This window comes from Tenrec ecaudatus, chromosome 13 (assembly GCF_050624435.1).
Source record: "Tenrec ecaudatus isolate mTenEca1 chromosome 13, mTenEca1.hap1, whole genome shotgun sequence".
Classification (NCBI taxonomy): Eukaryota; Metazoa; Chordata; class Mammalia; order Afrosoricida; family Tenrecidae; genus Tenrec; species Tenrec ecaudatus.
The window spans coordinates 138452498-139579529 of record NC_134542.1 but is presented as its reverse complement, the minus strand read 5'-3'; the positions used below and the strand labels follow the sequence as shown (position 1 = coordinate 139579529).

General features: G+C 45.2%; 6 protein-coding genes, 1 non-coding gene and 4 pseudogenes across 18 annotated transcripts; 5 read left to right on the top strand and 6 right to left on the bottom strand.

Moving 5' to 3' along the window:
* The first annotated feature begins 73612 nt into the window (after positions 1-73612).
* MAP3K19 (mitogen-activated protein kinase kinase kinase 19) lies at positions 73613-138705 on the top strand. 5 transcript variants are annotated; one of them, XM_075529634.1, is made up of 10 exons: positions 73613-73634; positions 78979-79094; positions 94097-94190; positions 101291-101369; positions 102871-103130; positions 123448-123491; positions 124683-127151; positions 131465-131614; positions 132814-133511; positions 138639-138705. In XM_075529634.1, the coding sequence occupies exons 1-10, from the start codon at positions 73613-73615 to the stop codon at positions 138703-138705; spliced, it is 3999 nt and encodes a 1332-aa protein (XP_075385749.1). The 5 variants fall into 5 exon arrangements, with proteins under 5 accessions (XP_075385749.1, XP_075385752.1, XP_075385751.1 ...); XM_075529637.1 differs by lacking the exon at positions 124683-127151 and having other exon boundaries at positions 131465-131579; positions 132923-133511; XM_075529636.1 differs by lacking the exon at positions 124683-127151.
* Positions 138706-146127: 7422 nt separating this feature from the next.
* Positions 146128-187306, bottom strand: CCNT2 (cyclin T2). Of its 6 annotated transcripts, XM_075530291.1 has the most exons (10): positions 187128-187306; positions 186315-186396; positions 165708-165836; positions 163758-163818; positions 159378-159440; positions 156323-156368; positions 154533-154696; positions 149331-149401; positions 147566-148715; positions 146128-147464 (listed from the first exon to the last, which is right to left on the bottom strand). In XM_075530291.1, exons 1-10 carry the CDS (start codon positions 187283-187285, stop codon positions 147397-147399), a joined length of 1992 nt encoding a protein of 663 aa, XP_075386406.1. In that variant the 5' UTR covers positions 187286-187306; the 3' UTR covers positions 146128-147396. The 6 variants fall into 6 exon arrangements, 5 of the variants coding, with proteins under 5 accessions (XP_075386406.1, XP_075386405.1, XP_075386407.1 ...); XM_075530290.1 differs by having other exon boundaries at positions 146128-148715; XM_075530292.1 differs by lacking the exons at positions 186315-186396; positions 187128-187306 and adding an exon at positions 167901-168252 and having other exon boundaries at positions 146128-148715.
* Positions 187307-191953: 4647 nt separating this feature from the next.
* LOC142424912 (eukaryotic translation initiation factor 1 pseudogene) lies at positions 191954-193199 on the bottom strand (annotated as a pseudogene).
* A 14852-nt stretch (positions 193200-208051) lies between these two features.
* On the bottom strand, positions 208052-273670 carry ACMSD (aminocarboxymuconate semialdehyde decarboxylase). Of its 2 annotated transcripts, XM_075530068.1 has the most exons (10): positions 273614-273670; positions 266973-267017; positions 246534-246630; positions 239913-239962; positions 237761-237997; positions 234128-234221; positions 230445-230540; positions 229190-229362; positions 212575-212673; positions 208052-208114 (listed from the first exon to the last, which is right to left on the bottom strand). In XM_075530068.1, exons 1-10 carry the CDS (start codon positions 273668-273670, stop codon positions 208052-208054), a joined length of 1011 nt encoding a protein of 336 aa, XP_075386183.1. The 2 variants fall into 2 exon arrangements, with proteins under 2 accessions (XP_075386183.1, XP_075386184.1); XM_075530069.1 differs by lacking the exons at positions 239913-239962; positions 266973-267017; positions 273614-273670 and having other exon boundaries at positions 246534-246608.
* Positions 273671-349966: 76296 nt separating this feature from the next.
* On the top strand, positions 349967-598974 carry TMEM163 (transmembrane protein 163). The gene is made up of 8 exons (XM_075528884.1): positions 349967-350171; positions 358388-358507; positions 505268-505311; positions 506435-506526; positions 554573-554669; positions 587456-587567; positions 597916-598057; positions 598842-598974. Exons 1-8 carry the CDS (start codon positions 349967-349969, stop codon positions 598900-598902), a joined length of 873 nt encoding a protein of 290 aa, XP_075384999.1. The 3' UTR covers positions 598903-598974.
* LOC142424621 (dnaJ homolog subfamily A member 1-like) lies at positions 431129-432252 on the bottom strand (annotated as a pseudogene).
* Positions 598975-604338: 5364 nt separating the features above from the next.
* MGAT5 (alpha-1,6-mannosylglycoprotein 6-beta-N-acetylglucosaminyltransferase) lies at positions 604339-1046133 on the bottom strand. Of its 2 annotated transcripts, none has more exons than XM_075530286.1 (18): positions 1045719-1046133; positions 974533-974582; positions 865271-865652; positions 841004-841168; positions 777774-777850; positions 776577-776666; positions 756288-756359; positions 748806-748967; positions 741317-741486; positions 737685-737819; positions 732223-732356; positions 706229-706362; positions 651955-652104; positions 635268-635414; positions 630404-630520; positions 620924-620998; positions 612595-612752; positions 604339-606278 (listed from the first exon to the last, which is right to left on the bottom strand). In XM_075530286.1, exons 3-18 carry the CDS (start codon positions 865509-865511, stop codon positions 606080-606082), a joined length of 2226 nt encoding a protein of 741 aa, XP_075386401.1. In that variant the 5' UTR covers positions 865512-865652; positions 974533-974582; positions 1045719-1046133; the 3' UTR covers positions 604339-606079. The 2 variants fall into 2 exon arrangements, with proteins under 2 accessions (XP_075386401.1, XP_075386402.1); XM_075530287.1 differs by having other exon boundaries at positions 865271-865649.
* LOC142425078 (U6 spliceosomal RNA) lies at positions 608781-608887 on the bottom strand. The gene has a single exon (XR_012779454.1). It is a non-coding gene; the product is annotated as a U6 spliceosomal RNA (small nuclear RNA).
* LOC142424398 (PHD finger-like domain-containing protein 5A) lies at positions 720852-721723 on the top strand. The gene has a single exon (XM_075529556.1). The coding sequence runs from the start codon at positions 720888-720890 to the stop codon at positions 721218-721220; it is 333 nt and encodes a 110-aa protein (XP_075385671.1). The 5' UTR covers positions 720852-720887; the 3' UTR covers positions 721221-721723.
* Positions 790046-791136, top strand: LOC142424397 (ADP-ribosylation factor-like protein 6-interacting protein 1 pseudogene; annotated as a pseudogene).
* LOC142424792 (carboxy-terminal domain RNA polymerase II polypeptide A small phosphatase 2 pseudogene) lies at positions 945727-946086 on the top strand (annotated as a pseudogene).
* Positions 1046134-1127032: the final 80899 nt, after the last annotated feature.

Sequence of the window (1127032 nt, the reverse complement as noted above, 5' to 3'; positions counted from 1 at the left end):
CTCTGTCCATACTTGTCCTCACACCATTAGGGGCTATACAACTCTTATCACAATCCATCCATCCATCCATTGTGTCAAGCACATTTGGACATTCGTTGCCCTCATTCTCAAAACGTGTGCTCTCCACCTAACTCCCTGGCATCAGCTCCTCATTTTCCCCTCCCTCCCTCTCCCCCTTCCCTCATGAACCCTTAATGATTTATAAATTATTATTTTGTCATATCTTGCACTGTCCGACATCTCCCTTCACCCACTTTTCTGTTGTCCGAAACCATTTGATCTTAAATAACTCTACTACTGAGCTGTTTACTGAGAAGAGCAAGTCCACGTCAATGAACCTTATGCTTTTTTAAGTCTTGAGGAACAGAGGGGTGTCAGTAACAGTAAATATTTATATTTCATACATACTGAAATAGGTGAAATGATTCCATGCCCAGGGTTTGCTTCAAAATAATGGAAAGATGATAAGTAGGACTAGGAATGAAACAAAATTATCCTTAATTGCCAATGAGTAAATTCTGACTTATAGTGACCCTATGGGACAGAGTGGAAAATGCCCCTGTGGGTTTCTGAAACAGATGGTTACAATTCTTTATGGGAGTGGAAAGCCTCATCTTTCTCCCACGGTCTTCTGGTGGTTTTGTATGGCTGACTTTGCATTTAGCAGCCCCCAAACAAAACTAAATCCAAGCCCGCTATAGAGGAGTCTATTTGGACTCATATAGACCCTGTAAAACATAGTAGAATTTCCCCATAGGGTTACTAAAGTTGTCATCCTTTATGAAAGCAGACGGACTGCCTCTTTTGCCTCCTGCAGAGGATTGGCGTGTTCAAACGAAACTCAAATGCTTTAATCTGCACTACCAAAACAGGTAGATGGCAGTTTATTATATCATTCTGCTTTTATTTAGATTGAGATATGTATTCACTATCATGATCAAACTATAACATTTATCAATCTACAACATAGGTGCAAAAGAACTTAATCCTTTGTTGGAATGCTTTACACTTTCCATAGCATAGAAATGAATTATAACCTGTTATACGTTAGTCGCACATACAGTCCTCATGTTCTTTTGCCCAGACATATGAGTACTGTCTAAAACATGTCTTCTTTGTAGCTTCTAGGCCTTTGCCACCACTGTGCTTGGCTGAGTTCACAAATCTATTGTAATCTGTAGCTTCCTTCTCACTTCTCTGACTCGCCTTTCCTGCTAAGCTTTGTTTCCTGGTAGTTATTAAAATCTTCTGCCATGGCTACTGCTACTACCACCTTGGTTTTGATGTTTGGCAAGTATTGACCAGTCATGATCTCAGTTTTCCCGTATTGCTCAAAATTATCTCATCAGTGGTGCTCTTCAGTGTTTTCTTTGATGCCCTAAATGAATCTTTTTCACAGTTAAGTAGGCACCTGGCCTTTGGTTCCAAAACTCTTCCCTCTACCTTATGTGGCCTTGCATTCCACCTCCTCCACGGTAGACTAAATGACAACCCAAAGCCTCTGCCGTGCTTGGTGTCCAGCTCTCTCATGAACACACTGTCCTGAGCATCCCCTATTGCTCAAAATGGCTCTGAAGACTCTCCGCTGATGTTTCAAAGCTGAACCCTCCAATGAAGAGTTTCTGCAGCAGGTGGGGATTTTTAGGAGACTCTGTTTAGATGTGACTTTGAGATGGGGGTTGGGATGCAGGGAGGACAGGTAACCTAACGATGCTTCCTCTTCATTTCCCATGGCATGACATTTTTTCTAATTACATCTCATGTAATTAGTGGTACAACCACCAAGAGGGAATTTGGAGGACTAGGAAATGCAGCTTCAGCAATAAGTTTACTGATTTTAAAATAAGGTGAGAGATACAAGAATTTTGTGAAGTAGAGAGACCAGATAAGACAATGAAAGTTATTTTTTAATTGTATTGTGAATTAGGTGGCAGATTACAGAGTAGATCATAGTTTTTTATACTCAACAAGTCATATACTTTCTGATTCAATTCATTGATTGCAATCCCCTGAGCGCACCATCATTTAGCCCCCTTCCTCACTACATCGCCTATTTCCACTCCTCCTTCTTGCCTAAGGCTTTGAGCCTTGTCCTTGGGAAAATAAATGCTGCCCCTTTGATCTCAAATGGTTGATTTTAAGAATTTTGACCACCGGCCAATAGTCATTGTCCCTTAATACTCTTTCCACTTAGGGTACACTAAGTAGGGAGGTACTGAGGGTTATTACTGAAGTAACCTTTCTTAAACAAGCTCAACTTGTACCTTCATTCATTCATAAGCATTTATTAAGCATCTACTGTAAATCAATGAAAGAGCCCTGGTGTCATTGGGGGCTAAGCCTTGGGCTGCCAACCACAAGGCTGGTTGTTCAAACCCACCAGTTGCTCTGAAAGAGAAAGATGAGGCTGGCTGTAAAGATTTACAGTGTTGGAAACCCAGAGGAGCAGTCCTACCCTGTCCTATCAGGGTCACTATGAGTCTGAATCCACTTGATGGCAATGTGTTGTACCTGGGTGATATCAGTTAACCCACACCCAACTTTAATAAAAGTTAATAAGCCTTGATTAGCTAGTGGTCAAGGGTGGCTAGAGCCTAATTCTCCCAAGACCCTGCATGCTGAAAGTGGGAAGTTTTTATACTAGGGAGAAAACAAGACATAGGGGGGCAGGGTGGTGTTACATTTGTGGAGAAAAGGGGAACTTGGACACAAAGGCATAGGAGGCAGGTAGTCACTCAATAGATGGGGTGAAAGGGGGGAATTTGGAGCAGGTGTTTTAACACTTGTCTTCAATTTCAAAAATAAATGGCATGATTCAGCAGTTACAGAGAATAGCAGGTACAAGAGGAATTACAGGATTTGCAAATTGGCCACACTTGGGTCAGTAGAAAATGGCTATACTCAGGCTAATTTACAAAGTATGGCTACACTGGGGTTAATTGTGGTGGGTTACTACAAATGGCTTTGGTTTTAGGTTTTTAGTAGGTCAATTGGAGTCACTGGGTGGTGCAAGCAATTAGCATGCTCAGAAGAAAGGTCTCGCAATCTACTTCCCTAGGGAAAACCCTGCGGAGCACAGTTTTGGAAAACCCTGCGGAGCACAGTTCTACTCCGACGTGCATAAGATTTCCATGAATTGGAATATATTTGATAGCAATTGGTAGACCAGTCACTACGGTAGGCTCAGGAGACAGGAATGATATTGTAGAAACTGTCCCCAGTATTAAAGAACTTAGAGTCTAGGAAAGAATGTGAAGAGTTTTCTACATTGACAGGAAGGCGAGGGCCTTCATATGAAAAACTTCTAACTGGATTTTAAGAAACAAATACACAAGGATTATAATGCTGGCCCTTGATCTGAGAAAAATCCATTTATTCACATCCCACAAACATTTGTGGAGTCCTTCGAGGTGCCAGGCACTGCACAAGGCCAGAGGTGTACAGAAAAAGCCTACTGTAAGCCAATAGACAAGAAAGCAAACAAGCAGGTGATTACAGGATGGGTCATAATGAAGTAGAAGAACAGGGCAATGATTGCAATTGAGAATACAAAAGAAGGGGAGGCCAAGGAGCAGTGAAGTAGTAAAGCAAGTGGTTAGGGGAAAATTCTCTAAGGAAGTGACATTTAGGCTAAGATTTAAACACTCAGTTGACATACATTGGGTTTATGAAGTTCCTAAGGAGCTTTGGTGGTACGTTGGGTGTTAGATAGCTAAAACAATGTTGACGGTTCAAATCTGCCAGCTATGCCGAGGGAGAAAGATGAAGCTATTGGCTCCCGTAAAGATTTATAGCCTCAGAAACCCTAGATATGAATCAGAATTGATTTGATTAGGTGTCGTTGGTTGGTTCCCATCCGTAGCGACCATTGTCCTGTCCTGCATTGTCTTCAGTCACTGCTGTGCTCAGCCCGTTATTACAGCCAATGTATCAGTCTATCTCACTGAGAACTGTCCTCTTTTTCACTGGTCTGTACTTTACCAGGGCCGGGTCTCTAATTTATCACCAACTTGATGGCAGTGAGTTTGTTTGTTTGGGTCCCTTCTGATAACATGTCCACAGTATGTGAGACATAGTCTCACCATCCATGCTTCTAAGGAGCATTTTGGCTGTACTTTTCCCAAGACAGATTTGTTTGTTCGTCTGGCAGTTCGTGGTACTTTAAATATTCTTCACTAACACCATAATGCAAATGCACCAACTTTTCTGCAGTCTTCCTTATTCATTGACCAACTTTCACACCCCTATGAGGGGATTGAAAATATCTTGGTGTGGGTCAGGTAGACATTACTTCTCAATGTGACATCCTTGTTCTTCAACAGTTTAAAGAAGTCCTGTGCAATGAACCCTTTGCTTTCTTGACAACTGCATTCATAGCAGTGTGGATCAAGTAAAATGAAATCCTTGACAACGTTCATCTTTTTTCTACCATGATGTGGTCTATTCATCCAGTAATAGAGATTTTGAGTTTTCTGTACAATGAGTTGCAATCCATACTGAAGGCTACGGTCCTTGATCTTCATCAGCAAGTGATTCAAGTCCTCCTCACTTTTAGTAAAGAAGGCTATGTCATCTGCATATGGCAGGTTGATAATAAGCCTTCCTCCAATCCTGATGCCACCTTCTTCTTATAATCTAGCTTCTTGGATTCTTTGCTCAGCATAGAGACTGAATTAATATGGTGAAAGGACACAAACCAATGCACACATTTCCTGTTTTTAAACCACTCAGTGTTCCTTTGTTTTGTGACTACCTCTTGGACAATGTACAAGTTCTGCATGAGAACAATTACGTGTTCTAGAATTCTCATTTCCCTCACTGTTACCCATAGTTTGTTATAATCCATATAACCAAATGCCTTTGCAGAGTCAATAAAACACAAATAAATATTATGATAGGTTTATTGTACCAACGAGGTCTCCATTGGAACATACAGGCAGAGTTTAATCAGGTCGCAGCTTGATTGGAGGGAGACGAGATAAATGGCTTTCCAAGGCTGGCCCCTTTTCTCTTTCTCCCTGTTGATTGGACCAGCACTCTGCTGCCTGAGCTAGTCCTTTGCCTCAACCGTGTGCTGGGCTACTGTGGGCTGAGCCAACCGGAAGATCGTGTAGCCTTGTGTGCATCACTGTGATTCCATCATAACCTGCTTCTCCGCACTGTTGGTGCGTACATCTCGAGACCCCATTGGGGCCTGCTTCGATAAGCTCTCACACTACCGACTGTTGCTGCCCACCCTGCTGTCTGCTGTCTGTGGGCTGACTTTACCTGTCTTGCCTGAGGACAGACTCTGCTGTCTACTTCCTTTACCTTGGACCTGCTTGAGTTGAAGACCTTCAGTGTATTAACTGATCTACCAAAGTGAGTTGAACTGAATCTTCTGTACTTCTGTGTGAACTAATTATCCGTTATATTCCTGCTTACTGTATCAGCCTCTCTCTATTTCTCTACACACATATATATAAAATCATAAATATACTTAAGATACTTTCTGCTTTCAGCCAAGATCCATCTGACATCAGCAATGATACGCCTTTTGCGATATACTTTTCTGAATCTGGCTTGAATTTCTGGATGGTCTCTGTCAATGTATGGATGTAGCCATTTAAAAATTATCTTCAGGAAATGTTTACTTGCATGTGATATTAATTATACTTTTGGATAATTTTCACACTCTATTGGATCACCTTTCTTAGTAATGGACACTGTTAGGCCAGGTTGACTAAAGAAACAAATCCAGGGACACTCCTCTATGTACAGGAAAGAACTTCATATCAAAGAGTAATTGTATATTTAGAAAACAGTTCAGATCGAGTCCATAAGTCTGATATTAGCCCATAAATTCCTTTTCAGACTCACATAGTCACTCATAATGATGCTGAATGCAGGAAGATCACAAGCCGATGGGTGAAAAGTCTTGTGGATCCAATACTGGTGGAAGCATTTCCACGTGGCATCTCTAGCTCCTGCATGTGTCTCCTCAACAGCAGAAAAGTGAAGCAGAGAGAGACTGTGGCCTGCCTCCCAGGAGAAAGAGAGGAAGTTCCCAGAATCCTCAAGAGAAGGCCACGCTCACAGGAAGCATCATCAGGTTGTGATCTGATTGATAGGCTAGAATCCACTCCTTCACTCTTAATATCCTCAAGTTGACACGAGATTACGTAACTACCACAGGCACAAATAGAGATCTCTTCCATTCAGTTGGCCAGCGAGATGTCTTCCAAGTTTTTAGCATAGTGAGTACCCAAGTGCTTACTCGGTTGTTGTTTTTTAAGCGTTTCAATTTGTTTTCTGCTATTTTCTGGAGCTTTGTTTTTCACCAGTGGATTTCTTCCTTCAGTACTGCTGGTTCCTGATCATAGGCAACTTCTGGACGTGGTTGAACAGTGACCCATTTTTTGGATACAATGACTCTTTGTGTTCCTTCCATCTTCTTTTGAGGCTAGCTTCAATACAGTAACCAGAGGCTTGAATGTTTTTTCTTTAATTTCTTAGCCTTCAGATATGTTGAGCATGTTCTCTTTTAACATTCTAACTGCAGATCTTTGCTCGTTTTATTTTAATACTCTCCCATGTCTCCTTGAGCTGCTCTTTAGAATTTTCTGTTCAGTTCTTTTCAATCATTTTTTCCCACTTGCTTTATTTAGCTAGCCTCCATTCAAGGACTACAGAATTTTTTCTAATATTCAATTGGGTCTTTTCTTTCTTTTCTGGTCTTTTTCATGACCTGTTGCTTTCTACATGTATGATGTTCTTGATGTCCTCCCACAAATCATCAGATCTTCTGTCATTAGTGTTCACTGCATTACATATGTTTTTAGGTGTTCTATAAATTCAAGTGGGATCTATTTGAATTTGTATTCTGGCTCTTGTGATCTCGTTTTAATTCTCTTCAGGTTCAACGTGAACTTACATCTGAGCAGTCCGTCGCTGGCCTGGTTTGGCTGCTGAGACTAAGGTTCTTGCTCAGCTCCTTCCACAGAGGCAATCCTTCTGATCCCTCTGTATTCTATCTGGGAACGTCCTCGTGTACAGTCGCCACTTTATATTGTTGAAGAAGGTATTCGAAATGAGGAATTTGCTGTTCTGACAAAAATCACGCCATCTTTAGTTTTGTTTCTATCACTAAGGCCATTTTTTCCAACTACTGTTGTGTCCTCTTTTTTGCATATCAATAATTATCAGTGCATCTTGATTGCATGTTTGATCAATATCAGACTGAAGACACTGGTAGAATTCTTCAATTTCTTCATCACTAGCTTTAGTGCTTGGTGCCTAAATTTGAATAACAGTTGCACCAATGGAGCTTCCTTGTTAGCACCTTCTTATTACCCTGTCAAAGACAGCATCGTACTTCTAGACATCTTGAAAAATATGTTTTAATGATGGATGAGATACCATTCCTCTTAGGTTTTTCATACCTCACATGGAAAACCATATTCTTGTCTGACTCAAAACAGACAATACAAGACCATTTTAGCTCACCAATGCCTAGATTATTGATCTTTATGCACTCATTTCCATTTTTAAGATTTCAAATTTTTCTAGTTCATGCTTCATATAGCCTACATCCTATTTATTATTAACAAATGTTTGCAGCTGTTCCTTCTCATTTTGACTCAAGCCTCATAAACAAATAAAGGTCCTGAAAGCTTTACTCCATTCACTTCATTATGACTGACTACTTTGAGGAGATAACTCTTCCCCAGAACCTGAGGGGCTCATCTGTTGGTAATATCAGAGTAGGTTCTGTTGCTAGTCATCAGGTTGTCGGTGGCTAAGCCCTCAGAAATGAATAGCCGACTCCTTCTTTGTAGTCTGTTCTTAGTGTGGAAGCTGAGCTGAAATTTGTTTACCACATGTGACCTTGCTGATATACATATTGGCGGGGGGGGGGGGGTGTTACATAAATAGATTTTATTAAGAATCCCTGGGAGAGGGAAATGCGGCCTCACCAAGACATGATGGCTGGCATTTTTATCAGGATTTACTTTTAAAACTAGGTAGCTAGGTTTGGGGGAAACAAAAATTGAGTAATTATTTTAAGAACATAATGATAAGTAGAACTGCTTATGTGAAGGCATTAACAACAGACACTAATACATGTAATACACTTAGATGTGACTGCATGATATCTTTCTTTGGAGAGTAATTCCACAGGTAGTTTTGGTTGAAGTCTAAATATATACATATATACTTAAAGCAAAAAAATTTTTTCATAGGGCACCCAGTTCTCCCTTATCTTATAGTTAGGTCCTAAATGCTACCTCATTATTAATACTAAATTAATTTTATTACATGAAAATGGAGGATAGCCACATCATTATATAACTGCCAAACTACTGAGAACCACGGCCCAGTCAAGCTGACATATAATCAGTGTTATTAGCTATTATTAGCACTTCAAATCTGGGCATTCATCACTGCCAAATATACATGATCAATGCACAAAATATTAAGACAGATAAATTTACTACTGTCATAAATGAAAATGGTAGGTGAGAGCTAGCTGGTGAGAGAAGAACAGGTGTGTAAACTTAAGCTTACATATATCGTATGGAAAATATGCGCAATGACAAAACAAAAATAGAAATGGACAAGACCACTTAAACTAAAGAAAGCACAAGAGTACGAAATATTTGAATTTATGTATTTACTTGAGACGTTTAAATATTAGTAAATTAACATACACATAGGCACACCTCTAACCAATAGTTAAGTAATCTATAATACTAAGTAGATAAGTAAAAAATCATTTCACCTCATGTTAGCATCTAAATTAATACACAGTTTTCAAGAATGTGTTTAGAATTACCTTTGAGGCAACCAGGATATGTTTTTTTAAATTACTTCACATTTACTCTCACGAGCATTTATCCTGGACTCCTCCGCTACCCGATGGACAAAGAGTAAGCAATTCAAATGAATCGATAAGTTGCCATTAGTCTCCACTCGTAGGTGAGGCTTCTGTAGCTTCATGGCGCTTGAGAAAGACCCATGAGTCTTTCGCTTGATCTTTTCCGTCCGGGGACTGTGGTGGAGAACGTGGAGAACGCCGTTTTTCCTCTAAGGTATCAACTGCCTCTGGCAGCGTACGTAGGCAGAACCGGGGTTCCAAGACCCAGAACCTTGGAATCGACCTTGCTGGTATTTGAAGCGTTGGTGACGTAGCTTCCAGCATCACAGCAACACACAAGCCACCACAGCGTGAAAAACGGAAAGCTGAGTGGTGGGGCTTGACGGAAGTGAGTTGTTTTTTTAAACCAAATTCCTACAATGCTCCAGACACTCGTCTTCAACACACACACATACACAACCTTTGCTGTCCCGTCAATTCCAAGCCATAGGAAATAAGAGTAGCCCTGCAGGATGGACCCCTACCGAGCAGAGCAGAGCTGCTTCACAGGGTTCCCCAGGTTGCAGTTCTTTACTACGGAAGCAGATGACCGTATCTTATCCGACTGCTGTTTTCAGACTGATGACTTGTCAGTTAGCACCCAAAAGTCAGGTGACCAGATTTTAACAGTAGTAAAGCGGGACACCATTGACATGGGGGGTGGGGGGGAGGAAGAGGAGTTTTTTATTAAAAATTTGGTCTATGTGGAGCAACAAAAATTTTCACAGAACACAAAAAATAGTACTGTAATATCTTTTTAAATTTTCAACATAAGTACAATTTACAAATATAACACATTAAAAATTATGTATAGCATTATTTTATTCTTTGGCATATCTCTCATTTGAGTGATTTTTTTAGTAGATTGCTGTCGTTTAAAAGGTCATGAACTTTTTCACAAGAATTTGTTAAATTATATTTCACACATAAATGGCTTTCAAAGTCTCAACACTTAATTGTGATGTTTCTGATGTCCACACTTTATTTACGGTAGAAAAAACGTGTTCAGTCGCAGCATTAGTTCCTGGTAAGGACAGCACGCATTCCACATCATTGTATGGAACATGGTTTGTTTCAAAATAATGAAATATTTCTAACCATTTGTTCTCTATTGTGATTTTTGCTGATGCCCAAGATTTAACCCTTTCCTTATCAATATATTTTTAAAATAATGATACCTCATTAAAAAGATCATTTTCGGAAATATTACGATATGGGAAATTTGGAATAATATGATCGAATGATTTTTGCACGGCGGGAAGAATGATATTTCAAAGCACTTGCAGACACAGAAACATAAAATATATTTAAATATTGCTGCATCTTCCTCCAAAATACAGGATTTTTTTTTCGGAAAACAACTTATAGAGACGAAGAAAAGAAATTAGCATGAGCAGAATAGCTGATTTGCTGACATCACTTGTTTAACTAGCACTAGCACGCAGTACGATGTGTATCGTCTGAGAGACAGTTACAAAATGTTTTTGTCGTTGCCCATGCCAAAAAATACCATTGTTCATTAAGTCCAAACAATGGTGGTCGAATTCTAGCAACTCATCAACAATGCGAACTTTGGTAAGCAGTTCTCAATAATCAGTTCTCAACAATTATTTGTTATTATTAAAGTTTAACATTATAAAATTAACAAAAATTATATAAAACTCATATCCTGGCAAAATAGCCACATGGCAGCCGAAAAATGTATATTCCCTTCCCATTCTCCCGCCATTCCCCAGCTTGTCGTGCATTCTTTCTAACAATTGGGACTTTTTAAAAACGCCGCAGGACATGGGACAAATTGTTCAAAATCAGGACTGTCCTGCCAAAAGTAGGACGTCTGGTCACCTTACCCAAAAGGAATCCTTAGACCAGGAATACAACAGTGAAAATACTAAGGCACTACCCTCATAAGCTTCCAGTCTAGTGAGCTAGTGGCAAATACTGAATAAATAGCCAACAACAAAGTCCGAGCTGTCTTGTATGCAGAACAACAAGAAAGAGTAACTGGAGTAGTGGTCAGTGAGTTGAAACCAGAGCCAAATCTTGAGAGGGTTTGAAGCTTAGGCTCTCATTTTCACTTTGGTTTATACTGAAAGCTGGGAAGCTGTTGAAATAAAGCACTCATGGCTATTGAGTTGATCTAACTCGTGGCAATCCCTTGTGATGGGGTGGAACTGTTCCTGAGCGCTTCCCCCTGTAATCTTGATGGAAGCCTTTCCTGAGTGGGTTCATTACGTAATTTTAGGCCACCAACCTTTAAGTTAATAGTCAAGTGCAAGGCATTTGTGTCATCTGGGCACCGTTAAAGGGCTTTTATATTGAGGGGTAAGTCCTACTGGACTTAATTTTTAAAGGATTGTACGCCACGGTACACAGTTGAGAACACACAGTAGGGGCAAGACCAGAAACAGCCAAGAATCTTTTACAACACACAAATCTGCAGAAGACAGTGGCTCATACCAGAGTGAGCACAAGGTGGGTAATTAAAGGTGATCAGATGTGGATATATTGTTCCCTTTTCGTTTCTTTTGAAATCTTAATAAATTTAGAAAAAATGTTCAAGTGCAGTATGACGAACACTTCTTTCCTGGAAGCATGTTACTATGACTTAACTAGTGAAAATATAAAAGGATGTCATCTTATTAAACCACTACTCATATTTACCTGTATGGAACAATGCAACACAACTTATTGCCATCAAATTGATGCTGACTCTTAGTGATCCTGTAGGGCACAGTAGCACTGCCCAATGGGGTTTTTTGTTTTGCCCAATGGGTTTTTAAGATGGCAAATTTTATCAAAGGAGAAAGCCTCATTTTTGTCCTGATTTATCTATGTATTTACTCACAAATTATTGATGTTATTGACATATACCTATGCTAATGCATTTACCTAAGTTGTCCTTTAGTTTTGCATACCTCTCAGTGTCTTTCTTTACCTTGGTTACAAGGTGTTGACTTCCCTCACAGGGTGTATTGCCTTTTCCTACATTAGAATATACCCTGGTGTACTATCTAATTAGTGTTTCTTTTCCCTTCCTTTCCACTCCCTGGTATCCATCAGTGTATTTCTTTCTGTGTATATACCTGTTATTGACTGTTTATAATAATGGTGCCATATAATATTTGTCCTTTTGTACTTGACTTATTCCACTTAGAAAAATGTCCTCCACAAAGGGCATTTATAGAGGGCTAAATACAGGCATGTACATATGCAAATATATTTATATGTGATGATGGGGAAATAGATCTATGTACATATATTTATAGGCTTAGGATTAAGGTAGCAGAAGGACATTGGGCCTCTACTCAAGTACTCCCTCAACACAACAACACTTTGTTCTATTAAAACTGGCATTCCATGATGTTCACCTTCCCTATACGATTGCTCAAGACAAAGCGGGTGCATAAGCAAATGTGGTGAAGAAAGCTGATGGTGCCCGGCTATCAAAAGATACAGTGTCTCAGGTCTTAAAGATTTGAAGATAAACAAATTGCCATCTGACTGAGAAGCAACAAAGCCCACATGGAGGAAGCTCACCAGCATATATGATCACGAGGTGTCGATGGGATCAGCTATTAGGAATCAAAGAATAAAAAATCATATCATTGTGAATGAGGGGGAGCACAGAGTGAAGACCAAAAGCCCATCTGAGGCAACTGGTCATCGGTTGTGGGGAGGAGACTAGCCAGTCAATGTACAGTGCAGCAACAATGAAACATACAACTTTCCTCTAGTTCTTTAGTGCTTCCTCCCCACAACTATCATGATCCCAATTCTACCTCACAAATCCAGCTAGACCAGGGGATGTACACTGGTACACATAGGAACTGGAAACACAGGGAATCCAGGAGAGATGAACCCCTCAGGACCAGTGGTGAGAGTGGCGATACAGGGAGGGTGGAGGGCAGGTGAGGGAGAAAGAAGAGAACAGATTACAAGGATCTACAAGTGACCTCCTCCCTGGGGGATGGACAACAGAAAAGTGGGCGAAGGGAGATGTCAGACAGTGTAAGACATGACAAAATAATAATAATTTATAAATTATCAAGAGTTCATGAGAGAGGTGGGGGTGGGGAGGGAGGGGGAAAATAAGGAGCTGACACCAAGGGCTCAAGTAGAAAGCAAATGTTATCAGAATGATGATGGCAACAAACACAAAAATATGCTTGACACATGGATGGATGGATGGATTTTGATAAGAGTTGTACAAGCCCCAAATAAATTTATTTAAAAAAATAAAAGAAAGGAAAATGTCCTCCAGATTAATCTATGTTGCGAGATGTTTAATGGTTTCATCATTATTTATCGTTGTATAGTGTTCCATAATCTGTACATGCTACAGTTTGTTTATCTGTTCTTCTACTACTGGACATTTAAGTTGTTTCCATCTTTTTTGCTGTTGTCAATAAAGTTGTAATGAATATTACTTTGTGAATGTTCTTTTGTGTCAGCAATCTTATTTCTGTAGGACATAAGGGGATGCACCCCCTAAAAAAAACAGAATTTTTTTAAAAACTTGTGTTAAATTTTTTTTTTTCACAAGAGAAAAGCTTGTAGTTAGTTCAGGGATCGTTTGCTGGCCCTTAGGAGCGTTTTCCAGTCCAGTCTGTTGATTTTTTTTTTTTTTTTTTACAAAACAACCTTATCACCTTCAAATTGCTCTCCATTACACTAATACACTTGTCGAATCTGTGATTCCATTCTATCTGTTTGGATGGCTGGCAGTACCGCCCTCATTTTTCTTCACTTCTATATCGTCAAACCGCTGTACTTTCATGTCCCTCTTCGTTCATGGAAACAAAAAGAAGTCACACTGAGTAAGATGGTGTTGCTCGCCCAAAACTAGCACACCGAGATGGCTGCATGAGCAGGTGTATTGTTGTGGTGGCAAAACCAGTCCCCCATCTGCCACAAATCAGAATTTTTGTCACACACTGTTATGCAATCTTTTCGGAACCTCTAAATAGAATGCTTGATTAACAATCTGACCTGGTGGAACAAACTCCAAATTCACTACAAGTCGATATTTTCATCCATTTGGGAAGTTGATGGACGTCCAGAATGAGGCTTATCATCAATCAACATTTCACCTTTTTTGAAACAAGAAAATCACTTGTACACTTGAGTTTTCCCATAGTGCTGGCCTTCCAAGCTGTGTTCAACATCCCAATAGTTTCTGTGGCATTTTTCCTGAGCCGGAAACAAAATTTCATAAGTGCGTGCTGTTCTCTTAAACTGGTCATCTTTCAGTCAAAAGTGCTTTTACAAAAAAATCATTGGGATGAGAGAACTTTCCCAGGCGATGCCACTGGGTGCACTAACTCAGATAGAGTTGCTAGATGCTCACCTAGTGGGGGGAAATGTGTACTACAAAATCTCCACCCAGCAGACCTTTTTCCTGTTTTTTTTTTTTTCCTTTTGGGGGTGGTGCTGGGGAGCTCATATACTTAGGAGTAGGATTGCTGGATTATATGGTATGTGAGTCTGAGTTCTCTGGAGAAGGAAAATCAGTGACACTTCTTAGTTATCAAGAAAATGGTTCACACATTTTTAGAAGCATGTTTCAAGTCTGTGAGTCAGATGCTGGGACGGAGAGTCCTCCTGCCTGATGTTGCTTCAGGGGTTGACGAACCCAGGATCAGCAGGTGCACCACTGATGCAGAGGCAGATAAATCCAAGGCCAGCAGGACAGGCTTGTGTTTGGAGAGGTGAATGAATCCAAGGTCATCAGGTCAGGCTTGTAACCAGAGAGGCAAGTGAATCCAAGGTCATCGGGTCAGATGGCAGCCACTGATAGCTCCTGGGATCATCAGGCAACATGTCATGCTGTGGGCTCAAGTCCAAAGAACCAGAGTTCAATAATCCCAGTGCAGGATCCAGATCCAGTAGGGAAGCAAAGAAACTTCACTACAGCATCCACTTAAGTGGGAATTAGGATACATGTCTAAAGAAATTTCCTTTCAATTACATCAGGGCTGTGACCTGAGTGCGGAAGTTTCACTCCACTCTAATCCTAACAACATACTGGCTGCTCACAGCAGACCACATTATGAAGTTGATTACATTATGTTATGTGACATCATGGAGGATTACTTAACCTTAACCGCCAAACTGATTTCACAATTAATTCTCATGGAGCATCAGTCAAGAGATCAAAGGACGCATTGCATTGGGTAAACCGGTTGCACATGACCTCTTCTTTAAAGTGTTGAAAAGCAAGGATATTACTTTGAGGACTAAGGTGCACCTGACGCAAGCCATGGTATTTTCATTGGCCCTTATGTATGTGAAAGTTGGATATTGAAGAAGAATGACCAAGGAGAATCAATGCATTTGTATTATGGTGCTGGAGAAGAATACTGGAAGTACCATGGGCTGCTAAAAGAACAAACAAATCTGTTTTGGAAGCAGTTCAGCCAGAAATGTTCAGACTTCATCTCACATACTTTGGACATGTTGTCAGAAGAGACCAGTCTCTGAAGGACATCATACTTAAAGTAGAGGGCAGCAAAAAAGCGGAAGGTCCTCAACAAGATGAATTGACACAGTGGCTGCATTGATGGACTCAAACTTAAGAACAATTGTGAGGATGGCACAGGGCCAAGGAGTGTTTCGATCTGTTCTGGGGTCCCTGTGAGTTGGAGCTGACTTGATGACATCTAACAACTGCCAAACCATGAGAATCCTGGCCCAGCCAAGTTGACAAAAATCAACTGCATGTGGTATATGTTCATATGTTTTTAAAGAAAGTGACATACGTGTGGCTGTACCATTTCACAGACACATGAGTATCTCTCGAATGGCTATAGGTTTTGATTTACATACAGAAATACAAATAAAAAATTTTTATGCAAACCAGAAGACTTAACGGCACTGTAGTTTAACTACTGGGTTGCCAACAGTAAAGTCAGCAGTTCAAGTCCATCTACAGCAAGAGATGCAGAAAGGTGAAGGAGAAAGCTGGGAGATCACAGGCTGGTGGGTGAAGAGTTTCAGGGACCCAACTTCTGTAGGAAAACGGAAGGGCACAGCTCCCAAGATTGGCGGGTCATATGGGCCCCAAACATGAGACACAGAACCCAGTCAAGAGGGCTCATTTCTTCTCCATGTCTCTCTCATCAAAAGGCCTCACCCACAGGAGACATCACCAGACTGCAAACTGGTAAGCTGGACTCCACTCAGATCTTCTTACAGGTGCCTGGTTGGTCCCAATACTCGCAGCACAGGTACCAGTTTCGTTACCATTTCTTCCTGGGAAAGGTGTTCTAGTCCTGTATTTTGATCACTTACTTGAGGCATCTTACCCTGTTTTCTTTGTGCAAATTGAGGTTGTCAATTTCTCTAAGATATTACAGGATTGTTCTATTTATTTCTTGATTGTATGTTTGCTTGCTTCACCTTGATCTTTAAGCTTCAATTTGTCTCGACATATGCAGCTGGATGGGGAGGGCATGCTACTCAGGCCACTAATTTGGTAGCATCTAGGCCAACTTCTGGGAGGGTGACTATGAGTTCTTGTGCACAGTCCTAGAGACACCTGAGGTTGAGCTGTGATCCGTGCAGTGCATGCCTCTGTGCCCTCAGGGAAGAGAATGCTGGGGGAGCTGAGGTGAGGGAGACAGGCTGGGGGTGCGTGCTACCTGCCCAGTGTTTGACAGCACAGGGACTAGCACTGTGGAACACTGGGCAGGACATGGGTGGGAGAAGGAGTGCCAGTGGTTGCCAGGTGGGTAGGGTGGGGCAGCCACACCTCTCGTCATTGGGATGACGGGGGTGGAGGATAAGAGGGGACGTATACTCCTCAGATTGCTCATCTCCAGGGTGGGTGCTGGGTACACTCCTAGATGCATGAAGCTGGTTATTAGGTCTCTGCTTTGACACAGTGCAAATGGGGTTGGGGTGGAAATACTGCCTACCCTGTAATATCTCCAGCTGCTACTCCATGAATTCTCTTCTTTGTGAGGATTTTCAACTCAAATGACCAGGGAACATTGCTGATGTGTCATTCTATGTCAGTTTTCTAGTTCCTCTTGATTTTGTGGTTGTCTGAGTCCCTGGTCACCTACCTCATCTATCCCTTCCTGGGTTTAGATCAGGTAGGTGACCCCTTAAACTGGGCTTCTGTTCTGTTCACCTTGCTTCACTCAGGATTTGTCTACATTGTGTGTGTCTCCATCCAACTGGGGATTCCATGAAATTGCCTCCCTGTGGTCATGCCCCAGGATAGCCCATTGCTTTGTTTCAAGGTGATCAAGCTGTGCCGGCCTGCCTGGTAGAAACTCCACTCTGTGTTGTTCCCCCTTGTGGGTTATTCCTCTCCATTTCTTCTTCCAGGCGGTGCTTGGTATAATTCTTTATCCTTTCATTTGAGCCTTTAGGATTGTTTTCTGTCTGTTGCACTTGACATTGAGAGATGGTCTTTGCTATTGAGAGATGACATGGAATGTTATTTTAGCCAGATCAGGGGCTTTTGTTTTTTGAAAGCATGTTTGGTAGGAATATTACAGAAATGCTGTTGTACTCTCATTGGATTCTATCTGGAAATGATCTCAATTTGTCCCATTACTTTTGTCCCATTTTATCACTTGACTTATAAATTTATTTACTCCTTTGTATTCTCCTGGGGGTGGTTATGTAAATATTTCTTCCTTCCTAAAACTTTCAATTTATTATTTCTATATTTACTTATTTATTAATCATTTTATTGGGGGCTATTGCACACTTGTACATATACTGCCATCAACATTTCCAAAACATTTTCTTTCTACCTGAGCCCTTGGTATCGGCTCCTCTTTTTTCCCCTCCCACTTTTGTGAGTCCCGGATCAATTATATATCATTGTTGTTCTTTCATATCTTACTCTGTCCGTTATCTCCCTTCACCTACCTACTATAATTTGTTCCCCTGGGGGAGACGATTATATATCTAACCTTGTGATCAGTTCTCCCTTTCCCCCTCTGCTTCCCCTCATGGTATCACTACTCCCACTACTGTTTCTGAGGGGTTGATCTGTCCTGAATTCCCTGCATTGAGTTCATTTACCTGTACAATGTACATACTTTGATCTAGTAGTATTTGTAAGGCAGAGCTGAGGTCATGATAGTTGGGGGGGGGGAATCACTCAAGAATTAGAGAAATGCTATGTTTTGTCAGTGCTATACTGTACCCTGGCTAACTTATTCCTTCCTTGTGACCCTCCTGTGAGGTGTCCAATTGTCCACACATGCGCGTTGGGTCTCCTCTCTGACCCCCCTCATTCACATCCATCTAACTGCTTGTTAGGGATCTTTTGATACCTAATACCTGATCCCATTGACACCTCATGATCACACAGGCTGACGTGTCTCTTCCATGTGGACTTAGTTGCTTCTCCACTAGATGGCAGCGTGTTTAACTTCAAGCCTTTCAGACCTGAGATCTATCTCTTTAGATAGCCAGACACCATTTACTTTCTTCATCACATTTGCTTATGCACCCATTTTGTCTTCAGCAATCATGTCAGGAAGGTGAACATCGCAGAGTACCAGGCTACTAAAACAAATGTTCTTGCATTTAAGGAAGTCTTGAGGAGAGGCCCCAAGTTCGCCTGCAATCTCAATACTTAACATATAAATATATGTATATAGCCCTACATCCCTATCATTATAAATGAATATATTTACATATGTACATGCCTTTATTTATACCCCTATAAACAGCTTTTGTCTCCTAGTTATTTCCTCTATTTCCCTTTACTTTCCTCCTGTCCCACTATCAGGGGTGCCTTTCATTTCACTCTCAGTAATTCCTCTCAGATATATTGCACTTGCTCCAACCCCACTAGGCATTCTACCCCCTCCTCCCCATCGATTTTAGATCATGTGTTGTTCCCTTGTTCTTGAGTTTGTTGGCTCCCCACTCCCTTTGCCCACCTCCTCCTCTCCCACGATCACAAGAACTGTCAGTCCAATTGTTTCCTCCTCTAGATATTCATATATTTATTAAACGGTTTCCTATTTCAGTACATGGATTATAATCCTTTATTACCATTATTTGCTTTAATGTTAAAATGATTCCTGATTTTGCCAAAGGGAGGCCCTTCACGGTGTTTTCTCTGTCCTTTGACTAGTCCCCAAGATTCTGAAGGTACATAGTTTGAAGGTTGAGTCAGCAGAATTCATTTATTCTGTGGATTCAAGTCGACTCCACAGCACTTAGGCAGCATAAAAAGAAGGCACATATTTCTATCTGCTGGGATGGTGACAATGAAGGTGGAGTAAGTAACTTATGGAAGGTGGCAGAGGTTGGGGAATATCTGCAATTAATTTTTAGGCTTGTATGTTTCAATTGCCCATTAGATACTCAAGTGGGTATCTCATCCTTGGTGTTTTGATTTGGGGAGTTATAAGAGAGGTATGGCCAGAGGGATACATTTGAAAAGGTCCAGCCTTGAAACCAGGTTAAGATTATTTGGGGAGTAGATGTAAGGAAACAACAGAGGAAGCTAAAAGGTCCGGTGTGAGGGAGGAGGAAACACATAAAAAGTATTGTTCTGAGAGCATAGTTCAGAAAAGATTTCAAGCAGGAGGGAGTGCTCAGCTATATTAAATATTGTTGAGATAGAAGATTGACTATTGGATTTAGCAACGTGCAGGTCACTGGTAGTCTTGACAATAAGAACCTTGGAGGAGAGCTGGGGGGTGTGCTGGGCACAGTGGGAAGGGGACTAGGAAAGACTTCTAAGCCCAGGGAAAAGCATCTGCAAAGACTCTTAAGGTATGAAAGTCTGATCTGTTAATGAACTGAAAGATGGTGTTACCCTGAGAGTATAGGGTCTGTAAGGAAGTTGGAGCTGTTGGAATGGGCCATCTAGGCCCCCTGTAAGTCAGGGTTGAATTATATTCGAAAGGTAATGGAATTCACTAAATTGTTTTAAGCTAGAGGCAGATGTGAGTCATTTTTTTCTTTTCTTTTCTTCAATAAGACAGACTGGAAGCTCTATGAAGAGTAGATTGGAGAGGGAAAACGCAGTCGGGGCAGGTAAGAGATTGTGAAAGCATCCACAGACAAAGGGCGTGGAGGCTTTGATGAGGGTAGCAGCATTAGAATGAACTGGTTTTGAAAAATGTAATCGGGGGGTAGGGTAGAGGACACTGATGGATTGGACTAGACTCTATAGACACATGTAAAACTTACACTGCAATGTCCTGCCATGAAGCGGAAGAAAACTGTAGAAAGTTACCCAGATGTGAGGCATTGCTCTTCTCCCTTCCTGGCTTCGCCCACAAAGGAGTTTCAATAAATAAATCAGAAATGAAGCAATCACCAAGATTTTGCTTCATGAGGTGAAGTTGTATGAAGCGGCCTTATCATGTTGCTAGGTAAAGTTTCCTTCCAAGATATTTTTGTCCCCACATCTTCTCCCTGGAGAAATATATTTAAAAAGTTCTTTGTTAAAGCAAAGTGTGAAGCCCGGATGCTCATCATGAAAAGTACCCAGGGGAGCCACACTTGTGAGATTTTCCCTGGCTCATGAAGCAGAAAGGATTGTGTTTCTTCGGGAGGAAGCAGTATTTTGCTACATAGCCTAGGGCTTTCCCCATGCCAGGCGCTTCCTCTCTGGCATAATTTTCAGTTATTTCAAGGTGTTATCAATAATTTCCATGGGGAGAATTTTGACACGCAGGCAATTTGAGAGATTATGAGTCTGGAAAAATCACCCTGTCTTAGCCCTCAGAGGAGTGTGGTGGCATAACAGTTTAATTAGGTTTTAGCGACAGAGCAAATGTTGTTTGTGAAAGGAGTGGCCACAGTAGGCCGACACCATCCTCATCTACTTTGCTGACTCTGTACTGGGAGAAGCCATTGTCTGAGATGCTGCAGGAGAGCCCACATGGTAGAAGGTACTGCTGGGACAGAGAGATGTGCAGGAGAACAAGAAATAGCTCAGAGAGAAATCCTCTATGTATAAAATATCCATTCATCCAGTAGTGTTTCATAAGCCCCTATCATCATGGCAGTGGGCCCTGGTTGGCACAAAGATTAAGTGCTTGGCTGCTATTTGAAAGGTTAGTCGTTTGAATCCACCTCAGGGAGCCTCAGAGGACAGCCCTGACTGCACTAGCCCACCAGACCACCAGCAGGAGTCAAATTTCAGAAAATTAAAAAAAAAAAGAGGTAGAAAAAACCAGGTTGATCAGATCAAATTTTTATTAGGGAACTTATAGATAGAGGTGAGGACCAAAATTCCAACGGTGGTGAGCTGGTCATGCTGAGTCACCTGCACAATACTGGGAGGTGGCTGCTTATGCACCCAATGTGTGTAAGCTTATGTGATATGTACGTGCAGTGAGCCAGGAAAAAAACAACAGTGTTTTCAAACAGTGGTCAATTTTATGGAAGGATTCACAAAAGCATAGACCTTGAACTCTGCTCTCAAGGTCCTCAAAGTCTGAAATGACAAAATTGGTTATTGTTGCTGTTGCTGGCTGCCGTCTAGTCAGACCCCAGCTCACGGTGACCCCATGTTCAATGGGTGTCAGACTGCTTTTCAGAAGTAGGTTGCCAGACCTTTCTTCCTTGTCTTTTATAGCAACACGCACTTCTTCACTGACAGTGCGGGCTATACATGTGGCACATTGGCTGGGAACCAAACCTGGATCTCCCTGATGGAAGACAAGAATTCTACCTGAACTACCACTGCGTCATATAAGACAAGACATAAATAACTCCAATACGATTTAGGAAGCGTCGTGTAAAATTTTCTGTTTGTAAAAATCAGTGATGGGGAGATATTAACATGACTTTTCCAAACACACGCAGACACACACACACACACACACAGATGATTTTATATTCTATGCATGCAGCCTACTATTCCGTGAACCAGAAAGACTTCGTCAGCCAGGTGAGGAATCCCCAGAAGAGTTTACGAGACGCAATGCTGAGACACAGCCTTCATTCACTCACCACTCAATCAGTCTTTTCTGAATCGAACAAACTTTTGCTAAAAGTGACTCTGGATGCTTGGCACTGTTCTCAAAACTGGCACACAAAAAAGGGAAAATAAGTCACCTACCCTCGAAAAGTTTTACGTACAAGGGAATTGAAGTCTTGGAACATAATAATTAGCTAATTGCAGTTCTTAAGTTTGAAACTCATCTGACAGATTCAGATACACCAGCAGATTGATTTAGTTTGCCTAAATCTCTGTGTTCTTACTTCTAAAATACACATTTTTACAGTGTTATTGTGAATGGGGTGATGGTTTACAGTGCAGGCTAACTCTTCATTCAACAATTCATACACACTGTGTTTCATCTTTGCTTCCAAGCCCATCAATTAAGCATCATTTATCCCACATCCTCCCTGTGTTTCCTGTTTTCGTTTCTCCCTCCCTAACCCTTCTGAACTTGGTCCTGGAGAAAATGCCGCCTTTGTGATCTCAAATGGTTGATTCATTGAAGGTGTGTGGACCTCCCTTGTGTCCTGGTTCCCCTTGTAGACCCACTTTTCCTCTGGACAGGGAGAGACCAAGAGTGGCATTACATGGCCGCTCATGAGTTTTAAAGATCCCAGCAGCTACTCTCCAAAAGATGATGTAGAACATCGTCTTTGTGGAGAGTGTTTGCCAAATGACCTTGGTGTGACCTGAAAATATGGTTCTCAGCCCTCAGGCCCAGCAACCCAAGTACCCTCAAGGTGTGTGGTTATGTCTAAGAAGTTTTCCTATATGTGCCCCCTGTGTGTCCCATCACATTCGTGGGCATATTTGCAGCAAAGGCATATCCCAAACTCAAAACCAAACCGCTATCATTGCTATCAAGTCAGTGCTGACTCATAGTGACCCTCTGGGATTGGGTAGAACTGCTGTTGTGAGTTTCTGAGACTGTAACTGTTTGCAGAGATAGAAAGCCCAATGTAGCCCAATGTGTAACCACTAAATCACTGGGGCTCCTGCAAAAGTAAATTTGTATGGATGTATAAATATCCTCTTAAACCTACATATGTATTTGTGGCTATCACTTACCAAACTTACTGTTATTACCAAGTCAATTCCAACTCATAACAACTCTATAGGACAAAGTAAAACCACCCTTGTGGGTTTCTGAGGTTGTCCGTTTTTAAAACAGAAAACCTCGTCTTTCTTCTGCAGAGTGGTTGGTGGTTTTGAACTTCTGACCTTGCAGTGAGTAGCCCAATGTGTAACCCACTATGCCATCACGGATTTTTGTTTGTAGCTTTACTACTTTATTTATTAATTTTAAAATTATTTTATTGGGTGCTGTTACAGCTCTTTTACATTCCATACATACTTCCTTTTTGTCAAGCACATCTGTACATATGTTGGCATCATCATTTTCAAAACATTTTATTTCTATCTGAGTCCTTGGTATCAGCTCCTCATTTTCCCCCTCCCTCCCTCATCCTCCCTCCCTCATTAGCCCTTGATAATTTATAAATTATTTTTTCATGTCTTATATCAACCGCTGTCTCCCTTCACCCACTTTTCTGTTGTTCATCTCCCTGGGAGGGGGTTATATGTAGATCATTGTGATTGGTTCTCCTTTTCTCCCCCCACCTTTCCCTTACCCTCCTGGTACCACTACTCTCATTATTGGTCATGAGGGGCTATACTACTTTAAATATTTTAAATATAATTTTATTAGGGACTCATACAACTCATCACAATCCATACATACATCAATTGTGTAAAGCACATTTGCACATGCATTGCCCTCATCATTCTCAAAAAATTTGCTCTCCACCTAAACCCCTGGCATCAACTCCTCATTTTCCCCCTCCCTCCCCACTCCCCCCTCCGTCACGAATCCTTGATAAATTATAAATTATTATTTTGTCATATCTTGCCCTGTCTGATGTCTCCTTTCACTCACTTTTCTGTTGTCCGTCCCCCAGGGAAAAGGTTATATGTAGAGCTTTATAATCGGTCCCCTCTTTCCAACCCACCCTCCCTCCACCCTCTCAGTATTGCCACTCACACCACTGGTCCTGAAGGGATCATCCTCAGGGATTCCCTGTGTTTTCAGTTCCTATCTGTACCAGTGTACATCCTCTGGTCTAACCAGATTTGTAAGGAAGAATTGGGATCATGATAGTGTGTGTGTGTGTGTGTGTGTGTGTGTGTGTGTGTGTGTGTGTGTGTGAGAAGCATTTAGGAATTAGAGGAAAGTTGTATGTTTAATCATTGCTACATCGCACCCTGACTGGCTTGTCTCCTCCCCGAGACCCTTCCATAAGGGGATGTCCAGTTGCCTACAGATGGGCTTTGGGTCTCCACTCCATATTCCCCCCCCCTCATTCAAAATGATATGATTTTTTTTGTTCTGATGATGCCTGATACCTGACCCCTTCGACACCTTGTGTGCACACAGGCTGTTGAGCTTCTTCCATGTTGGCTTTGTTGCTTCGGAGCTACATGGCCGCTTGTTTACCTTCAAGCCTTTAAGACCCCAGACGCTATATCTTTTGATAGCCGGCCACCATCAGCTTTCTTCACCACATTTGCTTATGCACCCACTTTGTCTTCAGCAGTTGTGTCAGGAAGATGAGCATCATATAATGCCAATTTAATAGAAGAAAGTATTCTTACATTGAGGGAGTACTTGAGTGGAGGCCCAATGTTCTTCTGCTACCTTAATACTAAACCTATAAATATATGCACATAGATCTATTTCCCCATCCTCATCTATAAATATATTTACATGTGTACATGCCTACATTGCGGCACAGTTCACAATTACAAGGAGTTGGAAACAACCCACATTACCATCAACTGACGTGTGGATTAAAAAACTGTGGTACTTTAAAGATATTTTAATGAGGACTTGAACTCAGCATGTAGGTCAAAAAAGTGACTGAAAAGCATCATAAATATTGTGTGCACATTTGCAGAATATACTCCTCTGGTGCTGTGTGTGTATATACATTAATTACTACCTGTAACTCAGGCATCCTTTGAATTAGGATGTTGTTGAAAAATAATGATTATGCCAGACAAACAAACAACTCTGTTTCAGAAAAAGTACAGCCAGAAGGATCCTTAGAAGCAAGGCTAGTGAGACTCTATCTCACATTCTTGGGAAATATTATCAGGAGAGATGAATTCCTGGAAGAGGAAGGATATTGCGCTCAGTAAAGGGCCAGCTAAGAAGCGGAAGATCCTTAAGGAGATGGCGTGACACCATCACAGCAACAGTGACTCCACCATGGCCACAACTGGGAGGATGGCCTAGGACTGGGCAGGGTTTCATGTTGCTCTGTATTGTTCTAAATCAGAACCTAACACCATTATTTAGACAGTTTTAACTTCCAGTCTTTCCTTGTTAGGAATCTGCCCCTCAGTTGCCTTTTAATAGCCAAGTCAATCTAATTGCAATGTTTTAGAATTTCCATCTTAATTGCTGGTCCTGTTTTATGATAGTTAGTCTTCTATCTTCTAATTACTTCTCTGGTTTTCATATGCCTATTAGTGTACTGCAGCACATTGCTGAGCAAACCCAAACTGCCAGGGAAACCCTCTGCAGTGTTGTTTCTTGCGTACTGTGTCCTACAGGACACTTTGAACCCAGCAGCTATTTCGCAGAAGGAATGCATAGCTGACAGCTTCCATGAACTGTACAGCCATGGAAACCTTATTGGGCAGACGGCTACATCTGTCTCTTAGGGAGCAACACAGTGAGCTCAAATTATTGAGCATGGGTTAGCAGCTGAGTGCTTTAAATCCTATGCCACCGGGATTCCTTTTCAAGCCTCTGCCCTGCAAGATAATCATCACTGGAACTATTTAAGTATGAATCCTTTGAGACCCCTTTCCTCGGCCTTTACAAACAGAATTGTACGTATAGAAACACCTTTTTAATCTACTTTCTTGCATACATAATAATGTCTATATTTATTAAAATAGGCACCAGTTATTTTTAATTGCTTTGGTTTTATTACTTCTTCTCATTCTTAAAGTAATCATATGTAGGAATAATTAATATTATAATCCCTCTTTTACAGAAGAAGGAACTAAGACTGAATGAGCCTAAATACCTTGTCCAAGCCAAACGCCTAGTAAGTGTTTGTCTGCTAGTACAAAGCAAGGGGTGTGGGTTTTGAAGGTCAGCTCAGAACCTCTTCACCATACCAGTATCACACACTACATGCATTCTTCAGCAACTTGCTATCTCCAGCTGTTCTTTGTGGGGAAAATGGTTACACACTCGACTCCAGCAGAGAGGTTGATGGTTGAAACCCACCCAGAGGTGCACTGGAAGGTGGGTCTGGTGATCTGCTTCTGAGGACTCACGGCCTGGGGACCCTCTAGAGCAGCTCTAGTCCACACACATCAGGTCACCATTTGACTTGGCAGCAACCACCACCACATGTTTTAGAAAACACTGATGACATTACAAAAAGTTCTTTACGTTTTGTTATTTTTATAAACTATTGTCCAGCATTGCCCAAATCAAAATATAGATGGACCATATTTTATATAACAGTTCCCCATGGTTCAGCATTTACATTTCTTTGCTTGCCATTTATAATTTTTTTTTACTATCAGTAATGTTATATAGGAATGAGGCGTGAGGGTTTATTATACTATTTGACTTCCTTTTTATTAAAAATATTATTAATTAGGAGTTAATACATATAGGATATATTATTCTCGGGTCAAGCAGAATTGTACAATTCCGACCACAATTTCCCAACATTCTTTTTGCTGTCCTGGACTCCTTGACATTTTCTAATCCCTACGGTTCACGCCCCACCCCCAACCTTTATTCTACTTGCTGCCCCTATAGGTTCATCAATCTTGAGTTTCATATATCGAAACACAGAAAAACATATAACGCAACTTCTAGAGGATGACCTCCAGTGACATAACACCTCTGAGATACACCTAATCTGAACAAACAGAAACTGTTGAAACCAGATCAGGTCCAGCATGCATCAGAGGGGGGTCAACTGACAACGGTTTAACTGTTCGAGTCAGATTATGCCTTTGATCTTCTAAACTCCTCTCTCCAATGCACTCTGTGTAGTAACCACATTCTTCCCCGCCCTCAATTGTGGATAGAGGGAATTCACTAGAGGCGTGTTTCCTGTGTAGTTCTCACAAATGAATCGTGGGCTCCTACTGTCATCCACAGCCTTCTGCAAACCAGATCCTCTCAATGTAGGCTCTGATACTAATCCCTCCTTCGATTTTGGATTAGTCTTTCGGTGACTGATGATGGTGTGCTTCTTCCATGTAGACTCAGTTGACATCTAACTTAGATGGCTGCTTGTTTGGAGACAAGCCTTTAAGACCCCAGGTGCTATGTTATCTGATAGCCGGGCACCATCTACATTCTTTGCCACACTTTGCTATAGCACCCAGAGCTTCTGTGTTTCTTTCCTGAGGGCGAGTATTGAGCAGGGCCATGATGTAAGAACTAATTGTTCTGAAGTTGGAGCTAGGATTTAGTGTAAGCCCCAAACCCATTCCTGGATCTGGTTATTATTATTATTATTATTGAGAGTTAATTCCTACATCATCATATAATTCCATAGTTAAATCACATCAAGCAGAATTTTATAATTGCTTCCACAATCAGTTTCCAAACATATTTTTTCTTCCTGGACTCCTTGATATCAACTGCCTTTTACGCCAGCCCTACCCTGTATTACACCTACTCCCCCATTCAACTTGCAAAACCCTTATTTTTCTTGCTATCCCTATGGGTTTATCAATCCTGGGTTACATTTACCAAAAAGAAGAAAAACATATAATACAACTTCAAGAGGGTGACCCCAATAACATTACATCTCTGAAACACACCCAAACAAAAACAAACAGAATGACCCTGACAGTGTGCTGGAATAATACATCTCTAAATACAGCACGTAAGGCATTGATACAGCAAGACCGTGTTTGCCGTCTATCAACAACAGTTCAACAATGTTGCTAAGCTGTCTTCCGCTTCCTCAGACACCATGTATTCTCCAAATTAAGTCCTCGGCTACAAGTGTGTCTGAGGCAGAGTCCAGGTCAACCATTGGCGTTTCCACATCGGCTTTCACTGATGCAGCTTCTGGAGCATCATTGCGCCTTGAAGATCCGGGATTCAGTGCCACAGTGTTCCACAGCATCTGGCCTGAGTCCACAGTATGCACCAAGAAGTCCAGGTCAGTGTGGCCCATTCTGTGCATACCATCAGGGACACTCCCCACCCTAAGGTCCCCAAAAACATTTTCAGCCATTCTTCCCCCTAACTGGTCAGTCCTCCCTCTTTTCCTGCCAACAGACATGCATTTCTGTTTCCCCAGAGGTATCTGCTCCTTTTCCCTGTACTGACTTGCCCTTCCCACCAGTATCCCTCATCCCTCTGATAGGGCTGTCTACCTGTCGGGAGACCGCATCATAGATTTCCATGGCAGCCACTCAGTAGACAACAACCCTTTCCCCTCCCTGGACCATTTGATCAAGGTGAGACACCCTCTGGCCAAGTGATCTTAGGTTTTATATAATTTTAAATTTCCATAATAAATCATTTAAAACACTAAGGCAAACATTTCTCTTTTTAAAAATCATTTTATTAGGGGCTCATACAACTCTTATCACAATCCATACATACATCATTTGTGAAAAGCACCATTTGTATATTCATTGCTCTCATTATTCTCAAAACATTTTCTCTCCACTTAAACCCCTGGCATCAGCTCCTCATTTTATCCCTCTTCCTCCCTACTACCCACCCTTGATAATTTATAAATTATTATTTTGTCAAAAGAAAAGAGGCGAAAAAATGATTAGGGCAAAGACTGTACAGATGTGCTTTAAACAATTGATGTATGTATATGTATGAACTGTGATAAGAATTGTATGAGCCCCAATAAATTGTTAAAAAAATTATTATTTTGTCATATTTTACACTGTCTGCCTTCTCCTTTTACCCACTTTCTGTTGTCCATTCACCCAGGGAGGAGGTCCAATTGCCTACAGAAGGGCTTTGGGTCTCTACTCTGCACTCCCCCTTATTCACAATGATATGATTTTTTGTTCTGATGATGCTTGATACCTGATCCCTTCGGCATCTCGTGATCACACAGGTTGGTGTGCTTCTTCCATGTGGGCTTTGCTGAGCCAGATGGCCGCTTGTTTACCTTCGAGCCTTTAAGACTCCAGAGTAAGGTGACCAGACGTCCTGCTTTTGGTGGGACAGTCCCGATTTTTAACAATTTGTCCTGAGTCCCACGGTGTTTTAAAAAAGTCCCGATTTCTGGAAAGAATGCACAACAAGCTGGGGAACGCGGGAGAACGGGAAGGGAATATACGGTTTTCGGCTGCCATGTGGCTATTTTGCCAGGATATGAGTTTTATATCATTTTTGTTAATCTTATAATGTTAAACTTTAATAACAACAAATAATTGTTGAGAACTGATTATCAAGAACTGCTTACCAAAGTTCGCATGGTCAATCAGTTGTTAGAATTAGAACATCATTGTTTGGACTTAAGGAACAATGGCATTTTGGGGCATTGGCAATGACAAAAACATTTTGTAACCGTCTCTCAGATGATACATACCGTCCTGCGTGCTAGTGCTAGCTAAACAAGTGATGCCAACAAATCAGCTTTTCAGATGATTTAGGTAAGTAATTTATTTAATTATTTCATAAATACATAAATTTTCTTTAATTTAACAGACAGTACTCATATTATTTCTATTTTGTTGTGGCGGCAAAAAGTCTAGCACCGGCCTTCAAAGTGACACTTACGACTTACGTTACAGCAAATTCAGAGAAAAAATAATACAAGTTAGTATTGTTATTATTTAGAAAGAAAATATAGGAATAAAATTAAAATAAAATTTAAAATATAGTTACTTTATAATAATCAAATTAATTTAATTGATAAATTAACAATAAAATATGTTCATATAATTATGTACCTACTTGCTGTGTTTTTAAGCAATATGTATATAATAATTTATAATATAATTTTAAATTATTATTTTTAGATTTTTAACATGAGTAAGAAAAGAGGATGCAAGTTCAATGATGATCTAAGAAGTAAATTTCCTTTTATTAAAAAAACCAAAAGCGATTACATAGTAAAATGTGAGAAATGTAATGGTGAATTTTCTATTTTGCACGGTGGGAAGAATGATATTTCAAAACACTTGGAGACACAGAAACATAAAAGATATTTAAATACTGCTACGTCTTCCTCCAAAATACAGGAATTTTTTTCGGAAAACAACTTATGGAGACGAAGAAAAGAAATTAGCATTAGCAGAAGGACGTATGTCTTTTCATGCTATTAATCACAATCATTCCTTCGGATCTATGGACTGTACATCACAAGTTGTACAAAAGCTAATCAACAAAACATTTGCCTGTGCAAGAACAAAAGCTGAGGCGATTGTGTGTAATGTGCTTTCCCCATATGCATTTTGAGAATTAAACAAAAATCTAGAAAAAATTAATTTTATATCAATATAGTCTGATGCATTAATAATAAGGACATAAAGTTATTTCCAACCATTATTAGATTTTTTGATTCGGAAACTGGAATAAAAATTAGAATTTTAGACTTCGTTTCTGTGCTCGGCGAAACTTCTGAAATAATTTTCAGTTCCATTATTAATATTTTGGAAAAAAACTATTTAAAGCATAAAATAAATGCATTTTGTGCAGACAACATGAACACAAATTTTGGAGGAAAAGCGAGAAGAGGTACAATAATATTTTTAATAAATTAAACAAAACCTTAATCAAAACATTATTGGTGTTGGTTGTGCAGAGCACATAATACATAATGTCATTCAAACAGCTGCTGATTTGTTGCCCGTAGATGTGGAAAATATTGTTATTAAAATATATTCAATGGTGTTAACAAACCCAGGGACAAGGGGAAAAACATGGGACCCCAAATGGTAGAGAAGGGGGAGTGGCAGGCCTGGTGGGAAAAGATCAAGGGTAAGGTTGCTTAGAGAAGAGGTATACTCTAGCCCAGGTGGCGACGAAGCATGGTAGTAGGGCAGGAGGAAAGTCAAGGGAGATGGAGGAAAGAGCTAGGAGTCAACGGGCATTCATGGAGGTCTAGACAAAGACATGTACATGCAAATATATATAGGAGGATGGGGAAATAGATCTATGTGTCTATATTTATAGGTCAAGTATTAAGGTGGCGGAAGGACCTTGGGCCTCTACTCAAACACTCCCTCAATGCATGAATACCTTCTTTTATTAAATTGGAACTCTATGATGCTCACTCTCCCGACACAACGGCTGGAGCCAAAGTGGGTGAACAAGTAAATGTGGTGAAGAAAGCTGATGGTGCCCGGCTATCAAAAGAGATAGTGACTGGCGTCTTAAAGGCTTAAAGATAAACAAGCGGCCATCTAGCTCAGAAGCAACAAAGTCCACATGGAAGAACACACCAGCCTGTGCGATCGAGTGGTCCCGAAGGGATCAGTTACCAGGCATCAAAGAACAAAAAATCATATCATTGACTGCACACCTCCATGATAGGATCGCTGAAGGCAAATGGGTACATAAGCAAATGTGGTGAAGAAAGTTGATGGTGCCCGGCTATCAAAAGAGATAGTGTCTGGGGTCTTAAAGGCTTGAAGGTGAACAAGCGGCCATCTAGCTCAGAAGCAAAAAAGCCCACAATGAAGAAGCACACCGGCCAGTGCGATCACGAGGTGCCAAGGGACCAGGTATAAGGCATCATGCAAAAAAAAGAGAAAAAAGATATAAGTGTGTGTATGTATGTGTATATGTGTGTATATGTATACATGTATATGTATATATATATACCATATTAAATGAAGGGGGAAGTGCAGAGTGGAGACCCAAGGCCCAAGTGTCGACCAATGGAGATCCCCTCATAGAGGGGTTTAGGAGAGGAGATGGGTCAGTCAGGGTGCGAGGTAGTACCGATGAAGAACACAGCTTTCCCCCAGATCCTGGATGCTTCCTCCCCCCAACTACCATGATCCGAATTCTACCTTGCAGGGCTGGATAGGACAGAGGCGGTACACTGGTACATATGAGGGCTGGAGGTACAGGGAATCCAGGGTGGATGATACCTTCAGGACCAAGGGTGTGAGGGGCGATGCTGGGAGAGTGGAGGGTGAGTGGGTTGGAAAGGGGGAACTGATTACAAGGATCCACATGTGACCTCTTCCCTGGGAGAGGGACAGCAGAGAAGGGGGGAAGGGAGACTCCGGATAGGGCAAGATATGACAAAATAACGATGTATAAATTACCAAGGGCACAGGAGGGAGGGGGGAAAGGGGAGGGAGGGGAAAGAAAAAGAGGACCTGATGTAAGGAGCTTAAGTGGAGAGCAAATGCCTTGAGAATGATTGGGGCAGGGAATGTATGGATGTGCTTTATACAATTGATGTATGTATATGTATGGATTGTGATAAGAGTTGTATGAGCCCCTAATAAAATGTAAAAAAAGAAAAGAGGAGAAAAAAATGATTAGGGCAAAGACTGCACAGATGTGCTTTATACAATTGATGTATGTATATGTATGAACTGTGATAAGAATTGTATGAGGCCCAATAACTTGTTAAAAAAATATATATTCTTATTTCTAGATATACACTGTGTGCATTGAAATGCTTAAAGAATTTTGTGAAATTGTGGAAGTTGAATATCAGAAAATACTTGGATACAGTAAAATGCACTGGCTAGTTCTTTTGCCAGCTGTTGAAAGAATTTTGAAAGTATATGATCCTTTGAAATCTTACTTTCTATCACAGGATAAATATCCTAGAATTTTAGAGGAGTTTTTTGAAAAAGAATCTTCAAAAATTTGACTAGAGTTTGAACACAATCAAGCAGATCTTTCTCAAAATGCTATAAAACTTATTGAAGGTGACAAAATTTCGGTAATCAAAGTAGCAAATGAAGTTAATAATTTAAAATTTCAGTATCAAGAACGGTTAGAAAATAATTTTCTTCCATTAATTATTCATAATAATATAAACCAGCTAGAACAAGGTGCAATAAATCATGCAGATATCATGAATCATGTTAAAAAGTTCTATAGTAACTGCATAGATTATTTAGAAGAGTGGACAGTACATTACAATGATACTGAACATTTTCACTGGGTTACATTAAAACAAGAACTTAATTGGAATGATGTGCAAAAATCATTCGATCATATTACTCAAAATTTCCCATATTGTAATATTTCCAAAAAATGATCTTTTTAATGAGGTATCATTATTAAAAAATATATTGATAAGGAAAAGGTTAAATCTTGGGCATCAGCAAAAATCACAATAGAGAACAAATGGTTAGAAATATTTCATCATTTTGAAACAAACCATGTTCCATACACTAATGCACTAAAAATTGTGGAATATGTGCTATCCTTTTTCTACAGTAAATAAAGTGTGGACATCAGAAAAATCACAATTAAGTGTTGAGACTTTGAAAGCCATTTTATGTTTGATATATAATTTAACAAATTCTTGTGAAAATTTCATGACCTTTTAAAGAACGACAGCAATCTACTAAAAAAAATTCACTCAAATGAGAAATATGCCAAAGAATAAAATAATGCTACACATAATTTTTAATGTATTGTATTTGTAAATTGTACTTATGTTGAAATTAAAAATATATATATTACAATACTATTTTTGCATTCTATGAACATTTTTGTTGCTCCCTATAGACCAAATTTTTAATCAAGAACCCCCCACCCACACCCCCTTGGTCAATGGTGTCCAGCTTAACCAATGTTAAAATCTGGTCACCTTACCCCAGACGCTATTACTTTTGATATCCTGGCACCATCAGCTTTCTTCACCACATTTGCTTATACACCCACTTTGTCTTCAGCGATTGTGTTGGGAAGGTGAACATCATGAAATGCCAGTTTAATAGAACAAAGTGTTCTTGCATTGAGAGAGTACTTGAGTGGAGGCCCAATGTCCATCTGCTACCTTAATACTAAATCTATACATATATGCACATGATCTATTTCCACATCCTCATATCTAAATATATTTGCATATGTACATGCCTTTATTTTTACCTCAATAAATGCCCTTTGCCTCCTAACTCTTTCCTTATTTCCTTTTACTTTCCTCTTGTCCCACTATCATGTTCAGCCTTCAATTGGGTTTCAGTAATTCCTCTTGGTTACATTACCTTTGGTCATGCCCTACAAGGCCTCCTACACCCTACTCCCATGGATTTGGATCACTTGTTATTCCCTTGTCCCTGGGTTTGTTAATACCACTTGTTATTCCCTTGTCCCTGGGTTTGTTAACACCACTTCCTTTCCTCCCACCTCTCCCTTTCTCATGCCCCCCCTGGAACTGTGGGTCCTGTTGTTTTCTCCTCGAGATTGTTCATCAAGCCTATCTTATTTAGACAGGCCTGAGACAAACATTTCTTATACTACATCTTTGTGTGATCACATGTGAGAATTACTTAGCACAAATACTAAGAAATCAAATTGTGGGTTTCTTTTTTTTTTTAATTGTGGGATTACAGAGAACATACATTTTGAAATGTAATACTATCAAATCATAATAACCAAAATGAGTTTACTGATTTATGTACCCACTGCTAGTAGTATATGAGCATCCATTTCCCCACAATACTGAATATTATCAATCTTTTACATTTTTGTTAAAGGGCTGACCAATGAAAGGTGTTGACATGCATTGCCCTGGTCCTTGGTGAGGTTAAACACTTTTACATGTGTTTGTTGGCCATTTGTGCTCCTCTCCTGTGAAGAGTGATTTTAATCTTTGACTAGGTTTTTTTTTAATAAGAATCACAAGAATCCGTTTGTATAAAATCCCCATAGGAGGCATATATTCAGCTACATGTGGGAGCCAGGCCTTTACGGACTGTCGTATTGGTTCCTTGTGATAGAAGTGGTGACCTCCCTGCTCATGTCATGTTCTGAGCAGCTTTGTTACTAACAAAGTAGCCCCATTTGTTACCATGAAAAATCCTGGTCTCTCTCTTTTACATTTATCTCAGCTGTTCTGACTAGTAGGATCTTGTCATGGTGAAGGTTGTATGTCAGCTTGCCTGGGCTGTGCTTCTTAGTGGTTTAGAAAATTTGATATGGTAATCTCCCGTCTGATACCTGATATCATGTCATCATCTCCATGCCGAGATCTTCCATGAGCAGCTAATCCGTTGAATGGGAGTTTACTTGGGGGTGTGGCCTAGCTCCAGTACATATGGCCCTTCTGGCAAAGGCCCCTTGCTCTTCGTCGAATCTGGATCGTGCACTTGGCGCATCGTCATTGTCTGACCCCAAGTTCTTGGACTTGAGCCAGTGGCCTGTCATGTGCCTGCTGAGCCTTGGAGTGGTGAGCTTCTGTGGTCTGCGAGTCAGCAGTGAACTCTCAACTTCCATAGCCAGCAGTCTGACTGCTGCTTTGGGGTTTTTGTGCCCCTGCCGCTGTGTGAGTCAGGAGAAGCCTCCGGCCAAATAGGACGCCTGGATTTGAAACTTGCCATTCTCTACAACTGTGCAAGTCATTTCCTTGCGATGTATCTTTCTTACACATATATGAACTTCACTGGATGTGCTTCTTTGGAGAACCCAGCCCAAACAGGTATCACAGCTCTCCTTGATCGCTTTATCTCCTTTATCTGAACAAGGCAGTGCAGGGATGCCTTGTTCCACTTCCCTCTTTCCTTCAATCTCTTAGTTGCTCCACCAGCTCATATGCTTCAAGTGGGGGAAAAAAGAGAATTGAGTTTAAGTGTGCCTAACAATATATGTTCCTTAGAAGCAGCAGGCTCCTTTATGGTCTTTCTGAAAATGCTTTCACCTCTTCCCACGAAGCGGCTGCATGGAATGAGCTGCTTATGCTCCACATGCAGAAAATGCAGTACACATCCAAGCTGCTGCTGCTCCAGCAGGAAAGCTCCGTTTAGAAACTTAGGTTCATTTATTCATCCTATTCAACAAATTGAGCCTGCCCAGATATCCCCAAAATAATCCCATTCTTCCCTTCCAGCTAGCAGTGGATTCACACTGTAATGGTGACGTACGATATTTCAAGTGTCTTCTTTCAAGCATCTTATCTGGCTCTATCGTTCTCTGAAATCATTTCTCTTCCTCTCTGCAGAGCTCTAATGGAAAGCCTGAGCTTTCCCTATAGTTAGCAAAATGCCCTGCATGAAATATTTGCCTGTTGTAAAGTCTGGGATTCCAAATCAGTAAACGACCTCCTGTACGTAAAACACATGAGCACAATTGGAAAAATGATTTATTAAGACGTATAACTTTCCACCAGTTACTATAATCTAATGAAATGATCAACTAACTCTGAAACAAGCCTGTCTCTGCAAAGTATCATCAAAGCAGCATAAAATGGTCAAGAATATAGTGAATGAAAGGGAATATATTAAAGAGTGGCAATGGTGTCAGAATTCTTGCCTGCTATGAATTGCCTTGCTAAGAAGTTGGAATTCTTGCCTCCCATTCAGGACAAGCAGATTCGATCCCCAATCAGTGCACCCCGTGTACAGCCATCACCCCAGTGGAGGCATGCGTGTTGCTATGATGCTAAGCCGATTTCAACAGAGCTTCCTGACTAAGACAGACTAGGAAGAAAGCCAATCGACTCCTGAAAATCAGCCAATTAGAATCTAGCTGCATCACAATGCAGCCACTCATGAAGATGCCTCAGGACTTTTGCATGGTGTCAGCACGGGTCAGGCAACCTCATAGCAACAGACAACAATAACCTTGGCTAAGAGGCTAAAGGACATTGAGAAGTACTGAAGTCCCCGGGAATCCACCTGGAGGAGAGCAAGCACTTGAGCATTTCACCACTAGAGGGAGGACTTGGCCACTCTTTTATATCTGTCAGTTTTTCTGGATTAAAGAAAGCATTTTTGAAGGGATGAGTCAATCAGGGTGCAATAGAGCACGGATGGATCATACAATGTACCTCTGGTCCCTTGAGGCTTCCTCACCCCCCACTATCATGACCCCAGTGCTGCTTTCCACTCTGGACTGAACCGGAACATGTACACCGGTACAGAAAAAGCTTTATATATAAAGCTCACAACACATGGAATCCAGGAACAGGAATGGGAGTAGCGATACCAAAAGGGTAGGGGTAACGGGGGAGTGGAGGGGAGGAAGGGGAAACGATCGCAATGAATGGCCCATAACCACACACACACCCTCCAGGGGGAAGAACAACAGAAACCAAAGGGGAAGGGAGACAGCTGTTGGTGTGAGATATAAAAATAATAATTTATAATCTTTCAAGGGGCCACCAGGGTGGTTGCTGGGGGAGGGGTGGAAGAGGAGCTTCATCCCACGGATTCAGTAGAAAGTAAATGTCTAGAAAAGAACAATGACAATATATATACAAATATGTCTGAGACAATTGATATAGTGATGGTACCAAGAGTTGTAAGAGCTCCCAATAAAAAGATCTTTTAAATTAAAAAAAGAAAGGAAGCATTTTTTAAAAATGTTTTATTTTGGATCACAGGTTTTTACAAGCAGGAGATATTTCTGAAATCATATTATACAACCTTTTCATTTTATAAATGGAAAAACCACAATCATGTGCCATAGCACGATAAGACAGATGTTCAAAGCTCATTGATCCTAACTCCTGTTCTAGAAATCCTTCATTAAAAAACAAAACAACAAAAATATGTCTTTTTTTGCTCTTATTATTTGAAATTCTGTTGCCATAGCAGTGTCTGATATCACTGATTTGAGGGGACTCGGAAGCATATTTCAAAGATAATTGCATTCATGAGGCAAATTCATGTGTGTAAGGATGTGCATGTGTGAATACAAAAGATCACATTGTGAAATCAGATGCACACAGATTAAAGATCTTCCCTGGTATCAAGTTTTAGTAATCGTTTCAAGTCATATCAGAGGCATGGGCAGAGGTCCCCGACATTGACATCAGCTCCCAGATCCTTTCTTCCCATAGATGGTCTCTGTAAGGACCATTTTGTGGCCATATAATATGCTAGGTCCTTTGCTTTTGTTCCACAGGTTGTTCATGCTGTTAATTTTGTGTGTGTGTAATTTTTCTCTTTCTCTTCAGATAGAAGCATTTATATCCTCAAGTTTTGTGATGTTCTTTGCTGCCGTCTCCAGTCTTCTGTTAAACCCATCCATAGAATTTATTTTTTTTTACATTTTAAATTTTGTGTAGTATATCTTACAGCTTTACAATTTCTATTTGCTTGCTTTGTGTTAGTCTGGGTTGACTAGAGAAACAAATTAAGAGACATTCATTTGTGTATAAGAAAGAGCTTTATGGGCTGGAGCTGCAGCCGGTGGCAGCAGCGGTGGCGCTGGGAAAAAAAAAAGAGCTTTATATAAAAGAGTAATTGTATATTAAGAAAACATCTCAGCTCAGTCCAGATCAAGTCAAAAGTCCAATATTAGCCCATATGTCTGATACCAATCTATAAATTCCTCTCCAGATTCACACAACACGTGCAGTGACGCCAAATCCAGGAAGATCACAGGCCAGTGGGTAGAAAGTCTTGTGGATCTGGTGGTGGTGGAAGCATCTCAGCACTGGTGTGGGTCTGCATGCGGGTCCTGCAGCCCCAGGGCTCTGGCTCCATCAGCATGGCTCCTTCTAGTTTGTTAACAGGAATGTTTCACAGCAAGTGTGTGTCCCACCTTCAGGGAGGAAAACAGAAGTTCCCAGAATCCTCAGGAGAAGGCCATGCCCACACAGGGACCTCACAGGCTATGGCTTGATTGACAGGCTAGACTCCACCCCTTTACAAGTTGACAGATTGTGTAACTGCCACATACCATCCCTTGTCAACTTGACACTTTTACACAACTCTTTAGCCAATATATAGTTTTAAAACAAAACAATAATAAAATCATACCTGTAGCTAACAGGATAAAACTAAAATGCATACAACTCAGTATGTGCCAAAACCTCATTTAAACATAATATTTTATAAGTGAACAACACAGCAGTATTCTATGCCTAACAATTGCAGTTAAGTAACATCTGCACCTTAATCCTATGAATATATTCTCTCACCTATGAAAGTTTGTAAGCCAGCCACTTCATGTCTGTATCTGTTCCATTTTGGGTATCCAATTTCTATATTGTCCACTTACATCAATCAACCCAGTGCTCTGAGGAGAAAATCATATTTTTTTGATGTGAAGAATCTTCACTCCTGTTGGAACCTTGTGAAGTCTGCATCCATAAGCAAAGTCAAAACAGGACAGGCCATTCATAAAGTCTGCAGCAATATGCACCAGGTCACAGGCTCAAAAATCTCATCTGGTCAGGTTCTGGTCAACACAATGTGGGCTGACTCACTTAGCCTCACCTGGGTGCCCACTGGCTGCCTTGCCTTTAGACCATGGACCCCATTACAAATTTTCAACAACCCTAATTTCCTTGGACTTGGTCATGAACTTCAGACAGTCAACCAGCTCTTGGTTATTCCTCTAGTCCCTGTGATCCAGGTCCACAGGTGTCAGTGACCAGACGCAACCTGTTTTTTTAATTTATTGCTTCATTTCTCTCCACTCAACAAATGGATCCAGGTGGTCACCTAGCAAGAATTTCAGGCTGCCACAGGCTCCTTTTAACGTTCAGTCCTAGAGTGGAAAGGTCCTTCCAGGTTCCAAATTTTTCCAGCTCTGGCACAAACCACTAGTTCAAAATTCAAAAAGCCCATGGGAGCAGATGAAGGGGGAGGAGGCGAGAGTGGAGCACATCATGGCCCACCAGACCAGGAGGTCGATGTTCCCAATTAGAGCAGCCAGTCGACAGAGAGGACCACATGGCCGGCCCCACTATGAGACATGACATCCTTCACTGACCCATAGCCCTACAGGAGACAATACAAGAGACACAGTGTGGGAATTGCACCTGATCGGATCCCACCACACCAAGGCAAAACATTAAGGGGTGCAACAGAACAGCAAGGGAATGGAGCAACGAGGTCCCCAGGGAATGCTGAAGATGGACTTTGGGGCCAGGGCGTGGTGCCCCAACAGACTGGACTGGAAAACACTCCTAAAGGCCAACAAACAATCCTTGAACTAACTACAAGCTTTTCTTTCTTGTTGTGTTTTGTTTTGCTTTTGTCATTGTTTTGTTGTATATTATTGCTTGGTTGTGCTCTGTCTTGTTTTTGTTATCTCCACAGGTCTGTCTAACTAAGATAGGCTGGATGAACAACTGGAGGAGAAAACAACAAGATCAATAGTTCCATGGGGACATGGGAGACAGGGAGGTGGGGGGAAAGGTAGTGGTGTTAATAAACCCAGGGACAAGGGAACAACAACCTATCCAAATCGGTGGTGAGGAGGGTGTGGGAGGCCTGGTTGGGCATGATCAAGGGCAATGTAACTAAGAGGAATTGCTGAAGCCCTGGTGGGGACTGAGCATGATAGTGGGACAGGAGCGAAGTCAAAGGAAATAGAGGAAAGAGCTGGGAGGCAGAGGGCATTTATAGAGGTCTAGATAAAGGCATGTATACATATGCAAATATACTTATACATGAGGATGGGGAAATAGATCTATGTGTATATATTTATAGGGTTAGTATTAAGGTAGCAGACGGACATTGGACCTCTACTCAAGTACTCCCTCAATGCAAGACTACTTTCTTCTATTAAATTGGCATTCTATGATGCGCACCTTCCCGACACAACCGCTGAAGACAAATGTGGTGAAGAAAGCTGATGGTGCCCAACTAAATGTGTTGAAGAAAGCTTATGGTGCCCAGCTATGAAAAGATATAGCATCTGGGGTCTTAAAGGCTTGAAGGTAAACAAGCGGCCCTCTGGTTCTGAAGCAATAAAGCGCACATGGAAGAAGCATACCAGCCTGTGTGACCATGAGGTGCTGAAGGGATCAGTTATCAGACATCAAAGAACAAAAAAAAAATCTTATCATTGTGTGCTCACCTCCCTGATATGACTGCTGAAGACAAATGAGTGCATAAGCAAATTTGGCGAAGAAAGCTGATGGTGCCGGCTATCAAAAGATATAGTGTCTGAGGTCTTAAAGGCTTGAAGGTAAACAAGTGGCCATCTAGCTGAGAAGCAACAAAGCCCACATGGAAGAAGCACACCAGCCTGTGTGATCACAATGTATCAAGGGATCAGGTATCGGGCATCATCAGAACAAAAAAATCTTACCATAGTGAATGAGCGGGGGAGTGTGGAGTGGAGACCCAAAGCCCATTTGTAGGCCACTGGACATCCCCTTACAGAAGGGTCTTGGGGAGGAGACAAGACAGTCAGGGTGCAATGTAGCAACGATGAAAAATATAACTTTCCTTTAATTCCTAAATGCTTCCTCCGCCCCCCTCCCACGGTCATGATCTGAATCCTACCTTGCAATTCTGACTAGACCAGAGGATGCACACTGGTACAGATGGAACTGGAAACACAGGGAGCCAGGGCAGATGATCCCCTCAGGACCAGTGGTGTGAGTGGTGATACTGGGAGGGGATAGGGAGGGTGCGTTGGAAAGGGGGAACCTATTTCAGGGATATACATGTGACCTCCTCCCTGGGTGACATACAACAGAAAAGTGGGGGAAGGGATACGTGGGACAGAGCAAGATATGACAAAATAATAATTTATAAATAATCAAGGGTTCATGAGGGAGAGGGGAAGGAGGAGAAAAATGAGGATCTGATGCCAGGGGCTTGGGTGGAGAGCAAATGTTTTAAGAACGATGAGGACAACGAATGTACAAATGTGCTTTACACAATTGATGTATGTATGGATTGTAATAGGAGTTGTTTGAGGCCCTAATAAAATGGTTAAAAAACAAACAAAAAAAACCAAAATTCAAAAAGCCAGAGTACCTTTTTTCTTCAATCTGCCAACAGCCTCTTAGGCAAGTCTCTTCACCTTCAAATGTCCTGATCACTCAAGACACTGGGTGGGGTTTATCCTGTCAGAGACTTCTATGCAGGCATTTCCTAACCTGTTTAAATTCCCATTTGATTGCTGAAGGCAAGTAGTTTTTTTTTTTTTTGGCAAGTAGTTTTACAAACACTCTATTTTTACTTCCCAATATTCATTTCTATCAATCATTATATCAATTATAATAGGCAGAAGAAACAAGTATAAACTCTTTTGAGCCATATCCTAAACTCAATCTTAAAACAATTAAGTTCAATCCTTATATATATGTATGTATGCATATGAGGGGGGTTTTGAAAAATTCATAGAAAAATCCCATTATCTTTTAATTCCATTTTCCCACAATCTTTCTGAAGTCCCATGTGTGTGTGATATAAATGGAATTATCTTATTTTCCTTTATTATTAACATATTCTGGTTCTGTTATTTAATAGTTAATATGGCAACTTAAAAATGCTTATCTCCTAATTCCAACACCTATGTCTTTTTTGGGGGGGGGTCTCTATTTGTTAACTTCCTTCTTTATTTCTATTGTGATCTGGGTGAAATGCTAGATGTTTTTAGCTGTGTTTGGTGGCAGCTGCACACCTTGTTCAGTATTTTAGCTGGGTTGCTTGAAATGGAGGGCTGGTTGGTTGGTAGCTAACCACTGAGTCAGTGGTTTAAATCTACCAGTTGTTCTATGGAAGAAAGATGTGGCAGGGTGCTTCTCTAAAGATTTACAACCTTGGAGCTTATGGGTTAGATGACTAGATTTAGATAAAGTTTTCATGTAGAACTTTCTGTGTCCCATTCTGGGGTTCTCTCTAAGGTCCCCTCCCCCCTCCCCCAACTGTCCTGTTGCTGTGTTTTCTTGTACTCTCTTCTCTTGTGTTGCAACCACAATGATGGCAGGTTTCAATCTTAATTTTAGTAATTTCATGCAACACAACCTGGGCCTTTCCTTGATTAAATGATATAAAAAATGGTAAAATTATCCAGGTTGGTCTTGTACAAAGTGGCGGCTTCTCTGAAATTTCTGCCTCATTTTTGCTACTCTTCATACGTTCAATAGTTTTAGATTTTAGTTAATAATTTTAGATTTTTTCCCCCAGAAGACTTTGTCTAAGAGGAGTTACTTCACTGTTGTTGGAAATGGAGCCATTTCCAATTCATTCTTCATATGGCAGCCAGAATGCTCTTTTAAGGAAAATAAATAAAACCCTGCCAGTTTCCTGGTCAAAACACACCCGTGACTTAACACTGCCTGCAGAATAAACTGCAAACTCCTCCCTGTGGCGGCCTGAATGATCTCACTGTTTCCCTCCTCTGCACGAACCCAAAGTCCATCACTCTCTTCCTTCATGAAGATACTCAAGTCATATTCTTTTTTATTTTGCCAAGACCCTTTGCCCTGGTGGCACTCTCTTCAGAACACTCTTCCAGGCTCCTTGCACGGCCTACTCCTTCTCACTTGCCAGACCTCAGCTCTCACGTCTCTTCTGTAATAGTAAGAAATGTCATGAGAGTGGATATATTTTTCCTGTTTCACAAAACAAACACCCAAGTGCCTCCTGGGTGGAACAAAAAGCAAAATTCCTGCCCGTACATGCCTCTGCCTTTTATTTTTGCCTCCCTTACCACGGAGATAATCACCATCTCGACTGTGTGGTGCTCATTTCCTTGTTATTATTTATCATTTTTTCCATGTACAATAGAATTCTATCTACAAGCAATATAGCTCAGGGTTTACTGCCTTAAGATGGTATCATAATGTAATTTCACACGTGTTTTGCTTCTTGTAATGCCACATTGTGTTTGTGAGATTCATCCATGCTGCTAGGAGCAAAATCCATGATTCAATTTATTGTTCGGTAGTATTCCATCATCTGAGTCGATCGCCGTTCACTTATCCATTTAACTACTGATGGGCATTTGGGTTGGGTTCAGGTTTCGATTACTTTTGAGGAAGGCTGCTGTGACTATTCCTCTACTTTGTACTTGTATACATTTGTTAAGAGATGCACACAATAAGAGATCTAAAATCCATGGCTAGGAGGGGGTAGAATGCCTGGTGGGGTTCAATCAAGGGCAATGCAGCCGTAGCCAAGAAGAATTATTTAGAGCTGAAGGAAGGCCAAACATGATAATGGGACAGGAGGAAAGTAAAAGGAAATAGAGGAAGAAACTAGGAGGCAAAAGGCATTTATAAAGGTATAAATACCAGCACATACATATATAAATATATTTATATATAATTATAGGGATATAGGTATGTGTACATATGCTTATATGTCAAGTATTAAGGTAGCAGACTGACTTTGGGCCTCTACTTAAGTCCTTTTTCAATGCAAGAACACTGTTCTAACAACCTGGCATTAGATGCTCACCTTCCTGATACGACAGATGAAGACAAAATGGGTACATAGGCAAATATGGTGAAGAAAGCTGACGGTGCCCGGCTATTATAAGATATAGCATCTGGGATCTTAAAGGTTTGAAGGTAAACAAGTGGCCAACTACTAGGGAAGAAACAAAGCCAAAATAAACTCTAAACTCTGTGATTATGAGGTGTTGATGGGATCATTATCAGGCATTAGAAGACCCAAAATAAACAATCATATCAAGGCAAGTAAGTGGGGTCAGATGGAGACCCAAAGCCCATCTGTAGACAATTGGATATCCCCTTACAGAAGGGTCAAAAGGAAGGGACAAGCCAGACAGGATGCAGTATTATCCCATTAAACATACAACATTCCTCTCTCTAGTTTTGAATGCTTCCCCAACCCCCCCCCCCTATCATGACCCCAGTTCTACCTTACAAATCTGGCTAGACCAGAGCATGTACACTGGTACAGATGAGAGCTCTCGACACAAAAAATCCAGGAAAAATAAGCCACTCAGGAAAATAAATGGGAGTAATGATACCATGAGGATGGTGAGAGAAGGGGGAGAAAAGGAGAACTGATCATAATGATCAATGTATAACCACCACCCCTCCCACCCAGGGAGACGAACAACAGAAACGTGGGTGAAGGCAGACAGCAGATGGTATAAGAGCCCCCAATAAAATGATTTATAAGAAAATAAAAGGAACACAACTTAAAAAAAAAAAAAGAGAGATCGCTCTGGCATTGACTATGAGTTTAGTAGGTATTATGGGATAGTACTAGTTTTCAAAACTGGAGTACCAGACTATCCTGTTATCTGCGGTTTATGAGAGTTTCTATGATCACTGAAATGGTCAGATGCTGAAAACATTTTTCATTTCAATCAGTGTATCTTACAGTGATTTAATTTGCATTTCCCTGCTTGCTAATGAGGTAAAGCACTTTTTAAAAATATACTTATTGGTCATTTAAATACCTCCCTTTGAGATGTCAGACAGTGTAAGACATGACAAAATAATAATTTTAAAATTATCAAGGATTCGAGAGGGAGGGGGGGAGCGGGGATGGAGGGGAAATATGAGGAGCTGATACCATGGGTTCAAGTAGAAAGCAAATGTTTTGAGAATCATGATGGCAACAAATGTACAAATGTGCTTGACACAAAGGATGTATGTATGGATTGTGATAAGAGATGTATGAGCCCCCCAATAAAATGATTTTAAAAATACCCCCTTTTTATAAATCATTTTATTAGGGGCTGCTCTTACTGCTCTTATCACAACCCATACATCAGTTTTATCAATTACAGTTGTGCCTATGTTGCCATCATCATTTTCTTTTTTTAAATGTTTAGTTTTAATTTCATAATCATAAACTTAAATCTGCTTTCCTGCTGCACTTAGGGCGGGGGGGAGGAAAGTCGAAAACCCGAAGAACTGGAGCAATTAAATGATACTGCAAGCACACTGGGACTAGAAGGGTGATTTCCCAAGCTGCACAAGGAATGGTCTGGTGCTTCAGATAAAACATGAAAATCCAGATCAAATTTATTAGAGGTGTCCACAGTCAGCAATGGTGATCTTCTTGCTGGTCTTGCCATTCCTGGAACCAAAACGCTCATGGCTTCCACAATGCTCATGCTTTCTTCCACTTGACCAAAGACCACATGCTGGTCATCAACTATCTGTCTGAACGGGCAGACAGAACACTGGGGACCGTTCGCAGTGGGCCCGGCATGTGCCACGGACAGGATGCCAGGGCCCGTGTGCTCCAGGATGAAGTTCTCATCCTGACATTTTCTCCATGGATGGACTTACCACCAGTGCCCTCATGGCGTGTGAAGTCACCACCCTGGCAGTAAACCCAGGAATGACTCTGAGAGCAGGAACCTTTTATCACCAAATCCTTTCTCCCCGATGCTCAGAGTGTGCAAGTTTTCTGCTGTCTCTGGAACTTTGTCTGCAAACAGCTCGAAAGAGACATGGCCGAGGGCCTCACCGTTGATGGCTATGTCACAAAACACAGTAGGGTTGACCATGGCTAGACCCAACAGAACCAGACAAGACTACACATTCAGACGTCATCACTTTCAAAACATTTTCTTTCTACTTGAGCTCTTGGTATCAGCTCCCCTTTTACCCCTCCCTATCCTCTCTTCCCACCCTGTAATCCTTTGATAAATGATAAATGATTATTATTTTCATATCTTACAGTCTGCTGTTTCCTTTCACCCACGTTTCTGTTGTTCGTGTCCCTGGGGGGCAGGTGTTATATGTTGATCATTGCAATCATAAATGCCCCCCTTTAAAAAGAAGTGGGTAAGCTTTAAAGCTTATTAATTATTTTATCTATTATTTTAATGTCATTTATAAATTATTTTTGTATAGGGCCGTCTATTGTATTGTTATGTAAGTTACTTATATAGTCTACATACGAGTCCTTCATCGTTTATAAACAATGTGCAAAATATCCTCTCTATTCTATGACTTTCCTTTTGCTCTCTGTGGCTACTGCTGCTCTGAAATAAGGTTTCAAGTGGTTGCAAACAGTTCAAAACCCAACCCTGAGTTGGAGTTGAAGTCTAAAACCGTTCATTAGGAGAACACCTGTGAGGGAAGCGGGAGGTGGCAGAGCAGGGCAGGGATTGCCAACAAATCCCCATTCCAACCTGAGGAAGTCATTTTGTGTTCACTGGGGAGCTCCAGGGCAAACAGTATTCATTAAAGGGGCCAAAGAACCGACACATCTGCCTGAGAAGAAGTAGAGCCAGAATGCTCCTTAAAGGCAAGTGGGTGGGGGGGAGACTTTGTCTCACCTACTTGGGCATGTTGTCTGGAGAGACCAGTCCTTGGAGGAAGACATCAAGATTGGAAAAGTTGCAGGCCTTCCACAAGATGAATTGACACAATGGTTCCAGGAATGGGCTCCGGCGTAGGAACAATGCGAGGCTGAAACAGGACTGGGCGGTGTTTTGTTCTGTTGTACATAGGGTCGCTATGAGTTGGCACTAACTGGATGGCACCTAACAAGTAGTTAGTAGGCAAGTGTCTAGTAGGCACTACTAGTAGGCAAGTGCCCTGGACCATTGCCTTGCACAGTTGGTCACAGGCTAGGGTCTCCCTGGGAGAGGCTCTGGCTCTCACTACTTGCTAGACTACTAATCACAATGTCAGTGATTCAAATTTATCAGTTGCTCCTCAGGAGGAAGAGGAGGCTGTCTGCTCCCATGAAGAAAGCCTTGGAAACTCTGTATAGGGTTGCTATGAGTTAGAATAGACTCAATGGCATTGGGTTTTTTGGTTTGTTTGTTTGGCTGGTTATTTTTGGTAAAGCTCTTTGGTGATATATGCTAAAATATCTCCATTTTACAGCTAAGGAAACTGAGGCATCATGAAGGTATCCTTTCTTTCTTTCTTTATTGGTTTTCGGTCCCAATTACACACCTGGAAAAGTATTAGAGCATGAATCCTAATCTAGAAATGTCTAAGAACAAAGTCTGCGTTCTGTATATTGTATACATGAACCTGAACTTGATTCCGTAGATCACTACACAATGGTTGCTGCTCTCTGAGTGTCTCTGGGTCCTATCTACTTGAGTTCATTGTTGTAGGCCTTGTGTTTATGCACCTTATTGAAGGTTTACCAGATTTTTGCTGTTTTACCAAACACAATGTCCTTTTCTTCAAAACAGTCAAATGGTTTCATTGACATATAACTCACATATCATATAATTAAATATTTTAAGTATATAACTATTATAGGGTTGTACATTCATCAACCTAATCTAGTTTAGAACATTTTTTCATTCTTGTAGCCATTATTAGTAGCTCCCCACTTCCTCCTAACCTCCCTGCCATAACCCTAAGAAACTATTAATCTAGTTTCTGTTTCCATAGCTTCACCTATCCTGTTTTATATAAAGAATATCATTAAAATAAAAAATAAACAGAACCCAGCAAAGACAACAGAATAAAACATAGACCCTCAATCCAAAAGATAGCAGAATTTAATAAAAATTAGAATAAGTTGAAAATTCGTTAAAAGGAAAGAAAAAAGGTAAGATGCTAAATCTTACCTTAACTATATCTGCAATAATCCACATTCTAATGCACTCTTTCTGGAGGCAAGAGCATTCATATCCTTGATCAATGAACCTAGATAATTTAATGGAGTCCATTTGGGTACTTTAACGGTTCTGTAAACGGAACTTGGATTTTCACTGCCATAATAATTTTCATTGCCTCACATGAATGCAAAAGTTGAATAATGAATAAGGAAGACCTAAGATGAATTGATGAATTTACATTATGGTGTTGGTCCAAACAAACAAAAAAGATAGTGAGAATGAGAGGGGTTGGAGCAGAGACCCCAAACCCATCTGTAGCCAATGGGATATCCCTTCACAGAAGAGTCAAAAGGAAGGGATGAGCCAACCAGAGAGAAGTACAGCACCGATGAAACACACACTATTCCTCTGGTTCCTTGAGGCTTTCTCAACCCACCCCACCCCACCCCCCACGATCATGACCCCAGTCCTGACTTTCACTGCGAACTAGACTAGAGCATGTGCACTGGTACAGATAAGAGATAAAAGCTTGTGACATATGGAATCCTGGGCAGATAGACCCCTCAGGAACAGAAATGGGAGTAGCAATATCAGGAGGGTAGGGGTAAGGTGGGGAGAGGAAGGGAGGAAGGGAGAACAGATTTCAATGATAGACACATAACCACCACCATGCCTACCCCCCATCCAAAAGGAACTGTGGGGGGAGAGAGACAGTGGTTTGTGTAAGATATCAAAATAAGAACAATTGATAATTTATCAAGAGTTCACGAGGATGGAAGCGGGGCAGGGAGGAAAAATAGAGCTCTGATACCAAGGGTTCAAATAGAAAGTAAATGTTTAGAAAATAATGATGGCAACATATATACAAACATCCTTGATACTATTGTTATATGATGGATTGTTGTAAGAGCTCCTAAACTAAGATTCTCTTTTAAAATAAATAAATAAGTAAAAAATTATGGTGTTGGGGAAGAATAGTAAATATAACATGGATGAACAAATCCTGTCTTGAAGGAAGCAGCACAGCCAGACATCTCCTTAGAAATGAAGATGACATGACTTCATCTGTCAATGGGACATGTTATCAAGAAAAAAACATCATCCTTAGTGAAGTAGAGAGTGAGCCGAAAAAGAAGACCCTCAGCCAGAGGAATGACACAATGGCGGCAACAATGGGCTCTAACGCAACAGTTGTGGATCTGGTGCAACAGTTGTGGGTCTGGTTCAGGACCGAGAAGTGTTTTTGTGATTTGGCGCTGAGCACCTATGGTAATTAAAACAGTTGTCAAGCTGCTTCAAGCTGCATTGGGTGATGCATAAACCTGGAAATATCTGGTTTTTACACCGAAGCCCTAATTCTCTATAGTTAAGTATGTGTTCATATATGTGTGTGAAAGTAGCATGGCAATTAAAAGCCGAACAAAACCAGTTGCCTCTAAGTTGATTCTGACTTGTGGTAACCACATGCATGTTGGAGCAGAACTGAATTTTCACAAGTGAAATTGAAGAGCCTCAGGGTAGCTTCCAAAGTCCAGCTTTTTAGTTAGCAGCATTAATGGTTTGTGCTATCCAAGAATTCCAGCATGGTAATAGTGATGAGCATTTTAACACAGTCATCTGGCTGCTTAGGTTCAATCCTGGCTCCACCATTGGTTAACTTAAAATTTCTAAGCCTTACTATCTTCATCTGTAATATGGGAATCATTATGTCACTGACCGCCTGTAGTTGAATTGAAACCATTCATGTAAACAGCTATCCTACGTGTGAAGGGTCAGATTGCTTAACGGGTGCCATTTGGTCTAGCGAAGGTCAGGTCTGAGATGACCAGATCTGGACTGGATGAAGGGAAGATACGTTGGTCTTGGGAGCCGGTGAAAATTGCTGCATTCGGATGGCTTTCCCCAGACTTTATTTTGTTTATGGCTGCAGATACCCAGAATTCCAACTAGAATGAAACTGTTCAGATCAAAGAACGTTTATGTCTCCCTGGAGTACTGCTTGATAGAAATGGGCAGTTTAGAAATCGGATATCCAAGATGAGATGAGATAAAGGCATGAAGTTTCTTTGTTTGAAAATAAGTAAAACAAGGGAAGATGCCCACTGAATAGTTCTCTATTTTCCTGATGGGCCCACAGAAGAGAGGGTGGGGGAAGACGTTATTATTTAGGTATACCTGGCAACAGAGTGAATGGTGGTTGTAAAAGTGTAATTGTAGAAGGTGTAAATGAAAGGAGGAAGTCGATTCCTCAGTATGAATGGGTTAATGGCTAGAAGAGTCAGGGGTAGCCTGAGAAGTAGTCCACTGATATGGCCCTTGTAGCCATAATTCCGTATGTGAGACTTTATCATTCCATACTCTATGCCTGTGGCTATAATCCCATTTGGAGGGAGTTCTGCCATAGGATTAAGCTGGGATGTATCTTCAAACTCTATGAATCCTTGTTTCCTTGGGGGTGTGGTCTACCAACAGAAAACTACCACACCTCCATTGAAACCATTCCTCTGTGTATAAGAACCATCTTGGACACCGGTCGAAAGCCCAGAACCATTGGAACGGCACGTTCCAGACCTCTCTTTGAAGTGGCGGAGGATGAGACCAGAGGCTCCAGAGATGGTGTCACAGAAACTATGGAACAGAGCAAGAGGAGCAGTGCCAAGACTGTGGAAATGTGAGATGGAGAGATCAGGAGGCTTCCTAGCTCACTGAGGCAGAGGCCAAAGGACCACATTGCTGAGAGATTGAGAACCAGAGAGATCTGTGGTTGCTGGCCGAGGAGAGGTGTTGCTGTGGATCAGACTGTATCCTCACTGTTTAGTGATCCTGACTTGTGGTAACCTATTACCTATCTTAATAAATCCCCATAATTGTGAAAAACAAAACAGAACAATCCTAGTAAGCACTCAATAAATGTTAGCTGATGTTCTTATGAAATATCTGTATTCTCTAAAATGTTAAGCACATTTTTAGAAGAGACATTTCTGTATGCTTCAGTAAGTGGTAGGGGAAAAAATCTAGCAACATAAGAATACTTTAGCTTTGTTGGGTTTGGTCTGTTTCTTTATGAGCATGTTTGCATAGTCCACAATTGGAAATCTCTTTCAGCAGGGCTTATTACTACTTATGATGCAGATAAAAAAGCAGCTCACTCATGGAAACGTTTGCTTGGAGATATCACAAGACATATGTTCTGATGTAAGGGCTTGCATTCTCTAATTTTTTTCTCCCTAAGAATACAACTAGTGACCAGCCCCACTATGAGACATGACGTCCCTCACTGACCCATAGCTCTACAGGGGACAACACCGGAGACACAGTGTGGGAATTGCACCCGATCTGATCCCGCCACACAGAGGCAAGACACTAAGGGAGTGCAGCAGAACAGCAAGGGAATGGAGCGGCGAGGTCCCCAGGGAATGCTGAAGATGAACTTTGGGGCCAGGGTGTGGTGCCCCAACAGACTTGACTGGAAAACACTCCTAAAGATTAACAAACGATCCTTGAACTAACTACAAGCATTTCATTCTTGTTGTGTGTTTGTTTTTTTGTCGTCATTGGTTTGTTGTATATTGATGCTTGGTTTTGCTGTGTCTTGTTTTTGTTCACGTTATTATCTCCATAGGTCTGTCTAAATAAGATAGCCTAGATGAACAATTGGAGGAGAAAATGCAACTGATAGTTCCGTGGGGACATGGGAGACTGGAAGGTGGGGGGAGAGTAGTGGTGTTAATAAACCCAGGGACAAGGGAATAACAAGCAATCCAAATTGGTGATGAGGAGGGTGTGGGAGGCCTGGTTGGACATGATCAAGGACAATATAACTAAGAAGAATTGCTGAAACCCTGGTGAGGACTGAGCATAATAGTGGGACAGGAGGGAAGTCAAAGGAAATAGAAGAGCTGGGAGGCAGAGGGCATTTAAAGAGGTCTAGATAAAGGCATGTATACATATGCAAATATATTTATATGTGAGGATGAGGAAGTAGATCTATGTGCATATATTTATAGGTTTAGTATTAAGGTAGCAGAAGGACATCGGGCTTCCACTCAAGTACTCCCTCAATGCAAGAATACTTTCTTCTATTAAATTGGCATTCTATGATGCTCTCCTTCCCAACACAACCACTGAAGACAAAGCGGGTGAACAAGCAAATGTGAAGAAAGCTGATGGTGCCTGGCTATCAAAAGATATAGCATCTGGGGTCTTAAAGGCTTGATGGTAGACAAGCAGCCATCTAGCTCAGAAGCAACAAAGCCCACATGGAAGAAGCATACCAGCCTGTGTGATCACAAGGTGTTGAAGGGATCAAGTATCAGGCATCACCAAAACAAAGAATCTTACCATAGTGAATGAGAGGGGGAGTGCGGAGTGGAGACGCAAAGCCCATTTGTAGGCCACTGGAGATCCCCTTGCAGAGGGGTCTCGGGGAGGAGATGAGCCAAACAGGGTGTGATGTAGCAACGATGAAACATAAAACTTTCCTCTAGTTCCTAAATGCTTCCTTCCCCCAACCCCCACTATCATGATCCCAATTCTACCTTGAAAGTCTGGCTAGACCAGAGGATGGACACTGGTACACATAGGAACCAGAAACACAGGGAATCCAGGGCGGATGATCCCTTCAGGATCAGTGGTGTAAGTGGCGATACTGGGAGCGTAGAAGGAGGGTGGGTTGGACAGGGGGAATTGATTACAAGGATCTACACGTGACCTCCTCCCTGGGGGAATGGACAACAGAAAAGTGGGTGAAGAGAGACGTCAGACAGGGCAAGATATGACAAAATAATAATTTATAAATTATCAAGGGTTCATGAGGGAGTGGGGAGTGGGGAGGGAGTGGGGAAAATGAGGAGCTGATGCCAGGGGCTTAAGAGGAGAGCAAATGTTTTGAGAATGATGAGGGCAATAAATGTACAAATGTACTTTACACAATTGATGTATGGATGGATTGTGATAAGAGTTGTATGAGCCCCTAATAAAGCGATTAAAAAAAATAAAAGAAACCAAACCAAAAAAAAAAAAGAGAGAGAGAATATTACTAGGGTGAGTGTACTCCAGTGGATTTTCAATGTTTGTGACTAGATTCAGATTCAGCAAGGGGCCCTTCTGAGTGTGAAGCTATGGCTTTCATGGGGAGAAACCTTGGGGGTAAGCCTATGGTAATCATGCCAACTACCGAAGTGCAGGAGGGCCCACCTCCCTTACGCAGGAAAAGCGCTCCTGGGAAGAGTGTGCACCACTTGTTTCCCTTCCTGCTGGAGCTGATTCTGCTTTCAATTCTCCGAGCTAGATGCACCTTGGCTGGTTGCTGGGGTGACAGCCGTAAACTCAGCAGTCTCTTGGTTGCCAACTAAGGGTTGTGCACACAGAACCAGATTTCCTTACAAAAAGTCCTTTGGCCTGTGCAACCTTGAAAAAATAACCAAAACGGGGGGTGGGGGGCTCCAAATTGATGATGCTTCCAAATGGAGCTCTTGCTGAAGTATGGATTGATAACTCCAGAAATCAGTGCCTCAGTATGTTAGGCTGAAACTGACTGCTGTTTGGCTCGGTGTTTCTTCAACTGGGTACTCCCGCCCTCAGCAGCACACACCCTAGGTAAGCCAAACCCCCACTTTTCATCCAGTTTTAGAGAATACTGCGTGTTGCAACCTGTTTTTGTTCCTCCCCCAAAGGAGCTCCCAGAGGAAAAGCCTCCGGCAATGGGATAGAGGAAGCTTGTGCTAATCTCTAGCCTTCTGTTCTTAGAATTGCTATCGGAAGCCAGTTTTGACTCTTCACATATTTGGACAATTCTTTCTAATAATTTAGGTGAAAGAAAGTAATAATAGACAAACTTGCTTCTGTTGAATGATACCAAGGGACATTCCTTAGCTATTATTTACCTAAATATGTCTTGATTCTACATGTCCCAAACCTTTTTGTAACCACTTTAATACAGTGCACATGCGTCCTTGGTACGCTTTCTCAACATAACATAGGATTCCAGTTGCTTCAAGTTTTAATTACATAATATTCCAAATCAAGTATACTAACTCACTGCCATTGAGTTGATTCTGATTTACAGTGATTGTCTAGGACCGAGGAGAACTGCTCTATTGGGTTTCTCAGGCTGAAAAACATTATAGAAGCATAAGGCTCTAACTATTTCCCAATGAATAGCTGGTGGTTTTGAATGCTGACCCTGTGCTTAGCAGCCCAATGTGTAACGTGCAATGCCACCAGGGCTCCTGAATCAAGTAGGAAGCATAATAAAAATATCTTTTGTTTTATAAGTACATAAACCATGCCTTCTCTCTCTCTCTCTCTCCCTCTCTCTCTTTCTGCCATCGAGCCAATGCTGCCTCTATCGACCCCCTGTGGGTTTCTGAGACTATAAATGTTTACGGGAGTAGAAAGTCCAGACTTTCTCCTACCAAGCTGTTGGTGGTTTCGAACTGCTGTCCTTGAAGATTGCAGCCCAATGTGTAACCACTACCCCACCAGGATGTCTATCAGCCGTGCATACAATGAAACAAACAAACTGGTCCTCCGTAGGTGCCAAAATAGATGGTGTGCGGAGTTAAACATCACTGCTTAAAAAATTCTTGAGTAAAATAATGTTAAGTGGAAAATTGAGACGCATTTTCTGATGATACCACTTAAAATGGAAATGTACAGCTTGGGGGTAACTAATAACAGTCACAAGCGTCTGTCCACATTCATTAGAGAAGGAACTGTATACAGGGATACTGCGGGGTCAACTCAGTGGTACTTGTCCTGCTCTAGTCGCTGCTCAGTGTGTGAGACAAACATAAGCAAATTATGACCACACTGCCTGGATTTGATATTGAGCAGTTTGGCTTAATTCTTCATTTTTGTTTTGTATTGTAGATACCATTTTAAAAGTTATGTGGAGTCTGTTTCAACTCACCCCATGTGTGTGAGAAACCTGTGTTCCAGGGTTTCCAGTGACTGGCTTTTCAGAAGTAGATGACCAGCCTTAGTTTCCAAGGTGCCCCTGGTAAGTTCTATTCACCAGCTTTCCCATTAGTTGCTGAGTATGTTAGCTGTATGCATGACCAGAACTCCAAAGATACCATATTTCTTATGAGATGTTCTCATTTACAGGTTACAGTAAAAAGTTAAAGGAAAAAAAACCCATATGATACATAAGTCATCCATTGCTAGATAATAATTTTCCTAGAAAAAAAAACTAGGATGTTTTATTTCCACTTTATGAAGAAGCTGGTGATATACATATCCTTCTTTCTGGCCTGGTTGTTACAGGAGTATCTGATTTGCCAGTTTTCACGATCCTTCGTTTCAGAAGGATTTCTTTTACTTGAAATGGTATTGAAAATGCAATTGCATTAAAAACAAAAACAAGTCCTCGTATATAAATCCAAATCACAAAACAGTTCATTGGGACAGGTACATGGATGGGGGTTTCGGTGTTCTGTGACCTGATTTTGAGTGTTTCATCAGCTCCTTCAGCCTTTAGTGAAGGTCCACATAGGCTACGTATTAAGTATTAATGATTGGGATAATGATGATTAAGTGAAAGCAATCAACCAAATGTCTGCCTCTCGCAGAAGACTTTAAAAAAAACAGTCATGCATTGCAGATGGGAGTGGAAATCATATGCAAATTGTTGAGAGCGATTGTCAGTGTTGAGTGAAATTAAATCCACTTGACGACATTTGCCCTGAAAATCTCTGTGAAAGATCATAGCAAGGACAGAGCAAAGCTATTTCAGGAGTGCTGTTCTGGAGTAGCAGGCAGCCAAGGGAGCGACACGGTGCTGTCGTATCCATGACAACTGCTGCTGACTCCGTGTGTGAGCAGAACTGTGATCCATCAGGTTTTCAATGACAGCTTTTTGGAAAGAAGATCACCAGGCCTTTCTTCTGAGGTACCCCTGGGTATACTCTTACCTACTGCCTTTCAGTTAGCAGCAGAGCAAGTGTTGTCTATACCTCCCAGTGAGTGATTGCAACCACTGGGAGGAATAACAAAATATAATGGGTGCATGATATTCAGTGGTTAGAAGAAAACAAAGGAGAGATGCATAAGTCACAAGATCTAAATTACAATGCCATTTGTGTACATTCAAAACAGGAACAAACATAAATACCACCATATGTCTTGTAAAGATATGTATGTATTGGAGGAAACCTCTCAGACACATTAAGTTGGGTTCCTGGGAGGCAGACGGTAATGGGGGAGGGAAGGGAAATGCCAAACAAACACACAAAATATGAGAAATCTTGATATGGCCCAGTGCTGCCAGTGTGTTTTGAACTGAAGGGGGTTTCACCTTAGATGCAAAGAGGGAACATGAAAGCTGGCCTGTCTTTGGAAAAGCGCCAGCACTCACCCCTCTCCAGTGAGATCCGATTTTGCCAACGGGAAATGGACTTCCAGCTGTATAATAATGAACAAATTATTTAACCCTCATTTTCCTCATGCGGAAATGGAGATAATACCACTACAGTTCTGATAATGTTGTGAGGAATTGAGTAGATGTAACACGTGTAAGGCATTTATAACAGTACACAACACATTATAGGCCTTCAATAAATGTTGGCTATCGCTATTTTATTTTTATTATCTACATACTTTAGCGTATTAAACAAAGCTAGGGAAAAACTTGAGGAATTTATGATCTCCTTTGAATGATCAGTATTAGACATTTGAGGAGAATAAATTTAAAAGGCTTATATCTAAGTTTCCCCAAAAAAGCAAGAACAACACAGACAAAGCAATAGAAGGTCCAGGAAGACAATACAAAAACACAATTTCTGAATAAATAGACAAGTAGAGACCAAACCAAACAAACAAAAACAGTAACTAGAAGCCCGAAAGCATGATAATCATATTTCAGAAACAGCGAACTCAGTAGGACATAGGAGCCAAATTGAATCAGCAAAATAGAAGACAAACCCTTTGACACTATAGGTCAAAGAGAAAAAATTAGGGAAAAAAGAATAAAGAAAAATGCATGCCTAAGAATTACAAGGGATACTAGCCAGAGGAATAATTTATGCCTGGAGGAAGCAAAACAAAACCAAACCACAGAGAAAACAATCAGAGATTTGCTGACAGAAAGCTTCCATTAAAGAAGCCCAGAGAAGTGCTATACAGAATACATCCCCAAAGAAAGTCACAAGCACACAAGAGCAGTTCAAGAAAAATGGAAAGTTGTCTGCAAGGGGAAGTCATAGACTAAACAATTCTCACTGCTCCGTGGAAACCATGGAGATGGGTTCACATCTATAAAACCCTATCCAGCAAAATTGTCTCTGGCATGAGGGCAAAAGTAGGGCATTTCCACAAAGCAGGCCACCAGGCTAGGGTACATTCAAGATCCAGGCTGTACAGAGGGCTGTAAATACCCACAAGAGAAGGTCCCTGGAAAACTGTGGCCACATGCCACATGGAAATGCTTTCTATAAGAAAGAGTCTCAGTCTTTGAGGGTACAGTCCCCCAAACCCCTTGGTCTCATTATTTTTTTAAGTGGTGAAAAAATAGGTATTAAGGAGTTCAAAAAGTTGTGGAAGAATGGAATTAAAAGATAACGGAATTTTCCATGAACTTCAAGAACTTTGAAGATCTCTCCTATTGATACATTAAGTTAAATTTACTTCAAAGTCTATATAAATCACCTTGGTGAGTCCCCACTTTAACTGTCAGTTGATTAAATGCATGGCTTTACGATAGGATCATTTTGAAGAAGGAGCAAACCCATGAAAATTCCTCAAACAAAAAAACAAGAAGAAAATCCCCAAAACAACAACCCCCCAAATGCTTTGAGAAGTTATTCTTTTTAGAAAGATCTAACTGCAGAGTATCAGGGGACAGACGCAAGTGGGCAAGGTAGACAGGAAGTGACAGAGCAGCGAGTGAGTCTCTGTGAGGGAGGAAGTAAGCACTAGCGGAGGAGGTTGGGGATGGTCGGACAACTGGAAGCACACCACCAGTGTCGCTGAATTTTACATGTAGAAACTGCAGAAGCGGGGTCCATTCCGCTGTGTACATTTGCAACAAAAACAACAAAGATGAAAGAGTTTCAAAAATTGATTGAAGAAGGATATAGGGCATTTCCAGATAAATAGAAATTTAGGGAACTTCTAAAAACCAGACCAAGCTTACAAGAAATATTTGAGGGAGACCTGTAGGCAGATCTCTGAAAACAGGGAACGATGATGTCAATCTGAATATGATGACAACATTAAAACAAAAAGGGGAAATATTATATAACTTTCCTACAGAGAGGAAGTCAAGGTGATATCAAGAAATAAAAGACTGCTCTAAAGTTGGAAGATGAGTGCAAATTTCAACGTAACCATAGATTAAGTTAACCTATTGATTAAAACAAAACAAAACATGAAGACGCAGTAAACAGAAAGTCAACAACAATGAAACAAAGAAAAAGAACCCACATACGAAAATAACTTCACACAGAAAATTAAGTGGAACAAAGAAACAATCAACACACAGCCCTCTACACACAATGACAATGGTAAGCTCATAATTTATCAATAATCACCCTGAATATGAATGGTATAAATGTACCAATAGAGAGTGGCAGAATGAATTTTTTAAAAACCCCCAAAACATGACCTAAGGTGAGGGGGAGAACAGGGCGAGCGGGGTAGGAGCCTGTTAATATGTTGTTTACAAGACATACGGCTTAGGCACAAAAGCATAAACCAAAACTCAAATGATAGAAAAATTATATTATGCAAGTTATAACAAAAGAAGAATGTTGTCCTCTGATAAAATAGATTTTAAAGTAAAATCCACTGTAGAAGAAAGGCCATTATATAATGAGTAAAGGATAATTAACCAAGAGGGTATAAGCATACTAAATATATATGTACCCACTAACAGAACCCCAAAACACATGACATTAACTCTAAAAGAATTGAAAAGAGACCCAGAGCTCCACAATAATAAGAGGAGGCTCAGGCACATAATGTTTAGTGAAGGACAGAAAACTATATAGAAACTCAACAAAGAGAGACTATCTAAATGCTACAACCAACCGACTCAAAGTCATAACATACACACAGAACACTCCACCCCACAGAAGCAATGTGTACATGATTTTCCACTTGGTCATTCTCCAGAATAGACCACATTTTAGACCAAACATGGAAACCAGGCAAAGTATTTTTTCTGATCAATGCTATAAAAATAAAAATCAATAACAAGAAGAGCACTAGGAAAGATTCAATGCATGGAAACTAAATAAGACATTGCTTGAAAACCACGGGAAACAATAGAAGAAATCAAAGATGATTTTTAAAAAATCATTTTATTGGGGGTTCATACAGCGTTTATCACAATCCATACATTCATTCATTGTCTCAAGCACATGTATACATTTGTTGCCATCATTGTTTTCAAAGCATTTTCTTTCTACTTGAGCCCTTGGTATCAGCTCATTTTTCCCCTTTCTCCCCCTCCCTCCCTTCCTTCCTCCCTCATGAACCCTTGATAATTCATAAATTATTATTATTTCATGTTTTGCACTGTCCAATGTCTCCTTGTACCCCCTTGTCTGTTGTCCACCCCCCCTGGGAGAGGGTCATTATGCTCAGTTCCCCCTTTCTCCACCCACCTTCCCCTTCCCCTCCTGGTATGGTGATTCTCAATATTGATCCTGAGCAGTTTATCTGTCCTGTATTCCATGTGTTTCCAGCTCTTATCTGTACCTATGTACATGCTCTGGTCTAGCCAGATTTCTAAGGTAGAATTAGGATCATCATAGTGGGGGTGAGGATGCATTAAAGAACCAGAGGAAAGCTGTATATTTCATTGGTGCTATACTGCACTCTGACTGGCCCATCTTCTCCCCATGACTCTTCTGTAAGGGGATGTCCAATTACTTACAGATTGGTTTTGGGCCTCCACTCTGCACTCCCCCTCATTCACATTGACATGATTTTTTGCTTTGGGTCTTTGATGCCTGATACATGATCCCATTAACACCTCATGGTCACACATGTGGACTTTGTTGTTTCTCAGCTACATGGCCGCTTATTTATCTTCAAGCCTTTAAGACCCAGACACTATATCTTTTGATAACCAGGCACCATCAGCTTTCTTGACCACATTTGCTTATGCACCAGCTTTGCCTTCAGTGATCATGTCAGAAAGGTGAGCATCTCAGGGCGCTGGATCATTAGAACAAAGTGTTATTGTGTTGAGGGAGTAATTGAGTAGAGGCTTAATGTGCATCTGCTTCCTTAATACTAAACCTATAAATATATGTACATAGATCTCATTCCCCATCATCATATATAAACATTTTTACATGTGTACATGCCTGTATTTAGACCTCTATAAATGCCCTTTGTCTCCTAGATCTTTCCTGTGTTTCCTTTAACTGTCCTCTTGTCCCACTATCATGTTCAGCCTTCATTTGGATTTCAGTAATTCCTCTCAGTTACATTGCCCTTGATCAAGCCCCACTAGATCTCCTACACCCTCCCTACCATCGGTTTTCAGTCACTTATTGTTCACTTGTCCCTGGGTTTGATTTTTTTTTTTAACTCCTAAAGTCATTCATGAATGAGAACACAACAGACCACATTGTTGTTTTTAGGTGCTGTCCAGGCTGTTCTGACTCATGAGACCCACTGGACAATAGAAGGAGACCCTGTTCAGTCCTGTGCCACACACATCCTTTTTGACATGTTTGAGCTCATTGTGTCACGCCACCACACTGAAAGTCTTCCTCTGTTCTGCCGATGTTAACTAAAATCAAAATGAGATAAAATCTCACTTCAGTATAAATAACAAAGTTCAAAAACCAGGAAAATGGAAAACAGTGAATGCTGTTGAGATTGTGAAGAGACTGGAACTGTTGTGGAAACCATGGTGCAACCATGTGGAAAACAGTATGACACTTTATTTAAAATTTGGAAGTTGAAATTTTTTTATGATCCAGAGATGGGTGTATGTCCTAGAGAAAGAAGAGTTGTGACATGATAGATACATACACATTCATGTTCATCACACTGTCATTTGCAATAACAAGAAGTAGGGAGAAATCTAAGTCCTCGCCAAGGGATGAATGGAAAAACAATGAGACATAAATACTAGCAACATTACAGAATAATGCTGAATATGCAAAATGTTATTCTGAGTAAAATTAGTCAATTACAAAAAGGACAAATATTGTTTGTGATCAGATTTTGAAGATTACGCAGAGTGGGAGGGAAAGGGAGGAACAACCACTGACTAGAAGGGAGATGTACTCACTAGGGTGAAGGGGAGGCAATCTGCCGTAAAGGATGGTCAGCACAGAATGATCAGGGCGAAAGCAGACATTGAAATGGCACAAAAGCCTCATATCTGTGCATTGCTGAATGGAAAACGAATTGATTCTGTAAACTTTCACCTAACCCACAACAAAAAGATGGTTAAAGAGAGCAAGACTGAGAGTGAGATTGGAGTGATTTGGGGGAAATATGCAAGGGTATTTTAAAATGAGGGAGTTGATCATCTGCGGTTGCTGTACTACTCACATACACAGGCTGGGCTTGAATTATGGAAGATACAAAAGTAGAAGACATGGAATGTCCCTGCTGTTGAGGATCTGACAAGATAGGACTTGTATAAATGAAACAATTATAAGTAAGCAACATCAAAGAAAAGGCAACCCTACAGGAATTTTCCACTTTTGAGTATGCCCATAGGTTATAGATAGCATTCAGACCCTCACCCACCTTTGGAAGAGGTCATAATTATTTTCATTAAGAAAAAATTCCCATTTTTGAAATAAGGAGAGGGAGCCTAGTAAAGTTGAGCACCAGGCCCAAGGGTGTAGGGTTGGTGAGGCGCAGAGAAGGGGTAGGTTGTCAGACTCCGGAGCCTGTGCTCTTCCATCCTTTCTTTTCCTCTACCAGAGAAACTCTTCCAAAACGATAATAAAATTAATGTTTTTCCTAATTGTAACATGTATGCAAAGAACAGAGGCTAATGGAATGCGGAGTCCCCTCTTCTTTCTCACAATTGTCTTTAAAACTGACACGATGTTTCTGCATATCAAAGAAAACAGGGAACAGTAAGGGCAGAATATGTTACATTTGTACCACTTCCTGCTCTTTGGCTCTCCTTCACTTCAATTGTTGATTTTTGCTTTCCTCTTGAAGGCAACTCTATGAAACTAGCAAGATGAATAAAAACAAACTGATTCATGATTTCCTGGAGGTCGTTTCAAGAGGTGATGTGGAACTCATCTGTGACCATATTACAAAAGTCCATTCCATTCTGGGCAACCTTGACTTTCAGCATCCAAAGACCGGAAATACACCTCTCATTGCTGCCGCAGAAGAAAATCTGACAGAGGTAAACGGGTTATCCTGGGATCTCAGGATAGAGAGTGTTCTAGGCTAAGGTTTCTGAGAATGAGGGGCTTTCTGTAATCATTCATTTCCATACAAGAATGTTAAAGGGCACCAAGAAGGGCAGAGCTCAGAACTGGGCCTCTCTCATAATGTAGATGAGGTCCATTTTGATTAATTCCCTCCCTCAAGTCATAGACACTCTCTCTGTCCCTATGGCGGTGTAGTAGATTTCATGGAGGATACAGAAGTGAATCACATACAGATGCTTCCCTTGAGGAACAAAAGACCTAATGAAGCTCTTCCTTCCCTGCTTGCTCCTCCTACATCAGGACCTGGAAGTGTAGCCTCTGTTGTAACAGATGCATACAACCTTGGAAGCAGGGAAGTTGATACAAATAAATGGATCATATGAGCTAAAAGGGTACCTGTATCCCCAGCTACAACCAGAGGGTCTGGCATTTCTAGGTGCTTAGTAAATATTTATTAAGAGGTTAAGCAAATGAATAAATAACCACTTGGATTTTGGGGGGTCCTTTATACCATAGTATGAAGCTTTAAAAAACTTTTCAAATTTATTTATTTTTATTATGGTGGATATGGGCATGTGTGTGTGTATATATGTATATACACACATACATATAGAGACACATAAAAGAAATTTTCCTATGCAACATTTTTCACATTTGCAATTCAGTGAAATTATTCCATCATGATGGGCAATCATCATCATGATCTATTTCCATTTTTTCCAGCATCCTTCGCAGAAATTCAGTGCCCCTTAAATAAAAAACTTACTCCTTTCCCCCTCCCTCCCAAACAACTTTTGATTTCTGTATATTTGTCTATTATAGTTATTTTATATAAGTTATTTCATACAACATTTGTCATTTGTGACCAACTTACTTCACTCCGCATAATGGCTTTAAGTTTCACACAAATAATAGCATATGTTGGAGTTTTATTTCTCTTTATGCAAAATAGTACTTCATTGTATGCATGAGAGAGCTTTAAAAGTTTGTGGGGGAAATCCCATTCTCCTTTAATTCAGTTTTTCCATGAACTTTTTAAATCCCTCTAATACTATGCTACATTTTATTTATCTATTTATGTAAGATCCTTTTAATAATGCAGGTGAAGGGGTAAAACATTATGAATACTGAGAATCAGGAGAGGACATCAAAAAAGGAAAACCAGGGTAAAAAAGGCAAGCCACACAAGTTGGTGCCTCCACAAGTTCTTGGGACCTTAAAAGCAAGGTGATCCTCAGACCTACCTGCACCTTTCCTTCCTCAATTAGCCTCTATCCTCACTGTATCCCTAGCTCTTTTTCATTCTTTCTTTTAAAAACAGTTTTATTGACACTTAATCCACTTATAACACAATTCACTAGTTCAATCATATCAAGGGTTGTACAACCATCATCACAATCAATTGCTTTTTCTCTTTTATACCTCGCCACTAATATTTTTATATGATGTAGTATATATGCTGAAATACACATATACAACTTAAAGAAAACTATGACTTGACCCCCTGGTTACCTACTATGCTGGCCAAAATATAGGAAATGACTCAGAAGCCATTTTTATGGCAAAATATGATGTGGGAAAAGGAGCCAGGGGCCAGATCATGCATGAAAGACATTTGGAAATGGAGAGACGCAATAGCAAGAAGACTGGCCCAAGATCAGGGTGGCTTTACTACAGTAGCAGCAGGAAAGACAGACAACGTGGACTGCTGTCAGAAAACTGGGAGTTGTCCTGGATTTCTGGCTCACCATCAGCCCTGATATCTGGTCAATGATGAACACAACAAAAAACAAAGGGGTTTCCAGGCTGAAATCTTAAAAAAAAAATTCATTCATTTTTTTTTTTAAACTTAAAAAAATCATTTTATTAGGGGCTCATATAACCTTATCACAATCCATACATACATCAATTATAAAGCACATTTATACATTCATTGCCCCGATCATTCTCAAAACATTTGCTCTCCACTTAAGCCCCTGGCGTCAGCTCCTCATTTTCCCCTTCCCTCCCCGTTCCCCCCTCCTTCATGAGCCCTCAATAATTTATTAATTATTATTTTGTCATATGTTGCCCGGTCCGTCGTCTCCCTTCACCCGCTTTTCTGTTGTCCGCTGGTTGAGTGAAAGGTTAGAGAACAGACTTGTTTCCCCTTCAACAACTTGCACGCATTTTGTTTGCTGACATTGTTTGCAAATGCCGGAAAGTAACAGACTCTTAGCACTTTCTCACTGTGTTCACTGCTTCTATTAATTTCAGTTTTGCTGCCCCTTTCTGCCTTCTGCGCTCTTTTGGGAAGAAGTGCTGTGCTTTGGGTCTTACATGATCGGTTGATCTGAGGGGTCTGTTCCTCTCTGCGTGTCTGTAGATTAACTGAAAATTGATTCGTGGGGTGAGTTCAGGTCTTGCTTTGAAGGATGTATAAGAGCCACAGTTTCTGGGCTTGCATCAGTCCTTGTCAAGCTAGTGAGCCTGGTCTTTTATATGATTCTGAATTTTTTTCTATCTTTTTCTCCCGTTCTATCTGAACCTTTCCCAGACATGTAGTGGTCCTGAGGAGAGCAGTCGGTAGTGATAGCTGGCCACCTTCCAGCTCTTCTTGTTTGGGGGCATTTTTTTCTTTTAAGAAATCATTTTATTGGGGGGTTCTTACAAGCTTTAACAACAATCCACACATCCATTGTATCAAGCACATTTGTACATATGTCACCATCATCATTTCCAAAATATTTTCTTTCTATTTGAGTCCTTGGTATCAGCTCTTCTTTTTTGTCCTCTCCCTCCACCACTCTCCCACCCTCATGAACACTTGATAATTTATAAATTATTTTTATTTTCATATTTTACACCATCCGCTGTCTCCCTTCACCCACGTTTCTGATGTTTGTCCCCCTAGGAGGACGGTGTACGTCAATCATTGTGATTGGTTCCCCCTTTACCCTCATGGTATTGCTACTCTCATTATTGGTCTGGGGGGGTTATCTGCCCTGGATTCTGTGTGTCAAGAGCCATTATTTGTACCAGTGTTCATGCTCTGGTCCAGGTGGATTTGTAAGGTAGAACTGGACCAGGCTGAAATCTTTATGGAAACCGACTGCCACATCTTTCTCCTGTGAAGCAGCTAGTGAGTTTGCACGGTCAGCTTTTGGGTTAGCAATCAACTGCTTGACCACTGCATCACCAGGGCTCCCTTAGACATTCATTGACCAGTCCCTGTCATCTCATGGCCACACTCTCAGTTGCCTATCTTCACAGCCACTTGCCTTGTTAAGTCATCCCCATTTCCCCATGGTGCTCCTCCAGGCAGACCCCACCCGGCTCCCGACTTTTACTCTTGCTCAATACCACAGCTATTTCAGCAGCCAGAGCGAGTTTCTAAAAGATTAATCTTTGCTCCCATGTTTAAAAGCTCTCTATGTCTTTCCCACCCCCAACTTGCTTCCCCTAAATATAACGAGAACCTCTCCAAGCCCAGCTCCTCCTTCTTCCTCAAGTCCAGAGCTTTGCTCACAGCTAACTAACTCCTTCAAGAACTTTGAATGTTACACGCCCTCTTGTTCCAGCACTTTATTCAAACCACATCCTTTGCTTAGAACCATCTCCCCCGCCCCCACCATGCCCCTAGTTTTTGCCTAGTTAACTGGATCTGATCCCTCAGGATCAGCTTTGTCATCGCTCTCCACGAAGCCTTCCCTGAGGCTGCAAGATGGATCCACAGGCTTCTCTGAAGTGTCTCCTGGTCTCCTACAGTCACTTCTGGCCCTACACCCATCATATTGAGCCACCGGTGCCTTTATCGAATACCTCTCTACGCCTCACTATACTCTAAACACCTTGAAGGCCAGTCCTGTCTTCCTTTGGTTAAAACTCCATCACCAAAGACATTTTTTTTTTTTTGCTACACACTTAGCACCCGACCCGTATTTGCTGAGTAAGTCATGCTCTTCCCATGGTTGTGTTAGTCAGTCATGCTCCGATGACCCTCTGGAGCACCTGTGTGATACCAATGGTTAAAACCACAGTTCTGACTCATATCGCATTATCATGAGTCAGAACTGAGGCTACAGAACCTGGTGAGCATGATCGTCATTTGAAGAGAATGTGTTCTATCCCCAGAACACTTGTGGCGTTAGAGGAGCTACATGCTTGGAACCTTTGGGTGTTTGTTTTATGTGCTTTATTATTTTTAATGATCCTAATAGGACTTCAATGTATTATGTGGATTTAACATACCGCATATACTCATGTATATAACCGAGTTTTTCAGCACATTTTTATGCAGTTTTTGTGGTAAAATTAGGTGCCTCAGCTAATTTTCAGGTCCGCTCATACTCGAGAGTATACGGTAATCCTAAAAATAAAAAGCATCTAAAAATGTGTAAGGTTTATTTCTCAAATTTAAAAAAGGCAAATAGCAGTTGCCAGAAACCAAACTGAACCTTCATTTTCATTCACACCTCATCCTCCTTCCCTATACTACGGATCAGAGCCATAGCTAGGTCGGTTTTATATCCAGCTCTGAAAACACCATTGGCATTCAGCTATGCTAACACCTGTCGGGGCATTGCAGGTCATTGGATTTCTTCTGGAGAAGGGAGCAGATATCACCCTTTGCAATTACAGCAACCAAACAGCAGTTCACGTAGCTAACTACAATATGCAAAGACAGCTTCTCTTGGCCATCGATGGAATTCAGCCTCCCCAAAGGCAACTCCTACAAAGTTCATGGCAAGGTGACCTCAGACAACTTCAACACTTGCTGGTTAGTTAAATTGATGTTTGCTTCTGTTTGGGGGTGGGTGATAAGTTTACAAATTACATGCCAAACCTTTACAAAGGTAACTCCTTTGTAAGTGCAGCTTCAGTATGCTTTAGGCAAAAATTAATAAGAGCAAGGAACAAGATCAAATAAGACACTGGGGTGGAAAACAAGATAATAAAAGAACACAACAGCAGCCTATTTCCACGTTGCTCCAAGTGGCTGCTAGAAGAAGTCACACAGCACCCCTGGGAAATGATGTGCTCCTGGGAGCCCCCAGAGGACCACTGTCAGCTTGCTCATAGAGGTTCCCTTGACATTGCTGCCATTTGTACAGTTGCTGTTTAGATCCCCTTGGACCAGCTGCAGTTATGAGCTAATCCTGAAAATGGAAGCAGAGAGCCTGTGCCCTGCACACTATTTAGCTGTGATTGAGGGGTGTGAAGAGGTATTATCTTTAAAATGTTGTCTTCCTCGGGTATCGGCCTTCATGTTTAGATTATCTACCTTGCGGTACTTTTTCCTAAAGAACTTGCAAGATCATATGCTTACCCATGGACACGCACCACTTTTAACTGGTAAACACAGACCCCTGGCATTTAACTGCAAACATACTGTGACCTTACAACCAGAAAAAAAAAAACACAGCAGTTGCAGTTAAGAAACAGTTTCTCCCATCCCTTATGGACATAGACACAAACAGATAGAGAAAAGGGAAAGATATTCTAATCTCATTCAACTCTAATTTTTAAGAATAAGAAAAACTCAAGCAAAACACCAAAACCAGTCACCCTCATGTCAGTTCCCAACTCATTGCAATTGCAGGTGCCTCGGGGTGTGTTCAAACTACTAACCTTTCAGTTAGTAGGCAAGTGCTTGAACTGTTTACACTATCCAAGGTCCCATGGATAGACGCAATAAAACCTAAGGGAGCATTAAAAATTATTTTGTTGTTCTAAATGGTAATCTCACATACCACTATTCACTATCTGAGGCTTAAAATTTTTTTCTTAAACATTGCATCTCTAAGGGTATTTGTAGCAGATATTACTGTCTTATGATGTCTGTTTTCATACCTTTTTTTTAAACATCTAAGGATAAACAACTGGATCTTAATAAACCTGCGCCCTAGCTGGCCCCAGAGCTTAACCAAGAGAGGCTGCGTGCAAATTCTATGGCAAACTATTCTCAGCTTCAGCATTCATGTTTGTTCTAACTAATAATAAACATTGATAGAAGAGGTGATTTCTTTTCAGAGGTTGAAAAAAATATTAACTAATTAATTCCCACAGCACCTCTCTGAGGGAATACCATTCTCTCTCTTTTGTCCCTGGAGAAGTTGAGGTAGAGACTCTTTGACGAAACTGAATGGCCCAAAAGTAAACTAGAGATGGAAATTAGTCATTGACTTTGGGTTTTAAGAGGAACAATCGGAATGATCTAGTCTTAAATTGGCTTTCCCCCATGTCCCTCAGTTTTGAATTAGCCAGATTAAATTTCACTTTCAAGTGAAATTTAATTTTAAATTTAAATAACAAGGCTTTTTTTTGGTATTCACCTCAGTTTGCCTGTATTGATAGAGTTAAATGAGCTCCTTTGCTATTGTGCATCTTTTCATTTAGTCAACAAATACTTCTTGAGCACTTGCTATGTGTCAGACACTGAACTCAATGCCCTTCCCAGTCTACCTCTAACCGTTAAAAACAGGAGTACCTGGGTGGTGTAAATGGCTAACCCCTAGACTACTAAACCCAGGTTTGTGTTTCAAGCCCACTCAGAAGCACCTTTGAAACAGGGCTGGGTCTCTGCTCCTGAAAGGCTTTCAGGAGCCCATGTTTGACTCTGCACACTCGGGTCACCATGCATCAGAATCAACTAGATGGTTATTAGTCATAACCACGCCCAATGAAACAACCCTGGAAAAAAGATACTGTCCTTCCTCTGCACAGTGAAGGACTCTGAGGGTCAGCAGGTGCGGTTGGCCAACTTGAAAAGAAAAAAGGAGAGAGAGACAGAGATAGGGAGAGAGGGAGAAAGAACCAAGAAAGATGACCATTTAAACTTGAACTTTAGATAAGCAATCAGTTTTGGTATTAGCAGGTCCCAGTGACAATGATTCATTGCTTCATCAAGCGTCCTTATTTTGCCTAGCAACTCTAGTCAGGAAGGTGAAATAATCAGGCCAAAGAGGCAAGACCCAGGTCTGCCTGTCTCTCAAGCCTGTATTCCATTATACCATCAGCTTCCTTTCAGGATAAAATTGCAGAGAAGATATGTTGAAGTTAGATAGAGAACTTGGTCAAGCAAAAATGCAAGGTTTTGGATAAATCACTAAATAACAACAACGTAACAGAAATAAAGCTTCATTTTCTTTTAAAGGCATCTGAGAAGTTCCTGGATATAAATCTCCCAAACCAACATGGCTTGACCGCTCTGATGCTGGCTGTGAGAGATGTGGACCTGTTTGAGAGTCTTGACATGCTACCAGCCTACAGACCCGTGGAAGTTCTGGCCGAGCTCCTCAGCCATCGCGCGTGAGTACACGTGCTCTGTCCACGCCAGCGGAAGGGCTCCGTGGCACTCCTAAAGGGACTTCATCATTGCAGAGTGATGGGCAGATGCTAGGGGTTACTATGTCACCATCATTCTCAGGACATGCTTTCCTTGCTGACTAATTAGGACTGTAGGGCTTCTGGGAATGCCAAAGAAATGTTGTGCAGCTCCCCCACCTCCACCCTGTTACTACTTACTTCAGATAGTACTGTCACTGTATCAAAGCCACTTCCTAATGCTAAGGTTGCTCTTAGTGTCCTTATCTCTGTACAACAGAACAAAGCACTGCTTGTGATCTCCATTCACCTAAAAACTACTCTCTGCTACCATGCGATTTCAGGAGAAGAAAGGTAAACAATTAACTTAAAAAAAAATCAGAGGATGAACAGTGTTGTGTTTTCCAAACGCTGGTACGTGGGTGTCTGGTCATTAAGAAAGGGCACATGTTCTTTCTAAGTATTTTTTATGGCTTTTTCTTTGGGGGAAAAAAGAGGCAGGAGCTTCAAGAACAAGTGTAAGCAAGACTAAGAGAGCTTGTAAAACACAAAACCGAACCCACAGCTATCGATTCCATTCAGACTCTCAGTGAACCCATGCGATTTCAGAATAGAACTGTGCTCCATAGGGTGTGCAATAGCTACTTTGTGGAAACTGATCCTCCGGCTTTCTTTCCAGGCATCTCTGGGTAAATTTAAATGGTCAATCAATCGCTTGGTTAGTAGCGGAGTGCTTCATTCTTTATTCAAACCAGGGATTCCTGATCTTGTAAACCAGACCAGTCTCACAGTCAGCAAGTCGATTCTGGCTCATTGTCACCCTATAGGACAGGGTAGAACTTCCCCTGCAGGTTTCCGAGTGTAACTCTTTACGGGCGTAGAAAACCTCATCTTTCTCCTTAGAATGACTGGGGTTTTGAACTGCTGACCTTGTGGTTAGCAACCTATGGTGTAACTTTAGTGTTAAAAACACCTGGAAAGAATGTTGAATATGGAGATCCCTAGATACCACCCCAGAGATGGTGTCCAACAGATCTGGTGTGGGGGTCCAGAATACAGGAGACTAATTTAGGCAAATGAGCAAATGGAAGTCCCAGAGAGTTCAATGATTTCTTACATCGACACAGTAGGGTAGTGCCAGTCTCCAGTTCCTGTGTGTGCTGTTTCCTTTGAAGAGACATTTGATAACGAAAAGGCCATAAGATAATATCATTGTGGATTACTGCTTGGTTTAGGTTGAAGACGATGGTCCTTTCCCCTGGGTCCTAACATGTGACAAATGAAGCAAGTATCACTGCTGTTTTCCACATAATCCAATAATAAGATTTTCATCATTTGCTTTAAATCCAATTATAGGATTTGGTGCACTACAGAGAGGATAGTAGGATAGTTATGCTGTTTCAAGAAGCCCTAAAACCAACCAACTGGGATAAAGAACTACAGGACAAGGTGAAGGAAATTGGCAAGATCAAGTTCAGAGGAAAACTTTGGCTTTTTATGACAATATTTCATAGCTAGGAGTCTGTACAATAAGCATATTGGCTTACGTTTCAAGAGAGAGTCACTGTTACCCTAAGAAAAAGGAGCAATCAAGAAAGTCCGCAGTTTAGTGAAGTAAAATCATTTGAAAGAAAATAAAATAATCAAAGACTTTATTTTGAATAAAGGGATAATAATTCACCTAGGGTTTTTATTTAATTCATTTTATTGGGAGCTCATACAACTCTTATCACAATCCATACATACATCCATTGTGTCAAGCACATTTGTACATTGTTGCCATAGCCATTCCCAAAACGTTTTCTTTCTACTTGAGCCCTTGGTATCAGCTCCTCATTTTCTCCCTCCCTCCTTCACCCTCCCTCCCCAACCCTTGATAATTCACAAATTATTATTATCTTGTCATGTCTTACACTGTACAGTGTCTCCCCTCAGTACATGTAGATCATTGTGATCAGTTACCCCTTTCTACTCCACCTTCCCCTTACCCTCTTGATATCGCCACTCTCATTATTGGTCCTGAGGAGTTTATCTGTCCTGGATTCCCTGTGTTTCCAGTTCCTATCTGTACCAGTGTACATCCTCTGGTCTAGCCAGATTGGTAAGGTAGAATTGGGATCACGATGGTGGTGGTGGGGGGAGTGTTAAAGAACTAGAGGAAAGTTGTATGCTTCATTGATGCCACACTGCACCCTGACTGGCTCGTCTTCTCCCCAGGACCCTCTGTAAGGGGATGTCCAGTTGCCTACAGATGGGCTTTGGGTGTGTAGTCTGCACTCCCCCCTCAATCACAGTGATATGATGTTTTGTTCTTTGATGCCTGATACCTGATTCTAATTGACATGTTTTGATCACACAGGCTGGTGTGCATCTTCCATGTGGGCTTTGTTGTTTCATCTTGATTTATCCATCCTTAAAAAGTTATGAAAAGTTTTGCCTAATTCCATGATGCTTGATTGGGACTTTCCCGACACAATCGCTGAAGACAAAATGGGTGCATAAGCAAATGTTGTGAAGAGAGGTGATGGTGCCCGGCTATTAAAAGATACAGCATCTGTGATCTTAAAGGCTTGAAGGTAAACAAGCAGCCATCTAGCTGAGAAGCATCAAAGCTCACATGGATGAAGCACACCAGCCTGTGTGATAATGAGGTGTTGATAGGCCCAAGTATCAGGTATCAAAGACCCGGAACAAAAAAATCCTATCATTGTGAATGAGGGGGAGTGTGGAATAGAGACCCAAAGCCCATCTGTAGGCAACTGGACTGTCCCTTACGGAAGGGTCTCAAGGAGGAGATGAGCCAATCAGGGTGCAGTATAGCACTGATGAAACATACAACTTTCCTCTAGTTCTTTAACGCTTCCTCACCCCCACGATCATGATCACAATTCAACCTTACAAATCTGGCTAGACCAGAGCATGTACACTGGTACAGAGAAGAGCTGAAAACACGGGAAATCCAGGACAGATAAACCCCTTAGGACCAATATTGAGAGTAACCATACCAAGAGGGGAAGGGGAAGGAGGGGGGAGTTAGAGGGAACCGATCACAATTATCTATCTATAACCCCCTCCCAGGGGAATGGACAACAGAAAAGCAGGTGAAGGGAGACATTGGTCAGTGTAAGACATGAAATAATAATAACTTATAAATTATTAAGGGTTCATGAAGGAGGAGGGAGCAGGGAAGGGGGGGATGAGGAGTTGATATCAAATGCTCAAGTAGAATGAAAATGTTTTGAGAATGATGATGGCAACAATGTACAAATGTGCTTGACACAATGGATGTATGTATGGATTCTGATAAGAGTTGTACAAGCCCCCAATGAAATTATTTTTAAAAAGAAAAAAAAGAACAGTTTTGCCTAAAACTGGGAAATCTCTTAAAATATTGGAATTTTTTAGACTTTGTGGGACTAAAACATGGAATACAATACTTTCATTTAAATCTTGAAAAATGCATCCGCTATCATCTATGAAGTCACCATCATAAACAAACTTCATAAAATTGCTTTCATTTCCATGCTGTCAGTATTTTCTTTCTCTCATACTGAGTTTATATTTTCAGTGGACTTCACTAAGTAGTCTTTGTTTGCCTCCTTTTTTACAGAGACCCTAAACTTTGTGATTGTAGTGGGAAGTCAGCAATACATTATGTGTCACAAATAAGGAGTTTGAAGAAACAACAGTTACTGGACATTCTAATGAATTCTATGCCAAAACCAGGTAAATATTTCCATTCAATATGTGGAATTAGCTATCCATAAAAACCTCTCATTAGAAAGCGTGTTTCTCTCCCTAGAAGGGTCCTAATCAGAAGGTGGAGATGCAGGAAGATGGATGGGTTCCTGGAATATGTCTGGGTTCCTGAAAGATGGATGAACCCCTGCAACTATTTCCCTGAGATCATCTTGAAATATTAAACCAAAATTATCCCCTACTGTCTTTTTAAAACCAAACAGTAGTTTAGCTTAACTAGTAAAGAATGTCTACCTTGAGGATTTTACTCTTTTGAGCTCTGTTAGTATGGGATCAAATACATAATGGCAACTCAAAATATTAGATAGGAAGCTTAGGAGGCAGTTAAGTTTATAATAATCGGGAAAGAATGGTGAGAGTGGCTGTACTGTTTGAATGTAAGTGTGTTAGGCCAGGTTGTCTAGAAAACAAATCCAGTAACACTCATATATGTACAAGAAAGAGCTTTATGTGGAGATGTAGGTATATATCAAGAAAGCATCCCAAACAAGTCCAACTCCAGTCACGAGTCTAATGCTAGTCCGTAAGGATACAGTATGATGAACCAGGAAGCAGGAAGATTACAAGCCGGTGGGTGCAGAGTCTTATGGACCTATAAGGTTGATGGAAACATGGCAGGGTGGCTGTACCTCTCAAAGTCAGTGGCAGGGTCCCAGCAGGTAGGAAGACAAAGTGGCAGAGATAGAGGGAGGTTCCCCATGCCCTTTCCCCCTACTTGTAAAGGCCATACCCCCAAGGAGATATTATTAGACTGTTACCTGATTGACAGGTTGGACTCCACCCCTACACTTTCATAAATCCTCAACTTGACATAAAAGCATCTAACTACCACAGAAATCAATGTCATTGAATTGTATGTGTAGACATCATTGAACTGGTAGATGTGTGATAAATAGTCTCAAATACAACAGCAAGAATAAATTTTAAAACTATATTTAAAAAAAAGGGTTTTCTCTCTCTAAATCTATTTGGTTCATCCATTTCCAAAAAAATCAACCCAACTATGATGGAGAAGCAACTCTATCCAAGGGCCATGACTAAGTGATCTAGAGATGCAAAGAGATGTAAGGAACAGTTCAAAATTTCCAAAATGTACAGTGTGGTGGGGGAAATCAAGATCATAAAGGTGTCAGAAAATTGAAGAATATAGAATAAGGTACAGCTCAGGTGGAATTGTGGGTTATGAGTGGGGCAGCTAACCACAAATTAGGAGGTTCAAACCCACTCACCATTCTGCTGTCGGCTTTTAGACAAAACTGTCTGTTCTCACAAAGATTTACAGTCTCAGAAGTCAGAATTGATGTGACAGGTTAGTGTAGGTTAGTGGACTGCACTTCAAATGAATTTAAGTTGATAAGTAGAAAACATAAGAAACTGATTTTTGCAACTCCCTTGGAGCCCCTTGAGCTCAGGTGGCTATCACTCTTCCATTCTCCTTTCTTACAGATCCCTGTCCTCTATTTACTTAGCTTCTACACAACCCCCAAAGAACAGTCCTGAGACCACAGCATGAGCTAAGGAATTCAGTTTCCCAAACCTAAATTCCAAGGAGTCATCTCTTTGGTGGGGCTTTTATGATTGAACGGAAGCATGTCCCTGGAAAAGCTGTAGATTTGCTGGTTTGGGGACAAGTTGACTCTGACGTCAATCACCTGTGACCAGAATGTGTCATGTGGTGTGCTGCCCACTCTCAGAGTCCCTTTTCATTGTGACAGACAATGATCAGCCAGTGACCATTTGCCATTCAGTCAATTCCAACTCACGGCATGTCAAAGTAGAGCTGTGCTCCTCAGGATTTTCAATGCCCGACTTTCCCGCTCTGCCGGCAGATCAGGAAGTTTTCTTTAAGGTGGGTGGACTCAAGTTTCCAGTTAGGAGCTAAACGCATGAACTGTTTGCACCAACCATGGGCTGATGAGTCTTTCTATATGATAAGGGTTTATGGAAGAAAAGAGACTCAATCTTACCCTCGGCAAAAAGTATGGAATTTGATTTTGTGGAGCAGAGGCACCAGGCTATGAGTAATATGGCTTGTCTAAGGAAACAGATTGGAACAGAAAACTCGCGTTAGAGGAAAGGAAAGCCTGTGATGAGGCACTCAAGTAATTTGGTCCATTGAAGGAAAAGCCTTAAGTGTCAGGCTAATGGGTATATATCTCCCCCCCCCCATCCAATAAAATAAGCACATTTAAAAAAATTAAGCCAGGGACTCGGGGAAGTTCTGTTTCCCTTAATGCAGATGAATTTGAGGGAAGAGACTTTTGGCAAGGGGCTCTATGAAGAAATCATGTTGTTGTGTTTAGGTACTCTCAAGTTGGTTTTGACTTACAAAGACTATGACAACACTGTCTGGTCCTTACATCACTCTAACAATTGTTGTCATGCTCAAAGCCATTGTTGCAGCCACAGTGTCAATCCTCGTAGTTGCTCCCCCTCTGCTATCCTATGCCTGAAGTCCTGCACAGGGACTGCCGTCCTGAGAACATGTCTGAAGTCCATGAAATGAAGCCTCATTGTCGTGCTTCTAAGGTGCATTCTGGCTGCACTTCTTCAAACACAGAGTTATTGTTCTTTTGGCAGTCCATGTAAAATATTAGTTAGTTTTTAGTCTTCCTTATTAATTGTCCAACTTTCTTCTGTCTCTTTGCACACAGGCAGAAGTTGAGAGTTGAATCACAGATTATTCAAAGTGCCAGGCCTACAAAATGGGGATATAGAAATAACTAATGAAATGGGGAATTCTCTAGTTGGAAGAGGAAATTGGACAAGAGGGTAATGAGTGTAACAAATATTGAACTTGATGGAACTTTTAAGTAACAATTTTCTGTAAAACTGGACTCGGATAGATGTATGTTGGTTTGGGAGCTGGTTACAGAGGGAAGATTGTGTGGACCTGAGAGTGGATGGGATTGTTGAAGGATTGATGATGGTGAGAAAACTAAGGACTGAGGTAAGGACTAAGCGTGATAACAGTCATAACAGAGTAAGGAAAGAGTAGTAAAGAGGAAAGAGCTGAAAAATACCAAATTGGAAAATAGAGTTGAAAGAAGATGTGTTAAGATGTTTCACTAGCAGGGAGTAGAAGATGATGGATTATAGAGGTTAAAGAGAAAGATACTGAGGAGATGACGGTTCTGAGTTAGATCATGTATGCAATCTTGCTTCAGTTACAAGATAAATAGAAGCGTCTTTGGAAGAGGAGGGACTTTTCTTTGAGGAACCCGTGCTTTACCACGGGTGAAGGAGAACGAGCTGTTGCTTAGGGGGCATTGAGTTTATGTTAATGGTGGTGGAAAAATTTGAAAAAGGATATCAATAATATTTGCACAACATGAAAAGTATAATCAATGGCATGGAATTATACGTGTACATGTAGAGGTTGTGGAACTGGAGACTATTTTGTTGTGTATAATTTTGCCACAATTAAAAAGAAATTATAATTATACGAATAACACTGAGTACAAGGAAGAAAAAATGTTCTGGAACTGAAGGTGGTGATAACTGCACAACTCTTGATATGATTGAAACATTGAATTGTATGGTATGTGGATGAGTGCTAATAAAACCGTGACAGAGGAGAAGAAGAAGAGGAGGAGGAGGAGGAGGAGGAGGAGGAGGAGGAGGAGGATTACTTTGAAGTAATCAGGGTAACGAGAGGGTGATAATTAGAGCAGTGTCCCTTCAGAGTTAGCTCATTGTTTCTGGTTCAGAACTCTATTCATTTCATGTGACTACAAGTACTAAACAGGAAAAGCCAGTATGCTTAGCCAAGAACCTAGCATTTTCATCCTTGGAAACTATAAAACAAATTCAATTTCCAGCTCATTATTGGGCTTTCACTTAGCAACTTTGCATTCCAAAAAACAATTAATCCTATACTTTTGAAGCGATAACAGTTGATCATTACTGGTTCTATTCAAAAATATATCTATTCTTTCATTCACTAAGAAAAGAGATTGTATAATATTATATATATATATATATATATATATATATATATACTTTTTTAATTACTGGATGGTCTGAAGGGCTCTGATTTCAGTTGTTAGCCACACTGTATTGAGATTACTGCTACTCCCATGAGATGAATGTAGTAGTTCCAGGGTGGCATGGAGGTTCAGCAAAGGAAAACCCAACAGCAATTGAACCAGAATTAGTCTTCTCTACCCTGGATGTCACAGCAGCATTCTAAGACTAGGTTGGAAGAGGTCTCAAAATGTTCTCCAGCCCTCCACCAGTGGAAGTCGTGGTGAGGGGTCATCTTCTGGAAGATTGGAGGACAGCTGTCCTTTCTCTGTGTGTGGTGAACAGGACTTCCTTTATCTACATTAGCTCTCAAGAGCTTTAATGACCAAAATGGTTTTGGTCATATCCCGGTTTGACTAGAAGGGTGTTGACCTTAAGTGTGAAGTGAATGCCTTGACTCTCAGTCATTTATTTTCCTCATAGAGACCTTTCTGTAGTCAGATGTTGATTTATTTGACCATCGTTCTATTAAGAACATGCCTTTTGCTCAAAATTTCAAGGTATCGGATTGCCTTTTTTCCTTTAATAATACCAGTTACCACCTGTTGTAGTTACATAATCTCGTGTCAACTTGAGGATATTAAGAGTGAAGGGGTGGAGTTTAGCCTGTCAATCAGGTTGCAGCTTGATGACCACATTTGGAGGTGCTAAGGAGATAAATAGCTCACTGGAGGCCAGACCGATTCTCTCCCTGCTTCATCTTCCTGCTGACAAGACACATGGAGCTACACTGATTGAACCAGAGCCCTGGGCTGGAGGAGCCACGTGGAGATCCACGCCAGTACTGAGACTCTTCCACTGCCACTGGATCCACAAGACTTTCCTCCCACTGGCCTGTAATCTTCCTGCATTTGGCATCATTGCATGTGTTGCGTGAGTCTGAAGAGGAATTTATAGACTGGTATTGGACATATGGACTAATATCGGACTTGTGGACTTGATCTGGACTGGGATGGATGTTTTCTTAATATAAAATTACTCTTTATATAAAGCTTTTTCTTATACATATAGAATGTCTATGAGTTTGTTCCTCTAGTTCACCGGCCTAACATACACCACCAAAGTCTGTTTTTGTTTTATATTGCTCCTCTCAACCATCCATTCTGTGTTTCTTTATGAAAATCTAAAGCTGCATCACTATCCAGTCCACTATTTCAGGGAAATGTTTGAGGAAATGGAGCTAATTGTGAAACTTAGAGACAATTCTCTCAATCTTCCTTCGAAATTGCTGGAGATAAATATTTTACCCAAAGCATGTTTTTATGGTGTTTTGTTTTTTTTGCAGAAAGACATGCTGAATCACTGCTTGACATTTGTCATGATACAAACTCTTCTCCAACTGATATGATGACAGTTACCAATAATCAAAATATAGTCTTGCAAAGCCTCAGCAGTAGTGAGGTAAGATTTTTGTCTGTTTTAAGAAAAAACAAAAACTACTTAATGAAAATCAATAATCTACTTTGTATACTTCATTTGAGTTGCTCAAATATTTTAAAACAACCAAATACTACTATTTTATTATTTTAATGTAATAAAAATATACAACACAGCTGGTAAAACAATATTCCAAAGTCTGAATCTCAGAACAACAATTAGCTATTCATCTGAGTCTCATGTATTGTGTGTCTGTGTGTCTGTGTGTGTACATGTGTAATTCCATGGGAGATGGATGAAGCTGAATACAAGCTAAAGAATAAAACATAGCTTGTTTTGCATATGTTTGTTAATAATGAAAAGGGACAGATCTTTCATTTAATCATGTCAAACCCAGTACAAGGTACCACAGAGGAGGTGACTCCTTATGAGCAGCTATAATGCTTAAGCTGAGTGAGTCCATGAGAAGTCTCCTGCTGCACTGTAGCAGTACTGGTAACAAGAGCTGTGACCCACAGAAAACTGGAATGATGCACAAGATGCACAACAAATTGGGAACAGTGGTTGCCTACAAAGAAGGAACTAGTGATTTTGCTCTATGTACTTATTTGTACCTTTTGGATTTTTTATAAAAATAAACATAGCCCAGTGAGTTAAACACCTTTCTACTCTATATTGTTAACAAAAACATAAGCATAAAAATTGTTTATTGTGTTTATAAGATATGGACCATAAAAATTGTTTATTGTTAATAAGATATGGACTTAATTATCTAAGGGGCGGGGAGAGAAAGTTGTTAAGACATGGAAACAAAGGCCCTTTTGATCATTTTTTCCTTCCAAACTCAGTCCCAAACAAGAAAGAAAATAAACAATTATTCTTTTTAGCTTTTCATTTGTAATAATTATAGACTCGTGAGAACTTTCAAAAACAGTACAGAGAAGTCTCATTTAGCCTTCACTCAGTTTCTCACAACGGGGATTATTTTTATAGTTGTCATACATTATCCAAAATGGAAAACTGACATTTTTCTTTCTTCATGAGTGTATATGGTTTTATGACATCATTGACGTCCCTGAATCACCACAAGCAAGATACAAAACTGTCTTGTCATCACAAAGGAACTTCCTCACATTCTCCCTTCATAGTCACATCTTCTTCCTGTCCCTGTGCCCTGGCAAATATGCGACGAACTGTTCTCCAAGCCTATAGTGGTGTCATTTTCATAATGTCATAAACGTGCAAGCTTTTGAGACACGTTTTTCCCTCTCAACATATGGTCCTGAAATATATCCCATTGTTGCATGTATTCATATTTTGTTCCCTTACACTTGTGTTGGAAGTTTATTGAATATTAAGTATACTGAATGATGCAGCCAACATAAAAGAAGATGGAAGGAATACTTAGAATCACTATTAGAAAAATAATTAGTTGACACCCAACCGTGTCAAGAGGTAGCATATGATCAAGGAAGGACGGTGCTTCCTAAGGAAGAAGTCCAAGTTGCACTGAAGGCATTAGCAGAAACACAAGACTCCAGGAATTGATGGGATACCAATGGAAAAGCTTCCACAAGCTGATAAAGAAATGACTAGAGGAACTTACACTTCTATGCCAAGAAATTAAAAACACTGTCACCTGGCCAACCTATGGGCAGAAGTCCACATTTATACCCACTCCAAAGAAGGATGGCCAAACTGAATGTGGAAATTATCAAGCAATATTATTAATATCACATGCAAGTAAAATTTTGCTGAAGATCATTCAACAATGGTTGCAGCAGTACAACAGGGGATTCTAGAAATCCAAGGCAGATGTAGAAAAGGACATGATGTGAGTTATATTTGCTGATGGCAAATGGACCTTGGATGAAAGCAAAGAATACGAGAAAGATGTTTACTTGTGTTTTCTTGATTACGCAAAGGCACTCAACTGTGTAGATCATAACAAACCATGGACAACATGAGAAGAATGTGAATTCCAGGACATTTCATTGTGCTCATGTAGAACATATACATGGCCCAAGACCAAGGAAATTCTGCATAGTCTAAAATCAGGAAGGTGTGCTGTAAAAGGTAAAAGGGCTGTATCCTTTTGCCATCCTTATTCAATCTGGATGCTGAGTAAATAATGAGAAGCTGGATTACATGAGGAAAAATGTTGAAGCAGTACTGAGGAAAGCTTATTAACAATCTGCGATATGCAGCCGACACAACCTTGCTTGCTGAAAGTGACAAGGACTTGAAGCACCTGTGGATGGAGATCAAGGACTGCAGCCTCCAGTATGGATGACAACGCAGTGTAAAAAAACCCTATATCCTCACAACTGGGCCAATAGGCAGTTCATGAAAAACAGAGAAAAGATTGGATTGAAGTTGTCAAAGATTTCATTTTACTTGGATCCACAATCAATATCCATGGAAGCAATAACCAAGAAATCAAGGGAAGTTTAGTGTTGTGCGAGCCTGCTGCACAGGACCTCTTTAAAGTGCTGCAGAGCTTGGATGTCACTTTGAGGACTAAGGTGTGCCTTCCTCAAGCCATGGAATTTTCAGTCCTTCCATATGCATCTGAAATTGCTTCATTAATAAGGAAGACAAGAGAAAAAAGCATGCATTTCAATTATGGTATTGGCAAGGAATATTGAAAGTACCACAGACTGCCAAAAGAACAAACAAGTCTGTTTTGGAAAATGTACAGCCTGAGTGAATGCTCCTTGGAAGCTAGGATGGTGATCGTGATATTTCGTCTCACACGCTTTGGCCATGTGATCGGGAGAGAGCAGGTCCTGGAGAAGGACATCGTGCTCGGTAAAGTGTAAGGTCATCGGGAAGGAGGAAGACCCTCAAGGCACTACACTGACACAGTGACTGCAGGAGAGGACTCAAACGTAACACCTGCTGGGAGGCTGGCCCAGGACTGGGCAGTGCTTCCTTTGTTGCAGATGTAGAGTTGCTGTGAGTGAGAATCGGCTGGGTGGCACTGGACCAATAATCCCCTTGTATGGTTGTTTCATCACCTTTTGAGCCTTGCACTTCTTGAAGAACAACTTGTGTTGTTTCCAGTTTGAGGCTATTACTAATTAGACTCCCATGCACATTCATGCACAGATTTTGGTGCAAACATGCTTTCATTTCTCTAGGATGCACCTCCAGGAGTCCAATTGTTGAGGCCTATGGTAAGTGCCTGTTTAACTAGGTCCCAGAATGGCTGTACTGTTTTACGTCCCTACTAGCAATGAATGAGAAATCGAGTTCCTTCATGCCAGTATTTTCACCATTTGAATGCTCTGGGAAAAGCAATAAAGCACAAGTAAATATCTTTCTCTTATTCTTTGCTTACAGCCAAGATCCATTTGACATTAGCAAGTACGTCAGGTGGTTTTAATTTTGGTAAAGCCCCACTTATTGGTCTTGGATGAAGACCAAATCATTTTTCTTATATTGGTCATACTTTTGGTGTCTTATAGAACTCTTTACCCAATCTTAACATAATTTATCATGTTATCTTTCTTTTAAAAATGAATCTTTTATTGTTGAATATTCAATGACAAATTGGACTTGCCTTGAAAACATTTTTAACATAAAAATTTCCCAGGCAAATGATTTCAATTTTTACAACATGCCAGCATTCTTATTATTTCTCTTCAGTTTGTGTTAATTCCTTTGATCTAGGTGTCCTCCTCATCCTTGCCTTCGTGATGACTGCTTTTGGATCACTGTTGACAGTGTGGTCTCCCATAGCTAACTTTAATGGTCTCTTCTAAGATATTTACAGTCTTATGATTTACATTTAGATCTGCGATCCAACTGGAGTTAATTTTTATAAAATGTGAGGTTTGGGTTCATTTTTTTTTTTGTTTTGCCGTTTGATGTTCAATTGTTCCATCATCATTTCTTGAAAAGACCATTTCTCATCCATTGATTGTTTTCACACACTTTCATAATTTTTTAAAAAAATCTACTTGTTTACCTTTTTCCATTTTACTACCATCAGTTCTAAGATGCATATTTTATGTTTTAACATCTTTGAAATCTGTCATTTTAAAAAATCTTAGTTGAATTATCAGGGTTTTGATTTTTTAGAGGTACATAAAATTATTATGTATCATACAAGCAGAGGAACACATGGTGGGTTATATCTCTAAACACAAGCCACAATATGTAAAGTGGACAAAGTCAAACTCACGGCCATCAAGTCAACTCTGATGCAAAATAACCCTGGAAGACAAGGTAGAACTGTGGATTCTGACACTCTAAAGGAGTAGACAGCCTAATCTTTCTTTGAGTCAAAGTGTTTGATGTTTTTGGTTTACCAATGAGCTAACAAATAGTACAATACTCACATGCTAGGTTATTAGACAATCAATTTATGAAAAATGGTGGATAACCAAATCACCTTAGAAAACGGAGGATGAATTTATCATTACAGTCCTGCCAAATTGCATCATTACAGAATTGCCAGGCAAACCACTGCAAATCATGGTCTACCCAAGTCAACACCTAGCATTACTATCAGAGCTAGTGTTACGCTCACCTTGTATGCAGAATTCATTATTAACAGACATACGTCATTAATGTGCAATACAGTTGAGCAGCAGATGGTTCAGTTTTGTAAATGTGAAACATCAGAGAGCGAGACAGTCAATGTGAGAAGCAAGTGTATTGCATTCGGTTTTTGCTTTGTTTTTTCTTTAGCGAAAGCACCACTGTTTACATCGAAGACCCAAGACCATTATCCACTTCTTTTATTTGAATGAATGCTCACTTTTCTTTTTATTTTTGCTCACTTTCCTTTATTGATTATTTTTAATTTACAAATAGAAGCAGGTGCTTATAGGACTGGTCCTATGTGTCCTTTATAGATTTCCCCAATCATTTGTCAACCAAGGAGCATCTTTCCTATTTAGTTCTGTATGGTTTCTGTGCCATTGTCTCTTCTGTGTGTTGGGCCCCCAGCTGTGTGCAGGTAGACTCTAATGTATTTCTTGTCTACTTGTCACCTTTTGCATGACTGTAAGTGGTTCATGAAATTCATCTGTGTTTAGGATACGTCTTCTCTTCTCCATTCACTCCGATGTTGTTGCTAGTTGCTTTCGGGCTGGCTCTGACTCTTAGCAACGTCTTGTACAACAAAAAGAAATGTTACGTAGTCCTGTGCCACCTTCATAACCATGGGCGTGCTTGAGTTCATTGTTGTGGTCTTCATACATTTTAAGTGCCTTGCAACTTAGAGTGTTAACCTTCCAGCGCCCCACACTCTTCACTGGCTGATTTTCAAAAGTAGGTCACCAGAATTTCTTCCTAATCTGTTTTAGTTAGAAGCGTCACTAAAATGGTCCACCAATGGACCCTTCTGCTACTTGGTTTAGTTTGCAGCACTGTGGCATCACACAAATCACCATAGAGTGACAAGCAGACAGACAGAGACCATTATTTCAAGTCTCCTCTTTGTGGTACCCAATAAAGTTCTTCATGTTGGGTGTTCTAATGGGAACATCTGAGCTGTTTCTGTGAGAAGGCCTTCATTTCCATGGTCACCTGGAAAGTAGATGCTATTTACAAAATTCTTTTTGTTTGTTATGTAAGAGTGTCCTGGTCTATTCCATGACAGAAAAACAGAATCTGAATTTTAAATTCATTCATTTATTTTGAGCAATTTCATGGACATACAAATCACATATCGTATATTTCAGTAGTTCAATCACATTCGTAAGAGTTGTACTACCATCATCATAATCAATTAATTGATTCATAATTATTAATTCATAAATAACAGTACTTTTATTCATAAATAATTAAGACATTTCTTCTTCCTTGTATTCATTGTTGATAGTTCCTACCAGCCTCCCCTGTCATGGCATGTGTCTTTGAATCTACCGACTTGGTTGTTGTTCCTACAGATTTACCTAATCTGGGTTTCATATATATAGAAAGAATACAAACAAAACGTTCCATAACAATAACACAATGAAACAAAGAAAAATCGTAATCAATAATAAAGCAGAAACTATTAAAAACTAGAGCAATTATACATTGGGTAAAGAGGGAGATCAATGATAAGGTAGCACATTTTGACCTAACTGCAATTGTACTAATCCACTCTGCACAGTAACTAGGCCTTTCCCATCTCTGGTCCACAGTCACGGTGGATTCATTAGAGGTGTAATCTACGTGGGGGAACCTGCAAATGAGTTTTGGGCCTTCATTACCATCCACAGCCTCCTGAAGACAGACCAGGTGTTTGGAATTTAAATTTTAATACCATTCCAATCCCTCCTCCGGATTTGAGTTTTATTATTTACAATTCTTGGATCTTACATCCTGGTGTGATTCTTCTATGTGAACTTAGCCTACTCCTCATTTAGACGACTGATTGTCTTAAGACAAGCCTTTAAGACCTCACAGGAGAAAGACTGGACTTTCTACTCCCATAAACAGTTACTGTCTCAGAAACCCACAGGGGGTTGCTATGTCAGCATTGACTCAGTAGCAGTGAATTTGTTTTTGTTTTGTTTTGGTTTGGTTTTAAGACCACAGATGCTATACATTCTGATAGCCAGGCACCATCTGCTTTCTTCACCACACATTGCTACAGTACCTATATCTTCAGTGATCACTTCATGGGAATAGATCATTGTTCCTAGATTGGGGATCTGATTAAGTGGGAGCTTAAAATTCATTCATATATCTATGGTCTATATAGGTCCCTGGTTCACTTTAAAGACATCGTTATTATTCTGTGAATGGGGATATAAGTATCACCGTGAGGCATAGAGTAGTTCTATGGTTATTACTACTAATTTTTTTTCAGTGGCATAGAATTTAAAACATTGTGGATAAAAAAGTATGCATCTATAGGACAATTTTTTAGATGAAAATGCATGGAAAGTTTATTAGCACACATCCCCCAGTTAAGTGCATGCACACATGCACTGACAATGAGGGCTGGAGGAAGGGCAAGCTTTTCATTCATGCTCTTTCCCAAAGGCAACGAGGGTATGAAAAGTGAGTTGCCCAAACAGGCTTTGAACTATTTACAGGCTTTTCTTTTTCTGTCATTGTTTTTTGTTGTTGTTGTTGTTTTGTTTTCTGTTGTTGCTTTGTTTTGCTCTATCTTGATTTCGTGCATATTATTATCTCTGCAGGTCTATCTAGATAAGATAGGCGGGATAAACAATCTGGAGGAGAAAACAACTGGATCAACAGTTCCCCAGCAGACATGAGAGAGGGGAAGGCTGGGGAAAGGAAGTGGGTGTTAAACCCAGGGACAAGGGAACAACAAGTGATCCAAAATCAGTGGCGAGGAGGGTGTAGGAGGCCGATAGGGCTTGATCAAGGGCAATGTAACTGAGAGGAATTACTGAAACCCAGATGAGCATGATAGTGGGACAAGAAGAAAGTCAAAGGAAATAGAGGAAAGAGCTAGGAGGCAAAGACATTTATAGAGGTCTAAATACAGGCATGTACATATGTAAATATATTCATATATGAGGATGGGGAAATAGATCAATGTGCATCTATTTATAGTTTTAGTATTAAGGTAGCAGATGGACATTGGGCTTCCACTGAAGTACTCCCTCAATGCAAGCACACTTTGTTCTATTAAACTGGAATTTCATGATTCTCACCTTCCTGCAACGATCACTGAAGACCAAATGGGTAAGTAAGCAAATGTAGTGAAGAAAGCTAATGGTGCCTGGCTATCAAAAGATATAGCATCTGAGGTCTTGAAGACTTGAAGATAACCAAGTGGACATCTAGCTCAGAAGCAAAAAAGGCCACATGGAAGAAGCACACCAGCCTGTGTGACCACAAGGTGTCGATAGGATCAGATATCAGGCATCAAAGGAAAAAAATCATATCATTATGAATGAGGGGAAGTGAGGACTGGGGACGCAAAGCCCATCTGTAGGCAACTGGACATCTCCTTATACAAGGGTCTCAGGGAGGAGACGAGCCAGTCAGGGTGCAGTGTAGCAATGATGAAACATACAACTTTCCTCTAGTTCTTTAGTGTTTCCTCCCCTCCACTAGCATGATCCCAATTCTACCTTACAAATCTGGCTAGACCAGAGGATGCACACAGGTACAGATAAGAAGTGGAAACACAGGGAATCCAGGACAGATGAACCCCTCAGGACCAGTAGTGAGAGTGGTGATGCTGGGAGGGTGGAGGAAAAGTGGGGAAAAAGAGGGAATTGATCACAAGGATCATATAACCCCTTCCCTGGGGCATGGACAATAGAAAAGTGGGTGAAGGGAGACATCAGACAGTGTAAGACATGACAAAATATTAATAATTTATAAATTATCAAGGGTTTGTGAGGTTGGGGAGGGAGGGGAAATGAGGAGCTAATACCAAGGGCTCAAGAAGAAAGCAAATGTTTTGAGAATGACGATGGCAACAAACATACAAATGTGCTTGACACAGTGGATGGATGGATGGATGTGATAAGAGTGGTACGAGTCCCCAATAAAATAATTTTTTAAGTGAGTTGCCAGTTATTGAGAACCCTCAAGGTGAGAATTTTGAGCCTAAGCCCAAGAATGTGCACATGGAAACCCTCAGGATAGTAGTCATCTCCTTCTCACAGTGGGGCACTTTAGCCTTAGACATATGGGAGATTCTTTTATCTGCTGGTGGTGTGTTTAAGATAAAACCCAGTTCGCTTAGTGTGAGTTTCAAGTTGAATCCTCCTGGCATGATCTATAAGAGATGTGTGTACCTCAAAAGTGCAGTCTAAAGATCTGGCTGTCTATAGTACACAGACAGAGTTGAATAGGAAGTAGGTCAAAAGTGTTCAATTGAATACATGCTACTGAGCTATTTCTCCCCTTAGTGGAATATATATTTAATGTTGAACTTTTTCCCCATTGGCATGCTGCTCTGCCAGGTTTACCCACAGACCAAAGCATAGTTGCCTTCTCCAGGTCAGACATGCCCTCCACCAGTCTGCCTCTTGACGTGGGTTTACAGTAAGGCTCGCTTGTCATGCTCATAGGAGTCTTCATTAATTTGCAGTGACCATAAATTTGAGGTGACTATTAATTTTAGTGGACTGCTGGGTCTTTTACCTCCCACTGCATCATGGGAAACCAACCCAGTTGAAGTGAAGCCTCTCCTGTCAGTGTTTTTTAAGATGTACAAGTAAGGGGGTAGGAGATGGGCCAGAAGCTCTCGGTAGGCATACTACCTTGTTGCCTGGGAAACTGGAATAGGAGATTAGCTGACCTGAGAGCAGAAGCCTGCCTTTGTTTTGGTGTTTATTTTTAAAGTAGTGGTCTCATACAATTTTTGTCCTTTTGTGATTGACTAACTTCACTCAGCATAATGGTTTCCAGGTCCCTCTAGCATGAGAGCTCCAGCTTTGTTTCCGTCACCACGGCCACAGGAGGTGTTTCATGGCTGTTTTGTAAGACATGCATAGTATTGCATTATGTGTATGTACCAGAGTTTCTTTACCCAGTTTCTTTACTGGTGGGTGTGACATCAATTTCAGTCAGGTACTTGAAGATATCACATACACTTTTATCTCTGGAAACATTTATAAAGCAGGTATGAGACTGTCTCTTTGATTCCTGCACTGTTACTTTTCTTCTGGTTCTTCCTGAAATTCCCTGTTCCAAATTTTTCATGGTGGCAATCTAGCAGAGAGTTCTTCTTTAAAAAAATTATTTTATTCTATTAGGGGCTCGTATAGCTCTTATCACTGATCCATACATACATCCATTGTATCAGGCACACTTGTACATTTTGTGCCATCATTTTTTCTTTTCCTTTTTAATCATTTTATTAGGGGCTCATGCAACTCTTATCACAATCCATACATACATCAATTGTGTGAAGCACATTTGTACATTCATTGCCCTCATCATTCTCAAAACATCTGCTCTCCACGTAAGCCCCTGGCATCAGCTCCTCAAAGCAGAGAGTTCTGAAACCAAACCTTAGAATCCTGCTGTGCAGCTTGCCTCTGAACTGACTAGCTCTGTAGCCCTGGGTAAGTTACCTAAAATATCCATGTCTCTGGTTTAAAAAAGAAAAGATAATAGTTCCCATCTTTAGCGTTGTTGTGAGGATTACATGAATTAACAGATGAAAGGTACGTAGAACAGTGTTGACAAGACGAGCTGACACAGTGGCTGCAACAATGGGCCCAAACATAAGAACAACTGTGAGGCTGGCACAGGACCAGGCAGTGCGTTGTATATAGGGTTGCTATGAGTCGGGACCAACCCCACAGCACATAACGACAACAGCAACAATGACAACACTTACTTCTGGATTAGGGGCTTTAGTACAAAAGTTTGCAATTGCCAGGGTGCTGCTGAATAATTTCTTTTTTTTAACAAAGAGGGTGGTAGGCCAAATAAATTTGGGAACCATGGTCTAGGAGCATAGTAAACTATTCCATTTTTCACTACTTTACAGGATGGCCTGCAGGAGCCCAGGTGGCGTAGTGGTTATGCATTGGGCTACCAACTGCAAAGCCAGCAGTTTGAAAGCACCAGCCTCTGCTTGGGAGAAAGGTGGGGCCTTCTATTCTCATAACAAGTTTCAGTCTTGAAAACTCATGGGGCATTTCTACCCTGTGCTACAGGGTCCTGATGAGTCAGCATCAACTCAATGGCAGTGGGTTTGGTTTGGGTTTTGTACCAGGGGGGCCTAAGATAGGCACCTAATCCTTGCCAGGAGGTAGAATATGTTTTAAAAGTACAAAGAACTGCACAAAAGCAACTATATTTTTATGATGAAGTATCTAAAATAATTTTTAAGTATCTAAAGTATTTTTATGGCAGTATTTATTGTGTTCTATGACAACTTGAATGATTTCCAAGCTCTTGGGAAAATAATGAACAAAACATCGAAGCCTTCATGAATAAAATTGGCCGTGTCTGAGCTATCAGATGATAAACACTGCATTTAGTGAAAATTTTAATACCTTTAAAACATACAAACAAACCAAAAACCCACTGCTGTCTCATCCATGCCAACATATAGGGACCATATGGTACAGTGGAACTACCCCGTAGGGTTTCCAAGCCCATAAATCTTTATGGAAACAGATTGCTTTCTCCCCTTTTGACCTTTTGGTTAGCTACTGAACACTTGAACGAAGGGTTCCATTTATGTAGAAGTCCCCTCAGATAGATGTTTGCCCAGATCATAAAAACCACACTATCCAGATTGTGACAGCAAAGCTGGTGCAAATGAAAAAGAGACCCCAACTTCCAATATATTTTATTGCAAAAACTTACTGCCACAGAGTCAGTTCCAACTAATAGTGACTCTATAGGACAGAGTGTACAACTGCCTCTTAGGGTTTCTGAGATTGTAAATATTTACTGAAATAAGAAAGCCTCATATTTCTCCCAAGAAGCATCTGGTAGTTTTGAATTCCACCATGCCACCTGGACTCTTCAAATCTGTTCTTGGAATATGCTCAAACTTCAGGTGGTGTATACTCAAGGTCATACAAGCAGCTGAAGGTCTCTTCCACAGTAAGCCCCTGGCCTCATTTTAGCTGCTGATATTGCGCTTCTTCATTGTCTGTTCCCACATATCTCTGTGTATTCACTCCTGAGAAATCCATGTGGGGTGTGTGTGTGTGTATGTGTGTGTGTATTTGTTACTGAAAAAATATACTTGCAATGAAGAAGTTGTTAGTGTTGCAAGATCCTATCATGAGACCTCCAGCCTTGTTTTGACCACCAAGACCACATTTCCAAGTACTATTTCTTCTGCTTTGTTTCCAATCACTAATAATTCTCAATGTTTCTTGAGTGCAAGCTTGATCAATTTCACACTGAAGACATTGGTAGAACGCTTCAATTTCTGCATCAATAGCTTTAATATAGGTACATACATTGAATAACAGTTGGATTTCCTTTTATTCAGATATATATTATCCTATCACAGACAGCATTGTAATTAATGATAGATTGGAAATGTCCTTTTTGATGTTGATGATTAGTATGACCCCATTACTTTTGAATCTGAAATTCTTGGTGTAATAGGCCATATAATTTTCAGATTCAAAATGAACAAGCTTCAGCAGAGCTTCTAAACTGAGAACAAACTGGACAGTACATTTTGGAGGAATTGTTGTTGTTAGATGTCATTGAGTTAGTTCCAACTCATGGTGACCTTTATGCACAACAAAACTAAACACTACCTGGTTCTGTGCCATCCTCAAAACTGTTCTTATGCCTGAGCCCATTGTAGCAGCCACTGTGTCAATGAATCTCACTGAAGATCTCCCTCTTTTTCACTGCCCCTCCACTTTACCAAGCACGATGTCCTTCTCCTGGGACTGGGCATTCCTGACAAAATGTTCAAAGTATGTGAGATGATGTCCTGCCACATTGGCCTCTAAGGAGTACTTCTCCCGAGAGGAATTAGCCACTGAAAACTTTATGGATAGGTGTGAAGCCTTAACAGATGCGGAAAGCCTAGGGAATAGGACCAGAACATTGTCAGAGAGAGTGCCAGAAGATGAGCCCCTCATGGCAGAAGACACTCAAAGTATGACTGAGAAAGAGCTGCCTTCTCAAAAGAGCCAACGATGACACGGATGGAGCAAAGCCTTCGAGAGTGAAGCCTTGCGGATCTGCATTTGCTGATGGGGCACAACTCCAGATGAGAAGAAATAGCTGCAAACATCTACTCATAATTGAGACTTGGGTACACGAAGCATGGCCCTAGGAAAACTAGGAACCATCAAAAATGAAGTGGAATGCTTAAAGATTGATATCCTTGACATTAGTGAGGTGAAATGGACTGATATTGGCCATTTTGAATAAGAAAATCCTATGTCCTATTATGCCGGCAGATCCTAGGAATGGCATTGCATTGCTTTTGTGACCCTAGTACCCCAACTTCCCTCAAGGGCATGCCCAGGCAAGTGCCTGAGTGTGACATTACCCTTCCCAGGGCTGGCTCTCAAAGACTCACTGTCATCCAGTCAATTCTGACTCATATCAGCCCTATGGGACCGAGGAGAACTGACCATGAGGGTTTCTAAGACTGTAACTTTATGGGAGTAGAAAGCCCATCTTTCTCCTGATGAGTAGCTGGTGGTTTGAACTGCTGACTCCGTGGTTAGCAGCCCAAAGCACAACCTACTACTATGCCACAGAGCTCCCCCTGGGCTGGCTAGGAGAGTGGTCGTAATCCACTTTAAAGGACACTGTTTAGTTTTTGTTTTAATCATTTTATTGGGGGGCGCATACAGCTCTTATCACAATATATCCATCCATCCATCCATTGTGTCAAGCACATTTGTACATTTGTTGCCATCATCGTTTTCAAAACATTTTCTTTCTACTTGAGCCCTTGGTATCAGCTCTTTTTGTTCCCCTCCCTCCCCCATCCTCCTTCTCTCACGAACCCTTAATAATTTATAAATTGCTTTTATTTTGTCATGTCTTACACTGATCGATGTCTCCCTTCACTCACTTTTCTGTTGTCCGTCCCCCATGGAGGGGGTTACATGTAGATCATTGTGATCGGTTCTCCCTTTCCACCTCACCTTCACCTTACCCTCCTGGTATCACTACTCTCATTGTTGGTCCTGAGGGGGTTATCTGTCCCAGCTTCTCTGTGTTTCCAGCTCTTATCTGTAGCAGTGTACATACTCTGGTCTAGCCAGATTTGTAAGGTAGAATTGGGATCATGACAGTGGGGAGAGGAAGCATTTAGGAACTAGAAGAAAGTTGTATGTTTCATCGTTGCTACATTGCACCCTGACTGGCTCATTTCTTCCTTGTGACCCTTCTGTAAGGGGATGTCCAATTGTCTACAGATGGGCTTTGGGTCTCCACTCTGCAGTTCTCATTCACATTGATATGAATATGATTTTTTTGCTCTGGGTCTTCAATGCCTGATATCTTATCCCATCGACACCTCATGGTCACACAAGCTGGTGCAAGCACACTGTTTTTGTCTGAGGTCAAATGTGTTTTCATTACAGTTCAATGATCCCAAAGAGCTCATTGGAAGTTGAATTTCTGTTGAGACCCAAAGCGGGTTGAGAGCTTCCACTGTCAACGAGCCTTCTGCAAACCCCATGCTCAGATGTTAACCTCTATCACATAGGTTAGCTACTGCATGAGTCTGGTACAGTCAGAGCTACTTTATTCAATGCAAAATCACTAGTAACAGCCCTTAAAGAAAGAAACAAATCCTCCAAGAGCTCAGCTTGGTATTTTAGCACAATGAGCATTTTCCAAAGCATGAAGAAGAAATTTGTGAAGCCAAGCACCACAATTAAGTCAGAAAGCCACCATAGTGAAAACTGACATCAGATTTGCTGCCTCCTTTCAGGCTAGGGTTATATCTGTAGCTTCCACAGGGGGCAGGGATTTCCACCCTCACTGCTTGTAAATGATACCTCTGGGAAGCAACATGGAAAAAGATCATGTTCCTCTGGGGCTGTGCACTGTGACTGGGGCAAAAAGGGTTCTTTGCAGTGACCCACGCTGGTGGAATTTGTGGTCGCTCAGTAGCTTGGATGCTGGTGTAATAAAGTACGAAATACTGAATTTCCCCATAGTTTGTATTGTTAGCCCTGATCCTCATTTGCGATGATGCAATGAGTCACATCCATGCCTGCCTGAGCCTGGTTCTCTAAGGGCAGATACCAACCAAACCAAACAAAAAAAACAGCACATCAAAACATTAAATCTGTTGTGTCGTTACATCTGTTTCAACTCATAGCAACTGACTCATAGCAACCCTCCAGAGGAGAGATGAACTGTCCCATAGGGTTTCCAACATTGAAACCAGCCTGCCACATTTTTCTCCCTGGGAGTTTCCACCTCCCACAGGTAGGATAGCAGCTGAGCATTTTAATCAATGCACCACTACAGGGCAGCTCCTTCCCCATTATTTTAGTCCTCAATGCTTCATCCAGCTTAAAAGCAATCCACTTTGGGGAACTTTAGCCCAGAAAAAGCAACATTTACTCTGCCCACAAAGTAATCCACTGAATAACCGAGTTTCTGTTTTATGGTTATTTTAGGAGTTTGACCAAGATGATGACGGCAATCATTCCATATCAGTTAGTGAAGGAGATTCAAGTGGTGATGCTCGAGACTGGCAACCTAGGACAGAAGGTACTGGGTTTCTATCCTTGATTTGTTGACAAAGATAACATTGATTTTATTTTTACCAACGCCCCCACGCCCCCACCCCCAGCCCACTGAATTCAGACGTTGTGTGTATAGAACCCTGAAAGCACAGAAAAGCATAAAGAAAAAAAAAAAACCACTCACAATCCTATCCCTTGGCCCATTTCTGAGTGTGTGAGTCTGGATGACGTTGCTTGTCTTTGTTCCTGCCAGAGTTCTGTAATCCACCTCTCTCTAGCTCAGTCAGCCTTTTGACCAACAACACATTGTCCATCTGTCTTTCCTCTAAGAATCTTCCATTGTTAGATTCGGGGAAGGAAGGCGAGCTTACCTTGGGCGCAAGGAATAATCGCGACCAGTTGAGATGCAAAAGCGGCAAAAGGAGATTTTTAGCTAGCTGAGCTAGGGTCTCCTCCCTCTGCTGCCCGGTGTAGTGCAGCGTCCAAAGGGAATTGGCCCAAACTCTTTGTTCCCAGGCTTTTATAGGCCCAGGGACAAGGGGCAGTCCAGGGTTGCTGTTCTTTAAACTTATTAGAGAAAACCTCTGGCGCCAGCATTGTTGAGCGCTGATTAGTGAGTAGGTTCACGCTTGCTTTCCTGATTGGTCGGTCACTGGTGGGCTGTCACTCGAACTCTATTGGCTAAGGCGTCATCAGGCGATGTGTCCCATTGGTTAGGTCGGATCAGGCGATGTCAGGCGATGTGTCCCATTGGTTAGGTCGGATCAGGTGATGTGTTGCATCAGTGACCAAGAACCTGAAACTGAAACCGAAACCTAGGCCCACCTCAAACCCCGGCTTCCATAAGCCTGTTTTAACTTTTACTCTGCTGACTCTAGCAGTTGCACACCCGTGCCCCTCACCATCAACTCCAGATATCCTTTCTGCCACCAAGGATTTCTCTATCAGCTGTTTTCTCTCAGCTCCACTCTTGGCGGAGACCTGAAGTTGAAGGGTAGCGACTTAGAGTCTCGAGTCTATTACTTTAATGGCCGTAACTCTGGAATTTTCCAGAATAGCACCCATTTTAAACTTATCTGGTCATACCCACACATGCCTCTTATTTAACAGACCACAAGGCCTTTGTAGATTCTCCATAACACATTCACCACAGCTAGCACAATTGTCTTTCATCTGCTTACCTACAAACTTTTGAAATTCAATGTCCATTTAAAATAGTCCAATTTCTCTCTGGTAACTTTCTGACTTCCATTTCTACCATTTCAGGAAGCTGCCTGCCCTCTCAGTTTTCTCTGCGATGCTGCCCTCTCCTGGGAAGCCTCTGCCTTTCTCAAACCCGGCCTTTCCTTCACTCGGGCTGAGGGCAGAGAACAGTGTCGCTACGTTAAAAATGACTATTCACTGTTAACACTCTCCGCCCTGAAGGCAGCTGATTAAAAGAGACAACTCCTGGCCCTTTCCAACAGTCTGTGTGGTCGGTGTTTGCTTTTCAGAATCTTCAAATAGGACTTCCTAGACGTCTCCTTGAGGCCAGAACGCTTCCTGAGAGGATGTTTTGTTTACTGGCCCCACTTGGAGGTGGCTTGTGTTTGAATGACTATTATTTAAGAGATGATTTGTAACAGTGTCACATAGGAGCCATCACAGTTATACAGCCTCTCTACTACTCTCTTGGCATTTTTAGGCTTTAATAATTTGGGTTACAATTATTTTTCTGATGAATTTTCTTCTCACAGTTTATAGACTGTGGTTAAGTTGCTATTCTCAGCCGTGAGGTCTGAGATGAAAAGGTCTTGAGCATTGTTGTGTATTGGGTTCATCTTAAATATCAGTAACTCTTTAAATACCATTTTCATCTTGTTTCTAACATATCAGTGTTTAAAGAATTTACAGAGGAAACCTAGTGGCAAACTGGGCTATACATTGGGCTGCTAACCTCAAGGTCAGCAGTTTGAAACCACCCACTGCTCTTCAAGAGAAGGGTGAAACTTTCTCCTCCCGTCAAGAGTTTCAGTCTCAGAAACCCACAGGGCCCATTCTACTCTGTTTCATAGGGTTCCTATGAGTCAGAATCGACTCAATGGCAGTGAGTTTTTGAGTAAAGTACTTAAACCTTGTGGCTATAGCATGTTGTTAATTTGTATCTGTTTGCCCATTATATTATTTTATCAAAAGAAGTATCATTGATAATAAATATAAACTCCACAATATTTGTATCAAAATGGATAAAATGCCACTTGTCCCCTCCCCCCAAAAAAATCCCTCATTCTTTTAGAGGAGGTGAGACTTGTCTCATGCATATTGGATATGTTATCAGAAGGGATTTATCCTATAGAAGGATATAAAGCCTGCTCATTGGGAAGATGAGAAACACAAATTAGAGAACTATAAAAAGCTAGAGAGAGTATCAACCTATTTTAAACCCGGGTGCCCATAATCTACAGAAATAGACCCATCAGTTGGAAGAGAACAAAGAAAAAAATCAAGGAAGCAAGGCTTTTCTGGAGAAAACAGTTTTTCTTCATTGAGTTGGAAGATAAACAGCATTTAAATTCTTCATTTGAATAATGACTTTAGCATTAGTCTCATATTACTGGCCATATTCCAACTTTTGAGAAAGTCATTTTCACCTCTTCTGTGGAAGAAATGACATTTCGGGCTAGGTTTCCATGTCGTTTTTATTTCCTCTCTCCTATAATGCTCTCTGGCAGGGTTAATTCACCGCATCTTCTGTAGAAAAATGCATTCAGACAGGAGCAAGTGTATAACACTGACATTTGGCCTCTGGCCCCTTCAGAAGCCCCACCCATTGCTCCACTACCACTTACTATGTTTGGGTCAGAACAGTGTGAACATGTGCTTGCTTCTAACGGATGTCAGAGTCAGTGCACTCTGTTGTCTGCTTTTCCCACTTAGAACCAATTGTTAGACTGGCAGACATTAGCTTTCAACAAGTTCTAAAGAGGCAGGATTTATTTTTATTTGAAAAATATATGTTCATTGTATCTTGTTCTTTGGTTTTAAAAAGAAAAAATTTAACACACTTTTAAAAACATAAAATTTGCTTGAAAACCTCTTGGGTTTATTGATTCTCAACAACTGTAAAAATGTGACCCTTCTGGAGACTATGTCCATGTGAACACACTTACCCCTGGGGGAAGTAGAACGAGAGATGGAGAGAGAGAGAGAGAGAGAGAGAGAGAGAGAGAGAGAGAGAGAGAGAGAGAGAGAAACAGAGAGAAACAGAGATTTACTTCAAGAAATGGGCTCCAGTGATTGTTGATCTCTGTCTAGTCCCTAAAGAAACCCTGGTGGTGCTTCAGGTTAAGCACAGGACTGCTCACCACAGGTTAGCAATTCAAACTCCTCAGCCACTCCATGGGAGAAAAATGAGGCTGTCTGCTCCTGTAAGGCTTTGCTGTCTCAGAAACCCCACACAAGGTCATAATGAGCTATAACCAACTCAGTGGACGTGGGGATTGTGTCATATCTCAAACCCATAGGTCAGATGACAGGGTAGAGACTCCCATAGGCTTGATTCCCCAGATCTGTAGGTCAGGTGATAAGAAAAATAAAGGTAGTTCTAGAAAAATGTCTTTTAAAAATTATTATTCAGAAGGCAGAATAACCCTAGACAAACTCCCATGGTTTTACTGTCCTTCGTTTTTCCTCCTAAGACCTTCTCTTGGTTGGCTGAGGCCCATCCGCATGGGAGAAGCCAGCTGCCTTTCTTAAGGCCACTACATCTAATTGTGTGTGTGTGTGTGTGTGTGTGTGTGTGTGAATGCGTTATAACAGACTTGGATTAGTGTGAGGAGTCCTGTCAGCATCGTGGCCTAAGCACCGGGTTGCTGACCACAAAGTTGATGGTTCAAGTCTACCAGCCTCTCCCTGGGAGAAAGATGAAACCTCTCTGGGAGCTGACAGCCTCAGAAACCACAAGGAGCACTTCTGCTCTGTCATGTAAGGTGGCAATGACTGGGAACTGACTCCGGGGCATGAGTTTGGTTCAGATGAAGGTTTTAGCTAGCCGCTTGGCACAATACACCTCTCCAGGTTGACTCATAAAATTAACCTTCACACTCAGTTTCTAATTACATGAACACACCTAGTCTTACACGAAGTTAGTTACTAGGGATGTATGTGATAATTCTTCCTTAACAAACATGTCAGCCTTGATGCTCAAGGATGATTATCAGGCCAAAGAATGACTTTGAGCTTGTCACAAAAGCTCACATGTATCCATTTCTTCAGCTTGGTTGACCTCTATAGTCCTTCTAGCTCCAGAAATTCAAACATCTCATTTTGTGCTACATAAATAGTGCGCATTGATTGACTCTTTGAGAAAAAAGAAAAAGATAATTTCCAGGGAACTTTGCTTTTAGACAAGCCTTCCTTGCTGTTTTGTAATATTGAAAAGTATGCAATCAAGTTGTCTCATTTTGAAAGCATCCATAAAACCAAAACAAGGGGCATTTTCATAACACCACAAGAACAGAATATTAGATGACTGAAACAAAATAGAAACACTACTATCATGGTAAACCTTATGGCACACAATCTATTTTCCTTTCGCAAATATTCATTTATTTAAGTGCACTGCTCTCATAAATTGCACAGGTTTCAAAAGTGAATAGTCAAAATCATCTCACTATGCTGGTTCCTGTATATTTGACAAGAAGTCCTAGTCTCTGCAAAATAATAAAGCCTAGCAATTGAGATGATGGTGAGAATTGCTATGAAGAAATGATTTCAAGGTCACCTGGCAGTGACTGTGGAGGGCTTTGGACTCAGAGCTACGTGGTTTGCCACCTTATCCTTATCCTCTCTCCACCTCTCTCATCTCACCTCATGTACAATAAGTGCAGCTTATCAACCTGCCGCTCCTGCAGGCGCATGCAGACTGAAGCAATGGCTCTGACCAATACGTGGACAGGAACAAAAGCCTGGGCAGGCATGATGTCCTCCTGGAAGGAAATGCTTCCGTGTCCAAGCAACATTTTCTGCACTCTTGATCCAATGCCTGTCTCACTCAACCATTGGCTTTCTTATTTATCTTCTCTACGGAGCAGCCCTGGCGGCACAGAGGAGTACCGAGCTGCTAACTACAATCAGTGGTTGGATACCACCAGCAGCTCCACAGGAGAAAGATGAGGCTTTCTACTCCTATAAAGAGTTACAATCTTGGAAACCCGCAGGACAATTCTATGCTTTCCTATAGGGTTTCCAATATGAGTCCTATATGGGTCAAAGTCAACTCAATGGCAGTGAGTTTGGATTGGTTGACTAGGACCACGGTAGACAGTGGTATATTAGTGGGAGAATTCTCACCTTCCATGGCAAAGACTGGGGTTTGTTTCTGGTCGATGCACTTAAAGTGAAAACACAATCCCTTTGTCAGTGAAGGGCTGCATCTTACTCTGATGCTTAGCACGGTTCAACAGAGTTTTCAGACTAAAACTACTGGACACTTACTTACAAAATCCAACCAATGAAAACTCTAAGAATCCAACCCATATCCCATTATGAGGGTGATGCAGGATTGGGGAGTGTTCAGTTCTGTGGCACAGGGGTCACCAGGGATCTTGGGCCTTGGCCACAACTGTAGGACCACAGTTGCATCTTGTTTATTTCTCCTTCATACAAAACATTGGGTGTGGCATTCACTTTAATGAAAATTTATTGAATGACAAAAAGAGAAAGAAATGATGGATGAACAAACCATAAAGGACAAGCAATTTTAGAGTAGTTCCTAGTGTTTTATAGGAATTTGTTTACTGTGTTATCTGAATGTTCTGCCTTAAGGGGGACTGAGTATGTTGGGAATCAATCCACAGAATCAGGTAGGAGATGACCACAATGAGAAGCAGGAGCAAGTTCCTGTGAACTACATATATGATCTCATTTAATCCTCAAACAGCTGTCACTACCTCCTTACAGAAAAAGATCTTGTTTCCCCATCAGATGACTCTGCTCATCTTAAGACTTTATCTTAAATCTGCACAGATTAATTATACAGACGATGGACTCAAACATTTATTTATCTATTACTTAGCCTATATGAGGCTAAGTCAAAGGTATTGGTAAAAATGTATAGAAACTTTTCTTAAACAAAAATATCAAAATGTGAAGCTGTCTCCACACAGCCTGTATCCAGGTCTCTATAGTGCAGAAGATGGTGGTTCCATCTCTCTAACCATTCGCTGATAGACTCTGACCACTTTGATTTACACCAGGTCAAAAGGACAGTTTTGGCATCTGTCCTCAAGGGACTCAAGATACGTTTTGGGTTTTGTTTTGTTTTTTAGTTCCTTGAGTTTAAAGGAACAAAATATATCTGAACCGGCAAGATCAGAGCAGTGGATGGGGTAAGGGTTTCCCACAAAATTCTCATAACACAGCTCTTGCAACCCTCACACAATGAGCAGGTGCAGTGTTGTGAGCGGGAAAATTCCTCAGCATAAGTTTCTTCACCAAGCAAACCCTGGCTGTAGCAGGTGGGGTTGTCTAGAGAAACACCTCCACTAACACTCATCTATGCATAAGAAAGTTTTCTATCAAGAAGTGATTAGATATCTAGAAAGCATCCCAGACCAGGCCAGCTCAAGCCCGTAAGTCCCATACTAGTCCATACAACCCTCTTCAGACTCACGTATGCTGGTGATGCAGAATGGCGAACCAGGAACCAAGAAGATCACAGGCCAGTGCGTACAAAGTTGAGTGAACCCAACATTGGTAGATACATGGTGGGGCGCCGACAACTATCAGGGTCAGCTATAGAATCCCAGCAGGCACGTAAGCCAAATTGGGGAGAGAGAGAGAGAGAGAGAGAGAGAGAGAGAGAGAGAGAGAGAGAGCGAGAGAGAGCGATTACCTGATAATATATAAAGGCCACAACCCCAAGGATGCATCATTAGGTTGTGGTGACCTGATTGGTTGGATTCCACCCCTGCACTTTGATAAATCTTCAAGTTGGCATAAAATCATATAACTACCTCACTGGTTAATGTCCGTTTTGTAACAATTAAGAACACATTAGTCAAATAATTTTTAAAAAGTAATTGTCCTTTCTATCATTGAATTCATTACTTTTTCTTTTTCTTGTATTTCTGTGTGTTTCTCTAGGTATTGAGATTATTGTTACTTTTCCAAAAGATGTCAGTCACCCCCAAGAAAAAAGCCAGGAAGATTCAGAAGAAAACAAGTAAGGAACATTCTTTGAAGTGTTGGAGTGGAGTTATGTAATGGGAATTGGGTGATTTAAATACCAATGATGATATTATGTGGAAGCCTACATTTTTAGCAATTCAGCCCAAAATAATGCTCATGAGCACAGGCTACAATAAATCTTATTGTGGCAGGAACCACAATTTCAGGCATTACGGACCAGATGATTTCTGTTGCGTTGATTCATTGTAGCACAAACACAGCCATGGGGCTTTATACTAACAAATGAGCAGAACTGCGTTCCAGTAAAATTTTACCTAATGTGGGCCAGTGGGGCCAGAGTGTCCTGTCCTTTTCTCGATCAGAGCTGTCCACACTGTGCTTCTGTGGCCTTTGTGGCACCAGTCCACAATAGAATCAGCCCAGGGCATGAAGGGAATCATGTAGAAATGTTAACCGTTTGACAAGTGCTTTTACGTTCATTGACCTCTTTATTAAAAATTCGAGCTGTTCTTTTGGGCATATTTTTGCTTCTTGTGCCCTAGGTGAGAGGGAAATGTAGCACTGCACTATTGGTAGAAGCAGCCATCCACATCAGACGGAGCACTTTAAAGCTAGCTTCCTATCAGAGATAGTTGGGAAGTGCTGGGCTCACTGGTGTTTTGGAGAAGTAAAAGGTGCCTCCCTTGGCCTTCTCTCTCCACCTCTGACTTTTTCTGCTTAAGAAAATAGACCTAAGTTGGGTCTAAGTTCCATCCATTCTGGCAACTGTATTGAGAGCCGTGGAGGACAGCCCAGGGCGGGCAGCGCCAGGAGGGTGAAGAGGTCTTATGCCTTTCCATTCTCAGTGTCATTTGGAAACGTCCTCCACACCCTCTAGGGCCATCAGGATGGACTGAGAACTGTAGTCCCAAGAGTGGGGGCAAGTTCTCATTTTTTTTAGAGTTGTCTTTTTTTTTTAAAATTAATCACTTTACTGGGGGACTCTACAAATCTTATAACAATCCATCATTCAATTGTACTAAGCACACTTTTACACATGTTGCCATCAAGATTCCCAAGACATTTTCTTTCTACTTGAGCCCTTGATATCAGTTCCTCTTTTTTCCCTTCCCTTCTCCACCCTCCCATCCTTTAGAATCCTTGATTAATTAGATATTATTGTTGTTATTTTGTGTCTTACACTGGCTGTTGTCTCCCTTCACCCACATTTCCATTATTGATCCCCCTGGGGAGTGGCTATATATTCAACCTGTGATGAGTTCCCCCATCCCTCCTCCCCCCACCATCACCCTCCCCTCATGACATCACTACTCCCACCACTGTTCCTGAGGGTTTTGTCTGTCCTAAAGGCCATGTGTCTAAAGCTCTTATCTGTACTGATGTGTGTTCTCTGGTCTAGCCAAATCTGTAAGGTAGAATTTGATCCTGGTGGGAGCAGGGGTGGCAGCAGGGATAAAGCATTCAGGAACTAGAGGAATGACGTGTGTTTTGTTGGTGGGGCAACTTTTTAATTAGACCCTTCTCCACCCTCTTAGTCAGATAACTTCAGCTCATCAAGAAGGGACCAGTGCACATTCTGTTTTGCGCCCAAATGAAATGAAGTTGGTGGACCTGAGGACAACCATGCTGGCCAAGCAGCCTTTCCTCATGATGAAGGAGGAACGTTCCCAGGAGCTCTGTGATGTGAACTTGGACTTTCTGGTGCCAAGACCTTGTTTAGAGCCAAGCATTTCCAAGTCTATAACCAAAGAAAATGCTTCTCACTTTATAAGGGGGCAGCAGAGAACATCTGACGGTAAGCAGAACAGTGATTCTTCCCATCAATAAATACTTATTGAATGCTTGTTATTTTCCCAGATGTTTTATCAAATTCTGAAGACACAGAAGTGGGTAAGCCAAAACGATTTAGAGTTTTTTTCCATGAAAGTTTAGTTCTACACACCAGCGTGTGTGATCACAAGATGTTGATAGGATTAGGTATCAAGCATCAAAAACAAAAAAATCATATCATTGTGAATGTGGGGGAGTGCAGAGTGGAGACCCAAAGCCCATCTCTAGGCAACTGGACAGCAGCCCCTTACAGAAGGGTCCTGGGGAGGAGAGGAGCCAGTCAGGATGCGGTATAGCACCGAAGAAACATACAACTTTCCTCTAGTTCTCTAATGCTTCTTCCCCCACTCCCACAACCCACCACTATCATGATCCCAAATCTACCTTACAAATTCAGTTAGACCAGAAGATGTACATCAGCACAGATAAGAGCTGGAAACACAGGGAATCCAGGACAGATAAACCCCTTAGGACTAATAATGAAAGTAGCGATACCAAGATGGTAAGGGGAAGGTGGGGGAGGAAGGGGCAACCAATCAGAATGAGCTACATATAACCCCTTCCCTGAGGGACAAACAATAGAAAAGTGGGTAAAAGGAGACATTGGACAGTATAAAACATGAAAAAATAATAATAATTTATAAATTATCAAGGGTTTGTGAGGAAGGGAGAGGAGAGGGAGGGGGATAATGTGCTAATACCAAGGACTCAAGTAGAAAGGAAATGTTTTGAGACTGATGATGACAACAAATGTACAAATGTGCTTGACACATGGATGGATTGTGATGAGAGTTGTATGAGCCCCTAATAAAATGATTTAAAATAGGGTTAGTTCTAGAATTTCATAAGTGGATTTGCATGGCACTTACTCTATCTTTATGCAAATAAAAATATACTTTTTGTTTATTTGTTTTTCTTCTTTTTGAAAAAAAATCATTTTATTAGGGGAACATACAACTCATCACAATCCATACATACATCAATTGTGTAAAGCACATTTGTACATTTGTTGCCCTCATCATTCTCAAAACATGTGCTCTCCACTTAAACCCCTGGCATCAGCTCCTCATTTTCCCCCTCCCTACCCTCTCCCCCCTCCCTCATGAACCCTTGATCATTTATAAATTATTATTTTGTCATATCTTACACTGTCCGACGTCTCCCTTCACCCACTTTTCTGTTGTCTGTCCCTCAGGGAGGAGGTTTTATGTAGATCCTTGTAATCAGTTAACCCTCTCGACCCCACCCTCCCTTCACCTTCCTAGTATCGCCACCCTCACCACTGGTCCTGAAGGGATCATCTGCCATGGATTCCCTGTGTTGCCAGTTCCTATCTGTACCAGTGTACATCCCTTGATCTAGCAAGATTTGTAAGGTAGAATTGGGATCTTGATAGTTGGGGTGAAGGAGAAAGCATTCAGGACCTAGAGGAAAGTTGTATGTTTCATCGTTGATACACTGCACTCTGACTGACTCATCTTCTCCCTGTGACCCTTTCATAAGGGGATGTCCAATTGCCTACATATGGGCTTTGGGTTTCCACTCTGCACTCCCCCTCATTCACAATGATATGATTTTTTGTTCTGATGATACATGATCCCTTCAACACCTCGTGATAACACAGGCTGATGTGCTTCCTCCATGTGGACTTTGTTGCTTCTCAGCTAGGTGGCCGCTTGTTTACCTTCAAGCTTTTAAGACCCCAGATGCTATATCTTTTGATAGCCGGGCACCATCAGCTTTGCTTATGCACCCATTTGTCCTCAGCGATCATATTGGGGAGGTTGTTTTTTCTTCTTTCAACCACACAACCCTCCCCATTGGGTTATTTTTTTAAGCAAACCATGCAAAAACATTTTTTTACAAACTCTTTACAGGAGTATGTGATAGGTAGGTTTATTGTGCCAACCTAGCCAATAGGAACATGTAAGTTTAATCAAGTTGCAGTTTGATTGGAGGATAAGGAGATAAATGGCCCAGAAAGGCCCTTCCCTCTCTCTCTTACTCTTTGGTGATCAGACCAGCTTGTAGCTCCTTTGGCTAGTTCTCTGCCTCAACTTGTGAGCTACACTGACTCTGGGACAGCCAACCCGTGGATTGTGTCACTAGAGCTTGAGGTTCCTTCGAGACTTGCTTCACCACACTACTGGTGTGTTGAGCATGAGGCTGCTGGGTCCTATCATCTGGCATTACTTGAAGTCCATATCCCATCCGGGCTTGTTTTGCTAATCTCCGGAGGTGCTTACTGTTGGTAACCTGCACTGCTGTTTGCTGCCTGTGGACAGACTAGGTAGTCTGCCCAAGGGAACACTCAGCTGTCTACTTCCTTGACCTTGAATCCAGCAGCCCTTGAGAACAGAAAGACTTCCAGTATATTAACTGTTCCAAGGAAGCGAGTTGAACTGAGCCCTCTGTACTGCTCTGTGGACTAGTTAGCTGTTATATTCCTTCATGTTGTATAAATCTACCCTCTATTATATGTGTTTATAATAATAAGTTTTCTGGTTTTGTTTCTCTAGGTAACCCTATCTAACACAGAGTGGAAAGCCTCATATTTCTTCCAAGGAGCCACTGGTAGTTTCGAATTGTTGACCCTCTGGTTCACAGCCCAACTTGTAACCACTGGGGCTCCAGGGCACTTTAAGGAGTCATAATTAAACTACGAAATAAGCAGACCTGGTGGCGTAGTGGGTTGCCCATCGAGCGGTTAACCACAAGGTCAGCTGTTTGAACCTGCTAGCTGCTCATGGGGAAAAGATGAGGCTTTCTATTCCTATAAAGATATGAGTGGGTACCCCCCCCTAAAAAAAAAAGCTCTGCTGGATGGAGCGTTTGTAGTAGGGATTTTTCCCTGCTAGACAAGTATTGAGCAACTTGATCTGAGTTAGTGCACCCAGTGGTGTTGCCTGGGAAGGTTCTCTCTGGTCACAGTGAATTTTTTCGTGAAAGCAGTTTTGCTCAAACTTCATTTTTTTGTGATGGCTGATTTAAGTTTGTGGCTGTGAAATTTTGTTTCCTGCTCAGGAAAAATGCCACAGAAACTGTTGTGATGTTGAACACAGCTTACAAGGACAGCACTATGGGAAAAACTCAAGTGTATGAGTGGTTTTCTTGTTTCAAAAAAGGTGAAATGTTGACTGATGACAAACCTCATGGAGGACATTTGTCAACCTCCCAAATGGACAAAAATGTCAACTCGTAGTGCATTTGGAGTTCGTTCCACCAGGTCAAACTGTTAATCAAGTGTTCTATTTAGAGGTTCTGAAAAGAAAGCATAACAGTGTGTGACAAAAAAGGCCTGGTTTGTGACAGACGGAAGACTGTTTTTGCCACCATAACAATGCACCTGCCCACGCATCTCAGTGCGCCAGTTTTTGGCAAAAAAAACAGCATGCCTCTCTTGTCCCATGCACCTTTCTCACCTGACCTACTCCGTGTGACTTTTTGTTTCTGTAAATGAAGAGGGACACGATAAAACAGCGAATTATGGAATAAAATAGGTGAAGAAAAAAGGAGGGAGGTGCTGTCAGCCATCCAAACTTTTGAGTTTGGTAAATGTTTCCAAGAATGGAATCACAGATTTGACAAATATATTAAGTGTAATAGAGTACTTTGAAGGTGACAGGTTATTTTGTAAAAAATTTAAATACATAACTTTGAAAAAATTCTGGTTATGTTGGGTACCCTCTTGTATAAACTCTCAAAAACCTAAAGGGGTAATTCTACTCTGCCCTATAGGGTTGCTTTGAGCCAGAATTGACTCTATGGGAGTGAGTTCGGTTTGGAACATAATCAAAGTATACGGTTGCTAACCAAAAGACCCGTGGGTCTGATCACGTCACTGCTCCTTAGGAGAACGATGGGACATCTGTGTACATGAAGATATACATTCCTGGACACACCGAACCACAGAAATGAGCTGGAATTTGGGTCTGGTTTTCAACACCACTAGTGGTTATGCTTACAGTGATGTGATAAGGTGTCCATGTTCAACTATTGAACTAATGTGCTATCATTATTAAGTTAAATTAATGGAAATCAATGTGCAGTTTTGATTGTTTATTTTTCAATTATTGTACTTGATAGGTACAAAATTGGATCCATGACTCTAGACATGGCTTATATATTTATTATAAAATTTTGATAGAAAGTAAAATTTTGGATTACTTTTATACCCACAGGCAGAGATCATAGAAAATGAACAGAATGATGAGATTTACATGTAATATTGGAGGTTTCAGAGCACCGGTAGCACAGTAGGTTATGAACTGGGTTTCTAACCATAAGGCCAGCAGTTCGAATCCACAATCTGCTCCTTGGGAGAAAGATGGGGCTTTCTACTCCCGTAAAGATTAACTGTCTTGGAAACACACAGGGGCAGTTCTATCCTGTCCTGTAGGGTTGCTATGAGAATTATTTGGCTGGCAGGGAGCTTGATATTTTGGTTTTATGGGAGATCTGGTTACAAATTAAAGTTCACTTCTGGAAATGTCCCAAGATGTGTGATACATTCATGAGCTATGCTAGACATGCTTTACTTGCATCATTTCTGCACATATGTGTGTGGATACCTATTTATGAAAATATGATACTCTTGTGCAAGGCTGTTTTCATTGAGTGTGATGTTTTATGGACACATTAATATAATTATGTGTATCAAAAGTTCACTCCTGTCTTGTAGCTGAACAGTCTTGCTGGATACAATATACTCATTCACTACCATCAAGTCAATACTGACGCCACCCTTTGTGGGTTTCTGAGACTGTAACCATTTACGGGCGTAATAAGCCTATTCCTTCTCCCACGGAGCTGCTGCTGGTTTCAAACTGCAGATCATGGGGACTGCAGCCCAACACTTACGCACTACCACTAGGGTTCCTCAGTAGCTTGTTTATCCAGTCTTTTATTGACCATCCACAAGGACTCCTCAAATTCCCCTGTGACGGGTCAATCTCTGAGCAGTTTCCACTTTTTGCCTATGAGAGCCGGCAGGACGCTGTTGTGAGCATTCTCCTGACGTGTGTAGGAGTTGCATTACTGGATCATAGGATAGGTGCATGCTTAGTTTCTTTCTTTCTTTCTTTCTTTTTTTAATCATTTTATTTGGGGCTCATACAACTCTTATCACAATCCATACATACATCAATTGTGTAAAGCACATTTGTACATTCGTGACCCTCATCATTCTCAAAACATTTGCTCTCCACATCAGCCCCTGTCATCAGCACCTCATTTCCCCCTCCCTCTCCATGCCCTCCCTCATGAATTCTTGATAATTTATAAATTATTATTTTGTCATATCTTCACTGTCCGACGTCTCCCTTCACCCACTTTTCTGTTGTCTGTCCCTCAGGGAGGAAGTTATATGTAGATCCTTGTAATCAGTTAACTCTCTCCCACCCTCCCTCCACCTTCCTAGTATCGCCACCCTCACCACTGGTCCTGAAGGGATCATCTGCCCTGGATTCCCTGTGTTGCCAGTTCCTATCTGTACCAGTGTACATCCCTTGATCTAGCAAGATTTGTAAGGTAGAATTGGGATCATGATAGTGTGTGTGTGGGGGGGGGAGGGAGCCTTTAGGCACTAGAGGAAAGTTGTATGTTTCATCGTTGCTACACTGCACCCTGACTGGCTCATCTCCTCCCCGTGACCCTTCCATAAGGGGACGTCCAGTTGCCTACAGATGGGCTTTGGGTCCCTACTCCGCACTCCCCTTCATTCACAATGGTATGATTTTTTTTTTTTTGCCCTTTGATGCCTGATACTTCATTCCTTCTACACCTCATTGTCACACAGGCTGGTGTGCTTCTTCCATGTGGGCTTTATTGCTTCTGAGCTAGATGGCCACTTGTTTGCCTTCAAGCCTTTAAGACCCCAGATGCTTTATCTTTTGATAGCTGGTCACCATCAGCTTTCTTCACCACATTTACGTCTTCACCCATTTTGTCTTCAGTGATCTTGTTGGGAAGGTGAGCATCATGGAATGCCAGTTTAATAGAACAAAGTATTCTGGCATTGAGGGAGTACTTGAGTAAAGGCCCAATATCCATCTGCTACCTTAATACTAAACTTATAAATATATGCACATAACTCTATTTCCCCATCCTCATATATAAATATATTCACATATGTACATGTCTTTTTTATACCTCTATAAATGCCATTTTCCTCCTAGCCCTTTCCTCTATTTCCTCTTACTTTCCTCTTGTTCCACCGTAATGCTTAGCCTTCATTTAGGTTTCAGTAATTCCTCTCGGATACATTACCCTTGGTCACGCCCTACTGGGCCTCCTACACCCTTCTCACAACCCATTTGGATCACTTGTTGTTCCCTTGTCCCTGGGTTTGTTAACACCATTTCCCTTCCCCACCTCCCACTCTCCCGTGTCCCCCAAAAAACTGTTGGTCCCATTATCTTCTCCTCCAGATTGTTCATCCTGCCTATCTTATTTAGACAAACCTGCGGAGGTAATAACAGAAACAAGACAGAGCAAACCAAGCAACAAAAACAAAACAACCACAAAAAGCCAATGACAAAACAAAAACACACAATACATCAACAACAAAAAAGAAAAGCTTGTAGTTACTTCAAGGACTGTTTGTTGGCCTTTAGGAGTGCTTACTGATTGAGTCTGATAGGGTGCCAAGCCCTGGCCCCAAAGTCTATTTTTGGTATTCCCTGGGGACATCATTGCTCTGTTCCCCTTGCTGTTCGGATACATTCCCTTAGTATTTTGCCTCGGTGTGGTGGGATCAGATCGGGCCTAATTCTCACAATGTGTCTCCAGTGTTGTCTCCTATAGGGCTATAGGTCAGTGAGGGATGTCGTGTCTCATAGTGGGGCCGGCCATATGGTCTTCTCTGTGGATTGGTTGCTCTGAGCAGGAATATCGTCCTCAAGGCTTGGTGGCCAGGATGTGCTTCACTCTCTCTTAACTCACTCGCTCTTCACTCACTCCCGTGTATGTCCTTCTCCCTGAGCCAACCCCTCACACCTCTCCACTGGTTCCCTACTCCATGCCTGCATGTTGCATTCATATCTTGGAGCACTGGGTTGAAGTATGGTCCCTCTTTCACTGTGAAGAGATCAACAATAACCTCCCCTTGGGTGGGTTAGTGCTCTGTTCCCCTGGTACCCACTTCTTTTTTTCCTTCCCTCCCCCCCTCCTTTTTAGTTGGCTACCATATTTATCCCTGAATTTTGTCTGGCCATGACCATATTACCTGGTCCTCACTCCAGGAATATTTGTATACAGTAGCTTTTTTCTTATGCCCTTTTTGCATTTTTTTTAAAGCTTACTTCAGCGGACTCATATTTTACTTGTCCTTTTGTGCTTGGCTTACTTTGTTTAGCTTGATTTCCTCCAGTTCTTCCCCTGCGGTGATGTGCTTCATACGTTCATCACTGCTTTTCGTCAGTTGATGGAAATTTGGGTTGTTTCCAACTCCTTGCAATTGTGAACTGTGCCATGATGAACATTGGAACACTGATGTCTGGCCGTGGTTTGTTTCTTGCCTCTTCTGGGTATATGTCCAGTAGGGGGATTGCTGAGTCCTATAGTAGTTCAATTTCCATCTGTTTTAGAAATCGCCAAATCGATTTCCATAGTGCCTATACATACCTATAGGTCCACCAGCAGTGGATGAGAGTTCCTATCTCACCACAGCCCCTCCAACACTTGTTGCTTTCTGATTTCTTGAATTGGGCTACCTTTGAGGGAGTTAGGTGGTATCTCGTCATTGTTTTCATTTGCATTACTCTATGGCTAAAGATCGGGAACATTTTCTCATATGTTTATTGGTCATTCGGATTTAAGACTCTGTGAAACTTCTGTTCAGGTCCTTTGCCCACCTCCTCAGTGGGCAGTTAGTTTTTCTCTTATTGCAAGCTTTCAGGGTATTGTAGATTTTACTAATAAGACCTTTGTCTTATGTGTCATTGCTAGAGATGTTTTCCCAGTCGGTGGGCTCTCATATTACTCTCTTGGTGAATTATTTCGATGTACACAGGTGACTTATCCTTAGTATATCCCACTTGTCAATTTGTGCCTCCTCTGTGTTTGTGTCCTTCCCTATTTCTGATAGCCTATGTATTCCCTGTGCCAAAGTTCTCAATTTGGTCCCAATTCCCTCATTGATGGCCCTAGTAGCTTGGGGTTTATCTTCAAGGTCTGTGACCCACCTTGAGTTTATTCTTGTGCATGGAGTGAGATAAGGGTCTTGCTTCATTTTTATGCAGGTAGATAGCCATTTTTTTTCCAGCACCACTTGTTGAAGAAGGCATCTGTTTCCCATTGGATATTTTTTGGGCCCTTATCAAAGATCAGTTGTCTGTATGCTGATGATTTTATTTGTGGATTTTCAGTTATTTTCCATTGGTCTGAGTATCTGTCATTGTACAAATACCATGTGGTTTTGAGAACTGTGGCTGTATAGCATGTGCTAAAGTCAGGTAAAGCAAGCCCTCCCACGGTGTCCTTCTTGAGGAGTTCTCTGCTATATCTGGGCTTCTTCCCTCTCCATATGAAGCTGGCAATCAGTTTTTCCATTTCTTTGAAGAAAGGTGAGGGTAATTGTATCGGGTTTGCATTAGACTTATATAGTGCGTTGGGCAGAACTGACATCTTTAAGAGTCTTCCACGAGCATGGGATATTCTTCCATTTGTTGAGGTCACTCTTGCTTTCTTTTAATAGTGTTCTGTAGTTTTCCTCATATAGATCTTTTGTTCTTTTAGTGAGGTATATCCTTAGATATTTCAATTTGTGCTTGGCTATTGTGAAAGGTACCACCTCTTTGATCTCTTCTTCTGTGGTCTTATCTGATGTGTATAACAGTCCAATGGACTTCTGTTTGTTGATCTTGTATCCTGCCACTCTGCCAAACTCCTCTATTGCTTCCAGTACTCCCCTTGTGGAGATTTTGGGATTTTCCATATATAAAATCATATCATCAGCAAATAGCAATAGTTTCACCTCTCCCTTCCCCAGACAAATACCTTTGATATCTTTTCTTTGCCTTGTACTATTAGCTAATTGTGTGTTCATCTTTTCTCCATTGACTACCATGTTGGCTGTTGGTTTTTCATATATAGCTTGTATTGTCTTGAGGAATTTTCCTTCCACTCCTATCTTCTTAAGTGTTTTAAACAAGAATTGGTGTTGGATGTTGTTGAATGCTTTTTATGCATCTATCAATATTATCATGTGGTTCTTATAGTTTTTCATTTCAATGTGACGAATGATTCTAATGGGTTTTCATATGCTGAACCATCTCTGCATCCCTGGTATGAATCCCACTTGGCTACCGTGAATTATTTGTTTTATATACTTTTGTATTCTATTGGCCAGTATTTCGATAAGGATTTTTGCCTCGATGTTCATTAGGGATATTGGTCTGTAGTTCTCAATTCTTGTGGGATCCTTGCCCGGTGTGGGTATCAGAGTTATACTAGCTTCATAGAAGGAGTTCGTGAGTTTGCCATCTTTTTATATGTTCTGGAAGAGTTTGTGTAGGATGGGTGTTAGTTCTTCCCTAAATGCTTGGTAGAATTCTCCAGTGAAGCCATCTGGTCCAGGGGATTTTTTTTTTTTTTTTGGTAATCCCTTGATAACCTTGTCTATTTCTTCTATTGCTATGGGTCTGTTGAGATTCTTGACATCTTTTGGGGATAGTCTAGGGAGGGATTGTTTTTCCAAGAATTTGTCTAAGTTGTTGAATTCATTGGAGTACAATCCTTCATAGTACTGTGTAATTAGCCTTTTTATTTCATTAGGGTCTGTTGTAATGTCCCCCTTTCACCCCCCATCCTTGCTATTGAAATGTGTTCCCTCCTTTCTTTAGTTAGGTTTGCCAGTGGTCTGTCGATTCTGTTTATCCTTTCAAAGAATCAACTTTTAGCAGCATTAATTTTTTTTCCATAGTTTTATTATTTTCCCTCTCCCAAATCCCAGCCCTGATTCTTTTTAAATCATTTTATTGGGGGCTCGTACATCTCTTATCACAATCCATCCATCCATCCATTGTGTCAAGCACATTTGTACATATGTTGCCATCATCATTCTCAAAACATTTGCTTTCTACTTGAGCCCTTGTTATCAGTACTCATTTTCGCTCCTCCCTCCCCGTTTCCCTTCCCCTATGAACACTTGATAATTTATTATTATTTTGCCATATCTTACATTCTCCAATGCTTCCCTTCACCCTCATCTCTGCCGTCTAACCCCCAGGGAGGAGGTTATATGTAGATTCTTGTAATCTGTCCCCCCTTTCTCCCTCATCTACCTTCCACCCTCCTAGTATCGCCACTCTCACCACTGGTCCTGAGGGGTTCATCTGTCCTGGATTCCCTGTGTTTCCAGTTCCTATCTGTACCCGTGTACATCCTCCAGTCCAGCCGGATTTGTAAGGTAGAATTGGGATTATGATAGTGGGGAGGAAGAAGCTTTCAAGAACTAGAGGAAAATTGTATGTTTCATCATTGCTACACTGTACCCTAAATGGCTTGTCTCCTCCCTGCAGTCCTTCTGCAAGGGAATGCCAAATTTCCCACAGATGGGCCCTGGGTCCCCACTCCGCACTCCCCCTCATTCACAATGCTATGATTTTTTGTTGTGTGCTTTTTTTTTTTGGTCTTTGTTGCCTGATACCTGATTCCTTCGACGCCTTGTGAGCTCATAAGCTGGTGTGCTTCTTCCATGTGGGCTTTGTTGTTTCTAAGTTAGATGGCCCCTTGTTTATCTTCCAGCCTATAGGACACCAGATTCTCTATCTTTTGACAGCTGGGCACCATCAGTTTTTTTCACCACATTTGCTTATGCACTTTGTCTTCAGGGATCGTGTTGGAGTAGGCTGGTGTGCTTCTTCCATGTGGGCTTTGTTTTTTCTCAGCTGGATGGCTGCCTGTTTATATTCAAGCCTTTAAGACCCCAAATGCTATATCTTTTGGTAGCCAAGCACCATCAGCTTTCTTCACCACATTTGCTTGTGTGGCCATTGTCTTCAGCGATCGTGCAAGGAAGGTGAGCATCTCAGACAGCTGAATTGTTAGAACAACGTGTTCTTGTGTTGAGGGAGTACTTGAGCAGGGGCCCACTGTCCATCTGTTTCCTTAATACTAAATCTATATGTACATAGATCTATTTCCCCCTCGTTGTATATAAATATACTTACATCTGTATATGCCTGTATTTAGATCTCTATGACTACCCTTTTCCTCCTAGTTCCTTCTTCTGTTTCTTTGTACTTTCCTCTTGTCCCACTATCATGTTCAGCCTTCGTTTGGGTTTTAGGAATTCCTTTCAGTTACATTGCCCTTCATCCATCCCTGCCAGACCTCTTATACCCTCCTTGCCACTGATTTTAGATCACTTGTCATTCCCTTGTCCCTGGTTTTGTTAACACCTACTTCCTTTCCCCCCGCCTCCCCTTCTCCCATGTCCCCCCTGAAACTGTTATCCCATTGTTCCCTCTTCTGGCTTGTTTATCCCACCTATCCCTTCCAGGTAGACATGCTATGTACCATCACAAGACTGAGTACAACAAAGCAACAATAGAAAGTAAAACAATAGCTGCAACAACAACAAAGCAGGGGAAAAAAACCTATAAATAGCTCAGGGTCTATTTGTTGTCCTTCACGAATGCTTTCCAGTCAAGTCTGATGGGGTGCCATGCCCTGACCCCTCATCTATCCCAGGGGACTTCATTGCTCTGCTCCCCCCACTGATCTGCTGCATGCCCCAGACTCAGTCCTGATTTTTATTATTTCTTTTCTTTTGCTATTAATAGGATTGTCCTGTTGACTTTGCTCTAGTTGTACATTTTGTGCCAGGATATCAATCATGAGTCTCTCTTCCTTTTTCAGGTATGCATGTATTACTATGAAACTTCCTCTGATAACTGCCTTTGCTGTGTCCCTTAAGTTTTGGTTCATCATGTTCTCATTCTTGTTGGTTTCTAGAGATTCCTAATTTCATCTCTGGTCTGTGCCAATATGCACTCCTTTTGCAATAGAGTTATTCATCCTTCAATTGTTTACTCTTGTTTTATTCATCTTCCTTTTATTGATTTCACAGTCATCAGAGAGAGAGGACTATATGATATCAATGTGCTTAAATTTATGTAGATTTTCCTTATGCCCCAGCATGTGTTCTATCTTTGAATATGTGCCATGCAGGGTTGAAAAGAATGTGATTTTATTTGTATTTGAACAAAAAGCACTGTAAATATCTATCAGGTAAAATTTCCTAATTGTAAAAAAATAAAAAAACTAAGCCAGCTGAGACTGGGGGCGGGGGGGATAGAGAGAAGAGTGGGAAACAAAAGTAACAATATAGATCAGCTCAGATTCCTATCCTTGGGGCTTCAAGGGTTTAATCCCTTCCCCAAGACAGCAGCAAGCTGTGGCTGTGTTGAGATAAATCCCCTGTGCCAGCTCCAAATGGTCCTGCTCTGGCTGAGACAGTGGTGGGGCTAAGATCAAACCCTAGCCGGCCTCCGCTGTGTTAAGCCAAAAGTCCTCAGCCCCTCAAAACCTGTGGTTCTGTTCCTACTTATCTTCATGATGCTTCTCCTGTGATCCAGCAGTGTTGAATTTCCCTCTTAATAACTCTCCTGGGCTGATTTCTGCAGAGTCCCTCTGGTATGTGTTACTCAGTTGCCATCTTCCCAGAAGTGCATGCTTAGTTTTTAGGAGAGAGCTAGAGATAGTTCCTAAGTGATTGCACCACCTGGCATGTCTACCAACCATGAATGAAGCTTGATGGCTTCACATCTTCGCAAACTTTTGTCACTGATCATCTTTTTTTTAAAAAACTTAGATACTAACTTAGATTCTAGCCATTAAGAGCTGGGAAAAGAAACAGCTCCTGAGATAGTAGTGGTATGTAGTTCATCCATTTGTTTTGTTATATTTTTTGTTTTATTTCTAACTGTTTCCTTTGTTTATGTTTCAAATATGGTTCATCATTAAGACTGCCCTCTTCTTAAAAATTTATTTAAGCATTGAATACATCGCTGTATTAGATTCTGCTATGAAAGTTCCCGGAGGATCCAGATGGTTAGCTTCTTGCTGCTGTTTCGTCAAACTTTTGGTGATTTTTCTCGAGTGCTTGCAGATATTACTGTGCGCTCATGTTTGATGGCTATTTCTCTGTGCGAATCTGGGGGCCCATGCTATTGACCGGTTTCCTCCTGAGAAGATTTGATTTGTTTCTGCTAGGTGCCAGGGCTGTTCCTGACAACAGTTAGCCTCATTTCTAGGTCCCCGATTAATGTGGGAGTCTGAGGATCCCTTTCCAACTATGTCTAACCCAAGACTTAATTACCAGAGCATAATACTGATGCCAGCATTTTCCCTTAGGGAAGCGCTGGCTTCAATATTTGCTTACCTCTGCCTCAAACCAATCATCCTCGAGCCACTTGGGACAAACCTGTTTCCCAACAAGCAGCTTTATTGGCTTATGCAGCGAGGGAAACCACACACCCGAAGAACTGTGGGATATCTCACCAAACAAAGGAACGCCATTGAGTTATTAGAGGATTTGGGGAAAGGTAGAGTTTAAGTGAAATCAGAATGAACAATGCTTTGCTACACTACTATGAAGAGGTTATCATCAGGTCTGGCCTGGAAACAGACTGGAGGTCTTGTTCCTTAGAACATACTGTTAGCTCCCAACTCTCAGCAGCTTCTCTTTCATGTCACACCTTACCACGTGCCTTTGGCTTTAGTTCTACTAAAAGCTTTCATTTCCTGAACTCTTCTATTTGAAGATGCTGTTTTTGGTTTTGTTTTTCCTGTCATAACTTGATGCATTTCATTCTTTTGTTCACATCTTCACACTGCCTTTGGGAAGTCTTGCTGAACCTCCCCAAGGCTAAAGGAGTTGCCATTCCTTTGTGTTCCCACAGGGCCCTGACCTCACCTGTAACATAACTCATTATGTGGCATAATCTCTGCTTTATGTACATGTTTTCACTAGATTATCCTGGCAGGAACCATCGCATCTCCAAGCACTCAGCACCAAATAAATGCATATTGAATTCATGACAATAACAACAATTACCATTTACTGAGTAATAGTAATAGTAAGCTATTGCAAGGCAAAAATTCTTCTAATATAGATAATGTCTAGTATGCCTGCTTTTAACTGAATCATAAGAAGCTATGAACAGCCTTGAGAAGAGTGGGAATTCCAGAGCACTTTATTGCTCGTGAGGAACCTGTACATCAGTGAGGCTGGATTATATGAATAGAAATGGGGCATCGGGATTGGAGGAAGGCTTATTAACAACCTGAGATATGCATATGACAAACGTGCACACTGAAAGTGAGGAGGACTTGAAGCACTTGCTGATGAAGATCAAGAATTGCAACCATCAGTATGGATCACAACTCAATGTAAAGAAGGCCCAAATCCTTACAACTGGACCAATCAATAATAGGAAAAAGATTGAAGTTGTCAAGATTTTGTCATGTTTGGATCCACAATCAGTTCTCATGGAAGCAGCAGTCAAGAGATCAAGAGGTGCATTGCTTTGGGAAAATTCTGCTGCGCAAGACCTCTTTAAAGTGTTGAAAAACAAGAATGCTACCTTGAGGAGTAAGGTGCGCCCAACCAAGCCATGGTATTTTCAACGGTTTCATATACATGTGAAAGCTAAACATTGAATAAGGAAGAAAGAAGAATTTCTGCTGTTGAAGTATGATGCTGGTGAAGAATATTGAAAGTACCATGAACTACCAAAAGAACATACCAATCTGTCTTGGAAGAAGTACAACCAGAATGGCCTTAGAGGCAAAGATGGTGAGACTTTGTTTTACATACTTTGGACATGTTTTCCGGAGAGACTAGTCCATGAAGAAGGACATCATGCTTGGTAAAGTAGAGGACCAGTGAAAAAGAGTGAAACCCTTGACAAGATGGATTGACACAGTGTCTGCAACAATGGCCTCAAATATAAGCACAATTATCAGGATGGAGCGGGACCACACAGTGTTTCTTTCTGTTGTACATGGGATCAATATGAATTGAAACTGTGCAACAGCACCTATCAACAACATCTTTAGAAATTATAAAAATAATATATAAAGAGTTTAAGTACATGCCCAGTCATAGAGCACACAGCAGTAGCTAGGTTTAAACCTGGACTATCTATTTCTAAAGCTGGTATGCTTAAACACCTTGTCATCTCTGTACATAGTTCTTATCTTCTCTGAGCCCCAGATCAGTTATGGGGAAAATAGGAATTAGCATATTTCATCTTGTAGTGAAGATAGGATTAGAGAAAAGGAGGAGCAGTTGGTGCAGGAGCAGACTGGAGGGGAGGATAGATGGAGAGACTGAATTTGCGGCTCCAGGAACATCATGTGCCCTCCTGTTTTAGTCTCTACTACTTTTCCATTAGGAGAGCTGGTGGCATATTGATCATGTGCAGGACTGCTGACTAGGAGGTCAGCAATTCGAAACCACTCATTGCTCTGCAGGAGAAAGAGGAGGCTTTCTACTCCTGTAAAGAGTTACCGTCTCAGAAACCCACAGGGGCAGTTCTACCCTGTCCGATAAGGTCGCCATAAGTCAGAATTGACTCAGTAACAGTAAGAGAGAGAGACTTGTTCTTTGGATCTGCTGTCCAACAGCCTAGCTGGGATTTCCCTTCACCATTATTCTACGCATCCCTTGCCTAAGTTTCCTAGTGTTGTCGTAACAAAATCCTGCAATGCAGGTGGTTTTAAAGAACACCATTTTATTGTCCACAGTTCTGGAGGCTGAGAGTCCCATTTTAGGGCACCATGCTGAGGAAGATCCTCTTGCTTCTGATAGCCACGTGTCTTGTGGTGTTCGTTGGCTAGTATCTTCAAATGATGTCTTTGTGCTCTCTCTGCATATCCGTCTTTCCCTTTTATAAGACATAGAAGAGACCAGGGCCCATCTTAGCCCAGTATGACCTCCCTAATTTAACTGATGACATCTTCAAAGACAGAACCGATTACCAGCAAGGTTACAAACACCAGGATAGGGGTTAGGACTTCACATCTTTTGGGAGGACACAATTCAATCCATAACATTTCAATTGCCTCTCTCCTCTGATGGACCCACTGCCTACTGGACACATTTCTCTGTCTACTGGGCACATCTTCCTCTTCGGTGTTGGTTAGCTGCCATCGCATTGTTCCTGCCTCCTGGTGGCCCAACATGTGCAGAGCAGAATTGCTCCTTAGGGTGTCAAGGCCGTGACTTTCAGAAACAGCTCACCAGGCCCGTCTTCCAAGGTTATCGCTGGTTGGCTTTGAACTACCAATTTTGTGCCTAAGAGTCAAGTGCTTCACCATTTGTTCAACCTAGAGACCCTTCCTTTATTATAGTGAGGAATATTTTCTAGTTGTTTCTTGAAAGAAAAAAAAAACAGTGCCTTTTGTTTCCTCTGACTTCTGTCCCTTTTTTCTTTCTTTCTGTTTGTTGTGTGCTTGGCTTTTTCATAAGATGTGCCGTGTGCTTGAGTGGGCCTCATAAGAATTGAATGGCTAGAGATCTGGACCACTGGTAGAATCCCTCAACTGTTGACCTTTCTCTTGGTTGGTCTTTTCTGGGGAAGCGTCAGCCAAGTACCTGCCCACAGGCTATAAGACTCGGAGTTAATACTCTTGCCAGTGAAGAGGCTTCACATTTCAGTACATTGACTTTCAATGACAGAGATCAACAACAGCAAAACAACACAGTTGCTATTGAGTCTATTCCAACTCTTGGGCAGCACCATGTCTGCCAGAGCAGAGCTGCTCGCCACAAGATTTTCAATGGCTGACTTTTCAGAAGTTGGGTCCTTTTCTAGGGTGTCTCAGAGTGGACTCAATCTCTAGCCTTTCCAACTTGAGCAACTTTTACTTATTCCTTTTATTTTCAGTTCAGCATGCATTTCTGATCTCAGCTATGTCTAGCTCCTCTCTTTCACGCTCTTCAGAGAGTAAACGTCCACTTATTTTCCCAGAATGGAGAAGAACAACTCTTGATTGATGAGGAGGGAGGGAATGTGGGTTACTCCTTGTTCAGACTTCAAAGCAGCTCTCCAATTTACAGTAAGCCTTGCTTGTACCTCTACCTTCAGAGGTACCTGGTACCTTCAACATCGCCGCCTTGCTGGAGTTCTGAGTTCTCAACTCGCTTCCTGTTGAGAACTCCCTCTGCTGGTGCTCAGCCAGAGAAAGGTGACAATGAAATCACTTTTACTAGGGGGTGGGGGGTGGGGGCTCTTACAGATTTTATAACAATCCATAAATCAATTACATCAAGTGAACTTGTACAGATGGTACCATCATCATTTTCAAAACCTTTTCTTCCTACTTGATCCCCTTGATACCAGATCCTCTTTATTCCTTCCTTCCCCCATGCTACCATCCTCGTGAACCCTTAAAATATTATATATTTTAAGTTATTATATATTTATAGTTATTATATATTTTAGTTATTTTTCCCATATCTTTCACTGTTCGATGTATCCCTTCACCCACGGTTCTGTTATTCGTTCCCCTTGAGGGGGATTATGCATTCATCATTGCTTTCAGTTGAAATCATTTCTTTTTATTTTTTTCACATTACTGTTGAAATCACTTCTTTCCCACCCAATTTTCACTGTCCAACATGTTGTTGATATTGCTGGTCTGCTATGGTTTTCTTTGTCCTTGTTTATACTTTATGATGTTTTATTGTTATTTTCGTGTGGTTATGGAGAATGCATGCATTCAATCTTCCAAGGTTAACTGGGATTCTGCATATGTTAAAAGGCTGTTGACTCATATTGCCAAAATGTCCATTAGCGAGATTTTCCCTCTCTGCATTCCCACCAGAAATGTTTAAGAGGGACTTTCTGTCCCTCATTCAGCCCAACTGACATGGGCTGTTTCCTGTCCAACTATGCAGGGAAACTACCCTCAAGTTGGTTTCTGTTGTTTTAGATCAGGCTGTCGTGCACGTGTATCCAACAATAAATTATAGTCTGTTGTATTCCTGGCACTATTAACTTTTGGTATCTCTTCCACAACAGGAAAATATCCCTCTCTAGCATGTGACCTCTTGTCTTTTCTGGTTCACAATATGTTGCAGTCTTCTGGGACAGTATCCATAGATACTGGTTGAATGAGTGCATAAAGAATTGCAGGGGTGGGTTGAGGAGAAGTCTGGGCCAGGTGGGCTGCTTTGTACAGCTCCTGTTTAGAACCTGGTAAGTGGCCATCCCTCACTTCTCTAGTTGTGTTCATCTTAGAGAATTCGACTTCTTTTTCAAATGAAGTTTCCAATGGTAGCCTGTGACTGGAATGGACCCTGAGATGCGGGTGTATTTTGTCTGGCTCTCACAGCGTGTTTTTTAAGAGGAGACTTTCTTTCATGTGAAACCACCAACTTTGTGGGTTCTCTGGACAATTGGAAGATCTGCCAGTGCTGGGTTGTCTGTCTGGAATGGATGCCACGGGCTACAGCAGGATAATGGGTGTCTTGTTAGGTGGGCTATGAGATCTCACTACTGTCCCACCTGCCTTGACCCTGAAAACACTGGAGGTTTGAGACTCGGATCTAAGCTGTGGTGGGTGGATGAGTGGGGTGTTAGGGACCACTCTGACTTTTTAGTAAGGAGAGAATTGTCACTGAGTGGTGCAAACAGCACACTTGGCTATTACCCCGAAAGTTGGCCATCTGAGTCCACTCAAAAGCACCTCGGAAGAGCAGCCATTGCAACCGTGCCGAGCACCAAACCCCAAACCAAACTCCCTGCCATCGAGGCAATGCTGCCCACGGCGAGTCCTGTGGGTTTCCGAGTCTGTAGCTGTTTACGGGAGTAGAAAAGCCCAGGCTTCCTCCTCCCAGTTCTACGCTGATCCACAGCAGGTCAACAGGAGCCGGAATGCGCAGCTAGATGAGAAAGAAGAGAACAACCTCTAGGTTTTACAAGAACCAACAAGTCTCATTTCTGCCCTTTCTCCCTCCCTCCGCCCCGCCTGGTGTGCTGTGTGGATTCCTGATCTGTGTGTCTCTCCGGGATGAGTCAGGAGCACCCGTCGGGAGAGAAGGATCCAGGACTCTGTCCACGTTTCAGCGCCGTCCAGGGCTTCCTAGCAAAACGTACCAGGAAGCCAAGTGGAAAGGTGATCGAAGGGCAAGTTAGAGAGAGTATATTGCAACAAAATAAAATAAAATAAGAGAGTATATTGCTTCTAAGATATTTGGGGGCTTATCACCTCAGGAGCTTACTTACATTCTAGGGTCATAAAACCGAAATGCACACTTCGCCTTTCTTCTGGAGACAGTTGCTTATAGTTCATAGGAAAGGTCTTTCTTGTGCCCGCCGTCGGCTGGGGGCACGCAGGGAGAATCCGCAGGGCGCCCTCTGCACGGCTTTCAACCCCCACCCCCCAGGCCTGTTTCGCCTGGCCCGGCTGGCTGATCCCGGTCTCCGCAGCCGGCTGTTCCTTTTTGACTCCGCGCGGGCCAAGGCTCTGGGCCTGGGCAGCACGGCCCAGCTCACCCCGGTTATCCGCGGCAGCTCGGCCCTGCCTTGCTCCCTGCTGGGAGGGCACGGACGCCACCGACCTCTAGGTCTGGCTTGCTCGGCACCACCCAGGCCGACCCTGTCCCCGCCAGGCGCTCACGCTTCCTCCCCCTCCCTCCTCCTCCCCCCCCCCCCCCCCCCCCCCCCCCCCCCCGAGCCCGTCCTCACTCCTCCAGACGCTGCAGAAGCCAGTCGACCGCAGGGGAGGGCGCGCCGCAGAAGGCCTGCGGGATGCTCGGGCACTGGATAGTCGAATGGGACCGGAGAAGTTTGTGTTGTACCCGCGCACGACTTGGAAAGCGTTCAGTAATGCAAAAGGTTGTCCTTTAAAATGTTTTTTCCTTTAAAAAAATCTACTGACAAAGTAACCCAAAGAAGTGAAGGAGAAAGCAGCTAGCTCAACGCCCGGATGTTGATTGGTTCAGATGTTTCAATGGCTCACCATACAATAAAACCACACACATTTTCCTAACCAACCCGATCGTTTGTGCTTCCTGTCGGAATAGAAATATTTAAGGAGGGGGGGGGGGGTGAGGTGTCAGAGAGAGAAAGAGAAACAACCTCCTCTCCTGGCAGTAGCCTGAAATTTTCTGTCCTCATTCAATTCCCATCTCAGTGTGGATTACAAAGGGGAAAATATTCTTAATTTCCATTTTTCCTTAGATCTTACCATCACTTTATCTCCAAACTCTGACTTAAGTTTGGCTACGTTTACTACTAAGAATCCTCTCTTCTTTTTTCTTGTAGAGTTTTCTACCTCTGATATAAAGCACAGTGGCCGAAGAATTGAGGTAAGATTATTCTGTATTCCTGTTTCTGACTGAAGAATTCAAAACAAAGCTCTTCTTGCTAGAAAGCAACTCCATTGAACAAATCTGAATCAAAATTCTCAGCAAAATGCTCAACTCACTCATTACCACTGAGTCAATGCTGACCCTATCACCACCCTGCTCCCCGCCCCGTGGGTTTCCAAGAATGTAACTATTCATGGGAGTAGAGAGCCCAATCTGTCTCCCTCAGAGCTGCTAGCTAGTGGTTTTGAACAGCCGCCCATGCAAATTGTAGCCCAACAAGGAACCACTGTGCCAGCAGAGCTGCTCCAGCACAACAGAGCTTGGAAACATAACAGCTCACAGATCATTTATAGAATGGCAAGTACTTGATGGGAAAATGACGCCTGGCTGTGGTCATTTATATTTTAGAGGTGATTTCCATTCTCTCCCCCTTTCTTAGCGATTATTTTAATTTATTTTCTTTTAATATATCGAGAAATTGCATCCTCTCCCCCTAATGGTAGCAAGATTTCCTAGTGTCTAACTACCTGTAAGACAAGCGCTGGTGGCCCTGAAGTGAAAGCGCTCCGCTACTAAGAGAAAGGTCAGTGGTTTGAACCTATCAGCTGCTCCCTGGGAGAAAGATGAGGCAGTCTGCTTCTGTGATGGTCTACTGTCTTGGAAACCCCATGGGACAATTCTCTTCTGCCCTGTAGAGTTGTTATCAGTTGCAATGAGCTCTATGGCAATGCTTTTAGTTCCTTTATGGGCTAGTCTGGGTACTTTCGAGAAACCAATCCACAGAAACTCATGTATAAGAGAGTTTTATATAAAGGGTAAGTGCACATCAAGACAACATTCCAACCCAGTGCTGCCCAAGCCCACAAGTCCAACATTAACCCATATGTCCGCCACCAATCCATAGTCTATCTCCATCTCACACCGCCAGACTCCTCTCTTTTTAAATCTTCAGCCATTAATCCTTATACCTATGACAATTTTGGCTCTTAAAAGTATTATTTTGTCTGGGTTCTACAAAGCCACTAGGATTGAGATTTTCATTTTAAAAAAATGTGATTTCCAGGCTAGCTTTTCCCTTTGGAGGTGTCCCCGGAGAGAATCTTAGACCCTCTCCTGCTGACCTTCCACCAGTTTGTGTGCTGTTTCCATGTGTCTGCGTTCATTATCTTTTTCTCTCTTCACTTCCAGTTCCCTCTGCCACCCTTGTCGCTCCTGCCCAGCACATCCGGTCTCCTTACTATCCCCCCAAATTACAAGATTCAAAAAGGGAGACAAAGACGTACTCCAAGCCTCCTCACCTTGATCCCTAACGTCTCCGAGGCCGTTATTCGATCTGATGAATTTAGACAACCCAACACCTGGCTGGAAGCTTCAAGTCAGGGGCTGGGGAGTCAGCCTCTCCGATCTTCTGATAGCTCCGTTTGGTCCAGGAACATGTGCTCTTTTCGGAAGTCCAGCCTTCCCAGAGAGCACTTGCGAGTGGAGGAGAATTGCAAGCCCAAAGACACAGAGGGGTGTGACAAGACGGAACACTCTCCCTTTGAAAAGGGACAGTCTTGGGTGTTCTTTGAGAATTATAGGGAAGATAATATTTCCACCGATCCTGAAGAGGATGTTGACTGGCATGGGAGTGAAATGAAAAAAGTAGGAGAAGAGCCCTCTCAACATCTTTTATCTAGAAATAGCGAGGGTTCCGTTCTCAGAAACGGCGAACAAGAATCAGAAAGTGTCTGTGCCACTCTAAGCAAGCTCCAAGAAGTCCAGCATTCAGAGGCAACTCAGGACCCAGAGAGAGAGACTAGAAATGATCAGGTTGACTCACAATGTGCCTCAGTGTCTACAGGAGAAGCGATTGAGCAAAATCATGAGGAATTGGAAGCATATCCGGTGCTTACAGGCTTGTCTAACACAGCCCCTGATGGTCCTATTGAGAAGCGCCCAGAAGGTCAGAGTGACAGAGAGATAAACATAAAAATACCAGTAGCAGGAAGTACCAAACCAGAAGTAAATAAAGCGGTGCCTCTTATCTGCATTACGTTTCCTGGCGATGGCGCTCCCAAGGGCCAGCAATGGCCAGCAATGGCCAAACCAGGCCTCCAAAAGAGGAAGGCTATCCTCCAGGCCAGTAGCCAGAGCTTCACTATACGGGCACACCAAGAAAATGACAGATATAAGAAGAAAACCTATAGAAATAAGTTGGATTCAAAGAGCAAGATCAGTAATAAGACACCTCAGAAATCCACGAGTTCCACCGCAGGGTCCACTAAGCCTACCACGCATAAAACCAGCATAAAAACTCAAGGGTTCCCCGTGTTAGGGCTTGTTGACACCAGGCCTCCACAGCCCCCCAAGTTTCAAAAAAGAATGCCACCGACAGAGAAGAAGCAGTCAACTCACAGGCCGCCGAAGCCACAGAGGCCCCCGTCGTTTCCTTGCATCTGTAAGGACCCCGTAATCAAGAAGTCTTCCGCTCACTTTTCTGTTCAACCAGCAGAACCAAACCTCATGCATCTAGATCTGAAGTACAGTGACATGTTCAAAGAAATCAATTCCACTGGCAACGGGCCTGGAATCTATGAAATGTTTGGGACCCCTGTTTATTGTCACGTGAGAGAGGCTGGGCGACATGAAAGCAAATATTGCCGGCAGCTTTGTACAGCGCCCCCTGGCAGAGTTATGGTCAGCAAATGCCAGTCCCCACACACCGAGAGAAGAAACAACACGAGGGCTAGGAACGCCCAGAAAAGACCACACGTCAACCCACCCAGTGCTTCGCTGGGCACTAAACAAAAGCACAAGGGTTTAATTTCCAAAGGAAAGAGTTGCAAGCCGATCGTTAGGAACCTAGAAGATGTCGAAAATGACGATGGTGTCACAGAACCAGACTGGCATGTAAAGTCTCCTGAAAACGACCTTCGGTGTTTCAAAGATGAAGACCCGTCCATGAAATTGGCTTTGTATCCTGAGCAATCCACTGAACACAACGCATTTCTTCCTGTTGCAGATTTGTCCGTTGTCGAGGAGATCTCTATGGGAGAGTCTGTCAAAGAAGGAGACCCTTCGAACCACCCACTGCTGGCCACGAACCTCAGAGATCCTCATGATCTTGAAGGGCTGCATCCCCACATCCCGCTTGTCCCCTCAAAAAGCAGCTGGGCACTGCCCAGTGAGAAGAATTCCATCACACATATATTGCAAGAAAAGCAGAACAAAGCATCTCTTGGTGACTTCAATGCCAACCCAAACTTACCTGACGACCTAGGATTTGAAAGTATTCCAAACGAATCTCAAACACGCATGAGCTTCTCTTTCCCTGAGAAACAAGAACTGGCAACTTCCCAAAGATATCAAAATTGGGCAAGTTCTTTGGACCATGATAGTTTAGCAAATAAGCCAATTGCATGTCAGATGTTCGGGATGTCTTTAAATGATGATGATTCAATCTCCCAAGGAAGTCTGGACTCTGTAAAGAATGAAGAATTGACAGATGAACTCTTGGGTTGTTTAGCTGCAGAACTCTTAGCTCTTGATGAAAAAGATAACTCTTGCCAAATAAAGGAAAATGAGATTTACCCTGGAAGTCTAAATCTTGACCGCAGTAGGAAAGGAAATAGCCTACAAGAATTGGGCAGAGAGGCAACAAACGTCAAAATCCAGGTTGGTAGCATTAAAATCAGTGATTTGTTGGTGTTGAAAGGGTCAATTCCATGTCAGGAGCCCTAAACTGTTACATTGTTTCTTCACGGTCATATTGTTGGTGCCAGAGACTCTTGATCCAAGGCTAAAATATTTTTCTCATTATGTCACCTCTCTCAAATATCAGCAGAGAGATAATTATTAGTAAAGTTTTCTTCCAGGTGGTCAGTGGGATGGGAAGAAGTGAACATGGCTCCCGAAGCAGCTCACCATCTCGTTCTGAAAATCATATGGATATGTGAAATGTACAACCCTGAAAGATTGCCTACAGTTGAGGATTTGTTATCAGATGGGTTGACTATAAAGGAATAAAAACATTATTGAGGCCTACTGTTTTCTGGCCCTGGGCTAAGAACTAGGGACATAGTGGTTCCCCCACCTCCATGGCTCTTGAAAATATATAACCCACAAGAACTTGAAATTCTGTTCTGCATTTCCACCTTCTTATTTATTTATTAAACATTTTATTAGGGGCTCATACAACTCTTATCACAATCCATACATATACATACATCAATTGTATAAAGCACATCTGTACATTCTTTGCCCTAATCACTCTCAAAGCATTTGCTCTCCACTTAAGTCCTCCACATCAGGTCCTCTTTTTTTTCCCCTCTCCCTCCCCGCTTCCCCCTCCCTCATGAGCCCTTGATAATCCACAGATGATTATTTTGTCATATCTTGCCCTATCCGGAGTCTCCTTTCCCCCGCTTCTCTGCTGTCCATTTCCCTGAGAGGAGGTCACATGTGGATCCGTGTAATCAGTTCCCCCCTTTCCAACCACTCACCCTCCACTCTCCCAGCATCGCCCCTCACATCCCTGGTCCTGAAGGTATCGTCAATCCTGGGTTCCCTGTGCCTCCAGCTCCCATATGCACCAGTGTACAACCTCTGCCCTATCCAGTCCTGCAAGGTAGAATTCGGATCATGGTAGTTGGGGGGAGGAAGCATCCAGGATCTGGGGGAAAGCTGTGTTCTTCATCGGTACTACATCGCACCCTGACTGACTCATCTCTTCTCCTAAACCCCTCTATGAGGGGATCTCCAGTGGTTGACATTTGGGCCTCGGGTCTCCACACTGCACTTCCCCCTTCATTCACTATGGTATACACACACACACACACACACATATATATATACACACACATATATATTCTTTTTTTTTTTTTTTTGCATGATGCCTTACACCTGGTCCCTTTGGCACCTCGTGATCGCACCGGCTGGTGTGCTTCTTCCATGTGGGCTTTATTGCTTCTGAGCTAGATGGCCGCTTGTTCACCTTCAAGCCTTTAAGACCCCAGACACTATCTCTTTCGATAGCCGGGCACCATCAGCTTTCTTTGCCACATTTGCTTATGCACCTGTTTGTCTTCGGCGATCCTATCATGGAGGTGTGCAGCCAATGATATGATTTTTTGTTCTTTGATGCCTGATAACTGATCCCCTCGGGACCATGCGATCACACAGGTTGGTGTGTTCTTCCATGTGGGCTTTGTTGCTTCTGAGCTAGATGGCCCCTTGTTTATCTTTAAGGCTTTAAGACCCCAGTCACTATCTCTTTTGATAGCCGGGCACTATCAGCTTTCTTCACCACATTTACTTGTTCACCCACTTTGGCTTCAGCAGTTGTGTCGGGAGAGTGAGCATCGTAGAGTGCCAATTTAATAAAAGAAAGGATTAACTCATTGAGGGGCATTTCCCCCTTCTAATCGGGGTTCTTCTATAGACTTTTTGTAGTTGGGCACCATCTAGTTCTTCTGGTTTCATGTCAAAGGAGGTCGTTCTTGTTTAAGGAAGTCATTAGACACACATTCTTTATCTTCCTCCTGTTCCTGACTCTCTCCTTCTTCCTTTGTTGCTCCAAGTGAACAGAGGCCAATTGTTGTGCTCTGCATAGCTGCTTGCAAGATTTCGAGGGTTTAGGAGTTATGCAGTGAAGTAGGAGGTAGACTAGAAACACTAAACACTTCATTAGATCAATTAACTGGGCTGCCCCATGAAATCATGACTCTAAATTCCAAATCAGGGAATCAAATTCCATGAGGTGCTTGGTCATACGTAAGCAGCCTCAGCACCTGCTCTTTTTGTCATTGTTGTAGATATATAACATCACACAACTTTGGCCAATTCAACAATTTACAGGTGTGTCACTTATTATTCGCAAGTATGATAATTGGCCATGCAAAGACAGTAGGGTTTTGTTCATGACATACAAGAACCTCCTACTGCATAGAAATCTTAAAGATAGAAAGAGTACATTTAGTTGAGATATTGTTTATTGAACACTAACTCCGTTACATTACTCTGATTCAGATGCAAGCATGTTTATTTTATTTAATTGACTAGAATATTGCAATATATGATCACAAGTAATCATATCATAAAAAGATGCTAAGAACCAATTGGAACTTGATGTCGAGTTTTACTCATGATGAACCCATCTAGGTAGGCTCATTGAGGATTTAAGGAGTCCAAGTGACACCTTGGTTAAGTGCTAACTGAAAGGGCAGGAGGTTCAAAGCCAACAGCCACTCCATGAGAGAAAGGTGTGGGAGTTGGCTTCAGTCACTATTCTAGACTAAGAAACCCTAAGGGGCTTTCTATTCTGCTCTATAGAGTTGCAGAGTTGGAATTGACTTGGCAGCTGCGGGTACTGAGCATTTATCATGAATCAGTGAGATGTATCTTTTCTTTTCTCAGTTGTGCTTCGTAATAACTATGTGATAGTCACACAGGTCCTAACATGCCCTTTTGCAGATGAGCAGATTGAAGTTTTGATATCGACAGCCAGCGAGAGGTGGAGCTAGGCACCCTGATTCACGCTTCACCTCTCATCACCACACGGGAGCGTGCTCCCTGTGCTAAGTGGCCGGCGTTGCCCTCACGGGATCTTGGTCTCTCCTGGGCTGTGGGCCGTGATGTAGAGATGCCCACAGGCCGGGGTGAGGAATGGGAGTGAGTTGCACAGCCTGCAACTCTGTCACTTCAGATTGAGGAAGAGTAAGTGCTCCCAGCAAGGCAATCCACAACCCCACCCTGCAGTCAGGGAGGAAAGAGGGGATCTTGGGTAGACGTTCCCTTTCAAGTAGTCCTTCACGTGCGTGGATGGCGAGGAAAAATCCAGATGGCCCTAGGAAGCACGGGGACATGCCGGAGGAAGGCGAGCCTGCTGGATCTGCCGGGGAACTTCCGGGTGCCACATTACCAGGTCTCTGTTGCACCATTGTTGGCATTTGTGTTTGAAGTTACCAGGCCAGGGGATAAAAATGAGCCAAGTTTGGTCCTGACCAACGAATTGGAAAATATGGTCTAAATTTTACCTAAATTTGTTTCCTTTTGTTGACGAGCAAATTGAGGTTTTGTTGTCACTGATTCCAGCTCTGTTTCCCATCACTACGTTGAGAATGCTCCCTGTCCTAACTGGAGGCGCCTCTCAAGGCTTATTGTGACAGAGATTCTCTTGGGGATCATGTTAAGATGCACATGCTAAGTTAGTATGGCAGGGGCCTGAGATTCTGCATATCTAAGGAGCTTCCAGGTGATGCTGATACAGCTAGTGTGCACACTATCTTGTGAGTAGCAAGAGGTGAGGGGAACATCATCTGCAGTTTATAAAGGCTGGTCTTGACCACTGAAATTGTTTTGCACAACTGTGATCATGTGTGTACATGTATGTCTATGCATGTATGTGTCCTAGTGTATATGTCAAGATATGTATATGTGGTGTATATTTATGCATATGCTATGAATTGGATGTAACTTGTATTTGTCTATGTGCATATTTGTGCAAATGCATCTGTGAACATGTGTGAGTATATATGTATGTAAGTGTGACTACATGTATGTTTCTCTGTCCCCACATGTCTGTTTTGGGGCAAGTTGACCAAAAGAGGAATTCTGAAGAGGATTTAGGGGTGCGTTGCTGAGAAGGGTACCTATGTGCACACACAATATTACATGTGTGTCCACACTGATTCCTGGAACCTTGAGAGAACTCATTCTCAAAGGAGCCTGCAGGTTCAAAGATGATCAGGACTGAGACCTCCCTATAGAAAACAGATGGACAAATGTGACTCAGAAATGTTCAATAAGGCTGAGGTGCAGAATGAAGACATCCTGGGTGGTCATTTTTGGGGGAATCTAGGTATCAGAGCAAAAAGAGTAGCCCAGGTCAGGTGTATCTGAAGGGACGCCTCTTGTGAGCCTCCACTCCTTCCTCCATGCCCATGTCTCAGAGTCTAATGATGACCTTTCCATTTGTCTTATTGTTCCAGAGGTATGGTCATGGGTTCCGAATTTATGACGGGGAGGATAAATTTCTCAACTCAAATGAAAAGAAGATATCTTCGGAAAGTAGCTTAAAGCATGGAGAGCCTATCCTGTGGACCAAGGGGGAGATCCTTGGGAAGGGCGCCTATGGCACAGTAAGTGATAAAACTCCACCTCTTATCCAGCTCCAAACACACTATTCCTCCGAAATCTTTCTGCCGGTAGTCACAGAAACCCCAACCCACAGTGCAGAACGATGCTGATTGCTTTTGGTAACAAAGTTCTGGAGCAGGTCTGGCTTTCGGCAGTCTTGGCTTCAGAGTCAAGCCACCTCACCAGGATCGGATCTCTGTATCTCTGTCTGGCTCTCAAGCCTCCAGTTCCATGTAGGAGCACAATAGCCAGCGCTTCTCACTCTCCCATGTCCACGCCCCTCTATAGCTCAGGGTTTATCATCAGAAATTGGGAGAATCGCTCCACGGTGGCAAAAATAGCAGAGGCTGCTTTCTTCTGCTTTGTGAATGGCATACAAGAACATCCAAAGACTCCATGCTTTACATGGTACTTACATACACGAGTAAAGACAAGGCTGGCTCCCAGAGAAGACCTGCCCTTTCCGGAATCAGTGAGATGATAGAAAAGCACCAAGCGCCCGCACAGACCTCTGGAGCGTTCTAGCCTCCTATCGGCTGACTTGCTTGGGTCACACATCATGTGGCCAAGCTGAATGCTAACCCAAATGACCAGCTTGGAAACAAATCCCCAGTCTATCTGTGTATATGGAGAGTTTTGTGAATATCATATATCATATGAAAATATATATCATAAAGGTGTACCTGCGTAAGCATGCTTGAAACTTAGTTTCTTTGCCCCCAAGGTCTTAAACCTGGCATTTGGACACTGAGATCCCCGCCCTGGTCACAATTAAGTATCAAGGAAAAATATTCCTGAAAAATGTAGTGCATGAGGCGCTTTCCCAAACACCAGCCAGCGCATGTCGTCATCCTAGAAATCAGTGGGGGCGAATATTGTCCTTTCAGTTTTATAGATGTAAAGAATTGAAAATCAAAAAGTCATGTACACTTCCCCCAAGGTGCGCAGTCGGAAAGTGGTGAAGTCAGCATTCCAACCAATCCAGGCTTGACTCCCAAATGATTCCCATTCACCCTGGGGCTCATGCCCATCGTGGCTCCACTGAAGTGTTGCATCTTCTTTGAGTACATTGCATTTAGGTGGAGGTCTATCAAAGGACATAGTTTTAGACAAAGAAGGTAAAGACAAGCACCATAGGAGGCATTTTATAAACAAGTTATTTGTATCTGTTTTATTCAGTGAAGTATCGGTTTGCTTCCAGGTATACTGCGGCCTCACTAGCCAGGGCCAGCTAATAGCTGTCAAGCAGGTGGCACTGGATACCTCTGATAAATTAGCTACTGAGAAAGAATACCGAAAACTGCATGAAGAAGTAGATTTGCTCAAAGTCCTGAAACACGTTAACATTGTGGCCTTTCTGGGGACGTGCTTGGAAGAGAACATTGTGAGCATTTTCATGGAGTTTGTTCCCGGTGGTTCCATCTCTAGTATTATCAATCGTTTTGGGCCATTGCCCGAGATGGTGTTCTGTAAATATACAAAACAAATTCTGCAGGGCGTTGCTTATCTTCATGAGAACTGCGTGGTGCATCGAGATATCAAGGGGAACAACGTCATGCTGATGCCAACTGGAATAATAAAGCTGATTGACTTTGGCTGTGCCAAGCGTTTGGCTTGGGCAGGCTTCAACGGCACTCACAGTGATATGCTGAAGTCCATGCACGGCACGCCGTACTGGATGGCCCCGGAAGTCATCAATGAGTCTGGCTACGGCAGGAAGTCGGACATCTGGAGCATTGGCTGCACTGTATTTGAGATGGCCACGGGCAAGCCGCCGCTGGCCTCCATGGACAGGATGGCGGCCATGTTTTACATCGGGGCGCACCGCGGGCTGATGCCGCCTTTGCCAGACCGCTTCTCCCAACACGCGGTGGACTTCGTACGCGTGTGCTTAACCAGGTAGGAAACTGAGAGGAGTGGGGAGGAGGATGGGGAGGGGCGGGTAGATCCCCAGTTCCCGGCATCTGCCTCTGTTAAGGAATTGAGTAGGGAATCATTTTGTGCTGGAAGGTCATGACTAGCCGTATTGGGTGATCCTGTTTATTGCCTTATCAGAATATGTAGGGTGACACTTCAAGTAGAATGTATTTCAATTAAGTGTTTTATCAAGCACTGATGATAATTTCCCAAACCACTGGGTTTGAAAACATTTCTCAATATCTACTTATTTACTAATGTGTTATTTTCCCAGGGAAGGGCTGTGGCCCCTTTCCCTCACAGGATACCAACCCCTCAACCAAACGCAATGCCATCGAGTTGATTCTGGCTCCTGGGGACCCGGTAGGGCAGGGTATAGCTGGCTGTCCCTGTGTGTCCCAGACTAGGCCTCATCCATCTCTAGCAGAGTGGTTGGTAGTTTTGAACTGCTGACCTTGAGGTTAGCAGCCCCAAGACAAAACCACTATGCCATCAGGGCTCCGCCACAGGGAATCAGTGTTCTAATTTTCATCCTATCAAAACCAGCTCCTGGGAAAGCATAAAAGAAACAAATTCACATTAGGGGATTGCTAACAGACCAGGTTCATTGTATTGGTTTCCCCAGAAAGAGTTGCATTTGATGTGAGGAGAAACATTCAGAACCAGAGGTACAAACTCCAGTGGCAGCATTTCAAGTTAAACATAAAGTGCAGAGTATTGGGGGAAGCAGAAAGCTGCCCATTACCCACCTTGTACTGAGCGAGCCCTTTTGCTATCCATAGAGCAGCCTTCTAGGTAAAATATCAAAGCTGTGATGGCTGGCAGTGTTTGAGTGGATTCCCAAGGTGCCCTGGTGGCATAGTGGGTTATGCGTTGGGCTAACTGCAAGGTCAGCAACTTGAAACCACCAGGCGGATCTGCTGGAGAGAGACGAGGTTTCTAGTAAAGATTTAGAGTCTCAGGAGTAATTCTACTCTCCCCTGTCGATGGAGCCCCACTGGTGTAGTACTCATTGAGCTGCCATCCGCCTGGTCGGCACTGCAAACCCACAGCAGCTCCTCAGAAGAAAGACTGGGCTTTCTCCTCCTGTAAACAGTTCCAGTTACTTTCAGCAAGTGCATGTGGTAACCCCAAACTCCTCCAGGCTTGCTTTGTCTTTCCTCATGCCGTCCAGACCCCCAGGTTTCCCTGTCTGCAGTCTGAACCTCTCACTCGTCTCCATGTATCCGCCTGTCCCGAGGAATGCCGGGGGAATCATCCGGGCAGGGGCCGATTCCACAGGAGCTGTTCTGGGCAGGCCTAGATGCAGACCCCGCAAATGTCCATGTGTGGACACGGTAGGCAGAGCCAGGACACTGCCCCTCCCACAAAGCAGCAAGCGCACACACCATGGGCATTGCTAGAAAGGTGTTGGCAATACCCTATCATATTCATCAGTACTGGTCTGAAGATGAGAACAAGCAATTTCTTTGGTCAGAATTCAGCAATGGTCTATTTTGGCTCTTAGCTCCAAAATACTTGCTATTCTCATTTGCTTTTGATGACTCATTAAAAGGGGGGGGACGAAGGGTCGAGTCTTCTATTTTGTGGAAGTCAGTGCAATTTCTATCCAACTCTTTCAATTCTTCTTCAAAGGAGCTAGGTGGAATGAGCTCTTTATAAAGAATGCCCTTATCACTTTAGGATCTGGTTTAATGAGGTTCCCCCCCCCCCTCACTATCCTGGCTTATGCAGTTTCTTTTTCTTTTTTAAGTCATTTTTATCAGGGGCTCATACCGCTCTTTTCACAATTCATACATCTATCCATTGTGTCAAGCACATTTGTACATGTTACCATTATCATTTTCAAAACATTTTTTTACTCGAGCCCTTGGTATCAACTCATTTCCCCCCTTATGAACCCTTGATAACTTATATTGTTTTTCCATATCTTACACTGACCGTTGCCTCCTTTCACTCACTTTCCTGTTGTCCATCCCCTAGGAGGGGGTTATATGTAGATCATGGTGATCGGTTCCCCTTTTCTCCCCCCACCTTTCCCATATCCTCCTAGTATTGCTACTCTCATCACTGATCCTGAGGAGTTTATCTGTCCTGGATTGTGTGTGTTGTGAGATCTTATCTGTACCAGCGTACATGTTCTGATCTAGCCGGATCTGTTAGGTAGAATTGGGGTCATGATAGTGGGAGGTGGGGGGAGGAAGCATTAACTAACTAGAGGAAATTTATGTTTCATTGGTGCTATACTGCACCCTGACTGGCTCATCTCTTCCGTGTGACCCTTCTGTAAGGGGATGTCTGATTGTCTACAGATGGGCTTTGAGTCTCCACTCTGCACTCCCCCTCATTCACATTGATATGTGTGTAGTTTCTTGGGGAAATTTTATCTAGTAATCCTGCTAACTATGAACGGATTTTGAAAACATGTATCTAAGTCAAATCAAGTCCAATGTCTGCTGGAACTAATTATGCCTCATTCGGAATAAAATCTCAAATTCCTCCCCTTTTAGGCTCTTCCTGAGCAGTTCTGCGTCCCCACGCTCGTTTATCGTCAGGCTTTCCCTGGATTGTTCTGCTTCCTTGGCCTCACAGAGCACAGCGACTCTTGCATTAGCTGTCCACATCGCCTAGACAGGGCAATCTCTCCTCAGACAACAACTTTATAACTGGTGCCCTTCTTCCATCCAGGCCTTGGAAAGGCTCCTCAGTCAACCAGTACCCTGCTCCACTTTCACTGCACTGATCACCACATGACTGTGATGTCTCTGTTGGCTGTCGGTTCCCACCACGAGAGCAGGTCCTTCCCATGTTTTGGCCACTGTTGAACCACCTAGAAGAGCAGTCTCTCAACACACGCATACTTACTGAATACATGAATGAATGAATGAATGAATACCAGGGGTCTAAACAGAAGAAATACAAAGTGGAATGAATAACTTCAGTATATACATATACTCCTTATTGACAGGCATCCTGTCAAAACCCTAAGAGTAACAAAAACTAAAAAATATGGGTCATGCAGCTTTTCAAAGGTCAACCCATTGTAAATCTTTTTCTTTGGAAGAACAGTTAGACTCCACTTTTGAGCCATGTCTTCTTAACGCCACAATTCACACCCTGAATAATGAATTAGTTTGTGTGGGAGGCTAAGTGAAATAGTGCGTGTACATTGCTTAGCAGAACACACTAATCAGGTCTCCACCATTAATAACCGTCAGGGAGAATACTAATAACCTTGGCCAATTAATGTCATATAAAGTAGCATATCTTCTGAAATTTGACGGCACAAACCCTAAGGACCACAGACTCTGGACTAATGTTGACAATATTCCTTGGAGGCAGGTGTGGACAGAAAGATCCAGAAGTAGCAGTGATCAGGCACAGGCTGAGAGATCAGAAGTGGATCTGGGACAGTGCAAAAATGTGTGTGTGTGTGCGCGCGTGTGTGCAGCGCTGAGCAGGCTGAGTTCGGAGAGGTCAGACTATGCAGTTTAGCTCTGTGTAGAGTGTGAGAGTTGGAGTTCTTAAGAATGATAGAGACTAGAGAGATCATAAATTAAACATCTCTGGGAAGGTAGGCCAGATGGTTGCCTGCTGAAGGGCCTGGCACAGAGGCTGCTTGAAACTAGGAACCCACAGCATGGACTTTGATGGTGGAAATAGGGTTGCTAGGTGGGTCATTCTAGAACATTCCAGAGGAAGATAACTGATTAAAGAACTGATAGAAATGATAGAATTTCATGGTTTTGAGTCCAGAACACGGAAGAAATTAAAATAGGCAGTTGGGAGAGGAAAGGGAGAAAGTTGGAGGGTCCCCCGTCATCGAAGGAGCCATTTCCAAGTATGGGCCTGGGTCTGAGGGAAGCGATTAAGGTGGGAGGTCCCTATTTGGAGACCATTACAAGGTTGATAGTTAATCATGAAAGCAGAAGTGAGGATTATGCTTCTGAAAATGTTGGGGGGGGGGCGGTGGGGAGTGGCGCCACATGGGTCCTAGCCAGTGCAGCACCTACGTGAAAGGCAGGCAGGGAGGGAAAGCAAACGGACAAGCTGCCTGACGGGACAGGACGGACCCAGGGGACCGTTTCCCATCCACGGAAGCAGGAACATTGGAAAAAGGAGCTGGCCATACTCCACATGCTGAAGAGATGCCGAGGAGGAGGGTCTCGCCACAGAGGGCAGTTCTCCAAAGAAGTGGGCCAAGTGATTAGGGTCCCAGAAGATGCTGCAGACCAAGGTAGAAGTCCCAGGCTGTGGGCAATCAAGACGGTTGGCAAGAACAGAAATAGGAGGGTGACAGGAAGTAGTCATGCCAAAGGAAGGCTTACTGGAGAACAGAGGTGGCAGGTGAGACTCCAGGAGAAAGGTTTTTATTTGGAAAAGATGTTCAGCCACTTTCCTCAAGAAACGTTTTACATTTATTCCCACCCTCAACCTGGCCAGTCGGGGCATCCTCTTGCCCTCGTTAGCTCGAGGCCAGTCTGATCACAAGGACGCTGCGCACCAGTGCACTGCAGCCAACCACTGCCTGCGCCCTCAGTTCACCGAGGGATCGAAATGCTATAGCTTGTTTGTTCCTCAAAGAGAACGAAATGGCAATGGTATTAACTTTTACTTTGTGCTTACCTGAGTCCGCAAATAGGGGTATTCCAATTAATCACTAAAGCCTATATAGCGGTATACCTTAAAGTCTTTTCAATTCTGGACTTTACTGCCTCTAAATTTTAAAAGTAGATTTAATACTAATAAAAAGTACAATAAACTATACATCTAAAATTGTGAATTTTACTGTATGTAGCTTGCACTTTAATTTTATCAAGCGTACAATGGTAGTCTTTTTATAACTACCATACACATTTAAATATTACATGTCACACAATGTTTAGCAGTTTGTAATCATTATTGCATTTAATTCTCCCAACAAGTCATTCTCATTTTACTGATGAGGTCAAAATTCGGATCAATTGCCCAAGATCACACAGCTGGAAATTGGGAGTCCAGACTCTAATCAAATCTGTCTGTCAGAGGCTGTACTTCCAACTCTGAAATCTGCATTTTAGGTCAAGATCTAAGTTGGGTGGTGCTGTTGTGTTTGTTTCTCCTTCTTAGGGACCAGCATGAGAGACCTTCCGCACTGCAGCTCCTGCGCCACACCTTCCTGAAGAGAAGTCACTGAATGGGACATCAGGACTTTCTTCCCAGGTCCACTCCACTACACACCTCCTGGAAATGACGGTGAAGGGGTCTTTGCTTTCCGACTGGAAACTCTGATCCTACTTCCACCGGATCCTCTAAGTGTCCCTAATGTACAGCTTTAAGTACTTCTTCTCAAGCCTCCCATGTATATGAGAAAATTTTAATTGAACAATAAAAACCTATTCCAGTGTTTACAATTTTAACCTTCCAGAAAACAGTTCTCTATGGCTTTATAATTTCCTTTTATTTTCGGCCTGTCAATTTTAATGCTATTAGTTTAAAATAAAGTGTCAAAACAATTTGTGCGTTCTTGCTGTCAGAAAAGATGTAATCCTGGCAAAGGAGCCTAGAGAAAGCTAGGGCATTATCCAAGGGGCGAGGAAACCGTTTACTTGGGTGGTTGTTAGGCGCTGTCGTGTCTGGTCCAACACAGCCACCCTACGCACAACCCAACCACACCCTGCCCGGTCCAGGCCGTCTCACACCTGTTCTGGTTTTGAGGTGAGCTTGGGTAGCCATCTTTGTTTCACAGCTTCTGGGAGCCTCAAGGTCTAACAGAGCAGCTAAGGGCCATGGCATTTTAGAACCGCACGATCCCTGACTGCCGGAAATGCCTGCGCTTTTGAGCTGGACTCAAGGTGACTCCACGAACCTCAGGCTGCTCGAACGCACTTGCAGTGATTCTGTGACTTCAAGTCTTTGGAGATGAATGAGGTCATCACCATTCAGGATTGCCTCTTTGGGAGCCTGGAATTGGATGGCTGGGGATGGCTTAGGAACAGGCAATGCTTTGTTCTGTGTGCACTGTGGGATTACCTAAAATGCAAGGTGAGCATGGGTGTACTTACTAATCTGAAGTGAGTAATTGCATGTTTTCATACCAGTCTGCTGTGAGATACAGCTAGCATCTCTCTCTAAAACTCCACAGCACCTTCCTACAGAAGCAAAGCTTCTAAAACGACAATTCCAAAGAGGCAGAATACACAGTAAGCAAGGTGAAACAAGCAAGCTGACTCTCTGAGACCGTAACTGTTTGTGGGAGTATAAAGCCAGTCTTTCTCTGGAGGAGCTAATAGGGGCTTCAAACTGCTGAACATGCAGACTGTAGTCCAATGCATAAGGACACCACCAAGGTAAGCACTTGTTTACTCATGCTTACTCACTGATCTGTAATGAACCATTCACTATCAGTAAGCAAACAAACTCGTGGTTACCTTGCTTATTGGGCCATCTGTGCCGCTGTCCTGCTGCCACGAGTGAGTCCGGCTAACCAAACAGAACCAGCTGCCTTGCTTATTGGGCCATCTGTGCCGCTGTCCTGCTGCCACGAGTGAGTCCGGCTAACCAAACAGAACCAGTTGCCTTGCTTATTGGGCCATCTGTGCCGCTGTCCTGCTGCCACGAGTGAGTCCGGCTAACCAAACAGAACCAGCTGCCTTGCTTATTGGGCCATCTGTGCCGCTGTCCTGCTGCCACGAGTCCGGCTAACCAAACAGAACCAGCTGCCTTGCTTATTGGGCCATCTGTGCCGCTGTCCTGCTGCCACGAGTGAGTCCGGCTAACCAAACAGAACCAGCTGCCTTGCTTATTGGGCCATCTGTGCCGCTGTCCTGCTGCCACGAGTCCGGCTAACCAAACAGAACCAGCTGCCTTGCTTATTGGGCCATCTGTGCCGCTGTCCTGCTGCCCCGAGTGAGTCTGGCTAACCAAACAGAACCAGCTGCCTTGCTTATTGGGCCATCTGTGCCGCTGTCCTGCTGCCATGAGTCCGGCTAACCAAACAGAACCAGCTGCCTTGCTTATTGGGCCATCTGTGCCGCTGTCCTGCTGCCATGAGTCCGGCTAACCAAACAGAACCAGCCGCAGGAGCAAAAGGGGAACTCAAAGGATGTAATTGTTCCCAGAGAACACCTGAGCTGAAGTCACTTTCAGTTAATTTCCAGAACACCATACGAGTGAAAATGGATGGTTAGAACTGGCACCATAGTGTACCAAACCAAACCAAACCAAATTCAGTCATGGAGTCAGTACTGACTCTGAGACCCCATAGGAGGGCAAATCCCCCCGAGTTTCTGAGATACCAACTGTTGATGGGAATAGGAAGCCCGGTCTCCAGAGAAGCCACTGGTGGTTTCAAACTGTTGACCGTGCCGAGCACAGCCAAGCACGTAACCACTAGGGCTCATCAGAATTAATACGAGCTCCTGAGTCAGACTAGGCTGCTCCAAGGTGACTACTGCTGAAGACACCCCCCGCCCCCAATGCATTGCATTTATCTTGTGTTTTACGCTCCAACAAAATGAACTGAGGGGTTCCTAACAGCAGCGTCAGGACTTGCCAAAGCCATCTAAAGGCATTTTTGAGAAATAAGTAGGAAAAGCAACCCAGTAGCTACAGTGGTCGTCTTGTGTGGGTGTTTTTCCTTCCCTCAAAATAACAGTTCTTTTCTCGAATTTGATAATGATGAATGCACAGGAAGGAAGCAGCCCATCTTCCCTATCAGTGGCTTAAACATGTTGTCTTGTAAAGGTAGGTTTAGTAGCAGTTGGGGTTAACAGATCTATTTTAGCTATTGAGATAAACTCAATATGAATTTGAAGTACTAAACAGAATCTATAAAATGTCATTGTACATAGGCAAATCTTGACCCTAAGGGCTTCTGGCTGTTTGGGTCATTGTTAGGTCCTGGCTTTCTGGAATTAGGCGCTCCATTCCATCTTCCTTTAAGAGGGTGAGGGGCCGGCCTAAGATAGGAAAGCTGAGCCGTAATTTACTTTCTGGTAGGAAGGAATTAGGGTGTCACTAAAACGTCTGGCTTTTAAAAGGCCTCTTCCCTGTTGCGTCTTACCAAACCAAACCAGCAATCCCACTGTGATTCAAACAACTCCACTGCAATGACGACAAATTTATTACTCGTTAATGCTTTCAGGCTTGTGACAAGCTCTTCACGTTCACTCATCAGTATTGCCTGCCCCTCCACCGGGGTACCTCTTTAACTCTATAGCATCTCCCATGCTTGACTTGTGTTGCATTGCTGAGTCTGCGTTTAGGGAGTTCTGTCCGTGTCTACCTTATCCTTTCTACTGCATGGCACCACTGCAGTACTGGGCCTTCTGGAGTGTATTGAGCAGGTCCAAGGTAACAGTGCAGTTAATGTGTTGAGTAGCAAGAAATTCACTAACCAGTACCTCTTCCTTATGCTAGGGGCAGCTCAAGTAGTCATTTCAACAGAAATCCAGGCCCATCGAGTGGATTCCGACTGGAGATCCGCGACTAGCCTCCAAGGTTTCCAGGAGAGGCAATCTTCTCACGTAATCAGCATCTCATTAGCCAGGAAAGGAGGAGAATGGTTTGTGGGTCACTCGTCCCAGGGCGATGCTGCCATAGTACAGTCATGCTGACTGCATCCCTAACGCGGTTGCTTCTATGGAGTGACTTCAAACACAGAGGAAAACTGAGCTTGAGTGGGTACCTGGACAGTATGTAGTCTTACGTAATCCACTCCCTGTCTACAATTCTATGGTAAGGATCCAAGTTCACAAGTGAGGCCTTACTCCTGAGTATTGAGAAGAGGGAGAAGGAAGCTCATGTAATATTAAAGCTACAACAACCCTTATTTCACCATTCAGAAAACTGGGAGGGACAAGATGGGTGGGAGCAGCAATGGCCCTGAATGCACTTAGTTAAGTGGAATGACTTTGTAACAAAGTCCTGAACTACGAGCCACCTGCCTTATGATAAGCTAGTAAAATAGACCCTTGCCGGTATTCACATAAAATGCCCATGGACTGAAGGCTAACTCTGGACACTGCAGCCATGAATGCTCACTGTTCAAGCTTTTGAAACCTGCTACCATTGAAGATTCTCTTTAATGAATCCCCTTCTCCATGGACTCCTTATTCCCGATTCAGACTTGCCAGAGCCTTAGATCTATGCTGTGACTAGGCAAATGCTATGAATAATCCTATGAATACTGAGCAGCTGAAACATGTACATAGATTGCTATTTTGAGTTTCCAATCCACAGCCTATGGGGGTTTTGAGTACTCAGAAAAGGAAATCCCTGTAACCCAGTGATGCTCAACCTTCCTTATGCTGCAACCCTCGAAGACAGTTCATGTGGCGACCCCGCCCCCAACCATCAAAATGATCTTCATTGCTACTTCAGAACTGTCATTTTGCTGTTATCAACTGGGCGACCCCTGTGAAAGGGTCGTTTGACCCCCGAAGGGTTTGCGATCCGCAGGTTGAGAACTGCTGCTGTAACTGGTGACAACAAATGAGTAAATGAACCAAATAAAGCTGCATAAACACAAATGTGCCACAAAAAAATATGCTCATCTAAAAAAGAAAACAAGCAAAATTTATCAACCAGCGTCAAAGTTTAGGTTTTAACTTGAGGAATCCTGCTACACCTTATAGACAAGTTTCATAATTTACTTTCGATGCTGAATCCCAACAAACAGGTTCTTGCCTAAGAATTACCTCTAGCCCCATGAACCTTCAAGTTATCCCACCAGTTTACCTAAAGAACCTAGCAGGCAGAACGGATACTGTTAATGGGATGTGTGTGTGTGTGTGTGTGTGGGGGGGGGAACTGATGCCCGGAGGCTGAAGCTAGAAGGGCGGTGCACAACAGAGGACAGCTCAGGCCTCTCTTCACAAAACAAGCAAACTTCCGATCATTTGAAATCACTTTCAGTTATTAGTGTCCCTTTGAATTCTTTAACCCATTCATATAATCTGGCACCCCAGGAGGAAGACAAAATGTACTGTTCCAATGCAAAAATTCCTGTTTAAGTAGGCACATGAGTTGGCATTTCCACGCTTGTGCGCTTCTCCTGAGTGGGGGGGGGGGGGGTTGCTGCTCCTTCTGGCAGGGGAACTGCAGAAAGAGTGAGTCCGGCTGCCTCTCCCAGGGAAGTTTGCTTCCCCTACTTCAAGGATTCTTCCTAACAAGAGCGCTCCAAACGTCCTCCAATGATCTTAAGCACAGTAGACTCACAAAAAGCTGCCCTGCTCACATAAAAATTCCCAAAGGTGACATTCCATGAGAACAGTACTGCCTTCTGTCACACAGCTTGCCTCTTTCCGTAGTAAAACACTAAAATGGCTAACCCCCCAGGGTGCTTGGAGTAGATCATGTCCACGTGTGTAAAAACAGCAGGTTGTTTCAAAGGTTAGGAAGAAACAAGAGTCAGCCATTTAAATTCTCAAATATTACGAGACACATTTATAATGCTTTTAAAGCAAGGCATCTGGTGAGTATGAAAAACACGTACAACTTGTCATTTCTTTGTTCCGAGAGGGTATAGAAAGGTAAAAAGCAAGCTGGTCTACTACTTAATGACGGTCTCTCGGGAGACGGTAATGTGAGCAGTCCTTCGGGACAGTGGACACGAAACCATACACCATGGGAGAAATCAGAAATGCAACCAGGATGCAGCTGCAGCTATAGAGAAAACCCAGATGAATAGGGAGCTGCTCTCAAAGAATAACCCAGGCAAAGTCAGGTGGCTTTTCAGGACTGAAATCACTTGCAGCACGAAACAGATCTCGGCTCAAACCAGAAACTAGAGGTTTGTAGGACATTAACTCAGAAGTAAGCCATCTAGCTTTATACAAACAGGCTCCTAGGAATGTCTCTGAGAACACACGCCCTTTTTGATTTGGTTTTAGAGAACTTTGTTTTTTAAAGCAGGTGAGGCAAATATCCCAGGTTACAGCTCAATGTTGGAGAACACAGTGAGAGTTAAAAGTAAATAAAGGCCTTTCTTTGTAACGTGCTTCCGCGTTAACGGTAATAAGTCTCGGGAACACACAACTTAAAAATGAATCACTCTCTTATAGGATGTTTAAAGATAATGCTTTTTAATATTGCAAATATTTTTGCTGAAAAATCTCATCAAAATGTATCACCTTAACAGTACTTTGCACATGTGGAATTTCACACCTAAGTTTGATGATACTATTTTGGTTTATTTATGGCTACTTACAAGAGACTCAGTAATGTCCATTCACCAGAGTCTTTTCTTTGGTTGAGTCTATAGGGACCAGGCTGCTGAACTATGTGATGCACATGAGATGGTTAAAGTAACTCCATGGCAATATGGTAACTGTTCATGTAATGCAAAGGAACCCTGAAAGGATACCCAGATTGCTACCCATTGTAGTTCTGAATGTGTTCTATGTACCCTGTGTGTAGAGAAGAATGAGTCTGACTAGCTCACACAATCCTGTAAAAATTACAACTGGCTGCCCTTTAATAAATAACGTCATTGTAAAGAATTACATTTACAGAGTGAAAAGTGAATACATAGCATTTCAGATTAAATTTTGGAAGTACTACTAATAAGTACTGACCCATAACAATATACACTAGCTACCTTTTTAGACTGTCCATCATTAGCACCAATAAAGATTCGACAAAATTACCTTTATTCTCACATCTCGAAACAATTCTGCAAGTTCTTAGTGAAGTTTAAGTATAGTCACAGACCTTAAATATTCACATTGTTTTCTATGACATACTGAAAATAAGTTCACTACTCTTCTGGATAGCTTTACAAACGCTTATTAAAATTCCTGGTATTATTATCCCCAATTATACAGTACAACACAACTGTCATTTCACATGATAGCTCCTTAGAGGTTTCACATCTAAGTTACCAAGAATAAAACCCTTCCCTCCCTCATCCTGAACTCAGTTTAATTCTACACTAGTCTGTGGCTTATGCACCACTGTAAAAGTATGACTGTATCAAAATGACCATCTTCATGGATACAATATTATGCCAAACAAAGCAACAAAGTTACATGTAAAGACAAAGATTACTAAATTATGCAAGACAAGAACAAATGCAAGGACATGCTAGCTAGGCAAAGTCCCTAGAAATAGGCTCCTACTCATCTAAGTGGAAATAACATTACTGAAAGAATGAACAAGAATCTTAAAAAAATTACATAGCTACCAGTAAATTAGATAACTACTAAGTAAAAGTAAAATACGGGATTAAACTCTAATATTTACAACTGCAACACACTTGTACAATTGTACACGTATCAGTGACTTTGTAACAAAAATAATTCATATACACAAAAAGAAAATTAAAGAATTTCAGTTCAATAGAATTTGAATTCAACTCAGCTCAAGGATCTACCACAGAAAAAAATTCAAGATTAACCAATAAGCCAGAGCTACATTACTGGCATTCAACAGTAACGCTAAACATAGGAGAATCTGCCATTGGTTCAGAAGTCAGAAGACCGTGCCAACAGTACCATCTCAACAGGGTTCCATTGAGAAATACAGGCAAATGTGAAAGCTCCGCTAGTGGTTCACTTGGAGGCTGAGTTTCTCTAACAAGCTGAAGTTATAAATACAGGTACAATGCACAGTCAGCGAGCTTTTCTTTCTTTAATGTCAGAATATAAAATACATTGCGAGAGCGAGAGGTTTAATTTTGTTTTTATAAGGAAGACTGCATTCACCTGAAAAAAAATATGGCATCACACACAAACACGCTTCAGGGCAGGAGTATGTTTAAGAATACGGTGTCATTCTGAATGCTTTGAAAGGAAAAGCAATCCCTGTTTACTATTAAAACATGTAGTGTTACAGCTTAAGGAAAAACGGACTAATTCTTCACTGTGTAAGTTTTCATGAATTTAGTTTCCAAATCCCAATGATCTATAAAACCATTATTAACAGCTGTGTTCACAGCACTGCAACAAGCCAACAAACGTTTAAATGCACTTCACATCTAGAGTATGTAAACTTTATTTTTTCCTCCTCAAGCCTTCGGAAAGCTAGGGGCTATTGCAGCAGCCAATCTGGTCGACTGCAGGCAACAGGCCAGTGCCTCGCAGCGTCCACGACCATCCTCGGCACTGCACCTCCACCCCAGAATGAAGTGCCCCTCCCCTTCAGCGGCTTCCAGTAAGGCCTAGAGTTTAAGGTTAACATGAAAAAGTGCCACCTTTGTTTTAGATTAGTGATGGACTCCAACACAAGATAAAATAAAATTATTCTGTATATTGTTATACTTACAAGCAGCTCCAATCCTGAGTATTTATGGTAATATCTAAACATACAAAAATGTATGTACATTTTTCTCCACTTCCTTGTAAACAGTTGTCAGCATACCATTGAAACATGCAAATCATACATACAAGTATAAATACACAAAAGAAAACAAGTTTCACTCATTCAAAAGCCAAGCAACAACAACAAAAATAGCTACAGTATTCAAATCATAAATAACAAATGCTTGAGGCCTCTTATATTCCTAGCAGCAGCCAGCCATTCAGCCTAATGTTCTTCGGTGCAACCCGAGAGACACCGAGTTCTGCGCCTTCCATGCGTTTACAGGGTTTAGAACACTCTCATACGTGGAGATAAAGACGGTTACTACAATCTCTTCTTTTCAGAACGAAGAATAAAGCAGCACTTACAAATTCCGAGGCAATGGCAGCAACGGCAGCTGTCACCACTGCTCGATCAGGAGGGAGTTCTCCATTCTAACCATTTTCAAATTCAACAGGTACAAGAAAAATTGACCTAAACAAATGATCACATGTTCATGCCTTGGGCACTTAGCAGCGAGTCCAGCATGTCGAATGTGTCTTTGTAGTCCATATGCTGGCTGTTTGTACTGTACTCGTGATGGGCATCAGGACCGTTGGTCTCCACTGGCTTCTTGTCCAGTTTCACGAGGGTGCTGAGATGTCCGTAGCCCACCTGGTATGTGACAGGGGGAGGAGGGGGTAAGGGATGGTTAAAAACAGAGTTGTGAGAGGATATATACTGCTTAACAGAGGAGGAAGAACTAGATGAACTACCTGCACTTTTGGAACTTTTGCTCATTTTGGAGTGGTGGTTGTGAGCAGCATCATTGACATGCAGCCTCTTCCGTGAAGAGCTGGAACTAGAGGGAATGCCATCACTGCCCAGGCCAACGGGACTCCTCAGAACAGTGGGTGGGATTCCGTCAGCACCGTGCTGACTGACACCACTGCTGCTGCCACTATGGGCGTGGGAGTGCTTGTGACTACCGGCATGGTGGCGGTTGGAAGGGTGCTCCTTGTGCTTGTCCTTATGGTCTCTGCTAACCAGTGGACTTGAATGCTTACTCTTTCCACTCCCTTCGTCCGAAGAACTGTGTCTCTCTGAAGATGCAACTTTGATCTTCATTTTCAGTTCTTCTTTACTGGCGTTTTTATCGGTGGATGATATTGGGATCCGTAATTTCAATGGTCCGCTCTTTTCCTTTTTATCTGCTGTGTGTTTTTCAGCATTAGCGATGGGGATTTTCATTCTAATGGGAGACGCCACAGAAGCGCTGCTTGCAGCCTGTGGCTGTGCATGTTTGTGCTGCTGCTCGACCTGGGCAGCTAAATAGTGGTCCCTTACCTCCAGATCAAGAGTTTCTAGTTTGCGCTTTTCTCTATATTTATCTAAAGACATTTTCTGAGGAATCACTCCAGGAGTAGATGAAACTGGCCCATGGTATTTACTGCTCCCTGCTTTATGAGCATAGTCTTGTTTAACTGAAGAATGATCAGACATTTTTTCAGATCTCTGATGCAATCCCGAATGCAATGACATAGCAGGTCCCTGCTGGAAGCTGATGCTGTACTGGCTACTTGATGAAGATGTTTCCTGTTTCTGGGAATACATCTGCTTTGTCCGCGTGGACTCTTGATCTTGGGGCCATCCTGGGTGCGATGACACGCCGTATGAGGTACTTGGCATTCCTGTTGCTAGCAGTGACAGATGATCCGATGTATGGCTGTCTTGAGCAGTATTATTTCCTGGATTTATAGGTCCCGGTGCAGGGAATGTCGATGTAGATGGTTTCTGGAAGCTTGGGTTTGTAGGCACGCCAGTGACACCATCTACTAAAATGGAATTCTGGACCAACGACGAGCCAAGACGCGGCGTCTCTGAGACCTGTCCATCTGCTTTAGGCTTCCTGGCTGCTTGATCAGCCTATCAGATAAGACACAAAGAAGTAATGACAGCAAAGGAATTTAATACGAAGTTCTTGTCTTATAAAACCTCCACCTTAACTATGTGGAAACACAAACACTAGGAGAGTCAAGGCTGTACGTAAGCGGCATATAGTTAATTGTCTTACTAGACACATAATGAAAGACTACAAAAAGTCCAAAGTCCCGGTTTGGGATTTCGAATCAGGTCAAATTCGACTTCGTTGGGATGCCTTAGTTTCCCATTTGTAAGATAAAAAGAATTCTTCCATCATAGTTGCCCGAGGATTATTAAAGAAGATGTATTCTGTTCTTAGTCAAGCCAACCTGACAAGAGTTAGTATAAGTTAAATAAACTTATTTTCATTCAATGTAAAGTAAGTTAAATAGAACTTAAATGTTTGGCACACTATGAGGGAAGGGAGCTTCATTAAGTTTGTAGTGAAATCGATAAAGGTGGTGGGCCTTTACTACAAATGATTTGAAGCCCTCTTGTATAATTATTTAGGAACATTGGGAGTGAGGCAATAGTTGGCTATAAAATTTCAAATTGATTAGTAATTTGTTAGATTAGCAACAAGAATGATACTCTCTTAAGCCCCACCAATTCTCTTACCCTCCAGTATCGAATCTTCTTCAACCTACTAGGCGTTTTCTCCAGTATCTGCAGAAACTCATGTGTTAGCTCTAAAAATAAAATTTAAATAAGACTTAGAAGGTGTCTTTAGGATCTGCATTTCTTAGATGTGGAAAATATCAGAAAAGGGACCTCATGATTTCATCCACTTCACTTCCTATTCAGAAGGGGACACAGCTCTAAATCGGTGTTTTCAAAATGATAGCCTTTAAAAATACATCTCCCTCCCTACCTCTCCCCTCTGATCCTGGTAAGCTAACTCTTCAAAAAGAAAATAAATATTCCTGCCAAATAGAACACTACCGTTAGGCAATAGAAACAACAATTACTATTGCAGGCAACATCAACCAATGGATTCTTACAGAAAAATGTACAGAGCAGCATGAGAAGACACAGTATTATAATTAAATGTGCAAAGATCTGTAGTTAGAAAACCAATATCGCTTGGCATTCTTCTCAAGCTAAGGGAAGTGAAAAATTCAAGTCAGGCGTTAACAACATTGAAGGGTCCTATAGGCAGAAATACCTGACCCGTGCAGGAGGCACCACAAGAAGATGGAAGGAATACACAAGCCGTCACTGCGGCAAAAGAACTGGCCGACGGTCAGCTCTTACAGGAGGACACCCACAACCAGCGGGACGGATGACAACAACTGACTGACTACCTACCGGAATGTTTCAACACACCTGTGCAGTGCTGGGGGTGGTCACTTGCCTGTGAGTAGAAACCTGGAAGACCAAATGACTACATGGTATTCTTATTTATGCCCATTCCAGGACAACGAGGAAATTGTCAAACAGCATAAACCATCAATATCACAAACAAGAACAATTCTGTAGAAGACGACGAAGAACAACTGCAGCAGTACATAGGGAACTGCCAAGATTCAAGGCAAATTCAGAAGAGGTCATGAAACAAGGGATATGGCTGCAGTATCAGATGGATGTTAGCTAAAACAAAAAATGGCAGAAAAGTGCTTATCTATGTCTTATTAACTATACCAAGAAATTCAATTGTGTGGCTAACAAACCATGAGCAACACTGTAAACAATGGGGGCTTCTTCCCTTGGTTCTTGATCAGATGCTACCTCCTGACCAAGAACTGAACAAGGGGACACCAAGCAGTTCAAAATTGGGAAAGAGTAGTTTAACTAGGTTAATGTCTTGGTTTTGATAGTTTTATCATTATAGAAAATTAGTAGAAACTCAAGGGTACACAGAACCCAACTATTTCACATTGTAAGTGAATTATGTTTAAAACTAGGAGGGAAAATCCCTATCAGTAAACACTACTGTATTCCACTCTGGCTGCACGCAGGGAAATACAAAGGCCTGCTCCTGGGACTTCAATGTATACACGTGGGAGTTTATTCCGAGTACCGGTGTCTAGACACCTGTGTGTGTTCAGTGGATGGCTGAGGACAAGTGCCTTCTGAGGGCATCTGTTGGGTCAATGAAATGCAAGGCAAAGAGGTTAGCTCAGAAGGTAGTGGCAATTATTTTTCAGACTTTAAAGTGGTAATCCTGATAGATTTTCTCAGAGGACACAGGATGACTGCAGGGACTTATTAGGTGAGAAAAAGTGCAGTCAAGTTGTGCTGCGTATTTTCCACCAGATAAAGTACCTGCTTATTCTTTGCAGTTAGCAAAGGCTGTTCTATGAATATTTTGTTGGGAAACTGCACCCCATTCCCCCTACAGTCCTGATCTTATCCTCGGGCTTCTCTCTGCTCTCAAAACGTGAAGAACACCAAAAAGGAGTATGATTGAATCCCTTGAGGATGCTTTGATCTGATGTAAATTAAAGACCACAGAATTCTTCTGGGGTGGAAGAGGAAGATAAAAACATCTAATTCAGAAGTGTGCAGAACTAGATGGAAGACATGTAGAGAATAATTGCTTCACATCTGAACTTTTTAAATAAATGAGGTGTAGTCACTACGTCCCCCCTAACTATAATCTTACGTATTATAAATTCTAGCCTCTATGCCTATGTTTCTAATCCCATTTTGGAGGGAGTTCTCGACTACCCCGATGGACAAAGACACGATAGGATACAGTGAGTCTCCATCTCACTAGAGGGGGGGTAGACCAAGTCACATCCCTATTTCTTAGAGAATATGGTCTACTGAAAGACAAAAAGCACACCGCCATCACATCCCTTCCTCTACCAGCCATCTTGGAAACAGAGCCAACTGTAGGGAGCATCAGAAGGTAAGCCGCCAGTGGAACGCAGCTGAGTTTTAGTCTGAAATGGCAGAGGCTAAGACAAAGGCTATGGCAAGGAAACCATGAGCTAGAACAGGGAAGAAGCGCTGAGACTGAGACTCCATGGAGGCAGAGAAGTGGGACTGGCTTCTTGGCTGTGGACCAAAGATTATATTCTTCACACATTCTGATCCCGACCTGTGCCAATCTGTCAACTTCCCTAATAAAAACCTCCTTTCACTCGGAGTAATGGAGCCCTCACGGTGCAGTGAGTTGCATGTTGGACTGCTAACCACGAAGTCAGTAGTTTGAAACAAGGAGGCTTTTTTTAGTCCCTAAAGAGTTAGTCTCAGGAAATTGCAGGCCCAGTCTCCTCTGTCTTACAGGTTCACCATGAGTCAGAATTGGCTCGATGGCAGTGAGTTTGAGAATCCTGTGTACTGTGAGTTGTGTGTGGCTACTGCAATGGATAATTGCAGAAGAGCACAGGATTCTTCAGGGATGACGCAGCATTGAGTAGCACTTAGCCTAAGAGGTGGAGATGGGAGGTGGAGGCACTTGCCTCATGAAACTAGGGAAGTCAAAGGCCTCTACTGCGCCCTCTGCTCAGAGCACCTCACTGATACAATGAACCGAAGGAAGATGGAGGGTCAAAGGCCATGGATTCAAGGCTTCACACTGCCAAATTCTTAGGCTCAATTATGTTAGATCAAAGGGTCAGCATTCACCCAAAGAGAAATGTTAACTGTAGTCAACTCACTTGACTATTACTTGGTATTAACTAGTTAGTGCCAATTCAACTCCAAAATGGGGGCAACCTCTCAGCTTACTCATTTATTATTTAGTGGAGAAACAGTAAGCTTATTAAAATTGGCCAAGAAATATAGTCAATGAAAACTATCCTAGGTAAATTTGAAGATGGCAATAAAAATTAAGGCAATATGGAACCTGTCTCAAATACTGAGAAAATCTCGAAGAAGTTCTATACCATTATAAATTCACCGCCTGTGAGAACACTCCAAAATAACCCGTGGAAAGGTGTACTAGCAAACCTAACCATTACATGTTCCCAGAAGCACCTTCTGTACCAATTCTGTATCCGTTCCCGACTGAAGTCTAAGAACTCGCAGTTCCTGTTTGGATGAAAGAAAAAAAGTAATGCTTGCACCTTCACTGGCCTACTTGAAAAAAGAGCATCGACTCCGAGATGGGCCCTTTGGGGTCCAACAGTAGCATGAAATAGCTTTAGCACATTTTCAGTTGAACCGTCAGAGAGTAACACATGTAAAGTGCTTGGTCCCAAACACAGTGCATACCAAGCGCACAATAAAACCACCGCTTTCCTCAGAGTAGCCTACTCTCCTCAAATTTATAGCAGAGACAAATGCTGTCACATAATCACTGTTAATACAAAAAGTACAAGCACAAAACCAAAGTGTGATGTTTAAGACAAAGGCAGCTCTCACCCAATACACAGAAAAATTCAGAACACAAAACTACACCTAAGAGTTTATTTACCATGAAAAACAGCAACAGCAGTAGAAACGAACCTTACAGCGATGTCATTTCCCAAGTTTTTAGAACACAGGTTAATGAGTTACTTCAGCAAATACCAACGCTTCAGACACATGCTCAGATTCACACCTTCATTTCTTAAATTTTAAGTAACCATTTAAACACACACAGCAGCAAAGGCGGCTATAGATCATGTTAAAATTCTTAATGGGTTCTACTACTGAGATTCTTATTCAGTTGCTCTCCAAATGAGTAACTGATTTGTCCACCTGTTTTTGCAAATTCCATGCCCACTCATTTACCAACCATCTAATGCAGTGGTCCTCAACCTTCCTAATGCCGTGACCCTTTAATAGAGTTCGTTGTGGTGACCCACTCCCAACCCAAAAATTATCGTGGCTACTTCCTAGCTTTGCTACTGTTAAGAATCGGGGGACCCCTGTGAAAGGGTCATTCAAACCCCCAAAAGGGGCCACGACCCACAGGTTGAAAACCAGTGATCTAAGGGCCGCTCTCTAGCTACACTGGCTGAGCTGCTTCTGCTGTTAGTTTCGCCTACTCTTAATTACCATGTGCCCCTTCACAGAAAAAAGAAATTGAAGAAAACATTTACGTTGTATCGGAAGACCGCATTCCCAAACCGCAGGAGTCTCTCTCTCCTTTTATGTCACACACATTTCCAGAAGCATATGCGACTCCGTTCCCCTACAAGTCCCCTAGCTTCTAAACAGGAGGAAGGAAGACCACCCAAACCTGACACGCCAGTTTAAATGATTGCCAGCTCACTCGTTGTCAGCCGGCCAATGCTGACTCACAGCAAGCCTAGAGGCAAGGTCGGATTGCCCCCGTGGGGGACAGTAGAATGCCTCATATTCTCCTTAGGTGAGCAGCTGGTGGGCTCAACTGCTGACCTGGGGTAAATCCATAGTACTTTATTTCCAAACCCAAAGACATTATCTTCTCACCAGGAGATTCCCAATTTTTTGTTGCTTAGTCATATTTAATAATGCAAGACAATATATACTTTATCTCTTTAGTTCAACGCTTTATATTTTTACAATAGGCTAACACCCAACTCTTCAACCTACATATGTTAAACTCACAAAATTAGGTATACTTGCACTAGTAACCTGTAGCATTATATATCGTATTTCTGAAAAAGTCCTGGGAGGGCCTTGCATATTCACTGATCGCTAACAGACCTTTGATGGTCTGTTTTTTAGGCTGCGGCATCTTTATATTTATCCTTTGAAATACACACTTTCATAGTATTAGATGGAATGCCATCTGGAATTAGGGGCAGGTCTAGGGGTAGTGTTGGGCAGGATAAAATGATGAGGGTATAGGGATTTACAAGTTTCCAAACCAGTGTACAAGTACAGAGAAATTTTCCATAATAAAAGTGTTAGAAATATTTTTAAAAATTTTGTTTCTCTACAAGCCTTCATTTTACTTACCATCCAGTAACTCTAAAGTAACTGTAGGGTCCACATACTCCCACCAATGCTTTCCATCGGTTGATACAGGAATCTCCCAATTGGACCATTTGCAAGCCAAATGAATGCACACACATGCGATCACTGTTGGTTTGTACTGAAGACAGAAGGTGGTAAGATGCAGACTGTTGCACAGCAGGTTTGGAAATGGAGAACCATAGAAATCCATACATGTAAAACAAAGAAAACATTTACCAGTAAGGTCAATGCAAAGTAAAACCTGAAAAGTTTTCTAACTCTAGAGCATGTTATTTTATTAACTCAAAAGCAAATGCTAGTAGGTATAAAAATCCTATAGTGAAAAACATCTATTTAGATTATAAAAGTTTCCCGGACCTTCACTCACTAGAGTATTACATATAGTGCATCTAACATTTTCACATGATTACTAAAACAGCAGTTTCTCTAACAAAAACAAACAAAAAAATCTTTTTGGATAAACATTTCTTTAAAAGCGTATTTAGAAAAAGGAAAAACATAGGCAATCACAATGTGGCAACATACATATAGAAATAACAGTTTGAATTTTTGGTGGTATTTGTTTCTTTTATAGTTTCATGGGAAAATGTAAAGAAAAGAGCCTAAGACTATCTGTAATATTGACACGACAATTTCAGTGTCCCATCACTAGGCATCATACTAAGTGACGTGGCTTAATCAGTATTCTTATGATCAACAAACTCTTCAAGTCAAATAAACTTAACACCTATGTAAATGTAAACTCTTTCTTTTTTTCAGAAAGTCACAAAGAAAACTTACCTTTTCATGAACAGCTTCCAAGCCCAATGATGTTAAATACTACAACAATATTATTTTCCCCCCTCTATTATATGACCAAAATGGTCTATTTTCAAACCAAAGTTTTAAATCTTAAGTCTTTTTTTGGTTCAGAATAACTGGAATAGAGGTTAAACCCCAATAACATGTATCTGACGAAAGAGACTGATGCTTTCTAATTTAGAGTTTTTATTAAGTTTCTTAATGGCACTAGAAATGAGCGGTCATACAAAGCTGGTTTGGTTGCCACTTTGCCAAAACCCACTTAAAAACAATCTTAAACAACTGATATAATCAATCCAGTACAGAATTATGTCTTCTCTAGTAAATTCTCTTTAAATAAAATTATTTTTCCAGTTGTTTCGAAATGTTTAATTAACAACCACAAACCCATTACATATTTTTGCTTTATATAAACTAGAAAGGAAGTCTGTTTTTTAAAGTTACATTTATGGAAACCATGACAGGCCTTGACTACTTCTAGTTTATTATTAGTGGATATTAAACTGGAAAAAAAAAACCTCCACGTTAAGTAAATTTTATAAAACAAAAAATAAATGTCAATGATTATTTTAAGTTAAGGATTGGATCAAGGTGAAATTTTTAAAAATGTCATTTAACTATAATTATAAACTAGAAATAGCTTTATACTTACCAAGTTGCTCGAATTTCTATGTTAAGTTTAGCTCTTTGTAATCTTTAGCTGCTATTCAGGCTACCAATTTTAGACTTATGCACTCACAAATCGAGAATATGCCATCAGAAAGCACCACTACACTTCACATTGTGCATTTAACCCCTCTGTGCCAAAAGTCCCTTGTACAATACACCGCAAAGCAAACAGGAAGGTCCCACCACAGTAGATGGTCCAGTCTCCTGTTGCAACAAGGGTGAGAGACACATTGAGGGGGCCCTGCATTAAAGGAAGCTAGTGTGTGCTACAACAGTGCGACAAAGAGGGTCAGGATAACAACCTGTTGGTAGCCATGAAATAGGATGTCTGTGCCAAATCCTTGCTTGCTGTAAGAAAAGAGAACAAAAGAAAGAAGAATATATCAACTTAATACGCTATCATCCAAAGTTCTCAACACAACAAAAACTTCAAAGATTTGTACACAAAAAAATAAATTTTATTTACTACTTACAAATATCACAAGAGCGCCATCATTTTCTATACTACTGAAAATCTTCAACAACATTCACTCAAATGTTTCTTGCTATCCCCCAAAGATCTGAGAAACAAGCCGATTTGCTTTTAGCTAGCCAGTTACAAGGGCTAAACTTGTTACTAAGTTAAGCACCTAGTCAGCTAATAGGTGCAATAAAGCATTCTCCTGGATTTAAAAAAAAAAAAAGAAAGAAAAGGAAAAAAAAAGAAGAAGAAAAGATTTTGAAGTCTAATACAAAATACAAAGAGTTGCCTGCCAGACTTAATCCTCAATCATATTTAAAGTTGGCTTAAGTATTTCCATCAAAGAAAACAAAATAAAACACCCCCCCCCAACAGCAGGACAAATGGCTTTTTCCACCATGCTACTAAACATCAACAGAGAATAAACCACCTAGAAACGTCATAAGGTGCAGACACAGGAAGTTTCCCTGTATTATTTTAAAACAACAATTATTTTCAGAATCTAATTAAAGACAATGTTTAGAAAAGATAATGCTACTTTGGGGATCTGTCCCCAACAGAAAAGCACTTTTTAACAACTAGTACGTTATGATGTTAAAAGTTTTGCCGCCTCCTCCCCAACCCTTGAATCATACTTCTTCTCACGATGTGTTTTAATTTGCCTTAAAAAAATTACATTCATAATCACTGACGTACCTTTCCCCTCTGCTCACCTAGGATCAGTTCACCTCAACTCCACCCCTCTCTCATAAGCCTCAAATTCCTTTTCCACTCTATTTTTATCTCTGCCACCATCTGTAAACCCCTGCTACCCAGTGGATCATCAACGTAAAGGTTTTACAAAAGAGATTTGGGCTTAGCAGAGTTGTACTAAGGAAGAGTGTCAAAGCATCAGATGTCTTGGAGGCAGTGCCTTAAGTACTGCATTCTTTCCTGGTGAGGAGGGAAGGAGAAATCACAGAAGTGAAAGGTCCCTGTAAAATGACATTAGCCAATTCTATAGCAAAGCAGCATAACAACTAAACCTTTCCATCTCTAAAGGGTGGAAGGAAGGACTTTATACAAACCAAAATTTCCCCCACCCCCAAATTTCAAATGATAGAGAAGGAAGTAAAATAATTTTAGATCGCTATCAATTACAACTAGAAATATACCTAAGTCCAATGACCACTACACAGAGGAATGATATAGGGAGAGATGTTCTTGTTTCTAAGCTAGAAGTTGTGACAGAGCAAAAGAGATAGTGGGGGGAAAAAAGACACCAGACACGCAAGAGTATTTTTTTAAATGAAGTGAGATGTGAAATGTTAGTCAAGACAAAATGAAGTTACATAGATATTTGATTTGTACTCCTTAACAATGAGTCTTACTTTAAGTGCTAACAACAAAAACAATTTAAATACTTTGTTCTGGCTGATGAAATGACTTCACGCCACTAGATTCTTTAGATACAAGAAAACATTTAGAATGTATGAAATTTTCATAAAGGATTTTAAAGATGTAGACTCAATTCCAGGGCACTATACTGAAAATACAATTTCATTTCTTACTAAGTTAAAAAAATATATAAAAATAGTATGTATTTTAAACTTATAACCACCATGCCTTCCTTCAAATGGCATGCAATTTAAAGTAAATTATATGGTTCTTTGATATTCTGACAAAGTTTAATAGTGTAAACTTTTCTCCTAACATTGAAATCAATTGTCTCTCTAATCCTACAATAAACTGTAACACTAGGGAGAAAATGTGTTATGAAATATATTTCAGACGACCCAAGAAATGTGAATCAAAATTACATGCACCATTTACAAGCATGTGGATAGGATAGGATGAAAAAAATTAAGTGGAATTTTAGAAGTTCAGTTCTTAACATTGTGTAGTAGAGAAGAGTTTTTTGGCTCTGTTTTTTTTTGGGGGGGGGGCACGTTGCTTGGAGGCAATGATTAATATAATAAAAACTTTCCTGGGCATAAAAGTAATTTGGTTTAGCGTGAATAAAATGTGAGAATATTTAGGCAAAGACTTGAGGTGAAAAAAACAACCAAACAAACACGCAAAAAAACAAGTCCTTCAAAAGTCTTACCCATTTTATTTAGAATACACCCAAGGTGTGGTGGTAAAAGAATGAAACAGAAAGTCGCATAATGAGGCACACTAAGGGTTCCAGGTGGTTATGAGGTGACGCTTCCAGTGGAGAACAGGAGAGCAGAAGGGGGAAGCAGAATGACAGCATGCAACTGTGTGAGGAAGATTTCCGAGGATGCAGTAGACAAAGGAGTCAAGAGGGAAACGTTCTACATGCTTCACAAGCAGCAAAGGACAACAATGCACAAACTTGTTCATGGGAGACTGAATCTCACACCACAAAGGTATATACCATGCTATTATTTATTTTTCCCACCAGACACAAAAGGTCAAATTCTAGTAATGCTTAAGAACTTAACATAATGCATTAAATAATTTGTGTGCTAAAAAATGCAATTTTATTGGAAACATCTGGAGTTGACCTCACATATTTTAAAATTGTTGTTGATCCTCAATAAGTCAATGAAAATTTGGCATAAACCAGAAATGAGTATGATTTCTTACACCTATATATTATTGTCCTACATCTTAAATAAATACTGAAATGAGACTGGCACAGGCCAATGGGGGAGTCCTAAGATTTGGAAGTTCTCAATTTTTAAATGACATCCTTGTTAAAGACTAGAGAAAGCTATAGTTCATCAGGCAGAGCTAGAGGAACAGGTAGAGAATATACTAAGGAAAAGGTTTGCAACGACGGACATTTCCCTCCATTTTAATAAAGTAATTACTTATAACACAAAATAGTAAACAACTACAGATGACAGAAAGCCTAAGTGCTCCTCTTAGAAATTTCACAGATCACGTACCTCTTACTAACTGCGTGCATTTCACCACATCTGTGTGTGGATGTTCAATGGTGATTTCAAAACCTGAAATGAGAAGCACTTTTTTTGCCTGATTACTTATTACTGTAATACTTGCCAAAGAAATAATAGCCATTACGCAACTCAAAAAGATATGTTCTTGGTTAGCAAAAACCCTCAAAGACAAAGCTTTCATTAATGCCATGCTCATTATGCTTCCAATGATTAGAAATTATTTGGTCTCAAAAATTCTGTCCCAATTAGAAAAATAGAAAGCAAGGGTAGTACTTATTCAAAATTCATGAGTTGCAATTCACTTAGGATTGTCCTAAAGTTAAAAACAAACTAAAATGATGGCAAACACTTTGATAATTAAGTTTGACTCAGTTTTTCTTATACACGGGGACTTCAAAATGTTTGTGAAAAAATTCCATTATCTTTAATTTAGAATTTCTACAGATTTTGAGGCCCCCTGAGATGTACCTTAATTCTTAATTATAGAAGATATGAAAGGAATATTTTTCATAAAAATAACCTTTGGATCACAGTGGTAGAAATGGCCTTCTAAAAGAGATAATGTCCACCACCATTAATCCCAGCAGTCAAGGAGTGCAGAGAGCTACCCTTTGGGTTTCTGAGCTTGTAACTGTATGGGAGCAGCAAGCATCCGCTTTCTTCCTCTGAGCAGCTGGTGTACAAGTCCAAAGTGCAACTACTATACTACTAGGTCCTTCTTACTATGGACATAACTATTATTTATGGCAATTGTGAAAGACTTCACAAGACCTGGTCATGTTTTGTTCTGTTGTTTACTAGGTTGCTATGAGCTGTAACTGAGTCAATAACAGCTATCTAACTACTTACTAAATCTTAGTTCAGAGTTTCCACCAGTTAGCTTAAGGATTTTATTAGTGTTTAAAATCACTAAGGCAAGTGAACCACTTACCGTATATACTCAAGTATAAGCCAACCCGAGTATCACCTAATTTTACCACAAAAACTACATTAAAAATGTGCCAAAAAACATGATTTATGAGTATATACATGTCTCAAGTTCATGAACGCACTGCTGCTAAAACCAAAGGAAAAATGTTGAAAATCTTTCAGAATTGTCTGACGAGAGCCCCCACCCCCCCAAGTTAGTTTTTTTTTTTTAATGGAGTCTACATCAAAAGCATATGTTCTCAAACAGTTTTGGCTTACAGCACCCTTTGGGGGGGGGGGGGGCAGAGAATCAGTGCCCTGCTGGCAATTAAAAACTTATAGTCCATGCCAGGCTAAAGTATGGGCTACAGGTATATAGACCGCTGGATTATTCAAGAGTGCCCTCCTACCCACAAGAGGGGGCTGTATCACCTACTTTGGGAAACACTGATCTTAGCCTTCATTACAGTAAATTAGTAAAATTGTAATGACTACACATGGAGGATTTATGAAGGTATTGTTTGGCTGTTTCTATTGTAATTAAACCAGCAAAATAATTAACAAGATATATCCTCTAAATTCTAATGACAACCTTAAGAATCTTTCACAACTGATATTATATATTTTATATAATAAAACAATTATATAGTAACATAGCTTGTGATTACTCATTTTATCATTCCAATATAACTTTCCCATTACGTATATAGGTGCCCAGGTAGAGTCGTGGTTAGGAGTTGCGCTGCTAACTGCGAGGTCAACAGTTTGAAACCACCAGCTGCTCTGTGGGAGAACAATGGGGCCTTACTGTTTTAGAAACTCACAGGGGCAGTTATACCCTGTCCTCCAGGGTCACTATCAGGCAGTATCAACTGGACACAGTGAGGGTTGTTTGTTTGTTTTGTGGAGGGGTTGTTCTTTGTTATGCCTACATTTATATAAACTTATATAAACAATAATGCAAAATCATTAGAGAAGGAAGTACTAGGTTCTACTTTCATAAACTATTTTTGTTATAAAAAGAACATGTGTTGAGAGGAAGTTTGGCTAGTGATCACATTTCTGTTCAACATCTGGGTATCAATACAAGAAATTACCACAATAAATGATTACTTCTGACAAACATATTAAGTGGCAAATTGCTTTTTATACACTTTCATTTTCAAATTCACCAGGCAAAGCAGGTACATTATTCCACCTCACATATACAGAACAGAGTCTGAAGTACTTTAAAAAGTTGGGTGGTTCATGTGACCTCTTCCCTGGGAGAGGGACAGCAGAGAAGGGGGGAAGGGAGACTCCGGATAGGGCAAGATATGACAAAATAACGAGGTATAAATTACCAAGGGCATATGAGGGAGAGGGGAATGGGGAGGGAGGGGGGAGGAGAAAGAGGACCTGATGCAAGGGGCTTAAGTGGAGAGCAAATGCTTTGAGAATGATTGGGGCAGGGAATGTATGGATGTGCTTTATACAATTGATGTATGTATATGTATGGATTGTGGTAAGAGTTGTTTGAGTCCCTAATAAAATGTAAAAGAAGAAAAGAGAAAAAAATGATTAGTGCAAAGACTGTACAGATGTGCTTCATACAATTGATGTATGTATATGTATGAACTGTGAAAAGAATTGTATCAGCCCCAATAAATTGTTAAAATAAAAAAAAGAAAAAAAAGAAAATCCAAAAAAAAAAAAAAAAGTTGGGTGGTGAGGAAGCTTCAAGGAACCAGAAGAATATTGTTTCATTGGTGCTTTACTGCACCCTGGTTGACTCATCCCCCCTTCCCTGTTACCCTTCTGTGGGGGGATGTCCCACTGTCTACAGATGGGCTTAGGCCTCTGTTCCCAACCCCCTCATCCTCAACAATGTTTTTGTTTGTTTGTTATGGGTCTTCTGATGCCTGTTACCGGGTCCTGACGACACCTCATGAACACACAGACTTGCTTCTCTGCTGGATGGCTGCTTGTTTAACTTCAAGTCTTTAAAACCCCAGATACGGTTATCCTTTAATGTAGCCTAGCATCATCTGCTTTCTTCACGACATTTGCTTAAGCACCCATTTTGTTTTTAGCGATTGTACCAGGAGGGTGGGCATCACAGAATGCCAGTTAGTTAGAACAAAGTGTTCTTGTATTGAGGGAGGGTATGAGCAGAGGCTGTCCACTACTTCAATATATTGCCATATAAATACATGGGCCAGTATCTCTATTTTAATGAATTAATGCATTTACACAAGTACACACCTATGCTTATACCTTTATTCATAGCTTTGCTTCCTCGATGGTTCCTGTCTCCTGTTACTTTCCTCCTGCCCCACCACCTACTTCTGCCTCTTAGTACTTCCACTGTTAGAATGCTATTGGTCCAACACCTCCAGGCTCTCTACCACCTCCCTGCTGTTGATTTTAATCCCCTAGTTGTTCCGCTGTCTATGGAATGGTTTGCTCATTGTTCTAATTACATTTTTGTATGATCTTAAAGGCATGTTTTACAGCAGGCAAAGATATTCACCCAAGTTTGCAAAAGTAAGTCAGAGACCTGCAGATTTAAATCCAGATTTCACCCAAATGCATATTCTTCCTACTGCAATTGCCTCAATTTCCCAGAAGTATATATGAGAGTTCTCAACTTTTTAAATATATCCCAAACATGGTAACTGCTACTACTTAACAACATGGTTTTAGACAAGTCATATCCTTCTTAGGCCTCGTCATTTAAATGGAATAAGGAGCCCTGGTGGCACAATGGTTACATGTTGGGCTGCTAACCACAAGGTGAGCAGTTCAAAACCACCAGCAGTTCCTCAGGAGGAAGATGATGCTTTTTATTCCCGTGAAGAGTCAAGTCTTGGAAACCCACAGAAGCAGTTCTACCCTGCCTTATAGAATCAACTATTAGAAGCCAGTATGGCAAGAAGTTGCACAAACCATGAATATGCAGATGTAACATTAAGAATGATAGCCACTATTTTTTAAAAAAACTGTGGACTAGACACACTATTGAGGATAAACTGTAGGTGAGCAAGCTCTGCTGCCTTTTTCATACATTATAATCATAAAAACAACTCTATAAAGATCTATTTTATAATCATGGCAACATATGCACAAATATGCTTGATATAATTGATGTATGGATTGTTAGTGCTTTAAGAGCCCCCAATAAAATGATCTTTTAATAAAGAAAGAACTTTTATACTCTTTAGAAGAAATCAGAGCCATGCATTGCTTGGACAGAGTAAAAAAAAAAGTAGCTATGACTGTGTCATCCAATTACTAAAAACCTAAGAAATCACATGGAAGACTATGCTTACCACTTAATTCCTAATCACTAGATAATACTACTCTAATTTTTAAAAATAACACTTTAATTCAATCTTCTTTAATAATGACATAATTCTAGAAATACTTTCATTAACTTAGAATACTGCGTCAACAAACACAAAAAAGTTGAATACATACCTAGAGTTTGTAGCATTATGGTTTCAAGTATAACCAATTCTTGGGTTTGTTGAAGGTAAGCCTGCCATGTAAGAATAATATTAAGATGTTTAAGGTAAACAAAGCACTATTAAGAGTCTATGGGATAGTTAAATGTCTTGAGAATTGTAACTTTAGCATAAACAAACTACAGTTTAGAAATATGGGGAAATCAATTAAAGGCAAGAGAAAATGTCTAGTTTTGTGACAAGTCCAAATGCAACTGCTTTATAATAAACAGGAAATTCAACCCCCAAATCCTACATAAGAAATGCTGTAGGTTAATTTTCAAGAAAAGAAAATCTACAGCGTGTAAAATAAACTGTCTAGCCATGTAACAGTTTAGGTGCTTTAAAAGACATATTAAGGGAGGACACCGAACCATGTAAGAATAGCAAACTGAAAGCGAACTTTCAGGAAATGGGTTATAAACTCACCCTAGGGCTTTCACATGCAGCCCTGGTGGAGTAGTGGTTAGGCGTTGGGCTGCAAGGTCAGCAGTTAGAAACCACCAGCTACTCTGCAGGACAAAGAGGAGGCTTTCTACTCCCCAAAAGGGTTATAAAAGAATTAATTTTCCTCTTCTGGGGAGAGGGGCAAGAAAGCCAACCTTAACTTGTTACATTAACATACATACACACACACGAAAGCTGAGAAATGGAAAGAAAATCCAATCCCATTACTGTCGAATCCCTTACAGCGCTATGGGGTTTCTGAGCCTAGCAAGCTTTACTGGAAGCAGACTGCCACACCTTTCATCTGCCAGGCAGCTGGTAGGTTCAAACTGCCGACCTTCCAGTTAGCAGCCAAACACTTTGTAACCAATTCACTTCCCTACCAAGAAGAACAAAATGATGAATCATACAACCAAAGGAACAAATATGAGAGGGTCTTTGCCGTCAACTTCAACCTTAAATTGTTCCATTACATTCACTTTTAGAAGCGTATAAAAAATTTCAGCTATCCATTTTTAGATCAAGACAATTAACTTAGGTGGCTAAGAAATACACATATACAAACAATAATATGCATTTATATAAGGAAATTGTGCTAGAGACAAAGTACGTTTGTTTTGATCTACTGATACTTCCTTTTGAAGAGGTAACTGAGCTGACACTTAAAACACATTTTCCATTTTTGAGCAATATCTGCAAGAAATAATTATGAATTTGTAAAGTTAACAGAACCTGCAGGAACCATTTTCTGGCAATCATAAATTCCATATTTATTTAATGTCTACTTTACTCCCTTGAGCCAACATCTAGGGTAAAACTTGCCATTCTTAAAGTACTTCCCTAAATTAAGCTGACTGACTATAAACTGGTAATAGTTAAGAGTCAGTCCTGAGTAACTCACTTTTAAATGGTTGTTTCAAATATGGTCTTTTAAAAATATTAATTATGCTGAAAACATGCATTGTTTAGATAGTGGCATTACCCTTTAGGAAAGTGAAAACAAAATGCTGTCATCAGTACGGGGTAAATGTATCGTTATCACAGGTAAGTCTGTACGCATTATAAAGGAACGACGCTTAAATTTCTATTTTCGATTTACTCACCTGTTGGCAATTTGATTTGACATATTTATCCTTTAGTTTCATGCATATCTCAGCAATACAGGTGATATGCCCTACCCTGTATATACCAGAGGTATGCTGTAAGGGTCAATAATAAAATGGAAAGCACTCAGAAGTACCTTTGATTAAAAGTAGCACCTTGAATCAAACAAAGCTTTATATGTGGCATAATGATATTCAAACTGATGAAGATTCCTAAAATATGTGCCTGTGAGATGGCTACCTGGTATAAATTTCTCAAATGGTAATAAAAGTAAACAACATTTGAAAGGTAACACTAATTGACATACATTTTAATTAGGCCAAAATTATGGAAAAAAATTCGAATTTCAGAGGGGGAGAAAAGTTTTACATACGTCACACTTAGTGTCCAGCAATGGCTCTAAGGGATGAAGACAAGCATGTGCTACTTTGATAACATGTTCAAGTTTTCGAGCCTGCTCTTCCACTTTCGCAGCCAAAAATAACGCAGTGGGTGATATGATCTGGAGGAAACATAAAACATAGTGATTTAAACAAATACATTTTGTAAAATCCCTCTACTCTCTATGAGGGTGGGCACAAGGGCAGAAATGTAGTATTAATTGTATGAACTGCCTACAGTTCTTCAGAACTAGTTAACTCAGGCTGTAATATTTATGTTCCACAAGCAAAATATCAAAGGGGATGAGTTTATACTTCAGTCAAAAGAAAAGAAAGTTTAAACTATAAAGTTGTACATTAACTAGGGAAATGAAAAAAGAAAGCCAACGAATGAAGCCGAAGCTTTAAAAAAAACAAAACCTCCCAAAACAGGGAAAGGAGATCCACTCTATTTCCATTTTTTGGAAAGCCACCAGTTTACAAGGTTCTTTTAGTTAAACCATGATTGATTTTTGTGGCCAAGAGCGTCACAATCATCTTCACAACAGAAAGATCCACAAAGGAAAAGAAAATGATTCTGAAAAAGCAAGTACTACTTAGTATTTCTATTACTTCCTTACAGCAACATTAAAAGCAGGCTAAGAAAAATGGGACTAGACACATGTAAGAGAAACCACTACGTGAAAGCTTTGGTAAATGGAAAGATCACGTCCTTAGGATAAGCGTTCAAGCACACAACACTTACAAAGATACTAAGCCAGAGAAACCTCTAAATTTAAGCACTTACCTCAAAAGTCATAAAACAAATAACTGATGACAGAAAATACACATACTTTAAATTCAAGTAATAGCCTATGATAATATAAAAGAAAATTTTCACGGAATAGTAACTTGTGTCAGAATTCATGCTCAATTTTCTTTTAAAATATCATTTTATTGGGGGCTCTTACAGCTCTTGTAACAATCCACACATCAATTGTATCAAGCATATTTGTACATGTTTCCAGGCACAACTTTTAAGAGGTTAACACCTGTATTTCACTCTTCCCTTGGAGTTCACCCATTATTACATAGAAACAATGGGAGTATGAGAGAGCAGGAGGAAGCAAGCACAAATTATGCCAAAACATGATTTGGGGCGGTAATAAAAAAATCTACAGGGAAGCCAAAGGGAATGTGGATTTTTCCCCCCTTTGGAGAGTTTTAAAGATCATCAACTTATCATGGTAGCTATATGATATTTAACGTTCCTTGTCTGATTTGCATTTAGATCTGTTGTTGAACCATGACTTCAAGAGGTTTCCATCTACCTGCTCTATAGATCTTGAAAACCACCCCTACAACAAACGAATTTGTTTCCCAACCAGAAACAACGTTACTCTAATAGAACTGAATCAGTTCTCATGGAGTTTTCAATTATTTCCATCCTTTACAATAAAAATTACAGTAGGCCCTCACAATCTTAGAGTCCACACCCACATTCAATGAAGTAGAGATTGAAGAATATTTTTGAGTGGCCTCCTAAAAAGCAACTGAATGGCTAAAGAAAACCCCCTACAGCAGGGGTTCTCCCCTTCCTCACGCCACGACCCTTTCATACAGTTCCTCATGTGGTGGGGACCCCCAGCCATAAAACTATATTCCTTATGACTTCATCACTGTCATTTTGCTACTGTTATGAATCGGGAGACCCCTGTGAAAGGGTTCTTTGATCCCCAAAGGGGTCGCGACCTACAGGTTGAGAACCGCTGCTCTAAGGCTAAGACTGTTATTTACACAGCATGTGGTATCACAAGTAATCCAGAGATGATTTAAAGTGCACAAGATGTATGATAATATATATAGGATACCTATATATAGATATTATACCATTTTATACAAAGGATTTGAATACCCATGGGTTATGTATGCACGGGTGTGAGGTGGGGGTATGTGTCATAAAAACCAAGCCCTGTGGATATCAACAAGGTTAAGATGAAAAAAATCTGAAATGTGCAATTAAAAACCAACTTAAGAGTCCACAGATTTAGAATAAAGCAGTTATTCTTTACAACAGACTTTCTTAGGATATATTAATATTACTTAATACAAGGGTAAATAAAAAAGTATTGCTAGAAAATTCTAAGAAATCTTTATAAAGCAAAAGTATCAAAGTGTGAAGCTACTGTTTCTCAGCATACTCTCACCTTCCATCTGGTCTACACTTCTGAAGCCAGTGTTTCCATCTATGCAACTCTTCCTAGAAGAATTCTGAGCTCTCTGATTTATAGCATACCAAAATGACATCCTGGAGAGACTCACACTGTGCGCATTTGATATGTGCTTACATCTGGGAAACAGAAAGCAGTCAAATGGGCAAGATCAGGTCTGTAGGGTGATGGGATAAAGTTTCCAAATGAAGTTTTCATAGAACAGTCCTCGCCACCCTTGAAGAAGGAACAAGTACATTTTGCCTAATGGGAAAAAAACAAAAACACCAACACAACTTTCCTGGCATTCTTTCCCCCTTTCTCCTCAGTGAAGCTTTAAATTTTCTTAAAAGCCATTCATTACAAGCCCCTATCATTGTTTCAGGTCTTTAAAAAAAATAAAAGATTACTCCCTAAAGCCCCCCACCCCCCACCCACACCCTGCCCGAAAGTGGCTATAACCAGAGCTGACCTCTCTGCCTTGAATTAAACTGGCCCAGCAGATCTCCTTGGAAGCCACTGTTTGAACTGGACTTGGCTTTCTGGATCTTACTGTCAATCCAAGACCTGTGCCTGGTTATAATTCCGTGCATAAAAGTGCCTTAACTAGCTTAGATCTTGCTTAAAAGACTGATGGAAAGATAGTTCTTTGAAGCATTTGATCTCCACACAACACTGGTGGCACTCACTGAGCAGGAAGCTTGCTGAGGCTGTTGGCTGAAAGTGGTGAATCAGTAGCTGTGGAACCAATGCTGGTTCTATGCCCTGGGACTTCAGCTTTCGGACTTGAACCCCAGCTTCGTCATTTGCCAAAGCGGGCAGTCTTCCCTTTCTTGGCTCATCTTCGAAGGTTCCCCGACCTATTCTATGCAAAAACTGTGAAGCAGCATTCCTGTAAACGTGTGGCAAGGCTTTACAGATTGCAAGTTGTCCACGTGAGATTTGTTCAGCTCTGACCTCAAAATTGTTCTCCTCCTCCTTGGCACAAACAGTACTGCGGACACCCTAAAGACTAAGACAAGTGTATTAGTTAGAGAACTGTCTGCAGTCATCCAACAATCGCAGAGATCTGTTTAATCGTACTGTTTGGAAATAATCCACAAATGCATGATTTTTGATTGCTAGCAGCAATACTTTTTGATTTATCCTCATATTCTTCAAAATATCAGTTCAATAGCAGCCCCCAGGGTGGTAGCAGACTGTGAAGGAAAAGGTTTAAATTAACTGACACTTATTTCCTATCTCAGTTAAACCTATGTTTATAACCCTCATACTGTTGATTTTTTAATTCTGTCATTCCAGACTGGAAGAGTTCGGTTAAAAAAGTTTATTCATTGTGCTCTCATTATATAGCACCATATAGCTCTTCATCATGTTTGATGAATGTGGATAATCTATACATAAATACAAAGGTACCAATATTAATTTTCAAGCTTTTCAAATGCCAGAATAAAAATCAAGAGAGCCAACATCATTGTAAGAAGTATGAAACACTCAACAAAATGAAGATCCTCTCCATTTCCTATTTCCTATTTCATTACAAGAGGGGAATGCTATCCCTCCTGCCTACAATTTACCAAAGAACAAAATAATAAATCCTCCAAAGTCAAATTACACCAGGTTTAATAGTTGAACATCCTTAACTACCAGGTAGTACAGAATTTCTATTACTTGCCTAAAAGGCACTTATAAAAGTCTCCAATGAGCTTTTTGGGGGATGGGAGTGGGAGTTGGGTGTTGTGGCGGAGTGTACAACCTCACAGGATTCACAATCACAGCATCATTACCCTGTGGACATTTAGTAGTAATGGTGGTGGTAAATGTTAAGCTTCAATATCAAGAAATACTTTCAAACTACATAACTTTTCTATTTCTCAATGGAAACAATCTACTGAATGGCTCCGAAACTCGACAAATAAGTTAATTAGGTAATCAGAGAGCCAAGCACTGGATCTTCAGGGTAGACTCCTGGTTTATTTACCACACTCCTCCCAGAAGTCTTTGTGGTCTCTAATACGCACAGGTCTCACCCACCACCAGTGCACCACTAATACCCACCCACACTCTGCCAAAGTTCCTGGTGAAATCCACTAACTCCATTCACACTGCCTTCTCTACAGCCTGCAACCATTTACTCTATGAGGGTGGTAAAAACAGAACAGAACACCTTTTTAGATTAAGTATTCTGTGAATTGCATGAGGCTTTAATTTTCAGGAAGATGAAGACACTAGGTACTGTACAGCTGTTTCAATGGAAAGCTGATTTTATTTTGTGGCTCATTGAAATAATTCCCTAAATTTTAGGACGACGGGAAGATTAGTAGTTGAATTGTGGCTTTTAGAGATGAGGATAATATTTTGAAGGCAACAAATACTCATTGGCATATGTAAGCATGGTTCAAAACCAACAAATTCAAACCAATGCTGGAGGAGTACACTCCAGTTTGCTTTGACTGCACAATCAAAAACTGAGATTCTGTTTATGAGGGCAATCACCATGCATTACCCATTTTTGTGTTCTGGGACCTCATTTAACAAACTTTGTAAGGCTAAATTAAACTAAAGGGAAGACAGTTAATTTTTAATTAAGAGTCCACATATCTGTTTATCTCTTACTCTGGCAGATATACAACCATTTCAATAGGACTTTTATATTCTTGAAACAAGACCAGTTTCTATAGAAATGGTACCATACAAACGATGTAAAATATAGTCAGACTGCATCAGCCAAATCATGGCTTTGATATGACTAGTCTAAGCAACAAACTATTCTTTTTGCCTCAGTATTTTTATCTGTAAAGCCGGAGTAACAGTAACAGCTTGCAAAGTTGTGGTGAAAATTAAATAAACCAGCCTATTAATAAACCAGTAAGGAATGGCTCAAATATTACTATTGGTATGTTGGAAAATTAAACATCAATTTTGTATTGCCTGGTGCTGGTCTTAAAAAGCAATTCAACAATCTTCATATTTTTAAATTCTCCCCTTTCTTGTTCACATTCCCATCAGGTTAAATGCAGCTCTTTCAAGGCTGTGCTGTAGAAGACGCAAACAGGATTTACAGGAGGCCAAGTCAAACAGTGCTGCTAGAGAATCGTAGAAACATGAAGCTGTTTCTAGATATACACTTCATCTAGGCTTGCACACTTCTAAAGGCAATGGCTCTCTTTCTCTAACCCATTCCAGAATGCTTTGTGACTTATACACCAAAACAAGTTTTAGCATACTTAAGGGACGCAAATTATAATACTTTGAAATCTTCTTTTGAGTTTGGAAATAAAGGGCAAAATCAGGTAAATGGGGTAAGGTTTCCCAACAAAATTTTCAAAGTGATAAGTCTTTGCTACCTTTGAAAATAAGCACCATTACTGTGATGGAAAAAAATCCATCTTTCCTGGGCTTTTCCTTACCAATGCAGATTTCATTTTTTTCTTAAACTTCTTCCTGTAAGCCCATGTCCTTCAAGATAATCTATCAAGATTACTCTCTGGGAGTTCCCCCAAAATAGCTGTCATAACTTTCTGAGTTGACCTTTCTGCTTGGAATGGAACTGGCCGGCCCAGCAGATGCTCTGGGAAGCCAGTTTTGACTGAATATTGTTATTCTCTCTGATGGGTAAATCCAACACTCATCCCTGATTATGATTCCTTTCATAAAATTGTATTAGCTGTGATCTTGCTCAAAAGCCTGATGTTATGATCAGCTCAAGATAGTGGGCACACATGGTTTAAAATAAACTTATAAATGTATGAACACTAATAACAATATTTTTTGACTCACTCGAGTATTTAACATTACTCCAGTTTTTCACACCTAAATTATGCTTATCCCTTCTTGTTTCAGCAGATTTAACCTTCTCTCCTTTTCCATTCTTTTGTATGGTTCCAGTCCTACCTCGTGGTCTGCGTCCCTTCCTCCTCCATCTTTTCTCTTCCCCATTCCTGGCTTCTGTCTCCCCTCTCTGCTCATAGTGCCCCACTCTTGACTTTCTTCGCTCTCCACTGCTGGCTTCCACCTGATAGTTGGAGGCAAGGTCAGTTTGAATGAACCAAAATCTGGGTACTTTCAAAGTCACTGAAGATGGCTGCCTGTTATCAATTTCAAATCAATCACCTGTAGTGCTTTTTGGTTGACTCTCTTATTTTAGTGACATTTATGTAAATATTTTGTAGGCATACATTTATAGTTAAGAACTAGCCATCATGATTTTATGACACTTCAAGTTTACTAATTCAGAAAAGTACCAACGAAAGCAATAGAAAAGGTTTCCAAGTGTCCTTTCTATTTGCTAATACACTATCAAGAAGTCTGTTTAAAAATAAAAATGCCTATTTCATATTTAGGTCCAATGTGCTGATGAAGCGATTTTTCCTCTACCCCTCTCACACACCACTGCCCAACTAGGACTAGGATAAATATTTCCTGAGCTTTGGAAAGATTTCATTAATATCCTTCATTTTTAAACTACAAAGTCATAATCAAGATTAGTACTAATAATCTCATACTATCCATAAAAATCCCAACTTTTCAATATTCACATAGAAATTTAAAGCAGAATAGCCAAGACATTTTTGAAGATGAATAACGGATTATACTTTTTGATTTAAAAACTTCACATGGAAAACAAAGGCTGATCGTGGATGAGAATGAGAAATATGAGGAGGTATTCCACCCCACCACCCCCCCCCAAAAAAGGGAAAAGGTGCCACAGTCCACATTTTTTCCAGCTAGGTGAACATGAAGCAACTCACTCTGAAGTAGTGCACACAGCGAGGTTGCCTGGGAAGGTTCTCTGGTCACAGTGAATTTTTTTGTAAAAGCAGTTTTGTTCAAACCTTGGATTTTTTTTTTGTGATAGGCGATTTAAGAGAACAATGTGCGGCTATAAAATTTTGTTTCCTGCTCAGGAAAAATGCTTCAGAAACTTGTGATGTTGAACATAGCTTAAAAGGAAGTGCTATGGGAAAAACTCAAGTAAATGAGTGTTTTTCTCATTTCAAAAATGTAAAAAATGTCGATTGATGACAAACCTCATTCTGGACATCCTTCAACTTCCATAACGGATGAAAATGGTGACAAAATTCTGCACTTGTGCTTGACTATGGACCATTGAACACATTGGGAAGTTACCTGGACTATCTTGGAGCTCAGTTCAGCGAATTATAATGGAAGATTTGGGAATGAGAAGGGCTGCTGGGAAAACAGTGCCCAGGGTTTGACTAACCAGGAAAAGAGCGTTAAGTGGAAGCATGACATGCTGCTCTGAGAGAAGATCTGAAGTGACCCAGACTTTTCCCCCCACGGTCATTACTCGTGAGGAGACATAGTGCTATTCTTACAACCCAAAGCAAATGCATAAAGATCAATATTCTAGGAATTACTGAGTGGAATTGGACTAGCACTGGCCATTTTGAATCCGAAAATCCTGTGTTTACTAAGCCAGCAGTAACAAAATCAAAAGGAAAGGCTTTGTTACAGATCAAAGGGTGCATTGCATTGGGCAAATCTGCTGCTGCATAAGACCCCTTTAAAGGGTTGAAAAGCGGAAGATTACTTTGAGGACTGAGGTGTGCCCCACCCAAGTCATGGTATTTTCAATGGCCCCATATACATGTGAGGCGAAGAATTGAGGCATTTGAATTGTGGTGCTGTAGAAGAATATTGAAAATACCACACACTGCCCAGAGAGGACCACATGGCGGGCCACACTATGAGACATGACACCCCTCACTGACCCATGGCCCTACAGGGGACCACACAGGAGACACAGTGTGGAAAGTACACTCGATCTGATCCTGTCACACCGAGGTAAAACATTAAGGGGGTGCAACAGAATAGCAAGGGAATGGAGCGGCGAGGTCCCCAGGGAATGCAGAAGGTGGACTTTGGGGCCAGGGCGTGGTGCCCCAACAGACTGGACTGGAAAACACTTTTAAAGATCAACAAACGATCCTTGAACTAAAGACAAGTGTTTCTTTATTGTTGTGTTTTGGGTGTTTTTTTGGTCATTGGTTTGTTGTTTTATTGTATATTGTTGCTTGGTTTGGCTCTGTCTTGTTTTTGTGCATGTTATTATCTCCACAGGTCTGTCTAAATAAGACAGGCTGAACAATCTGGAGGAGAAAAAAATGGAACTGACAGTTTCGGGGGGGGGGGCTTGGGAGAGGAGGAGGTAGGGGGAAAGGTAGTGATATTAACAAACCAGGGACAAGGGAACAAGTGATCCAAATCGGTGGTGAGGAGGGTGTAGGAGGCCTGGTAGGGCATGATGAAGGGTAATGTAACCAAGAGGAATTACTGAAACCCAGGTGGGGACTAAGCTTGATAGTGGGACAGGAGGAAAGTCAAAGGAAATAAGAGGAAAGAGCTGGGAGGCAAAGGGCATTTATAGAGGTCTAGATAAAGGCATGTATACATATGCAAATATATTTATATATGAAGATGGGGAAATAGATCTATGTGAATATATTTATAGGTTTAGTATTAAGGTAGCAGAAGGACATTGGGCCTCCACTCAAGTACTCCCTCAATGCAAGAATACTTTCTTCTATTAAAATGGCATTCTATGATGTTCACCTGCCCAACACAACTGCTGAAGACAAAACGAGTGAATAAGCAAATGTGGTGAAGAAAGCTGATGGTGCCCGGCTATCAAAAGATATAGCATCTGGGGTGTTAAAAGCTTGATGGTAGACAAGCGGCCATGTAGCTCAGAAGCAACAAAGCCCACATGGAAGAAGCACACTAGCCTGTGTGATCACAAGGTGCCAAAGGGATCAGTTATCAGGCATCAAAAAAAGAAAAATCTTATCATAGCAAATGAGGGGGGGGTGGAGTTGAGACCCAAAGCTCATTTGTAGGCCACTGGACATCCCCTTGTAGAAGGGTCTCAGGGAAGAGACAAGCCAGTCACAGTGCGATGTAGCAATGATGAAAAATACAACTTCCCTCTAGTTCCTAAATGTTCGCCCCCCATCCCCACCCTATCATGATCCCAATTCTACAAGTCTGGCTAGACCATAGGATGGGCACTGGTACAGATAGGAACCAGAGACACAGGGAATCCAGGGCGGATGATCCCTTCAGGACCAGTGGTATGAGTGGCAATACTGGGAGGGTAGAGGGAGGGTGGGTTGGACAGGGGGAATTGATTACAAGGATCTACATGTGACCTCCTCCCTGGGGGATGGACAACAGAAAATTGGGTGAAGGGAGACCTCAGACAGGGCAAGATATGACAAAATAATAATTTATAAATTATCAAGGGTTCATGAGGGAGGGGAGAGCAGGGAGGGAGGGGGAAAAATGAGGAGCTGATGCCAGGGCCTTAAGTGGAGAGCAAATGTTTTGAGAATGATGAGGGCAATTAATGTACAAATGTGCTTTACACAACTGCTGTTTGTATGGATTGTGATGAGAGTTGTTATGAGCCCCCAGTAAAATGATTAGAAAGAAAGAAAATACCACGGACTGACAGAAGAACATAAAAATATGTCTTGTAAGAAGTACAGTCAAAATGTTCCTTAGAGCCAAGAATAGTGAGGCTCTCCATCCTCCACACTTTGGACATACCGTCAGGAGAGAGCAGTCCCTGGAGGAAGATATGTTCGGTAAACAGGAGGAGCAGAGAAAAAGTGAAGCCCAGGTGAGATGGGTGGACACAGTGGCTGCAACACTGGGCTCAAACAGAAGGACAATTTCAGGATGTTGTAAGACTGGGTACTGGTTGTTTCCTTCTGTTGTACATGGAGTTGCTGTGAGCCGGAACCAACTCAACAGAACCTAACAACCAAAAGCTATCCAAATGAGTGTCTAGAAAAGCAGGCTAAAAACCCACTGCCGGTGAGTCGATTCTTACTCAGTGATTCTATAGGAAGGAGTAGACGTGCTTTACAGCAGACAGTCTTATTTTTCTCCAGTGAAGTGGGTGGTAGGCTTGAACCACTGACTATGCTTAGCCTGCTGCATGAGGGCTGTTTAGAATCACCACACAATCCAGAAATTCCATTCTCACATAGTAACAATGCTCGCCACACAGAAACAGACATTATAATATTACGCATGAAGATATACGGTTCAGGATCATAGCACAATGAACACTGCTAATAACACACATCTTAACTGCATAAGTCATTCCTTTAAAAGTAAGATAGTTTAATTTCAGAAGGTATAAATTCATGTGTCATATCCACTTTATGACTTTTAAGTGATGCAATTATTTCAGAAAATTGATTTAGGTGTTTTGTTACTAAAAACAATTTAAAGAGCTATCTAATTCTACAAAAAAATGAACTGTTAGCAAATAGTTACTCCTGTTAGGTATTCAAAACCCCAATCACTAAACTAGAATGACACAAAACATCTACCCAAGGATATAGTGTCGTCCCTGGGTGATGCAAACAGTGCAAGCATTAACTAAAAGGTTAGAGGCTTAAATCCACTCAGAAGTGCCTTTGAAGAAAAGGTAGGGATAAGAATCACTAACATCCCAGAGCTGATTCCTATGAGGTGGTCCTATGTACCTTTGTTCTCGAAATCAAAAAAAAAAAGAAGAAGAAAAAAGCAGCAGCAATTTTGACTTTAGCTGTCTTCTCATGAAATAGCCCTCGTGATATAGTGGGAGAAAAATAAGGCTTTCTGTTCCCATAGTGAGTTACCGTATATACTCGAGTATAAGCCAAGTTTTCCAGCACAATTTTAATGCAGTTTTTGTGATAAAATTAGGACCCTCCGTGGATATTCGAGCTGGCTTATATTCAAGTATATACGGTAAGTCTCAGAAATCCACAGGGGCAGTACTGCTGTGTCCTTACAGGGCCACTAAGAGTTGAAACCCCCAAGGTATTCTCGGCTTCTCTGCTGGATTCAATAATTTTGTTGTAATAGCCACTCAAACTCACAGATAATACTCATGATCACCTGGGTTAGAGAGGAAATAACAGGTTACACCCCAGGATCAGCATCAGAACCTGGAGGAAACAGGATATAGTATTATCAATCAAGAAAGCTTCTACCCAGGACAGCTCCTGCTTCCTTCTTGGCTTTGATCACAAGCAGCCTGTGCTTGGATGGCTGGCCTCCTCTTAAGCTCTGCCTTGCTAAGGCTAAGGCAAGAGCTACAAAACAGCTCTTACCTCCACTGTCAAGTACCCAAGAGGCACCCTACTCTTCCAGCAAGCCTCCTAGCTGAAATCACATATTCAGTTTTGTCTAGCTGATATGGCCTTCCTAAAGATAATCTGGAAAATGAATGGCCACTCTGGTGCTGTGTAGTAAATTAGAAAGTGAAGTCTAAATTAAATATCATTGGGATGTCTATTTTGACTGGTAGGTGAAAACTTACCATATATACTCGTGTATAAGCCGAGTTTTCCAGCACATTTGCAGTTTTTGTGGTAAAATTAGATGCCTTCACTGCTATTTAGGTCAGCTTATACTCTAAACAGTAAAAGTGCTTTCCTGAAGGATACTGTTTCTATAGTAAACTAAACAAAGAGCTACACGATTAATTCTGTTTCACTGTTTCACCGATGTTTCTCCAACTCACCAGATGTCCTGAAAAGGCCAACTGGAAAACCTCTCAGATAAAACCAATGGAACACTCATGTCCTAATTTCTTTCGATCATTTGCATTTGTATTTTAAGGTCCCTAACAATTTCCAAAACAGAGATGGCTATACTTAAAATAAAAGGCTGGATTTCTAGCACCAATTCAAGCAAAGTAATCTGGAGCTTGTGCTGCGATGTTGGAAGTTATGCTACCATTATTTCATATTCTAGCAGGGCCACCCGTGGTGAACAGGTAAGGACTAGGGGGAAATAATCCCATTTGTGAGGGATTAGCTACTGAAAATCTTATGATTAATAGCAGAACATAATTTGACACAGTGCTCCCTAGGTTGGAAGGCACTCAAAACACAACTGGAAAAGAGCTACCTCCTCAAAGGAGTTGACTTATGACAGGAATGAACAAAGCTTTGGGGACTTTCATTTGATGATGGGACATGACTCAAAATGTACATGGCATGTACAAAATATGAATCCAGGGTGCTGTCAAAAATAAAATGGAGCAAGTAACAATCCATCGCCTAGGCATGAGTGAGCTGAAGCAAACTGGTTAGTCACTTTGAATCTGGCAATAACATGGTTTACTGCAGTAGGAAGGACAAACTCAAGAGGACTGGCATCATTCATCAAAAAGACCATTTCTAAGATCTATCTTGAAATACAATGCTGTATGTGTCAGCCTACAAAGAGAGAATACAACGTATTCAAATTTATGCACCAACCACCAAAGCCAGTGATGAAGCAACCGAAGAATTGTTTCAGCTCCTTGGCCTGACCCAAGTATGGTGAAGCTGCACTGATCCTAACTGGTCACTGGAATGCAGAAGTTGAAAGCAAAGGAGAAGTACCAAAGCAAAACGAAACTCCCTGCCATCAAGTCAATACTGACTCCTAGGGGCCCGATAGGACAGAACAGAATTGCCCCGACAGTCTCGCACACTTAAAGACCCATCTTTCTCACAGAGCAGCTGGCCATTTCAAACTGCTGACTTTGCAGTTAGCACTCCAGCGCTAACTGGGCGCCTAAGGAAGGAACACTAGTTGGAAAATATGGCCTCCAAGATAGAAAAGGAGCGGATTTTTGCAAGCCCAACTTAATCATTTCAAATACTACCTTTTTCCAACAACATAAATGGTGAGTATATAAGTGGACCACGCCAGATAAGACTTCATAGCAATCAAATTAAACCGCTGTCTGAAATGATGATGGATAAGCTCAGTGTCATCAAATAAAAGGCCATGGACTGAATATGGAACAGACCATCAACTGCTCACATACAAATTCGGATTAAAGGTGTGGAAAATTAGGAAAAAACACAACAAAATGGATATCAGAAGTGACTCGAAAACTTGCTCTTCAATGCTAAGCAGATTCATAACCAACGCTCTTGGAAGCAGCAGTCAGCCAAGAAATTGGGCAAATCTGCTACACAAAGTCTACTTAATGTGTTAATGGGTAAAGATGCTGAGCTTGCGGTTAACAGCCCAATACATAATCCACCACACCACCAGACCTACTAACACCTTTAGAGATACCGCATACACTCATATATAAGCCGAGATTTTCAGCACATTTTTAATGCAGTTTTGTGGAAAAATTGGGTGCCTTGGCTGCTATTCGAGTCGGCTTATACTCGAGTACATATGGTATTATTGATCTAAAACTTGCCTCTTCAAAGGATCGTGTAAATTTTTAACAAGGGTTATTATGTAGATGTAATTTCAAACCTCATAAATAACATTCCTTCAAAAAATTACTCTGATCAATACAATGCTAAATATGCAATGACAGTAAGAGTGAGTTGATTTCTATCCACTAGATGTTTAGCAGCACTACTGGTCCAGGCTGTGACAACTACAATGTTTCTAGACATTGCTCACTGCCCCACCCTAACCCATCTGGCCAGTCTATATTATCCCTGCATGTGCCATCTTAATAATTACTTTTCCAGTGTAGCCACAGCCAATACAAACCGAGAAGAGCCCAACTCTGTATGTTCCCACATTGCTATGTGCTAGAACCCTCTTGGTATGCTTATATATGCATGCTACACATGCTTACATATGCAATAAAGATGGACAAAAACTGTTAGAGATGCTAAGTAGTACAAGCAGGGGAGTTAATAAATGAGAGGTTTTAAATAGTAAACACCTCATTCACAGAAGGCTATGGATGGCAGAGGGAGCCCAAAATCTATTTGCATGGATTAAGCCTGTGGTGAATCCCCTCTGACCACAGCTGAGGGATGTAAATAGACAGATACCATTGTATAGTCGATTATGGCAGATGTAGCTAGATAAAAATGCAATACCTTATCATTTCACCTCTCTTTTGACCCATTTTAAGTTGTTTTAGTTTTTAACATTTTGATTGAAGTTTTTCTGTATTTTGTCTAGTCATTGTTAGGTTTTCATTAGTTTGCTTCCTGTTTGGGACCCCTATGATTTCCTGTATTTGGAATTCACCATAGGTAGATTTAGACTAGAGAGACTGAAGCTGGATTGCTACATGCCTAGGGGCATGTCAGGGAAGAAGGATGGAGAAACGGGAAGCAACAGCAGCAACAACGATTAAGAGAAAGAAAATGCCCTGAACCTGATGTGATGATGGCACAAATCTTATTATGATAGAATGATTGTATGATATGTGAAGGACAAAACAAACTATGTTATTTCCTTTTTAAATGATCATTTATTGGGGCCGCTTACAGCTCTTACAACAATTCATACACCAAGTATATCAAACATATTTGTCCCTATGTTGTCATTATCATTTTCAAAGTCTTTTCTTTCTACTTGGGCCCTTGGTATCAGCCATTTTTTCCCTCCCTCCCAACTTTGGTAAATTATAAGTTATTGTTATTTTCATACTTACCCCGTCCTCCGTCCCCCTTTACCCACATTTCCATTGTTCATTCCCCAGAGAGAGGTTTATACACGATGATCATTGTGATTAGTCCCCTTTTCTACCCCCAACCTCATGGTATCCCTATTCCCATTACTGTTCCTGAGGGGTTTATCTTTCCTGGATTCTATGTCAAGGGCTCTATCAATACGAGTACATGCTCCGGTCTAGCTGGAATTGTAAGATAAAACTGGGTCATGATAGTGGGGGGCGGGGGGGGGTGAGAAAGAATTAAAGAACTAGAGGAATGTTGTGTTTCGTAGGTGCTATACTGTACTCTGGCTGACTTGTTCCCTCCTTGTGACCCTTCTGCGAGGGATGTCAAATTGTCTACAGATGGGGTTTTGGGTCTCCACTCCAACTTTCCTTGTTCCCACTGCTATGAGTGATTTGTCTCTTCTAATACTTAATACCTGATCCTCTCAACACCTCGTGATCGCACAGCCTGGGCTTTGTTGCTTCCCTTGCTAGATAGCTGCTTGTTTAACTTAAAGCCTGTAAGACTGCGGATGCTCTATCCTCTAGTAGCTGGGCACCATCAGCTTTCTTCACCACATTTGCTTATGTACCTAATTTGTCCTCAGCAATTGTGCCAGGCAGGTTAGCATCACAGAATGTCAGGTATTAGAACGGAGTTCTTGCGTTGAGAGAAGGCTAGAGTAGAGGTCCAATGTCTGTCTGCTACCTTAATACTTAACATATAAATATAGACCTATATCCGAATTTTATTTTCTTTAAAAAGGGAAAGTTTATTTTAGTCTCATACCTCCTATTTTCCTTTACCAGGTACCTGTCTTAGAAACTACGGTGGCGCAGTGGTAAAATCTGTTTGGTTGCTAACCAGAAGGTGAGCAGCTCAAACCTACCTGCCACTCTGAAGACTGACAGCCTGCTTCTCTAAATATGTGCAGCCTAGGACCCCTATGAAGCAGTTCTCCTCTGTCCTATAGGATCACCATGAGTTAAAGGTGATTTAAAGGCATGAGTTTTAAGGATGGCCTACAATGTTACCCATTATTAACATCTTTTTAAACACTTGTATGTTTACACAGGGAAGACATATATAGAGAAAAGTGGTAGATTCACCCATTAGATGGGATTAATTTGGCTTATTTAATATTTTCTCTATGTTAAACACTGGTGATACAATATTAAATAAAGGCACAGAAAGAAATTCTGACTCCATCATGCTTATAGTTTCTGTTTGGGGAAAAGAAATATTTTCCTCTATTTACATCCCTGTTCGATAGAAATGTAAAGCTTCCACAATAAAAGTAAAAACAAACAACGCCCTAAGATTATTGCATTGAGATAATCTTTACATCTTAAGCCCAAAGCACCCCATAAAGCAAGAACATTAAAAAAAAAAAAAAGAGTAAGGAGCAACACGGGCTCAGGTGGAAAATGTTTGGGAAAAGATGTACAAATATGCTTGATGCTATCGATGTATGGAATGTGATGAGTGTAAGAGCCTCTAATAAAATGATTAAAAAAGCAAGAACGTTTAGCTTAACTAGTAGAGTCTGCCTTGAGCACTGTGCTCTTTTGAGAACTATCTCTAAGATCAAACTGACATGGGGAACTGAGAGCAGCATATGTTCCTGAGGGAGGAACAATTCAGGAGGGTGGGAATGGCTATACAACGTGAAAAACATGATCAATATCACAGGTGTGTACATGAAAACAACATGCTAAGTTACACTAAAATTTTAAAAATGCAAACAAAATCTTCTAAGTTAACCAATTCTTCCAAAATGCTGGCTTTTTCTATCAAGACACCTCAAAAAACCAAACCCACTGCTGCCGACCCTACAGGACGGGTACTCACAGGATTACCAAGCCTGCTGACCTTTATGGCAGCTGACTGCACAGCTTTCTCCACGGAGCAGCGAGTGGTGAACCACAAAATGCTGCAGCAGCAACTGAATGCTTTAACCATGGCACCACCATAGCGGTGAGTAATCATAGAGTGAGTACAATGAATAAAAGCTTTCTTAATGATCACCTTTAAATCTATTTAAGTCCTTACAGGGGAAGAATAAGAGTATCTTGAAAAATTTAAAAGAAAGCTACTAGTTAAGAGGCAAGTCAATTAGAAATGATTGTAATGCTTGAAAGAAAGCCAAAAAGTGTTCATCAGATTTGAACATAAACCCAAACTTAGATGTGGCTAACCAATCTATCATATATACACAAAAAGAAACTCAGATTTGATACAGAAGAGTCCTTTTAGAAGTCATTATAAAAAGTAAAGTCTGACCAGCTGCCACTCACGGTAACCCAAAAGATCATTAATCCACCGTGTACTCCTAGGACAGAAGCAGAACCACAATACGCTTTACTCAGGCATATCCTTTGCAGTCTTGATTGTTATCGATCAATAAAGAGACAACAGCACCTAGTAGAGTAATTCAAATGACCAGTGGAATCCAAGATGCTGTAATGGACCAAGACCAGTAAAGTATTTCAAACAGTAGTGGCTTTTTACCACATGATCTTAGCTCATTAGCTTATAAGTGGTGTAAGAAACAAATGCAAAATAAGCTTTAACAAACTAATAAACAGATCTCCTAGGAGAAACTGGGTCAGTATCTAACTTAAGGCTAGCATTTGGGGAGGAGGGTGAGGAATGCAGTTCCAGTCTATGCCTCAAGGGCTTGCTAGTCCAGTTTGTGCTCTTTACAGACCTTTCCTGAGGCTGATCCAGCAGGAAAATTCTTTTAAAAAGGAACCCAACTACACAGACCTCACTCCCTTCAGTGAGCACAGAGTTGTCATCAGTTGCCTTGAGTCAGCTCTAACTCACGATTACTTTATGCATGCTATCTTTTGAGTCACAGGGAAGAACTGCCCCAAGGGGTTTTCTGGGCTGTAATCTTTATGGGAGCTGATTGCTAGGCCTTTCTTTCTCTGAGCACTGGCTGGGTTTGAACTGCCAATCTTTCCACCAGCAGCAGAGAGTGCCCTTTGCTGCCTTCTCAGGGTTCCTTTCACCAGGATCTCTCTCAGAACAAAAGATCGCCTGGCCCTAGGTCCTCTCCAAGATCTTGGATGCGGTTAAGCCCACTGTGGAGGCTACTGTGACCCAGCCTTTCAAGGGGAACTGGTAACAGAATGCTAGGGTAAGAGACAGTTGGTTTCTAGGTTAGCAACATATGGTGAGAATGAACTTGTTCTCGGTAACAACCACGGGAAAATAAAATGACACCACTGCAGGCCAAATAAACACGTGTAATATAATTAATGCATGATATTTATACTAAAATTAACTAAAATATGTCACTAGTATAGTAACATTATACTTGTTATTCCACCGGGTTTTAATTTATAAACGGTGTTCAATTTATCTGGTGTGAAGAATCATACCTTTTTATAAGTTTACTATAGCATTCTACTGTAATCCTATTAAAAATTTTTTTCCAAAGATGTGGGGGAATCTGAATTTAAAAGTGACTCACATTCAATTTGAGACCGCCCCTTCACCCTAAGGGAATAAAAGGAGTGGGGGGAAGATGAAAGAGTAAAGCTGTGCACTGATGCAAGTGCATCAACAAAGATGAAAATGTTTGCTATCTCACTAGCAGAGATGTTAAAAAGGTAACAGATATGAAGGGTGCAATGCTACTTTTCAAACTGGAAAGCAGCAGGCTTCAATAATCTGCTAAGTGAAATCATTTAAAATGCTGATGCTTGCCTCCATATATACATACATACATATATAAGCAGAGTAGTAATAGTGTGATTTTATTAATAGTAGCTTTTAAATAAATATAGTAAGATTGCTAGTGCCTCCAAGCAATTTAAAGCTAAAGCTGTGAATTTTGGCTTTAAGCCAGGGGTCCTCAAACTTTTTAAACAGGGGGCCAGTTCACTGTCCCTCAGATGCACTGGAGGGCTGGACTATAGTTTTTTAAAAATAACTATGAACAAATTCCAATGCACAGTGCACATATCTTATTTTGAAGCAAAAAAAAAAAAAAAAACCAAATGCGGCAAAAACACCTGGCGGGCCAGGTAAAAATGTCCTTGGCGGGCCACATGTGGCAAATGGGCCGCAGTTTAAGGAAGCTGCTTTAAGCAAGCTATGTTTTAAAGCAAAGCAACCAGGCTGCGGGACAAGGGAGGACTTAAATTAATGAAGTCTTAGGGTGAGATATTTACTGGAAGTTGAAAATTAAGTCTGATTTAACAAAAAGAGTATCTATAGGCACATAAAGAACTGCCAGAACTATTATGACGTTATTTCTTTCTGCATTTTCCCAGGGCCACTTAAAGAAAGGAGCTGTTACATTAATATGCATTAGGTGACCACTACCCTTGGTGACAATTTGAATAAAAAATGTAATTCAATCTAAATATTCTTTAGAAATGGCTTTCTCTCTCCTCCATACCAATCACTGGCTGAAGTGCTGTGCACATGAAAGAACTAGCGGAAACAACAGTGTAAGATGTTCACGGCATTGAGACAGGAAGAGCAGAGGCAGGGAGAACTGAAAGAAACCAAAACATAAAAGTAGGTAACGCTGAGGACAAATCGACATGTCATTCTGATAAAACAAGTCAGATTAAAGGTTATAAGAAATTAAAATAGGGATCTAAACCAGATGGAAAGCTTTTCTTTCCACTTCAAATACAGTCTGAGGATCTTGTCACAGACTATTTCCTTAGCAAATAAGGTCCTAAGGAACATCCAGAAAGGTCATAATACCTTCTACAGTCCCTTTTCCTACATATCTTTTAAAAAATCATGTTACTGGGGGCTCTTACAAATCTTCAACAATCCATCACTCAACTGTATTAAGCATTCCTGTACATAACTTGTCACCTATATTTCCAAAACATCTTCTTTCTACTTGAGCCCCTAGTATCAGATCTTTTCCCCCTTCCTCCCACACCCGTGAATCCTTGATCAATTATATATTATTGTTATTTCATATCTTACACTGTCTGTTGTCTCCCCCTTCACCCACATTTCTATTATTCATTGGGGGGGGGGAGAAGATATATACTCAACCTTGTAATGGGTTCCCCTTTCCATATTACCTTTCAAAACCAATATTCTAAACACAGCTGCAGTAAAGTGTAAATAATTTTAATAAGTGAGAATAAGGTAATGTTAAATACTTCTCAACAGGCTTTGTCACAATTTCTCACAATATGCATGTTACTAATAAAAGAACATTAAAAAAACTTAAATGTAAAATAAAAATTTTAACTAAAAATCATTCATTACTCCATTGGTTACTTAAGTTGTAAAGATAATGGTTGAAATTGGCATCCAGTAATTTAGTGTTTTACTTCAAAACTAATTTACATAAAAATTTGATGTTTGAATGGCCAAAAATTGATGAAGACAACAAATGCTAATTATTAAAAATGATTGCATTAGCAAATGAAATATTTCTGCTAAACATTTAACTCTTTCAGAGTCCTTTCAAACGAAAGTCACAAATTATGCCCAATTTGCAAATTTTAAATGAGCCTAACACAACCATTTCAAGATGTATCAGAGAAATGAACCGTGGGGCTGTTCAAATTACACGCCATATATTACTATTTGAAAGTATTAAAAGGCTAAGCAAAACATTTAAATGAAAAGTACTTATATAGTAATAATGTGATGAGAGAAATGTTTCTTATTTATCCTTTGACTCAAGAGACCTGTGTTAAGAATTGTATGAGGCCCCCAAAATTATTTTTTTTAAAAAGAGAGACCTGGCAGAATGTACCACTGTGTCATTTAATTCATCACTTATTTTAACAACACAAAACAGAAAACCACCCCCCCTCCACTTTTGAAGGCAAACGTGTATCACGTGATCTACCTTTACTGTTCATCTAGAACACTGTATAAAACAGGACCAAATAGTTTTCACACGAGTATCAATTTATTTTAAAACTGGATGGCAGTAAAAAAATAAGACAAAAACACTACTTACATTTCTATTGAACTTGGTGAAAGAATGGTGCATGTAAAACCTGTGCATATAAACAATCGCCGTGTTTATCGTTAGCTGAGAGCTGGAAGGTAACATTTAGGAAAGGTTTACAGAACAAATCTAATTTTCACAGCAATCACGGAAATTCCTTGCTGGACGTTCTTCCATTCCCTCAAAACTACAACTATTAATAAATAAAAACTCGCCGGGTGGGAGGGGGAGGGGAAGAACAGGCCGGATAATAAGTAAATGATAATGGTAACAATTACTGAGTACTTCCCTGTAAAATAGCAATTAAGAGTCCAGGAAGAACTTTTCAATGGCTAGGGCTGTCTACACTCAAAATCAAACGCATGAAAACCACAAAACCAAGCCACGCACCTAAAGACTGCCGATGCGTTTCCACGGTCCAAGGGAACCGCCATCGACCCGGCCGGGAGTCTGGGGCCAGGCCGCGGAGAACAATTAAGCTGCTCGGCCTCGCTGACCGTCCTACCTGCCAACCCCTCCTGGGCCGTGAAAAGGCAGCGCGGCCGCCCTCCCATCCCCCGCCGCCCCGCCGCGCGAGGCTCCAGCCCCATGACACAAGGCAGCCACCCGGCCCTCCGCGCCGGCCCCCTCTCCCCTCCCCTCCCCTCCCGCGGGCCCCTCGCGGTTTCCCGAGCCCCGGCCGTCCTTCCTCTCCAGGGCGCCCAGGCCTGGCGGAGGCCAAGGCGCCGGCGCCATGTTCCGGCGCACCAGGCCCGACGCCGCGGAGACCAGGTCGAGAGCACAGGGCGTGAGCGGCGGAGGGCCAGGAAGAGGAAAGGATACACGTTGAGTCGCTGTCCCATTTCCTGGATGAGGTTGGCCGCCTGCTGCCGGTACGAAAGCTCCTTATCGGCCTCCATTCCGCAGCGACGGCTCGGCGTGTTCTCCAGCTGTTCCCGAGTAAAGAACCAGCGAGATGAAGCTCCACGGGCCGACGCCATGACACTTCCTCCGCCGCCCGCTCCCTCGCCCACCCCCGCCCCTCCCGCCCCGCGGACTCCCCACGAAGGCCCGGCGGCCCCGCCCCACTTCGCTCGCCGTAGACCACGCCCCGCCCCTTTCCTCCCGGGCCACCGCCCTTGCGCGTGCGCAGTGGACGCTCTACCGGGTCGAATCTTTTGCATTCTTTTTTTTCTTTCCTCGCGCTTCACGCTCGAGCATGAGACCACAATGCACCGCGCTGCTTGTCATTCGGAGGCGCCGAAGGTGGGGTCCTCTTGTGAAAGGGAAGGTTGGCGCGGTGCATGTTGGGTCTAGGACTAGCCGGCCTCGGGCGGGTGGAGGAGCGGAGGGAATTCTGGGCCAGAGGTGAGGCAGCCGGGCGGCTGTGCTCAGCGTCCGCGGGGTGGCTGTGCTCAGCGTCCGCGGGGTTTGCCGAGGACGGAAGCTCATCTGCCCGCACGCTCCCGCTACAGCCTCTGGTTTTCCTTGGGCGTTGGTCCACGCACGTGTCTTCTTTTGACCCTCGGATCCACTGCAAACAGGTGTATAGGTACTTAACGTTTGTTTGATCAGGAGTGCCTGAGGTCTCAAAAGTTTTGAGGGCCATCCAAAATAAAACTATTGGTCTCTACATCTGCAGAGTAAAACAGAAGGAATCCAAGGACTCAAAGGTTCGTCCAGAGGACTGAAAGCCTGCACAAAGCACAGTGTATCCAGCTTGAGATTGATGGTGCTTGGCTACCACTACAGACCATTCTGATCAGAACACAACAGATGCACTCTGATAGAATGGGAGAATGTGAAGCAGAACATTTTAAAAATCCAAACTTATTGGACTAGTTGATACTGTAAAACTCTTTACAACTTCACCCAAAACAATCCAGAGGGGTTTTTTGGTTGTTGTTTTTTTTTAAGCGAAATAACAGATGGGCTTCTATAATAAATAACATCACCAGCTAAGACAGTGGTTCTCAACCTTCCTCACCCCGCGACCCTTTTAATACAGCTCCTCATGTTGCGGTGACTCCCCAACCATAAAATTATTTTCATTGCTACTTCATCACTGTAATTTTGCAACTATTATGAATCGGGTGATCCCTGTGAAAGGGTCCTTTGATCCCCAAAGGGGTTGTGACCCACAGGTTGAGAATCACTGGTTTAGATGATCTTTGATTTCTCTCATCAGTCTGATAGTTTTCCACATATACATCCCATATATATTTTAGTTTCACATTTATTATTAAACTTGTTGAATGCTACTTTAAGGGCATTGTTTACTGCAAGTAAAATGGACGTTTAGTTAGTAACTTTGTATTCCATAGTCTTGCTATCAGTCGTTTATCATTTCTAATATTCTAAGAATTTTGTTGATATTTTGAGATTTTTCTACCGAGATAATTATATCATCTGTAAACAAGTGTTTTCCTTTCCAATCTTTTATTTCCTTTTCTTATTCCTTTAGCTAGGTGTCTATTGCTAGCATAATAAAAAAGAAGGGCTAAAGAGGATACTCTTTCCTTGTTCTGAATCGTAGGAAGAAATAATTTATCATCATTAAATATTATATTAACAGTAGGGTTTTTCATAGATGTTCAGCGTAAGGAAGTTTTCCCTATACCTAATATGCTGAGGGTTTTTATTATGAGTAAATGTTGGACATTGATCCTTTTAAACCTGGTCTTAAAGCAATTGGCCCTCGAACTTCAAGAAATTAAGAAAGCCACTCATAACTTCCTAGTCCAACCAAACCTACAGATCTGTAATGCAACTGATGGAGGAGTGCCAGAATATAGCAGGATGCTGCAGCACTGGAACCCCAAATGTAAATTACAAAAGGCAGAAACTGACTTCAAAGTAATGTTATTTCCCTTTTATAACTGTCTTTGGTAAATAGTTAAAAAAAATTAACTGGAAATCTCAGTGTGGAGCTGTGTGATATTTTCTTAATAGGTTGTGTAGGGCGTTACAGTAGCAAACACTTAAGAACTATTTTTGCTCAGTTCCTCTTGCTATTTGCATCTCTCCAGCCTTTTCTTTTTTTTTTTCTCCAGCCTTTTCTAACGAAGGATACAAACTTAATGCCAACAGGTCCTTCTCACTCATAGCGACCCTAAAGGAAAAGAACTGTCCCTGGGAATATCTGAGATTTAACTCCTTTTATAGGCGTAAAAGAGCCTCGTCTTTGGCCTGCAAAGTGGCTGGGTAGTTTCAAACTGCTGACCTCGAGGTTAGGAGTCCGACATGAAACCCACTACGAGGTTTAAAAACAAACCCTCAACTTTGGAATCAAGTTAAAGGTTAGTCTCAGCGCTCCCACTTCCTAACTGGTAACTTTTGACGGTGGGATTTAAACAATATAGGAAAAAACATTCGGTGTCACAAACATGGGGTATTGTTTCTATACGGTTATTTCAGTATCAACTAGTGCAATAAATCTGGATTTTTTTAAAGAGTTGAATTCTGCTTCACATTCTCCCATTCTATCAGAGTGCATCTGTTGTGTTCTGATCAGAATGGTCTGTAGTGGTAGCCAAGCACCATCAATCTCAAGCTGGATACACTGTGCTTTGTGCAGGCTTTCAGTCCTCTGGACGAACCTTTGAGTCCTTGGATTCCTTCTGTTTTACTCTGCAGATGTAGAGACCAATAGTTTTATTTTGGATGGCCCTCAAAACTTTTGAGACCTCAGGCACTCCTGATCAAACAAACTAAGTCCCTATATCATGCATATCATATCTTTAGACACGCCGCCCGTAAACCGATCGTGTGAGGTGGTTTATGAAGTCTAAGGAGTATCCATGTTCATGTCACCTCTGTGGTTTATTGTATAAGTGAATAAATAGGTATGCATATATCCTTACCTATAAACACACCTGCATGTGTTGTTACTGAGAAACAAACTCACTGCTACTACGTCAATGTCTACTCATAGAACAGGGTGGAACTGATTCTGTGAGTTTCCAAGCCTGTCACGCTACAGGAGTAGAAAGTCTCATCTTTCTCCTTCCAAGCAGCTGGTGCTTCAGACTGCTAACTTTACACTGAACAGCCAAGGTGTAACCACTTTATAGTTAACAGCCCGACAGTAGCCAGGGCTCTTCGGGGGCATCAACTCCGACTCAGCAATCCTATGTACAACAAGGAAACATTTCCCCGTCCTGCACCATCCACACAATGGTTATGTTTGAGGCCATTGTTGCAGCCACTCTGTTATTCCATCGAGAGTCTTCCTCTTTCTTGTGAACCCTCCACCAAACGTATGAGTAATGTCCTTTTCCAGAGACTGATCTCTCCTGATAACATGTCCAAAGTATGTGACATGAAGCCTTGCCATGCTGACTTCTTTTTATTGTTTTTCAAGTTTTGATGGCATTTTATTATTTTTAAAAATAGTTTTATTGGCATATACTTCACATAATATACAATTTAATCTTTCAATCATGTTAAGATTCGTGCCATATTGCAGTCGATTTTAGAACATTATCTTCTCATACTCATTAGCTTCCCATTGCTCCCACCCTCCTCTGCCATCGTCTGATCCAGTTACTGTCTCTATAGATCTAACTGGATTTCATGCACAGAAAACCATACAGAGCAAAACACAGCCATACAAAATAACACATAGGAAGCAAACAAACCCAATAATGACTAGACAAAACAGAAAAACCTCAATCGGAAGCAGAAACTATTAAAAATTGATGCAACTTAAAAATGGGTCATATAGGGTTGTGGTAGTTACATAATCTGGTGCCAGTTTGGGACTTGAGAGGATTAAGAGTGAAGGGGTGGGTGAAGGGATGGAGTTTAGTCTGTCAATGGGTTAATAGTAAATGAAGTTTCTGTGTGGTCATGGCCTTTTCCTGAGAATTCTGTGAATCCCTGGATTTCCTCCTTGGATGCTGGAGACATTTCCCTCTCTGCTCACTCCCTGGGAGACATTGCAGTTGACAAGGCACATGGAACTACACTAGTGCCCGGAGTTGGAGAAGTCACATGGATCTACTCTGATGCAACCAGACCTCTGAAGCCAGAGAAGCCACGTGGAAACCCCTGCCAGTGCTGCGGTGCTTACAGAGCCACTGGACCCAAAGACTTTCTACCCACTGGCCTGTGATTGTCCTGCATTCAGCATCATTGCATGTGTTTGTTTTTTTTTACTGCAGAAAAATCAGGATACTTTTATTAATAAACAAAAATATCAAAATGGGAAGCTCTATTTTTGTAACCATCTATACCCAGGCTTATACACATTTGCAGTATTTCTATTTTTCCAAGCCTCCCCCCCAGGACTTCTGCCTGCAGTTGTGACATCATGGGACTCAACTTGGGTTCTGTTTCATGTTCCTTCAGATTGGGAAACAAGCAAAAAGAAATCCGAGGAAGCACAGGGCCGGTGGGCAGACGGGTAAGGAGCACACTTCTACTAGGACAGACCCTGCGACCCTCCCTCCAAAAACGAGCAGGTGCACCCATGATGCAGACCTCTCCTGGGCACGGCTTCCCCGGCCCTTTCTTCACCAACGCAGTTCCATCATTCCAGCAGATCCTCCTTGCAAGCTCCCCACCGTCACTGTGTGTCAAGAGCATCTACCAAGGCTACTCTGTGGAATCCCGAAAAGCAGTCACCTTTACCTTCTGAGCCAGCCTGCCTTCAATGTAACTGGCCCAGCGGATCCCTCGGAAGCCACTATTTTGTTGTGACTTTACTCTCAGGATCAATTTGGTAAATCCAAGCGTCATCCCCGGTGACAATTTGTCCCATAAACTTGTCTCCATTGGCTTCCAGCTTGTTGGGAAGACTGATGGAGAGATCAGCCCTCTGACCTAGCTGCCCCTTGCGGAATGTTTTCGGCACCCACCCGGCTGACAGCTTGCTGCGGCCCAGGTGGACGTTTAAAATGGAAAAGGCCGAGCCGTGTGATATCCCGACCTCAGTAGCGATGGCATCGATGGTGATTCTGTGATCCTCCTCCAGCAGCTTTTGGACTTCAGCCACCGTTTCCTCATTGGTTGAGGTCAACTGTCTTCCTTCTCTTGGCTCATCTTTGAGGTCTTCCCGGCCTTCTTTGAAACGCTTGATCCATCTGAAAATTGTTGTTTTATGTGGAGTGGCGTTCCCGTAAACTTGATGCAAAGCGTCAATGATTTGGGAAGAGGACCACTTGAGTTTTGTTAAAAATTTGATGTTAGCCCTAATCTCAAGATTGCTTTTTTCCATTGCGCAACAAGTGTGCTTTTTATTATTTTTTTTTGAGGGTGCCCTAAAGAGACTAAGGGTATTAGTGAGAGGACTTGTCTGCTGTCACCCACTGATTGTGCGGACAGAACTGGTGCTCAAGGATGAAAACTTGACTTACCCTCTGAGGTACAAGCTCAAGGGACAAAAGGGGAACTTTCTACTCATTGCAGGGAAACCCCACTTAAGCGTCCGTGAACCACAAGCACTCAAAACCCATGCACCTTCAGCTGGTCGTCCTTAGCCAGTCCGATCTCTACAAGGAACTGGCATATGTGCTTGCGCTGGTCACCCTGGAGCTGAATCACTTCTCCGTATTCTGGATGTTCAATCACAGTCCCATTGCAGGCAAACTTCTTCTTAAAGGCCTTCACCAGCTTCTTTTTGTCGTAGTCATCAGCGATCCCTTGGACAGTGGTCAGGGTCTTCCTGCCGTTGCGCTGTTGAATTCTTATATGGATATAATCCTCGGTCCCCACGGGAAGCAGGTCATCACCCTTACTGGCATCAGCAAAGGGGTCGAAAGACTGGAGGTTCTGGATAGCGGGCATACGATTCGATTCCTTTTCCTCGCGGACACGGCCTGAAGGAGAAGGCGGGCGCAGAGGGCTGAGCGTCCGGTAGCAAGGTGGTTCGAGGAGGCTCGAGGAGGTGGATGCAGAAGCGTCCAGGGCGGCTCAGTGACGGGGGCTCCATTGCATGTGTTTTGTGAGTCTGAAGAAGACTATAGATTGGTACCTGATATATGGGCTAATATTGGATTTATGGGCTTGGACTGTACTGGATTGGGTGTTTTAATTACCCTTTATGTAAAACTCATACATGTATGGGTTTCTGTGAATTTGTTTCTCTAAGCTACCCGGACTAATTAATACAGGGTATTATATCTTAACTTAATTACTTCTGCATCATCAACTTGATAATGCTCTCTGTCTGATAGCTAGGCTATTCACAACCCTAGACTGGGGTGGAGGGGATTCAACAGACACTTAATCCATGTGGGGACCCATGAAGTGGATTCTGGGCTTCCACCATCATCTGTAGATTTCTGCAAACCAGGTGTTCACAATTTAAAATTTGATACCATTCCCTCCTTTGGATTTGGGTTTTATTATTTATAATCCCTTGATCACACAGGCTGGTATGCTTCTTCCATGTCGATTTAGTTAATGCTTCACTTAGATGGTTGCTTCTTTAAATACAAGCCCTTAAGACTCTAGAAACAATTCTTTCTGATAGCCGGTAACCATTTGGTTTCTTCGGCATACTTTTCTATAGCACCCATATCTTCAGTGATCTCTTCAGAAGGTCAAACATTGAGCAGGGCCACGTCATAAAAGCTTAGATTATTGTTAGATTAGGGCTAGAATTAGGGCCCCAACCCATTTGCATGCCTATGGTTTATATATGTCTCTGGTTCACTTTAGAGACATCGTCGTCATTTTTTGATAGAGAACATTACAAATTATCCTCCTGAGTCATAAGGTAATTCTACTGATTGTGTCATCCATTTAGCTGATGGTATAGCATTTAAAATACCACTGAGAAAAGAAAATTAATCACGTATAGGCCGCCTTCAGACTGTAATACATGCATTGTTGACATATACAAAATGAACTCTGAAGTGACTGGACACTGTTTACACAAACAGTAAACAATAAGGGCACAGTTTTCGATAACATTCATTAACAAAGGCAAGACCATACCTACAAGATGGATACATGTTATAAGAGAGCAAGGAAGCTATTTAAATAATAAGTATAATATGATAGTCCTAGGCCATCATTCATTGGGCACCCTCAAAACAAGAGATCCAAACCAAAGTCCAACGACTGCCCATTCCAATTCCATAGCCTTGGGATTGCAGTCTTCTTCTCACATGAGGGACTTTTTCAACCTTAAGTTCAAAGGTTCCAACAATCTGCTACAGGCGAGTTTGAGGTCAAGCCGAGTTCACTAGTGCCATCTTTACCTCTGAGGAGAATTCTGGCTCAACTTGGTCTAAGACAGATGTTTGTTTTGTTTTCCTGGAAGACCATGGCACCTTCGCTGTTCTTTACAAAGGCTATAATTCAAATGCATCCATTCTTCTTTGGTCTTCTTTATTCCATGTCCAACTTTCACATATATCTGAGGACATTGAAAATACCCTGGCTTGGGTCAGGCACATCTTAGTCTTCAAAGTAACATCCTTGTTTTTCATTACTCTCAAGAGATCTTGTGTGGCAGATATACCTAATGCAACATGTCCTTGGGCTATTGTGGCCCTCTAATATAGAGCAGGTGCTTTGTGTTTGCACTTCAGTAAAGAAGGTGGTTGAAATTTGGATTGGGGTGGGATCTGTAGATCATTTTTGAGTAGCACCGACCTTTGCACAATATCGAGTCTTCCAATCCACAAACAGACTGGCCTCCCACTTATATAGCAGTTCTCTTTCTGTCTTTTATACTGGTGTCTTACAGTTTTCATTATACAAGTCTTCTACAGCCGTAGTTCGGTTTATTCCTAGTCATTTTATCACTTTCGGGCCTATTGTAAATCTCATTGTTTGCCTGATTTCCTTTTTGGAGTTTCTGGTTAAATGAATTTTTGGGTACTGCATGCAACATTGCTGTAATTTTCTGATCCAAAAATTTTCTTGGGTTTCTGTGGATGTAACACGTATAGGGTCAGATTATCTGTGATTGTGAGTAGTTTTACTTCTTCCTTTCAGATTTGGATATCCTTTGTTTCTTTCTCTGACATACTGCTCCGGCCAAGACTTCCAGTACAATATTATATAACATTCAGGATTTATGATAATGGGCATTCTTGTCTCATTCCCATCTTTAAGGGTAAGTGTATGGGAACCGATAGAGTCCTATGGAGCAATTATGCAATTGAAAGTAATAAAAAAAAAGACAGACAAAGAATATAGGGTGTTCACTTCCTATGTGAAGCCAGATATGAGAGAGCGATGTATTTATCAATGTGTTTATATAGTCTCAGGACTGGCAAACCTCATTAATCACATATATAATAAGCTGAGCAGTACTTAACCCTAGAGGTCATTGGGGGAGAAACCTGATACTGGCACTGGGGGCAGACAGAGAGGAGTAGACTGCCCCTGGAGCAGGGAGAACAAAAGAAATGTGTCTGATCCTAGAGCTAAGGGCCTGCCGGCAGGGCAGTGACCAGCCATGTGCTTGTAAGAGGTATCATTAAGGTAACTATTATGTGAGGATATGTGGGGATGATTCTTAATTAGGAGTATGTGACTGGGATTCATCTCCAATTCACAGATGTGAAGGCTCCCTCCAACAGAATCCTGGCCTCCCAGGCTTCTTAATCCTGAGCACAGAGAATTTGTCCACATACACTCTCTTCCTGGTCCTCAGTTTCCCACAACAGGGTCTGTGCCTTTCTTTACTGGCAGCTGTTTTGCCCTGTATGCTTGAGTTATGTTGAGAAATTTTTGTTCTATTTCTACTTCATTAAGAATTTTTTTGTTTTTATTTTTAGTGTCAAAATAAAATCTTGGCTTGACATTTTACAATAGTGCTCTCATACAATATTTTTAATTTTGTGATTGACTAATTAAATTCAGCAGTGTCCCCAAGTTCGTCTACATTATGAAGTGTTTTCCAGGTTCTTCGTTATTCTTTAATGTAGTTCAGGAGCCCTCATGGCCTGGTGGGTGGCCTACTGGACTTCTAGCTGCAACATCAGCAGTTTGAAACCACCAGAAACTCTTCAGACGTACGATGAGACTTTCGACTCCCATAAAGATTTATAGTCTCAAAAACCCACATGGGCAGTTCTACTGTCTTGTTACATACAAGTAGATTTGTAGACATCAATTATAAGTAGATTTATTTTTATATATGGATTGCTTTTACAGGGGTCCTTAAGATTTTTAAACAGGGGGCCAGTTCACTGTCCTTCAGACCAGTTGGAGGGCTGGACTATCGTTTCTACAAAAACTATGAACAAATTCCAATGCACACAGCACATGTCTTATTTTGAAGTAAAAAACCAAACAGGGCAAAAAACACCTGGTGGGCCAGATAAATGTCCTTGGGCCGCATGTGGCCCACGGGCCGTAGCTTGAGGACCCCTGATATATTACTAGAATTGATTTGAGGACAGTGAGTTTTTGTTGTTGCTGTTGTTTGCACTATACTTTGCTTATTCATTCTTCCACCAATGGGCTTTGAGGTAGTCACTGCCTTTTTGCTAGTGTGAGGAGTGCTACAGTGAACATGGGCTCATGGCATCCATTTATTTGTCTTGGGTCTTATTTCTCTAGGCTATATAGCAAGAAGAGGATTTTCTGGGTCATAGAGTATAACTATTTCTAACTATTTAACCAAATACCATGTAAATTTCCACAGTTGTTGTACCATTTTACAGTCCTACCAGCAGTGTATGAAGATTCCAATATCTCCACACTCTCATCAGCATTTATTGTTTCCTATTGAACTTTGCTATTGATGCTGGGGTGTGATGCCATTTTATTGTTGTTTCTATTTGTATCTCTCAAATGGCTAATGATTAAGAGCCTTTCTGCATATGTTTGTTGACTGCTTAAATATCTTTTTGGTTAAGTGTCTGTTCATGTCCACTTCCCATTTTAAAATTGGATTATCTGTTGAGCAGTTAAAAGTTTTCTAAAAGTTTTAGAGCTTACTCCTTTTTTCCATATGTCATTAGCAAAGTTTGCTCTGGGTTGTTCTTTTCTCTCTGGTGAAATTTTTAAAAAGTTTTTTATTGTGAACTGATTACATATCAGATAATCATTTTACATTCCATCACCTAGCTTGTAGTGCATTAGCTTTCCTTTCACTCAAGTTAACACCTGAATACCCTCTAACCTATTGCTTTCCTTTCACGTATTCCCCTCCACTGGTCACCTCAAAGTAATATAAAAATCCTTTTGTTAATTTTTTTTATATTAGTGATCTCATATAGTATTTGTCCTTTTTGTGATTAATTAACTCACTCAGTATAATGTCCTCCATATTCACCCATTGTTATTAGTTAATGATACATAGTCTATTGTGTGTATGTGCCAAAGTTGATTTACCATATATACTCGCGTATAAGTCAAGTTTTTCAGCATAAAATATGTGCTGAAAAACTGGGGTTCGGCTTATACATGGGTCAGTGGTACCCCAGCGAGGTGTAACATCTCGCTGGGTCCCACCAAGGTAACGGAAAGAGCGTCTGTTATCTCGTGGGTGATTGCCATTTCTCCACTGTTCATTCAAGGCCCCTCTGATACTGCAGGGCTTTGAATGTTTGTTTACTCACATCTAACCAATCAGAGCCGTCCTATGACATGGACAGCTCCAATTCGCAGAAGCACCTGTAGTGATTCACTTATGCCGGCAGATGAACTGGTGAGGATGTCTGTGGCTGCGCTCCACCTCTTCCCTCTGGTCTCTGTGTTAATTCACATCCTGCATCCCCCACCCACATGGACTCCCCTCCTCCTCCCAGCTAACACGGTTGTGGGCAGGGGGTGGGGCATTACTATGAAAGTTCTTTTTCAAAGTCTTGCTTTTTTATTGTATTAGAAATGAATACTCTTGAACCAAAACAAAAACGCCGGTCATATGAGGCTGGTTTCAAAATGAAGGTTGTGTCAAGAGCAGAAGAAAGCAATAACAGTATTGCAAAGTAGGGAATTCTGTGTTGATGAAAAGCAAGTGAGGGAGTAGCGGAAAATGAAGACTGACTTGGAAGAGAATCCAAAAGCTAAAAAAGCTTGTTGTGGTTTAACATCTTTTTTATGGGGCTCTAGAAAGTGAATTGTATAAATAGGTTATGAAGAGTCGTCAAAATGGTTACTGCGTAACATGCATGTGAATCTGCATATATGCTCTACAAATGGCTAAGGATGACAAATATAAAGCACCAGGCATTGACAAATTTGCTGCGTCAGCAGGATGGCATACCCGCTTCATGAATAGGTTTGGCCTACTATGTTTGAGACAAAGAGCAAAGATTTCCCAGAAATTGCCACAGACCTTGAAGAAAAAAATTATGTCATTCCAATTATTTATTATAAAGCAAAGAAGGATTTATAATTATGACCTGGCAGAATATGGAAGAAAGTGCCATGATTTTTGATCTTCCAAGCAACAGAACAGTGGCAAGTTTAGGAGAAAAAAACATTTTTCTCAAAATCACAGGAAATGAAAAAAACAAACACTTTACAGTTGTTCTATCATGTTTGGCTAATGGAACTAAGCTGTGTCCTGTCAATATTTTTAAAAGAAAGACCTTGCCTAAAAAGATCAATTTCCCACCAAGAATTACTGTGCGTGCACATGTTAAAGGCTGGATGGATGGAGATGTAACCAAAAAATGGCTGGAAGAAATTTGGAACCGACGACCAGGAGCAGCCTTAAAGAAAAAGCCATTATTACTTGTTTGGGATACGTTCAGAGCCCACCTATAACCGTTATTCCAGGTGGGCTTACATCTGTACTGCAGCCTCTGGATGTATCTTTGAATAAGCCTTTTAAAGACCGTGTGCGAAGGATGTGGCATGAATGGATGTCATCTGGTCAAGCCCGACTAACAAAAGGAGGAAATCTCATGATGCTTGACATAGAGTTAATAGCAAAGTGGGTTTGAGATGCATGGGAAGACATTCCAGAAGAATGTGACGTGCCTTCCAGAAACATAGTATTAGTAATGCTATGGATGGCAGTGAAGACTGTGCTTTGTATGAAAATGACAGCAGTGATGGTGATGATGGTGATCTCAGTGAGGACAGCGTCTATGATGACCTCACACCAGCTGAAGCTCTGCATTGGGATACGGATGGTGATGAGGAATCCAGTTTCGAAGAATTTTAACTGAACATTTAGCTTGATTGCTGATTGAGCTCAGGGCATAGTACTCTTAAGGTATCATTGTTGATACTTTATTGTTTTTGTTGAACCTGTTTTTCCACTTACTGTGCTGGTTTACTAATGTTAAATGACTTGTCCTTTTATTTATGTTTTTTTATTTTAAATAAATATTTAAATACATTACTCCACTGACGTCCAAATTTTAATAATTTTATTTTCATTTGTTTTGATTATTGAACTCACCAATAGCTTCTGCATGTTCCATCCTAGTCTTATCCTCGAGTCCATCAGTTTTTCTGGTTTCCCAGGTAATAATTAGGTACCTCGGCTTATACTCGGATTGGCTTATATTCGGATGTATACGGTAATTGTTCTTCCACCAATGGTCATTTAGGTGGTTTTCATCTTTTTGCTACCAAGTAGTGCTGTGAAAGACATGGGTGTGCATATATCTGTTTATGCTACATTCTTTATTTCTGTAGGGATTATCAAGTAGCAGGGTTGCTGGGTTATATGGTATTTCTATTCCCAATTGGTCATGGAAGTGCTGTACCTCTTTCCACATTGGTGGTAAATGTTTTACAGTCCCCTCAACAGTGTATGAGTATTCCAATGTTTCCTTACTTTCTCTAGAATTTGTTACTTTCTGGTTTTTTCTTTAGTTAACTTTGCACTCAATTCTGGGGTGAGGTGGCATTTCATCATTATTTTGATTTGAATCTTTCAGATGGCTAATGATCAGGAGCATTTCTCAAATATTTGTTGGGCACCAGAATGTCTTTGGTGAACTATCTATTCATGTCCTCTGATATTTTAAAAAATGAATTATGTATCTTTTTCTTCTTGAGGTGTTGAAATATTCTTTGCATTTTAGAGATTAGTCTCTTGTCCAATATATCATTGCCAGAAAAATACTCTTAGTTGATGGAGTCTCTTTTTATTCTTTTGGTGAAGTCCTTTGATGCAGGAAAATGTCTTCTTTTAAAAAAAATAATTTTATTAGGGGCTCATAAGTGTCTTCTTTTCAGGAGTTCCTTGTCACCTATTTTGCCTGCTGCTGTGTGTGTGTTTTCATTATATTTGATAGTGTGTTGCCATGCACGCAAAGAAGGCCCATAAGTTTGTCCTTATTTTTTTTATTGATAATCTTTGTAGCTCTGCAGTTTACATGTAGTTGTTTAACTCATCCTGAGTCATTTTCCTATATGGAGTCGAGGTATGGGTGTTCTATTCTTTTGCAAATGGAAATCTGATTTTGCCTGCACTGTTTGTTGAAGAGACTCTCTCTTTGCTATTTAACATATTTCGGCTCTTCGTCTAAACTCAGTTGTCTGTGGTGGATGGATTGATTTCTGAGCCCTCTGTTCAGTTCCCTCGGCTTTTGTATCCCTGGTTGGACCACTATCAGCCTGTTTTGACCACTGGGGCTGGGTTTTGAAGTAGGGAAATGAAAGCCTTTTTTGTTTTTCCACTTTCTTCTTTATTGTGTTTGGCTTCACCTGGGGCTTTTCCTTTTCCTATAAAGTTGGTGATTTGATTTTCCAGCTCTTTAAAGGATGATACTGGGATCTGATTGGAATTGTATTGCAATGATACTTTGATTGTCATAATGATACTTTGATTGTCATAAGGCTCCAAACTCTAATTTTCCACCACTCGAACAGCAAACTTGGGGAAAAAACCACCTTTTTTGCTTGGTTGTCAAAGCTGTGCTTGATAGTTGAACCTGAAAACAAGCCTTGAAATACTTGTACTGGCCAAGAGTGAGTCACACAAAGGGGTGGTGACGCTTCAGTCTAGGCACCGCTCTTGCTTAGACTGTACATAGTGCTTGTGTTAGTGCATTAAAATATTTGACACTGCGTTTTTATTTGTGCTTTATTTGCATAAAATATCATAACCATGGCTTCAAAGGAAGTTAATGATGCCAGAAGCAAAGCTAAGAGGAAAATTGTGAGACTCATGAGAGAGTTAAAGAAAGAAATCATTGCAAAATTTGAATGAGATTGCTGCTTATCTGATTTGGTGGTTGAATACAGGGCTAAGTTGACATAATCAACATTTAAAAACTCATTTTATTGGGGGCTCATACAATTCTTATCATAATACAGACATCCATCCATTGTGTCAAGCACATTTGTACATTTGTTGCCATCATCATTCTCAAAACATCAACATTTTAAAAAAATGTGGTTAAAGTGGCTGATGTAGCAAAAGATGTAAAAATTTTAATCATGAAACCAAGAACCCAGACAATCCAAGAGTTTGCAAAGTTCCTGTTAATTTGGAAAAATCAGAAGCAACTTGATGGCAATAGTATATAAAAGCCTCCTTAGTGAATATATCAGTGTAATTTTGGGGGCTCGGCACCAATTACTTGGTTTTCCATGATTTTTTATGGGAAAATATCTTCAGTTCTCAAACTTTTCAGTGTTTGAACATGAATTTGAAAAAAAAAAGAGTTCAAAAACCAAGAATGTTTATAGATTGTTTTAGGTAGTATTACCATTTTCATGATGTTAAATCTTCCTATTCATGAAGATGATATAGGTCTCATTTGCTTTCCTGTAGCAGTGATTTGTAGTTTCCTCGTACAAGTTTTTGTTTCTCTGGTTAGATTTTTTTCCTAAGTATTTGATATTTTGAGTAGTTACTATAAATTGAATTGTTTTCTTGATTTTCTTGTCAGAGCTCTCTTCATTTGTATACAGGAATCCAATTGATTTTTGTATCATTGCTGAATCTTTTAATTAGTTCCAGTGATTTTTTTTTTTAGTCCTTTGGTGGGGAGGGGTAAGGGGACTTTCTATGCATAGAATGATATCTGCAGAGATAGTTTTACTTCTTTGGCAAATTGGATCCCTTTGATTTCCATTTGTTGGCTAATAGCTCTAGTTACAACTTCCAGCACAATATTGAATAAGTAGAGGGATAAAGGCCATCTTTGTCTGGTTCCTGAACTCACAGGGAGTGTTTTCAGTTTCTCTGCAACGAGCAAGATGCTGCCTATTAGTCTTATGGATGTGTCCTTCATCACGCTGAGGAATTTCCCTTCTCTTCTCATATTGCTGCGTGCTTTTATCAGGAGTGGGTGCTGCATTTTGTCAGAAGCTTTTTCTGAATCAGGAGATATAAACATTTAACTCTTTCCCTTTTTTTGTTTGTTTGTTTTTATGGTGGATTACATAGATTTTTTTTCTAATATTGAGTCATCTTTGAGTACTTGTTATAAAATCCAACTTGGTCATTGTATATTGTTGTTTTTGGTACTTGTTGGATTCAATTGGCCAGGATTTTATTAAGAATTTTTGCATCTATGTTCTTATGGGATATTAGCCTCTACTTTTCCATTCTGGTAATATCTTTGCATGATTTTTTGCATCAAGGTTATGTTTACATGAGTTTGGGAGTTTGCTGCTCATTTCTAAATTCTGGAGTAGTTTGAGTAGGCTCGGGGTAAATTCTTCTCTGAATGCTTAGTAGAATTCCTTGGTGAAGCTGTCTAGACCTAGACTTTGGTTCGTGTTGTTGTGGGGAGTTTTTGACTAACCTAGCCAAGTTCTCCTTTTGTTATGTGTCTGTTGAGGATTCCTACATCCAAACCAAAAAAACTGAACTCATTGCCATCAAGTCAATGCTAACTCATAACGACCCCAAAGGATTAAATTGAATAGATCTGGCCCTATAAGTTTCTGAGACTGTAACTATTAATTGGAGTAGAAAGTCCCATCTTTCTCCCATGGAGTGACTGGTGGTTTCCAAACTGCTGACCTTGCAGACCCAGTCTAATTTGTAACCACTATGCCACCACAGCTCCTTGTTTACTACATTGGTCTGTGTTAATTTAGGTAGGTATTGTGTTTCTAGAAATTTATTTCTTCTCGGTTTTCCAATTTGTTGGACTACCATCCCTCATAGTATTATATTATTATCTTTTTAAAAATTTCAGTTGTTCTGTTGTGATGTCACCCACTTAGTTTCTTACTTGTGATATTTGAATTTTCTCTATCCTTTGTTAAGTTTGTTAGTCCTTTGTCAACTTTTATTAATCCTCTCAAAGAACTAACTTCTTCATTTGTTTATTTTCTGTTTATATATTTTTGTTTTCTGATTCATTTATTTCTGCTCTAATCTTTATAATTTCTTTTCTTTTAGTGGTTGAAGATTTATTTTGCTGCTTTTGTTCTAATTAATGAAGATTGAGTTAAGCTTTGATTTTGGTTCTTGCTTCTTGATTTGTGCATTTCTTGTTATAAATTACCCTCTGTGTACTTTTTTTTACTTTATCTTCAAAGTTTTGGTGCATTGTATTGTTATTGTCATTTGTTTCAAGGAATTTATAGTTTTGATTCTTTATTTATTCATTTGTCAGTTGTCTTTACGCAGGATTTATTCAATTTTCATGTATTTAATCTTCTCCATGACCTTCCCATTACTGATTTCTAATTTTATAGTGTTGTGATGTGCGAAAATGGTTTGTCTCAATATTTCAAGACTCATTAAGGCTTTCTTTTTGGCTTAAAATACGATGCATTCTGGAAAATGTATACTGGGAAATAATGTATATTGGGTTGTTGGTTGGAGTGTTCTGTATATGTCTCAGAGGTCATGCTGTGATTTTGTTTAATTATTTTTGTCCATATTGAATTTCATTCAAGTTATTTTTTCCTCCCTTCAGAGTAATGTGTTGCAGTTTCCTAATTTTATTGTAGAATTATGTATTTCTCTCTTCAACTCTCTCAGAGATTGTGGGAAGTATTTTGAGGGTCTTTCATTGGATGAATAGCTATTGTGTTAGGCTGGGTGGTCTATACAAACTAATCCTGTGACATTCATATAAGAAAGAGCTTTATATCAAAAAGTATTTATGTATCAAGAAGGCAGCCCAGTACAGCCCAACTCAAGTCCATAGATCCAGTGCTAGTCCATCAGTCCCTCTTCAGAATCATGTAACAGCAGGCCAGTGGTACAGAAAGGGGAACCAGGAAGCAAGCAGATCACAGGCCAGGGCAAGTAGAGTCTTATGTATCTCCCAGGTCGGTGGAAACAAAGCACGGAGCCCACAGCTCACTTCAGTTTTACTTTTCTTCCCTTTTCAGCCACTCAGACCAATATTGAGACCTTATAGTATGGAATCTGGGTTTTATTTTCCCCCATGAAGCAATTTTAATTTTTTTTCATGTCAAATCCTTCAGTTTTTGTAATCCCCTCCCCCTCCCTTCTCACTTCCCATCCTCATCAAAGTCTGGTCTATTGGTCTACAAGCTACATTTCTTCCTCTTTGTTTTTCCTTACAATCATGGTGATATCAAGTATTTATTTTTGGAAGACTGCTAATTGTAATGTTCTCTACTTTTGTCCATGTCTCGTGGTGTTTAATAGAGCTATCATTTTTTATTGATGTATAAATTCCATAGTATGAAAAAAAAATCCATAGTATGAATGTACCAGAGCTTGTTTTTCCATTCCACTATAATTAATGTTTTTGGTTGTTTCCATGTTTTTGCTATTGTGGAGACTGCTGCAATAAACATAAGTGTGCATATGTTTATTCATGTTCTATTCTTCATTTCCTTTTCTTTTTAAACCACGTTACTGCTGACAGAGGGATCATGGGTTATGCCTTGGACTGCTAACTGCAAGGTCAATGGTTCAACATTCACCTCCACCCCCTTATCACTGCTCTGTGGGAGAAAGATGAGATATGTAGAACCTCATTTCAAATTGCATACTGTTTAATTCATTTTTCTTTAAAAAATCATTTTATTGGGGCTCTTACACCTCTTATAACATTCCATACGTCAATTGTATCAAGTATATTTGTACATATATTGCCACCATTATTTTCTAAACATTTACTTTCTAGTTGAGCCCTTAGTATTAGCTCCTCTTTTTTCCCTCCCTCTTTATGACCCCGTGATAAATTATTATTGTTTCATATCTTACACCGACTCCTGTCTCCCTTTACTACGTTTCTGCTGTTCTTCATTGCAATCAGTTCCGCTTTTCTCCCTCCTCCCTCCCTCCCACCCTCTTCACACCCTTTTGATATTGCTACTCCCATTCCTGTTTCTGAGGGGTGTGTCTGACCTGGATTCCGTGTGTTCTGAACTCTCCTCTGTACCAGTGTGCATGCTCCTGCCTAGCTAGAGATGAAAGGCAGGACTGGGGTCATGATAGTGGGGTTGGGGGGAATATTGCATGTTTCATTGGTGCTATCCTGTGCCCTGGTTGACTCATGCCTTCTTTATGACTCTTCTGTGAGGGAATGCCCTATTGTCTACAGATGAATTTTGGGTCTCTGCTCCGACTTCCCTCATTCTCAACAATATGTTTTTGTTGTTGTTGTTTTGGATCTTCTGGTGCCTGTTACCTGATTCTGCCGGCATCTCATGATAGCACAGGCTGGTGTGCTTTTTCCATGTGGGCTCGTTGCTTTTCTGCTAGATGGCTGCTTATTTAACGTCAAGCCTTTAAGACCCCAGACACAATATCTTTTGATAGCTGGCACCATCAGCTTTCTTTACCACATTTGTTTATGCACCCATTCTATTTTCAGTGATCGTTCTGGGAGGGTGAGCATCACAGAATGTCAGGTTGTTAGAACAAAAGTGTTCTTGCATTGAGGGAGGGCTTGAATGGAGGCTCAAAGTTTGTCCACTTCATCAATATACTTCCATATAAATAGATGTATATAGGTCAATGCCTCTATTTTATGAATTTATATATTTATGTAAGTGCACACCTATGTGTATACCTCTATCCATAGCTTTGCTTCGTAGATTTCTTCTCTGTTTCCTTTTACCTTCCTCCTGCCCCACCATCATGCTTGCCCATCTTCTGCCTCTTAGTAGTTCCTCTCAGCTAGACTGCTGTTGCTCCAACACCACTGGGATCACTACATCCTCCTTGTTGTTGGTTTTAATTCCCTAGTGTTCCCCTGTCTATGGCACTGTTTGCTCACCGCTCCTTTCCCTTGCCTCCTTCTCTCCCCAATCTCCCCACCTCCCCTGCCCCCCAACCATTGGTCCCCTTGCTTTTTTCTTGGGCTTTTCTTTTCATGTGTATCATGTATACATAAGCAAAGCAACAAAAACAGAGACAAAACAAAAAGACCGAATAAAAAGAGAAGAAGCAAAAATAAGAAGAAAAAACACCTGGGGGGGGGGGGGGAACCAACATCGAAAAAGCATACATAATTATTCCAGGTCTGCCTGCTGGCATTTACGACTATTCCCCCCTGCCCCACCCCGCTGGTCCTATGGATTTGGGATTTGCCAGCGCCCACAATTGCATGAGAAGACGTTTATTCACAAATTGTGTGAGCGGTTTCCTTGAAGTAAATTTCTCCTTACAGCTATGCTTCCCTGGCTTTGCGCCGATAGAGAGACTAGAGAGTGGAGGGTCAGCGGAAAAGACAAGGAGCCTTGGTGAAATAGAGTGACACCGTGGCTGTAACAAGGGTCGTCGCAAGCAGAGCCATTGTGAGGGAGGTACGGGACTGGGCGGTGTTTTGTTTTGTGGAAGATAGAGCCCCCATGAATCGGAACCGACTTGAAAGCGCCTAAGAAGAGCAGAGGACCCAAAGTCAACCAGTGAAGAAAGTCCTAGAGAGCAACAGGAGGGGCAAGAAGAATATGGAACAATGAATTCAACTTAGTAGAAATAATAGGGTGGGCATAGTTTAGCAAAAATTAGGCGTCTTTCCTCTGGAGAAGGGCAAGCACAAATTATATGTCAATACTGAACCCACGAAAAGAAGTGTGAATGAATCCAAACTACAAGATTGATTTTGAAAAATTATATTTGATTTTGGGCTTCAACTAGAGGCATAGGAGCCGTTCGTGTTCATCACATTTTTACAGGACACGATGCTCATTTTCAGCAGCCCAGTGGGGCCATCAATGAAGTAGATAGAACCAGCTACTTTTACAAAGTCTGCTCAGTACTGGAAATTAAAAGGCTTCTGATAAACATACATTTAAAGACTTGAACATTTCTCTAGAACACATGTGCCATTCAATGTGCAATACATATTCCCACAGTTTTGCCTTCCGATCCATTTCCCATCCTCCACCCCTAAAATAACCTTATTCATCCTATGCTCTGCCCAACTTATACCATTTCTGAAACAGCCCCACAGTCTGAGCCCCAGTTGAATTCCTCTGGAACTTAAAAAAGATCATGCTGTATAATTATTTCATAATATGTGTCTTATTACCTTCTTAACTGCCTTAATGGGACTGTAAGCTCCTTGAAGTTATGGAATATATGTTCTCGCATATTTTGTGAAATCCAAGGATTTTCTGACCAGTTCTAGGCAAATGGAAAGTGTTAAGTGATTTTGGGTGCAATTCACATATAGTTGTTCAAATTAGACAACATAGCTGAGCCCTCTACTATAAGTCTGGTTTTAGTCTCCTCTCCCCATATAAATCATTAATGATACTTTATTATTTCTGCCAAACAATTTAAAAATGTTCTGAGAAAACCTTTTCATTCACATGTGAAATGATGTAATGCTTTTCAGAATAAAACACTGGTGAATCATTTTCATTACAAATATCTTTGGATAGTCTATTTCTGGGTGAACTATTTTAAACAAGGGTTTTAGTAATGAATATGCAGCACACACTTTAAAACAGAACTCAACTATCTTCTTGAGAGTTTGTAGTAAATTCCATCATTCAAATAGTTTCTGCTCAAGACCCAAAAATGCTAGGGCATTTTTAGCTTTGAGTTTATCCTGGAAAAAAAAAAGAAAAGAAAAAATTTTATTTAAAAACATTCTAGATGGTTTTAAGTTGTAAAATCTTTTTTAAAAATAACTCCTTAAGGTGAAAGAAAAATATTAGCAGGCTAAACAGTGGACCTTTTGCCAAATGCTGTTGTCTTGTGATTTCCCCACTTTGAAATCCAAATCTGAACATTTGCTGGTAGAAGGCGAGGGAAGAGACTTATACATGGAGAGCCCTCCTAGAGAATGCCATTCTCTGGAATCCTTTCAAGGACCCTCCAGAGAATGACTGAGAGGCAGTGCAGAGCAAAGGCAGTTTAGACCTGTTCAACAAGGGAGCCGGAAGCAGTGCCCAGAAGTCATTAGTTTTTAGGCATATATTTTTTAAATGGACCTGAATAAAAGCTCTTTGGGAGCAGGGAGATGATATAGATGAATGGCCTCAGAAAATTATACAAATCTGTACATCTCATAAAGGGATCGCTGCAAGCGAGTGACGTGTTGGGCTGCCGATCACAAGACCAGCAGTATGAAGCTGCCTGCCACCCTGAAGGAGAAAGATTTTTCTACCCCTGTCAAGAGTGGCAGTCTTGGAAAGCCACAGGGCCAGTTCTGCCCGACAGTCCTGAGTTGGAATTGACTGGATGGCACGGAATGGGTGAGATACACCTCATAATGGGCATGAGAAAACCTCCAAACCCAAACCCACCATCACTGAGCTGAGTCCAATTCAGGTAGAACAGGACTGCCCCCTAGGGTATCCGGGACTGTAAATCTTTATGGGAGAATAACGCCTTATGTTTTTATGCAGAGTGGCTGGGTGGATTTGGACGAACAGGTTCCTGGTTAGCAGCCCAATACCTAACCTACTGTGCCACCAGGGTCCCTTCCTGGGAAAATATGACTCCTAAAATTTTCTGGACCAAAAGGTAACCTCATGATAAACATAGAAAAGATGGAATTTGTCGAGGATTTCATCTTGCTTAAATCCATAATCAATACTCATGGAAGCAGCAGTCAAGAGATCAAACGACACATTGCTCTGGGTAAATCTGCTGCACAAGGCCTCTTTAAAGTGTTGAAAAGCAAGGATGTTACTTTGAAAACTAAGCTGTGCCTGACCCAAGCCATGGTATTTTCAATGGCCTCATATGCTTGTGAAAGTTGGACATTGAATAAGGAAGACCGAGGAAGAATCAATGCATATGAATTATGATGCTGGAGAAGAATAGTGAAAATATCACAGACTGCCAAAAGAATAAGCTGATCTGTCTTGGAAGATGTCTTGTCAGAATGCTTCTTAAAGGCAAGGATAATGATACTTTGTTTCATGTACTTTGGACACATAATCAGGAGAGACTAGCCCCTGGAGAAGGAGGACATCAGGCCAGTCAAGTAGAGGGGCAGTGAGAAAGAGGAAGGCCGCTTCTGAGTTGGATTTACATAGTGGCCTCCGACATGTGTGAGGATGGCGCAAGACCTTTGTCTCTTTTCCCCAGCTATGGACCACATCGGTTCCGCAGAAGCAGTGCTTGTGGTCTGAGGATAACTTTGTTCTTGCCCGAGGATCATTGCTGGCACTGTGTGTTAGGTATTGGGCTGCTGACCACAAGGTCCGCTCCTCCCAGGAAAAAGATAAGGCGATCAGCTCTTGGTCAAGATTTGCAAGTCTTGGAAATCCTATAGGAGCTCATCACTACTAGTCAGGGCTGACTCATGGCAGTGAGTTTGCTCTTGTGATGGCCTTATCCCGGTGAGTCAGAATTGATTTGATGGCAGTCAACAACAACAAGCACACATTTAGATTTAGATTTGTTGTTACGAGTTGCCAGCAAGTGGATTACAACTTAGGATAACCCAGGTGTGCAGAATAGAACTGCTCCATAGACTTTTCAAGACCATGACCTTCAGAAGCATATCCCCAAGCCTTCTTTCTGAGGTACTTCTTGGTGGGTTTGAATCACCATGACTTTGGTTAAATATTCTAGCATTTAATAATTTATACTACCTATATATTTTACTTTTAATAGTAAGTATACTGTACTTTTCAATAAGGAGATTATATTTTTCAATGTATTCATTTTCAACAAGTATATTATGGCATACCACATTATTGAAAAATAAGGTAAGGTAGTATATTCTATATGATATAAACAAAAAAAAATCAAACTCACTGCCACTGAGTCAATGCCTACTCATAGCGACGCCCCTCTGGGTTTCCTAGACCCTAACTGTTTATAGGAGTAGAAAGCATAGTCTTTTCCCTGGGAGCTGCTGGTGGTTTTGAACTGCCAACCATGCAGATCTCAGCCCAATGCCTGACCATTAAATGGAATTATACGAATACATTGCTTTACATTATGTTTTAAAAACTCACTGTCGCCTGAAAATCAATTTCTAATTGCTCAAGCATAAATTATTTACTTAGTTTGTTTTCAGTCTTTCACATTGCAAACAATGGTTACAGTGAGTAATCTTGTACAGAAGAATATCAGTTTGAGTTTGTGACTGCAGAAAAAATTTATGTAGGTTTTAATGAAAACTTACAAGTGATGAGAAAATATAAAGAAATAATAAAAGGCATACAAGAATAAAAATAATTATCATTCCATTAAAGTCCCGATTGGTTAGATGCGCATAAACTGATTTCAGTTCAATGTTGGTTAACTGTACAGGAAATCTTGGAATCCTGGTGGCACAGTGGACTGGGAGTCGGGCTGCTAACCACCTGCTCTGTGAGAAAGTCGAGGCTGTCTATTCCTGTGATGATTTACAGTCTTGTAACCCCACAGGGCTAGTTCTACTCTGCCCTGCATGGTCTCTATGAGTCAGAATTGACTCAATGGCAGTGAGTTACAGGACACTTGTTTTCAGAGAAAGTTTCTAAAGCCCCAAATCAAACTGCTATGCAGCTTCCTACTTTATTGCATAAGCATTTAATAATTCAAGATTTGTTTTTCCGTGGACACTTTCTGCCTAAAACAGTCTAAGGCTTCCCAGTTAATCACTTGAAACTTGCGTACATCAGAATGGACTCTACGTGGCATGTGTTGATGTGGTTCAAGCCTATTAAGAAGAAAGCTGCAATGAGCCGTGTCCTTCAGGATTAAAGCAGAGAGAATTATGAATAAGATTTTGGAGGATTTATTATGCATTTCCATATCACCAGTTTTGCTCTTTTGAGCATCCTTGACTCCTAGTAACGACTGATGGTGAAACCCTCGGGAAGAACCTGGATTTTCTGGTGGGGTTGGGAGTGTGGAGATGGCAAGGGAAGGGAATCTGAGGAGGCTTTGTCCACCCACGTGAGTGGATAATCCCAGCAGCGTGTTCGCCCCATGTTAGTATCAGCTCTGGTGTAGTGAGTTACACACTGAGCCGCTCCCCACAAGGTCGGCAGCTTAAACCCACCGGCTCATCCACAGGAGAAAGAGGAGTCTCTTCTTCCGTAAGAGCCTCAGAAATCTAAAGGGGCAGTTCTACTCTGTTGTCCTCTAGGAGTTTCACCGTGGAGCGGGATTGACTCCATAGTGATGAAGTTAGTTTTGGAGCCTGGGTGGTATAGTGGTTAAGAGAAGGGCTGCTAACCTCGAGGTCAGCAGTTCCAAACTACCAGCCACTCTGAGGGAGGAAGAGCTACAGTCTCAGAAACCCACAGAAGCAGTTTAACTCTGTCCGGTGGGGTTGCCATGAATCACAATTAGGTTTTTAGTATTATTTGTCTACTGTAAAACTCAATGCAAAAATAAATAGAAAAATTTCCAGGTGTCTGACAGTGTTGATTTCTTGGACCACTGTTAATCAAGGTTTCATTTTCACATCCGAATAGTTCAAATTATTATGGAATTTGTGATTGGTAGACTAGTAACAAAAATGCTAAAAGAAAAATGGAAACATGGAGACGCTTTTCTTAAGAGTCATCCAGAAAATACAGGTCTGCAGCACCTAACATCCATGTGGACCATGTGCAGCTTCATGTATGTCAGGGGTCCCATACGGGTTTTGCTGTTGTTGATTTTAAAGGGAAAGTAGCTCCCCTTTAGTTTATTATTTCCCCTCAATGATTTTATAGACCCAAATCCACATTCTTGTTGCACTGGATGGAGGGTGAGGTAGAGGACATGGCTTTGGGCACAGCCCTCAGACTGTAAACGGTGTTCCCACAACATTCTTGTCACCGAAAATCCTATTTCACAGAAGGTAACATGGACGCTAAGTGACACAGGCTCGGATTTATCTTAACTATGTTTCTTCATAGTTTTTTCCCTTGGTTTTAGAACTTAGTTGATGGTCGACTTAACATTTTTCCTTTGTCTTTAACATCTCAGCTATTTCTAAGAATAACAGTTCAAAAAATAGTATGTGTAATGGTTCCTCTATTCTTTGTGATCCCTATCAAAAATATTCTGAAACAAAGCCAGCTAATGCAGGAAACTCAGGGAAAAGGTCATGAAGGAAAAGGCATATACTTTTGTTTCTTCATCCAAGTCTTCCATGGACTCGATTAGTTTCCCAGGTTCCAGCTCACCAAGTGGGAAAGGGTAATCACTTCCCAAAATAACTTTGTCCTGAAAAGAGAAAATATATTTCCACCTGTCATTCTGCAGAACACCAAAGACTCCTAACTTGAGTTATATGCACGTCTCAAAAGCACTCTGATGGTAAAAATAACACCCCTCTCCCCCAGTAATGGAACCTTAAAACGCATCTGAAGTTGTAAAGACTTACTCTGACATTTTGTCCAGCAGGGGTCGCTGTTAGGTTTGTTAACCTTGAAAATGAATACATACCCTCTCCCCAGCCCCACTTTCTATTCTTTTTGTAACTGAAATATAAAAGGAAGAAATTTATTTACTAAAATTAATGATGTTGTAGGATAAAATGAACTACTCTTATCTTCTTTAGAGGAGTACATTACAATTGACCCCATCATTTCAGAAAGCATACTTATTGAAAATGAAAAATTAGATGAAAACAAGTGATCCAAATTGTTGGTTAGGAGGGTGTAGAAGGCCTGTTGGGCGTGATCAAGGGTAATGTAACCAAGAGGAATTATTGAAACCCAAATGAAGACTGAACATGATAGTGGGACTAGAGGAAAGAGCTAGGAGGCAAAGGGCATTTATAGAGGTCTAAATACAGGCATGTACATATATACATATATTTATATATGATGATGGGGAACTAGATCTATGTGCATATATTTATAGGTTTAGTATTAAGGTAGCAGATGGACATTGGGCCTCCACTCAAGTACTCCCTCAAAGCTAGAATATTTTGTTCTATTAAACTGGGATTCCATGATGTTCACCTTCCCAACACAATCGCTGAAGACAAAGCGGGTACATAAGCAAATATGGTGAAGAAAGTTGATGGTGCCCTGCTATCAAAAGATATAGCGTCTGGGGTCTTAAAGGCTTGAAGGTAAACAAACAGCCATGTAGCTTGGAAGCAACAAAGCCCACATGGTAGAAGCACACCAACCTATGCTATCATGAAGTGTGGAAGGAATGATGTATCAGGCATCAAAGGACAAAAAAAATCATATCATTATGAATGAGGGGGAGTAGGGAGTGGGGACCCAAAGCCCATCTGTAGGTAACTGGACATCCCCTTACGGAAGGGTTGTGGGGAAGAGATGAGCCAGTCAGGGTGCAGTGTAGCAATGATGAAACACACAACTTTCCTCTAGTTCCTAAATGCTTCCTCCCTCTTGTCCCCACTATCATGATCCCAATTCTACCTTACAAATCTGGCTAGGCCAGAGGATGTTCACTGGTACAGAGAGGAACTGGAGACACAGGGAATCCAGGACAGATGATCCCTTCAGGACCAGTGATATCAATACCGGGAGGGTGGAGGGAGGGTGGGGTGGAAAGGGGGAACCGATTATAAGGATTATAAGGATCTACATATAACCTCCTCCCTGGGGGACGGACAACAGAAAAGTGAGTGAAGGGAGACGTCGGACAGTGTAAGATATGATAAAATAATCATTATTTATAATTTATCAAGGGTTATGGGGGAAGGGGGAGCGGGGAGGGAGGGAATAAAATGAGGAGCTGATGCCAGGAGCTTATGTAAAGAGCAAATATTCTAAGAATGATGAGGGTAACGAATGTACAAATGTGCTTTTTGTAATTGATGTATGTACAGATCATGATAAGAGTTTTATGAGTCCCCAATAAAATGATAAAAAAGTTTATAGCTTCAGATTTCCATTTGAAACTTTATTCAAGAGAATACACAGTCTTGTAGTGTGTTAGTCAATGTGCTAAAATTTACGTATCCTGTGGTCTACAGCGGGAGAAATGTGGGCTTTCTACTCTCGTACAGAGTTAGAATTTCATAAACTCACAGGGCAGTTCTACCCTGTCCAATGGGGTTTCTGTGAGTTGGCACAGACTTGATGGCAGTAAGTTTGGTTTTGGAGGTCTACAAAATAGACATAATCCCTGTCCTCAGACAACTCACACTCCAGTGAGAATGAGAGATATTCAAGCAACAATAGAAATCTATTAAAATAAAATAAAATCAAGACAGTTTAAACCAGAAAATTTACTTTCAGAGGTGAATTCCATTCATACATATATACTGGAAACATACTCAAGGATATTTATCATAACATTGCTTTTAACAGTAAAAGACTGGCTAATTAAATTATGTTATATTCTAAAATAAATAAAATGAAAAATATCTACCTATGCTGAAATAGAATGATCACCAAATCATATTGTAGAGATGAAAATTTTTTTAGAATAAATGTATCTTTTTGCACATTTTCATTTTCACAGGGGACTCACAGACATAAAAATATACATTTGTGTATTATAGTATATCTCAGAAATGATATCCTAAAAGCAAATCATGATATGTGCTTCCTAGGAGAAGGACTTGGAGTTGTGGTAGAGAGAATATTCCTCTTTTTTCTCTTTGAGATAAAATACTTACACATTAAAACTCACTTTTAAAGGATATAATTCAGTAATTTTTAGTATATTTACAAAACTGTTTAGCTATCGTCACTATCTAATTCTAGAACATTCTAACCATCTCATCATTATGTAACTCCAGATCATTTTTGCTACTCTAAAACCAAACCCCATGTCCATTAGCAATTAATTCCCCTTCCCTTCTCTCCTCAGCCCCTGAAAGACATGAATCTACTTTGTTTCTATGAAATTGCCTATTCTGTACATTTTTACATGAATGAAATGATTCAATATGTAGTATTATCTCATTTATTATAATGCTTTCAAATTGAATCTGAAACATTTTTTTTGAATCTGAAATTTTTTTATGGCCGAATATCCACTCATTAGTTGATAGACATTTAAGATATTCCATTATGTTATAATACTTTTGTGAAAATTTGTGTACACATTTTTACATGAACATATGAGTAAGCAAAAAAAGCGTTACAAAATCACATACCTTTATTAAACCAAAATATCACAATAGGAGGCTATTGTTTCATGACATATCCTCCATCTAGGTCTATATATATCTGAACGTGGTGCTTCCATTTCGAACCCTTGCCCAAAGAATTCTGTACTCTTCAACTTGTACGATATCAAGACAGCAGTTTTGTCATTCTTAAGGGACTCAGATCGTGGGCCTCTTTAATGTTCTTTGAGTTCTGAGGACAGAAATTCGTTGCGAGGGGCAAGGCCCGGGGTGTAGGTAGATGGGGCATGGTTTCTGAGTGACATTTTCAAAGGGTAGCCCTTGCTGCCCTCCAAGAATGAGAAGCCAATAGAGGGTGTGATGGAAAAACTCCAGGGCACAACTTTTCTGGCCTTTTCCTCACCGATGCATTTTACAATTCTCTGAACAACTCATCACAATAGGCCCCGTGATTGTCTTTTGTCCATTGAGAAAATCTATCAAGATTACTCTTTGATCTCCCAAACAGTCTCGGTAACTATCTGAGCTGATTTTTCTGCCTTGAATTTGGTTCACTGTTCTCGTTGGACTTTTCAATGTGTGTGTGAAGGCACCCGAATGAGATGGAGACAAGTAAGCATCACGGAGTGAACTTGTCTGTAGCCATCCACTGATGGCAGAGACATGTTTAAGCGCATTTTGTTTGGAGTAAACCCATATATATATATATGAAGTGGAACCGTGGATGCAATACTTTTTGACTTAACAGTATCTATTTTCATTATCTGGGTCATATAGAGAGGAGTGAAATTTTTCTGGCTCTGATATTACCTTCAGAACACTTTACTGTGTTCATGGAGAACCTACACATGAACCAGGATATGCTGCACAAGACCTCTCTCTCTATTTATGTGATTAGTTGGGACTGGATACATATATCATTCCATAGTTCAATCACGGCAAGTAGAATTGTAAAATTGCTACCACAGTCAGTTTCCAGACATCCCCCCCCCCCATCTGGACTCCTTGACAGCTACAGGACCTCCCTACAGTGCTGAAGTGTAAGTATGTCAGTTTGAGGACTAAGGTGCGCCTGACCCAAGCCATGGTGTTTTCAAGTGCGAAAGCTGAAAATTAAATAAGGAAGACGGGAGAAGAATTAAGGCCCTGAAATGATGGTGTTGGAGAAGAATTTTGAAAGTACCACGGACTGCCAAAAGAATCAACAAATCTGCCTTGGAGGAAGTACGTCCAGAATGGCCCTGAGAAGTCAGGAGGCTACCGGGAGAGACCAGACCCTAGAAAAGGACATCATGCTTGGTGAAGTTGAGGACCAACCCAAAGAGGGCAGTGCTCCATGAGATGGACACAATGGTGGCAACTCTAGGCTCAAACAGAACAGCGGTGGGGATGGCAGCCGTGGAGATAGTGAGCAAGAGACACAAAGCGATAGCAAGAGCATCCCTGCACATTCATCAGGTTCTACGACACAAATACGTTATACCTGCAGTACATGGACTGAAACCCTGGTGCCATAGTGGTTATGCGTTGGGCTGTGATCTTCACGGTCAGCAGTTTGAAACCATCAGCCGCTCTGCGGGAGAAAGATGGACGTTCTCCTCCCGTTACAGCTACAGTCTCAGAGACTCACAGGGACGGTTAGTTCTATAGGGCTTATGGTGAGTTGGCTTCAGCTTGATGGCAGTGGGTTTGATTTGGTAATATATGGACGTTTCATTTGTTCCACTTGCTTGCCAACAGGTGGAGTCGTCCGTCTTTTTGTTTTTAGTCATTCTCTCAATGTTCAGGAGTTTTGCTTTGTGGTTTAATTTGCATTTTCCTGATGAATTAATGATGTTGAGCACCTTTCTTAGAAGCACTTCTCTTAGAAGATGGCTATTTAAGCCTTTTACTCATTTTGAAATCAGATTGTTTCTCTTTTTATTATCAAGTTATAGTAGTTATTTATATATACAGGATATAAGGCCTTCATCAAATATATGTTTATGATTATTTTCTACCATTCTATGACTTGTCTATTTATTTTATTAACGTTATCTTATGCTGGCATGTAGTATTTAATTTGATCAGATCTAGATTGTCAAAAAATTATGGTTATTGCTTTTGTGTCTTATCTAAGAAATGTATGCCAACTTTTGGGTTGAGATTAAAATCTTTTAATATTTTTCCCCATTACCCAAGAGAAAAACCACAATTCTTAGCCTAGTAAGAGTGGCCTCTGATTAATGTGAGAAAGAACCTTGTTCTAAACCATAGCTGAGCCAAATGTTTGTTTTCTATGTGACCAGTTGCTCATTCTGGGGGATAATTAGAATTCTTGATAAAAATACTTGAGCACTTTTTTAAGGGACGTTAATGAGCTTAAGAACTCCTCCTGAGAAACCTACCCAACTGACTGACCACCTTGGACCTAATCTAAGACCTTTAACCCATTGCTATAGTTTATTGTGCCAGCCTGGCCCATAAACACAAGTAGGATTAACTGAAGGGCAGAGGGATAAATGGCTTGGTGAGCCTCGCCTTGCTTGCTCTGTGCCTCAGTTTAAAGGGGTACACTACCTGTGGGATGCCTAGCCTGTGGACTGTGTCGCTGTAAGTTGAGGTCCCTTTAAGCCCACACAATTGGAATGTTCATCTCTGGAGCTGGGGACTGACAGTTGATGACAGTTGGGGACCTGCCTTGCTCTTTGCTGCCTGGATATATATAGCCCTGCTCTCTCTACAGAAGGGGACTGGCACCTGGCAGCTCTCAAGCCTTGAAGGACAGCTAGTGTCTCACTGCTTTATAATTTAACTGTTAATTTCTTGTATTATCTATCTGTATATAATTTAACGGTTTATTTCTTGAATTATATATCTATCTTTATAAATATATTTATATATAATTACTAGCAATCTGGTTTGTCTCTCTAGAGAACCCTGTCCAATACACCCATCTTGCAAAGAGGCTGACTAACTTTAACTAGGTTTTCTTCTGAAATCCAAACTACCAATAAGTATCTAACCACTTTGCCACCACACTATATTTTTAAGATTTAGTTTTTGAATTGTGCTTCTCACACAGCCTCTCTTCCTGAGGAAAGTTGGAAACAAAACTGTGGCACATACTTACAAGCAATTTGAGAGCTGCTTTTTCACATTATGTTAAACTAATGGGTCCTTGATTTTAACTAGGCATGAAATATTAAATTTATCCTAAATATTTAAATTTGAGCTCTTGCAATTTACTTTAATTTTTACATCCAAAGATATTTTCTTATGTTTTATGAGCATATTTACAGGAAAGAATAAGTGAAAATCTATAATAAAATTTAGAGGAAGTCCATGATAGACTAACATGACTATTTTTAGATGCCTAGATGCATTACTCAATGAAACTGAGCAAATACACCTGCTGATAGAGGCCCCAAAGACCCACAGTTATGTTGACTCACATCTGTGCCAACAGCTAATCTCCTTCTGAACTGCCTGTTTGGGATTCACTGGAGGTTCATTTGTCTTTAATTCTAACCTCCTCTTGCTAAAGCTATTTGCAATTCTAAAACACAACATGATTTTTTCCCTCCTATATTTTATTTTACTAATCATTTGACAACACGATTTTAAAAAGTCCCATATTTACCTTACATTTTTCAACTATCTTAACATGACATTGAGATCTAGAAATTCATGTTGCTTTATAGTCAGAATTCTTCCACTCCCAGTGTTATGGTGTAATTACATCTTAAAGTTGAGTGTTGACTCTGTTTGAATGGGGAGAAAGCATGTGATCTGAAGGTGAACATGAAGACCATGCATGCATTTCATTCTTCCCGCTTTCCATTCTAGTTTGATCTGGATGCTTAGCAGCTTTCCCAATTTTTAAAATGTTTTATTAGGGGCTCATACAACTCTTGTCACCATCCATACATACATCAATTGTATAAAGCACATCCGTACATTCTTTGCCTTCATCATTTTCAAAGCATTTGCTCTCCACCTAAGCCCTTGGCATCAGGCCCTCTTTTTTTTCCCTCCTTCCCTACCCACTCCCTCCTCCCTCATGAGCCCTTGATAATTATAAATGATTATTATGTCATATATTGCCCTGTCTGGCGTCTCCCTTCTCCCCCTTTTCTGTTGTCCGGCTTTCCCAATTTTGGATGCTCGTTGCGGAACCCTAACAACAACACGTGGTTGGGCCAATATTAATGATAACTTAGCAACTATTGTCCAGAACCCCTCGCTGTAGGTTACTAACCGTCTACTGGTAGCTATCTGGTTTTTAAATTGCTCATGCCTGTCTCTATCTTTATACCTTTTATTGATTTCTTCTGGTTCAGTTTTGACCATTTGCCTAATTTTTCTAAGGAGAGAGAAGTAGGCATAAAAGTATAGGAAGCAGAGTTTTTATTAATTGGATGTTACGCTCAGAGGGAGATGGGGGTGTAGGAGAAGAGTTACAAGTTCCTGTAGGATGAAGGTCATACATTTTGTTGCTTAATAGTAATCTTCTAAATGGTAGATGCTTAAAAATACTTCCCAAGTTGAAAATATTTTTTCCCATTATGTTAGAAAGAACACGGGTGGGGCCATGGTTAATCTGATAACCACAGGGCAGTGGCTCAAAGCCACCAGCCACTCAGTGGGGAAAAGACGGGTCTCCCATGAAATTTTACTGTTTCATGGCAGGTTTGCAAGAGTTAATGGCAACAGAGGCAAATACTGTTACAGTAATGTTATACTCTTGCAATAGTGTTGATATACAAGCAGATGCTTAGATAAATATTCAGGCTCAATAGGCAGGGAAGGCGAGTGGAAAAATAACCTCAAGGTTTTATAGAGAATGTTTGTATATGTATTTTTACCTTTGCTGCAAATATATCCATGAGTGAGGTAGAGAATACAAGGGGGTACATTGTTAAAACGTCTTAGACATAAGCAAACACTTTGAAGAAATGAGTTGCTGGGTCTGAGGGCTCAGGACCATAGTCTTGGGGATACCAAGGTCAGCTGGCATAACGTAGTTCACAAAGATAATATTCTACATCTCGCTTTGGACAGAAGCGGCTGGGGCCTGAAAATCTCATGAGCAGCCATCTAAGGTGCAGCTATTGATCTGTCCCCATCTGGAGGTAAGAAGACTGGTGATAATCGAAAGACACATGGTGACAATGAGTAATGGCCTACCGGACTATGTAAACATCAGTCTTTACAACTCTGAGACCAGAATTAGCTGGCACCTGGTTACCACTACCAACTGCTCTGAAAAGGAGCGCAGTAGAAGGTCCTAGGTAGAGGGGGAGAAACATGTGGTACAAATTCCAAAAACATATAAAGAGACCAGGCTTACAGGTTAGCTAGAGGCCAAACTTACTAGTTAGCCTAAGACCCTTGTTCACCCCTCTGGTCTGGAACTCATTGAACCCCCATGTGAGACTTATGAACCATTTAAGGTCAAAGGGGCAGCATTTGCCCAAGGACAGTAGAGAGAGTCGGGAAAGGGATGGACAATGGAGCATTGAGAAGATTGCAAAGGACGACTCGAAATGCATATGAGCTGTGGAAGCTGACTGATGGTCTTCTCTGGAAACCTTCACCTAATTCACTTCCTCTTGCCTTCTTGTCTGTGATCTAGAACCTTATTCTTGTGGGGTGCATCATGGTCATGGACATTTTTTAAAAGAATGTCTGTGCTGATGTACTATTCCAACATCTGACAACCTCTGGATCTTATACATTTTTCTGAAGACTAGAAAATCCCAAAGAATCCTTCTAAAGATGGTACTCATCATGGCTGCCCGTGCGATCCTGAAATGACACCTTCTAGACGGATGCCCGCTTTCCTTTTCAGTGAGTCAAGTAAATTGATTTGTGATCCGTTTCTCACTACTTGGCTCCAACATATATGAACAGTCTCCTTCCCAAGTCAGAAGCATACCTCTCCCTATGAAATCATAGACTTACTGAGATGATAATGGTGGTTAATACTCCTGCCAGGAAAAGGCGTAAGCTGCTCTCCTGCAGTTCGATGTTCAGAGCATGTTGCAAGCGCAGAACGATGGAGCTTGACTGAATGGACCCTAACCAGGCAAGAGTTCATTTCTCTGATGGAAAAGGAAAGACGAACTCTTCTCCTTAATGTATTTCATGTTTTAAGTAACTGTTGCAGCAGTTTACTATAAAAATCTTAGCATATTAGGAGTTTTGTTTGTTTCCTGAGACTTAACTTCCTAGTGAAACAGCCTCGTTTAATTCCATCAAACCAAAGTTTAAGATGCGCCTTACAATGTCAATATTATTCTGCATGCCATCTACACAGGCGTTCACTTTGCTCCTACTCTTGGTAAAGCACTGGAATTGGGGACATCAATCCCAGATATGTATAGTACTTTGGCATATCATTACACTAATTCTTCATACCAACTGTGGGTTAGCATTTCCCTTTTACCGCTGAGAAAATGGACTGAAAGGAAGTTTGTAGCTTCATAGTAAAGCTCATTCAGTCAAAGTGGTAGAGCTAGCTCTTGAACGCTCTCACCCTCATTTTGTGAAAATGTGGGGAAATTATGCTCTTGTTCTCAGGAATGTTTTCAGTCTATTAAAGACTGCAGTACACAAGAAAAGATCACTAAATCAGAATACAGGTAGACTAAAGTATTAAAATTCAGTTGCAGGTTAGATGGACATCAAACAGTGCATTCAGTTTGTTTTAGCTCCCATTGTAAATCTTTCTAATACATGTATCCGGTGCCTAGAATAGCCCTCAAAATAATAAAATCTTTCTTTGATGGTAAAGGACTTTTCCCCAATGCTTCCAGAGCATTCTAATAATTTGCAATCCTCTGAGCAGAGTGGAGCCCTGGTTGGATGGTGGGGAAGTAGTGGGCTGCTAACAACAAGGTACCACAGGGTTACCTCTACTACATAGGTTTACTATATAGGTTACTCCTGGACTACAGGGTTGCTGTGAGTTGGAATTGCCTCCAGTGGGGTCCGATTCTAAATGATGAAGTTAAAGAATGGCATTTTGTATACCCACCTCAATTCTCTTTTAGTTGGCATTTACATGGAATAGTTTTTTCTCTCTTTCCATTTGTAATATATTTTTGTCTTTGAACCAGAAGCGAATCTTACAGGTAACATATAAGTGGATCATGTGTTTTGAATCCATTATTCCATCTTTGGAAGGCTATTGTAATGATATTGTTTTCTGGATTTCCTTTTTTTCCCTATGACTTACTCTATTTTTTTAAAGATCATTTTATTGGGGGCTCGTTCAGCTCTTATCATAGTCCATCCATCCATTGTGTTGAGCACATTTGTACATATGTTACCGTCATCATTTTCAAAACATTTTCTTTCTACTTGAGCCCTTGGTATCGGCTCCTCATTTTTTCCCCCTCCCTCCCTCATGAACCCTTGATAATTTATAATAATTATTTTTTTCGTGTCTTATACTGACTGATGTCACCCTCCATCCACTTTCCTGTTACCGGGTGTCCTTTTCAGAGTTCTCTTTGTCAGTGCAGAGGGATGTGGCGGTATATTGTTTGTTGATCTGAAACCCTAACACTGCAGAAACCTTTTGCTGTTTGCACTTGTTTTCTTGTTTAATCTCTGGTGTTTTCTCTATTTAGGATCATATCATATTTAAATTGAGAGAGTTTTACTACTTCTTTGCTAATTTGAATGCCCTTAATTCCCTTCTTGTCATATAACTCTGGCTAAGATTCCTGGCATAATATTGGATAGGAGTGGTGACAAAGAATGCCCTTGTCTGTTTCCCATTTGCAATGGGAATGCTTTCCCTTTCTTTTGCTTGAGACTGATGATGGCCTTTGCTTTTGTGTATGTCTTTTGTGTATGTTGAGGGCATCTCCTTTTATTCTGATTTTCTTGAGTGTTTTTACAAGGAATGGGTGTTGTGTCTCGTCAAATACCTTTTCTACGAGTATATCTATCACTATCAGGTTACTCTTTTTCTTCGCGTTATTTATGTGGTGGAGTATGTTGTTTTTCTGATGTTGAATTGAGCCATTCTCGGGTGAGTCCTACTTGTTCATGATATTTTATCTTTTGGATATACTGTTGGTTTCTACTGATGAGGACTGTATTGAAAATGTTTGTATTTATCTACATAAGGGATTCTATTTAGTGCCACCGAATCAGTTCAACTCCTAGTGACCCTGTGTACCACAGAGGGTTGAGCAAAACCCTGTCTAGTGTTGTGCCATCCTCACAATCCTTGCTAAGCATGAAACCATGTTGAGGCCATGATGTCAATCCGTCTCACTGAGGATATGCCTCTTGTTCTATGTTCTACTTTACCAAGTATGATATCCTTTGTTCAGCGACGGGTCTCTCCTGACAACATATCTGAAGTACATGAGACAACCATTCTTGCTTCAACAGAACGTTCTGGCTGTCCTTCTTCCAAGATTGAAGACTACTGGTCTCTAACTTTCTTTTTCTTTTTTTTTTTTAGCGATTTTTTGGGCCTGGTTTGGGTATCAGGGTTATTCTTGTTTCATAAAGTGAATGCTAGAGTATTCTATCCTTCTCTATACTCTAGAATAGCTAAAGTAGAATTAGTTTCAGGTCTTCTGCATGTTTGGTAGAACTTGCTAGTGTAGATTATTGGTCATTCCTTTTGTTGTTGCTGTTGGAAGCGACTCATTCAACGTCTTCTTTTGTGATGGGTTCACATTTTCTCCCTTAGATTGTTAGTTTGGATAAGTAGTGAGTTTATATATATGATTTCTCGTAGGGTTTCAAATGTGTTAGAGTTCTTAAGAGTATTCTATTATTACCTTTTTACTTTCACTTGTTTCCTTTATGACCTCATCAATTACATTTCCTATTCATGTCATTTGCATCTTCTTCTTCTTTCCACATTGAAATTTCCACTGGACTGTCAGAACCAACTTCCTATCTTATTGGTTCTTTTTATTTATTTATTGCTTTTGTTTCTTTTTTTTCCTGCTCAACTCATTATTATTTCCTTTCTTCTGGTCACTATCTTCTTCTTTTGCTAATTGCTGGAGATATTGAGTTAAGGTGTTGATTTGGTTACTTTTTCTCCTTTGACGTGTGTGTTACAATACTATACCTGTCCTCCGAGAACTGCCTTTGCAGTGTCTCAAAGAGCTTGATAGGTTGTGTTTTTACTCTTGTTTCATTCAAGGAATTTTAAATGTCCATTTTTAGTTCCTTTGCTAAACAGTAGTTCTTAAGTAGAGTGCTATTCAACCTCCATGCATTTCACATCCACCTCCCTTGATCTTGCTGTTATCGATTTCTACTTTTATAGCATTGTGAGTAACTGGTTTGTGTGTACTTTTACATTTTGAATGTTCACTGGGGCTTGCTTTCTGGCTAACATATGGTCTGTTCTGGAGAAGGCTCTGGAAGAGAAAGTATATTGTGCTTTGCTGGGTGGAATGTTCTGTCTGTAAGATCAACTTGGCTGATGTGTAGACCTCTCTCTATTTCTTTCTAATTGTCCTGTCCTTCACGGAGAATGGAGCATTAAGTGTCGTACTGTTATTGTAGAGGTGTCTGTTTTCCTTTTCAATTCTGTTAAGGTTTGATGTATTATATTGGGGTTCTTTCCTTGCGTGATAGATATTCACTATGGTGATGTCTTCTTGTTGGGTTGATCTTTTAATCATTATACAATGTCCTTCCTAATCGCTTTTGTTGGTTTTTGCCTGAAAGCCTAGTTTATCAGAAATTAATATGGCTACACTTTCTCTGTAAGGAAAAATTTAAATACTTTTATTGGGGCTCCTACGGTGCTTATCAGAATCCATGCATTCCTCCAGTGTGTCAGGCACATTTGCACATGTGCCGCCATCATCATTGTCAAAGCATTCTCTGCCCACTTGAGCCCCTGATGCTCCCTATTTCTAACCCCTCTCTCCCCCACCTGCCTTCCCTCACAAGCCCGTGATAAATTATAGATTATTATTTTCATATCTGTAAAGAAAAATTCAAAGTGCATACCCCACAAGGACAAGAAACAGAACAATAAGAACATTTCAGAAACTGGAAAATCCCGCTCTCCCACTTTTACCCTGTATCTTTTGACAATTGCTTTCAGATTCTGAAGTCATAAACACATACTATTGTTTCTTGATTTTTTTCGTTTACAGATATTTATTGACTTTCCTGTGTGGTTGTTGATTTTGTTTTCCTTTTCTCCACTTCTCCATTCTCCCCAAAGAATTACACTTTTCAGTTAAACCTGTAGCTCGTGTTTACACTGTGTGACTATAAATATTGTTCACTGAAGGGTCAAGTAACAGGCATTGATTATCTTCCCTTATGTAGATTTTCTTGTAGTTCATTATTTCATTTTGATTTTTGCTCCTTAATTTTTCAATGTATGTAGTGCTTGTTTGTTGCTAATGTCTGCCCAGATCTGTCAAATGATAACGCCAACCTTTCTGCCTCACCACAGAATCCACCAGAATCCACTGTTTCTCATTCATAGACCTCCCTCCCAGAATTCTATCTTCTTGCTGTCATCTAGGTGGGTCACTCTCTAGCCCAGATCTATGCTGAGCTTCTTTAGCCATTCTGATTTCAGATCGCTTTTGAAAGTGAACTTGCTAATGCTAGCATTAATATTTTAAACAATCCTAAATTATTAAAACATACTGCTGTTGTGTCCTGGATTTGCCAGCTTGTGAGGTCACATCCAGAGAGGTCACATTTACTTTTGAAATCTAAATTATAATTACTAAAATTTTCACAATATGAATGTCAGAGCTCAGTGCTATTATCCTTGAGTTAATATAACTGAGTACTGCTCAGAGTTTTTCTGGAGGTCCCCCGAAGGGATGCACTCATATCCATGTGCCAATTATCATTAAACATCTGCAATGTTCTTCATCTTTCACTCTAGCCACTTGGTCAATTTGTATTGCACTGGACACTGTTTGAAGCTCACTGCTGATGGTGTGTCTTATAAGACACATGTTTGTCAAGGGTGCCGTCTTCTGAGATTGCAATTTCCAAGAATACCAGCAGAGTATTAGACTTGAGGACATAGGGGAGACTAATGGGAATAACCTGGTTCCAACTTCGTATCACCTCTGCCTTAGTCCTCTAAGCCCAGAGTCTCACGAAGTCTCTCCGCAAATGATACTTTCTGTTTTTACATTTTGCAGTTGCCTGCTTATTTCCTCATCACTCCACCTCTGTACCAATGACAGCCGACAGTCACACACCAATGGCGTAGTCCCCATCTCCGTAGGAGCTGGAAGACTCAAGCACACAGCTCAGCCACAGCATTCACGATCAAGCCAAGTGTTTAATATCTGTCTTAGTGAGTGTCGCAAACCAGAGAAACATCCTCGAAGTGATATGTTGTCTCCTTTCTGGAGATGGATCACTACTTAAATTTTTTTTTAGTCTATTGATAGTGTCATTAATTTATTCAATGTATAGAATTAAAAATATTGTTTAGAAAAGGCAACAATACAAGTATAGGCTAGCTTGAGACTTCAATACATGAACAGTTGACATAAGCAGATTAAGCTTTTATGTGACTGGACACTATTTACACAAACAATGGGGATTGGTGATAGAGAAATCTTTAAAAATTTTTAAATCATTTTATTGGGGCTCATACAACTCTTATTACAATCCATACATACATCAATTGAGTAAAGCACCCTTATAGATTCGTTGCCCTCAAAATTCGCCTTCCGCGTGGGTTCCTGGAATCGGCTCATTTTCCATTTTTCCTCCCCCTCCCTCCCCGCTCCCCCTCCTTCTTGAACTCTTAATAATTTATAAATTATTATTTTATCTTATCTTACACTGCCAGGCGTCTCCCTTCACTCACTTTCCTGTTGCCCATACTCCAGGGAGAAGGTTATATGTAGATCTCCCAGATCAGTTCCCCCTTTCTACCCCCCCCACCTACTTCCCTCCTGGTATCGCCACTCTTACCGTTGGTCCTGAGGGGTTCATCTGTCCTAGATACCCTGTATTTCCAGATCCCAACTATACCACTGTGCATCCTCTGGTCTAACCAAGTTTGCAAGGTAGAATTGGTATCATGATAGTTGGGAGGAGGAAGCGTTTAAGAACTAGAGGAAGGTTGTGAGTTTCATTATTGCTACACTGAACCCTGAGTGACTCATCTCCTCCCCACTACCCCTCTGCAAAGGATGTCCAGCTGTCTACAGATGGGCACTGGGTCCCCATCATGCACTCTCCTCATTCACAGTGATATGATTCCCCCCCCCGCCTTTGTTGTTTGAAACCTGGTCCCCTCGGCCCTTCATGATCACACATGTTGGTGTGCTGCTTCCATATGGACTTTGTTGCTTCTGGGTTAGATGGCTGTTTGTTTACTTTCAAGCCTTTAAGTCCTCAGATGCTATATCTCTCACCATCAGCCTTCTTCACCACACTTACTTAGGCACACATTCGTCTTCAGCGTTTATGTGGGAAAGGTGATCACACAATGATAGTTTTTGTTCTTTGGTGTCTGCTATCTGATCCCTTCAACACCTCGTGTTCACTTAGGCTTGTGTGCTTCTTCTCTGTGGGCTTTGTTGCTTCCGAGCTAGATGGCTGCTTGTTTGCCTTCAAGTCTTTAAGACACCAGACGCTATATTTTTTTGATAGCCGGGCACCATCAGCTTTCTTCACCATGTTTATTTATGCACATGTCTGCCTTCAGCGATCATGTCGGGAAGGTGGGTATCGCAAATCTCTTTTTCAGCTAAAGAGGATTTCAAAAACTTGGTATCTAGTTGTGAATCCTTAAATATAGGGGGCTTCAAAATTTTGTGGAAGGTTCTATTATCCTTTAATTCCATTTTCCATGAACTTTTAAAAGTCTCCTCATATGTCCATATTTTGAAAGAATTGTCTTTTTAATCATCTGGAAACTTTTTGTGATATCTGGAGATCATGAACTGGGATGAAAATACTAAATATTTCAGACCTTTTACTAATTTGACTTGTGTTTTGTCTAAAATTTATCTACCTTGTTGAGTTAAGATTTTCAAAGAATATTTGCAGAGAGATTTGCCACCAGTGAGGAGAGCTACTCACAGGTCACAATAGAGGAAACGGTTTTCCTATGGAGTGTCAAGTCCTACCGTACTGATTTTTTCTGAACAAGTACAGCCATATCATTGTAGGAAAGACATTTCAGAGTATGGTACCCAAGACCCGTCATCATCTTCCCCTGCCTATCTATTTGCTATCATTTTCAGGCACTGTCTGTCTCTCCTTTAATATTCCAATTGTTTCCTTTTAATGGACGAAGATGATTGGGTTCACAATTGGCTCAAGTAATAAGAGAATTTTAACCCAGGTCAATTGGACTTTAGAACTTTTGGCTCTTCCAGGCTTACCATGTTACCCTGGATCATTTTGGGTGGGCATAGAGATGCCTGAAGCTCCTTCTTTTGCACAGAAGGGACTGATCTGGGGAAATGCCCAGCCACGTGGATTATCTGGAAATTCTCCATCATGCATAATGGACCCTTGTGGTACACATTCTATGTTGAAGGAGGTTCAGGAGAGGATTCCCTTTATATGCAAAGCCTATACCCAATTTCACTGTTCCTCTCTTTTCGTCATCCCCTTTTTTGGAAAGAGGCAATATACTGTGGGCCGATGCAGCACATACTTCCATAAGCTATCCAAAAAGATGTCCCAGCTTACCTTTCCGATGATGTCTGTTAACAGTTTGAGGGCCAGAGGATCATGAACCAAGGAGTCCGTGTAAAAGGAGCCAAGATATTTCCTTGGGTTGGTTGAATTGTCTTGGGCACATAAATCTGGGCGCATACTGAATCCATGGGAGATTCTTCCCAGTGTGAAGGGGAAGGCGCCGCCTGCAAGGGAAACTCGTCACTGAGGGCGGGGGGATTGGAAAGAATCCCTTTCAGCCCTCATGTTGGATGGAAGGACAAGGTGCTGTAGCCCATTCGATTAATGATTTATACAAAGGACCCCACTCTCGCTGCTGTCGAGTCAATTCTGCTGTGGAGTGTCTGGTTTTGGGCTGCTGCTCTATAGCCTACTGTGGGGTTACAGATCCCAGGACTCCATTACAGAGGATGCTGAGAGACAACCCAGAAGAAATAACACTAACTTGTCTAGGCATCCAGCCATGAAGAACTTACCCTAAAGAGGTAAGTGTGAAAAGTTATCTGGTCAAGATTTCTAAGTCTAGTATTGCTGTAACAGTAAAATACAGACACTCCACTGTGGGCTTTGTACTCCCATAAAGTTACAGATTTATAAACTCATAGGGGCAGTTCTACCCAGTCCTATCGGGTTGAGATGAGTTGGCATCAACTGGATGGTATTGAGTTTGGTTTGATTTGTTGGTGAGTAAATAGCTAAGTAATGATGAAACACCCATGTCACATGTGAAACCATTAAAAAAGAAGGCCGTAAGCAAGTTTGTTGGTATGGAAATAGGGTAGGTATAGAAAACCTACCCACCCGTGGCCATTGAGTCAGTTCTAACTCGCATGTATGTTCGTCTGTATGTCCAAGAGTCACAACCTTATTTATCTACAGAGACCAGGCAGGCAAAGAACATGAATGAAATAGTTCTGTCTGGAAACCTTAACAGATAGTAGGGAATGTGGCCAACGGGAAAGCTCATGGTCATTGCTAACTCATAGTTCCCCTATGTAAAGTGTCCAAGGTTTTGAAAATCTTTCCAGGAACAGACAGCCTCATCTCTCTCTGAAGGAGAAGCTGGTGGGTTTGACCCATCGGCCTTACAGTTAGCAGTCCAGTGGTTCCCAAACAGTCCCCCTAGGTCTGCATAGGAGGATTTAAATAAAAACAACACCGAACGCTTGCTAATCAAACACGTTTCACCTGGGAAAATGGAATTTAACCTCGAACTGCCACACGCTGTAGGACTAGAGCGGCGATGCCTCGCAGGCCAGGAGCTTACCTCCATGCGCAAAACACACTTTCAGTTTAGGAAACTTTGCAAACACACCACCCATGATCATCGAGCAAATGGCCATGGTGGTCTCTGTTGGCATCCCTGAAAGAGGAAACAATAATGTTTAAAAGTGTGGGCTTGTCCCCTGGAGGGAGAAGCAGCTCAGGGACCCTGATCGCTGTGGAATGGGAGCTGCTCATGAGGGCCAGTGCCTAGCGAACTGGCCCTCAGCTCCCAGGGCGCTCTAGCGTGGTGTGTTTGTATACACACCACGACTTCAGCCTAAGAACCACATGGATATCTTATTTTCCAGTTGCAGGTAGAACCATCTAATGGCTAGAACAGTTTTAAGGACCTCGGAGCCTGTTTCCTTGTCTGTAAAACGGGAAGATATTGGTCACCTTGCAGGGCTTTTGTGGAGATTTGCAAAATGACAATGCCAGTAATGTTCCTGGTGACCCTTTTATATCAGAAATGCTTCACAAGTGCTTGCTCTCTCTTGGCGCCTCATTTTCCTGTCTGCAAAATAGCACCAAATACTGACTAATTCCTCCCAAGGGGTTTCAAAGCGTCAGTGGAAAGTAAGCCCACTGAATAAATGTTTGCTTAGTGAGTTTTTAATAAACAAATACTATTATTATTGTTTCTGACAAATTGCTGCTGCCTTTGGAGCTGAGGGTGAAGAGAAAACTGGCTTCTAATGAATTATTTGTAGTGCCTTTGAGTCCTAGAAGCAGCAGCTGGTTCCAGTCTTATGTCTTCACCCTACTGGAGCCAGTCCCATTTCTAGGCCTCTACATTTGTGCTTCTTAAATCGCCACGCGTGACCCTCCTCCTGCCTCCCTGCTGAGTCCTGTGCTTTCTGGGGAAGCCTGAGACCAGCGGCTGCTGAAGACGTTCTTCAGCAGATGCTCGCTCTGCTCCTGCCCATCACTGTCCCAGTCAGAGATACAGCCGGATCTTGCTTCCTGAGGAATGCTGGTATGTCTCTGCCCCCTGGGAATTCTGGATGCAAGATGGAGTCATATCCTTCTGAGAGTGACTGTGCAGGGAGCTTTCAGAAGGCAGGGACATGGACTGCATCACTTCCTTCTAGTTCTGTGATCATATGACTTACAGCTCAAAACACCACTGTGTAGCGGGCCATATAGCCTGGGCTACAGTGACATCTGGGTCGGTGACAGTGCAGGGAGTTGTCAAAAAATAGGAAGTTGAGAAATGTCCAACCCTAACAACATGCAATTGAACAGTGCATGCACCAGACAGAAGTTGGACCCCAGGTAAGTCCGGGACTACCTGTATCTCTCATATGGCTGTACTGGCAATTGCCTAAAGCACCTGTCTGCCGACGATTCTTCAGCCCTTGCCTTAATTTCCTTCCTGCTTAAAATGAGTCTGTTTCCTTGTTTATTGTGTGTCACTGATTTATCACATCTATTCTCTAACCAGAACATGATGCCTGAGAACAGAGGTGCTCATGTCTCTATCCTGAGTGCCGAGAACAGGGCCTGCCATGCCGAAGGGGTCCAATATATACTCATCGAATAAATGAAAGATGAAATGACTTGATATGTAAATGTAATATTGTTTTTCACACACAAAAAAACTCTTTAACCTAAATAAGATTCTGGGACTTCTCAAAGTTGTACAAACCAGGCTGAGATATTTTGAGAAGTTGGCCAGTGTTGGGGGGCTCTCAGATGATCTCTTTTTTCCTACTAGTTGCTACTCAATAACTTGTTGGGGGATGATGAGCGGCCTGCCTTATTAATAGTATCACTTTCCAACTGCAAGTCACATAAACAAAACATAAAATGCCTGAGCATAAAAAGGTCTTTGAAGGAATCCACACAGAGTGCCCATTGCGCAGAAGATGAGTAAGTGAGTCCAAGGCCGTAAACACAACTCGCCTCAGATCAGACCGTGAGCTAGAGACTGGACTCACCACTGGTCAGACCGTGAGCTACAGACTGGAATTACTCATCACTGGTCAGACAGTGAACTACAGACTGGACTCACTACTGGTCAGACCGTGAGCTAGAGACTGGATTCACCACTGGTCAGACTGAGCTAGAGACTGGACTCACCACTGGTCAGACTGTGAGCTACAGACTGGACTCACTCACCACTGGTCAGACTGTGAACTACAGACTGGACTCACCACTGGTCAGACTGTGAACTACAGACTGGACTCAACACTGGTCAGACCGTAAGCTAGAGACTGGACTCACCACTGGTCAGACTGTGAACTACAGACTGGACTCACTCACCACTGGTCAGACTGTGAGCTAGAGACTGGACTCACCACTGGTCAGACAGTGAGCAAGAGACTGGACTCACCACTGATCAGTCAGTGAGATAGAGACTGGACTCACCACTGGTCAGACTGTGAACTACAGACTGGACTCACTCACCACTCATCAGACAGTGAGCTAGAGACTGGACTCACCACTGGTCAGACCGTGAGCTACAGACTGGAATTACTCACCACTGGTCAGACTGTGAACTACAGACTAGACTCACCACTGGTCAGACAGTGAGCTAGAGACTGGACTCACCACTGGTCAGACAGTGAACTAGAGACTGGACTCACCACTGGTCAGACTGTGAACTAGAGACTGGACTCACCACTATTCGGACAGTGAACTAGAGACTGGACTCACCACTGGTCAGACTGTGAACTACAGACTGGACTCACCACTGGTCAGACAGTGAGCTAGAGACTGGACTCACCACTGGTCAGACTGTGAACTAGAGACTGGACTTGCCTCAGATTGTACATTGAAATAGAGACTAGCTAAAATTGATATTTACTCTTTTGGCTTTCAAGGTACTTTTTCTTTTAATTCTTTAGGGTTTTGTTATTTTGAGCTTCTTCATAATTACCTGTATCTGGAGAGAGTAGGATAATATCCACTTACAGAAAACTAAACGCTTTTCATTCAGGGACTTATTCAAAGATAACCTCTCCTTTCCCCATGTGTCTCCAGAATTATCTGTGGATTTTGAATCTCTTCTCCATCCCTCCACCCATTTTTTTTTTTGCATCAGGACCATAACATGAGGTTAGGGAGGTCACACAGAGGTCTTCCTTTGCCCTCTCGTGGAACCATGAATGAAGGATGTAGAAGGCCAAAGGCAGAAGGGAGAAATAAGCAAGGGGAAAAGTAAACAATAGGAAAGGTTGGAAACCTGGGTCGTCAACAATTTGGGCCTCAGATCCTTGGTCAGTGGAAGTTGACCTCGCCACTCCAGGGTTCTCATTTATAAGAACAGATATTATCAGTTTCTCCAAGAAATCGACTATATAGGATAGTTGGTTTTGACCCTCTTTGGGAGGTTGAATAGTGCGCTGCTCAGAAGACTGGACATTAGAGTTGGACAGAACTGTGTTGAAATTCCATTTTTAGTTATTAATTATGACTTGGGCAAATTACCTAACCACAGAGATGCAGTTTCTCCATTGGGGATCATGATAATGTCAACCTCCGGAGTTTTGTGTGGATTAAAAGTAAATGGGGTTATATAAACAGCACTTATCTGAATAAGAGCTCGATAAATAATAGCTGTTATCACTCACAATCCTGTTAATTATTCATACTTTCTCTCTTTGGCATAATAGTTTCCACCAATGATTGGGAAAATCCAAGAGCTGGTTCTCTGTTCCTGGAGCTCAAATGGACACAAACCTACTAGCCAAGGGAGCCAGTACTTGGCCATCCGTCCATCCATCTGCATGTCCCAGGGATGCACAAACAGGGAGCAGTTGAGTCTTTCAGCTGCCTTCAAGGAAACAATGAGAGAAGGGGTTATTTGAATGTTCTAGTCCCTACAAGATACCGTTTTTTTCCCCCTGGGTCTATATTGATCTGAATAAATAAGGTAAAAAACCCTGAAGTTGTTTTGTAAGCCATCTAAAAGAGTTGCTGATAAACTTCACTACTGCTTGGAAAAGAAAAAAAGAAATGATCCTTAGAATTAATAAAGTAAGTTGGTGGATTTACTGCTGAAGTTGATGGATTTCATATATTGACTGATAAAACAATGCACAGGAAACATCCAGAAGTCGTCTTTTGTTGAAGAGAAAAATGCACAGGGAATAATCTTGTACCTGAAATCGAGTGGAAACTTCCTCTACTGACTCTGATTTGGCCCATTTTCTGGGAGAAGACTACTGGGGTTGTATCTGAGTCAAGGTCTGCATGTTCCTGCCTTTCCCCCCACTTGGAAACCCGGGGTATCCAGAGTGAAGTGATGGGCCTGGAGGTAGCAGCTCAGGGCTGGGTTAGGGCAGGGTGGCCTGACCCAAGCCAGTTGGCCAATCAAAGAGTGGCAGGCAATTCCTAGGATCCAAAGTCAGATACTGAGCTGAATGTCATGGGCAGTCTGCTGTAGGGTCTGCAAGGAATGGAAATACCATCTGGATAGAATGACCTTTATTCAACAAAATGTTTAATTTTTAAAAGTGCCCTCAGCACACATTGGATATTAGTACTTGCCCAGCTTCAAAATAGATTTTCCTTTCAAAATATTTTGGGGTACCAGAATGACTCACCCTATCTCCACTTACCTGAGCAAGGAAAATCTTTGGGCTAATCAGGTTGCTGTAATGTGACTTGTATACTTAAGTGCTTTTAAAGTGGAGAAAAATGTGAGGCAATGAAATTGTGCGAGTGACAGGCAAACCAAGGATGTTAGTGGATTGGGGGAGGTCCTGCTGTTGTTGTGGTTCGATTGCATTGAGTTGGTCCTAACTCAGAACCACTCTCGTTCATACAACAAAAGCAAGCACAGCCTGGGCCCGTGCCAGCCTCATAACTGTTATGCTTGAGTCCATGGTTGCAGCCACTGTGTCAATCTTTTCTGGGGAGTAGAATTGAGGTGCTAATTGAAGTATGATATGAGGAGGATTCAAACACTTCATGGGGGAAAAAAAAGAAAAATAAGGGAATGGAATTTTCTTCCCCCATGAAGTTCATCGATTCAGATGGAAAAAATCTGACACAGTGGGGGATGGTTTGGGTCTGTCAAAGGCACCTAAGGGTAGTATTTCAGTGGAATTTGACTCCTTGTTAAGATAACACTTTAGCCTGTATGCTTATTTCTCTTCATTTCAAATTAACGAATATTTTTGAGTACCTGCTATGTGTGAGGCATTATAAAGACCAGAAGAAAAGGTATTTATCCTCTCCAACTCATGATAAACCCACTGCCGTAGAGTTGATTAAGACTCATAGCAACCCTATAGGACGGGGTAGAACTGCCCCCGTGGGCTTCTTGTCTTCTTCCCAAGGAATGGGAAGTTTTGTGGTTTCATGGTGGTTTCAGACTGCTGATCTTTGGAATTGCAGCCCAACTTGTAACCACTATACCACCAAGGCTCAGAATCATGAAAACTAACATTAACTGAGAATGGACCATGGACCAAAGCTGTTGTGCACTCTTATCACCTCCCTTCTACAGAGAAGGAAACAAAGGCACATGCATAAAGACTAAGAACCTCCCTCAGGTCTTGTGGCTGACAAATGGTAGAGGCAGGCCATCTGGCACAACTACTCTGCCTCATGGTGGCAGCAAGGTCAATTTTGTCCCTGACAACTGACCTGAGCATGTTTTGTTGGGTTCAGTCACGAAGAAGGCAGGTAAGGAGAAGAGCTAGACATGCTGGAGCTCCAGGTTCACCTCAAAACAAGGAGCCACCTGGGCGTAGGGTAATTCATCTCTTTGAGCATGGATTATAGATGCAAGCTAGAATGTTGTGAGCAGACCAGTCTGCTAACCAAATACATCTTCATCAACCAGGACATCACAAGTCAAATGAGGCCCAGAGGTTTTCCTCGCATGTCCTCAGGGACTGGTACCCTCCCAGACAACCAAGTCACACGTCTGTGAAAGCACGCGTTTGGACTCCAACCAGCCACCGGTGCTTCTCAGCCCTTTAGTGATTCATTGACCCTGTTCCAAGGAATGTGCAATAGCTTGCAGCTGAGTCTCGTTCACACTGTGCTGAAACAAGTCGAAGGCACCAATAAATACATCTTACTTTAAAGCACAACCAAGTCTCTAGATAACATTCACTGTAGCAGCTAAGCCATTACAGACAGTACGTTTCTGTTCAATATTTAGAAAACATTAAATCTTTAGGCCACCAGGAGACCATTTAGCAGGCAATCCCCTAACTTGTGGGCAGTCTCCATAGATACAAGTGTAGAAAAGCAGTTGAATGTCGTAAGAATCCAATGCATATTGGATGAATGAATGGATGGATGGATGAGATGCTCTGTACTGAGAGTGCCTGCTCAGTCCACCAGCATCTGTTTACTTCATTGAACATTGTACATCTGCATTGACTATAACAGAAAGCAAAGCTATTAAAACTCGTGGAGAAGAAAGGCACTTTAAAATTTGATGAAGTTGTGCATTTTGCATCATGGTTCTCTGGAAAGCAGGCCGTGTTATAGAAAGAACAGGAAAGGCAGACGACTGGTGTAGCTGATTACGGGACTAGGATCATTTCAAGCTGATGCTTCAGAAATTGTGGCGTGGACTTTTTGGGGAAACATGTTTTCTTTTGAAATTATGAGGGCAAGTCAAAAAAGCCTCATCACTTGAAGTCCAGCACAGACATGCACGGGTTTCTTCCAAGCAAAGCACGTTCTAGCACGTCTCTGTGCTCAGTGGATGCCTGCAGGCAAATTCGCTCAGTCGGATGCTCCTCTCGGCCTCCTTCGGGTGCTTGGCCAAAACAGCGTCCAAATGGTGGGTCTGACGGTGGGTTTCAGGTCAGAGAGGTCAGCTCAGAACTTAGAGTGATTGGTTTTGGGCGTCACAAAGGTGTCATCTGAATAAATTCCCTGGAAGGATCCCCGATCATCATGGGAGCTTATTATGAAGAGGTATTAAGTAGATTGAAAACTGCAGTCAGTAGCGATGAGAAAAAATCAGACAAACAAAAAGGCCAGGAAAGTTACCCCAAGGAAATGTCCATCACTACCACGTGACTCTTTGAAGGTCATCGCCAGGGCTCTCCGGGGAACACTGTGTTGGGAAATCTCTCACCCACTCTCCAGTCTTCATCTCATCCCTTTCCATGAAAGGAGAGTAAGGGATGGGGGCCCATTGAAGGGAGAGTCCACTGAGTTGCAGGAAAGCATTTGTCTCACCTTTCTTCCATGGCGAGTTTGACTTCTCCCACCCCACGCCCACCTCCCTCCACCCCCACCCCGATATCCTCCGAGGGCGTGGCCCTGCACCAGCGCAGTGCCTGGGCCAGTGTAGGCATCAGGCAGATGTGCCTGAGACAGCAAGCACCGGTTACTCACTGCGTAGACCGGAAAGAGCTCCTGCGCGTTCAGGTCCCACTGGTTGACGTGGGAGCCGATCTGAATCCCTGGAAAGCCCAGCTCCTTCACACAGCGCTCCATCTCCTTGACGGCCAGCTCCGGGGCCTGCATGGGCAAGGTCCCCAGACCCACAAACCTCCGGGGGTAGCGCGCAACAGTGGCCGCCAGGTCATCGTTTAAAAGCCGGCACAGGTCTAAAGTGTCCTGAGGTTTAGCCTGGTCAGAAGAGAAGAAATGCTCTTCTTTCGGCATTTGCTCTGAACGCCATACCCCCTGGATTGGCTCGTTTCTCGTCGTCAGTGGCCTGGCTGTCTCTCGACACGTTCGGCGGTTAACCGAAATGCTGCCAGCCCAGAGACAACTCAGAAGAAAAGTCTGGGGATCGACTTCTAAGAATTAGGGGTTTTTGGGGTGTGTGTCAATGGCTTGCTCCCCACCAGGAATCTGAGATGAGCATTGGGACAGCCATTGGCTACACAGGACGCAGAAACCAATCGTCACTGCTGCTATTAACTGGGGGCTAAAAATTGAAACCCTAACGTCTGGGCCAGACATCCAGGCATATGGAGGTCTTCGAGTTGTTTTATCTTAAATAGTAGAGCCAATCACAGGAAAATATGTGGACTGAACGCTGAAAAGCACAAATAAGGGCTGAACGTGGGTGTAGGGAAGTAGTATTTCATGGCTCTTTGAATCACAACAGGAAGTAAGCATTTTGTTTTTTGTTGAGCAGATACTTAGTGCTAAACTTAAAGGATGACAGGATTCCTTCCCTACCTCTGGCTGAGTCCCCAAACGGCCCTTCACGGGCTTTCAATCATGACGAAAACGTGAAGTCATACAGTATCACTTTCTGTCCCGTGGAAGATGCTGAGGGTCTGAGCCAGACTGTGCCCCGAAGGGATTTCGCTGGCTGATTTTTCAGAAGGAGATTACAAGGCCTCCTTTCCAAGCATCTCTGGATGGACCTGCACCTCCAGGCTTGTAGTTAGTAATCAAGCAGGTTAACTGTTTCTACCGCTGCCTGTCCAGCGCTCTAGATTTGTTCTCTTGGGAATAAGGCTTCCAACTCCAGGAGCCCCTTTTGGGATTGTTTCTATCCTTGGGAGGTGACACATTCGGCAGGTATCACTGTTGTGGTGGTTACATTATCTGGTGTCAATTTGGGACTTGAGAGGATTAAGAGTGAAGGAGTGGAGTCTAATCTGCCGATCAAGATCTAAACAAGGAGGCCTCTGTGTGGCCACGGCCTTCTCTTGAGAATTCTGGGAACTCCCGGACTTCCTCCTGGGAGGCGGGAGACACTTTTCTCTCTCTGCTCACTCCCTGGGAGACATTTCAGCTGACAAGACACATGGAACTACACTAGTGCCCTGAGCTCGAGAAGCCACATGGACCTACCCTGATGCAACCAGACCTCTGAAGCTGGAGAAGCCACGTGGAGACCCCTGCCAGTGTTGCGATGCTTACAGAGCCACTGGACCCAAAGACTTTCTACCCACTGGCCTGTGATCATTCTGCATTCAGCATCATTGCATGTGTTTTGTGAGTTTGAAGAGGACTTTATAGATTGGTATTGGACATATGAGCTAGTATTGGATTTATGGGCTTGGACTGGACGGGATTGGGATGCTTTCTTAATGTACAATTACCCTTTACAATTACCCTTTACTCTCTCTTATATACATATGAGTTTCTATGGATTTGTTTCTTTAGTCTATCCGGAATAACACAACTGTCAAATCAGAATTAATTGTTGTGTCTGATACCCAGCAGGGCGTCACAAGAACGAGCAACCAGACAGGTAAGTTCTGATGGCGGTGGCTGGTCTAGGACTTTCTCCGATGGAAATGTAATGTAATTTATAATGCATGGCTCTTCTCATTTTGGACTAACCACATTCAAGTGCTTGATAGCATTGTGTGGCTAGGACCATTCTACTGGTTGAAAAAACAGGTCTGGGAGGGGAGTCTGCAGTGTGAGGGGCTGAGGGACCCTGCAAATCTCTAAAGGGGAGGCTAGTGGGAGGCTCAGTGGATGCAGTGTCAAAGTTTGACATAGCTGTCTGCTTGCTAGGGAGCTGGACATGCACCTTAGCCCACCATGAGACAATTGGAGGCTTCATACTCACCCAGTAGCTAAACATAACGGGGACTGTGGAAAGGGCTTGCACGGTCACCCCTAGACATAGACACAAAGACAATGGTGGTAAGAAGAGTACTCCAGCACTCCTTTGTAACCCAAGGGCCACCACATTTTCCATGATTTAGGAGAATCTTAGGCCATGCAGGACAGATGGCCTCTCTCAGCCCTTTCTCACGCTTTAATTCCGCTACAGAGTGAGACTTGGTGGAATCTCTTGGCCTGGAGTGCCCATGACACAATCCAGCATCCAGTAAACCCGGCACTTCTCACCTTCAACTCCTGGAGCTGGGGTGCTGTGAGAGATGTGGGTAGATGGCGGGGGTGGGGTGGGCGGTGGGCTCCTCTGTTTTCTCCTCATCCTCCCACCCAGGCCACCAAGTCCTGTCGGCTGTACAAACAGCTCACAACTCCCCATCTCCCTGACCTCTGTGCTCTGTTGGGGGTCTGAGCAGCTCATAACATGTTGAAGGAATCCCATACATGAAAGAATAAGTCATTGCTTCATGAGGACTAGAGACTACGACCTTTGATTTGAGAGCACTCTAAAGAACTGTCACAGGTTTATTTATGTCAATTGGCTACTTTAAAAGACATGAGAATCTTTCCGTTGTAAATCTACATTTTCTAGAAATACTTTTACTTACTTCACTCTATTTCACTTATCCACCCTATAGATTAATTTAGGAACCCCAATGGCATAGTTGGTTTTGCGTTGGGCTGTACCAGAAGGTCAGCAGTTTGAACCCATCAGCCACTCCATGGGAGAAAGGTGAGACTTTCACTCCTATAAACATTTACATGCTCAGAAACCTATAGGGGCAGCCCTACTCTTTCCTGTAGGGTCTCTTGAATTGGAATCGACTTGTTGGCAGTATTTTAGTGGCTTACGTGGTTCAATGATTAAGTGCTGGCTGGTATCAAAAGGTTAGCAATTCAAATCTACCAATGGCTCTGCAGGGAAAAGACCTAGCAATCTGCTCCAAAGAAGATAGACCAGACTGATTGCCATTAAATCAATTCATACTCAGAGTGACAAAGTAGAACTGCATGACAGGGTTTCCAAGGCTGTCATTGTTTTGGACTCTGGGGTTCAAAACCAATGTATCAATAACTTCAAATATACACAGAGAGATGGCAGAGACATTTTATCCTGAGTTAAGTTCAAACCAAGCTAACCTCCCCCAAATGAGTGAGAGATCGCCAGCGTGTGAGAATGGAGTGTCAGATACAGTTGGTCAGGTACATTTCTCTATTATGTTTAGTAGTTAAAATATATTTAAAATGACACTCAAACTGGACTCTGCAGGAAACCGGAAGCACCCTCTTATACCAGTCTACAGAATATAATATACTAGGTAGTACTCCCCCAAGACTGACATTTTCCCCCAAAGCTATGTAGTTAATTATTATTATTGTTTTTTACAAAACAACTTTATCACATTCAAAGTACTCTCCATTACACTTAATACACTTGTCAAATCTGCAATTGCATTCTTGGAAACAATTCTCTCTCTCTTTTAAAATTTTCTTTGTTCTTGTTTATTTAGAAATCATTTTATTGGGGGCGTTTACAGCTCTTATAACAATCCATACATCAGTTGTATCAAGCACATTTGTACATATGCTGCCATCATCATTTTCAAAACATTTCTTTCTTCTTTTAAAAAAAATCATTTATTGGGGGCTCTTACAGCTCTTATCACAATCCATACATCCATCCATTGAGTCAAGCACATTTGTACATATGTTGCCTTCATCATTTTCAAAAGAGTTTCTTTCTACTTGAGCCCTTGGCATCAGGTCCTATCTTTTCCTTCCCTGTTCCTACCCCCTCGTGGCCCCTTGATAAATGATACATTATTATTGTTTTCATGTCTTACACTGTTTACTGTCTCCCTTCACTCACATTTATGCTGTTCATCACCCTGGGGGAAGGGTTATACATTGTTCATTGTGATCTATTCCCCCTTTCTCCTTGTTTTCCCGCCTTCCTCCTACCCTCATGGTATTGCTACTCCCATTATTGTTCCTGAGGGGTTTATCTGTTCTGGATTCTTTGTTTTGAGAGCTCTTATCTGTACCAGTGTATATGCTCCAGTCTAGCCGGATTTTTAAGGTAGAACTGGGGTCATGATAGTGGGGGTGGGGGGAGGGGGAGAAAGCATTAAAGAATTAAAGGAGTGCTGTGTGTTTTGTTGGTGCTATACTGCACTCTGGCTGGCTCATCCCTTCCTTGTGACCCTTCTGTGACGGGATGTCCAATTGTCTACAGATGGACTTTGGGTCTCCACTCTGACTCCCCTCAACCCCTGTTCGCATCAATATGATTGTTTGTTTTGGATCTTGTGATGTCTAATACCTGATCCTGTTGACACTTCACGATCACACAGGCTGATGTGCTTCTTCCATGTAGTCTTTGTTGCTTCCTAGCTAGATGGCACTTGTTTAACTTCAAGCCTTTAAAACCTCAGATGCTGTATCTTCTAATAGCTAGACATCAACAGCTTCCTTCACCATAATTGCTTATACACCCTTTTTGACTTCAGTGATTGTGTCAGGCAGAGGAGCATCACATAATGCCAGAATACTAGAATAAAGTGTTATTGCATTGAGGGAGGACTTGAATAGAGGCCCAATGTCAGTCAGCTACCTTGATATTTAATATATAAATATAGGTTCATAGACCTATATACCTACTGTTATATAGTAATATATTTTTATATACACATGCCTATATTTATACCTCTCTAAGTGTCTTTTGCCTCCTAGTTCTTCTGGAAACATTTCTCAAACTCATCTGTTTGGGTGGCTGACAGCACCTACCTCATTTTTTTTCTTCACCTCTTCTACACCATCAAATTGTTGTCCTTTCATGTCCCTCTTCATTGTGGAAACAAAAAGAAGTTACGTGGAGTGAGGCCAGGTGAGTAAGGTGCGTGGACCAAGGGGGGGTATGCTTTATTTATTTATTTATGTTGCCAAAAACTGGTGCACTGAGGTGGCGGCATGAGAAGGTGCATTGTCTAGTGGCAAAACCAGTCCCCCATCTGCCACAAATCAGGCCTTTTCTCTTGCACACTGTTATGCTATTTTTTCAGAACCTCTCAATAGAAAGCTTGATTAACAGTCTGACTGATAGAATGAACTTCAAATGCACTATCCCCCTCACATCATAAAAACAAATGAGCATCGTCTTTTGGGGAGGGTATCTCCTCACACCCATGTTTTAGAAGGCAGAAGGGCTTCAAGAAGTTCCTGGAAAAATTACATTATCTTTGAATTCCACTCTTCCATGAACCGTTTGAAACTTCCTCCTATACTGAGGTGAAAGGAAAGGTGAAGAAGGACAAACTACCTAGAACTACAGCAAAAATCAAAGGTTTCTCCTAAATATGGTGCCGGTAAGACTCGGGTTGCTGGTATCAGAAAGCAAGGGAGCTACAGCTCACATGAAGTGCACGGGCCATATTTGATTCTCTGGCTATATTTGAAAGAACCATCGTGATGAATGCTTGCTGAATGTTTACTGTCTGCCCAGCATTGTCTCGGTCATCTAAACACACTTCTCAGTTCATCCTACACCAACTCTAATAGGATCTATTGTTCTGCCCATTTTACAGACGAAGGAACTGAAGAACAGAGGTTACACAGTTTGCCCATGATCACACACCTTGTCAGTAGCAACCCTGGGACTTGAACTCAGGTAGTCTGGCCCCAGGGCCTTCACTACAACATCTTACTACTCCCGTGGAGATAAGGGAATAAAAGGATGGGGCCAAGAACAGAAGATCCTAGAAGGCTTCATGGGAGGGAAATGTAATTGGCAGCACTTGGTCATTTGCTACAATACAAAGCTGAGAAAGTTGAAAATAATAAGATACAGTGAGATAATATGTGTAAGTGCCTCATAAGACCTCAGCCAGTGCTTGCCTAGGGAGTGCTGGGATTGTAGAACCATCAGACCCTCTTGGGTCCTGGGGTGGGAGCTTAGTAACACCTCCTTCTAGACACCCCACACACACACACACACACACACACACACACTCTGGCTTTGAGAAGGATCTGGGGCCCCAGAGGAGGAAGAGGGATGGTGCTTTACACATCTAATCACTTTTTCTTTTGCACTTAACCTTGCTCTTTTGTATCTATTGCTGTATGAGCCCACAAAGAGGTTAAGTAATTTGCTCAGGACCACAGTAGTCAATGGCAGAGCTGGGCTTGTACCTAGAGTTTCCTCTCGTTCCACCACAAAACCTTCTTCCAAACCTTCCTCACATTAAGACTCTTGTGAGGAGCTGGTTAAAAAAAGAACTTCAGGCCCACTCACTGAAGCAGAATCTGCAAGGAGCACATGAGAATCTGTTTTGTGAAGTCTACCCCTCCCAAGTTTACCCAACAGGCAAGTCACTGCATGATACTTCTCTCTCTTCTCTCTCTCTCTCTCTCTCTCTCTCTCTCTCTCTCTCTCTCTCTCTCTCTCTCTCTCTCTCTCTCACTCTCTCACTCTCACACACACACACACACACACACACACACACACCTTCAACTCCCTTTTAAAGGTACGGTCTCTAATCGTCATGGCCACTGGCCTGACCCCTACACTTCTGAGAAGGTCGGTGCTCTCCTGGGGCGATTGCTGGCTGCCAGGCCACAACCTGAACAAAGAATGTGCCCTTACCGCCACAGGGTAGATAGTCTTTGGAATTATGCTTAATTCTGGGGTGAATTTATTTTCAGTCATGGGGGCTTGTTTGGTTTTTAAAATGATGGAACTTCAGACACTTCCTGGAGAATGGAATTGAAAGAGAATGGAATTTCCTCACAAACTTTTTTGGATCCTCTTCCTATGAAAAAAGAAATGCAAAGCAGTTGCTAGAAGTGGCTAGTAATTCAGCTCTGAAATGGACCTTTTGTAATTCTTCTCTTTTCTCTGATCTGGTTTCGTTGCAGAGATTCTGAAAGTACACATTAACTTTTATGTTTTTCTAATTACTACTGTTTCCATGGGAGCTCTGGTGATGTAATGGGTAATGCATAGGGCTGTGAACCTCAAGGTCAGCAGTTTGAAGCCACCGGCTTCTCTGCAGGAGAAAGACAAAGCTTTCTACTCCTGGAAAGAGTTACAGTCTTGGAAACTCACAGAGGCATTTCTACTCCGTTTATAGGCTCTCTGAGAGGAGTGGACTTGATGAGAGTGGGTTTGGTTTTTTTGTTTACCATTTCTACACGCCACATACCATTTCTATCAATTCCATAATCTTCCAACATATTTATTATGTATTAGTGGGGATTCTCTGTTTACTGTGTACCAGAACCAAGGCATTCTGGTGGCACTATTGGGTAAGTTTTGAACTTTCAACTGCAAAGCCAAGGGTTCAAATCCACCAGCTGCTCTTCAGGCAGAAGATGAAACTATCTGCTCCCATAAAGATTTACAGCCTTGGCCACCTTATATAGGATTGTTGTGTGTTATACTAAACCCAATGTCAGGGGCTCTGGTGTGGGGGAGCACCAAACAAGCTCTTGAAATAGATGGACTTCTAAGGCTACCTCTGCAGGCAAGTGGCTTTCATAATCAAAGAATGATCATGCTTACTGCTTTATTGATTGGCTCCATATTAAGGAACTAGCACACACTTGACCACCAGCCATCTTTAAGTTTGCAGTACTCTGGTGGCTTGTGTGTCACTATGATGCTGGAAGTCATGCCACTAACGTTTCAACTGCTAGAAGAGGGCATCGTGTTTGGTGAAACTGAGGATCAGCAAAGGAGGGGTGGGTGGTGGGCGGGGGTGGAACCAGAGCTGCAAAAATGGACTCAATCATGCTGGCGATTGTCATGAGGGGCTAGGACCAGGCAGTGGTTCGTTCTGTTTTACGTAAGGTTGCTGTGACTTATCATCTCTTGTCAACTTGATAAATAGAGTCAAGGGGTGGGGTCTAGCCTGTCAATCAGGTCACAGCCTGATGGTACCTCCTTGTGGGTGTGACCGCCACATGGGAAGGGTCCTGGGAACCTCCCTTCTTATCTCTGCTTCACCTTCCTGTTGATGAGCCATATGGAGCTATGCTGATGGTAGCCAGAGCCCTGGAGATGCGTCCACTGCCGTTAGAGCTACAAGACTTTGCACTCACTGGCCCGTGATCTTCCTGCATTTTGCATCATTGGGTGTGGCTGTGTGAGTCTGAAGAGGGACTATAGACTTGGTCTGGACCAGGCTGGAATGTTTGCTTGATATAGAATTCTTGATATAAAGGTCTCTCTTATACACATATGAATGTCTCTGGGTTTGTTTCTCTAGTCAACCAGTCTAATACAGAGACTAACAAGGCCACCACCTTTGAACTTAAAATTGTTTTTAAATAATAAAAGGACACTTTTTTATCTTTTTAATGTCATAAGAGTCTATTTTAAGCCAGGCACACTTGTTTTTTAAAAAAAACCCAAAATCTCCACTCTAAAATTATTGTGATGCAAAGGCCCATATCAGCCTAGCCTGGCAGAGAAAGAGGTCAGTGTTATCGTGTAAAGTCAAGTGGCATTTTAAGGGTAGGCATTGTGATTTCATCAGATGCAAATATGGACAGGATTTTTCATCTTAAGTACCTGTTTGGTCCATCTCTCTAATGCGAACATCTGGATCCCAGCAGTTCTCCTGGACCACTCTGAAGACCTTCCCATCTTTCAGCATCTTTGCTTCTCCCTGGGGCAGAAGATTTACATCAGCCAAAGGTATGCTCAACTCACTTTAATTGTGTCCCTGCAGGTGTGTTTCTCTCCTAGCATTTTCAGGGATTTTACTCAATTCCCTTTGGAGTTTATTTGATTCCATCTCTTCTTCCCTATACCCTTCTGTTGACCTAGAGTGGAAAGGGTATGCACTGTGTGAATCAGTAGAGTGAGACAAGTTAATGTTCAGAACTTTCTGGGCTGATTAGGATTACTGGTTAGCTTGCTGATCAGAGCCTCTGGGTACTGGCTGGGAAACTCTAGATCCAGAACATTAATTTCATAGCTGGGAAAGACCTTTGAGATTGACTATATAATTGTATAGTCCAACCCTCGTATTTTTTATCCAATCACTTTATTAAGGCCTCATACAACTATTATCACAATCCATACATACATCAATTGTGTAACGCACATTTGTACATTCATTGCCCTCATCATTCTCAAAACATTTGTTTTCCACCCAAGCCCCTAGCATCAGGTCCTCATTTTTCCCCCTCCTTATTTTTCTACTACCTCCCAGCACTCCCCTCCCTAATGAACCGTAGATAATTTATACATTTTAAAAAACATTTTATTAGGGGCTCATACAACTCTTATCACAATCCATACATATACATACATCAATTGCGTAAGGCACATCTGTACATTCTTTGCCCTAATCGTTTTCAAAGCATTTGCTCTCCACTTAAGCCCTTTGTATCAGGTCCTCTTTTTTTTCCCTCCCTCCCCTCTCCTCCCTCCCTCATGAGCCCTTGATAATTTATAGATTATTATTTTGTCATATCTTGCCCTATCCGGCATCTCCCTTCACCCCCCTTTCTGCTACATGTGACCTCCTCTCTGGAGGATGGCCAACCCTTGTATTTAATAGAGAAGAGACAACTCTGTTTAGATATTTGAACTTCTTAACAATTTGGGAGTAGATTTGCAGAAGGCTTTGGATGACAATGGAAGCCAAAAATCCATCTGCAGAGTCCTCATATGGATGAAACCTCTGGTGAACCCTCTCTGACCCTAGTCGAGGGGTGTCAATAGCCTTGCTAAAGTTGATTCTGGCAGATGTGGTTGGTTAGGTTAAAATGTAATGCCCTCTCATTTGATCTCCTTTTTGATCTACTTTAAAGTTATTTCATTTATTAATACTTTCTGCTTTCTTTTGATTGAGGTTTTTCCTCTGGGGTTTTATCTATCTATCTATCTATCTATCTATCTATCTATCTATCTATCTATCTATCTAGTATGTCACTGTGGATGGTTTTCCTTTGTTGTGTTTGCATCCTTTTTGTGTTTTTAAAATGATTTTCTGTATATGTCATCCAGGCTAGGTACAGCTCTACAGACAGTAACTTGATTAATAATTATCTAGTGGCATGGCATGGGGGAAATGGAGAAGTAACAGCAATGTGTCCGAGACAGCAGAAATTGTTCTGGGATTGACTGTGGTAGTGATTGCACTGTTCTTAGTATGATCGACATTTTGGAGAAAACTTCAAAGTGTAAGGAGTGCTGGTGGTTGCCTAAGCATTGGCTCTGGACTGCTAACGACAAAGGTGGCGGTGAAAACCCACCAGCCAGTTCTTGGGAGAAAGATCGTGCTATCTGTTCCCAGAAAGACTGACAGACTCGTGCTGAGTCAGGACCAACTGGATTGGTAAGGGTCAGTGTCCTATTGAACAGCACAGGGCCCTCTGCTGTACCTGTCTGCAGGAGAAGGTGAACAGTGAAGTGAGGCATCAGCATTGAGCTGGCTGCTTTTCCCCGAGGTCGTACCTGCTGCCTGTAGACACTGCTTTTTAGGGCTGTTGTGCAGAAGATGGCAGCATGCTCTCAGGGGGACCTCCAGTTTGTGATTCCTGAGTAATTCTTGAGCCAGGCCCCTGACACGAGACTGCCCATGTTCACATCTCCACTTCACCACCGTGGCTTTGAACAAGGTAAGCAACATTGCTGAGGCTCAGTTTGCTTATCTTCAAAGAGATGTTGATAGCATGAAATGGGCTATTCTGTATGGCCTGTGTAATATAGTAGCTGGCATGGGTTAAGCGTCAGTTATATCACTAGCTATTAATGATGTGTGGCTAAGTAGGGACTAGGCTGTCTCCTGTCCATTCCTCTGCGTTGAGGGCACTTTATCTCTGGTGATGCTTTTAGGCTTCAAGAATGCCCATGAACCCTACTGTATAACTGAGCAAGTTTGATGGTCCAAGGCTGTGAGCTCAGTTTGCTAGTGTTCTTTGCCTTCCTCTCGTCCTCTTGACCTGATCATGAATTACACCCAGCCTCACGATGGTTTCCTCTGTCCTAGGACAGTATCTTGCCCAGTTACTGTCCTGCAAGGAGAAGGTTGGCACTTTCCTTTTTTAAGTGCAGTGGCACATTCACATCTGCATGCATGAGGAAGACCTCAGGCTTGTGTTTTCCCTTCTCATGAACCAAGCAAAAGGAGACATCAACTCAGGTAACTGTGCCCCCAATTCTCTCACTTCTCTCCCTCTCCTCTACTCTAACCCTGGTCCAAGTCATCATGACCTTTCATCTGAATGGCCACTCCAGTCTCTGAACCAATCTTCCTCTGCTTTTCTCCAACCCAAGGCTCTACAAAGCAGCCAGAGTAAACTTGAGAAACCCTAAATAAGATCTCATTACTGTGCTACGCCCCCACTTGAGTGAGTGTCCAATGCACTGGAGGTAAAATCTAGACTCCTCAGCTTTCCTTAGAAGACCTGGTATAGTCTAACTCCTGCCTACATCTGTGATATCATCACATTCCTATACCTTCATAGATAGTCATTTTAATTATTTTCAAGTTATTCTAGTCTGAGTGTACCATCTGTTTTCTGTTAGGAGCACATGTAATTTAACTTTTAAAAATGCACATAAACAATACTAAATACTTTCTATGGGTATGCACACGTGTGTGTGTAATACATATATGTAAAATCTGAAAAGATATAAACAAATTTTGGATAGGGCTTACTTTTGAGGAGGGGGAGTGATAGCACAGGGGAACAGTAATTTTCTCTCCAATGCCTTCCGTTTTAAAAAGGAACATTTATTTAAATATTACTCACCCAGTGAAGAATTAATTAAAAAATACATTCATGAAATAGGAGCACTGGTCTATGTATTAAAAAGATTCAAGAAATTTTAGTTGTGCGCCTACATTAAGAAATATATTTCAGGGGGTGTGAGGGGTGGGGAGGAGCTGATCTGAAGGGTTCAATTGAAGGTAAATGTCTAGAAAAGAGTGATGGAACGTATGTACTAGTATGTCAGATACAATTGATGTATGGATTGTAACAAGAGTTGTAAGAGCCCCTCAAAATGATCAGAATATAAAGAAAAGAAAATTGTTGCCATTAAAAAAAAATTACAACATCCACGTCCATCACTGAATCATGCCCCTGTGGGGGACAGCACCAGAGACAGTGTGGGAATTGCGCCCCAGCTGATCCCACCACACCGAGGCAAAGCACTGGGGGAGTGCAGCAGAACAGCAAGGGAATGAAGTGGTAAGGTCCCCAGGGAACACTGAAGGTGGATTTTGGGGCCAGACTGTGGTGCCCCAACAGACTGGACTGGAAAACACTCCTAAAGGCCACCAAATGATCCTTGAAGTAACTACAAGCATTTCTTTCTTGTGTTTTGTTTTGTTCTTTGCCAGTGGTTTGTTGTTGTTGTTTTGTTGTATATTGTTGCTTGGTTTTGCTCTGTCTTGTTTTTGTGCATGTTATTATAACCGCAGGTCTGCCAAAATAAAATAGGCTGGAAGAACAATCTGAAGGAAAAACAAGGGGACCGACAGTTCCAGGCAGAAAAGGGATAGGGGAAGATGGGGGGTGGTGGTAAGGAAGTGGTGTTAACAAACCCAGGGGTAAGGGAACAACAAGTGATCCAAATTAGTGGTGAGGTGGGTATGAGAGGCTTGGTAAGGCATGATCAAGGGTAATGCAACAAAGAGGTATTGCTGAAACCCAGGTGGGGACACAGCATGATAGTGGGAAATGAGGGAAGTCAAAGGAAATAGAGGAAAGAGCTGGGAGGCAGAGGGCATTTATTGAGGTCTAGATAAAGACATATACATGTGCAAATATATTTCTATATTCAGTTGGGGAAATAGATTTTTGTGCATATATTTACAGGTTTAGTATTAAGGTAGCAGAAGGACATTGGGCCTCTACTCAAGTACTCCCTCAATGCAAGAATACTTACATCTATTAAATTGGCATTCTATGATGCTCACCTTCCCAACACAACCGCTGAAGACAAATTGGGTGTATAAGCAAATATGGTGAAGAAAGCTGATGGTGCCCTGCTATCAAAGATATGGCGTCTGGGGTCTTAAAGGCTTGAAGGTAAACACGCGGCCACCTGGCTCTGAAGCAATACAGCCCACATGGAAGAAGCACACCAGCCTGTGTGATCACGAGGTGCTGAAGGTATCAGTTATCAGGCATCAAAGAACAAAAAATCATATCATTGGGTGCACACCTCCATGATATGATCACTGAGGACAAATGGGTGCATAAGCAAATGTGGCGAAGGAAGCTGATGGTGCCTGTCCTATCAAAAGGTATAGCATCTAGGGTCTTAAAGGCTTGAAGGTAAACCAGCGGCCATCTAGCTCGGAAGGAACAAAGTCCGCATGGAAGAAGCACACCAGTCTGTGTGATCATGAGGTGTCGAAGGGATAAGGTATAAGGCATCATCAGAAAAAGAACAATTTTACCATCGTGAACAAAGGGGGAAGTGCAGAGTGGAGACCCAAAACCCATTTTTGGCCACTGTAGATCCCCTTGCAAAGGGGTATAGGGGAGGACATGAGTCAGTCAGGGTGCGATGTAGCACTGATGAAGAATACAGCTTTCCTCTAGTTCCCAAATGCTTCCTCCCCACCCCCCACTCCACTATCATGATCCGAATTCTACCTTGCAAGTCTGGCTAGACCAGAGGATGTACACTGGTGCAGATAGGAGCTGGAGGCACAGGGAATCCAGGGTGGATCATACCTTCAGGACCAGGGTTGTGAGTGGCGATACTGGGAAGGTAGAGGGAGAGTGGGTTGGTAAGAGGGAATCAATTACAAGGATCTACATGTGACCTCCTCCCTGGGGGACAGACAACAGAAAAAGGGGTGAAGGGAGATGTCGGACAGGGAAAGATATGACAAAATAATAATTTATAAATTATCAAGGGTTCATGAGGGAGGGGGAATGGGGAGGGAGGGGGGAAAAGAGGACCTGATGCCAGGGGCTTAAATGGAGAGCAGATGTTTTGAGAATGATGAGGGCAATGAATGTACAAATGTGCTTTACACAACTGATGCATATATGGATTGTGATAAGAGTTGTATGTACCCCTAATAAAACGTTTTTTAAAAATTACAATGTCCCGGAAGGTGGAGAATATGGTGACTGAGTAACATATACCAGAAGGATTCCATAGAAATCAGCCCAGGAGAGTTACTAAGAGGGGAATTCAACATTGCCGGATCAGAGGAGGGGCATCATAAAGATAAGTAAGCACAGATCCACAAGGTTTTGAGGGGTTAGGGGCTTGTGGCTTACCACAGTGGAGGCCAGCTAGGGTTTGACCCTAGCCATGTCACTTTCTCGGCTCCAGCCTGGATAATTTGGAGAAGGCAAAGGTGCTTAATCTCAACACAGTCACAGTTTACTGTGGCCTCAGGGCAGGAATTAAATCCTTGCAGCCAGGCCTTAGCTGCATTTTTACTTTTGTTTCCCTCTCTTCTCTCTATCCCCCCACCTCACCCCCCAGTCTCAGCGGGCTTATTTATTTGTTTATCTATTTATTTATTTTCACCTTTGTTTCTTATCTGTTTTCTCACTCTCAACTGCTGACCTCTAGACTACTTCCCTCAACGCAGGGTATTTACGCATGCCCCACACTCAGTTAGGTGAGCTCCACCCTGTGCAGCTTAGGCCTATGCTGTGGAAATCCAGGCAGACCTCCACCAGGGGATACTCTTCCCAACTTCTTACCAGGGAATTCCTGCCTGTGTGGCTGGGGGAGCACCTATATTTCCTCTGTTTTCCCATGTGACTGAGGGAACTTTCTCCCACCTACCTTAGTGCCTCACATGGCCCAAGACAGCTCAGTCAACATTTACCAAAGTTAGAAGTTGCTGCAGGAACCTCTGACCAACTTTCGCAGTGATCTACCTGGCCAGGGCAATTCCATCCACCATTTGTGGTGTTCTACACCAAATCAGGCAACTCAACAGTCTTCTGCAGCAGTCCCCTGAGAGGGAAGCCCCATGAGGATAAAGTGGTAGGCTAATTCCATAGTGAAATTAGCTGTAGGCATTTCCAAGAAGCATTCCTACATATCCCCCAGAGAGAGCCAGTGCTCTTCTACACCCTGGAAAATGGAACCTGGCTCCTCTAAAACAAAGCAATGCAAAGATCCATCAGCCCCAACAACCTCAACAACAACAAAATTTAAAAAAAAATAGGAAAGAAAAAGGCAATGGCAGATGATGTCCTGAACCAAAAAACATGCATAGAAGAAGCAGACACTGTTTTTGCCACAGAGAGAAATTTTCAGAACACTGCTTGGAGTCATACAGGATATGAAGGAAACAATACAGAAAAAGGATGAAATTATGATAGAGGAGATAAAGTCCACACACCAAAGGGAAATACAAGAGCTTAGGGAGGAGATAACAAAAACCAATAGCAGACTCACGGATATCAAGAATCGACTGGAGGAAGCAGAGAACCGCACCAGTGACTTGGAGGACAGCTAAACAGACTTTAATAAATGCGAACAAAAATCTAATAAGATCATCAGTAAAGCTGAAGAAAACCTAAGAGCTATGTCTGATGCTATGAAGCAGAACAACATTAGAATTATTGGATAACCTGAGGAAGACACGAGAAAGAATTCATCTGCAATTATAGTGAGAGAATACTTGGATGAACACTTCCTCAGCGTAATGAATGAAAATCAGGCAACCATTCAAGAGGCTGAAAGAACACTAGCTAAAGTGAATCCCAAAAAGAAGTTACCAAGTCATATAATAGTTAAACTATCCAACTTTGAGGAAAAGTAGAAAATCATGAGAGCAGCTAGGGAAAAACAAGCAATTACTTATAAAGGTTCCCAAATAAGAATATGCTCAGTCCTATCAGCAGAAACTATGAAGAAAAGGAGAGAGTGGAGCAACATATTGTGAAATTTGAAGGTAAACAATGCAAACTCAAGAATACTCTACCCAGTCAAATTATCGATCAAGATAGATGGAGAAGTAAGAGTCTTCCCAAAGAAGGAAAAACTCAAAGAATATGTTAGAAGAAACCTAGCCCTATAAAAGATCCTTGCCGACACAGTATGGGCAGAAAAACAACACCCACCAAGCATAAATTAAAGAGCGCCACATAGAACAACCTCACACAGAGGGCAACAAAGAGAAAACAGACCCCAAAATAGCATTGGCTTAAGGATGGAAAGAATTCAAGAATGATACACACACACATGCACAACACACTAATAAGAAAGGAAGGTATGAAAACACTGAACACAAAAGGTATAAGATGACATCAAAGTCCGCAGATGGAGATAATAACCCTGAATATCAATGGACTTAACTCAGGCATTAAAAGACTGAGGCTAGCAGACTTGCTTAGAAAACACAACCCATCAATCTGCTGTCTACAGGAGACACATCTCAAGGCTACAGACAAAAATAGGCTGAGAATCAAAGGCTGGAGAGGGACATATCAAGCAAACAACAATTAAAAAAAGGAGGAGTTGCAATCCTAATCTCGGATAAAATTGACCTGACAGTGGAAAACATAAAAAGAGATAAGGAGGAACACTGTATAATGCTCGAGGGAACGGTAGACAAAGAACCACTAAGCATTGTAAACAGATATTCCCAAATGAGGACACCGCTGAATACTTCAACCAAACACTCAAAAGATGAAAAAAGAAACCACAGCCTCAACAATTATAGTGGGTGACTTCAATACACTGCTCTCTGAGAAAGACAGACCACAGTGAAAGAAACTGAACAAGGAGTCTAGAGATCTAAACACTACAATTAGACAATTTGGCCTGATAGATATTTACAGAGCTTTTCATCTAAATACAAAAATTTTTCACATTCTTTTCTAGCTTGCATGGCACATATTCGAAGATAGAGCACATGCTGGGGTATAAAGTGAATCTATATAAATTTAATCACATTCATATCATACAGACCTCTCTCTCTGTCCACTAAGCCATAAGGCTGGAAATCAACAAGAGAAAGATGAAGAAAACAAAAGCAAACAATTGGAGAATGAATAACTCTATTGCAATAGGAGTACATACTGGCACAGACCAGAGATTGAATTAGGAAATTTTAGAAACCAACAAGAATAAGAACATGACGTACCAAAACTTATGAAACACAGCAAAGGCAGTTATCAGAGGAACTTTCATAACAATACATGCACACCTGAAAAAGGAAGGGAGACTCATGATTGATATACTGGCACAGAATTTATAACAATTAGAGTAGAGTCAGCAGAACAATCCACTAATAGCAAAAGAAAAGAAATAGTAAAAATCAGGACTGAAATTCAGGAGAAGGAAAATAAGAAAACTATGGGGAAAATTAATGATGCTAAAAGTTGGTTCTTTGAAAGAATAAAGAAAATCGGCAGATCACTGGCAAACCTGACCAAAGAAAGGAGTGAACAAATTTCAATAGCAAGAATGGTCAACCCCAAACTATTAGGACCATCAATGAGGAATTGGGACCAACTTGAGAACTTTGGCACAGGGAATGCATAAGCTATCAGAAATAGGGAAGGACATAAACACAGGGAAGGCACAAATTGACAAATAGAATATACTGAAGATAAGATAATACACCTGTGTACATCAAAAGAATTCACCAAGAGAGTAATAAGAGAGTTCATGGACTGGGAAAACATCTTTAGTAATGACACATCAGACAAAGACCTTATTACTAAAAATCCACAATACTCTGCTAGCTTCCAAAAGAGAAAAAAACTAATTGCCCTCTGAGGAGGTGGGCAAAGGACCTGAACAGAAGTTTCACAGGGGCAGAAATCCGAATGGCCAATAAACATATGAGGAAATGCTCCCAATCTTTAGCCATAAGAGTAATTAATGCAAGTTAAAACAACAATGAGGTACCACCTAACACCCTCAAAGATAGCCCAATTCAAAAAATCAGAAAGCAACAAGTGTTGGAGGGTCTGTGGGGAGACAGGAACGCTCATTCACTGCTGGTGGACCTGTAAGTATGTACAGCCACTGTAGAAATCAATCTGGTGATATCTAAAATAGATGGAAATTGAGCTACCATACAACCCAGCAATCCCCCTACTGGGCATATAACCACTAAAGGCAAGAAAAAACCACGGCCAGACATCTGTGCTCCAGTGTTCATTGCGACACAGTTCACAATTGCAAGGAGTTAGAAACAAGTCAAGTTTCCATCAACTGATGAGTGGATTTAAAAATTGTGGTACATACATACAATGGAGTACTAAGCATCGCTAAAAAGCAGTGATGAATATATGAAACACATCACCGCATGGGAAGAACTGGAGAAAATCATGCTATGCAAAGTAAGCCAAGGACAAAAGGACAAGTACAACATGAGTCCGCTGAGGCATGCTATAAAAAGAAAAAATGCAAAAGGAGCATAAGGAAAAAGCTACTGTATACAAACATTCCTGGGGTAAGGACCAGGTATTAGGGCAGGAAGCAGCCCAAATCCAGGGATATATATGGTAGCCAACTAAAATGGGGGGAGGGAGGAAAAAAAGAAAAGAAAAGAAATGGGTAGCGGGGGCACAGGGCACTAACCCACCCTAGGGGATGGTATTGTTTATATCTCCACAAGGAAAGAGGGACCAGATTTCAACCCAGTGCTCCAAGATGTGAATGCAACATGCCAGCATGGAATAGGAAACCAGTGGAGAGGTCCGAGGGGTTGGCTCCAATCCCAACTATGTGGACACCTGCTCCTCCCCACAGAAGAGTTTATTTCAGAGGATAGCACTGAATCTGCAGCTCAGGGAGATCAGAGCACACAGGAGCAAATGAAGGTGGAGGTAGAGAGAGTGGAGCACATCCTGGCCCCAAGCCTTGAGGACAATATTCCCACGCAGAGCAGCCAATCCAAAGAGAAGTCCATGTGGCTGGCTGCACTATGAGACATGACATCCCTCCCTGACCCATAGCCCTACAGTAGACAGTGTACGAATTGTGCCTGATCTGATCCCACGATACTGAAGCAAAACACTAAGGGCATGGAACAGAACAGCAAGGGGGACAGAACAGAGCAATGAAGTCCCTAGGGAATACCAAAAATAGACTTTGGGGCCAGGGCTTAGTGCCCCATCAGACTAAACCGGAAAAGACACGTAAAGGCCAACAAACAGTCCTTGAACTAACTACAAGATTTTCTTTCTTGTTGTTGTGTTTTGTTTTGTCATTGACTTATTGATGTTGTTATTGTTGCTTGGTTTTGCTCTGTCTTGTTTTTGTGCATGTTATTATCTTTGCAGGTCTGTCTGAATAAGATAGGCTGGATAAACAATCTGGAGGAGAAAACAACAGGACTGAAAGTTCTGGGGAAACATGGGAGAGGGGGAGGTGGGGAAAGGAAGTGGTGTTAACAAATCCAGGGACAAGGGAACAACAAGTGATCCAAATTGGTGATGAGGAGGGTGTAGAAAGCCTGGTAGTGTGTGACCAAGGGTTACGTAACCGGGAGGAATTACTGAAACCCAAATGAAGACTGAACATGATAGTAGGGCAAGAGGAAAGTAAATGGAAATAGAGGAAAGAGCTAAGAGGCAAAGGGCATATATAGATGTGTAAATAAAGGCATGTACATATGTAAATATGTTTATATATGAGGATTGGAAAATAGATCTATGTGCATATATGTATAGGTTTTGTATTAAGGTAGCAGATTGACATTGGGCCCCCACTCAAGCATTCCCTCAATGCTAGAATACTTTCTTCTGTTAAACTGGAATTCCATGATGCTCACCTTCCAGACACAATCACTGAAGACTAAGAGGATGCATAAGCAAATGTGGTGAAGAAAATTGATGGTGCCTGGCTATCAAAAGATTTAGCGTCTGGAATCTTAAAGGCTTAAAGGTAAACAAGTGGCCATCTAGCTCAGAGTGTAACAAACCCACATGGCAAAAGCACACCAGCCTGTGAGATCACTAGGTGTCGAAGGGATCAGGGATCAGGCATCATCAGAACGAAAAATCATATTGTGAATGACGGGGAGTGTGGAGTAGAGACCCAAAGCCCATCTGTAGGCAAGTGGACATTCCCTTACACAAGGTTCTTGGGGAGGAGATGAGCCAGTCAGGGTGCAGTAGCAATGATGAAACATATAACTTTCGCCTAGTTCCTAAATGCTTCCTCCCCACCCACTATCATGATCCCAATTCAACCTTACAAATCTGGCTAGACCAGAGGATGTACACTGGTACTGATAGGAACTGGAAACACAGAGAATCCAGGACTGATGATCCCTTAAGGACCAGTGGTGAGAGTGGAGATACCGGGAGGGTGAAGGGAGGGTGGGCTGGAAAGGGGGAACCAATTACAAGGATCTACATATAATCTTCTCCCTGGGGGATGGACAACAGAAAAGGGGGTGAAGGGAGACGTCAGACAGTGTAAGATATGACAAAATAATAATTTATAAATTATCAAGTGTTCACGAGGGAAAATGAGTAGCTGATGCCAGGGGCTGAAGTGGAGAACAAATGTTTTGACAATGATGAGGGCAATGTGCTTTTCACAATTGATGTGTGTATGGATTGTAAGAGTAGTAATTGCCCCCAATAAAATGATTGATTAAAAAATTATAACATGCAATAAATATTCTGATTGCCCTTTCTAAAAAAAGAAAAAAATGAAATATACTTCATTATGACTCAGAACATTCAAACATATCTATTTATTAGATGAAACACTGAAACAGAGTTTAATGAAATGGCATTGATTCTTACCACTAGAAGTGCAGTCACCTTTTTCCCTGTGCAATCTATTTTATTTTTCAAGCTGTCCTGACCCACTGAATTGACCTTGTGCCTCATTATTGGGTTGCAACGGTGTTTTCATGCGGAACAGAAAGATCACCAGCCCTAAAATTTCTATAGATTTTTAAATCTGCATGACCTCCCCCAACTTGGGCTGTTTGCCTCCTCTCAACTTTCTTACTATTTATTGTCTCCCATGTTTAGTCTGCATATAAGTCTTGCTTCCTGCCTGTTCTTCATTCATTGGGCTGGCTGGCTGCCTCCTCAGCTAGGGGGACATGATCTTGAGGGCCAGCACCAGGCGAGTGGTGGTGGCAGGGGATTCCTACAGACTTATGAGTATGGAAATGTTACATGTTACATGTGACATGAATGGCGTTTGTGGTGTGTGTGTGTGTGTGTGTGTGTGTGCGCGTGCTTGCTTGTGAGGGGCACCAGTGGATATTAGTAGATCTATTGACCCACAGGTTTGAAGTGGGTTCTACTTTGTTGGCCTTAGAATTGTTCCAAGGTGGCCTCACCAGAAGGGCCACTTCCACCCCCATGCCAGAGGGATTATCTATATTTAGATGTGCAAAGGACACACGATACTTTTCAATTTTGAGCAAGGCTTCCCTTTGGCAAGCAGGTACCATATAATCCTCTTATTATTCCCGGGGCATTGACGAACCAAAAGCTCAGAGGGGGTACAAGTAAGGCAACCCAGAGAAAGGTTTAGAAAAGGCCTTTCAGAAAGCAGGAATCCCTGACATCGATAAGTCACATAAATCAGAGGCGGCAGAAGGTTTGTTCATCGAGGAAATGCAGGAGAATTAAAACAAAAACGTTGGAATCCCCAACAGTGACCTTCCTTATTGTTCTCAGCCACGTTTGCATATGATTGTGCACATTTGCTTGTTGCTGCCCACTAGGAAAATGCCGATTGCTGTCTGTTTAGTTTCTGAGAACACGGTCTACTGGCTTATTCTGTGAGGTTACCATTGTGTCTGATCTTGTTGCCATTAAGTAGGTCAGTAGATATGGCCAGAAAGTATCTCCCCTCTTGTCTTCCCTGGGAGATCTGCTAAGCTAATGCAATCTTGACCATGAAGTGAAGTCACTCAAATTCAGTATTGAGAGATAAACTACAGCCTGGAACATGGAGGTTAAAAACAAAGCAATAACCCAAACCACAGGATGCCTGTCCCTGAAATGAGGGCTTCTACTGGCCTTGTAATTAGCTCCACTCATCTTGCACTTGCCCTTTGGGAAGTGTTAAATCCCTCTCACATCGCCAGGCAGCCTGGCAATAGCATGTTTATTGGGGAAAAGTACAGGGCAGTGTCCAAATCAGTGTTTAGTTGACCCTCTTGGATGAAAATGAGAATTAGTTGCCTAAGGGATTCTGATCTATAAACCCCTGTAATGATTTCCCCTGGTTTCAGAATCAAATTCAAAGGCCTCCATGACCCTGTCAGGTAAACCTTTGCTCTGTAAACACTTGCCTGACTCTATGTGTTCTCCATGGAGAAGCCAGACTGGTCTTTTTAAGTGATTAAAGTCGTCCAAAGGATTTTCTTTTTATGGAAAATGAAATCCAGACTCTGGAGACTGTGAGTTGGAATAATTGACTCAACAGTAACTGAGTTTGGGGGTGGGGGGTTGTTGTACATGTCTCTCTGTACCTGCCCCCTGCTTACCTTCCCAGTGCATTTCTATCACCTCCCTTTGGCATTGCGTTCCAGCCACTGTGCCCTCCTTCCTGCTCTTTGATCACCCACTTCAACTGTTTCCCACTATGTGGCATTTACAACTATTGTTTCTTTCGTCAGGAATGTCCTTCCAAGCTGCAATTGTGGGGCCTGGCAAGTCCAAAATCCACAGGCCAGGCAATAGGCTAGAAGCACTGGCAGGAAGTCTATGCTACAGTCTTGAGGCAGGATTTTCATTGTTTAGGAAACCTCAGTTATTTTTGTTCATATGGCCCTTGACATTGGATGAGGCCCACCTGCATCATGGAAGATAATCCAGTTTACTTACAGTCAACGAACTGTAAACGTTCATCAAGCCTAAATACTTTCATTATATTGACACAGTGCTTCTACAATGGCCCTGTATGTAATGATTAGGAACGTGGCACAGGACCGGGCAATGCTTCATTCTGTTGTACTTAAGATGGCTATGAATCCGAGCTAACTTGGCGACTGTGTTAGTCTGGGTAATTTACAGAAACAAATCCACAGAAACTCATGTATAAGACAGAGTTTTATGTAAAGGTTAAGTGCGCATCAAGAAAACATCCCATGGAAAGGGGGAACCGATTATAAGGATCTACGTGTGACCTCCTCCCTGGGGGATGGACAACAGAAAAGTGGGTGAAAGGAGATGTCGGACAGGGAATGATATCACAAAATAATAATTTATTAATTATCAAGGGTTCATGAGGGAGGGGAGAGCAGGGAGGGAGGGGGAAAACGAGGACCTGATGCCAGGGGCTTAAGTGGAGAGCAAATGTTTTGAGAATGATGAGGGCAATGAATGTACAAATGTGCTTTACACAATTGATGTATGTATGGATTGTGTTAAGAGTTGTATGAACCCCTAATAAAATGATTTAAAAAAAGAAAACATTCCAATCCAGTGCTGCCCAAGCCCACAAATCCAACATTAACCCATATGTCCAACACCAATCCACAAAGTCCTCCTCCATCTCAAAAAACAGACGCAATGATGTTGACTGCAGGAGGAAAGCCGAGTCAGTGAGTATGTAAGCATCTCAGTGCTGGCTGGGGTCTCCACATGGGTGCTCCAGCACCCAGGGCTGCATCGGGTAAGTCCATGTGGCTTCTCCTCAGGGATGTCTTGTAGGAAGTAAGCCTTGCCAGGGGACTGGCTAAGGCAGTTGCACTCTGGTCCGACCATCAGAAAGCAAGAGACCTGAGAACTAGAAAGGCGAGGCTCACCGGGTCATTTATCCCTCTGCCCTTCAATTAACCCCACATGTGTTTATCGGCCAGGTTGGCACAATAAATTAACTACCTCAATAAAATAAAATATGGAACACTCATGAATTTGATGTGTACTTAACCTTCATATACTGTTGTTGGACATATGGGTTAATATTGGACTTGTGGGTTTGGGCAGCACTGGGTTGGGATGTTTTCTTGATGCACACTTAACCTTTATATAAAACTCTCTTTTATACATGAGTTTTTGTGGAATTGTTTCTCTAAAGTACCCAGACCAATACATTATGGTACCAAGAGTGGGGTGCTGGAGAAACAAATCATGAAATGGAGAGTAGATGTTTGTTTAACCCCTCCCTCATGGAAGTTTTTCTTCTTTGCCTAGCCAGAGGTCAGAGAAAGCCACACTGTTAACTCGGTTGTTTCTGGGAAGTATGAAAATAGAAAGTTTGTAAGCCCACTTGCTTCCGCCATTAAAATTTGATCTTTTGATGGGTTTAGGCCATGCCTATAAAGAAAGTTTTGAAAAGATATGCCCAACCCAGTGCTTTGGAGTACTCAGGAACCAAGGGTCTTTGTCAGAAACTGGGAAAAATCTGGAACCATGAAGAAAACGCCCCTCTAGGACTGAATGTTAAAGGGAGCCGGAGAGCAGACTAAAATGCTTGCAAGTGACCACCTGGATCTACTTGTTGGGGGGAAGTGGGAGATATGCAGCAATAGAGAGACAGGCTGAGTTTGGCCACTGACACATGTGAACTTGGTTTTACAGGAAAAAAGAGAAGATAAGAGTGGGTTGACTGGTCTAAAGTTCATGACATAGCACAAGGGGACTAGGCTTGTTGAGTATTCGTGAGAGCCCATGGTCTAAAGCAGGGGTCCTCAAACTTTTTAAACAGGGGGCCAGTTCACTGTCTCTCAGACTGTTGGAGGGCCAAACTATAGTTTTTTAAAAAAAACTATGAACAAATTCTTATGCACACTGGATGAGTCAGCTGTTAAGCAGGACAGGCCGCGGCGGCAAAAACACCCAGCAGGCCGGATAAATGTCCTCAGTGGGCCGCATGTGGCCCGTGCACCGTAGTTTGAGGACCCCTGGTCTAAAGGCAAGGCGACCAATGGGCAACCTGTGGAGGCTGAGTGAGGCAGCCCATGTTGAGTTGACCAGAACACAAACGGCTAGAGATTTTTGAGCCTGGGAACTGGTGCATATTGTTGCTGACTTTATGGATGGCCTGTCCGGATTTGACTTTGCTTATGGATGCAGACTTCACAAGGTTCCAACTGGAATGAAGACTCTTCATGTTGAAAAATATGATTGTCTTCTCAGAGAACTGGGTTGATGTAAGTGGGTAGTACATAAATTGGATACTCAAAATTTGGGGGATAAAGGCATGAAGTGTTTGGCTTACAAACTTTCATAGGTGGGGTAACATTCACAGGATTATAGGATTAAGGTGTAGGTGTTACTTAATTTCAATCATGAAGCTAAAGAATTATGTACAGGTGCCAAGTTGGCACAGGGTGGATTGAGGTGGTTAGTTTATTGTGCCAACCTGGCCGATAAACACGTGGGGTTAATTGAAGGGCGGAGGGATAAATGACTCAGAGAGCCTCAGCTTTCTAGTTCTCGGGTCTCTTGCTTTCTGATGGTCGGACCAGAGTGCAACTGCCTTAGCCAGTCCCCTGCTCTAGCTGGCAAGGCTTACTTCCTGAAAGACATCCTTGAGGAGAAGCCACATGGCCCTACCCCGATGCAGCCCTGGGTGCTGGAGCACCCGTGTGGAGACCCCAGCCAGTGCTGAGATGCTTACATATTTACTGACTCGGCTTTCCTCCTGCAGTCGGCATCATTGCATCTGTTTTTTGAGATGGAGGAGGACTTTGAGGATTGGTGTTTGACATGTGGGTTAATGGGTTAATGTTGGACTGTGGGCTTGGGCAACACTGGATTGGGATGTTTTCTTGATGCTCACTTAACCCTTATATAAGACTCTCTCTTATACATGAGTTTCTGTAGATTTATTTCTCTAAAGTACCCAGACTAATACAGCAACATCTAATAACTGGAGGTAGATTACTCCATATGCAAGGTAAGCATGGAACTACCTACACTTACTTCCTAATCAGTAGCGAACAGTTAAACATTTTGTTTACCATGTCAGGCTTTCACGAAATCTGAGCTATTGTTAAAAAAGTGGAACTATTCACTACATATTAATAACTGAGCTCAAGTAAACCTGGGCTTACCTAGCTTACTGGTGCTCTGTCCCATTAGACTTCACATTTCAAAGGAAACTTTAATTCTGTGAGAAATGGCTGGAAGACTGGGAGGGAGGTAAATGCCAGTCCCACCTAGAAGCAGAAACCTTGATGTGACACATATATGTGACATTGTTTGCTTCAGGTTAGTAAGTAAACAAAAGTGTAATCCAATCCTGCTAACACCACCAACAGCAAATACTTTCCTAGCAACATCTTGCCCAATGTTTGACAAAACAATTGGGCTTCACAGCCTGGCCACATTGATACATCCAATTAACCATCACAGTGTGCCTTTGAATTGCCCATGGAGCCCCCTAACCCAGAGATTGGTGGACCTCACTCCCAGGGTTTCAGATTCAGTAGGTCTGGGGTGCAGGGGTCTGAGAATCCAATATTGCATTTCTTAAAATTCCCAAATGATTCTGATAATGCTGGTAGGAAATCACTGCTTTAAAAATATGTTTTATTGAGTTTTTGGTGAAGGCTTACACTCAAATCTCCTATATATATAATTTTGTACATAATTATACTATATACAGAGGTATACATAATTTCAAATTTCAATATATAATATGGATAACGTTATCCATCTGTATGTATATTCTATAATATCTATAGTTATTTATTACAATATATTATATAGAAACCATAAATTATGTATGATTTGAGTTCTTATCCACATTTTCCTCCCATTCCAGCCAGGAATATTTACTGTGACCCCAGTTAGAATGACCCTTGAAGGCAGCCAGCACCATCTGGTTCTGCTACTCTTAGGGAAGAGGAGGTGGTGGGGCCTGTTTTCTTCTGTGACACTTTGTTGGCCTTTTCACTGTTTTGATCCAGGAGAGGAAAGACAGACAGTGATGTCTTAGATGGCCATTCCAATGTTTATAAGGTCCCGTACACTCACTTCACTAGGATGCAGGTCACAATTCCTGTGAGTCATGTTATGTCAATTGACCAGTTATTTCATGAGACTATGGTCCTAAGTTTTCACACCAAGAAATCCAGTCTTGGAAGGTGCCTGGTTATGTCTGAAGACTACTCATATTTGCGTCTTCAATGGATACATGCATGCACCGACATATTTGTACTTGCCCATACCTATCGATTCTTCTAAGGAGCCCTGCGGGTGCAGAGGGCAAAGCACTGGCTGGTAACCCACAGATCAGCACTTCGAAATGACCAGGTGCTCAGCAGGAGCACCTGTGGCAGCCTGCTTCCCATAAAGCCTTGGAAATTGTACGGGGAGGTTCCACACTGTCTGTCCAAGGCCATGAGTCAGAATCAACATGATAACAATGGATTTGGTTTTAATGAATACTTCTATTTTTTTATCCATGTATACACCTGCACCCTCTTGCATCCCAATATCCTGTACCCATCTGTTTGTGTCCAGACACTTGCTCTTCCTTTGGTTGTACTGTGGTGCACATTGGAGGCCACTTTTCACATCACCCAAAGTACCACTTCTCTCCCATGTAAAGCACCTTCCCCAACTCCTCTCTCTGGTAACCGCCAATGGATATCGGTCTCTCTCTTCACCTAGATCTATTATTTTTATGAAAGAGAAATCAGTATTTGTCCTTACAGGCATGACTTAGCATTACGGGTTCCAGTTCCCTCTGTTATCACACGTTCTTCCTACTCTTCGTTGCTCTTTTGGATTGTGTGTATCTCATCGTAGGTAGGTATGTACTACAATTTGCTTACCATTCATTTGTTGATGGGCTTTTGGGTTGTTTCCCTCTCTGTGCTATTTTGAAAAAAGCAACAATGAACGTACGTATGGGTATATGTCTAATAGTGTCATTATTTCTAGGAGCCCTGGTGATGCAGTGGGTTAAGTGCTGGACTGCTAAACACAAGGTCAGTAGTTTAAACCTACCAACTGCTTAATGGAAAAAAAAAGATAAGGCTACCTGAGGGGACACTAGTGATCACGTGTTGGGCAGTTTAAAACTACTAGCTGCTCCTTGGGGAAAAGATGTGGTGTTCTACTCCTGTAAAGAATTACAGTCTTGGAAACTCACATTGACTTGATGGCAGTGGGTTAGTTAGGTTTATTGTGCCAACCTGACCGATGAACACATGTGGAATTAATTGAAAGGCAGGTTAATTGAAGGGTGGAGAGATAAATGGCTCCGCTCTTGTCTCTTGCTCTCTGATAGTTGGACCAGGGTGAGGTGGCCTTAGCTAGTCCTCTGCCTTAGCTGGCAAGGCTCACTTCCTATGAGACATCCCTGAGGAGAAGCTGGTACATGAACCTACCCTGATGCTGCCCTATGCACTGGAGAAGCCGCATGGAGACCCCTGCCAGTGCCGAGATGCGTACAATGCCACTGGATCCAAAGACTTTCCACCCACTGGCCTGTGACCATCCTGCATTTGGCATCATTGTGTGTGTTTTGTGACTTCTAGGAGGACTTTGTAGATTGGTGTCAGACATGGGCTAATGTCGGACTTTATGGGCTTGGACTGGACTGGGTTGGGATGCTTTCTGCATGTACACTTACCCTTTATATAAAGCTCTCTCTTATACACATAAGAGTTTCTGTGGATTTGTTTCTCTGGTCTACTCAGACTAACACAGGCAGTGAGCTTGTTTGTTTGTTTTTTATCTGCTCCTATACATATTTACAGTCTCAGAAACCCTAGACTGGGCTTCCTACTCTGTCTTGGAAACCCACAGGGGGCCACTATGTGGCCTTAGTGTATTTGTAAGTGTAGTATATTGTGGACAGGATCAGGTCACCTCCTGGAGGCAAAGCAATAAATACCCCAATTGGTTGGGTTGGGTAGGGTGGGTGGGGGAGTAGTCTTAGCCTTTCAAACGACCGCTTCATCTTCCTAAGCCCTGCTCTTTCATTTTACCTCCATTGTTTCTAATAATTTTGAGAAATCTTGGTTCCATTCCCTTGCCTAGTACAACATTAAGCAGAGGACAGACATGTTGAGCTTGTAGGAGGCCCAGCCTGTAGCGAGTAGCACAAGGTGTAGGGAGTCCTGTGGGTCCCAGTGCTGACCATTTAGGAGGTGCTCACCTCTTTGTGGTGTTGAAGCTGTACCCAGCCTCCATAGCCGTATCTCTGCGGGGGGGAGAGAAACACACAATTAGACTCAAGAGCAAACAGGTGGGATGTCCTCATGGCAGGGAGTTCCTGATCTCCACCTCTTCCAGTGTCACGATCTGATTCCTTCTCAGATCCAGCTTGATGGATAGACGTGGCGAGCCTGGAGACAGGCTGGAACTGCCCCTGGGTGTTTCTGAAACTGGCGCTCTTCATGGCCTTAGAAACGTCTGGTGGTTTCAAACTGCTGACCTTGGCTAGCAGGCCAATGTGGAACCACTGCACCACTGGGGATCCTCTTATTTAGATGCGGATTAACTCACCTTGTCCGCACTCAAGTCAATCTCTTTGAGCAGCAAATGAATGTGGTAGGACTGATAGTGTTATCTTTCTCCTAATATAGATGGCACTTTTCAATGCGGATGGATGTTAAAGCTGTTTGTCTATGCACCGTTTAACTTCTCACAGACCCCTGTGCGTGCACGGACCGGAAGGGTCAGTCTTTAGAACATCTCTCGGAAACTCGCAATTCTGAAAAGCTCACGAAATCAATTTCGTGGCTAGAGAGCCAGCTATTTGGAAAAGCATGACATATTGACAAAGGAGTGAGGAACGGCTGCTGCTGACGTCTCCTTTGTACATCCTCCACTTAGCCCTTCTTGGCCACTTCCTTCATCCACTGCCGCACCTGCCTGGCTCAGATGAGGTCTTCCCTTTTGCCACTAGTATCGGTTCGGATGACCTTCTAGCAAGTTAAAAGCGGGGAAATTAATGTCCCCCACCCAGCAGCCCTCAACCAATGACCAAAGGGAGTTGACATATAAACCTCCCTTGTCCCCTCCCCTCAGGCTGAAGAACACAGAGATGACTGGCTCCCAGCACACCTGTTAGGAAAGCAGGCAGTGGCTCAAGAGTAAACACATCACTGGCTGCCTTGCACCTCTGGCTCACCCCTCACTCTTCGACTGGTGTTTCCTGGACTCGCCTCCAAAATAAACTACCTGTGTTTAAGCCAGTGGTTCTCAACCTGTGGGCCGCGACCCCTTTGGGGGTCGAACAACCCTTTCACAGGTGTCACCCAATTCATAACAGTAGCAAAATGACAGTTATGAAGTAGCAACGGAAATGATTTTATGGCTGGGGTCACCATGTGGGGTCACCATGTGGTGGTCACCATGAGGAAATGTATTTAAGGTTGCGGCATGAGGAATGTGGAGAAGCACTGGTTTAAGTCCTTGTCTCGAGTTTGCTTCCTGAGAAACCCAAGCTAATGTAGAAAGGGATGGAATAGAAGGAAACATAATGAAGCTGTCTCCCATGAAGTAAGAAAATAGCGTTGCATGAAATTGGTTTCCATTATGTATGAGAGGGAGGGGGAGTCAAAAGGTATTGCTACTATGGTTCCACTCAATGCGTGCATGGGTTTACTCCAGACAAAGTGGGGAGGATATGTTGAGAAGCAATAGCCTCATGCTTTGCTATTTCTGTTTAGTACAGGTTTCTATGATTTTGTAGTAACACTTTTTTAATTTACCTTTGTATTTAAGGCTTTTGATTCCTCAGACATTGAGCTTCCATCAATATTACAGTAATTTTGTTCGGTATTGTGCTCATCAATTTAAATAATCCGTTTTTTTATGAGATTAGTGAATATTTAATTTTTTTCTTTTTTTACATTTTATTAGGGGCTTATACAAATCTTATCACAATCCATACATATACATACATCAATTGTATAAAGCACATCTGCACATTCCCTGCCCCAATCATTCTCAAAGCATTTGCTCTCCACTTAAGCCCTCTGCATCAGGTCCTCTTTTTTACCCCCTCCCTCCCTGCTCCCCCTTCCCTCATGTGCCCCTGGTAATCTATACATTGTTATTTTGTCATAAATAATCCGTTTTTACATAAAAATTCCAGTAGTGATTTTGACCAAAGAAGAATGGACACGCTTGAATTGTGGTGCTGGGGAAGAATACTGAAAGCACCCCGGACAGCCAAAGGACACCCAAATCTGCCTTGGAAGAAGTGTGGTCAGAGCATGCCTTTGAGGCAAGGATGGAGAGACTTGGTCTTACATACTTTGGACATGTTGTCAGGAGAGTCCAGCCCCTGAAGAAGGACCTCCTGCCTGTTAAAGGAGGGTGATTTGGACAAAAAGGCAGGCCCTCAATGAGATGCACTAACAGAGGCTGCAACAATGGGCTCAAGCAAGGAAACCATTGCGAGGAAGGTGCAGGACCAGACAGTGTTTTGTTCTTTTGTGCATCGCTTCTCTTGGGTTGGCACAGACTTGGTGGTACCTAACGACAAGAACAACAGTGACGATGAATCACATCATCACTCTTCAAGTGTCATACAAATGTTTGTACCGAGTCACAATATAAAGGGCACTCCTTCCTGTATAGCATGAATTCAAAAAAATTAGATAAAATTATGGAGAAAATACTTGATTTTGTCCACATCTTGAAGTCACTGATGTCTCCCTTTAGTTGTTGCTCCTGTGCTTTATTCATTTAAGTGGAAACTTACAGAGCACATCCATGTCTCCTCAAGCTGTCAGTATCAGTCTCTCAGAGTGGATTGGTCTGAGACGTGGGTACTTCATGGGTGTGTTTGTCCCTCTTGTAGGCCTCTATTTGGGCTGAAAGGTGACCCTCTATGCCACTAGCGCTCCTCCGTCCCCTAGGACAGATGTTCTTTTACAAAGATCCTAACTGAAACTCTGACCAAAATCGTGAGTAACAAGAGAAAATGAGAAGAGGCCTCTGCATCTCAAATCTCAGTGGCTTTCCATCATCAGTTAATCATCAGCCCAGGTGTGCTGACTCTGCTTTTCTATTTCTTCATTTCAGGGAGGAGGTCAAGGTCATGGGGGTGTGTCTGTTAATATTTTAAAGGGAAGGGAGGTCATCAGTCAGGGGAGGGAAGCAGATAGTATCTCAAAGGGACGTCATCTTCTAAAACAGTAGTACAGGTTTGCTCTTTATTTCCTATTTACATCTTGTATTATTAATTTTTTATTACTTTTTTGGGGGGGGCTCTTACATCTCCTATCACAATCCATACATTCATCCATTGTGTCAAGCACATTTGTACATATGTTGCCATCATCATTTTCAAGGCATTTTCTTTCTACTTGAGCCCTTGGTATCAGCTCCTCATTTTTTACCCCCACCCTCCCTCATGAACCCTTGATAAGTTATAGATGATTATTTTGATATCCTACATTGTCCTCTGTTATCCTCCACTCACTTTTCTGTTGTTCGTCCCCCTGGGAGGGGGTTATATGTTGATCAGTTTATTCTTTCAATTGTTTTATTAGGAGAAAATTTTAAAGGATTTATTTTAATATTTTAAAAAAGTTTTTTAAGGGATATATTTTTAAAAGACAGATGCTTTAAAATAATACTTTCCTAATTGAGGAGCAATTTCAAGACAAAAGACTATCTGTTATAGTTCATGTCTCTTCTATTCGCCGTTTTCTCTGACTGAAAATGAGAAAGGGAGGGAGAGGGGGGCCCAGCATCATGTAGATCTACTTTCAGTCACTTCATTCATTCTAGCTGGAAAACACACAACTGTTTCTGCTAGTTGTTTAATCACTGGCTTACTCGGACTGTGGGTTCACAGCAGGTTCCAATGGCTCTGTGATAACGTCCTTTGTGGACCTACTTGGTGGAAGGATTTGCGGGGAGCCGGTTGCTATAAATGGAGCTACCGGGAAGCAGAAGGAATTGTAGCCACCCCAAGTGGAGCATCTCATTGGGTCCTAAATTTAATAGCAAGATAACCATCCTTCCCAAAGAATCTGAAGAGTGTGTCCCTCAGAATCAAGGTATTTCTCTTGGACATTGGCTTAAGTCACTTTGGGGTTTTCTGAAATACTCTGGCATTCCTGAATTTTTTAACATCATTTTATTAGGGGGTTATACAACTCTGATCACAATCCATGCATATATCAATTGCGTAAAGCACATTTGTACATTCATTGCCCTCATCATTCTCAAAATATTTGCTCTCCACTTAAGCCCTTGGCATCAGGTCCTCATTTTTCCCCTCCCTCCCTGCTCCCCCCTCCTTCATGAACCCTTGATAATTTATAAATTATTATTTTGTCATGTCTTGCATTGTCTGATGTCTCCGTTCACCCACTTTACAAGGATCTACATATCACCTCCTCCCTGGGGGACGAGAATTCCTGAATTTAAGACTGAATCCCAAGCTAGCAATCTAACGAGAATGAAAAAAAAAACCATGTTCTTCTCTGAGTAATAGTCCTTGTATCTGCTGACGGGTGGGGCTGGAAAGTCTCTAATGGCAAGGAATCCCTTAGGTAAGACTAGCTTACTTCTTGCTGTGTGTGCCTCAGCTGGACAAGCAGGTGGATGCCATGCCGATTGGAGCCCCTCGTTACTGTGGCATCCTCTTGGAGGATGGGCCACTGTAGGCAGCTCTTTCTGGGCTAGGGGAGAGTAGAATGGGCAGTGCCCATTAGAGACCACCATGGTAGGTCCCTAAACCTTTCAAGAGGATTGTCTCTGAACCTCAACGAGGAAAGTTGTAAGATTGGAATGAATGCTATTGGTTGGAGAGTAATTTTGATCTGTGCCTTAGATTTTTCAAAAAGTCCAAGATCAGGGAGTATAGTCTTTTTCTTCCTTTGCCTGCATTATAAATAAGTTCACTCACTCGTTCCTTCTACCAGTCATCAGTGAGCTCTCAGAAACGATGAGCGGAAAACGACGAGCATCACAAGAAGGAAGCATCGGTGGGTGACTTCCAAATGTACACCCATGAAGTAACAGGCGCTAAACGTCCCTGGTGCGTTCCTTTCATGAAATGATTGACATCTGGTTTGCACTTTGAGAGAGTTGTTTACACTTTCATAAGATGTGACCAGCACGGCAGCATTTAGAACAGCAAGTTCCCCTCTGGGCATTTAATCTCCTTTAGGGGCATTAGTTTGATTGCTTCAGTTTTTACTAATAGTAAGGTCTTTAAAAATGGTTCCAGATCTTGTATTCTCAAACTAGAGCAGTGGTTCTCAACCTTCCTAATGCCGTGACCCTTTCATACAGTTCCTCATGTTGTGGTGACCCCTCAACCATAAAATTATTTTCGTTGCTACTACATCACTGTCATTTTGCTACTGTTATGAATGGGGCGACCCCTGTGAAGGGGTCCTTCAACCCCCAAAGGGGTTTCAACCCACAAGTTGAGAATCGCTGATCTAGAAGGTCTGGCCCCCACCTTCCTAAACAACAATGAAACACTTAAGATTAACATTCTCCCAGAAAGTATACCTCAGAAATAACCCTCACTGCTATTGGGTTGACTCATAGTAACCTTATAGGACAGAGTAGAACTTCCCCTGTGGGTTTCTAACACTGTGACGCTTTCCCAGAGGTCAATAACCTTGACCATGGAGCTGCTGTTTTGTTGAACTGCTGATCTTGCGGCTGGCAGTCCAACATGTACCCACTCTGCCACCAAAGCTCCCAGAAAGTACTTATGAGAAGGAAATGGTTTCATTTACCTGCACAATGAACCCTATCTTACTTAGAGTCTGGTTTAATTATTTTTCTTAGTTGAGATAGTAAAACATGAAACATTATCAATGGTGTGAAAGACTGGGTAAAACCTGATAAACTCGCTGTCCTCAAGTTGCTTCAGACTGGGAGTCACCCCACAAGACAGAGTGGAACTGCTCCTTAGGGTTTCTGAAACTGTAAATGTTTACGGGAGCAGGCTGCTTCATCTCTCTTCTCTGGCGTGGCTGGTGGGTTTGAACAGCCAACCTTTATGTTAGCAACCCAATACTTATCCCACAGTGCCACCAGTGCTCCTCAGAGCCTGATACGTAACTCCATACACTCATGCTCACCCTAAGTAAACCTCAAACCATTGGTCATTTCCTTTGATGTTCCTCACCTTCCTCTGCAAATTCAAGAAAAAGTTCTTAGTGACAGAAGGACATTTCCTTTCCATCTTGGGAAAAACACAGAATACACTTTGGGGGCATTTGGAGTGTGTGTGTTTTTTTTAATTCACCCACTCCCTAATTTTTCATAATAAGGATTTATATCTTAGATAATGTCCAAAAGGATGATTTCAGATAATGTCCTAAAATGGGGGGGGGGGGAAGTCCACAATGCTATTTTTTTTGGTGCTTCTCAAACTTGATTTAAACATAGATAAATGTCTGAGAAGCCCCAGAAACCCATCCCATCCCATTCCATTACAAGTCTCTTACTTGAAGCTGCAACATTACATCCTGTAGCTGGCACACAGCTACCCAACAGCTGAATATGTGGTTTAAATGGAAGTAAAACTTCCTGTCTTAAAGGATCCAGAAATTTTAAAGACCTTCCTTTGAGGAGAAAAATGGGATTTTGAGAACACATTTCTTTTATTCACAGTTCTTTCAAAATAAGTATAAACATCATTCTTAAAAATTGGGAAAATCAGAGCTACCAAGTAATTTTAAATTTCCCTCAAAATAGAGAAAGGTAACTTCTAATTTCCCAAAGAAGAGAATTGTCAATAATAGAGATACTTTTTTTAACCCAGAGAGGTTTTTGGAAATAATTCAGCAAATAAATTTCCATTACCTTTTTCAAATCTGGCCATTCTCTTGGTAGGATATGACTATGGATGTCAATTTTCATCTCCACAGGATCGGCAAAAAGGAGAATCTGAGGAAAAAAGTTACGATGGGAATCGATCCCCCACGAAAACCATGAGGTCAATGGATTGAGCCACTCTGTTCCTCTGGGCCTTCCCTTCAGGAAGCAGTCAGCAGACCCGCTTGGCTCAGCCTTGGTCCCTTGAAACTGCTTTGTTCAAGTTCAAAGTTCTGCTTCTTGGTTAGCCTGACTTGGGGTAAACAACTCATTGGTAATCTGGGTTCTGGGCACAAAACTAACTTGAAAAAGTGGACTGTCTGCAACTCAGTGAGCTGCAAAGTACTGCAGGGCACTTGGAGTCCCGCCAAGTCCAAAGCTGACAAAATTTTTAATTTTTACTTGTATATTTCATTTTAGTTCTGTTAATGCATGCATATGGTGAAAACAGAGCAGTACAGAAGGATTTTTAAAGAAAAATAAGTGATTCCTGATTTGCCTCTTCATACCCTTGGTTTTACTCCTCAGTGGCAAACAAATGGAATACTTCTAGGATCTTGTTAAGTTACCATATATACTTGAGAATAAGCCGACCTGAATATCAGCTGAGGCACCTAATTTTACCACAAAACTGCATTAAAATTGTGCTGAAAAATTTGGCTTATACACAAGTATGTGCGGTAGTTATGCCTGGACCATATTTAGAAACTGGCTTGCTCACAAAAATTTAGCATATTAAGAAAGTTGTGGGGGATGTTGCAGCTTCAGTTTAAAATCATAGAAAGGGGTCATTCTTCATACATTCTTCATGCATGCTGTTCTCCTTTGCCTTTCAGGATTCATCTATTTAACATTTACTGGGAATCGCCATGTGAGGAGGACTTGAGGCTGAGTGAGAGATAAAAGGATCCGTACACTATGGTAGTTGTATACAGCCTAGTTGTAGGGAAATGAAGACAGGAGCCATTGAAAGGTTTTAGAGGAGTCTAGCAAAGGCAGAAAGCTAGGGCAGAAAGCAGAAATCATGGGATTACGGCTCAGGGTTCAGGAGGCAGGAAGTGGGTGAATTTTGCCCTTGGACAGAGATGCTTCAGATGGGTCAGTATGATGCCTGAAGCTCAGAATGGAAAAAGACTTACAGGGTGACCCCAAAGGAGGATAGTATCACCGAAAGTAATCCAGTCATGAAGGAATCATGCAGGGAGGGATGAGGGATGAGGAAGCAGGGACCTGTGTGCACTGATGCTGGAAGGAAGTTGTCTCAGCAAATGCCAATATAGAGACTGACCCAAATCAGATACCACCTTCTGCTGGGAATGCATTGCATCTGAGGAGACCTCGGATAATGGTTTAGAGCAGGGCTGTCGAACTCAGTTAAAACGTGGGCCATTTGGTGCAACAGGTAAGATTCACGCGGGCCTCATCACATTTACAAATTTTAAAAAATTTATATTTTGAAGTGAGGATTCAGGAATATGGATAGGATAATTAAAACACTATATAATTGCTTTTATTTAAACATTTATTTTATTTAATGTATTTATAAAATTAAATTATTCTTTTTTACCCAAAACTTGCCAGTGCTTTCCTCCTACTAGTTTTCAGTTATCTTACGTCATGACAGGAAAATATAAAAAAGTAACTAATAAAAAATCACAAAATGAAAAAAAGCACAAAATGTTGGACAACTGACAAACGTGATGCACAATCTTAATGGCTTCCCTCTAAAAATGTTCACTAGCGCTGCCGTGAGGTATGATTCATAACAGCACAACCCAGAGTGCTCTTTTTAACCCTCTCGTTATTGGGATCTGTTTACATTAACGTGACACTGAGAGTGGCAGACATATCACTTCCAAACGTCACGGGAACTGAGTCAGCACATTTAGACAAGTCCACAGGCCCCCAGGAAAGGCACTGGGCCACATGTAGACTCGTCTTCAGTAGTTAAAGGGTTAACAAGGGAATTGTGTGTGCGGTATTGCCTCCATCTCCCCTAAGCGCTATTTTCTTTTTTCTTTTCTTTTTTTTTTTTACTTTAGAGGGAAGAAAGGAGAAGGGAGAAGGGAGAGAGGGGAGAAGGAAGAGGGGAGAGGGGAGAGGGGAGAGAAACCAGGGTCTGCCAGAAGCTGGCTGGGGAGATGTCAGCGCTATTTTCTTCATAACAATTTTCTCTATTTTAATTTTATTTCAGAGCTTCACGGGCTACAAGAATTTACCTTGGGGGCCGCATGCGGCTCGCGGCTGCCAGGTTGACACCCCTGATTTAGAGCTTGGAATTCAGCATCAGATTTAGGAACTTTGTTTTCTTGGGCAAATTACATAGTTTTCTGCATACCCCTTCCTTGTATGAGGGAACTTAAGAATTTGTGGGAAAACTCCATTATATTTTAATTCCATTTCCCACACATTTTTTGAAGTCCCTTCATATGTAAAAATGTGATAATAGTAGAACCTTGGGCTATTTTGAGAATTAACTGGAGGAAGGCATGGAAGACACATAGATCAATGCCTGCCAGAGAGTCAGTGACATATAAGTGTTAGTCATGAGTTTTTATATTCTGATTGCTACTTTCATGACCAGCTGCCATAGTCCATTCTGAGTCATGGTGACGCCATACATACAGAGTAGGATTGTCCTTCAGGGTTGTCAAGGCTGTGACCTTCAAAAGCAAAGGACTGGACCCTTCCTTAAAGGTACCTCAGGATGTGTTTGAATCAACAGGCTTCTGGCTAAAAGTCAAGTGCTAACCATTTTTGTATCCAGGAACTCTTTATTATCAACAATCCCCTACCTCCACCCCAATTTGCACAAAACCTCAAGTAAATGTGTAGGAAACCTTGAAAAAAATTGAGATTAAGTTTCTGCCACCCAAAGGCATGGACATTTGTTAACAATTGAGGTATATTACAGAAAAACAAATAGTATTATATTTTATACATCTTCGCACAATGACACACCTGAAATTAACGCAAGATTAACTAGGAATATTACATGTCAGCATCTAGGTGGTGGAGGAAGATTGGGGAAGAATCAGATTTATTCTTCCCCAATTTCTATTCTATTAGTATCCCATTTTTACATACGAAGGGACAAAAAATTGTGGAAAATGGAATTAAAATATAATGAATCTCCCACAAACATTTCTCGCCACATACAAATCATATTATAAATGGACGTGAGCTACGCGAGGTGACATGGAATGATGAAGATTATCGTGCCAGTGGAAGGTTAGCTTTGGGGGTAAGGAGTATTGGGGACCAGAGTACAGGTAGAAGGTTAGCCCAGGGGAGTTGGAGAAAAGAGTGTAGGTCGAGGGTTAGCTCGGGAAGATATGGAGCGATGGAGACTACAGCACAGGCGAAACATGGCGAGGATGATCTCAGGAAACATGGAGAGTTGGAAACTGGAAAACAGCTGGAACATTAGTTCAGGAGAGCATGGTGAGAGGGAGACTGGAGCACATGGATTGATAGGGACTTGAGAACAAGTGGAAGATTAGCTCAGGAGGACATGGAGAGACAGCTACACCGGAGTGGGGATATGGGGAAGATTAGTTGGGTGGTATGATGTTAGCTTTTTGTTTTGCTGTTGTTGTTATGGTATGATCTTCAGAATAGGTTTATCAAGTGCGTGGAGGTAATGCCTTCCCCATTGGACTCTGTCTGAGGGCAAGATTATTCACATTGGTCTGTGGGAGTCAACTGAGGCTTTATCCATATGGGGACTCTGCAGATGGATTTGGGGCTTTCACTGTCATCCATACCTGGGTGCTCAGAATTTAAGCTCTAATGTATTTTCCACCTCTGATCATTGATTTTATTAGTTACAATCTTTGACTCATACGTGCTGGTGTGCTTCTTCTTTGCAGACTTAGCTGACTCTGCTTGTTTTAAGACATGCTTTTAAGGCACCAGACACTATTCTTTCTGACTGCTGGGCACCATCTAATTCCTTTCCTGTACTATTCTATAGCACCTATATCTTCAGTGATCCCTTCATGAGGGTAAGCATCAATAATTAATTGTTCTTAAATCAGGGCTTGCAATGAAGTGGGAACTTAAAATCCATTCATATGTATAAGGTTTATATATGTCCCTGGTGTACTTTAATGACAGCATTATCAGCTTCTTTTGAGAGACAATATAAGTAACTTCCATGGGATCTTGAGGAATTCTAATAATAGTACAATTAATCTAGCCAATGCTGAGGAGTTTAAAATAATATTGCGATATGGAAAATATTCATATATAGGAATGCTCTTTAGACTAAAATACATGAGACACATACAAAAGTGTAAGGGACTGAATCCTGTTTAAGAAATCAATGAGGGTTAGACGCAAGGCACAAATTTCAATAAGGCTCATTAACTATAGCAGAATTATGTCTGCAGAACTAAGATGTGTCACAAAAAGCTAAAAAACTACAAAAGTGGCAAATATATGGAGGTCTTTAAAAAATATGGTGCTCTTAAGTTGCCTATTATTGGGAAACCTCAAGAACAAGAGGCTTGAACTGAAGTCCAATGACTTCCAAATCCATGACCTTGGGATAGCCGTCATCATCGTCTCACAGTAAGGGTGTTTCAGCTTTAAGTCCAAAGCTGTAGATCAATTCATTTAATCTGCAACAGGTGTGTTTAAGGTAAACCCACTCATTGGATTTTCTAAATCAGATCCTTCTGATGTGGCCTATGGAGAATATTGTACATGTTGAAAAGACAAAATCTAAAATTCATGTAGCCTATAATACAAAGCCATGGTCACAAAGGACAGAAAAGAAACTAGGTCAAAAAATGCATGATTAGCAATGCAGTACAGGGTGGATTCTCCCCTTAGAGGTCCATATAAACAATGTTAAGGGTTTTCTCAAAGGGCAAATCTCCCTCTTCCTCCCCACACCCACCCCTGCTTCTGCCCCTGTTCTATCCACCAACAGATGTAAAATCACCTTCTTAGAGAAAGACACATCCCTGCCTTCTCTGGGTCCTGAATATCCCCTGGAATTCGCCAAACACCAATGTAGAAATGTCCACCATAACGCTGGGCCATAAGACAATGCCACATGGCAGGGACTATTGGGTCCTCTCTCACTCTCCCCTCTCCCTTCTCCAATGAGAAACTGACCCCACCTAAAGCACGTCCTCACTTTATGATGTACAAATAAGAGAGTGATCAATGGATTAGAAAGCATTAGATCTGGTCTGCTACTTCAACCCCACCTGCTTCTGAACAGGCATGATCTTCAAAACTTCATCCTGAGGGACATTTCCAAGAATATTGTGATGATTTCAGGCTGCTTAATGGGAGGGAAAACAGATCTTTCTCCTCCAGGGACTTGGTTTTCATGTTCTTGACCAGATGGCCCAGTTTGGTGACAAGGAGCGTTTGGTGACAAGAAGTTGCTTGTCCTTGACTTTGCCTCCACTAGCTTCATGGCCTCATCAAGCCCTCCAGCAATGTGGGGAGCCTGCGAGTGGATTTGGGCCTTCTACTGTCATCCTTCTGCAAAGGATACGGTGTTCAAAATGTAAGATCTGATGCCTTTCCCTCTGTTTGGATTTGGATTGTATTATTTACAATCTGTGTTAGGCTGGGTTATTAGAGAAACAAATTAATTGAACACTCATATATGTGTAAGAAAGAGTTTTATATCAAAGAGTAATGATATATTAAGAAAACATCCCAACCCCGTCCGGATCAAGTCCATAAATCTGATATTAGCCCATATGCCCGATACTCGTCTATGAGTTCCCCTTCAGACTGGCGTTGCCACTTGCAACAATGCCAAACGCAGGAAGATCACAGACGGTTACTGAAAAGTCTCGTAGAGCCAGTGGCAGTGGAAGCATCACAGGGCTGTTTCAGCAGCTCTCCACCCAATGGCTCGCTCAGGTCTCAGTGCAGCTCCACATGGCTTGTCTACAGGAGGAGGAAGGGAGAGAGAGTGTGTGTGACCTGGCTTCAGGGAGAAAGAAAGGAAGTTCCCAGAATCCTCCTGAGAAGGCTACACCCACAAGGAAGCATCATCATGCTGTGACCTGATTGACAGGCTGGACTCCACCCCTTCACTCTATTTATCAAGTTGACATGAAATTCTGTAACCACCATATAATCCTTGGATCACATAGACTGGTGTGCTTCTTCCACGTGGATTTAATTGACTTCTCACTTAGATGGTGGCTTGATTGAATACAAGCCTTTAAAGCCCCAGACACTATTTTTTTTTTTGATAGCAAGCTTCCATCTGGTTTCTTCATCACACTTTGCTGCGGCATTCTGATCTTCAGTGATCTTCAGTGATCTCTTCATGAAGAGGTGTTGCAAGCAGGGCCATGTCATAAGAACTAAATGTTCTTGGCTTGGGGCTAGAATTAAGTGGGAACCCAGAATTCATTCACTTCTCTACAGGTTATGTACAACTGTGGTTCACCTAAAAAGCAACAACAAAAAAACTCACTGCTATCGAGTCAATGCTGACTCACAGTGACCCACCCCCCAGGGGGTTTCTAAGTCTGTATTGTTTACAGTAACCGTAGAAAGCCCAGTCTTTCTCCCAAGAAGCTTCTGCTGGTTTCAAACCGCCAACCAGGTGAATTATACCCCAACTTGTAATTACTACACTACCAGGGCTCCTCACTATCACTATGACAACGAATAAGGAAATTCTCAATGAGGAGTCATTACTTTATCCAATGGCATAGAATTTGGCACACTGCAACTAATCTTTAAGAAGTTACTACTTATTAGGTTTTGGTGTGGTACCAAAGAAAAATATAACAATTATCTGAAAGCATTGTAACGGTTCTCACTTTTTCTACTACATATTTGTGTGGCCCTTGATGACATTGACATTCTTAACCTGAAGCAATACATCCCAACAGGTGGAGTGCAGAGGCAGATGTGAGAGTCCACTCAACTTCTACTAAGGTGGACATTAAAGAGCTTGGCAAATTATAGAACCTAGTCCACGTTATTTTTTTGTTTGGGAATTATGGTCATCTTTTCATAGAAATCTTATTTACTACAATTGGGTTATTGTTTCTAAGTGAATATGTCAATATTTTTAAAGTATATAAGTTTTTACTTATAATCACAGATCTAATCCATATAATCACAGTCACGTTGTGTACAATGTTGAGTATCATGAGGTGCTAAGAAGCCCCTGTCTTGTGCTCGATTACGTACCTACAGGTTGCCAGCTTGAACCCACAGGGAAGTGCCATGAAAGAAAGGCTTGGTGAATTGTGTCCATAAAGATCAAAGCCAGACAGCCCAGTGGAATAGCTCTCCTCTGTAACACTCTCTTCTCCTCTGTAATGGCCAAGACTTGTATCTGAGTGTACTGCAGTGGATATTGGGCATCCTGTGACAGACATTTGAGAACCACTGATACAATGTAAAACAGATAACATTACCCTTAGTCAAATCATCAAAGTAGGGTTAGAGCAGGGAAGATGCCCATCATGCTTTATTTTGTCTTTTCGTATAGTTTCAATAAAGGTTTATTTCACTATTGACAAGCAGCATTTCTAAGTGAAAGACATTGAAATAATGTGTACTTGACTGCATTGGTAATTGAGTGGACAATCAATTTAATCAAAAGCCAGAAAGCAAGTAATTATGGAGATATTATTGTTTGATTTTATCACATTTCAGCACAAACTAAGTTGAAAATAGAGTAAGTTCCAATCTTCGGCTGTCTATGCCCAGAGGTTTCTGCAGTAGAATTAGGGCTTTCCTTCCAGCCTAGACAGCCCAAATTTCACATCAGCTCTCCGGGTCTAAGGGGAGTCTGTTCCAAATGGAAGTAGAGCTATTTTCTTTCACAGAAAAGGAAGTAGTGAGATGATGGCTATTTAACTATAGTAGCTATGTGAATTCAGTTGGTGCCTGAAGGATTAACTGGGAGTTACATGCTTTTAACAAACCCAACCCCCCAATCCTGCCAATCATGGAGCTCGGTATGCTTCTGCCCTCTGCATCTTTATTTGGATGCCATCAGTCAGTGGTCCTCTTAGTCCACTGGTCCCCTCCTCTCGCTACCCTCTCCTCCCTATTCTCTTCTTTTTCTCACGTTGACTTTCATTCTACTTTAAACAAAACAACCACAACAAAACGCTTTCTACCTGGAGCTCTGTGTCGTGGATCTGGTCAGAGTGGTTAGAAGTAGCAGCTGCACCATCTAGTTCTTGTAGTCTCGGCATAGAGGGGGTTATGGCTCCCGTCGATCATTAGTCCTGTGGCCGTCCTTGAGGTTTCATTTTACGTTGTACACCTTTGATTTAGACGTGAAGACACCAACAGTGGCTTCTTAGACAGCTGCCTGCCAAATTTTAAGACCCCGGACACTACTTATCAGAGTGGATGTAGAATGTCGTCTTTATTAACTATGTTTTGCTTTTTGACCTAGATGATGCTTGAGGCTGGAATACGTTGCCTTCAAGTCCAGGAGTTAATACCCAATGTCCAAGTAGTTTCTGCAATCCTATTTCCTAAGCTCTGTTATATGTATGAAGGTAAGTTTTAAAAGTCATACATGCATGGATTTTTTCTAAACAAAACATGTCTAAACATGTCTGTCTCTGCATTAGCTACAGACAAGTTCACTCATTAATACACTTGACTAGGTTTCATTAGGGTTTCTCCCCATAGCACCCCATTCTACACACAAAAGAAGGTCCAATCAAAATAGCGACTTCCAAGGGGGTTCTGCTGGATCCTCTTAGTTAAATTCAAGGCAACTAAAATGGGTTAGGTGACTGTTCTTGGAATTTAAAAAGGGTAATCTTCATAAATTTTCTCAAATAACATGTGATGAACTTGAAATCTTATTAGGGAGAACTTTGAAGAAAATTGAAAACTGCAGTGTTGTGGTATGCGCGATTCTCTAGAGAAATAAAACCAGGACACTTATGATTTTATATATATATTATATAATATCTATTATATCTATCTATATATATATACAGGAACAAGGAATATAACAGCTAATTAGTCCACACAGCAGTACAAGGGCTCAGTACAACTCACTTTCATGGAACAGTGTACATACTAGACTTAGATGACTTGACTCAAGTGGGCTGCCAGGTCCAAGGTGAGGGAAGCAGACATTGGAGTCTTCCTTCAGACAAGACAGGTAGTCTGCCCGCAGGCAGCAAACAGCAGGATTGGTCAGCATCAGTAAGTAGCTTGGGAATTTAGTGAGGTAGGCCCTGATGAGATCTAGAACTCAGGCATGGCGACAGGATCCACCAGCCTCAAGTTCGAGCCAAATACTTACCAGCAACATGGAGAAGCAGGTCTCAAAGGAGTCTCAAGCTCTAGCGACAGGATCCACAGGCTGGCTTGGTCCACAGGTAGTGCAGCACACAGGTTAAGGCAGAGAACTAGCTAAAGCAGTTCTGATCACACTTGTCTGATCACTAGGAACAAGAGAGATGTGGGATGCCGGCTGTTTCGTTTATTTCGGTCATCCTCCAATCAAGCTACGACCCGACCAAACTGTATCCACATGTTCCCATTGGCCTCGTTGGCACAATCAACCCAACTATCACAACTGTTTTTGCGGGAAAGGCCAGGAAAGGTTGACTGAGGACATTTTTCCCCATCCCGACAACGCGCTTTCTCATTCTCTCAGGGAAGCATGGGTTGACCTATGAGAATTTCACAGGGAAACTTATGCCATTCACCCTCTGCCCTGATCTTGTCTTCTAGGATTTCTTTCTGTTCCCAAAACTAAAGGAAAAGAATTTTAAAGAAACACACTTTGGGTCCCTCGAGGGTGCCCAGATGTTGTTGTTTTGGTGTTACTTCTTTGAAGAGCGCAGAGTTTGGGGGGAGGGTTAGAAAAGGAAACACCACCATGAGAACTGTGTGCCCCTAGCTGAAGGGTGGGTTCAAAAACAATCGCTTCACATTTGAGCATTTTTGTCTAAATGTTTCCATGATTTGGTAGTGAAATTCTAGTGCAAGGATTGGGAGCTGTGATGATGGAGTGGATCTGGCGACTTGGACTGCTAACCGCAGGGTCGGCAGTTGGAAACCACCAGCCCCTCTGCAGAGGAGAGCGGAGACTGTCTCCTCCTGCCGAGACTCCGGTATCAGAAACTCACACCAGCAACAGCTCTGCTCCTCTGTGCCTTTGAGGCAGAATTGGCTCAATGGCAGTGAGCGGGTAAGCCCATCGCTTGCAAGCACACATGTAGAACTCTCCTGACCTTATATGTTCAGGATGTGCTCCCATACCACCACTCGCACTATTTAGCAAACACATTTGCCTGCGTGTCTGCTCGCATGTTATTGTTAGGCGTCACTGCTGTTGGGAGAGTGCGTATGCTATTGCATTTGTCTAAGCGGGCTTCAATTCTCTTCGCCCTCTCAGGGACATCGCTGCCTTGGCACCTTGTGCCGACTCCCCATAGTGAGTGCTGACCTCCCCTGCCGCAGAATCGACTGGCCATGTGTGTAGTTAGCTAGTCTTGGGTTTACCTTCCTTTCCATTGTCAGATCTTGTGTGGGAGCTCACGTTCACGAGGGAAAAGCCTGAGGGGAGCTGGAACCACCGGAGCAGTCTCTCTTTGCAGAAGTAGGTCAGAAAGGTTCTTTCCTTCCTGCGACATTAAACAAGCAAGGGTGGCAGTCTCCTCTCAGAGACGTAGACCCCCGAAGAAAGATGGCTTAGGAAATAATGGTGTGCTGTGCGAGAAGATGGGGACTTGATGCTTATCCTATCTCCAGGCAACCATTTAACAAGGACTCATGCTAGACTTTGAATTACAAGTAAGGACGTTGCCACTTGGGGTTCAGGAATTGTTTGAAAGAATGTTAATCAAACTTACTGGGTGCCTCACGAGAGCCCCAGATTTATTAATAGAACATAAATATGATTTCAGATGGCCCCATTTCTTCAGCCTGACAAGTCTTGAAAGCAACAAAGTTTTTGCTCCTGAAAGAGACTCCTTCCATTTGAATGATCTGAAAGCAGCACCTCCCAGGTCTAGGGAAGGTTAGTCCTTGTTTGCAAAGGCCTCGCTCCCATGCCAGGACCAAACCAGGGCGGAAGGGGTGCTTAGAGCTGTCCAAACCCACCCCTTGGTCAATAAAAAAGGAGCCCTGACGGAGTAGGGGTTGGGGCTGCACTTCATCGCTGCTAGTTGCAAAGTCCTCGATTCAGAACACCAGCTGCTCAGTGGGAGAAAGAATGGGCTTTCTGCTCCTGTAGAGTTTACAGGCTCAGAAACCCAGAGACAGGTCCATCCTGCTCTGTGGGATCACTATGAATCGATGGCAGGGAGTTTAGCTTGTGTTTCATGCAGTTAAAGGAGTAATACCCTATTTAGAAAGAGGGGCTCTGTAGGATTTAGCACTGAAAAGTCCATGTCTTAGAAAACACTCCAGTCCTGGACAAAGTGAGATAGTTAGATCCACTGGTAGGGTGCTTGAATACTAGGATTTAAACTCTGCTCCTCCCCACCCACTTCTCCCGCCCCCCCTTTGATTCCAATATGCAGCCAAGGTTAAGAATCATTGCTTTGAAGGGTCTTTGAGAACTGAGATGAACTTGAACTAATTATTCTACAAATGCTTCTCTTTTCCAGATTAAATCTCAGTTAAATAAGAAAAGCAAAAATTGCCTTTTGTCATTAGAAAGGAGATTCTTGCTTTTCAAATTTATTTTTGGATTTCTAAATTGAGGTTTTTACCCACCAAAAAATGGAAGTTTTTACAAAAGTGAAAATCCCCAAATCCATTGTTAGGGTTCCTACCTGGATGAAGCTTGAAGTGAATCAATCCCCTGTGACCATCGTCCCAGGATGTGAACAGACTTGTTATCAGACAGAACATTGTAAAGTCCATGATGGCAGATGTAGTTAGGGTAACATGTAACACTTTCTCATTTGGTCTCCCTTTTGACTCATTTTAAAGTCGTTTCCAGTTTTAATAGTTTCTGCTTTTTTGTTGAGGTTTTTCTATTATTTTGTCATTGTTAGCTGTTTTTGATTATTTGTTTACTTCTTGGTTTTGTTTCATATGGTTTTCTGTACATGAAATCCAGGAGTGGTAAATCTATAGAGGCAGTAACTAAATGAATAATAACTACGGGCATGGCAGGAGAGATTAAGGGAAAATGGAGAGCTAACAACAATGAGTATGAAAACAGATAATTAAAAAATTATTTTATTAGGTGCTCATTCATCTCTTATCACAATCCATACATACATCAATTGTGTAAAGCACATCTGTACATTCATTGCCCTCATCATTCTCAAAACTTTTGCTCTCCACCTAAGTCCCCGGCATCGGGTGAAAAAGGATACTTTTCTAAAGTCGATTGTGGTGATGATTACACAATTCTTCTTAATATGATTGAACTCTTGAATTGTTTGATATGTGAATTATATTCCAATAAAACAACTAAAATTATTTTGTTTTTTAAAAAATTGCTAAAGTGTTGGTGTGAGGTCTCTCATTGTTTTAATTTTTATTTCTCTTATGACTAATGAATGTGAATATTACTTTTTATGCTTTTTGGATGCCTGGATGTCATCTTTAGTAAATTGTCTAAAGTAAATTGTCCTATGGCCATTTTTCATTGGGTTATTTGTATTTTTCTTATTAAGGTGTAATCATTTTTCTATAGATTTTTAAAACTAGCCCTTTATATGATTGCTCATTCAAAAATATTTTCCCCCAATCTGTGTGTAACTCTTTTAACTCTTTTGATAAAGTCTTTTGACGTACATAAATGTCATACCTTCAGAAGTTCCCAGTCCAGGGGGGGGGGGGGGAAGAAGAAGTTCCCAGTCCTTTATTTTGTCTTCTATAATGTGGGTATTTTTCATTGGGCTTGATAATGTGTTTATGGCTTGTATTAGGGGCCTTAAGTTTCTCCCTATTTCTTCATTGATGGTCTTTATGGCGTGTGCTAGTGTGGGTAGACTAGAAACTCATATGTGTATAAGAAAGGGGTTTATATACAAGAGCAATTGAATACTGAGAAAACATCCCAGCACACTCCAGTCCAAGCCCACAAGTCTGTATTAGCCCATATGTCTGATACCAAAATATAATGTCCTCTTCATGAGACAAATGCAATGATACCAAATGCAGGACGATCACAGGCCAGTGGGTAGAAAGTCTTTGGATCCAGTGGCGTTGTAAGCATCTCAGCACTGGCAGGGGTCTCTATGTGGCTTCTCCAGTCCCCAGGGGTTTGGTTGCATCAGGGTAGGTCCATGTGGCTTCTCCAGCCCCCAGGGCATAGTGTCATGTGTCCTGTCAGTACAGCATCATCTCAGGGAGTGAGCAGAGAGAGAAATGTCTCCAGCATCCAAGGAGGAAGTCCAGGAGTTCCCAGAATTCTCAGGAGAAGGCCATGACTGCACAGAGGCCTCATTGGCTATGACAGACTAGACTACACCCCTTCACTCTTAATCCTCTCAAGTCCCAAATTGACACCAGATTATGCAGCTACCACATTGTTCTAGGGTTTATAGTTAGGTTTATAATCCAGTGTAAGTTCATTTTTGTACATGGTGTGAGGTACAGGTCCTATTTTACTCTTTTGCATATGGAGATCCCATTTTTCCTGTATCATTTATTGAAAAGGCTATCTTCCCGCCCCCGCCCCCCCCCCCACCCTACACACAATGTGTTTTAGTCCTTTTTCAAAGATCAAGTGTCTGTAGGTTGTCTTTCTGGGTTTTTACATAGAATCTGTTGGTCTTCATGTCTATGATTGTAACAGTACAAAGATAATTTATTTTACTGTGGCTATATATGAGGTTTCAAAGTCTGGGAGTGAAAAGCCTCTCACTTTGTTTTCCAAAAGTGTTTTTTTTTATCCCGGTTTCTTTCCTTTCCATACAAAGTTGGCGATTAGTTTTTCCAATTCTTTGAAGAATTGTGCTGGGATTTAGGCAAGAACTGCATTGAATTTAAAAAGTGTTTTTTGTAATATTGCTGGCAGTTCTAAGTTTTACTCTTTCCTGTATATGGATGCATAAAAGCAGATTTAAAAAAATCATTTTATTGGGGGCTCATAAAACTCCTATCACAATCCATACATACAGCAGTTGTGTAAAGGACATTTGTACATTCATTGCCCTCATCATTCTCAAAACCTTTGCTCTCCACCTAAGCCCCTGGCATCAGCTCACTTTTCCCCTCTCTCCTCGCTCCCCACTTGATAATTTATAAATTATTATTTTGTTATATCTTGCCCTGTCTGAGGTCTCCCTTCACCCACCTTTTTGTTGTCCTTCCCTAGGTAGGTGGTTATATATAGATTCCCTGTAATCGGTTCCCCTCTCCACCCTACCCTCTGTTCATCCTCTCAGTATTGCCACTCTCACCACTGGTGCTGAAGGGATCATCCGCCCTGGATTCCCTGCCTTTCCAGTTCCTATCTGTACCAGTGTACATCCTCTGGTCTAGCCAGATTTGTAAGGTTGAATTGGGATCATGAGAGTGGGGGAGGAGGAAGCATTTAGGAACTAGAGGAAAGCTGTATGTTTCATTGTTGTTACATTGCACCCTGACTGGCTTGTCTCCTCCCCAAGACCCTTCTGTAAGGGGATGTCCAGTGGCCTACAGATGGACTTTGGGTCTCCACTCCACACTCCCCCTCATTTACAATGATATGATTTTTTGTTCTGATGATGCCTAATACCTGATCCATTTGACACCTCGTGATCGCACAGGCTGGTGTGCTTCTTCCATGTGGGCTTTGTTGCTTCTGAGCTACATGGCTGCTTGTTTACCTTCAAAGCCTTTAAGACCCCAGATGCTATATCTTTTGATAGCCGGGCACCATCAGCTTTCTTCATTACATTTGCTTATTCACCCGCTTTATCTTCAGCGATTATGTTGGGAAGGTGAGCATCATGGAATGCCAGTTTAATAGAACAAAGTATTTTTGCACTGAGGGAGTTCTTGAGTGGAGGCCTAATGTCCATCTGCTACCTTAATACTAAATCTATAAATATATTCATATAGATCTGTTTCCACATCCTCATATATAAATATATTTACATATGTACATGCCTTTATTTAGACCTCTATAAATGCCCTTTGTCTCCTAGCTTTTTCCTCTATTTCCTTTTAGTTTCTTCTTGTCCCACTATCATGCTCAGTCTTCATTTGGATTTCAGTAATTACTGTTGGTTAAATTACCCTTGATCACGCCCTATGAGGCCTCCTTACCACTGATTTGGATCACTTGTTGCTCCCTTGTCCCTGAGTTTGTTAACACCACTACCTTTCCCCCCACCTCCTCCTCTCCCATGTCCCTCCAGAACTGGCAGGCCCGTTGCTTTGTCCTCCAGATTGTTCATCCAGCCTATCTTATTTAGACAGACCTGCGGAGATAATAACATGCACACAAACAAGAGAGAACAAAATCAAGCAACAAAAAAAGAGAAAACAACAACAACAACAAACCAATGACAAAAAAAAAACACAACAACAAGAAAGAAAAGCTTGTAGTTAGTTCAGGGACTGTTTATTGGCTTTTAGAAGTATTTGCTAGTCAAGTCTGTTGGGGTGCCAAGCCCTGGCCCCAAAGTCCATTTTTGGTATTCCGTGGGGACTTCAATGCTCTGTTCCCCGTGCTGTTCTGTTCCACACCCTTAGTGTTTTGCCTTGGTGTGGTGAGATCAGATGGGGCACAATTCCCACACTTCAGTGTTGTCTTCAGTGTTGTCCCCTGTAGGGCTATGGGCTCAGTGAGGGATGTCGTGTCTCACAGGGGGGCCGGCCATGTGGTATTCTCTGTGGATTGGTTGCTCTGAGGAGGAATATCGTCCTCAAGGCTTAGTGGGCCAGGGTGTGCTCTACTCTCTCTTCCTCCCCCTTCATTTGTTCCCGTGTGCTCTGATCAGACATGTCCCTCTCACAGAGCTGCAGATTCAGTGCTGTTCTCTGAAATAAATTCTTCTGTGGGGAGGGGCAGGTGTCCACGTAGTTGGGATTGGGGTCAGTCCCTTAGACCTCTCCATTGGTTCTCTACTCCATGCTGGCATGTTGCATTCACATCTTGGAGCACTGGGTTGAAGTCTGGTCCCTCTTTCCATGTGGAGATATAAACAGTACCCTCCCTTTGGGTGGATCAGTGCCCTGTGCCCCTGCTACCCATTTATTTTTAATTTTTTTCCTTTCCCCACCTCCTTTTTAGTTGACTACTATATGTATCCCTGTATTAGGTCTGGCCCCTGCCACACTACCTGGTCTTCATCCCAGGAACGTTTGTATACAGTAGCTTTTTCTCTATGCTCCTTTTGCATTTTTTAAGCTTACCTCACCGGACTCATGTTGTACTTGTCCTTTTGTGCTTGGCTTACTTCACTTAGCATGATTTCCTCCAGTTTCTCCCATGCAGCAAAGTGCTTCGTACGTTCATTGTTGCAAAGGAGATTTTTAAAAACAGAAATGCTAGTATCGCTTTTATATTATTTGGCAATTTTCTTTCTCTCTATGTCTATTGAATTGCCCAACGATTTCCATATCTGTGTCTACTTCAGTCCTTTTCACTGCTGTCTGGTGTTTTGTGAGATGGATGCTTCATTTTTCACCTTGTCCTTATGCATGCACATGTAGGCTATTTCCAACCTTTTGCTATGGCAGACACTATTGACTTGAATATCAGGTTAACAGTACTCTGTGCCCTGCAGGAGTGCTTTTGTTTTTAAAATAGAAACCTATATATTGCTGTTTGGAGAGTATGTCCATTTAAAAAAATTATAGCAACTGCCAAAGTGCCTTCCAAAAGACTACAATTTGTAAAACAGATCAGGCTTACTGGTCAGATAGAGACTGCTGGAACCCCCAAGACTATGGTCCTTAGTCATCCCTCAGGTCTGGAACTGAACTCACCAGATGCTCTTTGGGAGGGAGACAAGGTTATCTACTCTGGTAAAGATTCACAGTCTCAAAACCCTCCCTGATAGTGTCACTGTGCTTAGGAACTGACTTGATGACAGAGGGTTTGTCAGGAGGGACCAATCCCTGGAAAAGAGCATCAAGCTCGGTAAAGTCAGCAAAAGAGAAGATGACCTTCAATTAGATGGATTGATAAAGTCCCTGCAACAATGGGGTCAAACATAACAATTGTGAGGATTGAAAAGTACAGGGCAGTGGTTCATTCTGTCATACACGGGGTTGCTATGAGTAGGACCTTATTTGAAAGTAGCCACAAACAGCAACTACTATTTTGGAGCTTCTAGAACATTTACTTTCCTGGAAGTCACACCTATCTGGCAGCTTATCATTCTGCAGTGACTTATCTGTTGCTATGATGGCATGCTTATTTCAAACACCAGCAGGGTCACCAGGGTAGTCTAGTTTCAGTGGACTTTCAGAACAAAACTAGGTAGAAAGACTTGGCAGTCTATTTCTGAGAATTGACCACAGACTACAGAGTACTATCCGATAAAGAGCAATGAGCTCCCTAAACTGGAAGGCACTCAAAGTGCATCTTGACTGCAATATTGGACGCAAGCATACCAGTAACTGTCAAGATGATGACATACCCAGCAACGTTTCATTTTGTTGCACATGTTGTTGTTGTTGTTAGGTGACATTGAGTCGGTTCCAACCCATAGTGAGCCAGGCACAACAGAAAGAACTGTTCCTGTACTTGAGCCCATTGTTGCAGTCACTGGGTCAATCCAACCATCTCATTGAGGGCCTTTCTCTCTTTTGCTGCCCCTCCACTTTCCCAAGCATGATGTCCTTCCCCACGGACTGGTCTCTTCTGACAATATGTCCAAAGAATGTAAGATGACGTCTTGCCATTCTTGCCAACAAGAATTATTCTGGTTTTACTTCTTCCAAGACGGATTGCTTTGTCCTTTGAGCAGTCCATGGTAACTTTCAATATTCTTCTCCAGCAGCACCATTCAAATGCCTCAATTCTTTTTCTGTCTTCCTTATTCCATGTTCGACTTTCACATGCATATGAGGCCATTGAAAATACCTGGCTTGTGTCCGACTCACCTTAGTCCTCCGTGTTAGTCCAGGTAGACTAGAGAAACAAATCCAAGGAGACTCATATGTGTATAAGACAGAGTTTTATATACAAGAACAATTGAATACTGAGAAAATGTCCCAGGCCAGTCCAGACCAAGTCCGCAAGTCTGATATTAGCCCATATCACTGATACTAATCTATAAAGTCCTCTTCAGACTCACAAAACACATGAAATGGCACTGAATGCAGGAAGATGACTCGCCAGTGGGTGGGAAGTATTGTGAATCCAGTGGCAGTGTAAGTATCTCCATGCTGGCAGGGTCTCCACATGGCTCCTCCAGCTCAGGGCACTAGCATAGCTCCATATGTCTCGTCAGCTGCAACGTCTCCCAGGGAATGTGCATGTGTCCCACCTCCAGTGAGTTATTTGTCTCTGTGGCACCTCCAAATGAGGTCAACAAGCTGCGACCTGATTGACAGGCTAGATTCCACCCCTTCACTCTTAAGTCTCAAATTGACAACAGATTACTTAACTACCCCATCCTCAAAGTAACACCCTTGATATTCAATACTCTGAAGCAGTGTACCAGATTTACCTAATGAAATGTGCCTTTTGATTTCTTGACTACTGCTTCCATGAGCATTGATTATGGATCCATTCAAAACAAAATCTTTGACCACTTCAACCTTGTCTCCATTTATCATGTTGTTATCTACTGGTCCAGTTGCGAGGATTTGGGTCTTCTTTCCATTGAGTTGTAATCCATACTGAAGGCTACAATCCTTGATGTAAGTAGGGCTGCCATAAATTGGAGCTAAGTGGACATCAATGAACAACAATGTTAAGTTTTAGAAACAGTTTCCGATGGTGCAGACATTGAGACGAATTTCATGCTATTAAGCATCTGGGGATGTTTGTAACCCCAATGATTTCTTACTTATTGAGCTGTCTTTCTACCCAATTCTCCCATCTCTGAGTGATCAACCTAGTTCTGGGATACAGTTACAAACTGCACGCAGTAACAACCTACCTTGGTACCAATTCAACATAAGAGGAGTGAGCACTGGAGGAGAGATGAGGCTGTGGTGACTGGGAACCTTTGAAGATTGTCAGTCCAGTTGAGAGAGGGCAGACCTGGAAAAAACAAATGAGGTTGTCCCTGGAAAGCAGGAGTAGGGCCAAATAGAAGGAGCATAGAACTTTCTCACAAAGCTGGAAGTCTGGAACAAACCAGATATTCTGGTCAAGAATAGGAACCAAAGAGCGATCCTGCAGAACTCTTGGGAACTCAAAGTCAACAAGCAGACCCACCAAAGTACCTACTCTGGAGTCTCCAAAAAATTCCCTATTTGTGTGGCTGAGTATCTCAGGTTTGCCAATTATCTGTTCCCAGTGCCTGGGGCTCCCAGTCACTATGGTGTACTTTAGTACTCATGTTATAATCCATTTGTTGAGTTGGCACCAAGATGGGTTTTATTGTGTGCACTTTTTAAGCTGTATGCCAGAACAATAATAAATCATTAACACTGATAAACCATAATCCAAACCAATTGTTATTAAGTCAATTCCAACTGATAGTGATACATTTCCGAGGCTGTAAATCTTTACAGGAAGAGATTGCCTCATCCATCTCCCACAGAACACCTGGTGGTCTTGAACTGCCAACCTTGGGTTTAGTAGTTTTAAGTACTGATCAGCTAAAAATATTAAAAATCCAACAAATGATAGACAAGAGGAAAATAGCTTGGAGCGTTCAGTGTAGGGGTGTTCAAGCTCAGAGGAGATCATTGTGATGCAAAAATCTGTTATGCAATGGCAACATAACTCACTGCCATTGAGTTGATGCCAACTCATGATGACCCTATAGGACAGGGTAGAATTGCCCCTGTCTTAGAATTTTCCAAGACTGTAACCCCTGTGTGGGAGTAGAAAGCCCTGTCTTTCTTCCAAGGTGTGGCTGATAGTTTTGAACTGCGGACTTTGCAGTTAGCAGGCCGACTCGTAACTACTATGTCAAATGGTGCAAATGATTTCAACGGAAAGGCTGGTGGTTCGAACCCACTCCATAGCATTACAGAAGAAAGGCCTCGCCATCCATTTCCGTAAACATTATGACCAAGACAACTATAATGAGTAGTTCTGTTCTGTCACCTGACTTTGCATGAGTCATTGTAGTCAATTAGAAAGTAATGCTTTGTTTTGTTTTATGATTTTACTTGGCAGTGAAGATAGATATATCTTCAATTTAAAATTGTGTGCTTATTGCATACATTTCTATTAGCTGGAAAGTATACTCTCATCTGCTTTGTATAGATGATGGGACCTTACCTGACTCATTATCCTCCTCCAAAGTCCTGATAGGCCAGCTTGAGAGCACCCATCTTACATGTCTGCAATATATCCTTTGGGCAGAGCAAGTGGATCAGCTGGTCCAGGCCCCACCTGCATGGCTTGCCATGATGGGCTGGACTCTGAGAAGGAGTAGCATCTCCCACAGGGCTGTGTGGGCTTGGGCTCCTGGAGAGACCCGAAGCAGCTGGGAGTTGGATCCACAGGTACCTAAAGACAACTTCTGTCTGGTCCTTCCTCAAGGAAGGCCATTCCTATGATTTCCTTCCCGAACCAAGTCGTCAAGGTCATTTAATGCACTTCTCTTGATAAATCTAACCCAGTGTGGGTTCTCTGATAGAAAAGCCACAGCAGGAGTCCCCCACTCAATTGTCTTCACTGGTGCGCTAAACACCAGCAGCGGTCCACTGGAGCTTTATGGATAGTGACTCCCTGCATGTCAGAATGAAACTGTGCTCCACGAGGTTCCTTTTTCTTTTTACCAATTACTTGATTATTTTTATTGTTGCTGTTGAGAAGATACACAGGAAAGACACACTCCAGTTCAAATTTCTACATGTGCGTTGGTGCTATGCAGCACTTCTCCACCTGTGGGTTGCGACCCCTTTGGAGGTCACACAACCCTTTCACAAGGGTCGCCCGATTCATAACAGTAACAAAACTACAGTTATGAGGTAGCAACAACAATAATTTTATTCTTTGAGGGGGGGTCACCACAACAGGAAGAACTATATTACAGGGTCATGGTACAGGAGAAACTATATTACAGGGTCACGGTGTTAGGAAGGTTGAGAACCACTGTGCTGTAGGGTTTTTCGTGGCTGATTTTTAAGGGTTTTTTTTAAGTAGATCATCAAACCTGTCTTGTGAGGTATTTCATGACTGGGTGCAACTTTACATATTTTACTGGCTACCCAACAACTCAGCAACTCAGTGAAAAGGACTTAAAAAAAAGTCGACTTTTAGTTGTACTGCATTCGGCTTTCAATAACCAAAAGTAACATAAAAACCCGTTTCTTTTCATTTATCTGTATTTTCTCATTTAAAAAAAAACATTTTTATTAGGGACTCATACAACTCTGATCACAATCCATACATACATCAATTGTGCAAAACACATCTGTTCATTCTTTGCCCTCATCAATTTCAAAGCATTTGCTCTCCACTTAAGCCCTTGGCATCAGGTCCTCTTTTTTCCCCTCCCTCCCCGCTCCCCCCTCCCTCATGAGCCCTTGATAATTTATAAATTATTATTTTGTCCTATCTTGCCCTGTCCCACGTCTTTCTTCACCCCCTTTTCTGTTGTCCATCCCCCAGGGAGGAGGTCACATGTAGATCCTTGTAATCGGTTCCCTCTTTCCAACCCCCTCTCCCTCTACCCTCCCAGTATCGCCACTCATACCCCTGGTCCTGAAGGTATCATCCACCCTAGATTCCCTGTGACCTCCAGCTCCTATCTGCACCAGTGTCCATCGTCTGCTCTATCCAGACTTGCAAGGTAGAATTCGGATCATGGTAGTTGGGGGGTGGGGGAGGGGTGGAGGAAGCATTTAGGAACTAGAGGAAAGCTGTATTCTTCATCAGTGCTACATCGCACCCTGACTGACTCATCTCCTCCCTTAGACCCCTCTGCGAGGGGATCTCTAGCATCCGAAAAATGGGCTTTGGGTCTCCACTCTGCACTGCCCCCTTCATTCACTATGGTAAGATTTTTCTTTTTCTGATGATGCCTCATACCTGATCCCTTCGACACCTCATGATCGCACAGGCTGATGTGCTTCTTCCACTGGTGGGCTTTGTTGCTTCTGAGCTAGATGGCCGCTGGTTTACCTTCAAGCCTTTAAGACCCCAGACACTATCTCTTTTGATAGCTGGGCACCATCCGCTTTCTTCGCCACATTTATTTATGCACCCGTTTGTCCTCAGAGATCGTATCATGGAGGTGTGCACCCCATGATATGATTTTTTGTTCTTTGATGTCTGATAACTGATCCCTTCGGAACCACGTGATCACACAGGCTGGTGTTTTCTTCCATGTGGGCTTTGTTGCTTCTGAGCTAGATGACCGCTTGTTTATCTTCAAGCCTTTAAGACCCCAGACATTATCTCTTTTGATAGCCGGGCACCATAATTTCTTCACCACATTTGCTTCTTCACCCGCTTTGGCTTCAGCGGTTGTGTCGGGTGGGTGAGCATCACAGAATGCTAATTTAATAGAAGAAAGTATTCATGCATTGAGGGAGTGCTTGAGTAGAGGCCCAAGGTCCTTCTGCCACCTTAATACTAAATCTATAAATATAGGCACATAGATCTACTTCCCCATCCTCATATATATATTTACATATGTACATGTCTTTGTCTAGACCTCTGTAAATGTCCTTCGCCTCCTAGCTCTTTCCTCTATTTCCCTTGACTTTCCTCCTGCCCTACTACCATGCTCCGTCCCCACCTGGGTTACAGCTATACCTCTTCTTTACGTAACCTTACCCTTGATCCTTCTCTATCAGGCCTGCCACTCACACCTCACTACCAATTTGGATCCCTTGTTGTTCCCTTGTCCCTGGGTTTGTTAACACCACTTCCTTACCCCCCACCTCCCCCTATCCCATGTCCCCCCGGAACTGTCGGTCCCGTTGTTTTTGCTCCAGATAGTTCATCCAGTCTATCTTATTTAGACAGACCTGTGGAGATAATAACATGCACAAAAACAAGACAGAGGAAAACAAAGCAACAGTATACAACCAGACAACCAAACAACAACAACAAACCACTGACAAAGAACAAAACACAACACACCAAGAAAGAAAAGCTTGTAGTTAGTTCAAGGATCGTTTGTTAACCTTTAGGAGTGTTTTCCAGTCCAGTCTGTTGGGGCACCACGCCCTGGCCCCAAAGTCCACCTTCAGCATTCCCTGGGGACCTTGCCACTCCATTCCCTTGCTGTTCCGCTGCACTCCCCCAGTGCTTTGCCTCGGTGTGGCGGGATCAGATGGGGCGCAATTCCCACACTGTGTCTCTGGTGCTGTCCCCTGCAGGGCCATAGGCCAGTGAGGGACATCATGTCTCATAGTGGTGCTGGCCATGTGGTCCTCTCTGTGGACTGGCTGCTGTAATTGGGGTCATCGTCCTCAGGGCCTGGTGGGCCAGCATGTGCTCCACTCTCTCCTCCTCCCCCTTCATCTGCTCCCGTGTGCTCTGATCAGATATGTCCCTCTCCCGGAGCTGCAGAATCAATATCGTCCTTTGAAACAAATTCTTCTGGGGGGAGGGGCAGGCATCCACTTAATTTTTGGTGCTGGGGCCAGCCTCCCAGACCTCTCCACCGGTTCCCTACTCCATGCCAGAATGTTGCATTCACACTTTGAGGCACTGGGTTGAAGTCTGGTCCCTCTTTCCCTGTGGAGATATAAACAATACCCTCCCCTTGGGTGGGTTAGTGGCCCATGCCCTGCTCCCCTTTTCTTCCTTATATTCATCCTTTTTTCCTTTCCCCACCTCCTCCCCAGTATTTTCTCATTTTTGCACAATGTTATTTACTTGTGTAATTTCTGAAATTCTCAAATAAAAACAAGAGAAAGTTGCAATTACCCGCTAGTGTTCTGACTCCATTGCTCCCCTTGTCTGGCTCATTCCCTTTTGAGCAGCATTAGCGGAAGAGAGGACAACAGGAAGGAACCTCACTTGCCACACACGGTCTTCTAGCAAACATTTACGTATGTTCGTCCATCTCGTCTACAACTTTTGTGATGCTGTAGCATTGCATACTAACTGTAAGGCTACAAACCACCTCTTCTTTGGTTAATTTGTGCCAAGGCCAGTCACTGCTGGGTGACAAAGAGGTCCTGTTGGTGCTGGACAGTATCCCCTAGGGAGGGTCACCAAGTGGACATGCACTGGACTGTCATGGGTTAATGGATACAATGATGGTACAAGTAGGAAAAACAACATCTGCACTGAACAGCTGGCCAATCTTTTCTAAGTCTGAATTTAGCTCTGCCTCAAAACCCAAATGTCATCCCCATTAGCTCTACATTTTGGATGTTTGTTAATTCAAGAAATTCTCACAGGTACACACCTTGTGATTTCTATGCATTTAATAATGGAAGTTGAAGTGGCAACAACAGATCCTGAATTTTTTTAATTCGTGAGCTTTTGATGTAAGTTGCACCTCTGGTATTTTCAACACTTTTGTGTATCTGTGAATCCTTCTAGCCAGACTTCCAAAACAGGATCTAGATTTCCCAGCCAACATCTGGGAAAGGGGAGCAAACTGGTGTATTTTAACAATAAGAAGAAGTCCTAAAAGAAAGAAACTTCCTCCACTTTCTGATGGACGTCTGCATAAGATTGATTTCCTGCATTCAAGTCTCAGAGAAATTGCTTCTCATGTGTTAAATCCTGGTATTTTGATATTTTGAGGAAAATCCACCAACAAACATATTAAACATAGCTTAAGGTATTATGGCTCTAAATTTTATGAGAGACTTAAATGACCAACTTTCATGAAACATTTTAATGGATTGTTATTTATGTATTTAGTGTTTTTTAATTTAAATAAATCATTTTATTGGGGGTTCATACAACTCTTATCACAATCCATACAGCCATCAATTGTGTCAAGCACATTTGTATATTTGTTGCTATCATCATTTTCAAAACATTTTCTTTCTACTTGAGCCCTTGGTATCAGCTCCTCATTTTTCTCTTCCCTCTCCCACCCTCCTTCCCTCATAAACCCTTGATAATGTTTAAATTATTATTATTATTCATGTTTTACACTGATGTCTCCCTTTACCCACTTTCCTGTTGTCTATCCCCCTGGGAGGGAATTATAGGTAGATCATTGTGATCAGTTCCCCCTGTCTCCCCCCCCACCTCCACCTTCCCCTTCCCCTCCTGGTATGGCTACTCTCAATATTGGTCCCGAGGAGCTTATCTGTCCTGGATTCCCTATGTTTCCAGCTCTTATCTGTACTCATGTACATGTTCTGGTCTAGCTTGATTTGTTAAGTAGAATTGGGGTCATAATAGTGGGGGAGGGACATTAAAGAACTAGAGGAAAGTTGAATGTTTCATCGTTGCTACACTGCACCCTGACTGGCTTGTCTCCTCCCTGCAACCTTGAAACATATTTTTACGGGTTTATTGGATGGTTATTCTTTTTAAAAAGAATGCCATAAGACAGAAAACATGACTAATTTAAGCCACAAAAAATATATATTACCTTGGGAACAGACGACAAGGATCTACATGTGACCTCCTTGGGGGACAGACAACAGAAAAGTGGGCGAAGGGAGATGTCGGACAGTGTAAGACATGACAGAATAATAATTTATAAATTATCAAGGGTTCATGGGGGCGTGGAGAGCGGGGAGGGAGGGGAAAATGAGGAGCTGATACCAAGGGCTCAAGTAGAAAGCAAATGTTTTGAGAATGATGGTGGCAACATATGTACAAATGTGCTTGACACAATGGGTGTATGTATAGATTGTGATAAGAATTGTACAAGCCCCCAATAAAATGATTTTCTAAAAAATATGTTGCCTCTTATTTTTGTATTTCTGAGAACAAAATTTTCATTTTATTTTTCAATGTAATGAATACTGAAGGTTTTGGAGCAGTGCTATAAAAGTAAGCTATGTCCAAGAGGCGTTTCGAACAGGAACTAGAGGAAGAAGTAGCCCGGCCTGGCTTGCATGCTTAGCGGTGTACACTGGGCATGCGCGAAGCCGCCCCAGGAAGGCTGCATCCCTGGGCATCTTCGAAAATTCGACATTTGGTAATTGGCACATGCTGCTTATCTTAGTGATCTATTTTAAAGCTTTCCAAAGTCAAAGAAAATACAATTTAGACTTTTTTTTAACAACAGAGTGGAAAATGTCTATCAGTAATAGCAAGTGGTTTGTTTTTTTTTTTGAGTTATCAGAGAAGATGCCTTCTTGAGGCAGGGTTGGGGGCAGTTGAGGGAGCGTGAGGAAGGAGGAGGTGACACTATCTATATATATGAAACCATTAATTGTAAATTGGGTGAGGTTTGCAGTTTTCCATTCAGCGTTTCATACACATTGTGTTTCCTCTCATCTATTGCAATCCTCCCAATAGAATGCCCCTCTGGTGGAGTCGTGGTTACAAGTTGGGCAGATGACCATGAGGTCGTAGTTCAAAGCCACCAGCCACTCCGAGGGAGAAAGGAAGGGCTTTCGGCTCCTGTAGCGCTCCAGGCTCAGAAGCGGCTGGCCGGGCAGTGCTACCCTGCTCTGCAGGGCTGCTGTGAGTTGGCGTTGGCGCCACAGCAGTGAGTTTGGGTTGATCCCACTTCCTCCCTGTGTTTCCATTTCCATTCCTCCTTCCTTCCTCACCTTCTTTGTCCTTGGCTAATGCTGCCCTTTTGAGCTCAGATGCTTCATTATTCCAAGGTGCGCTTACAAACACATTTCTGTTTCCAGGCCTTTGTACTTGCTGATTCCTCAGCCTTGAAGCATCTGGTTCCTCAAAGAGCAGTGTGACTGAGCCGCTCTCCAGCTCAGGTGCCCTCTGAACAGTCAAGTCTTCCCTGGCTGTGCCCTTTCAAATAACACTCCTGCTCAGTCCTGCACCTCCTTGACGCTGTATTCCCTGTCGACGCTGCCCCTTAGTTTTTAGCTTTATTAAATATTATTTACACTTGTTTTTCCTACCTCCAAATTGCAATGGAAGCACTATGAAAATAGACAGTTGCCTGGTTTACTCACAGCAATGGCTTTATCCAGGAGCCCTGGTAGCAGAGTGGTTATATGTTGGGCTGTGATCTGCAAGGTCAGTAGTTTGAAACCCCCAGTTGCTCCTTTGGAGAAACAGGGGCTTTTTACTCTTGTAAAAAACTATAGTCTTGTAAATCCACAGGGGAAGTCCTGGGGGCATCCCTAACCTGTCCAATGGGGTCTCTATGAGTTGACATTGACTCAATTGGTTCAATGGCAGTGAGATTAAAAAAGAAAAAGGTTTATTCATCTTATTGCCTAGTTCAAACCCTGGGTCAACAAAAATCTGTGCAAAGATAGAATTCGATCACAATGACTGGATTTTCAAAATAGGATACACAAAACTGCAGAACACTATGCACACCAACTCCCTGCTGTACATCTCAGGTAAATCCTCCTGTCAGTCTGCACACAAACCTTTCCAAGGTCAAGAGGAGTGACTGGCTGTATGTTGGACTGGCTGCAGGGTACTGGGCTTGGAGAGATCGATTCCACCCTCTTATAAAAAAGGAATCTGCAGGTCCTACTGAGGAACAGTGAATTTAGCCACAAGGGCTCTCTCTTCTTGACCAGATGTGAACCCTCTAGCTACTGAATTTAGCTTTTTGGTCTAAGGGTATTCTTTCTAATCTGGTGTGTGTTGGAAAGATTAAATCAATGTGTGTAAAATCTCATACACCTGTCTGCCAGGAGCCGTGGTGCTGCAGGGTGTAAAGTGCTCGGCTGTTGACTGGGAGGACAGCAATTCAAACCTGCCCGCTGATCTACAGCAAGAGAGATGAGCAGTCGGTTTACGCCGACTGCCTGGGAAACCCCATAGGTTGGTTCCACTCCATCCTACGGGGCTGCTAGGACTAAAAACCAGCTCGACATCCGTGGCATTGTTTTTTTATTTTAGTGTAACATTTTTTAACTGTGTCTGCTTGTTGTTTTTAAAATGTGTCTATATATTGTCCCGAGTCCCTGTGTGGTGCGAATGCTTATGTGGCTGTCTAGTTATGGAATGGTTGCAGGTTTGGGCCCACCCAGGGAGAACAGCTTGGGAGAAAGTCTGGTAATATGCTTGCAAAAACTTAGCCACCGAAAATCCTCTGGAGCTCCGTTCTCCTCCGACACACATGGGGTTACCATACCCACGGGTTGTCATGAATTGGAAGTGTCTCAGTATCCATTAATGTTGGTTTCATATATTAGCTATTGGAGCCCTGGTGCCGTAACGGCTATGTGTTGGGTTGTAGCCTCCGAGGTCTGCCATTCGAAACCACTAGATACTCGGCCGGAGAAGGGGCGTTCTACTCCCTTAAGTAGTTACAGTCTCGGAAACGTATGGGGCAGTTCTACCCTGTCCCATAGGTCGATAGGCATTGGCATCGACTCGATCGGCGTGAGTGTGGTTGGGTTTATATTGGCAGTGATGACAAATGGTTCAAGCGATTGAGAAGGTTCCTCAAGCACAGCATCTGATTATCCTGCCAGTCTCGTTCTGAGTCCATCTCTGCCTGCCCTGCCTTTGCTTCTTCCCTCGCCAGTGAACGCCTCTGGGACTCGGAGTAATGATTCCTTCTCTTAGATCATGTCTTCGCCCACCACTAGAACGGACTCTGAGAAAATAGTCCCGTTTCACAAGGGCGCACTGGAGTCCCAGTTTACCCCGAACCAGACAGCACTGGGGGAAGCAGGAGAGCTGGCAGGAAGGAGGGCTCCCAAACCAGGCTGGAGAAGTGAGCTACACAAGGTATGTATTTTCTGTGGCTCGGCAAGAAATCACCATAAACAGGATGGCTTTAAAGAGCACAAATGCATTCTTTCACAGTTCCGAAAACCAGAAATCAGAAACCATGGCATTGACCGAGCCATCCTGTCCTCTCTATTGAACCTCTAGACTCAAGGAAACTCCTCCGAGCCTCTTGCTGATCCTAGTCCATCCAGCTTCCGGCTGTGCCTTGGTTTGTGGTTACATGATTCCAACCTCTGTGTGCATCGTCACATGACAGTGTGTCTCTGCCTCTTACTTGTCTTTGCTTCTCCTTCAAGGATTTCAGAGACTGTCCCCGACATATTCCTCATTAATTTCCAGTCCTTCAGTGTGAGAAACAGATAACACCATTTTATAGTGTTATCTGTAGATAGATTTAGGGGAAAAGAGAGCTAGCTAAAGGGCCTACCCAGAATCAGAAGAAGTCCAGATAAGCTTTCCCTGGACGTTTATGCCATTCACACTTTGGGCTCTATGGTTTAAAAATAATTTTATTGTTAAAGAAATAGGAGAGCCAAATACTTGCCATTTCAACCATTTTCACATGGATAGTTCAGTGACATAAATTATGTTCACTATGCTGTACAATCTCTATCACGATCTAGTCCCATTTTTTTCCGTACCCATAATAGGAACACAGAACCCCATAAGCAATAACTACTCATTTCTCCCCTTTCACTCCTGGGAAGCATTACTAAACTTTGGTCTCTATGCATACGTCTCTTATAGATATTTCATATAAGTGAGATCAAACAATATTTATCCTTAGTCCCTGACTTACTCAACATAATGTTTTCAAGGTGTATCCGTTTCTAGTATGTGTCGGAAATTCTCTTTGTGAGTGAGTAATATTCCATTGCATGTATACATCACATTTCATTCATTCAGTCAACTGTTGGTGGACACTTGGGTTCCTATTGCCTTTTGGTTATTGTGAATAAATAGTGTTACAGTGAACTTTGGTGGTAAATATGTATGTTTATCTCTTTTATTCAATTCTTTCAGGTATATGCCTAGGGTGAAAGAGTAAAATTGTTAGGTCATGTAGTAATTTTTGATGAGCAAATCTTCAGAGAAGCTGGATTATATGAAGAAGAATGTGGCATCAGGATTGGAAGAAGGCTTATTAACAATTTACGATATGCACATGACGCAACCTTGCTTGCTGAAAGCGAAGAGAACTTGAAGCGCTTGCTGATGAAGAACACAGACTACAGCCTTCAGTGTGGATCACAACATGATGTAAAAAAACAAAACAAACGAAAATAAGCTCACTGTTATCAAGTCAGTGCTGACTCATAGCAACTGCTTGTGGGTTATCAAGACTGTAGCTGTATACAGGAGTGGAAAGCTGAGTCTTTCTCTTGCAAAGCTGCTGGTGGTTTCAAACTGCCAACCATTCAGATGGCAGCCCAACACCTAACCACTAAGCCACATAAAGGAAGACCAAGATCCTTGCTACTAGACCAGTAGGTAGCATCATAAATGGAGAAAAAGCTGAAGTGGTCAAGTGTTTTGTCTTGCTTCTGTCCACAATTAGTGCTCATGGAAGCAGCAGTCAAGAGATCAAAAGATGTATGGCATTAGGTAAATTGGTTTAACAAAACCTCTTTAGAATATTGAAGAGGACTAAGGTGGCCCAAGTCATGGTGTCTCCAATAGCCTCATATGCATGTGAAAGTTGGAAATTGAATGAGGAAGACCGAAGAAGAATCCATGGACTTAACTGTGGTGCGGGAGCAGAATGGTGACGATGCCAGGGACTGCTACAAGGACAAACTGATCTGTGTGGGAAGGTCAGAGAGCTCCTTAGAGGCAAGGATGGCAAGCCTTGTCGTACATACTTTTGACATGTTGTCAGGCGAGATCAGTATCTGGCGAAGGACATCATGTTTGGTAACATAGAAGGGCAGAAAAATAGAGGAAAGGCCTCCAGAAGCTTGATTGACTCAGTGGCTGCATCAATGGGCTCAGGCCCAGGAACAATTGTGAGGATGGTGCCGGTCAGTGCAGAATCTCCTTTGGTTGGGCAGGGGCCAGTTATGGGTTGGAGCGGACTCAGTGGCACCTAACAACACCAACATAGTAATTCTATGCTTAGCTTTTTGAGAAGTGGGGAATATTTTTAATGGCATAGTAATTTTTGTCAGAGGTGGACTTTAAAAGCCAATGTGTATGTGTACATACACACATACATAATAATATAGAAATACATGCAACTCAGGTGCAAAAAGAAAAATATTACTTTATATTTACTCACTGAGCTCATCTTGCTGGGGCATATCCCTCTTCCCGTCCATTCTCAGAAAAATATTGAGATTGTTTTATTCAATTGAGCTTCGTCTCTTCCAGTTTAAAGCAGCCAGTTGAAAGTAAAGAGTGGATTAACATTCACATTCCTTTCAGGCTGCATCTTCTGCACCGCACCGTACAGCATGACTCTCTACCCGCCATCGTTCTGGGCCATCTCTGCCCATGATGCTGAGCTGCAATGAGTCTTGGCTGGAAATCTGGATGTCATTGCTAACGGTGAGAATCTCAGCTATAGCTTCAGTGTAAAGTCCCATCGGGTGGGGCCTCCTCTTCTCAATACCAGGGCATCCTCTGGTCTATTAGTTCTCTTTGTACTTCCACACCCCTACTGGTACACCTGGTTCCTCCTGGATCACTGCACACTGCCTATAGACGGAGATCCATTAGGACGTCTGACTCTGAATAAAGGTGCCCCCCGCCCAGAATATCAATTGCAATGCCAGTGGTCAATCTAGAACTTTGAGAGACCTGTTGGCTTCACTGGTGTAGCAATTAAGTCTTCTGGAAGTTTCTGCCATTTCTGGAAGTTTCTATCCCCGAATCTGAGCCAAGACATTTGTCTCTGAACTTCCCTCCCTCCCTCCCACCCCCCTTTCAAATCTTTCCGAAGCATCCAAGTTCTTCCCTTTTCTATGAAGAATCTTTTCTTCCTTTTCTTTAAAGGAAACACTTTATAATGTCGAAAATACTTTTGGCACTCAGCAGAGTGCCGCATCCGAGCATATTATCCTCCCGATGGACTTCTAAGCTCAGCTAGAGTTTCTTTGATCCTAATGATGTCCACCTTCTCTTTGAAGCAAAGGATGCTCTAGTTTCAACAGGCCACTCCGCCCTATGACTTCCCAGGAATGAGAAAAGGCATACAGCTACCAGCATTAGCTAATAACGAGAATTCTACTTTAAAATCTTAATTATAATCTACTTACAGGAATAGCCTGGCTTCATGGGTAAATTTGAGGGGGCTTCAAAAGGTTTGTGGGAGATTGAATTAAAAGGTAATGAAATTCTTCCACGAATGCTTTGAATGGGGTTCTTTCTAAAATCCCATAATAAATCACTGTCAGTATGTGACCGTGCTTTGAGGTTATGCTTAAGGCTTTCAGTGGCTGCTTTCTCCAAAGCGAGGAGCTAAGTCCGTCTTCATTGTCTGTTCTTAGTCCACTGAAACCTGTTGACTTTGGGTGACCCTGCTGGCATTTGAAAAACCATTGTATAGCTTCCAGCATCACAACAACACACAAGCTACCACCGACAGACTGACAGACAAGTGGTGGCTATCACTGCTGATGTCAGATGGATCATGGCTCAATGCAGAAAAATGTTTCCTTGTGTTTCACTGACTGCGCAAAGGCATTTGACTGTGTGGACCATGATAAACTGTGAAAAACCTTGAGAAAAATAGGAATTCCAGAACATTTCATTGTGTTCATTTGGAACTTGTATGTGGATTTGCAGGTATGCAAGCAGAACAATGGAATGCATGGTTTATAATCAGGAAAGGTGTGGGTCAGGGTTGTATCCTCTCACCATACTTATTCAATCTACATGCTGAACAAATCATCAGCAAGACTAAATTATATGAAGAAGAGTGTGGCATCAGGATTGGAGGAAGGCATATTAACAACCCGCAGGATGCAGAAGACACAGCCTTGCTTGCTAAAAGTGAGGAGGAATTGAAGCACTTATTGGTAAAGATCAAGGATTGTAGCCTTCAGTGTGGATTACAACTCAATCAAAGGAAGACCAAAATTCTCACTACTGGACCAATGATACATGGAGAAGAGTGAAGTTGTCAGAGATTTTGTCTTGCTTGGATCAACACTTCTCATAGAGCACTGAACAGCAGTCAAGAGATCAAAAGATGAATTGCATTAGGTAAATCTGCTGCACAAAACCTCTTTAGAGCATCGAAAATCAAAGTTGTGCCTGACCCGAGTCATGGTATTCTCCAATGCATGTGAAAGCTTGGCATTGAATAAGGAAGACTGAAGAAGAATCGATACATTTGAATTGTGGGGATGGGGAAGAATATTGAAAGGACCAAGGACAGCTAACAAGAAAACTGATCTGTACTGGAAGAAGTAAGGTCAGAGCGCCCCCTTGAGGCAAGGGTAGCAAGACTTGGTCTTCCTTTGGACATTCCAGGAGAGACCAGCCCCTGGAGAAGGTAAAGAGGAAGGCCCTCACTGAGATGGATTGACACAGTGGCTGCATCACGGGCTCGGGCACAGGAGCAATTATTAGGATACTACCGGGCAGCATAGTGTTGCCTTCTGTTGTGCATAAGGTTGCTGTGGGTCAGTGCCGACTTGCTGGCACCTAAAAACAACAGGAAGCCACTGTCAGGGCCCTATCTCTGATCCCTCTTCTCTCCTGCAATCTCTCCTCAGTCTCCACCAACAACAATGTCTCTGCAGAAAGCCACTTCCCTGTTTCAAATGGTTTGATTTCCTATTCCCTTGAGCATCAAATTCAGTTTCCTCAGTGATGTGAACTCTGCCTGAAACTGCAGCTTTATCTGATGCCCCCTGCAACCCAGCCCCCACCCCATTCAGTCTCTGCACCAGCCTTCAAAGACCCGGATTCCCTCAGCAACCTGCTGTCATAATAACAATCCCTCGCAGCATTGCTAGCTGACTCCAAACACCTACCAGTCTGCATCCAGAGCCTGGCCTCTCTGCTTGTCCAGCAAGAGTCAGCCCAAGTGATATCACCTCCAGGGAGTGTGTCCCTGTAGCCCTCAATGTTTGCTGACTTTAATGGGCCTTTTCTGAGCTGCTAGGGGACCCGCTACCTCAGGGCTCAGCAAACTTCTCAGATGGAAGAGCCAGTCTTGTCCCTCACAACAATTTAAACACTATCAGGGAGCCATATATATATATATATATAATCATTTTATTGGGGGCTCTTACAGCTCTTATCACCATCCATCTATATATGCATCGTTTCAAGCACATTTGTACATATGTTGCCATCATCATTTTCAAAACATTTTCTTTCTACTTGAGCCCTTGATATCAGCTTATTTCCCCCCTCTCCCATCCTCCCTCATAAACCCTTGGTAATTTAAATATTTTTTCATGTCTTGTAGCAACCACTGTCTCCCTTCACCTACTCTTCTGTTGTCTGTTCCCCCTGGGAAGGTGTTAAATATAGATCATTGTGATGAGTTCCCCCTTTCTTCCTCCACCTTTCCCTTACCCTCCTGGTATCACTTCTCTTCATTATTGGTCCTGAGGGTTTATCTGTCCTGGATTCCCTGTGTTGTGAACTCTTTTCAGTAGCAGTATACCTGTTCTGGTTTTGTCAGATTTGTAAGGTAGAATTGAGGTCATGACAGTGGGGTGGGTGGTGGGTGGGGAGTAAGCATTAAAGAACTAGAGGAAATTTGTATGTTTCATTGGTGCTATACTGCTCCCTGACTGGATTGTCTCTTCCTTGTGACCCTTCAGTAAGGGGATGTCCAATTGTCTACAGATGGGTGTTGGGTCTCTATTCTGCTCTCCCCCTCATTCACATTGATATGACTTTTTTTTTGTTCTGGGTCTTTAATGCCTGATACTTGATCCCATCAACACCTCATGATCACATAGGCTGGTGTGCTTTTTCCATGTGGGCTTTGTTGCTCCTCAACTGGATGGCTACTTGTTTATCTTCAAGCCTTTAAGACCCCAGACACTATATCTTTTGACAGCCAGGCACCATCAGTTTTCTTCACCACATTTGCTTATGCACCCATTTTGTTTTCAGCGATCATATTGGGAAGGTGAGCATCACTGAATGCCAGGTTATTAGAACAAAGCGTTCTTGCAAAGGGAGTACTTGAGTAGAGGTCCAATGTCTGTTTGCTACCTTAATACTTAACATAAAAATATATGTACATAGATCTCTTTCCCTATAATTCTATATAAATGTATTTACATGTACATGCCTGTATTTAGACGTCTATAAATGCTCTTTGCCTCTTAGTTCTTTCCTTATTTCATTTTACTTTTCTCTTGTCCTGCTATCATCTTCAGCCTCCATTTGGGCTTCAGTAGTTCCTTTCGGCTACATTACATTTGATTAAACCCCACCAGGCAGTGTGAATTGTTATTAGAGCTGTAACAGCCCCAAACAAAGTGATTTATTTATTTTAAAAAAGAAAAGGAAATTAAATGGAAACCAAAGAGACTCCCAGTCCTGTCAGTAGTTGTCTCTGAGAGTGCGAGCCAGAAGGTTCCCTGACAAGCCTTTGGTTCCATCCCACGCTATGCCTTTATTCCCAAGAATGCAATGTCTTCACATTATGACAAACCACACTATTGTTATTAGGTCTTTAATCATTCCTTACACTTTGTCATTAGTAATACATTAGTACAAGCAGGCCTGGTAGTGTAGTTGGTTACGTGTTGGACTTCTACTCCAAAAGTCAGCACATTGAAACCACCAGCCACCCCACATGGAAACTATGAGACTTTCTACTCCTGTAAAAAGTTATTGTATTGGAAACCCAGTGGCAGCTCCACTCTGTCCTCCAGGGTTTCTGTCAGTCGGAATTGATTCAGTGGCAGTGAGACGAGGAATGTGCACTATGGAAAACAGTGTATCATGTAGCTTACTGATGTCATCATACGTGTAACTTTACATGCGCCCTTTCCAATCCTCAAAGACAAACAGAGATCCAATGTTTAAAGGTAGTGATCTAAAAAAACTCCCTGCCATTGAGTCGATTCTGACTCCTAGCAACCCTATAGGACAGGGCAGAACTGCCTCTGTGGGTTTCCAACCGATAACAAAAAGCAAGAGTAATTAAAACTGGAATAAAAAGGTTTTGACCACATGAGACTAACTCACTGGGAGGAAAGTTGTGGTAAGCTGGGGACCTACTAGTGTAACACGTAGAATTGCTGGAAGTGGTCAGTGAAGCGGCGTTAGTCTAGAAGAGATAAGAATGGATCAAGAGCTCTGATCCTGAGGGTCTCCGCTGCTTTTTGCTATTTTCCTAGGGAGCGTACACAAAACATTTTGCATTTAAAGTGATTTATTACATATTATTGTGCTTAACTTTATGGAATGTAATAGATATTTCAGTATTTTCCAGTATGTATAAAATGAACTTACATTTGCTTTCAATGCAAATCTCAGTCAAGATTCTCTAGAGAAACAGACTAGAGAAAGATAATATGCTTCAAAGGTTGGACTCACAGGATTGACTCCCGTGACTGTAGGGACTAGAAAGGGCAAAATCTGTAGTCAGTGGACAGGCTGTGGACTCTCCAAAGCTCAAGTCCCAAGATTGTAGGTCAGGCAACAGAATGAGTACAGAATGAAGAGAGAAAAAGGAAGTTCCCTTGCAAGTGATTGATTATATTATGGAAAATGAATTATACTAATTCCATTTGATTATATTATGAAGCAGCAACTAAAATAATGTTGGCCAAACCACTGGAAACCATGACCAAGTTGACACATGCAATTAACCATCACGGAGCTCACGCTACAATGCTTCAAGTTACAACCAGCTTTATTGTGAGGCCTCAGTAGTCGGTTACCAAGAACCTTCTATTTCTTTTATTTCTTCCTAGAGTTCACTAAAGGAGTATTTCACACATGATTTCAAATGGTTTTGCCCACTAGTTTCCATGCATCCCCACCACTTTGTTTCTCTTTCACCTATTTTTTTCTTCAATGTTCTTGCTTCTCAGGCCAAGACTTATCACTCCTGAAAGATCTCAAAGGATTATCACTGAGTGATGGCAGTGAGATGAACTTCAAGCCTCGCCTCTCTGTTTCTCAGGGAGAGAGCACCGTTGCCTTCAGTCTTCACCATATCTTCTCATAAGACTTCCAGGATCAGGAGATTCCTAGCTGAGAAACAAAATCAGAATCAGCTCGTTCCCCAATGGATTCAAATGCAAACTGGTGCTAAGATCAGGTACAACTCCAAGAGTAGACATTGGAGAAGAACCAAGCTGGGTCTGGAAGGAGTTGCCGATGTGATGGTATGCATGCAGCATTTACCTAGGTCCACTAGCGTCTGATCAATTGAACGTATATTGTCAAACATCTAGTTTCCTTCTTGGTTTTTATGCTTCCGTATTGAGAGGTTAACAATAAACACTGTGAGGCCATTACTTTGAAAAATAATTGACTTCAAGTCAATAAAACTATGTAACAGTGAAAATGCTTTTTTAAAATTTAATAAATCTTATTATTGGGGCTCATACAACTCTTATCACAATCCATACATACATCAATTGAGCAAAGCACCCTTATACATTCAGTGCACTCGTCATTCTCAAAATTCGCCTTCCACTTGGGTTCCTGGAATCAGCTCCGTTTCCTTTTTTTCCCCCCTCCCCCTCCTTCCTCGCTCCCCCCTTCCCCCTGCTCCCTTAATAGTTTATAAATAATTATTTTATTTTATCTTACACTGCCCAGCGTCTCTCCTCACCCACCTTCCCATTGCCCATCTCCCAGAGAGGAGGTTCCCCATAGATCCCCAAGATCGGTTCTCCCTTTGGAAATCTACCTGAAAGTAGCTAAACCTATTTAGGAAAATGTATTATCTCACCTTGCGAGATAGGACCACCACACGAGGTTCAAACAATGTGAAGAACCAAGTTCTTTCATCATTTCTCTTTGCCTTCCTCATCATGTCAACCCAGCCCCCACCCCGTCAGTGACCAAACGGACACCATGGACCCGGGATGCACATGCACATGACAACGCCCAACACGGCACCAGGAGCCTCTGTCTAATGCACTTTTGTTTGTTAAATAAGCAAGGAGCACATTTCCCAGAAGCCCTCCTCCCACAGCAGGTTTCCTTTCCATTCCTTTGGCAGTCTGTGTTCTGAGCCCACGACTAAATTTCTCACCTGCCAGGGCTATGATCCCGACCCCTGAATACATAACTGGCTTCCAACATTACCGTCACTCTCTGTGTAGCTGGGGCCAGGAGGGAGGAGGTGGCACAAGGGGAGAGATACATGCGTTCAAGACTGTGAGCAAAGTTCAAGGAAGCTGGTATGGAGCATGTCTTACCATGTTGAGGAATTGGCTTCATCCCACCTGTGACACCGACAGATTTGCACAAGTAAACTCAAAACCAAAAATCTCTACTTTGAATCAAAATTGTTCTTTCATTTCCCCACTGTTCTCCTTGTGTCTTCTAATGTTGCTTAAGTGGAAACAAATAAGATTGCTTTATCTCATGATTCCCCATTTCCTCTGGGGAGGATCTTCTCTGTGAGGCAACAGCCAGACACTCTGATGACAGAGTCCGGAGTAGCAGGGCTCAGGCCTTCTCCAGGAACCTGCTTTTTTCTGGAGGTCCCATCTGGTCCCATCTTGACCAGAGCAGCAGCAGTTCTATCTAACCCAGTAGGACCAGTCCCACCACAGCGTGGGAACTCCCTCTCCTATACTGGCTGTCCATTCAACATCGCTATCAGGCACCTTTAGGGAAAATCTACATTTTCCCTACAGAAATTTATGTACATTTTCCAAAATTAAATTTTGTGCCCTTACTTTGAACTCTACGTAGGTCCTGAGCTGTGAGTTTGAGTCTCTCAGCTTTATATAGCCTCCTATTTTAGGATCAGTGACGGGTGACTCCTTTGCTAGAACTGGAGGCGCTAAGTGAGAAGTGTGTTGCTACATGACCGTCTGAGGTCCCCAGAAGGGAATTCGTAACAGCATGGCTGGCCGAAGTGAAAACAACAACAGCAGCAAAACAATGCCACTGGGCAGATCCGCCTCATCGTGATCCTGCAGGGGGCTCCCTGCAGCACAGGCGGCGGCATCGTTTCCCCACAGAGCAGCAGGTGGGTTTAAAGCACGGACCTCGTGGCTGGCAGTGCAAATGTTCACGGCGATCCTTCCGCGGCCAGGGGCTTTGCAGCTACTTCATGTCATCTGCCTCGCAGTCTTGACCAGCAGGTGTTATTATTGCAGTTCAGTCACATGCTCGGGGTGGGATTTAAGAAAAGGTCTCCCCGGTGGTGCTGTGCTTAAGCACATGGGTGCTAGCCAAAAGGTTAGCAGTTTGAACCCACCATCTGCTCTGTGGCAGAAAGCTGTGGTCTTCTGCTTTTGTAAATAGAAGTCTTGGAAGCTCTATAAGGAAGGTCTCCTCTGTGCTAGATGGTCACTATGAGTCAGAGCCGACCTGGCAGCAGTGGGTTTGGGATTTTGATGCTGCTGTTAAAGTCTGGTCTAACCAGCGCATGATTGGGCTCTCACGGGGACGAGGAAGGTTAAGTGTCCCGAGGTCACCGCGATAACAGATAACTGACCTCCGTGGTCATGGAAACTCTGACCCGGAGCCCCTGTGCCAAGGCCACCACATCACCGTGTCCTGGGAGCAGGAGAGGTGCAGGGCAGCAGCCAGGGCCAGCAGCGTCTGTCTACATCCTCTTGCTAGTCAGTGGTTGGAGCAGCGGCTCCCTGGGGACACTGCTGTCCCCACTGGAAGGAAACACACCAAGTAGCACCAAGATGAGCGTCCGTGAACTCCTGTTGTGGTGCTTCAGGAGAGATGTATTGTTTCTGTCTTAAATGTCCTTGCAGTTAATTATCACAACCAAGAGATTTTTCATAATCCCGGCTTACACGTATCACTATACGCACAAGGCCAACATTCTATGCTAATTTACATCGTAAATCTTCTATTGTGCTCTGGTCAGATCTGTCCTTATTACCCAATAACAGCGGCACTTTAAATCATATAGTTTCATGCGCAGCTCATTGCTTGTTGGCGTTTCAGTCACCAAATTTTCTGGTGGTTTGCTACAGTGCTGCGATATTAGTATTTGTGAGCTGGCGTCTAACTTATATGAGAATGAAGTAGAAATCAAAGAAAAAGGAGGAAACATTTATTAAAAGACTTCCAATCAGTTGCTAGTCATGTTTTAACTGATAATATTATAACTTAATGTAGACTCTACAAAACAATATTTTTGTTAGTATTCATAGAATCTGAGCAAGATTACATTTAAGCAATTTGTAACTATATTTACCAGATCTCATTCTATGATTAAAATTAGTAATACACATTACTAAGCGAGCCCTGGTGGGATAGTAGCTATGTGTTGGCCTGCGATCTGGGTGGTTGGCAGTTCAAAACCACCAGCAGCCCACGGGAGAGAGACTGAGCTTGCTATAGTCTGAGAAACCCACAGGGTGTCGTTCTGAATCAGCAATGACTTGGTGGCAGTACGTTTGGGTTTGGGGGAGGATGTCTATTGTCTGGTACCGGGGGAGAATCAGTGAGGTGGGGAGCATGATGGTGATGTCACAAGTGATCTCACTGGGTAACGAAGCCTAGTGATGTCATTATTGTGGGCCTCACATTTTCAAAGAAATGCAGATTAAAGGAAGACAGGCCATTCGTTCTGAGCCACGAATTCCAGAGATCCTTCCCTGCCTTTTGTTAGAGACAATTTTTTCTTTCCACTGTGAAATTGCTGCCAAATAACCTTCCTGAACCTCATAGTTTGAGGAAAGGAAACAGATTTCCTGCTACCCCAGAAACAACCTCTCACCAACCTACGGAATAGAGGAGAAGCCACCCAAGGCATACTATACCCAACAGGTAGTCGCACCAGCCAAGTGTCCATTTATATGTGGACACCAGGTGCTGGGGCTGTATGACAGAAGAAGCAGCCTCCCAAGCCCGTTCCCCAGAGGGCAGAGCCACGTGGTCACGGGGATGCGGATTGACCATAGTTAGGTGAAACAAAGCATCCCTGGACAGAAGCTGCTTTGGGGACAATGATGGGGTAGTGATTCTTCTGTTTTAGCAATTTGCAAATGTTTAATGTGATTAGCTGTTAACCGGAAGGCTGGAGGTTCAGATCCACCTGGAGGAGCCTGGGAAGAAAGAGCGGGCCTTTTGCTCCAGACACTCAGCTTCTGAAAGCTTCGTGGAGCACAGTCCTGCTGTGACGAATGCTGGCTGCCCAGCATGGGAGCTGGCTCCCCAAAGGCAGCGGAGTTAGTGATTCTCCACGCCTTTCACCCAATGGACTTGAGGAGCGTCTCCGCCTCCTTCCTCACATTCACACAGAGGGCTACCTATACGAAGGCGCATCTAAAGCCATTGCTACAAAGTCATGAGCACCTTTAGCAAACAAAATATCAAGACATGAAATCATTGTTTCTCAACATCATCTAGGTCCATACACATTTTCCTTTTTGAAGGTCTTAACATTTTATTTAATTGCAAATACTTGGTCTGTGTCTGGCTGGGTGAAGGTTTGCTCCCCGTGTTGCTGTAGGAGCATGCTCATTGGTGGCCCTTCGCGGACCTGTCTTGAGTGCCTACTACGTACATGTCACTGCATGCAGCTGATCTGCCTTCCCGCGAGGAAAGACTTTTCAGGACCTGAGCAGGAATCAGTTGCCTTCTTGGGGTTAAACTCTGAGAGGATGGAGACCTCAGGACAACCCCACAGGCCCTCCATGAGGAAAACATAGTGAATGGTAGTGAAGAGACACAAATCTCTTTGCTCCTGCCCTTCTCCATTGGTGATTTAGGTGGAGAGCTGACATTTATTTCCTATTTGTTTATAAGGTAAATAATTTCTATTTTCCTTTTATTTTAGTAGGAAAGACGGGGCTTTTCTACTTCTATAAACTGTTACTGTCTTGATCATTCATGGGGACACTTCTCTACCCTGTCCTACAATCACTAGGAGTCAATATTGACCGATAGCAGTGAGTTTGGCTTGATTTTTGGTTTTCAATAAACAGCACTTCCTGTGGATGGAGCAGGATCCATGCCTCCCCCCTGCCCCGTACCCCTGCAGGCTGTATCTTTGGAGGTTCAGGGATGGCCTATAGCCTGATCATTAGGCTTAGGTTGTCCTCTCAGACCATTCTCAGGGCTGGGAGAGAACCCAGCTGCCCTGGGAAACTGAGTTGCTGTTTGAACTCTGTCAACTGATAGAGGAGCAGATGTTGTCCACCTGTCGCTGACAGCAGGGCAGAGAGGAGGGCGGGGCAATCCCCCAGGACTTTAGGAGGACCAACCTTGGCCATACACAGAGAAAGGGTGTCTCGGGGGGGGGGCACCTCGATGCTCACTTTGCCCTGCTGCTCCCCAACCATGAAATGTAGCATGACAAATTCAGGCCACTGGCTCTTCTGAATGTCCATGGCTGTGCTAGACTGCACCTTCAGGCCCCCACTCACTTCGACACTGCACCCCAAGTCCTGGGTCTGCAGGCCAGCCACCCACTTCAGCTTCCCCATGGGATGGTAGATGGGAGGAGGTAATGGGGGTGGGGGGTGGGGATGGTTCTGGCCTTCATATCCAGACTTGATGTCACCATTGCATTGTTGCAATGGGAAAAAAAACTCCTCCATGCAATTTTTGTCACCAATTTAGGCTTCGATTTTTAAAAAAAATTCTTCTTAATAAGCCACTGTGATCAACTGGTGTGCTTCAAGGAACTCTTTCAAGATTGAGCCTTGGGAATCCCAAAGAACAGTTTGCCTGGCCTTCTGAATGGGCTTCTCTGCCTTCAGTTTGAATGGCCCAGCGGATTCCCTCAGAAGCCACTGTTTCTCTTTTCGAAGGCTCCATAATGAGACAAAAAGATGTACCTTCACGAGAACGTGTCAGCATCTGTCCATGTTTTGTTTGACAAGAAACCACGTATGGTGACTTGGTGCCCTGTAGCTACACTTTTTGAATGGCTCTCATGCCACTCAACAATGCTCAGTGTACAGGTCAGTAATCTCAGTTATAGACACCATACTGTTCAGTCATCACCACATGCCTTTCCTAGTCTGCTTCAGTTTGGAAACTCCATTGAAACCTGGTCCAGCTGATAGTAACAGGCATGTCATGTCTCTCTCATAGTAAAGGTGTGTAAGGCCAGGTTGACTAGAGAAACAAATCCAGCGACACTCATATATGTGTAAGAGAGATCTTTATATCAAGAAGTAATTATATTTCAAGCAAACAGTCCAGATCATGTCCATATGTCTGTTACTAGTCCATAAATCCCTATCCAGACTCACACAGTCACATGCAATGATGCAGAACTTAGGAAGATCACAGGCCGGTGGGTACAGAGTTATGTGGATCCAATGGCGGTGTCCACATCGCCATTGCATAGGTCTCAGTGTGGCTCATCAACAGGAAGGTGAAAAGGGTGGGGGGTGCTGGGGTGGGCGGATGGCCTCCAGAGAGCCATTTATCTCAGTAGCACCACCATGTCCACAGGTGGTCATCAAGCTGCAACCCGATCGATAGGCTAATGATCACAGAAGGTAAGGATTCTACCACTGGTCCATTCCTGCATGGTACAGATGCTTAACCTGCTTGACTTCTAAGTGTAAGGTTGGAGGTTTAAGTTCACCCTCAGGTGCCTAGGAAGAGGGGCATGATGATCTTCTAAAAACCAGCCATGGAGGACAATTGTTTCTACTCATGAACACACCAGGCCATCAGGAGTTGGATTGGACTCTATGGTTATTGGATGACTAGTAGAATCTCAAATTAACATGTTCAAACTTGAACTCTTCATTATCTCCCCCCAACCCCCCCAAAATGACTTCTCCTTATGTTCTTTCCTAGCTCCCTTGATAGTAGGTCCACCTTTCTAACTGCTCAGGCCCCAATCTAGAGAGTTGCTCTTGGCTTCTCACATTCCCTCACAACCTACCTCCAATTGTCTACAGATCTGGCTGGTCTGAATGTCATATGTCATATCATAAAATCACTCCTCTTCACCTTCATTGTTGGCTGTAAGGCTCATAATTCTCCCTTGAATGCCTGAATGATTGTCACAGCCTCCTGGCATCTTCCTTGACAGTGTGATCAATATTTTAACAGAATTTTAGTGAAATAGATCGCATTGCATCACTGCTCAAATACTGCTGAATCTCATGCCAAGTGAAAGGCGGTGCTTACAGTGGTCTGCCATAGGCCTTTCCCTCTTCCCACTCAGCACCTACTCTCTTTTCTCACACTTTTCTTCAGCCATGCTTGTCAGATTCTGTTCCACGCACATATCTGACACACTCCCGCCTCAGGACCTTCACATTTGCTGTTTCCTCTGCCTGGCACAGTCCAACTGTCATGACATGTGTGTGGCTACTAACTGTCAACTTTGCTCCGAACGTTCCCATTTCAGTAAGGGTTTCCTGGTGGGACATCCCTTCACCCAACCCTCCACTCTCCTAAGTCCTGTGTCCTGCTCTGTTTCTCCACAGCACTGAGATCTTATCTAACATGTTTTTAATTTTACTGATGGATATTATGTATCGACTTTCCTCCCCACCCGTGAGATCCTCAGGAAGAGATTGTTGTTTGGCGCTGCTGTCTCATCAGGGTCTGGAGCAGAGCAGGCACCAGCATAGGATGCACTGTGGTCGGGAGAATAACCCCGTCTCAAAGCTGTCCACGTCCTACTCTCCAAGCCTGTGAATCTGCTACCTTACCTGGCAAAAGGACTTTGCAGGTGTGACGAAGCTAAGGACCTTGAGATGTGTAGATGATTCTGTGCGGCTCTAGTGCAGTCCTGCAAAGATGGGAGCAGGGGAATCAGAGAAAGGGTTCTGACTATGGGAGCAGAGCTCGGAGTGACACCATTGCTGAAAGGACCATGAGGCAAGGAATGCGGTGGCCTCTGGAAGCAGGAAAAGGCAAGGGAAAAGGTTGGCTCACTTTTGACCTCCCACAATGTAAGGGAATGAATTTGTGTTCTCCAAAGCCACTCAAATCGTGGGGGCTTGTTACAGCAGCAACAGGAAACTCATACAGCACTCAAGGGTGCTCTTGGAGGCAGAAATGAGCAGATGGGCCTCATTTTGTTTGTTTGCAAAATTAGGGACTTTGATTTAGTCAATGGTCTCTACACATTTTTTTAAAAAATTGAGGAAAGGGGGAACTGATTACAAGGATCCACATGTGACCTCTTCCCTGGGAGAGGGACAGCAGAGAAGGGGGGGAAGGGAGACTCCGGATAGGGCAAGATATGACAAAATAACGATGTATAAATTACCAAGGGTACATGAGGGAGGGGGGAAAGGGGAGGGAGGGGAAAAAAAAGAGGACCTGATGCAAGGGGCTTAAGTGGAGAGCAAATGCTTTGAGAATGATTGGGGCAGGGAATGTATGGATGTGCTTTATACAATTGATGTATGTATATGTATGGATTGTGATAAGAGTTGTATGAGTCCCTAATAAAATGTAAAAAAAGAAAAGAGGAGAGAAAAAAAATGATTAGGGCAAAGACTGTACAGATGTGCTTTATACAATTGATGTATGTATATGTATGAACTGTGATAAGAATTGTATGAGCCCCAATAAATTGTTAAAAAAAATTGAGGTGAAATTCAGAGAGCAAAATTAACTCTCTGAAAGTGAACAATTCAGTGACAGTGCATGTGACTCCATCACTCCCTCTTGCAGGCCCTGGAAGCTCCCCGTCTGCATTCTCTCTCCATGGGTCTACCTGGTCTGGATATTTCCTGTAAATGGAACCATCCAATATGTGACCTTTTATGTCTGACTCCTTTCACTCAGCTTAATGTTTTTGCTAGTCATTTGTCTTTTTGCTAGTCTTTTAAAATATATTTTCTGTTTGTTTAACTGAAAAAGTCATGCATGCCCGTAAGAATGGTGTGGAGGCAGTATCTGAGTGCTTCTGATGTTACATGGGGCTAGAAGATCCAAACTCCTAATCTACCCAAGGCTGATTCTTATGAGGCTGAGGTCAGATGTACCTACACTCTCCAACCTTTCATTACCAATTGAACTCCCACGGCATTCTCTGGTTCTCTGCTGGGGTGGAAAATTCACTGCAATGGCCACACAGAACTCACGGGGCATGCTCAGCCATTGTTGGGTTTATTAAGGAAGTTAACAGGTGGAAGATCAGAAACGCGCAGGATAAAGCTCTGCTCTTCGGGAGCACCTCTTTCCCGCAGTGCCTGAAGGCCTTCAGTCTCTCACCCATGTGGCTCCTTGGCTCCTGCCTGCTCTTTTAGCACCGCCAATCAATGTTCAAAGGACATGCCTCTTCACCATAAACTTCAGCTCAAAGGCACTTGGTTCTAGCTCTGTGTGTCAATAGTCCCGTCGCTCCCAGTTAATGAACAGAGGAACACGACCAGCTTCTTGCCCAAGTACACTCAGTTTGACTCGGTTCATGTGCTCCAAAGTCTGCCACTCTGTCTCATGCTCCGGCTTTGGCTTTTGGTTCTGATCCCTCTGCTGCTGCTGCCGCTCTTCTTGTGGAACAAACCGCTCTCTGCTGGATTAAGGAGGGTCAGTGCAAAGGAGTCTTGGGGGCTAGAGGAAATGCTCCACTCCCTGGCTCTTCTTTGGTAGTGAGAACTGTTGTTTATGCTTCTGAAATGCTTATTGTAGACCAGGGGAGATGGCAGTATTGACCAGCCCCCTCACCAGAGCCCCATACACCATGTTCCCGTGGTCTTACCTGGTCATTTGATGGGAGTTACAACGACTATGGTTCCAAGAGGCACAGCAAGCAATTCACTGTACCACAGTGCACCTGGTAACAATGAAACTGGTCCAATGAAGGTTAAAATGAAACTGTTGCTCTTCGACCCCAGATTCCCGTCATTAGTTTCCATCCCCAGATAAAACACTTTACCAGTTGCTTGGGAATATGTCTAGAGATTCTGTAAGAATAATAGGAAATATAGATGTAATCCCCCTTCTTCGCGAACTGAAGTAAATTACACACGCTGATTTATTCACTGACCTTTGTTGCCCCACTAAAAATAAAACGTGAAGAGTGTTCTGCATCAGCACACCTCAAATTACCTTGCATTTTCCATTGCTGAATAATTTTGGATTTCCTTACCTAGATGCACTTCAATCGATTTAACCCGCTTCCTAGTGATAAACAGATTGCTTCAAATCTTTTGGTAACACATACGGCTTGGAATGTTCATCCTTGCTGTGCCACACATCCTTGAATATAAATTTCTGCACATGTGTAGAAATATAATTGAAGGATAAATTCTTACAAGCAGAATGCTGGGTCAAGGGGTAGATGCCTATATTTATCCTGGTCATTTCCAAATTCGTTTCCAAAGATGATGGACCTACTCTTACCAACAGGGCCTGTGTTCTCAGTCTACCAATTAAAAGAAATTATTTTTGTCAAGCTAATAAGTGAAAAATGATACTAGATTGTATTGTGTGACTTTTACCACCTTTTTATGTGGCCATAATCCCTTTATACTTATGTCCCCACATATCTGCTAGTATTTTCATTACTACACTACATTCGCTATAAATCACGGTACACTGAGAGACTTATAATGTCTAATATCCCTTTTAAATGGGTGTAAAATGCTATTTTTATTACAGAAGTTACTACATGCTCATTCTGAAAGCATCCTGGCAGTTCTGGAATGTGTGAATTCGGGTGTGAAAGACTCATTTCTCTTCTCCCCATCTGTAAGTCGAGGCGCCCTGATGGTGTAGTGGGTTATGGGCAGCTAACTGCAAGTTCAGCAGTTCAAAACCACCAGCCAGTCCTCAGAAGAAAGATGAAGCTTTCTATTCTATAGAAATGTACAATCTCAGAAACCCACAGGGGCAGTTCTACATTGTCCTATAGGGTCAATGACTTGATGGCAGTGCATTTTTGAGTTTTATGAAACAGGGAGGTTATAAAAAAATGACATTTTAGAAGCGCACAGTTTCAAACAGAGATAAGCTTTAGCTCTTGATAAATGGAAGAAACATATAGGAGTTTCATATACAACAAGGAAGCTGGTATGCTAGTCCCTATTAGCAATTATTTTGCTAAAAGTACAATCTGGAAATGCTGTGTTTTCTAGAACTAAGGTAGTAATTTCTCACCTGTAGCAGGCCAATGAGGATACACCTGAAGGTCCTGAACCTTTGGAATCCCTCAGATGTATTTGTTCCATTGTTTATAGTCAGCCTATTGGGGTGCTGGATGATGTCAGCAGTGTAGGAATGAACATTCCAGTCCCCCTCTCTTGAGCTGTCTCCGTGTAGCCTTGGAAGATTCAGACAAGAAAAGGGAACAGACCTTGGAGACTGCCAAGGGGGGAAGAGCAAGGGAGAGATGACAAAGCAGTGGGCTGGATGGTCGATGGCGTTCACTTGGGTGCCACACGAGTCATAGTTAAAACTGTTGAATACGAAGTTGTTGATCTGATATGTCAACCCCCCCACCTAAGTTACAATAAAAATTTGGGTGGGGGAGAATGAATGAGCTGATGCTGTAAAAGGGATCACCATTGTAAACTCCTGGAGGAAATTAAAGGCAAAAAGCATATTAAAACTCAAAATTGGAAAAGAGATCTGGCAGAGACATTGACTAGAGATTTGTGGAACCCCCAAAACTATAGCCCTTTGGGAAAATGATGGCGAGGAGCCCTGGTGATGTAATGTTTTTGTGTTGGACTGCAATCCTCATGGCCAGCAGTTCAAAGCCACCAGTACCTCCTCGGGAGAAAGACTGGGCTTTCTATTCCCTGTAAACAGTTGCAGTCTCTGAAACTCACAGGGGGAACCTCAGAGCCAGCATTGACTCTGTGGCAGTGCGTCTTCTGGGGCGGGGGGCAGGGGGGAGGAGAATCCAACCTGCCCCTGGCCCAAGGCCTATTGCCACAAGGCAGAGGTCAGACATGGCTCCAACCTCCATCCCTGTGTGCCCCAATCTTACACGGACTGTTCCTCTCAAAGTCCTCTACTTCTCTGCTGGGTAAGAGGAGTCATTGCAATGCCACATAGAGCTCACAGACAATACTCAGGATCCCGGCGCCTTATTAGGGAAGTTGACCGGTGACCCCAGGCAGAATCAGAAAACAGTAAGGATACAGTCATGGGTCCACAGCAACACCGCTTCTCAGCTAGCATCCAAGTCTCTCTGCTCCTTACACAGTCAGACAGGGGGTCCCTTGACCTCTGCCTCTGAGAGCCAGGAAGCCTGCCTGCCGTTTCACCTCACTGGTCTCAGTCTCAGCGTGGCTCCTCCGCTCTGGGCCCTGGTCTCCCTGCTGGAGTCTCTCGGGCTCTGTGCTTAGCCTCCAGGATTTGGGGCAGAGAAATATTTCAAAGTGCTCTTTCAGTAGCTCTTCTTCCTTAATGTCCCAGGGATCCTCTTATTCATGTTGTGAGACTGCGTTCTTCTAGCTAGCGCAATGGCAGCCCCAATTGACCAATCCCCTCCATTCATGTCCCACACACCCTAATTGCATAGTCCCACCCAATCAGTTGACAAAGAACCAAAAAACAAAACAAAACAAAAAAAAACATAATCAGTGCCGTCGAGTCAATGTTGACTCACAGTGACCCTATAAGGACAGAGTAGAACTCTGTGAGTTTCCGAGACTCTTTACAGAGTCAGAAACTAACCCTTACAGGAGCAGAAAGCCCTTTCTCCTGAGGAACAGCTGGTGCTTTCGAACTGCTGACCTTGCCCTTAGCAGCCCAACGCATACTACTACGCCACCAGGGCTCCCAAGACATGGATAGAAGGGCCATATTCAAAGATTTTATTTCCCCAGACCTTTAGTCACCCTCCCTGTCTGGAAGTGGACTTACTCCTTGGCTCAATTTTCAGTCCACTAATAGACTCTAGGGGGAACCATTGCGTTAGTGAGGCACATATGTCCTACAGTGCTTACTCGTTTGTGAGTAAAAGAGTAGCATGTGCCCAAAGACAAAGCTCAGAAGGGTTAGGAAAAAGGAAGAATGGAAACAGAAAGCAGGGAGGAGGTGAGATATGTGATATCACATTGTGAGAATTATGGTCGAAGAGATAAAACAAAATGAGTATGAATTGTTCAATAGGAAACTGCTCTGTAAACCTTCACCCAATTCATAATAATTATATAATAATATGACATAATAAGAGTTAAATGAATGAACGATGAGCCAGCCTACAGAAATAAAGAACAAGTAAGGGGAGAGAAAAAGAACAAATGAGTTGATTTTGGTTTGTGGGAAGGGCCTTCCTGTTGAGGCCCAATTCCAGACCACAGTTTGAAAGACATTAATTGGTCTCAGACATAAGCAGCGCAGTGAGATGCAGTGTGCCGTGAAGGCAGATGAGTGGGGAGGCGGAGTGGCTTCCTAATGAGTCTGATTGTTGATGATGGACTGCTGCCCTGACAACCATTCACAGCAAGTCAACTCCTGCTGAGCTAAGCGCAGTCCACAATGGCACCCTTGGCCCACACAGAATCACATTCAGGAAGGGTCAGGCCTGGGAGGCTGAGCAGCACAGAAGGGTTCAGATCTGGGACCGGTGTCAGCTGTGACTGTGGAGCCTGTGAATGATATGTTTGTTCAACCCCAGCCTATTACAGAATTCTAGAATTGGAATTAACTTGGGATAGAGCACAGAAAAGCCTAGCCACTTTGGTTCTACAGACAGACAGACAGACAGCTGCAACTTTACAGGATGGTGCTGATATATTCAAGCTGGGTCTCTTCAGGCAATTACTTCACGGTCAGGATGCTTGGGTGCCCACCTTACAGGCTCTTCACCGGTTGCTGTTAGCTGCCCTGGAGTCGCCCTTCAACTCACGATGCTCCCACGTGTTACAGAATAAAATGCTGCCCTGTCCCGCGCTGTGTCCATGAGCTGTGTGGGAATGGACTGTTGTGATCCAGAGGATTTTCATTGGCAGGTTTTCAGTAGATCACTAGGTCTTTTTTCCTTGGTCTGTGTTTGTCTGGAAGCTCTATTGGAAGCTCAACCTGTTCAGCATCATAGCAACACACACGCCTACATGACAGATGAGAGGTGGCTGTGCATGCACATGCTTTGGCCAGGAGCTGAACCTGGGTCTCCCATGATGGAAGGAGAATATAATTATATAATATATTAATAATTACAATATATCCCTATTGTATAAATACATATTTTAAATTATATAATAGGGATCTATTAGAATGATATCGAGGCCATGCTTTGTTGATGGCCTGGGCATATACCATATATACTCGAATATAAACCGACCTGAGTATAAGCCGCATTACCTAATTATTACCTGGGAAACCAGAAAAACTGATTGACTCAAGTATAAGCCTAGGGTGGAAAATGCAGAAGCTACTGGTGAGTTTCAATAATCAAATCAAATGAAAATAAAATTACTAAAAATTGAGACATCAGTGGGGTAATGTATTTAAATATTTATTTTAAATTAAAAACATAAATAAAAGGACAACAAGTCATTTAACATTAGTAAACCAGCACAGTAAGTGGAAAATAGGTTCAACAAAAATAATAAGGTATCAACAATGATACCTTAAGAGTACTATTCCCTGAGCTCAATCAGCAACCAAGCTAAAATGTAAAGAGTTAAAATCCTTCAAAACTGAATTCCTCATCATCATCCATATCCCAATGCAGAGCTTCAGCTGGTGTGAGGTCATCATAGACGCTGTCCTCACTGAGATCGCCGTCATCACCATCACTGCTGTCATTTTCATACAAAGCGCAGTCTTCTCTGCCATCCATAGCATTACTAATACTACGTTTCTGGAAGGCACGTCACACCATGTCTTCTGGAATGTCTTCCCATGCATCTCGAACCCACTTTGCTATTAACTCTATGTCAGGCTTCATGAGATTTCCTCCTTTTGTTAGTCGGGCTTGACCAGATGACATCCACTCATGCCACATCCTTCGCACATGGTCTTTAAAGGGCTTATTCAAAGATACACGTCATAGGATGGCTCTGATTGGTTACATATGAGTAAACAAACATTCAAAGCCCTGCAGTGTCAGCGGGGCTTTCAATGAACAGTGGAGAAATGGCAATCACCCACGAGATAACGGTCGCTCGTCCCATTACCTCGGGGGGGTGGGGGGGCAGTGAGATGTTACACCTCGCTGGGGTACCACTGACCCGTGTATAAGCCGAACCCCAGTTGTGCTGAAAAACTCGGCTTATACACGAGTATATATGGTAAGTAAAAATGAGCAGTCATGGCTCACTCATGGTTTTTAGCTGGTCCCTTGTACCAACGTGCAACACAATACAAGGGGCTAGATTTATTGTATCGAAAATGGGAAGAAGGCAATTTGAAGTTTTCACATTTTCTCAGCGTCTTTGTTAGGTAGTCTAGCATAGGCGGTGGGGCGTCCATTATGCATGCCAAGAAGTTCAAGCTATGGGAACAAAGGAGTGGCACACTGCACATGCTCAGAGGTTCGGGTTTCCCGCCAGGTACACATGGGTGGGCGCTGCACCTGGATTGGCCCACCTAGGCCAGGTGAATTCAATTAAGCCAATGGGGTTGACCAGGGGTTGTAGAATAATTGAAAAGGCAGGAGCCTGGAGTCGACTGTGTGACTTTGCGAGCAGCTTCCAGGCAGGCTGCATGTTTGTGAGGAGCCCTGTGGGAGCCTGTGTAAGACTGAAACTTCTAACGCTCATAAAACTCACTTGGATCACAAACCAGGCTTCGGTGTGAATTCTTTCTCGCGCAGAGCCAAGGCCTGAGGTATAGCTCTCCCCTGAGAGATCTAACATCTTCATTATCTTTGCTGTAAAGGTTTGAGACTCTAGAATAATGGGAAATGTCTACATCAAAAGAAATAGGCAATGTCTAGGGATAGCCATACATTTTAGCTTCATACAAATGCCCCGGAATTCTATTACCCAATATTGACAGCTGATCAATCCCAAACATCAAACAGATGTGTGAAAGTACGATCTATTTTGTGAAGTCAATGTGCCCTCTCTTCAGATGTGGTGGCTGCCAAGACTGGGCTGGTCAGAGGAGACAAGGAAGATGGAGCATTTAAAGGATAATGAGCCTTCATTAGGGTGAACGGGAAAGTTTCAAGTGGACACAGATGAGGGGTTTTAAAAGATTAGAAAAAAAAGGGAATTAAAGGATAAGGAAATCTCCTCACCACCCTTTGAAGCCCTTGTATTAGCACACCTCATCTTACTGTACTTCACTGTATTGACCTTTGCAGACACTGTTTTTGCTTTTTGGTTTGTTAAATATTTAAGGTCTTGGGGCAACCCTGCATCAAGCAAGATCGCCAATGCCATTTCCCCCATAGCATGTGCTCTCTTTATGTCCCTGAATCACATTTTGCTAATTCTCCCAATATTTCAAATGTTCTCATAATACCATTGCATACTTAATGGATTGCAGGATAATGTAAACATTACTTACCGCATATGTGTCCTGGGAATAGGAAACATAAAGTGTGAAAACTGGGCATTCAGCTTCCTCTTGCTTATGAACTTTTGATCATGGTATTCCCAGAGTGAAAGGCTGTGGAGTGGGGCAAGGTACCTTGCCTTATGATCCTGAAGAAGGACACTGTACATGGTTATCAGGACCAACGAACAGAAGTCAGGTCTTGTACTAGGCTTACGAAAACCCGCTCCATTAGCTGCATTTTCAAACCTTGAAGCACTTCTGAATCATTAAAGAAGTTTGGGGAAATACAGATTCCAGGGACCAACTTTTGAAAAAGCAGTTAGAACAAAAGATCTAGACTGTCATTTTCTAGCACACCCCACCCCCTTTTAAGTCCCCTACATAACGCACACCCTTTGGAATGTCTTTTGTTTGTGACTTACTCTTCTTCCTGAACTTAAGCAACAGCCTCATGCGTTTTCTTGCCATTGTCTTCTTGTTACCTGAACACATAGTGGGCGATCACTCTGAGCTGACACCTAGTAGGCTATCAGTAAGTATTTATTGAGGAAACACACAACACCAATAGCTGCTAGATGGGAGCAGGCAGGCAGAGCTTTTTGTGGCACTGATGTCAGATCTAGGTCCTGGTTTAACTTCACTGTAGTCTGTTGCTGTTGGTAGCTGCTGTCGAGTCAGCTCTTGCCACCCCATGCACACCAGAACCAAACTCTCCCTGGTGCTGGGCCATAACACATCAGACCATGGGGAGCCAAAGGGCTTTCATGAGTTGATTTTCAGGAGTAGCTTGCCAGGCCTTTCCTCCTAGTCCGTAAGCTCCATTGAAATCTGTTTAGCAACACACAGACCTTCACTGGCTGACAGGTAAGTGTTGGCTGTGCATGAGGTATGCAAGCTGGACGGCATCTGGATTTCCCACATGGCAGGCAACAATGCTGCTACTGGACTTGTACCGCCCCCTAATTTTATGCTCGGAAAGATAACCGCAAATATTATTTCCCCCTACTCACTGAAGAAGCTTCAAGAAGCTAAATAGCTTATTCACAGTTATTTCAGGGCAGAGGTAGGGAAGAAGCTAGGTTTGTCCAGCTACGTTGTCTCAGGCTATGACCCACACCCCTTTCTATTTCCTGTTGGCTGCTGCCAGGAAGAAGGAAGAAACAACTCAGGCAATTTTCAGTGGTAAACTGATCAACCCAATTAGAGGTGGCATGACTGGAGGCGGGCCAATCTTCCTGAAGCAGCGGTGAGCCCCGGGCTCCTTGGGGGATGTGGGGAACTGCCATAGGTGGAGGCACAGCATACCCTCCTGCCTGGGAGACAGAGGGGACTCGGGCCGCACCACCTGGAGCCTTTGTATCCTCTTGTTGAAACTGGATTAATGCCTTCAAGCACATTTGTCTTTGTCATCTGCATAATGCAAAGCCTTATTCCTGTCTTTGGTGATACCTGTCGGTACACTCATGACTTCCACGTATCTGTCAGAGAAAGGGCCGCCCGGTTGAGACAGTCCGGCGACAGACGCTATTAATAACAAATAATCACGGAAGGGCGTCCTCAGCTCCCAGCGCTCACCAAGGGCACCTCAGGGGCGATCTCAGGTCATCCACACAACAAACAATCCAGCAGGTAGGGCAGGTTATTAGCCCGGTTTATAGACTGGGACCCTGGGGCTCAAAGGGGCTCAACTACTCACCTGAAATCACAGAGTTGGCACGTGGCAGGGCTAGGGCAAGGTTTGAGCCCAGATCTGTGTCGACTCCTGTATGGATGCATGCCTGCATTCCTGAGTCAGTGTCTGGCAGAGAATCATGCAGTATGATGCATAAGGTTACTTTTGTACAACCCCTCCCCCCAAAAACCCAAACTCTAAACTCACTGCCACTGAGCTGATGCTGACTCACAGCAACCATATAGGACAGGGTAGATTGCTCCTGTGAGTTTCCGGGGTTTAACAGGAGTAGAAAGCCCTGTCTATCACCCTTAGGGTGGCAGGTGGTTTCCAACTGCTAACCTTACACAGCCCATCTTAAGAAATGACATCAACAACAATATCCTGTTACATTCTCCATATATGTAGTTCACTTTGTCGCCAATCCTTCCTCCTTTTCTCAATAACCTATCCCCACCCACCTGTTCCTGCCCCATCCCTGGCCTCTTCACAGTCATCAAAGTTGTGGCTGTTGGTGTATAAACCACATTTCTTTTCCTTACAACAATGGTGCTATTAAGTATTTATCTTTGTAAGATTGAGTTTGCTAAGCATAATGTTCACTGTGTCCATGTTTCTTCGTGTTAAAAAGTGTTGTCATTGTCAATGGATGGATGTATGGATTGTGATAAGAGTTGTACAAGCCCCCAATAAAAAGATTTTTAAAAATTCTATGAGCTGTTACCAAGGGGTCAAGTTGAATGAAAATGCTTTGAAACGATGGTGGTGCAAATGTGCTTGACACAATGGATGAATGGATTGTGATAAGAGATGCAAGAGCCCCCAATAAAAGTGTTTAATAATAATAATAGGTAACATTTGGGACCGATTCCACCCCCCAAAAAAGAGTTGTCATTATTTTCTATTGATGCATAATATTCCATAGTATGAATGTACCAGAGTGTGTTTATCCATTCTTCTATAATTGGGGGGTTTGGGATTGTTTCCAAGTTTTTGCTTTTATGGAAATTGCTGCAATAAACATAGGTGTGGTGTACTCGTGTTGTATCCTTGACTTCTTTAGAAGGGATGTATCCAGTTGAGATTGCTGCATCATAAGGTCCTTAGATTAGCATTTGCTTAAGAATGCCATGCTGATTCCCTTAGTGATACAATTTCACAGCCCCACCCGCAATGTCAAAAGGTTCCTATCTCTCCCCGCCCTCTCCAGTGCTTATTGTTTTCTGTTTTATTGAATTTTGCCAAATGTTTCACTGCGAGGTGGCATCTTACTGTTGTTTTAATGTGCATTTCTCTTATTGCTAATGAATGCGAATACTTCTTTATATGGTTGCTAGCTGCCTGGTTGTCATCTTTGGTAAAATGGTCTGTTCATGTTGTGCCTGTTTTTGACTGGGTTTTCGTCTTTTTCTCACTGTGATGCTGTAGGTTATGTACATGATGTGCATAAATGTCATATTTGGTTTTCTTGGCCAATTGGTGGAAGTAGATTGACAAGCCTTTCTTCCTAGGTTTTCTGAGTCTGGCAAACTTCGCCCACGCCTCCCCCACAGCACAATTGTCAGCATCATAGCCACACATGAGCCACGTGATGACCATTCAACAAACTGATAGGTGGGTGGTGGAACAATGTGATAGGTGCTTGGCATACACATTTCACAACAGCCCTGTAGGAGGTGCTATTGGGGTCCCCCTCAGCTCTCCCTTATTCTACATACTCCTGTCAGCCAGTTGCCATGGGTGTTGGCTGTGTCTTTCTACTGAACTCTCACCCCAGAGGAACCTCCTTGCCTAGAAATGACTGCTTGCCCTGGGTTGCCTGGGCAACAACTAACAGATACAGGTGTGCAAAAAAACAAAAAACAAACGGGTTCCTCATCTCAAGGTTGGGCAGCTCTGTGATGCCATCTGTCCTACGGAGTTCCCGTGGGACTCGGCTGAGATTAGAGGACAGCTGCCTTCTGAACCGATGTCTTGCATGACCTCTTCCTCTCTTCTCTGCTGTGACCTCATTTCCTTCATCAGAGACAGTCAACACAGGACGCTTCTCAAGTCCTGTCCTAAGGGACCTCATGGACAAGCCTGATGACTTCAGAACAACTCTCTGGACATTGCCAAGCGGGCATGTGCAGCTTCCCCAAGCCCGTTTTCCATTCTAGTAAACCGCCAGCCTCCACTGCAGACAGGTGGTGGCTGCACCTGAGTTGCACTGGCCAGGAAGGCAATTCAAGGAATGTGCATGGCAGGTTCTACCCCAGAGCCACCCGTGCGCCCATATATGTCCGGACATTCCTAAGTAAAGGCTGCTGCCAGGGTGTTTACGCCCTACTTGGAAGTACAGCGCATGCGTACAGGTGAATTTTGATGTTGCTAACTCAAGTGGACTGAATTTGTCTGGGTAAAACACGAGATAAGATTTTGAGAGCAAGTCACTGACTTAGGAAGGGATCTCTGGAAATCATTCCAGTGCCATGGGAAAGTGAGCCAGAGAAAGGGCGGAAACAAATATGGAGGGTGTTTACAACCAGGTGACCTCTGTGGGCAACTGAGCCTCAGCTCCTTGCAGAGCTCCGAATGAATGAATGAATGAACAAATGAACATATGCAAGCATTAAAGTGCCTTGCTCCTGCAGTGGCTTCAGAGAACATCAAACTCAGGGGCTGAGTGATGTGCCGGGGTCAGGCCAAGACGAGGGAAGACAAGGAGTAAACAGAAAAGTTGCTGCCGGAGTTGAGATATGAGCAAAATCAGGAGTTCAGGGGTGGCAGGAACTGAGAGGATGTGGATAGAGAGGACCTGCAGGAGACAGACGTGGGAGTATAAAGGATTTCAGTTGTGTCCACCTTCTCTGAAGCCAACTGCAGAGGCAAGTCTTCTTTTATGGCTTGAACCACCAGACCCAAATCAGTGTGATCTCACAATTCAAGGACACTGTTCTCCAGACAGCCAAGTCTACCCAAGAATTCTGAGGCCAGTCCCAGGTTGTAGGGTCCTCCAATCCCTCTTAAGACCTGAGGGATAAAAACCCGGGGATCCTCACTGTCCCTTCGGGTTCAGTGACTGGCTAGAGTGACTCATGAGCCTCAAGAAATGACTTTCATTATGATGAGAGGGTTGTTTTTTTTAAATAGCAAAATAGATACAAATGAAAAGATACCTCATGTGTAACCTGGGAGTGTCAGAAATGAGGAACTTCCATACTGGGGAAAAAAGGAACAAGTCAGCTCCCAAGAACTCTTATCACTGGAAAGGTCAAGGTTTTGAAGATTACTTTTCCGGAACAAAAGACAAAGACCACATTATTGGGGTAAAGTTCCTGGTAAACCCCACAGGAAGCTAGCTGAATCATGCAGAGTCCATTAAAGGTCTCACAAAACCTTGGGTAGGAGCAGGTCCAAATGTATTTGATCTCAAAGGACAGAGAAGTCTCAGTTGACACCCTGGGTAGTGGACAAAGAGGAACAGTTCAGAGATCCTGGCCGTAGGCTTGGCTCTGTCCTTACAGGAAAGCCCCTCTTGTACCTCAGGTTAAGTATGGATACTAGTCTTTGGATGACTAGTGCAAGAGATGGCCACATCCCACAGAAACTGTGAACATTACCTTATATGGAAGAGCTTTCTGGACTGAATTGAGTGAAGAACCTTGAGTTAGGGAGTTTATCCTGGGTTATCCAGCAGGGTCCATTACAATCACAAAAGCCTTCATGAGAGGGAGTTGGGAGGCCAAAGTCAGAGAGAAGGTGACTGGATGACAGAAGCAGAGATGATCTTGATGTGTCTAGGGGCAGATCTGTGCTGGTGACCTCTAGAGGCGGGATGAGGCAAGGAACAGATTCTCCACTTGAGTTTCCAGAAGGAACCAACCAGAGCACCATCACCTTGATTCTTTTTTTTTTCTCTTAAAAAAAATGTTTTAAAACATTTTATTAGGGGCTCATACAACTCTTATCACAGTCCATACATATACATACATCAATTGTATAAAGTACATCTGTACATTCTTTGCCCTAATCATTTTTTTCTCTCCTCTTTTCTTTTTTTACATTTTATTAGGGACTCATACAACTCTTATCACAATCCATACATATACATACATCAATTGTATAAAGCACATCCATACATTCCCTGCCCCAATCATTCTCAAAGCATTTGCTCTCCACTTAAGCCCTTTGCATCAGGTCCTCTTTTTTTTTCCCCTCCCTCCCCGCTTCCCCCTCCCCCATGTGCCCTTGGTAATTTATACATCGTTATTTTGTCATATCTTGCCCTATCCGGAGTCTCCCTTCCCCCCCTTCTCTGCTGTCCCTCTCCCAGGGAGGAGGTCACATGTGGATCCATGTAATCAATTCCCCCTTTCCAACCCACTCACCCTACACTCTCCCAGCATCGCCCCTCACACCCTTGGTCCTGAAGGTATCATCCACCCTGGATTCCCTGGGCCTCCAGCCCTCATATGTACCAGTGTACAACCTCTGCCCTATCCAGCCCTGCAAGGTAGAATTCGGATCATGGTAGTTGTGGGGAGGAAGCATCCAGGACCTGGGGGAAAGCTGTGTTCTTCATCGGTACTACCTCGCACCCTGACTGACCCATCTCCTCTCCTAAACCCCTCTATGAGGGGATCTCCATTGGCCGACACTTGGGCCTTGGGTCTCCACTCTGCACTTCCCCCTTCATTCAATATGGTATATATATACATACACACACATATATCTTTTTTTTTTTTTCCTGATGCCTTATACCTAGTCCCTTTGGCACCTCGTGATTGCACTGGCTGGTGTGCTTCTTCCATGTGGGCTTTTATGCTTCTGAGATAGATGGCCGCTTGTTCACCTTCAAGCCTTTAAGACCCCAGACACTATCTCTTTTGATAGCCGGGCACCATCAGCTTTCTTCACCACATTTGCTTATGCACCCATTTGTCTTCAGCGATCCTATCATGGAGCCATCACCTTGATTCTTAGCCCTGTCAGACTCCTTTGGATTTCTGACTCCAAAATCTGTAATAGCACAAATCTGTATGGTTTTCAATCAGCAAAGGGGAGGCAGTTTGCAACAGTATCAATAGGAAATGAGTATAACTTGCCACCCTTCCAATTTTTCATCTGTGAAGTGAAGCCCAGTGTAACTTCGAGTCTGAATGTAACTCTCTTTTATTTTTGGCTTCTATGAACACTCTAGTGTCTTTCTTTGGGGGCCAGGTAAAGTAAGTATTTGTCAACTGGCTTACAAATAAATCAAGGTCCAAAGAGGTCCTTGTTATGGACACATCACTATGGCAGAGGGGAACTAGAACCCAGCCAGTCACCTCCTCATTCCCATTAGATTAAAAAGTGATGGGTGAGTTACAAAATATGCTCCAGTAAGGTTTGAAAATCTGGACTAGATTAAGAACGCCTATAACTCAACATCAAGATGACACAGTCCAATCCACAGAGAGACATTTCACCAAAGAGAATGCACAAAATGCCAACAAGCATGTGAAGATATGCTCGGTGTCATTGCCATTAACCCAGTGCCACTGAGTCAATCCTAACTCACAGCAACCCTATAGAACGGAGTGGAATGGCTCATCTGGATTCTAGAAACGAAATACTTAAAGCACTGTACACCTTCATCTTTCCTGTGAAGTGATATGTGAATGATAAGGGCAATGAATGTACAAATGTGCTTTACACAATTGATGTATGTATGGATTGTGATAAGAGTTGTATGAGCACCTAATAGAATGATTTTAAAAATAGATGAGTGAATAAAAAAAATGCGGTGTCTATACCACAACAGTCCATTATGATAGAGTATTCATCGGCCATAAAGAGGAAGAAAGTCCTGATGCAAGCTAGGACCTGGATGAAACTTGGAAACATTCAGCCAAATAAGTCAGTCACAAAAGGGCAAATGCTGTGTGACCCAATGTCATGAAATAGGAAAATACTTAGAGTCCAAGTGGCAAAGACCATTGAATACACCATCTATTGCTGAAGAATGGAAAAATCTGTCTGGGAAGAAGTACGGCCAGAATGCTCTTAGAAACGAAGAGAAAGTGGTGTTAACAAACACAGGGACAAGGGAACAACATGGGACCCAAATTGGTAGAGATGGGGGAGTGGCAGGCCTGGTGGGGAATGATCAAGGGTAAGGTTGCTTAGAGAAGAGGTATACTCTAGCCCAGGTGGTGACGAAGCATGGTAGTAGGGCAGGAGGAAAGTCAAGGGAGATGGAGGAAAGAGCTAGGAGTCAAAGGGCATTTATGGAGGTCTAGACAAAGACATGTACATGCAAATATATATAGGATGATGGGGAAATAGATCTATGTGTCTATATTTATAGGTTAAGTATTAAGGTGGTGGAAGGACCTTGGGTCTCTACTCAAACACTCCCTCAATGCATGAATACCTTCTTTTATTAAATTGGAACTCTATGATACTCACTCTCCCGACACAACTGCTGAAGCCAAAGTGGGTGAACAAGTAAGTGTGGTGAAGAAAGCTGATGGTGCCCAGCTATCAAAAGAGATAGTGACTGGGGTCTTAAAGGCTTGAAGATAAACAAGCGGCCATCTAGCTCAGAAGCAACAAAGTCCACATGGAAGAACACACCAGCCTGTGTGATCGAGTGGTCTAGAAGGGATCAGTTATCAGGCATCAAAGAACAAAAAATCATATCATTGACTGCACACCTCCATGATAGGATCGCTGAAGACAAATGGGTGCATAAGCAAATGTGGCGAAGAAAGCGGATGGTGCCCGGCTATCGAAAGAGATAGTGTCTGGGGTCTTAAAGGCTTGAAGGTGAACAAGCGGCCATCTAGCTCAGAAGCAAAAAAGCCCACATGGAAGAAGCACACCAGCCAGTTCGATCACGGGGTACCAAAGGGACCAGGTATAAGGCATCATGCAAAAAAAAGATATATGTGTGTATATGTATATGTGTGTGTATATATATATATATATATATATATATATATATATATATATATATATATATATATATATATATATACCATATTGAATGAAGGGGGAAGTGCAGAGTGGAGACCCAAGGCCCAAGTGTCGGCCAATGGAGATCCCCTCATAGAGGGGTTTAGGAGAGGAGATGGGTCAGTCAGGGTGCGAGGTAGTACCGATGAAGAACACAGCTTTCCCCCAGATCCTGGATGCTTCCTCCCCACAACTACCATGATCCGAATTCTACCTTGCAGGGCTGGATAGGGCAGAGGTTGTACACTGGTACATATGAGGGCTGGAGGCACAGGGAATCCAGGGTAGATGATACCTTCAGGATCAAGGGTGTGAGGGGCGATGCTGGGAGAGTGTAGGGTGAGTGGGTTGGAAAGGGGGAACTGATTACAAGGATCCACATGTGACCTCTTCCCTGGGAGAGGGACAGCAGAGAAGGGGGGGAAGGGAGACTCCGGATAGGGCAAGATATGACAAAATAACGATGTATAAATTACCAAGGGCACATGGGGGAGGGGGAAGCGGGGAGGGAGGGGAATAAAAAAGAGGACCTGATGCAAAGGGCTTAAGTGGAAAGCAAATGCTTTGAGAATGATTGGGGCAGGGCATGTATGGATGTGCTTTATACAATTGATGTATGTAAATGTATGGATTGTGATAAGAGTTGTATGAGTCCCTAATAAAATGTAAAAAAAGAAAAGAGGAGAAAAAATGATTAGGGCAAAGAATGTACAGATATGCTTTATACAGTTGATGTATGTATATGTATGGACTGTGATAAGAGTTGTATGAGCCCCTAATAAATTGTTTAAAAAAAAAAAGAAACAAAGAGAGTTGAGACTGCTCTGTTATCACAAGTCCCTGGAGAAGGATCTCATGCTTGGTCAAGCAGAGGGGTCATCAAAAGAAAAAGACCTTGCACTAGACAGAGTGACAGTGGCTGAACAAGGAGCTGAAACACAGCGATGACAGAGCAGGTGGCAAGACAGGGCAGTGTTCCATTCTGTTGTGCACTGGGTCGGGATGAGTCAGAGCCATCCCAATGTCACCTTACAAAATGGCAACATAGAGAACAAAGCTGATTAGTCCTTGGCAGGGGGTGAGAAAGAGGGAAGATACGGGGCATCACTGTCTAGGGGGCCATGTGGTTCTGTCAATGGTGGAGGAATCATTGGGTGAAGGGGGTGGTAAGGAATGTACAACATGGCTAGTGTAATTAATGTTACAGCGTGATACATGCGAAATTATCAAAGTGTTTTGTTATATATATAACATATATATATATACACACACACATATATGTTTACCACAGTAAACTTTAACAGAAGGAAAGAAGAAGAGAGGATTGACGTTTTGAGAAAGCAGCAGCTCAGGGTGTATGCCAAGAGGCATGGCTTGCTTATGTTTCCATTAGACGGGAACGATTTGGGCTTATTTCAGCAGCACTGGCGTCCTGGGATGAGAGCTCAATGTCAGGCTCAGGAGGTTTTCAAGGTCAGAGTCCAGGTGGTACACAACAGCTCCTCCTCTAATAGCCACTGATGAATTAGAACCAATTTTCAAGTTTATAAACAGCTCTGGAGCCTCACAGTCTCCCAAGGGGGTGTCACTCGGGATTACTATTTTAAAATTCAATGCCAGAGGACTAATTTTCACCTCTTCAGGGGCTTTGCATTTGAAGATCTTAAGGTGCATTGGTACCCAATCAGTACTTAAAATGTTCATGCTCTGTATAAAAAGGGGCTGGCACAGAGGTAGATAGAAAACACCACAATGAAGAGACAACAATATTCCCAACCATGTGTGACTATCAGTGGTCAGGACAACACCAGGTGCTTTAATAGGGTGATTGCTAGTCATTCATTTTTGCTTTTACATCAAAAAATGGGGATGAAACATCTTCCTTGTTCCAGGTGGATTAAATATCTATTGTTCTAGGTGCTTGGAATGCATCCGTGAGCAAAACAGGCACAATCTCAAGTCCATGGACCACTTATTCTAAAAACACTTGGTGGAGTGTGCTATTTCAGATGGGTCATCTGGGTACCAGAAGTGCAGTAGTGTAGATCAATGTTTCCCAAATCAGGCAATCCTGCCCCTGAGGGCACTGGAATGATGCAGAGGTGGGGGAGGGGAGGCTGGGCTGCAAAAGCAAATACCTACACTTTGTCTTGGATTATGAACTGTTGTACCGGGGGTGGGGTGGGGGTGCTAAGGAAGACTTTTTTTTTTTCCCCTGAAAAGGGGGCAGTAAGCCAAATACATTGAGAACCTATGATATAGCGGTTGAAGGCTGTTGAATTAGAAGACTGTAGACTCATTCATGGGCACTAGTCACTTTGTCAGTCCGAGTCTGCAGCCACCATCCTCGTGCTGTCCCCACCCACCCGCTTCTCCTTTCAGCTGGTAAGCATGTGGCCAAACAGGATGGGGGTCGCAGGTTAGGGAGCCTGCTCAGGGAGCCAGGTAGGCCAGGTTCCAGCTTGGCCACCCCTACCTATGCAATCTTGGGAAAGTGAGTTTCAACCTCTCTTTGCTTCAAGTTCTTCAGCTGTATGAAGGGGATGATTATAACTACTTTGTGTTGGTCAATATCCTCACCACTGAACCTGTAAGGCACATGAATGGAAAAGTTGTCAAGGATTTCCTTTTGCTTGGATCTACAGTCAACCCCCATGGAAGCAGCAGTCATGAAATCCAATGACATATCACATTGGACAAATCTGCCACAAAAGACCTCTTTGAAGAGGTTATGTAAATATATACACACTGTGGTAGTTGCATAATCTGGTTTCAATTTGAGGATTATGAGTGTAGGAGTGGAGTCTAGCCTGTCAATCAGGATATAACCAATGAGGCCTCTGTGTGGACTTGGCCTTCTCATGAGGATTCTGGTCACCCCTACCTGTGGAGACCCCTGCCAGTGATAATATGCTTACAATGACACTGGATCCACAAGACTTCCAACCTACTGGCCTGTGATCTTTCTGCATTCGGCATAATTGCATGTGTTCTGTGAGTCGGAAGAGGACTTTGTAGATTGGTATCAGACATATGGGTTAATATCAGACTATGGACTTGATCTGAACTGGGCTGAGATGTTTTCTCAATATCCAATTGCTCTTGTATATACAGCTCTTTCTTATACACATACTTGAGTGCCTCTGGATTTGTTTCTCTAGTCACCCGGACTAACACACATACATCTCTCACACACATTTATATGTAACAGTGGGTTCAAAATGACATCAACTGTGAGGATGACACATAACCGGGCAGTCTTTCATTCTGTTGTATGTTGAGTTGCTTTGAGGCAGAACTGACTGCAACAATGTATATTTGGAGTCTGGGTAGAACAGTGATTGATGCTCAACTGCTAGTCAGTGTTGGTGGTTCAAAGCTCTTCAGGTGCTCAGCAGGAGGAAGGTAGGATAGTCTGCTTTCGTCAAGATTTGCAGTCTTGGTAACCCCGTGGGGCAGTTCAACTCTGTTCTATAGGGTTTCTATGACTTGGAATTGCTTTTGGGATTTGGGGAAGGGTATGCAAGAGGTTCACATGCTGGACGATTAACTGAAAGGTTGGGGGTTTGAATCTGTCTATAGGGCAGCACCTCAGAAGACCTGCTGTCTCCTGAAAACTCAGCTACCCCAAACCCTATGGAGTCCAGTTCTCCTCTGACACGCAGGGAACTGACTCAAGAGCTGGCTGAAGGTGGATAAGCTCCTTCCCTGACATCTAAAACCCTCCAGGTTCGTCCTGGGGGCCCTCTGCACCACGATTGCTGTGTCTCTCTTATATTCATTTCCTGTTGTTTCAGTAACCAGTTACCACTAGTTTATTTGCTTAGAGCAACAAGATGTATTATCTTATAGTTCTGGAGGTCAGAAGTCCAAAATGGGTCTTTAAACAATTTCTTATTGTTCCTGCCTCATTCATGTATGAGGATAACACTTCTTTCTTATTTTGTGCTTTCCTCAGAATTAACAATGGCCTTTTTTATTTGCTTAATTTTCTATAGACTTAAGAATGACCAAGGGATCAGGTATAAGGCATCATCAGAACAAAAAAAAAATCTTACCATAGTGAATGAAGGGGGAAGTGCAGAGTGGAGACTCAAAGCCCATTTGTTGGCCACTGGAGATCCCCTCGCAGAGGAGTCTAGGGGAGGAGATGAGTCAGTCAGGGTGCGACGTAGCACTGATGAAGAATACAGCTTTCCTCCAGTTCCTGAATGCTTCCTCTCCCTCCAACTATCATGATCTGAATTCTACCTTGCAAGTCTGGATAGAGCAGAGGATGTACACTGGTGCAGATAGTTGCTGGAGGCACAGGGAATCCAGGGTGGATGATACCTTTAGGACCAGGGGTGTGAGGGACGATACTGGGAGAGTAGCGGGAGAGTGGGTTGGAAAGAGGGAACCAATTACAAGGATCTACATGTGACCTCCTCTCTGGGGGATGGACAACAGAAAAGTGGGTGAAGGGAGATGTCGGACAGGGCAAGATAGGGCAAAATAATAATTTATAAATTATCAAGGGCTCATGAGGGAGAGAGTGCGGGGAGGGAGGAGGAAAAAAAGAGGACCTGATGCAAAGGGCTTAAGCGGAGAGCAAATGCTTTGAAAATGTGAGGGCCAAGAATGTACAGATGTGATTTACACAGTTGATGTATGTATGGATTGTGATCAGAGTTGTATGAGCCCCTAATAAAATGTTTTAAAAAAAGAATGAACTATTTAGTCAAACTCATGTGTTTAATTCCAACCCACTGCAGGTAGAAGAAGAATTTATTATAGAATCAAAATGGGTCATAAAGGTTAAGACCAAAGTGTGCAGGGGGTGGTGCCCTCTGAAGGCTGCAGAGGAGAATGTACCTCTTTGCTTTCCCCAGCTTTTAGAGCCGGCCCACATGCCTTGGCTCATGGGCTATCCCATCAGTAAGTTTACTCCAATCTCTGTTTTGGTTGTCATGTCTCCTGCTCAACTCTTGAGCCTTTTGCTTCCCTCCTTTCAGGCCTTTTGTGACTATATTGACCCACTTGGACAATCCAGATAGTTCCCCATCTAAACATCTTAATGTCACCATATTTTCCAAGTTCCTTTTTCCATGTGGTGCCCTGGTGGCGTGGTGTTATGCCACCAGGCTGCTAACTGCGCCTTCATAGTTCCCGCTGCTCTGAAGGGAAAAAGATGACGCTTTCTACTCCTGCACAGAGTTACAGTCTTGGGACAGTTCTACCCTGTCCTACGAGGTTGCTATCAATTGGCATCCACTCAATGGCAGTGAGTTTCGAGTTTTTGCCATAGAATGTAAAATGGTCTCAGAGGATTCCAGGGACTATGACCTGGACTTTTTTGAGGGGACTCTTGTTCAGCCTACTGCAAGGGTTACACTTTGGACTGCTAACCACAAGGTCAGCAGTTTGAACTCACCAGCCACTAGCTCTTCCATGGGAGAAAGAGAAGACTTTCAGTGCCTATAAAGATGGACAGGCTTGGAAATACATAGGGACAGTTGTACTTGGTCCTACAGGTGCTCTGTGAGTTGGTATTGCCCCTATGACAATGAGTAAGTGTCACGTCCCACAACCGAAAACTTCAGTCAGACACAAGTCCTAGTGGTTTTCCCCTAATTGCTAAGCGTTCTCACTTCTGTCTTAACCTTCACTGGCTAATGCCGTCAGCTCAGTGATGACATAGTGGAGAACCTCTCCTGACCTCCTCCCATAGCCCATGCCCGGAATTATCTACACACACACACACACACACACACACACACGTACACACACACATAAAAAAACCCCAAACTCACTGCCATCAAGTCAATGTTGACTCATAGCCACCCACAGGGTAGAGTTTCTGAGACTGCAACTGTTTGCAGGAGAACAGAGCCCAGTCTTGCTCTCCTGGAGCTGCTGCTGGTGTCTGATTTTGAACTCTGAACCTGTGGTTAGCAGTCCAATGCATAACCAAGACGTGACCAGAGCTCCTGATGCATATAAGTATTTCCAGTTAGTATATTTAAGAATATTCTAAATGACATATAAAAGTCATATAAATTATATAAATAGAAATTCTATTGTACATATATGTATAAATAAATTTAGCGTATTCTTAACTAAAAATGACTCACTGAGCTCCTTATACACATGTAAGTATTTTAGTATATTTAAGAATATACTAAATTGTGTATACATATAATTTTCATACATTGTATTATTATATACATTTAGCTCAATATAAATTATGTAATACATATGTGTATATCTAATATGTATATGTGTATATATATCTAATATACTAAAAATGAGTCATAGGAAAGCCAGCAGCATGGCTTTAAAGTGAACAAATATCCGCTCCATTGTTATCATGCACTTCCTTCCTTTCCCGTGTTTATGAATATTGCCTTACTAATGGCTCTCTTTAAGTTTCGAAGTAGCTTACACACATTGTCTCTCCACGGCCTCTTTTCTGCACTGACATTGTGCGTTCAAGATAGCATGTCTACTTCCCCCATTTAAGGCTCCCCCACCTTTGGCTGTTACTACGGTTCTTATTATTTCTTTTTTTTTTTTGAATAAAAAGAGATTTATTATTTTTTTTTAATTTTAACAATTTATTAGGGGCTCATAGAATTCTTATCACAGTTCATACATATACATACATCAATTGTATAAAGCACATCTGTACAGTCTTTGCCCTAATCATTTTTTTCTCCTCTTTTCTTTTTTTACATTTTATTAGGGACTCATACAACTTTTATCGCCATCCATACATATACATACATCAATTGTATAAAGCACATCCATACATTCCCTGCCCCAATCATTCTCAAGGCATTTGCTCTCCACTTAAGCCCCTTGCATCAGGTCCTCTTTTTTTTTCCCCTCCCTCCCCTTTCCCCCCTCCCTCATGTGCCCTTGGTAATTTATACCTCGTTATTTTGTCATATCTTGCCCTATCCGGAGGGAGACTATTTCTTTCTTTTATATATATTTAATTTTATTAGGGGCTCGTACAGCTTTTATAACAATCCATACATCAATCGTATCAAGCACATTTGTACTTATGTTGCCATCATTATTTTCTACACATTTACTTTCTATTGAGCCCTTGGTATCAGCTCCTCTTTTTGCCCTCCCCCACCATGACCCCTTGATCAATTTTTCATATCTGACACCAACCCCTGTCTCCCTTCCCCCATGTTTTCTGTTGTTCATCCCCCTGGAGGGGGTGTGTGTGGTTATTTGTCGATCATTTTCACCGGTTCCCCCTTCCTTCCCTCCTCTCCTCACCTGTTTTTAACACTTTACTCTCCTGGAACGGTTTAAGAGTTTCAGAAAAAGGAGGCAAAAATAAGAAATTCCTATGTGTCATGTACCAAAAGTTTCTCTAGGATTAACATCTTACATTATTAGTACAGAGTCCTCCCTTAAACTCACCGCCATTGAGTCCAGGTTGATACACAGCTTCCCCACAGGAGTTTCCGAGGTGGAAGCTCTGCAGGAGTAGAAAGCTCTGCAGGAGTAGAAAGCTCTGCAGGAGTAGAAAGCTCTGTCTCTCTGCCTCTGTGAGCCTCGTGATCTCATTCTGCTCACCTTGTGGATCACGGCCCAAAGTGCCACCGCCACGCCATCAGAATACAGTCTGCTGACGGAAAGGTGGGCGGGTAGTTACCACCCATTAGCATCTTTTCCGGAGAAAAAGGCAGTTTTCTGGTTCCGTCAAGATCTACAGCCTTGGAAACCCTATAGCCCCCTAAACCACTGCCGAGGAGTCAATCCAGACTCCAATCCAGGAGCCCTGTCAGGTGGGGTGAACTGCTCCCTCAGGGGTTTGAGCTGTACCTCTTCCCGGAATCATGTCTGCCTCTCTTTCTCCTCTCAAGCGACTGAGAAGTTCAAACAGATCGCCCTGTGCTTAGCAGCCTGACACTCAACCTCTGTGTCGCAGGGCTTCCTTGAGATGGTTAATGAATATACTTTCTTCAAGTTTCCTAAAATTCGGCCTACTGTTCTTTCTTTGTTCCCACCCAGGGCATATTATATTATATTTAGTTGTCGTGACTCCTTAGGAACTCTCTGGCTATGACAAAACTTTTTAAAAAACAATTAATTGATTATCCTCCACTATGATAATAAAATGGAAGTCAGGCGTGCTTCCTACACACATATGTCAGCATGGTGAAGCTGTGGGATGGGCATCGGCGGTTCACGTCTGCCAGTCACTCCTCAGGAGAAAAAGGAGGCTACCTGCCTGAGTAGATGTGCAGTCTCAGAAACTGTTATAGGGCCCCTGTGAGTCAGCCAGATGACTCAGCAGAAAGGGGTTTGGTTTGGGACCTAAAATATCAACACAATTACTCCATTACAATATAGGAATAAAGTATATTTTGATTGTAATAGAGGGGCCTTCAAAAATATATGAACAAGTGGAATGAAACCATAACGGAATTTTTCCATAAACGTTTTGAAGCCTTCACACATATATACATAGGGGGTACCCACCACCACCACCACCAATCCAGATATTTTTAAAAGCTATGTATTTAAATTTCTTTACAAAACAACTTATAACCTTCAAGGTACTCTCCTCTACACTTAATACATATGTCAAATCTGTGATTTCATTATTGGAAATATTTTTCAAATTCCTCTGTTGGATGGCTGACAGCACCTCCCTCGTTGTTTTCTTCACCTCTTCTACATCAACAAATCTCTGTCCTTTCATGTCCCTTATCATTCAAGGAAACTAAAAGAAGTCACAGGGAGTGGAGTCAGGTGCGTTGGCCAAGAGAAGCATGCTGTTTTTTGCTAAGACCTGGTGCACTGAGATGGCTGCATGAGCAGGTGCATTGTCATGGTGGCAAAGCAAGTCACCTGTCTGCCACAGACGCCACAGGCCATTTTGGTCACACACCTATTATGCTATCTTTTCAGAACTTCTAAGTAGAAAGCTTGATTAACAATCTGACCTGATGGAACAAACTCCAAATGTGCTAAGAGCCAACGTTTTCATCCATTTGGGAAGTTGACAGACATCTAGAATGAGGTTTGTCATCAATCGATATTTCACCTTTTAAGAAATAAGAAAACCACTCATACACTTGAGTTTTTCCCATAGCACTGTCCTTGTAAGTTGTGTTCAACATCACAACAGTTTCTGTGGCATTTTTCCCAAGTAGGAAACAACATTCCACAGTCACATGCTGTTCTCTTAAATTGGCCATCACAAAAAGTTTGAGGTTTGAGTGTAACTGCTTTTATGAAAAAATTCCCTGTGACCAGAGAGAACCTTTCCAGGCAATGCCACTGGGTGCACTAACTCACAGCGAGTTGTTTGATGTTTGCCTAGCAAGTAAAAATCCATACTCTGAAAGCTCCACCGAGTAGAGCTTTTTTTTTTTAAAACATGCCCTATCATGTGTGTGTATTTATTTCAATAAAGTTTAAGCCACAACAGCATCAGAAATCATGAAGCTGTCAGATAGTCCATCTACTTATAAGTGAAGGCAGTCCCTGGGTGGCACTGGTTCGAGGGAGAAATATGACATTATCTGCTCCTGTAAGATTTACAGTCTCGGATACCCTAAGGAACAGCTCTACTCTGTCCTAATGGGTCTGTCTGAGTCAGATGGACTCAAGGACAGTGGGTTTTGGGTTAAGGTTTGAATTCACCCAGCACCACCTCGAAAGAAAGGCCTTGTAACCTACTTCTGAAAAATCAACCATTGAAAACCCTATGAATTGTTGGCACTGAATCGCACATATGACAAATGTGGAACTGGCAAACGTTGCTATATGTATTTTTACAACAAAACAAAACCAAGAAATGACAACAACAAAGCCCAATGGAGGCAATTCTACTTTGACACATGTAGGTTAGCCATGTGTTGGAGTGCACTCTATGGTAAGTTGTTTAACTTTTAGTTTTTAAGTTAAGAGTAGTATGGTAGTTATATAATCATTTTTCAATTTGAAGATTAAGAATGTAGGGGTGGAGTCTAGTCTGTCAATCAGACCATAGCCAATGAGGCCTCTATGTGGGCATGGCCTTCTCCTGAGAATTCTGGGAAATCTGGTATTTCCTCCTTGGAGGTGGGAGACTCTCTGCTCACACCCTGGAAGACATAGCAGCTGACAAGATACATGGACCCACTCTAATGCAGAGACCCCTGCCAGCGCTGAGATGTCTCCAAAGCCACTGGATCCAAGGACTATCTACCCACTGGCCTGTGATCTTCTGCATTCGGCATCATTGCATGTGTTTTGAGAATCTGAAGAGGACTTTAAAGATTGCCATCAGACATATGGGCTAATATTGGACTTACAGACTTTATCTGGACTGGGCTGGGATGTTTTCTCAATATTCAGCTGCTCTTGTATATAAATCTTTGTCTTATATACCCATATGTGTGTCCATGGATTTGTTTCTCTAGTCTACCCAGACTAACACAAGCAGTATGACAAAGTTGTGGAATATTACTAACACCTTTGCATCAATACTCTGAAGAAAGAGCTAAATACATGCATCTGTGCATACCTGCGCCACTGGCAGCTATCCTGCGATGGGTGCAGACGTGTTGGCTGCAGACTCAGAGGTTGCGAGTGGGATGACCCCCAGTGTTCTGATTTCCAACTCAGAGAGCAAATCTCTCTTAGAGATATCACAGTTTCATTTCTAGAAAACGATGCAACAATATTTTTGCGTTTATATGTAAAACCATTAAAATGCTAATGTATTCAAAGCACATTTTAATTGGAACCGAATGTCCAGTCTGACATGTGAAATTCACATAGGACACAAATCATTTTCATTGTGCAGGGCGATTCTGGCCATTGGGGGACCTCCTGGGTCTCTGACCCCACCCCTTCACTTAACTCCAGTGGTGACCTCCTCCCATCATCACCAAATAAAGTACCTCCCAATTCCCAAAACAGCCCCTAGGGGGCGGTAAGGCTATGGGCAGTGGAGCATGCAGTGTAAATACCATAAACCTAGTCTCCATGTATCTGCAGCGCCATGGTGAAGCACTTAGCTGCTACTGTAGAGACAGGTAGTTCTACCCCACCACCTTCTCTGTGGGAGCAAAGCCTGGGAATATGCTCCTAGACAGATGACAGCCTTGGAAACCCTATGGAGCAGTTCTACTCTGTCCTAGGAAACCCTATGGGGCAGTTCTACTCTGTCATATAGGGATAGCACACACCAACAGAACCTTATAGGAGACAGAGCCTGTAAACCACTTAGCGAGGTGCCTGGCATCCAATCGACCCTCTCAGGATGTAAGCGCCCACTCTCCCCAGTCAGTCAGCAGAGATGGTTTGGGGAAACGCTATTCTGTGTCCTTGGCAGGCAGGCGTGTGAGGATCACATCATAGTCAAGTGCCACAGCCCTGGCCATACATATGAAAGAAATCGTGATTTACTATTCAGTTAAAAAAAAACAAAGAGCACCCAGGGGTGAGCCCCAGGTAGAGAAATCCTTCTGGAGGGTATAATGTTGGCTTATTGAGTGGGAACAATTGGAATATGAAAGAAAACATGTTTATCTCTTGACTAGTAGCTCCTGGACCCACTCAAGTGCGGCCTTGAGAAAAGCCAAATCCAAATTGATTGGCACCAAGTCAATTATGACTCAGGGCAACCCTTAGGACAGGGTAGACCTGGCCCTGTGGGTTTCTGAGACGGCAACTCTTCAGGAGAGTAGAGGGCCTTGTAGCCTGGTCTTCTTTAGAACAGCAATGCCTGCCTTATTAGAAATGCAGACTCGCTGAATTCAAATCTGCATTTTAACTTTTAGCTTTGAAGTTAAGAGTAGTGTGGTAGTTAGTTATATAATCATTCATGTATAAGGATCAAGAGGTATTTCAACTGCCCTCAAGTTTGCAAAACATTAAATTAGACAATTAATTGAGGAAAGGAAAGGACAATGATGTTCACTCCTTTAATGAGGGCATGCCACAGAGCTGGTGTGTGTGTGTGTGTGTGTGTGTGCGCGCGCGCGCGTGTGTGTGCGAGAAGAGTCTGAGCTAGTCAGTCCATATTATAGGGAGTATCTGTGAGAATCTCAAAGAGTGGGCCAGGGACAGGTATTCAAATACATATTCCAGCCAGATTCTATGTCTAGAACCACCATGAGAGCCTGCTGGGAATCAGCATTCAGGAAGAGGAAGCAAGCAAGAAAACGATTGAAAAACTTCTAGATAACTCTTAGCACCAAACTTAAAAAAATTCTCAAGCCAAGGTCCCGACCTCGCCTACGCTCATCCTTCATTGGATGCCAGAGTGTCTAGCCAAGATGAGGCCTGGCTACGCTTGTTCTTAGTTCTTAGGTGATCCTAATCTATGGGAGTCCCTGGCAGAAGGGCCAAGTGAGTTAAAGTGGGGAAAATGAGTCAGGGAAGGATTCAAAGCAGGGCCCTGGTGGCGTAGAGGAATACAAGCTGGGCTGCTAACTGCAAGCGCAGCAGTTTGAAACTGCCAGCCTGAGGCTACGGGAGAAAGATGAGCTTTTCTATTCTGGCAGAGTTACAGCCTCAGAAACCCAGAGGTGCAGGTCTACCCTTGACGATAGGGACACGGATGAGTTTGATTTCTGGCTGAGATTCGTGGGAAAGAGTAAAGAGGTGTGCAAACATCTGGATGATTGCCTACCATAAACAACAGAATCAGAATCCACACTAGTGAGCAGTTTTCATATAAATATAATGGAATCCAGGTTAGATAAACCCCGCAGGAACAGAAATGGTGGTAGTGATACCAGGAGGGCAGGGGGAAGGTGGGGAGAGGAGGGGGGAAGAAACTGCCGGGGGAAGGGAGACTAGTTAGTGTAAGATATGAACATAATAATAATTTATAATTTATCAAGGGGTCAGGAGGGTGGGAGGAGGAGAGGGAAGGTAAAAGGAGGAACTGAGACCAAGGACTCAAATAGAATGCAAATGTTTAGAAAATAATGAGATGGCAACGTTTGTACACATATGCTTGATACAACTGATGTATGGATTGTGTTAAGAGCTATAAGAGCCCCCAATAAAATATTTTTTTAAAAAAAGCAATAATGGGGACTTTTCAATAGCCAAGTCTCACCCTTTCCGGTTGTTGTTGGAGGAATTAGTGGTCAAAAAGATGAGATCTCCTCCCTCCAGCCCCCAAACACAATGACATCCACCCCCATACAGTGATGTTTCCACCGCAGCATGAAAGCATTCGGACTCCACTCCAATCGCCAATTTCCATCGAGAAGAAGGAAAACGGCCCCCCTTAAAAAAATGAAGGGACACCGTGGGCAAGGGCTTGATAGGCAGCCTAGATTAAATTCGGAGCATGATATCAATCTGAAGATGAAATTTACAAGGTAGCACGTCAATTTTGATACCATTCAATCCGAGACGAATCTGTTGCAGGGCCCATCCAGCTCTGCGACTTTGGAGGGCTCATCAGAGAGTCAGGGCCGGGGACCCTGCCTGGGTCAGGTCGGGGCCTTCTGCCGCAGACGCATCCAACTGAGCAGAGGTTAAGTCAGAAGGCTGCCGGGACCCCGCCGACGGTAGCACCCAACCCAGAAATGCCCAGCCGATCCATCGCGGGGCAGCTGGGTAGCTTAGGAGGGAGAAGGGTTAGCCAGACTTGGATACGCTGCAAAGGCGAACTGGGTGGGGGCGAGTGGCTGGCACAAAGGCGCGGGGGTAGTCGCAGTGGGGGAGTCTTGGAGTCCAGGCATCTTGGGGAGCATCCAGGGTTCCAAAAGGCACCCTGTCCCCTACACAGAGTTGGTGCTCCAGGGAGAAACTGGACCAGGAAGTTAAAGCTCCCGGAAAAGAGCCACGAAAGCCACCGGGCAGGCGGACCCCGCTTTCTCGGGATAGGCGGTGACTATGGCGACCCAGGCGGCGACCTTACACGGCCTCTGAAAACTGCAGCTCAGGGCGAAGAAGATGCGCCGTTAGGGCCGCTGCCCGTCCTCGGGCGCCCGCGCGGCAGCCGCGTCCCGGGAGCGCAGGGCTCCGGTGGGCGCCGGCCGTGCTCTCGCTAGAGGCGGGGCCCCGTCACGCCTTCTCGGGCCTGGCCGGGGCCTCCGGCTGGTGCCCGCGCCCCACCGCGTCCCCGCAGCCTCCGCTCCGGGGCACGTCCCCCCTTCTCCGCCGGGCTCGGCGCCCCGGCTCCCGCGCCGGGGGCCCGGGGCGGGTCCCTGTCCCTCCCTCCCGCGCGCACCTGCCCCCGGGGGCGGAGCGCCGCGGCGCCGGCGCGGCCCCGGCTCCAGCCTCAGCCCCAGCCGCGCGGCCCGCCCGCACCCCCGCCCCGGCGCACCTCCAGCCCGTCCCTCCCTCTCCGCGCGGTCCGTCCACCCTCCGCCCGCCTCACACTTCTGCCTCGGGCCCCCGCCGCGCTCGCCGCCGCCACCGCCGGGAACCTTCTCCCAGCGCCATGGAGCCAGCCGCGGGCAGCGAGCGCCGCAGTCCCCCGGGCGCCTCGGTGCCGCCGCCGCCCCGGGGCCACGCGCCCTTGGCCGCCGCCACTCCCGCCATGGGCCCGCTGAGCTCCCCGACGCGCGAGCCTCCGCGGTCCGACGAGGAGCGGCAGCTGCGCATCAGCGAGAGCGGCCAGTTCAGCGACGGGCTGGAGGACCGAGGTGAGGCCGCCGCCCCTTCCTTCCGCCGAACCCGGCGCGCCCGGGGGCGCCGCTTCTTCTCCGGGGCCTGCCTTCCCTCCCCACCCCGCCCCCGGCGGCGGCTCCGGCCGGGTGCCACGCGGAACTCGGGGCGCGGGGCGCGCCAGGGCGCGGAGCCGGGACTTCCCGCGAAGGCGAGGAGGGGGCGGCTCCCCCACTTCCCGCGCCCGGAGCCGCGGGGGCGAGGGCTCCTGCCCGCAAAGCCGCCGTTCCGGGGTGCCGCGCGCCTTCCTCGGGGAGCCCCGGCCCCTCCGACGCCCACCGGAAAAGTTTCCCAAAGGGGGCGGCTGGGGTTTTTTGCTTTTTCACGCTCGGAGCCCAGCGCGCGCGCGGGACGGCGAGCCCCGCGCCCCTCGGAGAGGTCGGGGCTCCGTGCCGAGTCCCGCTGGCCCAGGCCCGCAGCGGGGCAGCCTGGCGCCGAGCCTCGGGGCTGCCAGCACGTCTGCCCTGGCCAAAGGAGAGGGCGGGGGGACGACCGGGACGGAGCCCCCCTCGGAAGGCCTTGGATCTTCCCTGCCCTGGCGCCCAAGCCAGCGGGCCGCTGCCCTGCGGGGGCGGACGACGGGGACACCTGAATTTGGGTTGTCAACCTGAACTGGGAGGATGCCGCGGTGACACGGGTGGTTCGTGGCCGGACGGTGCGTGCCTTCAGGATCGTTCTCCGGACCCTGCCCGCGACCCCGCGAGCATCCCTCCGGGAGACCGCCGCCGGACCGCCCCGGGCGGGCGCCCAGGCCCGGCGTGGGAGTTGCGACGTTGCGGTTCGTGCAGTGTCTCTCGCCGCCTCCTTCTCCCTTCCCGCCTGGGTTTCCCGGGAGCTGGTTTCCTTTCGGGTGGAGCCCCGTTCCAGGTCACGTCTACACCTTTTCCACTTCTGGCTGGATCCAGCTCCAAACGGACTCTGGAAACACCGAAGCCACTTTGTGACGGGAGCGGGATTCCTGCCACCGGGTTCCTCGGGGAGCCGAGAGCCTTGCCACCGGGCCCCAGGGGAAGCCGGCTCGCCGCCAGCCTCCCACCCGCCTTTCCTGGACGCGGTGGCAGGTGGATGCGTTGAGTCTTAGCAGGTTTCTACCCTATTATTGGCGTCTCCTGCCTATTTTTATTCCGGCTTTAATGATTAGATGCACGATCTCTTTTCCCCTTAGAAATTCTAAAGTGCAGCATGTTGAATGGAACGGCATGGAAACTGCAAATCCCCGAAAAGGGGCAGAGATGCCGCTGAGCTTTGGAGCCGCTCCAGTTGTGACGAGTTCTGCGCCTAGGTTGCAGTTAGCCCTCTGAGCTCACAAACACAATGGGGTTTTATTTTAGAGCTGCCCCGGGTGCCCAGCAGAACCTGTCGGCTTTATGATGGGGGCCTAGGGGACTTGAGTTAGCCTGCTCTTCGTGCACCTGGGACCGCAGGATTAAAAATAATGTTAACAATGAAATTTTGTCTTGAAGGAAGACAGAGCCCTGCCTTGAGCGTCTTTTTGTAGCATTGCGATTGCGGGGCACCTCCAGTCACCCCTAGGAAATGAGAGGAGAGGGGAAAAGTGCTTGGGTGAGTTAATACTGAGCATCATTTTGTGCCTGGTGCCCTAGTGTGCAAAGCCTTCCTGAATTCATTCTTACAGTTATTTTTCACTGGTCAACGGAATTGGGTTTTCCATTATACCATAGCATGAAGGCATTCACTGTTCGTAAGCTGTTGCTAAGTGAAAGCAATGCATAGCTCACAGCCCCTCTGTTAAGTGGAGTCTGTCCCCCAAAGAACCCAGTGTCCTGTGCCATTGAAAGCCACAGTCAGCATGCCATTCTTTTGTTTGGGCTGCTCCTGATGGCAAAGGGTTAATGATGAATGAGTCATTGTTATTCAGTCAGAAGGTTACCTGGGTAGGTTTATGTTAATATTATCTTGCAGTTGTGGGTCTTCTCTCCCTCCCCCTCCCCACCCCTTTCCAATATTGATTTCACACCCCTTGGGACTGGTTACTGGGTAGCCACCTCTTTTCTAATAATGGTGGGAGAATTTGGAGAGGAGGAAGCCTCTGCAGTTGTTGGCTGTTTCTCTCTCTCTCTCTCTCCTCCCCCCCCTCCTGTATTTGCCATTCTCTTTGTCCAGACTTCTTCCTCACAGTCAAGCCAGGGCTTTATTTAAGACAACCCCTCACTGCGATCAAAGGGTGGTATTTCCAGGCTTTGGGGGCATTTTCTCCACAGCAGTGGAGCGATCCTGGAAACCTAGCTAATTTTCCATGTTAGTAGCTGCAGTTGGACAAGCCTGCAGTTCAGGGAGCAAGAGATTTTAGTCCACCCTCAGTGGCAAAGCACACAGAACAATAGGCCAACTTTGTCTTGGCTGTTCACCCACCCACCCCCCAATCACACATGCACATTCAGTGCTTTCTCCTCATCACCTGTCTTAGGACCTGGCCTAGCCTTAGGGATTTATATGCTTCAGTATTTCCCAAGGGAACCCAGGTGGGTTATAGAATCACCTTGATGGCTTTGGGTTTGCCCCCATTTAATGAAAAGTCCCTTTCTTTCATACTTTCCAAATTTCCGATAGACCAACTATTAGGAGAAATCAATGAAAACTAATACGTACAAGGGTGGGAAAGCCTGGTGGTTTTATCCTCCAAATAGAGATTTATGTCTCCAAAACATAAAGGTCATGCTTTCATTCATTGCAGCAATCTTCTAGGACAGAGTAGACATTCACATAAGGTTTCCAAGGCTGTAGATCTTTCCAAGGCTGTAGCAGAAGTAGACTTCTAAGTTTGTCTCCCATTGATGGAATGGTAGGTGGGTTGAGACCATTAACCTTTTGGTTAGTAGCTGAGAGCTTAACCACTGTGCATCTGGGCTCCATTATTATTCTTTCAAAATAGTTTATTGGCATATAACTAATATAGCACACAACTTAATAGTTCAGTCATCAATCATCACACAGTCAACCACACCATGCCAGAGCACTACTTTCTCATACTCCTTTTCCCACACCACCTCCTCTACCATGCCCCTCGGCAATTACGATCCAGTTACTGTCTCCAGAGATTGCCCTAGCCTGCATTTCATAGGCAGAAAGTCATATATAAAATGAACAAGACACTAACAAGCAAGGACAACAATGACAAAACAAAAGAGAAATCTCAAGGGAAAAGAAAGCAGAAAATATTAAAACCTGAAACAACTTTAAAGTGGGGCAAAAGGGAAATCAAATGATAAAGTATTACATTTTATTTTAGTTAAATTTGCCAATTTAACTTTTATTAATTATTATTTTATTATTAATTGGGAGTTAATACATATATCATTATAATTCCATAGTTCAGTTACATCAGGCAGAATTGTACACTTGCTACCACAATCAATGTCCAAACATTCATTTTCTTCCTTGACAACTTGACATCATCTCCCTTTTATCCCCACTGTCACTGTCCACCCCACCCCCCTGAAACCCTGAATCTACTTGCTGTCCCTATAGGTTCATCAATCATATACCGAAAAACATAACACAACTTCAAGATGCTGACTTCCAATCACATAGCACTTCTGATATACAGGCTAATATGAATGAACAAAAACGAAACAAAATTACAAAAAATGTTGAAAAGTAGATCAAGCCCAGCATGCATCAAAGGAGGGCGGGAGGGAGGAGGGGGGCGGGGAGATCTCTCTGTTTGCTAGTAAGGCTGTCCATATCCCCAGACTATGGTCAGAGGGAATTCCACAGAGGCTTAATCCATGTTGGGAAGCTGCAAATAGATTGGGGGCTTCCACTGTCATCGGCAGCCTTCTGCAAACTGGGTATTCAGGATGTAAGCTCTCATACAATTACTTCCTTCAGATTTGGATTTTATTCTTTATAATTTTTGGATCACACAAGCTAGTGTGCTTCTTCCATAAAGACGGAATTTATGGCTGCTTTTTGAAGACAAAGCTTTAAGACCCCAAACGCTATTCTTTCTGATAGTTGGGCATAATTTGGTTTCTTCACCACACTTTGCTATAGCCATGTCTTCTGTGATCTCTTCACAAGGGCCAGCATTGCGTGGGGCCATGTCATAAGAATGAATTGTTCTTAGATTAGGGCTATGATTAAGTGGGAGTCCCAAATCCATTTATATAGCTATGGTTTATGAAGGTCTCTGCTTCATTTTAGAGACATCATTGTCATTTTATGATCGAGAACATTATAAATCATCCTCATGTGACATATGGTAATTCTATTGATTCATTAATTTAGCTGATGGTATAGAATTTAAAACACTCTTGAGAAAAGGAAATTATACATATGTAGGCTGGCTTTTCAGAGTGTCCTACGTGAATTGTTGACTAGTACCAATTAAGAGTGTAAGTGACTCCTGTATTCCTCTAGTAATACAATCATTATGTGTAGTCTCATATTTTAACAGCAAATATATGATATTAGATTTGAGTGCTAGAAATTTGAGTATAGATATCAACTATGGGTAGGGAGGACCCAACCACTTGTAGTCACCTGAACTTCTGAGGTCTTCTCTAGCTTTCTTAGACTGTTCAGCCTCTACCTTAGCTAGAAGCAGTTTCCTGAACACTTTAGGGATTCTCACCGCATCTCCATGGCTTCTGAGGGAGTATGCAGGCACCAACACGTGTACCAGGGGTGGTGGCCCCTGTGTATGAACTGTTCATTACAAACCAAGTCCTTGTAGGTGCCGGGAAGCCAGCCTTCTCCACTTCCCTTGAGGAGTGGAACGTTTCACTTGTTTGCTATCTGTTGTGTTTTTTGAATGGAAAACCAGGAAGAAATAGACAAAGGTTGGATAGAAATGAGAGAGTTCTCCCTTCTTGGAAAACCATCCTATTGGAATTGCTCCATTTTAAAAATTTTAAACATCTCACTGGGGAGGCACACACAGGATCAGACCTGAGGGAGAACTCCAAACCCTACTGCTGTGAGGACATAAAGGCAACTTAGCTGGACACCCAGCCCATGCCTCTGCCATCTAAAGCTCCTTTCTGTGAGTCCTGCCACAGGTGGGGGTGAGTCCTGCCCACAGGTGAGGTTGAGGTGTGAGTCCTGGCGTGTGTAGTCTCAGGGCCTAGTGTCTTATTGAAACTAATTGATGTTGCAAGAGAAAAAGAAAATTAGGTAGGAAGATAGAAAACCATGATCATCTCCATTCCTCTTAGAACATTAAATCCACTTCTCAAAGGAGCTTTGCTCTCTCCCCCACCCCCCCAAGTTGGGAAACCTCGAGAGTGTTCCCACAACATCCAGCAAATTCACTGTTAGTGTCAATACTGTAATAATACAGCCTCACACCCTCCTTAACATCAGTGACCAGGCTGAAGGGGAGATTGGTTTATCACTCGGGAAAGGGGACAGAGATCATTGAAGGAGGTGGAGGAACTGCTTATTTCAGGTTAGTGATTTTAACTGGATACAAGGTTGACTGTCATTGAAAATGAGCATGGGGTGCTTTCTGGCAAGTCTGAAGCAGACAGAGGGATTTGCTGTGCTTGGCCGAGTGAAGACGTGCATGTATTAAAGAAGCTTTGGGGAGCATTTTACAGTTAGGTAAGAGAGATGGTGTTTGTACCTACCTTTCACCTTCTCATCTACCTCCTGTGATGCGACGTCAGGTTTGAATTCATTTAAACATCTCAACTATGAACTGGTCTCACTAATCAGCCCCCTCTCTTTGTTCTGGAATTGTTCAGAACGTGTGATTGCTCAAGTCTTTGGGGCGGGGGGGGGGAGGGGGGGAGAAATGAAGAAGAAGAAGAAAGGAAGGAAGAAAGAAAAGGACCTGAAGAGGTTTAACTGGATCCTTGGTGTAATTTTTGAACAGGAGTTGGTCCTTGGCAACCAGAGGCTGACTGATCTTCATGCGTCTGAATGGGATGAAGTCTTTAGATGATAAGCGGATGTGGTATGTCCCACGCTAGGTGTTATTTTACACATGCGTTGTTCAGCTTCCATTACCAGCACCTTCGTGAGTTGGAGTTGCTGAGATGAGGATGAAAGTATTCTATGGGCGGTTTATCCAGAGATGGAATAAAACAACTCTCATGTGGAATTTTACATAATAGCATTTGTCTGAAAATTTCATTTTCTGAGCAAATAAGGGATCTCCTATATGACCAATTGTCAAAGGAGAAGCAAAAATGACAAATCACTCACAGTAAAGACGCTTTAGTCTTCCACCTGTGCTATTTGTGCTTTAGTCTTCCACCTGTGCTATTTGACGCTCAGACGGTCATTGCCTCAGTCATCCTGAATTTCTAACGTCAAGGCGCCTCAACGTTGAAGGGGCAGGAAACAAAAGCCAGACCTTTCTCACACCTAGACCACAGTTCAAGCAGGCTTGTCCCCCTCAAATGTCCACTATTGTGTTTGGCAGTTGCTTGATACAAAGGGCCGGGGGAGGATGGAAGAAATTGTAGCACATAATTTGAAGCAGGTGGGTGTTGAGTGTTGTTGGTTGTGGTTAAAGAGAAACAGTCTTCTTCTAAATGTCTGCAGGTGGGGAAGAGCAATAAGGCCATTTGTATTCTCGGGTGACTCATTGATATAAGCAAACGAGAAGCCTCCTCTTGCAGTTGGGAATGTTCTATTGGATCAGTTTGCATCAATGTCTTTACATTGACTGACTGGATATACTGTTTCCCTAAAGAAAGGTCTTGTGGTAAACAGCAGCACCTACAAGTGAGCTGAACGGAGCCCTAGTGGCAGAGTGGCCATACATTGATGAGGTAGTTAGTTTATTGTGCCAACCTGGCCGATAAACACACGTGGGGTTAATTGAAGGGCGGAGGGATAAATGGCTCAGTGAGCTTGCCTTTCTAGTTCTTGGGTCTCTTGCTTTGTGATGGTCGCACCAGAGTGCGGCTGCGTTAGCAGTTCCAAGGCTGACTTCCTGCAAGACATCCCCAAGGAGAAGCCACATGGACCTACTGCGATGCAGCCTGGGGTGCTGGAGCACCCATGTGGAGACCCTGCCAGCGCTGAGGTGCTTACACATTCCCTGATTCGGCTTTCATCCTGCAGCCGGCATCATTGCGTCTGTTTTGTGAGATGGAGGAGGACTTTGTGGACTGGTGTTGGACATATGGGCTAATGTTGGACTTGTGGGCTTGGGAAGCACTGGGTTGGGATATTTTCTTGATGCACACTTAACTTTTATATAAAACTCTCTCTTATACCTGAGTTTCTGTGGATTTATTTCTCTAGAGTCCCCAGACTAACACAATTGGGCTGCTATCTTTAAGGCTAGCAATTCGCAAGCACACTCATTTCCTGGGAGAAAGCTGAGGTTGTCTACTCCTGTAAAGAATGACAGTCTCAGAAACCCACTGAGGCAGTCCTTCCCTGTCTTGTAGGGTCACTAGGAGTCACAATCGATAGCGGTAAGACCTGAGCTGGGTTAAACAGGGGCAAGGCCATGGCCTAGAGTGACCGGGTTTGTTCTTGTAAAGAGGTCCATGCGCTAAGAACCACGTGGCTGTTAACTGCCACTGAGTTGACCCCTGACTCCTGACAACCCCTGCACACTGGAAGAGAACATTGGTGCTGCGCTATCCTCCTGCTTGGTTGTGACCTGCCAGGTTGTATATAGATATTTGGAATTAGAGCACCAGGACTTTCCCCCAGTCTATCTTACTCTGCCAGCTCCACTGGAACTTGTTCAATGTCATCTCAATGTCATAGACTCCACGCCTGTTCATAGCAATTTTATAGGGCAGGGTCGAACTGCCCTGTGAGCTTCAGTCTGTAACCCTTCACGGGAGTAGAAAGCCCTGTCCTTCTCCCATGGAATGCCTGGTGGTTTCAAACTGCTGACCTTGCAGATTGCACAGCCCAATGCACAATCCCTGTGCCACCAGGGCTCCATTCACACAATGCAGGGGGTGCACTGGAATGAACCCCGGGGCTCCCCCATGGCAGGGGCGAATTCTCCCATTGAACCATCTTTGTATATAGCCCCTTGTTGTCAGAGGCGACAGTGTTTCTGGAGCTCCCAGCAGGATGCTTCCCTTTCGGAAGAAATCCTCTCCGTAGTAAAACGCAGGATGGCCCAGATCAAGCCCATATTGGCCCCCGGGCTGCCAGTTTGCAGTCCATGGACAAGAAATGTGGTTCTGGCTGTGGATTTCTTAATAAGGGCATGTCTCACTTCCTTTTCTCCTTGTGTTTTTGCCAGGCTTACTAGAAAGCAGCACCCGTCTGAAACCTCACGAAGCCCAGAACTACAGAAAGAAGGCATTGTGGGTGTCCTGGTTCTCCATCATTGTCACACTGGCCCTGGCCGCGGCTGCCTTTAGTGAGTACCAGGAGTCATGCCGATCGATATATGTGCTGGTGTTGCCGGGTTTCTTCTCTGGCTCCTGGGGGAGGCTCTCTTGCTTTTAGTTGACTATTATTGATGCGTAAATTTTTGTCGATGGCTGGGTAGTTGGAGTACTTATAAATTAGTCAAATGGCCTCTCTCTTCTGCAGAGGGAAGGGGTGGTGAAGCAGAAATAGACAGCGGAATTGAGAGCCTTGGCTCTTAGCAGTATGAGTTTCTTAGGAAGTCGACTCTGGCTGCCAGCGGAATGGTGAAAATATTCTCTTGGTGGAATGCCTTCATCTGGGGCAGACGTGTGACAAATATACGTCCTTGGGATTCGTGTTTTTAGCCTCGTGCAGCCGGATAAAGGCAATATTGCGGGCCATTCTTTCTCCCTGTGCCTCTCTATGAGGTTTGGAAGAAAATCACGTTAAAAATTTAATGAAAGAAAAATGGTAGGGTCTTAAGTTTTCAGTGGCCCTGGAAACAAAACCATTTATAATAATAGTTATAACCCTAAGCAAAACAAAACGAATGAACAATGTGTGGCCATTTACCCATACACATTTAGTCTGGTGGGGGTGGGGGATTAGCACGCCACATAATGTCTGTCTTCTTGACTCAAATGTACATGCGATATTCATTGTCGTTAGTCTTGCGGTGATGACACGCCTAAGCTATGGCGTTCCGTTTAGCTCAAGCTCTGTAGAAAGCTTGATGCCTTTTATCCCTGGGCTGGGCAGGGGAAGAAAATGAATGTATATTGTGGATTCTGTGATTAATGTATTGCTTAAGCAATAACTTAGCAAAAAATTTCTAACTGACAAGCCTCCTAGCCAGTGTCTCATATGACACCACTCAGAGTAGGGGAGTTGGTCTTGTCTACCGAGAGATGTGACTCAGTACGTGTGTGTGTTCTTGAAAAGCCCAATCTGCCCTGTTAGCCCTGCCCCTGGAAGCTGGTGCTGGCTCCCAAGGGGGGATATTAGATTTTGACTAAATGCTCCCCATGAAACTTGGCATATATTACTTGAGCAATTTAAATCGGAAACACTGTGCCATATCGTGGATCTAAAACGGCCAAGCATACAGAAGCAAAGGCGAATGCATTTCAGGGCATAACCATTTGCCAGGGAGTCAGGAATCTAATCAGGGGAATTCTGATTTCTGAGAGTAATGATTCTTTCCCCTGCGCCAGCCCCCCTCCCCCACCCCCTGTCTTTTTTTAAATGCTGAAACAAGAATAACAAGCCCTTGCTGTCCCTGGAGGATCATTTGGTTGTGGTGGCTGGTAGTGGATCCTGGATCTGACAGTGTAATTTACATATGTGAAGAAAGAGACTGCTAATGAAGGGAGGTGATTGGCAAACAGAACAGTGCTATTTAGTGCTGTCCATGGACCCACTGAAGCAGGTATGGCTTTTTCCTGTGGGTGTCTGAGTGAGTCTCCTACAGGGGAAAATTAGGACATTTTATACCCTCACAGGTTGTGCCTGACCACGTGGACTGCCTTACAAGCTCGCGCCGTTTTCCTTTTGTGGGAAACACCCTTGCATAGTACACACAGATTGAAAATACTGCTTTGGGAAAAGTTTTTTATTAAATAATTTTATCCTTAAAAATGGTTTTATCTTTTATTGTGGCAAATGTTTAATTTAAATCATAACACTTCTTGCCTACAAAATGTTGACCTTAAGTATAACACGATGATCCGTTATATTTGACAGTATATTCAATTTGTTCCCCATTTGCGTTCAATTTGTCCTGGCTTAGTTAACTCCTCACCCCATACCCCCAAATATGGAAGACCAGTTCTATTTTCCTTACCTTAACCATAGGGTATTTTCACTATATATGTACGTGCGCATATGTGTTTCTCATTTTAAATCCTTGGGAGTATGTTGGGTTTACCCTTCAGCTTTCTAAAGGTATTTGTGATAATGAAATATCCTTCTTAAAGCCTCTTTTAAATGTGGACAGGCATTAGTGCAATTCTTTTCATAGCTTTGAATGGAAAGAAAATAGGGATTAAGGAATAGAAGCGGAACTCGGAAGCTCTTTTTAACTTGGTATCTACAGAAAAATGGTTTGTCTCAAAAATGACAATAAACATGCGTTTGTGACGTCTCAGAGGAACGATAGTCTCACTTTGCAGCCAGCGGTTGATGGAGAGATGAGATGGTGAAGCTTTGTCCTATGCTTTGGCATAGTTTGTGTGAACGAATTAGAGAATTGCTACATGCAATGCTTTGGCTTGGTAGAGAAGGAGAGAGAGAGAGAAAGCGCGTGCGTGCGTGCGTGCGTGCGTGCGTGCGTGCGTGCGTGCGTGCGTGCGTGCGTGCGTGCGTGCGTGCGTGCGTGCGTGCGTGCGTGCGTGCGTGCGTGCGTGCGTGCGTGCGTGCGTGCGTGCGTGCGTGCGTGCGTGCGTGCGTGCGTGTGTGTTGGTGGGAGGAAGATGGTAATCCTGATGAAGAGAAGACAATTGTATTCGCAGTCCTATTGTCTTCTCATCGGTGGGTGGTCAAGTCTCTGGAGCAGGAAGAACAGCTAATCCTTGGATGGAATCAGTACTCAACATTTTTATGTGAATGAACTGAGAGGTATTTTTATAAAGACTAAAAGAATTAGATATATATATATATATTTTAATTTAGGTGGAAAGAAAATAGTTGGTGGAAAACAATGAATTCTCTCTAAAGGTTGTCAGGCTTAGCCTGAGCTCCTTCGTGAAACAGGCAAGAAGCTGATAAGAAACTGAGTCATTATGGCTTTCATGAAAGACAGTGTCTCAGAGTCCCGTCGACCGGTGTCAGTTGACTTTCTTGTCTTCCTTTTCTCAGCTGCCATTTCCCACTTAATCATAGATCCCGGGTTTTTCAGCTCAGCATTTTTTGGGGGAACAAAAAATGCTGTCATTTCTTTTGTCTTTGGAAACGAAGGTGCTAGAGATGTCGAAGTTTGGGGGACCCCCCTCTTGTCAGCCAGCTGTGAAGAGTCCTATTTTGACCAGGTAGGTACATTCTAGAGGAGAAGCCCTGTCGGTGTGGTGGTTGTGCAGTAGGCTGCTGACTACATGGTCAGCAGTAGTTTGAGACAATGAGCCTCTCCAACGAAGGGTGACAGTCTCCAAACACAGGGGCAGCTCTACCCTGTCCTAGAGGGTCGTTGTGGGTCGGCATCCACTGGATGGCAGTGAGTTTTATGTACATTGCAGGGATCCCTAGTGGCCGGGAGGAGTAGAAATTGGGTCGCTAACTGCAAGGGCAGCAGTTTCAAACCACCAGCTGCTCCATGGGTGACAGGTGAGATGGGCTGCTTGTGTAAGTGAAAGACTTGCAGTCTGGGAAACCCTGCAGAGGGTCGCTGTGAGTCGGAATCCACTCGATGGCAATGTTGGTTTTGCTTTTCCTTAAATGAACATCATAGGTAGGAACTGCTACACTTGGTCTGCTGTAAGCTTCCATGTATCCAGATAGGAAGCATTTTCTTTGTTTAATAGTCTCTAAGAGACTTCTTGATATAACTAGCTTAGGTCCATTTTACTGAGCTATTTGCGATACATCAGTTATGTATGTACCTAGCATGCTTGATATTCACATGTCTGGTATAGGTAGAAAAATCGGGATTTATTTCAGCTTATGACTTGAGTTCATGTGAAAGGGATAGGAACTAATTTTGATAAGCTTTGGTAATGTAATGATTTCAGACCTGTTCAAATGCTGATCGAAAACCAGATGGCAAAACATCTTGAGCATTTCAAGGAGATGGATCTGTTTTAAATTGGATCTGTTTATAATCGGTAGGCAGCATGGAAAATGGCAATCGTGTTCTGACCAAACATAGAAAACAGTCTGCTTTAATAATGAAGTTGGAAGAGAGCAGAAGCTCATCTCGGCCCTCAGAGTTTTGACATTGACATCTCTGTTAAAATGATTTAGGAAAACGTGTTCTGATTCTGCTTTTGAGGTTTGAATGAGTGCGAGTTAATTTTTAGGCACTTAATCCATGCTTTCTGGGAAATGAAGAGAAATTTGAAGCGTCCTCAAGGGGAAACCCATCATCATTAAAACAGCAACAAAGAACTCCAAGCCCATATCCTCTCAGAAATCGCACTCTCAAAAATTCAGTGAATTGGGAAACTTGATTTAAGGATGAGAAAAATGGGACTTGCAAAGAATATCATGATGTGTGATATAAAAGAGAAAGTAAAGATTAAAAATCTCTGGAAGGAATGATTTTCTTTTTATAAGTTGTTGTCAGGTGCTGTTGAGTCAATTCTAACTCACAGTGACCCAGTGTACAACAGAGCAAACCACGACGTGGTGCTGTGCAAACCTCACAGCTGTTGTGTTTGAGCCCCTATTACAGCTTCTGTGTCAGTCTGTCTCCTTGAGGGTCTTCTCTCTTGCTAGTCCTTGGTTTACCAAGGATGATGTCCTTTTCGAGGGACTGTTCTCTCCTGACAACATGCCCAAAGTAATTGAGACTAAGTCTGGCCATCCTTGCCTCTAAGAAACATTTTGGCTATACTTCTTCCAGGACAGATTTATTTGTTCATCTGGCAGTCCATGATACTTTCAACATTCGGTGCCAGCACCATATTTCAAAAGTATTGATTCTTTTTTGATTTTCCTAAATTCATTTTCCAATTTTCGCATGCATATGAGGCCATTGAAAATGCCATGGCTTGAGTCACGCACACCTGAGTCCTCAAGGTGACCTCCTTGCTTTCCAACATGTTACAGAGGGTTTTGTGCAGCAGATTTACCCAAGGCAATATGTCGTTTGATTTTTGACTGCTCCTTCCAGGAGTATAAATGGATCCAAGCATGATGAAATCCTTGGCAGTTTCAATCATTTCCCTGTGTATCATGGTTGTTTCTGTTGTGGGGATTTTGATCTTCTTTACATTGAGTTGCAGTCCAACCCAAGGGAAGACTGCAGTCCTTCCTCTTCATCAGCAAGTGCTTCAAATTCTCCTTGATTTCGTCAAGCAAGGGCATGTCATCTGCATATTCCAGGTTGTTAGTAAGCCTTTCTCCAATCCTGCTGCTGAGTTCATCTTCATATAGTCTGCTGTCTCGGAGTATTTTCTCAGGATACAGATTGAAATAAGCATGATAATCAGGATACAACCCTGATGCACATCTCTCCTGATTTTAAACCCTGTATATTGCCCTGTTCTGTTGGTAGGACTGCCTCTTGGCCAATGCACAGATGATTTCTGAGCACAGTCAAAAGTGTTCCAGAATTCTCACTCTTCTCAGTGCTATCCATGTTTTGTTTGGTAGATAGGGACTTTAATAGGGAGGGACTGTTTTTTAATTAAAAATCATTTTATTGGGGGCTCAAAGAACTCTTAACATCCATCCATCCATCCTTCCTTCCATTCATCCATCCATCCATCCATCCATCCATCCATTGTGTCAAGCACATTTGTACACTTGTTGCCATCATCATTTTCAAAACCATTTTCTTTCAACTTGAGCCCTTGGTATCAGCTTCTCATTTTACCCCTCTTTCCCCCATCTTCCCTCCCTCATGAACTCTTGATAATTTATAAATATTATTTTTTCAATTCTTACACTGACCCATGTCTCCCTTCACCCAATTTTCTGTTGTCCCTTCCCCTGGGAGGGGGTTATAGTTTTATCAGTGTGATAGGTTCCCCCTTTCTTCCCCCACCTTTCCCTGACCCTCCTACTCTCAATCTTGGCCCTGAGGGTTTTATCTGTCCTGGATTCCTTGTGTTTCTAGTTCTTATCTGTGCCCATGTACATACTCTGGTCTAGCCTGATTTTTAAGGTAGAACTGGGGTCATGGTAATTGGGGGGAGGAAGCATTGAAGAACTAGAGGAAAGTTGTATGTTTCATCGGTGCTATACTGCACTCTCACTGGCTCATCTCCCCGCGACCCTTCTGTAAGGGGATGTCCAATTGCCTATAGATGGGCTTTGAGTCTCCACTCTGTACTGCCCCTCATTCACAATGATATGATTTTTTTTCTGGGTCTTTGCCTGATACCTGATCCAATCAACACCTTGTGATCACACAGGCTGCTGTGCTTCTTCCATGTGGGCTTTGTTGCTTCTAACCTAGATGGGCACTTGTTTATCTTCAAGCCTTTAAGACCCAAGACACTATATCTTTTGATAGCTGAGCACCATTGGCTTTCTTCACCACATTTGATTATGCACCTGCTTTGTCTTTAGCAATCATGTCGGGAAGGTGAGCATCACGGAATGCTAAGTTAATAGAACACAGTGTACTTGCATTGAGGGAGTATTTGAGTGAAGGCCCAATGTCAATCTGCTACCTTAATACTAAACCTATAAATACATGCACAGAGATTTCCACATATAAAATATAAATATATTTGCATATATTCATGCCTGTATTTAGACCTCTATAAATGCCCTTTGCCTTCTAGTTCTTTCCTCTATTTCCTTTTACTCTCCTCCTGTCCCACTATCATGCTCAGCCTTCATTTGGGTTTCAGTAATTCCTCTCGGTACATTGCCCTTGATCAAGCCCTACCAGGGCTCCTACACCCTTCTTGCCTTTGAATTTAAATCCCTTGTTGTTCCCTTGTCCCTGGGTTTGTTAACACCTACTTCCTTTCCCCTGCCTTATAGGGAGGGACTTTAAATGATTGATTCTAGTATAAATTCTTGACTTGTAGTGGTTGTAGAAAATGTGTGCTTATCCTTTTTATTTTTAAATCGACAGCCCAAGCTCGTCACATGACCTGCTCTTTCTTTGCAGGAATCCGCTGCAGTGAGCTACCCTCCGAAGAGCCCTCCGCGGTGAACCACCTGGCCTCAACTGCCAGGGCAGTTTATCTCATTGTGTTGCATTCTCTTCATCAGAGTTCTTCTCTTCATGTCCAGGCCAGTCACCCACCACCCCCACCACACACACGCCACACATGAGCTCTGTGAGGATAGGGCTAGGGCTAGGGTTGTACCTGGTCCCTCAGATCCTCTATCCCTGCGTGACTTCAGTGAAGCTAAGGAGACTCAGAAATACAGCTTCCGGTCACCTCTCAGCATGACCCGTGTGCAGCTGCTCTGGTCTTTATTTGTATTGAAAACAGCAGTATATTCTCATTACAAACATTCCTGGGCCCAAATGCACACAGTGAACATTTCTATCCCATCACGCGCACGCGCGCGCACACGCACACACACACACACACACACACACACACACACACACACACACACACCATCACCATCACCACCACCACCACCCCAGCCCCAGTTCCTGCTTCCTGCAGACAGGCTTTGTCTCTAATGCCCTGTGTCCTTCCAGCTCTCTGCCATGCCCGGAAAAGCCCCGGTGTGTAGTACATGCAGGCACTCCCATCATGACTTGTGTTAGAGGTAGTGTCGTCTTTTGCTGGTCTTTTTAACCATGCAGGGCTCTTTGCGAGCTGCTGTTTGCAGAGGAAGAAGGAGAATTTTCAGGGACTCCTTCCGGATGAGCATCTGCCTACTGCAGCAGGCCTGGGTACCCAGTGGGGCTTGTGGGCAGGAAGTTTGAGAGCCACATCCTGGCAGTGTCGGCGGATTACTTGCCGCCGGTGAACGTGCTCTGCCAGTGATAACTCTGGATTCTGCTTCCTAGAGCTGGAAACCAGGAGGAGGAGCGGAAATGTGGTTTGGGGTCTCACCCAGAGGACTCTCCCTGCTGCTAGGCTCCTCCTTCATGCCCTCCTGTCTTGGCATCAAAGATTCGGTGCTGTTCACCTGCCATCTGTGGCCTAACAGGCAGTGGTATTTAACCAGGAGCCTTTGCTTACCACAAGGAGCCCCTCACGTCTCACCCTGGCTTCCTGGATGGTTCCCCCTCCCGCGTCTTCCATAGTGACATCTGGTGGAATCCACAGGTGCTACTTGTGGCACCTCCCTTAAATGCTACCTCTCACTCTGCCTGGGAGTGCTCCCACAGCATCCCTTCCCTAGGTCTGGAATGCCCAGTGCTTCTGAGCCCACTTCCTCCCCGCCCCCCCCCCCCCCCCATCCCTGAGCTGACAGAATGCACACCAAAGCCCTTCCCGATCTCTGTCGGAACATCAGAACTGAACTCACTGGCACGGAGAAGACTCCAGCTCATAGCAGACCTGTAGGATGAGACAGAAGAACCCCTGGGGCCTTCGGAGACCGTCGCTGCTTACCCGTAGAAAGCCCCATCTTTCTCCCCCAGAGCAGTTGGTAGATTCGAACTGCTGGTCTCGTGGTTGGCAGCCCAACGCACAGCCCACGGGTCACCTCAGTTCCCCACTGCCTGAGGACAAACATCAGTCAGAATCTTTGGTGTAGTACTTGGGTCAATGCATTTTTTAACCCACCAGCAGCTCCACCAGAGCTACGATGTTGCAAACCCACAGGAGTCAGCATCGATTCAAGGCAGTGAGCTTAGCTTTTTTTTTTTTTTTTGGTGGTTCCTCCTCAACTGCAGGGCCCCATCTTCTCAGTCCTTCAACAGCTGCCACTCAGATATGAGCTGACCGAGTGGAGGCCGTTTTTACCTCCTTGTGGTGGTGTAGGGCTTATATGTTGGGCTGCTAACTGCCAGGTCAGCAGTTTGAAACCACCAGCCACGGCCAGGGGGCTTTCTCCTGTACTGATGTACAGCTCCAGACACCCATGGGGCATTTCTACTCATTCTACGGGGTAGCGATGTGTTGGCATGGACTTGATGGCAATGTAACATCCCCCCTCCCCTCCCCAATCACCGTGGTTACTGCAGGCTAAGGATGCGTCTTTGCAGAAAGATGCAGAACAAAGGAAGAGTAGCATTGTCAGGTGCAGGGAGCAAGGGGAAAGCTGCAGTGCAGGCATCTCCAGTTTTGTTCAAGGCCAGGTCACAGGAGCACCTTCTCCATGTCCCCTACCCCCTCTGCCCTCCCGGGCAGAAGCATCCAGGGTTCCATTAAGGGCTTGCTGGAGGCTGTTTGCCGAGCACGTCTGCTGGAATGTCCACACTCACAATGAGCTGCTGTTTCTAACCCAGCGTGCAGCTGCTCGGAGTTCTGCTTCTCTCGGTGCAATGCAGCCTTTCATTAAAAGTGTGAGCAGGGCACATTAGCACGTGAGTGCTCTTGTCACACAGCTGTGGTGGTGACACAAGGGAGTTGGGTGGGGAGCCCTCCTCAGACTCATCAGCCCCCCCAACCCCCTTACTTGGGATCCAGTCTCTCTGCAAGGAAATGGACAAGATCTCCGTGGGAAATTTGGGAAGCCCCTTCCCCAATGGCCCCCCAGTCTCTCTCCAGGTGGCTTTGTTATCCGTTGGATAAGAAAGGGTTTTCTGGTCTGCGTGGATTTCCACACCGTGTCGTGGTCCTCAGGGAATTGCCTTTTAAAGGTGAATTTCTGATGTAGCTGCTGCTTTACAAGAACTTCCAGAAATCCTGTACTGTGGGCTGAGAAGTAGGAGTATTGAGGTATGTTGGAAGTAATTGGTGAAGCCAAGAAGGAGAGTCAGAACTGCTCCTTTACAGAGGCAATTGTTTCTTACTTGCCACCGTCTTGGATGTGTGTGCTTCATCCATTCTTCCTGCTGAGTAATGAGTGAATGCCCTTTGGTTGGACCATTGTGGTCGACATCACACGCAACATGGAGATACGGGACAATTTGTCTTCTCCAAGACCTCAGGTCTAAGTGGTCAGGAGGACATACGTGACAGGATAAGGGAGCAGGTAGGTGGTTGTTGGATGCTAGTCTAGCCAGTTTCAACATACAGCGACCCTGTGCACTAAACACTGCCTGGTCCTGCATCAGCTTCACAACCATTGCTCTGTTTGAGACTGATGTGATAGCCACTCTGTCAACCCATTTCCTGGAAGCTCATCTCTTTGGATGATCCTGCATGACCAGCTACCAAATAGGATGTCCTTGTGCAGGTCCTGAGAGCATGTCCTCAGGAAGTGGGGCCCAGTCTTAGCTATCTTTACTTCTAAGGAACATTTGCTCTGTCTTCTCCTAAGATAGATTTAAGGGTTAACGTAAAAAAACAAACAAACACAAAATTCACTGTCTTTGAGTCGATACCAACTCATAGAGACCCTACAGGACAGAGTAGCACTTCCCTGTGAGTTTCTGAGACTAATTGTTAATGGGAGTAGAAAACCCTGCGGCTCACAGCCAAGCCATGCACCCTAATCCACCAGGGCTTGTCCAGTACGAGGACAGAGGCCCCCAAACTCCTCCCCTGAATACACAGGAATGCTGGGTAAAGGGTACCACTGACTTGTTAGAGGAAGAATGGACTTCAGCTCCCAGCAACCACTTTTATCTTGTCTAGCTTATTCTTGAGATGACAGGCTTCTAATGAAAATTATTGATTTTTTTAGTTTAAGGATTATTTATTGACATCGCGCATGGAAAAAGATAAGTTTGGTTTTCTACACTCCTCCTACACATCCCCTGATGGTGCTGTTGGGGAAGTGTTCAATTGCTAATCGCAGGGTCAACGCTTCAAACCCTTCAGCCCCTCCAAGGAGAAAGTTGAGGCTCTCTCGGCTCCAGAAAGATTGACAGCCTTGAGATCCTATCTAGGATCACTATGAGTGAGAATCAACTCGGGGCGGGGGGGAGGGGTTGTGTGTGTGTGTGGGGTGTGTGTGTGTGTGTGTGGTGTGTGTGTGGTGTGTGTGCGCGCGCGCTATACCCTCCTCCTGGCCCTATACAAACATCTTGAATTTCCATCCTTGCATAATGTTATACCTTGCATGACTATAGCTTGCCTAGTATGACTACCTAAATTTTGATCACTCTTCATTTCTTGAAATTTAAAACATGTCCTCTAGGTTTGATATGTCTTGTTTTTTCCTACATTTATTTCTTGCTAAATTCTAATTTACCATTCTGTTTCAACCTAATTTTCTGTGATACTCTCAGATACATAGATAACTTATCATTTCTTCTGCTCCTTTCCTAAGAAAGGACACATGGGGAGGGAAGGTTTCAAGCCATATACTGCTGAGATGTCTTCAGTATGTCACAACTTGATTTGATTGATAGCTGAATAGAGAATTCTTAGCAGGAAAGAATGTTCTCTAGTAGGAGCTTTGAAGGGTCTGCGCAATTTTATTCTTATTTCCATTGTTTCTAGTTAAGTCCCAGGCTATTCAGAATTCTAATCATTTGTAGGAGGCTTGGTGTAGTGTGGTGTCTTTTTATCCATGGATCCAGCACAACCCCCCTCCCCCACCCGCCTTTTTATATATCTTGTCCTTTTGTTCTATATACTTTCTGGGAAATTTAGCTTTTTAAAAAAAAATCATTTTATTAGGGGATCATACAAGTCCTATCACAATTCATTCATTCATCAATTGTGTAAAGTACATTTGTACATTCATTGCATAAAGCACATTTGTACATTCGTTGCCCTCATCATTCTCAAAGCGTTTTCTCTCCACTTAAGCCCCTGGCATCAGGTCCTCATTTTTCCCCTCCCTCCCCACTCTCCCCTCCCTCATGAACCCTTGATAATTTATAAATTATTATTTTTTCATATCTTGCTCTGCCCCACGTCTCCCTTCACCCCCTTTTCTGTTGTCCGTCCTCCAGGGAGGAGGTCACATGTAGATCCTTGAAATCGGTTCCCCGAAATTTAGCTTTTTATCTTTGCTTTTCTTTTGAGCCTTATATTTTTACTATCCAAGTTTTTGTTTGTTTTAGATCATCTTTCATGTTAGTGGAAGGATCCTAAATCCTGAGTGGTGGTCCTCAATTGTCACCTCATGTGAAGAGTGGGTCATCAAACGCCAGAAGAGCTAGGCACGTGTGTGGTGTTCACCCTTGGGTGACTGGGTCGGAGCAGTTTCTTGGGTACCCAAACTCATTCACTGGCCTCTAGTCAATACTGACTCATAGTGACCCGCTGTGGGTTTCCAAGACTGTAACTGTTTACGGGAGTAGAAAGCTCAGTCTTTCCCCTTGGTGGTTTCGACCTGCCGACCATGCGGATTACACCCCAACGTGTACCCACTCCACTACCAGTTGGGGAGCCCTAGTTCAGTACTTCTGTGCTTTTCCTCTTGGGTTTCCCAGGTTGTCTTCTGATCTTCTGGAGGATGAACGACTGATTGACTGCTCAAGTTTGGGGCCTTAGGTTGGGGTGAGAGGCAGGATCTTGAGTCTCTCTTTATCCATCTGGCTCCCCATTGTTGGAGAAGTTTGGTGTTCCTCAAACAAGACACTGTTTTACTCTTTCCATAGAATAAACCTCCAATCACCTGATAACATGGGGGAGGGGTTACCCTCCTTTTGTGTAGAATTGGAGAGAGAATGTGTTGCTATTCATGGAGCCCTGGTGGTGTAGTGGTTACATGCTGGGCTGAGATCTGCATGGTGGGCAGTTCAAAACCAACATCAGCTCCTCAGGAGAAAGACTGGGTTTTCTCTCCCCATAAATTGTTACAGTCTTGGCAACGCACAGGGTTCACAATGAGTCAGCACTGACTTGATGGCAGTGAGAATTGCGATTTAAATAGGCGTTGAATGAACTTCCCTCTTTTCCACTTTCTGTATTTTAAAACAGAAAGTGGGGTTAGCTTCTGTAGTCGTATCAAACCAACTACTGCTTGCCTAGGTTTTATACCTTCTAAAAATTGTTACTTTTGCTTCCTGTCTCATTTCCCCTTTTAGTGAGTTTACCTTTTAAAAAAATCTCCCTTTTTGAGTTTAGTGGATCTTTATAGGAAGCGAAAGTCAATGTGGGTAGTCGCTATCTGCAATATTTCTTTGGAAGTATGAAGCAGAACTTTTTGTAATGAAACACAGATAGTGAATCAGAAACCAGTGGGACTAGTTAGTGAACCAAAATTTAGATTACCCAGAATTCAGCACAGCGAGAACCTCTTTTTATACTCTTCATTTAAGACAAATGAACTATAATATAAATGACAATTTAGACTCCAAAAGAAGAGAATATGGGAAATGGAGACAAATCAATATTTCAGAGATGACGGAGACATTTTGCAATTGATGAAGAGACAGGTCACACTTTTGAACCAAACCTGTTGCCATTGAGTGGACTGCAAGTCATAGCAATGCCATAGGACTGAGTAGGACTTCTCTCCAAAGTTTCCAACTCTGTAAACCTTTATGGGACCAGACAGACGCATCCTTTTCTTGATGAAAAAGATGGTCCATCTGAAGTGCTGATCTTGGGTTTAGGAGTCCATGCACTACAACACCAGGGGTTCATAAAGGGGGAAAAAGAATGTGGAAATTTGCCCAATTCAGCAGAAAGCAGGAAAAGAAAGAAAAATGTCCTGGAAAACAAAACAAAACAACACAGGAAGTGCAAAGCAAAATGCAGAAACAAATTAAAATGTTCTAGTCATTACGCAAAATATAATTGGACTAAATTCCTCATGTAAAAGTCATAGATATGCTGATTTTAAAAATCTAACTACGTATTGTTAAAAATCTAACTGCACGTGACATAGAATTAAATTTGAAACATAAGTAAATGTAATGGTTTAAATCTAGGCATAGAAATCTGGCAAATACTAGCAAAAGAAAGCTGGGGTCTCTTTATCAATCAGGAAACGTAGACTGGAAGACAACATATTCTCAGGCAGGAAGTGCATTGCTCTACATAAAAATATGTTCACTTGACTCCGAAGATAAACGTTTGTCAGTTTGTGCACACCAAATAACTGCACCCCCAAACACTCAAAATTGATGAGATTCTTATAATTATAAATTGACAAGTCATGACTGAGTTTAAAACCCCTCCTACTAATTTGATAGATAAGAAGATAAAAAGCTAGTGAGGGGACAGAATACTTATATAGTTCAACAATTTTCAAACAGTTTTGACTTCTATCCATTTTAATAAATGCGCTATGAGATTTTGGTTATTTACACTATATGCCATATATTTAAGGCATTATTGACTAAACATGTAACCTGAATTTTGTAATATGAAGGACATTTAAAACGGGGCCACTGAACTATATCATGCTGTTTGCTTCACCTGACTTCAGACATACCTGCTTGGTAAAGAGGAAGGCCCCTGACAAGATGGACGGACACAGTGGCTGCAACAATGGCCTCTCACATAGGACAGTTGTGAGGATGGCACAGCACCAGGCAGCGTTTCATTCTGCTGTACACTGGGGTCGTTGGGAGTCGGAATTGACTCAATGCGCAATGGCAACTAACATGTAAAAATCTCATGTTGTGACAAAATATGTATTAATTATCAAGGTTTCATGAGGGAGGAAGGGTGGGGGAGTGGGAAAATGATACCAAGGGCTCAAGTAGAAAGAAAATGTTTTGAGAATGATGATGGCAACATATGAACAAATGTGCTCGCACAATGAATGGATGGATGGTGATAAGAACTGTAAGAGCCCCCAGTAAAATGATATCACAAAACATTCATGTTGGTAATGTGTGTATCTTTTTTCTTTTTAAAAAGTGCTGGTCCTAGTATCAAACACATTCTGACCGATGGCGCTCCTATAGGACAGCAGAACCGCTCCATAGCATTCTTAGGTGGTAAACCTCTATGGAAACATCTTCCTCCCGTGGAGCAGCTGCTTTGAGCTGCTAATTTTGTGGTTATCAGCCAAGCACCGAATCACTGCATCACTAGAGCTTTGTTACAATATATCAAATTCCTCTCAGCACCCACTAGTGATTTGTCCGCTTCTGTTGGGTCAATATAGAACGCCCCATCTAATAAATGTATTTCATGGAACCTTTATGAAAGGTGACCGCTTCCAGGATCACAGAGGAAGTCTCTGCAGATTACTAGCAATCTATACGCTACAGATAGTGTTTTCTGACCACACTGCAATGCAATTTTAAGACAAGAACAAAGTATAGTTAAAAAAAACCCTCATGTATATGGGGAAAGTCATCAGCATATTTCTGAGAAACTCAGATGGAGATTCAATGAGATTTTAATACAGTCATTGAATATATTCAAGTTAAAAATATGTAGTACATGAAGAAAAGGGGAAAAGAGAACCGATGAGCCAAGCTTTCTAAAACAAGAGGCTAAGAAACGGAAAGGGAGTGTAAATCCAAGCTGGAAGAAAGGAAGGCGTGCATGGAAGAGTAAACTCGAATAAGGACATGAGAGAAGCGACAAGATTGTTTCCTTTAAGGTAAATTAAAAAGTAGGCTTACCCCTCAGATGGATCAAAAGGAAACAGAATGAGTAGAAGACAGAACTGTTATGGGGGGGGGGTGCTACTCAGTGATACAGTAAAACTAGGATATGAGCCATGTGTATAATTTTATGCACATAAATATGAAAACACGAAATATATAGTTTCTTAGAATAATAATCTGCCATTGTTAGTGTTTACAAGGCACGGGAGTATTCTAAGGTCATTAAAGAAATTAATGTAAGCTGTTGATTCTCAACAGGAGTGAATTTTTACTTTCCTTCCCTGAGAAACTCCCCTAAGTTGGGAAGGTACTTCTGGTTGCTGAAACTTGGAAGCAGTATACTGGCAGCCTGTCGTTGGAAGCCAGGGTGTTATTACACAATGATGAACTATTATCGGGCCCTACATGGCGATAGTGCTGAGCTTAAGAAACCCCACTCCTGGCCGACGAGGTTCATCAGAGGCCTTTGTGAGTATTCCAGGTTCAGGAAATGCCAAACTCATGCTCTGTGCTCCATGGACAAAGAAGGACCCCTCCCACATAATGCCAACACTTGATAGCAAAATTAAGGCAATGGGACTCTTGTAGATCAACTTATGAATATAGATGCCAAAATTCTAAATTATATGTTAACAAATTAAATGTTTATTTAAGAGAACCAGGAAAGACCTACATCATCACCACTTTATGTTTATTCTAAGAATGCTAGGGTGGTCTACTTGGAATGATGATTATGTAATTTACCATATTTGTAAATGAAGGAAAAAAGAACATTTCTCAATAGATACACAAAAACAAAAACAGTTGATAGAATTCAAGGAAGAATTTTTTTAAAAAAAAGCTTTTGTGATTTAGGTGAAAATTTATAGATGAAATTTGTTTTCCACTCAAAGATTTTTCACATTGTATTTTATGGTACTGATTTCAATCTCCTTCCCATGTTTCCATCCATTGCTCTTTCATGTCCCTTCCTGCTTTCTGATCTGTGTCCCTTGGCAGATGGTCTTATGTGGTTGATTGTTCCAAAGAGTGTATTCCATCCTGATATTATTGTCCACCTGCTTCCTGTTTGCCTGAAGAATGGTCGGCGGGGCTGAGTTCTGTTCCAGGATTGAAGGGCATGTGGACACCATGCTCTCAAGGGTTCTACCAGTCTCTATCAGATATCAAGAAGACTGATCTTTATTTATGGTTTTGAGTTTTCTTCCACATGCGTCTGTCACTTTATCCCAGATCTCCTGTTGTGATGATAACAATGGTCACCAAGTTCCATCAAGTTCTTCAGGTCCCAGAGTCAAGGAGGCTGAGGCTCATGAGTTGATTAGTCCCTTGGAACAACTGCTTCCTTATAACTTTGATTTTCTTCATTTTTCTTTGCTTTGGGTGGGAGAGGCCAGAGTTGCATCTTACAAGGCTTCTTACAAGCTCTTAAGACTCCAGTTCCCATTCACCAAAGCAGGATGTTGAACATTATCTTTGTGGACCATATTATACCAGTGGAGCTTGATGTCCCCCAATAGAATGGTCCTAAGTCCCAATTCTAGTGACTTATATCCCCAAAGGGCTTGGTTATTTCTAAGAAGTTTTTATGACCTTGCTCTTAAATGCTCTACTGCTGCACATGCACACCCCAGCATATAAATACATCTGTAGAAATATCTTCTGTTTTACCAATATATATTCATGTGTGTGCTTCGATTCGCCTTCCTACACTTGTTCAGCTTGCATGTTTCTCTCTGTCCACTCATTAAAAAAATTATCGTACAACCCTTATCCATTGTGTCAAGCACATTGTATATTTGTTGCCATCATCATTCTCAAGACATTTGCTTTTTACTTGAGCCCTTGGCATCACCTCCTCATTTTCCCCTTCCTCCCCACCAACCTTCCCTCACAACCCTTCATAATTTATAAATTATTATTATTTTGTTACGTCTTACACTGTCCGATGTCTCCCTTCACCCAATTTTCTGTTGTCTGTCCTCCAGGGAGGGAATTATATGTAGATCCTTGTAATCAGTTCCCCCTTTCTACCCCACCCTCCCTCCACCCTCCAGGTATCACCACTTTCACCACTGGTCCTGAGGGGGGTTCATCTGTCCTGGATTCCCTGTGTCTCCAGTTCCTGTCTGTACCAGTGTACATCCTCTGGTCTAGCCATTTTTGTAAGGTAGAATTGGGATCATGATAGTGGTGGAGGAGGAAGCATTAAAGAACTAGAGGAAAGTTGTATGTTTCATCGTTGCTACAATGCACCCTGACTGGCTCGTCTCTTCCCCGAGAACCTTCTGTAAGGGGATGTCCAATTGCCTACAAATGGACTTTGGGTCCCCATTCCGCACTCCCCCTCATTCATAATGATGTGATTTTTTGTTCTTTGATGCCTGATACCTAGTCCTATCCACACTGCATTGTCACACAGGCTGGTGTGCTTCCATGTGGGCTTTGTTGTTTGTGAGATAGATGGCTGCTTGTTTATCTTCAAGCTTTTAAGATCCCAGATGCTATACCTTTTGATAGCTAGGCACCATCAGCTTTCTTCACCACATTCGCCATGCATGCACTTTGTCTTCAGTGATTGTTTTGGGAAGGTGAGCATCCTGGAATGCCAGTTTAATAGAACAAAGTATTCTTGCATTGAGGAAGTACTTGAGTGGAGGCCCAATGTCCATCTGCTACCTCAATACTTAATCTATAAATATATGCACATAGATCTATTTCCCTCTTGTTATATATAAATATATTTGCATATGTGCATGCCTGTATTTAGATGTCTATAAATGCCCTTTGACTCCTAGTTATTTCCTCTATTTCCTTTTACTTTCCTCTTGTCCCACTATCATGCCCAGGCTTCATTTTGATTTCAGTCATTCCTCTCAGTTTCATTACCCTTGATCCAAGTCCTACTTGGTCTCCTACACCCTCCTCACCACCGATTTTGGATCAATTGTTGTTCCCTTGTCCCTGGGTTTGTTAACACCAACTTCCTTTCCCCTGCCTCCCCCTCTCCCCTGTCTCCCCAGAACCTTTGGTCCTGTTGTTGTCTTCTCCAGATTGTTTATCCTGCTTATCTAGATAGACCTGCAGAGATGATAATATGCACCCAAAAAAGGACAGAGCAAAACAAAGAACAAAAGAAACCAAAACAATAACAAAGAAAAGAAAGTCTATAAATATTTCAAAGTCTGTTTCTTGACCTTTAGGAATGTTTTCTGCTCGAGTCTGATGGGGTGCCATGCCCTGGCCACAAAGTCTATTTTTGGTACTTCCTTGGGACTTCCTTGCTCTGCCCCCTTACGGTTCTGTTGCATCCCCTTAGTGTTTTGCTTCAGTATGGTGGGGTCAGATCAGGCGCCATACTGTGTCTCCATTGTTGTCCCCTATAGGGCCATGGGTCAGTGAGGGATGTCATATCTACTAGTGTGGCCGGCCATATGGTACTCTCTGTGCATTGGCTGTTCTGAGCTGGGATATCATCCTCAAGGCTTGGTGGGCCAGGATGTGCTCCACTCTCTTCCTCCCCCTCATTTGCTCCCATGTGCTCTGATCAGACGTGTCCCTCTCCCGGAGCTGCAGCTTCAGTGCTACCCTCTGAAGTACATTCTTCTGGGGGGAGGGGCGACAGGCCTTATTACTCATGTTGCAGATATTTTTGTAAGCAGAAATTTCAGTTCTAGACTCAAGTTGTGCATGTTTTCTACTTGCTCTTGTTGATTAGTCTATGATCAGAAAAGTAGGGCTTATTATTTATAGGATTACAGGTGAGTTGGGTTTTAAATTAAGGGTTTAATTGCACTCAAAATAGCATGCTCTTGAAGTCAGGACCATGAAGATCCCAGCTTAAGATGCTGCTAAGGCATTGGTGTCTTTCTATCGGCAGGTTCCATTTTTGTTGGTCAGGTCTGTGTATGAGACTCTCGTGTGCCTCCACCACCTGTGATAGTGTGTGCGCCTAAGGATGTGGGTCCCCTTTCTTGCTTATAAGGATGCTGCGGCACAAAATGGTCAGCTGACGGAGAATTGACTTTGACTTTTTGATACAAAGAAATATGAACCATTTCCTCGGGTAGATGGCTGGAGTCTCTCGATGGCACCCATGGTTACTGTTCTCAGCTGTAACGGAAATGTTGGAGCTCTGAGCATGCCCAGCACTGCCAGAGTTGAAAGACTTGGCAGTCTACTACCAAAAGGCCAACGACTAAAAAACACCGGCTGGCTTTGCACCAGTTACCAGGAGGGACCAATTTTTGGTAAAGTAGAAGGCCAGACAAAAAGAGGAAGACCCTCAATTAGATGGATTGGCACGGCGACTACAGCAATGGATTCAAGCCTCCCTCCTGTTGTGAGGATGGCACGAGGTCTACTGATGTGTTGCTCTGTAACATATGAGGTTGCTATGAGTCAGAAATGACTTGAAGGCATCTAACAGCAACACTGCTACACCAGCACCAACACCTTGCAACTGTAATAGTAGTCCAATGTACCACGCTTGGGAGAATTGAGAAGATTCATTCAAATCACTTTCTGGGTTCTGTGGTTCTCACACGGTCTCTGGTTAAGAAAGCTTGCAAGGTTAAGTAGCAAGCTTGGGTTTGTAAGGGTTAATTGAACACAGAATCTGTATCCTTGGCCCCCTCAGGCATTTCTTAAGTATTGGGCAAAGTACCACTGTTTACCTTATGCTAATATGTGTCTCCCTCCCCAAACCACTAGTTTATCCCCACACTTTGATATCTATTGTAATTTATCTACACACACGCGCGTGCACGGGGGGGGGGGGGGGGGGGGTGTGTTTGCGGGGAGAGAGAGAGGTAGATAGGCAGCGGTGGGGTTCAAATAAATTCAAAGGTTTGCTAACTTCATGACAGTTTTAAGTATACAAAAATGATAAGCTGAAAGGCATATGTTAATTCAACATGATAACAGAACACTGTTATCGTGCAGATGATGCCAAAAAACAGTAGTGCGTGTAAGTTTGTGATTTCCACATTAAGCAGCTGCCTAGCTGCCTACCTTAGCGAGAACTCTGATTACAAGTGCCATTTCAGTGAACTCAACCAAAATTTAGGTATCGGTTCTGCTGAACTGGGACGAACCAGCTGCGTCCCCCCACTGTGCTGAACTGGGGCGAACCAGCTGCGTCCCCCCACTGGGCAGAGGTTTGTATATATAATAAAGTTTTATGTAAATATGCAGAACTTGTCATCTGACTCTGCTCCTTCTGAGACTGCCCCATCGGGTCCTCTGGGCCTCCACAGAAGCAGATCACCACATCTGGCTCACGTGGATGGGCTCAACCTACCGATGTTTCCATGTGTCCGCACGAGTGCTGAAGCACTGTCCCCACGCATTCCCTTGATGAGGGTAAATTTAATGTGCTGCTTCTAGGTTTCTGGTTTATACACACGTGGGTTTATGCCAAACCAAATGTGTCTGCCCGTGTTTCCGCAATTGATGGATGGTCGCAGACAAGTTCAGTTCCATATCTGTTAGATGCCATCTTGTCAGTTCTGACTTACAAGAGAACGAAACACTGCCCTTCTTTGCCAGACACACCATTGTTACTATGTTTGAGCCCATTGTTTGTATCTTGTCAAGGGATTCCCTCCTTCTCTTTGGTCCTTTCCTTTCCCAAGCACGTGTCCTTCTCCAGGGCCCGATTTCTCCTGATAATGTGTCCAAAGTACGGGAGACAAAGCCTCGCCATCTTTGCTTCTAAGGAGCATTCTGGTGAGCACTTCTTCTAAGACAGACTTGTTTGTACTTTGGCAGTCTGTGGTACTTTCAATATTCTTTTCCCGTGCCATAATTCAGATTAATTGATTCTTCTTCAGATTTCTTTATTCAGTGTTCAGCTTTCACATGCATCTGAGGTGATCGAAAATACCATGGCTTGGGTTAGGTGCACCTTAGCCTCAAAGTAACATTGCCTGGTGGGGCTTGATCAAGTGCAATGTAGCTGAGAGGAATTACTGAGAGCCGAATGAAAGTCGCATATGATAGCAGGACAGGAGGAAAGCAAAAGGAAATAGAGGAAAGAACTAGGAGACAAAAGCATTTATAGAGGTATAAATATATGCATGTATATATGTAAATATATTAATATTTAATGATAGCGTATAGGCCTGTGTACATATACATTTATATGTTAAGGATTAAGGTGGCTGGCTGACATTGGGCCTCTACTCAAGTACTCCCTCAACACAATAATACTTTGTTCTAATAACCTGGAATTCTGTGATACTCACCTTCTCAACACGGTCACTGAAGACTATAAATGGATAAATAAGCAAATATGGTGAAGATAGCTGATGGTGCCCAGCTATCAAAAAAAAATACAGCATCTGGGATCTTAAAGGCTTGAAGCTAAACAAGCAGCCATCTAGCAGGGAAGCAACAAAACCCACATGGAAGAAGCACACCAGTTTGTGTGATCATGAGGTGTCGATGGGATCAGATATCAGGCATCAGAAGACCCAAAACAAATGATCATATCGACATGAACAAGGGGTGTCGGAGTGGCAACCCAAAATTTATCTGTAGACAATTGGACATCTACTCACAGAAGGGTTATAAGGAAGGGACGAGCCAGCCAGAGTTCAGTATAGCACTGAAAAAACACACAACATTCCTCTAGTTCTTTAACGCTTCCTTCCCACCACTATCATGACCCAGTTCTAGCTTACAAATCAGACTAGACTGGAGCATGTACACTGGTACAGATAAGAGCTGACAGATAACCCCCATCAGGAACTATGAAGGGAGTACTGATACCATGGGGGTAGGGGGAAGGTGGGAGTAAGGAGGAGAAAGGGGGAACCTATTGCAATGATTGACGTATAATTCCCACCCAAAGGGGATGAACAACAAAAACATGGGTGAAGGGAGACAGCGGATGGTATAAGATATGAAAATAACAATAATTTATAATTTATGAAGGGGACACGAGGATGGGAGGGTGGAAGAGCGAGGTGGAAGAGAGCTGATACCAAGAGCTCAAGTAGAAAGAAAATATTTTGAAAATGACAACAAATGTACAAATGTGCTTGATACAATTCATGTATGAATTGGTGTAAGAGCTGTAAGATCTCCCAATAAAATTATATATATTGTAACTCCTTGCTTTTAAATACTTCAAAGACATCTTGTGCAGCAGATTTACCCAATGCAGTTGGGTTACCAAATGCAATGTCATTTGATTAGTTTAATTAGGGTGCTCTAATATAAATAACCAATAAAATATATAAATAACCAATGGTAGTAGAATTGTTGAACCAGTTCAAAGGGTTGATCTTTCCATTTGTCTTTAAGCAAGACTAAAAATGAAGAAGACAATTTCATCGCATGGATACTAGCTGGACCAAGGCTTGGAGTTCCCAATAACAATTCAGAGAGCAAGGTCCAAATAAGACAGTGGCAAAAAAAAAAAAAAAAAAAAAAAAAGACCGTGGCTTCCGAGGGAATCTCCTAGGCCCAGGAAATTCCAGGTAGACAAGTAAGCTGACTGACTTTGGGGCATTCCAAAGGAGTTAACTTGTCCAACTTTCTCAAAGGACACAGGATAATCACAGGGGCTTATTAGGAAGAAATGTTAAGAAAATTGAAGACTAGATTAGTGAGAAAAGGTCAGGGAAATTGCACTGAGGAATTTCCTCCATAATGACAATGCACCTGTCTGTCCTTTGAAGGTTGACCTATGATGATTTCTTTGGGAAACATTGCCCCATCCATCCTACAGCCGTGAACTTACCCCTTCATACTTCCTTTTGCTCCTCAAACTTTAACACCGAAAAAGAGCATAATTGGGCGCACACACTCATACGTAAAGAAGTGCTCTTGATCATTAGCCATTAGACACTGAAATATCATTTCACCTCAGCATCATAGCAAAGTTCACCAAGACAGAAAACAGCACATACTGATCAGGGTGGGGAGAGATTGGAGCTCTTAGCCACTGCTGGCACAACTGTCAGATGGTGCAGCCACTGAGGAAGCCGACAGCCATGTATGGAAGCCACGCCTGCAGCAGGTTAGTGGGTTGGGACTGCTGGCCTTTTAGTCAGCATCCTTGCACTTGGGACACAGGCCCACCAGGGCTTCTGCAGTTCACATAACCTCTGATCGGTCTCTTACATTTGCCTAGTTTAGGTAGTTCTTACACATGGGGTCATACCATACACTTCTTTGTGGCCAACTGATTTCATTCATTGGAATGTTTCAGGCTTCACCCATGTTGTGGCATGCACGAAAATGCCCCATTATGGCTGCAAGATAGTTCGTTGGATGGCTATGCCACATTTTATCGATCCATTCATCTCTAGATGAACTTGGCGTGTTTCTACCTTTTGACTGTTAGGCCTAAGCCTTCCATGAACAGTCTTTCAGGTTTTAGTGTGTATATATCTCAGAGTAGAATTGTTGGGTAAGGAACACTGGTGGTATAGTGGGTTATGTGTTGGGTTGCTAACCACAAGGTCAACAGTTTGAAACTACCAGCAGCAACTCTGAAGAAAGGATGGTGGAGGGAGAGTGGGTTGGAAAGGGAGAACCGATTACAAGGATCTTCCTGTGACCTCCTCCCTGGGGGACGGACAACAGAAAAGTAGGTAAAGGGAGACATCGGACAAGGAAAGATGTGACAAAATAATTTATAAATTATCAGGGTTCATGAGGGAGAGGGAGCTTGGGGGAGGGGAAAATGAGGAGCTGATGCACAGTGGAGCCTGTGGGTGAGGGAGCCCTGATGGGCAGCCAGATCCCTGGTAGTACAATCAGGGTCCATTTGGTAACTGTTTTTGTTCTCGTTGTTGTTAGGTGTCAATGGCAGATATTTGGGTGAGACAGGAAACATTTCAGTGAAAGCACATCATACCTTGGATAGAGAGGAGAATGACTTAGAGAATGTGGTAATTGCCAATAACTCTTTGCTCTTAGATGACCGAAGGGTCTTAGGAGTTTATCAGATTGGTTAGCCCGATGGCAGAGACCATCCATTTGCTCCTCAGGATCCAGCCCAGTGTCTCAAATGGGCCCTGGTGGTTTTACGTCGTCTACAGTAGCTCCAGAATGAACACTTGAAGCTCCTCTTTGCTGGGTACTGAGACTCCTGTGCCAAGGCGTCTTGGAGTCACAGTGGGCTACATGTTGGGCTGCTAACCTCACGTCATGAGAGAAACATGAGGTTTTCTACTCCCGGGAACGTTTACTCTCTCGGAAACCCACAGGGGCAATTTTACCCTGTCACGGAGGGTCTCTGTGAATCAGAATTGACTGCACGACAGTAAGTTTGGTTTGGTTTTACGTGTGCTAGGAGATCTCCTAAACTCTTTATGTGTTTAGGGTGAGCCGCAGAGCAGTCTATGAGGGAACAGAAAGGTTAGAGATAGATGTCCAGTGTAGGCTCAAGGCCACACAGCCAAGGGCATTCAGCTATCCAGAGTACAGATGCGCAGTACTGATGAGCAACTGTGTCTATGTACAATTGCCTCTGCCTGTAAGGAGCCCTGGTGTTGTAGGGGTCATGCATTGGGCTGCCCACTGAGAGATCAGCAGTTTGAAACCACCAGTCGCTTTGCAGGAGAAAAGACAGGGCTTGCTACTCCATAAAGAGTCAGTACAGTAGAGGGCCAGTGAAGAAGAGGCAGGTCCTGAAGGTTGCAGCAATAGACTGAAGTACAGAAACAGTTGTAAGGACGCTGCAGGACCAGGCAGTATTTGTGCCTTAGGTCGCTATGGGTTGGAACCAACTCGATGGTACCCACCAATAACAATCACAAACAAGTTACAGTCTCGGAAACTCACAGGAGCAGGCCTACCCAGTCCCATAGGGTCACTATGAATCGGCCTTGACTGGGTGGCACGAGTTTGTTTTGTTTGGTTTGGTCTAAGTGGGGAGGAGGTGGTCTTGCCCACTCCTTTGTCCTGGACGCATCCTCTGACACTGCACAAGCTGCTGGTCAGAAGGGCTGCGAAGCCTCACCCCTCCGTGTGGTAGAGTGTGTGATGAGCTCTGGGACAGTAACCCAGGAGGAGCATCCTTGCTTATCTTGTTTGTGGTTATTAGTGAAAAAGTGAAAGGTTTGTGGGAGGTAGATGGGAAGCTCAATCTGGCTGGTGACTTTAAAGGCTAGTTTTCCCAACTCTCTCCTTTTAGGGGTAAATCCTTTTCTTTGATTTTAGTATTTAAACTGTAATCCTTTTATCTTTCTCTTGAGGATATACCCATTTAACCTGAAAATTCACAAAAACAAAATGGTAATTATTTAGGAAATGATTGAAAATTCTTTTAAGACCTTATTTAAATTTTTTCTCCCCTTGAGATGGTGTAGAAACTTGAAGAGACTTCTCAGCAGGGCATTTTTACCCAGCAACCTACCTGCCACCCAGCGCAGAGTGGCCAGTGGAGGTGGCCTGAACTTTCTAAGCTTACTGTATGGTTTAAAAAAATAAATATTTAGCTTGTAGGAATTTGTGTTTCAAGGTCCGTGTGTAGTGCTACTGGTTTGTGTTTAACTACTATCTCAAGGGTCTGGTTTGAAGCTTTCTAGCAACACCCTGAGAGAACGGGCTGGCATTCTGCTTCTGTAAAGATTACAACCAAGAACACCCCAGGCAGTTCAGTTCCACACACAGGGTCGCCGTGAGTTGGAATGGACTTAATGGCAATGAGATGTGTGTGTGTGTGTGTGTGTTTGTGTGTTTCTCCTAGTGTTTAAACAGCAATGTGTACAATCAATTTATGCTGGGCTGGTGGCATCTTTGGGGTTCTGGGGAAGCCAGTATATGTAGAGGCAGCAACTGGGTGAGGCGGGTAGAACACTGTGGATATGCTGTTGTGGATGGTGGGGGAGCTGGGTGCCAAGGTCTATGAGTTTGGAAGCTTGCTGTTTGTCATTGCCTGTTGTGTTACTAGACTAGAGAAACAAATCCAGGGAGACTCATGTGTATAAGAAAGAGCTTTGTGTGAAGAGTAATTATATATTAAAAAAAAATCCCAGCCTAGCCTACTTCAAGTCCATAAATCCGATATTAGCCCATATGTCCGGTACCAGTCTATCAATTTCTCTTCTGACTCCTGCAACCCATGAAATGACACTGAATGCAGGAAGATCCCAGGCCATTTGGTGAAAAGTCCTGTGGATTCAGAGGTGGTGGAAGCATCTCAGTGCCGGGAGGGGGTCTCCACATGGCTCCTCTAGCTCTATCAGCATAGCTCCATGTGTCCTCCAGTAAGCTATTTATCTCCATAGCTCCTCCAAATGAAGTCATCAAGCCGTGACCTGATTGACAGGATAAACTCCACCCCTTCACTCTTAATAGTCTCAAGTTGACACCAGATTATGTAATTACCACACCTGTCTCTCATCCTCTCTTACTATTTCTTGAATGAGGCAATGATTCCATCTTAGGTCCTTCCCAAGATAAGTGGAAGGATCCAATAAAATGCCTTAGAATGGATTTTGATTAAGTCCCCGAATCAACCCGCATTCCTCCCTTCCAGCCCAGAGCCCATCGCTCCTTATTCCCATCATCCGGGTGAACTTGTTCTTTCTAAATGTAGATACAGGGCCAAGGATGTCAGCTGGCTAATGGCACATACTTGTCACCTCCTTGAAATACCAGTCCTGCCCCTAGAGATGGAAACGTCTTTTAGGTTATGAGACATGGTCTGTACCGATCATGGTGGTTCATGCACACTTGGCTGCCAGCTGAAATGCTCAAACCGTCCTCTGAGAGATGTCTCGTTGCATCAGAGTGGATTCAACAGCAACTATACTGGTACAAGGAATAACTGTGTCATGACGCTCACTACCAGTGAACGGCTTCTGTCCCCAGCCCCTTCATTCCACACCTGTGCCTTCCCTTTGTTCCTTCAGAGATGCCCATCAGCTAGGGGTCCCAAGGGCTGACATCTGCTGTGGGCTCCAAGCAGCCGGACCCAGAGCAGATGCTGTTTCCTGTGGCTGCCTTGGGCCGGCGCACCATTAGTTATTAACTGTGTGGACTGCCACCTCTGTGTAAGCATCTGTTATTTTCATGCATAGATCTTGGAAGAGATTTTTCACTTGAAGACAGACATGACATTGACATTCCAGTACTTGAAGTAACAGTTGCTCTCAAATACAGCAGTCTCATTTAGAAGTAGCATATCTACTTGAAGTTAGAGTAGAACAAACAGCTCAATAAAAATTCATTTTACAGCAATTAAAAACCAGTAACATGAAAGATTAATTTATTCCACAAATGTTTATTGATCACCTGCTCTGTGCTTGGAAAAATAATAATGGTCTCCCGACCGCGACCCTTTTATTGCCTACATGGATGCTCCAGACTTGCATTGTTTTGGGCCGGTACTGGGAGCTCCAGGTGTTTCCAGCCCAACAGGCTCTCGATGGGACACAGCTTGTGAGGTGAAGAGGCTGGACCTGACCCAGCCTCTATTCCACAGGATCACAAAGAGAAAAAGGAGCCAGACAGAGACGTCACTGTCCTCCTTCCACCGGAGCCCGTTCTAGTGGGAAGAGCTGCATTTGTGTCAGCATGAATACAAATCCAGGTGCTTCCCAGTCTTTTTCGACTCCTGTCCACTGATCCCATGTGCACTGGGCTTCACAGGGTGGCCAATGGCTGGTTCCTCAGTCGAACACGAGAACTTTCTTCTGAGACACTTCAAGCGGATTTGAGCCTCCCATTTTTCTCACAGGTCGTAGTAGCTGAATGTGTTAACCATTGCACTCCCTGGAAACACTGTTATTTTCTTACAAAAAGACAACCCCCCCATCCATTTGTAATTGATAGAGTCTGTAAAATTGGGCCCAAAGAGTGATACATCCATGCAGTCATGTGCTTACCTTAGTGGACAGTAGAATACCCCAAAACAAACAAAACCCCAAATGAACTCACAGCCATCAAGTCTACTCTGACTCATAGAGATCCTATAGGACACGTAGGGCTGCCCTTGTGGGTTTCTGAGACTGTATCCCTTTACAGGAGGAGAAAGCTCACCTTTCCCCCAGGGAACCACGGGTGGATTCAAACTGCTGACCTTGTGTTTAGCAGCCCAATATGTAACCACTATGCCACAGCGCTTTAGGGGAAGGAGAATTGGGTAGGGGTGGAGACCCGGTGTTCACTTCTAGGTGGTCCTTGAGCTGGGATTGACTTCTGCCTAGGTTTTAGAGCAGGCCTGCGGTGGTGTGAGTCTTCAAGGGATCCCGCCAGCTCCAAGGTCTTTTTTGATAGCACTCTTCACGGGTGGGTGTTGTTAGTGAACCAGGGAATCTTGAGGCCATTGCGTTAAAAATGATTTAAAATAGCATAGTGCCCTTCTGAGAAATGCACATTCTGGAACTTGAACAGCTGAATCAATGTAGCCGGCATCGATTTGCTATCCTGAGGCCAGAAAGACTGGAGGACAAAGAGGGCAGTGTCGAATTACCTAACAAGCAAGGTAAGCATGGACTTAGTTGTGTTTACTTACTGATCTATAATGCCCAGTTTCCTATTTTTTTTCACCACATCAAAAATTCTGCTTTTACTTGGATGGCAATTGCCTCGCTCCCAAACTAGCACTTTCCTATGGATTCACGGTCTCTGCTGAGATGTATAATCCTTGATGGGTGGAGTACCCAGTAAGCAAAGTGCCCCAGGGAAAGTTAGGTCGGGGCATACCTGTCCGTTCTCTGCTTTTTGTATTTGGCTGCCCGTGAGTTCCCAGGAGGCTGGAGGGGTTAAATTGTACACAGAGAACTCATAGCCTGATTAGTTTCTCCCTATATATCCCGTGGTTTGGGAAGCATTCCATCCATTTCATAATTGAGGTGCGATAAATAGATGCATTTAGTTAAGAAGGTAAAGGTAACTTAGGCATTTGTTATAAAATATTATAAAAGCAACACATCGGTTGGAAGAAAAATTAGAAATTAATTTCTCATTTGCCTATATCTTAGGATAGCCACACACACACGTATGTATAAACACATACATACCTACATATATTCAAAAAAACCAAACTCACTGCCATTGAGTAGAAGCAGACTTATAGCAACCATAGAGGACAGGGTCGAACTGCCCCTGTGCGTGGCCAAGACTCTAATGTTTCCAGAAATAGCAATAGAAAGCCTTGTCGTTTCCCCAAAGAGCTGCTGGTGGTTTCAAATTGCTGAACTTGTGGTTAGCAACCTAACACGTAGCCACCAAGCCATCTCCATATTTACACACACACACACACACACACACACACACTCTTTCATATCTGGATGTGAACATCTGTAGCATTTTCGAGTACGTATATGTATATACACACATACCACATACATGCATAGCATTGACATGTCACACAGATAGGTACATATGCACACACACTTCCTCACCTCCTGCCTCCATGGACCGTGCTCTTTCAGAAGGGGATTACCAGTCTTTCCTTCTGAGATACTTCTGGGTGGAGCTCAACCACCAACCTTTCCGTTACACCAGTGTTGACCTGTGTCTCTAGGGACTTTGCATTTGGATATTGTTTTGTTCTTTTCTAAACCATTGCTACGCAAACCCACACTCTCTGCCACAGACACAGCAGCTCTGCGGAGAGCCGAACTGCCTCTTCATGTTGCTGGAGCTGCGCGTCTTGATGGGGGCAGGAGGTTTCCTGTTTCTCCTGGTGGTTTATTCGTCGCAAAGGTTTGGAAGAGTCAAATTAGAGGAGCGTTTTTGACTCTGCCAGGGTGGGAGTCTTGGAACCTAACCCCTGAGTTGTTCAGGGAATACTGTATATGATATGGCTTTTAAAAAGTCCAGCGATAACTGACAGCTGTCAGCTTCTTTATACTGCAAGCCCGCAGCACCTTTATTTTCCTGCAGGGTTTGCAGCGTGCTTTCAGTGTGCAGTGTCTCTCTCACAGGGAGAGGGCTTTGGTTGTGAGGGAGGGGGCACAGCAAGATCGGTGGCTAACACTTCCGAGAGGTGATCAGAAATAGCTCTACCGTGGTTCAGCTGGGCCTCACGATTCTGTAGAATCTGGAACATCTTCAAAGGCATCATTGTCTCTGCATAGTTGAAACCCCGAGTCTGCTGGGGGGCAGAGCGACCATTCAGCTTGCTCTGAGAAAGCAGGGTCACCGGAAGCTGACCTGCTTCCATTCTGGAGCCTCACGTGTTACATTAAGGGGATGTGGATGTTGTAATGATATTCTACCTCTCTTTCTCCATGACACGAGGAGTCTGGTTAACGTGCCTTCGTCAGAGGACGGTAGAACACAATGTGCTGACAGAAAGCCCAGCTGGATCAGGAGTTCCTCTATCTCTTTTCACCTTATTCATGTTCTTTTGTCAGTTAGTTCTGCCAAGGTAACAGCGCCGGTGGTTGATTGCCTCAATTTCTCACCACCTCATTCATATAGCACTGATTCATTAAGGGATGTTCATCACTGACGTTTTTTATATTTAAAAAAATGCATGATAGTGTATGATACCATTTATGTATAATAGGCAAATACATAGAGACAGTAAGTGCATTTGTGCGTGGGACTTGGAAGAAAATGAGGGATTCCTCATTTCCATGGGGCAATTCTAAACAGCAAGGAGTTCATAGGTGGAATGATATAACTTCCCAAAATTGAACATGGTGATGCTGTGCACTGTACATTTTAATGGGCCAGGTGTATGGTGTGATTATAGCTCAATAACATAGGTACACACACAACTAGGAAGGAAAGGGAGCCATCAACCCCACTACTAGAGACCTCTTGTGTCTTGTATCAACATATATTACCTCAAAAACAATTTTTTCCCCAATTTATGCTAAACTCTCCCATCACGGAGAACACTTGACTGCAACAAAACAGTTCAAAGCAGAAGTCAGTTCAGCTCGAGAGGATTAAGGCATGGGGCCAACTTGAGTGTCTTCCCTTTTGAAGCTGTGCTTTGTGTAAAGTCTACCCCTAACCAGTGGTTGGCTTGCCCCCTTTGCCTTTGATCAAGAAGAGCCAGTGATCCTCAAATAGTGGGCCTGGTTTGTTCGTGATTGCTGCTCTTCAAGAAATGTGCAACCAACTGTAACTTGTGCAGCTAAGGAACAGAATTCATTTCAGTTCTTAATCATCTTCTTTAATTAATTCAATCTGACTTAGCCTTAGATAGCTACGTCATTTTCCCCCAGATAGGAACTATCTGCATTATTCATATCCTCCCCGTTATGGAATGCTGTAAATTGGTCCCTTGAGAAATTACTGCTACATATCTTCCTGTTGCTCACGGAAGTGGGTTTATCAGCATCACACAGAGAGTCACACTGGAAAGAATGGATTTGGGAAAACCTCAGGTGAGATAAGTGTAGGCCACTTGCAGGGTACAAGGCCCAGGTACAGGGTGGAAGGCAGCCAGGAAAAAGGTGGAGGGGTAAGACAGAGCCAGACCAAAAGACCTTGTGTACGAGTATGAATTAGGACTTTGTCTCATGCACTCAAAACTATTGCCATCAAATCAATTCTGATTCATAGCAAGCCTGCGGGACAGGCTAGAATTGCCCTTATGGCTTCTCAGGCTAAGCCCCATCTTTCTCCCAGACTAGGACTTTTTCTCTCACAGTTAGTGGATGCACACCTGTGTTCCTTGTGTCCCCTGAAGCTGTATGCAAACTTCGAGGCATGCGTGCATTTGCTCATGGAGGAAGTGATGGTGTGCATCACATTTCCAGTGGGGTTTGTGAACCAAAAGTTCAGGGCCACCACTGTGATGGGCTCTGGGGTCCCTCGGCGAACTTTAAGAACTGACTCCTTTAAGCTGTACCTTGGGAAGACAGTGTCCATTTACTACAGGTGCAAAGAGAGAGGCAGGAACATGCTTGGGAGCATTCTGCCATGCAAGCCAGAGATGGCAGGGACACAGAATGGTAGGTACTGAATGCCTTTACGGATGAAGAGGGTGGAGGTGACTTGGTCAGTGTCCTAGAAGGCAGTATTAATGGTTTGGGGGAATATAGATTTTGAACTCATTGTGGAAGGAGCCCTGGTGTCTTTGTCTGGTAAGCCTTGAACTCTTACCTGAAAGATTGGTGGTTCAAACCCACCAGCTGATTCAAGGGAGAATGATGGTACGGTTTGCTCATTTAGAATAATATTTTCAGTCTCACACCCATATGCAGGGTAGCTGAGGTGGACTCGAGTCTGGAAGAGGTTTGATGTTTTTGTGGGTAGCTTGAGAGGAAGATGATTAATTCAGATTGGCACATACTCTTGCCATAGGGCCTGCATGGCATCCAAGTGAGCACCATGTAGTATACAGGCATAGACATACCTAGAATACAGCGGTGTATAGAAATCCATGAATTTCTATATTACATTTTGTTTCTTACCTGTCACTCTCTGTTCTTCTGGATTAGAGCTAAGTGTTGAAAAATAAATGGGGCTTTAGGCTAGGAATTTTGTGGGATTTTTTGAGACAGGAATAATACCAGCTAATAAATTTTTAGCACTTCATAATTTATGGGTCATTTTTCACAAGCCAAATCCCATTTTATCTTCATAGCAATCTTGCGAAGGGTGTGTGAACTAATTTACACATGAGGATAGTGATAATATCACTTCTAGACCTTTTGTGGCTAAGATCAAATGTGAGAGTAGTGAGAATAACCATAAATAATATAGATAGCATGGAACCCTCGTGGCATAGTGCTTACGAGTTGGGCTCTGATCCACAAGGTCGGCAGTTTGAAACCACCAGCCGCTGTCTACTCCTTTAAAGAGTTAGTCTCATAAATTCACAAGGGCTGTTCTCCCCTGTCCTATAGGGTCACTGAGTCAGCATTGACTGGATGGTAATGGAGCTATAGATAACATGTATTGGAAAGTTATTTGCCAGGCTATGTTCTGAGAACTTTACATGGATTAGTGTGCCTCGTCTGCACAATACTTCACAAAGGTAATTACTCTGTCTTTTTTTATTTTAATAAAAAATTGTATTAGGGGCTCTTACAGCTCTTAGAACAATCCAGACATCCGTTGTATCAAGTGCATTTGTACATATGTTGCCATCATCATTTCCAAAACATTTTCTTTCTACTTGAGCCCTTGGAATGAGCTCTTCTTTTTCCCCTCTCACCCTCGTGAACTCTTCATAACTTATAAATTATTTTTATTTTCATATTTTACAACATCCACTGTCTCCCTTCACCCACGCTTCTGTTGTTCCACCCCCTGGGGTGTGTTTTGTGTTTTGTACGTTGATTATTGCGATTGGTTCCCACTTCTCCCCTTTCTCCCCCCACTTTCCTCCTACCCTCATGCTATCACTACTCTCATTATTGGTCCTGGGGGGTTTATCTGTCCTGCATTCTGTATGCCGAGAACTCTTATCTGTACTAGTGTACATGCTCTGGTCTTGCCAGATTTGTAAGGTAGAACTGGGGTCAGGATAGTGGGGGTGGGGAGGAGCATAAAGAACTAGAGGATTGCTGTTTTGTCGGTGCTATACTGCACCCTGGCTGCTCATCGCTTCCTGTGACCCTTCTGTGAGGGGATGTCCAGTTGTCTAAAGATTGGGCTTTGGGTCTCCCTTTTGGCCCCTCTTGTTCGCATTGAAATGGTTTGTTTGGGGTCATCTGATCCCTGATACCTGATTGCGTTGATATGATCACATGGGTGAAGTGCTTCTTCCATGTGGGCTTTGTTGCTTCCCTGCTAGATGGCCGCTAGTTTAACTTCAAGCCTTTAAGACTCCAGACACTATATCTTGTAATAGCCTGACACAAGCAGCTTTCTTCACCACATTAGCTTATGCACCCACTTTGTCTTCAGCGATCGTGTCAGGAAGGTGAACATCACAGAATACCAGGTTATTAGAGCAAAGTATTCTTGCATCGAGGGAGGTCTCGAATAGTGTCCCAATGTCCATCTGCTACCTTAATACTTAACCTATAATATATGTACATAGACCTATATCCCTATCACTTTATATCTATATTTACATATGTACATGCCTGTATTTAGACCTCTATAAATGTCCTTTGCCTCCTAGTTCTTTTCTCTATTTCCGTTTACTTTCCTTCTGTCCCACTACCATGTTTGACCCTCATTCGGCTCTCTGTACTTCCTCTTGGCTACATCGCACTTGATTGAACCCCACCAGGCATTCTATGCCCTCCTTGCCATCGATTTAGATCTCTTGTTCCCTTGTCCCTGGGTTTGTTGGGTCCCCACTCCCTTTCCCCCTCCTCCTTCTCTCCCCTTCCCCCACCCCCCCAGAACCATCTGTGCCATTGTTTTCTCCTTGGGCTTGCTTATCCCACCTCTTACATAGATAGACATGAAAAAATGGGGGGGGGAGGTGAGGAAAGAAGAAGAAAGAAAAGCAAGCAAACAAAAATAGCCTATGAATAGCTCCAGGTTTGTCTACTCACCCTTATGGATGTTTTCCGACCAGGTCTGATGCAGGACCAAACCCTGCCCCTGAGACCGCAGTCTGTTTTCAGAATTCCCCAGGGACTTTGTTGCTTTTGTCCCCTTGCTGCTCTGTTGTGCTTCCTTTGTTTTACACGCTGGTGTAGGCGCGATTCCCATACTGTGTCTCTGGTGCTGCACCAGGGTGCTGTGGGTCAGTAAGGGGACGTCATGTCTTGTGCGGCCCACCCTATGGTTGTGCTGTTCTTTGTAGTGCCTTCTTCCGGGAAGGGGAGTCAACATAGCTAGGATAGGGGATGGCCCCACACACCTCCCTTTTTGCTCACTGCTTCATGCCGGTGTGCTGTCCTCAAGACTTGGTGCACCAGGTTGAGGCCTGGTCCCTCTCTCCCTTTCCTGTGGAGACATAAACAGTATCCTCCCTGTGGTGAATTAGTGCCCTGTGCCCCCCCTCCCCAATGTCTTCATCTCCACCTCCCATCATCCCCCTTTTCTTTTTCTTTATGTTGGTATGCTGTATGCATCATTGGACTTGGTCTGTCCCCTGCCTGTGTGCCTGTTCTTCAACCCATAAATGATGCATTAAATAGTTTTTCTTCTGTCCCAACTGTGTTGATTGGACCTACCTCGGTGGACTTATCTGGTACTTGTCCTTGGCTAACTTCACTTAGCATGATTTCCTCCAACTCTTCCCATGAGACAATGTGCTTCATGTGTTTATCACAGTTTTGTAGGGGTGCATAGTACTACATTGTGTGTATGTGCCAGAGTTTTCTAATCTACTAGTCTATCGACGGGAATTTAGGTCGTTGCCAGATCTTTGCGATTGTGAATTGCACCACAATAAACATTGGATGACTGGTTGTTACCTATTCCTTACTTCTTCTGGGTATGTGCCCAATAGGGGGATTGCTGGATCATTAAGTAGCTCAATTTCCATTTGTCTTAGATATTGCCAGATCACTTTCCACAGTGGCTGTATGTATCTACAAGATACCATGATTGTTGAATCTGAATTCTGTTTTCATTTTTTTTGAAGAATTTTTGTCACAAATTCCACAGGTGTCTTGTTAGATTCACATATATTTATTATGCTCACTGGCTTTTGACCTATTGTTCCTTTTAGCATTACACAGTGACCATCCTTATCTCTTATTATGATTTGCACCTTGAGATTGATGGTTTTCAGAATTGGGTTTGCTACCCCAGCTTTTTGGGGGTTCCCATTTGCTTGATATAGTTTTTGAAAGCCTTTTATTTTTAGCCTATTTTTGTCTGTGAGGTGAAGGAGTCTCTTGCAGGCAACAGATTGTTGGGTTATGTTTTCTTAGCCAGGCTGCAAGCCTGTGTCTTTTAATGGGTGAATTCAGACCACTGACATTCAGACGCATCACCAATTGTGGATTCATTTTTGTCATCCCGTACCTTTTGTGGTGGACATTTTCCTATCTCCCCACATACCATTGTGCTGAGTATATTTTGAGGTACAGGGGGGTACTTCATTCTTGCCTTCTTTTTGTCATTGAGACAATATTATCTTGGTGGTTGTTTTTGGCATGTTGACTTCCAGGTGGGGTAGCGTTATGTGGTGGTCTTCTATTTGTACTTGGTGAATGTCAGTCTTCTGGCTTCAGTGAGTCTGCAGGGTTGGGTGTTTTATAACGCATTCTTTGGGTGTTTCCGTGTAAAGGAAGACTCTTACCTTTCTCTATCATTAGACAGTTTGGTGGGATAGAGGATTCTTGGATCGGCATGATTATCTTTCAACTTTTAGATGATGTCATTCCATTCTCTTCTCCTCTTCATGCTATCTGCTCATAGGTATGAGCATATTCTTACCTGTGTACCATTGTATGTGACTTCTTTTTTTCTCTAGCTGCTGTTCTGAGTTTTTCCTTTCCCTCAGAGTTGGACAATTTAACTATTAGGTTCCTTGGTGATTTCTTCCTGGGGTTTAGTCTAATTGGTGTCTTCTCTGCTTCCTTTTGATTGATTTTCATTCATCGAGCTGGGGAAATTTTCTTCCAGGAATTCCCTCACTACTGTAGTTGTGGACCTCTTCCTTGTGTCTTGTTCCAGTATTCCTATTATTTGAATACTGCTCCTCTTCATAGCATCTGTCTTGATCACAGGTTTTCTTCTGCCTCTTTGATTGTCTTTTTTGACTGTCTTTCCCATTTGTGAAGTCTGCCTGGTTGTCCTTGAGATCATTGGTACGATTCTCTGCCTCTTGGTGAGGTCTGTTAGCTTGCTTTTTCCTTCTGTTACCTCTCCCCTTAACTCTTGTATTTCCCTCTGGTTTTGGACTTCATTCTATTAATCGTGGACTTCATCTCCTCAATTGCTGTGTCCTTATTCTGTATTGCTTCCCTCGTATCAGATATGATTCCAAGAAGCATTTTGAGGATTTCTTTTTTTGCTAGATCAATGTCTGCTTTTTTGTTAGGTTTAAGACTACATCCGATGTTGCATTTTGTTTCTCTTGTTTTCGTGTGAGGGTCTTGAATTAGGTTGTTATTTGCGTGTCATTTTGTTGGTGCTTGGCATCCTATTCCCAGAAGACACGGGGACACTGAGCTTTCTGTCTTTGGGGCTGGTTAGTGTGATTGTGGGGCTTCCTGTGGCCTACTGTGTTTGGGTGTTAAACGACTACGTAAGGGAAGTTCCACAGCAGTTTAGTGGCTGGCAGCAGTGGGGGTGCTTGAAAGATGCCCTATGGCCCTGTGGATATGATTCTGGACCAGGTCAGGGAGTGCCTATGATGTGTCTGTGGGACTGGTCTGGGCTGGCCGGAACACTGTTGGACTGGGCTGCTCTGTGGAGGAGCTGTGAATCTGGGCCAGGCGTCAAAGGGGCTGCTGGGCCAGGTCAGGTCAGCAAGGGTGACGTACAGCTGGAGCTAGCTTGTGTGGGGGCCACAGCATGGAGTGGGCCTCTGCAGGCAGCATTACAGTGTTGGGATTACCTGGTGGGTGAGCTGCAGATCCGGGGAGGGTGCCCGATGTGGGGGCCTAGGGGCTTGAGTGGCCCAGTGGAGAAGCTACGGGGCTGCCGTGGTGCCTCGAGTGAGTTCCAAGGCTTGGGGTGGGCCAGCTGAGAAAGCCGCGGGACCATGGAGGTACTGCAGGAAGTCCCTGGTGTCGGGTGCTGCCAGGTGGAGAAGGTACGTGATGGTGGTGGTATTTCAGGTCAGCCTTGGAGCCAGGGACAGGCTGGTGGAGAAGCTGCGGGTTCTCAGATACTGTGGGTAATTGCTGGGGTTGGCTACTCCCCGGCAGAGAGTCAGAAGAGCCATGGTGTGCCACAGAAAGGCCCCAGTGTTGGGGGTCGGCCAGCAGAGAAGCTGCAGGGCCACAGTTGCTGTGTGAGAAAATTTCAGGCTGGAGGTGACCCAGCAGAGAAGCTACTAGTCCAGGACAGACTCACTAGAGGGCTGCGGTGTCCAGATTGGCCCTGTGGGACAATCTGCAGAGGAGCCATGGTCATTTGCTGCAGAAGGGCCGTGGTTGGACTCCATGTAGTTATTGTGGTGTTCCATTGGCAGCTGTTGGAGCCCCACACAGATGGCGGGAGGGCTCCAGCTGCAGTGGCACAAGGTGCATTTGGTAGCTAAGTGAAATCCAGGTGCAGGTGTGTGTTACATGTGGGCAACAAGGGTGGGAGTGGGTTCCAACCATGGCGGGCATCGCATGTGCTGGTGGTGTGGGGGGGGGGGCTGTTTGTGTTTACTGTGAGACTTACCTTGGGGGGACTGCGGATGAGGTCTTGCTTTGGCTGCTGGAGCCTTGGGCTGGTGGCAGGAGGGTACCAGGTGTAGCACTGGGGGTCTCCGCCACGTGGGGAGAAGAGGGCTGCTTATGATGGTGAGTGTCATGGGCGAACTTCAGGCAGAGCCAAGGGGCTCCGGAGCGTGTCTAGCTTGGGTGGGGGTGGGGTGGTCACCTTCCTGCCTAGGGAGTACTCCGGATTGCAACAGGAGTTAATTCACTTACCTGAAATCCCCCACTCGGTCTCCTAATCGGTGAATTTGCTGATCACCACGGAGCTCTCGATGCAAGCTGCTTACCTGGGTGCCATCTTGCCGGAAGTCTCCGGTAATTACTCTTAGTATGTCATTTGAACAATGAGGCAGCCTAGGTGCAGAGAGGTTGACTAGCTTACCCTATGGTACACAGCTAGTGAGTAGTGGAGCTAAAATTTGAGTCCTGACAGTCTGGTGGGAGTGTCGAGTCTGTACTGCACTGTCACTTCAGAGAGGGGCTCCAGTTGAGTAGGCTGCATGGGGGACATTACCAATGACATTTCTGTTTTAGAGCCAGTGGTGGGAAGAAAGGAACCCAGGAGAGGATGGGTAGGGGAGTGTCAACAAGGAGCAGCAGCATCCCTGGTGTCTCCAAGGGCTTTGATCCTAGATGAGCCAATGTCACTGGATGGCCAGCCAGAAGCCAGCTGTAAACTTGCCAGCTCAGAGAGAGAGGTACCTCCTTGGATCTATGGCTTGACCCAGCACAGTTTGGGAAGCAGTGGGACTGACTGAGCCTGTAAGAGGAGCCAGGTGTCTGAGATCTATGGCTCCCGTCAAAGATCTGTCGGTCTGGCCCCTCAGAGGGGTGCCTGTGTTTGATAAGCCAGCTCAGTGCTGAACTAGTTTTGCAAATAGAGGATTCAGATACGCATGCAGGATTTGCAGCCCTTAGGAGCAGCCTGGGTGTCCTGGGTCTGGTGCCAGTCTTGCATGTATAGCTTTCTGCCTGTGTAGGGGCCAGGACACTGCCTGGCAAGAAGAGAGGGATGTGACCCCCAGCCACTGGAGTGCAGATATGACTGGATAAGAAAAATCCAGTTGCTATTATAAATCTGTTCTAACTCCTGGTGACCTCATGTGTCAGAGTAGAACTGTGTTCTATTGGGTTTTACCTGAGTTTTTGGAAGTAGATTGCCAGATCTTTCTTCCAAGACACTTCTGGGTAGATGTAGGTATGAGCCTCCAGTCTGGGTTCACAGCTGAGAGAAATAACTGTTTGTGCATTCATGTGTACACACACACACACACACACACATCCTTCCATGTGCCTTGTTGGGAGACCATTTTCAGAGGGAGCCTCTGGGCGAGGTGCACTTGGGACAGGGACTGAGCTTCTAATGTTCTCTGAAGCAGCAGCACCTGTTATGGAGAAAGGATCGATGCTGGACAGAAATGGAGGGGGCCAGAATGCCGTCAGTCCTTACATGGTGCTGGTTTCAAAGCCCTTGAAAACCCAGACTCTCATGTCAAGTAATTGGCCGTATGGTGAGGTTTCCAGTTTCAAGTGGGGAGCAGGTGATCTCAGATTCCAGCTGAACTTGGAGTCCTGTGCCAGGTAGTCAGTGAAAAGTTCCAAGCCTTTGATTTTCTGAAATTGAAGCTCTCCACACCTGTGCACGCCCCTTCCTTTCTTTCCAGCCCTTGTTTTCAATCATGACCACGCGGTTCTTCCCCTCATGTGCCATTTGCTGCTGTTTGCCTGTGGTCACTGGCGTTTAGCAACTCTGCAGTTACCTCTCTGCCCTCCCACTCCCACCCCTCCTCCGCCAGCCCTGGGCGGTTCTGCACTCCCTGTGTGCAGGAGCCAGGCTGGAAAAGTGTCGTGTAAGAACAAGAACTCTAGGGAGGGGTCCAGCTCGCCACTCTGGACCTGCCCTTTGGAAGCACGGAAGGACACAGACTTCCAGTGAAGAGGATTGCTCAACTTCAGGTCAAGATGCCACCCAGCCTCTTGGGTACCTTGAAAGATGTATTGTGAAATTCTTGAGATCTTAAGGGAAAAATGTAAACCCTTAAATCTGAATCATTTTTTTAAGCCAGAAAGTGTCGTTATGAGCTGCCGTTGAGTAGGCCCTGGCTCCTCATGCCCCTCATGCATTATTCCAAAATGACATGCTGAACGGTCCCTACGGATGGATTGCAGGTTGAACCACTGTGTCCCATAGCATTGGTCTTCAGGAGCATTTCGCCATACCTGTCTCCCCAGTCTGTTTTAGTCTGGTCATTCTGCTGAAATCTGTCATAGGTGACTCACAGGGGTCAAAACTGACATGTTATGGCTGACAAGGAGGCACTGGGCCGTAATCTTTATTTATTTAGTTAATTAGTTATTATTTTGTGAGTCGCCGAAGACAGAACTAGATCTCAGGGGTTTCAGGAAATTCAAGGCAGGAGGGAATCGCCTAGGGATAAGTAAGCAGGCAGCAAAAAGGGGTCAGAGCTGCCCTCTGGCGCTTGTAATGGCAGTATAAGGATAAGTCATAGAAGAATTGCTATAAGATCAAAGAAACCTGTACTAAGCAAAAACATAAGAATATTGATAAGCTATTGATTCTTGACATATCCTCCACCTGGGTCTGTGCACGTTTGAAGACAGCGTGTCCAACTCTCCAAGCCTTCCTTGAAGAATCTTGCGCTCTTCAGCTTCAGCAGTCTGGATGTCCTTGGGGTCTCAGACTGTGTTTAGGGAACCAGGAGACTGAAGGGCCAAGAACAGAGTTATTGGGAGGATTGGGCAAGGTTTCTCAATAGCAGTTTTGTAGAATGAGCAAATACATTGTCATTATGAGGGAAAATATTCCTCAGGGCAATTTTTTGGACCATCTTCTCACCAACTCACCTTTTCAGTTTTCTCAAAGCTTCTTCATTAATAAGCCCCTATGGTTGTCCTGTGTCCTTAATGAAAGTCTATCAAAATGATCCCTTCGGAATCTTAAAACACTGTCACCATGGCCTTCTGAGTTGCCTTGGCCTTCTCTGGCCCAGCAGATCCCCTCAGAAGTCACAGATTTGATTCGAATTCTTTGGGAACTTTTCTTTAAGGTACCCTAAGGAGAATACAACAAGTTATCACAGCCATGCACTGATTACAGAGACAGGTTTTGTTTGAAACAAACTCATGTATGTGTGAACCGAAATCTTTTCTGCAATGCTTTTTAATGTACCTTTCTAGACCCTGATCTTGATCAAAAGAGTTCTGTATTCATTCCTTCAGCCACCACGACCTCCACCACCCCTACCACCCCTGCTCCCAGCTTTTCAGAAATGAATGGTACTCAGAGCCTGGAGGCCCGGCTCTCACGGGATACTGTGGAGGGTAGGAAGTGTCCATGAGGTGCCAGCATTTCCTGTTTGATTGACGCCCTGTTGGTGATGTCTTTCCTGTAGCACAAGCTGGAAATTGTGAACCACTGAGTCGGTGTGGGTTTCCCCATTTCCTTTAGGAAATATGGTAGTTATTTAAGAACTCAAATGGTGGAATAACCACAGGTAAAATTGGCCTCCCAGTTATGAAACAGATGCGCATCCATCATTCTTCCAGGGGAAAGGGATGTGTATACTTAACTCCCTTTGTAGGCCCTTTGTGGTTCGGTTCATATGAAATCAGCCAGTTATTTAACATATTAACTGAGTGCCCATGTTATGCTGGGAAGGGGAGAGAGGGCACCAGTGGACCCATATTGTCTAGCTTATGTATTCTTCAGAGGCTTATGGATGGAGTACGTGGCTCGGGCACAACCATGCCCAGGATGTTGGTGCTTCTCCACCCAGATGTGCACTGGAAGAGAGGCCAGGTGATCTACTTCTGAAAACCCAAATGTTAACGAGCCAACCCCGGAAAATCCTGTGGAGCACAGGTCTGCTCTGAGACAGATGGGGCCACCACGAATTGGAATCAGTTCCACTTTTGTCTTTCTGCATGGGGTCTTTAAGCCGTGTGAGAAAGGTACCTGAAAGAGAAAAAGTAAAAAACAAAAGAAAACGAGGACTGGCTAACTGTGCCTTATCTAAAGCAAGCCAAGCCCACGGCCATTGAGTAGATTCCGAGTCCTTGTGACCTTATAAAGGGCTTACGAGGCTTTGCAAATCTTTAAGGGAGCAGACAACCACATCTTTCTTATCCTGAGTATCTGGGCCTAGGGGGCTTAACTTTGGGGTCTGAGTATGTGAAAGAATGTTGATGCTAGCCAGAGGAGATGGGACCACAGACCACACTCTGAACTCAGTTCTTGCCCTGGACACCAGCTCTGGGACCTCTGTGAGAGGGAGGGGAGGCCAGCCGTGAACACCAGTGGAAACTCTGGGCTCGTTGTGGGAAAGGGCTGGGTGCTGTAGTTGTGTGTGGATGGACTCTATGTTTCAACTCATGTGGGCTCAGAGTTTTCATTTTCTGTACTTGGTAGATGTTTGGATGGAGTTGTGCTGCCTCCCCTGACCCCCTAAATATGTCTTGGAATCCTAACCCTTATGCCTAGGGATATGATCCCTTTTGGCATCATGTTTTATTGTGCTAATGAGACCCTGTATGTGCAGAGCCTGTGTGAGTTATAAAGAGTAGAGTAGACATAAAGGATATAAATGGGAAAGGCTTGACCCCATAGGAAGGTCTACATGGCACCAAGGAATGCTAGAGCGGAAGGTTCTATGTTCCATCCACTTAGGACATTTCTGTTAAAGCAGCATTAGGAAACTTGGACGGTAACTTTTGTTTTCCCATGCATCTGTTAACTTTGGGCCATTTCTGCCTTCAGTGTATAGAGTTTTAGTCTCTGGTCCTTTCTGAGTTTTATGTCCTTGTTGGTTTATAGCTGTAGAACATGAGGCCCCTCAATCCTGCTCCCCTTAGTGTGGGGGGGTGTCCTTAGTCCACTTATCCCAGCAGCTGGTCCAGAGCTTTGCACATTAGAATGGTCCATCTGGTCCCAACTGTGACCTTCAAAATGCTGTTAGAACACATTGGAAATCTCAGGGAACATGTTTGGGTAGTGGTTGATTTAGATCTGACTGAGTCCTCTTTCCATCTTGGAAAATAACTGGAGAGCAGACACGATAATTTGGGTGAGGGAAAAGGCTGTACACTATCCAATATTTTGTTCTGCGTGTAAATCTTTCCCTGACCTTTGATAATAGCAGACCCATGCAATCTCTATACTCCTGTGATTGATTCAGGTTGATATTCTTCAGGGTGCTATTCTTTGGCATTGGGTATTGTTATCAGGTCCCTCCCAGTCAGTTCCAGCTCACAGCGACCGTGTGTAAGGCAGACGAGACACGTCCTAGTGCTGCTCCATCCTCACAGTTGTTCCAATGCCCCAGCCCTTGGTTTCAGCCACTGTGTCAATCATCTTGTTGCGCGCCGCCGCCTTTTTTGCTGCCCGTCCACTTTAGCAAGCATGCCGTCCTTCTCTAGGACTGGCCTCGCCTGATAACATGTATGAAGGACTCCAGGAGCATTCTGTCTGCGCTTCTTCCAAGACAGGTTGTTTGTTCTTTTGGCAGTCCACGGTACCTTCAGTATTCTTTGCCAACACCCTATGTCAGGTCTTCCTTATGCATTGTCCAAATTTCACATGCTTGTGAGGCGAATGAAAATACCATGGATCAGGCTCACCTTAGTCCTCAGAGCAACATCCTTGCTTGCCAGTACCTCTTGCCAAGAGGTCTCGTGTAGCAATGCAATGTGTCATTTACTCTCTTTACTACTTCCATGTGGATCTGAGCAAGATGCACTCCTTGACAACTTCAGTGTTTTCTCCACTTATCAAGATGTTACCTTTTGGCTCCACTGGGAAGATTTTATTTTTCTTTACAAAGAGTCGCAAACCATCCTGAAGGTTGCAATCCTGGATATTCATCAGCAAGTGCTTCAAGTCCTCCTCACTTTCAGCAAGCAGGGTTGTGTCATCTGCTTATCACAGGTTGTTAATCAGCCTTTCTCCAGTCCTAATGCATATTCCTCTTCATATAATTCAGCTTCTCTGCCACACATCTTTCCTGATTTTAAACCATGCAGTATTCCCATATTCTGTACCCACAACTGCCTCTTGATCCATGCGCAGCGTCTGCAGAAGTCTAATTACAGTAAATGTTCTGCAGCTCCTGTTCTTAAAGCTATACATAGTTCTGCCCCACACAGTTGAATACCTTGGCATATAAATCGAACACATTTAAACATGTGGCTGGTAATCTGTGCAATCAACCAAGACCCCTCTGACATCAACAATGACCCCCGTGTCCCCCTCCTCTTCTGGATCCAGCCTGAACCCCCGGCCGCGTCCTGTCAAGGGACTGCTGCAACAGTTGGTGTTGTATTTTTGTGGTGGACTACACTACGTACTTTCCCATTGTTGAGTCATCCTTGCATCCCTGGTATGAGGCCGCTTGGTTGTGGTTGCCGGGAATTTTGACCCCTATGTCCTGAGGGATATTGGTCTGTAGTTTTCTTTTTATAAGGAGCCCTGGAGGTGCTGTGGGTTAGGCCCTGGGCTGCCAGCAGCAATTCAAACTTTCCAGCTGCTCCACAGGAGAAAGGAAGACGGGGCTGCACTTTCCTGTGAAGGTTTAGCACCCTGGAAACTCCCTGGAGTATGCCTGCCCTGCCCTTGGAGTAGTCACATGGTTGCTGTGATTTGGAATCTACTAGACGGCAGTGGATTTCGTTCTTTCTTTGGCTTGGTTTTGACATTGAGGTTATTATGGTCGCTTCATGAAATGAATTTGGGTGTTTCATCCTTTCCTGTGTTTTGGGGAAATTGGTGTCCATTTTCCCCCCTGAATATTTGGCAGAATTGGCTAGGGAAGCTATGGGCCACACAATTGTTTTGGTCGCAGGGGAGGTTGGTTTTTTTATGTGCTTTTCACTTTCTTCTTTTGTTATAGGTCTGTTAAAATTTTCTACTTCAGTGTCTATTAGTTTAGATGAGTTGTTAGTGGAAATTTGTCCATTTAAGGTTTTTAATTTGTTGGGGTAAAGCAAGGGTCCTCAAACTTTTTAAACAGGGGGCCAGTTCACCATCCTTCAGACCGTTGGAGCGCTGGATTATGGTTTAAAAAAAAAACTATGAACTAATTCCTATGCGCACTGGACGAGTCAGCTGCTAAGCAGGACAGGCCGCGGAGGCAAAAACACCAGGCCGGCTGGATAAATGTCCTCGGGCTGTAGTTCGAGGACCCCTGGGCTAAAGTCTCTCATGGCAGTCTGTTATTATCTTTTATTTCAGTTTTCTCCTACTATGATGTTGTCTGTTTCATTTTTATTTGTATTATTTGCATCTTATTTTTCTCCCATGGCTGAATGTGCGGTGGTTTGTCACTTTTGTTTCCCTTTGCATTTAAGTTGTGGTACTGGAGAAGAATTTTGAAAATACCATGGCCTGCTGAAAGGACATACAAATCGGTCTTGGACAAAGTACAGCCAAAGGTGCTCCTTAGAGGGAGATGGCAAGACTTGGTCTCATGTACTTCGGACACGCTGTCAGGAGAGACTAGTTCCTGGAGAAGGACGAGGTGTTTGGCAACGTGGAGGATCAGCTAAAAATAGAAAGGTCCTTAACACGATGGAATGACACAGTGGCTGCAACAGTGGGCTCAGACAGGAACCATTGTGAAGATGGCACAGGACTGTGCCAAGTTTCCTTCTGTTGTGCCCGGGGCCAGCGTGGGGCAGAACTGACTCGATAGCCCCCAACAACTACCTGTCAGCTTTGTTCCTCTTTTTAAAGAACCAACATCTAACCTTGTCTATTCTTTCTACTGTTTATCTGCTTTCTATTTCTGCTCTAGTGTCTATTATTTCCTCCTGGCGATTGGAGGGTTTTGATTGTTTTTTACTGTTCTTTTTGTAATTTTGGAGTTGTTGTGTTAAGGTTTTCTCCTTTTTTATTTTAATCATTTTATTGTGGGCTCATACAACTCTTTTTTTTTAATTGTTTTATTAGAGACTCATACAACTCTTATCACAATCCATACATACATCAATTGTGTAAAGCACATTTGTACATTCATTGCCCTCATCATTCTCAAAACACTTGCTCTCCACCGAAGCCCCTGGCATCAGCTCATTTTTTCCATTCCCTCCCCAGTGTCACCTCCCTCATGAACCCTTGATAATTTATAAATTATTATTTTGTCGTATCTTGCACTGTCTGACATCTCCCTTCACCCACTTTTCAGTTGTCCGTCCCCCAGGGAGGAGGTCACATGTAGATCCTTGTAATAGGTTACCCCTCTTATCACAATCCTTACATACATCCATTGTGTCAAGTGCATATGGGCTTTCTCCTTTTCTAATGTGTGTTTTTTGTTCATTGGCTTATGAACATTCCTTTTGTTGTATCCCCAAAGTTTGAATGTTTTTACTCTCCATTTTATTTCTCTTATTGCCCAGGAGTTTTTGAGCAGGGATGCTAAACAGTTTACAAGTATTTGATTCTGCCTGCCTCCTCCCAGCCCCCTGAGCTTGTTGTATTTTGAGATCTTTTAAACTATTTCAGTGTTTTCAGATTTATTAGGACTATTTTCTGGCTTACCATATGGTTGTTTCTGGAGAGATATTCGTGTGCACTGGAAAAACTTGTGTATCGCTCCATCCCCTCCCCCCCTTTTGGAGAGTGGGATGTTCTGTATCTGTCAACGAGGTCAACAAGTTGGCTGACGGTGTGTTAGAGATCTTCTTGTTCTTTATCGAGTTACAAACGAAACTCCCAAGGTGCCATTTCTGACTCGAATCTAACATGGAGAGCAAAGTAGAGTGGCCCCTGTGGATTTCCAAGGCTGTCAATCCATGTGGGAGCAGAAAGCCTCACCTTTCTCTGCAGGAGCAGCGGGCTGTCTTGAGCTGCCGAACCTGAGACTAGCAGCCCAAATGATAATCCGGAGTTCCTTCTTTATGGAAAGAGGTATGTTAGAGTCTCCTACTCACCTATGGGATTCGCTTTCTCTTTTCAATGTGTTACTGCTTCCTTTTGTATTTCGGGCTTCTTTCATTGGGTGTAATGCCCTCCTTTGTCTCTGCTGTTGGTTTTTGTTTTAAAATCTTTTAAGTCATAAGTTACTTTTTAATTTTATTAAGGGCTCATACAGCTCTTATCACAATCCACACATACATCAATTGTGTCAAGTACATTGTACATTCATTGCCCTCATCATTCTCAAAACGTTTGCTCTCCACCTAAGCCCCTGGCATCAGGTCCTCATTTTACCCCTACCCTCCCCGCTCCCCCTCCCCCCTCCCTCATGAACCCTTGATAATTTATAAATTATTATTTTGTTGTATCTTGCCCTGTCCAACATCTCCCTTCACCCACTTTTCTGTTGCCTGTCCCCCAGGGAGGAGGTTGTATGTAGATCCTTATAATCAGTTCCTCCTTTCTACCCCACCTTCCCTCAGCCCTCCCAGTATCGCCACTCTCACCACTGGTCCTGAAGGGATCATGTGCCCTGGATTCCCTGTGTTTCCAGTTCCTATCTGTACCACTGTACATCCTCTGATCATAAATTAATATTGCTACACCCATGCTAGTTTTTATTGTCATTTGTCTGATAATATTTTTTCTGTACTTTCATTTTTAACCAAAAGAACCAACTTGTGTCTCAGGTGAGCTTGTTGTAGGCAAATTCATGGGACTTGGTTGCTTATCCATCTGCTACTCTCTTTCTCTTGACCGCCGTGCTAATCTGTTTATATATCATGTAATTCGTAATGGGTATGAATTTATTGCTGTCATTCTTTTAAAAAACTTCTTAATATAAATTGGGTGAGGGTTGACAGAGCAGTTGTTCTTTTGTGTTTTTAATGTGTAGGGGTCGTGATTATTTCTTCGTTTCTATATTCAGGTACTTTACAAGTAGTTTCCAGTCATAAAACGAGTACTAGCAGCAGGTGTTTATTTGGAGTGTGTTTTCGATGAGGCAGACGGAATGTACGTACAATGCCTGTGCTTCAGGTTCAAGGCAGTGGCATTATCCCCGAGTTACAGTTGCAGAAATAGGGGCACAGATAGGGTATGGGACTGGTCTGAGGCACAGATACCGTGTGCGGCAGAGTCATATTTTGAATTCAGTCCTGTAGCTTCTTTGCTGTTCTCTTTGCCACTGTATAAGATCAAGGGCATGCTCACCTTGTATTGCACACTTCAGGATCATGATCCTATCTTCCAGGGGACTGTTGCCACAGCCCTCATTTGAGACCTCATTCCTCAAAACCATGCTCAGGGTGGCCTGAGAAAGATGTAGTGCAATGCTTCTAGTGGACTTCCTTTCCCCCACCACCTGGTGTAATTGTTTCCCCTGCTGCTGTTACGCATTCGTGCAAATGCATTGGCTTTAAATAACAGAATCATAGTCTCCGATAGTTCTGGCTGCCAGAAGTGAAAACTGAGTTCCATAGAGTCAATGTCAAGGTGTTTGAAGGGTACATTCATTCTGGTGTCTCCAGGGGAAAATCCATTCTTTGGCTTCTCAAGCTTCTGGAAAACCTCCTTGATTGTGGCCGTGGCACGCCAATGTCTGCTCTTGTTGGCACATTGCCTTCTCTTCTCCTGTCACTTAATCTTTCTCTACCTCCCTCTTATAAAAATCCCCGTGGTTGTACTGGGCCCACTTGGAAAATCCAGAATACTTCAATATTCCTGATTCAATCACATCCGCAAAATTCCTGTTGACATATAAGGAAACATTTAAAGGTTTGATGGATTAGGATGTGGCTGAGGAGGACTAAAGATGAGTGTTGCCTTGCAGGTGGGTGGAGACTTGGGAGATGAAGAATAAAGGAGTAGAAGTAATTCCTGATTTGCAGATCAAGGGGTGGGATTAGGCAGGTGGGGTGAGCACTGGCTTGCAGATGGGTGGAGTCAGAGGGATGGAGATTAATCCTGCTGTCAGGGAGGTCAATAAGGGAATTTGTATGGAGCATGCAGCACCAGTGTCTGACATAGAGAAGACCAATGCAGTTATTGATGAGACTTTAAAACAAGACCATGCCAGGGACTGTGGTTCCCACATTTTAAGCATGGCTTCTGGGATCCTGTGTACCAGAGCAGTCCATGGGTGACCACACCCCAGAACCTGCTGCAATACAGAATCAAACAGCCAAAGTTAGAGCTTCCCACGGGGTTTATGATATTTGAATTTTTAATAACAAAAAGTTGATGAAGAGTTTTGCATTTGCTGAGCCTCTGCTGAATTCTTTCTGGCATGTTTGCCTCACTTATCGGACCAGGGACCTTAGGGAAGATCCCGCAGGCTTTGAAAGGGCAGGACTAACAGAATGTGTAAGGAACAGAAAACCTCCTGAGCTGTCTGAGGCAAAACCTGGGCTTCATCAGAAGGGCTCTTTTCTGCAGGGAGGGTCCCTGGAGCTCTGGCTAGAGCTTTTGCCAGGTTCTGGGGAGCTCCCAGGACCCTGTCACCACCTCTGACCTCAACCGCTTTCCTGGGGTCTCTTTAATCCATTTCTCCTTACAGTCAGGCTTCTTATACTCTGTGGGGCACAGGCGGAAGTATAGATGTCTGTGAGAATGGGCCAGTCAACCAGAGACAGTAACAACCCTGCAGACACGTTTCCAGGCTCTTAGTTCAGAGTCATAAAGGCTCTCTGCTGGTGTAATGGTTACGCATTGAACTATGACCCGCATGGTTGGCAACTCAAAGCTACTAGCAGCTCCTTGGGATTTTCTACTCCTGTAAACATTTACAGTCTCTAAACTGACAGGCGAGTTGCTATGAGTCGCCATTGAGTCAGGGCAGTGAGTTTGGTTTTGGGTTGAGTTCGGTCTGGCTGGCTGAGGACAGGCCCTTTTCAAAACTTGGCTGTCAGCTGTGGCTTCCAAGTATACCCCACCAGGAGGCACTGTCGGGGTCCCCTGAGGAAGGGTGCCTTGTCATGTTGTTAATACGAGAGCCCATGTCTGCCCAGCCCTGGCATATGTGTGTGCCTGCATATGTGTGCCCAACCCCCATCCCAGACACCTCAGTCCACTCCCCTAAATTCAATTCTGATTCATAGTGACCCAATATTGGGTTCTTGATGATGTAAATCTTTACCATGGGCACAGATAGCTTCATCTTTTTTATGCTTTAATTTTTAAAATTGTTTTATCGGGGGCTCATACAACTCTTATCACAATCCATAAATACATCAATTGTGGAAAGCACATCTGTACATTCACTGCCCTCATCATTCTCAAAACATTTGCTCTCCACTAAAGGCCCCGGCATCAGGTCCTCATTTTCACCCCCTCTCCCTGCTCCCCTCTCCCTCATGAACCCTTGATAATTTATAAATTATTTTGTCATATCTTGCCCTGTCCCACGTCTTCCTTCATCCCCGTTTCTGTTGTCCATTCCCCAGGGAGGAGGTCACATGTAGATCCTTGTAATCGGTTCCTTCTTTCCAACCCACTTTCCCTCTATCCTCCCAGTATCGCCAGTCACACCACTGGTCCTGAAGGGATCATGCACCCTGGGTTCCCTGTGTTTCCAGTTCCTATCTGTACCAGTGTACATCCTCTGGTCTAGCCAGACTTGCAAGGTAGATTTCAGATCATGATAGTGTGTGTGTGTGTGTGTGGGGGGAAGTGAAACATTTAGGAACTAGAGCAAAGTTGTATTTTTCATTGCACCATGACTGACTCATGTCCTCCCCTAGACCCCTCTGTGAGGGGATCTCCAGTGGCCGACAAATGGGCTTTGGGTCTCCACTATTCACTCCCCTCCTCATTCACTATGGTAAGATTTTTTTGTTCTGATGTTGCCTTATACCTGATCCCTTCGACACCTCGTGATCACACAGGATGGTGTGCTTCTTCCATGTGGGCTTTGTTGCTTCTGAGCTAGATGGCCACTTGCTTACCTTCAAGCTTTTAAGATCCCAGACACTATACCTTTTGATACCTGGGCACCATCAGCTTTCTTCGCCACATTTGCTTATGCACCCATTTGTCTTCAGAGATTGTATCATGGAGGCGTGCACCCGATGATATGATTTTTTATTCTTTCATGCCTGATAACTGATCCCTTCAGCACCTCGTGATCACACAGGCTGGTGTGTTCTTCCATGTGGGATTTGTTGCTTCTGAGCTAGTTGGTCGCTTGTTTACCCTCAAACTTTTAAGACCCCAGACACTATATCTTTTCATAGCCAGCCACCTTCAGCTTTCTTCACCACATTTGCTTATTTACCCACTTTGTCTTCAGTAGTTGTGTCAGAAAGGTGATCGTCATAGAATGCCAATTTAATAGAAGAAAGTATTCTTGCATTGAGGGAGTACTTGAGTGGAGGCCCAATGTCCTTCTGTTACCTTAATACTAAACCTATAAATATAGGCACATAGATCTATTTCCCCATCCTCATATATAAATATATTTGCATATATACATGTATTTATATAGACCTCTACAAATGTCCTTTGCCTCCCAGCTCTTTCCTCTTATTTCCCTTGACTTTCCTCCTGTCCCACTATCATGCTCAGTCCCCACCAGGGTTTCAGCAATACCTCTTAGTTGCATTGCCCTTGATCATGCCCTACCAGGCTTCCTATACCCACCTCACCACCAATTTGGATCACTTGTTTACCCTTGTCCCTGGGTTTGTTAACACCACTACCTTTCCCCCCACTTCCCCCTATCCCATGTCCCCCTGGAACTGTCAGTCCCGTTGTTTTTCCTCCAGGTTGTTTATCCAACCTATCTTATTTAGACAGACCTGTGGAGATAATAACATGCACAAAAACAAGACAGAGGAAAACAAAGCAACAGTATACAACAAAACAGCAACAACAATAAACAGCTGACAAAGAACAAAACAAAACACAACAAGAAAGAAAATCTTGTAGTTAGTTCAAGGATCATTTGTTGACCTTTAGGAGTGTTTTCCAGTCCAGTCTGTTGGGGCACCACACCCTGGCCCCAAAGTCCACCTTCAGCATTCCCTGGGGACCTTGCCACTCCATTCCCTTGCTGTTCCACTGCACTCCCCCAGTGCTTTGCCTTGGTGTGGCGGGATCAGATGGGGCGCAATTCCCACACTGTGTCTCCAGTACTGTCCCCTGCAGGGCCACAGATTAGTGAGGGGCGTCATGCCTCATGGTGGGGCTGGCCATGTGGTCCTCTCTGTGGACTGACTGCTCTAATTGGCATCATCATCCTGTAGGCCTGGTGGGCCAGGATGTGTTCCTCTCTTTCCTACTCCCCCTTCATGTGCTCCCGTGTGCTCTGATCAGATATGTCCCTCTTCCAGAGCTGCAGATTCAGTGCCATTCTTTGAAATAAATTCTTCTGGGGGGAGGGGCAGGCATCCACTGAGTATTTGGGACTGGGGCCAGCCCCCCAGACCTCTCCACTGGTTCCCTACTCCATGCCGGAATGTTGCATTCACACCTCCTTGGGGCACTGGGTTGAAGTCTGCTCCCTCTTTCCCTGTGGAGATATAAACAATGCTCTCTCCTTGGTGAGTTAGCGCCCCATGCCCCCGCTACCCATTTCTTCCTTATTTTCATCATATTTTCCCTTTCCCACCTCCTCCCCAGTTGTCTACCATGTGCATCCCTGCATTTGATCCGGTCCCTGTCATACTACATGATCCTCACCCCAAGAATGTTTGTATACAGTAGCTTTTTCACTATGCCCCTTTTGCATTTTTTTTAACGCTTACCTCAGCAGACTCATGTTGTACTTGTCATTTTGTGCCTGACTTAGTTCACTTACCATGATTTCCTCCAGTTCTTCCCATGCAGTGATGTGCATCATGTATTCATCACTGCTCTTTAGCGATGCATAGTACTCCGTTGCATGTATATACCACAGTTTTTTAATCCAATCGTCAGTTGATGGAAATTTGGGTTGCTTCTAACTCCTTGCAATTGTGAACTGTGCCACAATGAACATTGGAGCACAGATATCTGGCCTTGGTTTGTTTCTTGCCTCTTCTGGGTACATGCTCAGTAGGGAGATTGCTGGGTCGTATGATAATTTGATTTCCATTTGTTTTAGATATCACCAGATCGATTTCCATAGTGGTCGTACATACTTACAAGTCCACTACCAGTGGATGAGAGTTTCTGTCTCCCCACAGCCCCTCCAACACATGTTGCTTTCTGATTTTTTGAATTGGGCTTCCTTTGAGGGTGTTAGGTAGGACCTCATTGTTTTAATTTGCATTTCTCTTATGGCTAAATATCAGGAACATTTTCTCATATGTTTGTTGGCCATTCGGATTTCTCCCCCTGTGAAATTTCTGTTTAAGTCCTTTGCCCACCTCTCAAGTGGGCAATTACTTTATTTTATTTTTTGAAAACTAGCAGAGTATTGTAGATTTTAGTAATAAGGCCTTTGTCTGATGTATCATTTCTAAAGATGTTTTCCCAGTCTGTGGACTCTCTTATTACTCTCTTGGTGAATTCTTTCGATGAACACAGGTATTTTATCTTCAGTATATCCCATTTGCCAATTTGTGCCTCCTCTGTGTTTGTGTCCTTCCCTAGTTCTCATGTTGGTCCCACTTTCTTCACTGATGGCCCTAATAGTTTGGGGTTTAACTTCAAGGTCTGTGATCCACCTTGAGTTTATTCTTGTGCATGGAATGAGATAAGGGCCTTGCTTCATTTTTCTGCAGATAAATATCCATTTTTTCCAGTACCACTTGTTAAAGAGGGCATCTGCTTCCCATTGGATATTTTTTGGGCCTTTATCACAGATCAGTTGTCTGTATGCTGATGATTTTATTTGTCGGTTTTCAGTTCTTTTCCATTGGTCTGAGTATCTGTCATCTTAGCAATACCATGCGCTTTTGACAACTGTGGCTGTATAATATGTGCTAAAATCAGGTAAAGCAACCCCTCCCAGTATGTCCTTCTACTTGAGGAGTTCTTTGTTAATTCTGGGCTTCTTCCCTCTCCATATGAAGTTGGTAATTGGTTTTTCTAATTCTTTGAAGAAAGATGAGGATAATTGTATCGGGATTGCATTAAACTTATATAGTGCCTTTGACAGAATTGACATCTTGACTATATTGCATCTTCCCATCCATGAGCATGGGATATTCTTCCATTTGTTGAAGTTGCTCTTGGTTTCTTGTAATAGTGTTCTGTAGTTTTCCTCATATAGATCTTTTGTTCTTTTAGTCAGGTATATCCCTAGATATTTCAATTTGTATTTGGCTATTGTGAAGGGTACCACCTTTTTGATCTCTTCTGTGGTCTTATCTGATGTGTATAACAATCCCATGGTCTTCTGTTTGTTGATCTTATATTCTGCCACTCTGCCAAACTCCTCTGTTGCTTCCAGTACTCCCCTTGTGGAGCTTTTGGGATTTTCCATATATAAAATCATATCATCTGCAAATAACGATAGTTTCATCTCTTCCCCAGATGGCTGTTGGTTTTTCTTATATAGCTTGTATTGTCTTGAGCAACTTTCCTTCCATTCCTATCTTCTCAAGTGGCTTAAACAGGAATTGGTGTTGGATGTTGTCGAATGCTTTTTCTGCATCTATTGATATTATCATGTATTTCTTATAGTTTTTCATGTCAATGTGGTGAATGATACTAATGGTCTTTCGTATGTTGAACCTTCCCTGCATCCCTGGTATGAATCCCACTAGGTCATGGTGAATTATTTGTTGTATATACTTTTGTATTCTGTTGGATCGTATTTTGTTAAGGATTTTTGTATCAATGTTCATTAGGGATATTGATCTGTAGTTCTAGATTCTTGTGGGATCCTTTCCCGGTTTTGGTATCAGAGTTATACTAGCTTCATAGAAGGAGTTTGGGAGTTTGCCGTCTTTTTCTATGTTCTGGAAGGGTTTGTGTAGGATTGGAGTTAGTTCTTCCCTAAACACTTGGTAGAATTCTCCAGTGAAGCCATCTGGTCCAGGGGATATTTTTGTTGGTAATCCCTTGATAACCTTGTCTATTTCTTCTATTGCTATGGGTCTGTTGAGATTCTTGACGTCCTTTGGGGATAGTCTAGAGAGGGATTGTTTTCCCAAGGATTTTTCCATGTCTTCCAAATTGTTGAATTCCTTGGAGTACAATCCTTTGTAGTACTGTGTAAGTATCCTTTTGATTTCATTAGGGTCTGTTGTAATGTCCCCTCTTTCATCCCTTATTCTTGCTATTGAGATTTGTTCCCTCCTTTCTTTGGTTAGGTTTGCCAGTGGTCTATTGATTCTGTTTATCTTTCAAAGAGCCAACTTTTAGCAGTATTATTGTTTTCCTATAGTTTTCTTATTTTCCCTCTCCTGAATCTCATCCCTGATTTTTATTATTTCTTTTCTTTTGCTATTAGTAGGATTGTCCTGCTGACTCTGCTCTAGTTGTTGTAAATTTTGTGCCAGCATATCAATCATGAGTCTCTCTTCCTTTCTCAGGTGTGCATGTATTGCTATGAAACTTCCTCTGATAACTTACCTTTGCTGTGCCCCATAAGTTTTGGTACGGTGTGTGCTCATTCTCTTTGGTTTCTAGAAATTTTCTAATTTCATCTCTGATCTGCGCCAGTACGACTCCTTTTGCAGTAGAGAGTTACTCATTCTCCAATTGTTTTCTCTGTCTTTTGTTCATTTCCAGTCTTATGGCACAGTGGTCTGAGAGAGGTCTGAATGATTTCAATGTGCTAAATTTATGTAGATTCGCCTTATGCCCTAGCGTGTGGTCTATCATAGAATATGTGCCATGTGGGCTTGAAAATAATGTGATTTTTTTTTTTTTTTGCATTTGGATGAAAAGCTCTGTAAATATCTATCAGGTGAATTTGTCTAATTGTGGTTTTTAGATCTCTTGTCTCCTTGTTGAGTTTCTTTTCCTTTGATCTGTCTTTCTCAGAGAGTGTTGTGTTGAAGTCACCCACTCTAATTGTTGAGGCTGTGATTTCTTTAATCTTTGTAGCGTTTGGTTGATGTATTCAGCAAGTCTCATTCAGGGAATACATGCTTAAAATGCTTAGTGGTTTTTTGTCTTCCATTCACTTGAGCATTATATAGTGTCCCTCCTTATATCTTTTTATGGTTTTAACATTGAGGTCAATTTTATCCGAGATTAGGCTTGCAACCCCTGCTTCTTTTGAATTGCTGTTTGTTTGGTAAAACTTTCTCTAGCCTTTGATTCTCAGTCTATTTTTGTCTGTAGCCTTTAGATGTGTCTCCTGTGGGCAGCAGATTAATGGGTTGTGTTTTATAAGGCAGTCTGCTAGTCTCAGTCTTTTAATGCCTGAGTTATGTCCATTGGTATTTAGGGTTAGTATCTCCATCTGGGGACTCTGTGATGTCATCTTATACATTTTGTGTTGGGAGTTTTCCTACTTTCCTTTCTCATTAGTGTGTTGTGCATGTGTGTGTGTGTGTGTGTGTGTGTATTATTATTGACTTCTTTCTATCCTTAAGCCAATGCTATTCTTGGGGTCTGTTTTCTCTTTTTTGCCCTCTGGGTGAGGTTGTTCTATGTGGCGGTCTCTTATTTATGCTTTGTGAGTGTTGTTCTTCTGCCCACTCTGGGTCAGCAAGGATCTTTTGTAGGGCTGGGTTTCTTCTAATGCAATCTTTGAGCTTTTCATCATCTGAGAAGACTCTTACTTCTCCATCTATCTTGAGCGATAATTTGGTTGGGTAGAGTATCCTTGGGTTTGCGCTGTTTTCCATCAATTTTTGGAATATGTTACTCCGCTCTCTCCTTTTCTTCATAGTTTCTGCTGATAGGTCTGAGCATATTCTTGTTTGGGATCCTTTATATGTGATTGCTTATTTTTCCCTAGCTGCTCTCATGATTTTCTCCTTTTCCTTAAAGTTGGATAGTTTAACTATTATGTGCCTTGGTGACTTCTTCTTGGGATTCAGTCTAGTTGGTGTTCTTTCAGTCTCCTGCATGGTTGCCTGGTTTTCATTCTTTAAGCTGGGGAAGTTTTCCTCCAAGAATTCTCTCACTACTGTTACAGATGACTTCTTTGTTGTGTCTTCCTCTGGTAAGCCAACAATTCTCATGTTGTTCCACTCCACAGCATCAGACATAGCTCTTAGGTTTTCTTTAGCTTCTCTGATGATTTTAGTTCATGTTTGTTAAAGTCTGCTTGGCTGTCCTTCAAGTCACTGATGCGGTTCTCTGATTCCTGCAGTCGATTCTCTAGGTCTGTGTTTTTGCTACTGCTTTTTGTTATCTCCTCCTTAAGCTTCTTTATTTCCCTGTGGTGTATGGCCTTTATCTCCTCTATCATTTCATCATTTTTCTGTATATTTTCTGTCATATCCTGTATCACTCCAAGCAGCATTCTGAAAATTTTGTTCTGTAGCAGCTCAATATCTGCTTCTTCTATGTATGTTATGTTCGGGACATCTTCTGCCATTGCCTTTTGTTTCTTCTGTTTTTTTTTTTCATTGAGGTTGTTGGGGCTGATGGCTATTTGCGTTGCGTTGTTTTAGAGGAGCCAGGTGCCATTTTCCAGGGAGTCGAAGAGCACTGGCCTTCTCTGGGAGACTTGTAGTAATGCTTCTTCGAAATGCCTACAGCTAATTTTACTATGGGATTAACCTACCACTTTATCCTTCTGTGGCTCCCCTATCAGGGGAGTGCCCCAGAAGGCTCACCTTCTTTGGTGTTACGGAGGTTGGTGTTATCTGCTTTGGTGTTACAGAGGTTGGGCTGAGGTTCCTGCAACAACTCAGAATGTTGAATGATTGTTGGCTGAGCTTTCTTATTCCCCCAGGTACACAGGCAGGAATTCCCTGGTGAGAAGTTGGGCAGAGTAGCCCCTGGAGGGAAAGCAGGTCTTTCCCTAACCTTGGGATAGGTACGCAGAGTGGAGCTCACCTAGCTGAGTGTGGTGCAGGTGTAAATGCCCTAGACTAAGGGGAATGGTCTGGAGGTCAGCAGTGGAGTGTGAGAGAACAGGAAAGAGACACAGAGGAGAAGAAAATTAAAAAGTAAGACCTTTTAGACTGTTCTGGAATATAGGGAAGAGAGGGAAACGAAAGCAACTATGTAGCTGAGTCCCTCTCCCCAACCCGATCTGTAAGAGTTTAGTCCCTGTCTGGAGGCAGCTGTGGCAAGCAGCAGCTGAGCTGAGAAAAAGCCCCTGGTGCAGCCCTCAAAGACCGTGGGAGGACAGAGAGCAGAGATGTAAGCAGAAGCAACAATGTAGCTGAACCCCAATCCCTGCCCTGGAGCTGCAAAGGTCCTGTCCCTGTCCTGAGGCAGGGGGTGTGTCAAACTCTTGGTGTTTTGAGACCCAGCCTCCCTATGGGCTCCAAATGATCCTGGCTCTGGCAGAGACCATGTCAGGGCCAAGGTCAAGCCCCAGCTGGCTTCCACTGAGGTAAGCCAAAAGCCCCCAGTCCCTCAAAACCCCATGGGTCTGTGCCTACTTATCTTTATGATGCTCTTCCTGTGCTCCAGCTGTGTTAAAGTTCTCTCTAAGCAACTCTGCTGGACTGGATTCTTCAGAGTCCCTCTGGTATGTGTCACTCCACCGCCATCTTCCTGGAAGTCCCCAGCTTCATCTTTTTTATGAGGGGCAGCTGGTGGGTTGAATTGCCAGGCTTGTGCCCCAGGACTCCTAGGCAAGGACGCAGGTTGCTGTGACTTGGTTATCAGGCAGCATACTGGGCTATGAAAGGGCACTAGGGAGCTCCCTACTCTCCCCGCACTCTGGAAACCTGTGATCCCACAGGTCTCCCGAGTACTGGCCTGTTTCAGCTTGGCTCTGCCTAGATTAAAACAAATAAATTATTCCTTTTCTTCCTCCATATGAGAAATATAGAAAAGGGAGGGTAATAATCATTCCTCTTCCCTAAGCCCCCAAATAAGTCACTACTAACATTTTGAGCATATTTACAGTTAATCTTTTTTTCCCCCTGAATACATATATACTTGGTCCATTATATCCAAGAGTTCTGTATCCAAGGATTCAACCAATTAAGGATCAAAATACTTGGGAAAGGGAGTAGGAATTCCCTTTTAAAATCACAACTTAGGTAGAGGTTGGCATTCCTTGTTTCTGCAGCTGGTGACAAGGCCATAGAGGGTATTTAGAATTACCCTCTCCTACTACCGATTCCTTATTTCTGTTGTGTCCAGCAAGTACCTTGTCTTGTCGTGGTTCTAATCCTGGGGAAGTGAGTATTCCTGAAGAGTCTGGACTATAAACAGTCCTATCAGAATTGGGGTGCTGTAGTTCACCATTGACTTTAATCATAAAGCTTGGTACTACTAAGAGACAGCCTAAGAGTCTCCTGGGTTCAAGACATATTCTTTTTTTTTTTAAAAAAAGTCATTTTATTGGAGGCTCGTACAGCTCTTATCACAATCCATACACCCATCCATTGTGTCAAGCACATTTGTACATTGTTGCCACCATCATTCTCAAAACATTTGCTTTCTGCTTGAGCCCTTGGTATCAGTGCTTCATTTTGTACCCTGCCTCCCCACTAACCCCTTCCTCATGAACCCTAGATAATTTATAAAATATTATTTTGTCATGTTTGCACTGTCAATAGTCTCCCTTCACCTACTTTTCTGTTGTCCGTCCCACAGGGAGGGAGGAGGTCACATGTAGATCCTTGTAATCGGTTCCCCCTTTCCACCTCACCCTGCCTCTACCAGACATTATTCTTTACCTCCACTGCCCAACACAAATCCAGTTTCCCTTGGGTCATCAGGACCAATCATACCATTCAATACAGTAACACTCTTCTTTGCCCATTTATCCAGATGTCCAAGGAACCCCAAAAGGCCAGTTCATTAGAATCAGTGCTTTGTCTCTAGGTGGGAGTATACCTCCCTCTGGGACTAAGACATCCAGGCTTGAGAAGCATGCTGTTGTGGGGATAGGAAGGTGAAATGCAGTGCGTGGATCATTAGGAGTACTAGTGAGTGGTACCACTCCCATTGCACCCCTTGGTTTAGACCATATACAGCCTTTTGGAGAACACTGTACCGATCCTACAAGGCGTTCCCACATAGCTGGCACCATAATTGTGTCTTTAGAAATCTGTTCAAGTCAGCGTCTTCAGGATGATGTGAAACACGGTGAGACCAGTGGCATCCAGGAGCATGAGCCCATTGCAGCACTTCCTTTGCCTAGAAGTGAGACCCTTGATCTGAGACGATGCTGTGCGGGATCCCATGCCAGTGGATAAGACGTTCTGTAAATCTATGAATGGTAGTTTTGGCAGAAGCATTGTGAGCAGAGAAGGGAAATTTGAGTGTTTATTCCAGTAAGAACAGGACGCTGCCCTTTCCATGATGGAAGTGGTCCAGTGCAGTCAATCTGCCGCCAGGCTGCTCCTTGATCTTCAGGAAGCGTGGTCCCATCTCTTGGTCTCTGCTGCTGGCAGATTGGGCACTCCACAGTGGCGGTAGCACTGTCAGCCTAGGTGAGTGAGCATCCATGGTGCTGAGCCCATGCACAACCTCTGCCCCTGCCATCCTGGCCAAAACTTTGTTCATGTGCCCATTGAGCAAGGACAGAGTAGCTGGAGAAACAGGATGACTGGTTTCCACAGAATGTGTCATCCCAGCCACTGTTAAAATCGTTCTCTGCAGAAGCAACCTTTTGGTGAGCAATCATGAGTCACAAATGTCACCTTTATTTTTTGGCTCATTCAAAGATGTCTATCTACATACCTCTTCCCCACACCTCTTTGTTACCAACTTCCCCTCATGTTTCTTCCAAGTCCCTCATCATCCAGCCAAATCATTGCCACAGTTCACGAATCAGTATACCTTTCTCCTTCCAAGCAAATGGAATGACCAGGTGTGCTGCTCAGAGATGAGCCTGTTGAGAGGCTTGCCCTTCCTCACTGCCCTTCAGGGAGCTCCCAGAAAGGGGAGGTAGCGCTGTTGCTGTCCACTTTCGAGCGGTATCTGAATATCATGCAGTAAAGCAAGCACAAGTTTTCTCTCCCTCACTCGGCTTATCCTGGAACTCCCCATGAGGCCGTAGGTGTAGGCTGGTAGGTAGACAGTACTGTGACAGGAGTAGAGACCTTGGGCATTGGGCCCACAACACCTAAGGTTGTTGCTAGCTGCTGCTCTGTCTGCCTTTACTCATGGCAACCCCATGTGCAATTGAGATCCCGCCGTTGTGATGCCTGGTATTTTCATGGCTGAATTTAGAAGTGGACCGCCAAGCTTTCTTCCCTAGTTCGTCTTAGTCCGGAAGCTCCACAATACATACACATTCCCTGATTGACCAGGGTGACTGCACATGTGTTGCATTGGCTAGGAATCAAGCCCCGGTCTCCCACATAGCAGACAAGAACTCTACCACTGAACCACCATTGCCCTCAGAACACATAATGCTGTCATCTTCAGTGTCATCAAGTTGATTCTGACCCATAGCGACCCCACATAACCTCATCATGGCAAAGTCTCACTGTCAATGCCGACAGGCCAGACCTACCCCATAGGTTTCCAAGGCTGTAAATCTTTACAGAAGCAGGCTCTCACATCTTTCTCCCACGGTACATTTGAACTGCAGGTCTGGTTAGCAGTTGAGCACTCTGTGCTGCTGCACGGTCACTGTGTGATCCCATAGTGCTTAGTATTTCTTCGTCAACATTGTGGAGAGGGTAAAAGAATGTGCTGTCAGAAGATGGTGCTTTTCATCCCGGGAGCGAGTGAGCTTCCTGCCGATCCCTGGGTGTGTACAGAGAGACTTGGATGGTGAAGTGCTTTGGCATCCCTACAGGACGTAGTCTGAGAGATCAGTATGGAAGGGAGAAGAGGGCTTGCTCAACATCGAGAGGGCATGGGGCCTTGGACAGGTTCCTGGATGCTCAGAGTTCAAAGCTTGTTGTCTTTATTCCTTGAAGTCTTTTGTATTCCTTTTCAAAGTAAAGCTTCATAAGAGCATAAATGGTTTCTGGAATATTCACTCCATTTCTCCTCCTCTATCACAAAAGTCTCACTTAAGCAATGTGCTCAGATTGATACTCAGAATAGAATGAGGCCAGAATATTTATTTTCAAATCTCATTACAAGATATATATATATATATATATATATATATTTTTTTTTTTTTCAGAATTACACACCAACTATTGTTCAAGGTGGTGCTATTGAGAGAACGTGTCATCTAAACCAAGGTCTCAGGGGCTGCTTTTGTTCTCCACAACAAATAGATTCCTGGCAGGAAAACGAGTCTGTGTGATTTGGAGCTGTAAATTGAAGCTGAAGTCACAGAGGTGTTTCAGGGCTGCCTGCACATTCTTTATGCCTTTGTGAGAGTTGCTCAAGTCCTCAAAGGCTCTGTTTCCTAGAAGGGTCCTGGAATCTGCGAAAGGATATACTGATGAACATCTAACAAATGAATCAACATAACAAATGCTTCATTCTCATTCCTCCTGTGACAACTGCATGTTTCTAGAATAATTTATTTCCTTAGAAATAAACCTTTGATGTTTAATTTACATCAGTGTATAAATTTTCTGCATAGTGTTTTCAAGGACTGTTTTTGCATTAGTATATCATGGAGATTTTCTTCAGAGGTGCTCCTCCTGGCTGGATTTGAACTTCCAACCTTTAGGTTAGCAGCCAAGCATGTTAAGCTTTAGCAACTCCAAGGGGCTATATATGATAGAGAAGGGTATGAATTTAAAATTGAAGCTCATGCTTTAAATGCTAATGACTTGAAATATATCAATCCATATATTCCTTTTATTGTGTATACCATATATAATACATGATCCTAATACAGTACTGATTTTATACACAAAAATATGGCCATACAATGTACAGTGTCTTACACCATCCCATTTTCATTCACCAATACATTGTGGATATCTTTGCCTGCTGGAACATAAAAATCTACTCTGTTCTTTATCATGACTGCATAATGATCTGTGGAAATTCCATGATCTTATCTTACTCAACAAGCTCACAGCCAGTCAATGCTGACTCACAGCAACGCCCCCCGTGGGTTTCCAAGACTGTAACTGTTACAGGAGTGAAAGCCCACTCTTTCTTCTTAGTTGCTGCTGGTGGTTTCAAACTGCGGACCACGAGGATCGCAGCCCAACATGTACATAATCAGTACACCACCAGGACTCCATGTGTCTTATTTTAGTCATGCTAATACTGGTTGCATGTGCATTGTTTCTACTTTCTTTGTATTAAGATATAACAAGGAGCTATGATGGTGTATTGGTTATAGGTTGGGCTACTAACCACAAAGTCAGCAGTTCAAACTGACCAGCTGGTCCACAGGTGAAAGATTTACAGTCTCAGCAACTTCAGGGGCAGTTCTGCCCTCTCCCACAGGGTCGCTATAAGTCATAACCTATTTGATGGCAGTGATGATATTCATCCACATTTATTGTAGTTTCAGTGTACTTGCAAGTTTTTAATCATCATAAACCTTTCCTTGCATTTCTTTTTTTAAAATGTAGTTACTGTTTAAGATGAACTTATTCCAGTCAATAATGTACCTAAATATCATTCAATTGTTTTGCTTCTAAATTCCACCCCACCCCCACCCCCACTCCTGTAGAGAATGTTTGTACTGGCTACATTGTACTATTATTTGCAAGAGACATGGCAAACATTTCCAAGGCAACTCGCACTTCGAGGGTGTCTTGGTCATGCGATTAGTCCTGGGCCTTGGTCATGAGCCCTGAGGAAGGGGAGGGAGGCAGAGGGCATGGTGAATGCTGGTTGTGATCGAAGCACGAAGGGTTCTTTTTGTGAACCATTTTATTGGGGCTCTCACAGCTTTCATATAACATCCCATACATCAATTGTATCAAGCATATTTGCACTTAGGTTGCCATCATCATTTTCTAAACACTTTTTATTTGAGCTCCTCTTTTTTCCTCTCCCCCCTCTCCCTCCCACCTTTGTGACCCCTTGATAAATTTTAAATTACTATTTTCATGTCTTACACCGACTGCTGTCTCCCTTCATCCATATTTCTGTTGTCCATCCCTCTGGTAGGGGTGGTGGTGTTATGTGTTGATCATTGTGATCAGTTCCCCCTTCCTCTCCTCCTTCCTCCACCTTCCCTCTACTCTCCTGGTATCACTACTCCCATTTCTGCCCTGAGAGGTTTATCTGACATGAATTCCATGTGTCCTAAGCTCTTATCTGTACCAGTGCACATACTCCGGTCTTGCCAGAACTGAAAGGCTAGACTGGGGTCATGGTGGTGGTGGTGGTGGTGGTGGTGGTGTGTGTCTGTGTAAGCCTCAAAGAACTAGAGGAATATTGTGTTTCTTTGGTGCTATATTGCGCCCTGTTTAACTCATCCCTTCCTTGTGACCCTTCTGTGAGGGCATGTCCTCTTGTCAATAGATGGGTCTTGGGTCTCTGCTCTGACGCCCCTAGTTCTCAACAATATGGGTCTTCTGGTGCCTGATACCTCATTCTGTTGACATCTCATGGTCACACAGGCTGGTGTGCTCCTTCCATGTGGGCTGGTTAATGCATTGAGGGAGGGCTTGAGCAAAGGCCCCAACGCCATCTGCTTCCTCAATGTCTTGCCATATAAATGTGTGTACATAGGCCAATATCTCTATTCTTATGGATTAATATATTTACATATGTACACATCTTTGTTTATACCTCTACCCATAACTTTGGTTCCTAGATCGTTCCTCTGGTTCCTTTTACCTTCCTCCTGCCCCACCATCATGCTCGCCCTTCTTCTGCCTCTTAGTAATTCCTCTCAGCTAGACTGCTGTTGCTCCAACACCCCCAGGATCTCTATGTCCTCCTCATTGTAGGTTTTAATTCCCTAGTTGTTCCACTGTCTATGACGTTGTTTGCTCACTGCTCCTTTCCCCCGGCCCCTCCTCTCTCCAAGTCCCTCCAGAACCATCAGCCCCGTTGCTTCCTCCTTAGGCTTGCTTCCCATGCCTATCTTATATAGGTAGGCAAAACAACAATAACAGAGACAAAAAGAAAACAAAAGATTGACTAAAAATAGAAAAAACAAACAAAACAGAAGGAAAAGGCATACATAATTCCAGGTCTGTCTGCTGACCTTTATGACTATCTCCTCACCAGTCCTGGGGGGTGGGGGGTTGGGGGGGATCCGAGAACTGTCCCTCTGACATCCACCCCCCAGAAGTATGTGCTGCAGAGGCAACCCCAAACCTACAGATTGGGAAGAGGGGCCGCCTGCCGCATCCATACAGAAGCAAATGAAGAATGTGTACCCCCTACTGGCACACCAAGCCCTGAGGATGACATCCCTGCCACGGAGCTCCTAAGGTACAGAGAGGGTTGTAAGGCTGACAACTGCTGGAGACATGAGGTCCCCTCACTGGAGCATGCCGTGACAGGGTGCAATACTGGGGACACACGGCGGGGAGTTAGTCCGGTCTGAACCCACACAATGTGGCAGACGAACCAAGGAGGGAATATAACAGATCAGCAACAGGAGCAAAGTCAAGCCACAACCCCCTGAAGAGTTCCCAAATGAAGGATTCTTTAAGCTTTGTTAAGTCAGGTTGAACATTTCAAGTGAACATTTCTCTTTCTGCAAATGTCTATACTTTTTGGTTCACTCACTTCTTGAAGTCTTGGTTTTTTCTGAGTTTGGGAATTTTGTATTTTATAGCCGTTTCAACAAACAAACCCATTGCCCTTGAGTAGATTGAGTCCCTGGTGGCTCATGTGGTTTGCGGTTCAAGCCCACCAGTGGCACTGCAGAAGGAAGGCCTGGTGATTTGCTTCCTTGAAAATTAGTCTTATGGGGCAGTTCTACTCTGCCCCGCAGGAGTGTGACGAGTTGAGATCTTCTCAACAGCAGTGCATTTGGTTTGCATATTATTTGTTACCACACTTTTTCACTCAGATAGACTTAAACGTGTTAAGCTTTTCTTTTGCTAAGTCATCGTTCAGAGTTATCTCCAGATTTCTGCCATTTGGTTCATTTTCTATGATTTCATTGTTTTCTACTTATGAAAAATTAATATGTAACGATCCTTTGGCTGTATAAATGGTTTTTCAGCCCTGTGTTAGTCTGGGTACTATAGAGAAACAAATCCACAGGAACTGATATATAAGAGAGAGTTTTATATAAAGATTAAGTGCGCATCAAGAAAACATTCCAACCCAGTGCTGCCCAAGCCCACAACCCTAACATTAACCCATTAACCCATATGTCCAACACCAATCCACAAAATCCTCCTCCATCTCACAAAACACATGCAATGATGCCGACTGCAGGAGGAAAGCTGAGTCAGTGAATGTGTAAGCATCTCAGCATTGGTGGGGGTCTCCACATGGGTGCTCCAGCACCCAGGGCTGCATTGGGGTAGGTCCATGTGGCTTCTCCTCAGGGATGTCTTGCAGGAAGTGTGTCTTGCCAGCTGAAGCAGGAACTGGCTAAGGCAGCTGCACCCTCGTCCAACCATCAGAAAGCAAGAGACCCGAGAACTAGAAAGGCGAGGCTCACTGGGTCATTTATCCCTCTGCCCTTCAGTTAACCCCATGTGTTTATTAGCCAGGTTGGCACAATAAACTACCTCAAGCACCATAGCAATTTTAACCATGAGCTATCAGCTGTGCTGTAGCACAACTCCCAAGAAGTGTCCTCTTCCTGTTGAAGTGAATCATTTACTCTCATCTTAATAAGTTACAAATGGATTGAATAAATATTAGCGTTTAGTCTTATTGACAGGAAGCGAGTTCTCACCACAATGAATCATGCTGCTCGTGTTAGAAAACCTGTTACCATTAGAGGTGGCCACGCTTATGCAGGCTGCCTGGTGACAAGCTGGTGTGGGGGCGTCCTTTTTCCTTCTACATATATATGTGCACAATTCACACAAAAAAGGTGAACAATAATATTTTGTTGTTGCCCACCGGAGAGCTCCTTTCAAATTGCTTTAACACCTGTCTGCTCTACTTCTCAGCCTCGTTTTCCAAGCACTTAAAGGTGGTGCTGGGGGGAAGAGGGGCAATAGATTAGATGGTTTCTGATGACACACTTCGCCCAGTCTCTCTACCACAAAGAACCACAAAACCCAGCGAGATAATCCTGGAACCCAGATCAGCAAATGAAAGGGAAAAGAACTGGATTAGATATAGATTACAGAAAGAACTAGAAGGAAGAATGTGGTTAAGGAGAGCGATAAAGTGGGGCTGACATGGTAAGGCCATTTTGAGACATAGAATGTGAAATCCACTGGCAATGAGAAGTCCATTTGATAGAACATCTTGAAGCCAGACACAGGGTAAACTCCAGAGTGAAGGAAGGCACGTGGGGAGTTCTAGTGGCATACATGACCGCAGGGTGAGGGGGACATAGTGTATGGGGTAGAGTGAACCCAGGTCAGTTGGGTTGAGGGTCCCATCACCTATGGGGCGGTGGTTGGAGACACTGGACTCCAGGTGCCTCCCTCCATTGATTGATTAGGGGTCCACTGGTCCAATGCCAGTGAATGGCAACCAGAGGGGTGCATTCTGCTGTTTTCCCCACCATGCCTTCTGATGACCAGGGATGAGGCCCCCTGTGCCTAACAGACCGGTGGAAAATCCCTTTGTTGCCCCCCGCCACCTCTCCCCGCTCCCCAACATGCCTGGTTTGCTCTGACTGCCTCCTCCCACTAGTGGCCATCCACCACACCTTGTCCCCAGGGGACACAGCCGTGCATCTCTATGATTGAGAAGGCATGCTTTCATGGACTGCAATTCATTGATGCATAGCCTCCATCGATTCAGACCCATGCAAGTTTACATTGTGCACCAGGAACCCTCTCTCTCTCCTGTGGGGGTGCCACATGTGTGGATTCCATTACCAGGTGCTTGTCGTCTTTGTGGGGTAGCTGCAGGCACACACTGACTGGGGGGAGGGCTCCTGTTGCATCCAAGGGTTGGGACATAAAGGTGAAAACCATGTGCCAGGCTCTTGCCACCTACCACTGTGGGCATGTACTCTTGCAGATCACGTGCTCTACCAGTGTTGCCATTGTTCCCCTAGTGACATGAGGGGAACATAGGATAGACTGCCAGCTGCCTACCATCACTGTAGCTGGTCGCGTCAATCAATGGATAGGGTGCTGTGTGCCCTCTGCTTTGGGAACCTTTCAAAGGAAAAGATAATAGAATTGCCTTATAAGAACTTTCTAAGAGCTCAAGGAAACCACAGGCAAAATCAAAGAGAATACAGACAGTACCCTAGAAGAATCAGAAAAATAAGAACAAAATGGTAACCTAAATAACAATTAGAAATCATATAAAAACAGAAGTTAGAAATCCAGGTGGTCAATACTAGAATTTTGTACCTAGGCAACACATTGGCAGGACAGAAAAATACAATCAAATCAATTGAAGAACAATTCAATGACTTAGAAGATAAACCTGTTCACACCAATTTGTAAGTTAAAAAAAATTCAGAAAAAAATGAAGGAAAATGAAAGCTTAAGAATTATGTGAACACCATCGAGAGTCAAATTTTACATGTGATGGAAGAGAAGGAAGCAAAGGCAACAAGAACAAAATCCTACAAAAAATTGTCAAAGAAAATCTCCCAAATATGAAAGGTAAAAAGATATCCAGCCAAGAAGCTCAATAAGCCCTATCAGGATAGATTCCCCACCCCCTAAGTTCCCCAGGACTTAGCATAATCTAACTTTCCAAACCCCAAGAAGACGAATGAAGCTTGAGAGCAGCTCTGGAAAAATATTTGTATGTGTTATACCAATAGCCATATAAATAGTGCAATCAGGGTCAAAGTCATGAATACTTGTTAGACATAACCAAACACCTTGAGGTAAGAAGCCACTAGGCTTGGGGGCTTAGGAGGACAGTCTCAGAGACTACAGCCACAGGACTACTGCCAACTCAATTGGCATAACACTTGACATCTACAGTGCTCTCTGCATGGTGCTGTGGTGAGTAGGTGCTGGAGTCTCAAAAGTGAGTGAGTTGCCATCTGAGGTGCAAGGAAATCAATGACACATGGAAATAAATAGTCCAAGGGACGAATGGACCACACACAACTCAGCCACCTCAACTCTGAGTACAGAATAATTAGATGGTGCCCAGCTACCAATACTGAGGGCTCTGGAAGGGTGGGATCACAATAAGGGATCCTGCATAGAGTGGAAGAAAAATGTGTCACAAATTCAAAATAACAAGAAAAGAGCAGGCTTATTGAGCTGATAAAGAGTAGTTGAACCCTTGAGACTATGGCCCTTCATCACGTTTCTGTCCTGGAACTGAATTCCCCGGTGGCTCCACTTTCACCCAAGCAACTGACAAGTGAACAATCAGCCGGGCTGAGAACAACCGTGGGAGGGGAAAGAAGAGCTTTGGCCCAGGGATAAAGCTGGGAAGGCAAGGCGGAAAAAGGATGAATACAAACAGGAATACAAGGAGAAAGTGGGGAGGGTGCTGATGCATTGTGGGTATTATAATCAAAGTCATGAAACTAAATGTGTATGAATTGTTGATGCCAAACCAATTTGATCCATGAATTTGTACACAAATCACAAAAGAACACTTTTTAAAAAGTGATGTTGGGTGTTGTTTTCTTGATCTCAGTTATTTTCTTAATAGTTGTGATAATCAGGACATAAATTCCTTGACAATTCTTGCAGGAGACCGGCCCATAACTCTCACAGTTCCATAAATTTGACATGGCCTGGCCTGGGTGAGGGCCTCACCTTAAGGCACATTGCATGTGAGTGCTCCAGAGTTGTTGAGCAATCCTGCATGACGAGGAGCGTCGAGACCCATCTCCCAGCTGCTCTCTCTCCAGGAAGAATGATGCTGGGGGACACGAAGAGTTATCTTAAGTGACTTTCATATAAATGCTGAGAATATTCCCCCTCTGGATTTCTTCTGACCATTAATACTTTTTCTTTTAGTTTTTAAAGAGTGTTGATCACTGTGCTGGACCAATTTATAAAAATTTATTCGAAAGTCTGTGCCATATAATCTCATCTGTATCATCACAGTCTTGCCATGTGTGTTGATTGAATTCCTGAGTTGAGTTACAATTTTCTTGGTTCTTTTTTTTAAACATTTTATTAGGGATTCATACAACTGTTATCACAATCCATACATATACATACATCAATTGTATAAAGCACATCCGTACATTCTTTGCCCTAATCATTTTCAAAGCATTTGCTCTCTACTTAAGCCCTTTGCATCAGGTCCTCTTTTTTTTCCCTCCCTCTCCGCTCCCCCCTCCCTCATGAACCCTTGATAATTTATAGATTGTTATTTTGTCATATCTTGCCCTGTCCGGAGTCTCCCTTCACCCCCTTTTCTGTTGTCCGTCCCCCAGGGAGGAGGTCACATGTAGATCCTTGTAATAGGTTCCCCCTTTCCAACCCACTCACCCTCTACTCTCCCAGTATCGCCCCTCACACCCCTGGTCCTGAAGGTATCATCCACCCTGGATTCCCTGTATTTCCAGTTCCTATCTGCACCAGTGTATATCCTCTGGTCTAGCCAGACTTGCAAGGTAGAATTCGGATAATGGTAGTTGGGGGGTGGAGGAAGCATTTAGGGTCTGGGAGAAAGCTGTATTCTTCATCGGTACTACATTGCACCCTGACTGACTCATCTCCTCCCCTAGTCCTCTCTGTGAGGGGATCTTCTTGTATTGAGGAATTTCGAGTTATAGCCTGGTCTTTCTGGATATCATATGGCTTGATCTTATTTAAATCCTATGGAGAATGTTGACTTTTGTTGTAGCAGGCAGTCAACCTGATTAGGGTTGGGTAAGAAATTAATTCACCTTCTTCTAATTCATTTTACTGGGGCTCTTACAGGTCTTTTAACAATCCATACACCCATTGTGTCAAGCACAGTTGTACATATGTTTCCATCGTCCATTTCAAAACGTTATCTTTCTACTTGAGCCCTTGGTATCAGCATCTCGTTTTTTTCCTCCCTCCCCCACCTTCCCACTCTCATGAACCCTTGATAAATTATACATTATTATAATTTTCATATCTTATACTGTCTGCTGTCTCCCTTCACCCATGTTTCTGTTGTTCATCACCCTGGGTGGTGAGTGGGACCCACCTTCTGTAGGCCGTGGTTCCACTGTCAATTCAGTTTTGAAAGGCTCAGCAGTGCTATTGAGACAAATAATTTAAGACCTGGTCAATGTATTGGTTCAGTTTTCAAACTCTTTAGTGTGTTGAATAGGCTTTGATCTGTGCGTGAATAGTTCAGTGATGGTGGTGAGGATAACCCTGTGGGCCTGCTTGCTTGGTTTCTTCTTCCCTGTTATCTCTCCAGTACTTTTGATTTTCTGTAGCCCTGAGATAATGTTCTTTGGAAAAGCTACAGATTTTACTATGCTGCTCTGTCTTTCTCTTCTGCAACCACACCTCCGTAAGTGCCAAGTGATGGAAGCAGTAAAGAAAAGGTGGATAAAAGGAAAGAAGTGAAGGGTAAGAGACAAAGAACAACCCAACAGAGCCCAGCCGAGGCATTTCACTCTTTTTCTCTGGTTGAGGAGTTCACTTTTCTACTCCTTCAGTAAAACGAAAGGGCTTCTCTTGGCATTTTCTCTGCCTGTGCCACTTCCAGTATTTTAGTTGATGGAATGCTAGGGGTCAGTGATAATCTAACTGCGCGTTTGGTGGTACGTTGAGTTCTGTTCTTCCTCAACCCACTTGCTGCTATCCCCTTTTCTCAATCCTCAAAGACTCGCTCCTTGTCTTCTGTCTTGGTTCTGTAGCAGTACTGAATGGGAGTGTTAGTGTAGACCAGGTATTTACTCCAAGTTACTTAGAACCAGCATACTCCCACTGTTGTTTTAACTTGTATTTTTCCAATAACAAATGATGATATGCACTTTTTCATGTGTTTATTGGCCATATATTTCCTCTTATTAATTATATATTTCCCTTCATTTAATAGGAGCTTTGTCCCTCAGTTAGGGATTTGTAATTTTAAAATTACATTAATCATCTGATAGACATATGAATTTTGGATCCTTTCTCTCCATGCTGTTGCTTACCATTTTATTTTCTGAATCTAACTTTTGCCAGAAGCTTTGAATCTGTTGAAGTGTGCTCATGGGTTCTTTTTTTGTTGACGGATTTGATTTTGTATTCTATTTAAGGAATCTTTGTCCACCTTCAGTCTGTGAGGATCACGTTTTCTTCCAGATATTTTCATTCTTGCTTTCATGTATGGATTTTTGTTTTTATATTTGGGTTCTTCATTGAACTTTAAAACACTGGTTGAATATTAAAACAAAATCATTACCAAGTTGTGAGCATATTATGATTAGATGTGAGCATATTATACTTATTCACTAAAGCATATAAAGTGCCTGCAGTGAGCAATATTCACTGGCCCCCATTAAGAGTTCTGACACTGAACCCCAGATCTGGGATGGCAGTCATCCTCAGATGCTTCTCCATTACTATGATGTCATCTTTCCTGGTTTGGATCCAAGTCCTCCATCTCTACCTGCTCCATTTCATCAGTCTCATCTCCTTCCTTTTCAGGTTAGAGGTTTGTGCTGCTGTTGTTGATGCTTTTCCCAGCAAAAAGAGTGTATCACGGGGAGAAGGCTATTCTTAGGGACGTTCACTTTACAGTCAATGATCAGGGGCCTCTTCATATGGTCTATGATCAACTGGCATGCCTTCATTTACCATTCATTCACTATCTTCATGCTTGACAATCTGAATTGATGACTCTGGTTCAGTTGTCATCTGATATTGGCGTTTGGAAGTCACACGTTGCTTCAACCAGCTGTGTCTCTATATACATGAAAAGGTCTCTCTTCATCAAGTAAAAGCAGCATGGTCCATCTGATCTAAAATATACTATCTGTCTCCTGGTCTCCCTCACTGTAGCATGTTATCTTCTGGCCATCTATAATGCCTTTGTCATTATGAACCTTCGATTGCATCCTTTACATCTAGTTTAGGGTTGATCCATTCTCAGTGACTCCACTCCACGCACACAGTCTGAATTTGCCGACTCATCCCAGGTCTTGTCTGATGAATTTATATAGGCATTCCAGTCCCTCCACCATTACGACAGCATTCTACTGCTCCTTTCTTACCACCTTCACATTTGTCACAAACCCCATTCTTTTGCACAGCTACTTGTTTTGTCTCATGTAAAACTTCTGATGTTACTGAGAGTTGATGCACAATATGTTACCTCTTCTTTCTCTCTATATCCTTCTACCACCTCAAAAAAGTTATCAAAGATGTCCATGGGGGGACCCAAACCACCACCACTCCACCCTCTTACATGGCTTACCCTCTTCCTTTGTCATAGAATCTCTCTTCTCTGCATACAGAGCACTAATAAGTTTGAGATAGTTGTTGAAACTTGCCACCTTCATTCAGATTCTTACCAGAATGGGGTACTTCAAGGCCAGTTTCTTGAATGCCTTTTCCCAATTCTTCCTGGGTGGTGCTGGGTTTGTTTCTCTTAACATCATAATAAGTGGCTTATTTCACCATATTCTACAGCTGTTACTGGTGTGCAGGCCCGGGGGAGGGGGGAGCATGTTGGCACGTGCAGTTCGGTAACCACTGCTTCTTCACCTTTCATGAACATTGGGTAAAGTCCCCTCTCTCGTTTCTGTATTTGTGTCTGTAATTTATTTTAAGTTAGTTTTTGTGTATGCTGTGAAGTATAATTCATATTTTTCCCATTTGAATATCCATTATTTTCCAGCACTGGTTTTTACAAAGGTTTCTTTTGTTCTTAAAATATCTAAACATCTTTGTTGAAAATCAGTTGATTGTATATATTTTCTCATCAATAATGTGTGTTATAAATTCATCTTCACCCCATTTTAAAAAAGTTTTATTGGGACATAATCCACATGTCATGTGATTCAATAGTTCCATCATATCAAGAAAAGTTGTACAGTCATTACCACCATAATTTTTATAACATTATCTTGTTTCTTAAAGTCCCTGTTATGAACTCCTCATTTCTTCCTAACCTCCCCTGCCATACCCTCAAGAAACCATGAATCCAGATACGTTATCTATAGATTCGTCCATCCCAGATTTCATATACCGAAAATACACACACACACACACACACACACACGCCAACAATACAAAAATAAAATATAGAAAAACCTCAGTTAAAAAGAAAGCAGAAAATATTCAAGCTATAACAACTTTAAAATGGGCCAAAGGTAGATCAAATGAAAAGTGTTAAATTAACGTAACTACATCTGCCATAATCCACTTTCCAATACACTCTGCATGACAGTAAGGCTGTTCACAGCCCGGGTCTGTATTCAGAAGGGAATATAGAGGGGAATTCTAGACATAGGCTTAATCTGCATGTATTTCTCCTTCCCTTTTTTATTAAAAAAACATAGAACCTCTTGACTACATTGCCTTTGATGGAGCCCCCACAAGCATCCTATGCCCTCCTTGCCATCAATTTTAGATCACTTACTCTTCCCTTGTCCCTGGGTTTGTTGGCAACTCCCTCCTTCCCCCCCTGCCCCCTCTCCTGTGCCCCCTCCCAACCGTCGGTCCCATTGTTCTCTCCTCCAGATTGTTCATCTCATCCCCCTATCTTGTCCAGATAGACATGCAGAGACAATAATATATGCAAAAACAAAGTAGAGCAAAACATAACAAGAAAACAAAACAAAAAATAAATCAACAGCTAATACAACAAAACAAAACAAAAATTAAAAAAATGTAAAAGCAACAGCAAAACCAGAAAAGCCCTCAAACAGTTGTACCTCTGTTTTTTTGTCCTTTATGAGTGTTTTCCATTCGAGTCTGCTGGGGTGTATGCTCTGAGGCCGAACAAGATATGGGACAGGAGGAAGGTGAAAGGAGATAGAAGAAAGAACTGGGAGGCAAAGGACATTTATAGCGGTCTAAATACAGTCATGTGTATATGTACATACATTTATATATAATGACATGGGACTAGATCTGTGTACATATATTTATAAAGTATTACAGCAGCAGATGGACATTGGGCCTCCTCTCGAGTACTCCCTCAATGCAAGAACAATATGTTCTACTAACATGGCACTCTGTGATGCTCACCTTCCCTGACATGATTGCAGAAGACAAAGCGGGTGCATAATAAAATGTAGTGAAGAAAGGTGATGGTGCCAGGCTATCAAAAGATATGGTGTCTGGGGTCTTAAAGGCTTGAAGATAAACAAGTGGCCATCTAGCTCAGAAGCAACAAAGCCCACATGGAAGAAGCTCACCAGCCTATGTGATCAAGAGGTGTCGATGGGATCAGGTTATCAGACATCAAAGGCCCCAAACAAAACAAACAAAAAAATCTTATCAATGGGAATGAGGGGGAGGGCAGAGTGGAGACCCAAAGCCCATCAGTAGTAATTGGACACCCCTGTCAGAAGGACCACAAGGAAGAGGCAAGCCAGTCAGGGTGCAGTATAGCACCGAAAAAGTGCACAACCTTCCTCTATTCAGCTGTTCTCAACCTGTGGGTTGTGACCCCTTTGGTGGTTGAATGACCCTTTCAAAGGGGTCGCCTGATTCATAAAAGTAGCAAAATTACAGTTATGAAGTAGCAACCAAAATGATTTTATGTTTGGGGACGGGGCACCACAACATGAGGAAGTGTATTATAGGGCTGCGGTATTAAGAAGGTTGAGAACCACTGCTCTAGTTCTTTAATGCTTTCTACCACCCCCCCCCCCCACTGTCATGACCCCAATTTTATCTTACGAATCTGGCTAGACCAGAACATGTACACTGGTACAGATAAGAACTCGAAACACAGGGACTCCGGAACAGATAAACCCCTCAGGACCAGTAAGGGGAGCAGCGATACTAGGAGGGTAAAGGAAGGTTTGGGGGATTAAGGGGGGACCGATCACAATAATTGATAGATGGCCTCCATCCCAGGGGGGCAGACAGCAGGAAAGTGGGTGCAATGAAACAGTGGTCAGTGTAAGACTTAAAAAAGACAAAGAATTCATAAATTATCAAGGAGACATGGGGGAAGGAGGGCAGGTGAGGGAGGAAAAAAATAAGGAGCTGATACCAAGGGCTCAAGTAGAAAGAAAATGTTTTGAAAAAGATGATGACAACATATGTACAGATGTGTTTGACATATGGATACAATATGTATGGATTATGATAAGAGGCCCCAGGGGGGAAAAAAAGGAAAAAGCTAAATAAAATCCCCAAACATATAACTTTGAAATGGTTCAAAAGGGGCATCAAATAAACTCTTACATTGTAACCTAACTATATTTACTGTCATTATCTCTACAACACTCTGATAGCAAGGATAGTCACTGTCCTCTAGAGCCATGAGCCAGGTGTTCACAATCACTCAGATACCATCCCTTTCTTCAGATTAGGTTTATTCTAGGTGTTTTTGTAAGTGTACTATGCTAATTTTTTTAAACACGTGAAAAACATTAGTATAGTGCAGTTACAGAAATATCTGTGGGGGGTGGTTGACAAAAAAGTTTAACACGTGTATGCTATTTGCATAAAAGTATGGCGAGTGGTATTGTTTTTGCACTGCTTGTTCTATTCCATTGTTTATTTTTATTTATTTTTTTTCGGCAGCACCCTTAACCATCAAATCCCCCCCCACACACACACAGAGTAGAGAGAAGAGAGAAAGAGAGGGGAAGGGAGAGAGAAGGGAGAGGGGAGACAGGGAGAGAGGGAGAGAGAGAGACAGGGAGGGAGAGAGGGAGCGAGCTCCATTGTTTATTTGCCTGTCATTACATCAGTTACAACTCGGCTTTTACACTTCTGGGAAGTGTGTGTGTGTGTGTGTGTGTGTGTGTGTGTGTGTGTGTGTGTGTGTGTGTGTCTTTGAGCTCTTCTAGTTTTCTTTTTTATGACATACTTCATAGATTTTCTTAACAATATGAAATTTCGTTTCATTTTCCCAATTATAGTATTATGAACATGTTCTCACTGTTAATCCTTTGACTGAGCCTCGTATGCACTAACCCATCTGTCAAACTTGTACTGGGTGATGCTTTTGCTGCTGTACTGCTGGCAGCTATGATACCAGTATTCCAAATATCAACAGGGTCACCCATCATGGACAGGCTGCAGTAGAGGTTCAGCCTAAGACAGACGAGGAAGAAAGCCGGACTCTCTATTCTGAAAATTCATCAATAAAAATTCTATTGATCACAATAGAATATTGCCTTATATAGTGCTGGCAGGTGACCCCCATAGATTGAGAGACACTCAGAATTTACAGTGGCCAAAACAGTAGATTTGAGCATATCAGTCATGGTCAAGATGGTGTAAGACCGGGATATGGACTGGAGGTGAAGCTTGGCTGGACTTGGGTGCAATCTCTTTTTGTATGACCTGAGCACTGCTCTCTCTTCTGAGATTTGGTGAAACACATGCCTGGTTTACTCCCTTGTAATTAGAACTGTATCTGCTTCCACGGGATGGGGGGTCCATTCATACTTGAAACATCTTGGGTCCTCAGCCATCGAGTTGATCTCGATTCAGAGCCACTTTATAGCGGGGTTTTTAAGGGTGTCACTCTTTATGGGCAGGTAGCCTCCTCTTTCTCCCACAGAATATACATTTAACTGTCCATTTTATTATCCACTCTGCCACCAGGGCTCCTGCCAGCTCACATTCATAAACTGAAACCAATCTTACTGCCATTGAGTCGGTTCCGGCTCATAGCAACTCTGTATAGGGCTTCTGAGATCTTAAATCTCTAAGGGAGTTGATACAAAACTAAAACTCACTACCACCAAGTCAATTTTGACTCATACTGACCCTAGAGGACAGAGTAGATCTGCCCCTGTGGGTTCTAAGATGATAAATCTTGATGAGCCTAAAAAGCCTCATATTTCTCCAGTGGAGCAGCTGGTGGCTTTGAACTGCTTACGTTGGGGTTAGCCACCAAACACATACCCACTACTGGAGTAGGGTTCCTTATAGGAACGGATAGCCTCATCTTTCTCTCGATGACTGGCAGGTGGGCTTGAACTGCCTGTCTTGTGGTTAGCCGGCAGTACCACTGGGACTCTTTCCCAGCACCCCTAACCAAGAAGACCCCAGAACCCACTGTCAGTGAGCTGATTCCAACTCAGAATGCCACCGTAGGCTTTCCAAGGTCGCAAATCCTTACAGGACTGGGTAGCTCTGACAACTTCATCTTTTCCCATGAAGTGGCTCATGAGTTTGAACCGATGACCTTGCAGGTATCAGCCCAACCCTTACCCAACAGCAGCGCTAGGGCCTTTTCCAGCTCATGGAGAGCTGCCCACATGTTAGCCCCGGCAGTTTTCCTGTCTCCACTGTGGTCTAAAGATTCTTCTAGGGATCCCCGCTAACTCCATTTGGTGCAGTTGGTCCAGGCAATTTGCCCCTTCCTGGTCTAGTTTGATTCTAAATTGAAGGCTGTTGGTGAACATTTGCTTCTAAATTGAAGGCTGTTGGTGAACATTTGATTCTAAATTGAAGGCTGTTGGTGAATATTTTCCGCGTGGTCTCATCTTTTGAAGGATGGAGCTGAGGCTAAGCGGCCTGCCAAATTGGGTTTCTTCCTTTTGTAGAGGTTGCTGGCACGAACTGATCCCCATTTCCTTCCGCCGGCCTCCTTGGAGGGGCTTTCTTTTCATAAGCGCGTTAGATGTTCGTGGAGGGTATGAGCTTGGGGAGCTTGGCCCCAAGCCTCTCAGAATGGCTCTAGGAAAGTGGCACACATGGCCGACTCTCAGATGATCGTGTCTGGTTTTCCACCTTTGTCTTTTGTTTACTCTTTTACCTTCTGTGTTGACATAGGGAGTCCCGTCTCACTGCCTTTGCCTAAGTATAGATGGCCAAGCTAGTACTTTAAAATCGGAGGCTTTAACTCTAGTAAATAACAATGGTAGTGAACTGGACGAAAGTCTTGGATTAGCCACAGCCTGGGGAAAAATGATCCTTTTTGGAAAAATGGAATTGTAAATTGAGGTAGTTAGTTTATTGTGCCAGCTTGGCCGATAAACACATGTGGGGTTAATTAAAGGGCAGAGGGATAAATGGCTCAGTGAGCCTCACCTTTCTACTTCTCGGGTTTCTTGTTTGTGATGGTCAGACCACGGTGCAGCTGCCTTAGCCAGTTCCCTGCTTCAGCTGGTAAGGCTCACTTCCGGCAGTACATCCCTGAGGAGAAGCCACATAGACCTCTGTGATGCAGCCCTGGGTGCTGGAGCAGCTGTGTGGAGACCCTTGCCAGCACTGAGATGCTTACACATTCACTGATTCGGCTTTCCTCCTGCAGTCGGCATCATTGCGTCTGTTTTGTAAAATGAAGGACTTTGTGGTTTGGTGTCGGACATATGGGCTAATGTTGGACTTGTGGGCCTGGGCAGGACTGGGTTGGGATTGTTGTCTTGATGCGCACTTAACCTTTATATAAAACTCTCCCTTATACGTGAGTTTCTGTGGATTTGTTTCTCTCATGTACCCAGACTAGCACATAAATGCTCATTGTGTCTGGTAGAAAGAGACCTTATTATCTCCCTTCCCTGGGAGACCTACCTGGGGCAGAGTCTGAAGAAGACTTTCATTTCATTTGCCCCAGCAGCTGGAAAAGTCTCTCACGCCCGAGCTTGGGAAGGGTGGTGCGCCATCACTTGCTGGCTGTCTCTGTGGCATTTTCTTGATCTTACTTTCTGATTTAGCAGGCAGACTTTTAACTAGATGGAAGAGTCCTCCATGGACAAGATTGTGCCCAAATATAGCGCGTTGAGAGGGCAGCTTGCGTCATTGACATTTTGCTTCGAGCCTCTTTGTTAGCAGCTTCCCTCACTTGGTGCGGAAACAGCATCAAGCATCCATAGCTCAGAGCTGCGGATGGAAATGAAAGGCCACTAGAAAATGGGGAAGTGGGGTGGAACCAGAAACCACCAGTACGTCAGTAGCTGACTCCCGGGAGGGAGCCCGTGTGTTTCCGTGTAGAATAGCCCTCCAAAAGCTTTTCAAGGCTCTGGGCCCCTTTGCAGGGGCAGACAGCCAGGCCTTTCTTCCGAGGTGGGTCGTGGTGTGTTTGAACTGCTGCGCTCTCAGGGCCTCCAGCATCATCTCTCCGAGGAGTGTCACAGTGGGCCCACTTTCTTCAGATGAAAGGGCTCATCACGTGTGGCCTGAAGTTTGGCTCTATCCTTTCATGACATCAGTGTTCTGCTCTTGTCACTTACTGATTCTCTTCAGCCTATGAACACTGAAAAGAAAAACCTTTCCATCCCACAGAAGGCACACGCATTGTATGCTGTTTTTCCACTCTTGTTGGATTCCCCTCGGTACCCGCTGGCATGCACGCAGGCCTGGCTCAGCATCCTTCTAGTTCTGTGATTGACACCTGGGCCCAGCTGTCTGAGCTTCCCTTGGCTCCAAGCCTGCAGCCTTACTGCTCAGTCTTGACCCCCGCTCTCTGGCCCCTTGCATCCTCCTGATGCCCTAACTGTCGGTGATGATGGAGCAGCAGCATTTTGTTCCATTGGGCACAGGCCCCATGGCAGCTAGCAGGCACATTCAGAATCATTACGCGTGAATGTTATTGACTGATATGGAACAAACTCTAAAATTCTCTGGTACTTTGACAAAAGACTAAGGAGAAGAAAGTATATACCATTATGTATTTCTGTTTGTTTAGAAAGAAAACAGGGCGAATATTCATAAAGTATTTATGGAAGGTTACTACACACTATTTTACAGTCATTTAAAAATGAATCATGCATCTCCTCTTTAATTGGGCCCCAAAATATAATCAGCAAATACATAATCGAAACCTTATAGGCACTTTATATAGACGATAGAACAACTGCAGTTGAATAACTATTATAAGTTATATTTTAAAGGAGAATGTATTATAAGAAATACTGTTCTTCCAAGAGGTGATCTAGGATGGAGACTTGGTTTCGGTTTATTAGTGTTTCAGCAAATGAGGAGGATTAGCATTACTGTGGAGACTTCACACATGTAAGTTAGAAATCCTAATTCCCTTCATCACAGGGGATAAGTGCATAGTGTTCTATGGGATTCACTGACTGTCATCCAGTCTGGGCCGACTCCTGTAGCAACCCTGTAAGACAGGGTAGAACTGCCCTTTTGAGTTTCTAAGAGTGTAAAGTCTTTACAGGAGTAGAAAGCCCTGTCTTTTTCCCTCAGAAGGGCCCATAGTTTTGAACAGCTAACCTGTGGATCGCAGCCCAAACATAAGCACTATGCCACCAAAGCTCCTTTTGATATTTTTTTGTCATGAACAGAGTTCAGAAGAAATGGAGTCCCATGTACTTACGGGCTGAACATGGGCTTTAAGTGACCTGAAGAATTAATGAAGCCTTTTCTCTATCAAATTAGCAGCTGCCGCTGGGGAACGTTCCTTCTGCCTCCTGAGGTTCTGGAGTTAGGAGTGCTTTACAATCTGGAGAGTTTGACTTGTTAAAAGCACCAGCGCCAACCACAAAGGTACCGCTGGCGTGGGCAGAGCATGAGTGCTCAGGTGCCCAGGGGCTGTTGCTGCAGCCGTGGCTGCCAGCATCAACCGGGCTTCTGTTTTCTAAAGGTTGTGTTTGGAGCATCCTGGGAAAATAAGATCCTTTGGTGATGCTGCTTCTGTTCTTCCCGTGGTGAGCTCCAGAAATCCACAGGAAGAAAGAAGGTAACTTACTGTGTGGAGAATCACACTCTCGGAAGGAAATCAGAGCCGCATTCTAAGAACTTAGTGTGAAATCGGCATTTTTGCAAGGTTTGTCAAATATCAAACCAACTCGGATAGGCTAGAGGATTAGAAGTAGTTACTGGTAAAAGCAGTAGGTGACTTGGCATCCGCCCTGCTCTGGACTGCAGTACAGTTAACGGGTGATAATGAATGATTCTGCTGTCTGACAGACTCTGGAGAGCAAGTCTCCCATGGCTGGTATGTCAGGGTGGGATGCCATGGTACAGAACACCCGACTGTGGGACTCAGTCGAATGGGGAGTTACCTTTCTCATAGGAATCCAGAGGAAGGTGATGCACAACCTCCTGTCGCCCACGTTCTCCAGCGTTTGCTCCTCCAGCCTTAGCCCGGGGAGATCTTTGTTTTCATGCTCACCTCGGGAGATGGCATCTCAGAAGAGAGACAGGAAAGGGCTAGTACGAGGTCAGAGCATGCGAGCATGTTCTGTCTTACCCGTCTGTCTGCCCTGGGGCACATAGCCTCCCCTCGTGGCATGGGAGTCTGGGGAGCAGGAGTGTTTAACTGGGCACCTTGCTGTCCATTCAGAACTGGAGTTTGATGGCAAATGAAAAAGGATGGTGGATCTTGGGGAGGCGACAGGTATCTGCCACCCAGTGCCTTTGCCTGTCACCCACAAGTCCGTCAGGGGTTATAAATTCATGCCCTTTTGCGGTGAGAAGGAAGACTCATAGCTGTGGGTTTGACTCAGACTGGTGTCAGAGTAGATCTGCCACCACAAATGACTGGTGTTTTGGAAGTAAATCCCTGGGCCTTTTCCCAGTGCCTCTGGGTAGACTTGAAGCTCCTCCCTTTCGTTTAGCAGCTGTTAATCGCTGGGGCTGCCCAGTGGATTACACATCTGACCCCACAAAGCGACCTTACTCTTTCCCTGGCTGGGTGGGAAGTTGCTTGGTTTTGGTGGTTGCTTTGAAGGCCGCAAAGACATGCAAACTGTCTTTGAGTGTGTGCCACCTCATTGTGTTACAATCTGTGCACATCACTGGGTTTCCCCACCACACAGCTACCACGTTGACTTCCCACTGCAGGGCATGGTTGTAGCCCCCGTGTCTTTGAACGCTGGACCCTCGAGAAAGACTAATGGGGGAGATGCTTTGTGAGAGAGCAATGCTGAGGTTTCCGATGTTCCTGTTGATTTGTTTCCCGCCAGACGCCAACTCTGCCACATTGTTGATTCTGAAGCGTAGTGATCCTTATGGTAAAGAGTAGAACTGCCCCTGTGGGTTTCTAAGACTAAATCGTCACTCCTCCTGAAACGTGGCAGGGGGACAATGATGACAGCTGAGAAAATGACCTCTTCAGAAGGAAGATGGAGAATCCATCTCCCCACCAGGCGCAGGCAGACTGCCTTCAGGCAGAGGTCAGCCATGTCCCCTGCCGCCATCTTCCTTTACCCTGCTTTGACACCAGCTGTTCCTTCCCTGGCACGACTGTTCTTTGGGGTTTGATTGTTCTTTATAAAAACCACACAAAACTCAAAGAACATCCTCACAACGGAGGAGGGGTCAACGGGTTGCCATAAGCCAGGATCAGCAAACATGAAGGATACAGTCATTGGTCCCCAGTGAGGCCCCTTCTGAGCCCGCAGTCCCGTTTCTTTCATTGCTCCTTGGTCTCCGCTCAGGGCCTGGAAGCTAGCTTGAGGCTTTCTTTTGCCATCTTATCATCTCAGTCTTGCTTCTCTGCCCTGTCTCGTGGTCTCCTTGCCTCGGCCTCTTGGCCTTTGCTGCTTCTACCACTTCAGGACTCTTGAAAGTACTCAACTGGTGGCTCTCTTTCATGAGAGTCCTGGGAATTCTTCCTCTCTGCTTCTGAGATGCTTCATCACTGATCCCCTTAATTGGTTTTTCACACACCCTGTGTGCATGGTCCCATGCAATCACTTGGTGGGAGTGAAAAAGACGTGGAGAACCAGATGAAGACATCTCACGTCACCATAGTGGCCAGATGGATGTTGGCTCACGTGCTACCTGCCGTGTGCACCCATGAATGCACGGACATGCCAGTAGTACATGTTGGTTACCGACCCTTCTCCTCCATGCAGCACTCAGTCTGAGTCCTATCGGTTTATAAGCAACATTGCAAGGATCACATTGACCTTTGGTCCTTTGGCTCCTTCTTGGAAAGTGAGCATTAGAAGGGTTTTCTTGATTTATCGTTAGCCTTTCTAGTCAAAGACCTCGTGTAAGTCTCTCTTGCCCTTCCTCTTCTCACTTAGGTGGGAGGGCCTTCTCTAGACCTTGAAGAACTTCTGTTGTGGTAGTTGTTGATGGCCATCAAGTTGGCCCCCGACTCCTGGCCATCCCGTGTCGGATGCACTGGAACACTGCCTGGTCCCGCACCATGCCCTGGATCAGTGGCAGATAGGATCTTATGATGGTTTCACTGGCAGATTTTTAGAAGCAAATCATCAGGCCTTTCCTCCTGCTCCGTTGTAGTCTGAAAACGATGCTGGAATATTAGCACCCTAGCAGCACCCAAGCCTGTGGCTGCACATGATGCGTGTGAGTTGCACCTGGGATTGACCCCATGTTCTTCACAGGCCTCTACCCTTGAACTCCCTTTCATCCATTCCTTCGCAACTCTATTGTACTCGGTTGTTGGTCTTCTCTCTTAGACCAATTTTTCTTATTCTCGAGTGTTTGACACTTAGCTGAGTGGGGCTGTCAAAATGTTTTACTTCTGTCATTAGCATAGTCTGATTTAGCTCCTTAATGTTCGTGTTTGTGGCAGTTTTGTGTTGAATCTGCTGAGACACAGACTAGCAGCCAGCAGCCCCCTCTTCCCCTCGCACATCTCCCATGCAGAACACATATATGGGAAATTAGCTACAGAAAAGCATTCTGGACATTTCACAGTGCTGAAGTGAAGGGCTGCCTGCTTCCCAGACAGGAGGAGGTGTACCTTCTGACAGCGGGTTGCCAGGGCAACGGTTTGAAGTCTAAGGAAAGCTGGTGGTGGAGGGAGGGAGGCAGCTTGCGATGACCGGCCTGTCAGGCCCCTTGTTCAGCTTTTAGAAACGTCTTATTTCGTAGCCACTCTTGGGATCGGCGTTGGACTCTGCGAGTGTGATGGCAGTGAGAGTGCCAAGTGGAGACGGCTTTGTGGCCATGCCCGTATCTAGGTTATTTGCTCATGCATATATGAATGAGGCTGTATTCCTTTGTGAAACCTACGCACATAACTCCAATTAATATACCAATAGACTTTAATTGAGAGCTTGATAAAGTGATGCTGAGGCTTATTTATAAAAGTAAACATGCAAAAATAATCACCAGTTGGGCCGCCAAAGAAGGGACTGTGTATCACAGTGAAGTTTAATTAAATTGGAGACACTCATTGAAACAGAATGGTACATGTGATCAAAGTGGAGAGGGGAGTCATGGAGGAACTTTAGTGAGACTGATATATGTCGGCTTTCCTAGGTATGAGTGGACTTCTTAGACTGTGCCCAATGCTTGAAGGTAAACAAGCGGCCATCTAGCTCGGAAGCAACAAAGCCCACATGGAAGAAGCACACCTGTCTGTGTGATCATGAGATGAGGTGTCGAAGGGATGAGGTATCAAGGATCAAAGAACAAAAAAATCATATCATTGTTAATGAGGGGGAGTGAGGACTGGGGACCCAAAGCCCATCTGTAGGCAACTGGACATCCCCTTATGGAAGGATTATGGGGAGGAGATGAGCTAGTCAGGGTGCAGTGTAGCAATGATGAAACATAGAACTTTCCTCTAGTTCCTAAATGCTTTCCCCCCCCCCACTATCATGATCCCAGTTCTACCTCACAAATCTGGCTAGACCAGAGGATGGACACTGGTACAGATAGCAACTGGAAACACAGGGAATCCAGGATGGATGATCCCATCAGGACCAGTGGTGAGAGTGGCGATACTGAGAGGGTGGAGTAGAGAGGGGGAACCGATTATAAGGATCTACATATAACTTCCTCCTTTGGGGATGGACAGCAGAAAAGTGGGTGAAGGGAGATGTCGGACAGAGTAAGATATGACAAAATAATAATTCATAAATTACCAAGGGTTCATGAGGGAGGGGGAACCAGGGAGGGAAGGGGAAAAATGAGGCGCTGATGTCAGGGGCTTACGTGGAGAGCAAATGTTTTGAGAATGATGTGCTTTACACATTGATGTATGTATGGATTGTGATGAGTTGTATGGGCTCCCAATAAAATAATTTTTAAAATGTGCTCAGTGTCTTCAAGGTCACTAGGGGGGACAATCCAAAGCTCGAGTATAGGAATATTATGAAGCAGAAGCACCATGGTGAGGCGGGCCAGCACCGGCCCGTGTTTCCTTCTGTTGTGCACAGTGTTGCCAGGAGTCAACAGCTACAACAACCACCTTGGCGAGAAAATGATGTTTCTTTCTCTTTATTTCCCCCTTCCATTGTTTGTCTTTTTTACCAACCTCCATCAGAAACTTTTAAAAGAGAGAGGTGGCAAACAGGGTGGGCAGGGAGCCTTGGGGCCGGTCACTGGAAATCCTTTTTCTTGGGTCATTGATGATGGAGAGCCAGGGCTTGGAGGACATTGGCTGCTCCTTTGTGTGCTTCAGGTTACCACCTGTGTTAGGTCAGGTTGACTAGAGAAACAGACACGGTGACACTCACATGTGTAAGAGAGAGAGCTTGATGCCATGAAAACATCCCAGTGAAGTGCAACTCAAGTCTGTAAGTCCGATGCTAGTTCATAAGTCCCGCTTCAGCCCCACGTAGCATCATCCTGCAATGATGCAGAATGCTGGAAGATCATGGGTTTGCGGGTTCAGAGTTGTGTGGATCCAATGGGAGTGGCTGCATCCAGGGCCCGGCAGCAGCCAGGGTCAGCCAGCAGGAAGGTGAGAACAGACAGACAGAGGAGCTTCCCAGGGCTCTCCTTCTGAGAAAGCCACATCCACAGGAGGCAGCATCAAGCTGTGACCTGACTGACGGGTTCAATGCCGTCCCTGCACTTTTCTATAGCTTCAAGTTGACGGAATTATGTAACTACGACACCACCCCTCTGCTTCTGTCCTCTTTTCTGTCTCCCCTGTGCTGAGCCACGGATGTTTTGTTCAGTCTAAATCTCTTGATGTCCTGTTGATGGACTCAGGATGGTCCCATGTGTGCCAGAGTAGGGCAATCCTCCACAGAGTTCTCCATGCAGAAGTTGATGGCCAGGCCTTTCTGCTGAGGTGCCTCTGGGTGTACTCAAACTTCCAGCCTCTCTGTTAGCAGCATTAATGGTCGTACTTCCCAGAGGCTCCGTGTTGTTTATATTCCCAAACCAAACCCCCTGCCATTGAGTAGATTCAGACTCCTAGCCACGCCACAGGATAGAGTAGAACTGTATCCCAGGCTGTCCACCTTTATGGAAGCTTTTCCCTGCCACATCTTTGTCCCTCTGCAAGCCTGGTAGGCTTTAACGGCAGACCTTTCAGTATTGGGCTACCGGGAGCATCTCTGTTTAGTATCATGCAAGTGAAGTACTTTAAGAGCCTGCCCCGTTCCTCCTTGCACCCAGTACCCCATTCAGCGAGCTGACAGATGGTTTCCCAGGACTTGGGGAAACAACTTGATTTGACTTAAGGAAATCAGCATATATCTTGAGGTCATTGGCCTTATTTGTATGAATCTGTAGGCTTCTTCTCTGAATAGATTCTCCTGGGAAGTCACTTTCAGCCAGTGGGATAAATCAGTCCAATTGCCCCAGAAGACAGTGACCAGAGCTTGTTCTATGCGTTCAGTTGACATGATGGCAGTGAGTTTGGTTTTTCATTTGGTTCACATGGAGTCTTTTAAACACTGAGGCTAAATGCTCACTCCCGCATCTAACCCCATCCCAACCCACTGCCCTTCCTAGTTGATCCGCACTCATGGTGATCCTGTAGAGGGTGTGATGGGTTTCTGAGACTGTATCTCTTTAGGGGAACACACTGATGAGTTGAAGCCCCTGAACTCTGCGTTAGCAGCCCAGCACTTAACTCGCTGTGCCAACAGAGCATCTCTAAGTGCTCCCGTGCCAACTAATCTGGTGGCACAAACCGCCTTTGCTGTAATTGAGCCCGACAGTTCTTTCATTGTGGCAATTAGCATCCTCCCTGCACTGAAGTGAGGCCATCAGGCTTCTGCAGTGGGGTAGTTAGAGAGGCGGTGTAAGGGTGAAATACAAACCTAACATCCACCCTCCCCATTTGTATTGTGAATTGGGTGAAGGTTTACAGAGCAGACACATTTTCCAATCAACAGTTCATGCACGTTTCATTTCATGTCATTGGACACAAACTCCACAAGGCACTGTCATGCATCCCACGGCCTGTTTCCGGTGTCCAATCCTCCTCCTTTCCTAACTCTTCTGAACTTTGTCTTTGGCTGAATACTGCCCTTTGATCTCAAATGGTGATTGTAACGTGTGTGTGTGTGTGTGTGGCTTCTTCATGCCACCGTCCCCTTGTAGACCTGTCTGTTGTTTGATTGAAAATGGAGCCAGGGGGATGAGTCCATTTCCAGACCTGACCGGTGACGAAGGGCCACAATCTCAGAACTTCCCACAGACTCTGACCAGTAAACCTGGGTTTTTCTAGTTGAAAACCAATGATTTCTGCCATATCTCTAGCCAAGCTATGGTTTTCATTGAGGAATAATTTACATCGCATAAACATGTATCTATTAATACATTTGTAGAGTTGTGCTGCCATTCCTGATTTAGCCCTAAAATATGTTCACCATTCTACAATGTCCCATGATGTCTGTCTGCATTCTCTCCTTGCTCCCAGCCACAAGCAACCACAAATGTGCTTTCTGTTTGGTAGATTTGCTTTTTATTGGGATTTTCATGTAAATGTATTTTTGCTTATTTCATTTCAATAGTTTTAATAATTTGTTACTTTTAACTGTACTCCATCATGTAGATATACCCCGGTTTATCCATTCAGTTGATAGATATTTGTATTGCTTCCGGTTTGGGACTATTATGGATAAGGCGTCTGTGAACATTTATGTACAAGGTTTTGCATATTATCATCATCTAGTTAAAAATTTATCTGCTTTGTTAACTTTAACAAAATCATTTTATTAGGGGCTCATACAACTCTTCTCACAATCCACACATACATCAATTGTGTCAAGCACATTTGTACATTCGTTACCCTCATCATTCTCAAAACATTTGCTCTCCACATTCTTAACTTTCAAATAACCAAGTTTTATGTCATTTGATTTTGTTTTACCGATTTTATTTCATTCATTATTATTCCTTTCTTCTCCTTTTGCATTTAACTAGCTCTCCTTTAAAGATGGAAGTTTTTTTAATAATCATTTCATTGGGGGCTCGTACAACTCCTATCATAATCCATCCATCCATCCATTGTATGCCAAGCATGTTTGTACATTTGTTGCCCTCACCATTCTCAAAACATTTGCTCTCTGCTCGAGCCCCTGGTGTCAGCTCACAGATGGAAGTTTTGATTACTGATATGAGAATGGTCTTCCTTTCTAGTATGGGCGTTTTGGAGCAGTGAATTTTCCTCAGAGTGCTACTTTAGTGTCATCCCCTTTTTTGTGTTTCTTATTTTGTGTTCTATATTCATTCAGTTAAATTTTTCTTCAGCCCATGTGTTTAGAATGCTGTGGCTTAATTTCCAAATCCTAGGCTTTCCCCCTAAATTCTTTCTGTTGTTGACTTCTAATTTAATCCGTTATAGTTAGGAACAATCTTTGAGTGAATTAATTTTGTTTTACTGAGGCTTCTTCTATGGTCACACATCGATCTAGTTTGGCAAATCTTCCACATGCCTTTGGAAATAGAGGCTGTGCTGCTACTGTTGGAATGCTCTACAAACATCAGTCTCAATGGCTGGTGGCGTTGCTTGAGTTTCCTGTATCTTTGTTGATTTCTTGTCTTGTTCTTTCAATGATAGAGGCCAGAGTATCATAATCACCAAGTATAATTGTTGAATGATACTCTTCTCCTAATTCTGTCTGTTTTGACTCCATGTGTTTTGGAGTTCTTTTATTAGATGTATATCCATTTATAACTGTTAGCTATCTATTGGCTTTTTCACTCTGAAATATCTATTTTTTGCCTCCAGTAATAATTCTTCTCTTCAAATATATTTTGCTTGATATTCATATAATTACTGGCCTCTTATGATTATTGTTTTCATGGAATATCTTTACTCATCTTTTTACTTCTAGCTGGATTGCATATTTGAATGGAAAATGTGCTTCTTGTAGACAGTAAATAATTGCTTTTAAAAATTCAATTGGATAGTCTCTGATTTTTATTGTAGTATTTAGTCTATTCACATTTAATGCTATTCCTCATATTACTTTTTTTATACGGCTGCCATTTGATATCTGCATTTTGTTTCTCTGTTCATCTTCTGTTGTCTTCTGTGTTCAACAAATACTTTCTAGTATAACTTTTATTTCACTTATTTCAGAACACTATATATATATGTTATTGCTCTTTTGTTGTCATTGTTAAGTGCCATTGAGTTGGTTCCGACCCATAGTCACCATAGGTACAACAGAACAAACACTGCCCAGCCTTGCATCCCCTTTACAGGAGTTGTTATGTTTGAGCCCATAATTGCAGCACTGTGTCCGCCCATCTCCTTAAGAGGGTTCTTCCGTTTCACTAACCTCTAGCATACCAAGCATGATGCCATTTTCCAGTGACGCGTCTCTCCAAAGAATGTGAGGTAGTTGCACCGTCCTCACTTCGAAGGACCATGCTGGTTACACTTCCTGCAAGACAGCTGTGTTTGTTCTTCTGGCAGTCCATGGTCCTTTCGGCAGTCTTTGCCAGCACCATCATCCAAGTGCACAATTTTCCTTCGGCCTTCTCTACTCAGGCTCCATTTATGTCTGTGTCACATGCACATAAGGGGAATGAGTGTACCATGGCTTAATGTCATCTTGGTTCTCTAAAAAGAGATCTTGTGAAATTCAGGATATCAATGTGTACTTGTTCTTCGACTAGTGATTGAAAATATAAAATGTTACTCATAATTAAATGTATATTTTACAACTTATAATGTATGTGATAACTTTTAAAATGTCTTATATGAAAAGTCGTTAAAATATGTGTTCGAGATATGATCCGCATAGCAAGCAGGTAGGGGAAATGTTGAGAGAAAGTACGTCAAAGTAAGTATAATGGCTGCAGGTTGAATTTATTATGTTTTCACAATATTATGTAGTGCTTTGTGATTTATTTTCAAGCAATGGTAATACACATTTTGCAACAAAAATGAGCAGAAACCAGTTTTCTTCATGGTTAAGAGAGAGAGAGATCTTGTGCAGCAGGTTTGCCCAGTTTGATGTGTTTGATTTCTTAAGTGATGCCTCCATAAGCTGTGATTGCAGTAACTGCTCTTGGGATTACAATATATGTGTTAACATGCGATAATGTACTTCATCTTAATTGTAGTTAAATCAGTAAAATATAGCAAAATTGTTCAAGCACAGTCCCACTGGACCCTTCTTCTTCTTTTTGCAATTATTGACTTATATTTAACATTATTATTCCCAAAACATTGGTTTCTGCGATCTTATGCCATTTAAAGACATTACAAGACAGGTAAACAAAAAGCAGGCCGTCTGATTTGGGCCTTCTTGCTGACTAGCTCCCGTGCTGGTCACTTCTTGCATGCTGTTACCACCTGGAGTCGTCCTGTCTTCCTGAAGGATTGCCTTTGTCCTTGATCTTTCTCCCAAGTTGGGTCAGTTTCTTTGGGCCGGGACTAGATTTTGCGTTAATTTTTAAAAAGCAGACAAACATTGAAAAAGCCATTTTATTAGGACATAATGGAGACATCATGCAATTCATTTGTTCAGTCATATCAAGAAATGACGTTCACTCGCTATCACAGTAAGTTTCAAAACACTTTCTTCCATCTTGTACTACTTGTTGCAACTCCTCATTGCCCACCTCCCCGACTGTATCCCCAGGAACCCTTAATCTAGTTGGTGTGACTATAGGTGCATCCATTCTGGGATTCCCATACCCCCAATATAGAAAAACACATAACAGAGAGTCAAGAAGCCTACCAAGAGTAACAAAACACAACAAACTCCAGCTTGAAAGAAAATGGGAAATATCAAAAGCAGAGAAAACACACTTCGATCATTATGAATTCCCAGGCAATTGCTAAAGAATATGCAGGGCAATTTTATGCATTCTTTATCAGTTTACACCAATGTTAATATCGGCATATCTAGAATACCAAGTAATTGACAAAGCATATTCAGACTTTTACAAGTAGTTATATGTGCACTCACTTGTAGTGTTTGTACATGTGTTAATATCTTTTGGTTATTTTCTAATTAGATTATTTGTTTTTTACAATGTTGCTTTGAAATTATTGATTCAAAATACAGACTCTTTGTTGGGTTTAAAATTTGCAAGTATTTATGTATATTATTAATTGGGAATTAATACATATATCATATCTTTCCAATATTTCAGTCCTATCAGGCAGTATTACACAGTTGCTGCCCTAATTGGTTTCCAAACATTCTTTCCTCAAATATATTTTCCCAGCTTCAAATTTGCCTTTTTATCCTCTTAACAGCCTCTTTCTTGGAAAAAAAAATCTTTAATTTTGATGAGACCCAATTCATCATTGTCTTCTTATGTGCATCCTGCTTTTGACATCAATTTAAGAATTCTTTGCCCAGTCCTGGGTCCTGCATATTTTCTCTTGTTTTTTACTTTTCAAATGTTGTTTGTGTTTGTCTGTTTGTAAAAGTGTTATAGTTTACACTTAAAGTCATGATTTATTTTGATTTCATTTTATATAAAGAGTGAGGTTAAGGTTCCTTATGTTTGCCCAATCTCTGCAGTATCAAATGATGAATATGTTTGTTTTTTTCTTCTCCATGGATTTGCTTTTGTACAATTTTTCAAAAATGACTGTGTGGCTCTGTTTTTTCATTCTTTATTATATTCATTGTTCTGTGTGTGCTGGTTTTTCTGTCAGTATCATGCTGTGTTAATCACGATAGGTTTGTAGTAAGGCTTAAAGTCAGGAAGAATGTTTCTTACCACTCTATTCTTCTTCCAATTTGCTTTTGCTATTAATACCTTTCTCTTTCATATACATTTTAGAATAAGCTAATCTATGTCTTCAAAACAAAACAATGGCAAATAGACCATTACTGGGATTGAGTTAAACTGGTAGATCATTTTAAAGGGATAATTTACATAAGTAATGAATATATTCGATCTTCCAAGCCATGGATACGGCATGCTTCTTTCATTGTTTAGGTCTTTTTATTGTGTCATTAGTATTTCGTAATTCTCAGCATCCAGATTCTGTAACTACTTTGCTAAACGTAGACCTGCTTGTGTAGTTGATTCTGACTCATGGTGACCGAGTAAGGCAGAGTAGAACCACCTACGGGTTTTCCACGGCTGTAACCCTTCTGGATGCACACCGATTCATCTCTCTTCCAAGTTCAAACTTCTGAACGTTCATTTACCAAGCGTGTAACTGCCTCATTAGATGTTTTCATTTCTGAAGGACAGTTGTGCTAATTATGAAAGCCTAGATTGAGAGAGTTTTGTTCGTGGTGGGTTTTTTTTTAAATTTTAAAACTTATTGTATTAGGGGCTCTTACAGTTCTTATAACATTCCATACATCAATTGTATCAGGCATAGTTTTACAAATGTTGCCATCATCATTTCCAAAACAGAAATTTACCTCATTTTTTTTCTCACTAAAGTCCTTTCCCCCCCCTAATTCAGGTGCAATCTAGGATCTCACATTACATTTACTTGGTTTGTGGGGGTTGTTTTCCTTACTCTAAGTTAGCTGTGGTTTCTGAGTTTCTCCTTATTTTGAAGGCTTGGTCACTCACAAAGAGTTCTGATTGATCATTTTGTAGAATGTACTGCAATCTGGGTATTTCTTAGATTTTCTTTTCTTAATCATTTTATTATTATGGGTGTTTTTATTGTTTCTGATGAGAATTCTGCCATTAATGTTATTGTCTCACTATACATGATTAATTGATTTAACTTGCTGCTTTTCTCTCTGCCTTTTAGTATTTTGACTTCCATGGACCAATAGGTATTGGTTTCTTTGTGTTGTGCTGCTAGGATTCCTTAGAGCACTGCTTTCCATTAATGGTTAGAAGTTTTGGCCATGATGTCTTTAATTATTTAGTCATTTGCGTAACTAGATTGTCATAGGTGGACATGCTTGATGTTCTACGGATATCTAAAACTTGTTCATTTTTATTCAATTTTTTCCTTTCTATTGCTTTGACTGGACATTTTTCTTGGTCTTTCTAAAGGTCTGCTTCCTTCTCCTACCTTAAATCTACTTTGAGCCCAGATAGTGAATTTTTCATTTCAACTCTGATAGTTCTATTTGATAGGCTTCACGAACAGTTAAGCAGACAGCTGTTATGTCAAAGGTTGGCAGTTCAAACCTACCCAGAGATACCTCAGTGAAAAATATGTAGTGACCTGCTTTCTGAAGATCACAACCAAGAAAATCCTGTGGCGTGTGGTGCTGTTGCAAAAGGCATGGGGTCCCTATGAATTGGGGTTGACTAGCAGGCACCTGAGGAGCCCTGGTGGTGGTGTGGCCGCCAGATGGGCTGTGCTCCTCATGGTCAGTAGGTGGGAACCATGAGCAGCTCCCTGAGGGAAAGACTGGGCTTTCTACTCCTGCGAGCAGTTACAGCCTCGGACACCCTCGGAGAGGTCGCAATGCGTCTGCCTTGACTCGATGGCAGTGAATCGAGTGAGGAGGTAACTGGTGGCGTTTGTTTTGTTTTGTTGGATATCTGTTTGGTTCTTCCAATAATTTCCGTTTCATTACTTTTATCTATTGATGACACAGTGACGATTGTGAAATTTTATTTAATTCATAAGACACATTTTTGTTTAATTCTTCAGACAACTTCTAAAATCTTAATACATCATCTTATTGAGGACTCTAACAGCTCTTATAACAATCCATACATCAATTGTAGTGAGTACATTAGTACATGTGTTGGCATCATCATTCTTTGAACAAATGTATAATAACGAATTCAAAGTTTTAGTCTGATGAATCCAACCACTGGGTCCCATCAGGCACAGTTGCTATTGGTTGCTTTTTTCCTTAGTATGAGCCACACTTCTGTGTCTCCTTGTGTATCCTATATGCACATATACAAGATAAATCACAAAGCATGCTACAACTCAAAGCACCCTAATTAAACCAAGCATCAACATGTGAGCCTACTGTTTCTTGACATATCCTGCTTCCAGGTGTGTACATTTCTGCAAGCAGGGTTTTCCTCCTTCTGTTCCCTCATTGAGTCACGTCACGTCATGTCACGGCACGTCACGTCACGTGGCACTCCTTGAGAGACTCAAGTGATGGTCCTTTTCAATGTTCTGTGAGTTTGGGGAGCATCATGAAGTGCAAAACCAGGGCTGCAGATGAGTGAGATAAGAGTTTCCAATGAAATTCTGTGGGACAGCCCATGCTACCTCTGAAGAAGAAGCACATGCATGGTCATTGAACAAGCACATGCATGGTGAGAAAAACAATCTTCAGCATCACTCTCCTGGCCTTTTAATCAAATTTCAATGCAGTTTTGTGCCTTTATTAAAGCTTCCTTTTCAAAGCCCCTGTGACTATCTTCTGTCCTTTGAAAAATCTACCAAGATTCCCCATTGGCTCCCCCAAACAGTCACTATATCTTCTACTTTCCCACGAATTTTTGGAAACCTACTTATGTCAGACTAAGTTAAAAAAAAAAAAACTGCTACAAAAATCCTTCAAACTTTTACCCACCCAAAAAAAGTAGCAAAAATGCAAAGCATTTATTTCTTGAAATTCCCTTCATAATGGTGTTTCCATCTCTCTAAACCTTCCATAAAAATTTCTGCACTCTTCAATTTGCTCTATGCCCCAATGGCAGTGTTGGCATCTTCAAGGGACTGACCCAGTGCTCCTTGTCGATGTTATTTGAGTTGGGGAACAAGAAGCCTCAAGGGTGAAGATCAGCGTGATGAAGTGGATGGGGTCAAGTTCCCCCATGAAATTCTTGTAGGACAGCCAATTGCTATCTTCGAAGCATGACCAAGTACGTTGTCATGATGGAAAAAAAAATATATTCTCAGGTCAACTTTCTTAGCCCTTTTCGAACTTACTTTACTTAAATCTTCTCCACGGATGGTGTTAGTTACTGGTAAAACAATTGAATATTTTTCCTAAAGGGCAAGTTTTCCAGGCTTCTAACTGGTTCATTCCTGTTAGATGCCCAGGCTTCTAACTGGTTCATTCCTGTTAGATGCCCAGGCTTCTAACTGGTTCATTCCTGTTAGATGCCCCCTGTTAAGAAGGTCTCTTTTCACCACAGATATATATGACTCTTATGTGTACATAAAACATGAGGCAGAAAGAAGAGAGACTTAGGGATTAAAGGCTGTCTGCTTTTAAGAATCCCTTGGGGATCTTGTGAAACTCTAGATTCTGATTTAGTATGTCTAGGCTGAAAATGGAAATGCTGCACAGGGGAGTGGAACTGGAGTGAACCCATCAAAGTCCTACCACTTTGGGTGATCGGTGATGGGCATGTGGCTACCTCTGAGCCTTCGTTCAAGCTGTTCTCGCTTTTTAGGATGCTTTCACCATGTGTCCTACTGCCCCGTGTCTTTGCCAAGACTGCTCCTTTTTAGTGAGACTTGCTCTGTCCACTAATACTGTGTTCCTCACCCTCACTGGAATTACCAATCCCTTTACTCTGCTCCTGGTGGCAGAGTAAGTATTGTGTTGGGCTGCTAACCATAAGGTCAACAGTTCAAAACCACCAGCTGCTCCATGGGAGAAAGATGAGACTTCCTACACCTATAAAGAGTTTTAGTCTCAGAAACTCGCAAGGGCAGTTCTACTCTGTCCTGTTCGGTCAACTATGAGTCAGAATCAACTTGATGGCAATAAGTGAGTTACTTTGTTTTACTTATTTTTCATAACTCCTATTACCTTGGGAGGGAGCCCGGGTTGGCATAGTGGTTACACATTGCAAAGTCAGCAGTTCGAAACCACCGGCCACTCTGCAGGGAAAAGATAAGACTTTCTACTCCTATAGAGATTTATACACTCAGAAACCCACAGGGGGCATCCAATTCGGTCATTTTATTTCATTTTTTGGTAATTATCTCCTGTTGGTGATGCTCTCAGGTAAGTATTGGGATGTTAGCTTCAGGGTTAGTATTTCAAACCTACCAGCTGCTCCTCAGGAGAAAGATGAAGTTCTTTACTGCTATAAAGATTTACAGCCTCCGAAGCCCTATACAGGGTCACCATAGGTCATAGTGGTGATGCGTTGCGATGCACAGTTGTTTCTGTTGTTGTTTAATGCTATTGACCCATCTGATGGGACTTCGTGTGTTTCCGAGTAGAGCTACCCTCCAGAAATACCCCAGTCACTGCTATCGAGGCAATGCTGACTCAGAGCAACCCCTGTGGGTTTCTGAGCCTGTAACTGTTTATGAGCGTTGAAAGCCCAGGCTTTCTGCCGGAACTTTTGAACTACTGACCATGGGAATCACAGCCCAACGTGTAACCACTACACCACCAGAGATGCCACACAAAAACCTCACCCTCTTCCTCTATTGTCGATGGGGGATGAGGAATCCTTCCTGGTAGCGCTGCTAGTTCCTTGTGCTACTTTGCTTTTATGGATTTCTTTTCACTGAGCCAATATTGTAATTGCACATGATGTTCATTCATTCATCTGTGCACTCATTCCTACAACAAACACTGGCTGATTGCTTTTCATGTGGTGGGTCTGAGGATTAAGATGAAAACAAAGCCGGCAGACTTGTGTGTACAAATATGTAGGGTTATGCAATTGCGCTAGCAAATACAAGTGGCATAAGCAGTTTGGGAGCAGACAACACTGTGTTCTTGACTAGCAGGTAGTGGACGTAGAAATGAGTGGGTGCCGAGGAGAGCAGCCTTGAGCGCTCCGGCCTTTTACATTCCTCTGACTAGTGGGCTCCACTTGCCATTGAGTTGGCTGTGACTGGGGTTCTGGGCGCCATTTGGGGGCTGCAGCAGCAGCTGGTGTTTCACTGTGCTCTTTCTGAGTAGCTGAGAGTCTCCAGTCTCTTGGCCTTGGCTTCCATGCCATCCATGCCATCCATGAGCAGCAGCACGTTGCTCATGCCAGTCCTCCCAGCCCGTGGGGTGGCCACAGGCTCCTGGGGCTTCAGAGGGTTTGGCTGCTTAGGGAAAGGGCATGGGCAGCAAGGCCCACTGATCATTGTGGCTCCCAGCCCCACTGGTTACCCAAGACCAAAAGTCTTGCCCAGGTACCAGTCCTAGGTCTCCTCAAGCGCCAGACCCTATGACAGGGCCCTGGGGTCCAGAGCACACAGTGGCGCCTGTGACAAGGGCACAGCATCCCAAGGGTTTGGGTTCTGGGCATCTGTACTTCCTCCTTCACATAGCATGACTTTGGTACATCAGTCTGGTCTTTGGAGCCCAAACATGGAGATAAGCGAGGACTAGGTATACATACTTGTATGTACACTCTCTTTTGTGTCTTTTGGTCAATGAAGCCTATTGTCTTGCTACTTTACCAAAACCTAGCCTCATCCTTCTTTCTTCTCCAGTGCATGTGTGTGTGCACGCACGCATGCACCCATACCTGCCCGGTGTCCTGGCTACCTGCTTATATTCCTTAGATGCTGTGGGGTTTGGAGAACTGGTCCCATGCTTCCTTCTGCATTTGGGTGTTTTGTATGCCACGTGGAATCCGTTTTACTTGCTGGTGATCTAAACCGGGCCGCAGGAATGAACCGAGTGCCAGGAGCTCAGCTAGCAAGATTCCTGCAGTGGAGGTGCCCCGCTGAGGTCCGACTCGGCCGCACCCCGGGCTCTCAGGAGAGGAGAGGAGCTTTGGCTGGTGCCACGTATGCCTTTCTTTTTATCCTGCTGTGTGTGCATGAGGACACGGTGACAAGAAGGATATAAATAGCTAGCTTCCATTTTTTATTTTGAGTGGTCGTGACTGCTTTTTTTAATGAAATGGGATTTCTTCTTTAATAACTTGTGGGATGTAATTACCACCCAGCAGAAGGCAGACCGCGTCACGTTCATTTGAGATTCTCAATAAATGTGAGGTCCAACATAACTGAAGAAAACAAGCCTGAGGTGAAATAGTTAGCATTTAGAAGCGGCACCAAAGCAGTTGCCACTGAGTTGATGCCAACCCCTGGCAAGACTATCAGGGCTGCTCTGAACTATCCAACATTTCGCTCCCCCCCCTGCCCCCCCCCCGCCTGCCCCTCTTCCTCCCCCGCTGCTGCTTTCCTTCCTATAAACTGGAAGGCCACCGATTACAGAGGGCTTCTGAAGAAGTAGAGATGGAAACAGGAGACACAGGGAAGGAGTGGGATTGGTGATAGGACATTTTGGGGATTGCAATCAATAGCATGAAACAAAATGTAAATGAATTGTTGACTGGAAACTGATCTGCTTTGTAAGCCCAATTCACAGGAGTTAAAACAATTTTAATAAAAAATTATTGCTATAAAAATATAATGACTGGAAACACAGGGAATCCAGGGCGGATGATCCCTTCAGGACCAGTGGTGTGAGTGGCAATAGCAGGAGGGTAGAGGGAGGGCGGGTTGGAAAGGGGAAACTGATGACAAGGATCTACATCTAACCTCCTCCCTGGGGGATGGACAACAGAAAAGTGGGTGAAGGGAGATGCTGGGCAGTGTAAGATATTACAGAATAATAATAATTTATGAATTATCAAGGGTTCATAAGGGAGAGAGGAGTGGGGAGGGAGGGGGGAAATGAGGAGCTGATGCCAAGGGCTTAAGTGGAGAGCAAATGTTTTGAGAATGATGAGGGCAACAAATATACAGATGTGCTTTACACACTGGATGTATGGATGGATTGTGGTAAAAGTTGTATGAGCCCCCAACAAAATGATTTAAAAAAAAAAAGAAGGAAGCAGATGTTTTGCAAATGATAATGGCAACAGATGTACAAAAGAGCTTGACACAATGGATATATGTGTGGATTGTGATAAGAGTTGTACAAGTCCCCAGTAAAATGATTTAATGATTTTAAAACAAAAATAAATAAATAGACAAAAATAGATTTAATGACGAGTCTATGTGAAAAAGAAATGGCCCCTGGAGTTACAGGCGCACCTGTTTCCTGCAGCAAGGTGAGGTGGGGACATTCTTTCTGTTTGGCTTTCCTCTCTTAGCGGGATGCACTTAAACCTGGATTTCCTCCCTTGCATCTTCACGTAAGTGATTGCCCACAGCCTTTCAGTTCTTCTCCTAGGGCACTGGAGATGCCCCCTGCTCCCTCTCGAGGGCTGTCTTCTCTGTTGCCCTGGCAGCTGTGCTCCGGAAGGCTGAAGAGGGGCTGAGCGGCCTTCCCTGGGGTTCACCACCACCAGAAGACTGCCTCTGGCTGAGTTAAACCTCTGCAGGCAAATCCATCCCAAGGCCAAGCTGCCTTCAATTTTTAATGAGTCCAGCTCTTAGTCATGAGAAACCATTAGCCCAGGCTTTGGCCACCCTCAGAACTGAAGGATGCAGGCTGATTGGTCTGAGAAGCAGGGGCAGTCTTTCTCCCCCACCTCCCTTCCCTCCCCAGTCCCTCCTACTTGCCCTGGCTCTGCGTTTTACACCTTAGTTCTCGGCGTACTTCCTGCCCCTCCACAACCTACAGGACTGTTTTCCCAGAATGTGCGAAACAAAGATTTCTCCCAAGTTGTCTCCTCCAAATATATGCCAAACTTAGCTGCTTGCTACACGTGGTGAATGACTTTACACTCGGAGGTCAACAGAAGTAGGTCAGGGGTTATTCTCCCTAAGAGCTATCAGCCATCCAGGGCAAGCAGACACCACTGTTTATCCCACAACAAGTAGGGCCCACTCCCTTCTGATAAGGGCAGTAGTAAATTGTTTCCATGAAGGAGAGCCCAGGGAGGTCAAGCCCACCTTGGTCAAGGGTGACCAAGGTTAGGCGCCATCATGAGTCTAGGGTTCACCCATCTTGTCACATGTATACCTCTAGTCCCTCCCCTTCCTATTTGCACACCCCTGGCTCATCCTCTCCCTGTTACTCTCATGCCTATCGTACATTCCCTTCCTGTGATGTGTGTGCCTATTGTACTGCCCCTTCCTGTGACGTGTGGGACCTGTACTCACACCCCCTAAGTAGATGTAAGCCTTGGTTAGAATAAACGGGCTGGTTCTCTCCCCTGCGCTCTTGGCCCACACTGTGTGCGAACCTGGCTGGTAAGCTCATGACCATCCAGGAGGTGAGCATGCTACCATGAAATGTGTCCAACTTCTTTATTTTACTCTCTATCCTGTCTCTCTCATTCTCTATGACTTGATTGTAATCTTTATCTATATCTTAACTGTACCATTGGGCCTATCAAACCCGTAATTAGTTGTGGGGCTGGCTTTCCCCACAACAGATCTTTCCCAATGACGAGCAACAAGACTGGGGCTAGGCCTTTGTACGAGGTTCCTGGGATATACAGGTGGCACAGGCAGCTGGGCTGTCTTTTCCTCATGTTGGTCTTGGGGGCAGGGGTGGGGTGGGGTTGTATCCCTGGCTTCTTTGCCACCTGACTGGCTCTGTGCCACAGGACTAGTATTATTTGCCCATGAATTGACACAAAACCATGGAGACTCCCTGTGTGTCGGAGTAGAACTGAGATCCATGGGGTTTTCAGTGGAAGTCTATTGCCAGGCCTTTCTTCCAAGGTGCTTCGGGATGGCCTTGATCCTTCAGCCTTTTGGTTTGGTCTTTGGTATTAACTGCTTGCATCAGCTAAGGAATCTGTGCACCAAGAAGGGAGTACTTAATAGAATCTTAAGCAAATGCATTTAGAACTGTAGTTGAACTTTTAGGGAACTCTTGTGTTCTGTGAACAGTCAGAGGAGCCCTGGTGGAGGAGTAGGCTGCTAACTGCAAGGTCGGCAGTTTGAAACCATCAGCCACTCCGCAGGAGAAAGTTGCTTTCTGTCCCCATAAGGAGTTTTTGAAAACTCATGGGGCAGTTCTCTCTGTCCTATTGGGTCACTGTGGGTTGGCATCAACTCAGTGGCAATAAGTTCAGATTTTGGTTTTCTGAACAGCTGAAAGAATCAGTCTTCCTCTTAACTCATCCAGAATCAACTCTCATCTTTAGACTCCAGAGCAAACCCTGACCCACCTCTGCTCTCTAATCCCAGCTCTCCCCTGAACTCCTAGGTGCTTCATCTGTGCTACCGTAGCCCAGGTCACTTCTGGCCTTCTTCTAAAAGCTTCCTATCTTGAATTCACAATGCATGAGAAGCTTTTGGAGGAGGAGGGGAAAAGCTGAATAGACGATACATAATCAGTATAATAATCTTATTATCTTATGGCCAATAGATTGATCACGTGAAATGACGATACCATATACCCTTGGGAACCAGTGAATATGTGTAATGATTATGTTATATGTCAAGTTCCCTGGTGGCACAGCAGGGTAGACATTAGATTGTTAACCAAAAGGCCTGAGGTTCAAGCCCACCGTCTGCTGTGAGGGAGAAAGATGAGGCTGTCTGCTTCTGTCAAGACGTACAATCTCGGAAACCCTACAGAGCATTTCTGTTCTGTGCTACAGGGGCACTGGAAGACAGAATCACGGTCATCTCTATGTTCACTTTCTGGGCTGTGAAAGTTGAAGAAAACAGAAGATGGTTGTTGGTTTGGAGAGCTCCAGCGGTATTTGTCTAGTGGCCTCAGTTCCCGAATGCCAGGCTGTGTGATTTGGGCTTTATTTGGGGAGCTTGGCCTATTTGTAAATGGAAGTGGGATGTGATGCAAATGTGGTTTCGCACAAGTTTATCTGGAAGCACTGTGTGCGACCTGGGAGGAACCAGAGTAGATGAACAGGAGCCTGAATTAGGAGTCATTCAGGCGCCAACTGACAGAGGCCAGGCTGAGCTGTGAGCTTCGAGAGCGGGAGAAGGGGGCTGGTTGAAGATTTCCAAAAGGGCTAAAGCACAGGGTTAAAGATGCACAAGCTGGCCGGACTAATGATAGCTGTGTGACCTTGGGTGAGTTATTGAAAGCTGCTTTGTCTCCTTTCCTTATCTGAAAATGTGAGCCTGCCCTTAAACTCCCTCGGAGTGGGCTCGGTTTCAGTTATCCACAACCATTAGGAAAAATGGCCATCTGTGGAGCTTGGGACTAGAGGTCAAGGGAAGGTATGAAAGATGATGGAAATCTTTGATCTAGGTAATTGATGAATAAGAGCAGGTCTTCCCGTCTTCAAAGCCAAAATCAGAGAGCGGTTGTCATTTAGTATCTTGGTTGTTTATCCTCTCCCTCCCCTAGATTTCTTTACCACACTTAACCCTATTTTAACCACGCTTGCATCGCGAACACCTCGTGCACCATAGGCACTCAGTAAGCTTTGAATGGACTGTACTGCTTTAAATCGGCATCTCTCCTTTGGCCCCTGCCTTCTGCTGTTCCCTTTTCCGTGCCTGGTCCTGTCCTGTGTATTCTATCTGGACATGGTCCTTCACCTGAATTTCTCCTGTTTTTCTGATGTCTCTCATCTTGGGTTTCATGACAGGATCAATGAACTATTACAATAACCTCATAACTGCACTCTCCCCCTTTGCCCCTTCCAATTCATTGTAGGTGTTGCTAGATAATAGACTGAACTTTTTAAAGTACATCCCGGACTCCCTGTAAACTGTAATGCTCTCATTCCATTCCCCCAAATAAGCCCGTATTCAGCCTGCAGTCTGAGACCCTTCATGAAGTCTGCACTTCAGCTAAATTGGGCTTTATCTCCTCCTCTCTAAGTCTGCGCATGCTCACACGCCATCGTTCAATACTGCTCAGTTATCAACTACTTCATGTAGCCCGTCTTGACCCTTCCTTCATCAAGAGATACACCCTCTGGCTCTTTGTGCTCTTTTGAGAGAAGAACCTTGCAATACACTGTCAAGAACTTTTCGGGACCAGGGTCCATGTGCATGCCCTGTGCTCTCCTGTCACATCTGCCATGTGTTGCATTGAACATCATAGGTATCTTAAGAAATGTTTGACTGGAAGTCTACCTTCCTGAGAGGAATTGTGTGGTTGCCTTGTGAGGTAGGTAGTTTATTGTGCCAACCTGGCCAATAAACACGTGGGGTTAATTGAAGGGCAGAGGGATAAATGGCTCGGTAAGCCTTGCCTTTCTAGTTCTTGGGTCTCATGCTTTCTGATGGTCAGACCAGGGTGCAGCTGCCTTAGTCAGTTCCCTGCTTCAGCTGGCAAGGCTCACTTCCTCCAAGACATCCCTGAGGAGAAACCACATGGACCTACTCCGATGCAGTCCTGGGTGCTAGAGCAGCAGTGTGGAGACCCCTGCCAGCACTGAGATGCTTACACATCCACTGACTGGGCTTTCTTTCTGCAGTCGGCATCATTGCAGCTGTTTTGTGAGATGGAGGAAGACTTTGTGGACTGGTGTTGGACATATGGGTTAATGGGCTGATGTTGGACTTGTGGGCTTGGGCAGCACTGAGTAGGGATGTTTTCTTGATGCGCACTTAACTTTTATATAAAACTCTCTCTTATACATGAGTTTCTGTGGATTTGTTTCTCTAAAGTTCCCAGACTAGCACACCTTGCTTGAAGGGAGCGGTTGCCTGAGTTGCTTCTCTCTGTCTCTTGGGATGGCTTCATCCCTCGCCATTGCAAAGTCACACCAATTTTATCGGCTTTAGGAACTACTGCTTGGGCCCAACGTGGTAATTGTCTTTATGTTTGGGTTTGCTTCCATGGCCTGAATAATGAGAAAGGCTTGTAACTCTATTAAGAACTAACTTTTTCTAGGCCCACAGTCTGGCCGATTTTCCTGGTTCTTCTCAGGGCACTGCACGATGCAAGGGTTTGGAAAGTGACTAGTGTGTTCTTCCTAGTCACATGGTGAATTGTCTTCAAGAAGTGTCAATTCTAGGGCCCACGTGGTAAGTGGGCCCGTGGCCTGTGGTGAGGTTACACATCGGGCAGAGTCTGCTGATCGCGAGGGGTCTGTGTTCACATGTCTTCTGCGCTTCTGCAGCATGCTGCTTGCTTCTGGACTTGGTGATTTGTCGATGCGCGAGTCTACTGAGGGACTGTCACGGACAGTCATTTTTCTTGTAACACAATAGGAACACTGTGTAGTTGCTTTCCTTCTGAAAGTAAATTAAACAGAAACCCTGCAGTAATTGGATTTGAAGATTATCTCATCCTGTCACTTGTTTGCATGCTCCTTCACCGGCCCCTGGAGATCTCTGGCACTCTCCATTTTGTGCAACATCATGTAGCAAAATGGAGCCTTTGCTACTGAGGAAAGAAATCCGATCAGCCATCTCCCTGGGGTAGTACTTGGACCTCTGATGAAGGAACTGCTTTCTGACTTACCAGCTGCCAGTTCCAATGCTCTGCGATCTCATGTGTGTCAAAGTAGAACTGGGCTCTCAGAAACACCAAGGTCACTACCTTGGAATCAATGACTCACCCAACCCCCTTGTGGGTTACCAAGGTGACAACTGTTGATGGTAGTAGGAAGCCCATTTTCCCCCCAAGGAGCTGCTGGTGTTTTCAAACTGCCAACCACGGGCATCACGGGCCAACGTGTTGCCATTATACCCCAAGGGCTCCTAGAACTGGGCTCTATAGGGTTTTTAATGTCTGGTTTTTCAGATGTAGATCACCAAGACTTTATTCCTAGTTCCTCCGCGTGGACTTAAACTGACAACATTTTGATTAACCGCCGTGTGTGTTCATGATCAGCATCACCCAAGGAGTTGGGCTTTCTTACATAAGAGTTGCCGAATCCCAACAGTAGAAATGACGAGGGGCTTGGTGCGGGAGTTGGTGGTCAGAGTTCCTGAATTCCACTGCGGCGTGGTTTACCCATCTATGTGATCCAGACCCTTTCTTGTCTTCCTTGGCCTTTGGCGTGGCCTCGGAGTCCTGGGCATGGAGAAAGATGCGCTGGGGACGGTAAGCTGGGTGCCCTTTTGTAGATGGTTTCTCTCCAGCAGCTGCCCAGATGGCATAGGATTCCTGGTTCCCATCTAGTCGAGGCTGACTCATGGCAACCCCATATATGCAGGCGAGAACTCTCCCTGTCTCCTGAGGGTGGACTTGAATCACTGACGCTTTAGCTCATCGGTGAGTGCTTGACAGAAACTATATATGTTTTTAGGACTTGGAGGTTTTTAGAACTCTCAGACTAGTTCTTAAGTCAAAGATTTACCCTTATTCCAACCAAACTCACTACCCTTGAGCCAATCCCGACTCATAGCGCCCCTGAATAGGGTGTCTGGGACTAAAAGTCATTTCTGAAACCACAGCCTCCTCGCTGTGGAGCAGCTGATGCGTTTGAATTGCTTAGGTGTTTGCATTGCTCGACACTTACCCAGCATGCCCTGGGGCTCCTTCTCTTTCAGACCATTTTATTAGCGTGATTCCAGACAGTGTACCATCCCATGGTTCAGTCACGCGAAGCAGGGTTGTTCAGTCGCTACCACAATGCTTCAAAACATTCTTTGCCTCCATGTGTTCTTGCTATCAGCCCCCGTTACCTCCACCTCCCCTGCTGCACCCAGCAGGAAACTTTTCTCTCGCTGTTATCTGCAGATTCATCCATCCTGTGTTCCATACACCAAAAAACATAGTAACATACTTAGCAGGAAGTCAAGAAGGCTACAGTGACAAAATACAGCAGGTAAGCCCCAATATGAAAACCCAAACAAACAAACAAAATCACTGCAGAAAATATTGCAAACCAGCTCAAGCACAAACTGTGTCAAAAGGAAGATCAGCTGCTGTGATAGTTACATAATCTGCTGTCATCTTGAGACTGTTAACAGGGAAGGGGTGAAGGTTAGCCTGTCAGGTTGCAGCTTGATGGCCTCATTTGGAGGTGCTTTGGAGATAAGTAGTTTCCTGGAGGTGAGACCCTTAATCCCTCCCTGAAAGGCAATCCTGTTGACGAGTCACATGGAGCCATGCTGATCCACAGGATCCACAAGACTTTCCACCCACTGGCTTGTGATCTTCCTGTGCTCGGAGTCATTGCATATGTTGCGTGAGTCTGAAGAGGAGTTTATAAGCTGGCACTGGACATATGGGCTAATATTGGGCTTATGGACTGGACTGGAATGTTTTCTTAACGCACAATTGCTCTTTGTATAAAGCTCTTTCCTGTACACCTATGAGTGTCTATGAATTTGTTTCTCTAGTCTGACAAGGTTTTACCCATTCCTTCTTCCATAGTCCTGTTCTTCCACCACCTCATCTTGCTTGATCTCGCGGGAAAGGAAGTGCCATTCTATCTGCTGCGCATGCATGTGGAAAGGGCAAAAGGAAACTTTTCTGTTGAGTTAAATTACCAAAGGCAGGTGACACTGGACTGACGATGGCTTGGTATAATCACACCTGAGACGTGACTGTGTCTCCATAGTTACTGGAAGCCCTCAGGCAGCAGCAGTTGATAGTGGAACTAACCGTCATCTTGTGACTGGCCATGGGGGTAGGCTGTTGCACTAGCTGTACAGGCCAACAGCTCTGCGTGAGAATCGGGATCCCCAAAGAAAAATCGATTGCCCTGGAAGTGACCCTTTCTCCACATGTACCATGCAGAGACAGTCACTGACATATGTATGCTGTGCTTTGAATCAGCTGTTAGACTTTTTCCAACAGATGAGCCACATTTTGAACACTGAAGGTTCCTGGAGTCTTACTTGCTTTTCTTACAAATACCACTAAGCTCCTATTTATAAAGCCAAAAGTCTGCGTGCGCACACACACACACACACACACACACACACACACACACACACACACACACACACACCCTGCACCCGAGGAACAGTTATGATGAGACTTTTACACTAGAAATTTTGCTTTGTTTGTGTTTGAAAAACACGTGTTTCTTTTCATGGTTACTTTTATACCATAGAAAGTCCAAATCCTGCAGGATGTTTATAGGAAACACTATTGATAATAAGAAAAATCAAACCCATTGACATGGAATTGATTCTGACTCAGGGAGACCACATGTGTTACAGAGCAGAACTGCCCCATCGGACTTTTCCTGTCTGTCATCTTCAGGGAAGCTGGGGTCAGATCTGTGTCCCATGGTGCTGCTCGGTGGTTGACTGCCAACCTTCAGGTCAGTAAGCTCATTAAGCTCACAGCCATCTAGCCCATTCCTCCTCCTCGCGACCCTATGATTGTCAAGTGCAAATTGCTTGCACTATTGATAACAATAAAAATATAACCCCATTGCATAAAGTAAGAGTTTGAGGAGTGCTTAGAGCAGTGCCCAGCACATAGTAAGCGCTTAGTTAATGCTTGCTATTATTAGGTGATTGTGGCGGTTATATAATTTCCTATCAAATTGCAGATATATGAGTGTGTATGGGTGGAACCCAACCATTCAACCAGGTCACAGCCTGATCACCCAAGGAGTCGGTCACCCTGATGGTTGTCCTCCTTGTGGGAGTCGCCTTCTCATAAAGAGGGGCTTCTCCCACCCTCTGCTGTTGACCCTGAGAGCTGCCCGAGGCCGGCCACATTTCTACCCACCTTGGATCCACCGAACTCTGGACCCTAGGGCTGGACTTACGGATTTGAGTTGGACTGGGCTGAGATGTTTTCTTGATAGGTAATTCTTGCTATAAGCTTCTTTCGTTTCTCTAGTCAATGCAGCCTAGCACAGAGACACGCAACCCACGGACGTTTCACCAATCCCTGCATGTGTGCTTCCCTGTTGTAAGCGCTTTTCCTGCAGTAATTCATGTGACTCTCAGAAGAGCTGTCTAAGAAGAGTGAGGAGCTCAGGAATTGAGAAGGTCACCCAAGGTCACAAGCTAGGAAGTTGGCAGTGAGGTGATAGGATTAGTGTCTGTGTCCATCTGTGTTGTATTGTAGCTCTAAGCATGAGGGAACTAAAGATCGAATGCTCTCCATTCACAATGAACTGACCTGGCTCCCAAAGTTGTGTGCTTGTCAATCTCATACACAGCAACCCACTCCAAAACCGGGTGAAGAACACCCCAACCCCGAGGCTGGGGGGCTGAAAGGGAAGGCTGGAGGTCACGACAGAAACGCAGTCAGAGTTGGATGGATGGATGGATGGATGGTGGCTGCTACTTTATAGTTGGATGAAAACGGACCCACTTCTGAAGTGAATATGAATGTTGCCATTAAATTTTGCTCACTAAACTGAAGAATTTCAGATAGTTCCTAAGAGAGAAAAGCATACTTTGTTGTAGAGGTTATTTGCATGCGGATATGCATTAACTGCTTCTAGTTGAAGAAGGTGTGAAGATTGTTTTGGTGGTATGGGTTTTCTAGTTTGTTAAAACAAATTAATTGGAGGAGGACTGTTAAGAGTTATTTTCCAGATTGTTACTTTAGGTTGTAGAAGTCTGGATTAAAAAAAAAAAGATCAGGGTCAGTCAACACAAATAGTGCATATCGGTCTCCAAAATATTTTTCTACCTGATTTACCTTATTCACTTAGCATCTCCTCTTCCCTGATTCTGTTCTTATCGGTACTAGTATCCTGCATGGTCATCCTCTTTTTAACCACCCCTCTGCCGAGCATGATGTCCTTTTCCAGGACTAGTCCAAAGTACGCGAGTCTGTGTCGGTCTGGGGAGACTAGAGAAACAAATCCATGGGCACACATATGTGTATAAGAAAGAGATTTATATACAAAAGCAATCGAACATTGAGAAAACATCCCAGCCCAGTCCAGATCAAGGCCATAAGTCTGATATTAGCCCATATGTCTGATACCAACCTATAAAGTCTTCTTCAGACTCATGAAACACATGCAATGAAGCCAAATGCTGGACGATCACAAGCCAGTGAGTAGAAAGTCTTTGGGTCCAGTGGCGCTGTGAGCATCTCTCTGTGGCTTCTCTGGCTTCCGAGGTCTAGTTGCATCCATGTAGCTTGTCTTCTGCAATGTCTCCCAGGGAGCAGCAGAGAGAGAGGTGTGTTCCACCTCCAAGGAGGAAGTCCCAGATTTCCCAGAATCCTCAGGAGAAGGCCACACCCACAGATGTCTCATTGGCTGTCTCCAGACTGACAGCCATTGCTTCTCGATTCGATGCTGCCTCTTGAAACGGTTTAATGTTGACTGCTTCTTTTCTTTCTTTCTCTCTCTCTTTAAAATAAACCCTTTTATTGGGGGTTCTTACAGCTCTTATGACAATCTCTACATGAAGCACATTTGGACCTATGTTACCATCATAATTTTCAAATCATTTTCTTTCTACTTGAGCCCTGGTTGTCAGCTTCTTCTTTCCCCCTTCCTACCCCACTCTCCCATCCTTGTGACCCCTTGATAAATGATAATTATAAGTTATTATTGTTTTCATATCTTACACTGTCGTTCTTTATGCTCTGTGTGTTCCTTCCACCTTCAGTCACCTTACCCCGTGCTGTTCAATATTTTTTCAGTAGAATCCTTCAGGCCTGCAGCTCAAACTTCAATTTTTTTCCCCCTCTTTCAGCTTGAGAAGTCAAGTGCACACTACCGTTTTGGTTATCTAACTCCAAGTCTTTGTACTTTTCATCCTAAGACTTGACTTTGTCTCCTCAAGCAACCCTTTGGGATCTTTTGTTCAACTTTTTTTTCCCTCTTCATCATCTCTTCCATTCATTTTAGCTGTTCTATGTTCAAGAGCAAGTTTCTGAGTTTCTTATGACATCCATTTTGGTCTTTTCTATAATACGTAGGAAATTTTAGTTTTTGTTGTAGGACCTTGGCCCTGGACTGAGCCTCAGAAGTCATCTCATGTAACCCCTCTAGGACAGGTTGGTTGGCTTAAGCCAGACTCAGCCCGAGCACCATCCAGCTGGTTACATAATCTGGTGTCAACTTGTGAAGGTCACAGCTTGATGACTTCATTTGGGAGGCACAAACAGAGATAAATAGCTCACTGGAGCCTAGACCAGCACACTCTGCAGCACATTCCTGTTGACAAGCCACATGGAGCTGCACTGATAGAGCCAGAGCCCTGGAGCTGTAGGAGCCACATGGAGACCCACGCCAGTGCTGAGATGCTTCCACCACCACTGGATCAACAAGACTTCCCATGCACTGGCCTGTGATCTTCCTGCATTGTGCATCATTGCATGTGTTGTGTGAGTCTGAAGAGGAATTTACAGATGATACTGGACATATGGGCTAATATTGGCCTTATGGACTTGATCTGGACTGAGCTGGGATGTTTTCTTAATGTACACTCACTATATAAAACTCTTTCTTTTAAAAAAAATCATTTTATTGGGGCTTGTACAATTCTTTTTATTTTATTTTTTAAAAACAATTTATTAGGGGCTCATACAACTCTTATCACATAAAGCTCTTTCTTATACACATATGAGTGTGTATGAATTTGTTTCTCTAGTCTACCTGGACTAACACACCCCCATCTTAGGGTGTTTGGTGAATTTGTGTAATAAATGAGTGAATAAATTTTATTAGGTGTGTACTTTTATATATTTCAGGAAGAGGGAGCCCCTGAGCACCTGAAGAAATATGTTACTTTTATTTCATGCTTATTTTGCAAAAAAGAACACTTTATGACATTACGTAGGATGTTCTATCAACCTGCTTAATTGGTCTTGACAGTTGGATTTTGGTTCTTATGCAGTTGTATAACCCTCCTAATTAAAATCTAGCGTATGGTTTTATGTCTGTTAAATTGATGCTCTGACACACAGGGTTGAGATGGACCAATTAATTTTGAAGCCTTAATTAATTCTAGCCCTTCTCTTCTGTTTCCCTCTCTATAGAAGTCATTGAGGTAGAGACAGCAAGCATTCAATGTGCCTTGAAAATATATCTTCTCAATTTAAGAAAATTCCTTTATTATCATGTCACTGGGCAGCTAAATTATTTATTAAGACTTTCTATGAAAGTATGGGATGGGAATTTCTTTTAATTACCACATCCTCTCTGGAATCACCATTGATCTTTGACACAAACAGTACTTTTTATTTACTTCTTGTCATTTTTTTTTTTATTTTACCTTTTAAAAGACTATAGGTAAGTAAGAAGTCTTGCTACTAGGGTTTCTGTCCAGACATGCATGAGTTTATTCCAGACACAGCATGCTTAAACACGTGTCTGCTATCAAGAAAGGGCTACAGAAAAGTCCTCTCAGGAATATGCTTGTCTTGGTCGTGTTGGGTGCTTTGAAAAGGGGTCCAATCAAAGCAGTGCCTTCTGAGAGTATCTGTCTGACCGGCTAAGTTCCAGGGAGAGAGGGCAGCCCAGAAGGTCACCTGTGTTCCCTTTGGTTTGGGGGATCCCCGAGGCATAGTCCTGGTAGATTTTCCCAAAGGACTCCGGATATGATCACAAGACTTATTAAGAACAAGTGTTAAGGAAATGTCCAACTGTCTTGGTGAGAAGAAGGCCCAGGCAGGAGGGGATGGAGGAAGGATTTATTTTGTGTCCTGTCAATGTAACTCTCATTCTTGGAAGGTCACAAGCATTGTCCGGGGAAGATTTCATTGGGAACCTCACCCTGGCCTCGGACTCCTGATCTTGCCCTTCAGTCTCCTTCCTGTCCATTAAATGCTATGAATATTGACAGGGGCCACGGTTGGAGTCCCTCAGGACTCAAGACTGCTGGTTTGCTGTCCTGTGAATTGTAGAATGCAGGAAAAGCGGGGTGAGGGAGGGGGGAGGCTTCGAGGAATGGACACGTGTGCCCAAGTGCCTAGATCCACTTGGAGGATATGTCAAGGAATAATAGCTTCATAGTTCGATACTTTTGTTTAATAAAGGTGTCTATGAACTAGTAGTAATCCTTTTGAGTTACCTTCTTAGTGCTTACTTTTATCCTAGGACACTTTCCTGTCATGTGTCATAGGAAAAAATATCATCACTCTTCATTAGGAGGCAAGTCGCAAGAAGCGCTGTGTAGCAAGCATTGAATTGTATCTGATGTTACTGATACTCCGCGTGTCCTGCTTTTCCCCAGAACTTTGTGAGTCACTATCTCACTTTTCAGATGACACGATAGGTTGACAAAATGCGGCATTATGTGCCCCACGTGTGGAGCTGGTGCAGACAGGTATCACACTCAGCTGATAACCCAGGGATTGGAGGTGTGATCCTCCCGTGGTATCCACGGGTGAAGTCCTGGCAATCTGTTTCCAAAAAGTCAGTCATTGGAAAACCTCTGGAGCGCAGTTCTTAGCCAGAATTCAGAACTTTGTAACTCAGTAAATCTGTCCATTTTTTTACACTCAAAAGAAGTACTTAAGGTAAGAAACTTCAAATGTATTACACATATATAAAATACACACATACATGCACATGTATGGCATGCATGCATGTGTGTGATTTATATTATACATATATGGATATAACTATGTATGTACAGATATGTGTATGTGTGTGTAGCTATATGATGTGATACATTTATCATGGAGGAGTCAATAGCCCAACAATTGTAACTCTGGGGTTATACTTTTAGGAATTGACTTATGGTGGTATGATTTTAACTTTCCTTTATTTTGTCCGTCGTGTGAGAAGGGATAAAAACAAACCCAGAGAAAATTGTATGTCTTAGCTCAGACATGCTGTGAAACACTGAAAAACGTCCTGGTCATCCGTGTCTTCGAAGTCCTGGGAGCCTTGCCCTTCTGTGCTTGGAGTGCTAGCTCCCAAGAGACTCGTGTTGAGATTGGGGAACAAGAGAGTCACAGGATAGCAGCCAGTCTTAGAAAGGGGCCAGGGGAGGACCTTTCCTGAGACCATTCTGCCCTTTGGGCTCCTTACCAGTCTTGATCCTGCTGGAAATGTCTGCCCCTCCCCTCGTCTCTTGTGGAAACAATGGGGCCATCCTGTTTCCTTTGGGGAAGGTCCCGCTGAAGTACTGGATAGGGGGTGAGGGGTAGTGGTGGGGGTTGAGGCTCTGTGGTGAGGGGATGGGGGTAGGGATATATATTTAGGGACAGGGCTGGGCTGTGTTGTATTTTTTCCCTGTCTGCCTGAACACATGGTTGGGCTCCTTGGGACTGCAGCTAGGGAAATGTGTTGGTTTGCATGAACAAACGGAAATCCTGTTATTTATCCGTTTAGGCCCGAGGTTTCACATGCTCGGAATTACTGCACCTTGCCTGCATGTACAAGTCGGAAGGAGAGTAATCACATCTATGAATTAGGATTCTTTTGGCTGTACACAGCATCTTTTCATCATCACGGTGCCTTGGGGAACTGTGGCACGATGCCTTCTGCAATTCATTATCAGATTACTCTCCATATGGCTGCACGCAGCACAGCACCCAAACACAAAGACCCAAACCCACTGCCCCCTGTCGTTCAGTCACTTTCAACTCACGTGACCCTAGAGGACCAAGCAGAACTGGACCCTGGAGGTTCCTGCGGCTGTGAACTTGTATGGAGCGGACGGCCCTGTCTTCCTGCCTTGCAGTAGCCAGTGAGTTTGAGCTTCTCTGTTAGCCATGGAGGGCTTGACCTGCGGCACCCACCGAGGTACTCGTGCTATTGGCGTGGGTAGTCAGATGGAAATACAGTTGCCTGATGGGCATGTCACCATCACATTTCTGCTTCTGGAGAGGGTACTGGAAGGTCGCATGGTGGAAGCATTAACATGATCAGATGTCCCTGGTGTTCCACTAGGTGGGCATCTGAGATCTCCTATTTGGCTCTGGTGAGAGGCTCATGCTTATGAAATGGGACAAACCCAGACCACAAGAGAATGGTGGACAGATTGTTCTTTTTTTTCGGTAAGTCCTATGATGGTGCCTGTTTATAAGAGCCTGCCAGAATATTGCACATCTCATCTGAACCTACCCTGGCCCTTCCTCTTCTCTGGAAATGCTACAACTCACGTGACTGTGTAAGCAAGAGAAGGCAAAGTGGAAAGTTCAAGGCCCTCAGCCATACTCTGCTCTTACTTGTCAGGGCAGTAATAAGTGCCAGTGGACACGGAGGAACGCAGCAGCTGGTGGACGGACGAGAGCTGGGGAAATGCCACCCACTGATGGGGTTGCACCCCGAGTCTCCAGAAGAGAAAGGTGGGCTATTGGAGGGTGGGCGTGATAGACCATGGCCCTGCCTTTCTGCTCTCTCTCTGCCCAGCTCCACCTCTCCCTAAGGAGCACCTCTCACTGAGCTCCAGCTGGGCTTGGAGGATAAACTGCTTCGGGGCCCCTCTGGCCCCTGGAATGAAATCAGCTGCTAACCTTGGGGGGGGGGGGTTCTGTGTGCCTCCTTGCTTGATTGTGTTCCCTTTGCCTACAACTTAAAGTACGTAAGCTGGAGTCTCTTCGTTGGAGCCATCCAGGGGAAATCAGTTCTGTGATAGATTCCCGGCTAGTGCAGAGGATTCTTGAGGAAAGGAAAGCGCTGGTTGAGAAGGGAGAGGATGTGTCTCAAGAGAACGAACACAGACTTTAGATGCTCACAGGAGCTGAATGAGAGTCCTTGCCTTACACGTCTGTGAGAATGTGTGTCTTTGTGCGTGTGTATAATGGGTTGGCATGTATATGAGCGATTGGTCTGCCCACCCCTAGAGGGCATTGGTGGCTCAGTGGTAGGGCTTTAGCTTCCAAGTGGGAGACCAGCACCTCTTGCATAGCCACCATCCTGCTGTGTTGTTCTGATACTGAACCATTTCAGCAGAACTTTAGCACTGAGAAAGACTAGGAAGAAAGAGATCTACTTCTGCACAGCAGCCAATGAAGACCCTATGGTGGTCTGATCGTCAGCCTACGGGGCGGGGGTCTAGGACTAGCTGAGTTTCTGTAGTAGGTGGCATCACCGTGAGCCGTGGTTGACTCGATGGCAGATCATTATAGCCGCATTTCTATCTACTGTCAATCAGATCTCATAATAAAGCAGCAGCTGTCTCCATTATCTACAGGACATACCCTATTGGCTGCCTGGTTTGCGGCTCCCTCTTAGCCCAGCAGGCTGAGGCTAGGGGAGAGGCCTACCAGTCCCTGCGAGGACAGCAGCAGCCGTGAGGAGCTTCTGGTTAGAGGCGTCGCAACGTGCCAACAGCCATTTGTGGGGGACGCGATCACTCACACGCGGAGGCACTCCGAACATTTCCAGAGTTGGCGTTTCCAAGAACAGCATACTGACACTCTAGACAACAGACACCATGTCAGCAGGGAGGAAACCGAACCGCTGCTTAGTAATATTTTTTGAATGAAGAGGGTAGGAAGTGCTGTCTTCACATCCCACCCTGGATGGCGCTGATAGCAGGGAAGGAAGGAGACCTTGTGCATCAGACAAGCAGCCAGGTGGGCCTGTGTGCAGGGCAAGGTGGGCCCTTTCCCTTTGGGATTTGGAAATATTTGCAGCTGCATTCAGTCCTGAGGAAGCGGACTCTCCCGCTGACCCGAAAGCCCTCCGCTTTGTAAGCAGGGAGGCTCCGGAGATGCACGGCCATTATTTGCCTCTCCCGCTGTCTCTTCTTTATGGGACAGACCTTTCTCTGCTAAAAAGGAAACCTTGACCTCTGAGACGCACTGTCCAATTGGTAAAGAGACCTGCTGGGCCATTTTTCTGAAGGTTAACATTCTTACTGCCACCCAGTGGGTGGCCCTTTGATGTCAGGTACCTTATTTTGCAAGCTAAAATTAGGCCCATGTTCAATCAAGCCCTTATAAGGGGAAGAGGAATATTTGAAGCTTTCCTAAACCGTGGCCACCAAAGGCCCTCTTGGCATTTTCGCTTTCCCAATTTAAGGCTTCGTGAGAAGACTGGTGGGAGAACTAAAGCCACACTGTAGAATTTCACAGGCCGGTCACAATTCCCAACCTAATTTGTTGTGTCTTTCTCCTGAAAGCCTCAAAGCATCTTCAGCATCCTCATATCCCTTCTACTCTTCCTCTGGACCACCATCCCTGGCTGACAAGTCCAGTGTGCCTGGCTCAGGAACTTGCTAAGGGGTCTGTAAGAAGCAGCAAACTGCAGATTCTCATGGTGCTTGCCCAGGTCCCTTTAACTTCTTCCAGGCAGGCTTCCACCTGTTAACATAGGCAGACATTCACTGTCATGCTTCCTCATCCTCTTTTCCCTGAAAATGCCTCCTCCCCTTCCCTGGGCCTCCGTGCTCCTCTCTGGGCCTCCCGCGAGGTCTGTCCTACTTACTTGGAGACTTGGATACCTGCTTCCCCCAAATGTTATTGTTGGTTGCCTGTCGAGTGGGCTTCGTTTCACGGCAACCCTACACAGAACAGAGCACACAGCAGGAAGGTTGCCTGGGCATGTTCTTGTGCCAGCTTCACGATCATTGCTACGTTCAAGTCCATGTTGAGATCACTGTGTCTTCAGAGTACCTCCAACTGAAGGGGCTCATCGTAAAACGCTGTGTTGGACAGTATTCCATGTGGACTGTTGTGCTTTTGTTGGCTCATTTTTGTGAAGTATGTCTCCAGGTCTTTCTTCCTAGTCTCTCCACCGAAGCCTTTATCACGGGTGACCTTTGAAATGCTGCTGGCATAGGTTCCAGCATTGGAACAACACACAAGCCACCGGAACAGCAAAGTTACAGGCAGGTGGCAGCCCCTGATTGGGCCCTGCTTTTGCTGGGGGTGCTCTTCAGCCTGGAGAGAATAAAATATCACCGTCTCCAGCCGATTCATGGAAATGCCACCTACCTGAAATCCAACTATAGGACCATCTCTTCAGTCTTTCGTGTCCTTTCCCAACCACGCTGGACCCTCGGAGTTGCCATAGCAAAGCTTTGATGACTCCGTGCGACAGGGGTGCTTCTCCTGGGACTGCGGCTCGGATGACAGGCTAAAGTCTGTGAACACTGAGTGACTATTTCATTGACCTATGTGCCGGCACCCCAGACACATAGGAAGCGTGGGAGAGCATGCCCAAGGTCTCATCTGACAGCAGAGGGCCCCACTTTACAGCCCTAGCTCATTTCTGAACAGGGGTAGGTATGGGGGTGGTCTTGGCCACGGTTCAAAAGGATTTGTTCCCGAAACTGTTTACCTGGCCCATTTTATGATTTAAAAAATCAAGACCCAAGATCTTCATAAAATTATCCTCACCCTCAGTAGTGGTGTAGTGGTTACACATTGGGCTTTGTTCGGCCTGGTCAGCAGTTCGAAACCACCAACAGCTCCTTGGGAGACAGGCGGCTTTCTACTCTAGTCAACAATCTTCCAAGGGCTCAAGTAGAAAGAAAATGTTTTGGAAATGATGATGGCAACATGTGTACAAGTGTGCTTAATACAATTGAATTATTGATTGCTATAAGACCTGTAAGAGCCGCCTGATAAAATGATTAATAATAATAGTAAAACCAGTTACAATCTTGGTAACCCACAGGGGGTCCCCATGAGTCAGCCTTGACTTGATGGCATTGAGTTTGTTTGTTTTTGTTTTTTGTTATAATACTTATAACTTTGATTATAATATTTGCAGCCTTGTGGGCTGCAAGCCACAAGGTCTGAAGTTCAAATCTACCAGCTGCTCTACAGGTGAAAGATGAGGCTTTCAGCTCCCATAAACATTTACAGACTTGGAAATCCACAGGGGCAGTCCTTCTCTGCCTGACAGTCCCTGGGAGCTGCAATCGACTCTGGCAGTGAGGTTGGGTAGTGGCTGGTACCATCTAAGGAGCCCTGGTGGCAGTGTGGGTTAGGCTATAACTACAAGGCTGGCAGGGAAATGCTACCAAACACTCCTCAGGAGAAAGAGGAGCTGCCTGCCCCTGGAAAGATTCATAGTCTTGACCCAATTGACCCAATCGCCACGGGATCAGTACCTCAACTCTATGAAGATATTTCTTGTTGTTTCATTCCCCTTACAAACGGCTCTTTCTCCCATCTGGCCTCCGATTGTGTGGTCCAGGGCCTTATTGGCTTCCCATGAAGTCCAAACCCCCACTTCCCCAGGAGCGGCACATGTCTGAGCTAGCCTTGTTTCATTCCCTCTCGAAGATTTCGCGCGTATTAGAGAACGTCCGCTTTTCTCTGTGTGAGTGTCCAGGAAGTGCAAATGGGTAATGCATTGGGTTCTAAGAGAAAGTTAGGCCGTTTCAAGTCCACCCAGGGGTGCCGCCCCTCCCAAGCTTAAGGAACACAGTTTTAAAAATTAGAAGTGAAAGGATCACTGTTCTGCTCAGACACACGGATCAGAGTCACCTCCATGGTGCGGTATATTCCTTTGTGTGTTCAGTTTGGCAAGTGACCACTGGATGGCCTGGCCTACAGCACCCTCTTGACCCCTTGGCTGGCAGCCCTTGAGCTGTGATGCTGTGTGGGGCTGAGACACGGGGCTCGGCATCTTCCTAAGCAGTCCTGAAAGTGCCTCAGTGGTGCAGTGGTTGAGCTCTCAGTTCACTGAAAGGTTCGGAGTTTGGATCCTCCAGCTGATACATGGGGGAAAGCGGCTTCTGTCTGCTTCCCGAAAAATGTATAACCTTGGAAACCCGATGAGGCCGTTCCTCACCTGCCCTGTCCTCCAGGGCCACTATGAGTCAGAGTGGACTCCACAGAGTGCATGTATAGGTAAGCTGCCTGCATGAGCTTCCCTCCTGCAGCTTGGAAACCAGCGTGCACAATGGGCCTTGGCAATGAGTTAACGCTCAGGTTGATGAAGATGCTCCTGTTGCGTCTTCAGAGAACGTCTTCATTCAGATAGGGGTTTCCTTGGTGCGACCTGGAAGAACATCAAAAGGCCCTGACCAGTCCTAAATAAGGTTGACAAAGGTGACAGTGGACCATACCTTCTCAGACCTTGGGTTCTTTGCCGTGGCTCTGTTTGCGCTCTTCATGCTTGAAGCCCACCCTTACCTCGCCTTTTCCTGTAAATATACAACCAGCAGTTCTTATCATTTTTGTGCATTTTCATCTTTTCCCTCTCCTACCTTAGCAGGATTTTCCCGTCACCGTTTGCTGATATGAATGTTGTCACTCATTCCTAACTGCTGTCTAAATGTGTCGGTGTTGTCAGAGTGCTTTTTAAAATCTGACTCTGCGTCCTTACAAAAGTCACTAGCAATGCAAACTGCTGTGTGATGGCCAGAGGCTCGGACACACAGCCCAAATAATAGCTCCCGCTGCCGGGGCAAGTCTCGAAGTTCACCCCAAGGGCCCTGAACTTCCAGGGTTTAGTAACAGAGGCGGAGCAGCAACTGGCATCCCGAGTATATGGCCAAATTATAGCCCAAGCCCTTGCAGAATGAAAGGACCCACGGCCCTGAAGCAGTCAGATAGACAAACCATAGCCTCTCTCCAGTGTCTGGGAAGAGGAATCCTCTGGTTAGTGGAATTGTGTTCTCAGTTGCATTTTCCCGTCATTATATCTCCGTGGTACTTCACGCTAAAGCAGAAGATTCTGGGAATCAATTTTTCCATGGGGACTGGGCTTCATTTATTGAGACCAGATTTTCTCAGTCAGCACAGTTGCCCTTGTGTGGTTGTTTTTGTGGTTGAGTGCCATCCACCTGGTTCCAGCACTTCGCCACACTGTGAGAGAGGCGGAATCACCGCCCGGTACCACTGCACCGTCTTCATTGCTAGACTTGAGCCCAGCCTGACGGCCTCTGTGTCGCTTCACCTCCCTCTGGGCCTTCCTCCTTCTCAGCCCTCTCCTTTACCGAGCATTGCGGTTCTTGTCCAGGGACGGGTTCCTTTTGATAACCAGTCCGCTGTACGTAAGATGAAGTTTTTCCATCCTCACTCCTAAGGCTCATTGTAGCTGTTCTTTCAAGACAGATGAGTTTGTTCGACTGGCAACCCGTGGGATATTTCATATTTTCAGCAACACTGTACTTCAAAGGCATCCGTTCTGAATTGCCCCGCTTTCTCAGGCATCTGAGGTGGTTGAAAACACCATGGCTTGGGTTACCCACACCTTTGTGCTCAAATTGACATGTTAGGGTGGGTAGTCCTTTGCTGTGGGGGTGCATTTTCTGGGTCTGCAGGATGTCTAGCAGTGCCCGTGCCATTATTTACTAGATGCCAGTCTCCCTAGCTGTGACAACCAGAAATTGTCGTGTGACCCCAGATGAGAAGCACCATGTTATACGTTTGTGATAAACCTGAAATGTCATTTTCTAGCCAGACCAACTATTTTACTTAGCTGAAATGTTACTTTTTTATATATTAGGGCATGAAAAGACTCGTAGTTTGCATCTTTCTGGTGCTGCATGGACACACAATGAGAGTCCATTCTGCAGAGGAAGGATTCCGAGTACTGGCTTTGGCGACTCTGTGTGTGGCGTAATCATGGTAACTCAGGGGCTGGAAAGCTGAATGTAGCCTCCTTGTGTCATGGGTGGAGTTGAAATTGTCAATCAGGTTGCAGTTTGAGTATCTCATTTGGAGGTGCCATCAAGATAAATGTCTCTCTGGAGGCAGGCTTCTCTCTCTCTCTCTCTCTCTCTCTCATACACACACACACACACACACACACACACGCAGGCTGCTGCTCAGGAGCTAACTAGGTTATGGGGGAGAGGTCCCATGCTGGCCCCTCAGCAGGACTTGGCCTGGGAGTCTTGGGCATGTTGGACCTTTCTTGATTTCACATGGACTTGGACTTCTAGGGGCCTGCTCTTATTTAAAGGGGATATGTGTGTGCATATAAGCAGCATCTAGGTGTCATCTGAAGCTTCCTCCCGGGAAGCTGTCATTTTTCTTCTTGCTCTAATTTGGGTAGACTTCCTTGCATAGGTTATGAAGAGGAATTCATTAGAGATCATTAGGCACGTGCGAAGCCTGAGGGCCTTCTGAGTGCCGAGAGGCTGGGCTGGCCAGGCAGAAAGCTGTTTGAAAGGTGGGGATGAGCATCTGGCCTGCCCTTCAGACCCAGTGATGATGGGGCCTAGTCAAGTCGCTTCCCTCTTGTTCTGTTACATAAAGATGTCGGACTGCGTACCGTCTCTGTGGACCTCTCCAGCTTAAAGTGGGAATGCCTGGCCTTCATTAGCGTGATGATGACGCTACATTTTAAAATAGAATTAAGTTTCGTGGGAAAGGTAGTTTTTCTGTGTGGAGCGCTCTCTCTCTCTCTCTCTCTCACTCTCTCTCACTTACTCACTCACTGCCATCGAGGTGATTCTGACTCATAATGACCCAATAGGACAGGGTAGAAATGCCCCTTTCAGCTTCCAAAACAGTAATTCTTTACGGGAGCAAAAACCCTCATCTCTAAGTGGCAGGATGGTGGTAGGATATTGAAAATGGTATGTATTCCTTCAGGGAGGCTGTCAAGCAATGGCTGTCATAATGTTGCCATGGAGAATTGGGGGATGGGGGGTCACAGCTGTCTTTGCTTCTACTTTTACTCTGTGGGGACTGACATCATTGTGCACGTGCCTGGGGCTTGAGGGGGAAACGTCTTCCTCTCCCTGCGAATTTGGAGACCTGGGTGATAGTCCAAGCACTTTCTATGACCTTAGGCAAATTATTTCATCTCTTCGGGCTTCACTTCTTGGGCTAATGTGAAGAACTCACAGTTGGTCCCAAGCAGAAGAAGGCCTGAGCCCTCTCAGGAAGTCTTGATGGCGAGACCGGCCCTTGGATACTTGGCAGTTAGACAGCCAGCAGCCTTATTAAAAGCTTCCCTCCGTGTTCTCAGAAGTGCCCACTGGGGCTGATGTTGAGCTCGTGCGTTCCTCTGGGAGAGTGCAATTTTGATGCGGACGGGGGAGGGTGCACATGGAACCGAACTACAAAATGACAAGACCCAAACTCAGTGCTGGGAATCTGTTCCCACTTTAGTGACTCTGTAGGCCAAGGTAGAACCGCCCTGTGGGTTCTGAGACTGTCCCTGGGCACTGAGTCTCCAATAACCCTTCCGGTAGACAACATTCCACACACGTCCCAGCTCATTGCTGGAGGAATTAGGTGTGGCCTGTGCGACTCCCTTGGGTGCTCATACCTGGTTTCCTCTGGCCTTCAATCCAGGCAACGTTTCCCTTTGCTGAGTTCTTGAGTCTTTCTCGTGAATCACTGAAGCTGGCTTGAGACTTGGGAACCCGGGCATGGGTTCTCTAGAACTCTCTGAAGATCTAAAATGGCAGGTACAATTCTTTGAATTTGCTTTTCCAGAGTTAAAAAATTATTTCAATACCTCATGCTCCCCACCCACCCCACCCCTTAACTTCGTAGTAAGGAAGCCATCATGGTGGAGGTTGTGAAGCAAGCCTGCAAGATCATCACCCTGTTCTGTAATCAGGCCACGTGCTCGCAGGCCCTGGGTTGTGTGTGTTTCATTGTGAGAAAATGAATACAAGTGAGAGGGGATCGATAAACAGTGCTAAAGTAGCCTGACAAAGCCATCCCAGCCACTGCCCTATTATTGACTGTGTTGTTGACTGAATTGTGTGCCCCCCCCCCCAATATTTGTTGTGGTGGCATAGTGGTTATGCATTGGGCTGTGATCTGCAAGATCAGTAGTTCCAAACTACCAGCTGCTCCACGGGAGAAAGATGAGGCTTTCTAATTCCAGGGGCAATTCTCCCGTCTGTCCTATGGGGTCATCCTAAGTTGGAAATGGCTCAATGGCAGTGAGTTTTGTTTTGTTTTTATACCTGTGTATATGATTCCATTAGACTAGGGGTTTCATTGTTATGTTAATGAGGCCTTACCAGCTTAGGGTGTGCCTTAAATCAAACACCTTTGAGATATAAAGAAGCACACTAGGTCCAGAAGCAGGCTAGCAGGTGGAGGAAGGTGCCACACCATATGATGATTGCCACGGACCCAGAAACAGGGCCTTTCCCCAGAGACCACTGAGAGAGAAAGGCATCCCTTTGAGCAGTGGTTCTCAACCTGTGGGTCGCGACCCCTTTGGAGGTCAAATGACCCTTTCATAGGGTCGCCTAAGACCATCGGAGGAAAACACATATTTCAGATGGTCTTAGGCCCCGAGACACCGCTCCTCTATTCGGCTCCATGCGGGTCTGCCCACATGCAGATATGCCCGCATATGAGTACCCAGCGTGAAGACAGTAACCCATGCTTCAAGACAAAGTTTCATTTATTTGTAATTAGAAAGAAATATTTCATGTTATATAATTATACACTGTTTTGTGACTAATCACTATGCTTTAATTATGTTCCATTTGTAACAATGAAAATGCATCCTGCATATCAGATACTTACATTACGATTCGTAACAGCAAAATCACAGTGATGAAGTAGCAACGAAAATAATGTTATGGTTGGGGGTCACCACAACATGAGGAACTGTATCAAGGGGTGGCGGCATGAGGAAGGTTGAGAACCACTGCCTTAGAGCCAGCACCTTGCAACCAGCCTTCTAGAGCTCTGGTGGTATAGTGGGAACTAGGTTGCTAACCAGAGGTTAGCAGTTCTAATCCACCGGCCTCTCCCCAGGAGAGAGATGCAGCTGTCTGCTTCTGTAAATTTACAGCCTCAGAAACCCAAAGAAATAGTTCGATGACGCCCTCTAAGGTTCCTCTGAGAAGAATGAACTCTGTGGAAGTGAGCTTGTCTGTTTTGTTCCGTTGGTTTTTTTTGTCTCCTAACCTGACAAAAAACAAAATTTCTGTTGGTTAAAACCACTCCTTGTGGTACTCCTGTTCTGACACCTCTAAGAAATGAAGGTAGCTGTAGTGTAGGTACTGTGGGCCTTTATTGAGCCCTGGTGGTATAGTGGTTGTGGCGTTGGGCTGCAGTCCACATGGTCGGCAGTTCAAAAACCACCAGCTTTCCACTCCCGTCAGCAGTGACAGTCTGGGAAACCCACAGGGGGGTCGCTAAATTGGTTGCGCGCAGATTTTAAAAGGGAGCTTATTGTTGGAAGAAATCCTGTTGTGAGTCTGTTCCTAATTCAGCTTTGAGGGGAGGCCAACCCGGCTGGGGAAATTGAGTGAGACTGGCATAAGGCTTACCGCTGAAGGAGACTCAGGTATGATGACGCAGTCCAGCCCTCATATTAGCTTGAGCAGAATAAATGAAGCTGTATTTACTCAGAAGGCCACAGGCTGGGTCCATTGGCTCAGAGGTCAGAACTATGTTTCTCTCTCCTTTGCCCTGTGTCAGCTTCTTTTTCAGGCCAGCTCGCCCCATCTGGCAGGCTTGCATTTCCTCTGCAAGGTCCTGAGTCTGGTACTTTCTGGAAGAGAAAAGCCCTCTCCTGGGCTTCAGTTTGTCTCACTCTGACAGATGCTGCTTGCCCGCTCACTGTGGCTAGGGGATGGAAGCTCACCGCACGCTGGTCACATGTAGTATTTTAGTGAAAGAAGTAGAATGAGCAGAATGCCCAGCATATACCTCTACATGGGGACTTCAGAAAGCTCATGGAGAGTGGAATGAAAACATAATGGCAATTCCTCCAAAGCGTTTTGGTGCCCCTTCATCTAGGGACCCCTGTCAAAGGTTTCATGGCAGCCAGAGCCCAGTGGGTTCCCACTGGGTGGTGGCAGTTGATGGAAGTCTCTGAGGGCAATGTCGAGGCATGGGATAATCTATGGCCTTGTTTTCCGGTGGGCAATTGTGGGGGCCCAGCCTCCACAACCGAATGTGTCCAAGGGAGTGGTGGTGTAATTGAAGGCTAAATTAAATTAAACAGACATCAGACAAGGCATGCAAGGCCTTACCTCTTCCATGGAGACCCGAACCAGAGAGTGAGTAATGTATTCTCTTTAAAAAAATTTTATTTTACAGGGGGCTCTTACATCTCTTATCACAATCCACACATTCTTCCATTGTGTCACACACATTTGTACATATGTTGCCACCATCATATTCTTTCTCCTTGAGCCCTGGGTATCAGCTCCTCATTTTATCCCCCTGCCTCCCCCACTTTCCCTCTTCATGAACCCTTGATAAGTTATAGATTATTATTTTGATATCTTACATCGTCCTCTGTCATCCGCCCACTTTTCTGTTGTTCATCCCCCTGGGAGGGGGTTATGTAATGATCCTTGCGATTGATTTCCCCTTTATCCCCCCACCCTCCCTAATCCTCCTGGTATCTACTCTCATTGGTGGCCCTAAGGGGTTTATCTATCCTGGATTCCCTGTGTTGCTGGCTCTTATCTGTAGCAGTATGCATGCTCTGGTCTAATCTGATTTGTAAAGTAGAATTGAGGTCATGATAGTGGGGGCAAGGAAGCAGTAAAGAACTAGAGGAAAGTTGTGTGTTTCATCAATGCTATACTGCATGCTCACTGGATCATCTCTTCCTTGTGATCCTTCGGTAAAGGATGTCCAATTGTCTACAGATGGGCTTTGGGTCTCCACTTCTCTCCCTCCGTCCCCGCTCCCAGTCACATTGGTACGATTTTGTTTTGGGTCTTAGATGCCTGATACCTTATCCCATTGACATCTCATGATCACACAGGCTGGTGTGCTTCTTCCATGTGGGCTTTGTTAATGTATTCACTTAACAGCGGGGGTTCTCATCCTGTGGGTCTTGACCTGTTTGAGGGTCAAATGACCCTTTTACAGGGATCGCCTAAGACCATCAGAAAACACATATTTCTGATGGTCTTAGGAATTGAGACACCCACAGCTTAACAGGCTTATGTAATCTTGGGCATGCAAGTCTTGTCATACACATACGTAACAGGATGGGATTGTATTAGAGGCCTACACTTAACAGGATGAGTGGGCTCTAAAGTTAACATGGCAGCTTAACCTTGTTCACCTCCTGTCCCTGAGCTAGCTTGACCTTAGGTGTCCTTGAGATCCTCTCCATGTGAACAATCTATGATCCTTATCAGAAGGGAGTGGGCTACACTGAGGGTCTGATTACTTTTGCTGGAAGATAACCTTCAGGCAGACAGATAGCCTTCACACAGTTAACCTTTAAGAGTATAGTAGTGCCTGGTAGGGCGTGATCAACAGTAATGTAACCAAGAGGAATTACTGAATCCCAAATGAAGACTACGCAAGACAATGGGACAAGAGGAAAGCCAAAGGAAACAGAGGAAAGAGCTAGGAGGCAAAGGGCATTTATAGAGGTCTAAATAAAAGCATGTACATATGCAAACATATTTTATATGAGGATGTGGAAATAGATCTATGTGCATATATTTATAGCTTTAGTGTTAAGGTAGCAGATACACATTGGGCCTCCAGTCAAGTGCTCCCTCAATGCAAGAATATTTTCTTCTATTAAAGGGGCATTCTGTGATGCTCACCTTCCCAACACAACCGCTGAAGACAAAGCTGATGAATAAGTACCTTATATACTCATGTATAAGCCGAATTTTTCAGCACAAAAAATGTGCTGAAAAACTGGGGTTCAGCTTATACACAGGCCAATGGTACCCCAGCAAGGCTCATCATCTCGCTGCCCCTCCCAAGGTAACTGGACAAGTGCCCATTATCTCGCGGGTGTTTGCCGTTTTCTGCTGTTCATTCAAAGCCCCTCTGACACTGCAGGGCGTGGAATGTTTGTTTACTCACATCTAACCAATCAGAGCCATCCTATGACGTGGATGGCTCCAATTCGCAGAAGCACCTGTAGTGACTCACTTATGCCAGCAGCTGAACTGGTAAGGATGTGTCTGTGGCTGCACTCTGTCTCTCCCCTCTGGTCTCTGTGTTAATTCACTTCCTCTATCCTCTGCTCACACGGAATCTCTCCCCCCCACTTCCTGGCTAACAAGTCACAGGGGGATGGGGAGGTGGTGCCAGCATTACCATGAAAGTTCTTTTTCAAAGTTTTGTTTTTTTATCCTATTAGAAATAGATACTCGAGCCAAAACAAAAACACCGGTCATATGAGGCTGGTTTCAAAATGAAGATTGTGTCAAGAGCAGAAGAGAGCAATAACAGTATTGCAAGTAGGGAATTCTGAGTTGACAAAAAGCAAGTGAGGGAGTGGCGGAAAATGAAGGCTGCTTTGGAACAGATTCCAAAAGCAAAAAAGCTCTTCGTGGTTTAACATCTTTTTATGGGGCTCTAGAGAGTGAATTGCATAAATGGGTTAAGGAGCGTCGTCAAAATGGTTACTGCATAACACGCGTGGGAATCTGCATACGTGTTCTACAAATGGCTAAGGATGACAAATATAAAGCACCAGGCATTGAAAAATTTGCTGCATCAGCAGGATGGTGTATCTGCTTCATGAATAGGTTTGGCCTACTATGTTTGAGACAAAGAACAAAGATTTCCCAGAAATTTCCACAAGACCTTGAAGAAAAATTATGTCATTCCAGTCATTTATTATAAAACAAAGAATGACTTATAATTATGACCTGGCAGGTATTGGGAATATGGATGAAACTGCCATGACTTTTGATCTTCCAAGCAACAGAACTGTGGCAAGTTTAGGAGAAAAAAACATTTTCCTCAAAACCACAGGAAATGAAAAAAAAAAACAAAACAAAACACTTTACAGTTGTTCTATCATGTTTGGCTAATGGAACTAAGCTGCGTCCTGTCATTATTTTTAAAAGAAAGACCTTGCCTAAAAAGATCAATTTCCCACCAAGAATTACTGTGCGTGCACATGTTAAAGGCTGGATGGATGAAGACAGAACAAAAACATGGCTGGAAGAAATTTGGAACCGACGACCAGGAGCAGCCTTAAAGAAAAAGCCATCGTTACTTGTTTGGGATATGTTCAGAGCCCACCTATTGGATGACATAAGAAAATGGCAAAATCTAGTAAAGTTACTTTAGCCATTATTCCAGGTGGGCTTACATCTGTACTGCAGCCTCTGGATGTATCTTCGAATAAGCCTTTTAAAGACTGTGTGTGAAGGATATGGCATGAATGGATGTCATCTGGTCAAGCCCGACTAACAAAAGGAGGAAATCTCATGAAACCTGACATAGAGTTAATAGCAAAGTGGGTTTGAGATGCATGGGAAGACATCCCAGAAGATATGGTGCGACGTGCCTTCCAGAAATGTAGTATTAGTAATGCTATGGATGGCAGTGAAGACTGTGCTTTGTATGAAAATGACAGCAGTGATGGTGATGACGGCGATCTCAGTGAGGACAGCGTCTATGATGACCTCACACCAGCTGAAGCTCTGCATTGGGATACGGATGCTGATGAGGAATCCAGTTTTGAAGGATTTTAACTCTACATTTTAGCTTGGTTGCTGATTGAGCTCAGGGAATAGTACTCTTAAGGTATCATGGTTGATACCTTATTGTTTTTGTTGAACCTATTTTCCACTTACTGTGCTGGTTTACTAATGTTAAATGACTTGTCCTTTTATTTATGTTTTTATTTAAAATAAATATTTAAATACATTACCCCACTGATGTTCCAATTTTTAGTAATTTTATTTTCATTTGTTTTGATTATTGAAACTCACCAATAGCTTCTGCATTTTCCACCCTAGGCTTATACTCGAGTCAATCAGTTTTTCTGGCTTCCCAGGTAATAACTAGGTACCTTGGCTTATACTTGGGTCAGCTTATAGTCAAGTATGTATGGTAAAGAAAGCTGATGGTGCCCGGCTATCAAAAGATATAGCGTCTGGGGTCTTAAAAGCTTGAAGGTAAACAAGCGGCCTTCTAGCTCAGAAGCAACAAACCGTACATGGAAGAAGCACATCAGCATGTGCGATAACAAGGTGTTGAAGGGATCAGGTATAAGGCATCATCAGAACAAAAATCATATCATAGTGAATGAGGGGGCCAGTGCGGAGTGGAGATCCCCTTACCGAAGGGTCTCGGGGAGGAGATGAGCCAGTCAGGGTGCAGTGTAGCAATGATGAAACATACAACTTTCCTCTAGTTCCTAAATGCTTCCTCATCCCAAACTATCATGATTCCAATTCAACCTTACAAATCTGGCTAGACCAGAGGATGCACACTGGTACAGATAGGAACTGGAAACACAGGGAATCCTGGGACTATGATCCCTTCAGGGCCAGTGGTGAGAGTGGTGATACTGGGAGGGTGGGTTGGAAAGGGGCAACCAATTATAAGGATCTACATGTGACCTTCTCCCTGGGGGATGGACAATGGAAGAGTGGGTGAGGGTAGATGTTGGACAGGGCAAGATATGACAAAATAATAATTTATAAATTATCAAGGGTTCATGAGGGAGAGGGGAGCGGGAAGGGAGGGGGAAAATGAGGAGCTGATGCCAGGAGCTTAGGTGGAGAGCAAATGTTTTGAGAATGATGAGGGCAATGAATGACAAATGTGCTTGACACAATTGATGTATGTATAGATTGTGATAAGAGTTGTATGAGCCCCTAATAAAATAATTAAAAGAAGAATATAGTAGTAACCATGTACTTTCAAGCAGCACCTTAAAATTGGCATTATTTAGGGGTACAACTTTTACTTAGAGTCTGTCTGGGACAAAGGCAAAGGCCTTCCTCCACAAGAGGAAATTCTAAGTGTAAAGAATCTGTCCACATACACTCTTCTTGGTTGTCAGTTTCCCACAGGCAGTACTTGTCTAGTGGCTTGTTTGGTCAGAGACTGGGAGTATGGTTGTGGGTGGAGCACTAATCCTACCTCCAAAGGACGCATATGGTGTGAAGGACATAATCTTGTGGGAGGCACATGGGGAGTCTTCATTGTGTAAGGATTTTTGCAAGCTACCTTTGAAATGAATTGTTTGACAAAACCCTAATGCATAGGATCTAAAAAGGCACCGCTTTGTTTGAAGTGAGATGAGGGTGGGATAGGTTCCCAAATGTATTTGACCTACTGCTCCCTCTTCAGGAAAAAAAAAAATTACCCATTGCCCTTGGCAATTAAACTTTTCCACAGTAGCCTATAATCCAGGGTACAATGTAAGTATATGCTTTTGTAGCCCTGCTGGACCATTCGAGAACCCCCTAGAAGGTTATAACGCTCAATTTACTATTCTTACACCTACTTATGCAGGGACCCTGCTGATGCAGTGGTTCCACATCAGGCTGCTATTGATAGCCACTATAATGTCTTGATAATTAAAGAGTGGTTATCGGTATTAACAGGACTGCTAGAATCTATATGTGATTGTCTTGATTGCAGCCCTGAGTGGAGAAAATAGCCAGCTTATGGAGGCAAACACCCATGTATCTGAACCTTTCCTGTGGAACCAGCAGGCATGACAAAAGCAGAAGGCAAAGTTTCTTGAGAGTCAGTGAGTGTTTGCTGGGTATAGGACTGATTATCACATCAGAAAGGAACAATATTGAAGAAGAGCAAAATTGATCACAACATTCAGATTACAACAACAAAAGGAACAATATTGAAGAATAATAAGACTAATTCCCATGTCTTGATCTTGGGACATAAGAGTACTTTCTAAAACCAATCACTGGCGGGATCTTCTGAGATGGGAAGGGGAAGGAGGCAGGACACTCAGTAGTCAACAAAATTGCATGTCTGCTGCCGGCCTGCTTCACCACAATGTCAACGGTTCAGAACCACCAGCTAGTCTGGAGGAAAGATGAAGCTTTCTACTCTTGTAAAGAGTTACAATCTTGGAAACCCACAGGGGCAGTTCTACCCTGGCCTTACAAGGCACTATGAGTCGGCATCAACTCGTCGGCAGTGGGACTTTTCTGGGTTTTGTTTTGGTGTGCCCAACTATAAGGAAACTTGGTATTACAGTAAGGTATGCGCTGGAGTGTTTGTTATCTGCAAGAATGGCACTGGAACTCACGAGCCACCATGCAGGAGAAAGACGAGATTCTCTGCTCCTATCAAGATTTACAGCCTCAGAAATCCACTGGGGCAGGTCAGCTCTGTCCTATGGGTTACTGTAGTTGGAATTGACTCGATAGTAGTGAGTTTTATACCTAGTTACGAGTCATGTATCAGTATTGAGTAGGAATAAAACTCATTCTCTCAGGGAAGAATTATTATCATAAGGCCTAGAAAAACTATGGCTTCTTATTTTTATTTCCTTTTGGAACATCAACACGGATTTATAGCAGTATCACTAGGAGATTGTGCTGGTCCATGTAAAACACCAACAACACAGCTCTCCATCTGTGACATTCTGTTAATGCTCAGTCCTGATGATTTGTAGCCAGCAGCACTGTGGGGGGTCTTTATCATTTCACATGTGATGACGGTCTCTTCCATATTGGTTCTTGTGAGTAATTTTTCAGGCCTCTTTTGAGAAGATGACACAGCCAAGTAGAGATCTGAACTTTAGTCGTTGTTTTAAGGTGCCTTTGCGTCTATATGATTCAGTTGCTCTGTGTACAACAGAAGGAAACACTGCCCAGCCTTGCACCATCCTCACAGTTGTTCCTGTTGGAACCCATTGTTGCAGCCATTGTGTCAATCCGTCTTAGTGAAGCTCTTCCTCTTTCTTACTGTCCCCCTCCTGTATCGAGCGTGATGTCATGGTTCCTGCGATAACACGAGACAAACGCTCACACTGGAACCCTAAGAATCCCAGCTGTCCTTCTTCCAAGGTAGATTTATTCCATTCTTCTGGCCGCTCATGGTCTATTCAATCATCTTTGCCAACACCATAATTCAAATCTATCGGGTTTTCTTTGTCCTCGGTATTCATTGTCCAGGTTTTGCATAGATCAGAGGTGATTGAACGTATCATGACTTGGGTCAGGAGTACTTTATAGACGTCAGAGTGACTGCTTTATTTTTAAATTCTTGGAAGACATGCTGCTCTTCACTCCTGCCTTCAGTGTATCTTAGACTGCTTTCTACAGCACCATCGTTCTGGGCATAGGTTCCCTCCTGAAATGTTGAATGTTAACCAGTTCTTCTTTTTTAAATAACAAGTTATTTTTCTTCTAGTGGCCCTCTGTATTTCTTTTATCTTCTTTTGATGCTTATTGTAGAATTCAACATTTCCCCCATAGAATCCTTCACTATTGCAACTCCAGGCTTGTTTTTTTTCCCCCAGTTCAGTTTACAAATGCCAAGCAGGCCTTTCCCTTTTGGTTTCCAAATGAAAGGTTTTTGCACATTTTGTTATAATGCTTTGTTTTGTGTTCTCCAGTCTTTGAAATCTTTTGTTTAGCTCTTTTATTTCATTTCTTTCTTGAAAAAAACAAACACCTCACTGCCATTGAATTGACCCTGTCTTTCTCCTAAGGAGCTGCTGGTGGCTTCAAACTGCCAGCCATGGGAATTACAACCCAATGTGTAACCACTACAACCCTAGTGCTCCTCTCTCCAGCTAAAGTATCTCTTTAGTATTTCATTTTCCTGCTCTTTGTGAATACACAGAAATTAAACGGATATTTGTGCATGGATTTAATGTCCACTGGTCTTGCTGAATTTACTTCTTCATTTTCTTCAGTTGCCTGGTTCTGCTTGCCACGTGGCCAGTACCACACTGGTCTGAAACTTGTGTTTTTATGAGGAACTGGCGTGTTAAGAGAGCAGTATGAGGCATTCCTTTGAGTGTTGTTCCCAGGGTTCCTTACCCCACATCGCAGCGGTTTGCCTTGGGGTCACATTTGTACCTCGTGGGCGAGCGCAGGCTGTGCGATGAGCGGGCAGACTCACTCGCCTCACCTTGGCAATGCCATTGGTTTCCCGACTGCCTGGTTCCTGTACATGTGCACGTGTGAACAGATTGCCTCTCTGGTTTTCTGGTTTCCCGCTGGCTTTTCTTGCATGTGGGATGCAGGGACGGGTTCAGGAGAGGGTGCTGCGGCTCACCCCAAACCTTGTATTTCATATTAAAGATCGTTTGTTTGGGCTCCTGATGACTGTGCTATTTTATGGGGGAAATTCTGAGCACTGCATAGGATTTAACTCAACTATGTGTCAGCTCACAGCCTCTCCTTTGATATGGTCTAAATTGTGATGTAGTTGGTAAATACGCTTTACAGTTCAGAGGTTGTGGTTGGCCACTTCCTGGTTTCTTTGGTAATTGTGTTCTGTTTTGGGTTTCCATTCTTCTTGTTACTTTGGTGGGCTTTATAGAGAGGAGTGGCTGGTAGACTGGGGGTGGGGGGGATGGTTAGAAAAACCTTCTTCCAATATGTCTAACTTTATTCTCTGAGTGTTTCTATTAGCGATCTCCTAATGACTTTGATTCCTCGCAAATGAGCAAATATTTATTCAGCACCATTTCTTTAAGCCAGATCTCCGGAGCCTTATTCAGTGTCTCCCTCATCCTCACAATCTGTGCTGTTCTTTAAAATGTTGGGGCTTTTAGCAGCTCTCTAAACTGAAGAGCCACACTGTGTGATCGGAGCGGCAGGCCAGGAGCCGTCTTGTATGGAGGTGCTGTCGGGGTGAGCTTTTACTCCAGTGGCCCCAGGTGACAGAGTAGAACGCCCCCCTCTTGTTTTCTAGGCCATAATATTTATGGGAACAAGCTTGCCAGGCCTTTCTCCTGTGGGTCTGCTGGGTGACTTGAACCCCACCATTCAGTTATTTGTTTAGTGCTTACCTGGGCAGCCCCAGGGCTCCTGGGCGAGGGCGACAACATGTATGTCGTTGCTGATTCTACTGACCGTGGCATCACTTTGCTAATGCCATGAGGTCGTTACATGTTCAAAGAAAGCCTTGCCGTTTTATTGCATAAAAACCCCTCAATTTCTCTTTAAGTTTGGTTCAGTAAGCATTTATTGACTGCACCCGGGGCGTGTTGGTGCCCTGGGGATGGGGAAATGAATCTGCTGGCATCTTTGACTCTAGGTTTTTACAATCTGTTTGGGAGGAAGACTTACAGATAATTTCTGTGTCATGAACAGTAAAGGCAGTATAGCCAGCAGGGGGTGCGGGTGGGGTTGATGTGGGGTGAGGGGTGGGGGTGCGTGCCAGAAAAGAGGCCCTGAGCCATGTTGCAAACAGTGGCCTGAAAATGAAGGTTTCCCTAGAAACAAGTTGTAATGTCCCAGCAACCACAAAGGCACTCAGGACAAAACACTGGAGTAGACAAACTTATGTTTCTGTTCTGTAAATCTGTTCTCTACCTGTCTCTCTCCAGCGGGAGCTTTCCTGACTGGGTTAGTTTCACAGTGTTCTGTGGAGAAGGGATTGTTCGGGCTGTCAGGAGTCTTGGTGGCGCTGCGGTGTAAGTGCTCAGCTGCTGACAGGAAGGTTGGTGGTTTAGATCGACCATCCTGTCAATGGGAGATGGATGCGCCATCAGCCTGTTAAGATTTGCAGTCTGGGAAACCCCATGTGCTGTTCTCCTGTGCCCTATGGTGATTCGGGGAATCAGAGTCCACTTGAAGGTAACAGGTTCGGAGGTGTTTTCGTCATACTTTAAAGGGTGCGTCTTCTCAAAAGTGTGGGCCGGGTAACTGCTGCATGGCCATATCGGAGCAGCGCGTGGTATGTGGTCACGCTCCAGATGCTCAATAAGCGTGAGTTCTTTGAACGGACATGTGGCCCGAGAGCTGAGGCTGCAGCTGGTGGCCCTGAGCAGGTGGGTTATCGGAATGGGGAGAGTGTTGTCAGAGGATGCCTGGGGAGGCGTGGGAGAGACTTCGCCAGGGTGGTCCACAATAGACCACTTACTCACTTCATAGCTGTGCTAGAAATCTCGCAAATGAGGCTTTCATTCAGAAGTGGCCCAAACCAGTTGTTGGACGATGAGGACTCACGGTGATCCCAGGAGTGTCCGAGTTGAACTTTAGTGCACAGGGTTTACCTGGGTTGTTTTCCAAAGAATGGTTGCCAGTCCTTTCTTCCAAGGTGCCTCAAAGTGGACTCGATCTTCCAACCTTTAGTTAGCAGCGGAGAATGTTAACCATTTGCATTGCTAAAGTGGCCCAGAATTCTATCAAATAACGTGCCCTGACCCCACAGCAGTAGATCAAGGACAGTATTTTCTTTCTTTAAAAAAAACCCCCAACTTTTTTGATGTGTAAATTAGGAGAAGGTTTATAGAGTACCTCATTCACTTTATGTTCAATGGTGGATATACATATTTTGTTGCAACTCATTCTCAATGTAAGGGCCATCTTTTCTGATATCCTCAAGTCTACTTTTGCTGTGGGTTACATAGATTATTATGGGCCTGGGTTGGCAGAAATGACTATATCGTGGGTTTTTTGTTTCTTTATTTGTTTGCTTTTTGTACATAAGCATCTCTTGATTTGTGCAACACAGGGGGAGAACTCCAGGATCGTTCCTCTCCATGGAGTCCCTGGGTGGTGCCAGCAGTGAATGCATGAAGGTGCTAAGTGAAGGGTGATGGATTCAAATTCACTCGGAGGTGCCTTGGAAGAAAGGCCTGGCAACTTTTTTCTGAAAATCAGCCATGAAAACACAGAGGAGCACAGCTCTTCTGTGAGGCACACTGAGTCTCTGTGTGAAATAGCCCATCTATGACTGTTTACTGGCTCCCAGGGATCTCTGGAAGATCCAGAATGTATGGGCTTTGTGGGCCTGGTTTATGGTAATTCACCGAGAGCCAGACCTTAGAGTAGGCAGCATTGCAGTGAGTTACACACTGACCACATGGTCCGTGATTCAAACCCAAAGGTGAGGCTGTCTACTCCTGTGAAGATGTAAAGTCCAGGGTTCCTACAGGGGCAGTTCTGCAGTGCAATGTGGGTTAGCTGCGAGTCAACTCCCTAGCAGCGCATGCAACCCAGTGTATATTTCTGTAGCAGATGTTTTGCTCCGAATTACAGATATGAAGCTGGAAGTGACTGCTGTTTCTCTCAAGCTGCTAGTGGGCTAGATTGGGGTCCCATTCTTGAAGCCTGTGGGGTCTGCTGGTGGCCCACAGGGCCGGACTGACTTTGGAAGGGGATGAGGCTGCCTGGTCTCTGATGCGTGGCCCCCACAGATGTGGGGAAGGGAGAGCCAGGAAGGGGCAGAGCCCACTGCCTCCGTTTCATGAGAAGAGCCAGAAGTCCAGGGTTTTGTTTTGCATTCTTTTTTTTCTTTTTTTTAGTGTTAAAAAAAGTAGATGTGACTGACTCCCGGTTTTAAAACATAGAAAGCAAATTCTAAGGCAGTAGACCTTTGCAAATTCTGGTCGAGGCTGGCACAAATCTGCAAAGTTCCATCGCCTTGCCGCCGCGATGGCCCAGAACCACGAACTGGATCGGCAGCAGGGTTTTCCAAACTGCTTCCTCTTTTCCCGTCAGTCGAGACAGGATGCAGCAGGAGCCTATGTACGCATTGCCTAGTCCATCCTAATCTCGTGTTTGAGTGGGAGAGAGTTGCAGTTGAAGTAAGAGCCTGAATTAATGTTGACCCTTCTTGATGTCACCCCTTTTGCTGCCCGGGTCCCAGCAAGCCCTGGGAGCTCTGACTGCAGCGTGCAGGGTGGAAAAACGGGCTCTCACATTGGATTAGCTCCATGGCCGGTGGCGAGGTTGTTGCCAGGCATCTGAGTGATAGAGGCGGTCTAATTAAAATGGGATTGATTTATTAACGGGGCTTTGCTTGTCACATAATTGAGCAACTGGGAGGTGTTGTGGGGCCTGGGGCATTGCTGAAGAGTGCTAAGGGGCAAGGTCATTATTGCCCGGGTTGGAAAGAATGTCAGATGGGCCCTCTTTGTGGCTATAGATTGAGCATGCGACTGCAGCAGCATTCTTTGTTTGGCGTTGTTGAGGGGGCCTCTGCACTGATCCCGCATTGCCTGGCTGCCACCCTCACCTCTCTGCGCTTTGTCTGTGCCTCCTGCCACCAGCCCCCAAGTCCGAGTTACTCAGCTGCGTGATTTGCATTAGGTCTTGCCCTAACAATGGCTTGCCCAGATCTAGCCTATTTCCCATCTGTCTTTCTGTTTGCATTTGCCTTCCAGCTGATGTGCTTTCTGGCCCCGTGTGAGTGTGGCCTAGTTTAAGAAGGCCTGGTCTTTAACTTGACCTGGATAAATATTTACTTAAGACTTCTGTTGTGTGGGGGCTTCTGGGACTGTAGCTGGCAGTCCTTCCTTGACCTCTGATGAAAGTGGGGTGCAGGATAAGCAGAAACCTGGGAGGTAGGAGGCCCTCAGACCGCGAGTGACACTCTGCTGGGGCCCCTCTAGTCTCCCATGACCTCTTTGGGACTGTAGGTCCTCGCTCAGGTAGGTGAAGTGATCTAGGAAGCTGGATTTCAGAGCCTTAATACTGACACGTGTGTGTGTGTGGGGGGGGGGGTCTTTCTGTTAACCACAAGCACTTGGCCACTCAGCCTACTCTTCCATGTGCATTGTAGACCTAGCTTCTGCCCTTCTGTTTCAGTCCTGTGGAAAACCAGACCAAGTTTCGATCAAATAAGAGTTTTATTTAGGTTCAGAGATTTGCAAGTGGGGACACGTGCAGAGTGAAAGTTCACAATGGCCATCCCAAGAGGGAACACAGTGTCCATCTTTTACACTCAAGTTCACAGAACTCGAAGCAGAGTTGGGAAGAGTATGGGGCTGACAGTCAGCATGCCTTTATGAGACTCGTTTATGAATTGGCTAGGGTCTTGACTCTTAGCTTCAATTTTCTGCATTCTAGAATGGTTTGCGTGGGCCACTTCAGAATGCTGCAGAATCACTGATCTCAGTCAAGCGGTGGGGTTGGGTCCGTGCACTTGGAAAAGCCGAGGCAGGGGCCCCGTGAGTCAGACCTGCGTCTGTCAGGCGCCTCCATTTCAGACTGCTCGTCACAGACTTTGATGCTTTTTCCATGAGTCGTATTTCCCCCCCAGGTGGAAATGATTGTTTTTCTGGTTCTGTAAGCTCTTTATAGAAAATGTGAGCAATATGAGAACGTGTAAAGGAGTGAACTCCACTCAAACATTTTCACTTCCCAAAGACTAAACTCAATTGTTATTTGGGGGATTTTTTTCCCTAGTGTTTTTTTTTTAATTTATAATTTTGTTGTGTGAAGCTAAATGGCATAATTCAGTTTTCCATTCAACAATGCACACACATTCTGTTTCCTGACATTCACTGAAATCCTTGCCCTGTAATATCACGTATCCCACTTCTTCCCTGGCTTTCCGGTTCCCATCCTTCCTTCTTCCTAACCCTTCCTGCTTTCCGAACTTTGCCCTTGGACAAATGCTCCCTTTTGATCTCCAATGGTTAATGATTCTAAGGAGCACATCCCTCCTTGTGCTATTATTCTCCTGACAGACCTGTCTACTGTTTGAGCAGGGAGCCATGGAAGGGAATTCGTTTCCAGGTGTGAAAGGTGACCAAGGACTACAGGTTTAGGGGCTCCAAACACCAGTCTCAATTGGACCAGTAACTTTGATCTTTTTTATTATTTTGAGTTTTGCCTCACGTGTTTCTTTCATTCTGTTCAGGAACCTTTCATTTCCCTTTTAGAGTGGTCAGGTATGATAGCCGGGGACTCTCTAGTTCTTTTGGTCTCAGGGTTGCTGAGTGTCTAGTTATTTTTGATGAAGTTTTGATACATAGTTTTGCTATAAAGTTAGTCATATTATATATAGCATGTTGTATCCTGTCCTTTTCTGTTTTTTGGTGTGTGTGTGTGGGGGGGTGCTGTTTAAAACAACAAGGACGATTATTATCTCTCATCCCTCTCCAGCCGCTCTCTTTTGCATTGGCCAACTTTCACACTGGTCGGGCTCTTGCTCCTCGGGGCCTTTGCACCAACTCTTCCCACTTTCTGGAAGGTTCTCTCTCTGTACACTGTAACTGTATGGTTTACTCCCTCACCTCCGAGTCTTGGTTCAAATGTCCCTTCCCCAAAGAAGCCTCTTTTGACCATTCCACTTTCTCCTGCACCAGCCAGAACTCTCAACCCCCCGTCCAGTCTTATCCTTTCCCATGGAGCCTGTGTGTTCTGCTACAAAAGGCATTAATCAACAGTGTTCTTTGTAAACATTTTCAAATGGCTCATATTCTTGCCATGTGCCATTGAGTTGGTTGTGACTGTAGGGGGGTGTAGGGTTGGCTGTAGTCTTTATGGGGACAGATCGCCAGGTCTTCTCCACAGAGGGAGCCACCAGGGCGCCTTCTTCAGTGACCTTGACTTTGAATGGACCTTACTTTAATCATTGCTCTGCCAGGAGACATTTAGATTGTAGACACCATTGTGTGATCATCAATTACATGATCCTACTGCGAATCTTTGTGCATTGGAAGTGTTGTCTCTGCTTATTGACCATTAAGAGAGATTTTTTGGCATAACGTTACTAGGTCAAGTGTGTAATGGTATTCCAATGTATTTAGCTGCAAGTGATACAAACTCGACTCAGCATGGCTTCAGCAAATTAAAGAACATGTTTGGTTGACATAGGGAGACAGTGGTAATTTGGTGATCGAATTCTCCACCCCTGTGTGGGAGACCTAGGTTTGATTCCTGGCCAGTGTACCTTATACACAACCCTCTCCCAATTGCTAGTAGGGGCTTGGGTATTGTTGTAATGCTGAACTGGTTTCAGCAGCATTTCCAGACTAGGAAGAAAAGTCTAGTGGTCTTCGTCCGAAAATGAGCCAGTGAAAACCTTAAAGATCATGACAGTCCAACCTTTAATAGATCACAGGAATGACACAGGGCTGGGCAGCATTCCGTGCCACTGTACATGAGGGCCTGCTTGCAGGTAACTCACAACCACAACAGTGGCTTCCGTATTTGAAAAGGAGAGGATAGACTTCAGGCAAGGTTGGCTCCTGAGAGCCAATATCAAGAGGTCTGACCTGTCGCTTACCTTTAACATCTGCTTTCATCTGTGTGGTTGCGTTCTGATGGAACATGTCCCCCAACCGATGACCTGCAGTATCAGGCTGTTATCCTTCCAGCTCATCATTCTCCTTTCAGAAAGGCTTCCTCCCAATACTTTGAGCAATAGTGTGTGTGTGTGTGTGTGTGTGTGTGTATAAATATAAAATGTTTAACTCTGCGCCATGGAATGGGTGACTGTGGGTATTGCAGCCCTATGTAAATCAGACAGTCTGGTGATAGGGGAGGTGCAATTCCCTGGAGGGGAATCAGCAAACATCAGACCGTCACTTTCTGTACAAGAGTTTTAAGAACTCTGTGTCTTCTTTGAGAATCCCTGCAGGGTGCAAAAGGTCAGTGCACCCATCCACTACCTGAAGGGCTAATGGCCAGAACCCACCCAGAGGTGCCTTCGGAGAGAAGCTGGTCCACTTTCTTCTGAACAATCAGCCACTCACAGCCTGTGGACAAGGTTCTCCTCTTAAACATGTGAGGATCGCCATTAGGATTGGTTTTGATTTGGGATGTGTCAGTTGTGAGAAAGACAGAGGACCCACGTTGCACCCTAAGTGAGCGCCTTTGGGTGTGTCCGGCCAGCCTAATCAAATGGAGGTCTGCTTCCACTCCCAAGGTGGAGGAAGGACTAGGGAGCAGAGGCCACAGTGTGCTGGGGATCAGGCCGAAGCTCCCCATAGTTGCCTGCCCGTTCGGTTCCCGAGCACCGTTAAATGATGAGCCCTGGTGACAGCTTCTGTGTGTGAGGAGCTGTGACGTCTGTGGACATTTCCCCAGGGATTCTCATAGCAGTGCCAGCGGATGAATTTGGAGGCTGCTGACAGTCAGGTGCTCCACTCTGGACCAGTGATGGTGCTTGTCACACAGGCTGCCTGCCACACCCAGCCACCTCCTCCCCAGCTGCCTGTCTGTCTGAGATGTGGCCAGCCGGAGGCAGAACTGGCCCCTGTATGCTGTCTACCGTAGATCAGAACACGTGGACTTCCATGGGACCTGTGGTGGCTTTTAGCCATACTCAACCAAGTGTCCACGGGATTCAAGAAGCTCCTGCCCCAGTACCTCTGCCTTGGGGGATTGAGCCTGGCCTCGGTCTGTGCCTCTCCCAGTGGGAGTCATTGCTAGTGTGCAGGGTGCTGACCATGTCTTGGTGACAGCCCCACGGATGGCGGTAGCAGATTCTGTCTAAACCAGCGTGACTACGTCAGGAGCTCCGCTGAAACCTACTTAGCGCCATAGCAACACACAGGCCTCCACTGACAGACAGGTGGGAAGTATGCAGGCAGTGCCGTGACTAGCTTGCCAACCATGGTCTCCTGCGAGGAGGGCAGACTTCTACAAATGAACCACCTGTACCTTCATGCGATGACTGTTTGCTGTCGTTCAGAGAGGCAAGAAGGAGGAGGTGGCCATGAAGGGAAGGTTCCTTGTCAAGGCATTGTGTAGGGTCCTTCCGTGCATCCAGAGTCCCCTTGCAATTAGACCAGTTCCTTCTTTCCCTCTCGCCAAGGAAATTAGATGGAGCCCATTTATACGTGCTAATCCTTCCCTTCTGTTCAGGACTCGGGGTTACCCTGGAGCACTCTGCCTCCTTTCCCTTGATGCTTTGGGGGACGGAGCAATATGCATATTCCACTTACCTTCTCAGGTACCACAACCATTTGTCAGGTAGAACTTTCCAGTGCACGTCTGAGACAGTTTGAAATCAGGGAAACGTTCCCTGTTTGTTTTCGGAGTCTCAGAACTCTTGTTGTTTCTCAGTATGGCTAATGAGTCAACCACGTTGGAGTCTGTAACCTGTGCCATCACATACCTCAAAGGAAATCACCTGAAAGCTGCAACTTGCTGCCTGGGAAGGGAACTTTCCACGGCCGGTGGTTTCAGTGACGGCGAATGGTGCCAGGCTGGAGAGCTCAGGGAGAGCCAAGAGGCTAGGCAGTGCTTTTGTTGCCTGTGCTATACATTGAACGATTGATTGCACAAGACTTTAAAAAAATGCAGTTGCCTTTAAAGTGGCTCAGATTAATGGTGGCCCACCCATACACATCAGAATAGAATAACAGATCTTTCTTCCAAGATGACGCTGGCCAGACTTGAACCAGCAACCTTTGGGTTAGCAACTTTGTGCTGTCGTCATCTGCACCACCCGAGGACTCTGCAAGATGTTAGTAGAAATGAAGGTTTTACACGTCTGGTGAAAAAGAAACCCATGCACCCCCACCAAAAGCACAGAGCTTAGACATTCTAAGAGCAGGCTGTAAAGGATGTTTGTAAAAATGTGATTATCCTTGGTTAGTGGATACTGTTTCCTTACTATGTGCAGGCTTCTGGTATCTATGGCATCCCAGGGGAACCCTGCGAGGGGCCAGCTGCCTCTTTTGTACATGGCCCATGAGTTGATGTCCTTTGGGAAGGTGATGGCCTGCACGATGTGTGGACACGAATCTCCCTCTCCCTGCTCTGTGCATCAGTTAGGAGCGCCTGCAGCTTATGCCCAACATGGTAACACAAACCGTTTGTACGTTAGTAGTGACCTAAAGGCGTGGCTTGAATCCACTCAACAATGCCATGGTAGAAAGGAGCAGTGATCTATTTCCATGAAGACTGCAGCCTGTGTTAGGCAGGGTTCTCTAGAGCGGCAAAACCAGGACACTTATGATTATAGATAGCTATGTATGTTTATATGTATATATGTTTATATAGCAAAAAGGAATATCACAGTGAATTAGTCCACACAGCAATACAGAGAGCTCAGTCTAACTCATTTTCATGGGACAGTTAACATCAGTTAACATATCAAAGGTCCTTTTAGTTCATGTAGCCAAAGAAGCAGACGGTAGGAAAATGAAGTGGTGAGGTTAGCATCAGACACCAGTAGCACAGCTTGGCCAAGCAGGTCCAGGTGGAGCCTCATGGTGTAGCAAGGCAAAGTGACTGGGAGGGGGTATGGTGTCTGAACTGATGGCAAAATGAATGGAGTCGGCTGCGGGCAGCAGACATGGCAAGGTGGGGCAGTGCTTCTTCAGTGTGGAACAGCAATGGCACAGCGACTGGTCCACTGTGCTCCATGGGTTGACTCGGCCGGGTAGCACAGCACACATGGTGAGGCAGGGTAGCTAGCTCAGGCAGCATGCTGGTCTAACCACCAGAACCATAGGAGAGAGAGGGGCCAGCCTCCACTGAGCCATGTAGCTTGTTGATGCCTCCAAGGGAGGTCATCAAGCTGCAACCTGGTTGACAAGCTAAACTCTACCCATATCTTCTTATGGGTGCCATGCTGGCCCAAAACACCAAACTATCATACAGCCCCAGAAAGCGGAGTGGAGCACTTCTACTCCTTAACACATGGGGTCACTATGAGTTTGAATAGATGTGAAAGCAACAATTAGGACTTTTTTTCTTAATGAAACTTTATGAAAATTTTCAACCACAAGAGAGAATAGTAAAATGACCGTGAACATAATAACACCAAGCCACGCATCATCATGGCTTTGTAATACGTGGCTTCGCTTTTCTTTTCTGAAGTCGTTTTTAAATAGTTGTGTTGGCAAATACTTCACATATTTTACACTTTAATTGCTCGGCCGTATTAAGAAGAGTTGTGCATTCACCACCACAATCAACTTTAGAACATTTCCTTTCTTAAGCATTGTTGTTTGCCTACCATCCCCCTCACCCTCCACTGCCCTGTAGTTCTCCCTATCCTAGATTTCACATGCAGAAAATCATACAAACACAAATAGGCAGCAAGCAAACAAGTGAAAATATCAACAACAATACCTAGACAAACAGGAAAACCTCAATAGAAAAGAAAGCAGGAAATATTAAAAATCTGAAACAACTTTAAAGTGGGTTCAATGGGAGATCAAATGATAAGATGTGACATTTTAACCTAACTACACCTGCCATAGTGGATGTTAAGGTGCTCTCTGACTGTCAGCAAGGCTGAACACAGTCTCCGACTAGAGCCTGAGTGCTTCCCTGGAGGTTTAATCCCTGAGGGGACCCTGAAAATGGGGTTGGGCATCTCCAGTCACCCATAGCCTTCTGCAAATGAGGTCCTCATATTCAAGCTCTGATACTATTCCCTCTGTTCAGATTTGGATGTTTTCATTGTAAATAATATTTAAAATAATACTTGTAAATATTGTAAATTTACAAATAATCTATTGCAACTAATGAATTAGTTATATTTATAATAATAAAATAAAATAAATAATATGAAAACATTTAAACATATAATTTAGAATCCTTTCATAATTATATATTATACATAAAACTTATATATACTGTATTGTATAACATATTCCATATTATTAAATATGTTTATATACCATATAACATAATTTCATGATAGAAATGCAAAGAAAAGAAATAAATATTAAATATGATAATAAATGAACAATTACTAAAATTATGATTTACAGTAATAAAATCTCGGGTCCCACAGGCTGGTGTGCTTCTTCCATGTGGACATAGGACGTTTTTAGCATTCTCCCTCAAACAGCCGAGGAGTGGGCTGTGGCCGAGTCTCAGGAAGAGTCCACCAAGCAGAGAGCCAGTTCTCTTTCTCTCTCTTTCTCTCTCTCTCTCTCTCTCTCTCTCTCTCTCTCTCTCTCTCTCTCTCTCTCTCTCTTGCCGCAGTGTTGTGTTTGCCCATCCCTGTATCCCTGCCCCTGAGGCAAAGATGGTCAACCCCAAATCAGTTCCAGGAGCATAAATTCACCACGCAGGCTTTCTCCCCGTCTCCATCCCTCCCTCTCAGAAAATGCAGGAAGGATGCTTGGTCCACATTGGGTTGGGTGACCCCTGCCTCAGCGCCCCGAGGTCTGGGGGCAGGGGCAGGAGCAATAGCAGAGCTGTCCAGAGTCCTTCCTGGCCCGAGGGCAGAGCGAGAGCAGGGAAACTAGTGAGCTGATTGGAAAGTCAACAGGTGTCACCCTCTGTGTTTCACTCGATGCTTTTGTCTCCCCACGAGTGAGTCCCTGAATGAAAAGCAGCCGGGGCCTGGAACATCCCCTTTCAACCCTTTGGCCCTTCCTGTGGGTAGGTGTTCATTCCTTGTTGAAGGGGAGATATGTTATTGTTAATGATGGCTTTTGTTGAAATTTAGTCATGGTTAAGTCAGATTGGTAACAGAAGTTACATATTGCTTCTGCACATAACTAATGGTACTCACTTGATTTGGTCCCCCAAAACGAGGCTTTAATTGTGACACCCACATTTGTGGTCATCCATAGAACCCCGATGGCATAGTGGTTACAAGTTGGGCTGCTAGCTTCAAGGTCAGCAGTTCGAAACCACCAGCCACTCCTTGGAAGAAAGATGTGACTTTCTACTCCCATTGAGAATTTCAGTCTCGGAAACTTACAGGGGACAGTTCTACCCTGTCCTGTACAGTCGCTATGAGTTGGCATCGACTTGATATCAGTGAGCATTTTTTTTCTTAATTACATGATCTTAGTGTTCATAGTTCAGTGGTAGGATTTTCCATTTCCATGCCAAGGGCTCAGGTTTCAGTCCCATCCAATGCATTCCCTGTGCAGCCATCACCTGCGTGTCACTATGAGGCTTGCATGTTACACGTTTTAACAGAACGTCCAGGCTCCTATGGACTAGGAAGAAAGGCCTGGCTGGCTACTTCTGAAAACCTGTGAATTAAAGCCTTGCAGACGCAGTGAGCCCGTCATGGGGGTGGTGCTGGTTCAGGACCCAGCAGTGCTTCGTTCTGTTGTGTGTGGACTCAGCAGCTGGCTTGATGAATCTCAGCAACCATGTCGTGACTTAATCAACAATTACTTGTTACGGTTTCTCTACGGAGCTCCGTTGGGTTTATATTGGATTTTAAGCTCTGGGAGGCAATGGAATGGATTACACCAGGATCAGAATAGTTTTGATAGCTGCTCTTTGATTTTGAAGGCTGAATGTAGCGCTGAATTCTCCATTCCCAGTTCCTGATTTCTCAATGTCAAAAAAGTCATTTGACGGACAATTGCTTCCTGCACGTTCGTTGTGAAGCTGGTGTTTCTGAACCGTCAGAGGATGGGCAACTTTTGAGACTGCACTTAGCATTCTTAAATCCTCAGCGTTTATGTGTGCTTTTCGTTTCTTAATTGTGTTCTCTTAGACCTTGGCGGTGATGCGTTAAAGGCCATATCTAATCTGTTAATATGCACAGAGATGAGAGCAAATGCCCTCAAGACCGTTCAATGTTCTGAACCATATTTTCTTTCTTTTTAGCCGTCTCCGTTATGAGGTACAGCGCCTCTGCTTTTGGGTTTGCAGTAAGTAATCGGATATGTGTTTTTTATGAAGTTTTGCACGTTTTCCCTGAGCCCACCGGCCTAACCGTGGGTCCTCACATGAGAGGTTGCTTAGCAGAAGAGAGCTTCGTCAAGAGGAACACTCGTAAAGACAGACACTCTCATCACAATCACTGCATGGAGGCTGGGTGGTCTCAAGGGCAGATCAGTGGAACTCCATTTTCCCACAGTTGGTTGTCAGCATGTTTCCGGGGGTTAAGCCCCTTCCCCTTTTCCTCCAAGGAAAAGGGACACAAAGCAGAGTGAAGTATTGAGTTAAGATTGGGGCTGCCCAGTCTGGGGTGACCTGGTCTCAGAGCCTGCCCTCTGGTCCCTGGAGAAAGCCGTTCTGCAGGGCAGATGTGTTGAAGAACTGAGAGATGTTTCCCAGGCCTCCTTGCGGAGAGTGTGCTGGTGTGCTCTAGTGCTTTTCCCCAGTGAGCCCTGCAGCGCAGCATGGTGCCTGCTGGGAAAAGAGCTCCAGTGGAGCCTCAGGGCGTCCTGTCACCAAGGGGTATTCCTGCCCTGGCCCCTCCTGATCCTTGGTGCTGGGAACTGGTACTTAATGTTTTGGGTGTGTTGCAGATTCTTTTCAGAATCTTCAGAAAGATAAGAACCCTTAAGCCCACCATAGGCACACACAACACTGCCTGCCACCTGCCCGCCTTCTCCCAGCTTCCTCTCGCGGACTCAAGGGAAAATTCTGAATTGCACATATAACTTGGAAGGGTGCCCACCTCTGGGTCTCCCTGGGCGGCCCCTACCCCGCCTCTAGAGCCCAGACTGAGTCAGTCACTCCATGAAGAGCCTCCGTCTTTCACGTGGGGTGTGTAGGAAAATGCTGGAATAATTGGGCCTGCCCGGAGGAAATGGATTCGATGTGGAGGCTACAGGGTGCCGATGACCACCATGCGGCCGCCCGGGCTCCACCTTCCGCAGACGAGTCTTTGAGGGTCAGGAGTGACCTGCCTTGTGAGGACAGGAAGCTGCTGGTGCTGAAGGAGCTCGCTCAGGTGCCCCGAGTCCCAGCACAGTTGCCCTGTGTCTTCGCAGTCATGCCCGATTGATGCAAGGAAGCCACTAATTCCGTGTCTCCTTCTCCTAGTTTGATGCCATCCTGGACGTCCTGTCGTCGGCAATTGTCCTGTGGCGTTACAGCAACGCCGCCGCGGTGCACTCTGCCCACCGGGAGTACATGTAAGTGTCACGTCACCTGGCTCCGGACTCTGTGGAGCACGGGCGTCAGCCCCAGGGATGACCGGGAAGGCCTGAGTGACCCCGGGCAGCTCCGGGCTGGTCAGAGAGATGGAATGTCCTTTGGAATTCTCTCCGTTCATCCTCTGCCTCATTCTATGATCGGAATCTTTCGTCCTTTGACTGTTGAAAGCCCGTGTTTTACAAAGGGTTTGTCTATTGGTGTGGGTTCCGGTGGGAGTGGGTAGCGGAGGTAGGATGCGGGCAGAAGATGGGGACGGGCGTGGGACCAGGTGTGAACTGGCTCTTCACTTGGAGTGAAGGGATCGGGATGTTTGCAGGCTTAGTGGAGCAACGGAGACAGGGAACGGGTGCTTTTGTTAGAGATGGATGCCTTGGAGTGGCCCTGAGGTTGGAGGTTGACAACGGACACAAAGAGGGGTAGTGAGTGGCTCCGTCTGGTGGCAGCTGGAAGCATGGAGAGGGAGAAAAAGTTTTGGAAGGGACCACCGGAGACCTGGGAGCGAGAAGGAATTAAACAAAACTCGATGCTACCCGGTCATGGCTGACTCACAGCGACCCCAGTGACCCCTGTGGATTTCCTGGACTGTAACTGTTGACGAGAGTCGAAGCCCGGCCTTTCTCGCTGGGGGCTGTTGGTGCTCTACAACACGATCCCACTACACTACACCACATTCAAGGGCATGTCTTACAGCAGGACCGGGTCCCTCCTGTGCTGCTTGCACTTCAAGCACAGGGAGGACAGCTTGTTCAAGGAGTGACCGGGTCTTGGGTAGGTCAAGAAAGTAGAAGCGAAGGAAAAAATACGAGACTCATCATTCTCAAAACATTTGCTCTCACTTAAGCCCCTGGCATTAGCTCCTGAGAGCAATGAATGTACAAATGTGCTTTACACAGTTGATGTATGTATGGATTGTGATAAGAGTTGTTGTATGAGCCCCTAATAAAATGATTAAAAACAACAACAACCTTTGCTCTTCTTGGAATCAACAACAGGAACATTACCATAACAAAAAAGAAAAGTAGGAGACTGGACTTAGCGTGAAAGGACTTGGAAAGGAAGCAGGAGGCCTGCCCAGGAAGTGTGCCAAGGAGGGAGATAGGTGTGAACATGACGGTGACACTGGATTGCTATGCAGCCCCTCAAAAAAAATGAAACCCTATTTGAACCATTGTATGCTGACTGATCTACCCGCTGCAGCAAAGGAATACAGCATGGGGCAGACCACGTGCATGGTCTTTTCTTACTGGTTTTACCCAGAGAGCTTTGCATCTGCTAAAACTTACGTCAGCGTTTACAAGCTCTCTGAAAGGACTCCAGGGAGCCTCGCAGGATGACCCCTGCCCCGTCCCCCCAAATGGGGAAGAGGCCTGGGGACAGCAAGGATCAGGAGCCATTTGATATTTATGTCCTGTCGACCAGAGCTGCCCACTCAGACTCTGCAGGTCGGTGGAGGTGGCCTCTATGTGTATGGTCCACTGAGGTAGGTGGACGCGCCCTGTATGCTTGTGGCACAGTATGGCGCCCTCCAGCCACACGTGGTCACCATGCGACTGAGACATGGCCAGAGGAGCCACGCAGCTGGATGTTGAGTTTCCCTGGGATTGAATTAGACACACGTGGCCACTCTCCGTTGTCCTCACAACACAGTTGCACAGTTTGATAATTATTCACCGATTCTTCAAAAAGCCAAGTTGTTCATCAAAGGCCGGCGCCTTTGGAAACCAGAGGAAGATACCGAGGCAAGGAAGGCGGGGCTGGAGGCCGGGTCCTGGAGACCGATTAGGTCAGGCGGGGCTTGGCAAGGCCAAATGACACACTATCACGCCTGCCTTAGCCATTTCCAGCGCTGTGTGCCGCGCAAGGTCGCGGGAGGTGCAGCCTCCTTCTGCTGTCAGCCGTGGCGGCGGGCCATCGGGATGCCTGCCACAGAAGGTGCAGCCCAACTCTCACTGGGGCACCTGACATGTTGCATATGATGGCGGCGCAGTTGGGGCCTTGTGTAAGCTCCTGAGTCCCAGCTGTCTCTCTGGACACCCGTCAGCTCGCTGAGGCGGAGAGGTGGAGGCAGGTGGGAAGCATGCCTCACCTTGGCAGGCTCCTTGTTCTATAACACTGGGGCCAACACATAGCCGGGCAGTGGTTCCTTCCGTCCAAACACATCTCTAAATGGCCTTGTGTGTGCAGCATACTGCCGGGAGAGCTTGAGAGCTTGGAATGGCTATTCTTAGCGCGGCACCAGGCCTGTGTGCGTCTTCCTGTGCGAAATAAATAGGCCATGCTGGTTCTCACCCAGGCTCCTTGCTCTGCTTTCCGGCCCAGTTTGCCGAGCCAAATGCCCTGGCCTGCAAACACCCATGGATCACCTTTTGATGAGTGACTGGCTTCAGGGGCACCCTCGCTGCTTTTGGAACGGCGCCCGAGAGTGCAAAAGAAAATCAGTGAAGCCAATCGAGAGAGGACGGGTGGGTCATTGGCTTCGGGAGTCTGGCCTGAGTGGGCCACGAGGGCGAGTTGCATCCAGCATACGTCTTAAAACAGGACCACGTTCCGCCCTTTCCTCATGGGGTGTTTGACCGGCCCCTCAATTGGACGCTCAGGGGAAGCAAATCTCACCTACTGCCTTTTGCAATTCTACACTCCAGGGTAGGGCTTGAACTAATTTCAAAGGTGCCTTGTATGACAGGTGAGATCCAACGTGAAGGGGAGCCTTCCATCTGCAGCACAAACCAAACCACTCACGGCCATGGAGTCAAGGCTGACTCCTAGCCACCCAACTCTTCATGGGAGGAGAAAGCCCCACCTTTCTCCCAAGGAGTGGCAGGGGCTCGTTACGAGGTGCAGTTAGCAGCCCAGGGCTCCCGTGTCTTCTGGACAGGACCTCTGCACAATGGGCAGCCAAGGTGTCCCTGTGAGGACCAAGAGGCGCCTGAGCCAAGGCACAATTCTTCAAAGGACTCACCTGCATGTGCCAACTGGACACTTGGGGAAAAGGAACAGCCAGTGTGTTTGAATTAGGGTGCTGACCATCCTGATATTATTATTAAAAAGTTAGGTATTCATAAAGAGAAAAAGAAGACAGAGAAGCTCGCCTGTTGTAGGTCCTCCCAGGGATGTTTTGAGAGCTATCTTTGTATATACATACATGCATGCATATGAGTAATCTTAATCGCTGCTATGGAGTTGATGCCAACTCATAGCGACCCTGTGGCACAGGGTGGAACGGCCCCTGTGAGTTTCTGAGACTGTCATCTTCAAGGGACTAGAAAGGTTCCAACTGCTCGCCTTGCAATTAGCCTTCCAACTGGTAGCCGCTCTGCCACCAGAGCTGCCATTTGAATGGAGGAACGTTATTCTCTGGCCACCGGGTGTTATTTTGTGTGTGGATCTAGCATAATTATATCTATATATCACTGGCGAGGCGGGCCGTTTGCAATGTCTTGGAGTCGAAATGGCCCTGGAATAGCTATTTGTACACGATGTGTTTTCATCCTTGTCCTTGAGTTCTTGGTTTAAGAATCAAGCACTAGAGGTAGAAGTCTGGGTCAGAGATTAATTTATGATTTTGGGGTCCAGTGTCAAGTTGTGCCCCTAAAAGGTCCTACCGATTCATATTTCCCGCTGGCAGGGGACAGTGTCATTTTCCGCTCCGCCAGCACCCCGTGTTGTGATTCCTTGTCATCTTTGCCAGGCGTCCAGGTGGAAAGTTGAATTCTCCACGTTAATGTGCATTTCTGCAGCTACCGGTGTAGTTGAACGTATTCTCGTGTTTCTCTGTCACCGGTCGCTCTTTTGGGAAACAGCGTGCCAGCTTTTCAGATAGGAACGAGAAGGCTTTTATTTCCCTTCTGGAGCGGTCCCCAGACTCTTACTAGTAGAACTCTTTCATTTTGTAGATCATATTATGTTCTTTTTAAAATTTTCTTTCATAGACTTAATTATTGATATTACTTTCTGAGCTGTTAGATTTGTTTACCATTCATCTCCCTCAAAGGACTTTAAGCTCATGAGGAGAGGATTATTCCTTAACTGCCTGATTTGTTTTATTCCCCATCCTGAGAGCAGTGGCTGCCACTGAGTAGGTATTCAATAGTGAGTTGTAGGGGGAACTTAAACTCTGGCGCCCCTTTCATAGTAGGCAAGTTTTGCTCACCCTTTAAAAGGATGGGTGGTACAAAGCGGTTTACCCACTTGGCTGCTAACTGAAAGGCAGGCAGTTTCAGGCCACCCAGAGGTGTCTCAGGAGAGAGGCCTGGTGGCCCACTTCTGAAAAACAGCTGTGGAGAACCCGTGGAGCACAATTCCACCCTGACCCACAAGGGATGACTAGGGGTCCAAGGAGACTCAAAAGCAGCTGGTCGGTACTACGCTGATTTTAACAAGCGTTTACTGAGCCCCTGCTTTGTGCCAGATTAGGCGGAGCTCTGCCGGAAGTAGAGATGTTAGTTACCATCTACTAAGGAAGGGATGTGTGATTCTTTTTTTTCTTTTTGTAGTTCAAGGATCGTTTGTTGGCCCTTAGGAGTGTTTTCCAGTCCAGTCTGTTGGGGCACCACGCCCTGGCCCCAAAGTCCACCTTCAGCATTCCCTGGGGACCTTGCCACTCCATTCCCTTGCTGTTCCGCTGCACTCCCCCAGTGCTTTGCCTCGGTGTGGCGGGATCAGGTCAAGTGCAATTCCCACACTGTGTCTCTGGTGCTGTCCCCTGTATCGCCTTTGGTCATTGAGGGGCATCATGTCTCATAGTGGGGCCAGCCATGTTGTTCTCTCTGTGGACTGGCTGCTCTACTCAGGAACATCATCCTCACAGCCTGGTGGGCCAGGCTGTGCTCCACTCTCTCCTCCTGCCCCTTCATCTGCTCCCGTGTGCTCTGATCAGATATGTCCATCTCCTGGAGCTGCAGAGTCAATGTCGTCCTTTGGAACAAATTCTTCTCGGGGGAGGGGCAGGAATCCACTTAATTTTTGGTGCTGGGGCCAGCCTCCCAGGGGGTGTGTGATTCTTAAAGACTCATGGCTAGTCGTGGGTGGGGCTGGGATTTCAACCAAGGTCTTGTTGGGCTGGAGTTTGCCTGTAACCACTATGTAACCCTCCTCTCCAAAGGACCGTTTGCAAGTTTTATCTGTCCAGCCCTTTTCTTTCTTCCTGGAAATGCCCATCTTGGCAATTGACTGCAGCCCAACGTGAATGTGCATCAGAGGGGAAGAGGTCTGGATCCAGAACAACGGAGAACGAGAAACATTTCCCATCTGAAATGCACGACTGGGTTTGGGTTCTAACTCTTCAAGATGGGCCCCGGTCTTCCGGAAAATGGCTGTCATGAGGAACACTGTAGTCTCCAATGATGTTTCCGAAGCCTTGCAAATGAGGGTTGGTTAGTTCAGCAGCAGCCTGGACTCCTCCCCTGCATGTGAAGCTTTGGCTCTCATGTTCGAGCCAGACTGGGCAGGGCCCGCTGGGTCATTGGGCCAAGGGCCCCATAGCTTTGCCACCAAGGAACAGGACCCACCTTTGTCTATGGCTGTGGCTTCTCTGCCACCTGCTGCCAGGACCATGAATTTGCCGAATGAAGAGTTTTGTCCTAGAGGGCACCAGGGCGGGCACCCTGTTTCACCCTGCAGATGGGCACCCTTTGCAAACGTGCCTGCTAGTCATGTGTTTGGTCCCTCTCTGCTGCCAGAGCATGGACTGCCAGGTGTGCTTGGAGTGGGCAGCCCTTCCTTCGGGCCTCCGCGCAGCCCTGTGGTTTCGGAGGGACAGGGGAGATGAAGTTCTTCTCTCTGTGAGCCCTTTTGTCAGAGGGCCGTGTCAGCAGTTCTCTCCCTTCCCAGAGGAGACCTCTGTGGGCTCTTTTTCTCCATCGCTCACTCACTGCGTGAGGCTCTGAGTTTTCACGTCATCACTTCTCTCTCCGTCTCTAGATTATCCAGTCTCCTGGATAGTAAAATAGATATGGTTTGTGGACTATTTTCCATTGGATTTGATTTTGCTGATGACTCAACTATTCATCAACGCCAAAATGGTAATGTTGGTTGCAGTTGATGTTTACTTTCTTCTGTATACTTTTTATTTTTCTGACTTTTCCCCCCCAAGGAGCCTACATTGTTTTCGTAATCATATTAAACAAACTTGTTCCCATTTGAGGAATAAAAACAGCAAACTGGCCTGGGAACAAAGTTGTAGAACCCATCTTTCCACCACACTGAGTCTGCCCTCCCGTGATCATCTTGCCCCGTGCTTTTGTGCTTCCCAACAGCTGGGAGGGAGTGCCCAGAGCCTTCCTGGGGGGGCAGGAAGTTGTGTTGAATAGCTCCCTGGTGCTTTCTTCCCTCTCTCCGTGTAGCTGTACACTTGGAGCTGTTAGTAAGCATGGGCTTAACCGGTATCTCTGTATCATGAAGAGCAAAGTATCAGTTTTAGGTTAGTTTCTGCTGCTCGCAGTATGACTACCCTTCATCACTTCTCTTTTCTCATTTGCATGAATAAGGCAGAATTGCTCATTCTCTCGCTCTTGGAGGTATCTTTGGGAAAGGATTAAGAGAGAAAAGACAATGAAGATGTGCTTGCCTATCCACCCATCCATCTTTATGCTAAAACCCTCTCAGAGCTTTCCCCCTGATGCCCTTGCCATCAAATACGTCCTAACTGCTGGTGACCTCACCTGTGGAGGATGGAATGCTGCCTGGTCCTGTGCCATCTTCTTGATGGTCGGCATGCTTCAATCCACTGTGAAGGCTATTGTACCAATTCATCTCATTGAGGAGTTTTCAACCCTGAGCCCTGGGGGCATAGTGGGTTATTCTTTGGGTTGAGGACCACAGGGTCAGCAGTTCAAAACCACTGTGTTACCTAAGTGACATCTTTGGCTTTAGAAATGTTAGAGAAGTTTTCTGTAGGAAATTTAATTAATGCAATACAGAGTTATATTTCTGTCTTTCCTCCCCCCCTCCCCCCTCCCTTCTTTTCTTCCTTTCGCTGTTTCTTTTTCAAATAAGATTATACTGTGTTTACCATGAAGGTTTACATGCAGTTTAGATTCCCACTCAACAGTGTCAACATGTTGTGCCTTGTGACATTGGCTGTCTTCCACACAGCATGTGACTTTCTCATCATTTTCATTCTGGTGGTTCCATTTCTGTGACTCTGGTTTCCCCGCCTCATTACCTTCTCTCATATTTCGAGTCATTTCTGAGCCTTTCCGTTTTACGGACGTGATGTTTTTAAAGGAGTGCAGTTCTTACGGGTGATGTTCACAACTTGGTGACCCAATCTGTTGTCGAGCTGCACAGTGACGGAGGGGCTAGTTTCAGTTCAAGGAATGAAGAGGAGCTCCTCCGGTCTCAGGTCTTTTTCTCTTTCATTTTAGAATTTGAGGTTCTTAATTGCAATGATCGATGTATATCCCCCCTCACACACACCAGGACGACAAACAACAGAAACATGGGTGAAGGGAGGCAGTGGATGGTGTAAGATGAAAATAATAATAATTGAAAATTTATCAAGGGTTCAAGAGGGTGCAAGGTGGGCGAGGGAGGAAACAATGAGCAGCTGATCCCAAGGGCTCAAGTAGAAAGAACATATTTTGGAAAGGATGATGGCAACATATGTACAAATGTGCTCGACACAGTGGATGTGTGGATTGTGATGGGAGCTGGAAAAGCCCCCAATAAAATGATTTTAAAATAAAGGAAAAGAACGTGAGGTTCTGCTCTGCATTTCCCTCTGTTCTACCAGGGTCTGTCTGCTGCTGTCTTGATTAATTGACCGCTGGGCACCATCTAGTTCTTCTGACCTCAGGGTGGATGCGGTGTGGCTCGCGCAGACTGGCTATCCTAGAGAAGAGTCTCTTCTTTGAGTCTTTTTCTCCTTTGCTCCAGATGAGTACCTTAGATTGCCGCTTGCAGGTTTTCAAGACCTCAGACACTAGGCACTAAATTCGGATGTGGAACATAGCTGTATGAGCTACATTCTGCCAGTTGACTGAGCTGCTCCATGGGACTCTGGTCCTAATACTTCAAACCAAGAAATCCAGTCCCATCGGGGCTTGTTTATGTTTCAGAACTATCTATAACTGTGCCCTCCATGTGCTTCATTGTGTATATGAATGCATGTGCATGTAACCACATAAAAGCATATACATAGGCACACACCTATGTGCATGTGCATATATACACATCTACACATACATGCATACATACCAGGGGGCATCCAAAAAAAAGGAGTTTTTTTTCAAAGCTATGTATTTCGATTTTTTTAAAAGCAACCTTATCACCTTTTAAGAATTCTCCATTATTTTTTATACATTTGTCAAACCTGGGATTCCACTCTGGGAAGCATTTTTCAAACGCATCTTTGCCTTCAGCCCCTCCCTCGTGTTTTTCTTCATCTCTTCTGTGTCATCAAATCGCTGTCCGTCTGTGTCCCCCTTTATTCGTGAAAACAAAAAGAAGTCACATGGAGCTAGGTCAGGTGAGTAAGGTGCATGGGGCAAGAGAGACATGCTTTTTTTTTTTTTTTCCGCCCAAAACTGGTGCAGTGAGATGGCTGTGTGAACAAGTACATTGTCGTGGTGGAAAAACCAGTCCCCCATCTGCCACAAATCAGATCCTTTATGTCGCAGGCTGTTATGCTATCTTTTCAGAACCTCTACATAGAAAGCTTGACCTGGTGGAACGAACTCCAAATGCACTATAAGCCAACATTTTTATCCATTTGGGAAGTTGACAGACGTCCAGAGCAAGGTTTGTCATCAATCGACATTTCACCTCTTTTGAAATGTGAAAGCCACTCGTGCACTTGAGTTTTTCCCACTTGAGTTTGTCCTTATAAGCTGTGTTCACCATCACACGTTTCTGCGACATTTTCCCCGAACAGGAAACCAAATGTCACAGCTGCACACTGTTAAATCGACCACCACAAAAAACAAGGTTCAAGTGAAGCTGCTTTATGAATAAATTCACGGTGACCAGAAAGAACCTTCTCAGGTGACACCACCGGGCGCACTCACTGAGAGCAAGGTGCTGGATGCTCGCCTAGAAGGGAAAATGCGTATTACCAAAGCTCTGCTCGGCCCACTGCAATTCTGGCTTTTTTGGGGGGGCGGGCGGGTACTCTTTACCCCTTATGTAAGAGGGGACTTAAAAAATTCACGGGAAATTGAATGAAAGATAATGGAATTTTCCCATGGATTTTTGGAGCCCCTTCCTATGGCATAGTGGGTTACACACTCAGCTGCCGACTGCAGGGTCTGCAGTCCCAGTCCGCCACCGTTAAGCTGGAGAAGGAGGCTTTCTACTTCCATAAGGTTTACAGTCTGGGAAACCCACATGCGCAGTTCCACTCTGTCCTGTAGAGTCACTACGAACCGACTTGGTGGCAGTGAGTTTGGTTTGGCGTATACCTACATGTACATTGTTTTACTGTTGTTTCAATGTATCTATCCCATAGCTTTCCTCGATGTGCCTTTGTTTTTCCTGTGTAGTTGTTTACCTTTGTCAAGCTGTGTACCATTCACCCTCATTTGGTGCTACTTTCCCATCAACAAAGAGTAGTGTCTATTTTCTCGAGAGTAGTAAGCACTGGGCTGTGAACAGCGAGGCTGGTGGTTCAAATCCACTAGCTGCTCCACCGGAGAAAGACCAGGCTGTTTGTTTCTCTATAAAGAAACTGTAAAGGTTTACAGGTTCAGGAACCCTTCGGAGGAGCTCTATGCTGTCCCATAGGGGCGCGCTGAGTTGCATCAATCCCATGGCAGTGTGCTGGTTTTATCGAGAGCTCATCCCGCCCCACTTGGTCCCTGGAGACCACTAAAGAACTTCACTTTCTGTGGGAAAGGGCTTCAAAAAGGTGGTGACATTTTTCATGATCTTTTCTTGAAGCCTCCTCCTCTCTTTGCTTGTTTGTGTCATTTCATAAAAGTGACAAGATATAATTAATACAGTAGCTTCTTGTAATCAATTTATTTCACTCAATATCCTCCAGGTCCAGCCAGGTTCCAGTTACAGTGTGCTCCTTTTCCATTGCTTTCCTAGGGCAATAGAACAACGTTTCCGTGTTTCTATTTGCTATTATGTTTGGAACTAGAGAGAGATTATTTCATGTTCCCCCCTCACTGTCACCAGGTTGTTTCCAATTCATAGTGACCCTATAGGACAGAGTAGAACTGCCCCATTGGGTTTTTGACCCTGTAAATGTTACAGGAGCAGCAGCCTCATCTTTCTCCTGTGAGAACATTTACGGAGTTTAAACTTGCAATGTTCAACACATACCCAACAGCACCACCTAGGCAGCTCTATTTAGTGTTCCCACTACCACGTTTGTCCTTGGCATTTCCATCCAAGAAATAGTTTGCTATTTCTGAAGGTGTGATTTTAATACCTGTGCACAGTACGTAAATGCTGGGAGGCCACCTGAAGACAAACAGTCCCCTGACCTACTTCCTTTTAAATTAAAGTACAAACTGCCCTTCCCTTCCAGGGTGACTGCAACTGAGATTCATGGAAAACTAGGTTATTAATGCTGCAATTCTTTCAGTAGACGAGCACATATGTTGGAGTCTGATACAGGTTATCTTTCAAAAGTAGTAGTGGTGTGTAGGATGTGTGGACCATTCCTGTCTTAGAGAACAGAAAGAGGTGTAGGAAATGACACATTTAGGCCTCTGTATTTCAGTACCTTCCTTTTGCCTCTATTTTGAGTAAGATATCTTATAGGCTCCAGTTAAGAGAACCCTGGATAAATACCTCTCTTTCCAAGGGTACAGTTCACTCTGTGGAATGAAACTCAGGAAAGGCAATCACAGAAGGGCCTTCATTAATAATTTATCCAAATATATATAGAAGGAAGGGAGGGAAGGAGAGAGGGAGAGGGATACATTTATATTAGAAAGTAGCTCACACAGTTTTAGAAGCAGGTAAGTCTTGTCTGTTTCCAGTCAATGGGTGAAATATTAAGCTGGAGGCCTGTCCTCACTCATGTAGCTGCCAGACCGGATGAACTATGAAAATGGACTAGGACTCTGGAAGACCAACAAGAATGATCATAGTTGGTGGATGCAGAGGCAGATGAATCTAAGGTCAGAGGTCAGATGGCAGACTGATGATTCTCAGGGCGCATGCCAATGGGCCAGATACAAAATCCAGACCAACAAATGAAGCATCTCTCCACAGCATCTACTTAGCTATGCAGTAGGCCACGCCCCTAAAGAAACATTCCCAGGCCTGTGACCTGAGTTAGGAGTTGGACTCTACCCTAATCTTCCTACAGCTGCTTGGCAGCTCATAGCAGATCCCATCATGGAGTGTGTAACATTAGGTTAAATCACGTCATGGGGAGGCCTCAAGTGCCAAACTCCTCCTGACAATTCTGGCCCTGCCAGGTTGACAGAAAGTTCAGCTACCACACAAAGTAATTCCTGGGATGGCCAATGTGGTCTAGGCATTTTGTTTCTGGATTGGTGTTCTGTCAATGTAGCATGCATTTTGTTTCATATGTGAGAAGGTATAGTTTGAGTTACTTATCTTGAAAAAAAAAAAAACAAGCCTAGTTATAGCAACCAGATTCCTTTCAAGAGAAGCTGTGTTCTAACACCTGCCTCTGATACATACGAGTATTTATTCATTCAACAAGGAGTTATTGAACACCCATGATATGCCGGGAAGGGAGCCTTAGTGGTGTAGGGGCTGAAGTGAAAGGGTATTGAACTCACTAGCTGCCTGCAGGAGAAAGATGGCAGTCGGCATCCATAAAAAATTGCTGTCTTAAAAATCCTATTGGACAGGTCTGTGTCTTTCAGGGTCAATGACTTGGCTTTGATTTGATAACCAGGGACTTCTTGAGGCACTAGGGAACTCCTGCGTGGTAAAGTGGAGGTCAGTGTAAAAGAGGAAGGCCCCGAAGAGATAGATTTATGCAGTGGTTGCCGCCATGGGCTCAAACATAGGAACAAACATGAGCACGGCACAGGAGTGGGTGGTGTTTCGTTCTGTTGTACGTAGGGTCCCTGTAGATTGGAACATGTCAACAGCACCCAACAACAATAACAAATGCATGGAATGAGAGAAGCAAGAGACAAATGAGCTCCCTGCTCTGTGATCTCTAAAGGAGAAGACACGATAAAATCATTTCAGAGCGTAGGAGTCTGTGGTTCGTGCAAATGGGTAATGTGCTTGGCTCCAAACTGAAAGGTTGGTGGTTTGAATTCACATTAGAGGCTCCTTAGAAGAAAGATTTACTTAGCTAGCTATTTCTTTAAACAAGGGGTCATTGAAAGCTCATTAGGGACACAGTCTACTCGGGTGCTTGCTCAACAGCTATTGTGCTTTGTCAGACGGTAATTCTTACAAAAGAAATAACAGCGTGATAGCACGAGGAGGGCTGCTCTAAAGTAGGGGGTCAAAGAAGGTCTCTGTGAGGAGGTGACATTTGAACTAGGACTTGGAATGACAGGAAAGAGCGTGGTGAAAAGGCAGTTCTGCTGAGAAGGATTGGTTCTTACCGTGGTTGTTACTGCTCCACTTGGTGTGTTGGGGGCACCTGTGTCCGGACCACGGGATCCCTGATGGTGTGGGTTACACACTGGGTTACTAATGTGTGAACTTGGCAGTTGGACCCACCAACTGATCCAGGAAAGGGGGGGGGGGCGATGAGGCTCTCAGTTCCCCTAAAGACAGGTCTACCTTGCCTCATAGAGTCGCTAGGAGTCAGCATTGACTCCGTGACAGTGGGTTTGGTTTTTCAGTGAGTGTATAGACACAGTTAGGGAGGGACAAAGGGGAGATGGCCCGGGTTTTGTGAGTCTTGTGAGGAAGCTTTGATTAGAAGAGCAATGGGAAGCCAGGGGGGAGTTTATTAAGTCAGGGAGTGCAGGGGTGAGGGGATCAGATGCTATCATTAATGTTGGAGCACTCAGGTGGCGTGTCAGGAGGGGATTCTGTCAGCCTCATGAATATGTGAGCCCCTGTGTTGACTCTTGAAAAATGCAAATATTTTGATTCATTTCACGGATTTTAATGGTGGTGCATATTTGTCGAACAAATACGTTTCTTGTCATGTACATCTTCCAGTGCCAACTTTCTCTCAGACACACTCATCCTCATCCATTGCTCTGGCCCACGCAAGGTGACCACAATGAGCAGTTTGATAGAGTTGTGTTCAGAAGATCCTCTGTGCAGATGAAATCTGAAAGATAGCCGGGTGCTTTCCTACACACACCTGCCCAGGGTAAATGACAGTAGCGTCTTTCTTGGCTGCTGATCCTGGCACCTGCTTCTTTCCCTTAGCACAAAAGCAGGGGCAGTTTTTAAAGTCTGCTGATGTGTCTAACACCGCATGGCATTCTGCTGTTGGTTCTACCATCCTTTATTTAACAATCCTCAATTAGGAAGCCTGAGTTAGTCTAGCTTTGCTGCTCTGAGCTTCTGTTCCTCTTCTCACTTGCCTCTGAATCTGTGGAGACCTCTTTGTTTTTTTTTTCCCCCATAAGGCTGGGGGTGGGGGATGGATTTTGTCTTTAAAGAGGGACAGCTAACTGAGCTGTGAGCTTAAAATTCTTCAATGTATCCAAGCGGAACTGTAATCTATATTGTGTGTGTTGGGGAGCGGGGGAGCTGGTGTGTTGGCAAGTGAGCATTAATGGGGGCCCCAGTACGGTGAGGCTGCTGTGTGCTCTCTGAGCTGTGGTCTTGATTGTTCACTGAGTGAGTGGCTGCAGGGATGGGAAACCCTGCCAGCCACGAGTTCACAGGAGAAAGAGGAACATATGCTGGGATTGGTAAACTCGCCTACTTTACATGCACCGCAGAGTGACACTATTCCCCGAGCGCCTGTCACTGTGCGGGCACAGCTGTGGGGCCGTATTGGTTTGCTTTCCCGAATGGCATGGGTAACTAAAGCTGGGGACAGGCTTATAAACAATAGAGCCCGGTCTGCCCTTTGCATAATTCACCCGGGATTCTGTGGCCGTGTGAGACAGCGACAAGCATGCACTGGGTCATGGACTCGTTTCCTCAGTCTCGAATCTGCATTTTGCAAATAGCACATTCTATCAAAAGCAAAAGCGCGTAAGGAGGAGAAATTGGCAGATGGAAGGGCTTCAAGGGCCGAGACGAGTTCACTTTTGCTGCATGTGTTGTCTTGCCCAATCTTCCCGAGCATACAAGAAGAGGTCTTGGGGAAGATTTGCCCAGCACTTGGGGTTTGCTGTGCATTGCTTGGACACGAGATCCAGGGTGGAGAATTCAGAGAGTGGTTTCTTTGTTCCCGTATAACCAGCTTGAATAGTGGTGCTTGCTGGGGGGCCAAGGTCAAGTGAGTGATCGAATGGGAAGCCGAACTTCAGAAAGCATGTGATTTGTCCAAGGCACTCGCTGCTAGCAGGTCCTGGGTTAAACAGAGCCAGGACCCTTCTGACGGCCCAGGACCAGAGAGAGGAGGGATGTAAGGAGGGCGAGGAGACAGGCTGTGCCCAGGAGGAGGCTGGAGTCGGGGCAACTTGCATAGTGGGGGAGGAGCAGAATGAAGGCTTTAAGAGGGAACCCCAGGGAATGTCCGTACAGTGTGGAAGGTGCAGGTACAACACGCCTCAGCTCCACAGAGTCTTTCCTTTGGAGGGGTGGCTTTTGACTGACTACAGAGCAGCCAGATTCATAGTCTACGCTGTCCCCAGGGCTCCTGGCTGTAATGGAGACCATAGCAAAAATAGCAACGCTGCTTTGTGTGTCTTCAGTCAGTTTCAACGTAGAACAATTCTGCATGAGAGAGTAGATCTTCAGTATACGGTTTCCTGGCCCTGGTGGTTGGGCAGTGGGTTATGAGATGGATTGATAACCGCAAGGTCAGTGGTTCAAACCCACCAGCTGATCTGTTCCCATAAAGATCTACATCCTTGGAAACCCTGTATGTGTTGCTGTGAGTTGGACTTGACTTGATGGCAGTGGGTTTGGGGTTGGTTTGGTTTAATTTATGACAGTGGCCCGGGCTCCTCTCCCTCAGAGTGGCTGGTGTGGTTATTACTGTCATTGATAGCGGTAGTTATGCCTGTGAAATGCTTGCTATATGCCAGGCACAGCCTACGAGTTTTACACACCTCATCTCATCTCATCATGCAGGATACCTGTGTCTGCCCCTTTCTTCATAAGGAAGGAACTGAGAAGGTTAAACAATGGCACTGGGTCTTTTTTTTTTAAATCGTTTTACTAGAGGCTCATACAATTCTCATCACAATCCACACATACATCATTTGTGTACTGGGTCTTTTTTTTTAAAATAACTTTCCTGTCCCTTTCTCCCTTCTTTTACAAATGATCCAACTAAAAACAGGTCCTAATGAACCTGGGGACAGGTCTCAAGGGGTGTAGGGGTTCATTGAAGAACTGTGTGTGTGTGTGTGTGAGAGAGAGAGAGAGAGAGAGAGAGAGAGAGAGAGAGAGAGAGAGAGAGAGAGAGAGACAGAGAGAGACAGAGAGAGACAGAGAGAGACACAGACAGAGAGAGACAAAAGTCACTTTAGAAGCAGCGACTTAAATCATTTGCTGTCTAAGATACGTGCTGGGTACTTTTCCTTGTTTCATTTTCAATGCTATGAAATAAATATTGTCTCCATTTGTCAGATGTCAACTAAGACTCAGAGAGACAAATGTAACCTGTCACTCCGCCAGAACTTAGACGTCCAGGCATGGTCGTCGCCTGGCCTGTCAGTGGTACAGGACCATCGTTTTTAGCTGACTGTGCGCTCCTGCACTTGGTTTTGAAGCCATCTGAATCCATCTTACTTTGCTAGCAAAATCCCTCTTCTGTCTGCTCACCAGCAGAGATGGGAGTGCCTGCATTGAAACCAATGAGGGGATGGGTTAAGGGTGCTAGCCAGTCTGCCCACATAGTTCAAAGAATGTTAAAACGATTGTGTATGGTCCAAAAGAACAACTGCAATCCCCACTCCCTCTCTCTGTCCAAACCTGACTGTGATATAAGCAGGTGAGAACTGGACCTTAGCCGGAAAGGAATGCAGTGTGGTTGAAGAAAGGTGGAAAAGTCTTGTAGTTCAGGTTCCTTTGGTCCGTTTCAAAGGAAGTCAGCGTGTGTGGAAACCTTATTTGGAAGAGAGTATATTTTCTTGAGCTGATACCAAGGGCTCAAGTAAAAGTACATGTGGGAAAAAAGGTACAAAAGTGCTTGACACAATGTATGTATGTATGGATTGTGATAAGAGTTGTATGCGCCCCAATAAAGTGATTTCAAAACTAAACCAAACAAAGAACTCAGATCGGAGCACATTAAAAGTTCCCGTGGTAAATCAGCCTTGAGTTTTAGCCTCCTAGGTATTCTGATACATGTAAGCTGGGCTTTCAAAACAATTTTTTGTAATTATAACTAACTATAGGGATTTGATTATAAAAATGATGGATTTCTGCTGCATCATTTCACACCTCTGCTTCCCTGAGCTTCTTTAAGGCCATGGGAGTTCTATCTGGCAGTTGTCTGTGAGAGTTCTTATCCAGTCACTGAAAACAAAAAAGAAAGTATATTTTCAAATTAGCTACTTTCCAGAAAAAAATTATTCTGATTCATTCTTCCTCTAATTCCGGCGGGGGGGGGGGCGATGTGGTAATTAGATTTAGTTCTACAGAAGGCTTATGTTACTGAGTTAAAGAAAACTTCTTAAACTCATACTCCTGCTTTTTTTCTTCTGTAGAACAAAAATGATAGGAAGATTTCTTAAGGGGGGCTTTCTTTAGATTTCTCATGGCCAGGTTTGTATCAGAAGCCAGTCACGCACGATGCATCTCCTCTAACTGCCTTCTGAGGGAGTGAACGGGGATCACAGCGAAGAACGTGCTGTGTGCTGGGGCTTCTGAAGGAATGGGGCAATTGTGAAATGAACTCGAAGGGGACGTGCTTGGAGAAAGATCAGGTGCTGATGCCAAGGGCTTACGTGGAGAGCAAATGCGTTGAAAATGATGAGGGCAATGAATGTACAGATGTGCTTTTACACAATTGATATATGTATGGATTGTGATAAAAGTTATATGAGCCCATAATAAAACAGTTTAATAAAAAAATAAAGAAAGAGCAGGTGCTGTTCATGCCCAACCTGAAGTTCAAACCAATGGTCTTCAAGTCCATGCTGACTCTGGGCAGCCCTGTTTGTTGCCGAGTAGACTGTACTCTATAGGCTAGCCAATGTCTGTGACTTTTATTCCAAGGTGCCCCTGGGTGTACTTGAACCTGCAAGCTTTTGGTTAGTAGCCATATTCCTTACTTGTGATTTGAGCCAGTTTGCCAACTCAAATACGGATGTAGGGTTTCCTAACTTGTGTGTTATCATTTGTTCCAAGAGCTGGCCTGCTGATGGGAAGGGGTTTTCTGATCAACACTCAACAATGGTCCTTCAGCCTGGCTTGGGCACTTGTGATTTTCCTCTGTATAACCAAACCAAACTCCCGGCCATCTTCTGGATCTATCATTAACCATTCGTCAAATACTTCAAGTTAGTTTCCACCATTATAACATAACAGGGAAGAGCCTTGCACAATTTTTCATGTATCAGATTTTTATATCAAGGTGTGGTATATCTTATTTCATTGTCCTCCGGGAAAATTATGACTATTTGTATTCCAATTTGGGGGGGGGCTTTTTCTATGGCTTTTACTGTGGAATCCGTTTTGACTCATCCTGACCCTCTGTATGTCAGAGTAGAACTGTTCTCCAGCAGGTTTACAGTGGCGTAGTTTTGGGAAGTAGATTGTCAGACCTTCTTCTAAGGCACTACTGGGTGGACTGAGACTACTAACTGTTCAGACCACTAACTACTAATGAGCTCAGACCACTGACCAGTTAGCAGGGAAACACATTCACTGTTTGTACCACCCAGAGACTCCCATCTCCCTACCAGCCCTGGGCATCTTCATGAAAAGTCAACACAAGAAAGGAAGGAAGGAAGGAAGAAAGGCAAACAACAAAAAAAAAGAAGCCCAACATCCACAGTCTAAGAGGCAAAATACGGTGTCCATTACAAATTTACATGATTTTCCCATGTATTTTTTAGAACATGATCCAGTATGTGTGGCTAGTCAAGATTTCCCATTGGATGTATGGATTATTTTAAGAGCTGTAAAAGCCCCCAATAAAATGATCTATTCTATAAAAAAAGATTTTGCATTGGGCTTGTCCGATCAGACTTTAGTTTACCTAACTGCACCATCATTGTCTTGTTAGTCAGAGTGTGATGAGGAAGTCTGGAGAGATGCCTTCCTGGAAATGAAGATGCCGTAATTCAAGGCAGTCTTCCAGTGGCTAGTAACACCCTCGGTAAAGAAAGTGAAGCTCTGTTGATGAGACTCGTTGCTGGTGAACCAATCTGAGTAGGACAAACCGTTGTTTGTTTGGGGATGTTTACGACAAATCTATTATATGTGCCTCCCAAGGTGGCTTTTCTCAGTTGCTAATTTCCAAGGGCCACTTAGATAGAGTAGGGCCTGCTTGGAGCCATTTAGACTTGTTTCCTGTTGACCCCGATTCCATTTCAGAGACTGCCGACAGGTCTCCATAATAGCAGGCAGAGTGGTTAGTAGTTACGATAGTGCCGTTTGGGATCTGGAAGTTTTAGGGTGGCCAGGTGCCTCTGTTCAAGTCTGTTGTTGGACTTGCAGTCTTTGTCCAGTCAGAAGCCTGGGGACAAAGTTGAGGTATGCTGCTCCGGCTTTCCTCTGTCACCTGTGAGCTAGTTGACTTTTCATGGGTTGACCAACCTGTCTGCTTCTTTTGGTTCTTAATTAGCTTACAAATATTCTACAACCCTCGGTATCTTTGGAACTGTGCCTCCTTATGTGGGTTTGTGCTGTTTCATGTATCTTTGACTAATCAGTTGATGGCTTTCTTAAATTTCACCTCCTCCGAGAGCTTCATGGGGGCATCTTGGCTTTCCATGCTGTCATTTTAAACGGCGGAGCTCGTGGTGTTGACCAGGACTCCAGTGCCTCCCCAGAGTTTGTTCACTCACTGCCGTGAGTTGTTGCTAACTCATGGCAACCCTTGAGGACAGGGTAGAGCTGCCTATGTGCCCGTGTAACTCTTTGTGGGAGTAGAAAGTCACCAGCGTCTGGTGAGTTCCCACTGCTGACCCGTGGACACGCTCCATGAGTGGCGTGGTAAGGAGCGGTGAGCTCCTGTAGCCTTGCTCAGAACACCCTGCAGACGCTGCAATGGGAGGCATTAGAAGTCTGCTCCTCTCACGTGTTTCCTTCCCTCTTCCTTCTTCCCCTCCTCCCTGCCCATCAGTCCTTCTCTGGGTGTGTGTGTGTGTGTGTGTGTGTGTGTGTGTGCGTGTTCATAGTCATATGGCACGTGCAGGCACACGTACATATGCACACACTTGTAGACACATACGCAGGCGTGTGTTTGGCTGGTGGGTTGGTAGAAGAACTGAAAAAAGTGAGAAGGTGATGTCTTAATTGCCATGAAGTCATGCTTAGAAATGGTCTGTTATGGTTGGAAAAGACTTGAGGAAATAGGAGATATAACTACTGGAGTTCATTGATAAGTCTGAGAAAACTCATTATTTATCCTAGTTTTGCTGTGAGGTGTGATGTTTTGATCAGCACCTATTTATGTGCTTAGGCTTAAACTGGAAAACGAGAGACTTTGGAGGATTTGTGTCCAGTAGGAGCCCTGGTGGCGTCGTGGCTCCTCGTTGGGCTGCTGAATGATAAGGTCGGTAGTTCGAAATCACCAGTCAGTCCACAGGGGCATGAGGCTTTCTACTCCCATAAAGAGTTACTCCTGGATGCGCACAGGGGACAGTGCTGCCCTGCCCTGTAGCGAATCCACTCGATGGCTGTGAGGTTGGGTTTCTTTTCTTTTTGTCTGGTGTCCATCTTGAACAAAACACCCCAGAGCTTACTGCCTTTGGAATGTAGTACATTTAAGTTTTTATTCTTAGTTTCTCCCCAGTGAGGATTGAGGTTACAAAAGCAATGCTTGAGGGTTGAGTATTTGTTATAGCCTTCTTAAAATAATTCATAATGGCCTGATTAGAACAAAATCGAACTTGGCCGTTTAGAAAAAAATAACGGTTTGGAAATGCTATCCTGAAGCGCTGTCCTGCCACTGTGTTGCTGGGCTGATGTCCCTGTCGTGTACAAAATCGCTGGTGGGGAGTTCCTGTGTGGCTGAGTGGTTACCGTGCTCATCTGATAACAGAAAGGTTGGCAGTTTGAGTCTACCCAGACTCTCCTCAGAAGACAAGCCTAGTGGGCTGTTTCCAACGAATCAGCCACTGAGACCCCACAGAGCTTAGCTCTACACTGGCGCCCTCGCTGTGATCCCAGTGGATTCCACCTTAACTGTCTGCTCTGCCCAGAGACTTGGTAAATCACCTGCAGGCTCATAGCAGGCCATTCATTGATTTTTCTAGCCCAGTCAAAGGATAATTTTAAATCAGCTCCCCTAGAAGTACTTTGATGTAACTATTTTGCTTAAAATATTGAGTGAGTTTATAACATTCTGTTGTTAATAGTAAATGTGTCCTGGAGTATCCCGTCCCTTTCCTTTCCTTAGCAAAAGATGAAACAAGTAAAAAGCAAAAACAACCAACTGCCCTCAAGTTGATTTCCACCTTAATGCTCCTGTAAGACAGAGGGGACTGCCCCACAGGGCCTCTGAGGCTGTCAATCTTTAGAGAAGCAGACAGCTTCATCTTTTTCCTGTGGAGCAGCTGGTGGGTTTAAACCATTGACCTTGGGGTTATCAACCACTGTTTAAGCCTCTGCATACAGGGCATTTTTTCTTTCATTACAAAGGGCAGTCAGAAAAAGTAGCGTTGTATGTAACGAGTGAAAGCAATCCTTTTTCTTCCCTAGGTGCTTGTGGGCACGGGCTCATTTTACTCAGTCCATTGGGTGCCATGTTCATTCCACAGCTACAGCGTCACAGCGAAGGAAGCTAAGACCCTCACCAATCTAAGTGCTCAGTAATTGACATTGGAGTTGAATTCTAGCAAACGAGGTGATGGCTAAAGAAGTCCAAAATAGCTAACTTTTCCAAAATGTTGTAGCACGTCGTCATCACCGATGATGATAGTCATTGCCGGCCAAAGGAGGCTGGAGAATATTGTTTCTGTGAGGTGTGTATTGCCAATTGCTGAGATAGCCCCCAGTCCCTGCAATCCCAGCATTCCCTCAAGATGTTGGGTTAAGGCCAAGAAGTGTTCATAACTCTGCCTCCTGTGTATTTTCAACACAAATAATACGTATGTAGAAAAAAATCCCCTGCCCAAATGGGATATATTCATGGGTATAGTCCCATTTTAAAAATTTCTTTATATTCACTCAATGCACCATGTTGTTTGATTTCTGGATTGCTAATTCATGCACGTTGGTTGTGGTTGCAAGTACAATGGAATCCCCGACACTTTCAAGGATTTCCTTCATTTATCATGATGTCGTCGATTGGTCCAGTGCCCGTGCGTAGGTTACTGGCATCACAGGATGGTCTATGTAATGGGGTTCACATGTTTTCCTTTAACTCTTGACCTCCTCCCAGTGTCTTCATTTGCCTCGATCATTTCGTGATGGTGTCTCCCTTACTGTATATTGCCTTTGTATCCATCCAAGTTAATCCAAGGTTAAAAATGTACAGTTGCAAAACCATAGAAGTCTTCACTGAAGAGAAGTGTCGAAACGTGACTCTTCACATCGTTCCTCTGCCCGGATCTCTATTCCCCACTGAAGGCAGAGTTTCCCTCTAATGAACTTCACCTCCACGAAGGCTGCGGTCTTTGATTGACACCACGTCAAAAGGGCAGTCCTGAGATCTTCAAGATGATGAAGTTGCTCTCCTTCAGTGGTCTCTGAGTTTGGGACAAAAAGAAGGAGAAAAGGAACAGGTAGAAGGAACAAAGCAAAGACTGTGGGAGTCTGGCGTGAAGTGCCCCATGGAAAGTCTCATAGACCAGCCTGGCCGCCGTCAAAGAATGCGGAGATAGATCGCCTTGATGGGAGAACCCTTCCTCTGCGCAACCTTCCTGACCTTTTCCCACAAAAGCAATGTTCACTTTCTTGAAAACCAAACTTATGTATAATAAGCTCCTGTAATAATCCCGTGTCCTTCAAGGAAATCTATTAAGACGAACACTTTGGAATCCCCCAAATAGTCACCATGACTTTTTGAACTGACCTCCCTGCCTTACACTGATCTGGACCAGAAGATCCCTTTGGAAGTCCTGCTTTGATTTGATTGTGTTTTGTTTTCTTACGGTCCCTGGATGGGGTTAAGACAAGTGTCTTCTGGAGAGAATTCATCTGCAGCAACCCACTGATCACAGAGACATGCTTGAACATGTTTGGGTTTGAATCAACCTGTGCATCCATGAACTGAAACGTAGTAGCGATACTTTAAAATTTATTCTCCTAAATATCTATCCTCTAGTGAATCAATTACCCACCCTTCCCCTTCTACTCCTAGCATCCTTCAAGGAATGTTCTGTATGTAAAACTTTGCTGACTCTCTGCAGTAATAGTTTCATATCATGTTTATCCTTCTCTGATTTGCCTGTTTCATTCAGGATGCATGCTATGAGGGGTTTGGCAGATCCATTGTTATTCTGTAATATGGCATCGTATCTCATGGTGGGTTTGTGCCATATGTGTTTACCCATCATCCCCCGCTGGACACTTAGATTCTTGCCATCTCTTTGCTACTGTAAATAATGTTGTTATGAACATAGGCGTACGTGTGATTTGTTCATTTCATTGCTCTTTTTTTATCTCCTAAACAAGATATTTTTATTTATTTTTTGCATTTTATTAGGGGCTCATACAACTGTTATCACAATCCATACATATACATACATCAATTGTATAAAGCACATCCGTACATTCTTTGCCCTAATCATTTTCAAAGCATTTGCTCTCCACTTAAGCCCTTTGCATCAGGTCCTCTTTTTTCCCCCCTCCCTCCCCCTTCCCCCTCCCTCATGAGCCCTTGATAATTTATAGATTGTTATTTTGTCATATCTTGCCCTATCCGGAGTCTCCCTTCCCCCCCTTCCCTGCCATCCTTCTCCCAGGGAGGAGGGCACATGTGGATCCTTGTAATCAGTTCCCCCTTTCCAACCGACTCACCCTCCACTCTCCCAGCATCGCCCCTCACACCCCTGGTCCTGAAGGGATCATCCACCCTGGATTCCCTGTGCCTCCAGCCCCCATATGCACCAGTGTACAATCTCTGCCCCATCCAGTCCTGCAAGGTAGAATTCGGATCATGGTAGTTGGAGGAGGAAGCATCCAGGATCTGGGAAAGCGGTGTTCCTCATCGGTACTACGCTAGGTTAAGTATTTAGTAGTGAGATTGCTGGATCGTATGGCTTGTCTATCTCCTACTTTTTAAGGAACTAGGATAATGTTTTCGACAATAGTCAGACCATTTTATAATCTTACCAGCCGTGAATGAAGGTTCCAGTATCTACACACCCTCACCAACCTTTGTTGTTTTTCAGTTCTTTCTTTCTTTCTTCCCCTCTTAACTTTGCTGTTAATGCGAACGGGAGATTATATCTTATTGTTGTTTAGATTTACATCTCTCTAATAGCTAATAATCATGAGCATTTCTTCATGTGTTTCTTGGCCAGCTGCATAGCTTACTTAATTCTGTTCATATCCTTTTCTTAGTGTTATATATTAAATTGAAATGTTTTAATTTTCATTGTTGAATGTTGTTTGTATAGTTGTTAAAGTTTAGTTCTTTGTCTGATCTCTTGTTAGACACGCGCGCGTGTACACACACACACACACACACACACACACACCCTCCCTCCCTCCCTCCCCAGTCTCCACATTCTCCTTTACTCTGGTGAAGCCTTTGGATGCACAGGCTGTTTAATTTTTAGGAGGTACCGCTCATCTAGTTTGTCCTTTGTTGGTTGTGCATGGTTATTCCTGGTTAGTAGCATACTTGTTCCATGTAGCAAGGCCTCTAAGAGTGCGCCTAGTGTTCTTGGATGAGTATTCTGTCCTGTTCTACGTTCGAGACCTGTTGGAGGACAGGTGCTGTGTGCTGTTCTCACTGTTTCATAGCATTTGCCAGTGAAGTTGTCAGGCTCAGGATTTAGAAACAACAACAACCTGATCAGTATCGTGTGTGTGTGTGTTCCAGTTTCCTACCTCAGGTTGTGTAAATTTGATTAGGCATTGTGTTTCTTTAAGCTTGCCCATTCCTTTCAGGTTTCAAATATGTTGGACTAAACACCTCCTTTTTATCCTTTTCATTTCTGTTGGCTCTATTGTGACCATAATTATTTAATTTCCTGTTCATGTTGTTTCCTATGAATTTGCCAAATTTCAATTTGCTAAATTTCCAGTAGTTTATCAACTTTATTCTTTCGAAGGACACGTTTATTGTATGGCTGATTCCTTTTCTTGTTATTACTGTGTATTTATTGACACTTGGATCGCTATCATTTACTTTCTTTTGGTTACTTAAACTTCTTTATTTCTTGTTGGTTTTATTTGTTCATTTTCTTCCTAATTGTGAGCTGCTGGGTTAGGTGCAAATTCTGGTCCTTTCTTTGTAATGTGTGCATTTATTGTTTAAATTGTTTAAATTGCCCTCTGTGTGCTACTTTTGCTATTTATTCTCACTTGATTAAAGACCTTTTTAATTTCATTTTTTATTTCTTCAATTGCTGCTTAGTTTAAAAGTAAGATGTCACTGAGTTTCCACATATTTGACTTTTCCTATCAATTTTCTTGTTGATTTCTGGTTTTATAACATTGTGGTCTGAGAAGATGTTTTTGATGTTTTAAATTTTATTGAAACTTGCTTTGTAGCATAGTGTATAGTCTGTTCTGGAGAATGCTTCATATATACTGAAAAATAATGTATATTGTTCTGTTCTTTGGTGGAGTAGTTCTATTTACATCTATGAGGTCAAATTTGTTGATTGGGTTGGTTTATATCCTCCATCTCCTTTTTATGTTTCTAGATATTCTGTCTTTCATGGAAAGTGGTGCATTAATGTGTTCTATTGTGAAGTTTTCTATTTTGTTAAAATGTGAGTTATTGTATTTTGAGTGTGTAAATATTTATTATGGTTACACCCTCTTGTTTTATTTAGCCCTTAGTTATTATACAAAATAACCTTTCTAGTCTGATTTTTGCCTTAAACCCTTTTTTATTAGAAACTAATATTGACTTCACCTCCTTTGTAGTTGCCATTTGCTTGGTTAAGTAGTTTTTCCATCCTGTGATTTTAATCTTATTTTTGTTTATGTGTCGAAGTCTATTCTTGTAGCCAACATATTGAGTCATGTTTTCATGATCTATTCTGTACTCCTCTCTCTTGACTAGAGTATTTAAGCATTTGCGGTTATTATGATTATAGATAGGTATATACTCACTGCTGTGATTTTGCTCTCTCTGTGTGTGTGCGCGCGCGCGTGTGTGTGTGTTTGGTGGTGTTGATGGTTTCTTTGTTCCATTTATTTTCTGTGTTGATTGTATTTGTGGATTTTCTTGAGAAGACTATTGAAAGTACATGAACTTCTAAAAGGACGGGAAAATAAGACACAAAACAGCATCTGATTGATCTGCATTGGAAGAAGTAAGGCCAGAGTGTTCCTTAGGGGCAAGGATGACAAGACTTTGTCTTACATGCTCTGTCAGGAGAGACCAGTCCCTGGAGCAGGACATCCTGTTTGTTCACTTGGAGGAGCAGCCAAAAAGAGGAAGGCCCTCAGCGAGATGTGCTGACACAATGGCTGCATTGACGGACTTGGGCCCAGGAACAATTGTGAGGATGGTGCAGGACCCCGTAGTGTTTCGTCCTGTTGTGCATAAGGTCGCTATGGGTCAGAGCCAACGCCAAGACACCTATTAACAACAGCATGGATGTTCTTACTGTTTTTGTTGTGGCAGTTACAGTGGTTACTGAGTGTTTGTTATTACTTTTATTTTTTTAATAAGAAGGCTTATTAAGTTTCGTTGTGTTGTCCTCATGTATCATTATCTTACCAAGTTTAAGACAAGCCATTCTCTCTTAATGCTATCTTGACTTCCTTTCCATTGGGAAATTTTGTAACAGCTTTATTTGCTTCTCTTTTTACTTTGAAGTCATCATTGTATAAAAAGTGATATCTTTGTTTCCCTATTTTCAAAGTAAGTTTATTATAAGTATGTTATTTCTTCATTTGTGTTGATGTTCTCATGATGCTGTTTTGTGTCTTAATTTTCAGTGTTTGTCTACCTCTGCTGGTTCTATTTCCAAGGACTCTTTTGAGTACATCTTGTAAAGTTAGTTGCGTTTTACAAATTTCATTAATTTCTCATGATCCGGAAATGGTCTTATGTCACCATGATATTTGAGGGACAATTCCATTGGACAGATAAAGCTTGGCTGCCATCCCTCCCACCACTACCACCACCATTGCCTTCTTGCCTGTGTAGTTTCTGCTGAGAAATTAGATCTTTCCATTAGCTTTCCTTTTGTAGGTAAGTTTTCATTTTACCTGAGCTGCTTTCAGGATTCATTCTTTGTCTTTGCTTTTGAAAGTTGCCTTAGGATATGTTTTGATTTTTCTTTTGAATTCGATCCTATGGGTTTGTTGGGCTTCTTGACTGCAAATCATCTCATTGTTCGTGATAGTAAGAAATTTTTTTCCCAATCAAACTTTGTCAGTCTCCTGAGGTTTTTGTTTGTTCTTATTCTGGAATTACAATTGCATGTTAATGATTCCTCATGATGGCATCCCACATAATTCTTAGAATTTCTGTAGACATTTTTTGTTGTTCTTTTTTCTGACTTTTCCCCTAACCGATAACTATTAAGAAGTCTGTCTTTGATTTTGTTAATTTTCTCTTCCATTGATTCAATTATATTCTTTGGCCCTTCTGATGTTATCTATTTCTCAAATTTTAATATTAATCTTTTTGAAATCTGTCTGTTGTTTTTGTGTGGTTTATAACTTTCAGTTTACTTTGTTAACTGTTTCATGTGTTCCTCCACCCACCCACTCTGAATTCTTCTAGGGTTTTGTTTGTATTTCCTTTGATTTTGTTGGTGTTTTCCCTGATATCTTTTCTTAATCTGTTAGATGGCCCTCGTATAATTTTTTTAATTCGTTATCAGGTGTATGGGTGTGTGTGGGGGTGTGTAGTTTGAAGTTGTCAGTTTTCTGTAAGAAATTATGACATTGTATCAATTTTTTTGAATGTTGGCTTGCTTATTATTTTTGTTTTGACTCAAATGTAATCAGGCAGCAGTGTGAACAGGACCTGTCTCCAGGTAAATTTCGTAGTGAGGGAGTTTGGATACGAGTCTCTAATAGCTAGTCATGTACAGCCGGGGGAAGGTTGGTCGAGTGTTAGCTAGTCTTTCATTGTTCTAGTGTTGCTAAAGTTGGCAGTGCCACTTGCAGGTAGACAGGACTGCAGGTATGGCACATATGGCTGGGTAGAGTTACTGGCTCCCTATCCATGGGGAAGAAAGTGGGGGGAGTAGAAGAAAAAAGATACATAAAAAGAAAAAATTTTCAAAGGAGGAAAAGAAGAGGCAAAAGCTAAGAAGAAAAACAGAAAAAGGGGGGGGAATTAGAACAGCACAGGCAGTGGGCAGTGGTGTCGGTTGGAGGGCCATGCACGTCCTGTCACCACCAGGTTGTATAAGTTAATGGGGGAGATGACATCTTTCCAGTAGCTTATCACCCATGTAGGTGTTGGCGCAGTGCTGGACAAGTGGAGTGGTTGTCTGGCTCCTGCCTGATCCAGTGCTGCTTGCAATTATTTTAAAAATCGCTGGTACATTTGTCTCCTCATTTGCTACTTTTGCCTAGTTTTTCCTCTATCTGTTCGCCTTCTTTAATCTGTCCTTTGAAGCTGTGTTCCCGGATTGTCTCTATACCTGGCTCCCTTTCTCGTGAGTCTTTTTTATAAACGGCCTCAGTAGCACATCTGCCTAGCTCATCGTCTTGTGTTCTCTGGTGGAGTTGCAGTCTGAACTTGGATTTCACACCTTCCTCCTTCCTTCAAGCTCCTGAATGCTGCAACGTGTGAACATGCTTGATTTCCAGCAGAAAGTGAGAGGCTTGATTTACTTCTAAACAATGTGCCATTGAAAACCCCATGGAGCACAATTCTGTTGTGACACACAAGGAGTCGCCATGAGTCAGAGTTGACTCAACTGGCCCCTTTCTGTTTACTGTGGGCGCCCTGGTGGTGTAGTGGTTAGGAGTTGGGCTGTGATTCCCATGATAGGCAGTTCAGAACCACCAGCAGCTCCAGGTGAAAGACTGGGCTTTCTGCTCCCATAAACAGGTACAGTCTCAGAAACCCACAGGGGGATCTCTGTCAGTCAGCACTGACTTGATGACAGTGATTTTGGCTTTTGTTGCTTTCTGCTTAATGAAACCTTCATCCCTTTGATCCAGAGAAAATCCATTTACCCACAGCGAGACTGGTCTCTTGAGACCCGGAGGAGGCCACACAATGCCGAGCATAATTCATACCCAGATGAATTAAATATTAGGTCCTTTGCCTAAGGCAGAGGCAGGTGGCAGGACCATGATGAAGCAGTACATTCCTGAGAGCTTGGGGGTGGGTAGGGTAGAGACTGAAGCGCTTTTCTAGGCAAAACATTGGTAATCCTTCATGGATATTAGCAAGCAACATTTTGCCTGCCTTCCTTTTCAGTCAGTTCTGAGTTGGGCAGGGGTCGGGGGCGGCGGGTACAAACAAACAGACGCATTCTCTTTGGTTCTTTTGAACACCACACTTCATTTATTTCCCGTTAAATGAGGTTTTTGGCACATGACCTTTTAACAAGTCCATGAATAATTCCTTTAATTGACAGGCCGGTGATGTTTTTAATTCTGTGGTGTCGTTGCATTGTACTGATAGCACACACGTGCTCCAACCCCCACCTTCAGACCCGCAGACAAGCCGTTAAACCAGTGAGCATGGAGATGGCATGTCTTGTGTGGTGCTTTGAGCTGGAAGCCTCTCTTTACGCCGAGCGTGTTAATGGTTAATAAAATGACTGTGCACGCACACATCAGTCTTTATACGCGAGCCCCTAATTCAGCTGAGCCACCCGGCGTGAACGATGCAGGCTGACTGTGGAGCTGCGATTGCCCAGGGTCCCATTATGTGAGCCCTGCTGAGGGGGTTGTCATTCTTGTCCATCTGTCAGAAAACCAGTGGCTAGTAATTAGGAAGGGAGCGGGCATCTAGAGCTGGTCAGAGCCACGTGGCACTTTTCTTTCCACATGCCTTGGCTTTCCATCTTCTTCCAGCCCCCACCCCACCCCCTGATTTTTTAAAAAGCAGTGGTAGGCTGCTGTAATTCAAACTCATTGGGCAAACAAACTGCAACAAAATGGGGTTCTTGCCACAGAAGGGCTTGTAATGAGCTTGAGATAAACCAGTTGAATAAGTGCAGTGGGAATAACAAGTGCCTGCCTCTGCATTGCTCCTGTAATTACTCACCCCATGTGGCTGGCAGCCTGTCCCCACCAAGGAGTCTCTGTTGGCAAAACAAAGGACTCGACCGACTGGTAAGGTCTCTGCTCTGTCCGAGGCCCCCAGCATAAGCAGAGTCACTTGTTTACAAATGTATCCTTTAGCCTTCGGCTGTTAAGTGGGAGCAAGCTCTTCAATACATCCATCCATGAGGCCTGCCCCTTCAGATGCTTTGAAAGCCAAAATAGTTTTGTTACCATGACTATTTATGGGAGTAGAAAGCTTATTCATTCGCCTTCAGAGCTGCTGGTGGGTTTAAACTACCAACCCTGCGGGTCACAGCTCAATGTGTAACCACTATACCACCAGGGCTCCTTTTAGGCTTAGAGGGAAGCTCATTTCCTCTCCTAGGAGCTTTCCACGTGACTGCTTTCACCACTAGTAAAAAGACACTAATGCAAATGTTTCCTTCTACTTGATCCAATGAGCTGGTATTTTACATTGTTGTGGTTTGGGATTTTTTTCTGAGGAGAGAGTCGCATGGAGGTCTTTAAGGATCAGAGCCAGTCTCTCCCTCTGTAGGAAACAGGGCTTCACTTGTCTGTAATTAGCCCGGGTCAACAAAGGATATTATAGTAGATAATCTGCATCTCAAAGCAGGGTGCTCAGGAATCTTCAGCAGCGCTCAAGATAGAAGAGTCTGATCCCCCTGTGGAGAAATAAAGACAGGGGGGCGAAGCAGAATGATGAGTGGCCAACATGTGGACTTCCCCTGAGACCTGTGGACAAGTCAGCTCTACAATTTAGTCCGCTTGACCCTAGAGGTTGACCCAAGTTGATGAACTTGGAAACCTCTTGGCCATTCACTGGCCCTGACAGGAGAAACCCACCGCAAAATAATAATTATTATAATACTGATAATAATTATTATTATTTAGAGGTGTTTCTGGAACTTAGTAGTGTTTCTACAATTTAGCAGTGTTTCTGTAACTCAGCAGTGTTTTCTGTAACTTAGCATGATGGGTATTTGGGACGAGAGAGTTCTGTTGTGGTGTATTATAGGATATTCAGTTTCTCAAAGTTGGCAATACAGCCCCTGGGAGATGCTGGGAAGATCTGAAATGGGCTCTAGAGGCAGTGGGAGCAATTGTATCCTGTGTTGGTCTGTATACTCTGGAGAAACAATCCACAGACACTCATGTATAAGAAAGAGTTTTATATAGAGTTTAAGTGCGCATCAAGAGAACATCCCATCCTAGTGCTGCCCAAGTCCACGGGTCCAACATTAACCCATATGCCCGACACCAGTCCACAAAGTCCTCCTCCATCTCACTAAACAGATGCCATGACACCGACTGCAGGAGGAAAGCTGAGTCAGTGGATGTGTAAGCATCTCAGTGCTGGCAGGGGTCTCCAACCAGCTACTTCAGCACCCAGGGCTGCATCAGGGTAGGTCCATGTGGCTTCTCCCTGGGGATGTCTTGCAGGAAGTGAGCCTTGCCAGCTGAAGCAGAAAACTGGCTAAGACAGCTGCACCTTTGTCCAACCATCAGAAAGCAAGCGACCCGAGAACTAGAAAGGCGAGGCTCACTGAACTATTTATCCCTCCGCCTTTCAATTAACCCCATGTGTGTTTATCAGCCAGATTGGCACAATAAACTACCTCATATCCCAAGGGAGCTCCATGACAAGGTGCCACATTCTCACCCAACTCCAACTGCAGTGACCCACCTGCAGTGTACTCTCTCTGATAACAAGGTCATTCCACTCTCGTCTTTAGTCAGTGGGGACTCACCGAAGGCTTTTTCTGCATGGGGGGAAATTCATAGACACTCATCTGTGTCTAGGAAAGAGCTTTATATAAAGAGTAATTGTACATTATGAAAGTACCCCAGCCCAGTCCAGATCAAGTCTATAAGGCCATATTAGCCCATATGTCCAGTGCCAGCCTCTAAATTCCTTTTCAGACTCACGCAACACATGCAATGACGCCAAGTGCAGGAAGATCACAGACCAGTCGGTGGAAAGTCTTGTGGATCCAATGGCGGTGTAAGCATCTCAGTGCTGGCGTGGGTCTCCACGTGGCTCCTCCAGCTCCAGGACTCTAGCTGCATCGTCTTTTAGTAATTTCTCACAGGGAGTAAGCATGTGCCCCACCTCCAACGAGCTATTAATCTCCTAGCGCCTCCACCCCTTCACTCTCAGGTCGCACATTGACAACAGATTATGCAACTGCCACAGGGCTCCCCTGTGAATGGGCTTTGGGTTTCCACTGTCATCGTAGCCTTCTGCAAGCAGGGTGTCAGCCACTGTTCTAAACTCCCGATGTGACTTCACTAATTCTCACAGCAGTCACACTGCTAGCACACTTTATAGAAAGCACAGTTGTACTCGAGCAGCCACACAGAGGCAGTGTTGTTAGCCCCTGGAAACAGCAGTAAAAAGATAGTTTGTAGGAGGCCACACAGTGTTAGACTCTGGGGGTTTCCTCAAGTTAGACTCTGGGGGTTTCCTCAATTCCACTACCTTTTACTACCATTTTCCATGAACTCTGTGAAGCCCCCGGTCTGTTGGTGATTTTAAAGTCCCCCAAACCCGGTTCCCAAGCTTCTCTTGAGCAGTGCCCTCTGCCACCGAATTCTGTAGCAAGAGTGAAGGCTTCACCAGAACGGTTGGTCCTCAGGGCATTCTCCCGGCTGCAGGTGCAGGATTGTGCAAGGCAATTCTTTCAAAGAGGTGATCACATCCCTGATGGGTAAATGAGTCATTTGGGGACGTCAATCTGTTTCTCTATGTAGGCCCTACATTTTAGGGAAAGCTGGGAATATATCTAGCATATATCGCATTACAGTAACTCCCCTGCCAGAACCAAACCAAAACCAAACTCACTGCCATCAAGTGGATTCTGACTCGTAGCTGCCTTCTAGACTGGGTGCAAGCCCCCACCCCCCGTGGGTTTCCAAGATTCTAACTCTTTAGGGGAGCATCTGGTGGTTTTGTGGTTGGCAGCCCAACACATAACCACTGCACCACGAGGACCAGTTCGCTACATTATATCCAGGTCTCTTCTCTGTCAGCGCCTCCCTGTTATACTGGCTCGAGAGATGGGCTTCCAGGTGAACTGTCTTTGTTTTTCTTTGCACTGGGGACATGTTGTGAGGGCGTGTGTGGATTTTAAAGGTCGCTCACGTTACCTCCTTGCTGCCTTCCTGTCTGAGCTGATCCGAGGATGGCACCACCTGGTACCCCCTCCATGGTATGGTGAAGCAGCACCATTCTGGACAGAGCCAGCCACCTGGAGGGCTGAAGGCCAATCTTTCTGTTCCCTAGTCCACATTCAGATGCCACCTTGGCCCCCTGTTTAGCACTTACTGCTGGCCTGTCTGAACGTGGTCTCCTTGTATGGAATGGCTCTTGTTGCGGCTGCCTGGCTCACAGTCATGGTGATGCCACACGAGACACTCGTGTGTTCTGCTGGGTTATCTGGGCTGTGACATTTGGGAAGCAGAGGTAGGTGGACTTGATATGCCATATGCCAACATTTTGGCCAGTAGGTGAGTGCTTCACCAAAGATTGCCCCCATGGGAAGGGGACATGAGTGGATTTCAGAGACAGAATATTTAATGATTGGAAGGGGCAGGTTCACTGTTTGGCTCCCTAGCCTGATTTATTTGATCAGGCATCTGTATGACCTTAGTTTTAGATCCGTGAATTCCTAAGATGGTCATGCAGAATGGTGGTAGGCTTCTACAACAATTGTTGCCAAGACTATTGCTTCTTGTTGGGGATTCGAGTCAGAGAGGATGGCCTCATTCTGGGTGCCATGGGCAGATTCCGAATTCCTGGGTGGGGTAAATGCGTAATGAACTTGACTGTTGTTAACCAGAAGGTGGACATTTGAGTTTCCCCAGGGGACCTCAGAAGAATGTCCTGGCAGCCTTCTGAAGACAGTCCCTGAAAGCCATGTGGAGTGTCATTTTCTGACCCCTTGTTTGTGGCTCTGTGCAGTCCACCCTCTCAGCAGGCCAACCATCACCTGCATTTTACAAACAGCAAAACTCAGCAGAAGGTCAAGTAGATTCCTGAGGCTTGATGGACCAGAACCAACCTGATGACAACTGGCTTTGGGGGACAGATCTGTTTGCAAAACCAGGAGCTGTTGAAGCCGGGGTCCTGGGTTCACCTTTGGTTTATTTCTGCGTTTCTGGTCCAAGTTTGTCAGCATTGTTTTTCAGTGTCTTACTTTCACTGTATTTTGATAATGTGTTATGTTGTCCCTCTTCTGAGTTCTTCCTGTAGCTCTTTCTGCCCTGCCTGCGGGCCTACTTGCAGGTGGTTGACTGAAGGTGAGACCAGGAAGCAGGAATGAGAGAGCAGGGAAAATGAGACCGGAAAAGAGGAAAAGCCAATAAAGGGGTCTGTGGAGGCCTGGTGGCATAGTGAGTTAGGCATGGGGCTGCTGCTAACCACAAGGGCAGCAGTTCAAGCCCACCAGGTCTACCCTGTCCTACAGGGTCACTGTGAGTTGGGTTTGGATTAAGCCTGTGTGCAGGTGTCTGAGGTGGGGCTCTGGCAGAGAGGCTGAAACCTGAGCAACTGAGGGCAATGATGTGGCCCCAAAGCATCGGCTGCAACATGCCACCCCCAGAGTCTTTTAGATGACCACCTCTGCCTGGGTTTACTCCGGGGTATCCATGCATTCACTTACCTCTAGAGCAAGTGGCAGTCAACCAGAAACCAAACCTGCTGTGATCGAGTTGATTCCAACTCAGGGGGCCACAGCTGTTTCTGGAACTAAACCCTTCCAGAAATAGGCAGCCTTGGGCATGTTGGGCTGGGATTTCTAGAGAAATAAGACCAATGACATGCATCGATGCAGCAATTTTATATCAAAGAAATGGTCCGGCTCAGTCCAACTCAGGTCCATGGGTCAGAGCTACCTGAAGGGTCCCTCCAGACTCATGGAGTTGTGGCCGCTGGAGTAGGAGGTGAAGCAGTAAACCAGGAGATTTCAGGCAGGTGGTGGGTGCAGAGTTTCACGCATCCAAGGTCAGCAGGAACATAGCGGGGTGCCAACATCTCCTAGGGTCAGCAGGCCACATGGGCTGTCGGCCTGAGAAGCCAGACACAGGATGTGAGCAAGCAGGAAGGAGAAGAGGGCGGGGGGGGGGGGGCGAGAGAGAGACCACTTATCCACCACCTCTCTTATAAACCAGCCACACTCCCACAGAGTTGCCATCAGACTGAGACCTGAGTGGCCGGTTGGAATGTACCCATATCTTCTTACACAAACCAAACTCACTGCCCTGGAGGTGGGTCTGACTCGTAGTGTCTGTAGAACAGGGGGAACTGCCTCTGAGTGCTTCCTGGGAAGCCTGGTCTTTCTCCCGAAGAGTGGCTGGTGGTTTCAAGCGTTGCTCGAGTTGGGTGGCTTACGGAACTTTTAGCATGAGCAGTTGCAGAAGGGGTCAGGGCAACCGCTTGTGTAGTGGTACAGGTATCCTTACAAGGGAATGGAGTATTGGAAAAGCAGGCACGAAGCGTGCTGCAAACCAGCACAAAGCATGACTCACATACCCGCCTCCCCTCACGGAGCAGGACACAGAGGGGACACTCATGAGAAACCTGATTCGTTGATGTCGTCAGTCTGGAGACTTCAGCACTTCTTGTCTTTCGAGGGTTAAGAGGAGGAAACACTGGTGATGGAGTGGGAGGAGGTATTTTTAGTAAGCATTCACTCATTATAAAAGTACAATGCACAGAAACGTGGATGGGCGAAAGGTGCTGCTCCCTACAATGTTGTGCAGTGAGTTAATTTTTTGTCAAAAAAATTTTCCCCTTGGGCTTATATAAATCTTGTGCCTATTCCTAATTTTATACACATAGTTTTATACCCTGTGTTTCACATAATTTTTTCTTTTGGACTTTTTTATATCAACAAAAACATTTCTTTGGATGGCATCTCAAACGGTACTGTGTCGATGTATCAAAGTTACTTCAGCGCTCCTACCGTGCCGCATGCATGCTTCTCAGGATCAGTGATGCTGCCGGGAGCGTTCTCCAGCAGAAAAGACCTGTTCTCTGGGGATTGCCTCCCAGAAGTGGATCAAAGGGAGTGAACAACTTAAGCCAATTACTTTAAGTACTACAATCAAGTAGGGTAGAAACACTGGAGAACAGGTTACCAAGGAAAATGATAGGGTATTTTTGTAAGAATGAAAAGAGATAAAAGATCCAATTAACCCAGTCATGTGCCACAAGCCAGTGCACTTTTATGATCATTCCAGCACGGAACTAGGGGGAGCCAGAAATCACAAAGGGGCTTCCGTGTGTGTGTGTGTGTGTGTGTGTGTGTGTGTGTGTGTATTGGTTATATAAATATATATCAAAACATTTGCCGGTTCAACATGTTTGACTTACACTATCTGTTCCCAGATTAGTCCACCACTGGCAATAGATGCTCAGTGTCCCTAAGCAATGACGCCCCCTTTCCCTTCTCCCCTTAACCTCTGGTAACCATAATACGCTTTTCAGGGGCTCTTTTCTTTGAAGTGAGGAGTTGAATCCTTATTCGGTGTCTGTTCTTAGTCTGGAGGCTCTGCTGTTATCATAGGGTGAACCCTGCTGGCATTTGACCTACCAGTGTCCATCAGCGCCTGACTTCTAGCATCACATCAACGCACAGCCACCGCGCAGTACGATAAACGGACACCACTGTTAGGAGAGACCCTGCTGGTATAGTGGTTGGTTATATATTTCATTAGCCACCACAGAGCCAGTAGTTTGAAACCACCAACTGCTCCACGGGATAAAGATGGAGCTTTCTACTCTCCTAGAGTTACCGTCTCCAAAACTCACCGGGGCAGTTCTACCCTGCTCCACAGGATTGTTAGGAGTTGGAATTGACTCAGTGGCAATGGACTACTAATATGCTTTGGTCTTTAAGTATTTGCTAGCTCTGATCTTTCATATAAATGGGATCATAAGATATTTGTCCTTTTTGATTGACTTATTTTGCTCAGCATGTTTTCAAGGTTCATCCGTGATGTTGCACGTACCAGGCCTTCCTGCGTCTTGCTGACTGATAGGCCTCCAAGGGTCTTCCCCTGGAGCTCTGCAGGGCTTGCCCCCTAAGTGCCTGGCACAGAGTAGGCTGCAGTGACAGCGGCTTAAGGAATGGCCCCGGTGTCCCTTTGAACATGCCTTTGCATCTCCCTAGCGCACACCCCTGACTCCTTACCGTTAATTTCTCTGGGGATTTTCATATCTCAACCAGCTCCACTAGGAAGATTCCTGTGGATTGAAAAGACTGTGTCTTGCTTGTCATGATCTCTAGTTCATAGCAGATTTCTTGGCATATGGTAGGTAGTCTCTCAGTAAATATTTCCCTGAATCTTAACACTGGCATCGTGTTTGTTTATGTTTAGTGGGTGGTACATGCCTGCCACAAAAACAAACATGCACACACCCACGAACACAAAGAACAATAGGGGGTGTGGGGAGAAGCACGGTTCTCTTCGTCATGTGTCTCTGGGTCTCTTTCTGAGGGCATTCTGTGCACTAGCCCAGCAGTCTCACATTCAGTAAATAGAGGAGAAGAACTTGAAATGTATGTACAGATATTTTATCTGGTATTGAAAATCTATCAGTGGTTCACTTTGAAATACTAAGTCAGCTTGGCTGTCAGATTTCTGCATCGCCTCATCTTCCTGAGAAACGGAAGCTTACACTGAAAGGTCTTTTTAAGTCTCCATAAAACCCATGGTCTCCTCCTCACTTCAGAAGGGACTGAGTCTCATCAGCAGATACGCTTTGGGTTCTTGAGTGTCTGGTAAGGACTCGTAGATCCCACGCCTCACCCCAGTGCCTTTGTCTGAAGACTCTCACCTCTCTCTCGGGTTTCCTGCAGTGTTCATCCCCGTCCATGATGCACTTGCCCCAGACGTTGTGTTTGCCCCAAACGTTGAAGCTGGTAAAGAAATGATACCTAAAGGAGATTCCAGATGGGAATTTTGTAGACACTCAGCACTGTATGACAGACCAAACACCCATTTTATCAAGTGAGAAGGTTTTAGTGCTTGCATGTTTGGGAGGTGGATGCTCTTAACCTGGAGAGGGGATGGACCCCTTGCCTACAGAGCTTCTGGTCTGAAAGACCATTGCTGGATGACTGTTCAAGCCCCTCTTTTCCCCACCACAACCTTTTTACAGTGCCGAAGGCAGATGACCTTGAAGATAGAGAAGAGACCAGGGAACATGAGCAGAAAGAGAAGATGGGGCCTAGAGGCCAGGAGAGCCAAGGGCAGGAGTGCAATGGGGAAGAAGACAAGTGAAGTAGGAGCGAGTTGGGTGTTGTAGTGATGGGGTGACCACGTGGCTGAGTCTTGAACAAAATGGTAACAAGCCTAGCTGTAACAGCGAATAGGAAACATCTCCTGCCCATTCATTGCCACTTTCTTCTTCTTCCACATTGATCTTGTGACCCTATTCATAAAACACATTGAGGGAGGAAGGGCTTAGGTAGAATGAAACAGCAGTAGCAATGGTGCCTCCATGAGATCTGCGTGTGTGTGAGCGCCCCTCTTATCTGTCTGTTTTTCTACTCTTTGCATTTGGACAATGTCCTGGATCCCAGGTGTGTTGGAGACCAGAGTGAAAAATGGTAACGCAAACAATTACACGTAAAGCCAAGCACTGAATTGGGTGATCACTAAGGCTATTTGATATTTTAAGTCTTTCCATAAATTAAGGGATGATCGCAATAAGCTTTTCCTGCTTCAGTTTTGGACAATTAGAGGTAACTTAGAATTGGGAAGATGAGACTCTCACTTTATTTATGGGAGCTTGCCATTGGTGAGGGACCATATTTACAACCAGATACAATTGTGAGGTAATGTCATTATGTGACAGTGTCTGTAGGTTTTGCCCATATAATTTGAGAGACAGAAATAAACACTTACTACTGGGAGATTGAAAGATTTATAAGGTTGTGTCCAAATTGAATTTGCAATCTTTAGCTGGAAAAAAGAAAAGTAACCATTTCTTTGGATTTTATTGTCTATCAGACAACATTAAAGGCGTGTTTAAACTCAAGGATGAGGGAACAATAAGAGATCGAAAACTGATGGTGAGGCGTCCTGGTGGGGGTTGGTCAAGTACAAGAGATCAAGAGAAATTTCTGAGAGCCAAGTAGAGGGTGAACATGATAGTGGGACAGGAGGAAGGTCAAAGGAGATACAGGAAAGAACTAGGAGTAAAAAGCTATTTATAGAGATGTAGCTCTAGGCGTGTATATGTGTAAATATGTTAATTTATAATGAAAGGTATAGAGGCTGATGTTCATATATTTTATGTTAAGTCTTAAGATAGCAGACAGACTTTAGGCCTCTACTCGAGGCCTCCCTAAACACAGGAACACTTTGTTCTAATAACTTGTTTTGATACCTTCCCAACACGATCACTGAAGACAAAATGGGTACATAAGCAACTGTGACGAAGAGAGTGGATGGTGCCTGGCTATCAAAAGATACAGCATCTGGGGTCTTAAAGGTCTGAAATTAAACAAGCAGTCATCTAGCAGGAAAGAAAATAATCCCACATGGAACAAGTACACCGGCGAGGTGTCAACAGGATCAGTTATCAGGTATTAAAAAAGCCAAAACAAAGAAGTATATCGATGTGAAAGAGGGGGAGTGGAGTGGAGACCCAAAGCCCATCTGTAGACAATTGGACATCCCCCTTAGAAGAGTTACAAAGAAGGGACAACTCAACCAGGGTGTACTGATGAAACACACATCATTCCTCTAGTTCCTGAATACTTCCAACCCACACTACCATGACCCAGTTCTACCTTACAAATCTGGCTAGACCGGAGTACACATATTGATACAGAAAAGAGTTCTTGACATGTGGAGTTCAGGAACAGTAGGAGGAGAAGCGAAATCATGAGGGGCGGAGTTGGGGAAAGAGACAGGGAACCTAACAAAAGGTTGGATATATAGTCCCACCCACCCTGAGGGGGATGAATAACAGAAGTGGGGGTGAAGGATGACAATGGACAGTGTAAGATACAAAATAACTACAATAATAATATATTACTGATCAAGAATTCACAAGGATGGAAGGGTTAGCGAGGGAGGGGGAAAAGGAGCTGATACCAAGGGCTCAGGGAGAAAGAAAATGTTTTGGAAATGTTGATGGCTTCATATGTACAAGTGTGCTCAATACAATTGAATGGTGGCTTGTCTTAAGAGCCCCCCAATAAAATGCTTAATAAAAATAAGTATTAATAATAACAAAATAATAAATAATAAAGGTGTGTTTAGAAAGATGCATGCAATGGTTCTCAAACTTGAGAGGGTGTTAGAAATCCCCCAGCAGGTACAGGTGCTGGGTCTCACCCCAGAGTTTTTTATGCCCTCGATCTGCGTGGAGCTTTTGACATTTGCATTTCTACTAAGTTCCCAGCAATGCCTCTGCTGTTTGAGACCACATTTTGACAACCACTAGTTCGGTGGGAATTTAAATTCAGCTTTGGTCTGGGATTATGGTGAACGGGGTGGTAATGAACGTGCCTCTTTGTGGATCACAAAGTTTACCTTCTTTGGGGGTTGGCTGGTCTTTGGGTGTCAAAATGGTTTGTGTGGGTCTACTGGAAGGTTAGCAGTTCACATCTACCCAAAGGTGTCATGGGGGAAATGTTCTGGAGACCTTCTGGAATGCAGTTCTACTGACACCCCTGGGCTCCACCTGGGTTAGAATCATCTCCACAGCAATCAGTCTGGTTTTGATGTTTTTGTTTGGGTAGGAGGGAAGGAGTCCTTTTTTGTGCTGGTGAGCAGGCTCCTCAAGACTGCGAGGCCCACGTGTGTGCTGTACTCCCTTTTACCAGCTGGGCTCTGCAGGTGAAGACCACGGTGTGCTGGTGAAACAGTTACACACACACTGCCACCAGCACCACCACCCCCGGAAGCAACCTCACATGTTTAATCAGAACCAGCCATATGTGTCTGCTGCTGACCCCAATCCTTGCCGACTCCTGAAGCGGCTGCATTCCCAGGGCGGAGTTGGCAGATGTCCCTGCCTGCCAGGGACTGGTTGGTTGGTCAGAGCTAGGTACTGGGCTGGAGTCAGGAGATCTGGGACTTATGTTGGGGCATGACTCCTGGCATGACCTTGGACAAGTTTCCTAATCCTTGGTTCCCATTTTGGTTACTTGTGTTTATGAAACAGATCTTTTCTCTCCACCCTCTCGACCCCCATGAAATAACCAAAAAACAAAACTCAGGTCTTGTACATAGCTTCCTGGGGATTTATGATCCGATGTGCAGAATTCTGAGTGCCTGAGGAAAAAGCTGCTGTGTAAACACAATCTATTATTAATAAAACACTTAAAAATAGCATCACACCCTCTGCTAATAATAGCTGATTTAGGCTGTTAGGCAGCAAAAGCGTAGGCCTAGCAGTGCAGAAAGATGCAAGTATTTGAAACAATGCTTCCCTGTTGAATCCTGACCAATGAAGCAAAGCCACAACAGACCCGACTTTGTAAAATATAGGTGACCTGGAACAGTAACTGAAACAGAAAGAATGCAGGTCGGCGCCTTGCTGGAAACCTACTCTTCTGGGAATACAAAGCTAGCATGTACACAGTTTAGCTGCCAAAACTCATGACTAACAAAATCAGAAATAATAGCATTTTGATCATATATAGCGACTGATCAGGCTGCTTTAGATGTGTGTCCCTCTCCACAGTACTGACACCTATACAATCTCCCGCATCAGGTTTCTGAAAGAGCACATTTTGCCTCTTCCAAGTTTCCCATTCCAGGTCAATTTATTCATCCATAAATTTCCCTGTACTGGTTATCATTCCACATCCCCCACATTTTTTAAGACTCAGCTCTAATGTCACTTTGTTGACCTTGGCTAACCTGGTTCAAATTCATTTGACACCCTGGAGAGAAAGGTGGCTATTGGGTGTGAATTTGAAACAACACTTAAAAGATTTGATCTTTGACAAAGGGCCAAAAAATAAAAGCCATGGAATGGAAAGGACTGTTGCTTCAGCACATGGGTCTGGCAACACTGACTCTCTGTTTGCAGAAGAACGAAACAGGACTCATCCATCAGCCCGTGGAGCAAAACGAACTCAAGATGGATCCAAGACCTCACTGTAAATCCCAGAGCTACAAAGACCATCAATGAGAAAATAGGGACAAATTATAGGCCCTTTGCAGGGCATTCATGTACTATCAAATGTAATGAAGGAAACACACAGAAGGCAAAATAGATGACTTGGACATTCTAAAAATAAGACACTGTGCATTAAAAGGATATCATCAGAAGAGTAAAGAGAGTCCATGGAATGGGGAGAAAATCTTTAGCTAAGAGACTCATCTCTAAAATCCATAGAATACCGCCAGAAAAATAAATGCCAAACAACCCAATTAAAAGTGTGTACAGGCATGAACAGATAATTCACTGAAAATGACATTCAAATGGATAACAAGCACACGAAAAAGTGTTCACGATCACTAGCCATCCGGAGATGCAGATCAAAACAGCATTAAGATATCACTGTATACTGACAATGACAGCTGGATTAAAAAAAACAGCCACAAAAATGCTGGAGAGGCATGGAGGGATTGAAACTCTCCGAGACTGCTGATGGGTCTATAAACATGTTTAACTACTGGGCAAAGTGATAAGGTGCTACCGAAAACACCTCAGAATGGAAATCCCATACGATCCAGCAGTGCTCTGGCTGGGTCTAGACCCTCAAGAAGTAGGAGACATAACATGAACAGACATATGCACTCCATGTTCATGGCAGCACTGTTCACAACAGCAAGAAATTGGAAACTACCCCAAAGCCTATCCGCAGAGGGATGGCTAAAGAAGCACAACGCAATACTATACATCATTTAAAAAAGCGGATGAAACTACGAACACCTCACATCATGGATGGACCCAGACAACATTATGGTGAACGAAGCTAGTTAATCACAAAAGGACAAAACCCCAAGACAAAGATGGGCATCTCTTCTCAGGGCAGGTAATCATTTACTCGGGTCTCCAAGCAACATGGTGGTGTGTCTGCCTGATGTTTAAGATCCATTTATCACTCCCTTATTTGTATATCTTTTAAAAAATCGTTTTATTGGGGGCTCATACAACTCATCACAATCCACGCATCCATCCATTGTGTCAAGCACATTTGTACATGTGTTGCCCTCATTATTCTCAAAACATTTGCTTTCTACTTGAGCCCTTGGTATCAGCTCCTCGTATTTTCTATTTGTATATCTTAAAAACTTTTTCCGTCAGATGAGGCTTCACCTCAGCTAGGGTCAGTTTTTGTTTTACTTAGTGGGGAAAGGGACTGGACCAAATAGTTTCTGCCATGTAGCATTGTCCCTAAATAGTAGACACTGTAATGGTGACAAAGGAGCCCTGGTGGCATTGTGGTGTGGCAGTTAGATTTCATGTCAACTCTCACTTGCTTAGGGGTAGAGTCCAACGTGTCTATCAGGTCACAGCCTGAAGATGTCTCCTAGGAGATGTCGCCTGTTTATAAGAGAGACATTGGGGACCCCTCCCCTCTCTCTGTCTCTTTACTACTTGCTTGGACTCTGTGCCTGCTTTCAGGCGTGCCCCATGTGGGCCATCCAACCTTGAAAGCTGTCAGTGGCCTGTCATAGTTCCACTGACCTGGCATCCACTTGACTCCACCTACCAGCTTTTGGTCTGCCTGCATCCCGTTTCACTTTTCTGCATAGTCAGACTACATCCAAGTAAGTCTGAAGAGGGCTCCAGCTAGTATCAGACCCATGGACTTGAGTTACCTAAGTTTTTAACCTGCATAGTTGAACATCCCATATTTTTTAGTCTAAAAAAGCTTCCCAAATGTGTATATTTTAAAATTGATACTATTGCCTGGATTAATGAAACTATTCATAGAATTACCAAATGTCTCATTGGGCTTACTTAAATGATTTCTCATCAAGTTGACAATGATGCTGTCTCTGAAGTGGACCAGGGCTGTCTCTCTACTTTAGATATATGATTGAATTTTAAACTTGCATTACTCATTAGCCCCAATCTAAGAATAATTAGTTCTTATGATGTGGTCCTGCTCAATACTTGCCCTCATGAAGTGTTTACTAAAGATATGGGTGCTATAGCAAAGTGTGTTGATGAAATCACATAGTCCCCAACTATCAGAGGAATAACGTCTGGTCTTAAGAGCCGTATCTTAAAACAAGCAGCCATCGGAGTAAGGTGTTAGCTAAGTCCACACGAAAGGAGCACACCAGCCCAAGTCATTCAAGGATTATAAATAATAAAACCCAAGATCAGAGGAGGGAATTGTATTAGAGCTTAAATTCCGAGCACGTGGTTCACAGAAGCCTCTGGATGACAGTTGTATTAGGTCAGGTTGACTTGAGAAACAACTCCAGAGACACTCATATATGTGTAAGAGAGAGCTTTATATCATGAAGCAAGAGCATATTGAGAAAATATCCCAGCCGATCCCACATCAAGTCCATAAGTCCAATATTAGTACATATGTCCGGTACCAGTCTATAAATCCCTCTTCAGATTCACACAGCACATGCAATGATGCTGATGCAGGAGGACCACAAGCCAGTCAGTGAAAAGTCTTGCAGATCCATTGCCTGTGGAAGCATCTTGGCGTGGGCACAGGTCTCCATTTGGCTCCTCAACAGGAAGGTGAAGCAGAGTCTTTTATCCAGGGAGGAAGAAAGGAAGTTCCCAGAATCCTCATGAGAAGGCCACGCCTACCAGGAGGGATCATCAGGCTGTGACCTGATTGACAGGCTAAACTGCACCCTTTCACTCTTTTATCAAGTCGACATGAAACTGTGTAACTACCACCACAGTGAAAGCCTTCCCTCAGACCATTGATGAAGGATTTGAATTGTCTTGCCCTCAGACATAGTGCATTGGAAAGTGGAATACTACAGATATCGTTAGGTCAAAATTAAATGTAATATAATTTATTTTCCCTTTTGACTCATTTCTAAAATTTGTTCCAGTTTCTATTATCATATGCTTTCACTTGGATTGAGATTTTTCTGTGTTTTGTTGTTGTTGTTGTCATTGAAGTTTTTTTGGTATGATTTCTTTGTATAAAATCCAGAATAGGTCAAATAAATCTATAGAGACATTAACTAGATGAATATTTTCTTTGGGTTATGGCAGGGGAAGTTGGGGCAGGAGGTGGGTAGTTGGGAGCTAGTAATAATGAGTACAGGAATAAAGACAGTGTTCTGAAATTAACTGTGATAGTGATTGCACAATTCTTTAAATAATTTGATTAGGGCTCATACAACTGTTATCGCAATCCATACATACATCAATGGTGTAAAGCACATTCGTACATTCATTGTCCTCATCATTCTCAAAACATTTGCTCTCCACTTAAGCCCCTGGCATCAGGTCCTCATTTTTCCCCTCCCTCCCCACTCCGCCTTCCCTCGTGAACACTTGATAATTTATAAATTATTATTTTGTCATACCTTGCCTTTTCCGACATCTCCCTTTACCCACTTTTCTGTTGTTCGCTTCCCAGGGAGGAGGTCACATGTAGATCCTTGTAATCGGTTCCTCCTTTCCACCCCACCCTCCTTCCACCCTCCCAGTATCGCCACTCTCACCACTGGTCCTGAGGGGATCATCCGCGCTGGATTCCCTGTGTTTCTGGTTCCTATCTGTACCAGTGTACATCCTCTGGTCTAGCCAGATTTGCAAGGTAGAATTGGGATCATAATAGTGGGGGTGGGGTTTGGGAGGAGGCAGCATTTAGGAACTAGAAGAAAGTTGTATTTTTCATTGTGTTACATCGCACCCTGACTGGCTCATCTCCTCCCTGATAGCCTTCTGTAAGGGGATATCCAGTGGTCTACAAATGGGCCTTGGGTCTCCACTCCGCATTCCCCCCCTCATTCACTATGGTAAGATTTTTTGTTCTGATGGTGCCTGATACCTGATCCCTTCAACACCTTATGATGCACAATTCTTTTTAATATATTTAAACCCTTGGAAAATGAATTTGGAAAAATAGATAAGAGAATATGAAAATCATTGTGTAAAACATTTACTCATTTATAAGTTTAATAAGCATATTCATAGATATAGTTTCTGTCTTGGAAAAAGTACAGCCAGAATGCTCCTTGGTCTAGCAAGGATGCCAGGACATCGTCTCACCTACCACGTTATCAGACAGACAGTCCCTGGAGAAGGACACCGTGCACGGTAAAGTAGAAGAGCAGCGAATGAGAGGAAGACCCTCAAGGGGACGGGTGGACACAGTGGCAGCAACAATGGGCTCAAACCTAACAACAGTCATGAGGATGGAGCAGGACCAGGCAGTATTTCATTCTGTGATAGGCTCACTATGGGTCAGAGCTGACTTGATGCCACCTAACAATAAGAATTCAACGATTCACAACTCATTCCTCTTTCCTCCCTCTCTGGGTTGTAGAAACCCAAGTCCATTGCCAATGAGTGGATTCAACTCATGGTGTCGTACAGGATTTTCAGTGGCTGGTTTTTTGGAAGCAGATTGCCCTTGGAAGGATTTATTCCAAGACACCCCTAGGTAGTTTCAAGCCTCCAACCTTGGATTAGCAGCCCAGAGCCCCAATGGTTTGCCCCACCCAGTGATTTCCATGCTGTAAAAAGGCTGCATGTGTTCGTTTGCATTTAGCTGCATCCTATAGCTACATTTACATTTGTATCTTAGAAAGAATAAAAACTACAAATAGAATGTGGGTTAGGTACATACTGGGTTAACTCCAAGCTGCCTTGTCTGTTGCTTTGATTTGGGTTTATGCTATTGGGGTACTGTGGCTGTCCACAGGTATGCTACATGCCTAGAGCAGAGTTTAGAGGGATGTGGGGAGTTTAGAGGGATGCTATTAATCCATCTGGAGAGTGATCACTGTGTTTATTTGATTGTGGATTACAGGATGATCGTGCCTGGGGTATGTGCTCACCTCCTCAGTGACTAACGAGGGAGGGTTGAGCCGTTGGCCAGATGATGGGGACTCCAGGCTGAGATGGGGTTACCAAGAGCTGACTCCAGTCTGTCATTTGTTTTTCCATGTCCCTCTGTCCCTGGTCAGCAGTCAGCATGTTGACGCATGTGCTGTTCATGTTTACCATTGCTTCCTTAGGTTTTCCTTCATTTTCCATCTCTTTGGCTTCTGTTCTTGCCACAGACTTCCCTTGCCCGCCAGCCCTTCCTTGCCCTCGGGCACCTCGCTGCACCCAGCACCTCATCCATAATGTGTCCCTGCTCACCTCCTGTGACGGTATTTCACTTGACCTCATTCTTCCTTCCACTCCCTCATTTCCCTTTATAGACTCACTCTCTCTTGCCATAAATAGTCCTGGCCTCGGCATCAGCTCACGCCTCCTTTTCATCTTTGGAAAACTCCAAAGGGGCTTATCATGCCTCGACATCATGCATGGTACAAACAGTTAACACCCTCAGCGGCCAACTGGAAGGTTAGAGATTAGAGTCTACACAGATGTGCCTTAGGAGCCCTAGTGGCGTAGCGGTTGCAAGTTGGGTTGTGATCTGAAAGGTTAGCAGTTCAAAACAACCAGCCACTCCTTAGGGGAAAGGCAGGGTTTTCTACTCCCGTGAACTGCTAGACTTGGAAACTCACAGAGAGAGTTCTGCCCTGTCCCATAGGGTCACTGTGAGTCAGCACTGACTTGACGGCAGTGAGTTTTTATTTTAGATGTGCCTCGGAATAAAGGTCTGGCAATCTGGTTCCAAACAAACCATTTGGAAACTGTGGAACACAGCTCTCCTCTGATACATACAGGTGAATCAGCAACTAACCGAGTGTGTTTTCTGACTTATCCTGTCAGCTCAGAAGGAGATGTCAGAGTAGGTTTGTCTCTGCCTGTGTCGAAGCTAACTCTAATGGGTTACCTCTGCTGTCTTGTGTTTTCCTTATTTCATGCTCAGGTGTGGGTAGGTGCCATCAAGTCTGTCCCAGCTCACATCATTGCTGTGCACCACAGCATGAAACCCTGCCCAGCCCGGCGCCTCCCTCACCATTGTTCTTACGGGCAAGCCTGTCAATGCAGCCACTGTGCCCACCATCTTTTTGATGGTCTCCATCTTTCCCGCTGCCCCACGACTTTACCAAGCACAGCTGTCCCCATTGACAACAAGTGGTAAAGCTGGGGGCCTCAGGCCAGAGTGTCCATGCTTGACTTCACGCCTTTCGACTGGAGGAGGGGTGGGGTGCCAGGTGCTGCCAGGCAGGGGTTACCGATTTCATGCCCTGCAGACCCTGCCCATGGGCTGTTGTGAGGTTGTGTAGGATGATGAGCCTGCTTCCCACGAGGTAGACTTCCGTGATACAACTCCAAGGACGCCTCACTGACAGCCCTACGACTTGATCACTTGGGGAGTGTGGCCAATTATGACTGGATCCCGTGCCCTGGCTGGGTCATGGTCGCTGTCACTGTGTCAGCTCCTCTGCAAGGTGCCGCCCTCTCCGCTGAGAGTCTCGCTGTTTGCTTCTTTGCAGAGCCTGTGTCATCCTGGGGGTGATCTTCCTTCTGTCGTCCGTCTGTATAGTGGTCAAAGCTATCCACGACCTTTCCACCAAGCTGCTCCCAGAAGTGGTAAGGTCCTGATTCTCCGGTCATTTCTCTCGCTTCCACAGCCCCTGCACTGCCTCCCGCGACAGGCTTGCTGCAGAAGCTGCACATCTGGGGGGGGGGCGGGGGGGTGCTGTAGAAGAACTCATTTCAAGGATGTACGTGACTTGGCAGACAGACGCTCTGGGCAGGATGAAAACATTCCAAAAATACAATAGGTCTTCAGAAAGTTCATGAAAAAATCCCATTAGCTGTTCGTTCTAAATTTCCCACTAGCTATTCAAAGCCCCCTGTAGTGAACTGATTCTGGGTTCTGTGTCCCTTCTTGGGTTCCCAAACTTATTTGGGCTATGACCACCTCCCCACCCCTCACCCCCCACTTTTCAGGAACAAAATTACTCCATTGTCTCCCCAGTAATGAAAAACTTTTGTGCGACAGCGATAGCCCATAATCCAAAATAAAGTGTGGGAGTCTGCTTTGTGGCCCCACTGGGTCCTGCCAGTGCCCACTGTGGCAGACACCCCCTTGGAGCTGTTGGCTGTTTTAAAACCACGTTATCTGTTAAGATCAAGCATTGTTGTTTTTACATGACAGATTGAATTCTTTGCCATTGTTGATCTGCATCCAGTTCATGATGGCTGTGATAAGAATGATTTTTTTTCCCTTTGGCCTTCATTCAGTTCAACACAGAAATCTATGCGACACTGACATTTCAGTGCAGAGACTCGAGAACACAATTACATAATAAAACGTTTGACTGTCCTGTGCCCTGGGTGAGAGTCACTAAGCAACCTGCCTCCACTCCCCGCCTTAAGAATGCCAGAAGAGAATGATTTCACCCACTCTCCAGAGGCGGTCTTCCCAGCAAGCAGCTGATTTGGTTACCCAAAGGTGAAGGGCCCACCCTTACAATGAAGTCTTCTATGTGGAAGCGGCACCGTGTTTAACATGCAAAGATGGGCTCTTCTCTTAGATGTATTTGATCTGAACTTGTGGCTACCTGCAGGAACCCTGGTGGCGTGAGGCGTAAAGGGTGCGTATTAGCTCCAGGCCACCAGCTGCTAGGTCATCAGTTCAAACCCACCAGCTACAATGCGGGAGAAAGAGGAGGCTGCTTGTTTCCATGACGTTGTACAGTTTCAACAACTCTAGGAGCCAATGTTCTACTCTGGGAGAAAGACGACACTTTCTCCTCCCAGGGAGAGTTGCAGACTCCGAAACCCACAGGGGCATTTCTACCCTGTCTTGTAGGGTCAGAAGGGAAGCTGCGCTGCTCCCACAGGGGTAGGAATGCCCTGTGGAACTCAGACAGCCTGGGGGAATCTTTCAAGTTTGTAAGAGAAAGAGAAATGTTTGTGTGATGTGAAGTAAATTAGCACCACATTCAGAATGCAGTACCATTCTGGTTGGGGCTAAGTGATGGACGCTCCTGCTGCTCCTGGCCTGAGTTTGATCCTTATGGTGGAAATTGGCTGTGGCTTAGTGGTTACATGGCAGGCAGCCACAACTCGAGAGAAAGACAGGGCAGTCTACCCCCATAAAGATTGACAGCCTCTGAAACCACCGGGCAGTTCACTCTGCCCTCAGTCAATGCTGACTCCTATCCACCCCTATGGATTGCCGAGACTGGAACTGTTGGTAGGAGGAGAAAGCCCAATCATGCACCCATGGAGTTGTCGGTCGCTTAGAACCGCCAGCCATGCAGATCGCAGCCCAACCTGTAACCACTGCACCGCCGGGGCTAATGATGGGATAGAATCACCTCAATGGCAGTGAGGGGGAGTGGGTGCGGTTGTGGCTGTCTCTGGGCTGGAATCAGGCTGCAGGCTTATCCTTCTAGAAATCAGGAGAAGTGCAGCCAGGCTATGAGCTGTCAGTCTCTGGACAGAACCAGGGAGATGGTTCGTCAGGGCGTCCCTGTCATGGTTGACTTCACGCTGGTCCCCAGTGAAAGCTTCTTGTCCGGGATTTCCGTGGAGTCCTGGCAGTGCATTCTGCGGGGAGGGGCGCCTTTGGGTGACCCTGCCCTGCCCTGCCTGGCAGCCTCTGTCCTTGGTTCTGCAGCACAATTCAGCGAATAAGAACAATTGCCAGAATAGAGGAGTTTTGAATGAGAAAGCCGTAAAGTTAGAAATTTCCCATTCCTGAAGGCCGTTGGCTCTGAGCCTTGGGTGCATTGCCTGCCTTTCTGTGTTGGGGTGGAGAACTCGGTCTGTGTAGGGCTGAGGGAGGGTGATTATGGGATGTGAACCTGCTGCCAGGGTTTAAGTCAGTTTTCTCACAATGCTCACATGGTCTCCTTGGATTACTAATAAACACTCCAAAAGAGCCTTTTCTGACTCTGTATGTGAGCTGAAAGGTGGGCGCTTCAGACGACCCTCCACCCCCCCTCCCCACATGCACTCCTTGGGAGAAGGATGAGACGGCATGTGTTTCTGTAAAGGTTTAGCGTCTTGGAAACCCGATGGAGCAGTTCTGCTTGAGTCAGAATCCAATTGGCAGTAGTGGTTTTTACTAATAGGAGTTACTGTCTGAAGTCAGTTGTTCCAGAAGAGCATTACTCCCTTCCTGCTCTGAACAGCCAGCCGCACACTTGTTACGAAGTCAGGGTGCAGTCAGGGTGTAGTATAGCACCGAGGAAACATGCAACTTTCCTCTAGAGCAGTGGTTCTCAACCTTCCTCATGCCGCGACCCTTTAATACAGTCCCTTGTGTAGTGTTGACCCCCAACCATAAAATTATTGTCATTGCTGCTTCATCACTATAAGTTTGCTACTGTTATGAATCGTGTGACCCTGTGAATGGGTCGTTCGATCGTCAAAGGGATTGCGATCCACAGGTTGAGAACTGTTGCTCTAGTTCTTTAATGTCCCCCCCCCCACTATCATGACCCCAATTCTACCTTACAAATCAGGATAGACCAGAGCATGTACATGGGTACAGATAAGAACTGGAAACACAGGGAATCCAGGACAGATAAACCCCTCAGGATCAATATTGAGAGTAGCCATACCAGGAGAGGAAAGGAAAGGTGGGGGGAGAAAGAGGGAACCGATCACAATGATCTATCTATAATCCCCTCCCAGGGGTATAGACAACAGAAAAGTGGGTAAATGGAGACACCAGTGCAAGACATGAAAAATAATAATAATTTATAAATTATCAACGGTTCATGAGGAAGGGAGAGGGGGAAATGACAGGCTGATACCAAGGGCTCAAGCAGAAAGCAAATGTTTTGAGAATGGTGAGGGCACCGAATGTACAGATGTGCTGACCCAAGGGATGGGTGTGTGGATTGTGATGAGTTGTACGAGCCAATAAAATAATTTTTAAAATGGGGCAGTGGTGAGGATATAGGAGGATGCTTACAGAGGTTGTCAGCTGACTGGTGCCAGAACCTGGACTTGAACATTTGTCTCTCCAGCCCAGGGCCTGTGTGACCTGTCCCTGGTGTTTGAGACCTGGCTATGCTGTCTCGTGTCTCCAGTCTGGAAGGGTGTGCTGTCACAGGCCCTGGGCAGTGTGTGTGTGTGTGTGTGTGTGTGTGTGTGTATCCGTCCCATTCTTGCCGTCACCACCACCATCCCTTACCACCCAGGCCCTCTGAGCTCTCTGCTACCCACCAAGATGTGCCGTCGATTCATGGAACAACCCTCTGGCAGGTGGATGAAGCATCAGTGGGAAATGCAGGACAGTGTGGAATACAGGGTCACGGGAGGAGTGGATCACATGGAGGGAAGAGCTTTTAGGGCAGCTGCTCAGCATGATGGGAGGGACATAAGCTTGGTAGACAGACCTGCTGCAGCAGTGACTTGTTCCTCTTACCTCCTCCTATCTCACCTTTGGCAAGACACCTAGCCTCTCAGATCCCCAGCTTCCTTGTTGATAAAGGGCAGGCAATACTCCCCTCCCGTGGTTTGGGTAGGCGATTTCTTCTAAAAGATAAGACTGGCATCCCAAGCCCGTACTGCTTTGGTGGCTGCTGCTTTGGAAGCTCTGATTGTTGAGGGTTCAGAGCCCCACAAGCTTGTGGGCTGAGGTGATTTCAGGTGGGGCTCCTCGTGTCCGCTCTGGCTGTGGGACCAGCGGTGGGGTGAGGGTTTCTCTGAGCTTCTCTGTTGTGGGGTCCTTCACCCTCCAGTGGCCCTGCCCTGATGCCCTGGATGGAGACAGTGTTAGTCTACTGTAGACTTCAGTCATCAAACGAAGAAGAAAATGAAGAATGACCGGCAGTGCGTGTCATCAACCTAAGTAAGGTCTTCAGAGGCAATGCCTCATTGGGGGCTGACTTTCTAAAACTGATTCTCAACCTGTGGGTCGAACGACCCTTTCACAGGGGTCACCTAAGATAATGGGAAAACACATATTTCTGATGGTTTTAGGAACTGAGACACCGCTCCTCTATTCATCTCCAGATGGGTCCTTCCACATGCAGATATGCCCACACCCGAGTACCCGGCTTGAAGACTATTACCCATGCTACACCATGCTTCAAGAAAAAATTGCATTTATTTGTCATTAGAAATAAATATTTCACACTACATAATTACATATTTTTGTGATTAATCACTATGCTTTATGTTCAATTTGTAACAATGAAAATACATCCTGCCTATCAGATATTTACATGACGATTCATAACAGTAGCAAAATTTACAGTTATGAAGTGGTAACAAAAATAATTTTATGGTTGGGGGTCACCATACCATGAGGAACTGTGTTAAAGGGTCGCGGCATTAGGATGGTTGAGAACCACTGTTCGAAAGGGTCCCTTTGTGTGGCTGAATGCCCTGGGCAGTGGAGTCTTGGGGTTCAGGCGATGGGAAATGAAGTGAGGAAGATATCTTCACACACAATTCCTTCCTACTGGGGGATCAGCTGTTGGGAGGGAGAAAGCTGAGGCTTTCCACTCGCATGAAGAATTTACAGTCTCAGCAACTCCCTTGAGCAGTTCGACCCTGTCCCATAGGGTCGTTCGGAATATGAATCAACCATGGCAGTGCGCGAGAGGGGATGAGCTGAGCCTGTAACTATTTGGTGATGGCGGGTTGAGATTCTTGATGTTGGGCAAGAGGAAGGGCTTCTATGGAAGTTGGAAGACCCTTTGTTGTTGTTGTTTTAATTCTGGAAGCTTCAGGCAACGACCTTGGAGCTGTTTTCTCAGCTTGGGTTGCGTAATGTGTCAGGCTCCTCTCGTTCAATAACCTGTAATTCCTGGCTCCACCGTCAGCAAGAGACATCTTCTAAATGTCATGGTGAACATAGCTAAATCTAATTAGAGACTTGTGTCAGCTAATAATTCTTAAAACAACAACTATGCACAGTTAAGATCCTTAACATATCCTAACCATCTGTGGGAGTAATGTGGTGTCAGTTTGTTAAATAGGTTATAGGGATGGGGTCACAGCTTGATGACCTCATTTGGAGGTGGGGTGAAGATAAATAGCTCACTGGAAGTCAGATACACTCACTCCCTGTGAGACAGTCCTGTTGACAAGCCACATGGAGCTATGCTGATAGAGCCAGAGCTCTGGAGCTGGAGGAGTCATGTGGGGACCCACACCAGTGCTGAGATGCTTCCACTCTCTCTGGATCCACTAGAGTTTCCACCCACTGGCCTGTGATCTTCCTGCACTTGGCGTCATTGCATGGCAGTGTGAGTCAGAAGAGGAATTTATGGACTAGTATCGACATATGGGGTAATATCAGACTTAAGGACTTGAACTGGACTGGGCTGGCATGTTTTCTTAATGTGCAATTGCTTATTGACATAAAGTTCTCTCTTACACACATAGGAGTGTCTATGAATTTTTCTAGTCAACCCAGACAAACACCATCACGGTCCAGAGAGAGGCAGAAATTCACTGTGTAGCTGTCAGTGACATCTCTCGCTTCTCCTGTTTCAGACAGAAAAGCTCTATTACCGTATAGACTCATGTATAAACCAAGTTTTGAAGCACATTTTTAATGTAGCTTTTGTGGTAAAGTTAGGTGCCTCGGCTGATATTTGGGTAGGTTTATACTCAAGTATATACAGTACCTCAAAAAGTTTGCCTCTTCACTAGTCCTAAAACTGAGGCCCTCCAAGTTTCTAGACAGAAGAGAACTGAGAACTTAAGAAAGTGTGGGCTTTTATTGACTGAGTACATTTAAGGAGACTGGAGTCCAGGAATGCACCTGCAGACATCTGGCCAACTGGTTTTCAATAAGACTGCCAGGACAGCTTAGGGTGAGGTAGAGAATGCTCTCCCACAAATGGTGTGCCGCCATCATGTTTTCATGAGGAAAACACACCAGAGACCTCTGTGTAAAACCCAAGATGATAATAAAATTAAACGACACAGAAAAAAGATAATCTTCGTAACTTTGAGAGAGGCAAAGCTTTCTTAGATTCGGCATCCAAAACATAAACGATAAAAGAAAATGCTGATAAATTCGACTTCATTAAAAATGAAAAAGCAATCTTAGTTTCCCCAAAGACACTATTAAGAATAAACCAGACAGCACGGCCAACACATACATTAGACTAGCAGTTCTCAACCTGTGGGCCACGACCCCTTTGGAGGTCGAATGACCCTTTCACAGGGGTCACCCCATTCACAATATTAGCAAAGTTACAGTTATGAAATAGCAACAAAAACAGTTTTATGGTTGGGGGGGTCAGCACACCATGAGGAACTATATTAAAGGGTCGTGGCCTTAGGAAGGCTGAGAACTGGTGCACTTGACAAAGGACTTGTATCCAGAACATGTAAAGACCCGTTGCAGCTTGAGAACACAAACAACCCAATAAGAAAACACATCAGAGACTATAAATCTATAAAATCTATAAAAAACAATTTGGGAAAGAAGGAAAAACCAAGTCAGGAAGCAAATGAAAGGAAGCCCTGCATTCTTAGTCTCCAGGCAACTTCAGGTTAAAATCACCGTCAGACATCACTACATAGCTGTCAGAATGACTAACGTTAAAAGCCAGGCAAACCCAAACTGTGTGGGGCATCTAGACCATTCACACACCGGTAGTGAGAGTCAAACAGCGCATACACCACTGTGAAAAATAATTTGGAAGTTCCTTTAAAAACTGAAAGCATACATTTATTCCATGCCTTGTCCATTCCATGGCTAGGTATGTCCCCAAGGGAAATGAGAAAGAGCTATCTTAACAGAAAGACTCTTCCACACATGACTTTTGGAGTTTTCTTTCTAATAGTCAAAAGTGCCCATCAGCGGGTAGATGGAAGAACAGATTGTGGTATATCCATTCAGTGGCAAACTACTCAGGAAATATTAATAGTGATAAAAATACAAATATCATTGCTCTCAAAATAATTAATCTGGTCAAAAGAAGCCAGGTGAAAGGAGTATTCGATATGGTTCACTCTAAGCATTATACATACAAAATCATCTATAGTTTCTGGAGGCAGAGAGCAACTGCCCAAGGACAGGGATAGCAGGAATCCTAAGGGGCGCGCTTTCCATCAAAGTGGTGATGGAAAGTTGACCTTACTCCTGGTGAGGGTTTCATAGGTGTAAACTTGTGACACAGCTGATTTAGCGCACACTTCATAAATATGTGCAGCTTGAGGACATCTTGAGGCTGAACTTGGCTACAAACAGCCTCCCACTGATAGGTCAGAGAGGAATTGTGCTTGGATTCCTACAGGATAGAGATCTGAAATGACTAAGAAGTGAAGTGTTGTCTTGCCTGTCGCCCATACATTCAATATCTGGGGTGTTGACAACACCCCTGAGAAGTTGAATTACAAATAGAGCTGTGAGAAGAAGGCCACGTGTATGACGAAAGGGAGAAAATCTAAATAGTTTGCTAAATATAAACCACTGTCATTAGAAGCAGATAATACGAGGAGCTTTGCTGAACAGGACTCCGCCATCCTTTGCTGGAGCACCCTGGAAGCGCCTGCTGGTAGTTGTAGCTCTTGAGAGCAGTAACCATTCGAAGCCTCTGTAAGCAAGGTCCACACATGCTTTCAGGCTGTGGCATGCAGTACAGTATCCGTTACTTCTCTGCTCAGATGTTACCTAGGAAATGGCTGCACAGGAACCCCTGACCGGGTCTCATTTCCACACTGGGGGAGCCTTGGATTTCATCATGACAGGAGAGATCTGTGAACACTCTGAGGTTCTGTTCTGTCTGCTAAGCCTCACTCCATTTTCTACCACAAAAAGCTGCCCCTCACTGGTTCATGAGACCATCACAGTATTTCCAAAGAGTCATTAGGCTCACCATCTTTTTTTTTAAGATCATTTTATTGGGGGCTCTTACAGCTCATATAGCAATCCATACATCAATTATATCAAGCATATAATTGCCATCATTATTTTATAAACATTTACTTTCTTTTTGAGCCTTGGTATCAGCTCCTTTTTTGTTTCCTCTTCCCCCTCCCATACTCATAACCCCTTGATATATTATAAATAATTTTTATTTTCATATCTTACATCAACCAATCTCCCTTTCCCCAAGGTTTCTGTTGTTTGACCCTGGGGTGGGGTGGGGTGGGGCTTGTAGTTATGTGTCCATCATTTCCCTCGGTTCCCACTTTCTCCCTTCCTCTCTCTACCTTCCTGGTATCCCTACTGCCATTTCTATTCCTGACCTGGATTCTGTGTGTCGTGAGCTCTTATCTGTACCTGTGTACATGCTCTGGTCTAGCCTGCAGTGAATGGCAGGACTGGAGTCATGAAGGTAGCGGGTGGAGTGGGGATGAACAAGCCTCATGGAAGCCTCAAGGAACCAAAGGAATGTTGTGTGTTTCATTAGTGGTATCCTGCACCCTGGTTGATTCATCCCATCCTGGTGTCCCTTCTGTGAGGGGATGTCCCATTTTCTACAGATGAGTTTGGGGTCTCTGCTTTGATCCTCCCCTCGTTCTCAACAATATGTTTTTTTGTTTGTTAGGTTGTTTGTTTGGTTTGGGTCTTTTGATGCCTGTTATCCGATCCTGTCGACACCTCATGATCACACTGGCTGGTGTGCTTCTTCCATGTGGACTTGTTGCTTCTCTGCTAGATGACCTAAAGGCTTGTTTAACTTCAAGCCTTTAAGACCCCATATGCTATAACTTTTGATAGCTGGACACCATCAACTTTCTTCACCACATTTACTTGTGCACCCATTTTGTCTTCAGGGATGGTGCTGGGAGAGTGAGCTTCATACAATGTCAGGTTGTTAGAACAAAGCAATCTAGGGTTGAGACAGAGTTTGAGTGGAGGCCCAAAGTTCGTCCACTACCTCAATGTATTGCCATGTAAATATATGTACGTACACCAGTACCTCTCTTTTTATGAGTTAATGATTACATATGTACACCTCTACCCATAGCTTTGGTTCCTAGATCTTTCTGTTTCCTTTGACCTTCCTCCTGCCCCACCATCATTCTCGCCCATCTTCTCTAATTAATTCCTCTCAGTTAGATTGCTGTTACTCCAACACCCCCAGGATCTCTTCATCCTCCTCGTTGTTGATTTTATTTCCCTAGTTGTTCTACTGTCTATGGTATTCTTTGGTCATCGCTCCTCTCCCCTGCCTCCTCCTCCCCCCAGATCCCTCCGGAACCTTCAGTCCCTTTGCTTTCTCCTCGAGCATGCTTCCATCGCCTATTTTATATAAGTAGCAAACCAAGAACAATGGAGACAAAATAAAAGGAAAACAAAAGATTGAATAAAGAGAAAAAAACTAGCAAAATCAGAAAGCATACATAATTCTAGATCTGTGTGCTGACCTTTAATGACTATGTCCCCACTGGCCTGGGGGGTTCTGGGAACTTCCCTTCCTAGCCTGAAGTCTATTTTAAGGACTCCTCGGGGGTTTATGGCTTTGCTTTGCTCCCACTGCTGATCTGTTGTGTTCCCTTCTTGGTTCGCCTCACTGTGGGGGGTTCAGACCAGACTCACTCCCCACCGTGTGTCCCCAGTATTGTCCTCTGGGGCAGTCTGCTCCAGCGAGGGGACATTGTGTCTCAAGCTGTTGTCGGCCCTACAATCCTCTCTGTGCCTTAGCAGCTCCGTGCAGGGACGTCATCCTCAGGGCTTGGTGTGCCAGTGTGGGGTCTAGTCCCTCATTACCGCTGTTTCCTTCTGTGTGGGTGTGTTTGCTTCTGTGTGGGTGTGGCCTCTGTGTGGGTGGTGCTTGTGTGGGTGTGGCCTCTGTGTGGGTGGTGCTTCTCTGTGGTTCAGTGTTGTCCTCTGTAGCACTTACTTCTAGGGAGGGGTCAGTTTGGCTCTCATTGGGGCCAGCCCTGTAGCCTATTCTGTTCATGTGTTGCTCCTTGCGGTTATGTTTCCCTCAAGGTTTGGTGCCCCATGGTAGGGCCTGTATGTACACTCCCAATTCTGTGGAGACACAACCAAACCACCTCCCGCACCTGGGTGGATTAGTGCCCTACTCCCCCAGTGCCATCTTCTCCCTCTCCCCTCTCTACCTTTTCTCCCTCTTCCTCCCTTTCCCCTTCTTTGTGTTGGAATAACATGTACATCCTTGAGTTTGGCCTGTACCCCACCTGACTGCCTGTACCTCAACCCATATAATGTGAGATAAGTGGCTTTTCTTCTATGCCTGCTATACTGGTTATACTTACCTCAGTGTTTTCATGTTGTACCCGACCTTTTGTTATTGGCTAACTTTGCTCAGCATAATTTCCTCCATCTCTTCCCATGACACAGTGTACTTCATGTGATTATCAGTGCACTTTAGTGATGTGTGGTACTTCATTGACTATATGCCAGAGTTTTCTAACCCACTCGTCTACAGATGGAAATTTAGGTTGTTTCCAATTCTTAGCAATTGTGAATTACACAGCACAGATGACTGGTAATGGTCTGTTTCTTACCTCTTCTGGGTAGATGCCCAGTAGAGGGATAGCTGGGCCATAAGGTAGGTCAGTTTCTATTTGTTTTAGATATTTCTAGATGGCTTGCCACAGAGACTGTACATATCTACATGACCACCAGGAATGGAGGAGAGTTCCTATTTTGTCATATCCCCTCCAACATTTGTTCTAATTTGTTCTAATTAGGGTTATCCTCAGGGTGATAGGTAGTATCTCGTGGTTGTTTAAATTTGCATTTCTCTGATGGCTAATGATCAGGAGCATTTTTTCATAAGTTTCTTGGCCATTCGAGTCTCCTCCTTAGTGAAATTTCTTTTCAGGTCTTTTGCCCACTTCCTTAGGGAGTTAATGGTTTTCTTCTTTTTGCAGGCTAGGAGGGTATTGTAGACTTTAGTAATAAGCCCCTTCCTTGTCTGTTATGTCATTGCTTATAATCCTCTCCCAGCCTGTGGGCTCACTTGTTACTCCCTTGGTGAAATCTTTTGATACACACAGGTGTTTTATCCTTAGTATATCCCACTTGTCAGTTTCAGTTTGTTTCACCTGTGTATGTATCCTTCCCTATTGCAGTTAGCGTATATATTCCCTGAGCCAAGGTTCTGATATGTCCTGATTCCTTCCTTAATGGTCCTGATATTTTGGGGTTTTAGTTCTAGGTCTCTGATCTGCCTTGAGTTTTTTCTTGTACATGAAGTGAGGTAAGGATCTTGTTTAATTTTTCTACAGGTGTATAGCCATTGTTTCCAGCACCACTTGTTAAAGAGGGCAGCCACCTCCCACTTGATGCTTTTGGGCCCTTGTTGAAGATCAGTTGCCTATATGCTGATGGATTTATCTCTGAATTGTCTGTTCTTTTCCATCGGTTGAGTATCTGTCATTATTCCATTAGCACGTTGTTTGACCACTGTGGCTGTACAATAGGTGTTAAGTCAAGTAATACGAGCCCTCTGACTTTGTCCTTCTTCTCGAAGAGTTCTCTGCTACTTCTGGGCTTCTTCCCTCTCCATATGAAATTGGTGGTCAGTTTTTCCAATTCTTTGAAGAAGGTTGTTGGTATTTGAGTCAGGATAGCATAGTGCCTTGGATAAGATTGACATCTTTACTGTATTGCGCCTTCCAATCCGTGATCATGGGTTATTCTTCCATTTGTGGAGGTTGCTTTTGCTTTCCTTTAGCTTTCCTTGTATAAATCCTTTCTTTTTTTGGTTAAATATAGCCCTAGATATTTCAGTTTTTTCTTGGTAATTGATCTCTTCTTCCATGGTCTTATCTGGTGAATATAGCAAACAAATAGACTTCTGTTTATTTATCTTCTATTCTGCCATTCTTCCATATTCCTCTAGTGCTGTCAAAACACCATTGGTAGAGCTTTGGGGATTTTCAATGTATCAAATCATGTCATCTGCAAAGAGCAATAGTTTCACCTCCTCCTCTCTAAGCCGGATACCTTTGATGTCCTTCCACTGCCTTTTGTTAGCTAGGACCTCCATTATGATGTTGAATAGAAGGGGAGACAAGGTCCATCCTTGCTTGGTACCTTTTTTCAGTGGGATTGTTTTCGTCTTTTCTCCATTAACTGTGATGTTGGCTGTTGGCGTTTCATAAATAGCTTGTGTTAACTTGAGGGATTTTCCTTCAAACCCTATATTCTTGAGTGTCTTCATTAAGAATGAGTGTTGGATATTATCAAATGCTTTTCCTGCATCCATCAATATTATCACGTGTGGCAGTTACATAATCTGTCAACTTGCGAAGGGGTAAAGTCTGACCTGTCCATCAGGTCACACAGCTTGATGACCTCATTTGGAAGCACAACAGAGATAAATAGCTCGCTGAAGGTGGGACACAGACTCGGAGAGACATTCTTGTTGATGAGTCACATGGACTTGCACTGATGTGGTCAGAGCCCTGGAACTGGAGAAGCCACCTGGAGACCCACACCAGTGCTGAGATGCTTTCACTGGCACTTGATCCAAAGACTTTCCATCCACTGGTCTGTGATCTTCCTACATTCAACATCATTGCATGTGTTGCATGATTCTGAAGAGGAATTTATAGACTGGTATTGGACATATGAGCAAATATCGAACTTAAGGACTTTAACTGGATTGGGCTGGGAGGTTTTCTTAATAAACAGTTACTCTTTGATATAAGGTTCTTTATTACACACATGAGTGTCTCTGGATTTGTTTTTCTAGTCTACTCAAACTACTACATCATGTGATTCTTATCCTTTTTCTTATCAATGTGGCAAATAATGTTGATGGACTTTCAGATGTTGAACCATCCCTGGAATGAATCCCACCTGATCATGATGGATGTTTTGTTTTACCGTATATACTCATGTATAAGCCGAGTTTTTCAGCACATTTTTAATGCAGTTTTTGTGGTAAAATAAGGTGCTTCGGCTGATATTTGGGTCGGCTTATATTCAATTTTGTATTCTATTGGCCAATATTTTGTTAAGGATTTTTTGCATCTATATTCATTAGAGATGTCGATCTCTAGTTCTTGATTCCTATGCAATCCTTGTGCTGTTTGGATATCAGAGTTACCCTGGTTTCATAAAGTGAGTTTGGGACTTTGACGTCTTTTCTATGCTGTGGAATAATTTGTAGAGGATCAGTGTCAACTTTTCCGTGAATGCTTGATAGAATTATCCTGTGTAGCCGACTGGTCTGAGAGCTGTTTTCATTGGTAGTTTCTTGAAAATCATCTCTATTTCTTCTTTTGCTATGGGTTTGTTGAGTTTCTTGACCTCTATCTGGGATAATCTAGAGAGTGATTGTTTTTCCAAGTATTTGCCCATGTCTTCCATATTGTTGAATTCATTAGAGTACAGACTTTCATAGTACTTTGTGATTATCCGTTTAATCTAGTTGGAGTCCGTTGTGATTGCCCCAGTTTCATCCCTCATCCTGGCTATTGATGTTGCTCCTTCCATTTCTTCGTTAGGCTTGCCAGTGGTCTGTAGATTCTGTTGATCATTTCAAAGAACCAGGTTTTTGCTGCATTGACTTTTTTTGCATAGTCTCTTGTCTTCCCACTGATTTAACTCTGCTCTGCTTTTTATTATTTCTTTTCTTTTGCTATTGGAGGGGGTGTTCTTTTGACTCTGTTCTAGTTGCTAGACGTTTTGTGATTGTGTATCAGTCATAAGTCTCTCTTCCTTTTTCATATATGCATTTATTGCTATCAAACTTACTCTCATAACTTCTTTTGCTGTACTCCATAGATTTTGTAGTCTCATTTGCATTAGTTTCTAGAAACTCCCTAATTTCTCTAATCCACGCTGGTACCCATTCATGTCGCAGGTCGTTATTAATCCTCCAGTTGTTTGCCTTTGTTTTTCTGGTCAAACTTGTGTTTATCTCCAGCTTTGTGACATATGGTCTGAGAGGCACGTCTGAATAATTTAAGTTTTAATGTTTGAATTTACTCAGGCTTGTCTTGTGTCCCAGCATGTTGTCTATTTTAGAAAATGAGCTATGTGCACTTGAAAAGAAAGTGAATATTTTTTTTGCATTTGTATCTAAAGCTCTACAAATGTCTATCAGGTCCAGTTGTCTACTTGTGGTGTTTAGCTCTGTAGCCTCCTTGCTGAGCTTCTTTTCCAGTGATATCTTTCTGATAGCAGTGTATTAAAGTCATTTACTATGATTGTTGAATCTATGATTTCTTTTTCATCTTTTGAATAGTTTGATGAATTTCATAGGTCTCTCATTATGCACATATATATTTCTTAAGCTCCTGGTTCCTTGTCTACTGATCCTTTGAGCATTATATAGTGCCCCTCCTTGACTATTGTGTTGGTTTGCACCTTGAGGTCAATTTTGTGGAAGATTAGGATTGTAACCCTGTTCTTTTAAAGTTGCCATTTGGCTGGTATATTTTCCCTCAGCCTTTTCTTAGTCTATGTTTGTCTGCAAGTTTCAGATGTGTCATTTGCAGGCAACAGATTGATGGGTATGTTTCTTAAGCCAGTCTTCTAGACTTTGCCTTTTGATAGGTGGTTTGAGGCCATTAAGATTCAGGTTATCACCATGTGTGGATTCATTGCTGTCACCTCATACCTTTTGTGTTGGGTGTTCTCCTGTCTCCCTACACATCACTGTGCTGTATTTGTGTGTGGGGCTTCGTTCTTGCCTTCTTTTTCCTTTGAGGCAATGTTATCTTGTTTTTGGCATGTTGACTTCTGGGTGGAGTTAGTTTATGGTGGTCTTCTGTTTGTGCTTGGTGCATGTTGGCCTTCTGACCATAGTGAGTCAGCAAGGCTTTTCCACAGGGTTGAGTGTTGTGTGGCATATTCTTTGAGTTTTCCATGTCCTGGAAGACTCTTGTTGTATATCTTAGTAGATAGCTTGGCAGGGTGGAGGATTCTCTGGTTGGTAGGTTTTTTTTCCTTTTGTCTTTCAGAAGATGTTAATCCACTCTCTCCTTCGCTTTATGGTATCTGATGAAAGGTCTGAACATATTCTTACCTCAGCACTATTGTATGTGACCCCCCTTTTCTCTCTTGTTTAACTTAAAAGCTTCTCTTTATCCTCAAAGTTGTATAATTTAATTATTATGTGCCTTCATGAGTTCTTCCTGATGTTTAGACTAATTGGTGCCCTTTCTGCTTCCTGTATGAGTAGCTGAATCTCATTAAGGTGGGGAAGTTTGCTTCTAGAAATTTCCTCGCTAATTTAGCTGTTGACTTCTTCATTGTGTCTTGTTCTGGAAGACCAATTAATTTGATATCATTCTTCTTCATACCATCTGTCATTGATCTCAGGTTTTCTTTCAACTGATTATCTTGTTTGACTGTCTTTCTGTTTGTTGAAGTCTGCCTGATTGTCCTCAAGGTTGCTGGTATGAATGTCCAATTTTCTAGTCTGTTGGTGAGGTCTGTGATCTTGTGTTTTGCTTCTGTTACCTTATCCATTAGTTCTTGTATTTCCTTTTGGTACATGGACTTCATCCCCTTTGGTCGTGGACTTCATCTTGTTTATCATTGTATCCTTGTTTTTCGTTGCCCCCCCCCCCCATACTCTAAGCAGGATTCTGAAGATTTCTTTTTGTGGTAGATTAACATCTGGTTCTTCTATGAACAGCATTAGGTTTGTGACTTCCTCCACTGTTGTGGTTTTTTTGTCTTCTTGCTTTCTTGTTGAGGGTGTTTAGGTATGTTGCTCTTTGCGTGTCATTTTGGAAGAACTGTGTACCATGTTCCTGGGTGGCCAAGAGACTCTGAGCTCTTTCTTTGTGTGACTGGTAAGAGTGTTTTTGAGGACTACCTATGGCCTACTATGGTGGTGGGTCGGCCTGCTATAGAGAGAGGGTGCTGAGGTGACTCAGTGGCCGGTGGATGTTGAGGAGCTCAGAGTCTTGGAGGAGGCAGGCCACTGTAGGTATGTCACTGGCCATTTGGGACAGAACTTCAGCACAGGCATAGGACTGTTCTGGTAGATCTACCAGCCCCAAACTGGTAGATCCAGTTTTTGACTTGGGCTGTGGCTATCAAAACCTGCTGGCTTTTCCCATTTTGTTATGTTAAAATCCTAGGTTGTGTATGGAGATTAGAGTTCTGGCTATCTTGTTACGTTAATGCTATGGACAGAATTCTGACAACTTAGATTCAAAGTTACGCAGAGGATTACAACCTGGAATTGAAAGTGTTAAAAAATTTATTTCCTTTTTATAATAAGCTTGTTGAGTATACCCTGGTATCAGGGCTATGTCACACTGTCCCCAGAGAAAGGGGACCAAATTAGTGGGATGGGTTTGGGCCTGACTGGATCTGAGTTCTCCCCCACCTTCACTCCAGTGTCACTCTATCCCATACAGCACTGCCAGTTGTGCTCTGGGAACTGCATTCTGTCATAGGTAAATATCCCAGTGGCTCTTCAATTGCTGCAAGTAATTGTCTAATTATCAATCGTTACCCACACTGGCAGGCATGGAGCTGGGGAGAGGCAGACAGGAAATGTCCAGTGTGATCACTCCTGGCTGGGGAGGGGAGCTGCAAAGCCCTGGACTGCAGGTGCAGGGCGGATAGCAGAGAGGGTAACTCTGGTATGAGGTCCTGTGGCTAGTTCTTGGAGGCTCCCTGTGAGCCTGGGATGATGACCACTTTTAGACAAAAGCCGGGGAAAATTTCTGCTCCCTGCAGGTCTCATATCTTGGGTGTAGGAAGTGGTGGCAGATGCCATCCTGCTGGACCTGGAGAGGGGTTCAAGGAGCCTGCAGGCAGACACGGTGAACTCAAACCTTTTCAGAGAGTTCTTGAATGGCTTTGTGGGTGAAAATCACAAGGGATGGGGGGGGGTGAGAAAATGTTTGAACCAGACCCTATTATACTGAATCTATTTTTAGAACCCAGCACCCCAGTACTGGCCTCCTTACCTCTTAATTTTCTGGACTAACAGCATAAACGCTGGCAGGTGATTCTACCTGGACGCCATGTTGACTACGTTTCTCACCATTTTGTAATATCAGAAATGGATCTTCAGATTCAAAAAGCTAAAATGCTTTCCTCCAGACTACAATATCAGTGTGTCTATGATGTGTGATGAATGGAGTCAAGGCTCTCAACAAAGGGATGAGGGCTCTTTTTGTTCCTCGACTTGCATCTTGGAAAATGTCACATAAAATTTGACATCTGAAAATTAGCTTTCAAGAAAAAGCTAATATAACTCTGTTGCCTGATGGAGGACGTACAGCCCATTGAGACTCAGTCTCAGGAGATCCTGAATAAACTCCAGGACTCAGGTTTCTCCACATGCTACTGAATGACACTGAACGTGACAGCCCCTGTGATACTGACAGTATCAACCGGTACTGTGAAAACCTCTCTTAGGTGACTGCTGGGTTAGGGTAACCAAGGAGGGAGAGAAGGAGGCGTGTTCATTCCTTCCCGCCCCCTTTCCAGCCCACTCCAGGGCCCTGTATTTAAGAATGCTATTACTCCGCATACATGGATCGTCAAGAGTCTGCATAACCAATGGAAACCAACACAGCAGTGTTTATCCTGGGATTGTCAATGCTCTTTAGGTCTTGTTTTGGTTTTTGTGCTTATCAAAGATAGGCGTTGTTAGATCAAGGTAGAATCCTTGACTTTTCTCATGCATCTACTCTTGACCTTGAAGAATACTTTAATCTCTTGGTGCTTGGTTTTCCCTCTGGAATATGAGAGCACACCAACAGAGCACTTTGTTCTCCCATGTGAGGTTTTTGTTCTGTTTTTGAATCATTTTATTGGGGGTTCTTAGAACATTCCATCCATCAATTGTATCAAGCATATTTTTACATATGTTGCCATTATCATTTTCTAAACATTTATTTTCCATTTGAGCCCTTGGTATCGTGTAAGGTTTTAAGAGCACTTTCTATATTCAAAGAAAATTAAAAAAAAATTTCCCCCAAAGGTGTTTATTTAACATGTAGAGAAAATGTGTTTTCCAATCACTTTTCTTAAGTATAATGTGAACAGCATGCTTCTCATAAAAATGTCTGGGTTTTGTTGTTTTGTTTATATTTACAGAATGAAAGGAATCATTGAATTCTTCTGTATCTCCCCAGTGTGGTTAAACACACACATCAGGATGGGGTTCCTCCAGTGATGGCCTAGGCCACTCTTCCATACACTTTTAACGGCTAGTATTTTTCTAAGGGAAACTACCACGGCTTCCTTATGAGGTGCCTCTAAGTAGACTCAAACCTCCAAACATGCAGTCTAGTGCCTTAGCGATGTGATATGCACCACCAGTTCCTTTTAGTCCCACCTGATAGCGTGAACAATGCTGTTAATTTGGAATATTTTATCTATCGGCTGTTGTTATTGCTGTAGGTGTTGTGTTTGTCTGGGTAGACTAGAGAAACAAATCCATGGAGACACATACGTGTATAAGAAAGAGGTTTATATACAAGAGCAATTTAACATTGAGAAAACATCCTAGCCCAGTCCAGATCAAGTCCATAAGTCCGATATTAGCCCATATGTCTGATATCAATCTATAAAGTCCTCATCAGATTCACAAAACACATGCAATGAAGCTGAATGCAGAAGATCACAGGCCAGTGGGTAGAAAGTCTTTGGATCCAGTGTCATTGTAAGCATCTCAATGCTGGCAGGGGGGTCTCTGTGGCTTCTCCAGCTTCCGAGGTCTGGTTGCGTCCACCTGGCTAGTCTTCTGCAGTGTCTCCCAAGGAGTAGCAGAGAGAGAGAGAGAGAGAGAGAGAGAGAGAGAGAGAGAGAGAGAGAGAGAGAGAGAGAGAGAGAGAGAAAGAGAGAGAGGTCTTCCGCCTCCAGGAAGGAAGTACCAGATTTCCTAGAATCCTCAGGAGAAGGCCATGCTCACAGAAGTCTCATTGGCTATCTCCAGATTGACAGCCTAGAGTCCACCCATACACCCTTAATCCTTAAACTGACATCAGATTAGATTACCACCACAGGTGTCATTGAGTCAGTTCTGATCCAGGTGACCCTGTGTCCATCAGAATGAAACTTTACCAATCTCACAATTGTTATGTTTGAGCCCATCACGGTAGCCAGTTCCAGGAAAAGTAGATCATGCTCGGTAGAGTGGACGGGCAGTGAGAAAGCGGAAGACCCTCGACAACATGAGGCTATGAGTATCTAGTGACAAAGTCAGCAGTTTGAACCCACCAGCTGCCCTGTGGGAGATAGATAGATGGGACTGGCTACTCCTGTGAAGACCGAGAATCTCAGAAACCCCAAAGGGCAGTTTTACTCTGCCCTACTGCATCTTTGTGGATCAAAATGGCCTCAATGGCAGTGAGATTGGTGACAAAGCTGTTTTACAGGTGTTGGGAGGAAACATTTGACGTTTCATTAGTATGTAGTTTGGGGGTGATGGGTAAAAAATTTTACCACCAGACTTTCTGATCATCCCAGTCCTCTTGGGGAACAGAAATATGAAGCCAAGGTAAACTGAAGACAGTATCTTTACCTTAAAGAACTTTCCAGTGAGACAGAGCCTGGGCTGGACACCTATGAAGGTCAGCTGCTTAAAGAGGCACTCAGACACCTCTTTTGTTTTCTGTACAGCAGTGAGGGGGTAGGTGGGGGGTGGGGAAACTACAGGAGGAAACAGCTGAGTTCATGCTCTTGCTGTTAGGAACTATGCCGTTGGTCTCCCATAGTGGTGAGAAGATGTCTTGGTGATAGTGTTGCAGCCAAGCTCTGCCTGCTATCCATCCTTTAAAAAAATGCTTATTGTCGTGAAGTGTATAGACAAAAGGTTTGCCATCGTAAAGCATATTTTTGGTGTATAATTCATTGACTTTAATTACATTCATCGTGTCCCCCCACACTTGTCTCTGTTTGTCCTATGATGGTGGCTTTGTGTGTCTGTGATGCAGGAAGCGATGCCACTAGTTTTCAAATCCTAGCAGGATCACCCATCATGGACAAGTTCCATACTAAGAGACTAGCAAGAAGGACCTGACAATTTAATTCCAAAAATAATTGGCCAGCAAAAATGTATGAGTAGCAGTGGGGCATTGTTTAATACGGAGCTAGAGATGCTGGACGTTTCAGTGAGGCCCTCACGTTGCAAGGCACTCAAAATACCACTGGAGAAGAGCTGCCTCCTCAAGGTAGAGTTGATCTTAATGACCTGGATGGAGTAAAGCTTTCAGATTTCATTTGCTGATGTGGCATAGCCCCAAATGAACAGATACAGCGGCAAACATCTGTTAATGATAAGGGTGTGGAGTGTAAAAATGAGTTCAGGACAATTGGAAGTTGTCAAAAGTGAAACAATGTGCAAAGGATCAATATCCTGAGCCTTGGTGATTTGAAATGGATTGATTCAGGCCATTTTGGGTCAGATATTCATATGGTTTACTATACCAGGAATGATAAACAGAGGGGGATCGGCATAACATTATCAAAAAACATTTCAAGATCTGTTCTGAATTACATTGCTGTCAGTGATAATAGCCATGTATCTTCAAGGAGTACCAGCTATTGTGACAATTGTTGAAATTTATACATCAAGTACTAACACCAAAGAGGAAGACATTGAAGATTGTGGCCAACAGCTACAGTCTGAAATTGATTGCAATCAGGATACATTAGTAATTACTGGTGATTTGAAATCAAAAATTGGAAACAAAAAGGATCAGTAGTTGAAAATGACACCAGATTACATGATAGAATTTTCTAGGACCAATGACTTGTTTGTTGGAAATACCCTTTTTCAGCACCATAAATGGTAGCTATACACCTGGACTTCACCAGATAGAAAACACAGACATCAAGGTGACGACCTCTAAGGAAGACTGAAGAATCGATGGATTTGAATGATGCTGTTGGGAAGAATGTTGAAAGTACCACATACTGCCAGAAGAACAAACAGATCTATCTTAGAAGTGCATCCAGAATGTTTCTTGGACGTGAGGATGTGAGGCTTTGTCTCACATACTTTGGATGTGTTTGGACATCGGGAGAGGCCAGTCCCTGGAAAAGGATAGCCTTCTTGATAACTGGATAAGTTGGAGTCACACAATACGTGTAGCCATGGACTGAAACGTGACAAACTTAAGGATGATTCAGACCAGAAACCACAACCACCTCTTTGGAAGGAGATGACAGAGAGCTCAACATCATCAGTCTGAACAAGGCCCGGACAGCTTCTTGAACAAACCACCACTGCTCATGTGCAACTTCAATTGAAGCTGAAGGAAATGATATGAAAGCCATAAGAGTACAAGTATTTAGAAAGCAAAGCCCACATGGAAGAAGCACACCAGCCTACGTGATCACGAGGTGCTGAACGGATCAGTTATCAGGCATCAAAGAACAAAAAACATATCATTGTGTGCTCACCTCCCTGATACGATCGCTGAAGACAAATGGGTGCATAAGCAAATGTGGCAAAGAAAGCTGATGGTGCCCGGCTATCAAAAGTTATAGCATCTGTGGTCTTAAAGGCTTGAATGTAAACAAGCGGCCATCTAGCTCAGAAGCAAAAAACCCACATGGAAGAAGCACACCAGCCTGTGTGATCACGAGGTGTCGAAGGGATAAGGTACCAGGCATTATTCGAAAAAAAAAATCATATCATTGTGAATGAGGGTGTGTGTGCGGAGTAGAGACCCAAACCCATTTGTAGGCCCCTGGATATCTCCTTACAGAAGGGTCTCAGGGAGGAGACGAGCTAGTCAGGGTACGATGTAGCAACGAATAAACATACAACTTTCCTCTAGTTCCTAAATGCATCCTACCCCCACTATCATGATCCCAATTCTACCTTAAAAATCTCGTTAAACCAGAGGATGTACACTGGTACAGATAGGAACTGGAAACACAGGGACTCCAGAGAAGATGATCCTTTCAGGACCAGTGGTGTGAGTGGCGATACTGGGAGGGTGGGTTGGAAAGGGGGAACTCATTACAAGGATCTGCATATGACCTCCTCCCTGGGGGACGGACAACAGAAAAGTGGGTGAGGGGAGATGTCTGACAGGGCAAGATATGACAAAATAATAATTTATAAATTATCAAGGGTTCATGAGAGAAGGGGAAGCGGGGAGGGAGGGGAAAATGAGGAGCTGATGCCAGGGTCTTAGGTAGAGAGCAAATGTTTTGAGGATGATGAGGGCAATGAATGTACAAATGTACAAATGTGCTTTGCACAATTGATGTATGTATGGATTGTGATAAGATTGTGATATGAGCCCCTAATAAAAGACAGTTCTGTTTTTAACTTTTTGAGGAATTACAAAACTGGTTGTCACTGTAGCCGCACCATTTTACAATCCCATCAGCAATGCACAAGGGTTTCTATTTCACCATGCCATCCCCAACTTGTATTTGTTCCTGTGTTTCTGATAGTCACTGTCCTAGTGGGTGTGAAAGCTGAATGTTTGGAGGTTTGAGCCCATTCACAGATTCGTCAGAAGAAAGGCCTGGTGGTCTGCTGCTGAAAAGTCAGCCATGGAAAACCCTCTGGAGCATAGGTCCGCTCTGACGGCACAGGGCTGCCGGGAGCTGGAGTGGTCTTGAGGGTAACCAACTGTGTCGATGATGTTCATGTAATGGATTTAGGGTGTGAGGAAATGGTCTGGTGCCCACATCTGCTCTCTTTCAGCTTCCACTGTGAGAAAGAGAATTCTACTCCACATCAGCCCAAGGCCGATTGCCACAAGGCAGAGGTCAGACATGCCTCCACTCTCCATCGTTTTCTTAAAAAAAAAAAATCATTTTATTAGGGGCTCATACAACTCTTATCACAATCCATACATACATCAATTGTGTCAAGCTCATTTGTACATTCATTACTCTCATCATTCTCAAAACATTTGCTCTCCACCTAAGCCCTTGGCATCAGTTCCTCATTTTCTCCCTCCCTTCCTGCTCCCCCCTTCCTCATGAACCGTTGATAATTTAGATAAATTATTTTGTCATATCTTGCCCTGTCCGATGTCTCCCTTCACCCACTTTTCTGTTGTCCGTCTCCCAGGGAGGAGGTCACATGTAGATCCTTGTAATCAGTTCCCCCTTTCCAACCCACCCTCCCTCCACCCTTCCAGTATTGCCGCTCACACCACTGGTCCAGAAGGGATCATCTGCTCTGGATTCCCTGTGTTTCCAGTTCCTATCTGTACCAGTGTACAGTCTCTAATCTAGCCAGATTTGTAAGGTCGAATTTTTCCATCCTTTTCTTACCCTCTGCTGTGATCAATAAGCTATTACACTGGCCACCCAGAGCTCTTAGACAACACTCATGAGATGAGGTTTTATTAGGGGAGGTAACAGGTCATTAAGATCATTAAGGATCGAGTGGAATCTAGTCGTTGGTCTACACTAACAACTCTTCATAGCCAGCAGCCACAGCTTTCTTTGGTCCTCAGCCTTTGGTCACCCAGTCCCATGGCCTGTTCCCTGTGCTGGAAAGCCCACTACTCTGTTTCATGGTCTCAAGTTCTCTGGTCTCAGAGCTGGGGCTTCAGGCAGGGGTCTTGGACACACTCCACTGGTGGTGGTTTTATCTTGATGGCCTGTGGATTCTCTTCGTGGTCTGGGATGGTTCTCTTGTTCACAGAGGAATCGCACAGCTGACCAAGCCCTTCCATCAGTGGGTCGCTTACCGAGGTGCATGGCCCAACCTAGTCCTTTGGTGGGAGGTACAGAGACCTGGATTGAAGAACCACTTTAAGTAACTTCATTTCCCCCCAACTTATCTTCCTCTATGTGGAATTCACTAAACACTCTCAGCCCATCTGAGGTCCTCATCCTCTGCCCTCCCATCACTCACAGCCCTGAATTCTGTACTTGTCCCTGCTGTGGTCCTCGGGAGGTCTGAGAAGAGATGCGGGTGCATGTGAGGCCACCCATACCACCTGGCTGGACCAGGCACTAGCATTTGGAAGGGTTTCATGCATTCCTTCAGCCACAGGCACGTCCAGCTGGCCACTAAGATCACCCTGTTGGGCTGCCTACTTCTGCTAGGCTGAGCTAAAGCTCCCTGTTTTCTTAGGTCTTGGAGGGAAAGGAGGGAGGCGGGAGGAGGGGAGAAAGGGGGGCAGTTGTGGTTGGGGCTGGATGCTCTGTGTGCATATGGATCTGAGGTTCTCCCACCCTCCTTCCTGGCCTGCCTGCCCACAGGAACTGTCCGATCAGGAATCTTCCCCGCTTTGTATTCTGTGTCCTGCATGGAAACTAAGGTGCTCTCACAGTACAGTAGTTAAGCCCTTGCTGCCCACACAAAGGTTGAAGGTTTGAACCCACAAGCTGCTCTCTGGGAGTGTTGAGTACAGTAGCTTTGATTTGCATCTCTCTGTTGGCTAAGAATGCTGAACATCTTTTCATGTGTTTGGTGGCTGTTTGAATATCCTCTTTGGTGAAAGGTCTAGTCAGGTCCTTTGTCCATCTTCTAAATGGGTTATTTGTCCTTCTGTGGTTAAGTTGTTGAAGATTCATATACATTTTGGTCATTAGATACTTATCTGAGGTGGTTTCTGAAAATATTCTCCCAGTGCGTAGCTTGTCTTTTCCCTTTTTGAAGCCTTTTGAGGAGCACAGTGTTCGGAGTGTGTTCATTTTGCTATTTGTGCTTTTGTTAGCAGCCTCTCCCCCTCCTCTGTCTAGCAGGTAGCGTTGCTGCAGCGTTTGCGGCAATTCTCTTCTCCCTGCAGGGCTTCGCTGTCAAGGGCCAGATTTCTGGTTATTTGGGCCTCAGTCTTTCATGTTCGAAGACTCCCCCCAAATCTATTAACTGATTAAATTCAAGAAAAATCTCTGCTTTTGTGTATGTTAGGCTTGTCAAATGTCATCTTAATTCTATGGCGGGAATTTTTACACCGGCATTTGTGCCCCTGGATAAAATATGGATGTGTGTGTGTGTGTGGGGGGTGTCTTTATTTTTATTTAACCTCTATCTGGAATTTTGCATTTCCACCTATCAGAAAATTAGCAAATTATGATGGTCATATTAACATTGCTTCTGCCTGTGTTACCAGTAAAAATCAAGTTTTTTCCTCTGAAATTAGATGTAGCAAATGTTTCAAAATATTACTTGTGCTCCTCACACCTTCACACTTACCAGGCTGCTTAGATCTGCGTTTAGAATTTGCCATTTAATCCATTCATTCAGAAACACTTATATCACTGTAGGTTTCACTTGAATATTACTATAGCACAATTTTTACATTTTACTAACTATATATTAATTTAATTGTTTTCCTGTGTTACTCTAGACAAAAGTTTAAAGACTTTAAAGAGTATACAAGTCTAGTCAAGGCTCTGAAATTTTTTGGAAATTGGAGTTAAATGATAACAAATTTTCCCACAGATTTTTGAAAACTTTTTGTGTATTATATTTTGTGCATTTAAGGTACTTTTACTTCTTTTATTAATCATTTTATTGGGGGCCTCGAACAAATCTTATAATGATCTATTATTTAATTGTGTTAAGCACACTTGTAAATATGCTGCCATAAATACTCTCTTTCTGTGTGAGCCCTGGGTATCGGCTCTTCTTTTTTTCCCTTCCTTCCCCACCCTCCCAACTCATGAATTATTATTTCATATCTTTTAAAAAATCATTTTATTGGGGGCTCATACAACTCTTATCACAGTCCATACATCCACCCATCGTGTCAAGCACTTTTGTTTCCCTCATCATTCTCAAAACATTTGCTTTCTACTTGAGCCCTTGGTATAAGCTCCTGTTTTTGCCCCTCCCTTGCAGATACCCCCTCCCTCATGAACCCTTGATAATTTATAAATTATTATTATTTTGTCATATCTTACACCATCTGATGTCTCCCCTTCACCCACTTCTCTGCTATATGTCCCCAGGGAGGAGGTTATATGTAGATCCTTATAATCTGTTCCCCCTTTCTCCCTCACCTTCCCTCCACCCTCCTGTATCGCCACTCTCAACACTGGTCCTGAGGGGTTCATCTGTCCTGGATTCCCTGTGTTTCCAGTTCCTATCTGTACCAGTGGATATCCTCCAGTCCAGTCAGATACAATGAGGGTAAAATAGATCTATGTACATATATGGATAGATTTAGTATTAAGGGCCCCTACTCAAGTACTCCCTCAACACAAGAACACAAGAAAATGTGGTGAAGAAAGCTGAGGGTGCCTGGCTATCAAAAGATAAAGAGGTCCTATAGGCTTGACGATAAACAAGCGGCCATCTAACAGAAACAACAAAGCCCACATGGCAGAAGCACACCAGCCTGTGAGATCACGAGACGTCTACAGGATCAGGTATCAGGCATCAAAGACCAATAAAATCATAGCACTGTGAATGAGGGGGAGTGTGGAGTGGGGACCCAGGGCCCTTCTGTGGACAATTGGACATTCCCTTGCAGACGGGCTGTGGGGAGGAGATGAACCAGTCGGTGCAGTGTAGCAATGATGAAACATACACTTTTCCTCTAGTTCTTTAATGCTCCCCCCTCACTATCATGCTCCCTATTCTACCTTACAAATCCGGTTATTTCATATCTCATACTGTCAGTTATCTCCCTTCACCCACATTTCTGTTATTGATCTCCCTCGGAGTGGGGTGGTGCTATATATCCAACCTCGTGATCATTTCCCCCTTTCCCCCGTGCCTCCCCTCATGATATTACTCCCACTACTGTTTCTGGGGGTTTTCTCTGTTCTGAATTCCATGGGTCCAGAGTTCTCATCTATACCAATGTGTGTACTCTGGTCTAGCCGAATTTGTAAGGTAGAACATGGTAGTGGGGGTGAGGTTGGGGAGGAAGCATTCAGGAATTAGAGGAATGATGTGTGTTTCGTCAGTGCTACACTGCACCCTGATTGAATCGTCCCTTCCATGTAACCCTTCTGTTGGGGGGTGTCCAGTTGTCTTCAGATGGGCTTGAGTCTCCACTTCAACCCCCCTCAATATATTTGTTTGGTTTGGCTCCTTTGATACCTGATCCCGTTGACACCTTGTGATTGTTTCTTCCATGTGGGCTTGTTTGCTTCCCTGATAGATGGCTGCTTGTTTAACTTCAAGCCTTTAAGACCCCAGACACTATATTTGTTGATAGCCAGGCACCTTCTTCACCACATTTGCTTATGCACCCATTTTGATTTCAGTGATCATGCTGGGAAGGTGTGTATCAAAGAGTGCCAGGTTATCAGAACAAAGTGTTCTTGTGTTTAGGGAGGCCTTGAGTATAGAAGACCAAAGCCTGTCTGCTATCTTAATACTTAACATATAAATATATGTACATTGACCTCTATCTCTATTATAAATTAAGTATAAATTAATATATTTGCATATACACATGCCTATAGCTGTACCTCTATAAATAGCTTTTGACTCCTAGTTCTTCATTTATTTACTGTCACCTTCCTCCTATCCCACTATCATGTTCACCCTCCACTTGGCTCTCAGTAATTCCTCTTGGATACATTGCACTTGATCTAACCCCACCAGGCATTCTGTACCCTCCTCGCCATCAATTTTAGATCTCTTGTTGTTCCCTTATTCCTGCTCCCTGTCCTCTCCCATTCCCCCCTCCCCCCAGAATGCTGGTCCTGTTGTTTTCTCCTTAGGATCGTTTGTCTTGCCTATCTTATATAGATTAGATATACGTAGAGTGAAAGAAAAACAAAAACAAAACAACCCCGGTCTGTCTGCTGACTCTTATGAAAGTTTTCCAATCGGGTCTGATGAGATGCCAAGTCCTGACCCGAGTCAGAACGCTATTTTCAGGATTCCCCTGAGATGGTGTTACTTTACTCCCCTTGCTGTCCTGTCACACTCCCTGCGCATTTCACACCGTGGTGTGTCAGGCAGACTGTGCACACATTCCGCGCAGTGTCTCCATGCTGTCCCCGCTATGGGTCAGTGAGGGGGCGTCATACCTCATGGTGGGGCCGGTCCTACGGTCCTCTCTGTGCATTGGCTGCTCCAGGCAGGGATGTTGTTCCCAGGTTAATGTACTAAGCTCTAAGTCTTCCCCGTCAAATTCCCAGAGCAACTAAGTAAACTCAACTACTGCATTGTTCACATATAAGTGCCTACACAAACAACGTGTATACAGCATCAGAGATTATTGTGTGAGGGGGTTGCAAAGCTAGCAATACACCCACACACACGCGTGCGCACACACACCCCCAAATTCAACAATTTCCTTGCTTCCAATACATACCCTCCACCCTCAGCTGAGCCTGGTGTGCGCAGTGCAGAGACCTGCGCTTTAGTTCATTCTCTGCAGTAACACACCTCCAGCTTCTGCCCTTTGGGAGCCCTGATGGCAGCTCCGCTTCCCAGAGTTCTCGGCTCTGTTACAGCAGCCCCCGCCCTGCTGTGCTTTGAGCCATCGCTCAAGTTCTCTTGTCTTTGTGACCTCATGCCTCAAAAACAATCCCCAGCCTGCCGCTTAGTGGGTTTACAAGAGCTGAAAGAATGTATGTTCTCATTCTGTCATCTGTAACTAGAATACTAGATCTTTATGGCATCGTGGCTGACGTGTTGGGCTGCTCACCACAAGATCAACAGATCGAAACTCCCAGCTGCTCTGAGGGAGAAAGATGAGACACTGTCATCCTATAAAGAGTTACCATCTCAATAATCCATTGGGCTAGTTCTACCCTGTCAGTAGAGTTGGTTGATATGCATTGGAATCAAAGGCAGCGCGTTGTTGTTTTTGGGGGGCTTGGGTGGGGGGTGCCCACTCTAAAGAGGCCTTTGTAGCACTGTGAATTATTACTCCTATCCCTTTTGAGGGGCGAAGGCTTGATTTGAGGCCATCCGCCAAGTGAAGAGGAAGAGTGCTACGTTTCCAGGGAGTGAAGAGCAGTGGATCTTAGGTCAGTCCCATGGAGGTCTGAGTAACTTCAGCATCACCGGCTAGTGGGGTAAGGAGACCCTAGGCCCCCCTTTGTTGCAGTATGGTGGATTCCAACCCCCTGGACCCTGCACAAGGTTTCTGAGTCTGTACATTTTTACTAAAGCCGAGCGCCTCATTTTTTTCCTGGGGAGCAGCTAGTGGCTTTGAGCCACAGACCTTGAGGTTAGCAGCCCAACACTCGGTCCGACAGCACCAGTCGGGCTTCCACCATTAACTTCTCTGTTCAGGACCTTAATTTCCACAGAGCAGGGGTCTTGCAGTAGTTGTTTAAAATTAAAGGTGCACTTTGGAAAAGAGCCTGCTCTCTGATGCGCCTCGATAGAGCATATCAACTTGTATGATTAGTGATGTTTGGGTGTAGCTCCTCACAGAGATGGGCTATGCAAATCCACCCAGTGCTGGCATGGAAGAAAGGCCTGGCAATCGACTTCCATTAAAAACCCCGCAGGAACGTTTTCTCTGTAACCCAGAGGCTTGTCGTGAGTCAGAATCAGTGACTGGCTGGTTTTGTACCGGAAACCCAGTGGGTTTTGCTGAGGGGACGTTCTGTTGGGGTCTTGGTTTAGGAAAACATGCTTTAAGTGCCTCCTGGTTCCTGATCTCTGGACTTCCAAAAGCGCCCTCCAAGTGTTGCCAGGAGGGCCCCAGAGTCCAGGCAGATGGCTCAGCCTTCAGGGACTAGACGGCCACTGGCTTCAGAGACTCTAGCGCTCCTTGATTGGGTCAGAAGTCAGAGAGCCGGTGGACGCCAAATATACCAGGAGTCAAACTGCACCTTGAGGGTCAGCCAAGAGCTTCAAGGTGCCCTCCTTGTCCCTGTCGGCCATGGCTCTGCCCTCCTCCGTGGCAGCTGTGAGTGACCCTGCTGAGCGCAGTGTTCTGCTGCTTGTGGAGCCAGGCACCTGCTTTTGTCCTAGGGCTCTTTGCAAGGTCTCTGCTGTCAGGCCTGCAAACCTACCGGGGATTGGTGTTGGGGGGACTGGGGCTCCCCAGTTGGTTTGGAAACCCCCCCGAGGTCCCCATTTCCACCAGCCACAGAGGCTCCAGTGGCTGCTTGCCTGATTGAACGTCAACCCGTGATCCTCTTAGCTTGGACACAGTCTGATGCTAATTCACAGCTCGGCAAGCCCTTTAATGTGACTCCATGGCGATTTGTCTATATAATCTAATAACTGGGGGAAATTGAAGGCTTGTGCTTGCTGTAATTTCCTGCACATCTGCCAGTTTTCCTCATCTGCTGGGGGGTGGGGGTGTATGCGGGGGTGAGGGGGCGATGAAGAAGTCTGAGGACAAGAGTGACGGTTTTCATTCTGGGACCGTAACTCCATACATATTTATTATGCCGCCAGCAGCAGCGTGTCCCTGGGTGACTGTAGAACACATAGAGTGATAGGCCGGCTTGAAAAGTGTCCTCATTAGGAAAGCAAAGGACGCCTGTTTGCAGGCAGAAGCCAGCTGCTGCCCTGCGTCCACCTCACCTCGGGCTGCAAAGGTGAGTGCTGGTCCTGGAGGAGGAAGCAGGCCGGGCTTAGAAATGGCCTTTGCCTGGCCTTAGCGCCCACAGGCCCCTGTGAGCCAGAACTGCAGCCGCTGGTGCCATAAGCCACATGAAGTAACCTGCTTTGAAAGGCGGGGCCACAGGGACATGTGGGTCCCCACTCACCCTGGCATGATTGTGGGCGCCATCTCTCAGAGGCTGGGTGGTGAGGCAAGCTTGGGCCGTGCGCCTCCTTTCGAAGCCTCGCTCACAGGGACTGGGGTGATGCGTGCGCGCGTGCACACATGCCGGCTTGGGTGCAGTCCTTCCTGAGGGTGTACAGATGAGACATTCCAGGTGGTGATTATCTGAAAAGAGCTTTCAAGTTTGATATTTCATTATAGAAGATGTGTAAAAAGGGCACAGGGAATTCCCAAATGCCCCTCCCCAAACTTCTCCTTGTGTGAAGAATTCACATCACCACATCGCATTTATCAACACAGTGAGATGAACACTGCTATACTAGGCTTCGAGTCTGGGCACCAGCTGCCTGTATTGCCCTGCCCAGTATCTGCCCGTTTCGCAGACACTGTTGGTCTCTCAGGATCTGGACATGTCTGAAGCATAGTGGGCAGGTCTTTTGTAGACCGCCTCTCCATTTGGGTTTGTCTGGAGTCTTTCCTTGATTGAACTGAGCTCATGAACTCGATGGGACTTGCAGTGTCGGGAACTGACAGGGCAGGTCTGCCCTGTCCTGCAGGGTGGCTGTGAGTCGGCATCAACTTGAAGGCCGCGAGTCTGGGTTGGGGTTTGTGGGTTGAGGGTGGACTGCAGCAGCAGTGAGCTGCATATACGGCCACGTTTTCAGGGGCCCACGAGAGCAGCACGGCTTGCTCATGGTGGTGTTGACTTTGACCACTCCCTTGAGGTCATCACTGGGCTTCTAGACTGCTAAGTTACTCTTTGCCCTGGCCGGTTTCTATTTATTGGATGCCGGTCTTGAAGCCCACCCCATGGTCCAGTGAAAGGGGATTAAATCTTGTCCCCTGGATGAAGGAGGAGCTCAGACTGTGCAGTCATACATTCACCACCACAGCTGTGACTCACTATTGGGGGGGGGGGATGTATCGAGGTTGTGCAGATATCCTCTTTCTAACAACAACAACAACAACAAATCACACTCACTTCCATCAAGTTCGTTCCTACTCATAGCAACAGTTCCGAACCAAGGGGCACAGGTCATCTTGTTTCCTGGTGATGCTATCACGGAAATACCACAAGGGGGGACTTTAACAAACAGAACTTTATTTTCTCAAAGTTTGTTGTTGGTGTTGCTAGCTGCCATGGGGCTGACTGCAACTCCTAACAATCTTTGTGACAGAGTAGAGCTGCCCCCTGTGGTCTTCCTGGCTGTAATCTGAATGTAGAATGTAGAGGCCATTTCTCCTGGGAGTAGTCCAAGGTAGCTCCTCAAATTTATGGTCCTGGGACCTAATGTATGCAGATAAGGGCCTTGCTTTCACATAAGTGACTCACTCCTTTGCTTGCCAAGGGTAAGTGTTAAGATAACGTCAATAGCAGATTATATTTGTATATATTCTTTCCCACCTTGAAAGCTATATTTGAACGTGCAGTGGCCTTGTGTGAGTTGAAGGAAACAATGAGGTTGTCAGTAGCGCTGGCCATAATTGACACCAGGGTGGATCACTTGGCTCTCCACTGAAGAGCCCGTGGGCCAGTGGTGCCCTTCTGCATTGCGGAATTCTCAACCTGCTGCTTTGTGAAGCACCTGTGGTCGTTCTGTGTGGACGCTTTGCTCTTAGCATGCTGAACACCTCTGTCATTGATTGACGATTGCTAGTCACGGTAGCTAAGGAAGTTGACATTCCTATGGGGAGATAAATACATAATGGGTTTCAAAGTAAATGTGAATCTGACAGATCTGTTTCCTACTACCTTGTCTCCTCTTCAGTGGTGGGAGTCATTTCGGGATGAACGCTTTCAATGCACCCCACCTGGTGGCAGCATTCCCAACTGATTGTGTGCTCCTGAAGCACAGCTGGTCTGTAAGGACGTGCGTTTGCAGATGGCCTTCGCTAACTGGGAGTGAATTGTTGACATCTTCAACCTTTTCTTCCAGGACGACTTCCTGTTCAGCGTCTCCATTCTAAGTGGGATCCTTTGCAGTATCCTGGCCGTGTTGAAGTTTATGCTGGGGAAGGTGCTGACCAGCAGGGCGCTCATCACCGACGGTGAGGAAGAATGGCCCATCTAGCTGACCGTAGGGGATGGGGGTGCGGCTGGGGAGGGGGCACAGCTATTGCTATGTGGGTCATTTGGGGCTGCTCGTCTTCCAGGGGAAGGAAATGCTTTGAAGTGTCCTTTCTCATCACTGCCCGCACCCCGAGTTGGTTCGTTCATGAGTCTCCGAGTCCCCGCCTTGTAGTTGCTGTTGTTGCAACCCAATCAGTGTACAACAGAACCAAGCACTACCCGGGCCTGCACTGTCTTCACACTCGCTCTTACGTCTGAGCCCATTGATGCAGCCCCTGTGTCAGTCCATCTTGCCGAGAGCCTTGCTTTTGTTCACTGCCCCATACGTTACCAAACATGATGTGCTTCTCACGGACAAGTCCAAAGTACGTGAGCCCAGGCACATTCTGACTGTTCTTCCAAGATGGACATCGGCCTCAGGCCCTGGAATGTAATTCTTCAGGGATCCGCCCCCCCAGCATGGCCTTCAAATGGGGAAGCTCAGGATACCTCAACCTATCGATCATGGAGCCCCTCAGGATTCTCGGAGTCTGGGATGCTGTGTGCATCGCTCTAAATCCACAGTGACTCAAAAGTAAATGTCTTTTCCGGATGCTGTAGACGTTTTCACTGTGAATTCTCCGTGGTTTTCCCTTCAGCCAATAAGATCCTCTCTTGGAAGAGCAAACCTCAATTAGCCTGGTGCCTAGCTGGGGCAAGACCCCTGGGTTTCCCTCTGCTCAAAGCGCCCCTCTTCCTCCATGGGCCTTCGAAATGAGAGAGAAGGCGCTGTGCAAGAGTAGGGAAAGTATTCCAGACCCTGTGAACAAGGGATGCGACACACACCTCGACTGACTGCTGACTGCAAGGTTGGCAGTTCAAACCCACCAGCTGCTCCATGGGAGAAAGATGAGGCTGTCCGCGCTGGTACAAATTTAGTCTTGGCCAACTCTGTCCCCTGAATGAAAAGGTCACTGTGAGTCGGAATTGGCTGGATGGCTCCGGGCTCTGGCCATTTTGGTTTTTCTTCATTCTTAAGCACATGCACTTCCCAGGCAGTCTGGGGAGTCTACAGAGCGGGGAGCCTGCGACCCAAGGGTGGGAGGTCAAAGGCATATTGCTCGTGTGTTGGTGGGTATTGCTGCACAAAATAGGAAAAGTTGAATTTGGTTGTTTTTTGTGTGAAAATTTTGTTGTTGTTTTTTTGTTTTACCCCCCAAAACAATTAAGGTTCTCTCATGTGTAACCTGCAGGAATGCAGACATGGCTGGCAGCTGTTAGTTTTGCTGTGGGTGGGAGGAGGGCTATGCAGAGGCCCCTCACTCATTCCCCCAGAAGTTGGAGCAGGGCAGGGGGGAAGAGACTTCCTCTGGGACTAATCTGGGGTCCAAGAACCCACAAAGGTGGGCAGAATGGTCTGCAGAAATGCTGGCGGGTCTTGGGGCGGGGAGCCTTCTGCCCTTCTGTTTGGGTGATCTGATCCTCAGCCATGCCCCTCACGTACAGGCACCACCCATCTGTCAGGAGGGTTGTGCATTGCTAAAATACTGACCAGGGCCCAGCAGAGCTGACACTAGGAAGAAAGGACTGGTTAACTTCTAAAAAAATCAACTAGTGAAAGCTCCACTCATCCCCACGAGAGGGGGCTGGCTGTCCTTGCCCAAGACGTTTTTGTCTGTGACCTGAGCTCGCTGTCCTTGCCGCCCTTGAATCCACTGCACTTCCGCTCAGGATGTGACAAGAGCAGCCCGTCCAGCTTTTTAACCCCTGCTAGCGTGGAGCCCTAGTGGTGTGGTGGTTACGCATTGGGCTGCAATCACTGGTCGGCCACGGGAAGCTGCCAGCAGCTCCGTGATAACCAGTGGGCTTTCTCCTCCTGTTACAGTTATGGTCTGGGAACCCCACTTGGGGTCGCTATGAGTCAGCTTTGACTCGCTGGCTGTGAGTCGGAAAAACGGATGTGCCAACCCCATAGGAATCAGGTCGCTTGGTGGTGCAGAACTAACGCAGTCAACTGCAGATGGCGACCTTGGCAGGTCGCGTTCCCAGGAGGCCAGTAGAGGAAGGAGCTGGTAGAAAGGCCGGCCAGCAGTGCCCGCTGGGACACAGATCTCCTCCAGAGCACGCAGGCTCGCCGGTGCTGCAGCCACGCCACTGGGTAAAGAAAGGCCGGGGCGTGCCTGCATCTGGGTGGGGTCCCTTTGAGCACTTGACATCTGCGTGCAAGCCCACGCCCAGCCCGCGCTGCCCAGTGTCCTGCCATCAGGAGGGCGGCATCAGAGTCCCTGCTCCAGTCTTTGTTAAAAACGGATTTCTGCACTTCCCTCCCGAGGAGCCTGATTCTGGGGCTTGAGGTGGGCTTAGGAAGTACTGTTTGAAAGTAATCCCTCAGCTCACCTGTGTGCCAGGCAGCCTGTGGGGACCAGGCGGAGCATCACACGGGGGTAGGGCAGGCCCTGTGGCCTCCAGTGCTCCTGCACGCCATGACCATCGTGACCAGCAGCTCCCAGCAGCCTCTTTCAAGTGACCGCTTCAGGCAGGAAGTCCCTGCGGTGGCATTGCCCTGGCAAGAGCGTTCCTCCTGGAGGGTGTGCCCCCCTTTTCCAGCTTCTCCCTCTCACCCATTTAGTTGACTCCAATCAAGAGTCCCCCCCCCACCTGGCCACATACCAAGACAGGTGCCCTGGCACCCCCTGCCACGGACCCAGGAAACACCCGCATCTTCTCAGAACGATGGGCCCTCTGCCATAGCTGGGATTCTCGCCTGATGGTATTCACGTTCCAGGCATGAAGCCTCTAGTTTTGAGGCACTGGTGGCTCAGTGGGAGACCTGCCTTTGAGTCTCAGCCAGTGCCCCTCACGTGCGGGCACATGTATCTGTCAGTAGAGGCGTGTGCATTTCCACCCTACTGAAGGGGGTTCTAGGAAGAAAGGCCTGGCAGTCTTTGTGTAAAAAACCAGCTAGCGAGCTCCGTGGATCACAGTGCTCCTGGGGTGCCCACGAGTTGGGGCTGGCATGACTGTAGCTAACAAGAGCAGCACATTTCTATCGGTGTTTCGCCTTTTGTTAACTTCCCATCACTATTGGGCTCACAAGGAAGAACCCTTGGTAAGGTTTTTTTTCCCTAAGGAAATCGCTTCAGGTTCTATGGCTTTCTGCACAAAACCATCCCCACACCGAGGCAGCTTCCCCAGCACATGGAGGAGTCGTTACAAGGAGGACTAGAGGATTTCAGTTAAAGCTGCCCTATAAGGAGGGCAAAAAGTGGAGGTGTGCACCCACTGGCCGAGGACACCCCATGGCAGGAAAGCTGGGCATGTGGGGGCTGGCTTATCTGGAGGACAGGGCAGGAGGGGGGGCGGTGGGGGAGGCCCACTAGGCAGTGAACCAGGGTCCGGACTCTGGGTCAAGGTTAGGGTTTGGGATGTTTAACAAAATGCACTGGGCAGCCTTGTAAGCAGATGCAGTAAGATGATGGATTCAGGGCGCTCTGGTTGATGAAGAGGGCCGGGTGGCATAGTGGCTATGTGTTGTGCTGCTAACTGCAAGGTCAGCAGTTCATAACCACCAGCTGCTCCAGGGAGAAAGATGGGGCTCTCTACAGTTGTACCCTGCCCTATAGGGTCATAGTGAATCAGCATCCACTTGATGGCAGGGAGTTTGGATTGGGTCTTGGTTGACAAGGGTGGGGAGGAGATGGGGTGGAGGTGCTGAGGTTGAGGGAGAGCCACGGAGGTGGAGCTGGGGGGGCTGGAGGGAAGTGCAGGCTCCAGGTGAACCCCGTGAGTGTGGGGTATACACATGTGCACATGCACGTGCAAAATCAGAGAGTGAGAAAGACGGAGGCTGTGCAATTGGTGGATTGAGAGGCTGAGAGTGCATGCTGTGTTCCAACAACATCCAGAGGTCTCCTCCATCCTACAAGCCCCTCCACACACCTCACCTCACCCCTTGGGTGTGCTCTGTGATTCCGGCTTGGTGGCAGTGTTGGCAAAGTATGCGGCAGTAATTAAAGCCTCCTACTAATTGTATTGTCTAGGATCTGGGTACCTCATTCATGGATTAGCAGAATTAGGGAACTCTGTAATTAGTCTCTCTGACTCTTGGAGGCTGCTAGGAACAGGATTGGGGGGTAGGGAGCAGATCACCTTGTCCAGAGGGTAAGGCTTCTCCTGTAGGTGGTTTCAGAAGGGGACTCTTGAGGCCCTTGAAGTTGGAATGCCAGGCATTTCCTCTCTAAGAAGGAAGCAAATTCAGCAGGCTGCTTTTCCTGCAGGGAGGGAGGGGCAGAGTCTCCCCTGCCAGGTGTCTGAGACACCCGCTGCTGCCGTGTGTGAGCAGACCCTGCTGGCCCCTGGATCCTTTATTGAGCTGTGCCAGAGCATCAGGAGGTAGGGGACTTGGAAAAGGGTCAACGGGGTTAAATTCGGGACCACCTTACATTATGCGACACAGTAAATCAGATCTAATTTGATTTTGTTGCTTTGGGTGCCGGGCCTTGGCTGAAGCTTGCCTTGTATTAAGCTAGAATGAGTTTTGGGACAGACAGTTAATATCAAAACTCCGATGAAGCTTGTGAGGTCATTCAGGGACAAGTCCTGCCCTAGGGGCCAGGTGTCCTCAGGCACACAGCCTTAAGAAAGCTGGCACTGAACTGAGCCCAGCTCCATCATGACTAAAGGCGAGCGGGGCAGGCAGTGGACCTTCACAAACCCCTCAGCAGTCTGTGGTTCCGGTGCCTTATCCGGTGAGGGCCCACTGGCCGGTGACATTGCTGGTGTCCTTCGCTGTCAGTGGGCACAGGTCCAGGGGAGCGGATTGGTGGAGCTGCGTGGGCATCTAGTGGCCACCTAGGGTAATCACACACACACTCTGCCACCTTTCCAAGTGCCTTGTCACCAGGCTTCTCTGAGTGTGCCTGATCCTACTACAGCGAAGATGGGGAAGGGGCCTGAGGAGACCTGTCTGTGCCCCCAACCCCGGATGGGCTGGAGGCCAGCCCTCTCACTGCCCTTTCCTCAGAGCAGCCACCAGTCCTGCCCCTGGCAGCATGTGGCAGCGCTGGCTCTGAGGGCCGCCCCGGGCCGGACTTGGCAGCAGATGCCAGGCCTTTCTTCCTCCGGCCTGGGGGCTAGACCTGCATCCCCGGCCTTTGGGCTAGGAGCTCAGCGTGCGAACGGTACCACCCAGGCACCCAGCCTTTCCTCTGCTGCTATCAGGTGCCAACCGGTCTCCACGACCCATGGACAACAGAACGAAGCCCTGCCCTGCCTGGCGCCATCCGCCCAAGCGCCGGCACGTCGAGCCCACTGTGGCAGCCAGGGCAGCAGTGTGGCCAGCCAGCCTCCCTCGTGTTCGCTGCCCCGAGACTTGACCAAGCCTGACGTCCTTCTCTAGGGACTGGCCTCTTCTCACCACACGCCCAGAGTACGTGAGACGCAGGCTCACCATCCTTGCCTCTAAGGATCCTCCCGGCTGTGTTGCTTCCAGGCAGATCCATTTGTTCGGCCGACTGTCCATGCCACGTTCAGGACTCCCTGCCAGCACCCGGGCTCCCATGCTCTGAGTCTTATTCAGGGGTCTCTTTTACCAAGCTACCCCCGCCCCACCCCCAGATCGCCCTCGCCTACCTTCTGGAGCGTCTTGGAGATCAACAGCACAGGTGCGGGGCAGGCTTTGGGTGTCCTGAGAGAAGACATGGGCTGAGATTTCTTTTTTCAAAAGAGGGCCAGCCTGATCCCAACTGTGGGGGGAGGTAACCAGAAAACACAGGCAGACTGGAGCAGCCAGAGAAGGGCAAGCTCCAGCAGCTGTCAGGAGAGGGAAGCGGGAGGCAGAATCTGGGGGGTGGTATGTGGAAGCCACAGTTCAGGGGCAGGAGGGAGAGAGAGGGAGCTGAGATGGGCCGGCAAGAAAAGGCTGGGAAGGGCACAGCAGACACGAGGCCTTCGAAGATTGTGGCAAAGGCTGCGGCTGAGCGATTGTGCTGGTAAAACACGCAGGTGAGGGAGAGAGGGAAGGAGGAGGAGCCACAGCAGGTCTTGGGGGCACTGGCAGCACCCTGGGCCCAGGGCACCCAGCAGGGAACCTGCCAGGCCTCGCCTCCGGGGTGTCAGCGAGGAAACTGAATTACCACCGCCCTGTTCGTCCAGAAGACGCCTTGGGAGGAGCGGCCAGAGCCTCGAGGGGAGGGCCGGGCGCAGCAGGAGGCAGCAGGGAAGGAGGAGGCCGTGGTGTGGTTTGGGGCCCCTGACATTAGTAGAGTTGGTGTCACCCAGGTGTGGGTGTCCAAACCAGACCGTACAACTTAAAATACTTGGCAATGTTTATTATCAATTTCATCCTAGAATAATATGTAATTGATATTGGTGTAACTGGCTTAAAGGTAATATTTCATTGAGTTTAGGTATAAAACACAAAATTGTCTCAAATTTTTTCTATCTGGAATTGTAACATTATTAGTCAGTGAACGGAAATCTTATTTTCCCTCCTTTTCCTTTAATTCGAGGCCTGGTGGTGGTGTGGAGGTTACACGTGGTAGGCAAGCTCACTCTCTCCCAAGCGGCTCCTCGGGAGAAAGAGCGGGCTTTCTCCTCCCTCCGAGGTGCAGGCTCGGAAACCCACGGGCCTGTTCGGGTCCGGCCTCTAGGCTCGTTAGGAGTCGGAGGCGACTCAGTGGCAGTAAGTTGAATTTCCCTTCACGACAACTTCACCGTTCATCACACCAGAAAACCGGACCACAGCTGCCCCCGTACAAACAGCGGCTGTGAGGAAATCCACCGCGTGTGTCCAGGAGCCCGCGGGAGTTCCCAGTGTCCCTGGAACTGGAGCGGATTCCGACTCTGGTGACCCCACAAGACCGAGCAGCCTGTCCCTGTGGTCCCCCTTCCAGGAGCAGCCAGCCGCCTCGTCCTCCCGTGCACTGACTGGTTGGCCTTGTGGTTGGCAGCTGAAGCAGTGGGTTCTCAGCATCAGAAGCCTCCACTTGCTTCGGGCTCTTCTCAAAGCAAACACTGGGAGAGGCCCCGTGGCGTGTCGCTATCTTCTCCCGGACAGCATGCAGCCTAGGCTAACATCGGTGGACATTTCTGCCAGGAAGGTCGGTAGAGTGAGGTACACCTCACTCGATGTCGACTCGGCGCCCCTGCAGGGTAGGGTTGAAGTGCCCTGTGTGGATGGAGTAGAAAGCCCTGTCTGCCGGGTATCAGCTGGTGGTCTCGAACCGCTGACCCTGTGTGCTGCAGCTGAATGCGTCGCCACTATGCCACCAGGGCTCGACTTGGAGTTAAGACCCAAATACGCTTGCTATAGCCATAGTCTACACAACTCTCTTTCAGGTTCACAGTGCCAGTACATGGATTAGTTGAAAGATGATTTCTTCCATCACATACTCTTGGCAAAAAACCACCCCAACACACACCCGGTGGGTTTATGGGCCGAACAAAACTGAGTTGCATAGTCCCTACATGTCTTCATGTCTCCAGCTCGTGCTTTCAAGCCAACTGCTCCCCAGCGCGGTTCCCCGCTTCGGCGGCGGACAGCAGTGAGGGGTACACAGCGGGAGAGCAGTCTTGGGATCACTGAGCTGTGGGTATGGAAACGGCAAATATTTCCCAGGGTATTTTTGCACTGTGATTGAAACACAGAATTAAGGCCGTTTACAGACGTAATTGGAAATTTACAAATAAATAATGCCCATGGACATCCTGGACCAGACAAGGAAAAGGAAAGCCTTTTCATCAACTACTCTGTTGTAGTTGTTCTGACCCACCTGGAACTGTCTCGGTGGCATCTGGTGGCACAGGAGGCTCAGGGGGTGGGGTGGGAATGATCCAGGAGAGAGACTGTTGAGCTGAACAGGTCCGAGGAGGGGAGTCTTGCACTGGGGCAAGATTGACTGGGGAAGCAGATGCACTGTGGCATAACATCTGGGGGCTGCGGGATGGGGGGTGGCTTTGGTGTTGAAAGGATATTTTTTATCAAACCTATTTGCTCTAGTGGGTGCAAGGCCAAGTCATCAGCCTGACTCAGAGATTTGAGGGGGCAAGGGTGTGATGCAGTAGGCAACCATTGCATCACAGGCCAGTCCTCAAGTGTCCTTGTAGGCCCCAGAGTCCTCTTGTTCCACTGTGTGTTGACTAGAGAAACAAATCCCGAAGATAATCGTGTGTAAGAGAGCTTTATATCAAAGACCAGTTGTGTATTGAGAACATCCTAGTCCAGTGCAGACCAGGTCCATGTGTCCAATACTACTCCATCCATCCGATACTAGACCATAAATCCCTCTTCAGACTCACACAGCCACGCACAGTGATGCAGAATGCGGGAAGATCACAGACCGGTGGGTGCAAAGTCATGTAGATCCAATGGCAGTGGACGTATCGCCAGGGCTCTGGCTGCCATCAGCCTGGCTCGAAGTGGCTCAGAAACAGGAAGGTGAAGCAGAGAGCGCGTGCAGCCCTCCTCCAGGGAGAAAAAAGGGAAGCTTCCAGAATCTTTAGGGAAAGGACACACCCGCAAGGAGGCATCATCAAGCTGTGAGCCAATTGACAGGCTAGACTCCACCCCTACGTTCTGTTTTATCAAGTTGACATGAACTTATGTTACTACCACACCATGGAAGTCTACCCGTGGGCTTTCTGGAAAGGGCTGTCCTGACATCCTCCCACCCTCCACATTCTTCCTCTCCTCTAGGTCTATAGCCCGGAATGGTTTGATTTCAAATCCTGCTTGTACCTAGAGTTAGGGCTCTTGAATTTGGCAAAAAATATGGTGTCATAGATGCGGTTTCCCTGGGGACAGACCGGGGCCTGTTTCTGGCAGTAGATTATGATCCAACTGTCAGACCTCTGGGGACCATCGGGCCTTCTCTGGAGTCACATCAGGCCGAGAAGACAAGGACCCTCATGACTCACAGCACACGAAGGTCTAGAAGCCAATGTCCCTTGTATGTAACCACCCATCTGTCGGGGAGCTGGTGTGTGTTTCTATGATTCTAAATAGATTTGGGTTGGTCCAGGTAGACTACAGAAACAAATCCAGAGATACTCAAGTACATATAAGAGAGAACTTTATATCAATAAGTAAATTATGTATTAATAAAACATCCCAGCCCAGTCCAGAAGTTTGAAATGAGCCCATAAGTCTTATATTAGCTCACGAATGCCTCTTCAGACTCACGCAATGCATGCAATGATGCCAAATGCAGGAAGATCACAGGCCTGTGGGTGGAAAGTCTTGTGGTTTCTGTAGCTGTGGAAGCATCTTCAGGACTCTGGCTGCCATCAGCGTGGCTCCATGTGGCTCATCAACAGGAAGGTGAAGCAGAGAGAGGGTATGTCCTACTCTTCCGATGGCAGAATCAGGAGAGGATAACTCCCAGAATCCTCCTGAGAAGGCCATGCCCACAGGAGGCATCAGTCAGGCTGTGACCTGATTGACAGGCTAGACTCCACCCTTATCACCTATTTATCAAGTTGACATGAAATTATGTAACTCTCACAAGGTTTCAGAGATTCCAGACTAAGATGGACTAGGGAGAAAGACCTAGCGATTTACTTCTAAAAATTGCCAGTGAAAACCAGTACCATGTCCAACCAATGATGGGGACGGCACGGACCCAGCAGTGTTTTTCTCTGTTGTGTAAGAGGTTGCCGCGCGTCCGGGGTGGACTTGAGGGCAGCAGCCAAGGCTGGGCCAGGTGTGTGGCTTGGTGGTTGTGGCCCTTGGTGGGAGCCCCAGCAGTCCTTATTCCTGGCACCCTCCCCTCAGGATGTGGGCCACTTGGTGAGTTTCTTGGTGGTTGAGGTAGTCAGTTTATTGTGCCAACCTGGCCGATAAGCACATGTGGGGTTAATTGAAGGGCAGAGGGATAAATGGCTCTGTGAGCCTCGCCTTTCTAGTTCTCGAGTCTCTTGCTTTGTGATGGTCGGACCAGGGCGCAGCTGCCTTAGCCAGTTCCCTGCTTCAGGTGGCAAGGCTCACTTCCTGCAAGCCACCCCTGAGGAGAAGCCACATGGACCTACCCAGATGCAGCCCTGGGTGCTGGAGCAGCCGTGTGGAGACCCCTACCAGCGCTGAGATGCTTACACATTCACTGATTCAGCTTTCCTCCTGCAGTTGGTGTTATTGCGTGTGTTTTGTGAGACGGAGGACTTTGTGGATTGGTGTTGGACATATGGGTTAAAGTTGGACTTGTGGGCTTGGGCAGCACTGGGTTGGGATGTTTTCTTGATGCACACTTAACCTGTATATAACACTCTCTCTTATACATGAGTTTCTGTGGATTTGTTTCTCTGAAGTACGCAGACCCGCACAGTGGTTGACAAGGTGTGCTTCCTCTGCAGGGTTTAATTCCCTCGTGGGCGGCGTGATGGGCTTCTCCATCCTCCTGAGTGCAGAAGTCTTTAAGCATGATGCGGCAGTCTGGTACCTTGACGGCAGCATCGGCGTGCTCATCGGCCTCACCATATTTGCCTATGGGGTCAAGTGAGTATCTACCCGTCTTCACTTTCCTTCTAGGCCTGGAGCGCCCCCTCTCTACCCGCCCCCCCCCCCCGAAAATGACTCTAGTTGACAACAAAAGTCACATCCCCACTGTGGCCCCAGGAGGCAGGGGTATCACGTGCAGTATCTGGAGGAAACTACAGAGGGGTTCACAGAGGCAGAGAGTAACTGAGGGGTTGGCCAGGGGTGGCGGTGGCGGGGGTGGGCGCTGGAGAGACAGCTGTTGGGTTTCTTTTGTTGGTGTGAAATGAACTTGTTTGTCCCTGGAGACCCCAGGCCCGCTCCAGTGGGACTTTTCCTCCTTTTCCAGACTCATATTTAGATCTCAGGCCTTAAGTCAGGACTCTGGAAGGTTGTTTTTGTTTCCCATGAAGCAGTTTTACTTTTATTTATTGTTTTCATGTTAACCCTCCTTCTTTGTGTGTCCCCCGTCCCTCACCCCTCCTTGCCCCACCCCTGGCCCTGGTCTCCTTGTGGCCCCCAAAGCCCTGTCTGCTGGTGAACAATCCACATTTCTTCTTCGTTTTCCCCGTAACAGTGGTGACACTACATGCTTAGCTTTCTCAGGTCGCCTGAGTTTGCGAAGCGTAATGTCCCCTAGTTTTCCCTGGGTTTCTTTTTGAAGTTGTGACCCACGTGGCAGTGACATGCCGCTGGACTGTGCACAGTGAAGGGGAGGGGGTTTATGATGTGTGACGACAGAAGAAAGGGCTGCGGGCCCAGGTGTCGCGGTAACATCTGCCCCCCCCCTTCTTCCCCTTGGCAGACTCCTCATCGACATGGTGCCAAGGGTGAGGCAGACTCGCCACTACGAGATGTTCGAGTGACGAGCGGAGCCTCCGCCCATCAGCACGAAGCAACAACAAGGTTTCCACGTAGGCAGATGGTGCCGACACGTAACCGAGTCTCATTTCTGTTCTGGAAGTTTCCTTTCATAGTGTGTCCTGCTGGGAGGAGGAATGCTCATCCGGCCCTGTGCACTGCTCCCCCCACACCCCTGCCATCACATCAGGAGCCGCACGAGAGGGGCCGGCGACCCTGTGCTGCATCCCGGCCAGGACAGGACAGACAGGCTCTCATTTTGTGGAGTTAAAATGCTCATCATGCCGGCGGGATAAGAACCTGACTTGGCAGCAAGTTCTTCGGGGCCCTTGCTGAAGCCTGAGCAGCCCCAAGCCCTCTGGGGGATGGGGGTGGGTGCTCCTGAGTTCCAGAGTCTCCTCTCTGGGCAGATTTGGGGGGGAAGACCTCACCCTCTCACCCACCCTCCCCAGAGCGGTCAGTATGTCACGTCCTAATTTCTCTCGCCATAGTCCATTCATTTCACACTGTTTCACTAAGCCCAAGTCTACAGATGTGTTCCCAAGGAGACCATCCTCTTTTTAATGTCCTTAGTAGGTGATGTATGAGCTTTGCATGGACGAACCGGCACACGGCCCCTTCTTGTACATTCAGAAGCTGAACATAAAATGTAAACATACCCAAACAGGATCCATCCTTTTTTGAGAGATGCAAAACGGTAGTTGATTTGTAATAAATACTGTGTACTCTCGCCATGTATCGACATGCTGCGTGCATGGGGTGGTGTGGTACCTGGCAGCCTGCCACCAGTGGCTGCTTCCCCTGCAAGGAGCCGGGCATGCTCCCCCCCCTCCCACCCGACTGTTGTGGCGGTGCGGAGATTCCGTACCGCTGTCCCCAGCACACCAAGCCCCGATCTCCGGGCCTGCTGCCCCTCCCTCCCTCCCTCCATGCAGCCGTGTCCGATCCCTGAAGCCGTGGCATGTGTCTGTATGGCGTGGACATGTGGTCTGTGACTTGTCACATGTCACCAGCACGCGGGATCTCTGTCATGGACAGGTCTTGGTGCAGTGGAACGGGAAGGGCAATCGAGCTGGGGGAGCATGCAAAGCTGCTGGGGTGGCCTTCGTGACCAGTCTGCAGCTGTCCTGGGCACGCTCACTGGGTGATGCTGGGACCTCTGGGAGGCAGGCTTGGGTGGCTGCTTCTGGCTGGTCCAGAAAGAGGCTTGCTCTCCGGGGCCACTGAACCTTGGTACCGTCTGATGCTCTCACTGTGGGAGGTTGCTCTGTTCCATGGAAAAAAGACTGCGTGGACAGCGAGCGTGGGGAATGCAGGCTCTTGTAGGCAGCCGTTCTGCGGTGTTGCTCGTTGAATTTAATGTCTGTGTGAGGCTCGGGGAGGGAACAAGGCCTCCTTGTATGTGCTCTGCTTCCCTTGGTGTGCTCTTTGGGATTGGTGTTAAGCGGAACACGCGTGGGGCTATGGGGGCTCCTTTCCAGCAGGGGCCAGGTCTGATGACTTCCACTGGCTCCACTGCGCAGGCCCACACCAGGCGGTCACGCCCCTCAAGGGGACCAAGAACTGGACCTTGGTGGTGCTTCCAGGCACGCGCCTGATCATGTGCTCATTACTAGGGTTCCAGGGTGGTGAAGACCGTGAATCCAGACCCCAAAGTTGGAGGTTCGAATTCACTTAGGAACGCCATGGGAGAAAGGCCTGGCAGGTTATTTCCCCCACAAACTCTATCCTCGCAAGGCTGGTGGCGCAGCTCTGCTGACACAGGACTGCTGGGAGTTGGGTGGAGCAAATGGCAACTGGTGACATTAACCATAGCCCTCCCTGGTATAGTGGTTAGGCGTTGGGTTGTTACCTATGTCGGCAGCAGCTCCAACCCACCAGCAGCTCCACGGGAGAAAGACCGGGCTTTCTACTCCAGTACACAGTTATGGTCTCGGAAACCCACAGGCAGTGCCCTCATCTCTCTCTCAAGGAGCGACTGATGGGCTTGAACCACCAACTCTGTGGTTAGTCCAGTGCTTCTTCCAAAGCACCACCAAGCTTCCTCATGGGAAGGAACACTCAACAGTAATCCAAGCCCCCCGCATTTTCAATACTGTGTTACACAATGTGGCCGTAGCCGGTGGAGGCCAGTGTGTGCTGCTGCTGGACAGCAGCCGTTTGCTGTTTGTGGGACCCTGTCCCACCCACCCACTCACCTCCCCCATAAACCACTTCCGCCTGTCACACAAGAAAAGTTTATTGAAAAATAAAGTTCTCCCTATTTTCTCTACAACAGTGGAAAACGAAGCAGTGCTCTCTAAGCCAATACAGTACATGTGGACAGACACCTTGGTTTGCAGAATCCTGCACTACTGAACCCCAGAGGCGAACAAGACAGAGGAGAACTGCCCGGAGCGGAAAGACACCGGGGCTGTGACAGACACCACAGAAGGGGCCACCGTCCCGCTGGCCTTGACGGTGATGCGTCTGTCCGCGGTGGTACTTGGGCAGGGCAGGGCAGGGCAGTGAGGTGGAGGCAGCAACAGGTGCTGATCCCCACCCTCTGGCACAGGCACTGCCAGCCAGCCTGCGGCCACTCCCAGGAGCTGCCCCCTCGTCCCTTTCCTTAGCTGCGCCCGCCTCTCTCTCGGCTTCGATGTACGTGCGACCGTGTGGGGGCAGTTGGAGGAGACGTGTGAAGATGCCACGAGGTCTGGGATAAGGGGAGTGGTGCTTTGAAGAAGGTCAATTCTAATCCCCCACCCAGAGCTGTGTGTTCAGAAGACAATTCAAAGGGATTTGAAGGAGACACCGGCTCCCCCCATATTTCACAACTAAAATGACTATCCAGAATCATACAGTTGGGATAGGAGACTAGACTTTTGTTTGCCAAGGAACTAAGAGGTCACCAGCCCCCCCGACCCCCAATACACCAACTAATAATAGACCAGAAAGCAAAGCCACTGCCACCTAGGTGTCGGCCTCACAGCGACCCTGCACGGCGAGTGGGGCTGCGCCTCGGTACATCTTTATGGGGCACACAGCCACATCTCTCGTCCACAAGAGGGACCTGACCGCTGACCTGGCGGCTGGCAGACCAACATTCATCCCATAGCACCACCTGGGCGCGTATAGCAAATCCCGTAACTAAGCATGAGGACGTTTGGGGATGTCTCTCTGGGAGCTGTTCTGAAGAAGGCAAGGTCCCCGGCTGCACTAGGACAGCACCTCCAGGGGGTCATCTGCAAGCTGGGCATCCCCAGGGTGGACCGGGGCCCAGGAGGGTGTCCTCTGAACGGAGGCCCCAGACTGGGACTGGCCTTCCACTGGATGGGAACCTCCCTGTGAGCGGCCCGGCCTGGGCGGCTGAGCCTGTAGAACAGAGGAGCCACATGCGTCTCCGGTCAATAACAAACAGAACCAAGACTGTGAGTGAAGGGATTCAGTCAGCCAGACAACTCACTTTAATTTCTGGGTCAACATTTCCTCAGAAGCCCTTGAGCGGTCCAGGAGACAGGGCGGGGTGTGGCCAAGGGCTCCTGGACTGGCCATTGCTGCTCTCTGCACGCTCCCAGGCTTGCTGATGTGGGGCTTAGCCTGGCTTACTGGGTGAACGGGCTGCAGCAGGGCAGGGATCCCTCATTCTCCTGGAGCCACATTTTCCAGTAGGTCTGACGTATGAACAGCAGGGAGTGAGGTCAGCCCCTTCCCAAGTGTCACGAAATGCTAGTACCGACCACATGGGACGCTCCGCGGGCTTCCTGTGCACCGGGCACTGGGCTGAACCCTTAAGCGCCAAGAAAGCTAAGGGGTGGTCTTTCCCTCGGCCTCCAACGAAAAACAGCTAATCAGGCCTTTTGCTAAAAAATAAAACCTCCACCAAAGACACAAACCAACTCGGTCTGCTCCCTCCCTGCCCCACCCCCACCCCTTTTTGTGGAAGCCAACGAGAATGAAAAGCGCCCTCGCAGCATAGGGGAACCCCTGCCTTCCACATGGACCTACCCGCTCTGTTCCAGTGACACTGCCCAGCAGCCTCCTCGGGACGGATGGGGGTTAGGATGAAGCCAATATGGAAATGAGGATACTTTAAATAAATAAAACAATCCAGGCTTGGGCCAGCAACACACACAACAGAGCCTGTCGTTAACAAAATAAACTCTCTCTTAAATCAAGAACTGCTGGGCCTGTAAGTGGGAGGTTCCTAATTATATGTACAATCTAGGTAAACCTCCTCAGAGAAACGGGGTGGCCTGGCCTGGTTCATCAAAGACACGTTTTCAATCTAACATGAAGCATTTCTGCTTTCACCAGCGAGTCATGTACTTTTGGGGTCTCTGCTCCCAAGGGGGAGCAGTGATTCACCTCCGTGAAACCTTACAGCCACTAAGGAAACACAAATTAGGTGGTGGGGGGGGACAGTCACCCCCTTGGAGATGATGCTAGACAGCCGAAGTGTTTCTGATGAGCGCAGGTTGGTGTTTGGCTCTGGCCCCTCGAGTGCAGGCTGGGCAGCAGGAGCCATGCCCGCCCAGATCCAGTGGCCTGGCTCCGCAGAGGCAGAGGCCCGGCTGGTCTGGTGTCTTGTCTGGGCCCCGCCCTGGTCTCTAGGCTGGAGTCGGCCACTGTTCTTTAAACAGCACCTGTTCTGAGTCACCCCCAAAGAAAAATGAAAAGGCACATCAGAGAAACAATAAATATCACCAAAGACACAGACGGGGGCAGCTCTACACACACAGCGTCCACAAAGCAGTGACAGGAACACCCAGCCAAGGCCCAGGCCAAGAGGGTCTCAGTTTGTACATGTGCAAATCCAACTGCATACACGAAAAAAAAAAATGAGGTGTTTACTGGTATCGAAGAAGTGTTTCTCCATGTTACCTTTCAAAGGCAGGCATTCTCTTTGAATAAGTTACATCAATGTTTCCCTTGGGATTTTTCTTTTAAAGAGCTTAGGATCACCTTGGGGGAGAAGATATCCAAATTTCACTTAGGGAAAGAGAAAAAACAAAACCTAAAAAGATCAAGGAAGATATGTGTATAGCCCAGGGGAAGACTGATCCCACTGAGGACATCGCTCCCCTTGGGGCCGTCATTGATTTAGGGTTCCAGCAACACGGGCCAGCAAGATGGCCGCAGGCTCCCAGCTCCCCTCAAGCTTGTCTGTGCTCAGCAGGTCGTCTCCCAAGGGGAGGACATTCCTCCCGGCATGGTCTAAATCTAGCAGAGTCTGAGGCGGCCCTGGAGCCTGGATTTCCTCCAGGACAGTGCCCCTAACAATGGAGTGTGGGTAGGTCTGCCCCAAAGCAGCAGCCCACTGCTAAGCTGGAGGCAGGAAGAGGATTCTCTTACTGGAGTAGACCATGGGGAAGGGACCCTGGGGCCCTGACTGCCGGAAGAGGCAGGGGAGCTGAGAAGTCAGGATGGCCCGTTGGTCCCAGAGCCCAGGGAGAGCTCACACACCACTCTGAGAGCGTCTAGAACAAACGGCAGCCACACTCTTTTTACAGCACTTGGCCCCCCAGCCCCCTGTCTTACTTAGTCCCTGAACCTCTTCAAACAGCTCTGTGCTCAAAGATGCAGTAACCAGCCTTGCCTGGGAAACCAGGCGGGGCCCACTGGCTCCCCCTGCCGGTCCCAGGCCAGTATGGACATCCTCAGTGCCTGACGTTCTAGAAAGGGCCCGGGAGGGGGCAGCAGTAGCCAGGGGATTCCAGGCCCAGGGGAACTGGAGCTGCAAATTCCCACACCCAGGGCTCAGCCAAGGAAAAAGCGGTTCCTAAGAGCAAAGTTTCCCATTGTTTCTCCTCCAGAAAGTGCCCTCGCAATGTTCTAAGAACACACACGCCAATGCGGACAGGCAGGCACGCACCTGACTACCAACAAGGGTCCCTTGGGCGTCTGCCCTGCTCAATGTTGGGCCCTGTGCCTACAAGCAGCCCACCAGTGTTCTCCATGGCACATGTGCTCAGGGGCCCCCCTTCTCCGGCCTCTACAACTGGAGGTACAATCCAGACCGCTGAGCAGCGTCTTGGGGCAGAGCCCACCATTCTTGACTCGGAGGCCAGTCCCCCTGAAGCCAAGTCATTCCTGCTTTTCCCGGCCAGCCGGGCCCCACAGGCCTCAGCTCCACGGCCAGAGCTGTCAAGTGTTCCCAGGATGACGCAAGCCTTGCCCAGTGCCAACATCCGGCTGAGACCCCAACTGGCTGGCATCCTGACAGTGCTCAGAGCTGCCCGGGGAGGGGCCAGGTTCTGCACAGACAAGGCACTCAAAACCACAGTGCAGGTCACACGGACCGCTCCCCAGAGGGCATCAGCCAGAGTGCGGAGGGGCACAGCATGCTCACCGAGTGGAACCCAGTCACCCGAAGCCCCTAGAGGCCCCAAGGCAACTAGCTAGCAGCTCTTTGAGTCCCGCCTGTTCACCTTCTTGTGGCATCAGAAGAGGGCGGATTTAGCACAACCTACTTAGCCGGTTCCCAGAGCCCGTGTTTCCTTTCCAGAGGGGCTCTAAGCAGAGGGGAGGGCTGGGGGTAGGGAGGGGAACCCAGGGGCTCTAAGAAAGAGGGGTGGACTGGGGGCCTGGGTGGAGGGGCCAGGTACCCCATCCCGGCTGACCCCACGATGCCCTGGAGTGTTTGACTTTGTTTTGAAAGCAAGTGTTGCCTTGAGGAGCTAGGCTCTTCCCGGGGAACCAGGGTGCACCAGCCCCAGCTCACTGTGCCCGCTTCCCCCGCCCCTGCCCTGGCAGACAGGGAAAGTACCTGGCAGTGGGGCATCGAAGAAGAAACCAGACTTGTGATCGGCCCCGCTCCTCCCTCCCCAAAGCCCCTTCCCTCCCACCCCAATAAATAAGTTAATGGTTCAGGAACCTCCCCAGGAAGTTCTTCCCAGCCGCAGCTTTCTCCCTCTAGCTGCTGCTGCTGCTTTCCAACCGAGTCCCCAGATCCCCCCTTTCCCCAGGAGCATTGCCCCGACACGGTCCCTGCAGCTGGTCCTCAGGAAAGGACAACACGCAGCAGCCGGCTCCCGGGCTGGTGTCCGCGGAAGCCCTCGGCTGTGGTGGTCTGAGGACCGGAGGAGGTGCACCCACTCGAGACCCTCCACCACGCAGGTCAGGGTTGGTGGGGCCCTGAAGGTCGCCTGACAGCCCCCTGGCTACTGTCCTCCCAGCAGCATTGGTCCGGGCCCTTGGCCGCTATAGGCAGTCTCCACAGAGCGCCACCTGGCCCTTGATGAAGTCCCGGCACGGGCAGATCCTCTGGTGTCTGGGGTGGGCGCCGGCGCAGCTGAAGAGCAGCAGGTCCCCCTGAAACACACAGTGCTTGCTCTTGGGGTCAAAGGAGGGCACCAGGATGTCCTTGGCCAGCTCGGAGCTTTGGCAGGCCACCTTGTACCTACAAAGGAAGGGAGAGAAGGACGTGGGCTGGAGACACCGTGCTCTGCCTCAGGTGCAGGGGGCGCTGGGGGTCCTCCTGCTGTAGAGACGAAATGGAGCCCACGCTCTGGCCCAGCAACACCCCGCCTCAGGGAATCGGCACAAAGGCGGCGTGTGGGTGAGGCCTATGTGCCAGACAAGCCGGGGGCCACTCGGTTGGTCCCAGTGAGAAAGCCAGAGCAAGCTGCTTACTCACCACTCAGGGGAGGACGCACATCTGTGGCATTTGGTGTCGTCACAGAACCAGAAAGGATGTGGTAGAAAGCACGTCCCAGCGGGGAGCCGCGCCCCCGCTGCAGATGCAGAACAGGAAGCAGCGGGACCAGTCTCTGTCGTGTGTGTGTGTGTGTGTGTGTGTGTGTGTGTGTGTGTTTGAACTTGAGACACGAAAGTGTGTGCTAGCAATGATTATTTCTGAAGGCCGAGACTGGGGCAAAGGTGCATTCTTTAAAGATTTAAAAACCTGCTTGACTTTTTCAAATGACTGGCATGAAAAGGCTGCTAGTCTTGGGTCTCCTCTGCCCTGGAAGTACTCAGCTGTCTCCTGGGAAGGAGCCGCCCAGGATGTGGGCCAGTTCAGAGATGAGCGTGCTCAGGCTGGAGGGGGCTGTGTGTAGACCCTCTGACCCAAGCCCGGGAGCCTGTCCTCTCCCCCGGTGACCTCGTGAAGCTGCTTTCTCACGCTGGGCCCATGGCTTGGGTATTCCAGAGGGTTCTGACTGCAACAGCGCCACCCTCGATCTCAAAGGGCAGAGCCCTGGCATCAGTCCTGTGTGTGGCTCCTACCACACAGGGGTGCCAGGCGGCTCCTGGGCTGCGCCTGAGGTCAGCAGGGGAGTGTGGGTCAGGCAGGCCTGGGTGTGAATGCCAACTTCACTTCTCAGGAGCTGGCCCTGGGCGAACGACTGCCCCGCTCCATTCCGTGACTCAGTGTCTTCCTCTGTGAAGAGGGGTGAATCCTCCCTCCTGAGCTCAGGGCAGACAGGGAGTGAGTGCCTGGGGAGCAGTCGGAGGGGCCAGACCCGGGCCAGCACCGACTGAATGTTAGCTCAGCACTCTGCTCCAATAGCTACGACAAACCCAAACCCAAACCCGCTGTCGTCAACCCAATCCTGGCCCACGGCAGCCCCGGAGGACAGACCAGAACGGCTCCATAGGGATTGGGAAACTGCAACCCCTCCGGGGAGCAGCTGGTGGACTTGAATCACTGACCTGGTGGTTAGCAGTCCAGCGTTTACCTGACAAAGCCTCCAGGACTCTCGTGAGACTGTTTTCCATGCCAAACACAAACCCAAACACCCAAAGAACACGAACTCACTACCATGGAGTCCATTCCAAATGATGCCACGACCACAAGGACCGTAACACAAGTTGCCATGATTTCATGTCACCTGGAAGGGGTGGCGAAGTGGAAGGGTGGAGGCTAGCCTGTCAATCAGCCAGATGGTGCCTCCTTGTGGGCGTGGCCTTTTCATAGGAGGGTTCCCGGGAACCTCCCCCTTGCTCTGTGCCTTCACCTCCCTGCTACCGAGTCACCAGGAGAGCTGCCAGAGCCACCGCCATTGGATCCATGGGAGTTTGACCCACCGGCTAGTGATGTCGCTGCCTTCTGAGTCACTGCACGTGGCTGTGCGAGTCTGAAGGACCCTCAGCATACTGACTGAACCACGGAAGTGAGTTGGTCTGAGCGCTCTGTACTGCTGTGTGGACTAAGGTCCTGGTTTTGTTTCTCTAGGGAACCCTGCCTACTAGAACCCCACAGGAAAGAGGAGACCAGCCCCTTGGGGGCTTCTGAGACTGCTTGAGTAGAAAGTCTTCTCTTTCTCCTGAAGAGCGGCTGGCGGTTTTGAACTGCTGACCTTGTAGTTATGGCACAAAGCAAACTGATAATAGCTAGAACCACCAACCGCGACGACAGCCCTGCCCTGGCAGGTGTTGGAGGGACCATAGCACTCCCTGACTTTGTTCAGGGACGTCTCACCTCTTGCCGGCAGGATGGGGATCAGGATGGAGACCATGAGCCTTCCTGCCATCTCTGGAAAACTTCCAGGTATCGGGGGCAGGCGGGAGGCACCAGTCTCCCCTCAGTCCTCGGCCCTCGCTCGACACAGCCGCCTGTGCACCTGGACTTGCTATTCTAGCCCGTCTGCGGGGGCTTCTGGTGAGCGCGCTGAAGCTGCCAGCCTGGCTCCTGCCCAATCTGATCTGAAGCTCCAACTGCTTCTGGGAACGCTGGATGCCAGCAGCTCTCCTGCTGCCCACCTGCCAAGGCCAGCCTCCCCCTTGCATGCTGATGAGAGCCCACCCAGAGGGGCCCAGGGTTGCACTGCCTCCATTCTGACTGTGGTGCCCCCACATACCTAACACCTCTGGTCTTCACCAGCCAACTACGCAGACAGGGTGAGGGCCGTGAGCCAGGAGGGAGGGAACAAGTGGATTCTATTAGGCTTTAAAAAAAAATTTTTATATGGAACACTTCACGAATTTGTGTGTCATCCTTGTGCAGGGGCCATGCTAATCTTCTCTGTATCGTTCCAATTTTAGTATATGTGCTGCCGAAGCGAGCACCTATTAGGCTTTTTACAAGGGAAAATGAGCCATAAGCTGGGGCAGCCAGGTGGCTCACACACCCCCCTACGTGGCCAGAAGGGACTTCCAGAGATCGGCGCTGGCATCAAAGCCTGCCTAAGGAGCGTGGCTCAGACACGCACATCGGCCCAGGCGAGGTCTCTGTTCAGGGGACTGAGCAGTGCCATGGCTCCCTTGACGTCTCTGATAGGGGCAGGAGTGTGTAATGTCCTACAGCTTGTCCTAGAGCCACCGGCCCGATACCGGTTGCTTATGAGTCAAATCTGATTCCTTGTGTCGCCCGCCTCCAGTGTGCTGAGGAGAACTGTGTGTTTGCTATCCTGAGGCGCCTCTCCAAACCACTCACTTCAGGACGCATAGCAACCCCTGCGGGGTTCAGAGGGTCACTGTGGACAGGAGCAGAAAGTCCGCTGTCCTCCCGGGGAGCTGCTGGTGGTCCCAGCCTTCCCTTCAAGTTCTACTGCTCCAGACAAATGCCAGGACCACGTGCCGCTCTCCCAGGTGCTGCTGGCGGCTGCCTGCTGGGCAGGCTGGGAAGCTCTGGCCTCACAAGACAGGCAGGGGCCTGCCCCTCCCTAGAGCTGCTCTCCACCCCCCCGCACCCCCGCCTGCTTTCAGGCGCTTATTCCAAACTCAGGCCTGATCATTGGCTCACAAGTGTCCCCTCGGCTGGACACTCAACCAAGGCCTATTTATGACTGGTCACACCGACTGCAGTCCACCCTCTGCTCTCGCTCACAGTTTAGAAACCCCAAATGCAAATACTCCCCAGATCTTGGAAACTACAACTTAAAAAAGGTAGCAACGTAAAAGCTGGTTTTCACACGTGAACGGACGCTCCCATCAGTGGAGGGTGTGCCTGGCCTGTCTCATGGCCCCCATTCTCGGGCAGGGTAGGGTCTTGGGGCCAGAATGAGTACACGGTGTGGGCACTAACACTGGCTGGGCCCTGGTCAAGAAAACAGCCCAGGATCCGGAAAAGGGCTCCTTTTGTGTCATATATTCAGCGCACGCCTCCAGTGAGGGCAGGGGTTCGTACAGGTGGTAGACGCCCCCAGGCTGAGCGCACCCTAAGTTTGGCTCAGGACCGGTGCCTTGCCAGAGCAGAAGTGCTGGCTGGCAGGAATGCTAATTGCTAATTGGTCATGAATATGGAAGGGCCAGGATTACCTCCACACAGAGGAGGCGCTCAACAGATAGTGGGGTTTTTACAACATTATCGGGATTTACAGATGCATGAACGAGTTATTCAGTAGGGCTCTTATGCTCGGGAGAATTAATTTCAGGAGGTTTTACTGAAAAATTGGCATTCCTTCCAGGCTTTGTGTAGGAGAATACACATATTTACATTGGGGTGTGTGTGTGTGTAGAGTCGTGAGCAAGCCCAGACATAGAGGCCAGGTAGGCAGCCCCTGCCCGCCCCCTCCCCCACCCCAGCCCATCTGCTTCTGGGACTGAGAGTGGGGCCGGGCTTGTCCAGTTTGAGCCAGGTGGCCGGGAGGCAGGGCCTGCTCTCCTGCCCAGGGTTTCTGGGAAAGGCTTCCTGTGAGCTGACTTCAGCCTGGCTGGACATTCCCTCCCGGTCACCCGGGAAGGATGTCTCCATGTGACAGATGAGGGCAGTGGTGACGGAGGCAGGATGGTGCTGGCGAGGGTTTCGTGATGACGAGGACAAGGAAGACTTTGTCTCGGGGGCAGGCCTGCACCCTGCGCTGCCCACTGCGCTCCAGCCAAGCGTCCTGGGTGAGGACGGGCCAGGTCCCCTCTGCACTCCATTTCAAGCACCCGCTGCCCCCAGAGCTGGGGAGGGGCTGTTTCCTGACAGGATGTGTGCTCAGTCTGCTGGTCAAGTGCAGTGATTGAGCCTTAGACACCAGCACACAAACGGGCAGCTCCCGAAGAGCCCAATGCTACGGGAGACAGCTGCAGAGGAACCAGGGGGCCCCCACCCTGTGAGGAACCTCAGGACTTGGCATGTGGGGCGACAAACCAGGACCCTAGAACTTGGCATCTGGGGGAAAGAACTTCCAGTGCTATGATAGGTTTTCCCTAAGTATCAGAACCCCCCCCCCCCGCCCCCCGACACACACACAGAGTCTTCCTGGGGCCTAGAAGCCGCTTAGGGACTGCATCCCCACAACTTGATTCAGAAGTGAAATGTCAGCGGCCACGTTCGCTCCATCAGAGGCTTTTACCAAACACGTTGAGAGGACACAGTTGACAGGAGGGACAGAAGACCCTCTGTGTAGGACAGGACAGCCACTGTAGGCAGCAACTCTCTCTCGTAGAGCGAGAAGCCAGAGCGAGGTGGGCAGGCTGGGCGGCCCCTTGCTCTGAGATGCTCTGGGCCAATATGGTGGCGAGCGAGCTCCCTGAGTTGGGATTGTCCTGTTGTCTTTGTTAGCTATGCTGGGCCCGGTTGATCCAGCTCCTGGCGGCCCATCTACCACTGGTGGCAACTCTGCTTTGACCCATGTGGTTCTGCCTGGCTGTTCAGAAGTCGATTTCTAGGCGCATCCTTTTTGTGTGTCAGTCTGGGTGCTCGGGGGAACCCTGTTCAGAGTCCCAGCATGCACAACTCCCCACTGGCCCTGGGCAGTGGCCTGTGAGGAGCCCTGGCTGGGAAGTCACGGGGGCCCGTGAGGTGGGCGGCGCACAAGCGTTCTACTGCAGGGGTGCACCATTTTAGGCAAGTCTCTTGGAGGTCAGTGCCTAATTTTTAGCATGCTGTGAGGATAAGCCATTTAATTAAGCAATATGCGGGCCAGTGTGGGGTCTGGGCAAAAGCAGAACAGTCCACTGCCCAGAGACCAGCAGACTCCTTGGCCGCAATTGTGGGCACAGCACATGGGCAGGCTCAGGATGGCTGCCCATGGGGAAAAAAGGGTCCCAGGGGCATCTAGGCTCTGTGGTGGGCTGTTTGGTACCAGCTCCTGGGCCATCCCTGTCCGTCCTCCCTGGCTCCAGGGTAAGACTGGAGCGCTCCCCCCGCCCCCCTGGCACTGCCCAGGCTCCGATGGAGGCGTGGCTGAGAGGGAGCTTGAGAGGGGCCTTGGCATGCTCGTGTGGCTGGCACGCAGACACGGCCAGTGGGTGGCTGGCGAGGGGCAGCTATGGGCACAGGGGAGGCGACAGCAGTCTAAGCCCAGGGTGCTGCTCCTGGGGACCCTCTCTCCGGCCTCCCCGCCCTACCCAGAGGGTACATGCTGGCTCCTTGCCCCGTGCCCTGAGCTCCATGTGGCATCTATGTTTCTTCCATTTAGCCTCTTTTCTGGGTCCGATTTTCCTTTTTTAGGTCTCATAGGTGGTCAGGGTTAAGCCAGACCCCACCCCGATGTGGCCTCGTTAACATAGAAAGGTTAACTCTATTCCCATTGGGTAGAGGGGCAAGGATTCTGGCCCGAGCCAGCCCCTTACAGGACGGGGCCCTGCTGATCGGTGGCTCTGAGCCCAGTCTGTGAGGGTGCTAATTGCCAGCCGGGCACCTCCCATGACCTCCAGGCCGCGACAAGACAGTATTTCTGTGAATGCCCCTCCCCTACTCTAGCTCTTCATCATCAGGCCAGGTGACCCCATCCCACCTGCTGACAAACACTCAGGTGACCCCTGTCTAAGAGAATCACCCTGGAGAAGCTGCCTCACTCCACACCTCTCACCCCAGCCAGTTTCACCCCGAGGGCACTTACTTCAGGAGGTCCTTGTCCCTGTTGAGGTGCTGGAAGAAAGACGGCTCGCAGATGAGCTGGTTCTCCTGACACACCTGCTTGCAGGACTTCCCGGGCTCCGCGAGCTTGACCTGCAGGGCACTGAGTGGCGGCCACATCACCTGCCCGTGGCAGAAGTCCTAGGATGACAAGGAAGCCAGCCGTCAGTCCAGAACCCAGGGTGCGTCTGGGACCCTCTGTCCCCATGCCCAGCTACCCTGAGCACCAGGAAGCAGGGGTGAAGAAGAGCCTGCGGTCAGACACGCCTGGGCCACGATGGGTTCTGCTGGAAACAGACAGCCGCCCGCCGTGTGGAGGCAGCCTGTGGTGCAGCCCACAGCAGTTTTCCAGCCTTTGATCTTTCAGAGATAGATTTCCAGGCCTTTTCCCCAAGGTGCTTCCGAGTAGGCTAGAACGTGTAACCTTATGGTTAATTTTCTCTCAGGTTAACTATTTCCACTGTCCAGGGACCCCCACGCTGGAGTAAGTGGTGGCTGACCATCATCATCACTACACCGCCACCACCATCATCATCAGTACCACCACCATCACCACCATCACTACCACCACCACCATCATCACTACCACCATCACCGCCACCGCCACCGCCACCACCACCACCACTACTGTCACCACCACCACTACTGTCACCACCATCACTACCGTCACCACCATCACCACCATCACCACCTCCACCACCACCATCACCACCATCACCACTGTCACCACCACCACCATCATCACTACTGTCACCACCACCAGCACCATCACCCTCAAAAAGGACACATCCAGTTATTTGAAGGCCCGTCTCCAGGTCCCCTTTCACCAGCTGGGTTCCTTCCTCTCCAAATCCAAAGACATTTCAGCACCCACTTCATCTGACAGTGACCTACCATGACACTGCTTCCAGAACACGCACTGGGTCCCTCAGGTCGAAGTGTGACTTTGTGAGGTTAAGGCTCACGCAAAGGCACCTCTGACACACCCTAATGTAGTGTCACAACCTTGGGTAGGGACCTGGCATCTGTTGGTGGGCTCAAACTCACGACAACCCACTAGTACAACAGCTAGAGTTAGACAGTCTGAGCAATGTGAGAGGAAGCGCCCAGGCCATGGCAGCTCCAGCCATGAAGGTGCCCCACAGCACAGGGGCTCAGAATAGGCCCAAACCAAACCAAACCAAACTCACTGCCATCCAATCAGTGCTGACACACAGCGACCCCCTGTGGGTTTCCGAGACTAACTGTGGATGGGAATCGAAAGCCTGGCCTTTCTCCCACGGGGCTGCTGGTGGTTCTGAACTGCTGACCATGTGGATCGCAGCCCAATGTATAACCACTCCACCACCAGGGCTTCACTTGAGAACAAGTAGGGCTAGTCATTCCCAGGGCCAGAGTGAGTGAAGGGAATCAGCACATCCAGGGACAACGTGGCAGTAGTACCCTGTGGTATGAGCATGAATGACAACCAGCCGAGTCAGGGTCAAGGCCATGGAGCACAGAGAAAGCGCTCTCGCTCACTCTGGCCCGGGAATCCCTGTTTCATTTCTGTCATGTTTCAAGTAGCACTAGCAAGTGTGAGGAACGAGAAGTCAAGCACCACTCAGGACCAGTTATCCCTGCCCAGGCCTTTGACAATGGCGCCCAGCAAATTCCTAGGCAGGCTGCGCAGCCTGCGCCCACCACACTCTTGAAGCACCTTCTCCAAGACGCTCTGGGGCAATATGGCAGGCTGACCGCACACCCTGAGCTGGGACTGTCCTGTCAGCTACGGCCCAGTTTGGCCCTGCTCCTGGTGGCCCAGTAAGCATGGACAATGAGGGCTACCCAACCTGCAGAGGAAGCCGCCTGTAACGCCGGCGAGAGTGCCCCCTGGTGGCAGGATCCTAGACTGGGAATTCTTCCTGGGAATTCCTCCTCAGGCACACAGAAAAACCTATGAGGGGATATGAAGCCATGCGGTCCTGCTCTTGGGAAATCAATGCCCCGAAACCGCCTCGAGGTGTAGCCACAGGGACTCACCTGACTGCGTGAAATCAGAGGTTAACAAACACAAATACTTCGCTACACGGTAAAGGCATTCATATAAAGCTGGAAACGGAAGACTGGATCTAACAGCTCCAAGATGGCAGAGATCTGCCGGTTTACTCGGGATATGAGGATCTGACTTTCTCTTTGGAACGTGGCCCCTGGTGGGAGGGTAAGAGACTGTCCCCCCAATGGGGTGGATCACAGACAGAGCACTGGGCAGAAAGACTGCCGGCCTGGACAGCAAATGGTTATTAATTCTCTCCTATGCTTCTTATAAGAGAGCCATAGGCCATTCTCCTTACATGATATGTAGCACCACTTGAGTGTGGAGTTTCTTGCTCTCAGTGGCCTGGTGGAGTTGAGAAGCAGGCACTGTTGCTTTGGTGGGGTGCCGTCAAGTTATTTTTGACCTCTAGGGACCTCATGTGACAATGCAGAGCTGCCCACCAGCGCTTTGGGGACTGTGGACGTTAGAGAATCAGACCGCCACATCCCTGTGTTATCAGCCAGGTGCCCCACTAATGGCCTCACCTTTAGAAGGCAGAACCAGGGTGGAAAGGAAGCTAGGTGGAAGATTCGCTCGGCTGCCAGTCAAGCAGGGGACACGGCATGGGGGTGCACCCAAGTCCTTAAGACCAGCCTGTGGGTCTGCTTCTTCCACATGGAGCCTCACTCCGGTCTCGTCTGTCTCTAGTGCCTCCTCTACAATGCATGGCAACGGGGCTGTGGGCTGTGCACCTGGCAAACACCTGGCACACAGCAGGTGCTCCTCCTCCTCAGGAGGGACACCTGGAGCCTGGGCAGCTTTCAGAAGGACCTCATGGGAGGCAAGTGGAGATACCGCGGCAGCCCTGGATACACAGCACCACGTCCGAAGAAGAGCAAGATCAGGGCCGAGGGCCCCTCCTCAAGGCTCTGCTGGAGGGCTCGGCTCACCTGCTTGTGCGCTCACTTCTCGGAGAACAACAGCAGTCTACATTTGCAAGGTCACGGTCCACCAAGCACGCTTGGTTCAATTCTACACAATGACTTGGGCCCTGTCACTCTTGTTGATGGTTCATGGGTGAATGTGCATGTGCTGGTTTGGCACCTCTCAGGCCACCAAGGATAGCATAAGCTCTGACAAGAGGGTGGAAGGTGTGAGGATCTGGTCCCCAGCCATCTGGAGAGAAAGGATGGAGGAAGTAAAGGAGTGAGTCCAAAATCATCTGGGTGGAACCTGCCAGACCAGAGGGGACACTGAGATTTCACAAAGGAGTGTGTGCAGAGGAGCAGGGGCTCTGCGTGGCTTCAACAGGGAGTGAGTGCGCTGGGGGCAGAGAGCGGGTGGACACGGGTTCGAGGCGCTAACAGAGCCAGGTCACATAGGGTGTTTTAGGAGGACATCAAGGCTTTGGTTTTTATATGGAGCTAGATGGAAGTTCTTGGCAGGGAGCAGCAGGGTCTGATGTGTGGGCAACAGTCTGCAGGGGCACAAGCAGAACAATCAGGCACAAGACGATAGAGACAAAGGCTAGATTCAAGCAACCTTCACACTGTATGTTGGCTTTGGAGGTTGGTTCCCTCCCTCCCTCTCACCCTTCCTTCTAACCTTTCCAAATAACTACAAAGTCCCTTTGGTGGGTGCTGGAAATAGAAACATGAAGGAGAAACAGCCTCTGGGCTCAAAGGATCAGTGTCTAGTCTAGTAAGCTGGGGAGATCCTTCTTAACCAGACGTCCGGGTAGATAGAGAGGTCCCTCACGGAGGGTCCTGGCTAAGTCTGGGGAAGGAGTCAGAGATTGAGACGGAGAGGAGTGAGAGCCTTTGCAGGTACCTAGTGTTCCCCAAAGAGCGACTGCACGGCACAGCACGGTGTTGGCACGGCCGGGCTCTGACCGTACAAGCCAGCTAGGCGTCTCTGCAGCCAAAAGGAGATGGAAGAAGTAATTTCCAATCTGGTTAACAAGTCCATTTAGAACACACACCGGAGTGGCTCTCTGAGCATTATTCCAATCCGCCTCCAACTTTTCCTACATTTGTTGGACTACCCTGGAACTTCCACCAGTGACTGCTTAGGATGGGTAATGTGCTGAACAATGGACCACAGCTTACTATGAAGGACAGGCAAGGCTCTGTCACGGGGTCGAGTAGCAGCACGGAGAGAGATGGTGTCTGTAAAAATACCCAAAGAACTAGAGGAGATGTGTGTGTGTGTGAGGCGGGGTGGTGGGGAGGGCGCGGTGTGCAAGGGAAGGGTGCTGCTCCCTAGGCGAGAGCAACTAGGGGAGGAGCCGCAGCGGAAACACACAGTGCTCCACACTGGATCTCTCTGTGAGCCCCAAACCTCCAGTGGGGCTACTGCTGTGGTGGTCACCCATCAGCTGCGTGTGTGTGTCCAGCGGGCCCCTGGTTCAGGGTGAGCAGCGCTTCACGTTAGTCCACACAAGGGAAGGAAATGCTGCCTGGCCATGCACCCGTGCTCCCCCCCCCCCCCACACACATACACACATGACGGGCATGAAGGCTGAGCTGTGGTGAGCAAGGGGTCTTGTCTTATCCATCCTAAGACAGAGGCTTCCTCAGGCGGAGTCTGGAAGCTCTGCTTCCAGTCAGCATCCCAGCAACTCACGAGCCTCCACTGCAGGGGTGGGTGGTGGTGGCGGCGGCGGTGTGTGAGGTGCATGCACTGCAGGGACTGAACTCAGGTCGCCCACATCTCCCACTCGATCCCTGAACTCCTTCCAGCCCTCACTAGAGTTAGTAAGCCCAGGATCTCGTGGGTGCTAGTTGATTACTGGGGAGACCCACATGGTTTGAGTCAAGCTGTTAGGGTGGTGAGAAGGATCAAGGAGCAGGCAGGTCAGGAATTTGTGGAGGGGAGAGGAGTGCCCAGGCCTTGAACATGGGGTTTGGAGTGCGTTCAAACAGCTCTTCGATGGATCGGGGACAGCTATTGCTTTTGTGCTTGGCACAGAGGAGATAATAAATATTGACAGGTGTCCTGGGGGTGCTCCCCAGACTGCTAACAATAAGGTCTGTAGTTCAAACCCAGCAGCCATCCTGCGGGAGAGAGCGAAGGCTGTCTCTAAAGCTCTAGCTAGTAGCATCACTTGGGTCGGCATTGATTCCATCGCGGCGGGTCTGGGGTTGGACTACAGGAATGGAACGACAGCTGCCTGTTGGTGAGCACGGTTCCCAGTCTGCGTTGTCCCTCAATAGGATGCACACTTTGTCCACAAATGAGCCCCAGGTGTGTTTCCCAGCCACGGGGTGTGAATTTGGCTCCCCAGGGGGGGGCGGGAAGGGGCTGTGCAGCAGAGAAAGGAGCACTGATCTTCGGGAGGCCGCCACAGGAGGCACACTCAAATCCAGAGCCAGGAGCACGCACTCAAGAGGGCTGGGCACAAGCCATTCGTGGGGGCTACGCGAAGGAGGCCCTGGTGACACAAGTGCTGGGAGTGTGGCCGTCGACCCAAACGCTGGTGGTGTGAAGGCACCCAGAGGCTTGGCGGCTGCTTCCTTGTGAAGATCAGGTGCATCAGCGCCATCCTGCCACACGACACACGGGGCCTCGTGAGTCAGACACGGCTCGACGTCAACGAACGACAATCCGAGAGGAAGGGAGCACATGGCCACACAGACGCATGTGTTCATGCACGTGGGATTCATAAAAGCCAATCACTGAAACCCCCAAATGCTCCTCACCTGCACGGCAGAGACCCTGGAGTACGGTTCAGCAAGAAAAAGAAGCGGGGCACTCCCGCAGGATATGACCACGCAACCTTCACAAACACGGCCGAAGGGCAAGCAGACAGAAGTCTCCAGAAGAGAGAGAAGTGCATTTCCGGGGTGGAAAATAAGTAAAGCGTTCTATTCTGAATAAAGGGGGCATGGTGGCTATGCATTGGGTTGCAAACTGCTAGGTCAGCAGCTCGAAACCACCAACTGCTCCATAGGAGAAAGACAGGGCTTTCTACTCCCTTGGAAAGTTATAATTTTGGAAATTCCTGGGTGTAGTTCTACATGTCCTAAAGTGTCATGTGCAATGAGTTGGCATTGACTCGATGTCAGTGAGAGAGTCTGACTAAATAGCATCATAATTCAAATGCCTTGTCCTCATGAAAAGTCTATTAGTGAGTGAACAACAGGATCAGTGTGCATTTATTGAAATGATGTGGGTTGCAGCCTTCAGGATGGATTACAACTCGATGTAAAGACCAAAACGGTAACAACTGGACTGATAGGTAACATCATGATAAATGGGGAAAAGGCGGAAGTTGTCGAGGATTTCATCTTGCTGGGATCCACCATCAATGCTCACGGAAGCCGCAGTCAAGAGATCAAACAACATAGTGCACTGGGTAAATCTGTCCGCGACCTTGTTTAGGTGCCGAAGAGCCAAGCAGTTACTTTCAGGACTAAGGTGGGCCTGCTCTGGGAGTTCCAAACAGCTTCATATGCACGTTGAAGTTGGACATTGCATAAGGAAGACTGAGGAAGATTGGATGCTTTTGAATTGTGGTGTTGGCGAGGAAAGGTCAAAAGTACCACGGACTACCCAAAGAACAGGCAACCTCTCTTGGAAGAAGTGCAGCCAGCATGCTCCTTAGAAGTAAGGATGGCGAGAGCTCATCTCCCAGACTTTAGGCACGTTGTCAGGAGAGATCTGTCCCTGGCAAAGGGCATCACGCTTGGTAAGTTGAGAGCCAGGGAAAAGGAGATGGCTTCTCAATGAGACGGAATGACACCGGGGCCATGCCCATGGGTTCAGCATGGGCACAATGGTGAGGATGGGACAGTCCAGGTGCTGCTTCGCTCTGTTGTACATAGGATCGCCACGGGTCAGAGCCAACTCAGGGGTACCGAACAACAACCACAACAAGGTGCCAGGCACTTCCCATATGCCATCTTGGGATCCCACAGCCACTCCATGGGAAGGTGTTTGGATTAGCCTTATGTTACAGAGAAGGACATTCAGGTACAGAGAGGTTGAACAGTGCACCCAGAGTCGCATGGTCAGAACGCCTGGCACTGGATTTGAACCCAGGAGCCTAAGCTCCCAAGTGTGCCTTTTCACCAGGCTCTGCCAAGTTCTCAGGATCCCAGGAACGTCATCCTGGAGAGCCTGCCCCCCTGCCCCCCTCTCAAATGACAGCGCCAACTCTTGGCTGCTTGTCACACTTTCCGTCTCCTCCCATCTCCAGCTCGGCCTCTGCACCTGCTTTGGGACTACGGTGGGTGAAGACTTCGACTTCACACACTCTAGGTTCAGCCTGCCCTCTCTGGACCCCGGGGTGTGAGACCTCCACGGCTCCCAAACACTGTGCTTTATTCTCTGAAGGGAGCCTGCTTTCTGGAATCTGGTCAAGCAGTTCACGTTCCCCTACCCATGGGGGCTCTAAGCCCATCTCCAGCTCCCTGCGGCTCTTTGAAGCTTGAAGGAATTCAAGTGCTATTAAAAAGGATGGCCAATGACATGCTTGGCCTTTATCTCTTCGAACACAATCAGCAGTTTCCAAACTCTGTTGGGGGTGGTGGGGTTTCTAGGGCCTTCTCCTGTCTCAGAACTGTAGTTCCGTTTTTATCAGATCCATATACTTAGATTTCATGTAAGGTTTTGTTTGAAAAGAGGCCCTGTTTTCAAAAATATGTTAAAGCCAATCCAAGTTCGAACATTTTTAGAACCGCTGAACATTTATTATTAACGAGCCCTTGGAAATGGGGTTCAGTCCTGGCCTTTGTTGGAAGAACTGAAGATCAGGCAGACCCTCTGTCTCCCCCCGTCTTCCCACCTCAGAGTTCACTCAAGGGGGGAACTGACAAGGTCTTCATGTGGGCCCAGCTAGCCTCTCGTGTTATGGAGCCCTGGTGGAGTAGTGGTTACATGTTGGGCTGCGATCCCCAGTGTCAGTAGCTTGAAACCACCAGCCGCTCCTCGGGAGTAGAAAGCCAGGCTTTTCTATTCCCGTAAACAGCTACAGTTTCAGAAATCCACAGGGGCTCAATATGAGTCAGCAACGACTTGATGACAGTAACATTAAGTCTCTCGTGTTACAAACAAGTTCCCTTTGACTTTTCACCTGAAGGTCACACTGAAGAACTACATCACAAATTTCCCAGTGAAAGGACTCATGTCTCCGGTGACCTGGGGAGTGCAGGCTTCTGAAGCCCCAAATGCTATCGGTTGACTTTGAAAAAGACCACATCACCGTGGTAAGACTCAAACTGTTCTTGAACATATTCTAGGGCTACAGGAAGCAGGACAGAGCCAAAGCGGCCAGACTTTGGAAGAGCCTTACCTGTTTCTGAATGAACGCATTGATTCTCTGCAGCATCCCCTCGCAGGTGAATTCATACGGCATGTATGGTTCAATCTACGGAAACAGAACGCGGATCCGTGAGCGAGGGGAAGACCAGACGGCATTCGTCATTCTCTCAGGTACACTGATACACCCAACCAACACACATGGAGGCGCCAGACTGCAGACTTGGAAGCTTAGGGGACCCTAAACAAGCTACCTAGCATCTCTTAAGCCTCAGGTGTAAGGTGGCGACAGAAGACCGCCCTTTTGGAATAGTGAAGGCTGTATAATTTAAAAACATGACGTGCCTCGTTCAGTGTCCGGCCCATAGTATGCTTTTAACAAGTGTGAAATACCTCCTTATTACGTGCAAGGAGGTCAACTCCCTGGGGCAGGGCCCGCGGTGTGGCTCACATATCCTGGTGCTGAGTTCAGTGTGGCACACAAGAAACCGGGGAGTGCTTGCTGAGTGAACGAACGATCACTCGTCAGACAAAGGCACACGTGGAAGAGTTCAGGGACACATGACAGTGCCAAGCGCATGGGCCTGTGTGGATGCGAGGCTAGCGATGTACCGAAGGGATTCATAACACAAACACAGAGATGGAAAATATGTCACAGAGAGTTCACCTCAATGGTTCTGGGAGGCCAGCGGGTCAAAGTAGGCTTCTCCCAAAGCAAAGGTCAGATATCATAAATTCTACCAAGTCAAGGGCTGGGGAACACTAAAGCTCCAGCTAGAACACACAGCGTGAGATCAACAAAACACAAACAAGCTCACTGCCACCGAGTCCATGCCGACTCACGCGAGCCTCCAGGACGGGGTACACCTGCCCCGGTGTGCTCCTGAGACTGCAACTGTGTCTGCGACTACAAAGCCCCGTCTTTCTCCCGTGGATCAGCGTGTGGTGGTTTTGAACTGCTGGCCTTGCAGATGGCAGTAGAATGCCTAATCAGCACGCCATCAGGGCTCCCTAGTGTGAGATCAGACATGGAAAAAGGCCCAAGGAGGCTTGTGAAACAGGTCTGGGCAGAAGGTTGACTCAGTTCTTTCTCACAAAGGCGTTAATATTTCAATAATGAGGAGCCTCGACTTGGTGAAGATAATGCAAACGCCTAGAGGGGGCTTTGTGGATATGGGGAGACAAGCTGATCAACCCTGCTAACTGTGTGTGTGTGTGGGGGGGGGGGTGGGGACGGCTTGATTTCTGCTGCACGCTCTCTATGCCAGCACCGTGAGGAGCGTGGCTGCCTGGCACGGTCCAACTGAAACGGGGATTTCATCGGACAGAAAACAGACAGTGAGCCAGGTCTGCCGGGCCTTCAGAGTCTGTCAGTACTTTTCAGACCAGCGCAGACGGACCGGCTCCTTCCTCATGGCCCTCTTGGGCCTATACTGCCTCTGTCGAATCTACAGAACTGGGCAGAGTATCTGAGCTGGGGGTCTCCTAAAAGTGGAACAAGGACAGCCTTTAGGACATAGGCTCTCAAACTTATTTGGCCTAGTGTCCTTTTCAGGAAAAAAAAAATTACTCAGCACCCCCTGGCAATGAAAGCCTTTGTCCTCTAGCTCATAACCCAGGATAAAGTGTAGGCATCTGCTTTTGCAGTCAACCTGGATCGTGTTTGTGCGCCCACCCTCAGGGTACGGCCCACTTTGGGAAATGCTGCTTTTCTGGGCAACAAGGAGATGGCCTCTGGGCTTTCTTCCCCACGGCTTCCCTGTGCATGTTGAGCAGCACACTACTGTACTGTTGTACACAGTTCCTGACTATGATCTTGGGACATCACAATGCATCTTCAAATGCACAGGCTGCATCTCAACCACACCTGCGTGTGTCCATCTGGACAGAACTAAAAGAGACTGAGCTGGACGTATGGTAGTAACAGCTGACTTTGCTGTAAGAACCAAGCGGTGGCTCTTTCTAGAGGGCTCATCTCTGATGCGCTCAAGGCTCCTGAGACACTGGCTTCTGGCTGCCAAACTTGCTCCTTCTCATCTCAAGCTTCTGCACTTGCTCAGGCCGCTCTGACCCAGACAGAGCCCTTCTCACTAAAAGTAGGATTTTCCTTTTCATTTAAAGGTGTGTTTGCTTTCTTCATGATTGACTTCAGAAGCCTTCTGTTCTAGTTGAGACATGTCCCCTCTCAAGGGCTTCTAGGAACCCCCCTTCCTGAATACTATTATGATGGAGTGTGTATCGTATTTGCATTCATTTAAAAGCAGACAATTCAAATGTCTATGATGAAACAGACAAACCCGATGGCCAACTGCCACAAGGCCAACAGATCCAGTGACATGGTGGGAAACAGGCTGAAAACCTGGGCCTTTTCTGCAACTTTCCCAAAGAGCACTCAGGAGGAAAGGGAAGTGAATGGATTCAAAGGGTCAATGCAGTTAATTCCAAAGAATGGTTTTCCCTTTGTTCTCCTACCAACCAATCTCAGGTTCAGCAAAGGGATGCTGACCCATCCACTGCTTTGTGGTTGGTTCCTTGCTTGAAAGGATATGAAGACAAATGATTTTCCTATAAAGAGTGAAAAAAAATCACACCAGAAACAAAACCACACAGTCTATTCTTAAGTCACCTCTGGTGTAGTGAGTCACTTCAGGGTCCTGCAGGGGGGGAGGGGGGCAGGGTCTTCTTGGTGTAAAAGCTCTCTGAAACTTTGGGTAAAGAGCAAGGACAAGCCTCTCACTTAGGAGCTGCTGTGCAGATGGAGTGGGAATAGGTTTTCCTGCATAATAGTCTCTTCTACCAAGTCAAGGCCTCTTTGGAGGAAGAATGAAAGGGAGGCTAGAACCATATCTAGTCACCGAGCCTTACAAATCTCAGATGTTCTTTACACTCTAATTTCTCCTTTGCTCACTATCTTTCTATTTAGATGCTTTGCAATGATACTTCTCTCGACTGCATGCATTTTACTGGTAAGCACACTGAACACATTTATTTCCCATATGGTTTTATTTTTCATTTCTAGACTTTTTATTTAGCTAAAACTCTCTCTGCTGAAATTCCCCATCTGTTCACACATGTTGTCTGTTTTTCCCATGTATTATAAATCTTTGCATATATTTATCAGAGTCTTTTAAAGCTGCTACCTGAGCATTCCAACATCTGGGCCAGCTCTGAGCCTGGTATTATTGATTCTACCCTGCGTTAGTCCGGGTAGACGACATGTGTATAAGGAAGAGCTTTATAGTGAAGATGGCAACAATGTACAGATGTGCCTGACATGACGGATGGATGGATGGATTGTGGTAGGAGTTTTACGAGCCCCCAATAAAATGATTTAAAAAAAAAAGAGCTTTCTGTAAAGAGTAATTGTATATTGAGAAAACATTCCAGCCCAGTCCAGATCAAGTCCTTAGTCCGATATTAGCCCTATACCAAACACCAATCTCTCAGTCGTCTTCAGACTCATGAAACACATGCAATAACACTGAATACAGGAAGATCACAGGCCAGTGGGTAGGGAGTCTTGTGGGTCCAGTGGCAGTGTGAGCATCTCAGCGCTGGCAGTGGTCTCCACGTGGCTCCTCCAGCTCAGGGCACTAGCGAACCTTCATGTGTATTGTCAGGTGCCATGTCTCCCAGGGAGTCAGCCTGGTTTCTGCCTCCAGTGAGTTATTTATCTCCTTAGCGACCTGACAGACAGGCTAAACTCCACTCCTTCATTCTTAATCCTCTCAAACTGACAACAGATTATACAACTACCATATATCCTTTCTTGATGGGTACTGTTTTCTTGCTTTTTGAGTGTCATGTAATTTAATGTTTTGAATCGTCAATAAATAGGAAAAGATTGGCACCAAATTTCGGACACATTTATAAATAATAAATTTAATTTTTAGGATAATAATTTTGGTATTAACTACATTTCTTACTCCATTTTTTTCCTACTCCCATTTTTCTCTTTACTTCATCTCATTCTTTTTGAGATATTACACTGTTTGAATAAAGTAGTCAACAAGACCTGGGGTTGAATCCAGTACATACGGGTGTCAGACCTTGGGTAAGTTCCCCAGTCCTCTAATTCTGAATTTTTTTATCTACAAAACGGGAGCTGCAGTTTCATTCCACAGATTGGTGTGGTTGCTCGGTGCCACCAAGTCCCAACTCATAGTGACCCTATACACAGCCGAATACACCACCAGCCCCAGCCCAGCCTCACAGCTGTTCTTCTGTTTGAGCCTATGGTTGCGGCCGTGTCAGTCCATCTTGTTGAGGGCCGTATTTTGTGCTGGACTTCCACTTCACCAAGCCTGATGTCCTTCTCCAGGACGGGTCTCTCTTGTCAACACATCCAAAGTACATGAGACCAAGTCTTGCTATCCTTGCCTCTAATGGGCATTCTGGCTGTACATCTTACAAGATAGATGTGTTTGTTGTTTTGGCAGCCCACGGTACTTTCAATATTCTTTGCCAACACCATAATTTAAAATGCATTGAATTTTCTTCCGTCTTCCTTATTCAATCAGTGTCCAACTTTAACACGCAAATGAGGTCATTAAAAATAGCATGGCTTGACGCACTTTAGTCCTCAAAGTAACATCCTTGGTTTTTTCTTTTTTTTAAAGATCATTTTATTAGGGGCTCTTATAACTCTTATAACAGTCCATACATCAATTGTATCCAGCATAATTGTACATATGTTGCCATCATTATTTTCTAAACATTTACATTCTTTTTGAGTCCTTGGTGTCAGTTCCTCTCCTTACCCTTTTATCTTGACCCCTTTATCAACTATAGATTATTAATATTTTCAAATCTTACAAAGACCACCATCTCCCTTCACCCATGGTTTCTTCCCCTCCTCTCCCCACCTTCCCCCTCCCTTCCTGGTATAGCTACTCCCATTTCTGTTCACGAGGGGTTTATCTGACCTGGATTCCGTTGAGAGCTCTTCTCTGTACCAGTGTACATGCTCTGGTCTAGCTAGAACTGAAAGGCAGGGCTGGGGTCATGATAGACGGGGCAAGGAAGCCTCAAGGAACCAGAGGAATATTGTTTCATCGGTGACATACTTCACCCTGGTTGACTCATCCCTTCCTTGCGACCCTTCTGCGAGGCGATGGGTTTGGGGTTTCTGCTCTGACATCGCCCCCCCACCCCTTCGTCCAAAATCCTTGCTTTGGAATACATTAAAGAAATCCTGTGCTTCATTACTGACTGCTGCTTCCATAATCATTGACTGTGGATCCAAGCAAGATAAAATCCTTGACAACTTCAACCTTTGCTCCATTTATCATGATGTGACCTATTGGTCTAGTTGTGAAGAATTTGGTCGTTAATCCGTACCGAAGGCTACAATCCTTGATATTCATTAACAGATGCTTCAAGCCCTCCTCACTTTCAGGAAGCAAGGTTGTGTCACTGGCATATCACAGATTTTATTGGAGGCTCTTACAGCTCTTATCACAATCCATGCATCCATTGTGTCAAGCACATTTGTACAAATGTTGCCATCATTTTCAAAATATTTTCTACTTGAGTCCTTGGTTTCCACTCATTTCCCCACCTCCCCTACCTTCTTTCTCTCCCTCCCTCATGCACCCTTGATAACATAAATATGGTATTATTTTTTCAAGTCTTATACCTACCGCTGTCTCCCTTCACCCACTTTTCTGTTGTCCGTGGGGATTATATGTACATCACTGTGATTGGTTTCCCCTTTCTCCCCCTCACCTTCACCTGACTCTCCTGGTATTGCTACTCTCATCATGATTGGTCCTGAGGGGTTTATCTATCCTGGATTCCCTGTGTTTCCAGCTCTCATCTGTAGCAGTGTACATGCTCTAGTCTAGCCAGATTTGTAAGGCAGAAATTAGTTCATGATAGTTGACGAGAGGAAGCATTAAAGAACGAGATGAACGTTGTATGTTTCATCGGTGGTACACTGCACCCTGACTGGCTTGTCTTTGCCTTGTGGTCTTTCTCTAAGGGGATGTCCAATTGCCTACAGATGGGCTTTAGGTCTCCACTCCATACTCCTGCTCATTCACATTGATATGATTTTTTGTTCTGGGTCTTTGATGCCTGATACCCGATCCCATCGACACTTCATGATCACACAGGCTGGTGTGCTTCTTCAAAGTGGGCTCTGTTGCTTCTCAAACAGATTGCCACTTGTTTATCTTCAAGCTTTTAAGACCCCAGATGCTCTATCTTTTGATAGCCAAGCACCATCGGCTTTCTTCACCACATTTGCTTATGTACCCATTTTGTCTTCAGTATCTTGTCAGGGAAGGTGAGCATCACAGAATGCTGGGTTATTAGAACAAAGTGGTCTTTCACTGAGGGAGTATTTGAGTAGAGGCCCAATGCCCATCTACTACCTTAATCTATAAATATATCTACATAGATCTATTTTCCAATCGTTATATATATATTTAAATATGTACATGCCTGTAGTTAGACCTCTATAAATGTCCTTTGCCTCCTAGTTCTTTCCTCTACTTCCTTTTACTTTCCTCTTGTCCCACTATCATGTCCGGCCTTCATTCGGGTTTCAGTAATTCCTCTTGGCTACACTGCCCCTGATCAAGCATCATCAGGCATCCTATTCCCTCCTCACAATGGATTTTAGATCACTTGTTGTTCCCTTTCTCCCCGCCTCCTGTGTACCCCCAGAACTGTTGGTCTCATTGTTTTCTCCTCCAGATTGTTTATCCTGCCTATCTTACCTAGATAGACATGCAGAGACAATAATAAGCACACAAAAAACGACAGAGCAAAACAACGCAACAAGAACAAAAAACAAATGACATAAAAAGAAAGGCCGATAAATAGTTCCAGGTCCGTTTGTTGACCTTTAGGAGTGTTTTCCGTCCAGTCTGACGGGGTGCCATGCTCTGGCCCTACAGTCAGTTTTGGAATTCTCCAGGGACTTCGTTGCTCTGCTCCATGCCCTTAGTGTTTTGCCTCGGTGTGGTGGGGTCAGATTGGGCACAATTCCCACACCGGGTCTCCAGTATTGTCCGTGTAGCGCTATCATCAGTGAGGGATGTCGTGTCTCCGTGGTGGGGCCGGTCCTGTGGTCCTCTCTGATATCACAGGTTTTTACTAAATCTTTTGCTAATCCCGATGCATGTTTTTCTCCATCTAACCCAGCTTCTCTGATAATTTGCTGAGCATGCAGACTGAACAACCATGGTGTGCGCACACAACCGGGACACCCGCCTTTCCTGATTTTACACCTTTAAAATTTAATTAAATTTAAATATTAAAGTTGGGCTGAAGCCTGGTTCCTTGTGGGTGGCCACACACGAGCCCCCAGTGTGCAGGATTGAATGCGCTAAAGCTCCTGTAAGAGATTCTTTAACAGGGCTGCTGTTTTTCGTTTTGTTTTGAAGACGCCTCAGATGATTTCTGGAATAAGGCACACTACTTGGCAAACAGGGCTAGAGAGAGATCAGAGTCCATGTCATCCAGGGCTGAGCAGACAGAACCCAGCCCCCGCTGCGAGCACTCTATGCAGCAGACATTCCCCCCAGGGCAGACACAAACACCCATGGACTGACACGGCAATTACTCTCCTTGGAAATTCGATGTTCACTTAAAACAGCGCCAGAGAGTGAGATTTTACAAACCTACCTGGAAGCCCAGCAGAGGTGACAGTCGCGTAGGAGGACTGTCTCACACACGAGGAGGTGTCCCTGGGCTCCACCCGTGGGTGCACAGCGCCATCCCTCAAAGCACAGTGACCGAGTCCTCACTGTGGGCAGATGCTGTATGCCAGCATCATTTCGTCCAGTGAAGTAGCTAATGTCTACACGGATGCTACACGGAAGCTACGTCAACTGTTTGAGGGGAGCAGAGCTGGGGCAGCGCTAGAACGCAAAACCCAGCTGTCGGATTCCAGGCCTATGTTCCAACATAAAACCACGCAAACGGTGGAGCACAGGGGACAGGGTGCAAGTGATTTCACCACAGCAATACGCAGTGGAGGAGAAGATAACTCCTCTCTCGGACATGGTGAACTCCCTGCAGGCGGGAAGCCAGCATTGTCAATGTTTACAGAAGAATCCCCTACAGTGCCCCAGAGAGTCCTTGGGTGGAAAAAAGGTAGCATGCTTGATTATTAACCACAAGGTTGGTGGTTCAAGCCAACCCTAAGGCACCTTGGAAGCAAAGCTTGGTGCCTGATTTCTCAAAGATCAGCCACAGAAACCCTATGGGACACAGATTGACTCTGGCACGTGTGGGGTCACCGGGAGACAAACTTGGCGGTTCAGAAGGTGTCTGGTGTGTGTTGTTGTTAGGTTGACTGCTGTCAAGTTGGTTCCAACCCACAGCAACCTGAGGCACCACAGAAGGAACCACCACCTAGCCCTGCGCCATCCCCACAGTGGTGATGCTTGAGCCCATCAGGTTGTCCACTGTGTTAATGCATCTTGTCGAGCGTCATCACCTTTGTCACCGTCCCTCTCCTTCACCTGGCCTGAGGTCCTTTCCCAGGGACTGGTCATGGCCATGTCTGTGAGGCAAAGCCTCACCCTCCTTGATTCTGCGGAGCTCTATGACTGCACTTCTTCCAAGCCAGATCTGCTGGTCCTTTGGCAGTCCATGGGACTTTCAAGAGCTTTGCCGGCACCGTAATTCAAAAGCATCGATTCTTTGTCAGCCTTACTTATTCAATGTCCTACTTTCTGGGTATAGTATGTACTTAACTAGCATCTGCTGAACTCATCAAAAGAGCTGGGAAACAGAAATGACTTTCACATAATCTAACAAAATGTTGGAGGCATCACACAGCCAGCTGCTGACAGTGAGGTCAGTGGTTTGAATCCACCAGTAGTTCCTTGGGAGAAAGATGAGACTGTGCTCCCATACAGATAACCCCAGAGGGGCGGCTCTCCACTGTCCCACGAGTTGAAGTTCAGATTGAGTTGAGGACAGTGGGTCGAGGTGCTACACCGTGTCCTCTACGGGATGGGCTGACGCGGTGGCTGCATCAATGGCCTCGGGCACAAGAACAATCGTGAAGAAGGCGCAGGGCCGTGCAGTGTCCGGCACTCTCAGAGGGCGGCTGTGGCTCGGAGCTCACTCGTCGCCACCTCACAACCACACACTAAGCGTTTCTCCCTCTCTCGCTACTTATTCCTGAAGCTTCTCTTTCTCTCTCTCTCTCTCTCTTTTTAAATTGGGGGGAAAGGCTGCCTGTCTACCTTTTCAAACCTTTTGAGAGGGCCACCCAAGTAGATGACTGAGCTCCCACTCCATGCGGTCGGGCACCCAAGTGTCTGTGCAAGCAGTGTGCACCTGGCCACCGGGGGTGAGTTCTTCATTCCACAGAACACCCAAGGGAACCCCGGTTACACCCCCCATCTTGGCTGGTTTACAGGTCCAAGGATAAGTTGTCATGGGAAAGAAAGCCCTACTCACGGAGACACGGAACCTGTGCTGCCACACGCTCCAGCTCACGCTGTGAACGGGGAAAGCGGGAGGACAGAACACGTCAACAGACAGACACCTTTTGGTTTAAAATCGCTTTCACCGCCTCTTCCACTTCCTCTTGGCTGTCGAGGTCCACGGTCCACACGTGCGGCCGGCCGATGAAAACTTCGGCGTAGGGATGCTGCGATGTGAGCTGGAAGGGAAGAGCACAGTATTAAACAAACAAACAAACAGTACTCGGGACAGTCCTCTGCACAACTTCCAAAGCCCTGCTAGGCTGCCCCATGGACTAAAGGAACCCCAACAATCCTTCGTGTTTCCAGGGCGGCGTTATCACGTACATCAAGGCATGCTACTTTACTTAAAACACCATTAACAAATCATTAACCTTCTGGAAAAATCATCGAAGCACAATCAATGCTGCTCATGATCGCTGAGTCTCTAGAATAAGCTACTCCAATCAGCCTATATTTATAGCTTTTCCATGATCATAATTGTGCGCGTGCGGAGGGGGCGCGCTTTCCATTTTGCTCCGGTTTCACTGTGTCAGGCCGACAGGAGAGAAGGCTGATCTCACTAAGCTGCAGGGTTTCTTCGTCTTCCACAAGGAGGTGCACAGCGCGTCACCACCGGCCGCTCTGGGCCTGCGATGGTATGGCTGCTGAGTAAGTACTTCCAAGTACACAGCCCTGGGCCGGTGTCACTTTCTTCTCACGTTCACTGTTACAGTAATTCATTTACAGCTACTACTGAAATATGTACCGGCCTTATTATAAATTCTCCTTTCTGCTTCTCCTCCATGTGAAAGCTGGGGAGGCAGGAACAGCACTGATGAATTCCACTGTGGGCGAGGGAAAGCTGGTGTCACAAGGCATTCCTTAGGAAGGGGAGGCACTGGATCTGGTAGCAAAGTCCCTGCGTGGTGAAAGCTGCTAACTGCCTGGGGGTGGGGGTTCAAGTCCAGGCAGAGCCAGAGGTGATATGCCGACCACTGGTTTGGGTCTGCTGGGGTTGAGGGCCGAGATTTACAGCAAGCTGGCAATCACTCCTTGGCCCCAGATGCTAGTGTTCTCAGAGGGCTCACTGGCGCCCTCTTCCTGACTCTGACCCACCCTCCTTTGTAAACCGCACACCATGGTGAACGGCTGTTGTTCAGGGCAGATCCCAGGGCTCGGGCACTGAGTCTTCCTTTATTGGCAGCTCCAGGCGGTGGTCTCACCCCCGCTCCTGCCTCCCCTGTGTGCTCTGCTCAGAACCACCCATTCTGCCCCTCTGCTCAGCCCCCAGTCTCCTGGGGGCGCAGGGTAGACGCTAGACACGAAGAGCTGAGGAAAGCATCTTTTCGTGCCCCTGGCATATGTTTCGGATTGGACCCTGATCGATGAAGTCCTGGGCCGGGTGGCACATGACGCGCTAATCACCTGCACACCCATCAGGTGTCCTGTGCGTCCATGAGGACCCTGAGGCTCATGGTCCCCCAGACCACACAGGCAAAGAGTGGCAGGGTCTCATTCAAATCCAGATCCTGTAAGAACTGACTGGCTTTTGCCGGAAAGGGAGATGGCGTTTTACAGCATGGCAGTAAGTCCCTGAGACAAAGACCAAAACAATGCCCTGGGCTGGCAACAGCCCAAAGCTAGCGCTCTCTCAGAAAGGGGCATCAGACTGCTCCCGGGGTTGGAGTCCTCAAGATGTCACACCGGTGTCTTTGGGGGGCTGTGAGGACAAATTAATTAGCTCACCATCAGTGTCACCAGTAACCATTTGCCTGTCCACAGTCTCTCACTCCCTCCCCCTTTCCAGACCCCTGCTCATGGACACAGTTTCTCTAAGCACATGGAAAGTACACAGTACCGCGCTCATCGTCAGTCTGCTCATTTACATGTACTGAAGGCTATTTAGTTTATGAGTCAGGCACGCTGCGATTCATTATTCTCTCTGGGAATGCTATGTCCCCCCTTGCTAATTTATTGAGAACTGTCTGATCCGAGTGACTTAGTTGTGTATCAATCAGTAAATGTCCTGGAGTAGAGTTGGTAAAAGTAATGAAAATCTTATTAAATATGAGACATGACTCCCGAGCTGCTCTTAAATCTCTAAGGAGAGCGTGGTTCTCTTTGTGGGAGAGAAAATAACCCAGTGGAAGCTAGAAAACGTCTAATGGTTTACAAACTGCCAGCATGGTAATGATCAAAACATACTAATATGCTTCCCCATATAGAGATAAAAATCCAAATTCTATTACATGTAAAGTGTAACGTGAAGAGCCCTACAGGGCCAGGCGTTAGAAGCTTCCCCCCTTGGAGCTTTGATCAGGGTGTTAAAAACTGGTCTAATGCAGAAGAGTGATGAAAATGGGAAGATGTGTGGAAACATCGTTTCCAGGACCCTGAGACCCGAAGACCTAGATGGTGCCCGGCTACCACCACCAACTGCTCTGAGAGGGATCGTATTAGAAAGTTCTGGATCAAGTAGGAGGCACACAAAACTCTAACACACGTTAACCACCACCACCACCAAGCTCACTAGTCAGATGGAGGCTGGTGGATTCCCATAGTCCCCAGGCTAGGAGAGAGCTCCTCGCCACGGAGCAACTTCCGGCCAAACACCTGAGAGTCCACAAAGGGACATGAACACAGGGGAAGCAGACATGCCTTAAAATAATCGACCTTTTGAGATCCAAAGGGCAGCATTTAACGGAGGGCAAAGTTCAGAGGGCCAGGAGAGGCGGAGGAAGGGACACAGGAAACGGCAGGAGAAGCAGCCTAAGTGACGTCGTGTGGTGGGGCTTGCACGAAGCAAAACATGCACGTTGCACATGCTGCTGAATGGAAAGCCGCTCTCTCTGTAAACCCTCACCCAGTGCACACCAAGAAGCTTTGCTTTCTACTGTTGTGTTTTAAAAGGCGAGACTGATACAGAACAATGCAGACATGCTGGGATATTGAGAAAAAATTTGCCTAATGTGAAATTATGAAGCAAAACTCATGTACAAATCTAGACCATTTCTTTCCTTCAAATGACAACAAGGAAGACCTAGATGCCACTTGTAGGGGGTAAATCGCGGCTGAAGGGAAGAGATCTGTGTGGGCACCAAAAACAGTGGTGACAGTAGGCAGCCTCTGCAATGTTTTCGGGGGGGGGGGGGGGCTGTGACCCTATCTGTTGGAATGTCGACAGCGGTTCTCCACTCACGAGGGTTTTGGGCGAGGACGGCCTGGGGCCGAAGGAGCAGAAGCTGTGGCGAGCAAGAACAGAGCGGGGTCTCCCCCTGCTTCACGGACGCTGACAGAACGTCCCGGCCGAGAGGAAGCACCCGCCGAACAGCACAGAACAGCTGTGGCAGAAAAAATCCCCACCCGCAGGCAGCGTGTGAGGGGGCAGAACATTTACATAGCCTCAAGTGCTTGCTTCGCGACGGGAAACAACAAATGTGTGGTGGAGGAAGCTGGCGGCCCCCCCCACGAAGGCTGGTCTCCTCAGTAAAATGAGATGGTGACAGCGGGCGTGGACGCCAGCTGCCGGTAGACACTGGCCAGGCACAGTGTTCTAGCCGAGGGCAAGCGACCTCCATGTAATCACCACAAAGACACACCGACAAGTGGCCACTGAGGAACCATGGGCAGCAACTCTGAAGGGTGCTCCTCAGAGACTAACATGCAAGCACAGGTCATTTGAGTGCAGCGAATCTTGTTGAAGGTTACCTTGGCCTTGGGGCCGATCTTTTTGAGGTGAATCTATACATCTTGTTAGTTTCCCTCCGTCACCTTTGCCCATCTCATCAATGGCGAGTGAGAGAAAAGCTCTGGAAATAACTTGTCTCTATGAACTGGCAAGCGCTGAGTGATCAGGAAAGAATAGTCATTGGAAACACTTTCTATGGCTCTGAAGGAGGGCCGTCAAGGGCATCGATGCAGCTTTGAAAGTAACAAGAAAAGAAGAAAAAGGAAAAGTAGCAGGGTGCAGATAGGAGCTGGAAACACAGGAATCCAGGGCGGAGGATCCTTCAGAACCAGTTCTGAGAGTGGTGATACTGGGAGCGTGGAGGGAGGGTGGGGTGGAAAGGGGGAACTGATTATAAGGATCTACATGTGACCTCCTCCCTGGGGGACGGACTACAGAAAAGTGGGTGAAGGGAGACATCAGACAGGGAAAGATATGACAAAACAATAATTCATCAATTATCAAGGGTTCATGAAGGAAGGGGAGTGGGGAGGGAGGGGAAAAATGAGGAGCTGATGTCAGGGGCTTAAGTGGAGAGCAAATGTTTTGAGAGTGATGAGGGCAATGAATGTGCAGATGTGCTTTATACAATTGATGTATGTATGGATTGTGATAAGAGCTGTATGAGCCCCTAATAAAAGAATTAAAAAAAGTGACAGGATTGAAAACGGTTGTTGTGGGGGGATGTCCACCAGAGTATCCCCCCAGAGGCACCCCCTCAGGAGGAGCAGCCCAGAGAGCCCCAGGCCATACAGAAAGAAGAACTGTACTGGATGACCTGCGGCTTCTGTGCTGAAACCCCAGGCACATGACCGCCTCCGCTGCCTGTTGAAGACCCACACCCCACTTCTTGTGCAGGTCCTCTGAGGCATCTGTTACCCAGCTGACTCCCTCTGCACCTCCCAATATTCTGAAACTCAGTGCTCAGCTGATCATCGGACGACCAGAGGTGGCTACCCATGCCTCGTGAGAGCTGCCCCAGCCAGAGAAGACCGCATGCCGCGCACAGGCATGATTCAAGGCCTGGTTCTGTCACCAACCAGCCAGGGACGCAGCTAGGACGGTCACTTTCCCACTGTGGTCTCAGCAGTGCTCCACCGCGCACAGCCACGCAATTCCATGATAAGTGATTTTGCAGGGCTATGATATTTGAAGGGGCTCCGCAAAGAGCGATTGCCCATATAACTGGGGCCAGGACTCTTGTGATAGAAGCTTACCTCTCTCAGAGTTGGCTTGCCGATGAAGAAGTCAGTGTTTTTGCTGCTCTTGGGTGGGTTGAACTTGGGATTCAGGAAAGCACACCCGTTTGCAATGGCTTCCAGGGGAGCTGGGCCCTCGTAGGGGAACCCGAGCCCCACAAACAACTGCAAGACAAAAAACACACAGCCTGTCAACACACACCTCAAAATTGGCATCCCATACTCAGAGAGGGGCTGTGTCTGTGGTACAGTCACTGCAGGAACGCTGCGGAGATTCTGGAAGGTTCTCGGCCCCTTGTGGGTGGGGCACAGAGAAGTCTGCCTACAGCAGGGGTGAAAAGCATCACCAGGGAGCTTTCACCCACAAGAAGCCAGCCATCTCACTGCATTCTCTGCTAAAATCAGCAAAGAGCTACGTGCTCAGAGGGTGGTGAAGGAGCAGGAGGGTGTCTGAAAGGAGCCGAACAAACAAAATCCAACAACAAAATGAAGACCCAACAATGATCTTTCTGTCACACTCCCAGAGACAGGGCTGGAAAAACACCGGCTTACACGCAACAGAAGGTTGCTTCACGGAGCTCAGGGGAACAACACGCTCTTTCAGTGACGCTGGGCAGAGGCACGGGGAGGTCACTTGGTGGCCTGCTTACAGTTCGAGTAAACAGCTTGAAGATGCTGGGAGGTCAGCAAACACAGTTTACATTATGGGCTGTCACTAGGGGACACCAACGTCTTGGCTTTTATTTTTCCTCCATGAAGGGATGACCCCAATTGGCTCTCAGCTAGGTGGCTTCCCTCTCCAGCCCCCAGCCCATGCGTCTCCCTTCCATGACCAAAAGGTGGCAGCAAAAACACCTGGATTCCACAGTAGCTGCAAGCTGTCCCCCTTCACAAAGGGCTGCAATTCAGAGGCAGTTGAGTCCCAAACCAGAGCAACAGCTAAGCCTCACTGCACACCCTCCCCGCGGCGAGTTTCACACTGCTTAGGGCCGTGGGCAAATGATGGGCCAGATCCAAGCCTGGGCTTGGTGAGAGGTGTGTCCTCCCACGGAAATTGCTTGAGATCACCCATGAGCACATTCAGTGACGAAGGACAACTGGGTTGAGGGCAGCGCTGAGTGCGGCCACCACAGTGGGGGACCCCCACCCACACAGCCAGGCCTTGGGATTGAAGGGTGTTGCTGGCCGGATATGGTTGTAGGTTGTAGGTTCAATTATCCTCCCCTAGTCCCTTTCCCTCGGAGAGCCGAAGTCCAAACCTGGGTTACCTGGGCAACACTCTAGGATGCAAGCAGGGCAGCACAAGCGGAGCACTGAGACTGGCACTCCCACAGACAGAGGGAGGTAACTCAGATGCGGGAGGACAAAGGTCAAGTTTGTTGGAGGCACTCATACCCCTAGGCCCTTTGGAATAGATTTGTTGTTGTTTTTAGGCATAACCCTCTATTTCCTCCAAATCTTGAGACTCTTGGCCTCACTTTCCTGGGCGCATGCTGAGTGGTGCTACGGAGTCCTAGCAACTCTGTGCACAACAGAACGAGACGGACGCTGCCCAGATCGCCCCAGGCTCGCCACTGTGTCAGTGCACCGTGCTTTCCTCTTTGCCCCGGCCCTCGACTGAGTGTGATGTGCTCCTTCAGGAACTGGCCCCTCCTGGTGATGTCAGCGTCCACGAAATGTGACATTAAGTTTGTCGTCTTCCCCTCTAAGGAGCATTATGGCTGTACTTCTTCCAAGGCTGATTTGTTCACTTTTCTTGCAGTCCATGGAATGGTGACTACCAGAAGCATGACTCAGATGCACGGATCCTTTTTCTTCCCCTAAATGCATTGTCCACCTTTTGCATCCGTATGAGGCCAGCAAAAACTCTCTGGCTTGGGTCAGACACACCTGAGTCCTCCAAGTCATGAAAGAGGTCTTTTGTAACCCATTTGGCCAATACAGTCTGCAATTAGACTTTTTGGTGGTTGCAGCTATGGGTGTTGATCCAAGTAAAATGAATTCCTCAACAACTTCAATCTTTTATCCATGTATCACAGTGCTGCTCATTGGCCCAGTTGGAGAGCACAGCTGAGGGGTCAGGCAGAGCTTCCACCGGTAAGCAAGAAACCAGCTGTAGCTCAGTCCATGTCAACTTCTAGGTTCAACGTCTCTGTGTCAGAAAGTGTTGGAAAGCCTGACTTTTCAAAAGTAGGTCACAGGTCATTCTTCGGAGGCTCCTCTAGGTAGACTCAAACCCCCCACCTTATAGTGAGCAGCTGACTGTGTTAACCAACTGCTCACTGCGCCCCAGTGACTTGGACACTCTGGAAGGAGCCCGCCAGTCCTTTCTCTGGAGGTGCCTCCTGGTAGATGCACACCACCAACAAGCACAGCCATTTGGACTCAGTGCAGCCCCTGGGTTGATTTCTCCTGGAGACCAAGAAAGGGGGCTAGCAGGAAACACGGCAGCAGGAACCTGGAAGTTACAGGACCTAGGGGAACACTCCACTACTCTTTGGAGGCTCCTGCATCTCATTCATTTTGCTTTTGTAAAAGAACTATTGCAAATTGGGGGACAGTGTCTATCAAATTGGGTTTCCACTCAAGAATCCCTAGGCGTTTTGTTTGGGACAGCGATTGCAGTCGCTGCAGTACAGCACCCAGCCCATTTCCTTTCTGTGTTTGCTGTTTCCAGCCTTCCCTCGCTCTGTCCTGCCGCCCGAGCTCTGTCCCTGGGCAAATCCCATGCCCTGTGAGTAGCTGACCCACGGAGGGAAAACACACTGCCCTGGCCTGACTGCTCACCCCATGGGCCCAGCTTTCATTTGGCTGAAAGCTGAGCTGGGGGATGAGTTCCCTTCCAAGAGTGAAGGCTGTCAGCATGATCTTTGGGTCCTACCAGTCTCCATCAGACCAGTCCGCCTGGCCTTCTTTGAGATTTTGAGTTTTACTCTATATTCTTCTCCTACTCTGATCGAGAACCTTCTACCATGGTTTCCTTCAGAGCAGTCCCATTGCTTTTACATAGCCAGGTGTAGGGGGGTTTTGTGGGGGTGCCAGACAGTGGCTGAAGGCATGGAAGGACACAGAGGAAAACTTTAGTCCCAAGAATAAAGCTTCATGGAATGAGGCAACTCTAGTATTGTCATTTTCAGGCCACGCACAGCCCTGCAACCTGCCCTCCCCATCAGGGGAAAGCAGCCGAGCTCACGGGGCCTATGAATCTGTGGCCTGCCAGATCGCACTGATTCCAAGGAGAAAGGTACTAGGAGATACAGATGGGGTCTCGGCAGGCTTCACCAGAGACCTCGGGCTCACCCAGCTTCCTGACCTTGGAAAAGCAGGGTCTGCCCGGAAGCGCTGACACCTTCATTAACTCGACACAGCAAAGAAGAATTCTGCAGGAAACACAGGCAGCACCATCGTTTCATTTAAATAGAAAATCTTGAGGAAAAAATTTAATTAGCTCCTTCAGACCAACCAATTTGAACCCATTAATTAAAAGGATTGGAGGCTGGTGCTTAATGGCCTTGATGTCACCTAGGTTTAATTATAGCTGACGAACAATTTGCACCCTCTTTTCTGCTCCGCTGGCACCGGACTCTTTCAGCCTGCACAAACTAAACAGTTGTGCTAGCTCTCCGAAGCCTCACCACCGTGGAATGAAGCTGCAGCCAATCCCACCTACTTTCCTGGCGATGTGTTCCCGTCGCCCTCATTAGGGCTGCAGGAAATGCATTACTTGGAAAGACAGAAATAACAGCGTTTTGGTTTTGTTGTTTCTACCAATGAGCCATTTTTGCCCCCTGCTTCCTGTGTGCTCATCACCTGTGACTTTACAGCAGACGCATGAAGGTCAAGGGGCACAATTTGAGGCTTTAATGACAACAGACCGGGGAAGGAGACAGATGTCATCACCACTGAAAGGCACTGGAAGCTTCCATCTGCTCGTGGTCTTTCCACATGCCGGAACCCTAACCACGCTAAACTGCCATCCCTTAACCCCCCGCAGCCCCCCTCATTCCCTCTGCTTACGGATCTCCTTTCCAAGGAGGCGAGAGACACAGCTCGAGAGAGCAATCCAGGCTGAGGCTAACTCTTCAGGAGAGAGCGGGGATGCACTCTCCGGCCTTCAGACCCCGAGCGTCCAAGGAGGACAATCCTGTCCACTTCACCAGGTTGCGATCCTGGCTCCATAAACGTGCATTTCTCAGAAGGATGATTACATGCACTAAGCCTTAATTTGAACAGAAGTACTACGCAAGAGAAAATGGATGAAGTAACGTACATCCTACTATGGCTTAGGGTCGGAACATTCCTGTTCATGGACAAAGAACAGGACAAAACCACTCAGATGGTTGTTCCACGTGAAAGGAGGCCTGGAACTGTGTGCAAACTCTTCACATGTAGTATGTTACATGGACAGAATAGTTCGTAGGACTCTATTTGGTCAATTTTCAAACCTATTGCATGGTTTCTTGATGAGGGATATCAAAGAAAACCCAAAACAGTAGGCAGACATTCACCATGTACTTTCTGAATTAGTTTTTCATTTCCACAAAACAGATTCATGGAATACAACAAAAATCTATAAAGAAAGTAACCTGGGCATGCTGCTTCAAAACATAATCCTTTCTTACCAAAATCGTGATTGCTTAGTCAGGAGCCTGCCCCAAAGCCCAAGGTCTTAACAGTGTATAAGCCAGGTCTGTCCAAATAAGATAGGCTGGATGAACAATCTGGAGGAAAAAACAGTGGGACCTACGGTTCCAGGGGGACATGGGAGACGGGGAGGTGGGGGAAAGGTAGTGGTGTTAACAAACCTAGGGAGAAGTGAACAATTAGTGATCCAAATCAGTTGTTAGGAGGGTGTAAGAGGCCTGGTAGGATTTGATCAAGGGTAATGTAACCGAGAGGAATTACTGAAACCCAAATGAAGGCTGAGCATGATAGTGGGACAAGAGAAAAGTAAAGGGAAATAGAGGAAAGAGCTAGGAAGCAAAGATCATTTAGAGGTCTAAATAAAGGCATGTACATATGTAAATATATTTATATATGAGGATTGGGAAATAGATCTATGTGCATATATAGGTTTAGTAGTAGGCTCCCATATGGACACTGGGCCTCCACACAAGTACTCCCTCAACCCAAAAACACTTTTTTCTATTAAACTGGCATTCCATGACGCTCACCTTCCCGACATGATCACTGAAGACAAAGCAGGTGCATAAGCAAATGTGGTGAAGGGAGCTGATGGAGCCCGACTATCAAAAGATATAGTGTCTGGGGTCTTAAAGGCTTGAAGGTAAACAAGGAGCCATGTAGCTCAAAAGCAACAAAGCCCACATGGAAGAAGCACACCAGCCTGTGTGATCATGAGGTGACGAAGGGATCAGGTATTAGGTATCAAAGAACAAAAAATCATATCATTGTGTGCTCACCTCCTTGATACGAAAGCTGAAGACAAATGGATGAATAAGCAAATGTGGTGAAGAAAGCTGATGGTGCCCGGCTATCAAAAGATATAGCATCTGGGGTCTTAAAGGCTTGCAGGTAAACAAGCAGTCATCTAGCTGAGAAGCAACAAAGTCCACATGGAAGAATCACACCAGCCTGTGTGATCACGAGGTGTTGAAGGGATCAGGTATCAGGCATCAAAGAACAAAAAAAATCATATCATTTTGAATGTGGGGGAGTGTGGAGTGGGGCCCCAAAGCCCATTGGTAGGCAACTGGACAACCCCTTATGGAAGGGTCGTGGGAGAAGACGAGCCAGTCAGGGTGCAGTGTAGCAATGATGAAACATACAACTTTCCTGTAGTTCATAAATGCTTCCTCCCCACCCCCACTATCATGATCCCAATTCTACCTTACAAATCTGGCTAGACCAGAGGATGCACACTGGTACAGATAGGAACTGGAAACACAGGGAATCCAGGGCAGATGATCCTTTCAGGACCAGTGGTGTGAGTGGTGATATTGGGAGGGTAGAAAGGGTGGGGTGGAAAGGGGGAACCAAATACAGGGATCTACATATAACTTCCTCCCTGGGGAATAGACAACAGAAAAGCGAGTGAAGGAACATGTGTAAGATATGACAAAATAATAATTATCAAGGGCTCATGAGGGAGGGGGCGTGGGGAGTGAGGGGGAAAAACGAGGAACTGATGGCAGGGGCCTACATGGAGAGCAAATGTTTCGAGAATGAGGAGGGTGACAAATGTACAAACGTGCTTTACACAATTGATGTATGTATGGATTGTGATAAGAGTTGTATGAGCCCCCAAGAAAATGATTTCTTTTAAAAGTGTATACGCATCTACATCCTACTTTAGTGAGTAGCATCTAGGGTCTTAGAAGTTTGTGAGCAGCCATCTAATTTGCAACTATGGAACTTGTCCCACCTGGAGGAAAGAATAAAGGTGAAAATTGGAAAGCATATGGAAACAACTAATCCAACAGACTAGTTGCAAACAGAGCATGCACATATCAGTCTCCACAATCTGGAGACCAGAAGAACTAGATGGTGCCCAGCTACCACTCCTACGACTCTCAAAGGGATCCCATGAGACGGCCCTGGGTAGAGTGGGGGCGGGGAGGATGGTGGTGGATATGTAATGAAACTTAAACTCATGAAGGAGGCCAGGCTTATTGGTCAGACAGAGACTGGCGGGACCCCAAGAGTACAGTCCTTATTCAGTCTTCAGGTCCTGAAATGAACTCACCCTTGGGTGGTGAGAATAATCAATCATTTAAGATCAAAGTACAGCAGATTAGAAAAGCAGAAGAGATAGAAAGAGGAAGCCCAGGGAGGAAGTGGGATAAGTGGTGGTCCGCTGAGGAGATGACAGTGGAGGAGCTGAAAAAGACGTGGAGGATTTGTTGAATGTAAAACTAATGATCTACTATATAAATTTAACCTAATTCATAACAAAAAGATTTTTTTTTAAACCAAAAAGCTTGTGAGCAGCTACTCCAGATACAACTACTGAGGAAAGAAGACCAGAGATCAGGCTCACAGAAACCACGAGCCCAAGGGAACCACAGCCTCTCCCCCGCACTCCCATGACTGAGACCAGGGTCCTAGAGCAGCAGTTCTCAACCTGGGGGTCACCCGATTCATAACAGTAGCAAAATGACAGTCATGAAGTAGCAACGCAAATAATGTTATGGTTGGGGAGGTCACCACAACATGAGGAGCTGTATGAAAGGGTAGCAGCATTAGGAAGGTTGAGAACCACTGACCTAGATGTGTCCAGGCACCACCACCGGTCATTCTGACTGGGCTCACCCGTGCAGTTGCTGGTGGGTTCAAACTACCAACCTTTCAATTAGCAGTCAAGTGCTTTAACCACTGCACCACTCAAAAACCAAACTCACAGCCAGAGTCGATGTTGACTCACGGCAACCCTACTGGACAGGGTAGAACTGCCCCTGTGAGTTTCCGAAGCTCTAACTCTTAATGGCAGCGGGTCTCAACCTGGGGGCTCAGAGACCCTTTCACAGAGGTCACCCGATTCATGACAGTAGCAAAATGACAGTTATGAAGTAGCAATGAAAATAATTTTATGGGTGGGGGGGTCACCACAACATGAGGAACTGTATTAAAGGGTCGAGGCATGAGGAAGGGGAAGAGCCACTGATTTATAGGAATAGAGATGTCTGTCTTTTTCCTGTGGAGCGGCTGGTGGTTTTGAACTGCTGACCTTGTGGTTAGCAGGCCAATGTGTAAACACTAGAACACTAGGGCTCTCTAAATGTCTTGGTCTTTTTAGTTGTATAATGGAGGGGGGCGGGGCGGGCAATAATGCTTTGCTTCATGGGATAACGGTGAGAGTTGGAAGGGATTACTTCATGGAAAGCATATATGCCAGGGTTTGGCATTTAGTTCATGCTCAATACACAGCACTTAAAATTCGAATCCAGGTTCAGCAGAACACAGCTACGTACACAGGGCCTTGTATCATTTACCTCAAAGTCCAGGCACGCATGTGCCGGCATTGTGGATTTTCATACTGCATTCAGCACCTGTGTGCGTCTCGGAGAGCTTGCGATGCGTGCCAGCATAGGAGACCTCACTGTTCTAGACAGTATCTGGCTCGGGGTGCTACAAGAGCAGGACACCCAGGAGAAGAGCAGACAGGCCAGTCCCATGAGTCACCTGTCACTCGTAGCCCTCATTTATTAGACAGTGCAATGAGGAACAGAATTGTAGTATAATTCTTGGGAATCAGTGCAGGTTTGGCAATGCGCACCCTTCTTATAACGTTCAGAAGAAGCCATGCCATGGCCAAGTATGGGGAACACAGTTTAAACCATCTCCGGCAGGAGGAGGGGCCCTCTTTAAATACAGCTCTTCCTTCAGCACCGGATGGCTTGGAAGGAGCCACAATTTCTTCCATCAAGGCTAGCTTGCCTCCGCTCGGGCTCCTCGAGCCCGTCCCTCACACTACTCAAGCACTCTCTTGGAATGAATGGGGCCGAAGGGCGAAGGAACGAAGACAAGGGCACTCGTGGACCTGCTGAGGGTCCAAAGTGGTCCAGGTTGGCTGCTTCATTGGAAGAGCACCTCCCGAGACCAGCTCGCTGGGGTCAATGACATACCTGATGGGGTCCAGTGATCCACATGCCCTTTGAGAAGCAAAACCAAGCAACCACACGGGGAGCCAAGAGTTTTGGCACTTGGATCATTTGAAAGCCCATGAGAGCCTCTGCAGTGCCAGTCCCTTCCTTTGGAGACTGGGGAGCAGGAGGAAACCGTGGATCAAGTTAAAATTGGGCGTGCTGAACAGCCACAGATGCGCCGGCCCCCAAACGATCACAATGAGAATTCAGCTGCAGCTTTCTGTCCCGAGTGCCGTTCATGGTCACCCACCCTTCATCCCTGTTCCAGCGTTGAGGCTGCACCGCCGTGGCTCACCCACCAACCACGCCTCCGTCTTCTGTCATAAAATGGGGTAATGGTGGTACAAAGGTCACTGGACGTTTGTGGTGAAAAGGAATAATCCTCAGAAAGGGTTTAGCACAAGGTTGGGTGTTAGAGTTCAAGGTCGGATAAAATGGCTGTTTTTCATGTGGTAATGTGACCCACGTCACTACCTGTGTACTATGTGGGTTACACTGTGGCGGGCAATGGGCTCCTGTTCTTCATAAGAGGCATCTCCCAGCCCCTTCGTTAACGTCTAAATTTGCACTGTCATAGTTTTACTGTGCAACTTTTCACTCTACCTAGAGCATTCTGGCGAGATTTCCCTGGGCTTTGCTGGACATAGTGACGCTTCTGTGGGCGTCTGATAAAAAATTCATTCACCAAAAATCCACATTCCTATTTAGCAGGGGCTTTTAGATTTGACAACTGACAACTCCTCAGCTCATTTAGGCCTGATTTTCATTACCCCGAGCTGCTCAAGTCTCACCGGCTCGTAGCGCCTGGGTCCTCCATGCCTCGCCAAGACAAAATTCTGCTGAGCAGAGACTGTTCCTGGGCTTGATGCAAGATACAAAGATAGCTCATAAAGAAAAATAATGAGTCAGAAGCTGATTGAGCACCAGTCATTTCTGCATGCTTCTGAGCCTCTTCAGGAGCCCCAGCCGCAGCTGCTGCACCGAGACGGCATCTGAAGCTGCGGGAATGCCGTTCATTCCCCAGACCGTTACTTCTCCACACCTCCAGCTCTCCACTTCCACCTCGAGGTGGAACAGAGCGCTTTTAAATTGCTCCGAGACACAGAGGGTAATAAATGCGAAACCTGGCTGGTCTTCAGTGTCATCCATGCAAAGCCTAAGATTCATTCGTTTCACACGGGCTGCTGTGGTCTGCGCCGACGTATATTGCTATACTTGGCCCGACTCCCATCATATTTTCCAACTATTTCTAGCTATGATTCCATTCAGGGTATTTGGATATAGCCTTTGAATGTAGTCAGATGAACAGGCGGCATGTAATGGGATCAGTGACATCACTAAATGTGCTGGCTTTCATGCATGGCCCTCCCTCCCATGCAGAGTTCAACCCCTATCCTGGGCTTCAGGCAGCCCCTGGTTTCAGCTTTGGGCCTACCAGGCTCCTCCTCTGTCTTCCTGTGGACATCCGGGAGCTCGGGTCTGGCCTATTGCCCATGCTCTGACAGAGTAAGTGGAGGGTAGGGAGTGAGGCTCTTTAAAATGTGCACGGCTGAGTAAGACATTACCCTGCGGCTGGGTAATAGAAGTGTGTGAGACAGTAATGACATGCTGCTGGAAACCAGCTCCGTCAAAGGGTATTCTAAAGGAGCGTGAGCTGTTCCCGCGATCAGACGTGGGACAGGTTTGGGAGACAAACAGCACTGCTACTGAGAGGGCTTCAACCTTTGGCTCAATGTTCACCTACGATAGACAGTGACCGGAAAAGCAGCGGGTGAGAAGGTCTTCACTCCAGGGTCACCACACAGGCATCGGACTCTGAAGAGGCTCCCGAGGAAGTAACATCTTAATGAACATAAACAAGGTCTTGGGCCAAGGAGCTAACTGGCCAATGTGTGCCAATAACTTTGATCTAGAGAGGGCTGAATGCATTCACAGTTAGAGAACCTGAAGGGAGAGGGGTTTAGGGGAGATGAGTCAGTCAGGGTGCGATGTAGCACCGATGAAGAATACAGCTTTCCTCTAGTTCCTAAATGCTTCCTCACCCCACCCCCCTCACTATCATGATCCGAATTCTACCTCGCAAGTTTGGATAGAGCAGAGGATGTACACTGGTGCAGATAGGAGCTGGAGGCAGAGGGAATCCAGGGCGGAGGATCCCTTCAGGACCAGGGGTGTGAGGGACGATGCAGGGAGAGTAGAGGGTGAGTGGGTTGGAAAGGGAGAACCTATTACAAGGATCTATATGTGACCTCCTTCCTGGGGGACGGACAACAGAAAACGGGGTGCAGGGAGACATCGGACAGGGCAAGATATGACAAAACAATAATTTATAAATTATCAAGGGCTCATGAGGGAGGGAGGAGCGGGAAGGGAGGGGAAAAAAGAGGACCTGATGCCAAGGGCTTAAGTGGAGAGCAAATGCTTTGAAAATGATGAGGGCAGTGAATGTACAAATGTGCTTGACACAATTGATGCACGTATGGATTTTGATAAGAGTTGTATGAGCCCCTAATAAAACGCTTTAAAAAAAAAAAAGAGAACCTGAAGGGAGCAGTATATTCACTGGCTGGTGGATGTCCTTTAAACGTCCTGGAGGTTGGGCTGTTGTTATTTATGAGGCTGCTATGCTGAGGACAGGGGCCCCTAAGTGGTGCAAAAAGTTAAAGTGGCTCACGTCTACCCAAAGGTACCTCAGAAGAAAGGCCTGGACATTCATTTCTGGAAAAGCAGTCATAAACAAGCCAAAGGAGTGCAGTTCCACTTCAACATACATGGGGCCCACCATGACTTGGAATTGATTCTGTGGTCTACAAAGGACTTAACAGAGCTTGTGTTTACAATAAAATGAACCTGGAGTTTGGGCCAGCTCTAGGACTTATTTACTGGACCCTAGTGTTATGGGCAAACTAACCTTTAGATATTATATCTCACTCAGAAAATAAAGTTATAACAAAAGGGTTTTTTAAAAAGTCCGTGGCTAACTTCCATTACTGTTTGGTTTTGCTTTTCCACAAACTATTAAAAGCCTCCCTCATATCTTTTCTGCTTACCTCTTCCGGCTGTTCATGAGAATTAAATGAGGCCATGCATGGGAACATGCTAAAACCATGTGTCACACAATGATTAGAATTGCTGATGTGCTGTACAGTCCACCCCATCAGCCCCTCCCCTCTACCTTGGAAATAACAATGCCAGAGAGGAAACCCGAGTTGTGGATTCACTATCGACCATGAATTTCTGGAGGCGTAGTGGTGACGTGCTGAGCTGTGATCTGCCAGCGTGGCAGCTGGAAACCACCAAGCGCTCCCCTAGAGAACAACGGGGCGGAAAGAGCTGTAGTCTCAGAGCCTCACAGGGGCAGTTCTCCCCTGCCCTCCGGGGTCACCGGAAGCCGGCACTGACTCAGTCGCAGGGAGTGAGTGAAAGCTATAGAAAACGAAAGGCAGGGATCCTGTGTTCTCACTCATTCTTATCCTTGTTGCACAAAGCCTGGCACATACAAGATGTCCAGATAACATATGCTAGATTCACAAATAAGATGTTATTAAGAAGCATGAGGTCAAACTTGGGACTAGCTGCAGGTCCCCCAACTTCATTCAGTACCTCCAGAGCAGAACTGGAGTCCCTGAGTCGACTAGTAGCTACATGACTGGCAGTTTGAACCTACCCGGAAACAGCTCTGAAGACAGACCAGTGATCTGCTTCTACATCAGGGTTGGTCCTGACTCAGAACTGACCCGCAGAGAACAGAACTAGATAAAACACCTAGAGAGGTGGCCACACTGGCCACGGGAAAGACTTCCCTGAGAGGTGAATCTCATTACGCCACTGCTCTGCACAACAGCCCTCAGCAACCCAGTGGGCCCCCAGCCACAGACTCCACACGGTCTGGGCTCCGCCTAGGGCTCTGACACTCCGAATCTCGCCTGTCAATCAAAGGCTGTCTTTTACAATCTACTTGAATGAAGACTAGAGCTGACCTGACGGTCCCAAAGAGCAGCTGTGGAAGACAACGTGTTATTAATGGAATATACAAAGACTAGGAGGTGGAAAAACCAAAAGTTGAAAGCACTAAAGGGAAAAAAATCCAAGCCTCAAATCCCAAGATTGAAGCAGTTTTTACAGGCAAAATATTAACGAACGCAGGAAGCCGTAAAGTACGATGGAAAGAATGTACAGAGCCACTGTACCAAAAATCACTGGTCTGCATCCAGCCATTTTACAAGCAGCATACGATCAGGGACGATCGAAGGAAAACGTCTAAGGAAAACGTCTAAGCTGCATTGAAGGCACTGGGAGGAAACAACAACAACGCTGCAGGAGTTGACAAGAGTCCAATCGAGAGGTTTTGTAAAATGGACGCAAGGCCAGCCGGCTCGTATTATAGCAGCCTTAGCTGAAAGCAGAAAATGCCAGAAAGATGTTGATCAGTGTTTTACTGACAAAGCAAAGGCCTTTAACACTGTGGATTGTAGCAAATTATGGCCGGCCTTGCAAAGAATAGAAATTCCAGAAGACCTCACTGTGATCACATGAAGTCAGAACAGAGAGCGAAAGGCAGCCGTTCAAATAGAACCAGGGAAAGTTAGGGCTGAAAGTCAAAGAGAGTGTGTGTGTGAGAGAGCGTATCATTTCACCACCAGGCTTGTTCCATCTGTCTGCTGGGCAGCTCATCCCAGAAAGTGGACAGCACACAGGGCACAGCACAGTGCTTGAAGCCAGGCTCACTGTGATCTACAGACGACACGGCTTTGCTTGCTGGGCGCAAAGGGGCTGTGGAGCACTTATTGATGACGCCTGGAGACTACAGCCTGAATCGAAACACAAAACGAACATCCGCACAACGGGACCCACAGCACTATGATGAAACAGAGAAAAGCCAACTCAAGTTGTCAAGGATCCACCATCAACACGCATGGAACTAGCAGTTAGGAAGCAAACGATGTACTGCAGGGGTCCTCAAACTACAGCCTGCGGGCCACCTGTGGCCCACCGAGGACATTTATCTGCCCGCCAGATGTTTGTGCCCCGCTTTTTTACCTCAAAATAAGATATGTGCAGTGTGCATAGGAATTTGTTTTTTTAAAAACTATAGTATGGCCCTCCAACGGGTCTGAGGGACAGTGAACTGGGCCCTGTTTAAAAAGTTTGAGGACCCCTGATTATTGCATTGGGCAAAGCTGCCGCAAATAAAAGCCTCTTAAAAGTGTTTAGAAGCCACGACGTTACCCTGAGGACTAAGATGGACATGTCTCCAACCATGACACTTTCATATACCTCACATACTTGTGAAAGCTGGACACACGAAGAGAAGCATGCAAAAGAATGCATACGCTGAGCTGGGGACCTGGGAAGAATATGGCCCGCGTTGTGGACTGCCAGAGAACGCAAAGACAAGTGTCTTGGAGAATCCCTCCACGTAGTCCTTTGAGGAGAGGGTGGGGGACGCTGGGTCGTGTACTTGGGACATGCTATCAGGAGGGGCCAGCCCCTGGGGAAGGACACCGCTCTCACTAGCGTGGAGTCAATGCGGACTCAGAGCGGCCCTCCAGGACAGGGTGGGAATAGGAAGCCCTGGTTTTCTCCTGAGGAGCGGCTGGTGGTTTCCAAGTGCTGACCTTGCAGATCACAGGCCGACATGTAACTGCTCCACCACCAGGCTCCTTGGAAGGCTCCGCTTGGTAAACAGTGAGAGCAAGAAGATTCTCAGCGAGGTGTATTTGTATCGGGCTCAACCCCAGGCCATGGCTGTGCGGTGGCGAGTGTGTAGTGCTGCACACAGGGCTGCTACGTCAGAGCGACTGAGAGGCGCTCAACAACAACCGCATCCAACCTCGGGTCGACCGCATCCAACCTCGGGTCAAACTAGCTGGTTTGGGCTTCTCTCTTTCCTTCCTTCCTTTCTTTGGTGAGTCACTTGACTGGGGGCTCCTACAGCTCTTATCACAACCCATCCGTCCGTTGCGTCAAACACATTTGTACCGATGTTGCCGTCATCATGCCCAAAGCATTCCCTTTCTACTTGAGGCCTTGCTATCAGCTCATTTCCCCCCTCCCTCGGGAACCCTTGATAGTCCATAAATCACTATTTCATTTCATGTCGTATACCGACCGCTGGTTTGGTTTCTAACTCTCTCCTGCATGGCTGTCTCCGACCTGCCCCCTCCCTCACACACTGCACCCAGTGCCAAGGGCTCCCACTTCGCAGCCATGCTCGCGCTCTTGAATCTTCGGTATAATGTTTCCCCTGCTCCCCGAGTTGACAGTTTCCTCACCGAAAGTTGCCTCATGTCCAAGACCAACCCTTCCTGTTATTTATTCATTCTTTTATGGTGAACTGGGTGAAGGGTTATAGAGCAAACGGCCTTCCACTCAATCATTCACACGCGTTTTGTTTCTTGTGTCCTTGACTGGAACCCCCGCAATGTAAGATCACCAACCCCGCTTCCTCCTTGTGCTGCTGTTCCCATACCTTCTCCTTTCCTTACCCTTGTCTTTAGCAAAAAGAAGCTGCCCTTCAGATCTCAAAAGGGTTGGGCATCTTAAGGTGCATGCACCACCCTGAGGCCGCTGTTTCCCTTGTGGACCTACAGTTGGGATAAACATCGAGCCGTGGGGGTTGATTTCACTTCTAGAGCTGAGGAGTGCTCCCACCAATCTCCATCGGACTGTACACCTGGTCTTCCTCTGATTTTGAGCTTGCTCCATATTTTTCTCCCATGCTATTCAGGATCTCCTAGTGGGATCCCTTTCAGAGCAGGGGGAAGTCAGAGCTGGCCATCATCCAGCTTTTCTGGTTGTTTAGTCTATTGGACCCATCGTTTCCACCACACGCCTTTGCTTTGCTTCCTTCTTCTTTGCCCCGACAGGCAGAGAACAGCAGCCGTACCTTACTCAGCGTGCCAGTCACAAGCCTTGAAGAGCAGAGTGGCTAGTCACCAAGGCGGCATGCACAGCCTTGTCTGGGGGATGTGTTATATCACGTCAAATACACACTTGCTGAGTGAGGAGATGTGAGGAAACGCTGACACAGGGACTGACTTTTGAATGGAGGGGATGGCGGGTCTTTATGCATCCTCAGCTTCCTGTGAAAAATGCTGCTCCAGAAGAAGGTCGGTCCATCCAGGACATGACCTTGTCCTTCCTGTTTGGGCCTCCCCAGCCCCTTGCATGATCCCTGGTACAGGTAATTCCACAGAAAACATTTTTTTGATAACAGAAACAAGCAAGACTAGAAGCGCCTTCTTCCACGATTCACAACCTTCTAAGCTACAGCTTGTTGATAAATTATTGGCCAGAAATGACCTAATAAGACAGTGCAGCACATTCAGAACAAAAAAAAATCTTATCATTGTGAATGGGGGTGGGGGGTGCAGAGTGGAGACCCAAAGCCCATTTGTAGGCCACTGGACATTCCCTTACAGAAGGGTCTCAGGGAGGAGACAAGCCAGTCAGGGTGCGATATACCAATGATGAAACATACAACTTTCCTCTAGTTCCTAAATGTTTCCTCCTCCCCCACTATCATGATCCCAATTCAACCTTGCAAGTCTGGCTAGACCAGAGGATGTACACTGGTACGGATAGGAACTGGAAACACAGCGAATCCAGGGCGGATGATCCCTTCAGGAACAGTGGTGAGAGTGGCGATAATGGAAGGGTGGGGTGGAAAGGAGGAACCAATTACAGGAATCTACATATAACCTCCTCCTTGGGGGACAAACAACAGAAAAGTGGTTGAAGGAAGGCGTCGGACAGTTTAAGATATGACAAAATAATAATTTATAAATTATTAAGGGTTCATGAGGGAGGGGTGAACAGGGAAGGAGGAGAAAATGATGAGCTGATGCCAGGGGCTTAGGTGGAGAGCAAATGTTTTGAGAATGATGAGGGCAATGAATGCACAAATGTACTTTACACAATTGATGTATGTGTGGATTATGATAATAGTTCTATTAACCCTTAATAAAACGATTAAAAAAATAGTGCAGCACCGAAAAGGAAGCAGGAAAGATTCAGCCTTCCACCTGGACACCACGGGGAAACACATCTGTAAGCTAGCTCACTGGTGGGCTCTGACAAAGCGACCGTGACCTTACCTTGGTTTCTCGCAGGAGAAACTGCAGGTCCCGGCCACTGAGGATACCGTGGTTCTTCACGTAGCTGGGAATGTTCTTGGTGCTGGAGCCGTGGACGGTTGCGTGCACTTCCATGTACATGTGAATGATGTCCAAGTAGATCTTCTTGTTCTAGAGAGGGGAGAGGAGGACATGGCAATTCTCATTTCCTTTAGTTTTTGTGACACCCTGCGTTCTCCTAAGAGCTGGGGCCAGGAAGACAGCTACCCAGCTCCTACAACGCTTTTACCCAGTAGCCAGGCTGGATGGTGAGGGGAAGAAGCCTGTCGCTGGTGCACCAGGCTGCAGGACGAGATTCATTACATGGTCCTGTAGACCCAATACCAGCCGTTTGGAAGCGTCACCCCTGCTCTGTAATTACGAGGCCCCAGCATGCTGCTCCCCTGTGGGGGAGGAAGCTTGGGAAGGAAAGCCCGAGAACGGAGTGTGTTGAACTATCAAGTTTTCCGGGAGACGCTAAGCTGCCCCCAGGAACAAAATCAGCCCCAGCTCCTGCCGATATTGCTGGTGATGATGAGCTCCTGTTGTGAGAGCTGGATCGCACCTCCTTCAGATCCAGGAGAGGTGAGCGCTTCTCACTCCCTTGGCATGCGGACCGGCAAGGGAACTACCAAGAGGTAAAGGAAAGTGGGAAGTGATTCAGAGCAACAATCTGATTAGCACGGAAACAACCGGGGATACTTCCATTAGCAACCACATCCACCCCGCCCCGAATCTGCAGACCCTGGCTGTCGAGGCGTATCGCCTGTATCAAAGCCACTTGTGCAGGCTGTGCGCCATGTCCTGGTCCCTTCTTCCGGAAGCACTTCGCATTTCCTAGCAACTAAACTGTCTGAGCTACAGTGTGTGTGTGCGTCTAAGTTTGAAAGAGTCAAGTTCTGTAATGTTTTCCGGTTGTTTAAAAGTGGGACATGGTTTTCCCATTTGAAATGTTTTCAGACACTCTGAGCCAATCCAATAACAGCACGGTTTGAGACTTAAGACCACAGGGAGGCAGACAGGGAGGCAGCCAGTGGAGTGGGGAGGGGAGCTCAGGAAGAAGAGAGGAAGGGGAAGGGAGAGGAAGGGGAAAAGGGGGCGGGGGAGAGGGAGGGGAGGGCAGGAAAGGGAGGGCAGGAGAAAGAAGAGCAGGGCTTCCATGGGGTGTGGAAGGACCCTGCTGCTGTGGGCTGGTTTCTCAGTGTCAGGACCTGCCCCTTCGAATGCACTGCCCTGGCGGGGAACGCTACACATGGCTCCCAACTTTGGGGACAGGAACAAGGCTATTCCAAAACCAGGCATACAAAGCCTGCCACGTTCTCGGCAGGGTGACTGTGTCCAGAACCACCTCCGCTCCCTGAGGCCTGACTACAGGAACACCTAGACTGAAGTTTAATGTCATGCCACGTTGAGTGTGGCTGGAAGACGCGAAATTCTTTTCTGCAGAGATGCACACCCTTGGATTAGTGCAGAGGTGACCAGGCAGTCAAAAAACCATGACTTTCATTTGTAGCGTGAGCCAAATTTAGAATCACTCAAGGGCAGTCTGCCTTAGGCAAACCCAGAAAGGATCTAAAAGCCCTGTGGGGCAGCTCTACCCTTGTCACATGGAATCCCACAGACAGAAATGGAGCCAACAGCTGCCGCCACCTCCTCTACCTGCTTCTAAGTTCATTTGCAGAGCCTGGAGGGGGACCAGGGGTGTGCTTGATGACTAACCTGAAGGATGGCAGAATGAACCTCCCCAAAGGCAGCGAGGAAGAAAGACCTGGCCACCTGCTCCCATAGCCTGACAGTTGAGAAGAGTCACGGAGCACCATTCTCCTCTGTTACATCTCCCCATGGCAGAGATGGCTGGGCGACAGCAGGCGTGGGGTTTCTTTGGTCTGGGATGTAGTCTTTGTACTTGGTATCACTGGTACATCCTGTCTCTTCACTCCTCCCTCTCAGGAACTCTAAACTCATCTGTCGACCAGGATAGGTAGGAAGAAGGCTCCCCACCATGACTGACCCTCAGCCGAAATGCCCAGCCAGCAGGCATGTGTGTCTGACGTGAGGAAGCAGCAGCCTTGGCCTGGGGGCTGGTCTCAGGAGGAATTGCTAAGCCCGTTAGCACCTCTTGGGAACTCCAGTTGTGCACAAAAAGATCCCTGCCAGGTGGCGGGGGTGTTCGGGCAAAGAGGTCTGTGTGAGTCTGGGTAGACTAGAGAAACAAATCCACGGGCACACATATGTGTATAAGAAAGAGATTTATACACAAGAGCAATCGAACATTGAGAAAACATCCCAGCCCAGTCCAGATCAAGTCCATACGTCTGATATTAGCCCATATGTCCAATACCAATCTACAAAGTCCTCTTCAGACTCCTGAAACACATGCAATGACGCCGAATGTAGAAGATCACAGGCCAGTGGTCAGAAAGTCCTTAGGTCCAGTGTCACTGGAAACATCTCAGTGCTGGCAGGGGTCTCTGCATCAGGGTGAGTCCATGCGTCCTGTCAGCTGCTATGTCTCCCAGGGTGTGAGCAGAGTCTCCCACCTTCAAGGAAATCTCAGATCTCGCAGAATTCTCAGGCGAAGGCTAGGCCCACACAGACGCCTCATTGGCTATGATCCGCTTGCCAGACTAGACTCCAGCCCTTCTCTCACAATCCTCTCAAACGAACCATTATATAACTACCCCACGGTCAGTCAGTGCTGGTGCCTGGGCAGACATGGGCTCACTGACAAGTTCTGAGCAAGAGAGTCAACTGGGAGCCCACAGTTTTGTTGGGTGAGAGCAGAAAGAGACCCAAGTAAGAGATGAAAGAAGGAAGGAGCGGGCAAGACAGAGCCTTGGGAGTCGAGACGAAGGGACTCAGACAGCAGCTCTGTGGGCGGGCGTCAGAGGGTGGGTGGGAGGAGGTCGATGGACAAGTGGAACAAAGATTTGGACTGAGCATGTGCAGAGTCTGCGCGGTATCTTAGGAGTACAGTTCCACGCAGCGGAAGGAGCGAGGAAGACTGCCGAAGAATCAGTGCCTTTGAATGGCGATGCAGGAGGGGAATACTGACAGTACCGCAGGCCTCTTGCTAAGAGGACTAACTGCTCTGTCTTGGAAGAGTGCTCCTCAGCGGCGACGATGGCAAGCCTTCGCCTCGCATGCTTTGGACATGCGGTCAGGAGAGACCAGTCCCCGCAGAAGGACACCATGCTCGGTAAAGAGGAGGGGCGGCGAGCGAGAGGAAGTCCCTCAAAGACGGACCGGCACAGTGGCTGCCTCAGTGGGCTCGGTGCAGGAAGAGCGGGGAGGGTGGCGCAGGAACTTGCAGCGTTCTGGTGGGCACAGGGGCGCTACGGGTGAGAGTGGACGTCAGCACCTAACAATTCCCAGAAGCCTTTGCTACCCCGAGCAGTATTTCCTTTTCCGCTTTAATATTTGAAAGCCTGCCTTTACATGGGTGGGCAGGCAGGAACACCAGAGACTGGTCAGGCCAACTGGTGGGGGATTTCTCTCTTCCGGAAGATTCTTAATAAAATGTCTCTATGGGAAATGCCCCCACCAAAAAAAAAAAAAGGAAGAAAGAAAGAAAGATGAGAGAAAACCAGAGCTCAGGGCTGTATCTGGTTCCTGGGTTTGACTCTCAGCCCAAGCGTCTCATGCACCGTCACCAGTGCCTGTCAGCAGAGGCTTGCCACAGCTCTGATCCTGCGCAGGTTTCTGCAGAGCTTCCACACAAAGACAGGCGTCTCAAAAGAAAGCCCTGGGGACACGCAGCTAAACACACAGTTGCGACCATCAGCCAGGGAGAAGGGCTGGGTCATCACCCACCCGGGGAGGGCACAGGACGTGTGCTGCGTGCATGCCTCGGGTGGTTGCGAGCTGATGCACACACGCAGCGCCACACCACATCCCCCTCTTCCTAATCTGAGTCTGCCCCCTTTGATAAAGGCGGCGCTCTGACGGGGTGAGGACCCACCTTTCTCTGGTGTACAATCAGTTACTGCCGAGTCGACGCCACCCCAGGGAGACCCCGTGGGTGTCAGAGCAGAAGGGTGGTCCAGACAGTGTTCCCTGCTTCCAAGTCTTTCTCTAAGGCACCTGCAGCCTTCTGGTGAGCAGCTGGACCCGTTACTGTGTCCACGTGCGTGACCTCCTATTAACTGATCATGCGGCCAAGGTTCCTCCTTTTAAAGGAGGCCACGTTCACAGGTACCAGATCTTTTTTATTTTCCTTGGCAGGGGGCAGTGCTCCATCCAATTCATCGCAGGTGAGAAAATGCATCTAAAGAGAGGTGGTGTGATGTGCCCATGCAGAGAAGGGCAGAAGAGACATTAACCTCTCAGGTGGCTGGGCTCCAGTCGGCAGCTTTCACCAGGGAGCTGCTGCCGCCTCTCCAGGGATTCTAGGCCCCGGAAACCTCCGAGTCTGTGCCCAGTGGCCTCTCCAGCCCTGACTGCCATGCCCTTTCCACCCTCTGGAATGTTCCCCAGGGGTCGTCACCACCTACTCTGGGACGTTAGCCATGATGAGGCTCCCTCTCCTGGGAACAGCCTTCCTCTCCCTTCAGTGGCTCGCTTCCTTTGGTCCTTGAGCTCAGCTAGCATCTGCCTGCCCTTCTCGGGCTGCATGTGCCCACGCACGCGGAACTCATTCCTCATCCTGGCAGCACACGGCTCTGTGCCCTCCAACTGTCAGGGTCGCCTGCTCTGCCGACCACCTCCCTAGCCAACAAGCGCCAGCGCCAGGTGTTCTCACGCAGCCTGAAGAACCTGGTAGCAGAGCTGCATGTCTGGCCATCAACACACTGAGAGGAGCCTCCTCTGCAGGGCACAGCATCGCATTGTGTGTTTATGAAAAAGGGCTTGCGGGTTTCTGACATTAAGTAGGTTCCGCCTTGCCGGTGCCCAACCCATCCAAGCGCAACAACAAACTAAACCCACTGCTTCGAGTACATTCTAACCCACAAACTTCTACCCCCACTGCCATTAGCCGATTCTGACTCAGCCACCCTGCAGGACAGCAAGGAACTGTCCCTTTCGGCAGGGGACATCTCACGGCAGGAGAAAGCCCCATCTCTCTTCTGAGAAGCACTCGGTGGGCTGAAACGGCTAACCTTGTGGTTGTCAACCCAACTCCTACCCCACTACACTATCAGGGCTTCTGACGATCCTACAAGACAGAGTCGAGCTGCCCCAGGAGGGTTCTAGGGCTGCAAATCTTTATGGGGGTACCCTGTGTCATCTTTTTCCCTTAGAGCAGTTGGTGGGTTTGAACCTGACTTTTCAGCTAACAGTCCGATCCTCAGCCCACTGTGCCCTCAAGCTCCCTTCCTCACCCACAGATACCCTAAATCGGGGAGGGGTGGGGGACCTTCTCCAGCACGACACCCTTCCCTGCTTAAGTTATCCACACCCAAAGAGGGGGCCCTCGTGATGCCCCATTGACCCAAGAACCCCGAGAGCTTTCACTGTCTGACAGGAGCTTCAGGTTACAGGCAGTTCTCTATCCCAAGATCTCTGTCACCTCCACATTTCCTGGGACAGACTCAGGGGCCTTTGTCCCAGGAGGCGCCCCTGTCTGGGGCTGTGGGTCAGGCCTCCAAAAAGGTCTCAGCAGAGACACTGGCAGCTCCATCATGCTCTCTGTCTGGAGCTAAATTTATATAACCATTCAAAACGGCCAATCACTGTTTAAAATCGAGATCTACCTACATTCCTGTGTGGGTGTGGGCTGGGGAATGAAGCTAAGGAAAAGCCAAGCAGCTCCTGCAGGGTTCAGGAGCGGCGTTGCCAGGATCTGCCCATGGCTGCGGCTGGAGGGAGGAGCATGGGCAGCACTGGCAGTAAGGCGTGTAGCGCTTGAAGGGAGCTCCTTAGGCAAACAAGTCAATCCAGAGCAGGCGCCACATTGTCCACAGCAGGGGAAGAAGATGCTGGAGAATACTGCTCCTCCAGCTGGGAATCCAGAGCTGAGGATGATGGTATTCTGGGTCGTTGGGTACAGTGGGCAGTTTGTGGGTATCTTATCTCCCCAGCAACACCCTCAGCCCCAGTTTGGTCACAGGACACCCTTAAACACAAGGCATTTTGTGACTTATCGTTATCATTTTTTAAATTTAATAATTCTGCACCTCTGCTGAATGCTGAGTCAGTGTAGCCCTTAACCCAGAAGCACTTGAAAGGGTATCAAGGAGTCAGCCCTTGGCAGTGAGCTCCACCTGGGCTGCTGAAGCAAGCACAGGCCCTGCCACATGGAGCCAGGCTCCGCCAGAGGGCCAGGGTGCTCTTGTGCCAGGAAAGCGTCAATGAGCCCATGGGTGCTCATGGTGCCAGTTATGTCTGAGCCCAGGGCACCCCTGCCCTTCCCAAGAGTCTGAGAGCTGACCCCCCTTGCTTCCACCTGCATTAATAACTTGGGCTCCACTTGCAATAGCAAGAGGCCTGATAAGTATGCTTACCAGCTCTTGATTCTGACCACTATCCCTTTTTAATGAATCAAAGATTTAGTAGCTTCCAACTCCTCCCTCCAAATGCAGATATCAGCCCGACCACTAGTGAGTAGTAAATCATACATACTTGTCTTGAAGAAACCCAAGACCACATAGTCTGCCTGGATCAATGCTAGCCAAAGAAGCTCTTGACCAATCACTGCTGCCGGTGCTGTTACGAAGCCACCACACCCAACCACTCCCATCAAGCCGATTATGACCCTTGGCGGCCCTGCAGTTGCCATTAAGGTAGCTCCTGACTCACGGTGACCCAGGCCCAACAGAACAGAACACTGCTGGGTTCAGCTGCAGAGGGGTCACAGGGTTTTCACTGGCTGCTTTTCAGAAAGAGACGGCCTGTCCTTTCTGCCTCGGCCACTGGAGCCTGAAAGATTTCCTGAAACCTATCGAGTGATGACAGCATTGGCCGCGAATGGAGCCCAGGTCACCTGCGTGGACATTGAGAATTCTCCCGGGGAGCCACCCCGCACCTCCTCCAAAGGTGAGGGTGAGTCTCTTTCCACTGCAGGCTTTCTCCATGCATTCCGGCAGCCATCGCCCCTGCTTGAAGCACCGCCCTTTCTGAACCAAGCTCACTGTCCGCGTCCGGACCTTAGGGGCTTCCTCGGAGGCTCCCGACTGCCTGCTCGGTCAGTGCCCACTGAGCCAGGCTGTCCTCCTCTGTGAGACTGCTTTGCGGAAGTACCTTCCCTTCCTATGAGCTGAAATAGGAAACGCGAGGAGCTTTTCTCCCCCGTGAACTAGGCCAAGGTATGCAGCTCCGGCTCGGAAAGGTGCCTGGGAGTCCAGTGTGCTCAAGGAAGGTGCTGCGAAGCAACCTGCGAGGCTGTGGGCTCCCTGGGAGGCAGGAGCCAGTGTGGGCACACCCTCCACTACAGTATTCTGCCCCGCCTGGACTCACTCCCCCTTTTCCATGGCCTTGCGTCCTGCGACTCCCATGCACTGGCCTCCCAACATCCTGCTCCCATTGCGATCTTTGCCGTGGGCCCCTTCTTAGTCCTGCGGTACCGGACCCTTCTCTCAACCTTGGTCTGAAGCCCAGTTCTTCCACAACAAAACTGGTGCCTGGTAAATGAGCCCAATTATCGACGAGCTTTTATTCTATCCAAGCCCACTGCGCTCGAATCTATTCTTCACAGCGACACTAGACAGGGTTTCCAAGCCCGTCAATCTGGGCCAGAGCAGACAGCCTTAATGTTCTCCTCCGGCACAGCTGGTGGTTTTGAACTGCCAATCTTGTGGTTAGCGGCCCAAGACTTACCCAACAGCACCGCAGGGCTCCTTGGGTCTGTCTAATGGTGCATTTTGATAAAATATCAAACTCAGAGCAGAGTTGCAAACCTTAAAATATTTTACAATGTACTCTCATCTTTTAAATGTAGTATTGTAGGGTTTTATCTTAAGAGTTGTTGATAAAAGGAGGAAAGAAATGGAAGAGAGAAAGTGAGAGTGAGAGAGACACTAAATTAAAAAAAAAAACTAGAAACAAAAACCAAAACTACTTCACCTCTGAACAAGGATGGAAAAAAAACCCTTTTATTCTAAGAGGTGAGTTTTAAAATGCAAATCTTGGTCAAAGTCAGCAGTGAAGTGGAAACAATTTACATTACTGAATAATTTAAAGCTTGTATAGTCCTTGGTTCCTATCTCAAGTCACGCCCTCAAGGTTCAGGTGGAGAGTGGAGAGTTTTTTCTACGTCTCACTCAAGGATTCTAGAAAGACCCTGGGAAGCCGTAACTTTCAAAGCCTGTCCTCTGTGTGCCCCCAATACTTGCTTCTCCATCTAAGGGAAAAGATGGTATTAATAAGGTCAACTCAATTCCTTCCTAATCATCTGGCTTGAGGTCCACCTACGGCCCACAGGCAATGAAAATGGAAGGAATCTGATTCTTTGTGTTGTACTACACTGCACACATAACCCTGGCTTCCTCTGGTAGGATTTATAACTACCGAATATAATAGAATATAAGCCAACCCGAGTATAAGCCGAGGCACCGAATTATTACCTGGGAAACCAGAAAAACTGATTGACTCAAGTATAAGCCTAGGGTGGAACATGAAGAAGCGATTGGTGAGTTTCAATAATCAAAACAAATGAAAACAAAATTACTAAAAATTGAGACATTAGTGGGGTAAAGTTTTTAAATATTTATTTTAAATAAAAAACAAATTAAAGAACAAGTCATTTAACATTAGTAAACCAGCACAGTAAGTGGAAAATAGGTTCAACAAAAACAATAAGGTATCAACCATGATACCTTAAGAGTACTATTCCCTGAGCTCAATCAGCAACCAAGCTAAAATGTAAAGAGTTAAAATCCTTCAAAACTGGATTCCTCATCAGCATCCGTATCCCAATGCAGAGCTTCAGCTGGTGTGAGGTCATCATAGACGCTGTCCTCACTGAGATCACCATCATCACCATCACTGCTGTCATTTTCATACAAAGCGCAGTCTTCACTGCCATCCATAGCATTACTGATACTACATTTCTGGAAGGCACGTCGCACCATGTCTTCTGGAATGTCTTCCCATGCATCTCGAACCCACCTTGTTACTAACTCTATGTCAGGCTTCATGAGATTTCCTCCTTTTGTTAGTCGGGCTTGACCAGATGACATCCATTCATGCCATATCCTTCACACACGGTCTTTGACTTTTTCTTTAAGGCTGCTCCTGGTCGTCAGTTCCAAATTTCTTCCAGCCATTTTTTTATTCCGTCTTCATCCATCCAGCCTTTAACATGTGCACGCACAGTAATTCTTGGTGGGAAATTGATCTTTTTAGGCAAAGTCTTTCTTTTAAAAATAATGACAGGATGCAGCTTAGTTCCATTAGCCAAACTTGATAGAACTGTAAAGTGTTTTGTTTTTTCATTTCCTGTGGTTTTGAGAAAAAATGTTTTTTTCTCCTAAACTTGCCACAGTTCTGTTGCTTAGAAGAACAAAATTCATGGAAGTTTCATCCATATTCCCAATATCTGCCAGGTCATAATTATAAATCCTTCTTTGTTTTATAATAAATGACTGGAACAACATAATTTTTTCTTCAAGGTCTTGTGGCAATTTCTGGGAAATCTTTGTTCTTTGTCTCAAACATAGTCTCAAACATAGACCTATCCATGTAGCGGGTACACCATCCTGCTGACGCAGCAAATTTTTCAATGCCTGATGCTTTATATTTGTCATTCTTAGCCATTTGTAGAGCACGTATGCAGATTCCCATGCGTGTTACGCAGTACCCATTTTGACAGCACTCCATAACCCATTTATGCAATTCATTCTCTAGAGCCCCATAAAAAGACATTAAACCATGACGAGCTTTTTTAGCTTTTGGAATCTGTTCCAAGGCAGCCTTCATTTCTCGCTACTCCCTCACTTGCTTTTCGTCAACATAGAATTCCCTACTTGCAATACTGTTATTGCTCTCTTCTGCTCTGGACACAGCCTTCATATTGAAACCAGTCTCATATGACCAGCATTTTTGTTTTGGTTCAAGAGTATCCATTTCTAATAGAATAAAAAAACAAAACTTTGAAAAAGAACTTTCATGGTAATGCTACCCCCCCCCCCCACACCCAGAAGACATGTTAGCCAGGAGGAGGGGGAGGAGTCCTTATGGGCAGGGGATGCAGGATGTGAATTAACACAGAGACCAGAGGGGAGAGACGGAGCACAGCCAGAGCTACATCCTTACCAGTTCAGCTGCCTGTGTAAGTGAGTCACTATGGGTGCTGCTGCGAATTGGAGCCGTCCACGTCATAGGATGGCTGTGTTTGGTTAGATGTGAGTAAAAACAAACATTTAAAGCCCAGCAGTGTCAGCAGGGGGTGGGGGGCAGAGAGATGTTACACCTCACTGGGGTACCACTGACCCATGTGAAAACTTGGCTTATACATGAGTATATAGGGTGATCCAGGACAAGGGGTGAATAGCTGCATGTGTGTGTGATTATTCAACTCAACTCACCGTTAGGGGGGTTAATCCGACTCAGGCAACACTACAGGACAGGGTAGAAAAGCCCCTGTAGGTTTCTAGGACTGTCACTCTTTATAGGCGGAGAAAGCCTCATTTCCCTCCCATGGAGCAGCTGGTGGTTTTGAACTGCTGATCTTGTGTTTAGCAGCCCAATGCATAGCCACTATGCTACCAGTGCTCTCAGAATGTGATACTCACTGCAGTCCTCTAATCTCTGATCTGGAATGGAGGATGGAGAATGCAGGCGAGTGGGCGAGAGGGAAAACAACAGTTCTAAGTGCTCTCTGCTTATGAGGCGCCGCTCCCCGATGCTGAAAAGCTGTGGCCTCTGGCTGAAAGACAGACTTGAGCAAGTTCTGCAGAAGTGTACAAAGAGCACTTCCGTCCCATGCTTGCACTTGGCGGGAAGTTTCTCATCTGGAGATGTTCTTGTTAGAATGATATGGTGCGTGGCCCTTGGCTATCGCCTGGCCTGGTCGCAGACAGATGAAATCAATGGCAGGTTTCTGAGAGCACACTGCCAGGCTTTCACCCTCGTCTGCGAGTGCTGCTGAATCTGCTCAGCACCACAGAAGCATCAGCTCCCACTGACGGACAGATGGTAGCTGCTTGTGAAGTACCCTGGCCAGGAACCGAACCCAAGCAGGTCTCCTGCATGGACAGGGAGGTTTCTACCACTGGGTGTGCACGGGGACAGCAGCAGCACCTCACAGAGTTACTAGATAACTACTAAATGGCAGTGCTGAGCTCGGACTTGGCAATAGTAAAATGCATGCAAAAGCTTTATTTAAATCTATATACCCTTGTGAGGGTAGGGTGTTAGCCCTGCCCCCCCTTCCATACCAAGAAACAAGCTACAAATGAGATCTGAGATTGCTAGAACCTTCTCTGCACTGCCCACCTTCAGCCAACCACCACGCCCCGCTAGACGTTAAGTTTGAATTGGTGGGTGGCCAATTACTGTCAGATGGACTCCAACCTTGGTGATCCCACGTGTCAGGGAAGGACTGTGTCTACTGGGTGCCTAGTGGCTGCTTTTTTTGGAAGGAGATTTGTGCCTTTCAGCAGAAGCACTTCAGAGCATGCCCAAACCTCCAGCCTTCAGGCTAGCAAATGTCTGCGGGGTCCAGAGCCTCTGCGGCACCCTGTCCAGCACTGTCCGATTTCCCAGCACTGCCAGGTTGTCCTCTGACTTAGTGCTGGGTCTTCTCGCCATTTAGTCAATGTCTCTGAAAGGACCTTCCGGGATCGTCCATCTGTCAGTTTATGAAAACAAGAGACCTTTGGACATGACCTCCTTTGCGCTTTGAGAAGGGCTGGAGGTTTGTAGATTGTAGAGTTGATTTCTATTTGTTCATGATGCAAATGCAGTCACTTCGGGTAAGGATGTCCCTTCACAGACTCTCCTTGCCACGGGACTACCCGAACAAAAAGCCCCTTGCGTTTCTGCTGTGCTTAGAAACAGGCGGAGAGGCTAGAAAGAGACCACCAGCACCTCAAGGTGTCCACTGAGCCTCTCCTGGGCTTTCTGTCATGTGCTCCATCTGGGTGGTTAAGAAAAAAACAGACTGTAAATGAAACAGAAAGCTGTCACATCAGGGGGAGCTGAACCTTCCCGAATATCAAGGAGTTCAAGAAGGAAGAGGATGTTTTGAAACATTCGGGTAGCCATGGTACAATGTAGCTTGATGTGATGGAACTATGGCAGGTGCGATGGCTGGATTAGCTCATGAAATGGTTTTGGGGGAAAAATAAAATAAAAAAACCAAGCTAATTGCATTAAAAGAAAGAAAAGAAAGCTGTCATAATGGAAGTTTAGATAGACCGGAAGACTGCCTTTACTAAACTGAAGTTAACTTGTTATTTATTTACTCACTCACTCACTCTCTGAAAGCTTACAGAGCAAACTGGTTTTCACTCAACAATACATTTTGTGTTCTGACCTGGACCGCAATCCCTACAAGGAAGAGGCCTCTCCCCCTCCCCTCCTGGGGCACCACCACTTCTCTTCCTCCTTCCCTGTCCCTTCCCTTCCAGGGCTCTGGGGAAGCTTGACCCCTGGATAGACGCTGCTCCTCTGACCTCCTACGGCTGGTAGGATAGATATGTTGGAGAGCACCTACGTCTCTGGTGTTTCTGTTTGCTTTATACGTCTATCGGTTTGCTGAAAGTGGAGCCGGGGGTGAAGTCAGCTACAAGCTCGAAAGCAGGGTGCCTAAGGGCCATATGCTTGGAGGGTCGACCGTCTCCACCAGGAGTGGGCAAGGTTGTCTGTGTAATTTCAAGTTTTGCTCCACATTTTCCTCCCGCTCTACCCAGGACTCACAACCACAGGCCCTGGCAGAAGAAAGAGTCAGCAGTGGTGGCGGGTATCATCTAGCTCAGGATTGTAGAGGCCGGAGTCTGAGGGCTCCATTAGTCCTCTGGCCTATGGTTCTGCGTGCATTTTTTGTTCACAGTTTTTACTTCAGACAGAGGGAGACCAATAGCTACACCTGAGATGGTCAGTCACAAGTTTCTGAGCCCGACATCCAAAGTATGCTTGTATGTTTTCTGATTTGTACATATGTTGCCATCATTTTCAAAACATTTATTTTCTGCTTGAGCCCTTGGTATTAGCTCCTCTTTTTTTTCCTTCCACCCCCCCACCCTCCCACCCTCATGGACCCCTGATAAATTATACATTATTATTATTTTCATCTCTTACATCATCCAATGTTTCCCTTTGCCCATGTTTCTGTGGTTCATCTCCCTGGGCTTGGGGATGGTGATGGGGCAGTGTTATACATCAATCATTGTGATCTGTTCCCCATTTCCCCCCAAGCCGCATGGTATTGCTACTCCCATTAATGTTCCTGAAGGGTTTATCTGTCCGGGATTCCGTGTGTCCAGAGCTTTTCTCTGGACCACTGTACATGTTCTGGTCTAGCCAGATTTGTAAGGTAGAACTGGGGTCATGATAATGGTGTGTGTGTGTGGGGGGGTGCATTACGTAACTAGAGGAACGTTATGTGTTCCCTTGGTGCTATGCTGCACCCTGACTGACTCGTTCCTTCCTTGGGACCCTTCTGTGAAGGGATGTTGAGTTGTCTGCAGATGGGCTCTGGGTCTCCTCTCTGATCCCCATCGTTTTCACCAACATAATTGTTTTGAGTCTTCTGATGTTGATGTAATTTTTACAGAACCTTTCAATTGTGGGTTTCATGAACTTGACCTGAGAGTCTTATCCTCCCATGAATGTGGGGAGTATGATACTCTGATAGGCCTTTAAACAAAACCATCAGCTTTTGTTCAAGGCAAAGGTGAAGAGGCTCCTACCCTGTGCTGGGCATTACAGAAATATTCCATAGCTCTGGGCGGCAATGCCCTGGGAAAGAGCAGCTCACTGACCACTGTGGAGGGTGTAACAGGGTGGGCAATGATGGCTAATTTCATGTTCACTTGGGTAGGCCATCACTCCCTGTTATGTGTTGGCCAAACACTCATCTAGTAGTTTTTATGGAATAAGTACATGTCATTAAATCAGCTGGGAACTGGGTAGAGCAGATTACCTTCTGTAATCCTCATGTAATACAATGCAATGACTTCCCATAATGCAATCTACTGTAATATGATCAATTGATCAGTTGGGGTTATGCCAGCGTAGGGTGGATTTTAAACCCAATCACTTCTGAGTTCTATAAGGACCTGACCCAGGGACACTCACGGGGGAAGACAGGTGGCATCTGAGGTCCCCTCTACAAACAAAGGAGCATCCGTGACTTAAGGCAGATGCCCAAACTCAAGAGAGAGGCCAAAAGAAAGAGCCCACACAGTCAAGACCATGATGTGGATGATGAGCCTCTAGAACTCTGTGAAAATAAACTAGGAGTCTTGTAAAGGCACTGACTCGTGGTGTTTCTCTTTGTGCTATTGGAAGCACTAGGAAACAAGGTCAAGGTGTAAGCTTGAGGCTTCTCCTGCCAATTAAAGTGAGGCTCCAAAGGCCGGGAACAAATCAACAGGTGCCCCGAGAAGGACGAGGCCGGCCCGCCTTGCAAGGCAAAGGCACCACAGGCGGGGGAGCTGGCCTGGCTGCTCCTGGCCAGTTACCGTTGGACAGAGGGGGAGGTGACGTCCTTGCTTCCCTTTGCTTTCCGTTCAGAGAAGACTGGCCTCTCAAGAGAGGGCCTCTTGGACAGCTGTACTGCAATCCGGGGAGCTTCTGGGCCACAGACTGATGTCAGTCCTACCCCAAATGGCTCAGACTGGCTGGGCAGGCAGTCTTGAGGTGGGAGCTGAGCCTGCTCTGGGAACAGCAGTTGCCCAAGACGGTGCATGGTTGTATTCCTCAGCGTGGGCGCAGGTGTGGATCACACAGAATGGGGGTCTGCAGGGAAGGGCACTGCGTCAAAAGGCCACAGGAAGGCACCCTACTGCCATCAGTTCACGCTGCTCATGGGAACTCCATGAGAGTCAGAGAACTGTGCTCCAGAGGCATTTCAAGACTGATTTTTGAGCAGTTCATTACCAGGCCTTTCTTGTGAGGCCCCTCTGGGAGCACCGGAATCTCTAACCTTACAACCTCCCACACTGCTCTAGGGGGCCCTAAGATTCTACTTGGGGCCCTCACCATACTTTGCATCTGACTTGAAGGCCATGGTGCTTTGCAAGTCAAGGAGGCGCTGACGTGAGTTTACACGCCCTCGAGCGAGCGGCGGCAAGTCGGGTGGGAAGGTGGACAGAGGTAGCTTCCTTAATGTGTCTAAGGATTCCAAAAATACTCCAACAGACCCAAACTACAAGATCAGGTCATTGTGTTGCAGGCAAACATGCCATCTGGGGCTGAAGACATTTCATTTGGTGCTTAATTCACTGGAAAGGAATTAGTAAAATGGCTCCCCAGTAGTGTCTGGCGGTGCCCCTCTCTTTGGAACCCGAGTCGGTGACGACGAGCACTGCTTTGAGGAGGAAGATCAGCCAGACAGATGCAGGCAGGACACAGCCAGCCTCTGGTGCCAACCCAGACGACAGCTGCAGCTTGTGCAGGAGGACAACGAAGATGCCTTATCTAAAGTGCCCGGAGCTCTCAGTTAAAACCACTCCACACTGCCTCCAACAGACGGACGGATGACTGCTTCATGAGCTTGATGCTTGGTGGTTCTTTTACCAGAATGTGCTGTCAGCAGGAACACACCCTGTTTACCGTGGGACCTCAGAGATGGGGCGCTGTCACCAGCCTGTGCTTCATTTTCAAAAGGGATGGAGTAGGGGCAGGGGCTTTGTCTCTACCTGTGAATGGCCTTCCCACGGGCAGGCCAGGTGCCTTTCCAGGCTACCCAGAAGCACCCTAGGTCCATTGAAGGAATGAAGAACACTGGCTCTGCGCCCCTGTGTTCTGCCCCACCAAATTCCTGGGGCAATACAACCCTGCCCTCAGTGCACCTCCGGCTGGGGCCCTCGCTGGCAGGTGGCGAGCATCCACTGAAGCAGAGCCAGGATCAGCTCAGGAAGGAGTGAAACCGGAGCCTGCTGCCATCAGTCCAGTAGCTCACAGCTACTGCACAGAGCAGGGCAGAGCGGCCCCACAGGGCTCCTCAGGAGGTTGAGCTTTACAGAAGCTGCCAGCCTTGTCTTTCTCAGGGGCCGGGGAATCAGCAGCAAGAGCAGAGAGAACCCTCCTGGAACAGCAGATTCCAGCAGCCCAGGCGATGGCTGTCTGTAAGGGGCAAGTGTGTAGGGGCAGGGCGGACACAGCCCATGTAGAGGGGCATGTGGGAATGGGAATGGGAGTGGGAGTGGAGTGGCAGGGGAAAGACAGAAGCACCCTCCAGGAAAAGTCTCCTTTTGTCCTGGACAACCTTTAATTTTGCAGCTGACAAAGAGCTTGAAACAAAAAAGGGGAGGTGCTCTCTAAATTATGTGTCTGGAGACGCCTTGGCCAAACTCCAGAGTCTGGATTCACGACCAGCTCTGGAGGCCCCTGGCTGGTGTGACCGCGTGCACAAGGGAACAAAGCACTCTTGCGTCATCCCTGGGATCAGTTTCGGATCCGACAACTGTGCTTCAAAAAGTTTTCCTTGGTTGATTTTTGGAAGTAGGTTGTCAGGCCTTTCTTTCTCATCTCAGTGTGAAAGTTCCACTGAAACCTGTTTAGTGCCACAGCCACATGCATGCAGGCTTCCGCTGCACACGATGGTGGCTACACAGGAGGTGCACTGGGCAGGAACCGAAGTTGGGTCTCCCCAAAGAAAGGGAGAATTCTAACAGTGAGCCACAAACGCCCCAAGCACTTGGAGTCGGTTAAATGATTGTTAAAGTAGGCTTTAAGAATGATTGGTTACACACTCTCACAGAAGGGTCACAAGGAAGAAGGGGTGAGCCAGCCAGGGTGTAGTATAGCACCTATGAAACCCAAAACACTCCTCTAGTTTTTTAATGCATACCCGGCCCTCTCCACCCCCACTATCATGACCCCAGTTCTACCTTACAAATCAGCTAGACTGGAGCCATGTACATTGGTACAGATAAGAACCCTCGACACACAGAATCCAGGACAGATAAACCCCTCAGGAACAGTAATGGGAGTAGCAATACCATGAGGGTCAGGGGAAGGTGGGGGGAGAAGTGGGAAAAAGGGGGAACTGATCGCAATGATTGGAGTACAATCCCCACCCCAGGGGATGGACAACAGAAATGTGGGTGAAGGGAGACAGTGGATGGTGTAAAATATGAAAATAAAAATAATTTATAAATTATCAAGGTTCACAAAGGTGGGTGGGTGGGGAGGGAGGTGGGGAAAGGAGCTGAAACCAAGGGCTCAGGTAGAAAGAAAATGTTTTGGAAATGTTGATGACAACACATATACAAGTGTGCTTGATACAATTGATGTATGGATTGCTGTAAGAACCCCCAATAAAATGAGTTATTAAAATTAAAAAATGAATCAGTAAATTCCAAAAAAAGACTGATTGTTCAGTGACTGTAATAGTCCATGTTTTGCCTATGACCAGCTTTGGGGGAGCTGCAAGACTGTTCATTTTGAAAAAGAGGAGAACTGTTAATGACCTAAAGGTGCCCAGGACAGACAGACAGACAGCTCCGCCGAGTCCCTGGCACAGAGTGGCACTCACAACACGTTAGGGCTGCTTTCTTGTAATAGGAAGGAGTTGGATGCGAGGAAGCTACATTCTGTTTTGAATTTATGGCCACTTTACGTTGCCCTTGCTTTCTTCTTTGTTAATGGTTTCTGTCCGTCTGGCTGGTTTGTTTTGTCAGAATTAGATTTCCCTCTTACACCAGGGAAACACTCTGGTCATCGGAATCAAAGACATGAGGCCACAGCATTTTCACAGTGCTCCAGACCTCACAGATGCATGGTCAAGGCGATAACAAAATCAAATCTTCAAGGTATTTATTGGGAAATTAGGTGGTATAACTTTAGGAACTCTAAAGATAGAATTCTTCTCCTACACTTTTACAAATATTCCTTTTATTGGAGGGAGGGTGCACAATAAATACAGGGTTAAGTGGTTATTTTTTTCTGGGTTTATGCTAGCAAAATACCTAGCCATCAACTTTCCACCCACCCCATGGTCAGCCCTCACTGCTCTGAAGCCATCTGACCTTCTCTGGGGCCTTACCCACACGTCTGTAAATTTAGTCAGCAGTCCGGGGTCGAGTTAATAAGTGGCTGGGTGTTAATTCCAGCTGCGTGGTAACTGCTTGTGTGACCTTGGGGAAGGTTCTAAGCTGTGCTTCCTTATCTTTGAAAGAAGGGAATAGTAAACCTGCCCTACTTATGTCACAAGATTGTTCTGGGAACAAATTAAAAAATTATCTTATTTTTCTTACACCCCGAAGATGCACCATCACACCACACCCCCTCTCACTGCCAGGTGTCCGGAGCAGGTGCAGCCGGCACTCCACTGAGGAAGGGACAGGGCCACCTCTCAGCCCTGAGGAACAGTGACGAGCTGCTTTCAGGGTGGGACACACCCTTCTCGGCCCAGGGGGCCTTCTGCACTGGATGCTGGGCCCACTGACTGACGGGACCTCCATCTCTGCGGGGTGCAGGGGATGCTGGCAGGTCCCAGTTCTAGTTTTAGACTCCAGAGCATGAGGGATTCTCTTGTAACATTTCCTTCCCAAGGCACTGAGCCCAGCCACGCCATACGCTTCAGTGCCCATGGCTTTGTGATGATGGATGTGCCAGTTTTTAATAATATGCACAACATCTCCCCTCTTAATAATATCTTTGTCGTAAGGCTGGATGGAACTTAACCAACAGGTGAGAAACATGCTTCAAACACAAGTCTGTCTGTCTGTCAACCTAATCTCTCCTTCTTTCTCCCACTCCAATCCAACTGAAAGCCGCCTTCTAAATCCCAAGGATAATCTCCCTGCACCTTCTCAAGAAGCACTGGAGCTGACCGTGAGATTCCGATACTGGTGCAGTGGTGAAAGTTTCCATTCAAGGGCAGCTCACCACCAGCCTGCACATGAAGCCCTGATGTGAAGAGGGAGGCTAAAAATACCCTCCCTCCCTCTCCTCGGGATAAATCACATGCCTCTCGAAATCTCTTTGCTTCGTTCCTCATTTTTGGAAAACGTTAAAAGTAGGGGGAGAGATTAAAAAAAAAAAAACCCAGCCGATCAGCTTCGCTGGAGCACATTCGGGTGTAAAGTGCTGCCGGTAAATAAATTTAGAAAGTAAAAGTAGCTAACGGGTCTAATTTAGAAGCAGCCACTTGACAGTGGGAACAATTAAGAGGCACCGGGAACAGAAAGGTGAGGTCTCCCACTTGCCAATCATTTTGGGAAGTTGTTTCCGTGCCGTCTAGCTCCTATACCCACCGCCCAAGCCACACACCGACTGCATCCTGAGGCACCGTGTGCGTGGGTTCTGCCCCCACCCGAGGGCTCTCTACCATCTGGCCCTGGCAGGGACCTGCAAAGGGGTGAAAGACTTGGCGCGGTGGTATCTGGTTTGAGCCTGCCTCTGCCGTGCACTCTGGGCACTTGGGAAGGCGCCTCCCCCACCTGGACTCTCTAGGCATCACCACCCTCTGTCCTCTGTTTGTCCTCTGGGTGTGGCTGGCATGCGGCTATGATGCTGGAGGCTGCGGCGGCAGCAGCTCAGATGGCGTGTTCGCGGTGGACCTGTTCCGTGGGGCTCTTAGATTTACGACTGGGTATTGATTCCGTCAAGCAAGCCCAGGTCAAGGCTCTGGGTCAGGCTGTTGTGCAGTGCCGTGCTGGAAGAGGAGCCTTTATGCTAGAGGCACTCGAAACACACAACGCCTCACGCAAGGGCCTGCGCCCAGCCGTGATCACCAGGGCGGTGCGGAATGGGTGGCGCTCTGCCCGACTGTACCAAACAGGGGCCGCAAGCAGTCAGGGCGGACTCCATGGCATGGCGGATCCCCTGAGATTGTGCAAAAACCACGCAAGATATCGAGAGCTGAGTTAGGATTCTTCGCATGACTGGGGTCTTCAGAGCTCATGAACAGCCATGGGAGGGCGACGAAACTACAAGGCAAGGCACACAGAGACCACTCGTCCACAGGGCGGACCTCATGCGCCTCAGCCTCTGAAACCAGCTGTAAATCCAGAAGCACTAGATGGTGCTCAGTTGCCACCGGACAGGAGCGCATCAGTAGGTCCTGGGCAGAGTGGGCGAGGGACACAGACAGCACTCAGAACCACAAGGAAAGACCAGGCTTAATGGTCTTTCACTGAGACCGGCAGAGCCTGAGACCATGGTCCTTAGACACCCTTCAAGCCTGGAACTCAACTCACCCCCAGGCTCTTCGTCTTTCAGCCAAATGGGTGGGCCTTTAAGGTGGGCAGTAACGCCAGGGGGCACACCCACCTCAGGATCGCAATGGCAGGAGACCAAAGGGCAGCACTGGCCCCGAGACAAGGCTCAGGCGGCAGGCGGGCTGGAAAGGACAAAGAATGGAAACCATGGGGAGGAGGTGGGGAGAGCGCTGTTATATGATGGAGCTTGCCATCGATGTTGGAGAAAATACGCATGGATTGCTTAATGAAAAACCACTTTGTAGATGGACTGAAATCCCAACGAAGCGTTTCTCACACACACACACACACACACACACACACACACGCACACGATCGATGTTGGAGAAAATACGCATGGATTGCTTAATGAAAAACCACTTTGTAGATGGACTGAAATCCCAACGAAGCGTTTCTCTCTCTCTCTCTCTCTCTCTCTCACTCTCTCTCTCTCTCTCTCTCTCTCACACACACACACACACACACACACGCACACGATCGATGTTGGAGAAAATACGCATGCATTGCTTAATGTAAAACCACTTTGTAGACTGACTGAAATCCCAATGAAGCGTTTCTCACACGCACACACGCACCCACACACGCGCGCACGCACGCGCATACTGCAGCAATGATTTTAGCAAACATCCATAACTGCACTCTTACTTAGGGATTTTTTCCTAGGGGCAGGGGTGAGACAGGCTTTCAAATACTAGAATACGTGCCGTGTGGTTTAGACTTCAACTAACAGGTAACCCAGACCAGTCTATGTAGGTACTGGTAGAAATGTCGTTGTCATTGAGTTGGTGCTCAACACGCCTGGATCCTGAGACTATTGTGATACAGGGAATGACATATGGAATGTTACTAGCTGAATTTTGGAAGTAGACTGCCAGGCCTTTCTTCCTAGTCTTTCTTAGTCTTAAAGTTACACTTCAACGCTGTTCAGTATCATAGCAACACATAGTCTCCCTGAAGGATGACTGTTGACCACGCAGGAGGTGTACCGGCCAGGAAATGAACTAGGTCTCCCTCACGGAAGGTAAGAAATCTGCGTAATCACCAGCGCTTTCATGTACCAGAAGAAACAGACCAGACTGAAGTCTTCCGATGGAGTCCATGAGTAGCCACAAGGGCGCAGTGAAAGGCTCTCCTCACTGCTAGTGCGTTCATTCTGACTCGAAACCGCCCTACAGGGTTCTGAGACTGGAACGGTTATTGGGAGCCTCATTTTTCTCCCTCAGACCGCCGGGTGCTTTCGAACTGCTGACCTTTTGGTTAGTGGCCCAACAAGTAACTGCTATACCACGAGGCTCTCTAAGCACTAGACTCCAAGGGAAAAGTTTGTGTTTCAAGTTTACCCAGAGGTGTACTCTGACTAATCCAGGGAACTTCAAAGCGGATGCGCAGAGAAAATATGGAAACGCTTACTTCAATGTTTTTTGTTTTGTTTTGCAATCAGGCATATAAACGTTGTTCTAGTACCCTACCTGTCATCAACACATCAATGGCCATCTAATTGGAACAGAGCTCTTGCCTTCCACATGGAAGGTCCAGGTTCAGCTCAGGGGTTGCAGTGGAGCGAAAACGGCCGGGGGACGGACTCCTGACACATCTGTCAATCAAAACTCCGTGGACCACCACCAGTCCACCCCATGCTGCCTAACGCCTCTCACGCGTCAGGGGCCGCCAAGAACAAGAACCAGGGAGGTCACGATTAAAGATCACTCACTGGCACAGCTGCAGCAATCAATAAATGAAAGACCGAGGGACACTCTGCCCCCAACGGAAGCTCGCGGCGCAGTCTGCCGGCATGTGTTTCTTCTAGAAGGAAGGGGAGAAAAGCTGACGGGGGTGTACCTGCAAAGGTCCTCTCTCTGGCCCTTGCAGTTGTCAATTTGCAAGAGCTACGTACACAAGGAGAATGGAGGTCTCACAGGATGTGGCCAAGGGAAAGCGAAGGTTTTCATGAAAAGGGCCCAAAAGGGGAGAGTCTCTTCTGTCCTTGGCGGAATTTCCAAGCCCAGGACTACCTAGCTTCTCTCCCAGAGAGTCACCTACCACCCACTTGGGCGGAAATGCAAGCACTCCAAATTTATTACCAGAGCAGCTTGCTACAATCCACATTAGTTCTCATTCCAAATGTATTCAGGTCACCTTCACACACCATTAACCCAGCTACCCACAAGCACGAGATGCCATATGTGCGGGACTGCGGGCCTCAGGGTCTGCAGGAAAAAAATTAATCACAGGGGAGCCTAGCGCGCTGGTTGGGCTGATAATTCAGCTGGTAAAGCATATGGAGGGAATGCAGAGGCTTGATTTACCTAAAAAAATTTTTAAGTGAGAAAGCTTTCTTAAAAAAATAATAAAGCAGCAAATCTGGAAAAGACAGAAGGTGCTGGCTGAGAGCAGATGCCACCCTGGTCTGTTCTCGGAGATAACCTTCCAGACACCCCACACTTAACTTCAGCTGCTACCTTTTAAAGTTAACGTGGCACCAGTGAAAGCAATGCCCACAGAGAATGGGACAACCTGGAATCTAGCTCAATTAGGCGACCACACAAAGACACTTAATCAGAATAGCAACGTTCTGAAAACACGGTGGATCTAGGCAATGATTCATACTGGCTGCTCACATCAAGAAAAGCAAGACAACCAGCCATTACATGTCATTTCAGCATTGGCTGATAACTGCAAAGTCGGCAGTTCAAACCTACCAGCTCGCTCCACAGGAGAAAGATGAGGCTGTCTGCTTCGGTAAGATTACAGCCTTGCAAACTCTAAACAGGCTGATGTAAGTCAGAGTGGGCTGGGTGTCAGTGGGTGGGTTAATGTTGATACCAAGCAACACTTTGAGCCAGTCAGAGCCAGTTTCCATTCATTGGTTCTTGATCTATGGTGACCTCATGCGCATCAGAGTCAAGTGTACTTGTCAGGGCTGTCAACAGCTACTAGGTTGGAAGCAGACTGCCAGGCCTTTCTGCCCAGGCCCCCTGGATGTAGGGCTGACCTTCCATTCCAGTCAGCAGTCAAGCACAGTTTTCACTCTGCTACTCAGGGCCTCCTACCTGCAGAGTTAGCGTGTGGGGCGGGGCGGGGAGGAGTACATTTCAAACCTGCTTTTGATCAACTGCTCTATCTTATCCACCGACTTCAGACACCACTGAGGAAACAGGAAGACCCTACGTACCTCTCACCACAGTATGCACTTAGTAAGGTTCCTGGGATAAGGAACGCTACTCCTTCAACAAATAACACTTATCAAAAGAGGCTCATGCCAATCACACTGTGTGAATCTTATTTACATCCTTATTTGAATAAAATGAGAGAGAATATTATCAAATAAATCTTATCACTGACTGTATTTATTGTAGGGACTATTGTCAACTATTTCAAAGTGTGATCCTGCTCCTGTGATTAAGAGTATTATCAAAGTGCTTGTGTTGTACAGATACCAAAATAAATCCTTCCATTTGAAATAATGTCCTTCAATCAGGCTTTCAAAATGATCTGCTGGTCCTTGGGGATGAAGATGAAACAGCACTGGCTGCAAATCAGCGTGGAAACTGGGTGATTATTACACGAATTGTGCTTTTACTATAAATTCTCCATAGGAAAAGTTACAGAAAAAATTGTCATAATTTATTCTTTAAAAATGCTTTCACAGAAAATGTTTTGAAAATGATGATGGCAACATATGTACAAATGTGCTTGAAACAGTGGATGGCTGTATGGACGGTGATAAGAGCTGCACGAGCCCAGTACGGAGTAGGGAACCAGTGGAGAGGTTAGAGGGACAGCCCCAATCCCAACTACGTGGACACCTGCCCCTCCGCCCAAGAGTTGATTTCAGAGGGCAGTACTGAAGCTGCAGCTCAGGGAGAGGGACATGTCTGATCAGAGCACATGGGAACAAATGAAGGGAGAGGGAGAGAGAGTGGAGCACAGCCTGGTCCACCAAGCCTTGACCAAGAGATTCCTGCTCAGAGCACCCAATGCACAGAGAAGACCAAATGGCTGGCCCCACTGTGAGACATGACGTTCCTCACTGACCCATAACCCTACAATATGCAACACTGGGAATTCCACCCAATCTGATCCCACTACACTGAGGCAAAACACTAAGGGTGTGCAACAGAACAGCAAGGGGAGCAGAGCAACGAAGTCCCCAGGGAACATGAAAAACAGGGGCCAGGGCTTAGTGCCCCATCAGACTAAACCGGAAAAGACACCCAAAGGCCAACAAACAGTCATTGAGCTAACTACAAGCTTTTTTTCTTGTTGTGCTTTGTTTTTTGTCATTGGCTTGTTGGTGTTCGTGTTTTGTTTTCTTTTGTTTGGTTTTGCTCTGTCTTGTTTTTGTGCATGTTATTATCTCCACAGGTCTGTCTAAATAAGATAGGATGGATGAACAATCTGGAGGAGAAAACAATGGGACTGACAGTTCCGGGGTGGTATGGGAGAGGGGGAGGTGGGGGAAAAAAAGTGATGTTAACAAACCCAGGGACAAGGGAACAACAAGTGAGCCAAATCATTGGTGAGGAGGGTGTAGGAGGCCTGGTGGGGCATGACCAAGGGCAATGTAACCAAGAAGAATTATTGAAGCCCAAATGAAGGCTGAACATGATAGTGGGACAAGATGAAGGTAAAAGGAAATAGAGGAAACAGCTAGGAGGCAAAGGGAATTTATAGAGGTCTAAATAAAAGCATGTACATATGTAAATATATTTATATATGAGGATATGGAAATAGATCTATGTGCATATACGTATAAGTTTAGTATTAAGGTAGCAGATGGACATTGGGTCTCCACTCAAGTACTCACTCAATGCACAAATACTTTCTTCTACTAAACTGCATTTCATGATGCTCACCTTCCTGACACAATCGCTGAAGACAAAGAGGGTGAATAAGCAAATGTGGTCAAGAAAGCTGATTGAACCCAGCTATCAAAAGATATAGCGTCTGGGGTCTTAAAGGCTTGAAGGTAAACAAGCAGCCATCTAGCTCAGAAGCAACAAAGCCCACATGGAAGAAGCACACCAGTTTGTGTGATCACGAGGTGTCGAAGGGATCAGGTACCAGACATCATGACCAAAAAGTCGTATCATTGTGAATGAGGGAGAGTGTGGAGTGGAGACCCAAAGTCCATCTGTAGGCAATTGGACATCCACTTACGGAAGGGTTGTGGGGAGGAGATGAGTCAGTAAGGGTGCAGTGTAGCAACGATGAAACATACAACTTTCCTCTAATTCTTAAATGTTTCCTCCCCACCACTATCATGATCCCAATTCTACCTTACAAATCTGGCTAGACCAGAGGATGCACACTGGTGCAGATAGGCACTGGAAGCACAGGGAACCCAGGGCGGTTGATCCCTTCAGGACCAGTGCTGGGAGTGGTGATACCTGGAGGGTGAAGGGAGGGTGGGGTGGATAGGGGCACTGATTACCAGGATCTACATATAACCTCCTCCCCGGGGGATGGGGAACAAAGTGGGTGAAGGGGGACGGCAGATAGAGCAAGATATGACAAAATAATAATTTATAAATTGTCAAGGGTTCTTGAGGGAGGGGGGGTGGGGAATGAGCGGGGAAAATGATGAGCTGATGCCAGGGGCTTAGATGGAGAGCAAACGTTTTGAGAATGATGAGGGCAATGAATGTACAAATGTGCTTTACACAGTTGATTCATGTATGGATTGGGATAAGAGTTATAAGTGCCCCTAATAAAATGATTTAAAAAAAAAAGCTGTACGAGCCCCCAATAAAATGACTAAAAAAATGCTTTCACACATTCAACTCCAGGGAGAACTCCTTTCCATTGACTGTTTTTGGGGGTGGGGGGAGGGGGGAGAAGACATAACTTTTTAACTCTAGAGTCCTGCACAAGCAAGCACGAATGGGGTTGACGGAACCTTAGAAACTGATGAGTCAACGAACTATCACTTGTCCAACCCCACTGTCCCTACCTACAGGTTCAAAGCCTCCTTTCAAAGCTGAAGTCTCAGACTGGGATAGTGACCAGGGACTCAGGAAGAAAAGGCAGCATGAGCTTACTTGTGCTTACTTACTGAGCTGCAGTTAACAATTTCCAAAGTGTGGTGAAAATATGTCAAGCAAATGAGTAAGTAAGAACAGATGAGCTAGTGCTTACCTTGCTTGTTGGGTAATCTGCACTGCAGGTATTTCTGTTATAGCAACACTAGCTGACTGACTAGCTAACTAACACTACTGCTTTAAATCTTTGGGGATTCATGGAATTCCATATATATTTGAGGCTGGCTTTTCTATCTCTACAAGAAAGGCTGCTGGGATTTTGAGAGACATTGAGTATTACCTGTAGACAGCTTTGGGGTCAACTGTCTTTCAAATACCAGGTGGTCACTGCAATCCAGCCAAGGGCACCAATCCAACCTTCCCACGATGTAAGGAGAGTTCATGTCCACAGTGACAGAAATACTTCTCCTTATACAATTTTAAAATAAGTTTATCAAACATTAAAATAAGCCCTCGTGGCGTAGTAGGTTGTGTGTTAAGCTGCCAAGTACAAGGTCAGCAGTTCAAAACCACTAGCTGCTTTGCTGCTGAAGTGGAAAAACAAGGCTTTCTACCATTTATACCGTTAATTATCATTTATATTCGTGTATAAGCCAATCCCAATATCAGCCGAGGCACCTAATTTTACCACACAACTGCATAAAAATGTGCTGAAAAACAGCTTATATGCGAATGTATACAATACTTGATGCCCTTTTCCATATGAAAATACAAGCTGTATGAAAGCAGGCTTACAATGGGCTTACCAGATCGTAGGGCATGTCTGGCAGAGAGAACATGCATTGACTCAATGCAACAAGGTACTTTCGCCTCATGGAAAATTTGAAATGAGATATGGCAAAATGACAAAAACCAAACAGCTAAATGCACAACGTCTATTCATCAACATGACAAAGAAAACAATACTAAATTAAGATCTAATCCTAAAATACGATGACTGATGGTTATATCAGGGCCGGTACCCACCTTTCCAATCCTCTCTCCAGAGGGCTGCACACAACAACCTGCTGGGCAGGGCAGTAAGGGTGGAAAGCAAAGCTTGGACGACAGGTGGCTTGCTCACGGAGACCAAGCTGGGAGGGAGTGGAACTGGCCTCTAGAGCTCCTCCTGCTTCTAAAGATACCACCTGGAGGCAGTCAGCATGGGAAGGGGACATCTGCGCTTAATAACATAAAGCTGAGGCTTCTTTTTCTTTTCAAGGCTAAGTTCACCCTGCAATGAGGAGTACTCAGCTCAGGGCAAGAATAAGCCATTGCTCATGGAGGGCAGGGTGGCTCAGTGGTGGCAGGATTCTGCCCTTCCATTGGAGAGGGCCAGGTCTGATTCCCAGCCAGCACACGTCCAGGGCAACCCATGCAGCCCGGAGGCCTGCACGTCCGTGACACTGCGCACACAGGATTCCATGCAACTTTCCCACTGAGACAGACTACGAAGACAGGCCTGGTTGATCTACTTCTAGAAATCAGGCAATGAATATCCTGTGCATCTGAATGTCCAATCTGCAACTGATCGGGAGACTGGTGCAGGGCTGGGTAGCACTCTGCCATTCAGTTGTACACGGGGTTACTAGGAGTCCAGGGCCCGCATCAAGCTACCAGGCCAGGAACTGCGCGACATGCAGATTTCTCGACGGCGCTTTTCTATAACCCTGTAGATTATTAGTAAGCCCTGGTGGGATAGGGTTATGTGTTAGGCTGCGACCCACAAGGTCAGCAGCTCCTAGGGATGAAAGCCAGGCCTTTCTACCCTATCCTACAGGATTTCTCGGTGTCGGCACTGACTTGGTGACTGTGAGTTTCTGTTTTGTTATTTTAGTTTGGTGGTGATTACTGTCCTTGATTATCATATGATGTGATATGCAAAAAATCTAGCCAGGCAGGGATCAGGTAGATTGGATCTCTCCCCCGCCCCCCACCTCCCGCCAACAATCTCTTAATCTACTTCTTAGTGTATCTTCTTTGTCTTAGAGGAAATGAAGTCCCCAGGACACATTTACTGGGAGCTCACTGTGTGCCAGCCAGGCCCTTTGCTACGCACCCCTCTACTTTCCCCATCTCATCTCTACTGCTCCTTGACCTCCACCCTTACTTGACAAAGGTTGAAACTGGGCTTACAGAGGTTAATAACTAGGCCCAAGGCTATAGAGCAGGCCAGAGAGTCAGGGCCATGTCTAAGGACCATGGCCTTGCCCCTTACCATGGAGCACAGGGTCCCAAGATCCAAACCCTTCTTCTTGCCCCTTTCCATGAGAAGTACGGTGGGTCGTCACTGAACTGAATAAACTGCACACAGCTTTCCGCTGACACCATCCCAATGTCCAGCTCTTATTCTCTTAAGCTGTTTGTTTCTAACTTTCTGTGGTCGAGGCCTGGCTGGTCAGATGTGACTAAGCCATGGGGTCCCTGCCCTCACCACGCCTCTATCCCACTTGCTGGTTAGAGGTCCATGGCCAACAAAGTCACTTTCTCTGGGGTTCCAGGTGCCGCCGGGCTGCCCGTCAGCCGATTTGCAGGCATGAAATTGAATCCTTGGAACTCCACATCCAGCTGGCGACGAGAAGTCCTCGAAAGTTGCAGCTGTTTCCTCACAAGGACAAGAAACTGCTGACACCAAGACCTTTGTGTCTGCTCCTACTCTGTGACTCAGCCACAGTAATGCGTCCTTCCTATTTCATTCCTGGAAGAACAAAACTGAAGGCCACACTTGGCCCAGGAGACACCACGGACAACAAATGCACAGGCCCTAAGCAAATACTTGGAAGCCACTGTGTCAAATCATTGTTGACTCACCCACCCAAGAGTCCAAGGGTAGAAAGACATAACTGAAAGCAAGAGCAGCAAGGGAGAGAGGAGAGCCAGGAAAGAGGTGAGGAAAGAAGGTGGAGGAGTGGGGCAGGAGGTGGGTGCTACTACACTGAGGATTCAGCATACAAAACCCACAGAGAGTATCTAGAGCAGCCCCGGTCACCCCCAGAGGCAGCGTCACTCACCCACAATCACATATAATCGTGGTCATCTTTGAAAAAACATTTATTTAACAAGTTGCCATCATGATCTCAAGTAGGGAGTCCTAGTAGCGTCATGGCTGCTACCTATGTCAGCAGGCAACCCCTCAGCCGCGCCCAGGAGGGAAAGGTGAAGCTCTCTGCTCCCGTAAAGGTTACAGTCTCAGAGGCCCACGGGAGCGGGGCTACCCTGAGCTCGGGGTCACTCAGAGCCTGCACCGGGTGTGATGGCAACGACAGAGAGGGAGCTCTCAAGCCACTGAAGTCCCACCTGTGCTATGAACTATGACTTCCCCCATCCTGTGAGTTGAGGGCCCTGCGCCTCTAGGAGCAAAGGGGCTGGGAAAGAGCCTGGAAGTGAAACCTGTCTCTAAAGCCTATGTGCCTGCGAACTCTCCTGTCTCCAGTCTCCAGGACTCTACAATAGGGCCCCTTTGTTGTTACAAAGCCTCAGGTGAAAGAGAGGTGGCAGAGACAGGTGGCAGCGTGGGGGACAGACATGGAGAAAGCATGAGCGAGGGAGGGCAGAGACTGATGACAGGTGAGAACCTTGCCACCCACTCGGCCTGCACACAGGCTCCCCATTGCCTCTCGTTAACCCGAGGGCGATAGGAGCTGGGCTCTGGGGGTGGGGGCACATAAGCACCTGGAAAAACATGCAATGCAGGACTGGGCACTGCTTCTTTTTGGGGTGGGGGAGGGGATAAGTTTCATACATTTATTTTCAAAGGGAAAAGCTCTTAAGACAACTTAAACACAATTCCTAAGGAAGTACCAGACCCAAGTCAGCCGCGGTGCTGGGATACCAGCTGACTTACAGGCACTCACCAGTCATCGGAGTCCTCTCGCAGGGAAGCAAAGTGCTCTGTGGAGTCATCCAGATACAGCCTGCTTATCGCAAAGCAGTCTACGCTTTCTAGTGGACACATGAACTTTTTCTACCTTTGTACCAGGAATTCAAACCCCACTTCGCCCTCCATCGCCATCATAGTCTCCACTTGGTCCAAAACGTCTAAGTCCAGGTCTGTCATGAAATGCGAATTAACGGAGCTTTTCAGGGCCAATTTCATTACAGAAGTAGCGCGCACAGCCCTCGTCTCCTCGTAATGTCAATGCCGGCCGGCCACGGCAGTGGTGGCACAGCTGTGTGACATATCAGAAACCTGGGTCACCTCTGGCTCCCCGAGAGCCACAGGGCGTGCTGAGTGCTCTGGCCCGGGCCAGTGTGGTGGCTTCGGGGAGCTGGCAGACACGGGCAGAGAGGATACAAGCCGCCACGGCGACTCCAGTCCAGGCTGCAGTGCCCAGGTTTCCAGTCTATCGTACATAGGATCGCTGAGTCCGAGCTGACTCAAAGGCACCCAATAACAACCATCAAAAAACAACCACTGCCAACATGTCCCTGCTGACTCACGGCGACGCTGTGGGCCTCCGAGACTGCACCTGCTTACGGGAGCAGAAAGCCCGTCTTTCTTCTGAGGGGCTGCTGGTGGTTTCTGACAGCCGACCATGTGGATCGCAGCCCAGCAAGTAACCACTGCACTGCAAGGGCTCCTAAAAGCACCACAGCAGCCACCCTCAAAGAACCCGGGTGGCACAGTCGTTAAAGCTCTCATCTGTGAACAGAAAGGTCATGGACTTGAATTCACAAGCCACTCTTTGATAGAATGATGAAGGGGTCTGCTTTGGTGCATATATTTTACACCTATGCATGGGCACACACACACACAAACTCACTGTCACTGAGACACTTCTGACTCACATGGACCCTATAGGACAAGGTAGAACTGTACCCACGGGTTCTCCAACAGCCCAATGCTATCACGTACTCAGCCATCATGGCTCCTCCAGATAAACATTTATCTCCCCCAAACAAACACTGCCGCCAAGGATTCAATTCCCTTGACTCAGTATTCTGACTCATAGCACCCTTACATAGAGTTCTCAACAATAAATCTTTACAGGAGCAGACAGCCTCAGCCTTCTCCCTTGGAAGGCTGGTGGGGCTGAGCTATCCACTAGCCTTGTACTTTGCAGTCCAACACCACTAGGAATTCAGATCGATATCAATATCGATCTATTTATGGAGCTAGATATTAACGGATAGAGCCTCAGAACTTCTTTGGGGTGGTTCTACTCTGTCTACTTCTGCTGTGAGTCAAAATTACTTGATGCAGCGAGTCTTTCTACCCTTAAGTCAAAGGCAATAAATGGTAACTCACTGGAAGAATGTTCCCCTTCCATGTGGAGGGCCTGGGTTTTGCACCTCACACCTGCCAGTATAAGCTGGCATGTTGCCAGGATGCTTAACTTTCAGACTAAGATGGGCTAGAATGACCTCAGGATTGACCTCTGAAACCCAGCCAATGAAACCCTATGTGTCACAATGGCCTGACCCAGTTGTTGCAGGCTGACCCCATGACAGTCAACATCAACCGCATCCTGCGATTGTACACGGAGTCCCTGACTGAACCCCCCCATTAATGTGCTCAGCTACTAGGCAAAAAGTCAAAACATCTTAGTTCTTACATCGTGACCCTGCTTGAGACTTGCCCCCAGGAAGGGAACACAGAAGATACGGGTATTATGGCAAAAGGTGGCGAAGAATTTAGATGGTGCCCGCCTTTCAGATAAATTAATGTCTGGGGTCATAAAGGCCTGTCTCCAAACAAGCAGCCATCTAAGTGAGATGTCAACTTAAGTCCACATGGAAGAAGCACACCATCACCAGTTTCCGACGGACTGTAAATCATATAACCCGAAGTGGAAGGAGGGATTAGTATCGGAGCCTAGGTTGTGAGAATCTGGTTTGCAGAAGGCTGTGGATGACAGTGGGAGCCCAAGATTCATTTGTGGGAACTACACAGGAAGTAAGCCTCTGGTGACCTCCCTCTCTCCACAGCTGAGGGACGGGAGGAAAGCAGTTACTAAGCAGAGTGCAATGGAGAGATGAGTATAGCAGATCAAAGGCATTAATGTGACTTGAGCGTCAGTGGATCCGTCCTCTGATGCACTGATGTACGCCAGCCCTGATCTGGTTTTCAACATTTTCTGTATTTCTGTTTGTTCCTATTAGGGTGTATCTCAGAGGTGCTATGTCATTGGAAGTCACCCTCTTGAAGTTACGTTCTATGTTTTCTGCATTTCAATAAATGAAACCCAGGACTGATGAGCCTATAGGGACAGCAAGGAGAATCAGGGTTTTGGTGCGGGGGTTGGGGAGTACAGTGGTGGGCGTGATGGTGGGGTGACAGGGAGACAATGTCAAGGAGTCCCGGAAGAAAAAGAATGTTTGGAAACCGAGTGCGGTAGCAATTGTACAATTCAATTCTGCTTGACATGACTGAACCATGGAATGATATTATGTCTTAACTCCCAATTAATAATAAATTTTTTTAAAGTTGAAACTTTGAGTCTACCCAGAGGTGTCCTGAAAGAAAAAAAAAATCTTTGTTTACTATTAAAAAAAAATCGGCCCCTAATAAAATGTTTGAAAAAATAAATAAATAAAAATCGGCCATGAAGCAGCCTGTGGGCCATAGTTCCACTCTGACATCGAGAGGTGAGCCAGACAATGGACATGACTCTATGGCAGTAGGTTTTGGCTTGAGCTTTGGATTAGAGTTCTGTAAGAACTAGTACATTCTCATGAAATACAAGCAAGCAAAAGTCATTTAATATCTTAGACACTGGCCTCAAGTGAAGGGTGGAGAGTGGTCTGCTAATTCCAGCCAAGCTTGATACGCTATGAGATAAAGGTGAAGGGTTACTTCATCCCTTCTCCAGGCCACCACCACCGAGGCTCTTTCATACCACGAGAAGGAATTCCTATCTGGTCCAACTAGGAGAGCGCTGTCCCTGAGAGCAGCCATGCCTCTGCTTCTCCTAAGAGCGGTTACTCAAGTCCTCACGGGTTAACTGACCCAACTGTCACTCCATAACATGTATCCACCCATTATCACGAAGTTAAAATACTGTCTGTACGTTAAAATTCTCTACATCAAGTTCAGTTTACACAGACTCCACCAAATGATATGCATTAAAAAGAAGAAGAGGGGAAAGTGCAGAAAGGGTCAGAGAAAAAGAGAGAGAGAGAGAGACAGGGGCCAGAAAGAACATCACAGACCATGGGTGGAATGAAAGCAAAGGGGCACTGAGCTGGATGCAGCCCTTCTGGCCATGAGACAGCCTGCTTTCCAATCCTAGTTGCCTCCGACTCTGGCTGTGACCCAGAACACCTCTCACAGCCGTGGTTCCTTCAGGGTGAAGTGCAGACCATGCCTTAGGGAAGTGTTGGGAAGCTCTGCCAGGACTTGGCACCATCTGCAGGCCTGGCCGCATTGCTCAGCTCCGCCTGCTGCGATGGGAGTGGTGGGCTCTGAAGTTGTGCAGCGAATCACCTGTGTGAGGTAAGGCAATTCTGATGCTACCCTGGTCCACACCTCACTGCTCTAGTGGGAGAGATGGGTGCTGTGACCTTAACTAAGAAATGAGACACACTTTCCTCAAGCGCACACGACCCATTATTCATGGCTCACGAGTCACACCCTCTAGCTCCTGCTTTCTCCCTCAAAGTGCACCCCAGATCTCCCTCCTGTCTTTCACTGAATTGAAAGGATTTCCCCATTTCCACTTGCCTGAGTCAGCAATTCTCTCTCTTCCAGTTCTTTGAGGCAAGATTTACCTTTACAACCACTGAGATGAAAGGTTCTTAATAACAGGTTTTACTTATACATATTTTAAAAATGATTATTTTATTGTGCTTTTGGGGAAAGATTTTAAAACACAAATTTTAGCCTTATTTTCTTTTTTTACACTGTTGTCAAGATAGAAAATCCATGTGCCAACTTCAGGTTTTTCAAGCGTGGAACTGACTGACACTGACATTAGTTATGCCGTGACACTGTGGTCTCCCAGAACCACTGCCAGCTCTCCCATTAGCATCAACAGAAACTAACTTCTTCCTGAACATCTTGTCTCTGCCTCTGGGTATCACTAATAAACCTTGTTGTTTGTTTCACTTCAGGTAAGTAGGGCCATGTAATATGAGGGGTTTCAGAAAGTTCACTGAAAAATGTCAACTGGAGATGCCCTTGCAGAGGGGTCCCCTTGCAGAGGGGAGAAGATGAGCCAGTCAGGGTGCAGTGTAACAACAATGAAACATACAACTTTCCTCTAGTTCCTAAATGCTTCCTCCCCACCCACTATCATGATCCGAATTCCACCTTACAAATCTGGCTAGACCATAGGATGTACACTGGTACAGATAGCAGCTGGAAACACAGGGAATCCAGGGCGGATGATCCCTTCAGGACCAGTGCTGAGAGTGGTGATACTGTGAGGGTGGAGGAAGGTGGGGTAGAAAGGGGAACTGATTACAATCTACATGTGACCTACTCCCTAGGGGACGGACAACAGAAAAGTGGGTGAAGGGAGACAACAGACAATGCAGGACATGACAAAATAATAATTTATAAATTATCAAAGGTTCGTGAGGGAGGGGGAGCAGGGAGGGAGGGGAAAAATGAGGAGCTGATGCCAGGGGCTTAAGTGAAGAGCAAATGTTTTGAGAATGATGAGGGCAATGAATATACACATGTGCTTTACACAACTGATGTATGTGTGGATTGTGATAAGAGTTGTATGAACCCTTACTAAAATGATTTCCAAAAAAAAGATAATGGGATTTGTCCACCAACTTCCTGAACCCCACTTTGTATCTAACACTTTGCAAACGACTGATTTCATTCAACGTAATAGTTTCAAGGTCTGGCTATGTATCTGGATTTCATTCTCCTCATGACTGAGTCATATTTCACTGTACAGGGGGCTGCAAAAACCATCCATTTCATCCATCCATCCGCTGACAGCCACTAGGGTATGTCTACCTTGTAGTCATTGTAAATAGTGCTACAAAACAATGGAACACATCTAATAATTGATCTTAAAAGACAACAAACACAGTCAATATCATAAAAACCGATCCATTTCATCTCTAGAAAAGGGCCTGTTTTACTTGTTTGGAAACAAAGGTAAACGCGCCCACCAGTGTCATTTCACTGTATGAGGGGCTTCAAGTTTCCACACAGAATCCTACCGAAATGCCCCTTGAGATGGGCCCGTCACCACGGATGTACCTGGCGATGCCCCGGGCTGTGTTCTTCCTCGGGGTTACACAGGCTAGGTGGCAAAGAGGGGCGAGCAGGAGAGCACGCCTTGGGAGGGGCTTCAGTGTCTGTTCCCTGGGCTCAAATCCATTGACGACCCGAGGGGGCCTTGACCCTCATCTGCCTCAGCTCCCCCACTCAAGGAGGGGCTTTTTCATGGTCCACGCATTCAGTTATTTCAAGGACCATGCTCAACACCCAGGGAACACTCAAATATTAGCCAGTATCTTCAGCATCTCCGCACAGAGCTCAAGCTAGGAAAAGCTATCAGCAAGGAGGCTAGCCAGCTCGCAACGTTCCAAAGGGCAAAAGGCTGACAACTGCAGTGCTCCGGCAGTTCTACTGCCGTGATCCTCGGGGCGGGGGGGGGGGGTATGTTCCTGATTTATTGTGAATACAGGTGAACTCAGCCAGTCCTAAGGGTGTATACCCCGATTTTATGTACATAGACTGATTGTATGATTTTTATAGTAATATAAATATGGGTTTTATAAGCACACACTATATATACATAAATATATATCAAAAATTATATTTTCTAAACTGGTCTGTCACCGTTTCTCAATGTCTTCATAGCTCTTCTTCTTATGCCACTATGGATTCTGCCTGCAACAAACGCTTGGCGCTGTAAGTATGCACCCAGTCTGTTTGCTTCATATGAAACTCCAGTGTCAAGAGCTGTCGGTACATAGCTGGTTTCAGGTGTCTGCGACATGGCTGCACTGGCCTAGAAGGATCCAGAGGCCCAGTTCCAGGGTTCGGTGATTACCAAAGGTTCTCAAGGATTTTCGCTGACTTGGGAGCCCAGCGGAGCACCGACCTTTGTCCACCCCAGATACACACATGCTGCACGGCAACAGGAACGGGCAGCCGTCTGAAAAGAGGTCACACTTCCTGCTACCAGCCCAGTGCGCTCTCAGCTTGTACGCACTCTGGTCTCACAGTTACGCACTGCGGTCCCACCTCCATTTTGAAATCATGCTTCTACTTTGCTTTTCTCACCAAGAAATGGCCGTAAACCCAGATTTCGAGTCCCTCCTACTGCCGTGTTTTTATTGTATTTGCTGTTTCTAAGGTAGAGTTGAAATGAGGATCACAGGGAATAATGTGATTGAAGTGCCCGCCCCATACACACACTCTCAACACTAACGGGTGTGGTTCAGCGATATCTTTGCTATGGCTCTTCCAGCCACAGGCTTTGTAACACCATCAAATTCTGCGTGGCATCATGCAAATGGAGTGCTCCCCTCTTTTCCTTATGGAGCTCGGTAAGAGAAGGTGGGAGAAGATGTCTCAATTGTGATTATGAAGAGAGTTCATTGTGACTGTAAAAAACTAGGAACTCTAACCTGGGACTTTGCCAATTTTGCTAGTCTGCTGGGCATAAAACGAGCCATCTCGCGAAGAAAGCTGATGGTGCCTAGCTATCAAAAGATATAGTGTCTGGGGTCTTAAAGGCTTGAAGGTAAACAAGTGGTCATCTAACCCAGAAGCAACAAAGCCCACAGAGAAGTACACCAGCCTGTGAGATCACGCGGTGTCAAGGGATCAGGTATGAGGCATCATCACAACAAAAAATCGTATCATTGTGAATGAGGGGGAGTGCAGAGTGGGGAAACTGTAGGAAACTAGACATCCCCTTACAGAAGGGTATTGGGGAGGACACGAGCCAGTCAGGGTGCAGTGTAGCAACGATGAAACATACAACTTTCCTCTAGTTCTTTGATCCTTCCTCCCCGCCTTCTATCATGATCCCAATTCTACCTTACAAATCCCGCTAGACCAGAGGATGGACACTGGTGCAGATAGGAACTGGAAACACAGGGAATCCAGGACAGATGAACACTTCAGGACCAGTGGTGAGAGTGGCAATACTGGGAGGGTGGAGGCAAGGTTGGATAGAGAGGGGGAACCCATCATAAGGATCTACATATAACCCCTTCCCCAGAGGACAGACAACAGAAAAGTGGGTGAAGGGAGATGTCGGACAGTATAAGACATGACAAAATAATAATAATTTATAAATTATCAAGGCTTCATAAGGGAGGTTGGTGGGGAGGGCGGGGAAAAATGAGGAACTGATACCAAGGACTCAAGTAGAAAGCTAATGTTCTGAGAGGGATGAGGGCAATAAATGTACAAATGTGCTTGACAAAAAAAGAAAGAAAAGGATGATGGCAATAATATGTACAAATGTGCTTCATACAATGGATGTATAGGCTGTTATAAGAGCTACAAGAGCTCCCAATAAAGTGATATATATATATATATATTTTTAAAAGAGCCATCTCCCAATAAAGTGATATATATATACATTTTTTTTAAAGAGCCATCTCAGGAGTTGGAACCTCTCAATGGCATCAAGAAAGAAGAGTCAGGAGTGGAGTGTATTCTGCAGGCCCTGAGATCATGGAAGATGCTCAATCTTTTGGCAGAGTGGAGTATTTAAAGATTTAAGAACTTTACAACATTGCCCAGGCTCTAGCTCTCCCAATTAAGTGCCTGGAGGCATCCACCTCTACAAGGAAGTCTCCAGTATGACTGAGAAGCCAAGGACCACAGAGAACTCTGCCTATGGGCATGGGCTGGGGAAAGGCTGACCTGACCGAAGAACTGAGCATTTCTGATCCTGAATTCCAACCTGTTAACTTCCCCAATAATTCCCCATAACCACCAATAGTGTCTGAGTTCTGTGGGACCATTGCAATGAATTATCGAATGCAGCTGGGAAGCAGAGCAAACTGTGGGAGGAATGGATCATATCAGAAAAGGTGCAGGCTGGAGGGTGCAGGCATGTCTGCCTCTGGCCTTACAGGGATCAGCCTTGAGCTAATAGAGGGGCTTCTCTGTCCTCCTCATGCGGTCATAGGCGGTCAGATGCTGTCCCACGGCAGTATGAAGATGGGTCACAGTGTTGTAAAAGGAGTCACAGTCTCAGCATCGCACAGGGGCACTTGTACCTTGTCCTATAGGGTTGCTATGAGTCAGAATTGACTTGAAGGCAGCGAGGGTTTGTTTGTGTATGAAGCCAGGACAACTTCTAGGCTTTTTATTCCTAAACCAAACAAAAGACCTGGAGCTGCCTTCCCTCAGGAGGCAGGAGGGTGGAGGCATGGGCAGGCTCTGATAAGTGGACTGGGTGCCAAAAGTCACGTGAGATTTTGTTTCACCCAGGCTCACCCTGGGTTCCTGCACCCAGGCTCACCCTGGGTTCCTGCACCCAGGCTCACCCTGGGTTCCTGCACCCAGGCTCACCCTGGGTTCTTGCACCCACACTCACCCTGGGTTCCTGAACCCACACTCACCCTGGGTTCCTGCACCCAGACTCACCCTGGGTTCCTGCATCTAGACTCACCCTGGGTTCCTAGACCTAGACTCACCCTGGGTTCCTGCACCTAGACTCACCCTGCGTTCCTGGCACTTATTTCCTGAATCAGCTCACCAACGGCAAGGTCCCTCTACCCAGAACCTGCCCTCAAATTTTAATGGTCAGAAATCATCTAAATTAACCCTACTAGTTCAACCCCCACTGCCAGAAGTGGGGACACTCGAGGGCACATCCAGCCTTGCCTCACTCCCAGAGTTTCAGTATTGCACACAGCCCTGTCTCCTGGCTGCCCACTGCCGACCTGAATGGTGGAGTGCAGGTCTGACTCCTCCAGTTGTAGCTGCTTCGGGAACAATCTAGACTATGTTTAGAATTCTCACTCAACACAGGCTTCCCCGAGTTATGCTTTCATGATGTGCAACCTAAGGGGAACCCCACCATCAGCAGCACATGCAGTTGTTCCCACAAACTGGCACACAGTCACCAGCAGGGCTCGCCCTGCTTTCAGGAACGATCCTAATGCTCTGCCTTTCGCCTGAGTGAATCCGTCCCGCAGGCCTTTCTGGAAAACTCTCAACCTCTCTGCTCATCATTAGGTCACTGGGAGCTGTCTCTGCACTGCCACCCCCTCCCCACCACACATGCCTCGACCACCATCCCGGAGCCTGGCTTCCACACAGGCAGGTCAGGTCCTCTCCTGCCTCTGTCCCCAGGCAGCCATGACTCCTCTCTGCTCTGGGCAGCAACATCTCCTCTGTCCCTGGACACCATGGTTCCCATGCTGGTTGCCAAGCCTTTCTGAGCAGAGCTGTAGTAAAAGCCTCGAGGCAAATTACAGCCGCAGCAGCTGTGTTTACCCAGAGCCACAAGTGAACTCAGTGCAGAGCTATGCGACGGGGCAGGTGGTGATTCAGAACCTTCCAGAAGAAGCACCCCGCCCTCAGGATGTGCACTGGCTGCTGGATCCTCCCGCATCCCAAGCCAGTCCTGGGCTTTGGTGAGACTCCCAAGTAACCCGGGGCCTCTTTCACTGCACGCCCAGACAAGGAGACCAGGCTTTCTTCTCACAGCCACATCATCTGCACTTCTTTGCTTAGGCCTTGGAGGGGTGCCGAGGGATAAATGAGAGGGGGGGGGAGGGAGAGATGGAAGTCACCAAGGGAAGAGGCAACTGGCTAGTGAGGGGGGCCTGGTTCCCATGAGAACTCTGAAAACTACTCTCTACCGCCAAGCTAACCTGCACCAAGACATAAAATTCTATCATTCATCATTCATTCACCCTTGGCATTGTCAAGCAACTCCTCCAAAAGACAGGTGGGGTGACACCATGAAGGCTTATTCACTTACTCCTGAAGGTGGGGATGTTTCTGCTACACATCTCTAGAAGGATCTGGGTCCCACAAGTGGCTTGCAATCGACTCACATGAAAGTTGGGGTGCGGACTTAGGCCTGGCAAAGTGTTTTCCGACAGACGATCGCTTCTGAAAACTCAATGGGCAGTTCCACCCTGTAACCCGTGGACTGAACATGGACTGTCATTGAGTCCCGTCAACTAGATGACACGTGGGTTTTTTTGCAGCTGTTTTTAGACACCCGAGGCTTGATCATCTATAACGGACACACACTCCGTGAAAGTGCTCGACAGCCTCTGCAACGGGTACAAATGGTAGGTATTCCCCAGAGGCTTCTCTGGAACACCTATTTGCAATTAGCACTTAATTATTGTGGTTAATTGTCATTGAGCTAATTCCAACTTACAGTCGCTTTATGTATGCACAGCAGTTACAAAAACCCAAACCGAGTGTCAATGAGTTGATTCCGACTACCCGGCCAGCAGGGCAGAGTAGAAACGCTCCATCGAGTTTTGTACGGGATCTGAATTTGACTCTGCCCAATGCAGCTACCACCAATGGGGGCTGGAGGGTATGATGCTGCTGAACAGGTTAAGGAGCTTGCAGTGCAGCTTCCAGACAGAGAAGAATAGATAGTGAAAATGGCTGGAAGAGCTTCATCGGACAATCAGGCCATGGGAAATCCTACAGATCACAACAGTCTGATCTACAACGAACCCCAGGCTGGGGCAGGACAAGGCAATGGTCCGTCTCACTGTACGTGGGGTTGCCCTGAAGGAGGAGTCAATTAGACGGCAGTGAACAGCAGCATGACGGTTAGAGTTTGTGTCAACTGGACAAACGTGGGTGAAGATAGGGGTGCAGGCATCGATTGGATCGAAGTCTGATGACACCTCCTCGTGTCATCATCAGGGTGTGCCCTTATGTAGGTGTGGCCTTTTGAGCCGAGCCAGCCCCCTTCATCCCTATGCCTCTGCAGGAACTGGTCCAGCATCTGGCTCGTCAACCTCCTATTGTGTCTCCTGCTGATGCCAGGAGCTGTCAGCAGATTGCTGACCTGGGATTCATTCAGCTCTGTGTCCACCAGCCTGTGGCCCTCCTGTTTGTTTGTCCTGCTTTTTGCCCTTCAGTTTCTACATCTACACAAGTCATGGCACAGCCTCCAGCTACATCTGACCTATGATTTTGGACTGGAACGTACATATGTTCTACTTCCACAACTGTGCAAGCTATTTCTTGATGTAACACTCTGATACAACACACACATATACATACATATCAATACACATATACATACATACATACAAGCAGCATTGGCTATGCTTCTCTGGAGAACCCAACCTAACACAAGCAGCAACATTCTGGCTCCACAGTTCATGCTTTTAGCACTCCAAGTACCCAGGTGGGCTCACTGGTACAGAGGAGGCATCTTGGCTTTTGTGTTCGTCTGGGGTTGACTAGATAAACAAATTCATGGACATTTATATGTGTGTGAGAGAGTTTTATATCAAGAAACATGGCTCCAGGTAGCTTGTCAACGGGAATGTGAAGCAGTGAGAGAGTGTCCCGCCTCCAGGGAGGAAGAGAGGAAGTTCCCAGAATCCTCATGAGGTCGTTGCACCCACAAGGAGGCATCAATCAGGCTGTGTCCTGATTGACAGGCTAGACTCCACCCTTCACTCTTAACAGCCTCAAGTTGACACGAGACTACGTAGCTACCACACTTGTCCACAGGTGCTGTAACTGTACTAGCACAAATGCAAGGTGGCTTGAACCTGCCGAAATCAATTCCCTCAGCGTTGAGGAGGCTGCAAGTCTGCCTTCACTTCTGGGGGAAGCCTTCTGTCCATCAACTCTTGAATCCTCGCAACATCCGGGGGCCGGGTGGTCCTTGCAGATCTCCAGGTGACCTGGCATCAGTCTCCCCTGATTCGGGGTTCTCAGTGCAGAGACGCTGGCTCTAAGAGCTGTGTTCTGCAGCTAGCTCTTCTTTTCTTGGTCTTCAAAAGGTCATGGAAAAATGAGAGTAGAAAGAAAAAGAAACTTTTCCATGAGCTCCCCTCCCCGTTTCTACTCTTTGAACTTTAATAAAGTTCTATCAACTGCCTCACTGGGATCTTTCAAACTAGAAGGGACATTTTTTCATGGTCTGAAACCAATCTAGGCTGGCACATTACATTTAGTTGTCATGCTTCTTTGTATCTTTAACAAGTGCTTAAGTTTCTTTATAATTGATAATGATCTCTGATGCGCCCCCCCACCTTGGTCTTGTGAGTTTATGATGAATGAGCTTCTACTCCTGGACATCACAGCTGTCCTGTAGATGACCAGAAGGGCTGGCGATGGAAAACACATAGGCCAGACAAACCTGTATCCAAATCCCAAACCTGCCTGTTCACAGTTGCGTGGCCTGCGAACGATGTTTCACCTCATGTCTTTCAGACCCTTTCTATTGTGAATCAGGTGAAGGCTTCTAGGGCAGAGCATCAGTTAGTCTTACTCTCAACCATTCACGCACACTTGGCTTCAACTCATCCAGCGCAGTCAATTTTGAAGTCCCCTCTGAGGCCCCCTTTTCCTCCACTCCCTCCCTTCTTTCTCCTTTTATCTTTTGTAAGATAAAAGGTGACACTGGTCACATCCCACAGGACAGGGAAACATCCCTTACATTAGATCAGGGCTGTCAGGTGAGTAAGGGTATTGAACCCCATATGCATCCCCTTACAACTGATTGATCACATCAATTCACCTTATGGAGCATAATTACATCATTACATAACTGCTAAGTCACATTACATAACTGCCAGCTCACTGAGAAACATGGCCAGCCAAGATGACACACACTGCAATCTATTGACAAGAAGGTATGCTACTTTGAGTAGACTAGAGAAACAAATTCATAAACACGCATATGTGTATAGGAAAGAACTTTATATAAAGAGCAATTGTATATTAAGAAAACATGCCAACCCAGTCCAGATCAAGTCCGTAAGTCTGTTATTAGCCCATATGTCTGATACCAATCTATAAATTCTTCTTTAGACTTACCAAACACATGCAATGATGCAGAATGCAGGAAGAGCACAGCCTAGTGGGTGGGAAGTCTTGTGGATCCAGTGGCAGGAGAAACATCTCAATGCTGGCAGGGGTCTCCACGTGGCTCCTCCAGCTCCGGAGCTCTAGCATGACTCCATGTGTCTTATCCCAGGGAGTGAGCATGTGTCTGCCTCCAGCGAGCTATTTATCTCCTTAGAATCTCCAAATGAGGTCATCAAACTGTGACCTGATTGACAGGCTAACCTCCACCCCTTCACTCTTAATGGTCTCAAATTGACAAGAGAGTATGGAGCTACCACAGAAGGGTACCCCGAGTGGGACCGAACTGGTGTCCTGCCTGCTAGGTGCTCTCCAATGACTTAGAAAAATCGCCTTCCTCACTCTCTATCTGGTGCCTCAACTGAAGTACATTGTGGATTCTTAGCAGCTCCTCACACTACCAACTCATGTCAGCCACTGTCACATGTCACAGTTGAGGAAAGGGAGACCCAGGCAGCTGGCTTCTATGGCCATACAGCCAGTGACCGAGGGAGCCAAAATTCGAATGCGTCCATCTGCTTTCCCAGAGGACTCCAGGACCGCTCTAGACTGTCCCCCACCAGAGCTTACGGATATAGCACTTCCCTACGGCTAGCGTGCGCTCTCTGCCAGTGGACAGACAAGCCTGCATACAGCTTGCAAAGCACAGAGGACCACTAGGATGATGAAACACCAGGGAAAAAAGGCCACACTGAGGTGGTCCTCCTGTGCACAAGCTTCTCAAAGACTGACTTGTTTATGACAGAGGCACACAGGGATATAGCTTATAAAATTAAAGAAGCTGTGGTAGTTACATAATCTGGTGCCAACTTGAGACGATTAAGAGCGAAGGGGTGGAGTTTAGCCCATCAGGTCGCAACTTGATGGTCTCATCTGGAGATGCTACAGAGATAAATAGCTCACTGCAGGCGGGACACACAGACTCTCTCTGGGAGACATTCCCGTTGAGAAGTTACATGGAGCTACACTGACAGAGAGAGAGCCCTGGAGCCAGAGGAGCCATGTGGAGACCCCCACCAGCACTGAGATGATTCCACCACCACTGGATCCACCCATTGGCCTGTGATCTTCCTGCATTCAGCATCAATGTATGGCTTCATGAGTCTGAAGAGGTCTTTATAGATTGGCATAGGACATAAGGGCTAATATCGAACTCATGGCTTGATCTGGACTGGGCTGGGATACTTTCTTCACATACAATTGCTCTTTGACATAGAGTTCTCTCTTGCAGCCAAGGCTGTTTAAAAAAAAAAAATCCTTAAATCTCTTGGACCTTAGTTCTTGGGATTTTAAAAGCCAATGACTCATTTCTGTTGTTTTTCTTTGTGCTTGCTTCCTCCTCCCTGTTCCTGCTTGCTCCCCAAGCTGGTGGCTGACTTTGGAGAGAAGGCTGGTGATGTGACTGGAGTTTGTGGTGCAGCAGGCACTGAGTGGAGTCCCGCCAGGACAAGGCTGATAGTTAATGGGTTTGGCTAGTAGCTGAAAGGCTGGAGCGCCACCTCCACCTTGAAAGAAAGACCTGAGAATATCTTTCTGAACAATGAAGTCATTAAAACCTGTATGCAGCACAGTTCGACTCTGACACACCGTGAGTTTGAATTGACGTGGTAGCAACTATTGTCTTAGGCCGACAAGGTTTGGTGAGCCACCGAAGGGCTGTCTGGTCTGTTCTCCAGGGAACTTCTCTGTTCCCCTCATCTGGGAAGTCTAGTGTCCTAAATTGAATTGTGCTCCCTCCCAGCCCCCATATGCACTGGCGTCCTCTCCTTTATACCTAAAGAGGGAGACCTGGTGGTATGGTGGATACACAGCGAGTTGCTAACCACAAGGTCAGCAGTTTGAAAATGCCAGCCACTCCATGGGAGAACGGTGAGTCTTTCTAGTCTCCTAGAGAGTTACAGTCTGGGAAACCCACAGGGGCAGTTCTACCCTGCCCCACAGGGTCGATATGAATCAGTATTCAGTGAGCGACTGAGTGAGATCCTGGTGGACGTAACCCCGTTTGGAATAGTGGGTTTGTTACGTTCGTGAGACTATGACAGTGTCATCTGCGTCCCACATGCAATCAGCTCTGAGGGACGTGGAGCGGCACAACCACAGTGATAAGGAAACAAACAAACTGGGGAGACAGATGCCACTGGGAGGTCCCCAAGGAACCTTGATGACATGAACTGAAAGAGACAGGGTCACCTCCAGAACGGACAGAAAAGAGCCTTCCTCTGACCAAACACCCTGAATCTAGATTTCCAGCCTCAACGGCGAGAAACACAAAACCTAAATGGTTTTGCTCTAGCAGCATGAGAAAATGAAGACGTGCACAGGCTCCGAGGGATCGCAACTAGGTCTTCTCTGGGTCACTTTTCTCCCCGTGCAACATCGGGTTTTGTGCCAGCTTGCCCGGCCAGGATTCTCAGTGGTTTGGCAGTTGAAGTCCAGTTAATTCCCAACATGAAGGAAGGTTTCCTTGTAAGGTGTGGCTTATTTTCTATATAAAGATCTGTGGAAAGCCTGCTTGCTTTTTGATAGGTCTAGATACTGTACTTGGCTCATCATCCTAGGGTTCTCTGAACTTCAGCCAACTTCCTGCCATATTGTCTGCCGATCCTGGGGGTCATCAAAGCCGTGACCTGCCATCTCACCTGCCTTGGATCCATTCGCTCCTCTAGCCCTCAGCCTGACCTGTTGACCGTGGGGTTACGTGCCTCTGCAGCCTATGGTGGGTGCTCTTACTGCTCTCAGAAGGGAAGTGAACAGAAGAGATTCAGAGATGGAGCTGAATGCTTGTATGGCTGGAAGCAGAAACAAGAGCTGAGGTCACATGAGATTTTCCAGACAACGCAGTGTCTGAGTCCCATGTCCAGCTTCATGACTTCCAACTGTGTGCCAATTTGACTTAGGTGAGTTTATGTTCACCTGGTTTATCTCCACATTATCGATGAAGAAAAGCCTAGCTTTTGAAACGCTGAATGAAAAAATATGCAAGATGACATGGTTTAACCTACTTATACCAATGTGCTCTTTTCAAGTATTTCAATACATTCATTAGTTACAAAGGTCTTTGTCGGTTCATTAAAACAATGTATTAGCAGCAGTTAATTCCTATTATGAAATAAGATGGCATTTTTCTAAACTACTCCAATTTCCAATTTTGCAAGAATCCACACTACGCCCAAGTCAACCAAATTAGTGAGCTAGATAATTACATAGCTTTTAGAATGGGATTCTACCATAGAAGTCACCTAGTTTAGAGGCTGTGTGTGTGTGTAGGGGGGGCACTATTTAAGCAGTTGAATTTTTATTAGTAGTAGTATGGAAATTTTGTGCAATAAAACATTTTCCCTTTCAATATTATTTGCATGTGCCATTCTGTGAGGTTCGTTCATCAAGTGCAGCCATCACCATTTACACCCCCTTTTCCTCTGCGAGCGCTGATGGAAATGCACAGCTCTGGCCCAGGGGGTTGGGCGGCCTTCACTGCTCTTCCTGCCTCTCCACAGCACCCCTCCCCAAAGACACCCCAGAACACAGATGAGAAATTTAACGACCTTAGCCAGGGGTCAGCAAATCTTTTCTGTAAATATCTCAGGCTTTGCAGGAAATATTTACATATCGGTTTTGCTTTGTTTTCATGTTTGTTTTTTCTTTAGAACCCTTCAAATATGTAAAAACCACTTTTAGTTCACAGGCTGCGCAAACACAGGCTGTAGGATAGATCTGGCTTCCAGGCTGCTGCTTGCCAGGCTTCATTTACTTTTTAGCGGCTTTACTGGGGTATAAACCAGTCCCAGTCGTCGAGTTGATCCAACTAATGGTGACTCCATTTGTGCAAAGTCGGGCTGCTGCACAAATGGAGTGTTTTCGTGTTTTGTGACCTTTCAGAAGTTAACCGCCAGGTCTCTCTTCTGCGGTCCTCCGGAGTGGATGAGAACCAGCAGCCTTTGGGTTGGCACTTGAGCCTGTAAGCCCGTGGGCCAATCAAGGAAGCCTTGTTGAGGTATATGTGGGGGCTTCAAAGGCTGTGAAAATATTGCATGAAAAGATCACAGATATTTTCCAAGAATTTTCGATGCCCCCTGTAAGATGCAATCCATATTTAAAGTGTATAATTGATAAAGTGTTGGCATATGCACACACCTGTAAAACCATCATCGTAATGAAGGCAGTAAATATTTCTACCACCCGAAAAGGTTCCTTATGCCCCTGCCTCTCCCCAAGGCAACTAACTACCTGATCTGCTTTCTGCCACGCTAGCTTAGTTTGCATTTTCTCTACACAGAACCACAGTATGCAGGCCTTCGTTTCTGGAGGGGAGGGGTGCTGTTACTCAGCATACTTATTCGGATCTCGGTCCTGCTGTCGTGGGCGTCAGTATCTCATTCCATCATCGCATGCAAGCCAGGAAGCCGAGGCGGGAGCTGCTTGCCCTCAGCAACAGAGGCCAGCAGAGGTGGCCCAGAAAGAGGCGTCTCAGCTCCCAGTACAGCATGCGCTGCCCCTGCCCTGACTGCTCTACGGGGTCTGCAGCAGCTGTACCAGCCTGTTTTCACTCCACTTCCCTCGGTGTGCCTTGGACAAGAAAGCCATCCAAGTTGCCTGCTTGCTTTCCCACATAGCACTGGGGTATCTGCGTCCATCGGATCCTTACGAAGCGCTTGCTCCGTGCCAGGCACGGTGGTGGATGAGCAAGCTAGATTGGATTCCTGCCCTTGGGAGGCTTGTTGCTGTTGTTGGCGCCGTCGAGTCCATTCCTGCTCGTGATGACTCCAGTGTCACACGGAAGAATGCCCCCGGGGGTCATCTCCTGTCATTGCCAGGCCTTTTCTTCCAAGGTGCTGCTGGCTGGGTTCAAACTGCCAACCTTCAGGTTAACCGCCTAGTGCTACCCTGGGACCTTCCTTCACCACAACCCCCCAAAACCACGGTCACTGCCACAGACTGGCTTCCAACCCATAGGAACCTACAGAGTTTTGGAGACCGTTATTGTCACTGGAGCAGACAGCCAGACCCATCTTTTCTTTCAGAGTGGCTGGTGGGTTTGAGTCACTGGCCTTGTGGTCAGCAGTCCCGGTCCCCCTGCACCAGCAGGGCTCCATCTGAGAGAGCAGCACTGGGAACCTTGGTTCTGCCAAAGGCCATTTGGCTATTTATCTAAAACAGCATCCATGGTCTGTGCTGGTCAAACATGTCATTAGCTCACCCCGAATGTGGTGGCTGGAACCGCTTCTCTTGGTCACGTCGAGGCACGTGATGTGAGCTGGTACTTCTCAGGCCTTAGGTGGTCCCTGGGCCAGGAAACCCCCACCCCGGTTACAGCGTATACAGTTTCACAATTAAGGAGAGCCTGCCAGCAAGGGGCAAATAAATACATGATTTCAGATTGATTCGCATTGATTCGCAGGGGAAGCGAGGGTGCTGTGACAGGCGTGAGCCAGGTGCGGCAGGCAATTGAGGGCCCCACTTGTAGGGCAAGCTGACCAGCCAAGGTCTGTCTGAGGAGATCAGAGGCCGGAGCCTGTGAAGGGGAGGGTGGGGTGTGCAGGGAACTGAGGCTAGTGCAGGGAGCCTCCCTAAGCTTTCCTGGGGTGGGTTCAGCATGGACACCATACATTCTCTGATGCCAATGAAGCCGCGGGAGGGTCTTGAGCAAAGCAGTGACAGGAGACAGTTTGCATTCTAGAACAGTCACTTTGGGTGCTGTGGGTAGACGGGCAGGAAATCAGACATGGAGACGCTGAATCATCTTCTGGGAGGCTTGCTGCCCCGTTTCCAGGCTCGGGTCCATGAGGCAACCTGGGGCAATGCTTTGAAATCACTGTGTCTCTATGGACTACCTAAATCTAAAGGATCGTTCTGACTTGAGAAGAGATGGGCTTTGGTTGCTGCCAGCCCAGTTAGGGCGGAGACAAGCCAGGCCATCAGGGCCCTAAGCTGGCAACAATCCGAGCCCCACCAGATCAGGAGCATTGACTGCAGAAACAGCTCAAGGGCTGTGGCCGACCTCTCCATTTTTATGGTGGGGAGCCTGGAGCAACGGTAGACGTGTTATGCTCAGAGTTTCAGCGGTACACTTAAGTGCCCCATCCAGATCATCCTGCTGAGTCCTGGAGGCCCTGAGTGGTGCAACCAGTAGGCCTAGTGGTATAGTGGCTATGCACGGGGCTGCCAACCTCTGGGTCAGCAGTTCCAAACCACCAGCCACTCCGAGGGAGAAAGACGAGCCTTCTACGCCGGTGACGAGTGACAGACTTGGAACCCCACCTGGCAGTTCTACCCGATCCCAGAGAATCAGACCGGACTCAATGGCAGTGTGAGTTTGAGCTTGTGAATTTAACCTATAGGCTGGAGGCCTCCACGTGGCCAGAGGCACTGTGGAAAAAAACGTCTGGTGATCTACCTCTGGAAAAACCCTGTGGAATGTTACAGTCCCAACGGACACCTGTGGGAAACAGAAGGATTTCTCCCAAGTTGTCTCCCCCAAATAGATGCCAAACTTAGCTGTACTTGGAGGTCATCGGAAGTAGGTCAGGGGTTATTCTCCCTAAGGGTTATGAGCCATCTCAGGAAGCAGTCACCACTGTTTATCCCACAAGTAGGGCCCACTCCCTTCTGATAAGGATAGTAGTTGTATATTTCCTTGTAGGAGATCCCAGAGAGGTCAAACCCATCCAAGGATGACCAAGGTTAGGACGCCATCATGAATCTCAGGTCTGCCCATCTTGTCACATGTACACCTCTAGTCCCTCCCATTTCTATGTGCACACCCTAGCTCATCCCCTTCCTGTTACGCCTGTGCCCATTGTACAGCCCCTGCCTATGTATATGCCTATGGTACTGCCCCTTCCTGTGACGTGTGGCTACCTGCAATTGTGCCCCCCAAAGTAGATATAACCCTTGGTTAGCAAGCAACCAGCTTCCTGCCCGGTCCTCCAGCCTCCTGCTGGGGGACTCGAACCTCTGGCCAGGTCTTTGTCCCACCTCACCTCACCTCAGCCCACGCTGTGCACGGACCTGGCTGGTAAGATCATGGCCATCCAGGAGGTGAGCATGCTACCGTAAATTGTGTCTGACTCCATTATTGGACTCTTCTCTCTCTTGTGCTCTCTATGACTTTACTATAATCTTTATATCTCTCAACCGTACAATTGCACTTACCAAACCCGTGATTAGTGGTGGGGGGCTGGCACCCCATCCAACCGCAGACACCCTTTGGATGACCCACGAGTCCTATTAGGAGGACAGAGAGCAGGGAAGCAGCCCTGGCAAGGAGGGAGCGGGTGGCAGGGGGCAGACCCCCCCGGCTGTCACGTGTGATCTTCGGCAAATCACTGCAGTTCTTTGAGCCAGCTCCTCGCCTATAAACGATGGTTACGGCGAGGACGGCTGCCCTGGCCTCCTCAAAAGGCACAGTGTGTGCTGCCACGCAGGGCGGCCGGCTGAGCAAGGCCCCAAGTGTGGACGAGACACAAGCGGACAGCCCGTCGTTAGAGAAGAAGCGCTAGCTATGCAGAAAGCCTCCCAGGAGGCGCATCCTCAGCGCCCGAGTGACAAGGATTTCAGTGACGGCACACACAGCACCTCTTTCCACGGGTCACTAGCCCATCGGCCGCAAGCCTTGGAACACCATGAGGAATGCAGAAAACAAGCTGCAGAGGTCATGAGAGCCAAGCGAGGGGCCACCGGCCAGAGGTGGCCTCCAGAGACACGTACGCTTTATTCAGGGCAGAGCAGAGCTCAGGGGTCACAAAATGTCTTAGAAAAGCCAGAGAGAAATATTTTTAGGCTTTACGGGCCATACAGTTTCTGCCTTAACTGCAGTTCCTGTGTGCAAAGGGTCCGAGGCACGCTTGAATGAACATGGCTGACTGGATACACCTTTGTCCACCCCAACAGTCGGCGGGTGAAAGATGGTCCCCAGGCCAGTTGGCTGTTGTTCGTTGCCAGCGAGTTGGGTCCCACCCCCAGTAACCAGAGTCGCCACAGAACAGAGTGCGGCTCAGCCCCGTGCCTTCAGACACAGTGAGGCCTTCCTGGTTCTCACCGCCTGTCCACTTTACCCAGAAGCACGGCGTCCTTCTCCAAGGACTGGGCGCTCTCGTCACTATGATTGATACTCGTCTGCATGGCTTCTAAACACTGTCAGAGTTTGCTACTCCCTTGTGCAGGTGGGAGCTCTGAATTCAGCTCTACCTTTAGGCAGGCCGGTATCTGCCAGTTCCTCACAGGCTCCGGAGAAAGGCCTGAGAAAGCAGCCACTGAAAATCCCGTGGCATACACTTCCACGCTGACAAACCTGGAGTCGGAGGTGACTGGAGGGAGACTGGCTTTTCACAGACTTGATCACTGGCTCACACACACTGCCACCAATTCTCAAATTGGTATGTTTCCCACCTGGCCCCCATAATGATACAAATAATAGCAGCCACCCTTCATTTAGACCTACCGGGTGCTCGGTGCTGCCGCTGAGCACTTAATGTAGATGAACTAATTTAAAGGCCACAAAAGCCTTTGCGGAGGCAAAGAGAAGGTATGAACTCGCCCCACATCACGCAGGAGGCGGCAGAGCCCAGAATTGCGCCCAGCAACGCTCACAACTGTGTTCTCTTCCAACGGCTGAGAACAGGGCCTGCGTTCCTCTTAACGCTGCACTGTGGGTTTCCCCTTTCCAAGCCCTTCCCAGGAGAGAACGCTGCAGGAAAGCTCAAACTGCACATGGGGAGAGGGGTATGTAGGCAAGGACTGGCGCAGACAGACACACTGCCCCTGGGGGTAGTGACACACAGCATCCTGCGAGGGTCAGGTCACCTGCACAGGTAGCATCACAAAACACCGAGGGATTTCCCAATCACCCTAAATCTCGAGGCGCAGGATGGCCAACACTTTGGGAGTCTGACTGGCATCCAATGACCTCTCCACTGGCTGTTAGTGGCGTCCAGTTGGCTCCGACTCAGAGGGACCCTGCATCCGTCAGAAGAGAACGCTGCCCGGCCGGCGCTGTCCAGCCCTCTGCTGTTACGTCGGAGCCCGTTGCAGCAGCTACGGGGTCAGCACAGCTCACTGAGGGGCTTCCTCCGTCTTGTTCACCCTCGACTTCACCAAGATGATGGCCTTTACCAGGGACTGGTCTCGAGTGACATCCTCACTGCTCAGGAGCAGTCTGGCGGCACAACCTCTGAGCCAGAACTGCTTGTTCTTCGGCCATTCACAGGATTTCCATATCCTTCGCCAACGCCCTCATTCACGGGCATCAGTGCCGCCGCGGCCTTCCTTCTCCACCGCCAACTTTCACATGTGGACGAGGCAAATGAAAGCTCAGGGGCCTCAGTTGTTAAAAACAAAAGAAGCCAATCTTTCTGTGTCTGATTTAGAAAACAATAACAACAATACCCCTTCCCCCCAAAACAACCAATTATGGTCTTGTTTTTCTAGGGAAATTGAAAAGGTTGCCAAGACACCTAGCGAAAACAAGCCAGCACCTCTGCTCCAGAGCCGCAGTGCTAGAGGCCAAGGTCAAGCCGGCACAAAGCTGAGAGAGACTTTCTTCGACAGGCAGACAGGAACCACAGCTCTTCACTGGGAGCCTTCCAGAATGGAGTGCCACGATCCAGTCCGCGTCCAGTGAATCTGACGAGAAGGACCCCTGCTTGCTCCTTCCCCCAGACTCGGCAGAAAGGCAGCTGCAAACAGGTACTGCTAACACGGGGCGGTTTGATGCAAGGGAAGCCGAGAACTCAGGGGGAACATCTTACATGACCATTTGTAATCCAGGTCGATTTTCTTTTACTAGAAAGTGTGGAACGGCTTATGTGGAGAACAGAAATCTTACTTACCAGTGGGAGGCTTTAAACTCTGGCCCTGCTGACATTCGTGGCTGGCTGTCATCCATGCCCTGTCGAGTGCTTGGCACCCACGAGATGCCACAGTCCCCCAGACTGTCACACTCCTAAATGTCTCCTGGCATTGCCAAAGGTCCTGCAGGCCCCCAGTTGGGAACCCTGGACTAGACTAAGGTAGAATTCTAGCCACTGGTGGAAAAAGCAGTTATCTGGATTCCGTCACTTCCCTGGGACTAGGCCAATGTAAAAGTCCCCTCCGGACAGGCAGCCTCTCAGGACCCCAGGGCGTGGAAGCAGACAACATGTCAGACACCAACAGTAGAGGGCTCTCCTCCCCTGGACTTCAGGTGTCCTGCCCCATTTGGGGATTTCTAATTTCCCGGGTGATAAGGGAGACACAATGATGTGTGAGCCTAGTTACGATCGGTGTAGTATTGGGCTTTCACGCTGAGAATGAAGCATGCCTTACGTGCTAGTCATGGCATGGTCCTGTAAGTGCGTTTCCCAAAACAAAACATCGGGTAACTGACATCTGAAGAGATTTGCATTGCTGGTCAACCGGCCTCACCCTGTCTGGTTCTGTTCCTGCTGTGCCCTGCCCAGCTGTGTTGGGAAAGCAGTGCCAAGGGCCCCGGGGAGCTCCACAGCCCCACCCTGTAGGAAAATCTGGTTGAGTCAGTGGCCAAGTGTTTTATCCCAACTCCAGTGGACACTTCCCATTCTGGGTTAGTTGTATACCGACAACTGACCGCAATTACTGACCACAGCCCAAATGTCAGTGGAGCCCCAGGGCAGGGGAGCTGCCTCCCTGCGATTTCTCAGAGGACATAGGGCAGAGGACTTGCATGCAATGGGCCTCTAAGCCACGCCTGGCTTCAGAAAGGCCTCCAGTCTCTTAAGCAAGGACAAGGGACATGTTGGGTCACTTCCTAAATGCAGAGAGTGGCGCATTTATGGTGCAGCCGCTGCACGCATGCACAGATGCTGCCTTTACTAGATAACCAGACGCGGAGACACCAAATTCCGTAATGCTCTTGTGTACTTCTAAGCAGATCCCAGTAAGCCCTGGGCGCTTGGCTTGATGACTCCCTGGATCAAGGTTAAATTAAGTTACCCGGCAAACTTCTTTCCAGCAGGAGGCACGCGCGCAGATGGGCTCACCTTCCAGAAGCTATCCACTTTGCCATACACCAGGGACTGGTTCTGCCGTTTGATTTCGTTGATGTGGTAGATGTCGCTGGAGTTCAGGTGCTGCTCCACCACGAACCCCAGAAAGCTGTTGTCTGGAGTGTGAGCTGATGGGGAACAAGAAGAGAAAAGAGAGTTAGGGCTTAGTCATTGCCCAGAAGAAACAGCACCGCCAATGTGATACGAGCCCACGTCCCACACAAGCCATCGTTCTGTGCTTGGTCAAGGAGCTCGCTCTCGTCCTCATCCTCACCAGGCACTGTTCTCTCCAACAGAGATGAACCCAAGTCAAGCATCTGCCTTCTCAGGAAAAAAAGAAAGCCCAGAAAGTCCTTAGCCTGCATACGCACCCCCTCCTCCTCTGATAGAAATGCCTCATGTCAGCATCACCCAGGAACGGCCGGAACCCCATGGGGAGAGGGACTGAGTCCCTCATGGAAGCTTGCAGGGGAGATGCTGCTGGCCGCCACAGGGCCCGTCCAACAGCCAACTGGCCAACCTGGAAGTCACACTCGGACCTGTCATCTTCCCCAGTGATGGATGAAAGATGCAGTTATGTTGGTCTGCAGAACAGAATGACAGGGGTGCAGAGAAATGGGCACGCTCACTGAGAAACACCTGCACCCACAAATGCCAACCATGGCAAAAAACAGAAACAAAACCAGAGAAACAGTGCGCAGCAACTGAGGGTGGCAAGGTGCGGTCCAGTGAACCCGAACTCCCTAAGGCACAGGTTCTCTCCCGTCCTCATGCCGCAAGCCTTTTCCACAGGTCCTCATGTTGTGGTGACCCCAGCCATAAAATCAGTCTTGTTGCTACTGCTATAAATCGGGCGACCCCTGTGAAAGGGTCACCCGACCCCCAAAGGGAGCACGACCCACAGGTTGAGAACCGCTGCCACAGGCCTTTTTTAAGGCTGTGATTTCAGAAGCAAGTCACAAGGCCTGTTTTCAGAGGCCTCTCTGGGTGGGTCTGAACTGCCCACCTATCTATTACTGGCCAATACTGTTTCCACCACCCTGGGGCTCCAATGAGCCCGCGGAGGAGGCTCGTCAGAAAGGGAACCTCTGCTAACACTTCTGCAAAACCATTTCTCTCCTGGAAGCCTTGACCAAAGGGTGCAACAAGCCCAAGCCCTCCTTGGTGCCTATCAGTTAGAAAGGAAGTTCAACAGAGGCAACTATCAGCACACAGTTCTCTTGACACAAGAAACCCTCTTCAACACCTTTTCCTTCTACTGGAGCCCTTGAATCGGCTTCTCGTTTCCCCTCCTCCACCCTCCCTCCCTCAAGAGCCTTTGATCCTTTATTGAAATGTTTTTTTCTTCCATGTCTTACACCAACCGCAGTCCCTTCACCCACTTTTCTGTTGTCCATCCCTCTAGGAAGGGGTTCTATGTAGATCATTGTAATCGGATCCCTCTTTTTTCCCACCTTTCCCTTCCCCTCCTGGAATCTCTATTCTTATTATTGGTCCTGAGGGGTTTATCTGTCCTGGATTTCCTGGTTTACAGCTCTTCTCTGTACCTGTGTACATGCTCTGGTCTAGTTAGATTTTGTAAGATAGAACTGAGGTCATGGTAGGGGTGTGTGAAGAAAGCATTAAAGAACTAGAGGGAAGTTATTTATATTTTATTGGTGCTATTCTGCACCCTGACTGGCTTGTCTCTTCTTGTGACCCTTCTGTGAGGGATGTCCAGGTGTCTACAGAGGAGCTTTGGGTCCCCACTCTGCACTCTCCCTCATTCATATTGATATGGTTTTTTTGTTCTGGGACTTTGAGGTCTAATATCTAATCCCATCAACACCTCATGATCACACAGGCTGGCATGCTTCGTCCATGTGGACTTTGTTGTTTTTCAGCTAGATGGCCAATATATGATGGCCTAGTGCCCCTTCCTCTGATGGCAACATACCAGGATGTAAAAATGAACTTGACACATGGATGTATGGATTGTGATAAGAGCTGTAAGATTCCCCAATAATTAAAAAAGAGAGCTTATGATACACTGAATCCAGGTCAGATAAATCCCTCAGTAGGGTAGGAGGGTGGGTGGGGGGATTAGGGGGAACTGATTGCAATGATTGACACGTAGTCCCCCCCCTCCCCCAGGGGGGATGAACAACAGAAATGGGTGAAGGGAGACAGCACTGAGTGTAAGATGTGAACGTAATTATAATTTATCAAGGGGTCACGAGGGTGGGAGGGGGAGGAGGTAGCAAAAAAAGAGGGGCTGATACGAAGGGCTCAGATAGAAAGTAAATGTTTAGAAAATGATGATGGCAACATATGTACAAATAAGCTCAATGCAATTGTTGTATGGAATGTTATAAGTTGTAAGAACCCACAATAAAATGATTTTTTAAAATAATCATAAAATAAAGAAATAAAGGAAACCTCTTCTTTCCTGAGCCAAAGATCAATGGCTTGGACCCGCCCGCAGCTCTGTGGAAGAGAGCGGTGACAGTTCGTTTCCATGGAGACTCAGCCTGGGACACGCCATGGCGCAGCTCTATGCTGTCCCCGAGGGTCACTGCGTGTCTGGAGCAATGCGACGGTTGCGGCTTGGGCAGTCTTTGGTCTTGGGCCCGGACATACATTCTGCCCAGAGAAGTCTCAAGGTTGTTCCAAAGAGGAGCCTGCAGAAGCCCCATGCGGCAGACATTAAATGCGACACTGCTCTGCTGGACCCTGGCCTGAGCAGCCATAAATAGCATCAAGCTAGGGTCCTTCTTGGAATGGAGACACATGCCCTGAGAACCAACCGCACTGCAGTTTCAAACAAATTCATTCACGGGTTCTTCGGGGGACTTGTGCCCCGTCCTCCGATCCCCTCGGAGATGAAGGAGCTGAAGCTGGCAGGCAGCCATGGTTGCGGAAATGAATGTACAGCATCAAACCCCGTGTTGTCGCCATCCAGCCTCCCAGGCTTCTGCCTAGTGGGGCAACAGAGTGAGGAGGTAACGGGTGTGGCTGGGGCTTTGGGTTTGGCCTGGCCAATCTGCTAGCTCATTTCTGTGTTCTTGATTAAGTGACCAGAGGCTCTGGCTGTCTTTGGCTGAGAAATCAATCCCAGGTTGCCCCGAGGTACATTTACCTGACTTCCGTGCAACGCGCAGTTTAAACCCACCGCAGTGGAGGCTGTTGTATTAAAGATGTGAGGTATAGGCAGCAGTTGCTTATAACAAATGGGTGCTACTTTGCAATGAACATCAAAATAGTATTGTTAACATTACTGTATTATGCTAAAGAGGTTCTTAGTAGACCTGGGATTATTTTATGCACAGAAAGGTACACTATATGCTCACAGAAGTAGCAGCCGGGAAATCAAGCAACATATTATATTGGGCCAATGCCACAATGATGTCACTGAGGATTAAGGTGACCGGACTCAAGCCCTGCTTTTATCAACCGCCTCACAGGCAGGTGAAGGCTGGCCAGTGAAAGAATCAGATAGACAGAAACGGGACTGACGTCCCTGATACATGCTGCTGAGAGGACAGAAGGACAAACAGATTTGTCTCAGACGAAGCATAGCCACAACACACTTTAGAAGCAAGGACGGTGAGATTCTGTCTTGCATTCGTTGGGTATGTTTCCAGAGGAACACTGGAAAAGGATGTTATCTAAGTAGAGGATTCATGGAAAATAGGAAGACCCTCCGTTCGACGGATTAACACCACAGCTGCTGTAACGGGCTCAACCATTGGTGCAAATAGAAGGACGGCACAGAACTGAGCAATGCTTGGCTCTGTTGTACATCAGACCCCATTCCAGTGGCAACTAACAACACCAACTCTGTTCATACGGGGGCCAGAACGCTTGCCTTCCGTGCGGGAAACCTAGGTCAGAGTCCTGGCTTTGTGGGAGACAGTGACAATCTGGACAATCCAGTGACAGCACTGGAAACACTACAGGGCAGCTCGACTCTGTCTTATCAAGTCATCATGAATGAGAATCAATTCAATTGATCTATATGGTACATACCCCCTCCCACACACACACTCATACACACAATGAGGAACTTCTAAAATGTGTGGAAAAGTAGGAAGAAAAGATCATGGAAAATTTCCATGGGCGTTTTGAAGAACACACACACGCGTGTTAGTCTAGGTTGACTAGAGAAACAAATCCACAGATACACATATGTGTATAGGAAAGAGCTTTTTATAAAGAACAATCGAATATTGAGAAAACAACCCAGCCCAGTCCAGTTCAAGTTCATAAGTCTGATGTTAGCCCATATGTCTGATGCCCATCTATAAATTCCTCTTCAGACTCACAAAACACAAGCAATGACGCCAAATGCTGGAAGATCACAGGTCAGTGGGTGGAAAGTCTTGTGGACCAGTGGCAGTGGAAGCATCTCATCCCTGGCAGGGGTCTCCACGTGGCTCCTTCAGTTCCAGAGCTCTAGAAGAGCTCCATGTATCTTGTCAACTGCAATGTCTGTCTCCCAGGGAGTGAGTGTGTTATGCCTCCAACAAGTTATTTATCTCCTTAGTGCCTCCAACTGAGGTCATCAAGCTACGACCTGATTCACAGGCTAGACTACACCCCTTTACTCTTAATCCTCTTAAATCGACAACAAATTATGTAATGCACACATGAGTACGGAAGGAAGTATTGCTGCAGAATCTCCACAGTCTTCTTCTTTTTCAATAAAAAAAGCATTGTGGGCTCATACAACACCTATCACAATTCATATATATATCTATTGTGTCAAGCACATTTGCACATTTGTTGCCACCATCATTCCCAAAGCACCTGCTTTCCACTTGATTCCTTGGTATCAGCTCCCCACTTCCTCCCCACTTCCTCCCCGCTCCCTGCCACCATGAGCCCTTGATAATTTATAAATTATGATTATTTTGTCATATCATACACTGTCTGATGTCTCCCTTCACCCACTTGTCTGTTATCCATCCCCCAGGGAGGAGGTTATATACAGATCCTTGTAATTGGTTCCCTCTTTCTAGCCAAACTTTGCTTTACCCACCCTTCTCCGCATATTCTCCAGGCAGTTTCCATCTCTCTAACATTCCCCTGAGGAATTCTGCAAGGTTTGATTTAACACATGTCAAAAGCATAGTTTTAACACATGATTTAACACATGGCTCTTTGAATTACAGGAAGAAAAAGAAGGCAGCAGAGGCAAGGTCAGGGGTGGCGGGTGGATGGAGTAAGGTTTCCCAACGCAACTTCTCATAGGCCAGCTCTCGCCACCCTTGAAGTGGAGGCAGCTGCCTTGTTGGAATGGAAGAAGGTTCCTCAGTGCACCTTCCTGGCCCTTCCTTAACAAAAAAGTTTTCAATATTCTTTCAGTTCATTTTAAGAAACCCGCCTCTGTATCTGTGTCCTCTAAGGAACTCTATCAAGGTCACACTTGGAATCCCCATAAAACAGCCGCCATAGCCTTCTATGCGGACTTCTCTGCCTTGAATTTCGCCACTCAATTCCATCAGAAGCCATTACTGAGCATTGCTCCACTGACGGTGCCGGTCAGTTCACGGCCTGGTGCTGGGTACTAATGGTTCCATACAGTTGGCTTCATTTGCTTCGATCTCGCATCAAAGACTGATGGAGAGATCTGCTCTCCGAGCTGGCTGAGAACAAGACGGCTGCAAAGTGGAAACCCTAGCAATCCCGGGCCACCCCTTCCGTTGTCGTCACACCAACACTAAGTCCACGCAGTTCTTCCACCAGTGTCTAGACTTCGGCCATTGCTTCATTAGTCAGGCTTGAAGGCTTCCCCTTGCGTGGCTCAACCTTGATGCCTTTCCCACCTGCCTTAAAATGTTCGATTCATCCAAGAACTGTTGCTTTATGTGGGACAGCATTCCAGGTAACTGGCTGCAAAGTTTTAATGATCTGGGAAGATATTCACTGCGTTATTGCAAAAGTTGATACTAGTTTGACCTCAGAATTGTCCCCCCGCCCCGCCCATAGCACAAAACATATCCCTTTTTAAAAGGGATCCTTACAAGGCTAAGACAAGTGCACTGCTGGGAGAACTTGATGTCTGCAGCCGTCCACTGATGGCAGCCAAATTTAAACACACTTTGGAGTGAACATCTGCAGATAGAAACTGAAAGGCCAGTACAGCAGTATTGTGGGCAATACTCTTTTACTTACCCGTCTGTGTGTGTGTATGTGTGTGTGTGTGAGAGAGAGAGAGAGAGAGAGAGAGAGAGAGACCAAAACTGCTGTTATTGAGTTGAGTCTGACTCATATCAACTCCAAAGGACAGAGCAAAATTTCTCCTTTGAGCTTCTGAGAGTCAATCTTTATGAGAGCAGGCAGCCTATTGTTTAACAAATGCCACCACCAGGACATGTACAGAGTCTGTCAAAGATTCTCCTAGCTTATCACTTGAAGATTGCGATGGAGAGGAAGACCATGTATTCATTCATCAAGACCACCATGTGCTCCGCTTCCACGTTTTATACACGAACAGTATCAGCAAGAACCATTGTCTATAACAAGCGTACTCAAATACTTCTAGTTCTTGTTTCCTTTGAAGTTCATTTTCAAATAAGTCAACCACTTCGGAGTTTTTATTTTCCTAGAGTTCAATGTCAAGTCCCTTATTACTAACAGAATCTGTATCTCCTGGGGAAAAAACAGAAAACAAACAAACCAAAAAAGCAAACAAACAAGCAAAAACATTTGTGATAGTGGCAGGGAACTCCAAGCTGCACCATGAACTTAATTTGGTCCTAAATCACGTCTGATACCTACGAAGAATCAATTACATATCAAAGCCCTCCTCTAGCCAAGTGACCATCTAAACATTGTATCACAACGCTTCCCTCGTGTCTTGAGATGTGAATTCGTGGATCAGCAGCCTTAGAAGCGAGGCTTATGGCCCTCGGGTGAGACTGAAATACAGGCAGTGCTGGCATATGGCACCACCACCTTTAATGAGCAGTGGCTCCAGCACTAGCCAGCCCCCTCCATGCATTTCTTGCCAGGTGACCATGAACCTGTCACAGGACCCTGAGCCTCCATGACAGGATGGATTGCTCAGGTGTGACTCAACACAGCAGGTGATCCTGAATTAACCGCAGGCCCAGGGTGGCTTGCTTCCAAGGCGCTGAAGAAGCAGCTGGCTTCTGCCCTGGTAACACCTGCACAGACAGCCTAGGCTTGAACACCAACGTTCTGAAACTGGCTTTAAAAAAAGGAAGTCACACATACAGAGTAGTGCTATTTTTAAATGACTGTTAATAAATGACTTGTGGTAAAGATCCAGCCTCAGACCAAGTTTTGTCTTTGGCTCTACCTGACGACAGGAACAAGGACATTAACGGTGCCGGGAAGATTTCAAAGAGAAGATACTGACATTTCCAGGTACATCAAAGAACTCTCATCTGAAACAAGATGCAAGGAGTCCTATCCTTTTGGAGCTTGGTCTCCCTAGGAAGTACACAAACATAATTTTTGCTGGTAGCTGCATTCTCTGTGCTGAGTTCTGAGCTTAGTGTTTTATTGTAACTACTTTATCCTCCCAACAACCTTCTACACCTTGTTTGTACAAACTAGAAAAAGCAGCCATGAGATTTACTTACACTGTCTAAGCCCACATGCTAGAGAATGTCAAGGTTGAAATGCAGAGCCAGGCCAGCTGGTCCCAGGGCCCCAGCTCCTTAAATCACTCAAGTACACAGCCTCACAATCCAAATATTTCACGTGCTGGGCGCTTTGGTGAAACATGCTTCAGAGTAAAATAACATTATGAGGTAGACCAAAAAACACAGGCAGTCCCTAACGACATAACTTGAATTATGACTAAACAAATCCACAACCAGTTTATCTGGAGCACTGTGTTGTCTGGAAAGGAAGCTACCAGAAAACACAGGCAAGGGATGGGAGAAATGCAGACTTTTGTGAACAGACTAGAAACACGTGGTCAGGATAATATGATGGAAGATGATGGGTTCTTGGCTGGAACTGCCAGGCCGCTTCTGACTGACATCAGCCCAAGTACAACAGAATGTAACACTGGCCAGTTCTCACCATCTTTCCCCTCTTGATCATGGGGAAGCTCAACGTTGCAGCCGCAGGATCAACACGTCCGGTCAAGGGTTTCCCCCGTTTTCATTGCCCGTCTTCATTACCAAGCCTGAGGTTCTTTCCCAGGGACGGGTCTCTCTTGATCACAAGTCCACAGTGCGCTGGATGAAGTGAAGCGCCATCCGCACTTCTGAGAAGCAGCTCTGGGTGTACTTCTTCCAGGACAGATCGTGTTTCATTCTTCTGGTAGTCCATTGTAGTTCCAACAGTCTTTGCCCACACCGTAACTCAAATGCATGCTTCGCCTTCAGTCTTCCTTGTTCAATGCCCACGTTTCACACACACAGGAAACAATCGAAAATACCATGGCTAGAGGCAGGAGGACCTGAGTCTTCCAAGTGACCTCCTTACTCTTTAACTTTTTAAAAAATCGTTTTATTAGGGGCTCATACAACTAGTATCACAATCCACACATACATCAATCGTGTAAAGCACCTTTGTACACTCATTTTCCTCATCATTCTCAAAACATTTGCTCTCCAGTTAAGTCCCTGACATCAGCTCCTCATTTTTCCCCTCCCTCACCGCACACCCCTCCCTCATGAACCCTTGATAATTTATAAATTATTATTTTGTCATATCTTGCCCTGTCCGACATCTCCCTTCACCCATACCTCCGTTGTCCGTCCCCCAGAGAGGAGGTCACATGTAGATCCTTGTAATCAGTTTCCCCTTTCCACCCCATCCTTCCTCTATGCTCCCAGTATTGCCACTCACACCACTGGTCCTGAAAGGGTCATCTGTCCTGTATTCCCTGTTCCTATCTGTACCAGTGTCCATCTTCTGGCCCAGCGATATTTGTAAGGTAGAATTGGGATCAGGATAGGAGGGGGGGAGGAAGCATTTAGGAACTAGAGGAAAATTGTATGCTTCCTTGTTGCTACACTCTTCAACTTTTTAAAGAGGTCTTTGTGAAGCAGATTTGCCCAATGCAATGCATCATTTGATTTCTTGTTTGCTGCTTCCGTGAGCACTGACTATGGATCTAAGGGAGCTGACATCCCTGACCACTTCAATCTTTTTTTCCATTTATCATAATGCGTCTATTGGTTCAGTTGTGAGGGCTTTGGTTTTCATTACTTTGAGTTGCAGTCCATAACAACGGCTGCTGGAAGCCAAGTGTTTCAAGTCTTCCTCTCGATCCACTTAGAATGTTTTCCGAAAACTCCTTTTTGGACTAAGCTGATCCGCTAGAGTCCTCTCTGACAGGCAGAACCAGTTGCTGTGGGGGATTCTCACTCATAACAACCCCACGTGCCTCAGAGTGGAACTGCACTCCAGAGTTTCCAATGATCGGGTGCCTTTTTCCTCCCTGGAACTATATGGCCAGAGCGTTCTTCCACAGCAGCTCTGGCTGGACTCGACCCTCCAGTCTTTCAGTAAGCAGCCAAGTCCATCAACAGCAACACCCAAAGCAGTCACTTCCCACCCCCCTCCATCCCCTGTGACCATGGGTTACTGGTTGGCTCGGTGTCTTCCACAGTCTAGATACTTCATGAAAGCGGAATGGTGCCGTCTTTTGCTTTCAAAAGTGCCTTGCTTCACCCAGCATACTGTCTTTACGGCTGAATAGCACGCCACTGCATATATGAACTGCATTTAATCTTTCTATTTTAATTTCCCGACTGTTCCCATCTTTTATCCACTGTGAATCTGCTGGCATAAATCCTGGTGTGCCAGTGACCACTGAGTCCCTCTTGCAATGTTCATTGTAAAGGGGCATCTGTTGGACCTCGAGCTGAGGTCAGTCCTCGGGGTGCACCTTCTCCTCCAATGCGAGGCTGGGCTCCTTGTTCTGCTGTCACTGCCACGGCCCATATGTCCCCTTCTCAAAAACCCATCCACTCAGGACCCTTCTCTTCACCTTTGTTGTTGGCACCTCGATGGCTCTTGCTGAGACTTCTGAAATAAATGAGGTTGTCTTTTCTCTAAATGAAAATCATTTTGTCAGTCTCCCTGACAACAATAGGACTATAAAAGAGGACCTGATGCAAAGGGCTTAAGTGGAGAGCAAATGCTTTGAAAATGATTTGGGCAAAGAATGTACAGATGTGCTTTATACAATTGATTGTGATAAGAGTTGTATGAGTCCCTAATAAAATGTTAAAAAAAGAACTATACCCTCAGCATAAAACATATTTCAGATAACAGAGAAACACATTAGGTAAAGGGAAAAAGTCACCCATAACCTTGTTACCTAGAAATAAATATTAGTGGGCACTCTCCCCCAAACTTCTGGACCTTCTGACCAAGACGGAATCCTGCTATGCCTACTCTTCTGAAAATGGCTTTTTTCACTTGCTCACTGTATCACGGTATCCTTCCGAGGTTAATAACTTCACACATTGCTGTGTCCGACTCCTTCCAGCCGATGTGGATGTCCTGTGGTTCTGGTCTGCCCAGCCTCCCTAGTGAACCTACCACCTTCCTCCCAGACCACAAGTCTTGGTTCTATGCAGTGGTGGGAACGGTCCTGACCCTGTGTGCTCCCTCACTGGGCAGTGCAGCCACTTAACCGAGAGGACTTAACACTGACTAGTGAGGAGTTGAGGGCTGTGTGCATGACCCAAGCCGAGAGAGCATTCTCAGGCTAACCATGATGTGTCAGATGTAATGTGGAGACCATGTCTTCCCAGCGTAGGTACAGAGCAGGCAGGGGCTAAGTCTAGAGCCACAGAAAGCCACCTCTGTGCTCATGTAGACAGCCTTCCCAGGCATGGCATCAGCCCAAGGAAAAGGGAAAAGGGAGGTGAGGATGTTCTCAGAGTCCTAGATCCAACTGTGCCATAGCCTGCTTCAATATGCGTCCCCCCACCCCCCCACCCGTAAGAGCCAACACATTCCTTTCTGAGTAAGTCAATGAACAGAAATCCTTTCTAGTACACCCACCCAAAAGCCATCTGGGATGTTTCCAATTATTCTTCGCTACTTAAATGGCTGAACACATATTACTACACTGTTGTAAATGATGCATGCATGTCTAAGTGTTCTTCATATTCACAACCTCGTCCTTCAACTCCTTTTCTTACTGCTATTTAGCTACAACCCATCCTCCATGGAGCTTGACAAGGTAACATGAATCAAGCAGGACTGTGTCAGTTTCTCACTGCCTTCAGGAGAAAGCCAGGCTCAGCAGACCTTTCAATGCAGACAAACCTCACCGATACAATTGGCTGTGCTTTTCCCTCTTAGCTCATCCTGGCAGGAGTCTTGCATGCCTTTGTCTTTCTCCTCCCTTTTAAGTATCGGGTCACATCACCAGCAAGTGAGGGAGTTCCTAGTCCCCCAAGACTTACACCCTCCTCGACTCTCTTAGATCATGAAGGGTCAGAGATGTAGCAAACATCACCACCACTGTTTCCCATGTTCCTGGATGCCTAGGACAACATTTTATATATTGCTAACTTTCTAGAAGGAGGCCTTGTGTAGTGGTTACAAGTTGGTCTGCGATCCGCATTGTTGACAGTTTGAAATCACCATCAGCTTGGCAGGAAAAGACGGGGCTTTCTATTCCCGTAAACAAACCATAAAGCTAGTCTCGGAATTCCAAAGCTTTGGGTGAACTTCCCAGAGCCCAGAACCTGGTAGGACTTGAATAAATATCTTTAAATTTGTTTTAAAATTTTGTTCTTGTGCTTGGGAACATACAACAAAAAAAGACACCACATTCACCAGCTTCCTACACACACTCTTTAGAGACACTGGGTACTGAAGCGGCACCGCCATTCTTAGCCCTTTTTCCCAGCTGTTCCTCCCTAACATAAACTCCCTGCCCCCCTGGGGTTCCTCGTGAACATTTTGGGCTATGCTGTCACCTTGAGTCCAGGGATATGGCTCTTAAAAGAGCACAAAGTTCAAGGGAGGCATTTTTATCGTTAAGCTAAATTATTGCTTAGTCAGGGCTATTTTGGATTAAGTTTTGTAGATGACCTCAGAGCAACTTTCAGAGATTCTTCCACCCCCTTATCTCCCCAAAAGCCACGAAGCATTTGGAATTATGCTCTGTGCTTTCTGCATTTTGATCCAGATTCTCCTACGGACTCTTCCATCAAAACGGTGGGGGACAACAGCCACCCGTGTCCAGTTCTGCTTTCGTGGCAATGGAGGCAAGTGCTCATGGAGGTTGTTCCTCCCACGCTCCATAGCTTCCACTTGTGTCCTTCTTCTGTGGCTCCGGGCAAACAGAGACCCTCTGTGACCTCCTGGAAAATTGTAAGGCTATAGGCTCCAAGGAGTGAACTCGAAGGGAGAACAGAAGCACTGAACACATTATCAGGCACCCTAACAGGGATGTACCACGAATCGACGATCCTAAGTCTCCAAATCCAGGAACCACAGCCCGTGAAGCAGTTTGGGTCGTGTATGAGGGCCCTCAGCAGCCATTCCTTTTAGTTAAAGTCTTTTTTAAAATGGTTGTTGTAAATATATTGATTAGCCAACTTTTTATCAGTTCAACTTTTTTACAGATCTGTAACTTATTAACAATAATTAACCAATATAATTTTTCATCATTGTTAACCTCCCCTTTTCTGCTTTCACCTGTCCCTAGTAACTATAAATATTTTTTCTATTTGACTTTTTTATATAAGTGAGGTCATATAATATTTGTACTTCTGTGAATGGCTGATAATACTTAGTTTCATGTTTTCAAGCTCCATTCATACTGTAGAATGTATCAAGACTTTTATACTTGCTGAATAGCATGCCACTACATATCCCTCATTTTGTATCTCCATTCCTCTGAGGAAGGGCATGTAGATGGCGTGCGTGTAGCTCTTAACTCTGCTGAACAGTGTTGCAGTGAAGGGTGGTGTACCAGTCTCTGGGGTACACACCCAGGACAACCGGCAGTGTGGGCTCTTAGTTCTATACGAAACCACCACACTGCTTTCCAGAACGGATGAACCATTTTGCATTCTCACCAGCAGTGGATAAAGACTCCAATTTCACCACACCCTTATCAACTTTGTTATTATTACTATGTTTAATTGTAGCCATCCCAGTAGGCGTGAAATGGTTTTAATTTCATCTCTCTAATGGTTAATGATGTTATGCATCTTTTCATGTGTTTGGTAGCCATTTGACTATCTTCTTTGGTGAAGTAGCTACTCAGGCACTGTGCACGTTTTATGACTGGGTTATTTGTCATTTTGTTAAGTTTTTAACACTTAGTCTCTAGCGATTGTGTCAGGAAGTTGAGCATCATAGAATGCCAGTTTAATAGAAGAAAGTATTTTTGCATAGAGGGAGTACTTGAGTAGAGCCCCACTGTCCTTCTGTTACCTTAATACTAAACCCATAAATAGTTCCCCATCTTCATATATAGATATATTTGCAATATGTACATGCCTTTAGACCTCTATAAATGCCCTTTGCCTCCTAGCTCTTTACTCTATTTCCTTTGACTTTCCTCTTGTCCCACTATCATGTTCAGCTTTCATTTGGGTTTCAGTAATTCCTCTCGGTTACATTACCCTTGATCAAGCCCTACCAGGCCTCCTACACCCTCCTCACCAATGATTTGGCTCACTTGTTGTTCCCTTGTCCCTGGGTTTGTTAACACCACTTCCTTTCCCCCACCTTTCCTTCTCCCATGTCTCCCTGGAACTGTTGGTCCCGTTGTTTTCTCCTCCAGATTGTTCATTCAGCCTATTTTATTCAGACAGACTTGCAGAGATAATAACATGCACAAAAACAAGACAGAGCAAACCAAGCAACAAAATAAAACAACAACAAACCAATGACAAAAACAAAACACAACCACAAGAAAGAAAGCTTGTAGTTAGTTCAAGGACTGTTTGTTGGCTTTTAGAAGTGTTTACCAGTCGGCACTAAGCCCTGGACCCAAATTCTATTTTTGGTATTCCCTGGGGACTTCGTTGGTCTGTTCCACTTACTATTCTGTTGTATGCTCTTAGTGTTTTGCCTCGGAGAGGTGGCATCAGATTGGTCGCAATTCCCACAGGGTGTCTCCAGTGTTGTCTCCTGTAGGGCTATGGGTAAGTGAGGGATGTCATGTTTCGTAGTGGGGCCAGCCATATGGTCTTCTCTGTGGATTGGCTGCTCTGAGCAGGAATATCGTCCTCAAGGCTTGGTGGCCAGCATGTGCTCCACTCTCTCTTCCTCCCCTTCATTTGCTCCCGTGTACTCTGATCAGACATGTCCCTCTCCTAGAGCTGCAGCTTCAGTGCTGTCCTCTGAAATAAATTCGCCTGGGGGTAGGGGGCAGGTGTCCACGTAGTTGGGATTGGGGCCAGCCCCTCAGATCTCTCCACCGGTTCTCTACTCCGTGCTGGCATTCAACACTTCTTATAAGACAACCATGTCATTAAGTTCTGTGAGAAGGCAGATGAGAGTCTGATAAGGCCATGAGCCTCAAGAAACTTCTGTGATCTTGAATTTCTTACCATTTCCTGCACTATTACAGAGACTAAGTAGAAAGACACTGTGACATAGTTAAACTTGTTCCATAAAAATGTGCCAGGTGAAGCACCATGGGGGTCAAAGGCCGGGCGGAAGCTCGTGACGCTTCCGGTGGCCAGTTTGAGTTGGAGCTATGGCTAAACACCATCCGGATTTGATCTTTTGCCGCAAGCAAGCTGGTGTTGCCATCGGAAGACTTTGTGAAAAATGTGATGGCAAGTGTGTGATCTGTGACTCCTACGTGCGCCCCTGTACCCTGGTGCGCATATGTGACGAGTGTAATTATGGCTCCTACCAGGGCCGCTGTGTGATCTGTGGAGGGCCCGGAGTCTCAGATGCCTATTACTGTAAGGAATGCACCATCCAGGAGAAGGATAGAGATGGTTGCCCAAAGATTGTCAATTTGGGGAGTTCTAAGACTGATCTCTTCTATGAACGCAAAAAATACGGCTTCAAAAAGAGGTGATTGGCCGGCAGTCCTTTCCTCCCCATATGAAGCTGTGCAGCTGCCAGAGAAGACACCTACCAGCAAAGAAGAAGTGGGGCCCAGAACACCACCAGACCAACCTGTTGCTCTACTGGTAACCTTCCACCTGCTCCCCTCTCCTTTCACCCGGACACGTGTGGTAGGAACGGAAAAGGACTCGGCCATTTCAGCGCAGTTCTTGGCTCTTTTTGAATTTACAATGCATGCCTCTGTTCCCCACGTGTACGGCTTCTCACTACACCAAGCCGTCCTTACTACTACAATAGAAAACCCCTTGGCCACCGCTCCAGTGGCAGGTGTCCTTGATGAGATCTGGGGTCAGGGTGCAGTGGGGAGATAGCAGAACAGTGACCTGAACGTGAACTTCAATCTTGTAAAGGTTACCAGGGTGGTGCTGGCCTCATGCTACTTTTCTGCTGAGAAATTGGAAACCTTTACTGTTGCTACTGTGTTAATAAAGTTGGTGTTTATTTTCTGGTAAAAAAAAAAATGTGCCAGGTGTTCTTCAAAGTGTTAGAGCTTCAGGAATAAACAAAACCAATAAACATCCCTACCTCAGATTGTGGAGCTAAATACCTAAAAAAAATCCCTAATGTGTTCTTCACTCAACTCCCTGTTTTCTCCAAATTTCACATGTACCGAGAAACGCTGACTGTTGCCTGGTCTTGACTGTACGACAGAGCAGGCACCCAGAGGCAAACTCTCGTGTCTTCTTATGTGAGTTGGCAGCCTAACCTTGGCAGGTATTCAAAAATAAAGAAGAAAAACAAACTCATACAAACCAACAGTGCTTAGCAAACAAGTGATGTGGCGAGCGTGGTAGTTAGGCAGACTGCTATGCTAAGGCGTACGGAAATATTTCAATTGTTGGAATGTAAATATAAGTCTGAAACAAAAGTTGCCTGAAACCAGGAATGAGGAGTCTCACAAGGCATGCTATTGCTCCTTGTGGTCATCATTTCCATGACAACAGAGGGAGGCACTCAGATAAAGATAAAGACGCTTCCCTAGGCTGGTGCTTTGGCATAGCCAAGATGAAGCTCTGAGGTAGGATTCCATGTGGATAATTAAAACTATCCCAGCACAGCATAATTCAAAGTGCAAGCCCGCAACTTCAGAACTGTATTTTGTTTTTCTAAGTGGAACGGACAATTGCCTCCTGTTTTGTTTTGGCGTGGCTAAGGTTCGTCATGCTTAGTAAAGTGAGGGACAGCAGAAACCAGAAAGGCCTTCCATGAGCTGAAGTGACAGGGCTGCCTCCCAGGGCGCAGGCACAGGAACGGCTGTGAGGACGGCACAGGGTTGTGCAGTGTCACTATTGTTCATAGGCTGGCTATGGTCGGAGCCAACGCGACGGCACCTAACAACCCTAACAGTGTGTTTCTTCATTCACCTGTCGAGGCACAATATACCTTTGGGGGTTTCCAACAAGCTTAGCAAGTCACACTAGGCCCAGCTGTCAGCCTGAAAGACTGGCTCAGTGCAGGGTCAGGCCGAGTGCAGGGCAAGTAGAGAAAATGTAAACAAATCAATCACAAGGATCAGTCTATAGCCCCCTCCCAGGGGAACGAATAACGGAAAAGTGGGTGAGGGGCGACGGAGGATGAGGTAAGATATGAAAATAATAATCATAACTTATCAAGTGTTCATGAGGGAGGGCAGGCAGGGGAGGAGGGGGAAGAAACGGAGAGCTGATATCAGGGGCTCGAGTGGGAAGAGAATGCTCTGAAAATGATGATGTCGGCATATGTGCAAATGCGCTTCACACACTGATGAATGTATGGATTGTGATAAGAGCTACATAAGAGCCCCCAATAAAGGTACAGGAAAAAAGAAAGAATCAACAAAAGAATTCCAAAGTATCGCTTTAAAGAGAGCCACTTAGTAGAATATGAAACAGTCTGCAACAGACTGGCTTTACATTCTGAGTGGAACTAGAAACAACCACGCTCCAATAAGAGGGAAAAACCGAGATGCAAAGTTTAAGCCTGACTCGTGTCAACCACAGGTATAACGGAGAAGCATGGCCTGGGCCTGCGCCATCCTTACGGTCACTGGCTGTGTGAGCTCATTTTGGGGGGCCGAGGGGGCTCCGATGTCAATCCGTCTCAGTGAGGGTTTCTCTTGACCCTCTGCTAACTAGCCATTCCGTCCTTTCCCGGCGATTCCTCTCTCCTGGTGACACATCCACCGTCGGTGAGTTGAAGTTTTGGCATCCTCATTTCTTAAGGTGCATTCTGGATCAGTTCATATTATATTCCATCAACACCACAATTCAAATTGATCAAGTCTTCTTTGGTCTTCCATCAATGTTCGTCCTTTGAATGGATATAAGTGGCTGGTAAGGCCACGGCTTCGGTTAGGCAGAGGGTAGTCAACAAAGTGACATCTTTGCGTTTTACAATTTTAAATAGGTCACTAAAAAAAGATCTTCCCAGTATAAAGACCATTACATCTCTAGACTGCTGCTTCCATGAGCACTGATGGTAGGCCTACATAAGATGAAATTTCTGCTGGCAATTTCATTTTTCCTACTCCACTTATCATGATGTTGTTTATCAGCCCAGTTGGGAGGTTTCTTCACATTCAGGGGTAATCCATTCGGAAGGCTGTGGTCTTTGACCTTCACATCAGTAAGTGCTTCCAATTATCTTCATTTCTTGGCGAGCAAGGTTGTACTGGTTGCAAATGGAAAATTTCTAATGCAGTTTCCTCTAATTCAGAAAAACAACACGCACGAAGACGTCTGAAGAGGACTCAGTATAGATCCAGCTTTTATATACCAAGTTACATAATGAACATTATCAGTACCCGCTGGTATAAACAGTTCACATCTGAATACTAATCTAAATGATGGTGACTGGAATCCACCTGGCAATGTGGATTTGTAAAAATTACAGCCAAGAAAATTCCTATGGAACAATTATATTCTGTAACATAAGGTGGCTTTAAAAAGTTATTTTGAAAAATTCCATCAGCTTTTAATTCAGTTTTTCCACACAATTTGAAGTCCCCTCAGACAAGAGGCTGCCACCAGTGAGTTAGGACTGATTCCATTAAAACAGGTTGCATGTGGGCCCGTGTTTGTGTGCAGTTTTATATACTAAAAACCAGAAAAACTATCTGCCACTGAACGGATTCTGGCATCCCTATATGTCAGCGTAGAACTGTGCTCCACAGGGTGTCCAGAGGATACGCTTTGGGAAGTGGATCCCCAGGCCTTCCTTCTGAGGCACCTCTGGATGGACTTGAACCTCTGATCTTTCAGTCAGTAGACAAGTGCTTAACAGCTTGTGCTCTCCAGGGACTTGGTCCATTTATTGCACACATTATTTTATTAAGAAACAATAGATGTGAGTTCTGAGATTTTCTTTGTAATGTCAGACCTCTGGAATAGCCATATTTACACAAAGAGTGAGCGAATGGAGGAGTCCGTGGAGAAGATCGGGCTGAATGACCTGGCTCTATTGGTGTGTGGGATGGAAGGGCTCCCGTTCAAGGCTGCAGCAGAGTTCTGGGAGAGGCTGCCTCTGGAGTACAGGCCGCAGGGACAGTCCCCAACATACCCAGGTCCATCTTACTCCGTCAGCGGTTTCCAACTGCTTCTTTGCTGTTTCCTTCACTCATCCAAGAAGAGCTTTCCCATCAACCTCCGACCTGATGAACTTAACAGCCACTGAGGCTTGCTGCCTTGCTCCATTGTTTACTATGGATTTTAAGATGCTAATTTTCTAATGGGAACATCTATTTATTTGCATTTATTAGCTGTGATTATGCTCTGATGAACAACTTTCCTTCATCACCTAGTTGATTACCTTCCATGACAATTTGTCCTAGAAAGGGCAAATAAAGACTGGATTCTTTACTTCTCAGAGTAACAAGTTGGCATTCTAGCAATTTGCAAAGACATTCTGTGGGGTAGTGGGGTCCACGCCGCTCTGTCAGTTGGTCACATGGCTAATGAGCTGCTGTGACATTGAAGCTGTGCCGCACACAGTTCAAATACCAGACGCGCCATCCATGGGTTCAGTGAAGCTTCTCAACTAAGGCAGGCTAGGAATCTATTCTGAAAAATCGGCCGGGCAAATCCTGTAGAGCACATAGTGCTGAAGATGAGCCCCCCTCGGGTGACGGGCACTCGGTGTACACAGTGGTGGCAACAACAGTTTTGTGTATACCAGTGGTCCTGAAGATGGCACAGGACCAGGCAATGCTTCATTCTGTTACATAAGCGGTGACCAGGGGTGGGAGGCAACTCGATGGGAACAAGCAATAACCACGTGTGTAGAGCACAAGAGGACTATGAATCACTGTGTAGCTGGTTTCCAACCACAGCAGCCCTGTGCTTTTTGTGAAGCAGTTATTCAAAGGAGCCCACTCTGAGGAATGCTAGCCCCTCAGGTTGGCTCCTGTGTGCACCTGATGCCACCCAGTAGCCTAAGTAAACTTCTTTTCTTCTGGCTGAGCCTGATTTCCTATTCTGACCATTTCCTGCCTCAGATGCAGAATCAGCGAGCTTACCTCTGACGTGGTGTCTTTCAGCAGGCACAGGGTATTTTTGGGGGAATCCCAATCTGAGTGCTGAGGATGCTTATTGCTACTGGGTTGTCTTCATCTTTTGGTCTTTTCTAAGTGCACAGCTAGGAAACGCTTTCTTTTTTAAGGGAAGGAAATGAGTTCACATTAATATTTCTGTGAAGATGATACATAGGTCTATGCTTAAATTCTTCAACTTTTTACACTTCTGCTCCCCTCTTTTTTTCCAACAGAAAAGTCTTGGTTCTTGTAAGTATAAGAATAATTGCCTCAAATAATTATAAAAGAAGTTAAAAGAAAATGCTGTTTTAAAATCACTGAACATCTTTGATTTCTCTTTGTAAAGGATGAGCACCAGCATGACAGATGGTTTCATTCCCCCCGCCCCCCACGGCTTTTAATGTCTAGGGACGAATTTTTAATTGTACTTTTCTTTTTGGGCTTTTACACACATCAATGTGGCTCCAAAATCAGGATGGGGAACATTTTGAGACATCGCCCTTCTGTCAGTGTTGATGTCACATGGGCCTTGGCTGAAATCAGAGAGCACTAAAAAGACGTCTGGCTGTGCTTTCTCGATTATGCAAAGATGCCTGATGGGCTGGACCATAACCAATACCTGTAACATTGCAAAGAAGGAGATTTTCAGAACATTGAAAACTACATTCACACAGGACCTCCAAAGACCAAGGTGCGGTCACTTGGACAGAACATGGGTATACATACTGGTTTAAAATCAGGAAAGGGATATGTCAGGGTTCAACCACTCTGCTGAGCAGCTCATCTGAGGGGCTGGACAGTATAGTTGAAGAATGTGGCATCAGAATTGGAGGAAGACTCATTACTAACATGCGAGATGCAAACGAACTGACAGTATTTGCTGAAAGGAAAGGCTTCTTGCAGCACTTACTGGGTGAACACCAAAGACTATAGGCTTCAGCTGTCACAGAGAGAAAAACAAAACCCCTCCTAATCTGGCAAGTCACAGCAAGGTAAATGGAGGAAAGACAGAAGTCGCCAAGGATTTCTTTTCCTTGTGTACACGATCAAGTCCTTAAAACCAACAGTCAGTAAATCAAACGGCTTTTTGAACTGGGCAAGTCTGTTGCAAAAGATCCCTTTAGAGTGTTAAAAAGCCAGGAGGACAGACTCAGATGCACTCGACTCCAGCCACGATCCTTTCAGTCACCTCACATGCATGTGGGTGCTAGACGATGAATAAGGACCACAGTCTTTACATTCGAGTTGTTGCAGAAGAGTATGAGGGACGCCAAGAGCTGCCACAAAAAGAATCTGTGTTAGAAGGACAGCCAGGACACGACATAGAAGCCCGGACGGCAAGGCTTAGTTTCCTGTACTTTGGACAGGGTATTAGGAGGGATCACTTCCTGAACAGAACATCGTGTTTGGTAAAGCAAAAGGTCAGCCAAAAAAAAAAAAAAAATCCTCCACAAGATAAGGTACACAGTGGCTGCTACAATAGGCTCGAGCATAGTAATAATCGCGAGGCTGGCACAGAACTGGGTAATGATTCATTTTGTTGTACAAGGAGATGCTGGGAACTGGAACCAACTTGTGGCACTTATATAATCCTGTTAACTTGAGCCAAGGGTGGAGTCTAGCCTGTCAATGAGGTCACAGTCAATGACGCCTCTGTGTGGGTATGGCCTACTCCTGAGGATTCTGGGAACTCTTGTCTTCCTCCCCTAGAGGCGGGGCACACTGTCTTCTCACTGCTACACATTCCTGTTGACAAGGCACATGGAACCACGCTGACAGCAGCCAGAGCCCAGAGATGCTTCCACAGCCACTGGACCCACAGGGCTTTCTACCCACTGGCCTGTGATCTTCCTGCAATGGGCACTATTGCAGGTGCTGCCTGAGTCGGAAGAGGATCCATGGGCTCAATCAGACTTATGAGCTAATATCGAACTTATGGCCTTGGCTGGGATGTTTTATTGATGCATAATTACTTCTTGATATAAAGTTCTCTCTTTCACATATATGAGTATCTCTGGATTTGTTTCTCTAGTCAGTCCAGACTAACACACAACTAGACAACACTTGACAACTACACCTTCTACACCTCTCCCTGTACTTCCCTCCTCCAAGGTGATCATATGAATTAGTTCATTATTTCCCCTTCCACTGTTTGTTTTGAAATAATTGATTGACACACAGGCACACCGACACACACACCCCCTTCTATCCTCCTTCCGTATACAGAAGGAGTAGATTTACACACTGGTCCACACCCGGGTTTACACTGACACCACCCCCCTTCCATCCTCCTTCCGTATACAGAGGGAGTAGGTTTACACACTTGTCCAAACCTGGGTTTTCACCGACACACACACCCCTTCTATCCTCCCTCCATATACAGAAGGAGTAGGGTTACACACTGGTCCACACCTGAATTTTCACCGACACCACCCCCCTTCTATCCTTCTTCCATGTACAGAGGGAGTAGGGTTACATACTGGTCCACACCTGGGTTTACACCAACAACCCCCCTCATTCTCCTTCCATATACAGAGGGAGTGGGTTGACACACTGGTCCACACCTGGGTTTTCACCGACACACCCCCTTCTATCCTCCTTCCATAGACAGAGGGAGTGGGTTGACACACTGGTCCACAGCTGGGTTTTCACCGACACACCCCCTTCTATCCTCCTTCCGTATACAGAGGGAGTGGGTTGACACACTGGTCCACACTTGGGTTTACACCAACACCCCCCTTCTATCCTCCTTCCATAGACAGAGGGAGTAGGGTTACACACTTGTCCACACCTGGATTTACACTGACACCCCCCCCCCCTTCTATCCTCCTTCCGTATACAGAGGGAGTGGGTTGACACACTGGTCCACAGCTGGGTTTTCACCGGCACACACCCCCTTCTATCCTCCTTCCGTAGACAGAGGGAGTGGGTTGACACACTGGTCCACACCTGGTTTACACCGACACCACCCCCTTTCTATCCTCCTTCTGTAGACAGAGGGAGTGGGTTGACACACTGGCCACACTTGGGTTTACACCGACACCCCCCTTCTATCCTCCTTCCATAGACAGAGGGAGTGGGTTGACACACTGGTCCACACCTGGATTTACACCGACACCCCCCTTCTATCCTCCTTCCGTAGACAGAGGGAGTGGGTTGACACACTGGTCCACACCTGGATTTACACCAACACCCCCTTCTATCCTCCTTCCGTAGACAGAGGGAGTGGGTTGACACACTGGTCCACACCTGGGTTTACACAGCAAGGAGACACTCCTCCCTTTCTCCAGTGACAGTACTTTACTGCCTTGCTTACATTTGCAGTGCAGCGAAGCATTTCTTTTTCTATTTACCATTTATTTGGGAGTTCTTACAGAGAGCATAACATTCCAGAGTTCAATCACATCAAGCAGCACTGTACGATTACTACCACAATCAGTTTCAAAACATTCTCTGTCTTTTTGAACTCCCCTTATCCCATCCCTCAGTGCAGTGCTTTCCTGTGAATCCTTAGTCTCCCAGTCCTGCTACCGATATCTAGAGTACTCTGGTCATCCCCATCAGACACAGAGGACACACCGTTTCATATGGTTGCACCCGTATCTGGAACTGCTCGTTTAAAAAAGAAAGCCGCACAGACAGTTTTGCTGGAGCAAGACTACTGCCAAGGCAGAGGAGGGCACTGCAGGCCCCTGCCGGGCAGGAGACAGCCTGCTTTGCTCCATGCCCTCTACACAGCAGCTAGGCCATGGCACACGAGACACAGCATCTTAGCGCAGTTTTAAATGCATTTCTCCCATCGTGTTCAACCTAGTACTGTCTTTCAGGTGTTTGGGGCCACGGATTTAGTTTCCCTTATATTTGTAGCCTTTGCCCACTTTCCATTGGATTTTAGATTTCATTCTTCTCAAGTTCTAGAATTTATGTAATAGTGATATTAACCCTCTGCTTCTGGTATCATCTGTGTATGGTGTTCTTTATTTCATTCTTACAATGCAATTATTATTTAGTGTTGTTTTCGTTATCAGCACAATGCAGGTCTTTTTTGTTTTTTAAGTCAAATGTGTCAAAAAACAAAACAAACTCCTCCACCATCCTTGCTGAATTCTGAGTCAAAATTAAGAAAGTTATCCCCACATAAGGTTAAAATGAAATTACTCTCTGGTGGCATTCTTGGACAAGGCTCAAGGTCTATAGTTCAAACTCACCAGTTGCCCCTAAGGAGAACGATGAGGTTGCCTGCTCTTGCAAGTGCTTACAGCCTTGGCAAGCCCATGCAGGGCGGCTCTGTGTTGGAATTCACTACACGACAAGGGATTTGGGGTTCTATTTTAAGCAGTGAGATTCTTTTAGTTCAATCACCCAACACTGTGGAAATCCTCAATCCATGACGGATGGAATAGATGTGCAGGACTTTCAACCCTCTGGAAGGGAACTGTGTAACTCTGGACACGTCTCCCAGCAAAGTACCTGATGGGCACATACTCATCACGCCACCCGGGCAGTTAGGGCCATCTGGAGTAGAGTTTGCAATGCCGTCCCCTGACATGCACAGGCCACTTCTTAGACTCTTTTGTCCCAATTCCCTCAGCAAAATCAAGCCACCAGAAAACGACTGAGCATACTTCACTGTGCTGACAGCCATCTACCACTGAATACACCTGTGTTACTCTGGGTACTTTGAAGAAACAAATCCACAAAAACTCCGTATAACAGAGAGTTGTATATAATGGGTAAGTGCGCATCAAGAAAACATCCCAACCCAGTGCTGCCCAAGCCCACAAGTCCAACATTAACCCATATGTCCAACACCAATCCACAAAATCCTCCTCCATCTCACAAAACAGATGCAATGATGCTGACTGCAGGGGGGAAAGCTGAGTCACTGAAAGGGTAATCATCTCACGCAAGGGTCTCTACACAGGTGCTCCAGCATCCAGGGCTGCATTGGGGTAGCTCCATGTGGTTTGTCCTTGGGGATATTGTGAAGGAAGTCAGCCTTGCCAGCTGAAGCAGGGAACTGCTAAGGCAGCTGCACCCTGGTCCAACCATCAGAACTCAAAAGGCAAGGCTCACAGAGCCATTTATCTCTCCGTCCTTCAATTAACCCCACATGTGTTTATCGGCCAGATTGACACAATAAACTAACTACCTCAACACCCAGTGCAAGGCTGCCCCGAAAACTGTGCCCTTGGGACAGGGTACAGTAACAGAATGATTCAGTCCCAAGAACAATGCTTATCATGTTTATAATGCCTATGGCTTGCTCTCAAATCTCTCCAAGAAAACAAAATCCTAGTAAAAAACAAATTTTAGGTAAAAAATATCTGCTCTCCCATTTTCTTTAATCTTTCTTAATTCTCCCATCTCAGACCTAAAATACAAGGATTAGGCAAAACTATTTTCTATGGCCCATTTACTGAGTCTGGGGCCAGCGTCCTCTTCAGGTGGCTGCATAGCTGAAGGAAGGGCAACCATGTGGTGGTCCTCAAAGACATGGGTCCCCTGGGTCTGACTCCTCAAAGGAAACAGCCACATGTCAGAAACGAATTCTCTGAGAGAAACGGCTGAGTGGAGGGCGGCATTCTGGTCAGTGGAGAAGATGGGCATTCCTCACGCGGGCCATCCAAGTTAGCTGTCGCACTCATCTTCCTTCATGTTCACCAGCAGACACCACGACACCCATCGTGAAGATTCTGGCTGGCACCGGCACTACCAAACGTGGTTACGTGATTACCACAGGCCCCCACGACGTGGTAAGAAGACGAAGCCAGAGGAAAGCAAGCTCACACCAGCAACAATACACGGCGACTCTAGAACTTTAATCTATGAAAATGGAAAGGTGGCCAGCTGGCTCACCATCATTTCTGGAGGGTTCTACCCCCACGTTATCTCACATGACAGTGACTGCTATTGACCACAGTAGAGTCAAGTTGGCGAGGCAGGGCCACATTTCATTCTGGGACCAGTACTTTAGGAAACCAGTCAAGTATGAAGCAGAGTTTAAAATGACCCCAGTTTGTAAAAGCCATTTTTTAAAAGGAATGTTTGATACTTAAAATAATTACAGTTTAACCATTGGGAAAAGGCACCAACATGAAAGAGTCTCTAATAGCAGAAATGGCGTCTACCCTACAGCGGTGGCCCCGCCATTGCTAGAGTGTGCCATTCCAACACCAACCCAGTCCCTTCCCCGCTGCTTTCTCTGGATCCTTCCCAGTAAGCTTCCCCTCACGACATCTCCAAAGTGCTTCCCAAACCACTTCCTTGGCCTTGCAATTCCAACACAAGAAAGTCTATTCATTCTAAGCAAAACGTCCATGGGTGCGCATCTCAATAGCCCAGGGTCCCAAGAGTCACGGTCCAAATGGAAGCAGGTGAAACTAATTTTTCTCCGCCACCTTGGGGGCATTCTACAAAGCAGAGATGAAGCATGCATACTCACGAAACATGGTATAAAACTGCTGTGGGTTTAGATTCCATTTCCCCCAGGGGGTCTTGTGGCCTTTGGACTGGGCATAATTAGCATGATTGAACTCGGGCTCCGTGCCAAATGAGTCTAAGACTCGGAGCATGCACCTGGAAGGAAAAAAAAAAGATGAGATTAAAACGACAACCTTTACCTCAAAGTTCAAAACGTCAAACTCTAGTGCTCTTTCAGAGACTACCAAGAGTAGGCAGGTGGTTTTGGCTGGAAATTATAACAGGACAGGAATTGGGAGGTTTTAATATAGCTTGTATGTCTATCACTCACATGTGTGACATGAGCAATTCAGTCAACATGTACAGCTTCCATTTCCTGTAGGTGACGTAGCTAACACAGAGATGGGTTTCTCAAATACTGGTTAAAATAAGGGTACGGTGAAAGCTAGAATTGGTACTTTTATTTTAGCTGGTATGGTGGCATCGTGGTTACGTCAGCGGTTCGAAACCACCAGGTGCTCCTTGGGAGGAAGATGGGGCTTTCTACTCCTGTAAAGCGGTACAGACTCATAAACCTACAGGGCAGTCCTACCCCTAAGCCTGTGAGTCAATCTGACACAGGACTTGCAATGGTTGAGTCTGTGGTGGTATACTGCCAGGTCTTTCTCCCACGGGCCTCTGGCAGCCGAGCACTAACCATTTTCACCACCCATGCTGAGCACAGGGCAAGTGTTCCATGAACAGTGTTTTGAAGAAATGAAGAACTGCCATTTCTGGAGGTCCTGCTCTGCTTAGAGCACCCAGCACGCTTCTCTCTCTCACCAATCACTCGACCTTTGCATCAGCTTCACTTTTTCCAGGAGAGCTTACAGCCTTGCTGGACAGGCAGTGGTACTGCTCAGCTTTTCATGGCAACAGGAACACATTTCTTTCACTGATTATTCTACCAAAGCTAGGGGTTGGCCAAACCTGGTCCAGGACTCAGAAATGATAATTGGTTATTGTATTTTTAAGTGGCGACCCGCCCCCCGCCCCCACCAACGAGACTCTTGTGACATATGAACTTCCAAAGGCAAGACTGAACTCTCCAGGGAGAGCAGTACAAAAACTTCCATTTCTGACGACTTTTCTCATCAGAACGCACCATGCTTTGACTAGACAAGGATCAGGAAGAAAGACAGGTGAGACATGAAGGTGGGCTGGGATCACACAGAGAAACACCAGCCGACCACAGGAAGTGCTTCCTGGCCTTAGGTGGCTGTGTGGCTCTCTCTGAACATGCTCTCAGCCACAGCGGCAAATGTCACACGCCCACCAATAACTGAGTAATTTCTTTTCTGAAGAAGGGGCCGCAGACCTAGTAAGTTTGGGAGCCTGTGTATAAGTCTTTACAAGAACAGATAGTCTCCCCTTGATCCCAAAGTATAGCTGGTGGGGTCAAACCACTAATTTTGAGGTCAGCTGTCCAGTGCTCACCCGGCAGCTCCACCAGGAAGGAGAGAAAGAAATAGGCCACCTTGTGGTAAGGAGCCTTTCCTTGAGGTCTTCAGCCCCTTCTGATGTTAAGACTTCTTTATGACAGAAGACCCCAGAAAGATCGGATAAGTGAGGCTGGCAATGGTCTGTTTTCTGTCTTACCCAGGTTGATTTTATAAGCAAGGACTGGTTTTTGTCCATGACAGAGTTGGTTTAACACCATAGACTCCCTTCTGTCACTAGTTTTCTAATTCTGTAGATGTTTTACCACTGCATTTGTGTTGTTAACACATTGCAGACGGATCCCGAGTTTACTCGTGTTTCGCACGCCATCTGTTACGGACGATCACGAGATAACTCATGAATTCTACACGCTGTCTTCAGATGCCATCTGCTTGGATATATTTTAACTACTTCGTCTATTTAGGTATTTACATCAGTAGTGAATGTATCAAACTCGATTGTCTTCATGTTCTTTTTGTTTATTTAGCACGTTAGTGCATTTTGGTTAAATCAAATAGTTACTATTTGTTTGGATTGTTTTGCAAGGAGTTGTGCACTTACCATGATCAAACCTCAGTGAAATGTAAAACATCCCCTATATCGCCCAAGTGGTCTACCGTTACACAAAGACACGAAGAAATTCTTAGCCCCAATTCTTCTAATTTTTCAAAGTAATATGGATTGTGTTGATTATTATTACAAGAAGTTTATAACTTCATGAAGATGATAGTTCATAAAATAATGTTCCGCATACATTGCAAAATATTGTTTCATAATGTGAGACATTTTATATTCTAAAACTGAAAGTTATAAATAAATAAAAAGTTGATGAGATGTAAACCCATTGATGGTTTAATGAAATTAAAACAAAACACCTAAAAGCCGAAAAAATACACAGCCACTTGGGTAATAAGTTGGTAAAAAATATCCGGTCTTTAATGTGCTACTATTTCTTCTTCTGTCATTTTTATGTCTGGAGCATCAAGGGCAGACTAAGGATTTTAACAGACACCAGTCCTAAGCTCCAAGGTCCACGGGGTGCCTGCCCTGCCCTCACAGGGATGGCCACATTCATGCCAAGTGACTCCAGGAACATCCCCAGTACTCTTGGCTGCTCTCCCACTACAGGGACACTCACAGCTCCCTGGCGAGGATTCCTTTATAATTTGGAGTTGCATGGGAAACATGGACTACTTGCATCCTGTTTCCTTGTTTATTCTTGTGGCGAGTTGAATCGCGACACCACCACCCCCCTCTCCAAAACAAAACATCAAATTCACAGAACTTGGGGATGGGAACTTATTTGGGAAAAGGGTCTTTATAAGCATCTTAAGGTAAGGACCTCAGGACAAGGTCATCGTGGATTATCCAGGTGGGTGCTAAGCCCAACGATAGTGTCCTTCTAAGAAACAGAGGAAGGGAAGGTAGGCAAAGGCAGAGGGAGGGAAGGAAGTCACTGCGCAGTAAGCAAGGTCATCCACGAAGTCTTCGGGAGAAGCAGTTTCCCTAGAGCCTCAGGGAAGGCATGGCCAAGCCCACATTTGGGTGTGGAAATCAAGCCTCCAGAACTGCAGAAAAGTCCATTTAGAAGGCGTTTGTCCGTCTTGTTTGTGGCAGTTTTTTAAAACTAAAACTACAGCCAAAAGGACAGGAAGACGGCACTTTCTCTAGTCAACCCATGCTGTGCGTCTGGCTGTGAGCGAGTCACTGCCCAACGAGGAAACCACTGGGTAGGGTTCCTAAATGTGTAACACTCTTCCAGTTCCTAAAGGATGCGCAATCTGACATAGCGTTGACGATACACCACCCACTCACAGCAACCCTGCATAAGGTGTCTGAGCCCATCAACCTGTCAAACTCATCTGATAGCCAAGAGGCAGCTGGCGGGTTTGAATCGCTGAACACATTAAACACTAGACTAACCTGAAAAAGACAGAGATCCTTTAAGCTGTTAGAAATGAATAAGCCAGCAAGCCAAACAAAAAGTCAGCTGATCTGCGTTTACACTGACCCCATGTGTGTCAGGGCAGATCTGTGCTCCACAGGGCAAGGTTTCATAACTGAGTTTTAGAAAGGAGACTGTAAGGCCTTTCTTCGATTGAGAGGAGCCTGTGGGTGGGTTTGAACCACCAACCTTATGGTCAGTAGCTGAGCATTTAACTGTATGAATCAGGGACTCCAGTTCATGCTTATAAAAGAAAAATCAAACTCACTGCCATCCAGTCAATGATGACTCATATCTTGAGACTTGATTATTAGTTAAGTCAAAAGAAAACATTAAACTATTGTCTTTACCCACGCAATAGAGAAGAAATGCATGAATGGATTTCTAAGTCATAGTAGTTGAAATTTTCCTATCAGCTCTTAAGAAGTTGGTTCACTATTATCTTTGGTACAATGTTGACCTCTACCACAATTTCTTCCAAATTCACGCACCTTCTATTTTATCATGTAACATATCTTTATCTAAGATTACTTGCCTTTTTTAACTATTTTTTTCTACTCATGGCTATCAAGTCGATTCCAATTCACAGTGACCCTACAGGACAGGGTAGAACTGCCCCTGTGGGTTTCTGAGACTCGAACTCTTCATGTGAGTAGAAAGTCTCATCATTCTCTTGTGGAGCAGCTGGTGGTTTGGAACTATTGACTGTGAGGCTAACAGCCCAACACGCCAACACTATGCCCTAGGTGGCAAGTGATACACAACATGTCTAGCACCTCTCAAAAAGGTATTATGACAGTCAAGCTAGACACCAGGGCCAGCAGGGCTGAGACTTAACAGGGACTCTCGTGTTGATAGAAATGCATGCAAGTGATAAAATAAGCATAGAAGATACATTAGCATTAAGACCTTTCTCAGATTGAAATAAAATTGAAAAATTAACGACCCTCATTATAACATTCAATATTTTTTCCTTGTAGTGCCATGTTGGTATCACGTAAAATCATTTCAAATGCTACTTCTCCCAAACCCACGCCCTGGCAATGAGGACCTAGGCTTTCAGGTAGCAAAGGCAGTTGCTCTAGTCAGATTAACATGAGGGGTTTTTAACGTGCAAGAGCCAGCCTTCAGGCATGGCATTCTTGGCCTTTCTTCCCAAGAATGACAAGAATGCTACCGTGTTTCCCTCAAAGTAAGACATCCCCCGAAAATAAGACTTACTTACAGTTTTGCCTCTCGCCGAAATATAAAGCACCCCCGAAAATAAGACCTCCCCAAACATAAGGCCTCCCCGATAATAAGCCCCCTCCCAAAAGCTACCATAACTCTGGACTGTAGCAGCGGGTGACTCCGCGCAGCTCCCTATTTGCCGCAGTGCAGCCGGAGCAGACAGGAAGTGTGAGTAAATGTACCACAGATTGTTGTACATGGAAATAATGATAGTACAAAGAAATTCTTGATACTGTAGGATTCACAGTTTGTCTGGTTATGCTGGTTTGTGATAACAACTACTACCGTACCATATACAGGTAATAAGTTTCCTTTTTTTGTTGTTCAACATTAAATGTGTACCATAATCTTCTTCATGGAAAAATAAGATTATCTCCTGAAAATAAGACCTAGCCCATTTTGGGGAACAAAAATTAATTAAGACACTGTCTTATTTTCAGGGAAACAGGGTATGAAGGAAAAGGTATGAGAAATGAATCACCATTTCAAGTCTAAGGAAATGACACGGCCCATATTTTATCAAAATCGTTATTTGATTAAACAGTTAAGATTGGTGTGGGCATACCAGGAGAGGAATGTTAAGTATTTGGGAAGGCAAAAAGGAGGCTGAACTCTTGTTTTCAATTCTTAAGAAATCAATTAACATAATGGATAGCCCTTGAAGGTAAAAAGTCACTGTGAAGAATCTGAATTTCAATTGGAAAAGAAATCCATATTCCACAAAGCTCAAAGTGCAGTATTTGATGAGAATCTTCTATCCGCAAGCAGGTAATCCTTAGGGTCAGAGCTGGGGGACAATAAAACGATGGAGAACAGTATGAATTACTTACTGGTAATGAACCCAGGATGGCCCAAGAGTTTTCTTGAATTGTGCGAGTCCCACAATGTCAATGTAAATGAGCTCCACAATTCTGTCCCCTACAGTTGGGCAACCAGATCTGTTTCCTACAACCTTCTTCATTATTCTAGAGGCAAGGAAGATGATGGGGGGAAAAGAAAAGGCACTATTTAGTCGACATACTGTATTTGACAACTTTAATAGGCAAATTAGCATCCAAAGAAACCTCCTCAAAGACAATGTCATGGACCTTCAACATCTGCCACTTGTACAAATTCTTCCTACCCATTAAAATCTACCCAGAGCCTGAATTCTGACTCTTGAAAAACCACTGACCTGGAACACACAGCACCTTTGAAATCAAGGAAGTTCCCGGTCTGATTTTGCAATCACCAACTGTCAGCTAGGAGACCTTAGACAAGTTACTTAACTAACCAGTTGTCTTCCTGTCCTCAGTACCTCCCCCAAAATTTGCCTAAGGATTGGAGGGGATGCCGGTCTTTCAGGGGTTCTCAGAGGAAGTGAGCTCTTGACTACAGGTTCCTAAGGTATGCAGGACTCTCAGTGCCTCTTCATTTCTTCCAGAGTCAGTTCTTATTCTAGACTTTAAACTTAGCCTTCCTTTCTCTAAAGGCCTTCGATTTATAGCCTCTATTGCAGTAACTTCTATTTGGGTTTTCACCATTCCCTAATTATTTCATTAAAGGCAATTTTGTGGTTATTGTTAGGTATCCTTGAGTTGGCTCCAACTAACTCACAGCAACCTGATGTACAACAGAAAGAAGGCATGCCCGGGTCAGTGCTGGCCTCAACGTTGCCCATGCCAGGGTCAGTGCCATCTTCAATGGTGATGTTATACTGGAACTCATGGTTTCAGCCACTGTGTCAATGCAGGTCCCCCAGTGGCTGCTTCATCTCTGGCCTTGGACTTTATTGGGCATGATTGCCTTCTCTAGGAACCAGTCTCTCCTGGTAACATGTCCACAGTAAGGGAGAGGAGGTCTCACCTCCCTTGTTTCTAAGGAGCATTCTGGCTATACTACCTCAAAGAAAAAACTGTCTGTTCTTCTGACAGTCCATGACGCTTTTAATACTCTGTGCCACTGCCGTAATTTAAGTGCACAGATGCTTCCACAGTCTCCCCTTTTCACATGCAATGAGGTGAATGAACACACCATGGCTTGGGTCAGGCACACCTTATTGCTCAAAGCAACACCTTCGCTCTTTAACACTTAGGGAGATTCCCAGTGCAATGTGTCATTTGATCTTTTTGTCTGCTGATTCCAAGTGGACCCAAGCAAAATGAAATCCTTCACTACCTCAATCTTTTCTTCATTTATCATCATGGTGTGGAATTCTGCTTTCTTTCCACTGAGGTAGAGATAACCCATGCTGTAGGCCGTCATCTTTGAATTTCATTGGCAAGTGCTTCAAGTCCTCTTGCTTTACAGCAAGCCAGGTTGTGTCATCTTCATACGTCAAGCTGTTAATGAGCATCCTTCAATCTTGAAGCTGTGTTCTTCTCCATTTGGTCCAGCCTCACAGATTATTTGTTCAACACACAGATAAGTATGGTGAAAGGATTCAACCCGGCTGGATGCCTCTAAACCATCCAGCATCCTCCTTATGATGTTCATACACTGGCTCTTCTGTCTGTGCTGCATCCAATCACCTAGAAACTCCCAAAACACTTCTGTCCCATTCCCAAAAGCTGTGGATCAATTATCTTGAGCTTTGGAATGGAAACAAACAGCCCAGGTAACTCTATGCTGGCAGATTTGGGAACTGCTGCTGTATGCTACTGTCTCAGTATCTTCTTTACAAAAACGCATGTGGCCCTGACAGCAGCGTGCTTAAAAACTTTATGGGGTTCTTTTCAATCACAGGATTAAGTCTGCCTGATTTAAACCCCTACAGGTCCTGCCTGTCCCCATCAGGGAGAACTTGTATTCTTCCTGGTGCTTCCTCAACTCTGTCCGGTACTCCAAATGCTCACCACACCCTCATTCTTTCACGTCTGTAGTCCCTCACTGATTTGATCAATAAACATGTATTTGCCAGGCATTATTTTTAGGTGCCGAATACAGTGAATCATGTCCACCTGGCTTGGGCACCCAGCCCTCAATCTGCATTAATCAAATTGGACCACAATTATCAGAAATCAGCAGCTCTTTGCTCATCAGGCCATCTCTGCATACACCCTAGCAAGATTCAACCCACAGAAAACAGGAAAAGAATGGTTGCTGAATGTTCAACACGAATCCCGTTTATAATTTCTATACCTATGTGCTTTAAACAAGCAGGAGGGAGGCAACAATAAACAGCACGACAAAAGGTCAACAGTGGTGACTGAGGGTTCAGGGGACAGGTTTATCCACACCTGAAACTGGCCAATGTAGTTAAAAGCACAGTCCTTGATGTCAGACAGACACAGCATCTAAGGCGTGGCTTCCATGGACTACCCACGTGGTCCTGAGCTATTAATTCACCTTTGGCATTAAGTCTGTTTCCTCATCTTTAATATTCAGGTAATGACAACAACTATTCCTGGGTTTAAAGACTGAGCAGATAGAATATATAAAATGTTTACTATCTGGTGCACATTGAGTGCTCAACAAGTATCAGGTGCATATAGTCATCATCAAATGACGGCTGTCACAACTATAGAGCCTACTATTTATTATTAAAGCCTTAATTACAAACGAGAGCTCATTTTCATCTTACTGATACTTTGCCTTCACCTCAACACTATCACCAACCAGGTGTAGACCTTGGCCCTAACACAAGTGTGCTTCCAGGGCATCAACGTCTGGGACGATACAGCAGGAGCCGGGGCATGCAGGTATTGTTTGAGCATCCCTCCCAGATGCTCGTTCAGAGTAATGTTGCTGAAAACATTTCCCATTTTTCAAAAGTCCATAGGAAAATGGAATTTGAACATAATGGAATTCCCAACAAACTTCTTACAGCCCCCCCCCACCCCCGAATTGTGCCGTGAAACCCTTGGCCATTGGGTGAGCAGTCTGTATGGGCAATGGTTCAGACAGGGTGAAGGACCCTAGGGCCCGTCTGCCTGTCTCCATGTGAAAGGGATTCAGAGAAGGCTAGAGTCTGACGTGCGTGTCAGTGAAGTAGTAAACATAGGGAGCGTGTACAGACTCATGGTTGATAGTTGTCTAATTGGAAAGGGACTGAATGAGGGCTTTCAGGAAATTCATTCCATCCAAATTAAATTATAAACAGGAACCTGCCTGTTTTAAGATTTATAAAGCTTGACGCTGCGTGGGGAGTGGTATGAATTTCATCGAGAGACGGAATTATGAAAGTCAATAACGTTTTATGCTGCAGATGTTGGAAGCACCTGCAATAGCAAAGAATAAGCTCCTTAGTTTGAATGTTTTTGGCATTCATTGATGAAGCCTCTGGGGCCTGCAGCTACAATGAAAACATATGATCCTTTTCACAGTGCATGCATTTAGCGCCTGAAATCATCTTATCTCCTGTTTAGTGAATTATCACTTCACCCCCTCTCCCCCCAAGAAATTGCACACTAATAGAGGATTTTAAGCGTTTACGGTTTCTTTTGTGTGTTCTGATTTTAAAATGGAAAAGTAATCTCCTTACTCCTTCAGCTCAGCCAGCGAAGCTGAAATCCTAATGTCATGGCCCAGTAAGTACAGAGATGTAATTAAATCGCTCCATTGAACTAGTTCACCGAGAGGCCCGCCGCTGAAAGCCGTCTCCGCGATCTTGAATCCAGATTCCTTGGTCAGGAGTCCCAGGTGAACGAGGATCTGGAAAACAACAAAAGAGGCACATGCTGATTCCCACTGAGCCAAGGACACGTTCCGCTGCCACACGCCAGAAAGCCATCAGCCAGTTCTAAATCGTGCTGCTGTTTTCCTGAAAGCTCACTGTGGGGTATGCCGTCCTTCTGGCAGGGAAAGCATTACTGCTGCCCTCTGGCAGGGCAGGGCTAGGCACGTGAGCTGTGAGGAGATAAAGCTGCTTTCGGGAGTGGGGCGTACCTGGAACATCAGAATGAAGGGCAGCACTGGGGAGAATCTGATTGAGTCTGGCAGCAATTCTGGACGCTTTCCCCCCTTGGCGGGAATATTTTAACTTTCAACATGGACATTTTCAAATACATTCACCAGTAGACATAATAATCCAGGACATTCTGATAGAGGAGGGTAAGTAAACACACATTGCTCCCGGAGTGCCAGTATCTACAGGCATGGGTTTATTCCAAAGCAACTTATTGAATGTCAATGGATGGATGCACCCAAGTCCTTTCTTTTATATAACGGTCTTAATCTCATGAAACCACACCCAGACTCACTGTCATTGGGTCAACACTGGCTCCAAGCGACCCCCGGTGGGTTTCTGAGACTGCAACTCTTTAGGGGAGTAGAAAGCCCAGTCTCTCTCAAACGGAGCTGCTGGTTGTTTCGAATTACTGACCCCGAAGACTGCAGCTCAACTCATAACCACGAGTCTCATTAGAATTATATACACACACAATACATATAGAATTATACATGTACTATAGAGAGACTTTATATATATAATTTTAAAGGTCCATTCAATGCAATAGGTCCTGGGGGATCTGCTGGGCCAGTTCATTGTTGACCTTCAAGGCTCAGAAGGTTATGGTGCTTGACTTTGGGCCCAAACAGGTGACTTTGATAGTTTCTCGAAGGCTATAGGAGGATCACAAGAACTTGTTATGAAGGGGTTTTTTGGTTTGTTTTTTGTTTGTTAATTGGAAACTGCATTGGTGAGACAGAGTCCAGGAAGGTGACGCCAAGGGATTTTTTTCCCCATCAAGATAATGCACCTGTTCATTCTTCAATACAGCAAGGGCTGTCCTACAAGAATCTCACGGGGAAAGTTTACCTCACTCACCTATAGTCAGACTTTCTGTTCCCCAAATGCCAAGAATATTTCAAAAGAACACTGTGGGAGCTCCTTGCGGCTGCCATGAGTGCTTTTTGGATCTAGTGTAAACCGAACGGCTCAGAATTCTTTGAGTAAGTATTAGAGAAGTGGAAACACTACCTTCAGAAGCATACATTAAGAGCACACGTCCCCAAACTTAGGTTGCTTACTACCTACCACCTTTTCAGAAAGAAAATTTATTCAGCGTCCCTAGGCAAAATAAAGACTTTTGCACTATAATTAACCCATAATCTTGAATGGAGGGAGATGCTTCTGGGACGCCCCCCATTCCCTCCCTGACCGGAACAGCTCCAGTGTCCCTCCTCCCACTTGAGGAAACACTGCTACGGATGGAGATGTAATGAGCAACAACAGCTTCACATTTGGGTTTACTAAAGGTTTCTATCATTTCACAGCAATATTTTTGGACTCCCCCTTATAGTCATCACAGAACTTCAACAATTACTAGGTTGTGATCAATCTTATCTAGTTTACAAAAAACCCTTGAGCCACCAAGTAGCCTCCAGCCTGTGGCGACCTGCTTTGTGTGAGGACACAGCCACAGTGTTCTGTGGCTCATTTCTGGAAAATCTGACCAGGTATTTTCCGCAAGGCTAGACTTGAACTTCCAACCTTTGAGTCAGCAGCCAAGTGTGTTAATCATTTGAACCTCCAAGGGATTTAATGCACCCCTATTTTCTCAACTTCTCTAGATTATTTTAAAGCAGACCAAGATGGTATATCTTTTCATCTACCAATTTATCAGCAGTATCGTTAAAAGAAACAAACTTGCACTTTGTTTTAAAAACAAGCATGGCATCACTAGCATTCTCCCAACCCCAGAGACAAAGCGCTCTGCCCTTGAGGTGATTCCAGCACACAGAGACTCCACGTGGGGTTTCTGAGGCTGTAAATATTTACAGGAGCAGATCGCCGGAGCTTTCTCCCATGCGACAACTGGCAGTCTTGGACCCACTGACCTAGTGGTTAGCAATCCAAATGCAAAGTCTTGAAAGAATGCCACGCTAACATTCATTCTTTACTCGTGAGCGGGAATTCTTCTGCACAGAAAAACCATCCCTCATCAGCTATTTGGTTACTCTGGGGTACAGTTTACAGACACATGTTTGCTTCTTTCTCTTTCCTTACCAGATTCCAAAGTAGAAATGTGTTCTTTGGCATACTTCAATAGGGACCGATGGGACTGAACATTTATCCCTATAAAATAATGGATATAAGCACATTTAATGTGCTTCAATACATTGAAGTATTATCCCCACTGCCTGTCCAATGGTCCGATCAAAGCTAACCAAATTGACTCCCAAGTTCTTCTGATACAATTCTCCTACAAGAAACATTCTTTTCTTGTCTTGGTTTTTAGGTCTGTTGCTGGGGTTACCTGGGGTCCTGATTCAGATAATTACATTAGATAAATCACATCCTCTAGTTTCTAAGATATGGTGTCCCACTATATTTTCAGCCATTAAGTTATACTAATTTAATCAGTTATCATCCCAGTTTTAAATATGAGAAGAATTCAGACCCACAGGAGAAGACGAGAGGTTAAGAAATATTTGAAAAAGATTTGGGCATTAAGGCACTTTTGAGGGAAACTGCGTATGGTCCACAGTGGGTAGCTGGTTACGCGTGGAGCTACTAATCGTAAGGTCAGTGGTTTGAACCCACCAGTCACTCTGCAGCCTTAAAAGATTTAAAAGCTTGGAAACCCAAAGGGGACAGTTCTCTATCCTTCAGGGCCACTGTGATGAAAGGGCAGTGGGTTTGTTTTTGGCATGGGAGGCTGTGCAACCTATATAGAAATTCCAGTTGGATCCTGCAAACCCAGAGCTCAGCTGGAGAAGAGTGGAAACTAGAGAAGATGAGGGCTATGTAGTGTGTCCAAACTGTCAGACTTCAAAGCACGTCTCAGAACATCTCGAAGATCAAAGTTTTTATCTTTCACAAGACGCAGTAAACGTTTCGGAACACATTTTACTATACAGACGTCAATGGACAATTCATGCTACATGTTTCAAAGATGAGGTTGGCTCCAAGATTCGCTATTAGATGATTTCTAACTTTTCCTTTAAGAGATTCTGCGCACAGGTGGAGATGCTCTGCCATCTTATAACAAGACCGGAACATTTTAATAAAGGCGTTTGACCGCTGGCAGACACACTGTGGGGTTGAGAATATTTGAATCTCTATTTATTATATCAAATTCACTACCAGCCCGTGGATTACAACTCATAGCAATCCTGTCGGACACCATGGGACTTCTACTGGGTATTTCTGGAGCTGTAAATCTGATGACGGCAGAAAGTCTCGCCTTTTCCTGGCACAGTGCCGGTGCCCTTAAATAGCTGACCCTGTGGTTAGCAAACACCTAACTCACGACACCACCAGGGCTCCTTATTATGGTACAGCAACTCTTATTTCTGGCCCCCTCTCAAGATAACACTTTTGAACTGCCTGCTTTCAGTTCCTAATAAAGGGGATGAGAAAATGCTAAGGTCAGATAATTTTGCACTGTTCAAATATATCTTTGGATCAAAGGATGCCATTGTGAAGTAAAACTTGACCTAGAAATTTAGTATCACACAAACTACTCGCAATAAAACCAGCATGCATTTCTTTGCTGCATTAAAACACGCCGATTTCGCATGGGCTAGGAGAGTGAAGAGTGGTGTGGGCACATGTTCTACATTCCAAACACTAGAGCTTTATTGACAGGGGAAAACTGGGGCCATGTTTTTGAATCAGCAGGACAAATGTACCTAGATACAGGTCTAACATGTGAGGCACCAACACGTGTGTTGGCCAATGCAGTCTTTGATAGCTTCTTGGTTTTCTGGTAAGACAAGGCATTCCAAACTCATCATGGACGACTTCTGCCTCACACCTGAAAGAGTCATTTTCCAAAGATTCCCTGATATCCTTTAGTAACACAGATATTTAGAGAGAAAAATTTGGTACGCAGGGTGCACTAGAGGTGATAAGCTCGAGGTTGGTGGCAATCTCTAAGCTTTGTCAGTGGGCAAAACTGAGACATTTCTTTTTCCTCAAAGAAGAAAGAAACCATGAATCCCTGTTCCAATTCAGAATTACCGCATTTTTAGGTGGTAACATTATTCATCTTACATCTGCTATCTTCTTTCTCCCACACTGAGTCCATTTCTCAAGGACAATAACACAATTACTCAGTGGCTTTATCTCAACACCCACAGCAATTTTAGAATGAGAACCACACCAACCTGACTTACCATGTAATTAGTGGGAAAGAAAAGCTTTGTTTTGTTTTTCCCTGTGCCCTTATTTTTTGTTTGGTGATACCCCATTAGAAATATTCAGACAAATTACTGTGTGGTAGGCAATAAGCAGAGTCCTTCTGTGCATTTCCAAAAAACTAGATGAGGAGCCAATTTGCTTGTTTTATTTTCCTTGTGATTTTTAGCCCTCCCATTTTTAGGGGTTTGTTACTTTTTTTGGGGGGGGGATTTTGTTTTATGTTAATCCCCCCAAATGACTGCCATTGAGTTGATCCTGACTCACAATGACCCTACAAGACAGAGTAGAACTACCCTTTTGAATTCCTGAAAATGGAAATCTTGACACAAGTAGACACCCTCATTTTTCTCCTAAGGAGCTATAGGTGGATTCGAACTACTGCCCTAATGGTTACAGGCTTAATTTGGAGCCCACTATGCCACCAGGGCTCTCTACCTTTGTTTTATACTTAAGCAAAATATCAGCATCCGAAGTCAAATCTGCAAAGTAAGATACCAGTACATTCTGAGAAATCCCGCTTTTATCCCTCGTACCTCCATCGTATTCCCTTCTTCCCCTAGAGATGAGCACTGCTCATCTGTTTTATGGCTTAACTGTTGAGTTAGTTCATTGTGCCAACCTGGCCGATAAACACCTGCAGGGTTAATTGAAGGATGGAGGGATAAATGGCTCCGTGAGCCTCACCTTTCTAGTTCTCGGGTCTCTTGCTCTGTGATGGTCGAACCAGGGTGCAGCTGCCTTAGCAGTTCCCTGCTTCAGCTGCCAAGGCTCACTTCGTGCAAGACATCCCCAAGGAGAAGCCACATGGACCTACCCCGATGCAGCCCCGGGTGCTGAAGCAACCATGTGGAGACCCCTGCTAGTGCTGAAATGCTTACACATTCACTGACTCGGCTTTCCTCCTGCAGTCGGCATCATTGTGGCTGCTTTGTGAGATGGAGGAGGACTTTGTGGACGGTTGTTAATGGGTTAATGTTGGACTTGTGAGTTTGGGCAGCACTGGATTGGGATGTTTTCTTTATGCACACTTAACCTATATATATATAAAACTCTCTCTTATACATGAATTTCTGTGGATTTGTTTCTCTAAAGTACTCAGACTAATACAACTAATTATTTTTCACGTAAGAAGTACAACTGCATATGATACTCATGTATATTAATATTTACTTTTCTCCATCTATCTTTCCTCACACCCTAGAGACCACTTGTAAGATTACATAGAGATACTCTTTATTTCTTTTTACAGACCATCTGGGGTAACTGACCACGTGATCTCCCATAGTGCCATCTGGTACCAGAACATTTGGCTCTCTTGCCTCATAAACTCCAAGAGGGGCAAAAATGTCCCATCAGATTGTGACTTTGAGTCTTGTGATTCTAGCTGAAGCTATTTTGTTTTTTAGGCTATCAAATAAGTCAAATTAGAAAATTCAAACTATTTGTGTGTGTGTGTGTGTGTGTGTGTGTACTGCTAACCTACATAATAAAAATATGTTTACTTTTATTCCTAAGATGTTCCCTGCCTCCCCTGCCATGCCCCTAGGCAAGTATCAATCCAGTTACTAGCTCTATTGATCTACCATGGATTTCATGTAGGAAACCATACAAAATAGACACAGAAAGCAAACAACAAAATCCCGATAATGACCCGGCAAAACATTAAAAAAAAAAAACTCACTCTAAAAGAAAGTAGAACACTTTAGAAAATGAAACACACCTAATGGGTCAACAGGGAGATAAAACAATATGGCATTACATTTTAACCCAACTGCATCTGCCATAATTCACTTTACACTGTTCTCTCATACCAAGCCTAGTCGCATTCTTGGACTATGGTCAGAGGGAGTCACTGGAAGCTTCAGCTATGTGGAACCTACAAATGGTTTTGAGCTTCTGCTGTCAAGCACACTGGATGTTCATAACTGAAGTTCTGATACCATTCCCCTCTTCGAGCTTGGATTTTATTATTTGCAATCCTTAGATCAATCACACAGGCTGGTGTGCTTCTTCCAATGTGAACTTAGTTGATACTTCACTTACATGACTGCTTATCTAAGGCAAGCCTTTAAGATCTCAGACGCTAATCTTCCTGATAGTCAGGCACCACCTGGCTTCTTTGCCACCTTCTGCTATGGTGCCCATAGCTCCCGTGATCTCTTCATGAGTGGGGCATTGAACAAGGAAACAAGGCCATTGCATAAGGGCAAACTATTCTTAAACTGGGGCTAGAATTACATGCAATCCCTCAAATCCATTCACATTTCTCTGGTCAAATGAATTGCTAAGCTCTTCTTAGCTGTGCAACAACGCCATTCTACTGCATTCAGCCCTGAAATGAGAACATTTACTGGAAAGCCCTGGCCACCAACTTTGTAAGGAATAGGGCATACCTTCTTTAAGCCCAGGGTATTCTAGAGACTTTTCACACAACTTCCTGAACAAATGAGTCAGGATGTGATGGACTGCATCTCTCTTAGAAGGACCTAACCAGGGGGGTCAACCAAACAGAGCTGCGATAGAGCTCACACCCAAATTGACAACAGCCGAAAGTGCAAAACTGCCATGGCCGATATAACCACACGAGGAGGAATAGGTTATTTTAAAAAGCCGGGTTCCGGGAAAGAAACAGGGAAATTTTCCAGCCTCTACTGAGAGAGGGAGGCAGTCAGGCAGTTCTGATGGCCACCGCAAAAGCACATAGGCTGCTGGGCGTCGCTGAGAAGTGGGTGTGCTGGTCCCTGCTGAGCCTCACATGAAAGGCACACTCAGCTCACCCTGAGGGAAACCCACTGCAGACATGGCGTTTCTCTTAGTCTCGTCTCCAAGCTAAGTCAAATTTTAAAGGGAACCTGGCATCGATCTGAACTAATGTGAAACTCACTTTCTTCCTCTTCCTCTTTTCGAGATTCTGGTTTTCCGCCAGTGACTTGATAGCCTGGATCCATGCATCAGCCATTCGCCGGATCCGCAGTCTCATCCACCGGAATTCTTCATGCCTTTTCATAATACTGTAGAGACTATAGAAATCCGTCCGAATTTCTGCCTAGAAACAGAAATTCAGCAACAAGAATAGAAGATGAAAAGTCAGAGAGCATAATGGTTTTCATGACGTGACATTCAAAACTTGAAAGACATAGTCAATTAAGTACAGGACTTCAAACGTTGAGTCTTGTCTGCGGCAGTGTTAATTTAAGGCTTCAGGTTGGCACATGAAGCTACTAAACTGCTACTGTACAGTAAGACACACTCTTAAAAAATTAGAAATCGACTAGGGAAGCTCAGACACTGCAGAGCTCTGAGCCATGGATGTTTCCTTTGCACAATGAGTATGTTTGAAACACCTTGAAAATTTTGGTGCCCAATTTCATTGTGTCACATGGCAGCAGACTCTGGGGAAGACTGAAGTAATTTCTTAGCTATGCAACTCTGTGGAGGTTCATAAAAAGCTTTTTCTCTTTCAGAGTAAGGAGGGAAATGCATGACACCTTGTAGTTTTACCTCAGTCCAAACCAACCAACCAACCCACAAAAAGTTCTTACTTTTGAAGGAACTTGACAATTACAAGGCAGGCATGCCATTTTCCTAATATCGCAACTCACTGCCACTGAGCCAGTTTCTTCTCCCCGAGACCCCGAAAGATGCCTTTGTGGGTTTCCCAGAGTGTACTTCTTAGGGGAGTAGAAAGCCTCATCTTTCCTAAGATGGGCTGAGGATAATTAAATATTCCAAGAAGATTACTTGTCCAATATAGCCAGATATAAGCAATGACTGAAATACCAGAAAAAGAAAAGAGGTAATACACCAGTATTTCTTTCAGAGGCAGTTAAAATGTGAATCCATCTTTTAAAATTCGACCTGACTGTGCCCTTCCTAACTCAATGATTTCCTAGGAAGTACTCCTATGAAGTAAGGAGTGAATCAGGAAATGATGGTCCTGGGGCAAGTCCTCCTGGCTGCCTATCTCCTTTTTAATTCTCATTCTATTGGGGGCTCTTACAACAATCCATACATCAACTGTACCATGCACATTTGTACATAAGTTGCCATCAGCATTTCCAAAACATTTTCTTTCTACCTTAGCCCTTGGTATCAGCTCCTCTTTTGTCCCGTCCTCCCACCTTTATGAACCTTTGATCATTTATAAATTTTTTATAAAATTATTTTTATTTTCATATCTTACACCGTCCACTGTCTCCCTTCACCCATGTTTCTGTTGTTCGTTCCCCTGGGGAGGGAGGGTTATGTGTCGATCGTTGTGGTCTTTCTCCCTTTCTCCCCCCATCTTCCCCCTACCCTACGGCATCGCTACTCCCATTGCTGTTCCCCAGGGGATTATCTGGCCTGGATTCCACATGTCAAAAGGACTGAGCTATACCCCTGCACATCCTTGCTATTCAGTCCTCTAAAGAGGTCCCCTGCAGCACATTTGCCTAATGCGACACATCTTTTGACCTCTTGACTGCCTCCGAGAGCAGTGGCTGCAACTCCAAGAATGACAAAATCCATTTATCATGTTACCTACTGGTCCAGTTGCGAGGATTTTGGCCTTTCTCACACTGAGCTGTGACCTCTCCCGTGGGCTATAATCCTTGATCTTCATCAGCCAATGCTTCAAGTCCTCCTCACTTTCAGCAGGAAAGGTTGTGTCATCCGCCCATTGCTAGTTATCAATAAGTCTTCCTTCAATCCTCATGTCACATTCTTCATCATATACCCCAGTGTCTCTGATCATCTGCTCAGCAAACAAATTGAATATGGAGGATTCAACCCCGTTGCACACCTTTCCTGATTTTAAGCCATACAGTATTCCCTTGTTCTGTTTGCACAACTGCCTCTTCATCCATGTACAAGTTGTTCACGAGCACAACCAAGTGTTCTGAAATTCTCATGCTTTTCAACATTATCCGTAGTTTGTCGTGATCCACACAGTCGAATGCCTTGGCTTAGTCAATACAACACAAGCACACATCTTTCTGGTGTTCTTTGCTTTGAGCCAAGATCCATCTGGCATCAAAAAGGGGTAAATATTTAGATTCTTTTTAATCCATTTTGAATTTATGGTCACATGTGGTGTGAGGCCTGAGTGTTGTTTTACATTTCTGTATGTAGAAATCCAATTTCCCCAGCACCATTGATGGAAGGGCCTCCTTTCCCCCATGAATGACATCCTGAATTTGGCACTTATAATTGACACCCTTGTCAAATATCAGTAGGCCATATGGTGCATTTATGGACTCTTCATTATATTCCACTATCAATGTGTTTATTGTTAAGACAGTTTTTTAATCAGTATTTGGCTTTATATTTAGTTGTTTTAAGGTTGTGTGCATCTATTTTTATGACGGTTATTTTTAAAAGTCAATTGACCCTTTTATAAACAAATAATGTCCATCTTTATGTCTAATAGATTTTTAAAAATTCTACTTCCTCTGATATAAATATTTATGCCCCAGCTCTATTTTAGTTATTGATTGCCCAGCCTCTCAGTTTCCATCTAGTTGTGTCCATAGTTAAAATGTCTCTTGTAAACAACGTATAGCTGAATTATGGATTTCTCTCTCATTTGCCAAACTCTGCCTTTTGATTGGAGCAGTGTTAGCCCGAGAAGGTGATATCATCTCCTAGGCATCCCTGGAACAATTTCAGGAGGCTGCAAGAGTAGCGACTTGTACTTTATCTTTGATTATGGATTATCATGCAAAAAGTTCTTAATTGTCAGGGATGCTGAGTAATTTCCCCCCCCTGTAAATGAGGTGTAGGCTAAATAAGTTTGAGAACTGATGGACTGCAGCTGTCAATCCATTTACATTCACTGTGATTACTGATGAGTGACTTACTTTTGCTTTGTGGTTATTTTTCCGTTGTGTGTCTGTAGTCTTCCCTGGACCTGTCCTTTGTTATAGCTTCTCTTGTGTTTTATTGATGACTGCAGGGAGACATTTTGGTTCCCTCCTCTTTTCTTTAATGTATGTTCTAAAGGATGCTTTTAGTGGTTGGGTTCGTCTGGGTAGACCAGAGAAACAAATTCATGAACACTCATATGTGCTTAAGAAAGACCTTTATACACAAGAGCAGTTGAATCTTGAGAAAACATCTCAGCCAAGTCCAGATCAAGTCCGTAAGTCTGATATTAGCCCATATGTCCAATACCAATCTATCAAGTCTTCTTCAGACTCACAAAATACATGCAATGATGCCAATGCATGAAGATCACAGGCCAGTGGGTGGGAAGTCTTGTGGAACCAGTGGCATTGTATGCATCGCAGCGCTGGCTAGCAGGGGTCCCCAGATGGCTTCTCCTGCTCCAGAGTCTGGCTCCATCAGCCTTTCTCCACGTGGGTGTCTCCTCCACAGAGATGTCTCACAGGGAATGTGCAGAGAGAGAGAGAGTGTGTTTCTCCTGCCTCAAAGGAGGAAACACAGGAGTTCCCAGAATCCTCAGGAGAAGGCTTCATTGGTTAAATCCTGATTGACAGGCTAGATCCCACCCCTACACTCTTAATCCTCAAACTGACACCATATGTAACTACCACAGTGGTTATTGCAATTCATAGTTTGTATTGATAACATTCTAGGATAAGGTGTACCAACTTAATTTCAGTAACATAGGACACGTCTTTATTTATATGACTCCTCCCCCTTTATCGTTATGAGGAATTCCATTTTTATATTTTATGTGCCTTGAAACATAACTTTATCTTTAATTTAAAAGTGTGTACTATTACGATATGAAGAACACAATTAGAATCTCCCACCGTGGATACGTAATTACCAGCCCTTAGACTTCTCCTTGCATTTTGTCTCCTGAGAGTTATTTCTTAGCCTTGAAGACTTCCGACTATCTTTTCTCTACAAGCTCTGGGACTCCCATTAGTAGTGTGCACAAGGCTCATCTAGAGGATAGATACGGATGCTCTCCGTTTCCATTTATGTGAGAATGCTTCAATTACACCTTCAGCTTGAGGGCAGTCTCACTGGATATGACATTTGTGTTAGTCTGGGTACTTCAGAGAAACAAATCCACAGAAACTCATGTATAAGAGAGAGTTTTATATAAAGGTTAAGTGTGCTTCAAGAGAACATCTCAACCCAGTGCTGTCCAAGCCCACAAGTCCAATATTAACCCATTAATCCATATGTCCAACACCAATCCACAAAGTCCTCCTCCAGCTCACAAAGCAGATGCAATGATGCCGACTGCAGGAGGAAAGCCGAATCAGTGAATGTGTACGCATCTCAGCGCTGGTAGGGGTCTCCACACGGCTGCTCCAGCACCCGGGGCTGCATCGGGGTAGGTCCATGTAGCTTCTCCTTGGGAATGTCTTGCAGGAAGTCAGCCTTGCACGCTAAAGCAGGGAACTGCTAAGGCAGCTGTACCCTGGTCCGACCATCACAAAGCAAGAGACCCGAGAACTTGAAAGGCGGGGCTCACCGTGCCATTTATCCCTCCGCCTTTCAATTAACCCCCATGTGTTTATTGGCCAGGTTCACACAATAAACTAACTCAACCTTCTTGGTTGAAAGGCTGTTTTTGCTCTGTTTTCAGTACACCAGGCCATCACTTGCTCATATCCAATGTTTCTGAGGAGCACCGGCCATTCGGTCTTATTGGCGAGACTTTGTGTGTGACTCTTTGCTTCAACCTCACTAGTCTCAAGCATTATCTTTTATCTTAAACCTGTTGACAACCTAATATGACATGTTTAAGAGCATGTTACTTTGGGCCTCTTAGCTTCTTGGATAGGCAGACTCACGATCTTCATTAGACTGGGGACATTTTCTATCATTATTTCTTCAAATAGTCTTTCTGTTCCTTTCTCTCTCCTGTAATTCCCATGATATTCATATCTCTTGTTCTCAAATAATTCCATTAAACTGTGCTCAGTCTTCTTGAGACTCCATTTTTGGTGCTCGCGGGCATCGGTAATTAAATACCTTGTCTTCTAAGTGCCAGGTTATTTCTTCTGCCTAATTTAAACTGTTGTCCTTCTATTGTGTTTCTCATTTCAGCAACTGTCCTTTTTGGATTCCCATTTTGCCATTGCATTGTTCTCCTTAGCATTCTGTTTTCTGATGGTTAGCTAACACTTGCTAACGTTGTTGCATGGCAGTTTTCGCTCTTTTCATTATTTGGCCATTCTTAGATGCATCCACACACATTGCTGTGTTCATTGGGAAGGGTTATTGTTTCTCTGTGCTTTGTGGTCCTATTTTATCATTATTTGTTGACATTAGAATAGTCCAGGGTGTTAACTTTTATTGGTGTGCGGGACACACTTTCTCAATTCTCCCCAATACTTGCCAGTTTACTCAGCCTTTGCTTGCCTTTCCTCTCCATCTGTGTGGTAGCTTCCTCACCCTCTCGTCCTCACACGTTTTAAACAGGGGCCAAGTTCACTGTCCCTCAGACCGCTGGAGGGCTGGACTATAGTTTTATAAAAAACTATGAACAAATTCCTATGCACACTGCACGTATCTTATTTTGAAGTAAAACAACAAACGGGGCAAAAGCACCCAGCAGGCCAGATAAATGTCCCCAGCGGGCCGCCTGTGGCACGCGGGCCGTAGGTCGAGGGCCCCTGAATTACAAGGTCTAGATTTTGGCTTTGACTTTCAATGTCTCAAACCCGTCAGGATATACCAGGGACCATTTCATGCACCACCTGGCACTGCTGCTCAGGTGAGTTGTCATGTACTCATCTGCCTGCCTGCCAGGAGCATTGGTCCTCTCTCTGGGTATTACGCCCTTTCTGGGACCCCGTTTTCAGCCAGGGAAGCATGGGGCTTGGCGATGCCCTCCAGTTCCTTCCTAGTTCTGTGCCAGCTGCTTCTGCCGGCACTAGCTCTCAGGAAGCGCACAGGCAGACTTCCTGTTTTAGGAGGAAGGATCCCCTCTCTCCTGAAGAATCTCCAAGAGATGTCTTTTCTTTTCTTTCTGTGGTTCCAGAGACTCGGTGGCCCTGTGGGATTCGGTGGGGGGAGGGAGGCTAGTCTCTTCTGAGGTAGCCATCCTCCTGACTGTGTTGGAAGGACCTTCCTTAAGAGTTGATATCAGTCCAGGAGCTGACAGACACTGGATAGAGGAGGGGTCGTTATCTTAAAACTAGAGCCCCAGAAAGGTCTGCCTTGCGGCATTAGAGTCCGCTGGCTGTGGGTGTGACCTCGGCAGACAGCAGTTTCAGACGGCCATCCCCTGAAAGTGAGGCAAACACTCCAAACTGACCCCTGACAGTTTCAGAGACGTGAGCTGTGGGGTCCCGAGAGAGGCAGGTACACGTCTGGCTAGGGGAGCAGATCCCGTCCCAGAGGTCTTCTATAACAATGCACTGCCCGTTGCCAGCTGTCAGTGTCTAAGCAGCAGGGAGGCAGTCACTCTTGGAATAAGCCCCAAGGAGGTCTGTGTGTCTGTGATCAGTCTGGTCACTATGGGGGTGGTCTCCACCCAAGAGGCCCGCTTCCTAGTGCACAGTGGTCCTGGTGAGCAGGCCTCAGTGGTAACCAGAAGGGGGAGCAGGCAGCCCCAAACTGAGCACCCAGGAGGTTTGTTCTGCTGGGTTCTGAGGCGGTGGGAGCTTTGGGGGCACAGGGAGGGAGGTCGAGCATTGACCAGGAGAGCAGATCTACTGCTTAGGTCTCCTGTGGCCATTCCCAGAGGGCTAGTGGCCAAATGAGGAGAGTGCTGGCACACTTCAAAGAATGCCCGGGTCAGGTGTGGTCCCTAACTCACAGTGCCTCAAAGCAGAGTGGAGTTTCCTTATTGTATTTGTGGGGCGGGGCAGAACGATGGTCTGTTTATGTTGCAGTCTTCTCAGAATGCTCACTCATCACATTTCACTTTCCGTATCAACTGTTCTAGGCAGGGCCCCCTGCCCCTGCAGGCTGAGATCATTAACTCCTATGAGCTTCTAGGATATGATCTGATGGTCATGTTTTACAAAAACCACACCCATGAAGCCACTCAGTACTACCATGCCTGGTTCCAGGCTTATTCATAAGTTGCAAACGCTTTAGGATCCTTCATAGACTTTCTCAATAGATAAGTATTCGCTGATTGGTTGACTAGTTTGGTTACCCAAATTTCCTTCAGTCTGGAGGTAGAACCTCTATAATTTAACGCCGTTCCCATGACAGTGGAGGCGCCCTGGTGGCACAGTGGTTACGAGTTTGGCTGCGATCAGCAAGGTTAGTAGTTCTAACCCACAAGGACATTCTACCCTGCCCTACAAGGTCAATACGAGTCACATCAACCCGAAGGTGGTTTTTTTAACATCACAGCTTCAGTTTCCAGGAGATCCCACATATCCTACACTTGGCATCTGACATAAATGCACAAACCCAATATGACTTTTCCAAAGTCACTTACCATTGAGTTATGATCAGCTTCTTCGTACGGATTTTTTGCTCTCCAAGGTAAATGAGGACACCAGTTTTCAACCTGGGGGGTGGGGGGGCAGGACAGAAATCAGAGACAAAAAGTACCCTTAGTCTCTGTTTTAAAATAAAAATAAGCACAAAGCACTAAGATGACCTGCGTTACATAAGCAATATACTACTGTTGGCTATTATCAGTCAAACTCCTACACTGACCTCTCAATCCAGATGAAATAGCCAGCAACGGTCATACATAGGAACAAAAACAAACACTTCACATTTGTCTTTCAAAGTGTGTTGTAGCCACTGATTCCTTACTCATTTCTCCCCACACTCCTACACCAGACCAAAAGACCTGACCTCTGCTGCGGGGGAAGGAGGTGCTGTAGGTGCCTCTGCCGGTGTTCGGCGAAAGAGAGGCATGGCCATGACGCGCTACGGTCTTTGTGAAAAGAGAGAGGGCATTGGAGTTAGATCCTTGGATCGCGTAGCTCAGAATTAGGCATGCAACCCATAGACTAAGGTGAATGGGAGAAGCTTTCCTCTATTCCTGGTGGGTCACTTCACCTGATTACATGGAATAAAGTGCTCAAACCTGTAGGAAAAGGAATCAAAGAAACAAACCCAGTGATCTTGGGAGAAGCAGTCTGGAAGATGGATTGATCTGTCAAAGCTCAGGGTTTAAACAGCCAGAGGAGAGGGGCAGCAAAGAGGACAGTGCCTTTCGTAGGACTTACTTCAACAAGGTTACGAACAAGGCCTTACCAAATAAGGCCAACGAATTTCCAGCAAAGGAAACTCGCACGATAAAATGCACTGCGTGACACTGAATCCTGGCCTCTTTATCAAAGCTGGCTTTGCACTGTCCAGGGAGCATACCGCCTATCCGCTGGGTTATAATGGGATCCCTGGAGAGCAGCGGTGCTTCGGGGGTAGAACTCCTGCCTTCGAGACAGACCACCCACTAGAAACCCAGCTTCAGCTCCTGGCCAACACGCTTCAGACGCGGCCACCACCCCTCTGTCAGGCGAGGTGATGAAGTACCACGAAGCTGAACAAAACTCCGGGAAGCTTTCAAACTAAGACAAGCTAGGAAGAGTAATCTCCTAAAAATCATCCCATAAAAACCCCATGTCGCACTCTGTCCAATTCCATTGGGCACGGACTTACCGTGAGTCAAAATTGACTCCAGTCTCATGAACAGCACCCATCATGGCATTATTAGAGATAATCAGCAGTCAGAGACCCTTAATGGCCCAATGGTTAAGCTCTTGGCTGCTGACTGAAAGGTTCCTAGTTCAAATTCCACATTCGGTTTCCATCAGAGACGACAACCACAAAGACCCTGTAGGCTATTCCGCTGTCAAACGAAGTCACTATGAGTCAAACACAATTTGACCCCTCAAATGAATAATCACGGAGACTATCTTTTTCTATGCACTGGCCTGACGGATCTCTAAAACCTAACAGACGTAGGGGCCGCCCTTGTGTCGGCGGGGGTGATGGGGGTCATCGAGTCAGCAGTGGGGGGGCTGACACCACATCTCGGTGTTTGGCAGAGGAGAATTACGACAAGGTGGTTTGCCCTCTGGGGGACTTTTCAAAGAAACATGTCCGTTTCACTAATCTAAAAATTACTTTTAATGTAAGGTGATTTTACCTAGAATCGCAAATAACTGTCCTGAGTTGCATAATGCATCAATCCCTGCACATGATCTTATGTCAGAAAGGCACTGTGAGGTAAGAAGGCTCGAGGGAGGGTGGAATCCCGTGACACTAAAAGCAGTGCTCCCTTTCCTTCTGGTGGAACAAAACGGGCCACTTGCTGTTGAGTGGATTTTAAGCCATGGTAACCCGGCGTGGATCAGAATACAAATGGGCTCCAACAATGGCTGGCTTTTTGGAAGGGGATCACCTGGTCATTTTGTGAAATGCCACTGGGGGGTGGGGGTGGGGGGTGAACTCTGAACCTCCAACCTTTCAGTTAGCAGCTGAGTGCTTCAGCTTCAGTCCCATCCAAAGGCTCTGGGGTAAAAACTGGAATTCTATCGTATCTGTGAATGATCCAGAGACCCCCAAGGAGGGCAACCGCAACAGCTTCCTCTTCTAAGAACGCCCTAACTGGCCTGGGATGCCCACTGTCTAATGGCTGGCCTCAGAGCAATAGGACCACACAAGAGAAAAGGGGGGCCAGCGAATAAGCAGCCTGCCTGTGCGTGGAGTCCTGCTTGGTCCCCACGGCAGCACACACATCTGTGCCTCATATTCTTAGGCCAGACTGAATTATCTAGCTCAAATTAAACTTTTGAAAATAGACTTAATACAATACTGCTGTAAAGCCTTTTTATAACATGAAGGCTTCAACTGGATTGCAGACATGCCTGTGAGAACCTCCTTGTCGCCCCGCAAAACAAAGGAAGGAAGAAGGAGCGTGAGCAAGCGGGGTACAGGGGTGCAATCAGTCTCACACCAAAGAAATACAGTTACCCAGAAATGTGCAAAATTTCAAAATGTCCCTGTGAGGGGCACGGCGGGGAGAGATGAAACACAGGCTACGAATCAAGAAAGTCAAGCTCCAAGAGAGGCAGTAGTGAGACCAGCTGTTGACAAAGGAGAATAGAGCCACACGTGGTGTTAGATCCAAAACCCTCTCTGTGAGACACCCTGTGATTTGAATGCGGCGTGTCACTGTAATAAAGCCAGACAGTCCCTGGAATCTGAACAAGGTCCATGCCACAGTCTGTCTTTAGATCAACTGTGTACATAATTTTACAGTTAGATAGAGTTCTTATCTAACATTAGTTTGTCAAATCTTTATATATATATATATTAATCGTTTTATTAAGGGCTCATACAACTCTTATCACAATCCACACATACATCAATTGTGTAAAGCACATTTGTACATTCACTGCCCTCATCATTCTCAAAACATTTGCTCTCCATTTAAGCCCCTGGCATCAGCTCCTCATTTATTCCCCTCCCTCCCTGCTCCCCCGTCCCTCATGAAACCTTGATAATTTATAAATTATTACTTTGTCATATCTTTCCCTGTCCAACGTCTCCCTTCACCCACTTTTCTGTTGTCCGCCCCCCAGGGAGGAGGTCACATGTAGATCCTTGTAATCGGTTCCCCCTTTAAAACCCACCCTCCCTCTATTCTCCCAGTATCGCCACTCTCACCACTGGTCCTGAAGGGATCATCTGCCCTGGATTCCCTGTGTTTCCAGTTCCTATCTGCACCAGTGTACATCCTCTGGTCTAGCCAGACTTGCAAGGTAGAACTGGAATCATGACAGTGGGGGTGGGAGGAGCATTTAGGAACTAGAGGGAAGTTGTATTTTTTCATCGTTGCTACATCGCACTCTGATTGGCTTGCCTCCTCCCTGAGACCCTTCTGTAAGGGGATGTCCAGTGGCTCACAAATGGGCCCTGGGTCTCCATTCTGTACTCCCCCCCTCATTCACCATGATAAGATCTTTTGTTCTGACGATGCCTGATCCCTTCAACACCTAGGGATCGCACAGGCTGGTGTGCTTCTTCCATGTGGGCTTTGTTGCTTTTGAGCAAGATGGCTTCTTGTTTACCTTCAAGCCTTTAAGACCCCAGATGCTATATCTTTTGAAAGCCAGGCACCATCAGCTTTCTTCACATTTGCTTATGCACCCGTTTGTCTTCAGCAATCATATCATGGAGGTGAGCACACAATGATATGGTTTTTTGTTCTTTGATGTGGGCACCATCAGCTTTCTTCAGTTTGTCAAATCTTAATTTATAGCATACAATGTACCTTCAAGGATAATAGTAAACATTGAGAGATGCTTCCAAATAAACTAAAACATCTTCGATACAGTAGTAATGCTTTCATATGTTCACATCACAAAGCAGTGTCTGCTTACTATTATGAATCACTCTATGTACCTCTAATTTTGAGTTCAATAGGCCTTTCAGGGGTTGAGACCATGGAGTTATACACGGTGCAACACTATACATTTCCACCCACTCTCCACCCCACTAAGAATCTTCTGAGGGTCACGCTCCTGAAAATCCAGTTCAAGGTGATTTTCTCAAATCATAACTTTCCTTCAGAATACTTGAGGTTTTAATTCCTCCATGAAATGGATTATTATTTATTTCAATTCTTCTCACTCTGAATCATGGATGATACTTCCCAAGGCTTCAAGGGCATGCCTGTAGTCATGGAAAACAGAGTTGATCTATTTTAGTTTCGGGCTAGAAATCCTACTGTTGCACATCCATTTGTAATGGTGAAAAAATCAGTGATGCACATTTTGACAACAGAATGGTGAGTGGGGGCAGTCAGGCTGTTGTTTTCATACACTGTGAAGGAATAACTGGTTAATAAAATAATTAAATCATACCTAAGCCAATTATCCCACAGGGAAGGGAAGGGAAGCATTTCTTTCTGAAGTCTCAGAGGAGTCCCAGACTGGACGACAGCCAGCACTGGCAATAATTTAAGTACTGAAACAAACAGCCCTCAAATGAACAACATTTCCCCAAATAACAACATCATTAATAACAATCAAGGAAAATCTTGCTCCAGACTAATAACTCCGCCTCCTTGTCCCACCCTTGGCTTTCTGTCGGCTCCATCCAGGGTCCTTGACAGTGTGAAGTCCACCTAGCCAGTATCGTGACAATGAAAGGGAACTCCGGAAGGAATTCACCGCCTCCCCCATGCCACTAAACCACGGCTCAGCCTGGTGCTGGGAAGCCCAGCGTTCAACTTCTGCCTGGGCCACTTCCTGTCGCCCACTACCTTAGCCACACTGATGCGCAGCTACAGACGGAATGGCACCCCGCTACTCAATACGTAGTGCACATCCTGACCCTGTACCTCTGAGTGTAATCCTATTTGGAAACAGGGTCTTCTGGATACAGGATGTGGCTGTCACAGAGGAGGGGTTTGACCCAGTGTCTTTGGAGAGATGAAAGCAGCAGACGGGGCACAGAGAAGCAGGGATGCACATGGGATGGGGTGGGGATGGGGAAAGGTTGATGTTACGTGGACATCCCCGAGGAAGTGAACAGGAACCAGACACGGCTGTTTCCCACGTAGAGAGAGCCTTTCCCCAGGGGCGAGACTTCTGGATTGAGACTGCTCGCCTCTGCAATTCTGAGAAAATAAGATTCTCTCTGTCTGAAACAGCCACCCGCTTGTGGCATTTCTGTTGCAGCAGCCAATTAATCAGAGCAGGGGTCCTCACACTTTTTCAACAGGGGGCCAGTTCACTGTCCCTCAGACCCGTTGGAGGGCCAGACTATAGTTGTTTTTTTTTAAAACCTATGAACAAATTTTTGTGCACACTGCACATTCGTATTTTGAAGTAAAAAAACAAATGGGGCAAAAACACCTGGCGGGCTGGATAAATGTCCTCGGTGGGCCACATGGGGCCCGTGGGCAGTAGTTTGAGGACACCTAATTACAGTCTAAAACAGGAGTCAGCAAACTTTTGAGACGGAAGAGCCAATCCTGTCCTCCCTCTCAGCAATTGAAAATTATTATTTGAAAGCCATCGATATATTGTTACTAACAAGTGAAATCACTACTACCTGGATAAGGCCCTTTAAACATTTTTAGTTTTACTTAAAAACCACAAGTACACCTGACTCTGAGTTTGATGATCCCTGGTCTAAACAGTGACCGCTGGGGCTCTCCTGGGCCAGGTACTCTGCTGGGGTGGTGGATGCTCACTGTCTGCTCAGCCCTGCTGGACTCCTGGCCCTATCTCCGTCCTTCAGCCCAGGAGGGGACTAACCAGAAACCTACCACCACTAGGGGGATTCCAGACTCCCAGCTACTCTGCAAGGGATTTCCAAGATGATAAATCTCTGTGGAAGCACACAGCATCCTCCTTCCCCCGTGGAACTGCTGGGCGGTTTAACTGCTGACTACACTGCAGTGGGCAGGCCAACACCAAACCACAGGGGCCAGTGGGGCTCCGTCTTTCTAACAGCAGCTTGCAATTCCCCACACAAGTCTAAGAAAGGAAAATGGCCGGCATTCAAGGCAACACATGCATGGCAGCAGCAAACGACAGAGCAGCAGAGCTGCTACTTCAATGACCTTTAATCTGAAGGCAAAACTCCTTGGACGTGAACTAATCTTTTTTAGTGCACAAGCCTCAGGCCCCTCCCCCCCCCAAAAAAATGAAGAGGCAGCAAAAGAGATAAACAGAGAAAGACCAGGCAGGCTGGAAACATGGAACACGAATGCCCACTTCTTCCTAGAGAGGACCTGTAATCATGTCTCTTGAAATAAAACTATTTGATATTTTTATACTCCTCCTCCTAATCATTTAAATTGTTTTGCTCTGAGTAGGTTTGCAGCTTAATCAGGAGCACTGTGAAGCAAGGAAATTCGGTGTCTCTACAGAGAGCTCATCCAGGTCAGACTTACACTCACGCCCAAAGGAGGGACAATATACTAGATGTATGGAAAAAGAAATTGCCGGTACACACATAAGCAACTCGAGTTGAAATTTAAATTCGGGGGGGGGGGGGAGACAAGGAAGTAACAAAATGATCGCAAACCACAGTAGGAGATTCAATGTATACGTGCATGTACTTAGGTATAAGATTATAGAACAAACTCTTTGTAGTATTGCTCTGATTAAAATAAATCCAGGCTATGTTATGGCCCCATCTCTTGTGATAATTGGTCTGAATGGATGCTGCACACTGCATCTCTTGCTGCATTTTCAAAAGAGGACTACAACTAAAACCAAAGGGAAGAAAATGCATGAGCCAAGTCTAAGATGAACTCTGCTGGTACCAGCAGGAGTTTCTTCATTTTTCTCTTTTTGTGAAGAAGCAGACTATGCATTGTGGTAGTTACATAATCTCGTCTTAACTTGAAGATATGGAAGCGTAGGGGTGGATTCTAGCCTGTCAGATCACAGCCGGAAGGTGCCTCCTTGTGGGAGGGACCTTCTCATAAGGGAGGTCCTGGGAACCTCCCCCCTCGCTCTCTGCCTTCACCTTCCTGCCTGCGAGCCACACTGACACCTGCCCGTGCCCTGTGATGCAGCCACCTCCACTGGATCCATGCAGCCCTGTACTGCCAGCCTGTGCTCTCCCTGCACTCTGCATGAGTGCACGTGGCTGCGTGAGTCTGAAGAGGGACTTATGGACGAGTCTCAGACTTACGGACTGGGATAGTTTCCTGATATATAAGTACTTCTTGATCATAAAGCTCTCTCTAACAAATACATGGGTGTCACTGGATTTTATTCTCTAGTCAACCCGGCCTAACACACACATATGCATATACACACACACACACACACACACACACACAATTTTAAAAATAATTTCATTAGGGACTCGTACAGCTTTTACCACAATCCATCCATCCATCGTGTCAAGCACATCTGTACATTTACTGCCTTCATCATTCTCAAAACATTTGCTTTCCACTTGAACCCTTGGTATCAGCTCCTCATTTTTCCCCTCTCTTCCTGTCCCCCTCCCTCATGAACCCTTGATAATTTATAACTTATTATTTTGTCATATCTTACACTGTCCAACACTCCATTCACCCACTTTTTCATTGTCCATCCCCCAGGGAGGGCGTTTTATGTAGATCCTTGTAATCGGTTCCCCCTTTCTATCTCACCTTCCCTCAACCCTCCCAGTATTGCCACTCACACCACTGATCCTGAAGGGATCATCCGCCCTAGATTCCCTGTGTTTCCAGTTCCTATCTGTACCAGTGTACATCCTCTGGTCTAGCCAGATTTGTAAGGTCAATTAGGATCATAATAGTGGGGGGGGGGAAGCATTTAGGAACTAGAGGAAAGTTGTATGTTTCATCACAGCACCCTGACTGGCTCGTCTCCTCCCTGCAACCCTTCTGTGCTTTGGGTCTCCACTCCGCACTCCCCCTCATTCACAATGAAATGAGTTTTTTGTTCTTTGATGCCTGATACCTGATCCCATCGACACCTCGTGATCACACAGGCTGGTGTGCTTCTTCCATGTGGGTGGGCTTTGTTGCTTCTCACCTAGATGGCCACTTATTTATCTTCAAGCCTTTAAGACCCCAAAAGCTTTATCTTTTGATAGTAAGGCACCATCAGTTTTCTTCACCCCTATGATTATGCACCTGCTTTGTCTTCAGCAATCATGTCAGGAAGGTGAGCATCATGGAATGCCAGGTTAATAGAACACAGTGTTCTTGCATTGAGGGAGTACTTGAGTGGAGGCCCAATGTCAATCTGCTACCTTAGTACTAAACCTATAAATACATGCACAGAGATTTCCCCATCCTCATATATAAATATATTTGCATATGTGCATGCCTGTATTTAGACCTCTATAAATGCCCTTTGCCTTCTAGCTCTTTCCTCTATTTCCTTTTACTCTCCTCTTGTCCCACTATCATGCTCAGCCTTCATTTGGGTTTCAGTAATTCCTCTCGGTTACATTGTCCTTGATTAAGAGATCAAGACGTCTCTTACAAGCTCTTCGCCACTGATTTTCAATCACTTGTTCTCTTGTCCCTTGTTTTTCCCCCACCGCCCCCTCTCCCATGTCCCCCAGAACCTTTGGTCCTGGTGTTTTCTCCTCCAGATTGTTTATCCAGCCTATCTTATCTAGATAGATCTGCAGAGATAATATGCACAAAAACAAGACAGAGCAAAACAAAGCAATAAAAGAAAACAAAACAAAAAGAAAAGAAAGGCCTGTAAATAGTTCAAGGTCTGTTTCTTGACCTTTAGGAGTGTTTTCTGGTCGAGTCTAATGGGATGCCATGCTGTGGCCCCAAAGTCTACTTTTGGTATTCCCTCAGGACTTCCTCGCTCTGCTCCCCTTGCTGTTCTGTTGCATGTCCAGTGCCTCAGTGTAGTGGAGTCAGATTGGACACCATTCCCACTCTGTGTCTCCTGTGTTGTCCCATGTAGGACTATTTGTAAGTCAGGGGTGTCGTGTCTCGTAGTGGGGCTGGCCCTATGGTCCTCTCTGTGCATTGGCTGTTCTGAGCAGGCTTGTTGGGTCAGGGTGTGCTCCACTCTCTCTGCCTCCCCCTTCCTTTGCTCCCATGTGCTCTGATCAGACATGTTCTTGTCCCTGAGCTGTAGCTTCAGTGCTATCCTCTGAAGTAAATTCTTCTTGGGGGAGGGGCGGCTGTCCATGTAGTTGGGATTGGGGCCAGCCTCTCAGTGCTCTCTACCGGTTCCCTGCTTCATGCCAGTAAAACACACACACACACACACACACACACACACACACACACACACACATTTTATCAAGGAACATTTTTTAACAGAATACTTTGTAGAGAAGTTAAGCAATATGAATGTAATTATCAGTTACGGCAGTATTCTCATCTACAAAATGAAGTTGAATGTGATAACCTCTTAGAATGTGCCAGGCCATGGGGAGCGGGGGGCACTTATATGTAGTACATCACTGACTTGACCAGAGGAACCTATGACCTGGGTACTAACACTGTTGTTTTTGTGGGCTGCTGTTTGATCAGCCCCAGCTCAGGAGGAAGCATGTACAGGGAACAATACTCTGCACCTACACCTGGTTATCAGGACTGTTATGAGCCACGGGGCTGGCCTTCCCTGGCTGTCTTCTGCAAGCAGACTGCTCCGTCCTTCTCTGTGTGGAAGCACCACTGACACCTGCTCAGTGTCGCAGCAACACAGCAGCCGCCAAGGACAGATTGGTGGTGGCTGTGCATCCGCTGCAGTTGCTGGTGGACTTCTTCAGCTTCCCATGGAGCACAGCGATGAGCAATATCTGCTTCTGATATATTTTCTGAAGTTGGCCCTGGACTTGTTCTGACTGATGATGCTGAGTTTCTTCATCATCTCCTACCACAGATTTAGGGGATTCTGTTCCTGTGTATTCTATCGGGCAAGGCCACGTACAGTCACTGTGCACCTTGTTGAAAAATGCATTTGCACTGAATCAATAAGTGGCCTTGAACCATTCGATCCTAGCACCTCTGATGCCGTGTCTATCACATAGGCCCTGTTTCAGCCACTGCTGGTTCTCCATTTCCAGCCTTCATGCTCTAGTAATATGCAGCTTGATTAGTTTGATTAGTATCTTGTCCACAGTGCGAGTTGGAAATGGTTCCATACGGGGGGCTGAGGTGAGCAGAGCAGGGATTAAGAGATGGCTCAAGGGCCAGGACAGGCACCTAACATAGAGTCTCTCATTTGGACTTCAGACGAACCCTTGGAGAGAGGGCCTTGAGGTAGAGAGAGCAAGAATCCCTGGACCCAGAGCACAGACACAAGGAGGGGAGCCCACGTCTGAAACAGCATCTGCTCCATGCTGGGGTAGGAGACTGTCCCCACCAAGCAATTGATTTTTTCAGTCACATTCGCATAGCCCAGTCTTCAACACAGCAGTGTAGCAGACTAAATCTTCTATGAACCCCCTGAAAAGAATGCATTAGGCTCCTGCTGTGAAGCCATCCTCTAAGATTAAGAGAGGTAAACCAGCTCTCTAATGTCCAAATCTTGCCCCCACTGTCTGTTTTGCATACAGCAGGAAGCGTGATCTTTGAAAGTCTATACTAGAAAGAAGAGTCCAAACTCGCTGCCATCCTGCCAAATCTAGCTCAGTGACCTTTCAGAGGTCTTTAAAGGAGCAGACTTGCTTCTTCGCGCTCCCTTGAGAAGCGCCTTGTGCTGCCTTGTGACTGGCAGCTCAATGCCTAAACCACAGTACTACTATGGTGGATCACCTAGGCTGCTTCCATTCTTGCTCCAAATCTGTAACTGCCTCTCATTACACTTGGAATAAAATTCAGAATGTATTCCAAGATCCTATAAAATCTGAACTCAATACTTAAATGTCTGTCTCACCCACCCTGCCCTACACACAACAGGCCTCTCTCATGCCTCAGAGTATGGCAAACTCCTCCACATCTAAGTGGGGTGTGGCGGCTGGGGTGGGAGGTAGGGAGTGGGTGGTGGGTGGGGGAAAGGTCACCCAGATAAATGTGAGTTTCAGGTACACAACAATATTTTTCAATGTAGATCTCTTGCAATTTATGGGGTTCTCATACTGAAATTATGCATGTGTATCTGAAATTCAAGACTCCCTGTGTGTTCTCTATTTTCTCTGGTAAGTCTCTAACCCAGAAACCCCAGGGCTCCTGTACTGGCTGGCCTTTCTTCCTCAGAGAGTTGCCTCCGGCGCACTCCTGACTTTCCCTCTGTGCTCAAATTTGTCCTGGGAGAGACCCTCCTGCACCTACATACGTGGTCCCTCAACACGTTTGCCCAACTCATGGCTCCTGAGCACTCACCACTTGTGAAAATTCCCGTATGCTCTGGTTTTATTAATGAGGATTTGCTGCTGGAAGGTGCCACGGAGTCACACCAGCTCACAGGGACCCACAGGGTGGACCTGCACCATCGAGTCTGCCAGGCTGCCATCTTTATGAGATGATTGCCAGGTCTTCCCCCATGCAGTCACTGGGTGGTTTCAACTGCCTCCTTTTCTGTTAGCTGTCAAGCACTAAACGTTTGCACTACCAGGTCTCCACTGGCCTATTCTTTGAGGACAGAAGCATCATCCATCCTGTTCCTTTGGGGGAGGGGGGTTCTTTCTGTGAAATCAAAATTCAAACTCACTACCATCGAGATGATGCTGGCTCATAGCAACCCTCTCGGTCAGGGTAGAACTGCCTGTGTGGATTTCTCAGACAGTTAACTCCCTGTTTTTCTCCCTCGGAGCAGCTGGTGGTTTCAAAGTGCTGGTCTTGAGGTTATCAGCCCAGTGTCTAGCCAACAAGTCCCCAGGGCTCCATATGAACTCCGGGATACGTAAAGCTAGAGACGCAGTAACTGGATTCATCGTTTCTTAGAGCCATGACAGGAAAGGTTTGGAGAAACCGGGCGCGATTAACAATGAGCACAAGAAAGAAAAAGATATTCTAAAATTGATCATGGAGATGAATGCACAATTCTTTCACCATGTTTAAGTCACTGAATTGTCTGATATGTGAATTCTACGTCAATAAAACGGTTAAAGACAAAGAAACATCATTTGTCCTGTTCACTGCTGTCTCTCCAGCGTCAGATTCGTGGCTGACACACTAATCATCCATGGCTTCAAACAGCACAGAAAAGAGAGCGATCCAGACAGTATGTGCTTCCTGACAGCAGAACAGATTATCGTTCACAAAGCAGTCTTGCAAACATACTGAGCTTGCTCTGGCCAAGTCTCAAAACCTAACCACCAGTTTACTAGAGAAACCGAGGCAGAGAAACAAATCAGATGACAACAAAGGTAGATCACCCCAAGTCTCACTGTACAGACTCTGAAACCCAGGAAACCATCTCTTCAATAAATACCTGCAAAGGGAGCATTGAGAGGAAAGGGAACCTACAGTGAAAACACTGAAAAGACACCCAATCCTATTACACCCAAGGGCACCGAGTCGACCCTGACTCAAGGTCACTGCCCAGGCAGGGCAGCACCGCTCCTTCATGTTCTTCGGCCTGGACATCCTTGCAGGAGCCCGCAGCCTCGTCTTCTTCCCACGGAGCAGCTGGGGGGCTCTGACTGCATTGATGACAGCACAATGCTTAACCCACAGTGCCACCCGGCTCCTCGAAAAACCATCAACAGCCTAATGATCCTTATTTGAAACTCAAGTCAAATTCCCAAACTTTAATTTATGAGATTATCTAGAAAATGAGATGGCTCACGTGGAATTTCTTCACACTGAGGACTCAACATTATTTTCAGGTGTGAAATGGCAATAGGGTTGCACCCTTGAAATATTTATAAGTGACAGGGTGTCCGGTGTTTGCGCCCAACTAAAGGAAGAGGCAGAGGTGAGCGTGATCAGCTCTGAGCTGACATCTGTTGGATTTGGGCAATGGGACTGGGAGTTGCCCTACGCTCTCTCATTTTTCATGTATGTATGGCATTACCTGGACTAAGAAAGTTTTAAACATGCTGTTCATTAAAAAGGTCGCAGTAATTCTATTGGTGTACAGTGGAAATTACTAGAGATAATATGTGAAGTGTGCAGAAATACAAAATAAAGACGAGTGCACGGAAAGTACCCATTGATGACAAAGCAGCTGGCTAATGGTGACTTCAGCTGTGTTAAACACTGTGCCCAGTTAGCTGGATGGCCCAAGATAAACAGGCGGCCATCCAGCCAAGAAACAACAAAGCCCACATGGAAGAAGCACAGCAGCCTGTGAGATCACAAGGCGTCGAAGGGATCAGGGACCAGGCATCAAAGACCAAAAAAAAAAAATCATAGCATTGTGAATGAGGGGTTGTGCAGAGTGGGGACCCAGGGCCCATCTGTGGGAAATTGGACATCCCCTTGCAGAAGGGCTGAGGGGTGGGAGCCAGTCAGGGTGCAGTGTAGCAACGATGAAATATACAATTTTCCTCTAGTTCTTAAATGCCTCCCTCCCCCACTATCATGATCCCAATTCTACCTTACAAATTCGGCTGGACCGGAGGATGTATACTGGTACAGATAGGAACTGCAAACACAGGGAATCCAGGATGGATGATCCCTTCAGGAGCAGTGGTGAGAGTGGCAATACTGGGAGGGTGGAAGGAAGGTGAGGGAGAAAGGGGGAACAGATTATAAGGATCTACATATAACCTCCTCCCTGGGGGATGGGCAGCGGAAAAGTGGGTGAAGGGAGACGTCAGATGGTGCAAGATATGTCAAAATAATAAAAATTTATAAATTGTCAAGGGCTCATGGGGGGGGGGGGTGAGGAGCTGATACCAAAGGCTCTAGTAGAAAGCGAATGTTTTGAAAATAATGATGGCAACATATGTATAAATGTGCTTGACACATGGATGGATGGATTGTGATAAGAGTTGTATGAGCCCCCAATAAAATGATTGCCCCAGAGGTTATCAGAGGCTGATGTGTCAGCAGTTGCGATGCCAGGCAAGACTTCAGCGGCTTCTTCTAGGTGGACATGGACCTCCACCTTTGCCGAGCAGCCAGTCCCATTAACCACTCGTAGCGCCTAGAGATGTCGCATTTACGACACAGAATCACAGGAGTGCTGCTTTGGGGCTTGGCAAGCCTGATCGTTTTCCTTCTAATTCTGCTAAGGCTGAGGGCAGCGCAAGACATCTAACTCTAATTGTTGTTGGAAATCTGAAAGTCAGCCTGGAACTTGCAGACTCTCAGGAAGCCTCGTTGAGGGGATGGAAAGGTTGGGGAGAAATGTCAGTTAGGCTGTGTGGTAAATGGAACTCCATAAACTCAGGGCCGCTGTCTTACCCAAACCTCTTGCGAAAGGTATAAAGACTAACAGATATACATTGCTCAAAACAGCTCTGTTGTTGTTAAGAGGCTAACCTCAGGCAATGAAAAGAACATGATTATAAGTTTGTGCCATGTCTTTTTTCTGCCAAGAAATATGATTTCGCAGAAAGGGAATTTCCTATTTCAAATATCCGCGCCTTTAAAAGGTGTGTTAAGGTATTCTCATCTAACTGCCTACTTTTCAAGTGCTTCCCCACCATCACACCCTGAAATGTTCGTGATATTTCTTATTCAGATTTTACTCCTGCGACCTAGCGAGTCAATTCCTTACTGCTGCCGCTGCCCACTTTGACAAATTAGCCTGTGTATCACTGTGTCCAAGTTATCCTTAGCAGCCAACACAGCCCATACATCCAAATCATTGTGCTGGTTATTAGGATTTCATTTCATGCTCACATTCACAAACATTGAAGCCTCCAACCTTTGCTTTGGGGCATTAATCTTGGTATTAATCAAGGGATTAAGTATGCTGAATTTAAACTCAAGTTTAATAGCACGCTCAGCCAATATTAGTTTTACATACTGCTGAGGGAGAATAGAAAGCAAAGACCTTCATGTCCGTTGTTCATGGGCTACCGGAGCCAGGCTGATGAGTAAGGCATGACATTGCTTCCTTCGTTTCTTTATGACAAACCAGTCAGACACACACCCACACACACACACACACACACACACACACACACACACACACACACACACACCCTGACGTGAGCACACATATGCACACAGGTACATACGCACCAACCTAGTCAGATTGGCACTTGAAGCAACGGCTTGCATGCAACCTGAGATTGAGCTATCAATCACTGGACAATTTGATTTTTTCAGAGCAGCTATATTTAAAATGGCAACAGAAGTACTTAAAAGAAAAGCCACAAAAATGTGAAGGTGCTTAGAAAGATCGGGTGTTTGCTGGCTGCTGGAACTATAGTGTGAAGAGGGAAACAAAAGTGTGGGTGTCAGCTCTGGATATAATATCAACGAGGGTGAAGCAATCCATTCGAGATTTTCTATCAGCTGGAAAAGGTTGTGTGGAGAGCGGAGTTAATCTACCTGAGACAATGACATTCAGAGTAATTACTTTATAGCTCCTGGTCTCTACAAGGGGAGTAGTTACATGGCTCACTAAAACAGATACAGAAAACGAACTGCCCGATGTTCTGGAAACGCAAGGCTATCTCGTGAGTCAATCATTCACTGACTCTGGCCACTCGGACGGGCTGGGCACCTGGTATCCGTGAGTCATGGCCGCATGAGGGCTGGTGCGGATTCTTTCTCCAGGGGTTGGGCAGGCCTTCACCAAAATGATGGCGTCTGAGAGAGCTAGCAGTGAAGAATGATCCATTGAAATGAGCTAAATTAGAGCCATTCCTCAAACGCAACGGATGTGAACAAAGAATGGATGCCCAGGGAATGGTTCCACGCTACTAAGCTGTTTGTGGTTTTCCTTCTACGTGGGTTGGTGTCACCATAGTGGAAAGGTGGGCCGTGGACATGAGTGATTTCACCCGAGGTATCTATGATCTGACATACAGGGGCGATTCTTTCGTTTTCGGGCACCCAACACCAGAGTTCCTGGGTGAGACAGAGAGTAACAAGTTCAGCTGCTAACGGGAGAGCCACCCCGAGGTGCCTGGGAAGAAAAGGCCTGGCAAGTTACTACTAAAATCCAGTCCCTGAAAACCCTATGAAGCACAATTCTATTCTGACTGCCACATAGGATTGCTAATAACAGAGGGGGGTGAAAGAATTAGCCTGCCATACGTCAAAATACCAGAAGTATAACATAATTGAAGATTTATCAGAAATCCCAAATGTAACCTGCCTCCTCTCTCCTTTACCGTAAAAATCCCTTTGAAGTTCATTTAGCAGGGCTGTTCTAACTCGGGAAGAGGGTAAGGAAGGGCATTAAGCTAAGTGGCCAGCCTTGAGGCATCTCCCAAGAGGCCTTGGGGGATGGTGGTCTGGGCAGGCCAGAGCTAGAAGCAGCACCACTCGGGTAAACAACAGCGTTTGAGGCCTCAGGAGATGGTGGTCTGCTGAGCCCTGGAGAAAGGTAGGTATAGATAATTTCATATGATCATTGCAAAATATTTCTTATATTCTCCAAGCACTGCAAAAACTGCTTTGGGTCACAGAGTTGAAAGTGCATAGCTCGCTTCACTGTCCCTGGATTTTTTTTTTAAGGTCATTTTATTGGGAGCTCTTACACGCTTATAATAAGCCATACATCTATTGTATCAAGCATATGTGTACATATGTTGCTGCCATTATTTGATATACAATTACTTTCTATTCGAGCCCCTTGGTAGCAGTTCCTCCTTTTTCCCTCCCTCCCACCCTCATGATCCCTTGATAAATTAAAAATGTTTATTATTTTCCTATCTTCCACCAACTGCTGTCTCCCTTCTCTCACGGTTTCTGTTGTTCGTTCCCCTCCCAGAGGGGTGTGATGTGGTTCTGTGTGGATCAGTTTCCCTCCCCGCCCCCACCTTCCCCCCACCTTCTCCCTACCCTCCTGGTATCGCTACTCCCATTTCTGTTCCTGAAGGGTTTATCTGACCTGGATTCTGTGTGTCCTGAGCTCTTATCTGTACCAGTGCACATGTCGTCTAGCCTGAACTGAAAGGCAGGACTGGGGTCATGATGCAGGGAGGAAGCCTCAAAGAACCAGAAGAACATGTCAATGGATTTTTGAAGCAATTTGGAGGGAGCAAATTCCACCGTTTCTTTCTGTCTCGTGCTTCCTTCTGTCTTTGGCTGAAGCAGCGTCGGGCAATCCTGGACCCTTGTTCAATGAGTTGGCGTTGACTTGCAGCCAGCTGGCTGGTTAAAGGCAAACCCCACCCTACAGGAAGGCAAGGACTCCTTTTGTTTATCCCCAAAGCCTATCTGGCCTAGTGATCTCCTTCCTATCAGTAAATACAATCTCTGTGGTTCACAGTAGAACAGGGTCCTGATCCAAATGCTCATGGGGATGGCACAGAACCAGGAGGCCTTGTGCCTGAGTGAGGCTGCCTCAAGGGCAGCTAACACCACCTGCCGGTTTCTGCTCTACACAAGCCCTCTCATAAACTCAGAAGCCCACACAGCATCTTCCCCGTAGGGCTCTTTAAAAACAAACAAAAGAAAAAGCGATTATTTTATCATTGAAGTACTAGAAGCACAAAAAGGGTAAGTAACTTTTCCAAAACCACAGCGCTTCGAGAGAAGCTGACATCACAGCTGGCCATCAGGCTCCCTTCCGACTGATGAGAGCCTCCTGGTGAAACTCTCCTCTGACTCTTCAAGCTACCCACAGGGACAGCTTGAGAAAGGAGAATTTGTTAGAAGCTCAGAGATGGAAGGTTATTTGCAGAGTAAGACTATGAAAAAGAGGTTTCTAAGGGGAACTATTTCATCATCACCTACACCCCTTCGTCTACTTCCAGTGGACTCTTCTTAGGTAATGAATGTATAGCATGGTGCCAAGAACATAAAATGTTCTCAGCGATCCATGACAACCAATTGGTACAACAGGTGCTCCGTCCATGAGGTCACTAGTAATTGCAGCCCCTTTCGTTCTGATACAAACGGTTCATATGTCTCTGCTAACCAAAAGGTTGGCAATGGAACCCATCTAAGAGAAACCTCCAAAGAAAAGACCAGCAATCCACTTATGCAAAACTCAGTGACCGAAGGCCCCGCAGGAGCGCCCCACCACTCTGACACCCAGGGGGTTGCCAGAAGTAGGAAGAGAATCACTAGCAATGGATTTGGATCTTGGACTTTTCCTTCAAGAGCCATCATTCTCTCCCACTTACTCAGCTGCAGCCTAAAAGATGGAGACAGAGCTGAAGGGAGAATCATCCACCAGCACACCAACAGGCCGAGCCAACACTCAGACTCTTCGATGTGAAATTAGCTCGCCTTGTCAATCAGGAAGCACAGTTGGATTCGGACTAAATTCTGTCAAATGGAAAGGGGAAGGCAACTTGTGTGAAACTTAAATGGAATAAGGAAACTTTCCCTGAGGTCAGGCAGGAGGGGTGCTTCTAATTGACTTCTCCCTGGAGCAAAGGTTGACCCAGGGCCTCAGGGCTGATTCTTCCAGAAACCAGGAAGAGGGGCGTGGGACTCCCAAGCCAGAAGCACACCGAATACATTTACAAAGTCAACTGGCCTGCATCCTGCTAATAAGGAAGACCACACACCCAACTCTCAATGCCTTTAATTCCCAAGAGGTATTTTAACTACCAATTGTCCTTGGTTTCTTGGGATAGCTGTGGGGAGGTGGTTAAGATGAAAGCCTGAAAAAAAACTGCAGAAGTCTGGACAATCCTATGGAAACAGAATTAGTGGTCTAGAGAAAGACAGCCCAAATCCCCAAACCAAACTCACTACCGAACTCTGAGTCATCCTCAGCCTACAGAGCAGAGCAGAACTTCCCCATTGAGTTCCCAAGGTTGTAAATCTTTACAAAAGTAGACTTGCCCCCTTTTGTGTAGCAGCCAGCTGCTCAAGAACTGTATCACCAGAGCTCCTGGAGCAGTGACCAGTGGGACTGAAACTCACAGAATCCAGGGCAGGAGCCTTTCCTAATTCTGGCTTGGCTTCCACCCCTCAAAGAAGCCCCCACATGGCCATCTTAAGCACAGAATGGAGAGAGGTACCCGAGTCCTGTGAGGAAAACCAGGCAAGAACATTTGAATTATTACCAACGGAGACACTTGCCTTCCTGCGTGGTAGCATTAGGGACCTATCCCTACAATCTGTCAAAGGGCAACAAGAGTCAAGCAAAAGAAATGGCAACCGAAAGCTTGCCCTGTGTGCACATCCTCTGGCTCAGTATGAACAGGCCTCTCAGGGGCTGTCTACTATCCAGGAGGCGAGAGGAGGCAGGCGTTGCCCTTCTGTTTGGTCCTTCCCTATATATGGGAGGTAGGCAGGTATGAGGTAGAAGGATAGAGAGACAGATAGACAGATGGAGCGTGGGTGAAGGGGAGAGATAGGGTCCTAATGTAACTCTCTTAAGGGTCAAATGCAGATTACTTAAACTCACCACAAAGTCCACTGTTTTACGGGCTGAGTCCGCATTCACCCAATTCTCTATGCATTTTACTTCCAAGAGGAATTTTAAGAAATGGAGTCTCTGGGTGTACGAATGGTCAGCCCTTAGAGCAGGGGTCCTCAAACTACAGCCCGTGGGCCACATGCGGCCCGCCAAGGACATTTATCTGGCCCGCGGGTGTTTTTGCTGTCACTGCCTGTCCTGCTTACCAGCCGACTCGTCCAGGGTACACAGGAATTTGTTCATAGTTTGTTTTTTTTTAAATTATAGTCGGGCCCTCCAACGGTCTGAGGGACAGTGAACTGGCCCCCTGTTAAAAAAGTCTGAGGACCCCGGCCTAGAGGGTTATTTCCCAGAAATGAGCCACTGATAACCCTTTGCAGAGCACACTTCTCTCGGACCCACGCAGGGTAGTCGTGAGCTGCAAACGCCTGAAAAGCAACTGCTTCTGGTTATTTTAATGACTGCCATTAACTCAGGACTTTTCAGGATAGCATGAGGTAGTCTCTTGAAAAAAAAAAAAAAGAAAGAAAGAAAAACGAAGCCTAGATACAAAGGAAAAAAGTGTAAGATAAAAGTTAAAAGTAGAGGCCAATCTGCTACCGCAATACTGAACATATAAATATATGTACAGAGATCTATTTCCCTGTCATTACATATGAATATGTGATAAGAGTTGTACGAGCCCCAGTAAAATGATTTTTTTTAAAAAAGCCAACTGGGGCTATTTTCCCTCAGGGGTGGGGTAGAGGAGTCTTCCAGTGAGCAGAGAGTAATAAAGAAGGAAAGCATATGCCCTTCCTGTGAAAGTAAACTTTAAGCCTTTCCAAATTCCACTCTGGGCTTCCAAACAGAGGACGGCACAAAACAGGCGACACACAGCGACCCCAAGCCCCTCCGAGGGGACTTACCTCACTGAGGTAAATAAAGAAGGAGCAGGTGGAGCCGTCCACTCCGTAGTCTGCGTAGCAGGGATCCGAGCGCCACATGTCCTTCATCCACTGAAACAAGAGCCAGGCAGATACCTCTCTTAGCAGTCCTGCCTCGGGGATCCTGGGCATGTGCTAACGGGCCCCAGTAGAGAGGCCCAGGGTGGCGTGAGTGGCTCGTTCTGTGGCCTAAACAAGAACTACCTGAACACTGTTCAGCTCCTTCACGGAGGCTTCACAGGGAGACACTGGCTGGAGCTGCCCCCACAGAGGTGCCTACCCTGGGGAGAGGCCCTGGGCAGTACAGGGAACGCAGTCTGGGAGACCCAGTAGCGAGGAGAGTTTTATTACTAGCAAGTGTTTAATGGGACCCTGGTATGAAATGGTTGGGCGCTGGACTATTTAAGCAAAAGGTTGGCAGTTCAAACCCACCCAGAGGTAGGCGGGAAGAAAAACCTGACATTCCGCTTGGGAAACATCAGAGTGTCACAATCTGTGTGCACTTCTAGGCAGACACGTGGGGCCCACTGAGGGGGTCTGACTCAGGACGGCTAGTTAGGGTGCTTGCTGCAGCTCCCTGACCCTTTGTACAGGGCCTGGTACAGAGCCCTGAGTGAGCGGATGGTCGTAAACTCCCAGCCTCTGTTGCAGAAGACATGGGCAATGGTCCTAGGGTTTGGAACTGCCCATCAGAGCTGAAACTTTTCTTTGAAAATCACCCAGCAGGGAGTGGACGGACCCCTGAGGTGCAGACTATGTAGTTAAATAGCATTTAAAAAAAAAAGTTTTTAAGAGAAGAATGACTGGCTGGGAGCTTCTGGGTTCTCAACCGCAAATGCAAATGTGACATTTGAGCCACAATCAGAGACCTCAGTCTGGGGAGAGGGAAGTCAGGACACTGAATAAGAGCGGTCCTTTGTCATGGCTTCTGGAAGGATCCTCGGGGTCAGAGAGCAGCGGGGGAGGTTTCTGAGACACTGCTGGGGCCTGAAAAGGCCCTGGCTCCTTCCGGCTGACCACTCAGAGCTGTTGTCTGACTGACCGCACAGGAGTGTCCTTGCCAGGGCCTTAAGCTGGTATCGCACTCATCTCACTCACCCACCTGAGCCGGGCAGGGGAGGGAAGCAGAAGGAAAGAGGGGCCGGCCGCTGGGGCAGAGCAGGCACACCTCCGCCTTACCTTAATTTTCCCCTCGCAGTGGGGGTAGCCGTCCATAGGAGGCAGTACACATGTTTCTTGAGCTCCATTAATGATATCTGTAAAAGACAGAAAATGCAGGTTGATGAGACACACCCCACCATGCGTATGAGTAGAGAAGCTGGGAGAGGAGCCAAAAGAGGCCCGTTTCCTGGTAGCCAGCTGCTGCCATCAACGAGAGGGCTGCAGTTGGCCATCTTCCCCAAGCAGAGCCAGAGGACCGTGGCACTGGTCCCTGCTCCAAATTTGCACTTGAGAAGCCAAACAAACTGGAGCAAGAGAGGACTTCTTGGTCTGGGGGGCCATTTCTGTAGGCGAGCTGAAGCTCTGGGTCAGAAACGCCGAGCTCTCTCTCCAGGCAGATCCGTTCCGACCTGAGAAATTCTCATTCTGTTTCCAAGAGGAACAGAGCTTCTCACAGACCTGGTTCTGGAAGAAGGATCTCCCGTCGGTGTGCTGGACCATTCAGTAACGACAATTGATATCACACACACATTGTATTAGGGTGGGCCATGCCTCAAATCCAGGCTCTGAGGGCCAAAGAAGCCTTCCTGGACCAGAGACATCCTCTCTATGAGCTGTGAAGACCAAGTGGGAGGGCGCCAGGTAAGGGGAGAAGGCAAAGAGGGCGTCAAAGAACTGAGGCCATTCTCCAGGCAGGAGTCCTTTGGGCTCCTAGAATGAAGACGTGGGCGGTCTGGAAGGGTCTGGGCGGAGACACAGACAGTAGGCCAACAGCACTTTGAGCTGCACGTAAGGGCAGGATGGAGCCTGAAAGGTGTTAAGAAAAGTCTTGATAGGGTCAGACCTGTTTACAAACCATCATCATAGTTAGAAATCAGGACAATCCTAAGCCTACGTCCCTCTCTTTTTGGACCTGATATAGTTTTCAGAAATCTTTGGAAACCGTCACTATTCTTTGTTTCTGCGTTTTCTCTAATCAGAAACGGCACCCCTAGACGACAAGCCCCTTGGCAGGTGTTTAAATGGCTCCAGTGGCTGGTACCAGGGAGGAGGCCTCTTGAAAATCACTTCTATTGATAAGCTGAAACTGGAAAGGCCCTGAACACGTGACCTAGTCTTGTGAAAGACAGTTATATTATAAGATCAAACTTTCGATCATGCATCCGAGGCAGAGCTGTCCAGAAATTCAAATGCATGATGTTTGAAGTTCACCCATCTTCCATGTCAGAAGCCCACACCTCTGTTCCACCCAGCTCTGAGGATGCTCTAGTGTGGCACACTGACACACTGAAACCATTGACCACAGCAAACAGAAAATAGTTCAGGCTTTGGGGGCCAGCGGTCTTTGTCCAAAGGCTCCACCTTGACACTGTTGTGCCAAATCCGCCGCAGACAGTAGATGGGCAGGGCTGTTTCCATTACAATTTTATTTATAAAATCAGGCAGAGGCCCCTGTGATTGCTGTCTTTAGAACAATCCAAAATGAGGACCTCATTGCAGTGAAGCTTGCTGGTAGGCATGGCACCGTCCCCCCTCCCAACCATGTTACAGTTTATGCTCTGTAAACCTCGCCATTACCCATTTCCTAACTTTTCCATTTCCCTTAACAAAGAGCTCAGTGTCTCCGTACTTGAGTCCCCTCTTTCCCTCCTTCCTGCTCCTGTATTGCTAAGCAGCCTTTGCTGCCATTCACCTGTCTACTCTAAATTTTTCCTGAGTGAAAACCTCTCATGGCCACCAGGTTGATTCTGGCTTGTAGCTACCTACATATGAAGGGGCTTCAGAAAGTGGGAGGAATACTGGACTAGAAGGTAATTATTTTTTAACATCATTTTATTAGGGGCTCCTACAACTCTTATCAAAATCCATATTTACATCAATTGTGTGAAGCACATTTGTACATTCGTTGCCCTCATCATTCTCAAAACATTTGCTTTCCACCTAAGCCCCTGGCATCAGTTCCTCATCCACCCCCTCCCTTGATAATTTATAAATTATTGTTTTGTCATACCTTGCACTGTCCGACATCTCCCTTCACCCACTTTTCTGTTGTCTGACCCCAGGGAAGAGGTTATATGTAGATCCTTGTAATCGGTTCACCGGATAATTAGTTCTTTCAATGAGTTTTTTGAAGTTCCCTCATAGAAGTGAGACAATACAATAGTTGTCCTCTTGTGTCTGACTCAGTGAACTCGGTGTAGCGTTTTCAAGGTGTGCCCGGGCTGTTGAACACTTCAGGACAGACTTCATTTTCCTTTATGCCCGAACAATAGTCCAGCGCAGGCCTGCAGGGCCCTGTAGTACAGTGGCATGCACTGGGTTGCTAACCGCAAGGTCATCAGTTCTACTCTCATCACCCTTTACAGTCTTGGAAACCCAAAGGGACAGTTCTACCGTGTGCTGTAGCACTGCCATGAGTTGGAATTGAGTTTGCTTGGCTTTTTGGTTCGCACTTTGCTACCCACAGCACCAGGGCTGTTTCCATCTTTTGGCTGCCATGGCGGCTAGTGTCCCAGTATAGTCTGCTTTCAACTCTTCTGGGCAGATGCTGAAGAGTGGAACTGCCCAGTCTCAAGCTAATTCTAAGCTCTAACTATCTAGCAATCTGTCTGTCTAGGAACCTCCAGGGGCTGCACCATTTCACAAGCTCACCAACAATGGACGATTTCAGTTGCTCCACATTCTCAGCCTGTTGTTTTTCTCCCCTTTAATCACTGCCACCCTCGTGCAGGTGAAGGTGAGGTGGCACCTCCAGGCTGGGATCTGCTTCGGGGAAGGTTCTATGGGGTCCCTATGACCAGGTACTTTGCGTGAGCGGTACACGTGTGTTTCCACCTGCCCTCCGAGGACCAGAGCATGTTGCTACCCCTGCTGCTCCTCACTAAGTCAGTTCTGCCTTGGTAGTGACATTTTTCATTTCAGGTTCTTATTTCTGCACCACCCTGCACATTTTCAGTGTACCTTTGGAAGATGGATCTCCTCTGCGATCTCATGATCTTATGAACCATTTTCTGTCACCTGTTAGTGACACGGTTCTGGGTCTGTACAGACAGTGAACTTTCAGAGATGCTCTGAATGGCTAGGAGCTGTGGGGCAGGAGGAGTCCACGGGTGGGCGGAAAAACAGGAAGTCTGCGCTGCTGAGCACCGTCCTGACCACAAATAACCTCAGGAGGACCTCCAGCACGTCACAGCCCGCGAGGAGTCTCAGGTCCTTCTTAGAGGATAGGGCCTCATCCTATTCCCCAAAAGAACAACACGACCCATTAAAAGCTTATCATCCCAATGAAGACAGTCTCTGATAAATAATGCTTTTATTAATTTGTATCCATGTAGAACTATCTCTGTTTGATTAGTAAATAAAAAATAACCAAGCCCAAACAGGTCAAGGTGACCACTGTTTACAGAGGCTGAGCTTAGGATGCACAGGTCTCGTCAAAAGAGGGAGAGCGGATTCTGCCAAACACATCCTAGAATGCGCTCGCCGCCTGCTCCTCAGGATGTTTACATAGGAAAGGGGCAGATAAAAACAAACACAGATTTCAATGTAAGTGCGAAACTGCTCTTAGGACGTCTTATATCGTATAGATTTTTTTCCAAAGCTACTTCTTAATGCCTCTCTTTATGCTCCCAACAGCCCAGTTACAAGTGTTTCTCACCGGGGCCTCCACTCGTGTACCAGTCTGTGGCACTGTCAGCATGTGGGAATTCTATTGTGCTGTCGCTTACCTGACTGTGCCGCATAATGCCACGCGTGCCCCATTATGACCACAAACAGTTCTACTACTTCCAGAAATGCTAAAGATTCAGGAAGGGGCCTACACGTATACCCAGGTATACCCAGGAGCAGGGACAGCAAAAGATGTAAATGCACAGAGGCCACGGGAGGCTTGTCGGGTGCAGAGGCAGATTCTCCCTGACAGGCTAAATATGCACCATGCATTAAGAGAGACATAGATGGAGAGAGCCCATGGCATTTCAAGCATGCATTGGGAGCTCCACAGACAACGAGACAAGGAAGCAGACAGACTGTTTTACTCATGCTTTCCTTCCGCTTCAGAGGAAGGAGGAAGCAAAGGGCAAGCAAGAGTGAGGGCTGAGAGGCAGAGGTCAACGGCAAAGATGGTCTCGGAGTGCCCGTGAGAAAGGAAATGAGGTGAGACAGGACAGGAAGTGGAAATGGGTGCGAATGACCTGCCTTGATGTACTACTTGCCTTTTAAAGCACTGTTATACACAGGGCCACATTTTACACTCACCGAATCCCACTGAAACAAGGAGGACCGCTACCTCCCCTGACAGCCTGGCAGGCAGACACCTTCCCTCTCATGCTGCCCAGTCACTCCAAAGCTCGACTGCGTGGTTACTGGGCATTGCTTTGGGACACGGAACTTCAGTCCATGACAGTAAAGTAACTTGGAAAAGGACAGTGATGATGGCTGTTCAGCAGGATGAGCACAATCAGTGTCACAAAGTTGTGCACATGTAAAAACTGCTGGTGGGACAAAATGCTTTGTTATAGAGAATTTTCTGGCACACACACACCACACCACACCACACCACCACCTTTGAAATACCAAAGAAGCAATCTCATAGGACAAGGTTCTTCATCTCAGGGAGCTTTACACAGCATGGGCAGGCAGCGGATGCACATCAAATAGTAAACGAGGTCACGGGTGTGAGGCCGTGTCTGGCACGCTGAGTGAGGCTCAGCCTGTATTCAGTTTTAGCAAATGAAGGAGCCACACTGTAACCATGGACTGGGGGAGAGATTCTGAGAGGTGGCAAGGGTGCACGCACAGGAGGAAGCGGGCGAGAGAGCCTCGCTGAGACTCAAGGAACCAGTGGTGACCCTGCACTGAACACCTCGGAGGGAATCTGGGTGAGACTAGGAGAAAAACAGCAGGAGGGGACACAGTAAAAGATGAGTCATTTCTGATGCTGGGGGAGGACACACAGTCTGTCTCTCTGTGTGAGCTACTGGAGTATAAAAAGAGACACATGCGTTTTATGAATCATACGTCAAATGTTCTGTGGCATTTACAAAGCCAAATATAAGGTTGTCTGGGTACCTGGGGATGCAATGGTGACGGCTCAGGTACTAACCAGAATGTCAACTGTCCAACCCCAGCAGCTGCTCTGCAGATGTGGTGATCTGCTTTTTAAAAAAATAATCTTACTGTGGCTCGTACAACTCTGATCACAATCCATTCATCTGACCTGCTTCTAAAGATCCACAGCCTTGGCCGCTCTGGGGGCAGTTCACTGTGCTTGCACTCAGAGCTGGCTCGGTGGCTATGGCCACGGGTACCGCACCAGAGCAGTTTCCTCTTAACTGCCGAATCCAAAGCCTACAGTAAAAACCAGACCAGAGCAGCTGGCGTCAAGAGAAGTTCCAGAGTAGAGAACTGCTCTGTGATGCTTTAAACTAGGGTTACACAGTCAAGGGTTTTTTGGTTTTGTTTTGTGTTTTAAAAGGAGGCAGGCTACGTTATCAGCGTCAGTCCTTATGGTCTCCAAAATACCCAAATCCTCAGGCACTGCGTTGATTTCGACTCAAAGTGCCGCTACATGAGGTTTCCGTACATCTTTACGGCAGCAGACATCCTCATCTTTTTGTTTTGTAATCATTTTATTAGGGGCTCATATAACTCTTATCACAAGCCATACATACATCAATTGTGTAAAGCACATTTGTACATTCGTTGCCCTCATCATTCTCAAAATATTTGCTCTCCACCTAAGCCCCTGGCATCAACTCCTCATTTTTCCCCTCCCTCCCCGCTCCCCCCTTCCTCATGAACTCTTGATAATTTATAAATTATTTTTTTGTCATATATTGCCCTGTCCGACGTCTTCCTTCACCCACTTTCCTGTTGTCCATCCCCCAGGGAGGAGGTCACAAGTAGATCCTTGTAATCGGTTCCATCATTCCAACCCTCCCTCTACCCTACCAGTATCGCCACTCACACCCCTGGTCCTGAAGGGATCCTCCGCCCTGGATTCCCTGTGTTTCCATTTTCCAGCCTCCTCGTGCATCCCGCCCTGAGCAGCTGATGGGTTTGCACAGGCCCAGATCCCCACGCCCTGCCATGGAGCCAAGCGCTGGGGGTCCGAGACTGTCACTGTGTACGGGAGTACAGAGCTCATCTTTCTCTCTCGGAGCCACGGGTGGTTTCAAACTGCTGACCAACCGGTGACCACCAACAGGGCTTTAATCCTCAAGGCAGCAAAGCTTAATGTACCACCACTGGTGAGAAGCTGAACGACCTGCTCCTTGGTGGTGGTGATGATGGTGATGGTGAGGATGATGATGACGATGTGAGAGGGTGACGCTGTGAGAGGGCGGGGTGAGATAGGTGGACTGAGAGCAAGAGGGGTTTTTAAACAAGCACCAAAGAAACAAGGCAGTCATTTCAAGGAGGAAGTTGACGCTACCAAGAAATGCAGCTCCTTCCTTTTCTGTACATGGATTTAAGCAAAATTGACAAGTGTCTGAAGTGGTATTTCTTTTACAAGCATGTAGAGCACAGGGCCACTGACTTTTTATCTAGAACCAGTCAGGCACCTGGGAGTTACAGGGACCTAGTTTTCTCCCCTAGTTTCCTTGTTGGGCAACAGAAAGGGTGCGTTTATAAGAACTCTGAGAAACTTTAAAAAGTACGATCATCTGTATGCCCCTCAAGCTTTCGAAAACCGAGTCTGATGTCTTCGTCCAAGTCCTTTGCCTACAGACAGGATAACCATCTTCATGAGAGAGCTTCCATTCAGTCCAAAGACACCGCACACGCAGTTCCCCTCCAAAGATAAAGGGTCTCCAATGATTTTGTTTTGTGTAGGACAAGGTTTCTTTTCTCTGCAAACACCCGATAGGAGCAGGCAGCCCGGCTTATCAGATGGCCCTCCAGAGCACACCGCGTGAGCACGCTGCTGGCCCTGTGCTGAGCTCCCAGGCAACAAGGACACCATTTCCACTCGACCTGCAGGCCCAGCACTGGCAAGAACGACAGCAGCTGGCAGTTCATAGCAAAACATTGCCAGATATGGGCCAGGGTGCAGTGTGGCCTCCCCCTGAAAATCACTCCAGTGGAGACAAGTGTAACAAAAACCCAACAGAGAGGGAATGTTGGGGGGGGGGGGGGCGGGGGCAGGGCGGGAGGATTCTTTCCTAGTAGGGAACTGAGTATTAATGGGGTAGAGTAATTTGCAAATGAAAAGGGGGAGAGTTTTACAGGATGGGGAACATAATCAGTTTTCCTGAACTGCACATGTGAAACTTGTTGCCAAATTGGCCAATGTTTTATTTGCTACCGCAATCAAAATAATTCACTGAAAACAGGGATTGTCCAAAGAAAAAGGAATCACTTCCATTATTTTCATTTTGGCAAACGGTGCTTTCAATCTGCTTTGCAGTTACACTATGAAAAAGTGGTGTAATTTCTGTAGCTGCATCCTGTGAACACATCCCCTCTTCCTGGCTGCCCCCCCTGGGAAGTGGGGGCGTGGGGATGAGCCCGGCGGATTCGGGACCTGCAGGCACCCTGAGGAGGAGCACAGCCAGACCCCTTGGCAAGGTGTTCGACTGGTGGTGGTGTCCTACCGGTTTTGTTTCATCTGAAAGGTTGAAATGAAATCATGCTTGAACCAAGGGAGTTTAGAATCACAAAGTACTTCTGTAGCCCTACCCGTTAGTTCGTACTCTTCCTGAGCTATCCAACCAAGGTGTTCCTCATTCAGTAATTACACAAAACTCCTTCAGCATTCCTGGGCAAGGCGCTCTGCTCACTCACCTCGTCTGAGCTCAGATTCTTTCCATGACACTGTTCTCTGGGACTTACCAGGCTCACCACCACCACTTCACTGCGCACCAAACTCAGGAGGAACCCAGCTAAAGTCCCACTCTTCTCTGACTGAGCTCCTCTAAAAGGCACGGGGGGCCCTGGTGGCACTGTGGGGAAGCCTGGGGCTGCCATCTCCCGGGGCAAGTCTACCCTGTCCGAGAGGGTTGTGATGGCTCAGTATTGACTCAGTGGCAGTCAGTTTGGTTTGGTTTGGAAAAGCCTTAAGGACTTGCCTAGAACTACAGTATTGCCCACAAATGCATACTATTTCGGCACAAATCTATATTATGTGCACAGTACAAGTCAATTTGAGTATCACACTCAAGGCCCATGATTTTTCCAATACTTCCACCTGTTCAGAACTGTAACTCACACATAAGAAGGATGAAGCTGAAATGACTAGAACATGACAAATAGAGTCCATTTCATACCCTTTCAAACCACAATCCAGCCAAATAACTCTCTCATTTATGTTGCTCTCTGTCACACCTTCTGCCATTTGCTTTTCTCATGGTTATCCGCCAACTTATGTCTTTACACCAGCATAAGAAGACATTTTCTGTTTTTGGTAAAATATTATGAACAACACCTAGGACACATGTTCTCAGGTTGCATTGGTACAGGTATATACACAGGCACTATGCATATCGTGCATTACGGGTAGAAAAGCACTGATTTTCCCACACAAAACATGTAGAAACATGTCTTCAATCAATGGCTGGGTGCGGCTGCCTCCTCTCCGTGTGACGCAGGTCTCCGTCTCATTACAGTGCCTTCGGGAAAGGGGCCGCTAAGACCATGGCTGCTTGGGGGGGTCTGCTGGGCCAGTTACGTTCAAGGCAGAGAGGCTGGCTTGCAAGGGTATGGTAACTGCTTCTCGGGGACACCAAATACATAAGCTTGATAGACTATCTCAAAGGACACAGCAGATCTCAAGAGCTGTTCAGGAAGAAGTTTCAAGATAACAGAAACCCCACTGGTGAAAAAAGAGAAAAGGCCAGGTACGTCTCCCCAAGGAACATTCTCGTCCGAGACAAACCAGGGACCTGCCCGTTCAAGGGCAGCAAGGGGTGTTTCTCAGACATGTCGCTGGGAAATCTTTCCCCATCCTCTTATGCCTCTGCTCTTGCCTTTGCACACTTCTTTTTGCTCCCCAAACTCAAAGAACATTGAAAAAGCACCTAATTCCAGTCCCTTACGGATGCCCAAATCGCCCTACATTTGAAAGTGCAGGATTCTTTGGGGGAGGGTTAAAGGGTGGATCCGCCCCCATCAGAACTGTCTAGACCCGGAAGTGGATACATCAGCAAACAATAGCTTCACACGGTGATGCTTTGGTTTAATTAGAAGTCGATGAATTTATAGCAATATTTTCTGGTTTACATTCACTCCCAGGGGTTGTAGTGATGACTGTTCGGCCAGAGAACAGGCTGGTAATCACAGAAACAAGAGCAAAAGCATGAAATGCACCAACCGCTGGGGTTAAACACTTGCCATTGATTCTGTTAACAAATACTGCCTCGATATGACCATCTGCAATGCTTCCAGTGCCTCCCTGAGGCGGACACTGAGGAACGGACGGAAGGACTCTCTGCCTCGAAGGAGCCTCCAATAGAGTGAGGAGCCTACACTTTGCCTACTAGCAAAGACAGCCAGCCCCGTGCAATACCGAACAAAGGACTAGCAACAAGAATGTCAGATGAATGGCCGGCGTGGCAGGCTGTGCTTGGATAGGCCGTTTGTAATTCTCCCATACCTTCTCCACTCCAAAGTCATAGACTTTGAACTGACTATCTGCCCACTCTGGCAGGGAGCACAGTGCCCAGCTTCCCTTGCAGCTAGTTATGTGCACATGCGTTGCTGGAGTACCATGTGAGGGAAGAAGCAACCTAAGAGGTTTCATATCTAAACCTGCAAATTGTCCAGGGTCAAAAAATCAGTTGTTCACTAGTGAGGGACTCAAAGTTGTTTTTCCAATAAGGCTTAAGGAGGAAGGCTCAAAGCCACCCCATCCCTGTTCCTTTGTTCTGAAAATGTGCATCAAAACATGCACGGAGGCTTCAAACATCCATGGAAAAATATCCCTCGTCTTGGAATCCATTTCCCACATACTTTCTGAAGCCCACCCTCCCACCAATGCATCGGTGTCTCCATGCAGCATCTAGTGATAGCATTTGCAATCTTCCAACTTTTAACAGAGCCTCCACTCCCACCCTCCTTTCTGAATTGCTCTTCCCTCATTATCACACGCTCACTGTCCACGAAGGTTCCCATGCAATCTTACAAGACGCTGCTGTGGGTCTGATACCGACACACAGTCCTTCAAAGAGCACCACGTGCAAGGCAGCTCTGTTCACTGCTACAGCTAAAAGGTGAACTACAAGTCAACTTCCCAAGACTGAATATTCACAGAACACATCGACGACATCTGTGGGAAGTGACCCAATCATTAGTCAAAACACGGCCAGGAGCCTACTGAAGAAGAGATCATCAGTTTCTCATATGCAAGTTCAGGATGAAACGGAAGAAAAGTAAAACAAGTCTCTGAGTACATCCCGCCTGACTTGAGACCCCCCACCAGCACAGACAGGACGCATGGAACATCAAGGCTACAGGACTGGTTGCGGTGCGCGATCACTTCCAGAACATCGCCGTGAAGAAAACAGAAGGCCAGCAAAAAGACGAGACAGAAAGAAAAGGCCAGAGTGGGTGTCAGGAGAGACTCTGAAATTCGCTCTTCAACAGAGTAGCTAAAGCACATGCAAGAAAGAATGACACGAAAGTGCTGAACAGAAGATTTCAAAGGGCTGCGTGCCAAGACTAAGGGTTACAATGGAAAACGCATTTGGTGTCTCTCAAGCTAAAAGAATGAAAAAAATTAGGCCTTGATGCGCATCACGGAAGGACTCCGGTACCGACACAAATCATCTATTTATTTAATACCCCTTTCTTTCTCTCTATTCTGTGTACCCATCTTGCCCAGCTCTAAGTAATATGTCACTGTACTTGGTGGGAGGGGCCATTACATGTTGGCCCGACCCATTCCCTGGAAGGTCACTGGTGGCAGTTTGAGACCACCAGCAGCTCTTTGAGATAAAGACTGGGCTTCTGACTCTTGTCAACAGTTACAGTCTCAGAAACCCACAGGGGGTCACTATGAGTTGATGGCAGTGAGTCTGGATTTTTTCTTGGAGCGAGAGATACAGTCCGTGATTAAAATATATAAAGTTATGGAAGGAAGTACTGAGTATGTTTACATGAATGTAAGGCACCGTAGCCCATACTATATATTCTAATAGCTCTGGGATTGCAAGCTAAAACTAGGTTTGCAAGTTGATTTGAATAATCAAGTTATTTTTCTGCAGAAATCTGTATGTATTAATCTCTATGTAATTGCCATTTTTATAAGCTTATATACTTAATTTCTGAAATAAAATGGTCTTCAGTATTTTAAGTAACAATGTAAGAGACATAAAGTACTCCACACGGGCATATGTGAGACTATTTCATACATATCCCAGTACAATAAATGGCCATCACAGTCACTATATGGGGAGAACGCTAGTTTTATACATCAAAAACAAACTAAAAAGTTTTACTGGTTTCATATTTCCAGTTTAAAAAAAAACAAAACAACAAAATGTAGTACTGATATATTTTCATGCAACTTCGACTATCAATTTAGATTTAAGAAAATATGCTGGGAAGTAGATGGTAGGCATTAAAAATTCAAGGTTATACCTGTGAAACTACATTGCATCCTCCAGTCGGGGCCCGCAGGCACTTTTTACAACACTTCTTTTCAATAAGTAAGCTAGGGCACAACCTTTCGCAATTTCCCCATCTTTCTCACAAGCAATACACCGAGGGAGGAAAAGAGCGCCGTGCTGTATCTGACTGTGACAGCCACATGCCCTAGGAGAGGGAGCGCACAGTCTTCCTCACGCAGATTATGAATGGCTCAGGTTTCTCCTAAGACAGGGACGAGTTAAGTTAAGTCTTCCATTTCTGTGTCTATCAAACTGCTGAAGACGTTTTAGGTTTGGATTTTGTTAAGAAAATCATGGGAGTGGGGGTGAGGAAAAACACACACAAAAGACCAAAAGTATTACTACCAGCTTTATAATTCAAATCTGCACAGGCTTATTCCAAACATGTTCCTGGGACCAGAGGGCAGCTGCAAACAAGTGCCCTCAGTGATGTCCTGTCTTGGTCTCATTCGAGCGACATCCAAAAAGGGTGCCGGCAGTGACCTTCCAGGGAATGGGTCGGGCCAGCTCAGCTCAAGGCGGAAAGGTCAGTCCAGAGGTTATGGGGGCTGGTTTTTGAGATTCCAAGGGGGGAAGCGTGTTATATTTTCTTGAAAACCAGCAACCACGGTGCTGGGATGGCCTAGAGGGCTTGAGGCACGAGGTTGGTGGAGAGGGCGGCCCACGCTCGCAAAGGCGGCACTCGGGGACGATGGTGGAGGGCGATGATCGCAGCACCAACCTGCTGGCTGCAGAGACCGCAAGTGTGGAAGAACAACTGCTCGGATGGGGAGAAGTGATGCTGGTAGCAGTCAAAGTCCTCCGGTGGGAAAGAGCCCACCGGCCATCATGGGTGTTGCCCCCTGCCATCATGGGTGTGGTGTCTTTGGTGTTTCTGACGATCTACTATCTCGATCCATCAGTTCTGTCAGGTGTTTCCTGTTTTGTTATGTTCTTGTGCTTGGCTGACTACCTTGTACCCATTCTAGCGCCTAGAATTTTTGGCTCCAATAAATGGACCACTGAGCAACAGCAAAGATTCCATGAAATTTGCAGCAGCCTAGTAAAAACCCGATTCAGAGCCGTGGGCTGGTGGCGACGCCTTTTTACGCTCAAGGAAGAAAAGCCTAAGATGTACTTCGTGACCATGATCGTTGCTCTTGCCGCGGTTGCTTGGGTGGGACAGCAAGTCCACCTTTTTCTCACCTACCTGATTGTGACTTTCGCACTGTTGCTTCCTGGACTGAATCAACATGGAATCATTTCAAAGTACATTGGAATGGCCAAGCGGGAGATCAACAAGCTTCTCAAACACAAAGAAAAGAAGAACGAATGAGGCACCCGCTGTCTTGGGGTGATGGGTGGCGTGCGTGTGGTCTCTCTGCCCTTAGTTGGTAAGATGCCCGAACCTGGCCGAGGCAGGCTCTGCGCATAAGTGTCTCTCTTGTCCGGTGGAGCCGAGTGCTCCACTAGAGTGGACGGCTCACTAGAGTACTGACTTGTTTGTGTTTTTCTCACCCGTGGGCAATTGAATTCTTATTTGGGGGCAATCTCCTTTAAAGTAATACAGTGGTGACCTTTTTCCTTTAGTGTCCCTGTAGTTCCCAGTGACTCTTGATAGTTGTTCAAGTCTGGCTTTGCGGGGCTGGATACCAGCTCCTGGCTACAGGAGGTCAGTTCTGCTGCCTGCTACTAAGAACGGCTGGTTCACAGATCCAGAGACCCATTGATTTTGCTACATCTGATGAACAGGCCAGTTGCCACTCATTCCTCATTCTGTTTCTTTACCGTGGAGGGAGAATCCGCACGGAATCCAATGGAAGGTATTTCCACACCTCTAGGATATGTTGCTTTGTCCCTTGAGCAAAACTTGGCAATTTGTTGAAACATTCATCTTTTTCTCTGGTAGAGGGAGAGCATTGGTTCCCTCCCTCTTAGACTCGAAATCCTGAGAGCCTTTTCAATGCAGACTTCCAACAGATGGCCTTAAGGATTTTTTAAATGTAGTTTTCATTGCAATTTTTAGTCGACCAAAACTGAAGTGCAAAGAAGGCCCAACACATGTCTATGACCTTCATGCCCCAGACCAACCGATGAAGACCAGAAGCGGTTGGTTCGTCGAGATCCATTTCTGTAGACAATAGTTTGTCTGTGTGTTTAAAGGACTACCGTGTGTCTTTAAGCCCCGGGACTCTCATTTGATGAGTCAGCTCGCTCGGCTCCCCTAGGTTTGGAATAGGTTGAGGGGGCTGTGTTGACATCTGGCTTTTTGGTTTCTCTCCTAGATGCTTCTCTGGAGAAGACAAGGGCTGTGTCTAGAGCTGGCTCATGACACTGTTTGCCTCTGGTCTACATAGATTCTAACTCCTTAAAAAGCCCCATGGAATCATTCTTTGTTTTCAGTAGCTCGGAATGTATAGAGTAGTTGATATCTATAGGAACGATCCCCCTGATGACCAAAAATATTGAGAGGGACTTGGGAACCATTCTTAAAACTCTGATTAAATCGGTGTCGTATGAGTTCTGTGAATGTATTGCACTGACGCTGTATAACCTGGACTTTGTGGTCCCTCTGTCCTTCTAATGTAGAACGCGGGGCCTGTGCAGCTTTTACTTTTAAATAGTTCATAGAAAATGACCTTGATTTTAAATGTGTTGCCTCATTGTAAATAAACCTGTCTTCCCATCTTTTTGTGTGTGCATATTTGTGGGTGGGGGGGGGAGGTGGGAGGTTGTCCATGTTCTGATTAACTGCTTTGACATTTTAATTCTGTATTTCTTCCACTTTGTTTTGTGTAAGAGGAATAAAAAGTTGGCATCTCAAAAAAAAGAAAAACACCAACCGCACAGGTTTGTTAGGAAGAAGTTGAAAGAAAATGAGCAGAGCGCCAGTGAGAAAGAGGCCACACCCGTTGAAGGGAGGCATGCTTTCGATCACAGTGCGCCTGCTCATGCGTCAAGGGGAATTTAATTGGGAAGCCTTGTCCCATCCTCCTTTCAGCCCTGATCTTGCCTCTTCAGACTTCCTTGTTCCCCACCCCAATATTCAGAAGGAACAGGGTTTGAGTCCCTTGTGGATGTTAAACTTGGTGTTTGGACATGATGTAAAGACAGAATCTTCAAGGATGGGTCAGAGATATGGAGAGACCTGCCTCGGAGTGTAAAGACCTGGTGGATATCATGTCAAGATTTTGACATTTTTGTGTCATAAAGTAGCAATATTTTTTACTTACTCTCAAATATATGTATGGATGTGTGCAGATACTTTATTACATATAACCAATTTCCAAAGGAAACTCACTGGCATGAAGCCAATGCTTAGAGTTTCTGAGCCTGGAACGGTGTGTAGAAAGCCCAGTGTTTGTCCCATGGAGCTTCCGGTGGTTTCAAACTGGAGAGCGTGGGAATCGCAGCCCAACGGATAAGCACTACACCGCCAGGGCTCCTTCGCTTTACATATAGAGAGAGGTGCATACAATCAAAAATTGCCGATCTATACAGGTAACACCCATGGTTGCATACGGTTATAAAAAGGGTTCAAAAATCCCAATCGGAGAAGAGGATGGGTGAAGTCAACACCTTTGTGACATGAGCTGTGCATCTCATGTCTGTCTCTGACATACGAGTTCACGGGTGTAGGACCCCAGTACATGTATCACCTGTAGTACATATTTCTAGATAGTCACAGTAAACTCATATGGGCTTGTAGATGTACTGTATTGTTCTTTCTAGGTTAAAAGCTTACCATATGACAAACGTGTATTTCAACTTCTAGATGGCACCAGCCAATCTTGGATACGGTGCCTCTTGAGGGCTACAGTAGCATTCTCTCTCTGTTTAATTATCTTTGGAAAACATTACTGAGCAGGGCATCCTGGTTGCAAAACACACCCAACCCATGTGCACCCGAGCACTCACACACACACCAGTGCTAGGGATAGCCAACAGCAAGAGACAGAAGAAGAGAGTCAAGTCCATTTGGAATCAAAGCAAAGTTATTAAATCACGCGAAAGTGAAAAATCAATAAACGCTCCTGTTTTAGGCATGCTGCACTCACCAAGTGAGACTCTCCTACAAAACAAAGGAGAAAGAACTCTCTGAGCTATTGAAACATCGGCTCTACCCTGATACCCCCTTTTCTACAGATACGTGCTATAGAGGACAACACTGAATCTGCAGGTTGGGGAGAAGGGCTGGCCTGTTATGCCCACAGAGAACAAACCGCTAAGGAAAAAGAGAGAGCGAGGGATAGACCCCACACTGGCACACCAAACCCAGAGGATGCCGTCCCTGCACAGAGCTGCTAAGGCACAGAGAGGACTGTGGTAGGGCTGACAACAGCTGCAGACAGGAGGTGCTCTTGCTGGAGCATACCATGTCAGAGGACAAGCTGGGGGACAAAGGGCGGGGAAGGTGTCCGGTCTGACCACCCCCACAGTGGGGCAAGCCAAGGAGGGAACATAACAGACCCGCAACAGGAGCAAAGCTAAGAAACAGGAGCACAGCTAAGGAGCCCCCAAAATAGACTTCAGGCTAGGAGGGGCAGTTCCTGGAACCCCCCACCAGGACCAGTGGGGAGATGGTCATGGAGGTCAGTGAATAGACCAGGGATTATGCCTGCTTTTTCCAGGTTTGTTTGTTTGTTCTCTTTTGCTTTCTCTTTTTATTCAAAATCTTTTGTTTTCTGTCTCTGATATCCTTGTTTTGCCCACCCATGTAAGATAGGCATGGGAAGCAAGCCTGGGGAGAAAGCAACTAGACCTACAGGTCTGGAGGGACTGGGGGAAAGGTGCAGTGAGCAAACAACGCCGTAGGCAGAGGGACAACTAGGGAATTAAAGTCAACAATGAGGAGGACAGAGATCCTGGGGGTGTTGGAGCAACAGCAATCTAGCTGAGAGGAATTACTAAGAGGCTGAAGAAAAGCAAGCCCGATGGTGAGCCAGGAGGAAGGTAAAAGGAAACAGAGGAAAGATCTAGAAAGCAAAGGTACAGATAGAGGTATAAACATAGGTGTGTACTCATGTAAATATGTTAATTCATAAAAATAGAGGTATTGGCATGCATACATACATACATATATTTTCATGGCAATACATTGAGGATGTGGATGGACTTCAGGCTTCTACTCAAGCCCTCCCTCAATGCAAGAACACTTTGTTCTAACAACCTGGTATATTCTGTGATGCTCACCCCCCTGGCACTATTGTTAAAGACACAACGGGTACATAGGTAATAGGTAAATTTGGTGAAGAAAGCTGATGGTGCCCGGCTATCAAAATAGCATCTTGGGTTTTAAAAGCTTGAAGCTAAACAAGCTGCCATCTACCAGAGAAGCAACAAGCCCACGTGAAAGAAGCACACCAGCCTGTTTGATCACAAGGTGTGGACGGAGGAAACAGGTAAAAGGCACCAGAAGACCCAAACCAAACAAACCATAAAACATACTGTTGTGAATGGGAGGGGTGGAGCGGAGACTCAAAATCCATCTGTAGACAATAGGGCATCCCCTCACAGAAGGGTCACAGGAAGGGCTGAGTCAACCAGGGCACAGTATAGCACTGATGAAACACACAATACTCCTCTGGTTCACTGAGGCTTCCTCACCCCCCACTCTCAGGACCTCAGTCCTGCCTTTCAGCTCTGGCCAGACGCAAGCATGTACACTGGCACAGATAAAAGCTCACAACACACGGAATTCAAGTCAGATAAACCCCCAGGAACAGAACCGGGAGTAGCAATACCAGGAGCGTAGGGAGAAGGTGGGAAAAGGAGGGGAGAAAGGGGAAACAGATCACAACAGTCAATGCATAATCCAACACGTCCCCCTGAAGGGGGGCCAAATGAACAACAGAAGGTGGGTGAAGGGAGACAGTGCTTGGTGTAAGACCTGAAAATAATAATAATTTATCAAGGGGTCAAGAGGATGGGGGGAGAGGAGCCGATACCAAGGGCTCAAATAAAAAGCAAATGTTTATAAAATAATGACAGCAACATATGTACAAATATGCTTGAAACAATCGATGTATGGAATATTCTAAGAGCTGTAAGAGCCCCCAGTGAAAGGATGTAATGATTTCCACTGAAAGCTCTAAGGCTATCTCCAACATGCCAGAAGGACCTGCAGCAGAGAAGAAGTTGGGAAGAATGTGAACTGAGGGACGAATACAGAGCAAACTCCTCTTAGCATGAATCCGTGCTCAGGCATACAGTTTGTTCAAGCGACATACACAAATCAGAATCAGAACAACATAGAGTGTCACAGCATCCCGATCATGTAATGTCAAATCCACAGAATGGACACTAAGCAATGAATGGAAGTGCACATACATGTATCTAAATATACGTACAAGAAGACTTCAAGATGCTCATATTAAAATGACATCAAAAGATAATGGATTTTTTTCTATTGCAGACCTTGTATTTATATATATAAACACTGATATATATCATGTATACATATATAAACACTGATATATATATATATAAAGAATTGTTCCTAAGTGGCACCAAGTTCATTCTGACTCACAGATGAAACATTGCGTGGTCTTGCCCTATGCCAGCAGTTCTCAACTTGTGAGTCTCAACCCCTTTGGGAGTTGAACGGCCCTTCCACAGGGGTCACCTAAGACCATCAGAAAACGTTTCCAATGGTCTTGGGAACTGAGAGACTACACCTCTATCCGTCTGCAGGCGAGTCCGCCCACATGCACATAGGCCTACAGAAGAGAACCTGGCGTGAAGACTGTTAACCATGCTACACCATGCTTCCAGACAAAATTTCATTAATTTGTCATTAGAAATAAATATTTCACAATATATAATTGCACATTGTTTTTGTGATTAATCACTATGCTTTAATTGTGTTAAATCTGTAACAATGAAAATACAGCCTGCATACATCACATATTTACATGACGATTCCTAACTGTAGCAAAATGACAGTGATGAAGGAGCAATGGAAATAATGTTATGGTTGTGGGTCACCACTACATGAGGAACTGTATGAAAGGGTCGCAGCATGAGGAAGGTTGAGAACCACTGCCCTATGCTCACAATTGTTATGTTTGAGCCCTTTGGTGCAGCCAGTGTGTCAATCCAGGGCCTGGTCTCTCTTGAGAACATGTCCAAAGTACCTGACACGAAGTCTCACCATCCTTGCCTCTAAGGATGTGCTTCTTCCAAAGTGATGTGTTGTTTTTTTTAGCAGCCCATGGTACTTTCTATATTCCTTGCCAGCACCCCAATTCAAGCGCACCGGTTCTTCTTCAGTCTTCCTTATTCAATGTCCAACTTCCACATGCAGATGAGGCCACTGAAAGTACCATGGCTTGGGTCAGGCGGTCTTTGTCCTCAAAGTGACATCCCTGGTTTTTAATACTCTAAAGATGTTTTATGCAGCAGATTCACCAAATGCAATGCATATCATTGACTGTGGATCCAAGCAAGACAAATTCTTTGACAGTTTCAATCTTTTCTCCACGTATCAGGATGTTACCTACTAGTCCATTTGTGGGGATTTGGGTCCTCTTTACATTGATTCATAATCCATACTTAAGGCTGTCAATCCTTATCTCCATCAGCAAGTGCTTTAAGTCCTCCTCTCAGCAAAGTTGTGTCATCTGTGTATTGGAGATTGTCCTAGTGTTCCATTTTCTACATAGAATCCAGTCTCTCTAATCAATCGCTCTGCATACAGATTGAGTAAAGATAGTGACAGAATACAACCCTGACAGACCATCCGTGATTTTAAACCATGTAGTAGTCTCGTGTTGTTTGCACATGCATGTGCACATATCTGTATGAATATGCTACATAATGTCCTGTATGTATGTGTAAGTATATAAAATGTATGTGTTTGCATTTAGTGAAATTGGAGAAGAGAGGAATGCAGAAGTAGTCACTTGTAGGATAAAGCTAGCTATAAATCTAGGCTGTGTGGATTTCGCAAATTGCCAAAAATAGGTGTGCCGTCTTCAAATTACACCATGCTCCTTTTTAAAATCCCTTTTTACCAGTCTTGGTGCAGCTGTTAATGAAAGGACAGAGTTCTAAGGGGCCACCCTGACATGTACAGGCAATGAACGCAGGTGTTCTCTAGCTAGGAGCTTAACAGGAGATCCAGGTACGGTTTTCTTTTCACCCTCAGCTATTAACTGAGTTTTTCATCCTGTTTGCTTGCTTTGTTATGGTCTTTCTCCCCTGCTTTTATCAAGCAAATATAAATAAGATCACTTAGACCAGTGGTTCTCAACCTTCCTCATGCCACGACCCTTTAATACAGTTCCTCATGTTGTGGTGACCCCCAACCATAAAATTATTTTTGCTGCTACTTCGTAACTGTAATTTCACTGTTATGAATTGTCATGTAACTATGTGATGTATGCAGGCTGTATTTTCATTGTTATAAATTTAACACAATTAAAGCATAGTGATTAATCACAAAAACAATATGTAATCATATATTGTGAAATATTTATTTCTAATGACAAATCAATGAAATGTTGTCTGGAAGCATGGTGTAGATGGTTAACAGTCTTCACGCCAGGCACTCGTCTGTGGGCGTATCTACATGTGGGTGAACATCCTGGCGACGGACAGAGGAGCGGTGTCTCGGTTCCTAAGGCCATCGGAAAGATGTGTTTTCCAATGGGCTTAGGCGACCCCTGTGAACGGGCCGTTCAACCCCCAAAGGGGTCTTGACCCACATTTTGAGAACCACTGACAGAATTAAGATGACACCTTGACATTAACTTTGTGACATTAGGTAAAAAATATCAAGAGATAAGCAAAGGAAGCTAGAGGACTACAAGTAAACCACACTCTGGGGTAAAAGGTGTTAACAGCCACTAAATTTTTAGGTCTCATTTCCTACACAGAGCGTTAGGTAGAATCTACCTGGTCGCTAAACTCACTGCTATCCCTGCGAGAGCTGCCCTTGGCATGTTTTTAAGAACCAGGATGTTCTATAATTTATTTCCTGTTATTATCTCTCCTATCCCTTTGTAGGTCTTCCTTCATTTAGAAAGAAAACATGTCTGGCACTAAAATCATGTAAATTTGAACATTGATACTCGGTTTGTAAAGGTTTGAGAATAATTTGCGTATTCTTAAATGTTACGTTACGGGAATTCTACATATCAACTCATATGAGAATAGGTGAAGGCAAGTTAGTCCTAGGGTGAATACAAAGTTCTCAACTGCTGGGGGATACATTTGTTTCAGGAAGTAGTAGAAAGTTTCCAGGGAGCCCTGAAGCATAGTGGGGTCACCCCAAGGCAGCCGTTCACCATCACCAGCTGCTCCGATAAGTTGGACTTGCTTACATGGCAGGGCAGAGGGTTTGATTTGTTTTGTTTTGGGGGGTGGTATGTTGTTCCCTGAGTGTATCTGGTCCGGGAGCCAGTTCCTGGATGGCACTGCTCCTCAGGTGGCTGGAGGTCTTCCCTGCATTAAGCACGGGACCCAGAGCAAGCTGCAGCCACTCACTCAGCATGCAGCCGGGACATGCAGGGCAGAGAGTGCTGACATGAAAACCATGGTCCAGGGGGCAGGGAGGGGCCAATGGGGAGAGGAAATCAAGGAGGTCAAGAAGAAGGACCATGCTTTGAAACTGACTGTGGGAACAAGTGCACGATGCCGCTTAAAGTGACTGAACTATGGGATGTTATGCTGTCTGTGAGAGTTCCCAATAAAATGATTTCTAAAACCTACATTGATAGGCAGAGGCATATTTAAAATAATAATTTTTTTAAACTCCCAAATCCTTGACAACCAGAAATGGTGATTATCGTAGCTAGAGAAAAGATAAAGCTGGTATATTCACTATCAGGTGAGAGAAAGAGCTGGGATGACAGGTAACTCAGATTATTCTGGGTTACTGGGTCAGGGCCAAAAGCTAAATTGCACAAATTGCACAAGAGCTGTGTGATCCACTGAACTTCAAAACAAAGCTAAGGAACGATGGTGCCAACCGCGACATAAAGGTATGTGCGGGAACAGCCCAGAGAACCGTCATAAGCCACCGAAGCAAAGCAGGCGGAAAGTGCAAGGGTGAGATCCTTGAAAGAAGGAAATTGCACCACCTACCCCAGAGCTCACTGCCATCGGGTTGATGCCCATGCAGAGGGAGCCGATAGGACTGGAGAGAACTTCTCCAGGCAGTTTCCGAGACTGTAACTCTCGATGGGCATAGAAAGCCTTTTTTTTCTTCCTCCCACAGAGCGGGTGGTCATTTCGAATTGCTGACCTCGTGGCAAGCAGTCCCTATGTCACGAGGGCCCCTTCACATGGCAAAAGAGCCACATGAATGTGGACTTGCACTAAGTGGTATTCCCCAATATCGTGGTAGGTGGTTGAGGTAGTTAATCATGCCAAGCTGGCCAATAAACACATGTGGGGTTAATTGAAAGGTGGAGGGATAAATGGCTCAGTGAGCCTTGCCTTTCGAGTTCTCTGGTCTCTTGCTTTGTGATGGTCGGACCAGGGTGCAGCTGCTTTAGCAGTTCCCTGCTTCAGCTGGCAAGGCTTACTTCCTGCAAGACATCCCTGAGGAGAAGCCATGGATCTACCCCGAATGCAGGCCTGGGTGCTGGAGCAGCTGTGTGGAGCCTCCTGCCAGTGCTGAGATGAGTACACATTCACTGACTCGGCCTCTCCTCCTGCAGCCGGCATCATTGCGTCTGTTTTGTGAGATGGAGGAGAACTTTGTGGACTGGTGTTGGACATATGGGTTAATGTTGGACTTGTGGGCTTGGGCAGCACTGGGTTGGGATGTTTTCTTGATGCGCACTTAAGCTTTATATAAAATTTTCATATACATGAGTTTCTGTGGATTTGTTTCTCTAAAGTACCCAGACTGACACAGTGGTGGCAAGTCTGATTGACTTGAGGAGGCAGAAACAAGAGGGCAATCAGAGGGTCCAGAAGTAAAGTGGGATTTTGCCTTCCACAAAAGAAGGGGTCAAAGAAAGGCAGCCCAAAATTCTGCACATGAACGATCCTAAACTCCTGGGTCAGATGCTCTGGTAGCCTAGTGCGTACAGAAATATCTATCCTGGGCGATGCCACCAGCCAACATCGATGGGGGAGAGCGCAACAAGAGCTCCAAAGGCATCCGGACGTTTCAGCGGCTACTCGCTGCAGGGGAGCCAGAGGGTGAGGAGACAGACAGACAGACACACACACAGAGAGAGAGAGAGAGAGAGAGAGAGAGAGAGAGAGAGAGAGAGAGAGAGAGAGAGAGAGAGAGAGAGAGAGAGTTGGCCAAGGTTTCCGGCCTTCCTTAAAGTCCCAGAAGGGCCTCATTTCAGACCCCGTTTCAAGGAATCGTCATAGGACTCGGGGGAAACAAAACCAAACAAACTCGCTGGAACAACCATAAAACCAAGTCTTCATGAATCCAGATAAGCCAGTAATTTAACTGCCTGCCACCACAAAAATGAGTATTCTTCAGAGAAAGAGAACACAATCTGAAGCCTCCACGACGTATCATTAAAATGTCCAACGTGTCATAAAAATTACTGGAAATGGTAAGGAGCAGGAAAATGCAGACCCAAGTCAAGAGAAGGAGCCAACAAGTCACATACACAGGTGACAGCGCAAATATTCATCCAAACCCATTGCCACCGAGCTGATTCTCGTCACAGCGACCCAGCAGGCCAGAGCTGAACTGCTGGCTCAGGGTTCCCAAACTAGACACCTTCACATAACACGCACACCTCATCTGTTTCCCACGGTGCAGTGGGGGCGGGGGCGGAACTGTCAACTTTAGAGAAGAATTCAAAGCAACCACAGTAAATCTGATGACGGACAACAGGAAAAGGGTCATCACAGGACAAGGGAAAAAAGGTGCTTCTCCAGCCAAACATATAGACATGCTCAGTTTTGCTTTTTAAATGGAAATTCTAGGACTAAAAGGCGCATTTTCTTAAAGCAAAACTTCACAGTATGAAATTAACAGCAGCTTGGAGAGATCAGAAAGAAGCATTAATGGAAGGAAGGAAGGAAATTATCCCAATCTGGAAAGCTGAAAAAAACAAGGCGTGGGAGGGTTGGGGGTGAGAGGGGGCAGGGGAACCAAGCCTCAGTTACCTGTGAGGCAAGATCATGTAGCCTGACATTCATGCATGGGCAACAAGAGGCAGGAGAGAGAGAAAATGGAGAAATATCTGAAGAAATAAGGGCCCAAACTTCCCAAGTTCCGTGAACTCTGTGGACCATAAGCAGGTTAAATAAATCGCATTTATCATAAGCACGTGGCTAAAAGTCCAGAAAAAGGAGAGATGGTGAAAGCAACTGGAGAAGAGACTCGTTACATAAAAGAGAGCAAAAATGTCACCTCACTTCTCCTCAGAAAACAAAGAAACAGCATTTTTATAGCGCTGAATGCAAACTACTGGACAACGGGGAATGCTAGGTCCAGTGTTCTGTAGCCACGCCCTTGAAGAATTTGGAAGGGCCTCCCTGTTCGGAATTCACCAACTGCAGATTGGCTCAGCAAGGAGCAATATACATTTTAGGGAAATGATATCGAATGTTAAACCTGGGGCCACAGAATGGAATGGAGAGCAGCAGAAATATTAATATGTGGGTGAAGATAAGATCATTTTCTCAGTTTCTTCATTAGACAACTGTTTATTATACACATGATAGTCAATAAAGGGTTTAAAACATCCATAGATATAAAAATATAACTGAAATATCACAAAAAATGAGGGGAGTCAATAGAATTAGGCATGCTATAAACATTATTGCTAAGTAAATGGATAATTTAGGAAGGTGTATCCTAATCTCTAAAACAGGAGCTGACAAACTACAGCCAGTAAAATTTTATTGCCATGCCACTTATTTACATACAGTGTATGAATACTTTCACACTACAATGTTCATGTTAAATAGATACAATAAAAAAGTGTCCAGTCTGCAACATTGAAATATTTACTATCTGGTAGAAAAGGCAGAGAGGCCCCAGTCAATTTTAGTACTTAACGGATTTTTTTTAATCTAAGTGGTAGAGTAATAATGACATTTTTATGCCTCAGAAACAATAATGAGAGTAGCGATACCATGCGGATAGGTAGAAGGTGGGGAGAGGAAGGGGAAACCGATCGCAATGATTGACGTATAACCTTCTCCTCCTCCCCCACAATCCCAAAGGGGCCAAATAACAGAAACATGGGTGAAGGCAAAGAGTGGTCGGTGTAAGATCTGAAAATAATAATGATTTATAAATTAAAAAGAGTTCATGAGGGAGGAAGGGTAAGGGTAAGGGGAGAAATGAGGAGCTGGTACCAAGGGCTCAAACAGAAAGACAATGTTTTGAAAAAGGATGATGGCAACATATGTACAAATGCGCTTGACACAATGGACGTATGGACTATAAGAGGCCCCCGACAAAATGATTACAAATAAATAAAAATAATGGCATTTTCCACCCAAATCACTCATTCCAAGACAAAGATAAAAGCAACACACACACACACACACCAAAGAAGGAAAAGAAAAAAATTGATATGACTTTCAGTCTTCATGGGCCCCAACCCATACTTGTAGGATCCAGTGGGCTCTTCCCTCCACATAGCATCCTCGTTGCTGGCTTACTCCCCTGTTGACTTCAGCCCTAGCATCAGAGAGGAGACAGTAGCTTTATAAAAACTGTCACACCAACTCCCACAATTGTGCTTAAGAATTCATCAAATGGTTGCACAATTTGAAGGATGTAGTCAAATCCCTTTGGCTTTTTGCTCGTTTGTTTGCTTTGATCCCAGTTTCCTCCCCATACCTGTACAGCTTGCATCTCTCTTCCAATGCACATCCTCACAGATTACTGTTAGTATAGGACTGGGGATATAGTAATCTTTCTTATGCACATGCTTTGGACAAGTGATCAGCAGAGGTCAAACCCTGGAAAAGAACATTGTGCTTGGTGAAGTGGAGGGGCAGTGAAAAAGAGGAAGGCCCTTCACAAGACGAACGGACACCGCAGCTGCAACAGCGGACTCAAACCCAACACTTGTGTGGATGGGGCAGGACGGAGAGTGCTGTGTTCTGGTGTACATAATGTCACCAGGAGTCACAGCCGTCTCAATGGCACTTAATACTAAGTTATGTACGACCATATGGTGAGTTTTACTTTAAAAGTTAAATCAGTCTAACACAGCCCGTACTCGACAGGTGTGCCTATGCCCACAAACACATCCCCCTACGGCTTCCACTCTTCGGACTTAGTCCTGACTGATACAAACAGGAAATTAGCAAAGCCAAGAGTTGCTTCTCTGGAACGATGATTAAAAAATGTATAAACTGTAAAGCAAGTCTGATAGAAAAGAAGTTACAAATTAGCAATATGGGAACCAGAAGAAGACCACCACAATCTTACAGATGCTGAGGGAAACATAAATAAGAGATTATGAATGACTTCAAGGAAATAGAGGGCATTATTTAGAAAAACTGATAGGCTCAAGTGTTTCAGGAAGTGTTATTCATAATGGCCCCAAACTAGAAATATATCTCACACGCTGAGTAGCAGGAATATGAACATGCCAACTAGATTACATTCACACAATAGAATATTACTCTGTGAATCCAACAGATAAATACAAATAATGAGCTATCAGCATATGCAAGACCATGAATGAATCTCAAAAACATTAGCTGGCAGAAAGAAGTGAGGTGCAGGGAAGCCACACACAAAAACATTAATGCTGCACAATTTCAGTTTTCCAACGAACCATAACAGGAAAAATTAATTTACAGTGAGAGGACTCGCATTAGTGATTACCTGCGGGGACGGGAGGGGGGGGGACACTGAGTGGAAAGAGATCAGAGGACACATCCCACACACAATGGTACAGAGCACCGTCTGTCTGTTTCGTCCGTCCTCCGCGTTGAGTCCACTGTGACAGCCTGTGTACTAACTAGTCCACCTGTCTTCCCCTTTCTCTCTGGCTGTCCAATAGGCCTAGTACAGGAGCTGGTCCCAGGATCACATGTCTGAAGTACATGTGAGCATTCTGGTCGCACACCTCCCAGGACGGATTTGTGTGTTCTTCTGGCCATCCATGGAGTCACCCTACTTTAAAGGCCTCAATCCTCCCATTTTCCCTACTTGCTGTCCAGTGTTCACATACATCTGAGGTGACTGAAAATATCCTGCTTTGGGTCAGGCGTGCCTTAGTCCTCGGTGTGACATCACTGCTTTCAACACGGTCAAGCTAGGTTTGTGCACGCAACATGTAGCTTGCTGTCTTGAACACTGCTGCTGTGGGCATTAATTATGGATCCCAGTAAAATAAAATCCTTAACAAATTCAATCTTTCCTCCATTTGTCATGATGTCGTGTACTGGTAAGGATTTCTGTTTTCTTTACGTGGAGATATAATGCGTTTAGAAGGCTGGGGCGCTCTTGGATCTTCATCAGTAAGTACTTCAAGTCCTCTTTGACATGCACAAGCGAGCTCCTGTCGTCTGCATATTGCAGGCTGTTAATAAGCCTTCAGCCAGTCCGGAGCCTGCATCCTTCTCGGTGCAGTCCAGCCCCTGTGAAAGGATGCCGCCTCGGCCCGGCCCCCGCTTTTCTCATCTGAAACCTCGTAGTGTCCTCTTGCTCTGTTTGAACAGCTGTCTCTGGTTCTATGGACAGGCTCTGCGAGACTGCATCCGATTGTACACTTAAACACCTGTGCCTTGTACTATATATAATTTAGTCCTCGAAAAGATGAACTAAGTTCCTTTAAGAAAATGTATGCTTTCTTTATGACATAAGAACCTTATTTCCCTTTGCTACCCCCCTTTGATTAATTCTTTGCCAACCATCTTCAGGGAAAGAACTTGTTCTATGATAAGTCTGCACACACCCTGAACACGGAGTAACAGCACCCAGGCGTGTTCAACAGTCACGTGTCATTGCGCGCTGACCAGAGTGGTAAGGGCCCCAAGAAATAAGGTTGGTTCCAATAGCACACAAAAGGGTCAAGTTTAATCTTTAGTCCAATCACAATCACAGAGTTAAGTACAAGCTATGGGTGAAGTCTTTTCCCAGTCACTGACTGCACGCAGGCGTCTCATCGTAGGTGTCTCTCCTTGACTGGGTACTTACGGTGCTCGGACCAAAGTCGAAGAAAGGTTTAAATAACACCCGTTACTCTAAAAGGTAGCTAACTGCTTATGTGCGGAAAGAGAATCGCCAGGAAATAGCTCACCATGAGCCAGTGAACAGGAGGTGGTGGTGGCTTTACTCCTCCGCCTTGTCTGTCAGTTTTGGCAGAAGTCACCAGACTTCAGTGTCTAATAAGTGCACGCTCTGATTCCTCCACCTGTTTGTGAGACATGGTCAACTACACCCTCAAGCAAGTGTTAGGAGGGGAAGATGGTGGAGATGAAGGGCACTTATGGAGCATTTAGGAATGCCTTTTATATTTCACAGGTGCAGAGCCACCACATCAGAGGATCTGGGAAATGCTGGCTTCTTGCAAAAACTGCAGTGAACAAGCAACAGTTGTTGCTGTATTTAAAGGTGTCGACAACAAACAGTACAAGGGATTAACCTATGTAAGAAACGGATCTTGATTTGACATCCACTCTTCCCCTTAGAACACAGATTCTAATGGAATAGCCAACCTCTGCGACAGGTGTTGTCCATGGCTGTTCTAAATGGTCCCTGTGCTCAGATGCCATCTTTTGAAAAGGTGGGGGCTGAAGTCCCCTGAGACTAACTAATGGGTTGACCATCTGCTTCTGGAAAAGTAGCCATCGAAACCCCACGAGCACAGTTCTACTCCGACACACTTGCTTTACCACGAAGTGGTATCTACTGGACGTTACCGAGTTGACTGGTTTCATTAGCGTTCACGGACTCCCATAACGCTGCAGAATGTCGCCAGAGGAGCACAGAGTTTTACAGAGTCAAGTCCGAAGTTTGTGAAAGGGCCACGTGGAAGCCATGGTGGCAGTTGTTGGTAAAGGTGTATGTATTCAAAGGAAAGTTCCAGAAGTGTTTGCTCTACTGCCAGGGACACCATCCTAGGAGGCCCTCGAGTGTTGGCTGCGGGATTACAAGAAGACAACTGTAATGCTTTATGCAAGCGGGGTCTGTATACATCAGATCTGAAGAGGTAGGCTTTTGAGAAAACAAAGAAGAGAAAGGGGATTTCCTCTAAAGGTTAAATATAATTTTATCTAAATTTTAAACTTGGTTATTTAAATTTTTATTTTTAAATTAGGTTTTGAAGCACACTGCTGGGTGCAACCATGAGGAGTCATAGGGACCAGGTAATAGGTATCAGCAGACACATAACAAATGAAAACATTGTTGAGAATGGGGAGGGGGGGGGCTGGAGCAGAGATCCAAAGCAAACCTGTAGATAGTGGAACAATCTCCACAGGGAAGGGAATGAGTCAACAGGGTGCAGTAAGCACTGATGAAACACACTATGTTCCCCTGGGTCCTTGAGGTTTCCTCACCCCCCACTACCATGACCCCAGTGCTGCTTCTCAGTTCAGATTAGACCGGATCTTGTACACAGGTATAGAAAGGAATGGAAGCTCAAGACACAAAGAATCCAGGAACAGGAGGGGGAATATTGATACCAGAAGGGGAGGGGGAAGAGGGTAAGGGTAAGGGAAAAGAGGGGAACTGATCACAATGATCCAGACACATAACCATAAACCCCTCTCCAGGGGGAAGAACAACAGAAGACATGGGGGAAGAGAGACATCGGTCAATGGGAGAGATGAAAATAATAATGATGTACAATCTATCGGGGGTTATTGGTAGGGCGAGGGAAGGGGAGGGAAGAGCTGATACCGTGGGCTCAATAGAAAGTAAATGTCTAGAAGAGAATGAAGGCGCTCTCTCTCTCTCTCTCTCTCTCTCTCTCTCTCATCCTCACTCCCTTTCCCCTAGTCCTCCTTCCCTTCCCCCTCTCTCCACATGGACCACCAAGCAGGGCTGAGGTGAGCATGCGACCATGAAATGTGTGTCTGACTCCATTATTTGACTCTCTCTTCTCTCTCTCATGCTCTCGATGACTTTAATATACTACTTATATATCTCAACCATACAATTGTGCTTACTGAACCCGGGATTACTGGTGGGGGGCTGGCACCCCCCAAATCAATCCACACAACACAATTTTAATTTTATACAAAATAAACGGAATATTTTCTTCAAAAAAAAAAAAGAATGAAGGCAACATATGTACAAACATGTCTGATTCAATCGATGTATGGATTGTCACGAGTTGTATGATACCCTCAATAAAATCATTGAAAATAAATAAATAAAGGTACTTAAAATAATTAGGTTTTATCTAAATATCAAATATGCAAAGCAAGAATTTCCAGGCAATTCTTTCAGGTCTTTCTTTTATATGGCTTCCCTCGAGCACGGTGGGATGTGAGGAGAGGGTGCCGCTATGTTCACCAGCACCTACAGTTCAGATGGCAGAGACAAAAAAGCTCTCGATACAGAAACTAAAGAAAGCAAAAACTATGAAATATTAAATATGGATCTTGTTTCAATCCATCCAACTCATGTGAACACAAATTCAAAATTAAATATTCATGTCAAACTTTGCAAAGACGACCTAGCTCAAACTCTCGCTATAAACAATCCAACACTCCTCCAGCTCACATAGATTCCTTCCAGATTTCTGTGAACTTCTGCAAAATTCTTTTGTGCAGTACACAATGAAGAACTTCCACTGATGTTTGCTTTTACTCTAACTGGGGTGTGTCGGTGTGTATGCATGTCAAGTAGCCCCAAAAGACTACAATGGTCAGCATGGTCAGTGCCTGTGTCTCAGTCTTCTTGGTGTGTTCCTTATAAAAATGAAATAGCATTTTCTCATACAATGGATACCGAGTAGGTGCTGGTAAACTCAAGACTGTGCTGGTGTTGGTAGTTGGCAGGGTCATAAGGGAACGTGTTTCTGGGCAAGATGAAAAAGTGTTGTTAACAGGGAATCCAGGACAGATGATCCCTTCAGGACCAGTGATAGAGGGAGGGTGGGGTGGAAAGGGGGAACCGATTACAAGGATCTACATATAACCTCCTTCCTGGGGGACGGACAACAGAAAAGTGGGTGAAGGGAGACGTTGGACAGTGAAAGACATGACAAAATAATAATTTATAAATTATCCAGGATTCATGAGGATGGGGGGAGCAGAAAGGGAGGGGGAAAATGAGGAGGCGATACCAGGGGCTCAAGTGGAAAGCAAATGTTTTGAGAATGATGAGGGACACAAATGTACAGGAGTGCCTGGTACCATGGATGAATGTGTGGATTGTGATAGGAGTTGTACGAGGCCCCAATAAAATGATTTAATAAAAAATATATCAAAAAGGGGAAAGAAAGAGTGCTATTAAGAAGACCTACGTGAGAAGATGATTCTACAACGGGTACTGCTGCTTATTCATTTAACAAGGGAAGCCCTTTTTAACATCCGCACGCTCCCCTCCTTCCGTTGCCTTTCCCGTGTCGTTTAGAGGAATGGCAAGGTCTGACAGCGTTTCCTGCTTCACTGCGCTGTCATCCTCAGATCTTACACACCCACAACAGTCCCAAACACAAACAGCATCCCACATGACCACAAACAATAACTGGGTCCTCCATTCTACACTGTCCATGGTGTGTAATTCAGGTCACACGGCACATTTAATCGGAAGACTCCGAGAGACCAACTAAATGATCGCGGTCCTCTAATGAAAGCATGCGGCTCCTATGCGTAAAGACACGCTGCGCAATTTGATAGATTCTGGGTCGATTCTTTAATTGTAATTTTTCCTACGTTGTCTCTGGTTACATTTCAAATCTCTCTTCTCTCTTTAGTCCACTCATCTTTCCCTTGTTTTTTGTGTGTTAAATACATGTGTAATATTTGGCTTGTCCGTATTCCTCACATGTACAGTTGAGCGAAATTAATTGTGTTTGTCCTGTTTGCACCCACCCCCACTGTACATTGCCAAATGTTGCCATCCCCCCTGACAGAACGATAGTGTCATTTATAAACAAGATCGCAACCGTTCTGGGACACTGTGTTTTCAGAGCCACCTCTCCTCAGCACCCTTGGTCAGTACAACAGCGGCTTTCTCCACTTGTCAGCCCCGCTAGGACTGCCTTTATCCCAGTTCAAGTGAAATTAGCACTCTGAATTTAGCGTAAGCCACTGGCCGATTTCCAAAGCGCTGAAATGGGCGAGTTGGACAATTTCGTCTTGTTTGGTCACTGTCTTTGGTGAGAGGAAGTGCCAAGCTACTCATTCCACAATGGAGGTCCTGGGACGTACCCCGTGTCATTGCTGCCCTTAGGACCACGTCATATTAGCTACATTAGGAAATCATAATTTTCACTTATCTGTCCTTTTCTGGATTCTTATGTTCGTACTGTTGAAATACAGAATTGTTTCCCCTTCTCCTAATCAGACGGGAAGTAAAATAAAACAGCAACATGAACAGGCTTGCCTACTTACTGGTTGACTGGAGACAGGTAGAACACCCCAACAGAAGCCCTTCGTGACACTTCAGCTCTGGACCAGAACCCAAGCCGGCGGCTCGATTTTCAGCCGAACAACTGACAGGCCCCTAACAGGAGCAAGAACACCAATGAGGCACTCACACCTTAGAATGACCAACCACAGGAGAAGGAATGGGGCAGCACTGTTCCCTCAAGGCTAACGTAGAGGTGGTTAGGAAATCATGGGAGTATGCAAACAGGAAGTACAGGGAAGAAGTAGGAAAAGTGATGGGACACAGAGGAGACTGAAATGGATGAGTTGAAAGAAAATGTGCAAATTCACTGACATTGAGTAGATGCTGACTCATGAAGACCCTTCAGGCCAGGGTAGACTGCTCCTGTGGAACCCCAAGACTGCAGCTCTTCATGGAGCAGAGCGGCTGCTGGTTTCCAACTGCTGACCTTAGGGTTTGCAGCCCAATGGGTCACCGGTGTAAAAACTGATGATGTGTTCTGCAAATCTTTATCCACTTAACAACCAAAAATGAAAAAGAAGCAAACAAGTAACAGGAGAGAGTGGGCATGTGCAACATACGGTCGGCTGTATACAAAGTCTATTCTGTACTGTCTCCCGTGCACTGTAAGAGAAGTGGTGAGTTTTCTTTTTCTTCATGTTCCACAGTTAATTACCCAGAGTGAAAGACAGGGAGAAGAGGGGCACAAAGAGAAAGTAGAGGAACCGCGGAGTAAACAGGGTGTTCAGGCTGAGGGGGTGGAGGGAGCAAGAGCACATAAGCTTCTACCAGTAATGGCTGGAAGGCAAGGATATTAAGAACAGGAAACGCAGAAAAACTAAATGGGTGAGGCAGCCGCTCCCTTACCACCAAGCCAAATAGATTTAATGGCTGGTGCTTAGGTAGTGGCCGCAAGTTCCGGAAATTGATGCCTAGGTTCATCTAGTCCTGCAGGGCCAGAATTCTGTGTTCGTCCCAATTCCCTGAGGCAGCCATGTAAAACACATGCCAGCTGGAATGCCATGGCTCAGCTTACCCTGCTACACACTATCTAACGAACTCGAAACTGTTCTGTCCCCCATCTGCGTCCTTTCTCAGCCCACCTCTGTGCCTAAAGAGCAAGGCCACAAAACATGCACACCGGGGGCTGTCAAGCATCACTGGACGAAACCCTCACCCACTCAGAAGTACTTCACCAGCTCCAAGGCCAAACTCCCGAGACTCTCTTTAAATAGTAAGTCACCCATCCCTAAGGTTTCTGAGGAATGTTGTGAAACCTTCAAAACCCATTCCTCCACCCTTAGGCAGAACAGAGGGGAAGACAGGGGAGTTTTTGTTGTGTTAAGCTTAAGAGGCTCAGCTGAAATCCAGGCTGCGGCTTGTAACTCAAGATGCCTGAAACTGCTCCTGTGGTTATCAAAACAGCCGGACCTTATTCTGCTGGTTCCAACAGAAACTCCCCACAGCTTTTCCGTCTTGGTTCTAGTCCCATCATCCATCGAGGAGTCACTAGTTCACCACGACACCAGACTGCAACCAGGGAGCAGTACATCACCGATGAAACACACACTATTCTTTTGGTTCATTGAGGCTTCCTCACCCCTAACCAACATGACCCAGTCCTGCCTTTCAGTTCTGGCTAGATGGGAGCATGTACCCTGTACATATAAGAGCTCACAACACATAGAATCCAGGCCAGGTAAACCTCTTAGGAACAAAAATGTGAATAGCAATACCAGAAGGGTAGGGAGAAAATGAGAAACAGGGAACCGGTTGTACCAATCGATGCATAACCCACCCCCCTCTAGGGGGATGCACAACAGAAATGTGGGTGAAGGGAGAGAGTGGTGGGTGTGAGATATGAAAGCAATAATTTATAATTTATCAAGGGATCATGAAGGTGGGAGTAGGAGAGAGGGGAAAAAAAGGAGCTGATACCAAGGGCTCAATAGAAAGTAAATGTTTAGAAAATGATGATGGCAACACATGTACAGATTTGCTTGATACAACTGATGTATGGAATGTCATGAGAGCTTTTAAAAAGGGGGAAAAAACGGTTTGTTCTAATGTGGCATGCTTTGATACTCACCTTCCTGACACAATTGCTGAAGACAAAATGCGTATTTAAGCAAATGTGGTAAAGAGAGCTGATGGTGCCCAGCTATCAAAAAACATAGCAGTTGGGGGTCTTAAAGGCTTGTAATTAAACAAGTGGTCAACTAGCAGGGAAGTAACAAAGCCCACATGGAAGAAGCACACTACTTGTGTGATCATGCGGTGTGGATGGGATCAGGTATCAAAAGTTCAGAAACACACAACCAACTCGCTATGAAGGGGTGAAATGGAGACCCCAAATCCCCCTGCAAGATGACTGGACAGTCAGTCCCCCTCAGAAGGGCCACAAGGACAGATGAAAGAGCTAGGTTGAATCATGGCACTGATGAGACACATAGCTAACCTCAAGTTCTTTAACATTTCCTTCCCTTGCTAGTAAAATTTTATGTGTTTTATCTCATTGGTCATTTGTATATTCAGATGAATGACCACTGAGTCAGTGACAGAGTGGTGGTTCTCTGAGGGTACGGGAGGAGGAGGGCGTAAAGGGGGGAATGGGAGCATCGATGACTGAGTGACTGAACCTGATAGGATTGAACAATAGCATTGTATGTGAAGAGATATATTGCAATGTGTAAGATACGTCAATAAAACTACTATAAAAACTACTGCAAGAGGACCCCCAATGAGTGCATCTCCTTGCTTCACGGGAGAAAGTCGGCAGCTGGCATGGGTCCCGTGAACTCCCTATTTCATCTTTAGTGCAACTGAGCTTCATGAGGGCCATAGTCAACTCAACTGTTTTAACCATATGGTTCCTAGATTTCCCTGGGCATTCCAATCGTCCCTTTTGAGTGTCTTTGATCCCCTGAAGAGCTACCAAGTGTCCATCAATGTATAAGCCAAGTAAAACTATGGAGCTGTCTTCTATAAAGCTACATCTCAATATGCTAGATTAAATAACCCTCTTAATCAGAACTTGTCCTGCAGTGGGATACACCTCAGATAAAAAAGCCTTTGTTAAAGGATATAGCTCTAAACTCTCCCAGAAATATGAACAGCAGAGCCTGAATACTTAATCCTAGTGGTTTCTCAAACAGAATCTCCGAGGATCCCGGCCAAAGCCCTACGTTAAAACCTGGAAACAGGTGAGAATGAAAATATTGCAAATGAAGGTGGCATGGTCCCTGTCCTCTCAGTTGAGGGCTCTTCCCGGGAGCAGCAAGCATAAAGCTGTGGGGGCTGCGTTTGCTGAGTGACAGATGGAGAGCCAAGCTTCATCTCTTTCCTGCATCCCCTCTGTCACCCAAAGGTAAAAGCTGGGCTCAGCCAGAAAGCAGACAGCGTCTCTACAGAAGAAGCAGTGCTGGGTATCATTACAATTCTATGACATGCTATATTCCTTTCCACGAATTTGGTGGCAATGCCCGGAAACAGCGAGGTAGGACTTTGAAAGGGGAGCCTGCTGGGAGGTGTGGTCTCAGCCCTCCCACTGGTGTGGTACAAAGGCATGGTGTCCTCTGCTGGAGGGGACAGAGGGAGGGCAGAGGAGAGTCTCATTTCAGATTTGTCCAAGTGGTCACTGCACTTCCTGGTGGCAGCCAGCTACAGCGCCAGGAGGCTTTTCAGCTCTCTGGTTACCTGTCTGACCACAAGCTGAAATGCTGGTGGTCAGAGCCCACCGAGAGGGGGCTGGGAAGAAAAGTCCAGTGTTCTGTTCCCAGACCTTCAACACCCTGAAAAACCGAGGAGCACAATGAATGCTGCTACCATGCACACACCACTCACAACAGTCTCGGTGGCAGCTGACAACGAGACAAATAAAGAGAGAAGAGAGGGAGGGAACAGGTAAGTAGAAGAGGGAGGAAGGAGGAAGGAGCAGAGAAAAGCCGAGTCTTGTCAACGTCTGCAGCACGATGTTGTCTCCCTGCCAACCTTGACACATTCAATCCAAGGCCTCAGGAACCAGCCTGCTGCTTGGAAGCAAGTGCCCACAGAAAACACACTCGTTTGCAATTTAATGAATCCGCCATCCGTTTTCAAATTTTCCTTTTTCCCACTCACTGAATAGTAGTAATGCTCATTATCATATACATGTGATGAAAACATGCAGGGAGGGGCTGGGAGCACACAGTGGTGCCCCAAACGAATTGTGATGAAATGGACAGTCGGCTGGCTCTCGTGTGTTAAGGTCTCATAAGGACTCCGCTGCCCTGGGGCCATGCCTGCTTGCAATTTTACTTGTTACAAAAATGGATCTGTCCCAACACAGGCACACATGTGTGGGCACGCTTACTTGAAAGTTATTTGGGAATGCCACCTCCCAGCAGGGTCTCCCAGGTACAAAACTCTTCTTATTCAAGTGATTAGTTGGTTCTAACACAGAGAATGCAGAGAGCTTCCAGGGCAGAGTCACACACAAAGACCTCCTGTGCCAGGGGCTCCTGTGTGTCATGAAATGTGCCCAGTGCAGCCATGGGTACGAGAGATGCCTGTGGACAGATGTCCTGCACAGAGAGGAACACAGCAGCCAGCGGGGTCCATGACAAAGACAGAGAGCAAGGCACATACTAATGGGAAAAAAGCAAGCAAACAAACACAACCCCAGAGAGGCTCCAGACTCTGGATCAGCCAGGATCAGGGTGGTGGTGTCAGGTACCAAACCTAAACTCCATTAAAATCAGACCTTAGACAGAGCAGAAATCCCTATTAAATACAACAAAACCTGAGACTGCCTAAGTTCTGCATTACAAGCAGAGTGGCTAGCAGCAGTGTGTTCTTTTGCTGGCCGATGCAGCATGTTGGAGTGGAAAGGACACAGGGTTCGATCTCAGCTGGGCACCTTGAGCCAAGCACCAGCCTCTTGGAGCTTCACTGCTAAAACGGTTACCAAGAGTGAGTGAGCTGCCAGCCAGACAGCACAGATCTGGTACTAAATAAAGGGCAGCAAGTCTCCTGACATGAAGCCAGACATGCAACAGGGAGTGAAGGGTGATGGAGACAGGGGTCTTTTAGAAGAAATACTTCATGTGGCCAAAGATGAGTACAAAACCAGTGAACAGAGACAAAAGAAATGCCTCCTATCTGTACAAGGGAAGATGGTAATCAGAGAGGAGGTAACGCTCCACCCCACCCCTTATTTCAATATAAGCACAATTGGATCCCCCTGTCAGCTGCCATGCAGTAAAGAATTAACCTTTCCCCAAAGAGTTCTGTCCTGTCCTTGGCTTCCAGGAAGTAGTACATCAAAATACTGATTTGTTATGCTTGATACAAACCCAAAGACCAAACTCGCTACAACTGAGTTGCTGCTGACTTACAGTGACCCCATAGGACACGGTAGGGCTACCCTTCTGTGTTTAACTTTCATTTTTCTCCCGAGTTAGGCCTGATAGGTGTGTCTTTATTTGTCTGAGAGCCTTGGATCCCCAAATAGTCTACTAGCATGATTTCAAGGTGGGGCCGACCACACCAGAAAGACTAAAAATGGGATGGAGGGTGGGGTCATGAACTACCATCCACCACACGGGCAGGCAATCAAGTAATTATGTTATCAACAAAGTAATCAAAATTCACTGCTAACTACTCAATACTGATTGACAGGGTAGAGCTGCCCCTGTGAGTTTCCAAGACTGTAACTCTTCACAGGAGGAGAAAACTCACTGTCAATGAGTCCATGCCAGCTAATAGTGACCCGACAGGGCCGGGCACACCTACTCCCGGGGATTTCTGAGACTCTAACTCTTTATAGGAGTAGAAAGCCCGTCTTTCTCCCTCGGAGCTGCTGGTGTTTTTGAACTGCTGCCTTTGTGGAACGCAGCCGAACTCATAACCACTACGCCACCTTATCTACATAATGGAGTCCCAATAAGCACTCCGGATACCAAGGTTCAGGTGAGCTTCCCAGGCTGGCAATATTCCATGCATATTGTTATGTCCTGTTCCTGGAAAAGCATAGCTGACACACCCATGACTCCGCAGGAGGATGAAAATGGACGCTCCTTATCTGGCACAGTCCTGGACTCCATTCTGTGCACGTATTTTCTCAGTTAGCACACGCAGTTGCTAACTTGAAGGTGGGAATTTGGAGTCTACCCAGAGAAGAAAGAGAGGCCCAGCAATATACTTCTGAACTTCTATCAAGGGCAGTCACCCTGACACGCAGGGCCCCCGTGGGTCTTAACTCAGCAGCAAGTGGTTTGGGGTTTGGGTGAGGTTCATGGCTTTCTGTGAGCTCTGTGAGTCTTTCTAAGAATTATAAAAATCAAGGGGGATTTATATAAGCTCTTTAACGTTCTAAATCATGTCAGACAGAAGGAGAGTCCTGGGAGCACCATGCTCCTTCTAATACGATAGCTGGTTCTGAATTTTACCACCTGCTGTAATCTACTGAATCCCGAGGGGCTGCTGGTGTTCTTACTGAGCAGCAGCTCCTGAGAAATGACCAGGAGAGAGAACGTACGAAAGGGCCAGAGCTCAGAGGAGACCAAGATGCAGCAACCCAGCAAGGCAAAGCTGGTGGTGGGATCCTTTCACAGGGGTAAGAGGGCATGCCGTGTGTAAGGGGTGGATTTGAGAGCACTGTGTGGGTGAGGACAGTGTGCCTGATGGTCTGTCTGAAATTTGCCTAGCCTGGAAAATTAGGACCACTTGGAAAGAGAGCCCTGAGAATAAGCCCTAACCCCCACATGGAGGTCCCTCATTTTGGATGGAAAGTAAAGGGCTGCAGCCAAGACCCACCTGCCTCAGGTGGTGTACATGAGAGCAGGGACCTACGGCACCATGGAGGGCGGTGACGTGGTGGTGGCTGGAGAAGGGCTTCAGAGGGCGGGGCCACTCTGATGGAGAGAGGTGTGTCCTTGAGCTTGGACCCAGCAGTGGTTTCCTGCCATGTCTCAAAGCAGCCCTAAGTGAGCAAAGGCTGTGTACCTGAGATTGAAGGGGAACAGATTGCCCACGTGACTCAGCCCCACCCACCTACCCCCGGAAAAGCATAGCCCAGGAGGAGCAAGAGACCAAGGTCCTAAAGGTGGGAGGGGGTGGGAAGATGTACTGAGTTAAGGGCTTGACTTGCCACAATGGACAAACAAGATGAAGGACTTCCCCGACAGACTGGCCATCTAGCCACATGCAGAACCTCTCAGTTTCCATATGCTTTGCCTGCTGGTAACTTTTTAACAACCGAGTTTGCTTTTTCACTGCTCTGAGAACATTGACAATGAGAGGTCTGAGCAGGCCAAGCCGATTTTGTACTTCTAATGATTTCCAGGAGGTGTGTGTGTGTGTGTGTGGTCAGCAGGGGGGTACTTTCAGGGGAGAAGCTGGCTACATTCATTCCTGGAAACTAGTATTACCCCCCACCGCCCCCCCGGAACTGGTGGCAGGGTAGATGGCCCAGTAGCACCCGCGTGTGAGCACCTCTGTTCTGACCCACCAGTGTTTGCAGAAGGCAAGGCCATCGTGCTGGTTCGTTCTCATCGACAGAGCAAGGAGTCATCACTTTCATCAGGCTTTGCAAATACTAATATGCCATTAAACGCCCAAATCCAAACATCTGGCTCTGCGGTTAGTAAGCGTTTTTTTGTTTTGTTTTTTAATGGCGAAACGGAACATATTCCAGCCTGCAGGCTTCGTGGTCTCTGCGAAACGGCCTACCTCAGCACAGGAGCACGGACACGGCCATAGGCACCACAGCATGCAGACAAGGGGCACAGCTGGGCTCCAGAAAAACCTCATTCGGAAAAACAGAGTGGCGGCTAGATCTTGGCCTCCGGTGGTCACTCACTCACACCCTCGGTCTAATTCATACACAGAACTTGTCCCACACGCCCAGGTTGGGGATGATCTACAGGGTTTCAGAGGCACTAGTGCTGTCCTCCTCTCAGGGCAAAGCACATCGTGAGCCGGGTAAAGCATTCTAGGGGCCTCCATGCTCATGGGAGATGCCCAGGGCCAGGCCAGGGAGGAGTCACCCCAAACCAACAGAAGAAATCTGTGCAGCCCTCAAATCCATGAACCAGCAGCAATAGGATTCGAACAAACAGCTAACGTCCTCGGCTACTCACCCAAACGTTTGCTGTTTAAATCCAGCCAGAGTCCTTGAGAGAGGGTCTTGGTGGACTCCTTGTGAAAACTCAGCCACCGAAACCCAATGGAGCGCGGTCCACCAGGACACGCCTGGCATGACCACTAGCCACACCGACTCGACAGCAACTGGCTTGGGTTTGGATTTCCCTCCCGGATACCAGCACCAGTGCTCAAATTTCAGGGCATGTTCAAGAGAATGAAAAAATTTAGATACAAGAAATTCACAAAATATATACGCTCCCTCAAGCAGCTGGCAAACGCTCAACCACTCCGCTAATCAGAGAAACACATGTTAACTATCATTTCCTATTTCTTATACTAGGGGAAAATTTGTGAAAGGAAAATGTCAGGTACCTAGCCAGAAACTCGCAATGCAACGTCCCTGCGTTTACTAGAGACTACCAGTTAAAAACAGCCACGTTTTACTGTCTGCAGAGATTCAAGCGGAAAAGGTTCTGGATCTAGAGAGGCAGAGAGGGAAGGGCGAGGGGGAGCTTACACCACTTTAAACTTGCCCTTCTCCAACTTTGGGGTGAGGCTTCTAGACCTCTAAGTGACAGGGCACAAAAGGATCTGTCTCTCAGGAAACTAGCCAGCTGAGAGAAGACTGATCCTAAGGCCTACAAGAGAACATAAAAAAATTCGTGGAAAGCTAATGAATTCCTCCATGAACATTTAGATTTATGAGTACTTCAAATACTATCTAAACTAACATTACCTGAAACTGCCACCCGCCCTCGTAAGGACACAAGCCTGGGGAACAAAGGAGAGAAAGGTGGTGAACCTATAATACGGTCTTCGCTTCAGCACTTTAACACTGTCCTTAAGCGTCAGACTGGAAAGCGACAGGCTAACCAGCCAACTAACAGGCTGAGTGGATCAGCGGCTGGTTGAGCAAGCATGTTGCCTCAGTGCTGATCGGTGGTCCCATCTCAAGCTGGAAGCTGTGCAAGCGTCCAAGACAACCGTGCAACCACTGAGGAAACAGCTCGGAAGACAGCCAGAAATGTAAATAATCACAATAGGACTGCATGCATTTAAAAAATAAGCAAAGGATACCGAATCCCGATTAAGGTGAAATTCATCCTTACGTCTAAAGCATCAATTGCAGAAGAGGGAGCGAGGGTTGGGACGAGGGGATGAGATGGTTTATCAGCAGTCCAGACAGAAAAGGTTTACTAAACTGTCAGCTGAGTAAGAGCCAATGTACAATGTTGCTATGCATCTGGACTAGATTACTTAAGTCTCGCCTGCAGAATAGGCTATTAAACCACCTTTTCTTGGGAGCTGTACACCAGCATTTTCTGGAGGAATTCCGTCTTGGTGCTCCACAAGAGGATTTTGACAAGCGCCAGCATTCTCGAGGGAAAGGATATGGACAGGGATGGAGACAGTATGGAAGGAGTGGGCTTGTGATGGACATGAACACACACGACCTCAGAAGGAGCACTGTAGAAACAGCACCTAAATCTCCACATAGTAAGAGTTTCTCTGAAGGCCAGAAGCCACCACTCTGACCAGAGTGCAGAGTCACACGCGAGCACCCCCAAAACAATTAGGGCAAAGCCTGAAAGCAGTTAATTTACAGAACTAGCGCAGGGTCTCGTTGTTGTTTTCCTTTCTTTCTAGTGATGGCAAGAGGCAGGCAAAGGCAGACAAGCCTACACAGGAAGTGGACTTTCACAATTTCCTTCCCCACTTCATACCCCAGAGCCCACGCCTTATCCACAAGATGTGCTCTTTCTTTTAAAGCCTTGATTGTATTTCACTCACGCTCTGCGGCAAATGCATAGCGCTCGGACCACTTTGTTACCTCTCATAATAATTTTTTGAAGCTCATTAGCTGTGGGTAGAAAGCTTGTGCACCAAAAAGGCGTGTGTGGCGCCTTTTAAAGCCATTTGCTGAAACCACATTGTGATCGTTATAATAACAGCCAGGATCTACCGAGCACTTACAGTGGGCCAGCCCTTACATGCACTTTCTCCCATTGCCTGGCCATGCCCTCCTGAGCCAGTTTCTTTTCTGCAGATGAGGGAAGTGAAATTTGGCCTTTGTGAAGGTAAATTGTTTCTTCTTCTTTTTTTTTTTTTACATTTTATTAGGGGCTCATACAACTCTTATCACAATCCACACATATACATACATCAATTTGTATAAAGCACGTCCCTACATTCCTTGCCCTAATCACTCTTAAAGCATTTGCTCTCCACTTAAGCCCTCTGCATCAGGTCCTCTTTTTTTTCCCCTCCCTCCCCACTCCTCCCTCCCTCATGAGCCCTTGATAATCCACAGATTGTTATTTTGTCATATCTTGCACTATCCGAAGTCTCCCTTCCCTCCCTACTCTGCCGTCCGTCTCCCAGGGAGGAGGACACATGTGGATCCTTGTAATCGGTTCCCCCTTTCCAACCCACTCACCCTCCACTCTCCCAACATCGCCCCTCACACCCCTAGTCCTGAAGGTATCATCCACCCTGGATTCCCTGTGCCTCTAGCTCCCATATGCACCAGTGTACAACCTCTGTCCTATCCAGTCCTGCAAGGTAGAATTCGGATCATGGTAGTTGTGAGGAGGAAGCATCCAGGAACTGGGGGAATGCTGTGTTCTTCATCGGTACTACATCGCACCCTGACTGACCCATCTCCTCTCCTAAACCCCTCTGTGAGGGGATCTCCAGTGGCCGACAAATGGACTTTGGGTCTCCACTCTGCACTGCACCCTTCTTTCACTATGGTATATATATATATAGATATATATAGATAGATAGATAGATAGATAGATAGATAGATAGATAGATAGATATTGCAATAATGCCTTATGCCTGGTCCCTTTGGCACCTCGTGATCGCACAGGCTGGTGTGCTTCTTCCATGTGGGCTTTGTTGCTAGATGGTCGCTTGTTCACCTTCAAGCCTTTAAGACCCCAGACACTATCTCTTTTGATAGCCGGGCACCATCAGCTTTCTTCGCCACATTTGCTTATGCACCCGTTTGTCTTCAGCGATCGTATCATGGAGGTGTGCAGCCAATGATATGACTTTTGTTCTTTGATGCCTGATAACTGATCCCTTCGGGACCACGTGACCATACAGGCTGGTGTGTTCTTCCATGTGGGCTTTGCTCCTTCTGAGCTAGATGGCCGCTTGTTTATCTTTAAGCCTTTAAGACCCCAGACGCTATCTCTTTTGATAACCGGACACCATCAGCTTTCTTCACCACATTTACTTGTTCACCCGCTTTGGATTCAGCAGTTGTGTCAGGAGGGTGAGCATCGTAGAGTGCCAATTAATAAAAGAAAGTATTCATGCATTGAGGGAGTGCTTGAGTAGAGGCCAAAGGTCCATGAAGGTAAATTTTTAAAAGATTATTTTATTGGAGGCTTTTACAGCTCTTATCACAATATATATATATATATATATATATATATATATATATATATATATATATATATATATATATATATATATCTTCATTGTGTCAAACACAGCTGTAAATATGTTGTCATCATCTTTTTCAAAACATATTCTTTCTACTTGAGCCCTTAGTATCAGCTCCTCATTTTTTCCCTCCCTCCCCCATGTCCCCTTGATAATTTATAAATTCTTTTTTTTTCATGTTTTACACGGACTGCTATCTCCTTTCACCCACTTTTCTGCAGTTCGTCCCCCTGCAACGGGGGCCATATGTCAATTATTATAAGAACTCCTTACTCCCCCCACCCCTCCTTCCCTTACCCTCTTAGTATCACTGCTCCCCTATTGGTCCTGAGTCAGAAGGGCCACAAGGAAGAGAGGAGCCAGTCAGGGTGCAGTGCAGCACGGATGAAACGTACCACCTATGATGCTCAGTGGCTTGGTTAGCTAGTCTACTAGTTGCAGTTACCCGTGATTAGATCAGCTCCTCCTGTTAAGTACAGTGGGTTTATTACACTCTACACTGTGCATGGGACTCGACCAATAACCGCTGAAAGCCTTTGGAGGAAAAAGGGAGTTTCCCCAGGGTGTGTCTTGCCTCCAGACTAAAAGGGACATTTTCACAAAGCTCCTTTCAGGTTTCCTCTCTCAATGCCTGGCCTGCAGGGTCTGGAGAACAAACGACAGGGCTCTTCACCTTCTCGCCTCATGGACCAGTGTTTCCCTTGTCACCACCCCCCTTCCAACCCCCTTCACGCTTATGAAGTAATTCCTTAAAATAAATTGCAATCTCTCTACCCATCCGTTCTCCCTTCTGGCTAACAACCTTAGCTTGTCCTAGTTTTCGTTAGTTTCTGTTGTCTTTTAGAAGGAGATTTTGCTTCATTCTACGGCTGTTGCTGCTTCTCTCCTTCCTTTCCCCCTTTTGGCATGCTTGCCTTTATTTGAAATCGGGGCAGGTAAGCCCACAGAGACGGCAACCTGAGCAAGCGTGGGCTTGGAGGGCAGGACAGGACATCCATTGTGGCAAGGACCACACAACTCTTTCTGCTGCGTCCGAGCCCCTGATTTCGATGATATGTGAATTGTATGTCAATAAAAGATTTTTAGAAGTTTGTGGGAAATTCCGTTATGTTTTCATTGTACTTTTCCACGAACTTTCTGAAGTAGAAACCTTGTCTCAGCATAAGCCACATCATCACAGCTGCTGGACCGCAGATTCAAATCCTCGAAAGTTGAGGTCTAAGGGTGCCCACTGCAAAGCCGTGTCCCATCGTTACGCTGAACTACTAGCAGCCACATCAACCACGTATCCGAGTTTCCACGACTGCTCTCTGAAGCATCTACACGGAGCCTAGCCGAAGCCTACATCCCAGATGACACCTTTCAGTCTCTTTTAAATTGGGGTATTTGTTTTCAGTTTGAATAACAACCTACACAGTCAAACTCAGAGGAGTTCTGGTAGCTAGCATAGTGATTATTCAGTGGGCTGCTAACCACAAAGTTAGCCGGTCAGAACCAGCAGCCGCTCTGAGGGAGAAAGATGAGGCTTTCTACTCCCATAAACTAATTATGGTTTCAGAAACCCAGAGGGCAGTTCTACCCTGTCCTACCAGGTTGAGTCGGCACCGACTCGGTGGCAGTGAACTAGTTTTTTTGTGTTGAAGACAAACTGAAAGGGAACGAGAGCATCTCTCAAACACCAGGGGGATGTGCCTACGTTGGGCTTGTTGCACACACAGACTAGCCAGTTCCCGTGCCAGGAACAATGTCCGCAGTGGACACCTCCTTCCCCACGCAGGGTCCCTTCTTCAGATAACCCTTCCCGAGAGAACACCGTGTCCCCTCCTCTTGCTTGTTCCTCACCTCCACTGTAGTTACTACCAGGCGACGTGTTATATACTACTGTATGCATTTACTATCTGCCTGCACGGAGGCGGTGACAGCACCATGACTCCTCCCTGTATCAGCAATGCCTAGAAAGTCCCATCCTAGCAGGGGTGCTTCTCGTATCTGTTAGGGATGAGTGAAAGCAAGTCAATCCCTGTGGCCGAATAGCTTTGTAATTTCATCTTTCTGTATAGCTGTAATCTCATAATTTCCAGTAGCAAAATGGTATTCTTTTAACAATACAGAAAAGAACTCCCATTTTTAAAAGTACACCCCCACCCCCTACACCCCTAAATTCTATTCTGTTACAAATCAACTCAAAGAGAGGAATTATGGGTGCTTGGAGTCACTGGTAGTCTGCAGGCATGAAAATCACCACTAAACTAAATACACATGATGGGTTAGCATGTCCTTGTTCATGTCATGAATTCCTGGCTAACTCAGTCCATGACCCTCTGCCCTGGGGGAAAACTATCGTCCCCACAAGGCACGCTATTCATGCTCACAGCATTGCTGTGATGTCCAGGGAAGGCAATTTATCTTCATTACCAAGTCCCCCATGTCTGACCAACGGCAGAAAAGGAGGCCAGGACAGCTAGCCTTGGGAAGACACTCGCTAACCTCTTTGGAATCAGAGTTCCAAAAGGGCGCTGCAGAAAAGAGAGCACGCTGCAAGAGTGGCCCACAAATAACACAAACAATAATGTACCACTGATCAAGGACTTGGGGGGGGGGGTGCGTTGATACCAAGGGCTCAAGTAGAAAGAAAGTATGTTGGAAATGTTAATGGCAACATATGTACATGGGTGCTCAATGTAACTGAATGATAAATTGTTGTAAGATCTGTAAGAGCACCCCCAATAAAATGATTCTTCATCATCATCATCATCATCAAACAACAGCTTACATTTACCATTGGGGAAAAAAGAAAGTTGATCCATAGTCTGTGGAGTTTAGATACCAGCAGAATCAGCGTTAACTAATCCCACAGGTCCGACCCCAACTGAGCCCTAAGCGCAATTCTTAAATATTTACTTTGTTCTGCTGCTAATCTTGCTGTAACTTGTACGGCTTATTAGCCAAACTTAATGAAGGCAATTATTGAGCAAGCCCTATTAGCATAGCATTTAGACAGGCTAGTGAACGTCTTCCCTTGAGAGAGAAACTGAGCCCAGGATCCCTTCTTTGTTGGAATACGGTGCCCGGCTGCTTCACGTTGCCCCTAGGGGTGTCCTCGGACTCTCTGAGCTCCAGCAGGGGCCAGGGGAAGGTCTTCTGCTAGCCTTCCCGACCCTGGGGTCGCATGCCAGAGAGTCAATGACAGGATGTTGCAAGACCCATGACTTGTTCATGGCAACCATCTGTATCACAAACAGGAACGATGCCGAGTGGCACACACAGGCACTAAACATTCTGCATCTGTGGAAACTGAGGATGACCAAGCTCAATCCATCAGTAAAACCAAGACCACAGACTAACCAACAACAACACCGAATCCTCCTAAACAAGTTCAAGTTGAAGAAAATCAAAACAAAGCTATGAGAGGGGGCAAAAAAAAAAAAAGACCATGAGAATACACCACCTGGATTTAGAGAGCATCTCTGGGGAGGGGAGGGGGAGAATTATGCATTGAATACTAATGACCACAGACCACATTAAGGTTGGCATTAAACACAGTATAAAAAGTCTTTTAAAAGAATTTTAAAGAGAAAGAAAAGACCGAAACAAATGTCAGAAGAGACCCTGAAACTTGTTCTTGAATACAGAATAGCTAAAAATGGAGGTGCTAAACAGAAGATTTTAAAGGGTGACCTGACGAGGCAAAGTAAAATATTACAATGAAATGCGCAGAGATCTGCACTTAGAACCCAAAAAGGAACCTTTCCTCAACCTGAAAGAATGGAGGAAAAAATCCAGGCCTAAGTTGCACTACTGAAGGATTCTATAGGCAAAATATTGAACAACGCAGGAAGCTTCGAAAGAGGATGGAAAACCCTCGGAGACACAGAGAGATACTATAACATAGAAAAAACTGATAGAACACCAAATGAGAGGTTTCCATGAGCACACGTTGGGCTCACTTTCTATGCTAAGAAACTTAGATGGCAGCTACCGGGGCCAACTGACTCTAGAAGAGATCCATATTCATGCTCATTCCAAAGACAAGGATCCAATAACATACGGACAGTGTGGAACGATCCCATTGTTCCATGTGTCACAAGCAATTTCTCACTGAAGATCATTCAAAAGCTGTTGCAGCAGCACATCAACATGGAACTGCCAGAAATTAAAGCTAGATTTCTAAGAAAAGGACATGAAAGGATATCATTGCTAATATCAGATGGAGTTTCACTAAAAGCAGAGTGTATCAGAAAGATATCTGCCTGTGCTTTTACTTACACAAATGTATTGCACTGTCTGGACCATAACGCATTTTGAACAATGTTGCAAGAATGGGGATTTCAGAGCACTTGCTTGTGCTCATATGGAACCTGCACAGAGAGCTGTAAAAGAGGCGGTTGTTCCAACAGAAGCAAGGGATGTTGCACAGTTCCACATGAGGAAAGGTGTGTATTAAGGCTGTTCCCTTTCATTATGCATAGTCAATGTCCATGCTAACAAACAGTGGGAGACGTGACCTGTACAAAGAGGAACACGAGGACTGAAGGACGCGTGCAGGTGGCACACACCACCTGGCTTGATGAGAGGGAAGAGAATGTGAAGCACTTGTGAATGAAGATCAAAGACTACAGTACAAATTACAGCTCAACACAAAAGACCAATAGGTAACACCATGATAAATGAAGGAAAGATCGAAGCCGTCACGGCATCATTTTACTTGGATCTATATCCAATGCCCATGGAAGCAGCCATCAAGAAACCAACCAAATAAGAACTCTTCATCAGAGTGTTACGACACAAAGCTGCCACCTTGAAGACGAAGCTGCATCGGACCCGAGCCATGGCGCATTCAGCTGTTTTATATATGTGAGAAAGTTGAACAGCAAGAATCAGGACCAAAGAAGAATGTATGTCTTTGAATTATGATGTTGGCAAAAAACATTGACTATAAACCCTGCAATGTCAGAAGAACGAATACATATGCCTTGGAAGAAGTATAACCAGAATGCCTCTGAGCATTCAATGCCCCATGGTACTCTGGCCTTATTTTCAGGAGGGACCAATACTGTGCTCGACAAAGTAGAGCGTCAGCAACCAGAGCGGTGCTGTGAGCAAGGCAAACACTCCTGGTCCTCCTCCGCTCCTACACCATGAGCCTCTGTTCAGAGTAGCTTACTCTGTTCGGTAGCTTATCAATGAGGGATCCGTGGTGGCCACATTCCCCTTAGGACACCTCCTTTCCAAGAGCGCTGAACCCAGAGGGCAGAGTCAGAGATTAAGGAGAAGGAGATGCTGTGGCCACCATCTTAGCAGTCATTCCCTCATTCCATCTTCTCAAGGGCACGAGGGCAATGCTGCATCATTAGCTCCCTTGTACAGAGAACAATCTTAGGGTCCATGGTGGCAGGCAAAATGTCGGCGCTAAGGGAGGTTGGAGTTCTGCTCTACATAGATGCCGAAGACCAGGCTGCTAGTCTGTAAATGCCAAGCAACGGCCAGAAAGTCTTGTGCTCAGCTCAGCTACCTCCGTAAAATGCAGAGAGAACTGAGTAGTTTGCACATTCGCCAAGCACTGACCACCTGTTAGCTGCCTGGTCCTGTGCCACAGGCCAAACCCTGAGTCTAGGTGCTCCAGGGACTCACAGCTTGGGGCACAGGTGTCTAAATGACAACTAAAACTCATTGTGCTGCTATTACGCATCAGACCCTGACTGGTCTGAGTGCTTTACATGTGCGCATGTTAATCCGATTCCCACAACAATACCATGGCAGTGGGACTAGTTACCCAATATTAGAGGTAAGAAGAGGTCCCTCTGTGCTAAACAGTTAATGCACTGGGCTCATAACAAAAAGGTGTTGGAGGTTTGAGTACACCCAGAAGCTCCTCAAAGTGAGGCCTGGTTATCTAGCTTCTGAAAAATCCACCACTGAAGACCCTAAGGAGCACCAAGTCAGAACCAACACCAGAACATTTGGTTCACAGACGAGGAAAGCGATGTGGTTTATTTTTATCTACAGTTTAGTTGATCACCTGCCCAGTCACACAGGTGGGAGGTGGCAGTGTTGGGATTTGAACCCAGGCAGCATGTGCTGAACCATCTCCCTCAGGGTGCTAGTGGAGCTGATGCCCTAACAGGAGGACATTCACACACGCCCTTCACTGGCAGTTCCTCTGTGATGCCTCCATAATCACTGCTTTAAGAGCCTCGCTCCCCGGTAAATGCTGACTCAGAAAATTGCTCAACATGAAATATAAAGACCAATTAGAACCAGGTAATAGTGTGGCTGTCCAACTCTGGGAAACAAATGAACAAATGAAGACACAGCATGAAAGCCTCTGTCCATCTCAGGCACACAACCAGCTCCTCGGAGGCCCCCGCTGCTGCTTGGTGCGCATGCTCCACGCGGAGCCTTGGCGGCACATCCAAGGGTGAAGGTCAGAGACTGGCAGTCCTGACCTGAGGACAGTCAGGCCTTCTCCATCACACAGAGAGCATCTGCCCCACCACACCAAGATCCTTAAGAAAAGTTTCAGACTCTACTGTACATGCTCTCTCGTCTTTCTCTGGGGCAGAAGGAAAGAAGAGCAAAAAGTTAGCAGGTGATATTCATGCAAAACTTAACTCACCACATTTGCTCATGCACTATCATGATCCCAATTCTACCTCACAAATCCGGCTAGACCAGAGCATGAGCATGTACACTGGTACAGATAGGCACTGGAAACACAGGGAATCCAGGACGGATGATCCCTTCAGCACCGGTGATGAGAGTAGTGATACTTGGAGGGTGGAGGGAAGGTGGAGTAGAAAGGGGAAACCGATCACAAGGATCTACATGTGACCTCCTCCCTGGGTGACTGACAAGGAAAAATGGGTGAAGGGAGATGTAGTACATTGTAAGATGTGACAAAATAATAATAATTTATAAATTATCGAGGGTTCATGAGGGAGGGTGAACGGAGAGGGAGGGGGAAATGAGCTAATACCAAGGGTTCAAGTGGAGGGCAAATGTTTTGAGAATGATGATGGCAACAAATGTATGGTGTGCTTGACACAATGGATGGATGGATGGATGGTTATAAGAGTTGGACAAGCCCCCAATAAAATGATTTTAAAAAACCCAAAAACTTACCTCACTGCCACCGAGTTGATCCTGGCTCATAGTGAACCAATAGGCCAGGGCAGAACTGCCCGAGTTTCCGACCCTGTAACTCTTTAAGGGAGTAGAAAGCCCTGTCTTTCTCCCGAAGAATGGCGGGTGGTTTTGAACTACTGACCTTGAGGATCACAGTGTAACTACTGCACCATCATGGCTCCACTCAAATTTAGAAGCAGTGCTGAGCCAAAAGTATATCCAACTTAAAGAACATTCCTCAAAACCCTCAAGAATGTAGAGACACACACACACACCTACCCCTATAACAACACTGATTTTCAAATTCTTCTTCATTCTCCAACTGGAGTATGTGTCAATGAAAACAGCTAGAGGCTGAAACCACAGACACAAGACTACCTGCGGGAAAGCATATGCTGGGGCTTAGCTGTGGAGCGTCTCTTGAATCAATACCATATGTAAGCTGATCTCACAACTGTATACACGTACCTCATTAAGCTAAATTACAGCAAGTGGGATCTGCAGTCTTCTGATTAAAACAAACACGTCTAATTTCAGAGTGCCCTATCTCTAATCCAAAGAGCATCCCTGTTTGGAGAAATTTTCATATACAAAAATAAAGCTTGTACAAGTTCCCAAGGTCAGTCTCAACACCGTGGACATTACGTTCTTCCTATTGGCTTTCCATCAGATGACTGGGGTGAAACAGTGTCTCCAGAGGGATATATACTCTCACGGTCTGAACTTTAAAAGCCTACACACACTCAATGCCATGAAGTCAATGCTGACGCATAGCGACCCCCTGTGGGTTTCAGAGACTGTATATGTTTATGGGAGTAGAAAGCCCAGTCTTTCTCCCACGGAGCTGCTGGTGATTTCGAACTGCCAATCATGAGAATCGCAGTCCAATACTTAATCACTATACCACTAGGGTGTGTGTGTGTGTGTATGTGAAATATATACACACCCACACACCACACACATACTTATGTGTATGTATATAGGTACATATGAAAGTAGGTAATTAGTCCAAAGTGTTAAGACTGGTATGCCCATCCTTTTTGTCTGGATTTATTCAGAGTGACATCTTATGTAGTATAAGTAGCTATAAGTTATTTTAATCCTATTTATATATATATATAAATATATATTTAAATCCTTTTATTTTTATAACTAGCTATCGGGGGAAAATGACATTCTTGTCATGGACTCTTATTGGCAAAAAGCCTAGGGAAGCAAAAGCATTTCCACTTCTGACAATGTCGCAGTCAACTCCATCAGAGTTCTCAAGACCCCACCATGTCAGTCCTCACACAGAGGCAAGTGGCGGCAGCTGCAGCCACCTGGAAGTCAACGGCTCAGCCACCGCTGCCACCATAAAAGCTCCGCGCACACAGTGGCGGGCCTGGTGTGTGATCAGGAGAGGGTGGATGATGCTTGGTCTGACACCCACTTTCCGCGGACCTCCTACTCGCTTGTCTCCCAGACAGGTATTCTGCTTAAAAGCAAAGTGTTGACCATTCCCCACATCTCTGATCCTGGTGGGGCTGAGAAAAGAGTGGCAATGTCCAAGAGTGCCCACACCTTCTTAGGGTAAGGGGGCAGTCCTTCAGTTCAAGCTGAAACAAGGAGGTATAAGACAGGAAGAAAAAGGGAAGGGTATTCTGGGTTGAAGACAAAAACAGGTGAATGCATAAGGGCAGAAATACGAGGCTTTGGTGGTTCCAGGGCAGAATTCCAGCCTACCCTCCTTTGTAATCTCAGCTCTTTCTATGTTGTTCTGGATATGCTAGGAAAGAGAGTTTATGCTGTAATCTTTCCTTAACGTAGTTACTTCACTTGGTCTTACCTTAATTATATACTTTGCCTAAAAAACAAAAAGGAATTTCTCATGAAATATTCTGCAGTTTGGATTCACACTTTCAGGCTTTTTTTGCCATCAGTTTAAAGTAGTAGAACTTCCATGGGGGAAAAACAACAACAACACAAAACTGTGTACATCCAGAGTAGAAAATATGTACTGGCTTAGGTCCAGAAGAGAGTTTAAGGTCAGGATCCCAAAATAGCCCACTGGAAGTTTATAAGATCTCTCTCATTTTCTTTTATAGCAGTGTCCAAGATCAGTTGCAAAGTTAACGTGGGTGGGAAAGAAGGCTCGCAAATAGCCGTGCTAAAGAAGTGGTTTCAGAGCCTGGGTGCTGCAGTTACCTGCTCAGCTGCTCCTGAAATGTTGGTGGGTCAGGTTCACTCAGAAGCACCTCTGAAGAAAGGTCTGGTAGAACTGTTTGTGAAAACGCCCTCACTAAAAGCGCGGCGGAGCCCAGTTCTGTGCTGACACCCAGGGAGTCACCATGAGTCAAAGGCAGCTCAAGGCAACCGAGAACCAACCAGGCTCCCCAAGTCCCAGCATCTTGCTGCCCTGACCACAAACGGGAACCTCTGTGGGGTCCAAACAATCCCCAGAGATGAAGTTTTCTCAGCCATGGCATGGCTGACATTTTGGACTTTTGAAAAACTCTCTGTTGTGGGGGCTGAGCTGTGGCCTGTTCAGCAGCATCCAGGCATCTACCCAGCTGTGGCAGCCACAATTGTCTCCAGTACTGTCACACGACACCCCCTGGGGGTGGGTGGTGGTGTGACATGACCCTCAGTGGAGAGCCACTGGTCTGAGTACACGGCCCCAAAGGTCAACATCCCTTCTCCCGAGTTCTATTTTTCTTCTTCTCCTCTTTACAGAAAGAAAACCAAAAAGCCCGTGGCCACCCAAAGTGACGTGTGGCTGTGTGATAGGACAATGATGGGGGACTTTTGTTTTTCACGTGAAGATCTCAGAAATCAGAGTTTTAGATAAGAAGCCAAATACTGATTGCAGCCCTTGCTCAGGATGGAACCAAAAGCAACGGTACTTGTTGCTTGCTGAAGTCCTTGCTCAGGAAGCACCCTGAGATCGACTCTTTCTCCCACTGACTGGCCAGCAGCAGGCCCCGGGGCAGCAGGCGGCTTGGACTTGGGGCTGGCCAGCTTCTGGTTCACCTTCAACAGAACTGAGACTGCAGATACACACAGAGGGAAACTGCAGGGGCACAACTTAATTTCAAGGTCCATTAGCAGCCCGAAGGGTGGGGCAGGGCGGCAGTGGGAGGGGGAACTGTTTTTCCACATGCAAGCCCTGGAACTCAGGGGCATTTTTCATTTTCAATTTTCAACCGGTAAGATTAATAATTATGGTTCTCTATTTTAAGAATAGCATCCACATTCGTAGCCACTGCACTTCAACCCCCAATACTAGACTGTATCGCATGTCACAACCCGTGTCTGGGCAACGCAGGACTGCCAAATGCGCAATTTGGGGCCAAATATCAGAAAACAACGACTTGAGCTGTACCTGATAGACAGTGTGATCGTGGTTTTTCCAACTGACCTTATAAAGGGGATGTTATCAGTACTTTGGGGTTTTAGTAACCTGCCAGTGCTGACCAGTTATTCAGCTGGTGTTAAATGCCAACAACTGGTGTGCTGGCAGTATAAATAGATAACAAATGCCTACAAACATGCAACAAGTATTTTCTTCCCCGCAGACAGTTCCTCCAGCATGTCTCCCAAAATATTCAAATCAAGAGTTGCAACCACAGATCCTCAGGGCAAATCAACCGTGGGAAACCCATCAGGGTGAATGAAGAGACACCTACTTGCTGAGTGGTATCTGCTGAGGACAGAGAATGAGATATGAAATCACAAGGTCGACTGCCAGCAAATTCCCATAATTAAAAAAGGACTAGAGGGTGAAACTCCTGCTGGTGGTAAAACCAGTGCTGTCACCTCTTGCATAAGCCAACCTATGTGAGCAGCATTTATGGAGTATCTTCAACAGGTAAGGCTCCAACAAAACAGGGCAGGCAAAGCTAAGGTCAAGTGAACATTCTCTGACAAGTGCTTTCATGATCAGATGTCTCTACTTCCTACATTTCCCCCCTGTCAGTCCTGTTCTCTGTACTTCATTAATTTAAGGTCACAAAAGGAGAGAGAAGCAGAAGCCACCATTGCTTAAGCCAGAGCATAGTTCTCTAAGTAGATAATGTTGACAAAGCGGGGGTGGGGGTAGGGTGGGGGCAGGAGCCCTTCGGGGAGTAAACCTGAAGAAATTCATTTACTCTGGGGAATTTTCAAAATCTGCTTTTTCACTTTTTTGATTCACCTTCCTCTTTAACAAAATAAACAGGAGCTCAAAAATGCATTTCAATCTGATTCTTGATTTTAATAAGGTTCATTTCCACCTAAATTTCTCTAGGGGCATGTTTACTTTCACAAAATCAAGAAACCCAAGGGTGATACATTTGGAAAGAAAAGCCATTTTGGATTAAAGCCACACAGAACATAGCTAAACAGTGGAAGGGGGTGGGGGCGGAAAGACACACACACACATACACACACACACACACACACAGGTGTCCTTAAAAAGGAAATAAATGTGGGGAACCTTATTCAACAACTATGAAGCCTAGTTTAGAGGCAGTTTAGAGCCAGCCAGAAGACACATTAGCAAGCAAAAAGACATGCCAGTAAGCAGTCAGAAACACCAGTGAGCAATAAGACACCAGGGGAAGCAGTAAAGACACGCCAGGGAGAATGTTTCTGAACAATTACCATATGTCTTACTGCAGGGATAGAGGAGGAGACTTCACTCGGCTATGAAAACGAACACTCTCACAGCTCAGAGTCCCTTCTGCCAGGTCAACAAGGGCCTAAGGAGTGCCCAAGTAGCCGTGAACCAAACAGCACAGGAAGGCTGTTCAGGGGCAGGTCAAGGGTTGGACTCCTAACCAGAAGGTGAGCAGTTAAGTCCACCAGATGCTCTGTGGAAGGAAGGTGTGGCTTTCTACTCCCATGAAGAGTTACAGTCTCAGAAACCTGCAGGGTTGGGTTCTACCCTCTCCCATGAACTCACTATGGGTTGATTACACAAACACAACTCGGTGGCAGGGATAGAGATTAAGAGAGCCTTTGCGAGGTGCAAATGGCTAAGCAGCTCAGCTGCTAAGCCCAAGGTTGATGGCTAGAACCCATGCAGAAGTACCTTGGGGAAAGGCCTGGTGTTCTACTGTTGGAAAAACCCTACAGCGCTCAGTTCTACTCAGACACACAAGGAGTCAAAATCAGCTCAACACAACTGGTTGGCTTTCATTTCCATTATAGCACAAGAGCAAATACTTTAGAAATAGATGCTGGTAAATTGACAAGATCTAAAGGATGCCATCAACTTCTGAAATAAAAAAGCATACCACTATATCTACTGTGGTGAGCCTAAAGTCTACATAAAAAGCACATGCATAGAAAAGGGACAAGCATGCTCTTGCACCAAAGATCAGGTCATCCAAAGAAACAAGGCTCTTGGGTGCATAAGCAAATGTGGTGAAGAAAGCTGATGGTGCCCAGCTATCAAAAATAATAGCATCTGGGGTCTTAAAGATCTGAAGGTAAACATGTGGCCATCTAGCTCAGGCGCAACAAAGCCCACATGGAAGAAGCACACCAGCCTGTGTGATCATGAGGTGTTGAAGAGATCAGGTATCAGGCATCATCAGAACAAAAAAAAAATCATATCACTGTGAATGAGGGGTGGGGGGAGTGAAGAATGGAGACCCAAACCCCATTTGCAGGCCACTGGACATCCCCTTACAGAAGGGTCTCAGGGAAAAGATGAGCCAGTCAGGGTGCAATGTAGCAACAATGAAAAATACAACTTTCCTCTAGTTCCTAAATGCTCTTTCCCCCCCCACTATCATGATCCTAATTCTACCTTACAAATCTGGCTAGACCAGAGGATGTACACTGATACAGATAGGAACTGGAACACAGGGAATCCAGGACAGATGATCCCTTCATGACCAGTGGTGTGAGTGGTGATACTGGGAAGGTGGAGGGAAGGTGGGTTGGAAAGGGGGAACCGATTACAAAGAGCTACATGTGATCTCCTCCCTGGGGGACAGACAACAGAAAAGTGGGTGATGGGAGAAGTCGGATAATAAAAGATATGACAAAATAATAATTTATAAATTATCACGGGTTCATGAGGGAGGGGGGAGTAGTAAGGGAGGGGGAAAAGGAGGAGCTGATGCCAGGGGCTTACGTGGAGAGCAAATGTTTTGAGAACGATGAGGGCAGTGAATGTACAAATGTGCCTTACATAGTTGATGGATGTGTGGATTGTGATAAAAGTTACATGAGCCCCTCTAAAACGTTTTTTTTAAAAAACAATTTATTAGGGGCTCATACAACTCTTATCACAGTCCATACATATACACACACCAATTGTATAAAGCACATCTGTACATTTTTTGCCCTAATCATTTTCATTTTTTTTCTCCTCTTGTCTTTTTTTACATTTTATTAGGGACTCATACAACTCTTATCATAATCCATACATATGCATACATCAATTGTATAAAGCACATCCAAACATTCCCTGCCCCAATCATTCTCAAAGCATTTGCTCTCCACTTAAGCCCCTTGCATCATGTCCTCTTTTTTTTCCCTCCCTCCCCGCTAAAATATTTTTTTAAAGAGCGAAAAAAGGTAGTCTTAAAATCTAAAAAATATTTTAAATTTTTGTGTAATTATTAGTTTTTAAATAAATACTATATAGAGTTTTGGAGGCTCTAGTTTAAATATCTGAGTTCATAAAAATACAAAAATTGGGGATCTTAATTGGAAAAAAAAGAAACAAGGCTCTTGGACACAGAGAACTTGCTTATGAGACAGTTTAGCAACTACTCCAGGAAACTTTCATTCCTCCTTCTCATCTTTAAGAAAATGTGAGCATGCTTTGCCAGACTCATCCACTTGCAATGACTTACAAAGAAATTAAGGGCAATCGACTGAAGAAAAGGACAATCTCTTTTCCACAGCAGTAGGAAGGCTGAGTCCAGGCAACAGGTGAGTCCAGCACCAACGGTCCCCTGCACAAATACTTGGACTCAGCAGAGCTTGTGAAACCACTTCTTTCTCACAGATGCTGAGAGGATTGAGTGAAAAAAAAACATGTTCCCTCAGAGGGCTGTAAACAATGCACGGTATTCACAAGATGGTTGGTCTCCTCTCTTCCATCCCAGTATTGTTCTGGGTCCTAATCTATTTCTAATCTGCATCCCCTTCAATAGACCTTCTGTGATCCTTTCCATGTGCAAAGCCCACGCCGCCACAGGAAGCCTGACAGCCATTCGCAGCCCCCGCACACCACAGTTCCTGCAGACGGTTCGTTGTCCTACTTGGCTACATACAACATTGAGGACACCTTTGTTGTTGTTGTTGTTGTTGCTGGGGTTTCTATTCCCCCGACTTAAGGAGAAGGAAGGCAATTAGTAAACGGGCAATGTTAACCATGCTCCTGTTTCCCAAACAGAAAGAAAAACCATGAACTCAAAAGAAAACACTATGGTTCTTTAAATATTCTTTAAAAGTCAGTCCTAGTCATTCTCATACTGGGGCCAGAGATGGTGCAGGGGTGAAGTCTCACTTCTCTGCGGGAGACCTAGCTGTTGTTGCCATGACGCTAAGTACGTTTTAGCAGTTCTTTCAGGCTAAGACTATGGGGCACAGGCCTGTGATCTAGTTCCTCAAAGCAGGCCATGCCAGTCGTATGGACCGCGACGGTCAGAACCTGTTGTGCATGGAGTCGAAAGTCAAAGGCTAACTGCAGTGTCACTACACCAGGTACCCATCAGGTGCCAATGAAAGAGAGAATGTACACAGGAGGCTAACTGAGTAATTAATTCAACAGAGGGGCTGGGTCAGGATGCAACCAACTCCCGCCCACTTGATTCCTAGAGGTTTACCCACCATCCTTTGCCCGGAGACTTGGAGCTGAGGTGGGGAAACCAGTACGGAGAGTGGAAAGGCAGCTGCGTGGGGCAAACAGGTGAGTATTCACCTACTAGTCAGAGGCTGAGGGTTCGAACCCAAGATGAGCTTCGGTATCTGTGTGCAGCAGGGTCACAGCCTTAAAAACCTTATGGAGCAGGGATTTCTACTCGGCACACCTGGGGTCAACAGGAGTGATCCGGATCAACTCCATGGCAGCCATCAACAAGGAGCTACAGGACATGGGTATTGTGGGTGCAGGGCGGCAAAGTACTTGGAGTCTCTGTAACTCCCACCTAAGGACCTTTTCCAGTTGGTGGGGGAAGATACCAATAGTACTCGGTTTGTACGCTTGCTAACAGGATTTCTTGTGATAGTCATCCTGTTGCTTTTAAAACAAACGCTCTCAGAAGCCAGACAGGGGATCTGATTACCAGTAAGCGCTAGGAATGGAGTGTGTGCTCTGGACCATGAGATCACTGCCTACTAAACCTCCTGGTAGCCATAATGTCAAAGGAATGGCAGAGGAGCAGGATCAGCAGTAGGTCCAGGGGCCAGAGCATGCCACAGGGGGGGGACAGCCTCCCAAGGCCACCAAAGCCAAGTGCTTTAGAGCAAGAGGCTGGCTGCTTGAGGAGTGGAATGCCTCTGGGCACTTAATAGGGAGGGGGGAGGGGGGTTCCTGGTTCATGGAGCTGGAGCTGAGAGCGTTCAGGTTGTCTCCCGGCACTTAATTCAGGGAGCTGGAGCTGAAGGTCTTCCTGCTGAGGCTCACAACAGAGTGAGCCCTTGGGCATTTATTAGCAGTCCTGAAAGAACTTTGCAACATGTCCCAACTGAAACACTATATCCTGATCCTTGTTCACGTGTATTGTACCTGGTCCCTAAGAAACACTTGAGTCATGAAAATGGTGTGCGTTAAGCCACTCAATGAATGAATGAGCCTAGTAATAAAAAGAGTGTGAGGAGGCAGTTGGGGGGTTAGCAGAGTTAAGGCAGAACCCACTGCCCCACCTCAGGAAACAGGATCATACAGAACCGCAGTGAAATCAGATAGAATTTCCAATCGCATCTTCTACCAAGAATGGGGGTGGGGAGGGGCGACTGCAGCGGCATGGGTTCCATTTATTAATAAGCAACTTAACACAGTGGGAAGCTTTCTTGTCTCATTACAGAAGCTATTGAAAACTGCAGGGAGGATGGGATTTATGGCCTCGATGACACTGCTTCTGTGTTGTAATTAAAAGTTATTTTTAATACCTCTGTTTGGTTGGATGCTTAGGATTGTTGGGAATATACGTGGCAATTTCTAACTTGCTTAAGGGCAAAGAGCATTACCGAAAGGTAGCACAACAGACTTGTATAATATGAGACAATGAGATATTTTGACACAAAGAGGTGGGTAAAAGAAGAGATCTCTCCCACTAAAAGCTGTGAAAATTTATAAAACAGGGAAAGAGAAGGAAACAGGCTAAAATGTGTACTGAACTAGATCTTTTAAATCCTCAAAGTACCTCAGCTACTTCCTCCATCCATTAACTAGAATTTGGCATAACGGCCACTCACCAGCACTACATACAGTTCAGCCACAATCGTTCCCCCAGAGCATCTGACACTCGAGCTCGATGCTTTCTGTGACCCCAGACAATGGCAGTGGCCACCCCCAGTCCTACCACAACCACGACAATCTAAGGCAGTGGTTCTCAACCTGTGGGTCACAACCTCTTTGGCGGGGGTGGGCTGGGGATGAACCACCCTTTCAAAGGGGTTGCCCGATTCATAGCAGTAGCACAAACACAGTTATGAAGTAGCAACGAGAGTAATTTTATGGTTGGGGGGTAAACTGGATACCCAAAATTGGGGCGATAAAGGCATGAGGTTGTTGGCTTACAAGGTTTCATAGGTGGGAGAACATAGTCACAGGATTATAGGATTAAGGTGTAGGTGTTGGAGTGGAGACAGAATTGTGAGGCTAAAGAATGATGTACAGGTGCCAAGTTGGCAAGGGGTGGATTGAGGTAGTTTATTGTGCCAACCTGGGTGATAAACACATGTGGGGTTAATTGAAAGGTGGAGGGATAAATGGCTGTGAGCCTTGCCTTTCGAGTTCTTGGGTCTCTTGCTTTGTGATGGTCGGACCAGGGTGCAGCTGCCTTAGCCAGTTCCCTGCTTCAGCTGGCAAGGCTCACTTCCTACAAGACATCCCTGAGAAGCCATGGACCTACCCCGATGCAGCCCTGGGTGCTGGAGCAGCTGTGTGGATACTCCTGCCAGTGATGAGGTGCTTACACATTCACTGATTCGACTTTCCTCCTGCAGTCGGCATCACTGAGTTTGTTGTGTGAGATGGAGGAGGACTTTGTGGATTGGAGTCGGACATATGGGTTAATGTTGGACTTGTGGGCTTGGGCAGCACTGGGTTGGCATATTTTATTGATGTGCACTTAACCTTTATATATAACTCTCTTATCTATGAGTTTCTGTGGATTTGTTTCCCTAATGTGCCCAGAGTAGGACAGGAGGGTCACCACAACATGAGGAACTGTATTAGGAAGGTTGAGACATTAGGAAGGTTGAGAACCACTGCTCTAAGGGCTGATTTGAAGACAAAGACATCGGGTGCCTTGTGAGCTGCAGACAATGGTTTGGGGTTTGATTTCTACCCACTTCCTTTCTCTTATTTAAGATTTCCATTTCAAGAAGGCAATGGGCAAAAGCGTCCCAGAGTAGATATGTAGAATCAGACCACAACCAGACAGTGGACATGTATCTCCTAAGTGCCGTTTCCAGAAATTCCCTCTCTCCGTATACTTGTAGAAGCTACTAGGTGTTCCAGAATGTACTGGGGAAGTTCCCAGCTTTCTAAGTCAAAGTCCACTCTGAGAGCTCCTCTGACATCACTGTTTCCTCCACACAAGGGATGTATTTATAACTGTCCTGTGTGTGAAGTCCAGTGCGTTTCTCTCGAAAAGAAGCGAAACCTCATTGTGCTTTCCAGCGCTACCATGGGAGAAAAGGCACATGGTCTTCTCACTTGTCTTATGTGATGGAATCGTTCCCCTCCTGTAAGACTAGGTATACATTAAACATGTGTACAACTCTCTGACCATGATGTACTTGAAAGTTCAGGACCAACGATGGGAAAGTTGTCATGAGCATGAGACCAAAGACTTCCATGATTTCAAACTAGACAGTGAATCCCAGTGCATTCTGGGAACGAGAAGACTGTGGGTTCCTTCTCCCTTTCAAGTGTATGCTGCAAAGGAGATTTGCTTATCCTGAAATGACACTTGGTGTCTTATTAAAAAATTTTTTTAAAAGTCACCAGATGGCACAAACAATAAATAGGCTTGGCAGTTAATAAAAAATTTGAAGGATCATATCTCCCCAGAGGCATCATGGAAGAAGACCACAATCTCCTTCCAAAACCCAGCCACTGAAATTCCAAGGGCCCACTGACACACGAGCGGTTGCCATTAGCCAGAGTAAATGCACTACCAACTGGTACTAGTATAAGTACATTGTAAGCACTTTCTGAATGGCTGGCTCTTGTTCAACAACTGGGAGAAGAGCATCCATCAAACACCAACAGCGTTGGAAAGTTCTTCATGGGGCAATCAAGGAGGGAGGAACAGGAGTCCTACAAAGGTAGGTGAGTTACAAGGCATTGTCATCAGTTCCAATTCACGCATGCATAGGTTTATTCCAAACACAGTGTGTTCAAACGCATCTGTGCAACCAGACCTGTAGGGCAGCAGGCAAGTCCTGCCAGCAATACACTCGATCTAGTCTAACTAAGGGGGTCATCTAATTCAAGCCGTGGCCTCTGAGGGGATCTGCAGGCCATTAAATGCAAGGCAGAGATGTCAGCCCAGAAGGTTATGATTATTCGGGGGGAGGGGGCCTGGGGGGAGATTACAAGGCAGCAATCTTGGTTTTCTCAAATGGCTCATGAAGATTATGGGGGCTTATTGAGAAGAAGTCTCAAGAAAATGAAAATCTGCACTATTGCAGACTGTCAGAAAAGTCATGCCAAGGCATTTCCCCCAATCGCAGCGATGCACCTTCGAGGGGAGCAAGGGCTGAGTGCGCTGTGGTATTTTCAGAAGACAAACCCCGACTGTCCATCAGCCCTAATCTGGACCCTTCAGATTTCTTTTGGTTATAAAAACTCACACTCTGAGAAGGGCAGGATTTGAGTCCTTCAAGCTTCTCCAAAGAGCACAGGATGATTTGAGGGACGGGTCAGAAAGTATCGATACCAGGATGTAGGCTATATCGAGAAACAACAGCTTTATATTTTGATGTTTCTGTCTCCTAAAGGTCTCTCTGATGTTGTAACAATATTTTGTATTTACACTGTATGAGCTTCTCAGATAACCTCTAGATTTCATTCATCCATGTTATGAACCTCTCTCAGCAGTGAATTCCAGGAGCTCATTATGGACAAGCCTGTCACAGAAACCACCCTACGCTGGATACCAGGGCGAAACCATAAAGCACATTAACATTTCTTATTTGTAAATAAGTGTAAACTCAGGTTGATGAAACTTCTGTTACATGAAAAATTATTATGTTCTTTCGTTGTTGTTTTTTTTCCCTGAAGTGGAGCCTCACTCCATAACAGGGCACAACACTGCTATTCTTACCTGCCACATTAATTTTCTCAAGTGCACCCAAGCTGGGAACAGCTGTGGTAGAGTTGGTCAAGTTTGTTCCTGTGCCATTAATGACGAGATTGTCCACCTTCGACTCTAACTTGCCAATGCGCTGCAAAATATTATCCAGCAACACAGCAAGGGTCTTCTTTAGATCTGTAAAAGAAAATGCAGGTCATTTAAAAATAATTGGGCCCCTGCGAGTCTCTCTGGCTTTCTTTCACTTCTTAACAAGTAGAGCAGAATGTCTCAGATGCTTTTGATGTAGCACTGCTGAAAATCACCGCTGGAAGACCTGTCCTGCAAGACGACACAGAACAACCCCAAAACCGAACCACACCCATTGCATTCAGGCAAGCACAACTCGCTGGGGGCCTCCAGGGCAGAGGAAAGCCCCAGGGACTTCCAAAGCCGAAATCTGTAAGGAATCAGGCTGCCGCATCTTGTCTCCACAGAGCAACCGGTGGGCGCGACTGTCAAATGTCTGGTTGGCAGTCAAGCAGTACCCCTGCTCTCCACCTGGACCCCTCTTAGGGCACCACACCTATCAATCTCCCCAATCTCTCTACTCAGGGATGCAAGTGTGGCAACCAGTCACTTCATAAATTCTTTCCAGCTGTTACCTTAATAGAAAATCTTCCTTGCTTAGCATCCTATCATGCTCTTGTTAGCTACAGTTGCGTTGGCCCCTGGCTCCTGGCAACTCTATGCACACAGTGTAGTTAGACTACTACCATCCCAGAAGTGCATTGCCACCCTTTCTCTCTAGGCTAGCGCAGTCTGGACGCTCCACTCCAACCTGTCCACCATCACAGGGCCAGTGTCAGCAGGTGGTGGGTACAATGGTCTGGAATGAAGCCTACAACTCCCACATAAAAGGCAGAAAGACTTGAACTAATTGGACCACCACACTTTACGAGGGAACTTTGGAAAGTTCTTGGAAAACTGGACTCAGAAGATAATGGGATTTTCCAAGCAGCTTTCTGAAGCCCCCTTTCCTCACACAAGGGCAGCTGTTCTCAACCTTCCTAGTGCTGGGGCCCTTTGATACAGTTCTTCATGTTGTAGTGACCCCCACCCCCACCCCAACCATGAAAGTATTTTCGTTGCTACTTCATAGCTGTAATTGTGCTACTGTTATGAATCAGGCGACCTCTGTGAAAGGGTCTTTAGACCCCCAAAGGGGGTTGAGAATTGCTGCACTAAGGGAATAACTGATGTACCAAAAGACATCCCAAATGTGTAGCCAGGCCTTCTGGTGGGTTTGGGATTGAGTCCATTGGTACGTCCAGCACTGTGTACTGTAGCATGGCATCATTTTTTTATTAAGTGGTGATGTTGGTTACATATGAGAGTACTTAAGAAAGGTCACAGTCCAGATGTCCAGACATGCTGACTAACCCAAAGCTACATATGATGAGAATTAAGAAAGAAAATACAGACTAGATTTTTTTGTCTGTTCAAATACTTACTGAACTATCACTCTGCGCCAGGTATTGGGCACACTGTGCTAAATGCTGGCATTTTCTTGCTTATACGAGTTGATTCCCATTCCGAGCATCTGTCTATGAGCTAGAGTGGTGCATTTTCCTAGTGACTAAATTACAGGTGCACTGGCTTCACCCACACACAAGCCTTTACTAAGTCTTTAGACAAGAGATTCTACAAAGACCTGAACGTAGCCCCTCTCCTCTGGCAATCCATATGCTGACTTGTATGTGTTGGAAAGGCAGACAGACAACAAAATGAGCCATCCAAGAGCACAGACCCATTTAGGAACTGGAAGTCAGCAAGATAAGTGCATCAGTTAAGTAGCTGTCATCTGCCATTCTACTGGGAACAGAGGCAGACCTGACAGAGAAAGGGCTCTGTCCTGGTAGGAAATAAAGACACACCCGGTCACGTCCCAAACACCAGGCCACCCCCAATGATCCTCTCCATGATGTAGCCAGGCTGCCAAGGGGAAGGGAAGGGGAAGTTACCATCAACAAGTAATTAGGCAGGAAGCTGTGTTCTTAGTGGCTTATAGGCCAGCATCACTGAGTGGACTAAAAACAAGAAAGAGAAACACAATCCCCTCCTATAAGCCTGGGTTCTATGTTTTGGCATCGACCAGTGCAAACGTTCGACTCCACGAGGCTATTTCCTATCACGGCTTCTTCACTCACTCATGCTCCTACGTGGCTAGCTTAGACGGTTTCTGTTCTTCCATGTATTGTCTTGTTTACGAGTAGAAACACAAGCCAGCCACAGATTGGGAGCAATGGTGTTCCACATGCATGCCTGAAGCTAAGGTCACACACGCACATAAGCAATGTCTGTGGTTACAGAGAACAGAAGTCAGAAGAAGAACCTGAACTTATTCCCAGATTCCTGACTTGAGGTCAAGCATAGGTCAAGATCCCAGGTAGGGCAAGTGTGAAGAGTTCAGCACCTTTCATACCACGTTGCAGTTGCCTCTGTGAAGCCAGCTTCCAACTGACGCAAGGCCAGACACAACAGAACAAAACATGCTATGGCCTTGCGCCATCTCCGTGACAGGTTACAAACCCACAGGGTTTGCACTGGCTGATGCTCCAGAGCACACCACCGGGCCTTTCTCCCTAGGACTCTTCAGCCTGGAAGCTCCACACCATAGCAACACTCATGCCTGCGCCGACAGATGGGTGGTACTGTGCTAGGTGTCCAAACCGAGAATCGAACCCACTGGGCCATCCCTACCCCGACTTTTTCATCTGTTGCTCAGTGACTAAGGATCTAGACTTTGCAGCAGAATTCTTGGGTCTAGAATTACCCTTCCTCTTTCCTTACCTGTAAATAAGCTACCTTCCCTACCTACCTCTGTGGGTGTGTCATCACAACTTAATGAGTTTCTATACGATTTATAAAATATTTGCAACCGTTGCCCGGCACATAGTAAGCACTACATGACAGTTACATGTATAAATACAAAACTAAAATGTAAACTTCCCCCATGCTCCCACCCATCCTAACAAACTCCCTTCTTGGCTGATACAAAGCACTATCGTTCTATTCAAAGTGTCGTGACATCACTCTTTTCTGGGGCATGGTGCTGCATGGGAAGCATGACTCACATTTGTCACAGGCACCTCGTTAGCTGGCAGGGACAGCAGGAGACAGTCAGCAGCTCTGTTCTCGCACTAAGCCTAATACATCCACGGGTCTCCTTGTTCTGAAGTCAGTCAGAGGTGCTGGCCACGCGGATGGGGGCAATGGCAATGGTGCCAATGAGAGACGGCGATAGCGGGTATAAAGAAACGGCTCCTCAGATATACAACAGCCACCGCCCCATCTCCCATGTCTCTGCCTGGATCCTGCATCTCCAATCAATCAGCTGTATAAATAGCATTTAAGCATCCCCAGAAACTGGAGTCAGACAGACCCAGAAGTCTTGGGGTTCCAGAGTGCACTAACTCAAGTTTTCTCATTCACAGCACCGACATGTGGGGCCCAAGCCTTCTCCACGGTGACGTGCCCTGTGTGCACGTGAAATGTGTGGCAATGAAAGCCATCGCGGGCCATTGCCGGGTGCTCCCCACGTGTCTGAGAACCACTGCATTAGACGCATGGCCTCGGTCCTTGATTCCCTGCAGCTCCTCTGTGGAGACAGCGAGCAGGCAGGTGGTGAAAGGGTGATGGGATAAGGGAAGAGCAGAGGGAGAAACCTCTGCACTGAGCTTGCATCGTGTGAGACAGGCTCTCCGGAGGACGCGGGGCAGCGCTACAAACATAGTGGGAAGTAGCATGGACGAGAGTCAGTAGTGCTCCATGGGCATGGCTAACAGATTAGCAGTGCTGATGGCCTCTCGGGGGCTGCTAAGCTTTGGGAACTCTGAAAAGCCAGTAGGGCTACTGGACACAGTCCCTAACCCATAGCCTTTCATTAAGTTAGCTTTTGGTGGAGCATCCACGAGCTATAGTGAGACTTCATCTCATGAACTTCGGAAGTGTTAGGAGGAGAAGCCAGTCCCTGGAGAAGGACAGCATGCCTGGTACAGTGGAGGGGCAGAGAAAAAGAGGATGGCATTCAGCAAGATGGACTGAGCCAATGACTGAACAATGACCTCACACATGACAACAGTTTTAAGGATGGCACAGAGCTGGGCAGCATCTCCTTCTGTTGAAGGTTGGACTGCTATGTCCAACTTGACCCCATCAAACAACAACGTTAGTGAAGCAAACAACCTTAGCTTAGGAAACAACTAAGAAGATATTTCTTGTTGTTCAGTTAGGGTCCACCTACACTGCTGTCCTTCGGTGGCCTTGTGGTCTGGACTGAGTACAGACATTCATGGTGAGGAGGAAGGATGCTAGTGTTCACTATCACCAGCACCATCTGAGACTGCTACTGCCAGCAATGAGCCCCGTTGCCGTCAAGTAGACTCCAACGCGCCGCTCTCCCTCAGGTGCAAGAGTGCAACTGTGTTCCTTCTTAAAAAGCAGATTGCCAAGCCTTTGTTCTGGGTGGTTCAAACCTGTAACCCCTCAACAGTCCAGCACAATAACCGTTGGCGTTAGCCAAGGACATATCCACCAGTCTTATTCTTTATTCCTGAGTTATTATGTGTCATGGACCCCTGGTAGACATGGACTGCCAACTATGAGGTTAATAGTTCGAATCCACTAACCTCTCTGTGGGAGACAGAACTGTTTGCTCTTATTCAGATTTTCGGACTTAGAAACTCTAGGGAGCAATTCTACTCTGTCCCTATCAAGTCGCCAAGAGTCGAATCGACTCAACAGTCGTGGACGAGTGGCTGGAATTTGCCAAACATTCTTCTTAACGCTACAATACGTGAACATGTGGCTCTTCCGGTGTCCATATGTCCATTTTCCAGAGGAGTAGAGCGCGGCACAGACAGGTGACTGGACCCGGCAGAGCCAGAATCCAAAGCCTAAGTCCGGTTCACTCACTATGGTGCACTCTAAGGAGCACTGGCTGGCTTAGCCACCAGCTGCTCCATGGGAGAACGACGTGGCAGACTGTCCATAAAGACATAGAGCCTTGGAAACCCCGAGGGGTAGTGACACTCTGTCCCTGGGGTTCCCATGTGTCGAAATCGACTCCATGGCAACTGGGCTTTTTAGAACAGTCTCCTAACACTGGCCAGGATGGATCTTTGACCTGCTGTTTCTAAAGCTACTTTCAGGGTTTCGCATCTGCACCTGCACCATATTTTCAGCAACTCCATCTACCCAATCCTGCAGCATTAAACACTTGAGTCGAATTAAAGAATAGCAATAAATCACCTGATTGCATTTTTAAAAAGGGTAGTCTGCCTTCAGATACTTTGTTTTAAAATTTAAAAAGAAAAAATAAGGTTATCAAAAACGCTATACTCTCCAGTCAATTTAGGTGAGTAGGCGCTTTCTCTCGCAGCAGTCATTGAAATCAGTACATGTCAAAGCAGTCCACATATTACTACCAACATCAGAAAGCACACAGGGTAAGTACGACGCCAAGCTTGGCTCTGTTTCCTTGGCCACTGGCACAGCACCAGGTTCATTATTGGTAGTTATTAAAAGCATGTTGCATAATTGATGAGTGAACCAACCAACCAGCCATAGTCTGAAACTATATTCTTTCCACAAATGAGGCTATATTATCACACTTTCCTCGTGACAAAAATTTCCCCACCTCTTATTTTATAGTTAAACTTGTAAAGCCTGGTAGAATTTTGTTTGTGTTTCAATCCTAATGGTAAGCTTTCTGTCCATGAAGTTTGCAGGCCCAAGAATAATGTCCAGGGAATACTTAATAATGAAATGAGTTAAATTATTCTTTCAAGTTTGACAGTTTTTCTATTAATCACTGTGCTTTATAAGCGTTACAGCCGTAAAATGTGTTCCTGGTGGAATTACAATGTTCAATCACGGACAGAGTCTTTAAAAAATTTTGTTTGTGTTTCAAAGACTTACCAAAGAAAACTGAATCCAACATTACTACTATAATTCTGTCTCCTTAAAGCTTACAGTGCATGATCAAGTGGACATCAAAGTAGTTGAGGACATCTAAAGTATCCCTCTAGGGAAGGGAGCCTTGGCAGCCATCAAGCCAGGGGTCCTTTGATCTGAAATCTGCATCTCAGGCTCTCATCCCTGGGAAGACAAGCCATCAGGGGGAGGGCCCACAATGTGGGCCCATCTTCAGCCCTGCACTGCCAGATCTATTCCCCTCCTTGTCTGGAATCCAAAGGACAGGGTCTCTGTAGAACAGAGGGCCCTTTGGGCAGGAAAAGGTTCCTAGAACTATTGTGAGATCGGTCAGTAGTAAACTCTGATTTACCAGATGGATAGAGATTTGAGAAATCTGAAGGCTGTCCAAGGGAAGTCCCCAGTCCTTCCCTAGGAGAGGTCCTCCAGTCACTTGCAGAGCCAGGGTTTCCAGGCCTACCCTACCCTCCCATCCTCCACCCTCCACCCCACTCCCCACCCCGAAGTATGCAAATCTATAGACTTGACACTTCAAGAGTCCCGAGGCCCAGCCAGGGTGGATGAGGACTTTAAGGTGTGGTCAGATCATGATTTGCTAGCACAGAATCAACTGGATACCTTTGCAGAGCCGACAACAAGAATTCACGCTTGCGCTGGCTCTGGCGTCAAATCCATCTTAACCTTGGCTGCTGGCTGAGAAAGAATGACACAGCCTTCTCTGCAATGGAGAAGCCCAACAGAGCCAGGTGTTAATGAGAAAGGGAGGTGCTAATGAAAAGATGAATTAACCCCGGCCTTTCATTTCCATCAGACAGCATGAATGTTGAGTCTCATCAATTCCATATTTCTAAGTTACTCTGAAAGTGACCTTGCCACAGAAAGATACTACGGTCATAGCAAGGACCACAGCACCATACATTCAAAGTGCCAAAATTTATAAAACAGTGATCTTCGCTACAGGTAAGACCTACAAACAGGAACACCAGCAACTAGAGTCAGTTATATTGTGTTCACCCATTCATGAGACGAATTACTAGACTGTAAACTCAGTGAGGGCAGAAGCCAAATTTGTCTTATCATTTCTGTTTGTTGTCACTACTATTCTTTTTTTAAAAAACATTTTATTAGGGGCTCCTACAACTCTTATCACAATCCATACATATACATACATCAATTGTATAAAGCACATCTGTACATTCTTTGCCCTAATCATTTTCAAACCATTTGCTCTTCACTTAAGCCCTTTGCATCAAGTCCTCTTGTTTCCCCTCCCTCCCGGCTACCCCCTCCCTCATGAGCACTTGATAATTTATAAATTATTAATTTGTCACTACTATTCTTATCAAAAGCTCAATATACATTTATTGAGTGGTTGAATGAAAATGGAGACATGTACAGTCAAACACGTATGTAATGGCATAAGGAAATACAACTAAAGTGAGTTTTAAAGGTTGTATATACAAAATAAGGTCGTCATGAGTCATAACTCACTCTACTGCAGTGAGTTTGGTTTTTGGTTTGATATGCAAAATATCCCCAACCATTAAGAAAGATCATATATATGAATGCAAGTTTTAAACACACTGCTACAAAACTGTAGAACTGTCTATTAAACAAAAATATCAAAATGTTGAGCTATTGTTTCCCAGCATGGCCCCCACCTAGGTCTCTACCTTTCTAGACAGTGGTGTTTCCTCCCTCTAGCCCTTTCCCAGAAGTCCAAGCTCATTAATTTACATCCCGTCTCAATGGCGTGTGGCTGTCCAGGGGCGCTTCTGTGTGCCTTTCGGGTGTGGAACTTAGGAGCAGAAAGAAGTCTGAAGGGGCAAGATCATGGCTGTAGAATAGACAGCGAAAGGTTTCCCAACCAAATTCTCTCGGGGTAACGCCCCTGCTACCCTCAAAGAAGGAGCAAGTGCATTGTGCTAACAGAAATCCTTGGGGGAAATTCCCTTTCATCACCAATGCAGCTTTCAATTTTGTAAAAAATTTCCCCATAATAAACCCACTGCCATCAAGTTATTTGACTCACAGCGACCCTATAGGATAGAGCTGCCCCATGTGGGTATTCAAGAACATAAATCTTTCCAAGAGCATCTTTCTCCCAACTTCACATGGCCTCGTGACTGTCCTGTGTTCTTCAAGAAAATCTATCGAGAGTACCTCTTGTTTATCTCCCCCCCCCCCAAAGTTGCTGAAGGTAAACAAGTGGCCGTCTAGCTCAGAAACAACAAAGCCCACCTGGAAGAAGCACACCAGCCTGTGTGATCACGAGGTGTCACGGGATCAGGTATCAGGCATCATCAGAACAAAAAATCTTACCATAGTCAATGAGCAGGGAGTGTGGATTGAAGACCATTTGTAGGCCACTGGACATCCCCTTATAGAAGGGTCTCAGGGAGGAGACGAGACAGTCAGGGGGCAATGTAGCACAATGAAAAATACAACTTTCCTCTAAATCCTAAACGCTCCACCACCACCACCACCCCACTCCACCCCCGCCTCCACTGTCATGATCCGAATCCTACCTTGTAAGTCTGACTGGACCAGAGGATGTACATTGGTACAGATGGGAACTGGAAACACAGGAAATCCAGGGCACATGATCCCCTCAGGACCAGTGGAGTGAGTGGCGATACTGAGAGGGGATAGGAAGGGTGGGTTGGAAAGGGGGAACCTATTTCAAGGATCTACATGTGACCTCCTCCTTGAGGGACATACAACAGAAAAGTAGGGGAAGAGAGACGTAGGACAGAGCAAGATATGACAGAATAATCATTTATAAATTATCAAGGGTTCATGAGGGAGTGGGTAGTGGGGAGGGAGGGGAAACAATGAGGAGCTGATGACAGGGGCTTGGGTGGAAAGCAAAAGTTTTGAGAATGATGAGGGCAACGAATGTACAAATGTGCTTTACACAATTGATGTATGTATGGATTGTGATAAGAGTTGTACGAGCCCCCAATAAAATGACTGGGAAAAAAAAGTTGCTGACATTTCTGCCTTGAATTAACTGGCCCAGGAGAGGCCCTTCGAGGCTCTACTTGGATTGGAGTGTTGTTTGTAAGCCACCCTCACAAGACCCAGAACAATTCCTGAGAGCACGTGTCTGGCAGACACATGCTAGAACCCATTCTCTCTGGCATAAATCTCTGCACGCGTGAACTAGGAGGCATCACTTACCCTCCCACCTGTGTGCACGTGTGTTTCTGTTTGGTGGTAGGAAGTAGATTTCCACAAGCCCACATGACAGAGTGAAAGTGTCCCGTCGGTTTTTTGAGGCTAGGATCTGGACAGGAACGATTGTCAAGTGTTGTATCCTGGCTGAAGGATGTGCACACGTGGGGGCTTCACACTGCCAAGTGTTTGGTGAGCAGCCTGTGCCTGGCCAGCGGGCCACTGGGCCTCCTTTGGGTCCTTTCAGGAAGCTGTGGGACAGCGCCATTATCTGTTAATTCCATTTTCTGAAGAACTTTTTTTTCTTTAAATGACTTAAAAAATTATTTTAGTGGAGGCTCATATAGCTTGTATCACAATCCATACACATATTGTTTCAAGCACATTTGTATATGTTGTCATCATTTTAAAACATTTTCATTCTACTTGAGTCCCTGCTATCAGTTTATTTCCCCCTCCCCACCCTTCCTCCCTCATGAACCCTTGATAATTTATAAACACCCCCCCCCCAGTCTTATATCAACTGCTATCTCCCTTTATCCACTTCTCTGTTGTCCATCCCCTAGCTAGGAAGGGGTTATATGCAGATAATTGTGATCCATTCCCTCCGTCTCCCTCCACCTTCTCCTGAGCCTCCCGGTATCTCTGTTCTCATTATTGGTCCGGAGGGGTTCATCAGTCCTTTCCAGGAACTTTTTGACACTCCCTTGAATGCATAGACCAGGAACTTTTTGACACTCCCTTGAATGCATAGACCAGGAACTTTTTGACACTCCCTTGAATGCATAGACCAGGAACTTTTTGACACTCCCTTGTATGCATATACTATCCAGGAGCCTGGTGGGTTGACTCTGACTTGTGGTGGGCCTGTGTGTGTCAGAGGAGATCGTGCTCTGAGGGGTCTGCAGTGGCTGATTTTTCAGAAGCAGTCATATGCTTTTCTTCTGCGACACCTCTAACACAACCAATTGCCATAGAGCACACCTGCCAACTTTTCACTGAGCAGATGGTCATTTTAATTGCTGGCACCACACACATATGCGCACATATCTATAGACATACACCTAGTTACCTATTTGCATCTTAATAAGAAAAGTACTAAAGAGAAATCAAAATTTTACCAATGGTTAAGATCCGGAGCTTAGAAATAAGAAGTATTCTTATTTTTAATTTCTTCCCCATAGAGCCCCATATGCTCCCGGTTTGATAAAAAACACCTTATTATTTTACAATAAGAGAGGCATTATGTGCTATTCTCAACATAGATGCAAAACAGTGAATTCAACCCAAGAACTCAAAGACCGGGGCACCTTCGCTGCCTGATCTCATCTGACTCTCTGAAGCCATGCAATGGGGAACTCACGGGCAAGCTCAGAGGCGCCTTTCACCCTGCCCTTGGCTGCAGGCGCAGCGTCCAGACACAAAAGTGGGGGCAGTGGAGGGGGATGCTCGATAATCCTCATGGCAACTCAAGAGCACCAAGCTCTCCTGGGCCCAAAGCTACCAGCTCAACACCGCCCAGAACTTGTGCAGCGGAGTCCGCGCAAAGATGGCACTTTAGGCCTGCTGACGACATCGGCCGTCTAATGGAACCTGCACCTAGAAGGGAATTCTGGGGCCATTGTATGCATCAAGCACCTGAGCTCTTTTTATCTACTCAAACCTGTCTGAAATGCTGCGCTAAGCACAGCCAGGGTCACCTGAGGTTCATCACCAGGATGCCTGAGCTTTGCCCCGGGGCCAGGGGTCGGGTGTGGGTCCCTGCAGGCGAGGGCAGCTCTGGCAGAGTAATCCTCCAGCTTGCCACCTTGGCCGGACATCCTACCATGGACAACCCGCTTCTGATACAAAAGTGAGCTTGGCCTTCCCTGTCCAACTCTGAGTCCACCAGTGGCAATGACAATCACACCTCAGAACGGCATGGAGGGAAGCGGCTGGAGGTTTTCAAATGTCTCCATCCAACTAACTTCCTATGTCTGGGGGGGCCTGATTGCTATCACTGCTAAGGGAAGCTGCATATAGCAGGGCAGGGGGTGGGGGGCGCGGGATCCTGAAGCACTGTGTTCGTACAAACAAAAAGCCCCAGGTCTGCCAGGACAATTTTCCTTGGGTGTTAATTGAGGCAGGTATCTGCAGGCCAGGTAAGTAATAACTCATAGTAATTAATGCACTTTACAAAACATTTTATGAGCCTGGCTTCCTGTAATCCTTCCCCTATGAGGTGTATGATATCATAGCCTCTATTTCATAAGGGAAGCAGGTTTCAGGGAGACCAGTGCCTTGCCCAGGGTCACATAGGCCACCCCACAGCCCACATACAAACATTCCCTCAACTGCCTTCCAGAAGAAGTAACGATTCCTGTCACAATCGTGCTCCACTGTACTTCAAGGCCTCTTGCCGCTTGTTTCCTACATCACTAAGAAACATCACTCTGCTTGGCTGCTGGCCCTTAAAGGGTGGACGTGTGGGTTCCCCCAGGGGCACCTTAAAAGAAAGGTCCTGCAATCTACTTACAAAACCCTGGCCACTGAAAAGCCCACGAAGCGCGATCCTACTGTGCCACACACGCGGGGTCAGGAGTGAGAATCAACCAGACAGCAACAAGCTGCATCACAGAGAGTTCCCCGCCTGGGATGCTGCTGCTGTTCACCCATGTCGCCAACATCATCGGTGTGCCAGGCACCATGCCAACCTCTGAAGCGCTTACCATCTCCCACCCCCCTGCTTCTCAGGAGGAGGAGAAGATAACCACATAGGATACGTGGGGGTGTCAAGTTGTGTACATGTGAACGAGAATGCAACTGCTCTCCTATTTCATTCAAGTAGGCTGGGGCAACGTCTGAGGAAGCAGGACTTGTGGAAGGGTGACCAAAGACAGTGAGCAGCTGCCAAATGGAGGCAGAGGAACCACACGTGTGCAAGTCAGAGGCAAACAAACGCGTCGCCTCTCTCTGGAAGGCAACTAGGGCAGAGAGGGGACATAAGAAGTGGGAGGGTGGCCGCAGTGGCAGGAGGCCTACCAGGCGACTCTGGCAAAAAGCAGTACCGTGAAGCAGCTGGGAAGAGGGAACAGATCATTCAGGCAGAGCTCTTGCCGCCAGACAAGGTGAGGAGTCCTACTTCAAGGGGCTGGGAAATTCTGAGTCTTGGAGGAGGCCCTCTGTCACAGGCATTCCTCTCTGGCACCCAGCAAGGCTCCACTGCAGCCTGAGGGAGTGGGGGGCGTCAGAGGACTCACTGTGATGGTAATGGAACTTCAAGAATCCGTCTGATGCTTCTACAAAAAACACACTCTGATTTTGGTCATCTTGTCTAAAAACCTCCCGAGATCCTCCTCGGAGCTACCAGACAGCGCTGGAAGCACTCCAAGCCCCACCAAAAACTCACAGCCATCAAGCTGATTCTGACTCCCAGCGACCCATAAACACCCATTCTTAGGCACAACGCTTTTGACAGCAGAATACCGTGTACGTCATCACACCAGCCACATGCCCAGAGTAATCAAGGCCTCCTTAAACACACAAGCAGCCCGACTGCTTTTCCTCTGCCAGGTTCACTTTCAGGCTAAGATCGGGATTTCTGCTTCAGTAGTGGTGGTTTTCCATAGCTCTCAACAAAAGTCCCCATCTGCCCAACAGTGCAAGACGGAAATATGGGAACTTCGTGAAAACATTTAAAAGGTGTATTACTGACTAGGAAATATCTTCAGGCACCACATATCTGACAAGAATCTAATAACCAAAATATTTATAAAATGAACAACTTAATGACCAAAAGACAAATAACTCAAGGATAAAATGAGCAAAGAGTTTAAACAGACAATTCACCAAAGAGGTTATTCAACTGATCACCAAAAACCCGAAACGATGCTCGGCCTCATTAACCACCAGAGATATAAATCAAAATGAAACACTAGAATGGCTGATTGAAACTAGCAAATAATTTCTCAGAAAAGCATTTCAAACTTCCAAAGACCCCAGAATTCCTGGAGTCGTGAAGGTTACATAAACCCCTGACTCCATTAACCTTAAATAAAAAAACAAACATCCTCTGAAATAATTCTAAAATTAAGCAACAGTTTAGCTTAACAAATGAAAAAGAAAGGTCTGCCTGGACCATATTCTTCTTTTAAGAGCTCTAGCCTTGGGATCAAACTGGAAATAATGACTTGAAAAAATTGAGAGGAATGAGGAGGAACAGTGAATGTATCTTAATGGCGGAGGAACTCAGAAAATGTACGGGTGGTTGTGGAACTTGAAAATCAATGTCCCTAACCGGTGGAGATAGAAACGGTGGAAATATTTTGCTTTAAATTATCATCAACAGCAAAAGTCACAGCCTTCCAAAGAGTTCATTGGTCCTATTTTTTGGAGCAGAGGCAAAGAAAAAAAAGTAAACAGCAGGAAGAGACATGTTAATCCAACACTACTTCTCATCATCTTACGTCAGGACGGCATGGAATGCATGCACAGCTCTCGTCTGGGACTCAGACTGTCACCTCGATCTGCAACAGGGTTCTTCGGAACGACACCTCTCGACCACGCCAAGCTCAGGATGGGAGCCTCCCATGGGTTTTTGAGCAGAATCTCACTGGTATTGTGTCTTAGCATGGCCATTAAGTCAACACAGCCATTTTTATACTGACTTTGTCCAGTAAGCCAAAGCCCTACCTTGCCTTCTAACCCCCACATCATGTGTGCAGTGCCTTCTTAAGGACGCGGGAAGAACTCATGAAGAATAGCAATGGATCTTAGGGCAAGCTAAGGCCAGCACAAAGGTAAAGGCCAGGCCAGGCATATTCAGTTATAAGAACCTCCTCTTCATCTCCCTCTTTGATTATCTGCCTGTCACTCCCAAATCTTCACTTTACAGGCCTACATCATCTAGCCCCGGCCCAAATCACCCCCATGTTGCTCCATGATCCCCTATTCCAACTGCAGTAACCTTCTGTCTGGTGTGCGCTGCCAAGATATCCATTGCTAGGCAGCTCCTTGGTGTGCCGGTTCCAGGAACTTCTGGAAGCCTTGGTGTGTGTGTGTGTGTGTGTGTGTGTGTGTGTGTAAACATACACATCACAAGTTGTTGTTGTTAGGTGCCATCAAGTCAGTTCCAACTCACAGAAACTATGTGCATCTCAAAATGAAATTACTGCACCATCCTCACAGTTAGTTATGGTTGAGCCCTTGGTCGCAACCAGTGTGTCGATCCATTTATTGAGGATCTTCCTTTTTATGTCTCTTTTCTTTACCATGCATGATGGCCTCCCTCCTCCAGGGGCTGGTCACTCCTGATTACATGACTCGGGACTATTCTGGCTGAATTCTTCCAAGACAGATTTATTTCTTCTTTTGGCAGTCCATGGTACTTTCAATACCCTTCGCCAGCACCGTAATTCAAATGTATTGATTGCTCTTTGGTCTTCCTGATTCAGTGTCCAATGTTCACATATTATGGATGCAAGTAAGATAAAATCCTTGACCAAGTCAATCTTTTCTCCATTTATCATAATGATGTCTATTGGTCTAATTGTGAGGATCTGGTTTTTGTTACACTGAATTTCTGTCCCTGCTGAGGTTGCAGTCCTTGATCTTCATTAGCAAGTGCTTCGAGTCCTCCTCAATTTCAGTAAGCAAGGCTACACTATGTCTTCTTCACATCCCAGGTTGTTGATAAGCCTTCCTGTAACCCTAATGCCACATGCTTCTTTATTTAGTTCATCTTCTTGAATTGTTAGCTGGGCATACAGACTGAACAAGTATGGTGAGAGGATACAACCCTATGGCAAACAATTCCTGACTTTCCTCCATAGTCCCCTTACTGTTTGAATAATTGCCTCTTGGCCCACACTCAGGTTTGGCAGGACTACCATAAAGTGTTCTGGAATTTCCTATCTTTGCAAGGCTATCCATTGCTTCTTATGATCCACAGCTGAATGGCTTTGCCTAGTCAATAAAACACAAGTAAACATCTTTCTGGTATTGTTTTCAGTCAAGATCTATTTGACATCAACAATGCTATCTCTCCTACCAGGTTCTCTTCGGAACTCAGCTTGAATTTCTGGAAGTTCCCTAAGAATGTACTGCTGAAACTTCTTTAGAATAATCTTCAGCAAAAATGTACTTGGATGTGATATTAATGATATTCTCCCCCCTTCTGCTGAGTAAGCCTTCTTTGGAATGGGTTAAAAAAATGGACCTCTTCCAGGCAATCAGTTCTTCCAAGTGTCTTGGCCTAAGGGAGGGAGTGCTTCCTGTGCTTCATCAGCTGTTGAAACATTTCAAGTGGGGTTCCCACGGTGTGGTTTTTGTGAATGCCTTCTTCCTTCACTACAGCTGGTTCTTCATCATGATGTTTCCTGCATTGTTTTTCGTTCGTACACATACACACACATACATATACACACATATAAACATATCTCTATGCATGCATCCATACAAAAGACTTTCAAAAAGTTCATGGAAAACTTCCACTATCTTTTAACTTTGTTTTTCCACATTTTCCCCCAAGTCTCCCTGTATATACATATACACTCACATTTATTTTATTTTATGAAAAAATTACGCATGGATTTCAAAAATATTTGTACCAAAATAAATGGGAACTTCTTGTTTTATAACCTGTTATATCATGTCTGAACAGGATCTAGTTTGAAGCACTAAGAAAGATCAAATACCAGTTTGAAAAAAGCTTCTATCAGAGAAATAGGAATTTAGGAAGAATGGTGAAATCATTGATGCTTTACACAAAATTTATGGGGAAAATATGCCAAAGAAACCCGAAGTTTACAAACGGATGAATTACTGAAGAAGAGATGAGATCATGTAGAAGCTGACGCTTGCAGGAAGCAGACCATACACATCAATTTGTGAGGGGGAAAAATTAATCTTGCTTGTGTCCTAGTTAAATAGAACTCGTGATTAAAAGCCAAGACAAAAGTCAATATCTTGAAACATCTCAGCTTGGTTTGGTTCATAGAATTCTGGCTGAAAAATTAAAGTAAACTTTCTGCTATATAGGTGACAAAACTGTGTATCCCTTTAAAAGGTGATAAAACCATGAAACATCTCATGACATTTATGTTAGAGAAGGCTCTCTAGAGAAACAAAACCAGGACACTTATGATTATATATATATATATTTAGATAGATATATACAACATAAGAAATAAACAGTTAATTAGTCTATAGAGCAGTACAAATGGCTCAGTGTAACTCACTTCCGTGAGACAGCTAATGCACTGGCAGTCCTTCAAGTCTTGAGGGCCTGCAGGGGACAATTCAAGAATGCAGGCAGTTAAGTCCTCCTCTGTAGAGCAATTTAGGTAATCCAGCCACAGGCAGCAAACAGCAAGGCAGGTCACCATCAGTCAGCCAGATGACAGGGTCCCACAGTCCCCAGCTCAAGAGATGTACACTCCAGTAGCAAGACGAAGCAGACCTTAAAGGAACCTCAAACTACAGCGACACAGCCCACAGGTTAGGTGTCCTACAGGTAGCGTAGTTCGCAAGTAGAGGCAGAGAACCAGCTAAGGCAGCCGCATATTGGTCTAATCATCAAAGAGCAAGTGACACGAAAAGCGAGGTTCACTGAGCCATCTATCTTTCCGCCCTTCAATTAATCCCACATGTGTTCATTGGCCAGGTTGGCACAGTAAACCTGCCTATCACAGCAAGGATAGACCTGGAAACCATTGTGCTGAGAGACAGTAGTCAATCACGAAAGGGCATACAGGAGTCCACTAAGAAGGCAACAGGTTTCTGCTCTCAAGACGTGCAAACTTTTCATCTGGTCTCCCAAACGCTGAGGCAGAGCGCTCACCGGTGCTCATGAACATCTACCACCCATAATATGTACATCTTAAAAACCAGTTGCACAGCAAAGGGCTCACCTATGCTGGGTCAATTTTTCAAACTGAGGGAAGAAAGTGAAGACCATTTAGCTGCTGCCATACCACACTGTAATAAGGTCACTCCAAATCAACAGATACTCCTACAAGAGTAAGAGGTGAACTTTACTGGAAATGCAAGATGGGGGGAGGGCAACATGTATGTCTTGGAGACGGCACTTACATTTCTATTGGCGGGTAAACCACAGGAGCACCCTCCTATCATGAAAACACACTTAACAATATTGATATAGAACCAATGGGGAGGGGGGAAAAGAGCCAATGGGGAGACTACGTCCAGTAGGTGTTCCTAATTGGACACTTTTGGCCTAGTTTCTACGCACCCCCTGGTGATCCATGGCATGTTGTATAGAATTCTAGGCCTTTACACTCTTTGCCTCTGAGGCACAAAACATTCTTCAGAGAATGTTTACCCTCTTACCACACCAGAAGGGTTCGGTGTGTTAATCCCACTAAATGAACTAGGCATTACCTTAAACCCATCTGTAGTAGATTTAAGGAACCAACATACTCCCTTGAACTTAGTCTGAAGTCAACAAGGCATGTATTGTAGTATGAAGCTGATTTATACTTGTATAATTTCCTTTCTTAACAGTGTTGTAAGTTCTGTACGACGGCCTAAATGAATGATTCTATCAATATAATTACCTTATGCCATAGAGGGATGATTTGAAATGTTCTCTATCATAAAATGGTAACGGTGTTTCTAAAGTGACCCCAAGATATACATATACATATATATATACACCATAGAGAAATGAATGGATTTTAAGGTCACAATTACTTCTAGCCCCAAACTATTAAAAATTAGTTCTTCTCACATGGCCATCCTTGATGCACACCCTCATGAAGAGACCACGGAAGATGGGTACTACAGCAGTGTGGTAAGAAACCAGATGGCTATCAGAAAGAACAGCACCTGGGCGCTCAAAGGTTCGTCTTCACACAAGCAGATATGTTAGTGAGCCATTAACAAAGTTCACATGGAAGAAACATGCCACCCTATGTGACTCAAGGATTGTAATCGGTAAAATCCAAATCTGAAGGAGGGAATGGTGGCAGATCTCAAATGGTGAACACCTGTTTGCAGAAGACTATGGGTGACAGTGGAAGCCCAAAATTCATCTGCAGGAGTTCCATCTGGATTAAGCACCTGGTATTTGCCTTCTGAACACAGGCCAGGGTTGTGAGCAGACTTGCTGGCAGATAGAGAGTATTTGGAAGATGTTGGCTAAAATGTAATACCTTGTTATTTGCTCTCCCTATTAACCCATTTTATAGTTATTTCAGTTTTTTAGTATTTCCTGCTTTCTTTTAGATTGCTTTTTGTTTGTTTGAACGTTTTGTCTAATCCGTGTTGGGGTGGGGGAGTTGTTTGTTTGCTTCCTATCTGTGTTTTGCATGATTTTCTGCATCTGAAATCCGGGATATGTAGATCTGTAGGGAAAGTATGGATTGATACTCGCCTAAGGGCGCGGTGGGGGAGGATGGTGCGCAAGGAGAAGCCAACAACAACGACACCTAGAAGAAAAGGTTCTGACATTGATTGTGGTGATGATTACACAAATCTTAATATGACTGAATGATTAAATTTTATGACATGTGAAGCACATGCCAATAAGACTTTTAAAAATAGGTAAGCTGCAGATGAGAGGTTTTCATACAAATTTTTTAAAACTAGGATCAAGATATTGAAGCATTTCTTCCAAGAATTGGAACAAGAGATAAACATGGCTTTCCTGATGGCAAGGCATAATCTAAGCAATAGCTACAAAAAGGTAGAAGGGGTCCAGCCAAAGCAAAAGCGAACTGCACATGTGCAGAGGTAATGGGCAGCACTATTTTGGGGATGCTCGGCATTTTGCTTGTTGACCTTCAGGATGGGCAAGGAACACAAATATCTGCTTATTAATAGGGGCCCTGTTTTGAGAAAGTGAGTCCAAGCTTTTATTAGAAAAACTTCACCAGAAAGTTGTTCTCCACCACACAATGCTCCTGTGCATTCCTTTCATCAAACTAGGGCAATTAGCGAGATATTTGATGAGAAATCATTAACATCCACCTTACAGTCCTGATTTAGCTCCTTCTAACTTATTTTTGTTCCTAAGCAAAAAAAAAAAAAAATCTTTAAAGGGTACCCATATTTCTTTATTTCTTAGTGTTAAAAAATAGAAAGAATAAATTTTAAAATGGGACTGGCATAGTTAAATTCCCAGGACTTCAGTTCTTTAGGGATGGGCTGAATGGTTGATACCAACATTTACAAAAATATCTTCAACTTGATACAGCCTATATTATATTAATTAATTTTTTATCTTTTCGCTTCACTTTCTACAAACTTCCTTTGAAGTCCCCTCAAATGCATATCCATGGGTTCGATTTCTCTGAGAATACGACTGACACAAGACGTTTTTATCGTATCTGTTTACTATGCCGTATTTTTCTGCCAAGAATTTATAGCTGACATTCCCTTGTTTATTTTTCCTCTCTCCCCTCCAAGGAAGACATCATTAAACTCACAACTCTTGTCTATCACTTGCAACCACTAGCTCCAAAGCCTGAAAACCAGTTGACAGACACCAGCCAATGGCACACAAATTTATGTAAGTGTCAGGTTTGACGGGTCCAAGCCAGGCAAAGGGGCAGTGCAGAAATTCGGGGAACCAGGAGACAAGAGAAGGGAGGGAGGAAGAGGGCTACAGAGCCCAGAGGTCAATGCAGACCCTGGACAGCCCTAAAATGGGATGTGGGCGTGGCAGCTGGCAGAGAAGAGCTCAGGAGCACCCAGATGCTGCAGTCCAAGCTGGTAACTGGCCCCAGGCACAGCTCTCAGGACCCCCAAAATCAAGTGGGCCAGACACAGAATTAATAACACGTGAGTCACAAGGGCAGCGTCCTACCTGCTTCATGTTTCCATTTATGTTCACTAGAGAATGCAAGTGGTCATGACCTGTTAGATAAGAAGTGATCACCAGGGATCAGAATTTGGGTCAGGCCATTAAGATACAAAAAAATCAGATTGACCGTGAAACAAGAGTGGCATTGACTAAGGTGAGTGACAGACTCACTAACCCAACCCTGCCACAACACTGACAGGCAGTCTGGGAGCTAGGAGTGAAGGCTGAGCTGCTGAGGGTCCATCCCCCAAGGGTGCCACCCTGCTGCTTTCAGGCGTGACAGGCACACACATAGGGACCCTCCACACCCCATGAATGAATGCTCTGATTGTCCTACACACACTGTATGGAAGATGTCCGAGGTGACAAGTCCCTTAAATGACCAAGTCCCCAAATAACTCAGAAGCATCAAATCACCAAATAGGGATGAAGAGGGACAGGGTGGAGGGTGGGGGTGGCACTTGGTAATGTTGAAAAGCTCTATTATCATTTGAGTACAAATCAAGTAAAAAAACATCAACGGCATAAAGGCACCTGACACCCAGCCTCTCCCTCAAGCTTCTGTCACCTGATGAAACAGAAGCCAGGCCTCTGGCCCAGACCGCACAGTCAAGATGTGGCAAAACCAAACCAGCACACTCCACAAGTCACACTCCTCCCTCTACAACTCCCAACTGCCCCTCAGAAACTGCATTCCCAGAGGATGGAGAGGAGGGAAGGCACCCCGAGTAAGCCAAAGACAGGGTGTCAGAGATTGGGTTCACCCAAATATCTCTAAAACACGGGAAGACTGATTAAGGGCCAAGAAACATTTACAGATCAGACAGTGCAGATGCTCAGCTTTGTGGTCAACTCTAGCCCTAGAGCATGAGGGCAGCCATAGACAATACACGGGCAAAAGGGCACGGTTGTGTCCCAGTGAAATTTTATTTACCAAAATAGTCTGAGCTGAATATGACCCACAGTCCCACAGTTTGCTCTGTCCTGCTCTGGGATCTCATGCCAAGGATTCTACTAAGTGAGTAGAATTACTAAAGATTGTAGTAAATGAGTAAAATGTAAAACCAGCCACTGTGATTCTTCAAACAACTGCCACACTGAAAGACCCCGGGCGTCTTGGATTGTGCTAGTCTCAGGTGAGAAGAGAAAGCATGCCCTTTACAGGTCCACTAGATTCCTTCAAAGCAGACACAGGACCCAGGCCCAGGGAGCAGTGCTTGGCTCTTTCAGAGCAGCCATCTAGCAAACGCACTGAACAAGGGCTATTCCATGGCAGAAGAGAGACTGCAAGCTTACGGCCCCGGTGAAATCACTGAACACCTCCACACTCTGCCGGATGAAAACTGCAGCAGGGGCCAGCCTGCCATGGGCCTACAAGTAACACTGATGGATTTGTCAGGACGGCCCTCAGCTTTCCAGGACTGTGCCTGGACCATACCAATCTCTGGCTCAACCCTCTTGACTCGATCCAAGCTATTGGTGGTGCCCTGAACTGGGAACTGAGGAGGGGAGGGGGTTACGCTATCAAATATTAACTAGTAAAAGCCAAAACTTCTACTAGATGATGGCATAAGAAAGTGTTTTGTTATTTCTACTCTTATTGCATCGAGTCTCAGAGGTGGGGAGTGAGGGCAAGTTTGACATTGGGCGGTGCCTCTAATGATTTTTTGATGTTCACTGTGGGGAAGGGGTTGCAACTGACAACTAATGAAGGGGGGAAGCTGGAATAACTATATTTAACTGTTCCTTGGTGCTCTAAAGTCCATGAATCTAAGCACACGAACCAAAAACCAACTCAAACTCACTGTCGTGAAGTTGGCTCCTACTCACAGCGACCCTTCAGGGCAGAGTAGAGATGCCCCACAAGATTTCTAAGGCTGACAGTCTGGAGGCAGGTTGTCACATCCTGTTCCGGTGGAGCGGTCGGTAGGGTTGTAACCCAATGTGCGACCAGGGCTCCTTCCTGAGCATTTTCAAAACCAAGCCAGTCACTGCCATCGTGTCCACTCGGCATCATAGTCGCCCAGAGGACAGAGGAAACCTGCCCTGCGGGTTACGGAGAGTGTCTTTTCTAAGCAGGTGAGGTGGCGGGAATTCTGACGGACAGCTCCAGGAGGTTCTGGTGCTGTCGTTGGTGGTGATGATGGTGGTGTTGGTGGTGGTATCTCTGTGAGGTTAACAAGCTAAAACCAGATCCTGGCCCTTCAGAAAAAGAAAGAAAACCTGTTCTAGGAGACTTTTTGCTGTGGCTGTCCAAATAAATAAAAACCTACAAATAAATTAAAAATGCTAAAAATAACTAGAGAAACGGAAAGCCTACAAATTACTTACTATAAACTTACCATACTTCATTACTTTCCAAAGAAAACGATGACAGGTGAAGGTCAACAGAAAAAGTTCATCACTACCGGATTCACCTCCTATCTCTCCCCCACTTGGCTAGCTATCAGCAGACACTTCCGTGTTGCCTTATACAATGTCACACGATACACACTTGTGACAAGAAGGCCGGCAGTTCACTCTCTGGCTTCCTTATGGTGGCCAGCAACACCTGGGGAGCCCTGACTGAACATGCACCCTCTGAACACCACCTGCTGTTTTTTAAACGTGGCTCTCAAAACAGTCTCAGGTTTTTATTCTACGAGATCATCAAGAGTAAAATTTTACTTACAGACCTTAAAAGACAATGCAGAAAAAGAGTATCCAATCTCAGATTAAAAAAAAAAAAGACAGTTAACGAAGTAACACAAATAAAAAACACTCAAATAGAATGTCGACATTGCTCTTTAAAAGTAACCATTTACCCCCAAAGAAAAGTAAAGTAAATAAAATGCTCTGTATGAAATAAAAGTATCCAGCTCCCTTGCACTTTAATATATATTATTTAATGATCTAACTCTAAATCAGAGTCGTGCTGTGTTGTAACTGACGCTCCACTCTGTTGGTGCACATTTTTAGAATCAGTATTTGGAGCCTACACATTTCAGGACTCTTCCTTGATTGGGTCACAGGCCATTCTTCACCCTTCCCAGCCCCATCCTTGTATTTCTTGCACATTAAGCATCGTCCACACGAGACCACAGAAGCCTGGCTCTGTCACGGTCTACACATCAGGTCCACTCAGGAGAGCAAGTGACTGGCTCCAGGAGAGCTGGGTGTTGACGAGCAATCCAAGTTTCCTTCGAAATCTTTGCTTCGTAAGCATTAATGTATCTATGTGTTGCACGAGTGTACAGAAAATATCAGGAAGATAGGCATTGCAGTATGAATTGTGGTTCTTTCCTGGAGTGACAGGTTTTTGTTTTTTCTTTTCTTAAAAAAATTAACTGCGTTATTGCCGTAAATTCACAAACCATACAATTCCATAGTTCAGTCATGTCAGGAAGAGTTGGACAATGAGTACCACAGTCAGTTGGAGAACAGGGTCTCCAAGCTTGTCTTCATCAGTTATTGGCCACCCTGCCCCCCAGGCCCCCCGGAGTGGCAGGCTTCGATGGAACTTTCATCTCTTTGTCCTTTTCTTTGGGCTGGTCTATGGATTCCAAAAGGTTCCATAATAGTACACTACAAGATTGCTTCGCCAAATGAAAACAATAAGCTATATATATTCCATATGTTTTTTCCCCCTACCTCATTTCGGAGAAAAAAAAAACGGTTTGTGTGATACCCCAACGAAAAAGCAATGAGTACAGAAAGATTTCTTCCAGGGTGAGGGAAACAAGAGTAGTAAATAAGACATAAAAAAAAACAAGAGTAGTAAAAGGGGAAAAAAAAACCCAAAAGGCCACCTCTATCAGCTAGCATGTATGCCCTCATGTCCGAAGCATGGCCTGGAGGAGGCCCACGCTTGACTCGGGCTCCTGGGAATCCCTGGAACATTCCTCTATCCCTCCCTGTCTCACCCCACCAGGCCCAATTAAGTTTTGTTTAGTGAAAGCTAATGAGAACATTTTCTGCATTCTCTGAGCATACTCCCAGGCGAGGTCATGCAGTTCAGAAATGGGAAGGAGGAAGGGCAGCTACCTGCAAATTAAAACCAAGCGGCAGAATCCCCTCCCTCCCCCCCCCCTGTACAGCCCCCCCCCGTACTGCCCCCCGTAGCTAAGTTGTCTGGGTGCAGGGCAGGGCAGCACAGTAGCAAGAACAGGGTATCATCTTTCAAGAAATGCACCTGTGTGTGCAATTTTGTAATGAACACCCAGGGAGGCAGTGGCTCCAAAGCCCTGGCCCCTGTCAAGACCAGGCCTGAAGAGTCTCTTGGTGGCATCAAGGCAAAGCCAGGCCGCTCTCCCCCAGGATAGGCCCCCGAGCACAGTGCTTACCATAAGCTGTCATGACTCCAGCATAGGGGCCATCCACCACGTTCCTGTTTTCATCTGCCAGCGCCTTGATGTACCTTTTGCTGAGGTCCAGGATCTGTTCGCACAGCATGGAGCTGCTTTCAGGCTGAGTTCGCTGCTGGATGGTGAAATGCAGGAGCATCATACCCCAAATGAAGCCAAAAGTCACGAGGAAAAACCCCAGCTTCTGCGAGGACAACTTCCAGGGAGTAAAGAGAGCCATCGTGCTCCGGCGTCTTCACGGGCCCCCGGCAATTACAGCACAGAAGGTAGACCTAAGCGCATGGTGGGCCTGCGCCGGCGCGTGGGTGGGTCTCACTCGGGCTCTTGCATCAGTCCACGTCCTTCCCACACTCCCATTCTGCTGTGGAGAAGGAAGAAAGTTAACAACATGGCCGGTGGGGAGATGGTGCAACCAACCAGAAAGTCCTGTTTTCCTTAAACAGTTCTAAAACAGTGTGGTAGTTCCACAATCTGTTGTCAATTTGAGACTTAAGAGTGAAGGGGTGGAGTTTAGCCTGTCAATCTGGTCACAGCTTGATGACCTGAGGCACTAAGGAGATAAATAGCTCGCTGGAGGCAGGACCCACACTAACTCCCGGGGCAGCATTGCAGCTGACAAGACACTTGGAGCTAGACTAGAGCCCTGGAGCTGGAGGAGCCACTTGGAGAGCCCTGCCAGTGTCGAGATGCTTGCATCACCACCGGATCCACAAGACCTTCCACCCACTGGCCTGTGTTCTTCCTGCATCGGGCATCATTGCGTGTTTTGTGAGTCTGAAAGGGACTTTATAGATTGGTATTTGACATATGGGCTAATATCAAGAGTTATGTGTGGGATACAGACACATTTTTCCCCAGGATGTCTCCCCATATTATATGCCAAACCTAAGAACCTGCTTGCTAACACACGGTCAACTGACTATATACACTTGGAGGCCAACTGCTATGAGTTATCTCCCTGAGGGTTATCAGCCATCTACAGCAACCAGACTCTATAGTCTGTCCCATCCTAAGTAGGGCCCACTCCCTTCTGATAAGGATAGTGGATTATTCCCCTGAAGGAAAGACCGAAGACAAGGTCAAGCCAACTCAAGGTGGGTGAAGGTTAGGCTGCGATCTTGACTTTAGTCTGCCCACCTTGTCACATGTGTAACCCTAGTACCTCCCCTTCCTATTGTGTGTACACACCTAGCTTGTCACCTTCCTGTGGCAAGCATGCCCATTGTACAGCCCCTTCCTGTTACCTTTGTGGTTACCTGTAATTAGGGGGACTTGCACACCCCCTAAGTGTATGTAAGTCTTAGTTGGAAATATATTCGCTCTCTGCCCGGACCTGGCTGCTGAGATCATGGCCATCCAGGAGGTGAGCAATTGCATGCCTTATCTTGTCTGATATCTCTTTCATTTTACTCCTCAATTACACAACCTCTCCTTGGACGCATTCAATTGTGGGGGCTGTTCCCCCACACTTAATAGCTTGATCTGGACTGGGCTGGGATGTTTTCTCAATATCCAATGGCTCTTGCAATATAGACCACTTTCTTATACACATATGAGTGTCTCTAGAAATTTGTTTCTCTAGTCCTACCCAGACTAACACAAACAGGAACTTCCATTTCAAAATATTAGCTCATTCAATATTTGATGTGATGATTCGGGATCTGTAAGCTGAGAGGTGAAATCCCTAAGATGGCAAGAAGCTGTGCAGATGCAAACCCTGCATGGCAAGATGGAGGGGGATGGGAACCAGTTCTTACTGATGTCAGCAAACCCCAACCTGAGAGTGGGGCTAGGTCCCCAACAGTTATTGCATGTAACTGTGATTTGAACTTACAGACTGATTATTCTACCTTTCTGGCAAGAAGAGGTACACATACACCTGGGAAGTGGAATGAGGAGGTGATGCCCCCTCAGGAGTCACTAGCCAGGATGGGGGCCAGGTGGAAAACTCCGTATTATTTAGGTCCTGCGAGCAGTGACAAGCTACGTTTCTTTGGGCCACAGGTAACCCGTGCAGCACTAGACAGATGGTCCGAAGGTTTACTCTGGACATGTCCTCAGAAAAGACCAATGGCCACAGAAGGGCATCACAGTTCACAAAGCAGAGGCTTCGTGGAAACAAGAGAAACCCTCATGAGATGGAACAGCACAACAAAGACCACAATGGACTCAGATACACCAACACTCAGGAGGATGGCACGGGACCAGGCAGCCTTTCCTTCATATGGTGGCCATGAGCCAGAGGCAGCTGTGAGTGATCCCTGCAGTCAGTGGTCTTTGGGGTGGATCAGTAGGCTGCAGCTGCACTTCCCTCCTCACTTGCTCACGGCAACACAGGAAACACAAAGCAGGTGGTAGTGGCTTGACCATGGTTCTCACTTTCACTCCACAGGGTGGGGGTGGGTGGGAAATGAGCACTTAGATGGCACAGTGTCAAAACAGATGACCAGTCCCTCATTGATACCAGCACAGACTTGGCTGGCATCTCAATCAGTGCTGCCCACAAGGTGGGGCCCCCACCTAGGTTACAGATGGGCTCCAGCAATGCTAAGGGACTCATGCCCTCAGGGGAGAGTCTGGCCCCAAAGGCAATGGCATCACCTTCCAAGTATGGCAGGGATCTCCTAGCGGGGCCAATTCAGGGGTATTTCAGAGTGTGCACACATTTTCTTCCAAAGACACTTCCTTCTCCAGCTGCCTGGGAGGACATGATAGTGAATTTTGAGCAGTGAGTTTTCAGAGATTTCTGTACCGTGAATCCATGGTGGCTGGCCCCACTCACTGCCTGCCTACCAGCAGTCACGAGTAAGTTGGTCATACGGCTGCTAATAATAATACATAGTAAATAATGACTAAATACTAGTTATTTGATTCGAGGGCAGTAAGTCTGAGTTTTTAGTATGTTTCAGGTAAGGGCAGTGGGGGATCAGTGACAGAACTCTAATCCTCCATGCAAGCGACGTGAGTAGATTCCTGGCCAACGTACCTCATGACTGCATCTATCAGGGCATGCTGGTGCATGATCATGCTGCACAGGCTTCATCAGAGCTTCCACAGAGACAGAGACAAGAAAGGCATGCCGATTCTATTAGTGAATGAAACTCTATGGACCACGGGGGTCTAATCAGCAACTATTGATCACGGGGATGGCGCATGACCAGGCGGCATGGCGCAAGCTCCACTGTGCATGCTGGGTTGTCACAAGTCCAGTGCTAATCTGAAGGTACAAGCCAACAGCATCTTTCAAGCACTGTTCTAAATGAGCCCTGCTTTAGCTCACTGCAGCCTCCTAAGAGCCCTCTGTCATAAGAGCTATTACCATTACCCCTTGTGTACAGATGAGAACAGAAAAGCAGGGGGTGTTGGTTGGCAAAGGTCAGCCAGCTCTCATGTGGTAGCAGAGGGAGAGTCCAGGGGTTATTAGACCACTCTCTTCTTCCTCTCAGCCCCCCCTGCCCGCCTCCGCCATAGCCCACTTACTTAGGGGCAAACACGATTCATTCCTGTTTAAGAGGCTGCAAATGTGACAGAATTCGTGACCCAGACACTTGAGGACAAACACAGCTTAAACTATGTATCATCTATCCTGCTGGAGTCTGCCAGCCCCCGAACACGAAGCCAGTGGTTCTCACCATGAGGCTCCATCATTGGCAGCGATCGCAACACCTGCTAGAAATGCACAATCCGGGTCCACACACGTCAGTCCAACGTGATGCTGTACAGCGTGCTGCCCAGGCAATTTGGCTCTGACGCCTCTCGGGCTACTTTGTAACACAAGCTCCTCTGTCCTGTCCTCACCCTCAGCACCCAATGGTCTGCTCATCACCCGAAACCCTGGGCACTTCAGGCTCACCCATCTGACTCAAGCTGCCCCTCCCTCCACGATGCTACTCTCCAAGCCCCAATTTGGCCCTACCTCTTCAGCCCACCTTTCCCCCCGTGCTCCCACCGAACGTCCTAAAACACCTGTCTGTGTGGGGCTCCGTGATGTCCTTTAGGGGACCCCCACATCCCTGCGCAGAGCAAAGGCAGTGGCTACGAGGACACCACACAACACCTGCTGACCAAGGGAGCCTGTCACCTGAGACCTTACAGCCCTTCATGCAGCCCCTTGGGACACAGCCCCACGAAGGTCATTGTGCGAGGGAGGACATGGTGAGCATTCACTGCTCTCAGCCCGCTGGGATCAAAGGCAAACAAGATCCACTTCCTATTCTCAAAGAGCTCCCACTTGAAAGTCACCCACCAACTGCTCCCCAACACAGGCACTGCCCCAGGTTCCGCAGGAAGTGGCTGCCTCATGATGCCTCCTAACCAAATATGCCAGCCTCTCTTTTGCAAACCCACACTCAGTAGTCAATGTTACCCCAGCGCTGCGGGGATTTCCCTAGGGCGTACCAAGAAACACGGTCTCCTGGCGATTTTATATTTACTGGGTGAGGAGCGAGCCCCAAAAGCTGACAGAAATTACTTAGGGACTTTCAGACAGGAAGCGTCCCTCGATTGCCTCAATCGATGCAGCTGAAAAGGCTGCGGAGACTGTGCACCTGGAGCAAAGGGAAGGCAAAGGCCAGGATGTGACCATGGCTTCGTCAGAAGGCGGAGCCACCTCTAGCTTTGCCCAGCGCATGATCAGAGACCCAGGTAGGGTATCCCAGGAGCCAAGGGGTGCAAGACACCTAGCCTAAGGCCCACTACTCTGGCTCAGAACTACCACAAAGCCTGAGCTAAAATCTTCAGTTAGAAGGAGTTCAGAGCACAGTTCTAAGCACCGAAGGCCAGTATTTTAAGTGATGAGAGAATTGCCGAGAATGAATGCTCATTTCCTCCAGTGGAATCCAAGCTTAACATTGTATCCGCATAGGCACAACTAGAAGAGGGAATTGAATCAGTACTCCCTCTATAAATTCCTATCAGGAAGGGATTTTTAAAGATTCCTCTATCGAGATAAGATCAGGCACCCATGGTGGCTTGGGCGTGGGTATTGTGTGCTTTGGTAGCAGTATTTCAAATTCCAGCTGGGCCATCATCCACAGTAAAGCTTCTTGGCTAAGAGAGAAAAATAAGCTCCGGCAATCTACACCCGATAATTCGTCAATGACAATCTTAGCGTACACAGTCTATTCTCCAAGACTCTGACTCACTTCCTTTTGGACACATCACCAGCAAAGGTAAAGGGGATCCTTGATGAGATGGATTGACATACTGACCACAACGATGCACAAAAACACACTAGTGATCATGAAGGACGGCGCAGGACAAGGCACGGTTTCATTCTGCCCTCCCTGGGTTGCCAGGAGTTGAAGCTTACTAAACAGCAATGAACCACCACAAACAATGCCCAAGCAGGGCAGCAGTCTCACCCGAAGGTGCTGGTCGCTAAAACAGGGCTAACTGATAATTATTAACAATGGTCACCCAACTAGGGTAATAGAGAGGCCCCATATTTAGTGCATAAAAAGCTGTGGTCAACGTAGGAATCAGCCTGCCTCCAGAACTTCTAATAGCGGGATTCTCTAGCAAAGTGGACCCATGAAGTACATCTCAGAAGGTCCTGATCCAATCTGAATATCAGCCCAGGGCATGTGATTTTAGCAATCTACCTGCAGAAAGAAGTTTGAAGGAAGTCAGCTCGCAGTGGGCTTGGATCCATCCATCACTGGCCCTACCTACTCCAACAAGGATCCCCTCTACCCCTCTACTGCCTGTAGCAGGACCCCTCACTTCATCATTCCTTCCCACTCATTCTTCCACACAAGGAATCTGGCCTCTAGCATTCCAGGGGTGATCAAAGATATCTGGCAAGGAAATGTGTTCACTCTCTTAACCTGAGAAATGAAAGTACATGGAAAACAGGCCCATCATCATGAGCCGGGGGGGGGGGGGGGGAATGCAATTCACATCAACAGGACAGATCACTCTGCATTCGCTCCCTTGCCTTCAGTCACCTCCAACTCGCAGTGGTCCTAACAGACAGGGCACAACTGTTCCCAAGGATTTCCTAGGCTACAGTATTTATGGAAGCAGAAAGGCACATCTTTCTTCCCATGAGAGTAACGGGTGGATTCCCACCATGGACCTGCCATTCGCAGTGGAGCCCTTACCAGGCAGGTAAGCAGGTGTTGGCAAGGGTATGGAGAACGTGAAACTCAAAAACACTGCTGGGAGGAATGTTAAATGCTGCAGTCACTCTGGAAAATCGTTTGGCAGTTTGACAAATAACTAGTTAAACGTGGTTATTTTATGACCCACCAAAGCTACTCCTATGAAAATACTGAGAGAAAGCTTTTGCCCATATAAAACTGTTAACATTCATAGTCACATTATTCGCAGTAATCAAACGTCCACCCACTGATGAATGCATAAGCAAAGTGCAATCAGTACAGTGGAATATCATTCAGCAATTTTAAAAAATGGCATACTGATGCAGGTTACAAGGGTGAACTTTGAGACCATTGTAGGGGAAAGAAGCCACGCTCTCAGAGAGCCAAGGGCCTCTCTGTCTCACACTGAAGTGGAGATGGCAAGAGACGGGGATTTAAACAGATGAAAAAGGAAGACATGTGCAGGAAGAAAATTTTAGAAGGGGTATAGAAGTGACCGAAGGACCAAAAAGATAGCCAAGACAAGAGACTGGAGGGGAACCAAGGTTGTGTTGAGACTGACTGTTTCAGCCTTAGTCTTTCCTAGAGATCATCAAAGAAACCAGAAAGGCTGGTGAGGAGGTGTTCAAAGGACTGCCCCCACGCCCAGACGTCTTTGTTCTACCCATGTGCACTGCATAGGACAAGACAGGTCTTTCCCGCAGCTTCTGCAGGCATCCGATAGGGGAAGTTCTAGACCCACAGAATATAGTGGATATGAATTTGGGAAAGTAAGTGAATCATTTTCGTTAACTGTCAAACTATATCCAAAGAATTTCAAGGTTCTCAGAGCTGCTTCAGAGGGTCCATAATGCTTTGAATTTCATTTTCGCATGAAAGACTGTTTCTTTTCTAATTCCCCCTCAGAAAAGCAAAAACAAACAAAACCAAAAACACTGCGCATGTGTATATATTACAAACCATTTGCAAATCACTGAGGATTGTGAATATATATACCGATTAGTGCTATACAGACCCAGAACAAAACTCTTTCTTGGCGATTTGGTTATAGGCTGAAGTTACTATTTCTATATGACGGATCAAATATTAAAAAATAAAACCTCAAGTCTACATATCTATTCCTGTAACATGATAGGACAAAGAATACTTTCATGCTTATAAAAATAGTAACAGCCTTTAGATTATGTTAATGATTGAATTTGGAAACATGTTTCTACCATTTCTCTTTTTAGCCTCCACATCAATTTACAATAAGAGCAACTTAAGATTTGATTTATTACCGTATATACTTGTGTATAAGCTGAGTTTTTCAGCACATTTTTGTGCCATTTTTGGGGATAAAATTAGGTGCCTCAGCTGACATTCAGGTCGGCTAATACTTGAGTATATATGGTAATTTTGGTGAAAATATACACAATGAAACATATACAAATTCACCAAATTTCTAAACGTATAACTCATGATTCTGATTAACAAAAAGAACTAGTAGACATTCAACCATTTAAAAACATAGCATAAGATCAAGAACCAATGGTACTCAAGGAGGAAGACCAGGCTGCACTGGCGGCATCAGCCAAAAACAAGGTTCCATGAATTGATGGACTAGCAACTGAAATGCTGAATCACTGGAAGCACTTACTTTTCTATGCTAAGAAATTTAGAAGACAGCTATATGGCCAACTGACTGGAAAAGATCCATATATGTACACATTCCAAAGAAGGGCGATCCTACAGAATACACAAATTATAGAAAATATCATCATGTTAGTCAAAATTTTCTGAAGATCATCCAACAACAGTTGCAGCAACCCACTGACAGGGAACTTCCAGAAGTTCAGGCTGGATCCAGAAGAGGATGTGGAACAAGAGCTTTCATTTATGATGTCAGGTAGATCTTGGTTGTACATAGAGAATACCAGGAAGATGTCTAGTTGTGTTTTAATGACTATGTTGTGTTTTAATGACTAACTTGCATATGGATCAAGATGCAATTGTGCAAACAGAATAAGGGAAAACATACTGCATGATTTAAAAATCAAGAAAAATATACAACAGGGTTGTATCCGTTCACTATATTAAATCAATCTGGATGCTGCGCAAATAAGCAACTGAAGAAGAGTGCAGTATCAGGATTGGAGGAAGGCTTACCAACAACCTTCAATACACAGATGACACAGCCTTGTTTGCTGAAATGAGGAGGACTTGAAGCACTTGTTCTTTAGAGCACTGAAAACCAAGGCTGTTACTTTGAGAACGAAGGTGAACCTGACCGTGGTACTTTCAATATGCATCTTAAAATTAAATATTGAATAAGGAAGACCAAAGAAGAAATGATGCATGTGAATTCTAGTGCTGGTGAAGAACATTTAAAGTTTTAGGTCGTCCAAAAGAACCAACAACTCTTGGAAGTACAGCCAGAATGCTCCACAGAGAGATGAAGGGTAGACTTTGTCTCACTTACTTTGGTTATCAGTCCAAAGGAGAGATCAGTCCCTAGAGAAGGGCATCATGCTTGGTTAAGCGGAGGGGCAATGTAAAAGAGGAACTCTCGCAACGAAATAGTTACACAGTGACTGCACCAATGCATAAGAATAACACTGAGAATGGCAGAGGGCAGGCAGTGTTTCTCTCGTTCTGCTGTACATAGGATAGCTTCGAGTCGGAACTAAGTCGGCCATACCTCACAACCACCACCTTTCTTTCTTTGTCCAAATTAGTGTCTTTCTATATTTTCCCCAATTCCTTCTACATCATTGACATAAGCTCACTACCACCTAAGAGTCTCAGCTAACATTCTGACCTGTTGCTGCCAATTAGATCACATATAAATAATTCTTTGAATGAATGTAATACTGAGGGCAAAAGTTCTTTACTAGTAAAAGCTAAGCTACTGTTTGATTTAGGAGCCAAACCATCAAACCATCAGTTCATTGTGGTGTCACTGAGGGCTGAACATCGGGCTGCTCCCTGCAACGTTGGCAGTCCAAACCCACGAGCTGCCCAGAGGGAAAACGATGAGGTCGTCTGTTCCTATGAAGATTTGCAGTCTCAAAAAACTCTACGGGGCAGATCAACTCTGTCCTTTGGAGTCACTAGAATCTAAGCAGACTGGGTGACAGGTTTGGTTTGGGTTATTGTTTTGAGTTCAAGATAACTTGAAAAATCATTTCAGTTTAAAGTTTATGGCTAGAAGATTTCCTCAAGGCAATGACTTTGGTGGGGCGAGATCACCCAGCCTTAATGGATTCAATTAGTCTGGAGTCCATTAGATTTTGAAACTCTATTCCATAATGTCTTCCTTTTAATCAGAATTCTTCTACATAATTTTTGATAGCTGGGCACCATTTAGATCTTGTGGTCTCATGGTAAGGGAGGCAGACATTCACAGAGGCAATTAGATAAACATTCTAGGTCTTCTGCTGATTGGAAGAAGTGGCTGTGATCATCTGCTAGCCAAACGGCTGATGGGTCAAACCTACTTAGTGGCAACTCTGAAGAAAACTAGGTCAGGTGTTGCTGTAAAGATGACAGCAGGGGACCCTGTGGGGCAATGTTACTCTCAGTAACTCATTGTTACTCTCAATGTTACTTTCAGTAACTCGGTTTGGCTGTTTGGGGATAAGCCACTCCTACCTGCAATCAGGCTCACTCTGAGCTTCCACTATCTTGGACCCAAACATGGTACAGAGATTAACAGGATGCTAAACTTAAAATGACCGCATATCATCTGACTGAGTCCCCTTTCCATGCCCAACAAGGTTGCTCATTGGCTTTAGTGATCCACTTTAAAGGAAACACAATAGACTGAAGTGTATAGACTGCCTTGATTCAGGCTGGGTTATACTACGTAGGATTTTGCTTAGGAAAGTAATAACCAAGAGCAACTTCTCAGAAAATACTACATTTTACAACCAGAATCAGACCTGAACCAGTGCCCGAGTACGCTCAAAGCTAGGTCCTGCCTTCTGCACACCACAAGATCTCCACCAAACGAAGGGGAATCTGCCTGCACAAACTCAGAGTGGAAGAGACCTCCAAATAAACCCAAATCGGAATGCACCCTCAAGTCCTGTTCATGAGCCGCGAGATCTCATGCCCCGTCCTGCCAACCTCACGGGCCTGAAGGATCAGCAGATGATAGGAAGCGAAATACACATCCACAGAATTAGTGACATAAGGAAAACAGATGGACTTGGGGGGAGATTCTTGCTCTGAATACATTGTCTTCTGTTGTTACAAGGAGATGCCCAGGACGAGGGAGAGATGGTGAAGCAGCTTGTCCTCCGTACGTCCAAATTGCTAGGAAGGGGCCCTGCAGAGCTAAGTCCCCTGAATGGTCTAGTACCCGGTACCGCCAACATGCCACCAGTCTTGGGACACTCAGCTTACCTGCCACCTCCCAGCTGCCTCAGGGCCCATGCCAGTGCCAGGGGGACACGTGTGCCATGGAGTACCTAAAAGGGCCCTTCAGGCAGACTGCCAGGCCCGTCAGCCCAGGCACCTATGGGTAGGAGTTCAATCAACCAGCCTTTGGCTTGTAGTGAGATACTTAGCCACTCACACTTCCCAGGGGGGCATCTACCTCAGGGCTCAGTGCAAACTTCAGCAGAGTGAGGTTAGCCGACAGCAGGCAGAACACAGACCTGTCTTCTTCACCTGCATGACCTTTGTCCTAATAAAACCCAGTACTTTCAAAAAATATAACAAGAAAATCTTATTCTAAGGGAAAACCATTTGCTCCCTATAAAACTAGCGAAAGAAGTAATATTTGGGGTTTCTACCTGACAGACTCACCACTCGCCTGTCAGGGTGTTCTACCGTGTATGTTGCTGTGATGGCAGATGCCATAGTTCAAACAGCGGCAGGCTGAGCACGGTGAGCGGGTTTCCAGAGCAAACACAGATGAAGAAGAAGAAACAGGCAGTGACTGCATCACTGGAGACCCATGAGAGCAGTAGATTGAGTGACTGCGCTAGCGGCAGAAGATGAGCCGGGAAGAGCTGCCTTTCCAAGCAGGGGTGGCCTTGATGACAGATAGAGCAAAGTTTTGGAGAGCTTCATTTGCTGATGGGCACGATTCACCATGAGAAGGAGCCACTGTAAGCAACCTTTAACAAGCTGACTGTGAAATGTATAATGTTATGGCCTTGATGATAGAAACAAAGCTGGAGATCATAATAGAATTTTACAGGACCATTCATTGCAAATCCCTTTTATCAACAACATACATGGCGTCTATATACGTGGGACCTCGCCAGACAGACCACACTGGAATCAAATAGACTATACAAGCAGAAAGAGGCAATGGAGAAGCTCGGTATTACCAGTCAGAACAAAGCCAAGGGCCAATTCTGGAACAGACCAGTAGGTTCAGATAGACCACACTGGAATCAAATAGACTATACAAGCAGAAAGAGGCAATGGAGAAGCTCGGTATTACCAGTCAGAACAAAGCCAAGGGCCAATTCTGGAACAGACCAGTAGGTTCAGACAGAAGTTCAAGAAAATTAAAGCAAGGCTGTGAGAGCCAAATTATGACCTTGAATACATTCCACCTGAATTCAGAGACCATTTTAGGAGAAGATTTGACTGTCAGAAATACAAGCAGGATCCAGAAGAGGATGTGGAATGAAGTCTATCAATGCTGAGTCAGATCTACCTTGGCTGAAAGCAGAGAATACCAGAAAGATAGATTTCAGTGTCTACACAAGGTCTTCAACTGTGTGTCAAAACAGGCGATGGATAACACTTCAAACAACGGAAATTCCAGGATGCATAATTTACCTCACACAGCACTTGTAAATAGACCAAGAAGCAGCTATTAGAATATGCCAAAGGGGTCCTGCATAGTTTTAAATCAGGTAAGGTATAGGCCAGGGTTGCATCCTTTCACCATACTTGATTCAGTCCGTATGCTGAATAAACCAGTCAAGAAAATGAACTACATGAAGGACACACCATCAGGATTGGAGGAAGGCTCATTAACAACGTGTGACGAGCAGATGACACAAGATGGCTTTTAGTGGAAGCCAAGAGGTGCTGAAGTACTTACTGAAGAATATCAAACCCTACAGTTTTCAGTATGAATTACATCTTAGGACACACACACACACACCCTCCAACTGGACCAATGAACAGCATCATGATACATGGAGGAAAATTTGACACAGTCAGGACTTCATTTAGGTGGATCCGCAATCGATGGTCATGAAGGCAGCAGTAAGAATTCGAAGGACAGATTGCATCGGGCAAACGTGCATGCTGCCAACGACCTTCTCAAAGTGTTAAAAAGCAAAGATGTTTATTTCGATCGACGGTGGGCCTACCCAAGTATGGTATTTAAAAACCTCACCTGCATTGCCAGCTGAGCAGTGAAGCAGGAAAACCCCAAGGGGAAAAAATGCCCTTAAATCACAGTGTTGACTGGAGGACACCGGCCAGAACAAACACATCTGTGTTGGAAGAAGGACGGGCAGAATGTTGCCTGAAAATAAAGGTAGGGAGGCTTCATCTCCTACACTTTAGACATGTCATCAGGAGGGACCAGTCCCTGGGGAAAGGCAGTATACTTGGTCAAGTAAAAGTAAAAGGCCAGCAAAAAAGAGGAAGGCCCTCAGGAGATTCACTACAAACTGGGTGCAACAAGGGCTCACACACAGCCACAATGGGGCAGATCATTCCACAGGGGACAGGGGGGACAGGGGTCAGAACCACGCAGCCAACAGCACCAGCGCATGAAAACATCATCTGAAACAATATCTTTCATATGCTTGAGAAGGTATTTTTTAAAATCATTTTATTGGGGGCTCATACAACTCATCACAATCCATACATGCATCAACTGTATAAAGCACATTTGTACATTCAGCGCTCTCATCCTGCTTTCTCTTAAGCTCCTGCCATCAGCTCATTTTCCCCCTCCCTCCCTGCTCCCCTCTCCCTCATGAACCCTTGATAATTTATAAGTTATTTTTTGTCACATCTTACACTGTCTGACATCTTCCTTCACCCACTTTTCTGTTGTCTGTCCCCCAGGGAGAAGGTTATATGTAGATCCTTGTAATCAGTTCCCCCTTTCCACCCCACCCTCCTTCCACCCTCCCAGTATCGCCACTCTCACCACTGGTCCTGAAGGGATCATCTATCCTGGATTCCCTGTTTCCAGTTTCTATCTGTGCCAGTGTACATCCTCGGATCTAGACAGATTTTTAAGATAGAATTGGGATCATGATAGGGGGAGGAGGGAGCATTTAAGGACTAGAGGAAAGTTGTATATTTCATCGTTGCTACACTGCACCCTGATTGGCTTGTCTTCTTCCTGTGACCCTTCTGTGAGGGGATGTCCAGTTGCCTACAGATGAGTCTTGGGTCCCCAATCTGCACTCCCCCTCATTCACAATGATATGATTTTTTTGCTCTTTGATGCCTGATAACTGATTCCTTCGACACCTCGTGATGACACAGGCTGGTGTGCTTCTTCCATGAGGGCTTTGTTGCTTCCGAGCTAGATGACAGCTTGTTTACCTTGAAAAGGTATTTTTAAGGGTTGGATTTTTTTTAAATCATTTTATTGGGGCTCTTACACCTCTGATAACAATCCATCCATTCATCATGTCAAGCACAGTTGTACCTGTGTGGCCATGATCATTTTCAAAGCACTTTCTATTTGAGCCCTTGGTATCAGCTTCTCGTTTTTTTCTCCCTCTCCCACCCTCTGTAGCTCATGAATCCTTGATAATTTATTGGTTTTTTTTCTCATGTCTTACACCGACGCTGTCTCCCTTCACACACTTTTCTGTTGTCCATCCCCCTAGGAAGGGGTTCTATGTAGATGATTGTGATCAGTTCCCCCTTAGTCTCCCCATCTTCCCTTTACCCTCCTGCTATCTCTGTTCTCATTGGTCCTGAGGGGTTTATGTGTCCTGGATTCTCTTGTTTTGCACTCTTATCTGTACCAGTGTACATGCTCTGGTCTAGCCGGATTTGCAAGGTAGAACTGGGGTCATGATAGTCGGGGGAAGAAGCACTAAAGAACTGGAGGAAATCTGTGTGTTTCATTGGTGCTTTACTGCCGACTGGCTCTTCTACTTGCAACCCTTCAGTGAGGGGATGTTCAATTGTCTACAGATGGGCTTTGGGTCTCTACCCGCCCTCCCCCTCACTTGCATCAATATGATTTTTTGTTCTGGGTCTTTGATGACTGATACCTGATCCCATCGACACCTCTTGATTACACAAGCTGGGGAGCTTCTTCCATGTGGGCTTTCTTGATTCTCAGATAGATGACCACTTGTTTATCTTCAAGCCTTTAAGGCCCCAGATGCTATATCTTTTGATAGCCGGACATCATCAGCTTTCTTCGCCACATTTTCTTATGCACCCATTTTGTCTTCAGCAATGGTGTTGGGAAAGTGAGCATCACAGAATACCAAGTTATTAAAACAAAGTGTTCTTGTGTTGAGGGAGAACTTGAGTAGAAGCCCAATGTCCAACTACTACCTTAATATGTAACATATAACTATATGTACATAGATCTATTTTCCTATCATCATATATAAATATATTTACATATGTATGTGCCTGTATTTATACCTCTATACATGTCTTTAGCCTCTTAGTTCTTTCTTCTATTTCTTTTAATTTTCCTTTTGTCATAATATCATGTTCAACCTTCACCTGGCTTTCATGAATTCCTCTTGGCTACACTGCACTTGATCAAGCCCCAGTAGGCATCCTATGCCCTCCTTGCCATCAATTCTAGATCATTGTCTTTCCCTTGTCCCTGGGTTTGTTGGCTCCCCCTTCCTTTCCCCTGCCTCCACCTTTCTGGTGACTAACCCCCTAACCATCAGATCATTGTTTTCTCCTCAGGATTGTTTATCCTGCCTACATTATCTAGATGGACATGAAAAAACAAGAACAAACCAAAGCCAAACAAACAAACAAAATCCAACCACAAAAAAGAAAAGCGTTTAACTAGTTCTAGGTCTGTCTTTTCTTTTTTAAATCATTTTATTTGGGGCTCGTACAACTCTTATCACAATTCATACATATATCTATGGTGTCAAGCACATTTATACATTTGTTGCCATCATCATTCTCAAAATACTTTCTTTCTACTTGAGTCCTTGGTATCAGTTCCTCATTTTTCCCTCCCTTCCTCACCCTCCGGTTGAGTCTGATGAGGTGCCACGCCCTGCTCCTGAAGTTTATATTTGAGATTCCTCAGGGAGCTCATTGTTTTGCTCCCCTTGCTGCTCTAGTGCACACCCTTCAAGCTTCGACCTGGTGTGGTGGGGTCAGATCGGGGACCCTTCCCACTCTGTCTCCAGCATTGTCCCCTGTAGGGCTATGGGTCAGTGATGGACATCGTGTCTTATGGTGGGGCTGGCCGTAAGATTCTCTCTGTGCATTGGCTTCTCTGTGCAGAATATCGTCCTCGGGGCTTGGTGGGCCAGGATGTGCTCCACTCTCTTTCTCTCTCCTTCCTTTTACCTTTGTACCACCTGTGTGCTCTGAGGAGACTCGCCCCTTTCCCAGAGCTATAGTTTTAGTGCTGTCCTCTTTAATGCATTCTTTTTTTTCCCGGGGGGCGGGGTGTGTGTGCACATAGCTGAGATTGGGTTAGATTTTTAAAAGCCCAGTATCTTTTATTTCTGAAATAATCAAACCAAAATGAGGCCCAGCATTTTCACTACATGTGTTATTTTCACTACATGTATTTTCACTACATGTGTGGGCAGGGAAAAGAACATCTCAAGGCCCCCACATGAGGGAAAGATTTGTGTGGCCATTCCCAAGTCCAGGACTCCATACCCAGCACCAATAGCGGAATCTATTTTCTAATCCTAGCACTATTAATAATAATAAGTCTGTCTCTGAAACAGGCATCCCCATCCTTCCTGTCTTCCACTTCCACCTCACTGGTCATCTGACGACTTCATATCAGGGCCATTAGAGGGTGCAGAGAGGCCACAGAAAGGAAGCTCAGGAACACGCAATGGTTTTTAACTGACATGCACTCTTGGGCGTGCACTGCTGGCAGGTGGCCAGAGGAGAAAGAGGACGAGGGAGCGTGAAGCAAGCTGCTGCTGCAGGATCTGATGAGATCCTCACATGTTCTGGGAGTTCGTTCATTAGGCCCACAGGTTATTCACAGTTGACAGCATCTCCCATCAACAAAAAATGAAACCCCAGCAACTCTCGGAATTCTGAAGACATTTACCAAAGCGAAGCAAAGCAAAGCAGAACAAAACAGACCATGGCTCGCTGAAAAAAAGGAGAAGAAAGAAATCCATTTAATCCATAATTTCTCAACCTACACACAATTGAGGGATAAGTGAGAGGCTGTCTTAGATACTCCAGGATTTGCAGCAGTGTCCCTGGCCTTTTCTTTCTGAGGTTCCGGTGCAGCTCCTGCATCAGTTGCAATAATCAAGAACGCTGATTAAAACACAAACAAACAAACACACTGCTGTCGAGTCAATTTGGACTCCCGGCAACCCTCCAGACATGGACAAGTGTTTCCTAGAAGACAGAGGAGCCCCCAGTTGAGACCCAGTGCCTCACTCAATCAGCAGGACCTTTTCCACTGTGTCAGAAGAAGCTTAAAGAAGTCCGAGCACTAGGAATTGATTGCAAGCCGAGGAGAACAAGCCAAAGTCCAATGACAAGTCCATCACCACGAGGCACAAAACATGAAGGTCGTGAAAACCACAGAAAAACGTTCTTGACGTACAGCCAAATCGATTCCTACTCCTGTCATGCAACCTTGTGCATTTGTGGAACAGATTGTTCCACAGGCTCCCCTTGGCGGTGGTCTTTAGAGAAACAGAGCGCCAGGTCTTTTCTCAACGGTGCTGCTGGGGCCTTCGGTCACCAGTCAAGCCCCAATTGTTTGCACTACTCACTTCCTAATGCTATTCAAATGGATTGAAACATGAGCCTCAATTTCTTCCAGGACCGCCAGTACCACAACTGTCTTGACACCAACCAGAGTTTATTCCTAAGCCAGGCGCGCCCCCACTCATGAATGAGCACCTAGCAGTGGGGTCGCTCACAAAGATCCCAGCCATCAGCAGGCGCAGGGAAGAAGGCTTTCTGAAGCCCAAACCTGGATGCTGCTGCGTCATCCCCTGTTGTCCAAGCAGAACAGCCAAGAAAACCACAGCAGGTGTTCTGACAGGTGACAACGACTCTCTAAGAAGCCAAAAAGGAAAAATCAGAATACACTGATCGAGGATGAACTAAAGCTCACAAAAGGCTTACTTCCACTCAGACTCCATGAACAGTATAACTACAGAAGAAGGTCAAGGTAAGCCTAAAATGAGTCCGTGTCTTAGCGGCGCAGACTTCTGGCCACCCCTTATAACTCCAACACTCAGAGCTCCTCAGGGTTGAGGGTAGTAGTGCTTCAGTGGTGGACAGTCCACTCTTCCAGGCCCAAGTTCAATCCCCAGGCAAGGTACTTCCAGAGCTGCCACAACCAACTTTCAGTGGAGGCTTGTATGGTGTTACAAAGCCAAGCAGGGCTTAGTGGGGCTCCCAGACTACGACGGAGTAAGCAGAAAGGCCTGCGGATCATGTTCAAAGATCAGCCAATCAAAGGGCAGTGAAACGCTTCTGTGAGACAGTAACCGCGGATATGTGACTGCATTTGTCAAACATAAAGAATGAACCCTAATGCAAATTATGAACTTAAACATCCTCTACAGAGATGGGTTCATCAGTGGTAACAGTTGTGTGAGGCTAACAGAGGAGAAAGCACAGAGAGGGGGCCGGGAGTGGGTGGGAAATCTGTCCTTCTTGCACACTTGCTGGAAGTATAAATCTTCTCTCGAAAAAAACTAAAATCAAAACTGAAATTGTTTTATAACCTATATAAAGAAATCCTACCTAGCCTTACCCCAAGAATATTTACTAAATCTGAGGTGAAGCACGAGTACGGGTGTAAGTGTTGTGATTATTCACTGGGCTTCCACAAATATTTAGAGTCTCAGAAGCCCAAAGGGGTATTTCTACTTTGTGCTGTGTGGTCCCTATGAGTCAGAATGGACTGAACGGCAGCGGGTTTGGGTTTTCGGTGATCTTAATATGCAGGCAGACATGATAAGTAGGATACTCTTGGGCATGGGTCCGATTTAGCAAAAGGCAATATGTAGTTTATGTCATCACTTCAAAAATGCAGGTCTGCTGGGGCTTTCTGAGCTAATCCACCGGCATGCCCTGCTGGCTCTCTCCTTAAAAAAAAAAACAAAAAAAAAAAACAGCAAGCTGGATTTTGAGGTTCACACTCTCTGTGTGGAATCTGGCTTTCCAGGCACAGCTGGTCCAAAACAGGCTCTGCAATGTCTTCTGCAGGAACTTGTTGCAAACAATGTGAAATTGTTATGGCTTCTATTAGCCTTCCCTTGGCATTTATCTCCTACAATGGGAAATTGCTTGAGGTTCATCTAGTGGCCTCCCCCTGTGCCAATGCTTCCAAGAAGTACCTGCCACTTCTCTTAACTTTCAACTCAGAGTCTGGTGTGTGGGTGGCCCTGCAAGTAGACCGTAGACATGCAGAATCTCGGACCCAAGTCAGGGTCAACTGAATCACAACGGGAAGCGTTAAAATGATTCCAAACGTATCTGTTTGCACATCAGCGTTGGAGAAGTACTGCTCTGAATGTCAGCCGGGGGGTGGGGGGGAACTCAGGGGTGGGCACAAGGATTTACTCGCAGGGGAGGGTGAGGGGGGATAGGGTGCGCTTCTCCGCCTCTCTGTAACATGTGCGGAAGGTCCTGATCAGATAATGCTTCTAGTCTTCGTCCTGACACCAGAGAGCTGAGCGTTGTCAGCGGGTTAGCATGGTTTTATCCCTGTGAGCTAAGAAGGACCTCATTGCTAGTTCCGAGCAAAAAGGAAGGTTTGGGAGGCGCTGCTGACCACAGGTCGGCAGCTTGAGACCACTGGCTGCCCCACGGGAGAACGCTGCGGCTTTCTACTCGCATGCAGAGTTTCCTCCTCGGAAATGCACAGAGCAGTTCTGCCCTGTCCTGTAGGGTCACGCCGAGTCAGAATCTGCATTATGGCAGTGACTTAAGGTGAAGAAATCAAATCACCGTTGGGAAACGAGCCTTCCAGTTTTTAAGTCTAACAGAAATCTGAGGGTGGAGCAGACATTGAGCACTGGGGTTACTGACTCAGAGACTGACCATTCAGAACCATCTAGACGAGCTTCCAAAGAAAGGCCGGGTGTCTCGGCTACATGGTGCTAGGTGAGAAATATGACAGGAGTGCGGTTTCACCACAGACATTTCTCTTCCCACTGTGCAGCAGCCTGCAAGCCCAAGTTTAAAGCACCCGCTCCAGGAGAAGGTTCTCTCTCTGTTGGTTCTGGGGCACCGTCTGGTCTCTTCCGACATCTGTGAGTTCACGTCCCTTGAAGGCCTGCATGGTCTCGGCATCAATCCTTCCCTGGGTCTAGGGAGTTTCAGCAGAGGGGCTCTAGGTCCAAAGGATGAGCTCTTCTTTCTTCATGGTAAGGAAGCCCCTCTGTCTATGCTCCCTTCTCTCCTCTTATCTCTTGTAATATCGTGTAGTGGTCATGCATTGGTCCACAAGGTCGGCAGTTCAAAACCACCAGTCCACTCTGTGGGAGAAAAGCAGGGCTTTCTACTCTCAAAACCCAGTTACGGTCTCTGAATTTCAATGGGGCAGTTCTACCCTGTCCTATGGAGTTGCTATGAGTCTACAACTGAATGGCAGTTAGTTTGACTTTGGAATAAAAAAGGGGATGTAGCCCATAAACTCCAGGAAATCTCCCCCCTAATGTGACATTGTATCTGAGTTAAAGACACTGTATCCCACTCTAATCCTTACAATGGACTGGCTGATCACATCAAGGGGAAGGATTATATGATCACCTAATTGCCACACCACTGAGAATCACAACCTAGTCAAACGGACACATTGGGGGAGATGAGGACAGGATGGGACAGGACACAACTGAATCAAAGATACTACTTGTAAAAGCTCAGAGCCCTTGAAATCTGTATAAAGCACAGTTCTACTCTGATACCCACGGGACTGCCTTACGTCAGAATGGATGCGATGACAGCTGGCAGATAGATATATTTCTCTACACAACAAATGGCTTTATACAAGGAGCTGGCATGGACTGCTGCAAGGAGCACATGGGCAGGGAAACTGAGTTTTACAATGACTGAAGTGACTAGTGAGAAGGCCGGCTTTCATAGTCAAGGAGTCCTGGTGGTGTAGTGGTTACGAGTTGAGCTGCTAACCAGGAAGTCCGCGGTTCAAAACCACCAGCAACTTCTCAGGAGAAAGACAGGCTTTCTACTCCTGGAAACAGTTATAGGCTTGGAAACTCACTGGAACAGTTCTACCCTGTCCTGTGGGGTTGCTCTGAGGCAGCATCCACTCGAAGGCAGTGAATGACTTTCATTGTTACAAAAACGATCTCAGCAGACTTCAAAGCACGGCAGCTTTCAGCCGAGGTACACATCTCACGGGCACCATAATTTAGCATGAGAGAATGTCGATGTATAGTTCACGTCTCCAGATGTGGCTCAAGTTCCAGTATTAATCACGGCGCATAACCCAGACTTCACAACCACGGACAGCCTGCTGAGGCTTGGCTGAAAGAAACGACATTTATGAAGGCTGTCTCAAGGATACACTTCTCTGTCTCTGTGAGTTAAAGCCATCGAATGAGATTCTTTCACTGTAATGTAGTATCAGTCTGCCCCTTCCACTCTCCCCACCACATACTACATCTATCTCCTCTATGGACATTTAAAAATTATTTAAAATTATTTCTTAATCTTCCTATGATAAACTGGTGGGGGGGATGAAATCATCTTTCATGCTTGAAACAAGATGCAAAAGTGTATGAAGTTGATCCATTTGAATAACATCAGTGTTAGTGGTTAAAATGACTAATGACAAATTGCCTTTTGCTCATTTATTTAATTCTGTAAAAGAAAAAAGTGTCACTTTTCAATTAAATTGACTCCAAAACCGTACATTAGTAGACATAAAACCAGATAGCTATCTAACACTAAATACCAGAAAAAATTAAAACCAGATAGTAATCGAATTACCTGCCATAGTATCCACAGATTAGATGAAAATAAAACAGCTCCCCAACGTTTGAACTAAGAAGAGGCACTGTGTGCACAAAGGACCTGGGTCCTCTTTCCCACAATGAAACCCCAGGAGGACTATGCCTTCCAGGGAGCCTTCACTGTTGGGCTGGGAGGACCGAGAGTGCGGCTCCGTTGGTCTGTTTGCCCTCGGGAGGTGTAAACTCTCAAGGTGCCAGTTCCCTGGATCAACTGAACAGAGATTTCTGACCTAAGGGAAGACGCTTATGAAAGACTAACACACTCAGCTCCTAACACATGGGTGCCATCCACCCAGTGCCTCGAAAGAAAGTCCTGGCAATCCATTTCCAAAACATCAGCCACTCAAAGCCCTATGACTCTACATGTAGGTGGTCACCGGGAGTCTGAATTAACACAAGGGCAGTTGGAAGCAGGTCTTACCCAGGACGGTCCCTGGCCACCACTTAGGGAAGCATGCACACACCAGCGAGGGCACAAGAAGAGGCCTTCTTTTGACTTTGAACTTAGCCACAGTTCCCAACGCAGCTTTCTACTGTTAAAATCTAGTATTGTTCTTAAACTTTTACCTGGCTTCTTTTGCCTATTTCCTCAAGTTCAGAACCCAGAAGGTTAAAAGGCTGTGATTTCGCTGGCTCCTCAAAGCTCTCTCAGTTTACATCTACCATTTCCCATCTTGTCTCTAAAGACCAGAGTAAGACAGGTGGCACCCGGAGCTGATAGCAAGCACCAGGTGCAGGAATCCTTGATCCACTTAAAGGAAAAGCCAAAAAGACTGTGACCATCGTATTTTCTTTATCTAATACTGGCTTTTCAAATACTATGAAATATGCATAGATCGTATGAAGCAGATCAATGGAACTTCTGGCTGGAGGGAATATAATCTGGAGGGAAATCAGCAGAATTATCAGTATAATCCTTAACAATTTATGCTAATGCATCCTGCCCTGAAAGCCTTTCTTGGTGAAGCCTTACCTCATCCACTCTACCACCCTGGTTTTGCCCCTCCAGGTCTCTCGGTGGTCCCCAAACTCAAAGACCCTTAAAAAAGAATGAGTTGCCTCCCTCAGGGGTGCCAACGTGGTATCAATGAGAGCGTACAGACCTCTTCAGGAAGGGCTAGGGAGATGGAAGCATCACCTTCATAAGTCCACAGATCGAGATGGAGGACATGTCCAAAAAACAATAGCTGCATAGTTAGCTAGTCTTGTTTGTGATCTCGTTGCAACTGCTTGACTAGACTTGTGGCACAGACAGGAATCTCATGGCTCAGGAGGCACAGCATTATGACCGCCACTCACTGCTTCCTGCACTCTCTGGACAGAAGGTGGCAAGTTGCCAAACACCCCCATTGTAAAACGGGCAGAGGTGGGGGATGTCAACATGTAAATACTTAACTTTTTCCTGGCTTTTGCTTAGAAATGGGGGGAGTCTCCAAAATGACCATTCAGAACACTCAGAGAACCCTTGAGAATAACTGCAGGGGAGGGGAGTGTTGGCCTGACCCTGAACCTGTATCACGTGCCCTGTAGGAAATCTCCAGGACATTGTCTTAAAAATTACACCAAACCCAGTCATCAAGCCAATGTCAACTCATACTGCCCCTCTATAAGGTTTCCAAGCCATTGGAAATCCTCAAAGGGGCATGCAGCCTCGTCTTCCTCCCAAGCAATGACTTGGAGGCTTGAAGCACTGACCTTGCAGTTAGTAGTCCAACACTTCCCTGACAGCACTACCAGGGGGCCTCGAGAACACTGTGTTTGACCCAAAGCAGTCAGAAATGGATTAATAAAACTGAATGATAAACATACAACTTTCCCCTAGTTCTTAAATGCTTCCTCCTCCCACTATCATGATCCCAATTCTGCCTAGACCAGAGCATGTACATTGGTACAGATAGGAACTGGAAACACAGGGAATTCAGGACAGATAATCCCTTCAGGACCAGTGCTGAGAGTGGCGATACCAGGAGGGTAGAGGGAGGGTGGGGTGGAAAGGAAGAACCAATTACGGGGATCTACATATAACCTCCTCCCTGGGGGACAGACAACAGAAAAGTGGGTGAAAGGAGACATTGGACAGAGCAAGATGATAAAATAATAACTTATAAATTATGAAGGGTTCATGAGTGAGGAGGGAGCAGGGAGGGAGGAGTAAAATGAGTAGCTAATGCCAGGGGCTTAAGTGGAGAGCAAATGTTTTGAGAATGATGAGGGCAATGAATGTACAAATGTGCTTTACACAATTGATGTATGTGTGGATTGTGATAAGGAATCAGTTATCAGGCATCAAAGAACAAAAAATCATACCATTGGGTGCACACCTCCATGATACAATCGCCGAGGACAAACGGGTGCATAAGCAAATGTGGTGAAGAAAGCTGATGGTGCCTGGCTATCAAAAGAGATAGTGTCTGGGGTCTTAAAGGCTTGAAGGTGAACAAGCGGCCATCTAGCTCAGAAGCAACAAAGCACACATGGAAGAAGCACACCAGTCTGTGCGATCATGAGGTGTCGAAGGGATCAGGTATAAGGCATCATCAAAAAGAAAAAAAAATCTTACCATAGTGAATGAAGGGGGAAGTTCAGAGTGGAGACCCAAAGTCCATTTGTCGGCCACTGGAGATCCCCTCACAGAGGGGTCTAGGGGAGGAGATGAGTCAGTTAGGGTGCGATGAACCACCGATGAAGAATACAACTACCATGGTCCGAATTCTACCTTGCAAGTCTGGATAGAGCAGAGGATGTACACTGGTGCAGATAGGAGCTGGAGGCACAGGAAATCCAAGGTAGATGATACCTTCAGGACCAGGGATATGAGGAGCGATACTGGGAGGGTAGAGTGTGAGTGGGATGGAAAGAGGGAACTGATTACAAGGATCTACATGTGACCACCTCCCTGGGGGACGGACAACAGAAAAGGGGGTGAAGGGAGACGCCGGACAGGGCAAGATATGGCAAAATAATAATTTATAAATTATCAAGGGTTCATTAGGGAGGGGGGAACGGGGAGGGAGGGGGGAAATGAGGACCTGATGCAAAGGGCCTAAGTGGAGAGCAAATGCTTTGAAAACTAGGGCAAAGAATGTATAGATGTGTTTTATACAATTGATGTATGTATAGATTGTGATAAGAATTGTATGAGTCCCTAAAAACAGTTTTAAAAAAAGTTGTATGAGTTCCTAATAAAGCAATTTTTAAAAAGAGTAAGTTAAAATACTTGAGGTGTTTAGTGATTTAGAAGAAAGTAGTGATATTGAAAAGCTCTTCTAAATAGAACCAGTATCATACACAAGACATGCAATAGTTAATAAATGATGAATAAGAGTAGGGAAAAAAACGATCACGGGGTTTACTATAAACACGTAAAAGGTTTTGCCAATTGCATTTCATCTATCAAGAAAAAAGCAGAGGAGAAAGCTGTTCATCTTAGCATCGGGACGATCTGTGTAGGCACGTGACAACCGGAAGGTGTGCCTAGACTGACACTAACACGAGACTGGCAGCGCCCCCTCCTCGGACAACGACAAGGAAACGCTTAGGCCAACGATCAGTCCACATCCAGGAGCTGAACTGCACTCCAGGGTAAGACTGCAAAAATCTCCCCCTGGACTCCTATTTGCCAACTCGTATTCCTTCCTTATCTCATTTTTTTTCTGCCTCCAAACTTTAAGTGTATTTTTTATTTTTCTGTGTTGTACGTTTTCTGTATTGGATAATGTATTTTTAGTTTATACGTCTTATACCTCTGTCTCTTATGTCCCATACATAGTACCGTGATATATACAACATGGAATATGTAACTAGGCATAAAAGAACAAGGTCACTGTGATGGGCAGAACAATAACTAGATGGGGCTCTGAGTGGGCATTGAGTCAATGGCTCAATGAGTTAGGTTTTGGTGTGGGAGGGAGTATAAAGCCTCATCTTGGATGCACGGAACAGCTCGTGGTTTCCACCGACAGCAGCCAAAGATGGAACTGTGATACCATCAGAGCTAAGTGCTGGAGAAAACACTACAGGGTCGTGATATAATCCCTGCCTGCAGCATCTAACCATATCCCCATCATACACACACACACACACACACACACACACACACCATATCCCTCTCTCTCTCTCTCACACACACACACCATATCCCTCTCTCTCACACACACATACACACACACACCGTATCCCTCTCTCACACACACACACACATCCCTCTCTCTCTCACACACACACACACACACCATATCCCTCTCTCTCACACACACATACACACACACACACTGTATCCCTCTTTCTCTCTCTCTCACACACACACATCCCTCTCTCTCTCACACACACACACCATATCCCCCTCTCTCACACACGCACACACACACACACAATCCCTCTCTCTCTTACATACACACACATCCCTCTCTCACACAACACACACACATCCCTCTCTCTCTCTCTCACACACACACACACCGTATCCCTCTCTCTCACACACACACACCATATCCCTCTCTCTCTCTCTCTCACACACACACACACCCCTCTCTCTCACATACACACACACCATATCCCCCTCTCTCTCTCACACACACACACACACACAAACAATCCCTCTCTCTTACATACACACACATCCCTCTCTCACGCACACACACACACACACACACACACTGTATCCCTCTCACACACACACACACACACATCCCTCTCTCTTTCTCTCACACACACACACAACCATATCCCTCTCTCTCACACACACACATCCCTCTCTCACACATACACACACATCCCTCTCTCTCTCACACACACACACACACACACAATATCTCTCTCTCTCTAACACACACCCACACCTCTCTCTCTCTCTCTCTCTCTCACACACACACACACACACACACACACACACACACACACCATGCCCCAGACTGCAGCACTCAAGCAGAGGCTCTCCTGAGGACACACAACAGCAGATGCCTGAGATCCTAGTGAGTTGAGAGATGCCCCAGAGACTTCAAGGAAACCCTGTGACCTGAACTGTGTCTTATTCCTGTGGGTTTCTTTGGTTTGGTTTTTCAAATTCCGTTGTTGCTGTTGAAAATATGCACAGCAACACATGCCTTAAGCCAACAATTTCTACATGTACAATTCCATGACCCTGGTTATGTTTTAAGCTGCCTCCTATTCTGCATTGTTTCTCCCTGATTAATAGAAATTCACTGACGCTTAAGCTGCTGGCACAACCTTTCCAGTTGTTGCTGCCAATTTGATTCCACACAGATAGTTCTTTAAGGAAGCACAATGCTCCAGGCAGACATTCTTCACTAATTAAGCCAAAGTAAGAGGGACACCAGCTTGGTAAGGCAGAGGGTCAGTGGAAAAGAGGAAGACCTTCAACGAGACGGGCTGACACCGTGGCTCAGCACAGCAGTGATCCCAAGGGTGGTGTAAGACCTGGCAGTGTTTTAGTGTGTTGTATGTAGGCCTTGCTATGAATCTAACAGACGAGACCGCGCCCAACAACGTGCAAAAATATGGTTTGATTTAAATGAGACTTCCAGAGATGTTTAAGGATTATCTGAGGGTAATAGTTTCTAGGTTCACCCAGTGTCAAAGGCTCCACAAAAATCTGGATTTTTTATTGAAAAATTTAAATCTGTTCTACATTCCCTCCTTTTGATCAGAATTCTTCTGTAAATTCTTTTCAGATAAAATTAAGGCAGGTAACAAGCTGGTCACTAGCAGATACAATAGTGAATAATACAATATTTCCTACTCAAGACTTAAACACAGAGTCACAAACACAGCATAGAGTGAGCTAACCTTCTCTGAATCTAAGGGGATCTGGGAAAAGCAGTTCTAAGCTACTTAAGGGAAACTTGGGCATAGTGCTCCAGTGCTCCAGGCCAAGGGGAAGAATTCTGAACCCGCCAAAGCTTTGCAAAAAAATTGGTTGGGTCTGGCTACAAAATGAAGTCCCTAAATCTACCATCTACTTGTATGTTTTATTCAAGACGCTCACACTTGCAACCTAGAAAATTGTCTAGGTAGTGGAGGGAAGGGGGTAGGAGCAGATCATGAAAATTGATTTATACAGTAAGAGAATTAAAGAAATGAATGAAGTCATTAAGCAAAAGAAAAACCCACCAGAGTTCATCTTAACTGTACCACATCCCTTTCATCACCTGCCTCAAATATGCTAAATCCATGCCACTTGCTGCTAGATCGATAAGCCTATTAAAAGCACTTTTATAATCACTCCATGCAAAGTGCTGTGGACATTTTAAAATTATTTAAATGCCTATGGCAATAGATCAGGATGGGGAAGGGGGCTAATAATGTTTTAACAAAACATGCCATAAATATACATCATTTGGGTAACTGCTTTTTAAAAGTTAACTGAATGTTCACGGGCAGTCTAACCAACATTTAACTCACTTTCTTGGTGTTCCATTTCCCAGAATCCTCTACCAACCAACCTAATTGGCGACACTGTGTCCTTAGTTCCTTTGCTCCATCAAACCAGCCGAGATGGCGCTAAGCAGTGGTCCATGCTGTGCATCACAGGCTGGGGAGACTTGTGAAACCCATCTGCCATTCCCTCCCCTAAGATTATGATCCCACTAGGGCCGCGTAGCCTTCGAAACACATGGGCCAGGGTTGAGGACGGCTGCGCTGTGGCTTTCACCTTAGCAGGCAGCTGATGGAAGTGAACATAGGGGGAAGGAGGGAGGGAAACAAGGGATCTCAGGGTACAGGGAGTGATGGGGGTGTACGGGGGAGGTGGTGCCCAGCCAGAGGGCACTGAGAGAAGGGGTGGTCATATCTCAGCTCTGGCCCTCCAATAACGCAAGGGAAGCAGGCGGGGTGGTCAGATTCTCTCACCTTTCAAGGGAAGCCAGAAACACAGAGATGTTATTTTTTCCACGTTGGCATGAATTTGAGTTTTAAAAAACACCTTAGACAACCCTCCTGACCAACAACCACCTGGGCTGAACACGTGCTGATGGTGAGGCTGTGAAGCCCAGTAGAACGAAGGCAAGAAAGAAATGCAAGACCTTGGGTCAGGAGGGCTTATAATCCACCCCATCATCCTGCCCAATTTAATTGCATGGGAGCCTGACACTTTATCCCACCTTTACAACACCGAGCGTGACGCTTTTGTAACATTTAATTAAAACATAACTGGTACCGAAATTATAAAGCTTTTGGAGCCGACGACGATGTCGACGAAATCGTCCCACTTTACTAGTACAAATGCATACCGCTAGTCACGCATTTGAGCGGCACAATGCTTGAACAGCGGCACATGTTTCGACTAATTGCGTGTCTGAGGTTAAGTGGTCGTTGGCGTTCAGTGCATCTTATGATTATTTTCAATCTAGTGAAGTTTTAGTGTTGATATTTCTTGTATATGTTCATAAAACTGTAGTTTTATGTCAAAGGATTAATGCAAATAAAAAACACTGTATTAATTATATATTTCCGCTTTTTCAAAACCTAAGGAATTCGTTCTGTTAGTCTTTTGAATCGACGGTGACAAAAATTACCACAGCATGGATTGTGATTTGTTTTATGGAAAACGGCGAATTTATGACCTAGAAGGAAGTGGTACAGAGTCAGACAAGGAACCAGCTGCTAATATGGATGAAATTGGTAAATAAAATATGTATTATATTTAGAATTTTTGATTTTACAATATGAAATTTTAATTATATTGCTATTCAAACCATTTTGATAACAACATTTCTTTTTTCCCATGATAGGAAGTGAATATATGCCTGATTATCCTCATTTGGATGAATTAGAAGGCCTCGTAGTTAGTAATGATAATACTAGTGAAGATGAGTTAGAATCTTCAGTTGTTGAAGTTGAAGAATCAATTCCAATAACTACAAGTTCAAATCTTGATCTACATCACGAGATCGAAGAATTCCTCTTTGGCGGCACATTCCTGGAGACGGTACAGCTAGACCTATGCCTGAGTGGTTTGGACAAATAGATTATTCTGGGGTAGTAAAACATCCTGTTGAATATTTTAGACATTTTTTCACAAAGGATATCATTACTCATATTGTCGGCCTATCAGATCTTTATGCAATCCGGCAAACTCCCAATAAACTTCTTGCACTGAGTAGCCGGGAACCTGAGAGCAGTTTTCGGGTGCACTGCATGCTCTGTCGATGATGAAGCTCTCAAATGCACGTCATTATTGGAAGGGCAATCCATGGACGAATGTGACAATTAGGTTACATTTTAAAAACATTGCAAATATTATATCTTCTTAAATATATCTTGGTTGTTATATATATTGATAACTATGAAAGTAAAGAATAAAAACAAAAAAATCTTTTTCCAGAAATTAAAATTTCAGGCGTTAGAGGACTAATTGCTCAACTCCTCTCCACCATCTTCAAAGAGGCCAGTATTACTCTAGATCAAATGCCAATTTGGGATCATGACTGGGACAGCCAACAGACGCTTGTGAGCTGGTTCCACTTCAATGCCAATCATAAAACAAACTGGAAGAGAATGGAAACATCACAGAGGGAGGGAGAGCCAGAAAGTCTAAATGACTTTCCCAGGACTACAAAAGCTGTTGAAGGCAGGTGACCGCCCTCGAACCTGTTTGTCTAGGACATCCCCTAGTTTTAGTAGAACGTTTGGATTCTCAACAAATGCTCTCACTGCCATCGAGCCAATACTGACTCGGCGAGACCCTACAAGACCGGGGAGAACTGCCCCTGTGAGTTTCCAGGCTAAACTTTTTATAGGAGTAGAAAGCCTTGTCTTTCTCCCTTAGAGCCACTAGTGGTTTTGTACTGCCAACCATGTGAATCACATTCCTTTAAAGAGTGACTCAAGTCCTTATGTGAGCTGAGAACTTAGTATTCGCTCGGAAAGTCTATGTAACCTCCTCGGTTGACACAAGTGCCGATGAGATGGTCCTTGGAAAATGCAGGCATCGCTGGTCTGGTCATCTCTCCGGAGAACATGAGGGTCTTCGCACTGCTCACCCACCAGAGTCTCCTCCGCAGCCTTCCAATTACTTCACCATGAAGTCGCCATCAAGCCTGAGAAACATGTCTTTCTACCAGTTTAAACTGGCTAAGTCATGGTCAACGAACCAAAAAGGGATCGGACCCCAACTGTTAAAATACGGCTGAAGCAGAATGGGCAGCATCACAGGTTGAAGCCCTGGAATGGGTGGGGCCTGAAAGAGGCGCTGGGAGCCCATGCAGGAACGCGATGTAGAAGATAAGATTACTGCCAGTACTGTGCAGAGGGGCACACACTCAAAGCGGAGAGTTTGACCACCATCTCTGAGCTGGGTACCAATGAAGAGATTTGGTTGCTATGAAACACCCTCCCACCCCCACCCCTATCCCTCACCCCTTCCTTGTTTTCTAAGAGAGGCATTAAGTGTCTAGGCAGAAGTCAAAGCTGTAATTTGTCCTATTCTGGGTACTGTCCTGGCTCACTGAATGTTACCCAACTGGGTCCATTCCAGTTGTGCTTCATTGGCCATGAAAGAACGGAAGACAGGCTCACAGACCTGCTGACAGACACAAAGGAATAAATGGGCAAGTCAAACAAGCCCCGCTCAGCAGCTTACACTCTGTCCTTGAAACCCATTCTCTAGTGTGCTTCCAATTCCCCACTCAGACAGTGTCAGTTCAGGAGGTGGCTCATCAGATACAAAAGAAGTAGACCGTCACCGTCCTCCCTGCTGGGAATCATGTAAGAGGGCCAGAGCCAAGCCCAAGTGTGCTGCATACGTGGAACGGCAACACAGTGTGGGGGGAAGTTTGAAACTGGGTCCAGATTCAAATCTCAGTCCTGATATAAACCGACCCTAGGGACTCTGCGGGGAGTTATAGAAGTTATCCACTTTCCTCGACTGTAGAATGTCGACCAGGCAAGGCTTTAAGAGAAAGAAAACACTTTCAGGAGGTCTAGCCCAATACCTAATCCTTGATGACAGACAGGTGTTACTGGGGAACCTAAAGACTCCTCTAGGATGCCCACAGGCCTCTGGGAGTCGGGTGAGGGAACCCAGCCTCCGGCCTGTTTATAAAGCCTAAGAAATAATCTGCATTCTCTGACTCAGTTTTATTCTGAGACAGATCCTAAATTTTCTTTCTGCTCTTCAGTTCCCTTCCTGAAAAGGTGCAAGCATTTTGTGCAAAACACAACACCTCAGTCAGTCAAGTGTCAGCAAAATGCAACCCCCATGGACAGCAGCATGGGTTTTCTATCTCATCTATCAGTTTTGATGAGGAAGCAGAGCAGCCTCCAGCACCAAGCACGGTTGCCAGACTTGAAGAAGGATCGCTATACTTCAAAGAAAGCCCTGGGTCAGCCAACCTATGAATCTGAAATCCATTCCACTGCCTTGACTATCAGCCAAGATAATAACCTAACATTTGAGGCAATACTGGATTTCACTGTCAGTTTTGCTGTAAGCTGCCCTCATGTCCAGACCAACTCAGACTGACCCTATGGGACAAATTAGAACTGTCCTGGCGGCTCTGTGGTTACAGTCATTTACAGGGATATAAGCCTCCCTTTCTTCCTCGGAGTGACTCGTGGTTTCTAACTGCAGCCCAGTGCTTAGCACATGACACCTCCCGGCATCTGCCGACGCATGCAGCCCATCCGGCTCCCACGAATTCTATCTGGCGAGCTCTGCGTGTACAGTCACCACTTGGGTTTTTGAAAAGGATATTTGCAACGAAGAAGTCCTTGGCCATGCAAAATCCTGCCATTCTCTCCAAGGTGGTCTGGGAGAACCACAGTTCCTTCCTCTTTGTTTCTAATTTGCCCGCCACAATCACTAATGAGCAATGCATCTTGACTGCATATTTGACCAACTTCAGACTGAGAACGGTGGCTGAGCTCTTCAATTTCTTCCTCGCAGCTTTAGCGATGTGTAAACTGAACAATAGTTGTGTGAGGCAGACTTCCTTGTACGTGTACCTCTCTTACCATATTACACTCCACTTTGTACTTCAAGGGAGATCTCGAAAGGCTCTTTTAAATGATGGATGTGACATCATTTCTCTTGAATGGGTTATTTCTGGCAGAGTGAACTCTACAAGTGCCCAATTCCAAGGGACCAATCCCAGCACATTTCAGTTCACTAATATCCATACTCATACATCTTTCATTTCATTTTTCATGACTTCCAATCCTAAAAGCTTTGCTCCATCTACATAATTATGGTCGACTCCACTTTGAGAAGGCACTGTTTCTGACAACGTTCAGCTACTGTGCATAAGGTTTCTCGAAGGGGACCACCCATTCCTTCTTCCCAATCTGTTCTCAGTCTGGGAGATCCACTAACACCTGCCCACAGTGGGTGATCCTGCTGGGATCTGAAATACCAGTGGGATAGCTCCCAGCATGGCAGCAACATGCAAGCCAACACAGTAAGATAAACTGACAGATGCACTGCCTCATAGTCCACGTATTTTAGAATTGAGACCAAAGCAAATCCAAAAAGGTTTTAAGTAAAAACCAGCCCTGTGTCCTTTTCCGTTACAGAATCTACTTAAGATCAAACAAAACAAGATTTATGCATGCCTCGGAAGCAAGTCACAGACATAATTTTAAATTGTCTTCTGCTCAAGTAGAATGCACATCTCTGCTGTTCGTCTGGCACAGAACCCGTGGCGGCAGTTCCAACTTCTCCATCAGAAAGTTGAGAGCGTAGGTTACCAGAGAGAATTTCATCCTTCAAACTTATTCTTGGCAAGCACTTGTGGGTCTAATTCAGTGTACAAGCATAAACAAATAGTTGCTATCAAAATCTAGTGCACGCACATATACCTTATACTGCAACCAACACTTCCGAAAGCATGCTGTCCGTGTCATTTCTAAATAAAAAACATCCATCCCACCTAAAGTCAAAAAAATGGTCCCAACAAACCCTGTAATAATACGTGTTATGTGGATTGAGCCTCTGGTGAACCCCCTCTGACCACAGACCAGGAATGTGAACAACCTTGCTATCGTGCAGAGTGCGTTGGAAAAACATGGGTCGCTGCAGATGCAGTTGGGTTAAAATTAGGCACTTTATCATTTGATCTCCCTGTTGACCCAATTTTAACTTGTTCCGGTTTTTTCGTATTTTCTGCTTTCTTTTCCATTGAGGATTTTCTTTGTAATTTGTGTTGGTTGTTTTGTGTTGGCTGGTTTTAATGTTCTGTGTTTACGTTTCCTGTGTCTGTGTGCATATGAAATCTAGGAGCGGTAGGTCGGCATAGACAGTAACTGGGTCCAGGGTTCTCTGAAGGCCCGGCAGGGAGGCTGGAGGGGAGGGGAGCGCTAATGACAAGAAGCACATGTTCTCAGATTGATTGTACAGCTCTTCTCAATATGACTGGACTACCGAATTGTATGATTTGTGACTCATAGGCCAAGGAAAGCGTGAAAAGATGAAAATAAGAAGGGGTACTTCCTAACCTGCCAAGAGAAATACGGACACTAACAAGCATTACTCAGAATTGATAGTCCATCTAGCAGTAATATACCACTGTTCATTTCCTGGTTTTGATGCTGGACTACAACACACAATGGGTTACTCGTGAGCAAAGAAGGGATAGGGAGCTCTGTATTATTTAGGCAACTTCCTGGGAAAGTAGTTTAAAATAAAAAGTTGTTTGTTTGTTTTTTAAGCCTTACTTATTGTATGTTTACTCTAGGCCGGTGTTAACAATACAAAACCTAGACCCTTTCTACATTCTGCTGGCAGCACAGTGATGACCCACTGGACTGCCAACTGAAAGGTCAGCAGTGGGAACCCCCAGCCGCTCCACTGAGAAAGACAGGGCTTTCTACTCCAGGAGAGTTAGTCTCGGGGACTCACAGTGGCACTTCCAGCCTGTCTGATCAGGTCGTTATGAGTCAGAATCCACTTGGCAGTGAGATAAACAGCCTCTAACAGAAGTCCCTAAGAGAAGAGGCATTGAAGATGTAAGAACTGATGGGAAAATGAAAACCTAGATAGAGTAGCATTCCCAGTAACTGCTTTCCATGGGGCAGGGCAATGGGTAGAACATGCAGCGAGAACTCAGTTACTTATTTCACTGTGAAATCACCGCTCTAAGAAGTGATAGTGTTATGTTTAGGGGCGAGCAAATTGACTGTGACTCATATCGACCCCATGAGATAAAACAGAATTTACCCAAAGGGCGTTCTGGCCTGTACTCTTTGTGGCCACAGACTGCCAGGCCTCTCTCACAGAGCCACTGGTTGGACGTGAATTGCCAACCTCTCCGTTGTCAGCTGAGCACTTAACCACGGCTCCTTTAAGAAGAGGCCAGTGCTGTTGAGTACACAACCCGGTGCTGCCCGTGATTCTATGAGTAGATGCTTGGATAGACCTGCAGGCTAAATATAGGAGGGTGAGTGGGGGAATTACCAGTGAATATAACTCTAGATTTGGTAGAGGGTACATTTCCTTGTTTGGTTTTGTTTTTAGTTTGGGGTGGGGTTTTCCGCTATGAATGCATCTATGAATCCAGTGGAGCACACATGGAAAAGTTATGAGCTTCTTCGATAACCAAATTCTTTGAGGGAATGAGTCACTACGCGTGGGGAATCAGGACCATCGTCTCTCGGGATGCCAAGCGTAACGGCTCACAAAGACACTGTTCATTCTCCTGGGATGGGCGATGACGGGGATCCTCAAAGCCCCCGAGCAGCCGTATAACAGGCAAGTCTTGGTCTCTCCTCATCAAGGGTAAGAAGAGCCATGACAATCTAAAGACACATGTAGACAATCTAAAGGAGGAATGCACCACACAAGCATCAGTCTCCACAACCCTGAGACAGGAAGAACCAGATGGTACCATTCTCAAAAGATCACATCAGTAACTCCTGGATCCAATTGGAGGTGGGGAGTTAATGAAACACAAATCAGAATCATAAAGGAAGCTAGTCTTACTTGTCAGAGAGAAACTGTTGGAAACCCAAGACTGGCCTTTACCCTGCAGTTCTGGAACTAAACTCGCCCCACGTTAGACTAATCAACCATTTAAGATCAAAAAGGCAAGATTTAACCAAGGACCAAGTGGAGAGGGCTATAAGGTAAAAAGGAGAAATGGAAACAGGAAACACGGCGAGGAAGTGAGAAAGGCAATTGTACACTGAGGAGACTGCAATGGTTGAGATGTATCAGAACGTGTATGAATGTTCTTAAATGTGAAACTATGCCCTGCTGGATTCTGTAAACCTTGCCATAATTCACAATAAAATGTTTGGTAAAAATAAGAGGTTTGTGAGCTGCCATCTGAGGAACAGCTAAAAGACTCTTGCCCCATCCCGAGAAGAAAAATGATGAAAATGGAAAGGATGTGGAAATAGAAAGTCCAGTGAACCAAGGGGCCAGAGAGACATTAGTCTCTATAACCTTGAGACAAGAAGGACGAGATGGTGCCCTTTTGATCTTAGAGGCATTAAATGTGAAACTAAACTCAAAATCGTATAAACAGAACAGGCATCCTGGACAAAGAGAGATGGTGCTATTTTTTAAACCTGCACGGTAGACACCCCCAAGACAATGGCCCTTAGTCACCTTTCAGGTCTGACACTAAACTCACTCCCTGCCAGAGTAGTGAACCCTGTAAAACCAAAGGGGTCAGGAACACACAGGGATCAAGGAGGTGGGTCCTGCAATGGACAGAAGAGGGGGCGGGGGCACAGGATTTCCAAGGCTGTCACGTTACAGAAGCAGACCTTCCCGTGGTTTCCTGGCAGAATAGCTTGTAAATTTGAGCCCCCGATATTCCAGTTAGCTACTGAGTGCTTCACCCTTATGCCACCACGCCCCTCATGGGTTGAAAACAAACCCCCGGACACAGAGTCGGTTCTGCTCTGCCTGCAGTGGTTACCATTATTTTCTGTGGTGGTTGTCTGTTTTTTTCAATCTACGTGGGTATATTTTAAGAGCTCCTTAAAATGCCATGCCATTAAAGGATTTAAAAACACACACCAAATCACGGCTCATAAGTGTACAATGAAAATATATCAAAGATCTGCTTTAATGTATTAATTATTGAGGGAACCATTAAATGTTACAAGAGATACAAAAGAGAATTCAAGAACATACATACAGATTTTTTTCCTTAAAAATATTTTATTGGGAGCTCTAAACAGTCCATACATCAACTGTATCAACAAGCATATTTGTACATATATTGCCATCATTTGGTATAAGCTCCAGAACACACAAGATTTATCTATCAAGATTTATATAAGATGTGTTACATTCGGATCCGATCCATAGACAGGAAACCACAGGGTAACCTGTGCCAGGGACATTTAACATAAGCAATTATTAACTGTTCCAAGATCCAATTCATGACTGCGTGGACTAAAGAATATATCAGTTCCATCACCTACCAAGAGCCAGGAGATTCCGAGGAAAATCACTAAAGCGTAAAGATCTTGGAGGGGACCAAGTTCCTTCTCTTCATAGGAACCCTTCCCTGACAAGTTCACTGCCAGGAACCATACAGTTCAAAACTGAAGACACATGTTTCCAGGGTAGCTTTTCCAGAATACTGCCTATAAAAAGTGAGATTCAAAGGGAGTTGATAATGGTAATATCTTATGTGAGAAGAATTATCCTGTTTGTTTTACATAGTGACTTATAGACTCATTAAAAATCCCACAGACAGTAAATACAAATCCAAGTCCTGCTTGCTAAAATCCCTCTTTCAGATGTTCGCCTTCCAGTTGAGGTAGGGCAATTACGAGTACAGCCCTAGAAGACCAGACCCAGAGACCAGTCTTGGTGTGGGCTTTTAAGCTCAGCGTTGTCGATGTTGCCTTCCACCGTTTACAAGGAGGAGAGCACAGGTGTGGCTCTGGGATACAGGCAGGCCCTGGACACAGGTCCTTTTGGTGCAAGAGAGTATGGTGGAGGGAGGATCAGCACCATGCTTTGTGGTACAAGCAGACTGGTCAGAGGGATAGGAAACCCAAGTTACATTTGTTGAAAAGGACACATCAGTAGCCATCCAGTCAATTCTGACTGTGTGTGTCAGAACCCAGCTGTGGCTGATTGGTCAAAAGTAGATCATCAAGCCTTTCTTCTGAAGTACCTCTGGGCGCAATCGAACCTCCTCCAACCTTTCACTTGGCAGTGAGCACATTAACCATTTGTATCTCCCGGGGATAATGAGGATAGGGCTTAATAATTTGATACTACACAAGATCAGTGGTTTAGAAGCTTGTTTGTTTTATAATTAGTTGCCAATGTGTTAAAACAAAAAAACACAAAAAAAACCCCAGAAAGATTTCATATTTTATGAGTGCATAAGCAAATGTGGAGAAGAAAGCTGATGGTGCCTGGCTCTCAAAAGCTATAGAGTCTGAGGCCTTAAAAGCTTGAAGGTAAACAAGCGGCCATCAAGCTCAGAAGCAACAAAGCCCACATGGAAGAAGCACACCAGCCTGTGTATTGAAGGTATTGAAGGGATCGGGTCTCAGGCATCATCAGAATAAAAAATCTTATCATTGTGAATGAGGGGGTGTGGGCAGGCTGGAGACGCAAAGTCCATTTGTAGGCCACTGGACATCCCCTTACAGAAGGGTCGTGGGGAGGAGACGAGCCAGTCAGGGTGCGATGTAGCAACAATGAAACACACAACTTTCCTCTAGTTCCTAAATGCTTCCTTCTCCCCCACTATGATGATCCCAATACTACCTTACAAATCCGGCTAGACCAGAGGATGCACACTGGTACAGATAGGAACTGGAAACACAGGGAATCTAGGGCGGATGATCCCTTCAGGACCAGTGGTGTGAGTGGCAATATCAGGAGAGTGGAGGGAGGGTGTGTTGGAAAGGGGGGACCAATTACAAGGATCTACATATAACCTCCTCCCTGGGGGACGGACAACAGAAAAGTGGGTGAAGGGAGACATCGGACAGTGCAAGATATGACAAAATAATAATTTGTAAATTATCAAGGGCTCATGAGGGAGGGGGAAGGGGAGCGGGAAGGGAGGGGAATAAATGAGAGTTGATGCCAGGGGCTTAAGTGAAGAGCAAATGTTTTGAGAATGATGAGGGCAATGAATGTACAAATGTGCTTTACACAATTGATGTATGTATGGATTGTGATAAGAACTGTATGAGCCCCTCATAAAACGATCAAAAAGAAAGATTTCATATTTTAAAAATTTGAGTTTCTAGTCTCTCCTGCAAAGTGAGTCTGCTTGGCAACCCTGCGCCTTTTCTGCCAAGGGAACCTTGGCGAGCACAGACAGGTGGGCACTCGCTCTCTAAAACGCCAAGACCCTACACGGGCTGCTCGTCACAGCTGTGGTGCATGACTAAGCCTGGTTGACATTTAGTTCATTCCATGAGGGAAACACACGTCTGATTTTTACTTGCCAGCATATTTCAGCAAAGTACCTACCATGTAGGTCCCAGAAAGGATGCTTGCTGCATGTGAGGCACACAGTAGCTGCTGAACGGGGACCAGACACAAAATCTCATTTAATTATTTGCAACCCATCCTACACACTCTAAGCTCCGAGGATTTCCAGGCTCCCCGACGAGTGATTACAGAATGTGATTCGAAGCTTGCTTCCTAAGCAGTATGGGAAGGTAAGGGGCTGGGTTAGGCACAAACGTCTAGTTAAAGCAGAAGAAGAATAGAGCAATCAGCTGATTGCAATGCAAACACTCTCTAGGTTCCCCGATAGTTCTCTTCCACCCTTGTAAACAGAAAGTGCATGCTGCATGCCCGTTGCTTCTCTCGTCTGCAAATCTCCTAAGAAAGCCACACTCCGCCGGCTCAATCTTCAAATGGAGTTTATTCAACTACAGTGACCATGCTTCCACAAGGTAACTCAGAAGGGAAATCATTAAAATTTAAACATAACACGCCTTCGACTCCCATTCACAAAGACAAAAGACCATAGGGAGAAAAGTCATTCGACTTAATGGGAAGCAGGGATTCTTAGCCAACGGGCAGAACTGCAAAACCACCACTCCAACAAATGTTCTCTCTCCGGCTACACACCAGAGAGTTATTAACCAAACAAACGACCATGTAAGCAGCTTATTGTAAAACACAAAAGTCGCTATCCATTCAGGAGAGGAATCCTGAGTAGTTACCTCTATGTAGGGGTCAAAATCTAAGAAAGCACTAAAATGGGTCCACAGAGGGGTGTCCACCTACAGACATCCACTGATGTGACACCCCAGGGCGGACAAAGAAAAGGCCACTCTTTACTCTGGCCCCATGGCGATCAGATTTCAGATCCTGGGGCGGACCACGCTCTGTCTCCTCCTGAGGAACTCTTTAGGAGAAGTTCACCCCCGGCAATCACACAATTCCAACCAAAGCTCAGTAGAGTTAGCACACGGATCTAAACACAACAGACTATTTATCAGTCACCCTGAAAGCATTATTCTGAGTGAAATAAGTCATACACAAAAGGGTGAATATTACAGAATCCCATTTTCATAAAACATCTAGATTAAGCCAACACAGAGAGCTTATTAGTGGTGGGAGGGCAAGTTTGGAGCTGCTGGTGAAGTGGGAGTAGGTTTCAGATTGAGGTGATGAGAAACATTCAGAAATGGATAACAAGTCACACACTATGAATATAAATGTCTCTGAATCGCACATTTAAAATGGTTAAAATGGCAAATGGTTCGTTATATTTGGCCATAGATATAAAATATAACACACTGAGATAAAGTCACCCTGTCAATGTTTATCTCCCTGGTCCAGAACCCATGCCTTACTGCTGGAATCCCCAGGGCTTTGAAAACACGCAGCACAGGTGAGGATATGTTCCTATTCTGAGAACTCCTGGCAGATAATTGATAAAGTAATGTGTTCCTGACCCCTACGTTCCTATGCAAATATCAACAGAATGGCCCAAAGGAAAATCACCTATCCATTCAAATCACTTTTTAAATCAGACAACAAAAGTAAAAAGATATCAAATGGCAACTTACTAATGGAGGGGCTTCAATTCAATCGAATTATGTGTCCTGTGAATCATGTGCCAATAAAACTGTTTGGTAAATAAAAATGGCATGACCGTGCCCAAGACGCATGCCTCTGAGCCATATGGTCACTGCTCGTGACCATGCAGGAGGCTGAGCCTCCAAACCTCAAGGCGCGGTCAGTCCTGTGGGCACTTGGCTATACCCCTCTCCCTCCCTGTTCTTCCACCGTGCAGTTATGACGACGATGGTGCCCCACAATGGTGTGCATTAGAGGTGGTAGGAGTGATGACAATCATGGTGGCAGGTCCTCACGCTCCAGGAGGATCTCAGGGGACCTCTGAGAAGCTGGGCCATGCTGCCCTCAGGCCCTTCACTCCCTACTGACCCTGGACGCATGAGGCTGTCCCGGCCAAGACCTCCGGGCAGCCATGCAGGCAGCTCACTGCCTCTGGGGCCCTGGAGACAGGCTTCCGGGGTGAGGCAGGGAGTCTTGGAGGAGGGTTCACAAAGGTAACTCTGACCCAGCTCATCGCGAAGGGGAAGTGATCAACCCAGGGCCGTCCAGTCACACAGCCCAGCTTGTCCAGCTCGGGCTCTCTAAGCCTCCTTTTCTTCAGAGGACTAATCCACACCTGGATTCGTCATACCATCGAGCACATCAACAAAGCGTCGTTGTCATTATTCTGCCTGCTTTCTAAATTTAGAAAGGCATGAAAACGGATGATCCGAAAACGAGGCTGGATGGGCACCCCTCCACTTTCAGATAATGCAGATTTTTGCATAATAAACTTAACTTTGAAACCTAACCATGTCATTGAGTAAAGAGGAGGTGCAGTAAAAATGCTGATTCCGAGGGCCTAGGAAGTCCAAATTTCTAACCCGTTGCCAAGTGTTGCTGAAGCTGCCAGTGTGTGCACCTCTCTGAGACAAAGGCTGTATCTCGGCGACCCAACAGGGTCTATAAACCCCTTTTGTCCATATGACCTGTACCATGCTCTACGGAGCTAACTTGCCTCCAGAGTGGAAATCCATAAGGCCAAGGCCTTTCCTTTGGTGCCATGAACGGTAAATCCGCTATCAGCAATCAACTCAACTCACAGCAATCCTGTAGGGGAGATGGAATGGCGCCGTGGAGTTTCCTGCGTTACAATCTTCACGGCCACATCATTTTCCTGCATGACAGCTTCTGGAGCCAAGCCAGATTGCCAGCCTTTCGGCAATCATTTACCCACTGTACCACCAGAGCTCCACCGCTTACTACGTACTTTAAACTACAAATCATTTTCCAAAAACCAGATAAGTACCTGCCTCTAGAAATTCGCTGCAGATCACGAAATGCCAGCAACCAGTCACACAGCTTACTGTAGAGCAAGATGAGAAACGAATAAAGCCCGAAAGCCCTAACTGTGGTTGGCATTGCTCCTGCCCACACCTTCTTAAAGCCATGCCCTGCACAGAAGTGTGGCATTTGTACCAATCCCCCACAGAAGGACTGCAGGACAGAGGGAAGACGCTGGGGAGGAGGGCTAATCAGAAAGCAAATGGGGAAAACTAGCTTGGAAAGGGCTCACTGTTGCTGGCAGAATAGAGCGCCGAGGTGGAAACAAATGCAAAAGAGATTTGGCAGAATCCAAAAAGAACATGACGAGAATGGGAAATGAGGCTAGCGCCGGCGAGTCAAGCTGAGCCAGGCCGGGGAAAGCAGCACTCAGAGGGACATTTGTAGGAAAAAAAAAACAGCCGAAAAGTTCCCTGGATAACAGAGGAACGCACAGACTGGGCTGAAGGAGAGAGGGATGGGAGGGAGGCAAGGGGCAGTGACTCTACTCCACGGCCAGGGGCTGTGAGGGAAAACAGAACAGCAGCTTGCACACTCATTCACACACACACACTCACACACACACACAGACACTTGTGCACATAAGCCTACTCTCATATACACAGCACACAAAAAGGGGTTTTATAAAACTCATGGAAAAATTACATAGAAAAGTAATGGAAACATTTCCATGAACTTTTGGGAAACCACCTTGTACACATACACTCACACGCCGCACATACACACATTGCACACACCTATATACATGCATGCTATAGGGACATTTGCACACACAGGACTTAAGAGTCCCACGCAAGGAACCTTGAAGGTCTCGTATGAAAAATGGAGACCAGCTAGCACTGTCCCAGCCAGCACAAAGGAGCGGTCCTAGGGTGTGGGAGAAAGTTACTGGCACCTGCTGGAGTCCGTGCCCTGCTCAATACGTCACTAGGCTGTTTGTGCTCCTCTCCACTGGCACAGGTAGCAAGAAGGCAGATACCCTTCCACGTGCCTTTCCTCCAAACCATTTCCTGAAGAGGTGATTTTACTTCTGAAACCAGAACTGTATCTGAAAGTAAGCTTCCTGAAATGGGAGTCTGGGGAGGAACTGGGGCAGGATGGAGGATCATAAAGACCACGGCCATTGTAGGCAGCAGTGTCATGTAGAACAGAGCCCTGTTCACTGTTGAGAGGCTGAAGAACCGCCTCTCAGCATCCCACCTCCCACCGCTCGGCCTTTCAGCAGTGGTGCTGTGCTGTCTTCTGTGGCTTCACCGACAGACAATGGCCAATCAGGAGCCCAGGTGATGTGAGATTACTAAATTAAGAATCATAAAGGGGAAGCTATTACTCATGAGCACTTAACACTGTGACAGGCTCCATTTAAAGCCCTTTGCTTGCATGAACTACTCACCTATTCCTCCCAGCAACCCTATGGAGGGGCCACTAGTGCCAGTTCCACTTCCTCCAGGAGGAAGCAACCAATTAGCCTGAGGTTGTACTCATAACAGGCAGGATGCAAACCTGTACTCTTAGCAGCTTCACCAGATTCTCAAATGTTCTCACTATGACTCAAGTGTTTTGTGCGCCGCCCCTCCCCCCCCACCCCCCGCTTGCCTACGCGTGGTTCAAAAAGAGCCCACAATCTAAGGGTTCCATTTATTTGGTTCATCTTTTAAGGAGAGCAGACCTCCTCTTTCTCCCTTAGAACAGCTGGTGGGCTTGAACTGCCGATCTTGAAGTTAGCACCCCAACGCAGAACCATAGCACCACCAGGCCTGATACATAGTTGGGTCCAAATAAACGAAGAGGGGTAGTTGAAGAGGTTTCTGGGAATGGAGCTATGATTTCTTCAAGATCCCATCTTCCAGCCTTTGCTGTAAACTTCAGGCAGCCTTGGCACAGAGTTTCAAAACCAACAACTATGAAGGGGTAACACCCACACCCCCCCCAAAAAAAAAACAGGGAAAAAGCTCAGCTGGGTGGAGCTTTCATAGAACACATTTTTCCCACTCACTGAGGGAGTGCACCCAGTGGTGTGGCCCGGGAAGGTACTCTCTGCGCACAGTGCATTGTTTTGTAAAAGCAGTTTCGCTGGAACCTCGTTTTTGGTGATGGCTGCTTTAAGAGAACCTCGTGTGACTTTGAAATCTTGTTTCCTGCTCAGGAAGAATGCCACAGAAACTGCTGTGATTCTGAATACAGCTTACAAGGACAGAACTATCAGAGACACTCAAGTCTACGAGTGGTTTCGTTTCAAAAAGGTGAAATGTTGATTGGTAACAAACCTTGCCCTGAACATCTGTCAACTTCCTGAATGGAGGACAATGTTCCAACAGGTTAATCAACTTTTCAATTTAGAGTTCTTGAAATAATAGTGTAATGGTGCATGACAAAAAAGGTCTGATTTGTGGCAGTCGGGGGACTGTTTTTGCCGCCATGACAAAGCACCTGTTCACATAAGTCATCTCAGTGCGCAGGTTTGGGGCAACAAACAGCTAGCATGTACCTACTACTACCTGACTTCCCTCCATGAGACTTCTTTTTGTTTCTGAGAATGAAAAGGGACATGATAGGGCAGCAATTTGAAGACATGGAAGAAGTGAAGAAAACAATGAGGGAGATGCTGTCAGCCAGCCACACAGATGAGTTTGAAAAATGTTTCCAAGAATGGAATTCCAGATTTGACCAATATATTAAGAGTCCTTTAAGGGTGGTAAGGTTGTTTGTTTGTTTTTAAAATTCAAATATATAGCTTTGCAAGAAATTCCAGTTTTGGGGTACCCCCTCATAGTTTGCTCTGTCTTTCTAATGAGGAAAGAGTCCTAAAGGGAGTGATCTTCATGCTGGCCTTTGCTGAAAGTGGGTGACTGGAAGGTTTTAATATTGTTATTATTAATGTTGTAACAACTTCCCCTTGGTGCTGTGTGCCTCCGAGTCATTTCCAACTCAGTAATTAATGTGTGAGGTCCTTTGCCTCCACAGCCAGGTATCCGACCAAGTCCTGGCACAGCAATCTAACCATTCCAGAAACAGCTAGGCACACTCACTCACCTCTTCACCCATGGTCCCCGATACTGAAGCCCCACCTGGCCTTTCTTCACCAGTCATTTCTGACTCCAAGTCGCTGGGCGGCTTAGCTACTCCACCATGAAGCCACACCACGTGCAGATGGGGTCCCCTCCTTTCAGTGAGCTCAAAGTCCACTTGTCATACACTTATATGATCTACTTCAAACCTGTCGTTAATAGGCTGCCTACAGAACCCTCTCTTCTGACACCTTGGCTGTGAATATCTGCAGGGTAGGGTTGGTGTCTTACTCCACAGGATGGTTTCCTCAGAGCCTATGCACAGCAATGGCTAAGGAGACTTTGGGTGCATTTCTCACTGCTAGGTTATGCAACGGGAACATGGGGGATAAGCTTAAGGGATCACATGAAGGGTGGGGGGATAAATTCATCAGGGAGTTAATGCGTGCATTTAAAGACTTGATATTGTCAAGATGTCAATACTACCCAAAGCAATCTAAAGACATATTGTAATTCCAACCAACATCCTTCTTTATAAAATAGAAAAACTAATTCTCCACTTTATGTCTAATGGCAAAAGGTTTCAAAAACTTAAGCAATATTGTAAATGGTGGGAAACATGGATTTTACTTCATTTTGCTGATGTTGAAGTCCAAACAACTTGGACTTTTTTCCTGATTCTAAAACATGCGCTACAGCTACAAGGGAGCCCTGATGACATACTGATTACACATAGGGCTGATAACCACAAGGTCTACAATCCAAAAAAATCCAGTCACTCATTAGAACACAGGCCTTCTCCACTCCCATAAAGAATTTCAGTCTCACCCAGGGCACCTGTGGGGGATCTGTCCACATGGCTTTTGGTAACAAAGAGGGTCAGTTTTCTATCAAAATAAAGAAAGTATGGAGGTGAGGTCCAGTGCACCTGCATTGATGGACGCAAGACAGCAGAGAGTGAGGAACTGAATATTGGAGAGGCGAGAGAATGTGGCTGCTAAGTGGAGATCCAGAGTAGGGTGGAGGCTCAGGAGCAGGCTTTGGAGATGTTGAGCATGCCAGAGATCCGGGGCAGGCCAGAGATCTGGAGAAGCGCTCTTGTCTTTTATTGGCTGTAGATATCAAGCTGGAGCTGAATCCGTTTCTGAAGACATCCTCAACCGACGACAGAAAGGTTATCAAACTGCCCGCCCTTGAACCCCCAAGGTGATCACCCTGCCCTGCCCTTGCACCCCCTTCCAACCTCAAACATCAGAATGACAGCCCTGAGGGTATGGGAAGTGGGGAGGGGGGGAGCTGATAGCATGGACGACTGTATAACCCCACTCAAGGGAGTGCACAGCAACACTATGTGAAAGGAGATGGTGAACCAGGTGAGATATGGCAAAAATAAATAAGGGTTCATAGGCACTTGTGGGGTGTAAAGGGGAGCGGATGTCAAGGAGTGCAAGAGGAAAGAGTATTTTGAAACTGGTGTGGTAGCAATTACACAATACTGCTTGATGTGGTTGAACTATGAAATGGTATGATGTAAGACTTCCCAATAAAATTATTTTTAAAAGAGAAAGAAAAAAATCATCCTCCTGGGGGTGGTGGGCGGGGGGGGGGGTGGATTTCATTCTCAGAAACCCACAGAGGCAGTTCTATCCTGTCCTGTAGGATCACTATGAGTCAGCACTGACTTCATGGCAATGAGTTTTGAGAACTTATCTAGCTACAGAATCACGAGAGTGGCATAGTGGATGATGCATTAGGCTGCTAACCATGAGGTTGGCAGTTCAAATTCACCACCTGCTCTGAGGGAGAATGATGAGGTTGGCGTTCTACTTCTGTAACCAGTTATAGTCTCAGAAACCCACTATTATGGGATCCCTCAATGCTGATTCATAGCATGCACCGCAGGTTTGGAGAATGGAACTGTTGACAGGAGTAGAAAGTCTAGTCTTTCTCCCATGGAACTACTGGTGGTTTCAAACTGCCGACCATGCTGATTGCAGCCCAACACATAACCACTACACCAGCGGGGCTCCCAGAGGATCCCTCTGAGTTAAAATCGATGCTATGACAATGAGGTTTTTTTCATAGAGCACCTGGAGTCACCTGTACAAACCGCTAACATGCTTAGCTACTGACTGAAATGTTTCAAGTGCACTCAGAGGAGCATGGAGGAGAGGCCTGCCTCTGAAAGCCGGCCACTGAGAACCCATGGAGCACAGTTCTGCCGACCACACACAGCCACTGCGAGCCAGAGTGGACTCCCCAGCCTTGGCTGGGTCTTTATAAAGCAACGGCTGACTGATAAAATGAATGACTCGCCAGTCCAGAAGGCAAGAGGCTTAAGAAAAGCAGTTCCTAAACAGCACTGCAACACCATCTTAAGAGACCCAGCACGATCTGCTGTGAGGTATCTGAGCTAAACACTCCAGAGTTTGACAAATGGTTTACCCTAGTGTCAATTCATAGTCATCTTCATCCGTTCCAACTCACACATTTAAACACAGTTTCTGGAAGGCAGTGGGGGGGGGGGGAGTTGTGTACTTTTAAGAGTAGAATCTTGTACCTCCTTGGAGTCAGTATTAATAGTAATAGTATTTATTGACTACCTCATCTATCTTATGTGGCTACCTCTATGCAGTAATAAGTAATGTATGTGTGCCCATTCCCCTATGACCCTGTCCTCAATGAAGATGTAAGATACTTTCTGGTGATAACATCAGATTCTTTTTTGAAAAGGTAAGATACAAATGCATTTTAGGAACTAAAACCCATCTTTTTCACCTTCAGCTTTCCACAGTCCCCCCACCCCTTCAGTCAACTAAAACTCCTAGCACTGTGATTGGCACTGAGAAAACAAAACATAGGTCTTTTGCCCTCAAAAGACCAAGTCCAAGGACCAAAAGGGCCCTCTTGTCTCAGCAGGAGCCTAGGTAAGGGTGGCTTTATTCTTTTACATCGGTCTTAGTTGTAGCAGTAGTATTTTAAGGAACGCCAAACTCAACCATGTTCCTGCTGGGAGCATTTGCCACACTGCCAGGAATGTCTGTCCACCGCCGTCTTCCTGGTCTTTCCAGGACGTCCTGCCTCGGGGGGTGACGTTCAACTCCCTTTTACACAGCCCACACCTCAGTTTTAGTATGTCTTCCAGATCACTCTCGCAAAGCCTTAAGCCCATCTCACATGGAAAAGGGTGAATCAAATGATAGTCACAGAGGCAATAGAACATGAATGCCCAAACGTTTGGCACGGTTCCAGGCACGTTCCAGTGCTCAATAAAGACCTCTTTCCTTCATCGAGCTACAATATCACACCTGCACACAACACACGTCCATCAGATCACACTTCACCTCTCAGCACATGTAGAAATAGCAGACCCACTAAGGGAGCACCCCCAAAGCATGCCCTCCTCTTCCACCGCCTTCATTCATTGAGCACCTGACTCTGAGTAAATCCACACCAGAGAGACCGCAACGATCTTCCCTAGAAGAATAGAGCTGGCAAAGTAGCAGCCTAAAATACAATGCCAAATCTGTCTTCATTAATCACCTGATGCCAGGTATGAAGCTGTGTCTGGGAAGCAGCCCGAGGAGAAATCATATGACCTGCTGACTTAGAAGGAAGCTTGGGTCTCTCTGACGGTCTCTTCTGGCTAGCTTCGCTTCACAGCCCTATTTCTGAATCCAGCTCTGAGAGTCTGTGAAGGGCTTCACTGGGAAGCCTCTAAGGCAGTGATTCTCGACCTGGGGGTCGCGACCCCCTGGGGGGGGGTGAGCGACCCTTTCACAGGGGTCGCCCAATTCATAACAGTAGCAAATTTACAGTTATGAAGTAGACGAAAATAATGTTCTGGTTGGGGTCCCCACCACGTGAGGAGCTGGATGAAAGGGCCGTGGCATCAGGAAGGTGGAGAACCACTGGGCTAGAGCATGCCACAGCCCTCCATGGAGAGAGAGACCTGGACTCCACGCTATGAGGAACACAGGTGGCTGGGTGTTCGGCTACTAAATGGTTCTGAGCTACTTCACCTGCAGGGAATTTATTCTTCTTTCCAATCCCCATGCCTGGATATGGTTGCCTTGCAACATGGGAATCTCCCACTCAACCTGAAAGTCAAGTTTGGTCCAATAAGACCTCATCACGAACAGGCTCAGACTTGGCCATCTGTCGCCAGCTGACTCCCCATGTGGAGCTCTACATGCTCAGGATGGATACTAATTAACTCAGCTAGACCAAATGAAACTGACCCAATCTGGACCTTGTTCCTTATTTCTGCTGATCACACTGCAACAAATCAAACATACGAGGAAAGCAGAATATTACTCAACTCAACACACCCACCTCCTCAGCTTCTCTTGCTGGACAGCTCGGGTGCTGGCATCCGTCGGCACAATTCCGTCTGTTTGAAATCTTAAGAATAATAATGCATTTCTAAGGTTTCCAACTGAGAGGAGATTACAAAGTCCTTTAGTCCAATCAAATATAAATCTCGCCACTCTGCAGTACCAATTAATCACACCGCAGGAATTAACCCACAGTGCCCCGGTACTCCACACCCACCCAAATGGCTCAAAATGAAAAAGACAGAAATCCCAAGTGAGGTGGGGAGTGAAGCAGGGAAACTGAAAACATGGCAGTTCGTCACCTGGGGGCCGATTTATTGACCTGAAAACTTGGTCCAACATTGCTGCTAGTGGCGATTTCCTTCCTTTCTTTCCTCGAGGAAAATCCTGTGAAATGGAGTGCAAGGCAATTCTTTTACTGACTCCTTACAAATACGATTCTTTCAAAAGGCCCTCCAGACAAGACTCTTTCCAAAACTGAATGTGCCTCAATGTCAAGGAGAAGAGGAGACAAACATGGACGAGGAGCACAGCTTTCGAGCTGGTTCACTCGCCACCGTCACCGTCACCGAGGAGACATTCGAGTTTCAGTCCCTTCATGGCGTTATTCCCCCTCCACAGACCATGTTTGTGCATTACACATGACCAAGCGGCGGGAGTATTTCTGCAGAAGGCAAGAAGGAAAGCCAACAAGAAACCACACCCCGCGGGTGCCAGAAGGAAGGAGTGTCCCGAGTTCATTGTGGTGATGGTTGAATGACCCTTCTGAACATGACTGAACGACTGAACTGTACGATGGGGGCGTGACAGCAAACAGCCACACAACTGCAAGCATAATCTTGGCCTTGAACATTTAATACTGTTTTCTCGTATTTTAGGTGAAAGTTTGCACGGTGGTGCAGTGCTATTAACTTGATTCACTCAGCGATCTTACATAAAGTGGACGCAGCACTGCCCCGTCCTGTGCGATGCTGGTGCTTGAGCCACTGGGGCAAAGGCGGGCCAAGCCAGCTCAAGGCGCTTCTACTTTTTATTTTTTTAAATTGTTTTATTAGGGGCTCATACAACTCTTATTACACTCCATACATACATCAATTGTGTCAAGCACATGTGTACATTCATTACCCTCATCATTCTCAAAACATTTGCTCTCCACTTAAGCCCCTGGCATCAGCTACTCATTTTTCCCCTCCCTCATGAACCCTTGATAATTTATAAATTATTATTTTGTCATATCTTACACTGTCCCCTTCACCCACTTTTCTGTTGTCCGTCCCCCAGGGAGGAGGTTATATGTAGATCCTTGTAATTGGTTCCCCCTTTCCAACCCACCCTCCCTCCACCCTCCAGGTATCACTACTCTCACCACTGGTCCTGAAGGGATCATCTGTCCTGGATTCCCTGTGTTTCCAGTTCCCATCTGCACCAGTGTACATCCTCTGGTCTAGCCAGATTTGTAAGGTAGAATTGTGATCATGATAGTGGTGGGGAGGAAGCATTTAGGAACTAGAGAAACGTTATATGGTTTCATCATTGCTACATTGCACCCTGACTGGCTCGTCTCCTCCCCGAGACTCTTCTGAAAGAAGATGTCCAGTGGCCTACAGATGGGCTTTGGGTCTCCGCTCTGCACTCCCACCCTGAGAAGCAACAAAGCCCACATAGAAGAAGCACACCAGCATGTGCGATCACGAGATGTCGAAGGGATCAGGTATCACGCATCAAAGAACAAAAAATCCTATCATGCTGGCCTTCTGTTTTTAACCCGCATAGTGTCCTTCTCCAGAGACTGGCCCCGCCCGAGGATGTGTCCTAAGTACACGACACAGTCTCCATCCTCACCTCTCTAAGGCGCATGACTTCTAGCTGTGCTTCTTCCAAGAAAGGTCCGTTCCTTCTGGCAATCCAATAGTCTTCCGTATTTGTGCCAACACTGCCCTGAAAGACCTCAGTCTCCGTCACTCTTCCCTCGTCCTAGTTCCAGTCCTGCGTTCACGTGCACACAAGGGGACTGAAAAGACCATGGAGCAGGCGCACTTCATCCTGTCCAAGCCGTATTTGCTTTTGGACACCGTTTGTGTGTCCACAGTTGCCGGTCCACAATGTACTTCCGCCTGCGGTGGCTTCCCGTCCAGCTTATGCACACAGCCCGCATCTACTTTCTCTTATGCAATCTCAAGTAAGTCTGGCACATGACAAAGCCCTGAGGGCCTATTAGGAAGGAGTTTTTTAAAAACAAAAACTAAAAACGGCATTGGGGAGGAAAAAGGAGATTTGTAACAGATGTGTTATAGAATGTAATAGACGTATTCACCTCATTTCCCAACAACTGTTCCCATGGATGCTGACCGTGGGTCCAAGCATAATGAAGGATTTAGTAAACACCATCTTTTCCCCATTCATCATGCTGTTGTTGACTGGTCTACTTGTAAGGCTTTTTTATCTTATGTTGACAGTGACTTAAAAAAGCTCAAAGAGTTCATGACAAACGGAAAATGTTTCGGAAACAGCAAACCACGCAGTTGTCATCCAGTCAGTTTTGACTCCTGGAGCCCTACACATATCCGAGCGGAACTGTGCTCCCGGGCTGCTCCCTGGCTGGTCCCAGGCTAGAAACGGGCTAGTCCCTGGCTGGTCCCAGGCTAGTCCCTGGGGCTAGTCCTTGGCTGGTCCCAGGCTGGTCCCGGGCTAGTCCTTGGCTGGTCCCTGGCTAGTACTGGGCTAGTCCCTGGCTGGTCCCGGGCTATGTTTTCAGAAGTAGATCACCAAGCTTTCCTTCCCAGGCACCAGTGGGAGAACTCAAACCCCTGGCCTTTCGGGTAGGAGCCAAGACCATGAACCATCTGTACCACCAAAGAGGCTTATTAGAAAGAGAATCCAGGGTCTTTCCAGCCTCTGATAAAAAGTCTTCAGTGCCTTAAGTGGAGAGCAAATGCTTTGAGAATGATTGGGGCAGGGAATGTGCAGATGTGCTTTATACAATTGATGTATGTATATGTATGGATTGTGATAAGAGTTGTATGAGTCCCTAATAAAATGTTTAAAATAAATAAAGTCTTCGGTGCTTAGCTGCAATTGGTGAACATTGAGATTTGAGCATGAACCAAGAATGCAGTGCAGTGAAAGCTAGTATCTCTCCTTTAAACTTCCCTTCTCAAAAGCCACTGTACCAAGCCTGAGGGCACCGGCTTCCTGAGGTCGGCTTGGTGGCAGGCAGGAAACGGTGCATGGCAAGCACACAAAGGATGGTTAGCTCTACAGCGTGGTTTCCGATCTCAGTAACACTCTCACCCCCAGCTTCCGGGCAAGGCCCGGCTGTCCAGAGACAGATTCAAGGCCAGCCTCGAACCATCCCGTCCAAGCAAGCCATCAGCATCTCTCGTAAAAAGGTCTGTCTTCTTTCCACTCTTCAGTAAGATCATGAGACCTGCCATGTACCTTGAAAAACAAGGCTTGATCTGAAAGCTAAAACACAGGGGGCTGGTTGGCTCAGGTACTGGAGGAGGAGGAGGAGGAGGAGGAGGAGGTGGCAGCAAACCGGATCACGGTAACTTCAGATGAATGGATTAGGTTTCCCGGAGATAAAGATCTATTCCTCCACTGTACACATTATTCTTAATGGCCTCCCAGAGACACCCATGTCCTCTTGCCCTGAACCTGGGAGGATGCTATGGTATATGGCAAAAGGGAATTATAGGTATAGATGCAATTTAGGTAACTAGTCAGTTTACTTCAATATAAAGAGATTATACTGGATTGATTTTGGTAGGTCCAAGGTAATCGCAAAAAACCCACCACAACCAAGTTGATTCTGACATTTAGTGTCCTGGGACAGAGGAGAACTGGCCTTTAGAATGTCAATCTTTGTATGAGCAGACAGCCTCAGCTTGCTCTGCCAGAGTTGCTGACAGATTTGAACTACCAAGCTTGGGCTCAGTGGCCCAACACTTAACCCAAAGCACCACTAAGGATTCTTAAAGTGTCAGAAGGGCCATGAGACTCTGGAAGCGCTAAGGCAGCAGTTCTCAAACTATGGGTCGCGACCCCTTTGGGGGTCGAACGATCCTTTCACAGGGGTCACCCGATTCATAACAGTAGCAAAATGACAGTTACACAGTAGCAGCGAAAATCATTTTATGGCTGGAGTCACCACAACATGAGGGACTGTATTAAAGAGTCATGGCGTGAGGAAGGGGAGACCCGCTGCTCTAAGGGAAAGTCCATTCATTGCCTCTCGTAGCTTCTGGCGGCCGTCAGCATTCTTTGGCTTGTGCACACATTACTGACATCTCAGCCTCCATGGTCGCAATGCCATCTCTTCTTCTCTCCCCCTCTTTCTCACACAAGTGTATTTGTGTCTGCATGTAGGGCTCAAGATAACCTCCCCATCTCAAGATCTCTAATTTAACCCAATCTGCACAGATTCTTTTCCCATAGAAAGTAACATGTGTATGTTCCAGGAATTAGAACCTTGTGTCTTTGGGAGCCAACAAGCAGCCTATGCTGATGCATTTCTGACTTCCAGGACGGTGAGATAATCACATTTGTGTTCTTTTATGACACTACTTTGGGGAAACAGACAACAACTTTTTCAAACGTGGACTGTACTTGAGCTGAGAAGCCTGGGTGTGAGCACAGAGCTGGAGCAAGCAGTCCGTGGCCCTCATCTCGGTAGGCCTGTGTAACTAAAGATGTCCTATCCCACTGCCATTGCCGTGAAAAGAGACTAAGAAGAGTCATCAGCAAGTGGCCACCAGAAGATTCAGAATTCACCCTTCTCGTCTCCTTTCACCTTCCGGCACATGCTTCTTAAAACACACACCGCAGCAACGCAAAGAGGAACTGACACTCATCTCAGAGAATTCCTCTTAATAATAGGTGCACATCACCCACAGAGGCAAGGAGATTTTGCTCACAAAGTCAGTTATCCCTACTATAACGTTCAAAACATGTAACAACCTACAGGTCCCCACTGAACAATTAAGAGCAGCCTCTCCAAGTAGCTTTCCATCTTCCCCGTGGCAGAATATCAAACTTTTAAGCACCCATTAATCACATTATTCCTTCTCCGGGCATGTGACATGACAGTTTCCTACTATTTCTGCTGGGAATTCTATGTATAGAAGGGTTCCTTTACACAGGTCTGCCTTCCGGACACTGCAGCATCTTCCTCCCCTTCGCCATGTCAGCACACCACTGGCTTGGCCTCTGTCCTTACCTCAGTTCTCTTCCCTCAGTGACCGACCCCATGATTTCAAATCCTATGCTGGATGTACTCCTCCACGTACCTCCCTACAGATAGCACACCGTTCTACAAGGGTGAGTCCAAAAGTACTGTGGCCAGGGTTCTAGTTCATACACGCTGGGTTGATTTCAAGCAAAGCCTGTTTAAACAGGTCTCTGTGTTCAGCGGACAGCTGCAGACCCGTTCTCTCGGGAGTACACCTGTCTCCTCACATTAGGTAGGGTGCCTTCCGGAAACGGTCCGATGAACACATGGCTCTGAGGAGCTCTGATGGGCCAGGTATATTCAAGCAGTGAGCTCAGCTCAGACGGGCATAGCAACTGGTTTAGGGGCTCCAACAGAGGTACTCTGGCTACGTTTTCGGCACAGATGCTCACAGGGGCTTATTCAGAAGAAACTTCAGAAGACTGATAAGTGTACTGGTTAGGAAACAAGTCAGCACAATTGTCCTGAGGCATTGTACGTTTTCTCCACATGGCAGTACACCTGCTCTTTCTCTAAGGGTAACAAGAGCTGTCCTATGGGAATGTCTTTGGGACACCTGACCCCACCTACCTTATAGCCCTGGCCATGCCCTGCAGACTTCTTTTTGTTCCCGACATGCAAAGAACACTTCAGAGCAACCCAGCGGCGTCCTTCAAGGGCTCCAGAGCTGCCGTTTTGATGTACTGTCAATCCCAGGTCACATATATGACATACCTAAGTGGAGGTTATGCTTAGAAACAAAAGCTTTAGGTTTTGAAATTTTTGCTTAATAAAGGTTCATATGATTTTGTAACAATACTTTTAACTGACCTTCAACTCTGCTAGACTACATTGTTATACATACTAGAAACCAAACTCACTGCCATCGAGTCAACGCTGACTCACAGAGACCCCCCCCCCCCCCGTGGGTTTCCAAGACTGTAACTGTTTACAGGAGTAGAAAGCCAAGTCTTTCTTCCACAGAGCTGCTGGTGGTTCTGAACTGCCAACCATGCAGATAACAGCCCACTGGATAACCACTGTACCATGAGGGCGCCAATACATACTATACTAGACTATAAAGATTTACCATTTCAGAAAACCTTTATAGAGTTGCTTTGCGCTGGAATCAACTTGAGGAGTCTGTTTTTTATACCAAAGAAGGGTTGCTGGTGCAGTAGTTACAACTGCTAACTGAAAGGTTGGTAGATCAAACCCACAAGAGAAAGTTAAAGACCGTTTTAGAAGCCCTGAAGCAGGTCTCTTTGTCCCGTAGGGTCGCTATGAGTTTTAACTGACTCCACTCCACAGCAGTGGATTTTTCTTTTTTTAAAAAAATACTCTATCATACCACACGATTCCACATCATGCAGTATTTATGGAGCACCTGGGTGGTACAAGCTGTTAGGTCACTTGCTACTCACCTAGAGGCTGATGGTTCAGATCCACCGAGAGAGGTGTTATTCTGCTCCGACACACACAGGTCACCTTGAGTCACCGCCGAATGGTTGGTATATCATGCTGTAAAGGGCGCAGCGGAGCCCTGTGGACCAGTGGGTTACAAGGTGGGCTACTGTTCCCAGGTCAGCAGACAGGTAGAGCTCGTCAGCTGCTCCTCCGGAGAGAGGCTTTCTGCTCCCCTAAAGATTTTTCACCCTCAGGCACCCACAAGGGGCAGTTCTAGCCTGTCACAGAACAATGTACAGCATTAACATGTTCTCGACAGCAGGAGCTTTTCGGTCCAGATGGTGCGAACAGTGTGTACTGGGCCGATAACCTGAAGGTTGTCATTTGAGCCCTCCAGTGACTCTGTGGAAGAAATATTTGACTACCTACTTCTGTGAAGACCACAGCCAAGAAAACCCTCAGGAGCGAGTCTAGTCTCTAACAAATGGGGTCTCGGTGGGTCAGAATTGACCAGATGGCAACAGATATTAATATTATACAAACACTAAGCACTGGGGACAGCCACAGAAGGTTACGAGTTGGGCTCCGATCTGAAAGGCTGGCAGTTCAAACTCATCAAGGGTTGCATGGGAAAAGATGAGACACCTGCTCCCAAAATGGATGAGGGAAATTCCACTCGGTCCTGTGGGATCACCGCGAGTCAGAGCTGACGTGATGGCAGTTGGGTTTGGGTTTTATACCAATACAAACGCTAAGTGTCTCAAACTCACCCATCTAGCTTTTACCCGTCACTTGAGTGAACTTCAGACTCCCTCTAATATCCAACCGGCTACTCACTAACTCTAATTGACCATCATTAAGGGTGGCATCCCTTAGAGATAATGGCTCCATGCCGGACCACTGAAATAAAGCGAGCATCACAATAAAGCAGGCTGCATGAATCTTCTGGCTCCCCAGGACACACACAGGTCATGTTCACACGACACTGTCGCTCATTAGAGGGGTCCTGCTGATGGTGGGGGCTAAGAACAGCCACTCTGCAGGGGGACGAGTGGGAGATGGCCTGCTCCCATCGATTTACAGTCTCAGAAGGCCTACACTGGGTTGTTATGAGTCAGAATCAGCACGGCGGCAGTGGATGTGGTAACGTATTAAGCATAAAATAGCATTATTTTAAAAACCTGAAGCATTGTGAGATCTACAAAAACTTACTACACAGACACGAAGTAAACACACGTTGCTGGAAAAGTGGCACCAATAAGCTTGCTGGATGCAGGTATGCCACAAGCCCTCGTTTTATTTTTTTAAGTGCTTTCTGCGAAGCCCAATACTGCGAGGGACAATGAAACAACTCAGGCCTGTAACCCCAACTACTGTTAGGGGTGGTTGAGTCAGGTCCAGCTCATCGTTCCCCTGCACATCAGAACCAACCACTGCCCTGTTCTAACAGCAGGTCTATTTGCGCCCACTCTTGTAGCCATGGTATCAAGCCACCTCCCGGAGGGATTTCATTTGCTTCCACTGACACGTTACTCATGAAGCATGTCGTTCTCTGGGGATCTGTCCCTCCCTGATTACACACCCCAAGTAAGGAAACACTATCACTTCTAAGGAATATTCTAGCTACACTTCATCCAAGACATATTTGCTGCTTCTTCTAGCAGTTACGATAGATTCAATAGTCTTTGCCAATATCCTAAGTCACACGTGTCCCCCTTTGGCTTGTCCTACTCATTCTTCAGCGGCACATGCTGCAGAGGAGTGAACGCACCGGGGCGACTGAAAAGACCAGGGCCTGAGCAAAGCACACCTTAGTCCTAAAAGTCTTTGCTTGTAAACACTTTTAGACGATCTTTAGCAGCAGGATTTGTTGAATGTCATGCGCTGTTTGATTTCCCAAGGGCTGCTCCCAAGGGCATTCACTGGTGATGGCAGTCAGATGAAATCAGGACCACTTTGGCCTTTTCTCCGTTTTCCATGACGCTGCTGTATGGTAGAGTTGTGTGGATTGTTCTTATGCTGAGACGCAGCCTTTGGTGTTCAGTAGTAACAGCTTCAAGTGTGCTGCATTTCAGCAAGCAAGGGTGTGTCATCTCCCTGGCCTTTGCATGTCACACGCTGTTAATAGGTCTTCCTCCAATCCTGATGCTACCTTCTCTTCATGTGCTGCAGCCTCATGGCCTGTGGCACAGTGTGTACAGTGAAGACGTTTGGTGAACAGATTCAACCCTGTTGCACAGCTGTTCCAGATTGTGCACTGAATGATGGCCTCTTCATCCACGTACAACTTAGCATGCCCCAACAGCACTGCTAACTTGATACAGCCGCACGACGAGTGCAGTAAAGGGCACCCACCCTCCCCCCCAGCGCTCACACAAAACCCTCGCCCGCACTTGCACTCTTCTCATTCCTTCCCACGCTGCACATTCAACCCCTCAGGAATTCCGCCTCTAAAATGTATCCCCCCTTGCAGCTTTCTGTCACTATCTCCACTACTTCAACCCCGGTCCGAGTGACTGTCATCTCCCACTAGACTGCAGAAGCTTCATCTTCCTGCCTCGGTCACCTTCATCCTCCACTGGTCTTGGCCCTGCACAGGGCAGCCGGTCATCTTATGGTGACTCCGGTGTCACCTGCAGGGGGTAAAGCTGTCCAGGGGCCTCCACCACATTCAAATTCCCAATCTGACTATGACCTACATTTGTCAGGCCCGTCCCTCTGACTGCTCCTTCCATTCTCATCCTAATGTACTAAGATGCAAACATGCTGGCCTCTGGGCTCACCTGGAACATTCCCGTGTTCATTGCCAACTCGGGGTCTGTGTCTGTTATCCCTGCCAGTGGGGTGACATCCAGATTTATACATGACTGCCCTTTCTCCTCCCAACTGTTGACATCCGCATGACCCCTTCCCAGTAGAAGATACACACACTAGGGCAAACTTTTTTATCATGGCATTCCCTGTTCCTGGCTCATGGCAGGAGCACAACAAATACTTGCTCTGGAGCCGACTGGCTGGTCCTATAACCCAAGGTCAGTATCAATTCATCTTAAGAGACTATCTTTGGTTTTACAGAACGTGGCCTCCTGGGTTCCATATCTGTCAGTACCTCTTGAGACCCTCTTCTTGTTGCCCTAAGCTTGCCAACATACTACCTAACTCCAAGACATATACCAATTGTAACCTGCGAGGCTTTCTTCTGAGTCTCCCAACTCAACCCCAAGAAAGATAATCTCTCTGGCTTGGAAGAGTGGGACACAGGAAGAAGCGAGTACACAGCAGAAAGTACTATGTCTACTAGTGGTAACAGCAAACCACGATGTGTCTGTCATCAGCCAGCCTCCTTTAACACTGATCACAAAATGTTCCGCAAGGGGTGGGAGGGCTGTCGAGTCCAGCCAAATGAAAAATCAGACTCACTGCCCTGGAGTTGAAGCCCAGTCATAGTGACCCTACAGGACAGGTAGAAGAATGTCCCGTGAGTTTCGGAGACAGGAACTGCTTGTAGGAGTAGAGAGCTCCACGTTTCTCCCACAGAGCACCTAGTGGTTTCAAACTTTGGAACTTTAGACCTTGCCGATCATAGCACAAAGCCACCAGGGCTCCTTCAGATGACAGTCACAGGCCTGCACGAGAATGAAGACTGAAGGGAAGAGAAATCCCCATGGAAGCAATACGACTGAATAAAGAAAACCCTTTAAGGTTAAAGTCTGATCCTTTTATAAGGAACTGCACAAAGAAGCTCTCTTAAATAGAATGTATACCCTGGGCCCATGTAAATTAACTCCAATCTGTGCCGGGTCATAAGTGTGCTAGAGGCTTGTACCCACATCGGGTCTAGTCCTCACCAGTACTTTCCCGTTTCCATCAGCTCCATTCCAGAGCAGGACGACACCGCATGTTGCGAAGCAGCACCGTGCTCCGGAGGATCTCCAAAGCTGTGGCCTCCTGGAAACGGACCAGCAAGTCCTTCTTCTGAGGCACCTCTGGGTGGGCTCGGACCTTTGGCAACCTTTCAGCGAGTTGCCCAACGCTCTACCATTACACCACCGAGGGACCTGCCGCACAGTAGCTACAATCTCCTGTTTCCAGGAAAGGCGCCGTGTTCCGAGGAGCACTGTCCCTTTCTCCGCAAGGCACAGCAGGCACGGTGTCTACTGGCCAAGGGGACTCAGGAGTCCGCAGCAACCCTTCCATTTCTTTAGTCAGCAAATGAACAGAACCAACCCTGGAGTCGCCTTTTACAATAATGCAGTCATAAAATATACTCTTTAAAAATTTTAATGGAGGAATGTGTCCACAAGACCACAGAAGGGCCACAGCACAGCACGGAAGCAGTCCGCGGACTGGCCCCGGGGCAGAGACAGGGCGGAGTTGCAGAAGGAGCCCGTCAGGCCTGCTCTCCTCAAATCACCCTTCTGCTTCCTTACAGCGTAGCTGCTGCCATCCAGCTGATCAGAACTCGTGGCGTGCACGAGGGGGTCGGAGTAGGAGTGCTCCAGAGGGTTGTCACGACATGCGTTTCAGAAACAGGTGCCCAGGCCTTCCTTTCTGAGGTATCCTGGAGTGGACCCTGACTGCCAGCCTCCCAGTTAGCAGCCACGCACTATTTCTACTACACTCAGGGCTTCCTTCGCATTTTATGCCCACCCACCCCCCGCCCCGAAAACTCTGAGGTTCTTTAGAGCTTTAGGACGCTTTCATCACCGGAGCGTCTCCTTTTTTCAATGCACACTTTGCGATGGAAGTCATCACGGTACTGGAGCTTTGCTTTATCCTTGCTGTTGTTGTTCGGTGCCATGGCGTCGGTTTCTGACCCAGAGCGACCCAGTGCAAGACAGAAGGCAGCCCTGCAGAGTGCAATGCCCTCCTCACCAGGGACCCCATGCCTGAGCCCACTGTGGTAGACTCAGTGTCACGCCATCTCACTAAGGCCTTCCTGGCTGCCCCTGCACTTTACCAAACATGATGTCCTTCTCCAGGGACCGGTCTCTTGACAACACGCCCAAAGTACAGAGGACAAGTCTTGCCATTCTTGCCTCTCAGGAGCACTCCGGCCCTACTTCTTCTAAGGCAGATTGGTTTGTTCTTTTGGCAGCCGGGGGACTTCTAATATTCTTCTGCAGCACCACAATCCAAGCGCATCGATTCTTTCTCTTCGATGGACTTTCTAAGACTCACAATAAATTTATTTCTGCTAGGACAGCTTCTTTGGCAGCTTGCTGGGAAGGCCAGCCTTTCTCCATGAAGATTATTGGAAGGAGCTTGGAGTCTTCCTCTGGGAGCACTCTCAAAGCAAATCGGACAGAGTTTGCTACATTGCATCTCAACACGGTCCCTGAACCAACTAGCATCATTGGGAGAAGCTGGGTGCGGATTAAAATGCAGGGCATTCTGACCTCTGTGGAGACGAAGACCCACTGGTCAGGAGGACACACAGGGTCAGACTACATTTAGGATTGCTTCACCACATTCTAAATTTTCCCACAGTAAAACTGCCATGCACAATTATATGACTACTTATTTAAATACACACATATACACACACTGCCATGAGTTGATTCTGAATTACAGAGATCACAGATTCCTAAGTCTGTAACTCTTCATAAGACACCTCACCTTTTCCCCTAGAAGCAGCTTGGGGATTTGAACCACCCACTTAAGGTAGCACTCCAACACTCACCCAACATCGCCACTAGATTATGAGTCACCCAACATTGCCACTAGATTATGCCACTGGATCCATCTAGATTATGAGTCATCAAATCAACACCGTATTTGAAGCCTTGCCTTTATAAGTGCAAGTATCGGGAGGAGGGAGCGGGGAAGGAGGAAAAAAAAAAAAGAGGACCTGATGCAAAGGGCTTAAGTGGAGAGCAAATGCTTTGAAAATGATTAGGACAAAGAATGTATGGATGTGCTTTATACAATTGATGTATGTATATGTATGGATTGTGCTAAGAGTTGTATGAGCCCCTAATAAAATGTTTGTTTTTTTTTTTTAAAGTGCAAGTATCTAACTACTGTCTCTTTCCCATACAACACACTCACTTTAGTGACACAGGCAGAAAACACACATAGTGCACACAGAAAAACTAAGGTGTGAGGAGGTTACTGCGGTTTGCAAAGATTATTATGCCCACATTATTTGCATGAAGAAATAGCGTGCTTCGTTTACTATATTTCCTTCATACAATTATACCTAAGGATTTGTATAATTTCCAGTTCCTGTTGACTCAACTTCAACCCACGGTAGGCCCTCAAGTGGCAGAGTAGAGCTGTGCTCCACTGTGTTTTCATGGCTGATGTTTCAGAAGTAGGTTGCCAGGCCTTTCTTCCAAGGCACCCCCGAGGGGACTTGAACTTCCAAATATTCAGTTAGCAAGCTACATTATGTATGAATTTCTTTTAAGAGGGTAAAAAGAGCACTACAAAAGAGTATCAAATAGCCCAATGGGCGTTACAGGGTTAAAAAATGACCCGGGGGTTGCGGGGGAGCCTGGTTAAGACATGCTTTCTGATATGCTGCTGATCTCACAATAAATAGAGAAGGTCTATATAAGCCTGCTTTATGTTCCATCGAAGAAATGACACACAAGCCACCAGAGTATGACAAACTGACAGACAAGCGGTAGTACCGTGGACGTGTGATGCGGGAAGCCCATCCTCTGGAAAAGGACTTCAGATTGGGTAAAGTGGAAGAGCAGCAGCAAAGACAGAGCCCTCAACCAGACAGACTGACACCGTGGCTGCAACCATGGGCTCCATCCTAACGATGGTGCGGCTGGCGCAGGACCAGGCCATGTGGCCTTAGGTTGTGCACAGGGCACCTACGAGTTGGAAATGACTAGACGGCACCTAACAACAGAAGCAATAAAATCCTTACCCTGGGCCTGTACCGTGTGGAGCTCTGGCGGAATGGTGGGTTATGCAGTGGGGCTGCTAACTACATGATCAGCAGTTCAAAACCACCAGCCACTCACCAATGGAAATATTAGGCTTTCTACTTCCATAAAGTTATAGCCTCAGAAACCCATAGGGGCAAATACTTTGTCTTACAGGGTTGCTATGAGTCAGAATTGACTCAATAGCAGTATATATATATAATGACATATATCTCACAAATACATATACCACACACACGCACACACATAAATATTTGGTATCCATACATTTGATACTGTTTCACATTAGGTGTTTCTCATGTGTTATATTGATATAAGTTGGCTGCTACATCGAATAAGTTCTGAGGGCCACGAAGACCCAGGCAGGCACAGGGACTCTCATGCTTACGGGAGACAGGGAACCAAATGGCATATAAAGAGCGTCTGCTAATCAAAGAAGCCCAGGGAACAAGGCGTGCTAGGGTTACAGACAAGGAGGAATGGATGCATCAGAACCCCTGATTCAGGCTTCCAGCTTTCAGAAGTAAGAGAACGAACATCTCTACTAGGGGAAGCCTCGAACTAGGTAACCAAGACCAGCCCTACGGACTGCCGCCTCCCCCTGCCCTCCACCCCCACCCCTCCATCAGTCCCCAACCTAAAAAGTGAGCTGGGCTACAGAAGCACTGCTTTGGGGAGAAGGACAGCAGGTCAGAGACACTGAGCAAGAGAATGATAGACACAAAATTCTGGACAGAGCTACTACGGAAAGGGGGGCGTGGTGGTTTGGAACACACAGAGGACACCGAGAGCTGTGAATTACTGCTAAGTTCGAGTTCTCGGGTTGCATATTCCAAAGGTATTCAATCACCATAATAATATTTTATTCAAGGCTTTTAAGGAAAGAGAACCAGTCAGAGACAGAAAAAAGCAGGGATAATGATAGAGGGGGGTGCAAGAGTTAGCCTGCTGTTAATCAAAATATTAGAAGTATAACATAACTTGAAATGTAGTCCCAATAAAATTCGTTTTAAAAATCCAAACAATCAGGTCTATCTAAATAAGATCAGTTGGATGAACAATCTGGAGGAGAAAACAATGAGATGAACGGTTCCGGGGGGCCATGGGAGAGGGGGAGGTGGGGGGAAAGGAAGTGGTGTTAACAAACCCAGGGACAAGGGAACAAGTGATCCAAAATCAGTGGTGAGGTGGATGTAGGAGGTCTGGTAGGGTGTGATCAAGGGTAATGTAACCGTGAAGAATTACTGAGACACAAATGAAGATTGAGCATGATAGTAGGACAAGAGGAAAGGAAAAGGAAATAGAGGAAAGAACTAAGAAGCAAAGGACATTGATAGATGTCTAAATAAAGGCATGTACATATGTAAGTGTATTTATATGTTAGGATTTAAAAATAGATCTATGTGCATATATTTATAAGTTTAATATTAAGGTAGCAGATGGACATTGGGCCTCCATTCAAGTACTCCCTCAATGCAAGAGCACTTTGTTCTATTAAACTGGCATTCCATGATGCTCACCTTCCCAACACAATCGCTGAAAACAAAGCAGGTGCATAAGCAAACGTGGTGAAGAAAGCTGATGGAGCCCGGCTATCAAAATATATAGTGTCTGTGTCAAAAAGGCTTGAAGGTAAACAAGCGGCCAGCTAGCTCAGAAGCAACAAAGCCCACATGGAAGAAGCACACCAGCCTGTGTGATCATGAGGTGTCAAAGATATCAGGTATCAGACATTAAAGAACAAGTAAAATCATACCATTGTGTGCTCACCTTCCTAATACAACCGCTGAAGACAAATGGGTGCATAAGCAAAAGTGCTGAAGAAAGCTGATGGTGCCTGGCTATCAAAAGATATAGCATCTGGGGTCTTAAAGGCTTGAAGGTAAACAAGCAGCCAGCTAGCTCAGAAGCAACAAAGTCCACACGGAAGAAGCACACCAGCCTGTGTGATTACGAGTTGTCGAAGGGATGAAGTATGAGGCATCAAAGAATAAAAAGTCTTATCATTGTGAATTATGGAGAGTGCAGATTAGGGACCCAAAACCCCTTTGTAGGCAACTGAACATCCCCTTACAGAAGGGTTGCAGGGAGGCAAGGAGCCAGTCAGGGTGCAGTGTAGCAACAATGAAACATACAACTTTCCTCTAGTGCCTACATGCTTCCTCTACCCCCTCCCTCCAAACCCCACCCCCACCCCACTTTCATGATCCAAATTCTACCTTACAAATCTGGCTAGACCAGAGGATGTAAACTGGTACAGATAGGAACTGGAAACACAGGGAATCCAGGACAGATGATTCCTTCAGAAGCAGTGCTGAGAGTGGCGATACCAAGAGGGTGGATGGAGGGTGAGGTGGAAAGGGGGAACCGATTACAAGGATCTACATATAACCTCCTCCCTTGGGGACGGACAACAGAAAAGTGGGTGAAGGGAGACATTGGACAGTGTAAGATATGACAAAATAATAATTTATAAATGATCAAGGGTTCATGAGGGAGGGTGAGCAGGAAGGGACGGGAAAAATGAGGCACTGATACCAAGGGCTCAAGCAGAAGGCAAATGTTTTGAGAATGATGCTGGCAACAAATGTACAAATGTGCTTGACACAATGGATGGATGTATGGATTGTGATAAGAGCTGTATGAGCCCCCAATAAAATAATTTTAAAAAAAAATCCAAACTGGTAGCACCCTCTCTTCAGTAAAAGCTCCTTTAAATTTAATCAGTAGGGAATCATCTAACCCAGGATGGAAGGAAGCAAGGCAGGGGTCTGACAGCCCCTGGGGGAGGTGGGTATACATATCAACAGCTGGGCTGATAGTCCCCAGAGGAAATGTTGATGGTTTTCTGTCAAAGCCCACTTCCTTTGTCACATTCCTTGGGGTCCTGTGATCCTTTTCAGGACCTGCTAATTATTTCCCTGACCTGTCACATCCTTCAAGGTATGTAACTTATTTTGATTTTCACTGAATCTTTGAACAGTTTGGAGGTAGCAAACCCCAGTTTCCTTCTGCCCGGAGCCTGTAGAAATAAACTTTAAAATTTCTCCAATCAACTTGGTCTCTGTCTTTGGCTAAAACAACAGCAAGCGCATCCAGGCTTGTCTACTGGCAACCATAAGGATACAAAGAGAGTGATTTGATGAAATCGGCTCAGCAATTGTCAGAGATTACCAAAACGGACCAAACCCACTGCCATCCAGTCAATTCTGACTGGGAGGGATCCTGTAGGACAGAGAACTGCCCCACTGGGTTTTCAAGACTTTGTAGATCTTTCTGGGAACAGCCAGCCTCAGCTTCCTTCCAGAGGAGTACTGTGAGTTTCAAACTGCTGACTTTGCATCAGCATCTCAATGAGTCACCCAGATGTCCCCAGGGCTCCTTTGTGAGGGACAGGCACACCCCAAGTCCACAGGCAGGCAACCAGCTGGATACTCTGACCAGTCTGTGTCCCAAGTCAAGCAAAGGAGAAAGAAGAGGGAAGGGGCTCTGGGAAAAGTCTATTTATAGTCTGCACGCCAGACAGACCCAGAGAACTCCTTGTTTGCTCTTAAGGCTTCCAGCTGATTGGTTCAGCCTTCCAGATTGTGGAAAGTAATGTTTTACCTGTGACCAACTAATTCATCACATGTAACCACTTCCTATCAACTACTAGACGGAGTGCTTGATCAAACCACTGGGCCTCACAACCGAACCAAGTGGGCAAGCTGCTGGGAGCGAGGTCCAGGAGTGTCTGACCCTGCTTCAGCCCAAAACAGAGACCAGGCGGATTCAAGAAACTGTGTAGTCCTGAACGTGCCACACAGACGGAAAGAGTGGTGTCTGCTACCTCCAAACTACTTCAAAAATCGAGTGAAAACCAAGCAAGTTATATAAAATCTAAACTAGGTGACACACAAAAAATGGCTTTTACCAGAAACAACCAAACAGTGTAGCAAAAAGCAGGTTCGCAATGCTCACAGGAAACAACTGATAACCTACATTGCTCCAGGGCAGCGGTTCTCAGCCTTCCTCATGCCCGGACCCTCCTGTTGTGGTGACCCCAACCATAAAGTTATTTTCGTTGCTTCTTCAAAACTGTAATTTTGCTACTGTTATGAAGTGTGATGTAAATATCTAACATACAGGGTGTATTGTCTTTTGTGGGGGGTGGCTGTGTGTGTGTATGTATAAGAGAGTTTTATATAAAGGATAATTATACATTAAGAAAGCATCCCCTCACCAAAAAAAAAGCATCCCAACTCAGTCCAGTCCAAGCCTGTAAGTCCGAAATTAGCCCATATGTCTGATACCCATCTATAAAGTCCTCTTCAGACTCATAAAACACATGCACTGACACTGAGCGCAGGACAATCACAGGCCAGTGGGTAGAAAGTCTTTGGATCCAGTGGTGTTGTAAGCATCTCAGCACTGGCAGGGGTCTCTACATGGCTCCTGCAGTTCCCATGGCATGGGGGTCTATCCGGGTAGTGCCATGTGTCTCATCAGTAGAGTATCCCTCAAGGAGAGAGCAGAGTCTCTCCTGCCTCCAAGGATGAAATTCAGGAATTCCCAGAATTCTCAGGAGAAAGCCATGCACACACATAGGCCACATTGACTATGATCTGATTGACAGATAAGACCCCACCCCTTCACTCTTAATCCTCCAAGTCCCAAATGGACACCAGATTATGTAACTACCACAGACACACATGGCATACTGTCACTCTCGCTTCTATTTCTTAGCAAAAAGCTACCGAGTCCAGTCCATTCCCAAAGAGAGGAGAATAATTCACCTCTACCTTCCTCTAAAACAGATGAGTGGCATCGAATTTGTGGACCTCTTTGTAAAACAAACAAGTCTGTGCTAGATGTACAATTTACTTACATTCATCTCATGTGCACACATTCCCTTGCAAGTCCACTAGAAATTTCTCTCCATTAGTCTCAGCTACAGTTCCAGAATCCTATCTTCGAAATTGATTCCAGAGATGAATAAGAGCCTGTGGATTTACTTTCGTAAGTGATGCTCCACGAGTATGATTCCTGTAGGTCCAGGAACCTAGAGGCCAGACCCCGACCTCCAACACTCAGACTTTAGTGGTCAGGCAGGCTTTGGATAACTCCTACAGATGTCCCTCTGTCCAGAAAGGGCAGACATTTGGGGGCTTCATGAAGTTTGTGGAAAATGGAATTAAAGATAATAGATCAGTTTTCTACACACTTTTTAAAGCCCCAATGCAAAATTCAAAACCTTAACTCACTGTCCTTGAGTCAATTCCAAGTTGTGATGACCCCAAAGAGCAGAGTAGAACGCCCCCTCTGTGTTTCTGGGTTGTAAATCTTTAAGGGAGCAAAAAGCCTCCTTTTCCTTCTCCAGAGCAGCTGGTGTGCTTAAACTACTGACCTTGTGGTTACCAGTTCATCTTGTAACCCACCCACTAGTCCACCATCCCTAAAGGATCAATGGGTGATAGCTTTCTAGAATTCACATGGGCAAATGCTATAAGCTCACTGATTATATCTCAGGACTTAAGAACAATTCTTCATGGATCTGAGTTCCACGTCCCGATTCCTTTCACTTAATGTGCAGTATACGTTTATATCTGAACAGTATGATCAGTCTGCTTCCTGCTTGTTGAATTTTGGGCATCCACATGCTTCTTAATTTTTATTGCTACTGTCCTTTCAGTTCAAGGTAAAGATATTTTGCATATTATAATTCTTTCAATACCCTGTTTTTCTCTTTTTTTTACCATTTTATTGGGGGCTCATACAACTCCTCACAATCCACCCATCCATCCATGTGTGTCAAGCACACTGTACATCTGTTGCCCTCATCATTCTCAGAAAGGATGCATTTTCTTTTTTTTTAGGATGCATTTTCATTGTTACAAATTGAACATAATTAAAGCATAGTGATTAATCACAAAAACAATATGTAATTATATAGTATGAAATATTTATTTCTAATGACAAATAAATGAAATTTTGTCTTGAGGCGTGGTGTAGCATGGGTAACAATCTTCACGCCGGGTACGCTTATGTGGGCATATCTGCATGTGGGCGGACCCGCCTGGAGACAGATAGAGGAGCAGTGTCTCGGTTCCTGAGACCATCGGAAAGATGTTTTCTGATGGTCTTAGGCGACCCCTGTGAAAGGGTTATTCGATCCCTCCCCCGCAAAGAGGTCAAGACCCAGAGGTTGAGAACTGTTACTCCAGGGTTACCAGAACTCCATGCTGAGGCCTTCTACTCCACTGCTTACCTAAATGTGGGCTGTCATGGCCCTGCTCACTGCCTTTCTGAGTTAGAGCATCCTTCTTAAATTTTAACTGCAAGGAGCGGCTGTCACATTTTGGATTTCTAATGAACTAAATCTTAAATTGTTATATTTCTAATATTTTCATTAACAGCAGGCTAACTCTTTGCACCCACTTTGTCAGACACACAAAATGCTAACAACTGGTAGTAATAATAAGGAAAGTATGAAACTAGTTGCAAGTATTCTTAAGTGGCTATCAATCACTCTGATATTAAAAAATCAAAGAAGAAATGATCATTAATCTACCAATCACATCAAAACCCAGGCAGCAGACGATGTGTTGGCATGGATTCTTTTACATCTGAAAGTTAATCTACAGCTTCTGGAGAGCTGAGCGGAGTGCTGTTCTCATAAGAAGGAGGAGGAATGGGTGGGGCGGGGGGGAGGGGGGTGCGGCACGGGCCTTGTCATTGGAGTGGTGCCATCCTGGGTAGTGAGTGAGCCAGGGCAGATTAACACACTGGCCCCTGCAGCCACCAGGGCCAAGGCAAACAACGATCCTGGATCTCACCCTGTACAGCCGTTACCTAACAAACAGCGCACCTGCTTTGGGGGATCTGGCCGCACACGTCACCCTGGCGGTGGCAATCGAGATGGACCGGTAGAAGAGGGGTCTCTGTTTGGTGCTACTACAGGCGGCAGGGCGACAGAACTGGATGGCTTCCTTCCTGAAGGGACCACTCTAAGCTCCCACAAGGGCACAGGATGGTTTCCATTACCCCTCCCTCTTGATCATCCCATCCCTTCTCCTATCTGCTAGCTCCCCAACGGGCCAGGATACAAAAAGGAAGAAGTGTTTGAAACAGAAGGGACAGAGAAAACCAATGTGCCTATGTGGTCACAGCATGAGCTAAGACAGCAACGCAAGGAGACGCTCTTTGTGCTCCTTTATCATTTGATGCTTGGGACTTGAGAGGCTTAAGAGTGAAGGGGTGGGGTCTTACCTGTCAATCAGATCATAGCCAATGAGGCCTATGTGTGGGCATGGCTTCCTCCTGAGAATTCTGGGAATTCCTGGATTTCGTCCTTGGAGGCAGAAGAGACTCTCTCTGCTCTCTCCCTGAGGGATACTCTACTGGTGGCACTACTCAGATAGACCCCATGCCCTGGGAACTGGTGTGGGAAAGCAACTGACCCACCACACCACACCCAGAAGGAAGCTGAAGCAAAGGAAGGAGGAAGAATGGAGCAGAGCACACCCGGGCCCACCAAGCTCAGAGGATTATAGCTTGGCGCGAAGGGCCCAATGTACAGAGAGGACCATATAGCCGGCCCCACGGCAAGATGTTACATCCTGCACTGATCCATGGCCCTACACGGGACAGCACCTGAGACACCGGTTTCTTAGCTGACCTCACCACACTGAGGCAAAACGCTGGGGGTTTGCAATGGAGTGGCGGGGGAAGCAGAGCAAGGAGGTCCCGAGGGAGTATAAAGGATGGACTTTGGGGCCAGGACGTGGCACCCAATCAGACTCGTCCGGAAAACACTCCTAAAGGTCAACAAACAGACCTCGAACTACTAACAGGTTTTGGTTTTTTCCTCGTCTTTTAAATTTTGTATGTCAGTGGTTTTCTGTTTGTTAGCTTGTCGGTGTTGCTGCCGTCGATGCCATGTTCTTATGTGCCACTTTGGTGCTGTCAAAGCCATCTACAAATTTATGCACATATTACTATATCTGCAGGTCCACCTAGATTAGATTGGACAAACAATAGGAGAAGAAAACAACGGAACCAACAGTCCCAGAGGGACATGAGAGTGTGGGAGGTGGGGGAAGGGAGGAAGTGTTGGTCAATCCAGGGACCAGGGAACAAAGAGTAGTTGGAAGCCAGTGGATGGAGGGGATGGGAGGACTGGTAGGGAGTGACCAAGGGCAAGGTAACTGAGAGGAATTACTGAAACCAGAATGAAGGCTTACATGGTAGTGGGACAGGAAGAAAGCGTAAGGAAATAGAGGAAAGGAGTAGGGTATACATAGAAGCCTAAATACAGACATGTACATATGTAAATGTATTTATGATTATGGGGGAAATAGACCTATGTTCATATATTTATAGGTTTAGTAGTAGGGTAGCAGGTGGACATTGGGCCTCCTTGAACACATTTCCTTAATACAAGAGCACCTTGCACAGTTAAATGGTCATTTCATGATACCCACCTTTCTGACATGATCGAAGACAGACGTGTGCATAAACAAACGTAATGAAGAAAGCTGATGGTGTCCGGTTACCAAAAGATATAGCACCTGGGGTCTTAAAGGCTTGAAGGCAAACAAGCAGCCATCTAGCTCAGAAACAACAAAGCCCACAGAAAAGAAGCACACAAGCCTGTGTGAACACGAGGTGTTGAAGGGATCAAATAGCAGACACCAAAGAACAAAAAACATCATTGTGTGATCACCTTCCCCATATAAACGCTGAAGACAAATGTGTGCATAAGTAAGTGTAGTGAGGAAGGCTGATGGTGCCCAGATATTGAGAGATAAAGTATCTGGGGTCTTAAAGGCTTGAAAGTAAACAAGTGGCCATCTAACCCAAAAGCAACAAAGCCCACATGGAAGCAGCACACCAACATGTGTGATCATGAAGAGCCGAGGGAACCAGGTTTCAGGCACCAAAGGCGGGGAGGGGGTGAATCATATCATTGTGAATGAGGGGAGCACATGATGGGGACCCAACACCCATCTGTAGACAACTGGACATCCCTTGCAGAGGGGTAGTGGGGAGGAGATGAGTCACTCGGGGTTCAGTGTAGCAACAATGAAACTCACAACCTTCCTCTAGTTCTTAAACGCTCACCCACCCCACCTCCCAACTATCATGATCCAAATTCTACCTTGCAAACCTGGTTAGACCAGAGGATGCATAGCGCTAACTGGAAACACAGGGAATCTAGGACAGATGAACCCCTTAGGACCAGGGGTGAGAGTGGTCATATCTGGAGGGAAGTGGGGATAGAAATGGGGAACCAATCACAAGGATCTACATATAACCTCCTCTCTGGGGGATGGGCAACAGAAAGGTGGGTGAGGGGAGATGCCGGGCAGCGTAAGATAATAATTTAAAAATTATTAAGGGTTCAATAAGGGAGTGGGGAGGGGGGACGGAGGGGAGAGAAAAAAGGAAAATGCGGGGCTGCTTCCAGGAACCCAAGCAGAAAGCGAATTTTGAGAATGATGAGGGCAACGAATGTGTAAGTGTGCTTTACACAATTGATGTACGTATGGATTGCGATAAGAGTTGCATGAGCAGTGGAGAGCAAATGCTTTGAAAATGATGAGGGCAAAGAATGTACAGATGTGCTTTATACAATTGATGTAGGTATGGATTATGATAAAGAGTTGTATGAGTCCCAATAAAATGATTTTTTTTAAAAAACGAAAGAGGAAGTGGGCTACAGGCATTCATGGAAAACAACTCGGTAGATAGGGTAGATAGATAACCCAAGCCCACAGAGGCCCAGCAATGGTGTGAATGTCAGAGAGGAAGAGAGAAGGGTAAATCTGCCTTCTAGACCCCACGCCCAGGTTCCACCTGGCCAGGCCAGGCCACACCACTGAACTTGCAGCCACATACAGAGGGGCAGCAATTCAAATAAGCTTGGATTTTTCCACAAAAACCATCCAAGCAAGAAGACAATGGAGTGACACATATAAAGTCTTTAAAAATAAAAAATGTCAAATGACAATTTAGTGTCCAGCAAAATTATCACTCAAATATGAAGGAGAAATAAAACTGTTACCAGACAAGAACAACCATCACCAAAAACTATGCATCATTGCAAAATATACTAAATGGAGTAATACGGGCAAATAATTAGAAACAGCAGCAGACAAACCTGAGCTCAACATAAAAAAAATAATTCCCCACAAAAACCAACACACACAAAGCAGTATACCAAAGAGTACAGAAATATAGAAACAAAGAATCTAATATCACACAAACACATCAAAATGAATATAGAAACAAACCACTAACAGCAACAAACCCACACATATTAACAAGGTCTATGATTATTAATGAATTAAGTGCACCAGTCAAGAGACAAGGAGTAGTAGACAGAATACCAAAACAAGACCCATCAATATGCTGTCTACAAGAATTTATTTCAGAGGGCATCACTGAAGCTACAGTTCAGGGAGAGGGACGTGTCTGATTGGAGCACACAGGAGCAAATGAAGGGGGAAGAGAGAGTGGAGCACATCCTGGCCACCAAGCCCTGAGGATGATATTCCTGTTCAGAGCAGCCAATGCACGGTGAGGACCATATGGCCGGCCCCACTATGAGACACATCCCTCACTAACCCATAGCCCTACAGGGGGCAACACTGGAGACACAGTATGGGAATCGTGACCAACCTGACCCCACCACACCAAGGCAAAACACTAAGGGCGTGCAACAGAACAGTACAGGGAGCAGAGCAAGGAAGTCCCAAGGGAGTACCAAAAATAGTCTTGGGGCCAAGGCCTGGCACCCCATCAAACTCGACAGGAAAACACTCCTAAAGGTCAAACTTTAACTGTTTACAGGCTTTTCTCTCTCTTTTTTTGCTTTGCATTGTTTGTTGTTGTTATCTAGTTTTCTTTTGTTGCTTTGTTTTTCTCTGTCTTGTTTTTGTGCATATTATTATCTCTGCAGGTCAATCTAGATAAGATACGTGGGATAAACAATCTGGAGAAAAAAACAATGGGCCTGACTGTTCCAGGGAGACATGGGAGAGGGGCAGGTGGGGGAAATGGTGCTAATAAACCAAGGGACAAGGGAACAACAAATGATCCAATATCGAGGGTAAGGAGACGGATTTAAGAGGTCTGATAGCGTTTGATCAAGGGTAATGTAACCAACAGGAATTACTGAAACCCAAAGGAAGGCTGAACATGATACTGGTACAAGAGGAAAGTAAAAGGAAATAGACGAAAGAACTAAGGGCAAAGGGTATTTATAGAGGTCTAAATACAGTCATGTCAATATATAAAATATATTTATATATGAAGATGTGGAAACAGATCTATGTGTATATATTTATAGGTTTAGTATTAAGGTAGCCGATGGACATTGGGCCTCCACTCAAGTACTCCCTCAATGCAAGAACACTTTGTCCTATTAAATTGGCATTCCATGATGCTCACCTTCCCGACACAGTTGAAGACAAAATGAGTGCATAAGCAAATGTGGTGAAAAAAAGCTGATGGTGCCAGACTATCAAAAGATATAGTGTCTGGGGTCTTAAAGGCTTGTAAACAAGCGGCCATCTAGCTCAGAAGCAACAAAGCCCACATGGAAGAAGCACATCAGACTGTGATCACACAGTGTCGATAGGATCAGATACCAGGCATCAAAGAACAAAAAAAAATTATAAAATTGTGAACTGGGGGGAGATCTGGAGTGGGGACCCAAAGCCCATCTGTAGGCAACTAGACATCCCTTTACAGAAGGGTCGTGGGGAGGAGACGAGCCAGTCAGGGTGCAGTGTAGCAACAACTTTCCTCTAGTTCCTAAATGCTTCCTCCCCCAACTATCATGGTCCCAATTCTACCTTACAAATCCAGCTGGACCAGAGGATGTACACTGGTATAGCTAGGAACTGGAAACACAGGGAATCCAGGACAGATGATCCCTTCAGGATCGGTGGTAAGAGTGGCGATTCCGAGAGCGTAGAGGGGAGGTGGGGTAGAAAGGAGTAACCGGTTACAAGGAACTACATATAAGCTCCTCCCTGGGAAATGGACAACAGAAAAGTAGGTGAAGGGAGACACTGGAAAGTGTAAGATATGCCTAAATAATAATTTATAATTATCAAGGGTTCGGGGGGGCGGGGAGGGAGAGGGAAAAATGAGGAGCTGATACCAAGGATCAAGTACAAAGGAACTGTTTTGAGGATGAGGGCAACAAATGTACAAATGCGCTTGACACAATGGATGAATGCATGGATTGTGATAAGAGTTGGACGAGCCCCTAAAAAAAATTTTTTTTAAGTAAAGAAATACAACTCAGGCGTAAATATACAATTCGATTAAAAATTAAAGGCTGGACAAAAGCATATCAAGGGAATGACAATTTTTAAAAGAAGGTATAGAAAAAACAATCTCAGCTACAATAGATTTCAAGGCCAATACTGTCATAAAGCACCACTTCCACCAAGGCACATAAAGCCTCTGACTGTGTGGGATACATCTATTAAGGCAAAAGACATGGCAGGTTACATCACTTGCGGGAACGAGATTAAAAAGTACAACCTGGCGCTTCTCTCTCCCATGTCATGCAGGAGTGGCTGAAGAAAAAGGTAAGGCCATTTACACAAAGCTCCTAAAGCTTTCCTTGTTATCTCAGTGATTCTCCACTACACTCATGGTACTCTACTGGAGCCCAGGTGGCATAGTCGTTATGTGCTGGTTTGCAGTCCGCAAGGTCGGTAGTTTGAAACTACGAGTTTCTGTATAGGAGACAGACAGAGTTTCTTCTCCTGGAAACAGTTATTACAGTCTCAGAAACCCACAGGGGCAGTTCTATCCTGTCCTGTAAGGTCACTGTGAATCAGAATAGACTCAATGTAATTGAGGGAGGGAGAGCTAAGAGTGGCATTTATGGATTGAATTAATTCCCACTAATATGTTGAAGTCTTAATCTCTAGTAACCTCGACTTCAATGGGGTCTTTGAAGACTTCATCAGACAGGGTAGCATGTGCTTAAGTAGGTTGGGTCCCAAATCAATGAGTGGTGTCTAGAAACTAGGAGAAAAGACACAGAGACACATGAGGACAGAAGACAGCCACGTAACAAAAGATTCAGTGATTGTAGGTAGGAGAGCAGGGAGCCATGGAATGACCCCAAATTCCTGGGGCCAGCAGACATTAAGAGAGAGAGGCATGGAGCAACCTATCTTTCAGAGCCTCAGACCAGGAATCAACAGGCAAGATCTTGATTTCAGGCTCCTGAACTCCAGAACTGTGAGATAATACCCTTCCGACTTGCAGGTAACTGGTTACCACAACAGTGTTTTCACAGAGTCACAAAGAAGCAAGTCAAGTAGCATCCCTAATTGGCAACAACTGCCGCCATCCCAGGGATGCTGCTGCTCCCCGTAATAGCAGCGTCCCTCACAGTTCTCCCGGAGAACTCAAAGCAGGGCTGGTGTCAGGGGACCTCCAGACGGGTCTGTTTAAAGAAATTTGTTTAGCTTGACTATTAGCAGAGCCCTTTGCAAGGTCGGTCATTTTTCCTAAATATTTTTCAGCCATAATTAGGGGGATTCGCTAAAACAGCCACCATCATCCAAATAAAAAAGTGAATCTCTGCAAAGAACTCTTCTCTCATCAACAGTATGAAAGAATGCCCTGTGCCGTTATTGTTTGAGCCCATCAATGCAGCTACTGTGTCCATCCACCTTGTCAACGGTCTTCCTTTTCTTTGCTGCCCTTCTTCTTGATCAAGCATGGTGTCCTTTTCCAGGGACTAAGCTCTCTTGACGAGTCCTAAGTATGCCAGACAAAGTCTCGCCATTCTTGCCTCGAAGTAGTATTCTACTTGTACTTCTTCCATGACAGATTTGTTTGTTCTTTGGAAAGCTCGTGGTATTTTCAATATTCAATAGTATCATAATTCAAAGGCACCAATTTTTCTTCAGTCTTCTTTTATTCAATGTCCGACTTTCACACGCATATGGGAAGCGTGAAAATGCCATGGCTTGGGTCAGGCACACCTTAGTCCTCAAACTAAGAGTATTGCTTTTCAATACTGTAAAGAGGTCTTGTACAGCAGATTACCAAATGCAACTTATCATTTGAGCTCTTGATTTCTGCTTCCAAGATTACTGGTTGTGCTCTAAGCACTGATTGTGCCGCAGGCATTGGTTGTGATCCAAGCATTGATTGTGATCCAAGCAAGATAAAATCTTTGACAACTTCAACCTTTTCTCCAGTTATCATGCTGTGACCTATCCACCAGTTGTGAGTATTTAAGTCTTCTTGACATTGAATTCGAATCCAATCCTTGATCTTCATATCAAGTGCTTCAAGTCCTCCTCATTTTCAGCAAGCAAGGTGGTGTCATCTGCATCCTGTAGATTGTTAATAAGCCTTCCTCCAATCCTGATGACGTAGTCTTCTCGGATAACCCAGCTTCTCTGATGATTTGCTCAGCATGCAGAGTGAATAAATATGGTGAGATGATGCACCTCTGGTGCATACTTTTTCTAATGTCAAACCATGCAGTATTCCCTTGTTCTCCTCGGACAACTGCTCTTGATCCATGTCCAGGTTCTGCATGAATATATAATGTAGTGCTATGGAATTCCCATTCTACTCAAGGCTAGCCATAGTTTGTTATGATCCACACAGTCTAATGCCTTAGCATAGTCAATAAAACACATGTATTCTCTGCTTCCAACCAAAACCACTATGACAGGAGCAACGAAGTCCCTTGTTCCTCTTTGGAATCCAGCCTGGATCTCTGGCAGCTGCCTGTCAATGTACTATTGCAATCATTGTTGGATGATCTACAGCAAAATTTTACTTACATGTGATATTAATGATACTGTTCTACAAATTTGAGCATTGTTGGGTCACTTTTCTATGGGTACAAATATGTATCTCTTCCAGTCAGTTGGCCAAGTAGCTGTTTTCCAAATTTCCTGGCATAGACAAGTGAGTGTTTCCAGTGCTTCTTCAGTTTATTGAAATATTTCATAAATTCCTGGAGCCTTGTTTTTGGCGAAAGCTTTCAATGCAGCTTCAGCTTTTTCCTTCAGTGTCACTGGATCTTGCTCCTATGCTACCTTTAAAATAACTGAATGGCTCGATGTGTTCTTCCCTTCTTCTTTTGATACTTCCAGTATGGTTTTCTATTTTCCCATAGAATCTTTCAATAGAGCAACTCAAAACTTGAATTTTTTTTATGTAGTGCTTTCAGTGTTTGATATGCGGTGCATGTTCTTCCTCAATGCCAACAGAACAACAAGTGCCCAACAATAAATACTAGAAACCAGACCTCTTGCCACTGAATCCATTCTACCTCCTGGCCACCCCACAGGTGGCCCAGTCCAATGGGCTCCATGGAGTTGTCAGTGGCTCGGATCACATGGAAGCAGGTCACTGGGTGGTTAGTAGCTGGATACAAACCTTCTGTGTAACCCAGGGGTCTTACCCTGCAGAACCCAAAGCACACTCACTACCAGCGAGTCAACGGGGACCCTCCGTGACCCCCTGTGGGAGCAGAAAGCCAAGTCTCCCCCCCCCCTCAGAGCTGCTGGTGGTTTCAAACTGCCGAGAAAGCGGCTCACAGCCCAACACGTCTACTGAAAAAAAAAGCAACAACAAAATGTTGTCGCTGACTCCTAGCAACCTGATAGGGCGCACTTGAGCTGCCTCCCAGGGTTTCCAATGCTGGGTTCTCCATGGAAGCTGATTGCCACACCTTCATTTCAGAAGAGGATGTGACGGGTTCCGGGGAAAGCCTAAGAGCAAGCTACTGAATGACTAGAGGAAGAAAGCTATGAAACGAACATGTGAATGATCTAGCCGTTGGGGAAAATCACAAAGTGCTAAGAGTGAAGCACTTTGGGGTCAGCAGGCAGCGCACAGTAGAACTCATTATGTTTTCCTAAATAGGGACTGAATGCTCCGTGCCCACAGAGCAAGTAGCAGAAGGAGGCACACACTACTGATCTGAGAAAACGGAAGGGAACCCCAGCAAACAAGCAGCAGCCAGCCTGCAAACACCTGTCGGCCTCCATCAGAGTGCTGACCCACAGTCCTCAGGGGGACTAACAAAAGGAGGGTCTCTTTTACCAGCTGACCATGCCTCTCTCCAAGACCTTTGCCCCACCAGGGGAAGCACTGTCTTGCAGGCTATGCGCACTTCAGCACCACCTAAGCCTTGGGAAGGGAGATGCACAATGCCCGGCAGTGAGAGGTGAGGGCTGGGAGGAGCTAAGAGGACATGCAGTTAGGAAAGGAAGGGAGCAGAGTACTCTAAGAATTCAGCCAAGTTATGATGAAAAGATTCCCCAGAAAAACAGTGGCTGAGCATAAAATGTTAAATCTCCAGAAGGGAGCTTCATGTTTATCTTCAATTCTTTTACCAATTTTGGAAGATAGGGAAGTATTTAATTTCACAACAGAAATGGTGCACATGTAACATTTCCTGGTGTGCTAATTTCTACCTTATGCCAACCAAAATATTTGAAGACAACTTAATATGCCAGGAGAATATAGCTCAAGGGAGCCAGGGAGCTGCACACAAAATACCATTCATTCAGAAAATTACTTTGATCGGTTTTTTTTACCTGCTGAGTGAGGGTCACAGAGATGCCTTTAGGTGAGGCAAGCACACAAGCTCAGTTTCTAATAAACAAGAGAGTTCAAGTCCACCCAGTGGTGCCGCAGCATAAGGGCCTGGCTATCTATTTCTGAAAAATCAGGCTCCAAAGCCCTAATGCGCTCACTTCTACTCTGACACACAAGGAATCACCTGAGCAGAACTGGTTACTGGTGGAGCCACTCACACACCCAAAACTCACTGCCATCAGTTGATGCTGACTCTCCTATAGGACATGGTAGAACTGTCCCTGTGAGTTTCTGAGACTGTCACCCTTGATGGGAGCCATTTACAAGTTAGGATATAATTTAACCCCTTAGTAGAAGAGAAAATGGGAGACTTAATGAGCAACAGAAAAGTTACCAGCAGGGGTTCTAAACTTGGTTCCACCAGAAACCCCACTGAAAAGGGACCCTGCTGGGGCCTCAGCCCCCTGGGGACCCATTTTATTTGGTCTGCCCTGGGTTACGGGATTCTCTCCTCCATGGGATTGCGACCCTGAGATAAGTTGGAGAGGAGCTGCTGTGAGAAAGCGTCCAAGGCGAGTTGAGGGGCTCACTCACGCCAAGGGAACTCCAGACAGACAAGCTGCTTCGTGATGAAATAAGCAAGAGAGCATTAACTCAGCCACTCTGAATGGAGCACAGATGGTTCCAGAGCGCCAGCACTCACATTCAGCTGGCTCAAGAGCAAAACATCTTCCAATAAACTTTTGGGGCATTTCTGCCACTTTCTCTTCAGTTCTGAAGAACACTGGGTCAAAAGCCGAAATCCCATGTGGTGAGCAGACCTTGAGAATAAGGTGTGTCGGGGCTTCTTTTGGAAAACAAGTTCAGGGATGGCAGTTTAAGGATAACTCATAATTTCTATGAGTCCAGGTAAGTTTGGGTACTGCCCCCTTTTTAGAGAAAAATAGCACTCCCTGACGATTAAAATCTTTTCTCCTATACAGGTATAGGCATTGGTAAGAAAAAGACCAGTAGAGTTGAATTGAGGTGTTTGGGTTTTTTCCCCATTATAACAACACACGTGCTCATTAAGGGTAGCAAGGGCTTTCCTGAGAATCCCTTTGGGAAACATTACTCCACCCACACAAAGACACTAACAATACCCCTTCACGTGTCCTTCAAATCTGAAAACTCAAGGAACATAGGAAAGAGACAGCATGAGTCCCCCGGAGATGCCAAACTTCTTTTGTTTTGCTATCGTGTAAATAGAAAAGCACAGAGTTCTTCAGGGGGAAATGGTGGTGCTGGTGCTGGTGCTGGTGGTTAGGCGCCATCGAGTTGCTTCAGACCCACAGTGACTCTAATCACAGCAGAATGAATCACTGCCTAGTCCTGTCGAGACTGAGGGAACCACGCACAGGTGTATGTGCTCGAGGTCTTCAGTGGATGAGATCCTGAGGCGAATGGGGGAACTCTTTGAATGTGTCCTCTTCACCGCCAGCCTAGCCGAGTATGCCGCCCCGGTCACGGACCTGCTGCACCGCTGCAGGGTGGTCCAGGCCCCACTGTTCCGGGAGTCCTGTGTGTTCCACCAGGGCTGCTATGTCAAGGATCTCAGCCGCCTGGGCAGGGACCTGAGGAAAACCCTCATGCTGGACAACTTGCCAGCTTCATACATGTCCCACCCAGAGAACACAGTGCCCATGCAGTCCTGGCTGGATGACATGGCAGACACTGAGTTGCTGAATCGGATCCCCATCTTTCAGGAGCTGAGCAGAGCAGAGGATGTCCACACCAGCCTTGGGCAGCTGCGGGCCCCCTAACCTTCCTTGCTTCCAAGCAACGCCATCCCTGTGTGGGCTTTCCTGCTCTGTGCCTTTAAGATCAGCCAGATGGAGTGAAAGCTAGGCGCCTCACCAGATGGGGCCTGGAAATAGTGAGGAAAGGTCGGAAAGAGCTTTAGGACAAGTTAGTGATGCTGGGGGGCAAATATCAGACCAACAATGCCCAGCACTCTCTGCGTGCGTGCGTGTGTGTGAGACTTTCCTTGAACTATGGCAACAGGATCTATAGGGTTTCAGATCTGGGGAGAAGTGGAAAGATCAAGAGTCTCCCCAAGTTAGTCGCTTCCTCTCCAGTCACCCTAACAGCTATGAAGCTCTGTAGGTTGAAGACGGTTAAAGGCGCAGCTGCCAGCCCCCTGGCCTTCCTCAGCGCTGTAAGACGTATGCCAAGGAAAAAGGAAGAGTCGGAGGCTGCCGTCGGGCACCCCGGCACACGCCTTTCTGAAGCCTTTCTCCAGCCAGCTGCTGCAGACAGAAAACAACACTTCTGGGAAGATGAGAACTTATCTCCAGACCCAGCACCCCAGTGGCCAGGGGGTCCTGCGGCCAAGAGCTGCACTTGCCCTGCAGCCAAGTGTCTGCCACGGGCCCTCTCTGTGTCTCCCCCTAGGCTGGAGCCAGGCCTGCCTTCCTCACCAGCTAGCCAGAGTCTTGACCCTGTGGGGAAAGGAGGTCTTTTCCCTGCCTTGGAAGAGGACACATAAGTGATTTCCATTCTTCTAAGTCTGTTTTAAAATTCTCTTTCTAAAAACACCAGTCCTTACCACTGTTCCTCTGCCTGAGCCCATTGAGGTAGCCACTGTGTCCATCCATCTTATTAAAAAGAGTTTCTCTTTGTACACTGCTCCTCCGCTCCACTAGCATGATGTCCTTCTCCAGGGACTGGTCACCCTTGACCACATGCCCATAGAACAGGAGACCAAGTCTTGTCATCCTTTTCCCTAAAGAGCATTCTGGCTCTGGTTCTTCCAAAACAGATTTTTTTTCCCCCTTTTGGCAGTCCATGGTACTTTCAGTATTCTTTGTCAGCACCAAAAAGGGAAAGATTAGAGAGATCGAAACACCACCTTCAGAAACTTATAGACCTTCATGGATGCTATGTTGAGAACTCATCCCTTCATATTTTGCGATTTTCGTTTAAGAATGAGTTTTATGATTTTGTAGCAGTTATTTTCTTCCTGACTCTCATACATACGAGTTAACCCACCAGTCAGTAGGGTTCTTGATGGCGTATTCATCTTTGTATCCCAAACCAGCCCTTGCTTGGTACCTGCCACAAAAGCACTCAATGGGGTAAACTAATGAATGAGCTTACTGAACTGTCTTACTCTCACTGTGAGAGTAGTTTTTAAATAGTTGAGAACTCAAAAGCAGTACCTACTACTTAAAAAAAAAATCTCTGTAAGCCAAACATACACGTTCCCCTTAAACTACTATATATTGGTATGTTAAAACTGCAACACAGCTTTAGGTGATAAGTGGAGAGAAGGGCTTGTGACACTTATGAGCAATCAACTGTTATTTATAGGAATTGAGCCTAATGGAAAAACAATTTTGCACCCCATGGAAAACTATGAGGTAGCTTCTTATGAAATCTGAACTGCTACATTTTTAATGTTTCTCTTTATTTGAAATAGACCACACACACACTAAACATGTTTTTAAAGGTGACCTTGGAGTGCAGTTCTACTAGAAATCTAGTCAAGAGTTGAAGACTATTTTTGTTGGTTTATTAAAATGTATGTATATGATTAATTTGATCTTTAGTTGATGATACATTACTTCTTGATAATAAAAAGCTCTCTCAGATGTTACATACTTTTTAACCTTAAGATATGCAGAAAAATTTTAACAGACACACCAATCTTATGCTAGTACGCATGGAGCAGAAACAGCAGACTAGAACTTTCTTTGTTTCAAAAACATGAGGGGAAAAAGCCTTGCAGACATACAGGATAGGTCATGAGTCACAATTCACAGGCAAGAAGATGTGGACTAGCTCAGTGCTCCACAGGAACTCCACTGCTGACTATTTGATGATTATCGTTTGCCACAGAAACAAGTGTCTAATCAAAAACAAAAGAATAATTCAGGCAATGAGAAAATTCAAGTTCCAGAGAATCCCATGACTACAGAGTTCAAGAGCAGCCCAGTCCCTATCTGATTAGTTGAGGGGTAAAGATATTGTGAATCCATGCGGATCTTAACATTTTACACTGGCATCCCGGAAGCAGCAGCTAGGTGTGTCTTGCTCTCCAGAGGCCCTGATCGGCATAAAAGGGTAAACCCTTAAACACTAGCTGAAAGACTGGCAGTTCTCATGCGTCCAGAGGCCCTCAGAAGAAAAGCTGACCTACCTCCTTCAGTAATTCACAGCCATTGAAGACCCTACAGAGTATACTTCTACTCTGATACGCATCCCGGTCTTCCAGAGCCAGAATTGACCCGATGGCAACTATTTTTAATGCCAGGCTCAGAGCATTTTAAAGTAGTGGACCACATACTCCAGACACCAAGTGGCCTTCTGGAGAACAAAACTCAGATGGCAGCATAACAAGGTCTCGTTCTCCCACTCCACTAAGATCTAAGCCAGTCTTCTCTAACACAGAACAAAGTGATCTTCACAAATAAACCCAATTATGGAAAGTAAGGCCATTAATTCAGTTCTTTCCAACACACATACACAGACCACCACCACCACCACCATACATCAAATACAGAAAAGATTACAGCCATTAAAAAAGATCCAGGGAAACTTTACAATGAGGCCCATTGAATGCAGTTACGTACTAAGAACTGAAAAATGGATGCGGCTAAAGGAAATCCGTTCCACAAGAGCTTACAGCGAGAGGAAACCTGGAGACATAAATCATAAAACCCTACCACGTCATGTCCCAGTAAGGAAGTATGCATAGGGGATCGTGGGAAATTTCTGACTTCTTGATCAAAGAGCTTGCATCTCTCCACCCCAGCCCTCACACACGCACACCCTAAAATTTCTAGGATCGTTTCTAAGAAATTATACTGTAACTGAAGTAGATTAAAAAGTTAGAACTGTTGCACATAATTCCCAGACAAAAATCAAGACTATTTCAGAACCTTTGAAAGTTAAGTACTTCCTCAGAGGAAATTCACACTTGAACCCTTGTCTGAGTCAAGTTCCGGACTCAATTCCCCTCTTGGGTGGGAAAATAAGGCACCATGAGTGTCGGGACCTGAAGGAATACAGATGTAGGTGGAAATATTCTAGAGTGCTTCAGTCCTAGAGGCTGCCCATCTCCACACCTGGCTCCAGTGCCAACTGTGTTCTGGAAATGTGAGCGCAGAGAACGGAGGAAGGAGAGCACAACTGAAATAGACCCTCCCTGTCCACTAACAGAACCAGCCAGCCAAAAAGACCAAAACCATCACTGCCCAGGAATCAATGTTCACTCCTAATGACCCCCTTTGGGTTTCACAGACTACAACGGTTTACCAGAGGGAAAAGCCCAGCCTTTCCTCCGACTGGTGGTTTCAAACTGCCAACCATGTGGATCGCAGCCCAATGCATAACCACTACACCTCCAAGGCCCCTATTCGAGACAGGCTTAATGGAAGAAATCGGGCATCAGATGCTGCTTAAATAACTGCATTCTCCAGGAAAAGCAGTCCCTGAAGCCCCGAAGGTGTATGGTTCTACTGTGAGGCTCACAGGGGCCACAAACTGATCTCCATCTCCCAGAAGAGAAGTCCTCCATTCTAAACCTCGCCCGGCACTTGTTTCTCAGCAAGCTGCACAAGTTCCGAGTCTGCAAGCAGGACGGTTGCTGCACGGTGCGGGCAGACGTCTTACTTTCAGGCACGAAACACTCGGGAAGAGGCAATGGGCACGGTGGGGGAAAGCGTGGCGGTCCGCTTCAGTTCAGATTATTTCCTGAAGAACAGCCTACTCTCGCCTAGATAGGGTTGCTACTAGTCAAAATTGCTGGGTGGCATCTGTTACTCTGTCACATGGTCAGTGGTAGACTTATTTGTCTTGTAAGAATCCCAGGTTCAAACGGCCAGCCAATGCCCCCTCAAGCATCGTTATCACCCATCTGTCACTGGAGGCTTGTGTGTTGCTATGATGTGGTACAGAGTTCACCAGACCTTTCAGACTCACACAGACCAGGTAGAAAGGTCTGGTGACTTACTTCCAAAATGCAGCCAATGAAAACCAAATGGATCACAGTGGCGTTAGCACCATGGGTCAGAAGCCAACTTACCAGCAGCTAACAATAACAATAGTAGCTACTGGCCCAGCTGTAGCTAGAGCGAAACATCGAGGATGTGCCTCTGTCAGAGGGAATAAGAGTATGAAAATCCAAAGACATGCAGAAATAACTGATCCAGTGGCTACGGGGTTACACAAACATCAGTCTCTAAAACCCTGAGATCAGAAAAACTAGATGATACCAGGCTACCCTACCGACGGCTCAGAAAGTTCCTAGATAGTAAGGGCAAGAAGTCTGGAACAGAACCTAAAATCATACACGAGATCAGGCTTACTGGTAAGACAGAGACTGGTGAGACACCATTTCCCCCTCTCCCTCCAAGACTAAGGCTCTTACCTAAGCAATAAAGGGTATTTCAGATGTAGAACTAAACTCACCTGTGTTAGAATACTCAGTATTAAAGGTAAAAAATGAAGCACTTACCTGAAACTAGAGTTCAGTGGTTTAGAAAAGGAGCAGGAATGGGAATAGAAAGCCCAGGGAGGCTGTGGGGTACGTGATGGTAAGTTGAGGGACTGTAATGAATGAGGTAAGTCAGAAGGAATATGAGTCGTTCAATGTAAAACTAGGACCTGCTCTGGAACGCTTCATCAAATCCACAATAAAAGGTTCAACAACACACCACAGAATGAGTCCCCCTCAAACTAATATCGACAAGGGTTCGGTTCTGCCTAACACCAAAGTAGAACGGTCTTTTAAAGCTCCCCCTGCAGCAGCTCTGAGACAATGCATACCTAAAACAATACATGCAATGAAATGAAGACGGGTCATAGGAAATCGTCCCCTACAGGCAATGCCACCGCTTTCTCCCTAAAACTGCAAGAGAACCAGGTGCAAATTGTCCAAGGCGGAGCTTCATGCCTGAGGTGCACAAAACAATTCAAGAGCAAGTCAAGGTCTTCCACAAATACTATTCATTAACCCAGGAGGCGGCAGGAGGTGGAGCAACACCATCGGCTACTGTGTCCAGTGGGAGATACATGGTTCAGATCAATTCTGAGCAGCAAGCAAAGGTATTTATACCATTTTCCTAACATTTGAGGCACAAAATGACAAGGACATAAATGCCTGCAGGAGGCATCCCAGCAGATAAAAGGGGACAGGAAAGAGGATCCAAAATGGAGCCCCAGTAGAAGCCAGTTTTCAGTAGAACTGATTGAGCATGGTCCTACAAGCTTTCAGAAATCTCAGCAAATTCTACTGGACCTCCACTAGAAACTCCCTGAAACTACAAGAATGTTGGGCATGTAAGAGAGGCGGTGGCTGCACATCCGCCTGAAGGCACTCAGCTCCACTTCCACGGGTCAGCAAGTCCACTTTCCCAATCGCGTGTTCAGAGGTGCCACACTCCGCAAACCAGCCTCCTGCACAAAGCACTCGTCTTAACTTGCCGTGTGGGTGGGAAGGCCATCACTCTGCTCGATCCTCTGGCTCTCGGTCCTGATAGGATGGAGGTTCACTGGTTAGGGATTGGCTTCAGAGGATGCACTCCCCTCCTGGCTCAGGCTGGTAATGAGATTCTCCTCCTGCATCTCAGGGGTCTCCTTTTATACACAGCAGGATACCACTCCAGGGAATCCTGTTCCTAATTACTCAGAGGAGAATCCTGCCAGCATCTCCCCTCACCTTCTTACAAGACCCATACAGGGTAAGGGTCTTTTGGTCTAAGTTAGAGTCTGGCTATAAGAGTCACATTAAATAATTCACTGGCCCTGCAGTAGTAGCACAAGCCATAACCTACTACTCCATAGGACTCATATTGAACCTGGTCTGACGCTGAAGTCTGGCAGGGGCAGAAGGGCTCTGGGGCATGTCCACACAGTCTGAGAACAAGGCCCGTAGCTGTCCAGACTCTTACATGGGAGACAGCCAATTGTTAGGTGCTGGGAGTTCCTTTATAAGACAGTCCCACTATAGGGTAGTCCCTTGGGATTGCTCCTATTGGGCCTCATAGCCAACAGGACTCTTCTTTTCCCAAGAAAAAATGCTGGGTTTTTTTCCTAATAGATTCTTTGTTCAGTGCCAAATAAATGGTATATACTAGTAGTGCACAAAGAAAGTGAAAGCATCAACCTATTACCTCCAACGAGAAGACCTAAAGATAGAGCTGGAGTTAAAGCTAGACCTAAGCCGAGAGAGAGAGAGAGAGAGAAGAGAGAAGAGAGAGAAAAGAGAGAGAGAACGCTACAGCTAGAGAGCTAGAACTAGAGATATATATTTGGGCTTCAAAAAGTTCATAGAACATTTCCATTAGTTTTTCAGTCAATTGTTTCATGAACTTTACAAAAATATTATGCTGGTTTTTTTTCTATGGCCTATTTTTATCTTTGAAGATGCCCTGGTGGTGTTATGGGCTGCTAACAATAAGGTCTGTGGTTCAAACTCACCAGTCGCTCTGCAGGAAAGAGCTAAACTGTTTGCTCCCATAAAGATTTATAGTCTCCGAGGTCCTAAATAGGGTTGCTATGAGTTGGAAGCAACTTAATGGCAGCGGGCTTTTATATTAGTTGTACCCATTTTCCAAGAGAATATGTTTTACAGCCATTTAAAATCTAACTAGCATCCCACTAGACAGACATAAACACCGCCAGCCACTTCTCAGAAGAAAGATGAGGCTTTTGACCCCCTTGAAGAGTTACAGCCCCGAGACTGTCCTGTACAGGGACAGCTCTACCCTTCCCTGTAGGGTCCCCAGGGGTCAGAGCCAACTCAACGACTGTGAGTTTGGACTATGTGTTGACCAAAAAGAGAAGCATGCTTGCACCCCATGTGCCCCCCAAGTTTTCATTACCCAATGTTACGGTCGTAAAAAGTGCCTGCCAGTGAGAGGGATCCATCGACTCCTGCTTAGTGAAAACCGTGACCCCCTTTAAGGAGCCCTGGTGGCCCAGTGGGCTAAGCGCCGGGATGCTAACCACAAGGCCGGCAGTGGAAAAACACCAGCTCCTCCATGGAGGGAAGGAGGGCGCTGTCTGCTCGGGCAGAGATGATCGGTGTCGGAAACCCACAGGGGCAGTCCTACGCTGCCTACAGGGTCCTGGGAGTTGGGATCAACTGGGTGGCAGGTGGGTTTTTTGTTTCCTTTTGTTGTGTTGTGCTGTGTTTGGGTTGTACTGGGGGTTAAGTGGTGGGCTGCTAACTACTGTATCAAAACCACCAGCTCCTCCCAGAGAGGAAAATAAACCTGTCTGCTCCTTAACGAGTTACAGTCTGGTAAACCTTGCACAGGCTAGCTATGCAACAGAATTTACCAGGTGGCAATGGGCTCTGGGTGGATCACACCTTGGACTCTATTCACTCACTCAACAAGCATCACCACACATAACACATGCAATCCTCTGCTCTGGAAGTGGACTGTTGACTGCCCAAGGGCTTACTCATCAAACCGCATCCTGGGTTCATTACCAGACACAGGGCAGTGCATGATTCAATGTGGTCCTTCTAGCAGTCTAACTGCCACCAAATGACCTTTCCTGCATGGGTCTGAGTAAGAACATGGAGGGACATACTGACAGGATGCACCTGTGAGTGACGGTGACCAGGCTTCACTGGATGTCAAGTGAGCCCTCCGAGAAGCAGCAGAGATCTCACCACCAGCAAGGACCAGGAGAGGAGCGCACGCCTAGTGCAGTTCACCTACTGGACCCAGAAGAGCGCTGTGACATTAGAGGAGTAACAGTAGAACCAGGAGCCAGAGTGATGGACTTTAGAGCCCAAGGAGCAAGTAAACCTGAGTGCTTTGGGGCAGGAGGCTGGCTACTGGAATGGGATACCTTTGCAAACATCATTAGGGGAGCAGAGCTGAGTCACAGAAGAGGAGCTAAGTGCCTTCAGGCTGCAGCACACTGGAGAGGGGTGCCTCTGGGCACTTAAATCAGGGGGCTGGGTTTGCTGACCCTGGGAACTTCAGCTGAGTGTCTTCAGGCAGAGGCTAGTGGCCAGGAGTGGCGTGCCCTCTGGGTTTTTATTAGCAGCCCTGAAGGAACTCTGTAATGCATCCTGAAGAACAGCTGTATCCTGAGCATGGCCCATTTGCATTACGCTCAGGTAACTGACTTAAAAAAACATTTAGTCATGAACATTGTTTGTGTGAACATGAAAAGTAGATAATACTATCTGAGTGACAGAACACGTGCCACGGATGTCACAACTTGTCTAGTTACACTAACCACTTGATAGGATTGGTCCACTGTCTTGCGCTGAGAGGGCAGTGAAGAGACGGGGAAGCGGATGTGCAAACAGTTTCCCAAGTGCTCTGCACCAAGTCAAGGCCAGCACTGCAGCCACTGCATCCTAATCAGATCTCCATAAGCCCTGTGGCAACTACTCCCCCACCGAAGTTCAGGGGTGCAGCACAAAAAGTCTAAGGAAAAGTGAAGATAGTTCCGGGTACAGCTCTAAGAGCATGAGCCAGTACTGTGACATTCCAGGACTGTGACATTCCAGTACATTCCTAGAGTACCAAAGGGAAAGAGTCGACGCGTTCGGTGGGTTGTTAACCAAACTTCCCACAGAAATCAGGGAGAACAGGAGGATGCGGTTACCATTCACTACTGATCCCCGAGAAGACCAAAGGAAAGATCTTACTGCAAGCCTATGAGTCACAGACCACTTTAGGCATGTGTGGCCAAATATCGTGGATGCAAACAGACTGCCGGTGCTTGACCAGAGAAGGCCAGAGAGGCAGTTTATGACCAACCAGCGTTCACAAGGAGCACCGAAGAATCACCTCCAAACTACACTTTGAGAGACACTAACTCAGAAATGCTGTCTCTGGTCATCATAGAAGATGACTACGTGATTCCAAAAGACACCTGAATTACCAGGAGGCTAACTAACGTGGTTCCGAAGGAAGAAAAGAGCACGCCAGGGAGGGTCCCCCACAAGATAAAGAGATGGACCTGGGCCTCCGCCTTGCATTCTGCTGCCCTAAAGACAACCCCTCCCCTCACCTCGAGTCAGTCCAAGAGCCATAGGCTGATTCAATACCCAGTTCCAAAGGCCAAAACTTTTACCTGAGGCAATGTACGTCAACTGCCAGTGACTAGAAAATGTCCATTTAATAACAAGAATAACCAAAATATTGCAAGTCCTTGCTATCTCAGACATAGTTCCCAAACCTCTTCCATTCATTACCTCACAGCCCTGGTGGTATACTGGTGATGCGTTGGGCTGCGATCAGCATGGTGGGCAGTTCAAAACCACTAGCAGGTCCTCAGGAGAGAGACTGCGCTTTCTACTCCCACAAGCAGTGAGTCTCAGAAACCCACAGGGGTGGCTGTGAGTCAGCACTGACTAGATGGAAGTGAGTTGGTTGGTGTTTGCAGCCTCACAAGGAAGCTACTATGTATAATTAATGCCCACTTGACAGATGAGGCCACTGAGGCACGGGGGGTAAGGGGCGTGTGCAAGGTCAAACAATGGAGAAGAGAGACTCAAAGCAAGCTCCTGTGGCCCCAGTGTCCACTCCCTAACCACAAGTGAGGGCCCAGAGGTCACTACTCTCTGCACTCCAGTCACTCGCCCCCAGGAAGGCCGCATGCCGATTTCTTTGGGGGAAGAATATGTGACAATTGTTTTGCTTGACTGCAACTTGGGAGAAGTAATTCTGAGAAAACAGTCCTGGGGGAGGTTAACTATCTCCCTCGAAGTCTTTTCCAACAAAAACACAAATTAACAGCTGGATGGCACTGGATATAAAGGAAAGTGACAAACTTCACAGCAATAAATGAATAGGCTGGCAGTTGTTCCTTTCCATCATCACCTCCTTCCGTCTAGGCAACCCCTCCCAGGCTGACACAAATCCTGCGTCTCCTCTATTGTTCCCTTGGATTTTTTCCCCCATTACTTAACCTCTATAGTGTTATTTTTTTTGTTTCTTTTTTTTTATTTAATCATTTTATTGGGGGCTCGTACAATTCTCATCACAATCCATACATACATCCATTGTGTCAAGAACATATGTACATGTGTTGCCATCATCATTCTCAAAACACCTGCCTTCTACTTGAGCCCTTAATATCTGCTGATTATTTTCCCCCTCCCTACCCACTGCCCCCTACCTCATGAACCCTTGATAATTCATAATTTATTATTATTTTGACATATATTACACTGTCCGATGTCTCCCCCTGCCTTCTCTGCTGTCCCCCCCCACAGGGAGGAGGCTATACATAGATTCATGTAATCAGTTCCCCCTTTCTACCCCACATTCTCTCCACCCTCCAGGCATCGCTGCTCTCACCACTGGTCCTGGAGGAGTCATCTGTCTTGGATTCCCTGTGTTTCCAGTTCCTATCTGTACCAGTGTACATCCTCTGGTCTAGCCAGATTTGTAAGGTAAAATTGGGATCATGATAGTGGGGGAAGCATTTAATGCTCCTGGAGTTGACATTGCAGTCTGCTGTCTGCGGCGTGTTTAACCCAGAAGCAGAACCCCCTGGCACACATATTGGCCTCAGCTGGCTGTCCCTCCATTTCACTCATAACTATTTGCGCACATACTGCGACAGGCTAGCATCCCAGGCACATGGGGCACTGCAGCAAACCTGCAATACATCCCTGCTTGCCCTCGGGATGCCCTCAGCGAGAGAGCGACCCCAATAAGAAACAGAGGGACTAAATCAAAGAGTGCCTGCGCACATGTGTGTACACTGTATGTCATGAAAGAGAATGCGAACTGGTATTAAAATAGGGAAAGAGTACGTGCAGATCTGGCGGAATACAAGGAGAGACTTACGTGGCTAGAGTGAAATTCATTATGGGGAGGGCAGCAGGAGAGGTCAGTCAGAGCGAGGAACCAGGTCATCCGATAGATCCCCTCTTGTCCATTCCCCAGGGTCTAGGCCTACACTGGGCAAGAGCCATGTCTTCTTAACTGGCATCTTGGCTTCTACTCTTGCTCCTGGACACCCAATTCTGCACACAAGCTGACTCACCTTTACAGAAGAGAAATCAGATGAGGTCACCCCTTGCTCGGCCACCCATCACAGTCAAAAGCCTGCCTCAACAGGACTCTTCCTGTTCCAGGGTAGCTCACCCAACTGCATCTCCGGCTCCACTTTGCTCCCCACGGGGCTTTCTGGCTTGTTCACGTGTGGGCCTGCCTCTGAGCCCCTACACATTCTTCCCTCTTCTTCTCCGCCCTGAACTCCTCTCCCTCCGGATACTGACTTGGATCTCGGCCACACCGCGCATACTGCCCCTTGTACCACCCAATCTAAAACAGCACCCAGCCAGCCACCTTCTATCCCAGCCCTTTATTCTGCATCTGACGTGTGATTAGCTCACTGCTCCCCCGGGTGCATCTTTAGTCACCACCTCTGTAATGCCCAGGGCCTGGAGCAGATCTGGGCACAGAATTACTGGCTGCCGTCAAGTCTGCTGCTCGTGGCCACCTAGTGCCTGTCAGGGAAGGCCTGTGCTCCACAAGTTTTCAATGGCTGCCTTTCTCACATGTAGACGGACAGGTCTTTCTGCCAACGTGCCTCTAGGTAGGGCAGGCTCAAACCTCCACCCTTTCGGTTAGCAACAGAGCATGTCTACTGTTTGCACCACCTAGGAACACCTGCTGGTAATCCAGGGGTCCTCAAGCCATGAACAGAGACAGCATGGCCCCAACTATCACGGGCTCTCAACAGGACACCAAGGAATCCAGGCAACAGAGAGCCCGTTATCTCACTGGGACTGGACAGAAAAGCAGGTGTGTGGGCAGGGATCTGTCTCAAAAGGATGCAGAAACATTTCTTGAAAGTCACATCACTGCCCTTTCCTGCAAAATTTGCTTTTCTCCTTGACTGTTTACTTGGCCACCCACTGGCACTTGCTGGTAGATAAGTGATTGCCAGAGATCTGAGGAGGGTAAAGAAGAAAAACTCCTAATTGGGAAAGTGCTACCCTGTTACTGCATTCATTGTTCTCAGAACTGGGAGGGCACACAAAGCAGAAAATCCACCACCTCTATGACATCATCTAGGGACCAGGTACCGAAATACAGGTAGACGCGTGCATCAAAAGGAATACAGAAATTAAATAAGAGATGTAGCCCAGAGAACTTTCCTTGGGCTGCTCAGTAATCATGCTAAAATGGCAATTAGTCCCACTAAAGGATGATAACTAACATTGCCTCCACATGGCCCACTTATATTTTAGGTTTCCTTTTTAGCTAATGCTTCCCTGCATCAGCAATCAGCAAAGTAATCAACATCAATGTCAAGCATCTTCCCTAAGATGCGCACACACTCATCAACACTTCGGCATACACACAGGCATTCCATTTGGAAACGGCGGGCAAGGGGCGGGTTTAGAGGGTCTCCTTTTGAATCCCAGGACATCCTGGGACTCTCTCACCCCTAACCAGAAGGCAACAGGATGAGGGTCTTCCCATACACTAAGACTCACCCCCCACAGGCCAACCTGGCCTGCTCCCTTCCAGACCTGTGCTGAGAGTCTTTGTCAGACACCAAGCCTGTGACAAAGAATCAGTGTGTCCCTGCCACCAGCTTCAGGTGACGTGAACATTATGGGTGGCTAATTCGAATATATGTTACCAGCATGACCTGGTGGAACATGTCCTAAGGATTGGGTCCAGCTCAGGATCTGGGATGTGGGCGGCATGCCCCAGTTAGGCACGAGGGACTCCGAGACATGTAAGAAACGCCTTGCGTCCAATGCAGGACGATCATGGAAGGTGTCCCTGGGAAGAATTCTGAAATAAGTTTTGAAGGAATACAAAGAAACTGAAGGAGGAGACCTCCCCAACGGGGCGTTTAGGACACAGCAGGTGCAGAGGCACCAGTGAACAGGGTGTCCCCGAGACATGGAGAAAGACAAGGCTTGGTGACCAGGGTCCTCAAATGTCACAGCAGGATTAGGGTGGATCAAGAGGTGATACTGATAAGCCTCAGCTCCAATTCCCATTTCAGGTGCAATTTCCTAACTGCTTTTAATTCCCAAGTAGAACCTCTTCTCTATCACGCTGGAGCCCAAACCAAAACCTTGCTGCTAGAGAGCCAATTCTGACTGACGGTGCCCATGTCTTACAGAGTAGCACTGCTAGGCAGAAATGTTTTTATGACAGCAGATCACCAGGTCTTTCTTCTGTGGCACCACTAGACGGGTTTGAGTCACTGGCCTTTATGTCAGTAGTCGAGCACAAAGCATTTGTGACACTCTGTAATCTCCCTTAGGAGCCAAAACACTGAAAATAGGGTTTAAGCAAAAAAAGACTGAGAAGTTGGGATGCCAATAAGTTTCGAGGCATAAGCATGTAAGATTCTACCCTGTTTTCCTTCCAGAAGAAGGTTAGACTCCAAGAGAGAAGAAAATACCTTTCACGGACCGAAAAACTTCAGTGAGCCAAGAGCAGCTTTCCTGAGACCAGCATCCTTGAGGTGACACCGTCGGAGGACTGTGTGCTTTCCTCCGTGACAACCGAGAGAAGCCGCACAGCCATGTCTTCCAGGCCCATGAGGCCGGCTGCTCACATCACACCTCCGTGGGAGCCGCATCACACTGCACGCTTGGCCGCCTTGGAGCATCGTGAATGAGCCAGCCCGGCAGCCCACCAAGGAGTCAGAGTACATATTCTCACCATGTCTGCTGGCTGCCAAAAAAGATGCTTTTAAAAATAATTGTCTTAAGTTAATTTAACTGTTGAAACTCCCCAAGGGCCTTCAAGCAGAGTATTGGATTTCCCTCTACTGTGAAGGGCAATTTGTAGATCTCTGTGTTCCAAACTTCAATGCTTAAGCATCCCACCCATGCAGTCCCTTTGGACAAGACATGCTTCCTACTTCCTACTCAGAAAACCGTATTCTGAATACAACACATGATGGAATAGGATTGACTGCACAGCAAAGCCATGGTTTCCAGCCCAAATCCAATTATCACCTTCTGTACAGTGTACCGGCTTACTGACCACACTTGAAACCTATAAGCAACTCTACCTTCAAATAAGCTTGCTTGCTCCAGTACACATACAAACTCCAATGTGATTCCCATACAATTATCTGCCTGGCAGATAAGATTCTAAAGGCCAACAAGTGATATTATAATTACGTTAGATGTTTTCTTCCATACAGGAACAAGCACAATAAAATCCACTGCGTGGAAGGCCAGTGTTTCCTGCAGTGAAGCCAGGCAGGAGATGGAGAATTTTTGTCAATTCACCACATCAGCACTGCCAGGCTTCAGAGTCCACGTCAGGGGTCTCCAGCCAGAATCAAAACAAAGAGATGGCCCGGAGCTCAGCCTTCTTTCTACGGGGCCTCCACACACAGAGCAGCCAGAGAGGTGGTGACCCTGGGGTAGGGTGGCGTGACGGTGACAAGAAGAGGGCACCAAACTGCGGCCATCAAGCTGACCCCGGTACGGAGTGGGCTGCTCCTCCTCCCCAGCACTGCGGGCGGCAGACCTGCTTGCCCCACCAAGGCCCTTCCATGGACAATCAAGGTTTGGTTTCCTGAACTGGATGTACTGGTTACGTAGGTGGCTTCAATTTATGACAATGCACCACATACCCCTAGGGTGTGTGCACTGGTTGGCTTGGAGAAGTCAATAAAATATGTGCAAAAGTTGAGGCGGACGGTAAAGTATATCCACTCTCTCCATGGCTGTGAGTTTCAATTGCATACAGCATTTTAAGGAGCCCCGTGTTGAGTGGACACGAACAAGAGCAACAGAAACAGTGCTCTGACTCATTCATCAAAGGATCTCAACCACGCAGACAGTGGTCTTATGTCACACGCGCTGGTACCAAGAGCAGGTCCCTATCTAAGCATTCCTTCCTCTCTACCTGACAACATTGCTTCCAGGAGCAATCCTGCCATAATCAATCATTGTCTTTCTCCATCCTGTGAGGAGCCCTCAAGGCAATGATGGGTACGCACTGGGCTGCTTGCTGCAAGGGCAGCGGCGGAAACCCACCAGTCACTCCAGTGGAGAGCGATGCGGCTTTCTACTCCAAGCAAGATTTACCACCTTAGAGACCCACGAGGCAGTTCGATTCTTTCCTAGGCAGTAGTTACAAGTGGGAATTGCCAGATGGCTGAGTTTGCCTTTTGAATCATCCTGCAATTTTAAAACAAGTATTTTGAAAGAATCAACTTCAATTTTTCAAACCTTCAAAACTATCAAATAGCTCCATGCCCCACAAGATCCACTTAGCTAACAACATCACACCTTAAAGGTATCTTTCATGGTGGTTTCAAGTTGTAGATGCAAATCAAAAGGGCAGAGTCCCACAGAAGAAAAGACGGGAAGTAGCTCAAGATATCTCTTCACCTTGATCTCTTTGTAAACACGGAGGTTGAGGTTGGAGTCAGCAAACACTCCTCAAGCCCAAGGATAAGTATTGAAAGTGTGTCGAGCTGATGTGTAACTGTAATACAAAAGCTTCGAACACTAATTAGAATTTCTCCCAATAATTTTGTATATTTTACGCCCCCCCCCCAGCCGGGAGATATTGTATGACTGACATTGTTTAGAATTGCCTGCAGACTGTTGAAATAAAAAGACGGACAAGGCCTAGCTGGCGTCAGTTATATTGTTCCTGGGTTCTTAAGAACAAGACACTGCATTTCAGCTGCCCCTCAACAGGGGCCCTGCCACCAACCCACCCTTGGGAGGCAGGAGCAAAAGAATCAAGCAAGCAAACACCTTCTGAAGACACAAAACGAATGCCACAGTCCAGGCATGAAAGCCACTGTGCCTGACACGCTGAGACAGCCTTTCAGTTTATGTAGGGCAGCAGAGCAAGGCTACTCGGCAGCAGCGCCAAGGGCTCGGCTGGACTGGATGCCTGTCTGGCAGGGGCGGCCACCTCACACACTGTAAGAGGTTTACCAGTCACTCCCTATATTCCATTAACACTCTCTGCCACCCCCAAGCAAGCTGTGACAACCCCAAATATTTCAAGACCTTACTAAATGAGGGGGGAAATGCCACTGCTGGGAATCAGCGCAGGGCGGGGTTTTAGGAGACCTTTAGAAATGAATACAAAGGATCCAGCACAGGGCTGGCCTCTGAAAAGCTTTCAAGGCACACTTGGGACTAGCAGGAGTCCTAGGCTGGTGCAGTGGTAAATGTATATGACTGCAAACCAAGGAGTCTTGGTGACTGTGATGCCTATGGTTAGCAGTTCAAAACCACCGGCAGTTCCCAGGGAGAAAGACTGGGCTTTCTACTCCGTCAGCAGTTACACTCTGGGAACCCCTGGGGGGGGGGGGAGGTCACTATGAATCAGCGTTAACTCAATGGTAATGAGTTTGGTTTCTGAGTTTGGGGAGTGTGGCAATTATATAATCCGGTGTCAGTCTGGGACTTGAGAGGACGAAGCATGAAGGGTGGAGTCTAGTCCGTCAATCGGATCACAGCCAATGAAGCCTCAGTGTGAGCATGGCCTTCTCCTGAGAATTCTGGCAACTCCTGGATTTTCCTCCTTGGAGGCAGGAGACACTTCTCTCTCTCCTCCCTCCTTGGAGATGCTCTATTGACAAGACACATTGCACTGCGCTGATTAAGTCCATGCATGCCCTGGAAGCTGAAGGACCACATGGAGACCCTGGCCAGCGCAGAAATGCCTCTACAAGACTTTGTATTCGCTGGCCTGTGATCTTCCTGAGTTCGGCATCATTGCAAGTGTTTTGTGAGACAGGAGAGGAATGTATAGATTGGTATCAGACATATGGGCTAATATCGGACTTATGGGCTTAATCTGGACTGGGCTGGGATGTTTTCTTAATATTAAATGGCTCTTGGATAGAAACCTCTTTCTTATATACAATGAGCTCCCTGAATTTGTTTCTCTAGTCTACCCAGACTAACACTGGGAGCTAACCAAGAGGTTAGAGGCTTGAACCCACTCAGCAGTGCTGCAGAAGAAAGGACTGGCGGTCTACCTCCCCTAACTCAGCCACTGAGAACCCTATGAGGCAGTTTTACTCTCACATACATGGGATTAATTGAATGAGTCAGATGACAACTCGTTCCTGGTTGAATTATTAATGTGTGCATCCATTTTTCTTATTCAAACAAATAAATATAAATGCATAGACAATTTCTAATGAGAAAGAGGCTAGGCGGAAAATAACAGAGGCGATGGCATACCTCAAAGAATGCCGGCAGCCTTCTCAAGGTATTTTTCCAAACTTTTCTCATTTATTTCCCAAATAAATAAGGGCGGGAAGAGGTGTGGGGGGTCTAGCACCTTTACAATAAAGTCATTATTCCACCCCAGGAAATTTTTTTCTGTGCCCAGGGAAATAGTCATTTGACACAAAATATTACTAGTCTCTCACGTGTGATCTCTTGTTTTACGCAAGTCTTAGCTTTGCTCTCTGGTGTGGCTAAGTCAAAGCAGCCTAGAAGCAGCCAATCCAAATGCAGTGGCAAGCACAGTAAAACTCCCTATAGAGCCCAGCTGCGATTCCGGCTCAGCCCTGTGAAAAGACAAGAGGCCTGGGGTGAGTCTGGGGCCTGCCACTTTCTAAAGGTTCTGTCCTTGCACTGCTGTTGTTAACTGTCACTGGGTCAGCTCTGGCACAGGGTGACCAGACAGAGTGCTGCCCATCCCATGCCAGCCTGCACCTGAGCCCTAGGGTGCAGCCACTGTGCACTCAGAGTTTCTTCTAAACTAGGGGGCTCGTCTTAGAGAACTGTATTGGATGCCATTCCGTGTGATCCATAGTCTTCACTGATTGGTTTTCTGAAGGAGGTAGCCAGGCCTTTCTTCCTAGTCTGCCTTAATCTGAACATTTTGTTGAAACCTGTCCCCACTGGTACCAACAACACTGTTATCACAGAATCAGGCATCAAAGGAACAGGCAAGTAGCCACAGAACAATGCACGGACAGACAGGTTGTGGTCTAACTCTCTAACCCTGCCCGAATTCACAACATCTTAAGATGCAATGTTAAGTTTCATGTGATCATCTGGGCCAAGTCAAAATACATCTGTGGAGGTTTCTGTGCAAATGTCAAATACTACTCTTTACGGTCAGATTATACATCTGTGACTCTCAACCAGATGAAACCGTTGTTGGCTTTACAAACGGGAGCTGCACTGAGGAAAACAGCCCTGGAGTTTCAGCAGCATCACACGGAGCTCGGAAAGGCTGGAAAGAACAGGAGCAGAAAAGGCAGTTCAGGGCAGCAGTGTAGAGCAAACGCCAGGGATCTAGACTACGCAGGTTCAAATCCCTCCCGCTAGGTGCCCCTGGGCAAGCTTAACTAGCTCCACAACCCAGTCTCTTTCTTTAGTTTCAGCAACGCCTGCCTCCCAGGATGGCTTTGATGGTTTAAATCAGGGGTGTCAAGCTGGCGGCCCACAGGCCAGATGCGGCCCCTGAGGTAATTTTTTGTGGCCCGCGATGCTCTCAAATAAAAATAGAAAAAAATATTATGAAGAAAGTAGCTCTTAGGGGAAATCAAGGCAATACCGTACACACAATTGTCTCATTCACCCTTCAACTACTGAAGGCGAGTCTACACGTGGCCCAGTGCCTTTCCTGGGGGTCTGTGGACGTGTCTAAGTGCGCTGACTCAGTTCCGGCGACACTTGGAAGCATATGTCTGCCACTCTCAGTGTCACGTGATGCAAACTGGGAGAAGGTTAAAAAGAGCACTCTGGGTTGTGCTGGTATGAGTCATACCTCGTGGCAGCACTAGTGAACATTTTCAGAGGGAAGCCATTCCGACTGTGCATCACGTTTGTCAGCTGTACAACACTTTGTGTTTTTTATTAGTGACTTTGTTATATTTTCCAGTCACAACCTAAGAGGTAAGTGAAAATTAGTAGGAGGAAAGCACTGGCAAGTTTTGGGTAAAAAAGAATAATTTTAGTTTATAAATACATTAAATAAAGTAAATGTTTAAATAAAAGAAATTATATAGTGTTTTAATTATCCTATCCATATACCTGAATCCTCACTTCAAAATATAATTTTAACAAAATTTGTACATGTGATGTGGCCCGCGTGAATCTTGCCTGATGCACCCAATGGCCCACGTTCTAATTGAGTTTAACAGCCCCGGTTTAAATGAAGGAATACGCATAGAGCTGAGAACTCTGCTTTCTTGCCACACAGGGAACACTCAACAGACGCTAGTCGTTGATTTCTAAATAAAAATACATAGAAAGCATAATGAAATACCAAAAAAAAATATTGCCAGCGGAGCTGGAAAATGAGAGAGGAGGAACATGGCAGGGGACAAGAGTATTAAGAACCCAAATTCATGGCGTTTCTCTCCCAAAGTTCTTTCGCAAAGACTCCACTCCCTGTACTGACCTTGATTCCTTTCCACCAAGGTCACACTCCCTGGGGCCTGAGAGAGAGATCCATCCTGGGCACTCCTGCCCCTAGGGCAACTCCCAGACTTCCTTGCCAAGGGACCTCATGGCAGGCTGGCCTATGGGAGCCCGGCTGCAGAAGCTGGGAGGCCCGCGTGGGGAAGAAGTCAAGGTTCTGCTCTTGCTTCCTCTAAGGATGCAGCTGTCTCCTGAGGGCCTGGCGTCACTTCCGGGACCACCAACACTCACCAGCCTCCAGCTCTGTAGCTGCGACCCTCTGGGCGCGGACAGCACACCTGGTTACAACTCAGCTCCTCTGGCACCTGTGGAGTCAGTTTCCTGCATTCTGTTCGCTGCCTGCAGTCCCTAGTGCAGCTGTCCTGAATGAACCCTAACTAGCTTGCCTGAGACGCGCACGCTCTAAAACAGTGATTCTCAACCTGGGGGGCGAACGACCCTTTCACATGGGTAACCTGATTCATAACCATAGCAAAATGACAGTTATGAAGGAGCAATGGAAATAATGTTATGGTTGGGAGGTCACCACCACATGAGGGTCGCAGCATGAGGAAGGTTGAGAACCACTGCTCTAAAAGGACCAATCTGGAAATCCAAGCCGGCTGCTATCCACTCTGACACATGGAAACCCAAGTGTCAGAGCAGAAGGGGGTCCAGAGGGAAGTCAATGGCTGGTTTTCCAGGATTTCCAGGCCTTTCTCTCAAGGTCCCTCTGGGTGGGGCCTAACTGTCAACCTCTTCATGAATAACCAAGCACTTAACCATCAGTGGCCCCCCTCCCCCCAGGGATTTCCTTCTGGAAGAACCAACCAACCAACAAAATCAGACCCATGGCCCTTCAGTCAGTTCCGCCACATACCAACCCTTGAAGACATAATAGACCTGGTCTCCCAGGGTGCCACGTTTTCCCCTCAGACAGGCTAGTGCATTTGAACCGCTGACTTTCTGATTCACAGGTAAGTGCTCAGCCACTGCACCATCAGGGATCCTCTTCTGAAGAGCTCCGGAAAACCATGCCGTGCTGCCTCAGAGCGATTCTTTGGCCAAGAATGCCCCCACCACCTCCTTCCAGCATCTCCCTCTCAAAGTCTCCCTCTAGCCTCCCAAAGGTTAGCGCTGTGATGTGTTGTGTTCTTCATTTACTGGTGGAAGAAGGGGGATAAAAAAAAACACTTGGAAAAAGACTAGTGCTATTTTGCTTTTTATCAAGTTACATGACCTCTGCTCCTTCCAACATGGGATACTGGCCGCCTTGCATCAAAGGTTTCCCTCTACTTAAGTGCTATTGACGTTTTACAGACTGGCATTAGTCTCCACTCATAAATACCTTGCTTTTTTTTTTGTTCCCCTTCTGAAATGCCGCCAAGAACACATAGCCAGTTCACACTCATGACACTAGTCAGCACCTTCCACTCGGGGTGGGTGGCTCAGCGCAGCCCGTGTTATCACTGCCCCCCAAGTCCAAGGCCAAAGCAGCTTCTCTTTTCTTCCCATTGTTTCCTCCGACACCTCAGTGCATAAAAACGAAATGCCTGACATCAGCCCTCAGGCTCACCACATGAAGACGTAGGTTTCTGGGGCCTAAAGGAGCAACCACAAACAAGGTTCAGAGAAGTCACTCAGAGAAATGGGGGCTGGGGAGGAGAATGCTGACTGTCCCTCAAAACCCAGGCGCCCTCCTTCCTGGGCACACAGCTGACGAGTCTCGGGCACGGGGATGCAAGTGGCAAGTCGGCTGACAACTGCCTGTGCTGGCCATGAACTCACCATGCTGGCTCTCTTCCTTACGTTCTCCTTCCCATCTGCCTGGGATGGTGTCCCGGGGGATCCAGAGGCCCTGGGGTCAACCTACTGCCACCCATCTGCCATTGCGGCTTGTATGCTATAATGCTGCCGAAAAGGTGTAACACCACCAGTATTTCCAGGACCAGCACAGTCACCCATGGGGTGGGGGAAAGATTTCAGCAGAGCATAGGGACTAAGAATGGCTAGGAACAAAGGTTTGTCATCTGCTTTCTGAGAACCACCCAGGGAAAACTGGAAGAGTCACAACAGAACGCAGTCTTGAGACCGCAGCCCACGTACTTCATTAGGGACTGCCGTATGGCGGGACTCATCACAGAGAGGGGCCGATGTCTGGTAAAGTGGGAGACCAGGGAAGGTGAGGGAAACCTTCAATGAGACAAACTTGCGCAGGAGCCGCCACGATGAACTCTGACACGCTGAGACTCAAGAAGACGGTGCAGGACCAGGTAACTTTTTGTCTTTCTGTCCCTGCGGTACCGTGAGTCCCTTGACAGCAACTAACCGCTTCAGCCTTGGTCACTTCTTAAAGGGACTCGCTTCCCTTCCCTTACACCAAACTACCGCCACCCAAAAGTATGAGAAGAAACATACATTAGATGCAAGATTTCACACCAACACACACTGCATCCAAGTGGCATAGAAGGCCATTAATACAGGCCATCTGTCAAGGTGTATGAGCTAATCCCCAATAAACTGCCTTCCAGAAAGCACCCCAAGAGGAGCCAGGAGGGCTCAGGGCAAGGCACCTGTTCCTATTATCATGTTTCCTTTCTGGGAGAACAGTGCAGGGACATCAACCACCCTTTCACTCTGGGATATAGAAACCAATGCTCAGAGAAGTCAGGGGTCCCCAGGCATCTCAGCACATGTGGGCTGAAGCAAGGCTGAGCAGCTCATGTCCCCTAGTACAGCGGCACTCCCAGTCAGGTCTGTCTACAGGGGCCGGCCCACCAAATGTCTACTTCTGGCACAGGAAGCTCTAAGCACAGAAACAGAGTATCTCAGAAAGCTTTACAGCAAGCATAGACCACCTGTCTGTCAGGGAGCCTTTCTGGGCTGACTTGCATGTGCTATTAGACTAGAAATCATGCCAACAGTACTCCAGCGGAGTCCCCTAGGGTGAACAAGTTTCAACGAAGTCTCCAAGCAAAGACAGAGTAGGAAGAAAAACTTGGTGACTCACTTCTGAAAATAAGCTCGTGACAAGCCCAGGTCACAACTGACTAGTATTCGACAAGGTCCTGGAAGATGCGCTCTCTGTGTTGGGGGGCCCACAAAATGGGCAATGCCCTCTGACACGCCACTGACAGTAAGCACTGTGCAGGACCGGGCAACATTGTTGGCATGTTACACGAAAGGTCACCTAAGGCTAAGCCAAGTCAATGGCAACACACACTCAATAACAGCAAATTGACAGCAATGCTGTCATCTTAGAATTTCACTATTACATTGGAGGCCTGTATTTGTCTATCTCTTTTTCCTCGTAATGGGTTTTTTCCTTTACCAGTTCTTAGTTGTGCTGTATTGACTATGTTGAGGCACTCAAGTGTATGGATCGTAACAAACTATGAGTAGCTTTCAGAAGAAGGGGAATCCCAGAACACTTAATAGTGCTCATGCAGAACCTGCACATGCATCAAGAGGCAGCTGCACAAACAGCACAAGGGAACAGTGCATGGTTTAAAATCAGGAAAGGTGTGCCGCAGGGCTGCATCCTCTCACCACACTGATGAAATCTGCGTGCTGAGCTGATCATCAGAGAAGCTGGATTATATGAAGAACAGGGCGTCAGGATCAGAGGAAGGCTTATTAACAACCCGTGATATGTAGATTTACAACTTTGTTTGCTGAAAGTGCAGAGGACTTGAAGCCCTTGCTTAGGAAGATCAAGGATTGCAGTCTTCAGTATGGATTGCAACTCAATGTAGAGAAATCCAAAATCCTCACTGGCAGACCAACATCATGCTACATGTAGAAAAGATGAAGGTTCTCGGGAATTTTGTCTTGCTAGGATTCATAATCATGTTCGTGGAAGCAGCGGTCAAGAGATCAAAAGATGCATTGCATTGGGTCAATCTGCTGCCCAGACCCCTTTAGAGTGCTGAAAAGCAGGGGGTCACTTTGAGGAGTAAGGTGTGCCTGATCCAGGTGATGGTATTTTCAGTCACCTCATATGCATGTGAAAGTTGGACATCGAACAAGGAAGACTGGAAGAGAATGGACGCATTTGAATTACGGCGCTGGCAAAAAAACATTGAAAGTACCATGGACTGCCAAAAGAACCAACAAATCTGACTTGGGAGAAGCAAAACCAGAAAGCTCCTTAGAGGCAAGGGTGGCGAGACTTTGTCTCATGTATTTTGGACATGTTGTCAGGAGTGATCAGTCTCTGGAGAACACAGTGACACAGTGACTACAGCAAAGGGCTCAAACATAAGAACAATTTCGAGAGTGGTGCGGGACCAGGCAGTATTTTGTTTCCTGCTGTATGTAGGCTCGCTGTGAGCCAAACCGATTGAGGGCACTTAACCACAGCAACTGTGTTTAGAAGCGAGGATAAAGCGGAGGACCATGGGGAAGAGGAAGCCCTCAGTGAGATGGAATGCAACAGTGGCTACGACAATGGACTCACACACAGTGACTGTGAGCAGAGGGTGGCCCGGGCCAGACAGTGGCTCCTTCTGTTGTACATCTGCGCTGATTCAGCAGCATCGAACAACAGCAGTCCTATGGGCTAAAACCCTTTGAAGCCATGCTGACCCTCCCGCCATCCAGAGTCCTACCACTCTTCAGCCAAAGTCCCCAGGCTTCCCTTCCCTAGCACCTCCTGCCTTGACCTCGCCAGGCTCCCAGTGGTTCTCCTGGCAATGCCCATGCTTTCCAGGTAGCATCCCTCTCACCAAAAGGCTGGTGTTAGCCTCTCCAAGGTGTGCGCTGTGGGGGCTGTTGCCTAGAAGCCATCTTGAGCTCACATCCCACTGGAGAAGCGGATGGTCAGTCATCCAACAATGGTGTGGCTGGGCGCTGACCCAGCCAAAGAAGTGCCTGGGAGCCTGCGGATGGGCTCTCCCCAAGCTATCTCACCTGAAGGGAGCCACGGTCTCCGCATCATTCTGACCCAGAAAGAGAAAGGAGCATGCCATGGGCCTCCCTGCTCTGGGGAGGTCTGGCCCACATAAAATGAAGTCCCATACCAGAGGTGGGAGAAGCATGTCGCCATTCACACCATGAGTTGACAGAGGAGTCAATCCGGTGAATTACTACAGGAAGTGTGGGATGTGGAGATGGCATCAGCTCTGTCAAGCAGACAAACTGAATTTCTCCTGGCAAGAGAGGCTTGCTGGATGTGGAGAAGGGGATGGAGAGAAAGAGAGACAATAGAGCCATGCGGATAAGCGAAGAGGTTAAGTAGATGTCAATGACCTCAGAGCAGCCCTGAAAGGACAAAGGAATGAAAACAATGTAGGGAAGGGTGGATTCAGGTAGCATGGGGCTCAGTGGAGGTCTGGATCCCATGTCACCCACTGCCAAGGAGTCCATTCAGACCCATGGAGACCCTGTATGTCCGAGTGGAACAGCTCTCCAGAGGCTCTGATACTGTAAATCTGTGGGACTAGACAGCAGCCTCTTCTCCCAAGCTCTGGCTGGTGGGCTCAGCGCTTTGCCCACGGCACCACCCATTCCTTGACCACTCGAACGTCCAAACTCAAAAGGATGAATTCCGCAGCTAAGACGTGTGCTAGGCAAGATCTAGGAAAGGCAGGGAATCTGCTGGTACACAAATGATGACTGCACTGTCTCTGCACCTGTCCAGATATTTGAAATGTCTGTTACTAAGAAAAAAAATAAGTGACACCATAGAATATCTGTTCTGCTGATATTTAGGAACTTGGTGCTGTGCAATGGAGTCCCTGGGTCATAAAAATGGCTAACACAAGGTTGATGGTTCAAGTCCACCCAGGGGTGCCACAGAAGCAAGGTCTGGCGATCTACCTCTGAAAAATCAGCCATCAAAGACCCTATGGAGCAGTTTTCTAGTCTACACTGCCAGTGGTAGGTTTGTCCTGGTTTGCTATGCTTTGGGAGTGCTGACAGATCTGGACAAAGGCCGGCACTCCTTGTGAAGAAACCTGCTTTGCTCCTTCCACATGTGGTCTGGGAAGGCGCACTGTGCTGGGGCCCAGTGGCCTGACCCCACCTTGGCCCTGGGCTGGGAAGGAAGTAGGGTTCACTTCCCCATGCCATACTCCCAAGGAGTAGTGACTCAGGAGAGTGCAGTCTTGAAGTGGCCCGAGTCACTTCTCAGGCTGAACAGGGATGAGATACAACAGAGGCCAGGGCTTGGAATTGATGACACTCGCCAAGTGATATCCCTGCTAATACCTGCTGCCCCCGCCGTCACCACCACTAGGCTGGCTCAAGAGGTCTGTTTCTGCCACACGCCAGGGTAGTCCATACACAGGACTCTCTCTTAGCTTCACACAGCACGGCCAAGGTCAATGTGACTAACATCCTCAAAGGGTCAGCATGTGGCTAGGTGAATGTCTGAAGGTTCAAGTTCCTTCCGAGGAAATTGCAAAAGGAAGGGCTGGTAATCTATTTCTGAGAGGTTCTCGCTGACTCGCACAAGGCCACCAAGAGAAGTCAATGTGGCCCCAGCTGGCGTTCACTTTCATGTCCTGGGAGCACAGGTAATGAAGGAGTCTCCTTCTGATTGCCCGAAGACCTGCCGCTGAATCCCCATCTCTCGCCCCATGATATGCCCCTCCCTCCATTACTCACCCATGCACGGGAAGGAAAAAGTGCCCACCTTTTAACCATGTCACTTAGCATTAGTTGCTGATTAACGTATCTCATGGTCGTGCTACCAGGAATATGCAACAAAACTTTTTCGATCTAAAAATAATCTTACTTCCTCATCCATTCTGTAAATCATGCTGCCACGTGCCAGGTCCTGTGTCGGTCGCTGTGGGGAGAGGGAGAGGAAGGAGGCTGCCCAGCCCTCAGAGAGCTGAGGTCAGACCAGCCCCCCAAGGCACTGCAGTGCACTCCTGTCCCCCCGCCTTTCTGCACCTTGTCTGGCAGGAAATGTTCACACTATGCACTAATCTCACCGGCAACATCACAGCTGTCTATCCCAGACCCATCAAGTGAAGAGGCTGGTTCTTGGGGAAATTCCTCATGAGGATCATTCTTTGTCGGTGGCCAAGGAGTCCTTTGGTCTCAGAAGCTAATAGTTTCCCTTCCCTAAACTGACACTTGGGTCACGCACCTAAGGGCCAAGCTGGGATGCCATCTTACTAAGTCAGAGGTTTCACCTTGCTGCAGGGGGAGGAGAGCAGGGCATGCCCCACCTTTCAGGAGAACCCAAATCCCACAGGGGTAGAGGCTGTGCGCTTGATCTCCTGAAGGCATTGCAAAGGACAAAATGAGACGCCGAGGCATCTGTGATGTGGCTTTCAATCGACAAATATCAGCAACGGCACAGTCTGCTGCTTTGGGAGCCCCTCCAACAGGGGGTTGACAAGAGCCCCTGTCGCCAGCTCGGAGGGAAGCTGACAGACAGCTGTTCTTTCTGTAGTTTGTCCCCAAGGAGCCAAGTGGGCTCTCCAAAAGCACCTACGTATAGCAAGCTCCAGGGGGAGAGTGGTAGATAAACACAGCCCAGGAGTCCCAGATGACACCAACATGCCGGCCTACCCCATGACAGTTCTCAAAGCCAGTATAGGGCTGAGAACAGGACAAGTGGGGCATGGCCAGACAAACCCCAGCAGAATCATGACAGAGAGCCGCTCACCTGGATCCCTCCCTGGAGTCGGGCGCAGGGGCCACACACAGGGCTCCAAGGGTCCCCTGGCAGCATGGGACCTACAGCTGCCACGCCTGGCACCCGGAGAGAGCAGTGAGCTGGTTTCAGTCTCCCTCAGCACCGACTCACTTCCCAGGAGACCCAGGGACTGCTGGCTGTCCAGCCCCTGCTCGCACATAGAGTGTGCTCATGGGTGCCTCTTGAAGTCCGCAGTTTTATAGATCCAAAACTCCTTTGAGGCTCCAACTGGGACACTTCCTGTTTCTCTGATCTCTCTCAGCAGGACCAGCTGTGAGCGTGACAGTTTGAAGCCTCAGATAAAAGTCACCGGGCCGCGTGACTTCCTGGCCAACATGAATGCCTTTACTCGCATCAGACACTCATCTGCTTGCAGTGCTGCCATTCTTTGCTACTGTGACGTTGTTGAAGATGAAGTGTGTTCAAAGATCACAAACACAAAAGAAACAATGAAGAGTACCTAACGTTTCATTTTGCAGACGCCATAACCTTGACACCCAAATCCTCTCAGCCTGTGAAATCCAAATGCTCTGCTCCACACTGAGCATCCGACTGGCCAAGGTCACTGGCAGGGTTACACAAGGCAGTGGTTTTAAGCCTTTCACACTGCTCAGACAGCGGAAAATAAGGAAGTAAGTTAGCAAATTGCTTCCACCATAAGATATGCTTACAACTGTGAACTCAGACATGGCACTCCTTGAGCAAGAGGAACAAACCAAAGTTTCCTGTGATCCCTGAAAGACACTCGCTTCACACACTGTGTGCAATCCCGGTGAGCTGGGTTCTCTAGTCTGGTGTTCGCCGGGCATCCCCTCCTCAACCTTGTGGGCCAGGTCTTGGCTGGCCGACTGTGACGTCTTCTAAGTAAGAGGGACCGGCTGTGGTCAAGCTCAGCAAATCTGAACTGGTACGAATGAATGAATGAATGAAAAGCCACCTGCTCTCATCACTTTCTTAATTCAACGCAGATCCATTATGCTTGCCCAATTACCCCTAGCGATTAACTGCAGCAGACTTTACCCAGAAAATCAGAGGTATCCCCTCCTGCTTGGGGAAGTCCTGGAAGGTCATGCCCCCACCCCACCCCCACCCTTGGGGACTAAGATGCCTGCATTCTAATGGATTTAAGCACCAACATCTGACTGGACTACTCAGTTCTCAACCCGCCAAGGGCAAGCACCCTGGGCTCTGTGCTTACAAGACAGGATGAATACCTGCTCCTGTGGTACTCACATGGCCCAATGGGTCCTCCTCCGAGATCCACCGAAGAAGAGGAGTCACGCCTGAAATCGCAAGGACAAAGACATTTTTAAGTTCTCCTCTTGAGGGATATGACTTGTTACACACAGGCTGACAAAAGAGTTTCTATGAACTTCACTTCTCCTTTTGGGGAACCCAATTGCCTTTTAAGAAAGTCTTAAAAAAAACAACAACTGAAAATAGCTAAGTGGAAAACCCTCTCACTTCAACACCCCAAGGCATTTATCTGAAAAAATTCTATGGTCTTCCTTGTTGGGATCCAAACCCATCCATTATTCATGCAGCGGGAGTAAGGCTACATTTGGCAAGATGGAGCACCTACGCCAAACGGCTCTTTGTTCCAAATCTCAGGAGGCATTAACTCAACGCTTTTGCTGATGGTTCCTAGACTAGACGCCATTTACACACACACAGTCGCAAGTATACATATGCACACCATTAAACATAGCTCTAGGGGACTGCAGGGCCGGCCTCAGCTCCAGATACAATGTCCCTCCCCTCCCTCCCTCGAGGACAGCACTGAAGACGCAGCTTGGGGAGTGCGGCCAGTCTGACTGAGGGGCATCGAGGAGGTGTCAGCGCTTGACACCACCTCACCTGAACTGGTTGAAGAATATCCACAAGGGGCCACACTGAAAGTCTAAAGGTGCAAAGGGGTGGGGGGTGGGGCACTAGACCGCTCCATCTTTTACTGCAGGGAGAGCAACGGGTCTTACAGAAGGCATGCTGCTCAGACACAAATGATGAGGAGTAAAAGGGTACAAGTGCTATCAGGTAAGGGGGCTAGGACAGAGATCCCTGAAAGAAAAGGGGATTGGTCTGATGGACTATGACAGGGCCTGCTCCCTATTTAACAGTGGAATACCCATCTCCTCGGTCAGGACTGCAGTTAGACTTGGAACTGTGTGTATGGTCTCTTTTTCTCTCTTTCTTTTGGGTTCTATCTACAGAAGATAAGCAGGATAAGCAATCCCCAGGAGACAGTAAAGGGACAGATGGTTCTGGGGACAGGGAGGAGTTGCATGGGAGACAAGGAAGCTGGGGGAGGAACCGTGAGCAAGTAGTAACCAGGACAGGGGGTTAAAATTGACGGTAAGGAGGGTGTAGAGTGCCTGGTCGTGTGTTTGATCGACTGAAACGTATCTGAGAGGAATTACTAAGAGGTGAACGATGGATAAAACGCACGATAGTGGGGCAGAATGAAAGAAAAATGAAAAAGAAAGTAACAATTATATACTGGTATAAATATAGGTATGTAGATATGTAAATATATAAAGTTAGGTGTGTTTGCCCATATATAGAAAACAAGGAAGTAGATACACTTTGGGCTTCTACTTAAATCTTACCTCAGCACAAGAACTGTTTTTTCTAATAATGTGGCATTGTATGATACGCACCTGAAACAATCACTAAAGACAAAGTGGGTGCATAAGCAAATGTGGTGAAGAAAGCTGATGGTCAGACTCGACCAGAAAATACTCGCCAAGGTCAACAAACAGACCTTGAACTATTTACAGGCTTTTCTCTTTATCTTTTTTGTTGCTGTTGTTTTGTTTTCTTTTGTTGCTTTGTTTTGCTCTGTCTTGTTTTTGTGCATATTATTATCTCTGCAGGTCTATCTAGATAGGACAGGCAGGATAAACAATCTGGGGGAGAAAACAATGGGATCAACAGTTCCCTGGGACATGGGAAAGGGGGAGTAAGGAGGGAAAGGAAGTGGGTGTTAACAACCCCAGGGAGAGGGGAACAAGTGTTGTAACATCGATGGCTAGGAGGGTGTAGGAGGCCTGCTAGCGCTTGAATCAAGGGCAATGTAACTGAGACGAATGACTGAAACCCAAATGAAGGCTGAACATGAAAGTGGGACAAGGGGAAAGCAAAAGGAAATAGAGGAAGGAACTAGGAGGCAAAGGGCATTTATAGAGGTCTAAATACAGGCATGTAACTATGTAAGTATATTTAAATATGAGGATGGGGAAATAGATCTATGTGCATGTATTTACAGGTTTAGTATTACGATAGCAGATGGACATTGGGCCTCCACTCAAGTATTCCCTCAATGCAAGAACACTTTGTTCTATTAAACTGGCATTCCATGATGCTCAACTTCTCTACATGATCACTGAAGACAAAGAGGGTGCATTGGCAAATGTGGTGAAGAAAGCTGATGGTGCCCAGCTATGAAAAGATACAGCATCTGGGGTCTTAAAGGCTTGAAGATAAACAAGTGGCCACCTAGCTGAAAAGCAACAAAGCCCACATGGGAGAAGCACACCAGCCTGTGTGATCATGAGGTGTCAATGGGATCAGGTGTCAGACATCAAAGAACAAGCAATAAAATTACACAAAGATAGACAAAATGGAGATCCAAACCCCACCTGTAACATAATTGGACAGTCCCCCACACAAGGGCCACATGGAAGGAATGATATATTTATGGTACAGTATAACACTGATGAAACACAATTATCTTCTAATTCTTTAACATTTCCTCCCCTTACTATGAAGGCCTTAGTTTTACTTCACTAATCATGTTAGAGCTACATATGTTCTTTTGTATGACTCAGATCATCCGATGCATGAAATCCAAGATAGATAATAAACCTTGCAGAAATAGTAAAGGTAGTAATAATTCCCTGAGGGTATGGAAGGGAGGGAGAGGGGGAAGGGGGAGCTGATAGCAATGATGACTGTATAACCAATGACTAACAGAATTGTAGGTAAATGGATACATTGGATAATGTAAGATATAGCTAAAAAATAATAATATATAACAATAAGCGTTCCTGGGGATAGGGTAAGGATAAAGGGAGTTGATAACAAAGATTTCAAGAAGAAAGAAAATATTTTGAAAATGATGGTGGCATGGAAGAAGCACACCAGCCTGTCTGACCACGAGGTATAGAAGGGACCAGTTATCAGATATCAAAGAACTAAAAATCCTATCAGTGGGTGCCCACCTTCCTGATACAATCACTGAAGACGAACGTGTGCATAAGCAAATGTGGTGAAGAAAGCTGATGGTGCCCTGCTATCAAAAGGTATAGCATCTGGGGTCTTAAAGGCTTAAAGATAAATAAGCGGCCATCTAGCTCAGAAGCAACAAAGCCCACAAGGAAGAAGCACACCAGCCAGTGTGATCACGAGCTGTTGAAGGGATCAGGTATCAAGCATCAAGGAACAAAAAATCTTATCAATGTAAATGTGGGTGAGTGCAGAATGGAGACTCAAAGCCCATCGGTAGGCAACTGGATACCCCCTTACTGAAGGGTTGTGGGGAGGAGATGAGCCAGTCAGGGTGCAGGGTAGCAACGATGAAACATATAACTTTCCTCTAGTTCTTAAATGCGTCCTCCCCCCCACAAATATCATGATCCCAATTCTACCTTACAAATCTGGATGGACCAGAGGATATACATTGATACAGATAGCAGCTGGAAACACAGGGAATCCAGGACAGATGACCCCTGGAGGGTGGAGGAAATGTGAGGTAGAAAGGGGGAAGCGACTACAAGAATCTATGTATAACCTCCTCCCTGGGGGGCAGACAGCAGAGAAGGGGGAGGAGAAATGGACAGTGTAACATATGACAAAATAATAATAATTTATGAATTATGATGGGTTCATGAGGGAGGGGGAGGGGTAAAAATGAGCAGCCAATATTAAGGGCTCAAGTAGAAGGCAAATGTTTTGAGAATGATGATGGCAACAAATGTACATCTGTGCTTGACACAATGGATGTTATGTCAGGATTGTGCTAAGAATTGTATGAGCCTCCAATAAAATGATTTTTTTAAGAAAATAAAATGACGGCAGCAGTTGGATAACATTGTTTGATCAAATGGAATTATAGTTATATCTGTAAGAGCTCCCAATAAAATTATTATAAATAAAGCTCTAGTAAAAATAAAGAATCAAAAACATTAACAATAGGAGATAAAGCCAGACAAATTACAAGCCAGTACAATCCAACAAAACAGATTAGTTGTAACAGCCTCACCTTAGAGAATTAAGACCCGTTCCCCCCCCCGAAAAAAAAAAAAAGCGAAGAAATCACTGCAGAAACACATCCACTGTGTGCTCTCGACAGAGCTCCTCCCTCCCCTGCAGAACTCCACTATAAAGAATAGGAGTGGGGTGGGGGGTACACACGCGTCCTGTAACAGAAACAAGCGTTTGTTTCTAATAGTCATGGAAATCACCCAGAGAATATAAAACTAAAAACATCCTCAAGGAGATGGGAAGAAGGTAGAGAAAATCTAAAATAGACCATGCCACACAGCTCATGTTCAAGTGGAGTGTGCGAAAATCTCCTAAGACTAGCCAACGGGTCGACCTTATTTTGATGGACTTTTGGGGAAGAGTTCATGACACTATTTTCTTCTGAGAGATGTCTTATGAGCATCGAGTTCTTTTTAATGCAAACTCAGTGTCCTCTTCACATGGTCTCTAGCACACAACTGCACTACCAACACCTTTGTGTGTCTCCAGCAAACCGCCTTCGGCAGCACCGGCAGCTCAGTGTTGGATGGCTAACTGCGGGATCCGTGGCTCAGAAGATGAAGTGCCCTGCACCTTTAAACATCTGCAAAGCCTCCAAATAGCTCTGAAGGGTGTGGAATCAGAATGCACTCAATGGCAGTGGTCAACAAAGAAGGAGGAGTCAGGGGCCACACCAGAAGGACGTAACACAGAGGCCTGGCTGAATGAACTCTCTGCCTCGAAACTGCCCATACCCTTGGACTGAGGTCTGAGCACTAGGATGGGAGAAGCAGAGAGTGGCAGCCCCACCCGGGACTGTGAAAATGGTGGTCACTGGACCTTGGGGGAAACCCCAGCCTGCTGGGTGTCCAATGGAAAGGGACCCAGAATCATCATATATTTAGTACCTCGATGCCTGCCCCTGCACGCCCCGCCTTGGCAGTAATATGACAGGTATTGATCTGTTGGGATGGGAGGGATCTGCACGTGGAAGAAAAGATGCAGGAAGTTTCCTCCTGGCACCAATCCCAGTGCTTAGGGTAAACAGAGCTCAATCGGATGGGAGGTCAAATAATGCGGGCCAACAACTCCTAGGTTCCGGCTCCCCTCATTGTGGAACCGTGCTCCCATAGACTCCTCATTCTGACGGGGTCCGGGGTGCTGTGTCAACGAGAAATGATTGACGTTATCAGCGCACTCAGGGGGATGATGAACAATGTTTTACTTTTTGTTTCTATGGGTTTTTGTTTTCCTGCTTTTTTTGTTTGTTTGTTTGTTTGTTTGCTGGTTGGTTTGTTACTGTTGTTGGTGTAGCTGGTCTTCCGGGGTCTTCATTCTGTCATAGTACAACCACCAAAGTAAACCTGAGCCATGCACATCCCAAAGATACACAGATGGATTCTAAGCCCCTATTTAACTCTAGCCCCAATCCAAGAACAGTTAGTTCTGATAACATGGCCCTGCCTGATACTCATGAAATGATCACTGAAGGTAAGGGTGCCACAGCAAAGCGTGGTGAAAAAAACAGGATGGTGTCTGGCTATCAATTGGAATCGTGTCTGGGGCCTTAAAGGCGTGCATTCAAACAAGCAGCCATCTAAGTGAGAGGTCAAGTCTGCATGGAAGCAGCACACCAGCTTGGATGATCCACAGATGACAACAACAAAATCAAAATATGACGAAGGGGACACTATCAGCGCTTAAGCTATGAATACCCAATTTGTAGAAAGCTAGACAAGACAGTGGGAGCCCAAACCCCACCTGCAGAGTGTCTAGTCAGACACTGCCAGATGTCCTCTAGGCACAGGCAAGGGGCTCAAACAACTTTCAATGTAAGCTTGATTATGCCGTATCGAACTTGTTTCTGGGTCAGCTGACCTTGCTCCTAACTCAACCTGAATTTGTTCTACGCTTGTTCCATGACAAGAATTTCTTCCCTGCCTCTTAAAATATTGGGGGTGGTCCTTTCTTTATAACTTATTTGTAGTTTTATCTTTATATTATTATTACTTTAGCCTTACTACATTATTTTGTTTTTGTTTTGTATTGTTTCTGTTGGGTTTCCTAGTTTGTGAAGCACTGGAGTAGTAGATGCATAGAGATAATCACTGAAGGGGATATAGGGGTGGGAGGTGGGGTATAGGAAGGTCGGGGGGGGGATTTGGGGAGCAAACAACGAATGTGGAAAAGAGAAGGGATCACTAGAACTGATTGTGATTTTAAAAGCGATGTAACCACGGAAGTATATGACATGTTAATACTTTAGCAAGAAAACCACGGGGGAGGAAAAACAAAAGGAACCAAACTTGACTAACAGTTACCAGAGCTGAAGGGGAAATAGATGTTGTGTAGGAAGCATTGAGTTGAGGTCAATGGTGGTAATTTGGAGAAAAGTATTACTAGAGGTCGTACAGCACAAAGAACATAATCAACGATACTAAATTATACAAGCAAAAGTGGAATTGGAGAATGTTCTGTTCTGTGTATTTTTGTCACAATTAGAAAAAATTAATTACATAGATAGCAATGACTACAAGAAGGAAGAAAATGTTCTAGACTTGAATATGATTGTACTTAATTAAAATATCTTTTTATTGGGGTCTCTTACAACACTTATCACAATCCATACATCGATTGAATCAGCCATATGTGTACATATATTGCCATCATTCTTTTCTAGACATTTACTTTCTGTTGAGCCCTTGGTATCAGCTCTTTTTCCCTTCTCCCACCCATCCTCATGAGCCCTTGATCAATTATTTTCATACTTACACTGACCGCTGTCCCCCCCACCCCCCAGTTTCTGTTGTTCGTCCTCCTGGAGGGGGATCTATGGTTACGTGTTGATCATTGCAATCAGTGCCCCCTTCCTACTCTCCTCTCTCCACCTTCCCTCTACGCTCTGGTATCGCTATTCCCATTCCTGGTCCTGGATTCCATGTGTACAACTCTTGATATGATTCAATTACTGAATTGTGGGACATGTGGATTAAGTGCTCATAAAACCGTTTTAAAAAAGAATGAGTCTTGGTAGCACGGTGGTTAAACTTCAGATTGCTAGCGAAAAGATGGGGGGGGGGGCTGCAGCCCTTTGTTCCTCTATAATGATTCCCCTCACTGACTGCCACCAAGTCGACTTGGACTCAGGGGACTCTGTGGGGCAGGGTAGGCCCCCTGTGGGTGTCTGAAACTGGAACTCGTTACGGGAGTCAAAAGCGGTCTTTCACCGTGGTGTGGCCGGAGGTTTCAAACTGCTGACCATCTGATTAGCAGCCAAACTCTTTCCACACTTCACCACCAGGACCCCTTACTGCATTCAAGAAAGCCCTACACGATGGTTCTACCCTGTCACATGGGGTCTCTGGATCCGAAAGTGGGCTTGATGGTGCCCAACAATAACAACAAGACACGGGGGATGGACGGATGGAAGGAACTGAAGCGACGTCAGAGCACTTGCGGTTCCCCCTTTTTAATACTGACTCTGCCTGGGAGGGCCAGGAAAGTAGAAAGGTGAATGAGTGATTTAGGTTCCCCAGAGGCATCTGAGAAGAATGTCTGCTGATCTACTTCTGAAGGCATCACCCACTGGAAACCCCCAATGTAGTTGGGGGATGGGGTAAGCTATGGAGGGCTTGCTAAGGGGCTTAAATTGTGGAAGACAAAGGTGTTCGCCTGCCATGTAAACCCTTAACTCCTTCACAATGAAAAAGTGACAGAAAACCTTATGGCGCACAGTACTGCTCTCACGCAGAAAGGGTTTCCATGCGTCAGCTCCACAGGGCAGCGACCAGCAAAAGCCTGTGTAAGGCAGCTTGGAAACAAAGGAGCGCGCCTGACCGTGTGCACACACTGCAACAAGCCCAGCCATCACGGAGCGTGTGGTTACCCTAGAGAACAGCCCTGCAGTTCATCATCACAGCGGTTCATTCCCGCAGTGGGGCAGGTTGTTCCTTCTCGGTCTTTCTAAGCCTCTCAGGTGGGACAGCACCTACCTGGGCTCCTCAGTGGTATGGCTGGTGGCTGACAGATGAATCACCCAGTGATTCAAAGAACATTTACGATGTGCAAACTTCTTCATAAGTTAATTACCCACTACCGCTGCAACGCTTTCATATGAGTCTTTTTCTTTTTTTCATGAGTAACACTGACCACTTCAGAATTCAGCTCAGATTTTATCTTCAGAATCAGGCAAGCACTCCCTTACGCCAGGTGGCTACGCAAGGTAATACCTCCACACATTATGAGCCAGCCCATGGCAACTGACAGACAGACAGGCCCTTCACTTCTTCCTGAGGAGAGTTTTCACTTTCATGCTGAGCCAATCTAAACTCTCATTTCCTGCAGAATCAAGTACACGGTGTTACTGGTACCAGGTGCTTGCCCTTTGCTGCGAGAAAGAGGTACTTACTCTGGGGAGATTCTATGACTCTAGAGGAGGGGTCCTCAAACTTTTTAAACAGGGGGGTAGTTCAGTGTCCCTCAGCCCATTGAAGGGCCAGACTAGAGTTTTTGTTTTTTTTTTAAACTATGAACAAATCCCTATGCACACTGGACGAGTCGGCTGCTAAACAGGACAGGTCGGATAAATGTCCTCGGTGGGCCGCAGTTTGAGAACCCCTGCGCTAGAGGGACCACAGCCTGGAAACTAGTGACCCCAGGAAAATGGTCCCTGAACAAAGGAGGATCAGCCCTTTTAAAAACTCCTTGAACTGGTGGCCTAATCGATTGTACATTCGACTGCTGACCACAGGGTCAGTAGTTCAAAACCACTAGCAGCTCTAGGGGAGAAGGAAGGGGCTTTCAACGTCTGTAAAAAACTGTGGTCTTAGAAACCCACGTCAGTTCTACTCTGTGCCGTGGTGTCCCTGTTCGTCGAGTGGATGGCAGAGAGTTGTCTGGGCATGAAGGATCCTGGTGGATGGCAGTCCTATGCGTGTGCTGTTTCCACATGATGCTACTGTGTGGGAGGGGCTGAGGGGCAATAGTTCGACACACAGATAAACTCGAATTACTTTCCCCTCAGCCTCTAGTCATACAGATTAGTTGACCTCCATTTGAGCGCTCCTACCCGGTTCTCAACCGTGCTGATGAAAATAGGCAGCCTTTTCTAGCTGTGGCTATAGATTAAAAAAATATATATTGAAGGTGGCCCTCTCCATCAGGTTTTTACCCTAAAGCATTATTTTCTGGAGAATAACAGACTCCCTCAGTTGGATTTTCCTGTTTCTTAAGTATACCTAAACAGCGAACGCTGTTTCTTCCACGTGGGCTTTGTTATATCTCAGCTAGATGGCCGCTTGTTTACCTTCAAGTCTTTAAGACGCCAGACACCATATCTTTTGATAGCTGGGCACCCTCAGCTTTCTTCACCACATTTGCTTATGCACCCGCTTTGCCTTCAGCGATCATATCGGGAAGATGAGCATCCTGGAATGCCAGTTTCACAGAACAAAGTACTCTTGCATTGAGGGAGCACTTGAGTGGAGGCCCAATGCCCATCTGCTACCTTAATACTAAACCTATAAATATATGCGCATAGATCTATTTCCATGTCCTCATATATGTACATATGTACATGCCTGTATTTAGACCTCTATAAATGCCCGTTGCCTCCTAGCTCTTTCCTCTATTTCCTTTTACTTTCCTCTTGTCCTACTATCAAGCTCAGCCTTCATTTGGGTTTCAGTAATTCCTCTTGGTTACATTACCCTTGATCATGCCCTACCAGGCCTCCTACACCCTCCTCACCACTGAGTTGGATCACTTGTTCCCTTGTCCCTGGGTTTGTTAACACCACTTCCTTTCCCCCACCTGCCCCTCTCCCATGTCCCCCGGAACTATCCTTCCCATTGTTTTCTCCTCCAGATTGCTCATCCAGCCTGTCTTATTTAGACACACCTGCGGAGATAATAACATGCACAAAAACAAGACAGAGCAAACCAAGCAACAAAAGAAAAGGAAACAATAACAAAAAGCCAATGACAACAACAATAAGAAAAGCCTGTAGTTAGTTCAAGAACTGTTGGTTGGCCTTTAGTCATTTGTATTTAATATGAAAGATATTGTAAGTAATCTGCAACAATATATCTTTGGCAAGCTCTGTGCTCTAGGGAAGCACTTTATTAGGATTCTGCATTGCAGTGTCTTGCTGCCTCTCTGTCCTCACACTGAAAGCATCGCCAAAAGGGAGCATGGTAAACCAATGTGAGAGTAAGTGGGAAAGTAATTTGCGTAACACAGAATTGGGGTCTGAGAACGCAGGGACAGTGGTGGCCAGGTCCGGATCTGTAGGTCTCACACTTCCAGCCCCTGATGCTACGCCAACTGGTCCCATTTTAAGTTTTACACACTCAAGTTTCTCATACTCTTATTTCCTATGGACAATACCACCCCCCACCCTTGCCCCAAAGAATCGTAACTGCTACTTTCAATCCTCTTTCCTCTTCCACAGCCCAGGGAAAAGAAAAGATGGCGAGTTGAGACTACCAAAGGTGCTCAGTATATGTTTATTCCTCCAAGAAAGGAATGTAAGTCAGAAGAACTCTGATGGCACTGTCGGGAAAGCGCTAGATTGCGACCAGCAAAATCAGTGGTTCAAACCCACTAGCCACAGCACGGGAGAAAGATGAGGCTTTCTACTCCCTTAAAGATCCAAGAACAATTAGTTCTTACATGATGGCCCTGCTCGATAGTCACCCTCAAGAAGGGAACACAAAAAATATGGGTGCTGTCGCAAAGTGTGGTGAAGAAATTAGGGGGTGCCGACTATCAGATAAAATAGCTTCTGGATCTTAAAGGTTTGTTTCCAAAGAAGCAGCCATCTAATGAGATGTCAACTACATCCACATGGAAGAAGCCCACCATCATCAGTCACCAACGGATTGTAAATCATATAATCAGAAGCCTAAGGAGTGAGTAGTATCAGAGCCTAAATTATGAGATTCTGGTTTTCGGAAGGGTATGGATAACAGTGAAAGCCAAGACACATTTGTGAGATCTACATAGGAAATAAACCTCCTGTGGATTTCCTTCTATCCATGACAGAGGGATGGGAAGAAACTGGTTATCAGAGTGCATTGGAGAAATGACTGTATGAGATCATAATGATAAACCTGACTTGAACAGTTAAATCCTTATCAGTTGACCCACCCTCACCGCCGCCCCCCCCCCCCGCCCCCATGCACACTGGGCCTGATCTGGTTTCAATAGGTTGTTAGCATGTGGGCTCGGCCATTCCTCCAGACAGCTTTTCCCCTTAAAAAAAACCCAACGGGCCGTTTTCGGTTCCTTAAAAACCTTCTATAGGATGATGTCAACAGTTCCTTTCTAATTTTAATTCCTGACGATGAAGCTGAGATTCATTCCACACCGTATGTGATTGCTTAAATAGTAAGGCTCCTTCTTCCCCCACCTATAATGGAAGGTGACTACTGCCTGGTATTTCTGATGTAATTACAGGAACGAGTCAGCCACAAAGGCTTGTCCTTTACCAACCTCGGGAAAAGCTGAAATGGAGAGTCATAAATTACAACCCTCCATTCTCTTCCATAACACGCTCATAATAACGCATCCTTGGAAACGGATCTTACCACAGGTCATAACTAGGAAGCACAGCACTCTAGAGATCGAAGCCGTGAGTCTTTAGACAAGAATTCTTGAACTGACAAGAAGCCAAAGAATGCATCGTCCCTCTGGCTTTTCTCGCTTACCGTATTTATGTGAAATATATGTAAGTCTTCTAAAGCGTCAACCAGCGCTTCCGATTGCTCCCTGACCGCCCATCGCCTGATAGTCTTATCACTGGTCTAACTCCACTAAGGACCAAGGCAGGCGTCATCAGGCACCACCTCCTGAACGATAAAGACCACCTTCCCATAAGGTTAACTTGTTGCGCTGTGAATCAATTCAGCGAAGTTCCTGTCACACCTGCTGTGAGGTCGGCTGACGAATTGTGAGTGCCGACATGCTATTAATTTCCTTTTCCTTTTGTGATTAATTTCATACTTGTGTTAGATAAAAGAGGCAAGATTAATGGTGTCTGGGAGACAATGTTCCATTCTTGTAAGATACTAAATCAAACTCAAATGCTCCCCCCAGATAAGGAAAATGTGCAGCACATGTCCCAGGTACCTTATAAATCAAGGCCCAGAAACCCGGGGGTGCTTCGGCTGCAAACTCCAGTTTGTACTCCTTGGGGAGGAGAGGAAATGAAGGGAGAAATTCTCAAGACTGCCACCTGCATCTATAAACTTGTGCCCTTCCCAGTGTTTATCAATTTTCTCTTCTCCAGTTTGCAAGGGTGTCTCTGGGTCTTTACACCAGTGGTTCCCAGTCTTCCTAACGCTGTGACCCTGTAATACAGTAGCTCGTGTGGTGGTCACCCCAACCATAACATTATTTTCTTTGCTACTTCACAACTGTAATTTTGCTACTGTTATGAATCGGGCGAGGCCTGTGAAAGGGTCATTCGACTCCCAAAGGGGTCTTCTCTCAACCTTATCCCCATCACCATCATCGCGGGGCATTTGGCACATGTGTGGGAAACAGGGCTTCCTTGGGAGTGGGCATGAAACGGTCTCAACATGCCGTTTTTGACACTCAGGACACATGCTCACCCTCCTCCCAACAGTAACGTCTGCATCACTGGGAACCCTGGCGGTATGGTGGTGACGCGTGGGCTGCAGCCCCAAAGGGGGTCATTTTGAAACCACCAGCTGCTCCTCAGGAGAAAGAGGAGACTTCCTACTGCACGAGGCCACTTCAGAGTATTGAAAACAAGATGTTACTTTGAGGCCTAAAGGAGCCTGACCCAGTGTGTAAGTTACCTAACATAACAAATCAAATACCAGTGGCTGCCAAACTGAGTCTGTCTCGTGGTAACTTCATAGACTACAGCACAGAACTCTATCCGTGGGATTTTCAATGGCTGTGACTTGTGAGAGGCAGACTCCCATCCTTTCTCTGGAGGCACTTCTGGGAAGATGTGAATTTTCAACTGGTCAGTAACTGCGCTTCCCCATTTGCCCACTGTGAGAGCCCAGTCTTCACGATGCTCTTCCTCGCCCTTGAGTCTATTCAGACTTAGGGCAGCCCACAGGGCAAAGTAGGAGAGCTAACTTTCCAGCAGCTAATCACCAGGGCTGTCTTCCGAAGTGCTGGCAGCCACCAACCTTTCAGCTAAGCGCCAAGCACTTCACAGTTTCGTAACCCAGGGATGCCTACCACAACTCTGCTGTGGTTGTCACTGTATTGTTCCTGCAGGTCAATGAGGCAGGTCCAACTCAGCAATCCTGTGCTATAAAGAAGAAATGCCCTCGAGTTTTCGGGGCCATAAGATAAGCTCTCAAGGGCAAACCACTAAGTCTTTGCTCCTGAGACCCAGAGGTTCTAACCACAGGCCCTTTAGTAGCTGAGTGCCCACCATTGTACCACTGGGATTCCTTAACAGAAGAATAATGCCATTGTATTGTGTTTACTTCACAGATGAGGAGAGGAGATGCAAGAAGTTCAGTGTCTTATCCCCATACTCGTATACGCAGTGCAGTGAATTATTTAATATGGCTCTTCTAACCATAGTTGTCTTGATTACTCCCACCAAAGGATTTTTTCCTGATGTTTCTTAGTAAGAAGATCCTGGGGAAGATGCTGCTAGGATTAGATGGTTCAGCTGTGAGTGACTGCTAACGAGGTTAATTGTAATTGCCTTCCTGCTGGGTATGAAATAAGCCAACTTAAAAACAGGAAAGGGGGTGGTGGGAGAATCTCACTACCAGAGAGAAGAGGCAAGCATAGCATGAGCCCTTTGGACCCAAGATTCCTGCACACTGAATCTCCTTGATCTGGAGAACAGCTTTGACATCATAAGAGCAGTAGCAAAACCAAGGGCGTAAGACAGAGTGATGGACTTCCTGCCCACAGAGCAAGTAAGGCCTTGTGTCGGCGAGTGTGTCTGTAGTATAGACCCGTAACTGGGAGAGCTGCGGTTTGCTGGCTCATTGAGCTAAAGCAGAGTGCTTTCAGGCTGAGACTGAAGGCAAAGTGGCATGCCCTCTGGGAATTTACTGGCAGCCCTAAAAGAGCTTCGTAACAGAGCACAAGCAGGACTGAGGCCAAAGGGCCCTATGGTTGAGTGGCCACAGACTAAGAGAGGTCTGTCTGGGGCCACGGCTATGATGAGGCTGTATCCTGAGCATGTGTAACCTGTTAACTTCCTTAATAAACTCCAGAATTATGAGTACTGTCTGAGGTCTGTGTGACCACTACAATTACTTACTGAACAAGACTTCAAAGTAGAGAGAGGTGTGGTAGGGGAAGTTGGTGTAAGAAGTGGCAGGAAGGTGGAGGGCAGGGCATGGCTGACCTCAGCCTCTCAACATTGGCCCTGACCAGCTGATGCTGATGATGGTAATTTTCCTTCACCCTGTGTATCTGGAGGTGAAAGGCCAAACCAAAATCATTTTATCCTTTTTTTATAATATAGATCTATGAAGTTCCCTAGCTTGGAATCTGCAAGACCACACTGCTTCCTTATTTCCAGGTGAAATAGACGTTTCCTGCTGCCTAGAGGTTATGTGGTTACATGTTGGGCTGATAACCACAAGGTCAGCAATTCAAAGCCACCATTTTCTCCTCAGGAAAAAATGAGGCTTTTACTCCCGTAAAGAATGAGTCTTGGAAACCCAGAAGGGCAGTTCTACTCTGTTCTACAGTCACTATGAGTCTGCATCACCTCATTGAGAGTGAGGGGCTTAACTTGTTATGTTTTTAGTTTTTGAGAGGCTGTCCCAGGCGATTTGAAGAAGCTGCGCGTATGCCATCTCCCTCTAGATGTCTCTGCCCAATCCAGCTGCAACTCACCCAAATCATCCTTTAATGCCAACACTTACTTTCACCATCCCATGCTTACTAGGTTTCCTGGGGAGTCCCTGGTGGTGCCTGCCTGCTATCCCAAGGGCTGACAGTTCAAGGCCACTCAGAGGGCCCACTGAAGAAAGCCCTCATTTCACAGTCGAGGGATCCAATATGGGTGTTCGACCAGTTGCTGAGTATGTCTGTTCTAATGACGCACCCTGGAACTGGGGACATGAGAACAGGTTCGGTTCAAGTACCCACACTGGGAGACGTGCCTGAGCTAAAACTCCATTAATAACGTGACCTTCATATCCCTGTCTGCCCCCACCTCCCACCCCAACCCCGTCACCCCTGGTGGGCTTTCAAAATATTCTGGATCTCCTAGAATTAGTATCAATTCCAAGCTACTGTCCGATAATCCTCCAAAAGTCTGATTATTTCCATTTTCCCCAGTGAACAGTCACTCTTGTAAAAAACCCCAGATCCCTCTGGGGAAGAATGCAAGAAAGACTAACAAGGGCATTGTAGCAGGGGTATTCCTCAAAGGAACCTGTCCTCCCTGTCATCAAGGAGATGTGGGCCCGTAAACTGGTGTAAGTCTCAGAATCGATGGAGGGTAACGACTATTCTGGCGATTTGACTTGGATGGTTGTTCACTTGATCTCAAGTCCTTCCACGTGTGTAGATGAAGGAAACAGTAGATTTCTCATCTATTCCACTCGTAAGGGCATCTTCTCTTGAAGTCAATGTCACAGGTCTACCAAGTCAGGTTACCACGTAAACCATGCCTCTGTTGATTAAGTGCCACCACTTGCCCCACCACTAGGACTAATCAGCCCCATTGCAGTCCAGTGTCTTAATTCATTTACGGTGGTTCCCACAGTCAAACCTGGTGTACATAAAATAGCAAACTTGTTCTTTGTGGTTTGGGTACAAGGTGTGTCCTTGGGGCATTCCATGTGTGGGTCTATGGGATTATTCTGATAAATTCATTCTAACATACCAATTTCCCTAAGCATTTGGCTACCTTCTGCTACTGTGCACCAATGTAGGTCAGGGACCACAAGTTGGCTTTATATAGGCCATCTGGCAGCCCAAACTTCAGCAAAACAACCAAATAAACTATCTGGTCCTCCCAATATCTCAAGCTGAGACACTAAATCAAGAATCTGTGCTGAGTGGCCCATATCAGTAAACAAACGGATATACCTTGTTTCTTGCGCCATCAGTGAGTGCCCCCACACCCTTCCTAGCCATTCCCATGCAGAGTCTCCAGGTTTCCATCTGTACAGATTAGAACGCAGAGTAGTTCTTTACAAGTCCAGCATACTTTTCCCGGGGTCACCTTCCATACCTCATCTTTAGGAACTCTCTGAGACATAATTCTAGTCACATGTCTAGAAGAAATCATTGGTGGTGAGGGTGTTTCCTGGGGGCCCTCGGCAATTTCTTGAAAGACATCTCCCCCAGGCCGGCCTCTAGATGCAGCTAGTGCAGTTACATCAGCATGTACACTTGGGCTGGTCGCTTCAATCATGGGCTGTCTTACTGATAATAGATTAATCTCTTCATATGGGATGAGGAGCCATTGAATGAGGAGGCTCAGTGCCCACATCTTCCTGGTTATCAGACAATCTGCCCCCATCTCATGTTTCAGGGTCCCCAATTAATGCCATTAACTTAGTATCAAAAATGTTCCAGGCTTAGAATTCAGCTGGTGTTGTAATTCAGCTACTCGCAGAAGACACTGTTACCGGGGAAGGCATTCCTTCACAGCATAAGCAGAAGTTTCGGGGTCTTTTGTGTGGCACTTGAGACATGCTTCTGAGGTTCTGAGTTTGCCCTTTTCCTTCACCGTGTTTTCTGTGATAAGCAATGCCAGCCAACCAGCTTCCCTATACTTCTCCTCTAGAAAAATATCAAAAACATATCAGCCAGGGCCTCCTCTCTCCCCGACACTTCATCGACTGCTAGTCTATTTCAGAAATTCACTTTGCCACCTCATGCCACAGATTAACAACACCCTCTTTACAAACAGTAAAAGGCAGCCATACTTGCAGGGGCAGAAGCAGCATTTTCAGTACCTTTAAGCCTAATCCGGCTAGAGAAGCAATTTAGAAAGCTCTGAATTACTATTTTATTTCTGTAGGACCACTACTGGTACCAATTTTATTAGGCTGGCTTCTCTAGAGAAGCAAAACCAGGACACTTATGAATGTAGGTAAGCAAAGAAGTTCATACTGAGAGAGAGAGACTGAACAGAAAAGCAGGCCACAAAGCTGCAGAGAGAGGGAGAGAGAGCCTAGTCTTACTCACTTGATGTGCTGAGGGTCTTTCCAACTCCCAGACTACCAGCCCAAGGGCCAGAAGCAGCAGGAGGTAGAGCACGGAGTGGTGAAGCAAGGTAGCACGGGGCGGCGGAACAAGGCGCAGTGACACCTCGCCAGCAAAGGGTGACAACACACGCCGGTCTGAAGCAGGTGCGCCGGTGGCCAAGCAAGGTGGCCCTATGCGCAGTGCAGCGTAGGGACAAGAGGCAGTGTGGCAGGTGTGCAGTGGAGTCGCAGGGCGAGGCGAGGGAATGCGACCTTCAAACTGGCTGGATCGGGTGGTGTATAGGTCGGACAAGGAGAGTAGGGAAAAGGGGGCGGGACAGGCTTCCTCTGCATCTTCTTATCTAGGCCACACCTCCAGAGAGACTTCACCAGGCTACAACCTGATGGATAGGCTAGACTCCACCCAGATTGTTGGCACAAAAACCCTAACCACCACAGTCACCGCGAGCTGGAACAGACTCAGTCATATTCACATGCTATTCTGACCCTGGATCCTCAGATCTACGGTCATCTTCCTCCAAAGTCCGGCTTCCTCGGGGCAAGGCTGGAACCCACGGAGGCTGGAGGTTCTCTGGTGGAGCCCAGGCTCTGCCATGAGAATCGGGCCATTCCAGCGCCACCATTTACCAGGCCAAGCTCCTACCTTGTTTCACTTTCTGTGAAACCGAGCATGACAGTCCCCAGCCCACAGAGTGCTGTGGCTAGAGAGGCAAGATCGAGCATGGTGCCTGGAACGCAACAGGCTTTCCTGTCTTCCACTTTGGATGAGTAACTCTCACTAAGTAAGGGGACAATAACTAGTAAAAATGGCAGGAACTTTGAGTGAAAACTAAGTTGTGTCTAAAGCCCAACTCTGATCCGATCCTAAGGGACCTTGAGGAAGTTATTCAACCACTTAACCTCAGCATCTTCATCGGTCCCAGCACGAGTTGCTATAGGGTTTTCAATGACTGGTTTTTTAAGAGTAAATAGTCTGGCCTTTGTTCTGATGTAGCTTGGGGGTGAACTTGAACGTCCAACCTTATATGTAGTCAAGTAACCATTTATACCACCAAGGGACTCCTCTTCATCAGGAATACAGGATTAATAACGGACTTCAAGGTGTTTTTCTAAACATCAAATGAAGCAAGGAGAGGGGACACTGATGCATACTACATGGATATCTCCACAGAACCAGGAAACAAGCCGGGGACAGGGACCTCCCCAGAGAACGGCTGTGGCTGTGGCTGCTCAGTGCCGTCAATCGATTCTGACTGATCACCACCCGATGTACATAGAAAGAATCCCGGCCTGGTTCTGTGCCATCCTCACAGTTATTCTTAGGTTTGAGCCCATTGTCGCAACCACTGTGTCGATGCATCTCCCCCAAGGACCCTCCTCTTCTTCGCTGCCCCTCCACTTTACCCAGCATGATGTCCTGCCCCAGCGAATGGACACTGCCAGCAACATGCCCACAGTAAGTTCAGGTTGAAGTTGAAATGGAAAGTTGAAGAGTCCTCCAGAACTGGCAAAGCACAACAAGTCTTCCCCTAGAGCTGGCTTCCTGAATTCGAACTTGTAAACTGGCAAACTGGGAGGAAACTAATTTCTGCTTGTTTAGCAGTGGGGGTAGGGATGGGGGCACAGATCATTAAATGAAGAAATATATCTGAGGCTCCAAGTGTATATATAGCAAGCAACTCTATTAGTGACATTTACTAAACATGAATTTAATTCAAAGTCCTAATACAACTGGAAGAGGGAAAAAACCAGCCTGCCTGTCTCGAATCAGTATCATCTTTTCCCGTCATGTTCTTTTGGGCAGCCCATCAGCCAGGCACTCACCAGGTGTGCTGACACCCCTCTGGCCAGCAGCCAAAGACATCACTGAGAACCATAAGTGAGGAGCTGATGCCAGGGGCTTAAGTGGAGAGCAAATGTTTTGAGAATGATGAGGGCAATGAATGTACAAATGGGCTTCACACAATGTATGTAGGTATGGATTCTGATGAGTTTTATGAGCCCCTAATAAAACGATTTTTAAAAAAAGAGAACCAAAGAAAATCCATTTCTTGAAAGGCAATATGTACATGCATCCTCGTTTTCATCACCTTACAATCTCCACATATCCATCTCTCCCTACATTCATTCAGAACTCGCAGCCAATGAACTGCAGCCAATGAGAAAATACACTGAGCCTACCAGTCAGTGATAGTTTCTGTTAATTAAGCTGTGTAACAACAAGGAACTGCCTCTAAGTCCATTCCCACTCACAGAGACCCTGTAAGACAGAGTAGAACTGGTCCTTGGGATTCCCCAGACTATAAATCCTTACAGGAACAGCCAGCTTCGTCCTTTCCCCATGGAGTCCCTGGTGGTTGGAACCGCTAACCTTGCGGTCAGCCACCCAGAACTCAACACACTGTGTCACCAGGACTCTTTCCAGCATGCTATAAGGGGGGGAAATCCACAGGATTGAAAAGAATAGTCCAATAGGTACATGAAACATTAGCATCCAATGGAAGGCAACCCTGAGCCAGGATCACATGCTTACTGGGAAGGAAAATAAGCTAAACTCTTCAGACCAATTTGCAAGTTTTTGAAAACTCAGGGAAGTCTGAGCCAGACAGTCCTGATGCTCACACGCTCCCGGTCCTAAGTGTGTTTGTGTGTTTGTGGGGGGAGGGGAGGGGAGGGGGGGGGCGGTTCCCGCCTCTGTCAAACTAGAGACAGGGACTCAGGAGGCAGGGAGTGGCTAGGTCCCAGGCTGCCTGGGGGCAAAGAAGAGGGCATTCAGAAAGTAAAGGGGTTGCCTCCAGAGATATGCTTCCTTAGGGAATGGCCTTTACACAGAGTTGGAAAATGACCTCCCTTTCTTCCTTCTAAGGAGCCCTGATGGCATAATGAGTTGTGAGTAGGTTTATTAACCTGCAGGCAGTCGTTCAAAACCACCAGCCATTCCAAGGGAGAAAGAGGAAGCTTTCTACTCCCATAAAGACTTAAGGTCCTGGAAACCCACAGGCAGTTCTACCTTGCCCTGTAGGGTCACTCTGAGTCAGAATCCACAGGATGGCGCGAGTTCCTCCGTACTGCCCCCAGAATGGGTACAGGCTGTGCACTGGGCAGTCCTGCTGCAGGAACCTATCCCAGTCCTGCTCATTCCACGAACCCAAGGGCAGCCACCACCTCCAATACCAGGTGGAGGGAGGCCGTGTCACCCCCATGGTGAGAATCTGACTCTGCTGCTGTCGTTACCATTAAGTCAGCCCGGCTCCTGGCTACCCCACGCACAATAGAAGAAAACACTGCCTGGCCTTGCACCATGACTAATTCCAGGCCTGCCTTCCTCCTCCATCTTTGTCGGAGACCTGTCCAGCATCACAGCGACGTGCAAGCCTCCACTGACAAGGTGAGTGGTGGATGTGTGTAACGGGCACTGGTTGGGATGCAAACTCAGGTCTCCCAGGTGAAGGGTGACCGACAGTTGTACTCAGAACCACTAGTGCCTCAAGAATTTCTCTAAAGAGCTGTCAACAGCCACTACCTGTCACCAAATGCTCCACGCATCCCCTGGCCCCTGCCTCCTTCATGCCACCGGCCACCTCCTTCAGCCACGCTCCTCGGCTCCTCCCTCTCCCAAGCCTGCCTCCAGGCTCACAGATGTGTCCAGCTAAAACTGTCAGTTCCCCTCTGATCCTCTGGCCAATCATCACCTGGAGTTCACGGGCCCGATCAGGTAATGCTCATGACACAGAAGCAGCAAGCAGCCCGGAACACTCACTAGTGGGCCAGATGCCTTCAAAGTCTATTTCGCTTGTACTGCAACCCTGGCTAGTAGGCACCAGCCCTAAGCCGATTCACAGAAGAAGGACGGCGGCACTGTGAGCTAGAGGAGCATGCCGAAAGTCACACAGCGGAGAAGGGGTGGGCCAGGGGATGAGGCCCGAGGGTCCACCTCCAGAGCCCTCACTGGTAGCTTTGGTGTGCACTTGCTCCAGCCACCCTCCAGATCTTGACCTTTCTCTGGGCAGGCAGACAGACAGACGCCAGGTGCATGGGGCCAACAAGGAGGATCAGCTGGGTACGCGCACACGCAATGCCTGGAGCCCAGTCTTTCAGCACCCCAACCTGCAGCACACACCCCTCCACCAGCATGCTTCGTGGCCGGCTCAGGCAAGCCAGACAGCCATGTGCGAAAGCGGGAAGCTGAGGATTACTACTGATGCCAGGCTGCACCACCACCCAGTGAGGGCACACTTGTTTGTTGACAGTCATTCTATGCCCATTCCGAGGAAAACGAATGGCGCACAGAACGGTCCCCGCGTGACCCTGCTGCTGTGGGGGGCCACAGAAGCACTGCACTTCCCTGGAGCAGGTGGACACGCTCGATGGTTAGGAGAAGCACGTGAGAATCACTGTTTGATCTCTGAGACACATACCGCCCCGCCCAACTAGAGCAAGCTAAATCCCACAGCAACACAGAAATCTTCCAGGACCTTGGTGCTAAGAGGGAGAGCTAAAAGTAGTCCTAGCCTTCTAATGAAGAGCTTTCTTTTCATGAACAAACCCAACCAGTGTGTTATGAGGCGAGGACAACTGGATAATGAAAACCAAATCCCCGCCGTCCTCCCGTCCAGGCCAATTCACAGCAGCCCTCCAGAAAAGCAGAAATGCTCCCTGGGGTTTTTCAAACTGTGAACTCATTGCCATCGAGTCAATGCCAACCCAGTGACCTTTAGAGAGGGTGGACCTGCCCCTGTGAGCTTCTGAGTCTGTAACCATTTAGGAGAGTAGAAAGCCTCTTCTTTCCCCCAAGGAGTGGTGGGTGGTTTTGAACTATGGACCTTGCCTTGCAAATCACAACCCAAGGCGCTAACCACTACCTAAATGTGAATACCCCACACCAGTGTACACTGTTGACATGCTAGATGACCCCACGGTCTAATGTGGTGGGCTGGAAGCAGTCGCCACCGCCCCTCCTTCCCTTTCTGAGAAAACTTGCCAAAGTTCCCGTGATTTAACATTTCCAGCTCCAGGAATTCTTTAGCAGGAAAGGGAGCAGAAAACAGGTGCAGGAGAGGGAACATGTCCTGGGGATGCCCTTACCACGGCTCAGAGTCCTTGGGTGGTGTAAATGATTTGCAGACTCAGCTATTAACCAAAAGGTTGGAAGTCTAAGTCCATGAGAGGTGTCTTGGAAGAAAGGTCGGGGACCTACTTCTGATAAATCAGTCACTCAAGAGCCCTGTGGATCACAGTGCATCTCTGATAGAGGGGAGCACTATGAATCGGTGTCAACTCTGCAACACCACTCACTCACTCACTCACTCAAGAGCCCCTGGTCATAGCGAGTAGGTTACCCAATAGGCTGCTAACCTACAAGGTCAGCAATTTGAACCCAGCAGCTACTCCTTGAGAGAAAGATGAGGTTTTCTGCCTCCGCAAAGAATTAGTCTCAGAAACCCACATGGCTGTTCTATCTGTCCTACAGGATCCCCAAGAGTCAGCAACGACTCAGTGGCAGAATTTGGGTGAGTCTCACACACATACACGACACACACTGATGAGGAGTAGGATGTATACTTCTGTCCAAAAGATAAGGCAAGGCATACATGCAATTACTTAAAGTTTCTAGTAGCCACATTTTTAAAAAGTAAAAAGTAACAGGTGAGTTTGATTCAATAACTTATTTAACCCAAGGTATTCAAAATAGTATCAAAATAGAATTTGAAACATGTGGCAGTATTCAAAATTGTAAGTTAAATGCGTAACAATCTTTTTTCATACTAAATTGTCAAGACGTAGCATGCATTTTACATTCAGCGGGTATATCAATTCAGATGAACTGCATCAAAGGGCCCACTATCCACACACATAGCTAGTGGCAGCCAGACTCGACAGCACCCAATCAGAGGCAAGCAGGAAGAGAAGTGGGGAATAAACATCCAATGGTTTTCGGGCAGGGCCATCTGGAGACGGGGAATATGTGGCTTTGGAAAAGACCAGTGGGAGTGAAGGCTGGGACATAGCCAGGCTCACATAAGATCCGGGGCCTGTGTTTACGAGTAGGCCCTTGGAATGACGGACGGCTGTGTTCCCACAGTTTGCTACCCACGGGGTAACTGGTGCTCAAAATTATCAAGCCCACCCTGACAGACAAGAGGAAGTGCCACATGCACAGCACAACAGCCAGCAGCATGTCATGCACACACCTGCCAAAGTTCTGTCTGACCGAAAGCAAGCAAGCGCCTGGACCTCAGCACCCACTCACAGACCACCCAGACCCCCACAGAAACTGTGCATTAAGCCAAGGCCCCTCTTGAGGAAATCCCTCTTGAGGATTAAGCCAAGGCCCCCCCTTCACCCTGCACATACAAATCCCTCTTGGAGAAACGTGCAGATGGTGCCCCCACTGCAGGGCTCGTGTGGGAGGCACGGTGCGGTGGTCACATCATTTTACGCCAACCTGAAGATAGGGCAGAGTATGGAGGTGTTACAACCTGTCCATCAGGTCACTGCCTGATGACCCCTCCTGTGGGCATGGCCTTCTCCTAAGAAGGACCTGGGAATCTCCCCTTTCTCTCTCTGCCTGCACCTGCCTGCCGGCTGACCACCCGGAGAACTGCCAAAGCCAACCCATGTTTCCCATGGTTGACATGCTGTGGTTGGATCCACACGACTGCATGCACAAGCCTGTGATCTCCCGGCATTCAACATCATTGCATGACACTATGTAAGCCTGAAGAGGGATTAAGGGACTTGAGTTGAACTGGGCTGGGACGTTTTCTCCATACTTAATTACTTCTTGATATAAAACTCTTTCTTACACACGGATGTGCATCACTGGGTTTGTTTCTCTAGTCAACCCGGCCTAACACACACAGGATACACACACATGAATCAAAGGAGGAAGACCGCCTGCCACGTGTGGAAGGCAGAATAACGGTCCTCCCAAATGCCAAAGTTCTAACCCCCAGCACTGGCAAATCTGCTGTACTGTTCAAACAAAGGGACTTTGCAGAAAGGATTAAGTTAAAGATTAGGATGGGAAAGGATCCTGGATTACCGAGGTGAGCTCACCACACCTTGTGAGTCATTACATGGGTCCTAGAGAAGGCAGCCAGAGATTCAGAGCCAGAGAACACGCTCCGCCAGCAGAGGACAGAAGCAGAAGCCTAGAGAGGCAAGAGGAGCCAGGAGTCCAAGAACACAGCCAGTCTGTAGAAGCCAAAAAAGTCCCAGAACAGAGTCTTCCCTAGAGCTTCCAGAAGGAATGCAATTCTGTCAACACTTTGATTGTATCCCAGTGAGAATAATAAATTCCGAGTATTTAGGCCACCCACTGTGTGGTGATTTATTAAGGCAGCAACTAATAGGTAACTTATAGTTGACTTATGGCCATGACAGCTGGATTTAATTGCCCTTTTCTAGCAGTAACTATAGTTGTACGAGTCGTCTTGGCACTAGCAGTACCAATAGTTACATGAAAAACTCCAAACCCACTGCAATCAATTCAATACTGACTCACAGCGATCCCCTGTGGGTTTCTAAGGCTGTAACTGATTACAGAAGTAGAAGGTCCAGTCCCTCTCCCACAGAACTGCTGGTAGTTTTGAACTACCAACCATGTGGATCCCAGACCAATGAGTAACCACTACACCATCAGAGCACCTCACAGCACAATACTAGAGCCACTCTTTATCAAAGGCTTAAAAAGCCCCAAGCATCTTGCGAAATCCTTGATAAATACTTGCTAAATGTTTCACAAACATTAAAAATACACATTTTAATGCTTAAAATGAAACATTTTAGAAAGATTTTAGATTTACAAAAATATTGATAGGTTTCAATATTTGAAATATTGACATTGATAAAGATTTACAAAAATATTGTAATATGATACTACAGTCTACATATCCCCTCCCACAGCATCCTCCAGCATTAACATTCAGAATTAACATTGTAATACCCACACTTTTCAAAACGAAGACACTAACGACAGTACCATACAATCAACTACATAGACTTTACATGTATTCCACAGGTTTGTACAACCCACATTTCATCAAAGAACCCTAGGTGATTCTAGTTAGGTGCTGCAAAACTGCACGTACATGAGTTCTGACTCACAGCAACTTTATGTGCACCAGTGTAGTTGCTATCATGGAACAGATTCATGTGGTTTTAGAGCAGGTAATGCAACATAATATAATCATCTTCCACACACAGCCTAATAGAATGTAATCTAATCAGCTGAGGCCATACCATGTAGGATACACGCTAAGTCTCATCAGTTCTGAGTTACAAAAAGGTCAAAATAGAGTCATCCACACAGGGGAAGATAGAAAACATGTGGGGATCACCTACCATCAAAGGGTTGTCCACAGACACCAGCAACTAAGAGAGAGACCCACAGAAGCAATCAACATGAACTTTTAGCTTCCAAAATGGTAAGAAAATAGGGGAATCATCTTAAAAGTCAACCAACTTTGGTTCGTGTGTTACAGCAGCATTAGCGGACTCAGTAGACATTTACACTGCGAAACAAAGATGGCGCAGGAGTTAGCCGCAGAGAGAAGAAAGTCAGACGTTCTCAGCAGAGAGAACCACTTGCAAAGCAAGGGCCCTGAATCGGGAATTAGTTGGGTGCTTTGAGAGAAGCGGAAGAAAGCCAGAGTGGCTAGGAAACAGGAGCGAGGCAGGGGCTGGTGAAGAGTTGTCAGTGGTCAGGACACAAAGGCCTATGGGCAGGGTCAAGGCTTGACTTGGAGTCGAAGCTTAATAACTAAGGGTGGTTCTGAACTTCATGTCGATTACTGCGCCGCCCCCTCCCCCAATCCAAATTTTCAGCATGTACTATGTGCCAGGCACGATTATAAATGTTCCACATAAAAATTTAATCCTCACCGCCACCACCAGCCAGTCCCAGGACTTTGGGGCTCAGCTCAAGGGGAGTTCCTCTGGGACATGGGGGTACAGTGAATGGTGTGACCCTTTGCTGGGCATGCTTATACAGTAGGGGATGTTGGGCCCCTCTAGGGTTTCCCGAATAGCCTCCAATAAATTTCTTCCCTCTTGCTTAAAAAAAAAAATTAATCCTTATAACAACCTTAAAATTACCCAGACATTATCATCATCTGTAATTTACAGATGAGACCAGTTATTAAGCTGCCCGAAGTTATCCAGCTAGGAAAGAGATGGAACCCTGCCAGGCAGACTTTCGAACCCACCCTCACACCATATGCTTCCCAGCAGGAAAGTGACGAGCAGGGGATGGATGGCAATGGTGTGCATTTCCAAAAGCTCGCTCCGATGCTCTGCTGATTGTGGTCCTCACTGCTAGCAGCTGTCAGCTACGAGTCAAGATGGCCACATATACAACAGAACAAAACGTTGTCCAGATCTGCATCAGCTCCATGGTCACTGATGGGTACCATACACACTCGTGGATAAGCCGAGTTTTTCAGCACATTTTTAATGCTGTTTTTGTGGCAAAATTAGGTGACTCGGCTGATATTCGGATAGGCTTTTACTCGAGTCTACACGGTATGGTTGAGTTTATTGCTGTAGCAATGGATGCCTTCCATCCTTGAGGCTCATCTGTTAGCACTAGAGGCTCCTCATTGACTGATATCTGGAAGTGGCCTACCGAGGCCTTTCTTCATGGTCTTAGTCTGGAAGCTTCACTGTCCTCCTTGCTCATATATGAAATACAAGTAGCATAGTTTCTAGCACAAAGAAGCATGTAAGCCACCCCAGCACAACCAACTGGAAGCAGGGACCACTGTTTCATCTAGACAAGGAATGGCAGGTAGACAGGTCAGGACGGTGTTGGCAGAAGTGTTCTAAACCCCATGACTTTGAGCAAAGTCAGTGTATCCCAAACTATCCTTCCAGTCCACCCAGAATACCCTAGGGGAAAGCTCCTTTTCCCCTATGCCCGTGAACTAAAAGGAAGACCTCCTCCATCTATAGGACCAACACCAAGGACAGAGCTGTGGCTGTACCAGAATGATCAGCACTTGGTCTCTTCCATCTGAGGCAGTTCTGCATACCCCAAAACTAGCATTTTGAGGGGTCCATACTTTTAGAACAGATGTTATTATACATCCGGGTAGGTCACAAATGGACATGAAACCTTATCATAGGAGCCCACAAACACCAGCATCAGATTAAAACTTCAAACAAACAGAGGCACCTAGTCTACCTTTTGCCAAGCAGGGTTTCCCTTTAATTACCCTGACAGCCTCACAGTCCATTAGCAAAGGTGTGGCAGCACATTCATCGGGAGGCTGGTGTTTCCAGATCAGCCCTACCTTGGTAAGGAAATATATGTCTTGGGAGAGACCTGCTATGAGACCATGGCCTTGAGAGATGTAGAGGTTGGAGCTAACAGTCGGTGGTGAAAAGACTGTTGGTCAACTCCTCTTGACAACCACAGGCGTGTGTCAGCTTGGACAGTGATTCCGTGGGGTCTTCAATTACTGGTTTTATCTAAAGTAGGTCCCTGGGCCTTTCTTTCAAGGAGCCTCTGGCTAGACCTGCACCACCAAACACCAAGCCACCACCCAGGGACTCCAAGGTCAGTGTTGGGTGATTCTAAATAAAATTGGGGGGAGGGGGTGGAGACTTCACACCAGGCATTTTATAAAGCCTAAGAACAGACATCAACCAAGTGTAATGCGCTCCAGCCTGTGCCAGCCAGGGGGAAGAGTCGGTGCAATTGGTTGGGCTTCTCGTGGTCCATGATGGGTTTAACCAGGCATCTGTGAGTTTCCACTTACCAAGAGGACCCTTGTTGACCCTCTGGTCCTCCTGCCTGAGCGCCGCAGGGAGGCCAGGGTGGTTAACCCTACCAGCCACCCTCTATTCGATGAGCTTCTGCATTCCACCCAGCCTCGAGCTCTCTTTACTCGATAAATCTGCAACGCAGGCAAGTGCTGCCAGAGACACCTTGGATTCCTGCCACAAGCGATTTTGAATTAAATTTTACTTGGTGCCAATTCAGAGACCGCTCACGGTTGCCTAATTTGTCATAATTCTCACAATCCTTACAAGACCCCAAAAGGGGCTGGGACAGGATGGGGCTTTCCATTCCTGTAAAAAGCTAACAGTCCCGGAAACTCACAGGGGCAGTTCTACCTTGTCCTGTGGGGTTGCTATGAGCTGGCATCAACTCAATGGCCATGAGTTCAGTTTGTTGTTGTTGTTGTTGTTTGGGGTTTTGTTTTGTTTTGTTTGCTTTAGCAAAGGAGAAATTCACATCCTTATATCTGAGCGGATATATAAATGCATCTAGCATGTGTGCTTCCTTGGGAAATACAGCCTCATTGAACCCTACACTTGTGGAAAGTTTATATAGATCTCAGGGTTTTGAAGGGCTCTATTTTTACAATGTTATGAAGGTGACATCTACCCCAATGAAATTCTCTCCTGCAGGAGTTCTTCCATTCCCCCCACCTTGTGTTTGTCCCTGTGGGTAACCACAGGGTCTCTGTATTATAAGCTCTTAAAACCTGGTGAGTGAAAAAACTCTCGTCTCAAAAATGCACTAAATCAAATGCCTATTATTTTGTAGGGCCCTCAGTACTTTTTCCCTCAGGATAATAAACTTCAGAAAGAAAGAGGTACCCTCTTAACTCGGTCTCATTCAAAGGGCCCGGGGAGCTTCAAAGACAAGCGGAATGGCAGCAGGACAGGGTGGGACTGAGAATGCCAGGGAATCGGTGGCCAGATCGCTTCTCTCGGCCTCATCCACCTTAGAATTGGGCCGAAAGGCCCCTTCCTTCCCAAGGAACAATAAGGAGTAGCTGATGCACCATGCAGCAAACTCTCCAAGAAATACCGTAGTCTGCAGTGAGCAAATTGTTCTTGAGTGGCCCGTAAGATGCCAGGAGTGGCTTAATCGCCCAGCAGGGTCTAGTGTGCAGTACATAAAACTCCTTGGGGACAGTAAGCCCATAAATGGAAAGCATTATCATTTGTAACAAACAGGATTAATAATAACAGTCTCAAAACAAACAGGCACCACTGGATTACTTTTCCAGACCAGCAAGAGTTCAATGGAGGTTTTTTATGTCCTTGTTTTTAAACAAGACAAGTAGCCCTGGTGGTGTAGTGGTTACACATTGGGCTACAATCCACATGGTCAGCAGTTCAAAACCCCCAGCAGCTCTGTGAGAGAAAGACTGGGCTTTCTGTTCCCATAAACAGTCACAGTTTCAGAAACCCACAGAGGTTGGGGTGTGAGAGTTGATGAGTCAGTACTGACACCATGGCAGTGAGTTTTTTAAACAAGACAGTAAGTCCCTCCATGGGACACCAGAGGACCTTCCAGGGACATTACTTCTGGTCTACCTGGAATATAGAAATGTCTAAAAGAAGATTGCAAAGGAATTTTTACTTAAGTCTAACTTTAAGAGAAAATCCAAAGATTTGCCCCACTCAAGCTCCAGCATTTTAGCTGTTAGGAGGATCAATATCCCATGTTGTTTTTTCCTAAACTGTCATTCTTCAATCACCTAGGGTGTGTTAGCAATGTGGACTCCACATGGAATGCTCAGAGGAGGCCCAATCATAAGCCTTTATAACACATTCCTTCAATATTTGCAGGCCCCTGGGTAATGCAAATGGCCTACCAGTGTGACGACTAGCCTAGAGGGTCATGGTCCTGCTCACCCGCCCAGTGGCCATGGAAGAAAGGCCTGGCGGTCCACAAAGGTCAGAGCCAAAAAACCCTACAGAGCAGCTCTACCCTGTTAGGCAGGAGGTCGCCATGAGTCAGCATCAGCTGATCAATAACAGGTTTGGTTGGGGATACTCAGTCCTTCTGCAGCCCCTGCGGTTGGGAAGCATGCATGTGTTTATTAATGCGCCGCTGACAGGCAGCTAGAGTGAGAAAGGTACCCATACTTCTCTGTGACCTAAGAAGACAGCTTCAGTCATATCTGCATGCCACTTGGAAGTAAAATGTAAGCCACCGTTTCATCACTCAAGCCTCTGGTACCCAGAATCTTTCAAGAGACAGTTAAAAAAGAGGCACTGATTTTCATTGTCACGCACTTCCTTTCCCTTCCTTGAGTGGCGTCTCCAGTGCTGAGCAGAGAAAAGAAGAGATGGCTACACGGTGGTGAGCCAGCCAATAGGCCCAGCGGGCCTCTGCGAGGGTCCACCTCACTGACAGTGAGTTAGCTTGTGCTGCTGTAACACACACATCACAAGTCAGTGGCTTTGAAGTAAAAGGAGCCCTGGTCGCATAATGGTTCTGTCTAGGGCTGCCAACCACAAGGTCAGTGATTCAAACCCAACAGCTGCTCCATGGGTGAAAAAGAGACTTTCTACTCCTGTAAAGGTTTCTGCTCTCAGAGACCCACAGGGGCAGCTCTACTATGGGCCTATCGGTCACTAAGCATCATAATCCATTCAATGGCTGTATGGGGCTAGGATTCTAATTCCAACCCATAATAACCTATAGAACTACCCCATAAGGTTTCCAAAGCTGTAAATCTTTATGGGTACAGACTGTCACAGCTTGTTCCCATTAAGTGGCTGTTGGCTTTGAACAGCCTATGTTTGGGGTCACAGTGGAGCGCTAACCACTGAACCACCAAAACTTTCAGCCTCTCAGAGACCCTACATAGGGTTTGATTTTTTAGCTTCTCTAGGCATTGCTAGGCATTCCTTGGCATTCCTTGGTTTGAAGATGATCCTAACATGGAGCATTCCCCTTCTCTGTTTCTCTAATGTGTCTGTCTACAGTCGGGCATATAGACTTTTATATAATAACTTTCAGAAGAGATCAGGTTTCATTAACATAACCAAAAAAACTATTTCTAAACTGGGTCACATTCACAAGTACAGGGGTCAGGATTTCTTCCTTTTTAAAATGATTTTACTGGGGTTCGTACACTGATTATCACAAGCCATACATACATCCATTGTGTCAAGCACATTTGTTGCCATCATTTTTTAAATCATTTTATTGGGGGCTCGTACAACTCTTACCACAACTGTGTCAAGCACAGTTGTTGCCCTCATTTTCGAAACATTTTTTTTCTACTTGAGCCTCATCCCCCGCCCCCCACCCGTCCCGTCCTCACCCTCTCTCTCTCATGAACGCTTGATAATTTTTTTTTTCATTTCTTACACTGTCTGACGTCTCCCTTCACCCTTTTCTGTTGTCCGTCCCCCTGGGAGGGGATTACATGTAGATGATTGCGATCAGTTCCCCCTTTCTCCCCTCACCTTACCCTCCTGGTATCACTACTCTCATTACTGATCCTGAGGGGTTTATCTGTCCTGGATTCCCTGTGTTTCCAGTTCCTACCTGTATCAGTGTGCATCCTCTGGTCTAGCCTGATTTATAAAGTAGAATTGGGATCATGATAGTGGGGGGTAGGGTGGGGAGGAAGCATTAAAGAACTAGAGGAGAGTTGTGTTTTATCGTTGCTATACTGCAGGCTGACTGGCTCATCTCTTCCTTGTGACCCTTCTGTAAGGGGATGTCCAGTTGCCTAAAGATGGGCTTTGGGTCCCCATTCCGCACTCCCCCTCATTCACAATGATAGGATTTTTTATTCTTTGATGCCTGATACCTGATCTTATCCACACCTCATGATCACACAGGCTGGTGTGTGTGCTTCTTCCACATGGGCTTTGTCGCTTTTCAGCCACTTTATCTTCAAGCCTTTAAGACCCCAGACAGCTGGGAGCCATCAGCTTTCTTCACCACATTTGCTTATGCATCCATTTTGTCTTCAGTGATCTTGTCGGGAAGGTGAGCATCACAGAATGCCGGGTTATTAGAAGAACAAAGTGTTCTTGAGTTGAGGGAGTATGTGAGTAGGGGCCCAATGTCCGTCTGCTACCTTAATGCTTAACATATAAATCTATGTACACAGATCGATTTCCCTATCGTTATACATAAATATGTTTACATATGTACATGCCTGTATTTAAACTTCTATCAATGCCCTTTGCCTTCTAGGTCTTTCCTCTATTTCCTTTTACTTTCCTCTTATCCAGGGGTCAGGATTTCAACATACCTTCCCTAACACTATGGGTGCCCTGGGGGCATAGTGGGTAGGCACTGGGCTGCTAACCATAAGGTCAGCAGTTTGAAACCACCAGTGGCACAGAAGGAAAAAGATGAGGCTTTCTGCTCCCATAAGGAGTTATCGTTTCATATACCCACAAGGGCATTTCTGATCTATCCTGTGGGGCTGCTCCGAGTCGACATCAACCCAATGGTGGGGCGTTTGGAGAATTTCCCTAAGACTGAGCAGTCCGTGTGACACAATAGGCTAAACAAACATTGGACTGCTAACCATGAGGTTGGGAGTTGGAATCCACCAACTGTACTTCAGGGAAAAGATGAAGCAATTTGGTTTTGTAAATATTCACAGCCCGTGAGGTTTCTGGTTCTGCTTTCTCCTACTGAGTCAGTATGAGTTTGCATCAGCTCTTCAGCAGTGAGATTAGGGTGTTTGGGGGTTTCCATAGCATTCAAGCCTCTTACACTCGCCCTCATAATAATGCATAATTCAGACATACCCCAACATCGGATCTTTCCAAACCCAGATCTGAGAAGGCCTAGAAGCAACCAGAATCCAAATATGCAGAACGGCAATGGGTAGGGTGTGGATTTGACAAGAATCCAATATGCAGCAGCCACAGAATCAGACTTTTACCATTGTCTCCCACGGGGGCCATATAGCACCACAGGGACGCAACATGGGGTTTGAAAGCAGAAGAAACCCATCCTATAACCTTGAATTTACATCCCAGTCCCCAACCACACCACTTATAATGGGCTGTGTCTCCTTTTTGTAGCTCCTATAATTATCTCATGAAATGCAGGATTATGTTGTACTATGTCTCTTTGTGTTAAAGAACGTTTCAGCTGCTGCAGAGAAACATTTAGAAGTCTCCAGAGTTCTTAAATGGGTGATGCATTTTCTTTCAGTGTTTTAACCTAATGCAAGGCTCCAAGTTAGGGTTGGCCGGGCCTTTTCACAAACTCTGAGAGGCCCCACCGCAGAGGCTCAGTGGACAGAGACTCAGTCAGCGCTGGTGGAGGCTTGGGCAGCATACTCTCCCTGGCAGAGGGTAATGGGAAGCCTCCAGGCACCAGTGTGGCAGAAGGAACAAGGCTAGGGCTTTACAAATTAACATCTCCTTGGAGGGCTGCTCTAGGAGCCCTGGTGCTGCAGCGGTGACCTGCCAGGGCTGCGATCCACATGGTCAGCAGTTCGAAACCACCACCAGCTCGCTCCTCGGAGAAAGACGGGGATTTCTACTGCGGTCAACAGTTACAGTCTCAGAAACCCACAGGGGGTCACTATGAGTCAGCATGGACTGATGGCAGTGGGTTTGGTTTTTTGCCTTGGCTGGTCGCTGTGGACTCTAAGACACCGAGTGTAGCTTGGTTTGGGGGTTTGCTGTTGTTTTACTGGGTCCCGGGGCTTTGGTGTCCTGCCTGTCCAGCTATCACCTCAAACTGCTTGCAAAAAGGTGGGAACTGGGGAGCAATTTACGTGGCTAGATTCTCTATACAAAACCAAGAGAGCCAGCGTTCAAGAAGAGGGTTTGTTATATTTCCTACTTAAGTCTCTTACTCGACTCTGTCCCCAAAGCCTTCCTGATGCTTTACAATAGAAGTGATGAAGCTACTATCCAAGCCCCTATTGAGCCTGGTGGTGCAACAGGTTAGGCCCTGGGCTGCCAACTAAGAGTTTGAACCCGACAGTCACTCTGCAGGAGAAAGATGAGGACTTTTGCTCCTAGAAAGATCCCCAGCCTGGGAAAACCAGAGATACCCAGCCTGGGAAACCAGGGACCCACAGCCTGGGAAAACCAGAGACCCACAGCCTGGGAAAACCAGAGATCCACAGCCTGGGAAAACCAGAGATCCACAGCCTGGGAAAACCAGAGATCCCCAGCCTGGGAAACCAGAGATCCACAGCCTGGGAAACCAGGGACCCACAGCCTGGGAAAACCAGAGACCCACAGCCTGGGAAAACCAGAGATCCACAGCCTGGGAAAACCAGAGATCCACAGCCTAGGAAACCAGAGATCCCCAGCCTGGGAAAACCAGAGATCCACAGCCTAGGAAACCAGAGATCCACAGCCTGGGAAAACCAGAGATCCACAGCCTGGGAAACCAGAGATCCACAGCCTGGGAAACGCAGAGATCCCCAGCCTGGGAAGCAGAGATCCCCAGCCTGGGAAACGCAGAGAGACATTTCTACCCGGTCCTACAAGGTCATTGTAAGTGTGCATTGACTCGATGGCAGGGCGTCTGGGTGGTGGGTTGCACCATCGGAGGATCGCTAAGGCAGTGTGGGCGTCTATCTACAGGGTTGGCAATTCACACACCCCTAAGTCACTCCTCGTGAGAAAGTTAAGAATGTCTATAAAAATGGACAGCCTCAGATACCCTATGTACGGTCACTATGAGTTGGAACCAACTTGGCAGTTGGTCTGGGTTATACCATCTAAGAGCTCAGGCTCAGTCCGGCGCTTTTATCTAACAACCTCTATCATGATTACCCAGTTATTCTTATGCCTCATTTCTCAACTCTTCTCAGCCCTGTTTTGTGACCAGGCCAGTTGCCTTCTATGGCCTCCTACACATGGGCTTCCCCACCTGCTATCTTCCAGTTGGTTCAGCCACCCAAAGGCTAGAGGAAGATGGCAAAAAATGAGACTATTTCTTCCTGGTTCCCTTGACCCTTGCATGCCACCTCTCAAGACAGTGCCACTCATCTCTGGCATCGTTCTTGCCGGGCAGCCTTCCCCACTCTACCACTGCCAGTAACTCAACTCCTCCCCTTGCCCTTTGAGGCCCAGAGGTGATCATGATCCCTCACCGACGTGAGTCCCTGGGTGTCTCCCCACTTAGTACTTCCTCAACCCATCCACAATCCAGTACTATGTCTTTCATTACTTTCACCATCTGGGATGAATCCTATCTCCTGCTCGGATACTTGTCTTCATTCTAAAGGAAAATGCAAGTGAGAGGAAACATAAGGATGCAAACTACATCAAGTGGAGGCTATTTGTAAGAGTCTGCTAACCAGTGTACATGGTCCAGGATGTAGAAGAGTTGATGAAGCGAATGCAACACCAGTGTGGCCTTGGATGCACCCCTAATCCAACCCGATGAAGGTGGCCGTCTGAACACATGAATTTAGGTCCCTAAACCTTGACTGTAATAGATTTGCAGGGTAGGAGGGGGGGGGTGTTTGTGTATGTAACAAAATATGTATCACAAAGCATCAGCCATTTCTAATCATTGTGTAGTCACCTGTTCATGAATCACAAGAACAATTCAGTGACATTAATGACATTCACCATGTTGGATGCACTTTCTGCAACTTGCTTACCCATTAGAGGGGAAATAAAAGCCCTGAGGTCCGAAGAATGTTTCGGGGTCCTCAGGAAAACAATCCACAAGGAGTAGGATGGTAACAGCTACCTGACTGTGCATACTGTCTAAAGCCACTCTGTAAGAAAGCCCTCCGTATCTCCACTTGGCAGAGGAGCAAGAAGATGGAAAGAAGTGAAGCACGTTGCCCAAAGGCCCTCACCCCAGGCCTGCCAGACCTCCATGAGTCCTCTGCCCTCTACCAGTTCATTTTAAATGGTCTCCAAGTTGCCCCTGAATTGAGCCTGAAAGGATAAGATTCCCCTGCTTTATGTAAACAAAAAACCTGTAAAAAATTTAATATTAATAGCCAGATCAGGAATTAGTTATAAAATACTCTGTAACTAAAAAACAATCAAACAAATGCATGTAGTAAATACATATAACCCAAACCAATCCACTTCCATAGACTCAATTCCAATTCATGGCAGCCCCCACATTTATGTAAGTAGAGAGAGTAGAACTAAATCCCATAGGACTTTGCCATGTGGTTGTAATCTGTACAGAACCTGGTCACTACGTTTGCCTTCTGTTGTGCCACTGGGAGGATTCTAACCACTGGGAGAGTACACTTGTGGCCCTGAATTGACTAGACCCATGAAGACCAGTGTAAATCACATGCAACTCCCAGAGACCTTGGTATAGTATAATCCCAACATAGATGAGACAGTTTATTGTGCCAGCCTGGCCGATAAACACAAGTGCGATTAATTGAAGGGTGGAGAGATAACCCTAATACATTTTGGTACCAGGAGTGGGGTGGATCTATTGACTGGGGTGGGTCAATTGTTTCTAAGGGCTCAATATCCTCCTCTTCTGAATCATCAGGCCATAAGTTCCCATCCCATGTTTCAGGGTCCCAACTTTTTCCTATCAATGCCCTCAGTTTGGTATCAGACAGTGCTCTAGATCTGCAATTCAGCTGCCGTTTTAATTCAGCCACTCGCATAATGAGACTCTGGACCTGGTTCTCAGCAATGCCAGCTCTTCTGCTAGAGGAGAGAATAAATAGGAAAACGGACAAAGAAAGCCCAAAGTACATTAGCATTTGTTTTAAAATAGTTTGAGTCAAAATGTAAACTAAATAATAAAATATTTTCCTGTAATGAAAGACAGCTATAGCCACTTACAACAGCAGCAGATTGAGTTTAAGTAACTCTCAGGCCTATGTTCCACATAGTCACACCTTTCCAAGGGCTCCAGAAATGACTTTTCAAAGTTCTCTCACTCCGGAAGTACTATGAGACAAATGCAGGAGAAAGGGCAGCCACTGAAGACACAGTGGTGAGAGACCAGTAAGGCAGCCACCCCAGGAGCAAACTGATTAGGGAGCGTGGACTCCTGGGCCCACCTGCGTCAATTAAAGACAATGGCTTCCTTACCATCCGATCAGAATGTGTCTCGTTCTCACAAAGGGCCTTTTGAAATGACCCCACACAAACATTTGATTCCAAGTGACCTCAGAACTCATATCCTTTAACTTAAGGATTTATATGAGATGAGGTAGGGGAGATCATTTGTCCCCAGCGCTATAGAATCAGTTTCTCATTAAGGATTCAAAAAGATAGAAAAGGTTCAAGATTCATGAGTGGGATCAACATTAACCAAACATCACAACATAATTTAGGATGGCCCGAGTCAGCTGGAGGACTAAGGCAGGCCTAACTCAAGCCATTGTATTTTCAATCCCCCACGCGGTGTGTGAGCTGGACAGGGAGGAAGAGCGACTAGAGAGGAAGTGACCAGTGTAAATGCTGGTGCTGTGGAGGAATTGTAAAAGCACCAGGGACTGCTACAAGAACAAACAAACCTCTCTTGGAGGAAGTACAGACACAATGTTCCTGAGACGTGGGAATGGCAAGATCTCATGGTTTCATCTCCTAGACTATAGACATGCTCTCAGGAGAGACCAGACTCTGGAAAGGGATGTCATGCTTAGGCCAGCGAAGAGGAGGACCCCAAGGGAGAAGGATTAATACAGTGACTTCAACAGTAGGCTATACCAGGGCAGCAGTGGGCTACACCAGGGCAGCAGTGGGCTATACCAGGGCAGAGGTGGGCTATACCAGGGGGCGGCAAACATGAGACAGAAGAACAATCCTGTCCTGACAATTTCAAAATTATGCATGAGCCACAAATCTATTTTTACAAACAAATGAGATGACTGTTATCTAAATAACATCCTTCAGAACTATTTTACTTTACTGCAGAGCCACATGCGCCCCAGTTTGCCGACCCCTGAGCTGTCCCTCTGGTTGTGAGCATGGCAGAGACTCAAGCGGAGTTTTGTCCAGTTGACTAAGCCAACCATGGGGCATCTAAAAACAACAACTGGGCTTAAAAGCAGCCCTGATTATGCTCTGCTCTAATTAAAGCACTCAGATGCTCATGGAAAGGCCAGAGGTTCAAACCCCACAGCCTGTTCCCATAAAGATCGCAAGGTTGGTAAACCTTACAGAGTTGTTCTAGTCGGTCACCCAGGACTGTTATAAGTCAGGATCAGTTGGATGACACGCAGCGTCAACACCTCAGTGTAAGGTCTCTGAATGACACAAACAAGTGCTTGGCTACTTGCCCAAAGGTTGAGAGCTCAGATGCACCAATTGAAGAAAGACCTGAACATTTGTTTTTGTAACTTATGGTCGAGTAACCCAACAGCGATGAGTTTAGTTTGTGTTTAAGGATCCCCCAGATGCTGCACTCAGCTACTAGCCAAAGGGTCGGGTTGGTGGTTCATATTCACCTGGAGACAGCTGAAATGAAGGGCTTGGTCACCCTAGAACAGGCTTTGTAGACAGGTGCCTTGAGTTGCTGTGTGTGTGTGTGTGTGTGTGTGTGTGTACGCGCACACGTGTGAAAGGAACTTTCACATGTGTCAACATTTGCTTTGTGTGTTTTCCTCCACCTTGTCAGATAGCAATCAGCTCTAGTTTGCAAATTTAGAAACCAGAAGTCACTGAGTTTCAGCAGCTTACCCAGAAGCACACAAGTGCTAATCAGAACTGGGAGCTTGTGGCCAAGCCTCTCACCCATCACATCTTACTAAAATGTCAAGGCTCAAAGTATGTCCCAGGTTCCTTTAAAAACAAGCAAAAAACCCCTCCCTTTGTCATAATCTCTTGGGAGGGAGGAATTCATCAATAAACAATTAAAAATTCAGAAGACAGATTTGAAAAAAGGACAATAGTCCAATATTCCAAATAAGTAGGGGCAAATAGGTTCCCGAAACTATTGACATTGGTGAGCATTTTAGTTCTCCAAAGGGGTCTTGAGTAAATAGTTTGTTACTACTTAAAAAAAAAAAAAAAAAAGCAGAGCAGAATGGGCTTACAAAGGGCCCCTCACGGTAGGGCACCTCACTCCCGTTTCTGGAAGGGTCACCGAGTTGGTCAACTGGGAGATAATGTCAGTCAGATGGCTTCCGTTCCAACCAGCCTCTTAAAATACTCATGTGAACAATATGGCTTTTTGTTGTTTGTTTGTTTGTTTGTTTGTGGTCTTCTGATGCCTGTAACCCAATCCCATAAAATACTCATGTGAACAATATGGCTTTTTGTTGTTTGTTTGTTTGGGGTCTTCTGATACCTGTAACCCAATCCCATCAACATCTCATGTCACATAGGCTGGTTGAGAGAGGGCTATCAGAGAAGAGACCCCAAACCCATCTGTAGACAATGAGATATACCTTCACAGAAGGGTCACAAGGAAAAGATGTCAGCCATGGTGCAGTATATCACACATGAAGCACACAATGTACCTCTGGTGCCTTCAGTCTTCCTCACCCACCCCTATCAAGACCTCAGTCCTGCCTTTCACTGCAGGCTAGGCCTGGGCATGGGAGTGGCAATGCCAGGAGGGTAGGGGGAAGATGGGGAGAGGCGGGGAGGGAGAACAGATCGCAATGATCGACACATAACCACACACCCCCCTCAGGAGGAAGACAGCGGTTGGTGTAAGATATAAAAATAATAATTTATCAGGGGTCACCAGGGTGAAGGGGGAGAGGGAGACCAAAAAGAGGAGCTGATACCAAGTGCTCAAATAGAAAGTAAATGTTCCTGACACCCTACGTGAAAATGTGCTTGATAAAATTGACATAAAGATCGTCATAAGAGCTGTAAGAGCCCCCAATCAAATGATCTCTTAATAAAAGTCATAAAAATACTCTGGTGTCCAGGGTGGATGATCCCTTCAGGACCAGGGGTGTGAGGGGCGATACTGGAAGGGTAGAGGGTGAGTGGGTTGGAAAGGGGGAACTGATTACAAGGATCCACATGTGACCTCCTCCCTGGGAGATGGATGGCAGAGAAGGGGGTGAAGGGAGACTCCGGATAGGGAGAAATATGACAAAATAACAATCTATAAATTATCAAGGACTCATGAGGGAGGGGGAACGGGGAGGGAGGGGGAAAAAAAGAGAACCTGATGCAAAGGGCTTAAGTGGGGAGAAAATGCTTTGAGAGTGATTAGGGCAAAGAATGTACGGATGTGCTTTATACAATTGATGTATGTATATGTATGGATTGTGATAAGCGTTGTATGAACCCCTAATAAAATGTCAAAAAAAAAAGAAAATGATGATGGAAATGTATGTACAAATATGCTTGAAACAATTGATGTATGAAATGTTATGAGCTGTAAGAGTCCCCAATAGAATGATTTTTAAAAAAAATACTCCGGTGAAGACCTTTGCCATTGGTCCCAAGGACATCGTTACAAGGACCTGGCCAACCTCCCAGACAAACAGCCTCCAGAACTATTTTTGGTGCGTATTCCATCCATAAAAAGTACGCGTGCACCGGTCAACAATGTACATTTATCTTAAAACACAAAGCATAGAGTGGAGTGGAGTGGTCACACATTAGGCTCCTACCCGCAAGGTAAGCACTTTGAAACGGCCAGCCACTCTGCGGGAGAAAGTCAAGGTTCACCGCTCCTGTAAAAAGTCTGTCTCAGACACCCACAGGGGCCGTTCTAGTCTTTTCTGTAGGATCGCAATGAGTAGGGATCAATGCAACGACAGTGCGTTAGGTTTTTGTTTGTTGTTTGCTGGCAATTAATACACAATATAAATATAAATTTTCCTATTTTATGTCATACCATACAGGGTTGTCTTAAACACCAAATTTTGGAAATCACTGCCCTGGACTCATATGATAGTGAACATTGGGAAGTCCAATGATCTTGACCTTTACCCAACCAAGCCACATACCTGGCATTTTTAGTTCTGGCCTCCCCTGCCAACGGGGATGGCCTGCCCTTCAACTGCGGAGCGCCCTCAATTATTCCTTTCCAATTTGTGCCTGTCTTCTACCTACCTCCCAGACATACTTACGTCCCTGACCTTTTCCTGCCACATCCTCATCTTTGCACTCCTATAAGCACAGCAAAATCCCCACCTTCCAACAGTCACTAGGGGTCAATCTGACAGTCTACAGTACCCACTCTTTGCACCCAGGCAGGTAAGTAACATCAGAAAAAAATAAATGACACAGAAACCAGCTAAGAGCAGAACAACTAGAACAGTGCCCAACGACAGTTACTGACGACTCTGAAAGGGAGCACACATTACAAGTTTCCGGACAGAGTATGAGACAAATATGGAACAAACCTCAAAAATCATACAAGAGAACCAGGCTTACTGGTAAGAGAGAATCCCTGAGGCTGTGAGCCTTGGTCAGTCTTCAGGCCTGGGAATGAACTCAATCCCATGTTCAATTTTCAGCCAAACAAACAATAGATCTCTATGGGGCATGTACAAAGTATGAATCTAGGAAAATCAGAAGTCATCACAAATGAAATGGGGCCAAAGGGCATTTGTACAGGTCTAAAAACAGGCATGTACATATGTAAATATATTTTTATGTGATAGGGAATAGATCTATGAACATATATTTATAGGTTTAATATTAAGGTAGCAGATGGACATTGGGCCTCTACTGAAATACTCCCTCAATGCAAGAATACTTTGTTCCATTAACCTGGCATCCCATGTTGCTCACCTTCCCAGCACAATTGCTGAACACAAAGCGGGTGAATAAGCAAATGAGGTGAAGAAAGCTGATGGTGCCCAGCTAACAAAAGTTATAGCATCTGGGGTCTTAAAGGCTTGAAGACAAAAAACAGCCACCTAGCTAAGAAGCAACAAAGCCCACATGGAAGAAGCACAGCAGGCTGTATGATCATGAGGTATCCACAGGATCAGGTATCAGGAATCAAAGACCCAGAAAAAACAATCACATCATTATGAATGAGGAGGAGTATGGAGTGGAGACCCAAATTCCATCTGTAGGCAACTGGCCATCCTCTTACAGAAGAGTAATGGGGAGAAGACAAGCCAGCCAGAGTGCAGTGTAGCACCAATGGAAACATACAACTTTCCTTTAGTTCTTTAATGCTCCCCCCAATCCCGCCCCCAACTAGCATGATCCAAATTCTACTTTACAAATCTGGCTAGACCAGAGCATGTACACTGATACACATAAGAGCTGGAAACACGGGGAATCTAGGGCAGATAAACGCCTCAAACCAATATTGAGAGTAGCCATACCAGGAGGGGAAGGGAAGGTGGAGAAAGATAGGGGGAACTGATCTCAATGATCTACTATGACCCCCCTCCCAGGGGGATGGACAATAGAAAGGTGGATGAAGGGAGACATTGGACAGTGTTAAGACATGGAAAAATAAGAATTTATAAATAATCAAGTGTTTGTGAGGGAGGGCGGGAAGGTGAGAGAGGGAGTGGGGAAAAGGAGGAGTTGATACCAAAAGCTCAAGTAGAAGGCAAATGTTTTGAAAATGATGATGGCAACAAATGTACAAATGGATGGATATATGGACTGTGGTAAGAGTTGTATGAGCTCCCAATAAAATGATTTTAAAAATAATGAAATGGGGCACATATAAAGACTGATATTCTAGGCATTAGTGAGTTGAAACTGCCTGGTCTTGGCCATTTTGAATCAGACAAACATATGATTTACTATGCCGGGAATAACATAATCCAGAGAATTGATGTCATAATGATCAAAAAGAGCATTACAAGAGCTATCTTAAAAGTATAACATTGTCTGTGATAAGACTATGTTTACCCACATACAAGGAAATCCAGGCAATACAACCATTATTCAGGGGAGCGGGGGCTGGGGGGAATGAGCTGATACCAAGGGGTCAACTAGAAAGAAAATGTTGTGAGAATGATGATGGCAACAAATGTACAAAAGTGCTTGACACAATGGATGGATGGATGGATTGTGGTAAAAACTGTAAGATGCCCCCAATAAAAAGATTTATTTAAAAAAAACTATTATTCAAATTTAGGCACCAACCACCAAAGCTAGTGATGCAAAAATTAAAGCATTCTTCCACCATCTTCTGTGTGAAACTGATCAAACAGGCGATCCAAATGCATTGATAGCTATTGGCAAGCACTGTGCAAAAGCTGGGAACAAAGTAGAAGGAACGGCAGTTTGAAATCATGGACTTGGTGGTAAAAATGACACTGGGACTGCATGATAGAATTTTGTAAGACCAACAACTTGCTCATAGAAAATTCCTTTTTCAAGAACACAAAAAGCAACTAAATACATGGATTCCTTCATATGGAATACACAGAAATCATATTGACTACATCTCTGAGAAACGAGGATGAAGAAACTCAGTATCGGGAGCTAAAACACGGCCAGGGGCCAACAATGAAACAGACCATCAACTGCTCAGGTTCAAAATGAAGACAATGAAAACAAGTCCACACGAGCCGAAGCACAACGTTAAATATATCACACCCAAATGTCAAGAACCTCTCAAGAACAGATTCGATGCATGTAACACTAAAGACAGAAGACGTGCTGAACTGTGGGATGGTATCAAGAACATCACACATGAAGAAAGCAAAAGACGTTTGAAAAAACAGGTAAACATGAAAGGTCCAAAGCAGATGTCAGACACTTGGTCTTCACTGTAGAGTTGCTGAGGCAAATGGAAGAAATGGTGAAATCAAAGAGGAGAACAAAAAATGTCCAAGTCCAGCTAGAGAAGACACGGCAATATGTTATAACGAACTCTGCAATGACCTAGAGTTAAAAGCCAAAAAGGAAGAGCATGCTCAGAATATTGTTAACTGAATGTAAAATTTCCTGAAGATCATAGGACAGTGGTTCTCAACCTTCCTAATGCTGCGACCCTTTAATACAGTTCTCATATTGTAGTGACCCCCCCAATCACAAAGTTATTGTCGTTGCTACTTCATAACTGTAATTTTGCTACTGTTATGAATCGTAATGTAACTATCTGATATGCAGGATGTATTTTCATTGTTACAAATTGAACATAATTAAAGCATAGTGATTAATCACAAAACAATATGTATTATGTATTGTGAAATATTTACTTCTAATGACAAATCAAAGAAATTTTGTCTTGGAGCATGCTGTAGCATGAGTAACAGTCTTAATATAACAACTGGAAACTACATTGCTACAATTGACCACAGTCTGTGTAAAAAGCCAATGTCAGTGTAAAGGTTGAGATAGCTTCTTTCTCACCAGATCAGAAATTCTCAGGGAAGTCTTTGCAAGAACACAACGAAGATCATCTTCCAAAAGTCTACTTCTGTATTTAGACTTGATAACCAACAAGCTGGAAAACCCTGTTTCACAAAGACATACTGTTGGAAATGGAAGAAGGCGGCACAACACAGTCTCAGACCAGAACAGGATATGATTGCAAACACTTGATCCAGAATTTTGTAGCTGGCATTGTAGAGAAATCAGTTCCCGCTGCATCGCCGTTAGTAAGTTCAATGAACTCCCCTTGTGCTGTCTCAAGAGCATCTTCAACTTTGACTGTGAATGGGCTTCTGGCAAGTGCAGATGGGGTGGCAAGTAGATTTGGAAAGTACGATGAAATTTCGTCTGCAAGCATGTGCAAGTGTTCTTTCACAGGAAATATCATCGTAATCCTTTTGTCTGTCTAGTTCAATGTCATGTTCCTCGGAGAAAGCAGATATGGTAGGCAACATGTGAATTTTATTTTCATCCTTTTTTTTTTTGCCAAAGCTGAAATTTCATTTGGAATGATCAGATCTTTCCAGACCAATCGAGGCATGTTGCATTTGGTCCCTGAAGTAATAAAGTTAACTCATTCAAGATGTCAACCAAGTAGGCTATTTTCTGCAGTTCACTTTTATCGCTGAAAAGTGTTTCGAACTGCAGTCTTGCTTTCTGATTAAAAAATGTTGTGAGTTCATCACGAAGCTCAAAAACGTGTTTTAAAACTTTTCCTCTCGACAACCATGTCACTTCAGTGTGAAATAGCAGAGCAGTATTCGGCACATACAACTCGTTGCACAGTTGCGAAAACAGCCGACTGTGTAAAGTGCTCACCTTTACAAAACTGACATAACTTATGATGCTTTTCAATGCTTCTTGTAACTCTTATGACAGCGTCTTCATTGCTAATAACTGCCCATGAATCATACAGTGAGTTCCGATGACTCTCAGTGACTCATTCAGTACCAAACACTGAAGTCCAGATCGACATCCTAGCATAGCTGGAGCCCCATCTGTGCAAACACCACAAACCTTTTCCCAAGAGATCTTATGCTCTCTCAGAGTGAACCAACTGTGTCATATACAACGTGTGCAGTAGTCGTTGTTTCAAGAGGTTTGCAAAATAGAAACTCATCTGTAAAGTCGCCATCAATATACCGCACATAAACCAGTAACTGTGAAGTATGCAACATCAAGCTGGATGCTAAAGTAGATATAATTTCCTGATTACTTGATCAAGAATATCAGCAGACATGTCATTTATTCTTCTGTGGACAGTGTGGTTAGATAAGGAAATTCCACTTAACTTCATAACAAATTTGTCTCCAATCATAACTTGAGCAATGTCCTTGGCCGCTGGCAACAGTAAATCCTCAGTAATGGTGTGAGGTTTCGTAGCTCTGGTGATTCTGAGTGCCACCAAATATGAAGCTTCAACGGCTGCTAAGTTTTGTTTAAGGTAATTGCCTCCAGTGTCAAGTCTGGCTTTCTTGAGTCCATCAGCTTTGCTTCTAAAATAGTTGGTGTCAACTGCTGAAGCCAAAGTGGGTCAACAAGTAAATGTGGTGAAGAAAGCTGATGGTGCCTGGCTATCAAAAGAGATAGTGACTGGGGTCTTAAAGGCTTGAAGATAAACAAGCGGCCATCTAGCTCAGAAGCAACAAAGCCCACATGGAAGAACACACCAGCCTATGTGAGCAAGTGGTCCCGAAGGGATCAGTTACCAGGCATCAAAGAACAAAAAATCATATCATTGACTGCACACCTCCATGATAGGATCGCTGAAGACAAATGGGTGCATAAGCAAATGTGGCGAAGAAAGCTGATGGTGCCCGGCTATCAAGAGATAGTGTCTGGGGTCTTAAAGGCTTGAAGATAAACAAGCGGCCATCTAGCTCAGAAGCAAAAAAGCCCACATGGAAGAAGCACACCAGCCAATGCGATCACGAGGTGCCCAAGGGACCAGGTAAAAGGCATCATGCAAAAAAAAAAAAAAAAAGAATACGTGTGTGTGTGTGTGTGTGTGTGTGTGTGTGTGTGTATACCATATTGAATGAAGGGGGAAGTGCAGAGTGGAGACCCAAGGCCCAAGTGTCAGCCACTGGAGATCCCCTCACAGAGGGGTTTAGGAGAGGAGATGGGTCAGTCAGGGTGCGAGGTAGTACTGATGAAGAGCACAGCTTTCCCCCAGATCCTGGATGCTTCCTCCCCCCAACTACCATGATCCGAATTCTACCTTGCAGAGCTGGATAGGGCAGAGGTTGTACACTGGTACATATGAGGGCTGGAGGCACAGGGAATCCAGGGTGGATGATACCTTCAAGACCAAGGGTGTGAGGGATGATGCTGGGAGAGTGGAGGGTGAGTGGGTCGGAAAGGGGGAACTGATTACAGGGATCCACAAGTGACCTCCTCCCTGGGAGAGGGACGGCAGAGAAGTTGGGGAAGGGAGACTCCGGATAGAGCAAGATATGACAAAATAACGATGTATAAATTACAAAGGGCACATGAGGGAGGGGGGAGCGGGGAGGGAGGGGAAAAAAAAGAGGACCTGATGCAAAGGGCTTAAGTGGAGAGCAAATGCTTTGAGAATGATTGGGGCGGGGAATGTATGGATGTGCTTTATACAATTGATGTATGTATATGTACGGATTGTGATAAGAGTTGTATGAGTCCCTAATAAAATGTAAAAAAAGAAAAGGAAAAAAAAGAAAGAAAATGATTAGGGCAAAGAATGTACAGATGTGCTTTATACAATTGATGTATGTATATGTATGGACTGTGATAAGAGTTGTATGAGCCCCTAATAAAACGTTTAAAACAAAAAAATAAAATAAAATAGTTGGTGTCTTTGTCGGCAAAGCTCGGATGCTTGCTATCAAAATGCGTTTTAGTTTGTTCAGCTTCATAGATTTGGCTGATAGAACTTCACAACAAATAACACATTGTGGTTTCTCAATTCCTGCTGAAATTATTGAGGTAAAACCATACTGTAAAAAATCCTATTTTTTTCTTTTCTTAATGTTCTTCTCTACACGATCCATTGTTATGGGATAGTTTGCTAATGAAAATAATATTTATAACAATAGCTTTAATAATGATGATGATACATGGCATACAGTTCATTAAAGTTTCCTATGATTTACCATTCTGGTTTTTTTACATACCTGTTACTATCACAAGGGGGCAGTGTTCGCATCAACCACAGCTGAATATAAAAACACCGATCAGCATCCAGATTAAGTTCCCATGGTACAGATATATATATATATATATATATATATATATATATATATATACACATATATATATATTTGCAGTAGTTGATGACTTTACAGTACATGAGTTTACATTTACCCCGTAATTATAATTCATGAAGTGTCGTTTTACCTCCAATACTGCTGCTTTCAACACAGCAGCTGCTCTCTACACATGTGTGACTGGTCCACATAAGTACACTATGGCGCTAACCCTATCACATACACCCTGTATTTGTACAGGGTGTATGTGATGGGGTTGGCGCGATGATGCCATGACTCCAGTTACTCGTATGTGGGCATATCTGCATGTGGGCAGACCCGCCTGGAGAGAGACAGAAGAGCGGTATCTCGGTTCCTAAGACCATGGGAAATATGTGTTTTCCGATAGTCTGAAATGACCCCTGTGAAAGGATCATTTGCCCACCAAAGGGGTCACAACCCACAGGTTGAGATCCGCTGTCACAGGACAACAGTTGCAGCAATACACTGACTGAGGTTTACGCTGGATTCAGAAAAGGATATGGAACAAGGGATATGATTGGATCTGGGCTGAAAGCAGAGAAGGTAACAAGAGGAATACAATGTGCAAAGCATTGATGGTGAATCTGGTGCCTTCACCTGTGTGGCTGAGGGCCTTGCAATTGTGAGGGTGGCCAAGAGCCAGACAACAACAAGGCTACCGACAAGGATGGTATCTGCATGGCCGAGAACCTCATTTGGACTTTTAGCCACCCAAACTGTGAGAAAATTAATTTCTAGTCTTTGAGACCATCCCCCTGGGGATATTACTGTTACAGCAGCACTAGGTAACTCAGACACCATGGATTACAGAAGGCTTCTTCACTGCTGAAAAGTTCATCGTGAGTACTTGGGGGTTTAGTCTTTTTCGGTGCTTCAAGGATCCCATTAGCCTGGGTGTAGAATGATGACCAGCCTCTCAATTGAAAGCTGGATCCTGATCTTCCTACCAAGCACGAAATCTCACCCTCCCACTTGCCGGCACGGCATCGTCAGGTGTCATGACTGGGGACTTGGTGACTTGATGACAAATGGCGCTCTATGAGGACGCAGTGACATTCTTTTTTCTTTCTTTTGTACAGAGTATGGTATTTGCAGAGCTGCTGCATTCGGAGACTTCTGCTTTCACACCCCAGCTGGCTAAGGAGAAGGCAAGGGAACATGACACAGTGAACAAATCAATCCTGGGGTGCTCTGCGCTGTTCTTCATTGCTGTCCTTTATAAGCAACTTGAGCTTCATCAATCTTCGTGTCTGCGCCTCGACTGGGTGTGTTCACCTGTGTGTGCTGCACACACAGCGGCACTGAGCTCATTACACACCACAGTGCGACAACACAGAGAAGGTACTATTTCCAGGGCTGAGATTGTTATTTTAATGCTTCACAGTTATGATTACGCCACCCAATTTATTTATTTAATAATTACTCTTACGGAGAAAGTGCAAAAGCCAGAAGGACTGGAAGCAATTGCTGATTAAAATGACACAGCCTTTGGTGTGATCTGCGGAGATCCCCTTGCAGAGGGGTCTAGGGGAGATGAGTCAGTTAGGGTGCGATGTACCACCGATAAAGAATACAGCTTTCCTCAAGTTCCTAATGCTTCTCCCCCGCAACTACCATGATCTGAATTCTACTTTGCAAGTCTGGATAGAGCAGAGGATGTACACTGGTGCAGATAGGAGCTGGAGGCACAGGGAATCCAGGGCGGATGATACCTTCAGGACCAGGGGTGTGAGTGGCGATAAAGAGAAGGTAGAGGGAGAGTGGGTTGGAAAGAGGGAACCGATTACAAGGATCTACAAGACCTCCTCCCTGGGGGATGGACAACAGAAAAGGGGGTGAAGAAAGATGTAGGAGAGGGCAAGATATGACAAAATAATAATTTATAAATTATCAAGGGCTCATGAGGGAGGAGAGAGCGGGGAGGGAGGGGGAAAAAAGAGGACCTGATGCCAAGGGCTTAAGTTGAGAGCAAGTGCTTTGAAAATGATGAGGGAAATGAATGTACAAGGGTGCTTTACACAATTGATGTATGTATGGATTGTGATAAGAGTTGTATGAGCCCCAATAAAACGTTTAAATTTTTTTAATAAATAAAAGAAAACCAAAATCTTCACTAGACCAAAAGACAGCATCATGGTAAACAAAGAAATGAATGAAGTTGTCAGGATTTCATCTTCTTGGAACCAAGTTAGAAAATCAAAGGGCACCTTGCATTGAGTTAAACAGCTGCAGAAGACCTTTCAAGTGTGAAGCAGCAAAGGGGGTACTTTGAGGCCTCAGGTACTCCTGAGACAAGTCATGGCATGTTCAATCCACTCATATGCATGTGGAAGCTGGCCTTAGGAAAACTGGAGGCAAGCTGATACATTTGAATTGTGGTATTGGTGATGAATACTGAAAGTACAATGGGCTGCCATGAGAGCAAGCACATCTGTCTTGGAAGAAGTCCAAAAAGAATGCTCCTTAGAAGCGAGGATGGCAAGGCTTTGACAAACATGCTTTGGACATGTTGGGAGACCAGCCCCTAGAAAAGGACACCACGCATAGTAAAGGAAGGGTCAGTGACTGCGACAGGGGCTCAAACATAACAACTGTGAGGACGGAGCAGGTCTGCCCAGAGTTTGGTTCTATTGCGTTCGGTGTCACTAGGAGCCAGAACCAACTTGACAGACCTAACACCCGTCAACATCCGGATTATATATGATCATTCAGATTATATAGCTAATAGAGTTCACATATCATGCTGTATCCAACCAGCCACTGGCTATGAAATGGCTTTCCTGAACAGTACGTTATTTTTTTCTTACAAATTTTAACTCATTGCCGTTCACTGCCAAGTCATCCCAACTCATAGCAACCCTACAGGACTGGGTAGAACTGTTCTCCACAGGTTTCCATGACTATAAACCTTTATCACAGTAAAATGCTTTACCTTTCTCCTGAGTTGATGGATTTGAACCACTGACCTTGTGTCACCCACTACTCCAGGGCTCTTGTGGAAATTCTAACGCTGAGTTTCTTATTTTACAAAAAAGAAATAGGGAAACATATTTGGTTTTGAGGTCAGGTAAGACCATCAGACTTCACAACAAAATTTTAAACATTTTCGCATAAACGAGCTTGAGTTTGCACGTCTCTTGCCAAGGGGAACGGTCACCTAACGTCTTAGAGTTCCTCTTTGACTCGCCACCTACCCAGAGCTCATCTTCAGAAAACGCTCTAGTGAACGTCTTTGATAAGCATGCAGCAACCTGAGTTACTGAAGCGAGGGCAGGACAAGGCAGGCTTGGAAACCAAAGAGCCCTAGACTTTAAAAGTTGGTGCAGTTGTGCCTACAAGCTTAATTAATGCCTCCATTCACTCCCCAAAATGTCTGGGTTTAAGAGTCTGGCACAAGGGCAAAGGGAGAATTGCTGTTCACGGGGCTCTGAGTTTCCGAATGGGTGATAGAAATGTGTCCGTGTGTACATACTGGTGATGGTTGGGTAGCACAATCAACTGATGTCACTAAATTGTACACATGTGAAAAAACATTAACTTGACAAATGCTGCTACATATATTCGTATGACCATCAAAGATAACACCCTTGGTAAATGCCTAGCTTTGGATGATAAACTATATGGTCGCCTATTTATGTGAGTCTCGACAAATGGATTACTGATGCTCACCATGCTCAGTGCTCAGTGAAAATAATGAAACTCGACTTGCAAGCTTGTCATAAGCACGCAGACAGCGTGTCCAGGCTTCAAATACGTCTGTCATCTCCCTACGTACCAAGAGGTCCACTCTGGGGCAAAAATGTGCTACTCTGAAGGGGCAGTCTGCCGTTAGTTGATTTGAAGACAGGGCCTGTCTGTTCTACTTGTTATCGTAGAAAAGGTCTAAAAAATGGTAACAGCATCTGCTTCTGACAACAGATTGATCAATCCTGTCACTTAATCTGACCAAGACATGAACCACCGGGTGCTATATCTAAACCACTGTACTCTAAAAGTCAGACTCCACTGGACAGCGCTCAACTTGGTTTGGATGGGGTTGCTCTATCTTCGGGACTTCACTTGCTCTCCACATAAATGTGAGATCAGATCAAAATGCACCCCAACCAAACCCCTGAGAAAACAGGGGTACACATGTGGCTTCATAATCTAGGGCACAGGCGATTCCTGGAACAAAGGCTCTGGTGGACTGCAACACTAGCCTTACAGAGCCAATGGCAAAAGGAGAGAGAGCTCTTTGATAGAAGAATGCTGGGTATCTTACGTTAAAGATCAGGCCTCAAGTACTCATAGTCTTGTCCCTGAATCTCTAACATCAATCAGCGATTCAGGAAGCAACAACACTGTACTGTTTCTTTGTACAAAAAGGTAATATGAGATACTTTGATTTAGTTGGTAAGCTTGATAAATACATGTATTTTTTTCTAGGTACTAGGTCTCAGATGGGAAGTAACAATATCGAATAATGTCATGGAATGTTCATGTTTATACTACATGAGAAATGGGATCCCTAACTAAACCCATAGGGAAGTAAGGGGGAATTTGAAGAATATGTAATTCCAATCTGCAGATAATATTTTTTGAAAGAAAAAAAATGGGTGGAGAAACCACGCTCATTATTATTCGATCTGGCTGTCCAGAGGAGACCTGGTGGCACAGGTGATTGCTCAACAGAAGGCTGGCAGTTCAAACCACCCAATGGCTCTCCAGTACAGAGAGCTAGATACACGCTCACATGAAGGTCACGGCTGAGAAATCCCCATTAGGCAGAGCTACTGTGTGTGTGATCAACTCAATGGCACCTAACACTAACAGCATGACTGAGCAAGGTCTTCGTTGTTGAATGTGTCAAGATCCCACCTGTCCTGACTTCTAAGAAGTGAGAAAGGGAATGATCGGCATTTCCATACTCTAAATATAGACTGTGGGACAGGGGGAGAAAAAGTATGCACAAGTAGGCCTGACAGTGACTCTAAAGCAAGGTAACAGCATCTATTGGGCACAAAGCTATCCTGAGACCAGAAAGGTCTCACTCTCACAAATGCAGTCACAGAACCTTGTAGGCCAACTGACGCAACAAAGTAACAGCTCGATGGGGCACGTACCCACAAAGCTGTCTACCTCCACCCTCAGGTCCCAATTTCTGTTGCCAAATCAGGAGAAGGTCAATTAACTCCCAATGCTCCCAGTGAGTGGGGACACTGGTGTGTGAAGTGTCTGGAGCACTCCATGTTTACTTTATGGTCCTTGTACCACTGCTTTGCTTGGCCCAGACTCCTTCCCAGAATTATTTCCTAAAGGCACACAATAAAATATGCAAGCTTAAGGTAGAAATCAATTGCATTGAAACATAAATCAAACCAAGTCCACTGCGTTAATTCTCACTCAGAGCGACTTAAGTTTCTAAGACTGTAAATCATTCCAGGAGCAGACGGCCTCCTCTTTCTCCAGCAGAGCGGCTGGCGGAGCTGAACCACTGACTTTATGAGCAGTCCGATGCCTAACCTGCAGCGCCACCATACAGTTCCCAAAATGTTTCTACTATGTATTTAGTATGTAATAAATGTGTGTGAAGGAGCCCTGGCCAATCAGTGGTTACCTGCTCCAACCGCTAACCAAAAGGTTAGTGATTCCAGCCCACCGAGAGATGGATGGGAGAAAGTGTGCCAGTCAGCTGCCCTCAATTGAACCGAAGGGCAGTTCTACTTTGCTCTGGAGAGTCACTCTGAGTGAGAATCAACTCAATGGCAATGGTTTTGTTTTTTTTCATGAGGGTGACTATTTCAAGATTTGATAATCATGCATACCGTGATGAGAATCTCTGATTTCTACTGCTGAGAATGTTTTTTACTTCAACTTTCAAGGTGGGCCACAAGTCACAGTGGCTTGAGCGTTGTTGAGCAGCGTCTGGCAACGTTAATACTACTGTGACCTGTCACCCGCACTGTTGATTTGGAGAGGAGGTTAGTGAAAATCAGCACAATATTATTTTCCCCATGCAGGCTCACAGAGCCCTAAAGCATTACAAAGTGGCCTGTGGCAACTGCTCTGAAACGCACCTGATAGGACATCCAATTCTTAAGCATATTCAGAGCTGAGCCTCGGTCCACCAAGAGCCATACATGAACCACCTACCTATAAGGGAGGGCGGGTGGTCTTCATACATGGATGCAAGAGGGGTGGTATGATTGGGGCTAGCCTCTCCACTCATCTGTTCTGTCTGCTGCCCCCTATTGTACAGGCTAGTTTGCTTTTGAAATACCTAGTGTTCAAAGAATCTTTGGAGTTCCTAGGTAGTGCACAGTTCACCCAAAAGTGCTTGAGAAGACAAGTCTAGACTCTGCTGGCACCACAAATGTAAACTAACTTGACAACCAGGGGTTAATAGTAGTTAGTTCGCTGACTCATTAAGCTAGGAGGTGAAAACGACTTTACAAATCACTTCCACCAGAGCAATGTTCTCAGCTCTATCCAATCCCAAATCTCTTATTTATAGCAGACTTCTAACACTTTATTAAATGAAATGAAATAAACATATAACCTACCCAAAAAAGTATCAAGTATATATATTAAATATACCAAGCCCTCTCACTACCATCAAGGCAATTCCGACTCATAGCGACCCTACAGGACAGTGAGGTCTTCCTCAACCTCTATGGAATTGACCCTTTATTAAGCATCCTCCTCCTCCCACAAAGACTTTGAACTGCCCACTCCCCTCAGGTCACTTTCACCTATAAGGGTTTTATGCACATTAATTGCACAGTCAACGGTCCAATCCTGGCAAGATAAACAAAGTAGACCCATCGCAGGGCTGGCTGAGGCACAACCAATGATTTCTGGAAGAATCATAAATCCATGGTGAAAAAGCCATATACAGCAAGCCCCTGGGCTGCAAATCTCCAGCTTACTGTGTACAGCGCATACATGCCCTGTAATGTGAAGTCAATTGGTCCTGGTGTGGAAACAACTGAACACCTACTCCCAACAAGTTCCTGATCACAATCAACTTCACTTACTCCTCATGCAGATTTTAAATTACCGAAAACACCTTCAAGTCTTGTCTTGCACTAAAGTTAAAGAACCAGATGTACCTGTTTCAACTTACCTACACATTCCACTTGACCCTTTTAAGACTGAATTATTTTCCACCTTTGAATTCTTTGTTGCAATCATAAGGCATTTTTAATAAAATGGGGGGGGGGGTAAGGTCATACGAATCTTGATGCAATTAAAAGAATACATATGCTCCATGGGGACCGGAACTGGAGTCTAATGCTAGTGTTGGTGCAATAAAACCTGTTTCTCCAGATAAGCACACTAATACAGGCCCCCAAAATATGGCAGTATAAACTAAAAGTGGGATAGCACTTTCCCACTAAACCTCGAAGCCAGTAGGTAGGCACCACCTGTCCCATTATGACAACAGGGTTAAAACACTTGGGACCAGACCTCATTCATAATCCAAAGACCGCCTGGATTTATTAAATCCATTTCCCTGGAAAATAGACACATTATAATCTGATACTCGTCCAGATAAAGTTTTATCAGAAAACACCAATGGCTACTTTTCCATGTGTTGCCCATGGCTGTTTTCATAATACAATAGCAAACTAGAGTAGCTGTACAGAAATCACCAGGCCTCAAACGCCTACAATATTTACTACCTGGGCCTTGAAAAGAGAAGTGCTCCACCCAACCCGTGCTCTAAACTGCTTTCTGGACTTATCTGTCAGTTACAGCCCTTGAGTTTGGCGACACTGTTCAAGTAACCCTTAGTATTCCTGATCGCTGTTTCTCAAATGCACTGCCTTCGGCTCACAGTTACACTACGGGCCAGACTAGAGCTGCTCCTGTGGGCTCCGGAGGCTATAAATAAATCTTTATGGGCACAGAACGCCTCATTTGGTCCTGCAGAGTGGCTGCTGAGTTCGAGGTGAACAGCGCAATGTGGAACCCACTACAGAGCCAGGGCTCGCACTACCTGCCAACGCGCCCGTTTCCAACTCCCAGTGACTTGAGGCACAGCAGGACTGGACTGCTGCGGTCCGCGGTTTTCAGACGGGCTGATTTTCAGAAGTCTCCAGGCCATTCTTCCCAGTCTGGAAACTGTTCACCATCACAGCAGCAGCGCCAGCTCCCAAGGCAGCCGCACATGAGCTGCACGGGCTGGGAGTCCGACCAGGGTCTTCTGCGTGGGGTGAGAATTCCACCACGGCCCGGTGTCTTCCAGGCAGCCCTCTTGAAATGGAGCAGACGTGAAGCCCGGGCAATCTCTACGCACACTCAAACTTCCTTTTCCATTTACTTAAGATTCAACTATCACCTTTTTATGCACCTTAACACTACACTTGATTGGCTTATAAGAATATAGAAAACTTTTCAACCACTTCTGAAATGTTTCAATAAAAGTAGCGTGTGGAGTTTTTGTTCCCCCTTCATTTAAATAAGGCTTTCTTGTGGGAACTAACTGAATTAAAATAGGTACAAATCCATTCAAGCGCTCGTTATTTATTCATTGGATTAGAGCCGTGCCTTTTTTTGAGACCGTTACTGAAGGGATGGAGGAACAATGACTTTGGCTTCTTTCAGACCACAATTCAGGCGGCCAGTTCTTACCGCCACATCTCTGCATTCGGTTGATATTTCTGAGCATAATAAAATCTGGAGCCGTTGAATCATGGACTTCGGGAGGCTGGAAAGGGCTTTAGAAAGATTTTTATTTTCCTACTCAGACCTAATTGGGGGCTTAAAGATGTAGCTCCTCTGATTTCTAAATTTTCCCAGCCTGTCAAGAACGTTACTTAGGGGGTGTGGTTAATGGGATTGATGAGGTGGAGCTGAAGGTAAAATGGGCTTCCACATGATCTGAAAATGTCTTTCTAGCGTCTGCAATGCCAGGTGAAAAATGATCACTGCCCTTTTATTGGCAATTAGGGCAGAGACAAGCTAAATGGGCTTCAACTGCAGCACAGAGAGCTTAGGAAGACCTGAACAAATAGCCTGCACCAGGCATCTCACCACCACCAATTCCTACTCCCAGCTGCCCCGCAGTACAGGAGAGAACTGCCCCTAGGGGTTCTGAGATGGTTTATTGTGCCAGCCTGGCCAGTAAACACAAGTGGGATTAATTGAAAGGCGGAAAGATAAATGGCTCCGTGAGCCTCGCCTTTCTTGTCTCTCGCTCTTTAATCATCGGACCAGTGTGCAGCTGCCTTGCTTGTTCTGTGCCTCAATTTAAAGGGCACACCACCTATGGGATGCCTAGCCTGTGGACTGTGTCGCTGTAAGTTGAGGTCCCTCTAAGACCACATGATTGGAATTTACATCTCTGGAGCTGGGGACTGACAGTTGGTGACCTGCCTTGCTGTTTGCTGCCTGTGCTGGGATAGCCTAGCTCTCTCTACAGAGGACTACCTGGCGGCTCTCAAGACTTGAAGGACTGCCAGTGTCTCACAACTCTCTCACGGGAGTGAGATGCACTGAGCCATTTGTACTGCTTTATCATTTAACTGTCCATTTCTTGTATTATATATTTATCTGTATATAATTTAACAGTTCATTTCTTGTGTTATATATCTATCTTTGTAAATATATATCATTATCAGCAATCTGGTTTTCTCTCTCTAGAGAATCCTGTCTAACACAGTTCCCTACACTGTAACTCTTGATGGGAGTACAAAGGCTCACTGGGGGTTCCAAACTGCTGACCTTGCAGCTAGCAGCACATGTTGCCACCAGGGCTCCCCTATGTCGGGTAGCTACTGGAACATGTTATTCCTAGTAGCTGCTGTCCTTACTTCTTGGATGGATGAACTTCCTAGTTATCTCTCCAGGTGAGCAGATAGATACCAAGTAGGGCTCTTCCAGCCGTGAGCAACAAAAACCCTCCTACTGTGCTTGAACTCAAGTAAAAAATGAGGCACCACCCGAGGGAGAAAGACGTGGCAGTCGGCGAGCAGAGAGTTACAACACTAGAAACCTATGGGCCAATTCTATTCTGTTCTATAGGGGCCCTATGAGTCAGAATGGACTCAATTCCAGTAGATTAGGCTTTTAGATGGGAGCAGGGTTCAGAAATGGTCTGCAGCCACAGACTCAAGGCTCTGGGAGCCCAGAAACTCTCTCTGCCCCCCACCCCCCATTATGTCTGGTTGTTTTATTCTCGCCTTTGCCTTGTTTAGCTTTCCTTGTCTCAAGGGCAGACTATATACAGGGGCTTCAAATCATTGTGAAGAAATAAAATTAAAAGACAACTGAAATTTTCCGTGCAGTCGATGAAGCCCCCATATTTGTTTGTGCATATGTTCACATATACATATGCATCTGTATTATATTTAAACCAGCAAGTTTCATGACACATATTTACCATCATATCATACTACTAAATGATGCCCTCTGTTTCCTATTTTATTTAGTTAAAAAAATACTGATCAGGGATTAGCAGACCATGGTCCCCTGCGCATTTTACAAACAGCTCTACTGGAACATACACACGCATGCACGCACAGGTAGAGGTACGCTGCCACATAATGTCCTTTCGGGCCACACCTGATCACACTGTCTGTGGGGGTGGGAGGAAGGGCGTGCTTAGGAAAGAAGGCAGGAGGAGTGGCTCACTCCAATGCCACAGCTCAGTCACCGACCCTGAGGCCCAGCAAGGCCGTGCAGCCACCAAGCATCAGGAGCTGCTGAGAAGCCGAGGCCCCTCTGATCTGTGCTTCTTCCTTAGGGGGCTGTGGATTACCTACCATCAGGATCCACAGGACTACTCATGTGTTACACATGATGGGATTTGAACATTACAAACGTATTATATTTGTGCAGGCAATCCCCAGATTACAAATGAATTCCATTCTCAAATCGGTCTTTAAGCCAAATCTGTATGTAAGTCCAAACAGTTAGGTAAGGTTGGTATCTAACGTCAGTTTGCCAATTGTTTTATCTTAATACATAAGATGCCTTTCTAAACATAAGAAATAGTAAAGAACCCTTCCAGGTACACGGAAACATCTTTAACATATTAATACAGTGACAGCATGTTTTAAAATATGTCATAGGTAGTGCCATTTGCCATTAGGAACCATTAGGTGAACCTCAAAATTTTGATATAATAAGCTTTGTTGGGGCTGGGTACATGTATGTGGTCAAACATCCAAAAAGTCGTGATGCGGCACGTGTGTGTACGTGCGTGAAATATATATGTGCATATATCTATGAAATATAACATTTGACTCATAACCATATTTTATATTTTGACTAACAACTATATATCTTATTGATTGAGACCAAAAGCTACTATATTAGGAGTGCTCTGTTCAAGACAGAAAAATAAGTCAACTTTTGACTGATGAGAATTTATCCTAATATACTGGGGTGGAGGGGAGGTCAATCTAAGGGACAAGATCTTGTGCCTAAAGTACAATCTTAAAAAAATATTTACCAATTACAAGTAGCCTAAAATGCTGCACTTCTCAAACTAACACTAAAATATTTCTTATGCTATTCAAATATCTAATGTGTGCCAGTTAGCAATTGCTGTATAATTACACTTTCCCCAAAACTTAGTGGGTTCAAATCCTTTTTTTATTTCCACACTTTTGTAAGTCTGGTAAGGAATTTCTTGTTCTCCTTATGATTGGTTCCCCATTGAGATGCTAACCTCAAAGTCAACAGTTCAAAATCACCAGCCTCTCTCCACAGGAGAAAGACAAGACTTTCTACTCCTGTAAAGAGTCACACACACTCTTGGAAACCCACAGAGAAGTTTTGTCCTGTCCTATAGAGTGGCTCTGAGTCGGAATCAACTGGGTGGCAGTGAGTTTTTGTCGGGCTGGTGGATGGCTCTGGAGATACAGGCCAGGCTTAGCTGATAGTGGCCAAATAGACTCAGGAGAACGAGCACAGCTGGCAGGTCGGCCGGGGGCTGGCTGATCATGGATGGCCTCAGCTGGCACAACCTAGCTGGTCTCCACATGTCTCTCAGACCGATCCATTGGGCGAGTCTGGGCATGTCCCCATGGCAGTGGCAGGGATTGGAGAGAACAAGCCTAATCATGTAAGATGCGCTCAGAAACAAACATGCAGGCACTTGCTAAACACTGCTTATCCATCCGCTAGCATCTCCTGATCAAAGCAAGTCACAAAACCAGTCCCAGGGACCAGGGAGGGGGTGGATGGAAACGTTCCAGGCAAAGGAGCGGGGAGGGGCCGTCATCAGGGGCATCCCAACAATCCGTCTAACACAGGTAATATTTCATTTTTATCATCCCTTGACAAGGGCAGGGGCTCTGACGCTCTTAAGTTTTCTCCTTCCCATTTCTCATGATCACTCTAAGGCAGAGAGGCCCAGTGACAAGAAGGCAGGTTCTACACCAGAAGAGGCCGAGCTGTGTCCCACCCCCCTAGCTCCCCTACTTCTGTCTTCTGTGACCCGGGGGGGGGGGGGCAAGTCTCCAAGCTGGTGCCTTAGTTTCCTCAGCGTAATAGCAGGATGCTGTCAGAGAAGTTGGCCAAGTACCTAGCTCAATGTCTGGTGCCGGCAGAACTCAACTTCAGTGCGATGATAATGCACTCTGCAAAGGATGGTGACTGATGGAATATCTTCACAAGGAACAAAGTCCGCCTTCTGTAATGGCAAAGTTACTTTACGTAGAGGAAGAGTTTCTGTACATAGAACGAAAGCACACTGGAGTCTGTGGTAGGCAGAACATGGACTCCCAGAAGGGAAGCCATCTGTCTTGATTCCTAGAGCCTGTGACTATGTTGTCCAACATGGCAGATAGGACAGACCACGCTCAGGGCCTTGAGGGGGCCGATTAGCCTGGCTACCCACAAGGTATTGATCGGATCACAGGGGTCCTGAAGCTGGAGTGCCTTCCCCAGCTGTGGTCCAAGAACCAGAGGCAGCAGTGGGACAGGGCTTGGTTCAACGCTGCTGACTTTGAAGATGAAGGAAGGAGCTGTGTTTGTCTCCGAGGGCCACCACAGCAAACGACCTGAGAGTGGCTGCGTTACAACAAAAGCTTAGGGTCTCACAGTTCTGGAGGCTGAAATGCAAACTCTGGCCACGACAGGCTCTCTTAGGAGGTTGAGGGGAAGATTTCCTTGTCTCTTCCAGTGTCTGGGGTCCCCAGGCATTCCTGGTTTGTGGCAACATAACTCCAACGTCTCCCTCCCTGTTCAGATGACTGCCTTCCCCTGTGGCTCTTCCCTCGGTCTATGGTCACCAGTCACGTTGGATTCACTTCAGTTGGGTTCACATTAACTAGCTGCATCTGCAAAGACCCTAACTGGAGGTTAGCAACTTAACAGATGGGACAGGTGGGGGAAACAATGCAACCCCCTACAGGGGCTAAAGCCACAGAATGTAGGTGGCCACTAGAAGCTGGAAAAGGCAAGAGAATGCTTTCTCCACTGAAGTCGCAGCCAGGAATGAAATCCTGCCAGCATCTTAACCATACCTGGTAAGGCCTGAGTTGGCCCTCTGGCCCACAGAATGATGAGAGTCAGTACATAACGTTTTAAGTCACTGAATGTGTGGTCACTTGTTATAAAAGTATTAGGAAACCAACAGAAGACTGACACAAACTTGCAATCTCTGTGTGAAAGGTGGACAATGAGGAAATAGAAAGTCCCCTCCGAAGCTTACTGGATTGTTGGTGTCAGGTGCGCAGGAGTAGGCTCCACCTCACCGCAGGCCTGGTTAGGACAGGACAACCATCCTCATGGCCATCAGAGGTTTGAGCCCATGACTGCTGCCCTCATGTCAGTCCGTCTCCAATCCATCTCCTCGACAGACTTTCTCTCTTTCACTCACCCTCTACTTTACCAAGCACGGCGGCTTTTCCAGAGACTGGTCCCTCCTGATAACATGGCCCAAGAACGTCAGATGACATCTCACTTCTAAGGAGTGTTCTGGCTATACTCCCTACAAAACAAACGTGTCCCTGCTTCCGGAAGCCCGTGGTAGATTGGATATTTTTTGCCAATGGCCTTGATTCAAAGGCATCATTGTCCACTTTTCACATGCATGTGACTCCAAATACCAAACACTGCCAGCAAGTCAATGCTGACTCAGAGCGAACCCCTGCGGCTTTCTGTGACTGCAAGGGTTTTAGGGGGAATAGAAAGCCCAGCCATTCTCCCTCAGAGCTGCCAGTCCTTTTGAACTACCGACGCTGCGGATCGCAGCCCAACGAATAACCTCTACACCACCAAGGCTCCCACGTGCATGTGAGGCAACTGAAAATACCAAGGCTTGGGTCAGGCACACTTTGGTCCTCAAAGTGACAGTTCTGATGGCTAACACTTGAGTGACGTCCATTTGCAGCAGCTTGGCCCAATGCAAGACATCCTTGATGTTTTTCCTCTTAAAACCACTGGGCCGATAGGAAGGAACTCGGGAATTTGGTGAATATTAACCAGGCATGGAGTCAAAAATGGAAAGGGGGATGTGATTCTCTTGCTGGGGCAGTTCAAAGAAAAGCCAGTACCAGAGAACAAGCAAACCATCATGATGAATACACACTTCACTTCACTTCTACAATGGTTTTCTGGAGCCAACTGATGGCACTTTCTCCAAACCGGCAGTTGGAGCTAAGATCGCACCCACTCCTTCTATAGACAGCATAGACTTTGAGGGGGCACGTGCATACACTCCCTCTCTGCTGCTCTCCTAGACACACACACACACACACACACACACACCCAACTTATGACCCTACAGACTGGGCAGGAGAGAGAGGCCTACAAGAAGCCCACTGATTTTAAAAACAGAAATCTTAAAAAGCACAAAAAAGTGAGAGCTCAAAATTAGGACCCCTTCTAAGAATATTCTTAGGCACATATTTTTTTTTCAACTGCAGTAAATGAGTGTACTAAGCCCATCTAAAAAGACATAGCAGTAGAATCCCACAAGTGTAAGAGGAGCTAGGAGAGGCCTTGTTTCAAAGCCGAGGACGTGCCTGAGTGGCCTGCATACTAACTGCAGAGCGGCCTCCTCACCTGCCCAGGCCAGAGTTCACCCACAACGCCACACTGCCCGGCTCATCATTCGGCAGACACCATAGCCTTCCAATGTGCCAGGCTCTGAGTGAGGAAACACAAGGAGCGCTTCCAATCTGTGCCTCGTGAAGCGCATTAATCCGCTTTTTGGGTTTTTTCTGGAACAAACCTTTGAAAACAGCATTCTGTTTCTGGAGTTCATTGGATATCATAATGGCAAATCTATAGCAGAAAATGTATAGCATTTACCGAATTACATTTGTAAGCACTAAATAATATACAGCCAAAAAAACTAACCACGTGACTTAATTCTGACACGCATACACTTTAAAAAGCAAATAAAAAGCCCCGCTGCCATCGAGTCAGTGCCAACTCATAGCGACCCCACGTGGGTTTCTGAGATCAACTGTTTACAGGAACAGAAAGCCCAGGCTTTCTATTGTGGGGCTGCTGGTGGTTTCAAACTGCTGAACACTAGGATCACAGCTTAACCACTATACCACCAGGGCTCCTCTAAAAACCTAAATAAGGACATTGACTTGTACGTGTAAGGATTACTGAGTCAGTCTAAAATTTACATGTAGATAAATATAAAATGATAAAAACCATGGTACATAAATATAAAACCAAGCTCACTGCCATCGAGTCAACTCTCGACTCAGTTAACATGTGTGCGTCAAATAAATAAGATGAGAGGAGGGGAGATACACCATCCTTAAGTCGCTGGAGACTAGAATTGTATTAAGGAAAAGCAGTACAGATAGGAAGAGATGCGTGAGGACCAGCTCACAAGTGTCTTAAGACTGGGGAGGCTTCCTATGATGGACACCACTGTGGGGTCTTAAAGTTCCTCTTCCCCTCCAAAGTTTCCCTGGTTGCTCTCCTAAATTACAGAGGCAATGCAGAAGGACCTACTGAGAACTACTAAGGAAGTTGCCAGGGAAAAACAGAAAGATTCCAGTTAGCAGCTGACACGCAGAGCTCCTTAGAGATGCACAGGCAATGGCCCGGTCACTTAGAAAACTCTTCAGCATAAACACTAAACAATAAAGCATCACAGCTGAAAATAGCTTTAAAAAAAAATTTTTTTTAAAGCAATGCAGCTGCAAGGAGTTTGCCGTCAAATGCCGTCGCTCTTTGGGAGTAGTCAGTTGCTCTGCCGTGGCCAGGATGAGAGCGGGGAAGAATCTGCCCAGGCTGGATGGCAGGGCAAACTCCCAGCCACTTGGCCCATGCTGCAGCCCTACCCCACGGAGCACCACTACCCTGGCCAGCCCCCGTCTGAACCTCAGTTTTGCAATAGTAAGACCTCACTTAGGAAAACAGGAGCGCCCTGGTGGCTCAGTGGTTAAGTGCACGGCCCCAAACTCCGAACCCATCAGCTGCTCCCCGGAAAACAGAGCTTGGAGGGAGGGCGAGGGTCTTCTGGCAGAGATGACAGCAGGAGAAACTCTCCGGGGCAGTTCGACTGGCTCCACAACGTACCAGAACAAGGAACGAAAGGGACGTCGACGCTGAGACAGAACCCGCAAGGCTCTGGATGTCTACAAAGAAAATCGTTCCAAAAGACAGTACTACTTATCATGGGTTCTTCTCATTGATGGCGTCCCCAGGAGGTGCAAGTGGTTAACACACTCAGCTGTGGGCGGAAGGTTGGAGATTCGTCCGTGTCTACCCAGAGGTCCCTTGGAAGAAAGGCCGAGGAATCTGCTCCTAAAAAAATCAGCCAAGGAACCCCTGGGGCGCAATTGCTACTGGGTCATGCATGGGGCGCACATGCTACTGGGTCGTGCATGTGGCCCAGAGTCAGAACCAAATCCATAGCTGCTGCTTTACTCTTCTTAGGCAAACAATTCAAATGTCAGCTAAAGACAGGCGGCCCACACAGGCAAAGGCAACACGAGTTTCCCCCATCTTTTCCCCTGTGTATTACTATTATCATTCAGGAAGGACATTCCATTTCTCCTTTATATCCTTTGTCATGTGTGCTCAATGGCATGAGGACAGAGTGGGGCCTAGAAGCGCTTTCAATCCTCCTGTTTTTCAACATAAGCACAGAGGTTCAAAGTGGCCGCAGGGGCCCAAGCTCCATGTTCATTTGCATACTGCTGTCTAGCTGAAGCTCACTGTACTGTCTAGGCCTACACTTTAAACTCCTTGAGCAGCTAGGGATTATTTATTAACCACATGCATCCAGAGACAGGCGAGAACACAGACAGCACCCAAGGCCGGCCGCATCAAAAATAAAATGAAGGGAAGTGGGCTGCACCGTTACCCTCAGTGGGAGACCTGCAGCAAGCGCAGCGAGCCCAGGGGCCAGAGACCTATTCTGCGGGGCCTCTGCTCAGGTTCGGAGGCCTCGCAGCCACTGTGGCATGTCCCCATGGGGAACCTTATTGGGGCTGTGAAGGATGCCCCTGATGTCTCAGCCAGGTCACTCCTGATCCTCCCCTTGCTCCCAATGAGCATACATCACAGCAGCAGAGAGCACTCACACAGAGTGCAACCTACACCGACTCTCCAGAAACTACCCTGTAGGACTGGGCCGCAGGGGGAAGGAGGGGAGACGACGGGGGAGGACGGGGACGTCCAACCTGCAGGCCCTTCTTAGAAGGCTTGGACAAATCATTGACAGCAACCAACAGTTCCAGGCAACACATTAGAGGTGAATTAATGAAATGTGTGACCAAATGTCGCTGGCCAATTTTTAAGTTGATAATTTGGTATGGCCTGCGGGTGTTGTCATAAACATCCACGTGGCTCTTGGAAGAAAACTGGTTCCCCACCCCTGCTTTAAGATGTCCAGCTGCAAGCATCCCCTTCGGAAGGAGGAGGGGGTTAGACCCTCCGCGATGAGTGGCAGGCAACGTGCACACACTGGCCTCTGCTGCACCGGATTCCGTGTGACACTCGCTGGAGGAGAGTCACGGGGGCTTCTGAGTGGGGCTGGACAGCCTCCAGAGACCATCACATCCTCTTCCCAGGTCATTTCTATAAGCAAAGTGGGCCAAGCCCCGTTCCATGGCTCCAAGTACTCACAGGAACAGGACTGATTTTGCCCCGGCTAGATACGTACCTATCTGGCCCTCGGGGACCAAAGACAGAAAGAGAAGGAACCCAGGGTGTCTCTCTGAAGACCCATCATCCTGAGTGTCTAAGACCCCTTTCTGCCTCTGTTGGAAAGAGGGTGCTGGGTAAAGCGGGGCCGGCTTTTCTCGCCTTAACAAGGCAGCACAGCCAGGCTAGCATGGGCCCTGGACCCACAACACCTGGGTTCAACGCTTCTTCTGCTGCTTGCTACGACGTGACCTTGGGTAGGTTTTATAACTTCAGACTGTCTCCATTTCTTTACCTCTAAACTGGGAGGAACAACAGTACCCGCCTCAGCGTGGCACTGAGGACCAAGGAACAGATGAGAAGTACATAGAATGGTGTCACTTATACAAGATTGTCTTGTTTTGTTTCGGGGGAGAAGTTTACATCATAGTCATGCCCTCCTGCCCAGCCCTCCTGCCCAGCTGTTCTTAACGTTTCTCAACCAAGACATAATCGCTATGTGACCACACACGCCATGCTCCCATGGGTGGACTCAGATGTGGGAGACTCGAATGTAGCGGAGACATTTGGAGTAGAAGACTTTTCTGTGTGATATTTATATAAAGCCTTTTGGCAGCGTGAGAGGACGGAAGAGCAGCCTGTGATGGGAGAAGACACTCTCTCCCAATGGTCACATAAATATCAGAGGGATGCTAGTCAGTGAGGATGTTCTCACTCTAGGAAAAACCAAGGAGTGCTTTTCTTCTTCCTTTTAATTTGAAGTAAATCCATTTCAGACACCAGTGCTGAACTCACTAGGACCAAAGTACTTAGGGCACCTCATTCCTGAGTGCATGGGCCCAAGGATGGAGACATAGTCCTTAGCCATCTGCCCCACGAGGGGCCACGGTCCAGGAAGCCCCTGAACACTGTCACGGACACAGGGCCAGTTTCTCAAGGACAACTCCTCTCACCACACCCAGCCACACCAGCTGCCACACCTTGACCAGGTTTGGGAAGCCAGACACAGGACACCAAGAATCCCAGGAGGAAGGCCCGTGGGCTCCTTCCTAGAAAGCCGTGTTCCGTTATGAGAGCTACAGGACTTGAAGGAAAAAGCGTGACTCTTCGACCGCTCCCATGCAGCTGTGGCGAAGTCAGGGCGGGATGCATTTCATTGTGACATTGAAAACAAGACAAGGAAAAGCCAGCCCAAATGCGCAAACACAGCTCAAGTCTCAACCCTTGCAGCTGAGAACACGGGTACAGTACTAAGGCTCCAGGGACCCACACTGGCCGATTTCCAAGAGCTATTTGTTTGCATTAACACACTGAAAGAGAAGGTCAGAGAAATTTAAAGTGAGCAAGTAATTTAGAAGAAGGACATCTCTATCTCCCCAAGGCCAGCACGGTACAGGGTGTGTGGCCGACGCCAGGGGAAGACTCGGACACACCAGCAGCCAGCATCTCAGCTGCACCTGCGCTTGTGTTGGTACAGGACCCTCCCCAGGTGCTGTGAGTCAGCCCCAACTCAACGTGACCGGATGATAAGCACCACAGAGGTTTCAATGGCTGAGCGAGCTTTCACTCCTAAATTGCCAGTGATTTCTTCCGAGGCACCTGTGGGTAGGCACAAGCCTCCAGTCTCTGGGTAAGCAGTGGAGCATGATAATCATTTACACCACTCGGGGACACCTGCTGGGAACACAGGATGAAAAACGTCACAGGAACATTGCCTAGATTAGGAACTCGATGAAAACAGAGTTGGGAAGAACTTCACTTAATTTCACACAGAAAGCAAGAAGTACATCACCTCCTGCCTCCTAAGAGGGACTCTGAAGTTCAAAGCGCCGATGAACTTTAAAGGCAAGCTGGTAAAACCTGCGCTGACAAGTACCAGTTACTTATTTACCTCCCACCCAAACTTCTCAACTGTCACAAACACAGCACACCCGTTTCCAATGTGTAAAATCCTTCCGCTCTCCTGAAGGACCTGCGTTCTAGATTACGTAAAACTTCCTTCAGCCAGAACTACCCAGAGACTGTTCACTTGGCACCCGGCAGCACCTTCCCCAGATTTTTACACACACAGGCACGCAAAGCTCCTGGAAAAAGAACTAGCTGGCTGGTGGCTATAGTTCATACACTCAGTTGCTAACTGAAAGGAGGATGGAAGTTCGAATTCACTCTGAGGCAGCTCAGAAGATATGTATGGAGCTCTACTTCAAATAAAAACCAAATATCAAACTCATAGTCATCCAGTGAATGCTGATTCACGACACCCCATAGGGCAGGATAGGACAACCTCTGTGAGTTTCCTAGATTATAACTCTTTACAGGATTAGAAATCACGGAGCCGCTGGTGGTGTTGAACTGCAGACCTTGGGGTTAGCACAACGAATAACCACTCCACTCTGTGGAACAGAGTTCTACCATGGCATACATGGGCTCACCATGAGTCAGTCAGAAAAAGCTCAGCAGTCCCCTCGTATATTGCAGTCGCACAGGCCTATGAACCCCAACTTCCCAGAGCCAGGAGAACACACCACTCAAGGAGCAGAGCTGAGTCTGACTGGTCTCAAGAAATGGCAAAGCGAGGACCTCTCTGGAGGAACTCGGCACAAGAGGACATGGACTTCCCAACGCTGGTCTTCCTACAGCTGCTTTTCGCCGTTTTCAAGACACGTCTGTAGAGGACAAAACTTAATCTGGAGGTTGCTTGGCAGTGACCTTAGATCCAGAGTCACTCAGAACATCAGGAAGAGTCATGCCAGGTGACAGCCAGAAAGGACCCTGAGCAGTCCCACTGGTCAAAAGGAGGGCCAGGGCCTTCTCTCAGCGAGGGTCACAGGAAGGACTATAGCACTTCAACACTTTTGGAGGCCAGCTGGGCAGACGTCTATTTTTAAACTAAGAAAACTGAATGGGAAGGCAGAAAATGTGGATTGTTGTGATCTCTTGAGATCCTTTCCAGCTTCTACCACAACCCACTGCATATGCGCATACATGCACATGCTTATGGAAATGTACAGGGATGTGTGAATACACACACGCGCACCCACAAGGACTGTATTCACACTTCCAAACACCAGGCGCTTGAAATGGGTACTGCGGAGGAGATCAAAACGCCCAAGAGCTGCTTTGCAGCCAATCCACAGATGCCACAGGCAGATCTAGGCAGAGCCCCCAACCCGCCAACCATTGCCGTCCCACCTTAAACCTAAGTGCCAGCAGCATCTGTAGATGCACACCCTGCAAAGCCCCAATCCAAGACTGCAGACTTATTGCCACCAGTAAGCCAAGTCTCTAGCACCCTCAGCCCGCGAAGACGGGCTAACACAATGAAGGGAAAAAAGGAAAGCAAATCACCACAGGCCAGAGTCAACTGTGCTGCCAGGTGACAAGAGGGGTAGGCTTACCTCTCCTCCCTGGCCAGTTGAGTACAAGGGGCAAAAAGGTCACCCACCTCACTTTTCAGGGTCTTTCTACATGAGATTGACAGATGGAATATGAAGTTGGCAAATGGCAAAGCCTCTAGAGCAGGGATCCTCAAACTGCGGCCGGCCAAGGACATTGATTCTGCCGGCCGGGTGTTTTTCCCCCTTTTGTTTTTTTACTTCAAAATAAGATATGTGCAGTGTGCATAGGAATTTGTTAATAGCTGTTTTTTTTAAAGTATAGTCCAGCCCTCCCACAAGTCTGAGGGACAGTGAACTGGCCCCCTGTTTAAAAAGTTTGAGGACCCCTGCTCTAGAGAAAAAGGGGTGCACTACTAGATTCCTAGCAGTGCTAATCAAATCTGAGGCTGTCCAGCCCACCCCTGATCAACCACAATAAAAAGAGTTTGTAGGTAACATGGGGTGAGTGGATAGGCAAAGGAACTGATGCACCCAGACATATGGAGATGGCTGCCTGGGAAACTTTTGTGACAAGGGAGTTCGGATCCTGAGTCAAGGCACTTCAAGGCTAACACCACTGCTGTATGTGGATTGGGACTGTTAGCAATTTTACAGGACACCACACAATTGCCCCCCCTGGGTTTCCAAGGCTATAAATCTTTTAAGGAAGCGGACTGCCGCACCTTTCTCCCCCAGAGCAACTGCCTACCTTTGGGTGAGCAGTCAAGCCAGCCAGGGCTCCCAGAGACAAAATGCACACATCATGTGTACTACGGCAAGGCATTTTGGTTACGTAAATTTTGCCACCGTTTTTTAAAAAATGAAGAGTGGGTGGGTGGAGGGTGGTTCAGGATGTGTGAGTGGCACGGAATTCTCACGGAGTAAAAGCCAACCAAGACACCAGGTCCTAAAATTAACTGGGATACCACCCAGGCTCCCCGCTTGCCTGTCTTTACAAGGAGAGTCACTCCAACCCCTCTCTGGCTTCCACCCAAACCTCAGCTTTCCCTTCCCCAAGTCCACAGTGCAAGAAGTGCCCGACCTTCTCCAAGGGGCATGGGAGCCCAAGCTGGCAGCGGCCGGCGCCCGCCTTGGTCAGGGCCTGATGGTCGGTCAGTGCTAGGCCCTGCCTAGACCAAGACTCCAGCATCTCCAGCAACCATAAACCGCGCCTGGTCCCCGCAGCCTGCGAGGCGCTGAGCACCGAGGGCACTCTAAACGTCTCTGGACAATGCAGGCGCCTCCTTCCCGCTAGGGCGCCGTGGATGCCAAGCCGTGGCTTTGTGTGTGACAGCGAACGTGTGCGAGAACATCACACACCCCCTTCCACGGAACCCGCTCGGGGAGCGGGGTCCGAATACTCAGCAGCGGGCTCAGCGAGCGCGGGGCTGTCCGCAGTCGGCCCTGACGCCAAGGTCTCCGGCCACCCGGCCTAGAATGCGGCCGTGGGAAGCAGAATGACATCCACACCCCTGTCCCCAACCTCCGGGCGGCCGGTGCGAGCTGCTTCCGGACTCCCGCAGACGTGAAGGCAGGTGGGCGGGAGAGGTGCGGAGAGGGGGCAGGCGGACCAAGGACCCCCCCGCTCCGGTGCCCCGCCGCCCCCAACTTTACCAGCGGCACGGGCCTGGCGGGGGCCCGGACTGCAAGAGTCGGCAGGAAGTTCCCGGGGCCGCACTGAGCATGCTCTGGGGAGTGAGTGCGCGGGGGTGGGCTGTGCTCCCCGCAATCTCCCGGCCGGGCGGCCGCGCCGAGCGTGGCGGCGGGATCTGGGGCACCTGGCTGTCCCCGCGGCTGCGAACGAGCCCGAGGCCTCCGAGGCCCCGAACCCGCCACGCCCGCTGGTCGCATCCCTCCCGCCACCGAGGGGTCCCAGGCCAGCCTTCCCCCGCCTTCCCGCCAGCCCTGCGCGCCCAGGTCCCGAGGAACACCCCCCCCCCAGCCCCGCCGGCAGCGTGACCCCACTGGGTTCCTCCGCGGCCCGAGCCCCGGCCGCCATCCCCGAACTCGCGAAGCCTGGGCTTCCTCCGGGCTCGCCCTTCGGAAACCCCAAAGCCCCCTCCCCACGGGCCTTGGGGAGCGGTGGGTTCCCTCGCCAGGGCTGCTCCAGGCAGGTGGGCGCCCCTCAGAGCGTCCCCAGGCAGCACTTCAAGGCCAGCCACCCACGCAGACGACGGAAGGACAGGGCGCGCGGACCCCCGACCCCCGGGCGGCTTCTCCCGCCGCACCGGCTCCCCGCGCCTCCCAGTCCCCTCGGCGTGCACCGCCCCGCGGGGAGAGCGGCGCCCACGCGAGCGCCCAGACCCGGCGGCTCTTACCTTCCTGCCAGGCAGCCGCGGCCCCCGGAGCGCCGCCGGCCGTGGTCTCGGCGGGTCCCTCAGCGCGGCGGCGCCGGGTCCGGACGCCGGAGCTGGCGGCGCGGTTCCCTGAGTTGGGTCGCGCCCGGGGCCGCCGCCGCCGCCGCCGCGGTAGCCGCAGGGCCGCCGCCGAGCGGCCGCGGTAGGGACGGTGTGAAAACTCCCAGCCCTGGCACGGCCGCGCAAGGCGCGTCCACGCTCCGTCGAGACGCCGCAGAGATGCAGCTCCGGGGACTCAGTCAGCCAGGACGGGGAGGGGTCTGGGGGGCTGTCCGTAGTTCCCTCCAATCCTCTGGAACCCGCTTTCCCCAACTTCTCCCAGCCTCCAGGACCGCGGCTTTGGAAGACAGGGTTCCGGCCAGCGACGTTCGGCAAACTCCCCGCCCTCCGCGGCTGGGTGCTCAGCCAATTCGGAACGCTGCAGCCTACCAGGGGCCGTCTAAAAACTCTCAACCCTGACGGAGAGCACTTCGGGTCCTCTGGTCCCCGCAGTCCGAGGATAAAAATGAGCTAGCGAGGACATCTGATCTTGGCCATCAGTATATTCTAGCAAGGTCAGGGGCGGTGTGCAAATGTTGATATGACGCCGCATCCTCCAGAGTGGTGCAGTCCTGGCTTCTAAGAACCAAAGGACTTCTAGCATTGAGGCCCCAGGAGAGGGCAGAATGCGGGTTCCAACGCCTACCCTTGCACACAACTTAGTGAACCCCCTGAGCCTCAGTTTCCTCCTGGATTAGCGGAAGCAGGGTCAGTTTCTACCTCTTGGTGTTTATGACCTTGGGCAAGCTCCGTAGGCATTGGAGCTCAGCTTCTTCCTAACAAGGACACAATCTTTGCAGCTCCCTAAGGTTGTAATGAGGATGGGATGAACTATGTTTAATGTACTTGCCGATGCCCGGCACAGTAGCTACTCGATAAATATATTCTAGTCGTCTTTCTCTGCCCTCTACCGTCCCCGAAGATTCTGGGCGTACTGGTCAAGCATTGTGCTGTTAAAGCTTGGGTACATTCAGAAAGAGAGAAAAACATACCCTATGCCTTGAAGGAACCATGAAGAATGTTGGCTGACAAAACCAATTGAACGAATTCCCAGGGGAGAGAATTCATGCAGTCACATCACGAAGAACCATAAATCAGCCCCAATAAAATGATTTATTAAAAAAAGAATCATAAATCAGCCTTAAGTGTATCTGAAATGGAGACAGGGTGGCCAGGTGGCTTACCTTGGGGTGGACATAGCAAAGTTCATAACTCTTAGCAAGTTCCAAGTCCTGTAGCCAGTTACTACCTCCCTTTGTCTTGTGAATCGGAGTTTCCCTGACCTTTCCTGCAGGAGTTCTAGCATCTTCTATGACTAGCTCACTTCTATTGCTCACTCTCCACAGCATAGACAGACAGAGAGAGAGAGAGAGAGAACACCCCTTTATTGCTACTGGGTGAAGGCATACAGAGCAGATCATTGTTTCATATTCAACAATTCATACACATTCTGAGTCACCTCATCCATTGCAATCCCCTGGGTGCACCCTCGCTCATCTCCCTTTCTCCCTGGATGTCTATTTCCATTCCTGCTTTCCGAAACCATCTGAACTTTTTCCTTGGGTAAACGTTGCCCTTTTGACCGTAAATAGTTGATTTTTCTGACACAGAGGCCACTGTTGTTCCAGACTTGAAGGTGAGAGTCATAATCTTGGAGTTCATAAACTTTCAAAAGCGGAAGTGCCTATAACTTTAGATCATAGAAATGACTTATTACAATTCCGAGTTCAATTCTCCCGTTGTACAGGTGAGCTCCCAGGGCCACAGGGTTGGCTAGGGAGATTTCCTGTTCCCGGACTATAGCAGAAGGCAGCCGTTGCCCCTCTTGTATGGAACATATTAGACCAATCCTATCTTTAACCTCAAGTTGGATAAATGCCTCTAACACCTCCTGACCAGGTGTGCTCTCCAGACGATCAACCACTTAATCCTGTGCTCCCAGAAATTGTCCAGCTAGCACTCAGGGATCACAAGGAAATCTTGTGGGATAGGAATCTTGCATAGAGGACAATTAAAAGGACAATTCCTCTTAATAATAAAGACTTTTTGTCTTTCCTTGCTTACTTGCCTTGTGTATTTATCTCAGTCCCTTGGAAGAAAATGGCTTAAAGCCTCTTGATGCCCAGAGAGGGAAATAGAAAAATGATGACATCTGGTGGCCAGGACTTTCTTTGCTTTGAAAAGTATCATACTGATTCTAGTCAGAATAGATTCACATCGAAACCAACTTCCTGGCTTATCCATCTTTGTGCCACCTAGACAACTAGAAATTCCGGTAACATATCAACTCGTGAAACTTCAGGGACTCTCTCTTATAGAAGGAATTACAAAGGATTACTATTTCAGAAATGTCTATAGGTGTCTAGGTCTATAGAGAATAAAAGTGTCCAGGAGCCTCATTGGTTTGGGATTCACCTTCTTGCACTCTGCAGCTTCTGGGTTTTCTACACTGAAAGTCGTGGTGTGGAGCCAGTCTACCAGCCCCATTTTCCCAACAACGTGTGCTTACTTCATGTCGCTGTGTTCCATTTTGGTTATTCTCACAATATTTCAGACTTTTCACAATGCCCTTCCACACTTCATAGATTGTAGAATCATGTAGGAACTGTTTTACTATGAAAGTCTCTCTGTGGCGATGCTCTGCAATGTCTCCACCATATGCTTGTGTCATGGCTCACTACCATCAAGTTGATGGTGGCCCTGTGTCCAACAGAGCAAAACACAGCCTGGGCCCGGGCCATTTCACAAGTCTTCTTTGGTCTGAGCCCACTGTTGAGTCACTGTGTCAGTCCATCTTGGTGAGAGCTTTCTTTTTCACGGCCCCTCTACCAAGCAGGATGTCCTTTTCCAGGGACTGCTATTTCCCTAACATACCCAAAGTGTGTGCGACAAAATCTCGCCATCCGTGCCTCTAGGGAGCATTCTGACCGTACTTCTTCCAAGACAGATTTCTTTGTTCTTTAGGCAGCCCATGTACCTCCGATATCCTTTGCCAGCACCGTCATTCAAATGCATCAATTCTTGTTCAGCTTTACTGGGTCAATGTTTAACATGCACAGGCATGTGGGACAGCTGAAAAGACAGTAGTTTGAGTCAGGCACGCCTTAGTACTAAAAGTAACATCTTTTCTTTCAGCACTTTAAAATGGTTTTGTACAGCAGATTTAGCCAATACAATGAGTCCTTTGATCTCTTGACTACTGTGTCTTTGAACATTTATTGTGGATCCAAGCAAGAGGAAATCCTTGACCTCAATCTTTTCTCTACTTATGTTACCTATTGGTCCACTTGTAAGAATTTTTACTTTCATTACATTGAATTGTAATCCATACTGAATACAGTGAGGTGGTAATGTTGCAATCCTTGATCTTCATCAGTGTAATAGTTAGGTTTTTGTGTGCCACCGTGGCTCCCATAGGAACGTGTGGGTGGAGTTTAGCCTGTCAATCAGGTTGCAGCTGGATTGGAGGGCTACCAAGATAAATGGCTCCCTGAAGGCCAGCCTCCCTCTCTCTCTGCTTCTTCTTGTTGAGACACTCGGAGAGCTGGAGGAGCCACGTGCTGGTGGAGACGGATGCCAGCACAGAGATGCTTCCACCGCCACTGGCTCCACAAGACTTTTCACCCACCAGTCTGTGCACTTGGCATCCTTGCTTGTGACTTTGTGAGTCTAGAGGGCTTTATGGATGAGTATCAGACTTACGGAGTAGTATTGGACTTACGGATTTGATCTGGACTGGGCTGGGATATTTGCTTGATATCTAATTACTTCTCGGTATAAAGCTCTTTCTTATGCATACATGAGTGTCACTGGATTTGTTTGTCTAATCAACCCAGTCTAGCAGAATCAGCAAGTACTTCAAGTCCTCCTCACTTTCTGCAAGCAAAGTGGGATCATCCGCATTCTTCTTCATGGTGTTCAGGCTTCTCAGATAGTTTGCAGATTGAATCAATATGGTGAGAAGATTCAGCCCTGATGCTCACCTTTCCTGATTTTAAACCATGTAGTATTACTTTGTTCTGTTTCCACAACTGCCTCTTGATCCATGTGCAGCTTCTGCATGGGCACCATGAAGTGTTCTGGAATTCTGATTTTTCTCAAAGCTATCCATGGTTTGTCATGCTGTACACAGGCACGTGCCTTGGAGTCAGTGAAACACAAGCAATCATCTCTCTGGAGTCTTTCCATACTGTCACTCGATTTTTCTTCAGTTCTTGAGGCTTCAGTTTTGTTCTCGAGCTCTTTGCGCTTAAGCTATGCTGCGCATGTTCTTCCTTTTTGGTTTTCTAACTCTCAGTCTTTGCACATTTCATATGTTCCTTTGACTTCTCTAGCTTCCCTTTGACATGTCTGTTCAGCTCCATGACTTCAGCATTTCTTCCCTATGGCTTAGCTGTTCTACAATTACTGAAAGCCTCAGAGGTGCTTCTACTCCGATCTTTTCTTTCTTTCCTGTATTTTTAATGACCTTTTGCTTTTTTCACGAATGAGAAGTTTCAGAAACATGCAACCAACTTGATGTGAAGGGACATGGATGCAATAGAGACTTAAAAACTCACCTGCAAGGTACGTATCTGGACAGTCCCTCTCAGAAGGGCCATACAGAAAGGATGATGAATCCAGGCATGGTATGGCACTGATGGAGCACATAATTATCCACTGGTTCTTTGATATTTCTTCTCCGGACTAGTGAGGCTGTTGTTTGTTTTGCCTCATCAATCATGTTAGATTTGCTATGTTCCTTTGTATATTTAAGATCATTCAGTACATGGAAGTCAAGATAGACAAGCTTGTAGAAATAGTTGCAGGACTAATGGTTCCCTGAGAGTATGGGACGTGTGTGTGTGTGTGTGTGTGTGTGTGTGTGTGTGTGGTGGGGTGTGTGTGGGTGTGTGTGGGGGGGGGTAATGGGGCTTTGCTGATTGTGTAACTCCACTTGATGGGATTGAACAACCGAATTGTATGTGAATGGGTATATTAGATTGTGTAGCTGATGTCAATACAACTATTATAAAAAATAAAACTTCAATACTAATAAAGTATGTCTTCACTGTTCAAATTGTATAAAACTATACATAATAAAATATCTATTACGCAAGTCTTTTAAAAGTGGGAAGCATGCAATTTGTCTTGGAGTAGATCTCTATAAAACACTTTTCTGTTAAAACAAATTTTTACTTATTTTTTTACTTCCAAGGACCTGAACATTTATTTAATGGTTTGGAAAATCATCTATTACATCATCTGGAAATACCGCCACGATTGCCTTTAACAAACAGAAATGTAGTCTCTCACAGTTTCTCACTCACTGTCATCCAGTCAATGCCAACTCACAGCAACCCTGTAGGACTGGCTTGAACTGCCCCTGTGGGCTTCTGAGAATGTAGCTCTTTCCCGGAGTAGAAAGCCTCATTTTTCTCTTGAGGAGCAGCTAGTAGTTTCCAATAACTGACCTTGTAGGCCGTAGTTCAATACATAACCACTATGCCACCAGGGCTCTATGTTAATTTAGGAGGCTGGAAACCCAAAACCAGGCTGCTGAATCTAAGGGGAGACTTGCTCTGTGGGCTTTGGGGACAGGTCCTTCCAGACCCTTCCTAGGAGGTCTTCGTGTGTCTTGACCTTACTCTTCTTCTGGGTCTAGGAGTTTCTCAGTGCAGGGCCCCCAGGTTTCAAGGACGTACCCTACCCCCTCTGTTCTCTGCTCTCTTGCATCTTAAACACAAGAGGGTGAGTCTAAGATATTACAGATTGGAACTCAGGGAAACTCCCCTTAGCGTAAATAAGGGCTATGGTGGGATTGGGGGATTAGCATTTAATTATTTTACAACTGTTTGGTTAGTCAGATCAGATCACATCATGTGGATCATTACATAACTACCACATCACACCATTGCATAATAGACAAAACACAGAATTATGGTCCAGTCACGTGGGCACATATTTGGGCGGGAGACACAGTTCAGTCCATGAGAGTGAGGCATTGGTGGTTAATGGCAAAATTCTCATCTCCCATATGGCTGTGAGATATAGCCAACAGACTTTGGGCACCATCATCACACACCTGTTCCTAGAGGCTGGCATGGTGTTCTGATGCTGTGGATCCTTGGTAGCATAGTGGGCTAAGTGTTGGGCTGCTAACCACAAGGTCAGCAATTTGAACCCAGCACCCACTCCAAGGGAGAAACCTACAGGGGCAATTCAACTCTGTTGTGTAGGGTCATTATAAGTCGGAACTGACCTGATAGCAGGGAGGTTTCTGCTTTGTTTTGTTCGTTTGTCTGAAATGAACTTGGTTGTCACTAAAGACTCCAAGTCTATTACAATTTTACTTTTCCTGCCTATTTTTAAGCCACTCAGACTACTATTTAGGTTTGAGGGTTAAGGAATCTGCAGGGATTTTGTGTTGTTTTATTTTTTAAAGAAACATACTATATATAGTTATACAAGTCCCAAGAAGTGAAATCAGCAACAATATCCTATTAAACCCTCCATATATGCAGATGTCTTTTGTTTCCTCTCCACACCTACCCCCAAGCCTGGCATCCCTCCCCTCTCCCTGTTCCCGTCAGGTCCCTGTCCTCCTCATCGTCATCAAAGTCTTGTCTATGGGTGTTTAAATCACATTTCTTCTTTGTTTTTCCTTGTAACAATGTGTCATGAGCGGCGTGATCAATAACTACTTAATGCTCTTAGACATTTCCGAATGCTCGGTTTATTCATTGCAAACACACATCACACCATCTAAAAATAATTCAAATTACTAAGGATAAAAGTATGGGAGCAAGTGTGAGCATAAGGGCACAATAACAGCACTCTGCACACACATCATTCTAGCATCACAGTCCCAGCAAGCATTGCCTTCCTCGGTGCGCTCACCCCGGGCAGAGTTGGAGAGAGCAGGAGTTGATGTCTCCTTGGATCAGCTGCTGATTCTTGGCGATGGTCCAACTTCTTGGCTGGGCCCTAATGTCACATGTTACCTCTTCTCTGAAGTGGAGTTTCTTGTGTTTGCTTCTTTGGAGGAGGCTCAACGTCTTGCAAGGAAGTTCTACGGTGCTCCCATCGCAATGGTGGTATTAAAGTTTTATCTGAAGATTGGCTGAGTTTGCTAAGCAAAGTGTTCTCTCGTTTTGTCTCTGTCTTGTGGTGTCTGAGAGAGTTGTCATGGTTTTTTATTGAGGCACAAAATGCCAAAGTATGAATGTACCAAAGTTTGTTTATCCATTCCTCTGTAGTTGCGGTTTTTAGTTGTTTCCATGTTGTTGCTATTATGTAAATTACTACAATTACCCTAAGTGTGCGTGCTTGATCTTGTGGTAGTCTTGATTCCTTCGCAGGGGTCCTCACACTGTTTAAACAGGGGGCAGTTCACTGTCCCTCAGACCGTTGGGGCCAGACTACAGTTTAAAAAAAAAAACAAACTATGAACAAATTCCTATGCACACTGCACATATGTTATTTTGAAGTAAAAAAACAAATGGGGCCAAAACACCAGGCAGGCCGGATAAATGTGGCCCGCGGGCCGTAGTTTGAGGACGCCTGCTTTAGGGAATGTGCCCGGTAGAAAGATTGCCAGGTCTTCAGGTACTTCTATGTGCATTTATTTAAGGAAGTGCCACACTGATTTCCAGAGTGGTTGTACGAGTCCCACCAACAATATAAAGGCATTCCTATCTTTCCACATCCTCTCCAGTACTTAGTATTTTCTGTTTTATTGAGTTTTGCCAAAAATGTTGATGTCTTAATTTGTATTTCTCTGGTTGCTAATGATCTCAAAATGTTCTGCATATAATTGTGGGCCACCTGGTAGTCATTGCTGGTAAATTGTCAGTTCATGTCTTGTGCCTAGTTTTTGATTGGGTTATTTGTATTTTTGTTTGTTTGTTTAAATGGTGTAGTTTTCTATAGATTTTGGAGGTTTGCCCTTTAGCTGATGCATTATAACTGAATTTTCCCCCAATCTGAGACTTCTCTGTTGATGCTTTTCATGGGCAACAATGTCATGCTTTTAGAGAGTTCCAGTTCTTTTTGTCGTCTTATATGGTGTGTATATATCTCAGTATGTTTGGTGGTATGTTTATGCCTTGTATTAGGGTCTTTAAGTTTGTCCCTATTGATCAATTGATAATCTTAATGATTGTGTGATTTATATTTTGGCCTTTGATCCATTTTGAGTTTGTTTTTTACCTGGCGTGAGGTATGGGGGTTGCTTCATTCTTTTGCAGGTGAAGATCCAGTTTTCCCAGCATGACTTGCTTAAAAGGTGTCTCTTGCCCACTTAATATGTTTTAGTTCTTTATAAAAAACTAGGTGCTTGATTGTCCTTCTGGGTTCTCAGTTCTAGTCCGTTTATCGTCATAGCTGTCATGTACCAGTACCAGACTGTTTTAACGACCGTGGCTATACAGGAGGTTTAGGAGTCTGGGAGGGAACGGCCGCCTATTTTTCTTTTCTTTTTTAATAATGCTTTATTGATCCTAGGTTTCTTTCCTTTCCATATGAAGTTGGTGATTCGCTTTTCCATTTTGAAAAATGGTGGTGGAATTTGGATCAGCAGTGAGTTTTATTGAGAAAGCGACTAGAAAGAAAGACTTGGCAATATACTTCTCCAAATCCCCTAATGGTCACAAGAGATCCGTGTGTAACCCATCGTGTGGATGGCACAGGGATCGGCAGGGTTTCATTCTCCTGTGCATGGGATTGCTCTGAGCCCAGGGGTTGACTGCGACCGCTAACAAGAGTGACAACAAGGTCAGGGACAGAGCGATGCTCTAGCCATGAAGGTGTTTGGAAGAAGTTGACATAGTAGGACCACATGGGGAGTAGTGGGACCTAGTGACTGTAGCCCTTGTGTTGTTAATGCAAGCAACCCCGCCTGGTATACGGTGAGAGCACCAGCGTTACCGATTCTGATGGATGTGGATGAATATAAATGCAAGCCTCTGAGCTGGTTCTCCACCTTCTGTGCAAATGAATTTCTGTGCTCTCTGAATCAAGTCACAGTGAGTTGTGGTTGCTGTAACTAAAGTACTACTTGATAACATTACAAAGAGGAAGTCTAACACCCAGGGACACAGAATAAACCAGGGCTGGATTACCTAGTTTGGTTTGAACTAAGGGCTACAAGCTACCTAGTTTAAGAGTTTAGAACGTTGGTAGTCACCGAATGCAATGGTAAAACAATCTATTAAATTATTGATTGTATGAGAGGACTTCAAAAAGTTCGTGGGGGGTGGGGGGGTCTCATGATCTTTTCATTCCATTTTCAAAACCATTGTGAAGTCCCCTCTTTTCTCCTAAGAGAGGTGTTGCATTGGTCAAACCAAATGGTCTGGTGTGAAAACCCACCGGCCATCCCATGGAAATAAGACAGAATAGTCTATTTCCATAACGATTTAGACCCCTGGGGACCATACAGGGCTCTTCTACTCTGTCCTGTAGGGTTGCTATGAGTTGGAATCAGCTTGATGGCAATGGACTTGAGATTGTGGGAGAGTGATGGTCCAATGAGAAGATGCCCTTTGAAGTCAAGCTATTGGGAAACATTGTGGCAGCTGAGAACTACAAAGACTCTGGGGTGAATTGATTGTTTTTCTGATGAAATTTGACTCATAAAGAAAGAATAATTAGCTGAAATTCTTCATTTCTCAACTTAAATTTCTAAATTCTCAGTTCAAGGATTTTTTATGACACCAAAAGCAAAGAACCAAACAAAAAAAATAACAAAAATACTTCTTATTTTGAGAAAATGAATGCTCAGTAGGTGAAAAACTAATACAGAATTTCATCTTGTGAGTTGCTCACTTACAAAGTGATTTGAAGTCACAGCCTAAGCACTTTTTTTTTAATCATTCTATTGGAGGCTCATACAATTGTTATCACAATCCATACATATATCCATTGTGTGAAGTACATATGTACATTTGTTGCCATAATTCTCAAAACAATTGCCTTCTACTTGAGCCCTTAATATCAGCTCCTCATTTTCGCCCTCCCTCCCATTTTTATAGGTCCAATATAACCCTTTTCCTGTTATTGGAAATTTGGGAGGGGGAAATATTATAATAATTTTATAATTTCAATAATTTATATTAAATTTTAAAAATTGTTTTATTCGGGGGTCATACAACTCTTATCACAATACATACATACATCAATTGTGTAAAGCACATCTGTACATTCTTTGCCCTCATCATTCTCAACACATTTGCTCTCCACTTAAGCCCCTGGCATCATGTCCTCATTTTCCCCTCCCTCCCTGTTTCTCCCTCCCTCATGAACCCTTGATAATTTATAAATTATTATTTTGTCATATCTTGCCTTGTCCATCATCTCCCTTCACCCACTTTTCTGTTGTCTGTCCCCCAGGGAGGAGGTCACATGTAGATCCTTGTAATCAGTTTCCCCTTTCCAAGCCACCCTCCCTCTACAGTCCCAGTATCGCCACTCACACCACTGGTCCTGAAGGGATCATCCACCCTGGATTTCCTGTTCCTATCTGTACCAGTGTACATCCTCTAGTCTAGCCAGACATGCGTGGTAGAATTGGGATCATGATAGTGAGGGAGAGGGGGAAGAAGCATTTAGGAACTAGAGGAAAGTTGTATTTTTCATCATTGCTACATCGCACCCTGTCTAGCTCATCTCCTCCCAAAACTCATCTGTAAGTGGATGTCCAGTGGCCTACAAATGGGTTTTGGGTCTCCACTCTGCACTCGCCACCTCATTCACTATGGTAAAATTTTTTGTTTTGATGATGCCTTATACCTGATCCCTTCGACACCTCGTGATTGCACAGACTGGTGTGCTTCATCCATGTGGGCTTTGTTGCTTCTCAGCTAGATGGCCGCTTATTTACCTTCAAGCCTTTAAGAACCCAGAAGCTATATCTTTTGATAGCTGGATACCATCAGCTTTCTTCACCACATTTGCTTCTTTACCCTCTTTGTTTTCAGTGGTTGTGTCAGGAGGGTGAGCATCATAGAATGCCAATTTAATAGAAGAAAGTACTCTTGCATTGAGGGAGTACTTGAGTGGAGGCCCAATGTCCTTCTGCTACCTTAATACTAAACCTATAAATGTATGCACATAGATCTATTTCCCCATCCTCATATATAAATATATTTGCATATGTACATGTCTTTATCTAGACCTCTATAAATGCCCTTTGCCTCCCAGCTCTTTCCTCTATTTCCTTTGACTTTTCTCCTGTCCCACCATCATGCTCAGTCCCCACCAGGGTTTCCGCAATTCTTCTTGGTTACATTACCCTTGGTCATGCCCTACCAGGCCTTCCACACCCTCCTCACCACCGATTTGGGTCACTTGTTGTTCCCTTATCCCTGGGTTTGTTAACACCACTACCTTCCCCATCCCCCCACCTCCCCATCTCCCATGTCCCCCTGGAACTGTCGGTCCTGTTGTTTTCTCCTCCAGATTGTTCATCCAGCCTATCTTTTTTAGACAGACCTGCGGAGATAATAACAGGCACAAAAACAAGACAGAGCTAAACCAAGCAACAATATACAACAAAACAACAACATTCCAATGATAAAAACTAAAATAGAACACAACAAGAAAGAAAAGCTTATAGTTAGTTCAAGGATTGCTTGTTGGCCTTTAGGAGTGTTTTACAGTCCAGTCTGTTGAGGCACCATGCCCTGGCCCCAAAGTCCACCTTTAACATTCCCTGGGGACCTCACCACTCCATTCCCTTGCTGTTCTGTTGCACCGCATTAGTGTTTATCCATGGTGTGGTGGGATCAGATCAGGCATAATTCCCACACTGTGTCTCTGGTGTGGTCCCCTGTAGGGCTATGGGTCAGTGAGGGGCGTCAGGTCTCCTAGTGGGGCCGGCCATGTGGTCCTCTCTGTCGACTGGCTGCTCTAATTGGGAACATCGTCCTCACTCACTACCTGGTGGGCCAGGATGTGCTCCACTGTCTCCTCCTCCCCCTTCATCTGCTCCCCTGTGCTCCGATCAGATATGTCCCTCTCCTGGAGCTGCAGATTCAAAGCTGTCTTTTGAAATAAATTGTTAGGGGGCAGTGGTGGCTAAGCACTTTCTATGCCTGGAAATCAAGGGTATTTGTTAGAACAGAGTATGACCCTGGATTCTTTAGATAAAGCCAGAGAACCAAACCAGTCGCTGTGGAGTTGGTTCAGACTCATGGCAACCCCACGAGTGCACAGTAAGCATTACCCTTCGGGGGCGGGGGGGGGGGTGAGGAGTGGTTCTAGGATGCGTCTTTTCTGAAGCAAATGACCAAGCTTTTCTTCTGAAGCATATCTGGGTAGGTTTGAACTGCCGACCTCTTGATCAGTAGTCAAGGATGTAACTGCACTCCACGTGAGTGGAGATAGATGGGAAAATCACAGGGCTTATTGTACTCCACATCCTCAAATCGTCCACCGGCCCCCCTTTGCGAGTGACGGTAATGATGAAATTGTTGTTGCCGTGATGCAAATACATGAACAACACCTGCCATGAAACCTCGTACCTTACCCCAAACCTATCCCAGCCCTTTCTTCTTCTCTTGCACTACAGAATCTAACACTAGCAAGCCCCAAGAGGCCAGTTTGGAAGGCAAACCCGGAGGGAGAATACTTGCCTACCCATGATAGGTATTGTGAGAGTCTGCTAACTTATAAAAATGAAATTGTGAGGAATGCATTTAGAGAGAGATTCTGAGAAGGATAGACCTCAAAAAGGAGGAATAGGGTTTCAGATCAGGTTGAATTTATTGGTAGGCGGCAGCTACCAAAGATTCCAAATTCAACATACTCACTTGGGTAACTGGGAGTATGTCATCAGCTGCTCTCCTGCCTGGCTGAAATCTAGGCTCCCTGGGAGGGCGGGTGGGCAGGTGTGTGTAGGAGGGTTGGGGTGTAAATAATGATCCTAGTTGCCACTCACAGAGCCCTGACTACATGCCAAACACTACTTTTTTAAAAAAAAAGCATTTTATTGGGAGGACTTACAGATAACATACATTCCACAGCTCAATCATCAAGCAATATTGTACAATTGCTACCACAATCAGTTTCAAAATATTTTCTTTCTTCTTGAACTCCTTGGTATCAGCTCCCCTTTATCCCCTCCCTCTCCCCCTACCCCCCAGGAACCCTTATTTGTTTTTTTCTTTATTGCCCCATCTTACACTAGTCAATATATCCACTCACATACAATTCTGCTGTTCACCACCCTTGAGGGGGCTTATACAGTCATGGATACTATCACCCCCTTCCTCCTTTCCAGCGCCCTCTCTTCCTCTTCCCGGGGGGGGGGGGTTTCCTTCTGATGTTTGGGGCTGGAAGGGGATGGGAGGGAGGGCGGTTTGACCACCTTGCTGCCATTGGCTGAGGATGTCTTCGGAAACAGTGATGAGCATCTCCAGCCAGCAGCCATCTAATCTTGACTTTCTGATCTAACAACTGGAGCACAGAGCAGGTGGTTACATGGGAGCCATCTTCCCGGAAGTCTCTGCCGAACACTAATTACAGTGCTCTCGTAGATAAAGTTATTTAATACTACTATTGACACTATTTCCATCTCCATTTATAAATAAGGGAACTGAGGCTTTTAGGACCAGCAATTCCCCACCCCCCAGCTTGTCAGTAGTAAAGTTGGGATTCAAGACAAATAGCCTCATTCTAGATTTGAGCTTTGTAACCTTCATGTCAACTTTCTTAAGAAGGTGGGATGACAGAAATATTCTAGAATTATGTAGATAAAGGAATCCAAGAATTTAGAAACCCAGATTGCAGAGGAAATAGGAAATACAATAGCTTTATCAAGTGTGACCTACTCAACCACCCAAATACCATGCTCTCCAAAATGCCCCAAAGACACGTGCTCACATTAATCCTGAGCAGCTCACCACCCAGGGAGATGCCAGCCTCTCAAAGAGGCTCACCACCTACAACAAAGTCATGGCACCTGCCGTCCACAAACCTAGATGCCCTTGAATAAGATGGAGGATGGACATCTGCAGCAGAGGTCACTGGATGGCCATCAAAAGGATTCCCCACCCCTCCCCCTTTCCACTTCCTACTTTGGGGTCTGGAAAGCTTTCCAGCTTCCATGGGGAGCTGGAGCATAGGACCTAATTTTGCCCATGAGAGCCCAGAGAAGACCTGCTGGGTGATCCTAGGAAAGAGACTGCTTGTTTCCTTTTAATGGCGATGCAAGGAAAGGTCCTTACCCTTCTTTCTGTACTGCCTGCCTTTCGATGAGGTCGATGCCAGAAGCGGAAACAGCTGTCATTCAAACAGGAGATGCAGGCTGAAGCTGAAAAGCCACTTGGCAGCATGGAAAGATGGAAAGAGCCAGATCCTTGAAGAACCATTTCCAGCAACTCTGCCTCCAGGCTTCTTATTATATGAGGGCAACAAATCTGCACTTTTACAGGCATTATTGATCCACTTTTCTGATACCTGAAGTCTAAAGCATTCCAAAATAATAGTCTAACCCCTAAAGCAGGACCCAAAATAGCATCACAGGTATATACTATTTATCTTCCTTCTGACAACGAGAAGACATTTCAAAACAGCTGACATGCTCACCCTGGACTTATTGAAAACTTTAGAGTAAAGACTGCCGGTATTTATAACAATTCCACCAATAGAGTAAGAAATCCTCTTTCGCTTTCTCTCTGCTTTGGGCCAACCATATAGCTGCTCCCGAGCATCCAACTCCACATCCAGCTCCTCTTCCCCATCCTTATTGTTGTAGGTTTTAGTATGGCTGTCACAGACGTATGCCAACTAGCTATTTTCTTATTTTTTCACAGGTTAGTGATACAGAAATTGAATGATTCTACCCAAGTCTTCAGAGTAAAATTGATCAAACATGAAATCAGATGCATTGATTCTTCCATGCTTGATGTGCTCACCCTCATGAAGAGCTCACTGAAGATACGGGTGCTATAGGAAAGCATGGCAGAGAAATGTGCTCAGCTATCAGAAAAAATAGAGTCTGGGGTCCTAAAGGCTGGTTTCCAAACAAGCCGCCATCTAAGTGAGGCGTCAACTAAGTCCACACGGAAGAAGCACACTGGCCTGTGCTATCCAAGGATTGTGAATAATAAAATCCAAGTCTGAAGGAGGGAATGGTGGAAGGCCAACAGTGGAAGGCCAGCATCATTTGCAGGGTCCGCTCATAAATTAAGCCTTGGAGAATTCCCTCTGACCACAGTTGAGGGGTGTGGAAAGCCTTGCTGTCAGGCGGCATTGCAAGGTCGATTATGGCAGATGTAGTTGTGCTAAAATGTAAAATATCCTTTGATCATCCATTTGACTCATTTTAAAGTGGTTTCCGTTAAAACAATAAAGTGAAAGGAAGTTACACGTTTATCAAGCCTCTGATGAATCCCCTTTGACCATGGGCTGGGGGTGTGGATGACCTTGCTATCAAGCAGAAGCCATTGGGAGTGGATTGCTCAGGTGCAGCCTTATCACTGGATCTCCCTGCTGGTCCATTTAAAATCTGGTCTGGTGTTGAATAGTTTCTACTTTCTTTTTGATGGAGGTTTTTCTCTGTTTTATTTAGTTATTGTTGTTACATTTTCTTGCTTGGGGTATGTTTTTCTAGATATGCCATTCAGAATAGTTACATATGTAGAGACAATAACTGGATTGCTGGTTTCTGGGGGGATGGCGGAGAAAGGTGTGGGGAAATGAGGAGCTAATAATAATGAGCATAAGAAAGAAGAAAATATTCTAAAATTGATTGTGGTGATGCTTGTACAACTCTTCTTAATATTAAACTATTGAATTATATGATGTGTGAATTATACACAAATAAAACTATTTTAAAAGATGCATGGATTTTTATTGGCAATTGGAATGCAAAAGTTGGAAACAAAGAAGAAAAAAAACCAAGATTTTGGAAATATGGTCTTGGTGATAGAAATGATAGAGATCACATGGTAGAATTTTGCAAGACCAACATCTCTTTCATAGCATATGCATTTTTTAGCCATACAAACGGCAGCTATACATGTGGACTTCTCCAGGGAGAATACACAGAAACCAAATTGACTACATCTGTGGGAAGAGACAATGGAGAAGTTCAATATCAGGGTTAATATCATGCCAGGAGCCAACTGTGGAACAGGTCATCACTTGCTCATATGTAAGTTCAGCTTGAAGCTAAAGAAAATTAGAACAATTTCACAGGAGCCCAAATACAACTTTAAATATATCCGTCCTGAATTTTGAGAACATCTCAAGAACACATTTGACACATTGAACACTATTGACAGAAGACCCGAAGAGCTGTGGGATGACATTAAGAACATCATTCATGAAGAAAGCATTAAAAAGACAGGAAAAAAAGAAAAGATCAAAGTAAATGCCAGAAGCGCCTCCGAACTTGCTTTTAATTTTAGAGTAGCGAAGGCATATGACAGAGATGATGAATTCAAAAAGGTGAATAGAAAATATCAAAGGGCAGCTCAAGACGACAAAGTAAAATATTATCATGAAAAGTGCAAAGACTTAGAGTTAGAAAAACAAAAAGAAAGAACACACGCAACATACCTCAAACTGAAAGAACTCAAGAAAAAAAATGAAGGCTTGAGTTGCAAGATGAAAAGATTCTATGGGCAAATATTGAATGGGGCAGGAAGCATCAATAGAAGGAAAGAATACAACTGAGCCACTGTACCTAAAAGAATTGGTCAAGATGCAGCCATTCCAAAAGGCAGAAAATGAGCAAGAACAAATGGTATTGAAGGAAGAAGTCCAAGCTGCACTGAAAGCATTGGCCAAAAACAAGGATCCAGGAATTGATGAAATAGGAGAGGAGATGGATCAATCAGGGTGAGAGGTAGTACCGATGAAGAACACAGCTTTTCCCCAGATCCTGGATGCTTCCTCCCCCCAACTACCATGATCCGAATTCTACCTTGCAGGGCTGTATAGGACAGAGGCTTTACACTGGTACATATGAGGGCTGGAGGCACAGGGAATCCAGGGTGGATGATACCTTCAGGACCAAGGGTGTGAGGGGCGATGCTGGGAGAGTGTAGGGTGAGTGGGTTGGAAAGGGGGAACTGATTACAAGGATCCACATGTGACCGCCTCCCTGGGAGAGGGACGGCAGAGAAGGGGGGAAGGGAGACTCCGGATAGGGCAAGATATGACAAAATAACGATGTATAAATTACCAAGGCCACATGAGGGAGGGGAGAGCGGGGAGGGAGGGGAAAAAAAAAAGAGGACCTGATGCAAAGGGCTTAAGTGGAGAGCAAATGCCTTGAGAATGATTGGGGAAGGGAATGTATGGATGTGCTTTATACAATTGATGTATGTATATGTATGGATTGTGATAAGAGTTGTATGAGTCCCTAATAAAATGTAAAAAAAGAAAAGAGGAGAGAAAAAAAGAAAATGATTAGGACAAAGAATGTACAGATGTGCTTTATACAATTGATGTATGTATATGTATGGACTGTGATAAGAGTTGCATGAGCCCCTAATAAAATGTTTTTAAAAAATGTTCAACAAGCCAGTGAAGCCCTAGAAGCACTCACTTGTCTATGCCAAGAAATTTGGGAGACAGCTATTTTGCCAACTGACTGGAACTCTCCAAAACCAAACTCAGTGCCTGTGGATCGATGCCAACTCATGACGACAGTGTAGAGCTCAGCCTGTGAGTTTCCTAGACTGTGACCCTTTGTAGAAGTAGAGCGCCTTTTCTTTCTCCCACAGAATGACTGGTTGTTTCAAACTGATCACCTTGAGAGGAAAAGATTCATATTTGTACACATTCTAAAGAAAGGTAACCCAACAGACTGCTCAAATTATAGCAAGATATCATTGCTATCACATGCAAGTGAATTTGTACTGAAGATCACCCAGCAAAGTTCGTAAGAGTACATTGTAACAGAGCTGCTCGAGGCCCAGGCCAGATTCAGTTGTCTTGTTCCAAGGAAACTTGGAACAAGGGATATCATTAGGCATGTCAGTTGGATCTTGTCTGAAAGCAGAGAATATCAGAAAGATGGTTACTTGTGTTTTATTGAATATGCAAAGAAATTAGACTGTGTAGACCTTAAACTATGGATAGCCTTGAGAAGAATGGAAATTCCAAAACATTTCAAAACGTTTATGTGGAACTTGTACATGAATCAAAAGACAGTGTGGGAATGGAACAATGGAATAGTGCATTGCTTAAAATCAGGAAAAGTGTGCATTAGCATTATATCCTCTCACCATACTTATTGAACCTGTATGCTGAGCAAATAATCGGAGCTGGACTCTTTGAAGAAGAGTGTGACATCAGGACTGGAGGAAGGCTTATTAGCAACCTGTGATGTGCAAATGCTACTACACTGCTTGCTGACCATGAGGAGGACTTAAAGCACTTGCTGATGAAGATCAAGGATCGCAAACTTCAGTATGGATCACAACTCAATATAAGGAAAACCAAAATCCTCACAACTGGGACAACACATAACAGAGCAAAAAAAACCCAGAAAAGATTGAAGCAGTCAAGAATTTCATTTGGGATGATGGCAACATAGGTACAAATGTGCTCGATAGAATTGATGTATGGATTGTTGTAAGAGCCCCCAATAAGATGATATGTTTATATATATATATATATATATGAATTTAATTTTGGACGCGCAATGTATGCTCATAGAAGCAGCAGTCGAGATCAAAAGATGCTTCATCTTAGGTAATTCTGCTGCACATGACCAAATATTAAAGTGTTGAAAACAAGGATGTTACTTTGAGTACTACTTGGTGCCTGGCCCAGACCAGGGCATTTTCAATGGCCTCCTATGCCTACAAAAATTGGGCTTTATTCAAAGGAAGACCAAAGATGAATCTATGCATTTGGATTATGGTGCTGATGAAGAACTTTGCCCGTATCATAGACGGCCAAAAGAACAGACCACGGTGTCTTGGAAGAAGTAAAGTCAGAATGCTCCTTAGAGACAAGGATGGCGAGACTTCATCTCACTTCCTGTAGCCATGTTGTCAGGGGAGACGACTGCCGGGAGAAGGACATCATACTTGCTAAAGAAAAGGGGCAGTGAAAAGGAGGAGGGCCCTTGACAAGATGGCTGGACACCGTTGTGACGATGGCGCAGGACCGGGCAGGGCTTTGTTCTGTTGTGCATATGGCCAGCAGGAGTCGGAACTGATTCGAAGACCCCTAACAGTAACACAGGTTAGCAGGCTAGACATGAATTCGGCGAGCTCTTTCTTCCCTTGTCTGCTCTGGAGAAGAACTTTGTCTCTTGCAGTTTCTGATTCTCGGCTCTTTGGTGAGCTTCATGTGGTGTCTGTTTCCCTCTGTTGTCCTTTCTTACACCTGTGCCCGGTGTTATCTTTTCATATTTAAATATCGGTTTAGTTTTTATGCCACATTGGATCTCTAGGGAGGCCTGTTGGGAACAGGACTTCTAAATGGCAAATATGTCTGGAAGATTCTGGCTCAAGGCATCGCTGGATTCAGAGGGAGCACAGGGCTGCACAGTGTCTCCTGCTGGCAATCTAACAAATCCAGGGCAATCTTGGTAACGGTAACTTGTGCCCACGGAAACAGTGGCCTGGTTCTGGCTAAACGTCATGGTAACCCGGCTGCTAAGGGTACTAGACACTGATTCAGTGTCCCCCTCAAGGATTCAAACTTACTTAAAAGTAAATATAAAATGGTACATTACTTGCTATTAAATGACTTGGAAAATCCTTTTCTCTAAAAAAAACTAAAAATATGTTTAAGATACATCAGACGTCATTAACATAATTAAGAAAACCCTCTTCCCAAAGCAGATTATATCCGCAGGTGTTGGGACTAGGATTAACAGCACATATTTGCGGGGATGAGGGTTGGTGTATGCATACAGGGGGTACACAATACAACTCATAAAACTTAGAAAGTAAGCGTCCTGATTTCTTTTCAAAATTTAACAGTGGTGAGTACAAAATTCCCTTTGTTGTTTATAAACATTTTTATATTAATAATTTATTTCCCAGGAAAAAAAAGATGTGTGGTGGGGGAATAGGGCCCTGACCGACCCAAGGAGAGGGTATTGTTTGTGTCTCCACTGGGAAAGAGGGACCAGATATACAGCCAGTGCCAGACGAATGCATTGTGCCAGCAAGGAGTGGGGAGCCAGTGGAGGGGCTCGATCCCCATACCAGCTACGTGGACAACTGCCCCTCATCCCAGAAGAATTTACTTGAGAGGACAGCACTGAAGCTGCAGCGAGGGGAGGGGGGCCTGTTTGATCAGAGCAAATGGGAACAAAGAAGTGGGAGGAAGAGAGAGTGGAGCACATCCTGGCCCATCAGGCCTGGAGGACGATATCCCTGCTCTGAGCAGCCAATGGACAGAGTGGACAATATGGCTGATCCTACTACGAGACACGCCGTCCCTTGATGGCCCAAGGCCCTAGGGGGGACAACACTGCAGACTCAGGGTCGGGACTGGCCCAGACTGACTCTGTGACACTGAGGAAACCACTAAAAGTGTGTGGCAGAGCAACCGTGGGAGCAGAGCAAGCAGCCCCCGAGGGAGTACAAAGGACAGACTCTGGGGCCAAAGCATGGTACCCCATTGGACCTGACTGAAGGATACGCCTAGAGATCAAAATCAGATCTTGATCTATTTACAGGTTTATCTTTCTTTTTACAATTTTTTCTTTTAATTAATTTATTCTTCTATGGGCAATTGGTTTCCTTTTTTGTTGCCATTGCTGTGTTCTCATTCATAGCCTATCTTGCTATGGCTTGATTTTTGGTGCATATTATTATCTCTACAGATCTATCTAGATAAGGTAGACTGGATGAATAGTCTGGAGGAGAAAACAACGGGACCAATGGTTCCAGGGGGACACGGGAGTGAGGGAGTAAGGAGGTGGTGCTGACCAATCCAGGGACAGGGAAGCAGTAAGTGATCCAAAATCAGTAGCAAGGAGGGTGTGAGTGGCCTAGTAAAGGAGTCATCAAGGGCAAGGTAACCGAGAGAAATTACTGAAACCCAAATGAAGGCTGAGCATGCTAGTGGGACAAGAGGAAAGTAAAAGGAAATAGAGGAAAGAACTAGTTGACAAAGGGTATTTACAGAGTGTGTGGAAACAGATCTATGGGCGTATATTTATAGATTTAGTATTAAGGCAGCAGATGGACATTGAGTTTCCACTCAAGCACTTACTCAATGCAAGAACACGTTGTTCTATTAAATTGGCATTCCAGGATGCACACCTTCTCGACACAATTGCTGAAGAAAAATGTTTGCATAAGAAAAATGTGGTTAAGAAAACTGACAGTGCTCAGCTATCAAAAGATATAGCGTCTGGGGTCTTAAAGGCTTGAAGATAAACAAGAGGCCATCTAGCTGAGAAGCACCAAAGGCCACATGGAAGAATCACAGTTATCAAAGAACCAGTTATCAAAGAACTAAAAATCATATCAGTGGGTGCCCACCTTCCTGATACAATCACTGAAGACTAACGTGTGCATAAGCAAATGTGGTGAAGAAAGCTAATGGTGCCCAGCTATCAAAAGATACAGCATCTGGGGTGTTAAAGTCTTGAAGATAAACAAGCGACCATCTAGCTGAGAAGCATCAAAGCCCACAAGGAAGAAGCACACCAGCCTGTCTGACCACGAGGTGTAGAAGGGACCAGTTATCAGACATCAAAGAGCGAAAAATCATATCAGTGGGTGCTCACCTTCCTGATACGATCAATGAAGACAAACGTGTGCATAAGCAAATGTGGTGAATAAAACTGATGGTGCCTGGCTATCAAAAGATATAGTGTCTAGGGTCTTGGAGGCTCAAAGATAAACAAGTGGCCATCTAGTTCAGAAACAACAAAGCCCCATGGAAGAAACGCACCAGCCTGTGTGACCACGAGCTGTCGAAGGGATCAGGTATCAAGCATCAAGGAACAAAATATCATATCATTGTAAATGTGGGTGAGTGCAGAGTGGAGACTCAAAGCCCATTGGTGGCCAACCAGACACCTCCGCACTGAAGAGTTGTGGGGAGGAGATGAGCCAGTCAGGGTGCAGAGTAGCAACGATGAAACATATAACTTTCCTCTAGTTCTTAAATGCTTCCTCCCCCCCACTATCATGGTCCCACTTCTACCTTACAAATCTGGCTGGATCAAAGGATGTACATTGGTACAGATAGCAACTGGAAACACAGGGAATCCAGGACAGACGATCCCTTCAGGCCCAGCGGTTAGAGTGGCGATGCCTGGAGGGTAGAGGGAAGTGGGGTGGAAAGGGGAAACCGATTACAAGACTCTACGTATAGCCTCCTTCCTGGGGGATGGAAAGCAGAGAAGAGGACAGGGGGAGATATTGGACAGTGTAACATATGACAAGATAATAATAATTTATGAACTATGAAGGTTCATGAGTGAGGGGGAAGTGGGGAGGGAGGGAGAAGATGAGCAGCAGATATTAAGGGCTCAAGCAGAAAGCAAATGTTTTGAGAATGATGAGGGCAACAAATGTACATATGCTCTTGACACAATGGATGGATGTATGGATAGTGATAAGAATTGTAATGATTTTAAAAATTTCTTTCCCATTGCATACTATTTTAACTATATATTTACTTATAACTGTATATTCCAAATCCTGCTTCTTACTGACATTTTTTAAAACATTTTATTGAATTGGGTCAATATGTACAGAGCAGGTCATCAGTTTTTCACTCAATTATTCATAGACATTATATTTCACTTCTTTGATTGCAATCCCCACAATGTAATACAGTGGTTCTCAACCTGTGGGTCATGTGAACCCTTTCACGGCAGGGGGTGGGGTGGGAGGGGGCATCGAGCAACCCTTTCACAGGGTCACAGAATTTATAACAGTAGCAAAATGACCGTTATGAAGTAGTAATGAAAATAATTTTATGGTTGGGGAGTCACCACCACATGAGGAACTGTATGAAAGGGTTGCGGCATTAGGAAGGTTGAGAGCACTAAATTGTAGTACCACCTTGCCCACTTCCTCCCTTTTCTTCCTATTTCCATTCCTCTCTCTTCCCTAACCCTCTGAACTTTGACTTTAGGTAAATGTCTAAAAACTAGGTAAGAACCTTTTGATATCAAATGGTTGATTTATCTAAGGTGTGAGTACTTCCCTAGTATTATTGTTTCCTGCATAGGCCTAACTATTGTTTGACTCAAAATTGATCTATGGTCATGAGTTAATTTCCAGATCTAAAGGGTGACTAAGGGCATCCAGTAGTCTTGATTCTACCTGTAAGCCTGGTCTCCTTTATGATTTTGAGTTTTGTTTTACATTTTTTCATCCATTCTATTCAGGACCTTATAATGTGATCCCTTTCAGAGCGCTTGAATGTGGGAGCAAGGTACCATATTACTCTGGTCTTAAAGTCAGGGAGATTGATGTTTGAATGCTCCATTAGTCCATTGGACTAATTGTTTCCAAGTGTTTGGTTATTAAGGAGCAAGAAGACAAGAGGTCGTCTATCTTACTACCATGGACCGAGCGATCTTAAATATACAAGTGAACATGTGCAAATCTAATTTGACTGAGGTATAGCACATAAAGACCTTAATAGTAAGGGAGGAAATCTTAAAGAACTAGAAGAGATTTATGTGGCTCATCAGTGTCATATTGCACCCTGGATTTATCCTCCGCCCCATGACTCTTCTGAGAGGGACTGCCCAATTGTTTTGCTGGTGAAGTTTGGGTCTCCACTACTGGTACCTCTTCCCGTTGACTCCTCCAGATCACACGGGCTGGTGTGTTTCTTCCATGTGGGCTTTATTGCTTCCCTGCTAGATGGCTGCTTATTTAACTACAGCCTTTAAGACCCCAACACTATTAGTTTTTATAGCCGGGCACTATCAGCTTTCCTCAACACATTTGCTTATGCACCCATATTTTAAGCTAGATTTTAGACCAAGTTAATATTTTTATTCTTCTACATATAGAATTTTTAATTTTACATTTTATTAGGGGCTCATACAACTCTTATCACAATCCATACATATACATACATCAATTGTATAAAGCACATCTGTACATTCTTTGCCCTAATCATTTTCAATGCAATTGCTCTTCACTTAAGCCCTTTGCATACGGTCCTCTTTTTTCCCCCTCCCTACCCACTCTCCCCTCCCTCATGAGCCCTTGATAATTTATAGATTGTTATTTTGTCACATCTTGCCCTATCTGGAGTCTCCCTTCTCCCCCTTCTCTGCCGTCCATCTCCCAGGGAGGAGGTCACATGTGGATCCTTGTAATCAGTTCCCCCTTTCCAACCCACTCACTCTCCACTCTCTCAGCATCGCCCCTCACACCCTTGGTCCTGAAGGTATCATCCACCCTGGATTCCCTGTGCCTCCAGCTCCCATATGTACCAGTGTACAACCTCTGCCCCATCCAGTCCTGCAAGGTAGAATTCGGATCATGGTAGTTGGGGGGAGGAAGCATCCAGGATATGGGGAAAAGCTATGTTCTTCATTGGTACTACATCGCACCCTGACTGATCCATCTCCTCTCCTAAACCCCTCTCTGAGGGAATCTCCAGTGACCGACAAATGGGCTTTGGGTCTCCACTCTGCACTTCCACCTTCATTCACTATGGTATGATGCCTTATACCTGGTCCCTTTGGCACCTCATGATCGCACAGGCTGGTGTGCTTCTTCCATGTGGGCTTTGTTGCTAGATGGCCGCTTGTTCACCTTCAAGCCTTTAAGACCCCAGACACTATCTCTTTTGATAGCCGGGCACCATCAGCTTTCTTCGCCACATTTGCTTATGCACCCGTTTGTCTTCAGCGATCGTATCATGGAGGTGTGCAGCCAATGATATGATTTTTTGTTCTTTGATGCCTGATAACTGATCCCTTTGGGATCACTTGCTCACATAGGCTGGTGTGTTCTTCCATGTGGGCTTTGTTGCTTCTGAGCTAGATGGCCACTTGCTTGTCTTCAAGCCTTTAAGACCCCAGTCACTATCTCTTTTGATAGCCAGGCACCATCAGCTTTCTTCACCACATTTACTTGTTCACCCGCTTTGGCTTCAGCAGTTGTGTCGGGAGGGTGAGCATCGTAGAGTGCCAATGTAATAAAAGAAAGTATTCATGCATTGAGGGAGTGTTTGAGTAGAGGCCCAAGGTCCTTCCACCACCTTAATACTAAACCTATAAATATAGACACATAGATCTATTTCCCATCCTCATATATATATTTGCATGTACATGTCTTTGTCTAGACCTCTATAAATGCCCTTTGACTCCTAGCTCTTTCCTCCATCTCCCTTGACTTTCCTCCTGCCCTACTACCATGCTCCGTCCCCACCTGGGTTAGAGCTATACCTCTTCTTTACGTAACCTTACCCTTGATCCTACATATAGAATTATATATACATATATACTTTCATAGTCCTTGTGAGAGGGGAACCCTTAATGAATTCCCATATTCTTATTATATTTGATCACATTTTAGGTTCTGATTATTGTTCCTGGCAACTGCAGCTTTGTTTAACCTTCCAAGTCCCACTCAGACTTTCACCCCTTCTCCCTCCTTCCTGGTATGTGCTCCAGGTGTTTGGAGTTAGTGCTGTAATTGATTTTGTGTGGCCTTGTTAAGCAAACTTAAAAGAAAGAATCACCTTATGCCCCAGGGGGCATGATTTATAATGTTCTCTATCCTAAAAATGATAATGATGTTTCTAAAATGAACCAGAGACCTATAGAAAGCATAAATTTATCAATGATTTTTGGGCTTGAGCTAATTCTAGCCACAATCTAAGAATGAATTCTAGAGGGGGGAAAAAGACTTTCAAATTAACCCTTAAATTATTATGCTATTTTACAAATTTGATTATTCTGCAACATGTCAAATAAAGGAGATGAAATCATGTACAAGCTTTTATAACTCTCCACAACCAGGATTTGGCAGAAGGAAAAGGAATTGTTCATTTCTCCCCCTTTCCATTACTTTATTTTCTATTTTTGCACCCAGTTTTAATTGTACAACAAATGTGTGCAAGTAAATGAAATTACTTTTAAAATACTTTTATTGGGGGCCAGGGGGATGAGGTTAGAGTGGGCCCTTGTGATAGATTCCCCTGTTCTCCCCCCACTCTCCCCACTAATCCTCCTGGTATCTCTAGTCTCATAGTTGGCCCTGAGGGGTTTATCTATCCTGGATTCCCTGTGTTGCAGGCTCTTATCTGTAGCAGTGTGCCTGTTCTGGTCTAATCCGATTTGTAACGTAGAATTTAGGCTATGATAGTGGGGGGAAGGCAGCACCAAAGAACTAGAGGAAAGTTGTGTGTTTCTTCAGTGCTATACTACACCCTGTCTGGCTCATCTCTTCCCTGTGACCCCTGTGTTAGGGGATGTCCAATTGTCTACAGATGGGCATTGGGTCTCCACTCCATGACCCCACCCCCAACCCCGCATTCACAATGGGTATGGTTTTGTTCTGGGTCTTAGATGCCTGATACTTGATCCCATCAGCACCTCCTGATCACAGGCAGGTCTGTTCTTCCATGTAGTCTTTGTTGCTTCTCAGCTAGATGGCCACTTGTTTATCTTCAAGCCTTTAAGACCCCAGACGCTATAACTTTTGATAGCCAGGAACCACTGGCTTTCTTTACAACATTGCTTATGCACTCATTTTGTCTTCAGTAATCATGTCAGGAACGTGAGCCTCATAGAATGCCGGATTGTTAGAACAAAGTGTTCTTGCATTGAGGGAGTACCTGAATCGAGGCCCAATGTCCAGTTGCAACCCTAATTCTTAACATGTAGATATGAGTAAATGAGAGTTCTATTCCCCTTTTGATATATATATATTTATATATATATTTATATTATATATATTTATATATATTTATATATATATTTACGTATGTGCATGTCTGTTTTTAGACCTCTGTAAGTGTCCTTTGCCTCCTGGTTCATCCCTTTATTTCCTGTAAATGAAATTATTTTAATATTATATAGAACTAATAAAGTAGTTAAGTTTAACAGGTTTTTTTGGTACGGACAGAGCCATGGTAGCATATTTACAAGCTGCACTGAAATCAGCAAGGTTGGCAGTTCGAAACCACCAGTCACTCTTCAAGAAAAAGATGGGGGCTTTCTGCTGGAGTAAAGAGTTACAGTCTTGGAAGCCCATGGGGGCAGGTCTACCTTGCCTTGTAGGGTTGCTATGCGTCAAAATCAACTAGATGGCAGTAAGTTCGGCTCAATTGTATGAGTGTGTATATCCACCTTAAAATCTAGACCTTTACAAGTAAATATTACAAGTGTTTTAAAAAAGAGAAAAAAACCCTAAAGACTTTAGAGAAAAACCAGTGTTCCACTTTACTCCGGCTGAGTTCGTTCAGATAGACTTGTGAGTGGGTTAATTTTAGTAAATTCTAAGTAGAGGTAGTCAAGACCACAATGAGTCAAGGACAGAGATGCTAACCCAACCATGGAAGTTAGAGTCAAACACTCACTCACAAAGCAACCAGCCAGTGTGTGCTTCTGTGAGAGTTTTATAACTTCAAAAACCGTAGAAAGCAGTTTCTGCTCGATGAAGTCACGATGAGTCAGAATTTACTTAACCAACAGGTTTATTTTTCAGGCACAATGTAGACATTTTAAAGAACTTAAGAAAGTCTAATTTAAATACAAATTTTTAAATCTTAAAAATAATTAAACTTAATTTCAGTAGTGTCTTGTGGTACAAAGTAATCCTAAGGTCTTTCAAGTTATTTACTGATATTAAAACTGAGTTAACAAATGCTTGTTGTCGTTAGAAGTTAACATTTTCAAAAATTCTGCTAGTGTGTTCATTTTCCCTAATTTAAAATAATTATTATAAGAGATCTGAAGAACAGGGGTTGAAGGTCTTATTATTTAATACAACCTACCCATCTGACTGAAAGCTTAATTAATAGTATTAAAATTAACTAGTTATAACAAAAATTGAGTTTCTTACCATTAGGGGACAAAATTATTACTAGTTAGAAAATCGGATTCGTTTTTTGAATGCCTGGCTTCCAGATAAAGGGTAAATTAGATTTTCCAAAAGCCCCATCTCAGGGAAAGACTGATGCGGGGACATTCCTCAGGTCACTCCTGGCCAATCAAAACTTCATGAGAAGTCGTGCAACCCGAACCCACTGCCTAGTTTATGCTTAGCTCAACTGCATCTATTGTTTGCTTTGTTCTGCACCCAGCATTCCCAGAATGGTTTTCTCCCCACCCCCACCCCCACCTCCACCCTCCCACTACTCTACACTTCTCTGAGATAATTTGTCCTAAAGGGCCATCGAAGACTCTTCCACCTTAGGATGTTAACACAGCTCAAATTGATTGTTCAAGCGTCATAAATGTTTCTGTTACTGCTTTATCTGATCACTAGCAGCAGCTCCAAGGGAGAAAGAACGACTGATCTTTCCACTCCGGTCCACATTTACAGTCTCCGGAACTACTGGGTTCGTGAGGAGCCAGCACTGACTCCGCGTCAGGGAGTGAGTTTACAGTAGGTGTTTAGGAGTCCCGTGGCACTTAGTGACGCCATGTGGGGCTGCTGACCTCCAACCACCAGATGCTGCAGGGAGGAAGATGAGACTTTCCACCTTACGGTCTTGGAAACCCACGGGCAGTTCTGCTCTGTCCTATAGGGTCATTACAAGATTTGGAATTAACTCGATGGAAGTGAGTTTGGTTTTGAGTTACAGTACATATTTATATCTTGTAATTATCTCTTTTTAACCTAATAAGGTATAATTTTAATTGCAAACCCGTTTCTTTAAAACCTATCCACTTACCTACAGGCTTAATTAAGATTTACCTTTTTACTTTGATGCTTTTTCAAAATTAGTGTGTCTTCCTTGATTTAAAATGTATGTGTATCATATCCAATTAGTAAAATATAGCATTTAGGGTGATGGACCCACGTTGTGTGAGTCTGAGTACATTAGAGAAACAAATCCACAGAAACTCTTATGTATGAGAGAGTTGTATATAAAGGTTAAGTGCACATCAAGAAGACATCCCAACCCAGTGCTACCCAAGCCCACAAGTCCAACATTAACCCATATGTCCAACACCAATCCACAAAGTCCTCCTCCATCTCACAAAACACACACAATGACACTGATTGCTGGAGGAAAGCCAAATCAGTGAACCCGTAAGCATCTCAACACTGCCAGGGGTCTCCACGCGGCTGCTCCAGCACCCAGGGCTGCATCAGGGTGGCTCTATGTGGCTTCTCCTCAGGAATGCCTTGCAGGAAGTCAGCCTTGAAACTGTCTAAGGCAGCTGCACCCTGGTCTGACCATCAGAAAGCAAGAGACCCCAAAACTAGAAAGGCAAGGCTCATGGAGCCATTTATCCCTCCACCCTTCAGTTAACCCCACATGTGTTTATTGGCCAGGTTGGTACAGTAAACTTTAGCTGTCTCACACGTGAAGGAACTTAGTGTATCCTAAGCTACCAAATGAAAATCATCTTAAGAAATAAGCTAATTTTTTTCCTAACCCTAACCCAGCTAAAAGTTTTAACATGGACTGAAAAGCTCTAAAGGAGACAAAATGATTGATATGAATTTGAACATGAATATAAATATGTATTTTTAAGAAGGGAAAGAAAGTAGCTTTGTGTTAAAGCAGAGTGTCTGGTTGTACTAGAATGTGAAAGATGGTAACTTGAGGGTGTGTAGTCTGTCACGGAAGGTTTGAAGGAAAGTGAATTTTAGTGTAAAACGTAAGAAACAATGAGATGTTTTAACATGTAAAAGATGAAATCAAAGTTAGTGGAAGTAATCATAGGATGAAAGAAACGCTTTTTTGAATCGCCACAAAACGTTATATAAGTAACAATACTTTTTTACTAAAAAGCAATGGAATTGCTGTCTTAAGTAATGTGGACCTAAAACTCATAGCAAGTTGATTAAGCACATTTGGATGGCAGCAGGAAAGTTGAAAAAAACATTGCACAGAGGTCGCTCCAACTACTTCCTAATGGTGCAACTGAGAAATAGGGATGGAAGGTTTAGTTTGACATAGCTGAACCTTTAAACATTGCATTTTAAAATATGTCCTTTTGGTCTGATGCTCCTTCAGGCTTTGTTTGACTTTATATTTGTTCAGGAAATATATATATACATATATATTTGATTGGAATATACATATATATCTGTTAAATAACCATGACTGTATTACGTACATTTTGTCATCTACAGATAAGCCTTTGCTTTGCTGAACTGCTAAGACATTTGAAAATAAATTTTCCAAGAGAAAAATGAATTATACTGGGCTAATTAAAAAAAGACTACTATCCAACAGTCTAAATCAAGATTTCTGGAACACTGATAGGTGACAAACTTCATGAATTAAAACTGATCCAAAAATTGTCAAGAATAGAAATTAGCCACTGAATAAATTCTATATTGCTATAAATTCTATATGTGAGAATATTACAGGCACTTTAAAAGAATACCCTGTATACAGGTTATTGTCTTTCTCATCTCTGATATTGTTTGTCTTATAGGTTTAAGATATCATGTCTATCAAATTAAAAGCTTCTATTAGCAAACTTAACAAATTTATAAAAATCATGATTTTTATGATTAGAGAAGCTAGTAAGATTTGAGCTAAATAGATTAAGTCAGACTTCCTGCTAAGTTTCAAAGAGACAGTTTTGTGTCTTCAAAGATTCATATGTTCAGTGTCCATATTCATGTTCTTGTTCATCTACAACCTCAGGTTTTTACGGACAGTAGCTGCTACTGGTGTTACATAAGTATATACAAACATCTCATAATACTTATTGTACTTGATCTCTTATGTGCTATTTTCAAATGTTGGCCCAATGCTGATATTTCTCTTCTGCCTCTGACTTGTAAGAGTTGAGATAACTCACGTGTGAACACTGCCCCAGGTGCTCCTTTGTTAAAATAAAAAAATTAAGTCTGAAAAACAGACCCAAACCAAAAAACCCGAGTGCCTACAGAACATTTTAAATGTAAATGACAGTCCCAACAGAGCAGCAGAACATTTTGCTCTGTGCATTGTACCCTACTAAAGAATTCAGTCTAGTTAAAAGCACAGACTGAAAAATAAACTAAGTCTAGTCACTTGAATTTAGAGTAGGTCATGCAATAATTTAAGCAGGTCTCTTAAGCAATGATAGGATGTGTCTGTCTACTGTTTATAATCCATTTATTTGCACCTCTTCAAGCCAATTCTTCAGGTGGCTTCACCTCAGTGAGTCAGTTTTTCCTTTAGAGGGAGAGTAGAAATGACCAACGATTCCTGCCATATAATATTGTCCCAGAGTCACACTAATGAAATAAACGCTCCTACAATTGAGTTCAGGGAATTTCTATGGAAAGTCATGACCAGTAGAGAAGGAGGTTAACTCCTTCTCTGAAAACAATGATTTCACTTCTATTAGTAAGTAAACTAAAAACAGCATCCTGCCTTTGAAGAAAACACTTAACATTACTTATAGAGATTCCAGTGGGAGGGCCTGTCAAATATGATTTTGCTGACTATGCATGTTCACCCCTCGGGACCTGGCTGTGTACTACAGCCTACCTGGAGTCTAGATTTTGTCTTTTCAAGTGGGACAACATTCTTCATAAACCACATCAGCGCATTGTGATTTAAAAACCACAGTAAGAGAACTGGGCTTTACTTTAAATATACCTATTGAAGATTAAAGAAGCTGAAATACTTCTTTGGACTTAAAGCTGAAGCATTCTAGTGTAAGAAAAAGCAGAGGATTTCTATCTCATGGTGGTGGATTTAAAAGTCAGTGGTGGACTTCAGTTTACATCTCTTGTTTTAGCGATTGTCCAATAAATGACAACTAGACACTACTGTATATTTTCTATTTTCATGTTTTCGTTATTCTCTATGATGTGCCTTAGTTCTGTAGACAAATGGTTTTGCTTTAATGAATAAGTGCTATTAAAATTGTTGCCTGTCTCTAACCCTTACTGTTTTCTTATACACTGTTATGTTACGTAAATTTTGAATCCGCACAAGTAAAGGTTACATGTATTTTAGTCTAAAAGGCTTACATGCATGTGTGCATGCCTGAACGAACACACATTCATCTTTACTTGTATTTTAAATCCATACTGGTAGGTCCATTAATAATATTATTCTTAAAATTACTAAGTGTTCCACAGAAGTCATTTCTGTTATTTCTCTGGCAAATAATATTCACTCCAAAGTGTAACATACACATATATAAAACTTTGAGCTCACATAAGCCTTAATTTAAGAACAATTAGTTCTTATAATGTGGCCCTGCTCACTACCAGCTCTAATGAAGCAATTACTAAAGATATGGGTGCATGCCTACAGTGTGGTGAAGAAATAAGATGGTGGCCAGCTAATAGAGAGAATAGTGTCTGGAGTCTTAAAAACGTAACAAGCAACCATTTAAATGAAGTGTCAGCTAAATCCATATTGGATAAGCACACTAGCCTGTGTGATCAAAAGAAAAAAATGATGTCTTAAATTCTAAACACCCTGTTTATTGAAGGCAATGGCGATAAAAGCCCACAAGCCACTTGCTGGGTCCCCGTGTAGACTCTCCATTGAACTCCTTTGGATCATTAACTAAGAAGGTAAATGACCTTGCTCACAGCGGAATGCATTAGAAAGTAAATGACTTCCACCCTTCTCCAGCCAGTCCAAGGGCGGGCAGTCTGTCTTAGAGACTTGCCTGTGTGCGTCCTTAATAAAGATCACAATCTTAAACACATGAAGAAGGTCAGCAACAATGTTTATATCTTAAACAGATCTTCTAGCTATAAGATAATTGACAAAAGCAGTAGAGACTGAGAGAGGAACATCTTACGAATTTCCATATGCTTAATATATTTAATCACATTGCAAATATTGGTCCTTGTTCCTGGTGGAGACTGCCGTTTTGGTTAACCTCATTGCCACTCTCACTCCCCTTTCCCTTCCCCTCGAGTGTGTGCCTCAGGTGTTTGGCCTTAATGAGTTAGTGCTGTAAGTGATCTAGCGTCGCATTGTTAAACTAAACTTAAAATAATCTGCTGAGGAGAAAACCAGAAAATCGCAATCCTAAAGGAAAGAATCTACCCTTAAATAAGTGTTTCCTTTAAAACATTAGTATTGTCTAAAAGGCGGGGTGGGGTGTGGGTGGGGAGAGAATTCATGTCCCAAGATGTAAATCCTGTAAAATGTATAGAATGTACTCCCAAATGGGGGAAAGCTCTAAACCTTCTGAAAGGAATGTAAGAAGACAAATTCACTGATGCCTTAGTAATATAGCTTGTACTCCCAGATTAGAAGGCTAGCATTTGTAAAAACAGGGAGTTAGATATTTCCTTGTGTTTGTTTCCTGTCGCTGCTGTAGCGAATCATCATGCGTTTATTGGCTTCAAACAGCACACATCTATCCTCTCCCAGACCCGGAGGTCAGAAGTCTAAAATCAAGGTGTTGGCAAGATTGTCTTTCCTCTGGAGTACTTATGGAAGAATTTATTTCCTTCTCTTTTCCAGTTTTTAGGGCTGTCTCCGTTCCTAGGCATGTGATCCTAGAACATACTGCCTTTCTACCTCTGCTTCCACCATCCCATTTCCTTCTAATTCTGAGGCCTTCTGACATCCTAGGAGGAGCCGTGTGATTTATTACACTGGGCACACCCTGATAACCTCGGATAATCTATCCATCTCAAAACCTTTACTTAACTTGATATCATCTGTAAAGTCCTTTTTGTCATGCTGTTAAGTCAAAAATATTGCTACAAAATTATAGACATTTTCTCTCTTTTTGAATGTATTTATTTATAAATCATTTTATTGGGGGCTCATTCAACTATTATCAGAATCCATCCATCCATCCATCCATCCATCGTGTCAAGCATATTTGTACATTTGTTACCATCATCGTTCTCAAAATAGTTTCTTCCTACATGAGCCCATGGTATCAGCTCCTCATTTTCCCCTCCCTCCCTGCCCGCCTCCCTCAAGAACCCTTGATAATTTATATAAATTATTATTAATTTGTCATGTCTTACCCTGTCTGACATCTTCCTTCCCCCATTTTTCTATTGTCTGTCCCCCTGGGAGGGGGTATATGAAGATCCTTGTAATCGGTTTCCCCTTTCTTCCCCGACCTTCCCGCCACCCTCCTGGTATCGCCATTCTCACCACTGGTCCTGAAGGGATCATCTGTCCTGGATACCCTGTGTTTCCATTTCCTATCTGTACCAGTATACATCCTCTGGTCTAGATGGATTTGTAAGGTAGAATTGAGATCATGATAGTGCGTGTGGGGTGGAGGGGTGGGGTAGGAAGCATTAAAGAACTATAGGAAAGTTGTATGTTCATCATTACTACACTGTGCCCTGACTGATTTATCTCCTCCCCGTGAGCTTTCTGTATGGAGATGTCCAGTTGCCTACAAATGGGCTGTGGGTTCCTAACCCGCACTTCCCTCATTCACAATGATATGATATTTTGTTCTTTGATGCCTGATGCCTGAGCTCATTGACACCTCGTGATCATACAGGCTGGTGTGCTTCTTCCATGTGGGCTTTGTTGCTTCTCAGCTAGACATTAAACAAAAACATTAAAGCGTGAAGCTATTATGTATCGATATTTAGATCTATACATGTCTGAAAAGCATGTTCTTTTTTCACGAGTTTCTTCTCTTTCAATTAATTAATTAATTAATTAATTAAAGCATTTTATTGGAGCTCTTACAGATCTTATAACAGTCCATAATTCAATTAAATCAAGCATAATTGTACAATTGCCACCACCATCAGTTTTAAAACATTTTCTTTCTTTTTGAACTCTTTGATATCAGTTCCCCTTTATCCCCTACCTCCCCCACCCTACCTCCCAGGAACCCTTATTATTAGATTAAGTATGATTATTATTTTGCCTTATTTTACACTATCCAATGCATCTGTTCACCTGTAATTCTGTTATTCATTCCCCTCAAGTGGGATGATACAGTCATCGTTGCTATCAGTTCCCGTAACCTCAGGGAATCTTTACTCCTGTTACTATTTAGGGAGAGTTTATTTATTTTGGATTTCATGGATTGAATTATCTCAATTATACAAATGAACATACACAGGTCTAACGAGATTAATGAGGTAAAACTAAGACCATAATAATAAGGGGAGAAAATATTAAAGAACTAGAGGATAGTTATATGTTTCATTAGTGTTGTACTGCCCCTGAATATATTGTCCCTTCCGTGTGGCCCTTCTGTGAAGGACTGTCCAATTATCTTACTGGTGGGTTTGGGGTTTTCACTTTGTCTACATTCTTTTTTTAAATTTTTTTATTTTTGTCTACATTCTTTCACGTCAATTTTGTTGCTTGTTTTTGAACTTCTGATACCTATTTCCGTAGACACCTTATGATCACATAGGCTGGTGTGCTTTTTCCATGTGGGCTTTGTTGCTTCCCTGATAGAAGGTCACTTGTTTAACTTCAAACCTTTAAGACCCCAGAAGCTATATCTTTTAATAACCAGGCACCATAAGCTTTCTTCACCGCATTTGCTTATGCACCCATTTTATCTTCAATAATCATGTTGGGAAGGTGAGTGTCATACACTGCCACATTATTAGAACAAACTCTTCTTGTACTGAGGTGAGATTTAGGTAGAGGCCCAAAGTCCATCTGCTTCTTTATTGTATTTACATACATACAAATACACCTATCTTTATACATTTACATATTTACACATCTAGATTTACACATATACATACAAATAAGCCTATCTTTATACATTTCCATAGATATATCTATATTTATACATATACATACAATATGCCTATCTTTATACATTTACATATATATAATTTTTACTTTCTTGTTCTTTCTTCTTTCCTCCAGCCCCATTACCATGTTTACCCACCATTCACCTCTCAGTAATTTCTCTCGGATACAGTTCAATTGATCAAACATGACCGGGAATGCTACACCCTGCTCTTCATTCATTTTTGATCCTTTGCTATTCCCATTCCCTGTTGTTTTGGCGCACTCCTCCCCTCCCCTCCCCCCCATCCTCTCCCATGTACCTCCCAGCCACTGGTCCCATTGCTGTCTCCTTGGGATTGCTTATCCTGCCTATCTTCTTCAGATAGACTCCAAAAGAGAGAAAAAGAAAGAGCCCATACAAACAGCTCCAAGTCTCACTGCTGTCCTGACCCAGAGTAGACGAGTGTCTCTCTGTTAAATAGCGAGCAGGCCCTGTGATATAATCCATTGATCCAGATCCCCCTTTCTTTCAGGATTCCATATCCCAGGACCCCCGTACCTAACAGCACTTATACCCTTTAGTCCTCAGCATTCGTGACTGCAGGGCGCGTCTTCTACAAGACCCCTTGCTCTTCCTACAGCCAGGGATGAGCTATCTTGTGCCTCCTCCTACCCTGCTACACCTTTAGGCTTTCCCAGTGTGGCTCCCTTGTGAGTATCTCCCAGCCAGTTCAGATGAGGTAGGAGCAAAGCGCTGCCCCCACCCCCCCGCCCACCCCGCAGCCCCGAGACAGAAGTCTACAACGTGGATCCCTCTGGGCCTCGTGTCTGTGCCCCCATTGCTGGTCTGTTACACTCCCCTCTTGGTGTGCCCCATGTGGGCGGGTCAGACCGGCAGCACGCCCCAACTGTATCTTCAGTGCTGTCCTCTGTAGCGCGTCATCTAGGGAGGGGATGTGAAGGCAGTGTTCCATCTCATTAACTTTTACCTGAAGAATTCTGCACGCTTAATACACGGCGTTAAAACAGCAGGTTTTGGTGGCCTGGAGGGGCTCAAATGATGCTTATTCGAAATGTTCTTTGAGTGTGTAAAACAAACAGAACCCTGATGAGGCAAAATCAAGACTGTAGACTAGATGGGGTAAGGTTTTTGGACGAAATTCTTGGAGGTAGCCTTGCTAGCTGGCCCTTGCTACCCTCAAAGAATGGGCAGGCGCATTGTCGTGATGAGGGAAACAGAATTCCTTGGTTTCTCACCAACGCTGATTTTAATTGTTTCAAACTTGAAATTGGATTATCCTAGGTTAACTAGGTTATCCTAGTCAGTTCCCTTGACTGTCTAGTGTTCTTTGAGGAATACTATCAGGGTTATCCCTCAGATATCCCTTGGAAATTCCCCCAAAACACTTCATAACTTTTGTGTGTGTGTGTGTGTGTGTGTGTGCATGATACTTCAATGGTGGATATCTCACATGCATATGTCAAAACTCATAAAGCTGTGCAAACAAAAAGGAGCTATGACTTGGAATTGATTCAATGGCAGTGGGTTTGGGTTGACTTTCTCTTTGGGAAGTGGGGTGGTAATTTCATGGTGGGCTTTAATACCGATGCACCCACTCAGGTTCTGAATGGTAACAAATGGACCACACCAATGGGAGATGCTGACTAACAATGAGCAGGGAAAAGAATCTGTGAGAATGCGCTGTCTTTCGAAGGTATAATGAAATGCTCCCTTGCTGGCCAACCATCCTACCTGGAATTGAACTGGCCCAGCAGATCCTCTTGGAAGCCACTGTTCTGATTGCACCGTTGCTTTTTGGGAAAGCGCTCTAAGAAGAGTAAGGGAAGTGTCTGACTGAAGGACTGGGTTTGCTGCCGTCCATTGATTGCAGAGACTAGTTCAAATGTTTTCTTTGGACTAAACTACCCATGCATGAACTAGAACACTAGTAGTCAACTTTTAAAACTCACCCTCATGTGAGGTAGTATTTGTAGGTTCTGGAGATTAAGGTATGACATGGGTGGGTGGGTGGGGGCTATTTTCTAGTCTACTGTAAGTCTCGAGTCTTCAGTCCTTGTTGGAACGTGCCCTCGCCTCTCTTTGTGAGTGTGGCCTTTCTCCTCGACACTGGACTCCAGGCGTGGCTCTTGACTTGCTTTGTCTAATAGAAAAAGGCAGAAGTCATGGCTTCAAGAGCCTTTTCAAGTCTCCCCCCGCCCCCGGCCTCTTGAAAGGTTGCCATTGCCGTGGGAATAGCAGTCTAGTGGTCCCTAAACAGCTGGGAGACATAAGGAGAAAAACAGCCTCAGTCAAACTCAGCCTAGAGGCAGCCCTCAGATACTCCACAAATGCAAGAGGACACAGAAACTTGGGTTGAATTCTTCCCTCCTATATATATATTGAAGGCCTAACCCTACACCTGTGGATAGGATCCTGTATGGAAATCACTTATTATTCTGTTATTTCAATGAGGCCATAGTGGAGTGGGGCTGGACCCAAACCTAATCAATCTCTCCAGGGTGCTATTTTATTACGGGAAGCACACACACAAACACACGCACGCGCACACACACACACACACACACACATGCAGAGGGTGGTGGGGGGAGGGGTAATGCCACATGATGATGGAGGCAGATGCATCTACAAACCCAGAACCCCAAGCTGAGAGAGACAAAGGAGCTCCTTCCTTCCTTTAGCGCTGCTGTTCTGAGTTGGACTTCTGGCCTCCTAAACTGTGAGAACATAAATTTCTGTTCTTTCTAGGCACTCACTTAGGGTATTTGATTGTGACCGCCCCAGAAAACCAAGGCATTCAGCTAGGAGTAGATAGTTTCTTTTGCTAACTTTCAGCTGTGTGCTGGAATAATTGCTTGTTGTCGAATGTCACTCACTGACCTTTAGGGTGGTCTTTATGCAGCAACGCAATTCTTTTTATTTGTACAATAGCTTTAAGGCCTTAGCAAAAACTGCCACTGCCATTCAATTGTTCAGAATGGCTGGAGTCATGTGAATTTTATCACACATACACCCTTCATCTTATAGTATTCCAGACTTACATTTTTTAGTGTTGTGCAAAAATTTCCTCCCAATAAAATTGCATCTGGGTTGAAGCAAAGCAAAACAACCGGCAGATCAGATAAAGCAGTGAGTTAAAACAGAAGGATCACCTTTCTTGTAACATCACTCACAGAAGATTAAATTTTGAAGTCAGGTGTTTGCTGAAATAGGCTTCCAATATATCGGCTTTACAGTTCTGTAAAGCAAACCCTTGGTATTGACTATCAACCTTTCCCCCTGATTAAAATTTTATTTTTCAGTTTAGAAAAGGCTTTCAGAGTATATTTATTCTGTGCAACAATAGTCCAGCAGTTTACTAATAGCTAGTGTGTGTGTGTGTGTGTGTGTGATGCTGAGATTTGACTTGTGCATCTCTTCCCGACTCCACTTTCAGTGGTTCAATAATGTCAGGTTGGTAACGATTAACGGGCCACGGTGGAAGTACTTACACCATGGAAATGTCACTGCAGTCATGGATGTGTGCCTTGAGTCCTGATGGAAGTGTATTTCTTACACTGGATCATAGTCAAAAAAGCCACGACTCTCGCCGTGATTGAGTAAGCCTCAGCGCCTCCAATACTAACAAGTTATTTCTGTGACACCTCTGTGCTCCTCGGTGCAAAGCCTGACACTGTGGTAAGGCAAGTGGTGATACTACTCAAAGGAAATGGAAGCATTTTTATAAACATTTTATTAGGGGCTCATACAACTCTTATCACAGTCCATACATATACATACATCAATTGTATAAAGCACATCCGCACATTCTTTGCCCTAATCATTTTCTTTTTTTCCTTTTATTTTTTTTACATTTTATTAGGGGCTCATACAACTCTTATCACAATCCATACATATACATACATCAATTGTATAAAGCACATCCGCACATTCCCTGCCCCAATCATTCTCAAAGCATTTGCTCTCCACTTAAGCCCTTTGCATCAGGTCCTCTTTTAATGGAAGCATTTTTATAGGAATGCTTCTGTTATGAGTATTTAGATGCCTCTGTTGCTCTTTGCCCTCTAGTTAGCTAGCGAGGGAAAACACTTCATTCCAATGCTATGAATTAAAATTTATGGCAATAATGGGCAAAATGGGTATTTTGCTTGCATTACTTCAAAAGATGGTGCTGGTCCCTGCCACACCACAGCAGCTGCCCCAGCAGGGCCATTTTTGAGTACAGGTAGGGGCCAAGAACTGGCTCTGAATCATGCCCGTGACTCTTGCCTGCAGCCAACAGACACATACACAGCTCTTTGAGAGACCTTCTGTTCCAGAGCAATCCACCAGCTTACCTGGACTGGGAACCGGAAGCAATAGGGTTGGCATTGCTAATGAAGAGACTGGAATCATCGCTGTGCCAGATAAGTCTCAAAATCAGCTTTGGGGTGTTCATCTTCATGAAGAGGCTGCAAATTAAATTTCTCATATTTTGATGTAATATATCACATATTTTTGTAATCATTTTATTGGGGGCTCATATAATTTTTATCATAATCCATCCATCCATTGTGTCAAGAACATATGTACATTTGTCTACATCATCTTTCTCAAAACATTTTCCTTCTACTTGAGCCCTTAATATCTGCTGCTCATTTCCCCCTCCCTACCTATTCCCCCTACCTCATGAACCCTTCATAATTCATAAATTATTATTATTTTGTCATATATTACACTGTCCAATGTCTCCCCCTGCCTTCTCCTCTGCTGTCCCTCCCCCAGGGAGGAGGCTATACGTAGATTCTTGTAATCAGTTCCCCCTTTCTACCCCACATTCTCTCCACCCTCCAGGCATCACCACTCTCACCACTGGTCCTGAAGGAGTCATCTGTCCCGAATTCCCTGTTTCCAGTTGCTATCTGTGCCTATATACATCCCCTGGTCTAGCCAGATTTGTAAGGTAGAATTGGAACCATGATAGTGGGGGGGGGGGGGGGAGGAAGTATTTAAGAACTAGAGGAAAGTTATATGTTTCATCGTTGCTACTCTGCACCCTGCCTGGCTCATCTCCTCCCCACAACCCTTCAGTAAGGGGTGTCCAGTTAGTTGACTACCGATTGGGCTTTGAGTCGCCACTCTGCACTCACCCAAATTTACAATGATATGATTTTTTGTTCTTTGATGCTTGATACCTGATCCCTTTGACAGCTTCCATTTACTTGAGAGGACGGCACTGAAGCTGCAGCTCGGGGAGAGGGGCATGTCAGATCAGCACAAATGGGAGCAAAAGAAGGGAGAGGAAGAGAGCGGAGCACTCCTGACCCACCAGGCCTGGAGGACGATATCCCCGCTCTGAACAGCCAATGGACAGAGTGGACAATATGGCGGATCCCACTATAAGACACACCGTCACATGATGGCCCAGGGCCCTAAGGGGGACAACGTTGGAGACTCAGGACAGAGACTGGCCCAGACTGACCCTGTGACACTGAGGAAAACCACTAAAAGCATGCGACACAGCAACTGTGGGAGCAGAGCAAGGAGCCCCCGAGGGAGTACAAAGGACAGACTTTGGGGCCAAGGCATGGTACCCCATTGGACCTGACTGAAGGACATGCCTAGAGATCAAAATCAGATCTTGATCTATTTACAGGTTTTTCTTTCTTTAAAATTTTTTTCTTTTAATTAATTTATTCTTCTATGGGTAATTTGTTTCCCTTTTTATTGTCATAGCTGTGTTCTCACTCATTGCCTATCTTGCAATGAGTTGATTTTTGGTGCATATTATTATCTCTACAGATCTATCAAGATAAGATAGACTGGATGAATAGTCTGGAGGAGAAAACAGTGGGACCCATGGTTCCAGGGGGTACAGGGGAGAGGGGGAGGAGAGGGCAAGGAGGTGGTGCTGACCAATCCAGGGACAGGGGAGCACTAAGTGATCCAAAATCAGTAGCAAGGAGGGTGTGAGTGGTCTGGTAGAGATTCAGCAAGGGCAAGGTAACCGAGAGAAATTACTGAAACCCAAATGAAGGCTGAGCATGATAGTGGGACAAGAGGAAAGTAAAAGGAAATAGAGGAAAGAACTAGGTGACAAAAGGTATTTATAGAGATCCAAAGACTGGAATGCACATATGTAAATATATTTATATAAGTTTGGGGAAACAGATCTTTGTGCATATATTTATAGGTTTAGTATTAAGGCAGCAGATGGACATTGGGCCTCCACTCAAGCACTTACTTAATGCAAGAACACTTTGTTCTATTAAATTGGCATTCCAGGATGCACACCTTCCCAACACGATTGCTCAAGAAAAATGTGTACATAAGCAAATGTGTTGAAGAAAGCTGATGGTGCCTGACTATCAAAAGATATAGCGTCTGGGGTCTTAAAGGCTTGAAGATAAACAAGCAGCCATCTAGCTGAGAAACAACAAAGCTCACATGGAAGAACCACATCAGTTTGGCGGATCATGAGGTGTAGAAGGAACCAGTTATCAGACATCAAAGAACTAAAAACTATATCAGTGGGTGCCCACCTTCCTGACAGGACCACTGAAGGCAAACATGTGCATAAGCAATTGTGGTGAAGAAAGCTGATGGTGCCCGGCTATCAAAAGATATGGCATCTGGGGTCTTAAAGGCTCGAAGATAAACAAGCGGCCATCTAGCTCAGAAACAATTAATCGCATATTTTGACTAACATAATCAATAAGTGCCTCTGCTTTGTGATCATCTCTGGATTTTCAGCCTTGTCTGAGATAGCTTTAGGCCCTCATACCTCCCCTTCCCAGTTTGTCCAGAACTAACTATGGCAGAAGGTCCAACAAGGGCACCAGGTAGACTCTGATTTGAAAGGAACCAAACTCCTTGCAAGGAGCCCTGGTGATGCAATAAGTTAAGCACTGGACCGTAAGGTTGACTGTTTGAGTCTCTTAGCTACTTCATGGGAGAATGATATGGCTGCCCCATCCCATAAAGATGTACAGTCAGTCTCAACAGCTCTGTGGAGCAGTTCTACCTGCCCTGTATGGCCACGAGTCAGAATCAACTCGACAACAGTGGGGTTTTCTCCTTGAGCGACAGTCAATCCTTAAAATACCCCTTATGCAAGTGTCTCCTAAACTTCAAAACCCACAAGTCCAGCCCAACCACAGTGACCTTACAGGCATGGTAGCAGTGCCCCATATGATTACTGAAGCTGTAAATCTTCAGAGATGCAGACTGCCATATCTTCCTACTGCATGTTGGCCGGTGATTTTAACTGCTGGTCTTCTGCCTAGCATCTGAATGCTTTAACCACTGTGCCACCTTGGCTCCTCTACACATCTCCCATCACCAGTCAGAGAGACATTGGCAGGATTTTCACCACCACCTCGACCAACAAAATCCCCATTCTTGGATATGCGCAATGGACTTTTTAGAAACACCTGTCTAAATAGCAGTTCAGATGCAGTGTCAACTCACGTTCTTACCGTCTGCCGCAGTTCCAGCAGCTAGCTGTCACGGAGACACTTCTTTCTATCTGGGAATATCGGAGATTCCACTGCTAGCAATGCTACTACAAAGCAACACTTCGCCAAGAAAAACATTTTAAAATGTCACAGCAACGGAAGTCATGCCAGCTGTCATTCTGAGCATTTGTATCAAATCACAGAAATCTCATCCTTTTACCACCAGAGAGACTGAAGGTAAGAAACTGGCTCAAAGTCCCAAAGTCAGTGAACGTCAAAATGTGGATCCAAAGCAGACTCTTAGCAAGATGGCGCCAAATACGTACCTCCAAACTCTGGACTCTCCATCTCAAAAACTCTTTAGAAAAGCCCAGAGGACCTGCCTCGCTGACCTTGCCAATCTCACTTTTCCTTAATCCTATGTCCCACCATGCTCCTCTAACACTGACAAACTCTCAGGGTGCTGAATGGTAACGAGTTATTCTCTTCCATGAGGCCCATCGAGGAAGTAGGAATGTCATTGAGTCTGCCTGAGTTATATGTGCAAAGGGAAATCACAAAGCGTAAATGTTAAATGTCTCATGATTCTTATTACAATGGACTGGACTAATCATAGTGGCAAGATGCCAGAGCCCAAAGACACCATAATAGCAACACTATTATCCTGTTATAAGATTTGTAATAGCCCTCAATAAAATTATTATTTTAAAAAATTGTTCTTTTTACTTGAGCCCTGGGTATCAGTTCTTCATTTTTTTTAAGGGGGAAAAATAACCATATTCATCATAGCGCTCACTGCATTGCTGGATAAGTCCTTGACATACTTGAACTCCATCTGGGCCCTGTGTTCCAGAAAACCCTCCTACCATTTCGTTTCCCCCTACACTTTGTGTTAAAAAACCAAACCGAAAAACAGCTATGAAGAGCCACATACTTCCAGGATATAGAATAGCTCTGTCTCCGTTTTCCCTCGTGACTCTCTTATTTAGTTGCCTCTACAAACTGTCTGTAGATGCCCTGGTGGTGTAGTGGTTAGGTGTTGAGCTGCTCCCTGGCAAGGTAGCAGTTTGAAACCTCCAGTTATACCTCGGAAGAAAGTCAGGCTTTCTACTCTCACAAAGAGTTACAGTCTCATTCACAAGGATATGATTTCTTGTTCTGGGTCTTTGATACCTGATATCTGATCCCATCGACACCTCGTGATCACACAGGATGGTGTGCTTCTTCCATGTGGACTTTGTTTGTTGCTGGTATGCTTCATCCATGTGGGCTTTGTTGCTTCTCAGCTAGATGGCCGCATTTTTATCTTCAAGTCTTTAAGACCCCAGATGCTATAACTTTTGATAGCGGGACACCATCAGCTTTCTTCACCACATTTGCTTATGCACCCATTTTGTATTCAGGGATCATTTCGGGAAGGTGAGCATCATGGAATGCAGTTTAATAGAACAAAGTGTTTTTGGATTCAGAGAATATTTGAGTGGAGGCCCAATATTCATCTGCTACCTTAATACTAAACCTATAAATAAATGCACATAGATCTATTTCCCCATTGTCATATAAATATATTTACAAATATGCATGCCTTTATTTAGACTTCTATCAATGCCCTTTGCCTCCTAGCTCTTTCCTCTATTTCTTTTGACTTTCCTCTTGTTACACTATCATGCTCAGCCTTCATTTTGGTTTCAGTAATTCCTCTTGGTTACATTGCCCTTGATCAAGCCCTACCAGTCCTCTTACACCTTCTTTGCCACCTATTTTGGATCACTTGTTGTTCCCTTGTCCCTGGGTTTGTTAACACCACATCCTTTCCCTCACTTCCCCCTCTCCCATGTCTCCCCAGAACCATCATTCCATTGTTTTCTCCTTTAGATTGTTTATCCCGCTTCTCTTATCTAAATGGACCTGCAGAGATAATAATATGCACAAAAACAAGACATAGTAAAACAAAGCAACAAAAGAAAACACAACAAAAATCCCAAAGATAAAAAAAAAGGAAGAAAAGCCTGTAAATAGTTCAAGGTCTGTTTGTTGACTTCTAGGAGTGTTTTCCACTTGAGTCTGATGGGGTGCCATGCCCTGGCCCCAAAGTCCATTTTTTGTATTCCCTCAGAACTTCCTTACTCTGTTCCCCTTGCTGCTCTGTTGCATGCCCTTAAGTGTTTTGCCTTGTTGTGGTGGGGTCCGATCTTGCACAATTCCCATACTGCGTCTTCAGTGTTGTCCCCCCTAGGGTTATGGGTCAGTGAGGGATATCATGTCTCATAGCGGGGCTGGCCATATGGTCCTCTGTGTGCATTGGCTGCTTTGAGCAGGGATATTGTCCTCAGGGCTTGGTGGGTCAGGGTGTGCTCCACTCTCTCTTCCTCGCCCTTCCTTTGCTCCCGTGTGCCCTGATCATACATGTCTCTCTCCTTGAGCTGTAGCTTCAGTGTTGTCTTCTGAAATAAATTGTTCAGCGAGGAGGGGTGGCTGTCCACATAGTTGGGATTGGGGCCAGTCCCTCAGACCTGTCTACTGGTTCCCTGCTTCCTGTCAGTATGTTGCATTCAAATCTTGGAGCACGGGGTTGAAGTCTGGTCCCTCTTTCCCTGTGGAGATATAAACAATACCCTCCCCTTGGGTGGTTTAGTGCCCTGTTCCACTTCCATATCTTTCTTTCTTTCTTTTTTTCTTTCCCCCCTCCTTTTTAGTTGGCTACTATATGTATCCCGGGATTTGCTCTGGCCCCTGCCATACTATCTGACCTAACCCCAGGAATGTTTGTATTCAGTAGCTTTTTCCCTATGTCCCTTTTGCATTTTTTTTAAGTTTACCTCAGCAGACTCATGTTGTACTTGTCCTTTTGTGGTTGGCTTACTTCACTTAGTATGATTTCCTCCAGTTCTTCCCATGCGGTGATGTGCTTCATACGTTCATCACTGTTTTTTAGTGATGCATAACACTCCATTGTATGTATGTACCACAGTTTTTCAATCCATTCGTCTGTTGATGGAAATTTGGGTTGTTTCCAACTCCTTGCATTTGTGAACTGTGCAGCAATGAACATTGGAGAACAGATATCTGGCTGTGGTTTGTTTCTTGCCTCTTCTGGCTATATGCCCAGTAGGGGGATTGCTGGGTTATATGGTAGCTCAATTTCTATCTGTTTTAGATATCGCCAAATCGATTTCCATAATGGTTGTACATACGAAGTACCACCACCAGTGGAAGAGAGTTCCTATCTCACCACAGCCCCTCCAACACTTGTTGCTTTCTGATTTTTTGAATTGGGCTATCTTTGAGGGTGTTAGGTGGTATCTCATTGTTGTTTTAATTTGCATTTCTCTGATGGCTAATGATCGGGAACATTTCCTCAAATGTTTATTGGCCATTTGGATTTCTGCCCCTGTGAAATTTCTGTTCAGGTCCTTTGCCCACCTCCTCAGTGGGCAATTAGTTTTCTTCTTTTTGGAAGCTAGCAGAGAATTGTAGATCTTAGTAATAAGGCCTTTGTCTGATGACTCTCTTATTACTCTCTTGGTGAATTATTTAGATGTACACAGGTGTTTTATCGTCAGTATAACTCACTCGTCAATTTATGACTCATCTGTATTTGTGTCCTTTCTTCTTTCAGATAGCCTATGTATTCCCTGCACCAAAGTTCTCAGGTTGATCCCATCCCCTCATTGATGGCCCTAATAGTTTGGGAATTTACCTTGAGGTCTGTTATCCCCACTGAGTTTATTCTTTTGCATGGAATGAGATAAGGGTCTTGCTTCATTTTTCTGCCAGTAGATATCCATTTTTCCCCAGCACCACTTGTTAAAGAGGGCATACACTTCCCATCTGATATTTTTTGCCCCTTATCAAAGATCATTTGTCTGTATGCTAATGATTTTATTTCTGGGTTTTCAGTTCTTTTCCATTGGTCTGAGTATCTGTCATTATGCTAGTACCATGCGATTTTGACCACTGTGGCTGTATAATAGGTGCTAAAGTTAGGTAAAGCAAGCCCTCCCACTGTCTCCTTCTTCTTGAGGAGTTCTCTGCTAATTCGGGGCTTCTTCCCTCTCCATATGAAGTTGGTAATTAGTTTTCCATTTCTTTGAAGAAAGATGAGAATAATTGTATCGGGATTGCATTAAACGTTTATAATGCCTTGGACAGAACTGACAGCTTTACTATATTGAGTCTGCCAATCCACAAGCATGGATATTCTTCCATTTGTTGAGGTCACACTTGGTTTCTTTTAATAGTGTTCTGTAGTTTTCCTCATATAAATCTTTTGTTCTTTTGGTCAGGTATATCTCAAGATATTTCAATTTGTGCTTGGCTATTGTGAAGGGTGCCACCTTTTTGATCTCCTCTTCTGTGGTCTTATCAGATATGTATAACAGTCTGATAGACTTCTGTTTGTTGATCTTGTATCCTGCCACTCTGCCAAACTCCTCTATTGCTTCCAGTACTCTCCTTGTGGAGCTTTTGGTATTTTCCATATATAAACTCATATCATCTGAAAATAATGATAGTTTCACCTCTTCCTTCCCCAGGCGAATACCTTTAATGTCTTTTCTTTGCCTTATGCTGTTAGCTAAAACTTCGAATACGATGTTAAATAAGAGTGGGGACAAAGGGCATCATTGTCTGGTCTCTGTTTTCAGTGGGATTGTGTTCGTCTTTTCTCCATTGACTACCACATGGGCTTTTGGTTTTTCATATATAACTTGCATTGTCTTGAGGAATTTCCCTTCTATTCCTATCTTCTTGAGTGTCTTAAACAGGAATTGGTGTTGGATGTTGTCGAATGCTTTTTCTGAATCTATCGATATTATCATGTGGTTCTTATAGTGGTTCTTATTCATGTCAATGTGGTGAATGAACCATCCCTGCATCCTTGGTATGAATCCCACTTGGTCATGGTGAATTATTTACTTTATATACTTTTGTATTCTGTTGGCTAGTATTTTGTTAAGGATTTTTGCATCGATGTTCATTAGGGATATTGGTCTGTAGTTCTCGATTCTTGTAGATCCTTGCCCGATTTTGGTATCAGAGTTATACTATTTTCTTAGAAGGAGTTCAGGAGTTTGCCGTCTTTTTCTATGTTCTGGAAGAGTTTGTGTAGAACTGGTGTCAGTTCTCCCCTGAACACTTGGTAGAATTCTCCTGTGAAGCCGTCTGGTCCAGGGCATTTTTTTGTTGGTAATCCGCTGATAACCTTGTCTATTTCTTCTATTGCCATAGGTCTGTTGAGATTCTTGACGTCCATCAGGGATGGTCTAGAAAGAGATTGTTTTTCCAAGCATATGGCCATGTCTTCCAAGTTGTTGAATTCATTGGAGTACATTGAATTCGTAGTACTATGTAATTATCCTTTTGATTTCATTAGAGTCTGTTGTAATGTCCCCTCTTTCGTCCCTCATCCTTGCTATTGAAATTTGTTCCCTCCTTTCTTTGGTTAGGTTTGCCAATGGTCTGTCAATTCTGTTTATCCTTTCAAAAGAACCAACTTTTAGCAGCGTTATTTTTTTCCCATAATTTTCTTATTTTCCCTCTCCTGAATCTCAGCTCTGATTATTATTATTTCTTTTCTTTTGCTATTAGTAGGATTGTCCTGTTGACTTTGCTCTAGTTGTAAATTTTGTACCCCCATATAAATCATAACTCTCCCTTTGTTTTTCATGTGTGCATCTATTGCTATGAAACTTCCTCTGATAACTGCCTTTGCTGTGTCCCATAAGTTCTTGGTCATCTTGCTCTCATTCTTGTTGGTTTCTAGAAATGTCCTGATTTTATCTGATGACCTGTGTCAGTATGCACTCCTTTTTTGCAATAGAGCGTTATTCATCCTCCAATTGTTTGCTCTTGTTTTCTTCATCTTCCTTTAGGTTAATAATTTTAAATTGATGCATTATATATTTTATATGTGTCTCCCTGTATGTTCATGTGTCTGTGAGCTGGTACTATTTTCCTACCTCTTGATTGCAAATTAGCAAATGTCTGAAAGTCATTTTATTTCGATTGGCTTGGAGATAAATATAAGTGCTTACACTGTTGGAATATTCATAAAATTTCCAGAGATTAGAGAACCTAAGTTTTAAATACTTTCATTGTACTTTAAAATATATTTTTTAATTTTTTAAAAAGAGAGAAAGGGAGAGAAAAAAGAGGAGCTGATACCAAGGACTCAATAGAAAATAATGGTGGCAACATATGTACAGATGTGCTGTATACAATGGATTGTTATAAGAGCTGTAAGAGCCCCCAGTAAAATGATCTTTTAATTAAAAACATTTTTTCAATAGAAAGAAATTAAATTATTTTAAGCATTCAAGGTCATATAACAGGCAAATCTTTGGTAAACAAGATTAGTTAATAGTGTGCTTTTCTGTTGGGTCTGATATTTACCAACCCTGGTCCAACATAAAGAAACCCTGCCTAGTCCTGAGCTGTCCTCACTGTCATTTCTGTGTTTGAGTTCTTTGTTGTGACTGCTGCGTTAATCCTCCTCTTTTTGACTGACCCTCTTCTTTACCAAGCATGATGTCCTTTCCATGAACAGATCTCTCCTGATAACATGTCCAAAATAAGTGAGACAAAGTATTACCACCCTCACGTCTATGGAGCATTCTGGTTGTTCTTCCTTCCAGAGAGGTTTACCTGTTCTTCTGCCAGTCCATCGTACCTTTAATATTCTTCACAACACCATAATCCAAATTCTTTCTAGGCCTTCCTTATTCATTCATTGTACAGCTTTCACATACAGGTGTCTGAAAATACCACAGCTTGTCAGGTACACTTTAGTCATCAAAGTTGAATAGTGTAGGCTTCATAAAAGTAGCTATGAAGTGTAACACATCACACATTTTTATGCTACTTGAGTATGTTTTTCTTAAACACAGATTTACTGAACAAAGAAGATTGTGTTACTCCTACTCATTGTTTAAGATCATGAAAAATAAAAATTTGTGTTTAATAAATTAAATAATTATTCAGAGAATTTTACTTCAACAATAATAACGTTTTATAGAATATAAACTTAAAGATCATTTCTAAGATCTTTCCGTAACTTCACCCAAAGGGGAGTTCTATTGTGTCTTGTAGGGACATACTAAGTCAGAATGGCTCAATGCCAATGAGAAATTAAGGTTCACTGGTGATGTAGTGGTTATGTGTGGAGCTGCTAACTGCAAGGTCAGCAGTTTGAAACCACCAGCTGCTTCACAAGTGAGAGTTGAAGATTTCTACTCTCATAAAGAATTGGAGTCTCATTAACTCACAGGGTAGTTAGTTCTACCCTGTCCTATATGGTTTCTGAGTTGGCATTGACTTGATTGTCAGTGAGTTTGGTTTGAGTTTGAAGAGTTACAGTTTCAGAAACCTATGGGGTCGCTATGAGTTGGGATTGAGTCAATGCCAATGAGTTTATGTTTTGAGCTAGGTAACTTGTACAATTTTGGATAGCCACTTGACTATTAACCATAGTCATGGTTCAAAGCCATCAGCTGTTCCCTTGGAGAAAGGGAACATATAGATTTCTGCCCTATAAAGATGTATAGCCTCAGAAACCCTATATTGGGTTACTCAGAGTCAGAATTGACTTGATGGAAATAGGTAACTCTGGATAAAGTTTATTCTTTATCTATTATCAGAACAATTTCTTGTGTTTTATATCCACGCATCATGCCCTTGAGTGTTTAAAGGAGCCAGCTTTCCCTCTTTTGAAATAATTAAGACAAGATTCTTTAAAACCATGTTACCTCCTATCTCTACTTTTAAATCAGGATTGTTCTCAGTAACTCACTACCAAAACAAAAAGCAAAACCAACCTCACTGCTACCAAGTCTATGTTGACTCACAGAGACCACTGATGGGTTTCTGACACTGCAACTGTTGATGGTAGTAGAGAGCCAGTCTTTTTCCCATGGAACTGCTGGTGGTTTTGAACTGCTGACCACATGGTTACCAATGGGTAACCTCTACATCACTATGGCTAGTTACAATCCTATCTAAATCAGTCAAATCTAAGTTAGTCAAATCTCTGGCTAACTTTTGGGATTTTTGTTGTTCCTAAATAGAATTTTAGAATCCTGGTTACGTTGAAAACTGTATTTTAGATTGCCAGATCACCTCAGAGAGAGTCGCAAAAGATAAGCTCTTTCATCACTTAAAGAGAGAACCAAATCCACTGCCATGGTGCCGATGCTGACTCATTGAGACCCCACAGGACGATGCTGACTCATTGAGACCCCACAGGACCAGGAAGAACGGACTTTGAGCCTAAGTTTCTGGATTGTAGCTGCTGACAGTAGTAGAAAGCCCTGTCTCTCTCCAGAGGAGTAGCTGGTGGTTTTAAACTGCCAACATTGAGACTTGCAGCCCAATGCCTAACCACTAAACCACCAGAGTACTGGAAATAATTAGGAGCATTTGATAGGTTGGTGTTGATGAATTGCATAGGAAGAATTACCAAATCAGAAAATATGCATAGCCTTCCCTAAGTTTACTTTGTATGAGTAAAATGTTATTGATGTAACTATTTCAGAACTATGCTGCTTGGGATGTCCCTAGAGAATTGTCAGTGCCCCACTGTCCATTCGTTCTTATTTATTGGAGTTCTGGTGCTGCTTAGCCTGATTAGACAACAACAGAACAGTGCTATCATTCCTAATTTCTGTTTTAAAATGATAACCGGGTCACAACTTTTCTTCTTTCATTTGAATCTAGTGTTTTCTGGGCCAGTGTTTTGGAAGCGCAGATTTCCCATTCACTCTGTTTCTGAGGGCTGCTGTAGCAAATCACCACGACCGGGAGCCTTGTCACAGTCGAGTTTGGTCTCCCACACTTCTGAAGGCAGAGAGTCTGGCATCACTGTGGCAGCAGGCCTGGCTCTGTCTGCATGCTCTGTGGAGGGTTTGCTCCATTCTGCTCTCCTAGCTTCTGGTGCTTACCAACAACCCTTGGCATTCCTTGGCGTGTTTTCTTAGCACTCAATCTCTGCCTTCATCATTGTATGGCCTTCTTTGGATGTTTTTTTTCACACAGTCTTTTTTTTTAAAGAACATTAATCATTGGATTATAGCCAACACTCATCCGATATGAACTCCTGTTAACTGATCACATTTGAAAAGACCATATCTGAGTTTCTGGGTGGGTATAGATTTGAGGGGACCCTTAAAATGGAGTATTATTAATAGACACTTTGATGACCAATCCACCCACTCCACTGCCACCAAGTCAGTTCTGGCTTAGAGGGACCTTGTAGGACAGAGCAGAACTGCCCCTGTGGGCTTCTGATGTTGTGAATCTTTATGGGGGCAGAAAGCCGATTATTTCTGCTCGTGGTTTCCAACCCCCAGCAGTTGATTTCAAACTGCTAAACTTGTGGGGAGCAGCCCAATGTGCAACTCACTGCGCCATTCAGGCTTGGCTCCTTACCCAAGCCGTGGTCTTTTCTACTGCCCCATCTGCACGTGCCACTGGGCAGAAAAGTGTGATGTTGGCAAAGAATATGGAGCATGCCATGCGGGCTACCAGAAGAATCACAGCACAACAAAACCCCCCGGACGGCTGCTTAGCAGGGAAGACTTGCTCTTAGTGACCTTGGACAAGTGCTCAGGAGGAATAATTGCTGGAAATGGCGTCACGTTTTGTGAAGAATAGGCTCAGTGAAAATGAGGGTGACCCTTCCAGGGGAGGATTGATATGGTGGCTGCAACCATAGGGTTAAAACCCATAGTGATTTTGAAGACAGCAAGGGGCCACACACTGTGCCGATGTGAGTCAGAGCCAAGCAGGTGGCCGCCCAAAACAAAGGTTTCCCAGCAGGACTCTGGTTTTCTTTTTAGGGCTTCCAGAGACTTTTTGCTCTTTGGAAATTCATTCTCCAAACACCCTGTGTGGTGTTGTTAGCTGCTATTGAGTTAGTTCCAAATTCAAGGTAATCCAAGTATATTGGGATTTCTATTGATGAGGTTTCCTTGGTTGGCTTCCAGAAATAAGACACTAGACATATTTTTCTAGTCTGTCTTAATCTGGAAGCTCACTGGTTCAGCACCACAGCAGCACAACCCTCCACTGAGCGCTGGGGAGTAGCTGTGTTGGAAGTGCGTTGGTGGAGAATGGAACTTAGGGCTCCCCCATGGAAGGTGAACACTTTGCCACTGAACCACCGCTGCCCTCTCAGAAATCTTCAGGAAGCAAACAGCTTAAATTCTTTTCAGAGAGCAAGGTCTGGCGGGGCCTGGCCCCCTTCTCACTTTTGTACCTCTGCAATCCTCCCGTGCTTGAGCCAATGGAAACTACTTGACGTTCCCCAAACATGACATGCTTTTTTCTCCCATTGTGCTTGGGCTCAGTCTGGAGGACCTCACTCTCTTTATGCACATACATCTGTCAATCCCTTACCCGTGTTTTCAGGACACATACCAAGCACCCTTCTCCCACGAGTCTCCTCTACCCCCGCCAACAGGGAGGCACACTCCTGAGTAGCACTTAAACACCCTTCTAATTCTGCCCCTGTCACCCTCTGCTGGGTGATCCCCCGTTCCATGCCTGTCTCCTTCGGACATGCCTAGCCCCTTGAGGACAGGAGGGAGGTCTAATTGAATCTGTGGTAGCACAGAGCTTTCATAGAAGCACTCCCCAAGAGACACTAGCATTGTTGAATTAACCGATAACGATTTGAATTAATCTGAGGCCCAGCTCAAATGGGATAGGGAAGGAAGAGAAGGGCACTAGAAGAGGAGGGTTAGGGTACTGGACCTTCACTTTTTGCCTAGGGCAGCCACCAAATGCCTTTTAAAGGCCTCATGAGAACAGGGAGGAAAGAAAGTCAGAGTTAGTGTCTTAGTGGTAAACTGGAGCATACCAAAGCTAGGGATATTGAAATTGGCCTTCTGCCTAATGAGGCAAACTACATCAGTGAATATACTGAACCAAGGCCCGAGGAGGCTGGAGGCTTGAATAAATAAAGAGCAAAATACCAAAAGTAGACTTTGGGGCCAGGGCTTGGCACCCCATTACACTCGATCTGAAAACACTCCTAAAGGCCCACAAACAGTCCTTGAGCTAACTACAGGCTTTTCTTTGTTGTTGTTTGTCATTGGCTTTTTGTTGTTTTGTTTTCTTTTGTTGCTTTGTTTTGCTCTGTCTTATTTTTGTGCGTGTTATTATCTCCACAGGTCTGTCTAAATAAGATAGGCTGGATGAACAATCTGGAGGAGAAAACAATGGGACTGACAGTTCCAAGGGGACATGGGAGAGGGGGAGGTGGGGCAAAGATGTGGTATTAACAAACCAGGGACAAGGGAACAGCAAGTGATCCAAATCAGTGGTGAGGAGGGTGTAATAGGCTGGTAGGACTTGATCAAGGGTAATGTAACCAAGAGGAATTACTGAAACCCAAATGAAGGCTGAGCATGAAACTGGGACAAGAGGAAAGTAAAAGGAAATAGAGGAAAGAACTAGGAGGCAAAGGGCATTGGTAGAGGTCTAAATACAGGCATGTACATATGTAAATATATATATATGAGGATGGGGAAATAGATCTATGTACATATATTTATAGGTTTAGTATTAAGGAAGCAGATGGACATTGGGCCTCCACTCAAGTACTTCCTCAATGCAAGAACACTTTGTTCTATAAAACTGGCATTCCATGATGCTCACCTTCCCGACAGGATCACGGAAGACAAATGGGTGCATAAGCAAATGTGGTGAAGAAAGCTGATGGTTCCCAGCTATCAAAAGATATAGCATCTGGGGTCTTAGAGGCTTGAAGGTAAACAAGCAGCCATCTAGATGAGAAGCAACAAAGTCCACATGGAAGAAGCACACCAGCCTATGTGCTCCTGCGATGTAGAAGGGATCAGTTATCTGGCATCAAAGAACAAAAAATCATATCATTGTGAATGAGGAGGAGTGCAGACCCATCTGTAGGCAACTGGACATCTCCTTACAGAAGGGTGTGGGGAGGAGATGAGCCAGTCAGGGTGTAGGGTAGCAATAATGAAACATACAACTTTTCTCTAGTTCCTAAATGCTTCCTCCCCACCCCACCCCTCACTATCATGATCCCAATTCTACCTTATAAATCTGGCTAGACCAGAGGATATACAGTGGTACAGATAGGAACTGGAAACACAGGGAATCCAGGGCTAATGATCCCTTCAGGACCAGGGGTGAGAGTGGTGATACCAGGAGGGTGGCAGAAGGGTGGTGTGGAAAGGGGGAACTGATTACAAGGATCTACAAAAAACTCCCTCCCTGGGGGATGGACAACAGAAAAGTGGGTGAAGGGAGACACCAGACAGTGTAAGATATGACAAAATAATAATAATTTATAAATTATTAAGGGTTCACGAGGGAGGGGAGAGTGGAGAGGGAGAGGGGAAATGAGCTGATATCAAGGGCTCAGGTAGAAAGCAAATGTTTTGAGAATGATAATGGCAACAGATGTCCAAATGTACTTGACATAATGGATGGATTATGATAAGAGTTGTGTGAGCCCCCAATAAAATGATTAAGAAAAAAATGAGTTGTACAAGCCCCCAATAAAATGACTTTTAAAAGAAGGAAAGAGCTATGCCAGGCCAAGCAAGAACATAACACTGCCGAACACCCGGCAGCTCTGGTGCACTAGCAATGTTTCCTGTCCCAGGCCAGGGAGCCGCTCAGAGAACAATGAAGAATTTCTGTGTTCCTCTAAAAATCTGCTCTGATTGAAGAGACAATTTTGACCTCGCTCAGAAGCAAAGTGGACCCCTCCAGTTTGCGCAGAGCTCCTCCTTGACTCGGACTTGAAATGAAAAACTATTTGTGGATCCTTTCTGTCTGCTCAGTTCTCACCTCCGTGGCTTCTCCGCTTATTTAGGGCAAAGTGCCCGTTGGTGTTAGAGAGAGAATTCTGCAGATCACAGGGAACGGTTTCTTTTCTTTTCCTTTTTTAATTGGATCTACGTTAAAGAGAAAGGTGGATAATTCTTGGGATGAACACCCACACCACCATAGATTATTTGAATTAGGAGGGACCTCAGAAATTAGAAGGAAGATTGGTGGCTCCGTGGGTTAAGTATTGGACTGCTAACCACAAGATGAGAAGTTAAAACCCACTGGCCAGCCTGCTTCTTCAAAGATGTACAGCATAAGAAACTCTGGAGAATAGTCATTCTCTGTCCTAAAGGATCGTTGTGAGTTGAAATTGACTTGATGGCAGTAAATTCTTCAGAAATCAAACAATCGAACCTCTTATTTTCATAGGCATGCAAATGCCAGCTCATCTGGTAAGGCCTCTACCTTTAAGGAAGTCACCAGGCTAGTCTATGTTTGTCAGTTGCCTACTGTGTCCTAGGGGGATATGGAAGTCACTGTGATTCTGTTTGTGTCGACTTGGCTGGGCCAGGATTCTCAGTGGTTTGGCCGTTAAGTTCTAGTAATCCCCGTGATGGGATCTAATGTCATGTAATCAACTTTATTATGGGATTTGCTATGAGCATCCAATTCGTTGTGAGATTGAATAGGACGCAATACCTTCACCGAGACCTACTGCAATCCCTTGAAAGGAAGTTTCCTCAGGAGGGCGACCTATTTTCAGTGTAAGTGGATGCTGCGGATAAGCCCACTTGCTTTTTGCTGGGTTTGTATCCTGCATTTGGCTCCTTGTCTTCTGGTTCTTTGGGTTTGAACTAACGTCTGCATGTTGACTGCCTATCCCGGGACTCATCCGAGGCCTGCCATCTGACCTACCCACCTGAGGGTCCTTCAGCTCTGTGGCCACACGCCCGTGGTCGTCTTGCCAGTGAGGAGCTCATCAGTCCTAATTGGTGAATCAAGAGAAGGTTCCCGCTCAACGTCTGACCCAGGAGCTTGGAACCTTCCTGGACCTGGGCTTGTCTGCACCTGTGTGAGCCATTTTCTGAATGTAACTTTCTCTCTGTGCATATAGACATCACTAGCTTTGCTTTTCTACAGAGAGCTATCCTAAGACAGCTAGCCTCAAGGAGATCACAACCCAGTGACGTCAATCGGCAAGTAAAGATTACTACTAATAAACTGTTTATTGAGTGCCAGGCCCGGTTTTAAGTGTTTTACCTTTATATCAGTTCATCTAATCCTTACGACAACTTGATGAGGTCAGGGCAATGCCAACTCCATTTTTTAGGTAACGAACTGAGCCCTGTGCAAGTGAAGCAGGCTCGCTCTCACACAGCCCCTGAACTCAGAGCTAGGATTCAAATGCCAGGATTTCAGCTCCAGCCATGCTGCCCCCACTATGTTAAGTGTTAGGACAGATTTTTAAAAATTTTAATAAATCATTTTATTTGGGGCTCATATAGCTCCTATAACAATCTGTACATCAATTGTATCAAGCACATTTGTACATTTGTTGCCATCATCATTTCCAAAACTTTTTCTTTCTACATGAGCCCTTGATAAGGGTAGATTATTGTAGATGTAAGCACTGGGAATTATGAGGCCAAATGTTGAAACAGCTAACTGTACAGGTTTATGAGAGGCAGTTGGGGTCGTGGGAGGAACTGATGGATTTTAACTAGGACAGAGCCATGCTCAAAGAGGTCATATAGACTTAGAAGGGATGGCCTGAGTGTCAAGAAGCAGACTCAGGAGGCACTTTCAATAAGTAATCCATATGGGCAGTGATGAAGTCTGAAATAAGGAGAGACAGTGGCAATGACAAGGTGAAGGGAGATGAGACCTGTCTGGGAGGTGAAACTGTAGGGTGATGGGGACATATCTGACAAGAATGAGAGAGGGCTAGGCAGCCAGGAAGAGAGTCCCCAGACATTATAAACCTCAATGTCATTGACATTTCTGCCTGAAAATGCTTGGTTTTGGGGGCCGTGGGTTGTCCCATGCATTTAGGATGTCTAGCCAAATTATTAGATAGATTCCAACAACATCATCCTTTCCAAATTTTGACAACCCAACATGTCTCAACACACTGCCAAATGTTCCAGTGGGAGCAATGAGAGAAAGAGGCAAAATCACCTTTGCCCACCCCCGGTCCCCATGATGTTTCTCAAAATGTGATCCCCAATCAGAAGCATCAGCAACACCAGGAACTTGCTAGAATGCAAATTCTAGGGCTTAGCACCAGACCCACTAATCCAGGAATCCACAGTCCAACACATTTGTTTTGACAACAAGCCCTCTGCGGCGATTTTTGATGCTCGCTGAAGTTTGAGGGAGGGCATTTGGCGGTTAACAGGTGGAATTCTTGCCTTTCAAGGAGGATGCCGAGGTTGAATTGCCAGACAATGCACCTGGTGTGCAGTCGATACCCGGAGTGTCAGCGGAGGCTTGTGTGTTGCTGTGGACAGGTTTCTGCAGAGCTTCCAAACCAAGATCTGCTTCTGAAAATCAGCCAGGGAAGCCGATATGGATTAAAGTGGTTTGGTCCTCAACTGACCCTGTAGATGGTGCAAGATTCGGTAGCGTGGGTAGCATTTTGCAGCATCATGTACAGGGAGACCATGAGTTGAGGGCCAACTCAGTAGCATCTAACAACAACAAACCCTTGACTCCCCAGAAGAAGACTGACCGTGGAGGTAAAATGATGTCATGGAAAAGGCCTAATCATAAGCATATTATAAATATCTACTAGAAGATTCCAGAAGGCCCTGGAAAAAGCACAGTCAGGAGCATGCTGAGGGCAGAAGCTGGTTTCACTTTGGTTGAAGAGTGAGGATGGGCATGTTGAAGCAAGGGGACTACACTTTAGAAGAGTAGACCATTTATTCATGAAGTTTGGTGTGAAGGATGGAGAGAGAACTAGAGAAGCAGACAGCATCTAAGGCAGGTGGTTGATTTCTTTGAACAAGGCTTGAAGAAGGGCATCAATTTCGGCAAAAGGGGCCATTGGGACAAGGTTTAATAGCTGCAAATGAAAAGCCCAAGGAGAGAGGCAAAAATGAAATTCATGCACAACAACAAAAAAAATCTCAACTATCAAAGAATTCAGTGGCAGAAGCCACCGTGCTATTGAGAGATAGTATTCATTCTGCAGGTTCATAGTCAGCCATGGGAATGACCTTGGCTCATGGGAGAATCTTATTGAAGATTCAGGCCTAGCCTACACACCTATTTATTTACTTATTTAGGCCAAGGACAAAGTACTTAGTACTCAATTATCTGGACATACCAATTAAAAGAATTTTCCCTTATTTAATGAGTTTCATTGCTCAGATTAAGAAGTTCTCTTTTCCCACCTCATCGATTCATTTATCTTGTACCTAAAGAGGCTGTTTCAGTGGCCAGGAAACTTTACGCTCATAAATCACTGTGGCATCTAGATTCCTGGTGTGGAAGAGCAGCTGGGATGGGAATGGTCCAAGTCTGTCTCTTTGGGCAAGTGGTGCCTCTGTCTTCCCTGGAGAATTGGGAGCTGAAAACAATGAGCACAAGAAAGAAGGAAATGTCCTAGGACTGCCATAGATCATGATGATAGTACAATTCTATTGTAATATAATGGAACGATTGAGTTGTGTGGTATGTGAATTATATGCCAATAAAGCTAGTTTTAAAAATATGAAAAATTCTTCCTACCCAGGCAATTCAGCTGAGCTTCTGAGAGGGAAAGCAACTTACTCAAGGGAACAGAGCTGCCTTGTTGTTCTATGTCCTGACACGAGTTTGCTACAAGGGCCATGTGACTGATGTGTGAGCCTTATTACAATACAAAGCCTAACTGATCATTTCAGGAAGGCAAATAAGAAGACTGTAATAAGGCAATTGTTGTTGTTGAGGCAATTGTTGTGTTAAAGCGACACAGTTGTAAAGACCCTGTGGGCCAGAGAGGCAAAGGCTCAGGATTTTAGTTGCGTTCACAACCACTTTGGGAGGATTTCCTTCCAGTGAATCATTATAACTTTTCTCCCCCTAACCTCAGTTGAGAAGCCCTGAAGGTAGAGTGGCTACACATTGGGCTGTGGTCCGCAGAGTTGGCAGTTCAAATCCACCAGCAGCTCCAGGGAGAAAGACTGGCCTTTTTGCTCCCATCAACAGGGCCGATCTCAGAAACCCACAGGGAGCGCAGTGAGTCCACAATGACTCCATGGCAGTGAGTTTGGTATTTTTAAAAAACATTTTATTAGGGGTTCATACAACTCTTATCACAATCCATACATATACATACATCAATTGTATAAAGCACATCTGTACTTTATACAATTATAAAGCATTTGCTCTCCATTTAAGCCCTTTGCATCAGATCCTCTTCCCCCCCCTCCCCGCCCCCCACTCCCTCATGAGCCCTTGATAACTTATAGATTATTATTTTGTCATATCTTGCCCTATCCGGCGTCTCCCTTCACCCTCTTCTCTGTTGTCCGTTCCCCAGGGAGGAGGTCACATATAGATCCTTGTAATCGGTTCCCCCTTTCCAACCCACTGACCCTCCACTCTCCCAGCATCGCCCCTCACACCCCTGGTCCTGAAGGTATCATCCACCCTGGATTCCCTGTGCCTCCAGCTCCTATCTGCACCAGTGTACAACCTCTGCTCTATCAACCTCAGCGGAATGGCTCAGAAGGCAGCCTCCGACCCAGGCACGGCAGGCTCTATCCTTGCTGCAAAATCTCGGCCCAAACAAGGATCGAGCACATTGATGCCCTTTCTTTGGGCTTTAAACTGGAGTGAAGAGGAGAAAGGTTATTGATGATAGGGACGTAGCAGAGGGGAGCTTAGGAAGAGGAGGACAGGCTCGGGATGGCCTGGTGAACCAGCATTACTGGCGCTGCTCCGGGGAGCAAGCTCTGAGCTCCTAGAGGAATTCTGGGCTCGGGAGAGTTCAGCCACACCCAGATTCTGTTCCTCCGGAGAAGCCTGGTGCTGGTGGTGTTCCTGGACTAGACCTCGCTATGATGTCTGACTTTTTAATTCCATATCAACAATAATAATGCCAACAAAGCCCAAACATACCCAAACAAAAAGCCTGTCTCCCTCCCCTTCTTCTTGCCTTATTTTCTTCCTGCCTGCCTTCCTGTCTCCCTGCCTTCCGCTTAGGTGCAGTTTTCATCCTTCGTACAATGCAAGCACTTCTATTCCTGAAACGAGGTCAGAGAATCTCAAGCAATCTCTCGACCTTCTCTCCAAGGAATATTTCCAGAGAGTAGAAGGTCACTTGCTTCACGACTGGTTTCTAGATTTTCAACACTGATGGCGCACAGTACTCACATTTCTCACAATTATGGGGGGGGGGGTGATCCTTAAGGCCTTGTGTCAATTTGGCCCCGAACTAAACGAGATGGGAGAAGCCTTCAGCCTAACATCTGGCCCTTGGATTTGGACCCTTTCCAGACTTGAACTTGCTCTCTTCTACAATTGTGTGAGTCACTTTCTTGATACAAATTTCTCCATCCAACCCCCCACTCCCCTCTCTCATTCGCTCTCTCATCTATCACTGGTTTTATCTCTAGATAAAACTTAAAAAAGGGATTATTAGGGAAATTGAGGTTATCACAAGTTGAGATCAGACAGCATTAAGGATACAATCCATTTATTGGCAGCAATGCCTCTCTCGGTACTTCTGGCTGGCATGTCTCTCTCTGGTCCTTGAGCTCTTAGCCTCTGGCCCTTTGCCTCTGACCTGCTAGGGCCAGTGTGATAAGCTAAAACAATGCTCAAAGGGCAGCCTTGCTCTTCAAACCATCCTCGTGCATGAAGGAACGGCATGAGCTGTGAAGCCTGCCGTGTGTTTCATGGGTGCAGAAGGGTGCCTCTTCTCTGTCTCACGGTCTCAGTGCTGTTGCCTCTGGTGCCACTGCCACTTCAGGCAGGGTTCTTGCATGTGCTCTGCTGGTGGCTCTTCTTTCTTGATGGTCCAGGGATTCAACCTTATCCAGTGGAATGGCTTAACTGACCAAGCCCTACGATACAGTCCTCTACATCTTGTTTGCATGTGTCTGGGGGGAAGTTCCAAAGACCACAGGTAGAAGAGTAGTAATTACCAGGTAATCTCACTTTACTGCAGTTCTGTAGTGCTGCTTTAAGGAAAAGACCATAAGTGGATGACTTTAAGTAATGAAAATGTCCTTTCTTACAGTTAAGGAAACTCGAAGTCTGAATTCAGGGCCCTGAGTCTAGGGGTTTCCCAAAGTGAGTGAATCTGCCCTCTGGAGGGCACTGGGATGATCCAGAGGAACTGTAAAAGCAGATACCTACACTTTATTCTGCCTTGTGGGCTGTAGTGGAAACATTTTAATTGTCGGGGCAGGCCGTGCTGAGTAATTAATTTTTCTGAAAAGGGTGGTAGGCCAAAGAAGTTTGAGAATGTTGGCTCCAAGGGAAGGCTTTCTCTCTGTCTGCTCTGGAGGAAGGGTCTTGCCTCTACAGTTTCCACTTCCTGGTTTCTTGGAGATCGCCATGTGTTTTGACATTGACCGTTCCCCACCCCTGCTCATGCATTTGCTCATTTTACTCTCTTCTATCTCAACGGAGATTAACTTATTACACCCATGGATATAGGTAAGTTTGACAACAGTGTATGTCTTTATATGCGCTGCAAATAGATCTATAAATAGAGCGAAACATCACCATGAACATTTCTTAGCCATGAGTAAACGCCTCGAAGGAAGGAGTTGATAGGTCTGAGTCTTAGGAGCATGTGAAGGTAAAATGGCATAACATAGTCCGTAAGACAGTGTTCATTAACCGTTAACCGATTCTGCTAAGTAGCGGCTGTGGTCTCATAAGCTTGTGAACAGCTATCCATTGTTTGACCACTGGTCTCTCCCCACCAGTACAAAAAGAAGAAGAAGAAAATTGAAGATATATGGAAACAATCAGCCCAAAGGACCAATGAACGATGTGATCACTAGTTTCCATTAGCCTTTGAGAACAGAAGAACTAGATGGTGCCCAGTTCCCACTTCCAATTACTCTGAAAGAGATCACAACAAGAGAGCTTAGAAATATGTAGAACAAAATACAAATAACAACCTCCCAGAGCACATTCCTTAGACACCCCCAAGTCTGGAACCCACCCAGTCACCCAACACCCAGCTAAACAACCACAGGTAAACAACAGATGGTATACATTTCCTAGTTTGATCAACCACAGGAGAACAAAGTAGCAGCAGGACCAAACTCGCTCACTCGCTCATTCACTCACTCACTCACTCACTCACTCACTCACTCACTCACTCACTCACTCTCTCACTCTCTCACTCACTGCCATCAAGTCAATGCTAGCTCATAGTGACCCCATAGGACAGGGTAGTTCTTCTCCTGCAGGTTTCTGAGACTGTAATTCTGTATGTGAGTAGAAAGCCCCATCTTTTCCCCCCAAGAGTGGTGGTTTCAAACTGCTGACCTTGCCTTTAGCAGCCCAATTTGTAACCACTACACCACCAATGCCCGGTCCTTTCCCCTTGGAGCAGCTGACCTTGTGGTTAGCAGCCCAACACATAATCCACCATGCCACCAGGACTCCTAGCACCAAACTAGGGACAGAAATCAGAAGACAGGAAGATGTAAGAAAACAGCACAAGTGGGAACAGTACACACTGAGAGGAAGTGGGAGGAGTGCAGTTAAATGGCGGGACTGTGTACAACTGCTGAGTGGAAAACCAACCTGGACCTCAAATCTTCACAAACTTCACAATTTAAAGAGAGACGGACTCAAAGCACACTCTAGGAATCCTGCCTCAGTAACATGGATTACAGCCACGGGCATGCAAGGGAAAGGACATGGGTCAGTTTTGGCAGGCAGAGGAAGACCCGCCACATCCTCATCTTATACTGATTGGGCACAGTCACCCTCCAGCTGTAGAAAGAGACATCAGGGTTCCTGAGCCACAAACTGGGGTGTCAACAAGTCCTCTCCCTCAGTCCCTTGCAAAGCAGCTGCCTCACTGAAACACTTCTTGTAACTAACTTTGGCGAAGTTCCCTTCTTTGCTTCCTGAGCTTGTCTCCCTCTGGGTCACAATTCCAGCCAACACAGCCCCCAAGAGAACCATGCCAGTGAAGACTCCCATGGTGCAGGTGACAGGATGGGAAGAGAGCCGGGCGGCCCCTTGTGCTGCACCAGGCACCGGTATCTCTGCTCCTCTTCAGACACACTACCACTGCATCCAGCTCTGGAAGGCCCTGTCCCCAGAGGCCTGGCCTCCACAAGCGCCGTGTCCTGGATCTGGTCCTCCGTGTCACACTGCCAGGCCAGGGTGACCCTCACTGGGGAGATGCGCCGGGCCTAGCACCTCAGAGTGACCTCACCTTCAGAGAAGAGTCCTGTGTGGGTGCGAGCCTCTCCTTGTGGTTGTTCCGCGTTCTTGCTTGGTTATTTTGTCTTAGTGCACCGAAGCCCAAAGGAATACTCCGAATTCCATGAAGCCATTGGGTCCAAACAATGTAAGCACCGATGTTCTAACAACGACAGCCATTTGAAAAATATCACACGTTTGAAATAAAAACAACCTGAAAACTCACTGCCATCGGGTCAACATTGACATCTAGCTGCCCTCTGGGACAGGAGAACTGCCCCTGTGGCTTCTGCACATAAAGTGAAGGATAGCAGTGATTATTTGCTATTGTTGAATAATCCCAATTCCTAATGGGTCATGTGTGCTTGTTGGGCACTGCACAACGAATCAAACCTTGAGATTTGTTTAGACAGGATCCCCTCATGCATGTTCCCCATAGATGTGGGGGTGGTACTCCTTTTACAGGAGTCGTGGTGGTGTAGTGGTTTCGAGTTGGGCTGCTACCCACTTGGGCCCCAGTTCGAAACTATTAGCTGCTCCATGGGAAAGACAGGCATTCTACCCCTGTGAAGAGTTGCGTTTTCAGAGACCCACAGGGACAATCCTACCCTGACTGGGTGGCGCCGAGGCTGCTCATTTGGTTTGGTTTGGGATTCCTTTCTATGACAGCCAGCACAGCAACCCAGCTCTGCAAAGCTATGACGTCATCGCAGGGGAAGTCAGGGGGCTTAATGCTGAGCCGCCAAGCCCTGCAGCCAGGAATTCACTCGGTAGCACACTTAGCTTTTCCTTCAATCCACCAATGCTGGGTAAGCAAGTGTGCAAGACTTGTTCTCTGCTCCCACGAAGGGCAGTTCTAGTGGGGAAAGCAGAGTTCTATTCTGCACATGTGGGTTCAACAGGAGGCGAAATGAACTCACCTGACAGATGAAGAAGGGATTAGCGTTAGGACCCATCCTACTCAGGTATGAATCACCTGATAATATCTCCATTAACCCCACTGCCATTGAGTTGGTTCTGATTTGCAGGAAGCCCATATAAGGTTCTGAGGTTGGGTATTGTTAGGTAGCTTAGCCTAGGGAATTGGGAAATCCATTTACTCATGCCCAGGAGAGCCAGCAAAGGACAAAGCTGGATTTTCCCGCCAGTGGGCGGAGATGGGCATTACACCTGGAGCAGCCCACCTGGGCCAGGTGATTGCAGTTCAGCCAATGGGATAGACCTGGGGTCGTTCACCACGCCTCCCCCGGGAACCCTTAAGAAGGCAGGAACCGAGAGGGAGAGGGTCTTGCTTGGGTAGTCTTGTCATCTTTGTGGGAGGGGAGAGATCCTTGCGTGTCCGGGAGCAGTCTCTGCCAGGCCACATGGTCAAAGGAATCCTATCGGTGCCGCGTAAAACCTGAAACTCCTTTTAACTCTCATTAAATTCACTTGGATCACAATCCTGGCTTCGGCATGAAATCTGTCTCACGCGGAGCCAAGGACCGAGGCTGAAATCTGGTCCCGGATAGAGAGACCTTACAGTATCTTTTTTTTTTTTAGTACTGTAATATACATTTTTAAATTTCAGCATAAGTACAATGTACAAATATAATACATCAAAAATTATGTATAGTATTATTTTATTCTTTGGCATATTTCTCATTTGAGTGAATTTTTTTAGTAGATTGCTGTCGTTGGGTATCTTTATGGGAGCAGTTAGCTTTATCTCTCCCCACGGAGCAGTTGCTGAGTTCAAACCACTAACCTTACAGGTAGCATCCCAACGAGGCCACCAAGGGTCCTGCCTACCTTCAGGGGAAGACCCTATTTCCCTAAGAAAGGCGGTATTCACAGATATGGGGATGAGATTTCAATGACATCACTTAGCATTCTTAGGGGATATAATTTGTAACACTTCCACATTCATTCCACTCACCTTTTTGTTGTTTGTCTGGGAGGGGGCCGGCGGTGCTGAGTGTGTGTGTGTTTGTGTGTGTGTGTGCTAGATGTGTTGCTTCGTCCACACTCGGAACCACTCTAGTGTAAGTGTTGTGGACTACTGTACTCTAACATGCCCATCCCCAGCTTTCGGTGAATTGTGAGTGAAATCCCAGGGTCTCCAAAGGACGGTAGCAGCAACACATGTCAAAGGAGGCAGAAGAAATTAAGTGAAAGGAGAAAAAGAAAAAAATCAGCAGGCAGCAAAGGCATATAACTTCCCTGGAATGGAACACGGCCCTCAGTGAGGAAGACAAAGGAGAGCGTGAGTGACCTTTATTCAGGGGAGATGAGTTAGCATGAAAGGAGCTGATGCTGCCGCGGGGCATGGGGGTGGCATACAGAGAGAGCGCATTTTCCCATAACTTGCATGGTGGTGGCGTTATCAAATCCCCATCTCCGTTGCTGTGACAGGAATCGTCTCTCTGCGATGCCCAAGGAACAGGTAGAGACGCTCCTAGGAAGAGCAGGCAGGTGACGTCACGGTGTGATTAGAACACTTCAGCCCTGGGTCCAAAATAACCTCCCCACAGGTCTGTCTGAGGTCCTCACCATGGTCACCGTGCTTTTGAATTAGGGCACCAAGTCTCCAGGCTTCCACAATTAAAATACAAAGGTGTTTTGAAAGGATGAGCCAGTGTTTGTTCAAATGTTGGTTCAGATTGGTTTCTTGTTAACCAATACAGTAGGCTGTGTTGCTATCTAATAATGCATTCTACTTTCTCTCATATTATTGATTGCTGCTAACAGTAGCAATACCTCAAATCAATACTTCAAAACTTGGTGGCTTAAAATAATAAACATGAAACACAAGGAATCCAGGAAAGAGAAAGCCCTCAGAACCAATAATGAGAGTATTGAAACCAGGAGGGGAAGGTGGGGGAGACCAGGGGAACAAATCACAATGATTCACATAGAACCCCCTCCCCGGGAGACAGACAACAGAAAAGTGGGTGAAGGAAGACATCGGTCAGTATAAGACATGAAAATTTTAAAAATAAATTATCAAGGTTTCATGAGAGAAGGAGAGTGGGGGGGAGGGGGCAAAAAGAGGAGCTGATACCAAGGGCTCAAGTAGAAAGCAAATGTTTTGAAAATGATGGTGGCAACAAATGTACAAATGTGCTTGACACAATGGATGGATGGATGGATTGTGTCAAGAGTTGTATGAGCCCCCAGTAAAATGATTTTTTTAAAAGAAAAAAATATATGATGGCAATAAATAAATACACTTTTCTTTTTTAAATCTTTTTTGTTTTTTATTTTAATCTAACATTATAAGCTTTTTTAGTTTTGTCCAGTCTTCAAAGTCTTTTTTATCATTTAAAATTTTAGTTGTGACAAATCTATATCTAATAGAACATTATTCATCACAGCATTTGTGACATGAGTAATTCGGGGGCCTCAATGGCTACCATGATGTTGTTGAGCTGTCACCACCATAAGCTTCATTTTTAACGACTACATACTATTCCACCAAGTGGATGCACTCTGGTGTACCTATCCTCTATTTTTTTTAAACGTTTTATTAGGGGCTCATACAACTCTTATCACAGTCCATACATATACATACATCAATTGTATAAAGCACATCTGTACATTCTTTGCCCTAATCATTTTCTTTTCTTTCTTTCTTTTCCCTTTTCTTTTTTTACATTTTATTAGGGGCTCATACAACTCTTATCACAATCCATACATATACATACATCAATTGTATAAAGCACATCCATACATTCCCTGCCCCAATCATTCTCAAAGCATTTGCTCTCCACTTAAGCCCTTTGCAAGACCAGATCAAAACCAGGGATGCACATGGTAGACAACGGTGGAGGAGGTGGGGAAAGGAAAATAAAAGGATGAATATAAGGAAGGAAAGGGAAGTGGGGGCATGGGGCACTAATCCACCCAAGGGGAGGGTATTGTTTATATCTCCACAGGGAAAGTGGGACCAGACTTCAACCCAGTGCCTCAAGGTGTGAATGCAATATCCCGGCGTGGAGTAGGGCCCAGCACCAAAAATTAAGTGGATTCCTGCCCCTCCCCCGAAAAGAATTCGTTTCAAAGGATGACATTGATACCTATCCTCTATTTCTGAACATTTAGACCATTTAGATTACTCTTGCCTGTTACAGTTCATTAATAACTTCGCTGGAAATGTCTTTTGATATTTTAACACACCAAAGAATACATTTTTACAAAACATTTTAGAAAGCATTTCTGGTAGCACAGCGGTTAAAACGCTTGTCTGGTAACCAAATGGTCGACTGTTTGAACCCACTAGCTGCTCTGGGAGAAAGCTGACAATCTGCTTCTATCAAGATGTGTGGCTTTGGAAACCCCGTGAGGCAGTTCTGCCCTGTCCTATAGGGTTGAGCCATGAGTCAGACTAGACTTGATGGCAGTGGTTTTTGTTTCGTTTTGTTTGCGGGGGTAGGTGGGAGATGACCTTTAGAGTTGATAATCCATCTTCATTTATACTGACTCCAGGACTTTCTGTGAGTTTGCATTTCACTCCTTATCAATGTCACTGCCTTCCCAATCCCTAAAACCCTCAAAGAGCCTGTCCTCCCAGAGGCTGTCGAAGCCAGGGCCGGGGTTGGCATTTGCTGCTGCCCGCCCTGCTTCCCACAGCAGGGTCTCAATTCCAGGGAGCAGAGAGCAGGTTCCGTTCCCACGCCTCACCCCACCAGTCTGCAGCCTGAGTCAAATTTTTAATCACTCTGAGCACCTGTTTCCTCCGTTTAGGGTAATGAGATCGTTTCTAAGGCTGCTCTATTTAGTCTCTTCAGACCTTGGGAATGGACCCTTGGGTCCCTGGGCTGTAAAGATGCTTAGTACATGCACTTGCTGACTGAAAGGCTGAAGGTTCAAGTTCAAACACAGGAAGAAAGGCTCAGCGGCGTAATTTTGAAAAATCAGCCATGCAAAACTATGATCTCAAAAACAGAAACACAACACAAAAACAACTTCACAACACTTATATAGACCCCAAAGGGGGAATGTGCCTGGTATTATCCCCCTATTTGGATACTTATGATCTACTTTAGCCTCTATTCTTTAAAGGCATACAACCTCCTACACAGGTCACACCAGGACTTGATGTGGAAACTCTATTTAGTGAATTGGGTTCTACGTCAAGCTCTGTCCCTTTAGCCTACCCGTGGGTGGAAATTCCCTCGGATAAGAAGAAGTGGATGGCTGCTATCCCAAAGATACAGAACTAACAGTCTTCGGACTTTGGTTAGGATCACTAGCCTTGAGGGTGCCCAATGAATGATGGGCCAGGACTTATATAGTATTTAAATCCCTCCTTGCTTTATTATGACATGTATTAATTTGGTAGGTGTGGTTCTGCCACTGTCAATGAATATTACCAAAATTTTATCCTATGACCAACCCCCATTTTCATGTAAATAGTGTCCAGTCACTTAAATCAATAATTCATGAATCGCAGTTTGTAGCCCACCTACGCTCGTCTAATTTCCTTTGCTCAACAGTGTTTTAAATTCTGTTAGGTGCCATGGAGTCGGTTCTGACCCATGCACAACCGGATTGAACATTGTTTGGTCCTGCTCCATCCTCAGAGTTGATCGTATGTCTAAGCCCATTGCTGCAGCCCCTGTGCAGGCCAATCCATCTCTTCCAGGGCCTTCCTCCTTTTTATTGTCCTTCCACTTTGCCAAATTTGATGTCTGTCTCCAGGGGCCAGCCTCTCCTGACAATATGACCAAAGTATGTAAGAAAAAGCCTTGCTATCCTTGCCTCTAAGGAATATTCTAGCCATACTTTTCCAAGACAGATCAGTCTGTCCTTTTAGTGATCCATGATACTTGCAATATTCTTTACCAGCACCACCATTCAAATGCGTCGATTCTTCTTCTGTCTTCCTCATTCAGTGTCCAACCTTCACATGCATATGAGGCAATTGAAAATACCATGGCTTGGATCAAGCACACCTTAATCCTCAAAGTAACATTCTTGGTTTTCAATACCCTAAAGAGGTCTTGTGCAACAGATTTACCTAAAGCAATACAATGTTTGATCTCCTGATTGCTCCTTCCACTAGAACTGATTGTGGATCCAAGCAAGATGAAATCCTTGACAACTTCAACCTTTTTTCCATTTATAATGATGTTACTTACTGGTCCAGTTGTGAAGATTTGGGGCTTTTTGACACGGAGTTGTTATCCATGCTGAAGGCTGTAATACTTGAAGTTCATCAGCAAGTGCTTCAAGTCGTTCTCACGTTCAGCAAGCAAGGTGTGTCATCTGCATATCACAGGTTGTTAATCCTCCAATCCTGATGCCGCATTCTTCTTCATGTAATTCAACTTTCCTGACTATTGGTACAGCATGCAGATTGAAATATTACAGTGAGAAGATATAACTCTGACGGACACTTTCCTAATTTTGAGCCAGGGAGCATTCTCTTGTGCTTGTACCACCGCCTTTTGATCCATGTATAAATCCCACGTAAGCACAATGAAATGTTCTGGATTTATCATTCTTCTCAAGGCTTTGTTTGTTATGATCAACACAGTCAAATGCCTTTGAGTAGTCAATAAAATACAAGTTACATCGTTCTACTCTTCTCTGCTTTGAGTCAAGATCGATTTGACATCAATAATGACAACTCTTGTACCATGTCCTCTTCTGAATCCAGCCGGAAACTCTGGAAGCTCCCTGTCAATGTATTGCTGCAACTGTTGTTGGATGATCTTCAGCAAAGTTTCACCTACATGCACTATCAATGACATGGTTCTATAATTTGAGTATTTTGTTGGGTAAATACACTTTTCTTATCTCAGCTTCTTTTGGTCAGGGATTTCATTCGAAGCAGCCCGGCTGGTGTTTTTGGTTGAGGGTCCCTGGCGAGCTTGTAGTTAAAATATAGGCGGGGCCACCGTCTTCAGGAGCTGAGATTTGCTTCCAAGATGGCTGATTCATATGGTTATTGAGAGGAGATCCGGGTTCCTCACCACATACACCTCTCCACAGGGTCTGACTGCCCTCTAAAGACGATTCTATCTTCCCCCCAAAGGGCGTGATGCCAGAGAGGGAGGCCAGGAAGAAGCTGCCGTCCCTTTTATGACCTGGACTTGGTAGGTGCCTGCCACCCCTTTTGCCATCTGGCATTTGTTAGGAGCAAGTCAGTATATCTAGCCCACACTCAAGGGGCAAGGACTTGATCTCCATTTCATGAAGAGAGGACAATCAACTTGAGATAGTTAAAGTTTATTGTGCCAACCTGGCTGATAAACATATGTGGGATTAATCGAAGGGAGGGGAGATAATAACTTGGTGAGCTTCGCCTTTCTTGCTCTCTGATGGTCGGACCAGGGTGCAGCTGCCTTAGCAGTTCCCTGCTTCAGCTGGCAAGGCTCACTTCCTGTGAGTGAGAAAAAGCCGCATGGACCTACCCCGATGCAGCCTTGGGTGCTGGAGCAGCCGTGTGGAAACCCCTGCTAGCGCTGAGATGCTTACACATTCACTGACTCGGCTTTCCTCCTGCAGTTGGCATCATTGTGTCTGTTTTGTGAGATGGAGGAGAACTTTGTGGACTGATGTTGGACATATGGGTTAAGGTTGGACTTGTGGGCTTGGACAGCACTGGGTAGGGATGTTTTCTTGATGCACACTTAACCTTTATATAAAACTCTCTCTTATAAAATATGAGTGTTTATGAATTTTGTTTCTCTAGTCTACCCAGACTAACACACAACTGCTATGAACAGATGAGAAATGGGTCAGGTAAGTTTTCTTTTTTTCTCCTTAACAGCTTTACTTTGATATAATTGACATCTGTCATTCACCAGTTTAAAGTATGCAATTTTTGTGGTATTGATTGACGACACTTCTTGATATGAATGAGCTATCGGCTGCTGTGACGCCTGGCTTATGTCCGATTTAAACGGTTTGGAAGTAAATAAATAATAACAGCATGAAAGTGTACAATTTAGTAGTGTTCAGTATATTCGCACACTCTTCCAACCATCTCTTTCCAGAACATTTTCATCACCCCAAGAGAAGCCTTCTATCCATGAATAGGTACTCCCCATCCCCCTTCCACCCCTAGCTCTCGGCAACCACTAACCACCTGTCAAGATGAGCAGGCTGACAGAAGGCTAATGAGGAGGTGTACGTTTCTACTGGCAAGGCTGGTCAGTGGAGGGTGGACAGAAGGCAGGAGCCCAAGTGAGACAGCAGTACAGGTGGCACACCATGCCTGAGATGCCTCCCCAGCAGCAGCTAGAAAACCGGCATCACTTAGGAAACGAGGTCCACCTGCTGTCTTCAGTGAGGTACCCAAGAAGCAGTCCCAGAACCTAAAAAATCCATTGTTTTGTGGAGGAGCCAGGGCCCCCGTAAAAGGCTCAGGTAGAGATGGAGTCAATTAGCACTGGTCAAGATACATCACGCAATTTAAGTCAAGGCTCTCTCAGAGGAGGACGGAGATTTACCTTGTGCCCACTGGAGACCCTCCCGGGGTATATTAACATTTCAATTTCGTTGTGCAAGTGTGTGGCATGTACTCAGCCTGACAGCTTTGCACATAGCGTGCCTTCTGTGGAAGGTGGTTTTTACTTCTCTGGTCTCTGGGGATGCTCACTCACCTACCACCCAAAATGCCTGTGGTTTGAGCTCATCCAGACGCACCTCTGAAGAAAGGCCTGGTGATTTCCCCCCCCCTGAAAATCAGCCATGGAAAACCCCATAGATCCCAGTTTGTCTCTGGCCCACATGGGGTTGGAATGGACTCACCGAGGACTGGTTGTTACTATGATTCGCAAAGTTGCCTGGGCTGCCTTCCACGGAGGCAGGGAGACTCAGGGTCCCCTCCAGAGAATTGGTGACCAGAGTACTGTGAGTCTCTCCTGGGTTCACACCAGCAGCCCCCTCACCTCCCGGGGGCCGCTCATCCTTCTTGGGAATGGAAAGAAGAGACTATTTGGCTCTCACTGCATTTAGAAGTACAGTGAGAGTTTAGAAAGACTAATGTAATGTGTACATATTTAGGAATGCCGAGCCAATTTCCTGCTAGCAGGAAAACCCCCAAATGACTTCACAATCCCAACACACAGGCATTCGGTGCACCTGCAGAGGCAGCGTGGCGGGAGGGCTCATGGCTCTCTCCCCTCGCTGATCTTTTCCAGGCTCCAACACAGATGAGCTTACCAAACAGAGTAGGGTTTCACCAGCCACCGCCTCCTTAGTCCTGCATGCTGCCACCAGCCCCAGAGATGTCCCCCAGCCGTCCAACACCGGGGGTGGGGTTGCGGGGTGGAGGAGCATCAGTTTGAGAAAGGATAACACGATCCATGCTCCCAACCAACTTTGCTCTCTGAATCGGCATTTCCCCCAGCACTGAGTGAACACTGAGGATTTAAGTACAGGCTCAGCACCTCCTTCACCACACTGGGCAGGGGGACCAGGCCACTGTTCTGCTCCTCTGATCCCCCTTTCTCACTTGAACATCCCATCCAACCACTCACTACCTAATCTCCCTGTTTTGTTTCTTTCCTGGCACCAAATCTCAAGCTCTCTTGTTTATTTATGCCCCCACAGCCTTAGGATAAGAGCTCCATGGGGTGAGGGAACTTGTCATCTGTGGCAGTTATATAATCTGTCAACTTGAGTGAAGTGAAGGGGTGGAGTCTAGCCTGTCAATCAGGTCACAGCCAATAATCCCTTTGTGTGGCCATGGTCTTCTGCTGAGGGTTCTGGAATCTCCTATCTTCCTTCTTGAAGGTGGGACACATTTTCTGTTTCACATTCCTGTTGACAAGCCATTTGAAGAAACATTGATGGAGCCAGAGTCCTGGAGTTGGAGGAGCCATGTGGAGACCCACGCCAGTGCTGAGACTCTTCCACCGCCACTGGACTTACAAAACTTTCTACCCACTGGCCTGTGATCTTTCTGTATTCAGCATCATTGCATGGCTGCACGAGTTTAAAGAAGAATTTATGGACTAGTATTTGACATATGGGCTAATATCAGATTTATGGACTTGATCTGGACCAGACTGGGATGTTTTTCAATATACAATTGCTCTTTTAGATAAAGCTCTTTCTTATGCACATATGAGTGTCTATGAATTTGTTTCTCTAGTCAACCGGACTAACACACCATCTTTCTGCCCGTGCATGTAGCCCACTTCCTGGAACTGTGTTTAGTACACAGTGGGCATTCAACAAGAATTGTTGAGAGAATGAAGGGGTCCAGTTAGTATTTCACATTTTACAAAATCTTTTGGGCAATAACTCATTTGGATATTTGCCAACTCCCACGAGATAGCCCTTTTTATAGGCTCTGTTTTATAGATAGCGAGGCATTTGTGGTACAGTGATAGAACTCTCATCTTCTACACTGAAGTGTCAGGATCGATTCCCGGACAATGCACCTCCCGTATAGACATCCCCCATCCCTTGGTGGAGGCTTCTCTGTTGTCATGATGCCGAGTAGCTTTTAGTGGAACTTCCGGACTGAAATCAGATCATGAAAGACCCTATGGATTACAATGGGCCAACCTCTACCGCTGACCCTGGGGCTGGCGCAGCATTGGGCAACATTTTGTTTAGCTGTGCACAGAGTCACCATGGGTCAAGCCAGACTCAAAGTAGTGAACAACAGCATTTTACAGATGAGCAAACTGAGCATCCTGAACTGTGAATGATTTATCTATGGCCACACAGCAAGCAAGAGAGAAAGCCAGAGCTTGGATCCAGTGTCTGGCGCTTCTACATCAGTGGTTCTCAGCCTGTGGGTCGCGACCCCTTTGGGGGTTGACTGACCCTTTCACAGGGGTCACCCGATTCATCACAGTAGCAAAATGACAGTGATGAAGTAGCAATGAAAACAATGTTATGGTTGGGGGTCCCCACCACATGAACTGTATTAAAGGGTCGTGGCCCGAGGAAGGTTGAGAACCACTATAATCTACATAGTTTTACCAAGCCCAGTGCTCTCCTGTGTATTCCATTCCATGATGGGCTTCCTGCTTCCAGACCATTTCCCCTATCTTGAAAGAGGAAGAATTTCTTAAATCACGTCTTTCTGCCAACAGGATTTTTCATCTCCTATGACCATGTCGTATAAGAAGGACTTCAATAAAAAGTGTCACTACCATCACAGGTTTAGATGTATGATATTTTCCATGCAGTAATATTACTTCACGGCTATTAACCACCAGGTCAGCAGTTTGACACCACCAGCTTCTCCTCAAGAGAAAGATGAGGCTTTCCAATTCTGTAAAGGGTTACATTCTTGGAAACCCACCTACTCCATCCCATCGGGTTGCTCTGAGTCAGATTTGACTGATGGCAGTGTTGGTTTCTGAGTTTTTATTAAGAGTCCATTGGAATGGATACGGAGTGATCGCTGAATGCAAGTGAAACAAAATCAAGACACAAAACAGTGCGGGTAGAAGGGAGTTGGGATCAGAAGGGAGGGACGAGCATAGTTACATATAAGGGGAGGTAAAAAGACATTGCTACAAAACCCTAGAAACTCTTGTTAAATAAGGCACAACCACTATTTCTCAACATATTCTCCTTTGAGATCCGTATGCTTCTGTAAATGGTGTTTCCCTCTCGTCAACCTTTCCCAAAGAATTACCACATCCCCACGGCCATTTTGGCATGCTTGAGGATTTCAAATTGTGTTCCATTGGACTGTTCTTTGAGTCCTGGGAACAGAAAGAAGTCTGAAGGGGCAAGATCAGGGCGGTAGGCTGGATGGGATAAGGTTTCCCAAAGACACTCGCACAGGACAGCTCAGACTGCCCTCAAAGAATGCGCAGGTGCATTATTGTGATGGATGGAAATTGATGAATGGAAACCGAACAACTTTCCTGACCCTTTTCTTATCAATGCCATTTTCCCTTTCTTAAAACATCTTTGTATTAACCTCCCATGATCATCTCATGTCCTTTGAGATTGCCTACCAAGATTTCCCCCTTGGGAATTCCAAACATCCGTCGCCATCACCATTCCATCTAACCTCTCTGCCACCTTGGATTTAACTGTCCAGCGCATCCCCGTTCTTCAGCAGCTACTGCTTTGATGGGATCAGGTGTATTCCTGAGAGGACTTGTCTGCAGCCACCCACTGAATGCAGAGACAGATTTAAATAGGGTTTGTTTGGGATAAACTCATACTTTCATATCCTAGCAACAATATTTTTTGACTCTTTGCTTATTTGTGTATTGAATATTTCTGGCCAGATGTATAAGAAACTGCTTATATTAGTTGTTCCCGACAATGGAATTTGGTGCTTAAAGTTAGGAATGGGAATACAATTTTGTTCCCTGTTAGTGCCGTAGTAGAAATACAGTAAGTGGCTGGCTTTCAAGAATGGACACCACCCCTCCGACACCCACACGTACCCAGTTCTGAAGGCCACAAGTTCAAATCAGGGCCTCCATCGTGTTGGTGTTCCCTGAAGGAGAGTCATGTTCTTTGCTTCTCTGGTGTGTAGCTAGCCCTCACATGGCATCTGAACCTCACCTTCAATCCTACCCCCTTTATCTCTGTCTAATCTGTTCTTTCTGCAACTTGGAAATGAGTAGATTTATATTAAATACACTATTTGAATATTATCTAATTTGAACAACAAAAACATACCCCTACTCCTGAATAGGATTATATCCACAGGTATAGTTTTAGGATTCCAACATAATTTTGGGGGGTGCACAATTTAATCTATTGCATGATCTTTGGAAGTGTTGAACCATGTGACTATGCTATCTATTTAAAGATAAAATGGTTCACCGATAGAAACCATGGCCATTACATCTGTCTTTGCTAAAGTCAAATGGTGCAAGTGAATGATAAGCTTCCAATCTGGATCTTATTTGTCTTTCTACCACAAAGAGCAAGATGGCAGGAGCCAGCTAGGGAACTAAAGGTCTGCTCCAAGATCAGAATTTATGCCCCAAAGGAAATATGACTCTTGGCCCAGGAGGAAGCTTCTCTTACTGGAGACCCCAGATCATGTGTTCCAGACCCCAGACCTACAGGCGAGGTTGGTGGAGTCTCTGAGTTCCCAAGGCAATTTGTAGCTGAGGTAAGACGAGGGTGAAGAAAATTCTTAGGATGACCGTGCGCACGAGACGAGGTTGGCAAAGGGAATTGTTGGTCTCTCCTTTTTTTTTTTTTAACCTTCTGTGGAGGCAAAAGCATACTCACAACCTCCCTGCCACTCCAGGATTCCTACCCCACTCCAGAAATTACTCAACCAGTTCCCATCAACACTACATGCAGCTTCCTTTCTTGAGCACGGGTTGGGGAGAGGGTAAAACTCCAAAGGGAAATATGTACCATTCCCTGGTGGGATTTTGATTCAAGTACGGGAGGCATGCAGCATAACTTAGAACACAGCACCACAAAAACAAGCATAATAACATAGAGCACTAGCAAGAGAAGCACAAATGTACAACGAATTACAGACAGGGAAGCAGATGGCCACATCCTGGTGGAGCAGAGGAGGAAATCCTTCTGAGAGCAAAGCGAAGTGATGGCTCTGATGGGCCTGTGGCAGATGGGGAAGAGGCAGGCTTTCTGTCCCATCTCCCCTGTCCTCCCTCCTCTTTCAAGACAGAAGTCCTCTGTCATTAACGTGTTAGAGCCACAGCCATAAACAAAGGGGAAGTCGCTCACCTTTCTGGCAAGTTGAAATACAGATCAAAGCTGTCGAGTGGAGAAAGTGAAATGCTGCTGCCTGGTGTCTCTGTCCGTGGAGCTCTGTGGCTGGGTCTCTAGTACCAAGTGAGCTTAAAGGGATTTGCCTTGCATATCTCCCGCCCCTTGATTATGTGGTGGACAGAATAACCGCCCCCCCCCCAATAGGCCTAGAACCTGTGAATGTGTTATGTTACGTGACAAAGGGGATTTAAGATCGTAATCAAAGTAAGGATGTTCATCCACTGACCTCGGCACAGGCAGAGTATTCTGGCTTATCTGGGTATGGCCAATGCCATCAAGAAGACCAGATACCTCCTGGTTGAGCCAGACACCTGGTGACATCTACATCAGATGCAATGGTGGGCTATGGGCCTTTCGATTGCTAATTTTTTCAAAAGTAGATTTCTAGAACTTTCTTCCAAGACGTTGCTTGGTAGACGTGAACCTCCAATCTCTTAGTTGATAGCTCAGTGTGTAAACTATAATCAGACCAAAACCCCACCCCATTGTGCTGATTCTGACTCACAGTGACTGTAAATCTTTCAGGTAGCAAGCTAGTCTTCTCTTTGTCCCAAGGCGAAATTGGTGGGTTTGACTTGCCAACCTTTCATTTAGCAGGTCCACATCGCAATGCAGTGAATTATTTATTATGGCTCTTCTAGCCATAGCCTTCGTTACTCCCACCAAATGACCTTCGCATTCCTGGCGGGTCTGGGATATCCACTGACTGGATTATGTGATTCGGTGCCGAGTGACTCTTCAGAAGCTGCATGGTGATTGCCATCCTGTTGGGGGTGAAACGAGCATCTCAGAAACAGCAAGCGGGGCTCTCATCATCAGCCAAAGGGAAGAGCCAGAAGTATAGTGCGTCCTTTGGACCCCAAAGTCTCCGCACACTGAAACTTCTTGAACTAGGAGACAGCTTGGGCACCAGAGGAGTGGCAGAACAGCAGCAGCAGCAGAACATAAAAGAGAGCCATGGGCTTCTCAGCTCCCAGAGCAAGTAAAGCTAGGTGTCTTTGGGTATGAGGCTGGTCTGTGGAGTACAGTGCCTCTAGGGGGAGCTGGGTTTACTGATCTGTGGGGCTGGGTCTGAGTGCCTTCAGGCTGAGTAGAGTGGCAGACCCTCTGGGCAATTATTAGCAGCCCCAAAGAGGTGTGTAACATTGCCCAAGGAGGGACAGAGGCCAGGCTAAGAGGCTGAGGGGCTAGAGAGAGGCCTGCCTGCAGGTATGTCAGAGAAGAAACTGCCCTGTCTGTATCCTGGGCATTTCTCACCTGAGTTTTAACCTGGCAGTTTCCTGAATAAATCTCATAATCAGGAGCATTGTCTGTGAGTTCTGTATAGCCATTGCAGCGAATTATCATCCTCAGTTTAAAAGCAGAGTGCTGTGGGAGACAGAGCAAACGCTTACTCCGCATTGCCGCCAGGACTCTCAGGGCCCTTTAAGTGTGGAAGAGGGAAGCAGGAGACTTAGGGACAGATTAATGTGCTCTGAGAGGCAACCAGTCATTGCTAGCTATGAAGATGAAAGAGCCCACCAGCCAAGAAATGTAGGCAAGCTCCAGAAACCGGAAAAGGGAAGAAAATGGATTTTCCTCTAGTGCCTGGAAAGCCCCAATGATACCTTGATTTGAGCCCAGTGAGACCTAGTTCAGACTTTTAACCTCCAGAGGTTTTAAGTAATAACTATTTAATTGTATTCCACTATTAAGTTTTGTGGTAGTTTGTTTTAGCTGCAATAGAGAATGAACAGGAAAGAACGCTGGTTCCTGCCTATCTACAAAGCCTGTCTGGTGTGAGTCAGCGCCATCAGCAGCCAGTGAAGGTGGGGTCCTGCTCACAGTTTCTGAGCTGGGATAACAGAGATGTCTGAAGAGATGTCTCTGACCTTTGACTTCCAATATTTAGGGAAGAGATGACCCTCTGGACTTCCTGAAAATTATAAAGCAGGTCTTGTGGATTCATCAAAAAGGTCTTGTGACTCCTGACTGGTGTGACAAGTGTTACCAATTCAGCAGGAACTCGTGACTGATTCATTCCTGAATCCCCGGCCTCCGATGCCCATGCGGCACAATATTAGGCTTCATGTGGTCTTCTTTGCTTTGTCTTCGTTTTGTTCCTCCAAAGGGAAGGTGACCCTCTTTGAGTCCAAGTTTCCCTTTGTTCCTCAGGCTCCACCCGCACCCCCACCCCGAGGATGACTCCCTCTCCATTCCCAGGAAAACACTGGGGAGTGTGGGAGGAAGCAAAAGGGTCAGCACTGGATGAAAACCAGAAAAACATTTCTTGTCCCTTATATTCAGCACAGGTCACCCCGCTTACTCATCCAGGAAACGTACGCTTCAAAGAAGGAGTGGGGGTGGTGGGGCAGATGCCATAGATGCAGCCATTCTATGAAATCATTCCTTAGGTTTGGAACTTCTAGAAGCAGAGACCATACTTGTTCCTACTCCAACCATCAGACAGAGAGGTGGCGACTCCCTCTTCCCCTAAAGACATCCCATAAGCCCCGTGCTGACGCGCACAGGATTAAGCAGGGCCACCGTGTCCTCTCTCCTCCCAGCAGCTGTGACTGAAGAGGTCTCTTTTTCTTTCCCAGGCGTTTAAATGAGACCGTGGAGCATTAATAAAGGTGGGAAAATACACCCATAGCTGATTCCCGTTTGAATGCTATTGGATGGTTTGTGGCCTTCGGGGGGCTACCCCACTCCTTAGCAAAGCATACATCTGAGAAGTGACGCCTTCTTCTGCCCCCACCTCCCTCCACTGACCACAACCCTTACTCCACCCACTGAACAGCCTCCGGGGTGGCTGTCTGCAGTGCCCTTCCTGCTCCCATCCCCCTCTAGCTGGGAAGTTCCCATTTGTTTCCTCAGGTGGCATTTCCGCCCAAAGAACTTTCCTGATGCTCCCAACCCCGTGCACCCGCAGTGGGCCTGACCTGGTGTGAGCCTCCTTGGCACTCATTACCTGCAGGGACTGTGCCGTTGATCTTAGTATCGCCAAAGCCCAACAGCGTACTTGGTCTGTAGCAAGTGCTCAAAATACTTACGGACTAAATGACCCAACATGGACAGGTACTATTTGTTGACCATATTTTATGATGCACTAAACTCTATATATGTACTATCCCATTTATTCTACCAGTGGTCCTTTCAAGTAAACC

What these genes read in the sequence shown, in the direction of transcription:
- MAP3K19 (XM_075529634.1), top strand. Translation starts at nt 73,613, where the DNA reads ATGAATTCTATGCCAAAACCAG. An exon ending in GAATTCTATGCCAAAACCAG is followed by an intron (nt 73,635 to 78,978) that starts GTAAATATTTCC and finishes TTTTTTTTGCAG; the next exon opens with AAAGACATGCTGAATCACTG. An exon ending in AAAGCCTCAGCAGTAGTGAG is followed by an intron (nt 79,095 to 94,096) that starts GTAAGATTTTTG and finishes TGGTTATTTTAG; the next exon opens with GAGTTTGACCAAGATGATGA.
- CCNT2 (XM_075530290.1), bottom strand. Translation starts at nt 187,285, where the DNA reads ATGGCGTCGGCCCGTGGAGCTTCATCTCGCTGGTTCTTTACTCGGGAA. An exon ending in TATTTCATGGCTACCAACAG is followed by an intron (nt 154,697 to 156,322) that starts GTTGTTATCCTG and finishes GCTGTGCAACAG; the next exon opens with TCTGCATCTTACCACCTTCT. An exon ending in AGAAGATTCGATACTGGAGG is followed by an intron (nt 148,716 to 149,330) that starts GTAAGAGAATTG and finishes CTTATCTGATAG; the next exon opens with GCTGATCAAGCAGCCAGGAA.
- ACMSD (XM_075530068.1), bottom strand. Translation starts at nt 273,670, where the DNA reads ATGAAAATTGACATCCATAGTCATATCCTACCAAGAGAATGGCCAGAT. An exon ending in CCGTTATGTTTAGCTACTGG is followed by an intron (nt 237,998 to 239,912) that starts GTGAGTATGAAG and finishes TCTTCTGACCAG; the next exon opens with GCTAAACCTCAGGACACTTT. An exon ending in AGCTCTTTCCGGTCTACGCA is followed by an intron (nt 234,222 to 237,760) that starts GTGAGTAACCGG and finishes GTTTCCTTGAAG; the next exon opens with GCAGCTGAAAGACTCAACTG.
- TMEM163 (XM_075528884.1), top strand. Translation starts at nt 349,967, where the DNA reads ATGGAGCCAGCCGCGGGCAGCGAGCGCCGCAGTCCCCCGGGCGCCTCG. An exon ending in CCTCTGCTTTTGGGTTTGCA is followed by an intron (nt 505,312 to 506,434) that starts GTAAGTAATCGG and finishes TCCTTCTCCTAG; the next exon opens with TTTGATGCCATCCTGGACGT. An exon ending in ATATTTGCCTATGGGGTCAA is followed by an intron (nt 598,058 to 598,841) that starts GTGAGTATCTAC and finishes TCCCCTTGGCAG; the next exon opens with ACTCCTCATCGACATGGTGC.
- LOC142424398 (XM_075529556.1), top strand. Translation starts at nt 720,888, where the DNA reads ATGGCTAAACACCATCCGGATTTGATCTTTTGCCGCAAGCAAGCTGGT.
- MGAT5 (XM_075530286.1), bottom strand. Translation starts at nt 865,511, where the DNA reads ATGGCTCTCTTTACTCCCTGGAAGTTGTCCTCGCAGAAGCTGGGGTTT. An exon ending in TCTTTATTTACCTCAGTGAG is followed by an intron (nt 756,360 to 776,576) that starts GTAAGTCCCCTC and finishes CCCACCCCCCAG; the next exon opens with GTTGAAAACTGGTGTCCTCA. An exon ending in TCGCTGGCTGAGCTGAAGGA is followed by an intron (nt 737,820 to 741,316) that starts GTAAGGAGATTA and finishes CCTTGCCTCTAG; the next exon opens with AATAATGAAGAAGGTTGTAG.